The 1,062,722-nt window shown below is 46.0% G+C and overlaps 11 protein-coding genes, 12 long non-coding RNA genes and 1 pseudogene across 48 annotated transcripts; 11 read left to right on the top strand and 13 right to left on the bottom strand.

The window, feature by feature from the left end:
* Nucleotides 1-12,043: 12,043 nt before the first annotated feature.
* Nucleotides 12,044-13,979, bottom strand: LOC139057147 (lysophosphatidylserine lipase ABHD12-like). Of its 6 annotated transcripts, none has more exons than XM_070534926.1 (2): nt 13,603-13,979; nt 12,044-13,429 (listed from the first exon to the last, which is right to left on the bottom strand). In XM_070534926.1, the coding sequence occupies exons 1-2, from the start codon at nt 13,682-13,684 to the stop codon at nt 12,336-12,338; spliced, it is 1,176 nt and encodes a 391-aa protein (XP_070391027.1). In that variant the 5' UTR covers nt 13,685-13,979; the 3' UTR covers nt 12,044-12,335. The 6 variants fall into 6 exon arrangements, with proteins under 6 accessions (XP_070391027.1, XP_070391030.1, XP_070391029.1 ...); XM_070534929.1 differs by having other exon boundaries at nt 13,693-13,978; XM_070534928.1 differs by having other exon boundaries at nt 12,044-13,414; nt 13,693-13,978.
* Nucleotides 13,980-15,611: 1,632 nt separating this feature from the next.
* On the top strand, nt 15,612-29,157 carry LOC135896982 (uncharacterized). Of its 3 annotated transcripts, none has more exons than XR_011512585.1 (3): nt 15,612-15,776; nt 16,708-16,843; nt 29,032-29,157. It is a non-coding gene; the product is annotated as an uncharacterized lncRNA (long non-coding RNA). The 3 variants fall into 3 exon arrangements; XR_011512584.1 differs by lacking the exon at nt 29,032-29,157 and adding an exon at nt 26,260-26,356; XR_011512583.1 differs by lacking the exon at nt 29,032-29,157 and adding an exon at nt 23,815-26,356.
* On the bottom strand, nt 16,605-37,480 carry LOC135915117 (uncharacterized). The gene is made up of 4 exons (XR_011512586.1): nt 37,333-37,480; nt 36,995-37,111; nt 25,537-31,649; nt 16,605-18,291 (listed from the first exon to the last, which is right to left on the bottom strand). It is a non-coding gene; the product is annotated as an uncharacterized lncRNA (long non-coding RNA).
* A 1,477-nt stretch (nt 37,481-38,957) lies between these two features.
* On the bottom strand, nt 38,958-39,941 carry LOC139057799 (uncharacterized). Its single transcript, XR_011512999.1, has 2 exons — nt 39,404-39,941; nt 38,958-39,339 (listed from the first exon to the last, which is right to left on the bottom strand). It is a non-coding gene; the product is annotated as an uncharacterized lncRNA (long non-coding RNA).
* Nucleotides 39,942-68,158: 28,217 nt separating this feature from the next.
* Nucleotides 68,159-71,025, top strand: LOC139057145 (uncharacterized). Its single transcript, XM_070534922.1, has 2 exons — nt 68,159-68,332; nt 69,204-71,025. The coding sequence occupies exons 1-2, from the start codon at nt 68,267-68,269 to the stop codon at nt 70,914-70,916; spliced, it is 1,779 nt and encodes a 592-aa protein (XP_070391023.1). The 5' UTR covers nt 68,159-68,266; the 3' UTR covers nt 70,917-71,025.
* A 45-nt stretch (nt 71,026-71,070) lies between these two features.
* LOC139057146 (uncharacterized) lies at nt 71,071-73,479 on the bottom strand. 2 transcript variants are annotated; one of them, XM_070534925.1, is made up of 5 exons: nt 73,355-73,458; nt 73,170-73,269; nt 72,263-72,947; nt 71,693-71,895; nt 71,071-71,551 (listed from the first exon to the last, which is right to left on the bottom strand). In XM_070534925.1, the coding sequence occupies exons 3-5, from the start codon at nt 72,875-72,877 to the stop codon at nt 71,071-71,073; spliced, it is 1,299 nt and encodes a 432-aa protein (XP_070391026.1). In that variant the 5' UTR covers nt 72,878-72,947; nt 73,170-73,269; nt 73,355-73,458. The 2 variants fall into 2 exon arrangements, with proteins under 2 accessions (XP_070391026.1, XP_070391024.1); XM_070534923.1 differs by having other exon boundaries at nt 73,170-73,479.
* Nucleotides 73,480-73,688: 209 nt separating this feature from the next.
* On the top strand, nt 73,689-79,609 carry LOC139057144 (uncharacterized). The gene is made up of 2 exons (XM_070534921.1): nt 73,689-74,164; nt 75,746-79,609. Exon 2 carries the CDS (start codon nt 75,961-75,963, stop codon nt 77,323-77,325), a length of 1,365 nt encoding a protein of 454 aa, XP_070391022.1. The 5' UTR covers nt 73,689-74,164; nt 75,746-75,960; the 3' UTR covers nt 77,326-79,609.
* Nucleotides 79,610-104,269: 24,660 nt separating this feature from the next.
* Nucleotides 104,270-106,077, top strand: LOC139057150 (uncharacterized). The gene is made up of 3 exons (XR_011512589.1): nt 104,270-104,345; nt 104,484-105,481; nt 105,620-106,077. It is a non-coding gene; the product is annotated as an uncharacterized lncRNA (long non-coding RNA).
* On the bottom strand, nt 106,057-121,739 carry LOC139057151 (uncharacterized). Its single transcript, XR_011512590.1, has 3 exons — nt 121,559-121,739; nt 118,641-118,673; nt 106,057-106,155 (listed from the first exon to the last, which is right to left on the bottom strand). It is a non-coding gene; the product is annotated as an uncharacterized lncRNA (long non-coding RNA).
* Nucleotides 121,740-135,346: 13,607 nt separating this feature from the next.
* Nucleotides 135,347-164,992, bottom strand: LOC139057143 (cysteine and glycine-rich protein 1-like). Of its 6 annotated transcripts, XR_011512581.1 has the most exons (7): nt 164,816-164,992; nt 162,349-162,469; nt 150,656-150,836; nt 146,944-147,091; nt 142,494-142,716; nt 137,559-137,648; nt 135,347-135,692 (listed from the first exon to the last, which is right to left on the bottom strand). XR_011512581.1 is itself a non-coding variant. In XM_070534918.1 (5 exons), exons 2-5 carry the CDS (start codon nt 162,443-162,445, stop codon nt 142,549-142,551), a joined length of 594 nt encoding a protein of 197 aa, XP_070391019.1. In that variant the 5' UTR covers nt 162,446-162,469; nt 164,816-164,991; the 3' UTR covers nt 135,347-142,548. The 6 variants fall into 6 exon arrangements, 2 of the variants coding, with proteins under 2 accessions (XP_070391019.1, XP_070391020.1); XR_011512580.1 differs by having other exon boundaries at nt 135,347-137,648; XR_011512582.1 differs by lacking the exon at nt 137,559-137,648.
* A 210-nt stretch (nt 164,993-165,202) lies between these two features.
* Hip14 (palmitoyltransferase Hip14) lies at nt 165,203-291,359 on the top strand. 3 transcript variants are annotated; one of them, XR_011512578.1, is made up of 16 exons: nt 165,203-165,346; nt 166,770-166,897; nt 167,640-167,843; nt 168,547-168,756; nt 176,815-176,977; nt 187,444-187,569; nt 195,266-195,405; nt 208,412-208,512; nt 211,323-211,447; nt 211,989-212,145; nt 213,090-213,173; nt 225,065-225,186; nt 249,322-249,419; nt 257,691-257,856; nt 281,302-281,388; nt 287,268-291,359. XR_011512578.1 is itself a non-coding variant. In XM_070534916.1 (15 exons), the coding sequence occupies exons 1-14, from the start codon at nt 165,287-165,289 to the stop codon at nt 257,821-257,823; spliced, it is 1,851 nt and encodes a 616-aa protein (XP_070391017.1). In that variant the 5' UTR covers nt 165,203-165,286; the 3' UTR covers nt 257,824-257,856; nt 287,268-291,359. The 3 variants fall into 3 exon arrangements, 2 of the variants coding, with proteins under 2 accessions (XP_070391017.1, XP_070391018.1); XM_070534916.1 differs by lacking the exon at nt 281,302-281,388; XM_070534917.1 differs by lacking the exons at nt 249,322-249,419; nt 281,302-281,388; nt 287,268-291,359 and having other exon boundaries at nt 257,691-257,850.
* Nucleotides 291,360-312,090: 20,731 nt separating this feature from the next.
* Nucleotides 312,091-315,079, bottom strand: Rcd1 (Reduction in Cnn dots 1). Its single transcript, XM_070534915.1, has one exon. The coding sequence runs from the start codon at nt 314,805-314,807 to the stop codon at nt 312,132-312,134; it is 2,676 nt and encodes an 891-aa protein (XP_070391016.1). The 5' UTR covers nt 314,808-315,079; the 3' UTR covers nt 312,091-312,131.
* A 15,396-nt stretch (nt 315,080-330,475) lies between these two features.
* On the top strand, nt 330,476-907,109 carry tweek (transmembrane protein KIAA1109 homolog tweek). Of its 4 annotated transcripts, XM_070534914.1 has the most exons (62): nt 330,476-330,757; nt 336,421-336,665; nt 337,238-337,449; nt 352,539-352,682; nt 371,462-371,670; nt 375,895-376,056; nt 383,982-384,105; nt 405,137-405,435; nt 410,023-410,193; nt 413,964-414,081; nt 422,753-422,902; nt 437,422-437,519; nt 439,726-439,883; nt 447,034-447,283; nt 462,472-462,681; nt 470,741-470,908; nt 477,810-477,929; nt 492,072-492,314; nt 518,820-518,945; nt 548,354-548,566; nt 556,387-556,505; nt 563,152-563,476; nt 563,699-563,800; nt 577,095-577,340; nt 596,752-597,045; nt 606,101-606,241; nt 607,129-607,386; nt 623,287-623,543; nt 634,697-634,877; nt 634,944-634,991; nt 638,753-639,070; nt 645,893-646,800; nt 648,141-648,304; nt 648,719-648,846; nt 670,979-671,326; nt 687,582-687,797; nt 696,993-697,229; nt 724,472-724,777; nt 734,681-734,758; nt 734,825-734,921; nt 734,995-735,068; nt 740,622-740,753; nt 748,916-749,036; nt 752,943-753,083; nt 774,109-774,275; nt 775,886-776,128; nt 803,074-803,306; nt 807,791-807,916; nt 822,338-822,496; nt 827,505-827,697; nt 827,758-827,874; nt 829,884-829,983; nt 850,770-851,110; nt 853,289-853,505; nt 853,600-853,707; nt 858,701-858,827; nt 870,413-870,570; nt 870,673-870,878; nt 877,894-878,328; nt 894,209-894,545; nt 894,663-894,791; nt 906,404-907,109. In XM_070534914.1, the coding sequence occupies exons 4-62, from the start codon at nt 352,574-352,576 to the stop codon at nt 906,715-906,717; spliced, it is 11,877 nt and encodes a 3,958-aa protein (XP_070391015.1). In that variant the 5' UTR covers nt 330,476-330,757; nt 336,421-336,665; nt 337,238-337,449; nt 352,539-352,573; the 3' UTR covers nt 906,718-907,109. The 4 variants fall into 4 exon arrangements, with proteins under 4 accessions (XP_070391015.1, XP_070391012.1, XP_070391013.1 ...); XM_070534911.1 differs by lacking the exon at nt 336,421-336,665 and having other exon boundaries at nt 596,755-597,045; XM_070534912.1 differs by lacking the exon at nt 336,421-336,665 and having other exon boundaries at nt 687,585-687,797.
* On the bottom strand, nt 715,631-716,885 carry LOC139057798 (uncharacterized). Its single transcript, XM_070536553.1, has one exon. It carries the CDS (start codon nt 716,814-716,816, stop codon nt 715,725-715,727), a length of 1,092 nt encoding a protein of 363 aa, XP_070392654.1. The 5' UTR covers nt 716,817-716,885; the 3' UTR covers nt 715,631-715,724.
* On the top strand, nt 812,541-814,133 carry LOC139057138 (uncharacterized). Its single transcript, XR_011512576.1, has 3 exons — nt 812,541-812,606; nt 813,212-813,327; nt 813,756-814,133. It is a non-coding gene; the product is annotated as an uncharacterized lncRNA (long non-coding RNA).
* LOC139057139 (uncharacterized) lies at nt 814,996-818,047 on the top strand. Its single transcript, XR_011512577.1, has 2 exons — nt 814,996-815,421; nt 816,564-818,047. It is a non-coding gene; the product is annotated as an uncharacterized lncRNA (long non-coding RNA).
* Nucleotides 817,039-819,984, bottom strand: LOC139057136 (uncharacterized). Of its 2 annotated transcripts, none has more exons than XR_011512573.1 (3): nt 819,687-819,984; nt 818,947-819,093; nt 817,039-818,340 (listed from the first exon to the last, which is right to left on the bottom strand). It is a non-coding gene; the product is annotated as an uncharacterized lncRNA (long non-coding RNA). The 2 variants fall into 2 exon arrangements; XR_011512572.1 differs by lacking the exon at nt 817,039-818,340 and adding an exon at nt 818,642-818,679.
* On the bottom strand, nt 871,046-904,886 carry LOC139057137 (uncharacterized). 2 transcript variants are annotated; one of them, XR_011512575.1, is made up of 6 exons: nt 904,791-904,873; nt 895,712-895,838; nt 880,173-880,536; nt 880,015-880,095; nt 878,717-879,070; nt 878,079-878,196 (listed from the first exon to the last, which is right to left on the bottom strand). It is a non-coding gene; the product is annotated as an uncharacterized lncRNA (long non-coding RNA). The 2 variants fall into 2 exon arrangements; XR_011512574.1 differs by lacking the exons at nt 878,717-879,070; nt 880,015-880,095; nt 880,173-880,536; nt 895,712-895,838 and adding an exon at nt 871,046-871,267 and having other exon boundaries at nt 877,945-878,196; nt 904,791-904,886.
* Nucleotides 907,110-919,048: 11,939 nt separating the features above from the next.
* LOC139057797 (uncharacterized) lies at nt 919,049-921,227 on the bottom strand. Its single transcript, XR_011512998.1, has 2 exons — nt 920,423-921,227; nt 919,049-920,358 (listed from the first exon to the last, which is right to left on the bottom strand). It is a non-coding gene; the product is annotated as an uncharacterized lncRNA (long non-coding RNA).
* Nucleotides 921,228-926,489: 5,262 nt separating this feature from the next.
* LOC139057134 (uncharacterized) lies at nt 926,490-931,088 on the top strand (annotated as a pseudogene).
* A 4,608-nt stretch (nt 931,089-935,696) lies between these two features.
* On the top strand, nt 935,697-937,189 carry LOC139057132 (uncharacterized). The gene is made up of 2 exons (XR_011512571.1): nt 935,697-935,803; nt 935,868-937,189. It is a non-coding gene; the product is annotated as an uncharacterized lncRNA (long non-coding RNA).
* A 1,161-nt stretch (nt 937,190-938,350) lies between these two features.
* Nucleotides 938,351-1,057,032, top strand: LOC139057129 (uncharacterized). Of its 4 annotated transcripts, XM_070534907.1 has the most exons (6): nt 938,351-938,767; nt 946,231-946,524; nt 1,009,099-1,009,133; nt 1,016,623-1,016,660; nt 1,051,439-1,051,481; nt 1,056,681-1,057,032. In XM_070534907.1, exons 1-6 carry the CDS (start codon nt 938,573-938,575, stop codon nt 1,056,802-1,056,804), a joined length of 729 nt encoding a protein of 242 aa, XP_070391008.1. In that variant the 5' UTR covers nt 938,351-938,572; the 3' UTR covers nt 1,056,805-1,057,032. The 4 variants fall into 4 exon arrangements, with proteins under 4 accessions (XP_070391008.1, XP_070391009.1, XP_070391007.1 ...); XM_070534908.1 differs by lacking the exons at nt 1,051,439-1,051,481; nt 1,056,681-1,057,032 and adding an exon at nt 1,019,625-1,020,934; XM_070534906.1 differs by lacking the exons at nt 1,009,099-1,009,133; nt 1,016,623-1,016,660; nt 1,051,439-1,051,481; nt 1,056,681-1,057,032 and having other exon boundaries at nt 938,351-938,651; nt 946,231-951,213.
* Nucleotides 939,789-942,773, bottom strand: LOC139057131 (uncharacterized). 3 transcript variants are annotated; one of them, XR_011512570.1, is made up of 4 exons: nt 942,139-942,773; nt 941,264-941,298; nt 940,235-940,309; nt 939,789-940,170 (listed from the first exon to the last, which is right to left on the bottom strand). It is a non-coding gene; the product is annotated as an uncharacterized lncRNA (long non-coding RNA). The 3 variants fall into 3 exon arrangements; XR_011512569.1 differs by having other exon boundaries at nt 941,264-942,322; nt 942,454-942,773; XR_011512568.1 differs by having other exon boundaries at nt 942,454-942,771.
* Nucleotides 983,982-996,361, bottom strand: LOC139057130 (uncharacterized). The gene is made up of 11 exons (XM_070534909.1): nt 996,345-996,361; nt 990,516-990,596; nt 988,285-988,362; nt 987,539-987,604; nt 987,432-987,476; nt 987,263-987,349; nt 987,157-987,207; nt 986,768-986,821; nt 985,668-986,306; nt 984,704-984,863; nt 983,982-984,071 (listed from the first exon to the last, which is right to left on the bottom strand). Exons 1-9 carry the CDS (start codon nt 996,355-996,357, stop codon nt 986,101-986,103), a joined length of 681 nt encoding a protein of 226 aa, XP_070391010.1. The 5' UTR covers nt 996,358-996,361; the 3' UTR covers nt 983,982-984,071; nt 984,704-984,863; nt 985,668-986,100.
* Nucleotides 1,057,033-1,062,722: the final 5,690 nt, after the last annotated feature.

Here is a 1,062,722-nt window from a genome sequence, read left to right as displayed (position 1 = left end):
TGATCAAAAGGTGAAAATAGAGTACTTGTTTCTGTCAAACTTATGTAGACAAGTTCCTGAAGCAGACAAAAATGGCAACAGCATAGTCATTGTCACGCTAAAAACACTGTTTTACTTGTCAGAATTTGGCTGTGCTAAGTTTGTTGCTGCTTTTGTGCTGCATCAAAACAAAAAAAAATTTGTTAATAACTTATGTATGTGTCCCTGAATAAGCATGCGTTCAAAGCCAACTAAAGAAGTGTGTGCTATTCCCCCTTTCGTGCTTTCTTTTGGTGTCATGTCCCCGGAATTTTACAAATTTTAACGTTCGCAGTTAGACCGGTATGTAATTGAGATTAGCATAGCCTCGGTTGCAAATGAAAAATATGCATGTCTTTGTGCAGTAAGCTTGGACAGTTTTGTGTGCATCCCTATATTGCATACAATTAGCATTCAGTATATTTTTAAACACTTTTCTGTCCGCGGGAAAATAGGCAGTTTTTGGGTGGTCTAGTAAATGATTAATTTACTGCTACACTAAATTCTTGATAGAATGTATGGTATCAGTTTGTAGAAGAAGGAATGTGGGCCATGACTGATACGACCAGGTCACAGCAGACAAAGGGGACCCAGAACATCTATGTCACCGATGAGGTCATGTCCGCTATAACCCATGATGTGACATCTGTCCATTTGCATGGTGTCTGTCTTTTGGGACTGATGCCACAGTGAAGCGATCTGTATTCCGTGCCCACTTACAGCATGAGTAATTCATACTTACACTATATATGCGTGTAATAAAAGCTTGGGGCTGTCAGCTGCTTGATGCATTGCTGTCAGGTATCTTGCACGCATATTACGCCTCATGGCTGCATCAAATTGCAGCCAGCCTGAGGATGTAGGCTACCTTCAATGGTCAGGTGGCACAGTGATCCGCTCAGCTGTCAGCGCCATCGTGTCAGTTCCGCAAAGCACCGAGGTGGCCACTGCTATGAAGGCATGCTTTTGCGGCACTCGTTTGAAACATGTCGACAACTCCACTTGTCGAAATGTTGGCTCCCACTTTTACCTTGTTCTCGTTTTGCTCATCGTCTTGAAGTTCCATCTCCCAACTTGCCCATGTTTTCCCTGGATTCCTTCTAAATTGGGGTTTTAAGGCAATCAGACATCAAGGCCCATTTTGGACCACTGATGTTTGAGAGAGGACATCAAGTTTATGACAACAACCATGTATATCCTGTCGAAGAACTAAACAGCACAGACATCACAGTGAAGTGCTTAAATCAAATGTGGGGTTTTATGTGCCAGAACCACGATCTGATTATGAGACACGCTGTAGTGGGGGAGTCCAAAATAATTTGGACCGCCTGGAGTTCTTTATCGTGCACTTAAATATAGGTACACAGGTGCCCTTGCGGAGGGGGGGGGGGAGGGGGCTCATGGGGGCTGAAGCCCCATAAGCCCCCCCCCCCCCCCTGGCTACGCCCCTGGTGGTGGGCCATGATAAAGGACCACGGAATGCAGCAGGGAAACTGCCACACAAGCAGCAGTGAAAGATGGTATGGCTGCAGTTTTTGCATACCATGTAAGATGGTTTACGCAGACAATTATCCAACGGTTCTTGTTGTTAGATAACAGGAATGGACCGAAAAGGTCAATGCCTACTTGCTCGAACGGCGTACTGGGCGGTGTCAATGGCCAAAGTGGACCCGGGGCTGCGTGACGTTGGCACGTTTCACAACTAGCGACACAGCGCTTGGTTGTTTCGTACATCTTGGGCCTGTAAAAGCGCTCCTGTGTGCGGTGTAGCGTTCGTACGAAGCCAAAATGGCCGGATGTCACATCGTCATACATGGCACGTAGAAAGTCGGAGCAGAGACTCTCGGGGACAACAAGCAGAAAACGCGCTCCATGCCCGGAGTAATTAGTTTTGTAGAGCAACTTATCATGGACAGTAAAGCGACCGCTGCCTTGAGAAGTATGGGCGGTGACAAAAAGCGGATCGAGAGTAAGATCATTCCATTGTTCTCACTGAAAGTCTGCCACGTCAGGGAACGTGAAAGTAACAGCAGCGAGACAGTCGTTAAAATTCTCAGCATCACAGTCGGTAGTCACAAGAGGAATCTGAGAAAGGCAGTCTGCATCAGCGTGACGATGGCCACTCTAGTACGATACCACAAAGTCGTATTCCTGGAGGTGCAGTGCCCAAGGTGCGAGGCGACCAGAGGGATCACGCAAACCGACCAGCCAGCATAAAGAATGATGATCGGTGATAATCTTGAATGGTCTACCGTTAAGATAACACCAAAACTTCTGTATGGCGAAAACAGCTGCCAGGCATTCCTGTTCCGTAACCGTATAATTGCATTCAGATTTGTTCAGACAACGGCTGGCATATGCGACAACTTGTTCTGTGCCACTGTGACGTTGTACAAGCACCGCTCCTATCCCGATTCCACTAGCATCAGTGTGAACTTCAGTCGGGCAAGATGGATCGAAGTGACGCAAGAGGGGTGCTGACGTTAGTATAAACTTCAGTTGAGAGAATGATGCGTCACACTCTGGTGTCCAATTGAAGGACGCATTTTTTTGCAAAATACTTGTCAACGGGTAAACAATGTCGGCAAACCAGGGCACAAAACGACGAAAATACGAACATAGGCCAATGAATTAGCGAAGTTCTCATGCTGACTGAGGTGGCTTGAAGGAGCTCACCGCTTCAATCTTACGAGGATCGGGTCTCACACTATCCTTGTCGACCAAGTGTCCCAGCACCAATGTTTGATGTTTGCCAAACCGACATTTTTTTTCAGTTTAAAACCAGTCCACTCTTGATGCAGTCGAGAACAAGGCTGAGGCATTCGTTATGTTCTTCATACATGCAGCCACAGATTACATCATCGAGGTAACACATGCATCTCCCACTTTAGACCACGTAGTACTGTGTCCATGAATCTTTCAAAGGTGGCAGGAGCATTGCAAAGGCCGAAAGGCATAACATTAAATTCGTATAGGCCATCTGGAGTCATGAAAGCATTCTTTCCCTTGTCGGCAGGGTCCATAGGTATTTGACAATACCCAGATTGCAAATCAAGTGTTGAAAAGTAAGAAGCAGCGTGTAAGCAAACAATGACGTCATCAATTCGCGGTAGGAGATAGACATCCTTCTTCGCCACTGCATTAAGATGTCAATAATCCATGCAAAATCTCCAGGAGCCATCTTTTTTTCGGACCAGGATTACTGGGGCTGCCCATGGACTAGACGACTCTTGAACGACACCTTTGTTCATCATCTCTTTGACTTGCTGTGCAATAACTTTGCACTCAGAGGAGGACACTCAGTAGGGCTTCTGGCGGATGGGGTGTGCTGAGCCAGTATCTATTCTGTGACGACGGCAGGACGACAGTAAATGAAGGGGTACATCTCCATGCGTGAAGTCGAGTGCAGCCTCATGCCTGGCAAGGACCTCTACCAGTGCTTGCTGTTCCGATGTTCAGAGAGACTTGCTGATCATGCCAAGCATTAGCTCTTCAAATGGCGAATATCACAAGGAGAGCAAGCTGTAGAGCTACATGCGGCTTCATTGAAGAGAGCGATTTTCATGCCGCGAGGTAGGACAACCGGCGTGGCGGAACAGTTCAGTGCCCCCAATGTGGCAACTTCTTTCGTCATGCGCATGACAGAGCAGGGCACAAGTATATTTTTTTTAGCATAGTTTATGTGGAGAGGCCTAACTACAAAGTCAACACAATTAGTGTGAACAGTAGTTGCAAAAACACGAATGGGCGTCAGGCACCACGATGGTGCAATCACTTCTTCAATCACTCTATTGGCTGCGGATGCTAGTTTCCTGACGGCGGTGAGGAAGAACAGCACCGAGGGTACGGGGAGCGATGGGGACGGTTAGTTGGTGGCAGTTGTAGCACACAGGAGGGTCGCGGTTCACAGCGTCTTCCTTGAAACGAATGCTAGGCTGCTGCGGGCGGCGAGAAAGTTTGTTGTCATGTGGATAACCTGTCTCTGCTGCTTGCTGAAATCTGTTATATCAGTCATAAGTCACGTCATGGTAGTAGGGTCGGTGCTGTTCTTGTCGTGGCCTGACAGAAGTCGCAGGGCCTCGGGGGTAAAAACGTGGCTGTTGTCGTTGTGGCCGAGCGTCATAAGTAGGACCTCTGTTGTAGAGACGTGGCTGCTATCGGTGTGCGACTTCATAATCCTCAGTACCCCTCCCCGCAGAATGCGGGGAGAAGGATGCCACGTTTGGCTCGAAATCTGGTGGTAGGCGGCAGCTATGAGTGCCTGGATGTGTCACTTACACGTGCAGGCTGAGCTCTTCCCGAACTATTTGTCGGATCGTTGATCGAAGATCGAGAGGCTGGTTGCTGTCTATGCTTGCAACTGTGGTCACATTGGCTAGCCTGCCAAACTTCAGCGTGATGCGCGTCTTCAGTTGCTCGAAAGTGCGACAGTGCCGAATAATGTCGACAATGGAAGCCAGGTTGTCTTTTGCGATGAGGAAACTGTAAACATCCTCGGCAATTCCTTTTAGGATGTGCCCAACTTCGTCTTCCTCAGACATTCCAGAGTCCACCATCCTACACAGTTTTATTACTGCCTCAATGTCGGTCGTGCAGGTTTTGCCTGGCACTTGCGCATGTTGCAGTAGCGTCTGTTCTGCTACTTCTTTTCAGTCGCAGAGTTGCCGAATCGCTCTTTGATTTCCAAAACAAATCTTCCCCATGTTGTGAACATTTTCTCGTGATTGTCGAACCACACCAACACAGTATCTGTTAGAAAGAACACAACGTTTGAAAGCTGAGAAGTGCTGTTCCACTTGTTGGCAGCACTCACCCGGTAATAATGGATGACACATTCCTCGACGCCTTCATCCGATTTTCCGGCGAAGGGGCGTTCATCTCTCAGTTGTAGAACGGAACTGGTCGGCACAGCAGTTGGAATGGGCCGTTGTTCGTCTGCACCGTGAGACATATTCAACTCCAGTGGATTCAGTGGGAGTCCAGCAAGGTGACGGCTCCGTCGAAGAACTTGTGGTTCATCCTCCATCTTCGGGTGTCAATTACCCCGCACCTTCCACCACAACTGTTACGACGAGTTGCGAAGAAATGGTTTTATTTACAGGAGATGGACGATGATCGTAGTGTGATCATAGCACAGTCTGGCCTCTCAAACTCCTCGTTCTCTTCGTCTTCTCTTCTTTCTTCTTGTACTTGCCTTTCGTATCCATTACAATATCAATGAGTTTGCAAGCGTGAGTGTTCACAGACTCTTGAAATGTCTTTACAGTGTTTTCAAGGCAGCCCAAGCCAGCCGTATCAGATTTAAGGGAGCTAGTGGGCAAAACGATAATGGACGGTAAAGCCAGGATGGGTGGAGACTAAGCAGGATGAGCACGATAAAGAAAAGGGGGACAAAGCCAACATAAACAACTTCTGTCTCATAACAGTGATGTCAGTGGTTTACAGGGTGTTGATGCAGATTGTAAAGGACAGACTGCAGGGGTTGGTGGAGAGCGACGAGGTGCTAGGGGAACTACAAAATAGGTTCCGGAAACAAGGAGGTTAGAGGACAACCTGTTCTCATTGATGCAGTGTATCAAAATATCAGAAAAGGAACATAGGCCTCTATGGCTGGCATTTCTGGATATCAAGGGAGCCTATGACAGTGCAATGTAAGAGGATTCATGGGACATACTGGGCACACTAGATGTGGAAGATGGAGTAACTAATCTTTTAAAAGATATTTATAAAAGTAACGAGGTGCTTATAATATAGGCAAAAAGGCATCTGAGCGTGAATTCGACCGATGGCACCTTGTGCCATCGGTCGAATCTTCTGATTTCATGCACAAACTGTCTAATGCCTCCATGCCAACCGCCACTGAATAGCACTGCGCAAGGGGTGGTAGATCAATGTTACCGGTCATTAACCAACTTTCACTTTCATTCACAAATATGTGAAGCACACTTCTTAAACATGACAATCTTTTCTCTGCTATCGATGCTTCTGATGCCAACATAATCTGTCTTACTGAAACCTGGTTATCTGCGAAGATTGATAGCAATGAATTGTTCGATTGTAAAGAAAACAACATTTGTTGGTGTGACAAGGGTGCTCGGTGTGGCAGAGGCGTACTTATAGCATTCTCTGACGCTGTTTTTTCTTTTCCTATCCATCTTGATAAGGCTTTAGAGCTTGTTTTGGTTGAAATACAAACGCGCTCTAAGAAAGTGATATTGGACGTTTGTTATCCACTGTCCTGTTCACCCACCTTTGCCGACGACCTTCATCATGTCATCCTTATTACAGTGCAGTATCCAAATAGTTTGTTACTTTTACTAGGTGACCTTAATTTCCCTAATATAGTTTGGTATAAAGTGCATTCCTATTGTCATCCTTTCTCCAGTGAAGGCAGCAGATTTGTTTATTTTTGCAATGATTTCAATTTGTCCCAATTCGTAATGTAGGCCACTCAAATTATGTCAACTACTTCTAACATCCCGAGTTTAGTACTCACCACTAGGCCTGATTTTTTCCATCCCATATCGTACCTACTTGGCTAAGCAATCACTTATTGTTTTATTTTTCTTTGACCTGTATCGTGCCTCCACAAAAGTAACCACAGAAAATATATCCGCGACTATAAACACACCGATTATAATGTTATTAACCATGAGCTCTATGCATTTTATATTATTACTTGCCCAACTTTCATGATTGCTTCATGAATACTAAATGGAATTTATTTAAAGAAAAAGTTTTATCGTTCATGAAGAAATATGTTCCACGCATAGTCATCACATCAAACTGGCAATCATCATGGTTTAGTCGTTTAGTCGTTTAGTTTAATCATCATTAAAAAGGCTGTATAATAAGAAAAAACACGTTTTGCTCTGCAAAACTAACCGGTACTCGAAAATGTTGGACTGCTTATCAGGCTGTGGCTACCGAATACAAAAAAGCTCTCAAGCACACCAAGGATTCATTTTTCAATTCTACATTACCATCTCTTTTAATTGCTAACCTTAGGCAATCTTGGACCGTAGTCAATAAAAGAGACAATGCAGCTGTCATCCTTAAGGACTCAAGCGATCAACTAATCCAGCTTGATCAATGAACAAATGTTCTTAACTCTATTTGTTTCTGCTTCTTCCAAAAATGTGTGTTCTGTTCTTACCAATGAACCCTATCGTCTGATATTGCTGGTGCATAAAGAATAATAGATAAATTAAAAGTTTCATCATGTGATGGTCATGATATAAATTCCAAATCTTTAATCGGGACTAAAGTGTACCGTGCTATAATGCTTTCTAACCTGTTCTATTCCAGCAATTAAAGTGGAAAGTTAGGCGAGTTCGTAACGTTCATAATTGTAACAGTGCAAAGAAGACAACAACGGAGCCATGTTCTGTGTCCTTTCACTCCGTCGTCATCTTGTTCGCGCTGTTACCATTATGAATATTCCAGCAATCTCTTTAGACAGCCTGCATTCCAAAAGACTGGAAGGTGGGGAGGGTGATTTCCTTGCACAAGACTGGGGATAGCCAATTGTCACTTAAATATTGATCCATTTCACTGACAATAATTCCATGTAAAATTATAGAACATGTCATTTACTCTTACCTTGCATCATTCTTACAGTCGTACACCTTTTTTACAGATTATCAGCATGAATTTTGCAAGTCATTTTCCTGTGAAACTCTAGCATATACACACGATCTAAATTCCATACTTGAGATGGGTTTCATTGTTGACTGCATGTTCCTAGACTTTCAAAAGAGTTTGACAAGGTTTCTGATCAACTGCTTTTCAAACTAAGTAAACTTAACCTTGATCATAACATTCTTCAATGGCTGTACTCTTTTCTCACCGATCGTTCATAATTTTTCACAACTAATAACACTTCCTCCTTCACTTCCGCAGTTGGATCAGGTGTGCCACAAGGCTCTGTGCTGGGACCTTTGCTTTTTCTCATTTATATCAACGATTTACCTGATAGGTTATGTTCATCAATTGACCTTATTGCAGACGACTACGTCATATACCACGAAATTAACAGTGACTCTGATGTAGGTCATCTTCAGTGTGATGTCAACCATGCTCTTGACTGGGCTAACACGTGGAACTAAACACTAACAAATGCAAGTACATGCATGTTTCTCGTCGTAATACTGCATTGCCATCATGTCATCTTAAAGGGCCCCTTACTAGGTCTGGCCATTCTGAGCTGACAAGCACTGAGCCTACATTGCGCGATAATGATCGTGTCTGCAAAGTATTAAATCGCTACGCGCCGTGGAAAGATCTGAAATTTCAAACCGATTGCGCTTTTTCCTTCTCCTCGCGGCCGCCACGCTCCAAGCTGGAGGATGACGTACTCGTGTATCTGCACCTATGTACTGGTATCCGCAGTGTGATGTTGCTCATGGTGACACGTTACTTCGAGAGTTATTCAAGACATCTGTTATCTGTGTGATCTGTTGCTTGAATTGACGAATTGAAGTTTAGAGGAATAATAAAACACGCAAACGGAATGCCTGCATGTTTTTTTGTTTTACTTCACACCGAAGCAAGAGAGACGTACTTCCGCTTCGTCTGCTCGTTCCCACAGTTGTGCAGTAACGTGCACAGGTACCAAAATTATGCCATTTTATACCGTGTTCCAGCGCGTGATCATGCTCTGTGATCCGCTTGTTCTGCCTCAGTATTCGTGTAGCAGTGAATTATACCGCTAGTCATGTGTCCTTGTGCACAGCACGCAAAATCGTGCGCTGTGCGAATGAGACAACAGCTCGCATGCGACGCTGTCAGCGCAAGTGCGTAGCGCCGAAAAAAAAGCAAGAAAAAAAATGAAGGCGGGCCCTAGCTGTGACGTATGCGTCATACGATCCTCGAGGTCCGCTATGGGAGAATGCAGAGAAGTAATTTCGCTTGCGGAGGCTAGACGGTGTGAGTGGAGGGAGTGTCTTGCTTGGCAGTGGAGTCCGCCTGCTGAAATCATGGGTTCGCGGCACTGAAATATTTCTATCTCGGCTATTAATGAGCCGATTTGAAAATTTTGCGACAGAATGCTCCATAGAGGACACACAACAACGTGCAGCGTATAACTAAAATTTGCTATGGGGCCTGGTGAGGGACCCTTTGATACTAGTAACATTGTGTCCTGTTACAAATATCCAAGCGTATCCGTTTCTTCTACTTTTTCTTGAAAGATGCATGTAGACCATATAACCAACAACACTAATCGCATGCTGGACTACATCCGCCACAATTTTTATCTTTCTTCTAGTCCTGTAAAATTATTTCATTACAAATTGCTAGTTTGTCTGTTCTGTCTTTGCCTGTTCCACAAGATTTATCATGACAACCCCATTCTTAAGAATAAATTGATAACCCTCTCTTGTTACGTTTCAGCACACATCGATGATTGTCATAGGGTTGGTATTCCTTCATGCCGCACCAACCATTTTTACAATTCACTCATCCCCAGGAAGTCACCAAATTGGAATCAGCTTCCCTGATCTGTCGTCAAAATATCTGATAATTCTAAGTTTAAAGCTGCTGCAACTAACCTGTTGTTGTCAAAACACAATAAATTGTAGCGGTGTCATCCTTTTCCTTTTGGTTAGGCTATTTTTTCCTTTTTTTGCTGACACCAATCTTTTTAAAACGGATGTTCCTTGTTTTGTAGGCATATATTACTGTTTTGAGCATCAGTTCTCTTGTTTAGTTTTTTTGTTGAAAAGATCTCTCTGCTCAGCGCAGCTGGTATTTTACTATCTATCCTTGTACTGTGCACTATTTATTGTTAATTTCCTTTATTGTATTGATGCAATCCTTTCCTTTTTTTTTTAATAGAAATGTACTGCTGTTTTTTGTTTTCCACTTTATGGTGACGGAAGCAAGGGTGACCGTACAACATGAGCAACATGATACAACATGAACTACAAAGGCGACGTAGGCAAGGGTGCCTCCATCGCCTTTGTAGTTCATGTTGTATCTACAAGGATTAGAGACCAAATTAGACAGTAGCAGACTTGGCTTCAACCTTTCTTTCTTCAAGCAAGGAGAATGAATTGAACAGTCATTACCAGGACTGGTGCATGGGGATGACATTACACTTATTAGGAAGATTTGCAGGGATTGACAGTCATTTAGGGTTAAGAGGGAGAAAGATTAGGTTTGAAGTTTAGCAACGAAAAATTGGCCGTCATGATTTTTAATCATAATCAGGACGACGAGCACAGAACACAGGAGCTTACACTGGAGGTAGAGGATAGGTGCAAATATCTTGGCGTGTGGATAACCAGTGGTGCTGATTACCTAACGGAACACTAAAAATATGCAACAGCTAAAGTTAGCAGGAATGCAGTGGTGATGAAAACACTAAATAAAATAGGGCACTGTGGAATTACAATAGGTAAAAAGTGGTGAGAGGGATTTGGAAATGGGCGATGCTTCCTAGTCCGACTTTCGGCAACGTGGTCCTGTACATGAGATCATAGGTTTGAGCAAGATTGGAAATTAAGCAACATGGGGTAGGTAGGCTTGCTTTCGGAGCACATGGAAGTATACAAAATCGGGTGGCACAGGGTGACATAGGATGGACATAATTCGAGGGCATGAAAGCTAGCAGCAAGATAGAAATTGAGGAGCGAATGAGAGAAATGGCGGAAAAGTGGCAGGCAAGGAAAGGTTTCAATTACTTGTACATGAGGAATGTTGGCACAAAATGGAGGAAGCAAACCAGAAAATTGTCAAGCAAATATTTGGACAGCAGCAGGGTGCGTAAACCAAGAAACATCGGTTAAGAAAAAGTTTAAACAGACAGGGGTCTGTGGAAAATAGGGATGCAGACAAAATCGGCACTGGGAACATACACAACTTTCAAGCAGGCAATTGCCAAAGAAAACATCTACGATAATTCGAGAGGAAGCTCTTTGTTGTTTGAAGCCAGGACGGGAATTAAGCAGACTAAGGCATACCGAGTCAAATACCAAGGGGTAGACATGTTATGCAGTGCGCATGAGAAGGAGGAAACGTCAGAACACTTGGTACTTTTCTGTAAAGGGCTTCACCCTACAGTTCAAAGCAAGGGGGCTTATTTTTTTAAAGCATTTGGGTTTAGGGACAGTGGAGGCAAAATAGACTTTAAGTGGGTAGAAATAATTGAACGGAGGTTATCCGATTGGTGGCTAAAGTCAAGGCAAGAGTGAAATTTCACCTCCACCAAGTACAAAATATATCACTAGTCACGGCTAGGTGGCGTGTGCTGCCGCCTGATTTAAAGGATCCAGCCTTATTATCCATCTATCCAAATAGAGTGCCTGAATGGCGATGAGGGAGAGAGCATTCAGGCACCCTGGCTTGAAACTGCAGCGTTGGTTCCCCGTTGGTGCGCTTGAGAACAACGGCGCCACATGTAGAGATTTCGCTGCTTCGGCCACCAGTCAATTGTGGTCTTTTTCTGCTGGGAGTGTACATTTGTCGTACAAGAGTGCAAATAATTTTGCTGCTGGCTTCACATAACAAAGCAAAAGTCGCTCCACGTCTGCTGTGCTAAGCAATAAAAATGGCACCAGTTTTGATGGCAGCATATTACTGGTAGATTGGTCCCTCTGTACCAGTGTTGACCCAACTGCCGCGCTAGGCGCCGACAGTTCTTGCTCTGACGCACCGCCTGGGCAGTGTCAGAAGGTTATATACACTGTTATATCTGATGCCTGTTCCTGTATAGTGCACCAGATGAGTGGCTGTGCACTCGCACCAACAGCTTAGTCAAATGGCTGCTTTGGGGCTCCAATGCAGGCTTCTGGGTGGTTGAAATTTCATACTGACTTCGCTGCTTCGCACTCGCCTTCACTGCTGCTCCATGAGCACTGCTGTGGAACCCCTGTTAACTGCTGTAAAAGCACGTCTCTGGGAGCAATATGCTATGTGCTGTTTTTGAGGTTCAGTTATGGATGAGTTTGTATTGCTAGCAACCTTTTGCATCAGTGACAATCACTATGTTTAAGAACTCGACAAGAACAATAGCAAAAGAAAATAGAGGAAGAGGAGACTTTAATGTTCACAAGCGACAAGAACAAGTCAAAAACAATGTAAATTTGCAAGATGGCAGTAGTTTAAACCAAATTTTATACAGTATTTAAATACAACTGCATCATTACATAGCAAGCAAATGTCACATCAGCAAAATCTTTGGTGGTATTGTAATTCTACATGCTAAAAGCAACCTAGGAAAAGTACCAACCGTATAGAAGCAGCTACTAAGAGCATGTGACGAACAGATGACTGTGGGCTAAAGTTCTCAACTGAGACACAGCTATGGTAGGAAATCAGTTTGTAATGCTTTCGATGAAAGCAGAGATCACAGATGGAAACCTGGGGTCTTTGTAAATTCGTCGATGCCCTGCACCCTTGTCAACCTCATAGAACACTGGAGCAGGCAGATGAGCTGGCTTTTCTACTTGTATGCGAGAGAGCAGCTTCTGACCGAGGTCGTAAGGTACGAGAGGATCATCCCTGGAGTGCATGATCAACACAGGGGCACTCAGCTTGCCAGCCTTCTGCTCTGACTCAAAGTTTGTGTCCTCGTGGTGCAGTGGTTGTGCAAGCCTGTTGAACAGAGGGAAGTATCGAAATGGCAACCCCAAGGGCCACCGCAGCGCAGCTTCCACGAGACTGTTGAATGGTGCTTCCAGGACAATTCCTGCAGGATTGTCATTCGTGTCGGTGAAAATCTCTGCAAGCTGCATCACAACACCTGTGCCCAAGGAGTGGCCCCAGACAATAATCCTGGACTTTGGCACTCTCTCTTTAACCCATCTGTAGACAGATAATGAATCTTCAATTACACCACTGCGGCTGGGCATAATATTTGTAGAGTCTCCAAAGCCCCGATAATCAAAGGTGACCACATGGGCATCAATTGCACTTTCTGAAAGTCTTTTATAAAGCTGAACCCTGTAGTCGGCAGCACGTGTTTCCGCATGACCATGATAGTATATGATGACTGGCCTATTGTCTTCAAATTCTGACTCTTCTTTGATGCCAGCAACACAGCGACTCCACTGAGTCTTCGGTACAATGTGCCAAACTCCAAGCACGACACCATTTGCTGATTCCAGAAAGAATGGCCTTGTGTAAGGCAGCTCGTAGTTGTACGTATCCGTCAAGTTCATCATGGGTGGCCAGTTTAAATAATGTCCGAAGATGAGGAACCTTCTGAACCATCCGGAGAAGTAAAAGGCAGCGGGGAAGGCGCCGTACACAAGCAGAACGATGCAACTCAGCACACGCACCCACGACTTGCGGCGCTTATACCTTGGCAGGAATCTGTACACTTGGTCACTGCCTCTTAGTACAGCAGATGCCGGGTGCAGAATCCGCCGCCTCAGCATGCTCTCTTCACGACCTGGGAAAAGGAATTCTGAAACATTCAATGTTTTCTGGCAGGCGTTTACAGGAACGCGCCATTTTAGTAAGCTTTTACATATAGAATGAAGTCTGCACTGGTATGGCAGCCGCAGAACACCTATGCAAAGCAACCGCGGACAACGCAGCAATAAATTTCTTCGTTACTACGCAAAAGGGCGCACCTACCGCTCATTTTGGCAGAACAAACGGAGCACGACACAAGTTGGCGCAAGAAAGCGTATCGCGACAGCAATATCACTGTTAGCATTTGAGTACCTTCTGGCACCAGTCCAGCTGTTTGTTGCTCACCCGCGTAATCGGCGGCCTTTAAGCACCTCACATCAGCCTAAAGCTGAATCGCGGACACAGTCGTACCTTATCCTCCCCATTTAATAAGGAGAGGTAAAGGACGAAGAGCTCCGTAGCTCGAGCGCGTCTGTGTGTTTTCTAAAGGTGCTATCATAACATCACCAGAGAATAGGCCTCTCATCTCTGTCGCGCTCACTACCACAGTACACGAACAGATAACGCCACTGGATTACACTGAATTTTTCACCACAACCTGCACTCTGGCTTCTGGATTAGATTGGCGCGGCTCGCTACGTGCTTGCGAGAGCTTTTTCTTTTTTTTTTAGGTCCATAATCCCATAGAGTTTTTCACTAAACTCTATGCCATAACCAGCGCCATAGCGTTTATAAATAACATGATAAATAAATATGAAACTCTATGTTGAGCGCAGATTGGTGTGCGCATAGAGTTTCATATTAGTATACCTAGAGGCAAATCTGGCGCTGCGATCGTTCAACCATCATGGGAATGATGGGAAGTACAGGCTTCGGATTGGCATTCTATTGACTGGCGAACTAGTCTACAAATATTTTTTTTGGCAGTTTTGGTTTCGCTCCAAGCGCAATTGCTATAACCTGCAGTGTGACAGTGCAACGCAAAGCTCTCTGCCTTTGTTATGTTGCTCGGAGTGGCGACAGAGCGCTGGGCCAGCGGCTGGGACGATGGTTGTGTCGCGGTGTGGCGTCGAAGCCGTGACGAGAAAGCGGCGGCATCATAAACGTTGAAAGAACATGTTTTGAGCGTTTGGACCTTGGTTGGTTAAGTGTGTTAGGTTGACACTATAGCGTTACGTGCTTTATGAAACTTCAGAATAGGACAAAGAAGGCACTACTGATACAAGACATATACAGTTGTACTTCTAGTGGCTTGAAAATCAAATTTTATTGAGGGCTTGATTATGTGCTCGTTCATGTGCTCATTGACATGCGTGTTTTAGGACTTTGAGAACACAAACTTACTTGTGGTAGGAAAGATAGTTGCTTCCGAGCTGTAGTCTAGTGTCGCACAATGGGTACCCGCAAAGCCACGCTGTAACGCTTCGGAAGCGGTACGCCAATATAAAATATGATGAAGCATACTCGTAGGAGGCCACTAGCGTCCTAGCTAGCACTGCAGCAGATGTGCTTAAAAGTACTTGAAGACGTTCAGCAATCGTGACAGCCGACGCAACCTTTTCGAAAGAGCAAGAGAGTTCGCAAGTGCCTGTCGTCTGCGAGAAAAGTCTCGCGTTTGCAGCGAGCAGGCGTCGTAGCAGACGACACTTTTAGCATTCCGCTCAAGGGCGCAACGCTTTGTCACAATACAACATTTTTATTTCCAGAAATACTTGGTGAGTATTTTTATATAAGTATATGTACGGTTGTTTTGCTGTTACAAAAATGAATAAATAATTATTCTTTGGCGTTAAATTGAGAACAGAATCGCACAAGTATGCATACCCTGGTGTGTCCTGGTGACAAACCATAGTAAACCATACTTTCATTTCAAGGCAGTGTCTGCTGTGCCCGGGGCATAGAGTTACTATACTGACTCTAGAGGACAAGCTACCCATAGGGCCCATGCATTAAAATCGGGAACCTCAAGAGCGCCGCCATGTTGCTACGCGCCGAGGTTGCCAGCTCCTGAGACGCTTGCTAGACTTGGTGACAGTAGTCAGTTTTAATCCGGCAACAGTAGCAGCGTAGCAGCATGGCGTCACCTGAACATCGCCCCCGAGTGCTCCGTGGTCTCTGCGCATGCGTTAGCTGAGAGAAGGTGAGAAAGGAGGACAAATTGATTTTACCGGATGTGACGTCACAGTGTTGCTTGTTTTTGCTTTTTCGAAATAACTACCCTCGAACTCAGACGCATGGCTTGCGTCTCGTTCGCGCGCGTACGTATGGCTGTGGTCCGCTTTTAGTTTTTGGCGAATGCTTATAGAAGCTTCAAGTTGCGGACACTGCGGTGGGCCAGGGCTTGATGACATTTGTTGCCCAGCTGCTGGTGCTACCGCGACGTACTTGGAGCAACGGTAAGTGTTGTGCGATTACCCGTTCTCTTGCTGACACGTAAAAAACCGGTTGCGCATTCGAGCTGTGGTCGATGTGATCTCGAAATTCGAAGGAACACGAAACGGTTGTCGCAGGTCCCGCAGTGATCGCAGTATAATTTTTTCGTTCGTGCCTTCAACACTGCAGTTCCTACGCGTTGCACCGATGTAAAAAAATTAACAAAAAAAAAAACAGCGACATCTTCCACGCGCCAGAAATGCATGCACTCAACTAGCGTGGATGTCGTCCTATGATGTTTATCGCGTTCTTAAGTCTATTTTTCTCCATCTCTATAGGATGACTACGCTATGCCCTTTTTATTTACCCATGCAGCGCATTGCTGCATTTAATTAACTTTCTCACTGCTGACCGCGGTATGGGCGTCAGAGGCTTTCATTCGTTGCAGTGAGATAACGAAAGCGTATTTCCTTCACTTAAAGCTTCTTAGTAGCCCCTTTGCGAGCCGTCGAGTTAAATCATACAATGCGTACGTTGTGAGCGAGCTGGTAAACGAACCCACTTTACTGCTGCTGCTACTATCGCTTTTACTGGAACTTTCAAAATTAAACATATATGAGTATGAATCGGCTCACCATAAGCTTTATATGCACGTCCGTTGCTTTCATTCATAGATCATGTGCGTAGCTTTGCAACTGTGACCGATATTTAAAAAACAGCAAGAAGGCAGATGACACAAGTAGTGTGTCTGCTTTAATTGTTGTCTGTGCTGTTTTTATAATATCAACCAACTCCACGCACTCGTGCTGTTTACAGCTAAAACGTGTTTTTTCTTGTTGCATGAGGAGCATTTGCTTCTAATTGTGGCAGTAACGTTGTGAATTGTCCTCGGCCCAGATCGCTGACTGTGTGCAAATTTGTCTAATTTGTTTCACTTTACTGCTGTCTTTACAGCTTCTGCTTATTTCCTCTGCCTGCACCTTATATTTGTTGTGTTTATTGAGACCTGGCCTGTCTCTGCCTCGTTGAAGACAAATGGACACAAGTACTGGTCGCTGTTGGTTTGTTTGGTTTGCTCAGTCTGAGCGTGGTATGTATATGCATTTGCTAAAAGGGTATGCTGCTGCATCTAATGCAGGTACTGCTTATCTAAAGGTAGATTTAATTAGTAGTGGTTTGAGTGATGTATGACACCAGGGAGTTATTGTTCTAGAAAGGTGACAAAACTGGTCCACAAATTTAAGGTATGGAGATGCTTAACCATGTAAGTGTTCTAAGTTGCCGTGAAGTATTACACACATTTAAAATTTCAGTTGCAAAAGACATAGTAGAAGAATCCAGAAGATTTTTGCTGCCAGATGTCTTGAGACAATACATTGTAGAGAAAGCATTATAGTGTGAGCTGCCAATGATTGTCGTCAGCTCTAACCCATTTTTCTATATAGTCATTGTTGCTTCATAGTCTGTTGCCATCATATGCGTGTTATAAACAAAAAATTGAGCTGCGTGACTCCCCTGATTTTTCTCGCTCATAAGCTACAAATGTTTTGATTTCGGCTGCCTTGGTTCCTCATGGTAGAAAACGAGTGTTTATTAGCCACTTGCCAGCTTCTAAGATCATGTACTTTGTAGTATGGGTGTTTTAAAGGATACTTAACATCTGCCATCATGACTGTGAGTGCTGCTGCCCAGCACTCTTAGGGCTATGCTTAGTACACATGCACAGCTATCCAAGAAAATTGACATCAGGACAACTGCCATTGAAGCTCACTTGGTAGAGCATTGCAAGCACAAGGCAGAAAACGTGGGTTCAGCTTCGTTGTCTCTTGTGCAAAGCATTATCATGATCCGTCTCCTAGCTTCTTCGTACATCCAGTCAGATAGGCTCAATAATAGTAACGTGCCTGATGGTGGGTCGTTAGTCTGGGTCCTTAGTGCAGCAGCCCAATTCTTTACCCGTTAGGCTACAGGTGCATGCATAGCGCGCCAGATTAATCTCACTGGTTCTCTCATAGCAGCTGATTCTTTCAGATGTTATGTGACACAGAGTTTGGGATTCTCCCGTTTCAGCTCAGATGCAACATAAAGCAGACGTTGTGTCTATTTTGGTGAGAAGTTGTGTGTGCAGTTGTTTTGGTTTCTCTGTGTTGACGTATTGTGCTTTGTATTTCATGTGGTGTTAGGCATTACCTCAATTGCAGCTTCAATGCTGTGCCCATAAAAACAGTTGTAGGTAGGTGCTCAGGAGTAATGGGAAGCTCATTCTTCCTAATTCTCTCTTGCATACAGCAGGTAGTGCGTCCAGTTTAGTGCCACGCACCTGTGTGGGGCATTTCCTTGTTCTTATTCTGCTGATGTGTTGTACATAGGGGGAAAGTCAGTCCTCTACATCATGGTTGTCAGTGCCGCTGAATACAGTGCAGTCTCAGCCTCGCTGCCTTGAAATGTCATAAGAGGTGACATCTGGGCATAAAGTAGCATCTTGCTGTCCCTTGTCATTGGGCATAGCCAAGGTTGTGGTTGTGCAACCCAAGGATCCTGGAAAAGGAGCAAAAACGTTTATTGAGCTCTAGAAAAATTTAATGAATTTCGCGGAGTCAAATGGTGTCTTCCATCTTTTTAGCAATAACCCTCTGCCTCTAGTCCAGGGCTCCGCTGGATGCCGCTGCCAGCTGGGCCCGTCGGATCAGCCCTAGTTGGATGTCCTGACAGTCGCTAGAGAGCATTCCTTTCCATTGCTCCGCACTCAGGTTTGGTGCCGCGTTTGTTTTCTGGCAGGCCCACGTTATACGGTAGAGCGTGGGTGTTTCCTGGCACCATGGGCATTTGTCAGTGTACTGTGTGGGTTGTATTTTACTGAGTGTGTTTAAGTTCGTATATGCACCCGTCTGTAGCGGCCTCCAAGCTATGGAGTCCTCTCTAGTGAGAGAGCTATGCAGTGGGGGGTACCGCTTCCTGCTGCCCTTATAGTGGTTTAGGATAGCCGAGTATTCTCTGGGGACTGGCTCAGTTTCCTCGAGGTCATTGGTGGAGGGTGCTCGGTATGCTGTGTATTCTCGAGCTACCCTGTCAACCTCACGGTTGCCTTCCATGTCCGTGTGACCCGGCGTCCACACTATCGTGTGTCTAATTGGTTGTTCTTTTTCTGGGTTTTGTGTGTGGTGATCTTCAGAGCGAAGTATGTGGAGCGCTCTGTGACCTATTCTGCCTAACATGTAGTTTCGGCATGCTGTTTGGGAGTTGGTTAGTATTGTTAAAAACCACCTAGTCCGATAGCCCTCCGCTGCTGCTAGAGCGACGGCCGCTTCTTCAGCCTCGACTACCGTGCAGTCCCGTAGAGACGCGCTGACGATTTCTCGCATGTCCGAGTTTATGCATTTGTACATAGCCACCCACTTTTCAACATCGGCGCCATCGGTACCGCAAAAACTTCCAGGATCTTTATTTATAACCCCAACGCAGTAGCGGCGGTGATAAATAAGGATCCTGGAACTTTCTGCGGTACCGATGGCGCCGATGTTGAAGAGTCGGTGGCTATGTACGAACGCATGAGTGGAATCAACAGATGGGACCCTACGCATATGCTAGTTAACCTGTTGTTCTACCTAAGAGGCATGGCAAAAGTGTGGTACGAAAACCACGAAGATGAGCTAACAAGCTGGGACCAACACAAAGAGAAGTTGACAGAGTTGTTTGGCAAACCAGCCGGCCGTAAAATTGATGCAAAACAGGAACTGGCCTCCTGTGCCCAATCCCCCATGGAGTCCTGTCTCTTGTACATCCAGGACGTGCTGGCACTTTGTCGTAAAGCAAACCCGATCACAACATAACAGAAGCTGAGAAGGTCGGGCATGTGCTTAAGGGCATTGCTGACGACGCCTTTAATCTGCTCATGTGCAAAAGCTGCCCTACAGTTGATGTTATCTTTAAAGAGTGCTGAGAATTCCAGCAGGCCAAAAGCCGATGAGTCTTGCAACCATTCGCCAGACTTCCTAATACTGCTGCAATGCAGACATGTGAAGATCAACCCACACAGCAGCAGCACGCACCGCCATCGGAGGACGTGGTGTGAATCGTTGACATGAACTGTATGTGATGGCGCCTGCATTTCTGTTCGCGTATCCCTGATGCTACATTTTCAGTCCCCTTCTCACAAGCTATCATTCACCAGGAACTTGAAAACATTGGTTTATGTTCTGTCTGTGCTATTGCCAACACCAGAGCTAACAAATACCCTTCTACTATTTTTGCTCCATCCCGACGCTTCTGTCCGTGTTATCGCAACCCGACTGAGTGGACAACTGCAGACGACCAGCCGATATGTTTCATCTGTCGCCGCATTGGTCATGTCGCCTGATACTGTCGCAGCTCGTCGCCCTTAACACTTCGCACGCCGACCAACCTGAGCCGTTTTGATGAAAATGTTTCGCCCACCGCTGAATCTAACAGCGCCAACTCTGCTAGGAACATGTGGTACAGTTGCTCACCATCGTCGCACGTACACCAGTATCGTTCACCGCAAACATGTTGCCCATCTTCCTGTTCGCTGCAGCCATGTCGCCTTTCGTCCCCTGTGGCATTTGGCCACACCCGTTCGTAAAACTAAGAAATGCAGCCCTCGGAGGTGGTGCTGCATTGCCTAATGCTGCAGCAAATCCTCTGTCTATGCCCACAGGAATAAGTGTAATTGGCGTTAAAATAGACAGCATAGCTGTCCAAGCACTCATAAACAGTGGAGCCCACATATCTGTGATGAGTGCTAGCCCGTGTAGACGTTTAAAGAAGTTCCTCACCCCAGCAGCTGCCCGAGTGCTTCATATGACTGACGGTGGCATGCTGGTTGTTCTTGGAATGTGTACTGCAAGTATAGCTGGCCGCCCTAGTTCTGTTCTCTTTGCTGTGATCGTCTTCCCTCATAACGTTATCCTTGGATTTGACTTTTTATCCACTCATTCTGCTCTCATCGACTTAATGACCGGCGTTCTTCAGTTAGAACTGCCTCAACTAGCTGATGCTCCGAGCACCGCTCCCCGCACTTGTGCTCACTTCACGATGTGCGTTTGTCACCCGATGCAGTTACTTACGTCACTTTGACCGCCCAGCCACAGGTTCCTGATGGTGAATATGTTCTTTGCCCCATCATCGATGTGCTTTGAACCAGTCACGGTTACTAATAATGACATCGTTTTACCACTTCTTAATTTCAGCCTGTGCCCTGAAGTGATTCCAGCCAGCATTTTCTTGGACAGCATTTCTAGTGGTTTTGAATTTGATGTTGAGAGTCTGCATTCTGAGAAGGGTTTATTAGTGCCAATTGCAGCTCCCAGCTCTGGTTCATTAACGGATGACTTTGCAAAAATGACTGCACTTAACCTCACCTCTACACAGGCCAGGGACATACGTCTCCTGCTTGAATCGTACAATGGCATCTTTGATTTTGGCTGCAGGCCTTCAGGCCGGACATCTGTTGTTCACTACCGTATAAACACTGGAGACACAAATCCTATTTGTCGGCGTCCCTATCGTGCATCGCATGAACATCGAGTCATCCAACCAGAGGTGGGCAAAACGCTCTGCAAGGGGGTCATCGAGCCATCAGCCAGCCCTTGGGCTTCGTCCGTGTGAAAAAAGAAAGATGGTGCCTGGCATTTTTGCGTCAATTATTGCCACTTAAATGGGATCACACGAAAAGATGTCTACTCACTACCATGCATCGATGACGCCTTGGACTGCTTGCACAGTGCTAAATACTTATCGTCCATCGATCTTCGATCCAGCTACTGGCAGATTTCAGTTGATGAAATGGTTGGAGAAGACAGCCGTCATCATGCCGGATGGCTTATATCAGTTCAAAGTCATACCCTTTGGCCTATGCAATGCTCCAGCGACATTTGAACGTCTGATGGACTCTCTTCTGCGAGGCTACATATGGACCACCTGTCTTTGTTACCTTGACGAAGCTGTTGTTTTTTCTCCCATGTTCGGCAGCCGACTTACCCGACTCGCTGCCATTATTGCGGTCTTCTTAAAAGCAGTCTTCCAACTGAATTCCACGAAGTGTCAATCTGGGCGTCGTCAGATTACAGTGTTGGCACACCTCATTGACACATCCGGTGTTCAACCAGATTCGGAAAAAGTTCGTGCCATACGCAGTTTCCCTGTGCCACATTCTGGTTCTGACGTGCGCTGCTTCGTCGGCCTGTGTTCTTACTTTTGCCGTTTCGTCAAAAACTTTGCCAACATTGCTCAGCCTTTAACAGATCTTCTAAAGGAGAACATGCCATTCTCACGGGGCCCGGAGCAGGCTCACGCTTTTGCCGCTCTCATCGGGTTTCTGACCACCCCTCCCATACTTGCCCACTTTGATCCATCTGCACTGACCGAAGTCCACACTGGTGCAAGCGGTCATGGCATCGGCGCTGTTCTCGATCAACAACACAAGGGTACCGAGTGCGTGATAGCTTATGCCAGCTGCCTGCTGTCACCTGCCGAGAGAAATTACCCCATCACCAAGTGGGAGTGCTTCGCTTTAGTTTGGGCTATCGTCACGTTCCGGCCATATTTGTACGGCTGCACATTTTCGATCGTTACAGACCACCATGCACTCTGCCAGCTGTCTTCCCTCCGGGACCCGACAGGGCGGCTTGGTCGCTGGGCTTTGTGGCTCCAGGAATTTTCATTTATTGTCACTTACAAGACTGGATGCCTCCAAAAGGACACTGGCTGCCTCTCGTCACCCCGTGGATCCACTTAATCCTTCTACGCATGATCCGATGACCTGCGTGATGGCATTCACTGACATGACTGACATGCACGGCGAACAACAACGCGACGAGTCCTTACAGCCCATCATCGCCAGAATACAATCACTCCAGCAGCACTGACGGCACATGCCGCATGTTCGTGCCGCACAACGGCATCCTCTACCACAGCACTATCAACGCTGATGGCCCTGAGTTGCTCCTTGTCCCTCCTTGTCATCTGCAATCTGTTCTTGAACGTCACGATGCACCGACAGCGGGACACCTTGGAGTTTTGCGTACATACGATCACGTACGACACCGGTTCTTCTGGCTGGGTCTCTACTGCTTACTGCACTCTTATGTCGCAACTTGTGAATTGTGTCAGCACCGAGAGAAACCTCCCCGACCACCTGTCGGATGACTTCATCCAGTTGAAGTTCCTTCCGAACCGTTCTCTCGCTTAGGCCTTGACTTGCCTGGCACTTTTCCGACGACTAGAGTTAACAAGTCGATTGCCGTCGCTACTGATTACATGACACGCTACGCGATAACAAAGGTGTTGCCGACTATAGTTGTGCAACAGACGTCGTTGATTTTCTCCATCACTGTTGTGAATGTGACCAAGTTCTCGCGGCATTATATTGTAAATACAGTCTTTCTATACTTCCAACATCCCCATAACAGTATGCTTTGCCTCTGGCATGTTCATGATCACCGATGGCATACAAAATAGTGATGCAGACTAAGCTTCGCAAAGAATTAATGTTCCATCTCTTCCTTACAGGCTGCTGTGTTTCAACTAAATCTGCATTTCCTGTGTCCAGTGGTCTCGTTGCTCAATTAGTGCTTGCCTATTTCTGTTGCACTGCAACCCACTAATGTTAAAATGTGATACTTCTCCTCTTTTCCGTTGTCCTCCTGTCCTTTTACACTGCTGCAAACTTTTAGATTTCGATGCTCGAATGATTAATACAACCATTGATGCTACCATATTATGTGAAGACTGTCATGATGGCAATAATTTAGGTGGACCTGAAACTAAATGAAAAAAAAAGAAAACAGACGTGTGAGTAGGAATAACTTGTGACCAAACTGGCTCCATGCGAAACTTTGCCTCAAGGAAATTGGTCTTAAAAGTCTCAAACCCTTTTCGTGCTCTCGTGACTGTCTAATAGACAGTCACGGAAGTTGCACAAAAAGGAGTGCCTTTCTGTTGGGGAACTGTTTTTATCACGAGTATGCTATACAGCACCAGTTGTGCTATGAGCAGGCACAACTGCACATACAAGCTATAGCCTGAACTTTAAAATAATTTCAGATCTATTTGTGAACTTCCCAAGCCACTTCACAACTGCAAGCTGAATCTGATGTATGCTGTCTCAGGGTCATGACCTATATTTGGGGGAAGACTAAGAATGCAGCCTGTGACTGAAGTTTCAGTGTTTTGAGCCCACCATTTCGAAATGCTTTTTATGTGCACTCAGTAGGAGACAGTTCTCCAAGCTTCTTGATATGATTTTCAGTGATACTAGAAGCAAAGCTTATTAGTTGTATTATACTAAATTTTCATATTTTCTCTAATATACTGTGGTCGCGATAACACCACACTGCTTAAAAGGCATAGAAAATAAAAAAGCTACTTATTTGCCCTAGTATAATGTAGAAATCGGCATTCTGCAGTCTGAAAAGTGAAAACAAAAACATTATCGTTGCAACATTCACAACCACTTTAGCTGCTCATAAAATCATTGATGTACATGTAAAGAGCCTCTATGTTGTGTCTGTTAAAAACATGCTCCATCATGCTGCAGCATTATGCACATTAGCTTTGTGTAGAAGCCACAGCAGTTGCAATGTGCTGCACCGCAATGCACCTTGGTTATGTGGAAAAGCTACCATTGTTGCTATGCTCTTTACTGTTATACACGTCAACCTTGTGGCAAAGCCACTGCACTTGCAATGTGCTGCACCTCAAAACGTTTCAGGTATGTGGGAATGCACACTTGCATGCGCTAGATTTGGGCATTTTTAATGCAAATAATTATTTTTTCATACCAAGCACTTTGCAGTAGGCAATTTTACGTCCCGACTCGTTTCGGTCTTCTGCATTGAAAACAAAAATATGTTACAGTGACCCCGAACCTGTTTCCCAGCATAACAACCTGACACTCTAGCCATTTGACCACTGTCGTGCACATACTTCTTGCTCTCCAATGCATTGCTGTGTGTATGGGATAGTGGCACGTGTATAACAGTGCATAATACATGTCAGAGCATGTGTGCATATACAAGTTGCTTATCAAACTGTGAGCATGTCAGTTTCTCCCATTCTTCCTTTGTAGCTGGACTTCGAGGTGCTTTGTTAGAATGCACCACCTTCGGGATTCGCTCACATTTCCAAGTCCCCCTCACTGTAGCAGCTAGCACAACATGGACACTGTACCTTTATGCTGTAATGTTTCTTCACTGGAGTACAAAAAGGAATTGTGTAGATCCAACATACATGTTAAAAGTGGTTAATGAGAATCTATGAAACATTCATATTTAATGCATTGTTGCAATCCAAATGATGGAAAGCGTATTTGCGTTGGCAAGCTAGCAGTAGCAGATGTCACAGGCATGTTATGCAGGGAAGCCACCTTATCACCTATAGCTGTTCTCTGTGCAGTGAGGATGAAGGTGACATGTGCTTGTTTAGTGAAGAACGTTGACAAGAGGTGTATGCACAGAGACATATGACACTTATCTTAATACTACATGTAAGGCTTGTATACTTGTGTCGCAGCGACACATACCTATTCTATGAGATGGGCCTAGAATAGGCACGTGCCCATTTGCGCATACTGCATAAGCCAAGTTTTCCACTCGTCAAAACAGCTGCCACAACAGTGTTAGGAAAGAGGCAAAGAAACCATGCCTTTGCATTCATACTCTCCTCACAAAGCTTGTGTCATATATGCAATCACTCGCCATACACAAACACATTGGTCAACACTGCAATGTTTGGAAGAACCCAAACCAACGCTACATAGCCATTTACCTGCAACATAAATCCCGACTGTGTCTGGAATCTACATAATGTTTCTTAATTTTTCAGGCATTTGGTGGTAGAGGCCAGCGCATTAGACAGAAATCCTTCTTGACTGCAGCAATGTTCAGAATGTAGTGTGAGGTACTCTGTCTAGCTGGAAGTTGAAGATGGAAGTTATATTAGTAGTTAAAATATAGTAGCTAGTACTGAAACTACACATGCAATCAAGGCTGAGCCACATGCAAACACGGAAGAGCAGACACACACGGTGGTCACTTGAGCTGGCATTGTGTAGCTTTACCAACAAGCCCAGCTGGACACTGAAGTAAGGCATGTTGTTGGGTTAGTCAGCTTGTAGCTTCAGCAAAATTTTAAACTGTGTGAGGAAGACAGGACATGAACAAAAGCATAGATGCATGCGCAAAGTATAGACTTCCGACTGGCTTTGTTTGGTGAAGGCAGAGAGTTTATAAGGTTCTTCAAAATGGCAAAACAAAAAACATTCGCAAAGAAATTGTGCAAGAGGCAGATATGAAAAATAGCAAGGCCACCTGTGCATTAAGAGTGCAGTAGAGTCCCAAGGTGCCCATCTAAGAATTCTATTTCTTTCCTTGATAGGTATCAAGAAGGTGAGCTAACTTAGTTCTCACAAATTTTAGCGATGTGGAATGCTTTGATGACTTCTCTTTCTGCTTTTGAGCTTGCCTTCGAAAGGAATTTATTCTGTTCCAGATGAGGCAGGCAGCTTTTGCTTTCGCAGCTCCTGCACTGCAAGAGGAGATTCTCAAGGAAATAATTGCCTGCATGTAAAAGAAGTTTCTGGAAGTTATCGATGGGTTCCATCCACTGTCTTTCACTGCAACTTGTGTTATCTAAATGCATGTGTGCGCGACGTGAATAATGTGAAACTTTGTGAAAGGCACGCGGGTCCCAGCGATTGCTCTGGAACATTCGACGACAGATGTATAAAAGCCGACGCGCTTGACCCGCTCATCAGATTTTCGACGACCACCGATCGTGTTCGCCGCTACCATCCTTCTTTGAGTGTAGCCTGTTTTTGAGGGCACAAGTTCGCCCAATAAAACTCTCGTTTCATTAATCACAGTTTTGCTGCCCACGTGACAATATTGGGAAGTGCCAGGAATTGAGAGATCGAGACAGACCGCCACTAGAAGTTCCCTGGGCCAGGTGACAACTCAAATGCATCCAAATATTTCTATATTTCACTATATGAACTTTTGTAGAATGAGGAACTTTTCAAGGGTGCAGTTGTTTCACACAAAAGAAAACTATTACTAAATAGTGACCAGTTTCTTTTGTTTTGTAAGCCAGATTGCATGTATTTGACATTGCTTACCGACTCTTACTTATTCTCGCTGTCCGATACAAGCATATGCACTCACATGTTTTCAAACAATGTGTGGAGCCATGTTTTTGGTGGAATAAAATTGGTCCCAATACAGAGCTTCGTGGCACACCGGATCTTACTAGCAATCACGGAGAAGAAAATTCATTAGTAGTTACAAATTGGTTCGCGTTAGTTAAAAATTTACTAATCCAATTTGTAGTCCTGTCAATTCAAAGTTTACTGTCTTTTGTGTATTGGACCAAGCCGATGACCCCTGGCCTGGGCGGGCCCTGGCACTTTACCTAGTGGTGGCCTTTGAAAATAGCAGTGTGGCACCAGTGGTTGCATCAGGATCTAGGCTCATGAAGATAGACAGCAACGTGCACAGGGCAAGGAGTTTGGTGGCCTGGTACTCGTCACAGTTGTGGAGTACACTATAGTTTTTGCGAGTCCTAGCCCCTACCTAGGGTACCAGTCTGTGCACTGTGTATATATATATATATATATAGGATGTGCAGGATTGCTCGTTGGCAGCACGTGATCATGCGGCAGCTGACAGGCCTTCTATGTGTTTCGCCCTGGTAGTGCGGTCGTCTTTGTGATTCTAGAGCTGTGCTGGCATTGCCCAAGAACAGGATCTAACGGCATGGTGCAGAATTGCAGAGTGGGGGTGCTCCATTCTATTCCCACTCCATTCCTTCAGAGTTGTGGTTATGCGATTCCAGTCCTTATAACTTGTCAGAATTTTGACAGTTGGACCAGTCCCACTGTTTGAGTGGTCAAACTAATCTACTCCAATCCTCCAATTACAGTAAATAAAACGCTTCCCGTATAATTACTTACTACTTGCGCCCCGATACAGCGATAGCGTAGAGGTAGAGCATCCGCCTCACGTGCAGAAGGACTGTGGTTCAAATCCAGGTGCCAGCATACTTTGCCCCGGCTGACCTTCCACATATGCCCCCATGGGTAATGTCCAAAATACCAGTACGTCTATCTATTCCCGGAATTTCTAAAAAATCGCGAATACCTACCGTCGGCCTCAGACATTTAACACTTGAATATATGTTGAAAGAATATGACTCCTCGGTGAGCGTGTATACAGACGGCTCGGTCTCGTCGTATGCGTCTGGTGCGGCTTTTGTCGTGCCTGCGCATCAAGTCATTCGACGTTTTCGTCTGCATAACAAGACGACTACAACATCTACGGAATTAGTGGCACTAAGAGAGGCCGTTCAATATATTGCGCGACAGCCTCCTCAAATATGGACAGTTTTCAGTGACGCAAAATCGGCTCTTCAACTGCTTAGAGTGGTGTTGAAAGAAAGCGCTTACAGAGTGTTGGCTCTTCAAACTGCCGAGCTCTACACTTTAGCGCAAGAAAACGGCCACCAGATAACATTTCAGTGGATTCCTAGTCACTGCGGTATACAGGGCAACGAACTGGCCGATGCCGAAGTGAAGAAAGCACTCGAAGAACGAGAGTCACTGCTTTCAATTCCTTTTTCAAGAGCGGACGCCAACTGTCTCCTCTCCAGTGTCATCCGAAAATTGACAGCAAAGCACTGGGACAATCCAGATAATCGCCACAGACGACTCCAGAGATTGGACCCCACCATGAATTTTAGGCTACCACCGATAATTCAACGAAGCTGTGCCAGTCTTCTGCACAGACTAAGGCTGGGGGTAGCGTTTACGCGCGGATACGTGGACCTCATGCGATGCACCGAGTCTCCACACTGTGAGGTGTGCAATGTGACTGAGACTATAGGTCATGTGCTTTGTGACTGCCCTAAGTTTGTGGAAGAGCGTGATAGGTTGGTCAAGGACCTTACGCGTCTCGACAGCGCACCGTTGTCGGAGGACGTTATTTTAGGCCCTTGGCCAGATGCTCAGTCGAGTTTCAAGGCGATCAAGGCATTACTGAACTTTTTAAAAATTACGGGCCTGGATTGCAGACTTTGAGCATGCCAAATTGCTTGCCATATGTTCTACATCTTCCTTCTATCGTCATCGTCACCCATCATGCACCTCTTTCTTCCCTCTTTCTTTCCCTCTTCCCCTTCCGCCAATGCCGAGTAGCTGGCTAGAGGAATATACCTCAGGCCGACCTCTCGGCATTTCGTGTCATTAAACTTCTTTCTCTCTCTCTCCAGGTGCCACTCAATTTTCCACCGGATAAAAAAAATCCATGTTGATACAGTTGTATAAACAGGCCTGGTGGCCTGACCCCAGTGACCAGAACTGGTAATGCACTCCCTTACCAGAGCAGGATTGGCCACAACCTCCTATATGAATAGAACAATCAAACCCCGGCCCTCGGTCCCCAGCAGCTGCGAAGCAACTGACCACAGCGGCGGTCAGACCTGTGACGCCACAGAGGGTGCTAATAATCTCTGGATCCGGACAGGCCACCATTGGAATCTGAACCTGGCAACGTTTAACGCTAGAACGTTCTCTAGTGAGGCGAGTCTAGCAGTGCTATTGGAGGAATTAGCGGGCATTAAACGGGATATAATAGAGCTCAGTGAGGTTGGGAGGACAAATGAAGCATATACAGCGCTAAAAAGCAGGCACATACTGTGCCACCGGGGCTTAGCGGAGAGACGAGAACCAGGAGTTGGATTCCTGATTAATAAGGATATAGCTGGTAACATACAGGAATTGTATAGCATTAACGAGAGGGTAGCAGGTCTTGTTGTAAAACTTAAGAAGAGGTACAAATTGAAGGCCGTACATGTCTAGCCGCCTACATCCAGTGACCAGCAAGTCGAAAGCTTCTATGAAGACGTGGAATCGGCGATGGATAAAGTCAAAACAAGATACCTTTCTCCAGCCTGCTTCTTGCCTACCCTGGCATTGAAGTCGCCCATCAGTATAGTAGAGTTTGCAGAATGGAATAATTTGCGGACAATGAATACCTTCTTCCGCAAGTGGGATAACCGAAAGTGGACTTGGAGGAGCCCGAATGGCGAGACTAGAAATGAAGTAGACCTCATACCCTGCGCTAACCCTGGCATCATACAAGATGTGGACGTGCTCGGCAAGGTGCGCTACAGTGACCATAGGATGGTAATATCTCGAATTAGCCTAGACTAAAGGAGGGAATGGAAAAAACTGGTACATAAGAAGCCGATCAATGAGTTAGCGGTAAGAGGGAAAGTAGAGGAATTTCGGATCAGGCTGCGGAAGAGGTATTGGGCTTTAACTCAGGAAGAGACCCTCAGTGTTGAAGCAATGAACGAAAATCTTATGGGCATCAGTAAGGAGTGTGCAATAGAAGTCGGTTGTAACTTCGTTAGACAGGATACCGGTAAGTTATCGCAGGAGATGAAAGACCTAATTAAGAAACCAACCCTTATACATAGCTTTCATTGATTACGAGAAAGCGTTTGATTGAGTAAAAACCTCAGCAGTCATTATGGAATCGGGGTGTAGACGAGCCTTATGTAAAAATACTGCAAGATATCTACAGCAGCTCCACAGCCACCGTAGTCCTCCATAAAGAAAGCAACAAAATCCCAATAAAGAAGGGCGTCAGGCAGGGAGATAAGAACTAAACGAACTCTCCTATGCTATTGACGGCGTGTCTACAGGAGGTATTCAGAGACCTGGATTGGGAAGAATTGGGGATAAGAGTTAATGGAGAATACCTTAGTAACTTGCGATTTGCTGATGATATTGCCTTGCTTAGTAACTCAGAGGACCAATTGCAATGCATGCTCACTGACCTGGAGAGGCAAAGCAGAATGGTGGGTCTAAAAATTAGTCTGCAGAAAACTAAAATAATGTTTAACAGTCTCGGAAGAGAACAGCAGTTTACGATAGGTAGTGAGGCACTGGAAGTGGTAAGGGGAATACATCTACTTAGGGCAGGTAGTGACTGCGGATCCGGATCATGAGACTGAAATAGTTTGAAGAATAAGAATGGGCTGGGGTGCGTTTGGCAGGCATTCTTGGATCATGAACAGCAGGTTGCCATTATCCCTCAAGAGGAAAGTGTGAAACAGCTGTGTCTTACTAGTACTCACGTACAGGGCAGAAACCTGGAGGCTTACGAAACGGGTTCTACTTAAATTGAAGACAGCGCAACGAGCTATGGAAAGAAGAAGAATGATGGGTGTAACATTAAGGGGATAAGATGAGAACAGATTGGGTGAGGGAACAAACGCGAGTTAATGATATCTTAGTTGAAATCAAGAAAAATGGGCAGGGCACGTAATGAGGAGGGAAGATAATCGATGGTCATTAAGGTTTATGGACTGGATTCCAAGAGAGGGGAAGCGTAGCAGGGGGCGGCAGCAAGTTAGGTGGGCGGATGAGATTAATAAGTTTGCAGGGACAACATGGCCACAATTAGGACATGACCGGGGTAGTTGCTGTTTACGCAAGCATTTTGCAAATGCGGCTCACTTTTAAGCACCCCTCCTTATGTCTAAAAAAACAGAAATAAACATTCAGTATACTTTTTCAACTTTTACTAAGCTTATCATATAGCTCAGTGTTAACATACAGTAATCACAGGTGAGGTTACAAAAAGCAGTAATAATTGACAGTAAACACTGCTTGGATGGTGAAAAACATGGGAATCGGGTCATTTTATTTTTGACAACAACCTTTTTTGGCATAGGAGGCTCAGGAAATGGTGATGTAGCAACACTGTAAAGACTGAATAAGATAGATGTGGAATGCCTTGATGACTTCTTTCTGTTTTCTTTATTTTGTCTTCGAAAGGAATTTATTCTGTTCAAGATAAGGGAGGCAGCTTTTGCATCTGCAACAGAACATCGGTGGATGTTGTGTGAAGCACTTTTTCTTTGCTTTTTCACTACCTGAGCAAGGTAACTTTCTTTGTGCTTCATCGCGCGATTTCTACAGTCAACTTCCATTAATTCTACCCTGACGAGACTGACGGGTCGAATTAAGATGCAAAAACTTGCTGAAACACCGTTGATTCATTTGGCAGTATGTGCTTGCGCAATTTGCCTCTGAAACAAACATGCATCAACTTTCTATTTGTCCAAAGTATAAAACTAAAGTAGAAATGACAACTCCAAACCAAAGTGGAAACCTACGCATACCTGATTTTTTAGTATGCCAGCCAACTTTCTAAAGTCAGCTTCGCTGTATTACAGCCATGATAAGCGGTAAAGCATATACTGAAAAGATTTCGCGCCAAAGAAGAACACACACAAGAAAGACGACGACACCATGGGCGCCTGTGGTGTCGTCTTTCATGTGTGTGTTGATTTTTGGCGCAAAATCATTTCAGTATGCAAGATCACCAACTAGCCCAGCAGTTAAGTCTTCTAACGTGAAGCATATGAATGCTACAAACATGGTTTTAGTTTCGCACTTGATTGTACAGCTAGGCAATTTTCGGCACAATGTCCTTGGAAAACAAAAACTGTTCGTTAGAATCAGATACGTACTACAATCAGACATTGTCAGCTACCGTTACAGCTTAAAAATCTTTCTCAGCTGGGTCAAAAATAAGCATTTCAGGCAGGAGATAGCGTTTGTATAACACATTCACTGTCCCCTAAGCTCTGCTCAGGCAGACGTTGCCACTAAAAGGGGTCGTTATTGGGGTCTGGTCAAGTTCGCATTATATGGCGAATGCCAGTTTTAGGATCAAAATACTGAATGTTTAGGCCCATAGAAATGCATGGGCACCGGCCAGGACCGAATTAACTGAAAAATGAAATTAACGAGAGTCGGATTATTGGAAGTTTACTGTACACCCTTTTCTGTTCTACAAGGACTTGTCATTTTAATATGTAGTTTTCTTCTATCAGTGTGGCAGTGGTGCTAAATTTAGCATTTGAAATCATCCATCGTTCCAAGGACAAGTTGCAAAGTAGGGGCACATTTTGAGACTTGAAACATTTGCACATATAAAGGCAGGACACATTAACAGCTGTCCACTTAACATAAGTTGGCTGTATTATCTGCATAGTATGGGGTTGCTTTTTTGGAATGTGGTCATTCTGTAAAAGAAAGTTTTATTTGTTTCAAATAAATTGCTGAACTATTGCTTGTGTGTTTTCCTGTGCTCTCTGTGCTGATTGCGCTTTTGAAAGTGCAGTGAGCGACTGCAGACTGAAATGCACAAGGGTTCACTTCATCATGTCAGGAAGGATTTTTTGGCTTGACCAAGGAGCCTTAACCCCTACCATGCATACACACTTTTTTGTATAAACACATCAAATGAAAGAGAGTGACCTCATCTATTTTAAAGCCTGGCAATGTTAGACAGAGTGAAGTACAAATACCATTTGCTGTTAAGAGGAAGCTTTAGCTCGGGCCCATCTCCGATGCGGCCTATTCAAATACATGTAAAATGCAAAAATGTTTTTCTGAGACTACACCTGGACTGATTTTAATGAAATTTGTTGCATTTGAGAAAGAAAGTTAAATTCTAGTGACTGTTGGAAGTGGAATTTCGATTTAGGGCCTGAATTTTGTTAAAAAGATTTTCAAATATTCGACCGTTTGAAAAAAAATAGAAGCACGTTTACAAATTTATAGGTCTGCATCAAGAACAGACATCGCGGTTCGGTAAACAGCATACATTAGATCGTTCAAAGCGGACAAATTCGATAGGTCATTTTACATCTTACGTGAATTTGTTACGTTGGTTACAAGGGTTCTGCAAAAGTTGTATTTCCATATTGCTAAAATTTTTTATATTCATGTGTACATCAATTTTGTCCGCTTTAGATGTACTATTAGATGCAATTCACAGAATTGTATTATCCTTCATCATTGTCAGAGTTGTAAACTTGATAGCTTCGTATCTTGGAAATTTTCAATTTCTGCCAATATTTAATAAAAAATTAATGACCTAAATCGAAAATTCGGAACCAACATTCACTAGATTTTAAGCTTTTCTTTTAAATGCAACAAACCTCATCAAATTCGTTGCAGTGGTTGCTGAGAAAAATCAATTCTCCTTTTACATGTATTTAGATAGGAGCACCTGAGCTAAAGCTTCCTCTTAAGTATTGCTGCTAAAACCTCATGTTTGTGTATAGTATGCACATGCAGTGCTGGCTATGCCGTGGTTGAGCCCCGAAACAGCTTTCTCCACGCTGCTTGCTATAGCATTGCTGTGTTCTGCAAACTGAGGGCAAAACTATAAATATCTAGAAGTTCAGCAGTGCAATTGACAGCTATTTCCGTATGTTTGATGCACTCCTGGCCAGGGACTTTTCGTCCTGTAGGCAAAATAGATGGCCGCCTCGGACACTGTTTTGGAAAAAGTGCAGCATACCTCGAAAGCTTCCTCAGAATGCTTCACCAGCAGGTTCTGCCAGCGAGTGAAGTGGGGCACAATAATCTGACTTTACATGGTGCGGCACAATACCTTAAAATGCTGCTGCTTCTGGCTTCCATTTACTATGACATGCTGGTGCACCTGTGCACCTCAACATGGAGCAACCCCATTTTACTAAAATTCTGAATTCTTCTACCAACATGGTGTGGTGTGGCTATCTATGATCACTGTATAAAACTAGGGCAAAAAGCATGTCTAGAAAGTACAAAAGCTGGTATAACTGTAATGAATGACCTGCAGTCATCCAAAATGTGTAAAATCACAAGAATTGGTCAAGCTCAAACACTGCAGAGTTTAACTAGTCCTGGCATAATTTTTTTTCTTATGCATGTGTAGCTGTCATTCAGTCAATTACACTAAGAAACTTCAAATTTCTTCTATGTGCAACAAATATATCCTTAATGCAAACATTTAAACATGTGCCAAAGGCAGTGTGGCCCCATAACCTGGTGACAACATTGCATGGTAGGTCACAAACAAATGATGCATGCTGCAGTTCATAAGTAAGCCATGCCATTATTAGGTCATTGAAAACTGAGCATGTTAGGACCACTATGCAGCACAACATTGGTCTTTCCTTTCTGTCTTGGTGCACACTGTGGAGTGGGTGCATTTTAAAAACCTCAGGCAATTAAAGTTAAGCCGGAGTCCGCAACTATGGCATGCCTCGTAATCGTATCGTGGTTGTGACTTATAGAACACTAGAATTAAATTAATTTTAACTTAGATGTTTGAAAAGAGTCATAAGAAAATTTATTTAGTGAAGCAAGTCTTGGCACACATTAAGAATCCCTCAAAGCACACGCAGCTTTCAGTGGCATGGTATGGTCATAAAAGTTGCCATGTAGAACCAGATTAATATAAAAAAGTCCAGTCCAAAAGTTTAATGTCAGTGCTCCTTTACATGTAAGCATGAGGGACACATCTTTAAAGGCATCATCTAAATCCTGTGTAAGTATATATTGGTGAATATCAAATGGCCCTACGTCTAAGGAAGTTATAGGGTGTTATAACAGGAAGCCACAAGATTTTTGGTATGCACTCTTCCTATAGAGACAATATAGGGCAGCAACAAAATAGTTGGGCCTTGTGAAGAATTCATTCAAGATCTTTGCCAATTTGGCAGGTTCAATATTACTAGAGATAATGAAGGCCAATCACCTTGAAATGCTTGCCCAAACCTCATCAGCATTGCATCACTTATTTCAAATAACTTTCTTTTTGTCATTTTGCCAGATTAAAGTTCTCGAAAACCTGCCTGGCTGGTTTCAAGAACTTTTTGAGAACGGTTTGGTTCCATTCGAATGCAGCATTGTCAGTCTTTAGTGAACTAGACCCATCTTTACTGATATGCAATCAAGTAGATCAAAGCAGATGCTGTCAAAGTGCATGTGACAGAGTGTTAGGAGTGGGCATTCCTGGGTGATGTTCCCAAAAAGGGAGTTGTGAGCTTAATGCACATAGCAGCTGTAGCATATGAAAACCAGCACATTACTAATTTTTTAGATACCGCAGGGCTTGCACTGATGCTGGTCATAGTCTACTATAATTTCCACCATATATGGCCCTTGTAATCACAAGTTTTTATTGTCCTACAATATATTCCCTCTGTATACAATCAACATCTCTGCCAAGGACAACAGAAACAATACGATTGGAAAATGCAGAATTCTCCATCTGTGGAGGTGGCTGGCTGATTGCCGTATAAGATGCTTTGTGAGCTGGCATTGATGTCTAAATCTCAACTCATCTGCAAGCGTGCAAAATAGGCTTTGGGATACTTTTACCACAAGCAGAGACTAGAATGACTGTTGCCTGTGACATATGGCACAAACCCATGACGAGGGATCAGCTAGGATTCCCCATGAATACAACATCAAATAGCTTTATATTCCCACTAACTTGATAGTACATAATACTGATATGTAACAAAAATAAACAACAAAGTAACTGAAAAACGAACAGGTCTACTACGATTGAGCCACAAAGGGATTAAGATGGAAACATTTGTGTTAATAGTATGAAAAATATGTGCCTAAGATGTCATCTTCCCAGCAGCAACAACATGATCATGCACAAACTAGCATTACTCTTCAGGTGCACTCCAGGCTGCTCACACCATTTTCTACAATATTTGAAGCCCAACAGGCAGAAGGGGTCACAATTTGGCCAGTCAGAAGGGCAATGCGCTAAATACAAAAAAAAAAAAACCTACAGGCCCACTATGCAATGCTTTTGCCAAACTATCCCAACCTTCAATGTGTGCAAGTCCACAATGACCAGGAAAAGAAGTAAACAAATTCCTTAAAGATGGAATGAAAAAGAAATGTTGCGACAATTCAGAAATGAATTCTTTGTACTTTCTAGTGGCACACGGATAGACAGCCGGTGGGCACAATTTGAATTTGAACTCATGGCAGTGCTGCAGGGGCAAATACCACACTCATACTTCTGAAAAGCGTTGGTTACAATGCTGATTTGGAAGGGAAACATTGCAAATACTTCTTCAGAAGTTCAAGCATCTGACCAGTAAGTTGTTGAGCATGACTAGGGGAAATATCAATTTCACAAATAGCACCATTTCAAATAAACTGGCCCACTGCATTACTATTTTTCTAAAAGCCTCTGTGTGCGTTAATACAACCTCAACCTGAGGCAGCTTAAATCTAGGTCCCATGGAATCAAAAAATACAGCGGCGAGTATAACACTTAAATTTGCTATCTTGCGAACATGAGCGAAAACTTCAATTTGAAAAGGTTTGCTCGAAAGGAAAACTCACGGCTGTAACTCTGCTGCTCGTCGCCAGTTGTGTTAATAATAATAAAAAAACATCTGCACGATGAATAGACACTTCGATATTTGAAGCAGCTCGTTAGTGGATATCAAGGAATGTGCACTGGAAAAGAGCGAAACATGTAACCGACTGAATGACGGAAGTAAGGCTCACAGGATAAGTTTTCTCTGCCTACACCGATAATGCAGAACGTATTGTGCAATTAAATCGCCCGTAATGCGCAGCAATTACCGCACTCGATTGAAGTCGCCATCGCAGCGACGCGCCATTTATTTCAGGACCACGAAAAACAAGGTATTCACTTAAGTACAGCGGCGGTTTACCTGTCGGCAAGCCCCTAACTCGCATATGACGAAAGCAAATCTCACGGAGTCCAAGCCCACGATTGCTCAAGTCAAACTGCGCTCGCACGAATATCGCGCACGTTATACGTTTTCGACACGCACAAAAGCGCGCGCAGAACGTCTTGCAGCCGACACGGCGGCAATGGCTAATCTACGTTCGAGAGTAGCTTTTTCAAAAAAGTAAAAACAAGCAACAATGTGACGTCACATCCTACAAGAAAGAGTTGTTCTCCTCTCTTACCTTCTTTCAGCTCACGCATGCGTAGCGACCGCGGAGCCCTCGGGGGCGATGTTCAGTTGCATGGCGTCTCGCTTGAAGTGTTGTGATGTGTGCGTGCAGCCGTGTGTTTGGGCTTCATAAGTCGGTTCTTTATTCTATGTTGCGGGATGGTGTGGGTGTGGTCCATGTTGGCCGTAGAGCTGGCAGTTATGCAACCGAGGGATGATCCTGTTCAAGCTTCTGGCGGTATGCGGTTTTCAGCGGTCACGCCTGTTGCAGGAGTGTCATTCGACGACGTTACGAGCTCGAAGCTGTGGTCAGATTCCTCGTTGGCGTTCCGTAATTATCTTCGCACGGGCGCGGTATATTGCAAAAGCCGCTTTCGCGATCTATCGTCGTGACGATAGATCGGGTTTTTTATTATTGTAAGTAATGATCCAGCTGTAGGGCACATGTAACCGACAAACGGAAGTCTCAGGAGAGCACCTGGATGGTAGTAGAGCAGGCGGCGCAGGAACTCCAGGGCACCCGAGGGACAGTGGGGGGATCAAAGCTCGAAGCAGAACAGTACGTAGGTTGGGGCCGCCGAGGCAGGTGTGTGCCAGGGAGTGTTCGCACGGACGGCTCCCCTGGCACGCGCAGCCGTGCCTCGCAAGGTCGAGATACTTTAAAGGCACCTGCGCCCATGGTCTTTCTTTTGCCTCGGCGCAGTGAGCACGATTAACGAGAATAATGTGGAGGGCATCCGGTGCAGTCGCGAATGCATCATGACAAATGTAGCTCGCGTCGCCTGGCGTCTGTAGTAATATCAGAGTTGGTTGTATGAACTTTATGCATAATACGTTTTGTTACGGTACCTCAACGGAATGGGTCTAGAGGACGGTGTTGGTACATTTTTTCTTACCGCCCTAATCCTATACCCCCACTACAAACACACACATACCCCCCTTTTTTTTATGTATACATACAATTCCTTGCCATGACGGATCATAGCCTCCTTTATTTTTGAAAAATAGAGGAGGCTATGGACCGATTGACCAGTTCAAGTTGTCAACTTGTCAGTAACTGTCGTAGGAATCACTGTAATAAACATAATTCCACGATCGGATTGTTTACTTTCATTTTTTGTTGTAACACTGAGGACTACATAGAACTTTATTTTGTATATGTGAGAGAAGTATGTGGATATCACGAGCTTAAGCCAATGTGCGATACACAGACAAAGCAGCTGCTACAACATGAACTGCATTGAGGGCCACACAACACATACGTAATTAAAGGTGCAAAATATAGGGGGAAGCTTCAAAATACGCTCTGTAGCACTGCAAAGTATAACATATATTGTATGTGTACAATAAATGTTCAAAAATACAATGCATCAATGTACCATTTGCCTTCAAGTTTATTATGAAGTTCAAGTTTACTGAAGTTTATTATGAGCATATGTACAACAGGGATCAACTAACACACCCGCAGTCGAGGTGGCTGTTCGAGGTGTGCTGGCTGCCTCAGTGTAAGAAAAAGAAATTGGGTAAATGTCGACACCAGTGCCACTGCTTCTTGCCTCTGACCTGCACGTGCCTCTGCGGCATCTTTGTGCACAAGTGTGCTGGCGTGGCGAGGCGTAGGAGTCATCCAAGAGAAAGAGTATTGTTTACATGGAGGAGTGGCTGTTCACATTGCCTGTCACTTTCCCTCAAATGTTTCCTTGGCGACTAGGGTGACACACCTGCAGTCAAGGTGGCTGTTCGAGGTGTGCTGGCTGCCTAAACGAAATAAAAAGAAATTAGATGAATGTCGATACCAGTGCTATTGCTTATTGCCTCTTACCTGCATTTGCCTCCACGGCCTCTTGGTTTGCGGAGTCTGTATGAGGGAGCTGCTGTGGCTAGGCGTAGGCATTGTCTAAGCAAAAAGAAAAGGCCATTTAAATGGGGAATTATGGAAATAAATGCAGTTATGTCTGCTTCTTGCACTCTTCTTGCCTAAAAGTTTTCAAACATAGTGTCCAGAACACACCAGCACTTTGACTGCTTCTGCTTTTTACCTGCAGGTGTTGTTGCGAGATCCTTAGTATGGCTGCATGCAGCATTGTAACACTTGGTGGAGGCATTTGAAGTGGTAGCCAAAAATATAAAGAATCATCCTTGTCTGCACGAATGCTTTCAATTTCTAAATGCAGTGGTAACTATCACTATTGGTGCAAGGCTCCCCTACACCTATGCGGCAAGTGCCATAGCTCGAAACTGAATTGTTCCTTTATGTTTCACAAGGCATCTGATATGTCCACATTAGATGTGATGTGTTTGTTTTTATTTATCCCAGTGTGGAGAGAGCATCATTAAATGGCTGAAGTACTATAGCGCCAAACAGACGACACAAGAAGAGACACGGACGAGCGCTTATGTCCGTGTCTCTTCTTCTTGTGTCGTCTGTTTGGCGCTATAGTACTTCAGTAATATGCACCAACTAGCCCAACAAAAAGTTCTGCTGAAATATCATTAAATGTTTTGTTTATTTTTGCGTGTCTTGTTTTTTGGTTTATTTCTGAATTTATCATGATGCTAAAGTGACTTATGAAATGGCAATCAGCTTTTGTTTTTCAGAAAAACAATGCATTTCCTGACCCATTGTTTGACATCCCCTCACTCGCATAATTTTGCAGAGTATTCTACCTATATTGACTTGCTTGACCTCCACTAAAGGGTCTTGCATTTTTAAATACGACTCTTTCCTTAAAATCATTCGACACTTCTCATAATTTCTGTACCTTGGGCTTCTGATACTCTGCATTCACTATTTTTGCTTGTTTCTGACTAGAAATGTCTTCTTTAATTTAGAGCTTAAATTTTACCTTTGGAACACACGGAAGGGCTTGCCATTGCATATCTGCATAAAAGGGAAACATGTTTCATTAAACATTTGCAAAATCCCATTGAAGATTGATGAATGCAGCTTGCAGTGTGATATGACTGAATGAGCCATAAAAGTAACTCATCTCACTTGGTAAATGAAAGCACATTTAGTGTGATGCACAAGATACGTTACACTAACGTGGTGGGTTCTCTTGCTTATAAAGCAAAATAATCGGTGGGCGAGAAAAAAATTATTTTTGCATAACCCTTGTACACACTGACTTAAGGAAAATGAGCTGGAGCTGTCCACATGATGTACTTATTTTACCTGCGAGTATGGTCAACAAAAATGTGTCCCAGCTGCTTAGTGGTATTCCGGATTATGTCAGTATTGCATATGTGCCTGTTGTCGAAAATAATTGAGTTTTGAAAGTGCTCGCAGGGATCTGATGTGCATATCTGCAGTTTATGGGTACATGTAAAAGACTCAGCATCAAGTGCAAGTGAACGGTCCCACAGGCCCGGAGTCGATCATGCAAATAGATTCGCTGCACAAATTTGTGACCAGAAAAGACATGCCACATGAAATGGCATGCAAGGAAGTGTTGAAAATATTGCACAGTTAATAAAACGCCTAAGCTATTAATATGTGGCTTGATGCACTCGTTATGCAAAACGGAGGTGAGGCGTGCAGACAGGAAACAAGAGTAGAGTATTTACAAGCAAACAACACGCGCGCTGCCCACTTCTCAACTCTTGTGTCCTGTCTGCACGCCTCACCTCTGTTTTGCATAATGAATCCTTACGAACTAGCTCAGCTCTCTGTCGTTCTAAGTCTCGATGCACTCTATTTCGTCCGCATTAGGCACTCGCCTCTTGATTACTTCGTGGCACAGAAATACTCGGTCATCAGGCTGTTTTTCTGCTGTGGCCTTTGTAGAAGCATGATTGTTCAAAGTGCAACAATTAAACAGATTCTTTGAGTTGCTTGTGGCTTCGCCAGTACAATTCCGGTGCGCTGGTCCGCCTGTCCAGCAATTTCCTACTGAAGGGAAACCTGCAAATAAAAACACCGCTCCGCATGCAGAAAAATGCTCTACTGTGACGCTTCTCGAACGATTGTGATGTACCACAAGAGCTGCCTACTCGCGTGATATTCTCAACAAGGAGATAAATTCGTTTACTTACATGTGAAGGTATATGCCAGACCACTTCGGGGCTTCGGTGGCACATAAGGCACGAGTGTGTCATAGCGTCCGATGTCGACGCGCGATCGCATGTCAAACGAAACTACTACGCATCCAAAAAACAGATTCGAAACCGAAATTCGCGTCATCCTTTATTGCATGAATGCGTACATCGTGATTTACATAAGTCACGGACTTAGCGATCGCTTTCTGTAAACTTAATATTAACGTACCACCTTCATAAAGCCATCAGGTATGCGTTTTTAGGTGACAAAGCATAAGGTGACCTGTACTTGTTCTCAGCTCTTTCAATAGTAATTGCGCTGGCCACATTGACCAGTAGCAACAGGGCGGCGCCCTAGAGGGAACTAGAGGTTCCCACTTTTCCGGCCCAGCTTTTCCTCTAGAGTTGTTCTACTAACTCTATGGCCCGGGGCACAGCAGACGAAAGGTGCCCGAAATGTCCACGTTCACCCATGACGTCACGTCCGCTATAACCCATGATGTCACATCCGGTTATTTCCATGGCGTCTGTCTTTCGGAGCCGGCTGCGCTGCGAAACGGTTCGTATTCCGTGCCCACTTAGAGCGTGAGTAATTCATCTTTCCACGCTATATGCGTGTAATAAAGGATTGGGGCTGTGAGCTGTTTGATGCGTTACCATTACGTACCTTGTGCGCATATTTTGCCTCATAGCCGCGTCAAATTGCCACCGGCATGTGGAATGGGCCGTGGCATCTTATATGGAGCTGCTCATGTGAGTGGTATTGCCTATAGAGTCCATCAGGATCGTCAGTGCGTGCACAGAACCATTCAGTAGTCTGATGCAGGGGAGGGTGCGCGTAAGAACGAGGACGTAAGACTGGCATGACGAGCTGTTCCGTCAGATCGCGTTGCATCGCGCTTTTTTTCTAAGACCATCTCGCTCGAGCGAGAAGATCTTAGAACAGCATTACTACTGCTTTTTTATAGCTTTGCTGCGGCTCATTTAATCATCACCTGCATTCTTTTAATAATACAAATGGTATCGCTGCGCGGAAGAGCGTCTCTTGAAGTTTCCAAACAAGAGCCAATGCCCCCGTGCCTGCTGCATACACGCTTACCTTTCCTAACGCAGCTACGACGCTGCACTAGCTCTGCAACTGCGTGATACAGGGTCACTGTGATAATAAAATTAAAAATAACAAACGAAATTAATGCAGAAAATGTCAAACGCTGCCAAGCGTGATAAACGGACCTGCCTCGCTAGATGAGTTGAAGAAATCGGCGTCCTGAAGTCAGCTTCGCCGCAGTAGACTAGTGTTACGCGGTGAAGCATGTCAGAACTGAAGAGTGACCGCTTTCACCGACATATATAATATGTGTTCCTTAATGGTGTACGCGTGCACCTGCCGTCTCCTATTACATTACGCGCGCCTAGGCGCCTAAGTGTACTGGCCGGTCTTCGGCGCTATTTCGGACGTGGCTGTGATGCTTTGAACCGTTGGTTTGTCGACCTCGTAAGCCAGGTAATGTTTACACGGCCATTTTTTTTTTCTGAACTGTTGATTTCTTCCGTCTTTGTTGTGTGTGAAAAGGTGAGAGATACACAATTTGGGGAGAACGCATGCACTTTCATATTTTCTCGCGCTCAAAAAAAAGCCGGAGGAATAAGGTTTCTTCACTGTGCCATAGAAACTATATGTTTGCTCTCAAAGGTAATTCTGATTCATTGGATGTGTTCCTGTGCTGTGTTTATTTTCTTGAGTGTGCTTTAGTTTTTGCACGTTAATGTTTCAAACTCGTTTTTATTTTCACAGACTGAACATCCCACGTCTTGGTTTGACTTCCTGGTACAGGATACTTGCACTTAGCATGGAGTGATGAAGCAGAGCAGTGTACTTTTATTAAATGTGCAGATTTTAGCAGTATAACAGCCGTTCATTAAAAAAACGTGTGCTGAAAATAAAGTGCTTACCCACATTCCTCGTTGTCTATTTATTTATTTATTAACACTGTCAACCCTCATAGAGGGTCATAACAGAGAGGACAATACAATTACATAAATCAAATATGGACAATGTCAATGTACGTAAAGTTGCTTAACACTTGTCAATTCACAGTGAATAAGATGTTCACTTGAATGCTGTTCAGCACACTTCTGACATTTATCAAAATACGTACAATGAACATCAAGTAGCACATATCACTTGGCACTTCAAAACTAAATCGAAAGCTCCCATAAATATGCCTCAGCAGCATTTTCAAAGTCGGTGACATCTTTTAGGCTAACAGTAGCGTTTGGCAATTGGTTCCACATTTCTATCGCATCCAGGAAAAATGAGTATCGATATGTATCACTGTTGGTATGGTCTGGCTTTATGACGTAGTCGTGGTTAGTTCGCGGGTATCTTTTGCCTGGAGCATGCAGATATTTGAGCTTATCAATCTAAAGTTGATCCTGCATTATTTGATAAAGCACCTTCAGCCTATATTTTTTTCCTACGTACCTCAAGAAGATAGAAGTTGCAATGCTGTAACATAAGCGTGACCGATTCCTTCCTTCGGTATGTCGAACAAATAAAATGTGCCGCCAGACTCTGTATCCTTTCCAACTTCCTCTTAAGCGTCACTTGATGGGGACTCCAAACAACGGCTGAATATTCTAGTATCATCCTAATGAAAGGCGGTGTATGCAATAAGTTTTACATTACGTGATGCATGTTCCAGTTTTTTTTTCTCAGAAAATATAACTTTTGATAGGCAGTCATGCAGACGTTATCTATATGTTGGTTCCATGTCAATTTTGCTCGTATTCCTGTATTCTCATCAGCAAAACCACTTATATGGGGAACTGATCATGATAAGTGCTCATGAGCATTTTAAAGAACAGCCTTGAACCCTACTCATGCACTGGTAAAATGTATAGATGCAGTGAAATTGAAACAGAAGGCAAAATAGCAAACATGATGCAGTATTTGTCAGACAATTATGCCAGCAATTTTTGCATAAAACAATTTACTTGGAGCATACTAGCACTACAAAGTACCCATCTTTCTTTTTCTTGTTAGGCATACATTACCACAAGCTCTTTAAATGTGGTCACAAGAGAGATGCTGGCTTTAATGAGGAACTATAGAGGTTAAAGGCAGCCATGAAAATGTATTAAGAAATAATGCAATGCATAGCATTTACTCAGTTCAGAGAGCTTCCAAAGTTGCCATAAGGCCTTGATAGCTGTGGGTGAGGGAACAGTTGTAGTCCAATTGGAGTATGAGAAATTAACATTAAGATCGAAAGAAGTAGCAACTCGTAATGCAATTAAAAAATCTTGCTATACCTTTAAAAAGACAGTGAAATGAAATTAGTGTGACAATTTCCTTTTACTTCATTTAGGTTCAACATACTTATTTTAGTAACACAAAAAAGCAGAGGCGTGAAGCACATAAGAAAGATGCTAGTCTGTGTTTATATTCTGCCTTCTCTAAATTCAAAGTTCAGTAAAGTTAACTGAGAAAGCTACAGTGAAGCCATTGCGTCTGCCTGTATGGTGCATAACAGCAGCAATCGCCAGCCTAACTGCTTGGATTTACAGTGCCTTATTTGTATTGTATACCTTTTAAGTGCTAATATTGGAAGGTTGATTAAGGTGGCCAACATGCTGAGCCAGTAGTTTACTGAGTAAAATACATGGAGAAGGGTGGAAAGATAGGACAGAGCACAGGGGATGTATTCCGTGTCCACCTAGTGGAAATGTCCATTTCATCCGCTGCTGAAGTTCTGATTTGCTGGGCTGGGGTATGCATGAGAAGGAGACATGCTCCCCGAGCTAATTCAGCAGAAGAGGATATGGAAATGTCAACAAGATGAATACTTACAAAGCTATTTAATAAAGTACTTCTGTAACCAACATGCCTGCTATGCCATCCTTGCTTTCAATGTCTGTCTTAGTAAAAGTGTGAAAGAACCAGGTTTGTGCATGAACAGTCTTCCTGAGGGTGTGTGCCTTGAAGCCCTTAGTGGTAATCACAGGAAACGAGGGTGGATCCAGAGTAGCACCAAAGGGCAAGCCTTCATCGAAACAAATATGGAGGGAAGTGACTGCATGCTCAAACTTGTCAGCTCACAAGTTTGCCAAGAACAAGTGATGTCAGAAGCTGATGAAGCCTACATGGTTAATGTATAACCGCTTAGGCCAAAATTGTTTAGATACTTTTTATGAGGACTACGTATTTACTGGAAATCTCAAAATAATTATGTTAGTGCAGAATACCTTCCACTAGGTGTGACGTCTTTAAAGAATGAAAATGTTTGAGTTGTACTTGTGTGGTGCATGAAGTTATTTTAAAAAAAAAGAACTCAGCAATGGAAACAAAATGCAAAGAGTAGTATTCGAAATAAATTGCCACCTCTTTAGGGCTAGATGAATTCAAATAATAATAATAATAATAAGCAAATGAAGATCGGGCATACAAGATAGATGCTTCGGCTCCCACTTGAAAGCCTTGTTCGCAAAGATTGTGAACAAAGCTTCAGTTGAACCAGTTCTTATTTTTCATTTTTATGGTTAGCATCTAATTTTAAACTACTTACTGTGCCTCTTTTGACCAAACCAGACAGGCTGCCGTCAAACTCTTCACTACTTCAATGCAAATAATTGGAGGTTGGCAAATACATTTTTCTAATAGGAATAGTAGGTAACGAATAGTCAAACACTGATGCATACAGTAACAGCAGGCATATTTATCATGGAATTAAGCGCCATGCTTATATTGTCTAGTAAAAAAAGGACAGCTATCAAAGAAGATTAGGAATATTTTTAAGCAAAAGCAATTATACCTCATATACATGAAGCAGATGTAGTGCTTCTCAAGAATCACGTCCAAACTGCACACACTAAAACATTAAGCTGGGATATTCAAAAATACAAATACATGTTTTGCTCGCCAAGTGACTTTTAATGTGCTCAATTATGTAAAGTGTGCTATTATATGATTAATGTAATTTGCTAATGTAAAGAAAGAACAAGCCAAGATCTCTTGCTTCATATATATGTGCTGAATCAAGAAAGTAATTAAGGAAGAAGAACACCAGAAATAAACACAAATATTTGTGTGCTTTCTGGCATAAAATAATTCTCATGTTAGCCACATAAAATGCTTTCCAAAGCATCCCCTACCTTAACTTACAGCTGCATCACATGAAGGCACTTTTTAAGAACACACATGCTTCATGATCATTCACTGTGTTAGTGACTCCCACTGAAGTAGACTGAGAACATATCTGGGCATTACATTCAATAGCTGATGTAAAGTGAAAAGACTGCTGCTTGTAGGTATGAATGAACCAAGTGAATAAGAAATATAAGTTCTCAAACTTCTAGTACTAAGTGTGGCAGCACTTAAGAAGAACATATTGCAACTAAAAATTGCAACACATGATGAAATAACTGAAATAGCTAGGGAGTGTTTAATAGACCAATAAACAGGAAACTGCAAATTCCTAACATTTCTGAATACTTTTCTTCACATGTACTCACCTCATAAGTATGACTTCCCTTAATGCTCGAACCTCTGCCTTAATTTCATAATTCCCCATTCTCGCTGCTTCGCTCATGCTGATTGACATCTAACACATATAAGGTTGGCAAAAGTAGCTGAGCATGTGCATGTGTTGTGAGGCAAGCTGCCCACATCTGGTAGCCGCATGCCAATTTCTCAGAGTAGATGAAAGGGAAGCCTTGAGGGTAAACCATAGAGAAGACGGATACCTTGGTTCAATGATAACTGAAAACACCAACATGGAAAATTTGGACAGCCCACAGAATCAGCAGAATTGACATAGTTTGGAAAAACTGAAAAGATGCATTATGATATCTATGTTACACAGGTTCCAGTCAAGTTGAAGATTTTCACTGTCTAATAAACTTATAAGAGAATACATGACCAGCAATACTGTATGGAACCTAAACAATTTTAATAAAGTCACCTAGAAGTCAGGATGGAGAAGTGACTGAATTGAGGATGCTAAAATGGTTGAGGTGGAGGCAGATTGTGAAGGCAGGTTTTAAAAAATTAACATTCAACACACACTTAAGTTGGCAAAGATTGGACTCAATGTTCAAGAAATTGACTAAGATAATTGATTGGTATACATACATGAGAGAGCATCAACAATACAGCAGAGATAACTGTCATGCAAGAGGAAAGGATGTCAGTCTAAAAATTAACACTTTATCAGAACAATGGTTATGCATGGGCTCAGGCTCCTGTACGGTATGCATGATGTCAGAGCTGCATCGCATAAGGAACTGTGGCCTTACATGCCTCGATTATGAAATGTTGTGGGCCAAGAGTGGAACAAGGATAGCATCAAGAGGGGGCTCCTCCAAAAGGAGAACGGTAGGGAAACAGGGCGAGAGAGATTTTCTACGCAACAGATACAGAGTCATATGAGTCATAGTCATAGAAACCATGACCCAAGGAGCTGCACAACAAGGTATATAAATTCAAATCTTCATACAGTTAAGCCTCAGTATAACGAAATTCTCGATATAGCGAAGTATTTAACTTTTCATGACCTCTTCTCCATTGAACACCATGCATTTAGAGCCTCAATGTAAAGAAGTGTGTTTGTGTGCAATTTCAATATAACGAAATTTCGCTTCTGCCGCAGAGGAGTGCCAAGACAATCAATGGTAACTTCCGCGGACGCAGATAGTCAAATGATTGAATTACAAGCTGCTGCTTGCAAACGCACCTCTCAAACTGCGTGCAGCGCGACAAGAACAACAGCTTGGAGCCGCATCATGTTCCGTATAAATTAAGTCCAAGTGCGATCAGATCCTATCGCGCCCCGCGCACTTGTGCTTTAGGTGTGAGGGTGAGATAAGAAAGATGATGGCTTCATAAGTGCGGCCTTCCCACGCGAGCAATGGCAAAGTGGGGAAGGAAAGCGAGCTCGCGGTAACGCGATCAAGCGCGCGCGACGGGGCGGAGTAGGGGGATAAGTTGGCGCGCGTCTCGGCCATGACTGCGCGTAGCTGTAAACGCGGCTGAGCGCATATGCAGCCGCGCACCCTGCTCTAGAGGTAATCTGCTGCGTGTGGAAAGAGCGGGCATGCCAAGACGGCGTGGCATCATGTAAGCTAGATGTTTTCCCGCACGTTTAGTATTGAAGGTTGCGCAATCTCGAGTTTTGATGACCCGTTGGAACGAGAAGCAGGCGAAGCATTCGCTCCTAGCTGCCGGCGCTTTTCATGATAGCGTCGTCGCAGTGCGACCGGGCGACGCTTTGGGGGCGGAGTGCACGCGAAAGCATATATGGCGTCACTTAATTCGTGCCACTGATGTGAAGATATATCAACGTGGCATGAAACCGCCGTATCATTCATCGCTGACACCTATATTCGTCAAAATAAAATGTTTTCTCATTCAAACTTGCTTTTTTTTTATTGCCAAATTGTAATTCGGAAAATTGCATGGCCCCTTTCCGTGCAACAAAAATCGATCGGCGACTGTACTCATTTGCATAACAGATCGAATTTCAATACAAGGAAATTTCTATATAACGAAGCGAATTGCCGATTTTACCTACTTTGTTATATCAAAGTTTAAGTGTATAACGAAATTTCCTGTTCTCTACACGGGGGCGGCAATGTGGGCTTGTTCGTTGATCATCATGGAACAGCATGTAGTGTAGCGCAGCAAAAACAAGAACACAAGAAGAAATGAAACACAGACACAAGCGCCTAATTATGTCTGTGTTTTGCTTTTTCTTGTGTCTTTGTTTTCGTTGCATTACACTACATGACGTTCAATACTTTCACTGTCACATTCATGAGCACTGAAAACCTAGAATCAGCTATAATATCTTGCCTGATTTGCCATAATTAAAAAAGAAAAATGTGGGTATAGTAGGCCTAATTGAGTTCTGGTGATTTTAGTATCACTGACATATAGCTTTTAAGAATGTTTAATCGTTTCTTCTGTTAAGGCAGAGTACATGCTCAACTGCTACAGCAAGTGCGAACGTAGGCAAAAACAACAATTTTGTCTCTTGCATCAATTTTATGGCATGTTGCGTGATCTAATCAAGTGGTTTCAATTTGACAAAGTTCTCGATTTAACAAAATAAAACCTCACATCCCAATAAAATTTATTAACTAGACTTACTGAACTTTATAACCAAAGTACTGTATAACTATATAAGCAGCTACAGCTGCCATGAGTGGCGAGCAGAATTGAAGTGAAATTGCTTTAGTCGAAACATGCCGAGCGCTGCTGCTAAAGTATGCGCCACATGCATTGGGCGACTGCGGGAACCGCGGTACCACATGCAGTTATTCAAAGCAGCACATAAAAGTGCCGCGGACTCAAATTGGTTAGTAAATGCATTCGGAACCAGTCTTTCGATTACTCAATTGATATATCAGCCACACACTCGCATAGCACAGCAACGTGGCAAACGCGGCCATGCGAACACTTCACTGTGCACGGATCGGCTGGTTGCAATATTGGGGCACTCTATGGGTGCATGTTTAAAGCACAGCGTTTTTTGCCTATCGCGTGATCGTTGCGGGTGCTCCATGGCTGAGTGTATAGCATGATACAGAATTGGCCCCAGTACCAAAAGTACAGAGGTAGGGTGGTCCGTGTAGATGAAGCGTGAACGCGAGCTCAACATAACCACATCGTCATTATTCTGTAGCGATTATTTATGCGAAAGCGTCAAATGGCCCATTGAGCAAAAAAGCCAGCGTCTGTCGTCTCAGCGAAACAGCACCTCAAATCCCATTGGCTGCGACCACGTCACGAGTGCACCTCGACAAAACAGAGCGGGTGAAAGGGTACACCTGCTGTCGCTATAGTGCACCAGGTGTTGCGTGAGGGGAGAGGGCGTCGCCGCGACGCCACGTCATCCTTGCTCTCGCAAGCCGCCGCCCGGTCCGTATCTCCCCCCTCCACTGGGCTTAACTGCTGCGCGTGCCTGCCGGCCTTGGTGGCCACTGCTGTTTCCTGGTCTCTGGTCATGCAGCACGTCGGTGGCATGTGGTGTTGGCACCGCAGGCTGCTGCTGCTTGCTAGCTCGGGCCCAATGTAGCTCTAGGGTGCATCACTTGCAGCGTAAAACTCGGACTGCTCAGCGGCGTTCAATTGGGCATTAATGCTTTCGCAATCACAACTCAGACAAAACATGCTTAGCTGTTCTCGTATGTTTTTCTTTAGTTGCCAAGTGGACGCATCATTGTTCACCATTCACAGTCTTCAATCTGTCGTCATCATTGCATTGTCATTTCAAACTTGTTGTAATATCACGCCATCAGATGCTGCCGCCTTCACGCTGTGTAGTAGATATGCAGTCGTTGCCATGCATGCACTCATCATCCCAGAGTCGTTATGCCTCAATTGTGATGACTCTAGAATTGTCATCCCATCGTTGATCATGCCATCGTTGTCACCGCATCAGCATCATACTGTTGTCGGCATTCGACAGATGCATTACACAGATTAGCATTACCTTTTCAGCTTCTAGAACAGAATGCACGTGGTGATCTACCGCAGTAATGTTATGAGAGACACTTGGGCGGAACAATTGCTGGCCTCAATTGCCAAGCCTCCCATTAACATCATTTATTTCAATCTCCATAATAATCCTAAATTGTGTCCCAAAACTTCTACAACAAATGTCAACATGGTTTCCATAAGACCTTGTCTCTCATGAAAAACACAACTGTATTGTCATGTTTACTAACTTGATCTCCTCCATTGAACTTAGTTCTTGCGTTGAATGGATGCTTTTAGCGTTTTAAATTCTGCTACTTTGTGCCACTGCCTCCTTCTCCTGAATAAGCTAACTTAATATTGATCCACATGCAATTACTAAAATTCACTGAATGCTTTCTTCATCACTAAACACAATTTTTATGTTAACAACACCAATTCACAAATCTGTCTTTTGTCACTCCTGGCATGCCACAATGCTGAGTGTTTAGGCCCTTGATTTTTCTCATTTTAGATCTCGCAAAGAACTTAACGTAGAAAACTAAACTTTCTGTCGACTGTGTGTCACAGCCCTTAACTGGTCGTGAAACAACCAAACTCTGGCAGGTCCGTTTCTGTTCAAACAGACTAAACAAATGGCCCACTGAGTAAAAAAGGCAGCGTCTGTCGTCTCAGCGAAATGGAACCTCAAATCCCATTGGTTGTGACCACATTGCGAGCGTGCCTCTACGGAGCAGAGCGGGAGAAAGGGTACATCTGCCGTCGCTCTAGCGCGCCAGGTGTTGCGTGAGGGGAGAGGGCGCCGCCGCAATGCCACGTCATCCTTGCTCTCGCGAGCGGGCGCAAAGTCCATATCTCACCCCCACTGGGCTTAGCTGCTGCACGTGCCCAGTGGGGCAATGTCTCCAGTAATGTCTCTCCGGAGTGCCATCACTAGTTAAAAACCTAACATCAGTACCCTAGCAAAAAAAACTGATAGAAATTTCTATATATTCTCTTAGGAATATGTATAGGTTGTACGGGTCCTTCTAAGAGTGATATATATTCCTACCTGACCCATAGAACTCTTTACCAGACTGGCAGGCAGCAGATAGATCTCACTGTGCTGCCTACAAGCCCAAATAGCATGATGTACATATCAGTCTTTTAAACCCAGATAGAGATCATCATATGACATACAGAAATCTGATTGAGGCACTGATAAAGCATGTTAGAAATAGCACACATGCCGGTGCCCACACGCCTGAAGAGACGTTTTTAAAATGAACTGAATATACAACCCTGAATGCATTGCCTGGCACGTGAACAGATTAACAAACACAGTTGGGATATTGGAGTATCAAATAAAAATGAAGTGTGGAAACTGTGCAATTATCAAAACTTTTTACAGCTTGTATGCAGATATATTATCCTAAACATGTTTCAACATAAATTAACGCACACATTTTCAAAGCACAGCAGCGTTACTTAGCCTATGAAACTACATTGGGGAAGTTGCATGAGAAAAGTATCAGTCCATCTTTGTAGCAGGCGTGCTCCAGTTCTTAATACAAAATTACATTTACAAATTTTGCGAGATGGATGTGCAACATTTAATGCATATCCAAAACAGGATTACTGTCATCATCATCATCAGCAGCAGCAGCATCATTATTATATTTATGTCCATTGCAGAACGAAAGCCTCTCCCTGCAATCTCTAATTACCCCTGTCCTGCGCCAACCGATTCCAACTAGCACCAACAAATTTCCTAATTTTGGTGCACCACCTAGTCTTCTGCCATCCTCTACTGCACTTCCCTTCTCTTGGTACCCATTCTGTCACCCTAATGGTCCAACGGTTATCTAATCTGCGCACTACATGACCTGCCCAGCACCATTTTTTTCTCTTAATGTCTATTAGAATATCATCTATACCCGTTTGCTCTCTTGTCCAAACTGCTCTCTTTCTGTCTCTTAAAGTTATACTTAGCATTCTTCGTTCCATCCCTCTTTGCACAGCCCTTAACTTGTTCTCAAGCTTCTTTGTCAGTCTCCAAATCTCTGCGCCATATGTCAGCACCCATAAAATGCACTGATTGTATACTTTCCTTTTCAATGATAATGGTAAGCTCCCAGTCAGGAGCTCACAATGTCTGCCGTATGCGATCCAGCCCATTTTTATTCTTCTGTGAATTTCCTTCTCATGGTCAGGGTTTCCTGTGATTAGTTGACCTGGGTAGACGTACACCTTCACAGACTCTAGAGGCTGACTAGCGATCTTGAACTCTTGTTCCTTTGCCCGGTTATTTATGATTATCTTTGTCTTCAGCATATTAATCTTCAGCCCCACTCTTAGACTCTCCCTGTTAAGGTCCTCAGTCATTTGTTGTAACTCGTCCGCAGTGTTCCTGAATAGAACAATGTCATCGGCAAACCCGAATGTTGCTGAGGTGTTCCCGGTCGATCCCTACTCCTAAACCTTCCCAGTTTAATAGCTTGAATACTTCTTCCAAGCACGCAGTGAATAGCACTGCAGAGATTGTGTCTACTTGTCTGACTCCTTTCTTCATAGGTATCTTCCTACTGTTGTAATAAAGTTTATTTACAAAAGCAAAACAAAGCACTTTCAAGACTGTGGATACTAACTGTAGCTCTAACATGTCTGGCTGAGTTTGTGAATGCCATAAATTAGACACTACCAACGTGATTTCAATAAAGCTACTTTCTGGGTTAGTTTGTGCATACTTGATTTGAAAATTATAACAACAATAATGCATCCATCCACAAAGGAACAAGGACAAGACACAAGCAACATGACTACAAACATGACTAGGGTTTATTTTACACTCCACTATCTAAAGAATAAGCAAGCAACTTTAGCCACATTTAAACAAACACATAAGAGCAAAAACACAGACTGAAGTACCAACTTCACTATGCCCAATTGTGCTCACAGATGCTGTATAGAACACCAGGTCTAATTGGCATATGCTTTTATAATATTACAAATTCATATGAAACTATTTTCTCTAGACTATGCATTTTTGCGTTCATCCCAAAAGTGTCGTGATATGTGACAGAACACAAGTGAGCTTGTGCAAAAAGAACAAACTGGCATGGCACACTGACAGGAAGCAAGGAAACAGGACGAGCATCGCTATTGGTACAAGATCTACAGCAATATATCAGAACATGACAATACAGCAATATTATTTAAGCAAAAGTGAGTACAGATCTGAGAACTTATTCAAGTAAGAACATGGATTTACCATTTTTAAAACCACATCATGAACAAAAACAGCTAAACATCAATGCACATATTGCAAAATCAGAAGACACAATTCTTCACTGGGTGCTAGTTCAACCACCGCACGTCGAAATGTGTAAAAGTGGTTTAACCTGTGTAGCCTTCAGCATGCGAAAGCAAAGAAGACTATCAGAACAGGCTTCATATATAGTGTTTGGAGTCTTTGATTCACCGTAATACACTGTTCAAATGAAATTTCAGAGTTTGCTTGTTTCATTCAGAAAAAAGATAGTGTCTTAGTAATGCTGCCACAGTTAATGGATAAACTTGCACCAGCTACATTGAGTCAAAGGAGTAAATAAAGTGAGGCAGACAGATGCATGGTGTGAAAATGATGCTGTTGTATCAAGTAGCATAACTGCTCACTTAACATTCAGCTGCTTTCCATGCCTCTGCATACAGACTGAGAAGCTTTACCTCTTCACCGTCTGCTAGTGAAGCACTGTTTGTTCACTGTGATCATCCACTCAAGGCAGTCACGTGGTTTAGTAGGGCCCTTCGCTACATGTAAGGACACCGACCCGTAACTGTGCATAAGTCCTGTAAAATATTGTCATTTTTTGGCTACTGCAGCTGTTCATCAGCAGCTGCATCACCACTGCCAACATGCAGACCATGCAATTCCCCAAGCACTTAATCAACAAGAGAACAATAATGAAGAGTGGCAAATTGGGCTAGCTGGTTCATTAGGAAAACAAGAAGCTAACGCAAGAAAAAATAAACACTCTAGAATTTTGATGGCTCTGGCTAGGTTAATACATTCAAACATCAAAAAGCTGATTATTACAGAATTCCATAAAGTGTGGTGCACTGTTACCAACTGTTTTCTTTAAAGCTATAACCTGTTATTACCAGACATTCATGTACCATGGCTGAAGACATACTGTTCATCATTGCCATGTCTTGAGCATGGGAATTAGTCTCTTTCATAAAGGTTTCGTATTGTCCATTCAAAAATATTGTTGTCTATTTCTATAAACACATAAAGGCGCATAACTTCGCTGGGTGTTACGTAAACTAGTGGCTCCTCTCTTCTGACGCAGACTGAAAGGTGCTTTGCATGGAGAATTTCAACAGGAAATAGTTTCTTGCATTTCAGAATTATACAAGAATTCGCTCCAGTAAGAATTCTACAAATGAGAGAAAATGCACCTGAGAAGCTGACAAATGCACTGTATTTAGTCTTAATAGTTCAAGTGTACTGGAGAGAGTGGAATGTTTGTTGGTTGATGATCATTCACTAATATTCAGTGACACTTAATTGTTGAGTCACAGCCACGGTTGTGGACTACAGCCTGTTTTTCACTTTCATCCAAGTTCAGGCACAGCTTTCCAGTGCCTAACAAAGCTGTCTTCTGACCAGCTCTCCTCTCCTGTACACCAAAAAAACTCACTGCTTCTGGTGAAAGATTTAAACTAGCTTTAGCTGCCTGTAACTTTCGAGCAAGTACATAACATTCCAATATTTGTAAAGGAACATCATTAGCTCTGCTGACCAATTTCACAAGAAGTTCATTTCCGCCTTCAAATACAAATGAAGAATGCGACCAATGAGGTCCTAGTTTAGCCGCACTTTTAGGAAGATGCAGGATTTGGTGTACATTGTATGTGATCATTGCACCCAATCCAAACAAAGACTGTGCTCTCACAACAAACTCCGAGAGAAGATCAGATGATCTCATTATGGTCATCTGAAGTGACGGTGTCTAGTAGAAGTATATAGACACCCTCCACAAGCAAACTGGAATGCCTGACTTACTTATCTGGCAAAAAGCCATGAAGGCATGGTAATGAATAATGAAGAACCCACCACTTCCATTCACTAGCTTTCCAGATTGTGAAGTCTAATAATCTTTGTGGTGTACGTGTGAACCAATTCGGTGGCTTGATTGCCAATAACCTCCTGTTTAAAGAGGCTAAACTTTGTTGTGAACCAATCTAAACATCTTTTCTCTTTTAAATGTGATCACATTTTTATTCTTTTTAAGCTGTTGTATGGTGTATATTTGTTCCAACAATCTTTCCTTTCTGAATCCTGGGCTTCATATTTGATTTATATGTATCGTCTTTTCTGATAATATAAATGCATTATTTCTGACTCATGTTTTGGGCAAATGAGGAAGCTTGCTTCTCCTTGAGGCACATTACACCTATACAACACACACAGATACTGATAGACTATAGATCTGGCAAACTAATATGAATACACTATTACACTAATAAAAAGAATACACTAGTAGACTTGTACAAGCAGAATAGCACAGATACGTCCAGAATAGAACTAAAAGTAATTTTATCAGTGTATCAGTTGTATCGTTTCATGATGCAATAGAAACAAACTGATATAATTTTTATTAGGTTGCCCTATCAGATTTTTCGCTAGTGATCTTTAAGTCTAAATGCATATCAACTTTTTGACTAATGCTAATAACTGAACACATGGCTTTTTTTGCTGCAAGTTTTCTTGGACTCCTGCTTCCCTTAAACTTATGCTGTATAATATGCTTGCAAGATCAAAACCGGAGTATGCTTCATCAATCCGGGATACACCGACAAAACACACAACTCTCATATTTAGTTGAAGCCATACAAAACCAACCTGTACATTTTATTGTAGCTGCTTATTCCCATACTGCAAGCATATCAACAATTACAACTTGCCTTGATTGGCCAGGCTTGTCAACAAAAAAACCTACCCATTTATTTTACAAATTCTCTATTGAAAGATATGTTATTACCTCCTTGTATCTCATTGAGACTGAACTACAGCCTCAAGGTACAGGTGCCAACTTGCCAAACCAATCTTTACTATTCCTGTAAAAGGCAGCCTCAGAACACACACACGCGCACACATATATATCAATGAGCTACAAGGAGGTAATAAAAACATGTTTCAATTGAGAATTTGTGAAATAAACAGGCAAGTTTGCTTTGTTGCCTAGCCAATCAAGGCAACTTTTAATTGTTGATATGCTTGCGGCATGGGAATAAGCAGCTACAATAAAATGTACAGGTTGGTTTTGTATCGCTTCAACTAAATACGAGAGTTGTGTTTTTTGTAGGTATATCCCGGATTGATAAAGCATACTCCAGTTTTGATCTTACAAGCATATTATACAGTATAAGTTTAAGGAAAGCAGGAGTCCCAAGAAAACTTGCAGCACAAAAAGCCATGTGTTCAGTTATTAGCATTACTTAGAAAGTTGATATGCATTTGCATTGAAAGATTATTAGTAATATGATTACCTATGTACAAGGTGCTTAATAAGAACAGAGTGTTTAATTTTGTAGGTAAATGTGGTAAAAGGACCAGTCATGATGTGAAAATCTCTTCATTTTACTTTTACCACCCCACCTTACCACCATTTCACCTTTACACACACACACACACACCACACACACACACACACACACACACACACACACACACACACACACACACACACACACACACACACACACACACACACACACATATATATATACCATGGCACCCATTCCGTAACTCTAATGCTCGATACGATAGAAAATACGATAAAAAATTGGGCAAGTTGTTGAAGCTTCATGGCAGCTACTGCATGACAGATGCCGACAAAAGTAATAAAATGGGACAGGATACAGCACTATCAAATGAAGTTTATTGAAAGAAAACAACCAATATATAACACACATCACGTGACCAACACCCGGCCCCCTAGCATATGCAGATACATACCAAAACAACCTTCACATCACCGAATGCACATGTTTTGACGGCAACACACATGTCACGGCTGATTAATCAATGTAAAAAAACAATTACTAAGGCACAATGCAACTCAGTGGCTTTACTTAAGATCTAACACAGCAACCTCGCTATCTTACAGCGAGATGGATGGCTGGCTAACACATAGTGAGCCTTTCTTTCTAATGTGATAAGCCTCCATTAATTCACGTGAGAGCTTTTCACAGTGTGTGAACAGCAGAATAGTACTTTCAAAAACTGGATGATGCCCAATGCTGCAACAATGCACAGAAAGGTGTGGATGCGCAAAAACCCTTCAAAAAACTATGGTACTTCCTTAGTTGAATGTTTAAGCACCTTCCAGTCTGACTGATATATATTTTGTAGGCTTCAAGAAAAAGGAATCGAATAAACATTATTTCGTGTGCAAGAGACAAACTGTATGTTATATTTCACTTTGCAGTCCTCCCTGCTCAGACACCCGTTGTGAAGAATGTGCTTGTTTATTGCTTCACATATTCCCTTCAGCTTATCTTTAAATGAAAACCCAATCCTCTCCTGGAACTTAGAAGCCACCTTTTTCTGCCTGTGCGACAATTAATAGAGGGGATAATGGCAACTTTGTTCCGCTCTTGCTCCTTAAGCTTCTACCATCCTGGTCGCACCTTAAGTTCCTTAATTAACGTGCTTCAAGATAAAAAACCACTGAAACTGAATAACCTGCCTCATTAAGCCTTGTCACCAGATTTCTTACACTTTCAAGGATAAGGTGAGGATAGCTCTTGGTTAAGGCATCTCCAATTGCGTGAGTGGCAATACTGTACTTAATAAGTTTTGAATGGCTAGACCTATAATCAAGAAGGAGCTTAGAAGTTCTCAACTGATATCTCCAGCATACGTGATCTCACATAAAAGTAAGCCTGACATAAGAAGTTGCAGCACATTTTTTTTTTCTGGAACTTCTAAAGTGAAGTTGAAACCTTGCTATTGTTCTCTAAATAGCTTCAGTACTTCGATGACAGCTCTGTGAAAGTTATCATTTGCTCATGAAAAACAAATAATCATCCACGTATCTGAAAATTTTAAGAGCAAGCCCACTCAGGTTTTGATTATCTTCTGGTCAACATAACTTAAAATATTACTGAGCACTGGTGCAACACCGGAACCTATGCAGATGCCAGCATTCTGGACACATATTTTACTTTCCCACCAGACCAAAATTGACCTTAAATAGAAATCAAGAAGCTCCAGAAAGTTTGCAACAAGAATTTTACACCTTTCAGCAAATTCCAGCTAACCTGTTTGCTTGTGTATGCAGTCCTTAACAAACTGCAAGAGACGCGCCTGCGGTAAAGAATTGTATAAATCTTCTGCATCTATACTAAAGCCTGTCCATTTTCCCAGATTATGCTCCTGCAGGAAGTGTACAACAGTCTGAGAGCTGGCAGCAAGGAATTGGTCGTTGATTCCCAGCCTGTCAAGGTGTGTCTGCAGAAATTCTGAAACATGAAGCCATGATTTATATTCCGACACAATGGTTCTGAAATGGATTCCCTAAGCTTGTGTGTTTTGCACTGAAGAAGGCGCATAAAAGAAAACCTTTTTCCACCTTAACATCATTTGAGACTGTTGTCAAACCAAACTGATTCAACTTCGTGACAGCTCAACATTTTATGTCAGCTATATTGGTATAAATTTCATTAAAATTGATGTCAGTGGCTGACACACCCTCCTCCGGAAAAGTGCTTTCCAACATGACAACACAATGCCCTTTTTTGTCTCCAAGAAACCTCCAAGTTTCTGCCCCATACGTTAGCTCAGATAGAAGGCAATGATTCTATGCTTGATTATCCAAAATTATATATATATATATATATATATATATATATATATATATATATATATATATATAAACTTGTATTCACCATCCAGGGCCAGGGAACAAGAGAAGCCAGACACCACTGACCAATTTCTGACTAAAAGAATTAATTTTTGACCTTATACATCTTGTTTTTACTGTACATGTCCCTCACCTCCATCCAGGTTCCCAACATTTATATCTAAAAAGCTTGTCTATCACCACATACAGGGTCTGTCCTGGAAGTAATGTCAGTAAATTTATTGTGATGTGACTGTTTGTCAGAACGGTCTAACTGGTTGAAACTAGTAGTGACGGAATCTAGCTAAGCAGCGGTCCGTCAGTCAGTGTGCTCCGAACATCGGAGAGTGTCGGACGGGCCCGTCCGTGAGCTGTTTTTTATTCTTGCGCAAGTGAAAATGCAGCGCTCATTAGAACAAAGATTTGCGATCAAGTTTTCTGTGAAACTTGGCAATACCGCTGCGGAAACTGTTACTATGCTCAAGACTGCTTATAAAGAACATGCCTGGTCAGATCGGCAAGTGTTTCGGTGGCACAAGGCCTTTCGGAAGGCCGGAAAGAGGGCGACGACAAGGACTGCGCTGGATGGCCATCCACGACCACTACGACTGACAATGTAACACGAGCGAGAGAACTGTTGAACTCAGACCAACAATTAAGTGTTCGTTTAATGGCCGACATGTTAAACGTTTCGAAAACTCAAGTTCACGAAATTCTTACAAACAATATCGGCATGCGGAAGGCATGCACAAAAATGGTTCAAAAAGGGCTCACTGACAACGAAAAGTCACGCCGCGTTGAAACACGCCAAGAAAATCTCAACATGTGCAAACATGAGCGAAAATTTTTTGACAACGTCATTACAGAAGATGAGACTTGGGTATCTGAATATGACCTGGAGACCAAAAGGCAATCATCTGAGTGGCACACACACTCGTCCCCTCCCCAGAAGAAAGCCAGGATGAGCAAATCAAAGATCAAGATTATGCTCATTGTTCTTTTTTGACATCCACGGACTGGTTCATCATGAGTTTGAAGAACCTAAAACCACTGTGAACTCCAAATTTTATGTGGATGTCCTTGAAAGACTGAAACGCAGGGTTCAACATATCCAGCCGGACATTGCACACAACTGGAAGTTGCACCACAATAATGTGCTGGCCCACAGTGCCTTCATCGTCACCGACTACCTGGTTAATGCAGTGGGGCCAACGATTCCCCAGCTCCCGTACAGCTCGGGCTTGGCTCCCCCCTGACATTTTTTTGTTTCCATGCCTCAAAACACCCCTGAAAGGCAATCATTTTGGGACAGCGGACGTGATTAAAGCAGCTAGCACCACAGCATTAAAGGTCATTCCGGAGGAGGACTACCGCAACGCATTCGAGAGCTGGAAGTCTCGCTGGAGCCGATGTATTGACGCAAAAGGAGAGTATTTTGAAGATTTTAAAACTTTTTGTAACAACAAATTCAATAAATGATTTTTAATCGCCTTACTGACATTACTCTCAGGACAGACCCTGTACATGCACCTTGAAGGTATGTATGTGGAAAGCATTTCAACCTCTGCTTGCTTTTCTGGCATGGAATAAAGCGGCCTTTGTCCCTAAACCATTTACTTTTAAACTATTCCGTTTGGTTCATTTTTCTAACTTCTGCAGAGTTGCATTCACAACTTTCATAGTTAACCGGCTCCGTTTTCATTCTTGCTTCCTAAAATATGCCCTCCTATCATGCATAATTTGGAAGGCCTTCTGTATTGTATTTCAAGACTATCAGTGCAATGTTGCATGAAGAAACCTATTCTTGGAGTGAATTATTGTTCAACTTGATATCATGATACTGCTGCATGGTTGTTATTTAACTCTGCAAGAGAATGGTCCTGCCATCCTACCAAGAGTGCATTTCATGGGTATTACTCTCTTTCTTTTGACATTAGGTTATGAGGCTCACAGATATGTATCTGTGTCAACAATAACAATTGACAACTAATTTTGTGCAACATGCACTACATTTAATCAGATAAAAGTTGCATGTTTTGTCTCTTGGACCAGTCTGCTCAGTGGTAGGAGGTCGAGACCACAAATGAGAATGGCTGGCCAAGATCTGTGGTGTATGTCCCGTGTTATGCATCTGACAAGATTTCATGGTGGCAAGAAGACATGTCGGACCTGATGTGATCTTTCTAATTATTGTGCACAGAGTTATCAGCATGATAATATCCTTAATGCTATAAAGAGTACCTCCAGCAAGCAGTCTATATGCTTATGCCTTTTTGTCGCTTATGGCAACAAAATCCAACATCCTTTGAAACATGCTCACTTGCTGTCTGATGCACAAAATGAAGATCGCTGCCTTCTCTAAATTTATTAGCAACAAGAAAGCCACTCTGGAAGCAATTATATACATACACAGCAACAAACACTAAAACCTACAAAAGGGAGAAAAAACGCAAACTAGGCTAACAATAAAAGATACCTGACACCCAACAAGTGTTACATGCATGTTACTCAAGTATGCACATTCAACCTGAGTTAGAGAGATAGATGGTCGACTCCCGCACTCCTGTGCATGCATGTGGATATGTTAAGCCTCAGCTACTCTTTCTACATCATAACTGTCCCCATGTTTGTGAAATCTGGTGTACAACTGCAAGAACAATGATGGCTTGACAGGTGGTTTACCTTTCAGTGAGTTCTATAAGGAGGATGCATCAACTCTTCCAGCCAATGTACACATTACCACATGAAAGCAGCAGCTTATAAACAGCACAACACCATACAGCACAAATTATATATTCGCCACGTGTTAAACTTATATCATTAAAGTACATTAGAATTGGTGCGCTAAGGCTGGTGCACAATATATGCATATACTTTAAACAATAATAAATAATGCAGGAGCTTGGAATATGATTGGCTATTCTCGGAACTGCTTTGATAATACAAAAGTCAAGGCTTTGTTTTTGGCATCACCCACTCCAATTCGTTTTCTTTCTTTTTCCAATTGAAGCATTGGCAAGGTTTGTGCCATGCGCTTCGACCGTGATTTTTTCTTGTTCGCGCACGGCCATGACCATAATACAAGAAAATCGGCCCAGTAACGCAGTGGTCCCTGCCTACTTTTTCATATACTTTACCGCAATACATTACGTATGCTTCACCGCATAACATAACTGTATTGCGGCAAAGCTGATTTTATGGAACTGACATTATGTAACGGACCTTTTGTTCTTCTGCTGCTCGCATGAGCATAAGCTCGAAAAACCACAAAATAAGGACTTGGCTTGCTGCTGGTTGATTTCTAGCTAACATTTCGAGACGTCCACGTTGTTAACAAAAGCATCGGTGAAGTTTCTCGCGCTCGGACGCGCTTCAAAAGGCAGCGTGTGACCACCTATAATTAAGGCAGTCATAAGCGGCAACGAAATCCACACAAGGTACATCAACTTCCGCAAAGCTACTGGGCAACGCCATCAATAACTGGCACACGGGCCACCCAGGAGCTGGCAAACGCTGCGATGACATCCACACAAACCACGTCGGTTTTTCACAAAGCTATTGGGCAACACGATCAGTCACAGGCACAGGTGAAGTCCGCAAAACACTACATGAGCAGAACTAGTACGGCCATACTCAATCACTTCGCCACAAGCTCTCACATACAACGACATCAAACAGCTACAATCACTTCTCCACAGCCACTGACCCAGGCGAAGACCGCACGGACAGAACGGAAGCACCGATTCTGGGCTCGATCGTCGCGTTCCACAAAGCTAGTAAAGCACACGAGCAGCCAGGGGCACGGCCGAAGTCCGCACGGGCAGAATGGAGCTCACGTCGCGTCCATCACTTTAGCGACACCTATTTAAAAATAATATACGGAGCCAAGCCAAATCATTATTTAGCGTCTATTTGGGTGAACCTAACGCTTTCGGGCCCTAACCGTTCGTACGACCAGGGCACTATAACGGTTACCCCCCCCCCTTTCCACTCCTACGACCGGGTCGTAGGAACGGCGGCCTCATTTCAAATTCATGCAAAGTTTATGTAGCGTGTTGTACATTACATAACATACTGCAGGAATAAAATTAGATTTTACGCGATAATATTTGAGTATAGCTTTGTTTACTGCGCCAGAAGCAAACGCCACTAGTCTAAAGATCAAAGTCAATCCGAAGCCTGTACTTCCCATCATTCCCATCATAGAGTTACTATACTGACTCTAGAGGACAAGCTACCCATAGTACAGTTACAGTGGCTACAAGGGGGAAGTGTGAGCAGCGCGCCGCTCGCCGTATGCGGTCCACTGAGGCCTTTGAGGAGGATCCGACAGGCGGCGCTCGACGACGTTTGCACGTCAGTCGATGGGCAAGGCGCGGTGGCATACGCTGGCGTGAGCTGTGCTGCACGTGTTTCTCTCGGCTTTGCCGGCAGTTGTGTGAGTTATTTCTTGTGCGCTGTATGTGTGGTGATGCCCAGAAAACAGAGCCACTGTTTTGTGCCTGGGTGCACTACTGGCTACAAATCGTGCAAGATGAAACTGTCGCTGTTTGGTGTACCCAAGAATGAACTGGCGTTGGCGCAGTGGCAGCGGGCTATACCGCGTGCTGACAAACAACTCGAGAAGAACTCTGCGGTGTGCGAGCTTCATTTCGACACAAGGTACATTTCAAGGTACTTTGAGCACACAGTGAATGGAGAGCTCGTCCGAATCGAAAGAAGCAGGCCTCTGTTGCTTCCTGGAGCTGTGCCCACGCTTTTCCCAAACCTACCAAAGTATTTATCGAAGCAACTGCCGCCTGACAGGAAGCGGCCCGCAAAGCCTGAACCCACAGCTCCAGCCAAGAAGAAATGTGCAGAAGACAGTGCCGTTTCTGTGAGTGGGCTTCGAGGAGGTTCCGTACTGCACAGCTTCGTTTCAGGACCTCACTTTACCGTCGTGTTCGTGGGGCATGCACACGTTGAACCCTTCGCCGTTGACTGTGGCTTACAGTGTGTGCAAACCAGGGAAGGATAAACGGGTCCTATATGCAAGCAAGCTGGTTGTGTTTTCACAAGAAGCGAACTGTGTGAAACAAGATGTTTTTTTAAAGGGAGTGCGCCAGTCGGGGCTGTCATCCACCGATCCTACATCTCTTTTGAAAGAGGTCGACAGCATGGAAGTCTGTGTTGGAGCCGGCACAGTCGATGAATTTCCGTTTGCGTTGGGAAGCAAGAAATTTCACTTTTTTGACGCAATCATTTCAAGCATAAAGTGTCGTGGTGTAGCGCATGACAGTAGGCCATGTGTGATGTGCAAGCATCTAAGAAAAGCTCTTTTGAACCAGCGATCAAAAAAGCGTCGTAGCCAGAATTCAGCTCCCAGACTCTCAAGGAAGAAAAAACTTCAAACGCAAACTGTTCGGCGACTCAAGGCCAAGTTGTCAGTCTACACACAAACCATCAAGGATCTTGAGAGGCAGAGTGTAGAACTGGAAGAGAGCGTCCTGGAAGACAGATTAAAAGCTCTTCCACCTAAGCAAAGGCTCGCGGTACTGCAGTGTTTTCAGGCAGCTCGTCGCAAATCACTGAGAGGGATGAAATACAACCCAGATTGGCTACTCGAGTGCATTATAATGCGCATGAAGAGTCCAAGACTCTACGAGCACGTCAGAAGAGAGGGAATACTAACACTCCCGAACAGAACCTGCTTGAAGACATATATGCGGAAGTATAAGAGCGGGTTTGGCTTCAACTCCCTTGTGCTTGCAGGGATTGGCAAGAAAACGAAGACCATGGATGAATTCAGGTGCCACGGTGGCCTGATAATAGATGAGATGAAACTGTCGGAGTGTTTCAGTGTAGTTGGAGGGGGAAAGATTGAGGGACTTGTGGACTTAGGAAAATTCACCCCCGAAAGTGAGAAACATGTGCCTTGTGATCACGGTCTAGTGGTCATGTTTCAACCTCTAAGCGGTTCTTGGCATCAAATACTTGGTGTTTTTGCCTCAAGGGGCAATGTGAAGGCAGCTCTGTTGTCGAAAATCGTCCTAGAAGCTGTGATTCTTGCCGAAAAAGCTGGCCTGAAGGTTGATTTTGTGACAGCTGATGGCGCTTCATGGAACCGCTCTATGTGGCGCATATTTGGAATATCTGGTTCCTCGAGCTGTGTGAAGTCGTCGGTTGCTCATCCTGTTGATAAAGAAAGACGTCTTTTTTTTATGTCAGATTTTCCCCACTTGATAAAATGCGTAAGGAACGGTTTCCTGAAGTGCTTCTACAAAACTCCGGATGGTGCTGCCTACATTGAGCACATCAGGGTGGCACACGAGGAAGATAAATGTGCAGTCACCCTCAAGGTCATGCCAAAAATTAGTGCATGCCACGTGAAGCCCAATAATTTTGAGAAAATGAGGGTGAACTTAGCATTCCAACTTTTCAGCTCAGAAGTCGTTCGTGGCCTTTTCTTTTACAAGAATGAAATTCAAAGGAATTGGGGTGACCCAGCAGCAACTGAGGCATTTGTCAGCACAATGGCCAAGCTAATAGAGGCGATGACAGCACGTATTCCATCCGAAGCTCTAAGACTTGGGTCCATTCAAGAGAAAAACATCAAAGATTTCATCGAGTACCTTAACAAATGGGAAAGATCCTTGGCACCTTCCAGAGTAGGTTTTTTGTCAGCAAGCACAGCTGAAGGACTGAGGGTTACCCTCCATGCAACATTAGATCTGTTAAAGTATGTCCATGACAAGCTTGGGTACAAGTACTTGCTGACAAGCCGCCTTTGTCAGGATAGCCTGGAAAAACTGTTTGGCGTCATACGTCAGTTTTCCGGCTGTAATGACCACCCCAACGCAACCCAGTTCCTCATCACTGTTAATTGCCTAAGTTTTTATAACTTAGTGAAAGCGCCGAGCAGCGGAAACTGTGAAGGAGGCACCCTGCAGTTTTTGCTGGGTGAGAAGGAAGCAGGCGGTGAAGTGGATGAACTTCTTGACAGAGGACAGATAGAAGATGCTTCACAAAGGCTCCAGAAATCTGAGCTTCTCTCTGACCATGTGTACAATGAAAAAACGAGCGACAGCCGCCTGGTGTTTTACATTGCAGGGTATGTTGCACGAAAGACCATCCTGAAAACTCACTGCAAAGACTGTTTTGATCAGCTTCTCGTGAATCCGGAGAATGCTAACAAAGAACTCTCGACATTTACCAAATTTTGTGACAAAGGTGGTCTGCTCTACCCATCCCACGAACTTTTCTCGTTTGTAGAGGCGTTAGAACTCACCTTTTCTATGTGGTTTAGCAACAACCAACTGCACTATGACAGCCTTGATCAGCTGACATGCTGTCTCAGGAAGAACAATGTCTTGATTGGCTGTGAACTTCATGGGCTGAGTATTACCAACCACATCACCAAGTTTTTCCTGCTAACACGCCTTCATTTCTACATGAAATCCCTTAACAAAGAGAGGGAATCATCGCGGGAAAAAAAGAAGCACTTGAAACTGAGGCGGGTTACCTAAGGACTGTTTGGAAGAGGTTTCACTCCCAAGTACCAGGAAATCATTTTATTTTGCCGCTACCAGAGCAGCTTAGCAAAATAAAGCTTTATTCAGAAATTTTGCGCATTTGAACATGTGGTGCTTTGTCCGAGTACAGCAGAAATCAACCCGTCGCGAAATAATCTACGCTGTTGGGCGATCCAACATGGAAACGGTAAGTCTGCTTTCTCTTGACATTCTGCTCAATTTGGAATTAACTCAGTAATATTTCCGGCTCTCTTGTACAACCAAGTGTCCAGCAGAACCGATTTCTGTAATATAGTGAGAGCCATGGAAACATGACGAAAGAAAAACTGCGTCCGCCGCGTATAAAACACGCGTTTACCAACGCTGCAGCCGAAGAATCTGACGTGTATGCGCGCTGCAGCGCCATCTGCCCCTTTCCTTCCAAAGCGCTTCGCCTGCCCGGGCGCGCTCCTCACACTTCCCCCTTGTAGCCACTGTAGTACAGTGTACTAGAATACTTTCCAGTGGCACGACCGCGCCTCTCCGCTGACGCGCGCGGTGGCACCTGCAGCGGCGGCGCTGCAATAGACGAGTTGCAAAACAAAATTCGTTGCAGCGCCATCTGTACTTGCGTACAGGAAGCAGCCAGCGGCCGCCATTGTGCATGAATAGTCGTGTGCGTTTCGCCCGTTCAGTACACGCGTGATACCGGCTTGGCGTACTGAATCGACGCTTGTGGCGAACTCATCCCTTTTCGTGCTGTTGTTGGGCGACTGTGACCTGGAGTCATGCCAGTTAACTGCTGTGTGCCACTGTGCACGCAGTTTGGTGGCTTTGACAAGTCTGGACAGAAGGTAAGTCCCTTCTTGCTGCGTCGCACCTCCGTCGTGTGCTTGTCAGGCAGTAGCTTGTTTATGTAATTAAGCATGTTTTTACTTATTTTAATGGCTAGACATGTAGCTTGATTCATCTATAAGTGATCTCGATACGGTTTAGCGATAAAATTATTAAGTAAATGCCTTTAAAAACCTGAAACTTTTTGCGGTTTGTGGGATGCGGCACGATGTTTACCGGACGCCGTCACACGGTTTTGACCACTTGTCTCCCTAAGCAAAGGGCTATATCGTTGTGTTACGCTGTAAAGGGAACGTTTTGAGATCGTGCTGTGCGCGCATGCCATTCTTTAAGGGCGGAGGCCATTTGTGGTTTGGCACAGCTCTGCGAATGCTTATGTCGAAACACCGTCTGCGCCGTTTATGTTGGTAGCGAAACACATCCGGTTTGCGATGTTCGCAGGCAGTACTTGTGCCGTGTGATATGGTCAAGCAAGACAACTAAGTGTGTGTGGACCGACGATGTCAGACATAGCCGTGCATTTCGCCTGACGGCTGCATTACTGTGCACACGCACTTTTAGTCGAGCCCTGTATGCATGTCAAAACATAATTTCGCGTTTTATTTCGCTATAAAGTTACTTTATCTGCCTTCATCGAAAAAAAAAAGACAGATTCTGGTCCGTTGTCGTAAAGCCCTACGCATATAAGTACCTGAAATCGATAAATTTGTAACGGTGCAGCCATGTGCGTAGACCTCGGTTGCGCAGATTTGTCGAGTGTTTGAAACCTTGTCTTGCATAGCATCGTCAATTCTTTGTTTTAAGAGAGCGTTGTTGAGATATGTCCCAATCAAGACAGAAAGTGTTCTGAATATTGACTTTTATTCACAGGTGTCATACCACAGATTCCCAAGAGACCAGGACATATACAAAAAGTGGATTGCAGCCATCAGGCGAGATGAAGGCCCACTCTTCACAGTTTCGAAGGCCACCAGGGTCTGCTCTCTCCACTTTCTTAAGAGTGACTTTGTTGCTAATGTTGCTAATGGTTACCGACACTTACACCAGTCTGCTGTGCCATCCATATTTTTATTCAAGCAGCCAAAGCCATCGAGGAAACCACCAGCTCAACGGGCACCACTTCAGAAAGTTGCATTATCAAAAAGGAAGTGTAACGGTAATATTCAAGGGATTTTCACTACAGGACAAAAGGTAGACACCTGTATCGATAACCGAGCAGATGACAAGGAAAACTCAGCAGATGGATGCAACAAAAATACATTCAGTGAAGGCACTGACGTCTTCAATGTTGAAGATACGGGCTCCACTTTGCTTCCTGACAAACCGCAACAGTCACCAGAAGAACCAGCCTCTGGAAGTATTTGTGCATGCAGAGAAAATATTTCTGCCCTAGAGCAGGAGCTGGCTGCAAGCAAAGCAAGCGGAGCAGATACAGAAGCTGAAAATCATCACCTGAAGCTGCAAGTAAGCTCTTTAAGAAAAACTATTGCTGACTTAGAAAATAAACTCGCTGCAAGCAAAGCAACCGAAGCAGAAAATCAGCGCCTGAAGCTGCAAATAAAGGCACAAAATAATGAATTAAAGCTGCTTCGCACAGAGCTTGTCACTGCACAGAAAAATATTGAGAAGCTGGAAGAATTGCCTCCATTTGGAATTCAAAGATTCAAGGACAACAATGATGACATTGAGTTTTACACTGGACTGCCCAGCTATAAGCACTTCTGTGCTCTCATGAATCTCCTTGATTTTGGGGAAAATGGAGAAAACATTGCACGCAAGCGTACGAGGAGCGGGCTACGAAATGTTGAGTATAGTGGTCGGCGACACAAGGTTGGTATGGAGAACCAGCTCTTTCTTGTGCTTGTTAAACTTCGAGTTGGCTTATTTCACAGACACATCGGCCACTTGTTCAACGTATCCATCAGCACAGTGTCAAGAATTTTTTCCGCAGTGCTTGACTATATTTATTTGCAGGTAACAGAAATGACAACATGGATATCACGACAAGCTATTGATGCTGCCATGCCATCTGCTTTCAAGGAAAAATATCCATCAACGCGTGTCATCTTGGATGCCACTGAGATTAGATGTGATGTGCCAACATCTTTCGTCACGCAATCACAAGTCTATTCCTCGTACAAGTCTACCCATACGTTCAAAGCACTCGTAGGCATATCCCCTCATGGAGTACTGACTTTTGTTTCCGAACTATTTACTGGGTGTACGTCTGACAGAGAGTGTGTGGAGAAGAGTGGATTTTTAGACCTGAAGTTTGACACAGGTGACTCAGTCATGGCTGACAAGGGATTTAAAATAAAAGACCTGCTACAAAGCAAGAAAGTTATGCTGAACATTCCACCCTTCCTCATGCATGGGCAATTTACTCCCGCCGAAGTGGAGGAGACTCAAGAAATTGCAGCTATCAGGATACATGTGGAGAGGAAGATCAAGAAAATCAAGGGATATCACATTTTTGACCGGTCGATTCCAATCTCCCTTGTACCCTTAGCGAATCAGATGTGGGCCGTGTGTGCCTTCCTTACAAACTTCCAGCCATCACTTCTAAAAGAAGACACAAACTGATCGAATCCATAGTGTTCCTTAAAGACACTCATTTGCTAGTCATATGTCAATCCTCACTGCCTCGTGGTGCTGCCCTCCTCTTGTGTGCAATAAAATGTTTGCAGCCTTACTTGTCTTTTCGACATGCCATTTTTGCATTGTTTTCTGTATCACATCAGATTACAGTGCTCAACAGGTATGGCAGCAGTGTGTCAAAGTAAAAGTTGTCGAGCACCTCTCTGGCACTTCTCCATTCATTTTCATTAAATCTTATTCTTTCAATCAAAATAAAATCTCCTCCATAGACCACAAAGTCACCCCAGCGCAACTGCGATACACCCATCTGCCCAAGCAGTTGATGGTAATACTGGTGGTCCCTCTTCAGCTCTGGTACACCATCCCTGATTATGCTACAGAAATCAGTGTTTACAAGGGCAGACGCCTTGTGGTCACGTAAAGAGTAGGGACACTTTATCTCCACTACACCATAGGATTGTTCTGTGGGGTCGTACGCAATCCTGTCGGGCGACGCACCCAACCAAGGAAAAGCTGGGTTAACCAGCAATCCACAGGTGCTAACTGTAGGAGCATGGCCCAGACGGCGTAGAGCATCCTCGTAGCGTTGAGCAGCTAGCGACTCCATCTTGATGCCGTAACTGGAAAAATGTAACAGAAATAAACTTCGTGCAATGTTAGTTAAGCTACAATGTATAGCACAATTTTTGGATACACTAATGCCACTCTGTGGCATATATAATTTGTTCATGTGTTTACAAGGATAAAAAGAAAATACTAACTTGACTGCAGTAACTCTAGAAAGGTCTCTTGCAGCTGTGAGATTCTGCAGGCCCTTAATAGTCCACTCCTTCCTATTCAGGACCGCACCAAACTTGGAGGATGTGACACGAAGCCGGCGTTCCTGCTGCCATGTTGCGCTTTTTGCCTGCTGGCGGCTGTCCTTTTCAAGTGCTTCAGCTGCCAACGGTGTCACACATATCTCCTGATGCAGGAAATAAATGTCAGACAGATATGAAAATTAAAAACATTGCATGTTTCCCACGCTCCTCACGCTCAGTGCACACATTGGTCTAACGGATAAAGAGATGTACGTCTTAATATTTGTGGGGTTGCTAAAAATACAAAATATTACATCTGTCCGATACAACCTAGTGACAGGAAACTATATGAAAGTGCGCATCTATTTGCTACCAAACGCGGGTCCAAGGCAATTAAAATATTGAACGTGATGACTCTGCCTATAGCATCGAAACCATGGCTAAACGTAATTCGCACAAGGATTTGGCACCAACACAACAATCGAGAGGTTCATAATAATTCCTTGCAAGAAACATTGACCAGCCTCTGACCTGCATAACACTGTTTGACTCAAGGTGTGCTGGAGGATTCCAGGCTGTGCCGCTTTCGAAGAAAGTGACAGTCGGGATGCTTTCACAAGGATTTTCTTCGTTTGCTGGTTCTAACCCAGAAAGAAGCACAGTGAAACCGTGTGGCAGCAGGGACTGCTGGTAGCTCTGTGGCGCCAATGAGGACACCAGCCCAAACCTGGACTGCACGGTGTCGCCTTCGTCGGTCAGCAGGAGCGCTTTCGCGAAGTCATTATCTGGGTCAAACGAAAGCAGTTCTTGAGCAAACTTTTGCTTCGCCTCTTCTTGCTCCTGCCGATTTCTACGGCGTACACGGCGCTCCTTCGGCAAGGCAAACTTTGGCGCGCTAGTCCCGCCTTCTTTCGCTTTGCGCCAGTCCACGGATTGAAGCGGGCATCCTCTGATCGCGCTTCTGCGGGGAATCCTCCATTGCTGAGGCAAATCCGTGCACGAGAGCTGGTCCGGCGCCTCTGAGAAACCCTTTGACTGTAGGAGCATGGCAGTCCTCAAAACAGCGATCATGTGGTTGCAGGCGAGCTTTCCTGCCGGGCAGTCACAGCTTCCATCGATGATGCGTGTCGCGTCCAATGCTACCATCACGGAATACGGGGGCGCGTTCTTCTTTTTGCTTCGGTAGCATGGTGCCTTCAAGAAGATGAGCCCGGAGCTGGAAATAAATAAAGAGTGCTAAGCTCCTCCATCCATGACTTCAGACAAGAGAATAAACTATTGCACCAACTGATCTATAATTTGTTTTCTTAAACCTAAGCATAAATAAAGTCATGAGGATTTCTTAACATTCACACAACAGCAAAGCACTTTTATCACTGAGAGTCAACGGTTGCGACTATCGCCCGTTTACATGCGATAGAGTTGCACAAATATTTACCTGTTTTGGGTGACATTGGTCTTCAGCGCACATACGTTGACGTATGATTCCACGTGAAAGTTGTAGCTTCGATCGTAGCTTCGTTTCGTACCCGATCGTCCTGCATAAAATTCGTGTACGCTCCGATCTGACAGCGGAGGTAACACGGCCAGGTCGTTCTTCCATCCAGTGATGGGGAAAATTACCTTCCCTGAATGGTGCGACATCGTTGAGAGCGATTGCACAAACGGGGAACACAAAATGCAGCGCAGACGATTGTTCACGTTAAGATAAGGCCACAGAACAAAAATCAACTTGCCTACCCCTATCGCATCCGCATGTGCACTGCGGTTTTTTTTGTAATGTTTTCATGCACAATGGCGGCGCTGCACAGTGTTGCTTGAACACTCCAGAGCTTTTTACAGTGTTGCTGGCATTTATGCAACTGGTCTATCGACCGCTCTTGAAAGCTCGTCCTGTTCCCCTCTGAAGCGTACGTGGCACACAAAAAACATGCGTTTCCCCGCAGGCCGGCTGAGGCCGGTGAACAATAGAAGGCAGCATCCACGTGACCCTGCGTTCCCGGATGTTGGTTCCCTAAGTTGGTTTCCAATTGTCCCTATGGGGCCACTGAATACCTAGTGTGTCACGTGATTGGGGAGGTTTCTTCCCTGTATTATTGCCGGAATATACAACAACCCTAGTGCGTGCAATGACGCAAAACCACGTGCATCCAAATGCCGTCTCTCCGCTTCGGAATGGCGCACGTATGTGATCGAGCTGCCATCGGCGATGACGATCGTCGCTGCGAATTTTGCAGCAAACTATTCATACAGGGGAAGAACATGCTGCAACACATCAGGAACGTTCACAGAATGGCCGTGGGTGTCAAGAAATTGATGAAATGCGACGTATGTGGGACTTCCCTGCTTACAATGGAGAAGTATTCGGTGCACCAGATCACTGCGCACAACTTCGAGGCTGACTACGTGCACCTGTGTTCCGGAACAATAAGGGTGAGGAACAGTTTTATTAAGTTTATTCTCAGTCATCGTGAGCAAATGACGTTTAAACGCAATATTATATGTCGGACTTTTTTAAATTTCTTGTGCGCAGTGTGCCTCCAAAAGCAGCTAGTTGTTTATACCTTGCGGGCCTTTGTTTTTTCTTTCTGCATCTGTTTCGCGAAGAGCAGCTTTTGCGCAGGTGCCCAATTTATTTTGTTGGGGTATGTTGAACTTTGTATCCTCGTTAAATATAATTTGTTTGTTTTGTATGGTCATGTGTGCGCGCTCCCAGCGATGCGCTACATGACGTACGTTTGGCATGGTCTGCTTTCCTGCACAGCAAGTGGAGTGAAATTTGACGTTTGTACATCTTTTTTTCTTTTTTTTAAGCGACAGGAGTAAGCTGTTCTGCGTTCTGACGTTGCTCTGTGCCATATGCGTGCGTGGCCTAGTCTTCGCCTCAATCACGTTGCAATGCGGCAGAGACGCAGAACCGGGACCATACTTGAATTTGCGGATGTCGCCGGGATGGTTTCCCAGCGTATTGTTGGCAAACTCTTTATTAGTACATTTCATAGAATAGAGCGAAATGTGACGCTCGCGCACCCCCCCCCCCTTCTTTTTTTTTTTTTTTCTTGAACGAGAGGAGGGATTTGCTCTGCGTTCTGACGTACGTTGCTCTGCGCTACTTGCGTGTGTGGTGCAGTCTTCGCCTCAGTGCAGGCCGCAATAGGTCCGAATGCAGACGACGTATGTCCAGGACCACACTTGCAATTGCGGCTGTCAGCGGCTTGCTCTCCCGGCGTACTTTGGGAAAATTCTTTAGTAGTACCACAGTCCTTCAATTGAAGGACTCTGGTTGTAGATTTCATAAAATAGAGCCAAATTTGACGCACGCGCAATCGTTTTTTCTTTAAGAAGAGTGTGTTAGGAGGCTACTTGGTAAGACATCTTTTTGTGAACTTAAACTGCGCTTGGCAAAAGACACCAATGTCGAAGAAGACGGGACGAACGCAGACTAGCAACTGGTTTATTGAAATCACACATAATGCTGCCTCCTCGAACCAGGCGCATGCCCAAGCCAGATCATAACCGCGTGACGATGGAACACTCCCTCGCCAAGCCCCTATCTACAGTAAAAAAAATCAAGCTCTTCTTGAAAAGAAGGAGCTTTTCAAGAAGAAACTGAGAGAAGGGATTCACACTGCTCTGGGGTGTAGCTTGCACCACGTGCTCTCAGTTCGTCTTTGTCTTATCGTAACAGCATTGCTGTGAATGTACAGTCTGATTCAATATTGAGGAAGGAGTGAGCATAGATCATGCTTAAGTTTCATATTTGTTTCTTATTAAAACAAAACTAATATGATAAATTTTTTGAAGTTATGGCGCATTGCATATTTGAAATTCAATTTTAACAGAAATTTGAGCAATATCAAGGGTGACCTCATGACACAGTCGAGTTGAAGGTGAGGGAGTAAAATATATGCTACATTACCCGTGTACAAAGCCTTCAAAGTGATTATTTTTGTTTGCATCTCTCTCCACAAAGTACTTGTCACCATCTAATGCTATTTTGTGCTTTTATTACAGAATTTCATGAATGGAAAGCAGAAGAGGGTAGCAAAAACTGCTGGTTCATTTTGCCCAGGGACTCCAAAAAGCTGGCCAGTGGAGAGACAAGGATCCACTATTACTGTAATAGATCAGGCTAGGCAAGGAAAAAGGAAGGTCATAGTGACCGTCGGGAGAAAAGTCAGGGGAGCTGTAGGTCTGGTAAGATATGTCTTTCATTTATTACCGTCACAATGGACAACACTCAGAGTCCGACACCTGAAGGCACCACCATAAAAGTCAGGTATCAAAGAAACCATTATGGTCATAAACCAGAAATTCAGCACTTGAGAATGAGTGACAAGGAAAAGGCCAGTGTAGCAGATAACCTAGAAAGGGGTGTGCCCATGAAAACCATACTAAAGCGAATAAGAACATCTGTGGCATCCAAGCTGAGGCCAGTGCACTTGGCAGAGTGCTCAACCCTGCATAACATCAAACAGCAGTTTAACATTGCTGCTCCTGAACGTTGTCACACTAATGACGCTGTCAGTGTAGACACGTGGGTGCTTGTAATGAAAGAAAAAGGTGAAACACTTGTCCGCCTGTACAAGGCACAAGGTGCAGTGGACCCAAGTGGTACATTTTCTTCAGCAGACTTTGCTCTTGTTCTGATGACAGAGCCTCAGAAGGAGCTACTAGAAAAATTGGGCCCTGCAGGGACTCCGTGTCTTGACTCCACACATGGAACTACAGAGTACCAGTTTGAGCTGACCACTCTTCTGGTGCTAGATAAAAAAGGATCAGGTGTAGCTATAGCTTATTTCATCTGCAACCAGATGAACGAGCAAACTTTGACAGCATTCTTCAAATCTCTGGAGTCGGCCATGGCCCAAAAAGTGGCCGCTAAGACATTGATATCTGATGATGCCTCGCAATTCTACAAAGCATGGTCCAGGGTCATAGGTGCCGCAAAACAGAAACTTCTCTGTGCCTGGCATGTGGATAACAACTGGCGTAAGAAGACACTCGAGTGTGTAGAGAAACAGCTAAGGCCACATGTGTACCATAGTGTGTGGCTACTCTTAGAGTTCCTCGCGGAAAAGGCATTTGAAGATTATTTTAAGCAATTCCTTTCTAGTGAGGAAGAAAAACTGAGGGACTTCCTCAAGTACTTCAAAGACCACTATGCAGTTAGGCCGCAAGAGTGGGCCTATCGCTTTAGGACTAGAGCAGCTGTCAACACTAACATGCACCTTGAGAGCAAGCACAGGACGTTAAAGCATACTATGCTGGAGAGAAAACAGAATAAGCATGGTGACAAACTAATTTCTGCCCTCATGGACTTGACAAATCATTTTTTAATGAAAAGGGCTAGCCAGATGATGAAAGGGGCAAAGGGTAAGGAGCTGAGAACAATTCAGAAGAACCACAGGTCTGGCAGTGAAATGGCAGCTTGTGCCAAAATAAATGAAGATGGCATATGGACTGTGCCATTTCAGTCTATTAAAGGGCTCTCATATAAAGTGTCAAAAGTGAAAGATGGTGCTTGCTGTCCTTTGAGGTGCAAGGAATGCGCAGTGTGTGTGCAAGCACAGTCACTGTGTGGTCATCACTAATCCAACTAGCAGCAACAAGGCCCATGAGAGCTCACCCAAAGAAGCATGTGAGGCAAGTCGGGCATTGCACATTGTACAGAGTATAACAAAGCTGGAAGCAGCCAAAGCAGTGTCAAGCTCAACACTCTTAAGAGCAAAAATGGACTCAGTCAGACAGGCAATATCAGATGGTGAAGTCTCTGAGGGTGTGGCTGAGAAGGCAAACAATTTGTTTGAGCCAGTTTTCATGCTTGTGGAAAGTGAAAGTGACCCAAAAAGAAAGATGCCAGACCATTCAAATGAACCAGCCAACAAAAAAGTTGTGCACCTGTTAAGATTTCACTCTACAAAAACCCCTAGATTGTCGCAGCCATCATCTAGCCTTTCAAGGCCCACTGAAGCTCGAAAGGAAGTCCTTAAATAACAGCTTAGGGACAGCAACATAGAAACTGAAGAGATAACCACGTCAGCAGGGCACGATTACTGGTAACAAGCCTCCAGTGCAGTTAGGAAGAGAGAAGTGGTGCAGTAGTGCTGTGCTGTCATGCCTTATAGAAGCAGGTTGAGGGCTCGCATATAAACAAATCATGACATGTGGTCTCTGATGATTAGCCCGTCTGTTTTTGTCTGTGGTGTGCAGCCATATGTCACAGCTGGATGGTATGTGTGTTAGAGCACGAGAGATGCCTCCATGCTTGTTGTATGAGCTGCTGCTAAGTGTTCTGTGAAAATAGGTACAGACCCAGTGGTTATCTCTGGTATGTGGCAGCTGTTGGATAGTAGTGTGTTCGAGCACGCCTCCATGCTTGTCATATGAGCCGCTGGTAAGTATGTCTGTACATAGATGTAAGGAAGCGCATTGGACGGTTTGTAGTGTTTCAGTGTGCAAAAGCCTCCAATGTGTTTTGCTACTTATAAATTTGTGTAAACACTCAGTAGTGCAGTAGTCATGATGTTGCACTGCTGAGCTCAAGCCTGCGGGTTCAATCCCAGCAAAGGTGGCTGCATTTCAGTGGTGGTGAAATGAAAAAAAAAAAAAAAGCATGTAGTTGAATTCAAGTGCACATCACAGAACCCAAGGTGGTCAAAATAATACTGAGTCCCGCACTGTGGCATGCCTCATAATTCTATCTAGATGTTGTGTTCCATGTGATGTTCTTTATTGCCCATTTGAATAAACTTTTATTTTTCAGATTACCAAAATAGAGGGTATATGCAGTGGTGTTGTGTGCAGTCTGGATAAGTTGCTCTGGTCATGAGCACTCAATGAAAACTTCTGCATATTTGGCTGCAGCAGACAGTGTCATAATGATAGTAAAGACTATGCAGAAAGCTTTAGGCCACTCTACATATCAGATCAGTTTTATATTGCATCCTTTATGGTGCTTATGGTGGCAGAATAATAATTGGCAATGCTTCCTTACACATTTAATATTTTTCTTTTTTTCTTTTGGAAGAGCAACCTTGGAAGAATAATCTACAACAATGCTCCTACCTTCTCTTTCACTGTCTCCCCATTTCTTTTCTACACTTCAACTTCATTCTACGCACTATCTTATTCTCCTCTTCATCCTACATTGATGGTGTGGGAAAGTGAGCTAAGCGTGCATAAAGATTGCTGTGCAGAACTTAATTGCAGCACTGACGAAGACAAATCTTTGTCAAAAGGTTCATTACAGCTACATTCCCCCTCCAAACACTGTTTATCACTTCAAGCCTTCATATTCCTGTGAGCTTTTGTCTTGTTTAACAGTTGTAACAGTCATACTATTTATTACTATCAATAGCGAGCATACATTTTGCACTGCAAAGTGCTGTTTAGAAGACGTGTGAGTTTCTACTTCCCTTATGATAAATACTCCAGACATTCAGTCTCTAATTTATGAAAATCTTTCAAACATTGCCAGTGATGACCACCATATGGGTTAATGTCGGCATGGGACTGAGGCTTTCCCGCAAAAAGAACAGTTATGTTTTGCTCATATCATGTGACTGACAGTTTCTGCTGTAATTTTTGCACTTGTCAACTGCACTGTGAAGAGTTCGTTTCTGCGAATATGTGCTGGCCTGATTCTTCTTAATCACGCATTTCAGATCTTGTGCTGTGAGATGAGGAGGTGTAAAATAAAAACACCATGTAGATTTCACAATGCCTTTAAGAAACCACGCAAAGCTTGGAGATGAAGCATTACATGCAACTTGAACCAAGTGTCTGGACACAGCAAGTGAAAGTTGTTTTGTCATGAGTGAGGCTGTCGGCGTTACTTGTAACTGCCTTTAAATAAAAGTTTGTTTCAAAACAGTGGCTCAACTCTGTGTTCCCCCGGTAAAAAACAAAACCATTGGGATTTGCAATTCTCTTTTTAAACATAATTGACCAATATGAATAAAAAAAAACTTTATGAATCAAGATATAAGCTTGCCATACCATGAAAACACTTGAAACTCCTTTTGAGAAGTTTACTCATACGCGAACACATTATAGCAATTATTTTCAATCGTGTACCCACAATTTGCCTCGTCACCATGTCAAGTTTCAAGGCAGATTTTTTTTTAGACTCCAGGAAGCCGTATGCTTAATTCTATCCATTGTTTACTGCATTGCATTTGATTTTCAATAACAAATAAAATGAATTCTCCATTGATTGCACCGACGCTCACGTTATAATTATATGCTATTATTATTGACTAGTCTTTTATATATATTCTTCGAGGGTGGGGGCTGCACTGGTGGCGTTCTACGAATTTGCGCCGCGTGTTTGTGCGGGTAAACTTAAGCGCAGAATTTTTTTTTTTGCGCGTTATGAAAACAATGCACTGCAGGTATTTTAATTAATGCAACGAGCTGTATGAAATATCAGTCAAGGGGTTGGAAACATCGCTATAGAGAATCCCGACTATTTTCTTTTGCGTGTGTGTATTTGGAGTTGATGCACAGTTTTCTTTATTTACTTATTTTGGCTACTTCCATAGAATAAAGAAACGCGCTTCCGCGCGCTTGCCGACTCGATCGCAAGGGGACAGCCTGATCAACATCAATATCAGCAGCAATGGCGGATTTGCGCTTGCCGTGGCGCTTGCGAAGTTTTCAATAGTTTTCTCCTTATAAGTGATTCTTTTGCTATTTTAACGTGTGGAGGTTCATTGTACGTTTGTTTTTTCAAGTTTGGCATGTGTTTTAACACATGTGAAGGTGTAGTCTTTTCTTCTTCAGCGGATATATGTACAAGACCCCGTTCACCGTCTATCAGGTAAGATGTGTACGTATGCTACACGCAAGCGTAGTGCTTCATTAAGCCACAGTGCACTACAAAGTTAAGCATGAACGGTACACAAAATTCACAAGTTCTAAGTATTGCCAAGAAGAACCATTGATTGGCGAAGTTCTCACAGGTGTTGCAGAAGTTGTTGGGTGCGGCAGTGCTGAACGTAGCGTTAGCGGCTTAAATCGTGTTTTTTTACTAGTAACAACGTGTCACTATTTCATATTATTGGCGGCGTCTCCAGGACACCAAATCGGTAACGGGGACACCAGAGCTAGAACCCGGACTGGTCCATGGGTTGGGGCTCGCCGAGGCCTGCGCGTGCTAGTAGTATATCTATGATGCCCGTAGGCTGTGTGTAAGTCGTACTTCCCGAATTTTCTGACGCATTTTAAGATCAGCTGTCCGCTTTCGCGGACAAGAAAGCAGGAGTCAGGGTGGTCCGTGGGTTGGGGCAACATAACCTGCTTCCAGTTTGGGACCGCCCTGCTTCCAGTCTAATGCTCTCCTGAGGCCTCTGTTTGCCGGTTACATGTGCCCTCCTGGAGCAGCACTTGTAAATGAATCCGATCTATCGTCGCAACGAAAAAAGCGCCCCGCGACTTCTACAACACCAGTCAGAACCTTGCCCATTGGTTTACCTATGTGTGGCCGCAAATACCTGAAACTCAATGTCAGTTCAACATATTTGTTGGCAAGGGTGTCAGGTCGTTGCTTTGTGTGGAATCGGCCTTTTCTCAATTCTTAAGAATTTAACTGGAATGCACCTGACCAGTGCTGCTCTGTGGTGCTTGCCACCAATCCCTTGGACAGGGAAGACATGAGTATCCCTGTGCATACACTTTATACGCAGTAGTGTGACCGCTTCCTTTGGGAAACTACCACGTTAGCGATATTGTGAGCGCAATGTGGCTTTCCTTCATCTTCCTCATCCGTACGTAGTGTGTCGTTTCTTCCTCGCCATAGCTCTAGCTCGGCACGAATAAAGCGGTTCCTTAGAAGTGCTGGGGTTCTGCATACCAAGGGCGTATAAGGTAACAGTGCTTGTGCCTTTAATATGTCGCATTCGATCATTTTGAGACGTGGTGGTGTTCATGCGTTAGCACAATTCCAGGACATCCACAATGTAAGAGGTACATGATTCTCTAATTGTATACTCTCTCCAGGCCTTTCTCACAACCTCAGCACAAGTAGTGGGAGCATAAAAAAACTGACAAAGCTGGTGCATGAATGTTGCCCAGTCAGAAAGATCTGGCTCTTGGATCAAAGCCAATTTTTTTTTTACATTGTAGAGCCAGACGGGCATGCTTTGAAGTTTCTAAGAACTGTCCCACCATTGCTGACTCTGTTGTACATTTATCAAACCACTTGATTCTCACCAAGCTCAAGCTATGGTGACAAAGACGCGCCACATGCTTTACAGTCACATATTGCACTCGCAATACATCTGTTATGCCAGTTTGCCGAAATGAGCATGCACAGTAGTGACGAATTCACTATGCATGCACAGGGATTTGCCTTTCCTGTCCTATGGGCTGTTGGCAAGCATCACAATGCTACACTCGTCAGGTACACGTCAGCTTTCAGTATGTTTACATTCGGTTGCATGAACATGGAGGGAGTGCGTTCGCTGTAATCAGTACCACACATTTTGCTAATGTAGGCTTGAGTGGCTTTCCCATGTCTCCACTAAATAGTCGGAATACTTCCATGCATGATAGAATGGTGAGCATTTAACCTCCAGACATGCAGCAGTCTTTATACCACTGCAAGGCAGAAGCAGCCTTCTCACCATGTTCACGCTCAAATAAATCCCATTATTAAGGCATTTTATGGGCCTCCCAAACCGCCTGCACCACCTGAATGATGTGACTTGTTGTTGCACCTGGCTGTTCATTTCATTTGGCATCCTCTGTTCGCACATATTCGTTTCCAATAATTCAAGAAAATTGCAGGGCTGGTTCGCAATCTTTTCTGTTTTCCTTATTTTTTTTATGGCCTTGTAAAACTGAGAAACGATAATGAAAAAAAGAAACAAAGGCTGCCTTCCTGTTCACCAGTGAAAGCATTGTTGCTTAGAAAGAGGCGCAGAAAAAGATGTATATGCATGTCGGACAGCCTGCACAAGGTTTTATCTTTGTCTCTTCAAACATTGCGTACCTGCGTCAGTGGACTCGCTGTTCTGTAGCATTATCCCTGGCAGCGGAAGCACTGTCCCAGAGCTCTAAAGAGTCATCGGAAGCACAGTGCTAAACCTTCATCCTTGAAATGTGAAGAACGTCACTGGACAGGACGAGAGATGACAAGGTGAGACTGATTGGGGCAATGTTGTGGTGATGGGTGCCACCTGGTTGAGCGCACAGTATGGTCCCCTGTCCTGAGAAAAGCTTTTCTGGGAGCTCTACACAGTGGAAAGGGGACCAGAGAAGTACAAGCGCACCAGGGGAGAAATGAAAGTCGCATTGTGAAGCATGGTACTGTCATTTCTGGTTGCTTCATGACGCAGTAATGATAGTCGCAGCACAATATTTTCAATTTATTCTGGCAACTCACGATATGCAAGTGAATGCTGCTTACTCTGATCATGTGGCTGCGTTTCAGTGCTTGGATATTTAAGGCCACGTTGCAAAATGCACAAGAGATTTATAATCGACTTCGTATACACAGAAAATACAAGAACAGTTCTAATAGCACTGAAAAGACAGAGCATTCATGGCGTCGTTCAAGCTCAGTGTCCGTGAGCGTGCACAAGAACTAGTCTAACTGATGTTATGACTGGCCTGTGTGGTCAACGATTTGTGTCGCGCCACCAAAGCAACAGCGAAAGGCTGGACCCTTTAGATACGCCGAGCCGCCTGCAACCGTTGGAAAACGCCTAGGAGGCCCCAATAGCAATAAGACCTTATCATTTGTGCAGGCATTTTCGCCTTCTTACCCACGGCTTGCACAACACCCTGATGTCTGCTTAGTCTCCACAGTGTTGTCTCCCTTCAGCAAGTGGGACGATTAAGCTTCGTGTGTGCATTCGTTATTTCTCTTTGTCCTCGGCAGGGAAGATGCCAGCGTTGTGTGCGTGTGTGTGTGTGTATGCGCATGTCAGTGCCTTTCCTTCTACTGAGCCAGTGGGGGTTAGAAAATTAGTTGAACACTTCCATGTATCGAGCGGCAGCCGCCAGCGTGGAGAGTGTTTTCTCTCTCCTTTTCTTGAGCGAGGGTATTCCAAACACTATAAAGGACGTCTTCGCTAATGGACTTCAGCCTTCAGTTTTTGAGCAAACTAGCATGTCTGTCGCTCACCATCGGGAAACTTGCAGAGTTGACCACTCCGTAACAATGTGAAGTAAACATTCATTGCTACTCGTTGAATTGTTGCCGTATCTCCTGCCTGGCCCCCTCGGCACTCATGAGCCGCTGCAAAATGCAGTCAGCGGCACGATCCGACAACCAATGGTAAGCTCCAGACCACCAAGCCCACGCTACTTCCACAGTCTTGGGTTCCCATCTTTAATACGGAGCAGCAACAAAAAAAGAATTGACATCTGTGAATAAGGTATGCGGATGTGGGCTGCTTCCCTTGAACATAGGAGGCAAATGCCTTCAGGAAGTTCAGTTGCACTTTGTTATATGAAAAGGCGTCTCACCAAGATTGGAAGTTGCAAACCGACAAGTGCAGTGCATAGATCACACACTAACAATCCTGTCTCCAAATTATCAAAATGATGCACAGTGGGAAAACAACTGAAATTTTAAACAAAAGCCATCATGGTCTCAACGAAGCCCTGCTTCAGCCATAGTCAAGGTTACATGCACAAATGTCTCTATGTAAAACGTGCTGCCTGCAATATCACCAACCATGGCACGTGACTTTCGTAAGCCAACCAATGTTAAATGCCATCCCTGGATATGTGCCCTGGTGGAAAGAAAAAGGAAAGAAAAAGGAAAGAAAAGACGGCTCGTAAGTGAGTATGACGTGAACCCTTGGCTCCGTCATGGGGGAAGATGAAGAAGGAAGATCACTAGGAGGCAAAGGGGCTGAGTGCCGTCACTTTTAGCACTCGCGTCCTGGCAGCGTGAAAATGCAACATTTCAATTTCTTCCATTTCCTTTAATAATGAACTAATTAGAAATATTTGTTTGAGGAAATGCTCCCTTGACGGCATCTTACAACTTCCAATGTACCTATAACTAAAATTTGCCATGGTGCTTAATGAGAGGGGCTTTTCAGCCCAAATTAGATCCTGCAGACTATAGTACTGTATGGAAAATATGGTACATGGAACTGTAAAATTTAATTTTCCACAGCAATTTCTACCTGTGCAGTTGGAGTTGGCTTTGTCATAGCATAGATATGAGGACCGTGAAACAACCTTTATTCCCTAAAGATCCTGTCCTGTAGTATATTTGAGCATTTACATAAAGGCATGGAGACCCTCAGTGTGTTGCAATCTAAGTGGCAGCATATAGGTGGTGTGTGCTGCCTGTAGAGATGCCACTGTAAGCCATCTATGTATTGGCGGATTTCTGAATTGTGGATGGGAGAAGGCTCATGGCTGCTCTGCCTTTGCACCAAGCACTGCAGAGCACAGTGCTACAATTTTCTGTTTGTGCAGTTCGAAGAAAATTATTCCTGCAGTGGCAGTGACTACACAGAAAATGCACCCTACGAGAGTGGACAGAGTTCCAATGTGACTGTGGTTTGAAATGGTCCAGCCCCTGTGTATACAAGCACCGATTTTCCCAGACAAGTGTGACAGTGCCTGGCTTTGAATGCAGTGTGCTGCTTCATAAATATTGCAGTTGCCCAGCACTAAGCTGCCTGGATTATGTGGTTGCCATAATGACTTCTCTGTACCCGTGGGACAAATATTTGCACTCGAAATAGCGACAGCAGCCATGCATTTCCTGCTGACATAGAATTAGGTTCCACAATGTCATCTGATGTATGCACATGCTGTGATGTGGTTGGTGTGGCCATGCTCTTTTTTCCTCCCTTCAAGTATGCTGGTAAACTGCCACCAGTTACAGATGTCTGCAAGGAGTGCACACTGTGTGAGTGCTGCACATGAATTGAAATTACGATCACCACAGTGATGATAAAGGACGCATTGAAAGGTAATCTGACAACACTTATCAAGACTGTCTACAAGTTTTCTGTGAGAGATTTCCTCAGGGTTGACAAAAACCATCTTAGGGACCATTTAATGGGGTGTAACCGCCCACATTATGAGATGGAAGAAAAGGAAGCCATTAGGATTTCTCTGGTGGTGCAAGGTGCTCAAATAGATGGCTTTGATTGCAGTAGACATAAATATTATCATTCTTTCTGTCTGGGCACATAACTTCTTTGCCAACCTCTCTGTCATCTCTGTAGCACATTAATTTAGGATAGTAACTCCACTCTGACGCAGGAGATAAAAGTGCATGCCAGACATGCTGACCACACTGACTTGGAGAGTGCCACTTTCTTAAATGTGGCAAAAGTCTGTGTTTTGGGCGAAATAAGAGCTCATAGGCAATTTTTATCTGTGATAAACAGAAATATGTGCTGCCAGTGGTCAGACGTCATTGAGGTCGAGCTTCTCAAGCAAGTAGATGCCATCGAGAAGACCAAAGAAGCCAGTGATTAGCCATTGTGCGCAGCAGCTTCAAATGGCAAAGTCCAGCTGGGATTTCTCTGCACAAGGTCACCAAGTGGCATTCCTAAGTAACAGATATTTTTTACCCTAAACTGCTACCCTAGAGTGGCTGGAACATGCACCGTTCGTTCCAAGCATGCAGCTGTTATCAAAGCTTAGTTTAGTCAATTATTGAGGCTTAAGATCGTTTTAATGATGTACAGTAGAAAACAATTGTAAAAGAATGTAAAAAAAATTTGAACTGTGTTGACTCTTTGGTGGCATACTGTTGCTATTCCTGAAGTTACGTCCTCAAATGACTTATGCTCCAGGTATTTGAGTAAAAACTATGGGTGTGGAAATATCAATTTTTTAATTTCAAAGCTAATTCGAATAATGAAACCTAAGTGCGAAGCGAATATTTTTCGAATATTAATACTATTGGTATTGCAAAAATCCATTTCTTTTCACCAACCAGAGGTGCAAAATAGTTATACTACATAGACTGCATAGCAAATAATGTACAGGGATATTATGCTTCGTGGTTAACAAAATTCTCTAATACAACACTTTTGTTTGACAATGTCATAATTGTAGTTACTTAATGTTTCATGAAGCAAGGACAACAGCTCAACATGTTCGAAGAGCAGTGACACCTAGTGCATGTCACCATCGATTCAGACATCAAAAAGAGCTGCTTAAGTGTCTGGTATCAGCAGGTCGCCCTTCGCAAGCCGAGCCAACAGTGGGCACCACGCTTACACCATCGCTTAAACGGATCTTCTTTTTGGACCAAAATGTCATCATGCAAATATCTTTAAACCTGCGATTGTGGTAGTGAAAATTTCTGCCACGAGTGAAAATTTCTGCTGGTTGATAAGCTCATCAGAGTCTTTCCACAGTGCTGGTGTGGAAGTGGCCCGTTCAGAAGCTTTTGTTGTTGAATGCATACTTCGGTTCCTTGGTGATGAAATTACCCTTCCTTTCTCTAAATCCAAGGGCGAGATCTCGCATTCTGAATGTTTGCTTGCGCTCTCATTATTCGCCTTCACTGTGCTTTCGTCAGCGGTCGTCTGCTTGGTGAAGCGGGAGCGCCAATTGAACACTGCCTACTCACTGATGTAGGAGGTGAAGCAAACATTCAGAAAGTTAGAAGCTGGCGCAATTTCATCTCAGGTTGTTAATCCAGTTTGACATTGAAGCATCCTGGTAGTATTAAAGTACTTTAGAATGAGGTTCCAGAAGCATTGCCAAGTTTGCCACTTGGTGAAATTTGTAGTTTGGAACAATTTAGGCTCTTGGCAAGATTAGCAGTGAACACAGAGGTTTACACATGGCGATTGGTGTTGTCCAAATGCATGAAGAGGTCACAGTATAGGTACTTAAGCTAGTGTCGGGTAACCATAAGCACCCGCAGGGGCCCCGTGACACTGTCTCCTTTAACTTCAGATATGCTTCACTGCATGATGATAAATATGCTTCGCCGCATAACACGACTCTGCTGCAGCAAAGGTGACTTAAACCGACAACAGCCGAGAAGGTGCAAATCGCACTGCGCTGCCTGGTTCTTGCTGTTGGCCTTATTTTTCTTCTTTTCACAGTGTCCTTACTGTAAGTGCACTCCAGAGTTACAATGCAGGAATATGCATGTGTGCACAAGCTTTCTTTCAAGAGTAACTCACGATCATAAGTTACGTCATCATGGTTTCGTACTATGTTACGGCATCATAAGCGAGACATAATAAAGGGGGCCTCAAAGGCTGCGGGAGAGACTAATCTTTTGTGCGAGATTGTGCTATCCTTGCTGCACGCAGTGCAATATTATGACTCTCATGTCTATGGTGGCATTGTCGATTATGAATGTTTCCTTACTGCGTTAAAAAAATGTGTAGTGCATCTTTCAGATAATAATGGCATTATAGCTTCAGAGTTGTTCCAAGTTTTGGGGACTTGTTCACTAAAAGTACATTATTAGAAAAGCTTTAGAATGTCTAGGTCATAATTGCATTTGAAGAACTGTAAGTCTTCCTACACATAGCAATTAGTAGCTTACTGTGCGATGTTGAAGGTGGTTTTTATTCATAGGCCCTACGCAGAGAGCAGCAACACAATGCCTGGCATGTGACCAGGGTTCGTAACAGTGTTTGCATTTCCAGTGCTCGTAACTGATTCCAGTATTAGTGCATAAATTTGCTTTATGAATTCTTTGTAGACAGAAGGTGCTTGAATATTGGTTGCATGAAATGCTCCAATGCACTGTATACGTATAGGGCGTCTTTTATTACCGTACAGATTTTCTTGTTTTCAAGTTATGAGCGCGGAAAATGTGGCATTCTTGCAGAGGAATTCCTCTAATGCACTCTCATTTCTTACAAATCTTGAAAGTTGCACCTAATTCAAGATATTCATCATTGAATTTCACTGGCAAATCGAGGCAATATTGGAACTGAGTGTGCTGGGAGTGCAAAAAAGAAGGTCCCGCTATCTCATCAGATGGAAACATCTTGGCCAGTCATTGTAGCTGCTGATACGACACACTTTGCCTGGCAAGCATGTGCATCAGTGTGCCATATCAGGCTATCATTTAAGCTTTGTCCCACACTTCTTGACAGGGCACTGCCGCCTGATGTGGAGGAGGATGCACCAAGTTTTGATTGTACTCAATTGAGCGCGATAATGAATATCTCAAAATAAGTGCAATTTTCGAGATTTAGAAAAAGAAAGGGTGTGCGTTCACATGCGACTGCCTCCAAATATGCCATTTAGAAGGCTGCCGCCAAGTTACTAATAAAAAAAGTGACTGAATTTTTCAAAATTAATTTTCTGAAACTCGCATTATTAGCAGCATAGTGTGTCCACCTCACCTAGAAACTCCTTTGCAAAAACGCTGGGCTCTCCGTGCTCAAAACTTTTTGCTAAATATCTGCACGGTTAAAAAAAAGTAGATATGCACAATTGTTTATGCATGAAAGTCGTACACTATTTCAAGATTTTTGCCCTTCTATGCAACACCAGAAAAATTGGAAATAGAAGCTTCAGGTGACCTATCTGATTTGTTGCAAGTTGCATGGCCATATTATTGTTTTAATTTTTTGCTATTCCCTTTTACTGTGATGTCACCACTGCAGCAGCTCAATGGCTGTGGCTTTTCATTCCAGGTCACAAAGCTGCACCCAGGTAGAGGCAGATTCCAAAAATGCTTGTGTACTTAAGTATAGCTGCACATTACAGAAGCCGAGGCCCTCAACAATCATCCGTAGCCCACGAGTTCCTTATATTTTATTGGGATTGAAGAGCAACGTTTGTGCTATATCCCTCTATTTCAGACGAAATAATGTGCATGCAAAATTATATCTTCATTACTTTACACCATAGTACCAATATCTGTCGTGCGTTGATTTTTGATGTCTTTGCATTTGCTATAGCAAGGATTTTTAAACATCAGCCACAAAAGAAAAAATAAATGGTCAAAGAACCAAGAAATGGTGTGTCGCAGCTCCCTTCTTTTTTTAATTGGTGGCAAGTTTTGCACTCGTTGTGTACTTCAAAACAAGTGTTACCTTCCTGCTTTGGAACTTTGTGGTTTTGTTCTGCCAGCTGCTTGACCAAAACAAGCAAAATGTACTTCGGATATTCCACAATTCTGTATGCATTTGGTACAATAAAATTTGTTTCAAGAATGGACAAATGCAGTGATGGTTGTATTGAAAACTGCAACATGCCGATTTTAGTTTCATGCTTCATTAATTTTCTCAGAGCCCCAAAGCATGCGAGGTTTGAAAATATATCATGCGACGAAGTGCTGGCCTGCCATGACATTAGTGCACTCGGTCTAGAGAACTGATTGATACTGCACATACATTGAACATGGTGGCCATGACCATCCCTCATGAATTGGCATTCCCTGCCTAAACCACCTCACCAACACAGCCTGTTAACAGCAAGAAAGCTGACGAGGCTTCCAAGAATTTCTATGCACTATTAGTATCGCCCTACTGAAATTACTCCATTTGTTTGCTGACAATTGTCTTGACGAAAGTGGAAGCCGAATCGGTTGTGTTCAATCAGTTTTATTTACATACAACCTATTATAATGTGGACCTTTCTTCGCCTCTTCAACTGTTCCACAGCTGCTGCTGCCATCTTGCATGCCACATCGAGGAGGGGGGGGGGGGGGGCAATGTACATGGCAGGAGCATGGGCGGATTTTCCAAGGAACTCTGGAAAGCTGTAATCAAATTGCGGGCAAAGTTTAAAAAGTCTTAAATACAAAAAGGGTGAAGAGTGTTGTAACCTTGTACATGTTGATCACACCACATGTTTCAGCTGCAGCTGTAAGTGCCTTGTATCAACCAAGCTACAGTTCTTGCAATAATCCACTTTGCGATACTCGGTATGAATTGATAAGACTAGCTGCTATTCTAGTGGTTGTGCAGGCCACAAGGGAACAGTGCCTGGCCTTTGTGCTCGCATGTGTAAATTTCTCTCTTTCGGTCTCGCCCAAGCCACACCAAAATGTTATCCACAAGTGTCGTGCCAAAAAGGCCTGGCAACATCTTGTATTAAGCCGTTTGACCCATTTTATTGCACTGATGCACACGGTGCAACCAAATGTAGGAAATGACATCGCCTAGGTGATTAGTAAATTACCCTTCTAAAATACCACAAGAGCAACTTTGCTGTGGCAAGAGCCTTAGCAAAAACATAAGAGACACACAAATATGAAGGAAAAGCGACACCTTCAAGTTCCCGCACCAACTCACCGTGACAAGCACAGATATTGACAGTGTCTGCTTGAGCTTAGTTATTTGGAGATACATGCAGTTGAATGCTTTTACGAGCATTGAGATGCCCCACTATGCTAGCTTGCCTTTTATGGCTATAGAAAGTTGTATACTGCCACAAGTCTGCCTATTCCGATTAGAATCTATATTGAAGCTGCTTTGAGCAACAGGTGGTATTCTATTTCAGCGCTAATGATACATTGAGAGTAGTGTGCCTGGAAGGAATAGACAAAAGCATTGCAGAAGCTGCAGTACTTTGTGCTCGCTGAATGATCACACGAGAAGGTAAAGATGCCATCAGAAAGCATCTTTCGTATGGAGTCTCTTTAAAAGAAAAACACTTCAACTAGACATGGTGACAGTTGTGGGCAAACTAAAAATATAATGATAGTTCAAGGTGTGGTATGGCATGTTTATGCTATTTCTGAAAAAAATAAACACGGCAAGTGTGTCCATGCCAACAATTGACACAGGATGTGCAGATGCAAAACTGCAATACAGCACCACGCCGTCAAAACGACAGTATGCAAGTGGTGGTCCAGCATCAAAACTTCAATGTCCCTACACTGCAACACTGGGTGGCCAGCAGGCACTGCTCTGTCGGGCACAGGACGTGGCAGCAACTATTTCTCCTAAGGATTCAATAAACGGATTTCTCTACCTCACCCGCCATGCGATGCGCCATGTGAGGGAATGACAGTGCCACTACTCTCACAGGATATGGATGGTGCACAACACCACCTTGAGCATCGGAGTGCACGTCTGTCTGTGAGCTCTTTGTACTACAAACACAAGTGGTGCATGCAAGGTAACATTTAACACATCACTGCCAAATGCCATCAACGAACAGAAGCAGCAAAGAAAGCTGCTTACATAATTTTCAGTGTGTCGGAACTGCATATTTTTTACATCCTGTCTGCATGCCGCATTGTTCATCACTGCTAAAAAGTGCATAGTTGCATGGTACTTTTTTTCGATTTTGTGCACTTTCTTTTGTCCTGAAAAAATAACCACATAAAAATAAAGCAGATGTTTCTCAATGAGCTGTAAGTACTAAAGTTGCTCAAAAGGGTAGTTTACTGAATTGATTGCATTTGAGTACTGCAGGCCTAGTTTCTTTCGGTCTTTCTCTTTTAAAGCCTCGGCACAAGTTAGCTGAAACACCCTGTATACTGGACAGCTTGCCTGGCTGCCCGCACCGCCGAGGTGGAGTATCTTACGTTTTTGTGGTGCACTTGTCGCCGTCTCGTGGCACCGGTCGTCCATCCTTATCGCGCACACGCCAGCGTCGTCTGGTGTTCCAATTGGCTGCAGCAAAGCGGACAGCTCTGGCGGGCAGGAAAAAAAGTGGTCCACAAGCGATCGGGCTTGCTGCCTCGTTTAACGCCTGCTTTTATCCGCCTGGCCAAGAGCTTTGCCCGGTTTAGCCGCTCCGTCTTCAGTGTGAACGTGCCTTTAGAGTAAAAAATCAACAGCTTACGCTTCCACATTTTTTGCTTGGTAGCTACATTCAATGTATCTTTTAGATGTCTTTTTTTCAATATCTTTTTCAATATTTTAGATTTTTCAATATCTTTTAGATGTCTAGGCTCCTCACATTTTAACGTGGCTGAATAGTGCACAAATCAGAAACTAGAGTTTCTGTGGCCTAGCCTTCTCACACTTGCAAGGATACCATCCAAAATTGACCTATTTTTCTTATGGGGTGCCCACTGATTATGACGATGCTGACATCGAAGGATCTCGCGTGGTTCTCTAGCATTTTGGTGACAAACGGAATACAGTAAATGCCGAGCTACAACTGACTTGATATCTGTCAGCACCAATGAACGCAGTAAGTATTCTCACTAAATTGAGAATCCAGCCCAACAGCAGATGGACACCAGTGGTTTGAATCCCCCGTGTTGGCAAATTTAACTGGCTGAAATCAAGCATTTAAAAGACGCACTTAGTTCCATCCCTTCAATCTGTGAGCATAATGAAGATCAAAGGTCAGGTTATGTGGCTGCAGCACCTTCTGTTCATGCAGCATACCTTGTGTGCAAGCCACATCTATTTACAACAGAAACAGCGCTTTCCACCCGTGAGCTAATGTTCGGTGTTAAAATATGGTAGAATTTTTTATCCAGCCAACGCGTGCACGCTGAAATCCAAGTGGTACAGCCAATATGTGCCTGTTTAATCACTGCAATGCATTGAGACACTTCCGACAACGCACGGCTGTACCAGAAAAGGTTTTAATTTTTTTCACTAATGCCATGTACTTACGAACTTTTATGAATGTACCTGCAGCTTTCGCAGGCTTCTCGAGCGTAAAGTGGCCTGTGTGTTATTGCTATTCAGCCGGAGTGCAATAGGAGCCAGTCAAATGAGTAAAACATGAAGTCAATGTGCACACAAAGACTACATGTACCCTTGCATGACTTCGTGCCACAGGTAGCCAACAGCTTCCAATTCACAGTTCTTGTAATATGCTTGTGGCAGCCATCTACAGTGATCTATTTGATTTAACGGGGATGTGTATGTTGGCTGAAAAAGAGAAAATATGCTAGGAAATATATTAACACCGATGGATGCAATATATCCTTTCCGGTAGAGTTTTGCACAGAAAAGTTAGCAGATTCCATGCATATGTGAAAATCGGTTATAAGTGAAGCCTTTGTAATGTTCAGTAAAATGCAACCACTCGTTTACTTCTATAACTCTGCACACAATGCATGTCCTAGTCTCATTTAGTTCATTTTTGTCCATACTCGGTTGCTTTCGATGCTGACTTTCCGACTTCTCTGTGGCTGACTTCTTAAATTTCCTGTTGTATACTTAATTTCTTGCCTCTTGTTCTACGTGTCTACCCAGTGGTACATGTTGAGCTGCACTTAACAGGTAACCAAGTTGCCATTTGGACACATGCCAAGCAGCACATATCCAGTGCCATACACAGTGACCAATATTGGCAGGACTGCAGCAGCCACCACCCACTGAGCAAGGAAGAGGCAAAGCGGGTTTCGTTTTAAGAACCGCTCATTAAAGTTATTCAATCAATCAATCAAAAATATGTAGCAGCTTGCATATGTAGGAATGCGATTTATTCGCGATGCTAATAATTTGATCACCTGTTTTGGTAGCTGTGGGCACGAGAAATTTAGACACCTAACCGCACCAAAGTTCAGCTATTATGAAAACGCGGAATTTCGATCAAAAGAGTCGATTTGCCGCTGTGGTGGTTTGCAGGACGGCGACAGAATAAACCAAACATTGTAGAAAGGGAAGTAAACAATCTGCGCAACCGCTCTATCGCATGTTTGACAAAGAAATTGACGAAAAAATGTGCTTAACGTGATTCAGAAACATGTCTACACAGGAACGTTCAATGGTAGAAATTACACTTCACCGCTACAGAGTAGCGAAGTTGCCCTGAATAGTGGGACCAATATTTTCCGACCGCCCAACAAAGGGTGAAGTGCGCACAGTATGTACGGCAACACTTGCTTTGTTCACCGCAGTAATGCCACCCTGTGATGGAGACAACTACGACAAACGGTCCGCATTTCTTCAGCAGCGAGCAGCGAGAAAAAGTGAAACATTTTTTTACCGAGTCAGAAATAAGCCAAGCGTGTTCCTGACGGTATGTAACGGCATGCCTCTGGAAAAAAGGGGTCCATACCTCGGGGTTCAAATTCCGCAGACACGGCATGCGCTTCAGCGTAGCCGTCAATTTGCGGTTGAGCAAGCGACGTTTTTGCATTTTCTGTTCCGCATCAGCATCTTCTAGCCAGCGAGAGAGCACCTTGAAAACCAGCACGACGGGCGCCGTCTCGCTGAACAATCAAGGCCTAAAATTTAAAAGAAAACACAACTATTCGCGCTTATTGTTTCAAATTTTGTGATTTCAGTAGACTTACCTTGATGTTGTTGCATATTTCTTGTAGATCCATGTTGCTTTCACGGTCATTTCCGCCAACATAAAGAACGGCGAAATCGACATGCTCGAAGCGCATCGTGGAGACAGCCCACGCCAGCCACACTGAATTGTAGCCAGCAAAACTGAATGTGCAGTCTTTAATAGACTCAATTAGGCGCAGGCGCGACCTATTAAAGAATTTAACCTGACTCGCCGACAATGACGCCGCGCAAGGACGGCATGACTGAACACGATCCAGCGAGGCGTAACAAGACCACGCGAACGAACCTACGTGAGCCGGCAGAAACCACAGGGATTTAGCAGCAGCACCTAGCAGCGTCTTTCCCTAGGCGTACAAGTACCTATCTGGGGGCAGGGAGTACGGCACTGGCTCACGTCACATCCGGTTTGCCTCTAAACCGGGTACAGCCGGCCTGCGGGGATACGCTTCTCACAAAAATAGAAAGCGTGTTTGGTTATGTACAGTCGCTGTTTTAACGCAATTCAGCTTGGGTTTTCAATTATTTTTGGGGTACTTTATGTGCGTAGAGGTGTTTGAGGTGGCCGTAAGATTTTGGGCGTGTCTTACTTGCAATTTCTTTTTTCACGCTTAGTCGTCAACTCGGACTAGATGGCACTACCGGAATAATTTGCGAGTACTAAATTTTGCGAAGCAATTGTCATTTGCGGGACCAAATATTCGCATGATGTTCGCGATCGCAAAAGACACCTTACAGTGTCTGCTAGGGTGCACATGCACAGATATCCGTCAAATTAAGGCTGATTTAATATTTACACGAGAAAGCACTTCATTTTTAAAGTACGTGCTGCACAAGACGAAATCTGACGCGCAGAAAAAAAGAAGGGAGAACGACTTCGAAACCGATTTCTCTGTCCCATACGATTTTATTCCAGGCGCTCTGTAATAGCGCAAGAATCATCCCGAGAGCTTTATGCACTTAACAAGCAGCTTAGAAATTGGGCTAAGTCAGTCTGCTTAGCTTCAGGTGCTGTGCTGCCTTTCTTTTTGACAGCATATGTGCTTTATTCAAGCCTTTGATAAAAAAATGGAGCCGTGTGGTGACATAAAAGCTGACTATGCGAGGAGTCAGGCTTTCTGCATGATCTCTGCATCCCACCTTCAAGGGAGCGGCGCAATGAATCATATGCAGGATGTCCATTACGCTCTCCCGATGAACTTTTTGTGCACTAAAGCAATTAGTGAAAATGTCTTCAAGCCTTGTTATAAAGCGGAACAGTTCCACCGAGGGGTAGAGTAAACCTCCTTCATCATTATGGCGCACAAATTCTGCAGCATGCAAGCGGCGCCCTTCTTCTGTTGGAAGTAAGAGGCTGTCATTACACGCACAGCATTTGGTGGGCAGCACACACTTTTTGGCCACGTATCCGGAAATGTAATATATAAGCCTTGAGTCGCTCCTCTGGACATTGTACTCGTGTTCCACTGCTTCACTGCCATGTGAACTTGAAGGTACTGCTTGTTTTTCTGTGCAAAGCTTCATCTGGTCAATCAGCTGTTGCTTTGAAGTTTCTTCCCGGTCCCCAACATCAAGAAGAGAACTGATGACATCTCCCTCTGCATTCCCGCCTGCAACACTGTGCGCCAAGTTATAAAAAGAGAGACAGTTAACAGTTAGCAGAAACTGCTGTGGCGTTGGGTGTGAGTTGCAGCCAGATGAGAGTCTAACGATTCCAAAAAAGTTTTCCACTTTATCCTGGCTCAGCCGGGATGTCAACAAGTAGCTAAAGCCAACTTGGTGATGCAAATAGCGAAGAAGCTCAAGAGTACTTGTTAGAGTAACTCTTAAGCCTTCTGCAGTGGACTCGCTCAGAAATGTCTTCTTATCAGCATGGCGCTCCCAGACGTCCAGGAAACAGAGCATTTCCTTAATGGTTTCTTCACCTGCAGAATGGAGTCGGAGAGCTTCGGCTGTGTACCTTGCAGTCATCACAGCAATCAGTGACTTCATTCTCATGAAGAACTTCTCTGTCGCTTCAATTTTACCACAGCTCCTTTCCAACTGAGTACGGTAAAGAAAGAATGCCCTCAAAGGACCATGCCCAAACAACTGGAATGCATAACTTGCCCGCATTTTTTCGAAATTGTTGGGGAATACGTGGACGCTGGTTATTCCAGGCATTGCTTTCATAGTGACAGCATTGCTATCCAGTTTGAGAGCTTCTCTTGGAAACTGCATTGAAACTGCACCATCAGGGGTGTCAAAAGTCGTGGTGAGAAGCCTGTTTCGCACGTTTTTTACTAGGTGAGGAAAATCAGAGAGAAAATGCAAGAACCGACTGCTCTCAACAGGATGGGGCTTCTTGCAGACCACTTCCTTCAAAGATGCTCGAATGTTAAAGATGCGCCACATTTTCCTGTTCCAGGCCGCTGCATCGCAAGTTACGAAGTCCACAAACAGGCCAGCCCTTTCTGCTAAAATTGTGGACTCAAGCACAATTTTGGCCAACAGGTCCCCTTTCACATTCTCGTTGCTTCCGAAAACACCAATAACCTGAGTCCAGCTGCCAACCAGTGGCACAAACATCACTACGAGGCCATGATTGCAGGGCAATGTTTTTTCTTTTTCGGGTGTGTACGGGCCCAGGTCCACAAAACCTTCAATCTTCGCTCCTGTGGTCACTGACAAATGTTCAGCTAGCTTCATTTCATCCACGACTATTCCACCATGTCGGTGGAACACATCCAGGTGGGCAACCTTCTTTTCCAACACACTCAGCATTTTCTCATTGAACCCGTAGCCGCTTCTGTACTGAGCAGTGTATTTACGCAGGGTTGTTTCACTTGGGAGCACCAAAATGTTCTGCCTCCGCATATATTGATACAGCTTTGGGCTTCTCATTTTGAGCAAGATGCATTCGAGGATCCATTCTTTGTCGTACTTCATGCCCCGCGGACTCTTCCTTCTTGATGCCTCGAAGCACTGCCTGACAGCGAGCTGCTGCTTTGGTGACAAAAAGCTTAACTTTTTAGCAAGTACATCTTCAGCTGTTGCAGCACATTCGCTTTTGATTTTCTTGAGGTCCAAGGCGAGCTTGTCTACCTTCGATAAAAGCCGCTTGTTTTTACGGGTACATGCTTGCAGCTTCTTCAAAACACTGCCGTGCCACCGCGAGCTAGCATTATTGCAACTTTGGTTCTGACCTTGACGCCTTTCGAGGCGCCACTGCCGCCTAACAAGGGCTTTTCTTAGATACTTGCAAACGACGCAAGCTGTTCCTTCTTTTGTTGTCTTGCCTAGGCAGTTAGTACTATAAGCTGCCCTTGCCTCGCGCCTAATTTGGCCTTGCAATCTCATTGTTAAGCTGGTAGTTAGGCAGCTTTCATTCCGTGACGCTGCGCCTTTGCAGAGGTGCATATCATGCGCTTCCAGCAGAGTGGTTATAGCATCTTGAATAGTTGCCACTGACGCGCCAGCCACCTGCTTACCCAGCACGAACGTCTTCGAGTTCATAGCACCGGCACTATTTGCAGTGAAGAACACGGCCTTTTCTACATTCACCTCACCTGAGAGCGAGTCGAGGGAACATGAAGTAAAACATACTCCGTCTGCGTCGTGAAGTTCATGTAGCGTCCAGCGCTTCCCAGGCACTTTTATTTTCATCACCGCAGCGACAGTCGCGGCCACACAGACTTCGTTGTCAACCGTCGCACCCGTAGGTTCGTCAACCTCTGTCGTCTCTGCAAGCTGCCCTCGTGCCTTTTTTCGTGGTGGGACTTCGTCATCGCCCTTCCTTTTTCTTTCGTTCCTCTTGGGAGTAGGCTGCTTGCTCAGGTAAGCTGGCAGATTTGGCAAAATTGTGGGGACTGCGTCCGGAGTAAGCGTAGGCGTACCGCGTGGGATGCGAACTTCCTCCCCATTTATACGGTGCACATAGTCCCGAACAATGAAGCGTTGCTCAAAATGCAGCTCACATACCGCGCAGTCTGTGGTTAGCGGCTTGTCGGCTCTATGTAGGTTTCTCTCCCACGTGCACCTCCGTTCCGGGTCTGCAGGCGCCTTGAATAACGATAGCTTCTTCGCACTGTTAGTTCGGGCGTATCCTGTGCTACACCCTGGGGCGTAGCAATGGTTGAGACGTTGCTTTGCACTCATTGATGCAAGTGGCCGCATTCACAAGAGAACGCTTGCGACGCACAACCGCACAGAGCAAAAAGCCACCACCAAAACACACCGCTGAAATGCAATGGTACTGCGTGCCCAGACCTGTCGCCTTCAAGAGTGGTCGACGGCAGCGCCACCGCTTCGGGTGCCACCGCGGGTGACACACGCCGCAAGGCGCAGCCCCCTCCGCTCGCTGCACTGAATAGCTTCTAGTTCACTGTACCCATAGGGCCCATGCATTAAAATCGGGAACCTCAAGAGCGCCGCCATGTTGCTACGCGCCGAGGTTGCCAGCTCCTGAGACGCTTGCTAGACTTGGTGATAGTAGTCAGTTTTAATCCGGCAACAGTAGCAGCGTAGCAGCAAAACTAGGTTGGGCAAAAAAAGAATAATAATAAAATAGGAGCGGGGGGACAAAAGGCTAGGTGGCGCCAGCCGCCGCCCGTTACAAAGGGTATAGCCGCCATCCATCCATCCATCCATCCGGCGTCTCGCTTGAAGAGTTGTGCTGTGTGCGTGCAGCCGTATGTTTGGGCTTTATAAGTCGGTTCTTTATTCTATGTTGCGGGATGGTGTGGGTGTGGTCCATGTTGGCCGTACAACTGGCAGTTGTGCAACCGAGGGATGATCCTGTTCAAGTTTCCGGCGGTACGCGGTTTTCAGCGGTCACGCCTGTTGCAGGAGTGTCACTCGACGACGTTACGAGCTCGAAGCTGTGGTCAGATTCCTCGTTGGCGTTCCGTAATTCTGTTCGCACGGGCGCGGTATGTTGCAAAAGCCGCTTTCGCGATCTATCGTCGTGACGATAGATCGGGTTTTTTATTATTATAAGTAATGATCCAGCTGTAGGGCACATGTAACCGACAAACGGAAGTCTCAGGAGAGCACCTGAGATGATAGTAGAGCAGGCGGCGCAGGAACTCCAGGGCACCCGAGGGACAGTGGGGGGATCAAAGCTCGAAGCAGAACGGTACGTAGGTTGGGGCCGCCGAGGCAGGTGTGTGCCAGGGAGTGTTCGCACGGACAGCTCCCCTGGCACGCGCAGCCGTGCCTCGCAAGGTCGAGATACATTAAAGGCACCTGCGCCCATGGTCTTTCTTTTGCCTCGGCGCAGTGAGCACGATTAACGAGAATAATGTGGAGGGCATCCGGTGCAGTCGCGAATGCATCATGACAAATGTAGCTCGCGTCGCCTGGCGTCTGTAGTAATATCAGAGTTGGTTGTATGAACTTTATGCATAATACGTTTTGTTACGGTACCTCAACGGAATGGGTCTAGAGGACGGTGTTGGTACATTTTTTCGTACCGCCCTAATCCTATACCCCCACTACAAACACACACATACCCCCTTTTTTTTATGTATACATACAATTCCTTGCCATGACGGATCATAGCCTCCTTTATTTTTGAAAAATAGAGGAGGCTATGGACCGATTGACCAGTTCAAGTTGTCAACTTGTCAGTAACTGTCGTAGGAATCACTGTAATAAACATAATTCCACGATCGGATTGTTTACTTTCATTCTTTGTTGTAACACTGAGGACTACATAGAACTTTATTTTGTATATGTGAGAGAAGTATGTGGGTATCACGAGCTTAAGCCAATGTGCGATACACAGACAAAGCAGCTGCTACAACATGAACTGCATAGAGGGCCACACAACACATACGTAATTAAAGGTGCAAAATATAGGGGGAAGCTTCAAAATACGCTCTGTAGCACTGCAAAGTATAACATATATTGTATGTGTACAATAAATGTTCAAAAATACAATGCATCAATGTACCATTTGCCTTCAAGTTTATTATGAAGTTCAAGTTTACTGAAGTTTATTATGAGCATATGTACAACAGGGATCAACTAACACACCTGCAGTCGAGGTGTGCTGGCTGCCTCAGTGTAAGAAAAAGAAATTGGGTAAATGTCGACACCAGTGCCACTGCTTCTTGCCTCTGACCTGCACGTGCCTCTGCGGCATCTTTGTGCACAAGTGTGCTGGCGTGGTGAGGCGTAGGAGTCATCCGAGAGAAAGAGTATTGTTTACATGGAGGAGTGGCTGTTGACATTGCCTGTCACTTTCCCTCAAATGTTTCCTTGGCGACTAGGGTGACACACCCGCAGTCAAGGTGGCTGTTCGAGGTGTGCTGGCTGCCTAAACGAAATAAAAAGAAATTAGATGAATGTCGATACCAGTGCTATTGCTTATTGCCTCTTACCTGCATTTGCCTCCACGGCCTCTTGGTTTGCGGAGTCTGTATGAGGGAGCTGCTGTGGCTAGGCGTAGGCATTGTCTAAGCAAAAAGAAAAGGCCATTTAAATGGGGAATTATGGAAATAAATGCAGTTATGTCTGCTTCTTGCACTCTTCTTGCCTAAAAGTTTTCAAACATATTGTCCAGAACACACCAGCACTTTGACTGCTTCTGCTTTTTACCTGCAGGTGTTGTTGCGAGATCCTTAGTATGGCTGCGTGCAGCATTGTAACACTTGGTGGAGGCATTTGAAGTGGTAGCCAAAAATATAAAGAATCATCCTTGTCTGCACGAATGCTTTCAATTTCTAAATGCAGTGGTAACTATCACTATTGGTGCAAGGCCCCCCCACATCTATGCGGCAAGTGCCATAGCTCGAAACTGAATTGTTCCTTTATGTTTCACAAGGCATCTGATATGTCCACATTAGATGTGATGTGTTTGTTTTTATTTATCCCACTGTGGAGAGAGCATCATTAAATGGCTGAAGTACTATAGCGCCAAACAGACGACACAAGAAGAGACACGGATGAGCGCTTATGTCCGTGTCTCTTCTTCTTGTGTCGTCTGTTTGGCGCTATAGTACATCAGTAATATGCACCAACTAGCCCAACAAAAAGTTCTGCTGAAATATCATTAAATGTTTTGTTTATTTTTGCGTGTCTTGTTTTTTTGTTTATTTCTGAATTTATCATGATGCTAAAGTGACTTATGTAATGGCAATCGGCTTTTGTTTTGCAGAAAAACAATGCATTTCTTGACCCATTGTTTGACATCCCCTCACTCGCATAATTTTGCAGAGTATTCTACCTATATTGACTTGCTTGACCTCCACTAAAGGGTCTTGCATTTTTAAATACGACTCTTTCCTTAAAATCATTCGACACTTCTCATAATTTCTGCACCTTGGCCTTCTGATACTCTGCATTCACTATTTTTGCTTGTTTCTGACTAGAAATGTCTTCTTTAATTTAGAGCTTAAATTTTACCTTTGGAACACACGGAAGGGCTTGCCATTGCATATCTGCATAAAAGGGAAACATGTTTCATTAAACATTTGCAAAATCCCATTAAAGATTGATGAATGCAGCTTGCAGTGTGATATGACTGAATGAGCCATAAAAGTAACTCATCTCACTTGGTAAATGAAAGCACATATTAGTGTGATGCACAAGATACGTTACACTAACGTGGTGGGTTCTCTTGCTTATAAAGCAAAATAATCGGTGCGCGCGAGAAAAAAATTATTTTTGCATAACCCTTGTACACACTGACTTAAGGAAAATGAGCTGGAGCTGTCCACATGATGTACTTATTTTACCTGCGAGTATGGTCAACAAAAATGTGTCCCAGCTGCTTAGTGGTATTCCGGATTATGTCAGTATTGCATATGTGCCTGTTGTCGAAAATAATTGAATTTTGAAAGTGCTCGCAGGGATCTGATGTGCATATCTGCAGTTTATGGGTACATGTAAAAGACTCAGCATCAAGTGCAAGTGAACGGTCCCACAGGCCCGGAGTCGATCATGCAAATAGATTCGCTGCACAAATTTGTGACCAGAAAAGATATGCCACATGAAATGGCATGCAAGGAAGTGTTGAAAATATTGCACAGTTAATAAAACGCCTAAGCTATTAATATGTGGCTTGATGCACTCGTTATGCAAAACGGAGGTGAGGCGTGCAGACAGGAAACAAGAGTAGAGTATTTACAAGCAAACAACACGCGCGCCGCCCACTTCTCTACTCTTGTGTCCTGTCTGCACGCCTCACCTCTGTTTTGCATAATGAATCCTTACGAACTAGCTCAGCTTTCTGTCGTTCTAAGTCTCGATGCACTCTATTTCGTCCGCATTAGGCACTCGCCACTTGATTACTTCGTGGCACAGAAATACTCGGTCATCAGGCTGTTTTTCTGCTGTGGCCTTTGTAGAAGCATGATTGTTCAAAGTGCAACAATTAAACAGATTCTTTGAGTTGCTTGTGGCTTCGCCAGTACAATTCCGGTGCGCTGGTCCGCCTGTCCAGCAATTTCCTACTGAAGGGAAACCTGCAAATAAAAACACCGCTCCGCATGCAGAAAAATGCTCTACTGTGACGCTTCTCGAACGATTGTGATGTACCACAAGAGCTGCCTACTCGCGTGATATTCTCAACTAGGAGATAAATTCGTTTACTTACATGTGAAGGTATATGCCAGACCACTTCGGGGCTTCGGTGGCACATAAGGCACGAGTGTGTCATAGCGTCCGATGTCGACGCGCGATCGCATGTCAAACGAAACTACTACGCATCCAAAAAACAGATTCGAAACCGAAATTCGCGTCATCCTTTATTGCATGAATGCGTACATCGTGATTTACATAAGTCACGGACTTAGCGATCGCTTTCTGTAAACTTAAAATTAACGTACCACCTTCATAAAGCCATCAGGTATGCGTTTTTAGGTGACAAAGCATAAGGTGACCTGTACTTGTTCTCAGCTCTTTCAATAGTAATTGCGCTGGCCACATTGATCAGTAGCAACAGGGCGGCGCCCTAGAGGTTCCCACTTTTCCGGCCCAGCTTTTCCTCTAGAGTTGTTCTACTAACTCTATGATTCCCATGTAGGTTGAGGCATAGAATGTAGTGAGAAACTCTATGGGTTGAGGCAACGCTCATGAGAACCCCCATAGACACTAGCGCCACATTTCCCTCTAGGGTATTTATTTAGAAACTCCATAGAGTTTCTCACTACATTACATAGAGGGAAATCTGGCGCTGCTGCGCTGTGGTATGTATGGGAATGCCGGTATATTGTGGATTCGGATTGGCATCGTTCTCGTAGAGAGAGGACAGCTCGAAGACGCGCTTGGAAAGTACCGTTCCGTCTGGAAAGTGTCTGCGTTCACCCGGTGAACGCAGCGCAAGCGTTAGGTTCACCTAAACGTCACGTCCGGGACGCCACATCCGGTCTTTGTTTTTTCACTCCGTGATGTCACATCTGGCCTTTTTGGCGGCATAATATGGCCATATGGCATATGGCAGGCTCGGAGTGCACGAAGCGGTGGATCGCTTATTTTTCGGGCTTTTGCTTCTCGTAAGTATACTTCGTCTTTGCGTTTGATGTGCATCTACAACGCGTAGCTAATCTTTCGACTGCATGATGCCATATATAGGTGTTCTGTGATGATACTTTATAGCCAGGTTCCTCACGAGCTTTTGTGATGCATTGCAGGGACCGCCACACCGGCCAGCCAGTGCTACAGTGTCCTAATGCAGAGAACGTATATTACACGGAACTGCGCTCCTTCAGAGTTATTTAGAGTCTTTGTCAGAAGCACGTAACAGTAACATTACTTGGTTACGGTGCTGCTACATGGCAGAATATTTGAATGGCAGATGTCCCGAGTGCGGCATGTAAGTACGTACGTACGCGCGCTTGTTTAGCCTAAATAAGAGTTTCTATTGTTCCCCAATGGAAATGCACATTCCTGATGCACGGTTCAGATCTGCCGGTTAAGGGCGGTAGTGAATAAAGTCACCAAATTGCGGCCTCGTTGCGGTCTCGCATTGCGGCCTCATTGCACGGTCGGGAAAAATTGCTTTAGAACCAAAATTTCGCTGCGCTGTCAGTAGCCATTCACTGATAAGCTTTCTCCGCAGCGTAATGCTCAGTGCAGGTGTGATGGGGGTTGTGTGTGCGGTCGGTATGTGACCGATATTCCTGAACGCAGTGTCATTCAGCGATGTGCACAGCTGTGGCTGATTGTAGAATGTGGGCTGTGACAGGAGTGATGGGGACCATGCTCCTGCCTCGGCCAAGGTTGCAGCGATTTCAGAGCTGCAGGGATCGCCCAGGCAGAACCTAATCTCGGCCCTATGCTGCAGCTCCAGCTTCTTGAGACGGGCACGTGGTAGTGCCACGAGTGGGAGGACGTACCGCAGGCGTGAGGTGGCTACTGCATGGTACAGCCGTAGAGCCCACCTAGTGGTGCAGCTCTGTCCTCGGGCAACAAGCTGGGAGACTGCCTTGTGGACCCGGAGGACCTGGACATGCAGGGTCTTGACAGCAGGCAGCCAGGTCAGCCGGTGATGAACGTGTAGCCCCGGGTACGTCACTGCCGGGCTTCAAGGTCGCCTTCCAGTTGCAGCTGTGCAGCGGGCGGTTGCTCTTGGGTGGAGCAGCATGGCCTCCGTCTTCCTTGCCGAGATGGCAAGGCCAATGCAGCTCAGGTAAGCAGCGGCGGTGTCGAGGGCTCTTTGCAGAGCCGAGCGCGCACTGCTGTGGCTGTGTGGTGGATTTCGCACACATAGGGCGATGTGGTCCGCGTTGATGGAGGTATTCACGTGGTTGTGGGGGTCAGTTTGCAGGACAGCAGGCAGTCGGGCCAGGTTGAACAGGAAAGGGCTCACCACTGATCCTTGTGGGACGCCCTCTACCAAATAGGTCCAGGGCCTGCTGAACGACTGGATAGGGCAGGCCGTCAAAGGCCCCCTTCATGCCGATAAGCACCAGGAGCACGGCGTCACCGCAGGCCTTGGCCTCTTCCAGCGTGGAGACCACGTCCACGATGGAGTCCGCACTGCATCAGCTCTGCCGGAAGCCTATCTGCTCATCGGCCAGAAAGCAATGGCCTCCATCAGCTTGCAAGCAGCAGAGGTGAGTGAGACTGGCCGATAGGAGCTCACGTTTTTCAGCCGGCCTTCAGGATGGGGGCCACGTAGGCTGTGCGCCATGACTCCGGCACCTGCCCTGACTGCCAGATGTTTAAGCAGTCAAGCAGGTGCAGCTGCTCGCTGGCGGCCAGGTTGCGAAGCATTTGGGTTCCTGGTGCACTGCGATGCTTGGAGCTCGTGCAGCGTCAGCGGGTCCTGGTAGATAGCCATAACCTGGCTCGATGGCCACCCTGGGTGGTGAGAGAGAAGGGAAGACGGGAGAGAGAAGGGAAGAAGGGAGTCCAGTTTGCTACCCTACACGTGGGGAGGGGAATGGGGAGTGAAAGAGGAAGAGAGAGAACTTAAGTGTAGGATGTCTATAGTCTGGCACTCAAGTCTGTTGCCCTCAGGTAGCGAAAAAGCGCTCGGACTGCTTTCTGGGCCAATGAACTGTGAGGCCAGGCTCCCAAGACTGGATGACAGGCCATTTACAGAAGCGAAGACCCTGTGTGGTGGTTGTGCAGGCAGCTAGGCAGGCTCACGGAAGGCTGCCCTACCTTCAGGATGGCTGCAGTGCGTGGTACAGCCAGCGCAAACTGGTTGGCGAGGAGCTCCGCAAGGGCCTCTTCGCTGATGCTCAGCGTGATGGCCACGGCGAGGACAGGTTGTAGGCTTCCTCTCCTGCTGGTGAGGGATTTGAGCAGTCTCCAAGCCAGGGGTCCCCTGGACCTGCCCTCGATGGCAGAGCAGAGGCTCCTCCTGCGCCGGGCTTGGCGTCTGCAGCGGGCATCTGCACGTCTGTACTCGGTCCAATGCTCTGCCTTGCCCGTCCGGATTGCTCCATGCTCCATACGGCGCCTGGAGGCACGAATGTTGAGCAGGTGGAGGTCCGGAGCGGGGGTATCTGGTTGGGTAGAGCACTGAACAGTGGCAGCCTGAGCACAATCCACGATGGCGCTCAGGAAGTCACGGCCATCGTCCAACCTGCTGCAGTGCTTCCGGAACAGGGACCAGTCTGTGACATAAGTTCTTGACCTAGGCCTTCTCCCAGACCTGGGGCTGATCACAATAGGGAAGTGGTCAGACCCCCATTTGTCCGAAGTTGTGGCCCAGGAGTAGGAGCACTGCTCAGTGTTGAGGGAGAGGTCAATGGCCGTGCGAGCTCTGCGGTAGACGTAGGTGGGCTCCCTGGTGTTCCAAGGTCAGCAGGCCAGCTCAGCTGATGGCATCTGTGAGGCCTTTGCCTCAGTGGGTGCAGCTGCGGCTTCCCCAATCCGTGTGGTGTGCGTTGAAGTCACTGCACAGGACTGCATGCCCACCAAGGCGAACAGCCAGCTGGATGAAGCTGGAGGGATCCCACGGCTTTCCTGGACGGATGCAGATGCTCGCCACAGCCGTGTCCTGGCTGCCAAGGCGTACCACAACGGCGCATGACTCCAAGGGGCCACCGGCGATGTCAGCAACAGGTAGAACAGCACGCGCCAGGGTGCTGCGGACATAGATTGCCGTGCGTGGCTTTCCTGGCTTATGGACTCCATCTAGGCAGGGTGCCGCAGTGCAACTGCGTGTGGCACAGGTGGTGGCACCCGAGTAGTCGGGAAGCCGTAGGTTCTCGGCCACGGCATATGTCTCCAGCAGTCCGAGTACCGTATAGTGCGGAATATAGGTTGAGGTTTTTTCCCAAAAATATTACTAAAAGTTCACCCCTTGACTTACATACCGGCCCTTGGCACAGCATGAATAGTCGTCTGGCAGCATGTAGGAGCGCAGACCTTTCGGCATCCACATTGTTATCGCCCCCTTGGTGACCGACGCGGCCCAACTCGCGGGCGCTGCGCGGTTCTTTATTCTGACGAAGTTCTTTATTCTATGGCGCAGTGCACCCGGAGCTCAAAGACAGGGTGGCGGATTTTGTCCGCGAGCATCGTGCCAGATCTTTGCCAGTCACAGCAGAACTCATCTGCATCAAAGCTATTGAGATCGCCCGAAAATCCGGACTGCCCAAGGAACAATTCAAGGGCTCCATTTATTGGGTTCGTCGCTTCATGCAACGCAAGGGATTCGCACTTCGACAGCGCAAATCAATCTGGCAGAAGCAGCCAGAGGCATACGAGGGCAAGTTGGTCGAATTCCAGCGCTATGTTTTCCGTCTCCGGCAGCAGCATGGCTACATGTTGGTACAGATCGGCAACGCTGATGAAATGCCGGTGTGGTTCGACATGCCGTCACTCACCACAGTGTGCGAACGCGGCACAAAAGAAGTCGAGCTTCTTTCTACGGGGAACGAGCATTCACGGTGATGCTCGCGTGTACTGCAGATGGCAGAAAGCTGCCCCCATACATAATATTCAAGAGGAAGACGCTGCCGAAAGAGGCTTTCCCACGGGATGTCGTTCGCGTGAATGAAAAGGGCTATATGGACGAGGCCCTCATGCTCGATTGGATTAAGACCGTCTGGAATCGGCAACCAGGGGCACTCTTGCGGTGTCCGAGCATGCTCGTCTTGGATGCCTTTCGCGGGCACTTGACCGCAGGATTGAAGCTGGCACTCCGCGACGGGAGGACGGAACTCGCCGTCATTCCGGGAGGCATGACGTCAACACTTCAGCCACTGGACGTCGTGCTCAACAAGCCTGTTAAAGACCGTGTCCGTGAACAATATAATCAGTGGATGGCCGGCGACAACCTGATGACCCCAACCGGCCAGCTGCGCAGGCCGCCTCTCGTCACTGTGGCCACATGGGTGTCGCAGGTTGTGCTCGCTGCCCGACGATATGGTGGTGTGGGCATTCAAGAAGTGTTGCATAAGCAAGAAGTGTTGCAAAATTTTTTGCATAAGCCAGGAACGCACACAGGAGTCCAAAGAACTTTGTCACCAGGAGAAAAAGGGACAGCACAGTGGGTCGAGTCGTAACGAAACTTGCGAGCGTCCTGGGAGACGTCGGTGTTAAGCGGGGCGAGGCGTCTGCACTCTGCGAGGCGAGACACAAACTGTTCCAAGAAAGGAACTGATGGGGGTACAGGAGTCGAAAGGAATGATACATCAAGAATGAAACTTGGTGAACAGCCATAGATGAAGAAAAAATGTTAAAATCCAGTAGTACGTTGCGTAGCCATGTTATAGGCGAATGTCATGAACGACAGGATTGCATCCCCGTTCGTGTGGCCAGGGTAGATGTACAGTCGCATGCAATATGACTTGCAACACTCTTGTTCGTTGTTGAAGGGGCTCCACGGCCTGCGCAGCAGCTCTGACATTCGAAATAGCAGTTTAATAGACACCACTAATTGAAGCTGTGTTTCGGTCTGGAACTTACCATGTGTCTGCACAGCCGTACAGCCTTGGAACCCCTTCGACCACGGGCACTGGTGTTGCAATTCATATTGCACGTGACTGTACATCGCAATCAAGCTGTTGGTCTGCGCATGGTAACTGGAAGTCGTCTTGCGAATTGTGTTAGAGGCGCACAGAACTTCGGTGAGGATAGAAGATAGGAAGACTGCTGCGGTCACTGAGGAGAACGCGCGGAGCGCTGCGGTGTAAGATAATGTTGTGTAGAAAGAAATCGGCGACTTCAGCAGCAGTCCAGGATGGTAGAGATGCTGTCTCCGCATAGCGTGTTGGATGGTCTATGGCCGTTGCAATCCAACGATTTCCATGTGAGGTCATGGGAAGAGGACCGTACAAGTCTATTCCAACTACTTCAAAAGGCGAAGCGGGACAAGGCAGAGGTTGTAAAGAGCCAGAAGGAGCTGTTGGGTTTGCTTTGACAATGAACGCAGGGTGCAACATACTTCGCAACGGCTGAAGATGGGCCAGGCCAGGAGCAGCAACTTCATATTCTGTTGTAAGTCTTGTGGTAGCCTAGAGGACCAGTCGTCGCATGATCATGAAAGGCTTCAAGCACCTCACATTGCAGAGAACATGGTATAACCGGGACCCATTTGTTGCCATCGATGTGATAAATGTTGCGATGTAAAACCCCATTGTGCAGCTTGAATTGATTAAGTTGTCGACGAAGTCAGGCGTTTGGAGGTGACGAAGAATCTTCCATGCGTTGGAGAATAGTTCAGCAGTATGGGTCGATGCGTTAGTGGGACACAAGGACAGATGGGCTGTTGTGTCTTAGCCATTCGAGGGGTACAATGGGTAAAGCCGATGAAGAGGACTCAGGACGTACACAATCACGGAGAGGTTATGGTGAATCGTCATGATTCGGCAGAGGGTAGCAAGAGAGAGCATTGGTGTCTTGATGCTTCTTTGCAGCCCTGTAGGTGACATTGAAATCGTACTCCTGTAGGTGAAGCACACAGCAACCCAGGTGACCTGATAAATTCTTTAGCGATGAAAGCCAGCACAGTGTGTTATGGTCGGTAACGACTGTGAAATGGCGGCCATGAAGACATGGGTGAAATTTTTGCACTTTAACAGGTAACCTGTTAGCTTCACTTGCAGAAAAATAAACCAGTTCATAGTTTGCGCTCAGGTGTCATGTGTTGTTTTCTCGCTCAAATCCTGACCCTTCATCGCTCTGCGCAACAGTGTTAAGTATGTCGAACCAACTAGCACACTGCACAATTTTCTCGCTCAAGTCCTGTCCCTTCGTCACTCCGCACAACAGTGTTAAGTATGTTGAACCAACTAGCACACTGCACAATTTTCCTGATCTTGAAAACAATTGTAAACTAAAGTCCGTGAGAAACAAAGTGTTCTGTCATGACATACAGATTTATGCATGATCACTTTGCTATATAAAAATACAATTTTAGCCAATGTTAACGAAGAGCTTCACTTCTGGAGTTCACTTAAATAATGTCTGTGATGCATTGTGACAGTACGAGGTCCTGGAGATCCTACTGTGGAGATATGTCAACATTGAGCCTATTCCTGTTTAATGTATGGATAGATGCCGTCACGAAGAGTTGGAGAAACTGCACAATACAATGTTTTATATCACATGTAATAATTATGCTGTGATAAAGTGTACACGCTGAGCTTAATCTTTTAGAAAAGCTCAAGAAAAGGCTCCAGAATAGGTATGATGGATAGGCAACCTTTTATTTGGCTCTCTTCATAGTGAAATCTAGACACATCACCTCAGCCACACTTAGTAAAATCTGTGGGCTCGTACTGCCCATGCCTTTACTGCACAAGTTGCCTTGGTGCTCCCAGTCTTGACAGGTAACACTTAAGCACACTCTCATGCACGTGTTTGTTCCAAAGCTACAGCTGCTAACTGAAGTAACTCCCACATGCGATTCTGTAACTCTAGACCTAACTGCAAAAACGCATGCAGTACTACGAGTTTGGCATGGAGTCCACATGACATGTGCACAACTTCAAATTTCGTATAGGCAACAGATAACTGGTAACCTGTTAGAGTAACAAAATGGATGCCAAGGAAAATTCACCCAAAGCCTTAGGCAGGAAAATGAGGTGTTGTGATGAGATAAATAGCAATCACATTTGATCGACTGACTAAAAGCTGGCAGGGGTATTGCATTTGACATGATTGAAATGAGCTTCAGCATAGCATGGTAAATGTGGCAGCCTTTACAATGCCGCGCTCTCTGAATTACACTTATGTGCATCCATAAGCTGCAGCGGCCAACTGTTTTTATTCAAGAAAGCCAGGTTTGTGGTTCAGCACACATCATACGCTGGCAAACTCACTGATGAGTCAACTCCCTCAGATCATCCCATGAGTCTGAGCTAGTGAGTCCAGCTGAGCAGTATTTTCGCGAATTTGAGCACGAGTGAGCTCGGCTGAGTAGTATATATTCTTATGAGTTCAAGTGAGCAGCTAAGTATAATTTTGGCGAGTCTAAATAGTGAGTTCCGATAATTTTGCCAACATAAATATGGTCCGTGTACTTTTGAAATTCAGGTACGACACTTGTGCATAGGTTGGAAATGAAGCTTCTCGCCAACGTGACAAAAATTATAGTGCCCCGTTGCATCCCACATGCTGGGCTTAATTGCGAATGAAAGGGTGCGAGGGTGAGCCGAGAAGGACGGCGGCTTTATGCGCGCTGTCCACGTCCCGTGATCAAGCGTGCGCTAGGGTAGGAGAGCGCGCGACGTCTCTTGCCCGGCCGTGCCCGTGCACACGGCTGTTCGCGCGCAGCTGAGTGCATATACATGGCCCGCGCGTGCCACATTTTTTAAAAGTAATTTGCGGCCGGTGTAAAGGCGGCAAGCCGACGTGGCTGCTGGTTTCACGAGTGTCAATTGGAAGTAGCGATATCTAAGTTTCGGGCGAAACTTAGAGAACAGTGACTTCCTTAGAGGGGCCAAAATTTTGGGACGCATGAGCGGCACGTATAGTAGAATGCAGTGTTCCATTGTAAAAAAAAAAATTGATGTAACAAAATAGAGTGCTGAGTGTTACGTCTTTGTTACATCAAGATTCAACAAAAATTAAGCGCTGGACGCACATGCAACTCCTTACTCCACACTGAAAACATTTGAGAAAACATTTTTTTTAAATACTTTGTACATTTGTATAAATACCTGCGGATATTCCTCTGGTTTAGCCTAATTATGTGCTGCCTACTTAACTTACTGACGCAGCATACGTATCATTGCGAAATTTATAATTTTTTGCTTTTAGAAAAAGCATCGAGTTATTGAATTTTGCGAAACGAAAAAAAATTGCAACTTCCAATATAGCGCGCTTCCTAGGCTATTAAATAGCTACAATGTTCAAGGAACGTACTGTTTCCATGAGTGGTTTACTCATGCAGTAAGATGTACTGCTCCTACACCTTGTAATAAAAAGCATATGCATCGACACATAGCAGCTGATATTCTTGCTTATTTTCTCATCACAGAGGTAGATGGGGCACATGAACCAATATGCTCACACAAATCAACGTGACCAACTACTGCGGAGACATGGCAACGAATTCTTTGTTTACCTTGTACACCACAAGTGCGAGGTTTGCGCATTAATTTGACTTCATGAAACCCTATTTATACTACAGGCTTTACGGCAATGCTTGCATGCAGTGCGGTGAAGCGCTCGACGAAACTGCACATATTATATGATTTGTTTGATATTAACTCGAGATGCAAACGTTTGTGCAGGCAGGCAAGCAATGTTTCCATTCACGCAGCGCACCAAAAATAGCGAGGTATATGCATTGATCTGGTTTCATGACATCGTACTTTTGCCACTAGCTTTACGGCAGTGCTTGTGTATAGTGCTGCGAAGCACGACGGAACTGCACGTCATTATACGGTGTGCTTGAAATCCACTCGAGATGCAAACGTTTGTGCAGGCAGGAAACGAATGATTTAATTCACGTAGCACAACACGAGAGCGCGCTCTATGCAGTCCTTTGATTTAATAAAACTCGATTTCTGCCACAGGCTTCACAGCAATGCTTGTGTAGAGGGCTGTGAAGCTCGACGCAGCTGTAACAACATCCCACAGTACACCCGATTTTTACCGAGTTTGTTTTAAAGGGCCCCTCACAGGCTACATAACAAATTTTGGTTATACACCTAAAGTTGTTAAGTGCCCTCTAAGAAGTGTTCTACCGCAAGCATTTTTCAAATTGGTTCATTAACAGCAGATAGAGAATGATTGAAGTGCCGCGAACGCATGATTTCAGGAGGCGAGCGTCGCCGCCTATATAAACACTCTCTCGACATTCCCCGTTTCGCCTGTGTAAGCAAATTTCCTTCACTGCGTTCTCCCATACCGGAGCCGAGGGGTCGCGGCGGGTATACCCTACCGTCTTCTTTTTTTCACCGTCTCCGGCACACTTCCGGTGACGGTGTCGCGCGAGCTGTTGCGCTTGTCTAGTTTCCTGTAGCGGACGATAGTGCGCGCTCTACACGAGAACACGTGATTAGCGGTATAAGTCAGTGCCCCAGCACTGAGGCAAACGCGAGAGGATAAAAGAGAATTCATGATCGCAATGCTGGAACACATGTAGACAATGACGTATAGTTTCGTTCTCAGCGCGCGTGCAAACGTCGGGAAAAGGAGACGAAACGGAAATTCATCTCTCTTGCTACAGTGCGAAGTAAAACAAAAGCACCCAGACATTCGGGTTGTCTTTTTCATTATTTCTCTAAACTTTAATTAGTTCACTGCAGCAACAGATTCAACAAATAACTGATGCTGCCTTGAATCTAAGTCACATGTCACTCTGAGTGCCATCACAGCACAGCCTGTGCTCCTATGCAGCAGCAAAGTTACGGGCATTCATCTGCTTGCTGCTGCGATAACATTATGACTCAGAGGTACGATTTTTGTTGTGTGAGATTATAGATAGCCAGTAGACTACTTGTCTGATGTTAAATGCTATGACCCACTGGCAATCCACGATGCACTCAACGAAAACGTTTTTATGCTGTGTGTGGCGTGACTCACCAGTGACCCACACGCAAGAATTCTTGCTCTTGTGTTGCCATCTGAGGTTTGAAATTGCAACTAATATATATTTTTATTGCATTGGACATGGGGTGGCATGTTTGTTTCGGAGAGTGGAGTGGCGGCGCATTTCTCAGTTGGGTGTCTTGCAAACTTTCGTAGCAGTCTTTGAAATACGTGCCATTGGAATAAGTACCTGCATTTTTCTTGCTACTCCCAAACTTTTCAGCGTGTCTAATAGATAGATCCTCATGCCCCTTACGGATGAAAAAAAAAAAGCACAATGCAGAGGAAACAAATAAACTTAGTTTTGGGCCAGAAGAATGCACCAGCAACTTCGCGATCACCAGCGGATGAGTCAAGTGCTTCAGTGTCAGATGTTCAGCAGTGGACAGTGAAATCAGTGACAAAGATAGTGTTTACGAACCATCACAGACCTCAGCCAGCATGTCGAATGGAGAGTCAGACCTGACTGATGATTCTGAGGTGAATGATTCAGTATACAATGCTCTCATTTCTCTCAGCCCATCTCTAGAGAAATGGACACCGGCAACAACCACTTCGCCTAGTGTGACACCACACGTACTCTAGGCCGCCCACTATCATTCAGTTGCCATCTAGCCGTTATGCCCCATCTTTATGTTCACTGTTTATTACGGATGACATTTGGCAAATGATGGTCAATGAAACAAACAGGTTCACACAAGTGTTGAAGTCAACTACTCCTAAATCTAAATCACGCTTGAAAAATTGGACGGAAACCAATGCCAAAGAAATTAAAGCATTTATTCGAATACTGATTTGTATTGGTCTCCTCCGTCTTCCTACTCCCAAATCTAAATCAAAGTTGAAAAATTAGATGGAAACCAATCTCCAACAAACGAAAGCATTTGTTGGAATACCAATTTGTATTAATCTCGTCCATCTTCCTACCCGAGTCACTACTGGGCAAAAAGTAACCTGTATGGTGTTGAACTCATTCATCAAAATATGAGCCGTGACCGCCTTCTCCCTACTTTTGAGGTTCCGGCATTTTGCGGACAATTAACTGGTTGCAGAGTTGCAGGATCATGTCTTTAAGATCCATCCTCTGGTAGAGAAATTGAACCAAAATTTTTGCCACTGTGCTTGAGCCAGGAAAGGAGGTTGTGATAGATGAAACAATAGTGCCATGGTGTGGCAGACTTTCGTTCTTACAGAGTCAGGCTGTTCAAGGCATGTACCAAAGACGGTTACAGGCTAAAGGTTGATGTATATGCCAGAAAGTGTGACTGAACAATTGGCATCGGACATGCCGAAGATGTATGCTTGAAACTCCTGCAAAATTACAAGGAAGTTGTGTGCCCGCTGTCCGTAGACAACTTCTACATGAGCTTGCCGCTCACTTTTCACCTTCTAAAGGAAGACACTTTCATTCGTGGCACAGTTCGCTCAGTGAGGAAAGGGCTGCCAAAAGATCTCACTGAAGTAAAGGTTGCAAATGGCAGTGTTACCGAACTTCAGTCCAAAAATGGAGTGAAGGCACTGAAGTGGATGGACAAGAGGCCTGTTCTGATACTCACATCTGTCGCCAAATATGAAGCAACTTTGGTGGACAGTGGGAAGAAAACAAGGGACGGTGCACCAATCATGAAACATCAGGCCGGTCTCGATTACAATGCAGCAAAAAAGGGCGTCGACTATAGTGACCAAATGACATTATACCACAACTGCCTTAGAAAAGGACTCAAGTGGTACAGAAAGGTAGCTGTTGAGTTGCTTGTTGGATGTGTCATCATAAATGCGTGGAACATTCGTGGCATGCTTGAAGGAAACTCTACGCCAATTATAAAATTTCAAGATGAACTGGCTCATTCACTGTTCGGCCCTCGTCAAGACAACATCGAAGAAACTCGTGGGAGAAGTGTCCACATGCTAAGAAAAACTGGCACATTGGCACACGACACTCAGTGGCTCTGCACTGGCTGCTATGCGGCCAACAGTACCAGCAGTAGCCCAAACTCTATGGAGAGAGTGAGAAAAGTGACCACTTTCTGTGAATAACGCCCTGGCAAGCCATTCATCTGTTTGTTGTGCTTTAATTCTAAGCACAAGTAACCTGAGAAGCAAGCTAGCTTCAACTGTAAAATGAGTAGGATGAAAACTTCAAGACATGGCTAATGTTCATACTAAATTTTAGCCTTTCAGAATCAGAATCAGAATCAGTTTTTATTCATGACAAAATGATGATAATTACAACATATGTATATACAGAAGGAGGTCCCGTAGTTAGAAACTGAAATGGGACCTCCTGTGCAAGATGACTAGAATTAATAATACATACAACAATGGCAACATGAAAAATTTACAAACAAAGGTTTTAAGAGACAAGGCATAAATGAACAGAAAAGCAGCATATGTAAGTATTAAGCAAAATTAGCAGATTAGTATTAAGCAGTATTAAGCCTTTCTCTAACTAATAAATATTTCTAACACAGGAACTGACTTCTTGTCTTTTTTAATGGCAAGCACTTTGTAGTTCAACATAGGTTTCTAGCATCTTGAACCCATTGAGGGGCTACAGAATGTATTAAAGAAAGCTAAAAATGCATAATGTTGTGCTGAATGTGATCAAGACACATGTACAAGAAACTATAGTCATTAGTTCGATGAGGACAGTAATATGCTTTAGCAAGTTAGAACTTTGTTACCAACTTGCCCACATTCACATCTTAACAGATTTAACAATGTTTCCACTACGTGGAGAACCTTGATCTACAGTGCTTTTATCATACTGAAGAAGGTTGGTGTTCCTATTATAACACGTGTACTTAAGAAGCTCAATCTCTCAGGATTTCATGTTGTTTTACTTGACATAAGCTTACGAGGCTTACAGATTACGTGCTCGTATCTCAGCGTAAACACTTACTTCCTTTTCAATGATTTTCATTTCTGTAAAAGCACAGTAAATTTCGTCAGACGAGAAGTGCAAATGTGTTTTTTATTCTTTCATACTTGGTGCTTGCTATTATACAACTTACTTATATCAACTTGCTTGTTTAGAAAACTCATAAAAAACACTCCCCCCACCTTCTTCTTTCTTCTTTTACTTTCCATTGACTCTAACTTTCATTATGCTAATAAACTTCAGAAGAGCTTGCTCTCAGGCTAGTTTGTACACACTGCTAAGAATGAAAAAATGGAGAGAAAACGGGACAAGAAAGAAAGGCCTACAGAATGCTGATTTGCGCGCGGCAATCTATATCAAGGATGGGGTGCTGGACCAGGGAAGCTAAGAAGCCGCCACAACAAACTATGGGAGCTAGGTGAATGGCTTCGATGTCCACACAGAAACATAAATATAGGAATGTTATAGAATGCTGTGTCATTCAACAACCCCGTGAATGTTGAAAAGTGGGACAGTGATTAGCTGAAAAGAGTTTCAGAGAGCTCCAGGGAGTGGGGAGGATGATACAGTAAGAGGGCTAGGGTGGTGACACGCATTAAGGGCATCAAGAATGAAGTGAAAAATTATGGAACATAGGGGGATTGTCTCATCACTGCTCGATCGCTCAACACCAGATAGCTGTGGCCAGTTGCCTTAGCTGAGATTCACCTACCCTGTCATAGCATGTGCTGTGCTTGCTGCTTTGCAGTCTTTAGAATAGGCAGGTGTCAGGGAAGCATGCCCATAATGCCTGCAATTAAGTAATAGGCGACTTGCAAAATAGTGCCCACTCTCTTCCATACACAGCCATGGCTGAACCACTCACTAGCAAATCTGGTAAGAAAATAACGCTGACCTTCACTGTTACTTGGGCTGCAACAAGTCTGGGCTGCAAACAAGAAGACACAAGACAGAGCGCTGTCATGTTTTTAGCACAGTTCACTTTCCTAAGTAATGTACCAACAAGGTCATAATATACACTATATAAATACATCAATTTGTAAACAAAATGTTATTTTTAATTAGTCATTTTTAAAAACAGCACAAGGATGATAGCATAATTTTAGGCGTAGTCTTAGCAATGAAAAACTTTTGTCAGAAGTTAAGCAAAGTTTTGGCAACGTAAAAATGTGCATCCTCATTGCTAAAGCATTCCTGTCCGGGGAGTGCTAGGAGTTTGTCTTGGTGTGATGTAAAACTCTCCACACATTTATATAGTGCTAGAGAGAGATTCACCTACCCTGTCATAGCATGTGCTGTGCTTGCTGCTTTGCAGTCTTTAGAATAGGCAGGTGTCAGGGAAGCATGCCCATAATGCCTGCAATTAAGTAATAGGCGACTTGCAAAATAGTGCCCGCTCTCTTCCATACACAGCCATGGCTGAACCACTCACTAGCAAATCTGGTAAGAAAATAACGCTGACCTTCACTGTTACTTGGGCTGCAACAAGTCTGGGCTGCAAACAAGAAGACACAAGACAGAGCGCTGTCATGTTTTTAGCACAGTTCACTTTCCTAAGTAATGTACCAACAAGGTCATAATATACGCTATATAAATACATCAATTTGTAAACAAAATGTTATTTTTAATTAGTCATTTTTAAAAACAGCACAAGGATGATAGCATAATTTTAGGCGTAGTCTTAGCAATGAAAAACTTTTGTCAGAAGTTAAGCAAAGTTTTGGCAACGTAAAAATTTGCATCCTCATTGCTAAAGCATTCCTGTCCGGGGAGTGCTAAGAGTTTGTCTTGGTGTGATGTAAAACTCTCCACACATTTATATAGTGCTAGAGAGAGAGGTGATGGGGGAGTGGTAGTGGCCAGTGGAGAATCCTTCCCTGAAATGAATTTCCGGCTACGTCACTGAATGTCTGCAATGCCTTGTAATAGCAATAGGTCTTGGATGGAAACACTATAGATGATACCAGTGAACCTATTGAGCCTATTCCTGTTTAGTGAGGTGATGTATGTTTTCCCAAAGAATTATAGAAACTGTACAATGGAATGTTTTGTACCACCTGTAATAACCATGCTGTAAGAAAACAGAAAGGCTGAGCTTAAATGTTGTAGGAAATCTCTTAAGAGGCTCAAGGATAGGTAAAGATGACTAACTTCTGTATTCTCCACTCAACCCTCCACCTGGATTCAAATGCACAGCAGCCCCACTCCTTGACACAGGCGGTTGCTTAGCTTTAATTAAACTTCATGTCAATTACTGTGAAACACAGCGTCGTCTTCAGTCAAGGGGTGGCACTGTGCTCATCTCAGTGGAATGAAGCTTCCAGTCATAGATGGTTTCAGAATACAGGGTAAGTGACCTCACATTTTACTCTCTTCGTCGTGAAATCTAGACACCAAAGCCTCGGTTTGAACAAGTAATGCTTTAAGCGCTCTCTCATGCATATGTTTGCTTTAAGGCAGAGTCAGCTTACTATTTCCTGCTTCTGCCACATGCAAATGACACAAAAATATCTCAATAAAATGATTGTGATTTAAGTGGTACACACTCTCTGCAATGTGATTAAATGTTTGTAATAAAAGAAGCACTACTCATGTGCTGGTCAGCATCTGCAGCATTATGTTCACCAAGATAGCTTTTTTGTCTCAATATATTCAATATTGTTGCAAATTTAAGAGGTTTTGCAGCTAACATGTAGCTGTTAACTTGTGTCTCGAGAACATACAGCTTTAGTTGAGAGGAGCGCTATATTGCATGAGACAAAGGAACATTTTTAGACTGCTTGTTTTATTTAAGTGTGAAAAACAATTGTGAAGGTTTTAATAGCAAAGTAATACAGTAGGTGTTGGCAACGCGAACAAGCCATGCAAAGTGTATGCATTAGAAATGAACTATCCAGATGAGGACCCCCCACCCCACTGATATATGTCAATGCTATAATATCAAATGCTGTGACATTTAACACATATGGTGACTAAAAAAAAGGATAACTAAAGCAAGAGCAGCATTAATAAAACAACAATATCAACTGCAAAATTTATACAATTTTTCTCAAAACTTTTATCTTCACATAAACTGTGGCCTCACACACTGTGGGCACTTTTGCTAACAACCTTCACATTTCACTAGTGCTAATTCTAGCTTCCCTTTAGCTTCTAGCTTGATTCTAGCTTCCAGCTCAACTGCAATGTTTTGAACGTCAGGGCATGTGCAAGTGAAAATTAGTTTGTGATGGCCATGTGGATCTGTTTCTCTGCCTGAATAATAGGGAGAGGAGGGTAATATAATTGCCTTGAGAACTATTAAGCAGAAGCAGCATGGTGGATGAGGAGCAGTGGCTGGGATAAAACATTTCAGGAGTTCAATGTAGTAAGGATACAGGAGTCATATGATTAACTTTGCAAGAATATGAGGCCATTATAACACTAAGGGAAACAGACTGACCCATCACACTGAATTTTCAAATATCGTAACTGGTCTAGAACACCTTGCACAGCTGCTGTAATTAGGAAAAAAAAAATGTAGCATTGTCTTAAAAAGACAGCTTTTTTGTTTGTTTACTCTGCTATGCCACTGTACACATTATTACTATTACTTTTTTTTCTTTTGGAACAGAAAGTCACCATATGCCTGGAGGTTTTAGATCACCTTCTTGGTGTGCTCCCGATATATGAACAGTTCGAAAACATTAACATTGTTGCTTGGTTTATTGCCCAAGTAGAGCGGCACGTAACGACTGACTACGGAACCAGGCGTGTGAATATGCACACCCTGTATCCAATCAACCCCTATATCAATCAATTTTGTACAATTAGACCTCCATATATTGAACTTTAATGTAACAAACCGTTTTACTTTGCAGAACTTATTTGGTGTGCATATAGAAACCTTCAATTTATTGAATTCTGTTTATCTGCAATTTCAATTTACGGAAACTATAAATTCTTCTAAAATTTAAATGAGGATATGTGTTGCATTTGAACTGTAAATTCTATGGACGTACAAGCGCTTTCCGGGAGTAAAGCTTCACGATTTCCTTCCAAAGTTTATTCGACTTAAGGACAAAATTCTGCAGCAAAGTTATAAACGACCACAGGTGACAAGCAGCTGAATGCGAGGTATCTGGTACAGACCCACGGGGGAAAACTTAAAAACCACAATAGCACACATTCAGGCGAGTATGTAAACAGGCGAACTAAGCAGGGAACAAAAACAACACAGCACTGCTTTCATAGGTCCCGAATGATCAGAGTTTCGTCAGAGTTGGTGCAAGCACGCGTCCGCAGTTAAAACGGGCTCCCACCGTGCATTGACCAATACTTCGAGAGGTTACAGCACACAACTCCAGAACATCACAAAAGACCGTTTGCACATGTACTAACCAGCCAAACAAACTAACCACGGCAGCGAAGACCACTTAAATCGAACATACAACGCAGAAACACCTCGTAAAGGTTTCACCATAGAGAAAGGTTACACCTTGTTGCACAGACGCTCACAAAAAATTCAAGAAATGTCCAAAGCGCACTACCGCCGCCTTTTAAAAATCCAACGGGAGCCAAGCCAAATCAGTAATAAGTTGGCTATTTGGGTGAACGCAACGCACCCGTTAGAACCACCGGGTACGCCCAACGCCGGCCTTCCGTCTGTCACAATGATTGACTTTCTACTAAAACAGCATGTGAAAAGCTGTTTTAGCTTTATTGTTGCGCGAAAACATGTTTTATTTACCTATGAGAACTTGTTATTGTGTGTACGACTACATGTTACATAAAAAGTATCAGCGGGCCGCTAAAGTTGGAGGACAGACGACAAGGTTCGCGCTCGCTTTGAAACAGTTGGTCGTCTGTTCTTGCTTTTATTCGCTTGGTCATGTATCGTGGGTGAGTAAAGATGTAATATGCGTTAATGGAAACATTTTATGAAGATTTTACTTTGAAAACGCGTTGTTTGCGTAGCCATATCCACGTTTTAGACGAAGCCTCTTACAGCACCAGCCAACACGAGCCTCGCAGACACATATCGTCATTCCCATGACGGCACTATGGTGTCTAGATAGGGGAGGTGTGATGACCGGCCAGGAAAACCTGACCCCCGTTCGCGTGAATGCCGCGGGGCGGCGCTGTTGTCAGGGGCGCCGTCAGCACGCGCGGCTAGGGTGTCGTGGGTGTCTAGATAGGGGAGGTGTGATGACCGCGGCGCCCTTCCCATAGAGAGGGGTGATCCCCTTGCGCGTGACTGCCGCTAGGGCAATACAGAGCGCTGCGGCCCGGGGCGCCGTGTGCATTTCCGCGGAGACTGCGCAGAGAAGGCAGCGAGTCCGGCTAGACAGCGCCTGGGCGCCGGATGTTCACGGTGTGTTTTGCTGCAGATTGGTGCGTGTGCTGCTTATTTATAACTGCTGTGGGCTGACGAAGATGCCTTCAACTTCAAAGAAAAAAAACTCAGAGGTGGTGCTTCGTGCCAGGGTGCGATTCCGGTTATAAATCTTGTTCGGAAAAACTGTCCCTTTTCCGTGCGCCGACTTGCCAAGAACTGTTTTTGATGTGGGCGCATGCCATTCCAAGGGTCGACAAACCGCTACGTGTTTCAATACATTCCACAAAGGCCCTCCTGAAGTACTTAACCAAAAAGGTCGGCTTCAGATACCTGATGACGTCGCACCTGAGCCAAGACTGCCTTGAGCGCTCGTTTGGGATAGTACGGCAGGCAAGTGGTGCAAATGATCACCCCACCCCGGCTCAGTTCATCCTTATCATCAGGTACTTGTATATCTTTGGCTGTAAAAATAATTTTGCTGAACAGCTTCCTGTAATTTCAACATTTGCAGGTGCTTGAGCTTTTACAGTCTTGCAAAGAGCCCTATAGAGGTGGAAGCGTGTCGCCAGGACTTCTGGACTCCCTTCTTTCTGCGGAAGAGGCACTCCTGGAAAATCAGAAACAAGATGATGTATTACTCATGGAGGCTGTTGAAGTGGCCGTGGACCATGTGGACTATGTTGAAAAACGAAGCGATGCTCGCTTGGTATACTACATTGCAGGCTACGTGGCCAGGAAGCGTGTGCTCTCAACTAGCTGTGCAGCATGCAGGGATGCCTGCCTTGTGCCGAGGGACTGTGTCCCAAAAGAACTCCCAGCTGATGCCTCCAAAGAGTGGGACTTGGGTGGGCTTCTCTACCCGTCGGAGTCATTGTATCGTCTGATTCAAGCTCTTGAAAGCAGGCTAACACATGAATTTAGCAGAACGCGTCTGCATTCTAAAGCTGCCTTCAGCATACTCAAGAAAGCGAGTACAAATGTGCCACAAATTGGTTGTGTGGAGCATTGCCTGGCACTTACAGAATCGGTGGTCGGGTTTTTCTGCCTTACCAGAATCCACTTTCATTTGAAGAGCCTCAACCAGGAAATGGATGAGAAAAAAGGCAAAAGAACGAAGCCTTGCCTGATGTGAAACAAGCAGCAGAATTGGAAGTACATCGCAAAGACGGTATTGCGCTACGGTTATCATGCGGTTTTCGAATACGGGGTAACACAACCGAGTTTTCTGCTGGCAGAAAGCGAGCACGCATTTTAGAAATTCCATATTAAAGCCACTAAATCAGCGGGGACCTTATCTATCGTAGAATGCTGTTTGCACGATTTATATGCAATCGTATTCTTTCTTCTCCGAGGTCAACGCGATAACTGCTAGGATCCCCAGGAATGTTCATTTTCGCCACCCGTTTTTTTTTTTTTTTAGTTGTGGGCGTTATTATGTACGAAAGCGTTTAAGTTCGTTTACACCGGCCAAATCAGCATTAAACCATGACATACCTTGTAGTGCAACGTCCTGGAGTCATTTCATTCTCACTGCAATTCAAAAACCAGATAAACAAAAGCAACATGTTTCTGGACGAGCAAACTTTATTGCAGCAGAATGTACTTCCAATTCTGCTGCTTGTTTCACATCAGGCAAGGCTTCGTTCTTCGCGGAGTGCCTACAGCCAAGACAAGGGCGCCCAACATGCCCTCGTTCTGTGCAGCATTCGTCTGCGCGAACACACGCGAGCGAGACGATGTGGTGTTTCACAGGTTCCCGAAGGACAAGAAGCTTGCAGCGCAGTGCGGTGAGGGGAGATAAGTTCGTGCCGACGAAATCAACTGTGCTGTGCTCGGACCATTTCCGCGATAGCCGGGTAGCCTTACGACAAATGCGGAAACGCGTTGTTGCTAGCGTTGCTATACTCCGTTTCATACATCAGGTGCAACGCTGTGGAGGCTTGAGATACTTCTTGCAGAGGCTGCGTTCGCACTTAGAAAAAGTTCGGTGTTTCTTGACCCGATTTTTGAGAAACCTTTTCATATATAAGCTCAGTTCTGAATGAAAAAAAAAAGAATTTACCCATAGAAACAATCCGTGTACTTATACGGCTGCTAACACGTTCTTTTAAATCAATTTTCTTTTCGGCATTCTTTAATTGCAGCCCGTCGCGGCAGCTTCACGTGCATGCTCGCGCGAGCAAACGCCGCTGGCACGCTGCGAACCATAGACGGAAACGCGCGCAGTAATAAATTTTGGTAACCGGACTTCGTGCGTAGCTTCCATAGCGTTGCACCTGAGGTATGAAATGGAGTATAGGCTAGCCTAGTGACATTCGACGTACGGTTGCAGTTATGTTTCCACACGGCGGTGCTAAAACTGCCTAATATCTTTATGTCAACACTAGCATGGAGCGCGCATACCGATTCTTAATCGAGCCACAATCGCAAAGTCGTCCAACCATATTCTGAATATTGCACATATAATCCCCCTGACCATCTCGATCTGGATGTGTATGACAAGCAACTTCCATGACTGTACCTCGCAGCACTGCATGTGCGCGCTTTGAAACGCGGCACTTATGTTCGCGATCGTCTATCAACGCTCAGAAAACCACGGGACTTTAGACAAGCAGCGGCAAGGTGCTTGACATCGCGTAATTGTACCCGTGTTTACAATCTAATGAGAAGTTAGTGCTTCAGCATTCTTCCAGCAGCAAGTTCCCAGTGACACTTTAGCGCATTTTTTCTCCCGTCATTGGAACGTGCGGCTACTTGAAAAAGAAAGCATACGAAACAGCTAAGATTTCCAACGCGCGAGAAGGTGCACACATCGCTCTCGCTTTTGGCATACTCAACATCGTCATTGCCGCCATCGTTTTCCGTATCGGCTGTCGGTTCGAACATGTACGGCGAAAATACAAGCGGTCCGAGACAGCGAGAACGTTCCATAATGCTTACAACTCAGCTATGAAGCCAGAACAGAACAGCGTGCTACGCTCTGAAACGGCGGCATGCGGCGGCGCCGACCGGCGACTGCCGCCATTGACGTCACAGCGGCTCCAACCAATCACGGGCAACAGCGGCGTTCGCGCGATACCCTGAGGCGCTGGTGCGCGTTTTCATGAAAAAACAGCTGCTTGCGCTTGTTTCCGCCCTTTTTGAACGAGACATTCGTGTTCAGGGGACTCAAAACTGTAGAATGCCGCAGAGAACTCATTTTTTTCGAAAAGTGTTTCAGCTTCCCTTTAACCGGCGGCTCGGGGCTTGCTCGGGGCTTAAGCGCAGACTGCGATCAACTTCCTTTTATAGACGCGCGCCGCGTCTGTCTGTTACTAGCACCAAAGCAGGCGTTCACATAAGCATAGAGTTCCTTGTACAAACTCACTCTTTCTCCGTTCCCGTCTTGTCTTCCTATTGGCTAGGAGCAATCGTATGTTCTGGAAGATTCTCGATTTTTCTTTCGCCCTGTCGACGCCGAGCGCGAAAACGAAGTGGAGAGGGCGACACCTAGCGCGGGCGGAGTTACGCGCCCTCCGTCGCCTCCGAGTCATCTTTTTCTACTTCTTTCAGGAAAGTTCGGCAGCCAGTCTGATTTACTTTTTCCGTCGAGCGCGCGCGAGGGTGCGCAGCCACGTCAGGAACAGGCCCTGGAGACAGGCCTTTGTGTCCAGCTTTCCAACTTCCCCCTTCACTCTTCCACAACCCTATATAGCCCGAACAGTGAACATTCCATGCCCCACGGCATGCGGACAAAAGCACGTGTGACGTCTTCTTTCCTCTCCTGCCTAGACTCTGCCATCATACTCATCATCATCTGCTATCGGACTCATCTTCCCCCGCCCAAATTACGATCACGGTAAAGTCGAATGGGAGGCACTGTTGGGTACTGGAGCACATCTTTTCTGTGAGAAGGACAGCGGTGGAACTATTTGAGAGGTGGAGGGTGGCGTGGTGGTGACGAGGGGCAAGTGAGATCCTCATCCCACATTACATGTTTTAGGTGTTTCCCCTGTGCCCCTCCTCTCCAGACGTCACTGGACAGACAGACTGACATGAAACCACGAAAACTCTTCCAAGCAAACCCACCTCGCTTCGTAAAAAAGAGGGCCCCGCCGGGGTGGTGGGGGATTCCTGTTTTTGCAGCTCGACAAGCTCTCCCCAAATGATCAGCCTAAATGCATGCTGTTACATAAGCGGGGCGTCTGCTCGTTCTGCTTTTCTCGCTTCATACATGTCACTCGAAGTTCCGTTGCCCATGGTTCCATATACTAAGCAGGTTAGAATAATTGGGCCCCCTTCTCCTACTGTCCGAGGTGAGGCCCTGGGCTGCAATTCCTTAGCCCCCTCCCCCTTAATCCAGCGCTGCGCCGAGGGTGCAGCGCTAGATGTCTCCTCTCCTCCTGCCCTCACGTGGCATCTGGCGTCTGAGGGGCCGCCGCGGCCAGCGGGAGTGTAGCCAAGGGTTGTAGGGGGTGGGAAGGGCCTGCCTAGCTGTAGCCTCCGCTTGCGACGTCAATCACGATACCCGTGCATGCGAGGAAGTCACGTCGGGGAATCACGGGCATGGAAATATCCGGGAGATGCACAAAGCACTGACGGCGCGCGCGACTCTTTCAGCGCACAACCAACCGCACGAGGTAGCCATGCCGCTCGCGAGGTGGAAGGCAGTGTCGTAGGCTCTAATGAGTGCAGAACGCCAGCGCAAATGAGCCATAACCTCCTCGCCGAACAGTGATACCGAAGCCCCCTATCCAGCAGTGCCACAAACTGTCAACCAGCGATCGTAAGGGCGATAAAAGTCGCCGGCTTGGGGGAAGAGTCAGTTCCAGCGCGACAGGCCATTGCAGCCAGAGGTTGCGTTTCACCACCATGTGCTCCTGCTGTTGCAGCGATGGGAACTCACCGGCGGCCTTACGCCGTTTCCCGACAGGCGAGGAGGCTCATGCGTCGGGCGACACGCTTTGCATGTCACGCTTTGCACGCTTGATAATGGTAGCAGACAACGTTTTGGTCCGACTGAGGGGGCCTGGGCGCGTCTCGAGTGATAGGTAGCTTCCATTCGCTCGCCAAAGGGCCACCGCGATCGGATTTCCCCTCGTGTGCAAGGGCACGGGGTTCGCGTTCTCGTTGGCCGTGCGGGGCAGAACAGTGCGCCCGGGCGTGCGAGTGCGGATCGAGAGCGCGGTCAATAAGGTCACGCGCATCTCGGTGTTCTCTCGTGGTCGAGGCCGCCTCGTATTTCGAGGAGTTACGGTATGACGTGTCACCACCAGCCCAAGCACGAGGTTCGACAGAGGCACACGGCGGTGGCGTGGGCTTTCGCTGTCAGTATGTCGCCCTGAATCCGCGAATTCGCATCGGAGGTGAACTCGTTTAGGTCGTGATAACGGGCTCTCCGAAGATAAGCGGCGAACGTTGGATGGGCTTGACGATTGAATGGCCCGCTCCACTTTCTCGGCGTCAGATGGCAAAAGGTCAGCAAGAAGATGGAGCTCCTCTATAGCCCTGACATAGTCAAACGAAGATTTGTTGGGGTGTTGGTTGCGAAGCTCTAGCTTTCAATGCATGCGGCGCTCATAGTCAGGAGGGAGGAATTTGCTGCGGAAAAGCGTGCTAAACTCTTCCATAGAACGAGTTTGGTGGCCGACAAGTCAGTACCACTGTGCCGCGTGGGCTGTTAGCGAGACGGGCAATACAGTGCCTAGCATCACGCCGTCATCCAGCCGCATTGCCTGTTGATAGCGGTGCAGCTCCTCAAGGTACTCCATAGCACTCATGCGGTTCGAATAATCGTCATACTACGGGAGAGGTACCTGTAGGCCGCTTGGCATGCCTGGCTGAGGGGACCGGAGGTCTCTCAAACAGTTGAGGAAACCCAAAACTGGCATGGCTAGGACTAGGGTAGACATCCAAGTGGCCGACATCACCCAGGCACTCTCCAAAGAGGGGATCGCTCCCGGTCGCCGAAAGCAGAGGGTTGTCGAGGCAAGCGTACCTCATGCTGTCGGTGTCGTCCGCATTGAAGGACATTTAGTCCATAGCCAGGGAATCAAGCAGGAACGAGGGCTGTGAAGGGGCCTGCTCTGATGCCATGCCGAAACCAAGTTGGGCGCCAATTATGTGGAGATGGGTTTGCACAAGGCTCACCCAATGAGCGACCGTCACAAACGAGCCCGACGCTCCTACACTCCGCAACACACAAAGGCACTACGGCAGGGTTCGTCGATTCTCCGGCACTGCGCAGAGGAGGCTCCAGAGTCGGATCACCAATAAACGTGGGTTTATACACCCAAGATACAGCAAAGTGTGACAGTCACGGCGCTTACGGGCAAAGGCTCACCGCAAGACCGATCGAGTACGCGTGCCCGTTGTGCTAGGGCTAATCGGTAAGCGGTCCGCCAAGCGCGAGAACGAGTCGTCGCGGGAGCAAAGGTCCCATGTAGTGAACTCGTTGCGGGCCTGTGAGCACCCGGGGGCCGCCACTCGAGAGGCCGATCAGGGTGCGTCCCGGTGACACTTGCTCGCGCGGTTATTTGAGCCAGGAAGAGAGAAGCACGGTTTGCGCAGGAAATTAGTTCCAGCGCACTCGCTGTGTCCGTCATGTTGTTGTTACGGCAGCGGTTCCTGAAGATCGAGCTAAGCACAACATGCGAGCTGGGGGACGAGGGAAGGCACCTTGATCCCCACAACAGTCAGCGACATTTGTAGCACTGCACATTCGGCTGCAGGCTCCACTCACTTGTCAGTTGGTGCAACAGTTGCTATGTGTTAAGATGATCTGTGTGAAAAGTCTTCATATATGAAGTGTACTATCCGTTCTAGACCACGCTTTCGACGTGCATGCGCGAGACTGATGATCAGTTCGCTGCACGTGTACAATTGGCCATTCTTTATAGGAATCAATTAAGATATCGCACAGCAGTACACAAGCTAAGTCGCAGAACATACCCCCTCGCACAGAAGTACTACGTAGGAGATACTACTCCGAACTCTACAGGTTATCCCCCACCCCACCAGAAATCACTTTGACCACCATCATCGTACCTTCGCCTTGCTGTTATATTGTTGCACACACAATTGCTTGCCGTGCATAGAATGTTGCGATATTGGGCAAACCTTTGCAGAAACCTTCAAAAATGCTAGATAGCTGCCAGTTACATGTAAAATGCTTTGTATTTTGATTTTCACGGCATATATGAGATATGCATAATTTCTTCCTTGAATTGAAAATGCTGAACTTTCTTATGTTGCAGCGTTATATTGTGAACACTCTATCTCCACTGCTCTTCTCAGTATGGACAATTTAAAACACCTGCTTTCTAAATGGGTGCACTTGAAGTGTCATGTTTAGGAAGCATTTTATGTGTTCTCGTTTGTACACAAGTAAAATTTCTCATTTAAGGGCAACCCAACCTTGTGTCTCCTGCATAATAAATGAGGGCTATATTCAATGTTTCCAAACATGTATGCAGTCACTTGGCAGACTGCCTGTGTGTATCAAACTATTTGTTAAACACACACATAGCACATGCCACTACAATATTCACTTGTATGGTGCTTGAAATGAATGGTGTTGAAATGAATGGCAGCAGGTTTATATGAAAAGAAACAATGAAAACTATGCAAGGTCAAGCCACTTCGGCCAGATAAACGAAGTCAAGTACTGACCACGACTGGATGAGCTTGTGTGGTCTGAACACTTGGACAAACCTTTTGGAGTCGTATATGAAAACTTTGCCAAGCTGAAGGCGTATGCAAAACTCAGTAATTTCTGGTTGCAACAGATTAGTGTACCAGAATGGCGGCGCCCTGACCCAGCAAGGAAGATGCAAAGTGTTATAGCTTTCCTTGATAGAGGAATACTGTCCAATTTGATGGTTGTAATATCAGACAGCAGAAAGATTTAAGAGTGGGCAAAGAGCCGCGGCGCAACACCATGGCGCTGTGCGTCATACAGTGACACCCGCAGGCAAATGAAATGGCAGAGAGGGTGACTAGTGAAATAATTCATGCTGAGGTGTTGAAGATTTAACAGTGGCTGAAAATGCTGCCTAGAAGTTGCTGTGGATCATCATAACAGGAATCATACAAGCAGCCTTGGGGGAAGTCTATATTTCGTTGCCTACGGTGAGGTTTCAAAGCTAAGTGCAGACGAAAAGCTTGGAATTGCCGACAGGCTACTGCTGACCGAGCATGGCAAAGCATCTGACGAGTGATACAGATGTAGAAAAGCTATAAAGTTTAACTTTTACAAGCGGCGCCAAGGCCATATACCAGACGTTTGACTGCAATGCCCTGTGCTCGTTCCTCGTTCGGAAAGAACTTCCAGCCAGTCGAGCAAGAATTCTAGGACCTCTTGAAGTAGTTATTGGTGCAACAAGACGTACTCAAGACTGAATAATGAACAGCTAGAGTTTGCAGCCTTTGTGGGTATTGGAGACAAAAAATTTACTAGAGAATAGATTTTTAATTTCTGTTATTTTTCTAATCCCCATATCAGGGCACACCTGCTGACAAAACACTAGCTCAAGATGACACGTCATTGAGGAAGAAAACACTGTATTTGTCCAATGAAATGTTCAGTTTTGCCCATGAAAGTGCCGACACGACCCATTTTGTGTTATTTGCCATTTCAAAACCGTCTGAAATAGCAAGGTCATCTCAGTTTTGTTTAAAATAGAATCTTTGCAGCTTGCTCTCCTGCCAGAACGAGCCTTCAATGCGGCTTCAGAAGAAAATTACCTGGTTTTGTAGCACAAAGTGTCGCTTTTGCCCTGCGAGTTTTTTTTGCATTTTTCTCAAGAAATGATTTCCCCAAGTCTATATTATAAAGTTTTGGGAGCAGCGCTGTGTAACTGCTACTCATTCAATCCTCTTGATTTACTTTTTGCCTGAATGCTAGAGAGTTGGAGAGTGCTTAAAAGCTATAATATAGTGTGTTTTAGGACACTGTAAAAATTCACATCTGCGAAGTTGCCACAGTAGGAGTTCATAACTTCAGCTGAGATACATATATAAACATCAAAATCGAAATTTGCACTTTTTGAACATTCAGGAAGATACCTGGTTAATTTTAGCTCTCTTTGGTGCAGCACATTTTTTGCAAGACATTTCAAATTCGAAATGCAAAAATATTTGCAACTTTTCTTTTGAAATGACTTGCAAAAAACTAATTGCATATTTGTAATCAGCACAGAAGACTGAATATTTCCTCAAAATTTCATGTGTCTAGAGTCAATAACAAAAGTGTTTTTACCATAGGCACTGACTACGGGGTGGCTCCCAAGCCCGAGCTGCGTTACTCGAAGAAAACGTAGTGCATATACAGTACAGTGGAGTAGCTGCCAGTAATTTTTTTGTTACTGATATTTAATTAGGTAACTGTATTTAATTATCGAACTCAAGACGTGCAATCCTAATTATCAAAGTATCAATGAGGCATTTGTTGGCACAGCCAAGGGATATCCAACCGAGTTTTTTTTCTGTGACGTACAAACTGCGTACTAATTTTCCCGACTGATAAATAAACCCCGCAAAATATGGAGCATACCACGTGACTGTGCTCCCACCCGGATCATAAAGCAGCGCCCTCAAACAGGCTCCCTCTGAGTTATCCAGAATGAAATAAAGGAACTGAAAAATATGATCGCAATAGTGCCTCATCTGCGTGCCGGGGCGTTGCGTTGGGTGTTAGTTGGAAACAAGCTGTGATAGCTGATGTCTTAGCGCAGATAAAGTGCACGGATCTTTTTTTTTTTTTGCCACAGACACAAAACCTATCACCACAAAAGCGAATTGACAACGTCAGTGCGAATGTTTGAAGGTGCATTTTGTTTCGTCCCAGTCGCCACATCTTTCTCTCATGACCAGGAGGTAAACATGATCGTTGCCTTGGGATCTGCAATTGCCAACAGGATTTATGTATGTATATATATATATATATATATATATATATATATATATATATATATATATAAATGGCAACAGTTGGGAGGCCGCATATATATATATATATATGCGGCCTCCCACCTGTTGGCAATTGCAGATCCCAAGGCAACGATCATGTTTACCTCCTGGTCATGAGAGAAAGATGTGGCGACTGGGACGAAACAAGTCGTAGAAGTGTGGCGGTATACCAAATGCATCGACTATCATCAGAAATTATGGAAACCCGAGACAAACCGGAAGATTCAAGAAACAGCGGTGAAGGACTCCATCTTCGAGTCCTAGCCTACGCACAGGTGTTCTAGCATTTATGGCCTCAAACCCTCATGCTAGCGTGTGGGACGTGGCTGCCCATGTACAAATTTCAGTCATCAGTTTGATTCTAAATTATGGCTCTTCACACGTACCACCTTAACCAACACCAATGCTTAAAAGATAGGGACCTGTAGAATCATCTAGATTTCTCGAATTGGGTCCTCGCAAAAGCTGACGAGTCAACGGACTTTTTGAGCAACATCAAGTGCACAGATGAAACCAATTTTCGCAGAAACGCCTAGGTAAATTTGCATAATGCACACTATTGGAGGGACTCCAATCTGCACTAGGTAAAGCGTAATCGGCACCGGTACCAGTGGTCGCTCTTTGTGTGGTTTGGTATTTACGTCACTGCTGTAATCGGTCACATCTTCTTTGATCACACACTGACTGGACAGCGTTACGTGAACGAAATCCCTGAAGGAATGGTGGACGAGTTTCTCAGTGAAGTCCCGCTGTCACGTCTTCTACTTCTGTGGCATCAGCAAGATGGGGCACCTGCACACAGCAGCAGCTGAGCGCGAAACTAGCTGGACGCGACTTTTCATGTGCAGTGGATTGGAAGGCACGGGCCTGTAAATTAGCCGGCTAGGTAGCCTGACCTCTCTCCACTTGATTTCTTTCTTTGGGGTTATGTGAAAGATCGTGCTTACAGGATTGAGACGGATGTCAGATTAGTTCAAGGCAAGGATAATGGATGTCTGCCGTAGAATTCTGGGGTCGGTCATCAAGAAAGCCACTGAAGATGTGATAAAACGGACACAGTACTGCATAGCTGCAAATCACGACTGGTTCGAACACGTCCTCTAGGCTGGTGTTCACTGGAGCTGACCAATTCTTAGATAACAAGGGCACATTGAAATCAGCTTTTTTTTTTGTTGTTGTTGCAGACATCCTGATTGCCAATTAGGCTCATTTAGAAGTGGTATATTTACTTTCTTGAACGCGTCAGTTCTGCCTTTTCTCTACATGTTGGTCGCTTCCTGGTCTCTTTAATTCACTTTTATTTTTTTACACGAACCTGTTTTCATAGCACATACTATAGACTTTCATGAAAAATAAAACCTCCACTTTAATTTCGCTTTGGTCTGAAGCAAGCTTCTGGTGCGAAATATAGCTTTGCAGGCCCTCTGTCAATGCGGAGCGAGTAAAGCCGGGATTTTGAAACATTCTATGCCCATTACATTGCGTTTTAATTTCGTGCGAGGTCAGAGCAACGCTTCGGCCATATTATGAAGGGGCTTTGATTATCAGTGTGACCAATCAGCCTTGAGAGACGGATAAGTGCGACATACCTGCGGTTGGTGCTCCTTCCATACCATTATCAAGGTGATGTGCTGTCTCTTTGTGTTTGCGACAGGCGATGCAGTTGCTTTCAATCAGCTTATTTGAGGGTGCTGCTTTATGATGTGGTATGGAGCACATTCACATAATATTTGTAATACTCCGCGAGGTTTCTTTGCCAGCCGTAAAAAATTGTGCGGAGCTAGCCCGTCGCTGAAAACACCGTAGTTAGATGTAATTTCGGGTTGCCTACATATGCCTCATTGACACTTTGAAAATGAGGACAGTACTTCTCGAGTTGGATAATTAATTGCAATTACAGAATTAAATCTCAGTAACAAAAGAATTACTGGCGGCTGCTCTATTGTACTGGAAACAATATGCACTAGGTTTTGTTCGAGTAATGAAACTGCTCTTTTTTATGTCTTCGTGTATGATAGTTGGGGAACACTGTATAATTCATTCAGTAACCGAAATGAGGCCAAGCTGGATTCCCTTGAAATCAGAATCAACAGCAGTCATAAGCAGCAGCGCTTATACTCAGACTCGAAGAAAAGAGAGAGAGAGGCTGCAGTTTAGCCGGAAAGGAAGCAGTATTAGCGATAGCCAAGTACGCTACAATTACTCGAAGGAAGATTACATCACTGAGAGTACTCGGGCTGTGAAATTGAACTGTCTCCTACAATGAGGTCTTGTATATACTCGTAGAATGCCGTAACTTCAGCACTCAATTCTTCGAGGTCACACACAGTTTCAAGTGCAAGAAATTATATATATATATATATAGAGTTGGTCGGGCCCCAGCTGCTTTAGGAGAAATTAAAGCTCTTCGCCTAACGCCTATGGTTTTTGTGCAACATCACACCGGGAAGGGCTACATCCCATCCAAAGAAGCGAGAAATGTGCTCCTGAAGGCAAAGAAGCTTCTTGTAACAGAAATAAACAGTGATGGCCACCTTGTTGGCCCGGCAACTTATTTTGTTGCATTGCTAATTGCAGCATTACTAACTTAAATGCCATGGTTCTCTGCTGCAGTACTTGCCATGCACAGTCAGTCATGCCCAATCGGTCATGCAAATACTCGCATACCGTTGTATTTTTCATTCGCTTTCATTTCCCTTTACCTTACCATTTCTACATTTCAATTAAAAACAAATTCCCCTATGCTTTCCTTGGCTCCACAGGACTGTGATGAACATTGAGCACCTCGAGTTTCCTCTTCTCGTTCATGTACCTAATGAAATACACAGGCACAGACATAACCCTCCAGGAAACTTGCCACCTAACAGCCACTGCTGTCAATACATTTGACAACACAGAAGCCATAAAACTATAGCTTTATTGCCAATTCCATAAGGCAACATTTTGATACATGCGATAAACTGTTGGAACAGAGAACAGACACATGCTTACTTTATCAAATAAGCATCACTTCTAAAAGTAAAAATAGAAATGTTATTACTTACACTGGTCCACCAAGAGCGTGGGAATGCTGCCCACTGAATTATTTCTTAAATACATGCTTGCTGTGGTGGCTGGCGCAATGACAGTTAAGTACAAGCCTGTGCTGTTGTCACTGAACAATCACTCCATGCGGACTATTAAAAATGCGCATTTTCACTACGTGGCAAGTAGCTGACTTTGAGGGGATTTTCACTACAATTCGGGGTTCTGAAAAATTAAAGGAGCACGCTGTTATTTCGAACAATCACTTATGTAAGAGCAGGTGCGATTGGCACACTGAGATTTCACCACAATTTTACACAGACACTGACAACAAAACAAAACAACAAAAAAGCTGATGAAAGCTTGTGCAGAAAGAAAGCAGAGCCATCCATCTGCCCTCTGTACTTTGCTAGAAGGGTCATGTGGCTGCACTGAGACCTTGCATCTTAGGGGCTGAATTCAATGCATTCTGCGCTAAATCCTTGTTAAAATCTTGCACCAAATTTTTCAACACAAAGATCTCGAGCCCATTTCCATTACCATAATCTAAGGATATACTTGAGAAAAATCCAACCTTCCAGATTAAATCCCTTACTGCGACTTGAAGCCCAACATCACAAATCTCAGTTCAAGTAACATGCATGACAGCTGCCACTATATGATAACTTGTTTCATTGATCCTGTGCCATGCTTCGATGCTTTATATCAAGCTTACTACTTGGTTTGCAGGCTACAGGAATTTCTTCAACCTGCTGGCACTTGCAGACTTGCACTCAACTAAAATACATAGAAATGACTAATTCTGAATGTTTCAATAGTATTTGCGGGTCAATAAAAAGCTAAAAATTTATTCAGCTTAACCACACAATTTAGAAGCATTATGCACAACATGGTCAAGGCCAAATACAGTTGAACATAGTTTAACGAAGCTGCATTCGACAAGAAAATTACCTTTATTAGATCTGAAATTCTCTAAAAGCATATATTCATACTGCAGAGAAGAATCTCAGATTGACATAGTCATATCCAGTATCACGCTATACCCTCGTTTATTATGTGGAACTGCGTATAATCCCACCATGCATGAATGCTGTTTTGGAAAATGAGAAGCATTGCTGAGCGAGCAAAATAAACTGAATGTGACCGTGGAGCTAGTAACAAGGGACAACTACAGCATTGGCAGAGAACGGTGCAAGAAGCAGGCATTCTTCGCCTCGTGCTTTGTTTAACAAGTGAGATGATGGAATTTACCATAAAGGTATCGACATCCTGAAGCACCAACATTAATGTACTGCGACTGTGTTTGCATAAGAGTTCTTTGGGTCCATGTCGGTTCATTACATTAACGGGGCTGTTTTTCACAATGTGTGCGCACCTAAAGATGAATATTACCCGTGCATGTTTGTAGCAGTTCTTGCATTTGTGCCAGTGCCTAAGTTTCAGGCTCCAGTATTGTGTGCATCAAGATAGAAACTAGTTTCCAGTGACTGGCACATAATATACATAGCAGAATACAAGAACACACCTTGATAAAATACCTTTTCACACCTTAATCATTTAACCATTTATTGCATGCTGTCCACTATGGTGGATGAATTTCAGAATTTTTTTTTAAATCAAGTTTAGCGCTTCCGAGAAGCCCTTGTGCATAGTGTCAGTGGAGAACTTAAGTTTTCCATATATCTGCCCTAGAAGGTGCCACCAACCACCATTTTCCCCTCAACTCTGCTGTTCCCACGAATAAGTAATGTGTATCCCCATACTTACAAATCTTGTGACATTACAGTTTGGTACATACAATTGTCTACAGGGGATAGAACAAGCCTTTCGAGGCAAGACCTGTAAATATTGCAGCAGAGTGAAGCAAAGTTCATCTGCGAAAGGCATTTTCTAAAATGTCCACTGCAGTGGACATCAGGCATGACAAGAACAACAAAATGTGCGTGGGAGCATTTTCTGCACAGCAAAGTCCTCACTGCTTTTGCATTCAATTAGATTGTTTTTGTTATTTGCCTCATATTTTTGTGTAGTAACGGTCTGTGCATTATATTATCCAGCAAGCTAACAGGAGGAAACAAGATAACGAGTTACCCGCAGCTCCTGCTGCAGCAGAATGAAGGCCACCCGCTCAAACAAATTTAGTTGCTGCTGCATGTGTCATGGTAACATCAATAATTTTTCCTGTAAAAAATAATGTACAGTAATTTTGTAATTTAAGTCATTTTTGTCAATCGGGATGTAGCATGAAGCATTTCCTAGGTATACTTGATTATTGCGCCAAATACATTTCATGAAAAGGGACAGAAAAAAGAAGACAGTGAAGTGCCAAATATTGTCGTCGTGGTGTGACCCTCTCTTCTTGTCTTTTGCGACTGTTTTTTCCTTCAACATTGTGACATGTGCATCAAGCAATGTGCGACAATACTCGCCTGCCCAGCTGCCTCCTCCCCGGTCAAGTGGGTTCCCCCACTCCCACAGAATTAAATTCCTGGCTATGCCATTGTTGCAAAAAAACCAAGAAAGAACTGAAAATGCCACAAGACAGCATACCGACACTGAGAGCAAACACCCAGCACTGTACTTTCCAGCTTGTTCTACGAAAACACTTTACACATGTAATAGAAATTTGCAGCACAGGTTCAAACAGAAGTGTTTCAAGATTTTTGAGAAACATTTTAAATGTTCTCATTTTCATGAGTGCTTTTGTTGTGAACACAGTGTCCAAAAGGGGTTATCAGCGCGCCTCAGATAAGTTAATCACAATGGATACATAAACATTAAGGGAAAAGAGTTTCAGACATTGTTATAGTCTGTATATCTCAATGTCAGTGTTAAAGGGACACGAAAGACAAATATTAAGTCCAGCTAAAGTGATAGATTAGTGGTCGAGAATCTTTAAGGCGTCAATATTATCATGAACGGAGCCTTAATAATCGAGAAATTGAAATAAATACAGGACGTGATTAGAGACTCCCCCGGGACATTAAAATACTTGCCCAATGACGAAAGCACTCCACAGTTAAATTCTGTCACTAGTACTCAAGCACTCGTTGCAAAGAACATCCTTGTATTGTATTACAAGACGAAATAAAATGCTGCTTGTCAAGTTCTATTTCATGTTTAGAAAAAAGAACTCATTGAAATTACCCTTGACAATGATGCGGGCGGTCGAAAGGTTTCATTTTCGCTCAACTCTGCGTTGCCCATGCTTTCGCGTTTCAGCATTTTCATCATTGCATAGTGCTGCACTGCTTTTGCTGGCTCACGAAACTTGCATAAACTGTAAGTAGTAGAGAATTCGTTTCATGTGATGTCACGAGATGCCTGAACGGTCTAACGGCACTTGACCAAAAAGCAGCTGCAGCAGCAAATCCACTGCTTTGTCTTGGCTAGGTATCGCCGTCTGTTGGGCGCCGTCTCACTCACCGATGGCAGCACAGGGTGGCGATAGAATATGCATCACCACTCCCCCGGTTGGGAAGCGGGAAATTTGAATTGCAATGACGGTATTCAGACCTTTTAGATGCAATCTTCTCATAAACTAAGTCTTTTCTTGGCACGATACAAGAGTTGCGAGGTTTTTGGAATGTTATTTAAACGATCGATGTCAACTTAGTATTTGCCTTTAGTGTCCCTTTAAGAAATTATTGTTTTAGACAGAGCTTTTTCTCATAAACAGAACGAGTTGCGCAATGGTGTAGCACGTTAACTGGTGCTTGATACAATCGTGAAAGTGTGTTGCGATATTGACAAATTGACAGTGTTGCCTGTCCCTATTACCATTATTTGGCTTTATTTTAACGTTTGTCTTTTTTTTGTATTAAAGTGTTGCCCGAGTTATGTACAAGCAATTCGTATCCTTTTAGTGCTGTAGGAATGATGATGGCTGTAGTCTATATTTGGTCTACACTCCTGTGATAGCCCAACAGGGCTGGCAGTATTATGAATTAATGAAATAAATGTTTTCAATGAAGTCTAATTGTAGCAGCTAAGCTGTCAACTAACTGTAAATGTAAAAGAAAACATATGGCAAAGAAAAAGTCAAAGTTGCTACCCACAATCTTCTGAACATAAATGAGTGCTAAGTACATGAAATTTCATGGAAATGAGAAACCAAACAAGGTTTTTCATGCAGGTGTGGTCTAACACAATTGCCATTTATCCATGAAGGTTGCAACAGTTTATCTGTGGAAAAGAGTTAGGATGGTACATTAGCAGGTAGACAAATCTAAAAATTTCTTGCCAGCACATTTGAAATTAATCAACACTGCATGCAAGCGCACTGAACAAGAAACTACAGTTTTACAACATGGCTGGTCTCATTCTTTGAGAGAATATGCTAGCCTTGACAGGAAAATAATAAATGTCTATAGCTGGTACTTGGAGCATAGCTTCTTGTAATGTACCATAGTCGAACACCTCCACATGTCCTGGCCGAATGTCAATCTTTTACATGCAGTGTAAACGCCCTTATAAAAAAAGACCACCGCAATGAAATAATCTAGATGTCCCTGATGGCTGACTTGTTGCTTCACACAGAATGCACATAATTGCGCTGCCTCTGAACCACGCTTCCCCACTTATGATCTCAAGGACGAAAAATGTGAAAAGGCAGCAGTGATGAAGAAGGCGTACAAAGAATTACGACAAGGGCATTCGACATCCTGCCTGCTGTACCTTGCTTCACTGGCAAGTTTTGCCACAGACCATGGCTTGAATCTCAGTATCGTAAGATTGACTACTGTGGAATACTCCTTAGAATCAACTGTGTTGAAGAAAATTGGAGACTTTTCTCGAAGTACCACTTCAATTCACCTGTTAAATAACGGTTTTCTTTTGCTAAACATATGGTGCATGATTTTAACAACAAAGTGGTATGTACAACAAAGGATTTTGGAGGTCCAAGTACTTCGTTGTAATGGCATTTCCCTGTACAAAACAACATCAAAGCCACCCACAGTGCAAGGAAAAAAAAGAAAGACCATAATTCACACATATCGCCTAAACAAAGCAACTATGGCATGAGTACAACAACTCCTTTTAACACTTTGCAACTGGCATTTCAATGATGCAAGATGAGTAAATAACCAGCATACAATTCTCAAAAGCCTTAATTGGCTCAGGATTGACGCGCATAGAAAGTACACACTAAACGAAACATAAAAGGATTGAATGTGCACTCTCCAGGCTGAACCCACGAGTGTCAACAAAGTGCCAGGGCTGTATCACAGTCAAGGCATCGCCATTGCTGTAGAGGGAGAGATGCTCCTGGCACCTGCTGACATAGCAGAATAAATCTGGCTTTTGTTTCAGCTTGACTGCTCTTTCTATACTTGGTCCAAGGTCTCGCACGTCTATTGCTATGCCTTTTAGGATGCCTCAGTGGAAAGGCTGCCAATAACTTGCAATGTATGGATGCCTTGACCTGCCTACACGTGTTTTATGTGGGACAGATCTTCCGATTGACAAGTCACGCTCGTCAACTGGTCTGGCCTTTGTTTGCTTTTCAAAATTTCTGTCTAACATGACACAGGACTCAAGCTATTTCCTGTAAATTTTTTTTGATCTGGCTTGCTCAGACACATAATCACGCAAACTTCACAAGTGCCCAAAATGCCACATGCGTCTGCCATTCTTAAAGGCTGTGCAACGTCTCATACTGCCAACTGCTCTGTCTTTCTCTTCATCTTTAGTGACCGTGGCAAAGGCCACTGAAATCAGTCCTGCACAGTGTGGGCGCATCTATGAGAACTCCTGCAAAGGTGCTTCTTGCTCTCACTCTGAGGGATGTAAAAGAGAAACTGATTTCAAACTCATGCCTGGCTGATTCATCAAAAGAAGGTGCTGCTTTAAAACTTAAGGAAGAAGTTTAACCTGCGTCTAGAGGCCCTAAAAAATGTGTATATATATATATATATCAATTTCACATATGGGCAAAACAATGAATACGATACTTGCAGCTGTGGTTGCAGTATGAATTTAAGTAAATGTAAGCTGACTAAGTAAAAACAAGCCGTTATGCTCGGGGTCCTCTGTTTGGATCCTGCCATCGGATAATTTAATTAATATTTATTAATTAAGGCCAACGTCTTTCTTCGAAACTTTACCACCACTTTTCTATATTGGGTATGTTTCGAACTTCTTTTCTGGGCCGATCCCGGAGATTATGCACAGCCACTCCAATAAAATTGCATCATTTTCAGGTTTGAGCTCTCTTATTGTCTCACACTTTTAACATTTAAGTCTGAGAAGCTTTACACACTGTCTGCGTTTTGTTCGTGGGCTGACATTCTCAAAATTCTGAGGAATAATTTTGCCAAGAACGTAAGAGCTTGTATGTATGAGAAACTTTAGCGATAGAATGGTGTGGCAATAGAACTCACATATACCGCATATCGTATAGCAAAGTGTGGCACACAGCATACATATGCCTAAATATATATGGAACCTCACGACGATGGCATAAATTAGCTTGGAGTGTCCACATAATTGCTAATTGCTATAAAACCAGTCGCTCTCAGGCATGATCAACAATAATGAATATAATAGCACGGGACAGTATAAAGGCAATGCTATGGCATTGTAAAAGCAGTTTAGAACACATCAAAGTAGGCTGTGGCATTGCTTTTCACACAATGCCAGAAGAGTTCTTGTGTTTGCAGGAATGAAGCTTCAAGTGAGCACAGACAAGCAAATATTGGTCCCCCAATGCGTGGTACACGGGTGTCCTTGCATTTCACCCCCATCGAAATTTGGCTGCCGTGGCTGGGATTAGCAGCCCAATACTGAAGTCACTTGGCCACCACAGCGGGTGCTCACTTCATGGGGCATCTAGTTAGGCTAGCAACAAATAGGTACATTGCACTCTGAACCGACAGTGTTAGAATAAAGTGCATAAATAGAAAATGATGTTATTTTCACTAAATTAAAATTACAAGGCGGTGGAAAAAATGTTGCAAATTATCACAACAAAAGCTGCCACTGAGATGAAGCAAGTAACATGAAAAATATAAGGCCATTACCAACCTTCTCTAAATGCACAAATATTTTTTACAACTTAGAGCTAATGGCCTAAATACGTTCAGGACATCTGCAGGGTGCCAGAGCCCACACCATAGCCATATCCCTTGGGACCAAAGTATTTTCCATAGCATGTCTTGCAGTAGATCTCTCCCTCTCGCTCACAGAGAATGGTTGACTCAAGGCGCTTATGACACTGATGGCAATTGAAGCAGGCTATGTGCCAGGCCTGAAAAGGAAGAAGAAGAAGAAAAAAAAAATCAGCAGGCATCAGTCCTTGGGCACCGAAAGCTACAAAATCCCATAACAACAAAGGTAGTGCCGGCAACGACAACAATGATGGCGGCGGCCACTTGTGTTGAGCGCAATAGCTGCAACATTGGCTCCCCCATCAACCAACAGTGCAGGGCATTGCAGTATCGAGGCAGCCAGGCTGTGCTGTACGAACCTTATACCTTCCAATGTGCCCAACTTCACTCATGCCGCAATCCATGGAATGACAATTGTTCTCATGTGCTTGACCGGTTTGCAATAGTAAATGCCTCGGCATTTGTCATTATTGTGCGACGATAATACAAAGTGCATCAAGTCTGTCTGCATTGCATGACAGAAGCACTACTGTTGTGGTCAAGACAATGTGCCAATACTTCTGAGAAATGGAGAAGGCCGTGCCGTGACCAACGTGGATGAGTCGAGAGGCATCAACATGAGGAAAATGGTCATCCACCCACGATTTGGACAGCAGAGCTATCTGTGTGCTGCCATTCGGTTCTTTGGAATGAGAATGCAGTTAGATATTTTGCTGTGCTTTCACAAGTTTATGATGGGGAGAAGAAAAAAAAAATTAGAATTGTCACTCCATGTCTATATGCCACTGACAGGTCACCAAGGCTAAGTCAGCAGAGTACGACTAGAGTTGAAACCTAGTTGACTGCGAGGCATGGAGGAAGGAAATTTAGTAAAGCAATGAAGGGGGCTAGTTGGTGAACGTTCATGATTATATGACGATTTCGTGAAGGATGAGCAGTAACCATCAATCAGGTTGCATCGTGTATGAGGGGCAATCGGAATTTTAGTTCGGGTCGTAAATACAGCGTCACCTATAGGGGCTGCTGTTACGGGGATTCTCCCCATAACAATATTGTCACATTGTTGCGACTGTGGATAAGGCACTACCAAAGGCCCCAGTTAAGAAGTTAACTTTTTACTGGGTGAAATTACAAGTAACACTCAAAGCACAATGACCTTTGGTTGTAGAAATCTGACCCTTTGAGGCTAAACATTGGCAGCATGAATAGGGTTGCTAAACACAAGGCCTTATCACTTGAGGTCAATTGCTGTGAAGCAAAATAATTTTTTTAGGGTTGCCAGAGGTCTCGCCTTCCACAATCTTAATGTCGAAGAAAAAAAGAAGAAAGACCCCCCCCATAAAAGAAGTAAGGAACAGATTCCCAGCGATTCACCAACTGATAATTTGGACTCGAAGGGTATCGCCAAAACGTCCTAATAATCGGGAGTCTGACATACCTGATTTGTTAAAAATAAGTGACTTTATTCCAAAAGTGGCCAAAAAAGGTACGTCAAATTCATGGATTGCCCACTTTGGGAACTACATACCTTCAATTTCACTTGACTATAGTGCCAGATGCATCGGCATCTAGGGGTGATGGCTTTCTTGGCAAAGTGCCAAGCATGCTATCTTTTGTATGACTAGCTCAAGACACATCGGCTTCTGTGAGCAACATCACTTTTGTCGTTATCACTGTGCGGAAACACTGCCACCCTTTGATGCATCCAGTGCTATTCACATGAAATATTGTGAAAATGAATGAGTTTCTGAAAGTGATCATTTATGCATATTCCCTGCGTTTGTCAAAGCGCATTGCTGCACGCACATACGCTTGCCCTTGACCTAGACATTCCGGGACCATGATTTCTTAGCCATGTTGTTTGCGCTATTCATTTTCCTGCTTCGTCAGTGGTCAGAGCGATGATATCGACAGTACCAGTGAAGGATTAGCCAGCCACAAACAGTAGGTGATAAGAGTGGCATAGAATCGAGAGGAAAGCATCGCTGAAAAATCATGGCCATGCTGTTGCTACAGATAGATGAAGGTACAGCCAGTGCTTGCACCGAATTCGCATCGACGACTACTAGATTGACTAGGCTTTGCTAGTTTTGGTTTTGCACAGCACTGGCTACATGGCCGATGACCATATCGGCGACGTCTCAAAACAAAAACATTGCTATTTATGCTCGAGTTGGTCATGCAGTCGAAGTCCAAATTATCACACGATGCGGCGCAAGGTGTCCAAGATTTCAATCGTCCTTATACGTTGTCTATGGGGCAAGTGGCGGTGCTGCGGGGCTCTACAAATAATCAAACATGTCCAAATTACCAGCATCCAATCAAGCATGTCCAAATTATCAGTCGTTGACAGTACAGAAATTAATAGAGTACTTTTACAACAAATACTATGTGCTTTAGGCGAGCACTCAATATGTGACAACTTTTGGATATAAGTAGCAGACTAATTTTTCAGAGCTGCTCGATTATTTAACCACAGCATCGCTATTTAACTCGATCGAACCAACTTGCAGGTTTTCCGTGCAGGGAAAGAATACATAATGGTGACCGAAATTTTGAATGTCTCCGAGATGCAGTGCCAGGTCTCACTCTGAATTAACCTGCAGCCCATTCCTTAGAACCAATGGATAACACTGACTGAAATTTCAGACATCATACTGAATCTCGCTCAATTTTTCAGACATAATGCATGTGTGATGTTGCAAAACAGCACATGTGGCGGCCATGAATGAAGTTTCTGCAATTTAAGTTGTAGTCCCACATCTATGTGATTAAAATCGTAGCTTTATTTGTGGTATCAGAGGCATCTTGAGACTGCATAAGACAGTGTGGAGGGCAGTTCGCTCAGGTGAAAATAGCACTGTGTCGTCAACTCTAGGTGACAACGGAGGCTGTGTTGGTAAGCTATGATGGAGGAGCGGACGTGAAAGATTCTGATGCGAAAGTGAATTGTACCTACATTTTTTTTCCCGCCTTTCCAAGTGCCACATAGCCACTGTGAAGGGATATATGGTGATACAGCATCAAACTGTGACTGGTTACAGACTCTCAAACTGAACGAAACCGAAAAGTGGCTGGCGATTGTACTTCCTCGAATGCCAGTTTTACCAAATTGGTTACATCGAGGTTTAACTGTACTACTATCGTATTTACCTTATTTTAATGAGCCCCCAAATGCAACACGCACACACCCAACTTTCGCTAGTATAAATTAAGAAAATAAAGATGCACCTGTGTGTAATGTGACCTCAATTTATACAAAGCAAATACAGCATGCTCTCAACAGTTGTGATCACAAAAAAATGCGACGCGCACGGTTTACCTTGATTGAAGGAATATTTTTTAGTGAGCACTCGTAATGACAGTGGTGTATCATCGGCAACATTAGTGCTTCATTGGCCACAGCTACCAAGCATGCAAGAACGGTATTCTCAAGCAACTCCTTTTAGAGGTACTACTACTATCACTTTTACAGGATTCTATGTGATTCTGCACTGGAGTTGAAGTACGTCGGCAACAGTGTTTCTGGCACCGTGGGCAGCAGAGCTTGGCCATACAAGCCAACACATCTCATGCAGTCGTGCAAAATTTTGCGAATGCGACAGTATTTCCGAAAGTGATTGCCCGAGAATGCCATTAGTGCCAGTTCGTAATTGACCACAAAATTGATTCGCTGCAGCCTTCATTAAAACATGCTCTATCGCCATGTTGTGATGGCAGGCTGTCTGCAATGCTGCGAACACAATTTTCGTATTGTATCCGATTATAACACGCAAGCAATTTTTGTACCCGTTTTCTCAGAGGAAAAAGGTTTGCGTTAGATTCGGGTAAATCTGGTACATGTCTGGACAGAACAGAATATGTAATGTGTCATAGTACATTTGAGTATGATTCTACATTTACAATTTCTCATTTGCAACTGAGAATGACACAACGCAAAGTGACACAATTAGTATTTATATTTGCGTAAAGGTTTCCATTGCATTACTGGATGTCCCCAGTGCATCTGTCGAAAAATCTATGTGGACATCCAATCCTTTGTCAGTATCTTCCAGACATGCCACAAGATATCCCTGTTATGGGATGTTGAGAACTCAAATGGGGATAGCTATGGTAACTTGAAAAGGCTTTGCCCCCATCCATGTATCAATAGGCATGTAGGCCTTCACACAGAGGCAACAGCTGGCACCACTGTTTATACACTAGGCTGGCATCGCACTCGGTTTGCTGCAACAATGAAGCAAGTTTGTGGTCTCAGAAGCAAGTCGCAGATGAGCCAAGTGGACCTGCTCTGTGGGCACACACCTAGACCACACAATATTGCTCATCGAAGATGCACCACTCTGAACAGGAAAACGTTCACTCACCGCTCCGCCTCCCATTTTCTTCTCGGCCATGTAAACTGCCTTGCCACACCGGGGACAAACGTCAGTGCTTCCCCAACGATTCTGGGTCACGGGCTTCACAGTGCCATTCTGAGGTGCCACATGCGCTTGAGCTGTCGCTGGAATGTTGCTGTGAAGAAAAATACACCACAAGAATTGGACCAAAAAGAATGTACGTTCATTGCAATCACTGATAATAATAGGGTCGTTGACTTGAAAGTGGCAACAAACTTCAATCTCAGGTTTTTATGGGACTTCTGGCGCCTTAAATGATTTGCTGCGTATATTGATAAGTCCCTCCAGAGACAAGTGAAACAGAAGTATTGTATGATCACCATCATCAGCCAATTTTTATGTCTCTTGCAGGAGGAATGTCTTTTCCAGCCACCTCCAATTACCCCTGCCTGGCTATTAGCTGATTCTGAGCTGTGCCAGCAAATTTTCTAATTTCATCAGCCCACCTAATTTTCTGTCATCCCTGACTGCGCTTCCATTCTCTTAACCATTTAAGTGTTGGCGGAGAAAAAATAATGAAGGAAAAGAAAAGTGTTCAGAAAATGACACTTTTTAATATTTAATGTCTCGATAACAACTTTTTTGCAGATTTGAAATTTATGACATGGGTGCAGTAAATTTACAACTTGTGTCTACAACACACAAATGTAAAACAAGGAGGCACTGGCTCCATATCATTGTAACTTTGCCCAATGCTGCGATGTATCAAAACTACCGCCATATTCAGCGACATCAGAGTCACTGGATGTGTCTACAGCACTGAAAACAGTGGCATCACTGTTAATGCATTTATGCAGAAGCAAATCACCCTTGGAGTTTGACGACTCAATCAAATGAAGGTCGCATTTTCACGACGGGCACATCAATACACGACTGGCAGCCGCCGGATGAACATAGAGTCTGTAGGCCTCCTAGCAGCCAAAGAGGCAACTCGCCAGAATATGAAAATGGACTGGACCAGCCTGGCCTGTTACTGGCATCGGAAAGAGCGCCCAAACAGGTGGACAAAGCAGACTCGTCCTTGGGTGCTAATTGCAAGGAAAAAGTGCAACTAACACTTGTCCACGGCACTTAAAGGGTTAACATGTAGCATAATTGAGCAAGATTGCTCAACAATCAGATCGCTGATAGAAGCGTTAAATCCTGATCAAGAATGCAAACATGACAGCATGTGCATAGGCGCAAACGGGAACAGTGCTCGTCCGAACCCGCCTACGCTTCGCAGCCTTGACAACAGGCGGCGTTGTCAGCGTTTTGTGCATAGTGTATACCACCACTCCACGATTTTGAATGGCACATTGAACAATTTCGCATTTTGAATGCATTAACAAAAGAAATGTTAGCCGGCGGCACAGCCTATAGTGATCACTAAGCACCGCCACGATCAACAGGAGTGCTTCTTATACACATATGACAGCAGCAACGAATCTTCATGCCAGTTTATTCCCTTTTGGCTTGTTTCTTTTGTTTTTGTTTTGCACAGCAAAATACCATGCTGCAGCTATCTGACGCTTCCATCTGTCTTCTTTACGAAGGTAAAGATGGCGGCATTGCGTTGACGGAAAGCCACATGATCCGTGATGTGATGGTACCTCCTGAAGCCCAATTTTCTACCCAATTTTTTTTACAGCGAAGCTGCTAAGAGCTAGTTTCTCCAATATTGTGTCCGCGTGTAGAAAAGCTATCATCATTAGCAATGGATCTAGCATCGTCCTGGTCTTCTACAGCTGGCTCGTTGGCGCACCTCGGCGCTAACTCATGAACGTGCTTGTGCCAGTGCTCCCACATTCATCATAGTCATTAAATAATTATGACGACATAACCAATAATTGAGAATGACTTTAATGAACTGTCAGAATTTATCCAGTGATAAGCACCAGGTCCGCACAGTTCAGCTTCGCTGGTTAAACATCTGTACGAACTGCTTGGGCTGATAGGCAAGCTTATAAAACATTGCCACCTCTCTTGTCAACTACATTCCAAAGCATGGAGGCATAGATTCAGTTTTTCTGGGTGGGACTTGCACTCAATTGTTCAGGTGTCACTAACTGTGAAACATTGTAAAAAAAACTGGACTTCAGGATGGCTGCATTAATTAAAAAATGATCACATATACATTAACATGCACAGACAATATTTTAAGAAGCGCAGTGAGCCTTATAGTTATTGAAGCAGTGTCTCAATAATGGTGTTTCGGTATGACCTGTGGGGGTGCGCGACCCTCGCGCCTCCCCTGATGTTTTTCCCGCATAGCGCATCTCCTGTAGTGCGGCTTCGCCGCACACGCGGCGGTCCGAGTGGTACAGGCGCAGTGCGAGAGATGGCGCTAGTGTTGCGCGGCCGCGAGGTTACTTGGGCGCCGAAAGGAAGGCGCTTGCTCTCTTGGGTTCGAGACAGCAGGCCGCACGGACCTGCCCTGCGTGCAGCGCCCCTCTTTCCCGGCGGGTCGGCGCGCAGCGGGGGACGTCTCCCGCGAGCGTGCGGCGACCGATGCATCTGCGAGACCGCCTCGCGTGGCCACCTTCGAACGCGCCACGATTTGCGTGACTATACACGCGAACGACCAGGCGTTGGGATCCAGCATGGAGCGAACATATTCGCTCGCGAGGACGCGGCGAGTCGGACTTCTAGATTTGTCGCGCGCCCATCGGCATGTTTTGTGGATAGCAAGTCGGCTAGCTGACACTGATCTATGAAAGGTGCAATAAATGCCCTTGCGATTGTTTGCACTACTGTGTTGTCGTTCCTTTGTCCCAAGAGTACGGTGTGAGATATCCCGCATCAGACCCCACAGACCATGTACCATTTGTTGCAGACAGAGTGTTCAAGCAGGTACAACACACTTGTCAAGTCACGGTTGAAGTTACCTATAATCCCAAGACAATTTAAAAGCTGAACTGAAAGCCTGCATGTTGTGTGTGATGCATGATACCCAATCTCAAGAGCCAGCAATGTTCGCAGCCATGAGAGTAGACATGAAACATCCACAGTCCATAGAATGTAGTTAAAGAGGTATTTCACAAGGCACCAAATGAAAGAGTCAAAATGCCACGTACGAGCTGTACCACATACGAGCTTTGCTACAGAATCGATGGCAGTATTTACTACCACTGCCATAGAAAGCCAGCACTTTGATTTTATGGGTCACATGGCCCTGTTTAGCTTTGTCCTAGTTGATCATAGACATTTGTTGGAAAATGCATGTTTCACCTTTAACCATCTGACAGTTGTTGACCATGTATGGTAGAGAACACAGCTCCTTCGTTCACCCAATATAAAATTATCCACAGAGTTGCGCATGCTGGTACGAACTGAAATTGGTGTTGTTCTCCAGTTGCTTACTTGTTCACTTTGCCATCGCTATCACCAGGCTGCAACCAAGAAGCCTACTGGAAATGACCTATAATGCCTAGAGCATCCCGGACTCTGTACACAGCCTACTTTTTCATCCTAAACCCTTCCCTATTAGAAACAAACAACATCATGTTTGCCACACGGAAACTGACAGCTGACATCAAGTGCATGCAGCACAGGGTAATGTGCTCTCATCTGATTGAATGGGTTCTGTACAGCTATGTTCGCTGATGGCACTGTTTGTGGTGCCCTGCATACGACTATGCTATGTGAAAATAAATGGCTCTGACAAGAAGTCGGATGGTCTAACATGCAATGAAGATACCTGGTAGGTGGTCCATTCCTGTACTTGTCACCAGTGTCCATGGAGAGCACCCCAGCACCACCGCCGCCATAGCCATAACCCTTCGGGCCAAACAGCTTGCCATAGCAGGAGCGGCAGTAGATGTTTCCTTCATGCTCGGTCAGGTTGCTGCTGTCCAGGTGCCGATGGCAGTCAGCATTGGCTGTGCACCAAGGAAAGTGCACCGCTTGTTTTAAGCAAAGAGCTCAAGGATCTGCCCAAAGCACCAGCCTGCCATGAGCAGTAAATGACATAAAGTGAATCCATGTCAAGTGTGAACTAATGATTACCAGCACTGAAGTCATGCTGTAAGCAACATTCAGGTTGCTGGCTGTCTTTCCACGCCTTGCAGTGTCTGGCAAACAAAGATGCACCTGGACCATAAATATGCACTACAGAAACATGCTACCAGTGTCTTGGGTGTCACGACCGACCTACAACACGGTTTGTAGCCACTAGGAACAAGGCCACAGCCATGCGATACTGATCTCCTCCATTCAGACCACATGCACGCTTGTTGCGAAATTTGGAGAGCTCATCGTGCGCGAGCTAGAATAATTCAAACTGTCGTCTGCAATATGGCAATGCAAATGAAGCCCTCTCTCAGAATTAAGCCTGCCATGATATACATCCAGCACTAATGTTCACGCATGCAGCAATTTAAGAAAGCAAGGAAAAAGAAAATTTCAGGAGAGCCCATCTTTCTATGAATGTCTACATTAATGCAATCAGCACTGAATCAATGTAGCGACACATCATATTGCCACATTTGAAATGCATCATGTATGAGGTATGTATGCAGCAGGGCTATTCTTGCGCAAGTTCCTCTGGATGAGCTGCACCATTTATCAAAGTTGTCCAAAGTCACATGTTCTGCATGTGAATATATTAAGTTAAGAAAACCAGCAAAATCGGCAGTTTGCTTCATTATATTGAAATGTTGTTATATATTGAAATTTTGTTTTATGCAAAAAAGTGCAGTCGATGAATTTAATACACAAAAGGGGTCGCGAATCTTTCCGGATATCAGGCAATCGAAAAAAGCAAATTTGAATGAGAAAAAAAATCATTTTGTTCAATTTGAAAGTCAGCGACAAAATATGTGGTTTCATGCTATATTGACAATATCATCCTATCAGCATACAAAGTCAACACAGCCACACTTTTGCATCCACACCACCCCTACAGCTGATAGTGTCGTCTGCAGTGGGAAAATCTTATGAAAAGCACCGACAGTGGGGAGCAACGTTACTAGACCAGCTTCAGTTTTCAAGCTCGGTGCCGTTGCATGGAACCACCACCCGCCTGCGCCTTCGTGGCACTGCAGTCGCGCCCTGCTTCACTTCCTCACTAGCCAGCTACGCACGCAGGCCAGACTAAGCATGCGGTGCAGCGTTGGTGTATTCTGTGGTTCGCTGTTGATGGCGAATTTCAGCAAGCATGTCATCCGCGAAACTGTAGCCTTCGCAGAGTTTGTTAAGAATATCAGCAGATGATGCCGACGTGCTGCGTACCTGGCTGCATAGGTGGCTATTGGAACGACAGTTCGGCACGCCACTTTTTCTGTGCTCTCAGCAATACGACACTTTGCTCGGGGTGGAACAGAGCGATTCCTCACGCTGACCAGGAACTCGCTGTGAAATCCACGGCATACGCTTGTGCCATTGCTCCCGTGTTCGTCGTCGTCTTCCACAACTGGCTGCGTTGCCGTTCATTATTCCAGCGTAGAATTTCACTTCTCTTCTGCCGCCGTTATGGGGAGGCTGTGTTTACGGGGGTATGAGCCATTGTTTTACATAACGGACAGATTTAATTTTGAAGACATTTAATTTCGAAGAATCACAAGCGGCAAGTAGTTGGTGAAGGCTGCTAACCACGCCGCTGAGCAAACTCGAGACATCGAACGCAAGCGACAACGGCGAACTGCAGGCATACCATCAGCGACGTTGTTCTCTCCGTCGCAGCCGATCGTGTGACTAACCTCATAATTGAGAAATACTTTAATGAACCCTTGGGATTAACCCAGTGACAAACACAGGGGCCGCATGTTTCAGCTTCGCTCGTTGATCATCTTTACAGAGTAAAGAGCCACTGATATAAAAAATATTTTGTGTGTGTGCCTTGTGTGTTCCAAGACCAACCTCATCTTTCTTTTTGTAGCGCTTCTTTGGCCTGCTGAGAAGCTTCAGTGGGGATGAAGACCATTCTACAATCACGCGCTTTGGCCAGATCTTCAAGCTCCTGAGCCTAAACTGCGCAAAACGTTAAGACAACAGGAAGAAACACACGACATTTAGAAATGCAGCTTCTGTGCTTCGCTGTATGCATTTCTTCCTTTCGTGCAGTTTACCCTTCTTTCTGTGTGAACCAACTGGCCCAATACATTCTTTTGCTGTAGGTGGATACCGCTTCCTCATGGTATTACTAATTCGGACAAGGGAGAACGCCAGCGAGCGTGAACCACGGGCAAACTGCCCGTCCGCATGAACGCAAGGCTGCGGCGAGGCGTCTGCAGTGGAGCTCGATGGAACGGCGCTGCCATCTGCTGGCTGTCACAGAAGTGGCGACAGCGGCTATAAGCGCGCGGGCGGAGAGTTTTACAACTGAAGCTAGTCTAGTAATGTTGAGTGGGGAGCGAATGCTTCGTCTGCCTCTCACTTCAATATATCTCTGAAACTCGAGATTAAGCAACCTCCAAGACATAATGCACAGGAAGACAGCGCATGATGCCACGCCATCTCGGCTCACGCAGTCTTTGCCCGAGTTAGATTAACTTTAAAAAAATTGGTGGTGCATTCATCCTGTAGAGATGACTGGCGACGATAATGTGATTAGCATTCTTTTCATGATGGGTCTTTAATTAATTAGACGTGATGGATTCTTGTGATGGTGGAATTAACGGGACAGAGACAGGGTTGTATGATATATTCAATTGAATTGTAATTTTTATGTAGTTTCATTGTTTTCTACATACATATTTAAGTACAGTAATGTGCATTTGAATATACTGCTACGGAAAGATAAAGGAAGAGGAAGATCGCGAGACGCTGGCTGCTGCATATTGTTGCTGGTCAGCCATCTTTAACTACACTCACTCTACTTGTGTATATATTGTAAATACAGTCTCTCTATACTCCCAACATCTCCATAACTTATTGGTGGAGGTGCTGGGTACAATTGCTGGAAATGGAGCTCCGCAGTGAATGTCGCATCAGCGTCGCCACCATGAATGACGGTGAGCATGCGGGATCAACGTCGTTGCCGTCTCCAACGTCACCATTGCCAGCTACGTCACTGTCCTCTTCGGTTGTGGTTGTGCAACCCAAGGATCCTGGAACTTTCTGCGGGACCGATGTCGCCGACGTTGAGGAGTGGGTGGTGATGTACGAATGCGTGAGTGGAATCAACAGATGGGACTCTAAGCTTATGCTAGCTAACCTGTTCTGAAGAAGCACGGCAAAGGTATGGTACAAAAACCACGAAGAGCAGCTAATAAGCTGGGACCAATGCAAAGAGAAATTGGCAGAGTTGTTTGGCAAGCCACCCGGCCGAAGAATTGCTGCAAAGCAGAAACTGGCCTCCCGTGGCCAATCCCCCGCGAAGTCCTATGTCATGCACATCCAGGACGTGCTGGCGCTTTGTCGTAAAGCCAATCATGACATGACAGAAGCTTAGAAGGTCGGGCGCATGCTGAAGGGCATTGCTGATGACGCCTTTAACCTGCTCATGTGCAAAAGCTGCTCGACAGTTGATGCTATCATCAAAGAGTGCTGACAATTCGAGCAGGCCAAAAGCCTGCAACCATTCTTGCTACCATTCACCAGACTTCCCAATATTGCCGCAATGTCGACGTGTGAAGATAAACCCGCACAGCAGCATGCGTCACCATCAGAGGACGTGGTGCGAATTGTCTGATGCGAATTGAATGCGATGGTGCCTGCAGCTTTCTGTTCAAGTAGCCCTAATGCTACCTCTTTTTCAGTTCCCCTCGTACAAGCCATCATTCGCCAGGAGCTTGAAAACATTCTGTCTGGGGTGTCGCCAACCCCAGAGCCAACGATTCTCTCCGCATTATTGCAACCCGACTAAGTAGAGAACTGCGGACGATCAGCCAATATGCTTTACCTGTTGCTGCATTGGTCATGTCGCCCTATACTGTTGCAACTCGTGGCCCTCAACACCTCGCACCCTGACCAACCTGGGCCGTTTTGATGGAAATGCCTGCAGTGTTTTGCCCACTGCCAAGTCTAACAGCGCCGACAGCTCTGCTAGGAACACATGGTACAGTCGCTCACCATCGCCGTGCGGACACCAGTCTCGTTCACCGCAAACATGTCGCCCATCTTCCCACTCGCCGCAGCCACATCGCCTTTCGTCCCCTGTGGCTTTTGGCCGCACCCTTTTGGAAAACTAAGAAATGCAGCCCTTGGAGGTGGTCCTGCATTGCCTACTACAGCAGCAAGTCCTCTGTCTGTGCCCACAAAGAGAAGTGTAATTGGCCTTTCTTTCGCATAGGTCTTGATCTGCTTGGCCCTTTGCCGACGACAACTAGAGGGAATAAGTTGATCGCTGTCGCTACTGTGTACACGACGCGCTACATGATCACAAAGGCGTTGCCGACTAGTTGCACAACAGACGTCGCCGATTTTCTCACGATGTCATTCTCCACCACGGTGCACCTCGACAGTTACAGACAGCAGCCGCTTGTTCTTGTCTCGAGTTGTCGATGACCTCCTCCACTTTTGTGCCACTGAGCACATGCTGTCAACCACCTACCACCCACAAACGAATGGCCCTTATGGAACGTCTAAACCGAACACTCACATAGATGCTGTCGATGTACGTTTCCAACAACCACCATGACTGGTATGCCATGCTGGCCTACGCCACATTCGCATATAACTCGTCCCGACATGACACTGCAGGATAGTCACCCTTTTATCTTTTGTATGGTCGTGATCCCACATTGCCGTTTGATACCATTTTGCCTTCTGTGCCTCGTGTTGCAAATGAGTATGCCCGTGAAGTCATCGATCGCACTCTAAGGGCGTGTTAAGTCGCCCGATCTCGTCTATTAGCCTCGCAGTGTATACAAAAAGAGTGTTATGATCGGTGCCATTGCGATGTTAAGTTCGCCCCAGGTGCTTGGGTGCTCCTTTGGTCACCATGTATTGGGTCAGCCTTTCCCAGAAGCTTCTCTCTCGCTACACAGGGCTTTATGAAGTCCTACGTCAAGTTAACGATGTAAATTATAGGATTTTGCCGTTACAGTTTGATCCATCCTTCAAGTCCGATGGCTGGTCAAATCGTGCACATTTCACTGCTGAAGCCATATTTCACTCGCAATTCTTCGCCTACCATGCACCGAGACAGCGCTTCAGCACCCGGGGGTCCTGTCACAGAAGGATAAAAGAAAGATCACGAGACACTGGCTGCTGCGCCTTGTTGCTGGTCAGCAATTTTCAACTACACTGACTCTGCTCGTGTATGTATTGTAAATACAGTCTTTCTGTACTCCCAACACACCCGTAACAATATTCACATTATATGTATGTTCTATAGTACATTTGTACAGTTTACGACAAAATGTTTATCGGTTCAGCAGAGCTAGTAGACAGCAGTGCATCATTTTCTCGTTTGTTGTTGATGCCGACGAGCAGATGGCTATCGATAGAGAAGTACAATGCATATGTGTGAGGTCTAAACTGTCTGATTCTGCAGACAAAGATATGGTCAAGCACACCACTGGTCCTCACCAGGGGTACCATGTTGAGGGAGGCCTGCTCGGCGGCACATGCCTCTCATGTACTCTGGAAACCATGCATTTTGGGGCTTTGAGAGGTCAATTTTGAAGTCATTGCAGATGGCAAACGACATGTCTCATTCATGAATGTTGTTGTAGCAAGGTATGAAGGCAGTCTTGCTGTAAGCTGTTAGGTGCATGGGCATGACACCATCTCCTTGGTGGCCCCGGGACTGACAGACGACGACGATGGTGATGTCTTGACTGTTGTACGTTATGTGACCCATGCAGATGTCTCCGACACTGTTGTGCACTAGCATATCGTCGACTTGGGGCGACAGACGTAACGCGACTGATTCAATAGTGAAATGGTGTATGAGAACGTTTTTGTAAAGGGCAACACCAGCGTGGCTTGACTTGAGCCGCTTGCTTTGCCCGACGAGTTTAAAGCAGCAGATGGATGTGGGTTTGTCAGTTTGTAATTCCATGTTTCTGAGAGCGCGAGGACACCTGTTTTGGAAATTACTGAGCCGCTTTCGAGGTCCCTGACATGTGCATCAAGTGACTGCACATTGATGGAGGCGAGAATCACATCCTTCTCAAAGTTGTGTTTGCCCACAAACTCCTGGGTCTGCTCCATGATCGTGTGCAGCCTGTGCATTTCAAGTGAAATTGGTAGCCTGGGACAACAACACGTATGTGAGTTTTAAGGGGTGCTTGCAGTTGTACTCATACATGACCTCCTTATACTTGGTCGCCTGAGGCTTGCATCGTGACTGTGTTTGCCTGCACAAAATGAAACTGCATCCTCCAGCAGGAAATGTTCTGTTTGACAATGACTGCAGTAGTAATGTGGCATTGTCCGATGGGCACCAAATTCATGTGCACACGAGGATTGCTCTGCCAAATATGCTGCACCTTGGCCCGCACCACAATGCTGACGGCCAGCGATGGGAACTGTAGTCAGAGTAGCATGGTAGAATCGTTATTGTCATACTCGACATACTTGAGCTGGAGCCTTACTGCCGTTAACCAGGCAGTCAGTGACATTAATGCTGGCCTTGATCATGTAAGGTTTTGCCCATGCATAGTGATAGCCCTGCAGGCAGACACCCCCATGTCACTAGGCTTCATAGTTGCAATTTTCGCACAGGCTTGGGGGAGGACCTCCAGCCTCTCGCAGTTGGCAATCTTATCATTAGGTGGTCTGTAGAATGTTGTATGATGCTTTTCAGACACCAGCCATTGCACCCGTTGACATTGGCGTTGCTGTAGTATGACCTTACTCAATTGGGGCTCTTCTGCATGGCCTTTTTGGTGGTCACAAACTGGTTTTTGATCATGCGGGCATCGCCGTCCATCAGCTTGTGCCATCTCTCAATCAGGTTAGATATGATGAAAAGACTGCGTATTGCTGGCGCACTACCTTGACGAGAGGGTGGTCCTGCAGGCTCCTCCAAGGGTGCTCGTTGTTGAGTTTGTGGATTCGGCGGTTGCTGCGACGGTACACTTCCGTGGCCTGAATGATTCGTAACTAGCACAGGTCCTTGCACGGATAGACGGCAATTTTTCTGAAGGGCTGGCCAAATGGCTGTGTAATCTGACAGAGCCATTGTCTATCTTCATCAACCCCTTCGAACCCATCATACTGACTTCAATGACAAAGATGGACTTGACAGATTTGAAGGCACAGCAACATTGTTGAGGTCTCACTGAGGCCTGTGTCGCCCTTCTTCATCTATAACTTCACTGCCAAGTGCACCGTGGCGCCCCCAATGGCAGTAGCAGCCTTTTCAGCGGTGGCTGTGGCTACACAGGCGCTGAAAGCAGAGCCAGACATCGTGCACAGCCGATTGTAGGTGTCCTTCAGCAAGGTGAGCGTGTATGTATGCACAGCCGGGCTCGTGGGAAACACTCCAATAGTGTCTATGAAGCATGAAGCAGTGAATCACCTCTAGGATGAGCTTAATAGATACTGATGGGCTAGTTGGTGAGACATGATATTGAAGCTGCGCACTTAAACCTGACACGTTCACGCAAACACGAAAAAGGACATACACAGTCACCATTCAGCATCTGTGTATGTCCTTTTTCATGTGTGCACGAACACGTCAGGTTTAAATGCGCTGCTTCAATATCTAGAATGAGGGAATGCTGCTTGGTGTCGGTCAGATGCAGGATGGCACAGTAATCACCGATTGTCATGTCATCCCTCGCGCAGACAACACAGTTTATCTATGCAGAGTGCGGTGTCATCCACCACTGCTTGGTACCCTACCGCGGTTTGCTGCTGTTGCTGCCTGCCACTGAGAAGTTGCCTGCAGATTTCTTCGAGGGTGTCTCCTGCTTCTGTATGACGATGCTGAGGCACGTTTAGTTACTTTTTCACAATGTTTAGCTTAGACACGTTCGTGGAGTTTTCTATCTGTTGCTGCTGGCGGACGTGGACTCATTCTTCCGGCTGCAAAGCCGGCACAAAGACGACCTGGTGACTGAACATGTAGAGGCAGAGGAGGATTCCCGCAGCTTCCCGACTGCTCATCTCGACGCCATTTAGCACATGCACACCCAGCACCACAACCAGCTGTCAAGCTTGAGGTCGGGGTGCTCTTTTTCTAGATGTCTGCAGGCGCATTGTGCAGGTTGGAGAAACCGCGGTGCGCCTCGTTCATCTTGTCCACCACGTACATGGTGCACAAGTATGTTATCCACAATGAACTGAATATCCATGTTTGATTGTAAAATGGAGGTTGAAGGTGCTCACAAACTTTTGATGTGCCTCCCGTTTCAGAAACACAGTCAGCCGGTTTGATGGCCACCTTCAATACCCTGAAGAAGTCTTCTTTGCAGTCTTCAGTTGTGGGTCAAGAAGTCCTCCAAGAAGCTGTAGTCAACATCCTCAAGCTGCTGGTACATGTCATGAAACTTTGTGCGCAGCATCTCAAGCTCGGCTGCTTTACCATCGTGCTTCAGGGTGGACGCAAGCATGTATGTCTCCCTGATGGGCCGACATGATACGTGGAATCGGCACATCATCTTGGTCCTGCTGCACTTGTAGCACATGAAAGTATGCTGGTGAATTTGGCACTGCTCCCGCTCGAGGAGATCAGTATTGAGGCTCATGAGCGAGTCCACTAGGGTGACTGAACGGGGGATACTGTTGCAGAGTGACTTTTTGGGTGCCTTGCCGAGCCAAATGAGCATGTGCGCATGAACGCTCCCCCTCTGCTGAACCTCGATTCACTCGAGGTAGTCGATGACTCTGTGCTTTCCAAAGGGGCAGGACTTTGTACTCTGCAGCACTTTTATAATGATGCGCACCAGCTTATCAAAGTAGAGGGCACACAGCACAGGGTCAATGTTCACATGTTAAACCTCGTAGAAGGTGTGCAAGTTGGTGAATGCATGGTAATGCTCCTCCATGGGCTCCTTGAGGCTCTAGATGACTGTCGGGAGGCACTCGTCATGCAGCTTGGACATACTCAAGGTCAGGAAGAGGGTACACTTTCCGAGTTGCCGAATCATGGCAGAACACATCTTGCTTCCGTTGCACCCAGTAGTAGATGGAGTTTGGGATTCCTCAGAAGAAGGCAAAATCTGATTTCATGCATTTCTCGATGAAGCTTTTATCTTCGAGCAGCTTCTTGGTGATGTTTGCTGTAGCCTTGCAGTTCCGGAAGGGGGCGACGAGCCCCGTGCAAATGCAAAACCGCAGTACCTTCATTACCATGAACAAGATGTGGCATGGCACGATGCCGTGATGGTCCATGCAGCAGACCTCGCTGTTGGTGAAGTCAGACTATAGGGCACACATCCTGGTGGATGTGCCACGGTTGCCCGAAGTATATCTGGGAAAATTGCAGTTCTTCTGCGTGTGTGTAGTACAGAAGGCTCTGTGCCACCTTGTTTTTATCAAAGCTGATGTCGAGGTATCATGTCATGTCCCACATCAACGTCTGCTGCTGCAGTGCCAGCAGGTTATTTGCTTGCACAAGACTGCCGATGCACAACTGGTCTAATCACTGGGAAGTTTCAGCTTCTTCGGCATGTGCTAATTCCTCCAGACAACGGTCTACGGCTCCCTTTGGCACTGCGACATTGTAGAGCCCGTACAGGGATGTCCAGAAGAGGTAGTCGAGCCTGGCGTTCGTCTTCATCTTACATAGATTGACAAAGATGTCTGCATCATTCTAGATGTCGCGAGGAAGACACTCAATGATTTTGTAGACCTCTACAGGAACGTCAAAAACTTCTTCCGCGATGCTGAACTGGCCGTCATGCATGAGGTGCCCGATCAACCATACCGGTTGACGGTGCGGGCAGTCTGGGTCTGCCAATGCTTGCTGTCCCACTTTTACTGCAATCGCGCAGCCTGTTCCTCATCAGTTTCCTTGGCGCGGTGCTGGTGTTTGGTAGCCGATGCTCGCTCCAACCTGGCTGCCTGTTTCTTGTCCATCTTCTCTGCATGGCGCAACTTTATTGGCAACTCTAATTTGCTGCTTGAGCTGGCAACACTGTCCAAATAAACAAAGATGGCTACGACATCCTGGTTCACAGTGGCTTTCAATTGGTGCTGTGGTCACGTTTCTCTCTTATGGCGTCAAATTGAGGTGTTTCGTGGAAGCCAACAGAGTCCCTGCTGCCAATAACACTTTATTTAGATCGGTCTCAAGGATATCAGTGACGAAATCGCAAAAATAGTGACGCTATGTGTGCAAACATGGTCGACCCAGTGAGCCTCATTCGATTTTTTAAATATGAAGAGCGTTTCAAGCGAGGCGGAGGTTAAAAAAGAAGGGAAGTGTTTGTGTGTAGCAGACTTCTAAAAGGTACAAACACTTGTGTTTAGATAAAATACTAGACGAGTAGGTTACAATGCATTTCAAAAACTGAGCAGTTATTTCATCAGGGCCAGGTGCAGATAGCTTTAAATTCTCTACGAGTTTTGTTATTCCAACCCAGTCAATGATTATGGGATCCATGGTGGGAAACAAGGGGTTATTAAATACGGGTGATGAAAAAGACTGATCAGAAAACAAACATTTAATTAGGTTATGCAGAGCAACACAGCACATATCAGATGGTATGACATTCCCTGTTTCATCAAATAGTTGGATATCTTGCTTTGGTTTACCACTAACCACTTCCCAAAACTTGCGCTGTTTATTTCGAAGCAGCAAAGGAAGAGTGCTTGAAAATAATTGCGCTTAGCCGCTTCAAGTTCACGCTTGTAATCAGAGATGCAGTTTTGATAAGCTGCCCAGCACTCAGCTTTATCACTTGATACAGCTTTTCCGTAAATTCTTTTTTTCTTGTTTCGTAGATGGCTGAGCAGTGGAGTGAACCAAGGAGAGCGAAACTTGGAATGCAAAGGCACAAATTTCATGATAAGCGAAAGCATTCTTGTTTTATGAATTGCCCAGGGTCGGTATTTTGTAGCGATGCCTTTTCCGATTCTATGCCTTTTCAGGCTTTTCGCGCTTGGCCACTGGTCAGAGCGACGGTCTGCCCACATTATCAACGCGATCAAGCGGCCGTATGTGGTGGATGATAAGAATAGCATAGAGTAAGGCATAAGGCATCGCTACAAAATAGCGGCCCAGTTCTCTTCTACCTCAAAATGTAGCAATGAATCACGCAAGTTAGATGTGACGTGGCTGTAAAGAGGTATTAAAAAGCAGTTGCCGTAAACTGTAAAATTTATTTGTAATAATATAGTGGCAATGATTAATGAAACGTATGCACATGAAAGTCGCATTGAGGAAAGATGATTTGCCGATATGTTGATATGGCATAATCCAGCATTGCTTGACACATGTGAAAGGCATTTCCGAGTGGAACAGCAGTCATTGAGTGTTAGACTTAACCATTACTAGACAAAGCAAAGAGGAACAACATGTAGCAGATTGTGATGACACATAAAGCAAGTTACCACAGGAGAAGCACTTGATGTGCCAGTGCTTGCCGATGGCGATCTTCTCCTCATTGAAGTATACGGTCGTGTTGCACCGAGGGCAGATGCCAGGCATGTTGCGGTGTTCTAGATGAGAGGCCTGTGAACACATTAGTTCATGTTATGGGACAAACAAACATTTTGGTGCAAAATGCCACAGTACAAACACTATGGTTGAGTATCAGCACTGTAATCTGAAAAAAAAAAAAAGCAAGTTTGAATCGGCTTACACCAGTTTCCTGTGGCTCAATAAAAATTAAATTTCCTTACAAACCACTTTTTTAAAATCTGTGTGGCGATTGCATGTTTAAAAGAAAAAAAAAAGGAATTTATGTGCATATGCACAAAATGTTTCGAGTTAATTTGATAAAGATGTCCAAAGGTGTATCTGCACTTGTGTCTGTCTCTATAAATGTGCATGAAGCCGCATTTCTCTTCTACATTCAAACCCATTCTTTTAATGCAGTAGCAATTAAATGGCCGCTTGAAGTATGTTTGTGTTGTCGCCATTGCCACCATTGTGCTGTCATAATTGACACACTGCTCATGTATGAAAGGTTTTTAGAAGAATGACAGATGCGTAGCGTGTTTGGTCATTACAGCATGTCATTCACACCTTAATGGCCTCGGGAAACATTCATCAGACCATTCTAACTGGGATGACTTCCTTTCCTTTGTTACATATGCTGCCACTATGATGTGTTTGTTACCATTGTTTCTGCACACCCAGATGCTCACATGGCTTTCAAAGTTGCTGGGGGTGCCACCAACTAGCCCGCTCTTTCACAAAGGCCTTTCGTCACAATTAGCCTTTTGACATTTGAGTCTCATTTGGCTCCAACTTGCATTCCACACTCCTGGTGGACTCGCCACAGAGTTTGCTACAAGGTACCACAGACCTAGTACAACCCCCCCCCCCCCCAATTATGTGGTTGAGCTGGTGATGCAGTAGTCCTACAAACGCTGTTGTGGCTGCGAGATGGTTCGTGCGAGCTGTCTCATCGTACATCGCCCTAGCCCTCCCCCCCCCCCTTTTTTTTTTGCTCTGGGATCGCATCACTCTGGTAACTGCTGGTGCCAAGAGCTGTCATGTTCACAATTGAAATTTGCAGCGAGTTTCTAGTCATAACTTGTCATTTTGCCTCGCTGGCTTATGAAGGCTTCACGTAAACAGATTTCTATGAAGCAGGGGATGTGCATAATTTTTTCCGCAGTAGCATTGTGCATTCACAGTGCCTTGTCTTTACTAATGTTCACATTACTATGTCCTTTGTTCCAAAGAGCTATTTCAATGCCACACAGCTGAGAGCTGTGCAACATAGTCACGAGAGAGGGTGTGCCTTCACCATGTGACAATTCAGGACCTGTAATGCTGGATTGAATATACAGCACACGAGAGTCTGCAGCGCTATTCTGTATAGAAAAGGATGTCTTTGTGAACATGAAAAGCAGCCGAGGTCAATAGTGGAGATAGGCAACATCAAAACAACTACCTTCATTTAAAATTAAGAATTATGTGTCGCTAAGATCACAACCAGCGTGGTCATTTATGGCTGGAAAAGCGGGACCCAACTTTGGCTTTTCGACCGTGCAACGAAATCACAACGCGCGTGCACTCCACCAAATCTAAGAGACAAAGTTCTCCAACGACATGCACAACAAGGACTGTTAGATGAAATGTACATATGCATCAGCTAATGAGACGTGCGGCAGAGAGGGTGGTGCGTTATCGCCGCCGATGCGGTCGCGCCAGTGCGAAAAGATCAAAGCGGAGTTTTTCCTCTTCCGCGGGCGTTTTCCTACAAATGAACGAAGGCATTGCTGACGCGCAAACGGACACTTGTGGGGCACTCTGCAAGTTCGGCGCACTACCAGTGGTAAAGGGGCGAAAATGCCCAAAGCAAGGTAAAAAGCAACGCTCACAGTTCAGTATTACCCTCGGTTTCCTTAGTCCACGGTTACGACTGTTTATTACATCGTGAACTGACTTCTCTAGCCAAAACACGGTACACGTACACCCCACGAATGCGCGAGTTCAATATTAAGTCAGGCACACGCCTGCGAAGCCAACCTCAAGCTAACCCAAGGTCTGCGGTGTCAACATGAACGAGAAACCGGTATCCGGGTTGGGCCACATTTGTGCGTAGGTGTTGGCAGAACAAGCCCCGCGAATTCACTCCACAGAGCTGCATAAATTCTTGGTTTCGGTGACACACACTTACGGCGATATGACCATGGACATGGCATAGGTTTACACGACATGCGGTTATGTCGCTGGTCGATAATTCGTGTTATAAAATGAGCTATGCGCAACTAGTGTTACAATTTGTCAGGTGACACGTCCACAAGGTGCATACAGCCTCCAAACTAGAGCCAAACGGCCGAAGATATCGTATAGCACTCTGAGGCACCGCCCAAAGCCCTCAATGAAAAGCTGAATGCTTACCTTTGTTACACGACCATAGAGAAAGAACTTTCTCTACGACACCAGACGACACGACCAACAACAATCCTTACACAACTGCGCTCCTGCAGAATTGCTGCAGACGCGTGCACTCCGCGGTCTATCGCGGGCTTCTGCTTTCTGTTTGGAAACTACGTCATGACTACGTCGCTTATATTCATACATGCGTTCATATTTTGTAGCGCTATTTTTTTAAAAAGCGTCTTAGGATTGACTTGGTTTAATGTCGACATATGCGTAAAAAGGTTAACGCGTGATTTATGGTTTGGTTTATTGTTGATTCTTATAATATATGCATTTCTTCCATGTTTGACACAAAGAATGTAAACAAGTATTGTTTTTAACTCGGCACATAATATTAAGCATTTACTTTATTTGTGTGGCGTAACTAGTTTGTATAGGTGTTCTGTGCTACAGCGTTCAAAGATAAACAAAAAAGGACGGTCGGCTATCATGGACGAAGAGGTGGATCCGTCGTGCGCTCCGGTTTATTACACTGCAACTGCGGGGCAGGTACTTCTTACCTCGTTGCTAAACAAAGTGGTGCTCTTGTTGAATTCTGCGATAAAACTTGTTAGTATAGGGCCATTCCAAGTGTGTGCCTGTTCCCCAGCTTCACCTCCTAAGTTTCCTTCTCACTGCAGTATTACTACGAAATTACTGTTTCAGTAGAAAAAAAGAGAGACAGAGAATCGAGTGATGCGTTACTTCAACGTGACCCAGGGACAACGTTTAACGATACTGTCATTTATGTCGAGTTGCAGTAGTTTACATACATACAGATTCTGCTAGCAAGTCATGATTTTTTGCGTCGTCCTCAAATCTGTAGCACGCTTCTTCTGCCGGCACTTTTTTTTTTTTCGTTGCATTCTTTTTTTGTCACTACGATAGATTGGATTTTTTACAAGTACTGCTCCGGGCGAGCACACGTAAACAGCAAGCGGAGGCCTCGGGAGAGCACCTGAGAATAGCGCTGTCTCTAAAATAGGTGCGTAGGACGTACCTGCTTTGCTTTCGTTTCGCTACCTGTGCGGCTCCCGCCTACCGATTTTTGTCTATGTATTTGCATAAGCACGTTTATTGAACTCAAATGTGATCATTAAAAGTTTTTGGAAAGTCACGGAGAGCAGCGTACGAAAAGCCTGGCACGAGCGAAGATGCTGCTCCAGGAGAGCAGGCTCGGTCTCTACTACTGCCCCCACTGCTCCCCCAGGAAAATCAGTGATTTTAATTTGAAGGTAGAGCGCCGTAAGGCACGAGAAAGGTATAATCCGGCCTGACTGACTCAGCGCGAGCGCCGCAGGCGCGAGAAAGTCTTTTCGGCGTACACCCTGCAACGAAAATAGCCCCGCCACTTGTACAACAGGTGTCAAAACCTTTTGGTCTGACGTGAAAGTTTCGTTTATTGGTGGTAGCATGTCAGTGTGGCTTGCAGACTGCCTTCTGAGCATTCAAGTAGCTTGCCTGGTGTGAACCTTTTTACTAGCCGTTGACAGCGTCAAGACGAAAGTCGGATTTAGTAGACCACGGTTTGTCAGTTGAAAAGACGTACAAGTCGTAACTTGTTGGCATCCTCCATTTATGACGATCATGCTAATATGTTATGGTAAAACAAAGTAGTGTGCTAAAAACACCCCTGCCTACACACCCTTACACACAATCACCCTAAAAGATCCCCCCAGACACAGGCACTTGTGTCTGGCAGACCTTTTTGTGTATGGCTGTACATGTTTGTGTTTTTGAGGCTCTGTCTTACCATAATCAGCTACCAACTAGCCAAACAGCAAGTTCTTCTAAGATAAATTATTAGTATGTCTTGTGCTTACGATGTATATTTGCTCATCAACATTTCCTTTCTGCACCCCTTTTTTGCTAAGTTCAGTGAAATGTTCCAGTCACGGTGATTGAGAACAACGTATGCAATATTTTTGCATAGGTTCCATGCGGTGGCGGATCATCCACCAATGGTGGCGGGGATGCTAGCTGCCGGCAGCAACCACCTCACACTTCCTTGCCTCAACATCAAGAAGATTATTCATCGTTTGACATCGTCAAGGCTACACAGTGTGTTCCCTCTCTTTGCTCTATCCACCCCTTTCTTACTGTCTGAAAGGCCTCTTCAGAAGATTTGTTGCAGGTCTGATGCAGCTGTGCTGGTAATGTTTATTGCCACAAGCTCTGTATCAGGAACCAACGTCGAGGAGGTGTAAATGTTTGAGATGGAACCACTTCTCATGATCACAAGTGCACACTACGAAGATTATGCACTTTAATTGAGCTTCCCCTTCTAGACTGATGTTGAGCTTGGAGTATGTTGCACTTCCTGACTTTCTTGAGCAAGCCTTGCTCAATCATACCAGTGTCGCATAGCTGTACCTGCTAGTTCCCCCAACTTATTTGTAAAGATTCTAAATTTCGGCTCATCTTACAACCTTAGAAATGTACCATCAAGTTTGACGAAAAATAATTTCTGTCTGCAAAGAAAGTTTTCTAGTGAGTCTCTAAACTTTTTGTTATTTGATGATAAAAGGACAGCAGAAAGGGGTACTTGCTTTGAGCAAGTTATCGGTTAGTTATCAGTATCTTTATTGCCGAGTCTTGATTCTGAATGAGCGGCCTTTGATTTTAGCCGCGGAGTACAAACCTTCATAGCAGCAGATTTCGGAAGCTATCTAGGTGCTTGAAGAGCAGTTAAGCAGTGTGCGAGTTTGTTGATTATAATAAAAGAAAGCGAAATTCATCTCATTCACTGTCTTTGTAATGTTATTTGTCCCAAAGTGATCTGTATTTTTTTGCTTTGTGGCAGATATGGAATCTTCGAGAGGTGCCGTTACCTGATTGAGGTAGAAGGCTACAACGTGAACCAGCCTGATGCGGAGGATGTCACATTGCTGCACTGGGCAGCCATCAACAACCGCCGTGAGATTGTCAACTTCTACATTTCAAAGGGAGCTGTGGTGGATGCCATAGGTGGAGAACTGCGCTCCACGCCGTTGCATTGGGCCACTCGGTACGTTCGTCCTATTTCATTATAGGGTAGAGCATAAACACTCGCAGTGTAATTTATGCATCATTATGAAGTGCATGCATCCAAAGGTGGGCAATATTAGGAGTGGTCATGGGCATGTGCTGGGCAGCACAGTACAGAGAAATTGTTGGTTTACTTTTGGTAAGTCCCAGAGGCATAGTGGCAATTTGAATGGCCCAGTTAGTAATTAAAAGGCAAGATTATTTTTGAGAGTGCTACTGCTACTACTGAACAACATAAGGAAAAGACATTGAGCCTGAAGGGCAGCTCTGACATAATTTTAGGCAAATGGTTTATCACTCGTGTGGATGAATAATTGCTTTCAAACTGAGCTCAAAGACCCTCTTGATAGGCACGGTGCCCAAATACAACAAATTCAAAACATTCTTGTGTTGAATGACTCTTGGTAGAAAAAGAAAACCAAGTACAGTTAAAACTCAGCATAATAAAGTCAGTAAAATCAGTAATTTGCTTCCCTATATTGAAATTTTCTTATATAGGAATTTGAACTTTTATGCAAATAAGTACAGTCGCCAGTCAGCTGTAATCGTTTCCCGAAGGTGATGCCAAAACTTTTTCACCACGGCAGGATGCACGGTGTGGCACTGAGGGAGCGCATGTGCATGATCTGTAGCTCCTCTCCGTTTCGCTGTTGGACTTCTTTAAGGTTTAAAAACCGGTGCAGGCAGGGCCACTTGGGCATGGTGGTGCTGCTAATGCGCCACGGTGCAGACCCGTCCTTGGTGGACGGTGAAGGCTGCACCTGCATCCACCTGGGTGCCCAGTCGGGCCACACGGCCATCGTGGCCTACCTGGTGGCCAAGGGGCAGCCGGTCAACCAGGCCGACAGCAACGGCATGACTCCCCTCATGTGGTCCGCCTACAGGGTGATGACGTACGTGCTTCACTCACTGGCTGCTGTTGTTTAACCCTTTCAGGTGCCGCTTGCTTTTTCTTGCGCTCTAGACCTGACAAGACCAAATGATAAGGTTGTTGAGCCGAAACAAACGTGTTTATTTTTTACAAACGTGTAACAATTAATTGTGTACAAAGTGCCTCAATAGTCATAGAACCAACATAGTTTCTTCATGAAGAAGCAACTCTGACTATCGGTTAGGCACAGCAGCAGCTGGCACTTTATGCAAAATATTCTTGACTGACCCTTGCATTTTTCACATTTACATCTGGACAGATCCACCTGTTTGCCTAGCTGCAGTCCAGTGCTCAACGGCATTATACTGGACATCTGTGAGGGGCCACTGAATGCAATAAGTTCAGGCAGCATATTTTGAATTTTAAATGACGGTCTTACAGGCTTGTTTGTGGTGCTTAGCACAGACGTAATGAGTGGCTCTGCAACCTGTAATCGGAAATGCATCAAATCAGGGTGTGATGTCTTCCATTCTTCTAGAAAATCCTTGATATACTCTAAAGAGGTTCTTTATTTCTTCAGGTATTGTGCTGGTGTTCAGGGACATCTTGACATTGTTTAGATATGTCCTGCGATACTTAAATATGCAATCGGATTTGCACTTTTCAAGGAACGTCACGGAGAGTACAGGATTCATCTGGCTGTGGGTGAGGCAGCAGAACTTGGTGTCAGACGGAGGAACAAATTGTGCTCATTGCTAGTTCATCTGAACATTGTCTGAACAAAATATTTCTTGCAGTAATGCACCCTGCAGCTTGTTATTTCCAGCGTTGCTGGACGAATGCTGGGAAATTGATGATGCTTTCATTAACAATGGCACAAACCCACTGTAAGGGATAGGCCGTAAACCAGGCAGAATCAAGTCCTTGCTGACGTAGCAGTGACATTGCAGGCATCGTGAGATTGGTGACCGACTGTTCCATGTTAGTGAGTGTCCAGTGAAGACATCCACAGCCAGTTCAGCTCAGAGCAGTGCATGCACAGAGCAAGGAAAGATGGTGTGTGTGCGCGCTCACACACACACACCAGCAGTGGAAGACAGGCAGGCAGTGCCAGTCAAGGCGATTTAGTGCAACGTTGACCGAGTGTTGTCGGCTTCACTTCGTTGCTTTTGCAGTCAAACACACTTTTTCTATGTAGGCCCTCTATACCTCCACGTGCAACTGCATATATGCAGCCGTGTGGGACAGCATGACAACTGACAACAGCTGCACCCACGGCGACTTTCTTGTGCCAAGAAAAAAGCAACGCGCCCAGACTGTCATTTCACAAGAACCAATTGGGGCGAGAGAAGGGGGGAGGGGGGGGCTCACTTCCATTATCGCTCTGTACTCATTCGTCACCATGAACTAATTCTGCTGCTGCCAAAGTACTGTTAGGAGCAAGGCACAGTATTTCGTTGCATGTGCACTTTGAATAATCTCACACATTTGACATATAAATGTCACAGCAACTGCCACATGTGTGACCAAGCTGTTTGTTTTGGTGTATGATTTATTTATTAATACTGCAATCCTCTCTCTGGGGATTTTAGCAAGGTGGTTTACAATACACCATAGCAAAAAAAAAAAAAAATTTGCACATACAGTCAAACAATACAGGTTTCACATATACCTGTTAACATGACAAAGTATGCAATGCAATCACTCTAAACTACATACAAACGATGTTGGCATTGGTACCACCATGGAATCATTAGTTAGGTTATTCTACTCGGTAACAGTCCTCTGAAAAAAAGAATACATGTATTTAAAACGATTATTTCTAGTAGTGAATGGTGCTATTAATAGATCATGGCATTCCCTAGTGGTATATCCAGATAAGAAAATAATGAATTCTTTTGTGTCAAATGTTATAATGGCCTTTAATTAATTAAGAAACCTTAAATGTGAAGAGCGGTTTCTCTGACTTAAGGTTTGTAGTGTGGGGATGCGCGACCCTCGCGCCTCCCCTGATGTTTTTCCCGCATAGCGCGTCTCCTGTAATCCCGCTCCGCCACGTGGCCTGCGTGACGTCAGCGCGGTCGATGTGGTTGAAGCGCAGTCCGAGAGATGGCGCGAGTGTTGCGCTGCTAACGCCGCGAGGTTACTTGGGCGCCGAAAGGAAGGCGCTTGCTCTCTTGGGTTCAAGGCAGGAAGCGGGACGGACGTGTCGTGCCGCATGTGCAGCAACCCTCTTCCCCGGCGGGTCGCCAAACAGCGCGGACATTCCGCGCGCGCGGCGACCGATGCATCTGCGAGACCGCCTCGCGTGGCCACCTTCGAACGCGCCACGATTCGCGTGACCATACACGCGAACGACCAGGCGTTGGGATCCAGCATGGGGCGAACATGTTCGCTCGCGAGGACGCGGTGAGTCGGACTTCTAGATTTGTCGCGCGCCCATCGGCATGTTTTGTGGATAGCAACTCGGCTAGCAGGCATTGATGTATGAAAGGTGCAATAAATGCCCTTGTGATTGTTTGCACTACTGTGTTGTCGTTCCTTTGTCCCAAGAGTACGGCGTGAGAATCCCATATCAGACCCCACAGTAGATTGGCTTTCGACAATTGATCAGTTATCGATGTGTGGCTGAAACTATTTAAAAAAAAAACGGAGTTTTTTTGCATTTGTCCCAGTTTTTCCATATTTGTTTTTGTGTATGGGTTCCAAATAATCGCAGAAGAATCATGCATTGGTAGTATAACTGCCTTGTATGCTAGCATCTGCTATTGTGGCTGAGCGGCTATGGTGTTGCGATGCTAAGCGGCTGCTGAGCACGAGGTCGCGGGATTGAACCTTGGCCACGGCGGCCGCGTTTCGATGGGGGCAAAATCCGAAAACACCCGTGTACTTAGATTTAGGTGCACGTTAAAGAACCCCAAGTTGAAAATGACCAATAAGGGTTGATGCTGGTTGGATCAAGTTTGATAAGATTGATAATGTTACCCGGCTACGTGGAGATAAGCAAGTGGCACGATGCCTACACATACTTAGACAACTTCAGTGGAGTATCTGCATAATTCTTTTACCTCCTTTTTCCTTAGGACACCACATTGTAGGTCTCTCCCTCTTCCACAAGTTCTATTATTCTTCTCATAAAGAATCCCTACAACAACTCTTCAATCATTTTTTTATAAAATTTAAGTAAGCATGTGCATTGCATGAAACATATTGTACTTATAATCTTTCTCTAATGTGGCGGTGCTACACCTGAGCCACAAATAAAAAAACAAAAATGAATCCCATGTTCCCCTTTGTGCTTTTCCAGTCCTTCCTTCATTGCCTTTTTTGAGCAGCCACTGAGTAGAATGGCCTTCCTCTGCACATTACCTGCCCATTGTCATTTTTAACTGCTGTAACTGATCACTTATCAGCTTGAAGCTTGTTGCAATTTTTCGTTCATAGACATATATCCTACCCCTTATGTAAAACCCTCTTTTTCGGGGGTCTTTAAGGTCATGTAAATTGAGGTGTTAGTGAGCCATCTCGTATCTGGTGCAGTGGTGGCCAGAATCAGACTCAAGAAATTTACCTTGCATGCAGCTGTCATTCATGCTAGACCCATCACATTGGTTGTCAGTTGTCATGAAAGACAAGTTACGTCAAGCTGTTCATGGACCATTGTTTTGCATAGAAAACAAATTGTAGCTGATGTAGGCAGCGGCGCCACACTCGGGCTGGCTGGCTGACACAGAGCTGATCATAATGCATGGAGTAAGATAGACGGGATTGCCAACTCTGGTGTCGTACTCGTACAATGCATGCCCAGAAATAAGTAAACTGTTTGCTTTGTTGTGCACATACTCATGAGTGGTGGAGGTCAGCATTGGTGGCATGGAACTGGCATGGTTGCATGTGGATATCATGTACAGTATTGTCTGCTAGACACTATGGTTTATGGCATCTTTATCAGTAGCAACAATAAAAACTAAATTCTGCATGCACGAACAAAATAAACCAATGCTTCTTTTCTTTTTGCTAGCATTCAAGGTAAATATTCGCATCCATGAAAGCACAAGAAAACTAAAACTGCGGGAAATGGCACAGTGGATGTACCCATTGTCTACGCTAGCGCGTCTGCATGGAGCGTTCATCTTTCTTCGGGCCGTGGAGGAAACATTATTGGCATTTTGTTTTGGGTGCTTTGTTTACATATTTCCTCAGTATATTTAAGCTTGTGTGAAAGAACAAGACTTGTGAATGTTTGTGCTTGAAGAGGCTGCACACTACCAATCGATAAAGTGTTTCGTGCATGGGTGCAAGTATAGATATGGCAAAAGACAAGCAAGTGTCGCTTATCCACAGCATCACCAGATTCATTGCTCCTCTGTGTTGGTGAACACAAAAGATTGTTAAATGTAAGGAAATGTTTAAAGAACTAGATGGCCTTATGAAACGAAGTGCTGGGGCAATTCATAGGTCATTGACTGCATAACTGAATTGATTAGCGATATAGTGGAGTGAAATTTATGCAATAGTTGCATTGCATGCACGGAAGCACTAGATACAAGTCAACAAAGCCTGCAATGAAATGTTTCCAGTCTCTTTGCCACCAATACACAGGCACTTTACTGTATTCAAACCTGAACCTTAATAAATTACTGCATGTGGCTGAGGACTAACTTAATTGCACGAGAAATCCACAAACTTCTATGGATCAATATATGACCATGTGGCGGAGAAACGGAGCTTGTGCTTCCTTGCAGAAAATGGTGGACATACCACACTAACATGTTGGCATGAGGATGCGGCGATTCTGCTCCCATCAGAACAGGGTGACATGAGAAGTGCAATAAATAAAAATGAATAATTCCCGAAATCCTACCATCTGCTATGATTGATGCCATAAGGGTATAACTAAGGATTAATTTTGATTGTCTGACGTTACCTGAAGGCACATAAAATATCGATAGAAAAGCTTTTTTAATCCACCATATAAAGAAAGTAAAGACAGCCACAGTGTTGAACCTGCAACCTCGTGCTCTGCAGCAAAATGCCATAGCTAGCTATAGGAAAAGGGAAAAGCACCTGCCATCTTGAATTTGCTGACTGACAGTGCTAATAGAAGGAATGTTCTCGTCACATGCTCATTTTTATTGTCTCCACTGAAATGTGCTTCATCTGTAAATGTTCCTCTGCTAATAACCATTAGAAGCAAGAGCACGATGCACAGCATGTGCCATGGTGTGTGCCGAGCAAACAACAAAGCAGACATTCAGCCAGACGGCCAAGGAACCAGCATTGCTATAGCAGCGGCTTTGCCTGCCAGCACGTCTGTGATTCTGGTTTGTGGCAACAGCAGCCCTCCATCCTACATATCTTTTCTCCGGCGTAGCCACGATATTGTATGTACAACTCCTTGAAATCCTTGAAAACCCTTGAATTTGGAAAGGGAGATTCCAAGGGCCCTTAAAACTCTTCTCTTCTAAAAAAAAAATGTGCTCCTTGAATTCCTTGAGAACGTTTAAACATTCAGTGTAACAAACTCTGTGTAGGGGCTATGCCATTGATACTGTCTATTGGAAAACAATCCTAGATAGTTTCTTTTGAGAGTGTCGTGCAAGGATTGCAATGTGGCGTGTCCTCAGCCACCAAAGAGAGGCCTATTTAAATCGTCGTTGCCACCAGGGAGCTAGAAAAAGCCAGATCAAGTGAGCAAGCCTTGCCACATTTTTGTTGTTCTGCTGGTTGGTTCATATGGCAGCTATCATGGCTACATTCTCGAGCTTTATAGGCCATAGACTTGAGAAATACTTGATGGAAAGTAAGATTTAGCCATTTGGCTATAACTGGACTATCTTTCAGTCAAGCCAGACACCATCATGCCAGAAGGTAATTGATATCATTACAAGTCAACATTGAAAAGCCATGAAGATCTTGAAGCCAACTACAACTCAACAGCTGCTTAGCTTTTAGAAATTAGAGCTAAGAAGGAGATTTCGCTTATTTACAGTGTAGGTGTACCAATAAGATTTGTTTCCCCCTCCTTGAATTGTGGCCTTTGGCATCCTTGAATTGTCTTTGAATGTTGAGCCAAATGTTCTGTACGAACCCTGGGCATAGCACCGTAGGGCGAACGCACTGTGAACCACCCGTCAACGTTGTACGATCGGTCCCTTCTAAATTAACACTCCTGTCTGTCTAACTCGGTGCCACAATGGTAGAAACATTGCTTGAACCCATTTTTCTTTTAAAGCGAAGCTTTCTTTGCTCCTTCCTTCAACTTTCTCACTGCTGCTGCTGTGGCTGCTGCTGTCAACCACACTGCATTGGAGGTGGCAGAGGGTGGTTCAGAGCGTGTGAATACATGACAGGGGTGAGTTAGAAAGGAAAGGTGATGCTAGAAACTTGTTTTCACCCCTCCGTGTGGAATGTGCACAATGCCCTCTGGAGTTCCTTGGCTGTCGCCACATTAGCCTCTTGCCAGCTGTAATTATCCGTGACTCCCCTCAGAAGCATTGCAGAAACTGCAGCACTTCCCTTTCTACTAACTTGCGAGTCCAGAGGGGACGTAGATAGAACAGGAGGGAGGAGAAGAGGCAGTTGCCATACAAGGGAGGGGGGGGGGGGGGGCGTCATGAGAAGGCAAGCAAACCCTGCTACTATACGATGGCAGCTGCAGGGAAACTGGATAAGCTCAAGTTCAAGGTGTGGTACAGTATGTTGCTGCTATTTCTGAAAAATAGACACCATGCAAATATGTCAAGCGGACAAACTACGCAGAGCGTGCCGAAGCAGAGCCGCATTAATTAAAGATCACTGCAGGGTCGAGGCAACACTACAGAAGGGGTTGACCGTCAAATCAACACTTCTGTGCCTGTCACGGTAGCTTTGCGGCTATGGCATTGCTAGAGGCCGTGGACTTGATCCCCACTGTGGCAGCCATATTTTGGTGGGGGTGAAATAGAAAATGCATGTGTACTTAGATATTTGGACACGTTAAAGAACATCACGGTGTCAAAATTAATCCAAAGTTTGCCACTATGCCATGCCCCATAATTAGATTGTTGTTTTAACATGTAAAGCGCCATAATCCAATTCAAGTTTAGTGCTTTTGCCACAATCCAGTGTGCCATCCATGGGAGGCAGTGGCTATTCTCAATTGTCTTGAAGGGTATGAAATATGGCGCACAACAATGCCTCAAGCAAACAGCTCTCCCTGCGTGTTCTGTGTACTGCTCAGACAAACAGCACTGGTGCCCTCAAGGTGGTGCCCTCAGAGTGGTGAGTTGATGTTAAACATCAACTCACCACTCTCGTGTTAGGCTAAATGTTGAAGAAATTAAGCTAAACCATAAACATCACCACAAATTATCGTCAATCAAAGCGTCCAGCACAGAAAGCTTCGATTACATTGATTCCCACAGTGCGTGGGATCGGCATACTTTTTTTTTTTTGCCAATACAGATATCTTGTATTTGTGCAGGGTGTTCAGCATTTGTTTGCACCAGCGTCCAGAGAATGGCAAAAAGCAAGACACCTTGCCGTTGTGTGATCACCAAGCAAGATTGTTTTGTTCTACTTCCGAGCATTTACCCGCCATGGTTGCTCAGTGGCTATGGTGTTGGGCTGCTGAGCACGAGGTCGCGGGATCGAATCCCGGCCACGGCGGCCGCATTTCGATGGGGGCGAAATGCGAAAACACCCGTGTGCTTAGATTTAGGTGCACGTTAAAGAACCCCAGGTGGTCGAAAATTTCCGGAGTCCTCCACTACGGCGTGCCTCATAATCAGAAAGTGGTTTTGGCACGTAAAACCCCAAATATTATTATTATTATTCCGAGCATTTTTTTATTTTCTGTGATCTGGGTTCCACTAGTCAAACACTAGACGTGTGTATGTAGTGTTTTCGCATTCCACGATGTATCATGGCCATAATTTTGCATGGAGCACTTTTCTCGCTGTATTTTAATGGTCCATGGTAGCGTATGTGGATGCACCATGTCTGCAAAAAGATTGGGTTGTACGCATTGTACGATGCTGCACTTTTTCGTATGCACAGCTGAACGCAAGAAACGGCACCATGTGTTTCTTTCCTCCAGGAACGACCCGTCCCGCTTGCTCATCACACTGGGTGCGAGCCTCACCATGTGCGACACCTACCACAGGAACACACCCTTGCACTGGGCTGTGTACGTGCGCAATAGCAGTGCGGTGTCGTTGCTCATCAAGGCCGGCTCTGATCTCTCTGCCAGGAATGCCCAGGTGTGCTGATAAGGGTTGGTGCCAAGGGCGTGTGTGTGTGTGTGTGTGTGTGTGTGTGTGTGTGTGTGTGTGTGTGTGTGTGTGCGTGCGTGCGTGCGTGCGTGCGTACGTGCGTGCGTGCGTGTGTGTGTGTGTGTGTGTGTGTGTGTGTGTGTGTGTGTGTAATGCGATTACTAGGCATAGAATGGCGCCTGCTGATGCACAGAAATAGAATGATGAGCCTCTGATTTTCGGAGTTGCAGCAGCTAGTACTGTTCTTGTTGTCGCGTTCATGTGGGCTGGGATCCCAAGACAAGCTGAAGCTGCCCAAAGGTTGCAAAATTGAATGCCTGGATAAACGAAAGCATGGACAGCGATAAGAGTGGCAGCAACTGGTGGCCAGTGCTCTTGGCATAGTCTACCCATTTGTGTGTTGCCCGTTTAGAAATATGGAATTGCATTTGCTGAAGAGCTCAAGTGTTATTCTCGAGCAATTGCTTTTGAGGATATGACCACTTTTGGGAAATTTTGCTTTACTCGGCACAAGACAGATGCTGTGCCAAGCTAACTACCTCTTCATAGCATACGGCATCGAGACGCAAAATCTTGAAGAAATGGTTGTGTTCCAGAAAGCAATAGCTTGAGGATGCCGCCCCTGCTCGCAGCGACCATGATAATGAGTTGAAATCCTGTCTTCGTTTAATTGGCAAGACTGGAAAGGCAGGATCGGCATAGGATCAGCATTTATATTCTAAAGGTGTTTATTTGGCAGAGCTCGGAGCAGTGCAACGTCAACGGTCAGGACAGTAACAGCTTCCAAGCACGAGAGCCATTGCCAAGCAAGAGTGCTCGACCCACTAGCGTGTTGATCCAGTAGCGCTGAACCCACTAGCGTCTCTCTTCTTTGTTAACCCTTTGAGGGTCGAATTATTTTGGAAAAAACTTTCCCAAGTGGTCAAATTACTTTATTGCGGATCTTGAATGTACAAAATGTATAAAGTCGGGAATAAATAGTAAAAAATAATTAGGAACAGCGTTTTGGTGTCGGCATCACTCAGACCTGCAAAATTTTCAATAGTATTTCCGAGCGTGATACTCCTTGAAACACGGGTCTATGCACAACGCCTTATTGCAGTCTGCACACCTAAAATGCGTGTCTGTACTCGTGGAGCGAGGAGTTGTGTTGGCGCACACATGACATTTCTGCGTAGGCACGTTGCCGCGGAGAGCGAGAATACCTCGTGAGCGGTGGTCATAAACAAGCTAAGATCAGTGCCAATCAAGATAGAAATAAACTTCTGCCGCCCCTGCGAGAGCATGCCTACAAAGAGAAAAACCACGTTTTGCGCGCCTCCATTGCGATCACGCGGCGCAACCAAAACCGTGAAAGCGCATTGCCACTGAGAGTGAGAATACCTCGTGAATGGCGCTGATAAGCAAGCTAAGAGCAGCACCAATCAAGATAGCAATTAACTTCCAACGCCCTGCAAGAGAGTGCCGACAAAGAAAAAAATGACGTTTCGCGCGCCTCCATTGCGATCACGCGGCGAACTTAAAACTGCCAAAGGTGCGTTGCCGCAGTCTGAGCGACGCGCTGAAGCTAGCAATCAGCTCTGTTTATCTCCCAAGAAGGTAGCACCGATTTCAAACACATCTTGTAAGTGCTAAGAGGTGGCAGCCCCTCCCGGTGAGCACGCATCATCATTATGGCGCGAAATTTCAAACGGAGGGTCGGAACCGTACCCGTACGGCAAAGACCTTGCGGGACAGAAAACCGCTGCCGTACATGTACGGCAAAAACCTTCAAAGGGTTAAAGTCACCCCCGGGAGTGATAAGGGAGCTGTCCGGCAAACTAACAGCTTGTCACAATGAGCGGGTCGTAGTAAGGCTTTAGATGGTCAACATGGACAATGTCTCGTCCACGGCAACGCATGTCTGAAGATGGCTCAACTGGTTCTATTACATAGTTTAAAGGAGATGCGCGTTCTAGGAGACGATAAGGGTCTTCATACTTCGGAAGCAATTTTGAAGAGAGGCCAGGGGCAGTGAAAGGGACTCAGAGCCACACGAGGGCTCCTGGATCGAAGGTGACCGTGAAAGTGGCGTTACCCCGAATGCACCTCTGGCGCTCTTGATCACCGGAAGTAAAGGCCTGAGCGAGGTCGCAGCACTCTTCTGCATGTCTGACCGTGGCAGAAATAGACACGCACTCAGATGCATTCGGCCAGTACAGCAGAATTGTGTTGATGGTATGCAAAGGGTGCCAACCATATAGTAAGAAATAGGGTGAAAGTCCAGTGGTGGTCTGCGTAGTGGCGTTATACACGTAGGTTACAAAGGGTAGGATGGCATCCCAGTTCGTGTGGTCGGAGGTGACGTACAATGAAAGCGTGTTGCCAAGCGTATGGTGGAACCGTTCTGTGAGGCCATTCATTTGAGGGTGGTACGCCGTAGTTGTGCGATGAACAACGTGGCACTCTTTGAGGATGGCTTCCACTAGTTCCAACAGGAAGATGTGTCCACAATCGCTGAGCAGTTCTTGAGGTGGATGATGCCGCAGTATGAATTGGCGAAGCAGGAATAAAAGGCGGCTGTTTCGTCGTGTCGTGTGATGTGATCGCCTGCAACAATGGCCCAGCGGTTACCAGCTGATGTCAAAGGAAGTGGTCCATGCAGATCGATTCCAATGTGGTCGAACAGCCAGTTAGGGCAGGGTAGAGGCTGCAGACCAGCTGGGGTGAAGATTTCCGGCGCTGGCCGTTGTGCATGAGCGAACGTACTTTTGAACGTAGTTGCATATTCCTCGCCAGTAGTAGCGTTGTCAGAGGCGCTGGTAGGTTTTGAAAAGTCTTGTGTGTGCATACTGTGGATCAGAGTGGAACGATGCGCAGATTTCAGAACACAGGCTTCAAGGTAGTACTAATAACCACTGGTGGCAGTCAAAGGTGTAATTGTGTTGATGAAGCAGGCCGTCGCGAATGGCAAAATGGTGAGCTTGATGGCGCAATGCACGAGTGGTTGGCTACGATGACGGATCAGTAAGGAAGTCTATGATGGAAATCTATGAATATATATATATATTCTAAAGGTGTTTATTTGGCAGAGCTCGGAGCAGCGCAATAGCAACGGTCAGGACAGGAACATCTTCCAAGCACGAGAGCCGTTGCCGAGCAAGAGTGCTCGACCCACTAGTGTGTTGATACAGTAGTGCTGAACCCACTAGCATCTCTCTTCTTCGTTACAGTATGTATAAACTTTCATGCCAACTTGCTGAGGCATAGATTTGTAATTCTACAACGTTGCCAATTCGTGGAAAAGGTCATGAGAGGATGCACTATTTGTCAGTGCTGCAGCACAAAACATGCAGACGATGTGAAAATGTCTACCAGTCAATAAATTTATCATATCGGAACAATTTTGAGGTACTAGATTTGATTGGACCGCTGTATGTGAAGCAATGGGACGTCAAAAAGGTCTGTTGCTTTGTTCGCATGTGCTATAACTTTAGCTGTACATCTCAAGCTGGAAAAGGACTTCATAGGATCCTTAAATTCATTCCTACGAGTGCTAATGAGGGCTACAAGGTACTGTGTAGCATTCAAACAATACCTCGACTTTCAACAAAGAGCTTTGCTGACTGGAAGACTATTTGAAATAAAAAAATCCTTGACAGTCTGTCTTACGAGCATATTAGCCTGAAGGGCTCCACATTGGGAATTACTTTATCAGCGTTCTTGCCATGAAAAGTATGCATGGGAGGAAAATGTGAGAGAGAACTTGACATTCTTCACCAAAGCTATAGATATTGTCAACTCGACACTGATAACCTGCATCTACAATGGCTGCAATGATCCAGAACCTCTCACCTTGCCACGTTTCTTGTTGGGTCTAACATATTCCGTGCATTGAGAACTTTGGATCAAGTAAATCAGAGCTCGCCATCGTGACAGTTTAGGCCCCATCTTGTCTATTTTTTCATCTTTTATATGCGCTTGCGCTATGCAGCTTTTCTTAACATTGCACCACAGCTGCTTCCATTATGGACACAATATGCAGAGGCACATCTGATATTTTAGGGCTCCAAAATGTCTAAAACAGGATTCAAGTCTTCTGCATGACAACCCTTGACGAACCAGGAAGAGAGGTCTGAAATAACAAACTGCATGACGAGAGGGAAAAAAAAAGATTTGGAAGAGGTATCAGCATCGAGAGAGCGGTGTGACAGTGTGCTCTGTGCTCATCAAACTTTAAAGTTAACTGTGCTTGACTAACTTTACCTTTAGGGCAGTTTGTTGAAACCTCTAATAGGAAGACAAAAGACATAAGGCATGTGTTTGACAGAGCCACTGCCACTGTCAGACGATGCTTTGGCACTGCTCCCGCTCGAGGAGATCAGTATTGAGGCTCATGAGCGAGTCCACTAGGGTGACTGAACGGGGGATACTGTTGCAGAGTGACTTTTTGGGTGCCTTGCCGAGCCAAATGAGCATGTGCGCATGAACGCTCCCCCTCTGCTGAACCTCGATTCACTCGAGGTAGTCGATGACTCGGTGCTTTCCAAAGGGGCAGGACTTTGTACTCTGCAGCACTTTTATAATGATGCGCACCAGCTTATCAAAGTAGAGGGCACACAGCACAGGGTCAATGTTCACATGTTAAACCTCGTAGAAGGTGTGCAAGTTGGTGAATGCATGGTAATGCTCCTCCATGGGCTCCTTGAGGCTCTAGATGACTGTCGGGAGGCACTCGTCATGCAGCTTGGACATACTCAAGGTCAGGAAGAGGGTACACTTTCCGAGTTGCCGAATCATGGCAGAACACATCTTGCTTCCGTTGCACCCAGTAGTAGATGGAGTTTGGGATTCCTCAGAAGAAGGCAAAATCTGATTTCATGCATTTCTCGATGAAGCTTTTATCTTCGAGCAGCTTCTTGGTGATGTTTGCTGTAGCCTTGCAGTTCCGGAAGGGGGCGACGAGCCCCGTGCAAATGCAAAACCGCAGTACCTTCATTACCATGAACAAGATGTGGCATGGCACGATGCCGTGATGGTCCATGCAGCAGACCTCGCTGTTGGTGAAGTCAGACTATAGGGCACACATCCTGGTGGATGTGCCACGGTTGCCTGAAGTATATCTGGGGAAATTGCAGTTCTTCTGCGTGTGTGTAGTACAGAAGGCTCTGTGCCACCTTGTTTTTATCAAAGCTGATGTCGAGGTATCATGTCATGTCCCACATCAACGTCTGCTGCTGCAGTGCCAGCAGGTTATTTGCTTGCACAAGACTGCCGATGCACAACTGGTCTAATCACTGGGCAGTTTCAGCTTCTTCGGCATGTGCTAATTCCTCCAGACAGTGGTCTACGGCTCCCTTTGGCACTGCGACATTGTAGAGCCCGTACAGGGATGTCCAGAAGGGGTAGTCGAGCCTGGCGTTCGTCTTCATCTTACATAGATTGACAAAGATGTCTGCATCATTCTAGATGTCGCGAGGAAGACACTCAATGATTTTGTAGACCTCTACAGGAACGTCAAAAACTTCTTCCGCGATGCTGAACTGGCCGTCATGCATGAGGTGCCCGATCAACCATACCGGTTGACGGTGCGGGCAGTCTGGGTCTGCCAGTGCTTGCTGTCCCACTTTTACTGCAATCGCGCAGCCTGTTCCTCATCAGTTTCCCCGGCGCGGTGCTGGTGTTTGGTAGCCGATGCTCGCTCCAACCTGGCTGCCTGTTTCTTGTTCATCTTCTCAGCATGGCGCAACTTTATTGGCAACTCTAATTTGCTGCTTGAGCTGGCAACACTGTCCAAATAAACAAAGATGGCTACGACATCCAGGTTCACAGTGGCTTTCAATTGGTGCTGTGGTCACGTTTCTCTCTTATGGCGTCAAATTGAGGTGTTTCGTGGAAGCCAACAGAGTCCCTGCTGCCAATAACACTTTATTTAGATCGGTCTCAAGGATATCAGTGACGAAATCGCAAAAATAGTGACGCTATGTGTGCAAACATGGTCGACCCAGTGAGCCTCATTCGATTTTTTAAATATGAAGAGCGTTTCAAGCGAGGCGGAGGTTATGTCTTTCTTGTCTTTCTTGTCTTTCATGTCTTTCTGTCTTTCATGTCTTTCTTGCATAGCGCGTCTCCTGCAATCCGGCTTCGCCGCGTGGCCTGGCGCCTTTTGGTTCGGGACAGCAAGCAGTGCGGACGTGCCGTGCCGCGCGTGCGCCGATCCATGCTTCTGCGAGACCGTCTCGCGTGGCCTGCCTTTGAACGCGCCACCGTTCGCGTGACCGTACACGCGAACGACCAGGCGTTGGGATCCAGCATGATTAGAACTTGAGACTGACTCCAACCAAATAACTGAATTTTATTAGCCCGACGTTTCGGAGCCCATTCGGCGGGCTAATAAAATTCAGTTATTTGGTTGGAGTCAGTCTCAAGTTCTAATCAATTTCCCAACCAGACAGGCAATTCTGTCGAAATGTTTAGCTTCAAGGATCCAGCATGGGGTGTACATATTCGTTCGCTATCCGGTCGCGGTGAGTTGGACTTCTAGATTTGTCGTGCGCCCATCGGCATGTTTTGTGGATAGCAACTCAGCTAGCAGGCATTGATTTATGAAAGGTGCAATAAATGCCCTTGTGATTGTTTGCACTACTGTGTCGTCGTTCCTTTGTCCCAAGAGCACGGTAGGAGAACCCCACAAGTTGTAGCAGTTCCATTCTTGAACGCCGACAACCGTGGCTTGTTACATGTGGTCTGAGTGTGTAGGAAGCAAGATTAAACAGTTAAACGAGTCAACACAATTGACAGCCAGATGCAGGAAGGCAGTGGGGAGGGGCCCTGGCGTCCTCGCCATTATAGTTTTCTCACAACAGCTCTGCCATCCCACTGTTCTTATTTTTACATGCGATCTGGTTATAACAATTATGGATTATAACAATGGAATGTTCATGGCACTTGAATATTGTTATGAGTGGATTCGACTGCGTGTGTGCGTGCACGCGCGCGTGTGTTTGTGTGTGTGTGGGGGGGGGGGGGCATCTGTTCGTATGTATGTTTGTAGCTCACTGTTTTCCCGCCTACCTGGGCCACTGGGTAGTCAGTGGTTGAATGGGTAGTGCATCGGGCTGCTGTGCTTAGGTAACAGGGCTCAAAGCTAACCGTTTAACCACCTTAGGTTATTGAGTATGTGGCAATGTGTACATACATGACGCTCTTTAACGTACCTCTTACACGACATCGGTCTCTGTAGCTGTGGGACTGGGTAGGTACTGTTGTTCAAATTCAAAGAATTTGAACAACAGTACCTTTGAAGCATGGTTCGGTGCTCAGGGAATTCGTAGGCACGCCAAGCAAGAGGGTCACCTGGAGTAACAGCTATGGTGGGTGCCCCATGGTAGTTATGGGTGCTGTGCCCCCTGCAGAGACTGCCCTTGTGACCCTGAATTTGAAAACCGCGTCGTAATCTCCAGACACCGAGAACAGCTTGCATGTGAAATAATAGAGGCTGATAAAATACAGCGGCTGGGTGACCTTTGCATCAGCATGTCATCTATTGCTTGCCAAAAATGAAATCAAGTATCTGGCTGTGATGCAATAGGGGTTCACACGTCAAAAGCGTGGCAGTTAGGGCAAGTTGGTATGTCATTACTTTTTAGGCTTGTAGCGCAGCTCAGAAAGAGCAAAAAGGAAGGGGTAATGAGAGGAAATAAAGAACAGAGTGAGCACTCACTCTGTTCTCGGTGTCCGTTCGTTACCCCCTTCCACCTTCTTTTTTGCTATTTCTGAGCTGCGCTACAAGCTGTTAGGATCGGCCTGCAGGGGTACTGCTCTGCAAAGCTATTTCATCCCGCTGCACATGCTTCGATCGACCTGCGGTGCTGGCGCCCTTCAGAGAACCAGCGAGGACGACAGCACTAATCCATCATGCGCCTCGTTCGGAGAATCGGTGACGACAGCAGGGCGGGCCACGTTTGGCACCCAACGTATTGTTGGTTGATTTGCCGGGTCGTCATGCCCTCTCTGCAGCAAGAAGAGCTCTCCCTAACAAAAGGGGGCTTTGCGGTACGGGGGCCCCAGGATTCATCACAGTCTGCTGACACTCGTGGCGACTACAGAAGAAAGGCAGCACTGGAATTTAGAGATGCAAGACAATGGGCAACCGGCAGCCGCGTTGCGGGAGTCAGCTCGAGGAACCGATGCGCCTTTCAAGACTCAAGATAATGGACAACCGGCAGGTCAACTTTGATGACTGGTCGAACGGTTCTCTCACCTAAGGAACTAGGGACCAATGGAGTGTTTATAAGCGGCTGTTTGTCAGCTGCTAGTGGGTGCTCGTCAGTGTGCTCTGTGATCGTACTCGTTAGCAGTGTGCTTGTTTGCTGTATGCTTCATCTTGCAGGCTCCATTTGGGAGTCACGCTAGACTGTGTAAATGTATCTCTTGTTTAAAATGTAAATACTGTAAATACATAAACCCTGTACGCCTAGTTCCTTCCAAGTTTCTACGACCTATAACCCTTTCAGTTGGTGGCAGCGGCGAGATCGTCCGACAAATCCTACAAAGCCTAAAAAAGAGTTCACGTGTGGCATGATGCAAAAGTTGTTTTTCATTACTTTTGCTCATGTGTGTAGTTCTGGCGATTTTGCAAAGGAAGGTCAGTTGAAGTTAGCGCCTGTGTTGTGTTCTTCCTTCAGTCCTTGTCTTTTGCGCTGTGCACACATGTCGATATTGAATCGCCAACTCGACCAAGCTTCCACCTTATCCAGAGGGCATTGTGCACATTCGACGTGGCACAAAGGTCCAAACAGGTTTCTTTGTGTTGCCTTTCCTCTCTCCCATGCTCCTGTCATGTATACACACACTCTGAACCACCACTCTATGCGGTGTGCAAGACAGCAGCAGCAGTGGGGAAGTCAGAGGAAGATGCAAAGGAAGCTTTGCTTTTGAAAATGCACTGGCACTATCGGAGCCATGGTAAAAAAAGTAAAGAAATAGCTAGGAAATAGCAAGAAATAGCCAAAAATTAGCCAGTTCACTGTAGGGGCCTAGAAAATAGCAAAAATGTTGCCAGGCTGCTGCCCTGGCCAATTACTTAAGACGAAAATGTTGCTGTTGCAGATTACGAACTGCTCCTTTTGGAGCTGTTCAGTTTAGTGCCCTTCGACATATTTATAATGCATCTTTGGGGCTCAATTTAGAACTGGTGGCTCCATATTCGTATTCAGGAATTGTTATTCCTGCATCTATGATTAAATAAACGCAAGTAGTTGTCACTGAAGTGTAGAACCAGCGAATATGTTGTATGCACAATCCTCGCTCTCTAGCCATTCGTCAATGAATCCCTCTGCCATATCTATATCATAGAGTAGTCAAAATTTCTAGTACCTAAGAAAAGTGTTTTTGTAGTAGTTTTTATAGCCATATATTGTTGTGTGCTCGCATGCCTTTGCTCAAATTCATTATGGAATTGTAATAAAAAGTTTTGCTTCTACCGTATAATTTTCTGAGCAATCAACTATAAAAGGAGATGTTCCACGCAATGATCCAGGTGTTCCTTGTCAAATTAATTTTGGAGGTTACAAAGTGGAGGTTCCATCTTCCCTTCCAAATACACATGGTGAAGATGGTCGTTGCACATTGTGTGTGTCATAAGAGGCACAGTACAGTAAATTATATTATTTATAATATTTTGTCTGGTTTGTATGTAATTACTATAGGAAAATGTTGGTTGTAAATATAGCCAGAAAGTAGACAAGGAGCCAACCCTAAAATTTTCCTGCCACAAACCTTCAAAAGTAGCCATTTTGACGCAAAGTAGCCAAACCTGGCAACCCTGATTGGAGCCGCAAGGAACTTGCTCGCCAGCCCCGCCTCGCCAGGTCTACCGTGTGGCTACAACGTGCACGCTAGCGGCGCTGTTATTGGCTGCGGCCATCCGACCGACGCGACAGGTGTGAGACCATATCCAGCAAGTTGGTCATATGCGGCGAAACCTGTTGAGAGCGGCTGCTGATGCAAATGTTTGTATAACGGATCACCTGCAAAGTCGCACCGTATGTCTCCTGCTTAATGTAGAGGTGCAGGATATATGCAAATTTAGCCTTAAGGTGTGGCTTCACAGCACTGAAAATTTGCATAAAAGTGTGGCTTCATGGCAGCTTTCGCGTCGCCGCCGTGAAGCAGCCCCACTTTCTAAACTCGTCACATGTGCACTGGGCACATGTGAATATTCGACTATTAATCTTATCTACAACAATGATATGTTACTTTCTGTATTTTCCTTGTCCTCTTCACATTCGTTTGGCTGCTGTATTCTTTGTGACCATATTTTTATGATGGCTTGTGAATTCAGCAGCTTGATGGTTATATGTCAAGTGCCATGGTAGGTTCTGTTAGGGAATTGTGTTAGAGGCAGTTGTATTCTATTTAATTCTAGGACACCCATGTTGCTGTGCATGCTTTCATTGACGCCTTTTGTGCAGGGTGACACTCCCCGCATGATGGCTGAGAAGCTGAAGTCTGTCTGGATAGAAGAGCGCCTCTTGGAGGCGGAAGCAGCTCAAGCAAGTGCTCGAGGTCATTTCCTGGTGCGCATTGTTCGAGACAAGGTGCTTTTCTTTTGTTCCTAATTGCTAGTGTAACACTTGGCATTTAAACCATACTTTAGTAATACTCTATTTAATGACAAAATGTTTCTATAGATGACTGATTCTCTTTATTTGGTGAAATGACGTACAGATGACTAAAAACATGTGAATGTCAACTTTGCAACCTCCTCTATAACAGTTTACTACCTTAAGGGTAAGCAGTACAGCACAAAGCAAGGATATAGGGCTGCAGAAAAGATGAGGACGAGTGAATAACGCCAACTGAAATTTTATTGTTTGGTGCAGAAGTTCATATAGAAAAACCTAAGGAAAAAAATTATGCGAAATGCGAAATAAAACAGTAATACCATCATTGCAGACTGTTCGCGCCAATGTTGTCTACGAGTGCCAACTCCCTTTGCGAGAAGTCCAGGCTTACTTATGCACGGGCATCCTTTATGTGCCATGCTAGCTGCTTCAACAATGATGTGCATGCTGTTGTCCATGTGCGTAAAATTTACTTTTGTTAGCTCGAATGTTGGGGTGCATCCGCATGCGCTACAATGCAGTGCTAAAAAGCCTTCCCTTCTAAATATTGTTGGCATGCTCTCACAGGTGATAGCTAAAACACCTGCTAGTCTGACCAACATTGCATGCACCAAAGGTCAAGGGGATTCTGTACACGACCCCCCAAGCACATTCCACATATCGGTTACGGTGCCTGACTTCGGTGACCATCGGTTGCGGCAGTGACAAGCGACGTGGCTGATGTGACAGCAGTGGAAGCAGATTGGCCTGTCATCAGGGTTAAGCCATTCGGACGGGTTGCAGCAAGATATAGCAGAAAAGGACTGCCGGGGACGAGGAGGGACGAGGAGGGCCAGTAGAGAATTGGGGAACGCTGGGCTGAGACGTTGAACACAGAGTTCAGACCCATGTTCTCAAATTCTTGTCTGACTACGGCCTGAATCATCGCAATCGTGGTTGCTCGCGGATCGGGAGGCATTGCGGCGAAAGCTGGCGAAGAGGCGGCCTCGAGCTCGTGGCGAACAACACGGGTGACGTCGTCACAGGTGGTGGCTTGACGTGGTCGACCCTCACCTGTCGACGTAGCAGCAGTGTTGGGTAGCCGCGTGATGTGGTGTGTGATACAGTGGCTCTTAGCTTGTTCAAGGCGACGGCATTCTTTAATGATGGCGTCGATTGTCGAGACATTGCCGAAAACAAGCAAATTGAAAGCGTCGTCGGCGATGCTTTTTAAAAAATGTGACACTATCTGCTTCAGACATAGCATCGTCAGCTTTGCGGTATAGAGCCAAGACGTCAAGGATGTATGAAACGTACGGTTCTGTAGATGTCTGAACACGAGACGCAAGAGCCTTTATCGCGCAACCTTGCGGCCAATGGGGTCGCCGAACAGTTCCCGTAGCTTTTCTTTGAAAGTGTCCCAACTGCTTATCTAGTTGTCATGCGTCTGGTACCACACCCGTGGGGTGCCGCCGAGATAAAAGATGACATTGGCGAGCATAATGGTTGGGTCCCACCTGTTATTAGCGCTGGCATGTTCATAAAGCTTGATCCCTCCAGGCCTGTCCTGTCCCTCCAGGCCAGGGAACACAACAGGGTCGTGATGTTGGGCAACCATGATGATTGGAGCAGTCAGACAAGCCGAAGCCATTGCAGAGGCGGTCTTGTCCCCAGGAGGCATGGTGACAAGCTCGATGTACCGGCCACTCCAGAATTCCGTGGCGAGGACAGGGATCACTCACCTCCACCAGAATGTTACGTGTAGAAAGACACAGACAGAAGAGGCTATTTACAGGCTGTTTACACTGATCTGGAGCCAGAGCGCCAGGCCGATATTCACTCGCGCCAAGGGCACAGACCTACTTCGTCATCATTCTCGTGGCGCCTCGTCTCTTGAGTATCTCCCGATAATATCGTAATAATATGTCATCATCTAACGCAGATAGGTGTGGGGTTTGTGGGGTTCTCACACCGTGCTCTTGGGACAAAGGAACGACAACACAGTAGTGCAAACAATCACAAGGGCATTTATTGCGCCTTTCGTAGATCAATGCCTGCTAGCCGAGTTGCTATCCACAAAACATGCCGATGGGCGCGCGACAAATCTAGAAGTTCGACTCACCATGACCGGATAGCGAGCGAATATGTTCGCCCCATGCTGGATCCCAACGCCTGGTCGTTCGCGTGTACGGTCATGCCAATGGTGACGCGTTCGAAGGCGGCCACGCGAAACTGTCTTGCAGAAGCATGGATCGGCGCACGCGCGGCACGGCATGTCTGTGCCGCTTGCTGTCCCAAATCCAAGAGAGAGCGCCTTGTCTTGCCCGCACCCAAGTAACCCTGCAGCGGCGCGACACTCGCGCCATCTCTCGCACTGCGCTTGTACCACTCCGACCGCAGCGGGCGCCAGGCCACGCGAGCCGTGCAGGAAAACAACATATCAGGGGATGCGTGAGAGTCGTGCATCCCCACAGGTTTTAAGGGTAGGATTTCAACAGGTCTGCTTCAAGCTGTCCCATAAATATGTTCGCATACGTGGGAGCAGATGGTCTTCCCATGCTTGTGCCAAAAGTTTGCAGGTGGTGAATAGAATCGAAGTCCAATTAGTTGAGCGTGAGAACTAACCTAAGGAGCGACAGGTAAACTTGAGGAGCATGCGCTTAGGGATTGATTGCAAGGGATTGAGAAACGGCTTCAATTCCTTCACTTATGGGTATGTTGGTGTAAAGGGCAGAAATATCCAAAGTGACTAGAATAGCGCGGTCGAAACGGATTTGGTTGGTGCTGGTGCTGTCGATAATTCGAAGGAAGTGCAACGCGTCTTGAACAAAAGATGGGAGGGCAGGGGAGATGTTTGACAGGTTTATATGCTTGAATGTTCCTTCTCTAAGAAACAAAATATCGGTGAAACAGGCCAATCAATGAACGTTAGATTTAACGGACATCGTGTGGACACAGCAAGAAAGCTTCCCAAAGCCGTTGCCGAGCATTTCAACCAACCAGGTCATAACTACAGTCAAATTTCCATTCAGAACGAGAAAGAAAATACAGAGAATCATACCTTATGCATAAGTTCAAGCCATTGCAACCAATAGGCATAAACGTTACAAAGGGAGCTTTAGAGCCTATTCGCTATGCTGAATTTCAAGCTGTAGGCAACAACTCTTAGTTTGGTTTCTCAGCGTTTCTTTTTTCATTTCTTCCTTTTTTTCCTTCTCCTTTCCATTTTTCGCTTTATTTATTTATTTATACCATTTCAGTATTTTTCCTTTCTTTCTTTTTTTTTTTTACGAGCACCAGTTTCTGCCACTCCTTCTATTATCTCTTTCAGAGACACGATAGCCTACGACCACAAATGAAAAAGGTAATAGAGGTGTGTGTCAGCCGTTGACACGCCGGCTGACACACGGGCATTGACACATGATTGACAGACAGCTGGTTCCCTGGCCTTGTGCACAACACTACTTTATTCTCAATTTGACACACTAACACATCTGCGCTCGTTGCCACACCCACCCGCCTCAAGCCCTCTCCCCTTTAGAAGAACCCCACCTATATATACCGTAGCAAGGAAAGCACATGTCACCTTGAAGAAGTCAAGTCCACTTGTCGAAACGTTGGCTCCTGCTTTCATCACCTTGTTCTCGTGTTGCTCATCATAATCATACCGTGGTTTTGCCATGTAATACTCCAGAATTAAATTTTTTTATTTTGTCAATGCCGTCTGGGTGGAAATTCAGCAGTGCAGAAAACTGGCTGGCATGGCTTCATTGATTCGTAGGAGCACATGGAAGTTTGCCTTTCTTTAATCACTTGTGGGGAGCACACGCATCCAGCAAAATTAACGCCAAACTCGAAACCTTCTACACTGACACATTCCTACGATCCTTGGACAGTCGTCCCATCGAAGACAACTGGGTACTCTCCCGAGAGAAATTGTGTGCGCTAGCAAATCAGTACGTCCCGCTAATAACAGTCAAAAACGATAAATCAGACCCCTGATTTACAAAATCCCTGCGGCAGCTTAGAAACAAAAAGAAATGTTTATACCGCACAGCAAAACGATATAGCACGCCTTCCACGTGAAAGCCATACGTACAAAGATTTTATGATAACTTACTGTTACACAGTAGAATCTGCTAAACAAAAATATTTTCTAGTGATTTATTTTCCCTTCTGAAATCTAACTCTAAGAAGTTTTGGAAACTTGTATCCCCCGAACACGATCCGCAACAGATATCTTTGCTAGACGACAATGATGTTCCACTTTCAGACAGCCATTGCACCTCGGCATTTAACACAATATTTTCAACTGTTTTCACCCGGGAAAACCATTTTGACGTTCCATACGTACCTGATTTTTACTTCCCATATAAGGAACAGATCGAAATAACTGCCGAGGGCATAGTACTTCTAAATAAAAACCTTAAATTATCCACTTCAGCCGGCATTGACAATATTAACTCTAAAATTCTTAAGAACACTGTCTCTGTTTCTGCTCACATTTTATACCACCTTTTCAGGCAACCTTTAGCGACAGGTCAACTTCCCTCCCATTGGAAAATTGGTAAAATAGTGCCTGTGTTTAAAGCCGGTGATAAACATACTCCCGAAAGCTACCGTCCAATTTCTTTAACTTGCATCTGCTGCAAACTTCTTGAACACATAATCGCTTCTCATGTTTACCGATACTTAGAATCTAATAATTTCTTTTTTAACAACCAACACGGATTCAGGAAAGGTTTCTTTTGCGAAACCCAACTGCTAGAATTAAGTACAGAACTACATTGCAACATGAACAATAACTTCCAGACTGACTGTATTTTTCTTGCTTTCTCAAAAGCCTTTAATCGCGTCGCCCATTGCCATCTGATTTATAAATTATCTGCCCTTTGATTAGACTCGCTAACCTTATCTTGGCTCCGTAACTTCCTTTCACTCCACCAGTAAATCACGGTTATTAATAATTTCCAATGCTCATTAAACGAAATAGAAGTGAGGCGTGCAGACAGGACGCAGGACAAGAACACAAGGACACAGGACATTTTGCATAATGAATCCTTACCAACTAGCTCAGCTTTCTGACGTTCTAAGTTCCAAGCCTCCCTTTCTCACGTAACTTCAGACGTACCACAGGGGTGCGTCCTTGGCCCCCTATTTTTTTAAATCTACATAAACGACTTGCCAGAAAACATTTCTTCTTGCATGCAAATCTTCGCTGACGATTGCATCATATATTGTCCAATAACCTGTGCCAACGGCCACTTAACGCTGCAAAACGACCTTCACCGCATTAACAACTGGTGTAAAAAATGGCTTATGTCACTGAATACTACAGAAAAATGCAAAATAATCTCCTTCACACGCAAGCAATACATTTCCAACAACTGCTACACCATTAACAATTACAAACTGTCACAGGCATCATCTTATAAGTACCTTGGTATTCATTTCACACCCAACCTCTCCTGGTCTCACCATATTACCACCAGATGCCCAAAAGCTTCAAAATCTTTAGGGTATTTACGTCGAAATTTACATAACTGTCCTACTCACGTTCGTCAACTAGCTTATCACACCTTCGTTCGCCCACAGCTTGAATTTGCCGCATCTATCTGGTCCCCCTCCCACAATTATTTAATTAACATGCTTGAAACGGTTCAGAATAGGGCCGCCCATATCATTTCACGCAATTATGACAACCATAACAGCATAACGCAAATGAAGCTCAACCTCTCACTTGGACCCCTCAGTGCTCGTCGCAACACTGCTCTTTTATGCCTTTTTCACGAATACGCATACAGCAACAGACCATTCCCACTTCACCTTGATGCTCCTTCCATTACAACACGTCGGTTGCATAATCACTTAAGTTTCACGCAATTATATGGATCAACTCACGCCTTCAACTCATCTGCTCTTCCTCGCGCCATACGTTTGTGGAATGGTCTTCCAGGCAACATCGCATCCATACTCGACCACGATAGTTTCTGTCAACTTCTGCACTCTTTCATTTCGCAATAAAAACTTGCCACTAGTTTTTCCAATTTTCTTTTTACTTCTGGTGCCATGTTCTGTATACCACCCACGTATTTATTTATTTGTTATTTTTACAGCTTTAAGACCAAAGACATCCATCATTTTTTGTACCACTGCACTTGTTCTTTTCGTTTTTTAGTATCCCACTTTGTACTCGACTGCATTTTTTATATCGATAAATGTTTTTACTGTGCACACAATTAGTTCCTGCATTTTTATCATGCCCTACCATTGTGCGTCTTTGAAACCCTGCCAACTGTTCCTGCGCCTAGAATCCACATATTTGGTTGCAGTTTCTTTTCTTTTTACTGTTGTCATTGTGATTGGTATACTTTATAGTTCTTGTGCGCAGTTTTGCCATATAAATAATGCCAGCCAATATTTTTTATTTTTTTTCGTGTTATCCTTTTTTCTACCCAACCTTATATTTGCCGTCATACCACATTATCATTGATTCCTCTCCTTTTCTTTGTGTTAAATTGCAAATTTCAGCTGTATGTTTGTACACTGACAAGTTACTTTGCACCTGTTATTACCCCCCTTACTCAATGCCCTGTCAAGGGGCCTGCCTGTAAGGTATGTTCAATAAATAAATAAATAAATAAATAAATTTGCTCCCATGTACTCACGTTGTCATGTTAGCAAGTTGCGGACGCGTCGAGAGCTGGCATAGACACGGGAGAGGTACACTACGCCCTCTCCCGGTTCTCCCTTGCGATGTATGCACCCTTCCCCCGGACTTGCAGGAAAGGTATTCGACGCGTGACGAGGACATTCCTCTCGCAAAGGTAAAGAGGTAGAAAACATCACTCGGGGAGGCCCTCTCTCTTAGGCGCCAGAATTCGAACGTTTCGGATACGGATACGTGCTGCAACCTGTGAGTGGGCTCATTTGCTTGACTGTCCCACGCAACGAGGCAAGCCTATTTGTTAATTATTACAGAGTGGATTTTCCTCTGCAAGTGTTCCTCATTGCTTGAAACAATAAACATTGTTAGAGCGGACACCGCTGGTTGCCTTATTCGCTCGAACCCAACATAGCTGTGGTTACACGCACTACGATTTGGAGAGTACCACAGAACGACTTTATGTGGCTAGATCCGTAGCTTGCCTTCAGCCCTAACCTCATGCAGAGCGTACCCACCACACACTGGACTTAATATATTAAGGTGGTTGTTGCGTACTAAAGTCCTGAATAGCAGCACGGTGACGATCTTCGAACCTCGCAACATACAGCTGCCTTGCATCTACGCCATTGCCAAGATGCTGCCAGATAACTTTGCATTTTGAATATCCCCTATCGCTGCTTTGAAACTATTGAAATCATCTAGAGCGAGAGCTCAAGTTGACAGGGATTTATGATTTAAAGGAACACGACAGGAAGGAAAAAGACAACTGAAAGGCCTTACAGCACTGGAATGCTTTCTACACATCATCCTCTGTATTCGAAAAGATGACAAGGACATAAAAATGCCATCCATGTAACCTGCCCAGTGTGATTCCAGCTGTGGTGGTCACACTTCGATGAGGATGGCAAGCACTAACAAGTTTATGGTGCATATTAAAGAAACACAGCCAATTGTTCTCTCAAACCTTATTCACTGCTGTTCTGCTACTGATATCATTTTTTCTTTCTTTTTTTCTTTTTGCAGACAATAAAGTATTGGGCCATGTTCACCTCTCCATTTGTAGCCTTCTATGCTGTTGGCCTCGTCTTCGACAGCCAAGAGACCTATCTAGTCAAGTTTGGTCTTCTATTTATTATGGGCCTAGCCACCATGTTCCTTTCCAAGTGAGTCAGCATGCAGGCCTTTCATCTGGCATCCTTCTCAACTTAAATGCTTTGTTTTTAACGAGTTCATCATTGTAGCATTTTGCTGCATTGATCTTACATGAACCTCGTAGATACAGTTCATGCCGTTTTGTTTTGTTTCTCCCAAATTTGGCTTTATGAGGCCATGAATAGTGTAATATATTGGTGCTGTTACATTCATGTTAGAATCTCTTGCAAGACTGTATAGTAATCACAATAAGAATTGGCATTTGTATTTATGAGCAATTTTGTAAAAAGTTCATACAAAAAAAAAACTATTAGGGTAAAGGGAATATTCTATATTTCCCAATGTAGGTGATGTCCAAATCCTCGGCACAAAGGGTGGTGCCCTCTAGATTTAAAATACAGTTCCTAAAGGCAATGCTGTTGCAGGCTAAATGTGCTGGACACAATTGTAGGAGCCGAAAACATGTCATAGATGTCGGGTTTTGGACACCATCTATTTGATTGAATCGTATGCTATTCGGTATTTGCTTCAGATCAAATTTTGTGGTCGAACCAACTTATAACAATATTCAAGTGCCATGAAAATTCTATTGTTATAACTGATATTTGTTGTAACCGGGTTGCATGAAGAAAAGCAAGAAAGGGGGATGATGGCAGAGCTGTTGTGAAAAAATTGCAACGGCAGGGAGGCCAGTGCCCCTCCTCACCACCTTGCTCCATCCGGCTGCTGATCGTGTTGACTCGTTTAAATGGTGAACTATGCTGCTCTGACTGCTCCGATCGCGTGTAACATGGTGTGGCTGTCAGTGTTCAAGAATGGCACTGCTATGGCAATTGCAAAGAGGGGTCATGGGTGGCAAGTAACATGCGAGCTCTTCCGTGGCGTCACCTTGGTGGCCCCAAAAGGGGCGTTTTGAAATACGAGAAGGTTGCTGCGTCAGCCTCTCAGCTTGAGAAATCCAGAAGAACTGCTGGGGAGAGGTAGTCTCAAGCATCTCGCCATGTACTTCTCACTGGTTTGCATGAGAAAACTTCATGTCCGTCAGCCTTGCTTGCTTTACACAAAGCTTGCCGACATCTTTCTCCAAGGCATCCAGGTGCTCCATGTATTGCAGTGGAAGGTCCCTCGCAAAAACAAATTCTTGAAAGGACTGAATCATTTGCTGGGCCTTCTGTGAAGACAACCTTGAAGCAGCCTGCCCTACCACAACATCCCTCTCATCGTTGCCATCACTATCTGATGCAAGGACGCTTGCAATGATCACCTCATTGGTTAGAAGTTCTGATGTTTCTAATGCATCGTAATTATTGTGGGGATTATGCTATGCCCCAGCACCATTGCGGGGGCATTCACCTGTTCTGTTGTCCCTACTCCTCTCCCACTTTCCACTCGAGACAGTTGTCGGCTGTAACACTCCACTCTGGATAGTTTGCAGTGGGGGAATTGGGGGCATTGGGGGGATGGCTGCTGATGGTTCCTCCTGATGGGACTGCAGGTCTTCTCTCCTGGGTGTGCACTGAATACATACATGCTTTCCTCTCGTCCCCCGGCCCCCTTGTGTCTAGGATTTGAGCTCACGTACGGTGCCTTTGGCTGTATGGCGAGCACCGTACCTTGTGCTGATCCTTTACGGACGCCAAGCGAAAGTGCAGTGCCAAGTGCTTGCGCGTGGTCGAACTGCACCGAGCCGCATTTATCGGAGTCCCAAGCGCAAGGAGATTGTCCAAGCTCCTACCAGTTGGCCCATTGGTTATCGTGAGAGCAAGCAGCATAGCTTCGGGAACTTTTCCTAGCGGCGTGTCATGGGAGCCTTTGCTCTCACAGCCATGTGCTTTAGGTGCCCCTGTCAGTATTTTTGCCCTTGGTGAGGGAGCCCTTTGGTTCCCACGAAACCTGGGACTGGGCATTGTGCAGTGTTGGGTGCCGCCAGGGACAATAAGCTGTTTCCACCAACTCTGGGCAACACTGTGTTCTCTTGCGTGCGTAATGCTCAGTAGCCCATTTGTGGTCTGAGTGCACGCAACACTGCGCTAGATGATGGCTGATGCGGCCCTGTGGCTTGCTAATCTTGAACCCGCTGTGGTCGGTACCCCTGTGACACCCTAAGACCCCCATAACATGTAGAAATTCTTCCAGTCCTGAAGCATCCTCCTCAACTGCAGACCAAAGTTCAGGCATCACTTCGTCGATGGGAGCTTCACAGGCTTCATCTAAGTCACTGCTGCTTGGACAAAGCACACTTTCTTAGAGCAGCTCCACACTGTAGAAGTGTTTACTTCATACCACACACCAAAGCTAAACTGCATGACCATCAATAGAATGATGTTCAAGTCTGATTGCTCCCTGCTTGTCTGCGTGCTCATGTCCATCAACAAGACTAAATTGTTTAGGATGCACTGATGATACATGACCTTAAATTGGCAATCGCACAGGCGTCCATGGGTTGTAAACCTGCCGTCATGTTCAGTGGCAGGAAAGAAAAGTTAGTGATGTCTCACTTTATGAATGTGGGTTATGCGCAAGCATATGGATGCTGCAAACATGCACAGCAAGCACTGTGGGGTGAAAAAAAGCACAAACTGAAAAAGTGCGAACACGGTTGTGGATGCGACAATCATCTCGATGGTGCGACGCCTGATGTGTCATAGCGAAAGCGCACATTGCTGCACATGCAAAAAAGAGACGCTGTGAACATGCACAGCGAGAACCGCGCCGTCGAAGCGCAAACAGAAAGGGCACGAACGTTGCAATTATTTTCTCCATCTCCAGACACCTTCCTCCTCCAATACACATTTCCTTTGTGAGGAGAAACATAATCTCGCCGATTTGACAGATGGGATATCTACGTTTGCATGTCAAAGGTTCCACACTTGAGAGCTTAAGCATCGAGTGGTGGGCACTACAATTATCTAGGATGAATGCCCCCTTCCTCCTGGATCGCTCCATATTCTAGCGAGCTTAGTCAACACATGTTTATAAAGAACTATTTATTATGGGGCAAACTTGTGACCAGAGCTAAAGAAAATGACTCTGTCGTTTGTGCAGCGAAGGTAGTCGAAAAAAGTTCCCTGCCATGTGTCACCGACCTTGATCAAACCACACGTGGTCGTATCCCATTGGTGGGGCAGCTCCTTGGTGGGAGCTTGTGCACACGAATGCACGTGGGCTGGCAGGCAGGCACACTCCGCGTGTTGTGATGGATGCTGGTGGTATTTTGCTTTGTTGCAATGCTTGCAGTGCACAAAGTGATCTGTGTGATACTTGAATGCAGGCTACGTGGCACTATCCCCTCCTAATGCACATCGTCCTAATGCTTAAGAAAATAACATACAGTGTACGTGTTGCAGATAAGCTAATTTTCATCACGGACGTCTTGTTGGGTGCTCCTTCTATTTATCTGTCATAATAAAGTTTCATGCACGCAACATGTGTGCACTCCGTGGGGTTGCGTTGCCTTGAGTGTTCATGTCCAGCAGGCTTGACTTCATAAGTAAGGTCACTAAGTCAATGAACTACTTCATGAGACCCAAAATATTGACAAAGAAGTTTTTTGGACGGCCCACGATGTCATACTGGTTCATATCGCGTTTTGCGATGTTGCTGGTTGTAGTGGCTTGCATCTATCCGCATCAAGCAAAGCTCCCAAGACGGTGACAGCTTTGTAAACAATGCTCTGCCTTTCTTTGAGGCCCTGTACCCAGCCGTCAGCTAGCTGAAAGTCCATATTTTTGAATAGGGCAAACTGCTTCGTCTTTGTGGCCACAATTGGCCCGGCGATGCGCAAGTTGATGGCATGGGCACCGAGAAACTACTTGTAGAGGGCCTCTTCCACCTCCTTATAGGCACCTTAACGAACGCTTTGCACCAGTTGTCTACCGAGCAGTTTTCTTTGTTGAACTTCTCTGCTGAGCGGATGAGTGTCGACACTCTCAGTTGTGATAGTCCGTGTATTTTTAGTGTCAGACACTTTTTTACCTTCTTTGTAACCCTTCATGATACCGCACTTTGTTTCCAAATTTATAGCAGTGCGCTTTCCTTTCACCCTCATGTCGTGCATTGCCAATGATCACTGGGCGAATCAGCCATCTTCCGTTTTGGCGAAGAAACCACGTGGCCAGGAACGACTTCGACACCACCAATAAAGACGAGCAGGAACAACTTAAATCAATGGACAGAACTGTGCAGTATGAGGGGCCAGCGAGCAATCTGGAAGCAATGCTTGTCAGTGCAGTTGGTGTAGTCCATTCGTGTTTCGGATGTTGGCGTGGCATAGAGCTATCGGTACAGCCCATTTGTGTTCGGTGTTCGAAGGGGTGGAAGGGCGACGAGAGAGATGTGCGCAAAGCTGGCGATGCAGGGAAGGGAGGCAAAGAGGTTCTAGTCTGTGAGTGTGTGGTGGCTACTGGAGCAGCGGATGAGGATGCAGCGTCTTGAATCTTTCAAGAATTTTGCATTCCATTACCTTTCGGCACAGACAACCATCAGCCAGACTTCATCATTATAACTGATAATGCAGCATGAGGGCATTGATTGATTGATTGATTATGGGGTTTTACGTGCCAAAACCACTTTCTGATTATGAGGCACGCCGTAGTGGAGGACTCCGGAAATTTCGACCACCTGGGGTTCTTTAACGTGCACCTAAATCTAAGTACACGGGTGTTTTCGCATTTCGCCCCCCATCGAAATGCGGCCGCCGTGGCCGGGATTCGATCCCGCGACCTCGTGCTCAGCAGCCTAACACCATAGCCACTGAGCAACCGCGGCGGGTATTGGGCATTGTAGTAAGCAAATTATTTCACTATAGAAAACATACAAAATTTGACGGTGCAGCAGCTTCTTATTGTTGTAGCTGATCTGTTTTTAAAACCGGTATCGTTATTAGTGGTTCAGCTGTATTTGGGATGATGAATGTCACTTTGAAAGTGTACAGGCAACAATTTTGGTTTCCATGAGCAAGTTGCATTACCATTGTCGTGGCTCATAGTCAAGACAAGCCAAAAACTATGCCACCATTCAGCCACATCTGCCACCTATGGATTTTTCAATTATCAAAGTTTAGGATTCTGTACTGCGTCTTGCTAAATTTTCTGATATCATTTGCGCACATGGTGTTGTAAAATATGAAATGTGCTGCCATTCAGGTTGTCCTCCGTATCCTGTTATCTAGGCAACCAAACTGCCACTTGCCAATACCTGTCAAAGCAGCGCTGAAAAGGCCTAATAGCTAAGCCAGTGTTGCTATTACAAAAATTTGCCAAAACTGTTGCGAGAAGTTTGCCGTTTATCGAGTGGCTAAATGGTGATCGCATCCGAGATTATGCGCACGGTGTAGACTTAGGTCCATAGAAACGGCATGCGAGACTGCAGGCGATCGTGGGCTATTAGCTGTAGACAACAGCATGCATTCAGTTCCTCTGTGAACTTGCTCTGCACTTGCTGTGCACTTGCTGAGGTACAAAGCACGAAGCCTAAACTATGCCGTGAACGTCACATGCAACATCAGCATTCAACAGAATCGCGGAGAGTGGCATGCGCCACACCTTGTGCCGCACGGTGGGCAAAGGTGAAACGCCACCACCCTCACAAAAAAAACAAGTACAGTAGAACCTCGTTTCTGCATTTTGGAAAAAAAAATGACAGAAAAAAATACTAACTGGGAAAACACGATCCAACGTAACTGAAAAAATTTGACAGGCTCAACTATTGTTGACATCCACATTATGCGAAGCTTCGCACCGTGGTGATTGCACCGTGGTGATTCACCAGCCTGAGACGCATTTTGTTGTTTTCCTATTGTGTAGCGTTTTAAGGGGGTGACAGGAGACCGAAACAAAATCGAGCTGATGGGCAACACCGGATGCCACTGAAGTGAAATGTGATGCCCACATTGTGCCGACCGCAGCAGGGAACGGCGGCGTGTTTGGATTATCGCCTACTAAATGTGTGCAGTACACTACCAATGGCGCCGCGGAGCCATGCACTGTAAAACAGATAGGCAAAGGTGCTTATCACCATAGGTTTGGTAGTTGTAGCTGTGAATGCAGCGTCTGACGACCCGCGCGGAGGTTTGCTGGTGCTAGAATAAGAAATTTCACATGCGCCTCGCGCCTTTTCTTGTTCATATGGGGTCTAGTGGCCGTAAAACGTATACGATCGCAGACTGCAGCAGGGAACGGGGTCGTGTTTCGATTATTGGCTAATAAAAGCATATGCTACGCTTCCAACGGCAACACGCACTGTGAAACAGATAGGCAAAGGTGCTTATCGCAGTAGGATTGGCAGTGATAAGCTCTTGGGAAGCTTTGACTAGGGTAGCGTGGTCGTGGTGCGTGGAAAATCGAGCAGCAGAAAGGACGAGTGACAGTCACGAGAGGCAAGGTACCTGAGTGACCATCCCTTTGTGACCTTATGGAGATTGAGGTATGCTCCGGCACCTTTGCATGTGCATTCACCTGTTCTATTGTCCCTATGCTTCTCTCCTTTCCGCTAACAGCGGTTGTCATCGGTGGCGTTCCACTGATGATGGTTTGCGGTGGGGGCGTTCGTATTGTGGCGGAGCCACTGCCAGCTGCCCGTGACATAAACGCTTGTCTTCTCTGTAGGAACAGCACCGGGCACGTATACGATTTCCTCTCGTCCACCGGCCTCTTTGTGTCTCGGACTTGAGCTCGCATACAGTGCCTTTGCCCGTATGGCAAGCACTACCCTGTGTTGATCCTTTCTGGACGCTAAGCCGAAGAGCAGTGCCTAGTGCTTGCGTGTGGTCAAACTGCACCGAGCTGCACTTATCGGAGGCCCATGCCAAAGGAGATTGCTCGCGCTCTCGTGAGTTGGCCCAGTGGTTATCGCGAAAGCAAACAGCATAGCTGTGAGGACTTCTCCCAGTGGCGTGTCGCGGGAGCCTTTGCTCTCGCAGCGAAGTGCTATAGGTGCCCCTGTCTGTATTTTCGCTCTTGGCGCCGGGGCCCTTTGGTCCCCGCAAACCCTGGGACCGGCCGTTTGTGCAGAGTTGGGTGCCACCGGAGATAATGAGTGGGTTTTTGCCAACTCGGGGTAATACTGTGTTCTCTTGAGTGTGTAGCACTTGGTAAATCCTTTGTGGCCTGACAGTGCATGCAGTGATGCGCTAGGCAATGGCTGACGTGGCCTTGTGGCTCGCTAAGCGCGAACTCGCAATGGTCGGTACTCCTGTGAGACCATAGGACCACCGCTATAACTTCAGTGCTCCAGCTTTGGGACGTTCACATGCTTTGCCAGCTTGCATCAGTGCGGCTTGCTGTGTGGTTCTGTGTTGCTCCCTTGTGGTAGTCACATGCGCTCGGTGAGTCACATTCTCATGTCTGAAGTGTTGCTGACTTGAGTTGGTGGCAGAAAGTGCTAGGTAGTGTCTGCGCACACATCTCAGCCCATCTGTACGTACCATAGTTTGACACAGAGCGGCACTTGCTTTCCTCCTCCATCGGGGGCAGTGGATGCTGAGTGTGCTGACTCACGGTGGATAAAATGAACTAGAAAGCTTACCAGAGCAAGTATGCGACGAGTATGGTCACCAACGTGGCAACAAGGAAAGTCTCATGCAAAGTCATAGAGGCTGAGACAATCTCATGGGGGGTGGCAATGGAAAAGAAACCTGCTATGGGTAACTACCTAAGAGGGAAAAACGAAATCAGGAGAGAAATATTTTATAACTCAAAGGGAAGCTCTTTACTCTTCGAAGCCAGATCAAGATGCCTTAGAACACAACACATATATATAAAGCGCGGTACAACTGGGAGGAAGAAGTGTGTGCTAGCTCTGGTAGAGCTAGGGAAACGATGGAACATGTTTTGTTAGAATCTGAAGATATGTGCTGTGGGGTTCTCACACCGTACTCTTGGGACAAAGGAACGACAACACAGTAGTGCAAACAATCACAAGGGCATTTATTGCACCTTTTATAGATCAATGCCTGCTAGCCGAGTTGCTATACACAAAACATGCCGATGGGCGCGCGACAAATCTAGAAGTCCGACTCACCGTGACCGATAGCGAGCGAATATGTTCGCCCCATGCTGGATCCCAACGCCTGGTCGTTCACGTGTTCGGTCATGCCAACGGTCGTGCGTTCGAAGGCAGCCACGCGAGGCGGTCTCGCAGAAGCATGGGTCGCCGCGCGCGTGCGGCACGTCCACGTCGTGCGCCGACCCGCCGGGAAAGAGAGCAAGCACCGTGTCTCCCGGCGCCCAAGTCACCCCGCAGCAGCGCGACACTCGCGCCATCTCCCGCACTGCGCCCCAACCACATCGACCGCCGCGGGCATCACGCGGCGAAGCCGCACTACGGGAGACGCGCTATGCGGGAAAAACATCGGGACGCGCGAGAGTCGCGCATCCCCACAGTGCTCAGTGGTCGGTTCAGGCTCCTCTGGCCTCCTTGAAGCCCTTGGCTTTAAGGACAGCAAGGGGAAAATAAACATGCCCACAATGGAGACTAGTAAGAGGTGTTTGGAGGTTTGTTGGCGGAAAAGTATTGAGACCACAAACAACGGAGGCGTACACAAAGTTCCCAGTAGTGGTTCAAAAAGTTTGAAGCTGAGAATTCTTTGTTTTTGTGTGTTCTTTCCTTTTTCAGAAATATAGGTAGGACATTAGGCAAAATAAGAACAAGAGTTTGGTGGTGCTTCCCACCGCACCGTTTCAAAGGGGATGCTCTAGCATCTATCTGTCTGTTCAAGTGCAGTGTTGTACATATTTTCTGGCATAATGTTTTAGGCAGTAAATGCATTAACTGTCCTAGATATCTCATGCTCCTGAAAGAGCTGTCAGGTTTTTCGACCCCGTGCTAAAAACATGCAGTAGGTCTATCGTCGCGGGCCGTTGTGTCATGTCGTGAAGCCTCCTTTTTGGGCAATTTACCGACACTGTGCAGGGAGATGTATTGTGAGCCCACAAAGCTGTATGTGAACAAGTTTTCCACATTTGCAGATGTGTAAACGCAGTTAATCAGACGAGCAATGCACTCCTCCCCCGTCTACTTCCTGATTTAATTAGGCATCCGTAGGTATTTTAGAAACAGATGGCCAAATGAGTGCTCTCAAGCACTTGTCACATTTGGTTTTGTTTATAATTCTTTGAGCTACATAGCCTTTTATGTAGTAAATAATTACTAAATAATTACTGTTAAATCTTGATATAATTAAATGGATAAAATCAGATATTCACTTCGTTATATCAAAATTTCATTATATAAAAGTTCGACCTTTTATGCAAATAAGTATAGTTGACAGTGGATCTTTCTTACATGGAAGGGGCCGCATAATTTTCTGAATTATTGGGCAATCAGGAAAAGTAAGTTTAAATAAGGAAAAAATTTCATTTTGTTTAACTTGAAAGTCGTAACGGAAGATAAGGTTTCATGCCGTGCCAATGATATCTTCACATCATCAGTGCAAAATGAAGCCAACAACGCTTTCACATCCTCTCCAACCCTGTAGCTGATAGTATCATCTGCAGTAAGATGACGCTATCAAGAAAAGCGCCAGCAGCGGGGCGTGAATGCTTCTTGTGCCTCTCGTCAACACGTCTCCGAAACTTGAGAATACACAACCTCCAGCACTAAATGTGCGAAGACAGCTTACATTATGACACGCCATCTCGGCACGGCCATTCTTTGCACACGCTGCAGATTACATTTAAATAAGGCACGCAGACATCGTATGCGCTCAGTTGCGCTGACATCCACGCACTGTCATGGCCATGCTTGAAAAGGAGACGCATGCCAACTTGCCCCACTCCCTCTCCTATGTGCACTTGATGCTTGCTGCACTCGCCTCTTTTCTCTCGTGTGAAGGCTGCGCTCATCAAGCCCCCATCCTTCTGTGCTCACCCTTGGACGCTTTCACTCACACTCAAAGCATACAGCACGCTGGTCGCAATAGGATATTATCGAACTTGGACTTTATACGGAACATGACATTGCTTCACTTTAGCGGTCACGTGACCTGAGAGTTGCATCTGCAAGCAGCTGCATCATTTGTAAAGCGAAGCAAACATCTGTGGGGTTCTCCTTCCGTGCTCTTGGGACAAAGGAATGACAACACAGTAGTGCAAACAATCACAAGGGAATTTATTGCACCTTTCATAGATCAATGCCTGCTAGCCGTGTTACTATCCACAAAACATGCCGATGGGCGCGCGACAAATCTAGAAGTCCGACTCACCCCGACCGAAAAACTAGCAAATATGTTCGCCCCATGCTGGATCCCAACGCCTGGTCATTCGCGTGTACGGTCACGCGAATCGTGGCGCGTTCGAAGGCGGCCACACGAGGCGGTCTTGCAGAAGCATGGGTCGCCGCGCGCGCGGGATGTCCACGCTGTTCGCCGACCCGCTGGGAAAGAGGCAGCCCGTTCTGCCCTGCGCCCCCAAGTAACCCTGCCGTGAGGCGGTGTTAGCAGAGCAACACTCGCGCCATCTGTCGCACTGCGCCCCAACCACATCGACCGCCGCGAGCATCACGCAGGCCACGCAGCGAAGCCAGATTACAGGAGACGCGCTATGCGCGGAAAACATCGGGACGCGCGAGAGTCGCGCATCCCCACATCCCCCCAACCTTAAATCACTTCTTATTCCGGCGAAACATGTGACACGGCCTAACATTAACCCGTGTTTCGCGAACAAGATAGTACATGCAACAGTGGCCGCGCTGACGAAATGTCCACACGCTGTCCATAGCATGCGAGATGACTGTCCTTGGGTACACCGCTGGCGTCCGCCGGTCACGGCAGCAGCTTTGTAACTCGACGGCACGATTCCAGGCCAGGACTCCGGAGACGACGACGCAGTAGTCGGTGCGAGCAAGCGTCGCTCGCGCCGACGCGCCCTGCTGGCAAGAGCCGCCGTAGCTGTCGGTGACCGCTGGCTCTTTTGTCCGCCGCTGAGGGTTGTCAGCTGGATACAGGAGGCCACCAAAGTCGCTGCACCGAACTGGCCACAGCATCACCATCACCCGGGGTGGCTTGATCGTAGTCCCGAGCAGCAGCGCAGACGATGTGCAGGTGACAGCAAGCCAGGGGTGACTCCAATCACGCTGCGTACACTCAAAACACTCGGCAAACACTAAAGTAGTGCAAGGGAGAGGAATTCTGCATGCGCATCGCCCACGTGGTACGATGTTCAACTCGGCTAGCAAAAGATCGGGCAGCTACTCAGATGCTAAGTTCGCGTAAACGAAGCTCGCTTCCTTGAGTCGAACGAGTAATTTCAATTCGTGCGAGGCTAAATAGAATGAGGGAAGCAAATTGCAACACCTCAACGCCACGGTCCACCAGGTTGTGTCTCTCCACGTGCGACAGGCAGCTTCGTAAAGCCTTAGGCCTAAAGCGTCGCTACCCTGACAACAACCGGCATCCAAAAACAACACCCAAAATGAGCGCAAAACAGGCAGCCGCGAGGAGACGTCAGCTCTGTGAGGTGGTCCTACTCTGCTCGGTGCACACAGCATTCGAGTTGACGGCGCCCACCGTCCCAGACGGTGTCGGAGCGCTCGGTGCCAGGCCACAATACCAGTCAGCCCGTAGTGGCACCCGTGGCCCGCGGCCACCCGGCTCGCAGAGCCGCGACTTTATCAGAGTCAAAGAGATAGAAGAAGCTATTTACATAAGAAATTCGGACCACCCACGAGGCTTCCGTACTCACTCGCTTCAGGCCTGCCAATATGCTCCGCGGGCGCTGAGCCTCGCTCTCCCAGGATGCAGACCACGTGGCTCTCGTACCGACGAATGTAATAAAAAAACACTTGCGAAAAGGCTTAGCACGTTGACATGTTCAAACACACTACAGCCACCGTCGCCTCGCTCAAGAAAGCACACCGCCGATGCTAGCGATCAAAATTCACGCTAGGCCTACGCTTCGGTTCAAACAAAGGTCTCGAACGAAGCAAAACTGTTAAGACTATCGTCCGATGCCCCAAGAGCCCCACGTTGGGCGCCAGATGTGGGATTCTCCTCCGTGCTCTTGGGACAAAGGAATGACAACACAGTAGTGCAAACAATCACAAGGGCATTTATTGCACCTTTCATACATCAATGCCTGCTAGCTGAGTTGCTGTCTGCAAAACATGCCGCTGGGTGCGCGACAAATCAAGAAGTCCAACTCACGGCTACCGGAAAACGAGCGAATATGTTCGCCCCATGCTGGATCCCAACGCCTGGTCATTCACGTGTACGGTCACGCGAATTGTGGCGCGTTCGAAGGCGGCCACGCGAGGCGGTCTCGCAGAAGCATGGGTCGCCGCGCGCGCGGGATGTTCACGCTGTTCACCGACCCGCCGGGAAAGAGGCAGCCCGTTCTGCCTTGCGCCCCCAAGTAACCCTGCCGTGAGGCAGCGTTAGCAGCGCAACACTCGCACCATCTCTCGCACTGCGCCCCAACCACATCGACCGCCGCGAGCATCACGTAGGCCACGCGGCGAAGCCAGATTACAGGAGACGCGCTATGCGGGGAAAACATCGGGACGCGCGAGAGTCGCGCATCCCCACACATCTTAAAGATTTGTCACACCTCTGTATCATTTTGGCTGTGCACAGCTCGGAAACTTTTCAACTATGCTTCACTGCACTGTTTTCATGGAAACCTGCGATATCTTGTGCTTGTGCCTCGCACCACCACGCAGCTGTTGTGTGACATAGTGCCACACATGACACACAGTCCCACGAAGACCTCTACACTTTCTTCTGCTATGGGCAAAAAAAAAAAAAGTACGAACAAGCTAAGGCACAACGTAAACTCAGTAGTCCAACACACCCAACACACCCATTCTGCTACGTCTGGATAAGAGCCGCCTCTATCCAAGTAGTGGTGGCAACTGGTCAACTCCTGTTTCCCGTCCTTGCGCATTCATTGCTGTGTGGCGTAGGTCACAGCGCTTATGTATGTTTTCATCAAGTGGCCAGTGCTTTGTACATACCCAAGGCATTTCTGTGCATGTGATGTGCTGTTATTTCAGATACTTGGTCTTTACATTTTGTCATTTCAGATGTTTATTTGATGAACGCACTATGAATGTTCTCCCGATGGCTGTGTACCTGGCTACTAAATTCTGGATGTATATCACGTGGATGACAGACCTGTGGCCTTGTATCCTTCTTGTTCTCACGAATCTACAATACACTAGGTAGGATGTAGCAAAGAGATTATCTATTGCTTCATAGATGTTTAAACCTCATTAGTAGGAAACCTTGCTGTTGTGCTCTTGGTCTCTTTCGGTTTGGTCTCTCTTGGTTTACACTTATCAAAGCAATCGAAAAAAGTTTGTTCTTGTGCTTGAACAGGAGCCATTTATGGCTGGTGTTACTACACTACTGGAGTCTTCGACATTGCTCAACTATGTGAACCAATTTTTCTTTTTTGCAAACAGAGAAACTGCAAAAATGCTTGAATGGTAGGACACTCCAGAAAGACAGGTTTCTGTGAAAAAAAATCTATTGTCCTTACAACACGACCTGTAAAAAAGAAAATTGTTTACTGGCAACATGCAGGCAATTTTCGAACCAATCTGGCTGAAAAAGAGGTACTTAGAATCTGGCACATATATGGTATTTGCACAGGTTATGAGCACAGATAATTTTTATCTGGGCTATTGTAATTGGGAATGTGTGTAATATTCTTTTTTTTTTTTCAAATTTGAGGCTCCAGAAAAGAAAGGAAGCGGTCGTCAATGAACTGCTGAAGTGTAAAGAGCAAGCTAAAGCCCTAAAACACAGTGAAGTGGAAGACTTGGCAAACAAAGCGGGGCTTCTGGAAACTTACTGTATGCTGTGAACGGAGTGCATAGCGACCATGAAAGCTATGTCAGAACAGAGAAGGCAGTACACAGAGAACTGGCTGCTACTGTCTACTGTTACATATTCGTTAGACGTCAAGCCACAGGTTTCTTTGGGAAAGCAACATATTGTCTTTGCCCTGTGTTGAAGCCATAAAGAAATACATTGCTACCATAGAGATGAAATGGGGTTTCGATTAGGACTTCTTGCAGCACTGAAAAAGAAATTGGATGTGAAATCCAGCTTCCGAAGGCATGACATGCTTCTCTTTGATGTGGTACATGTGAGGGAAAGATTATGTGTAGACTCAAGAATGCTAACCTGCATTGGCCTCATTGACTACAGTGAGGGTAGCGGGGAAACATCTATGCTGGCTGACCACAAACTTGTGTTTATGTTTTGATCCTTCGAAGAAAATTATTCACAATCTAGTGGGGTGTTTGCATTAAGGAGAGCGACAAAGGGAACTGTTTTGAGCCAGTTGGTGCTGCAAGCGATAGCGATGTTGGAAAATGAAGGCACGGTTGTTGATGGCATTGTATGTGATGGCGCCAGCACCAACAGAAAAATGTGGACTGAGCTTGGTGTCAGTGAGAAAATGGACACAGCCAAACACTTCTTTGAGCAACCTGTGTCTGGAGAGCAAAAGGTGTACGTATTTTCAGATGTGCTGCACGTCTTTAAGTGCATGACTGCTAAAGCCGCGTCTCCTCAAAGTAAAACAATAGTGGGTGAAATGGTGGTTCCCTGTAGCTGTCTACAAAGAAAATCTGAAAAATCCTGGTGGCTTGAAGGTATGCCCAAAAGTAACAAACCGCCACCTAGACCCCTCAAACATAGACCTCATGTGTATTAAACTCAGAATGCAGGTGCCTAGCCAATCTATGGCTTTGGCCATCAACTGAGCCGAATGTGTTCATTATGCTGGAGATATGGCAGGTACTGTGTAGTTTACTGAACCTATGGATGACGTGTCTAATGCAGTAAACAGGCGACATCCAGGTGATGGAGTGCACAAAAAAAGGCAAGGACATCCCTGTGATGAGGGAATCACAATGGCTCAACGACTGAAAATGTGATCTCAACTTTGGTGTTATCATCAAACATTCATGACTCCGTTTAACAGCTGAGGGCGTCCGAGTATCCCTCTTATCTTCGTTAGACCTGACAGAACACCTGTAAACAGAATGCGGCTTCAAATATGTTCTCACTGCAAAATTCAGTTAGGACCCTGTAGAACGATCTTTCGGAAAAGCCTGACTAGCTGCAGGTGAACCCCGACATGCCGACATTCCTTCAGCTGTACAGAACGCTCACCGTGTGCACTCTGCTGAAGCTGCCTATGTTTGGCAACTGCTATGCGAGAGAGGAAGCGCCTGATCTTAATTTTGCTGCCTTTAGAGCTGCATTCATGGATGAGAAACTAGACCGGTTGAACCTCCTAGACATGCTCAAAGCAAAGCTGGACGGTCTGATTGAAACTGAAGAGTGAGTGTGATGACAGCGTGCGACATGACTACAGCAGTGCCGCTGTTGTTGACGCCATACTGAACAGCGTTCGTCAGCCAAAAAATGATGAAGCTGCTTTCCTGTGCAAACAGCACGCAGTCTCTTTCAGTCACAACCCCTAGTAGGCAGGAGGCAACGCTGAGATTCTGCAGGGCCACAAGGTGCTCTCACACACTCGAACTCAGTTATTCGAAATGCTTCACCGTGCTGATTTCTTTTTTAAAAGAACATGGACGATTGTGATGTGTTCTGGGGCATCATTGAACACGTTCTCTGTAATCTTTCACTGACCTTCCCATGCAACAAGCACAAGGATGAGGCCATTGAAAAAATGCAGCGGTATTGCGTCGCTATGTGTATGAAACAACACTGCCTCTGCAAAGCAAGGGACAGTGTGAAAGTGTAGCAAGAAAAAGAAAAGCTATCAAGGCTGTGTACAAACTAAGTCCAGAAAATACTGTGCACATTTGTGTGTGAATTTCTGTGTGTGCCTATGGATTTTTGTCATATAATTATGCATGTGGCTAAGTGAATGTTGGTTTGAAGTTATGCAAAGAGGCTATATTTTGCATGCTTTCTTACTCTACCCAGTAAAACCTTGACTTGAGCTTAAAGATGTTGGCACCCTTTGGGTCAATGTGGGCTTTGTGATCTCATCTGTGCCACTGTTCTACTCTTTCTACAAGTCGTGGCGGGCAGATCCAGGCATCATCATCGCCAACGTGGAACAAAAGTACAGGGTGAGATTGCGGATGTGTGCCTGCCTTATTGCCTATGACCAATCACTTGCCAATCAGCCTGTTATTTGTGCTCGACACCTCAGATGCACAGAGCATTGTTACCAACTTTGTGTTGTTGAAGACAAGTGGAATGATGCTTGGCGGACAGCAAACAGCAGCAGTGGAAAATATAAAAATGCACTCTTTTTACATGCTGTTTTGTATGTCACTGTCTACATGTCCTGCATGCAATCATGTGTTCTCAGTAGCAGTAGCTATAAATTGACAAATTCTGTGCTGGAAGCTTAATTTTTTGTGGTTGTGCCAGAAGACATGAACTGGAGGTACGGTACTTAATGATTTAGCTTAGACTTATTTCAAGGAAATAGGCACAGATGCTTTTTTGGTGCATGATAATGATGCCAATCCACTTATTGATACCTGCTTATGAGGACAGTGACTGACAGATTGTGTTAGACATCTCAAAAGATATTTTTGGAGCCGGGGTTGTGCCTCTTGTTGGTGGTATGTGTTGACCTCTTTAAGAGGGCTTGTGGCGCAGACGATAGTGGAGCTGGCCGAGCGAGATGGCTTCGACCCGGCCGTGTTCTGCAGCACCTGCCTTGTGCGTCGGCCACTACGCTCCAAGCATTGTTCTGTGTGCAACCACTGTGTGGCTCGCTTCGACCACCACTGCCCTTGGGTCAACAACTGTGTTGGTGAGGACCTGCATGCATGCACAAGATGGATGAGTTCTTGTCCAAGCATATGATATCTATGATCTAAGAGTGCTGAGGCAGTTGTATTGCATCTCCACTGCGGCAGCTCAAGGCCTATAATGTTTACAAAACCTACATTCCATTTCATACATAGCAGGCAATGTTACGAAGGCTAGGGATTATATCATAGATGATATCTATGATCTAAGAGTGCTGAGGCAGTTGTATTGCATCTCCACTGCGGCAGCTCAAGGCCTATAATGTTTACAAAACCTACATTCCATTTCATACATAGCAGGCAATGTTACGAAGGCAAGGGGACTTCTCCTACTGCTTGCATACACAACCAAAAGATAGTGTGTCACATGCGAGGGCCTTCATCCCATGATACCCTTTGTCGTTTCATTGACGGCATTCCATCTCCATCATGCTGTCATTGTGACTGTGTCGTCATCATACAGTCATTGTCAGGCCATCACGGTCATGACAGCGATCGAGTGTCAGCAAAGTGCGCCTATCTCCGAAACATGTTGCATGCTATATTCAAAACAATGGAAATCTTAGAATGACCACTAGGAATTTTAATTAGAGTTGTCTTCAGCAATACAGTGTCTTGCTACATTGCTTCAATGCTAATTGCATTAATGTTGACAGCCATCATTAGATGGGTTTCGTAGGAATCTTTTCATCATCACTTAGGCTACTATACATACAGTAAGAGCTTGAATGCACTTCATCAAGCACCTCTGTGTACTGTAGCTATTTAATGAGTGAGTGAATTTGTGATGGGCTTCAATATTCACTGTCAAAACTTTGATCAGCCTCTCAGCAACTCTACAAAAATGCTGCAGTGAGCGGGGCGGTAAAAGTTTGCTTTGGTTGTTCAAATTGTAGAATCTCGTCAGGTCACTTGCTAATGAGGATATTGATTTGTCTCTTTGCAGGGGCTGGGAACCATGTCTACTTTGTCAACTATTTAATTTTCCTTCTGGGCATGCTAGGCTGGTCATGGTATGGCTGCTTTGCATGTAAGTGCTCTCCTTTCAGTTTGAGGCAACATTCTGAATCATTTACAAACTGCTTCAATGTACGATATAGTTCGATCTATTCAAACAACTTTGCAGACAAGACAGATTTGACTTACAACAGTAATAATGTTTATTGCATCACCCTACTGCACACATGACATAGGGAACAAGCAGTAAAAGCTGCAGAAAACGCCACCATGACAGAGACACATGCTTCCATACATTAAATGCAGTGCCGCAGGAACAGAACAATTCACCTTTGTACAATATAACCACGAGAAGGTTACAGTGAAAAAAAAAAGAAGGTGCAACAAAACAAGATGCGCTGTACCTTGAGTAGATGAATTTCCACAAAGCTCAACCTACGAGCGACGGTCAGGGAAGAGCATGATGCTCCTCCACTCAGCAACACATTTTACAGAATTTTTCATGCATCGCGGCCAACGCCTAAAGCACGCTTGCCCGGCCAATCGTGAAGCGCTAATTTTAGGGCACATGCGCTGCTGCAGTGAAGCAATTTGAATTAGTATCACAATTTCACTGCATATTTATGACAAAGTCAGCAAAGTTTTTCAAGCTTATGGTTACCGGAAGTTTTATTTCCAGAAGTTGGTCAGCCTGGATTGCTTACGCTTCACGGTAAGCAAAGGCGTTACGGGAGTCTCACAGTCCATTAAAAGAGCCATTGCAATATCATTGTGTTGTGCTCCGATAACGTTTCTGATGAGGTCAAAAGCATCCATTACTCAAAGCAGTCGCCAGGGTCAGTGTGTCTTGCGGATTGTGTTCTTCTCCAGATGACGAGACAGTGTCATGTTTCTGCACGCTCTCAGTGATCTCAGAATCTGTCGATTCCTTGTGGAATTTCCCGTTGACATTGATGTTAACGAAGTCATCGAGCTGAACATCAGCAGGCACAAATCCCTTGTCCTCGAGCGTCATCCACCGTGAAGCAATTAAAAGGTCATCTTTGGCTTCAGCTGAGCTAGTCACTGCTTGGGTGTTCCCAAATCCAGAGTGCCTCAAGCAGTTCGATATGATCTCGTGCTTCAATCTGCTTTACGCACTAGCCATCATTTGCAGTGCCATATATAGGTTGATCTCTCCAATGCTATTCACAGCTTGTTTACAGGAGTTATTCAGAGACCTGGAGTGGGAAGAATTGGGGATAAAAGTTAATGGAGAATACCTTAGTAACTTGCAATTCACTGATATTATTGCCTTGCTCAGTAACTCAGTAGACCAATTGCAATGCATGCTCACTGACCTGGAGAGGCAAAGCAGAAGGGTGGGTCTAAAAATTAATCTGCAGAAAACTAAAGTAATGTTTAACAGTCTCGGAAGGGAGCAGCAGTTTACGATAGGTAGCGAGGCAGTTGAAGTGGTAAGGGAATACATCTGCTTAGGGCAGGTAGTGACCACAGATCTGGATCATGAGACTGAAATAATCAGAAGAATAAGAATGGGCTGGGGTGCGTTTGGCAGGCATTCTCAGATCATGAACAGCAGGTTGCCATTATTCCTCAAGAGAAAAGCGTGTAACAGCTGTGTCTTACCAGTACTCAGGTATGGGGCAGAAACCTGGAGGCTTTTGAAAAGGGTTCTACTTAAGTTGAGGACGACGCAACGAGCTATGGAAAGAAGGGATAGGAAAAGAGCAGATTAGGTGAGGGAACAAACGCGGGTTAATGACACCTTAGTTGAAATCAAGAAAAAGAAATGGGCATGGGCAGGACATGTAATGAGGAGGGAAGATAACCGATGGTCATTAAGGGTTACGGACTGGATTCCAAAGGAAGGGAAGCGTAGCAGGGGGCGACAGAAAGTTAGGTGGACGAATGAGGATGAGATTAAGAAGTTTGCAGGGACAACATGGCCATAATTAGTACATGACCGGGGTCATTGGAGAAGTATGGGAGAGGCCTTTGCCCTGCAGTGGGCGTAACCAGGCTGATGATGATTATGATGATGATATAGGTTGATTCTCGTCTCTCGGCCAGTTTCAATGTTTTGTGGAGCAGAATGCACTGCTCTAATCTGCTGCAGTACGCACATTTCAGGCTCGCACTCACACCTTAGTGCAATGGCTGGATCAGTGATGTACAATTTGGAAGGAACTACTTCACCTCTGTGTTCGTTAAAACCAAAACGATTGCGCCCGTGGTACAATTTCACACAGTTATGTGACTAGACATTAACACTTCTAAAGAAAAGTGACACCTCACACAAACACATTATACAAGAATTCCATGCTCTTCAGTACAAATATCAGAATAACATGAAATTTTACACTGGTGACTCTAAAATAAAAAAACACAAGGGTGTAGGGGCTGTAATGGAAAATTGGGAAACAAGTATTCGATTACCAAGACATGCCTCTGTTTTCACTGCTGAAGTTTATGCTATATGGGTTGTAGTTAAAAACATTATCACTGACGAACACAACAATACAGTCATGTGCACAATCAATCAATCAACCAATCAATCAATCAATCAATCAGTCAATCACAAAACTTTATTCCATCTGCAAATCTGTTCTTTTGTGGAAGATGAGGGCTAGAAAAAAAGTGGATCTATCCACTTGAGAAGCGTCAAACCCCTGTTTACATGGCATACAGTGAGAGCGTGGGAATACAAAATATGTGTACTCATTATACAATAATTCCCTAAGGCATTCATGACAATAAATTCATCGATGCTTTATACAATTTTAACACTGCGGGAAAAAAAATAATTCGGAAATCTTGAATAAAACTATACTTAATGTGCACAAAAGAAATTCATCTATCTTTCGCAACAAAAAAATGCCTTGATTGCACAGTTTCCAGTTGTTTCTAATTTCATTCCGTATTGACGAAGTTCGTTTAACAGCTTTGGAAGCGTGTGACGAAGCATTTGTTTTGTTAACATAAGGCATGTAAAGGGTATTTTCCAGATATCATCACTGCATGAATTATAAGACCTTGTGAGTGGTATCAACTCTGAAAGTGTACGTAGAAGTCTGTCTGAATACTATTTATATTTTCTGGCTAGATTTAAAGCGTACAATTTATACACAGTTACAATATTGTATTATATAAATAGAGGTTTTGTGTGCGCAGTTTTTTTAATGCAAGCAATGTGACGAAGTGCTTTCGTTTGTAATATAAGTAGCTGGTTCAGGTTCGTTAGCATGTGAAGATAATAGCTTTTGTTTTAGCTATGTTAATTTCAAACGAATTTATTATGCTCCACTTGTGTAGATCACCGAGAGCTTCATTAATATTACTTTGAAGAGTTTCATAGCGATGACTGTGAAAAAGAATTGTTGTATCATCTGCGTAAGTTACATACTCTGTGCCATGGTTACCTTGTGTAATGTCATTTATATAGAAATTAAATAGAAGTGGTCCAAATATGCTCCCTTGGGGGACACCTGAGGTAACTGCTTTGCACGGAGATAAATTTCCCTGAATGCAAACACATTGCATTCTATGTTGCAGGTAGGATGTTATAAGCGTGAGCGGTGTGCCTCTAATTCCATGTAATTCAAGTTTTTTAGTTAGCGTTAAATGGTTTAGACGGTCTAACGCCTTCAAGAAGTCGATATATATACCAGCTATCAAGCGTTTTTCATCGAAGGCTTTTAGAATTTTTTTTTTTTGCATGACAAGGGCAAATTCTGCAGACATGCCTTTTCTGAATCCGAATTGGGTGGGGCTAATCAAATTGTACTTGTTGACAAACCCAATTATTCTAGCGTACATAATTTTTTTTCTTAACCTTTGGAGAACATGGGCAGTATGGATATTGGCTTGTTATTTGATAAGTTGTTTTTTTTTCTCCACCTTTGAATATCGTAATAACTTTTGCTATTTGCATTTTCTTTGGAAAAACGCCTGTCGAGAGAGCTAGATTATAAATGTGCATGAGCTGTGGCAGTATGATGTCAAGAACGTACTTTACTGGCCTGGATTGAATGTTGTCAATATCAAACGTTAAGCTGTTCTTCAGAGATTTGTACACATTATTTATTTCACTCTCAGTTGTGGGATTCATATATATGCTCGTAGAATTTCTCGAGATCCCATTTACTGCCTCCGTAGAATGAGAGCTAGTGACTAGATTTATGAAGCAGTGATTAAATTCTTCTGATGATTCAGCTCCTTGTTTAAATTGATTGTTCAGTGTTATTTCACAAACCTCTGCATTTTTTGGTACCTGATTTAGTAGCTCAATAATTTTGCTCCACATTAAGTCCAATTTCTGTTTTCTCCCGATATAGAAGTAACTGTAGAGATAGTTTCGGTTTGTATTCCATAATAAGGCATTAGTTTTGTTTTTGTGTGTCCGAAATGTGTCCCAGTCATCATAATGTGTTATGCATTTGGAGGAACCTGTTAAGAAGCTTATCTTTATTTTTAGTCATTTTAAGGCATTCTTTATTTATCCAAGGTTTGCACGCTTTTTAAACTTTTTTGTGTATGACAAATGGAAACGACTTCCAGTATGCATAGAAATAGGCACAAGAATTCATCATATGCATCATCAGAGGTGTGACATGTATAAGGCATCCTATTTTATTTTTATAAGATGATTGCGAAAATTCTGCAATGTTTTTTCGCAAATATCTTGAATTCTCTTGGTTTGTGGAAATGTCCTACGGTCTTGATTAAGCACTTTTGCCAAAAAAAAAGGTAAGTGATCACTAATGCTTGATGCCAATACACCACCAGTAACATTGTGCTCTGGTAGGTTTGTTATAAATAAGTCAATTGATGTATTCGTTGTCTTTTTCACTCGTGTGAAATCTCTAATCACATTAGTCGAACAGTATGAAAATAGCTTTGTCTGTAACTTGTGTTGAGCATTTCAGTAATTCAGCATGTCGATGTTAAAATCACCCCCAGTATTAGTACCAGGTCGTTTTCACTTGCATAGTTCAATAAACCTTCCAAATACACAATGAATCTATCCACAATTCCATCTGGAGGGCGGTACATTACAGCTACAATATATTTCTCTGATACAATAGCAACGCACTTTGCATCATGTGTTGTAAATGAAAATTCAGGAAGTAGGTCACAAGTAATGCACTTTTTGATATTCAGTAACACTTCTCCACCACGTTTATCTTGGCAGTTTAGACAAAAAGTCTGGTAATTATCAATCACTATAGCATCGCAGTCCGAATTAAACCACATTTTGGTCAGCATAATTATGTTGAACTTAAAACAAGATTGGTCCAAGAGGTTTAGCAAGTCCCATTTGTGGTAGGCAGATCTGATGTTTAAGTGGAAGCACGTTAGTCCAATATCATTTTTGGAAGGTGCAAGTCTGTTAACGTCTTCAGGTTGCAATGCCATTATGAATTGGAGTGATGTCCAAAGGCGTGACGCCATTCACTCAAACAATTTTCGCAATGTCACTTTCAGTGCTTACGCGAAGTACTGTGGACTGTTCGCCCTTTCAAGCAAACACCTTTCCATCCCTTGTCCATACGAATTTCCATTGGCATGCCTTTTAACGCGAGAGCGTTAAGGAGCTCGTGTCGCAGAAAAGCCGGTATCGTCGGCGTCGGTGTCGGTGGCGTTGGCCGTGAGCGATAAATCCCAGCAGGCACTTCATGAATAAAAAACAACTTACAAGATGGGCTGGGTGGGAATCGAACCAGGGTCTCCGGAGTGTGAGGCGGAAGCGCTACCACTGAGGCACGAGTTCGATGCTTCAAAGCCGTACAAAAGCGCGTCTAGTGAATGCGGTGTTGCCTTAGAAACGAGCTGTTTCCAAGGCTCAGGCGTGCGTCACTTGCTCAGGCACACATTTCGTTGCCGCGGCGAACGCTGCGTTGCTCGACGCTCACCGCGTCCGATGCGGGGCGCGTAGTCTCTGCGCCGTAGCCCATTGTCTTACACCCCTTGGCTGGTCGACGGGAACGCTGTCGCGTTCCACTCTTGAAGGCGAAGCTTAAGCGTCCTCCAATTTTTTTCTTACTGATTACCATTCCAACCAACTTCTTGAGAGTAGGGCAGAGATGCTCAATAACAAATACTGGCTTATTACTTGAGTGACCGATGTCATTAGTCGAGAGCCTAGTTTTCCTTGCTTTGAGCAGAAAGGCGTCACGCTTTGAGCAGCTCTTAACTCTTTGAAGGTCAATGACATAAATATACAATGTTGCGAACAAGTCCAAAAATGGTTGATGCCGTATATTTACGGCACCATCTGTGCGTTTAAAAAGCACGCAAATTTCCTAACTTGTTCTTTTCTATCATGTGCTGCCACTATGTGGGAATACAGGGAATCTTTTTTTCGCGTGCCTCCCTCTCTCGCTTTTCGTTGCATGGTTTGTTTTAGAGCTACTTTGCTCCCACACGTGTCTATACTACCGCTCGTGCATTAGCGCGCACGCAAGCGGACAGCGGTTTTGGGTTTTGTTCTGCAGGCGGTTCCGGCTTCTTGCACTTGCAAAACGGATGGCTATCTCGTTACTAATCGCTCAAAGGGCGACCACTTGTTTCTCGCTCATTTACTGCTCACGGGGGTGCGCATAGGAAGGATGCTGCCATGCATGCGTTTCCGTACCTTTTTTTTTTGATACTCGTGAAAACTAATTGCCTCTGATTGGCGATAAGATGAAGATTAGCGGAAGTTTGTTACACGTTTTGCTTTTTTGACGGGCACACAACCATGCAGTTTTCTTCAGTGTGTGCACCTACGCAGTTCAATTACGCTATGGACGTAACTATTAGTGTAAGAGCACGAACAGGTGAGAGTTGCGAAATATTGTCGTGTGCACATTTTCAAAGCCTTGAACTATGTGTACATAACAATGCATCAAATTTTTAATTCTTATAACTTTATTTGCTTTTTTATTGTTGTTATTCATGAATCAAGAGTACATATATACCAAGGCAAAATATTTTTTTCTCAGTTTACGGTCACCCTAGAAAAACTATGGTACATATTTTTCAAAATAAGTCCCTAAGAAGAATTGGAATCTGCAATAAAAAAATCGACCCTCAAAGGGTTAAATTCCACTATTATGTTTGAACAAGAAGAATCATTCCTGGTTTTCACTCTGTGGCAAACATCAATGACGCTTACGGTTACTGGCTTATTCAGAGCTGTACCCACTTGATTCAGTATTTCATGCAGATTTTCATTCCTATCCTGCTCTATCCCCTTGCTTTCCACATTGCAGTTCCTACAGTATTGCTCACTATTTGTAATCTGTAAGCTTTTTCACAGTCTTATCGCATTCTTTCAGTGTTAGGTTCTCTTTTTTGAGAGCTTCGTTCTGTTTTCGCAGCATGTTGTTCTTCACTTTGCTTTCTTCAAATTTCAGACTTGGGAACTTGTGAACTTAGGAACTGGCTCCTTAAGTACATTAAACAGGGTGTCTACCAACCGGGAAAACCGAGAATTCTCAGGGATATTGAGTAGTCTTGAAAAACTCGAGCAAAAGTCAGGGAATTTGTGCTTCTATCAGGGAAAATTAGTTATAATTTTATTGAAAGGGAACGAAAGTCGCGTTAATGCTGGCTCGAGTAACAGACAGGAATTGTAACGAATCATCTTTGACGCCCTGTCGTCGGCTGGAGGAGTTGCGAGTACAGTGAACAACTGAATTTTCGGACGGCTTCACGATACCACCACGTACCCCATAGAGTCATTATATTGGAGCATCTGAAATTTCGGATGCAAGAACCGTTCGGCGTCTGATTTTCCCAGAGTTTTTTGCTGTGACCGCCGGTCCGAAATGGCATTAATCAAAGCCACCACCGCTGCCATTTTGGTTACCTCGCCACCTCGAACCGGTGCTCTCGCACGCAGATCCGCTGGCAGCCATAGCCACCACGGTGGCAATGCTAGGCCTAGTTGCTTCGACGTTCGCTATTAAGTTTCTTGCTGTTGGGCGCAGTGTTTTTCATTGAAAGAATTCGCTGCTGTCAGCAATGGAACCGACTCCTGATTTTTGGTCCTCGCGATTGGCTTTGAAGCTCGGAAAAAACAGTGCATTGCATAATGCCGGTTCCCGAAAATCAGCTTTGCCTCTGTACAAAAATGTTACTTCGTGAAGCATGTGCAAAAGTATTGTGGTGAAGCTTAACAAACGTGTGAAGGTGCTATTGCCACGGGACACAGTATGTATTCCTTAATTATACACGCATGCACCCGCTATGTCTTGTCACAGTATAAGCACCGACTAATACTTGTACCGACAGGCCTTCAGAGCTTTTTCGAATGTGCCTGTGGCGGTTTGAGTCCTTAAGGGCAGTAAAAGACATGCATTCTCTCTCCAACTGGCCGATTTTTTGGACGTTTTCTGAAAAATCGGACGTTGACTACAACCGACCAAAAAGATGCTTCAAATGGTCCGTGGGGCAAATGAGCGGTGGAAGAAGGACGAGAACAGAAAGGACCTACGGCATTGAGGAATCAACGCGAAAGTAAGCGTGCTGCCGCCATTTTGAATTAGCTTGAGCTCAAAAAACAAAGTGTTGGCTGGTGTCGAGATGCAGGTGTCCCTCATCCAAACCAAAATAAACTTTTTGAAGCAGTGAAACACAACACTGAGGCACCATGCACGGACTGAGAGTATGTCAGCACAGTTGTGGTTGACTTACAAGCTGTTGAGAGAGAATCTATATTGTGACAATGTTCGGGCCTCATACCACTGAGCTTGCTATCAGTTGATAGAAATAGCTCATATTCGAAAATATTTGCTTCTTTATGTATCTCCTTTTTATTTGCATTTGAGAATGCCGACTCGATTTGGAATTTTTTTCGAAGACATTTTATTTGATGTGTATTTTACTAACCCCTCCCTTCTATTTTTTTTTTGAATAAAATAAACACTACGCCTTAGTATTAAAAGTCGTTTTTATTTTATTTTTTCTCATGCTTACTAGAGAGTGACAGCATCAGGCAACATCGTTTCAGCCCATCTTGACATAAAACATAGTTCTGCGTCACTCAGGGAATTTCGCAAAGGCACTCAGGGAAAACCTGGAAGACTCCGGGAATTTAAAAATGTCAACTTGGTAGATACCCTGATTAAAGGCTCTACATCTGAAAACTGAGTGTGATCCCCTGCTAGGGGATACTATAAACATGGTGACGCTTAAAAAGTATGGGAGATCAATTTGTTTCCGCTGGGTCCCAAGCCATTTTGAGATAGCGGGTAATGAAGGAGCTGATAGACGTGCATCGATGGCAGCATACAAAAGCATAACAAATACAACACTTCCATATAAAGATAGTATTTGTGCGATTAGGAAGGCCTTAAAGTCAAAATGGCAACACGAATGGGACCATTCTGCAGACAACAAGCTACATCTTACTAAACCCGTACTTGGTGAGTGGGAGTCATGTAACCACCAGGAGCGGTTCTTTCAAGTAGTTTTATGCCGACTACGCATTGGACACACACACCTCACACACAATTATTTACATACAAAAGAAGATGCACTAACATGCAAGAAATGGCAAGACCCACTAACAGTTATGCATATATTACTGACATGTACACATGTTGAAGTACACAGACGAAACCTTTTGCACGACTTATATCAACTACACATACCTTGACAACCTGCTATAATTTTAGGAGATGACCTGATAGTCTCATTACTTGACATGCGTAAATTTCTAGATGACACTGGCTTTTTACATAAAATATAGATTAACTAAGGTTATTAAACTAAGTAACTTGCGATTCGCTGATGATATTGCCTTGCTTAGTAACTCAGGGGACCAATCGCAATGCATGCTCACTGACCTGGAGAGGCAAAGCAGAAGAGTGGGTCTAAAAATTAATCTGCAGAAAACTAAAGTAATGTTTAACAGTCTCAGAAGAGAACAGCAATTTACAATAGGCAGCGAGGCACTGGAAGTCGTAAGGGAATACACCTACTTGGGGCAGGTAGTGACGGCGGATCCGGATCATGAGACGGAAATAATTAGGAGAATAAGAATGGGCTCGGGTGTGTTTGGCAGGCATTCTCAGATCATGAACAGCAGGTTGCCATTATCCCTCAAGAGAAAAGTATATAATAGCTGTGTCTTATCAGTACTCACCTACGGGGCAGAAACCTGGAGGCTTACGAAAAGAGTTCTACTCAAATTGAGGACGACGCAACGAGCTATGGAAAGAAGAATGATAGGTGTAACGTTAAGGGATAAGAAAAGAGCAGATTGGGTGAGGGAACAAACGCGAGTTAATGACATCTTAGTTGAAATCAAGAAAAAGAAATGGGCATGGGAAGGATATGTAATGAGGAGGGAAGATAACCGATGGTCATTAAGGGTTACGGACTGGATCCCAAGGGAAGGGAAGCGTAGCAGGCGGCGGCAGAAAGTTAGGTGGGCGGATGAGATTAAGAAGCTTGCAGGGATGGCGTGGCCACAATTAGTACATGACTGGGGTTGTTGGAGAAATATGGGAGAGGCCTTTGCCCTGCAGTGGGCGTAACCAGGCTGATGATGATGATGATAGATTAACACAGCCTTTTTCTTCCTAAATTGAATTTTAAAACGCCTTGTGTTTGGCGCAGCATAGCCGTAGCCACTTTTGTGCCACTAAATCACATTTAACTAACTGAGCTAGCAATGTGACTGTCTGGTCTTGGAATGCACACGTAAGCCTGGTCACCACTGAGTGCCGAGAGTGGAAGAAGATGTGGAGTGATAGTCCAAGCGCTGACAGTGTGTGTCCCGCTTTGCCACGACAGTGTGAAGGTTCCTTCCTTCTTTCCAGGGCAAGTGCACTAGTGTGGTATGGAAACAGCCGCATTTATATAGTAATTAGCCTTACTTGTAGGGATTACTCTTCATTGTCTTTTTTCCCGATAAAGGTAACATACTGCTTCTTACTAAAATGAACACCGTGGAAACAGCTTATTGGCATTGGCTGCTGTGAATGAAGTGTCAATACCAGGGTTCGTACACTTCCTTGAAACCATTGAAAACCATTGAATTTAAAAGAACATATTCAAGGGCCCTTAAGTAATCCTCCAACTAAATGTGCTCCTTGATTTATTTAAAAATTTTTGGTTGGGGGTGACATTCAATATAGCAAACTCTGCATCAGCACCATGCCGTGGACACTTTCTATAGGGAAACGATCCTACGTATTTTCATTTGAGAGTTTCACTAAGCGATTGCAGTCTTGAAGATCCACAGCCACTGATGACATGCTTGTTTAAATCGCCGTTGCTATCATGGTGCTATGGACAGAGGCAGATCAAGCCGTGTCAGCATTTTCGTTTTGCTAGTTGGTTGACATAACGGCCATCACAGCTTTGTTATTGAGGCCTGGGCCCCAAATGCCTGAAGGAAAGTAAGTTTTAGTCATTTGGCTCTAATGTGATGTGTTTCTTTTGGTGAATTTAGACACTATTATACCTTTTAAGTAAAGATTGATGTGCCACAAGGCGATTTAAATCACTACAATGGGAAAGTCAACTTTGAAAAACTACCTGAGGAGCTTGCAGCGTTCATGTGATTTATTGGCTGCTTAGCGGTAAAGAATTGCAGCTGAGAAGGAGGAGGTATGAATATTTTTTTCATTTATGCGTGTGACTGAAGTTGGCTTCAACCTGCTTAAATATTGGCCTTCAGCAACATGGAAATCCTTTAATTGTCCTTGAAATTTGTGTCGGATGCTCTGTAGGAACCTTGAACTTCGCACAATTGTGATGCACTGCTTTCATGCAGATCATAGAAACAATTGTTGTGTTTGCTATGACATTGTTTCCCTGTACTCATATTGAAGGACTTGCAACATACTACTCAAAATAGAAGGCAACGTTACTGTGTACTGACAATATGTCAACAGAACTTTTCACTTGTTGCTCAATTGCTAGAGTAGCATGTGTCAATACCCCCCCCCCCCCTCCTCCTTCCAGTCTGGAAGGAGCACACACTCTGGGCTGCCCTGTCCCAGAGTGGTTGGGTGGCCTGGATAGCATTCAACACGCTCCTGCACAGCACTTGGGTCAGCTGCCTGCTCGTCTGCCAGCTGTACCAGGTGAGATCTGCTGACCATAGAAGCCGCTGAATGCATCTCCGTCTGTCTCAATTTATTGTCTACTTTGGAGCTTAGCAGCCACTGCTAACTATTCACTTTTATGCACGAAAGGTACGGGGATTGTTACCCTGCACCTCCACCAGAATGTTACGTGTGGAAAGACACAGATGAAGGAGGCTATGTACAGACTATTTACACTGGAGCCAGACAGCCAGGCCGACACTCGCCCGCGCCAAGGGCACAGACATCATCATCGTTCTCGCGGCGGCTAGTCTCTTGAGCATCTCTCTGTGATATCACAATACTATGTTGTCACAAAGTAATGACTTCAGTGTTAATGATATTTCCAGCAAGGGCGTTTGCATCTGCAGGCATTTGGTGTGTTGCGACACCATGGACCTGAGCACATGGTCATTGGACCCTCCCGCGCTTAAACGTGTCCGGCGAAAAAGGGATCCTGGGAATTGTGCTGATGCTAAGTGTTTGGACTGTGAAGGCCCCTCAGCAGAGGTAATACACCTCTTTGACTTCAGCTTCGCATAGACAGCACCACCGGGCTGACCCACCCAAGGGAAATCGGTGGTTGCCTTTTCCTGTCCTCCTCTTGAATCCTCGTATTTCTCTCTCACTTTGTCATTCTCTCTCACCTCTCACTTGCTGTTACTTCTGATTTTCCTGACAGCAAGGGTTGACCTTGTGTGACATAACCACCCTAGTTATTCATATTTAGTTATAGTAGTGGCGTATAGCTGGCATTTGCAGGACCTGTTCTGTCCAGGTCCTGCAGCGTCCCCTTGATGGACTTTATAGTGGGTGCCTTGTGCTGTTGCCAGAAATTCCATGTACACTTATGGTAGGCTCTTACCCCCATTCCCTTATCGCCCTCAGAAAAAGGACGTACCGATAATTTTTTCGGTTTTTTGCAGAGCAAAAAGAAAACTTTTCGTGTTTCCAAGTTATTAATTCTGAAAAAAACCCAGAAAGGACTGCAAGAACAATTTCTCCTTTCCTTGTTTCAAAGTCTCTCACCAAAGCTCCTGACCCAGGCTATTAAGCATCAGAGATGGGCTGCCCAACCTAGTGTCATTCGGCGACGTCCCATTGACAGTATCCCCACACCACATGATGAACAGAACCTGTGCAGTTGTTTCCAATTATGACTTGATGGAAATAATTGAAACTGTGCTATTAGAAGGTAGGAGTGACGAAAATGTAATCAATGTCAAGCACATTAAGATGAGATGTGACGGCAAAAGCATCCAGACAAAGTGCCTTATCCTCACTTATGGCTCAAGTGTGCTGCCCTGAGACAATCGAGGCAGGTATGTAAAGATCCGGGTCGGACCGTATGTCCTAAATCTGCTGTGATGCTTCAAGTGTCAGTGATTCGGCCACATTTAACAGAACTGCTGAGGCTGCCAAAATTGTGCGAAATGCAGTGCTCATGAACACAACTCTGAATCTTGTGAAAACACCTTCCCTGTGTGAACTGTGATGGGGAGCATGCTGCATATTCGTGGTCCTGCCCATCATGGAAAAAAGAAATTGTGACAATCAAAGGGAAAAGATATATAAGTCAAGGAGGCAGGTATCATACCTGCCTGCGTGTTGGCATGTCAGGGGACAGCGCCACGCCGTATAAAGTGACGCATGCTTCTTTTTCTTTTTTTGCTCCTTGCTATATTATTTTTTTTTTCAACGCTACATACTTTCGCCGATGGTGTCGTGCGCGAACTGTTGTCTCATGCACACAGCGCACGATTTTGCCCCTGTGCACAAGAAAACATGACTAGCAGTATAATTCAGTGCTACACGAATACTAAGGCAAAACAAGTAGATCGCACAGCGTCATCACGCACTGGAACACTGTAGAAAATGGCATAGTTGCAGTATTTGCGCACATGACCGCACGACCATGGGAACAAGCAGATGAAGTGGAAGTACCTCTCTCTTGCTTCGGTGCGAAGTTACACAAAAAACACATAGACATTCCGTTTGTGTGTTTTATTATTTCTCAGAACTTCAATTCGTCAATTCAAGCAACAGATCACACAGATAACAGATGTTGTCTTGAATAATTCTCAAAGTCACATGTCACCACGAGCGACATCACACTGCAGGCACGATTACGTAGGCGCAGGGGCACAATTACGTCACGTCCGATTGGGAGCCCGGTGGCCCCGAGTGAAGAGGGAAACGGCGTTCGGATTGAAATTTCAGATCTTTCCATGGTGCGTAGTGATGTAATACTTTGCAGACATGATTGTTATCGTGCAGTGTATGCTCTGCGCTTGTCAGCTCAAAATAGCCAGACGTGGTGAGGGGCCCTTTAAAGAATCAACATATATAATGCAAGATTTTATCAGCAATTTTAATATGGGCGATGCAGTAGCATATTTTACTGCTTTTATTATAGACACAGCAAAGAAGTGCATTCCTCATACAAAGGGCAGCTGGCGGGTTTCCTTGTGAAATAATGACTGCATAAAAGCAAAAAAAAAATGAATAAATAAAGCATGGGGTGTATGGCGCTAGCTATGCACCATATTTATCATTTTCAGTTACAAACAGATGCGTTTTTGTTTTTTTAATCCTAGAGCCTAAGTCAACCATAGAGTTTGGTATATGATTATTTGAAAAAAAGCGATCGGCCCAGATTCGAATAAAAATAAGTTTCATTCCCCACATAACGTACCTCAAGGGTAAATGCTTAAAATCTATAAACATACCGAAAATGTTGTCGCACACCATGTGGGGCAGTGGCAGGAAGTGTTTATTAAACTTTTAGACTATGGAGGGATAGTTTATAAGCCCGCTGCCCCCTGTGGGGTTCTCCTTCGTGCTCTTGGGACAAAGGAACGACAACACAGCAGTGCAAACAATCAGAAGGGCATTTATTGCACCTTTCATAGATCAATGCCTGCTAGCAGAGTTGCTATCCACAAAACATGCCGATGGGCGCACGACAAATCTAGAAGTCCGACTCACCGCGACCGGATAGCGAGCGAATATGTTCGCCCCATGCTGGATCCCAACGCCTGGTCGTTCGCGTGTATGGTCACGTGAACGGTGGCGCGCTCGAAGGCGGCCACGCGAGACGGTCTCGCAGAAGTATGGATCGGCGCACGCGCGGGACGTCCGTCGCGTTCGCCAGTCCGCCGCTCAAGAGCGCGAGCCTTCCTTCCCCGTGCCCAAGCACTCCCTGTCGGCGGCATCAGCAGCGCAACACTCGTGGCATCTCTCGCACTGCGCTTGTACCACTCCGACCGCCGCATACGCCAGGCCACGCGAGCCGTGCGGGAAAACAACATATCGGGAGCCGTGAGAGTCGCGCATCCCCACAACCTAGTGCTCTAAAGATGCTGGATCCTGTCGACCGGTGCCTTCAGGACAAGCTCTGTGCGAAGTCGTACACAGAGTCAAACAAGTGATCCTTCAATCTTCAAAGGTCTTACTCCAGTTTTACATATTTTCTGAAAGTAAGAAGTTCAACCTCTTCTCACTGCGGGTGAGAAAACTCATTGAAGAAGTGGGTGTTCCACTCCTTGAGCATCGTTTAATGCCTCCAGCAAAGCTGTTACTACCATGGCAATTTAGAATTGTAGAGTGTGGTACATTGTTTGTTGAGGTCACGAAACATGCTCTGGAAATACACATCCGAATACATTTTCTTGAACGTCTGTCAAAATACTCTTGCCCAGAATATTACACCGACGAATCGAGGTCACATGCTGGTGTGTCTTATGAGGCAGTCAGTCCTTCATGAATCCAATGTCCTGCACCCAGAAACATGTACATTTACAGCAGAGGCTGTGGGGATGCGTGACTCTCACGCGTCCCCTGATATCTTGTTTTCCCGCATAGATTCCGTCTCCTGTGGTGCGGCTTCGCTGCGTGGCCTGGCGCCCGCGATGGTCATAGTGGTTGAAGGGCAGTACGAGAGATGGTGTGAGTGTTGCGGTGCTAGCGCCGCCTCACAGTGGGGTTACTTGGGTGCTGAAAAGACAAGGCGCTTCCTCTTTGGTTCGGGGCTGCAAGCAGTGCGGACGTGCCGCGCGTGCGCCGATCCATGCTTCTGCGAGACCGTCTCGTGAGGCCTCATGCAAAAGAGCCACCGTTCGCATGACCGTACGCACGAACGCCCAGGTGTTGGGATTCAGCAAGGGGCGAACATATTTGCTCGCTATCCGGTCGCGGTGAGTCGGACTTGCACGATTTGTCACGCGCCCATCGGCATGTTTTGTGGATAGCAACTCGGCTAGCGGGCATTGATCTATGAAAGGTGCAATAAATGCCCTTGTGATTGTTTACACTACTGTGTTGTCGTTCCTTTGTCCTAAGAGCATGGGTGTGAGAACCCCACAAGGCCTATGCACTATTGTCTGCAGTGAAACATATCGGGAAAATAAATCTGCAAGACAGTTATATTTACTGACTTTTCAAGCATCGTAAAAAGATTAATGTCACCTTGTAAACACAAAAATCCTGTGCTGAATGAGCTCTATTCAGTGCCATGCACAGCATTTACATCTAGACAGCATGTCATAATATGCTGGGTACCTGGCCACAGAGGCATGAGGACAACATGCTTGCGGATGAAACAGCCTAACAAGAAATGAAAACTCCCCCCTATAGCTGTCCCTGCGATAGATATGGAGCCTGTCCTGCAGAAAAGCCTTAGGAGCTATTGGCAGCACTTATGGGGCGCTGAAACACCATACTTAATAACCTCCAAAAGATTAAGCCACGGTTATAAGAGCACCCATTACGATGAACTGAGGTTATTTTATGCCATCTTAGAATCGGCCGCACATGTGGCACCCGCCTGTTAACTGGCAGTGGATCTCCTGTCTGCAGTAAATGTGGCGAGACTGTACGTCGTATATTTATAGAGTGCCACGAATTAGAACCTCAAAGGGGAAAAAAAAACTTTCCTTTGTCATATTAAACAAACTTTGCCCTCTTGAGGCACCCGTGCTGCTTCCACCTGCGCATGCTACTTCATCATCCCTTCGTAACAAAATGTTTAAAGTCAACACACATCTCTAGTCATTGTCATTATTTTAATACTGATATATTTTACGCAGGTTACAGCGACGACTGATTTGAGGCCTTTTTACAGCTATGCCACATCTACAATTTGCAGGTCATTACTCCATTTCCTAAACGATACTGAAAACTCTTCACCACATGCATGGCGCTCTTCGGCCATATCTGGCCCTTGCGCCATAAAAAACCCCATACATCGTCATAATATGCAATCATATTGTCAGACAGAATGTGCTACTGTTGCTGCTTTATTCAACTTATTTTTAATAATTTTTAATCTCGATATAATGAGCTTCAGGGGAGTGCAATAAATTGTTCGTTATTCTGAAAGGTCATTATAGTGGAAGCCCCAAAATTAACCAGTCTGCCCATCAACCCATCAGCTTATAATATGTGTGCTGTCCACGAAAATGTTGTTGTTGGCTCTTGGCCCGTGCTGTTGCTGTTTTCTATAGATTCTGTTGCCATGCACCACTGAAGCACCGTATAATAAGAGTGGTGCGTGCAAAACAGAGGCTGCCGCTGAGAAAACTACTGACAAAAAAGAAGCTCCATGTCGCCTCTAAAGCACAATGTTTCTTGCTGCTTGGTTGTTTTTCACATTCCTTATCATAGACACTGCAACTGTCTCACTCGAGGCGGACACCTGAACTATTCCAAAGCACAAGTGTGCGCAAACGACACCATCTGGAAAGTATAACGTGCGACCTAGTGGCACCCCGTCAGTTTATACTAACTGAAGTTTATACTAATGTCAGCACCCCTCTTGGGTTACTTCGATTCATCTTGCCTGACTGAGGTTCACACTGATGCTAGTGGAATTAAGATAGGAGTGGTGCTTGTACAAAGTCACATAGGCGCAGAATATGTTGTCGCATCTGCCAACCGTTGTTTGAGCAAATCTGAATGCAATTCGGTTACAGAACAGGAATGCCTGGCAGCTGTTTTTGCCGTGCAGAAGTTTTGCTGTTAAGCGAAACTTTTTCCAAGGAGGAAGTGGGCCCACAAAGTCTCACGCAACACTCTTTATTCTCTACTGTTGGTGATGATGTCTCCGCACCCAGTGGCGCCATGTCTCAGCCCTGCAGTCACTGTCTCCACCACACAGTCCTTACACGTCTCCTCGCCGTAGAATGCGAACCCATCGTGCTCATGTCTAGTCGGGGTTTATAATACCCTGTCAGCTGGTCAGCATGGGCTATCCCACGACAGCGCTCTGTCGTTAGTTCTGTCAGCAGGAAGTCATTAGCACCAAGATTCATCATAATCCCGTAAGGACCTGAACGTCTTGTTGCAAGCTTTGATGAGACACCTGTTGCTGCACTACTTAAAGTATGGTTGTCCAGGAGAACAAGGTCGCCTGGTTTCAGGGCAACTCGCCAACTGTGACAGTCGTAATAAGCCTTTTGTTTTGCCTGAGCAGCAGTTTGTTCTCTGTGAGTAACTTCAAAGGCCTGGGCAAGGCACTTGACGAACTTCTTCAGAAAAGCCATGGTAGGCCGCGGCAGGTGGTTCAACGTTGTCCTTGGTGCCAGGTGCTTCCTATGGAGTGCGCAGCTCTCGACCGTAGCACAGGAAGGCAGGCATATGCCCTGTCGCAACACTCTCTGCGGTGCGGAGAGCAAAGGCAGTTTCATGGTTGTGAGAGTCCCACTCCTTGTGGTTTGTGCAGTAGGTACGGAGGCATTCCTTAATTGTACGACTATGATGTTTTACCATCTGTCCAGTGGGGCAATAAGGCATGATATGACGGTCTTTTATGGCCCATTGCTTGAGGAGGCCCTTCCAAAGGGTACTGACAAATGGACACCCGTTGTCGCTGGAAATTGCTAATGGTATGTCATGCCAACAGAAGATTTGCCACATACAGTCGGCAATGTTTTGGCTGGTAGCAGCTCTTAGAGGAAACAATTCAATAAACTTCGTGAACTTGTCAACCACCACCAGCAGGTACTGGTGGCACCGTGGTGCGAGTGGTAACGGTCCAATGACATCTAAGCTAAGTTCCTCCATCAGTGCAGTGGCCCACTGGCTGCTCATAAGGCCTCCCGGCTTTTGGCGATTTGCCTTGGAGCGCTGGCAATTGTGGCAGCATCTGATGTATTTAGATATGTCTGCTCGCATACCTAGCCAAACGAAGCGACAAGAAAGGCTGCAGTGTCTCAAAAACCCATACATGAGCACTAGTGGTGTGGTCATGCACCATTTTCAGCACCAGTATCCGCAAACACACTGGTAGCCAAGGTACCTTTTGGTTTCCTCTGTGCTGAACAAGCAACCCAGTAGACTCTACTTATGTTGAAGCAGCCAAGTCCTTAATTAGGCATGATTGTGGGTCATTCTTTGGGATCGTTGTACCTTGCATGAAGCTTTTCAGCTTGGCAAACAGTGGATTATGAACTTGCTCCTCAATCAGGTGTTCTGTGTTGTTCAGGAGAACAACATCGTGTGTCATAGCCAAGGGGGTAACTGTCTCGAATTTATTGTGTTGCTCAGGCTCTTGGACTGTAATCGGGAACAGCGTTTTGAGTAGAGTGTGACATGGGTTGCCCTGCTAAGGACATCTGCTGGTATGTTGCCAGGTCCCCTTCTGTGTTTGATCTTGCAGTTAAGACCTTACAGCCTGCTTGACTCTGCTTGACTCTGCTTGACCCACTGCTTGACTCTTGATGTGGCTTGATCTGTATGAAACATCCATGACAGAGAAGAATGGTGACAATGGATTTCGGATTCCGTGAATTCGAGGTAAGGCCTGAACTTATCAACTGCCCGCACCACTGCCAGGTACTCCCATTCCTGAACAGTGTGCTGTTTTTCCGCCTCGGTGAGGACCCTGCTTATAAATGACATAGGCCTCAATTCCTCAGGGTTTGCCTGGCGTAGCACTGCTGCTATTCTGATAGCACTGGCACCTGTCTCCACTACAAAGAGCTGGTTGAGGTTAGGTAGGTTCACCACGGCATCAAGGGCAAGGAATTGCTTCAGTCTCTGGAATGCGCCCTCTTGTTGGTTAGTCCATTGCCAGGGTGCATCTTTCTTGAACAGACTAGTGAGGGGGGTGGGCTGTGAGAGAAAATCTAGGTATAAAGCTTCGATAATACCCCGCCAGGCCAAGGAAAGTGTGCAGTTGTTTGACTATTGCTGGTCAAGGGTAGTGCAACACAGCAAGCACTTGCCTTTGTCAGGTCTACACTGCCCATGTGAAATTATATGTCCAAGAAACTTGAGTGATTGGCAACAGAGTTGTATCTTCTTTGGGTTAATGGTGAGGCCTGCTGCTCTGATCTTCTCTAGTACACGTAAAATGTGTTCTATGTGGTTGGCCAGAGTGTCTGAATAAACCAGGACGTGATTGAGGAATGCCATTGCAAATTTGTTATTTATACCCTCCAAAACTCTTTCCATCAATTGTTGGAAGGTTGCTGGCCCGCCTGCCACTTCGAAAGGCATCCTAGTGAATTCAAAGGTGCCCTGGAGGCAGATACATGCAGTCTTGGGGATGTCCTGTTCAGACACTGGGTTCTGGAAAAAGCCTTGTGAAAGATCAAAACTTGAAAACCATCGTGCCTGACCCACCTGTGCCAAGAGCCAGTCGGTCCTGGGCATGGGATAAGCAGGCACCCTTGTTCAGCTATTCAATGGCCGATAATCAACGGCGAGGCGCCAGTCTTTCTTGCAACCAAAATGGAAGCACTGGCTCACTGACCGGTGCTCGAGTGTATGAGTCTTGTTCTAGGAGGTCACGAATGCAGTTATCCATAATGGCCTGTTTTTTTAGCACTGACAGGGGGAAGCTTGCAATGTACAGGTAGGTTATCCCTAGTGTCAATTCGATGTTCAGCAAATGTTGTGCGCCCAGGGGTAGTTGTATAATTGGGCTGAAGATCTCAAGCACTTGTGCAAGATGCGAGTCTACATTCACCTGAGCCACGAAGTGAGCGGGGTCATTGGCGGTTGGGACTTCGGAGTTGACCATAGGCTCAGGTTGCTTGGCAAAGATTGCTTGCAGGTCATAGGATTCTTCGCTCTCTAACTGCCCTGTAACGGTTCGCGAGCCCAGGGACTCAGATACAGGTAGCAAAGTCATAGGCAGGACAAACATTTATCAATGACAGACAACAACATTTACACCTATGATGAGCTAGCAAGACACGGAACTATTTCTGTAGTGGTCCATGCAGTCCATGGCTCACGCGAGTTATTACAATGCGTGTCCTTACTGACAATACGATGAGTCTTCGTAAGATCGTCAGTCACAGTACTTAATGACGAGGCCAGAGACGTCTGCGCTTGCAGACTTTCAGTGCAGCTTCTACGAGAAAATCATGCAGGCAGTCAGCGCACGAGCTGGCCCTGAACTGCTCACGTAACAGCACGACACGCTGACAGCTTCGCGGCACCGCAACCACAAGCCCAGCAGGCGGGTTTTCCCAGACCCTTTCACGTGACTTGCCCGAACATCACAATCTCAACCAGGGTCACCTGCTACTGCCTTGCTCGAACACTTGTTCACCACACGAACAGCACCGACCTGTTCTGTCTGGTCCGCACCTTAGCTCTGGCCTGGAACACTGCTTCACTGCAGAACATGCCAGTCTCGTCCTGGCTGGTGTGGTAGCACCGGCTCGGTCAGTGTTGTACTTCAGGTTGAACCTGTGCGCGTCATGGCTAGCCTGGCAGTACCAGCTCAGCCGTGTTTCGTTCCATGAACTGCGAGCTTCCTTGCACGTTTGTCTCGAGCGCACGCATTCACTTCTTCATGGATTCGGTTAGCTTCTTCCATGTTGCCATGCTAGTTTTTTACTACATCCCCTTTGACCTGCTGCTCTCCTTTGACGAAGGGTACCATGCACTGTGGTTCAGTCCCAATAGCCCATTCTCCAAGCACAATATGGAGCGGTATTCCAGTCACTGTCAGGGAGTCTCTCCTGAGTGCAGTGTCTTTACAGAGATCAGGCACACCCACGAAACGCTGCCAACAGGAGCCCGCTGCTCAGTGGATCTTGCATTGGAGTGAGGTAGTAGATTGGGACCAGCCCATGGCCAGGCAAAGTGTACGTACCTCTCTTTTATGACAGGATCCTGTGGCATCAGCGGCCGCCATTGCTTGTTGTCCCAGACGGCTGACGCTGGACCCCTTGTCCACGAGCGCCTGGAATGTTGTTCCGATGTGGATGTCGAGACGGGGTTCCTTTCTGCCAGCAGTGGCCGCAACCTGGAGTGCGCTGTCGTAGATGCCTGCCGGCGTAGCATCTACCAACACATGTTTCCCGAGTACTGATTCTCTGGGCATTCAGCCTGCATGTGCCCCAGTTCATGGCACTGGAAACGCCTGGGTGGCACATTTTGCCTACACATTGCGCATTGGTGGGTAACAAGGCCGATTCCTCCGCAGCGTTGGCAGTGGACTTGTCATGCGTTGGGCTGCTGCCAACGAGCAGCCGGTTTCGAGGCATAGGTGATCAGCTGCGTCAGCGTAGGGACAGTGGAGGCTGAATGAATGTGATCATGGAGAGAGGATGGGTGGACCACTGCGGGATGTAGCAGCCAGTGGTATGCCGAAGGCATTGGGGTAGACGCGCTAGTGCCCACAGTGGCAGTCGTGGACATTGGCCACGGTCTGAGCGTGTTAGCAGCTGCCCTGGCTGGTTGGAATGCCAGATTGCTTGCAAACTGATTTGTTGGTGGTGGTGGTGGTTTGTACTGCCATCAAGACTGAGAGCTGGGCAAGTTGGTGTGGTTCCATCGTAACAAAAAAGACGTAGACAAAAAAAGAGAGAAAAGACAAACACAGGCGCTACTCGCAACTAACAGTTTATTTCTCAAGAAACAGCTGAACAACCACCCTCTGAAATGTGCACGAGAAAACAAAAATAACATACATGTGGCAAGAGCAAAGCTGGCTAATCAAGAACTGATTAACACGAACTCCTGAAGGTAAGACACTTCTGCCTGTGACAAAGCTATCGAGGGTTGACTGATGCTTCTGTCACTCTTCAAAAATATGTAAAAAGTTTCCACTATTTCCCTTGTTTCTTGACCTCTGTGCCTGTACAATATCTGTTTTATCAAAAACTGGTTTACACAATCCTAAAGGGCCCCTGTAACGGTTTGGACAAATTTTGTAGACAAGTAAGCTACAACTAAAGTTGATCATTTGTAGCACATTTTATGTGAAACATCTCATATTAAGAGAACTATGGATGAGAACAAGTTACCCTCCTCCATAGCCATGCATTTTCTCCTCAACTTGTTCGCCGAGTGATCGGGGCTAAGCTCCGCCTTCACTGGTTTTGCGTCATGAAGGCACGTCGTGTCATTTATTTCCGGTTCTCTAGGAGCGAACGCAGGAAGCCTCCCCAACCTCTCTGGCAGCTGCTTGGCAATCAACCACAAGCAAGAGCTATCGAAGCAGCGTGTGTTGCGAGCATTTTGTTGCAGCACCGAACGTGTCTGGTATTCCGGTAACCACAGCCGACCTGTGCATTTCGACGGATAGGCATAAACTCAAGCTGATGAAGCAACTTTAGCGTAAACGTAGGTGAGCGGACTGATCGGTCTGCATGGTCCAGCCACTTGTAGGCGCAGAGCTTAGCATGCCAAACAAAGAGGTAATATTGCTCTAACCAAGTGTACAACATTTTAGACATATACAAAAACACCATGTTAACAATTACGTTTCTGTGAAAAATTTACACTAGCACCAAAAAAGAATACACTTCATTGCTGCTACTGTGTTTGATTGAGCTCTGTGCCACAGGTGGCTGCACCGTGCAGATCATTCATTCACATTAGCGTTTCTGCTCATCCCGTGAAATGGCACAGTCAAATGGCCAGGCACCGTCCCCTCGCTCCGGTGTAAAGTGTGGGGTTCTCCTCTCGTGCTCTTGGGACAAAGGAACGACAGTACAGTAGTGCAAACAATCACAAGGGCATTTATTGCACTTTTCATAGATCACTGCCTGCTAGCCGAGTTGCTATCCGCAAAACATGCCGATGGGCGCGCAACAAATCTAGAAGTCCGACTCACCGCGACCGCAGAGCGAGCGAATATGTTCGCCCCATGCTGGATCCCAACGCCTGGTCGTTCGCGTGTACGGTCGCGCCAACGGTGGTGTGTACGAAGGCGGCCACGCGAGGCGGTCTCACAGAAGCATCGGTCACCGCACGCGCGGAATTTCCGCGCTGTTTGCCGACCCGCCGGGCAAGAGGCAGCCTGTCCTCCCCTGCGCCCCCAAGTAACCCTGCCGTGAGGCGGCGTTAGCAGCGCAACACTAGCGCCATCTCTCGCACTGCGCTTGTACCACTCCGACCGCCACAGGCGCCAGGCCACGCGAGCCGTGCGGGAAAACAACGTATCAGGGGATGCGTGAGAGTCGTGCATCCCCACATCCCCCCAACCTCAAATCACTTCTTATTCCGGCGAAACATGTGACACGGTCTAACATTAACTTGTGCTTCGTGAACAAGATAGTACATGCAACAGTGGCCGCGCTGAGGAAATTTCCACACGCTGTCCATAGCATGCGAGCCGACATTATCCCTGGGTACACCGCTAGCGTCCACCGGTCACAGCAGCAGCTTTGTAGACTCGACGGCTCGATTCCAGGCCAGGACTCCGGAGACGACGACGCAGTAGTCGGTACGAGCAAGCGTCGCCCGCGCCGACGCGCCCTGCTGGGAAGAGCCGCTGTAGCTGTCGGTGACCGCCAGCTCTTTTGTCCGCCGCCAAGGGTTGCGAGCTGGATGCAGGAGGCCGCCGAAGTTGCTGCGCCGAACTGGCCACAGCATCACCATCGCCCGGCGTGACTCGATCGTAGTCCGGGGCAGCAGCGCAGACGATGTGCAGGTGACAGCAAGCCAGGGGTGACTCCAATCACGCTGCGTATACTCAACACACTGGGCAAACACTAAAGTAGTGCAAGGGAGAGGAATTATGCATGCGCACCGCCCACGTGGTACGATGTTCAACTCGGCTAGCAAAGATCGGGTAGCTACTCAGATGCCAAGTTCACGTGAACGAAGCTCGCTTCCCTGAGTCGAACGAGTAATTTCAATTCGTGTGAGGCTAAATAGAATGAGGGAAGCAAAGTGTAACACCTCAACGTAAGGGTCTACCAGGTTGTGTCCCTCCACGTGCGACAGGCAGCTTCGTAAAGCCTTTGGCCTAGAGCGTCGCTACCCTGACAGCAACCGGCATCCAAAAACAACACCCAAAATGAGCGCAAAACAGGCAGCCGCGAGGAGACGTCAGCTCTGTGAGGTGGTCCTATTCCTCTCGGTGCACACGGCATCCGAGTTGACGGCGCCCACCGTCCTAGACGGTGTCGGAGCGCCCGGTGCCAGGCCGCAATGCCAGTCAGCCCGTAGTGGCACCCGTGGCCCGCGGCCACCCGGCTCCCAGAGCCGCGACTTCATCAGAGTCAAAGAGATAGGAGAAGCTATTTACATAAGAAATTTGGACCACCCACGAGGCTTCCGTACTCACTCGCTTCAGGCGTGCCAATATGCTCCGCGGGCGCTATGCCTCGCTCTCCCAGGATGCAGACCACGTGGCTCTTGTACAGACGAATGCCATTAAAAAAACACTTGCGAAAAGGCATAGCATGTTGACATGTTCAAACACACTACAGCCACCATCGCCTCGCTCAAGAAAGCATGCCGCCAACGCTAGCGATCAAAATCCGCGCCAGCCCTACGCTTTGGTTCAAACAAAGGTCTCGAACGAAGCAAAACTGTTAAATCTATCGTCTGATGCCCCAAGAGGTCCACGTTGGGCAGCCAGATGTGGGGTTCTCCTCCGTGCTCTTGGGACAAAGGAACGACAACACAGTAGTGCAAACAATCACAAGGGCATTTATTGCACCTTTCGTAGATCAATGCCTGCTAGCCGAGTTGCTATCCATAAAACATGCCGATGGGGCGCGCGACAAATCTAGAAGTCCGACTCACCGCGACCGGAAGCGAGCGAATATGTTCGCCCCATGCTGGATCCCAACGCCTGGTCGTTCGCGTGTACGGTCACGCCAACGGTGGCGTGTTCGAACGCGGCCATGCGAGGTGGTCTCGCAGAAGCATGGGTCCCCGCGTGCACGGAATGTCCACGCTGTTCGCCGACCCGCCGGGAAAGCAGAAGCGCCTTGTCTCCCGGCGCCCAAGTAACCCCGCCTGTCGGCGACGTTAGCAGCGCAACACTCGCGCCATCTCTCGCACCGCGCTTGTACCACTCCAACCGCCGCGGCCCACGCGGCGACGCCGCACGGAGACGGGGGTTATGCGGGAAAACAAGATATCAGGGGACGCGCGAGAGTCGCGCATCCCCACACCGTCTATGTAGACGATATACAAATAGGCTTCAAATCCTGCAACCTCACAGTCTGCGAGAGACAGGTACAGCAGGCCCTAAACGAGGTGTCCATGTGGGCAGACCAAAATGGATTTAAAATCAACCCCTACAAAAGTTCCTGCGTTCTCTTCACAAGAAAGAGCGGCCTGGTCCCAGATCCTTTTCTAGAACTGGGCGGACAACAAATTCCTTTTAACAAAGAGCACAAATTTCTAGGTGTTATACTTGACTCCAAGCTTACTTTCATTCCACACCTAAAATGTTTAAAAACAAAATGTCTAAATACAATGAACCTACTTAAAATCCTATCCCACACAACATGGGGTAGTGACAGGAAGTGCCTGTTGAATCTCTACAGGAGCCTAGTTCGATCACGAATAGACTATGGTGCCGTAGTATATCACTCTGCCGCCCCGAGCGCACTAAAGATGTTAGACCCCGTTCATCATCTGGGAATCCGCCTGGCCACTGGCGCATTTAGAACAAGCCCTGTTGAAAGTCTGTATGTTGAGCCCGATGAGTGGTCACTCCATTTTCGGAGAACATACATCAGCTTTAACTACTTTGTGAAAGTGCGCTCTAATAAGGAACATCCGTGTTTCACAACTGTGAACGACTTGACATGTGAAACACTTTTTCGTATTAGACCCTCTATGAGATTACCTTTCTCACTGCATGTAAGAGAACTTGGCGAAGAAATGGACCTCCCATTTCTCGAACATCGCCTAATGCCTGCTGTTAAGCTATTACCGCCCTGGCAGTGGCAGGTGATAGAATGTGACGTATCGTTTGTAAAGGTCACAAAGCACGCTCCTGAGCTTGAAATTATCATGCATTTCCAGGAGCTTCAATTGAAGTACTCCTGCTCCATGTTTTACACGGACGCATCAAAATCACATGCTGGCATATCCTACGCTGCTGTTGGTCCCTCTTTTACTGAATCTGATGTGTTGAACCCCGTAACAAGTATCTTCACAGCAGAAGTCTACGCAGTACTGTGTGCAGTAAAACATATAAAGAAACTGAAACTGGACAAAGCCATCATATTCACAGACTCCTTAAGTCTTGTAAAAGCACTCATTTCTTCTCAAAAGCATACGAATCCTGTCTTCAATGAACTCTACTCACTCTTATGTAACATCTACTTATCACATAGGCATGTAGTAATATGCTGGGTTCCTGGCCATAGAGGAATCGAGGGAAATGTGCTTGCCGACGAGATCGCCAAATCAATAGCATCGCAAGGTATTCGTTCTGCTGCTGTCCCTGCCACAGATACGAAGCATATTCTAAGACACAAACTCCGAAGCCACTGGCAACGCTTGTGGGACACAGAAACAAGTAATAAGCTTCACCTAATTAAGCTGAAGCTAGGTCCATGGCACCCAACTACGAAAATACGAAAAACAGATGTCCTATTCACTAGACCGAAAATAGGACACTCATTTGGCACTCACAACTTTCTCTTGTCCGGTAACGAGCCTCCCACCTGTGGCAGATGTGGCGACCGGCTGACCGTCCTCCATGTCTTCCTGGAGTGCCGGGAAGCCGAAAGAGACAGGAGGAAACATTTCCTGTTTGCATACCGCCATTGTATTCCCCTGCATCCGGCTATGTTTCTTGGTGAAGAACCGCTTTTTAAGACCAAAGCAGTCCTCACTTTCTTAAAAGATGTTGTACTGCATGTTACAAGCCTATTCATTTCGTAGCGCATCCTCTTTCCAGAGGATATCGCTAGGATAGATTCTCTGTATAACACACGCCTCTAGGCCCTTGGGTTTCAAGGACCCCGGGGAGGCAGTAGTGCTCTAGACTATTTTATACATCTAGATAATCACATATTTTATATATTGCATCTTTCTATCTCAATGCCTTCTAATGTTCATAGTACACGCCAATAGTCATTCCCATAATTTTATTACTCCTACATTTTATGGAATTTGGATCAACTCTTTTAGGCCCTTTTACAGCCAAGGCACATTAAGATCACAGAACCCATCTGTCCACTGCGAACTCATTAACATTAACATGGCGCTCTTTGGCCACACCTGGCCCTTGCGCCATTAAACACCAAACATCATCATCATCATCATCATCATCACCGAATCTGACCGTGGAGTTCTCATCAAAAACGTTGCAACACAAGCAGACGACACTTGCTGTGTGCTGGAAGTGCTTAAGTGTACTGAAAAATTCTTCTTTTGCATTCTCTTTATGTTACTTTCTTTTTATAAAAACAAATGAACTAACATTCTAAGTATTACGAAGATCATTTGTTTACCATAAAGTTGGAAAAAATTATCAATCACGCGCCCTGGTCAACCAATCGGATAGCTCGCCCCACTGACGTCATATGGGTGAGTTCCGTAATATGGGTAGGGGCGGCTTAAAATTCCGCCGAGCAGTGTGCTGCGATCGGCAGCGATGTGCATTTTTAAAACCTTATAATAAATTACACGCTTTACGCGGAGCACTTAGATGTGTCCACTAATGATCAGAAGGACCTACTCTAACGACTCAGTACGTTTGTAGAAAATCGTCAAAATCATTTCAGGGTCCCTTTAAGTCCAAAAACTAACTCTTTCAACAGGCAGTTCACAAGTGAAACTGAGGCCTACGCTACATTCCCTGAACACCTCTAACACATCAGCAACTCTTTTTTGTACATCAAAGGTTTTCACAATAACAAGAAAATCAACATTTTGCACAAGCTTAACAGCCAAGTCACCGATGTTCTTTTGAATTCTTCTGTCCATATAAGCCACAAAAATGTTGCTGAGAACAGGCGCAATGCTCGAACCAATACAAACTCCTGATTTCTGTAAAAAAACTTTTCCTTCCCACCCTATCTATGTATAGCTTAAATAAAATGATAGAATTCCCATGAAACTTTCAACAGAACCAAGATAGTTTCTAATAAACAAAAGTTCATCTTTATCTTCGGTTATACATGGCTTGACACACTGCATCAACTTGTTATGAGGTAGGGAGTAGTACAAGTCCAATGCTAAAACTTGTGGCATGCCCAGGATCATGCTCATTCAAAATAGAAAGACCATTGCACCAGAATTGGGAAGAAAAGAAAACATCTCATCATTTTTTAGAGGCAACAAATGATGCTGAACCCACTTTGAAACTTCATGCTGCCAAGTGTTTGTCTCGAAAACAATGGCTCTGAAAGGTATGTGATGAGGCTTATGGGTTTTAGCCGTGAAAAAAATCTCAAGAGTGTTGTTCTTGGTCTTCTTCACTTTTGCACATAATGACTCAAGATGAAAATCCAGCAAGATGGCTTTAGTATGATTTTTCGCGTTAGCCTCGCGAAAGCAGGCTTGCTTAACGTTTCCTTCTACGGCATTTCTTGCTTTTTCAGCAAACAATCCCTGTGGCAGAATTATAAAGAAGCCCTCCTTGTCTGCTACCACAGCATTTAAGCCTCTGGAAATGAGACACCATGCGACCGAAGCAACAGGGCTCTTACAAGCTAATGCTTGTCCGATTTTTGCACACACATCTATGCACTCAGACACACATGAACTTTTTCATCGTTCGCTGCTTTACTTGCAGCATTCCTTGCCAACACTACTTTTTCAGCCGGTTCAAGCAAGGCCGCGAATCTATGTTTAGGGACAAGGTGCAGTACCTTTTTCCTGAGTCAGGCAGGTCAGAGTGTCCAAGCAACAGCAATAGCTTTCCTTCACATACACGTGGCAACAGCAAAGCTGGCTAATGAAAAACTGATTTGCACGAACTCCCGAAAGTAAGACACTTCTGCCTGTGACAAAGCTATTGGAGGGTTGACTGATGCATCTGTCACCCTCCAAAAAGCATGTAAAAGGCATCCAATATTTCCCTTGTTTATTACGCTCTATACCTGTACAAAATCAGTTGATTTTATAAGGGCACAGGAAAGCGTCAGAAAGCTTTATTTCCCTGTGGATTCTATCACGGGGGACACCAGCGATGCAATTGCGGCCAAGATTAACAGTTCAGGCACGCTGCTTCTTGGAATTTGAGAGCTTCCGTTTTTTCCGCAGTAAACAGCTGGGACACTCGGCACTTCCTTGGTATCTGTGACTAGGTCGTTGGCCATGCGTTTGGTATTTTTGTGGCCTGTTGTGTGCCTGGATGAGACTAATTCTTTGGCGGTATTAATTTGACACTGCGTGCACAAAAGGGACACCACCGCTCGGCGGCAACGATGCCTCCGCTCGCCACTTCGCTCTAAGTGGGTCAAGCTCTCCGTGTGCTTCGAGTAATGCGGCTTAAAATGCAGGAGGAAATTTTGAACAAAGTGATATATCGAGTAAAGCGATTTCATTATAACGAAGGATTACTGTAATTACTCCGGGCATGGAGCATTTTCCGCTAGTTGTCCCCAAGAGTCTCCGCTCCGACGTTGTATGTGCCATGCATGACAGTACGACATCCGGCCACTTTGGCTTCGTATGAATGCTACATCGCACACAGGAGTGCTTTTACTGGCCCAAGATATACGAAGCAACTAAGTGCTATGCCGCTAGTTGTGAAATGTGCCGACGTCACAAGTGACCAACCACTGCCGTTGTGAGTCCCCTTTGGACGTTGACATTGACTCTGCCCAGTATGCCATTTGAACAAGTAGGCATTGACCTTTTGGTTCCGTTCCTGTTATCTAACCATAGGAACCATTGGATAATTGTCTGCAGGTACCATCTTGCACAGTATGCAGAAACTGCAGCCATACCCTCTTCTATCGCTGCTTGCATGGCAGTCTTCCTGTTGCATTCCATGGTCCTTTGTCATGGCCCACCACGTGTTACCAGTGATCGTGGTCGCCAGTTGACGGCTGATGCCGTTGAAGAGTTACTTCGTTTGTGCATTTCACAGTTTCATCATTCCATGCCGCATCATCCACAAACCAGTGGTCTCATTGAAAGGACAAGCGTAATGCGACCAACATGTTTGCCATGTACTTCTCCTTTAATCACAAGAACTGGGACGACTTGCTCCCCTTCGTCACTTATGCATACAACACGGCAAAACACGAAACCACAAACTATAGCCCATTTAATCTGCTGTATTTAACGTTACCGTGAAGCCCTCTGGACAATTTCTTACCTTTTATTCTGCACAACGACAATTCTATATCAAAGGCCTTTTGTCTCACTGAAGAAGCCCGTCGAATAGCTTGTCTTCGTACTCTGGCCTTGCAAAGTCGTTCGAAAGAGGAATACGACGACTGGTGATGAACAACTATAGTTCGAAAAAGGTGACTTGGTTCTTCTTTGGACACTGCAAAGCAAGCGTAGATTGTGTCAAAAGCTCTTGTCACAATATTCAGGCCCATTTATATTAGTGGACCACGTGAGCAAACTCACTCACTTAATAGCTCGCCTCCTGTACAGTGGTCGGTGATCAAGCAGAACGCAACTTACCAGCTTTGTGTAGATGTCCCATTTTCCTTTAATTTACTCCTCTCCACCTTGCAGGTTTCCCTAGAACTATTATGTCAAACTCTTGCCTTTGCTTCGAGTTGTTGACAAATTCGACTTCACCCTGCCATCTGCTAGCCACCGGGTTAGCTCAAATGGCAGAGCGGCTGCCCCGGAAAGGTGGTAGTCCCGGGTTCAAGCATTGGACCAGGACGAATTTTTTTTCAATTGTAAGGCTTTTCTTTAGAGGAACCCATATGGGTTTCTTTTGTAGCCATTGCTGTGATTGGGTAGATGACCCATTTTCCTTTAATTAATTACTCCTCTCCACCTTGAGGGTTTCCGCAGAACTATTATGTCAAAACAGAGCTGATTTGTATTGCTCACCTGAAACCTTCCTACCTTGCTTGTCCATCTTGACTCACCCTACGGCCTTAACCTGCTTGCGTGGAAATGTAACGGAGATATGAAAGGCAGGGAGGAAGACGAGAGAACGAAGAGCTTTGGAGGCCAGGCTGCGCTACTACCATTGTCCATCTCCCATGAATGAAGCCGTTTTGTCACAACTCTTCGTAACAATATATTGATATATTGTGGTTGATATATTTTTGTGTGGGTCAACTGCTCCCAAAACATTGTTGCCCATTTTCTGAAAAGTGATGCTTTTCTTTTTCTTTTGTGCGTCTTACACCTTGCTGGCAGAAGCCTAGCATGATAACGGCTGGAAGGATTTTCATGCCGTTTGTTTTATTATGACTCGCTGCAGTGGTGAGTGGCTTTGGCATTGCACTGCTATGCCCAAGGGCGAGATGAAATCCCAGCTGCGGCAGCCACTTTTCTGTAGCTTGCTGCAGCAAAAATGCCTGTTTGCCGTGCGTCGGTGCATGTTAAAGAACCCCAGGGGTTCAAAATTAATCCGAAGCCCCCCACTGTGGTGGGCCTCATTATCGTATTGTGGTTTTGGCATATAAAACCACAGAATTTAATTTTGGTTTTGTTGTAATCACCAAGATATTCTTGAGGGCGAGACAGTCTCAGCTTGTTCATTTAGGCTTCCTCTTTTTCATCATCATCAGCCTGTTTTATGTCCACTGCTGGACGAAGGCCTCTCTCTGCGATCTCCAATTACCCTTGTCCTGCACCAACCGATTCCAACTAGTGCCCGCGAATTTCCTAATTCCATCACTACACTTTGAGTTCTGCCGTCCTCGACTGCGTTTCCTTTCTCTTGATACCCATTCTATAACCCTAATGGTACAACGGTTATCCAACCGCCGCATTATATGACCTGCCCAGCTCCATTTTTTTCTCTGAATGTCGATTAGAATATCGGCTATATCGGATATTAGAATATCTCAGCAACCGAAGGTTGCTGAGATATTTACTGTGGATCGTTACTACTAAGCCTTCCCAGTAATAGCTTGAATACTTCTTCCGAGCATGCAGTGAGTAGCATTGGAGATATTCTGTCTCCCTGTGCAACCCCTTTCTTTATAGGTATCTCCCTGCTTTTCTTATGTAGAATTAAGGTAGCTGTGGAACCTCTAGATATTTTCCAAGCTCTTTACATAAGCAGTCTGTACTCCTTGATTACGTAATGCCTCTATGACTGCTGGTATCTCCACTGAATCAAATGCCTTTTCATAATCTATGAAAGCCATATAGAGAGGCTTATTGTACTCTGCGGATTTCTCGATAACCTGATTAATGACATGGATGTTATCCATTGTAGAGTATCCCTTCCTGAAGCGAGCCTGTTTCCTTGCTTGACTAAAGTCCAGTGTAGCCCTTATTCTATTGGAGATTATTTTGGTAAATATTTTATATAATACTGGGAGTAAGCTAATGGGCCTATAATTTTTCAATTCTTAAACGTCTCCATTTTTGTGGATTAGTATAATGTTTGCATTCTTCCAGTTTTCTGGGACCCTTGCAGTCTATAGACACTTCGTATGAAGAGCCGCCAGTTTTCCAAGCATTATGTCCCCTGCATCATTGATTAAATTGACTGTTATTCCATCTTCTCCTGCCGCTCTTCCCTGTTTCATGTCTTGCAAGACCCTTCTGACCTCGTGACTAGCTACAGGAGGAGTCTTTGCATCCTGTTCATTACTGCTTCGAATGGTGGTATCCTGACTCCTCTGGGTACTGTACAAGTCAGTATAGAATTCTTGCACTGCTGGTACTATACTTTCGAGGTTGCTGATGATATTACCCTACTTATCTTTCAGTGCATGCATCTTGGTTTGTCGTATGCCAAGTTTCCTTCTCACTTATTTCAGGCTGCGTATATTTTTTATGGCTTCTTCAGTTTTTCTCGCATTATAATTTCAAATATCCCTTGTTTTCGCCTTGTTGATCAGTTTTTACAGTCTGCGAATTCTATCTTATCTCTTGAGTTGGACATTTTCATTCTTCGTCATTTTTTTTTTTTTAGGTCCTTTGTTACTTGTTAGAGCTTGCCTACTGGTTGCCTTCGTGCCTTGTCTCCCACTTCAGTTGCTGCTTCTGAAGCCAGCCTAGTTACGGTTTCATTTATTACCTCTATGTCATCTTCATCTCTACGTCCTGAGGCTGCATAATTGTTTGGAAGCACCAGCCTGAATTTCTCTGCTTTTACTGTTTGCTGTTACTGAATAGGTTACTGCGTTACTCTTACTGAGTAAGTTGACCTGTTCTTGACCAATTTTACTCTTTCTCTCTTCAAATTGATGTGAATCCTCTTTTTATTATTCTATTATTTTCACACAACACTGTTTGGTCATATATAGCAGTGTGCATGTAATTTTGAATATAAGAATTGTAAACTACTTAAAAAAATTATTGCTCTGTCTTGACCTGAACTGCGCATCTAAGCAAGTATTACAAGTGATTCCGCCCCTCTAGCATCTTTCGTTGCGTGTTAGGCTTTTCACAAGCAACCAGTATGTAATTTCTTATAAAACAAAATTTGTTAAAGATATTCATTTGAAAATTTATGTTTCGGCTCCCCATGTTACCTTAATGTATATACCAAATTTCAGCATTCAGCACAAAAAAAAAAAATGAAAGCAAGTCTTAACCCACTCTTGGCGCAGCCAGACAGAGTGACATAGTGCCCAGCACACCTTGCTGTGGTTGCACAAAAGTGTTGAGCTATGTTGTTTCCTTGAGGCCGCACAGCATGCATTTGCATAATCAGTCTGCATTGAGGTGCCACACTGTTGTCACCAGTAGTATTAGGCCACCAGGAATGGTCTTTCAGCACCGTGTGCTCATTAATCTGAGGCTGATGGCAACACCCCAGCAGCACTGTTTGTGTTAGGCTAAGAAATAGATTGCTACTTGGTTGGCTCTGTAGTCAGGTTTGTAAACACAGGTCACAAAGTGTATTTCAAATAAAGGCAATGGAACCCATCTCACGATGTCTGGGGATGGTAATGTGTTAGCATTTAATCAATATAGTGACACAATGTACTGCCACTGTCGAAATGCGTTATGTATCAGGTGTGTACTGCAGTGAGACTCCTCTTTTGTGCTTCTTTGCTGACCGTCATCAGGCACCTGCAAAGCCTACACGTGGCCTCCGAAATGCATGGCATGTGCGAATGCTGAGAAACACGGCATGTGACGACCAGGCTCCTCTCTTGCATTTCTTTCTAAACATGCTACACGCTGTGCCATCTAGTGGCACTGCCAAGAAGTCGGCGCACGACTGCCAAGACAAGGTGCATGGCATGGCAGTGCCTGAGAATTGTTCCCTTGCTTTCTGCACAGTAAGGGGCACATACTTGGGGACCCAAGTTGATGAGAGGCTCATTGAAGAGCGGGGCATACCCAGTGCATTCACGGTGAGCTTTTAGCGTGAAAGACCTTCAAGCGGCCCACACCCAGTGTATTTGTGGTGCAGTCTGCTAATGCGTTGGGTTGATGTCTTTGAGTAAGGGTTTGATTCCGTTCAGCATGGGAGAATGGATATTTTTCGTCATTGTAGCGTGGCACATTCCGAGTGATCCAAGTTGGCATCAAAGAGGTTCATTGAAGAGCAGCACGTATGTACACATTGCCACATACTCAGTGAGTCAAGTTGGTCCGATGGTTGGTTTCGAACCCTACTACCTCAACACAGCAGCCCGATGTGCTGTCCATTCGAATCAGTTAGGTACAAATATACATAGGTACATACATACATACATACATACATACATACATACATACAAACATAATAGTTGGCACTCCGACAGTATGTGAAGTACACTGAGAATGTCAACGCATTAAAAGGGAATGCTCAAAATGCAGTAGATTTGTCTAAATAGGCTTCAACTTATAGTGTTGGCTTTCTTTCAGATGGTGTGGTTAGCCATGACCACCAATGAACGCATGAACTGCAACCGGTATCCACACTTCAGGCGGAGCAGTTCAGGACGTGTAATTAGCCCATTCAAGTAAGTTTGGAAAATTTTTTTTAAATGAAGGAGCTATTTCTTTCACGTTTATCTGCTGTCTTTTTGAAGAATAATGAATTTAGCGCCGAGAACATGATCACTGTAGGGAGAGGGGGAGAGAAGTGCTTACTTTCAACTGTTTATTTTCGCCGACAGTAAGCATATAAAATGTATTCTTCTTTATAATGTATGCATACCATACATGCATTTTTTGTTGTTATGTCCTTCCCTCTCCGTGATAGTGGTTTTGGCACTAAATTCATTATTGTTTGACATGCACCAACTATCCCAACAGCAAGTACCCCTGCTCTTCTTGTTTTTCTAAAAAAAACTGTGTTCAACTGTAGTCTTGTGCCTTTACAAAAGATACCCTTATTATGCAATGATGAGTGTAAAACTTGGCTTGTGAGTGCAGCTACAATGAGCAGTAGGGGATAGTAATAATGCATCTGGCAATGCTGCTTACGCTCACCATCTTTGTAACGATGCAGTTATGACCTGGTTGCATGTTGGGAGGATCGGCAACTGTCGTTGTGCAGCTATTCAAGGCTCTAAAATGCAACAGTCACTTTCATTGTGCAGCAGTTGATGAACAGAAATTTCACTGTGCTGCCATGGATCAGTCAAGTCACACCAGTGGGTTCTTGAACCCTTGTATTCTACTATTCAGGATTCACGCACCTCTAGTAAAAATATGTCCTCTCTGAATGTTTTCGCATGCCCCTGCATGCCCCGGCACGTCCTAGTATGGAGCATTTCGGCCGCTGTATTCATTGTTTCTGCAGCGGTTGTCGTATTCATCCTCACTGTTCAAAACATCAGGCTGTGATGGGGAAACTTCTTGTGCAATGCCGTCCACGGTGTGCAATCCACAGGCCACCAGGTAACAAAATTGTCCTTGGTGCCCCTTTAACTCCGAGCACATTTCGATCTTCAATTGCAACTGCTGGCTCTTGCATATTTTCTTCAGGTAGCTTGCCAAAGCAGCATTTTACAAAACATTTGGCTGTTGTAGTTGGCGAGATGCAGTTGCAGCTCATCGCAATGAAATGTATCGCATCATGATCTAGGATGCGAATGTTCAGTTCCTTGTATTTCCATTCTAACTTTACCCTGCAAATGACACACCAAGAGAGTTAAAATAATACTTGGCATTCCAAAGGATATCCGTGTCCAGCAGTTGTAAATGGCTCATTGTATTTGGGCGCAAAAAAAAAAAGAACCTTTTTGTCATTTGAAGGGAGGCACCTTTCGTTGCATTGATCCAAGACCGAACACATCTTCCTGTGTTGGCTGTATATTTGGCTGTATATTTTGAGAGAGGTAAAAAAAAAATCTGTGAACAAGGCAGAGGTCATCCAGGCCTTGCAGGTGGCCTTGTAAATGCAAAACAAACTACCTGCCATTTTGAAGCAGTGGGGCTTCAGGTAGCAATCAAGGCAGAAAGCTGGGCTAGTTGGTGTGTCATCATTAATCAAAAGACTAGCGCAAATAACAGGGACACAGACAGAGAAGACGACAGGACGAGCGCTAAAGGATTAGCGCTCGTCCTGTCGTCTTCTCTGTCTGTGTCCCTGTTATTTGCGCTAGTCTTTTGATTCAGGTAGCAGCCAACGATTGTTAGCTGTACCTTTTCTAGCCCATCAGAACAGCAAAACAAACTGTACTCTACTACTTACTTTTCTTGGCCACCTTTCCATGCTTTTCCTTTAAAACAGATGCCCTTATTTAGCTGCAAATTGTAAGATAGTCTGACTTCATCTATGTTAAACGGGTTCTGAACCACCCCTCAACTGCCAAACTTTGCAGTCATGCACGGCACGTTGAGCTCGCAAACGGAGCGCAAAGTCAGCTTTTTCTCAGATGCTCTCTTTTCAACACAAGCCTGCTCCTCAGTCTTTTCTCGATGCTTTATTTTGTCGTATAGCAGATTCCTGTATGGCTGTTATTTTCCACTATCTGACATCAATTAAGAAGGATGTTTTAGATTAGTGCGCTTCCTACTGTTACAGTGCACACCGTATTTACACAATTATAAGTCGACCAATCTTTAAGTTTAAAAATCTGAAGTGCGGGGAGGCTCGACTTACAATCGAAACCAAAACATGGCACCACCAAAAAAGCAAGACCAACGAGATATTAGGGGAGCTACAAGGTGAGCTACAACGTAGTTACAATATGTTTGCTCTATGGCCCTACCCATAGCTTTTCGCTATCCCTCAAGTTCATTCGCTTTTTGAAAGAGTTTTTAAACATTTTTTGAGATTTTTACAGTTCACGCAACACTCCAGGGGGGCTGGGGGGGTCAATAGTTGATGGAAGTGCCGCTGTTCTATTCGCAGTGGCACCTTCAGATAGGCGGCACTTGTGAGGAGTATCTATAGTTCATAGAAGAGCAGACACCTCTCATGTGTTTCTCTTTCCCTGTAGCTCTTAGTTTGATGCTTTCGACTTGACTGCTGGCTACGTGCTACTACCATACTTCCTCAGTCGTCATGAGTGCTCCAGGCCCACTAAACATTCGGCGCTCATTCACAGCAGCGTTCAAGAGGGCTGCCATCATTTACGCCAAAGAAACAAATCACTGCGCAGCGGGCAGCAAGTTCGATGTTTCTGAACAGGTGGTGTGAGAGTGGCAACTGCAGCGAAGCAAAATTTTCATCTGTGACGGCAAGCAAAGAATTTCCCACGGATCAAAGTCTAGACGCTTTCTCGAGCTGTCGGCCAAGCTTGCAGCGTATGTGGCTGAAATGTGTGATCGATCCTTGCCAGTGAAGTGCGACATGGCAATGAAATAAGCCCGGATCTTTGCCTTTTAAGGACCTGCTCCGCCGTGAGTACGAGTGGCTGGCAGCAGAAGACCGCGAACTTACGCCGACCGGACCTGTCAAAAGAGCCTCCCTGATGGCTGCATGTGGTTGGGTGCACTCGGCATGTGCTGCTGTTCCACAAGGTGTCGTGGTGCAGTCGTTTGCCAAATGTGAAATTTCGCTGGACGACGACGCACTGTGGAACTGTAGCAGCGAGGACAATGGCAGCACTAGTGAGGACGATGGCACAAGTGAAGACGAGTAGTCCAGTGACCATGTCAGCTGCTAATAAATTTTCGTTATTGAATGCGCCCTCAAGTATGCTCTTCTTTTTTTTTTCCCCTGTCACAAGCGATATGGGGGGGTCGACTTACAGTCGTGTAAATACGGTATTTATTGTCACAGTTTAATAATCAGGCTAAAGTAAGCAAAAATCTGCTTTCGAATTTCAATAATACTAGTTGCGTACTTTTTGAAGAAGTTGACTATCATCTGCTCATGCTCGGCTGCGGCCGCCTGCGTAGGAATTAAACTTTGGCCGTCCTACTTTTCTTTGTCTTAGTTGTTGAGACACACTAATTTCGACTAGTTCTTAAACGCTCGACTATACTCGCGGACAACTTTTCTTGGCTATGAAGCGAAAGCTGCAGGGGCACATGACTGTATTCGTACACAATATAGTCCGGGCACGCTCGGCACCTGTTTCAGTTTCGCCAATCTCGCACAACTTCTCAAGTCAAGGCAGATACAATAACTCAACGTGAATCAATGCTTATTCACATACAATATGTACCATGTTATGAGCAGCCAGCATCGCAGCCTGCTTTGAAGCTCCAAAGCAGCCATATGTCGATGCGCTACCAACGGTGCCGTCGGTAGAGCCAGCACAGCAGTCGGCTCGCTCACTTGTTTGTACGTGCCGATGGTTGTGATTTTCAGATGGGCTCGCTTGGTTTCCGTGCAGACGCTGGAAAAACTTTTTTTGTGTGCTTCAACAGTCTTTAGTTGCTAAAGTTAATAAACAGCCTCTTGGAGAGTTGATTGGCAGGACAGCAAGCGACGAACACTCGCCAGAAGACACGGGCATCATTTTGCGTTTGATGAATGTGCAGAACGTGCGATGGTCTCAGGTGTGCAAAAACTCGAAAAGCAAACTAAAAGTACAATAAAATACCAATATTTGACTGGTGAATGTTACGTATTGTTTCAAAGTAGGTGCTGTAAAAAAACAAGTATTGTTCCCTATTTCCCACGTAAGAAAACGTGAGCAAAACTGCGGGACTACTCCCAGCAGCGATGAAAGAGGCTTGCTTAGTTTTCGTAGCCTTCGCTTCGTAGCCAAGAAAAGTTGTCCACGAGTATAGCCTCGAACCATGTGAAACTTATGGCCGGACCACATGCATGCTTGCCATCACACGCTCACTCCTGGCTGCTCTTGGTTAGACACCTTGGCAGACTTCACTTCGTATTGAGCTTCAAAATGTGCAAGTTGGATGTGGCTACTATCCGTCAGCCAAGCCAGTGCAGGACAAAGCTGGTCCGCACCGCATAGCACAGCCAGACTGAAGCATATGAGCGTGAGCATGTACTCAAGCCCTGTCGTGCTCAAAGCAAAAGCTGCGGTGCGTAAGCAGCATAGTTGCACGTAGCTGCAGTCTGCTACGTAGTGTAGGTACCGTGGCTGCAGCATGGTGACACCACAAGTCCGCTGGCTGAGCGCACTGCAGCTCACTGAGGATAACCGTGTTTGGCGCATCGTAGGTGCCAAAATCGGAAGTAGTGACGTCTACATGAACATCCAAAGTCAAATTTGAACTGCGCGCCATGGTGACATTCAGTAGGCAGAGCATTGTGGGCAAGCCCCTCTCTGCCGTAGCCTTCTGAGTACAAGTCATTGAAGGAGTGGAAGCACCACATAGGGAACATTTGATTGGCGATAACTCCCCTTCTGCTGAACGCTTGAAGTACTCTTGGTAGTAAAATATTTGTTAAATAGTCTATTTTAACTTCAAGTTCAGGGTCCCTTTAAACATATTGTGACATGCTGACGAAGAAGATGTTGTCAGCTTGATCGGAAGAAGACGACGCTTAGGACTTAGGACCATCTTGTCGGTTGCTACGATTATTATAAATATTCTGTAAATATACATCTGACTGCTTTTAACCCCGTAACATTTTTGGTGGAGGTGCTCGTACCATGTGGCTCATTTCATGTGGCTCGTACACAGCGAGGAGATTAGGTTGAAGTAGTCTCCATCCAATAGTTCATGGCGGCAGCTTACAGATTCGTAAACAAGTCTGTGCCTTGCTTTAAACCGGTGGATCCAACCCCTGCAGGTTAGGACGTCCTTCACATCAAGTGGGAGTGTAATGTTGCCGGGCTTCTTGTGCAATACCTTTCTGTCGATGTTGACTCCGCTTGCCAGGGCTGCCTTAAACCATATTAGGAGAGCTTCCTTGAGCTGCACAAGATGTGCAGTTCTTGCATTTTAAGTTTTTAGCATTGACAGCAAAGCATTGAACATTCTTCATTATCTGGTCACATTAACTGTTGATTGGGCACAGGGTGGATGGTGCCTAGCCTAGCTTTTTGTTGAGGTTAGTCCTCTTCTTTCGACCTTCGACCTTCTGCAAAATGTCCAACTTCTCCCTGAAAACAGAGGCTTTCAGTTTCACGACATGATGGTGATGAACAGCACAAAAGCCTCCTCCCGTACTGTGCAAACCAAATCAGACAAAGAGAACATGAGCAAAATGAGAACAAAGTAAAAGCAAGAGCCAACATTTCGACAACGCTTCGATTACGGGGGTTTATACGAGCATGTTGTCGCCCCAGGTGCAAAACCTGCAGGCACATTCAAGGTAACATTAAAATTAAAAGCACTGCAAATAGTTATACACACGAAGGGAAAACTAGCTTTACTTGTATGAGTTTGGATGTGATTTATATGCTTGAACGTTCATTTTGTAAGAAACAATGTATCGGTGAAACGGGACAATCAATGAATATCAGATTAAACAGACATTGCACGGATACAGCTAAAAAGCTTCCCAAAGCTGTTGCTTAGCTTTTCAACCAACCAGATTATAACTTTGATGAACTTAAACTCTACATCTTACAGTAAAATTTCCGTTCTGAAGGAGACAGAAAATGCAGAGAATCATACCTTATCCATAAGTTCAAGACATTGCAACCAATAGGCACAAACATTTCAAATAGAGCTTTAGAATCTGTGCACTATGCTGAATTTCAAGCTACAGGCGACAACACTTAGTTTGGTTGCGTAGTGTCTTTTCCCCTCCCTTTCTTTCTTTCCTTTCCTTTTGTTTGTTATTTATTCCATTTCAGTAATTTATCTTTTTTTCACAAGCACTATTTTCAGCCGTTCCTTTTATTATCTCTTACAGAGAGACGATAGCCCATGAACTCCAGCGAAGCAGATAATAGAGGAGTGCTATACACACGGCCTTGTCGCCAGCCTTGTGCGCAGCAACCCTTTATTCTCAATTCTGCACCTGCGCCGCTAACACACCCTCGGTCATTACCTCGCCCACATGGCTTACCCACCCTCTCCCCTGTAGAAGAGCCCTATCTATATGTACTGTGCCAACGAAAGCATACGTTGCCTTGAAAAAGACAAGTCCACTTGTCGAAATGATGCCTCCCGATTTTACCTTGTTCTCATTTTGCTCATCATCTTGAATTTTCATCTCCCACATTCCCCGTGTTTTCACAAACAGAACATGCAAGATGAACAAACGGCATGCAAATGTGTGATCTGTGCTACTTGGGGGAAGAGCCAAATAAGTGCAAAAAAAAAATAGCAAAAAATAAAGGAAATAAAACCAATATTGGGCCAACAAGGTGTGGGGGGATGTGCATGTCTGCCCTCAACCCACAGAGGGGTGATTCCACAAGAGATCAGACATGCATGTCCGCTTGATATTTTTCTTTTGTCTGGTTTTTTTACATGTCATGTAGGAAAATTCAAACTGCATGGAACCGCAAGTCTTATTCATGAAAAGCATTCCCAGCAAGCCAAAAAAATATTCGAAGGTGGTAGCGCGAGCATCCTCTTATTGCTTACCACAATATTTTCCATTGCATGGCCGAATTAAATGCTAACTAAAAATGTCGTCGAAAACTTTACTGCTCATTTGTGAATAAAGCAAATGAGGAAACATGTTGCACCTACGTTTTTCCATCCAAAATGTTTTCAAAAATTGGAACAGGGGTTCTTTTTAAAATGAGATTTTGAAAAAACTTGTTTAACTCTATTTTCTTCTCTTGTGTTTCATGTAGGAAGATAATATTTTGCATAAATGTTACAATAAAAACGTTCTATGTTCGACACTTTTTTTCAAGTTTCTGTGTGAAATAGAAATTGCGTGAAGATGTGTCAAAGTTACACATTTTTTCTGATTTTGGCCATGTTTGAAATTTAAAAAACATTTTAGTTTGTGGTCACCATAAGAAATGCATGAAACTAATTTACTGTGAAGCGTATGAAATGAGCAGAAAAGGTTTTTGACACAATGTTCTTAGTTCGCATTTAATTTGGCTGTGAAATCGGAAAATATTGTGATAAGCAATAGAAGGGCGCTCGCGCCGCCACCTTCAAATATTTTTTGGCTTGCTGGAAATGCTTCTTGGGAACAAAATTTTCAGTTCCGTGCAGTTTGAATATTCCTACATGACATATAAAAAAAACTGGCAAAACAAAAATATCAAGCGGACATGCATGTTTGATCTCTCGTGGAATCACTCCAGAGAACAAACCGGCAGGCTCTTGAAGACAGCTCACTGGCTGACATCATGCTCTCTCACACTTCCTATCATCCTACCCCCTGTGCCCACCGGGCATGGTTTGGTCCACTCAACAAGGAGCCAATGAAATATTCCACAGTCGTGTAACGTAGGCAGTTGTGTGGCAACTACGAGCATTTGGTATCCCACTGCGCTGGCCACTCCACTGGCTCTGCTGGCGCTGTGGCCGTGGCTTGTGCATTTGTATGATCTGCAGCGGCGCGGTAACGCATTCAGAGCAGCCAATGTCTTGCGCATTCTATGCAATGTATTCAGCAGGAGAATATTACGAACTCGTATCACACCGAAAGTCATACAGGCTGTGAACGTATCACCAAAGTTTTACTGTATTTTCTGTTTTTTGAGGAAGACTTGAGTTGAGAGTCGGCACTTGTGTCCTGAGTGCCCTTATCCATCTTCGTTTACTTTCTGTGGTGTCATTACCCCACAATGAAGTTATTTATTGTAGTGAACTATTTGTCCAAGTGTCTTGTGCGACTTCCTAAGCCACTTGGAGTAAAGCTTCAGCGCACTTATGACTCATTCAAAGCTGTAGGTTATGTACTAGTTATACAAAAGTGACTAGCAATAAGTCTGTATCTGTTAGAAAGTCATCCCTTTGATTATGAAATGACATGTTGCATTGCGTTCCAGCATGGGACCATTCAAGAACTTGGCTGACTTTTGTGAATGGCGCTGCCTGGGAGCAAAACCTCAGGACTGGAGACACATCTACGATACTAATGAGGATGATGATGAAAAGGAAACACTGCTTCATTATGTGTAATAAACGAGTCAGCTCAGCCTTGCCATAAACTTCGTAAGTAACAGCTTCCCTAACAGTTTATTGTTTTGTTTAGGTTCTGTCACATGAGCAAGACAGTAGGCCGATTTTGGTGTGAGGTTTATGTCATACTACGATGAGTTGGACAGGCCACTGATGCAAGCTTGCATGGCTGACTACTGTCAGCAGACAGTCTGCTGATGTGTTGCACTGGCATTTTCCTTACGCAGGAGATAATCGAGGTTTAAAAAGTCACAGTTTCACTCAAAAGGCAAGCATTGATAGCAATAGCAAGGTACAGTAAAATTTTGGTTAATTCAAAGTCCGCTGGTCTGCAGAAATTCTTCAAATTAAGCATATTTCGAATGAACTGATAAAAAGAAAAGCCCAGAAAAAGAAGAGCAGAACTGTGTGACACAAGCATGTTACATTTATTTTATGTGTAGCAGGACTACTTGAAGTATTTACTGACATAGGATTGCTTAGTATGGCAGTTTGCTACACTAAGGGTCATGTTGTCTAGCCCGATAATTATTGCGCAGCATCTCGGTCACCTTTGCTGCACTCAAACAGAGCTGCAGGTGACGCTCAGGGACTCGATAACCATCACTAAAGTCAGTGCATGAGCGGGCAAGCTTATTGCCCGCTGGCACACTGTCAGTGACTTCGTTTTCCACATTAGCATGTGATGTCTGCACGTCTGCTTCTATGCATAGCCTAGTCCACCACCATCCACATACATTGGTGGAACCGAACATGTGGTGAAGATTTCCCATTATGATGGTTTGGATCGTCACGTAGCAAGGCGTGTGACGCGAGGAAGATGGAGCAGACGGTGCATGATTTGGAAACACACGACAATTATATTAGACGACACGTAAACACGAAGAATATATTCAACTAGAACCATGTATGCAAGGTTGTTCGTAGACAGGAAAAAAAAATGTCTCACGAGGTTGCGGCTGAAGTCCGGAGTGTGGTGAGGCTCGTAGAGTCTTTGAGGTGGAACACTCACTGGTAGAGTGATGACTGGCGTGGAAAAGTAGACGCAGCAGTATGGGGCAGGAAAAGGTAGACGGCCCAGTGCGCTCCATAGATGGCAACAGGCCGCTCCGAGGTCTTGTGCAAGACAACGGCCCAAGGCGCTCGTTTCAATGACAGATGCCCGGTCACTCGAACCTCGCGCATAGAAGTGGGTTCCGAGATGTCAGCAGGCTGACCTGAGACCTTGTGCGAGGCGATGACCCGAGGCGCTCCTCGTCTTGATAACGGATGCTCGCTCTCTCGAACCTCGCGCATAGATGCGGGTTCGAGGCTGCAGCAGGCCGCTCCAAGGGCTCGTGTCGTGCTACGACCCGAGGCGTTCCCTGTCCCAAAGACGGACGCCTGGTCAAGTGAACCTCACCGGTAGATGTGGGTTCCGTAGGCCCGGCGGCCCTAGTTGTGCCGGCGTTCCAACGATCTCCGTTGTGCGAGCCCCTTCTCATTCGCTGCACAAGCCACCCTTGCCTTTCTTTTCTTCTTGTTGAGGACAGCCGCAATGTCGTCTGCTCTGGTGTTCCGTACTTTGTGAGTACTTCTTCACAATAACTCCCCACTTAAAAAAGTTATTTCGTTCAAAGAACTTGAGGGTACTTGATATACATTGGTGCACCGTAGCACACAGGCACCACAAGAGCATTAACACTGCACCACAGTTCTGAGCACCGCACACTCGGTACGTATAAGTACACGTAAAACTTAACACAGCACTACAGTTCTGAGCACCGCACACTCGGCATAACATTTACAAGTCACAACACCATGATATAGGATGAAAAAACTCCATTAAACTAACCTGCCAGAAAATGTTGCTCAACATTAAAGTTACACCGGTTTGAAGTGCATGCTTTTAATACATCATGTTTCCGCTGACACACTCTTCACGTGCTTGGCAACCGGCTCATATAGTCTGCGCCTACATTCTCACTGCCTTTAATATACTCAACCGAGAAGTCATCCTCCGTAAGTATGAGGCTCCAACGTAAGACACGGCTGTTGATGAGCTTGGCCGACTTGATGTAAACAAGGCTTGTGGTTGCTCTGTAATATGAACATGCGTCCAACGAAGTAGATGTGAAGCTTTTGGATGGCCCACGTAAAAGCTAGGGCTTCTCGCTGAACTGTTGAATATGCAACTTCTCGTGGTTGTAGTCAGCGGCTTGCATATGATACCGGGTTTAGAATTCCTTCATGACGCTGCATAAGTATGGCACCTATACTTGTTGATGATGCGTCGGTGCAAAGTACGAAATGTTTGGAAAAGTCAGGTGTCATCCATCTGACAAGCAGCTGATGCTTCCGGTAATGGTGGTGATATAGGTGGCCATTCCTCATACTTTTTCAGTAAATTTACATGGAATAGTGTCGTCCTTGTTCTGAGGTCAATAACATAATTGACGTCATTTCTCCTTTCAAGTACAATAAATGTCCCTCTCCACGTAAGAACCAAGTTGTTGTTGTCCGAAGGGAACAGTAGCAGAACCTTGTCTCCAACAGCTAAATGACGTGGTCTGGTCTTCCAGTCGTAGTGGTTCTTCTGTACAAGTTTTGCTTCCTGAAGCTCCTCCTTGGCTAAACGACAAGTGTCTTCAAGATGCTTCCGCAGCTCAACTACATACCCGTATGAGATTTTTGCGTCATCATCAGAATGATCACATGCCAATAATTCTTTCAATATCACCATGGGCCCTCTGACATAACGGCCAATGTCAAAGGGTGCAAAACCCATGCTTGACTGAGGAACTTCGCTATAAGCAAAAAGCAATGGTGCCAAGTACCGGGCCCATTTTTTCGGTCTCTCTTGACACATTCGTCTAATCATTTGTTTAAGGGTGCTGTTGAACGAGAGAACATCTCCAGAAGTGCCTCAGCGATTTTTTCTGTTTCAGTGCTAGGCAGTGCCACAGCATCAGGATACCACGTTGCCATATCAACCATTGTTAGAACGAACTTATTCCCTTTCTCTGACATGGGAGATAATGGTCCCACAATGTCAGTGGCAACTCTCTTAAATGGGGTATCAATGATGGGAGTGTATCCCAATGGTACTCGACCTATTAAATGTTTTGGAAAAATCCTCTGGCACGTATCGCACAGTTTAACAAATTGCGTGATGTCTGGTTGGACTACAGGCCAACAGAACTCTTCGCACACACGGTCTGTGGTTCACTTTATTCCTTGGATGTCCTGTGAGGATTCCTTCGTGAGCCATTTTCATCACAAAGTGACGAAGACTTCTGGGCCCGACAAGCTGTTCCATTTGTTTCTTTGACCGCAGTGTGTACTTTCGGTAAAGAATTCCCTCTTTTACAAAGAATTGGATGTCGATGAACCTAGTCTTCATCTCTTTGTCCACTGCTTCAAAGAATTTATGTAGACTGCCATCATCCCTTTGCCTGGTTCTCAAGTCGATTGGGCTGATTTCTAGGGGGTTTATAGCTGATGCTGGTAACAGATACGAATTTGATCTTGTCTGTCTGGTTGTCGCTGCCACTTCCGACTTGTCCCTGGTTTCTCTAGCAGCCGATGATAAAGTGTCAGCAGCGATGGATTGGTTGGTAGAACAGTTTCCACCTTCAGCTCTAAATGATTCATCCGGAGCATCCAATGTATAAAGATGTCTTTTCCATTCATTGTCAGGATTTGAGACATTCCGCACACCTTTCACATTTCCCAGGACAATGTCATATAAAGGATTGTCCATGCATGAGACCTGAGTCTTGCCTGTGAAGAACGGTGACGCGATCTCCACGTTTGCTTTAGGCAGCTTCAACAATGTTCTGTCTAGAAGACAGGCCAAGGAAATTTTTCCTGTGAGCTTACTGTCTGGTACGAGGGACCTTTTGACAATAATCGAGTCGCATCCCGTATCTCACAAGACAGTAGTGGGATGTCCTTCAAGCACATCTTCGGCAGTAGGCATAGACTTTTCGTCTCGTTTATGCATTTGTGTTCTCCCACGTTCCGAACTTTTGGGAACTCAGCACAAGGTCTGCGTCTCTTCGTTAACTGCCTTGGACACATCTACTTGCTGCATCGAGCACGAAGCCTTTTCAATACTGTTGGCTTTGTTGGAGCAGTCACCTGTCTTACGCAGAAAGAGGTATTTGTATTTGGACCCTTCGTATTGGTCCAGCAATCAGCAGCTCTGTGACCACGTTTACCACAAAGAAAGCAGCATGGTCTTTCCTTTTCTTCTTATCGCTCAGGAGGTCGAGCTTGACCTGGTGGCTTGCTAGGGTCTCTCTCGTTTTTACCTTTGACAAGTTTGAGTAACCCCTGCGCCTCCAGGTAATGATCAGTAGCTTCCGTTAGCTTGTCGAGTCCCTGACAATTCTTTTCTCTTAAAAAGACTGCCGGTTTCTCATGGCAAGTCATCAGGAACTGTTCCGAGACAATCTTGTCTTGCAGAGCATCATATGTCTGGTCCATCTGGGCCATTTCTTGCCAGTAATCAAAATATCCCAATAGATGGCCAGTAAACTGTCTACCAGTTTCAGAATTATCGGGTTTCGCCGACCGAAACTTGTTTTTCTGTAGCCTTCCTCCGTGAACCTGAAGCATTGCAATAGCGTCTTTTTTAGTGTTGTATAGTCCATGGCATGATTAGGTGCCATTCTGCCGACAACACTTAGAGCTACGCCTGTCAAACAGAGGCTTAGCGATAGGGCCCCTTTGTCTTGTGGCCAGCCTTGGCTTGTTGCGACGCACTTATATCGTTGAACCTATGCATCCAAATCATTGCGTCCTTCGTTAAATGCTGGGATTAGTTTGTGCGGACTTTGGTAGCTCTCGGTAGCGCCTGCGTGCACACTCTCTGTAAGCCACAGAGTAGTCATGCTACCCGCTGTCGCATCTAACTCTCTCAAATTTAACTTGAGCTCGCGCACTTCCCTTTCTGCCTTTAATCTAGCTAGTGCTTCGGCATCAGCTTCTTTTGCTGCATTGCATTCAGCCAGACGTGCTTCATGTGCTTCTCTTTCGCGTGTGCGTTCTTCGTCTATCCATTGTTTCAGTGCCAGGCCAGTCAACCCCAGTTCTTTTCCAATTGCCGTAAGCTTGTCTGTCTCCATCGTCACCCGTCAGACATGCATATGCAATGTGATGCCTTTCTCAATAGCGTAAGAGCGGTCCTGTCGCGGACACCATATATGTGATGGTTAGGATCATCACATTGCAAGTCATGTGACGCGAGGAAAATGGAGCAGACGGTGCATGATTAGGAAACACATGACAATTATATTAGACGGCACATTAACACGAAGAATATACAGTAAAAGCTCGTTAATTCGAACCGCAAGGGGACGCCATCTCAGTTTGAATTAAACGAAGTTCGAACTAACGAAAGCAATGAAGAAAAACAGGACACCGCGACCAGGAAGCAGCAGGGCATGGCGCCAGTTCAATTTAATGTTTGAAAAAATCCGTAGAGCCTGTAGGACCTCGGAGCGCCAACTTTCACATGTTTCAAAGTTAACAGCCTTCATCTCCCCTGACACCGCACGAAACACAAGGTCGTACCTTTCATGGAAGGTCGGGGTACTTTGCCAGCCGCATCCTCTTCCTTTCCCTGGCAACTTCTGCCTCTAAGGCGTCTTCAATCGCCTTCTTATTTTTTATATAAGTGGACAGCGTGCTCTTCGGTATCCCATGCTTCTTGGCGATTTCTTGTTTCGACAAGACTCCGGCGTCCACTTCCCGTAAGATGTCGCATTTATCCTTCAGTGTTTTGGCGCAGTATTTACTGCGGGCGCACGCCATTCTGAAACCGCACGTCAGCACGGCGAAGCACACCACCGAGGCCTAACTTTTCAAGCGATCCGCACAACAAAGGTCGTAAGCGCGCCGAAAACCAGAAAACTCGAGGCTGCCGAAAGCGGCCGAGACCACCGCGAGTTCAGGACAAAGACGTTGACGAAGGCTCCTCCTATTCGTTCAATTCTCGAGCGCTAGCGGCGCTGCGATGTACTGGATTCGCTGTATTTTTTGTGCTGGTTGCGCCATCCATCGGTTAACAACTGCAGCTATACGACAAGATTCTTAGGCCTCTGAGATCGGCGGCTCAAAACCGGAAACCGCAGTTCTCGGAGGTAGAGAGAGGGCGTAGCTGTTGCCACAGCTGTCACCCCTTGCCCTCCAGCCTCTGCGCCGGGTGCTGGCACCGGTTTTACCCGCTTTTTCCTTCTCTCCCCATTTTGGAGGCAACTCAGCCGCTGCAGCCTCGCGACATGGCCTGCTCTGGCCATGTGCCAGGCGGCACGCCGCCCAGGCGCGGCAGCGCGTAGTTCGAATTAACCGTGCAGAACCAACTCACGTCCGAATTAACGGGCTTTTTTATACATGGACTTCTATGGAGCTTGGCCGGACCAAATCGTACAGTTCGAATTATCCCGAAATTCGAATTACTGAAGTTCGAATTAACGAGCTTTTACTGTATTCAACAAGAACCACGCATGCAAGGTTGTTCGTAAACAGGGGAAAAAAAAAAGTGGTCTCACAAGGTTGCGGCCGAAGTACAGAGTGTGTTGAGGCTCGTAGAGTATTTGAGGTGGATCACTCGCTAGTTGAGTGATGACCGGCGTGGAAAAGTAGACGCAGCAGTATGGGGCAGGAAAAGGTAGACGGCCCACAGCTCCTTAGACGGCAACAGGCCTCTCCGAGGTCCCGTGCAAGACGACGGCCCAAGGCGCTCATTTCGATGACGGATGCCCGGTCTCCTGAACCTCGCGCGCAGATGGGGGTTCCGAGATGTCAGCAGGCCAATCTGAAGCCTTGTGCAAGGTGACGACCCGAGGCGCCCTTTGTCTCGATGACGGACGCCCGCTCTCCTGAACCTCGCACGTAGATGCGGGTTCGAGGTTGAAGCAGGCCGCTCCGAGGCCTCGGGCCATGCAACGACTTGAGGCATTCTCTGTCCCGAAGACGGACGCCTGTTGAGCATCACTCGTAGATGTGGGTGCTGTAGGCCCTGTGGCCCTAGTCATGCTGGTGTTCAAACGAACTCCCTTGCGCGAGCCCCTTTTTCATTCGTTGCACGAGCCTTCCTCGTCTCATTGACATGCAAGTCACATGTCAATCTCCTGATTTTCCCGACAATCTCGTGTGATGTGCAGGCCCAGACAGTTTCTGGTGAGTCCATGGAGATGTGCAGAGTGTTGTGCAGTGTGTAATCTGCACTACAAGTGCTGCTTTGATTGCTTTCAGTTCAGCTTTTCTAGGTGTAGGATGACCTGGAATGGTACTTGCTTATAAGGGGTTTAGTTTTATGTAGTGTCATACTATTGTTACACTGCTATTGCCACATCAGTGTACAATGTGTGCCTGATGTTTGCTTGCATCTTCATGATTAGCAACCTCCTCTGTGTGTTTGGCAGTTGCATATAGTCTCCTGGCCTAATTGTTTGCCTCCATATTGCATGGTATGGGCCTGTTGTGCTTCAAATTCAGGTGCTCCCGAGGTTGTTTCTGAAGGGAAAGGCAGTCATCTTTGCATCTTATATGCTAGCTGGCATAGTATATTGGGACCAGGTTCTGAGCTCTTGAGGCAAAGAATTTGTGCTGCAGGCTGCAACTCTACTCTGTCTAGGTGCTTGTTCGTTTGCTCTTTCTCATAGAGGTCTGCAAGCATGGTAAAGTCGGAAAGACCTGTTATTACCCGATGCCTGCATTCGATGAGTTGTCTTTTTTGTGTGCTGCTGCTAATTCACACCGTACAATACCTTGGACACAAGCACAGCATCTGCAATTTTCCATAGTATCCACTCGCCCACCCCCCATGATTTCGTGATTATTCTTTTTACTAGGTGTAGAATTTGCATCCAGGCATGGCATAATTGTTTCAGCCATGTGCTTGCTCTGCCGTCATGGTCTTACACTAGCTGAGGATTTGTGGATGCTGACTTGCGGGTAGTATATACAAACTGGGATACATAGCGCAAGAATGACACAAGGACGAAGCAGGAACACAGGACGAGCGCTAAATTTCAACAATTGATTTATTGCAGCTGGGGAGCATATATACACTCACTGGGACACCACTGCAACAGACACACTGAAGGAAGGGGGAAAAGCAGTCATGTGACTCATCATCATCATTATCAGCCTGGTTACGCCCACTTGCAGGGCAAAGGCCTCTCCCATATTTCTCCAACAACCCCGGTCATGTACTAATTGTGGCCATGCTGTCCCTGCAAACTTCTTAATCTCATCCGCCCACCTAACTTTCTGCCGCCCTCTGCTACGCTTCCCTTCCCTTGGAATCCATTCTGTAACTCTTAATGACCATCGGTTATCTTCCCTCCTCATTACGTGTCCTGCCCATGCCCATTTCTTTTTCTTGATTTCAACTAAGATATCATCAACTCGCGTTTGTTCCCTCACCCAATCTGCTCTTTTCTTATCCCTTAATGTTACACGTATCATTCTTCTTTCCATAGCTCGTTGCGTCATCCTTAATTTAAGTAGAACCCTTTTCGTAAGCCTCCAGGTTTCTGCCCCGTAGGTGAGTACTGGTAAGACACAGCTATTATACACTTTTCTCTTGAGGGATGATGGCAACCTGCTGTTCATGATCTGAGAATGCCTGCCAAACGCACCCCAGCCCATTCTTATTCTTCTGATTATTTCCGTCTCATGATCCGGATCCGCAGTCACTGCCTGCCCTAAGTAGATTTATTCCCTTACGACTTCCAGTGCCTCGCTGCCTATTGTAAATTGCTATTCTCTTCCGAGACTGTTAAACATTACTTTAGTTTTCTGCAGATTAATTTTTAGACCCACTCTTCTGCTTTGCCTCTCCAGGTCAGTGAGCATGCATTGCAATTGGTCCCCTGAGTTACTAAGCAAGGCAATATCATCAGCGAATCGCAAGTTACTAAGGTATTCTCCGTTAACTTTTATCCCCATTTCTTCCCAATCCAGGTCTCTGAATACCTCCTGTAAACATGCTGTGAATAGCATTGGAGAGATCGTATCTCCCTGCCTGACGCCTTTCTTTCTTTAGTAGTCATGTGACTACTATGCCCAAAATTTCAAGCTCTTTGTTGAAAGAATAGATGGCATGCTAATACTATCGTCACCTGCTCTAGCTGTCTCAGCTGCCTCGACAGTTTCGCTCGTTATCTTATTCCTGTGGTGATAGACAACAACAGTTTGTTTTAAGAGAGGGAAGCTTTGTTGAAATTGTTGAAAGTTAGCGCTCGTCCCGTGTTCCTGCTTCGTCCTCGTGTCATTCTTGCGCTATGTATCCCAGGTTGTGTGTATCCCACCAACGTGCCCAAACTTCTTCCCTGCTGACTTGCGGGTATGTTTATCCAGCTATTGGGAGCACAATGTGCAATCTGGAGTAGTTCTTGATTCTAGTCCTTTTTCCGATGTCGATGTAAGCTGGCTTATCAGAAAGCGAGAGGCCAGACTGGCCAAGAAAGTCTGCAGTGTTGTCGAGAGCTTATTGCATCATTCTTGATTTGAATGAATGAATGAATGAATTTATTTCTCCTGTTTACAACAGAAAGGAAGCAGAAGCTAAAGGCCATGTGGCCTGACGAAGGCTTCTGCTCCCGCAACAATTCGGCACGCAGGCCGTACGCAGCAACATGTATCATACATACATACTGAAATCAACTGGAATAGTCACGAGACAATATTGTTTTCGTGAAAACAAAACATGTATACAAGAAATATGAGAAACTAACAGGATACTCAAAGTACGATGCATTTTGTATGAGACCAACCACAACCAAAGAACAAAAGAAACAAAAGACTGACAATTTATAGTGTGGTTCCAATCAGACGAACTCAATATTGTTCAGGATGAGAAAATGTTTGAATGATTTATTCGAATATTCTATAATTTCATCTTCAAAATCACGTAGGCGATTTAGTAGTGAAGGTGCCTGGTAACTGACTAGTTGTTTTCCGTAATTGGTTCTTATTTTTGGTGTTCTCATGTTATGTTGTCGAAGGCTGTAATGCGGATTGGAGGGTACATTCAAGATGTACTGCGATTTGTTCTGTTTAATGTATTGCATCAACTTGTAATAATACACCTGATTTGCCTTTTCTGATTTCTGTATAAGATAGCTTTTTCGTAGACTGTAGCACACCATAGGCTGTAATACTTCCTGTAATATTCCTGTGTTGTTGGTGTGGGTGGGCCTCCAAATGTACCTCCAACTCTCACCTGGAATTTTCTGTCTTTAAAAATGTCACTGTTTAAGTGCTCTACCAGAAATTTTTTGCTCATCGTTTCTCTTATCAGAGTAGCATTAGGTACTGCTGTTCTTCATTCACTCTCTTCTTTCTTTCATAAGCGGTATTTCACCTGTATTTCACCTGCACAAAAGTTTCTGCTGCTTATGGCCCACTCATATCTGCCAGAAGGGACAACTCTTGAAAAAGGTTTTTTTTTATGCTATGTGTGTGACGTAGTATGAGGATTTATGTCTTGTCATTTATTTATCTGTGAAGCCAGCTTCCTGATAAACTACTTGCTATACCTGATTGTGCTTATTTGTGCAGTGCTATTGAACAATACATATTGATGCAATGAATGTTTACACACTTGAATTGTCATGAAAAATGGTTGTTTTACAATTGTGCCCTTTGCTTTCGATTGGTGTTAGATTTTGCATAAGCATGCCCCCCTATGCAATAGTATTTGGAAGTTTAAGGGTTCAATAAAAGGTGATAAATGAAATGTAAGTGCAAGAGCTTTGTTTTACCTATGACTCCATCGAAATGCAACTTCCATGGCTGGCAAATCAACCCCTTGCCTTGTGTTAGCAGCAGAATGCTATAGCCACAGTGGCAGGTGATTAAATATAAGAAAAATATTTTTGTCTATAGATATTTTTTCTTGCCTGTATGTAAGTAAAATTTAGAATAAGTTTATCATTGCAAAAAAGCAGTTTGTGGTCCTTTATTGAATAAACCACATATTGTGTATAGTTGAAATGCAGAAATTCGTTCTAAAATCCTCGGGTGATATGTCCTTGCAAGTAGCATGGTATTTTATTATTTATAAAGAGTAATCGCAGCGGATATCATTATATGTGTTTACACACTGATATATGTGATCACAAACTTATTAGAAACTTATTAGAAACATGTAAGGCATGAATGTTTCTGCACACTTGATCAGCTGTGAACGTGCAAGAACTGCTTGTACTTAAAGGATTCAAAGTTTCACAGGAAAGGATGCAGCTGGCTGACTTCACTGCACAATTTTGATTTACTTTTCTTTAACGTGTCGTTTTGTACTGTTTTATCCCCGCAAGAACAGGCTGTTTGCCTGCTTTTCGCATTGTTGCACGAGTTTTACATGACAGTGCAGGAGAGTACATTGTCACTGTTCCACTATAGCAAGCGATTAATTTACTTAATTTACTAGCTGTAGAGTTAATTACCTTTCAAAGCAAATGTTAATGCAGGTGCAGTAAGGATACAAAGTCCGCAACATAGTCAATGTTTATTGGTTTCTGTGCAAGGAAAAAAAATTATCATGAGAAGAGGTGCAACTTATCGTGCATGTAATATTCGAAAACAAATTAACGACACTATTTATTCAAGCCACCGATTTAATGCTATTGTAGAAAATTCATTACCATAGCCTACACTTTCGCTCTGTCAACTTTAATAAGTGAGGTAAGATGACCTTTCAAGATGCATCGGAAAATTCACGCTTGGGAACCGACAATGCAACTGAACGGTACCGCATTCAGCCTGACGTTGAAACTTCGGGTACTTTGCTGTCTTGTCATTTGATCTTGCCAAAGTTGAAATTATTCCAGCTGCTCCGTAAGCGCAATTTTTGCATGCTACTCAACAAAAGAAAATTGTGACGACCTCGTCGTCTAGTGGGGATCGAACACCTAGTCATAACTAGTACTGACAACTCGCAAAGACGTACGAAGTAAACGTGAAAATGCACTTAATTTGCTGTATAGCATGTCAACAAACGCATAGAAATCGGAAAAAGGAATCTGCCGTACAAGTTTTTTTATTCTCCCTTCGGGTACGTACCAAATTCGGCAATCCACTTCTCCGCGCATTGCACTTGTGCGAGACATCATTTTCCAAACCGAACCGGCGAAATAGCTCCATGATAGCTCTCCGCGCAATTTCGACAGAAAATCGCAGCGATCACTGCGACTGTGCGACCAACCGGTTGGACGCAGCCGAAAATAAGGGGGTCGGCACTGCGACTGCGATTTTCGTCGCAGTTGATGGAAATCACACTTCCGGTGCGACGAAAATTGCATCATGTGAAACAGGCTTAACCAGGCCAACTGTGGACCGAACGTTGGACACAACGACGTCGAGTCTATGACGCACCGGCGGGCCCAACAACATGTCATCAGAAGCAGCGGTGACGATGTGACGTCTCCACGTTGACAGATTTGATGTAAATATTTTCAACTTCCCAGTACGTCGTGTGCGAGGACTTAAGACAATATTGTTACGTAGGAAGACGCCGACGAAAAGCTATATACAAGTATATTTACAAGGCAATACGCCGCACTTGGCCAAGAAGCAACAGCCCGCGCTAGCCTCTAATCGTGTCCGTTGTCTTCATCCTGCTCGCCTCTTTGTCATCGCAAATACTGTTCCATAGCACTACCCCCGGCAGCAAAAGCGCCATCCCGGAGCGACTAAACGCTGTACTCGGAAGCATTGTAGTAGGCCTTGAGCCTACTGACGTGCACAACATCACTAGATGCCAGAGTAGAGGACGAGGTTGAACGCACAGAAGCAATTTCGTATGCCACAGGCGTCACTGGCGCAGCATATGGTAGGGCCCTGTGTATCGCGAAACGAGCTTCTCTGAAAGTCCGACATGACGAGAGGGCGACCACAGGAGCACGAGCGCACCAGGCGAAAACTGTACGTCATGGTGGCGGGCATTGTACTGATGCTGCTGAGTGATTTGCGAGGCCTTCAGTCAAGTATGGGCAAGCTGGCGTGCATGGTCGGCGAGGGCGATGGCGTCACGCGCATACTCGCTTGTTGACATCACAGCAGGAGGAAGTGCCGTGTCTAGGGGCTGTTAGGAATGGCCGGACGGGGTGGCAACGTGCCAGCTTTCAGCCCGCTGCATGTGTTCCTATCCAACCGGACGGGGCGCCCTTCAGAGAACTGCGAATAAACCGGCAGCCACGTGGCGCGAGCTCAGCTCAGGAATGTGGTACTCGGCCGCGCCACCTGGGACAAAGCAGAGTTCTACGAAGCTCTCTGACGTCGGCTCCGGACCTTTACACCTGTGTGTGTGTGCAACACGAGTATGTGAACCCGCCTCCTCCAAAAGGGCGGGTCATCTTTGGTGACGTCGAACAGTGACTGGACGAACGTTTCCGTTTGCTTGGAATCAAGGGGGGGACCAAGTGCTTATAAGCAGTGGTTGCCGGCTGCTAGAGCGTGCTCGTTGTCGGGAGCTGAGTGCTCATTGTCATGCTCGAAACGTACTCGTAAGCTGTTTGCTGTATGTTAGTCTTGCGGGCTCCATATGGGAGTCACGCTAGTCTTTCGATGTATGCCTTATTTAAAATGTGTCGCGAAGCACTTTGAGCAGTAAGCGTTCGTGACTAGAACGTTGGAGCAGCGAGAGGTAGTGTAGCTGACGGAGCACCGAAACAAGGTTGTTCTTTCTCGTCGTCGTTGTCTCTCTCCTAGCCACAGCCCCACTGCTCCCTATTTTACAGTACAGTTATCTCCCCCGCGGAAAAGGAAGCCGTCCAGGCGACCTACGGGTAGGACAGCACAGGCGGATCATAATAGGGCTTGAGACACTGGGCATGCACAATTTTGCGTCCACGACGGCGATGATCCAAAGGTAGCTCGAGGTGTTCCACAATATAGTTGACTGGAGACATTTGTTTGATCACCCGGTATGGGCCTTGGTCCTTCGACGCGACTTTCGGTGACAGTCCAGTGGTAGAGGCTGGAACCCAAAGCCACACTAGTGAGCCAGGAGCATAGGATACAGGAGCATTGGAACTTTCTCGATGGTGCTTCGGGCGTTGCTGGTCTTCTGACATAAATATACGGGAAAGCTTGCGACACTCTTCTGCGTGTGCAGCAGCTTCGGATAGGGTAGTTGTTTCCATGGAGTCAGGGCGGTACGGAAGGATATATCCATTGTGGAAAAAGGTTCGTGTCCGTACAAGAGAAAGAAGGGCGAAAATCCCGTGGTAGTCTGCATGGCGGTGTTAAGCGTATGTCAGAAAAGGTAGAACATGGTCCCATGTGGTTTGGTCGGATGCAACGTACATGGCCAGCATGTCACCAAGAGTGCGATTAAAGCGCTCGGTCATGCCATTAGTCTGCGGATGATACGCAGTAGTGGTGCGATGAATGATGCGGCATTCTTTGAGGAGAGCCTCGATGACGTTGGAGAGGGAGATGCGGCCTCTGTCACTGAGTAATTCCCTGGGAGCTCCGTGGCGAAGGATGATGTGGCGCAGAAGAAACCAGGCGACGTCCCATGCAGAAGCGCTGGACTAAGGGAAAGTTTCCGCATAGCACGACAGATGGTCGATGGCCTTGATTACCCAGCAATTGCCATCTGATGTGGTTGGCAGAGGTCCATAAATGTCGATGCCTACTCGATCAAAAGCACGTGCTGGGCAAGGCAAACGCTGCAATGGGGCGGTTGAACGACAAGGGGGATGTTTACAGCGTTGGCAAACCAGACAGGAGCGGACATAATGATGGATGAATCGATACATCCCCCGCCAGTAGTAACGAAGGCGTAGACGCGCGTATGTCTTCAATACCCCTGCATGCGCGCACTGTGGATCGTCGTGGAACGCTGCGCAAATATCCGAACGCAGGTGTCGCGGGATGACAAGCAACCATTTGCGGCCATCCGGGAGGTAGTTTCGACGGTACAGGAGCTCGTCGCGAATGGAGAAGTGATGTGCTTGGCGACGTAATGCACGATTGTTAGTGGGTGTCGATGGGCTGGACAAAAAACGCAGCATGGACACAATCCATGGGTCTTTCTTCTGCTCCAGAAGAATGTCCATGGCAGCAAGGGAAGACTCAGACAATGAGGCCTTCGGGAAGCTAGCCTCATCTGTTAGTGGCGAAAGAGACAAAGCATCCGCATCCAAATGTTTTCGGCCAGAACGATACAGCATGCAAATGTCGTACTCCTGCAATCGAAGGGCCCATCGAGCAAGACGACCAGACGGTTCTTTTAAGGACGACAGCCAGCACAGCGAATGGTGATCAATTATGACGTCAAACGGGCGGCCATAAAGATACGGACGGAATTTGGTTGTGGCCCAAATTATAGCGAGGCATTCCTTTTCTGTGACAGAGTAGTTCGATTCAGGTTTAGTGAGTGCACGACTGGCGAAGGCAACGACGTACTCATCGAAGCCAGCCTTTCTCTGAGCGAGAATGGCCCCAAGGCCAACGCCACTGGCATCTGTGTGTATTTCAGTTGGAGCACTGGGGTCAAAATGGCGCAGGATTGGTGGTGACGTCAAAAGACGACGCAGCTTTGTCTTTGACGCAGCTCCTCATAGCTCTGGCAAAGCGTTATGATGTCGTTGACCGTCTGAGGATTCCTTGCCAAGAGCATTTGGAAGGCGTCGTCTTCTATGCCTTTCAAGATGTTCTTGACCTTGTCATCTTAGGTCATATCTGGGTCTATACGCCGGCAGATGTCAACTACGTCTTCATTGTAGCTCGTAAATGTTTCGCCCTTTTGTTGGGCACGACAGCGAAGCTGTTGTTCAGCCCGAAGTTTGCGGACAGCAGGGCGACTGAATACTCCTTGAAGTGCCGTTCGGAATGCTGTCCAGGTGGAAAAGTCAGCCTCATGGTTGCAGAACCAAAGATGGGCGACCCCGGAAAGGTAGAATGGGACGTAGCCAAACATGTCAGCTTCAGACCATTTGTTGTGGGCACTCACTCGGTTGTATGATGACAGCCAGTCCTCTACGTCATGATCGTCAGTGCCATTGAATATGGGAGGATCCCGTTGGCGTGGCGCACCAGGACAGACGACTCGAGGCGGTGCCATGGGTGGCGCGGTAGGACTAGTCTCCTCAGGCATGGGAGATGTGACAGGGATCGTCCGGCTTCGGAGTTCCAGGTTGGAAATAAGTCCAGCACCTCCACCAAATGTCGCGAAGCACTTTGAGCAGTAAGCGTTCGCGACTAGAACGTTGGAGCAGCGAGAGGTAGTGTAGCCGACCGAGCACTGAAACAAGGTTGTTCTTTCTCCTCGTCGTTGTCTCTCTCCTAGCCACAGCCCCACTGCTCCCTATTTTACAGTACAAATGTTAATATGTAAATAAATCCTGTTCACCGAGTTTCTCTCTACGACCTTCAACTCCTTCAAATAGTGGCAACAGCGAGTAAACCCTGCTCTCCTAAGTCCCGACAAAGAGTCAAGCTCCTTCCTACAGCTACAACTGCCAACTCCTACAACTGAATGGCAGCGGTGAGATCAGCCTACGACTCCTAGATCGGCCTACAACTCGGGAGACAGCAACGGCAGCTGACGGACGTTGGCATATGGTGACCGACCGTTATCCTGATCAAGTTGGAGGCGACTTGGGATTGACCACCTCTTGCAACTGACTGGATACGGCGGGGAAGGACTGGTGATATGGCGCTGCTTCAGTGGGTAAGCGTTTGGTTTTGGCTGTAAGATTTACCAGGCTTCAATTTCCCTGTCTTTTTGGATTTGATTCGCTGGGGATCTTTTACTTGTATTTTGATTTGCATAGGTATCGCAACAAGTATTGTGTGACAGCAGAGCCAAAGCTTAAAGTAGCGACCATGGTCCTAATGAGTTTGATGGGAGCTGACCTGTTGTGGTTGTGTGAAGAGCTCGAGGTAGACGTAGAGAAGGACTTGACGGAATCAGAAATTCGTAAGACCATTTTGCAAAGTGGCAACAATTTGAAAATCATCGAAAAACTAGGTAAACGAATTCTAAACAAAAGACAGGAACAGGAATCATTTAGGCAAAAACGCCAAAAGCGTGAGCTAAAACGGCAAAAGGTTGAAAAAGAGATGGCAGCATTTAACAAACAGATACAAAATTTGCAGCAGTTAAACGCAGGAAGTCAACAGTGGCTTGAGAAATCTGTAGGCTGGACACAGCGAAAGTGGGAAGTAGATAGCAGATTTTGTTTAAAAGCTGAGGAAAGTAGCAGTACCTGTGAGAGTAGCAGCACGTTCACAGGTGAACTCGAAGTGCTAGCAGCTAACGATGCCTTAGTGGCAACAGAGGCCGTTAAAGGCCAGAGTGAGAGCGACAAGGTGCTGTGCTAACAGAGGAGTGTAGAGACAGCTAGGCCAGCTGCGAACAAATTGGCACAGTTACCGCGCGTGTGCGTCGCATCTCATGGTAGCGAGGTCGTTAGCGAGGTACAGAATACTGCGGACTTGACAGACGCGAGCACCCATGTCGAGTCAGATCTGCGTGCCGAAGTGAGGTGCCAGCTGGACGATGCAGTTGAGAGTAGTTCTCGGGATGGCGAGCTCCGTAGCTCACGAGAGAACAACTGCATTGTTCCGGGATCGATGCGGCTCTCTGCCAGTCTAGGTAGCCTAGAGATGGATGATTTAATTGGGAATCATTCGGACTGTGCGCGTGAGACGGCGATTGAGACCGACGGGCTGTGTGTCGATGCACAGCGTGAGCTGGGCAGTGCAGTAGAGGGCAGTTCGCAAGAGTGCGAGTTGCATAACTCGAGTAAAGCCTGCTGCATTGTGCCAGAGTCGGTTGAGCTGTCCGCCAGGTTGAGCTGTCCGCCAGTCGAGACAAAGATAGAGTCGATTTAAATTATAATCACTCAAACTGTGCGGGTAAGAGATCAATCCGGGCCAATGAGATGTGTAACGGCCAGCACGAGGCGCGAGAAGGCGACATGAAAGCGAGGTCAAAGAGAAAGCGCCGCAGAAAGAAGCACGCTAAAGATCGGAATGTGGTGACTAATGTAGCGCAGCCAGAGACTGCGACAGTCGCAGAAAGGCCAGGCATGAGGAAAAGAAAGATGCGGTCGTCGGTTACGATGTTGACACATCAAACACATTCTAGCCACTGGTCAAAGGGGGACCGAGAAGCATGTTCTGCACGGACGCGGACAAAGGGCACGGGGCAGTTAAATTCCTCGTCGTTCCGTTGTTCTTTTCAAAGCTCAGCGTGTAGTACAAAAGAGTGCACGGTGGCAAGACGAGACCAGGTGGGGAGTAGCGACGCGGTCATTCGAGTTCGTGAGGAAAGAGGGGCGCCAAGACGCAAATTGGCAGGGGACTGTAACGTCTTGGGGGAGCTGATAGTGAGTCAGCCCTTTTGTTGTTCCTGGGTAGCCAGAGTAGCTTTCGGACCGCAACCCCCTCGAGTACGGCTCAAAGTATGAGTCAGTCGTAAACATTTGAAAAGGGAGGCGAAGGCAGCTTCCGTAGAAGTGAAACACGTTGTTTTGTTTTATTTTTTAGCATCGGATAATTTCCGCGATTTAAGTTTCTTTCAATATGTAAAAGTATGAGTTTTGTGTATAGTTAGAGAAGCTCGAGATTTGAAAGACGCATTTTTTGTAAACATGTAGTATCGCGAGTTGTTAGTTAATGAGTAGATAGGCTTTCTTTTTTTTTTGTGTGTGAGTAACCTGAGTGTCAAGGTTATCGGTGAGAGGCCTATCGTAGCGCGTGTGTGTTTTAGTTAACCTTCTTTTTTTATAAGCATTTTTTTTTATTTTTTAAGGTTAACCACGTAGGTTTTCAGTAAGTGCATCATTTGCACTGAGAAGCGTTCTTAGTTCCATTAGCGCGTGTCCTATGCGGACGGAAGGAAGCAGAAGGTTAATGACTTGGTTGTGCTCGTGTGTGTCGAAGGCAGCCGTATTCTGACTTCTCTAGTACGCGTGCGTAGGGCTAGTTAGTAAAAGACAGGTTTGTTCAAAGGTTCCTCTGTGTTGCGTAAGTTACGCAAGTTTGGTTGTTTGTTTAAGGAACGTGTCCTGTGTGGATTAAAGGAACAAATGTGAGTAAGCGTCGCAAGTACGCGTTTGGAATAGAGACCACAAAGCTAGCGCGATTGTATTTATGTACCTGTGGAGTTGGCCAGACGGTTCAGTGGCAGCAGTACATGAGATAAGTACGCCACTGTGATAGAATAAGGCAGGCTGTTCGCGAAGTTAGGCTGCTTAAGTTATGTTTGGGTATTGGCGTTCGAGAGCCTTCGGTTTAATTCTGCGTAAACCTTTACTCTTTCACAGCGCGACAATCAGGTTTGGTCGAACTCAAGAGGAACGTGAACGCTCGCTTTGGCGGCACAAAATTTTGGGGCAAAATTTTGGGTTTCCCAGTTGAGTGACTTGCATTGAAATTTTGATAGGAAGCCTGGCGGGTTAACAGCTAATTCCGGGCGTTTGAACGCTGAGCGGTATTGTGTTGCCGGGATCGACTCTTCTGTGCCAGTTGTTGTGAGATGGTTGAAGGCATTCCAAGTACGCATGGGTTGCAGAGAGCAAAGCCATCGTCTTGCTCGCCAGCCATTCTCTTCCTGCCCAGCGGTTGCCAGCACTGGCCAGGCGAGATTTTCCGGGTCATGGAGGAGCTGTTAGGAATGGCGGGACGGGGTGGCAATGTGCCAGCTTTCAGCCCGCTGCACGTGTTCCTATCCAACCAAACGGGGCGCCCTTCGGAGAACTGCGAATAAACCGGCAGCCACGTGGCGCGGCGTCAGCTCAGGAATGTGGTACTCGGCCGCGCCACCCGGGACAAAGCAGAGTTCTACGAAGCTCTCTGACGTCGACTCCGGACCTTTACACCTGTGTGTGTGCAACACGAGTATGTGAGCCCGCCTCCTCCAAAAGGGCGGGTCATCTTCGGTGACGTCGAATGGTGACGTCGAACGATGACTGGACAAACGTTTCCGTTCACTTGGAATCAAGGGGGGGACCAAGTGCTTACAAGCAGCGGTTGCCGGCTGCTAGAGCGTGCTCGTTGTCGGGAGCTGACTACTTGTTGTCATGCTAGAAATGTACTAGTGAGCTGTGTGCTCGTAAGCTGTTTGCTGTATGTTAGTCTTGTGGGCTCCATATGGGAGTCACGCTAGACTTTCAATGTATGTCTTATTTAAAATGTTAATATGTAAATAAATCCTGTTCACCGAGTTCCTCTCTACGACCTTCAACTCCTTCAAATGGTGGCAGCGGCGAGGTCGTCCGCCGACTCCTACATCTGGTTGACAGCGGTGGGATCGTTCGACAACTCTCATAGGGCAAGGTCGGTTCGCGACCGTGCAATAGATAAAATGTAGAAAATCCAGCGGTGTCGTGCCAGGAAGAATTGTACGCAAATGTGACGTAAGGAATGGCAATATTCCAGTTGTGGTGGTCCTTGGAAACGTACTTGGACAGCATATCGGTAAGAGTACGGTTTAACCACTCTGTCAGGCCATTGGTTTGAGGTGGTCAGCTTGTGTTGAATGGAGCAGGAATGCAAAATGTCGGCGATAACTTTCGAAAAGAAGTTACAACCACGGTCAGTAAGCAGCTGTTGCGGGGCGCCATGAAGTAAGATAATGTCACGCAAGAGAAAGTCCGCGGCATCAGTGGCGCAATTGGTAGGCAGAGCCTGCGTGATAGCGTATCAGGTGGCGTAATCAGTTGCAACGGCTACCCATTTGTTCCCAGAGGATGACGTGGGAAAGGGACTGAGGAAGTCTAATCCAACATGAAAGAACGGTTCTACAGAGACGGTGATCGGCTGGAGATGACCGGCAGGTAGCACCTGAAGTGTTTTCCGATGCTGGCAGGGATCACAAGCAGCAACATAGGGTCGGACGGGGCAAGCGAGACCAGGCCAATAGAAGCGGCGGTGGATGCGGTCGTACATGCGGGTTACGCCAAGATGTCCTGCAGTGGCTGCGTCATGCATCTCAAAGAGCACAGTCTGTCGTAGATGTTTTGGCACGACAAGAAGTAGATCAGCGCCGTCAGGGAGGAAGTTCCTTTGGTACAGAATGCCGCCCTGGAGGACATATCGGCGAACAGATGCATCGGTAGATGTAGAGCGCAGATGCTCAATGAGTAGTCGCAGCGATAGGTCTCGGTACTGCTCAATGGCGATGTTAGCGATGTTAGTGAAGGCAAACACAGAGAAAATGCTGTTGGTGGTACTACTGTCTGCGTCTTCAGGCTCGTCTACTGGGTAGCGAGACAGGCAGTCAGCGTCCTTGTGTAGTCGGCCAGATTGGCAGACGACAGAGTACGAATATTCTTGGAGGCGTAAGGCCCAGCGACCACGTCTTCCTGTAGGATCTTTCAGTGAGCATAACCAGCAAAGTGCGTGATGGTCTGTGACAATGGAAAAGGGTCGGCCATATAAGTATGGGCGGAACTTCACAACCGCCCAAACAAGGGCCAGAAACTCACGCTCAGCGATGGAATAGTTGCGCTCCGCGAGTGAGAGGAGCCTGCTGGCGTAAGCAATAACACGGTCGTGGCCGCGCTGGCGTTGTGCCAGTACTGCGCCAATTCCGTGATTGCTGGCATCAGTATGGACTTCGGTAGGTGCAGAAGGACCGAAATGGCCAGAACGGGAGGCGTTGTGGGAAGGTCATTTAGAAGCGAGAATGCAGAGGCCTCGTTATCGCACCACAGGAAAGGGACGTCTTTATTCAAAAGCTCAGTTAGTGGTCTTGCTATGGCCGCGAAATTGTTCACGAAACAGCGGAAGTACGAGCAAAGGCGAATGAAGCTGCGCACATCCTTGACACACTTTGGAACAGGAAAGTGCGTAACAGCATGGATCTTGCCTGAGTCCGGTTGCACTCCGTTCGCGTCAACGAGATGTCCAAGGACGGTAATCTGGCGACGGCCGAATTGGCACTTCGATGCGTTGAGTTGCAGACCGGCTCGACGAAAAACGTCCAGAACTCCTGAGAGGCACTCAAGGTGCATAGCGAACGAACATTGGGTAGAATACTATAATGTTGTCCAAGTAGCACAGGCACGTGGACCATTTGAAACCGTGAAGAAGGGAGTCCATCATGCGTTCAAAGTGGCAGGAGCATTACATAGACCGAATCCCATCACTTTGAATTGATAAAGACCACCGGGTGTTACAAAGGCAGTCTTCTCGCGGTCGAGATCGTCCACGGCAATCTGCCTGTAGCCAGAGCGAAGGTCAGTAGAGGAGAAATAGCGAGCACTGTGGAGGCAGTCAAGGGCGTCATCAATCCGAGGTAGGGGATACACATCCTTTTTGGTAACCCTGTTAAGGTGCCGATAATCCATGCAAACGTGCCATGATCTATTTTTCTTTTTTACCAGTACAACAGGTGACGCCCATAGACTACGTGATGGTTCAATAATGTTATTGGCAAGCATTTTGCGAACTTCAGTGTGAATAACTTGACGCTCAGCCGGTGAGACTCGATACGGGCGGCGATGAATAGGAGGGGCATCGCCGGTATTAATGCGATGTTTAACAGCTGTAGTTTGTGCAAAAGGACGATCGTTAAAGTGAAAAATATCGTGGTAGGAAAACAGAACGTGGTAGAGCACACGAGCGTGCTCGGATGGCACGTCAGGCGCAATCATTTTCTGTAAGTCGGAGATGGTACAAGTCGCCGACTGCGATGGTAGAGGAGGATCGGCTGGATTGTCTACTGCAATAGATGCTACTGAGTGATCCTCGAATGAGCAAAGTTGGGCCAGAGACATCCCGCGTGGCAGCACTTGTGTCCTCAAGCCAAAATTGACCACTGGCAGGCAGACGCAATTAGCCGTAATAGATAAAACTGTATGAGGCGCTGTGATCCCGTGTGTAAGGAGGACGTCTTGCATAGGAGCCGCGATGTAGTGACCGTCGGGCACTGGTGAGGATGACATTAAGTCAACGTAAGTCAGTGCCGAAGGTGGCAAACGAACGAAGTCGAAAGGGAGAAACATACAAACATTTTAAAAAGTCTGTACAACAACACAAACTTATTGTACCACCTTTTTATTTTCAAAAGTGGCTCAAATTTCTAGGTATAGGTAGTTAACCACAGTGGCAATCACTCCTGTCAAAACAGAACGATGGGTAACTTCCACAATTTGTGAAGTGCGCTGGCAGCATCGGTCTCCCTTCTCAGCATTGCTTGAGGAAGGACTCTTATTTGGAAGTAACCGCTGCAGGTTGTGGGATTCTCACCTGTGCTCTTGGAACAAAGGAACGACAACACAGTAGTGCAAACAATCACAAGGGCATTTATTGGACCTTTCATAGGCTAATGCCTGCTAGCCGAGTTGGTATCCACAAAAACATGCCGATGACCGCGCAACAAATTGCGGAAGTCCGACTCACCACGACCGGATAACGAGCAATTATGTTCGCCCCATGCTGGACACCAACGCCTGGTCGTTCGCGCATATGGTCACGTGAACGGTGGCGCATTTGAATGATTGTGTTTGTCCATTCCAGGGTAGGCTTTGCGAGACGGTCTCGCAGAAGCATGGATCGGCGCACGTGCAGAACGTCCGCGCCTCTTGCCGACCCCGAGCCAAAGAGGTAGAGCCTTCTCCTTTATGTGCCCAAGTAACCCCGCTGTTAGGTTGCATTAGCAGAGCCACACTCGCGCCATTTCTCGCAATGCGCTCCAACCACACTGACTGCCGCGGGCACCAGGCCACGTGGCGAAGCCAGATTACAGAAGACAAGAGCTATGTGGGAAAACAACATATCAGGGGACGCTTGAAAGTCGCGCATCCCCACAAGGTTTAAACACTGCCATGGGTGAGCTTTCCGTTGCGAGATAAAAAAAACTGGGTCCTTAAAAATTGGTTGTCGGTCCCTCTAAGCTAGTACACTGGAACATGAAGCTGTGAGTTTTAGAAATACCAGTAAAAGCCCACTTCTCCGGTAGTATTGCCCAATTTCAATTGAAAATGCGATTGCAATAACCGTAAGAATATACATTGCTTCTACGGGATGTTGGCCGAGAAAAGCAAAAATAATATATTACCCCCACAAAACGTATTATGCAGAATCATATGAATGAGATCCCACTGTAGAAAGTAGGCTGTGAAAAATGTAATATTCATTTACACCTCTAAGTAGTGTGTCAAGCGTTTGGTGAGCTGCTAGTCGGAAATCTTCTCTCTCTCTCATGGCAGTTTGAGTTTCACAACCGTGGTTTTGCATCGCATCCGGCTACTGCACGAATGCTGATGGCAATCCTTTAGCTTGTGCAAACTCAATAAGCAACTTGATCAACGTCAGCACACATTGCGTGAACATCAGGCTCAGGATCAAAGACAGGCCATTATCAATATCGTTGTCACTGCCGCTGTTGTCGTTGCACAACGTCACTGTCTGTCGTGACGATTACCTCGTCTGAGATCTCTTAGCAGAACGAGACAGCACTATCTACATTCAGAAACTCCAAAATCAAAGTAGTTATGTGTTCCCAGAGCTCGGTAATGTCAGTGGCTTCCAGTGTTGGTTTTATTATCCTGAGGGGCTTTGCCCTGGTGCATGAAGCCCGCCTTTTCCGTTAATCAGCATGGCCACTGACTCCAGCCTTCATGATCGCAACGCTTCCGGTTTTCAGAATCATCAATATCGTCAACTGCATGAGCCCATCCTTCTTTGAGTCTTGCAAAATTTGCAGCTTTGTCTCAGGCAATACATCATCTGCAAACTGGGCTGTCCGCTGTTTCGGGACTGTTTCTGTTGCACATTTCTGCACTCACTGAGAGAGAGAGAAAGATTGTAGAAAAGGTGGGCAGCCACCATGCCGCTTCGCTTACCCGATACGGAAACCACCCGATACGGAAACCCGATACCCAAAACCCGATACGGAAAGCGCATACGTCAATACTACGTACCTGCCTGTTTCAATAGTATGCCACCTAGTGTATTCCGCATGAGAACAAAATACACCCTGAAAAAAATTTTGCGGTATGTCTCCGCATTACTTCCTGCCCCATAATGATTTAATCGAGTGTTACTCTCTTAATTTCGCATTACTGTCATCCTTTTGCTGTTGTAATTATGTTTCTATATCTGTCTCTATGAGTTGTTAAATTTTTCTCTTTTTTTTTGTTTTGTTTGTTTGTCGAGTTCCTTGCAACATCTCTATTTTCCTTTGTTTTTGCTAATGTTCGCTGTCTGCCAGGCGCTGCCACTCAAGCCCTTGGTGAGGCTTTGGTAGGCCTGATTTTGGTGTACGAGAATTCACATGAATAAAAGTACTATCTATCTATCTATCTCTTTTTTTTCTTTCTCTCTTTTCTCTGGATGCATACGGAGCCCAATCGTGGAAGACACAGACGCAAGGCAGCTGGTGCCATCTTGTGGCGCACTGCACCACTGTGGGCGGTATGCGTTGCACAGTAATAGTGGCAGAAATGAACTTGCACAGCTGAGATAGAAATATTTCAGTTTCGCGAACCGATGATTCCAGGAGGCGAGCTTCAACGCAAACACGCTTTCCTGCATTTGCCCCGACTGGCCTCCACAGGATGGCCTCCTGCGTTTTCCCATGCTGGACCTCCAGGATTGTATGATGTATACGTCACGAGCCCCACCTTCATTTTTTTTCGTCCTCACTTTTTTGCGGTGCAGCGTGCTTCCGCTGATGGTGCGTCACGTGCGAGCTGTTCGATTGTCTCATTTCAGGCAGCACACAATTTTGCGTGCTGTGCACGAGGACACCTGACTAGTGATATAAGTCCGTGCTACACGAATACTGAGGCAGACACAAGTGGATCAAAGAGCATGATCCTGTGCTGGAACACAGGAGAAAATGACATAGTTTCGATGTCTGGGCGTGCGACTGCACGATATGGGAACAAGCAGACGAAACAGAAGTACATCTCGCTTGCTGTGGTGCAAAGTAAAACAAAAACGTGCAGACATTCGGTTTGTGTGTTTTATTATTTCTCTAAGCTTTAATTAGTCTATTCTAGCAACATATTACACAAATAATAGATGTCGACTTGAATAATTCTTGAAGTCACGTGTCACCACGAGTAACCTCACAGAACGAACATGTGTACATAGGCGCACTAGCACATGTACGTCATCCTCTGGCTTGGAGCATGGCGGCCACGAAGGGAAGGGAAAACGGCATTCGGTCTGAAATTTCAGATCTATCCACGGTGCATAGTGATGTAATACTTTGCAGACACTATCGTTATCATGCATTGTATGCTCTGGGCTTGTCAGCTCAGAATGGCCAGACCTGGTGAGGGGCCCTTTAAGTTGACTCATCATTATAACCAATATATATTGTTATATGTGTTGTCGTAATAGGTGGACTGCGCTGTACTTAAGTTCTTTTTCTCAGGTACCCCAACTGCATCCTTGCCTTATAATCGTATCAGTGCAATAAATTCCAAAGCCACTCTTAAACTTTGTTGGCTGTGGCTAAGATTAGAAATTGGTGACAGTCAATAGTTCTCTGGTGGTCAGAGACCTATATAATTGCTGAAATGAAAAAGCACTTCTTAGCTCGGTGGTCACTTTTGATCACACTGGTGTGGATATTTAAGTGTAATAGAAATGGCATTATTGCTTTCAGCTTATTGCTTCTGAGGTTCCACAATGGGATTTTGTTTGTATCTAGTTGTGGCATAACTAACAGCACACGTATACCTTCGCTTCAGTCTTTTTGGGCAGCTCAGTAGAATCATTGAGCTTTTACACAAAATAAATTTATGCTGTTTGCCTGTAATTGTTCTTACGTTTTGTGCATGAACATAAACCAGCTCAAACTGGTATGATCCTTTGTTTTTTATGTGAAACACAGTGAAAAACTTTTGGTTTAGCACTCTGCATAAGTGAGGCTTCATATATTTTTATGTGTGCTCATCAAATAGCAGAGTATGCACAGAAAAAAATTTGAGTGGAATTCATTGCTACAAAGCACATAAAAAAGTTGTCAAAAGACGCTAATCTTCGAGTTTCTTTTTCAAAAACCAAGTTTGACGAATTTTTTTGTGTGTTACAGGCCTATGTAATAAATTGAGTGGATTTCTATCTAAAATATGAAGTAACATATTTCCTGGTGTAGAGCATCTTTGTAGAAGACACGCACACTAATTTTCACGACATTCAAAGTAAAAAATTGGTATATAAGACGCACCTATTTTAGCTCAGTCGACGTGGTTAAATGTGATTATGCTGGCTTGTACACTCATTGCAAAATGTTTTACTCTCCCATTTCAGGGCACTAAATTTCTGTAAACACCGTTTTTTTTTACGAGCTGCAGGTTTTTATTGACATATGTCTGTCACCACAGCATAACAATGAACAATTTTGGTACCTTTTTGTTATTTATGGCGTTAGTCTAGTGTCTTCTTTAAGAAAATAAATGTGCTATAACAGTAGTACTATAGTACGCATCACCTCCTCCAATCAATAAAGAGGCACCCATATCACGGAATGGCAGCCTTTACTGCATGCTACTGCAGCCAGGTGCCTATACGGCAAGCCCTCTGAGCTGTCACCACAGTTTCTCCACTTTTAAAGTAAGATTCAATTTGTTTCAGAATGCTCGTGCAGTTTCTTGTACTCGTGAACAAAGACGCGCGTATCAGTCGTGACAGCGCACTTTGCTTTATGAATATATAAGGCACCGTTGTACTGACCCTTTTCGCGGCGATCCCATGGGTTCTGCCAAGTTTGATCACGTTGTGATGCGTCTATTGCTTGCCTCAACTGCTTCCGTTGCCTCTGCATTTACTATGGGTGTGTATGAGTCCGGTACGGCTTAGCAAAACTTTGTTTCAGGAGATATTGTCGACGGTGACTGGGTGGACGACACAAAGCTTTGGCCACAGCTTCAGAGAACTTGCAAAAGCGCTTTGGAAGCTGATTAAGCTGTGTCCAAATGGCATGAGCAGTGTACATGGTGCTTGTTTTAAAAGTGAGGCTAAATATGTATTCCAAGCTATCCAATTTTTATGCTCATGAATTGAATCAGGATTGGCATGTTTTGATTGTTCTTTATTTGGCAAATACTTTGAAGCAGCGGCTTGTCACATTCCTCACTCAGTAAATTTCCTTGGTGCGGTCACTATCTGATTATTCCTGCCTACTCGCTAGCGGGTGGGCACAGTTCCAATAGATTTGTTCTTGCTGCACACAAGGCTTGAAACGTAGCCGTTTTGAACATTATAATACCTTGTAGCAAGGATGTGTTATTGCAAGTAACTCGCTTGCTCTTGTGGACCCTCACGAAACATCCAGCTTTGACCATTCGTGCGCTATCAGTGTAGTCCGTAATTTATTGTGCGTATATGATGCGCATATATTCAAGTGTGCGCCCATTCACATAGTAACACATTGGGGATAGAGTGGGCGTAAGATTCCGTGCCAGTTAGGGTAGATGTGTGCAGATACTGTGCACGAAATCTACTATGACAGGAAGCGGCGTTACTGCCTTTGTCATTGTTTAACGAGTGGTACTCACTCTTGCCAACGTCCTGGGCATGAAGCACTTTCTTTGAAGGTTAGCGACACAACGCTGGCAGATGACCAAATTTCTGTGTCATAGGAGAAAGCCGTACATCTCGAAGGGCCAGTAACACGTAGACAGTTGCAGCAATGGTCTGTTACCTTGGGTACAGATTCATTCCATTCCTTAATATGCCAGTCACTGTTTTTGCAGCCATCTACTGCACACGTCTTCAATCCACATGATTGTATCCGACATGATTGGAGCACAGTGCGTTAGTGAAAACTCGGTTGCATTTCTGATGGCACAGAAGCAAGGTGGTAGTAGTAATGGTTTCGTATTCGTGTGCGGGCTGTCGCTGAGGCGACATGTGGCATGCCGTCAGAAGCACTATATCGTTTCTCTAGAAGAAACTGCTCCATGAACAAGGTTAATAAGATGTACCGACGAAAATTTTGGGGAAATAATTTGTTTTGTACACTGAAAAATATGGTAATGTTTAACAATTATGAAACCGAAACTTTCATTACATTTAGTTACTCTTTGAGAATCTTGCATTTGTATACTCCACATTTTTCATCTTGCTTGGAATGCCAAAACAGACACAGTGGGAAAATAAGCTTGATTCTGATGTATGGAGTTGTTTTGCTTTCTTATATAAAAATGCATATGCACTGTCTGTTATTGGATAGCGTATGCTGAGCAGTTAATGTACACAGCTCTGAAAGAGTGGGTGACAAACAATGGCAACAGTTGTCTTCCCTGGTTGTAAGGGAAATGTTCAAAAGAAGGAATTAATTGTAAATTGATTCAATATATGGCTTTAGGACACTTTTTAGCATTCATAGTTTGTCTTGCCACTATAAACCAATTGCCAGTGTGAGCATTTCTCAAGCTGCCTGCTGGTTTCCTGCCAGTAGCACTTGTACTACATTGTTGGCACGAGTATATTTGTTTAAAAGTTTATTTTTGTGGTGTGTGCAGGAGAGCAAGATGGTGGCATTGTTTAGGCATCTGTGATCAAAGCTGCAATGAAACCTGGAAGGACTCTACCAGTGTGTGTGACCCTGTGCCTCGCCGGCAAGGTTTTGGTGGTGTGGACAAAAACAAGCTTCGTCTTTGCGTTCAAATGTGGTCAGCAGCATTTTGGATTTTGCCTGTGGCTTCCTTCTTTGTAGGGCTGAGCTGGACTTTGTTTTCTGTTTCTAAGCACATCTTTGTTAAATTTAAGACATATTCAAGGAAATTGAGCAAAGTTGGCATTGTCAACGTGTGGAAAAAAAGTTTTTATGGCTGTATAGCAGTTTCATTGTGTATATAGTAGAACAAAAGGTGCAGCTTCATTTTTCAATATTGCTTGTAGGATAGAGTGAGGGTTATCATTGTGTGAAAGTATATGTGCTTCTCATCACTGGCAACAGCCTGGTGCTTTCATTTGGCCTCGCTTTATCAAACGAAAAGTTTCATGTTTATTTCAGAATGAGTATTCTATTGATAGCTAGGTTAAACTATGCAATGAAGGGTGAAATGATTGACCACTTTGTTGTTGTGAGATAAGCTGTTTATATTGTTTCATGTGGTGTTTTTCAAAATATGTTTCCTCATTTTTAGTGACCCGATTCTGCGAGAAATTGGCAAGATTCTGGCACATTCCTTACTGTAGCTCACAATGTGGTAGTGTATTAACGTGAGCATAATGAAAGCATTTATAAATATGCCTAATTAGCATACTTGTATCGAGCTGAACCAATTGTGGTCCTTGAGATATGTGAGTGCAAGCACTTCCTTCATTTTAGCACAGTGCAACTCAGATGGGCCCCCTGACCGTTGAAAACAGGCAAGCACAGTGACGATCGTAAGTGTTGCACCATAAATGTAGCTGAAATGAGATAACAACAGCAGCTCTCTCTTCTCGGCATGCCAGTGACGTGACATGTCACGCACCTGCAGTGCACAAATAAGCCAGCAGTACCGAAACTTGCCATAGAGCACTGTCTCTGTACGAAGGAAAACACATGGTCAGTATGGGAAAAGGCAATGGGTAGTTGGCATCTCGTCTAGTGCTAACCTCTTGTGCTGGAATAGTGCATGGATGGCACTTGATAAAAATGAGCTCACATCCTGCACCTTGGAATCTTTTTCTGCATGTATCATCCAGTGACCTTTCTCATTTTATATTTTATGCAAAAGTATATAATACTGCAATGCCTGAAGATTGTTGTACAAAGTATGTCAAATTTATAAGTTTAATTGTTGCTATATGAGGGTTGGATGAAACTTTTTTGGTGGGGAAAGAGCCAGACCAGAGTTTTCCTTGCTGCAACCCTCTTCACTGAGGCCTGTAATGATGTTTCTATAACAACACGAGATGGGTGATGAGATGGGTGTGGCAAAACAGAAAGAGGCACTCTGAATATTTTACAGTGTGTATCAATAGCACATTTCTTGTCAAAGTTATGCATGCTTGCAAAAAAACTATTTACTGTGCTACTGGTCTCATCACTTAAATGCCATACAAAAACAAGCTTAGACAGAGTGGTCACAGGCTACTTATGTGATCAACAGCAAGTAACCCTCCCCGTTCCACTTTTTATTTTGTCCATCCAAACACCTACTTGGGCCCTAGCAATGGGACTTGTTCTTTATGAGAAAGATCCACTTAAAAGTGTTTATTGAAAGCCACTGTAGACAGGAGTGGAACAAGGAGCATTTTCGACTCACATTCCATTCAGCCAAAGTGCAACACAGGTCTGCAGACATTGGCTTTATGGGGAAATAAGTTGGCTCGAGTAGGAGCTAATTTTTCAGAACTGGAGTGGTGTAAATAGATTTCATGGAACAGACATATGAGAACAGTTACGGTGCAGTGACAGGATAGCCTCAAAGTGAGAAACACTGGCAGTACAGCAATAATTACAAAGTATGGAATAAGCATCTCAATTTTGTACAGCTTAATGGAATGTCATTTCTTGGATCCCAAGCAGAATATGCATAAGTAAAAGCTAGTTTATTATGATTGTATTGGAATGCTTTGTGACATGTAATTAAACATACAGTGCAGGGATACAAGACAGAAAAGAGTAAAAACACAGCGCAGTATGTCTGTCCCTCTTGTGTGTCCCTCTGTCCCTCTTGTGTGTCTGTGTGGTACATTTAAGGATGCTAAAAAGTTTGAGCTAATGAAAGTCAATGATATTCAACCTGAGGAATGACAATAGAATCTGCTTTCCTAATTTTGGAATAGTGCTCAGCCAGCAAGGCTCAGGTTAGGATATCTCCCAGTTGTTTAGCCTGCCACAAATGCTGAAAATACCTTTAATGTGTGTAAAATGTGTTCATTTGTTTACAGTGGGCCAAGGTAGAGTGGCACCAAATATGCTTGATCATTCCTAGATTAGATGATAGTCAGAACATTGCTCACTGATTTCAATGGTGCTTTCCAAAATAATTCAGCTACTTGTGATCATCCACAATGTTCAGCAGCAGCTGCTGCTCGTGATGCAGGGGTGACGCTGCAGTGTGCATTTGGAATTGAACATATTTCCACAGCATGAGCATGGACCCGTTGTAACTTGCTGTTCAACTTGGATGGACCATTTCGGCTCTTTTTTTTTTTTTCATTAGTCAAGAAAAGTGCAGTAGCAATTTGCCAAAGGAGGCTTTTTACATATGGCATGCATATGCTATGCACTTATAGTCATGGTGGCTAGATCTCTTTAGACCTTCTGAGTTTAGATGGCCCAGTTCTGTTGAGGTCATGCCACAACCATGGTACAAACAGGCAGAGTGCAACTTCAAATATGAAAAACATGTAGTGGCCTCAAGGGTGGGGCAGGGCGGTAGAATAGAAAGTAGAGTCTAAAACCTTTTGTCGCAAGAGAGTGTCGAAGGAATGCCCTTGCCACACACATTCCATATTTCTGGAAAAAAGAAAGTGTCGTGCAAGAGTACAGAGCTTTTCAACCAACCCTCATATGTGTTTTGAGAGCCCGCATGTGGTCGAACCTCATTATAACGAAGTTGGACTGGCCACAAAAATACCTTCATTATGTCCAATATTCAATATGTCCAACATATCCAAATAAGTACAGTGATGTCTTCTTTTATGGCAGGAACATGAATTAGTACCAGCGCTGTGCTATGCTTGTGTTGCACTGCAAGTGCCTGCTGGAAGTAAACTGCAGCTACTTCATACTGCACTTGCAATCTTGAAAAGAAAAGTGCTTTAGTGGCCAGCACAGGTTCCACATTTATCAGAGAGCCAAGGTATGTGTATAATTTGGCTAGAATGGTAGTAGAGAAATCTCCTAAGAAGTAAAGAACTAAAGCACTGTGGAGACAATTGAACCTGCCTTGCAACATGCAAAATGTCCGCCAGAGAACCACCATCCTGAGTACTGGTATTGTCTGTGCCTTCAGCTCGGAAAGTGTGGGTTCGATTCCCACTGTGAGTGTATCTTTTTCTTTATATTCTAGCGTTAAGGGAACATTACAAATAGCCCATTTCACCACACTCATAAGTTAGTAGCCACCCTAGCCTAGCTGTGGCAGCGCTTGTTTTTACCGCTGACAGCTACAAGTAAATCTTGTAGGTGTAATGTAGAGATAATTGTAAACGTATGTGTTAGATATTTACATGTTGTTAGGCTATTATCAAACCGGAATAATACCAGAAACAGCTACTTTGCAAACTGCATGTACGCTCGCGAAGGCATCCGTCTTGCCGCTTCATGTGGCAAACGTCAGCGAATGTTGCGCATTGTGCCAGCATGCGAAGTTCGTCTTTAATGTCTGATAATGAGAAAAACTTTGCTTGAAAGATATACGGGAACACAGTCTATTTAAATCAACCGGAAGTAGACAATAATTGAGTCACTGCATGAGGGAGGTGGGACATAGCTATGGCCGCCCGGTGTAAAAGTCAGGGAATGCCATGGGAATGACGGATCCTGCATTTTCGATTTCATTATAGTAAGGAGATTACTCCATTGAATTAAAGAGTAATCAACAAAATTTTAGATCTACTTCTTTACATTTAATAATTTGTTATATTGGGCTGCTAAACACGAGGTTGTGGGATCGAATTCCGGCCACGGTGGCCGCATTTCGATGGGGGCGAAATGCAAAAACACCCGTGGTACTTAGATTAGGTGCACATTAAAGAACCCAAGGTGGCCCAAATTTCCGGAATCCCCAACTACTGCGTGCCTCATAATCAGATTGTGGTTTTGGCACATAAAACACCATAATTTTTTTGATAATTTGTTATATGTATGTTCGTTATATAGAGGTTCGACTGTAGATGGCTGAAATGATGTAATCAGACCAGACATTCACCAACGGTTTGTGCCTAATTAGTGTAGTGTTTGCCAAAAAAGTTAATATCTTAAATTGTGTTTTCTGATGCTGTTTCTCAGTGCCAGTTAGACGTGATCTTTTGTTGCTGAAAATTGTGGAACATCATTTTTGAAGTAATTGTCTGAGTGCTATCATATTTATCAAGTCTCAGGAAAAACTTTTCTTTTGTATTCACACTGCTTTTAAAGTGTTGCTTCAAGTGTTGAGGTTTCTCTAGGTTTTTGTGTGTTGTTTAATATGCTAACATTTTATTATAGAGACATTTAACTTGTGTTAAGAGCCTCATAGAGCTACAGGAGAAGTGTGTTATGGAAAGGCGAGTATTTTAGGGGTAAGACGTTTGTGGTGCATTGTAGAAGTATGGATATCACTTCCTCATTTAGTGCTAGAAGTGCCAGTCACACGTGCAATCAGCATTGCTATCTAGGGTGCATGTAATTTCTTGGCAGCAAGTGTTCTCAGAATTTACTAGTTGGCCTCATTTTGGTATCATCATTTGTTGCTTTGGATTTGAATGCAAAGCAGCTACACATTCTCCTCAGACAGCACTTCTTTGTAACAGTTATGCATTTTCAATGTTGTTCAGGGTATTGCACTGTCGTGCACTAAAAACTGGCATTATATTGTCATAGTGTTTGTACCGTCTTCCCAGCAAATGTTTTTTGGCAATTATCCTGCATAAAAGCAATTGCATTTAAATTTTATCTTTTCGATGGTTTCAGAAGGCTGTATAATGAAATGAACATTTAACAGTTAAGTATGTTTGTTGCTAACCCTACCTACACCTTTGGAGATTTTGGTATGTGAAGCCTGAGAGAATTGGCCACTCAGGTGACCAACAGAATTCAAAGCTGTGCCCTTGGAAAGGTTGAGGAGGCTGCTCACACACAACTTTGTGCCTGCTTTCAGAGATGTGCTGTTATAGTGCGCACACAAATTAATCCAATATTGGTGGCATAGTAAATGTGACAGACCTTAACCTTCAGGCTGGGATTTGTTCCTGAGCTCCGTCTTTCTGTGCCTATGCAATTTCAGATAATACAGCTTTTTCATCTTTTAAATCTGACTGTGCACACAATGTAACACACTCAACCTTTATTTGAACCATATGGGGTGTCCTTTACAGCGAAGCTGTTAGCCTCTAGTTGGTCGGGATTTTTCATGGTGTGCTCACCCAAAAACGAATGGAAGCTGGAAGGCTTTGTGTTTGGGTTTCCGTGTGATAGAATTACGTTTTCTCATATACTCGAATTACAATCTGATGATATCATGTCTGCAGGTTGTGTGTAAGTCTTACTTTATGAATTTTTTATGCATTTTACTTTGAGAAATTCAGTTACTTCAATAACGCACTTCAGCTAGGCAGAGGGCCTACAGAAATGAAAATGTATGCTGTGCTAATGGTACTACCGCCTAGCGGTCATTCGAACCTCAAACGGCAGCCGGAAACGGGCTTTGTCTTTCAGTTCCCGCATAACAAATGTATGTTTTCTAGTATATTCAAATAACGAACCAAAGTTATCATGGCTGTAGCTTGTGTGTAAGTCGTTCTGATGCAGTTTACTTTTAAACATTAATTTAGTTCAATAAGGCACTTGCGCTCGGCAAATGGCCTAGAAGAATTCGGATGTATGCTACACTTCCGTATGCACGCGTGATGTACATTGCTTGCGGTGTTGCTTGTGTAGCATCATCTAACTTCAGTTGAGGTGGTGGCGCTTGCCTAACATCCACACCAGCTTTGCTGTACATCCACTTTCGCAAGGTGGAATGGAGGCGGATATTTTTTTTTCTTTAGACTGTATACAGATTTTTGAAAAAACACCTGTGGCAGACACATAATTGTAGTCCTTGAGCTGGATTACTCAACAGGACGGTCATTACATGCATGAGAAATTAAGATGCATATTTCACTAATTAAGAAAATATCACTAAGGTTTAACAAATTTTTTGTAGAACATGTTTCATCACACAAATTGTAGCTGACGAGTTTGCAAGGCATATCCAATTAGAATGAATTCTAAAGATGACAAGGGTTTTGAGATACGTGCCATCAAACTGCCATTATAAATGTACAATTGTTCTAGTTACACTTCCAGCAAAAGCCATTTTATGTAGTGAAGCATGAAAGTAACTGAAATACCCATGTATTTCGCCGCCCGCTGTGGTAATGAGTATCTCCGAACTCGGGTCATCCTGAAAATTCTTTTACATTGAACACGCCATGGGAACTCACTGGCTACAATTCGTAAATTGCAATATATGTGCCATATGATAAATAATGAAAGAGGTAATTTGTGCATTTTTTTTTCTTGGTTACACATTTCAGTTTCACATGTAAGGAGTATCCACCTTTTCAAGTAATCCAGTTCAAGTACTGGAATAGTGATATCTGCCACAGGTAATTTTAAAAGTTCTGTATAAATAAAAACGCAAATAAAATCCCAGTAGGTAGATTTCCTTTTCTCATTCTTGTTAGAGAAAGCTACATGAGCAGGCTTCTGTGGTTTGACAGAAACAACAGAACTCTTGATGTTGCAAAGATGGCTCATTTGAAAATTCTTTTAGTGATGCTAGGTGTCTAGTTTCTTGTATATGTTGCCATAAAAATGAACATTTGCTTAATGCAGAGTACGGTCACTTTTGATTGTAAATATGCTTTTTCTAGTCGATTATTACGCATTGGAAAAAAAAAACATGCTGGGGAACATTTTGATGGTGCCTCAAGAGCCAAGTCTGCTGTTGACTGTCTTTTCTTGAGAAATGGAGCTTCCCCATGCTGTTCCAAGCACAGTTGCCGGTGACGTCATTTTAGATGTGTAGTTATTGGCTACTTCATAAAGACAGTAGCGTGCACCCATAACTTTTCACAGTGTTTCAGGTTGCTCATCATCATTGCCAGTCAAAGAACAACCAAATAGCAGTAGTAACACGTATGGTTTCCCTGGCCAAATGCCCAACCCGAGATCACCAAAATGCCAGTGTATATATGGCCAACTTCAGTCAACAGATGTGTACTGTATTGCAAGCTTCTGCTTTGTGTTCCCAATGCTAATTTACGCCTTGTGCAATAAAAGACTAATTAAAGATGATTGTATGTTTGCTCTGTTTGATTCTAAAAGTTTGAGTGACATTTCACAGCTGTTATGCATGCTAAAAAGCACCCCCTTCCCCCCCTTTTTTTTTGCTAGTGCACTTGTAATATGCCATTTGGGTTGTCCTGGGTTTGTAAGGTTGTACCACGACATGAGAAATTGGCCCATGGCCATTGTGGCAGTGGAATTTGCTACAACAGCTGTTACTAGCCCTGCAATGTCTTTACGTTGAATTGCATTACAACATTAAATGTTGATTGTAAATATGCTGTTTCTCATAATGGACAAATACCGATGAGATTCTGTGCACAGTAAGACGCATTTCGCTGAATGCAATATTTAAAATAAAGTAATTCTGGGGTTTCGCATAACCACAATATAATTGTGAGGCACGCCTGTTGGGGTCGAGGTGCCTTCCCGCGCCTCATCCTCCAGTTCGCGCGTGGTGCTTAGCTCAGTCTTCGGGAATCTCTGCCCCAGTGGCAACGTCGTGGACACAGCTAAAGCGCCGGAGCTAATTTTCCGCCAAAACTGTGCGAGCATACGTTATGGTAGCTAGAATCTAGCCACCATACATATGTCATCAGAGTTACCAGGTCCAAAATATAAAAAGTAGCCAAAAAAAATCACCAACTTTGGCCAGAGACGGAAATCTATCCAATAAAGTAGCCACATTGTGAAAAATGAAAAACGACCTGGGGCTCCATGGAGGAAGGAAAAAAAACTGAGGAGTGGCTCTAGGAGAAAAGTGTCGAGTAAGTGACGTGGTAGTTTCTGCTTCTTTGCTGTAGTAGCCATGCTTTTGGACCACAATGGCAGCTTTAGTAAGGTTGTGTGCGCTCACATATGTTGCTCCGTAGGTTTCATACTGTGGCAAAGGTTAGTCTCTGTACTTTGTTGCGCTGTGTTATCTGGACTGTGCTCTCCGCCATGTTGCTGTGGCCAGGCGAGACAGGAGGAACTAAAACTCATGAAATGAATGTGCATGCAACACTGCACGCAATGTACTGCACCATGGCAATGGCAACGGACGAAGGAATATCCGCAGGAAATTTTGCACTCTTTGATGGAGTCGTGCTAACGTGCCATCGCATGCGGAAACCGATGCATTTCAGAATATGTACAATCAATGCCTTGCAGGTCAGTGATTCCTGCTTTTGACAGTGCATGGTGCATTCGCAGCACATAGAATGTACATTATTCAAGAATGCATAATCCTAGTTTTAGAACTTCGTGTTCAGCAACAACTTGCTTTTGTGCATATTAAAACAAATGTTGCTCAACTGTTGCTTGTTTCTCACAGTACTCACGACTGCACGAACTCTTTTAAGCAGAGGGTGTTTGAGGGTCATACACACCTGCACAGGTGTACCACAATACTACACGTGCTGATAAAGCGTTACATAGGAAGTGTGCATTTTGCTGCCCTTGGCACTGTGCGTGGGCCCGTCGACACTTCATCCAGGAACACGGGAAAGAAGTGGCTGCTTTGACTTATTAAGGACCCAGCAAACCACGAATACCCAGTGGGCGTACCTCAAAAGAGCAAATATCTAAGACATTAAACGATGTGCGTCTTGTTCATATATAATATGTTCCACTAGTACACGGCAGTCAAGGGTTGTCCAGAGATGTCTTTGTGATTTGGACATCTCTTGCACACGCAAAACTTACGCACGTTGATTGTACATAGTGCATTGTGACTAGACGAACGCACCATGCTGCAGAAACTGTGGCATAGTAACGTATGGGGAAGCGAGACTCTCACACATCCCCTGATATGTTATTTTCCTGCATAGCTCCCGTCTCCTGTAATCTGGCTTCGCCGCGTGGCTTTTTGGCGGCGGTCGCTATGCTTGCAGGGTAGTACGAGAGGTGGCGTGAGTGGTGCTCTGCTAACGCCACCTAATGACGGGGTTACTCGGGCGCGAAAAGGAGAAGACTTCCTCTTTGGCTCGGGATCGGCAAACGGCGCAGACGTTGTGCGCATGTGCCAATCCATGCTTCTGCGAGACCATCTCACGAGGCTTATAGCGGAATGGACGAATACGATCGTTCGAACGCGCCAGCGTTTGCGAGACCGTACACACAAATGACCAGGCGTTAGTGTCCAGCATAGGGCGAACATATTAGCTCACTATCCAGTCATGGTGAGTCGGACTTCGATTTGTCACTCACCCATCGGCATGTTTTGTGGATAGCAGCTCGGCTAGCAGGCATTAGTCTACGATAGGTGCAATAAATGCCTTTGTGATTGTTTGCACTACTGTGTTGTCGTTCCTTTGTCCCAAGAGCACAGGTGAGAATCCCACAAATGAGAGGGGGGGGGGGGGCTGTGGGCCTCGGGTGCCAAGTAGGGAGGGAGGTGTCATATATGTCTGAAGACCCCCCATCTTTCTGCCAGCTTGACTGGGCGTAAATGGAGCGGAATGTTTCACCTGTGGTGCGCTTGTGCGGTGCGCTCATGTCCCACCATCGTTTTTGCGTCGTCAGTATGTATAAGTATTCCATATATCAGTTTTGTATAGCTTATATAAGTTTTGTATCAGTTTCGTGGTGTTAACAAAAACACTGTCTCCTAGTCATAGCTAACCATCTTTGTCATTTTGTTGTCACGGTGGCATCCCACAAGGCAGGGTATTGAGCCCTGTTCTCTTTAACCTAACTATGGTTGGCCTCACTGATACATTACCCAAGACAATTCACCTATCAATGTACGTTGATGATATTTGTCTTTGGTCTGCCGTGGTGACTCATCTTCAAGTGTGCGCAAGAATTCACTAGGCAGCTACCATAACCTGTTCGTATCCCCGCAAACAAAGCCTTAGACTGTCCATCGAAAAATGCACGTCAATCGTGTTTATGCACAAACCAATGGCACCGTACCCCGTTTCTCTCAATGGCTAGGCTATCAAATACTAGGTCTCACTGCTTTTTAGGTGTGATTATTGGATCTTTCATGGAGCCCCCACTGCATCTATCTGAAGCAGAGACTAATTTAGATTGTACATATCCCGAGGTTCCTGTGCAGGAAAACGTGGGGCACATTGGTACAGTCCATGCTGCAGCTGCAACAGAGCATGTTTCTGGGCTTTTTATGGTACAGCTTGCCAGTTTGATGAACATATGTAAAGCAAATATTCGTACCCTCGAAAGTTTGCAAGGCCAGGTTCTACGAACTTGTCTTGGGCTAACACGATGCGCCTCGACTCACACAACAATCATGATTACTAGAGACTACTTGGTTCTAACATATATAATGACTGGCAACCTTAGAACACGCATTACCCAGTCACTATATTGCTGCTTTGTCAGCACAAAGACCTCAAGCTATATATTCCAAACTTGTTGCAACACATCAAGGCTACCTTCCATTGGGCTTTACACCAGCAGCAAAGACCACCGTTACCCCTCTAGTGCCTACGACAGCCGCAAGTAAGCCTCACAATTCTAGGAATTGCGAAGACCTGTCAATCAACAGTGGCTCTGCGTTAGTTCACACTGTCATTACTGTATATAGAGCTGACGTCCACACCTTCAAGTTCTTACACATCACCTTACCACTTGTGAAGGCAGTCCTCTGTTAAGTTTTCTTCTTACTTGTAATGACAATGATTGGGTGCATCTGCTTCATTAATCTTCTTCTAGTGCTTGGCTTCTCAGACTTACTGGATGGAGCTGTTGGTGTCTTGTTTTTTTCAGGAACAGCGCGAGACCTAGCAATGGGTAGCCCAAACATAGATTTGAGAAAACCAAAATTCAGCAGTAAGAAGCTAAAGGGTTGTTTTGGTGTAGACCAGTGGCCGAGTCCGGATGTGAAAGAGGAGGGAGAAAATACGACTCTTATTTTACTAGATTACCGACTTGCATTGGCAAGTGTTCACTTCAACAAACACTGCATGACACTGCAGTGCACATATACACTGCACATATTTCACCAGCTACTGCATCATTGTTTCACATTGAGTGAAACTGCAATTTTCTTTATGCCACAACTTGCCCAATGTTGTGTTTTGCAGTAGGGTGTTAGCAGTGCTATTAAGGCACTTAAATACTCATGAATAGTAGTAGAGAGAAAAACCATAAAAGTCTGAAAGCAGTGGCTTTTTGTGCACAGACTATGCATACACCTGGTGCTCTTATGGTCATTTTTTCCCTATCCGCTAAACCATTCTAAACAAGAAAAGCTTATACACAATTATTGTGCAAAGTCGGACCACAACTAAACCACAGGCATCCTTGATAAGCAAAGTATATTTATTTGGTGACATTTTCTGCGGCCCTGCTATTGGGCTTTCTTTCCTTCCTTTTCAGCTGTGCAGGTTCATTAAGTGATGAAACAGTTTGACGATTGTAATCGTTGAAAGACTTCGTGAAACCTTTTTAGGTTGTTTTTTCTTCGTTTTAGACTCTGCACATTGCATTTTAAGGCGTTTTCCGTGTCTGTTGCTTTTTTCTTTATGGGTAGGGTATGTTAACATTTTTTACACCACGTAAAGTATGTGGTGCCATAGACTGTTCTTAGATGGAATCTTGCCCTTTCATTCTGTACAATATGATGTCGGTTTTTTGTGTCCAAGGCGTTTCACAATGTGATTGTAGCATTTTGCTAAGTTTTGCCTCTGTCACCCAAGTTTGAGATTGCTACCCACTGTTGGTGGCATGACACGTGACATTTTTTTTCAATAAAAGGAAGTCTGTCACTTATCCTATGCACTGGTTGTCTTTTATCTATTTGAATTGCAATTCATTGCCTATATTTGCTCTTTTGTTGCATTTCAGATTAGGAATTGCTATCATAATTGACATTTAACTATATAACTATATTGCACACAATGTGGATGATATGTACTTGCAATATATGGCCACCATAAATATAATAGAAGTTAATAATTCAAGAATAGTGCCTTTGCATGGTGTGGTGCAGCCATGAATTGTGGCTATAAGGTACCAGCGCTGCAGGTAGCACTGCTTGTGCAGAATATAGTTCAACTCTACTACTTTCAAACATCATTATTTTTACATTCATTTGTACAGCTCGTCTCTGTGAACACACATCTGGTGGAAGAGTGGCTTGCACTTGCAGTTGGGTCCAATGAATAGCCAAATTTCTGCACATTTTCATGTTATTAGCATATTAGTAAAGGCAGTCATCCTTTTAGTAGACTGTTTGCCCAGTGTAGAAGCCGCTGTGGGGTGTCAGGATCTCATACACATCAGCTTTGCAGGGGACACAGAATCTGGCACACAGTTTGTCACAGGCCATGTATTCGGGGCAAGTTGAGTTTACTAACTTGCAAAGGGAGAACCAAGCTTGTTGGATATGAAGTAAACCGCCTGTATACTCAGTGGCCTTCTTCATTTTGTGTGACATAAGTGGTTATAGCGACCCTTGTTTTATGCACTTGTTGTCTAGCAGCGGTCTTTTGCTTTTGAAACACTCAGGATAGCTTTCAACAAGCTGGACAGGAATAACACAGAAAAACCAGCAGATGTTAATTGTCGCACTTACCATGCGAAGCTTCATACAGTATGATGAGGGTGTAAATAAATGAGGGTGTTCCTCAAGGCCTTGTAGCACATGCCACAAGTTTGGAGCAACATGATGTATAGCACTTTTTTCACCGCATGCTATAGGTTTAGCAGGTGTGGCTATAATTGAAGTGCAGCTCAAGGTCAAGAAAGCATATCTATGAGCAGCACCCTGGTAAAGGAGACTCTGGGAAAACTAGTGGGAAGCCTGTTGAACATCTGGTTGACCCACTTGCTGACTTCATCAGGCAAAGTATGATAAAGAGAAGGAAGTCATCAACACATCAGGTTTTTACATATAAACACTGTGCTAAGGTCATAACACACCAACAAGTCTTAGTGCGCAGGCTGTGCATGACCAACTACATATGCCTTCTGTTCGGACAAAGAACTGCTCATTGTAACTAATGAGGATGGAGTGGACAAAAAAAAAAAACAGCAGCTCCATTAATTTCGTTTCACTGGTATCAACAGTGTTTTGTAAGTGTGCATCGCCATACTTCCCAATGCCTTCTTGGGTGACATCAGCAAGGACCAGCTTGAGGCTAGGGGTAATAGACTTCTTTACAAGCTAAAAATGCATGCATGCATGGAGGACACATTGCATCCAAAATGTATGCACTTCACAGGGGCACTGGAGAAGGAATAGATTATTGACAGTAGGCAAAGACAAGCTTCTCTGCTACTAAACACCCAGCACTGTTGCCATGTAACGACCTCTGAAACAATCCCTCTCAAAGAGGAAATCATCTTTGTGTATCCATAAAGAGGGCACATGGGCATGCAAAGCCCCTTCAGCAATGCTGCCAGCTTCAAAAGCCCACTTTGCACATTTTGAATGCTTCCTTCTTACGACTTTGCTGGGTGCAAGCATTCTACTGTCTAAAAGCGGTAATTATGAGCACTGTTGGTTTGGTGGCAACAAACCTCCCTTCCTAGTTGGCCTGGATGCTCACGGTGCTTATGAAGCAACACCATGAGGTAAGCAAGGTGAATGGGTGCCTCAGAGCCCTTGTTCGTTTATCACACTGTTCTGTGAGTAACAACCATGGGACCCGAAACCAGTTCGGCACTCAAGTGAAACTCAAGTTCGGCACCACCGTGGTTACTGCGGAGGATCCATAATAAGTAGGGGTGTGCGAATATTCGAAATTTCGAATACGAATCGAATATTTTCTTTATTAGAAGCGTATTCAATTCGAGGAATGCATATTCAGAAATTTCTGAATATTCGGGGACGGCCGAATAATGGTAGAAACGGCGAATATTCGGACAGACTGTGAATAATTGAGCAATTAACGAATTATATGCTTGCTACGCATTCTCCTAAGAACATGTTTGTTCACAAAGAACTTCGCATGATCCGCTTATTATCTGTAGGCTCTGTTGCAGCCTATCTGCATAACGCCCGTGAGACATGATCAGTATCGGTTTCTTTTTTACCAAGCTCTATTCCAGGACTTTTTCATAACGATATATGATGTAATTTCGTGTTCTATAAGTATACGCAATAAAATATGTAGTGAACATATATATATATACAGTGAAAGCTCGTTAATTCGAACTTCAATAATTCGAATTTATGGATAATTCGAACTGTACGATTTGGTCCGGCCAAGCTCCACAGAAGTGTATGTATAAAAAAGTCCGTTAATTCGAACGCGAGAAGGTTCCCTCACGGATAATTCGAACTACGCTCGCCTGGCACACGGCCAGAGAAACGCGCCTACTGCCTACACACAAGGCTGTATTGCCTCCGAAACGGAGAGAACGGCGAAAGAAGGCAAAATCAGAAAAAAATCTAACCGACGCGGGGTCAGCCAGAATTAGTTTCCTTCCTCCGTGGCCAGAAGGCAGCGGCGGCTGCCGCCTCTCCGTTCTACGTAACCTCCGAGACTTCATGCCCGTTGCGAATCTCGGAGGCTTTGCAAATCTTGTACAGCTGCTAATGTTGTGCGGAGATGGCACAGCAAGCGCCATCGTAACACAGCGAATCAAGTACGTCGCAGCTGCGCTTGCAATCAAGAACCAACGAATCAGGGCCTTCGCCCCCTTCACATGTTCAGCGTCTTTGTCTCGGCAGTCTTCATCGGTTGTGCACGTCTGTTTTCAGCTTAGGAGGTATCGGCCATCGCGATTCATTGTGATGGTGTTAAGCCTCGGCTAACGTTACTTTCGGTGGACATCGGTAGTGTGGCACAGTCGGACCCAGAACTTCGACTTCAAGATGGCGTGTGCCCGCGGCACACGCCATCACTTTCTGACACGCCAAATTTCTGACATGCCCTACTGCTTCCAAATCGCAGTGTACTGTTGCTCTCCTTCACTTTCGTTAGTTCGAACTTTCGTTAATTCGAACTGAAGCGGCTTCCCCTTGTGGTTCGAATTAACGAGCTTTTACTGTATATGTGTGTGTGTGTGTGTGTTTTACATATGTATATATGTAAAATAGGAGTTTATGGAATGCTTTTGACGATCTAATGACAGGGAGAAGACACATTTGACATCTGGCCCTCAGAAGGAAATTACAGCCTATGCGAAAAAGCCTCTTCTGGAAAGGGGCAAGGATCCTTGCGAGTGGTGGCAGTCCATTGGCCGCGTCAAGCAGCCGCTTTTAAGTGTACTCGCCCAGAAGTACTTGGCCATCCCTGCCACCTTCCTAGTGAAAGAGGCTTTTCTATCGGTGGAAATGTTGCCACAATGCATAGAGGGCGCTTACTTTCTGAACATGTTAAGCAGTTAATTTTCCTTTACAAAAACCTGTAACAAGGACACTACCTGACTGAGAGCATTACCTGACATTACCTGAGTGCATTACCTATAATGAGTGCCTCTTTAACCTGAAGCAGCCTTGTAAAATGCAGTATTATTCTTAAAAGAGTAAAAAAGCTATTGTAACCTCGTTTTGAACTTTTTAATACTACACATATTCGATATTCGAAGACTGTTTTTTGCCTTATTCGTATTCGAAAATTCCAATATTCGCACACCCCTAATAATTAGCACAAAAACAGAAAACCCAAGGGAGAGGATAAAGCACCATTTAACACTTAGTATTGCTGCAGCCCGCCCCCTTTTATTTTGTCTGGTCGTGCTACATCTTTTTACTATAGATAGGCATGAACTTAGGTGATGTTCCCAATCAGCGTCCAATTTTTATATACACTATGTGCTGGTTCAAAGAGGCTCGAAACACTGCAATGGAGGATTCAAGTAGAAAAGGTGCCTGGAAGAAAAAAAGCTGTGCTGCAACCATCTCAGCAACATCTGGTCCCTTTAATAAATATTGTGCTTCCATATCAACTTGAGCCCTCCAGTTAAGAGTAAAGTACCAGTGCACTTATGAACAATGAATTAATTCTCAAAGAGCATGTACAGTTTAGCCAAAAGCAGGGGCAAGAATCCGCATTGTTCTCCTGCATTGAAGGTGAATAACGCGTACCATAATGGCGAATGTGCTTTAGTAAGCTTCCCTGCAATGTGAAATTTGTAATGTACAAATAATTGTCAATGAAGCGCCTTAACACAAGCACAGACGCACTTGCAAATTATGTCACAATTGAAAATAATGAACACAGTGTAAACCTGTGTGCTGTTTCCACTCTTAGTATGCTTTACTGCACAATGCTTATTTACACCCCTGTATTGCGGTGTAGCAAGCTACAAAAAAAAAGTTCCATAATTAGGCTTTTTAGGATTATCTTTCTCGCAATACACCAATATTTCGCGGTGAAGCCTAAGCAATGTACTGCGGTGAAGCATACTAAAAGTGAAAAGGGGCCACTGTCACTGGACATAATAAGAGTTCTTTAATTATACACTCGCGCACCCGCCGCCTGCCTAAGTGGACATACTATGCTGGCTGATAGAGGCCCCCTCCCACTTTCAGTATGCTTCACCGCGTAACTAAAATGTACTGCGGCGAAGAAGCAGTACATTTGTATTGAATGAATAAACAAATGGTTTTTACAACAGTACAGAAATAAACGCGTACCATCCATGAGTCTACCATACGGAAGAGCGTCGCAACAAACGGTAGCTGATTCACACAGGCCGTGCAGCACACTTATCAGTCGTAAAGGGTATTATGGGTAATTCAAAATTTCCGACACAGTAATATGTTTATATATTTGCGTTCGCACTCCTTGCGCAATAAGGCTGCCAGAACTTCCACAATAGAAAGTAATTTACAACACACAAACGCAAAGAACACAGACGTATGTCTCGTTTTCAACTGGCTTGTCGTGCAAATGACATATAGCACGGAAAACCGTGAACATGCTGTGTGTTAGCATCGTAAACTTCAAATTAGGCAAGGAGCTAGCACACCAAAATCCCGCGACAGCCGCTAATGAGACCAAAATAGGAGCACATGTCTGTGAAAGCGCAAACGGAGCTCCTAAGCCACTCTGCTCCTCCACCACACCCGCTGCACAGCTGCACCACTCGTTTCAAGCACAGCGCACCAAACACACATTCAGCGCTGAACAGTGGGCGGTCGACGCAGTTGTATTTACATGACTTGCAGCGAGCACCACATCCGTCGATGTCCGTTAAGCAAAGTCGGACATGGCGACGCCACATCGCGATTCGCAGAACTTCGCTGCCGAGGCGCTAGGCCACTTCGACAGAAAGCACGGGTCACACACGCAGATTCTGTACTGCGAGAGCTCACCCGAGGCCAACGCCGCACTGCCACTACTCACGGCTTTGCGCCAAGTAATACAGAGCCTACCACCAACACAGACGCAACGCACGCACAATCACATGAGCAATGTTGAGCAACGCGCGGTGCAGAGAACGATCACGCCGAGGACTACAACACGCCACGGGCCACGGCATCGCTCGGCGCCAGCATTGCGCCTTCTGAAAAATCCCTAAACGATCCTGTCTCTAGGCGCCTAGGATCAGGTCACGTGAGGGATTTTTGTACGACATTTGACGCACGCGTCGTTCATAACCCACCATACAGTTTGAAGACGCAAAAACCCACATTAAAAAAAAATTTGCTCTATATGCCGTACTCGCATACACATGAGTTAGGCCACTTCCTATAGTTAGTGGAATGACAGTTGTGGCATCCTCACATGGATCTTTGTACTAAAGGCTGACCAACTCGTCATATTCTGTGTTCACATATAAAGAATTCATTGAAAAAAAAGATTGTCATTCACATTCTGTTAACTCTATGTGCCTGTAGCTACAAGGTTTCCTTCATTCTTGCTTCTTTGCACCACAACCCAAAAACAAAATGTCTAACTGTCATTGAACTCAAAGGTTTTGCTGTGACAAAGTAATTACGTGATTATTTTTAGCAAAGGCAAAGTTTCGAGAAAAATATTGTTGCCAGAGAACACTGCAAATTTAGTACACACTCACTAGCACTTGACTTATATCATATTGGATATGAGTGTACTCGTTAGAGAGTAGGCTGACCAATTAAGTGGTTTACATATGTTATGGAAAATGTTAGAAACTTAACATTTCGTCAAGAACCACAGCGTAAGTGAGTGACAAACAGCTAATGCAAAACAACAAAAGGATGTTTTAGGCTCGCAGCAGAAAGGAATCTAGCGCAACTGACTCATTCAAGTGTGATCACAGAGAAAATAAGGTAATAAAATCCAACCAACAAGGTTACTGAACTAAAAATATGACAATCTGTGGCCTTTAATTAAGCCATTGGCTATAAATAAAGAAAAAGAACAAGGAGCCAATTACACTATTCGTGATTTAATAAAGCGGCTGCAAGTATGTACCATCACAAGGTACCGCTGTGTCTTGGAAAACAGCATCTAGCCCAACACCGTAACACAGCTAGCACCATCTGAACACATAATAGTTGTATATATACACACACCCACAAATATATTCGGCCGGACAGCAGCCACATTCAGGAAAGTACAGAAAAAGCTTCGCTTTAAAAGTTGCCTTAGATGTACACTATATGTGACTGGTCAAACAATCCGTATTGCAGTCACCTGCACGATTCGAAAAATCAGTTAACAGCTACATTCGGCAGTGCACATGCAATTCTTATTAGTTAATCAGTTTACCTCTACTTACTCTTATAATGCCACCTTTACTTGTGCTGATGTCAGCTGCTATTGCGTCTCCAAAAACACATTTGCCTGACATAATATACACATAACACACTTAGCTGATTTGGTGGCAGTTGCAGAAACCCTTCTACAAAAGGTAAAATGTGAAGCAAAAAATAAGAAACCCCGGTCTACAAAACTGAGGTCTGAAAGAGTGGTGCATGGGGTAAGCCAAAACTTAAGCATGGTGGCCTGTGCGCTCCTTTTCTTCTGCTCCAGTAAAGCTGTCCCCATACCTGAAGCATAAGCAGAGTCAAAGGGGATATGACCAGAAACAGCCCACTTTTCAAGAAATGTTCCACAGGACGAGTGGTGTACAAGGTCTACATCAGCCAAACCGGTAGCTGCGTCAATTACTGTATAAGGTAGCATATTGATACTTTTTGTGCGCAAACAAACAGGGACGAAGAATAGGGGCAACACAAGGTAACAATAGTTGCCCCTATTCTTCGTCCCTGTTTGTTTGCGCACAAAAAGTATCAATATGAATATGTTCCAACTAGGCCGACTCGCAGTTATGCTTCAGTTCATAAGGTAGCATGTGCAAAATTTAAGAAACCTGGATGGTGGATACTTGGCCATGCATGTAACTAACTGTGGGTGTGAGGCATTATTTAAGAATCTTGGGATCTCTGCAAAAATAAAGATGCGGCAGCGAGAGAGGCCCTGGAAGCAAATCACATCAATAAAATGGGAGGGAGGGGCATCAGCAACAAGTCTCTTTCGCTATATAACGTGGAACTTTCTTTTCTGAATGCTAGGCTGAGAAAATATTTCTTTTTCGCTTTCAGTTTTTAACCATCTCTCATGAATGTAACGCATGCACAACTCCTATGCTACACAAAGGTCTGTGCCAATAAATAAAATTTCAGTTGGCACTCCGTTTGTTTTTTCGTGTGTGCACTCTACATTGTATGTGCATGTGTTTGTGCCCTTCGGGCTGTTATAGAGAAGTAACAACTCGCACAGCAACAAATTCTGCTAGCCTGACATATTTAAAAGGGCCCTGAAACACTTTTTAACTAATCGCAAGATGACCTCACTATTAAAAGACATTATCTCACGAATCTCGCGCTACAAAAGTTTTTCAAATCTTTCAAGTATAAGTAGAGTTATTTCACCAACATGCAATCTCTTTCCATCTCTGCTAGTGCACTAGGGGAAGCCAAGAGGGAAAATCCCTGCCCAAAAGTGAAGTGTCTCGGCAGCGAAAGACCTTGTTGCAGCCGCGGTAGATTACGCTATGTCACCATCTCAGAAGCCACGCGTAGCAGATGCAGCTATGCGAAACTGTCATGCATAGACTAGCAGTGGAAAGATAAAATTATTTTTTGGCATTTTTGAGAATGCAGTAATACATACATTTACCTTTTTTAACTCAAAATGAGCAATTATGTATTAGTAGGAATGTTATTACGATCACGAAATCAGCCAATAGCTGTTGGCGGGTTCAGCTGCTTGCGATGAGCCTGCATGATGACATTGCAGAAGCGGTGTTTCCCTGTTTTCGTTAAGAGATTGTAAATTCCATTCAGCATGCAGTGCAATAATATTTGGCTAACATGTTCACAGGAGCCTCATGTTGTACATTCGCCATATTTTAGTATGTTCAAAAGGTGTTTCAGGGCACTTTTAAGTGACTGTGATATACTTCATTTAACAATCATGATGCCGCGACTGCTCAAATGAACTTGCATGCGGCCTTTCTTGACCCATTTTTATCCTGCTATCCTGAATTCTACGTCAAATGGTGCTTGCTGAAAAAACTAATAAAAAATACCGACGATTGCAATACTCCCTGATGTGAAATTTGAGCACTGCTTTATACTCGTTTTCATCTCGCGATGTATTGAGGCATCATACTGATCGCCACACCGACTGGCAGAGCCGCGACACGCAGCGCTATATATGGACTGGCCCCACATTGCCCGCTTCCAGGCCACTGCAGCTTATGCAACCATAATCTTTACTGGGAAGCGCTTGTGATGAAAGCTATGAGCAAAGACGAGCTTTCTGGTCTTTCTTTTCTTTTCCCTGCATGGCCGGTCCTGCATATGCAAGCACCATTTAGTGGTGCTTCAAGGTGGCTTCCTCCGCTTTCGTTCTTGCACTTTCAGCGCTCTTTCCTGTGCTTGTTCGCTTGGTTATGCCAAGGGAGGATGAGGCATGCCGACGCTCATCGGAGGAACGAGCACCTAAGAGCAGTGCTCTATTTAATCGAAGCTGTGACCTTATCTAATCAACTATATCCCGTCTGATGAAGGCATATAGCAATGCGCTTCGCTACAACAGGTGCTTAAACAAGCTAAGTGAAAGAAAGTCTGCAAAATATTACGTTTATGCCCACCACAAAAATATCATGCAATTTTAACGAAAGCCCAGTGCTCTTCCTGAAGAGCCACTCGCTACACCACCTGCGATGTTTCACATGTAGCACCTGCAGTGTACAAAGAGTCAACAGTAACAACGCGAACAGTTCGAGCATTCACATGAAACACTGAGGGTGCAAAACTGCCCATGGAAATGTGCTGTGCAGGAAAGAGCCGGGCCCTCGGGGATCACATGGTCTGAGAAAGCAGGAATGTTGCTTCCCGGCAATGGGAGGGTGCGACGGGGGCAGCCCATTTGCTTGCACCATGGCCTCACACAATTTCACTTGCTTTTATCTCAGGTACTACGTAATAATCATTTTTAACATTACAGAACACCCGCACCAGCCTATCTTGTTAACGTCACAAAGTGAGGTGGGCAAATCCTTGCACGTGTTTGTAATATCTGCTGATCCCAGAGGCACTCATAAAATGCATGGGTAAGCTTATCCTGGTAATGCTATTGTGTTATCATTGCTCATCAGGACCTGCAAATTGAATTCTTGCAGTAGAGAACTCCCTGGATGGCATGATTTTCTTTGTACATAACCAAGAGGATGTGGTAAGGGGCCCTCAATGCCGTCACTGTAAGCAGATAAATGGCAAAGCAACAGAACAATTATGCTTGCACACTGTAAGAAATCTTTCACTTGAATAACACAAAGCTAACAAGACACAGTTCAGTGATTTATTGTTGGCCCATTGACGGAAATTTGTACTTTCTCTAGAAGCAGGGCTGTGGCTAGCCGACAAGTGTTAACTGCACCAGGGCCAGTTAGTGATGTCCCTGACCTCATCTTTTCATCAACTTGACCAACTGATGAAACAACCCATGACGGGCCACGATTCCGAGATGATTTGCACAAAGAAATACCTTGCAAGAGTTCGTAGCAGCTTGATGCCATGAAACTTTTGCAATGATCAAAAGCAGTGGCATCTTGAAACTGCACCTACGGCTTCTTGCAAGCCACATTGGTACAGCAGTTTCCTTTCTTTTTTTTTGCGACATACAGTGCACACGATCAAGCTTTCAATACACAAAAGTTTACGAAATTCCCACTGCAGCACAAATGTGGTCAACAAATATTACAATGCAGCTCCATGCACTCACTGAGAGAGGCTCAGGTTTTGTGCTACGTTATAACTACGGCTCTGAGGGCACTGTTGACTGGCATTTTCACTACACCACCTGGGCAGTGCAACAGGACCATGGAGGGCAAACCACAAACATGTTTTTGGTAGTGGATTAGACATATGCTGCTGTTCACACCTGGTCAGCTTACAATCACAAGTATATAATGTTGAACTTGCAAAGCAATACTTAACAGTCCAAGCGTACAAATAAGTTTTACAGTGAACCAGTGCCAAAGGCAAATTGAACATTGGAAGCCTTTCAATGTTTTCATATTATTAACAGCATTTTCACCATTATTAAAAACAATTTTAACATCATAGCACTGATGTTAGCAAGTTTCTGTCATTAGATTAAACGTCATGATGCACAGTTTTATAAGTACCAGTGAAGCATCAAGAACGAATAAGCAACTCGTTTGCACATGCACTTGGCACTCTTCAGATTTACGCAGCCACGTATCAAGATGAAGGTCAGAAATGGGCATAATCTATAACAAGGGCAGAGTGAAACAAATTAATTTTTTTGTCAGGGTATAATGAACGCTGGAGAGGGTGTGGTGGCCACTACATATCAAATAATGCTGCAAACACACATATACAGGCTTAATTCAATGAGAAGAAACCAGTGCGGCACCTGTATATAGTACCAAACAATACCCACCACCGAATGCCATGCATGAGCAAACTTCTGCGACGGTAAGCTGTTCTGTCAAAGAAGTCTCATTCCCTTGGTCATTGCAGCACACTCTACTATGAAACATGTTTTATATAGATTTCAGCTGAGATGAACATTTAATGTAGGTACACTCAACCACAAAAGCTTACGGCCTACACGGATCTCAGAAAATGTTCTATTTCCGAGCAGCCTGCAACAGTAGTCAGTAAAAACGAACATCACAATGTTGTTCACACATATTGGGAGACGCTGTAAATGTGAATACTAGGCTACGCTGCGAGGCTGTGCATATATTCATGTTTTTCTCACTTCATGTTCTGTAAAATTTGTGGCCAATACATAGTCTGTGGGCTTTTATTAGGGACATATGGTTGCAGAGCTAAGCAGCCACCCAACTGAAATTTGCAGGATAATCTATTCCAGTAGAATTTTAGGTCCTGCATACAAGCGGATTCTCTATCGTTACTTCTCCGACAACAAAGTGTCTAGTAAAACACATTGTTAGGCTAGTTGGTGCATTGCATTAAAAAAAAACCAGCGAAAAAAAAAACAAGCACACACACACACACACACAGAGAGAGAGAGAAAACATACAAGACAGCAAAGAGGCTGGTCCCAGTCTTTTTCTATGTTTCCTGCGTGCGTCTTTCTTTGGCTGGTCTTTTCTTAAAACACTGTGTCCCCATCGTCTTTTTGGTTGTTATCCTGTGCTGAATGCACAGGCCCATCATAAGGCACAGGACAAATTTGGTGTTCCAAGGGATGGCTTGATGCACTTTAGTATGGCACACACAAACTGACTAAACCCAGTTCATGGCAAGATCAATGATTCACCAATTTGAATCGGTTACCTCACTTATGGTCCACAACAACATGCTTAAAATTACTTCTGTCACAATAAAGGATGGCAATTACCCATTATGTTATAGAGGAATTAATGCTTCATACCATAATTACCGAATTGGCAAATGTCTATAGACAGTAGAAAAAAGAATGACAAGCAAATCGCATGTCCATACTTCGTATAACAAGTTTACAGCAATGTGGGTGATCGCAATTGTTCCCCCTGTGCAGGGCTTTCCTGCAGTGCACAAGCAACACTTTTGCTAGAAACCAAAGGAGAGGAAAAAATCTTGTTGCTTTGTACCTGACATGTCGTTTGTATCTGACCTCTCTACACTATGAGGAAGTTACAAAGGAGCACACTCTTGTTACTTACCATTGAATCATGACACACTGAGGAATGGGACAAGCATAGGATAAGGTAGGTCTTCATGTACAGGAATAAAGACCAAGTGCTACAGCAATGAACATGTTAAAGGTGCAGCCTATTTCTTTATGTAAAATTTAAATATAATTACTGGTGCACCATATCTAATTGATACTGAATTCAAGTTCAACGCAAAAAGAATTCTACTGTGTGCACATTCCTTTTCTATTGAGAAGCTGTGGACCAAATTACTGGGTGTGTGTGGGTGACAAAAACAGACTAATTGCTGCAGGTGATGCATGATGCTTGACCCAGTAACTTCCACTCAGACGTTTCCTTTTTCTGGTACATTTTTAATGATGGCTAGGCTACATCAGCTGTCATAGAAACGTGGCATTCGAACCTTTCTTGTTCTTGTTGCTGCTGTTGAAGGCAGTGAGAAGGAGGCTTTGTACCTGCTAGGCATGCCTTTTACAGCATGGGATGTACCCAAAGTCTTTGTAGGTGGCATCTGTGATGTGCTACAGACAGAAGAGTCACTGTCACGGTGAGTGCTTGATGCCTCTGCCAGCATTTCCAGTGCACTGGACTCTCTACTTCGTACACACTGCAGTGGCTGCAGTATCTCCTTACTTGCAGTGTGGCCAAGGGGTAGCCCACTTAAGCTGCAAATGCCGGAGTGTCCTGAATGCAGCTCCATCTTAGTTGGTGTCACAACCATGGAAATAGCCCGGCTGGCCGGCAGCACCATTTGGCAGAATGGGCTATTTGCCGCTTGCGTTGAGCACACAGCTTGTAGCTCGTTCAACGGCTGGAGACTCTTTTGTAGCTGGCTTGTTCGGACACCACCATCTGCCAAGCTAACAAACTTGCCTTCCTCCTTGAGCCGTTCTTCTGCTGTGCTGTTTGCCGAACATGCATCAAGTGTATGCTGGAGTTCACCCTCACCGGCAACACACAGAGCCAACTGTGGGGGTGTGTCTAAAGGCTTGCCTGTGCAATGAACCTTCTGCTGAAATTTTCTCATGGGTGATGACATTGGTGAAGAGCTGAAGCAGGGACTGCTTTGTGGGTCAGCTATGAGGGACTGTGACCAAAGTGAAGATGTCGGCATGAGGTCAACCTCACTTGAGTGACTTACTAGCTCACTCAATGGCACTGTATCATCAGGGGCTGGCGGTGGGCCAGGCAGAATGCAATTCTCACTTTGCAAGGTTGGTTGGGATGGGCTGCCAGCTGGCCATGTAGTGGGTGCTACAAGGGTACGCTTGCGCTGTTGTCCTGCCAGGGGACGAGGCACTTTCAGGGGTGCGAAGCTGCTAAAGGCAGGTTTTTCGGTGACCTGCTTAGGGGGTCTCCCAACACGGCGTCCAGAACCACGCTTTGTGTGCATACCAGTTGCAACAAAGCTGGATTTCGAGCTTGAACAAATTACACTGTCCATGTTGGAGCTCCCAGAAGAGGATTGGTGGTGGAAATGAGATCGATATTGTCGGCCTTGACGACGACCAAGGGCAACTTGGCATGAGCTTTCAGGCAGTGGAGCCTGCGAACATCGCCGTGCAGCAAGAGATGTAGCTGTAGCAGCTGTGACCTTAGATGCCATGCTTCCAGCTGGACCCATGTGTGGTGCACTAAGCACCCATTGCAGAAATGACCCAACTTCATCCAAGACGCACCGATCCACCATCGACTGAGTAACGCCCTCAAGACGCTTTTTGAGGGCACACATGTGAAGTGAATCATCGGCTCCACCGACCACCACAAGGCCTGACACCGCCTTCATGTGCTCTCGGAAGTTCTCCAGCTCGTCCATGCTGCACGACAGGGCATTCTGGCCGACCACAAACAGTGTAGGTGTGTGGCTATCCAGCAGCGGGTCATCCACGTCTCGGGATCCACTCAGCCCAACTAGCGGGAAACCGAAGCACACGACAGCGGCAACAGACTCCATCAATGAAACTTGACATGCAACAAGGCCGCCTATCATCCATCCAATTAAGATGATAGGCCTTGACGAAAAATGGCTCTTGAGCTCAAGGACCTTGGCCCGTGCAGCAGCCACCATGGCCTCCAGTACCTGGTTGAGGCTGGCGTTTGGCGGCGTAGTCGGCACAGGATCTACGGCCACCAGCTTGCCCAGCACGGATAGCTGAGAGGTCCAAAATTTGGAGCGGGGCAGACCAGCCGCCTGGGGTCGTGGGCCGCCTGGGCACACCACCAGCAGAGGAGAACAGGGCAGCCGTTTTGGCTTGTGCTGACTCAGGAAAGGCGCCACTGGGTCCCAAGGGCGTCGCAGCAGCATACCCACGGCATCTGGGCCGGTCGAGCGCCCGGGCGTTGCTTGCCGAGCCACCAGCTTGTCGATGAGCTGAGGGATCTGCGCCCTCAGGGCTTGCAAAGCGTCCATATAGGCTGCAACATAGGAGACAGTGGCTTTTTCCATCAACAGCTGATGCAGCCACTGGAGCAGTTTCAAGTCCCAGCTAAACAACCCCATGATGCGCCTCAGCCGACGAGCAGTCCGGTCCACGGCCAGTCGCCGCAGAACTGGCTCATTGGCATTGTTGTTGTAGGCTAGTCGTGCCAACCGGTCCGCGTGAAGGAGTCGCATAACATGGTTGAACGCTCGATGCTGAGAGCTGGTCCAGCCCAGCTTTTTCACATTTTCATCCCACATGGTTGCGTCTGCGTCCGGCCTGGATGAAACGGATGCGCTGCGCTCGCATTCGCTCATAAGGTTACGCGTCTTACTGCCATCGTATGGAGGTGTGTCCACACCTTTCCAAGTTTCGACATTCACCACAACATTTTCGCGGATTCCTGTCTTACTCTCAGAAAAAAATACATCCTTCATGAAGAGAAGCTTTGCTGGTTTTGCATGGTGCGAGTCCGGGTGGGCATTCCACGCCTTGGCGTAACTGTGGTCGACACTCACAATGTGCGGCTCCTTTTCTTGGCCCGAAAGCCGGTGTAGATACATTTCTGCGCTCGAAGCACGGCCATCGCCGTAGTGATAGTGGTGCGCTGCTGCGCACATTTCTGGCATGTACGATCCAAAACGCGATTGTATCAAAAATAGCGAAGTTCTTGAAACTATCCGCAGCGAGTTCACTGTCGCCACGCAGTCACAAGACGGTGAAAAAAATACGTAATGCGCAAATAATGGTAGCACAAGTCCTACAAAAGCCAAAAATGTGTAAGAACGGCAAGAACGTTACACAACCGTTCGGTTGGCGCAATTCTAAAGAATAAGAACCAACATTAGAGAAGGCAAACTGCACCTTCCGCAGTGGTACGAAAATAAGCAGCGGCAGCATGGCGGCAGCACAGAACACCTATGGCGGCAGCGCACGACCTACTGGAACTCCAGACCTGCACAGATATCCGGCTTCTATGGGAGCAACTTGCGCCCACTTTCGTTCAACCGACTGCCGTAGGTGGCGCTTTTATAACCTGTTCGTCTGCTACGCGGTGGGCGGTTGTGCGGCGTTGTAAGTAGTACGGCAGCTGTGGTGTTGCGACGAACTGCTTCTCTAGTTGATGATTTTTGCTAACACAGTGACAGAGATGTCACAAGGCTTTGATCGGTAAGTTGGCTCCAAAAGTTGACTCCCCGAACCTAAAGAATGTCGGAGCGTGTAGTCCGCTGCTCTCTAAAATAGCGTTAAATAGCCGCTCCCACTGCCTTTTTCAAGGAGATTATTATAAATGCCATTGTGTATAGAGTTCGCAACGTACCCAACAGTTTCATTGTACACGTTGTAAAGTTCGCGTCTGCGCTCTTTAGAAACTTGAAGCCACCGTAATGTTCGACGACAGAACGATTACCACTCATTTTAACTCTTAAATGTTGTCCGTGAATGCGTCACGAGCTCAAAAAGTGAATTACGCACACAGCTTCACTGCGTACGTATCTTCAGCACCACCGTTATGCTGCCGCCGTACTACGCGGAAAAGCTAGCTTTACAGTTTGAAAAGAGTTCCGTGACACGATTTTTAAGGCCTGCACTGCAGCACGTTTTAAAGCATTGGGATCGCTTAATTTTTTGCGCGCTTTCTACTGAGCTAGACATCCAACGATATTAAAAACAAGATATGCTCACCTTCTCTTGAAACAGAATCGATCACACTATTGCACATATCGGGTGGAGGACTTACTAGTGAATACTTTTACTATACTTTTACCAGATCATCTTCCTTTCACTACGGCACACAGTAGTAAATCCTAATGTCATCTACGACATTAGGCTGTCTGTAATCAACTAAAGAAAGCTAGATTATCCTATGAATATTTTTAAACAATTTTTCCAGTATCTTAAGGAGGCTAGGAAAGGGAAATTTATGCCGTTGATCTAGCATTGCAGCGGCCACCTCTGCTCGTTGTTTACATTTCTTGCACCGCTCATCCTCTTCTAGTTTCACTATTAAAACGCAAAGCATTCGCAAATATGTCTTCTTTTGTATATTTGTGAATTTATTCATTTACCGCCAAAACAAGCGCTTTGTGCCTGCCGAAATGGCAAGACAAGCGCTGAACAGATCGCAGAAGCAGACGACAGCGAACAGGTTATGACTAGCGCCACTCTGCTCGTACGTTCTTTCCCTAGCGGCAAAAAGGGCGAACTAGACCAGGCGTGCTGGAGGAGGGAGATCTGTGCAGGTCTGTAGTTCAGTAGGTCGTGCGGCAGCGCATGGAACTTAGCGGGGCGGGTGCCAGATGGCGTTGCTCAACCAGTAAACCTAGTAAACCTAGAGTTACTGTACAGCACGGAGGAAGGAAACTAAGGAGAGACCCTACCCCCTCCGCGCGCTAGGAGAAAAGTGTGGCAGAAATGACGTATAGGTTCTCTTTCTTTTTGCTGCTTTTTTATTTTTTTTGCTGCATGGTCACGTTTTTTGGGCCACAATGGCGGCGTTGTTCTGATTTTTTGAGCGCTCACACGTGTTGCTCTGGTAGGTTTCGTGCCGTCGCAAAGGCGCTGTGTGGGCGGGTTTGCGTTAGTCACCGTGTCTTGTAGCGCTGTTACCTGCACCGTGCTCTGCCGGATGTTGAAGCTAAACATTTCGACAGAATTGCCTGTCTGGTTGGGAAATTGATTAGAACTTGAGACTGACTCCAACCAAATAACTGAATTTTATTAGCCCGACGTTTCGGAGCCCATTCGGCTCCTTCTTCAGGGGGTTGTTCTTCGGGGGGTGGCGGTGTGCCACTTTTAAAGCGTCTTTTTTGAAGAAAGTAGGGGGGGGAACACGGGAGGTCCCTCGGTCTATGTCCATGGCCTTGGCGACATGACGAAAAGAAGAAAAGGACGCACAGCCAGATAGACTCCCGCTCGTTTCACCAACACAGAACGTCGGCGCGACCCTGTAACCTCCCCCCCCCCCCGCGGCCCATCAAGGGCACCCTCGTGAGCACTCCACCCAGCACCGGTCATCGCAGCACCTTGGAAGCGGTCAACAACACAACCCCCCTTTCCTTTTGTTCCCCCCCACCTTTCGGTCTGTGGAGTGTCTCCCCACCTCCCGTGTTCCCCCCCCCCTACTTTCTTCAAAAAAGACGCTTTAAAAGTGGCACACCGCCACCCCCCGAAGAACAACCCCCTGAAGAAGGAGCCGAATGGGCTCCGAAACGTCGGGCTAATAAAATTCAGTTATTTGGTTGGAGTCAGTCTCAAGTTCTGCCGGATGTTGCGCGAGCGCGCGCGCTCCGCGCGCGACACCACGCGCAGCGCGGCGTGGTTTCGCGAAAGATGTGAACAAGAGAGGAGGGTGGCACAAAAGGCGGAGCATCGCCATGAGCAACGCCAACTTCCGGCTTCACTTTTGCTTCACAAGCAGGGCTTCTCCTTAGTTTCCTTCCTCCGTGCTGTACAGTAACTCTAAGTAAACCTAGCAAAAGGCGATTGGAGGATTGGTGGCTCAAAAGCAGAGAGATGACATAAGGTTAAAAGGGTAGGAAGACGTACCTAAAGAAATAGAGAAAACACAGATAAAAATAAAACGCAAAATAAAAATCTGAGCATGGTGGCGTTGCCATCATGATTTTGCCTTTTATTTTTATCTGTGTTGTGTGTTATTGAATTTCTCGATTTTCTTTAAATACGTCTTCCTACCCTTTTAACTTTATGTCACCTCTCTGCTTTTGAGCCACCAATCCTCCAATCGCCTTTTGCTAATTTCCACCGCACATTTATTTACATGACTATCATTATCACGACCTACTGGAACTCCAGACCTGCACAGATATCCGGCTTCTATGGGAGCAGCTTGCGCCCACTTTCGTTCGACCGACGGCCATAGGTGGCGCTTTTATAACCTGTTCGTCTGCTACGCGGTGGGCGGCTGTGCGGCGTTGTAATTAGTACAGCAGCTGTTGTGTTGTGATGAACTGCTTGTCTAGTTGATGATTTTTGCTAACACAGTGACAGTGATGTCACACGGCTTTGATCGGTCACTCGGCTTCAAAAGTTGACTGCCCGAACCTACAAAATGTCGGAGCGTGTAGTCCGCTGCTCTCTAAAATAGCGATAGCCGCTCCTATTGCCTTTTTCAAGCATATTATTATAAATCACATTGCTTATAGAGTTCGCAAAGTACACAACAGTTTTATTGTATACGTTGTAAAATTCGTTTCTGCGCTCTTTAGAAACTTAAAGCTACCGAAATGTTCGACGACAGAACGATTACCACTCATTTTAACTCTTAAAAGTTGTCCGTGAATGCATCGTGAGTTCAAAAAGTGAATTACGCACACAGCTTCACTGCGTACGTATCTTAAGCACCACCGTTATGCTGCCGCCTTACCACGCAGGAAACCTAGCTTTACAGTTTGAAAAGAGTTCCGTGACACGATTTAAGACCTGCAGTGCAGCACGCTTTAAAGCACTGGGATCATTTTTGCAAGCTTTCTACTGAGCTAGACATCCAACGACATTAAAAACAAGATATGCTCATGTACCTTTCCTTGAAACAGAATTGGTCAACCTATTGCACATATCGGGCGGAGGAAGCTTACTCATGAATACTTTTACCAGCCTTTCACTACGGCACACAGCAGTAAATCCTAATGTCATCTACGACATTAGGCTGTCTGATGGTTGTCTGTAATCAACTAAAAGAAGCTAGATTATCCTATGAATCTTTTTAAACAATTTTTCCAGTCTCCTAAGGAGGCTAGGAAAGGGAAATTTATGCCGTCGATCTAGCATTGCAGCGGCCACCTATGCTCGTTGTTTACATTTCTTGCACCGCTCATCATCTTCTAGTTTCACAATTCAAACGCAAAGCATTCGCAAATATGTCTTCTTTTGTATATTTGTGAATTTAGTCATTTACCGCCAATACAAGCGCTTTGTGCCTGCCGAAATGGCAAGACAAGCGCTGAACAGATCGCAGAAGCAGACGACAGCGAACAGGTTATAACTAGCGCCACTCTGCTCGTACGTTCTTTCCCTAGCGGCAAAATGGACGAACTAGACCAGGCGTGCTGGAGGAGGGAGATCTGTGCAGGTCTGGAGTTCAGTAGGTCGTGATCATCTCTGAACCCTAGGGCCTCAGGAAGGGTGACTGTGGCCGCATCGACATCGGGATTGATACCATCACATTTTAGTATGAGGTGTTCCATTGTTTCTACATATTTACCACACACAGTACATGCGTCTTCTTCTTCGTTAAATTTCTTTTGATAGCTCTGCGTTCTAAGTATAGTGCCTAGAATATACTGGCTAGTGTGCCGTCCGCGGCCTCCCGGGTGGCACCGGATGCAATGAATGCCGGCGGCTGCCGCTAGGAGCGCTGCAGTGCAGGTGGGTGCCGCGGCACCATCCGGTCTTCGTAGCCCGCCGTGTTTCCGCAGCATCGGCAAGCGGGCTGCTGCGCTTTTTATTTTTATTAAGCCGTAGCAGCAGCACAGTTCAAATGTGGGCACCTGATTTATAAATCAGGGTTTGTTTCGATTACAAGAGGCTTCTCTAGCGCTTGTCGCTTGCGTGAAAAGCGTGTGCTATCTCAGCTCGGCTTCGAGCGGGGAACCTGATGTGTATCTATAGGCTGGCGAAGAGAAAACGTAATTTTTAAGGCAAATGCCTTAGATCTCTATGTTCCAAGGCCGTGTTGCGGGGTACAGAACATATCACACGATCCAAGGAAGGCCAGAAACGAACCAAAGCATGTTCAGCCGTGTATAAGAGATGCTAAATGATTAGCAAATTGAACTATTGAATATAGTGATTGGATTAAGGGGGATTAAGGTGTATTAATTAAGGAAGATTAGGGTGCATTAAGGTGAATTACAGTAGGCTTCACAAGGCGTTCGCCTTCGTGTCTCTTCGCGATAGCTAAGGACACTAGTTTTTTATTCTAGCCATATGATGGCAGCGTATTTTTTTAAGGGCAAGTTCTAGATTACATTTTTCATTCTAATAAAGTAAAGGAATTCTAAGGTTACGTTACTGTTCCATTGATGTTATATTAATGCATAACCATTGAAAACCGCTGTAACCGATCATCTTTTGAAATGACTTGAATTTCGCTGTACTTTCTTTTTATTTTATTTGCTGCTATTTCTGCCTATTATCTTATTGTTGTCCTCATAGGTTTGAGTGTTTTTGATTGTTTGTAAACTATGTACCCATCTCCTCATAATGCCCATTGGGCCACGAGGATAGGAGAATAAGTAAAAAGATTTGCCTGTAAAATGGACTGCACGCTGTGTACTATACATTTTTTAATACCTGGTACACACACATGCAGATTTCTATTTATGTCTGATATAAGTGAACAAAAATGGGAAACAGATCTTTCATTTAAGCGTAACAAATATTTTATTCTCGCGCGACAACAGTCAAACGTGGGCATATAAGACAGGCCTAGATGAGATAATGCACACATACATGAAGAAGATAGATCTAGTGGCAGTGACGCAGTTTAAAGAGCTTCTGTCGTTGAAATTTGCGCTTCCCTCTCTTTGTTGATGCCTTTTACAAAAAAAAAAAAACGAAACCTCAAGAAAACATAATAGAACTTCACAAGTGTTGTCAAAGTTGGTTTTTCATGCTCTGGGCACCCTAGTTGGGGAAAGGCCAGTGTCTGCAGCTGACCTGAAAAATCAGCTAGACTCGCTACATGTAACTTGTTTTTGCTAAAGAACACAGTAAAAGCATCTTCCACAGCCTTCACAGCGGTTAACAAGGTCTGAATAAAATAGACAAGGCCTCCATTGTCAAAAATGCGTAGTGCAATAGTGAAGCAGCGTCGGCACAAATTTACTTACGCAAAGGAAGCCTGCACAATGTGGTCAAGAATTTTGGGCAGTGATCTTCCGTGCAACATAACAGTAGTAGATCAAAGCACTACTGCTCCTTTTTTCTTGTTTTTTTCCCCTGGTGCTCACGAAAAGTAAGGTGCATGCTTAGGATACTCAGGAAATATCGTGAGTATAGCGTAGGGTTTCAGGCGTGGTTTATCGCGGTGATAGAGAACGCGCGTTCGACTAAGCTGTTTTCGAAATGTTTTTCACAAACCACAGCAGTTGGTACCGGCCTTCTGTCCACTCTCCTGATCATTCTTGCCCATTCTGCTGCCTCTTCGTATCACTGGTGGAGTGAACAAGGATACACGCCCTTTGTTCGAGCGGTAACCGCTTCGACACAACGGCACAAAGCAGGTCCTCTCCTTGCACTGTCTCTTCGGAATTCTTTCACCGGCGCCACATAGTTCTTGTAATGACAGGCACACGAACACAGCAGCGACGCACTCACTCTTTGACAACACCAAGAACAAACACGCAACGCTGTAATAACACTGAACACGCCAACATAGAAACCGACGCAACAGCTGCGAAATTGATATGCGAAGCAGACGACACGCGCAGTCTGCACGATGGATGGATGGATGATTGTGGCTCAACCCTTTGAATCGGGCGGCGGCGACGCGCGCCACCTAGCCTTTAATCGTTCTATATGCATGCATACCTATGTATTTACTCCTTTACTTTTGCGTTGATATTGTCCACCAATCAGTTAGCCTCCGTTTAGTTATTTCTACCTGTTCAAAGTCTATTCTACTTTCACTGTCTTTAAAACCCAAGGCTTTGAATAGTTCCCCGTTAGATTCAACTGCAGGGTGAAGTTGTTTACAAGCAAGTATCAGGTGTTCCGCCGTTTCCTCCTCCTCTCTACACGCCTCGCATACCAAATCTATCTCCTGGTATCTGGCTCGGTACGTTTTAGTCCTCAGTACACCTGTCCTGGCTTCGAACAACAATGAGCTTCCCTTAGAGTTATCGTAAATATTTTCTTTGGCTATTTCTTGCTTAAACGTCCTGTATGTCTCCAATGCCGATTTGGTTTGCATCTCTGTACTCCACATACCCCTCTCTGCCTCCTTAACCTTTTTCTTGACAGATGATTCCTTACTTGTTCCCCCGCTACTGCCCAAGTATTTGCTTGTCAATTTTCTAGTTCGCTTCCTCCACCTCGTGTCAACATTCCTCGTGTATAAGTAACTGAAAACCTTCCTAGCCCACCGAATTTCCCCCATTTTTCTCAATCGCTCCTCAAAGGCTATCTTGCTACTAGCCTCTCTGCCCTCGAAAGAAGACCATCCCAGATCCCCCTGCACTCCAAGATTTGGTGTCTTGCCATTGCTGCCAGAGCGAGCCTACCCACCCCACGTTGCCTAATTTCCAACTGTTGCCGGGTCTCTGTTCTAATACATAGAACCGCATTGGCAAAAGTCAGGCCTGGTACCATTACCCCCTTCCATATCCCTCGTACTACCTCGTACCTATTGTAGTTCCACAGTGCCCTACTCTTCATAATCGCTGCACTTCTGTTACCTTTAGTCGTTAGATATTTTTCGTACTCTGTCAGATACTCAATGCCATTATTTATCCACACCCCAAGGTACTTGTATTTATCGACTATCTCCAGCATGGCCTCCTGTATCTTATGCTCGCCGCAACTGTTATCATTAAAAATCATGACTGCTGATTTTTCTCTTCAAGCCTAATCTGTCTCCTTCTGTACCCCATATGTCCATTAATTCCTGCAGATCTTCTGCATTGTCAGCCATTAATACAATATATCATCCGCGTACATCAGTCCTGGTAATGACTGTTCAATCAATTTTCCTTGCTTGAGAAATGATAGGTTGAAGCCGAGTCCGCTTTGCTGTATTTTGGCCTCTAGACCTTGTAGGTACAGCATAAACAGCAGAGGCGACAATGGGCACCCCTGCCTAAGCCCCCGCCGAATCATTACAGGCTCCGAAACCTGCTTTTCCCATTGTATAATCACCCGGTTACCTTTATAGATATCTTTTAAGAAATTGGTTACTCCATCTTGCACTCCTAAAGTTTCCAGAATGCCCCACAAGCCCTCTTGAAGTACACTGTCATAGGCTCCCTTGATGTCCAAAAAAGCCAGCCATAGGGGTCTGTGTTCCTTTTCAGCTATTTCAATGCACTGTGTTAGCGAGAACAGATTGTCCTCTAGCCTCCTATGCTTCCGGAACCCATTTTGTAGCTCCCCAAGTACCCCCTCGTTCTCTACCCATGCCTGCAGTCTGTCCTTTATAATCTGCATAACCACCCTGTAAACCACTGACGTCACTGTTATAGGCCGGTAGTTATTTATGTCAGCTTTGTCCCCCTTTCCCTTATAGACCAGAACACGCTAGTCTCGCACCCAGACTAACCGAACGCATACTCTCGCACCCGGGTTGCCCGATCGACCGGCGCTATATTTTGTGCTGGGCTGCCAAAGTGTGTTCGCCGGCGACCAGTAGACATGGCAAGCGCCAGCTGTAGGGCTCCAAAGTGCGGAAATGTGCCCGTTCACACGGATCCAAAGTAGAAGAAGTCATCTGGGCATCATTGCGTCGTGTTTGGATGCCAAAACAACCAGCGGAAAAGGAGCAGGTTGCTTAGCGCTGTTTGCGAAGAGCACAACACACGTAGGGAATCGTGCCGGTACGGTGTTTTCAGCCTGCGCCGATTTCCATCCGCAACGAAGAATACCAAGCTGCGCCACCGGTGGATAGCTGCAGTGAATAGGAAGAACTACCAACCCAGTGAAAATGCACGAGTGAGTATTCGATCTGTGTATATTTTGGTGCCACGTTCAACTTTGCGCCCTACAAACGTAATACGCAGGTTTGCTCCGAGCACTTTCTGGGCAACAAGCCTACAGAGCAGAATCCCGCGCCGGTGCTTCGCCTTGGCTATAACAAAAAGGCAAGCCTTTTCGTGTTTTCATTCAGGTAGAGCTCCCGACGGTTAAGCGGAACAGTTGAGTTTGCGGTTAGCGATACTTGCAGCTGGTGCACGGAATGACCATTAAGCGTGAACGACAAGTTGTAGGCCTTGCTGGTGAGCGTTATTGCTAATGAAAGTAAACCGAAGTCTGCTCGTCACGTAGCAATGTGCGTCCACAAAAACGTAAACGACGACTACTCGTCGCCGAAGGTGTTCTTGCGGCGCACCTACCTTTACGAGCTGGTACGTGTTGCAGGTGTCATTCGTAACGAATTCATTTGAGCCTCCTGAGCTCTAAACTGCGTGCGGGCTGTTATGCGGGGCAAAGCGCAAAATATTTCCGTTCATATGGCGAGGAAAATAAGGTGCTTAATTATTCTTGTATTTTGTAACAAAATTTTGATCGTTCTCACTAGTTTTTTTTTGTTTTTTTTTTCTAAGGGAGCGCCAACAATCCGATGGCCTCGCACAAGCGAAAAAGGTCTGGTACCAGGTAGCTGCAGTTGGTGGGGCTAATTTCTTGGAATGCAGGTGCGGTTGTTGTCTTGTACCAAAGGGGTCCTGATGATGCAGCTTTAAGTAGGGATGGTAATTTTACGTGCCCTGTCATGGTTTGTGCAACTGTACAACACCTGCACCTGTCATGCTCGCCATGTTATACGGGCTTTGACTGCACATGTAGTTGAACATTATAACTACTGTAGTACCTCATTTTCCAATGAGTGCAGGTTTAGCATCATATGCTGCTTGTTCGAGTGCTGTAGGCTTTTGTTCTGAATGTTGTACTCTTAAGTGGTTGCACGATACAATAGGCCTGGTGTATTTTCTATTTCATTTTGAGAGGACTTTAGATCTTCGCAAAAGTGATGGCATGGGAAAGAACTACAGCCCTTCTTACTATAACATCTATTTTGTTTTCAGTGTGCAGGTGGTGAAGGGCAGGCGTCTGCTAACCAGGCAGTCAAATGACCTCGCCAGTTGGTTGCCAAGCGCGGCCAACCCAGTAGAGACCATTACAAACAAGACCAAACTGAAAGTGCAGATGACAGTGTTCTGCGTGCTTTAATAATATATGGCACCAACACAGTACTGTAAATTCCTTCACAGGTTACGTGCCAAAAAGCTCACACGTGTTCTAGCATATAGCGCGCGGTTTGTACAAACGTAATAGCGTACCTACCCGATGTATTCGCTTCTGCAGTCTGCACAGCACTCAGTGTGTCCATTGTGGACTTGCACGAGATCTTGAAGTTTGATTGAATCCAGACAGCGAAAATGACAGGTCAGAAAAAACGTGAAACACGCCTTCCGCCCAGCTAAAAAGCCCAAGTTTCGCTTTCGCGCCGGGTTGCATCTCCCGGCGTGGCAGCCCAGGCCTGCTACTTCGCGGCGCTTGGGATAGGTGGCGCGACCGGCGCTCATCAATATGGCGGCGCCCTTTGAATTCACGGTGTTCTGGTGTATATATCATTCTCATCCTACTTAGCCTCCATTCGTCAGGTACTTTACCATCCACTAGCATTTTGCTCACCACCTCCCTCAATGCTTTCTTAGATTTCGGGCCCAATTTCTTTACTAACATAATTGGAATACCATCGGGGCCTGCCGATGTGCTACTTGGTACCCTCTTCTCCGCCCACCGCACCCACCCGTGAGGCAGCGACCTCTGTCGGCCACCGTGGGCATTCATTGCAGGCGGCGCCACCCCCCTCCATTGAAAACAGCGGGTGGACGGCACACTAGCCAGTACATTCTAGGCACTATAGTTCTAAGACATCCTCATCTAGCTTCAAACATAGAGTTTGGCTTCAAAGAGTAGGGCACTGCCTCTTGAGTTATCATAAAACGCTTCCTTCCGATGGATGGATGGATGGATGTTATGAGCGTCCCCTTTGGAACGGGGCGGTGGCTTGCGCCACCAAGCTCTTGCTACTATGCTGCCTAATATCCTACCTAGGTTAACCAATGAGAAAAAAAAACACACTATGAACTACCACGTACAAATTTTCTGATACCCTATTGCGAACTGTGCTTCTGTACGTCTCCGTCCTTTGTCGTTTCCCTACTTTTCTTCCACCAATCCTCCAATCGCCTCTTACTGATGTCTATTGCGGACCTGTTTGCTTTACCACTGCTCCCGCTGAACCCGAGGTACAGTGAACTACCCGAGGGCTTCAAGGAGGCCAGTGGTGCCTAAATCGACCGCTGGATAGATGTCTTCACATTCTAATAAAATATGCTCCGTCGTTTCCCTAGCTTTACCGCAGCAAGCACATGCTTCTTCTTCCTTCTTATATCTCGCTTTATACGTGCGTGTTCTAAGGCATCCCGATCTGGCTTCGAAAAGTAATGAGCTTCCCTTTGAGTTATCATAAATGGTTTCTTTCCTAATTTCGTTTTTTCCCCTTAAGTAGTTACTCATGGCAGGTTTCTTTTCCATTGCCGCCACCCATGAGATTAATTCAGCCTCTCTGACTTTCCGCTTGACCTTCTTTGTTGCTGTGTTGCCCACCCCACAGGCCGCATACTTGCTGGTAAGCTTCCTAGTTCTTTTCCTCCACTGTGAAACAATGTTTTGCCTGTACAGATACCTGAACACTCTCCCAGCCCATTTACTTTCCTCCATATTCCTCAGCCGTTCTTCATACTCAATTTTACTGCGAGCTTAATTCCCTCACTTCAAAACTAGTCCAGCCCATATCCCCTTGCACAGCTTCATTTGTAGTCTTCCCGTGAGCGCCCAATGCGAGGCGACCCACTGACCTTTGGTTCCCGTCGAGTCCTGATTGTACCCCTGATTTAAAGCAAACAACCGCATTTGCAAAAGTAAGTCCTGGAACCATTACCCCTTTCCACATACCTCGGAGGACCTCGTACCTATTGTATCCCCATAGCGCTCTGTGCTTCATTATGGCTGCATTTCTCTTCCCCTTGACTGTTATGGTTTTTTCCTGTGTTTCCATATATCCGTCGCCTTCGTTTATCCATATACGAAGGTATTTATATTCTGTTACCCGAGGTATTTGGCCCTGTATCTCCACTGTCTGTTCACTGTTTTCATTGAATACCATAACACCTGATTTTCTAACACTAAATTTCAAACCTAAATTGTTGCCTTCCTGTCCACAGATATTAGCCAGACGTTGCAAATCACTTTGTTTGTTTGCGAGCAACACAATGTCGTCCGCATAAAATAAACCTGGGAGTTGCTGCTCTATTACTGTACCTGCCTGTTTGTATGAGAGATTAAACCCGATATTACTGCCTTCTAGCGCCCTCTCCATCCTCACCATGTACATCATAAACAGCAGCGGGGATAAAGGGCACCCCTGCCTCAGTCCCTTGTTGATATGAACTTTCTCCGCGCTCCTCATCCCTTCCCATTCAACGCAAACAGTATTTTCTAGGTAAATCTCTCTCAAAAGCTGTATACAATCGTTACCTAAGCCTTCCCCTTCCAGAATATCCCACAAAATGCTGCGGTCTACGTTGTCGTATGCTCATGTAATGTCCAAAAAGGCCACATACAACGGTCTGCTTTCTGCTTTTGATATTTCAATACACTGAGTAAGAACAAACAAGTTATCATCCAAACGCCTACCTATTCTAAAGCCATTCTGAAGCTCTCCCAAAATGTCATTATTTTCTGCCCATGCTTGAAGCTTTAATTTGATTGCCTGCATTGCTAGCCTGTATATTACCGATGTAATGGTCAACGGTCTATACGAGTGAATTCTGTCTTTCTCCCCCTTACCTTTATAAATTAAATTCATTCTACTTTGTCGCCAACTGTCTGGTATTCGTCTATCTTTTAAAGTTTTTTCAACTGCTTTCACGAGAGCTTCCTTACTTTTTGGTCCCAGTTCATTTATCAGCCTAACGGGAACCTCGTCTAGCCCTGTGGCTGTGCGCTTAGGAATTTTCTCTTCCGCTTTCTTCCAGTTTAAATTTGTAAGCACTAGCTCCTTTCCCCGTTGGGTCTCTCATGCTCTTTTTTTCTTCAAATACAACCTCGTCCTTGCCTTGGAAAGATTCGGCTGTTACTTTTTGGATGTAATTTATTGCTGCTTCTCCTTCCAGTCTGTTTACATCTTCGTCTAGGATGCGTTTTTGTATTGTTGTTGATTTCCTGCCTAATAATTTTATGTGATTCCAAAATATTCTAGGTGCGGCCTTCTTTTTCTCACGTATTTCTGACAACCAACTTTCACCTTTTAATTTTGCTTGCACCAGTATTTGTCGTTAATTAGAAGCTCACTATATTCCCACCCCTTACTTGGCGACTTGCCAATTTCTTCCTCCACTCTAGTGACTATATTTGCTATTTGTTCAGCGTTCAAATTTGGGCTGGCCATTTTGCTTTCGTTGCTCTCTTTCCCAACTACATATCCCATTTTCAAAATGATGCGTTTATGGTCACTCCCTATGCTGCTAAACCCTTCCTCATCGATGACCATTTCTCTCAACTTATCATGAATTCCTTCTGTCATCAGACAGTAATCAATGGTCGATTGCCGGTTTCCCACTTCCCACGTGATCTGTCCTTCACACTTAGGCCCTGTATTCAAGATCACGAGGTTATGTTGCTCGCAAAGGTCTAGCATTGACTTCCCGTTATTGTCGGTATAGCCATCTAAATCCTGTATGTGGGCATTCATGTCACCTAATAGGACTATCTCAGCACCATTCCCGAAACCCCTAATATCAGCGCTTATGCATTCCACTAACTCTTTATTCTTCTCTGTGCAATTTATTCCGGTCCACAAATACGTAACTCCAAGCCAAGTTTCTTTCCCACTCATTGTACCTGATAACCAAAGATGCTCTTGACATTGTGAATTTACTCTTTTCCATTTGGCTCCCTGATGGATGAGCATTCCGACCCCCCCTCCCTTTCTTTCCGACTTAGTTCTGTTGCACCCTTCCCATACATAATTCTCAATAACTGGCGGCTCTTCTGAGTCTCTAAGGTGCGTTTCTGTAACCGCATACACCCCTATTTGTTCTCTATGTAACTGCTCCTCAATCTCTGCCCACTTTTCCTTTCTTCTGCCGCCCTGCATGTTTATGTAGCCTATTGCATGGCGAGCTCTTGTTCTTGCTTTCCTCCTTTTTCTCTTATCGACGGCGATGCTCTTCTGCTGTTCCCCTAGGGGACCTTCTTTATTACTACCTACTCTGACCTCCTGAGCGCCCGCGGGCCCCCTAAAAAAGCAACAGCGCGACCCCCAAGTCGCCAGCCCACTTCTCGTGCTAGCCTGTAATTGAAGTGGATCCCATCTCGTCTAAAACCACCACAACTTCTCACTTCCCTGTTTACTTCGACAACCTCGAAGCCTTTCTCTCGGCTAATTTTCCATATTGCCTCATTGGCAGCCATTACGGCTCTTTGTACGTGACTGTCACGCACAGGCACCTCCGGCACCGTGCACACCACGATCTGCACCTGAGGGGATAGCTCGCGCAAGTCGTCCACCCCCTTCGCCAAGCGCTGGGCTAGTCCTGGCCCTTTCCTGTTCAGGACGTCATTTAGCCCACCTGCTACTACGACAAGGTTGCGCACGTGGGCATTTTCCGTGAGCTTTTCTTTTGCTCGCTCCATGACAGAACCCAGTGTCTGCCCTGGAAATGTCCCTACCGCCACTCTTTTGTCGCCTTTCACCCTCTCCACAATTGCTTTTGAGCACCCAGCCATGTTTGAGTCGCCAGCGATAATCACCCTTTCACTCTCTCCTACCTGTCCCTGCTTCCCGGCTTCCTGTGGCTGCAGCGTCGCCTCACTCGGGGCGTGTTGCGCTGCTTCGCTATAGCTACGCCGATTCACCGGCGGCGAGCTGGCGACCGCTTGCTTTGGCTCCCTGCCTCCCACTTCGCCCTCGCTTTGGCGTCCTGACCCGACATTATCCGCTGCCCGAGTCTCAAGAGCGTCGAGCCGCCTTTGCAGTTCGGCGCTCCTTTCTTTCGCCTCCCCAAGCTCGGCCACAGTCCTCACCAACTGCGCGGCCTGGGCCGCCTCCACCTTGACGAAATTTTCAACCTTCGCCAGCAGTGCTACCCGCTTCTCCTGCTCCTCCCTCAGGCTTGCCTTAAGCTCTTCAAACTTAGCCGCCCAATTCCTTTCCAGTTTTTGGACGGCTTCCTTGACGCCCTCGCACGACCTGCACGTGAAGCTAGACCCCACTGCTTCTGCTAAATCCTGGAATTCAGTCTCGTCGAGGAAGCACCAGCGCAGGCACTCGTCGCACTGCACTTGCTCCCCGTTCCCCGCGGCCTTCACGTTTTTCGATTTCATCGCTTGCTCGGGTCCCTAGGCCCAACGAGCACGTTCGCCGAATCACTCACGCAAACCCGACCTCGACCGCTATCCCAAACAAAAACAAAGAATTATGTTGTACAGCGCCACCTGTGGTCCCATACTTTAGTTCACAACGCCACCGCTACGCTTATTTCCGTAGCATTGTGGAAGGTAGAGTTTCCCTTCTGTAAGTTTGTATAGGTGATCTGTGGTGCAGTTCCCTTCTATGATGTTGGTTCTTAGGTGTACTCCTACGGACTGTTGGTGTTGTCGCTTATTCGATGCACAAAAGTGACGTGATGAGACAATTTCTATCAATTTTAGTTCCTTATTCTATGGTTCTCATGCTTTAGCATGCAGTACAAGGTCTGACGTTGTTGGATGCAGCAGCAGAAACAAGCGTGTCTGTGTGTTTTAACATACATGCCATGAACACTTCAGAAACGTGAGTTCATTGCATTATTATGTTCGTTTGGTTAGTTTCTGTTTCGCGAGTCGCGCTGAAGTGCCTAAAAGCGAAACTTCCAAGGCCAAAAACTACCCCTCCGATTTATTTGGGAATTTTCGATTTTTGCCGCACATCGTATACAGAACGCTTCACATTGAGTTTTTCCCGTATGAGAAACCCGGCGAACGCATCATTCGCGATGACAAAATTAATTCTCTTGTGTTTAAACCATTTAAGCCTTACCTCTTTGTCTGATTGCCGCATGTTTGCGGTCTCTGACGACGTTATTTTCGTTGAAGCCGCGCCTCTGCCAACGTACGGTAGGTAAGAGGTCTGCATCTTCGTTACTGGTATTCGCAAGAGAGCATTGCATGAGAAGAGCATCTACAATTTGGATTGCTGAATAGCTTCGTCGCGCGATCGCTCGATGTTCGGAGTGCTCAACTTCTTTGTGAAATCTTACGTGTGGCGTGGCCGGGAGACCAATAACAGTGCGGATCACCAGGCACGTTACTGCGGCCTGCCATAAAACACGAATGTATTGTTTCTGAAATCATTGAAGGTAATTGTCAAAGTAAGCGGTAGCTTATACGGACCGAAAATAAAGCTGTTTCCATCCATATACGGACCGCGGAAATCAAATGCAGGCACTGGCAATTGCAATACTGCTGACGCCGATAAAGGTCTTTGATGATGGCGGCGCAAATTATCGTCTAGAAGTGCCCTAGAAGTGATTTAAGAAGTGTCCTAGAAGTGATCTAGAAGGCTAGGTGGCGCGCGCCGCCGCCGCCCGATTCAAAGGGTTGAGTCTCAATCATCCATCCACCCATCCAAGTTTTGGTAGATGGTGATGGTTACAGTACCCTCTGTAACGGGTTTGCACATTCTGAGCGGCCAGGCCAAAGATCCCTGTAAAATTACTAGAAATAGGTAAATACGCTAACACCCGTTAAAAAATAAAATACTAAAAAATAAACATAAAATCGGGGGTAACACTCCAAGGCACACTATTAACAATAACCGTGGTGCACCAGTACCGTGTTGCCACCAGTCCTCCAGGCATCTCTTTGTGTCTTTAACCAGTCCTGACTCATCCCCACTGTTGTAGTGACGTCCAAGTAGTTACCTATTTGATGCCATCGATGCTGAGGGTTCGTGCTAGAATTATCTGAAAAGGAATAGCTGAAGTATTCGTACTTGGCTTGTCGTAGTTCTTTGTTCAAGTTATTGCAATATTTTTATATTGAGAAAATTTCACAGGATCCTTGGATTTAATGTATTGCGCATATAGTTTCATTCCTTTTCTACTTTTTTCAATAAGGCCGTCGTAATGCATGGTTTCCTCGATTTTCATTTGTGGCAGCATTTTAAAGGAAAGCAGTTTTGATATATGTGTTTTAACTCAGTCATTAGTGCATCATATGCAACATCTGCATCAGATAGTGACGATATATGGGAGAAGTTGTTTGTACATATTTCATTACGAAAGGTGTCGAGGGATTTTGAATCAATGCAGCGATAATAAGATGCGGTGATTTAGATGCATGTTTAGGGTTGGTATTATCAATAAAGGCAAATACTGGAAAATGATCACTGGTGTCAGTTATCAAAGTTCGGGAGGTTATAGTGCTTTTATCATTGTTAGTGATAATTAAATCCAAAGTAGATGAAGTGGAACAAGTTACGCGCATTGGTACAGTAATTACATTCACGAGAGGGTAAGAATCAAATAAGCAAATATTGTCTGCTCTGGTGACACGGTTCGCATATCAATATTCATATCACCGGAAAGGTGTAGCACATGCTCATTTATAGACACATAATAAAAAAGGGCTTCTAACGATGAGAACAAATTTTCAAGTTTTCCGTCTGGAGGGCAGTAGACAACACAAAGTATATTTTTGTCACTCTGAACGGTTAACACTTCACAGTTCGGAGTGCAGAACGTGAATTTTTCAAATATTGTTGCAGGAAGCGAATGCACAATTTGCAGAGATACACCGCCACCTCTTCGAGTTTGCCTGTTACTAGCCAAGTGAGCAAATTGTCTAGTACAAAATATGCTGAATCATCGTGGTACCAGGTTTCAGTAAACATTATTGCATGGAATGAACAATTAAGGAAAGTAAACAGGCTATGTATTTCATCAGCCTTGTTGCACACAGAACGACAGTTCATATGAAAAACAGCAAAGCTATTTTCACAGTAAACGCTATCTAGATCTACGTTATAAGGAAGTTCGAGGCAGCTCATAGGGGCATCTATGTTTTTAGCTCATTTTATTCAAATCGTTCGAGCTAGTGATCCCTAGTCTGGCACTGTTTTCAGATTTGCGGGCATAAATGTGCCCATCACGCACTCAAACAAACTTCCAGTTTGTTTCACGTTTTTTGGCAATGGCCTGCGCAAGGAGGCACTTCCTTTCAGGACACAGGTGCTCATTGACGTAAATGGGCACAGATTCAGAAAACATAAGTTCACTAGCCGTTAGTCGCTTTCGTCTTCCTTTCTCCAGCACTGCATTTTGTTTCGTTTGGAGTGCAAACTGGACAATAATGTTCTTTTCAGTTTGGCTTCCTGGTACTGAAACCTGGTGGCACACGTCAATATCAGGCGGTGATATGGGTTCCCCAATACAGTCACCATGCTTCATCATGATTTCCGTCAGCTTTTCATTAGCATTCACTGGAATTCCTTTTATTTCTATATTGGTGTTTCGCGAATACTGTTGGCAATCCACGATTCGATACTCGTTCGATTTCATTTGACTTTCTATCTGATCGCAACGTGACGTTAGGTTGTCATTTTCAGTGCGCAAGCATTTATTTTATTCTATAATTGCTTTCAGATTGGTTACCATTTTATCAAATTTGTAATAAGTAAACTTGAGATTAGCTTTTATTTCTCTGAGTTCATCTCTAAAATCTCGTTCCAGAGACTCTTTCAAATTCTTGAGGTCGGTCCTGATTTCTCTCTTCAGGTCCTCAAGGGCACTTACCAATTCTTTACTTATTTTTGCCATGATGACCAACAGTAAGTTACAACAAACATTGGTAATGTGTCGTATGGCAGCAGTTATTATGTACAGGATTAGAAAAAGGTAAAATAACAGTAAAGGTTCATTGACGGCCGGCAGCAAATTGTACGCTGCAGCTCGTGGCAAGAACGTCTCTTCCTTCCCAACGGTTCTCTGGCTTATAATCCTTTCAGTCCGTTGGGGTCACATCATTTTCAGCCAGTCGTTGAGCCTGTGCATATGTCGTCATTTTTATCCAATTGTAAGGCCGGTGCAAGTGGCGTCACGTTCGGCCAAGGCGGACACTCCTTTGGCTCTACCCTCCTATGGCCTCATCCCTCCAGCGTTGCCTCCTTGCCTAGTCATCCTTGAACGACCTTCTAGCGCTGCAAAGCAGCTTTTCTTGGTACTAAAGCCCACACCACACGTACACTTGTAGACGTGTGCAAGCTCGCGCCTGTGTGCCCACGCATGTACAGACAGTGCAGGACGGCTTGTACATGTCGAAACTCAGTGCGATCGTGGTGAAAAGCTCCTCTCTGTTATCATGTGCTTGGGCTGCCTTGCGTTGGCATGCCAGGCTATGCAACTACGGCGCGGTACACTCAACTCTCCGTGAAGCATATTTATATAATGCATGAAAGTGCTTAATATTTCCTTTTTGTGCGGGGTCTAAAAATATAACAATCATTTTTATAGGTATCAAAGCATTTTGAAATATTGTCATTAACAAAGTACAAAGTGGCATCTTCCAAGGCGTCTATGAGTGAGCCCAGTGAGCTCGCACTGTCACGAGTCTTTGTGGATGCATGCCACCATTCCTCGCGAGGCGCGGCAGGTGTAAGGCGCATAGACGCGAGTTTGCATGCCTGCAAGTGTACGTGTGGTCTGGGCTTAAGGTCAACTACCTCGAAACGTGCTGACCACCACATACTCTTTCGGGAAGCATCACATCTGGCGGGTCCAGTAGCATGGTCGATGTGCATCGGTGCACCATAATTGGAATGCGTCGGTGAGTGGTTGCGCTCGGAGAACTGTACCGACGCTGATTAATGGTCCATATCTAAAAGCTCCTCCACCCCGGAAGTTCGGAATGGCCGGTGAACTCAATTCATTGGCCATGTAGAACACTGATGACACTTATAGTGCACTGGAAACGAGCTTTGTGTGCCGAATTCCTGGATCCTATGCACTGGAGAATGTACGTCAAACAAGTGAAACAACATAGTGCTGTCCCACATGCAAGCGCAGGCTCTTGACCCCTGACTTGCCAGGCTCTTACTATGTCAAACTCAACCCTGTGTTTTTTTTGTCAGTTTTGATAAAGCAAATTCAACTATATTCCTAAACAGCTTTCCACATCTCCTCGAATGCCGACAAGGCCAGAATGATGTTGCCGTTGCAAAATAATCGGAAGAAAACTAAACAATTAATGAAAACAATCATTATTGCCATACACAAGCAATGCTTTGAAGCTGCGAGGATGACTTCCAGCCCATAATAAGCTACATACCTTGTTATTCAAAGGAAGGAGGGTAATACGTTGGGTTACTGAAACAGGCGGCTCAAAATCACCAGTGCTTCAAAACACCTTAGGCAACCTCACTTCACAAAGAGCCTGTTCGTACTCTTATCACAGTGGATACTTATCGCCTCCACCGGTACTACAGAACAACTGCATCAACTCTGTAGATACCTACTCAATTGCACCAATTTCGCTATCACTATTCACAATGCATACTTGCATCTCATGCAGGCATTTCCTAACACTTACTCATGTTTCTTCTCTTTTTCCAAACAGGACACACCTTCAATGAACAACAAAATTAAACTTGTGTAACTTACACATTCCCAAGAACCTTTAAAAAAAACGTGTCTGCTATTAACTGCTGCCACACACGCTTAATATAAAACTCAGAACGCTGCCGCCATCAACACACACAAGCGACCGAGTCACATTCTGGTTTCTTCCGTCTGCACAGGACACCCACTAAAGGAGCTACCACCGCTTCTCAATGCAGATGATGCACTTACTAAAAATCAACGTGCTTAACCTGAGAAGAAAACTTCAAAAACACTTCTAAAAAAAGGTTAGCTAATACACATGCATTTTACTATAGACTTTTAGCAAAATGACCTTGATGTTTCAAGTTACTCAAAAAATGAAAGCCGAACTACTCAGTAACGACCACTTGGTGAAACTAAAGCTCAACTCTAAATGCATCTTTCAAACGTCAGTGCTTCTCAAATGAAAACATTAACAAGCCTCATAACTTGCCAATGAAAGAAACTCTAGTCTCAAATCGTGAAATTCTCAAGTGCTCAAGAAATAAACAAAACAAAACTGTTGTTTCTTCAGAACCCATCTTTTTGTCGGTCGCTCCGTTAATCTCAAAAAACTCTTGAGCCTGACTCGAGGGGGTCGCAGTTAGGAAACATTTCTGTCTTCATTGATGGCTGGCAGCAAATCGGACGCTGCGGCTTGTGGCAAGAAGAATGCTTCTCCCTTTCTGATGGTTCTCTGGCTTATAACCCCTTCAGTTTGACAGGGTCACATCATTTTCAGCCAATCGCTGAGCCCATGGATGTGTCATTTTAATCCAATCAATGAGCTCGTACAGGTGTCATTTTTATCCAATCGTAGGGCCCGTGCAAGGGGGGTCATGTTCGGCCAATGGAAACTCTCCCTGGGTTCTACCCTCCGATGGCCGCATCTGTCCAGCATTGCATCCTCACCTGGTTGTCCTTGAACGACCTTCCAGTGCAGCAAACCAGCTTGTCTCGGGACTAAGGGCAACTACTTCGAAACGTGTCGACCTCCATGTACACTTTCGGGAAGCGTCACACGGGGAGATGTGTAGACAAAAGCTCCACACATGACAAATGAGGGTGAGATAGCCAGCCTGTCTGGCGAGTTCGGTAGCATGGTCTAAGTGCACAGGTGCACCTTAATTGGAATGTGTCGGCAAGTGGTTGCGCTCGGAGAACTTGACCAATGCTGATTAATAGTCTGTATCAAACTTCACGAAATTAAGTTTGTTGGTTCTTGATCTTGCTCCCAAGTGCCATGAGCTGAAAAGCAGCGCTCTGGATGAACCAAGCAAATGTGTTCTGAACATTCGGTTTCACCTAGCTGAATATAAACCACACTGTGAGAGCGTGTGGAAGTGACTGGTTGAATGTACCATTTGTTTTCACCGAAGTGGACTGAATAACCCTACACCGGCAGTAATACATTGTTTCACTAGGTGTTTGCAAATGCAGAAATAGCAGTCATCGTGATTAGTGACTGCTATGTCAAACAATAATGTGAAGTCAGCAAGTGTGGATGTTGTAGCTTTGAAAAGCGCACTGCAGAATTAATAATGTGAAATAGAAGTGTCAAAGGGGGCCCGTGCTCTTAGATTCAATAACAAAATATGGTAAACAGTCGTCATTCTTTTTTTATAACCCTTGTGCAGGGTGCCAGAAGTGCCTGCCTACCCTGCCGCATGGAACACTACAGCCCCTTTGGAGAAACTGCCTCTGGACTCCAACTTTGCTTGGCTGCTGTGTGCACTGCTCGCAGCCACCGCATGGGTTATCTACATCACATTCTACAATGCCCGTGTTTTGGGCTTCCTGCTCACCAAAATCCTCAACCGTTTTGTGGGGAAAGCATATCTCAAAATTGGTAATTTCTCTTCACTGTGGGTCTTGTATTGTTACCACAAAAAGAAAATGTGGCAATATCCTAACAATATCAAAACCAAAGGCTGTCACGCTGCGTGGTCACTCCCTGTGATAAATCAGCACTGGTAGGAAAATGTGGCTCGATCTCTATTGCATATATTGAGGGTGTTTGTTTTTGGGTTTTATATTTTGTTTGAACTGGGGTATAGATCGGATGCTGTTTTTAAAACTGATAATCTGGGAGAAATTGGGTTTTTTGTGAAACCATTCCAAAATACGGGTTCTTTTGGGTTAAATGTACAGATGTACTAAGTAACACACTCATTTTATTTTATCGGAAGGTATTGTGGGCTTCTTAACTCTGATGCGTTAAAATTAGTGTTTGTTTCAAGCTGGTAATCAGGGAGGAGGGGACATCACAGATTTCTTGCAAATACTCTCCGAAATTTGGCGTTTGTTTGGAAATGAATCAGTAATGAGGGCAGTAAAGAGCATTGATAACTTTTAAGAAATGAAACATTTTATTCATGCAAAGCTGGTCATCAATTTTTAAGCACCCTTGTTTACATACATTATCATCTGCACGCGCAACATGTCGGTCTCCATTCAAGACCAGTCCAGTTGTTGAACGTGTCTCAGCTGGGAGAAAGTTCTCTTGACATCACAGCCTCCATCAGCTGGGCACAATAATGTCAGTGCAGCATTTGCCAGCCTGGTATAGCGAGCGGTGAAGTCATGATAATACTCAATGACTTTGACAACCATGTTCATGGGGCTTGCTTCCAGCAAGTACTGGTTGAACTTGTCGTTAAGTGAATCTACATTGTCGGTTACGGACATGAATAGAGGTCAGTAGTCAACAAGTGACTGCCCCAACAGATGCTTCTGAAATGGATCCAGGATGGCTCTCAACTTCCACAAAGCTGGTTTTCATCGTTGTCTGAGACGTTCCGTTCAACAGTGCAGGGCCATTTTGTGGCGAGTTTCGTGCAGAACTCTACACATGTTTTTACTAATGTGGTGCTACTCTTGGGTAACATAGACAAAACAGCGAAGGCCTGATCACTTTTACCAATCATCGCTGAAAACTCGCTGACAGTCTGCTGCAGCTAGACGTTTACCAGGTGATCAAAGCTGGCCATCAGAAGTTTTCTGCCTTCAAGTGTTTTCTGGGCGTCTAAAAGGCGGCCGGGGGTCTCTCTTATCAGGATTGCCTTCGCAAGAACAACTTTTTCAGAAAGTATCACTCGAACAGCTTCCACTTTGTTGCTATCGTGTGAGCTTTCAGCAAGTTCCGTTAACAAGCTCCACATTTCTATGACAACCACGAGCACTTTGTAGAAGCTTTGCCATTTATTCAGGACAACAGAAGGTGGCTTCTTAACATCGGTCCAAAGAGGCCACTAGAAGCACAAATTTCGGTGTACTTTTGGTAGAGCTTGTTAGCATGCTTAAGTAACACTCCAAACTTGATCACTGTGGATCGAACTGTTGACATGCATGGTAAAGAAATGAAATGGTCAACACTCACGTGAATCAGGTGTGCTAAATGTTTCACATGCAAGATTTGGATCCCTTCAGCTTGACAGATTTCTCGTACCATTTTTTCCATGTATTCCGCTGAGTCTATGGCTACAGCCACAGCGTCTTTCCATGTCTTACCTACAGTCAGGAGAGGCTTGCTGACTACGTTGGCCACCTTGCAGCTGTTTGAAGCATTTACTTTGTCGATGTTGACCAAAACAACCTACTTCACGGTATTTTGGTTATAGTAGCACAGCAGAGTGTTGAGGGCAGGCACTCCAGTGATGTCTGGGGATTCGTCGATGATGACACTCACTTTCACATATTGCATATCATCGCGCAATTCCACCATGTCATTGTCAAAAGCTTCTTTCGGGTATTTCGGCTGAAGTTTTTGTCCTGTTGGCGTGGTCTTCGCGGCCTTGCAGTATTTGCGTTTGAAATTGAAGTCCCCCAGAGGTTCGTCCGCCTGGTGCATGCTGATTTTACTGTACGCTAGGGCACGGACGAAGTCATGGATTACGCTGTCCGCTTCATTCTATTTCGCATGTTGTCTACAGAACATATCAAAGAGCATCTGCTGAGATGTTCCCGCCTTCTCAGCTTCCTGGGTCGACATCTTGAGCTTCTTATGACGAGATGACGCTAGATGCTCGCGAATTCGGTTGTAGGGCTTCTTCGCTGGATCAGTGACCATCTCGATGTTCCAATATTTGCACACTAATGTGCGGCTGCCTTCACTGTCTTTCCTTGCGATCTGGAGAACTTCATGCTCTTTACACCAGTCATACAGTGTCTTTTGTTTTCTTCGCATCCCCACGCTGAATTTTTCCATGCCGTGTACTGGAGCCTTATGTTTGCGACAGTGACTTTGTGCTCACCAATCGCCCCTGGTAATGGTATGTGATGATGGCGATCATGCGTCTCATTGGTTAGAGTTTGCACTTAAACGAATCAGATGCATGATTCACTTCATCGGCAGTTCCTTCTCTCCAGGTGGCTGGTGAGTTCTTTGTTAGCAGTGCTTCGAATTTGTCGAGAAAACCTGTAGGAACACCATTCGTGGAATGCCACCACGTGGAATGCCACCATTCGTCGAATCTTGCTGTTCCTGTGAAAACAGAATTTTGAGTGCAATGGCTTTTGTCCCTTCTTGTGGGCAGTCGAAAGGGGATATCACAAGCTACACAAAGCGCGAGGGATGCGGAACACTACATGGCTCTCAACAAGGCCTACTGACAAGCACTTCTAACTCAGCGTGATGGAGGCTGGCTGAAGAAAAGTGATAATAGGCACTGGGGCCCTCGCTTGTAAAAATCCCGTGCACTAAACATCTGCGTCGCTCAATCCCTCCCCCACTGACTCGTCACCTCTTCCTTTCGCATGAAAGCTATGGAAGCAGGTGCATATACCCAAGACTAATTTGTAGTAGGTGAAGCGCTGTTGGCCTTTTTTTTTTCGTCCTAAATTTGTTACTTCCTGACTGGCAGCCATGTGCTCACAGTGTGGTCAGCCTCAATCATGATGGCCCCTTTCCTTTGCAAGCCTTTCTTTTCGTTGGGGGGGGGGGGGGGGGAATGGAATGCATGTACAAACTCACTGCGACCTGTCGAGAAAGCGGGGATAAAAAAGTGCAGCACCACAAAGCAATATCTGCTCTCCAAGCAGCAGGGTGAGAATGCACCCGCTTGTTTATATAAATTATATTGCCCGAGGGGCCTGGAGAGAATGGTGGACTGTCGGCGCACGATTGTGCAGATTGCTACTGGGAAGGTCCATTCGGGGACAAATCGGGTACCTGTAAACGAACAACCCTATATATGTTGCATGCATGTAGTTCAATTCGCTTATTGATGTGCGCATTGGGGATGGAAGTGCTGTGCTAAGTGCTCCATACCGCACCAAATCGTCGAGCTGTGCCAGTCAATTAAATTGAGCAGGATGTGTGGCATCCCCTGGCAACCACACAGCCATAATTGTATGTTGGTGTGTTTTTGGGCATTGTCGTATTCCGCCATATTGTCAGCCATGATCGGCCCCAGAGGGCTGCTACAGCCTCTGATTGTTTCAAAATGCTTCCATTACAGAATGTGACATCATAGCAGAATTTGACGATGTCCAGAATGGCACTCCTGGGGCTCCAAGGCAATTAGTATCATATGTTGCATTTGGAGTGTGGGTGTTTAGGGGTGCATTGTAACTTGGCTATAGAGAAATGAGGAATGCATTGTGCATGTTTATAATTCTTGCCCATTTGCGTACTATGCAGATCAGGTAAAAATGATTTAAACTGCCATTCTTTTTGTGGTGTAGCTGTGAAGAAAAACTGCTCTAGACCTCTTTGATTTTCGGAGTTCTGGCAGTCAGCTAATTGCGGTCCTGATAGGAACACATGTGGGCTGGGATCCCAAGAAAATCCGAAGCTGCTCGAAGTTTACAAAATTGAATGCCAGGACAGCTGGTCACGGAATAACCATAAACATGCTACCAGCGTGGCAGCGGCCAGCGAGGCTGGGCGCGTTCAGCAAACCTCGCTATAACGAACTTCTCTATAACGAAATTCTCAATATAACGAAGTATATAGCTTTTTATAATCTCTTGTCCATAGACCACCGTGTATTTAGAACTTCAATATAACGAAGTGTGTTTGTATGCAACTTTAGTATAACGAAATTTCACTGCCGCCACAAAGGAATGCCGAGAAAATGAATGGAAACCTTCACCGACGCGGATGGTCAGAGGATTGAATTACAAGCGGCTGCTTGCAAATGCATTTCTCAAATCGCGCGCAGCGGGACAAGAGCGAAGGCCAAAGTGGAGTCACATTCTGTTCTGCATAAAGCCCAAGTGAGATAAGATCCTATTGCGCCCCACGTACTGTGTGCTTTAGGTGTGAGTGAAAGTGCCAGGGTGAGGCAAGATAGATGGTGGCTTCATGAGTACCGTTTTCTTGTGCGAGCAAAGGGAAATAGGGGAGGGAGGGCGAGCTCGTGGTAACGTGATCCAAGCACACACGTTAGGGCGGACTTGGGGTAAGTTGGTGCGCGTCTCGCCATGGCTTCGCGGTAATCTGCCGCATGTGCAAAGAGTGGGCATCCTGTGACGGCATGGCACAATGTAAGCTGTCATACCGTGCATTTAGTATTAAAGGTTGTGTAATCCGGAGTTTCGGTAACCCGTTGGAGCGAGAGGCAGATGAAGCATTCGCTCCCCGCTGCTGGCACTTTTCCTGATAGTGTCGTCTCAGTGCGGGACATGCTATCAGCCGTGGAGGCAGAGTGCATGGCTGGCTTCGCTTAATTTGTACTGCCGAGAAGATATTGTTGATGTACGTGGGATAAAACTGTATCATTCGTCGCTGACTCCCAATTTTATTAAAATGAATTGTTTTCTCATTGAAATTTGCTTTTTTCGATTGCCCAATAATTTGGAAAATTTTGTGGCCACTTCCCACGTAAAAGAAACCTATCGGCAACTGTGCTTATTTGCATAAAAGGTTGAATTTCAGTAGAACGAAATTTCAATATAACGAATCAAATTTCCGATTTTACTGACTTCGTTATATTGAGGTTTAACTGTAGTCACATTCGAGGATATGATCACTGTCTTGAGATTTTGCACAACTTGGCAGAGGATGCACACCGGGCACCTCACTTTGCACAGCGCAGCAAACGGTCTCCGATACGTGTGATGCGGAGATGCAAAATCAAGCGACATATCCCCGAAAGTGATCGCTCAAAGATGCCTGCTTGTAGCGATACGTCGCCCACAGGTGACACTGATGATTTGGCGTTTTGTCATTATTTGACAAGACACCAAAAGGCAGGATATCGGGTACGTCTTGTATGCATAAAATTTTGTGCTGACCTGCTTGGGTTTCGATTTCAGAAAGTTTGTTTTGGCTGATGGGGCTTCTCTTGTGCCCCTGTGCCGAAGGAGCTGGAGATGCAGCTGGTGCATGAAAATGCATGTCACCTATGACCAGCGAAAAGTTTCACACGAAAAACATTGTTGCCCGTGATTATGAGAGCAATAAGCTAATGTACCTGTGGCCATTGTGTACCTGTACCTGTGACCTGTGGCCATTGTGTGACCTATGTGTTCTTTTAACATCAACGGCCTAATTAGAACACATTCGTTTCGAACTGCCACCTAAACATATGACGAAAAGACGGAGTGAATACTGGCTAGCTGCGACGCCTTCGCTAACTGCAGAAAAAGGAGATATCACCCTATAAATGCAAGAGGTTTGAAAAGTGATACCACTTGAGAAAGATGAACCGAAAAAGCATCACTGTGTGTGTCAGTGAGCATCTACAACTTGTGCGGAACATGATGCTGATAGCATGCACATATGAGAACGCTTGGTGCTGTTCACAGCCGGAAAGAAACCTTCACAGCAGACACACTCTCTCTCTGTATTTTTGAAGGTGACCGTAGCTGGTTGGCTGAGCAAGGCAACAGTACTGGAGTGCTCGTGTTGCTATTTGCCAAGTCCACACAGAGATGAGGGCGAGCGCTCATCGCCTCTTTTTGTCGTCTGCTAGCCAGAAAACTTCCAGAGAGCAGCTAGACCAAAATTGTCCTGGCAATTTCTGGTAGACCCCAGGTAGCCAGAGCCGTCCAGCCCAAGTAAAGCTAATGCGTGAAGGAAATGCATCGAGCAGTAGGCAGAGCAACCCGAGAAAAACGATTGTACTTTGTCTGGAACTGGCAGCCTGTGGGTAGCCAAAACTGTAAAATCAGAGGCCCAGTGTCACTTGAGCGAATAAGTTGTACTATGTATAATGTCTTTTCTGCGTGTAGCTCTTACTGATACATTGGTGCTCGCTTGTATGCCCGTTCGGTAAATCCATGTCAATTACTGGCAAGCATCATGCATGTATGTGCTAAAGCTATTTCACCCGCACACCATCCCTTGTCACTGATTTGACTTAAGGCATGGCGACAAACCACCTGCTTTTCTCGTGAAACTTCTCGACCACAAATCTCAAGTTGCAACAATGATTGTCACTCAAATCTGGATTCTGCATTTACTCCATTTTCTGTATTACTGCATGATGCCAGATCAGACTTTTCCCACTGTAGAACACAAGCCAGGAATATAAGGTTTTGGTGTTAGTCATGGTTTTAATCATGGCTTTAGTCGTGGTTTTAGTCGGCTTCAGTGGCCAAATGACAGTCATAAAAAAGCTTGAGAAAATGCAAATGCCAGAAACTGCAAGTGCAGCTATGATGGTCACATAGTGACTTCTGCGATCGAGCCTCAGGAATTCAATTAACCATAGTTCTGTATCTAAAATAACTGTCGCCATTGTAGTACATTGAGTCGATTGAGCCCGTAGTGAGGTTGCGAATAAATTGGAGGTTGTCTGAAAAATTAATCTTCCACTGTATAGCCTATGATAGCAGGTGTGTATGCAGGGTGAAACACCAGTGATCTTCTTTCTTTGTAGTTCTTTGTAATAAAATGTCTGTTTTTTTTCCTTCAAGTGAACTGGAAAACATGCAGTCATCAAGTAACTTTACATCTATTTTTCGATGTGTTAATACCGCCTGTCCGAGTAAAGTGTCGCCAAGAATGAAAAATAGGCAGCGCTGCACGAACAGCACTCACTCTACATTGATGGGCATTGTTCATGCTCATCATGGATGTTTTGTTAATTGTGCACATATAATTATTTAGGTTTAATTAGATTTTATTAACCTACTTTATCGATATGGTGTCAATGTAGAAGTTGTGAAAGATGCTGAGAAATGACCAATAACGACTTTAAAGCAAACTGTAGGTGTTGCGAGATTTCTTTTTAATGGCAACAAAAAACTCTGCAAAATCAAACAATAAAAAATAAAAAAATATTAATATGCTGTTGCTACGTGTTTGTGCACCCGGGGCTGCAGTAGTCTCAAGCTTAAACCTATTCATATGGGCCTAGTTAATCCCACTGCGAACATGTGGCCACACTCTCTCCTGTCATCATTTAGTTATTTTTGTCACATATTTTTGGTGCCTAAGATGTGCAGTGTACTGGAGGACAAGGTTTACAAGTGAGACCACTCATATCGCTGGTAGTGGGGCGAGTTTTCACGAGATATTTTACAGCAATACTGTTAGCCTATAGTTGGTTTAGATTTTTTGTGGCATGCTCAACAACAACAACAACAAAAAAAAAACAGCAGCTGGAAAAGGAGTTTGTCTTTGAGTTTCCACGTAACAGAACGGTGTTTTCTCGTATGTTCAAATTACAATACGATGCTATAATTTATGTAGGTTGTGGGTAAGTCATACTTTACTAATTTTGTGACACAGTTTACTTTAAGAAATTCAATTACGTTCAATAATGCACTTATGCCAGGTGGAGGGCCTGCAAGAATGAGGATGTATGCTGCACTTCTGCACAGGTGCATGTGTGCATGTCGAATGTGTGCACACAATATATGTCTCCTGATGCATGGATGCTCTGCCCATTGTAACTGTTGCGCAGTGTGTGCTGTGACCGTAGTTGACATTATGGTGATCACGGTCCTACAACAGTACTACCACGGCAGCTGGAAAAGTGGTTTGTGTTTGAGTTTCCGTGTAATGGAATTATGTGTCATATAGTCGAGTTGCAGTTCGGTGCAGTCATGTCTGTAGATTGTGTAAGTCATACTTTACTAATTTTCTAACACATTTCACTTTGAGAGAGTCAATTATCTCGATAATGCACTTGCTCCAGGTGGATGGCCTACAAGAATGAGGATGGACCGCAAACGGTAGTTGGAAAAGGGCTTTGTCTTGTACTTTGCATGTAACAGAATTATGTTTCATCGTATATACATATTACACTCCGAAGCTATCACGTCTGCACATTGTGTGTAAGTCTTACCTTATGCATTTTCTGATGCAATTTACTTGTAAACATTAATTTAGTTCAATAAGACACTTGCGCATGGCAGATGGCTTAGAGGAATGATTGCAACGATGGTGCTAAATAAAACAATGGACACAGCAAGGCGACATGGGACAACCACGTAGGCGCACTAACAACTGAGCGTTTTATTTCTTGACAAAAGACTAAATAGTTGGTGCCAAGGATGAAAACAACAAGAAAAAACAGTGCCGTCATCTGCATCGCACTATGAAAACACGATACAAAACAGCTTCTAAGTGCCGCTCCCAAGATACGCCAGTTCCTTTGTTGATAGAGAAACTGAGGGTTCACTGATGCAAGCATCACCACGTTTCTTGATCTCAAGCGCTTCCAATATCTCCTACTTGTCACTGCGGCGACGAGGAGACTATAGAACACGTACTTTGCCACTGTCCTCGATACAGCGCGCACCGGCTGTCACTAGTGACCACATTGGCACGCCTTGGCGACGGGTGACTTTCAGAACAGTCAATCTCGAAATGCCGACATAAGCTGTCGTACTGAAAGTCGGTTAAGGCTTTTTGACCTTTTTACGTGGCAGTGGCCTATTAGAAAGACTATAATGATCCCATTCCATCCCTTCTCATTTTTTGTTTCATGCTTTTATTTTTGTCATGCTCTTTCTGACTTTGCTTCCCCTTTCCCTTCTCCTAGTGCAGGGTAGCAAACCAGAGGTTAACTCTGGTTAACCTCCGTGCCTTTCTCTCATTTGCATCTCTCTCTGCTCTGTTCAAAAGACAGGTTTTATTAAAATCAGGAATACGCTTGTGAGCCTTATAATGAGCACCAATGTGATTGGAGAGCTGGTTTTCCATCTTATATCGATGCTCATACAATCTGTCATTTAGACATCTGCCCGTTTTGCCGACTTATGATGAACTACACGACAAAGGAACCGAATAAACTACTTTCTTTACACATCCGACATGCTTCTGCCCATGTTTTTTTGTGCACACTTGTTTATTTTCCCGATGTCGTGCATTTACTGTGGTACACATCAAATGAAGACGTTTCGGAACGGAAACTAAAACCCGAACACCAGCTCATTTTACTACTTTTTCAGATTGTGAGCTATGCCGTGAACATATGGGATGACAGCACACCTAGTTCCAGAAGGGCCTGCTCGACCCTGGTCTACAATGTTAGGTTCCTTGAGCTGCCTGATCTGAGCATTTCTTCTGCAACAGGGATGATCACATGGTGTGGATAATGTGCCCCTTTGAGGCGGCTGACCTGATAATGAAAACTGCTTTGCAGCCGATGCACACATGGCTTGTTAAGTACGTTGGTTAGACATGATTGAACGATGCCTCTTTTTAATACTTTTGAGTGAGCTGAATTGAAGGATAGGATGGGTTTGCTAGCCCTTGGCTTGAGCTGCGAGCACACGAGACAAGATTAGAAAGTGATTTCCAAATCTAAAAATCTTAAACAGTTATCGGCCAGAAGCTCGTGAGTCAGGGTGAGAGGATGCAAGGCTGTTTTAAACTCTGACAGTACTAATGATGACTGGGTCTTCAATTCTGGACTGTCACAATCTAAGAACACTAAAAAATCATCCACAAATCTAAAGATCTGCGTCATATTTGGCCCAAATGAGCACTGCTGTAACAGGTTGTTTTTTGAAGCTAAAAAGATGTCGCCCAAAACAGGGACTATACACGAACCTATACACACACCCTCTTTCTGTAGAAAGATGTCATCATTCCATTTTATGTGCGTAAACTTCAGGTATAAGGACAACAGTTCCAAAAAGGAACCTACTGCTATGCCAGAAGCGTTCTGGAAAACAACTGCTCCAAATTTATCAATACATTCAGTGACGCATCCCGTCAATTCATTTCGTGGTATTGAGTAATTCAAGTCTTTTACGTCAACAGAAAAGGTGGCTAGCATTTTGTTGTCATTCTGTGCGGGATATTTTACGACGTGTTCAGAGTTGTTTACGTGAAACGAGTCGTCAACGGGTAGTGTACTCAAATTTTGCTGGAAAAACAAGGAGACCTGTTTTTGCCATGACCCATTTTTTGAGGCTATGACGCGGAAGGGGCAATTAGATTTATGGGTTTTTGCTGTGAAGAATACATCAAGGCTGAACTTTTTTTCCTATTCTATTGCAGTCATCAGTTTTGTTAAATTCAGGTTCTTACAAAGCTTCTTGGCGTTGCTTTTTACTTTTGCAAGAGAAACTTTCCTGCAATTCTTAAAAACCCCTTGAGGGCTTCTGAAGCTTTTGATTCAAACAATCCTTTTGGCAATACAACGAAGCCACCTTCCTTATCCGAAGTTAAAAGAGACGGGGATTGTCCTTTCAAATAACTAACTGTTTTAGCTACCGGAATCTTTTGAACACATGTCTTGCAGCATGCGAGTAAATCCATGCCTTCTGAAGTGCATCTTTGCTGTTCTTCCATTGTGGCTCGCCTGTAAACTTGCGAAGTGCATTCCAGATTTTAGTAGAACCTGTGTTATGAACAGAGCAGATGATCAACTGACAAGGGAGATATTGGAAGCGCTTGAGATCAAGAAGTGTGGTGATGCTTATATCAGTGAACCCTCAGTTTCTGTGTCGACAAAGGAACTGGCATATCTTGGGAGCGGCACTTAGAAGCTGTTCTGTATCGTGTTTTTGTTATGCGATGCAGATGACGGCACTGCTTTTCTTGTTGTTTTGATCCTTGGCACTAACTATTTATTCCTGTGCCAAGAAATAAAACACTCAGTTGTTCGTACGCCTACGTGGTAGTCCCGTGTCGCCTTCCTTTGTCCATTGTTTTATTTGGCACCTTTGTTGTAATCATGTATGACCAACTTGTCTGCCAGCACGTGCTTAGAGGAATGGGGATGTGTGTGTGTGTGCATGATGTACGTCGCTTGTGGTGGTGCTCATGTAACATTGTCTTACATCAGGTGGGATGGTGGTCTTGTCTAACACCTGCACCAGCTTTGCTGTACATCCATTTTCACAGGTTGGCATGGAGGTGGATCTAAAAAAAAAGTTTGTGGGCTCTTCTTTTTCTTCTTTTTGTAAAGCACACAATACCTACATTACTGTAAACTCTCTTTTTGGTCATTTCTTGACATTCATCCAAACTTTTACATTGACACATTATCAGTAAAGTTAGTAGAACTTGGCTGATTAAAACAATGTAATTTTTTTCCTCTTTTGTATAAAAAACGCTAGGAAGAGTGAACAGCAACACCAACATAGGGTGAATGTGGTTCTTGTAAAGCCCTACATTATTTAAATTTTTTGGCTACGTTTAGCTGGCACAGACAATATTTAACTTAATACTGTTCTCCAAAGTCAAGCACCTTTTCTTAATCTGCCTGTATTTCACTCATATTGAGTTTTATCAAGCTGCTCCAAAATGGGCAGTTCCTGCTCTGAAATCACAAATTTGTGGGTTGCTCCAAAACACTTCCATCCCTGTTGTATGCCCCTCCTGGGTGAGGGCAACACTTTTGGGCTGCTAAAAGGTAAAACTAGTAGTTGCACTTTTGAGAACATAGAGGGGACAGAGAAAGAGCCACTGGCTGAGGCTGCTGTGGTTTCTAATATGTCCCCCAAAATAATAGTACCGTGGCGTAGTTGCGCAGGGTTTTTTGCCTAGCTCAATGGAAAGCCTTCTCAGCTGGCCACACATTATTTATTTATTTATTTTATATATTAAGGGACCCACAGCGCCAAGGCATTACAGTGGGGGGGGGGGGGGGGGGTGCACAAGAAAAAGTACATATTACACCTCTGCTCCTGGACAAAGTTATAAGTGCTAAGAAAAAAAAAAGGGCAAAGCCCTCAGCAATGCACATCTACAATCTACAACATCAAAAAGAAAGCATCATTTGATTCAATCCTCACAACATCACTCGCCAGTCTATTCCATTCCCCATTGGTTTTAGGAAAGAAAGACACTCTAAACAATTCAGTTTTCGTTGCGAATTCACGGACAAAGTCATGGTCAACACGGTTATATCTATAAAAAAAAACTCTTGCACATACTTTTCGCGATCTACCCGAACAGCTGAATAATAGCATGAAAAAACTTCAGGCTCAACTTCTTTCGGCGCGTGTGGAACAGTTCCCAGTTGAGTGCTTCCATCGTACGCAATGCACTATACCGAGCCCTGCGTGTGCCAGATACGAAACGAGGGGCAATGTTCTGCACCCGCTCCAACTTATCTTTATTTCTACCAGTAGGTAGGTCCCAGACCATACAATGTGTATTCCAGAATCCAGTTGACATAAGTCTTGTAAAAAATGTCCCGATATGACTGTGAAAAAGGGTTTGCATTTCGGCGAAGAAACCCCAAGGTTTTGCATGCTTTAGCAGCGACGTAATTGACGTGATGGCACCAATTCAATTCAGGAGTAAGATAAATACTTAAATATTTAAATTCGAATACCTGTTCCAACACTACATTCCTAATAATATATGGTTGCACGTCTTGGTTTTTCTTTCTTGTAAATTTCATATGAACAGTTTTAGACAAATTCAAATTTATATTCCATTTGACGCACCACTCTGAGATTCTGTTCGTCTTCCTGAAACATTTCAACATCACAGTCACAAGTGACTACTTATAGAGAACGCAGTCATCCGCAAATAACTGCATTTGAGACACTATTCCGTCACTAATGTCATTTACGTACAACAATAACAATAGTGGCCCCAACACGGAGCCTTGCGGAACACCGGACACAATTTGCACCCTCCGAGATTCAGTACCATTCACAACCACAGACTGCTGACGTAAACATATGTAATCCTTTACCCATGATATCACTTAAGGACTAATATTGTAAAAGGCCATTTTTTAAATTAGTAAACAATGCGTCGCGGTTTCAAATGCCTTTTTGAAATCCAAAAACACACAGTCCACACTAAGACGCCTGCCCCGTGCCCCTGCCAGGTTGTGCACAAATTCAGTCAACTGTGTAGTACAAGAGAGGTCCCTTCGAAAACCATGCTGATGAGGATTAAACAATGAATGTGCGTTCATATGTGCTACTATATTAGTATACAAAATATGTTCAAGTGTCTTGCACTCAACTGAAGTTAGTGATACTGGTCTATAATTTGACACAGTGTCACGAGGACCAGATTTGTGAATTGGCATAATGCTTGCAATTTTCCAGTCATCTGGAAGGCAGAATTAGTCAAGTGATTTTTCGAAGCTAATCTTCCAGTTTGGTGCAACCAACTGTGCACAAAGTTTATAAAATTTGTTTGGCAAGTCATCAGGACACCCAGCCTTAGCAATCCTCAGATTCTGCATCAGAGACTCTATACCATTGTTGCCAATAACATCATCCATAACACTCATCACTGGCAGAAAGTTCAAGGTATTCGTATCATCATGTCCAATTGCACGGCTGAAAACAGAGCTGAAATATGTGTTAAAGAACTCAGCTTTTCCTACGTCATTATCAATAAAAGTGTTACCCGACACAAGAGGTGGTATAGTTACAGTGTCTTTTCTCTTTACATGTTTCCAGAATTCCTTTGGATCATCCTTTAATTTTGACTCCATTGAAATTCCAAATGAATGCTTTGCAGCTTATATCATTTATAACTAGAGCAGCACTTGTTGTCCACTTCCCACCAATGCCGGTGTATAATTGCTATCGCGCTCATCTATCACTGTTTCCAGCACATGTCTTGAGCACGCCTACATCTTCAGTACAGATCGGAAAATTCTAATAAAAAAATTTTCACCCCCTTTTTTTCTGCATTACCACTGTATGATTGGACACTTGGACCAGTAGGGTTTCCGTTGCACTAGAATATATGGGTAGCATAAAAATTGGTTGTCAGTTTGTTTAAGTCACATAGCCAAATTACTTCCACAATGACCATTGCCGCGCATGAGCAATATTTTCAGCTTGTACTGGCAGGCCATGTTGTGAAATATGTGTCATGTAATATGAAACACGATAGTGGCTGCTTTTCAATGCTTGGATTTGTGAGCACATGTGCAAGACCTCATTACAAAATGTGTAATGTATTTATACACAACTTCGTCTATGTGCAGAACAAAAGAATAGTCGAAAAGCTGAAATGCCTTCATGGCATTGTTCAAGCGCGCACAAGAACGAAATATTCTGAAGGTGATGAAGAGATTGAGGAGCTGCTCATTGAATCAGACATGCTTGGCGGGTTTTGGTCTGGCAGCCTCGATAAGAATGGTGTTGTTGACTTTTAGAATATACTTCCATATACAGTGTAATAAAGAACTTGTTGACAATGAAAGTCTTGCATCCTACTGTTCACTGGTTACAGATGAGATAAAAAAAAAACTTTTTTTAAGTCTAAGTTTGTCCAATATGTAGCAGGAGTGTTAGGAAATACTTTTTGTTTTGAGCCCATATCAGCCCTGCAAACTATAGTTCAGAAAGTATGTTAATCTTTGTTTAACCTAAAGCTGTCGGGAACGCCATCTGACAGCAAGAGATGGAGTGCTGGCATATTTATTGCCAGTTAACTTTTATATCAAATATTGCTTTTTGAGGATGAATCAACTACTAGAGAATGGTTATCTTTATGAAAGCAGTATTAGAGAGCTGCCATTTTTGTAATCGTGGTTTGTAAATTCTGTGGTCATGAAGAAATATTTTCATTTTGAAATGATTATTTCCTTTTTGTTGCAGGATCTGTGTCTCTCTCGGTGCTCTCGGGAAAGCTGATGTTCCGAGATGTCGCATATGTCACCCCAGATTACACCATACGAGCTCAGGATGGCTGGGTGATTTTTCGCTGGTGGATTCCATATGTCAGAAAGGAATTTCCTCGCAGTACGTACAGTTGTCTGCATACTTTCATTTTCTTTCTTTCTCACTCCTTTTAAGTTGTGTGAAAAGATTGCAGATGCTCTTTATAGATTATTCATCTCCCTGTCTCCAAGAGGGTCCCTGCTCTAGAAGTCATCTAACTTGTCATGTTTTTTTCTAATGTGTGTGCCAACACCACTTTGGGACCTTATGTATCTTGCCATAGTTGGTGTATATAATATCTGTTTGCCAACACTGCTTTGCTGTTGTAAGTAGGGTTGTGCGAATACTCTAATATCACCGAATTGAATTGTATAGTGGACATTCGAATAATTCAACACATGCATCGAATGTCTACTATTTGATCTATCAAATGTTTGATATATTTGATTCGGAGACCGTAGCAGTGCCACCTGTGTGCGTCGCAGAGCCCTTCATGCTTGTTGTTGTGCAAGTGAGCATTTCACCAGTTTCACTTTGTTTTTGGTGCAAAAGTAGGGCTAAGTGAGCCGCTGATGGGCTGCCCCGGCTTATGCGGTAGTGCTCCACGACGTAGGCTCGATGTGGGGATCACACACAACAGTGCTGTGTCGGCTGGGGCTGCTTCTGTTGCTACAAGGTTTGTCTCAGTCTACAGGACCAATCGATATGATAACGTGACGCGGACAGAGAGAACGACAATGGGAGCAGCACGTATTTCATGAAGTTCTGAAGATTGGGCCGATTGCCATATTTATCGAATATAATATGCGTTTTTTATCCGATAAAACTGGTAAAAAAATTGTGTGCGCGTTACAATTGCGTATGACCCTAAATCAGCGTTAGCATATCGCCATCAGCATTTCGACATGGCCACCTCACACACGCTTTGAACCTAGCTGCTGTAGCTTCCTCCATGTGATGTAGTATTTGTGCTTAGGTTAGTGCACCGCCTGTCTTCCCGACTTCTCGTTTTCCACATTTGCTCTATCAGCATGGAACTGCCGACTGCAAAGACATACTGAGTTCATCACGATGCCGCAATTAAAAGGAAAGTGATCACGTGTGCTGAGACGAACGGAAATCGGTCCACGTCACAGGCGTTCGGAGTTCCCGAAACTTGCGTGCAGGACTGGCGCAAGCAGAAGAAGCTTTCAACTTTGGCAGCTGCTGCGTACGGCGCGGCTGCGTGGTCCCTATGTTAAAAACGATCTGTGATGGAGATAGTCTATGATCTAGGCATGCTGTGCTATGTTCTCGTCGCTTAGTGTTTGAAGAGAGAGGCCGCACAAAGGTCAATTCGCTCACTCCTGCTACTGTTCTTCCCCACTCCAGCGTTTCGATAAAGAGTTTCCGTGGTCATTGCGTGAGACATGTTTATTCACGCGACACCATGCTTGGTAATTTAGTTAGTAAGTGAATCTTTAAAAGTTTATTAGGCTGATAAATCTACTATCCTTACTTTTTGTATAGCTGTCTACTAATTTGCTATCGTAATCGATGCTTCGCCTTTTAGGTGAAACTGTGACTTTTTTTATTTATCACAGCTTTAGTATATTGGGAGTAAATCCTTGTTTTTTCAAATGAGAGAAAGTTGTATTCCTTTGTGAAAGAATGAAGTGCGCGGTACTGTAAAGGACTTTTCTTTTTTTAGGTCACGGCAAATGGGTGCTCATTACAATCGAGAGCGCGTTAGAGTCTAGTAAATACGGTAGCTGCTGATAGGCGTGTAGATCATTTTGGATACGTGGCGATGCACTCCACATCACTTGAGCATCCGTCAATCTAACCGGCACGCGTAATCTGACGACCGATCACTGATGAGCCACATGCCCCTATGAACATATTAGTGGCGATGATTCCATGACAGCTTGTGGCCCGTCACTAGATCAGCCGGCGGCAAATTTTTCATCATGGACACGCTCATTTTAAAAACATTTTGTGCTCAAAACAAGCAGGGACAAAGAAAAGGAGCATCACAAGGATGAGCACTTTCTAACCTAGAAAGCGTTTAGAAAGTCCTTGTGTTGCTCCTTTTCTTTGTCCCCTTTTTCTTTCCCGCACAAAAAGATTTAAAGATGAATTTGTTCCAACTAGGCCGACTCGCAGTTATGGCCACACTGTTGAGGCCATTAGGCCTAAAGCGCTGCTGCATCGGGCATGGGTGACTAAAGTTATGGTTTGGTGCCAAATCAACGCACATGTGTTCGCAACAGCCATGCTACACAACAAAAGTGAGTGCACGGGATGGCAACAAACTTGTTCGTGGCGACTATCTTATTGACACACCCTGTGGTGGCCTCTTGTTCTCGATGCTGTTTGTAGCCACACCTTAGTCTCTTTTTGTAGCTTCAAACAACCTGTCACAAGACTAGCTGTGTATTTACATGGCGGGCATGGAAGGGGGATAACTGAATTGCATGAATTTATGTAGATGGCGGATGAAGAAGGGGGGGGGGGATTGCTGAAACTTGCTGTGACCCTCCAGATTTTTTATCTTCAAAAAGTGGCAAATCTTGCTGAACCTGGCAGTAAAACGGAGTGGACGGTGCCTGTTCTTAATCGTCTGTGCTGGCTAGGTGCGGAGCTGTGATCGAGTCTCGTGATGTGTGACCCTCTAATTTGTCGTGCAGATTGGCCTTATGATAACCTACCTGCTGTAAAGCTTGAATAGCCCTTCTGTGGTTTGGTGAAAACTGTGAAGCAAAACTTTCTATCTAATAAATAAAAGATTGTCGGAAAACACTGGTTCACTATTAAACTGTGAACCTCATTGGTATTCAGTGTCACTAGTTAATTAGTTTCAGAAAGAAAAATGCACCTTATTCTAACTGTACCGTAGGTCTTGATTTCTATGTGCCTAAGTTACTGATAGTTTCTTGTTATGCAGTGCTAGGAGACTCCCGATCATGTGCAGCACTGTAATTTCTGGCCCAAAATTTGTGAGCATTCAATTTTGTGAAAAGTGCTTTGATATTCAATATTCCATTCAATATTCTGCTTTTTTTTGTGATTTGATTTGATATTTGCTTCAAAATCAGCTATTGAGTATTTGCACACCTCTTCTCATAGGAGCTTGAAGAAGCTTTGACCACAGCTTAAGGTGATGGAAAACAACATTTTGCAAGGCCGCTTGGTTTTATCCCACTGCAGCAATTTGGATGCTTCACCATGCAGCTTCCATGGCGACAGGCAGGTTTCAGGAGTGTTGTTAAATAACATGCTATCCAATGGCAAGAAAATCAGCAAGTGACAAGTGAGCGAGGACATGGGAGCATGACAGCATTCTTTTAGTTGATTTATCAAGCTATAAATAAAGAAGACACTCTCTACCTTAGTTCTGCTTCCTGCTCAGTTTCACCAGTTGAATATGAAGCAAGCTTTCTGAAGAGAACGATTGATGCGATCAGTGCAGTGACCAAAGAGAGTGACCCAAGTCATCCCCAAGCCTCCGATTCCCGACGTGACAACATTGAAGGACTGCATCAGAAATGCAATATTGTTTAAGCACACCGGTCACCAGGATCATCAATGACATGACAGCACTTTTGTATACGAGCAATTGCCACAATCTAGTGGGGCCGACCAAACATTGTAACCTGTTGAAGGTAAAGGAAGGCATACAGGACTTGATAACCGTATGGAAGGGCAGCTTCTGAACGATAATCTTCCGGGGGAGCTTCAGATATAACAAAGTCAGTAAAATTGGCATTTTAGTCTGTTATATTGAAATTTCATTATACAGTAGACTTCCATTCAGTCACCTCCAGTTAATTAAATTTTTTTATTAATTTGACCCTAGCCAAAAGTTCTAGCTGGTGCCCATGCATTTCTATGGGCCCAGTCTTTTGTTATCTTGGTCTTAAAATTGGCCTGCTCTGTATAATTCAAACTTGACCAGTCAGCATGCATGCGCTTGGCCCCTACTGTGACCTCAGTAGCAACCTTTTTAGTGGCAGCGTCTGTCTCGGCAGAGCTTAGGTCACAGAGAACGCATTTAAAAACCCATGTCACATATTGTTTGAAATGCCTATTTTCAGCGTGCTATTGGAAAATTTTTAAGCAGTAACCATAACTCACCATATCTGATTATGCTGTTTACCAGATTCTAACATAGGCATTTCTTTTCTTGAAAAGAAAAATGAAATTACAAGGTACAATATGACATGATACCAAAACCGCATTCGTGGTGTTTGCATGCTCATCAGATGTATCATACAGATGCATCATACAGATGTATTGCGGCAAAGCTGACTTCAGGAAATTGGTCGTTGTACAATGTATTACAAGCTTGCCCATTTTTCTGGCTAAAAAGGAATCTTAATGTCATTTATACATTAGTTTTTCTACTTTGGAAACGTAGAAAGTGGGCATGCATTTGATTCAGGGTTGTGTTAGAATCGGGAAAATGCTCCCGAATGAGGGTGGAGGCTTGTGCTAGTTCGTTATTGTTAATTAAAACCATGTACAGCACGAAGGACGAGGACTGACAGAAACGACACACACTGCACCGTCTACGTAGATGCTGGCACTGCCAGTGCAGCACAGTGTGTGTCATCTCTCTTAGCCCTCGTCCTTCATGCTGTATGTAGTTTTAATTGCCATATAAATTGGATGATGTGCATTGGTGTTTTTTCTACATCTTGTTTGTTTCGACCCCTTTGGATAGTTCGATCAGTTTCACAGGGTTTTGTCTGCGTCGAATTAAAAGAAGTTGACTGTATTGAAATTCCACCTTTTAAGCAAAATAGGTACATGTGCTGTTAGATTTTTCTTACAAAGGAGGGGCCACAATATTTTTTGTACCCGCCGTGGTTGCTCAGTGGCTATAGTGTTGGGCTGCTGATCACGAGGTTGCGGGATCGAATCCCGGCCACGGCGGCCGCATTTCAATGGGGGCGAAATGCAAAAACACCCGTGTACTTAGATTTAGGTGCACGTTAAAGAACCCCAGGTGGTCAAAATTTCCGGAGTCCCCCACTACGGCGTGCCTCATAATCAGAAAGTGGTTTTGGCACGTAAAACCCCATATATTATTAAATATCTTTTTTGTTATTGATCAGTCAGAAAAAACAAATTTATATTAAAAAATTCATTTTGTCTAATTTGTGGGGTTCTCACCCGTGCTCTTGGGACAAAGGAACGATAACACAGTAGAGCAAACTATCGCAAGGACATTTATTGCACTTTTCATAGATCAATGCCTGCTAGCCGAGTTGCTATCCACAAAATATGCTGATGGGCTCGTGACAAACCACGGAAGCTCGACTCAACGCGATTGGATAACGAGCGAATATGTTTGCCCCATGCTGGACACCAACGTCTGATTTTTAGCAATGCCGGTCATGCGAACGGTGGCGCGCAAAGTGATGCAGTGAAAAATTCCCAGAGAACTGTACGTAGCACCCGAGTGATGAAATAGGACTTGTTATCCGTAATCAGTCTTTTAGGCAAGTAGAAACGACAAAACACTTCCTGTAGCCTCTCCAGCACCGCCCGCACTGTCATTGTCTGAAGAGGAAACAATTCCACCCACTTCGAAAAATGATAAACGACTACCATCAGGTGTGTGAACACCTGCTTACTCCTGTGGAAAGGCCCCATATAATCAGAGGCGGTCACTTGCCACGGATGCTCACCGTCAATTGGTTTCGTCAACCCGGGTGCCTTGCCACCCTTTGATTTCACTGTTTGACAGGCGTAGCAGAAATGGCAATAGCAAAAAATGTAATGTTTTATACGAGGCCAGGTCACAGTTTAGCTTAGTTTCGCAAAGACTTTGGAGGCACTCAAATGACCGGCCAAGGGTTCATCATGACGGGATTGCAGCAGTGCACATCTCTGACTTTGGGGGATATTTGAGTGCTAGTAGTGGTTGTGCAAAGCTGTTGCCAGTGGTTGTGCAAAGCTGTTGCGTTGCATTTCTGAGGGCTCCGTATTCATCCCCTTCCAGCCAGGGTTGAATGTCAGCGGGTCACAAACACTGTCACTTGGCTGTCATCGTGCGCACTTGAAGGTCAATGGGCTTCACCCATCGGCCGACTCTGTGGTGGTATTCGGGCCCTGCTTGCATGCCCTCCGGGTACACATACACAAGACGGGGCCTGAGGAGACCACATTGGGGCGTTTGGAAGTACTTACATGTTTTTCTCAGCCAGCGGTGACCCCTTTGTCTGGCGCCGGCCGATGGTTACTTTGGCTCATCAGGGTCTCGGCCTCGGCGGGTGCAGACACTTCTGTCGTCTCCATTTCCTGAGGCAGCGCCTTTCGATTGTAACCCCATCTGTTCTTCCATTTCTTTCTGTTTCCATTTTCTCTGCTGTGGGGTGCACGATGGTAGGCACTGGCCGAATGATAGGCAGCCTCTTTCTGCTGGGTTCTTTTTCTCTCTCACGGTGCGCAGTTAGAGGCCACCGGCGACCATTTGGCCATGTATTGTGACGTGATTATAGATTTAGATTCGGATGTGTTGCTGAAATTTGTGTTTGTATTGAATCCCAACTTAATAAATATTCTTTGTTGCTTTTAGAGAGCGTCGCCAGGGTCTCGGTGGCTGCGTGTGGGGTTTTGCCTCCTTCCTAGTTGGGACTGGCGGGGCGCGCATGTGTGCAGCGGCACATGGACATGGTCAGAGCAGGCGTGGATGTGACACCCTGTATGCATGGTGCCTCGGAGTGCTTGAACCCGTGGTGGTCGTCTGGTGCACATGATCAGAGTGTGTTCGCTATGAGCGTAGCGTGAGACCACAAAATGATGGCTAATGTGGGGCCAGGGGCCTAATCAGCCTCTGGTCATCCAAAATCTGTGCTGCTGCGTGGCTGAGGTGGGGGTTGCTGCAAATGCTCTGTGTTAACCGAGCCATGTCTCTCCTCATGTGTTGAATTCATATACTTTCCTCTCACTCTTCCCGTGATGCATTGCATCAATAAAAGTAGCATGGTAAGTGTATTGGGCACCCGCTTCAAAGTTCGGTGCTGTGAAGTACGGATGAGGAAAGGTGTCGATCGGCAGGTAAGATGCTGCGGTCGTCCTCGGTTGTGGAGATCATGCAAGAGCTAAAGATCTCGCCGATTCATACTGGGAGGGCTGACCATTGCGACGATTTCAAATGGTCAGCCGAGTTCGACGATTTGGTGAGTCGAATGGTGAGACGGGATTTTCTTGAATCTCTAGCATCATTACCATTCTCCCAGCTGCTAATTGTGCTGACTGCTCGGGAACAATGCCTCTAGCGCTAGCTAATTGTGCAAATATTGTAGCGAGATATAAGCTATTCTTTGTCATCTGTACATGATCATCATCATGTGGGGCTCATATGGGGTTCTTCTTCATCATCGCTTGTGGGGCTGGCTCTCGAGTGTGACCCGTGCTGTGGGCGTGATCGCTTCGCCGTATCTTCGAGTCGGAATAAACGTAGTGACGACTGCTACGTCACAAGTGGTGGAGGTGCGGGGTAGCCGAGGCCGAGATGGTGGAAGTAGAAGTGCCTGGTGGCTCGTCCTGCGACATGGTGGCGGACAGCTGGCACAATCGGCGACCCGATCGAAGCTCCAGGAGGTTGAGCGGGGAGTCAGAGGACGGAGGACCGAAAAGCACACTCCACCACCTGCAACGTCTGGATGCAGTTCTCACATGCCTTGCCTTCGCTGGACTTCAGCTAAACACCAAGAAATGCCATTTTGCGCGCAAGACGATTAAGGTACTCGGTCACATTGTGAGCAAAGATGGCATTCGTCCTGATCCTGACAAGGTTTCGGCAGTTCGGCACTTCCCTCGTCCCGAAAAGACCAAAGATTTGCGCAGTTTCCTAGGCCTCGCCTCCTATTTTCGCCGATTCATACGAGGATTCGCCTCAATAGCGTCACCTCTGCACAAATTACTGGGTTCTAATGTTCCCTTTGTGTGGTCTCCCGAATGTGAATCTGCGTTCGCCCATCTGAAGCGCGCTCTCACATCGGAACCAGTACTACGCCATTTTGATGAAGCTGCTCCTACCCTCCTGCATACGGATGCTAGTGGTCATGGCATTGGCGGCATTCTCCTACAGCGAGACGACGCTTTAGGGGAGAGGGTCGTCGCATACGCAAGTCGCGTTCTGACAAACGCCGAAAGGAATTACACCATCACAGAGCAGGAATGCCTAGCTATCGTTTGGTCTGTACAGAAGTTTCGACCTTATCTTCACGGCCGCCATTTCACCATCGTTACAGACCATCATGCATTGTGCTGGCTTTCGACGCTGAAAAACTTGTCTGGACGGCTTGGTCGGTGGATCCTTCGTCTACAGGAATACGACTTTCCTATTACCTACAAGTGCGGAAAAAAACACCAGGATGCAGACGCGCTTTCTCGCTGTCCGCTTCCTACGACACCATGCAATGGACCTCCAACTACCATCCGTGACAAGCTTTCGCATGACCCCTCTTCACATGCTTTCTTGTTGGCCACTGTAGACGAGATGCCTAAACACGACAACGGATTCTTCCAATCTCATCAATTGGCGGACTCTTACTGTCGGCGCATCATAGACCACCTTCAAGGAGCTTCGCGCCCACCTAACGCCCGCCTTCGTCGACAGCTGACGCAATTTAAGATTGACAACCGCGTCCTGTGCCGTCATGTCTATCACCCTGACGGTCAGCGCTGGGTTCCTGTCCTGCCACGCTCTCTACGTGCTCATGTCCTGCAGGCTTCTCACGACGACATGACTGCTGGTCACCTTGGTTTCCAGAAAACCTATGACCGCATCAAAGGTCGCTTCTACTGGCCTGGAATGTCCGCCAGTGTAGCGAGGTATGTCGCTTCCTGCGCCCTATGTCAGCGTCGAAAGCTCCCTACATCAGCTCCAAGCGGACAACTGCAACCGGTTCCTTGTCCGTCGCAACCATTTGAAATCGTTGGCATTGACCTGTATGGTCCTCTTCCTGTGACTCCCACCGGTAAACGATGGATTGTGACAGCCGTTGATCACTTGACACGCTACGCCGAAACAACTTGTGTGAGCTCTGCCTCAGCCTCTGAAGTTGCTGCATTCATACTTCAATCCTTAATACTGCGCCACGGTGCTCCTCGCGTCCTCCTGAGCGACCGTGGAAAAGCATTCCTCTCGCAACTAGTAGACGAAGTACTCAGAGCCTCCGGAACCACCCACAAGACTACCTCCAGTTACCATCCGCAAACTAACGGCCTCACAGAGCGATTTCATCGCACGCTGTCAGACATGCTAGCCATGTACATCGAACCGGATCACAGAAACTGGGACGCAATTTTGCCATTCGTGACTTTTGCGTATAATACCGCCGTTCAACGCACGACCGGTTACTCGCCATTCTACCTTGTCTATGGTCGTTCGCCCAGTTCCTGTCTTGACGCCTCTTTCTTCGCGCCAACTGTCAATCAATGTCCATCCTCCTGTGAAGAATATGTGTCCCGCATTCTGCGTTGTCGCCAGCTCGCTCGCATCAACACCGAAGCACAGCAACAGGACCGCAAGCAGCATTACGACGCCTCTCATCGCGTCGTGTGCTTCCGCCCTGGCGACGAAGTGCTACTCCGGACACCAGTTCGTACTCCTGGCTTGTGTGACAAGTTTCAACTTCGGTTCATCGGCCCCTACAAAGTCTTGGAGCAGACTTCCCCGGTTAACTATCGCGTGGTACCAGTTATTGTTCCAAGTGACCGCCGCTGCCGCGCTGCTGAGGTTGTCCACGTGTCCCGTATGAAGCCTTTCACGAGGCGTTCGCCGCCCCTTTGAATTGCGGCCAGGATGGCCGCTCTCGCGCGAGGGGACATTAGTGTAGCGAGATATAAGCTATTCTTTGTCATCTGTACATGATCATCATCATGTGGGGCTCATATGGGGTTCTTCTTCATCATCGCTTGTGGGGCTGGCTCTCGAGTGTGACCCGTGCTGTGGGCGTGATCGCTTCGCCGTATCTTCGAGTCGGAATAAACGTAGTGACGACTGCTACGTCACAATATGTTTATTTTGCTGTTCTTGGTGCGGCTTAGTGGGCTGCTCGGCAGTTTTCAGTTGATGCACATCTTTCCTCACTAAAATTCAAGCCGTAATAGTTGAGCACTTTTTCATGCCCTTGTGTCACCAAAAGTCTCCATTTAGGAAGACCGGTTGGTGGTGGTGCCTTCTGTATCATCAGTAAGGGGCAAAATTAGCAGAGCAACTATCGAGTGGAGACCAAGGACATAAAAAGAGCCTGCTTTGTGAAGAAGCAAGTGCCCGGAGACGCCCCCTCAAGCGTGCAGAAGGTGTGGGATTCTCACACCCATGCTCTTGGGACAAAGGAACGACAACACAGTAGTGCAAACAATCACAAGGGCATTTACTGCACCTTTCATAGATCAGTGCCTGCTAGCCGAGTTGCTATCCACAAAACATGCCGATGGGCGCGCGACAAATTTAGAAGTCCGACTCACCGCGACTGGATAGCGATCGAATATGTTCGCCCCATGCTGGATCCCAACGCCTGGTCGTTCGCGCGTACGGTAGGCAGGCCACGCGAGGCGGTCTCGCAGAAGCATGGATCGTCGCGCGCGCGCGGGACGTCCCCGGCACTCGCCCATCCGCCGCCAAAGAGAGCCCCTTATCTTCCCCGCACCCCCAAGTAACCCTGCCGTGACGCGGCGCTAGCAGCGCAACACTCGCGCCATCTCTCTCACTGCGCCTTAACCACTCCGACCGCCGCGGGCGCCATGCCACGCGGCGAAGCCGCACTGCAGGAGACAGGAGCTATGCGGGAAAAACAACATATCAGGGGACGCGGGAGAGTCGCGCATCCCCTCAAAGGGGACGCTGCTCTGCAATCTCGCGGCGATGACGAGGAGGGCCTGGGGAAACAAAACCAGCCACCTCCACTAGTGTGTTGAAATCGTCGTTTTGCTTTGTTCTTTAAATGGCCCGAAGAGCGCCAAAGGGACCAGAGTGACCTGTTTTGTAAATTAGCTAATGTGTGATGTGTGTAAATAAATGTGTGATGGCCTCAGGGAGGCGAAGTGCCGGAATTGTGCTGGTATTGCATGGGCACAGGCACCGAAACGTTTCTGGTATTGCAATGGGTGCGCGGGGCCGGATACAGCGTGTGTTGCTTTTGCCCTGGGAGGGTTCACTCTGCAGGTTCACAACGAGCTCGGCCAGGATCTTCGCATGCCACCCGCTAGACCCTACAATGTGAGAGTTGTGTTGCAGGTGGTAATCCCTGGCACCGGAGAAGCATGATTGCGCACTACTCCGACAAGTATCGGCCAGTCATCAGAGCGCCAAGGTTTTCTTTTCTTTAAAATTGATTCGCTCAGTTACTTGGCCCAGCGTGGAGCAACTCTTCGTCAATCGCCGAACCTTCTGCATCTGATCATTACACGGACATCGCGTCATAGATATCCATTTTGCTTGGTGTTGTGGATGGACAGTGTGTACCCATGGAAGGAAGTTCTGCTAGTGCCGAAGTCCTATGACATCACACTAGTGAAGACCACGTCTGCCACGTTTAGCTGATCTCGGATGGAGTAACCGTTTATACTGAGACAAGGCTTGCCTAAGCCAACGTTACTAGACTAGCTTCAGTTATAAAACTCGGCGCCGTTGCGCGGAACCGCCACCCGCCCGCGCGTTCGTGGCGCTGCAGTCGCGCCCGGCTTCACTTCCTCACTAGCCGGCTACGCGGGCGGGCCAAACTAAGCACGCGGTGCAGCGTTGGTGTATTCTGTGGTTCGTTGTTGGCGGCGAATTTCAGCAAGCATGTCATCCGTGAAACTGTAGCCTTCGCCGAGTTTCTTAAGAATATCAGCAGACGATGTCGACAGTTCGGCGCACCACTTTTTCTGTGCTCCCAGCAATGCGACACTTCGCTCGGCGTGACACTTCCTCGTGCCGACCGGGAACTCGCTGCGAAATCAACGGCACGCGCTCGTGCCACTGCTCCCGCGTTCGTCGTTGTCTTCCACAGCTGGCTGTGTGGCCGTCCATCTTTCCAGCGTATAATTTCACTTCACTTCTGTCGTCGTAATGGGGAGGCCGCGTTTACTGGGGTATGAGCCATTGCTTAAGGGAGTATGAGCCACTCGTGGTCATACCTAACGGAAAGATTTAATTTTGAAGAATCACAAGCAGCAAATCGCAGGCGAAGGCTGCTAACCACGCCGACGAGCAAACTCGAGACATCGAACGCAAGCAACAACTGCGGACATACCATCAGTGACGTCGTTCTCTCTCGCAGCCGATTGTGTAACCTCATAACTGAGAAATACTTTAATGAACCCTCGGGATTAACCCAGTGATAAACACAGGGGCCGCATGTTTCACCTTCGCTGATTAAGCATCTTCACGGAATAAAAAATCCGACTTCTTTTGTGTGTGTGTGTGGCTTGTGTGTACAAAGACCAACCTCATCTTTCTTTTTGTAGCGCTTCTTTGGCGTGGTGAGAAGCTTCGGTGGGGATGAAGATCATCCTACAATCACACACTTTGGCCAGATATTCAGGCTCGTGAGCCTAAACTGCGCGAAACGTTAAGACGACAGGAAGAAACAACATTTAGAAACGCAGCTTCTGCGCTTGGCTGTATGCGTTTCTTCCTTTCGTGCAGCTTACCCTTCTTTCAGTATTAGCGAACTGGCGCGATAAATCTTATTGCTGTAGGTGGATACCGCTTTCTCGTGGTATCACTAATTCGGACAAGGGCGAACGCCAGCGAGCGTGAAACACGCGCAAACTACCCGTCCGCACGAGCTCAAGGCTGTGACGAGGCGTCTGCAGTGGAGCCCGATGGAACAGCGTTGCCCTCTGGCGGCTGTCACAGAAGTGGCGACAGCGGCTGTAAGCGCGCGGGTGGGGAGTTTTACAACTGAAGCTAGTCTAGTAACGTTGGCCTAAGCAAAGTCAAAGCTTTGGATTAGCTCACCATTCCTCTTCAAAAAGCTCTCAGCAAGCCACTTCGCAGAAATCAGACAGGCTGCTTTCCTTCCTTCTGTCCTTTTTTTCCCCTTGTTTATTGTTTCTTCTTTAGACCATCTGTGTCTCAGTGTTTTCCCTAGACCCTTCGTTTTGATTTTATGGGTATGTGCTTCCTTGGGTATATTTTGTTTTCGTTTTATGTTATTATAATGGTATGTGTTAGTATTTTTACTTTCGAATTCGCATGTGTGCATTCTCTTTTACCTTACGTGGTGAGGAATGGCAGTTTACTTTTGTATATCTGTGTATAGTTGGGGAGGCCAGCTCGCACTACGGCTGCTGTTTTGCCTTCTAGGGGGTGGCGTGGTCACCTGGTCATTGCTTCCAAATGTGCGCAAGCGGGAGGGCCACTGTAATGGTGCGGATGGGACGCTTATTGTGTCGTTTATTCCCTTATTGGGCTGTCTGACGTGATCGCAGCCGCTTTGTCTGCACATGTCCAGTGGCTCTTCTGAGGAAGTCTTGCGTGGTTGGAGTGTATACATGGAAGTGCGCCCATACCTGGTGTGAGTATGTGTGTGCGTTTCGTTGGAAGCAACAAGGGGGATGTCCCCATCCAGCGGTAGCTACACGGATAGCTTGCCTCTACTCACCCTGGCCCTGGACAAGCCCAGCGTGTTGGGGTTGATGAATCCAACCTCCCCAAAATGAGCAAGTCGCTTCGTGCCCTGCAGTGGTCACAAGCGCCAATGCTCTGCAGTAGAAACTCTGGCTGCCCAGCCGATCCTGACGGTGGTGATCCACATGGCCAGCCTCGGGATTTTTTTAACGCAATAGTGCTAAGGAGTCGGTGTCGCAGAAAATCCGGTGTCTGCATCCGGCATTGGTGTTCGCTTTCAGCATCTGGCTTCGCATGTCATTTTCTCAAAAAGATTTTCGGACCACCCATACCTAGGCCCTCCATGTGATGCACAGAATATACTGAACTAATTGAATTTCTCAAGCTAAATTATGTGGAAAAATGGTTAACTATGACTTACACACAACCTACAGACATGATAGCTATCGGATTGTAATTTGGCTATATGAGAAAACATAATTCCGTTATTCAAAAACTTTAAGAAACCCATTTTCTAGCATTTCTACCATTCACATACCAGCCATGGTGTCTGTCATTCGTGCACGCGGGCATGCGGGTGTTTTGGGGGCCACGGAACGGTGCGCCCACTTCCTTGCAATACCTTCAGCTGGCGCTCGCCTCCGTCACATTGTGACCCACACAAGAGGCTGCATTTCTACGAGAAAGCCTACTTGTGTGCTTAATGTTCATGGCCACCGTTTCCTTCCTGGTAAACATTACGGTTACATACGCTGCAATTGTCATGAAGCGTGAGAAGCAGTCAGGGATTTTCTAATGCTATCATGTTCCACTCCTAAAGGCAAAGCTTAAACTCCATCCACATTTGTTTAATAATAATAATAATTATTATTATTATTTGAAGGCTTGTAATCTAGGGTTCTAGCTGCTAATGAGTAGCTCCGTTGTCGCATAGTAATAAATGTTTGTTTGTATTGTATTTTTTCTTGGGCGGCACTGGAGCCGCATTGGTAGGGGGCATATAAGGGGGGAGGGAGTGTATAACAACATGTAGAAAAACTGTCTATGAAGCTGATTGATTTCTCTTGGCATGGTAACAAAAGATTTAATAAATTGAGCCTGAGAAACTATTCAACTAACTGTAACTGGCTTTTTTTAATATGAAAATCAAAACAAGTGACGTCAAGCACTACAGCCGCTACTTATATATATATTTTTTCTTTCCGTGAATGCAAAGAGTGGATGTCAAACACATTTCAGCGCGTCAGCCTGTACTTATGAATTTCGTAGCTGAACATGTTTAGGCATTTGAACAGCAGTAGCATGCAACGCCAGAAGACTTTGTTCATGTTCGTGTAGGCTGTCAGTTGTATTTATGATGGTGTTTTCTTACATCGTCTTATAACAGCCTTTTGGTTCCAGAGAGCAGGGCACAATATGTTCCTCTTAAAGCAGAAAATAAATTTGCCAATTGCATTGCGACACCACTTTTAAAATGCTTTGTGTGAACAACATTGTTGCTCTTTTTGATTACTTGTTAATTGCATGAAACTAACCTGCTAACCCTGCAGGGCTCCCTGAGGAAATTAACATGTTGTGATATTCCACCTGCAGGGTCTGTATAGTTCACTTGGCACACACCAAGTGCCACATTCGTTAGAGCATGCATCTCTCGCAATAGAACACAGGCCATAGCACTGTTTCTGTCATCTGCATTGCAGACGAAGCCAGCATTACAATGTAAATATGTGCATCTCTCTGCTCGTACTCCTCACACATATACAGTCGACTCCTGATAATTCGAAGCCGCTTAATTGGAATTTTCGGTTAACTAGAAGGGAAGTGCTGGTCCTGTCAGTTTTGCATGTAATCCTATAGAAGAAATTGCTCGATAATTCGAAGTCCTCATCCAGTAATATTGTTTAATTGGAAGTTAATTTTCAGCCGGGATCCTCGAGGTGACCGTCATTCTTTGGTAGAATGCGCAATTTTTCAAGTGTTGCAACAGTTCCCTGCTCCGCGTTGGCGTTATCGCCACCGCAGCCGCCCGCAACACCAGCCTTCTTGGAGCGGCGCGATTATTCATTGCTACGGCTGCGGTGGCCTCCGCGATCAACTTCGGCGGGAGGCGAAGCGGCTCGCGCCGGAGGCCACGCGCGGCTGCCGCGCGTGGCCGGAGCTGATCGCGGAGGCAACGCGGGTGCCATAGGTGCACGCAGCGCCGCATACTGGCAGTGGCGAGATTGTGCGAGATTAGTCTTGCAGCGTGCGCAGCGTATGTCGAGGCGTGTGTTGGTCGAGCGCCTTCGAGCGGGTAGCTCGTAGGCTAGGTTGTTCCACGGGTGATTCGGAATTGACTGTACCTAGTCGCACAGTTTACAGCCATGGCAAACCATGGCTCTTATCGCACGCTCGACCTGGCAACGAAAATCGAGGTTTTGAAGGAAGTTGAGAAGGGAGGTGCCGCCAAACAAGGCAGTGCGGAAGTACGGGATCAAGCCGAACACGCTCTCAAACTACATCAAGAACAAGCGCACAATAATGGATGCATTTGAGAACGACAAGGTCACGACTTCTCCGAAGCGAATGCGCACCGCGCTTACCCAGAGTTGGAGAAGGCTCTGCTGGTTTGGATGAGGGAGGCCAGGAGCAACAAACTTCCTCACAGCGGAGACATCGTTGTGATGAAAGCCCGAACGCTTGCAGCAATGTTGGGGATCGATGACTTCGTTTCGTCAGATGGATGGCTGACGCGCTTTAAAGATCACCATGACCTGGTTTTCAAGAGCGTGTGTGGTGAAAAGGCGTCCGTTAACCAGGAAACATCGCTACGTGGAAGGACGGAAAGCTGCGTGAATATCTCGCCGAACACAGACCGGAAGACATCTTCAATGCAGATGAGACTGCACTCTTCTATCGGCTTCTACCAGAGAAGACCTTGACATTCAAGGACGACGACCGTGCTGGGGGCAAATGCAGCAAGGAGAGAGTGTCGGTGCTGATTGCGGCAAACATGACTGGCACGGAACGATGTTGGTTACTTGTGATCGGGAAAGCCGCGAAGCCAAGATGTTTTAAAGGCGTGAAGACGCTGCCTGTGCACTATGAGGCGAACAAAAAAGCGTGGATGACGGCCGAAATCTTCAAGAGCTGGATAAGCAAATTGGACCGCACGTTTGCTGCTTCGAAGCGCAAGGTGTTGTTCCTTGTCGATCACTGCAGTGCTCACGTGAATGTGCCAGCCTTGAGAGCAATACGCCTCACATTTTTGCCTGCAAACGCAACGGCTGTTTTGCAGCCAATGGGCCAAGGCATCATCAAGAATGTTAAAGTCCTGTACAGGCGGCACCTCCTCGAGCGCATGATTTTGTGTATGGATAGCTCCACAAAGTACGAGGTGAGCCTGCTTAGTGCCATCCACATGTTGGCGCGAGCATGGGATCGTGTGAAGCAAGAAACAATCGCAAACTGCTTCAGGGCTTGCGGTTTTATGGCAGCTTCTTCAGAGGATGCCTCTGAAATTTCAGCGGAGGAAGCATCAACAGGCGAGCTTGACGGCACTGATTTTGGTGATGCTCTCGGGGACGTCAATTTTGACGCCACCGTAGACAAGGCGGTCGAAACGTGCGGTGCGCTGACGGATAGCGAAATTGTAGAGATTATTCGGCCCCAGAAAGCTACCCAGGAAAGCGACGATGATGCTGAAGGCAAGCCGCAACCTAAGGCTTCCGATGTAGCTGTGGGCCTTGCTCTCACGGAGCGCTTCTTTGCCGCTGAAGGTATCGCAGAAGAAGTGTTCTGCCACATCTACAGCCTGCAGAACTTGCTTTCAGCAGCGCGATTCGGCAAGAAGAAGCAAAGCAAGATGACTGACTATTTTTCTTAGAGAAAATACTCGATTTCGCCACAAATAAAGTGCAGTTTTTTGTGTTTTGTGCTTAATTGGAAGTTCGTTTAATTCGAAGTTTTTTGTGGTCCCCGTGAATTTCGTATTAACGGGAGTCGACTGTATAAATAAATAATATATTCTACATTGACATAACCACCCCTACACATCATTATCATGCATAACACATTTTGCACCATGCCAACCGCTGTATAATGCTACACATACCTTGGACAGTGGACAGTTTCTATTCAGGGAGGTTCTGCTTAATTTTCTTTTATCATTAATTAGTACTCTAAACTTTTTCACTTTAGAAGACTCTGTCACTAAATTTGGACATGTGGTAGCTCTGCTGAAAAAATGGTAGTTAGTGATTGAGTGTCATTTCTTGTGCCTGTGGGGTACAGGCATTATTTGGAATACAGTGTTGTTTAGAAGTTTATTGCCGAGCAAACTCGCTAGTAGGGGAGACTTTTGGAATGAGTTAATGGATCTGATAAGTCTACCTGGAAAAGAGCATTGGAAAATTTTTCTGCAAAGAATTTTTGACCATCAAAGTAGAAGCAATGATCAACTCTCGACCACTAACATTTGTGTATGCAGAACAGATGGAACAAACTTTGCTTTTGCCAAATCATTTTCTTATATTCTTATAGTGTTGACAGTGCTTCTCCTCAAGCTTTCTTGCCCAGCATAAAATGCGTCATCGTCCAAAGTACCTGTACGAAAATAGAAACATTTTCTGAAAGCATGGGTTAAATAATTTCTCGAACTGGTGACGACAGGTATACCATCAAGCACTTTGTTTGGTTCATGTTAATAAAAATGCACCCACGTAATCAGTCAAGCTTGGAGACATGCTGATAAAGGAAAGAAACTCACCAAGGCAATTGTGAAATATGGGACGAGTGACGGAACTTCTCTGGGTAGTGGCGGCAATGTTCACTCAAATGCACATTTTTAGTAGCGTCATCTTTCCATAACGGGTACATCTCCAATACCTTGCTCTTGAAAAGAAGCAAGTGCCTAGTGAATGTTTGGCAGGGAACTGTTAAAGCTGTGCAAGAAAATGAGAAACAAGGGAGGAACATGGGTGTGGGCCACGATTTCTTTTAGTTGTTTTTCAAGTGTCAAATAACGAGGACATTCTGTACCTTGGCTCTGCTTTCTTGTCTTTTGCAGGCAAAAGCAGGCAATATGTTTGCATAGCAAAGCTGGTGCTCTCGCAGGGCTCTTTTTGCTGTTGTCGTCGTGCCTCACAGTTGGAGGGTATTGCAGGTGCTTTGCATAGTGTTGCTGGCTAAATTAGGGGCAAAGCCAGAGTAATTGCTTGAGCTTGCCAATTTAAATCGGAAGCCTTTTGCATGCAGTACGAGCATAGTGTTTTGCCTCTTCATGAGTGCTGTGTGAGCAGTTCTGTGTCACCTATTTCAGCATGTGCCGATGCAGAGGCTCGTGTGTTTGTGCTCCTAAATGGCCTGGAGCTGCACATTTATAACCGGTCCCAGCTGTATGCACACTTGGAGCAACTGTTTGGCCTGGAACCCACTGTGCTGCCCAGCAGTCATGAGCAACTCAAGCCTGAAGAGCCAAATAATGCAGTGGAAGATCATCCTTGGCGAGACCTTGTCCCGGTTGTTAAGGTACTAGTAACTAGCCTGCGTTTTTTGGTGCAAGGGACGCAGTATTGTGGGCTGTGCAACAGGCTTATCTGCAAGGCTTGGCCCGCATCAAGCTCATAGTGTTACTGTGAATCATTCTCCTCTGTGCTGAATCTTGCATCATTTATTCGCATCCAACCTGGAGCACATTCATTCGTTTAAAGAGCATAAAACGAGAGAGCCAAAGTTAACCCTTTGAGGGTCGATTTTTTTCGCCATATGCGACCGCACTGGGTCGATTTTTTTCATTGCCGATTCCAATTCTTCTTGGGGACTTATTTTGAAAAAACATTTACCGTAATTTTTCTAGGGTGACCATAAAGTGAGAAAAAAATATTTTGCATTGGTATGTATGTACTCTTCATTCGTGAATCACAACAATAAAAAAAGGAAATAAACCCATAAGAATAAAAAATTTGATGTATTGTTATAGTTCAAGGCTTTAAAAATGTGCACATGAGAATATTTCTCAAGACTCAAATGTTCCTGCTCTTACACTAATATGTACATCCATAGCATAATCGAACTCCGTAGGTGTGCACACTCAAGAAAACTGTGCATTTGTGTGCCCATCAAAAAAGCGAAACATGTGACAAACTTCCGCTAATCTTTATATTATCGCCAACCAGAGGCAATTAGTTTTCGCGAGTCTCAAAAAAAAAAAAAAAGCAATGGAAATGCATGCACGATGGCATCCTTCCTATACGTAACCCTGTTAGCACTAAACGAGCGAGAAACATGCGGTCGCCCTTCGAGCGATTAGTAACGAGATAGCCATCAGTTTTGCAAGTGCAAGAAGCTGAAACCGCCCGCGGAACAAAAGTCAAACTGACAGCCTGGGAATTCAGTGCAAGCTGTGCCCACAAAACTGTATGGTAGCTGCTTCTGTGTCTCTGTAGCATAATTCCCAACATTTCCCGTAAATTAGTGATTGCAAACTGTAAAAATGAATAGGACAAGTGTTATTTGCTACTGCTATTAATATGCCAATTTTGCATTGTACTTGTATGATTGTGAAAATATTTTGCCTTTGTTGCTGCAAATGCTTGCATTTATTCTCGGCCTTCGTGGTTACTGCATCTGTTCCCGATGAGCTCCATCCCTCACAACATATTCAATGGTGGAATGCATGAACTAAACGAGGAAGCACAATTGAACTAACAAAATCCTACTTTGAAGGCAATCAGCTCAGACATGATGACTGCACAGCACAGATCCTGTGGAGTTCCTTATCTTTAGAATGACTGACAGTTACCCGGATCTGAGGTTTTGTGAGGTTTATTGTGACCGGGGTGTCTACTAACTAGGAAAACCGGGAATTCTCAGGGAATTTCAACAGTCTGGAAATACTCTATCTTTTGTTGGGGGAAATTAGCTGTAACTTTATTGAAAGGGAATGAAAGTTGCGCAAATGCTGGCTCGAGTAACAGAGAGGAATCGTAACGAATTGGCTTTGACGCTGTGTCGTCGGCTGGAGTAGTTGCTAGTGTACAGTCAACGACCGATTTTCCGGACGCCCTATTTTTGTGAAATGTCTAATAATGCGGACGGCTTCGTGACACCACCACATGCCCCTTAGAGTCAATGTATAACACCATATGAAGTTTCAGACGCAAGAACCCTTTGCCGAACAATTTTCTGGAGTTTTTGCTGTGACCGTAGGTTCGAACCGTCAATGATCAAAGCCACTACCGCCGCCATTTTGATTATCTCGCCGCCTAGGACCGGCACTTTCACACGCAGATCCACTGGCAGCCGTAGCCACCACCACAGCAACGCTAGTCCTAGCCACTCGGAAAGCACCATGTGTTGCCGGTTTCCAAAAGTAAGCTTCGCCTCATTACAGCAATGTTGCGTGGTGAAGCGTAACACGTGTGGGGAGGGGCAACCGTCACGGGACCCAGTATGTATTCCATAGTTACACACGCGTGTACCTGTCATCTCCTGTGCCAGTACAAGCACCGATATGCATAATAAGTGTACTGGCTGGCCTTCAGAGCCTTTTCAGATGTGCCTGCGATGATTTGAACCTTTGAGGGCAGTAAAAGACAAGCATGCATTTTTTCGAACTGTCCAATTTTTCGAGTGTCTTTGCGGCCCCTAGGGAGACCGAAAAATTGGACATGGACTGCACTACTGACCAAGAGGATGCTTCAAATGGTTCGTGGGACGAATGTGCAGTGGAACGCGGATGAGTACAGAAAGGACCGACGCATTGAGGAATGAATGGCAAAGGAAGCGTGCCGCTGCTTCTTTGAAGGAAGTTGAGCTCAAGAAACAAAGTGTTGGCTGACGCTGAGATGCAGGTGTCCCTCATCCGAACCAAAATAAAGTCTTTGAAACAGTGAAAGACAACACTGAGGCACTTTGCATGGGCTAAAAGTGTGTCAGGACAGTTGATGGTGACTTTCCAGCTGCTGAGAGAGAATCTCACTTGTGAAAAAGTTTGGGCCTTATACCAATTAACTTGCTATCAGTTGATAGAAATAGCTCATATTCAAAAATATTTGCTTCGATGTTTGGCTCGATTTGCAATGGGCTTTACCATTTTTTCTGAAGCTATTTCATTCATTGTGCATTTTACTAACCCCTCCCTGCTGTTTTCTTTTTAAATAATATAAACACTATTCCTTGCTATTCAAGCTGGATTAATTCATTTTTTAATTTTTTAACGTGCTAACTAGAGAGTGACAGCATCGGGCGGTATTGTGTCAGCTTGTCTTGACATAAAACAAAGTTCTGTGTGTCGCTCTGGGAATTTTGCAAATGCGCTCTGTGAAAACCTGGAAAACACAGGGAATTTTGAAATGGAAACTTGGTAGACAACTGCTGCGTGAGTTTGCAAGTACCCCAGATTTTGTGGTCTCCCTGTTACATACGAAACTCTGTTTGCTAATTGGGCCATAAACGAGTGCCAGCACCACCAGAGAGCATTGCTGGCATATCCTACCACTTGATACTCACCGATTCTAACAGGAAAAGGCATTGGAAAGAGGCCATCAGTTGCTCGTTGCCGCCTTGTGCTTGCATCTTCTCCATTGCTCTTCAGTATACATGCTGTGATCAAAGCATCTAACAAATGACATGTTTCGAAAATTAAAGGTGCGCTGCACCAACACAACAAATGTCAAGCCATAGTTTTGTTATTGAAAACATGGCTTAGATAAAGAACTTGGCTTGACTTATAAATGGCCGAAGCAGTCACACCGGAAACCACAAAAGCACATTGCTTTTGTAGAAATAATTTAGCAGTTTAAAAAGCATGAACAGCATGAGTGTTCGCTTCATGATCAAAAGAATGATTTATTATGGCTAAGACTGCTCTTGTCATCCGATTTTTTTCTCATTTCACACCACGACACACTGTTTCCAGCATAGGACTACATATACATGATTGTGGCTACAGGTGAAAAATTGAGATAAAAAATTGTTCCACAATGTATTCTGCATTGGATTGGACATTGGCTGGTAGGATTTGTGTTGCACTAAAAGGTTGTCTGTTCTGTCCCTTTAAAGAAAGAATGGCACAGGATCTTGTCTAACAATGCTCTTTCCACATTGTTGAACACTTGGTTGTCATTTCATGTGCACAAAGGTACAAATAGTATATGAAATGCACAGAAGGGTTGTTCCATGCAAGATTGGCCAAGCATGGCTGGTTGACATTTTAAGTTTTCATAAAAAGAATATATATTGCCTTTTATCCTGTAGAAATGTCAATCTCCCAGCCTGTGCTTTCATTGCACCTTTCTGCAGTTGCTTGCAATGTTGCACTTATTTGTAAAGCGTCTTGTTTGAAGCCTCATGTGCATGCCTCCAAGGTCATGGAAGATGTGATTGCAAGCTTGCTGCGTGTTTGTCAGCTTGTCTGAATCACCTTATGTGTCGTGTTATCACAAGATTGTTAAGAAAGACAAAAGGTGGGCACAAAAATTTTGAAGGCAGCAGCCACCATTTGTAAAGTGTATGGCACCACACTGCAGCAGAGGCTTTGCCAAGGAATGTAGCTGATGTTTACTGTGTCTTTCTACTATACTGTGCACCTGAAGCAGCGATATTATGGGAACGTATGTCACCGTGTGCAAAAGACCTGTTGCAATTCTGTCATTCACAGTTTTATGCTCTCTTCTAGTCTTATGAATTTAGTTTTGTGCAGCAGTGTATTCTTTGCAGCCAGCGTCAGTGTTTATTATGTTGTCATTGCAGCTAGAAGTATCAACTGGCCGCTTGGTATTTGGAAATCGTCTTCTGCCGACAACGATTTCAATTCGTTTTGAAGAAGGCCATGCTACGTACAAGACAAGAGCTGCTGCATCCAGGATTGACTTGTTTCAGCACACACTTGATTGCCGGCTTGACAGTTTCAAGGCAAGTGAGGCTGGGGGATAATGAAGTGGCAAATTCCAACTTAAAGTACCAACATATGCTGCTTAATTCTTTCAACAAGTAACAAGTGTAAAACACATTACAGCAAAGTCTTGAAGCAGCAGCCGTAGCTACAGTCCGGCAATCGGTGAACTGCAGAGCAAGTCTGGTCGAGGGTTGCAAATGATGAGCAGTGGCTTTTCTCTGGCACACAGCCTACTTATAACTGTTGCTGTTATCGAGGCCAGTGATGTGTGCAGATGTGTAAGGTGTGCCTTGCCAGACAAATCGATTTATTTATTTAGCATACTTCCAAGGCCCGAGGGCCTTACTGGAAGGAGTGGTTAATAAAGATATTTGCACAGTAAAAGAGCAGGGTGTCTACCAACCTGGAAAACCGGGAAAACCGGGAATTCTCAGGGATTTTGAGTAGTCTGGAAAAAGTCAGGGAAAACTCAGGGAATTTGGGCCTCTATCAGGGAAAATTAGCGGAAATATTTTTGAAAGGGTCGAAAGTCGCGGTAATGCTGGCTCGAGCAACAGACAGGAATCGTATTGAATCGTCTTTGACGCTCTGTCGTCGGCTGGAGGAGTTGCCAGTGTACAGTCAACGACCGACTTTCCGGATTCTCGATAGTTTGGACGGCTTTGCGGCACCGCCACGTAACCCATAGAGTCAACCTATCAGAATGTGGGAAATTTCGGACGCAGGAACTCTTCGCCGTCCGATTTTCCGGACGTTTTGCCGTGACCGCAGGTCCAAAACAGCAATAATCAAAGGCACCACCGCTGCCGTTTTGATTACTTCGCCACCTCGTACCGGCACTCTCGCACGCAGATCCGCTGGCAGCCGTTGCGAACACTGCGGCAACGCTAGGCTTAGCTGCTTCGACGTTCGCTATGAAGCTTCTTGTCGTTGGGTGCAGTGTTTTTTATTAAAAGAATTAGCTGTTTTCAGCAATGGCACTGACCCCGCCTTTGCGGTCCTCGCGATTGGCTTAGAAGCTTCGAAAGCACGGTGCGATGAATAATGCCTGTTTCCGTAAGTCAGCTTCGCCTCCGTACAGGAATGTTAGTTGAAGCATACGCAAAAGTATTGCAGTGAAGCATAACAAGTGTGGGAAGGGGCTATTGCCACTGAACACAGTATGTATCCCTTAATTATACACACGTGCACCCGGTATTTCCTGTCGCAGTGCGAGCTCCGATATGCCTAATATGTGTACCGACAAGCCTCCAGAGCGTTTTCGAACGTGCCTGCGGTGGTTTGAGCCCCTAAGGGCAGTAAATGACATGCATTTATCTTTTTCCAAGTGGCCGATTTTTCGGACGTTTTCGCGGCCCCTAGGGAGTTCGAAAAGTCGGTCGTGGACTGTGCAACTGACCGAGATGCTTCAAATGGTCCTTGGAGCGAACGAATGGCGGAAGGAGGACAAGAACAGAAATTATCTATGCAATGAGGAATAAACGGGAAAGGAAGCTTGCTGCCGCCGTTTTGAAGGAGCTTGAACTCAAAAAACAAAGTTTTGGGTGATGTAGAGATGCAGGTGCCCCTTACCTAAACCAAAATGAACTCCTTAAAGCAGTGAAACACAACTCAGGTGTCGTGCACAGGCTGAGAGTATGTCAGGGCAGTTGACGTTGACTTACGAGCTGTTGAGAGAGAATCTCAATTGTGACAGAGTTCGGGCCTCATACCACTGTGCTTGCTATCAGTTGATAGAAATAGCTCATATTCGAAAATATTCGCTTCTATGTGCATCTCCTTTTTATTCGTATTGAGAATGTCCGACTCCATTTGCAATTTTTTCCGAAGACACTTTATTTGCTGTGCATTTTACTAACCCCTGCCTTCTATTCTCTTCTTAAATAACATAAACACTACTCCTTAGTATTCAAATTGGATTAAGTCGCTTTTTTTATTTTTTTCATGTGCTTACTAGAGAGTGACAGCATCAGGCGATATGGTTTCAGCCCGTCTTGACATAAAACATAGTTCTGCATCACTCAGGGAAATTTGCAAAGGCACTCAGGGAAAACCTGGAAAGCTCAGGGAATTTGGAAATGTCAACTTGGTAGACACCCTGAAGAGAGAAAAAATACAGTTATATCAAGTAAAAAAAAACAAACAAGTTAGCATAAGGTTCCATGAATGGCAGTCTTGAAACTGTTGATGTCGGTGATGTCGACAATGAAAGCAGGAAGGTGGTTCTACTCTTTGCTAGTCTTTGGAATGAAAGATTTGCTGTAGGAATTAGTCCAACAAGGTGGCACACCAACTTTATAGTTATGATCTGAATGCGATGACACGTAGACGGGAGTGGAAAAAAGAACGTCTTTAAAATCGGATTATAATGATAAATTTTTGTGGAATAGTGAAAGGCGAGAGCATTTACTGCGCAAAGATAGTTCAGGTACGGCAAATGTTGCTTTCAGTGATGATACGCTGGCACGCTGAGAGTAATTTGATAGAATGAAAAGTGCTGTATGATTCTGGGTGGATTCAATAATTTCTGAAAGTGTAGTGTTTTTGGCGTCCCAGATAGCGCATGCGTAATCTAATTTAGGGCGAACTAGAGTTTTATATAGATGTAGTTTTACAGATGATGGTGCTCATGTAAAATTGTGTAGGAAGTATTCCAGCATGTGGTTTGCATTGTTAGTAACATAGTTAACATGTATGCGCCAAGAAAGATCAGAACTGATGTGGATGTCGAGGTACCTGTGTAATGTCACAGGATCTAGTTGGATGCCATCAAGAAAATACTCGATGCTAATAGTATGGCCCCGTCGAGATATTCGCATGCTTTTACACTGCTTGATGTTGAGCCGCATCATCCATTTATTGTATCATGAGGACAAGTGGTTAAGATCTTCTTGAAGGTCATGCTGATCAGAGGGCTGTGCAAGTTTTTTATAGAGAACGCAATCGTCGGCAAAAAGTTAATAATATTGATGAAAATGTGAGGCAGTCAGGGAGGTCACTAATGTAAATAAGAAAGAGTAAGGGTCCCAACACTGATCCTTGTGGGATACCGGATGAGACAGGCGAAAGAGTAGATGAACAGTTGTGAGCAGTCACAAATTGGGTGCTGTCAGAAAGAAAATCTTTATTCCAGTGGAATACCTTGGTGTCTAAGTTAAGTTTGCTTAATTTAAAAAGAAGTAAGTCATGCGCCACCCCATGTAAAGCTTTAGCAAAATCCAAGAATATGCAATCAGTGTCAAAGCTGATGTCGTTATTTATAAAGAGATCATTAGTAAAAGATAGCTGCGTTTCACAGGAAAGCATATTCCTGAAACCATGCTGGGAGTTAGTGAAGAAAGAATTTTCCTCTAGAAATTTGATGAAATGAGAATAAACAACATGCTCAAGAAGCTTACATGGGATGCTTGTAAGCGATATGGGTCTGTAATTATCTGGAAGATGTACATTACCTGACTTATGGACAGGAACCACTTTCCATATCCTCCAATCATTTGGAATTGTGGAGCACTCTAAAGATAGAGCAAAAATGTTGGACAAGATAACAGAGGAGTACAGTTCAGTCATTTTCAATATTTTTGACGTAATTGAATCACAGCCAGACAAAGGTGAAATTTTAATATTACTAATGAGTTTACCAATGCCTGCAGAATCAACGATTATGGGATGCATAGGAGGCAAATTATGGTCATAAAAACATGGAAAAGAAATGTGTGGTTTTACAGAAAAAAAGAAACAAACGCATCGTTAAACACTGAGCAGCACTGTGCAGGAGGGACTAAATTATTAACACATGCAAGTTGGTTAGGACGATTCTCCGAGCCACTGACAATGTTCCAGAACTTGTGCGGGTTAGTTTGCAACATTTTCGGTAAAGTAGTGTTGAAAAACAAATCCTTGGCATGCTTGATGCTGTTATTGTACTGCATGTTTACTTGGAAATAGGCAGCCCAATGATCAGGGTGTTTGGTTCCCTTAGCATGACAAAAAAGCCGTTTCTATTTGTTTGAAAGCCGTTTTAGAGCAGCAGTAAACCAGGGCAACCGTGGGTTAGAAATGATCTTTCGCTGTGGTGTGAAGCGCTGGACTAAAGAACCCAGTTCATCTTTATAGAGGCACCAGTTTTCCTCAACTGTGGGCCTAGAGAAATCGCACACAAAATCAAGGAGGAACGATTGCATTTCGGCTATTATTGACGTTACATCTGCTCGGCCATAATTGCGAAACATTTTATGCTTTTTGTCGGATAAGGTCCTAACTTTGATTTGTAATGTGGATCAAAGAATGATCACTTATACCAGGGAGGTAAGTGAGAGGGCTAGCTATGTCAGGCATGCTGGTCAAAACAAGATCAAGAATGTTGGAGACTGATACAGTGGTTCTAGTTGGTTGAAGAACAAAATGGGTTAGTTTAAAATCACTACAGAGGCTCAGAAAATTAATGCACTCAGAATAATTATGTTTAGGAGCAGTAGGCGGGTTGCTCCACATAATGGCAGGGTAATTAAAATCACCCAAGAGAAACAATGGCAGGCTGGGAAATCGAATGGTCATGTAATTCATTACAAAACGACATAGATGCAGTGGGAGGCCGATAGCATGCGCTGAACAGAAATTCTCGATAGCCAGCTTGAATGCATACACAAACTAATTCCAGAGGGGATGCAATAGCAACAGGTGAAGACACAAGTGAGTCACTGACAGCAACCAATACGCCCCCTCCGGAGTGAATGTCACGATCATACCTATAAATACTATAGGCTTTCTCGCAGTGGAAGATTTTGCTATCTTATATTTTAGCCAACAGCCATGTTTCAGTGAGGATGATGTCTGCTGAACAGGAATTGGCATTGGACGACAAATCTGTTCACTTATTAAGGATACTTCTGATATTCGTGAATACAATTGATAGGTTGTCAGTATTCGAGCGTGATATTTGCTGGATGTGCTGGTGGTGGGCAAGTTTACTGATGTGTTAGCTGGAACATGTGAAGTAAAAGCAGGCCGGGATTCACAGACCCTGTTTGGGCCGCGGGTCGGTCGCGGGTCAGCCCGGTTGTCGCGCTCGACGACACTCCACACGTTCATCCCGAACTTGTCCTTTATTTCCGCAAGCCAACCATGCACACCACACAACCACCCTCCGAGTCCCCCCATTCGCCCCTCTCCTCCTCGCACACTCACTCACTCCTGCCGCTGTCTTCCCCGCACTCGCGCCACCTCTTCTCTGCTCAGTCAACTACTGTTGATCCCCCCGCTTAGCCTCCGAGTACCGTGGCTCCTCATCGCGGGTCTTGGGCTCGCTTGCTGTGGCCCTTGTGCGTCACACAGTATTGCACTATCTTCGGGATCAGGCCACGCATGGGGAGTGCCTAACGCCTGCTTCACCTCTGCTGCGGGTCGGGTCGCTATTGCACTATCTTCCGGATCGGCCCATTTATGGGGAGTGCTTAACGCCTGCTTCACCTCCACCATGGGTCAGCCCGGCATTGTAACATCTTCGGGATTTTGTGTGTACACATGGACACGAACCTGTGGAAACTAGCCCTTAAAGGGACCCGAAACGATTTTGGCGATTTTCTACAAACGTACTGAGTCGTTAGAGTCGGTTCTTCTGATCATTAATTGATGCATCTAAGTGCTCTGCGTAAAGCGTGTAATTTATTATAAGGTTTTAAAAATACACATCGCTGCCGATCGCAGCGCACTGCTCGGCGGAATTTTAAGCCGCCCCTACCCATATGATGCAAATAACCCATATTACGTCACATGGGCGAGCTATCTGATTGGCTGACCAGGGCGCGTGGTCGATAATTTTTTCAACTTTATGGTGAACAAATGATGCTCGTAATAGTTGGAATGTTAGTTACTTTGTTTTTGTAAAAAGAAAATAACTTAAAGAGAATACACAAGAATAGTTTTTAGTACACTTCAGCACTTCCGGCACACAGCAAGTGTCGTCTGCTTGTGTTACAACGTACTCCATTTTGACGAGAGCTCCGCGGTCAGAGTCGGTCTCAGTCTTTTCGCGAGCACTATGATTCGACTTTGTTGCCTTGTGGACTGCAAACCTAGCGACCTGCAAACCGCGAGTCCAGTATTAGGGCAAACGAAAGCGCAAGGGGACAGGGTCTGGCCGCTCGACTGTGCCGGGATGAGCCACGAGATGAGCAGAAGGGCAAATGTGAACGGTCTGCACGGTGCAGCCACCTGGTGGCACAGAGCTGAGCTCAACCATACACAGTAGCAGCAACGAAGTGTATTCTTTGCTGCGGGTGTGTATTTTTCGCAGGAGTGTAATCATCAACACGTTGATTTATAAATGTTTAAAATGCTTTACACTTGGTTAGAGCAATATTAGCGCTTTGTTTGACTGGTTAAGCGCTGCGCCAGCAAGTGTCTGGACCGTGCAGACCGATCAGGCTGCTCACGTACGTCTACGCTAAAGTTCCTTCATCAGCTTGAGTTTATGCCTCCAGTCATTTGCCGAAATGACCAGCTTGCCTGTTTTTAGCGGAGTACCGGACACGTTCGGCGCTACGACAGAATGCTCGCAACGCACGCTGCTTCGATAGCTCTCGGTCGACGGCCAAGCGGCTAGCGCAGAGGTCTCGCGCGGGAGGGGGCGTGCTCCTAAACAACCGGAAGTGAGCGATGTGACGTCGCATCGTGACGCTGAACCAGTGAAGGCGGAGCTTAGCGCCGCTCGCTCGGCGAGCGAGTTGAGGAGGAAAAGCATAGCTAGGGAGGAGGGTAACTTCTAATCGCTTGCAGCTCCATTAATACGTAACGCTTCACTTAAATTGTGGTGCGAATGTTCTACTTAAGCTGTACCCTACGTGCCTACAAAATTTGTCCGAACCGTTTCAGGGGCCCTTTAACAGCTTTGCTGTAAGAAAACACTCGTGTATCAGATTGAATATCAGATCATTTTTCACAGAATTTAATGCTTGTAAATTTATGTCATAAAATCATGGTGCTGCACATGCAGTGGTGGGAATGCTGCTACTATTGTTACAACCTGCTACAGTCTGATAACGCTGCTACATCCATGCCATAAATGAGAGAAGCTGCTCTAGGACGTGCCGCATTGTGCATTCTCGGAGGCTATGGCGAAGAGTAGCTATGGTGAATGTCAAGTGGCAGTTGCCATTTAATTATGTGAAGAGTTTCGTCACATTTCCTATCATTCCAAAAGCTAAATGAGCTAAATTGTCACTGAGCTAATCCAGTCCAGTTCAAGCTTGCGCATATTCACAGTCATTCATTTGGAAACTGTGTACCATATCCTCTGGTCGTGCAGTTTTGTCAGGCCTAATATGCAGTTCTGATGATGCAGTTCTGTCAGGCCTAGCAGTGTGCGCTTGGCCCATCATGTGTTGTTGGCGTGTCCCGCATTCATACTTCATACTGGCGATGTGGCCTTAGTGGGAGAGGTGTTCCTCAAACAACGACGTACAATTCGCATGTTCGGCTTGGCTGCTGTGCCATGGTTCACTCAGCTAACTGAAACTTACCCCCTTGCATCTTATTAGTTGCTTTGCTGTGTCCTGTTTTTCTGTGTGTGCTTGCACTTAAGTGGATTTGTAGCTTGGCCATATTACTAGCTAGACCCCTTGCATACCACGAGGCACTCGCTTGTGCGGTGTGGAGAATGAGGCCCTCTGCAGAGCATGCCACATGGGACACTGCAAGGGTCATTACACAGAATATACTGAATAATTCAAAAATCGAATTGTAGATATTCGATTTGCGAATTGAATTATGTGGACATTCATTGTTCGATTTACTGAGATACGAGCATTTGCACACCTCTAATTGTAACTTTCTCTGCTTTCATTGGAGCAGAAATCTTGCATGCAGCATGTTTCCTACTGGCTGATTTTTGTTTATTATCATAGTGTCAGTTTTTTCTTTCACATGAAAATTTGCTTGTCCTTAGGTTATGTTGGCTCCCAGCCCAAAGTACATAGGTGTACCTGATGAACCACCACGCTTCATGGGTGAAGGCTTTGTCGTGCTCCAGTCAAACAGGGTTCATCTGTTCTACTATCAAGATGAAGCAGGTAGGTCTGCTTGACTTTCATCAGCTAGAATGGCCTTTATGTAGAGCTGTTGAATGGGTTCTTGAATCAAATTGAGAAAATCTGCATATCAGATCGGATATGCACAAGAAAATTTGATATATATATAATTTGAATATATAATTTGAATATAATTTGAATTTGAATATATATAAGAAAATTTGATACAAACTGTAATGCTACAAAATTTTGTGCAAGGAAACGCAGCATTGAAGGAAGTCCACTTAGTTGCCTAGCGATGCATGCATTGTGGAAGTAGAGTAAAAGTGCCCCTCTCCGCATGTATTGTTGTATCACTGTCTTGAAGGACTCAGATGTATTCCTCTCTATGGGGGTGTAACTCAGCAGGATGCTGTTGGAGTTTTAGCAGGTACAGTGTGCTCACAAAACTACCAGCTGTTTTTGAGCTTTGTGCAACACCATATTTGCACCATTCTATAGCACCACCAATTGTAATGTGCAGTTATATTACCGCCCAAATATATATATATATATATATATATATACGCTCCAGCAACCTTTGAAAGGTTCATGGACACCATTCTGCGTGGGTTAAAATGGAACATATGTATGTGCTATCTTGACGACGTTGTTATATTCGGGCGCACATTCAATGAGCACAATACGCGCCTGAATATTGTCCTCGACTGCATCAAAAACGCCGGCCTGGTTCTGAACTCCAAGAAATGTAAATTTGGTGACCGTCAAACCCTTGTGCTGGGTCATCTTGTTGACAAAGACGGTATCCGGCCTGATCCCCTCAAGACGGCAGCTGTCGAAGCATTCAGTGCACCGCAGTCAGTGAAGCAACTTCGTAGTTTTCTGGGTCTTTGTTCTTACTTTCGCCGATTTATTCCTGGTTTTGCTGACGTCGCTTATCCTCTGACAAACCTGCTACATAAAGACGCACGGTTTGAGTGGACACCCGAGTGCGATTCTGCATTTCGTCAGCTGAAGTTCCTGTTAACCTCTCGACCTATCCTTCGCCACTTCAATCCTACTGCGCTGACAGAAATCCACACAGATGCTAGTGGCGTTGGTTTGGGTGCCGTCTTGGTCCAACGTTATGACGACCGTCAGCACGTGATTGCTTATGCAAGCCGCTCATTAAGCAAACCTGAACGGAATTACACGGTGACAGAGCAAGAATGCCTCGCTGTAATCTTTGCGGTTCAGCGATTTCGCTCGTACTTGTACGGACGCCCATTCCAAGTCGTCACAGACCACCATTCCCTGTGCTGGCTCGTGAACCTTCGCGACCCTTGTGGTCGCCTTGCGCGCTGGGCTTTGAGGTTGCAGGAATATAACTTCACCGTTGCCTACAAGAGTGGCCGAAAACATGCTGACGCAGACTGCCTTTCCCGTATGCCGCTTACTACGACGGACTGCGACGCAGACGATTTTGATCATCTCGTCGCTTCTGTGACATCCGCTTTTCCAGAAATCGATGCGTTCAAAGCAGAACAACGGACAGACACCAAATTGGAGCCACTCTTCACTTCTGCCCATTCAAGTGCAACAAGCAGCTACTGTGTACGTGACGGGCTCCTGTACAAAAGGAACTACTCAAGCACGGGTGCACGCTTCCTTCTAGTGGTGCCGGAGTGTCTCCGGCCAGCAATCCTTCAGGCTATGCACGATGACCCTACCTCCGGTCACTTAGGCACTGTGCGCACCCTTTATCGCATTCAAGAACGCTTTTACTGGCCCCGGATGCGACATTCGGTTGAGTTGTATGTCGCCAGCTGCATACAGTGCCAACGTCGGAAACGCCCAACCACTGCCCCATCTGGTCTCCTTCAACCTGTGCCGCCTCCCAGCTCACCCTTTCGGCAAGTTGGAATTGATCTGTTAGGACCTTTTCCAAAGTCATCTAAGGGGAACCGCTGTCTGTCGGGTGTATCGGGATTTGCCAATATCCTGAGCGCAGGTCCACTGAAGAAAAATAAGAGGCCGAATGAAGGCAATCAATTGCATCATCAATCCGGGGCAGCGGGTAGACATCCTTCTTAGTCACGGCGTTTAATCTTCGATAATCGACGCAAAATCTCCAGTTACCGTCTTTCTTTCTGACGAGTATGACCGGAGCTGCCCAAGGACTCGAGGACTCTTGTATTATCCCATTTTTCATCATGTCACTCACTTGTTCCCCGATTATCTTGCGCTCGTTAGGCGACACGCGATAGGGCTTTTGCCTGATCGGGCGCGCAGATCCCGTATCTATGGTATGGCGCGTTCGTGACTCGGGAATCGAGAACGCTTTGTCCGGCTGCGCAAAGTCAAACACTGACAGATGCTTAGAAAGCGTATCCACCAAGGTATGGCGCTCCCTTGTGCTGAGCGACTTGTTTATCATAGACAGAAGCCTTTTGTCTGAGACTTGGCGAAGGTCAGCAGGTTCACACGGCGAGTCTGTTAGTACGGCTACGGACGAAGACGTGTATTCTGTAAAGTAGGCGAGTTTCAAGCCGTCTGGAAGCAGGACGGGTTCTGCCGAGCAGTTGGCCGTCCACAAGCCTGCACGCCCGTTGCCGATGGATACCACACAATGAGGGACAAAAACGTTCTTCTTCACACAATTTAGATGCATTGGCTCTACGGAGGCATCGAAACTGTCTCGAACTTCACCGCGACATACAACCGGCACGCACACCGAGCTGGACGCAGGCACAACAGTATCTGCACACACACAAAGTTCACCTTGACTGCAAGTCTCCTCTAAGAGCCCGGACGAAACATGACCATCGACGCAAACTTCCCCCGTGCGACAATCAACGGTCGCACCGCACTGCCGCAAAAAGTCGATGCCCAAAATCACTTCGTGCGTCGATCGGGGAATAACTACAAACTCCGTCGCGAAAACTCCACCAGCTAGGGACACTTCAGCAGTGCACACACAAACAGGGCGCAACGACTCGCCGCTCACTCCACAAAACGTTGCAGCCTGGTCCCACGGAAATACAACCTTGCGCCCCAACCGACCTTTAAAACCGAGACTCATTACGGATACAGTTGCCCCGGTATCCACTAAAGCCATTGTAGCAACACCATCAACTAGTACATGCACTTTGTTCTTAATCATAGCAACTGCAGGGGGCATTTCTGTCGATAGCACGTGTCGAGCGACCTCACCCCCATCGGCCGCGCTAGCTAGTTTTCCGGTTGTGAAGGCGAGGCGGAGCGGCGCACTGGCGATGGAGATTGACGTAAACGCGGTGCACGAGAAGTTGGCGGTGGCGTCAAACTCCTGTCAGATGCCGGCGAGCGGCTCCGGAAGCTTCTCTGCCAGTTGTCGTTGCCAGGAGGGACGCCAGCTGACCAAGGGGTGGTGCATGACTGTTGAGTTGTCCTCGTAGGAGGTGTGGTCCTTGTTGAAGGCCCCGATCGACGATTCCACGTTGTTGGGCGACGATTGCAAAATCTCGCTATGTGGCCCACGACACCGCATTGGAAACACACCGGCAGATGCCGGAAATTTCGATGTTCCTGCACGTAGTCACGCATGTTGCTGTCGACTGCATAGCCAGCAGGTGGGTCCCATTCATCGTGGCTAGGCATCTGCCGCCCGGAGGCGTGCGTGCGGCGAGGGCGTTGGTCGTAGTCAGGATCTTGATAGCTTAGGGTCCCTCTCGTTTGTGGGGTAGACCTATACTCGACGGTCGCTGAGTGAACCGTGGGTTGCCATGTGGTCGAAACGGCCGTGTTTCGCATCTCGTGTGGTAAGTACGCACCAGCGATGCCGGGTGTGCAACGGTACATCTCTTCCCGATGGAGCAACTCTTCGCGAACAATCTGCCGTATTGTTGATGGAAGGTCAACACACGAACTCGGGTCTACACTTGCCACCGTTGTGACATTAGCCAGGCGACCAAACTTCGGTGTTATCCGTCGCATCTTCAGCGTCTCAAAGGTCCTGCAGTGGCGAATGACGTCAGACACGGAATCCAAGCTTTCTTTGCCGATCAAAAAATTGTAGACGTCTTCGGCTATCCCTTTCAACAAATGTCCAACTTTGTCCTCTTCAGACATTTGAGAGTTCACTATTTTGCACAGTTTCAGCACTTCTTCGATATACGTCGTACAGGTCTCGCCGGGAATCTGAGCTCTTTGCGAAAGCGTCTGTTCGGTGCGTTTCTTTTTTGCGCTGGAGTCTCCAAAACACGCTCTGAGCTCCTCTACGAAAAGCTCCCATGAAGTGAGCGTGTCTTCGTGATTCTCATACCAGACGAGTGCTGTGTCGGTAAGAGAAAACACAACATTTGACAACTGTGCGGTCGAGTTCCAACCGTTAGATCGGCTCACCCTTCGGTAGTTTGTGAGCCACTCGTCGACATCTTCTCCGGCTTTTCCTCCGAAAGTGAGTGGCACCCGGTAGTATTGCCACGGAACGCCAGGTGCTGGCCTTGAAGCCGCGTCAGAACCTTCGGGAATCTGGCAGGCGTATTCAGTCATGTCAGGCGATGGTGGCGGAAGTCCGGCAAGTCGACGGCTTCGGCGAAGTTGTAGCAGTGTAGGCTCCGTGGTTACGAGGTGTACCCCGCACCTCCACCAATTTGTTGCGAGCACGGGGAAAAGGGGTTTATTTAGGCGTGCGAGAACAGGAACGGCAGGCTACGAAGAACAGGAATGGCCGCTGCACAGTCTTCGTTCTCCTCTTCCCCTCTCTTCTTGATCCCCGCGTCCCTTTGACGCGCTTGTACGTAACAATATATATATATATATATATATTAGTCATATAGTGAGAAGCCAACAAACACTGACACCAAGTACAACATAGGGGAAATTGCATGTGCTTAATAAATGAAATAAAGTAATGATAAATTATTGGAAATTAAAGTGGATGAAAAAACAACTTGCCGCAGGTGGGAACCGAACCCACAACCTTCGCATGTCGCGTGCGATGCTCTACCAATTGAGCTACCGCGGCGGCGTTTCCCCATCCACTTTCTTGGGTATTTATGCGTACTAGTAGAACCCTGGGAGTGTTAGCCAGCGCCCCCACTCACAGACCTTGGCGGCGGACGTGGAACGTCTTTTTTGCCGCAGGCGTCACGAGAACGTGATCTTTTCGGGTGAAGGCAACTGGTCAATAAACCCACATATGCTACCTGAAGGCATCAATGTTGCCGGATTCGAGACCCTCGTTATGTAATAAACGAGAAGAAAGGGGGTTAACCGAGGGACCCGATATTTATTAGTCATATAGTGAGAAGCCAACAAACACTGACACCAAGTACAACATAGGGGAAATTGCATGTGCTTAATAAATGAAATAAAGTAATGATAAATTATTGGAAATTAAAGTGGATGAAAAAACAACTTGCCGCAATTTCCCCTATGTTGTACTTGGTGTCAGTGTTTGTTGGCTTCTCACTATATGACTAATAAATATCGGGTCCCTCGGTTAACCCCCTTTCTTCTCGTTTATTACATAACGAGGGTCTCGAATCCGGCAACATTGATGCCTTCAGGTAGCATATGTGGGTTTATTGACCAGTTGCCTTCACCCGAAAAGATCACGTTCTCGTGACGCCTGCGGCAAAAAAGACGTTCCACGTCCGCCGCCAAGGTCTGTGAGTGGGGGCGCTGGCTAACACTCCCAGGGTTCTACTAGTACGCATAAATACCCAAGAAAGTGGATGGGGAAACGCCGCCGCGGTAGCTCAATTGGTAGAGCATCGCACGCGACATGCGAAGGTTGTGGGTTCGGTTCCCACCTGCGGCAAGTTGTTTTTTCATCCACTTTAATTTCCAATAATTTATCATTACTTTATTTCATTTATTAAGCACATGCAATTTCCCCTATGTTGTACTTGGTGTCAGTGTTTGTTGGCTTCTCACTATATGACTAATAAATATCGGGTCCCTCGGTTAACCCCCTTTCTTCTCGTTTATATATATATATATATATATATATATATATATAAAGAAATAACTTGGTGCCGATTCTACCATGTACATCGAGTAACGAAACCCGAGTCGACACGTGCTGTGTTGAAATGATATTATGGAATGCACAAAGCCACATAAACACGCACGCAGCTGAATCTTAGCGGCTATGGCTATTGGATTCCAATGACACCTTCTTTTCGCTGTCTATCGACCACAGAAAGTAATATTTAGTAATAACATTCTAGGATGGAGTGGCAATAAAGGTTCACTAGCCCCAGAAGCATCTCAGTCAGCCTATGTTTACTGATGATGAATAGTTAAATAATGGCTGAATGTTGTCATCATTTAGCAGAAGACATCTGCTATCTACCACGGTATTGTTATTTAGTTTTCCAGTGTCTGGGTGTTGGTTGGGTGTAGTGTTATCTTCACAGACTTTCCAACATGTCTCTGAGATAATGTAAGTGCTCATCAAAGAGTACAGTCAAGCCTCATTGATTCAACCTCTGGAAATATCATTTTTAACTTAATTCGAACACTGAAATGTTCCGGGTAGAAATCATACGTTGCGTGAAAATGAAGTGAACTTGGCCTCGGGCGCTCGCACTGCGGGCACATGGCGAGTAAAGGGTGACGAGGCAGAGAATAGGGCAGCCGGCCCAGGAATGTGTGTTGTCTCTCTACAATGGTGCAGGCTACAACGAACCTGCCTTGAGGCGTTTTAGCCTTAACTGCGTCCTCACAGTTCTTCGGCATGCTGGGTCCCTCCTGCCTAGGATCGCTGTCCATGCTTCCTCGGTTAAGAAGCCCACCACCCTACCAACGTTGCAAGTACCCACCGCACTGTCAGGGGATGGCGTCCAAGCCTCTTCAGTGGCTCTAGGGCAGGACTGTACCGGTAACCTCATCCAAGCCATCGCCCAGCTAACACAACAGCTCCAGGTTATGAGTGCCTTTGCATCCTTCAAGGGTTGTGCCGTACTTCGACCTCATACCGAGACAGTGCTTTGGCCTCTCTGTCTTGAACATGTCCTGCCTGGGAATGCCGTCCACACTTCCCTTGGCAAGGATATCCTCCCAGGTGCTACTCCAACCTACAAACCACCAAGGTATGCCGTCGATGCTTCCTTGGTGGTAGAAATGGCTGCCGTGACTACCACAATGACCACACTGTCCGTGAGTACCGCTCCTGGTTCCTCGGGCAGCTGCACCGGCAGCCTGACGGAGCTGAGGTGCTACGACTTCCAGCCGCAAGCTTTGGCAGAAATACCAGAATTTCGCAGCTTTCAAGATGACGTCATCCTTTGCGTTCAAGCGTTGGGTGATCGTCATGGTTGGCCAGAGCAAAAGAGATGGCTGGTTGCAGAAAAACGACTTTGCAGTGCCGCCAAGGCATGGGAGAACTACGAAGGCATCAAGGAGCAGTCCTGGCCTGAATAAAGTGCAGCTCTGATAGTTGCTTTTGGCCGGCTTCCTTATACCTGCGGCAAGCTCGACCGGCACTGCGCAGGGTTTGGAGCTCATGAGATACACCACCTTTACAAAACAGTTGTGCCCAGTAACACCTCGACACAGAGGCCTGCAGACTGCTTCGCCGCAGAGGCCGGCTTACTGGGTGTCTTCATTGACTCCACCGCAGGGGGTCGGAAGTGCATGGTGACTACCACTCTCGTGTTGAGCTACCAATGGGTGGGGCATCACAAACCGACACCATCCGCTCCATCCAGGCTTGTCGAAAACATCTTACAAAGCACCGCTTCTGCTGTGACCTCCTTCCAGGCGGCCTTTGAACTCGGGAGTTCCAGAAGCTTTGTTCAGCCCAGAACGGCGACCACCGGAAATGATGTTTGAGATCACGAGCACCGGCCAGTTTTCGCCATGGACATTGTGGGCCTGTCAACATTTTCCAAAGTCGCCGCTTCTGACTGAACACTTAGTACCCTGCCCTCAACCTTGGACAGCTCAACTGCAGGCAATGGGTCGTCGAACTCCGATGATTGAGTGCTAACACTTCAGGACCACACCGATATGACCATACACATGAAGGATGAGATAATTCGGGACTCGTCAGACCCACACCTCCGGAATTCACAGCAGCTATTGGCTGAATGCCAAGATGTTCATGCCTCACCTTCCGACATCTCACTGAAGGGAGCTGGGGAGGCCAACACGGCTGAGGCCATCATCATCGAAGACTGGTCGTCCATTCACAAAAAACGCGCAAGAGGCTTCAAGACACTCAAGAGATCATTGCAAGATACAATCACAGGGGACAGCAAGAAACATGCAAGAAACAAATCCACAAGCAACCATTGATGTCAAAGTGGACGGCCCTCGTTATACCTCTGGATAAGGACAAACCAGCACTAGCCGGTACTTCGTCGAGGTCAGCGTACTCGAGCCCTTGATCAGTCAGCGGCAACACTGAAAAAGTGCATGTGACAGCTAAGCAGAGCAGTTGTTCATGTACAGAATTTCCTATACAGTACGCGAACATCCGTGAAGGGATAATCGTTAGCAAGGCATGTGATTAGTGCGAAAGTCAGTGCCGCCTGAGAAGTTGATTGTGCACTGGATGGCTCACCAATGACGACAGCGCTCCCTGGACAAGTTGCCTTGATATTAAGCTGCATGATTGCAGGCACGCCAGAAACTTGCAACGTGGGCGAGTGTGAAGATGAAGTGAACCTGGCGACGGGCGCTTGCACTGCGGGCGTGGGGCGAGGAGAGGACGACGAGACAGAGAATAGAACAGCTGGCCCAGGAATGGGTGTTGTCTCTCTTCTTTCCTTTACAGTTGCTATGGAAGGAAAATTCATTTAGTTTGAATGAGAGAGTAAACCACTTGGGTTAATTCGACACCAGTCTCATATGCGTGGTGCTTGCTAAAGCCTTGAAAACATAATAAGTTCAGCAGACAGTGGTACTGCTTTTGTCTCTCTTGAGAGTATTGTCAGTACGGAAGACAGTGTTGACGGTTGTGGGTAACTCACTTTCTACGACACTGTCAGCATTTAAACATGTGGGTGCAATAAAAAGCAATAAAAATGATTTTAGTTTGTTTATTTTGCTGTCATTTGTAAAATTATTTGACATAGGATAATTCGATGAAATCTTGTGGCTTTGCAAGAGCCGAATGAATGGGAGTCGTCTGTATACCACAACATTCAGTTGTGGTATACGCCTATCAGTTTGATATAGAGCACAATTCGATATAAACCTGCTAAAGAATTGGATGTCATAAAAGCACATACCATTTATAAGATCACTTTATTGATGAGACAGCTTAGTTTCGCATGACATAGTCCTGTATTTTCTTCTGCTTGGGCAGTTTCGCTGCCTGCGATGCACGCACTTCTCCACCTTGTCTAAGGAGTTGGAGCAGCTGTGGCCGCAACCTTCCACATTCGCGCAGAAGCACCGGACTAGTGCGAGTGCACCAATCACCTCGGAGGACGTGGACAAAGGACCGTCGTTGCTTTCCTCATTGTGCCCACTTTCACTTGTGCTCGGTTCGATGTTGGCAATGTAAGCAATGTAGATGCCCAGGGCCTCGTTGATGGCTGGATCACGTTGTCTTCCAGCATTTTTGTCACTTGTTGTATGGCTTCACATTCTCTGGGAGCCACACAATGAGGATTTTGGTGAATTGGTCTTGCTGTATCAGTAATTATTCGATGCTTCGTTGGAGGCGTCCGTCCGACGCATGACGTCGACGCAAAGCAGTGATTGCGCTTCGACAATAGCGTAAGAATCTGCTCTCATTCGTGCTGCGACAGAGCAGTGCTGACGTCAAGTGCAGAAGCTGGGTCCTGCGTAGGCACTTTTTCGAGTAGTGCACAGCAGCTGTGAACATCCGCAACACCATCAAAATAAGCCACAGCCATGCCCTTTGGAAGGTACCGCTGCTCTGTGCTAAATTTGGTTAGTAACAGGTTCGTGCGCTCGTCAGTGACATTTACAATTCCTTGTGTGACCGAGATACCGTGAGTAAGCAACAACGTGGTTATTTGGTCGGCAACTCCCTTGCAATGAAATGGTGCGTCACATGCTACCGAAACAAGGGTACATGATCGAGGTGGGATGATGACGTTGTCTTCTGCTAGACGAAAGGAGTCGTGTTGCTGCGATAAGCAATGGACTAAACCATTAGAATGACAGAAAGCTGAGCTAGTTGGTAAGGATTCATTATGCAAAAGAGAGGCGAGGTGTGGAGACAGGGCACAAGAGTAGAGAAGTGGACAACACTAACGCCAACTATCAACTGAAGGGAGAACTGAGGTGAACAAAAAGAAAGAAGACACAATACTCAATCTGCGCAAGCTCTGGAATGGTGTCACCACGTGTCAGTCGGGTACGTGTGCCGGTCTACATAACTGTTAAGGCACTTATAGGGGTACGTGGCTTTGGCATGGCAAAAAATTGCCAAGAAGTCGATTTTTTGAAAATCACATTTTCAGTTTCTATAACCCTTTTTCTATCTGATACCCAAATATCATCACTGTAAACCACTTAGAAGTGCTTTAAAAGATTCGTTTTATCAGCCAAGGTTGCGAAAAATCTCGCGGAAATCAAGAAAGAACAGCATTTTTCAAGGCACAATATCTTCGTAACAGTGCGACTGAGCACCGCCATCTTGGTCTCGTTAGAAAGCGCATGTCTCCATCTTCAAATTTGCTGCTTCAGCTATCTCCTCCACACAGAAGCAAGCACACAAAAAGAGTCTGCGATTGGCCGCGCCCGCCACGTGACTCCAGCGCGGTTCGCCATTGGTCCGGCGCTTGCGTCGTCTGCTCGGCTCTTTGTACCTCGCAAGCCTGGACATAGAGAAGTATGGGCTGGACGTCTCCACTCGCCGTAATCTCAACGTGTCAAAACGGGCACTACGCGGACATCGCAGTACCGTGGCCAATCCCTATGCTTGTGGACGTTTCAGACTCGCAGCTAAGCATTCCGAGCATTGACGGTGTGGGCTTCGCGACTAAGATTCACGCGCGGAATCCTCAGATATGCGGCTAAGCCTTTTGCGCATAGGGAGTCTCCGACTCGGCAATCATGCACACCGCATGTGGTCTTCATGGACCCTCACCTAAGCATTTCGCTCGTCGGCACCTCGGACTGCGTGAATAAGCGCATGGAGGGTCGATTCCTCGAGCCCGCGACTAGGCATTGCATGCGTCAGTACCTCGGACTGCGCAGCTAGGTATTTCACGGGTCGGCACCTCGAACTGCGTGACTAAGCACATCGCGCGTCGGCTCCTTGTATCTGTGGCTAGGCATTTCGCACATCGGCACCTCGGACCCGCAACCAAGCATATTGCGCGTTCACTCTATTATCATATTGTCACGATAGCTCGTAACAATATCTATCATACCACCTCTTCATAAAGAGAACCTCATCATGAGCTCTGTTCACTAGGCCCCTTGGGCTGGCACAGACATCTGGCTGCAGAAGTGATTGAGGCATCATACAAAAGTGCAATTCTGGAAAGCACCTAGCAGCTGCATATCTATCACTGGCTCTCTGATTCTAAGTTCTACAGTCATTGTCAAGTAAAGATGACTTGGGAGGCTGCTGACACTCTGAGCCTTCATTCAGTAACATGGTCAACTCTACCAAAAGAAAAAAAAAATGCCTCACTGATTGTACTGGACATTGCTATCAATCGGGCAGCCTGCGGGTACAGGCTGCCTTAATGCACACTGGAACTATATTCATGCCCACACAGAGTTCTGCACATCACTTGGTTTGAAACTTAGGCACCATGCTCTTTGTAGAGCAGCAGCAGCAAAGAATGCCCTATAAAAAGAAAGGGGGGGGGGGGTTGAAGCGCACCAGGCCAGAGGCCACATGTACAAGAAGCCCCACATCATAAAACACCCCAAAAACTACAAATTTGGTGCCTATTAGAGAACTGAAGAGAAGATGAAACTTTGAGAGCCGTTTTCTCAAAACTGTTTTTCTGCCTTTCTGCTCAATTTCTGGAGCTGATTTCTTTGTTACCGTTTAACATATTTTTACTCCGTTTTTATGTCACCTTCCTTGTGCTGCAGTGCAGGTCGTGACATTCTCACTTTCTTATCTTGGCCCGTTGTAAGCTTACTAAATAGCTATTCGTCTACCCTGAAAGTGTGGTTGATGCGAAGGTAGCATAAAATATGGCACTCCAAAAAATTTGTGTTGCGAAAAAAGAATTCAAGAATGTCACGACCTTCAGCACACATTTAGCTATGCAGTCAATACTTAACCAGCCTTCTATCATGTTTTTTAAGTTCACCAGGCTCTCCAGAAAGTTAGAGGGAGAAAAATTCTGCTTAGTAAAATTGAATAAAATGTTCTCAAGATATCGTTCTGAAACTTTTATGGAAGCATCAGGGAGACATTCTAAACATTTGTGCCAATTTTCTTCAAAATTCATGAAGAAATAAGGATGTTGATTTTTCAAAGCCACGTTCCCCCTTAATCTCTTCCTCATGTAAAGTAATCAAAGGCTGACTCACGCACGCACTTCCACCATTACAGATATGCCATGCCTCTACCATAAGACATGTATCTTCATTCTTATGCCTGTACAATGTCACGCATTCATCTAACTCTGTTGTGCAGTTACAACCTTGGCAATGTAGGAAAAGATTAGAAGGTGATCCACTGATTAACGTCCTTTTATGTTCCATTAGGTTCTGATTGATACAGCGCCCCATTTACCCTACGTAGAACTGGCCACAGCTAAAGGGAATGTGATAAACCACACCCATACGACAATCACTAAAACTGTTATTCTTATTGTTCTTCACTCGACAAATATCTGTTCTTTTTTTGCCTTTTACCTGCTCCTTTTTCCACTGCATGGCAGCGCATATCTTACCTAGCTTATTCAGGGCCGGATTAAGAAAAATGGGGGCCCTGGGCTAATGCGCATGCAGGCCCCCTTTCCCTATACTGACCCCCCCATGTTGCCTGCTACGCTATTGGAAATATGCCAGGTTTCATTTTAATTCCATCAAATTAAATAGAATGAAGTGCGATCAATGGGATTATTATTATTGTTATTATTATAAGGAAAACAACAAAACTTGCTTAAAACGCGTGCTGTTGTAAACACCAACACATTTGTTCACTTTTTGATTAACCTGCATTCTATTTTCAGCAAAAGCTAGGCTTTAAGGAAAAGTTTAGGGCACTCAAGACGAAGGATAATGTAGAAAAGACAACACAGCTGAGGTGTCGATCTGTCTAAAGCTAGGCTTTGTTTGCATCACTAAGTTTAATCCCGTGAGGAGACGCATGGTTGTATCCAAAACATTCTTTATTAAAATTCAAGCATCAGACTGCAGTAATCGTTACACATGTTACTCTATAAATATGCAATAGATATACTGTATACAATACTTAAGGCAATACAAACATCATAAAAATGCACTAGAATACAGATGAAAATTACCAACTGTAATTACAAAACATTATTCGAAAATATTTTTGTTAAAAGTAAGACAAGCAAGGATAACACCAAATAAACGTGGCACTATCAAAAACAACAAAAATACAGTTCTTTATAAGCACGCTAAATATCACAAGAAGAACAAACAAGAGACGAACAACGAAGATCTGCATATCTTGAATTACAGCGTTTCATTGGCAATGTGGAGGCTGGGAGGTGACACAGCGAACTTATTGGAACTATTCATGTATAGCGCAAGCAGTCCTCTTTTAAAATGTCATCTTTCGCGCCTTCGCTTTGGCGAAATCAGATATAGTCTGTTCGAAGGATAGATCGCGGAAGAGGTCACTTTCAATGGACATGATAGCAAGTGAGTTCACCTTGTCGTCAAGGGGGCTCAAACAAAGGCGATTTTTTATCAGCAACAACTTGGAAAGCGATCGTTCAGTGTCACAGTTTGCCACGGGTATGTGCAAGTACATTCGCAAAGCAATAGAAAGGTTCGGCAACACATCAATAAGCTTTCGTTCGTTCAGCAACTTCATTATTCCCAGAGGACTCGTGTCTTGGCACACAGAGTTGTGCAGAAAGTTTGCAAACTGAATTATTTCAGCGGAAAATCCTGGCTCCAAATCATTTTTGTAGGTTTTCACCAACTTCTCAGCCTGCTGTGCCAGAGAGGCCTCGCTCCCAACTTCTGTCAGCAATTTTAAGAATCCGAACCTTGTGTAGAGTTCCGTATAGGCAGCCTCTCGCACTCGCAAAGCAGAGCCTAGACTGTCAAATACAACATTGTAGGTCTCTATGATAAACTTTTTTCTACCTTGTAGCGCACTATCGCCTTTTCCGTCCAGGTGCTTACTCAAAACAATGCGTTTGCCCTCATCCTGATAACATTGATTGGTACTTAGCATGTGTGCTCTCTCTTCGAAGGTATCAAAGAGAGGTCGCAAAGAATTAACAAAGCCTTCTAGAGAGCTCAGCAGGTCTACAGCAGATGAAATGTCTAGGCCTGGTTTCTGAAGTGCTTCGCTCGTTTTGTCAAAGCACTCCAAGATTTCACTCCAGAAAATCGCCATGAATGCAGTCTCTAGTTTTGTAATTTTCTTGAAGAGAGAGTGCGCTTCATTCCTAGTGTCACCGTTTTCTTCCTCGTCCTTTGATATAGCTTCAAGGCTACACAAGACTGCATTGAAGTTTTTCAGCATGGCCTTGCATGATTCAGTGCGTCTTGACCACCTGGTCTCAGAGAGACTTTTCAAAGCAAGCTGCTGGCCAGTTTCGCCCATGCTGTCCAAAAGATACCTCCATCGCTTAGGTGAGGCAGCAAAGAACACATACAGTCTCTGAATTACAGTGAAAAATTTGACTGCCTCAAGGCAACTGTCAACGCTACACGCGCCAACTAAGTTCAGTGAATGACCAGCACACGAGACGTAGACTGCCAATTTGTTCAGGTGTTTGATTTGAGCTTGCAGTCCTTTGTATTTTCCTGACATATTACTCACATTATGATAAGCTTGGCCCCTACAATCATCAATTGAGATGCCATTGGTCGTCAAGAGGCACATCACGGTACCAAAAAGATACAAGCCGGTATGTGATTAAATTGAAACAAATCCAAGAAAGCATTCGTACACTTTCCCATTTAAATAGTATCATAAAACAACTGACTGCTAATCAATGTGAATAAAGTCTGGAGTCGAATCAACAATTAAAGAGAAGTATTTTGCGCGTTTCACTTCGTCAACGAGACGTTCCTTGACAGCCTTTGCCATATGCTCGATAAATTCATCACAAATGATTTTTGACAGATACGATGGGTGACTTTTTCTTTTGTTCCCGTAGCGTTTGATGTGCTCCTCTAGAAAGGGATCAAACTTGGCAATGGCCTCAAGCACTCCCATATAATTGCCATTTCTCGGTGAACCAAAAATCTCCTCATTGTCCCTAAACGCTAGGTTGCGCTCAGCTAGAAGCTTAACTACAATGACTATGCACTTCAACACCTCTGTCCAGTAAGCGGTCTGTGACAAGATGCTTAACCAGCTCCTTGTCAATTGTGCTGCTTGAGTTAGAGCGGGCGAGGCATGCTGCAACGTAGTTCCGGTGCTCGACGCTATTTTCATGTGCGCAAACATTTTTTTCTGCTCTTTTCCAATCACAAAAGCCGTGCGTGATGAACGCACCGGGGTTGCTTGAAATCGAAGATAGTTTGCACATCAAACAGTAAACGGAACCTTTGGACTCCGAGTACATTAACCAGTGTCACTCACACGCGTCCCCGTTTACAGCCTTTCGCACGAAAAGATGAGGTGACATATAGCGTTTCTGAGTTTTGTATTGCCTTTCGGAAGACAAAAAATTTTCTGCACGATTTTGAAAATACAATGGCCCTGTCTCAAGGCACACACTCCGAAAGCTGTCAGTAATAACGTCCGGCCTCTTAGTAGGGTCACTTCGGAGAATCTGGCAACGTACCTCTTGCTGCTCAGTGTCTGTACTTTTCTGTTGCCACAACGAGAAGCCGTCTCATTCGTCCTCTCGAGGCACACTTTGTGGGTGGGAACATGATTATTTGAAGCCAAACTAACACGAAAGAAGTGAGTCAGTTCTTGGAGTGTTGTTTCCTGGCGCTTGTCAGTAGAAGGAGGCTCATCAGGGAGGTTTAGCACCTGTTGACCAGCAGTAGTAGAAATCGGGCATGGCGGACCGGACACATGGAGCTCTTTGGCCGGAGCCCGGCCTAGCAGCATAGACGTTGCTGAATCAGGAACAGGACATGGCTCGGTTGGCGTCGGTTGCTCAGAAATATCGACCACCAAAGTTGGCACCGTTTTCACAGGATCCAGACAACCAAGAAGATGAGTCAAACCTTGCTTCTTGCCAGGAAACTGTGGTGATGGAGTTGGCAAGTCCTCCATAGAAGCACAATTGGTATTATTGGGAGTTTGACACGGACTCTGGGTAGAGCGATAATACTGCTCCGCAAAAGCTGCATTCAGTAGGTACTTTGTCATCTTTGGTAGCTTCTTTTCACGCTCTTCTTTTTCCAACTTCGCGTTTCGTTTAGACACACCACTTTGATGCTTCCGACCAAGCATTTTCGCATGAATGGATGCTAATTGTTCACTGGGCACTTCGTCAGTCCGATGTGACCACAAGTGTCCAATGGTGGGCATCCCGATGACTGGCGCACGCTGCCTGGATGGTCCGTGGCTGGCCGAGAGTGGTGGAACTGCTCAGTGGGCGCGCTTATGCAAGCTTAACCGGTGGCTCGGGGCTGAATCGCAGCTCGCGATCAACCTCCTTTTATAGACGCGCGCCGCGTCTGTCTGTTACTAGCACCAAAGCAGGCGTTCACATACGCATAGAGTTCCTTGTACAAATTCCCTCCTCCTCCGTACAAACTCACTCTTTCTTCCGTTCTGATCTTGTCTTCCTATTGGCTAGGAGCTGTCGTCTGTTCTGGGAAGCTCTCGATTTTTCTTTCACCCTGTCGTCACCGAGCGCGAGAACAAAGCTGAGAGGGCGACTCCTAGCGTGGGCGAAGTTACACGCACTCTGTCGCCTCTGAGTCATCTTTTTCTACTTCTTTTTGGAAAGTGCAGCGGCCAATCTGACATACTTTTTACGTCGAGCGCGCGCTAGGGTGCACAGCCACTAGGCAGGAATGGGCCCTGGAGACAACAGGCCTTTGTGTCCAGCTCTCCAACTTCCCCCTTCACTCTTCCACAATCCTAGCCCGAACACTGAACATTCCATGCCCCACGGCACGCGGACAAAAGCACATGTGATGTCATCTTTCCTTTCCTGCCTAGACTCTGCCATCAGACTTACCATCGTCTGCTATCAGACTCATCCTCCCCCACCCAAATTACCATCACGGTAAAGAAAAGTCGAATGGGAGGCACTGTTGGGTACTGCAGCACATCCTTTCTATGAGGACAGCGGCGGAACTATTTGAGAGGTGGAGGGTGGTGTGGTGGTGACGAGGGGCAAGAGAGACTTAGATCCTCATTCCACATTACATGTTTTAGGCGTTTCTCCCTTGCCCCTCCTCTCCAGACAGCACTGGACAGACGGACTGACAGGAACCCAAGAAAACTATTCCAAGCAAATGCACTTCGCTTTGTAAGAAAGAGGGCCCCGCCGGGGTGGCGGGGGATTCCTGTTTTTTGCAGCTCGACAAGCTCTCCCCAAATGATCAGGTTAAACGCATGCTGTTACATTAGGCGGGGGGCCGCGACTGCTCGTTCTGGTTTTCTCGCTTCATACATGTTGCTCGAAGTTCCGTTGCCCATGGTTCCATATACTAAGCAGGTTAGAATAAATGGGCCCCCTTCTCCTACTGTCCGAGGTGAGGCCCTGGGCTGCAGCCCCCTTAGCCCCCTCCTTAATCCAGTGCTGAGCTTATTGGGAGCAGTGAAAGCAACATTAATATCATATCTACTTGCAACTTTTTTAAGCCTGTGTGATACTGAATGAATGTACAGAATAGCCACTACTCTATTTGTGCTATTACTGCTTTCTGTAATCACGTCCGTCCCCCTCGAAACCGACTTTAGGCGTTCACCACAGTGTCCACTGCTATGCTAGTATAACCTGCTTCTAATAGGCTCTGGACTTGTGCATTAAAACTGGCGCTTATATTGTGCATGCAGGATCTGGTGAGAGAAGACTTAAGGCACGACATGGCAATTCCGTTTTTTACTACCTTGGAATGCTTGGATTGAAAGTTTAACAACAGCCTCGAAGATCTTGGGGAGTACTGCCAACAATCATGATTTTATTCGAAGACCAAGGAAATGTATAGAAACTGAATTACGCGTCTTTGAGGAAATTCCTTGGTAAACTTTAATTCTCCTCCATAAAGCTCTAATTGCTCACTTACTGAGGTAGCAGCGGAATCAAATTCCTTCCTATTGCAGAAAATCAGGTAATCATCAACGTAACGAAATATTGTTATGTTGATTCGTCTTGAAATATCTTGATACGTCTTGCGTTATCAAGAAAGAAGAATCCCACGAAAGAAGAATCCCGGATGCTAATTCTAGCAGTACATCTTCCAGTAGGCATCAGTAATTGCCCGCCTGCTGTCCTTATGTGAGGTCCCATCCGTGGCGTCTTTACTTTCTTGAGGCGGAGGACGAGTTCCTGACTCTTTATAGAGAAGTCGGCACCAGTGTCGACTAATGCTCTCACCGGCTGTCCGTCCACCGAAACATCAATGTCAGCACTCACAATTTCTTCGCTGTCAGGGTTTATCGGCTTCACGTCATTCTGCGGCGCGAGTGTTGGGGGCTTTTTATTGTCTCGCGGTGGCCCTGCAACCTTAATCCCAGAGGTCGCCACCTTCAGTTTACCCAGCTAGGGCTGGGTGACCTTCGCCCTCAGAGGTCAGCAAAAGTATGTCCAGCAGGGCAAGGCATCTCACGTAGAGGGGTTGGAGAGCGTGACCGACGGCCAAAATCGGACTGAACATGCGGCACGGATTCGTCATTTGGGTGCACTGTTGGAGGTTTCTCCAACAGTTTCACAGTTTCGTTGTGGCGTAGCATGGAATCATCATATGCACGTCGACCTAGGACCACGTATAAAAAGGTCGAAATGATCGTGTCGTGATGCCAGCAATGACTTGAAATGTGACCAGCGCATCTGCAGTGAAAACAAAGTGGGCGCCTATCGACAGTCATCCGTCGGTTCTCCGAAATTGCGGCTGTCCCGTGGTGTCGTGTTGCGGCGTTGACCAAGGCGCTGTGAACGGCGGCTGGTGGTATGACTTAGCTGCGTAATGGGTGCGTGCCTTGAAGCCTCCTCTTGCTTTGGCGACCAAGGAGTGACTGTCGGAGCCTGGTGGTATGGCAGTGTGGTTTTAACGGGTGGTGGACATCGGACAGCGGTTGTGCAAGTCATGGGACGCTGGTGATCTTGAAGATCGGCTGCCGGTAACGCTTGCCTGAATTTGTCAAGCACCACTTCTGCGAATGACGCTATAGGCATATCCACTGTTGGTGTCCGAATCTTTTGAATTTCCTCTCTGACAAGTTCTCTGATCAATTACCGCAAGGGGTTCTGATACTTGCCAGTCACTGCGGCGGGCGGCATTGATTGTGGCGCTCGTGGACAGTCGATCGTACTGCCTGCATCTCTGATGAAGGGCCCGCTCAATAGCTGTAGCCTCTTTGATAAAGTCAGCGACGGTGCCTGGTGGATTCCGCACAAGCCCCGTGAACAACTGCTCTTTTAAAGCTCGCATGAGGTAGTGCAACTTTCTTTCTTCAGTCATGTTCGGGTCGGCTTGAAGAAAGAGGCGGGCCATGTCCTCGGTGAACATTGTGACTGACCCATTAGGTTGTTGTACCCGTAGCTCCATCACATGCTGGGCGCACTCGCTGGTCGCGTCGGTCGGCACTCGCAAAAGTATCCGTGATTTTCTGACGAAAGTCATTCCATGTTGTTAGGCTACCTTTGTGGCTCTCATGCCATGTTCGGCCACATTCGTCGAGGGTGAAATAGATGTGGGAGAGCTTTTGCTGCTCAGTCCACTGATTAATCTGTGCGACACATTCATACTTGTCAGGCTAGTCTTCAATGTCTTCGAAGACTGCACCGCAACAGCGATCAGGAACCAGAGGATGAAGAACGGCTACTTGTTGTGGACTGGAAAACCGGCTGCTTTGGGGTGCTTGCGGTGGGCTGGTTTCGGCCATTGCGAGATGTGTGGAGCTCCTAGGGAGAGGTTGGTCAAGAGGGGACAACTCTGGGGCAAGGCCTAGCAGTCGACGTATAAAGCGATGCACTGGATGTCGTAACTGATGATAATGTGTCCGGGCTAGATGAATGACTCCCAGGACTCTGGAGCATCAAGCACGGTCAGTACCCAGCACCTCCACCAGTATCGCAGTACAATGCGGACAGTAGAGGAGGAGGAGGAAAAACTTTATTTGCTCTAATGGTGTAGAAATTAGCGGTGGCAGATGTGGTCAGCCATCTTCACGGTCTTCTTCCCCATCTGCGCAGGGTCGACGCCCCTATTCCAGGGCACCACTGAGGGTGGCTACTCGGCGAGCGTGCCTTACTAGTAGACAGGGAGGCATTCTTCAAGAACCGCAGGACAACTTGTTCAAAAACAAACAGGCCAGAGACACGTCTTCTTCGTCCTTGCCGAATCTCACTGCCCCTCTAGATGAAGTCCGTTAATGTCCGTATCTTTGTTGTCATCTGCATAGAATACACGCGTCGATATCGAACTGATAGGCGTTTTTTTGCGAGTTCGATATAGCTGGGTTTGACTGCAGTCTGGTTCGGCTGTATATGTAAGCAAGAGCATAGTGCCATCTTGCCTTGCCCAAGTTTTGATGAAGTAATGTGAAATGCTATCCAAGGACAATTGCCAGATGAGCCCTCCATACGAGACCTTCAGAAACAGCCAAATCTACTTGCCGAGTGTCTCAGCTTCCAATATTAGTGCATGTTGCCAAGGGCCTCTTCTTAGTATAGGTGAAAATCTCTGCATACAGACTGAAAACTTTTTCTATAAAGATGCAGCATTGCTGGGCAGTAATCTGATCACCTAGTTGAAATTGTGGGATGGGAATTTAAGAAATGGGTTTTCTGGCTCCTTCCATTTCTTGGAAATGTGGCACGAGGTGTAGTGACTGCATCCTGTGTTTCTCCAGGATTGGTTCCAGCTGAGCAGGAAGTGGTGCAGCTAGCTAATGGCGACCTGGTGGAACGGCGCAGTGCTCCAACATGGGGTCTGGATGCCAAGTGTGGACGAGGCACCAGTTTCAGCTATGGCCCATGGGCAGACCGTCAGCGGGACAAGCTGATGCAGTTCTTCTTCCCACAGGACTACCAGCCTTTAAAGCCCACGCCTCAGCCTCAAGTGGGTGAGAGGCGGCGTGCACAGTCATTTGATCTGCGCCTCAGCACCACAGCTGATGCTACCTTAGATCTACTGTTCTCCAAGGAAAAGGTTTGTTTGTTTGTTTGTGTATGCGTGTGTGTGTGTGTGCGTACGTGCGTGCGCATCACAAATGCTTGCTTGCTGCCGCGTCATTTGTCTTGTTGAACCCATTTAGAGTTATAGTTCCACGAAAAGTGGTCATTATAGCAGTAGTTTGTTACATAGGGAGTCGCCCTTTAACACCTCAAAAATTAACGTGACAAGGAAACTGAATACCATTTGTTATTCTGAAAAGTTCGGCATGCTTAAGGTCATAGTACTGAAATATTTTTGTATTGAAACCATAAGAAGTTAGCTGGCGATTTCTGAAAAGTTAGATAATCTGAAAAGTTGAATTAAGTGGTGTTCATAGTAACAAGGTTTCAATGTACAGTCGCTGACCGATAAATCGGACACCGATAATCCGGACATGCTCGGTAATTCGGACAGCTTCGTGGCACTGCCAATGGCCCCATAGACTTAATGTGTAAGGATGACTGATATTGGACAGCCGCCAACACTACACTTGATTATCCAGACTCCGTCCGTGGCTGTAGCGTATGCTGACTCTGCCGCCATTATCTCCTCTGGCAACCTCGAAGAGACATCTAGTATGGCCTCAGAGATTACATGCCCAATAATAATCCCTGAAGTCTTGCCTTAGTCACAGCACTGCGCCTCAGAGATTTAGCTGTAAATGTCCATCTTGGATTTGCCTGAATTGTAAGGTCGTATCGAAATTACGATCATCACATTACGCATTCTACCACCATTGCACACGGCCCACTCTTGTTTGTTGAATTTGCCTTCCGGACAGCATACTGCCAGTCTGTGCTTTTTGTTTGTTTAGTGTGCATTCCAGAAAGCACTCTGCTCGCTCCAAGAAGTCTTGTGAAGTTATCGACAGTCTGCGTCAAATGACACCAACGGTGCCCTTGCAGTCCGATTGCGCCCGGCTACGTAAGGGAAAAGCTTGAACAGCTGCCTACCACAACGAGCTCAAATGTGGACATCATTGGTGGCCTGTTTGGCTGCGGTGTGCCGATTCCTGCCACCGTTACATTTGAAGACATTGCAGACGACGACAGCGTGGTGTTGTGTACCGAACTGATCGATGGTGAAACAATTGAGCAGGTTCTCCCACCGTCAAACTGCGACATTATCATGGATGATAATGATGTGCTGTATGCTCCGGAGCCTTTACATGCGGATCTGACTGGAGCCTTTGCAATCCTTGCATCGGCATCCAGAGACAACACAAAACTGGTAGAAATACAGGCGGACTTGGTTGCACGTACCCGGAAGTGCGTGCAACAATGAATCGACCATTTCTTCCTTGCACACGGGCCCTAAAAACATAAAGAAAATGATCTTTTCAGTCAAGCCCACACATTAAACACAAGAAGAAGAAAAGCAAAACACAGAAAAAGAAAAGCTACACACTGAAAAATTATAAGAATAAAAACACATAAATAGAAAAGCAAAATACAAATAAACAGAAGATAAACACAAGGCACTCACAATAATAACACAAGGGAAACACTGGCGAATCACTGCTCCGCACTTCTGACACCTTTCACGTTGAGTGGAACTGTATCCATTTATTGGTTTTGGGGTCGAATCTAGTTCGTTATATTCAATGCAGGACAATTTCAGTGTGTTAAAACAAGGGTGTTAAATACACGGACCACTATTAAGATTTCAAGGGGAACTTTATTTACTTCATTATATCCGTTATGTTATTATATCCCATTTCGTTATAATGAGGTTTGAGTGTAAATTATGCACTTTATGTGGAGTCCTTAAATGTGTCACTTAATCATCAGGACCTACCATAACAACTCGGTATGTTTGTAAAAAATCATTTCAGGATCCCTTTAAGGTTTGTTTTCAACTGAATTCTCAGCTTTTAACTAATGTAGCTGCGCATGTTTGCCACTTGCTTGTGGTACCTCGAGAGCTTGTGTGTACATGAAAGGGGGATTAAGGAAAAAGCTGTCAAGTAAGGCTGCTGATATAATAATGTGGTATAGGCAGAAAAAGTTTCTCACTGCGACACTCTTGAAAGCTATATCATCTGGTCACACTCGGCGACTTCTCAAAAGTCCAGATAACATATTGGGGGTGTGTGAATACAATAAACCATCAACATAATCAGTGCCATATCTAGAGCTACAGAAGCACGTGAGATTGCACGCCTGCGTCTGACCACTTCCCAAGGAAAGCAACGACGCATATATGACATTCGTCACCGCGATGCCCACTTTAACCCTGGTGACATCGTGCTTCTTTGGAAACCAGCATGATGAGGTGGTCTTTGTGAGAAGCTGATTTCACCCTGCTCAGGCCCATATCGCATCTTGCGTCAAGTGACAGGCGTGACCAATGAGTTACAACCTCTCTATACCTCCACACCGCGATCCTCCTCTAATAGTGTTCAGGTCGCTCGACTGCAGCAATGTCACTCAAACCTACCAAGTGCCGGGACAGCACCTTTGCCGCCGAGGGTCATGCTACGAGGTGCCGCAGGAGCGAACGATGATGAGAGGACTGACCAAGATGACGATCCCCGATATTTGTGCGCACAAGCTCCATTTTGTATGCCTGTCTTCTGCCCCTTGTATATGTCTTGTAAATATATTGTCAAGTGTCTTTTCTCCCCGTAACAAAATTACCAACAAGCCAATGGCCTTGTTGAGCAGCTCCATCACCACCTCAGAGCAAAGACGACAGCATGGGCATCACTTCCAACTGATTTATTTTGGGTTCTGATCCAGGAATATATATACATATATATGCATGCGTAGGCTATTCACGAACCTATGATATCCAGCAGTCGATCAGTCTTGTCTCTAATTTTTAAGCATAACAGACAAAGCGCTAATACAGCTTGAACCTTTCTTTTTTATACAATAAGCTACCATTAGCTCACATGCTGCCTGATTTCTGCTTCTATTGCAAATTTTGATCTCCTGTAAATGTGGTTAACACATGTAGGCGTTGCAGTGTGCTGGTAAATGTTCCACACCATCTTTCATTAGATTTGGGTCATGTTCTTTGGCTCGTTCATTTATGTAGCGCTTGGTCTGTCCAATGTAGGACTTGCCGCACGTAAGGGGAATTTCGTAGACCACCCCTGGGGTACATTTTCCGTAAGTTGTGCCATGTTTCTTACCACAGCGTTGCTAACCAGTCTCCTCGCGAGTGGTTCTCGAGCACAGTCAAACCAGTTTAATGTGGACAGAATAGGCACTGGGTACCCCATACCGGCCTGCAACCTTCCTGAGGTTATGGGAGATCTTATGACGATAAGGAAGCACTGCAGGTCTTATGGTTCTGGCACTTTCTTCCTCCCTTTTGCATTCTGCATTTTTTGTTTCCTTATTATGAATTTAACTCCCGACCAACAAGGTGTAGTTTAATTATCTATTCCTGCACAATCTCAAGATACTTGGTTGAAAGTAGGTGTGAGTGTTGTGCCCTGCACTTTATCAAGTGCTCTTGAGGGGGGTGCCACAACGACGCAGAGTGAGGGATTGCCCATTTTGATCATGGGTGTTGTTTATTACACTTGCTCATTATGCTGTATGTTGTGCAGTTCTCAGTGATTGAAGCGTACTCTGAGCACATGGCAGCCGGCGTTTTTTTGCACCACCAGCTATTGCTGGGTTGATTGTTGATAAGCCAAATGCAGTCACAATGGATCACAAAGACTATTGTGTTTCTGGTATACAAAAATGCATCAGCACGTTGTCTCCAGTACCGCTCCGTGGTACTGGTAGCCATGCTATCCAAATGCTGGCAGCCACGCTATCCAAGTATTGCATTTCAATCGCTGAGCACTTTACATTACCTGGTCATTGCTTATACCTGTCTAAGAATGAAAGCAAGGTTGATTAGCGCTTTGACATCCCTGTGACGGTTGACTGATGCAGTGCACTTTGACAGGTGCCTGTTCAGTGGCAGTGCCCACCAGAGAAGGAGAGGCTCCAAGGTGGTGCGTGTGTAACCAGGGGTGGTATTCTCAGACTATGACCACTTTAGCGTGACGTAGTACACTGCATATTAGACAATTCAAGCGGTTCTGCTCAACCAGCCACAGTGAGCACTGAAAGTGATATCTCTGATAGTGACTGTTTGAGAATAAGTCCCAAGTATGTTAGCAGTGCACCTGCTGGTTCTTCAGAGTGGAAAACCGAAAACCTTCTTAGCTGTTCCACCCTTGCTTTTGTGCTTCACATGCAGGGAGTCAGTACTGGTGCACATAAGCGGATTTATGCACCAAAATTTAACAGAAAGGTATATCAAACTCCTGCATGCGGACCTACTTCTCTCCGCAAATGAAATACTAGATTAATGGGGTGAATTGGGTGTGTTGCTACATATTTGAAAAGGTGGCAGCATGAAAAAGACATAGACGGTGACAACTTCAGCAAGACGAGACGACATCAGCGCTTGTCCTTGTCGTCTCGTCTCTGTCCATGTCTTTTCGCACTACAGCCTTTTCAAATTTTGAAATACTAGTTTTTTATTTTGGTGTACTCTATATAACAGCCTTTCATTCGCAATTTGCCTTACCTGCTTGAGGCATGTCTTCATTTGATGACAACGCTGCAGGAGACCAATGCTGTGCACATGACGGTAAAGCAAGGCTCGTACTTGGAGCTGACCCTGCCCTGGCAAGTGATTGAGGAAGGCTACACTACTCGAGTGACTGGTCAGCTTTTTCACTTGGAAGCCTCAACCAGTCTGCCTTTCAGAAATTTACTGGAGAGCGAGATTCTTGGTGTAAGTGTCGCACGTCTATCGTAGAACCACCTTATACAACTTTGCTACAATATTTAAATACCGCAAGTGGCAGTCACTTTCATTATTTCTAAGGGAACTGTAGCTGACAGTCTTTGTGACCCTGGAGAGACGCTTCGGCTGTGGTCGAGATGGTGGCTGCAGCTAGCAGTTTTGAATGAATGCGAGGTGTACAATGTGACAAACATAGTGAAAGCTGTCGGCAAGTAAGGTGGAAGGTGGCTCAACTAAGACTTACATGTAATATCCTGAGAAATGATCATTTCTGGCTGGCTCACTGACACTAAAATAGAAAATGCGTCTGTTCAAGTCTGCCACTGCTGTGCTATGAACAAAATCATGAGGGCCTCAATATTCTTTGTAAGTTTCATGTCAGCTCTCCCAGCAGGTTCTTAGAGTGCATCATTCACATGTGACATAATGAAATTCCACAAATTTTGTGCAGTAAACAAACAAATTTAACAAATTGCATCATTAAATAAAGGCATGCTGACGCACTAAACATTTCTTTAAAGTTTTAATTTGTATATAATTCTAATGCTTAGCCCTCCCCACTAAGTCTGAATCAGTCAGTTAGCAGTCTTTTGAGTGTGGTTGAGTTGAGTTCTAGAACAGCAACATGATGGCCATCGTTGAATTTAGTTTTGGGCTAGGTCTCCTGCAGACATTGTGGGGTCTCCAAATGTGCTCTCGGGACAAAGGAATGACAACACAGTACTGCAAACAATCAAAAAGGCATTTATTGTACCTTCCATACACCAGTGCCAACTAGCCAAATCACAACCAATAGAACATGCCAATAGGTGCTGACTGACGAATCGAGGAAGTTTGACTCACCGTGACAGGATAGCAAGCGAATATGTTTCCCCATGCTGGACATTAATGCCTAATTGTTCACATGTACGGTCACGGGAACTGTGGCGCGTTGGAACAATCGTGTTTGTCCCTCCTGGTGTGCCGTTCCGAAGCCTTTCTTGAGACGGTCCAGCAAAGCAGGTTGGGAGATGACCATGCATTATTACGATCGGCCAGCACTGAAAACGACCTTCCGGCCTCTCCTGCCTTACAGTGATAAATCGCTTCGTGAGGCCATTGCCTCCTTTACTAGATGCATTTCGCTTGAATAAAAAAACAGCTGTCAAGCCCTTTCCCTTTTCTCCTCTTTACTATTGTCGGTCACGAGCGCCAAATGTGACTGGTGGAACCACTGGGCATTACCTTGCGGGGCTTCCGAAATCTTCACCACGTGTGCATGCCAATCTCGAAGGCACTTAGTCTCAATCATAGCTCAGCGTATGTTTGCAGGCATTACAGGTGACAGCTATTCTTTAGCCAGACAACCAGCGGTCCCAAACGCCACCTCGCAATGCTTGTTCACAACTGAGGGCAGGCCCGTTGTGCTGGGAGCTTGAGCCATTCCGCAGGCATTAAATAAAGGAGGCAATAGTGAGGCTCACACTATGTTGCCTTGGACAGACCAGCAGCGACACCAAGGTGAGACACGTTTGACGGTTACAGAGTTGATGGATGGCATTTGGTCGCCAACCACGACACTGAAACCAAGGAACTCCTGTGAAAGTGCGTTACGCGCCTCTTTGCGGAGCTAGTGGGCCATACCAGGAGCCAAGACGTGCAAATGAAGTCTAGTGTGACACCCCGTCTATGAGAGCAACCCCTTCATTCTCTGGAACAGTGAGTTCGGTGGTGTGACCGCTGATATCCCTGGCCTAAGGATCTAGGGTGGACAGAGGGGTTTTGCATGTCAACACCTTTGGTGAGCGAGTGTGCTCTGATATGTGCTTGCCAGAAAGATGTAGCCACTGACCTGTAGCTCATGCTACGAGAATGATGTACTGCACTCCGGTCTCTGGCCAGTACAAGTACCCCTTTTTCTATGTAAATAAGATTGCCTTTCCAATGTAAATAAACCTCCTGTTCCGTTACTCATCCTATTGACTTCGTACTCTTCACTGAAGAAGCAACCCTCGCCAAGTAAGCTCGGATGACTGCGTGGGCCAGCTTTGCCTCTGTGTGACGCTCCAGTAGCGTAGGCCAGCTACCCGTTGCAAGATGCACTGGCTGTGTAGGCTAGGGAGTGACCTTCTGTGTGATGCCAGACTCAGAGGCCACAACTGGCAAATCCTACAGCGTGCTTCGAACCTCAAGCCAAAGAGGAAGAGCCTACTCCCTTGTGTGCCCAAGTAACTACGCAGTTAGGTGGCGTTAGTAGTGCAACACTCGTGCCATCTCTCGTACTATGCTGCAACCACACCGGACATGGACAAGCCAGATTACAGGAGACGTAAGAGCCATGCGGGATAACAGCATCAGGGGATGCGTGAGAGTCGAGCATCCCCACAACTTTTGTTTTTCAGAAACTACATCATTGCTCGGCATGGCGGCACCAAGTCTGCTCACTTCAGGCCATAAAAGTAGCTATTCCTGACCCATTTGCCCTCTTCACATATACTGAATGAAATTAGAGATGTTTGCTAGCAAAGTTCAGGCATTATTTTGGTGGTTTTCTTGCGATTGGTCCTTGAATCGACCTAATGAAGGTCCAGCTTATTATAATACAGCAGGCAGTTCACCATGCCTCTGGCTTGGATTGGTATTGCCTGCGGCACACTACTATCTTCTTCCTTCATGCTAGCTCATTGCATTGCATCGCATTGCAAGCACTCATTGAAGTGCATAAATGTAAGAATGCGTCTGAATGCTTAATGTTAATAGAGGAAAAAGTGCAAAATAAACAAGGGCACAGACACACATACTATCCCTTGTTCTACGCACTACAGACGTCTCTAAGCTAGCCAAAAGCTCACCCCTATTGCAGAATGCGTAAAGATGTAGACTTGGAAGCTCGCATCTAGGGACGATTGAAATGATAGTTCACGTTTGTGAATGTGCCATAATGCTTCTGTGAATATTTCTCATTTCCTAAACTCACCCTTTCCTTGCCAATCGAGCCTGATCATATATGGGTTACAGTTTCGATTTTTGATTTCTAAGCCGCATAGAGGCATCTGGCTTAGTGGTGTATCACAACAACATGCCGTGGCTTCACTTTGAGAAAGCGCTGCATCAGCGGCAAAGAGTTCAACGGAAGTTTCGCCAGGTTTCCTAAGGAACAAGCAAGCTAATAACTAGCACCATTTCTAGACATGCACTACTTGAACACTCTCATTTATTTCTATGGTTCCTTCACCAACTCTGGTGTCAGCAGTCACTTAGTTGTTCAGAAATAAAATAGCACTAAACTTTTTTGGTCTACTTTATTTACATGGTCCAGTGCCTTTAGTAGTGTGTGAAATATATGTAAACACTGTGGAAGCATTTTAATTCTCTGTGTTGGTCAATAGTTATTAGATTTGTGTTTGTGTTGCTGGGCCGTGGGTTCACATGTGATTCAGTGAAACAAAGGGAAATTGCAGAATGTAGTTGCATGTCATTTAGCGACAGTAGCCATGCACTTAATTCGAAATGATCCCAAATGCACTGAGAGTGGTGATAAAATATTGGGCATGGCAGGACCACAGCCACCTCAGAAGAAGTGTCACAGTCACAGTAGCAGCAGCAGCTATAGTTGCTATATCAAAATTTCTGTGAAGGTGGTGTTTGTTTTTCTTTTGAGATGAAAAGTGGCCACTTTTACACACACTGTCAAGTGGTAAAATATGCTTGAATCAATATGGGGCCATTTCTTAAATATTGTGCAATGCTCCTAAGCCTTTCTTTTTCTTACTGTCCAGTTTGATGTACAAGGCAAGTACCCACTTATCTGGAATGGCCATCAAGATTGGCAGTGCAGCTTGGCTGGCTGCCGCAGCTCACTCACATTGCTGCACACACACAAGGGCTTCTTTCAAGGTATTGTGCTGAGTAATTTTGTGCTTGTTTGAGGTGCTGACCTTCCTCCTGTTGTTCATAGCATGTGTATTTCTTACTTAGACAAAGGTTCGTGTAGTTCTCGCATTGCTGGTCATTTTTTCCTGTTATTGAGCATTTGAGATGCACAGCACAGATAATATACAGCAGTCTCATTGAGTGTGGCTAAAGGCAGTAGTTTGCCTGACTGGGCCGTGATACCCTTAGATTCACACTATGTAGAGTACAGCGGACAAGGGCAAGGTACAATGCACTCGAAAAGAAAAAAAAAATTGTACAAGTACAAGGCTGCCTTGGTCATGAAAGTTCCACGCCCCAGGAATGGACGGCAGCCCAGGAAAGACTGGGTGGGCAGCACCATAGGTCAGCCTGCAACGCTTGAAGTCCACCGGACAGGAGCTGCCAGGAACGCACGAGCCGTGGCTGCCATTTTGGCGCAGTGGCCACCACAAAAGTTGCTGGGCTCCTCGGATTGCGTGCTGTCTGGAATGGCAGACCGGGATGACTGGCAGCCAGGCTATAGCAGCATCAACTGGAGTAACCACCCTTGGCCAGGGGCTTAACACTGGTGCTGGTGCACTTAACTGGGTGCACCAGCCACAGTGAGTAGTGGCCTAGGTAGCTAGAGGCAAGGCAGGCACAAGTTTGTGGCCCTCCAAGGTAGGAGCCTATCACAGTGGCAGGAGCAGGGACAGCTGGCCTCATGGTCAGCAAGACTGGCGGCACAATGGGACCAGGCGCAGGAAGAAGACTTGACGACGCTGAGGAAAGAACAGGAAAAGCCCTCCAGTCAGTATAGCCGGCTTGCCAACAAAGTGCCCGCCCGGCTGATTGCCCAAGAAGGGGCATTTGCCAGGCTGAGGCTTGGGCAACACATAAGAGGGAATACTAGGCCATAAGAGCCTGTCACCGCTTCGATGTGTGCCCTCACACTGTAGCCCCCTCCAACATAAGACATTTTTCTCAGCGTTGCCGAAGTCTCGCCCAGCTTGTACGTTTGACGATGCCTCTGTGGCTAGCACAACTTTTCGTGTCAAAGCTGCAGTATAGTGGCATCGTTTGTTTGGTGCCATTGCGATAACGTTTGGTGCGATAACATTGCGATAACGTTGCGATAACATTGCGTTTGGTGCCATTGCGTTTGGTGCCATTGCGATGGTGGTGCAGTGGCTTTCGTGTTGCACTGCTAACCTCAAGGGTGTGGCACCAAATCCCGGCATCAGCGGCCGCATTTCAATGTGGGCAAAATGCAAGAATGCGCATTCTATGTACCCTGCATAAGGTGCACATTAAAAAACCCGAGGTGGTCAAAATATCAGCAGTCTTCCACTACAACATGCCTCCTGATCATATCGTGGTTTCAGCATGTAAAATCACAGAATTTTATTCATTTATGCAAATGTCTCATCAAGCAAATATCATCAACATGCAAATTGTATCATCAGGAGCAAATTTGGTATGCCCAATTGAACCCCTCCTCCCCGTCAGCTAAGTTTTCACTGTGCCTATCAGTGGCGTAGCCAGAAATTTTGTTCGAGGGGGGGGGGGCTCACATTGCTGCATCTCCTCCTTTGTAGAAGGATCAAATATATGAATAATAATTGCATTGTCATTACCAAAGATGTTGCAAACGAATTCTTGAATGTTACGCACTGTCAAGACAAGCAAAATATATATTTTTTTCATAAAAGAATATATCGTATGTCCCAAAACTTTTGCCCGAAATAACTGATATTAATGCTTCTATGTTCTTTGTTTACTTAATAGGCAAAGAAAATATCACACGAACTTTAGAACTATATCAGTTCGAAACTAGCAAAGCAGTGCATGCCGCTCATATGAAAAATGTTAAGGCTGTGAAATGAACAAGTTGAGGACAAATATGCTAATGAAACTGTCACACCCGCCATGGTTGCTCAGTGGCTATGGTATTGGGCTGCTGAGCACGAGGTCGCGGGATCAAATCCCAGCCAGGTCGGATGCATTTCGATGGGGGCGAAATGCGAAAACACCTGTGTACTTAGATTTAGATGCATGTTAAAGAACCCCAGGTGGTCGAAATTTTCGGAGTCCTCCACTACAGCGTGTCTCATAACCAGAAAGTGGTTTTGGCACGTAAAACCCCATAAGTTAATTTAAACTTTATCATTCAAGAGCCTTGTTTACATTTTTATATATTCAACGGCCAGGGAAAAATCTCAGTGATGCTGTCCTTTGTCCATCCCAACGTATTGCGCAGGAACAGTTGTCACCGGTTTTGTATTGTGAGTAATTGCACCAAAATTATAGTTGCAACTGAGAGCACATATAAAAACCAGGAGTTCTTCAATATATACAAGGGAGAGTCAAAAGAAAGTGAGTCAATGCTAATGTATGACAAACGGGGTACTTTAAAAGTAGTCTCCATGAGGATTTAGACATTTGTTCCACTGACTAATTAGTCGTGTGATTCCCGTCTCATAAAACTGCCTGGGTTGTTGCGTCAAAAAATCTGTAACAGAGTCTTTCACGTTATTATCCGACACAAATCTGGTTTCCTTGAGCGGTTTTTTCAGTTGCTCCAAAATGTGGAAGTCGTAAGGTGACAGGTATGGGCTGTATGGCAGACGTTGCAGCCTTTCTCACATGAACTTTGCCAGTTTTGTGGTAATGACATCAGCAACGTGGCCACGGGCATTGTCCTGGAGCAAGATGACCCCATTACTCAATTTTCCACGTCGTTTGTTCTTGATTGTGACATGCAGCCGATCCAGCGTTTCACAATATCAGAAACAATTGATAGTCTCTCCAGGTTAAGGAAATTCGATCAGTGATGGTCCCTGATGATATAAAAAAAAAGTGAACAACACCTTTCCGGCAGAAATGATGGCCTTTGCTTTCTTCGGGGGTGGTGAGTTCGAATGTTTCCACTGTAAGCATTGTCGTCTTGTTTCAGGCTCGTAGTAGCAGCAACCATTATTCGTCTCTGGTCACTATTGAAGACAAGAAGTTGTCACCCTCTTTGAGATACCGGATCAGATGAGTTGAGGCAGCGCTGAACCTCTCCGTCTTCTGGCGGTGGTTCAAATTCTTGGGCATCCATTGCACACACAAGAGCCGATAATTGAGATGTTTATGAATTGTGGTGTGAACTGAACCATGACTGATGTTCACACACTCTGCCAGTTCATCAATACTTATCCTCCGTTCTTGTCTAATCAGCTCATCAAGCTTTGCAATTGTGTTGGAGGTGATTGCACGGTGGCTTTGGCATGGTCTTAGATCATCTTTGCAACTTTCACATCCTTCTTTGAACCATTTGCTCCTACACTTTACAGTAGCCAGTGAAATGCAATGTTCAATGTACACGGCAGCCATACGGTGACTGATTTCTTTTTGGAAAAAGCCTTTAGCTGTCAAAAACCTCACAACACCACGCTGTTCAACTTTTAGAGCGTTCATTATGTCACGCAACCATGTTCAACCCAGTGTATGAGAGCATTAAAGAATGTTTATACTCACACCTGCATGTCACTTTTCTAAATGAGAGATGCCTGTGTGCTATGTGCATGCCTTGCAGATAATGAACAGAACCATTATTGCGCAGGGTTTAATGGCTCACTTTCATTTGACTCGCCCTCGTACATTAGAAATGCGGAGATACAATGGAATATACAAATGCTAAGATACAGCTTGATAAAGGGCAAAAAGGTGTCACTGGGAACAAAGTTCACTGCACGTGTGCACCAAACCTTGGAACAAGATGTTTAAATATTGGTGTAAGTCTCCGATAAATCTATGTATCTAAGAAAAAGTCACTCTTTATAATGCTTAAAAAAAAAAGGAAAATAAACATGTTGCGCTATCACTGAATGACAGATCAGAGAAACCTAAGGCTCCCCCGCCCTTTCTCCGCTCCCCCTGATGTATCGCGCGTGGCGGAAGGTGGCACTTGTGTGCGCTTTCCTTCCTTGCGTACACAAGACTAAGCCACCATCGTTGGCTCACCCATGCCCCCCCTCCCCCCCTACGATTTCACGCGCACATACAGCGTGCGGTGTGTGGTCACGATGTTATTGCCCTTGGGGCTTTATATGGAACATGACGGCGATGGCGACGGTAGGAATGCACCTGGAGTATACATATCATTGCTATCGCAATAATATATAGGCCCGTATTCACAAACCAACCTTATACTTATCTTTTGCCTTCCTTACCTTTTCAGCGCCTTAACGCGTTTCATAAACAAACCTTATGCTTAAATCGAACCTTTCCTTAACCTTACCGGCTCGGAAAAGGAGCGTTCCTTAAGGTAGCCCGGCAGCTACCTTAACGCGTCACTTATTATGGCCGACCACGCAAGCAGCTTTTCGGAGCTAGTCGATTTTGTCACCCTATTAAGGGAAGCCGATGTTCGGGAAGCCCTTCCTTATGTAAAGCTCATCCGGCGTGTTCTCAGGGACCGTCAGTATGTCATGGAGATGTACAACGACGGCGAGTTTCTTCGCAGGTTCCGCTTTTCAAAACGAGCGGTGGTACACCTTCTCTCCATCCTGCCACTTGCTCCGAGCCCAGATGATCGCGGTTCGCCCGTGCCGCCACTTCTCTTTCAAGTTGTCCCAACACTTGAGTAGCTGATGCTCCGTGCGCGGGTGGACTCCGTTCTTACTGTTGAACTGTTGTTCTATCTGCTGCCATTTCTTTTTCTTCTCGCTCAGGGACACCGCATCAGTACGCTTGTTCTCCAGCACGTTGCTCTCTCTCGTCACCAAGTCAATCAAAATTCCCCGCTCCTCCTCCGTAAGGTTGATTTTTTTCCTCTCAGTAGCCATTCCCACAACAGATCTTACAATAAGCAAACGAACACTTCAAAACACAAATAAATGAACAAATAAGGAAATAAATAAATAAATACGCGCAATATTTACAGCATCTAACGTACAAAGCGCAAGTTATAGCTAACACACAAGAGAAAAAGTGAAGGAACTGCGCTCGAGCACCGCAAAATGGAAATGGAAAGTGAAGCACCGCAAATGGAAAAAAAAAAAAAAACGGCAACGCGTGTTGCCATGGCAACACGCGTTGCGTTTTTTTTGCGCGTCTCTCATCTGCAGATGAGAGACGCGCAACAGCTAGAACTCGCTCTTTTCACATTGCTTTTTCACAATGCGTAATAATGCGCCATCCAATTTTTATATTTATTGTTCTCAGCGACAAAAATGTGTTTCCTTTTTAATAACTGAGCGGTTTAAGGCCAAGAAAAGTTTATAGCCTCGCACCCATGCTCATCTCTTATGACGATAAGGCCGCCTTCGATAAGGACGCCTTTTCACGCAATAAGGGACGCTTCTGAATCATACCTTGGCCTTTTCTCAACCTTATACTTTCCTCATCCTTATAAAAGGGCTCGTTATAGCGTTAAGATAAGGTTGGTTTGTGAATACGGGCCTAAGAGTATCCGGCAAATGAACCATTCCATGGCCCATTATTTTCCACAAAAGAAGAAGTAACAAAACCGAACTTTCACCGTGCGACATTTCTCTGCACTGCAAGAATGTCTTTATTTGTTTCTTTTTCTTTTGTGAGACCGGGGCACCGAAGTGGAAGAATGCAAAGGAAAGCATGTTGGCCAAAATCAAATGCCTAGTTTGGGCACCTAATGTGGCTATTAAAGGAATATCGAAGAAAACGTGAAACGCTTGGTCCACACAGAACCATATGCATACTGACAGGTATCCTACACCGGCGAGATAAGACTTTCTGGAGAATTTGCGCTCAAACAAACGTGTTGCAATCCTTCGAGACCCCACAGTGATGGCGGCAAGCGACCATTGTTTCTTTTTCTTGTATGCTAGCCAGAAAGCGTCCAAAACTCTGCCAGGCGAAAATCCACTTGGCCAGACAAAAAAGAATGCACAGCAAAGTACGCCGTTAGGTGTACGGAGCACGAGAAAAACGCATGCACCCTGGCTGGCTCTGGCAGCCCGCGGATATTGAGAACAAGAAAATTGAAGAGGCTCAATGTGTCCTCGCGAATAAAATTAAAAGTAAAATAAATAAGAACGTAGTCACCTTTGCTGGCTTCAGTGTCTTGACATGGATGCGTTGGCACAGGTGAAAAAATCTTGATATTTTTTTCTGTCTGTATAACCAGCTGCTGTGCCACAATGGCTCAGCTCCTGCAATATACGGCCTGCCCAAGGTTCACAAACCAAATGTCCCGCTGCGACCTGTAGTAGACTACACTCGCTCTCTGTTGCACTGTCTCTCTGCCTATCTTCATGGTGTGCTCCAACCCCTCGTTGGACGAACACCGACGTACGTAAAGGACTCCGCTGATTTTGTCGGCAAGTTCAGGAACGTGACTTTAGACAGCGGAGACGTCATGGTTTCCTTTGACGTTAAGTCTATGTTCACACGCATACCTGTGGATTATGCTGTTGACTGCTGCCGAACAGCATTGCAAAACGACACATCGCTGCCTTCACGCACCCCATTCGAAGTCGACGACGTGTGCCTCCTCTTGGATTTTTGCTTACACAACACATATTTTTCATTTAATGGATCATTTTACAGGCAGGTGTTTGGAATGGCAATGGGAGCTTTGGTGTCAGTGTCGTGTGCCAACATTGCTTTGGAAGCCCATGAAGATAAAAGCCGTGATGATGTTCCAGCCCACCCCAAAACCACCCCAAAATTGTTCCTGCGGTATGTCACGACTGTTGTTCCATTATCTGCCGCGAAGACATCGTACCTTTTCTGCAGCACCTGAACTCTTTCCAAAGCACAATAGAATTCATCGTTGAAGAAGAAGTTAATAGTCACTTGGCTTTCCTTGACGTTGAAGTCATGCGCACTGCATCCAGCCTTTTCACAAGTGTTTATTGAAAGCCTACCCACACAGGGAAATATCTGAACTTTGATTCGGTCCATCCCCTTGGACAAAAACGATCTGTTGCCTCGACATTGTTCAGCTGTGCATTCTGTTTGTGCTCGACTACTGACGCACGCAGAGCTGAGTTGAAGGGAGTGATGCTGCATTTGGTCAGCAATGGCTACCCCAGCCAGATTATAAAGACTGAAGAAAAGCATGCAGCTGAACCCCCCGTAAGGCTGATGAGAACAAGAAAACGGGCATTTCTCCCCTATGCATGAGGCGTGAGCGAGTCAATGTCAAGAATTTTCAAAGAATATGATGTACAAATCTGCCACGTCCCTTCAAGCAAGCTAAAACAAAAACTCGTCCGGATCAAAGACCGCCTCGAAAAAGAAAAATTTCCGGGCGTCATCTACAAAATTCCTTGCCAGGACTGCCAGGCGTGCTACGTAGGCGAGACAAGGAACTTTAAAAGAAGGCTACAGCAGCACCGCAGGGATGTAGCCAAAGGACACATGCTTTCCAACGCCCTGGCAGAGCTTCACGAAAAGACTGGACACAGTATTAACTGGCATTCGGCTTCTATAATCAAAAGAGAGAAAAAATTTATCATCCCGATTGCTCCTTGAATCATTCTGCATGCAATCTACTACAAACACGATAAACTGGGCACGGGTAACCCTCCCTGAGTTGTATGCAAGCGCATTACGTCTTCCGACACATATATAATAAAGACCATCATGCATTCGTTTATTGTGAACAAGGCACCTGTATTGGGCGCCGAAACGTCAATCTGTGGTTTTGAATTTTTTCAGTTGACGAGTGTACGCTTATTCAGCCATGTTCTTTCCTTGCAAACCCTAGACTTCATTCTTTTCTGTGACATGGCGGCACAAATGAACCATCACAAAGCTTCGTCTCATCGGACGTCGCTGCGCACTTTGTCAACTTGTCCGATAGCGTTTTGATTTGGCTTGTCTCGTTGTATGGTCCGATGTATGACTTTAGAAAAGTTAATGCTCCTTTGGCATCAAATGTTTATAACATTAAGCCCTCAAAGTTCCGGAATTGAAAATCTAAAGCATGACTTTGGAAATGTCAATGCATCTTTCGCATCAAAAGTTCATAAGAACTTTATACCCATAAAGTTTCGGAATTCAAATCCATGCGCTCCATAGAGTCCGTGGCTACTGCAAGATGTCGCAACCAGCCTGCTGGCCATCAAAACTCCCTTGAAACTTTGTGCTCGGATGGGACTCCTTGTGTTATGTGACTCCCGGTGCGTAGGCACTGCTGCGAAATCCAACCCGAGTTCGCAATGTTCACGCTGAAATGTCTTTTCAAATGTGAAAAACACATTCTACACAAAATACACAATGAAATCCGGTGCTGGGGGTTGTTTTAGTTGGCAGTACATGACAGCACGGAAACATTGGGGGGGGGGGGGGGGTCTGACACACCATAAGTGCCCCCCCCCCCCTCGGCTACACCCCTGGTGCCTATATATTACTGTGACTGTGTAGTGTTTACTTGGGAATGCTGTGCAATTATAGTTGCACCTTGCACAAGACTTCCTGAAAGCTGGCAAATGTGAGTCTTAATTGATAGTGTTGACTTGCTGCACAGCAAGAATGAAACAAGAGTGGAGAATTCGGTGTACTATTTTTGTGTGCATGTAGAAGCTTGAGGGAGAGTTTAATTGTTACAGACCCTTGCCATACATATCTGCCATCCAAGCTTCTATTAGGCTAGACTTTTGTGCCTTGTGTTAGAGGTGTCCTTGACTCTCCATTGCAGCCTTGGTGGAAGACTGGGCAAGTAAGGCTCGGCCAGATATTCTTCGCTTTGTCCCCTACACCTGGCACCTCAACATTGTGTTGACTGAATTTGAGCTCATTACACTGGCCAACGAGTACAACTGGGTTGACTGTGCTCACCAGGAAAATGGTAAGGGCTCACTGCTGACTGATGCTTGCATGGTGTTTGTTAACATGGGCTCCTATTCTAACCCTTTATTGTAGGAGTGTGTGAATACCGAGTAGTAGATTTCGATTATGGAATATGAGAAAACTTATCACAAAAATTAATTGGTGTGAACCTTGGGCTCATTCTTAGGAGCCTCCAAGCACTGCATAACAAGAATTTAGCAAGCTACCAGTTACTTAGCAGGGATGGAAGTGCTGCGCCAATTGCACCATCTTACATGAAACCGTTAAGCTACACCAACCTGCGCTAAAGCACTAATTTCAAATGAAGTTCCCAAATTTAGCAGGATGTGCTTGTTCAGTGGCAACCACACAGCCATAGACATGCGTTGGTTAGTGCTTAGCCCTGCAATCCAAGTCGAAGCAATCCATTTCAACGTCAGCGTCTTTGGAGTGTGGGCGTGTTTGGTGGGATAATTGTAACTAGGTCACAAGAAAATGAAAACTGTTTTGCGCTTTAGTATGTATTATGAATGTTTTATAAAACTGCTGTGCATTTGCATATATGCAGACCAGTTGAAGATGATTTGAACTAGCACTCACTTCATGGGGGCAGTTGGGCAGAAAAGCCGCGCTGAATTATTAAAGTTGTACAGTCTGCTCAGCGTGTAGCTCATCAGTTTCGTTATACACTTTAGCCCTTGATTTTGTGCCCTACTGGTCATCCGAGTCAATTAACTCTTTCAGGGTCGATTTTTTTCACCACATGCAACCGCCCAGTGTCGATTTGTTTTTATTGCAGATTCCAATTCTTCTAATAGACATATTTCGAAAAAAATTTGCCATAATTTTTCTAGGGTGACTGTAAAGGGAGAAAAAATATTTTGCGTTGTTATATATGTACTCTTTATTCATGAATAACAACAATAAAAAAGGAAATAAACTCATAAGAATTAGAAATTTGATGCATTGTTATAGTTCAAGGCCTAGAATATGTGCACATGAGAATATTTCGCAAGTCTGAAATGTTCCTGCTCTTACACCAATATTTACGTCCATAGCGTTATCGAACTGCATAGGTGAGCCCACTCAAGAAAACTGTGTGGTTGTGTGCCGGTCAAAAAAGCAAAACGTGTGACAAACTTCCACGAATTTTCGTCTTATCGCCAAACAGACGCAATTAGATATTGTGGGGGTTCCACTCTGCGTGCGGCTAGGGCTGAAGGCGAGCTCCGGATCTAGCCCCACGCAGTCGCTTCGTGGTACTCCTAACCCGTAGCGCGGGAATCGCGGCTACGTCGGGTTCGGACAAATAAGGCAACCAGCGGTGTCAACGGTAACAACGTTTATTGCTACTAGCAATATCGAACACTTGCAGAGGGATGTCCTCTCTGTAATAGTAATAAATAGGCTGGCCTCGTTGCCCGGGATAGTCAGGCAACGTGGTCACTCACGGGTTGCAGCAGGTACTCCAGTCCGGCAGGTTAGGGGTCCGGCCTCAGAGAGAGAGAGTCTCCCCCGGTCGCGCTGTTTTGTACCTTTTTACCTGGGCGAGGGGAATGTCCTCCTCGCCCGTAAGCTACCCGCCCGCGAGTGGGGGTGGAAGGGCGCGCGCGCGTCGCGATAGAGAATCGGGAGAGGGCATAGTGCGCCTCTCCCCAGTCTATGCCGGCGCTCGACGCGACGGCGCGGGGGAAGATGGGCGCGTGTGCTCCCCACAATATCACGAGTCTCCCCCCCAAAAAAACAAAGAAAAGGAAACGCATGCACAGTGGCATCCTTCCTGTACTCACCCCCCTGTGAGTACTAATCGAGCGAGAAACAGGTGACCGCCCTTTGAGTGATTAGTAATAAGGTAACCAAATTTAATGAGGTAGCCAAACGCGTCTTATGCGCGGACAAAGTCCAGCCAACTTGCATCCTGGCAAAAAGTCAGCATGCCAGAAAAAGCACACTAGACAGTACGTGAAATGTGTGACGGGCATTATATACGAGATACCACTAAAGTGTGGGAAGTCCTATGCTGGACAAACGGGGAGATGTGTCAATGACCGGGCCTGGGAGCGTGAATTGTCTGTAATCAAAAAAGGTAATGCGCATTTACTTGCGCATTGCACGGTTTGCCTGGAAGGAACATGCCAGCCACTACTGCGTGAGATAAAGATGCTTGGCAGGAGTGGTGACACGTTAGCAAGAGAAATTTTGGAGGCATATCGCAGAAAAGAGAGAGGCATGAGTTGTATTAGTGACTGCGTCTGTTTTTCTGTTTGAAAACGAGTTGCAACTGTTAAAAACGTTGTCAGTGTTCCATGATGAATACCCCTCCCCGTGCTTGAGCACGTGAAGAAGGAACTGGATGACATGGAAACCCGAGGAGTCATCCGAAAGGTTGACACGCCAACCGCATGGTGTTCCGGCCTTGTCGTTGTACCGAAGCCATCGGGTGGGTACAGGCTTTGTGTTGACTTGACGAAGCTTAAGAAGGTCATCCAGCGGTAACAGCACATTCTGCCAACAGTTTAAGACATCTTAGGCCAGCTTTATGGTGCAAGAGTCTTTTCCAAGCTCGATGCAAGATCCAGCTTCCACTAAATCAAAGTAAGTCGAGAGAGTGAAAAACTGACAGTGTTCATCACTCCCTTTAGCCTCTGTTACTACAGATGCCTTCCCTTCAGCATTGCGACAGTGCCCGAATATTTTCAGCGCTTCATGTGACGACTATTAGAAGGCACTACCAGAGTTGTCAATATAATAGACAATATGCTAGTCTTTGGTAGCGACCACCGAAAGCACGACCGACACCTAGCTGACGTCTAAATCAAGCAGGCATCACTTTCAATGAAGAGATGTGTCAGTTTCGAGCTTCTTGTGTCAAGTTTCTAGGAGTCGTCGTTATCATGCAGGGAATTTCACAAGATCCAGATAAGGACTAGGCTATCATGGACCTCCCACCACCAATCGATGTCAGCGGTGTTCACTGATGGCTTGGAATGGGGGGCCAACCATGTGGCCAGTTCCATTCTGGACCTGTCTGGCGTCTACACCCATTCGTTCACTCTTGAACAAGAACAACGCCTGGAATTGGGACTACAGCCAAGAGCAAGCTTTCACTCACATCAAGTCATTGCTCAGCTCCAATAAATTTGTGGCAAAGTACCACTCACACTACTCTACTATAGTATCGGCTGATGCAAGCTGTCATGGCGTGGGTGCCGTCTTGCTCCAGGACCAACCTTCTGGAATTCGACATGCTGGGGCCTATGCTCCGAGATCCCTCACTCCCACAGAAGGATGCTACAGTCAAACGGAAAAGGAATCTGGCTGTCATGTGGGTCGTGACTAGGTTCAACCAGTACATTTGTGGCCTACACTTTGAGGTCAAGTCGGATCATCATCTGCTTGTAGCCCTCCTTTTGAGGAAGGACCTGAAAATCTTGCTGCCTCGAGTACACTGAATGTGGATCGAGCTGATGTACCTGGGAAACTCTTAGCTAGAGCCGATACACTATCATGAGCACCCTGTGACTTGCCAATCTGGAAAACCGTTAACAGCTTAAAAATCCACATAGGAGAGGTCTTCAAGGATCTATCTCCACTAGTGGCTAGTCAATTAGATGATATCTGTCATCTTCAAGCTGAGGATGGAGAGTGTTCCTCAGTTGTGACACATTGTGAGAAAGGTTGGCCACCCAAGAACAGAGTACCAACCCACATAGCACGGTACTGGATAGAGAGAGACAGACTGAGTGTGTACGATGGCTTGCTTTTGTTGGATCACCATATCAACGTTCTAACTTCTCAACGCCAGGACATCCTTGCACTGCTGCACGAGGGGCATCAAGGGGTACGCTGCTGTCAAGAATGCGCCTGAGAGCGTGTTCGGTGGCCAAATTGCAATCTGCATATTGAACACCTTGTGACTCTGTGTGCCAAGTGTGCTGAGGTTTGTGCCACTGGTACCAACTCCCTCACCGGAGAGGCCATGGCAATGCCTGGGAATTGACCTGTTCCACTTCAAAGAAACCTGACTATGTTCTGATCGTCGATTACTACTCCCGATTCCCTAAAGTAGTCACGCTGGGGACTGCATCAGCATCGGCGATCATTGTCGTGGTGAAGAGTTGTTTTGCTCACTTCCAGATTCCAGATGCTGTGTTGACAGAGGGACCTCAGTTCATGTCCAAAGATTTTGCTGATTTTGCTCTATGTTATGGATTCCACCATGAGACAATCAGTCCTTGATACACTCAGAGTAATGGTGAGGCAGATTACATGGTTCAGATCGTGAAGGACCTGCTTGAGAAAAGCTCCGATCTGTACCTGGCCCTTTTCGCTTGCATGGTTCAGATCGTGAAGGACCTGCTTGAGAAAAGCTTCGATCCGTACCTGGCCCTTTTCGCTTGCCGAGATAAACTTGGAGTTTTGGGCATCTCTCCAGCACATTTACTTATGGGATGAAACTGCAAGCTCGCCTTCCGGGGCTGCCAGAACGCCTTCTGCCCGCATTGCCAAGTCACGAGAAGTGTAGGGCACAGGATTCTGTGGCCTAGGTGCAACAGGTGGAAAATTACAAACGCCGTCACAGTGCAGGCCTCCTGAGTCCTTTGAAACCAGGGAATGACGTGTGTATCAAGGACATTGGATGCAGCGGTCCTGTCCTCAGCCCTGCTCAACGACCTCGATCGTATGTGGTTGAGACTCTTAGCAGCGTTCTGCAAAGGAATTGTCACTGCCTGGTGCCTTCCTCAGCAGACCAGAATGTCCAAGGATGGGCAGCAGCCTCACCAACAACACCAGGAACGTCACTACAAAGTTCTTTCTGCATGTCGCCTGTGCGACCTGTGGCCACACTTCCTTGCATGAAATATAGGGTCTGCCTGTAGAAGCAAGATCGCCTGAACATGATGAATGGAAGCAAGTGCGATACGGTCGTGCAGTGAGACCATGGTGCAAGTTGAAACTGCAGTTCTATCAGGAAGGAAGATATAGTGGTCACCGCCTTGCCCTTGAGTTTGCAGCTACAAGGTGGCACTGAAAGCAAGGGGGCAGCACCTTGCAACAAGTATATACTTAACGGGCAGACAGCAATAAAGGTTCTTCTTGTTACGAGCAGAGTCGCTAGTGTCATTTGGTGCTTCCTTGAACAATGGATGTGTATGTGTATGTGTTGTAACTCCCCCTCCATCTCTTTCTTTCTGGATCTGACAGCCAGGTTGACCAAACAAAATGTCACCATAGAATCTTTCATTCATGTTTTCTGGTCAGCTTTAAAAAATGGTTGTTTAAACATTACTTGAAAGAGAAGGGGAGTGTGAGGTAAATTTTGATTAGGTGTTTGTCTAGAAATATATCACAGAAGCAAGAAAAATATTGGCAGTTATGCAGTGTGGTACAGGCTTAACAGGACAAGTCAGTTCTGCTGAAGCCCCCAAGGAGAAGGAAGGTTCGTGAAAGAGAAAATTGTCATCCACTCGACTATTGCACAAAACAGCCTTCGTAAATAGACATGTGCACGAATGCCATTTTAGGGCAGGTAGCATTTCTAGCTAGCATTTTATCAGTTAAACTTATATATGAACTTCTATAGGCATACTTGATTCATCAGTGTGGGGATGCGCGACCCTCGCGCCTCCCCTGATGTTTTTCCCGCATAGCCCCGTCTCCGTGCGGCGTCGCCGCGTGGGCCGCGGCGTTGGAGTGGTACAAGCGTGGTGCGAGAGATGGCGCGAGTGTCGCGCCGCTGCGCGGTTACTTGGGCGCCGAAAGGAAGGCGCTTGCTCTCTTGGGTTGGAGACAGCGAGCATCACGGACGTGCCGCGCGTGCAGCGCCCCTCTTTCCCGGCGGGTCGGCGCGCCACGGGGACGTCTCCCACGAGCGCGCGGCGACCCAGGCTTCTGCGAGACCTCCTCGCGTGGCCGCCTTCGAACGCGCCACGATTCGCGTGACTACACACGCGAACGACCAGGCGTTGGGATCCAGCATGGAGCGAACATATTCGCTCGCGAGGACGCGGTGAGTCGGACTTCTAGATTTGTCGCGCGCCCATCGGCATGTTTCTGGATAGCAACTCGGCTAGCGGGCATTGATGTATGAAAGGTGCAATAAATGCCCTTGTGATTGTTTGCACTACTGTGTTGTCGTTCCTTTGTCCCAAGAGTACGGTGTGAGAATCCCATATATCAGACCCCACATCAGGCAGTGCACCATTTCCTCCGAACCGTCCATGCCTTGGAGCCTGTTTTCTCTATTAGTAAAGCATTAGTGTAACTGGCAGCATAAATAAAATGAGTCACAAAAGTGTAGGCCAGTTTTGTTACCACCGGAAGAACCCGTTGATAATGGCCGTTATCAAGAATGTATTAAGAATGTTGAGGGGTTGCTTGTTTTGTTTGCACACAATGGTCTAGCATTGTTGAATGTGCACAGAGAAGTTCTTGTATCTGCAGACAAGATGTTGGATGAATTGGCAATGAAACCATGGCTACTGGTCTTCAATTTGTATTTCATGCAGCAATAAGTCGGGTTTGGCCCTTCATTAGGGTAGAGGCTATCTTTCTATTAAATGAATATTTCTTTATATCTTGACACGAAAATGCTTTTGACTGTGGGCCATTGCCCAACCGAATCGTCGAAATATGTAGTGTTTTTCATTGTAGGCTTTATTCAAATGTATATATTTAATCATGATTCCATACAAAGGTTTTGGAACCCCTTCACTTGACAAAAATCCTCAGTGTGCTAATGCTCAGAAGCATCTTTTATAGATCTGCCACATTTTATTACTATGTTCACAAAGTGTTTCAGGGCCTCTTGAAAGGCAAACTGCAATAAAATTTTACTTTTGCTAAATGTGTTACGAGTGAGCAGGACGTGCCAGTAAACCAGGGATTCTCAAACATCCGGCCTTGAAATACTCCACCAGCTTCTCGAAAGTGCCACAGAACCCCTACCTTTTTCCACCAGTGCACCTACATACAAACTCACTATAAGGGTGCGTCAAAGTGTACACATAATGGTAACGGGGATAGGGGGTCTTACTGCACAATCAATACTGTGAACGCCAAAGTGCCATCATTTATTGGGGAATGTTGCATGGGGATGTCCCATCTCCTCTCGGTCCAACGTTACTAGACTAGCTTCAGTTGTAAAACTCTCCGCCCGCGCGCTTACAGCCGGTGTCGCCACTTCTGTGACAGCCGCCAGATGGCAGCGCCGTTTCATCGGGCTCCACTGCAGACGCCTCGCCGCAGCCTTCAGCCCGTGCGGACGGGCAGTTTGCGCGTGTTTCACGCTCGCTGGCGTTCTCCCTTGTCCGAATTAGTGATACCATGAGAAAGCGGTATCCACCTACAGCAATAAGATTTATCGGGCCAGTTGGTTCATACTGTAATAAGGGTAAACTGCACGAAAGAAAGAAACGCATAGAGCGAAGCGCGGAAGCTGTGTTTTTTCCTGCCGTCTTAACGTTTCGCGCAGTTTAGGCTCAGAAGCCTGAACATTTGGCCAAAGTGTGTGATTAGGATGATCTTCATCCCCACCGAGGCTTCTCGCCACGCCAAAGAAGCGCAACAAAAAGAAAGATGAGGTCAGTCTTTGAACACACAAGCCACACACACACACACAAAAATATTATCTGTTCTTCCACTCCGTGAAGATGGTTAACCAGCGAAGCTGAAACGTGCGGCCCGTGTTTATCACTGGGTCAATCTAGAGGATTCATTAAAGTATTTCTGAATTATGCGGTAACACACACAATCGGCTGCGACGGAGAGAACGACGTCACTGACGTCGTTCTCTCCGCAAGCGACGTCGCTTGCGTTCGATGTCTCGAGTTTGCTCGGAGGCATGATTAGCTGCTTTCGCCCGATTTGCGATTATTCAAAATTAAGTTTCTTCAGAAATTAAATCTATCCGTTACGTAAGACAATGAGTGGCTCATACTGCCTTAAGCAATGGCCCCTCCCACCGTAAACGCGGCCTCCCCATTACGACGACAGAAGTGAAATTCTACGCTGGAATGATGAACGGCAACGCAGCCAGCTGTGGAAGACGACGATGAACGTAGGAGCAGTGGCACGAGCGCGTGTGCCGGTCGGCACAAGGAATAGCCGAATTCATGGCCGTGGTGCTAGCATTACGCAAATTAGGACCATCAATTACGTCAGCCGTGATAGTTACTGATTCTTTATCATTGTGCTCATCCCTTACTGCTTCTAGTGATTCTCGCGTGATGAGGACATTTCAATCATTGGTACCAGGTTACTTGAGAAGCGTGCGTTTGATTTGGGTGCCCGGCCATAAAGGACTAATCATTAATGAAATTGCAGACTCTCTAGCCAAGGCATCGATAAGTGGCCCGATTCTTCCTTGCTGCCCTTTGACTGCTTATGTAACTGCAGCTAGATTTCGCAGGAGTATCATTATACAGTCAGTATCAGGCTCCGAAATTACTAACTCTGTGGAGTACGGACATCTCCTGCACCCTTGGAACAGAGATTTTTGCCGAACACGGAAAATTGAAGTGTCCATCACGAAGCTGCGCTGCCGTATACCTGCATTGAACTTCTACCTCCACAGGTCTGGTCTGGTCGCCTCACCACTATGCTCATTCTGTGGCGAAGCGGAGACAATCGACCATTTCTTGTTGTCTTGCAGACGTTTTTCTATTATAAGAAAACGACTACTCGAAATCCCGCTTCGCTCTATTGGTCTGACTTTATCAGTGCCTCTGATCCTATCTTTTGGAGCCTCCATTGTTGGGTTCAGCAACAGAAATGTTTGCTTGGCGATCCAAAATTACCTCATTGAAACTAATCGATTTCCATGTTAGATTGATCGTTCTCCCTCCCAACCATAGCTTTCTTTTATTTCTTATCTTTTATTTATTATTATTATTATTAGTATTATTATTATTATCTTATACCCGGTTTTCATCTGATTATTTCTTTTCTTCTCCAAACACAAAACGTTTACTTTTAAACTCACACGCCCAAATTGTTAACTCCCTTGTTATCATTATTATTTTAGGCACCTAATTAAACCGCCCGATTGTTGGCCAATCCCCCACTGTGGGTATGTGCCACGGCCACTCAGGACAACAGCAACAACAACAACAGAATCGCTCTGTTCCACGCCGAGCGAAGCGTCGCATTGCTGGCGGCACAGAAAAAGCAGCGCGCCGAACTGTCGCCATCACCCGCCGTGGTTGCTCAGTGGCTATGGTGTTGGGCTGCTGAGCACGAGGTCGCGGGATCGAATCCTGGCCACGGCGGCCGCATTTCGATGGGGGCGAAATGCGAAAACACCCGTGTGCTTAGATTTAGGTGCACGTTAAAGAACCCCAGGTGGTCAAAATTTCCGGAGTCCTCCACTACGGCGTGCCTCATAATCAGAAAGTGGTTTTGGCACGTAAAACCCCAAATATTATTATTATTAACTGTCGCCATCGTTCCGATAGCCGCCTATGCAGCCAGGTGCGCAGCACGTCGGCATCGTTTGCTTATATTCTCAACAAACTCGGCGAAAGCTACAGTTTCGCGGATTACATGCTTGCTGAAATTCGCCTTCAACAACGAACCACACAATACGCTGCACCGCGCGCTTAGTCCGGCCCGCCCGCGTAGCCGGCTAGTGAGGAAGTGAAGCCGGGCGCGACTGCAGCGCCACGAAGGCGCGGGCGGGTGGCGGTTCCGCGCAACGGCGCCGAGTTTTAAAACTGAAGCTAGTCTAGTAACGTTGTCTCGGTCTGCCTAATCAAAAAGCACCACCTCTGCTTGCGGCCTCTGTTATTTACAGTACGGTGTGTTATATTTAAACTCCAAGGCCATCGCTTGTAAAAATAAACTTAGGATAATATGGACTAGCAATTTCTTTTACTGTGCCATATCGCACACCCTAAAGCAGAGCATGTGTTGACCATGCATATGTGGCTACTGCTCCACGTGCCATAAACAGCGTCTTCACGTGGACGAAGTATTGGGTGCACAAAAGCTTATTTTATTTCTTGCAAACAAATGTCACAAGTCAACCACTCTGCAGAATGGTCTTCGATATACTGATTGTAACATTAAGCCTAAATGCCGCTTCACCCGGCATGCAGTGGTGCTCCTCGTGCAAATCGAAACACTCGTTGCATGTTTTCATTACGGGATCGATGCAATGCGGTAGCAAGCAATTTTGCATAGAAACTTTGCCATGCCTACACTGATACGCTTGAACCACAAATGATGTGTAAATGTGTGTTTGTTAACCGTATACTTATCTGTCAGCCAAAAGAGTTAAGCAGACAGACAAATTCGGAAATGGTTCTCAGCTGCATAATTTTTGAGTTGATTCTTGTTTACGTGTTACAAACTGCTTACGTGTTAGAAGCTGGGCTCGCAAGCATGAATTAAAAGCACTTTGTTGGCTGTCGTGGGCCTGCAGGTCACAGGTGACAAGTCTTAAACGGGCCCTGCAATATGTCAAGGAAAGCTTCCTGAGCGGTATGGATGGCATCACCTCTGTGCAGTTATTGTGTACCCCGTAGAAAGGACCAAATTTGCCACTTACAATAAAAGATTGACATTGTAGAAAGTATGGTGTCAAAAATGAAATTATTTATACCTCTAAGCAGCGTGTCAAGCATTAGGCATGTTGAAATAGTCAGACATCTGCACTTGCTTTCGCGGAAGTTTTGGGTTCACAACCCTGGTGTGCATCATGTTCAGCGGCTGCGCGAACACTGGTGGCCGTAATTTAGCGTGCATGAAATCAGTGAGTGACTCTTATCGATGACAGTGCACTTTGTGTGAACGTTTGGGTCGTTGTCAAAAACTGGCCACTGTCAATCTCGTCGTCACTGCCACTGTCTGTGTCGCGATGATTGCTCTGTCAGAGATTCTTCACAGAACGAGGCAACGCTATCTGCACTCAGAAACTCCTCGATCGAAGCACCGCCTATTTTATCAGCAGTAGCGACATGCTCCCAGAGCTCGGTAATGTCACCGGCTACTACCGTGTTGGTTTCACACATGAGGGCTTTCACCCTGGCTCACGAAGCCCGCGATTTTCAGAATCGTCAGTATCATTGACTGCGCGAGTCTTGCAAAATTTGCAGCTTCGTATCAAGTGCCACAGCTTTGCGCTTTGATGGCGCACCGACCGTTGCCCCCGCTGCTTTCACAGCGCATTTCCGCACTCGTTGAGGAAGAGAGGGAGGTCGTAGAAAAGGAGCGCAGGCACAGTTTGCTTCTCGCATTTTTTTTTCTCTGGATGCTCGCCAGCGACACACACTCGAAGCAGCTGGCACAATCTTGTGGCACGCTGCGCCAACTTACGATGCTCTCCATGGCTTTCGCAATTAGCGTGCTGGTGGGACGCGCTTTGTGGTAATGGTGGCAGATACAAACTTGTGTAATCAAACGTTTCGCCCCCTCTTGGTTAAAGGGAACTTAGCAACACAAATTTCACGATTATTCTGCATGGAAAATGTCGCCCAAATGGCAGAATTTCGATCGTTACATCTGATATGTGGTGAATAACGTTATATACAGATTTTTTTTCTCATAGCCCTAATGCGTAAGTTGATACCAAGTTTACTCATCATCGTTATAACCGATATATTGTTATATGTGGTATCGTTATACGTGGACTGCACTGTATGTGATTTATGTTGCCACAATATTACGACTACTGCAAAAAAATCTATGGGATTACGTTTTTACAACCATTTTAAATATTGCATGGCCACAGGTGATGTGTTGCCAATACAGGAGAGAACGCATCACATGCCGAGCCCTTTGGTGTGCCAACAGCCGCTTTGCAGAAGCTCTCATAACCATAACAGTCAGACCATAGGCTTCGAGATTACATAATGCACCACCCGATCAGGGTGGCCATGGAAAATGCCATCAATAGGCTGAGCAAACTTGACAATTGGTATGTGCTGACTTGTGCTAATGCCCTGCTGCTATTGGGTGGCACCATATGACATCATTGGAAAGTTAAATGTGCACTTTAAAGCCATGAAAATTCTAGTGGGGGGTAACTCTCGTTTTGCTTGTCTCTTGAATTTTCTCTAACTGGTAACTTTGGCTTGTGTTGACTAATTTTCATAATTCCTTTTGCTCTGTGTTCTGTGACATGCTGTGAGTAGATCTAGAGCAAATATGGCCACCTGAAAGTGGCATTGCAGGGCCTCTTGTGTGCCGCTGCCACATGAGTGTCTCGCTGCTCACAGACTACTGAAGTGTGGCTGTGGCATGCAATAGCTTTGCGAAATCCAAACTGCAGTGCAGTATTTCTTCTCTAAATTGATAAATTGAAGCAGTGAATAGGGGAATATGGGATTGGGTTGAAATTGTTCTGACCGCTCGCAGAACCTTTAAAATGTCGTTCACGGAACCCAGTTTGAGAATCCCTGCACTAAACTAATCTTAGCAAAGATGCAGAATTAGTAATTTTATAATCTTCTTGCCAGCAGTCTTCAAACACCACTTGAACATACGATGCATGCACCTAGTGGTGTCCTTATGGCGCAAGTCCCAGCACGCTGCGTTCAAAAGTTTTAGCGCACCGCGGGCACTGCAAGCTAGGGTCGACCAGGGCTGGCTCGCATCACCACACCTGGAAAATCATAGAGACCAATCGAAGCGTGCAGTAGTTCCGAGCATATCAATGCTGAGAGGGCATCTTGCGGCATCTATGCTATGGACCAAAGTGGCCACTGAGATTGCACAGGTCATGTTGAGGAACTGTAAACTAGGCCTTGCGTCACATCTGGCAAGCAGTTATGGCGGGGTTTTTTCAGTTCCAGTAGCAAAAACAACTATTTTTGCTATCTTTTTGAGACACTTCTGCTCATATTTCAAACATCGAATTTAGCATGGAGGCTCCTCACTATGTAACTTATCCTAAAATAAACTTTTTTGTGCAGTCCAAACAAAGTTCAAATTAATGAGTCGTCTGCATTCCCAAAATAGCACGATGACAGCCACTATAAGCAAAGCAAAATGTAAGTTTGGATGGGTGCCCAGAAGTGGTAGCAGAATGGAAATGTTTTCTTCAAATTCCGGAAAGTTCTAGCAGCTCCAGATTGATTGGAATGGTTGCTTGCTGGGCTAAGTATTTGGTTCATTGCAACTTACGTAACAGTGTAAAAAAAATGATAATAAAAAAATAAGAAGGGTTGACTATAGAGACCGAATTAAAATAGCACTGACTTTTAACTGTTTATTTTACTCACGATGCTGGGCATATATACACATACGAAGCACCAGCAGGAAAGGGAGAAAAAGAAAGAAAGAAAAAAGAAACAAGAATCGGCATGAGTTGCACAAGGTGGTATCACCACAGTCCTAATCACGAACCATCTGAAAACCTTAGCCCTTCCTTGGTCAATGTGAGTGAGGGAATGCACACACCCCTCTACTGCACGAGCAATCTTGACCACCTCTCAGTGCATCATAGAGATAATCGAGGCGCAAAATAATGACAAGCAATCTCCTGCATGAGCAGTTTTGACTGCCTCGATTTCTCCTAAGAGGTGGTCAAGATTGTAAATTCCCAAAACAGCACAAACAATACACTACACATAAAGAAGACACAAAAGACGCAGACAAGCGCTACTACCAACTGTTTATTCCAATCGACACACCCTCCGATTTTATCAAGTGAGCCACGCACAAGTGTCACACTCCTTTTTACCATGCGAAGGTGATAAACATAAGTAAAAACAAAAAAAGGTGAACAAAACTGCTGCCTGCTTTAGATAGCAGATAAGAAGTCCAGGTTGGCGCTTTGCAAGAGCAAAAATGTTTCGTTTACATAGATAGGTGAATTTTTATGGATATGGAATTCTTCTAAAGCCACTCGAGCCATGTGGTTCGCTCACCTTCGCATGGGAAAAAGGGGTGTGACACTTGTGCGTGGCTCACTTGTAAAATCAAAGGGTGTGTCGATTGTAATAAACAGTTGGTCAGTTGGTAGTAGCACTTGTTTGCGTCTTTCCTGTCTTCTTTAAGTGTATGTGTATTGTTTGTGCTGTTTTTGGAATTTACAATGTGCGACCAATTAGCCCAACAGACGGTCCTTCTGAGGTTAAGATTGGTCGTGTAGGAGAGGGGTGTGTAAGCATGCCATCACTTACATTGACCAAGGAAGGGCTAAGGTTTCTAGCTGGTTCGTGATTAAGACCCTGATGATATCACCATGTGCCATTCATGTTGACTGTTGTTATTTTTCTTCTTCTTTTCTTTCTTTTTTCTATTTCCTGCTGGTGCCTTGTATGTGTACATAGCCTAGCATAGTAAGTAGAATAAACAGTTAGAAGATAGCGCTCTTTTCATTCTGTCTCTATTGTCGTTCTTTCCTTATTTTTTCGCACTGTTACATAAGTTCTGTAGCTGCTGCTTTTTTTGTTTTCACTTTTGTTGATCATAAGTTCATTGTTTTGGCTAACACAATACATTAATCAGTATAGCTTATAGTTTCTGTAGGCTAGCTCTCATTATGATGCTCTGTATATTGGTGTCATTGATGTTGAAAATTTATTTCAACAGCCCGGGTGGCCTTCTGTGGTGAGGTCTTCGACTTGTCATTTGACCTTCCCTTTGTGGATTTCCTGCCCCCTCAGCTTGGACTCAAGTTTTGGATTCAGGCAAGTTTTTCATTGTTTTACCTGTGCCTTGGACTATTCTGTTTCTTTACTATAGTAGAATCTTGATGATATGAATCCCTCGGGACAGTGAAAAAGTTCGTATCACTCGAAATTCGTATCAGCCAACAATGTAAGAAATCGAGAAATTAATGAAATTAAACAGTGCAGCTATGCATTGACCAACTTGCTCAAACATTCACATTTTTAATTAACTCTTTTTCTGCAATCCTAAGACGCTGCTTTATCTCATGGCAAAATATTTGGAAGAAATATGCAGCTGAGTTATGCAGCACAATACCATAGCTGCTAAGCCACAACAACGTGTTGGGGTGGGGAGGGGGAACGTATGTTCTTGCCTGGACCATGAAGGCACGTTGCTATTATTATAAAAAATTGTGTTGACAACCAATTATGACATTTATCATTTAAGCACTGCTGCTTTGCAGTCCTTGTCTTTGTTGATTTATTACAGGCAAAACCTCATTCTTGCACCAGTGCAATTTGATTTGTGCACGTTTTCTGTGCCGACGTGTAAAAGAGCACTCCATTGAGATTGGGAGATGATATGATGCATAACTCCAGTATTTGGAAGGAGTCTTCACACGAAAAAGAAACAACAAGCGCCGTATTGTCTCTGCTGTAACATCTTCATCTTGCACTGAGCTGCATTCTGCCATGAAGCATTGGTAGTAGCCAAAGGAAAATCTGAATAGTCACTGTCCAGTATGCTTTGGCTCCTCTTCACGGTTGTTGCATTATATTCGCATCTCTTTCTTTTGATCCTTGGCTTTGAGGTTGTTTTATTAGATAGATACTGAGGCAAATTCAGAAGAATCACAAGGATGGCATTCTCCAGCAACAACGGCCTGTCACAACGAATGCACAACTTCTTGCTGTCTATTAGGTTTACCTAGGCTGAAATTATACACTGTAGCTTGAAATGTAGTTTGGAGACAGCACAGGAGTGATCTAGTTTCTTACCAGCACGTTGGAAGTTCCTTTGCCATTGCTCTCGCCATTCTTCATTGTAGGGGACAATGAACAAAGACAGCTATGGTGCATTCTTCTCACGACTGTAGCCTGTTCCGTGTCTGGTTGCAAAGCAATAGCTTCGATGATGCCTACGCATTCTCACTCACATGTACCGAATACTGAGCAAAGCCTCAAGCAAGCAAAGAGCAGCACTACTCCGCATACGAAGATGGCGGCCCTTTCAAAGCGAGAGCTGAGAACACCAAGGTACTAGCCACCGTAATCATGCCAACCCAGTGGCGCAGCGAGTACGGGAAAGTTTTTCAGGAGCAATGCATGTCAACGCATTCCCCTGGTGGCCACCAATGTGGCCGACACCGAGTGCAGCACAGTGCAGCAGTGGGGCCATATGGCAGTGAGCCCACGCACCCCTTCTAGAACGCACTGGCGAGAACTTCAGATGTCCTCATCTTGGGAAGGCAATGGCGATGGCTTTGGCTAGGCTGGCTATGATGATAGGTTGCGACGAATGCCACCGATGCATTTTTGGTTTCGTATCTGATTGCACTACGCTGACAGTTTGCATCCCAGCAAAGGTATGTGTATTGAGGATTTAAAGAATTAGGAAGTTCTCTCTGCATTCGCCTAATGTGATTATTCTATCGCTGTGACTGTGGTTATACTACTTTCTGTAGCAAATCCCAGTTACCCTGGGACAAATATTTTGGAGCAGGTGCTGTGCCTGTGCACTGTGGTTTTATACGGGAAACTTGAATTGTGGGTTGCCAAAGCAGCACACAGGCTGTGAGATAACATGACGTAGTGGGGGATTCATTCCGACCACCTGGAGTTCTTCAATTTGTGCTTAAATGTAACTACTGGAGTGTTTTGCAACTCACTCCTATCGGAACATGGTGGGCGCCGCAACTGGGAGTCGAACTGCCACCGAGGCACCACAGATAGCCTTGAGGCAAGAAATGGCTGGGCATGCCGCAAGTGCCATCTCTTTTCTCATGGAAAAAACTAGTCAGTGAAAAGCATAGATAAATTTAATGCCACAGGCACATCTTCCATTTTTTGTGTGGAACCCATGATCCGTATACCTTTGCTCATGTTTCAACCTGTTCTGTGCGAAACAATTTGCAAGATGCCCATGCTCTATACTAGTGTTTGCTCACTGCATGTAATTCCTTTCAGTCGAATGTGTCTAAAATTAAACAACCTTTTTTTTTAGGCTGAAAGTGTTTCCATGTTGGCCTCTCTACCTGAGGGGGATCCCCATCGTGAACTGCTCCTGCTGCTAGACCGCAGTGCCTTGGTTACTGACCGAATGGGAGCTCCCAGACTACAGCCGCCTCCAGACAAGAAATGGCACTTTGTAGCCCAGCCCAGGTGATTTTCGCACTTTTGCAATACATGCGATGCTTGCTTCAGTGCACACATTTAGGAAAATACGAGAATGTACAATCCTTAACTCGATGTGCTTCCCACATCTTCACATTGCTGGTCAGTCAACAGCTAAAGAAAACACTTTTTTTTTGTAAAGAAGGTGTAGTACTATGTGAGGTTGAAAAAGCTTCAGATAAATAAGGAACTGCACAAAAGAATTGTTGATGAACCCAACCTCTTCTTGCTACACAAGACATACATAAAAGTCAAGACTAAACTGACTCTGACCTAAAAACAGCAAGACAGAACTATTACAGTCTTGCCTTCCAGTAATTTGAAATAAAATAATAAATTGCAAAAGTATGTTTTCCAGGGCAATTAAATATGTTTTTATTTCCTCAGCTTCACTTACTCAATATATGGCACAGAATTGTGTGTAAGTTGTGGTGTTCTCATGCGTACTCTTAAACAATGGAACGACAACACAGTAGTGCAAACAATCACAAGGACTTTTATTGCACCTTTCATAGACCAATGCCTGCTAGCCGAGTTGGTATCCACAAAACATGCCAATGGGCACGTGACAAATCTAAGAAGTCCGACTCACCGCAACCGGATAGTGAGCGAATATGTTCGCCCCATGCTGGATCCTAACGCCTGGTCATTCGCGCGTACGGTCACGCGAACAGTGGCGCGTTCGAACGATCTTGTTCGTCCATTCCCGGGGTAGGCCTTACGAGACAGTCTCGCAGAAGCATGGATCAGCGCACGCGCAGAATGTCTGCACTGCTTGCCAACCTCAAGCCAAAGAGGAAGAGCCTTCTCCTTTCCACGCCCAAGTAACGCCGCCGTTAGGAGGCATTTGCAGCGTAACACTCGCGCCATCTCTCGTACTGCTCTTCAACCAGACCGACTGCTGCGGGCATCAGGCTACGCGGCGAAGCCGGATTACAGGGGCCGGGAGCTACGCGGGAAAACAACATCAGGGGACGCATGAGAGTCGTGCATCCCCACATCCCCCCAACCAGGATTCTGGAAACGCCGACGCATTAGTCGGTATGAGCAAGCGTCATTCGCGCCCTGCTGACGAGAGTTGCAGTAGCTGTCGGTGACCGCCGGCTCTTTTCTCTGCCGCCGAGGGTTGCGAGCCAGATACAGGCGGCCGATAAACTCGCTGCGCCGAACCAGCCACAGCAGCACCATTGCCCGGGGTGGTTCAATCGTAGTCAGGGTCAGCAGTGCAGACAATGTGCAGGTGACAGCAAACCAGGGGTGACTCCAATCAGCTGCGTACACTCAACACACTTGGCAAACACTAACGTAGTGCAAGGGAGAGGAAGTCTGCATGCGCATTGCCCACGTGGTACGATGTTCAACTCGGCTAGCAAAAGATGGGGCAGCTACTCAGATGCTAAGTTCATGTGAACGAAGCTCGCTTCCTTGAGTCGAACGAGTAATTTCAATTCGTGCGAGGCTAAATAGTATGAGGGAAGCAAATTGCAAAACCTCAACGCCACGGTCCACCAGGTTGTGTCCCTCCACGTGCGACAGGCAGCTTCGTAAAGCCTTAGGCCTAAAGCGTCGCTACCCTGACAACAACCGGCATCCAAAAAACTACACCCAAAATGGGCGCAAAACAGGCAGCCACGAGGAGACGTCAGCTCTGTTAGGTGGTCCTACTCCGCTCGATGCACACAGCATCCGAGTTGACAGCGCCCACCGTCCCAGACGGTGTCGGAGCGCCCGGTGCCAGGCCCCAATACCAGTCAGCCAGTAGTGGCACCCGTGGCCTGTGGCTACTCGGCGCCCAGAGTCGCGATTCATCAGAGTCAAAGAGACAGAAGAAGCTATTTACATAAGAAATTCGGACTACCCACGAGGCTTCCATACTCACTCGCTTCAAGCTTGCCAATGCTCTGCGGGCGCGAAGCCTCGCTCTCCCAGGATGCAGACCACGTGGTTCTCATACCGACGAATGTCATAAAAAAAGATATATTTGTGAAAAGGCTTAGCATGTTTAAATGTTCAAACAGACTTCTGCCACTGTCGCCTTGCTCAAGAAAGCACGTCGTCGACGCTAGCAATCAAAATCCACTCTAGCCATATGCTAGTGTGGTTTGATGTGCTAGATTTCTGCAATGGCGCCGGGTCTGCGATGTTTGGAAAACGCGCACTGAGACGCTCGCCCGAGTCCGCCGCACGACTTATGTCATGACGGTTTGTTCAATGAACTTGTCGATGCTATAGATACTGGCAAGTTCACTGGAGTGGAAAGGGAGCGGTAAGAAGCTCTTTAAAAAAAAGCATGGGATATGTTCATTTTTGTGTTATGAATTAATGCACTGGATTACAAAAAAGAAGCAGCGGGAAATCGCACACTGAGAACACCGATAAACATACAGTGCAACGCAACTCGAGAAATAATATTGAAACGTCCAGGAATGTAGAAGAAAAAAGAAAAGATTGAATCGTTGCGACAGCACATCACAGTCCCTGTAGGCGTCGAAGTCTATGCAATGAAATTAATTTTGAACAGCTCTGATAGCGCCCATGCAAAAATGGTTGCTTGTATACTGTCAAATGCTTATATTCTGCAGCCTAAAGCTCATGGCACGGTGCGAAAACGCGCACGCGGCGAAAGCAAGACAGTCCGCGGACAAGCATGCAGATACGCCAATACTCAAAACATGCCGATGGGCATGCAACAAATTGTTAAGGTCCGACTCACCATGACCGGATAATGAGTGAATATGTTCGCCCCATGCTAGAAACCAACGCCTGGTCATTCACGCGTTCGTTCAACGTTAAACGGTGGCGGTGGTCGTTGAACGATGGTCGTTCAACCGATCGTGTTCGTTCAACCGATGATCGTGTTCGTCCATGGGTATGCCTTGCGAGACGGTCTCGCAGAAGCATGGATCGGTGCGCTCGCAGAATGTCCGCGCCGCTTGCCGATCCTGAGCCAAAAGAGGAAGTGCCTTCTCCTTTTCACGCCCAAGTAACCCCACTGTTAGGTGGCGTTAGCAGAGCCACACTCGCGCCATCACCCGCAATGCGCTTCAACCACACCGACTGCTGCGGGCACCAAGTCATGCGGCAAAGCTGGATTACGGGAGTTATGCGGGAAAACAATATATCAGGGGACGCGTGAGAGTCACTTGTCCCCACACATTGTGCGAAGGGAGGGTGGTAGTGTTAGGAGAGATGACATACCCTCTGTCCTTATCAGGTAGTTTGGGTGATACTGCAATATAAACTACGGCGAGATGAGGCAAGTGAAAGTAATCAGTTGAAAACAAACAACTCGAAGTAAGATCCTGAGGGTCTAAATCATGTGGTAGGAAAACTTACACAACTCCCACAGAACAGTCAGTGAAGGCCAAATGGGCCAACAAAAAAAATCGAGGCCCAAGATTATATTGTAACGCTAGTGCAGCAAAACATAAAACAAAACAGAAGTGCGGCATCCAGCTACAGCCACACGAGCTGCACGCATACCAATAACAGCTGGAGTTATGCCCAAATGACAGGTAACGGCACAGGAGTGAGAACCTTCTTTAGTTGCTCACAGAGGTTTGAGTTCATTACCGAATGTGTGCACTGGTATCAGTCTGGGCTTTTACGGATACACCATAGTCAATAAAAATTTTCTTGCACAAGGGCAGAGAAGGTGGCATTATCTCCGTCAGACACGACAGCATCGTTTTCGTCTTGCCTGTCTTGTTCTATAGAGCGCGTTTTCTGCCATGCTCTTCTGCGTGAGAACGCACCGTTCATAAAAAGAAACAAGCATTGAAGATTGGCCACGAGAAGGTGCAATGCAGAAAAAAAAATGACTGGTGGCGTTCGCCACCAGGCCCTATGCTTCAGCCTTCGTGACTCAAAAAAAGCGGCCGCAGCGTCGCGCTCAAGCTCATGCGTCACATAGTTTTGTGCCACTTGCAAGAGGGGCACCTCGCGGCTACATTCTGATATCACCGGTGTGCCAGGAAGAAGCATGGAAGCATGCATGCTTGCAGTCTCGGAGGGACGCGCATGCGTGGGTCTCAACAACAGGGGTGTGCAGCTAGAAGGGGAGGAGGTTCGTTTCAACACGTGCTCGCACACCGAGAAATATTTTGTGGGTGAGTGTACATTCTTAATTTGGGGGAATCCTCGGCGCATGCACACACATGCAGTTTGTGTTTCGACTCGCCAACCGCACGCGGTTGCTCCGCCAATTACTTCACTCACTCAGTTCGTCGTCGTGCGCTCCCCGCATGCCGATCACGCGCACATGCTTTCCATGTTCTCCCCGCCACACACCGTTGCCTTCCATCCTGTGCCTGCTACTCTACACAGTTGCCTACCTTCTCGTGCTTGCAACGCTATGACACCTGGCATTGGCCCAGTACCCTCACAACCTTGATGTGAGAAAATCCGTATTATCAGCACTTGGCTTCATTTTATTGAAATTTTGCCTTTTATAAAAATAAGTACAGTCGCTGGCCAATTTTTCTTACATAGAAGGCACCATTGAAAGCTCTGGATTATGGGGCAATTGGAAAAAATAAATTTTCATTAGAAAAATTATTTTGTTGAATTTGAGGTTTGGCGATTTGCCATGCGAAGCTTTTGCGTCCACTCTGCCGCTGCGGCTGGTGAAGTTGCCTGCAGTGGGATGATGCTATCAGCAGACCGCTGTCCACACAGTCCAATGAATGCAACATCAAAACTTGTCAAATGTGGCGAAGAAAGCTTCAATGTAAGATCACTTGAAATCAAGGCGATTGGTGACAACCCATTGTTCACTGAGACATATTTGTTGTAGATTTGTGACCTTGCATGCACGTGTCATGTCCAAGAAACCAAACAAAATCTGGTAGGGTGTTCAAAATTTTGGTAGCCTTTATGCACTATTTCCAGTGTTGGTTCTTCGAGTAAAAAAGTTATAGTTCCACACGAGAGGTGAAGCATTGATAACGATAGCAAAGTATTAGACATCAAACAAAAGTTCATAATTTTATTGGCTGTATAAATAGCAGCAAACATTCTCTTACTTGATTAGATTAACAAGCATGATGGCACATTTTCATAGGCAAACTTGAACAGGTCTCGTGTGATGGCCACAAACACTCACTACCTCAACACTGGCATGATGAAGAGTGCAGGCAAATCTGAGTGAATGCATCTGCCTCTTACTTCAATGCATCTCAAAAAGGGGATATTATGGGACCTCCAGCACGAAACGCAAGTGAAGACGGCACATTACAGGCATTACCTCCAAGATAAAAGGTAGTGGAGAGTAAATGCGGCCCCCTCCCCCAGTGCATGCTTGTTCACGTTACCGCACGCTTGCTCACCCCCACTTTTATGCACATCGAGACAGTGCACATCGAGCCACCTTTCCTTCTCAGCTCACCCTCACACCGATAGAACATGTTGCATGGGGGCACAATAAGATCTTAGTGCTCTTCGACTTTATACGAAACCTGACAGCATGGGGATCTAACGTTTTGCATTACTGGTACCGAAACTCAACTTTACCGATCACATGCTTTTGTAAGTAGACATATATATTTCAGCCATTTGACCGTCAGTCATGTGCCAGTTTCCATTTATTGCATAATGTTGCTTCATTGTGGAAGATTTATCTTGTTATATTGACATGGGTTCTTGTTCAACTTTATCGGGAGACCACGTTTCATTAACAAACGTCATTGCTCAGTGCAGGAAGCACCTGTATGTATCGGAAGTTTCTTGTATGTTATCGATAGTTGGTATCTGCTGTCTGTTGTCACCGAAGTTTGTGTAATCTGATTGCATATATGTGCGACGCGAATTGTGTAGTACTTTCTGGAAGACATGCCGCCACCACCGATCACTCTGGAACCTTCGGTGACTCATGTATAAAAGCCGACGCACTAGACCCGCTGATCAAATTTCGCCGGTCGCTGACTGTGTTCACCACTATCGTTGTGCTTTGAGTGTAACTTGCCTTTGTGGGCACAGGTTGGCCCAATAAAAGTCTCTTCATTCATGGTATTGCTACTGTGTTCTTTACCGTCACTACTGCATGACAATATTGTAGTTTGTTATATTGAGGTTTAATTATACATGTAAAATGCAGGAATGCTTTTATAAGACAACCATTGCACTCATTTGAAATAATTTTGTTGTATCTGAGAGAGAAAGTTAAGTTTAGGGTCTCTAGGAAGCAAAATTTAGATTTAGGACCAGAAAGTTACGAAAAAAATTTACCAATATTTGTAAGTGTAAACATATGGAAGTGTGGAGTTTATAAATCTATAACTACGCACCAAAAATAGATATTGCCTTTTTGTAAGCTGCATCTGTTATATTGGTGAAATAAGATGTTGCTTCAATTTTTAACCATGGTTCTGAAATACAGTTGAACCCTTTTATAGCAACATTGGTTATAACAATATATCGGCTATAACAATGAGCAACTGAAGCACCGTCAACTTTTGTATGTGTTCTTTGGTAAAATAAACCATTTACTAAAATGCTTCCATGACACATTATTGGTTATAACAATTAAATCTGGCTACTAGATGTGTCTGCCAAAAGGAAAAAGAATTAATATACTCAAGCGAGAGGAGGTAATGCGGGCTGCTTTGTTACACCTGCCTTTTTTTTTTATGCACGCTACATTGCATACCTTTTTCACATTGTCTCAGTAAAAAAAGAAGAAACAAAAAACAAAACATTTTGCCACGCCCACCTTTGTTCTGTGCACCCTGCCTAGCACACCTTTGTTGCATCACATCGCGTGCCCCTTCCATCCATCCTCTTGCCAATGTTGGTAGGGTGGAAGAGAGATGGAAGAGGGGCGACAAAAGTGTGCTGCGAAGGGTGTGCAGCACGAAGACGAGCGTGGTGATGTGGCTGTCTTTTTATTTTTATTTTCCGGGATTTTGCACCCTTTGTTTGTTGTGCAAGCACCCAGTATCCAGATTTAATTGTTATAGCCAATAATGGGGTATAGGAGCATTGTGTAGTAAGCAGTTTATTTAGCTTAGAACACACACTACATGGGAGAAAGGAAAGGTGTTATATTTATGCAAAGGCAGTGTTGCCATGTTTAATCAGACAGATTCCTTTTTAACCGTCGTGGGCACTGCCTAACACTTGCGAACTTAATTTTGTGCAGCAAGGGATGGGTGGAAGTCGTCTCAGTGCCCATAGTGGCACTCAGCCTGCAGTATACCTACCACCCCATTCCTCCATTGGACTTTGCACACCCACTGGATTTTGACGTGACAACACCTGAAAAGGAAGAGCTGCTGCTTTCACCAATCCGTCCGCCCAAAAAGCGTGCAGTACTGGTAGCCCCAGATGACTTTGATCCAGGTTCCATGGTGCCCGATGTTCTTTCACTGGAGCTCGAGATTGGACCTTCGGTAAGTCCTTTCCTTGCAAGTTAAGTGCTTTTATCAATGTGTGGCTTGTATACGGTATATAGGTTGAGCATCCGACAATGAAGTGTGTTGTTTTCTTTCTGAGGTTGCTAAGAACAGTGTTTTATTCACTGGGTAAGTGCTTCTACGTGCTTTTGAGGGAATCCATCCTAGCCCCAGCCCCTTTACCATATGATAACTCTTTATGATAGACCTTGTTCTGTGTATAAAGGGTTGCCAATTTTCCAGTGGTTAAGAGCTTCATCCAAGGGGCAGTGAATGCCACACAGCAAGCCATCAAATTTTTCTCAAGTGTTGCCCCATGTGCCTCGACAGCTTACTGTCTTATACGTGCTTTGTAGTTTTGAAGGTTAATCTGTCTGTGGGTAAAATGCTTTGTGCAAGTTGCCTCCATGTTTTATTAAAATGTTCACTGCTGTAGCATTTCTTGAAATCCCTATTCCAATGCATGATTGGGTTGCTTGTTATATTCTGGTGCGTCGTGACCAGTGATGTAAGGGTAGGCAAGAAATCTGTAAATATTGGGAAACAAGAAATGTTTGTCTTTATTTTTTTTTCTCAGCACAGAGAAAGTGGAAAGATACCATTCAAATTTACACACACAGTTATACTTGCCATTTTCTTATGTGACACATACAATTCTAGAAGCAATGACAATGACAATAAAACAGTAGCACAGTTTTCAAGCATCTTTGTATGCCTTCATTTCTATTTTATAACGTAGCGTAGCTTTCAAACGTAGCGAAATACAGGACCCCTATGGGTTTTAATCCAAGAATGGCATCTGGGACTCCGCGAAGCATGTGGAAACATCAAGCTGCTGGCAAGGCCCTTGCACTAATAGGCCCCTGATGCCCGTATATAGCTCCTCTAGACTGCTGCAGGTACCTTCACCATGTGCCAGCTGGGATGGAAGCTGGTTTTTGTTTCATAATGTTCATAAGAAGCTTCGCAACAGGCTCACAAGTAAACATGTTCGAAAACTTGTCTACGTACAATCAAATTTGAGTGGCGAAGCAACCGAGATCAATTCTAATATGAGTCTGTTCAGCGAGAGTGACTTGGGCACTGAGCAACCTTTTTGTCAGTTATCACATTGACAATCTTTCATAGGAGAGAACAAGGCGTTGATTTCATCGTCTCCTTTGAATTCTTGCAAAGACTGCTTGCATACTGCAGGAAAGCCCTGCACAGCTGCACGGAACTGCTGTGACCTATGTTGCAAAAAAAAAAGAAGAAAAAAGAAAAAAAGGAAATAGGGTATGTATGCACATGGGATTAACTGAGACACTTTCAATCTCAGTTGTTCCTTTGCAGTATCAACACACTTCAAGAAGAGCCATCTCACTTAATTCATCAGCCTAATGTGATATCACACATAGGCTTAGTATGTAGTGGAAAGTAGCTCCTTTTATCATTCCTTTGGCTATAGGAAAGGCCTATAGACATTATGCACTCCGCGGCTTGGTGCATGAGATTACTAATTTTTGGGGAATTCTTCAAATGTTCCTAAAGCACATGAACATCAGTGACCCCATTAAACTTGTCCAGTTACTCAGCAAGATGAATGAAAATAGTGATTACAATTAAACCTTGATATCAACAAACTTCAATATGAAAAATTCTCGATGTAATGAAGCATTTAACTTTTCATAATCTCTTGTCCATAGAACACCATGTAATTAGGACCCCAATATAACGAAGTGTGTTTGTATGTGATTTCAAAATAATGAAATTTCGTTTCCTCAACAAAAAAATGCCGAGACAATAAATCGAAACTTACATGGAGAGATGGTCGAAGGATTGAATTGCAAGCAGCTGCTTGCAAACACACCTCTCAAATCATGCACGGTGTGACAAGAGCGACCGCCGAAGTGATGTGGCGCCATGTTTAGTATAAAGTCAAAGTGCGATAGGATCTTATCACGCCCCACACACTTTGGTGCTTTAGGTGCGAGTGAAAGTGTGCGAGGATGAAAAAGAAAGATGATGGCTTCACGCACGAGCGCAGTCTTCCTGTGCAAGCAAAGGGAAAGAGCGGAGGGGAGCGAGCTCACAGTACACGATTAAGTGCATGCAAGGAGCGGGGGGTAAGTTGGCGCACATCGCAATTTCTGGCGTGCGTCTCTGTTGTGGCTGTGCGTGGGTGTAAGCACAGCTGAGTGCATATGCAACCACGCACCCTGCTTTAAGCTCAGACCACACATATGCTTGTGCACCCGCGCAAGCTCGTGTCTATGCGCCTTGCACTTGCCGCACCTCATGAGGAATGGCGGTTTGCGTCCACAACGACGCGCGACAGTGTGCGCTCACTGTGCGCACGCATAGGTGCCTTTGGCAGATGCCAATTCATACTTCATTATCGACAATGTTTCAAAATGCTTCGATATCTATAAACATAATTGTAATATTTTTATAGCTGTTAGATCAGAACAAAAAAGGAAAGAAGAAGCACTTTCTTGCAAGATATAAATCTGATTCACTGAGAGTTGAATATAGCATGCCATAGCTCCTCTCTTGTGGGAAAAGATACTTCTGCCGGGTTTATTGGCGCAGAGTGCTAAGCCATCCAATCACGGCAAACTCAACATAACAAGCCTAACATTAGCATTCTGCCAGTCGTGAACCCGTCACTTTCTTCATCCTTTTCGGTGCACCGTGCGAGCACCATTTCCAACATCCTCCGCAGCTGACAATGTCATTTGCACAATTCCTGGGGACAAAGAACTTGAAGCAGTCTCGTAAGCTCCGTATCGTTTTCTAGTCGGACGTTGCACGCTCTGACGTACCCATCATTCAACTACTTTTGCTAATTTCGAAAATGTAATGGTTACTTTGTCATCTCTAATAATGACAAGGTCATCACTCTTTAAACTGGTATCGAGCTTTTGTGATCTGCTGTGCAGGCTTCTTAGTGTCAAGATGTATTGCGTAGTGTGTCTGTGCAACCTGCCGAGTTCTCGCTAGGACGTGTACCTACCAAAAAGTGCAAGAGTTAAAGGCAAGAGTTTGACATAATAGTTCTGCGGGTTTCTGCAGAACTGTTACGTCAAACTCTTGCCTTTGCTATGAGTTGTTGACAAATTCGACTTCGCCCTACCATCTGCCAAGCCGCCTGGTTTGCTCAGATGGTAGAGCAGCTGCCCCAAGGTGGTCCCGGGTTTTAGTCTCGAACCAGGACAAATGTTTTTTCAACTGCGAGGCTTTTCTTTCGAGGAACCCGTATGGGTTTCCTTTGTAGCATTTGCTACGAACAGGTGGATGTCTGATTTTCCCTTTATTAATTACTTCTCTCCACCTTGCGGGTTTCCACAGAACTATTACGTCAAAATAAATGACTCCGAAATAATTCCCCCATCCCACAAAATAATTCGATGCGACCGCACTGGGTGAGGAGGGGGCATTGCCTTGATCGCAAAAAGGGAGATAACTTGTGTCCAGCTTCCAAACATACCACAGCATGAAAGCATTTGGTGTGAAGTTGAATATTGAGATCTTTCTGTTTTAGTCGGTGCCGTGTACAGGCCTCCCAAAAGCCCAGTGTCATTCGTGGGATCTCTTTCCGTCTACTTGGAGCACATGCTCCGACCTAATCATAAAGTTTTAATGGCCGGTGACTTCAATCCACCAAGCGTTGATTGGGAACAGCTTATCAATCTCTGGCTCTCATGATGCTGACAGTGCATGCCTCCTTCTTGATTCTATGTTGTTTCATGATCTTAAACAGGTTGTATTACATCCCACACGTGTCACAGGTCTGACCCAATTGATTCTTGATCTTGTATTTATGAAAGGCTTGTCGGAAAATTCTACTGTTGTCTTAACTGAAGGTATAGCTGACCACAAACTTGTACATGTGGACTTGGAAATACGTAAATGCATCCAAGTTACACTTATCACGCAGTCCTTTCTAGATTTTTCATCGGCTGATGACAAATCCATCTTTGATTGCTTACACCTTTCCCTTGATGAATTCAAACGTGATGATGACGCCACATTTCTCTGGGACAAGTTCAACTCTATTGTTAGGTGTTGTATTGATAAATTCATACTGACACGTAGAAAGAAAACTAAACATCATAATCCATGGATCATTCGTGAAATCATTCATGTCAAGTGTAGAATAAAGCGCAAACGCAAGTATAAGCTAGCCCAGAATACCGAATTCCACTCTTTAAGGGATGCTTTACTCGTCATACTACGTAACACCTGTTACAAGTTTTATAATCAGACTATGATTACATTCTTAAAAAACTCCCCAGGCAAGTTTTGGCATTTCCTGTCCGACTATAACCGAAGTGTTCAGCAGCTAAGAATAAAAACAGCTTAAATTATAATCCTAATGATATCGTCAATGAATTAAATGACACATTTTATAAAGCATTCGCTCGACCTCCAGTTCTCAGCGCCCGTGATAAATCATATACGCCATCTGCATCTCAATCAGTTTCTGACGTTTCAATTAGTCGCGAAGGAATTCTTTCTATGTTGCTTGGTATTGATGTAAAAAAATTGCCTGGAGCCGAAGGTTTGCCTAAGAACTTTCTTCGATGCTACTCCGAACTAACTTCTGAATTCCTTACATTATTTTTAATGCATCCCTTAAACAGAGCTCAGTACCAAAAAAACTGGCTCACGGCCAAGGTAATACTGGTGTTTAAATCAGGTGATAAACTTGTTCCTAACAATTACAGACCTATTTCCCTCATAAGCACATGTTGTATACTCTTGGAGTATATTATCGCTAACCACATATCTAACCACTTGGAAGCGATTAATTTTTTGTTAATTTTCAGCATAGCTTTTGTAGGAAGTTTTCAACCTCAACTCAGTTGTTATCTATTGTACACAACTTTGCCAGTGCCATAGATGACCGCCTGCAGATTGATGCAATATATCTAGACTTGTCAAAGGCATTTGATCGTGTGCCTCATGTAAATCTAATTGAAATACTTAAATCACTTGGACTACCAGAATATATAGTGCATTGAATTCAAGCTTATTTAGCGAATTGTGTTCAGTTGGGGGAAACTGATGGTGTGAAATCTAATAGCCTGCCTGTCTTATCCGGTGTACCGCAGGGGTCAGTGTTGGGACCCCTGCTGTCTCTTATCTATGTAAATGATATTGCTAAAAATTTGGATCCTAATATCAAGGTGAAATTGTTTGCTGATGATTGTGTCATTTATTCTGCTGTCAGGAGTTCTTCATGCCAGGGTACACTTAACAATAGTCTTTGTAAACTCGCGGACTGGTGTGATCACAGAGGAATGCAAATAAACTTTTCCAAAACGGTTTCAATGACAATAACACTGAAACGAAAACCACTACTTTATACTTACCACATTGGCAATCGGAACCTTGAATCTATTACCTCTGTGAAATACTTAGGCATAACAATTAACAGTAATCTCAAATAGGACACCCATATTAACAACATATGCAACAAAGCCTTCAAAAAACTTTGCTTTCTACGCAGAAAGCTAAAGAAGTCACCTTCATCTGTCAAGCTGCAAGCTTATCATTCCCTCGTACACCCAGTCCTAGAGTATGCTTCCATAGTGTGGAATCCGTTCATTAATAAGGAAATTGATAAACTTGAACCAATTCAGCGCCTGGCAGCACGGTTTATTTCCTTCGGTTACAAAACATCATGATCAGTTTCTGGCATTTTAGGCCAACTTGGACTGGATCCGATCCATGTGCGCCGTAAAATCACCAGGCTGAAATTTTTTAACTCGTTGTTTCATAATCAAACAGGTTTAGCAAATGCCACATATATTACTCATGCTCCACAAAGGTCGTCGCATAATTTTCATTCTAAAGTTGTCCAGTCATACTTTGCTCGCACTAAAATCTTTCAGAAATCATTTTTTCCACTTACAAGCAAAGAATGGAATTATTTACCGAAATGTGTTGTTGACTGCACATGTTATGTTTCATTTGAAAATAATGTGACGCAGCAGTTGTCACGACGTTTATTCCGAGTTGAAGATGCGGCGAACCGACCACGCCCACAGCACGGATCACACTCGAGAGCCAGCCCCACAAGCGATGATGAAAAAGAACCCCATATGAACCCCACATGATGATCATGCACAGATGACAAAGAATAGCTTATAAATGGCCACACTAATGTCCCACGGCCATCCTGGCTGCAATTCAAAGGGGCGGCGAATGCCTTGTGAAAGGCTTCATACGGGAAATGTGGACAACCTCAGCGGCGCGGCAGCGGCGGTCATTTGGATCAATAACTGGTACCACGCGATAGTTAACCGGAGAAGTCTGCTCCAAGACCTTGTAGGGGCCGATGAACAAAAGCTGAAACTTGTCACACAAGCCAGGAGTACGAACTGGTGTCCGGAGTAGCACTTGCTCGCCAGGGTGGAAGCACATGACGCGATGAAAGGTGTCGTAATGCTGCTTGCGGTCCTATTGCCGTGCTTCGGTGTTGATGCGTGCGAGCTGGCGACAACTCAGAATGCGTTGGCGCGCTTCTTTAACGTTTTGAGGGCGCCGTAACTATACGGCATCGACCATTTTTGGACTTGTTCGCGGTGCCGTATATTTACGTCATTGACCCTCAAAGGGTTAATGATCTTCATCATAATGAAATTCTCAATAGAACAAAGTATTTAACTTTTCATAACTTCTTGTCTGTAAAACACCATGTGTTTAGAGCCTGATTGTAATGAAGCTTGTTTATACACGATTCCACTATAACAAACTTTCACTGCCTCTGCCAAGGAGCAGCGAGACAATAAATGGAAACTTTTGCTAACATAGATGGTCAAATGGTTGAATTAGAAGTGGCTGCTTGCGAAAAAACCTCTTGAATCATGCCCAGCACGAATAGAAGTGACCTATAAAGTAGGCGGCGTCATGTTCTGTGTAAGATCCAAGTGAGATTAGATCCTTTCAAATCCCATGCTCAGTATGCTTTGGGTGTAAGTGAAAGTGTGCAAGAGTAAGCTAAGAAGCATGGTGACTTGTGTGGGATTCTCACCCATGCTCTTGGGACAAAGGAATGTGACAACACAGTAGTGCAAACAATCACAAGGGCATTTATTGCACCTTTCATAGACCAGTGCCTGCTAGCCGAGTTGCTATCCACAAAACATGCCGATGGGCGCGCGACAAATCATGGAAGTCCAACTCACCACGACTGGATAGCGAGCGAATATGTTTGCCCTCTGCTGGACAACAACGCCTGGTCATTGGCGCGTACAATCATGCGAATGGTGGCGTGTTCGAACGATCGTGTTTGTCCATTCTGGGGTAGGCCTCGCGAGATGAACTTGCAGAAGCGTGGATCGGTGCACGTGCAGAACGTCCGCGCCACTTGCTGACCCCGAGCCAAAGAAGAAGAGCCTTGTCCCTTTTGCGCCCAAGTAACTCCACTGTTAGGTGGCGTTAGCTGAGGCACCTTGTGCCATCTCTCGCACTACCCTGCAAGCATAGCGACTGCTGCTGTAAAGTCATGCGGCGAAGCAGGATTACAGGAGACAGGAGCTATGTGGGAAAGCAACATATCAGGAGACACGTGAGAGTCTCGCTTCCCCACACTTGATGAGCACCGTCTTCCCTTGTGAGTTAAGGGTAAAGGGGATTGGAGCAAGCTTGCAGTAACACAATCAAGTGCATGCAAAGGGCGGAGTGGGGAGCAGGTTGACGTACTTCTCCTTTTTCAGCATGGCCATAGCTCAGTATGGCTGTCAGCCCTGGTCAATGCGTACGCATGCCGTGCTCCCTGTTTTAGAGTTAATCTGCCACATGTGCAAAAAGTGGGCATGCTGAGATTGCATGGCATCATGTGTGCTGCCTTGCTGACTGGAGGTTTGTAATCTCAAGTTTAGGAGATTCAAGTTTTGTAATCTCAAGTTTAGAAGCAATTGTGCTCCCCACTGCTGGCATTTGTCATTCTACTGCAGGCAACACTGTCAGTTGCGGTGGCAGAGTGGATGTGAAAACATGACTGGCTTCACTTAATTCGTGCCCCGAGTGTGAAGATGTCATTGCATAAAATGGTATCTAGCATAAAATGGTATCTTTCATCTCCAACTCGCAAATTCAATAAAATCATTTTTTTCACATTCAAGTTTGCTTGTTTCAATTACCTGGTAATTTGGAACAATTTGCAGCCCCTTTCACGTAAAAAAAAAACGTTTATTGATGACTGTACTTACTTGCATAAAATGTTTAATTTTAATGCAATGAAATTTGTATGTAATAAAGCAAATTGCCGATTTTATTGACTTCGTTACGTCGAGATTTATCTGTATCTTATTCAGGAAATATGAATACAGTGATGGGGTACCTTCCGGGGTGTCTGGCTGTGGTGTTGGGCCGCTAAGCGCAAGGTTGTGAGATCAAACCCCTGCCACGGCATCCACAATTCGATGAGGGAGAAATATGAATGACAAAAAGTGACAGAAAGTGGACAACACATGTCGTGTTGTCCACTTCTCTACTTTTGTGTTCTGTCTGCATGCCTCACCTCTTTTTTTGCCTGAGAAATATGAAAACACTTTTGTACAGTCAAACCTCTATATGTCCTCTGTATGTCGAACAGCACGGTGACTGCCAAAATAATTTGATATAGCCAGAATTCGATATATAAAATCACGTAAACAATGTGTCAAAAACTGCCAAGGGCGCTATCGGGGATCGTTTGATTGTGTCGCACGGAATTGGCTTTGGCCGCGCCGACTTCGTCAGCCGGGAGCATGGTCATTTGCACCACATGCAGGTAGCCTAGGCTACGCCGACTTCGTCCACTGCGCGAAATCGGCACGGCCTAGGCCAATCGCGTGCGGCGCAACCAAACGCGCACTCCGAACAACAATCTCTTATAGCGCCTCAATTGTGGCACATTAAATACTCACTTCAAGCTTCACACAAAGCGTTTATTTCTTTGGCTGAAAATGCTGCAGCAGTGTAGCCTGCTTCTTATTGGCAGCCACGTGCTTAAACCCGTAGTCCTCAACATAGTCTAAGTCATAGGCCGGCGGCGTAGAAGGGCCAAAAAAGCTACAGACTCAGTTGAAGTCAGGAGCGGGGCAACATCAGCACTTGTGGAATCAACCTCGGCAGTGTCTTTGTTTGGCCGCTACTTCTACTGCGATCTCCATGTCCATCAATCGAAGCATTTTGAAACACTCACAATAACAAAGCATTAAGTGGTGTCTGCTGAGGCATCTATGAGTGAGCCCAGGAAGCGCACGCTGTCGCGCGTCATTGTGAGCGCATACCGCGAGTCCTCGTGAGACACAGCAGGCAAAGAGCGCGGGACTAAGGAGGAGTCGGTGCAGCAAATGCACTGTGTCGTTGACGCTGCCGAAGTCAATGGTCGCACTAGCCAAGCCCCCACGTGCGTACGCCGCTAAGTTTAAATGGCACCCTCGGCGCGATAGATGTGTACAGCTATGGTGCGCAGCAGTTGGGAATGCCCATCGCGCCACCACTATCTTCGAGGGTATTGCGGGAAAGCTCACCGCCTGTCAACAGACCGCATGTGGTCTGGGGTGGCGGAGCTCGGTATGTCCATTTTACGTCCGACCACGTTCAACATAAAAAATAAAAGATGTGTGCGATTTTCTGATTGATATAGAAAGTGTTGGATATACGCAATAATTCGATATGTCCATGTTCGGTATATCAACGTTGACTGTATATAGATTTAGGTGCATGTTAAGGAACCCCACGTAGCCCAAATTATTCCGGGGTCCCTCACTACGGTGTGCCTCATAAGCACATTGTGGTTTTGGCACATAAAACCCTGTAATTGAAGTGACAGGGGTATATATGAAATAGAGCCTGCTCCAGGATTTTTTTTTTTTTTTCGGTGACAGCAATTATTGCTAACACATTGCTCCACAGAGGTTTTGAGGTGCGCATTCCAGCCCAAAGCCTAGTGTTAGCTGTGTTAGACTCTATGCTTGCGTGCCCCTACTCAAAAGCGTTTTTTTAATTGTTCAAGCATTTAGCCGTGTTTGGGTGGTGTTCATATTGTTACGGGAAGGAAGAAGCGTCCGTCTATTTACAGGTAGCTTTTAATGGCTGAGCCAACAAGCGTAGAGCATCGATACTGCTAAACACTTCTTCGTCGTCCGCAAGACCACCATCAGCGTCGTCTGCTTTCCACATTACCGACTGTGACATCACCCCCGTCGGAAAAAGCACCTGATTGGTGCGGCTCTTCGGTCGGAGAAAGGTAAGGTTTGAGACGGCTGACGTGGATGATGTCAGAGAGGGTTGAAGGCACCGTGGCATTCAGCGGAGACACTTCATATGTGACAGGGGTCACCTAGCGAAGGATGCGGTAAGGGCCATAGTATCGTGAGAGGAATTTCTCGGAAAGACCAACATGCCTAGCTGGATACCATACTAGCACAAGAGCACCTGGCTCGTAGTTCACGTCGTGATGGCGCTGGTCGTAACGGCACTTCTGGTGTGTCTGGGAAGCAGAAAGACGAATGCGGGCAATCTGGCGTGCTTGGGTCGCTGTGGCTTTTACATCCCGAGTGTACTCTGTCGGCGAGTTGAGCTTGGTCGAGAGGAGTGTCGCAAAAGGCAAAGTCGGCTCACGGCCGAAGAGGAGATAGAAGGGTGAATAGCCAGCTGTGTCGTGGCGCGAGGAATTGTAGGCGAACGTGACAAATGGTAGAGCAATGTCCCAGTCGCGATTATCGGAGGAAACATACATTGCTAGCATGTCCGTTAATGTGCGGTTCAGGTGTTCGGTAAGACCATTAGTTTGAGGATGGTAAACGGTAGTAAGTTTATGTTTAGTAGCGCATGATCGAAGTAGGTCGTCTATGACTTTGGCAAGAAAGTATCTGCCACGATCGGTAAGAAGTTGACGAGGTGCACCGTGGTGCAAGATAACGTCGGGAAGCAAGAAATCAGCGACGTCTGTAGCGCAGCTGGTCGGTAGGGTTTTAGTAATGGCATAGCGAGTTGTATAGTCCGTAGCGACAGCAATCCACCTATTTCCGTCCTTGGATATAGGGAATGGTCCGAGGAGATCAAGGCCGACGCGAAAAAAAGGGTCAGCCGGTATATCCAAAGGCTGCAGCAGTCCGGCAGGAGGCACAGCTGGTCTTTTTCGGCGTTGACACGAGTCACACGCGGCAACATAGCGCCGGATGGAGCGGTTGAGACGCGGCCAGAAAAACCGTCGCCGAATTCGGTCATAGGTCCGCGTGACGCCAAGGTGTCCAGCGGCGGGAACGTCGTGCAGTTGCTGCAGTACAATCTTTTGCAGATGAGACGGGATGGCGGTTAGGAGCTCGGGCCCGTCGGGGTGCATGTTGCGGCGATACAGGATGCCATTTTGTAGTACGAACATGTGAAGGGATGGGTCAGACGGAGCAGAGAGCAGGCATTCGATAATGGGGCGTAACGACTTGTCACGTCGTTGCTCAGCGCCAATGTCTTGCAAGGCTGAGAGCGAAAGAACGCAGATCGGTGCGACATCCACTAAACTGTCCGGTACATCGACGGGATGATGAGAGAAGCAGTCGGCGTCCTGATGTAGACGACCCGACTTGTAGACTACAGTGTATGTGTATTCTTGCAGCCGTAGGGCCCAGTGACCGAGGCGGCCGGTGGGATCCTTGAGGGAGGAAAGCCAACAAAGGCCTTGGTGGTCAGTTGTAACTGTAAATGGTCGTCCATATATGTAGGGTCGGAACTTGCCCACCGCCCAAATGAGGGCGAGGCACTCGCGCTCAGTAATCGAGTAATTGCGCTCGGCGGGAGAGAGGAGGCGACTGGCGTAGGCGATAACGCGGTGGTGCCCACATTGGCGTTGAGCTAAAACTGTGCCGATTCCGTAGCCACTGGCGTCAGTGCGGATTTCTGTCGGAGCGGAGGGGTCAAAATGGGCGAGAACAGGAGGTGTGGTAAGCAGCGTGATGAGCTGCGAGAAAGCAGACGCTTGTTCAGAGCCCCAATAGAAAGGAACGTCTTTCTTCAGGAAGTTAGTCAGGGGACGGGCAACATGGGCGAAATTTTCCACAAACCTGCGGAAGTAAGAGCAAAGGCCCATAAAGCCACGAACATCTTTGGCACAAGTTGGTACAGGGAAATTCTGCACAGCATGAACTTTAGTGGGGTCGGGGCGAATGCCTGACGAATCGACAAGGTGTCCGAGCATAGTTATTTGGCGGTGACCGAAGTGGCACTTGGACGAGTTGAGCTGCAAGCCAGCGGTGCGAAAAACAGAAAGAACAGATGAAAGTCTTTCAAGATGAGTCGCAAAAGTTGAAGAGAATACGATGACGTCATCCAAGTAGCACAAACAGATGGACCATTTCAAACCACGCAAGAGCATGTCCATCATCCGTTCACAGGTCACCGGGGCATTGCACAAGCCAAATGGCATTACTCGGAACTGATATAGGCCGTCTGGTGTGACGAATGCGGTCTTTTCACGGTCCATTTCACCCACGGCAATTTGCCAATATCCAGAGCGAAGGTCTATAGATGAAAAATAAGTGGCACCGTGGAGACAATCCAGAGCATCGTCAATGCGGGGAAGTGGATATACATCTTTCTTGGTGATCGGGTTTAGATGACGATAGTCAACGCAGAATCGCCAGCTGTTATCCTTCTTTTTGACGAGAACAACAGGGGACGTCCACGGACTGGAAGAGTGTTCAATAATCCCTTTGGCAAGCATCTTGTCAACCTCGCTCTGGATAACTTGTCGTTCAGAGGGCGACACCCGGTATGGGCGTCTGCGAACAGGTGCTGCATCGCCGGTATTTATCCGATGCGTCACGACCGTAGTTTGACGTAAAGGGCCATCGTTCAGATCGAAAATGTCGGAGTAGGACTCGAGGAGGCCACGGAGCTGTGCGGCTTGTTGGGTGGAGAGGTCCGGTGCAATCATCTTTGTAAAGTCCTCGGTCGGGGCTGATGCAGAAGGCGCAGAATGAGCAGTGGTCGAAGACGGCGCAACAGATAGAGCAGAAATGTGGCACTCGTGCGTTGGTGCCAATGTGGCAAGAGACTTGCCTCGAGGAACTACTTGCGGGGACTGTCCGAAATTTAGGATCGGAAGACATGTCTGATTGTCCGCAACAGAAACGATGGTGTGTGGGAAGGAGACATTGTGAGAAAGCAGGACTGACGTCTCGGGAGTAAGGACATAGTCTCCATCAGGTACAGGTGGGCTGGCTAAAACAGGGATGGAGGTTGCTGCAAGAGATGGCAGGCGTATAAAATCCGCAGAGCAAAGCTGAGCTGGAGCTTGAGCAGGAAGGTCAATGGGAACAGGTAGGGGTAAGTCAAGTTGTACAACACCGGCGGAACAGTCAATCAGAGCAGAATGGGCGGACAAAAAGTCGAGTCTGAGGATCACATTGTGAGGGCAACGTTCAAGCACACTAAACAAAACGGACGTGTGGCGACCGGCGACACCGACACGAGCAGTACACATTCCAAGCACAGCCGGAGTTCCACCATCGGCGACCTGGAGCAGTCGAGTCGGAGCAGGAGTAAGTACCTTCTTCAAGCGCGTTCGAAGCTCCGCACTCATGATGGAAATTTGGGCTCCAGTCTCGATGAGTGCTGTCACGGGCAAACCATCCACGTCCACGTCCAGAAGGTTCCGATTAGTAGGCAGGGTCAGCAGAGGAATTTCAGGCCGGTGTTCTAGAGCAGCGTCACCTCCAGGAGCTGCCCCAGTTAGTTTCCCGTCGGAGAGCGGCGACGGTAAGCTGGGGATGGAGAGCGACGCAGCTGGGGCGAACAGGAGCGGCGACTATGTGGTGATGGCGATCAGCTGGTCGCGGTGGCTCGAGCGTTGTCAAGTGCGTCTTCAACCTCGGTGGGGAGGGATGGCGGGCGAGGATTCAGTGGGGGGCGGCGGTAGGCGGGAAAGCTTGGTCGAGAGTGTGCTGGCCAGGAACTTCGACAGTGGCGAGAGATGTGGCCCACACGTCCACAGTAAAAGCAGATGGGTCTATCGTCATGGGTGCGCCATTCGGCCGGGTTGCGATAGCTCGGATATGGACCGTATTGGCTCCGGTGAACAGGGGCAGTGGCAGCAGACGAAGCAAAGTCAGGACGGCTGGCGGAGCAGATGGATGGAAGACCTACATTGGCAAGTTCTTGGTGAATGACCGACTGGATGAGTGACACAAGCGGCCGGGAATCGTCAAAGCACTGCGTCACAGGCGTGGCAGGAGACGCTGCTTCGATTTCTCGCCGAACGATACGGACGACGTTCTCGGAGGAGGTGGGCTCACGCGGTGGACAAATGTCTTCGCACGTCGATGAAGCTGCAGTATTAGGTAGACGCGTAAACTGTTGAACTATGCGGCGACTCTTCGCGTCTTCAAAGCGGCGACATTCGTTAATGATCTCATTGACCGTTGTGATGTTCTTATAAACAAGCAGGTTAAACGCGTCGTCCGCGATGCCCTTTAAGACGTGGCTGACCTTGTCTGCCTCTGCCATATTGTTATCTACTTTGTGGCAAAGAGCGAGGACGTCCTGGATATACGTCACGTAAGATTCAGTGGTCGTCTGTACACGGGTCCCAAGGTACTTCTTTGCAGCACGTTGGCGGCCGACGGGTTTGCCGAACAAATCTCGAAGCTTCTGTTTACACTGGTCCCAACTCGTAATCTCTTCTTCATGTGTTTCGAACCAGACCCGTGCTGTTTTCTTGAGGTAGAATATTACATTAGCCTGCATAAGCGTGTTATCCCACCTGTTGTGTGCCCTGACCCGTTCATAATTCTGTAACCAGTCATCGACGTCAACGTTGTCAATCCCGGAAAACATGCCGGGGTCGTGAGGCTGGGCCAGGATGACCGTTGGTGGCGACGACGGGGCCGCGGTTGAACTGTCTCCTTCGGAAGACATGGCGGCCAGGTTACGTCCGCTGCGGAGCTCCGTCTTGCTCGATTACCCCGCACGTCCACGAATGATGTTACGGGAAGGAAGAAGCGTCCGTCTATTTATAGGTAGCTTTTAATGGCTGAGCCAAGAAGCGTAGAGCATCGATACTGCTAAACACTTCTTCATCGTCCGCAAGACCACCATCAACGTCGTCTTCTTTCCACATTACCGACTGTGACAATATATTTGGAGTACATGTGTGTTTATTTGAAGCCGAAGTAATCAGGTGATGGGCATTCTTCTCATTCATGCAGGTCCTGTCATTAGAAGGCGCGGTGCTGCACTTGTTGATGCAGCTGAAGGAAAACTACTTTGGGGCCTGTCAGGACTACGTTGACATGGAGGCTGATGCACCTACTACAGCTGTGAGGCTGCCTGAAGGAGATTTCGATCCACGCTGCTTCAGGCCTCTTGATGTGCGTGCAACGCTTATCATGCATGACATGCAAGGCCATCTCATGAAGGTAAGGGCATATCGTTACCATAAAGCTTCTTTTACCCAAGAGAACTTCATTTATTTTGTAAGGGGTGTTGCCTGAAGACCACTGGTGCATGCCTATTGCATGAGCAGAGCAGCTAAAGTGCCTTCATTCACTTCGCCAGTTTTATACGAGCTATTGACAGGGATGGAAAATATCTCTCGAACATGCTTTGTTAGTTCAGAAATGTTTAAGCCGTAAGAGTGATCGTTTATGAAATGGTGCTTGGCAGAAATTGGTGGCAATGCTTTTGCAAGAAAAACTGAAGATTTTACACACCCGCTTATGGTGACGAATTGCTGACAAGTCTTCAGCGAATGTCAGCCCTCTTCAGTGGCCACAAGTGGCATGCATTGTCTTCCCACGCAAGCAAGACAGAGGTACTGGGGGGCAGATAAGTGTGTGTCTCCTCCTGTAGCCTAGCTGGAGCTGTGCATGGCCGTCAGTATAGGTGAGCACACACATGGCCTGCGCACTCTACCTTGGAGGTAACCTGCGGTGGGTGCAAAGATTGGTGAGCCTACATATGGCTTCATATGTGCTGTGTTGCCGCGCATTTAGTGCTGGAGGTCTTGCAATCTCAGGTTTTAGAGATGCATTGAAGCGAGAGACAGACAAACCATTTTCTCCCCTCTGCCTACGCACTTCATGATAGCGTCAACCCATTGTGGGCAGCACTATCAATCATGTTGACAGTGTGGACGTGAAAGCGTCATAGGCTTCTCTTCGTTTTTGCACTGCTGATGTGAAGATATCAACAATAAGGCACAAAGTTGTATCTTTGTTCACCGACTCTCAAATTGAACAAAATAAATTTTTTCTCTCATTTGAGTCGCGTACCTCAGGACCTTCATTAAAGTTTTGCATCCATCCATCTCATTTAAATTGGTTTTGTTTTTTCGATTGCCTGATAATTCTGAAGATATTACAGCCAATTTCATGTAGAAGACTCCATAACCAACTGTTCTTATTTGTGTAAAAAGTCGAATTTCAATATAACAAAATCTAGATACAACGAAGTAATGCACATTTTACTGACTCCGATATATTGTTACGAGCCAGTTGCCCTGTGGATATAGAAGAAGACGCTTACATGTGGCCTGGACAAGAGGAGAATGAAGTGATGTCTATTGCCCGCCATCTTTATTGTTGCTGCCCCACTTTTAGGCTCGTTGTCCATAGTGGAAATAAACCCCCTTATCTGTGGATCTCCATGTAACATCTTGGTGGAGTTGGTGGATACATCATAAGCACACCACAGAACTTTGTAGCAGACATCCTGTGGGCCATTCGGCCATGTTGGCTGAGAGGCCCACTGCTTTGGCTTTGGCTACCACAACACTGATAGTGTTGACCCAACTCCGAGACCCTGACACCTTCTTCGGCACTGACACCATGGATGTCGAAGACTGGCTAATCGAATACGAGCGAGCCAGCAAGAACAACCAGTGGGACCTGCCTATAATGCTGGCTAACATAATCTAATTCCTCAAGGGAGCAGCCCATCTTTGGTTCCAAACACATGAGGAGAAATTGACTATTTCAGACACCTGCAAGCGAAAGCTGCAGGAACTCTTTTGGGAAGCCATCGAGCCACCACGAAGATGGTTCGTGTGCTGGGACGTTGACTCGGACGTTGACTGTACAATTGACCAAGACGATGCTTCAAATGGTCCATGGGCCGAATGCATGGCGGAAGGAGAATAAGAACAGAAAGGACCGATGCACTGAGGAATTAACGAGAAAGGAAGCGTGCTGCCACCTCTTTGAAAGAGCTTGAGCTCAAAAAACACAGTGTTGGCTGACGCCGAGATGCAGGTGTCCCTCATCCAAACTCATCCAAAGCAAAATAAACTCTTTAAAGAAGTGAAACCCATCACTGAGATGATGTGTATGAGCTTAGAGTATGTCAGGACAGTTGAGGTTGGCTTCTTAGCTGCTGAGAGAAAATCTTAATTGTGAAAAAGTTCAGGCCTCATACTGATGAGCGTGCTATCAGTTGATAGAAATAGCTTGTATTTGAATATATTTACTTCTGTATGCATCTCCTTTTCATTCGTATTTGAAAATGTTCGACTCGATTTGGAATGGGTTTTACCGTTTTTTCGCTGTGCATTTTACTAACACAGGGTGTCTACCAACCGGGAAAACCGGGAATTCTCAGGGATTTTGAGTAGTCTGGAAAAAGTCAGGGAAAACTCATGGAATTTGTGCCTCTATCAGGGAAAATTAGCTGTGATTTTATTGAAAGGGTCGCAAGTTGCAGTAATTCTGGCCCGAGTAACAGACAGGAATCACAATGATCGTCTTTGACGGCCTGTCGATTTCTGGAGGAGTTGCAGTGTACAGTCGACGACCGACTTTCCGGTTTCCCGATAATTTGGATGGCTTCGCTGCACCGCCACGTACCCCATAGAGTCAATGTATGAGAACGTCTGAAATTTCGGACGCAAGAACTCTTTGCCGTCCCATTTTCCGGATGTTTTGCCGGGACCACAGGTCTGAAACGGCATTAATCAAAGCCACCACCACTGCCATTTTGATTATATCGCTGCCTTGAACCGGCACTCTCGCACGCAGATCCGCTGGCAGCCATCGCCACCACTGCAGCAATGCTAGGCCTAGCTGTTTTGACGTTCGCTATGAAGCTTCTTGACGTTGGGTGCCATGTGTTTTATTGAAATAATTCGTTGCTGTAAGCAATGGCATGGAGATCGCCTTTTTGGTCCTCGCGATTGGATTAGAAGCTTGGAAAGCACGGTGCGTTGCATAATGCCGGTTCCCGAAAGTCAGATTCGCCTCCGTACAGAAATGTTACTTGGTGAAGCATACGCACAAGTATTGCAGTGAAGCATAACAAGCATGGGGAGGGGCTATTGCCACGGGAGACAGTATGTATTCCTTAATTATACACGAACGCGTCCACCCGGTATTTCCTGTCACAGTGCAAGCACCGATATGCCTAATGCATGTACCGACAGGCGTGCAGAGCGTTCTCGAATGTGCCTGTGGCGGTTTGAGACCTCAAGGGTAGTAAATGGCATGCATTTATATTTCTTCAACTGGCCGATTTTTCGGACGTTCTCGCGGTCCCTAGGTAGATCGGAAAATCGGACGTGTACAGTGCAACTGACCAAGAAGTTGCTTCAAATGGTCCCTGGGGTGAACGAGCGGCGGAAGGAGGACAAGAACAGAAAGGACCTACGCATTGAGGAATGAACGGGAAAGAAAGCGTGTTGCCGCCATTTTGAAGGAGCTTGAGCTCAAAAACAAAGTGTTGGCTGATGCCGAGATGCAGGTGTCCCTCATCCAAACCAAAATAAACTCTTTAAAGCAGTGAAACACAACACTGAGGCGTCGTGCACGGGCTGAGAGTATGTCAGGACAGTTGAGGTTGACTTACGAGCTGTTGAGAGAAAATCTCAATTGTGACAAAGTTCGGGTCTCATACCACTGAGCTTGCTATCAGTTGATAGAAATAGCTCATATTCGAAAGTGTTTGCTTCTGTATGCATCTCCTTTTTATTCGTATTTCAGAATGTCCGACTCGATTTGCAATTTTTTAAGACATTTTATTTGTAATGCAAAATAGAAGTGAGGCGTGCAGACAGGACACAGGAGTAGAGAAGTGGACAACACGATCGCCGACTATCAACTGAAGGGAGCACTGAGGCGAAAAATGAAAGAAGACAACAAAACTCATCTGCGCATGCTCAGGAATGGTAACACCACGTGTCAATCGGGTACACGTGCTGGTCTACGTGAGAGATAACGGTTAAGGCACTTAATCTCTTCCTTATGTAAAGTAATCGAAGGCTGACTCACGCACGCACTTCCACCATTATAGATATGCCATGCCTCTACCATAAGACGCGTATCTTCATTCTTATGCCTGTACAGTATCGTGCATTCATCTAACTCTGGCTTGCAGTTACAATCTCGGCAATGTAGCGAAAGATTAGAAGGCGATCCACCGGTTAACGACCTTTTATGCTCCATTAGCCTCTGATTGATACACCGTCCCGTTTGCCCTACGTAGAACTGGCCACAGCTAAGGGGAATTTGATAAACCACACCCATACGACATTCAGTAAAACTGTTGTTCTTATTGTGCTTCACTGGACAAATATCTGTTCGTTTTTTGCCTTTAACCCGCTCCTTTTTATTCTGTACGGCAGCGCATATCTTACCTAGCTTATTGGGAGCAGTGAAAGCAACATTAACATCATATCTGCTAGCAACTTTTTTAAGCCTGTGCGACACTGAATGAATATACGGAATAGCCACTACTCTTTTTCATATTGATAGTCAGCGTTCGTGTTGTCCACTTCTCTACTCTTGTGTCCTGTCTGCACGCCTCACTTCTATTTTGCATTATGAATCCTTACCAACTAGCTCAGCTTTCTGTCGTTCTAAGCTTCATTTCTAGTACTCTGAGCCCTTTTCCTTGTTCCCCTACTTATCTGCACAATCCTGCTTCGTTAGCTTCCTTAATTGCGATATGTATGTTCCGCGCTAGAAGCATGTCATGGTTTAGTCGTAATCGTGTCGTCCCTTTGGAAGTTCAAATGATATGCGGCTTTCTTCAACCATCAACTGGGCATGCCAGGAGGATTGGAGCTATTCTTACTGCTGAATCATGGCGCCAAGTTAGGTTCTACCAGGAGTGTCTAAGGGTCCATTGCGCGGCCCTGGGAGACGGTCACCTTTGGAACCACCCTTACAACGATTGGAATAAGTTAGTCATGCAACATGCGGACTTCCTATGGAGGATGAAACTTCCGGAGCTTCAACAAAGTAAGAGGAAACACCTTTCTAATAATTCACCGTCAACTAATGTACTGGTTCTTGGAGATGCCATAGTAAGTGATAACCATAGAAGAACCCTTGCTTTAGGCCCTAAGCACTGTTTTAAGCCTAACATAAAACCCGTTGAAGTTTTAAGCTTACCGCGCTGCATAACCAGGTTCGTTCCGGAAGAAGAATGCTCACGCTGTATTTCGGATTGCATTGCTAGCCTTAAACAATCGAATTCCCATTTTAAGACGCCTGACCCTGTCCGACCGTTAGTTGATTACCTTGTGGAGCATAAACTTAGACCTGTAATATCTGACAAGGAAGGTTATTTCGTAATTATGCCAGATGACGTGTTTTCAGAAAAAGCGATTTCAGCCATAGAAAAGAATTTGCAACCAGTCAAACTCAAGCCTTCGGTAGTTAAGCAACGTGCGGTTGACCTCTTGTCAAGACATAATCTTGATAGGCTTGTTTGTAACGTCAAGAAAGCTAAATCCCTCACCTTAGAACTGTTTTTCTCGGCCAAGACCCATAAACAAGAAATTCCTTTTCGTGCTATAGTGTCAGAGAAAGGGACGTGGCAGGTCTGTGTCGCTAGTTACCTACAGAACTGCCTAGCTTCACTAATTTTTTCAGATCCCTTTTGCCTACGTAATTCTCAGGCGCTAGTTCACTATTTAAGAGAGGAGAATCCGGGTGATTGTACAGCTTTTAGTATGGATATTGAAGACCTGTATTATTCCTTGCCGCATGACGGGTTGCTAAATTCCGTAAATGAGTGCATTAAAGAACAAGTGCAAGAGTCGGCTTTTATTGACAGATGCGGTGTTTCCACGGGAGCTTTTCTAGAAATTCTTTCAATGTACTTGAAGTCGACGCTGATTGGGTGGAGAGATGGCGTTTTTCTGCAGAAATCAGGCATTTGCATTGGCTCAAAGGTTGCCCCTATTCTTAGCAACATTTACCTGAGTAAGGTTGACAACTGCTTAGAGAAAGCCTTAGGTGATAGCGTTATCAAGATATTTCGTTACGTTGATGATTACCTGATTTTCTGCAATAGGGAAGAATTAGACTCTGCTGCTACCTCGGTAAGTGAGCAATTTAAACTTTATGGGGGAGGATTAAAGTTTACCAAGGAATTACCTCAGCGACGCGTAATTCAGTTTCTTGACATTTCCTTGATCTTCGAACAAAATCATGTTTGTTGGCAGTACTCCCCAAGATCTTCAAAGCCGTTGCTAAACTTTCAATCCAAGCATTCTAAATTAGTAAAAAACGGAATCGCCATGTCGTGCCTTAAGTCTTCCCTCACAAGATCTTGCTTGCACAAAATGAGCGCCAGTTTTAATGCGCAGGTCCGGCGCCTATTAGAAGCAGGTTATCCTAGTGTAGCGGTGGCCACTGTAGCTGAGCGCCTAAAGAAGTCGGTTTCGAGAGGGACGGACGTAATTACAGAGAGCAGTAATCGCAAAAAAAGAGTAGTGGCTATTCCGTATATTCATTCAGTGTCGCACAGGCTTAAAAAAGTTGCTAGTAGATATGATGTTAATGTTGTTTTCACTGCTCCCAATAAGCTAGGTAAGATATGCGCTGCCATACAGAATAAAAAGGAGCGGGTTAAAGGCAAAAAACGAACAGATATTTGTCCAGTGAAGCACAATAAGAACAACAGTTTTACTGAATGTCGTATGGGTGTGGTTTATCAAATTCCCCTTAGCTGTGGCCAGTTCTACGTAGGGCAATCGGGACGGTGTATCAATCAGAGGCTAATGGAGCATAAAAGGTCGTTAACCGGTGGATCGCCTTCTAATCTTTCGCTACATTGCCGAGATTGTAACTGCAAGCCAGAGTTAGATGAATGCGCGATACTGTACAGGCATAAGAATGAAGATACGCGTCTTATGGTAGAGGCATGGCATATCTATAATGGTGGAAGTGCGTGCGTGAGTCAGCCTTCGATTACTTTACATAAGGAAGAGATTAAGTGCCTTAACAGTTATCTCTCACGTAGACCAGCACGTGTACCCGATTGACACGTGGTGTTACCATTCCTGAGCATGCGCAGATGAGTTTTGTGTCTTCTTTCATTTTTCGCCTCAGTGCTCCCTTCAGTTGATAGTCGGCGTTCGTGTTGTCCACTTCTCTACTGTGTCCTGTCTGCACGCCTCACTTCTATTTTGCATTATGAATCCTTACCAACTAGCTCAGTTTTCTGTCGTTCTAAGCTACATTTTATTTGCTGTGCATTTTACTAACCACTCCCTTCTATTCTCTTTTAGATTAGATTCTATTCTCTTTTAAATTAGATTAAGTCAGTTTCTTTTTATTTTCATGTGCTTACTAGAAAGTACAGCATCGGGCAATATGGTTTTAGCCCGTCTTGACATAAAACATAGTTCTGCGTCACTCAGGGAATTTTGCCAAGGCACTCAGGGAAAACCTGGAAAACTCAGGGAATTTGGAAATGTCAACTTGTTAGACACCCTGTAACATCTTCCTTCTGTTTTCTCTTTAAATAAAATAGATATTACTCCTTACTATTCAAACTTAGATTAAGTCATTTTTTTTGTTTCAACATGCTTACTAGAGAGCGACAGCATCAGGCAACATGGTGTCAGCCTGTCTTGACATAAAACAAAGTTCTGGCTCATTCAGGGAATATTGCAAAGCTGCTCAGGGAAAACCTGAAAAACTCAGGGATTTTGGAAATGTCAACTTGGTACTCACTATGATATTTTTTTTCTTTTAATGAGTCACTCAGCAGTATTTAAATCTGCAACAAAATAAGGTAACTTTGGTAGTGGGGGATGGAGAAAAGCATTACTAGAAAAAAAAAAGAGAGCCTTGAAGTAATTTTTGCATTGGTGCACTAGCACTTTAGTGGCACAGTGGGACTGTGAAAGATTAGCTGTTCTCTACCTGCATAGGCTTCTATGAAGTGTTAGCAGAATGCATTATTGTTATGTTTCCTGCCCCATGCAAGTTGGCCAGACTCTGCAAGTATCCATTCACTGACAGAATGCAAGGCTGTAGCAAACAGCACACATAAAAATGTATTGAGGGACATGGCTGTATCTTACGCATCATGCTAGCAATTTTTGTGTCTTAAACTTGATTTGCACCAGGAAGCTTCTTTGTCATGATTAATTATACCCAACCTCACAACAAAGAACACCATCCATGCCAAGAAGGTCAACATTTAGAGTGGATCATCCAAATGCTAACACAGACTGGTGCCACTTCTCAGGGCTGCAGTGAGCAGGAGCCTCCGTGCCCATCCCTGTACCTGGAGCGCCTACAGCTGGAAGTCTGCAAAAGCCATCGTGAGAGCCAGCTGCAGCTTTTGCTCTCACCACTGGTGGCTGTCTGCCCGGGAGACAGGTCGCAGGGACACCTCGCCCTGTCTTCGTTTCAAGTGAGTCTGGTATTCATACTTCCAGAGCTCTCTCTGTTTTCATGCAAGTGTGTTTTTGCTAACAAATGTCTAGTTTTAACCAGTGGCTTGTACACTGGTAGCAACTGTAGTTTTCGCAGCAGCGCGCGTTGTATCTTGAAAGCAATCTGCAGGTGCGACGACTTCGGAGTTGGTCAACTCGCAGTCGGCCTGCTGCCACTTACGTTGCTACTCCATCCTTCTCGCATGTCGCTCGGCAACTCGATCATGAGAACAACCTGGTACCTCCCTAGTGCACACACAACCCATAGCAACTGCCAGAGGAGGTCAACCTAGCATGCTTCGCGTGGCCATAGCATACAATCTGATTTTGATGGAAGTTTTTTACAGGGGAAAGGGGGGGTGGACAGCGTATGCACTCAAACTTGGTGATATCGAACTCGGAAAAAAAAAAAAACCCCTCCTATTCATTTGATATAGGGCATAATTCGATATAAGCCTGCTAAAGAATTTGACACCATAAAAGCACATATCATTTAGAAAAGCACTTTATTGATGTAACTAGCTTAGTCTTGCATGAAATAGTCCTGTATCTTCTGCTTGGGTAACTTCGCTGCCTGCAACAGCACACACTTCTCCACATTGTCAAATGAGTTGGGGCAGCTGAGGCCGCAATCTTCCACATTTGCACAGAAGCGCTGAGCTAGTGCGAGTGCACCAATCACCTTGGAGGATGTGGGCAAAGGATCATTGCTTTCCTCATTGTGCCCGCTTTGACTTGTGCTCGGTACGATGTCAGCAATGTAGTCTTAATTTTTCGGGCTCTCTTGTTGTCATGACACCGTCTTCCACACTCACAAACTTGTCGACCGTTGATTCGTCAGCGGCTTCCAGAAATTCTGACAACTCACTCCAATCTCCGGCAATGCTGGCAATGGCTTCGTTGCACTCATCAGAATTTTCAGAGTCATCACTGGGCGCGCGGTCACCGGCACGTCTGGAGCAGTTTCGGATGATTCACTTGTACATGGCCTCCTTGACGTTGGCCTCGCATGTGCGTTGGGCACTGTTAGAGTTTCATTTTAAATGGCTTTGTCTTGCATGCTGCCACTTGCGCCACCCTGTAAAGGCAGAGAAAATAAACAACACCGGATCAGTCGCAAGTGCGAACCTGAGTGTACGGTCATGCTGCAGTACATATTGTCGGTTTCTGTTCATTGGGCGTAACTGTTGATGGCGACTGCAGTCGGTCTGCCTCTCGGTACTGCTGAGTTATACTCGTAACAAGTGGCGATGAAGGTAAAAGCACTCAAGTTTCTCATTCAAGTTTCTTTAAGTGCATCGTTCTTTCATGTTCACTTCTACACATGTGAGTTCATCATTCATCTAGTGAATTTGACGCAACAGAACTTTGTCATGCCAATGTTCGGCAACCTCGAAACAAGCGACAGAGGAGACCGGAGATGTGTGGCACCTCCTATGTTGAATGCCTTGAAGCTTTCTTCATTGCCAATGACATTGCAGCAGAAAAAAAGAAGTCGGTCTTCTTTAGTTGCTCTGGATAAAAGACGTATGCTCTCTTGGGGCATATTGTTGAACCTGCCCAGCTGCAAGACGAAACCTTGCAAGAAATTACTTCCGTTCTGGGTGTGCATTACTGCCCCAAACCATCTGCTGTTATTCAGCATTTTCGGTTCAGCAGGTGCTTTGGCGTGGAGGGCGAGTCCGTCAGTAACTTTGTGGTGTCTCTCAAATGTCTCTCAGAATATTGTAACTTTGGAACTGAGCTTGGCAATATGCTGAGGGACCATATCACGTGCAGCATCAAAGACATAGCTGTGCAGACGAGGCTGCTCGAGAAAGCAGATCTTGCGTATGAAGACGCCGTGGAAATTTCACTTGCCGTGGAAGTTGCGAAGAAAGAGGCTGGCGAGATAGCTAGTTCTAGCAGAGAGAGAGAGAGAAAGAGGGATATAAAGAAGGCAGGGATGTTAAGAGTTACAGTTTCAGTTGCAGCAGAAGTTCGTTACCTATGCATAAGGTTGGGTACCGCAAGAGACAGTACCCGAGTGTTTCAAGATGCACCCCTTGCCCTTTGCCCTGAAGAATGGGGTGTCACAAGAGCTTCAGCGCCTATAGAGAGAGTGCATTTTTAAGCCAGTTGCCTCTTCAGATTGGGCTGTGGCTAATCTTCCAGTGGCTAAGAACGATGGCCACATCAGAATTTGCAAAAATTTCAAGATTACTGTTAATCCAGTGGCCACGTTGGAAAAGTACCAGATTCTGAGAATTGAGGACCTTTGGCTCATGCTGTCAAAGGGTGAAAAGTTCACTAAAGTGAACTTGAGGGATGCCTAGCAGCAAATTGTTCTTGATGAAGACTCTAGGAAGTACGTTACTATGTCCACACATATGGGGCTATCTCAGTATACACATTTTCCTTTTGGCATTTCATTGGCATAAGCCTTGTTCCAAAGAGAAATGGAGAACCTTCTTTGAGGACTGCCGCATGTTGCAGTATATTTTGATAACCTCCTTGTTACTAGCCTGAATGATTGGGAGCACTTTCGCAACCTTAGTGCTGTTCTCTCTTGACTTGGTGATGTTGGACTTAAGTTGAATTTCGACAAGTGCCACTTTATTGTGCCACAGGTGAAGTACCTAGGGCACATCATAAGCAAAGAAGGGCTATCTCCAAGCTTAAGCAAGGTATCCACAATCCTTCACGCACCTGCACCCCGGAATGTCAAGAAACTCCAAAGCTCATTGGGGATTGTGAATTTGTACAGGCGTTTGCTTCCAAACATTTCTGGATGCCTATGCCCTGTTCATCCGTGTTTCATGAACGAGAGAAAATGGGTGTGGGGAAAAGAGCACGAAGATGTGTTCACTACAGTGAAGCAATTGGTAATTGGCAATTGGCAATTGGCCCTAGTACATTTATATCCAGAGAAACCACTGTCCAAGTTCTGATGCATCTCCATATGGGATTGGTGCAGTTTTGGCGTATTGAGAAGCTGATGGTCGAGAACTGTCCAATGCCTTTGCATCCAGAAGCTTGTCTCATGCAGAGAAAAAGTACAGACAAATTGACAAAGAGGTACTAGCCTTTGTATCCGGCATTAAAAAGTTCCACCAGTACCTGTGGGGCATTCATTTCACCACATACACGGATCATAAACTGCTTCTATGATTGTCGAGTGCTGATAAGCCTGTTCCTGTGCAAGCTTCACCACGACTAGTCAGGTGCGCACTGAAATTTTCTGCTTACAAGTGCAAGCTCGTGTTCAAGCCTGGTCTGGACTTGAGTCATGCGGATGCCCTCAGCAGGTTACTGCTGCCAACAAAGAGTGTTGATCTGCCTGCACCTGCTGGAATCTTCATGCTTGAACAAGCATACCTGGGACTCTTGTCACCAGCTGTTGTAGCACAGGCTACAAGAAGTGATCCGTTCCAGAGTCACATAGTTTTTGCTGTCTTACTAGAAGGGCTTCCAGTCGGACCAGAGGGCAATCCATTCACAGCAAGGAGTAGTGAACTCAGCCTCCATGAAGGTTGCTTGCTGTGGGGTTCCAGAGTTGTCATCCCAAAACCTCTGCAAGGCAAAGTCCTGACTCTTCTTCATGCTGGGCGTCCTGGCATCGAGAAAAGCAACTCGATTGCCAGAAGCCATATCTGGTGGCTGGGAATTGATGGTGACATCTCCAAGAGCATAAAGGGTTGTGCTACATGCCAAGCTTTCCAGCGTGCACTTTAATGCATTCAGCGCATGCCCGGGCCATGACCACAGAGGCTTTGGTCAAAGCTTCATGCTGATTTTGGGGGCCCGTTCTTGGGACATACATTTCTCGTCATTGTGGATGCTTATTCAATATGGGTCGAAGTCTGTCCAGTGGTGCCAACATCAGCTCATGCTGTCATCACAGCATTGCGGATAGCATTTGGACAGCAAGGACTGCCGGATGTCATCTTCTCCGATAATGGACCCGCCTTTCCAAGTGAGCAATACTTGGAATTCCTGACACAGAATGGGATACGTTGCATGCTTGTACTGCCCTACCATCCAGCTTCCAGTGGTGCGGCAGAGCGTGTTGTACAGAGTGTCAAGAACAAGGTCAAGAAGAGCAGTCGTGGATCCTTTAAAACCCAAATGTCAAGGTTCTTGTTTCATTATAGAACCATACCACACAAGGTCACTGGCAGAGCACCATGTGAAATGCTCATGGGAAGGATGTTCAAGACGCTTTTGGATGTTCTTCGCTCAAGTTTACATGTTTCAGTCCTGCTGAGACAGCTTAAGTGGAAGCTGTACGCCATAAATAGGTGCCGTTTTTCTCCACTGCCGAATGTAGGAGACAACATACTTGCAAAGACTTCCGTCAAGGCCTACCGTGGGTACCTGCACGTGTCGTGAGCACCACAGGTCAGTCAGCAGCTATCGTCTGTCTCAGTGATGGTACTGACTGGCATAGGCACAGTGACCACCTACGTCCTCAACGCGAAGAAGTCTCCTCATCAACTGCAGGACCATTGGAGCCTGAACCTCCTACAACACCAGACATTGCTAGCTGTCCGACAACTGTGTGCGATACTCATCCGGCTGTTTTTTGCAAACTCGGTGCCAGCCATGAACTAGTCACAGTGGCACAGAAGAGACCGCTGTGAACTGTCTCAACTCAGTATGCAGCACACCTCAGTTGCAAAGAAGCGCAAGAAGCCATAAGCCAGTGTAGTGCTACTCCCCATAATGTTTTTCTTGCATGATCTTAGGGGGGAGGACTGTTACGGTTTCGTTTTAGATAGCTGTGCATGGCGCCACTTGCACCACCCTTAAAGGCGGAGAAAATAAACAACACAGGATCAAAAGATCACAGGAACAAAAGAACACGTGGGTGTGGGGACCGTAACAGAAAATTGGGAAACAAGTTTTTGATTGCCACAACACGCCTCTGTTTTCACGGCTGAAGTTTACGCTATATGGGTTGTTGTTAAAAAGATTATCACTGATAAACACAAAAATGCACTCATATACACTGATTCTTTAAGCACACTGAAGGCTCTACAGCTGAAATTTGAGTGTGAACCCCTGATGGGAGACATTTTAAACATGGTGGCGTTTAACAAATACGGGAGGTCAATTTGTTTCTGCTGGGTTCCAAGCCATGTTGGGATACCAGGTAATGAAACAGCTGATAGATGTGCAACGATGGCAGCGTGCAAAGAAATAACAAACACAAGACTTCCATACAAAAATAGCATCCATGTGATTAGAAAAGCCTTAACGGCAAAAGGGCAACACGAATGGGACCGTTGTGCCGACAACAAGCTACATCTCACTAAACCCATAGTAGACCGTCGTGTCCAGGAAGTTGATCTGACTAGGAGAATGGTGAGCAGTAAATTTAATAGTCGGGTGAAAGTGATTTAAATGGCTAATTAAGTCGGTTAACGCGCTTGTGCCGTGTTCCCATATTATAAATATGTTGTCAATGTAACATGCAATGTAAGGTGCAAAACTTGCAGGCACCTTCAAAGTGGCATTAAAATTAATAGCACCGTAAATAGTCATACACACGAAGTCAAATCTAGCTTCACTTGTACAAGTTCGGATGTGATTTACATGCTTAATTGTCCCTTCTGTAAGAAACAATATATCGGTGAAACAGGACACTCAATGAACGTCAGACTAAACGGACATCGCACGGACACAGCTAAATAGCTTCCCAAAGCCATCGCCGAGCATGTCAACCAAACAGGTCATAACTTTGATAAACTCAAGCTCTACATCTTACAGTCAAATTTTCGTTCTGAACGAGAAAGAAAGTACAGAAAATCATACCTTATCCATAAGTTCAAGACATTGCAACCAATAGGCATAAATGTTCAAAGGGAGCTTTAGAATCTATTCGGTATGCTAAATTTCAAGCTATAGGCAACAACACTTAGTTTGGTTTCTTAGCATTTTTTTCCCCTTTTTTTTTCTTCTTTTTTTCCGTTCTTCTTTCCATTTTCCCCCCTTTATTTATTTATAACATTTCAGTATTTTCCTTTTTTTTACGAGCACCGGTTTCCGTCGCTCCCTCTATTATCTTTTTCAGAGACATGATAGCCTACGACCACCAGTGAAACAGGTAATAGAGGGCTGCTGTGCCCGCCGTTGACACGCTGGCTGACACACAGGCGTTGACATGTGATTGACAGACGGCCGGGTCCCTGGCCTTGTGCACAGCACTCCTTTATTCTCAATTCGACGCACTAACACACCTTCGCTCGTTGCCGCACCACCTGCATTACGCCCTCTCCCCTTTAGAAGAACCCCACCTATATATACTGTGGCGAGGAAAGCATATGTCACCTTGTAGAAGACAAGTCCACTTGTCGAAATGTTGGCTTCTGCTTTCACCTCTTTCTCGTTTTGCTCATCGTGATGCCGACATCAGATTTTATGGGACATGCCCTTAACCCCATCACATTAACGAGGAAGTCGGTTGACTGACTGCGTTGTGCTGATAAAAAGTACTGGTTTGGTTTGGCACTCTAGCTGACAGTTTGTTGTCGTTTATGCTGCATCGGCATTCGCTGGCTCTTCTGGTTGCACAGCATTGTGTATACAGCATTGCTCAAAGCAAAAAGTGTTGCTGTGCTTATTTGCTTGATGCTCCATGCAGTGATAATTACTTGGAATAAGATGCATCCCATGTCAAAGCTACCATTGCCTTTTGTGACAAGGGCCCCACCAGCTTGGAAACTGCACTGCGCACTACCTGAAGTGCACTGGATGGAATGCAGGGTATTGTAGAATAGGTGATGCTTGTGACGGTTGCACTTGGTCACGCAGTGTTTGTTAAGCGAGTTCTGCATCCTTACAATTCATGAAATAGTGCCCCACAACTCAATCGATCTCAGAGATTTTTCCTTCCAGGTACGTGCACAAGCGTTGTTCTCGGGAGCAGAACGTCCCCTCGGCAGTGAGACTCTAGAGTATGCCTGGCTGGTGGAACTTCAAGCAGGAGATATTACTGGACGGCTCACTGTTCCTCAGGTGAGGGCTTCATTTTTTGTGTAGTAGGAAGCACCCTTGGGGTGTGAATTCAGTAACAGGGTGCAGCTTGTCTTCTATGTCGCATAAGCAGCAAGGGTAATACAGCGATATGCCGATAATTCAAATTCTCTTCATTCGAATTCACGGATAATTCCAACTGCTCTGTTTCGCCCTGGCAAAGTCCTCTGGATATCTATTGAGAAACACTCCCACAAATTTGAACTCCAAAAATGATGCAACGGTTATTCAGAACAAAATTTCTCGTTCCTGTCTACCGCTTTTCAGAAAAACTAGAGCCAGTCGCGGAGGCTTGATGCATCGTTAGCTACCGTAATGTTGCATGTCATAAAAATGATGCGGAAAGATGAGCCGAGACCGAACCAGAGCAAGCAGAGTGGCGCATGTAAAAGGAGCAAGAGCGAGCTCCCAACACGTGCTCATCTGCACCCGCCATACTTGTGGGGATGCACGACTCTCACGCGTCCCCTGAGATCTTGTTTTCCCGCATGGCTCTATCTCCTGCAGTGCGACTTCGCCGCGTGGCCTGGCGCCTGCGGCGGTTGGAGTGGTTGAAGCGCAGTACGAGAGATGGCGCGAGTGTTGCGCTGCGGCTGGGTTACTTAGGCGCAAGGGAGAACACGCTGGCTCTTGGGCGGTGGGCCGGCGAGTGCCGCAGACGTCCCGCGCGCGCGCCGATCCATGCTTCTGCGAGACCGCCTCGCGTGGCCTGCGTTCGAACGCGCTACCGTTCGCGTGACCATACGCGCGAACGACCAGGCGTTGGGATCCAGCATGGGGAGAACATATTCGCTCGCTATCCGGTCGCGGGGAGTCGGACTTCTAGATTTTTCGCGCCCCCATCGGCATATTTTGGGGATAGCAACTCGGCTAACAGGCATTGATCTATAAAAGGTGCAATAAATTGTCATTGTTTGCACTACTGTGTTGTCGTTCGTTTGTTCCAAGAGTATGGATGTGAGAACCCCACATCTGGCTGCCCAACGTGGACCTCTTGGGACATCGGACGATAGATTTAACAGTTTTGATTCGTTCGAGACCTTTGTTTGAACCGAAGCATAGGGCTAGCGTAGATTTTGATCGCTAGCATCGGCGGTGGGCTTTCTTGAGAAAGGCGACGGTGGCTGTAGTGTGTTTGAACTTGTCAACATGCTAAGCCTTTTAAAAGCAAGTGACATTCGTTGGTACGAGAGCCACGGGGTCTGCATCCTGGGAGAGCGAGGCTTAGCACCCACGGAGCATTAGCAAGCCTGAAGAGAGTGAGTACGGAAGTCTCATGGGTGGTCCGAATTTGTTATGTGAATAGCTTCTTCTATCTCTTTGACTCTGATGAAGTCACGGCTCTGGGAGCCGGGTGGCCACGGGCCACGGGTGCCACTACGGGCTGACTGGTATTGGGGCCTGGCACCGGGCGCTCCGACACCGTCTGGGACGGTGGGCGCTGTCAACTCGGATGCTGTGTGCATCGAGCGGAGTAGGACCACCTAACAGAGCTGATGTCTCCTCGCGGCTGCCTGTTTTGCGCCCATTTTGGGTGTTGTGTTTTGGATGCCGGTTGTTGTCAGGGTAGCGACGCTTTAGGCCTAAGGCTTTACGAAGCTGCCTGTCGCACGTGGAGGGACACAACCTGGTGGACCGTGGCGTTGAGGTTTTGCAATTTGCTTCCCTCATACTATTTAGCCTCGCACGAATTGAAATTACTCGTTTGACTCAAGGAAGCGAGCTTCGTTCACTTGAACTTAGCATCCGAGTAGCTGCCCGATCTTTTGCTAGCCTAGTTGAACATCGTACCACGTGGGCGATCCGCATGCAGACTTCCTCTCCCTTGCACTATGTTAGTGTTTGCCGAGTGTGTTGAGTGTACGAAGCGTGAGTGGAGTCACCCCTGGTTTGCTGTCACCTGCACATCGTCTGCGCTGCTGCCCCGGACTACGATCGTGCCACCCCGGGCGATGGTGATGCTGTGGCCAGTTCGGCGCAGCGGATTCGGCGGCCGCCTCTATCCAGCTCAAAACCCTCGGTGGCAGAGAAAAGAGCCAGAGGTCACCGACAGCTACCGCAGCTCTCGCCAGCAGGGCATGTCGGCACGAGCGACGTTTGCTTGTGCCGGCTACTGCGTCGCCGTTTCCGGACTCCTGACCTGGAATCGTGCCGTCGAGTCTGCAGAGCTGCTGCTGTGACCAGCGGACGCCGGTAGTGTACCCAGGGACAATGTCGGCTCGCATGCTACGGACAGCGTGTGGACATTTCTTCGGCGCGGCCACTGTTGCATGTACCATCTTGTTCGCGAAGCACGTGTTGATGTTAGACCGTGCACGATTTTTTGCCGGAATATGTAATGATATAGGGGTGGGGGAATGTGGAGATGCGCGACTCTCACGCATCCCCTGAGGTCTTCTTTTCCCTTCATGGCTCCATCCCCTGCAGTGCGGCTTCGCCGCGTTGCCTGGTGCCCGCAGCGGTCGTAATGGTTGAAGCGCAGTACGAGAGATGGCGCGAGTGTTGCGCTGCGGCAGGGTTACTTGGGCGCAAGGGAGAACACGCTGACTCTTGGGCGGCGGGCCGGTGAGCGCGGTGGACATCCTGCGCGTGCGTCGATCGATGCTTCTGTGAAACCATCTCGCGTGGCCGCCTTCGAACGCGCCACCGTACGCGCAAACGACCAGGCGTTGGGATCCAGCGTGGGGCGAACATATTCGCTCTTTATCCGGTGACGGTGAATCGGACTTCTAGATTTGTCGCGCGCCCACCGGCATGCTTTGTGGACAGCAACTCGGCTAGCAGGCATTGATCTATGAAAGGTGCAATAAATGCCCTTGTGATTGTTTGCACTACTGTGTTGTCGTTCCTTTGTCCCAAGAGCAGGTGTGGGAACCCCACATACTAAAGCATTCTAGATCACCTCATCTCCATAACTGGGCACTCAGGAGGATGGTGCGCACGAAGCCACCCTCCTTTTTTGGCTCACCGTTGCATATTGCTTTTTCTCTCACCCACAGGAAATGACGCATGAAGCGCAGTCTAATTGAACCTGGACTTTATATGGAACTCGAGACTACTTAGGGCACCTGCCATCGCGTGCTGATGGCGGAAACATGACTTCTTTCAATGCACGCCCAGTCGCGGTTTTTGTTTTGCACACTGTATCGTACAATTGATAGGGTGCTATATTTAAAGGGGCTCTTTTAAGTTAGAGCTTTGTTTTATATAAATGAATTTGCAGTCCCCTTCGACTTCGAATTAACGAGATTCTGCTGAAGTTCAAGTTCAACTTCTAGGGCATTTTATTTAGATCATAACCATCCGTGCAGGCACAAGTTAAAAGTGAACATGCTTCACCTGTAAGTGCCCGTGCTTCCCCTAATTTTTGGCTTACAACTGGCGCAAGATACATCCATGTTTAAAACAATACGCAGTAAATAGATAAAACAACATACAACCAAAGAAATATGGCAAGTACGAAGTACTTCAGCACAGTACATAAGAAAGGTTTGTACAGAAAATGCTCTCCAACACCATGCATGCGACATTCTTCAAGGAAGATTTTTTTCGACATCAGTGTATTTAATAAATGTGGGACACTGTAGTGTAACACTTTGCACCGATGCAGATTGAGTGCAGCAAAATTAAATATGCCAGAATTCTGAAACAGTACATTGAGACTGTTTAGGAGATGACATGTCAAGAAAAACGGTCTCAGAATAATTAAGTAATTTTTTATACCTTGAAAGCTAAGTAATAGTATAAAGGTGGAGGATAGGCATGTTTTTAAATTTCTTGACGTATCCGCATGATAGTCTATATTAGCTTGTTACGAACGACGACAGGCCAACATGCACCCTGCAAACTTTATTACTCCACTCTGCAACTCTTACCATACGCTGTCCACATGCTGTCCATTCGCATATACCACACCACACACACTGTGTGCCACCTGTGTCTTCCTTCCCCTCTCGCCGCCGCACTAGCACCATCTGGTCCTCTCTGGCAACTACAGTCAACCGTGCGCGCAAACTCCGAGAACCGTGCCTTGCTCCGCCTCACTTGGAGCTCTAAGTGTGCTTGGAGCGAGGTGGCGCTAGCAGCAACACACTCGCTCCATCTTTCGTAATGCACTACAATCAGAGCGACCGCCGCTGGCACTAAGCTACGTGAAGAAGCCGGATTACAGGATACGCGAGACATGCGGGGAAAACAACATATCAGGGCACGCGTGAGAGTCGTGCATCCCCCCCAACCTTAAATCATTACATATTCCCAGGAAACATGTCACATGGTCTAACATCAAGGCATGCTTTGCGAACAAGACGTAGTACATGCAGCAGTGGCCGGGCCGAGGAGATGTCCACGTACTTTCCATAACGTGCGAGCCAACATTGTCCTTGGGATACACCGCTGGTGCCCACTAATCACAGCAGCAGCTCTGCAGACTTGACATCACAACTCCAGGCCAGACTTCGGAAACGACAACACTGTAGTCAGCAACAGCAAGCGTCAGTTGCGCGAGGTGCCCTGCTGGCTAGAGCCGCAGAAGTCGTTGGTGACTGCTGGCTCGTTTCCCAGCCACTGCGGTGAGCTGGCCACAGCATCTCCATTGCCCTGGATAGCTCGATCGTACTCCGGGGCAGCAGTGTAGATGATATCCAGGTGACAGCAGGGTGACTCCGCTCATGCTGCATACACTCAATGCACTCGACAATCACTAAAGTAGTGCAAGGGAGAGGAATTCTGCATGCACATCGCCCCCGTGGTATGATGTTGAATTCGGCTAGGAAAAGATCGGGTAGCTACTCAGACGCTAAGTCCATGTGAACAAAGCTCACTTTCCTGAGTCTAACGAGTAATTTCAATTTGTGCGAGGCTAAATAGAATGAGGGAAGCAACTTGCAACACCTCAACGCCACGGTCCACCAGGTTGTCCCTCCACGTGCGACAGGCAGTTCCGTAAAGCCTTAGGCCTAAGGCGTTGCTACCCTGACAACTGGCATCCAAAAAATAACACCCAAAATGAGCACAACACAGGCAGCCGGGAGGAGATGTCAACTCTGTGAGGTGGTCCTACCTCGCTCGGTGCACACAGTATCCGAGTTGATGGTGTCAGAGTGCCCTGTGCCAGGCCACAATACCAATCAGCTTGTAGTGGCACCTGTGGCCCGCGATCACCTGGCTTCCAGAGCCACGACTTCATCAGATGCAAAGAGATAGAAGAAGCTATTTACATAAGAAATTCGGACCACCAATGAGGCTTCCGTACTCACTTGCTTCAGATTTGCCAATGTTCCGGGGCGCTAAGCCTTGCTCTCCCAGGATGCAGACCACATGGCTATCATACCGACAAATATAATGTTGCAGATGGGTCGCAAGATGGGTCGCAAGAGACGGGAGAGCACGCTACTCGACGGAAGAATTCGGAGCCTCTCTCTTGGCGTCCGGGGGCAGCTGCTTTTATACTCTCGCAGTCAAGGGCAAGAAAGAACGCCTCGTCAGAGGCGCACGTGACGGCGGGGCACGGACGCGCTGAGAGACACGTTGAGACGAGTAGGTGACGCATTCGCCGGGCCGGCGCCGGACAGCCCTCCTCGCTTCACACTTGGGGAGCTCCTCTCCCCGGCTGCCGCGCTTTGACAAGCGTGGGCACCAACATGCACACACACACACGAAGACACGTGGCATTGAAACATGCCCGGACGCGCTTGGCGGGGAGGCGTTGCGGCGGCGCTGAACGGGCCAAAATGTCCGCCGCTTTGAACAAAGCACCGGCGTCCATTGCATCCGCGCTGGCTATACCGTGCGTCGTAGGCGAAACGTAACAATAATTAAAAAAAAAACTTTCGAAAGAGCGTAGCATGTTAAATAGTTTAAACACACTACAGCAACTGTCGCCTTGCTCAAGAAGGCACGCCCCTCATGCTAGTGATCAAAATCCACACCAGCCCTACGCTTCGGTTCAAACAAAGGTCTTGAACAAAGCAAAACTGTTAAAGCTATTGTCCCGATGCCCCAGGAGGTCCACGTTTGGCTGCCAAATGCGGGGGTTCCACTCTGCGTGTGGCTAGGGCTGAAGGCGAGCTCCGGATCTAGCCCCACACAGTCGTTCTGTTGTACTCCCCAACCCGTTGCGCGGTAATTGCAGCTACGTCGGGTTCGAACGAATAAAGCAACCAGCGGCGTCAACTGCAACAACGTTGGAACATCTTGTGGGGTTCTCACCTGTGCTCTTGAGACAAAGGAACGACAACACAGTAGTGCAAACAATCACAAGGGCATTTATTGCACCTTTAATAGATGAATGCCTCCTAGCCGAGTTGCTATCCACAAATCATGCCGATGGGCGCACGACAAATCGCGGAAGTCCGACTCACTGCGACTGGATGACGAGTGAATATGGTCGCTCAATGCTGGACACCAATGGCTGGTCGTTCGTGCGTACGGTCACGCAAACGGTAGAGCGTTCGAATGATTATGTTCGTCCATTCCGGGGTTGGCCTCGTGAGACGGTCTCGCAGGAGCATGGATCGACGCATGCGCGGAATGTCCATGCTGCTTGCTGATCCCGAGCCAAAGAGGAAGAGCCATTTCCTTTCCCCGCCCAAGTAACCCGACTGCTAGGGGGGGTTATGGATGGATGGATTGATGGAAGGTAGGAGCGTCCCCTTTGAAACGGGGTGATGGCATTTGCCACCATGCTCAGGTTTTTATTTTTGTTTAACTGTGTTGTAAGTTAATAAAAATTTGCCATTTTCTTTAAATACTTCTTCCTACACTTTTAACCTTATGTCATCTCTCTGCTTTTGAGCCACCAATCTTCCAATCACTTTTTCCTAATTTCCACCGCATATTTATTTACATGACTATTGTTATCTGTAAACCTGGGCCTCAGGAAGTGTGACTGTGCCCGCATCGACATCGGGATGGATACCATCACATTTTAGTATGAGGTGTTCTATTGTTTCTACAGATTTACCACACACAGTAGATGTGTCTTCTTCTGCGTTAAATTTCTTTTTATAGCTGCATGTTCTAAAACATCCTGACCTAGCTTCAAAGAGTAGGGCACTGCCTCTTGAGTAATCATAAGACGCTTCCTTCCTGATCTGGTGTTTCCAGTATCAATATAGTTCAGCACTATGCTTCTTTTCCATTTAATTTATCGAATTTTTACCTTCTGCGTTTTTTGCCTGTCGTTTAATGCTCTGTCTTTCTTCATCCTCGTGTCTGGCATCCTTACTGGTTAGCTTCCTAGTTATTTTCTGCCATTGTGAGTCAATGCTCTTTCTGTATAGGTATTTAAATACCTTAGCTGCCCACTTGTTAACGTCCAGCTTCCTGAGGCGTTTTTCATATAGAATTTTACTCGGAGCTTCCTGTGCTTCGAACGATGCCTCACCCATATCCCCCTGTACTGCCTCATTTGTGGTTTCGCCCTGGGCACCTAGTGCTAACCTTCCAACAGCTCCCTGATTTACTTCTTGTCTCGACTGAGCTTCTGCCCTTAAGCACAGGACCACATTCCCGAAAGTAAGCCCTGGCACCATTATTCCTTTCCAAATACCTCTCAGTACTTCATACCTGTTGTACGCCCACAATGCCCTATGTTTCATTATCCCGGCATTATCCCGGCCTTTTGTTATGAGAGACTGCTCGTGCTTTTCCGTGTACATCTGCCCTTTGTTTATCCATACCCCAAGATATTTGTATTCGGCCACTCTGGGTATTTCATGACCTTGTATTGTAAGCTCCTGATCAGTTGTATCGTTGAAAAACATCCCAATGGACTTAGCTGCACTATAACTAAAACCTAGACTGTCTCCTTCGTCTCCACAATAATCAACTAGAGTTTGCAAATCTTCCTGGCTATCTGCTAACAGTACAATATTGCCTGCATACATTAAACCCAGTAGTCGTTGCTCTACCACCTTTCCACCTAATCTGTACGACAAATTATACCCTAGATTGCTTCCTTGTAGCCTTCTTTCCATACTTATCATATAAAACATGAACAGCAGCGGTGATAGAGGACAACCTTGCCTTAATCCTTTGTGTACCTCGACAGTTGTCATACCCTTAATTCCTTCCCATGGTCTTTCAACAGTATTTTCTCGATATATTTCCTGTAGGAAATCAATTCCCTCATGACCAATACCTTCATCTTTTGATATGTTTCACAGGAATTCCCTGTTCACATTGTCGTATGCACCGCTTATGTCCAGGAAGGCTAAATACAGAGGTCTATTTTCTGCCTTAGCTATTTCTAGGCACTGTGTAAGCACGAACAGGCTATCATCTAAGCGCCTACCACATCTGAACCCGTTCTGAAGTTCTACGAGTATTCCATTACTTTCTACCCATGACTGCATTTTTAATTTTACCACCTGCATTGCCAGCCTATATATAACTGATGTTATCGTATTTGGTCGGAAGGATTCTATGTTCGTCTTATCGCCTTTCCCTTTATAAATCAAATTCATTTTACTCTGTTTCCAGCTGTGCGGAATTTGCTTATTTGTTATGACTGCCTCCAATGCTTTTATCAGCATTTCCTTGCTTCTTGGGCCAAGTTCATTAATTAAATTGATTGGAATTTCGTCTATCCCTGTGGACGTGCCTTTTGGAACATTTGCTTCCGCCTTTTTTCAGTTAAGATTGGTCAGTTCTCAGCAGTATTCTATTGTGTTGCTCCCTCATTTGGGGCGATTACCCTATCGTCTTTTCTGAATGACTCAGCTACAACACAACCAATGTAGTTCACAGCGTCATCTCCCTCTAAACATTTTCCCTTGGCATCATGTATCTGTTCCTGCTTTCTGTGATTTGCTTTACCCAGCCAGCTTATATGGTTCCAGAATTTTCTTAACCTGCCTTTAGTTGCATTGCGAACTTCAGCGGGCCAGTGATCAGAGGACTGCTTTATTTTAGCCTGGACAAGGACCTGCACTTGTTGTTTCTTTTATCGATAAGATTCCCATTTTTGTCTATTTCCTCTTCAGATAACTACGCCCTCTTTGCTTCTCTGTGTTCCCGTGATGCCAACCGTCGTTGTTCGATGGTGTCCATAATTTCCTTATTCCACCAACTTCGTGGCTTCCTCTTTCCTCTCCAGTGGTTTACTCCTTTTACTTCTTTTATTTTTGTACTAATGAGTAGTTCTAACTGATTATAATCCCACTTTTCCATGGGATGTTTTTCTATTGCATTCTGTATGCCGGCCGCTATTTGCGCTATTTATTTGTCATTTAATTTTGCGTACTCTTTTTGACTTCCCTGCATTTCTCTATTGAGCAGGGCTTCCAGTTGTAGACTAATACGGTTATGATCACTTCCGAGGCTGTACTTCCCTTCTTCATCTATTTCCATTATTGCGAGCTTGATATACATCCCCTGCAACATCAAGCAGTAGTAAATGGTCGTTTGCCTGTTACGGGATTCCCATGTGATTTGTCCCTCACACTTAGTTTCTCTATTTACTATAACTGGGTTGTGTTGCTCACAGATGTCTAGCATCAACTTCCCGTTACAATCTGTATCCACCCAAATCCTCGATGTGGCCATTCATGTCACCCAGCAGAATAATATTGGCACCTTCTCCAAACTGCTTGATATCGTCATTGAGACACTTCACAAGATCCTTGTTTTCTTGCCTGCATTTGCCCCCTGTCCCTAAATAAACTACTCCTAGCCATGTCTTTTTACCGGCAATTGTACCTGATACCCAGACATGTTCTTTGCAAGGGGACTTTATTCTTTGCCAATTTGTTCCTTGATGTACCAGCATACCTACTACTCCTCCCTTCCTCTTCGTTGTTGTTCTGTTGCTCCCTTCCCAGACGTAGCCCTCAATAAACAGTGGGTCTTCTAGATCCCTGAGATGTGCTTTGCATAGCGCGTACGTGTAGACCTACTTCTTTGTCCTTTAACTGCTGTTCTATTTCTAACCACTTCGCTCTCTTTCTACTGCCTTGTACCTGATCCTAATGCTAAATTTCTTTTTTGTAATTTTCTTCCTGGACCTCCTAGTGGCCATTTTATTGGCGTCTGCCTCTATTGCACTTTCTACATTGTTTCTACCTATTCCTGCTCCCCGAGACGCAGTGGACCCCCTAGAAAAGCTACTGCCAGCTGATCTCGGCTCCTAGCCTTCCATTAGAGTGGATGCCATCTTGTGTAAAGCCTCCACCAAAGCCTGCTCTATGCTGTTCTCTGTTAATGTCTGCCACTTCAAAGCTTTTCTCCTGGCTTAGCTTTCTTATCTCCCGATTAACAGCCACAACATCCTTGGTAATTTCTCCGTTCCGTCCTTGCACCTCCGGCACTGTGCATACCACGATCTGGACTTGCTGTGCTATCGCCCTTAAATAATCAACTTCCTCCGCTAATCTTTCCACTATTTTTGCGGCTTCACCATTCAGGACATCATTTATCCCCACCGCTACCACTACCGAATTGCGTTCTGCTACATTCTTAGGAAGTTCGCTTTTTGTCTCTCAGTACTGCGTCCATTGTCCTGCCTGGAAACGCCCCGACGGCTACCCGCTTATCACCCTTGACACGCTCCATTATAGTTCTTTTGCACCTACCCATATTTGAGTCGCCACCAATAAGCACTAGGGTATTCCCTTCCTCCCTCCTAACTTCCAGATTATGCTGCCTCTTATCATTGACTGTGACCTCATTCCTTGGGGTTAGCTTGTTCCCTCCTCTCCATCGCCTCGTGACTTCCTAGTTGCCACGTGTGCATAGCTATTCTTGTCTGAACCTACCTGACCATCTTTCCTATCACTGTCCATTCCAGTGCAGGCCCCATCCACGTGGCTGGCGCGGGAAAGTCTGCCAGTGTGACTTCGCATGGCGGCGTCAGCCATTTTTTCATCCAACAATTCACTAAGCTGCCCTTGAAGTTTGCGCTTCTCTGCCCTCTCTACCTGCAGCTCTTTTTCTAGAGCATCCATACGTAACGCTAGGCTGGTGTTCGCTTTGTCAGCCCTGTCCTTGTCAGGCCTCCTCTACAGTTTCGAACTGTGTTTCCTTACAATTCACCGACGCCTCACACTCCTTGCATTTAACCTTCAGTTGCTTGACCATCTTAGCAGCACTCTATATCGCTACTACAAAAGCTAGAAAAAAAAAACCACTTGCAACAACGTGCTCAAGTAAAATTCTGCTTACCACAAAAAACCGATCGCCTAGAAAAGAAATACTAACTAGCTGTCTAAACTAGTTAACTCACAAATGAGCCCCGCAAATCTATAGCTGCCGGCCGGAAAAGACTCGACCGTTAGGTCACTGACCTGCTCTTTCAAAAGCACTTCACCTGACTAGCCTAGATCTAAAAACTAGCCTTAATATAAATTCTAAAAATAATAGAGGAAATAACTCATCTATTTGTCGTAGTCACGGTGCTCTCGCAGTCATCCGTTCGTCCGGTCCCGGTCACCATGCGTAATTCGAAGAGCACCGAAACAAGTGTCTGCACCGCATAACTGCCAACTGCAACTGACCAGCTGTGTGGCCAGCTGACCAGCAGTTAGCAGAGCCACACTCTCACCATCTTGCAATGCGCTTCAACCACATCGACTACCGCGGGCACCAGGCCACGCAGCGAAGCCGGATTACAGGAGACGGGGGGCTTTGCGGGAAAATAACTTATCAGGGGACGCGTGAGAGTCACGCTTCCCCACGGATTATGTTACTAAGACCGAGGGTGCAAGATTGAATCCTGGTTGTAGCAGCCGCGTTTTGATGGGGGGTAAAATGGAGAAGTGCTCATGTATTGTGCATTAGGTGCAGGCTAAAGAACCTCAGGTGGTCAATATTTATGCGGAGTTTCTCCCTACAGCATGCCTCATAATGAATTGTGGTTTTGACTCGTAAAACTACAGAATTGGAAAAACAATAACAAAAAAGGAAGTTTGATGGAGCAGTTCTTCTAACCATGTAGCTCACGTCCAAGAGCACGTCACTTTAAGAGACTGTGTAAGTTTCAGTTTAAGTGCAGTATGCCTCTTAAAACTGCCGTTTAGAGAGATATTTACCCCTTCGATGGGTTTTGCTGTACATCTACGGCGCCAACATTATGTTTGATATTTCACATGCATTCAACACCACTGGTTCTTGAGAGGTGCTGCCGTTTCTATAGAGTCACCCAAAGTCATTTGAAATTGTGTATCTGTACATAGGAGCTTATGCACATGTTGTGTGATATCTCCAAGGCATGCATAGAGGAGTAAAGTTGTTTTTTTATCCGCTTTCATTTACTACTAGCTTATCATTTCTACACGTAATTTCCTCTATGCTTTCGTTGGCTTCATTATCTGCACTTCACGTGGTTGTAACAAAAATTGGACACCTCAGTTCCCTTTCTTTTCTTTCTTCACACCATTATAAGACACTTAAGTGTTTAACAAAAGTGCAACATAATTGAATATGTTTAGTTATGAGCAGGAGTATAAAGGGTTCACAGCGTGGTCATCAAACTATTCTCAGCCTATTATGTAACATAGAGCTGAGCGGTCAGTGTGGTTATACACACAATACAGTTTAGCTTTCAGAGCACGCATTAATCGAAAATTTCAGTTTGAAATCGCTGTCTTTGAAGGGCCCCTAAACAACCCAGATGTTGAAGTTTATTTGTGGTGTGACAGTAGTACATGAATCTGCGATGAACACGCAGCTGCGATGAACACATAGCTGCAAGAATTTTTCAAAACGGTGCCATAATAGTGGAGTTACAAGCGCTTGATGATCGAAATGCAGCCTTTGCTCATTTTGCTCTTTCCTTTGCTACGCTTCATTCGTCGCTTGGTCTCCTTGTCGCCGAGTGCCCCTCCAAATGTCACATGACATAGGTCACCGCCAACATGCTTTTCTGAACACTGTCCACTTCTGGTTGCTAGGACTCCGCGCTTCTTGGCTAGCCACTGTTGCTGCCGTACTGGCCTGTGTGCCTGCAAAACGTGCTGCTATGGACCCTACACTGTGCGCACGTTATTTGCGCACCAGGCATTGTGCAGGGTGTCATCATGAGGCAGCCAGTCTCACGTCGTTTCGTTTTTCCAGTCGGCGCTTTCGCAAAACACTATCAGACTTTGTTCGCGCAGCTAATCAGACCACTAAGCATGACTGTGTTGGAACGCGAGTGATTTGGCACTTGCGTTGCAGGCCATAGTTACCAATTTGCAAGCATGCACAAGCAAACAACATGATGAGGAAGAGCAGGGAGCATGCGCACCTGCTAGCAGACTACCCGGAAGTCATAGGTTCTTGTTCAACCAATCGACGGCACCTGCTGCTGGTGACGTCATGACAAGCGCTGGGGATACCGGAAAGGCCCAGAGAAGAGCATGGGATTGCTTTTTTTTTTATTTTAGGGTGTGCCTGCGGTATGTAGCGCTGCTGCATAGGGCATCGTTGATCGTGACAGCATTCTGAACTCGATGTGTGTGGTTACTTGAAATGTTTAAAGAATATTGAAGGTGATTTAGGGGCCCCTTTAAGTCCCTCCCAACAACAGCGACCACCATTTTGATGTGGCTTATGTTACAAAAAAAGGCACAAGATTATTACTGTCTTTTGTGCCCTGAAACATCCTGAAACCATGTGCACGCTGTGCCAGGCTCTTCTAGCACTGCATACTCTGGCACCAAACAGCACAGCGAGAGTATTGCCATTGCATTGTGTTCGCAAGTCTTTCACTCGCATGATAAAAACAGCACAAACCAGAAAATGTTAGCAAAAACTATCCCGGGATGACTGCTGAGGCACATGTACATACAAGAATGAAATACTTGTAATTAAAATAGAAATTTTTGACTGCACTGAATGTGCTCAAGTTTTCCAGTTTGCTGAAATGTATAAAATTTAACTTGTAAGGCATAATGCTAGCTCGAAAATTTGATGTCATGGCCCCTTTACATTGGTAAAATTGACCTCTCTATGAGGCAACCTATGCATTAAAAATTGCTATCCAATATAGAGAGATATAAAAAATATTTTATTAAGCCTTGTTGGTCAGTGGGGTGCACTAAGCATAGTGTCTATTGGGCATTACGGTGGCATGACCATCTTTGGTTACATCTTTGATGTTCTAGGTCTTGGAGAAGCCAAAACAAGCTTTGTCTTTTTTTGCAGTTGTACGACCTGGTTGCTGGAGCAGAGCTATTCGTGCAGCAGGCACAGCACAGCAGTGCAGCGTTGGTGCCCCCCCAAGGCCGCATTCATTGTCGGCATGACCAACCTCAGAATGAGTGCTCTCATGCTGAGTCTGGCTGTCCATGCCCTGTATCAGATGACCTCAAATACCGCATGACAAGGTTATCCCTGGACTATGTTGACGTCTGCTTGGAAGAGGCCAGCTCAGTTGTCTGCTTTGAGGTATGCATATTCTAGAACCTATGTTATGTTTTAGATCCTTTAGCCAGTGGAACAGGATGTGCCGATTTAGTTGAGATACAGGTTTCACTACTAAGTTCTCTGACACACAAGGAATGGTAAGCATGTAAAAAAAACACTGTACTCATCTGTGTCCTTGTTCCTTCTATGCTGCAAGATGTAGAAGATGCAGAATCAGTTGCTGGATGTTGCACAAATCAACTGCCACAGCCAGGAGAGGAGCTGTCGGCCATTTACGTTGCATATTCAGTCAAGGTCCAATTTTTCGAACACCGAAAATCCGTAAAAAACATCTGAAATATCGGGCGGTCCGCAAAAACAAGTTCACGCTTTTGACAGTGCTCAAACCACCACAGCCACATCTGAACTAGTTTTAAAGGCCTGCCAGTACACTTATCAGGCATTTCGGCATTTGTACAGTGACAGGAGAGGGCAGGTGCACGCATGTATAATTAACGAACACTTTTTATGACTTACAGCAGTGGCCCCTTGCACTCTTGATATGCCTCACCTCAATACCTTGCATATGCTTGACCATGTAACATGGCTGTACTAAGGCGAAAATGTCTTTTGGCAACAGCTGTTATGGAACACCTTAGAGTTTATTAATTATATTGTGATGGGGCGTCAAATGGATGGAAGCGAAGCACAATTTATAAAAAGAGACTATTTACAGGGATGGCCAAGATGGCTAAACGCACGCAATGTCCCGACCATCATCGTCTTCTTCATTAGTCCAAGGAGAGGGCTCATAATATCTAACCTCTCCAGTAGGCGGAAAAGTATGGCTTCAACCGGGATATGTGCATGACGTCACAAGATGAGGGGGTAGATGGTGAAGAACTGTCCAGTGGCACGATCTCATAGTTAATGTCACTAAGTTGCCATAAAACCATGTAAGGTCTGGTGTAACATGATAAAAGCTTTTCGGAAAGACCTACACAACGAGATGGAGCCCAGAGAAGTACAAGAGATCCTGCAGAAAAGCAGAGGTGTCGGTGGTTACGGTCATAGTGGTCCTTCTGAAATAATTGCGAGTCGGATAGTCACTCATGAGCAATCTGACGTGCAAGGTGGGCTCGTGCGGCAGCATTGCGGGCATGCTGTGTGCAATCTTGTACTACGGCAGGTAGTAACGTGTTGAAAGGCAATGCTGGGTGGAAGCCAAATAACAGGTAAACTGGTGAAAAACTGGCGGTGTTGTGATGGGATGAGTTGTATGCAAACGTGACGTATGGCAAAGTGCTCTCCCAGTCCCGATTATCGTCAGGCATGTACATCGCCAGAATATTGGTTAAGGTGCGGCTCAGCCTCTCGGTAAGCCTGTTGGTCTGCGGGTGGTATGCCCTAGTGTGCTTGTGCTCCACAGAACAGGAAGAAAGGAGGTCATCGACAACTTTATACAAGGAGCAGCAGCCTCGGGTCAGTGAGCAGTTGCCTAGGGGCACCATGATGAAGGGTAACGTCATGAAATAGGAAATTGGCAATGTCAGTGGCGCAACTAGTCAGCAAAGCTCACGTGATAGCACACTGCATAGGATAGTCGGCCTCAACTGCGACCCACTTGTTCAGATTGATGCAATAGAACGGCTCCTCGGATATGTCAGTAGGCTGTAGAAGGCCTGCAGGTAACGCCAAGGGCCATTTGCGTCGCTGACAAAGGTCATACCTAGCAATGTAGCGTCGAGCAGATCAGTACAGACCAGGCTAGAAAAAATAGCGCCTCACTTGATTGTATGTGCGGCGCCAACATGGCCAGCTGTTGGGGCATCGTGGAGTTCTTTGAGAACAGTAGCACAAAGTTGCTTGGGGAGAACAAGCAGAAGCACTGGGCAATCGGGAGTGGTACTACAACGGTAAAGAATATTGTCATGAAGGGTTGGGCTGACGAAAGTGGAGGCAGCCTATTGTAGATCCTAACATGTCGTCACTTTTCTGTTTTGTGCAGATGTTGGCCAGATCTGAAATAGCTGTGATGGAGTCACCGGTATTACATTCGGCGGTGTCGGGAGGGTCGAAAGGGTAGCGTGATAAACAGTCAGCATCTTGATGCATCTGGCCAGATTTGTACAGAACATCAAAGGTGTACTTCTGTAACCGTAAAGCCGAGCACCCAAGCCTTCCTGTAGGATTCTTCAGTGACGAGAGGTCAATTAATCATAGGGAACCCTGATCATGAGAAGGAAATTCATAGAAGAGTAAAAATGGGTTAGAGAGCATACGGCAGACGTAATCAGATGCTGACTGGAAGCTTAGCATTATCATTGAAAAGAAAGGTGTACAACCAATGCATTCTACCAGTGCTGACATATGGGGCAGAAACTTGGACACTTACAAAGAAGCTCGAAAACAAGTAATGCGAAAAGAGTGATGGAACAAAGAAAATTAGGAGTAACGTTAAGAGACAAATAGAGAGCGGTTTGGATCAAAGAGCAAACAGGGATAGCCAATATTATAATTAAACTTGAGGGGGGGACGCAGCCTTTGAAAACTGAAAAAATAGCGAGAAAGTCGATTTTTGGAAAACCACCTATTCGGGCAGTATGTCTTATAAACTACCATTTCTGTAAATATGTGCGTCTAATTCATCGCGAAGATATTTCAAATAAAATTTATGACGAGCCGTGGCAGCCCTCGAGCGGCAAGCGAGTGCTCAAAATACCCCTACTTGGCGCGAACGCCATTTCTCCAACGCTCCCCCGAGCGCTGCTATTTTGTTGTTGTTTTGTGCGTGCATTCTTGTGCTTTTTTTTTCCCTGCCACCCGCGGTAGCGACAGCAGTGTGAGAGAGGCATAAATTGCTCGTGATTGGATGGCTCGTGAGAGCTTTCAAGTTTGCCGCGGCTGAGACGCAAAGCTGAGATTGGGCAAAGTGCGCGCTCCTCAAGGATGCGGGGGGGGGCCTGTGACTCCCATTGGCTGCTGCGTGCGATGACATAGTGGCCTCCTGCATAATGCGTCCGGCCATCATCTGCTTCAGCTCCTCCATCACTGGTGCCCTTTGTGTGTTCCAGTTGCCATCGTCTATCTTTGCAGCCATTCAGATATTCTCTAAGTTTTTGTCGTAATGGCGCCCGCCGCTTTCAGTGCGTGATCGTCGAAAGACCAGAGACGAATGTAATCCAACCCGCAAGCAAGCAGAAAAAGCCCAGTTTTTATTTCCACAGCAGTTTAAGTAGAACCACCGTGATGTCAGCGGTACGTGGTTCCATACATGCATCAGGCACAATGAATCGGCACATCATGTGGGAGCGTGCTTTCAGCCGCAGGGAAATACATTCCAGCACACTTTCTACCATCTTTACGAGACTATTTTGAAGCATTTTTATGAGACCGTTGTTGCGTTTAGCCTGCTGACTGTTGTGTGGTCGGCTACGATGCGCCCAAAGAAACCCAAGACACTACATGCGTTCGCTGCAAAGAAGCATTCTATGAAGCTCGCCCGCATGGCAAAGCTCGCCGCTCGCCTGCTCACCAAAGATGATCGCACCGATAGTTCCTGTGGGGCAGGTTTTGCTTCATCTACGCAAGAGCGTGGTTGCATCGGCACTTCTAGCAACATGACTCCTGCTCCACCGGCACAAGAATTTGTCGCGACTAGTGCGCCTGGTGTCTCGTGCTTATCGACAGCAGCTTCTACATCTTCTCTTTCATCTTGTGGGGATGCGCGACCCTCGCGCCTCCCCTGATGTTTTTCCCGCATAGCGCGTCTCCTGTAGTGCGGCTTCGCCGCGCACGCGGCGTCGTAGTGGTACAAGCGTGGTGTGAGAATGCTTTTTGATGAGCGTCGCGCCATCTTAAGAGACAGCGGTTACTTGGGTGCGGGAAAGACAAGCCGCTCTCTCTTTGGGTTCGAGACAGCCAGCGGGACGGACGTGCCGTGCCGCACGTGCAGCGACCCTCTTTCCCGGCGGGTCGGCGCACGGCGGGGGACGTCTCCCGCGTGCGCGCCGACCCATGCTTCTGCGAGACCGCCTCGCGTGGCCGCCTTCGAACGCGCCACGATTCGCGTGACTATACACGCGAACGACCAGGCGTTGGGATCCAGCATGGGGCGAACATATTCGCTCGCTTCCGGTCGCGGTGAGTCAGACTTCTAGATTTGTCGCGTGCCCATCGGCATGTTTGTGGATAGCAACTCGGCTAGCGGGCATTGATCTATGAAAGGTGCAATAAATGCCCTTGTGATTGTTTGCACTACTGTGTGTTGTCGTTCCTTTGTCCCAAGAGCACGGAGGAGAAGCCCACATTAGATCCCACAATCTATCTGCCTCGGACAGTGCGATTGTGTTGTCCACTGTGCACTTAAAAACATGTTTCCTGACGTAGGTGGAAAAGAGGCAGCAGATAAATAATGCACTGCTGTGCTTCGAGGACTTGGTGCTATGTCAGCAACGGATCGAAAATTTCAAGCAATGGAGCGCGATCCTGAAGCTGCCACCGCTACAAGCGAAGGCGAAAAATTTATCTTTGTGCAAGTGGATGCCCTAGGCGACCTGCTATCCGGGACCCCGTACCAGTGGTGCTTCGAGACTGGGATGAAGGTTCAAGGAGGCACCCAATTTGGACTTGCAATAAAGCTTGAGCTGCTATGTTTATGTTGTGGAGTAGTTGCAAGCTCGTGGAGTTCTGCTCGTCAGGATGACTCAATGGCCTTTGATGTGAATATAAGAGCCATTGTGGCAAGAAAACAGATAGGAAAGGGACAAACAGCCCTCAAAAACTTTTGGGCAGTGATGAATGTGTCCCATTGCGGCCTGCATCATAAGACTTTTCAGAAGCACTTGAAGAAATTCAGGGAACCGCAGACACAGTGTATAGACAAGTTCTATGCAGAATCTGCTTCTGCTGTGAAAGCCACCTACAAGGAAATGGATCCATATTTCGGCAGGGATATCACAGTAAACTTTGATAAAACATGGCTCAAGTGTGGCCACATGTCCCGTATTGGAGTTGCAATAATTGAATATCATACGGGCCTCATCTTGGACGCTATTGTTTTATCGAACCAGTGCCTTTGTTTCCAAGTAGGACCAAATCCTGGAGACCCAGTATATGCAAGCTGGCAGGAGGATCATGTGTGCCAGAAAAACACTGACTCTAAGTCTGGGAGGATGGAGGTTGAGGCAGCTGTCATCCTTTTCTCACGTTCGGTGCCAACCTCCGTTACACAACGCTCGTGTCTGATGGAGATAATGCCACCTTCTCTGCCCTTGTTCAAGAAAATGTTTATGGACTGGACCCCATTTCGAAAGAGGAATGCCTGAACTACGTCCAGAAGAGGGTGGGGACAGCACTGCGCAACCTTGTGCAGAAAAGTGACAAAGCTTTAGGAGGGAAGGGCAGGCTGACAAAAGCCCTCATCGACAGCCTGACCAACTATTATGGTTGGGCCCTATGGAACAATTGCAACGATGTGGCTGCAATGCAGCATGCAATGACAGTGATGGCATCGTACCACCACGTGACATCGACGAATGAGGATCCTCACCCCGAGTTGTGCCCTCATGGTGCAGACTCGTGGTGCCGTCGTAATGCCAGCAAGAGAGTGATGGTGTGCCACCTCCGAAGCATCGGTACAATCTTCCAGGCTATGTTGCAGAAGCACTGCTGCCACCTGTTTATGAGTGCCTTTCACAGGCTTCTCTTCTGCAACACCACCTGGCAGCAAAGATGCAGAATGCATCAGAATCATTTCACTTCGTGCTGTGGTCCCTGATGCTCAAAGAGCAACATGCCTCGCTTTTTGCTGGGAGACAGCACTGCATGAGGCAGTTTTAAAATATAATGCCGGGTGCCACAGGGCCACCCAAGAGCTATGCTCATTAGTGGGGCTAACACCTGGCCATTCAGCGGGCAGCCGAGAAAGATTCTCTGCGCTTGAAAAAGGCGAAGAAGTGATCGCAAGAGAAGGTGTAAAGGCGGCAAAAGAAGAGAGTGCCTAAGGACATCTCCAATTATGCTGCAGGGTCATTTTAGACCAATATATATGCTCAAAACTTTTAAAGCTAATTTTTTCAAAATGACTTTTTTGGCTGGTGAGGCTGCTTGTTCCAACCGCTCATCAGATTTCCAGAAGTTTTTTTTTATTGTGTATCTGAATAAATTTACGAGGGCAGGACAAGCCCATTTTTTATATATATTGTATCTTTGATTTGTGACATTTAATGAAAATTTGATTGAAAAAATCCTAATCACCAACAACTAAATTCGTTTGTCTGGTAAAATTTTTCAGCGAGGAAATTTAAAAAAAGGGCTCTGTCTTGCCCTGAAGCATCCATCTGGGCATCAGCATAGTGAAATTCACAGTTGCAGCACCTTTTGAAAATTCTCCAGGCCTGGAATGAGGAAACCATGTGCACCATTCTGATGTATTGCTGTAACTTTAGAATCATTGAACATAACTGCATGAAATTTTGTAGTTCTACTAATGACTTCGCTAAGAGTCTATCCTGAAAATTTCATTAAGATATCTCAATAAACAAAAAAGTTAGTTTCTGAGGGTAGACTCCACCCTTAAAGAGAAAAAATGGAGCTGGGCAGGTCATGTAATGCGTAGGCTAGATAACTGGTGGACCATTATGGTTACAGAATGGGTGCGAAGAGAAGGGAAGCTCAGTGGAGGAGGGCAGAAGATCTAGGTGGGTTGATGAAATTAGGAAATTCGCAGGCGCTTTTTGGAATTGGTTGGCGTAGGACAGGGGTAATTGGAGATTGCAGGGAGAGACCTTCATTCTGCCATGGACATAAAATAAGCTAGTGGTGATGATGATAATGATGATGATGACCCGTAAACCCATCACATCGCAGTTTTCATAACACATTGACAGCAGCCTTGTATCCCCTGCTGCACAATATAATTATTTAGGCCAGTACTTCACATTGAACTTATTATGGCCCGAGCACATTTCGTGCGTCTGTGCCAATGCATTAAAATCATTAGGATGTTTGTGCTGGAACTTGCACAGTGCATCTTCTACCTTGCATAAACTGGCTTATTTAACATACGTTCGACCTCAGCTTGAGTACGCCTTTCCAGTGTGGTCACCACTTCAATATACTTTATTTGAAGTGTTGGAAAGAATTCAAAATGGGGCAAGTTGTTTTATTTCTTTGCTCAATGAAGTATAATTCAAATCATAATTGCCTGGCTGTCATCATTATTACTTAAAATCATTTACTCTCACGGTCATCCCTACCACACTTGCAACACCAAGTCTTCACATCACACTGATTGCACAACAGTTCCAGCTATGCCTGTATATATGGTGTGACACAGGTATTTAAATTTTTGCCATTGCCACGTGCTATCCGCCTCTGGAATAGCCTCACAGATAATATTGCTTCATTTACAAATCATGACGCCTTCCGTAATAACCAGCAAAACATTTTTCTGCTCACAACTAGTCAAATCTCAATATAATGAATCACACGGGATGGCAAAAATCGTTTGTTATTCAGAAAGGTTGTTATGGTGAAAGCCTCAAAATTAACCATTCCGCCCATCAACCCGTCAGTTCATAAGTTATCACCGTTTGAGCTATCCACGAAAACATCCCGAAAATGGCTCTCAGTCAGCTGTTCTATGTTCCATAGATTCCGCCACCACACACAACCAAAGCAAATAAGAGTGACACATACAAAGCAGAAGCTGAAAAAACTTCTGACAAAAAGATAGGTCCATGTCGCTTCCAAAGCGCAATATTTATTGCTTGTTTTCACATTCCTTGCCCCCATGTAATACCGCGACTGTCTTACTTGAGGCGGACACCTGAACTATTCCAACGTGCAAGTGCATAAATGACATTATCCAGAAAGTGCTAAGTGTGACCGTGTGGCATCCCCATGAGTATTGAGGTTAGGTTACATTTCTTCGCATGTGTAGCTAGTACGGCCGGCCACAGAAAGAAGTATCAAATAAAGAGCTGTGCGCTGAGAGAAGGGTGAAAGAGGGAAGAGATGCACATATGTTTCTAGGTGACACTTGCCTGGGTGGAGCATGCGCTCACAAAACCTGATGCATCGTCGCCTCCAGAGTAGGTAAAAAAAATTATCTCCCGCATTTTTTTTTTATTGAGTGCCGTCTCAGGTTTTTTGAATCCATGCACCACGACATCTGCTTTCTGTGCCTTGCCATCTGTTAGCCTACTGTTTTGGTTGCCTTGAAAGATACACGGAAATCTAAGAATCCCCAGATTTCGGAATATTAGTTGGTAGTACGGAGGCATTGTTAACATGACACGGAAACTGAATAATGATTGTTATCTGAAAAGTTAGTATTTGGAAGTTCATAGTACTGAAATATTTTTGCATTCAAACTGTGATAGCGCAGCACGTCATGCCGCATGTGTACTGGGCGCGCTAACGGCCATGATCCATGTGACGTCACATAGCGATATATATATGTACGTCGGCACTGAATAAACTGATTCCATGCCCGGTTTGGCTGCGTGATGACGTTATAACAACCGGCGACGAGGGTCTTGCATACCCACGTAAGTGACGGCCTTGGTCCTGCACGGGTGGACAGGCACGAACGGAAGCAAGGGAGCGCAGTTTTCGTCCAGCTTCAAGGCGCTGCACGGGCTCCCGGAGTACGGCACCGCCCACCGAACACCCCTGCGGAGGAAGCACTCGGCCACAAGGAATGACAACGGGGCTTGGAGCTGGCAGCACGTCCAAGCAAGGAAACGCCAAACTGATGCGTAACGGATATATGTACTGCTGTCGAAATGCCGCCACTGGGAAAGATGTCCGAGTTCGACCCGAAAACGCAAAACTTCGAGTCGTACTTAGAGCGTTTTGAACATTTCTTAACAGCTAATGATATCGCTGACGCAAAGCGCCTTCCCGTCTTTTTGACAGTCATAGGACCAGAGGCTTACGAAGTACTGAGAAGTCTTGTTGTGCCGGCTGCCCCGGGAGAAAAGTCATACGCAGAAGTTAAACGCCTCCTGAAGGAGCACTACAGCCCCAGGAGTTCCGTTATAGCAGAACGATGCAAGTTCAACCGGCGCGTACAACAGGAGGGCGAAAGCGTGGAAGGGTTCATCGTGGAACTTAAACATTTAGTCAGGAAGTGTGACTACGGTGACTTTTTGCAAGACGCCCTCCGAGATAGGCTGGTTGCTGGCATACGGAACGAAGAGACCCAGCGTGCCCTGTTTGCTGAACGAGAGCTGACATTTGATGGCGGTTGCAAAATCGCCCTGGATAGAGAACTAGCGGCGCGAGACACTGAACAACTGCGGGCAAGAGAACGAGAGGCACCCGTGCTAGTCGTGAAAAGTCGACAACACCAGCATCAGAGACCAGCTAATCCTAAGCATGTCGAAGCCCGCAAGAACGAAAAATGCGCAAGATGCGGCAGGGGACACTCGGAAGAATGTTGGTACAAAAATTTTATTTGTCGCAAGTGTTCGGCTGTAGGTCATTTGAAAAGCATGTGCCCAGTTGCTAGAGCGAAGCCAAAAAACATGCATGTGCTCGAGTGTTCTGACGAGGACTCGGAGCAGGAACTGTACCATGTCATTAACGCCAACCAATCATCTTATGAAGTGAGTGTGGAAATAGAAGGCCGTAAACTGAATATGCAGATTGACACCGGAGCGGCTGTCACAATTGTCCCGGAGAAAGTGTACCTGTCCGAATTTCCACACGTAAAATGTGAACCTTGCAAAATGTCGCTTCGCACGTATACTGGGGAGCAAATACAGCTAAAAGGGCAGTGTGACGTGGTGGTTAAGTACAACAATCAGTGCATGACTCTACCAGTCATTGTTGTAAAAAACAACGGGAGGAAGTCGCCTGTACTAATGGGGCGAAATTGGTTGGAACGTTTGAAGCTTGACTGGCTAGAAATTGGCCAGATTGCAGTTGAAGACAGAGTCGCGGTGCTAAAACAGAAGTACCCTTCCGTGTTTTCTAAAAAGCTGGGGACAATACAAAACTTTGAAGCAAAGATTGTTATGAAACCGGGTACAGTTCCTGTATTTTGCCGCGCTAGACCAGTTCCGTTTGCATTGCAGGAAAAAGTTGAGCGGCAACTGCGAGAACACGTGGAAACGGGCATGCTGCGTCCTGTAATGCGGAGTGACTGGGCTACCCCACTTGTCACAGTTGTGAAGGAAAACGGCAGTGTCCGGTTATGCGGGGATTACAAGACTACAGTAAACCCCTCTCTCAAAACAGATCATTACCCCCTACCCAGACCGGAGGACTTGTACACTGCCTTAGCAGGAGGAAAGGTGTTCAGTGTACTAGACCTTTCTTCGGCGTACCAGCAGCTGCCACTCACTCCGGAGTCACGACCATTTTTGACAGTAAACACTAGTCTTGGGTTGTTTGAATTTCAGCGCCTTCCTTACGGGGTGGCAAGTGCACCCGCTATCTTTCAGGCAATGATGGACGAGGTACTTCATGGCATCCCACACGTAGGCTGTTATATTGACGTTATCGTCACAGGGACAGATATCGACGACTGCCAGGAGACACTAGAACGTGTCTTGCAACGCCTCAGTGAATACAACATCACGCTTTTTTCTGGATAAATGCCGCTTTTTCCGAAAATCGGTTACATATTTGGGTCACACAGTGACTGAGCAAGGCATTTACCCTACCGACACCAAGAAGAGCGCAATCTTACAAGCCCCCGAGCCCACTACAGTTACAGAGCTTAAGGCGTACTTGGGTATGTGGAACTCTTACTCAAAGTTTCTTAAGAACGCTTCGACAGTAGCAGAGCCGCTTTATCGGCTACTTAGAAAAGAACAAAAATGGTCATGGACAAAGGAGTGCAGCACCGCGTTTAAAGATACGAAGCACTTGCTAACAAGCAGCAAGGTGCTCACATTCTATGACGTCAAGAAACCGCTCGCAATGCTTTGCGATGCATCGTCATATGGCTTAGGAGCCGTTATCTTTCACGAGACGGCTGAAGGTGAAGAAAAACCAATTGCTTTTGCTTCGCGTACACTGTCGGAAGCAGAAAAAAAAATATGCGCAGTGCGAACGCGAGGCCCTGGCGTTGATCTTTGGCCTAAAGAAATTTCACCGGTACCTGTACGGCCGAGAATTCACTATCTATACAGACCACCAGCCACTGCTTGGGATACTAGGGCACGATAAGCGTATCCCGACTATCGCTGCCGTGCGTATGCAACGCTGGGCTTTAACCCTCGCAGCTTACAGGTACCGGCTGAAATTTAGGAAAGGAAAAAATGTTGAAGTGGCCGACGCCTTGTCTAGGCTGCCCCAACCAGGACCGGTGAACGACGAGTCATCAGATTGCATGTCAATCTTTCAGTGTCTCCCGCTGACAGCAGAGGAGATTGCAAGGGTCTCGAAGCGAAGCTTAACTCTATGCTGCGTGGCACAATATACGCTAAACGGGTGGCCTAGACAGCAGGCAGATGAATTGAAATCTTACTATGTTCGCCGCGATGAGCTGTCACTAGAGCAAGGCTGCGTGACGTGGGGCGTAAGAGTCGTAATTCCGGAGCTGCTGAGGGACTGCGTGCTAAACATGCTGCACAAGGAGCACCCTGGCACCAGCCGCATGAAAATGCTAGCGAGGAGTTTCGTATGGTGGCCAGGAATCGATTTGGCCATTGAACAGTACGTTCAGCGGTGCAAGATTTGCCAAGCAGTTTAGCCAGCTTCTCGGCCGGTTCCTCTTCACCCTTGGCAATACCCCGCCAGTGTTGGTCACGCGTACATGTAGATTTTGCACAGAAGGGTACGAACGTGTTTCTGGTATTGGTCGACTCATTCTCGAAATGGATCGAAGTATGGCCGATGTCCTCAACCTCTGCACAAAAAACATTGGAAAAACTTCGGGGTGCTTTTGCCGCTTATGGCTTGCCCGAAGTATTGGTGAGTGACAACGGGCCACAGTTCACCTCAGAGGAGTTCGCAGAATTCATGAGCACCAACGGTGTAAAACACGTTCGTATTCCGCCTTATCATGCAGCGTCCAATGGTGCTGCAGAACGAACAGTACAAACCGTGAAAAAGGCATTACTGAAACAGGTACTCGAGCGTGAGGCCTCGGGTAGGCAGCAGACAGTGCAGGAAAATATTGATAGTTTCCTGATGGCCTACCGGAACACACCGAGCAGTGTGACAAGCAAATCACCAGCTGAACTATTTTTGAGGCGCCAGCCACGCATAAAGCTTTCACTGCTCCAACCTGATTTTGCAAAATCCATGCGAGACAAGCAGGAAAAACTAAAAGAGCAGCGCGATTTGTTTCGTGGGCAGGAACGCAGCTTCGTGGTGGGGAACCGGGTGTTGGTGAAAACTGTGCGTGGTGAACGCGTTTCGTGGGAAGAAGGTGTTGTGATCCAAATTGTCAGTGCTGTGACATATATGGTGAAAGTGCGCGATCAACTCCGGTTCACACACGCCGATCACCTGCGTCCTGGACATGCTGACCCCGGCGAGACGCCCCCGCACGCGGAGGGGGGTGTAAAACAAACGCCACCAGAAGGGGTACCGGCAGACGACCGCGCTCCGACACCAAGACAACTGCAGGCAGACCAGGATGGTCCCAGTTCCCCTGGCACGCCGGCAGACCCCGATCGCAGAACAACACTAGAGCACGACGAATCAGTACCGTCACCCACACAGCAGCCTGTACCTCAAGACTTGGCGGAGTCGCACGTGCCAGCGGCGCCAGCTGCACCCAACTCGGAGGAACAGCCACCACTACGTCGGGGTGCTCGTGTGCGCCGCCAACCGGACTGGTTTAGATCTGAGGACTTTAAGTAATTTCCTCTTAATTAGTCAGGTGGTAATGTTACATTGTTAATTACACTGTACCTAATCTTACTAGGTGTTATTCTAGTTAGCTAACCCATGTATTTATTTGAGCGGGAAGGAGTTGTGATAGCGCAGCACGTCATGCCGCATGTGTACTGGGCGCGCTAACGGCCATGATCCATGTGACGTCACATAGCGATATATATATGTACGCCGGCACTGAATAAACTGATTCCATTCCCGGTTTGGCTGCGTGATGACGTTATAACACAAACCATAAGAAGTCAGCTGGAGATATCTGAAAAGTTTGTTAGTGAGGTGTTTGTGGTAATTAAATTCCACTGCAGTGTTTTTTCTTTCTTTTTTGTTTTCCTTTTTGGCAAATTGTGCATATGTACTTGCTTGTAATTCCAATAACACGTCATTTTGACCTATAGTGTTTCTGGTGTTGTTGCAATTATTTTTATTATTTCTTTTATGAACACTGTGTGAACACTTTTGTAATGCCAGTAATGTGTCATTACCCCTGCAATTGCCGTCTTTGTGTTTGTTGCTGTTTTCATTACTTCATTTTACAAAAGTGCTAACTGTGTTCTTGAATAATTTTAGTAATACAGTACCAGTAGCGATAAACTTCCCTTTTCCAGCACTTTTTGTCTGTGTTTTGCAGTTTTACTGTTTCCTTTTTTCCGTGATTTGTTATGCCGTTCTAGAACCTTTCTTTTAAGATTGCATATTTGTTTCCTTGCCGATGTTTTGTAGTGATATTGCCTTCAAGTTGTGGGATCTGATGTGGGGATTCTCACACCGTACTCTTGGGACAAAGGAACGACAACACAGTAGTGCAAACAATCACAAGGGCATTTATTGCACCTTTCATACATCAATGCCTGCTAGCCGAGTTGCTATCCACAAAACATGCCGATGGGCGCGCGACAAATCAAGAAGTCCGACTCACCGCGTCCTCGTGAGCGAATATGTTCGCTCCATGCTGGATCCCAACGCCTGGTCGTTCGCGTGTATAGTCACGCGAATCGTGGCGCGTTCGAAGGCGGCCACGCGAGGCGGTCTCGCAGATGCATCGGTCGCCGCGTGCTCGCGGGAGACGTCCCCCGCCGGGAAAGAGGGTTGCTGCACGTGCAAGCACGTCTGTTCCGCTCGCTGTCTCGAACCCCAGAGAGCAAGCGCCTTCCTTTCGGCGCCCAAGTAACCTCGCGGCGCGCAACACTAGCGCCATCTCTCGCACTGCGCCTGTACCACTCGAACCGCCGCGTGTGCGGCGAAGCCGCACTACAGGAGACGCGCTATGCGGGAAAAACATCAGGGGAGGCGCGAGGGTCGCGCATCCCCACAAAGTGTAATTGAACTGCACCACATGCTCCCCTCACTCAATGCCTCTCTGGAGGCCTGTGAGATATTTCTAAATAAAGAAATCCGATACGCTCCTGTGGCCTCGACCATCGCAAACCATCCATGTAGGCTAAAAATCAACACGAAATAAATAGAGAAATTTTCTGTGCTGTTTGGTTGTAAAAAGGGGTTGAATTGGCATTTATACACGAAAATATCTGAATAACAGTACTTTGAAAGTACACTGATTTGAGGGATGAAACTGTTTCACTCTTTATTTTTAATTTTATTTTTATGTAAAGGTACTTAAAGGCCCCTAGAGGCATTGTGTAAGGGGGGGAGAGTACGCTCAAAGATTATAATATACAATCATTAGCATACATATGTGAATACATATACAAAATATACAGTGTAAGAAATGTGCTAAAATACAGTAATGTGGTGTTAAAATAGTACAATGGACAAACCGAATGCTTTTGAACACAAGAGGTCACTGAACAAGAAACTTTCACCCTGCAAAACATGATCAGTAGTATTACAGAGCAAGCGGGACATATTTGACTATAACAAAACAGTATGAAGGGATAGTAGCACATTAATAACGGTGCAGCGGTGGCATAGAGGTAGAGCATCCACCTCGCGTTCAAGAGGACCGTGGTTCAAATCCCGGTGCCACGGAATTTTCCACCGGAAAAAAAACTCCACGTGAAGATAAAATTGCATAAACAGGCCTGGAGTGCAGCTTGATCCTAGTGACCAGAACTGGCAACACACTCCCTCACAAGAGCAGGATTGGCCACTTTGGTGCAGTACTTGGCCACAACCTCCTATATGAATACAATGATCAAACCGCGGCCCTCAGTCCCTAGCAGCTGCGAAGCAACTGACGACGGTGGCGGTCAAACCTGTGACGCAGCAGAGAGTGCTAAGAATCTCTGGGCCCGGACAGGCCACCATTGGAATCTGAACCTGGCATTGTTTAACGCTAGAACATTATCTAGTGAAGTGACTCTAGCAGTGCTATTGGAGGAATTAGCAAGCAGTAAATGGGATATAATAGGGCTCAGTGAAGCTAGGAGGACAGCAGAAGCATATACAGTGCTAAAAAGTGGGCACGTCCTGTGCTATCGAGGCTTAGCGAAGAGACGAGAACTACGAGTTGGATTCCTCATTAATAAAAATATACTAGCTAGTAACATACAGGAATTCTATAGCTTTAACGAGAGGGTGGCAGGTCTTGTTGTGAAACTTAATGAACGGTACAAATTGAAGGTCGTACAGGCCTTCGCCCCTACATCCAGTCATGATGACCAGGAAGTCAAAAGCTTCTATGAAGACGTGGAATTGGCGATGGGTAAAGTCAAAACAAAATACACTACACTGATGGGTGACTTCAATGCCAGGGTAGGCAAGAAGCAGGCTGTAGACAAGTCAGTGGGGGAATATGGCATAGGGTCTAGGAACAGCAGAGGAGAGTTATTAGTAGAATTTGCAGAACAGAATAAAATGCGGATAATGAATACCTTCTTCCGCAAGCGGGATAGCCAAAAGTGGACGTGAAGGAGCCCAAATGGCGACACTGTAAATGAAATAGACTTCATATACTGCGCTAACCCTTGCATCATACAAGATGTGGACGTGCTCGGCAAGGTGTGCTGCAGTGACCATAGGATGGTAAGAACTTGAATTAGCCTAGGCTTGAAGAGGGAATGGAAGAAACTGATACATAAGAACCCAATCAATGAGTTAGCGGTAAGAGGAAAAATACAGGAATTCTAAATCAAGCTACAGAACAGGTATTTAGCTTTAACTCATTAAGAGGACCTTAGTGTTGAAGCAGTGAACGACAATCTTATGGGCACCATTAAGGAGTGTGCAATAGAAGTTGGTGGTAACTTCGTCAGACAGGATACCAGTAAGCTATCGCAGGAGACGAAAGATCTGATTAAGAAACGCCAATCTATGAAAGCCTCTAACCCTACAGCTAGAATAGAACTGGCAGAAATTTCCAAGTTAATCAGCAAGCGTAAGACAGCTGACATAAGGAAGCATAATATGGATAGAATTGAACATGCTCTCAGGAACGGAGGAAGCCTAAAAGCAGTGAAGAATAAACTAGGAATAGGCAAGAATCAGATGTATGCGTTAATAGACAAAGCCGAAACATTGTTACTAATATGGATGAGATAGTTCAAGTGGCTGAGGAGTTCTGTAGAGATTTATACAGTACCAATGGCACCTACGACGATAATAGAAGAGGGAATGGTCTAGAGGAATTCGACATCCCACAAGTAACACCGGAAGAAGTAAAGAAAGCCTTGGGAGCTATGCAAAGGGGGAAGGCAGCTGGGAGGATCAGGTAACAGCAGATTTGTTGAAGGATGGTGGGCACATTGTTCTAGAGGAACTGGCCACCCTGTAAACGCAATGCCTCATGACCTCGAGCATACCAGAATGTTGGAAGAACACCAACATAATCTTAATGCATAAAAAAGGAGTCACCAAAGACTTGAAAAATTATAGACCGATCAGCTTGCTGTCCATTGCCTACAAAGTATTTACCAAGGTAATCGCAAATAGAATCGGGAATACCTTAGACTTCCGTCAACCAAAGGACCAGGAAGGATCCCGTAAAGGCTACTCAAGAATGGATCATATTCACACTATCAATCAGGTGATAGAGAAATGTGCGGAATATAACCAACCCTTATATATAGCTTTCATTGATTACGAGAAAGCGTTTGATTCAGTCGAAACCTCAGCAGTCATTGAGGCATTTCGGAATAAGGGTATAGACGAGGCGTATGTAAAAATACTGAACGATATCTATAGCGGCTCCACAGCCACCGTAGTCCTCCATAAAGAAAGCAACAAAATCCAAATAAAGAAAGGCATCAGGCAGGGAGTTACGATCTCTCCAATGCTATTCACAGCGTGTTTACAGGAGGTAGAATTCAGAGACCTGGATTGGGAAGAATTGGGGATAAGAGTTAATGGAGAATACCTTAGTAACTTGCGATTCGCTGATGATATTGCCATGCTTAGTAACTCAGGGGACCAATTGCAATGCATGCTCACTGATCTGGAGAGGCCAAGCTGAAGGGTGGGTCCAAAAATAAATCTGCAGAAAACTAATGTAATGTTTAACAGTCTCGGAAGAGAACATCAGCTTACGATAGGTAGTGAGGCACTGGAAGTGGTAAGGGAATACATCTACTTAGGACAGGTAGTGACTGCGGATCTGGATCATGAGATGGAAATAATCAGAAGAGTAAGAATGGGCTGGGGTGTGTTTGGCAGGTATTCTCAGATCATGAACAGCAGGTTGCCATTATCCGTCAAGAGAAAAGTCATTATCCCTCAAGAGAAAAGTGTATAACAGCTGTTTTTTACCAGTACTCACGTACGGGGCAGAAACCTGGAGGCTTAGGAAAAGGGTTCTGCTTAAATTGAGGACGACACAACGAGCTATGGAAAAAAGAATGATAGGTATAACGTTAAGGGATAAGAGAAGAGCAGATTGGGTGAGGGAGCAAAAGCGAGTTACTGATATCTTAGTTTAAATCAAGAAAAAGAAATGGGCATGTGCTGGACATGTAATGAGGAGGGAAGATAACCAATGGTCATTAAGGGTTACGGACTGGATTCCAAGGGAAGGGAAGCGTAGCAGAGGGCGGCAGAAAGTTAGGCGGGCGGATGAGATTAAGAAGTTTGCAGGGACAACATGGCCACAATTAGTACATGACCGGGGTAGTTGGAGAAGTATGGGAGAGGCCTTTGCCCTGCAGTGGGCGTAATCAGGCTGATGATGATGATAATGATGATGATGATGATGACCTTAGTAACTTGCGATTCGCTGATGATATTGCCTTGCTTAGTAACCCTGGGGACCACTTACAATGCATGCTCACTGACCTGGGGAGGCAAAGCAGAAGGGTGGATCTAAAAATTAATCTGCAGAAAACTAAAGTAATGTTTAACAGTCTTGGAAGAGAACAGCAGTTTACGATAGGTAGCAAGGCACTGGAAGTGGTAAGGGAATACATCTGCTTAGGGCAGGTAGTGACCGCAGATCCGGATCAAGAGACTGAAATAATCAGAAGAATAAGAATGGGCTGGGGTGCGTTTGGCAGACATTCTCAGATCATGAACAGCAGGTTGCCATTATCCCTGAAGAGAAAAGCGTATAACAGCTGTGTCTTACCAGTACTCACGTACGAGGCAGAAACCTGGAGGTTTACGAAAAGGGTTCTACTTAAATTGAGGACGAAGCAACGAGCTATGGGAAGAAGAATGATGGGTGTAACGTTAAGGGATAAGACAAGAGCAGATTGGGTGATGGAACAAACGCGATCTAATGACATCTTAGTTGGAATCAAGAAAAAGAAATGGGCATGGGCAGGACATTGAATGAGGAGGGAAGATAACTGATGGTCATTAAGGGTCATGGACTGGATTCCAAGAGAAGGGAAGCGTAGCAGGGGGCGGCAGAAAGTTAGGTGGGCGGATGAGGTTAAGAAGTTTGCAGGGACAACATGGCCACAATTAGCACATGACCGTGGTAGTTGGAGAAGTATGGGAGAGGCCTTCGCCCTGCAGTGGGCATAGCCAGGCTGATGATGATGAATAATGGGAAAGGCAAGAAAATATAACACGTTAGGTTATGTAGAGTTGTTAGAAGACGTCGCAAATCTTGGTCACTCTCATAATCGATGGCATTTGAAAGATTGTTCCAAAGGTTAATGGCTCTTGGGCGAGGGAAGTTGTTATATGAATTATTCTTTCCGTAGATGCGTGTGAAATTGAACTGATTGTACAACCAGTGTGACCTGTAATGAGGAACGAGAAGAAAGGGGGTTAACCAAGGGGCCCGATTTTTATTAATCATATGATAAGAAGCCAACAAACAGAGACCAAGGACAACATAAGGAAAATTACTTGCGCTTAATTAATGAAATAAAGAAATGATAAATTAATGGAAATGAGAGTGAATGAAAAAACAACTTGCCGCAGATGGGAAACTATCCCACAACCTTCGCATTTTGCATGCGATGCTCTTCCAATCGAGCTACCACGACGCCGTTTCCGACTTTCTTGGGTATATATGTTTCCTAGTAGAACTCTGGGAGTGTTAGCCAGCGCCACCACTCACAGACCTTGGCGGCGGATGTGGAACATGCTTTCTGCCACAGGTGTCACAAAAATGTGATCCTTTTTGGGTAAAGGCAGCCAATCCATTTCTTTATTTCATGTATTAAGCACAAGTTATTCCCCCTATGTTGTCCTTGGTGTCAGTGTTTGTTGGCTTCTTATGACATGACTAATAAACATTGGGCCGCTCGGTTAACCCCCTTTCTTCACGTTTATTACATAACAAAGGTCTCGAATCCGGCAACATTGTTGCCTTCAGGTAGCATGTGTGGGTTTATTGACTGGCGGCCTTCACCCAAAAAAAGATCACGTTCTTGTGATGCCTGTGGCAGAAAGTATGTTCCACATCCGCTGCCATGTCATGTCATGATTATTCTTCATGGTAAACGCTGTCTAGATGGCACAATTTTATTTTTATATCTGATATGCAGGGAGTAAAATATCATTATAAATGTTTTTTTTTTCTCGTAGCCCTAATGCAAAGTTGATACTCTCATGTAGACTCATCATTATGACCAATATATTGTTATATGTGGGGTTGTTATAAGTGGACTACACTGTATTACAGATATGGACAGGAAGTTGACTTTGGTGTACACATGATTTTATAGAAGTGGAAGAGCTAAAGGAAAGTCATAGTAATGCTTGAACAAGAAAAACTGAAAATAAAGCGTATTTTGAATAAAGTGATTTCATTATAATGAGTGTTTTACTCTATTTATACACTCACTCTATTTATACACTCAAATTAAACATAACAAATGATTTCTCTTATGCTTTTCCTGGCTTACATACCATGCTATAGAAAGAACATAAAAACAGACACAAACAAATGCCACTGCCAGCTGAAGTTATCTTGTGCAGAAAAAGAAAGGATATTTAGCAGGAAGTGAGCGCATTTGCATTTTACATCTATTATGGCTGTGTCATAGGTGATAGAAATTGTATACATGGATATAGTGGGGCCTCAGACAGGCTGTATTCTTGTTAAAGGCAAAGATACTGTCGCCAACCGAGAAGTTGCAGTGGAGTGCCAGGACCAGAGGACCAGCATAGCAGGTTCTCTAGCACGTCCAACTTTTTTCGTCATCTTTTGCCATGCCAATCGAGGCCGCCAACCTTCAGCATCTACGCGTAGTGGCGTTGGTGGGCGCTACATGGTGTCCCGCCCAGACAGAATGATGAGAATATACCTGTGGACAAAGTGGAGACGGGGCTATCTTGGTTACATGCATATCTGCAAATATGCCAGCGACATCCACAAGGAACTCCATGAGAGGCGTCTCGAAGTAGGCCATTTTGATGTGGTCTAGACTAACTCTACGTGACCATTCAATGGGATGGTGGCAGACTTTGACATCTTGTGGAGGACACAGTACGGCCCTTTGTAGGAGGGTGTAAGAGGTGCCTTTACAGTGGCTCGTCTGAGAAAAAAATGTGAGTCGAACACACAAGGTCTGGATGCACAAAGATGCTGTGTTCTGAAGATTGCGGCGGGATGGGGTGCAGTTGCTGAATGCAGTCCTATACGCATTGCACATCCTCTACGCAAAGTACTGCAGCAGCTGGGGCGAGGGGTCCAAAGGAATGAACAAGTCACCGGGAAGCTTCAGGGGGGGAGGGGGGGCACCATAGGCGAGTTTGGCCGGAGAACAGCCAAGATTGCGATGAATGACAGCGCATGATATGCAGTGGTACGGCAGTGTTTAGCGTCAAGCAGGCTCTTAACCCTTTGAGGGTCGATTTTTTTCGCCATATGCGACCACCCCGGGTCGATTTTTTTTATTGCACATTTAAATTATTCAGAGGGACCTGTTTCGAAAAAAATTTGCCGTAATATTTATAGGGTGACCGTAAAGTCAGAAAAAAATGTTTTGCATTGGCATATATGTACTGTTTATTCATGAAAAACAATAAAAAATAGCAAATAGTGGTATAAGAATTTTTTAAAAAATTGGCGCATTGTTATACACAATGTCCACATGAGAAAAATACACAAAAAGAATGTGCACACGAAAATTTTTCGCAAGTCTCAAACGTTCCTCTTGCACTAATATTTTTTCAGCGTGTGGTAGCCCTTGAAGCATGGCTCCACACAGAGCGGTTTGTTGCACTCAGCACACATGTACCTTGTGCCCTTGCGACGTTTTTGCTGCCGAGTGGTGTTGACGCAGACTTGGCGCCTCCTCTGGGTACTGCTTCCCTGAGCAGCCGTGAGAGGCAACTTCTGAATAAAGTTCCAAAAAAGGAAACGCATGCATGGCGGCGTCCTTCGTATGCGGACCCCTGGGAGCAACAAACCAGCGAGTAACAGGCGGCCACCCTTTGAGTGAAAAGAACGAGATAGCCATCAGTTTTGCAAGCAAAAGAAGCCGAAAGCGCGTGCGAAACGAAACCAAAACTAACCACCGCGCGCCCGCCAGGGCGCCAGTGTGCGAGCGGTAGCAGACGCGCCGGAAGAAAAAAAAACTATACAACGAAAACCGAAAGAGAGAAACGCGAGAAAAAAATTCCATGTATTCTCACATAGTGGCAGCACATGCCAGGGAAGAAAAAGTTAGGAAATTAGCGCGCGTTTTAAATGTACAGACGGTGCCGTAAATATACGGCATCGACCATTTTCGGACCTATTCACGGCGCCGTATATTTACGGCATCGACCCTCAAAGGGTTAAGGGCCGTGAAGAGGGTACAGTCAAATTGCTGGCCGCAATCTGTGATCGCAATGTTGGGGCAGCCGAAGCGAGAAACCGATCCTGAAACGAAATCTTTGGCGACCATTTATGCAGTGATGTCCTGAATGGGCTTGGCTTTGGGCCAACGGGTGAAGCAGTCAATCATTGTTAGAATGTACTGGCAGTCGTGAGATCAAGATGGACGTGATCAAAGCAACAGCCAGGTGGCAAGAAAGACTGTGTTGGAGTCTTCTTGTGGCAGGTCACGTTAGGGGTCTGGCATGTGAAGCACAAACATGCCGCACCACTGGCCAACATCGGTGCTAATGGTTGGCCAGACGTAGTGCTGTGTAACGAGATGCTACGTGGCTCGGATGCTGGGATGGCAGATGTCGTGAAGGGATTGGAACTCTGCATGATGGAAGGCAACCGAAATTAAGGGTCGAGGTGCAACCACTGACCTCTCACACCAGAGTGAGCCAGGCACACATGGATGAGGAACGAGGTGTAGATGGAGGGAACAGGGATGGTCATACAGCGCTTGAAACTCAGGGCCTTCCATCTGTTTCCGAGCTATACATTACCAGGCCACAATTGATGTAGAACTGCCGAGGGAGGTGATGTGGGAGAGTGCATCAGCCGCCTCCTTTTTGGTGCCTCTGATGTGCCAGATATCTGTAGTGAACTCCGATACATAGGCCAGTTGATGAAGCTCATGTGCAACGTACTTGGAAGAGTTTGTACAGAAGACATACACCTGAGGCTTATGGTCTGTTAGAACATAAAGTGGCTTACCCTTCAAAGAGAGCCAGAAATGCTGGATGGTGGTGTAGATAGCAAGCAGCTCATAGCCAGAAACGCTGCTGTAAGTCTCGGCAGGATGGAGCTTCTGAGAGAAGAAGCCCAGTGGATACTACTCGGAGTCAATTTGCTGCTGGAGAACAGTGCTGATGGCCACATTGGAAACATCTACCATGATGTGAGTGCACACCTTAGTTCTTGGGTGGATGAGAAGCACCAAATCAGCAATGGCTTGTTTAGCAGCTCTGAAAGCAGCTTGAGCTTTGGGAGACCAAGAAATCGCAGATAAGGAGCCCTTGTTCGTGCGAAGGTCAGTCAATGGGCGCAAAAGCTCAGCGCAGTGCAGAATAAACTGTCAGGAGAAATTCACTAGGCCCAGGAACTCGTGAAGCTGGTGTAGGATAGTGGGTGCTGGGAAGTCTTGCATGACCTGGACGTGGGAGGGTAATAGACGAATTCTTAGCGGCGGGATGTGGTGACCCAGGAACTTGAGCTCGGAAGACCCAAAGACACATTTCTGGGGATTGACAACCAGGCCAGATTATAGAAGTTCCTGGAGTTGAGGCTGATGATCTTGTGGATTGGAACTCACGATGATGATGTTTTCGATGTAGGCAAATACAGCTGGGAGTCCATGTGTTACCTCGGCAATAAATCTTCGGAAAGTTTGAGCTGCACTGTGCAGCCCAAAGGGCATGCGCACATACTCAAACAGGCCGAAAAATGTAGTAATGGCCATCTTCAGGATATCGGCAGGCTCAACAGGGATTTGATGATAGGCCTTGACAAGGTCCACTTTACTAAAAATTTTGCATCCTTCCAAGTGGCCTGTCAAATCTTAAATGCGTGGAAAGTGATAGCTATCATGGACAATGTGAGTGTCAAGCGCCTAGTAGTTTCCTCACAGACGCCAGTCACCCGGTGCTTTCTTGGGCACCAGATGAAGTGGGGAGGCCAAACTACTGGACGAAGGGCAAATAATACCTAGCTGGAGCATGTGCTCAAGTTCCCATTTAGCAATGACCAGACGCTCACTGAAGAGGCGGCGCCGACAAGCTGTGATGGGTGGACAATGCGTGACAATGTGATGGGTTATGCTGTGCTTGGGTGGCTGATTTAAATTGCAGGGCCTCGTCACCTCTGGATTCGAGGATGTGAGCGTATGGGCATGGTGGAATCAGCATGCAGATGCCAGTGGGAGCGACAGCCGACACAACTCCAGGGATGGGAGTCACGTCTTGCTGTCAATCAGGCAACGGCATGCACGCTGACGTCGAGGTTGTAATGGGTCAGGAAGTCTGAGCTGAGGACAGGCTGATTGACGTTGGCTACAACGAAGACCCACCGGAACGTGTGCCACAGGTTAATGTCCCGAACCGAGAGGTTGCAGCAGAGCGCCAGGACCAGAGGAACAGTGAAATGTATTCGTCGACGAAGTGGAGACAGTGCTGTCTTGGTTACATGCAGTACCACGGATACGCCAGTGACATCCGTGGGGTGCTTCGTGAGAGACATCTGGAGCTAGGCTGATTTGAGGCAGTCTAATAAGACTACCTCTTCATGACCATTTAAAGGGACACTAAAGGCTAATACGAAGTTGACGTGGACTGTTTAAATACCATTCCAGAAACCTCACAACGCTCATATTGTGCCAAGGAAAGACTTAGTTTATGAGAAAATTGCATCTGAAGGGTCCGAATGCCTTTCTAAAAATTCAAATTTCCCACCACTCAACCGGGAAAGTGGTGATGTTGCATACACCAATCGCCCTTTGCTGCCGTCAGTGAGTGACACAGCGACCGACAGACGGCGGTACCGAGCCATGACAGATAAAGTCAGAGCGAGTGGCAGATATGCCGCTGCAGCTGCTTCTTGGTCACGTTGCGTAGACCATTTGGGCATCTTGCGACATCACATGGAAGTTTAATTCTCTGCTACTTGCGGTTTGTGCAAGTTTCCAAGCCAGCAAAACCAACACAGCACTATGCAATAACTACTGAAATGTGAAAGTGGGGGCGGCGCGCAGTCGAGAGAAAACGAAACCGTTCGACCGCCCACATCGTTGCCAAGGGTAATTTCAATGAGTTCTTTTGTCTAAACATGAAATAGAACAGGACAGGTAGCATTTTTTTTTCATCTTATGATACAATACGAAATGTTAAATTAATGGAGATGAAGTGGATGAAAAAACAACTTGCCACAGGTGGGGAACAATCCCACAACCTTCACATTTCGTGTATGATGCTCTACCACTTGAGCTAGCGCGGCGCCGTTTCCCCATTCACTTTCTTGAGTATTTATGTTTCCTAGTAAAACTCTGGGAGTGTTAGCCAGCGCCACCACTCACAAACCTTGGTGGAGGATGTGGAACATCCTTTCTTCCGCAGGCGTCATGAGAACGTGATCTTTTTTGGGTGAAGGCAACCGGTCAATAAACCCACACATGATGCCTGTTGGCATCAGTGTTGCCAGATTCGAGACCCTCGTTGTGTAATAAATGAGAAGAAATGGGGTTAACCGAGGGGCCTGATGTTTATTAGTCATATCATAAGGAGCCAACAAATACTGACACCAAGAACAACATAGGGGAAATTACTTGTACTTAATAAATGAAATAAAGAAACGATAAATTATGGAAATGAATTTTGGGATCGTTCCCCACCTGCGGAAAGTTGTTTTTTCATCCACTTCATTTCGATTAATTTATCGTTTCTTTATTTCATTTATGAAGTACAAGTAATTTCCCCTATGTTGTCCTTTGTGTTAGTGTTTGTTGGCTTCTTATGATAAGACTAATAAAAATTGTTCCCCTTTGTTAACCTCCTTTCTTCTCGTTTAATACAATACGAGTATGTTTTATGCAATTAGTTACTAGTTAGATACTAGTGACAGAATTTAACTCAGGAGTGCTTTCATCATCGGGCAAGTGCTTGAATATTCCGGGGGAGTCGCTAATCATGTCGTGCATTTACCCTAAATTTCTCTGTTATTAAGGCTTTGTTCACGATAATATTGACGCCTTAGATATTTTCGAGCGCTAATCTATCACTTTAGCTTGACTCAATATTTGCCTTTAGTGTCCTTTTAATAGGATTGTGGCGGACTTCGTTATCTTTTGCCATGCCAACCGAGGGCATCAACCTTTAGCGTCCACGCACAGTAGCGTCAGTGGGCGCTACAATACCTATAGTCTGAGGCACTCTCTGCTTATAATACTTCGGTCCAGCAGTGCGCTTCCCAGCCCTCACCTTGACTCTTGCTATTCCATGGGCTCTAAGCACGAAATCGCCCAGCAACAAGCTTTTTAGACTCTAGCTTTGTTGTTTGTTTTCCTCATAGTGTTGTAAAAAAAAAGATAAAGATAATACCCTTCAGATCACCTTGCTCATAAACAAAACACCATGTCACTTAAAAATGAAGGACTGAATATCACCTTAGGGTCATTTTTGTAACCCTAATACCTGTCTTGGTTAAATGCCAGGGAAAATACCTGCTCTGGTAATAAATTAGTTTCAACAGACTGGTAGTTGCTGCTTCAGTGGAGTTTTCATGTCAAGGTATCCACATGTTGAAATTTCAGATGGGACTGCCTTCCTTTCTTCACAGTCTAGCAACGGTTGTATGTTACGTGGCTTTGTTGGTAGCCCAGAGTCAAACCTTTCTGGTGTTCATTTTTATGACATGAAAAAGCGTGCTTAACTTGACGTTTATTTCATGTTGTAATGTTGTCATTGTGCTTTGTTTTTCAGCTAGGACCACTAAAGCTCACCCAATGCAACTTACACTCGGACCAGACAACTTCAGGACTAAGTTTACAGCTGCGAGCTGTAAATGTAGCACAGTTCCTGCTGTCTCATGATGGGCCTTGGCTCCAGGTACAACCTACTGTCCTTTTATTTGGAGTGTGTGCTGTGAAAGCTGAAGAGCTTCCTGAAATTGAACTTTTCAAACCATATGCTCTTTCATGACAACTTAAGTGAGCTTTCTTTATAGGCAACCTTCCTGTATTGTGTAGGGAACATATGACCTTCATTGTTGAATCACAGTTACATGAATTTAGCAGTAGCACCTAATCAATAATCAACATTCTAGTGCATTATATTTGAGTGAACAACAGACCAGAAAGATGCAGTAAATTGCTCCCATACATTTTGGAAGTGGCTTCCATTTATTTGACACAGGTTACGTACAGTCGAACCCGAAATGCAGTCAATGACTGATCTTTCGGACATGCCCGATAATTCAGACACCTCGCAGAACCGCCACATATTCCATAAAGCCAATGTACAGGAAGTCTGAAATTTCGGACATTGAAAGCCTTAATTGTTCAATTTTCCAGACCAGTTGTCGTAACCACTGGTCCACAACAGCATTTATCGAAGCCACCACCACTGCCAATTTATTATCTCGCAGTGTCGAACCAGCACTCTCGCACGTCGATCCACTGGCAGCCGTAGCCACCGCTGCAATGCTAGGCTAGCTGCTTTGATATCAGAGTTCGCTACCAGGTACTCTTGCATGCTAATTCACTGGCAGCCATAGCCACTGCGGCAGTGCACTGTGCAGTGCAATAGGTACTAGCTGCTTCGACGTTCGCTACCAAGTGCTCTTGCATGCCAGTTCGCTAGCAGCCGTAGACACTGCTGCAGTGCTAGGCCAATCTGCTTCAACGTTCGCTACTGAGCACTCTTGCTTGCCGATTCACTGACAGCCGTAGACACTGCAGCAATGTTAGGCCTTGCTGCTTTGATCTTTGCTACGAGGTACTCTTGCATACTGATTCGCTGGCAGCCATAGCCACTGCGGCAGTGCTAGGCCTGTCTGCTTCAATGTTCGCTAATGAGCACTCTCGCTCGCCGATTCACTGGCAGCCGTAGACACCGTAGCAATGTTAACCCTCTATTGCATGAATTATGAAAAAGCCATTTTTTTAGCTTTCATTATTAATTGAATGAACAGACACATATACAAAATGTTTCAGAGTTATAGCGACTGTAATAATAAAGATAAAGCTTTGTGCCAAATATGGCACACCATGAAGATGGCCGAGCGCTCTTGCTGCCATGGGTGGAAAACAAAGCTTCACGGATGGTGGTCTTATTAGTGCGATGTGTGGAATGAAATGAAACAGTTGTTTGCTGCATTCAGGCACAGAAGAATGTTGCACTTCCTCTATCTTACCGATGACTTGTTTGTGAAAGATGGCCGCTTACATCTTTGTTTCTTCAAATTCTGGCCAGTGGCCGACTTGGTCAGATCAGTCGTCTTTGGGTGGCATTGCAGCCGCTGGTCCCTGTGCTTTTTTTACTTGAACCTGGAATTCGATGTCTTGACTAGACGTCCTTCCTGGTCGCTTGTTGGGTAGGCACTTGTTATGCGAGGTAAGGCATTCTGCAATTTCTGCTTTGAATTGAGCCAGCGGTAGTGCTCATTTCTTCTTAAGCTGCTCCTGCACCCTCCTGTACAATAGCCATGCTGTTACTACCAATAAGTCTAGCATAGGCATAAAAATTTGAAAGTGCCATTTCTTCGACCTGATATGTATGCGCTAAAGTCCAAGCAGTGAGTCCAGCAGGTCGACACTACCCATGTGCCTGTTGTGGACCTTTACTACGCTGGGGCAGTCAATTTCGTGTCACACCTCGGCGGAGGTAAACCAGCACTTGCTCTTTTGGACTGGATCTCTCCCAACATAGCTAGACAGAAATGTCACGGCGTGGTTAAGCGCTTAAGAGTGCCTCTGAAGCACCTCGTCCTTTACATTTCAGTTCCTTTTCGCTTTTCAGGTGACTGTTTGGTCGACGATTCGCCCTCATCATACCGATCGACAAAATTCCATCTTGTAATCTGCAGCTTCGGGCTATTGAACAAATGGCAGCACGTTACCATATTTTGTCTTTTAAGTTCATACTGTGCCAAATATGGCACACACCGATTTCGGGTTCTCTGCTATAGTTGCAGACAAAATTGAGAAAACTAATAACTGCCCTGAATTGGTGAGACCAAAAAATATGCCAAAATAATTTTCCTATGTTTCTGCGGTTGAAATTTTCAGAGAAAGAAAAATACCAATTGCTCATGTTTGCTTCCTCCGAGTTTCACGTCACTTCCCAAAATCTACTTCACCTCTGTTTTGCGTATCGCTCAAGAGATGGCAGCACTTGTCCATAACAAGTGCGCATAACTATGAGAATTACTCTGACGGCATCACATTCTCAACTGGGAATCTCACACACGCGAAAGAAAATAGCAACCGGTATGTGCCAAATATGGGACGCCATGCCTTGCTGCTTCGATGCTTGCTACCAAGTGCTCTCGCATGCCTGTTCGCTTCCAGCTGTAGACCCTGCGGCAACGCTATAGGCCCAGCTGCTCCTGCGTTCGCTACCAAGTGCTCTCGCACGCAGATTCGCTGGCAGCTGTAGACACCGCGGCAGCGCTATTCCTAGCTGCTTCAACGTTCGCTACCAAGTGCTCTCACATGCCACTTCACTGGCAGCTGTAGACACCGCGGCAACGCTAGGCCTATCTGCTTTGACATTGGGTACCAAGCATACCTGGGGATCCACTGGCAGCCTCAGCCAAGTTGGTGGCACTATAGGCCTAGCTGCATCAAAGTTGGCCATTGAGTGCTCTCACATACCAATTTGCTGTCAAGCAATAGCCAATGCAGCCATGCCCATGAAACACAGAAGAGGCTAATTGATGTTTAAGAGATGTCTTGAATAGAGAATTCAAAATAGTAATGATCTTGATCAAGACATTTTTGAGTCGTGGACGTCTAAAGGTACTAAGTTCGCCTATTGTTACGCTAAATATTGGGTAATGGACATCTTCACAAGAACGACTCAAAACTTTTATAAGATATAGCAAAAAAAATTTTTGGCAGCATCTGCAGTAACACAAAACACAAGGGATGTCCACAGTTACAATTCATTATTAAAGGAGGCACGGACATCAGAAGAAAGTTTATATTGTTGGATAGTGGTACACAGGTAGTTCTTCCAGATGTAAACTGTTCTTTCTTTCGGAAGTGCCTGCAGTGTGGCAATATTGTTGCATAAGTTGATATAATATAATAAGTAATAAGTAAATAATAATATAAGTAATATAATATAATCCATTGTTGATATAAAAAATATATCAGGGAAACATTTTACCAAGGATGCTGCAGTTCAGGCAGCAATTACATGCTCGTTTCAGAGACAGGTAACAGATAAGCATACACCAGTGTACAAATCACAATGCTCTGCTACAATGAATTCCTAGAGAATAGATGGTTCACACCTGGAAAAACGGTCTGCACGTGACTCTATCTATCAATATAAACGTTTCTTTTCTATGTGCATGAATCGTTTCATAGGCTTGGAAAGTTTTATTTTTTGAGGGGGGTGGGGAGGCTGGTGCCCGACCACCTTTCCAAATCCCATATCCGCGCGTGCCCAGGCACGCACGTGCGCACGCACATCTCTTGTAAACGTGTTTATTAGACACCAGCGGTTGGGCTGTCCGTCAGCACAGTGCACAGACTTTCAGCATGAGCAGTGTTCCCCGAAAACAGCGCTGGAGAGCGTGACCCACTAGAAAGTGCTGGAGAGGATGGCCCACTATAGTCTTCCACTCCTTCGCACTACAATTACCCCTGGGAATGAAAAGAGGCTGGCGACCTAACAGCTCCTCACTATTAGTGGATCATAGTACGGCTTGAGGCGATCAACATTGACAATGTCTTGTCCACGATGGCGCATGTCTGAGCACTGTTCAATGGGTTTGATCACGTAGTTAACGGGATGATGCGTGCTCAACGATATGGTATGACCCTTCATACTTGGGCAGTAGTTTTGAAGAGACACCAGGTGAAGCAGAAGGAATGGAAAGTCAAACAGGCGCTCCAGGAAGGCAGGTGGATGCAGAGGTGGTGTCACCGCGAATGCTCTTCTGGCGCTGTTGGTCATTGGAGGTAAAGGCCCACGTGAGATCGCTGCAATCTTCAGCATGTCTTGCAGTGTCAGAAATGGGCACACATTCAGATGCATCCGGCCGGTATGGTAGAATTGTGTCGATGGTCTGTGACTGGTGCCTACCTTATAGTAAAAAAAGGGGGGGAAAGCCGGTGGTGCTCTGAATCGTAGTGTTGTATGCATAGGCTATGAAGGGCAGAATGACGTTCCAATTTGTGTGGTTAGAGGTGACACACATTGCAAGCATGTTGCCGAGCGTACTGTTGAAGCGTTCTGTAAGGCCATTGGTTTGAGGATGGTATGTCGTAGTTGTGTGGGGAACAATGTAGCACTCTTTAAGAATGGCTTCAACTACCTTGGATAGGAAGACCGCAATCACTGAGCACTTCCTCAGCTCGTCCATCATGCAGGATGAATCGATGAAGCAGGAAGGAGGCAACATCATGTGCTATAGCAGCTGGGTGGGTGGCAGTTTTGGTGTATCGCGTGACGGGGTCAACCGCCACAATGGCCCAGCGGCTTCTAGCCAATGTCAGGTAAAGGGGCCCATACAAATAATGTTGATGCGCCCAAATGGCCGGGCAGGGCAAGGTAAAGGTTGCAGACTGGCTGGTGAGAGGAGGGTGGCGATTTTTGGCACTTACAATTGGGGCAAGAGAAAACGAACTTCTGAACGTAGCTGTACATCGCTTGCCAGTAGTGCCCTTTCATTTAAAACTGAAGTCTTTGCACGGGTCTTTGTTGTCGGGTAGACCTCCATAAGACCGGCGGACTTGGGGGACAAAGAGCCTGGTTGGCTGGGAGGGACGTTGGAGGTGTTGTCGAAGGAACAGGCGCAGCGCCAGTTGCTTCTGGAGTGGCCAGGCTGCACCGGCCTTCTCGCGTTGACGTGGGCCGATTCTTGTTGTCCGGGCTGGGTTGAAGCAAGTTGGGAGCCTCCGCTTTTGAGGTCACGGGTGACACAGGCACGTGACGGAAAATTTGGTCGAAGTGACGTCTGGCTAGGCCATCTGGAGTGTCGACCGTTACAAGGCGTGAACCCTCTGTGCTCTTGACGATGCCTGGACGCCAACGCTTCCCTTGGCCAAAGTTGCGCACCCACACCTGGTCGCCAGACTGGAACCTGGGAGGCTGCGAGCAAATTCGAGGTAGAGAGGGGACGCAAGTATCCAAGCGTGAACGAATTTGGTAGTTCAGCAGCATCTCTGAAGGAGACTCGCCGCACGGTAGTGGGGTACGTCGATAGCCTAGGAGCACTCGCGCTAGTTTTGTTTCGAGATCGTTCACCATCGAGTGCTTAAGAAGGCCATCCTTTATTGTGCGGACCGCACGCTCTGCCAGACCATTAGATTGTGGGTGGTACGGTGCACTACGTGGATGAGTTATGTTGTTGACAGTCATGAACTGGGAAAACTGCTCACTTGCAAACTGAGGCCTGTTATCAGATACAACTGTTTGCGGCAAGGCAAAACGCGCAAACAATTCTTGAAGCCGCGCGATTGTGACTTCTGTGGTCGCCGACTTGACGGGAAGTGCCTCAATCCATTTAGTATGCGAGTCGATGACTATCAGCAGCATGCGTCCCTCTATCGGTCCGGCGTAATCAATGTGAAGCCTTGACCATTTGGTTCCCGTTTCTGGCCAACAGATAAGAATCTGTCGATGGGGCATTGGCTGAGCTTGTACACATGAGATGCACAAACGTGCAAGGCTTTCGATCTCACCATCCAACCCAGGCCACCAGAACAGCGTCCGAGCCAGTCTTTTCATCGCAGATGCACCCTGGTGTGACTGATGTAGCTCAGCGAGCATGGAGACTCGCGCTTTGTGGGGTACGACGATGCGATGACCCCAGCAGAGCAGGCCTTCTACGCTTGACAGTTCCAGTCTTCTGCAAAAATAAGGTTGAAGGTGATTGTGACACGGTGACAAGCGTTTAGGCCATCCATTCAGTACAAAGTGCTGCACAACACTAAGGTTTTCATCGCCGTTCGTCAGCGCCCGTGTGGCATCCGGTGGCACGAACGAGCTGTCAAGGGTCTCTGAAGACAACACGTATTCTGGTAAGGTGCCCGATCGAGAAACGTCTGTTATTGGCACAGGCAAGCAGCTGAGTGCGTCCGCGTTGGTGTTTTCCTTGCCGGCCTTGTACTCTATGGGGTAGCTATATTGGCTTAGAAACAGAGCCCATCTCTGAATACGTGCCGACGCCATTGAGGGCACAGGTCGATCTTCTCGTAGAAGTCCCACCAGTGGTTGGTGGTCCGTGACCAATACAAACTTGCGGCCCAGCAGGTAGTCTCGAAACTTTGTTACTCCGAATACCAGTGTGAGCACTTCTTTCTCGAGCTGAGAATAATTCTTTTCGGCGTGTGTTAACGTGTGTGAACGGAAGGCAATGGGCTTATCCACTTTTCCAATTCGGTACGAGATTACGGCAGCTGAACCCGAAGGTAACGCATCGCATTCCAAGCGCACTGGTTGGCTGGGATCGAAATACGTCAGAACAGGCGAACTCAGAAGTGTTTGTTTAGCCTTGCGTTACGAATTTTCCTGCGCCGTTCCCCAGTGCCATTTACACTCTTCTTCAAGCTGAAGATACAATGGGGCCAGCATCGTTGACATGTGTGGCAAGAACCGGTGATAATAAGTCAACAGACCCAAAAACGAGCGCACTTCGCTCACATTCGTAGGCCGTGGCGAGTCGTGTATTGCTGCCAGGTTCTTTTCATGCGGATGCAAGCCGTCTTTGTCAATGCGATGGGCCAGGTAGACGATTGAGTCTTTGTGAAAATGGCATTTTTCGGCCTTCAGCTTGATACCATTTTCTTGAAGCCTGCGCAGAATGTCCCGAAGCACTGAGCCATTATCGTCTTGACGTTCCGCTATCAATACATCATCCAAATACACCTGCACGGCTGGAAGACTGGCCAGGACCGTTTCCATGCGCCGCTGAAAAATCACGGGAGCCGAGGCAACTCCAAACGGAAGACGGTTATAGCAGAACAACCCCTTGTGAGTGTTTATCACGGCCAACTTCCTCGCCTCCTCATCCAATGGGAGTTGGTTATATGCATCCTTAAGGTCCAGTGTTGTGAAAAATGATCCCTCACGTAGCGACGCGAAAATGTCTTCAATGTTTGGTAAAGGGTACTGCTCAGTTATGCACGCAGCATTGATTGTGATTTTGAAATCGCCGCAGATGCGAAGGGAACCGTCTTTCTTGAGTACTGGTACGATTGGCACCGCCCACTCAGAATGTGCTATGGGCAATAATATGCCTTGCTCTACTAAACGGTCCAGCTCAGTTTCCACTTTTTCACGAAGAGCATAAGGAATTGACCACGCCTTGTGGAACTTCGGTTGGGCGCCTTCTCGAATGTGGAATTTAACAGGTGGCCCCTGAATGTTTCCAAGTCCTGGCTCAAAAAGGGCAGGAAACTCGGTCCTGAGGCTGTCGGGATCTGCTGACGTCGATTGAACCGTAGTGAGAAACCCGGACGGCAAAAGCAAGAACGCTTGGATTAAGTCCCTTCCGCAAAGGCTGGGACCCGAGCAGCCTGTAACTATCAATGTGGCAGGTACAGTCTTCCCCGCAAAATGGGCTTCAAGGTGCAGTTCACCGACAATGGGTAGCTTGCCCAAGTAACAGCTGAGTGTGCGTTTGCATTTCGATAAGCGTGGCCAAGTCAGACGGTGCTTTAGGTACACCTCCTGCGGAATGATAGAAAACGGTGATCCGGTGTCAATAATCATGTTCAAGGGCACGCCACCCCAGCGGATAACTCTGCGGAATGCCTGGAGCAAAGATTTCTTTTCCCGTGATTCCTGCAATGTGAAGGCTGATGAAATATCGCCTTCCTCCGTTTCGGACACAGCGCTCTCATAATGAACTGCGTTAGCGACGCCATCGCGCCTACGACCAGCCCGGAGCCCCGACTGGGAGCGGCATTTTCTTGTGAAATGACCAGTCTTCTTCCGACAGTGAAAACACTGCTCCTTTTTGTGCGGACAGTCGCTTGCTTCGTGATTGTAGTTTCCGCAGCGTGCGCACTCAGTATGGCTTTGCTTAGCTTTGGTGAAGGTCTAATATTGGCGTGATTTACTCGCTACAGTGCACACCGCTGCCTCATTATCAGGTCTAGTCATGGCGCTTACTTCCAGTGCGGCTGTCTCTGCCGCTATGGCAATCGTTTCAGCTTGAGCAAGTGTGAGCTCAGTTTTTTCAAGCAGTGTCTGCTGCACCGCCCGATTTCGGATGCCACAAACAATGCGGTCCCGTAACATACGGTCCAAACTAGTGCTGAAGTGACAATTATCCGCAAGCTTGCGTAGCTCGACAACATAGTCCCGGACAGATTCGCTTGCAGCCTGATCCCTTGTAAAGAACTTGTAACTTACGGCAACCTCATTAGTCTTCGGCACATAGTGGTTATTTAGAATGGTAAGTGCGTCCTTGTAACTCAGGCCATTTACTTTCTGGGGGGCACAGTGTCTAGCAAGAACGCCTACCGTCTTCGTTGGCAGTGTCGAAACCAAGAGCGCCGTTTTCTTATCATCTGTCTTAATATCATTTGCTTCAAAAAATGCCTCCAGTCGAGTCAAGTAAATATCCCACTTATCTTGATTTTTGTCGAAACATGGGGTACCGAGGTTCGTAGCCAGGGCCATGACCGTCGATGCTCCGTAGACTCGATTACTTTCAGTACCCAGCAGGACTCCCAGCGCTACCAAAACGCCGCTATTCGTGGCGGGGGCTCTGCGGGGTGGTCATCTTCGTCACCACTGTTGTGGCGGGTGGCAGAGTGACGGAGACGATCCAAGAGCACGTACCGCACTGTTTTATTTCAGTGACAGTGAACTATATATATAGGCTGCTTGCCTATGACGTAACATAAAAAGAACGAATCATGTTTGACACGTGTGGCTCAGCACTTCATATCACCGTGGTCGAAGGCACTGATAAGTTATGAAAACTCCCGAGTGTGCAGACGGCGGATCGGCATAGAAAGCTGCGCATGTGTTGGAATGGAGGCTGCGAGGTACTACTTATAGCTACTGGTGCCCGTCGGGGTTATAGTAATTGCATCGGTGAAGCAGGTGGTTGTGAATGGCGAAAGGGTGAGCTTGATGATGCAGCGTACGAGTGGTTGGGGGTGCTGATGCACCAGAAAGCAAGTTTATAAGAGAGCTAATCCGATGGTCCTTGTGCTACTCGGTCGCGATTGCGGTAAGGTTGAGCGACGAAACGGTAAAGTGGGATAGTGAGCAGCAGGCATTGTCATCAGGCAAGGGAGAGCGCGAGAGGGTGTCGGCGTCAGGATGCTGGCGTCCGTAGCGGTACAGCACGCGGCTATCACAGTCCTGCAGGTGATGTGCCCATCGGGCAAGACGGCTTGAGGGATCTTTCAAGGACAGCCAACATAGTGCATAGTGATCCATGACTATATCTAATGGACGGCGATACAAATAAGGCATGAACTTGGTGAGAGCCCAGATGATGGCCAGGCATTCTTTTTCTGTCACATTGTAATTGGGGTCAGCTTTCATAAGCGTACGGCTTGCATGAGCCACAACATATTCAGGAAACCCCTATTTGCGCTCGGCAAGAACAGTGCCGAGACCAACTCCCCTGGCATCTGTGTGCTTCTCGGTAGGGGCTGTCGGGTTGTAATGGTGCAAAATTGGCGGAGACGTTAGCAAACGATTGAGCTTTGTGAAGGCCTCGTCGCACTTGGACAACCACGAAGTGAGGGGCCCATTGCGTTTAAGTAGCTTCGTCAGTGGCGATATGCGCCGCAGGGGCGTCTGTGTGAGCAGGCGTTTGGTGTGTTGCGACACCACGTACCTGAGCACACGAGGGTTTGAACCTTCCGTGTGTAGCCGTGCGCGGCTTAGCCATGTCCGGGGAAAGGGGCATCCTGGGGGTTGAGCTGATGCAGGGTGTTTGGACCTTTAAGGCCTCCTGGTGGAGGCAACACACCTCTTTGGTCTCGGCTTCACGTAGACGACACCTCCAGAATGACCCGCCTGGGGAAAATCGGCAGTCGCCTTTTCCTGTCTGCCTCTTTAATCTTCGTCTATCTCAATCACTTTTAATCTTTCCTGTCCTCTCCTCACTTATAACTTCCGAGATTCTTGGTGGCAAAGATTAACCTTGTGTGGCTAGCCAGCCTTGGTTATGCTGTATTTGGTTATAGCAATGATGTACGACTGGCGCAAACGGGGTTTCTCTAGCAGGAACTTCTGTCATGTCCCCCTGTAGGGCTCCATGGTGGGTGGTCGGCATCGCGGCCGAAAACCCTATCTACACTCATGGAAAATGCTTTCCCTAAACTCCCTGATCACCCTGAGAAAAAAGGGCGCACCGAAGATGTCTTCTATTTTTTCGGACACCAAATCGAAAACTCCCCCATTTCCACGTTATTCACTCTGAAAAGTCGGACAAATCAGTGCGAGCCATTTCACCGTTCCTTGTTTCAAAGTACTTGACTGATGTTTTTGGTCCAAGTTACAAGGCGTCGAGGATGGCAAGCAGTGACCTCCTCTTGGAGCTCCACGATCAGAAGCAATATGAGAAACTACCGAAACTAGTGTCACTTGGGGCGACCCACCTAACAGTAACCTCGCACTGTACTATGAACACCCTTGGTGTTGTGTCAGACAATTTGCTTGAGCTGACTGAGGCTGAACTCTTGGAAGGCTTCAGTGAACAGAATGTCATAAATGTTAAACGAATTAAGATGAGGAGAGAGCGAGGCATAGTGCCCGCAGAGCATTGGCAAACCTGAAGCGAGTGAGTACGGAAGCCTTGTGAGTGGTCCAAATTTCTTATGTAAATAGTTCCTTCTATCTCTTTGACTCTGATAAAGTCGCAGCTCTGGGAGCCGGGTGGCCACGGGCCACGGGTGCCGCTGCAGGCTGACTGGTATTGCGGCCTGGCACCGGGCACTCCCACACCGTCTGGGACGCCGTCAACTTGGATGCTGTGTGCACCGAGTGGGGTAGGACCACCTAACAGAGCTGACGTCTCCTCGTGGCTGTCTGTTTTGCGCCCATTTTGGGTGTTGTTTTTTTTTGGATGCCGGTTGTCATCAGGGTAGCGGCGCTTTAGGCCTAAGGGTTTACGAAGCTGCCTGTCGCATGTGGAGGAACACAACCTGGTGGACCGTGGCATTGAGGTGTTGCACTTTGCTTCCCTCATCCTAGTTAGCCTTGCAAAAATTGAAATTACTCGTTCGACTCAAGGAAGCGAGCTTGGCTCACATAACCTTAGCATCTGGGTAGCCACCTGGTCTGTAGTCTACGTAAGGTGCAATAAATGCCCTTGTGATTGTTTGCACAACTGTGTTGTTGTTGCTTAGTCCCAAGAGCACGGCTGAGAGCACCACAAGACATGGACTGATGGCGGGCGTTGTAATGGATCTTTGCAGGCCTCCAGAGTTTGGAGGCCTGCAATGCAATGGGCTTCTTCTGCTCGGCACAATGTCTCGGCCACCGAAATTTCCACGTATAGTGTAAAAGGAAGAATCATGTCGAGACAGCTGCGAGGAGAGTGAGCGTAGAGCAGATAAAATGGAGGGTACTCTGCGGTCTTGTGCTTCGCGGTCTTGTAAGTGTAAGTGATATAATGTACTGCATTGTCCTAGTTTATCTGCTTGGAATTGGATAACATGTTCGCAAGAGTCTTGTTCATGCGCTCTACAAGTCCATTGGTCTGCAGGTGATATGGAGTGGCATGGCGGAACTAGCAGGCCGATAGATGCAGGATAGTCTCAACGACGCCGGCGATGAACTGACACCTGCAGCCACTGATGATGACTCGTGGAGGACCATGGTGTAGAATTACAAAGTGAAGCATAAATTGAGATACATGGAGGGCTGTTGCTGCAGGTATTGCTGCAATTTATGCATAGCACATCATATGGTCGACACAGACGACTACCCATCGATTGGCATTGTTTAATCGCAAAAATGGACCGAGCATTTCAACACCAACAGCCTCAAAGGGAGAGTTAGGAGGCGTTATAGGATGAAGAGGACCTGGCGGCGTAGTCGTGAGACGCTTGTGACGTTGGCATTGTTTGCAACCCGACACATATTTCTCTGTGTCTTGTCGCATCTTGGGCCAGTAGAACCTTTGCTGGATGCAGTGAAACATTCAGGCAAATCCCATAGGGCCTCAGGTTGCGTCGTCACACGCGAAGTGAAGAACGGGGAAATAACTTGAAGCAAATCGCAAAAAATCACAAGAAAAAGAGAAGGAAACGAAGACACAGTGCTACTAACAACTGAATTTTTATTGCACATGGTTACCACATATATACCATCGTATAACAGGTCAATATCGCAACATAGATTTCTTTCCGGCGTAAACATCCACTACATGCCACTGCCGCGATAGAAACAAGATTTTTTTTACAGCGACACAAATGGGCAACTTACACATTTATTATTTCTAATCATTTCAAATGCCTCAATGACTTCCCTAGTGACTGGGTTTCTAGATATCACTTTTGATTTGTCGAACAAGGGTTTAGAGCCACAACGCGAGCAGTGCACGGCTAGATGACTGCTTGTCTCCACCATGCTACCACCAGTGTGCAATGGGGTACGTCTAGGGACTTCACCTCCATCAGCTGCGCAGGCTGGTTTCCCGGTGGTGGAGATGAAGGCCGCGGCTGATGCCGCGGAGAGGGTGACCGTCTCCTGGCGCTGCCATCTCCATCGCTGGCGCGTAGTAGGTGGCATCACACTTCGCACAGAGGCGGAAGAGCCACTACAGGCATTCACCCGGTACACGGGCTACTGGGCAGTTAAATGCGAAGGCCGGCAGGTGTAATCGGGCCATTCGCTTCACAGTGAGAATGCCACAGATCACTCGGATTGTGTCGTACGTGGGAGACGTCGCATAGGGCAGAACCAGGCGATGTGTCCACGAACATCACACTGGTAGCACAGGGCGTTCACATGGCATACCAAAAGTTGCGGTATTGTGAGTGTGCTCGGCACACTGTTCCCACTCTATAACGAAAGGAGACGGTTGGCTGTTGTAGCTGTAACTGTCATGGGGCGCATAAGGTGGCTCGATGTTAGAGGCCATAGGTAGTGGAACCCTCAGCCGAGGTCCTCGGTTGAAGTAGCTGCGCTCGTCGAAACTTTCAGCATTGATAGTTCTGGATGGCATATTAGACTGCATGTCTCTAGCTTGCACAGGAACAGAAGCATGCCGAAGTAGTTCCTGGCATACAATGAGACGAATGGTGGAGGAAGGGTCAGCAGGTAGTGAATCATGGCATACATCGACGGTGGCAGCCATCGTGACGTTGGCGAGACACCCAAACTTCAAAGTGATGCGACGTACTTTAAGGGCCTCAAAGGTTTGACAGTGATTAATCATGTCATCCGCTGATTCCAGACTCTCCTTGCCGATGAAGAAGGGATAAACATCCTCAGCAATACCTTTGAGAATATAGCCCACCTTGTCTCATTCTGCCACGTGGGCATCCAGCGACTTGCACAACTTCAGTATCTCTTCAATGTAGGTTCTGCAGGTCTTCCCTGTGACTTGAGCTCTCTGCGACAATGTCTGTTCCACATGTTTCTTCTTTGTTGCTGGGTCTCCAAAGCATCTCTTAATTTCCTCCACAAATAGTTCCCAGGTTATCAAAGTGTCTTCATGGTTCTGAAACGATGCCAACACAATGAAATCAAGGAACAACCCCACATTAGACAACTGGCTAGCAGCATTCTAACCGCTGGATCGGCTCACCTGCTTATAGTGGCTGAGCCACTCACCTACGTCATCACCGACTTTACCTAGGAAGGTCGGTGGCTCCCTGTAGGGATTAGGAGTGTGGGGATGCGCGACTCTCACGTGTCCCCTGATATTTTGTTTTTCCCGCAAAGCTTCCGTCTCCTGCAGTGCGGCTTCGCCGCGTGGCCTGGAGCCCACGGCAGTCGGCGTGGTTGAAGCGCAATACGGACATGGCGCGAGTGTTGCGCTGCTAACGCTGCCTCATGGCAGGGTTACTTGGGGGTGCAAGGGAGAACACGCTTTCTCTTGAGTTGTGGGCCGGCGAGCGCCGCAAACGTCCCACGCGTGCGCCGATCCATGGTTCTGCGAGACCATCTTGCGTGGCCTCCTTTGAATGCGCCACCGTTCGCGTGACCGTACGCACGAACGACCAGGCGTTCGGATCCAGCATGGGGCGAACATATTCGCTCGCTATCCGTCGTGGTGAGTCGGACTTCTTAGATTTGTCACGCACCAATCGGCATGTTTTGTGGATAGCAACTCGGCTAGCAGGCATTGATCTAGGAAAGGTGCAATAAATGCCCTTGTGATTGTTTGCACTACTGTGTTGTCGTTCCTTTGTCCCAAGAGCACGGGAGGAGAATCACAGGAGATGATGCCCTTGTGGACGGTTGCAGGGTGTCACGTCTGGTATGTAACTAATAGTGGCTTCCGATGAACACACATAGGTTTCCTTTGTCGGGTGCATTACATTTTTTTCTTTTAGTGAACTTTCATCCACGTTGCACACATTCCCAGAACTGATTCACCGTGTGGGGTTCTCGTCCCGTACTCTTGGGACAAAGGAACGACAACACAGTAGTGCAAACAATCACAAGGGCATTTATTGCACCTTTCATAGATCAATGCCTGCTGGCCGAGTTGCTATCCACAAAACATGCCGATGGGCGCGCGACAAATCTAGAAGTCCGACTCACCGCGACCGGAAAACGAGCGAATATGTTTGCCCCATGCTGGATCCCAACGCCTGGTCGTTCGCGTGTATAGTCACGCGAATCGTGGCGCGTTCAAAGGCAGCCACGCGAGGCGGTCTCGCAGTAGCATGGGTCCCCGCGCGCGCGGAATGTCCACGCTGTTTGCCGACTCACCGGGAAAGAGCCAGCCCGTTCGGCCCTGCGCCCCCAAGTAACCCTGCCGTGAGGCGGCCTTAGCAGCGCAACATTCGCGCCATCTCTCGCACTGCGCTTCAACCACATCGACTGCCGCGGGCGTCACGCAGGCCACGCGGCGAAGCGGGATTACAGGAGACGCGCTATGCGGTAAAATCAGGGGACGCGCGAGAGTCGCGCATCCCCACATCCCCCCAATCTTAAATCACTTCTTATTCCGGCGAAACATGTCACACGGTCTAACATCAAGGTAGTGCATGCAACAGTGGCTGCGCTGAGGAAATGTCCAAACGCTGTCCATAGCATGCGAGCCGACTGTCTTTGGGTACACCGCTGGCGTCCGCCGGTCACGGCAGCAGGTTTGCAGGTTCGACGGCACAGTGCCAGGCCAGGACTCCGGAAACGACGATGCAGTAGTCGGTACGAGCCAGCGTCGCTCGCGCCGACGCGCCCTGCTGGGAAAAGCCGCCGTAGCTGTTGGTGACCGCCGGCTCTTTTGTCCGCCGCCGAGGGTTGTGAGCTAGATGCAGGAGGCCGCCGAAGTCGCTGCGCCGAACTGGCCACAGCATCACCATCGCCCGGGGTGACCCGATCGTAGTCCGGGGCAGCAGCGCAGACGATGTGCAGGTGACAGCAAGCCAGGGGTGACTCCAATCACGCTGCGTACACTCAACACACTCGGCAAACACTAAAGTAGTGCAAGGGAGAAGAATTCTGCATGCGCATTGCCCACGTGGTACGATGTTCAACTCGGCTAGCAAAAAATCGGGCAGCTACTCAGATGCTAAGTTCACGTGAACGAAGCTCGCTTCCTTGAGTCGAACGAGTAATTTCAATTTGTGCAAGGCTAACTAGAATGAGGGAAGCAACTTGCAACACCTCAATGCCACGGTCCACCAGGTTGTGTCTCCCCACGTGCGACAGGCAGCTTCGTAAAGCCTTAGGCCTAAAGCGTCGCTACCCTGACAACAACCGACATCCAAAAAAACAACACCCAAAATGAGCGCAAAACAGGCAGCCGCGAGGAGACGTCAGCTCTGTGAGGTGGTCCTACTCCGCTCGGTGCACACAGGATCCGAGTTGACGGTGCCCACCGTCCCAGACAGTGTCGGAGCGCCCGGTGCCAGGCCGCAATACCAGTCAGTCTGTAGTGGCACCCGTGGCCCGCGGCCACCCGACACCCAGAGCCGCGACTTCATCAGAGTCAAAGAGATAGGAGAAGCTATTTACATGAGAAATTCGGACCACCTTCGAGGCTTCCGTACTCACTCGCTTCAGGCTTGCCACTGCTCCGCGGGCGCTCAGCCTCGCTCTCCCTGGATGCAAACCACGTGGCTCTCGTACCAACGAATGCCATTAAAGAAAAACACTTGCGAAAAGGCTTAGCATGTTGACATGTTCAAACACACTACAGCCACCGCCGCCTCGCTCAAGAAAGCACGCTGCCGATGCTAGCGATCAAAATCCACGCTAGGCCTACCCTTCGGTTCAAACAAAGGTCTCGAACGAAGCAACACTGTTAAAATTATCGTCCGATGCCCCAGGAGTCCCACGTTGGGCAGCCAGATGTGGGGTTCTCCTCCCGTACTCTTGGGACAAAGGAACGACAACACAGTTGTGCAGTCACAAGGGCATTTATTGCACCTTTCATAGATCAATGCCTGCTAGCCGAGTTGCTATCCACAAAACGTGCCGATGGGCTCGCGACAAATCTAGAAGTCTGACTCACCGCGACCGGAAAACGAGCGAACGCCTGGTCGTTCGCGTGTTTGGTCACGCCAACGGTGGCGCGTTCGAAGGCGGCCACGCGAGGCGGTCTCGCAGTAGCATGGGTCGCCGCGCGCACGGTATGTCCACGCTGTTCGCCGACCCGCCGGGAAAGAGCCAGCCCGTTCTGCCCTGCGCCCCCAAGTAACCCTGCCGTGAGGCGGTGTTAGCAGCGCAACACTCGTGACATCTCTCGCACTGTGCTTCAAGCACATCGACCGCAGCGGGCGTCACGCAGGACACGCGGCGAAGTGGGATTACAGGAGACGCGCTATGCAGGAAAATCAGGAGACGGGCGAGAGTCGCGCATCCCCACAACCGTCATCTAATAGTGTTCTGAAAAAGTCCAGTGAACATTTATTCTTTATTTGTTTGTATTTCACTCATGTTGAGCCATACCCAGTATGCTCAGAAATTTGTATCTTCTGCTCTAAAACAAACAATTCCGACTCCAAACCTACTCCAGTGTGCCAAATTTGCTGCTCCCAGAACTGCTCCGAAATTTCTTCGCCGCTTCCATCTCTGCAACATGATCTCCATGCCCATAGTGGCTAATGAGCCCGATCTTTGCAATTCACGAAGTCTGTGCTGCTTTTGTTGCCTTTTCCTCTTTCCGTGTCATGTTAGAATTTCCATCAATCTTGTTGACCTGGACGAACCTTATACCCACAAATGTAGTCCCGGCTGATGTGGTGTCGTTCTGCATACTGCGGCATTTGGGCACTGTGTGTGGAATCCCCATGTTATGGTCCCTAGAACATATACTCTCATAGGGCCGACGTCAAGGAGCACTCACAGTGGAAGACTTTCCTACTGCGTCAGTCGAGCCAACTGAAGTGAAAGCAATGAACCTACATGAACCGCCTGAGTTCCTGCCGATGCCAGGGAAGCCCGCCATTCCTTGGACGCATTGCACCGCCTTTTCAAGAATTATCTCCTGGCATCGGGGAGCAACGCCCACCCACCTGCACGTCGTAAACCTTTGCTACTGCAATTTTTGGGTACTGAAGGCCAACGCTTGTACTATGCATTGCCGGAGAAGAAACTGTCGACGCCACATGCAGAAGAAAAGGATAAAGGCGGTATGAGCGAGACGTACGATGCAGCAGTAGCTACGTTGGACGCTTACTTCACTCCTAAAACGAACGTCGTCATGGAGCAGCATAGGTTCGGACAGCGCATCCAACTGCCTCGGGAGACAGCAGCAGCATTCGTCACAGCGTTACGTGAGCTGGCATTGAGTTGGGACTTTGGTGAGCAAGTTGACGATTTCATTCGTGACCAACTTGCAGTGAAATGAGAAACCATGTTCTTCGGGAACGCCTACTTCAAGAAGGCACTTCGCTTACTCTTGTATGTGCGCTGACTATTGCGAACAATATTGAAGAAGCTACGAAATACTCTCTTGAGCTGCAGTCATCCGCTGCGAGCATTCAAAAGGCGGAAAAACGTCAGATTCCATGCCGTACAGAATCCCGATTACCGCTACAGAAGCAGCACAAGGCTTGTTTTCATTGCGGGTCTTCGCAGCTTCTTGCAGAGAACAAGAAATGCAAGGCGCAGAATAAAATATGCTGCAAATGTAGCAAACCAGGCCATTTTCAGCGTGTCTGTAAGAGCGGCATGCCAAACGAGCGGGCCCTCACGGTCCTAGAAGTCAATATCTGCAGTACATCAGGCAACCTCAACGTCTTGCTTCTCGCGCGGTTGAGCAAAGCAGGAATACACATCTGAGTCCTCATGCAAGATGTATCCATACGTTTCCTTGTAGATACGGGCTCTGCTGTCTTGATTCTGACCATCGTCACATATTCAAGGTTGAAATGTCTTTCCATGCAGCCATCATCAGCATCACTTTACGATTTTTTTAGGCACAGGATAAGCACAGTGGGGTGTTTGACAGTGCCAGTTGTCTTCCAGGGTTGACATGCCGACATACTTTTCTACATTGTGAACGATGTCACTGACATCCTCGGCATCACCACTATCGAAGCACTGCGGCTACATATTAACGGTATGTCATTGCAATGCACCCACATTACGAAAGCGCCACAAGGCCTTGATCCGGAACTGTTTTGTCAGTTTTTGCATTTGTTTGATGGAAAATTAGGTCTGTCAAAAAATTTTTTCATAAGGTCAAGATAAGAGAAGGAATCACGCCTGTTGCTGCTAAGTTATGGTGCATGCCATTTTCGGTGCGAGATCCGGTACGTGAAGAGCTGCAGCGCCGCCTTCAGCTGATGATGTCATAGAAAAGGTTGATGCGTCTGAATGGGTGTCGCCAATTGTAGTAGTTGCAAAGAAAAACGGAAAGATAAGAATGTGTCGATCTGTGTGAACCAAACAAAGCGATTGTTGTTGACAAATTTCCGCTGCCACGCATGGAAGAACTATTGCACAAACTTCACGGTGCAATGTATTTTTCCAAGATTGATTTAGCAGCCGCCTACCACCAAGTCCTGCTGAGTCCTGAAAGCAGAGAATCTACTACCTTTATCACCGATAGTGGATTATACAGATTCCAATGCGTCTGCTTCGGCCTTGCATCGGCAACGTCTGCCTTTCAGAAAATGAGGGTCACTATTTTGCAGAACTGCCAAGACATTTTGTGCTAGATCGATTATGTCCTTGTGTATGGAAGCACATGTGAGGAACACTTCGAGAATGTGAAACAAGTCTTGCATGTGACTGCAAATTCTGGATTGAAGCTGAATGACAAATGCATTTTCAATGTACAAGTAATAGATTTCCTTGGTCCTAGGATCAGTCACAAGGGGGTAAGCCCTTTACAAAAAAGCGCCATCGACGCCATCGAGGCTGAACCGGTACCAACAAATATTGGCACTTGAGGGGATGCGCGACTCTCACGCATCCCCTGATATGTTGTTTTCCTGCATAGCTTCCGTCTCCTGCAATCCGGCTTTGCCGCGTGGCCTGATGCCCGCGGCAGTCGGTATGGTTGAAGCGCAGTACGAGAAATGGCGCGAGTGTTGTGCTGCTAACGCTGCCTAACGGCAGGGTTACTTGGCCGTGGAAAGGAGAACGCTCTTTCTCTTTGGTTCGGGTTCTGCAAGCTGCGCGGACGTTCCGCGCGTGTGCCGATCCATGCTTCTGCGAGACCGTCTCGCGAGGGCACCTTCGAATGCGCCACCATTCGCGTGACAGTATGCGCAAATGACCAGGCATTGGGATCCAGCATGGGGCGAACATATTCGCTTGCTATCCGGTCGCGGTGAGTCAGACTTCTGCGATTTGTCGCGCACCCATCAGCATGTTTTGTGGATAGCAACTCGGCTATGTTACGACTTTGCACCGCTGCACCACGATTACGGCTTTGTAGTCCAGTAGCGCTCGTCACCCGTTTCGTGACAGAGCGTTGGTAGCGAAGACTCCGAGCCAGGCGTCGATGAGAATAACGAGAGGGATTTTATACATTATATACAGGTCATTGTACAGGACAAGATCGGATCGGCACTGGGGCCGAGAGCTCACACAAACGCGACTGTTCCCGCACGGCGACGTCCGGCGAAAACGCGTGACACATCTCACCCCAGTCGGGAGCGACACTGTCTCCCGGTGGGTCGGCGGATCCTGTTTTTCAGGCGGCGTGTCGCGTCTTTTATAATCCCCGAGGAACCATTGTCACTCAACGGCCCAATACAAAGTCACCACTCGGCGGTCGTCCGAGAGGTCCAACCAGCGACCGCACTGGCCACCCGGTTCAAAGTTCGCGCGCGCGGTGACCTCCATGCAAAAGGAGGTGCGGCGCCGGGCTGTCTGGTACTCGCTGACACGTCCAAACATGCTGCTCGCCGAGGCTTCTCCCGCAGGACACCGCTGCCTGACGGCTCAGCATCTTGACTTGTGAAGGGAGAATTAGGGCGCTCGCAGGATAGATTCTGCATCTTGCAGATTCGGAATCCGGGCTTGTGGTAATGGCACAACAGCATCCCCGCCCTCAGATAAGGCGCCGGGAAGACGAGCTGCCTCCACGTGGCTCGGATGCCAGGCGCGCACATTCGTCAGGCTCGTCCAAGTTCACGTCCAGTGTCGGGACGCCAGGTAACTTCACGTGCCCAGGTCCGACTCGCCAGGACAGGAGCTCTGCTCATCGCGTTGTCGCCAAGGCACCTCGACCAGCTCCGCTCGGATCGTTCCTAAGCCCTTGCTTCTCGCCACTGGTCCCAGTTGGTCATTCTGCAGCTTGCAAAACCGACCGGCAAAAGGGCAACACCCAACACGAACAAGTGCCCTTTGTCTCCCGTCAAATACCAGACAAGGCCATAATCCAAATCAACCTAACTAAATCGCTATCCCCCCCTTTGCTCCCGCTGCAACAAGAGGCAGGTGTACGATCTAGTACACAAGGCTCAAACAACCAGTTTTCAAATTAACAACACAACAAAATAGAAACAATTATTAATCAGCAATAATAATTACAAATGGAATGGTCCCCTTGAAATCACTTGGACCGAAAACATACTACTGAGGAAGCAAGTGAGGTCATTCATTTTTCCCGGCGATATTTTCGCGGAATCCGAAGCTGCTTATATTTGCGACCCTGCTTATCCGTGTAGCGGCGGTACAATAAGCCAGATTCCTTGCCAAATGAAACCCTCTTTTTTTTCACTCCCCGTTTGACACTCTTCCTCAGATCGGCTAGTGAACAATCTTCCTGTTGCTCGCGAATCCGAGTTTCCCTTTCAACTGCAGCCTGCTCCTGCCAGCTGGCGGAAACCGGAGCGAGTGTGGAGCCCGCATCGCCTAATTGCGGCGTCGCGTCTATATCGCGGCTAGCACTGCACGCGTCACTCCCACTCACTTCCAGGAACCGCTCGTCTAGGCCAGCCTCCGAGCTCTGCCTCTCCCGTGACTGCTCGCCACTCAAGTTACCTTGATCAGTCCGTGTGCCGCACTGCCTTTCGCTCACCGACGCTAAGTCAGGTTCCCTCGACAGCGGGCGCGCTTTGGATCGCGTGGGGGCCATGTACGCCACGTCGGCAAAGAATGATTTGCCCTGATCCCTCAGCAGCTGCTCCGAGCTATTTGAGAAGAGGTAGGAAAATTGCTCCGGAAGGGCGGCTGACACAGCGGCTTCGGTGTTAAGTTTCCCAAACTCTCCTTCAATGATAACCGTTGCGATCGGTAGACAGACACTCTCCTTCTCGGCCACTTGCCGTATCCTAGCACACTCTCCCGTAAAATCACTCGAGGAGACGAAAGACGGGTGAACAACGTCCATAGTTGCTGCAGAGTCCCGAAGTACACGGCACTTCTTACCGTTTACCTTAATTTCCTGCACATAGGGCTCCAGTAGACGTATATTTTCTTGAGTTTCCTGTATTGTTGCAAAAGCAATTCTCTCTGGGCAGCTTGCAGCGATGTGCCCTTGCTTTTTGCAATTGTAGCAGGTTAACGGTTTCAGTTTTTCAAAAGAACGCGTCGCATCGTTTCGCTGTTTCGGACCATCGTCATCATTCTGAGATGCATTCTGTCCTTCCCTTACAGTTTCTTTGGGAAGAGACTCGTCTTCCCGAAACTCGCGACGCGTGATTTGCTTCCGTTCGTCGGGCTTCCCGGAAAACCAATCTCTCCTATCAGCTTTTTCTACGCACACTGCCTTGCTGTGCAAGCTGCGGCGGGTGTAATACTCTTCCGCTAACTCTGCTGCCTTGTTTAGCTTAACCTCCTTTAGCCTATCTTGCAGCCAGAGCCGGACATCTTCATCAATGCAACGGTAGAACTGCTCCAACACGATGCATTCGACAATTTTGTCGCGGTCGTCGTAAACCTCTTCGCCCTTCAGCCATTCCACCAGGTCGGCTTTTAGACGAAACGCGAAGTCAACATTCGACTCCTTGCCCTTTTTTGCATACCGGATCCTCTGCCGGAAAGCTTCGGGCGACAATTTGTACTTCTGCAGTAGCGCTTCCTTCACATCACTGTAGCTCTCAAACACCTCTTTCGATAAGCAAGTTATTACGTCTGATGCCTCCCCAGGAAGCAAGGCTAACAGATTCTGTGCCCAGAGGGATCGCTCAATGCTATTCCGTTCGCACACGTGCTCAAATTTCACGAGGTATTTGGCCATATCCTCTCAACGACAAAGGGTGGAAGTTGATCGCGTATTCTTGGACCGTTAGAAGTTAGATTAGGCGCCGGCAAGTTATTTCTTGTCTCCAACTCTTTCATTTTAAGCTCGTGCTCACGTCGCTCTCTCTCTCTCCTTTCCTCCTTTTCCTCTTCGCGACGTTCCTGTTCTCTCCTTTCCTGCTCGCAACGTTCCTTCTCCCTTTCCTCCCTTTCCCGACGTTCCTTGATATCCGCCCAGGCCTCTGCGGCTTCTTCCTCAGCCGTTACGTCCCCAGTCCTCATGACCTCAAGGATCGCATTCTTTCTTTTGGTTGAGCCCAACTCAATGCCCAACTCCTCACAAATTTCGAGAAGTTCCTTCACCTTGTACTTCTCCATCGTTCACACTGTCCTCCTGCTGTTTACCCTTTTTGAATATACCTGCCGTACGCTACTATAATGCTACTAGTAAGACATATGCAAGTATTTCAAACACTGCCCTGTTTACCCCCTCAGCATCCCCTGGTTTTCAAAACACTCTTACTAGGCTTGAAACACACAAGGTTATCACAATGCAACACCAAATCCTTCCCTAAGCTACTATAACCTGTGTTAGAGAAAGTCTGGTGTTTGAGGTAAACTTCAGGCACTCACCGCGCCGAGGTAGCTGATGCCGGTCAATCCCGTAGCTGCCATCCACTGTTACGACTTTGCACCGCTGCACCACGATTACGGCTTTGTGGTCCCGTAGCGCTCGTCACCCGTTTCGTGACAGAGCGTTGGTAGCGAAGACTCCGAGCCAGGCGTCGATGAGAATAACGAAAGGGATTTTATACATTATATACAGGTCATTGTACAGGACAAGATCGGATCGGCACTGGGGCCGAGAGCTCACACAAACGCGACTGTTCCCGCACGGCGATGTCCGGCGAAAACGCGTGACACATCTCACCCCACTCGGGAGCGACACTGTCTCCCGGTGGGTCGGCGGATCCTGTTTTTCAGGCGGCGTGTCGCGTCTTTTATAATCCCCGAGGAACCATTGTCACTCAACGGCCCAATACAAAGTCACCACTCGGCGGTCGTCCGAGAGGTCCAACCAGCGACCGCACTGGCCACCCGGTTCAAAGTTCGCGCGCGCGGTGACCTCCATGCAAAAGGAGGTGCGGCGCCGGGCTGTCTGGTACTCGCTGACACGTCCAAACATGCTGCTCACCGAGGCTTCTCCTGCAGGACACCGCTGCCTGACGGCTCAGCATCTTGATACATAGTTTAGTAGAACTAAATGCTTGACTTGTGAAGGGAGTATTAGGGCGCTCGCAGGATAGATTCTGCATCTTGCAGATTCGGAATCCGGGCTTGTGGTAATGGCACAACAGCTAGCAGGCATTGATCTAGGAAAGCTGCAATAAATGCCCTTGTGATTGTTTGCACTACTGTGTTGTCGTTCCTTTGTCCCAAGAGCACAGGTGAGAAACCCACACACTTTGTGCTCATTCTTGGGCATGGTGGGCTATTACGCCAAGTTTGTGCCTGATTGTGTGATGCTTGTCGAGCCTCTTCGCGAGTTGCTGCGTAAGAATATCCCATTCACTTGGAATGATGCGACACAAGTTTGTTTCGAGCAGCTGAAAAGTTCCTTGGCCACAAGATGCTTACAGCTATTTAATCCTGCGGGTGACGTTATTGTTGTACAGATGCCTCGTCCATTGGCTTGAGAGCGGTGTTGCAGCAGACAAGAAATGATGAGCTTGTAACGATTGATTTTGCTTCTCGAAGCCTTGCCCCACAGGAACAGAAGTACTCTGTTCCTGTGGGGCAACTGGAACTCCGGGGAACTGGAGGTCCTTGATTGTTTGTGGGCATGCAAACATTGGAGAGTATACCTTTGTGGTCGGCCATTCACATTGCGCACCAACCACCAGGTTCTGGTTACACTCCTGTGTGCAAAAGGAGTAGGTCGACGTCTGTTCCGGATTGCAAGGTGGCACACCAGGATTGATGGCATAAAACTTAACTATTGAATTCCAGAAGGGTGTGGGGATGCGCGACCCTCGCACCTCCCCTGATGTTTTTCCCGCATAGCGCGTCTCCTGTACTCTCGCTTCGCCGCGTGGCCTGCGTGACGTCCGCGCGGTTGATGTGGTTGAAGCGCAATGCGAGAGATGGCGCTAGTGTTGCGCTGATAACGCCGCGAGGTTACTTGGGCGCCGAAAGGGAGGCGCTTGCTCTCTTTGGGTTCGGGAAGCAAGCGGGACGGACGTGCCATGCCGCGCGCCGACCTATGCTTTGGCGAGACCATCTCGCGTGGCTGCCTTCGAACGCACCACGATTCGCGTGACTATACTCGCGAACGACCAGGTGTTGGGATCCAGCATGGGGCGAACATATTCGCTCGCTTGCGGTCGCGGTAAGTCGGACTTCTAGATTTGTCGCGCGCCCATCAGCATGTTTTGTGGATAGCAACTTGGCTAGCAGGCGTTGATGTATGAAAGGTGCAATAAATGCCCTTGTGATTGTTTGCACTACTGTGTTGTCGTTCCTTTGTCCCAAGAGTACGGTGTGAGAATCCCACATCAGACCCCACAAGGGTGACTGGAATACTTGCTGATGCTCTTTCAAGGATGCCCCTCCCAGGTCATGTGAAGGAAGAAGAGAGAGAGGAGAGCATTTGTGTTGTCTCAACTTACGTTACTTATGCGGAGTTTGTCGTTCAAACAATGCGGTACCCTCTGCTTCAACAGGTCATAAAGTGGGTGACGTCGGGATGGCCTACAGTGAAGATGTTGCCTCCCGATGCAGTTCCGTTCTACCGGGTGCGGACTGAGGTCTCAGTCGTTGGAGACCTCCTGCTTTGTGGAGACAAGTTCGTCGTACCTTCGTTCCCACGTAGCACGACTTCTTGACCCAGCCCACGAGTCCCATCCAGGGATAACAAGGACGAAGCAGCGACTACGGGAACAATACTGGTGGCCTGCTATGTGCAAGCAGGTGGAACAATTGATTGCATCTTGCTGGGTATACCAATCAGTTGACAAGTCTGCAAAACCAGTGACACCACACCTGTAGCCAGTCGCATTCCCATCAGCACAATGGCAGAAGCTAGGAATTGATATCATGGGCCCTTTTCAAATGTGCCTGCAGATTGCTGATTTGCCATTACAACCATTGATTACTTCAGCAAGTGGCCAGAGGTTTGTTTCTCGGTGAAAGTGACTACCACAACAGTCATCTCCTTTCTGCAAAGCATCTTCAGCAGAGAAGGATATTCTGACAAGATTGTGAGCTACCACGGTCCTCAATTTACAGCCTGTGAGTTTGACAGTTTTCTTAAGGAATGTGGCATCGCCCATACGTATTCGGCAGTCTATCATCTGCAATCCAATGGTCAAATAGAAAGGTTTAATCGGGTACTTAAAGAGTATGTTCCAGTGTGCACACGAGAACATCGGCCTTTGAAGGAAGCTATCACCAACTACCTCGGAGTCTGCCATTTCACGCCGCATCCCACTACAGGAGTGAAGCCTTCCTTCCTTCACGGCCGCCATCGCAGAATAAAACATGATCTTGTAGGAGGGCCAGGTAAACAGTTTTTCCAATACCTGCACGCAGCGATGAAAGCCATGCGCAGCAGAGTAGCACAAGAACAACAAGCAAGTAGGTCCTACACTGACTGTTGACGAGCTGAAAAGCATTCCCCATTAACAATAGGTCAGTCGGTTCGAGTCAGGTTGCCAGGTCATGTGCCTAAGGGCGCTTTGAGCTACTCAAGCCCATTCACCATTGTTGACCAATGCGGCCAAGACACCTACAACCTTAATGATGGCCACATTTGGAATCGGGATAGGCTGGTACCCTGTCCTCGACCAGTAACACCACCTACAGTTGCAAGAAGCTGTTTGCCTGAAAACGTAACACCGTTTGGCAGGCCATAGCAGGAAAACCATGACCCACCTCAACAGCCATTTGCTCAGCCACCAGATGAAAGGGACTTTCTGGAACTGAGGTGTTTGACAAGGCAAAGAAGACCACCATCGTGGTTTAAAGACTATCATAAACATAAAGTGCTTATAGTGTTTCCAGTTTTTAATTTGTTAAGTAACTCTTTTTGAGGGGGGAAAATGTGGTATTCAGTAGTTGTGTTTATATAACTTAGATGCCGCCAGGCATGTGCCTTGTCACGTCAGCTGACGCATGCACCTGTTCTCCACCGCTCTCGACTGCAACAACGGTTGTGTTGACACCGGATATATGCTCATCACGGACTAATAAAGAAGGGTGTTGTTCAAGGTACGGCCTGGGCGGTTCATATCGTGGTTCTCCGGTGCCCGCGGTATAGTCGGACACTGCACGACGGCTGATACAACATACGGCTTGTCCGTACGTGAACAGGAGTCAGCTCTACTGGAATTCATACTGGGCTTGTAGACGGTGTTCGATTTGTTAGTGGTCGCATGTACCCCGCACCTCCACCAGAAAAACTTAACGTAGATTGAAGATGGAGTCTTGCAAAAAAGATGCTTCTCTTTAACGGCGGGCCAGAAGAAGAGCGTGCAGCTTAGGCGCTTCATTGTCTTTCATGGTGCCGAACTTTGTGCGCACCGTCCTGCAGTGCGGGAGACCCACATCATTTTGTCAATATGTAGGTAGAATTCACCTAAAAGGGAGTGGGTGTAAGGCAGGTGGGCGAGGCAACGACTGAGGGTGTGTTAGCGGCAAGGGTATAGAAAGGGGTGCTATTCAGTGTGGGTGAGGGAATGTGCAGTAGCACTGTGTATCAGCCGACTATGTGTTTTTTCATGGAAGAAGCCTGGACAATTGGGGGGGGGGGTATTATCTACTTCACTGGAGGTCAGTGACCTAGTGCCTCTCTGAAAGAGAGAATAACAGAAGGGTAAAAAATGGTGCTTGTGAAAAAAAAAAATTGCTAAAATGGATTCAAAATATAAAGAAAAAGGAGGGCAGAAGAAAAAAAATAAAAGAAACACTAAACAGCCCAATGAAAAATAACTAAGTGCTGTTGCCTATAGGGTGAAATTTAGTGTAGCAAATAGATTCTAAAGCTCCATTTGAAACATTTATGTCTACTGGTTGCAAAGTCTTGAACTTTTGGATGAGTTGTGATTCTCTGTATTTTCTGTCTCATGCAGAACAGGAATTTGACTTTAGGATGTAGAGTTGAAGTTCATCAATGTTATGACCTGGTTGGCTGAAATGCTTCGAGATGGCTTTGGGAAGCTTTTTAGCTGTGTCTATGTGATGCCCGTTTAACATGATGTTCATTGCTTGTCCCATTTCACTAGTATATTGTTTCTTACAGAAGGGACATTCAAGCATATAAATCACATCAGAACTAATACTAGCAAAGCTAGCTTTCACTTCGTGTGTATAGCTATTTGCGGTGCTTTTGATTTTAATGTCACTTTGAAGGTGTCTGCAGGTCTTGCATCTGGGGGGGCAGCATGCTTTTATTACAGGGGAATGATGTTGGCTCACTTTTTTGCATGCACTAAAATCTCTTTAAATTTTCTATTGCGGCAAAAGGTCACTCTTGGTACCACTGGGAACATTTTTCTCAGACACTCGTTACTGATTATATTGGGTGGTATTTTCGTAGGATGTTTATGTTTGGGAGGGCATTAGAATATTTTGTTATAAAGGCTGGTGATCTCTCAGATTCTGGTGTAGGCTGTTTCTTAGCCAATTCTGAGTGCCTCTCCAACCTTGACGCAAAGTGCTCATTAGAGTGGTAAAACTTTGCTCATCGAGTGCACCCCCATGGAATGCTATGGCATAAGTCTGCCCGCCATCTTTTCGCCACTTTTCGGCATCCAAGAGACCGCGGTTTTCTGACATCACAAAGCTTCGAGAAAACTTCATTCACGTGTGGATTCTATAACGGGAGACACCAGCGATGTGATTGCAGCAGAGATTAACGACTCGGGCGCATTGCACTATGGAATTTGACAGCTTCCGTTTGCTCCGCAGTAAACAGCTGGGAACAGTCAGCACTCGCTTGGTATCCGTCACTAGGTGGTCATGAGTCGTGGGTTTAGTACTTTTGTGGCCTGTTCTCTGCATGCATGAGACTAATTCGTCGGCAGTATTAATTTGACACCGCATGCCCAAAAGGGTTGCCACCGCTCAGCGACGGCGATGCCTCCACTTGCCACTTTGCTCCAAACGGGTCAAGCACTTCGTGCACATTGAGTAATGCGGCTTAAAATGCATGCATTGGGGTCGGGACTGGAAGAAATTTCGAATAAAGCAATTTCGTTATAACGAGGGATTACTGTATATATGAAATAGCGTAATTTAATTTCAAATGTCTTTTCTGACTTCAAAAGAAGTTTGGCAAGGCCCAGCCTTTAATGCGTTGTCTCTGTGGAGAGTTTGCTGAAGCTGCACTAATCCGTCACTAAATCCGGGGCATTGCAAAATTGCATAACGAGGGTTCCACTGTACAATACTTGCAAATTGATCACAGTTATGTTACCATTAGTGTTTAAGGGTCACGTGGCATTGTGGCCTACACTTACTTTTGAATTCTGTTTCAGACTGGCAAGCTGGAGTTTGGGCCTCTTGTGATGGACAACTGGGCACAGGGGCTGCTGCCTCAAAACAGCCAGGAGGGCTTCCTTCGAGCACATGACAAAACAACACACCGGCTTTGGTTCCTGTGGGGAGACAACCGTGCTGGAGGTCGCTGTGGCTGTCTAGGCGGTTGCTTCTTCTTTGGCTCTGATGATGCGACAGATAGCTCACCTGCGGTATGTTGCCGTGTTACACAAGCACATGTTTTTAACGCGACAGCGTTAAGGAGCTCGTGTCGCAGAAAAGCCGGTGTCGTCGGCGTCGGCGTCGTTGGCCGTGAGCGATAAATCCCAGCAGGCACTTCATGAATAAAAAACAACTTGCAAGATGGGCTGGGTGGGAATCGAACCAGGGTCTCCGGAATGTGAGACGGAGGCGCTACCACTCAGCCACGAGTTCGATGCTTCAAAGCGGTACAAAAGCGTCTCTAGTGAATGCGGTGTTGCCTTAGAAACGAGCTGTTTGTAAGGCTCAGGCGTGCGTCGCTTACTCAGGCGCACATTTCGTTGCCGCGCCGAACGCAGCGCTGCTCGACGCTCACCGCGTCCGATGCGGGGCGCATAGTCGCTGCACCGTAGCCCACTGTCTTACACTCCTTGGCGGGTCGACGGGAACGCTGTCGCGTTCCACTCTTGAAGGCGAAGCTTAAGCGTCCTCCAATTTTATGATCTTTATGCAATTTTATACAATATATATTGCCACATGCATATTGTGTGTTTCTTATGGATGATGTGCGCGGGCTCCCCAACGAAGACAAACTGCTCCTGGGTCTCAAGTTGTCGGCTGAGCTAGCCTACACTGCAAATGTTTTTTATAAAAATGCACGGTAAATGGTCTTTGGTGTTTATTCCCTCAATCCCTTAACAATATTATAAATTTTTATGCAAGTTCAGCAGCACTTTCCTACAGACTATGATGGAAAAACATATTTAATTCAGCACTTATTCTCTGCCAGCTGTTGTGATAGCAAATAACTTCCAGTATCAGCACCTGAATAGCAGTGCACAAAACTAGTGTATGGAGCTTACATTTTCCTTGGCTGTAACATCTTCACGATGCCCTTCAGCATGTCAGTAAAGAAGAACTTGAAATCATTATACCACTGATGCTGTGGTCTTGCACACAGTGACCTATATGTTATTTTAAGAGGTGGGCTGGTGTCAACTGTTTTAGAATACAGATAGTAAGCCTCAAATATTGAATTGAATACAGAACAGTCCAATGCAAATGTGTATATTTACAGCAGAAATATTTATTTCAGCATAGTATACAGTCAACGACCGATTTCTCGACGCCCAATTTTCCGACGCCCGATAATTCGGGCACCTCACTATGCTGCTGTGTCCTCCATAAAGTAAATGTACAAGAACGTCCGAACTTTCGGATGCAAAAAAAAAACCTTTGTCATCTGATTTTCCGGACTTTTTGTCATGACTGTAGGTCCGAAACAGCATTAATCGTAGGCGCGACTGCTGCCATGTTCATTATGTAACCACCTTGAACCGCACCCTCGCACGCTAAACCGCTTGCAGCCGTATATAGCCACCACAGTGGCAATGCTAGGCCTAGCTCCTTCAACGTTTGCTACCAAGCTTCTTGCTGTTCGGTGCCATGTTTTACAGCGAAGCTGTTGGCTTCTTGTTTGTCAGGATTTTTCGTGGAGACATCCTGTGCTCACCCAAAAAGAGGACCCCACCCAGTGACTGTGGCCACCCAGGCAGACTTCAAACATTGCCTGGAAAATGACTAGTCTTTGGGTTTCTGTGTATCTAAAATATGATTTCTCGTATATTCAAATTACAATCTGAAGCTATAATTTCTGCAGCTTGTGTGTAAGTCGTACTTAATGAATTCTCTCACGCAACTTTGAAATCTTTAATTAGTTCAATGATGCACTTGCGCTTGGCGGCGAGCCTGGAAGAATGAGGGTGTATGCTGCAATTCCACACATGTGCATCTGTGCAGGACGTACGTCACTTGTGCTGGTGGTGCTTGTCAATGTCGGTTACGCTTGTCTAACTTCGGCAACAGCTTTGTTGTACATGTTCTTTAACAGGGTGAAATGAAGGCAGACATTTTTAAAAATTTTTTTTAGAGCAGAGAGGCACATTTACTTGGAGTGCTTTGCACACTAGACAACTTCTCTGAATTCTCTGAAGCACTCCAAGGAAATATGCCTTTCTGCATTTTATTGCGATAGCAATTATACGGACACTCCAGGCACATTTCTGCTGTCGTCCTCACCATCGCCTTGAGGTTCCACATGAGTGAAAGCATGTGAGGGTGAGCCGGCAAATGCCGTTCAATTTGGCACGCGCGCGAGGAACGTGGCCCAAATGCATGCCCTCTCCTATGGTGTGCAAGGCAGGGAGGAGGGGCAATCTTCTTCAACAGCTGCTCTGGTGCCTCGACGTCCTCCTCACCCGCCACTCTATACAGAGTGGACACAACCGCGGCGTCTACTACGGTGTTGGCCACGCAAACCGTGGATGCCATAGTAGACTCCTTTGGTGGACGCCGTAAGAATGCGTTGCCGGTGCTTGTGTGTCTTGAAAGTGGTCCACGAATGTGGCTAAAGTACGCACTCATGCAGGCCTCATCTTCAATGCAATCTGCGATGTTTCAGAGTGCACGTAGTGCTGCTAGTTTTGTAAGCGCTGTGCTTTTGACATTTCGTTCACATTGAAGCAGCAGATGCACGGAGGTCAATTGGTTTGCATTTCCTGCCGTGATTCCTAACTCCAAAGTTTTCTCAGATAGTTTCCACTGTCATTGAGCAAGATGTGGTCATGGTTACCTGTGTGCACATGACACCATGCTGGTTAATTTAATTAAAACACATTGAAGGGCTAGTTGGTCTGAGTCCATGATAGAATGGGTAAGCATGACTGAACAAGGACATACAAAGAAGCAGACATGCGAAGACAGCACTGTCTCTGTGTGTCTGTTTCTTTCTACATCCTCGTTGAGTTACACCTACATATTCTATCATTGTTCAGTTAGTAAGCGAATGTTTACAACTTTATACGGTCAATAAAACTACTATCCTTACATCGTACAGCTATCTACTGATTTGCTATTGCAATCGGGGGCTTCGTCTTTCGGACGGAACTGCGAATTTTTTTATTAAGAAAACTCACAAGATGTGCGACCCCTTCAGAGTCTGTCTCAGAAGTGGGCACTTGGCAGAAGTGCCTTGGGTCATACCTTCTCTGCAAGGTCTGAAGCAGCTGCCTATCAAAGAACCGTTCTTGGCACACAACTCCACAGTGGTAGTTCAGTTCCTGAAAGACTCAAGCCTCAAAAGAACACAGGCATTTTGGTAGACATCAAGGATTTGTAATATTCCCTACCTGAAGATCACCTCACCGTCATTGTGCTAGAAGGCATTGAGGCGATAGGCAAGGTACGGTTCCAGAATGCAGTTGTATCAACGGCGCCAATTTCCTGGATCTGCTGCAGATCTACCTAAGATCCACCATTGTGTTACATAATGAAGAGTTCTATGTGCAAAAAAACGTGATATTCGTAGGCTCTTGCATTGCATCCATAATGAGTGATTTATTGTTGGCACACTATGATAGTCTCCTCTCCACCAGGATAACCTCAGCAGTGCAGGTTGAGTGAAAGGTCCCATTACGGTGACAATTTTTTGGTGATCCTTTCTGCCCACTCAAATGAAACCACAGCTCTGTTCGACCAAGTTTTGAAAAATTCAGGAGCATTTCTTGAGGGTACACGTTTACAAGGGAATTCCCTGATGAAGTCGAAATCCACTTCCTTGACTACACCTCGAGGAGAGGCACATGTGTTGGATGTATGCCCCATATTAGAAGAAACACCGCCCCCCTCCACTTCCAATCATTTAAAAGTGGTGAAGTGCTCCATAGCCCTAGGGTCTCTCAGAAATGCTGTCCACTCTTGCCCCCACTTGACACCCAGCAGCTTCGCTAGCCGGGTCCATCGGCTTAAAGCAAATGGCTATCCAGCACAACTGCTGTCATCCTTGATGGAAGTTTTATTGCAAGAGGTGCGTTCACTCAAAAAACTGTGCGAAGTGGTAAAGGGCATAAACAAGACTGTGACAATCTCATATATACATTGTTATACGTTTGTGATGCATGTGCTACAAGAGTTGATTGATGATGACTCACCATCCCTTTCTTCCTTTCTCTCTTTCAGCCCGTTGGGAATAGTATATATTTGTTATATATATGGGGGCAGGCTTCAGTAAACATGTTGGCAGTCAGTGCTGGTCTCATGCTCTACCTCTTCCGTGTTTCTTTTTTTGTGTGTGTGTGCTGTTTAAGATGAATGACCCGTACCAACTTACTCGCACCCAAACCCTTCTGAGCCCCTAGTGAGTCCGAAAAATGGGACGTTCGCGTATAACCTGCATCAAACATATTTTTTGATGTAGCAGTAATGTCGTAGTGCGGGTTATATGTGAATTTGCCTTGAGGTGTGGCTTCACAGCAGTGTGACACGTGCTTTCGTGAAGCTACGCATCAAGGGAAAGTATGCCATCCAATATTTAATTATCCTATAAATAAAATGGGCAGGGCAACGTCACTCGCTCTCCACCCCGGCATATTGAAGCTCCCTTCTCCCCTCCATCGACTATCCCATTATCCTCCTTTTTACGGGTCGCCATTTTGCATTTAGTAGTTAGGGAATAGTACACAATGAACTGGCAAACTAGAACTTGGATCACCATAAGCTGTGCTGAAAAGCTGTCCTAGCACAGCAGATTCTAAAGAGAGAGCTATATTCACATGTTGGAGAACATTGCAATTCGAGCCCAGCACCTGATCAAGTGTCACCCATGCCCACAGTGCTCCCTCAGACAGCACAAAGTGCTTCACAATACGGCGGAAAGCTAAATCACTGTTGGGATTTTTGGCTTGGTTGCATTTGCTCCATCACCTTTGCCCTTGTGAGAGCTGCTCCATCTGCTCTGCAATGTGATCTGAACACGTCACATGTCACGTGACTGATTCGTGTGTAATCACGTCTGTGTGCGAATACCTTTTTTTTTCCATATTTGAAGCTTAAGCGGCCTCCAAATTTTTTATTTGCCTACCCAATTAAAGAAATTTTGAGGCTGCTCAAGCTTCGCCTTTAAGAGTGAAACGCGATAAATTCCAAAGATCCCTGACTGCTTGTCACGCTTCGCAGCAACCGCCGCTTTCTTGCGGATGCGTGGAGCCGAGCGCAATGGTATTCTTCCAAGGAACTGAGTGGGCCGCGCCGCTTGGGAAAAGGATATGTGTTTGAGTTTCCACGTAACAGAATTATGTTTCCTGGTATATTCAAATTAAACTCTTACACTATCATGTCTGTAGATTGAGTTCAGGTCATACATTACGATTTTTCTGACGTATTTTTCTTTGAGAATTCAATTAGTTCAGTAACACCTTGCGCCACGTGGAGGGCCTGCATGGATGTGGTTCGGAATAATTTTTTGCCATGCGAGGTCTGATCGGATTTTTTGTGACACAGGCCCCTTAATGCTGTTGCGCTAAAATGTTTGCAACATACTGTGCATGGAATACCGTCCGTGGGAAGGCAAGCTTAGTTCGTCGCTGTTGGCTTTGTGTCTTTCTTCACTCTTGAGCAGCACTTACTGATTATGCAGTAATAACAAGCTTTGCCAAATGGCTTCAGATTATTGCTGTACTACTCCAAGTGTTCCAAAAAGACAAATTTTTCTTCTCCCGAAACTGTTCCAAAGGCTGGTGTGGCTGCTCCTAAACTGCTCCAGAATGACATTTTTCCTGCTCCAAAAGTTGCTACAAATTCTAAACTGACTGGACCACCACTGTTTGTACCACATGCAGGCAGGACTTTTGCAGCACAGCTTGCGCAGCAAGCCCCTTCAATTGTTTTTCTGCAGAGTGTGAGACACCTAACAGAATCACTGATGTCCATGTACTGCATTTGCAATAACATAGTGTAGTAACAAATCTAATGCAAGGTGGGAAGAAGGGAGAGGGCACCTTTGCTTGGCATGAAAAAAAGAAGTCGCAGGTTCTCCCGCAAGACGAAGCATCCATTGCGATAGCAAATTAATGCACAGCTATGCGAAGTAAGGATAGTAGTTCTATCGGACGAATAAGCTTGGAAACATTCACTTACTAACTGAATTAACAAGCATATGGTGTCAGCGCACACAAGCAAACATGAACACATCACACTCGATGAGCGCAGACACTCGCTATCAAAGCGCTATTGTGAGCAATGCGGCAGCAGCAGTGAGCGAAGTGACCTTCGCGCAGTTTACCGCTTCAACGCAAGAGTGGCGAGCACACAGCCTCGCGTGCATAAAAGTATGAGTCATCTGCAGATCATCTTCAAGATACGGCATGCACGACCATTCCTGGCATTACAAAGTACACACTTGGTGGTGGAGTCGAAACCACCTCCCCTCTCTCTAGCGCTGCCTCTCCGCTTGCCTCTATATATGGCGTGCGAGATTGAGCTGTGAACATCAGTTTCCCTTGCGCCCGGTTGAAAAATGCACTGTTGCTGCCAGAGCAGAATGCCTCCCCCCTCCTCCTTCTTCCCTCCTATCCCCCCACAGCCTTTCGCGTGACAGAAAATGGTGCGCTTGCTTTCTGCTTTTTTCATTCACGCGTGCCACATTGAGGCGTGATCGTCGGCTACCCTCGTGTGCTTTTACTTGCACATGCAGCGTACGACACACAGCAACAGTGTCATCACCCTCGGAGTTTATACGGAAGATTACAGCAATGGTGATAAAAAAAATGTGCTTGTAGTGTCCATATAATCGCTATCACAATAAAAAAATTTTTGATTATAACTTCAAGTAAGTGTGATTTAATACATCTGCGCTCATTTACAATAGCGCCTTTTAGCATTCTGCAATGCACGCAGGCATCGTGGTAATTCCCACTGCAGAACACCTCTGAATTGCAAGATCGTTTGTTCAATATTATGCCCATTGCGGAGACCATGAACAAACAACTGCAAAGAATTATTTGTACTGGTAGAAGTTTCGAAGACAGCCTTCAGTTTCAAATTAGGGCAGTCTGCATAAGTATTGCATTCTCTGCTAAAAGTTATCTATGTGTAGCCACTGACTTCTTTTTGGCCATCTGTTTCTTCTGTAAATGCTTGGCACTAAAAACTGTAATTAAATTTCAAGACATATATATATATATATATATATTGTTTCTTGTTACTACACAATTGCCATAAAAAGCTTTTTAGCAGGCTTTGCTTGCCATATTACTTCACTAGAGTAATGCAGTAGGTTTGCATTAATTAGAGTCTGGTTTAATTGGAATTCTTGGTTAATTCGATCGTCATTGAAAGTTCTGGCCGGTGCCCATGCATTTCTACGGGCCCGAGCTTCTGTTATATAGATAATAAAATTATCCTTTACCAAATAATCGAACGGGAACAGTGAGAATGTGCTTGCGTGACTTCAATAGTCACCCCAATTGCGACCTATTTATTAGCAGCATCTATCCTGGTGGAGCTTAGGGGACAGGGAATGTGTTGTGCACACATCATCTCTCATCAAAAACGTCCATTTTCGGCCTGCCTTAGGAAGATTTTCAAGCACTAGTCATAACTCACAATGTCTGATTACGATATAAAACAGAAACAGCACAATACAGGACGAGTGAGTAAAGAGCACAGGACAGAGTGCTGTCGTACACTCTTTACTCACTCGTCCTGTATAATGCTGTTTCTGTTTTATTCCAGTGGTGAACCAACCAGCCCCTTTGAATACAGTGATTACAGCATTTGCCAGATTCTAACACATGTCCCTCCCCCCTTTCTTTGTTTTTCTCGTGAAAATTGGGCTGAAAATTGCCTGTGGAATAACCAATATCTGAATTAACTGATGGGTGGCCAAATACGCCTAAATTAACAAGAGTTTTATTGCATAAAATAATGCATACAGCTGTTGGGACCAGAGGTTGCACCTCTCACATTCGCAATGTGGTTAACTTGTTCTTGTCAGGGTGATGCCGGGCAGGGAGAAGAAGAATCACGCCACTCTGTGTTCCGCCAGCACAGCAGCCCAGCGCATCGCCAGCCAGCTGCCGTTAGCTTTGCCCGTTCCACTTCGGCATGTGACGGGTATGTCTGCTTTATTTCCTAGATGTGCTTCTTACAGCTTTCAAGTATCTACGGTATAAAGAGGCAGTTGCTTAGCAAGTGCTCATGAACTTATTTTTGATTTGGCTAAAGCAGCACGCCTGGAAATACAGAAACACACGAAATGATGACAAAGCGGTGTGTGCTTGTCAGGGCTTTAAAGTGTGCTGCTTTACAAAAAGGGATGCAATAGCCCTGCTAGAGCAAACTTTTGCTCATGCCATAGAGGCCTACCCTACTACTAAACCTTATCTCCCATTTTTAGATCCTTACTATGTATGTGGGCATGTCCTTTCTGAGAGCTCATAAAGAATGCTGTGATCTTAGTGGGACTGATATGGGATATTCAAAATGCATAGTCATCTGGAAACAGTGGCTGCTTTGGTCATTTTTGCAACAATATATAACAAGGCGGCTGTATGATATGAAGTTCGGTGATGATTGTTGTGTGGCTATTCAGGACTCTAAAATGCAGCAATTGCCTTAATCCAGTGATTAAAGAACAGCAAACTTCATTTGCTGCCACAAATTAGCTTAGTAACATTACAGTATACTGGAAAGGGATATTGTGTACAGGGGTGGCACACCCGATGCATTGCTGTGAGGTCAAAAGTGTGGAAAGGTTCGGTACTTGGATGCCACCCCATGCAATTGCAGCGCCGCCGCCAACATCTGTCGCATAGGGTTTCCCGTCGCTCATTCCTGTTGTTGGCAGTTGTGCTAGTTGTGCACTGCTAGCGTGTGCATACAACTTTGTGTTGTTGTGAGAATTCTTGTAGTTTATGTAGTAGAAATGACATATTCTTTTAAAGTAAAGGCTTGCTTTTTCCTGAGGTGTCCCAGTTTCAATTATACACAGCGTCTGTTGCCACAATATAAAGATTGAATGCAATACAAAGCTGCAGAGAGAACGGAAGAGGAGAAGAACAAAGTGCGGTTGTTTTTACAGCGGCTAGGTGCCGGCGTGGCCCCTTTTCATCAATTCATCTCTAAATAAATGCACCCCATCGTAACAGTTTTGGTGGACGGTGCGTGGTAAAACAACGGCGCCCCCGAAGAATGATGACAAACCGCCCGCAGAAGTGCAATCGGTGGAGCTTCGCCGAAGTCGCCAAATTGCTGGTCTGCCACCACAGATGGCTTCTGACGGTGACAATGCACCACCTTCTTCCAGCTACTCATGGCAGCTCTACATCGAACCACGAACCTTCACCGGAAAAAGCGGGGAAGACATGAACATATGGCTCAGGTTTTACCAACGTGCAATTCGGTTCAATGGCTGGAACGCCACCGCCCAGATTACCAACGTTGCCTTCTTCCTCGAGGGAACTGCGTCTGTGTGGCTTGAAAACCACGGAAGAAAGCATGAAACGTGGGAATAGTTCGTAGACGAAATCAGGCAGTGCTTCGAAGATCCAGCAGCTAAAGAGAAGCGCGCAGAGCAAACCCTAATGCAGCCAGCCTAAGTTCCCGGTGAAACTTGCACGACGTGCATCGAGGAAGTGCTGAAGTTGTGCAAGGCCCTGGACCCTCAAATGAAAGCAGAGGACAAAGTTGGTCATCTTTTAAAAGGAATCACTGAGGGCGTGTACCAGTTCCTCATTGGAAAAAACAGTCTGGACTCCGTAAGTGATGTCATTCAGCACTACCGTACATTTGAAGCCTTGAAAACTTGGCATATCACACCGAAGTTCAGCTGCCTGGCCAACGTAGCTAATGTCGCCAGTGTTGACGTGGTCTCAGTTCCATCCGACCTTGCATCAGTTATTCGGCAAGTGGTGCGCGAAGAGCTTGACCGACGTGAGGCGGCTTCCCTGTTGACTTTGCGGGCTCGAGAGTCCTTGTCTCAATACAACTTCCGTGAGACATCCATCAATGCTGCCTCCGTAGATGCCTACAACTTCGCTTCTCATTCAAGAGTGCCAAGTCTCACTATGAACACACATCCCAGTTATCACTTCCACGACGGTTACTCACCCAGACTACCTGCAGTTTCTCAAGAGCGACAGCACAAATTTTATCGGTGTAGCAGTCGGCACGGCGACGGGACATGCTTGCCTTCTGACTCTGATAGCAGGACAAACCACCAGACGAATTACCGTAGCGACTCACCAGCTTCTGTGCGGAGCTTGACGCCACCGCCTTCACGGCAGTGCAGTTCTCCATTTCCACGACGTCTCACGTCATCGCCGCTGGGAAACTAGGCGTCGTGACCAATGGAGGTGAGGTCGCCAGTCATCATCAACTACACGCCCCTATGCCTCCGCCAGTCACCATGTGTCATAACAAGATTCGTGTTTTAGTGGACAGTGTTGCTACGTTGGCCTTAGTGGACACAGGAGTGAGTGTCTCCATTATCAGCCTGGATTTCAAAACCCGACTAGGCCATAAAGTGATGTTTTGCTGGGATAACGCTAATGCATTTCGTGCTGTAACTGGAAAGTTGCTCCAATCTATTGGTGTGTGCACTGCGAACCTTTATTTCTCCAATAACGTGTATCAAGCCGAATTTGCAGTAATTGCTCAATCTACTCACAATGTAATTCTTGGCCTCGATTTCCTACAACAGTGCGGTGCCACTGTTGACTGCGGTGCTGGCAAGCTTTTCCTGTCTCCTGTTGCCGACCAACCTGCTACCTGTGCACACCCTCTCGCCGTCATTGAAGATGCTGTCTTACCGGCATGTTATTGGCAGACTCCAAGCAGAGCATAGCAATTCCACGCTTGACAATTTTGGAATTACATGAATTATACGGCAGCAACCCTTTCTTGGCACGTGAAAAATATTGCCAGCAAGCTTGCCCGTCATGAAAGGTTAGTCTTAAATCTAAAATCTGCAGGGTGTTATGCTGTGGCACTTCATGCGTAAACGAAAGCCCTTTGCCATTGTCCCTAAAAATGTTTAAAATATCATCGCAGCACTTCAATGAGCCTTGCCTGTTAAAAAGGATTAAGAAGTCGTCCATGTATCTAAAAACTTTTAAAATATTTAAAGTGCTGTCCCGTTTAAAAGCCTCATCAAGCAGGCGATCAACACTAGATACGAATATGTTGCACAGCAGCGGCGCAATACACGAACCGATGAAAATACTGCATTATTGTAAGAAAAGCTGTTTGTCAAAGCAAATAAAGGTACTATTAAAATAGGCTTCCCATAGTGTTAAAAAGTCCTCAAGCGTAACACCGGCTGCATTTTGAAAAGCTACTCAAGAGATTTACGCACCGGGTCATGCGCGTGAGGGATTACATCAAAGACACGGTGAAACTCCAGCATGACAATGGCCCCAGCCACACGTCCTTCATTGTTGCCAACTTCCTGGCCCGGAGCAACACCCCGGTGCTCCCCCATCCCTCTTACAGTCCCGACTTGGCTCCGTGTGACTTTTCTTTGTTTCCCTGAGTGAAGAGAGCACTGAAAGGAAAGCATCGAGAGTCTGTGGAAAACATCCAAAAGCATGTTACAGTGTTCCTGAGAGACATTCCTTTCGAGGACTTTCAGGGTACCTTCCAGACGTGGCAGCCACGTCTCCGCAAATGTTTTGATGCAGGGGGAGAATATTTTGAAGAATTTTAACCGTTTGTACAGGTCCGATCAATAAATCTATTTTTCCCAGAAAATGTGCATTACTTTCATAAGGGACCATGTAACTAGTAGATTGGGGACTCACATGACCCAGACAACTGAGCCCAGCCATGCCAGTGTCAGTGCACCAATTCTACCGATGTGAGTGATGTGGCCTCACACGACCTCGCGCCGTTGTGGGGTGTGCAGGAATTCTACATTGACAGGCTGTGCATTTGGTTCATCCAGCTGGATAGCCACTTCCATCTCAACAAGGTTCCAGGCTCTGGTTGCCAATCCCCACCCCTGACTTCTACGAGGATTTGCAGGCAGTTGTCCTTGTTGGCTACTTCACCTTGAGTGCTCAGTCACAACAGCTCTCGCCATTTTAACTGTTGCGTCATTCTGCATCTTCACGTCCAACGTCGCCTGCATCCACCTGTGCCGATCTACGGCACATGCCGGCCCCAGCGTCAAACTTCTACTCAGTCCATGAGCCTCCACCCCATCTCAAATGCGGCTGTGAGATGACTCTATCCAAAGAATTCACTTGGCCAAATGCAAGTGCTTTCAGTTACTCTGTGACCCGCCACTCTCCTTCCTTGGAACGTTCCCACAAGCTATCCGCCTTCTGTTCATGGGCACTTCACTCATTACCAATTGAGAGGCTCTCCCACCGGCTCCACTACGCAGAAATGTCGCAATGCCTTCAGTGACCACTGCAGCCTGTGGGGTCTGATACGGGATATCTCGCACCGTACTCTTGGGACAAAGGAACGACAACACAGTAGTGCAAACAATCACAAGGGCACTTATTGCACCTTTCATACATCAATGCCTGCTAGCCGAGATGCTATCCACAAAACATGCCGATGGGCGCGCGACAAATCTAGAAGTCCGACTTACCGCGACCGGAAGCGAGCGAATATGTTCGCCCCATGCTGGATCCCAACGCCTGGTCGTTCGCGTGTATAGTCACGCGAATCGTGGCGCGTTCGAAGGCGGCCACGCGAGGCGGTCTCGCAGATGCATCGGTCGCCGCGCGCGGGGGATGTCCGCGCTGCTTCGGCGACCCGCCGGGGAAGAGGGTTGCTGCACGTGCAAGCACGTCTGTCCCGCTCGCTGTCTGGAACCCAAGAGAGCAAGCGCCTTCCTTTCGGCGCCCAAGTAACCTCGCGGCGCACAACACTAGCGCCATCTCTCGCACTGCGCCTGTACCACTCGGACCGCCGCGTGTGCGGCGAAGCCGCACTACAGGAGACGCACTATGCGGGAAAACATCAGGGGAGGCGCGAGGGTCGCGCATCCCCACAAGCCCTAATGCTATCGGCATTTGAGATTTCACCACAAGCAGCAGCAGGTGAGCCTTCCAATGTTCTGCACTTGCGCCTTCTGCGGATGCATGGTCTACTGAAGTTTTGTAGGAGCAGTGCTGCCATCTGGTTACTTCAGTGACCAACACTTGCGCTATCTCCACAGGAGTTGCAAGCTGCCAAACGGTCTTCTTTCAGAGGTCCGACTTCGACCACACTTGGGTATCTACTAGAACTTGCGGCAGGTCATGATTTCGCGTTACAGCATCACTGTGACTGTGCCTCGCTCACAACCTATGCTGCCGGTGCTGCCTGGTAAATCTCTCGGATTCCGTGAACCTGACACTACCAATCACAATAGCATCCGCTTTCCATAACTCCTCAATGGCCTGAACTCTCGGCATGCGTCAAGAACCAGCCAATAAGCCTCAATTCTGCTTGCTGAGTCACACCGCATTAGGTGCATAGACATCAACAATGCAAAACTTACCTGGATTTCTTAATGGACGCTAGAGATTGCCACTCATGCATATAGTCTCACAGTTTCTCTTTTTTTTTATATGCACACCTTTTGCACATATTTTCTTTTTGCAGTCGTGGTAGCTGCAGCTCCTGAGATCCCGCCTCACCATAACTGACTGGCCTAAATAAACTGTGGTCACGGCAGCTACCTCTTTGCACCGCCTCCCACATATACATTACTACATACTCAGTGACCAAAGTTGGTCTGATGGTTGGTTTCGAATCCTGTTATCTCAGCACAGCTGCCCAATGTGCTACCCATTGCTGCTGACTACCCAGTAAAGCAGGGCATAAAACCGGTTAAATACAAACGTACATAGATACATACATAGATAGCCCCTGGAAAGTGCATGAAGTGGCCTAAGAATGTTAATGCATTAACAATAGCCACTTCCAGCAGTGGTCCACTCAGAGTGAGACCACGGTTGGTCTCGAACCCTGTTCCCTCAGCCTAGACTAACTGGCACCTATCCAGTGCTCCAAATCTGTGTCAAAGAGTTTTGTTGAACAGTGGTGATGCCTGCCCAGTCCCATGTCTACTGTGACCCATGTCGTCATGAAGAGGTTCGTTGAGGAGCAGCACATATAAAAATAGCCGTGTACTCATTGACTCAAGTTGCTGCCATGCTTTACTTGGAATTATATTACCTCAGCACAGCAGCCTGATGCACTACCCGTTCGACCACAATCTGCCCAGTGACCCAAGTAGGCAGGAAAACGGTGAGGTACAAACGCACAAACAAATGTATCTAGATAGCCCCCTGAAAAGTGTGGGAAGTACCCAAAGAATGCTAATGCATTAACGCAAAAATAATTTTTCGCAGTAAGGGCACGAGAGAATGAGATTCAGGAGCACTCGATCCACGACATTAGTTGCATCGGTCTCTGTTTAGCATCTGTGTTTCACTTTATTTGCTCATTTTGTTGTCTCCACTGCTGAAAACAAACAACCTTAGGTATTTGCTGGCTTTGCCGCGGATCATTTTTCTTTACTTATAGCAGCAAATGGCTGTGGGAGGGCACCATAGAAAAAGGATGAAAGTAGCAGCTATAGGTGGTAGCCACACTCTTGGGCAAGAAGCTTTGTTTTACCGCAGCATCACCAAGATGGAAGATAACGCTTTGCAGCAAGTTGATAGATGGCACTTGACATTTTGAATATCCCCTATTGGTGTAGTGGTCATATTATGTAGAGTACAACCGGCAGTTTCCTAATGCACTTGATTTGCAGGCCTGACAGCCGTTCCCGAGAGGCAGCTGATGATGCGATTGATCGTAGACGTAGCAATGGCTCAGCTGTGCGGCGTGCGGTGTCAACAGACTCCACGCACTCCTCAGAAGCATTCTTCTCTGCTGATGAAGATGGGGCTGCTGCTGGGCGTTTACAAGATGACGGTGATCAAAACTCGGACAGGAGGCGCCGGTCATTTTGTGTGCGGGGCTCATCTTCGGCCAGCTCCAGTCTTGACCGGAGGCGCCATGCCAAGGAGCAGGACCCTGAGGCTGACTCCAACTCTGTGTCAAGCACCTCTTTTCTGTCAGCTGTGTCATCACAGGTTTGATGTCTTCACCTTTGATATTAGATACCGATTTTGTTTGGGCTTCTACTTCAGGACTTGTTGCTAAAGATAAACTCTTATTAAAATGTGTATAACAAAAGAACCTTATACACAGCTCTCATTACAACTTTGTGCCATAAACCAAAAAAGAAATGTTTATGTTTAAGTTAATTTGCTCTGCAGGCAGTTTTGATAAAAGTGATCTTGTATGTTCTTCAGGAGGATGTTACCCTTGTGAACCTGCACCATCAAATGGATCGTCCAATAACCGAGTCTCCTCTGCTGATGGCTTGTTATGCAGCCCATTTGTCACAGTACCAGGTATGTCTTCTTAGGCATTGTATACAGAGAACATAGGTTCCACAAAGCATTAGTGTTGTAAAAAAAAAAAAAAAACACAAAGGCATAAAAGGAAACTTTGTATTTTACAGTTAAAACTCGATATAATGAAGTTGGTAAAATTTGCAATTTGCTTCTTTAAATTGAAATTTTATCATAATGAAATTTGACTTTTTATGCGAATGCCACCACCACCACCGCGTATTGCACCAGCAGCAGCTGATTTGGCCTTCGTCTATTCATCTCTGCACACCATTGCAATGCCCAACCGAACCCTCCCGGCCCAGCAACGAGAGTCGCAGCTGCAGCCTGCGGCAGTTTCGGCTTCTGTGTGTCCGCGGTCAGCGACACTTCGCTGCACCGAAGCGGCCATGTGCATCGGTGCTGGACACCGACCTCTGTCAGTCTGTAAGACAGCATTGCAACGCGATAAGCAAAGTCAAGAGCCTGATGAAGATGTCGCTAGCTCTCTTCTACAGGCACTTTTTGCAGATGTGCTTGATGTATACCACAATACCAATGAGAGTGGTGAATGTAGTCTAGAGAACCTTCGGGAGGAGCAGAAGCATAAACCTAATAACATCCTTGCAGACCATAACCATATTTTTACCACTCTGCCTGGTTGCACATTCCTGGTGGTTCACAAAATAGGCACAGGCAGCCAGCCACCAGTTAGATGACCAAGTAAGTCAGACCAAGTATTGTTAGTGGATTCGCTGTCACCATCACGGTTTGTTTGGAGCGGGGGAACTACTGGAAGGTGTTTTGCAGCGCCATCTACCAGGTCTTAGAAGTCGTCAGTCAATGGACAGACACGGCGGCTACTGTCTGCGGGGTCAACTCTGGTATCAAGAGGCACCTGCTCAGGGCAAGACCCGTGCCTGCGAAAACCCTCTCACCTTGGTGTGGCCAGTGAAATCTGTGCGTAAACCCTCCCCCCCAAAAGCAGGTTGACTGCGATGACTTTGGACGCCCCAAATTGGTCGACAGTTGAACGGCTGTTTTCCCTCACCTAGAGATATAGGGAGGACAGAGTGTTTATAAGCAGCCGTGGCGTGGCTGCTGAATGTGCATTCTCTTTCAGTCATGCTAGACTGATGAACTGTAACGTTTTCATGTAGATGCTGTAAATAATCCCATATTCCTAGTTCTCGATGAGAACAAGTCTCTCCCTTCAACAAAGTCTTCAGCGTGGATGAGTTGGACGATGGCATGGGCCAGCTAGCATCTACTTCATGCCCGACCCCAACCATTACGACATGCATTGAAGGCATCGTATAGGCGCCACATTGTGGAGCGAAGTGGGCGTCAAAGAGTTTCTTTGAACAGCGGCACCTACCATGTCCCACGTCTACAGTGACCCAAGTGGTACATGCGCACATTGGCGCATACTGAGTGACCCAAGTTTGTCTGATAGTTGGTTTCAAACCCAGTTCCCTCAGCACAGGAGCCCAATGGGCTACCCATTCTACCACAAACTACCAAATGACCCAGGTAGGCGGGAGAACGGTTAGAGACAAACATGCATAGCTGGCCCCCAGAAAGTGGGCAAAATACCCTATAAATGCAAACACATTAATAACTTGCAAGTTGGTTCCACCCAGTCTAGCCCTTACTAAGATGCTACGGACACTGTCTAGCCTGTCACTGCACACATGCATCTTCAGCGCTACCGACCCCGGAGACATACAGGTGCATGGGTGCGAACAGAACACAAACACAGTGGAAACAGAACAATAAAACAATACAAACGCTTTATTGCACCTTCCCAACATGATGTGCTGGCTTCCGGGATGCTTGATGAATGGGCTGAAAGCTGGCTAGCAAGAAGCAGCGGTATTCACCTGTTCTTAGTGCTGTGGCCTCCATTATTGCTCTGTGTCCTCGATCGTGGTTCTTGGAAGATGCTCATTCCAGCTGCTTCTGCTCCGGTCGGTCTTTCGCAGTCGTCTCCTCCCTTGGGCATGGGTGGTTCCATCTGGGACCCCCGTTCCATGAGAACGAGAGTGGAGAGGAAATCGGATGAGAACTTGTCGGCTCGCCTAGTGGTGAGAGAAACAATGGATTTTTGCTGATTCCCAGAGCCTCCAAAACATTTGTGGGGAATTTTTTAAAAAGATTGTCAGTGTTTGGTCATTTGTTAGAATGCAGCCCCAACTCAATGGGACCTTTCCCTCTAAGGCCATTTTTCTTTGTGCCTTTTCAGGTTTTGCTTCGCCAAGGATTATCAAAGGTATCCAGTGTTAAGAAATTTTTATGGCGGATGGTTTGAACCTAAACACATAGTGCTTTAAAATAGCCTCAAATTCATTCCACAGATCCTTTACTGTGTTGTTGGTGGAATATTGTTCAAAATTGTCCAGCTGGAATTTCAGAAAGTTGAGAATTGTCATGAGCATGTTTTTAGTCTTTATCTGTTACTGGAACAAAGTACTTTGTACAATGCATCGTGCCTACGGCTATACCAGTAATTTTATAGTTAGATATTCTGTTTTCTTCTGTGACTGAATGACTATCTTTTTTACTGTATGGAAACACTAAATCCAACAGTGACCATGAGGTATAAGCCATTCTTGTCTCCTTGAATAATTTGGTTTAAGTTAAAGGAGTCTAACAATTTATGAGTGCTTAACCATCCAACACTACTTTGAGTGAGGTTCTGCCAATTTTTCAATTGTTGGCTATAGTTTCCTGCCATTATTAGGTGTAAGCTCCTGTTTACATAAATACAAGAAAATGTGCTCTTTGGTACGATCGGAGATCTTTGTTTGGAACAGAACACGTTCAGACGTTGAACGTCACAAAGTGGGTGGTTCGCAAAATTGGTGAGAACACGAGGAGAGAGCAGCCAATTAGAAAGCAGTGAACTCCCCAGAAGTTACGTGCCTCGTTTGTCGCCGGTTTGGGGACAATATACTAAATAACTGTTTCTCACCTGAGAATGAATAAAATTTATATATGGAAAAAAAATGTATTTTGTTTCTCTAGCCTAAACATCTTCTCAAATAATAATACTTATGGCTACTGCAATTCATTACTATTAGTTTCTCAGCATGGGCGCTAGGTGGTGTTGTGCACAGAAAAAAAAAAAAAAACAGGAACAGTGGCACACTTTTCAAGAGGCAGCATCACGTCATTGCACCGCAATGTCTGACTGGGCCACCGGATCTCGGTGCATCAGAGAGAGCTGTTCAACGCACTGTTCGTTTCAAGAAACGGAAGCGACATGGGAATTCATTTCTGCCATCTCTTCAAATGCATTTCGCTCCTTCAACCGCTCTGCTTCCTCATCGAGCAACGCTCACACAACAGATGAAGATTCCATTGCAAGCACCATTTTCTTGAATTAGACTATGGATTGGATCCGAATGTGCCATTCATAGCTACAGCCACCACTTGGATCCAATCCAATCCACTAGACGTGCTATGCAAAGCCAGTCTCATAGCGAAAGCATGATCACTCGAACGAAACAGCTCTTATCACGTTCTCTTCCTAGCAGAGGGCATGCTCACTTTCAAAATGATTGACAGGAGAGTGTCATCAGTTCGACTTCACCAAAAATGTGGCCGCGCCCAGCGACTGACAGCATTGGAGCGGCCTAGGCCATTCGTGTGATGCGAAACTGAAAGCGTATTCCGAGCAGCAATCTCTGATCGCACCCCAGTTGGTCTGATAACTCGGTGGGATATCGAAGCTGATACACTGCACTTGCAAAATAGACACCATTTTGTGATGTAATCTTACACTAAATTGTTTTGGCTCTGTCACAATAAACCGCATTCACACATCTCTGAGCCATGGTACACACTCCTCAACTGCGTGTCTTCTCTAGGCATTCATATCATTAGGTCAGTATGTGTATCACGGGCAACCAGGTTTTTGTGATCCTATGAGAGCTTTGTGAAAGTAGCAAGAATTCCAGATCAGTCGTGCTCTCAGTGATGCTGATTTGTGAGGGTCCGCTTATGTGTTAGGTTTCACAGGAAGATAGCAAGTCTTGTGCTGATGCAAAATGTGATGCCAACTTCATAGGGTTCCTGTAGCCTACATCCAGTGCATCACTAATGTGATTGGGCACATGTACACAGCAACTATTAATACTTCAGATGAACCCACAATGGTTGCTTAGTGGCTATGGTGTTGTGCTGCTGACCATGAGGTCGCGGGATCGAATCCCAGCCACAGCAGCCACATTTCGATGGGCAAGAAACATTCATACACTTAGATTTAGGTGCACGTTAAAGAACCCTAGATGGTCAAAATTTCCGGAGTCCCCCACTACAGCATGCCTCATAATCAGATCGTGGTTTTGGCACTTAGAACCCCAGAATTAAAATAATACTTCAAGTGATAAATTTTGACATGAATAGCTTTATATGCCATGCGTAGTGCCTATAGGGGTACCACTGAAAGCCGTGTAGTGGCGGCCGTTGGAGCTGCCGGTGGGCCCCGTGCGGGAAACGCTCGCTTCCACTGCAGGCATGACAAGTGTGTGCGTGCTATTTGCCGCTGCTGCATGCCTTAGATAGTTTCTTCTGCAGTGTCAGTGTGTGCAAGGAAATCACGCTGTATAATAGTGAACATGTGTCTGACTTCACGGCTGTCTAGGACGACATTGTCTCCTAACGTATTGTGGGGATGTGCGACTCATGCATCCCCTGATGTGTTGTTTTCCCGCATAGCTTCCGTTTCCTGTAATCCGGCTTCGCCGCATGGCCAGGATGTCCATCGACCGGGAAAACTGGGAATTTTCGGGGAATTTGAATAGTCTGGAAATACTCAGGGAAAACTCAGGGAATTTGTGCTTCTATCAGGTAAAATTAGCTGTAATTTTATTGAAAGGGCACGAAAGTTGTGTTAATGCTGGCCCTGGAACAGAGGAATCGCAACGAATCTTTACTGATGTCATGTCATTGGCACGAGATATTGCCAGAGTAGTTAACGACAGATTTTCCAGACGCCCGATTTTTCGGACATGTCCGATAATTCGCATGGCTTCGCGGCACCACCACGACTCCAAAGAGTCAATGTATATTGCCCTGACTTCAGGTCTGAAATGGCATTAATCATAGAGTTGCTTACTACATTACCTAGAGGGAAATGTGGCACTACTGTACTGTGGTATGCATGGGAATGCCGGTATATTGTGACTTCGGATAGGCATCGTTCTCGAGGAGACTGGACACCGTGAAGACGCGCTTGGCAAGCACCGTTCCGCTGTCACAGTGATTCATTTTCTACTGAAACAGCACGTGAAAAGCTGTTTTGGTTTTATTATTACGCAAAAACATGTTTTGTTTAACTATGAAAACTTGTTATTGCGTGTACGTTATATGTTACGTAAAAAGTATCAGCGGGCCGCTAAAGTTGGATGACAGACGACAAGGTTCGTGCTCGCTCTGAAACAGTTTGTCGTCTGTTCTTGCTTTTCTTCGCTTGGTCATGCATTGTAGGTGAGTAAAGATGTAGTATGCATGAATGGAAACATTTTATTAAGATTTTACTTTGAGAACGCATTATTTGTTTAGCCAAATCCATGTTTTAGACGAAGCCTTTTACAACACCAGCCAACACGAGCCTCACAGACACATATACCGTCATTCCCATGACAGCATGGTGCTCCCTTAAGAAACTCCCATAGACGGTGACGCAGGATTACCCTCTAGGTGTTATAGTGAGAAACTCTATGGCATTATTCAAAGCCACTAGCGCCGCCATTTTTATTATCTCGCCGCCTCAAACCGGCACTCGCACGCAGATCCGCTGGCAGCCGTAGCCACCATCACGGCAACGTTAGACCTAGCTGCTTCTACGTTCGCTCTTAAGCTTCTTGCCATGCAATGCCTTGTTTTTCATTGAAAGAATTTGCCGCTGTCAGCAATAGCACCGACTTCGCCTTTCTAATCCTTGTGATTGGCTTCGAAGCTTGCGAAGCACAGCGCGTTGTGTAATGACAGTTTTCCGAAAGTTAGCTTCGCCTTTATACAGCAGTGGTACGCAATGAAGCATAACAAGCGTGGGAAGCGGCTATTGTCACGGGACACAGTATGTATTCCTTAATTATACACGCATGCACCCCCGTCTACTGTGACAGTACGAGCACCGATATGCCTAATAAGTGTACTGGTAGGCCTTAAGAGCTTTCTCGGATGTGCCTGTGGCAATTTGAGCCCTTAAGGGCAGGTAAAGACATGCATTCATTTTTTTTGGACTGCCTTATTATTCTGATAGTTTTGCGGCCCCTAGGGAGTCCGAAAAATCGGACGTTGACTGTACAACTGACCAAGAGGATTCTTCAAATGGTCCATGGGGCGAACGCGTGGCGGAAGGAGGATGAGAACAGAAAGGACCGACGCACTGAGTAATTAGTGAGAAATAAAGCGTGTCGCCACCTCTTTGAAAGAGCTTTAGCTAAAAAGAGCTTTAGCAAAGCATTGGCTGACGCCGAGATGCAGGTGTCCCACATCCAGACCAACATAAACTCTTTAAAGCAGTGAAACCCAGCACTGAGATGTTGTGCACGGGCTGAGAGTACGTCAGGACAGTTGAGGTTGAGTTCCCAGCTGCTGAGAGAGAATCTTAGTTGTGACAAAGTTCAGGCCTCATACCGATGCATTTGCTATCAGTTGATAGAAATAACTCGTATTCGAAAATATTTACTTCTGTATGCATCTCCTTTCCATTTGTATTTAAAAATGTTCGACTCCATTTGGGATGGGTTTTACCATTTTTATCGCTGTGCATTTTACTAACACCTTCCTTCTGTTTTATTTTTTAATAAAATAGATGTTACTCATTACTATTCAAACTTGATTAAGTCATTTTTTTGTATCAACATGCTTACTAGAGAGTGACGGCATCGGGCATAATGGTGTCAGCCTGTCTTGACATAAAACAAATTCTGGTTCATCCAGGGAATTTTGCAAAGGTGCTCAGGGAAAACATGGAAAACTCAGGGGATTTAGGAATGTCAACTTGGTAGATACCCTGAGATGGCTTTACGACAGCGGTGGGTATGCTTGCAGGGTAGTACGAGAAATGGCACCGGTGTTGCTCTGCTAGCGCCACCTAACAGCGCGGTTACTTGGGCGCAAAAGGGAGAAGGCTTTTCCTCTTTGACTCGGGGTTGGCAAGCGGCTCGGACATTCCATGCATGCGCCGATCCATGCTTTTGCGAGATCATCTCACGAGGCCTACACCAGAATGAATGAACACGATTGTTTGAACGCGCCATTGTTAGCGTGACCATATGCACTAACGACTAAGCGTTGTTCAGCATGGGGCGAACATATTCGCTCGCTATTTGGTTGCGGTGAGTCAGACTTCCGCGATTTGTCACGTGCCCATTGGCATGTTTTCTGGATAGCAATTCGGCTAGCAAGTATTAGTGCATAAAAGGCACAATAAATGTCCTTGCACTACTGTGTTGTCGTTCCTTTGTTCCAAGAGCATGGGTGAGAACCCTGCAGTGCCAAGTGTTTGCCTTAAATGTGCATCAACAAGCTTGCCTACGAAATGGAGCTCGTCGCCAGTATGCTGCTTTCATAACACCACGGTCGCTAATGGCTTCATTTATTGGCCCATTAACCAACATTCTTTATGCACACACTTTCTTCGTTTGCATACCGTGTTTCTTTATAGTAGGTTGAGGAAGCGGTGTCGCATCTGCGAATGGTTCGTGCAGGTGCAGCCACATGAGAAGCCAGTGACAGTAAAATTTGCAAACCAGCATGATGAGCTTGAGAAAAATAGCACATATAGGACTGCGGAAATAATTAAAGGTTGGTTGTTTTTATGCTTGCGTCTTACCACTGTCTGCACAGCATGAATTTCACATGTTCCATCATTAATCAAGCAGAGCATTTTGATGATTTCATCAGAGCACACGAGGGAGATATTGGAAAACGCCAAAGCTGAAAATTTGCCTCCCCGCTTAGTCAGGATCTTATTACTTGTATATCTTATGTTATTCTTTAGTGTCACCACGATTTTTATTAGCATCACACTCGCACCAAAATGCAGAATTAAACTGCATGTTGTACAATGGAACCCCGGTTTTGCGACGACCCGGGTTTTACGACGGATTAGCGCAGTTCCGCCGAAGTCCCCATAGAAGCATTGCATCAAAAACCCCAGTTATCTGACAGAATTTTATGCCTGACCCGCATTATATGACGACCCTTGCGAAGTGCGGTATGGAACAGCGGATGAAAGAAAAGTGCCGCGGGTCTCTTTGCTCACTCCGTCTCTCCGCATCTGGAGTGCTTGGCACCGCTCGACCGGTGCGCTCCAGCACAGCTTTCTTCCCTGCCTCGTCTCATCGTTCATTTCTCTCTTCCTCACCAGCAGCCAAGCGCGACGCTTGCTGTGCTGCAATAGTGCCTTTTCTCCCCAATCACTTTCTCCCTCTCTTCTCTGCAGTGTCGCCTCTCGTCGCATTGGGGAAGCGTTTCTCTCCTTCCAGTTTCCCAGCAGCAGATCCCTGACAAGGTACCGCGGAGAGGCCTGGGTTTATTGCACATGTTCTTCGTCATAATCCTAGCGACCTGTGTTCAGTGGAGGTATTGAGTTGTGTGGAGCAAGGCGACGCATGAGGTCCCGAAAACGGACAGTTCTGTCGCTCGGCAGTAAGCTGAACATTATCGAGGAAGTGGAATAGCAGCATGGAGCCGTGAAAGCCAGCATTGCCTGGTACCTTAAGATACCCGAATCTTCGCTTAAGATGATCCTGGCAAACAAAGCAGTGATATTGCAGAATGCCAACAAGCTCGGGCTCAAGCGGAAAGCAGCAAAAGAAAAACAGCATGAGAAGTTTGAAAAAGGGCGGTATTATTTACCATATGCAGCCTGAGCAAACCCTTGCGTTTAAGGGTGACAGCTGCCATGGTGGCAAGCGTAGTAAAGAGCGCGTGACGGCACTTTCTGTGCTAACGAGAATGGTTCTGAGAAGCTGCCTGTGCTCGTTGTTAGGTGGTTTGCAAAGCCATGGTGCTTTAAGAACTTGAAGACGCTGCCGTGCAGCTGCAACTTCAATAACAGGGCGGGGATGATGTCCTTGCTCTTCAGCAATTTTTGTGCAGCAGCTTGGTAACAGAATGGGTGCTAAGGCAAGGAAAATATTGCTTTTCATGGACAACGCACCATGTCACCCACCCAATACGTCCAGCCTGAGGAACATAAAGGTTGTTTTTTTTCCACCCAACTGCACAAGCCGGCTGCAGCTGCTGGATGCCGGCATCATTAAGTGCGTCAAGCAAGGGTACCGGAAGCGGTTAGTGCAGCATCGGATGGCGGCTATGGGGCACAAAGAGTCGGAAAAAAAAAATCACTGTGCTCGACGCCATGCATTATTGCCCGTTCATGGAACGCAGTGTTGCGAAGCACACTCGCTATCACGTTCAAGCACTGTGACTTTAAGCAAGAGACTGCCTCCTCTGCTGGCGACACAATGACCTCGGTGCCGCTCGAAGCCGATGCAGGGTTTGCGGCCAACGATTTCAAGTGTTTAAACCTCACCACCATCTTCACTGAGTACGTGGAGGCCGACAAAAATGTTGCGATCTGCGGCGAGGTGTCGCTGGATGACGCCATCGAGAAGGCTTTGCCTAGTGCCGACACCGCTGCGACATTGGACGAAGACAACGACAACGCCACAGATGCCGTGCCTGTGTCTAGCAGGTTCGCCCAGGTGCTACGGCACATAGACGGTATCAGGAACTTCATTTGTTCACGCGACGCCGCAGAGGACCTCCTTTTGGACGTTGCCCAACTCGAGTGAAAGCTCTTGGTTCACGGATCAAACAAGGTCCAAAAGAAACTTACTGATTTTTTTAAAAGTTCGCGCCGGCTGGCACGAATCGCGGCAGTGGGCAGTAGAGTGCCTGAAGGTTCATTTGAATAAAGCATGATTTGTACCTGTACTGCAGCGTTAATTCTTATTGCATTTACCTTTTTGGTAATTTGGGTTTGCAAGCCCTGCAGAGTGTGTTAGTAGTTTACATTGAAGTTTGTCGTAAATCTGTCGCACTATATAAGTAGTATTTTTATAGGCATAATTTATGTTCGGATTTTATGACGTCCACATTTTACGACGCTTTTTCGCGGTCCCATGAAAGTTGTATCATCGGGGTTCCACTGTATCAGCTGTTGTAGTGCCCCGAGTCTGAATAGCCAATGCAGCTCTTTTTAATTAGTTAAAAGAGTATGCTTACACAATATTAACACTTTGAAAGCAAATACAGAGCATGGCAATAAATAATTTTTGTAAACCACATGCTGCATTGAAATCATTTTCAAAGAAGAGACAAATACAGTGAAGTAACATGAACATATATTGACCTATTTCATGTAATAGAAAAAAAAGAGACCAAGCACTCACTACCACCACTAGCAAGAACAAAAAAAAGAAACATGAAGGTTTCTGAATTGACCACGACGCATGACACAGCTGGGCTAAAGTTAATCTGCACTAGTTGCAGACATCAGGGCTTCGAAACTCAGGCATTTCCCATTACTGCAAAGTGATGTTAAGAGGCATTCAAAACATGGTTGAATGCTCTGTCAAAAGCCTTTAATGCTTACAGACGCCAGGTTTTACAGCCAATGTGCAGGTAGCTGAGGCTTGCGTACAACGAACATTATACGCTGCAGGCCGCATTTCAGTGCCATCGATAGGTAGAGCAACAGCCGATTGCATGCAATGCATGGGTGATTGCGTGACGTTTTATTGCGATAGCAATTATATGGACACTCCAGGTGCGTTTTTGTCATCGACGTTGCTGTGAGCTTTCGTATGAGTGACACCATGTGAGAGTGAGCCGGCGAATGTTGTTCAGTCTTGCGTGCGTCAGCGAGGAACGCAGCCCAGATGCATGCCCTCTCCTGCCGCGCACAAGGCAGGGGAGTCAGGCAAAAGAGAAGGGGCGTTCTTCTCTGGTGGCTGCTAGGGTACCGCAATGTCCTCCTCACCCACCGCTCTGTACAGAGTGGAGACAACTGTGGCATTTACTACGACTTTGGCCATGCGAATCGGCAATGCTGTAGTAGACGCCTTTGGCAAATGCCATAGGGACGCGTTGCCGGCACACGTGTGTCTTAAAAGTGATCTGCGAATGTGGCCAAAGTGTGCGCCTGTGCGGGACTCATCTTTGAAGCGATCTGCGATGTTAGCAGAGTGCACGTACTCCCAATAGCTTCGTATGTGCCATGCTTTTCACGTTTCATTTGCGTTGAAACGAGAGATGCATGAAGGTCAATTCGCTTGCTGTTGCCACGATTCCTCACTACAGAATTTTGACAGCGAGTTTCCACGCTCATCGAGCTAGATATGTTCATATTTACCTGTGTGCGCATGACACATTGCTGGTCAATTTATTCAAAACACGTTGGCGGGATATTTGGTTTGAATCCATGATGGAATGTGTAAGCACGGCTGAAAAAGGATGTAGAAAGGAGCAGACAAAAAGACAGCGCTGTCTGTGTGTGTTTCTTTCTACGTCTTCATTGAGTCACGCTTATATATTCTATATTTGTTAATTTTGTTAGCAAGCGAATGTTTACATTTATACGGTCCCTAAAACTACTATCCTTACTTCGTACAGCTATCTACTAATTTGCTATCGCAATCAGTACTTCGCCTTTCTGGCGGAACTGCAAATGTTTTTGAAGGTGCCGTCGCCTGCTTTTTAACAATGAGCACTTCACAGCTTTGTTCCGCCTTCTCTGGCTTAAATTTTGCATGTTCTTTTTTCTCTTTTCTTTCTTTTTTTTTCAAAGGGGGGCATCATCATTTAAAGGGGTGTGTCTCATCACTGACAACAACCTAATGTTTATCGTATCTTCTGGACTGTATACGAGGCGATGAAGTTTAAACGACCTGCCTTGGTTGCTTATGCCTACGCTGTTGGGCTGCTAAGCACGAGTTCGTAGGATTGAATCCCGGCCACCGTGGCCGCATTTCGATGGGGCGAAATGCCAAAACCTGCATACTTACGGTATATTTGGGTGCACGTTAAGGAACCCCAGGTGGTTCAAATTTCCGGAGTTTCCCACTACGTGCCTCATAATCAGATCGTGGTTTTGGCACGTAAAACACTATAATTTAATAATCTAATCTAAGTTTAAATGTGGAAGTGCTCGCTGGAGGTGCCGTGACATCAAGCAAGAAATAAAAACACATGGATCGCTCCAAACCAGCTGTAAACAAAGTGTGCTTGCTTATCTTATCCGTCGAATAGCCGTGATCCACTGGCGTCGTCGCTCTTGCGTGCGAAGCAGCACAGGAAACTAAGTGTGTGCCTGTCGAGTTTTTGTATGTGTTAAAGCACCCAACTACGCAACAGTTGTTTCAAGACATCGCTGAAGGCTGACAGAAGCGTTAAATTACGATCAAGTGCACACGTGCATAGGTGCTAATGGGAACAGTGCTTGCCTAGCCCACCTACGCTTCACAGCCTTCGTGACAGGTGGCATTGCCTGTGTTTTGCGCATGGCGTATTGCAGAAAAGGGGAATCCAAGAAAATTTTTATTTTCTAGCACTTTTGTTCCAAGTGTATGGCACTTGCAACATTTGCTATTACAGTATTGCATGGTATAGGACTAGTGTCTGGAAGACAGTGTTCACTCGATGACAACTTGACACGCTGTACTTTGATTTGTACCTTCAATTTGATTGTGTTGCTTCGCAGGTTGTTTTCAGCTTTACTGTTCTGCTTAGCCCTCTTTAGTATTTTGCAAGCTCATGTGGATTGATGTGAAACAGGAGAAGAGGCTCAGACTGTGGCATACGTGTTCATGAGTGACTGCATATTCTGCTGATAATTAAGATATCTTCATGTCACTGTACCAGGTTTCCGTGAAGCTGTTTTTTTTTTTTATGGGAGTGCTCATGGTCCCCTGCGAGTTGTTCGCTCGCACTAGTGCTTCATCATACAAGTGCTCACGCATTGTAGTGTGGTTGTTTAGGGTCTCATAATAATGGACATTGGACTGATAAGGAAGCAGAGTATAAACAGCTCCTCCAGCTGAAGTGCAGGTGTTTGTTTGTGCAGGGATCACTTGTTTCATACAGAATAAATCACAAGTGGTTAGTCTGCAGCGGTGCTGTGTTGAAGAATAAATATTTTTAAAGAAAGGAAAGGCAGAATTCTCTTCATAGAAAGGGGCAGTTTGATCCACTTAACGAGATGTGACGCCACTGTTTCTCCTACAGAAAAAATTTGCAAGCTTGTGTGTATTTCTCCTTTGCTTTGGTTGAAAGATCCATTGGGTTCCAGGTGGCCAACTGGGAGGAGGCTGTGGCACCTCTGCCTCACTTGGTGACACGACCCACAGATGGGGCGCCTCCTTCAGCGTCCTGCTTTCTGCACACCAGCTCGTGCTGGAAACCTCGCTTCACACCTTGGGGCACCCGCGGCTTCTCTGATGTGCACATGGTGGCACGGGCACGGAGAGCTGCATCCATTGGAGCTGCTGGCAGCAGTGCTCGTCCATCACACTTCACCACCAAAAATAATGCAGAGGTAATCTGCCTTTTTTCATTTCCAACTGCCTCTGAGAAGAGCCCATTAAGCAGCAGCTGGGACTCTCCTTAGTGACATCTGTTCTGATCTGAGTCGCTGCACATGTAGCATGCAGAGAAGCCTAAATTCAATGTTGTATAGTAAAACTTTGTTGATTTGGATTTCAAAGGACTGGAAAAAAATGTCCCAATCATATAAATGTCATATTGTCACGTGGTAGTGACTGTGAAGAAAGCAGCCAAACTGAGAAAGACAAAACTAGCGTTTTATTGGGCGAACTTGTGCCCTCAAAAACAGGCTACACTCAAAGAACGGCGACAGCGGTGAACACAGTCTGCGATCGTCAAAAATCTGATCAACGGGTCAAGCGCATCGGCTTTTATACATCAATCGTCGAATGTTCCAGACTAATCGCTGGGACCCGCGCGCCTTCCACAAAGTTCTACATTATTCGCGTCGCACACACATGCAATCAGATTACACAAGGTTTGGTCACAGACAGTGGGTAGAACCATCGATAACATTCCAGAAATTTCCCACACATGCAAGCGCATCCTGCACTGTGCGATAACATTTGTTAGGCGGTGAAACGTGTCGCCCAATGAAGACAAGTACATGTGTCAATATTATCAAGGGTATCAATAGAACAATAAAAAAATGCCCACCAAATCAACACGCATTTATGTACTGCATTAATAAGCAAACCTTGTTTCTATTTTGAACAAAACGGTGTGGAAGCTGCAATTCTTATCATCTTGTGACTGGTTAGTGCTCGCAGTCGTGAAGGCCTCGTGACTTCCACCCCAATGTGGCAGTGGCTAGAGACCCATATCTTGATCTCAGGCATGCTTTTCACTTCTGCGGGCACATTCTGATTATTTTAAAGTGAAGCTTTCCTTGCCTCTTCCTTTAACCTTCTCACTGCTGCTGCTGCTGCTGACTGGCTGCTGTCTTGCCTAATAGCTCATACACAAGACTTTCTGTCTTGTATCTATTCCTATAGTTTTACTTCTACTTATGATCATTTCTTCGTTGTCATGTCATTCTATCGTTATCATTCTGTTGTAATGATCCCACCGTCGTCCCACCATTGTCATTGTGCCCACAGCATCTACTTTGAAGGGTGAGCTAGCAGGGTGTCTACCAACCGGGAAAACAGGGAAAACCGGGAATTCTCAGGGATTTTCAATAGTCTGGAAAAAGTCAGGGAAAACTCGGGGAATTTGCACTTCTATCAGGGAAAATTAGCTGTAATTTTATTGAAAGGGAAAGAAAGTCGTGGTAAAGCTGGCTCGAGTAGGAGTAGTTACTAGTGTTTAGTCAACGGCCGACTTTCCGAATGCCCGATAATTCGGACGGCTTCGCGGCACCACCACGTACCCCATAGCGCCTATGTATAATAGCGTCTGAAATTTCTGATGCAAGAACCCTTCGCCATACGATTTTCCGGACTTTTTGCCGTCATGGCAGGTCCGAAACGGCATTAATAAAACCACCACCAACACCGCCGTTTTGATTACCTCGTCGCTCCTCGAACCGGCGCTCTTGCACGCAGATCCGCTGGCAGCCGTAGCCACCACCGCAGACGCTAGGCCTAGCTGCTTCTGCGTTCGCTATTAAGCTTCTTGCCGTTTTGTGCCGTGTTTTTGATTGAAAGAATTCGCCGCTGTCAGCAATGGCACCGACTCCGCCTTTGTGGTCCTCGCGATTGGCTTCGAAGCTCGGAAAGCACGACGCGTTGCATAATGCCGGTTGCCAAAAGTCAGCTTCGCCTCACTACAGAAGTATTGTGCGGTGAAGCCTGCGCAAATCATTGCGATGAAGCTCAACAAGCGTGGGAAGGGGCAATTGTCACGGGATACAATATGTATTCCTTCATTGAACACGCGTGCATCCGCTGCCTCCTGTCACAGGATGAGCATCGATTTGGTGAAATAAGTATACTGGCAGGTCTTCAGAGCTTTTTCTGATGTGCTGCGGCAGTAAAAGACATGCAGTGGCGTACCAACTATTTCTAGAGTGCGTGTGTGTGTGGGAGGCAAACTGCAGAAATAGCCTGGAAATGCTTCTATTATAAGTATATTTAACCGACAGGGACCTATTTATCACTTACACATGGTGAACCACGGGGCCAGAAAAATGAGCTGAATTTACATTTATCTCTTGCAACTATATATATAACATCTCGATGATACAGGGGCAAAAGGCAATGAGTGCACCCATAGTGGTCTCGGATCTCACCCAGTAGGAGCAGTATCGCGTACATAAAAAGGCACATTTGCTACAAAGAATTTAAATAATTCAACAAAGAATTGTACTTGCTGCTTAAGTCTACAACATAAATGTATCGCTAGTTTATGCAATAGTACTGGCGAGGTTATAGGCGATGACGTACAAATAACATAAGTTGCTTGCAGTATTCACACACACACAAAAAAAATGGACTCGCCATCCCGGCCCTGCGACAGTGGACGTCCAGCAAAGCTGCTAAAAGCCACCACTACAACTGCTGAGGGGGGTACGCAATGCTTTAGTGCTTTATAATGCCCCCCCCCCCCTTCCCACACACTCAATTTCCACCAGATTTGATGTCTGCAGAGTTCACAGTTATTCTAGGGTAATGGGAGAAATTTTGTTCGCAAAACACATTCATAAAGCTCCGAATAGCTTACGTGCGTAATATACTAAAAATGTCATAATTAGTTCTTTATCTTTGAAGTTTGCCTACATATTGGTGATAACGCGCCCTTTATTTTCTCCAAATATAAACAAAAATGTATTGCTTAGTTCATGGAGGACATCGCTGAAACAAGGATGGAAGGTGTTATGACGCATGGAAATAAGGAAATAAAAACGACGGCTCATTATTATTTACGCTTTTAACCGGCCCAGGAGCGTACAACTTTTGTCACACATTGCAGTTACAATGGCCCCCCTCCACTTTCCACAAAATATGAACCTGTTGTAAGCTACAGCTATGTCGAGACACCGGGAAGCAGAGTTGATCGCGGCTATATCACACGCTCTATTGCTTGAATAAGAAAATGTTTACGAAGGCTGTATTTGATCCGACCATTTCGCACAAGAAGTTTCCATTGGGCACCACCAATTTTTGCTAAATTTGGTCTTGGCGGCTTTTATAGTGCTGCCAGAGCACCGGGCTCAATTCTTCCGCTCTCGTTAGACACGCTCAAGCACGCTGGAGTGCTCGCATACATAATTTATTACGAAAGCCATCTACTTTGAACTTCACCTCCGCATCACCCATTAATTTGTCCTTACTGTCACCAAACCTAACGAAGCTGCCTTCATTAGTTCAATGAGGACACCAACAGAAACTAATATATCACGCATGACAAAGAAAAAAAAAGAGGGTTCAATGATTACTCGTAACGCTTCTCGATAACCCGGAAATATTAAAACTATGCGACACATTCCACTTGAAATGCTGCCTGTTCCTTCAAAGTATAAAGTATCTTAAACTCTATTGGGACAGTAGTAGTCGCGTGATAATTTCGAACACTTGTTCACAATTTTTTGATGCTGCATTTGATCAACATGCATGTACCATCGCACATAAACTTGCCGTATTGTTCCCCTTATGTTCGCACAATTTTATCTCAGTTGTAATTATAATTATGCACGCGCAGCAGTCTAAGTCTTACAGCGCTCTTAAAACAGACTAATAAGGCTGTGGGCCACTTGCATACCTATTCTAGTTGAAAATGCGCATTTAACCCACCCATTAGTAGCATTGCCTACACCTTATCCATACCATGCCCCTAATTTCCCCTAGAAATAAAGATGCCTTGTTTAGCTCACCAAGAACACCGGAGAAACGAACTGCGAATCTCGTAATATCCCCTTCAGTCACAGCATAACATTTGCGAACGCAACCTATTTTTTGCCATTACTGTGTAGTGGTCACAAGGAATAGACAGTGAACATTAGGCTTTGAGTACATTGCGCATTCGGCTTTCTTAAGGTACACCCATTCCACTTTTCAGTGAGATCTATCGCTTCAAACGACAGCTTCCACGAAGGCATTGCCCTCTTTGACGTCCCTTGAAAGAAGGTAATGCCTTCGTGAAAGTGAAGTGGGGGATTTCGATAGTAACCGCAAAAGATTATTTCTTCCCTTGATGTAATGCTTGGGCCCAATAATTAATCTTTGCAAGTAATTTGAGTGGGCGATTCAATATATTTATTGACGAAACATAGCACGACTCACTGTACAATTAATGAATATTAGTCACTATGTATTTACAATGGGTCACTATAAAATTCAGAGGCATTCTCCCGCATTGCCTTCATATGGAATCTCCGGCACCTAGGGATAAAATTGATACAAATAGCTCATCTTGGAAAATATTAGCTTCTCTATGCATCTCGTCTTTATTCGTATTTGAGAATGTCTCACTATGAGTTTTACGCATTTTTTCCATTATATCTTTTTTCACTGTGCATTTCACTAACTCCTCCCTTCTGTTTTCTTTTTGAATAAAATAAACACTACCCCTTACAAGTCAAGTTGGATTAAGTAGTTTTTTTTATTTTTTAACCTGCCTACTAGAGAGTGACACCATCGGGCTACGTGGTGTCAACCCGCCTCTTGACATAAAATAAAGTTCTGTGTCGTTCAGGGAATTGGGAAACGTCAACTTGGTAGACACCCTGGCTAGGTGTAGAATAATGTGCTGGTCGAACTGCATCTGTCAGAATTGTCATCATGTTGTCATGCCATTGTTGTCACACCTGATATGTCATGAGCCATACACAAAGTAAACAACAGAAGAAAAAATATGCTTATTTAGCACATGTTCTTTTTATATCTTTATGCCATGACATCACTGCTAATGTCATGCACAACAGGCAAGAAAGTAAGATCCTGAATGCTATGTAGCACTCCTTTCTTCCATAATTAGGCTGGACCGGTGGACGTCGTGCCCTTGTTAACCTACAAAGCTTGGGTTGCTGAATAAGTGTGGGTCTGTGGTCTTTTGGTTGTCTGTGGTTATTGATGACAACATTGTGTTATGATGTGTTCATTTAAGGCTTGACCATGGTTTCAACTGGTCTACATGATGTCAAGGTTGTTCACTGTGGTGGTTCACCGTTGCCATAACTATCGACATGATAAGCGATGACGTGGCCATTGTGTAGTTTGAAACTATTCTGTCCACCTAGTATTGCTCGAACATTATTAACCCTTTCGCTGTCACCCACGTACCGGTACGTCATTGACACTGTGGGGGGGGAAGCGCGATGACGAACCGGTACGTTCTCTATCGTGCGTTAAAAATTTCGCTCCTGAGTACAAAGCTGGCGCTCCTAAACGGGCCACGCCATCTGTTGACTCTTTCTACAAGTTCGTATTTTCACCCTGACCTGTGTTAATACATGTATTGACGAGTACGGTGCGACTGCCACTCCCCCCTTTCTCTTTGCTGAGTGGCGCGGTGGCTCCGCGTTCGCTGGATCATGCGTCGCACGCGTGTGGTTATGGGTTCAAGGGTTGTTCTGCCATCTCCGCTGGTTTGAAGGTTTTTATTTTTCTTCTGTTGGTGTGTCTGCTACGGCGCGTCAAGTATAGGCGCACGCGCCGCCGTTGCCTCTCCGAAAAGAGTGACTCGATTGCTGTTTTCGCTCTCTCGCCGCACCCTCACTTCGGACTTGCAGCAGTATACGTAAAGCCCTTCAAACTTTGTTTTAGCCTTTTTCCATCTCCCTCTGTCTTCTTGATCACACAACGTCCCATTTTTCTCCGTTGTGCTGGCGACTGAAAGCACATCCTTCCTGCGCGCGGTTACTTTCGGATAGCTGAGGCGTGCGGGACCTTCGTCTGCTCATTGGAGCGGTGGCTCTTTGGATTCAGAATACGAGCCGAGCTCGGATTTGGACTCGGACAGGGTCTCATGCGAGGAAGCGATGAGTTCCGCATCGTCAGATTCGGATGTTGAACGGATGTCATAGTCCGGCTGATGATGATGATAATGTTTACTAACAACAGCACCAGAATACTGAAATGTGCATATTGCATTGACTATGTTATTTGTATACCAATCATAATGAAAAATAAGTTGCTATGTTCATTCCCTGTTATGCTCGTTCCCTGAAACCAAGCCGACACTGGGTGTGCGTCACGGCCAGAAAGGTCCGACAGCAAAAGGGTTAAGCTGTCCAGCCAAATCACTGATCATAGCGCCACACTGCTGAATGTTTGCATCACAAACATACCAACAAATAAGATTGCTTCAGGCCTATCTTCATTTGACCTTAGTGACCACTTACCAGTTTTTGCAGTTTTTTCTATTATACCTAATAAACCTAATTTCACCAACGTATCACAGTGTGTATGACGTATTGACGTACAATAACGTATCGCGTCATAAACCAGCTCACACCAGCTCACACCAGCTCACACCAGCTCACACTTCTGAGCAAACATTTTGCTCAGAAATAGTGCTTATGATCTGGTCTTTTGTTTATTTTGTTTTGTGCAAAACAGTATTCTGATCGCGCATATAGCATTTTCTTTTGCTATCTCACAACATGTTATTACGGCAATTTTTCTATGGTACTGCACACATTAAAGAAAAAAATTTAAAAGCCATGGATCAGCACTAGTCTTCAAATAACAAAAAAGAAAAACAACATGTATCATAAGTTTCTTCAAACACGTGACGTGGCGGCTCTAAAATAATTGAAAATGTATTGCAATTTATTAAATACCAACATACGGAAAGCTAAGAAGATTTATTATGGATGCCTATCTGTCAAGATTTATGATGATCCTTGTAAACTGTGGAGTGCAGTGAATAATCTAGGACAAATCACGGAAAGCAAAATGCATATTAACATCAAAGCCTTTTCCCAAGGCATGAGCGATGATGCAGCTATCACGGCTTTGAACGAGTATTTTACCCACTCCAGTGACTATTTGCTGCCTTCAGAACAGAGTACACAGGAAAGAATTTCCCGTAGAGCAAGGCAGCCTAACATAATGACTTTAGCCTCAGTGACACCTTCTGAGGTTTTAAGCTCGATAAATAGACTACGTAAGAACGCCGCAACAGGTGCTGATGAATTAAGCGTCGCACCTGTGAAGTATGTTTCGGATCTCACCTCTCAGCCCCTGGCTCATATCATTAATCGTGTTTTCGTTTCTGGTCTTTTCCCTTCTGATCTCAAGCTTGCGCATGTATGCCCTGTGTATAAAGGCGGTGCTCTAAATCACATTTCGAACTGTTGGCCAATATCTGTCTTGACTGTACTATCAAAAGTGTTTGAATCTGCCATAAATTGCAAACTAAGGAACTTTCTTACTAAGTATCAAATGAACAATGCTCATTACGGATTCCAGAAAAGCAAGTCCACTTAATTAGCCCTAATAAACATTGAAGAAGAGATCCTAAACAATATAAAAAAAGACTATATACAGTTAGATTGCATCTTGATCTGAGAAAGGCTTTTGATAGCATAAAACATGATATTCTAGCACAAAAATTATTCGACTATGGAATATGCAGCGCTGCTCTTGAACTTATTAAAAATTACTTTCCTGCCGGAAAGTGTGGGATTCTCACCCGTGCTTTTGGGACAAAGGAACAACAACACAGTAGTGCAAGGGCATTTATTGTGCCTTTTATACACTAATGTTTGCTAGCCGTATCGCTATTTGCAAAACATGCTGATGGGTGCATGTAAAATTGAGGAAGCCCGACTCACCACGACTGTATAGCGAGTGAATATTTTCGCCCCATGCTGGACACTCCTGGTCATTGGCGCATACAGTCACGCGAATGGTGGCGCGTTCGAACAATCGTGTTCGTTCATTCTGGTGTCCTGTTCCTAGGCCATCCAAGACGGTCTCGCAGAAGCATGGATCGGCGCATGCAGTGAACGTCTGCTGCGCTTGCCAACCCCAAGCCAAAGAGCCTGCTCCCTGTCACGCCCGACAAACGCCGCCATTAGGTAGCGCTAGCAGCGCCACACTCGCGCCATCTCTCGTAATGCGCTGCAATCCGACCGATCGCCGCCGGCACTAAGCTGCGCAGAGACATGCGGGGAAAACAACCTATCAAGGGGCACGCCACAGTCGCGCATTCCCACAAAAGCAGTATGTTAAACTCGGAAGGTTAATGTCAGCAGAAGCTGAATTTACGCAAGGCATTCCACAAGGTTTGATCTTAGGACCCTTTATATTAGTCTTAGTATTGATCTTATACTTTATATTAGTGATCTACATAATATCCCTTACAGTCAGTCAGTCAGTCAAGAACTTTTATATCCCTTACACAGAAAACTAATATGTATGCAAATGACACGAATGCCTTTTTAGTGCTGAATCAATGAATATTCTTCAAGTTACTGTAACCAATTATTTAAGGCATCTGGAAGAGTGGCTCCATGAAAACAAACTTGCATTAAACAGAAGTAAAGCAAAATACGTTACTTTTAAGCCTATGTACAAACCATGTATTAACCTGAAATTTTCCTTTCAAGGCACCACTTTAGAGTGCATTCGCATGCAAAAATTTCTAGGTGTTTGGTTTGAGGAAAACGTGTCGTGGAATAATCACGTGATAAAGCTTGCTTCTGAATTAGGCAAAACTGTAGGCTGCCTGTACAGGTTATCAAATCTAGTATCATTATGGCTAAAAAAGGCTATATATTACGCCCACTTCTACTCTCGCTTGTCTTACTGTGCGCTAGTATGGGCAAAAACGTCTGCTCAAAACCTAAAAAGACTCAAGGTATTGCAAAAAAAAAAAAGGTTCTTAGAATACACTCTCGCGAACTACATACTCATCAGCTGTTTATAAGTCACAATATCAACAGAACAAGTGATCTTTATACATTTTTATTTTTATTTATTTTACAAGTACTGCCAGCCTTGTTATCAGGCCTTAGGCAGGAGTAGGCATGTGGAACAAAGAAACAAGTATGAAATAACATCAAACAAGGTAACAGACACTGAAAAGAATCTGCATAACAAACAACACAAGAGAAACCTTTTCGCAATCGGGATTTGACTGGTAAAAACAAGGGATGAATGCTATGGTTTATTCACAAAGTGCAGAAAGAAAGGATGAAACTGTTGGACAGTTGACATTTGTGGCAGGTAATGTGTCCCATTCGGAAATCGTGTGCGGGAAAAAAAAATTTTTAATGTGTTGGTCCTGCAGGAAATCTCTAACCTTTTTGTTGTGATAAGAGCGTGTGCAGTGGTGGCTAGCCGGTAGAATGCATAATGTCTTATCTATTCCTAATTGACTGTTATAGAGTAAGAAGAAAAATTTCATTCTGTCCCAGTAATGCCCTATTGCAAAATTTTCCAGTTCTGCAGCTTCTAGAAGAGATGATGGGGATGTGTGCCAGCTGTACGAATTGAAAATAAAACGTGGCTGATTATCTTTGGACTTCCTCTATTTTAGTGATGTTAGCTTGTGGGTGTGGATCCCAAACAATCGCAGCGTATTCTAGAATGGGCCGGGTGAATGTTTTATATGCCAAATGTTTTATTTCACGTGAAGCGTTTCGTATTGATCGCCTTAAAGAGCCTAGTTTCTTCATTGCTTTATTATAAATGTATGTTACATGTTCATTCCACCCAAGATCTGATGTTACTACTGCTCCCAGGTATCACATAGACACGACTGATAAAGACTGACTGTTAATGCTACAAGTAGGGGTTAAGGGATTCTTTTTGCGAGTAATGGTCATTGCAACAGTCTTTGTGAGGTTAATAGTCATCTGTCATTTCGAGCACCACGTTTGTATTCTAGACAGTGAGGTGTTTAAAGCTTCCTGATCATTTGAATTGCGTATTTCGTTGTACAAAATGCAGTCATCTGCAAAATGTTTTGTCTTGATGTGTATGTCACTGATGATGTCGTTGATAAAGATAAGAAAGAGGAGCTGCCCTACCACTGATCCCTGTGGAATGCCTGAGTGTACATTTGTGGGTGTCGAAGCTGTATCGTTGACCTGAACACTTTGTTTCCGTAATGCTTTAATCCAGTTAACTAAGGCGTCGTTCTTTAAAATAGGTTTAAGTTTAAGAAGTGTTTGGGGTGAGAGACGCGGTCAAATGCTTTTTCAAAATAGAGAAATATTAAGTCAATTTGGCTCTGTCTATCTAAAGCTGTCGCTAAGTCGTGAACTGTTTCTACGAGCTATGGGAGAAAAACCTTGCAGAAAACCATGTTGTCTTGCGTCAATTATTGCATTGTCGTTAAAAAAGGCAGAAATGGGCTCTAAAATTATGTGTTCGAAAGTTTTTGCGCATGTGCATAGTAAAGATATTAGAGAGCTTTAGAATTGGGGGCACAAGGCTCTGGGCCCCCAAGCCGCGTTGCGTCGGTTGCTCTTGGGTTTAGAGGAGCAGCAGAATTTGAGGATTGGATCGAACGCAGACAGCATTGGGTTGAGTGCTCGGGACGCCGCAGTGTAGAAAATAGAAAAATGCTTGGAAGCAAAAAAAAAAAGAACCTCTTTTCTTACAAGTGAAAACGAACAAAATGCATTTTTGAGCTAAAAGAGCGAACAATAAAATGTAAGAAACGTAATCACTGCGTTAGTACCGGTTAGTATTACGAATTAAGTGTGCAATTCTAAGCCAAGCAAAGCCTCCTGGCTATCTCGCAATATCTCGTCACCCGCAAGGGCGGCCCGACACGGCTTGGGGGCCCACGCTAATTTTCGATTTTTGGGTCTTGGGTTAACGAGAATGCAAGAACCCAAGACTGGCTTGGGTTCTGTGCATGCGCACTTGGGCCCCCAATTCTAAAACTCTCTATTGGCCTGTATGATGTGAAGAGAGACGGATTTGCTGTTTTTGGTATGGGGATGATTTTCGCGTACTTCCAGTCAGTTGGAATTTCCGCACATGACAGTGATTTCTCGAATATTAAAGTTAAATACTTTGAACACCATTCAGTGTACCTGGAAAGAAACGCATTCGGGATTCCATCTGGGCGATTTCTTAGCATCGAGGTTAAGCATAAGTGCTAAAACACCTTCCTCAGTAATTGTGGCATCACCAATCGGCAGAATGTGTTCATAGCCAGGGAACTGTGGGCTGATACCGTCGTCACGCGTAAACACTGAGCAGAAATATCGGTTGAGCACATCTGCGGTTTCGGCACTGTCAGTTAAAAAGGTATCACCCATACAGAGTTTGCGTGCAGCTTTCTTTTTTGGCGATAAGTGCTGCCAGAACTTTCCTGGGGATGAGACGAGAAAATTTTTAGTGTTATTTTTTTATAGTATTTTTGTGCTTTTTCATTTTATCAGCTAATAATGTATGCAAGCCAAGAAGGCGATCGCTTGTGGGAAAAGTTGGGCGCTGCTTGAGTTGTTTTGTTGCCTTTTTCAGTTTCCGCTCTATTCATTCTATTTCTTTTGTTACCAAAGGATTGCTCTTCCGGAGCACTTTTCGCTTCACAGGTACAAAATCACGGATACACTTCAAAACCAGGAACTTGAAGTAGCCCCATATATCATCAATAGAATATTCGGTTGATTCACACCTGGCATGAAATTCTGAAAAAGCGCCATCTAGGGGTGTCCAATACATCAACATCACTGGCACGGGAGAAATCTGGGACAATTCTTTCTTGTTTTTCAATCTGTGGAGCAAATTTCACTTCCAACCTAAGGTATACCATTTTGTGATCCAATATACCTTTGAAAACCTGAATTTGTGGGTTGCAGAGGACTACGGCAGTATTTGCAAGGAAAAGGTCCAGAATTGATAGTGTATTGTTTTGAATACGGGTAGGTTCTTTGACAAGCTGTGAAAGGTTGTGAAGCACTACTATATCTACGAAAGGTTCAGAAGCACTTGAGAGGGGTTCAGGGAAATCATTATTCCAGTTTACAGAAGGAACATTAAAATCACCCGCAAGTAGCATACTGCAGTGCTTATTCTTATAGGCGCACAAGAACTCATTAAGATTTTCAAAGAAGGTGGTGTCGCAATTTGGAGGCAAATAAAACCCTCTTATGATTAGATTACACTCGTCAAGAAAAATTTTCACAACACATTCAATTCCTGCATTATCAGGCATCCTAGCAACACTCAATGTTTCTTGGCAACGCCGCCGCCACGGGAATCCTGTCATGTCTGTAGATTCCGTAACCGCGAGGTGTTATTTCAGAGTCGCTGACATCACTATGCAACCAGGTTTCTGTTATTATTAGAACATGGGGTTTGTGGGCAGTTACAATACTCTCCAATTCGGCAATGTTGTTTGCTATGCTCCGAGCATTTATGTGTGGACACCGAAACATTTAAAAAAATTTTTTAACACAGGAATGGGGTCATTGCAGTCCTTTAGGGTTTTCTCGACGGAAGGTGACAGGTATGCGTTTCATCTGAGCGCTGTCCCATCGATACGTTTGATTGTCAACCTTTATCTTGTCATACCGAAGCCTTACTTTGGCATCTGCTTTCCTATCTTCAGCTGTGCTGTCCCAGAGGTGCTTCCTTATCTGCCATGTGTCTGCTGGAAAATCTTCTGAAATTGATATATTTTGCCCTTTGAGCTTGTGGCAGTTACTCAGCACGGTTGTTTTTTCTCGGCAGTCTTTAAATTTAGAATGATACGCTGGTGATTCTTTGCCTGCTTATGGCCCATCATGTGCAGTCTTTCAATGGAAGATAATAACCTAAGTGCTTTAAAAATAATTCTTCATTTAATGTGGTCAATAGCGAATCCGGTGTTTCGTTCACATCTTCTTTAAAGCCAAAGGCTAATAGGTTGTTTCATCTGCTCCTATCCTTTAAATCTATTAGTTTCTTTTCTAGATTCTGTATTCTTTGCATGTTCTCGAATTGTGCTCCGAGTTCCGCATATTTGGCTGCTATGGTTTCCACGTTCTCAAGTTTAGACTCAATGGTGTTTAATCGCTTCTGCATATTCTTTTGTCCATCAAGAATTTCCCTCAGCAACTGTTCAGTAGTGGGTCCAGGATTGGATTCAATATCCCCACTGAGCAGCAGCAACGAGAGTAAAAATTTTTAAACAAACATGCATACTAACGCTTGAAGGGTACGCCAGCTGGACTAGACAGCAGTGAGACGTTTTGACGGAGGAGTATGTGTTACTAACCTGCGTAAACAACATGAATGGGTTGGTCATGGCTCTGACAGATGACCAGCTGGCGTGCCTACTGAGAGTATTCTGGGGCAGGAGGGTGTTTAAGTAGTCGGGTGGAATGGAAGTTGAGTGCGTTGGTTTCCGGTGAAGGCTTGCCCAAAAAATCCACCTGAGGTCTGTTTGCGCAGTCTCCACAGAGTATAAACGGGAGTGCAGGGGTGATGCTGCCGGTCGTATCTTGAAGGGCGCCAGCCATCGCTGTCGTACCGGATAGAAGAATCTGCGTTGGTCAACGGGTTGGTCATGGCTCTGACGGATGACCAGCTGGCGTGCCCACATTTAAATTACTACTTTATACAAAGAAAAACCAGCTTTATCAGCATTCATTTGATAGCTCCCTCCGATACACTCTCCAAAATCAACTTAGAGTATACCAGTTCCATTTTCCCGGTCAAGCTACGGAGAATGTCTTCTTCAATACCACATACCAGCAATACTGAACAAATTTTTAACTTGCACCAATTTCGAACTGCCTGAATATAAATTCAAGAAACATGTGAGAACTATGCTTCTAAACATTAAGGAAATGCTTGAACACCAACATCTTTCTTTTGTTACCCTTATCAGGGGCATAGCCGGTGGGTGGTAGGGGGGGTCATATGGGGCTTCAGCCTTCCCCCTTGAAATTTTTTTGTGCTATCATGCACTGCTGACCAAAACAACCCTCGATGCGGGAAATCATTCTGGATTTTATGTCTTTCATGCTGAAAAAGACATTTCGCCGCGAACATTGCAAACTCGGGCTGGATTTCTTGGCAACGCCCATGCACCTGGAGTTCCATAACGCAAGAAGCCCCAACCGAGCTCAAAGTTTCGGGACATATTGATGGTGAGCGGGCTCGTCGTGGCACCTCGCAGAGGCCATGGAATCTATGGAGAGCATGGATTTCAATTCTGAATCTTTATGGGTATAAAGTTCTTATAAACTTTTGATGCAAAAGGTGCACTGACAATTCCAACGTCTTGCTTTAGATTTTCAATTCTGGAACTTTGTGGGTGTAATGTTGTCATAAACATTTCACGTCAAAGGCGCATTGACTTCTCTGAAGTTGTACGTCGGTCCATACAACAAGACAAGCCGTATCCACACACTATCAGACAAGTTGACAAAGCATGCAGCGAGGTCTGATGAGATGAAGCGTTGTAGTTGTTCATTTATGCCGTCATGTCACAGAAAAGTACATCAACAAATTTTCACCTGCACGAGCGCATCCATGTGAAGACACTAAAGCCAGAAAAGGTAACTATGTTTTTTTTTCTTCTTTGACTTTTATTCGTGTGGACACATTGAGCCTCTTCAATTTTCCTGTTTTCGCTACCTGCGGGCTGCCAGAACGAGCCAGAGCGCACACGTTTTTCACGTGTTGCCCTGACCACCGCGCGGCGCACTTCGGTGAGCGTTCGTTTTTCTCTGGCCAAGTGGATTTTGGCCTGGTAGAGTTTTGGACGCTTTCTGGCTAGCAGACGAGAAAAGGAAAAAATTGTCGCTCGCCGCCATCACTGTGCGGACTCAATGGATTGCAACGCATTAGCTTGAGCGCAACCTCTCCGGAATGTCTTGTCTTGCTGATTTAGGATGCCGAGCAATATGCATATTATTCTCTGTGGGCCAAGCATCTTATGTTTTCCTCAATATTCCTTCGGTAGCCACATTACGTGCCCAAATGAAACCAAAAATAACAGCACATGATTTATCTGCACTGAATAGAAGTATGGTGGCAAAAGCAGAAGTGGAACAGCTTGAAAGGTATTAACTTGAGGTCACTGACTGTCTTCACAAAAGTGCTGCGAATCGCAATTGGGGCGATAAAAAGTGTTCAATTCAGCGTATTGTGACCTACTTCAAACAGAAAGACCTGTGCCTGCTGCAAGCAGAAAAAGATGGCAGCTTCGTTGTTTTGCCTATTGGTACTTTTAAAGAAAAAGCGGTTATTGCCATTAACAAAAATTTTGCCCCCCAAAATATCCAGATATCCGGAGTAGCTGCACAGCATCACGCCCAAAGCCTTGACGGACATGCTGGGGAAGGTACGCCTGAACCGTTTCCCAGCCATGACAGACACGCTGGCCCCTCTGGCTAGCTCTAGGAAAATGGGGTGCCCGCAGATTTCGACGGTCAGCATGTATGGTGGCACAGACGATGGTAAAAGGCCTGTAGCGGTGGCCCTATAGGTGCTGCGCACAAGTGCTACATGTAAAAAAATCGGCGAGTCCTTGGCCACGACGTGGAGCCTGGCCGCGGAAGAACTTGAGCCTGCTGCCGCATGCCCCCACTGCATACCCTTGCAACGGCTACCCTGGCCGCAGGCTTGTGGGGTACCTGGGCTTGAGCCAGGAAGCTGCTGCTGTTTGCTGTTCGTCCTCCCCTTTGGCATACCCATGCCAGGTGCCCAGTTTTCCCGCATGTGAAGCATTGTGCTTTAGAGAACTGGCACTGTGAAGGGGAGTGGGCACTACCACAGCGACCGCCAGTACTGCGCTTTGTTGCCAACTTGTTTGTTGACTGCCGTTTCTGTCAACGGTGAGCCAGTCGCACGGGCAATCTCGCCGGCGTCCTTGGCGACAGCTTCCATTGCCAGTGCCGCCTTCATGGCATCATCCAGCGAGGGGTTGGGAAGCTACAGGAGTCGCGTCTGCATTGCAGGTTGTTTGATGCCACAGATGAAACGGGCCTGGAGCAGCGAGTCCAGCTGGTCCCCGAAAACGCAAGCACTTGCTAATCCTCATAGCGCAGCAACGAACTGCCCGAGGGTCTCTTCTTCCCGGCGGCTCCGGTTGTTGAAGCTGAAACGCATCATTAGTGTGGACGGTGCTGGGTTGAAATGCGAGCGCAGTATGGCGAGCAGCTGACTCAGCATCTTAACATGCGGCATGGCTGGCTTGAGAAGGTCGAGCAGGACACTGCAGACGCAGGTCCTGCAGCTGGCCAGGAAAACGTCCCGCTGTTTGGCCTCGGGTGTGTCGTCTGCCCGGAAGAACGCGTGGACTTGTTTCTTGTAAATTGGCCAAGCGGACCCATCTCCCTCGAACGACTCGACCCTTCCATACAGCGGCATGGCGGCAGCAACGGGGGGCAGTGTTTTGCCGCTCACAGTGGCATGGGACGATCCGTGAGTATTCGTCTCCAGTGTCACGATCCGCCTGGGGTTGTTAATGAGGGAAGGCTCGAGACGCCCTCCGTTAGACAGACGCTCCGCAGTGTGGTGCTGACGAACGATGACTGACCCCGAGCAGCTGTTCGGTGTTTATTGGGTGCGGTGACCAATGTTGCCTACCTAGCCTAGCAGGCCACCAAGCCTGGTGAGCCAACAAAGATTATGCCCAAGGAGGCGTCACATGCTTGTTACAGACAAAAGCATAAAAACAATCATTCCTTAATTACTGCTAAAGTCTTCTATGTGCTATTTTGCTAAAGCTCATCATGCTGATTTACAAGCTTTACTGTCGCTGGCTTCTAACATGGCCGCGCCTGTACAAACCATGCATTCACAGGCACGATGGCACTCCCTCAACCTACTATAAAAATGCACAGCATGTAAACGAAGCAAGTGTGTGCATAAAGAATGTTGGTTCACGGACCAACAAATGAAGTGGTAAGCGGTCGGGGCATTGTAATGAAAGTGGCATATTGGCAATGTGCTCTAGTTCGTAGGCAAGCTTGTTGATTCTCATCTAAGGCAAACACTTGGCGCGTAAGGAGACAATGTCGTCCTAGACAGCCGTGAAGTCGGACACATGTCTTCTATTGTATAGTGTGATTTCCTTGCGCACACTGACACCGCAGAAGTAACTATCTGGAACGCGCACAAGCGGCAAATTGCATGCACGCACTTCAGTCGTGCCTGCAGTGGAAGCAGGTGTCTCCGGCGCGAAGCAGGCCTGCGGTTCCGATGGCCGCTGCTATGCAGCTTTCAGTGGTGGCCTTATAGGTGCTGTGCATGGGGTATAGGGTGCTGCGCCATGAATGCATTGGATGTGTGTCGTTCTTCAACAAACCTCTCACCAACTTGGGTGACTGAGTATATGCCACTGAGTGTGCAGCAAGCTAGGGAACAATCCTCAGTGTTCGCAGGCACTAACATAACGCTCTTCTTGTCTCGGATGCGATGTGCAGACGTCTCGGTTGAGCCCCTAGATGGTGCAGCATGTTCAGCACGAAGCATGAAAGGAGCTCGGGTGTCATGTGACACATTTCTCAGTGTTCTCCTGTACCAGCATGCCATGCATTTCTGCCACATGTAGGCTTCACGGTGGCGGTGCTAGATGGCGCCGAGTATTCTTAGGGAAGCGTGAAAGAGTAATCCCAGTGCAGTAGATGCCTTGTGGGGTTCTCATCCGTGCTCCTGGAAGAAAAGAACGACAACACAGTAGTGCAAACATTCACAAGGGCATTTATTGCACCTTTCGTAGATGTAATGCCTGCTAGCTGAGTTGCTATCCACAAAACATGCCGATGGGCGCGCGACAAATTGCGGAAGTCCGACTCACCGCGACCGGATAACAAGTGAATATGTTCGCCCCATGCAGGACACCAATGTCGGTTGTTCGCGCGTACAGTCACGCGAACAGTGGCACATTCGAACGATCGGGTTCGTCCATTCCGGGATAGGTTTCGTGAGATAGTCTCACAGAAGCATGGATCGGAGCACGCGCGGAACGTCCGCGCCGCTTGCCAATCCCAAGCCAAAGAGAAAGAGCCTTCTCCTTTTTGCGCCCAAGTAACCCCGCCGTTAGGTGGCATTAGCAAAGAAACACTCACGCCATCTCTTGTACTGCGCTTCAACCAGACCTACTGCCGCTGGCGCCACGCCACATGGTGAAGCCGTATTACAGGAGATGAGAGCCATGCGGGAAAGCAACATATCAGGTGACGCGTGAGAGTCGCGGATCCCCACAGCCTACAGTACACATAACTGGTTTTGTTCGTGGCATTACGTTGCATCGCTACATTGATTCATTGCTAAATGCATTACTGTTGACGGTCATTGTAAAACGGGTTCCGACTTCTCTTCTTTTTTTTTTGCTTGCTTTTGGCACGGTACCCCTTTGATCCTCGTGCCAGCTCAGGGCCAGGCATTTTTGCAGTCTAGGTGTTGCCAGACACAAATAAACTATTTTGGTAATCTTAGGGCTGTAGTGCGTTTTCTAGCATGCACAGTGCTCGGACCAGCTTACTCAAGAACAAGTTCTTGGAATGTGGGTCGTATTTATTTATTTATTTATTTATTTATTCACATACCTCATAGGCTCCAACTGTAGTATTGCGTGAGGGAGGTAAGAGAAACAACATGTAGCGAAAACAGGAGAACATAGCCAACAACAAATCAAACAATTGAAAAAAATTGAATAGACAGACACTGATTAACATCAAGCACACGAAGAACAACAACACTCTAGATGATCAGAAACGCACATGGCTCACCGAACTCCTGGTAAAGAACTGCAAACGCATGTATACTTATAAACTGCTTGCAAGGAGTGAAAATGACGACAGTCAAGTCACATGGTACAAATGAAGCGTGTGCGCATAACTACGGAATCAATTTTTTTATTGTTTCTCTAAACGAGTCCAGATTATTAATTTCAACACTGCAGCTTGGAAGATCATTCCAAGCTGCTGTTGCTAGAGGTAATGCAGATTTGTTAAATGCGTATGTGTGGCCAAACACATGTTTGAGATTGTGTGCGTTATATAAGTGGTGAGATGTGCGAAATGGGCGGGAAAGAGGCAATGTAGTTGCGTGTTGACTTTGAGTGATTTTGTGCAGTAAGCAAAGCAGAGTTATCGTCCTTCTAGATTCAAGAGATGGGAGTGATAGTGATTCCTTTATAGCAGTAACGGTAGAATGCCTACTGTAATCTTTCACGGGGAAACGTGCGGCACGGTTTTGAACAGATTCGAGAGAATTTATTAAATATTCCTGATGTGGCGACCAGATGGCGGAAGCGAATTCAAGTTGAAAATGAACAAAGGTTCTGTGCGCTATTTCACGAGTGGCTGAAGGGCTTTCACGTAGGTTTCGTTTTAGATAACCAAGTGTGTTAGATGCTTTTGCTGTAACATGTTTTATATGCGCTTCCAATGATAAGTTTGTTGTAATATGAATACCGAGATATTTGTACATAGTCACAGTGGCTGCATTGAGAGTTGTGGCACATTAAAAGGCAGCACAGGTTTCAAAAACTTGGCACCAGTCCTTGTTGTAGCATGACACTCTGACTGTCCCTGCATGTGTATGTTGCAGCAGCAGCAGCAGCAGCAGCAGCAGTGGGCCCAGCCGCTATCGTTGCGCAGTGCAGTGGTGGTGCGCCTGCAAGGAGATGTACAACTGCTGGTGTCGCCACCTCTGCTGGAAGGAGTGCGAGGCTTTGCTGAGGCCCTGGTGCCTACACTGGCAGCCCTGCACCCGACCACCGTGCTGGGCCGGCTGATGGCACAGTGCTGGAGGGCAGTCAAAGGCAGCACGCCCCCAACAGCTAGCTACCCATCTCAGGGATCCTGCCCTTCCGAAGGGTACCATGAGACGCACACAGAACAGGCAAGCCCTGCTTGTACGAATGCGAGACTTTTAATGCATTTGCATTTTTAGGCTACTTCATGAACTTTCTATGGACTAACTATCTATGGTTGAACCTCGATATAACGAAATTCACGATGTAACATAGTATTTAATTTTTCATAACTTCTTGTCCACAGAACACCATGTATTTAGAACCTCAACATATGAAGAATGTTTATGCATGATTTTAATAGAATGAAATTTCACTGCTGCCTTGAAGGAATACGAAAGCAACAAATAAAAATGTTCGTGGCTGCAGATGGTCAAATGGTTGAATTCCAAGTGGCTGCTTACAAATGTACCTCTCAAATTTCATGCCACTCGACCAAGTACAAGAAGATACCATCGTGTCTAGTGTGTAATAAGCTTTCTGTGCAAGGGTTAGCTGAGAAGGATGGTGGCATGATGAGGGGTGGAAGTGGGGGGCAGGTTGGCCTGCATTTCCTTTTCTAGTGCAGACTTGGCTGCACCTGCCTGCCAGTAAGGCCGAGCACATACACAGCCCATGCTCCATTTTAGATATAATCTGCCATGTGTGCAAATAGTGGGCATGTCTATATGGCATGAAACAATGTGTGCAGACTTCCTGCGTATTTAGTACTGGAGGTTGCATATCTTGAGTTTTGGAGATCATCATCATCATCAACAGCCTGTTTTATGTCCACTGCAGGACGAAGGCCTCTCCCTGTGATTTCCAATTTTACCCCTGCCCTGCGCCAACCGACTCCAACTAGTGCCCGCAAATTTCCTAATTTCATCACTCCACCTAGGCTTCTACCGTCCTCGACTGCTTTTCCCTTCTCTTAATACCCATTCTGTAACCCTAATGGTCCAACGGTTATCTAACCAGCACATTACATGAACTGCCCAGCTCCATTTTTTTCTCTTGATGTCAATTAGACTATCGTCTATACCCGTTTCCTCTCTGATTCAAACCGCTCTCTTTCTGTCTCTTAACGTTATGCCTAGCAATCGTCGTTTCATCGCTCTTTGCACAGTGCTTAACTTGTTCTCAAGCTGCTTTGTCAGTCTCCAAGTCTCTACCCCATATGCCAGCACTGGTAAAATGCACTCATTGTATGCCTTCCTTTTCAATGATAGTGGTAAGCTTCCAGTCAGGAGCTGACAATGTCTGCCGTATGTGATCCAGCCCATTTTTATTCTTCTATGAATTTCCTTCTCGTAATCGGCGTTCCCTGTGATTAATTGACCTAGGTAAAGGTTACAGACCTAGAGGCTGATTGGTGATCCAGAACTTTTGTTCCCTTGCCCAGCTATTCATCATTATCTTTGTCTTCTGCATATTAATCTTCAACCCCACTCTTGCACTCTCTTTGTTAAGGTCCTCAATCATTTGTTGCAACTCGTCTGCATTGTCACTGAATAGAACAATGTCATCGGCAAACCGAAGGTTGCAGAGATATTCGCCGTCGATGCTTACTCTTAAGCCTTCCCAGTTTAATAGCTTGTATATTTCCAAGCACGCAGTGAATAGCATTGGAGAGATTGTGTCTCCCTGTCCGACCCCTTTCTTTATGGGTATCTTCGTGCTTTTCTTGTGTAGAATTAAGGTAGCTATAGAACTTCAGCAGATATTTTCCATGGTATTTACGTAAGTGTTGTGTACTCCTTGATTACGTAATGCCTCTATGACTGCTGGTATCTCTACTGAATCAAATTCCTTTTCATAATCTATAAAAGCCATATAGAGAGGCTTATTGTATTCTGCGGATTTCTCAATAACCAGATTAATGACACGGATGGGATTCATTGTAGAGTATACTTTCCTGAAGCCAGCCTGCTCCCTTGGTTGACTAAAGTCCAATGTTGCCCTTATTCTATTGGAGAGTATTTTAGTAAATATTTTGTATAGCACTGGAATTAAGCCAATGAATTCCTATCATTTTTCAGTTCTTTAACGTCGGCCTTTTTTGTGGATTAGTATAATGCTTGCATTCTTCCAGTTTTCTGGGACCCTTGCAGTCTATAGACACCTCGTATAAAAAGCCGCCAGTTTTCCAATCATCTCCTCCATCTTTGATTAAATCAACTGTTATTCCATCTTCTCCTGCCGCTCTTCCTCGTTTCCAATCATCTCCTCCATCTTTGATTAAATCAACTGTTATTCCATCTTCTCCTGCCGCTCTTCCTCGTTTCATTTCTTGCAAGGCCCTTCTGACCTACTCACTAGTTATAGGAGGAGCTTATGTTTCCTGTTAATTACTGTTTCTAATGGAGGTATCCTGACTCCTCTGGGGTGACTCAGGTCAGTACAGGTCAGTATAGAATTCTTCCGCTGCTTTTATTATACCTTCGAGATTGCTGATGGTATTACCCTGCTTATCTTTCAGTGCATACATCTTGGTTTGTCCTATGCCAAGTTTCCCTCTGACTGATTTCAGGCTGCATCCATTTTTTATGGCTTCTTCAGTCTTTCTCACATTATAATTTCTAATATCGCTTATTTTTACTTTGTTGATCAGTTTTGACAGTTCCGCGAATTCTATCTTATCTCTTAGGTTGGACACTTTCATTCTTTGTCATTTCTTTATTAGGTCTTTTGCTACTTGTGAGAGCTTGCTTACTGGTTGCCTTGGTGCCTTGCCTCCCACTTCAATTGCTGCCTTTGAAGCCAGCCTCGTTACGGTTTGATTCATTAACTCTATGTCAGCATCATCATCTCTCTGTTCTAAGGCTGCATATTTTTTTGCAAGTACCAGCCTAAATTTGTCTGCTTTTACCCTTATTGCCTCTAAGTTGACCTGTTTTCTTCTTGACCAATTTTACTCTTTATCTGTTCAAATTGAGGTGAATCCTGGTTCTCACTAACCTATGATAACTGCACTTTACCCTACCTATCACTTCTTCATCCTGCACTATGCTGGGATCGGTAGAAAGTATGAAATCAATTTCATTTCTTGTTTCACCATTAGGGCTTTTCCAGGTCCATTTTCTGTTACTACGTTTCTTGAAAAAGGTGTTCGTTGTTCTCAGCTTATTCCTTTCTGCAAAGTCTACCAGCACGTCTCCTCTAGCGTTTCTAGAATCAACACCGTAGTTGTGAATAGCCTGTTCACTCGCTTGCTTTTTCCCCACTTTTGCATTGAAGTCACCCATTACTACTGTATACCATGTTTGCACTTTTCTCATCGCTAATTCAACATTTTCATAAAACTGATCTACTTCCTCATCTTCGTGACTGGACGTTGGAGCATAGGTTTGCACTATCTATCTTTAATCTATACCTCTTATTCAGTTTTATTAGGACTACTGCTACCCTCTCGATGTTGTAGAATTCGTCAATTTTGTCCGCTGTGTCCTTATGGATTAGGAATCCTACCCCACATTGCTTCTTATCCAGGAGACCTCTATAGCAGAGGACATGGCCGTTATTCAGCAATGTGTAATCCTCACCAGTTCTTCTAATGTCGCTAAGGCCGATAATATCCCAAACAATGTCTGATAGTTCTTCGAAGAGTCCTGCTAAGCTAGCCTCACTCGAGAAAATTTGGGTGTTAAACGTTGCAAGGGTTAGTTTCCTTTGGCGGCTTGTCCGGACCCAGAGATTCTTAGCACCCTCTGCTGCATTGCAAGTCTGACCGCCGCCTTGGTCAGGTGCTCGGCAGCCACTGGGGGCTGAGGGCCATTTGTTAATTGAAGATATCATCAGGGAGGCTGAAGATATCATTATGGAAGGCCACTTTGAGCTATTTCCATGACTCACAGTTGGCCGGACACGCCAGTGGCCATAAGACTTATCTTAAGTTGTGCCGCTCTGTGACCTGGCCAGGCATGAAGCGCGATGTACTTCATTATTCTCACTCATGCCGCGTGTGTCAGAGTGTGAAGCCCCATGGTGGCAAACCCTCCGGCCACATGCAGCCGATCGAGAGCCAGCTACTCTGGTAAATCGTGGCCTGTGACATTGTGGGACCTTTCCCAAGAAGCCGGCAAGGTCATACATTCCTGCTGGCCGTCACAGATCACTTCACGAAGTGGGTGGAACTTTTTCCCCTACGGAACGCTAACGGCATGCGTCATATGGGACAAGTTGCTCTCCGATTACGCGGTGCTAGTGTGTGATAGGATGACCGAGGCCCTTTCTCATGCCCGCACTAACCTGGCGAAAGCTCGCGCTGGACAGAAAGCACAATACGACCGGTCGCATAGTACGTTATCAAGTAGGTGACTTCGTTCATGTGCTGACTGACGCAACAAAGGGCATCTCAGCCTCTCTGTCGGCCAAGTGGTCGAGCCCATATCGAGTGGAGGCCAAAATGTCACCTCTTGTGTATAAGCTGGTGGACTCAAACGGTAGACCATCCGGCGTTCCAGTGAACGTTTCTGACCTCAAACCTTTCGTTGCCAAAAGCAGCAACTGGGAAGAGTAAGAGACACAGCAAGCGCAACCGAGCAAGACGGCTCTGCGCATTCGCCGGTATAACTTGCGAAAACGCTCTTAGTCACCGCTTCTCACTGGTGGATCGAGGGACCTTATTGCTTGCTGCGCTAGCAAGAGGAGAGGTATGACTATAGCATGAACACACGCATTGAAGCAGAAAACAGGCACTCTTTACCCGAATAAGACGCTTTTTCGTAGTGCGCAACTCCTTCTGAAGACTGTGGTAAATCAAAGTGATACACAAGCCCGCCGGTGTGAGCTCCGAAAGCGAACCTAGCCGTTCCCTTACTGCTTGTGCCCGGGAAACTCTATCCTCCAGTGGCGCTTGAATGACATGAAAGGCACGGTTAGTGTTTTAGCGCTGGCCGAAGGGGTGCTTGAGGCTACCATCAGCCCAATATGTCCCTTTCCGTGAGCCTCCTCCTTCCCTCTGGTAGCCACCTGCAAAGGTGCATGTGCCAGAGCGATGTGGCATTTGGCAAGCTGGCGGACGCAGCATGAGCTTCATGTTCTGTGTATGAACATTGTCGTCGGACTGTGAAATTCACTGTTGGTGTGTTGTTTTTGTCATCGGAGTGCGAACTTAGTTGCTTGAAGTGTTAATATTATGAGGCTGGTGCTACACACACGCCTACAATGAACCCATCCCAACGGGCCTCGAGGACATTGACCGACTCGTCCAGGTCTCACGGGAGCTGTCGCCGCCTTCGCAGGCACCTCCAGTCACAAGCCGTCCGGGAAGCCACTATGGTTGCACTCAATCCTGAGACCACAGCCCGACCTGTGGTCCAGTCTAGTGCTTCTGCCACCTCCACATCCTTCCCGGTGCAGTCGTTACATTTGTCTCCACAGCCAGGTTCTCATTTGCCTTTGCGCCACCACGTCGCTACGTGGGCCTTACAATCCGGCTCCGAAGCGCCACTTTGCTTCGTGTCGATGAAATGTTGGAAAGAACAGAGAAAAGTGGAGAACGACATGGAATGGGCGAGAGATCCCACGCATCTTCCGCGGCCGCACGGTATCAGCCATGGTCGAGGCCTTGGGTGGAGCAGTCATGGCTCCTGACCCTTCGGCAGTGCACTGCGGCGACTCCGGTGTGCTGCGGCTGTGCCGGTCCCATGACTCCAGCGGGGTGCACAAGCTTCACATGAAAAAGACAGAGCCAGCCGCCGGGAAGTCCGGGACGGATCCAGTCACCCAGGTGCTGAAGAACACGGACCCGGATGTCAACCCTGCCCTGTTGCATTCCGTTGTCGGCGCTCTCGCCTTGGATCCTGGGTTTGCGGCGACCATCGTGGCAGTTGACCAGCAGGTGACGGCGCTGGCACCCCTCCACAGCTCTGTCCTTTCACCGCAAGCCGGAGGCACCGACCCACCTGGCGAGAGTTCTTGACTTCGATATTTTCACTTAAGGAAATAAAAAATTGCTGTGGCTTAGCTAAGGTTAAGCCCAGGATGCGAAGCGTACTAGCCTTTATTTTAGTTGTTGAACCACTGTTTAGCCTGGTGAACTGCTGTTGCTTGGCTATATTTGGTTCGGCTAGACGAAGAAACAACTCATGCAGGCGAGCGCACGAGCTGAGACCCGGCTATGTAGCTACGCAGCCGCAAGCGAGCGCACGAGTTGAGCCTCCGCTTTTGCAGCTGTTATGACGTCATATGGTAGCTATGCGGCCGCGCGCGGCGCAGCAAGGAAGAGCGTGGTTGTGCAGCTAGTATGCTTCGCATAAAACAGGTCAGATGTCAGCTTCGCCATTGATTCCGGTCGGCTCCCTTATGGGACGGCCCGAGTCTTCACCCTTTTGGACCCCTATCTCCTGTTAATGGAGATAGGGACCCCTATCTCCTGTTAATGGGCCATTCGCCCGCGCCATCGATGTGGACATGCAGTTCCAGCCTTATTTTGGATAGTGTACTTACATACCCCGCTGCCACTGGTGCCAGCGCGACGCGGAGCCTGCTGCTTGTCTACATGGCTCATGTTACGCCGTGTGCCGAGCGTAAGAACAGTGCCTGAGGAGCGGGCCCTTCTCGCCCTCTCTTCGGCTTCTCTCTCCTTCAGCATCAAAGGTACACGGGTGCTTTTGCCCGACAGATTGACTTTCGGTGCTCTTGGCTGTCGGACGTGCGGACCCACTTGGTCCCGCGCCCCTCTGAGCAAGACAGCCCCTTTCTGTCTGGCGAACCTGCTCGGAAGAGCCAGTGTGGCGGAGCAGACTTCCTGGGAGCTTTCAACCGTAGTCTGTGACTGCCACCCTAGTGCTGTATTCCTGTATAGTACGCGCATTTTGTACTTAACAGGGAATAAACCCCCATTTGTTGGTACCATGGCTGTAGTCGTCTCTACGCCTTACTGGTGAGTCAGCGAACCCGCCGCTTGCGTGCGCCGCAGTGTGGAGACGATCTGCGTGTCTCCTTAGACCTTAGCTAGCCGGGTCCGGGCACATTAGCCTGAAGCCCCACACGTGTTACGTAAACATCAACTATGCATTTGAGTCTGCCAAGTTTTCCTCTCGTCCACCAGCATTTTTGGGTATTGCTTGGAGTAGAGCACATCTACAGTACCTTGCATCTGTGTTGAGCACGTATCTTGTGTTACTCCTTTTCCAAATGTTACGCTGAAAAGTGGTGCATGGTGCTCGTGCATGACTGTACTATGCCATGCCACACTGATCTGAGGCCCAAGCTAACAGATTACCCTAGCTGTCATGAGCACACGCATTGGTCATCATTGTGAGTATACAGCCCAGCTGCGGGTACACTTTTCTCTTCCGTGCGTGTTGCGTGGAGCTACTTTCCTGCAGTGATGTGCCAGCAGCACCCTTTTAGGTTTTCGCTTTTGGCACGGGGAGCCTCCGTTTCCTGTGCCACCTCAGACTTGGTGTTTGTAGTGTTTGGTGTCACCAGAAGCAATTAAATCTATGCTTCATTAACTTGGGCACTACTGTTAACTTACATTAATTTGACCCTGATGGGACCGTTGAAATTGATCTAATTATATGGTGCTTCAAATTAAATAAGAGGCAGAAAATCGTCGGAACACACCGCTGAGTCATTTGGCTGTACTTGCCCGATTCAAACACACCCCAGAATCAAGCGCATGCCTGCCTTCTGTGTGTCAAAAGTAGAAAACTAGCGTAGAGGTAGCATTAAAAATTCTAAATGAAGTATGAAATCTGACACGCACTAGATTTTTCAGCAAAGAGAATGGGAAAGGGTGATATGTGTTGCACTGTGGTAACTGGTTTGGTTTATTTAAGTGAGTTTCGCCACATTACATTGGCATGAAACAGTAAAGCATACAAACGCCATAAAGGCAGTTTTGGTTTCTTATCCGATTGCAATGCCCTGGCACTTTCCTGGCCAAATTTCTTACAAAAGAAAAAAAAAAATGCTTATAAGAATCGGGTAAATACTGTAGTTAGCCATTGTGAGTTACGGTTATTGTTTGAAAATCTTCCTTTGGCAGACTTGAAATAAGCGTTTTCGATGGTAGATGACATGTGTTCAGCACATTCACTGTTCCCTAAGCTTCACAGAGACACGCTACCACTAGAGTGGTTGGTATTTACGTCACCATGAGGGTCAGGTGCGTGTGTGCTGACTGGTGAAGTTCGAATTATCCGGCGAAGGTCAATTTTAGGATCGATATCACTAAAGTTTCGGCCCATAGAAATGCATGGACACTGGCCGAGACCTTCATTCAGGATTGAATTGACCAAAAAATTGAATTAACCAGAGTCGAATTAATGGAAGTCTACTGTACTCTATTTTTTGCGGCGCAGCATTCTTTTCTTGTTGAAAGCAGGCACGTAGCATGCCAGGTTATGCGAGGTGCCATACCTGGAGGAAGAGACAAAGAAGCTAGGTCCACATTCTATACCTGAGTGATCGTAGTTTGATGGCACAATCAAGGTTATCAGGGTTGCGCTTCCTGCAGGATTGGCTCGTGTTACAAACCACCATGCATGTCTGAGCCAGGATCCACTTGGTGCACTCATGTAAGGATCAGCCCACCATAGCACCCTCTAGACTTCAGCCACCTCGCCCAGTGACATATTGACACGTGTACTTATTTATCCTTTTCCTGTGGACTGCATTTAACCCGCTAACAACTTGAAGTTATTGCATGACTGGAACTTACTGGAATGTTATCAGTGGTTCTATCAGTTGTCTGTTGTCACCAAAGCTTGTGTAATCTGATTGCATGCGTGACGCGAACTGTGTAATATTTTTTGGAAGACACGTACACACCAGCGATTACTCTGGAACCTTCGATGACTCGTGTATAAATGCCAACGTGCTTGACCGGCAGGTCAGATTACGATGATTGCCGACTCTGTTCGCCGCTGCCATTGTGCTTTGAGTCTTTTGATGGAGCTTTAGGCCAATCAAAAGACTCAAAGAATATTGTACTACTTCACAATATTCTACTATCTCCTTTGATTGCACAGTCTCTGTGGTTGGCCCAGGTTTTAGTGCATCATCTCTGGTATCAGCCCACTTTAGTCCCACGGAAGGGGGTGGGGTTATGTAAAAAAAGCTTTGCTTTGAAGAAACAAGTGTTTAATTTGATAGTCTTTGTTTTTTCTTGTGCTCAGTGGCTGTATGTTGTTACACTTTTCTTTGCAGGTGCAACTCTGGCTTCATGTACCCCGTGTGAATGTCATGGCACTACAGTGTTCGGTTGTGGAAGAATTGATTGCATTTTCTGCTCTGGACAATCTCAAGGACTTGGCCTGTGTGTCTGTCTTGGCCCTCTGCTTAGACCAGGTCAGTTAACCAGATGGTTCTTAAGTTTGGTTGGTCATGTTCATTGCTTTTTCATGTTGTGGTGCTTAGCCTTTTTCACCCATATTATTGCAGGTAAGGTCAAACAAATGCTGGTTCCACGTACTCCATTGCTTGTATTTTGATGCACCAATCGCAGCACTCACAATTTTGTTTTCATGTAGCTCTGTCACATCTTTATGTGCAGTCCACGGTGTGATGCGTCCATCTCAATTAAAATATCGTTGATTTGTTGCAGCTGTCCAACACAAGCGCAGCCAAAATATTCACATCAATTGTATGTGTGCAATTTGGGGTCTGCATTACTGCTACGATTGAAATACTGGTGTGTAAAATGAAAAGCTCTGCAGGTTAGAAGAATAATAAATCTAGATAATGAAAATAACATTTAAAGAAATGTTGTATTTTGATGTTCTTTCCGTACCAAAGACCTTTAAGTGCTGACCAGCTACCTTTTGCTCCATTTTACGCTTGGTATGGCCAGCAGTTAGTTGAGATCGCCTCAGCAAAACTAAGCCATAGGTGATCACTACAACATGCTTGAGCTTTTGCTGTGAAAAGCCACATGTATGTCAATGCTCTTGGGAATGGCAATGTACTGCTATAGCAACATGCTGACCATGGTTGGACAGACAGTATTCATGATTCAAGTTATCTTGAAATACCAGTGTCTATTTGGTAAGAGTTGCTCGAGAGGTGGTCATTTTATTGGCTGAATCTTGCACAAATACTGGGCCTATTGGCAGTTTTATGTTCGGGCATTGTGCTTGCGCTGTCCCTACTTGGGGGTGTGCCGAGATACCTGACAGTGTTACTTCATCCATGCTTATGTGAGCAGCTGCAGTGATTGGGTGGTCTTTTGCGGGCAGGTGCAAGTGCAGATGCTGCAGAGCCAACAGGCGCAACGGTGCCTACAGGTGCTGCCTGAGGCACAGGAGCAGAGCCCACCGCTTGGCCGGCGCCGCGAAAAGCCACTGCTGCTTGAGACGAGCCTGCCGGGCCACCACCAGGGTGTGGCCACCATCAGCCTTGGTGCAGCTCATGCTCAACTGCGGCGCCTGCGCAACTGCAGCTCCTCGTTGCTCAAGGAGGCCACTGTGACGTGCGTGGCACCCCACCACAGCAAGGTTGGCTTTCTTGAGGGTTTCCCAAATATATCACCTTGTACAGGTGTTCTGGACGTGTACTCGACTGTACTGGACACTTCCTTTTACAGGTGTTCTAGTTAGCTGCGACAACCTGACCTCATATTTGCAGCACAAAATTCAAAAAGACACTCACATAGAGTGAGGCCAGCTCTGGTCTTGTCTACTTCGTTTTGTTCTCTGTGTGTGCATTCTGAAATGTTGTGCTTAGAATATGAATGCTGGCTGGAAGTAGCTTTGTCACATAAGTGAATTTTGCCTGACCTGACAAATATACATTTTTGCCTTGCCACCAGTACCAGCAACAGTGATTTAGTCAAATGAAAGTTGTAGGGGTCTAGTATCCCACAGAAGTATCAACCACCACTGGTTCGGGCTTAGTCAGCCCCAGGGCCGCGTCAACCATTGCCTCCTGTCATCTAGCACGCAGCTGTACGCATGCCTAGGCCGCAAAAGGAGGGCCAGAGCGCTGCGCACAAATGAGAACACGGCATTGTCTTAAGTTGGCAGAAACTGTTTATTTGTGTCCGGTTACACCTAACACTGCACAAATGCCCAGTCCCGATCTGGCGCAGGAATCAAAGGGCTCCCATGCCAAGGGTGAAAAATACAGAAAAAGCCACTACTAACACGTCACTGCGAGAGGATGGCTCACCATGACATGCCGCTAGGAAATAACCAAGCGGCTATTCTAATTGATCTCGCAGTAACCATTGGGCCCAATCGCAAGAGCTCAGGTCATATCCATCGTCTTCCGCCTCCGACAAGTGGGGCTCGGTGCAGTATGACCACGCATGAGCATGAAGCACCACTGTGCGGCTTATCGTGTGGAAAAAAGGAGCAACGCAATGTATGCACTCGCAGTAGGTGCAAAGCTCCGCAAATGGGCTCATGTCCAAGGCCCTAACAAAGGGGCCAGCAAATGAGGTGGAAAACATGTACAAACCATTGTGACATCCTGGAGAAGTCTCCCCCTCACTCCTTTCACCCATTGCACCTGTTGCGCTGCCGTAGCGCCGCGACCACCAAGGAGGGCAGTACAAGCGCCACTACCACAAACTCTCGTGAGTCCCCCCAGTGCTTGGGAGTCCCCTGGTGTTGCATAACAAGAATGTAGCAGGCTATCGCAAACTCAGACACATGGATATCAAGATGCGGTAGAACCTCATTGATGCGATCCAGTCATGTACGATTTTGCAGCGCCAATGTTCACAATCAAAAGCACAATGACCCAATGGTATTCTGCTTATTTTTTTACCAGTTCATGCTGACACGTGTACTGGTTTATCTTTTTCGTACAACCGCTTTTTACCATCTTTTTACATGCAAGCGTGGGACACGCTTGCATGTATCAGAAGTTTCTCGAATGTTATCGATGGTTCTATTTGCTGTCTGTTGTCATCGAAGCTTGTATAATCTGATTGTATGTGCGACGTGAATTGTGTAGAACTTTCTGAAAGACATGCGGGCACCAGCAATTACTCTGGAACCTTCGATGACATATATAAAAGCCGACGCGCTTGACTGGCAGATCAGGTTTTCGACTATCGTCGACTGTGTTCGCTGCTGTCGTTTTTCTTTGAGTGTACCCTGCTTTTCAGGGCACTGGTTCGCCCAACAAAACAATAGTTTCGTCACTGACATTCTTGCCGCTTTCTTCACCGTCACTACTACGTAACATATGGTGAAAGTGCTTTGCGTTCATGTACTGGACACTTGCGATGAGCTGTGATCGAAGCACGGACTGCGAAGAAAACACCAACTTCGTCCCAGACCATCAAGCAAGCCACAAGATAAAACACTTGCCCTCCGGAACATAACTTCTACCTGTGACGATGAAGAAAATTATGGCCAAGTCTACAACACCAATGGCAGCCCCAGCGTTCCCCATCTTGCTGTAAAAGCCTCGGGAGCCACCAACTGCAGTGAATGAAGCAGCACCACGTGTTGCATACTCGCAGATGGGAATGTCTGCTCACTTTCTTGCCGCATATTTTATACCGGCCAGCAGAACAACAGAATGGGCAAATGATAAGTAGCGTCAGTCGTTAGTAATGTTAGTAGGGTTAGAAGCGCCCTCTACACTACATCCCCCCTTGTCACAAATGTGAGATTACCTTACAGGCTAATTACAGGTTTAATCTTTTTGGCGTAAAAATGTGTTGACCCGATAAAGTTGTGTACTTGACTTTGTTTCGAAACTGATTTACCTCCAGGGCATAAGTGATCACTTGATTATTAATTTCACATTGAAAATGCATTCATCTTCCTAGAGGCGATCTAGAATTATCGTTGACTATAACCACGCTCACATACCCTCAATTACTGGTGAACCGGAAATGTTTACCGGTGACTACTTTACTAAATTTGATGAACGCTCTGTCGAAGAAAACTAGCAGCTCCACAAAAATAAATTGCTCTACTTAATTAACCGGTATATAGCTTGAAGGCAGATTCCTTATAACTTATGCTCACCCTGGTTTAATAATTCTTTCTGTTGCGACTATGCAACATAAATAAATTTATTTTCCGTTGTGCCAAACAGACCAATCTTGCCGATTGCTGGGATGCTTACTATCATGTAGAAGCCAAGCACATTTATGCTGCTAGGAATGCTAAAAAAACTTATTTTAATGTCACACTGCCATCCCTCTTACTAACTAATCTATGGAAATTCTGGAGCATTTTTTGGGACAAGAAAGCTGACTCTATTCAATTAGTTCATGTTGATAGCAGCAATGTTGATAAAAACCTGTGTTACACTGTGTTAATTGAAGTGTTTACCTCGCCTTTTTTGTGATAATAACCTTGCCTATTTACCAAATATTCCTCATTTCTTGTTTTGTGCTATGGATTCCATATGAGTTGATGGGGTTGGTATTAACCGTTTTATTGTTAATGAAAAGATTTCATCTTCTGCAGGTCCTGGTCTTATTAATTCAAAAATGTTAAAATGTACGGCATTATTTTCATCTGTTATTCTGCCTAAACTGTTTACTTAGTCATCACAGTGCTCATCGGTTCCTACAGACTGGCAAATGGCAAGGGTTATTCCAGTCCACAAATCGAGTAACGCAAATTGTCCCAAGAACTTCTGACCCATCTCATTAACTAGCATTCCATGCAAACTCGTAGAACACGTAATATGTTCTCACCTCATCGATTTCCTGGAAAGCAACTCGTTCATCCATCCATCTCAACACGGTTTTAAAAAAACTTCATTATGCAATACTCAACTTCTTTGTTTCACTAATGATTTGTTTGCCGTCTTAGATCAAGGATTCAATATTGACTACTTCTTTAGACTTTGACAAAACTTTCAATACTGTATGTCATGATCTACATATTCACAAACTTAATCAGCTTAATATTGACCCAAATGTGTTGTCTTGGATTAAGGAGTTTCTTTCTAATCGAACTCAATATGTCACAACCAATAACTACCATCTGCTTTGTCAGCAGTTACATCCTGAGTGCCACAAGGTTCTGTCTTGGAGTCTTTACGCCTCTTGATTTATGATAATGATCTCCCTAACTGTGTAACATCAACATCAATTAATCTGTTCGCAGACAATTGTGTAATATACCAGAAGATCACTAACCTGGATGATTCATACAAACTGCAAGAGGATCTTTACAATGTGTCACTGTGGTCTAACAAATGGCTTATGAAACATAATGTTAGCAAGTGTAAATCAATGTGCATATCACGTAAGGCCAGCAGTGGCAATCAGTGCAGATATATACTGAATTGCACTTTATTAGCATCTGTTAATGCTCACAAATATCTTGGCCTTCACATAACTAATGATATGTCGTGGAATATGCATACTAATTATATTACTGCTAATGCTAATCACATGTTACGATATCTTCATCGTAATTTTTCTACTGTTCGTAATTATGTTAAATTGACACTCTACAAAACCCTAGTTCATTAAAAACTAGAATATGCATCTGCCACTTGCGATAACAATCAAGCATCACTAACCCTTACCCTTGAAGTGATAGAAAATCTAGCAGCTCGCTTTATTTTGTCTAACCAAGGTAACTTATATGTGCTAATAAGAGGGGGGGGGGGGTAGCTTTACTAGTACAAATGCGAATAATGCCCACCATCTGCCATAAAGAAGCGTAAACCCGCAAAAGAGAATTGAATTAAGGTGTATCTCAAAGGTACGCCTGTGAGATACACCTCTCCTTGGCAAAAGAACCACACCAAATAGACTCACGCACGAAAGAAGCACAGGAAGAACGCTGCTAAAAAATAGTAAACAGGCAAAAGTGTAAAATAAAGATTTCTAATAGTGTTTTTTGAATTAGCTCTGGAAGAGTTAAAGATAAGTATATAGTTGCAGAACAATCACAGTTCTTTTGGATCCCTCGTTTACTGCTCTACCAAGTGCCAAAACCGACTCGTGTTGTTATTTGGGAAGTTGCGTAACGATGCGTGGTCACCAGTCCCGTACAACCACGTAGAGCGCATGACGATGCGGTCCTAGACGTACTGCGCCCACCGTGGAAGGTTAGAAAAACACCCATATTAGCACTGCAGAGAAGTGGATACATCAGGCGGCTCAACTGATAACTGTAGAAGCGTCATTCAAAACACACGGAATTATTCTCCACTTCCGGCAGCGTTTTCTTTATGGCAGCATATATGGTTCCGAGAATCTGCCAGCATCGTGGCGAGCCATCACTTGAGGAAATAATGAAGCAAAAGGAAAAGGTAAACACAACTGGCATTTTCTCTGGCCGCAACTCGTTCCACGAACCCACAGAACAGCTGACTATGAACTGAATCCTTTTCCTGGTTTCTGGATCAGTCTAAACAAACAAGGTTGAACTAACAAAGCAACAGCAATGTGCATGATCGTTAACTAGATGGTGACAACTGAACTCATCTCGAGTTAATCGCACGAGCAACGGATCGATGAGAAAACCAGCCTTCACACCCCAGCAGATGCCAATAAATACCACCATCCAAAAGGAGTAAAAAAAATTTACAACCATTCCACTCTATGAAGATGGAATGGCAGCGAAAGCTGATGACGGTCGAGCTATCAAACGAAAAGCAAAGTGGTTCACCTCTGCTGCGGGTCAGCCCGAAGATATGCAATATTGGGTCGACCTGCGGTGCAGGGGAAGCAGGTGTTAAGCACCCCCAATAACTGGGCTGAGCCCGAAGGTAGTGCAGTGCAGGGCCGACCCACGACCGAGGTGAAGCAGGTATTAAGCACTCCTCATACATCAACCGATCGCAAAGATAGTGCAATACCGGGCCGACCCACGGCAGAGGTGAAGCGGGCATTAAGCACTCCCCATACATGGGCCGATCCCAAAGATCTCGAAGGACGTGTTACAGGTTCCAGGTCCAGTAGTATATGCCATTGAGCTTGGACCCTTTCTGAACTACCACCAGGATCGGCCCACAGGATGATTTTTCTGTTGACGGACGGCAAAAAAAACTACGGAAGTCGGTCATATACTGCTTTCGCCGTAAAAGGCAGCAATATGTTGACCGCCGAATAGAATGATTTGGCGGCGCTTTAGGAATGTGTGTGAGAAGTGGCGGCGGGGGCGTAGGGGGGTGGGGTTATGCCTCTTAATTTTCCCCCTGGGTACGTGCCTGATTCCTGCCATTCTATTGTAACATGTACGGTATTTACTCGAATTTTGTGCGCACTTTCTTTCCAAGAGAAAAAAAAAGAAAGAAACGGGTCCAAATATTGCGTGCGCATTAGAATCGAGTATGACCATAAATCTGCGTTACCATATTGCCATCGGCATTTCAAAATGGCCGCCTCATGCACGCTTCAAGCCTAGCTGCCGTTGCTTCCTCCGTGTGCTGTAGTATGTAAGCTTCGGTTAGCACACCGTCTGTCTTCCCGTTTTCTGTGTTTGCTCTGTCAGCATCAGTGATGTTCCATGCAGGGAATTTTCTTTTTTTGGGGGGGGGAATTTTCGGCTGCAAATTTGGACGAATGGAAAGGAAGGAATCTTTGCGATAATGCTGGGAACTTTAATATTGATGAAGTAAATATTACAATGACGCCTTTGAGCGAGCAATCACTTTGACAAACTACACCACACCCTTTTCAGTGCACAGGCTAATCTTGGACCTGGTCGGCTTCAAGTTCTAATAGCCTTACTTGTGAAAGGCTGGTGTGCTGTGTCGGTACAAAACGCGGACTGCAATTCCTTGCATCATTATTTGATAAGGTAACCTACTCAGAATCGCTAAAAGACGGCTAGCCACCAGTGTTAGTTTATGCTATAGAGCTCTGTGTATGCTCTGTCTATGAGCTGCCTGTCTCATGCATCGGAGAAGTCTTTCCGAATGAGACAGAACTGGTACTGATGTGCCGCACAAGCCTGAGATGTCGGATGTGAGGAGGGTGCATTGACACAGACTTTCGCTCAAAGGCAAATCCTCAGTGGCGAGACGGGCCGCCAAACGATAGCTCTGAGCCGCACGTAAAATAGGCGACCTTGAAAGCGGCCTTTGCTCTATGGTTGGAAATCGCTTATACAACGCCTCTTTTAGGCTACATCGTAAGTTTCTGCCTATGATTAGTTTGACATTGCTTGTACACTTTGCACAGGGAACCTATTGACGTCCCGTTTGCCACCAAACTTGCAATGCATGCAATTTAGCAGTTGCGGATACATGCTCGTGATCTACAGGAGTACAAACGGACACCCGCGAAAACGAATATACGCATACACACACACACACACACACACACGCACGCACGCACACACACACGCATATATATGTGGAAACTCGCTCCCGAATTAATCGGAAGACTCCGCCACCGGGTTCTGTATGACACAAAGCTCATGCCGCTACTCGCATTTAAAATAGTAATAACGTGCATGATGCGCTCGCTTTGAACACAAAAAGGGGGGCATCTTAGTAGGCACATATCAGCAGCGTATTTCGGAGATTTCTGCAACGCATTTTGTAAATCTTATATGCCTAAAAACTTGTTGATGTATCCGCGATAGATGTGTTTTCCTAATTGCCATGGGTAACTCAATATAGAATGATTTCTAAATGGTTCTGGCCTCGTAGTTACGGAATTGCACGTCTGCAAGCGCCCGTGAACTCGGCCAGGCAAACCCTACAGGTGTACTGACGACCATTCACAGTTGCGAATTCATGCTCGTAATCTACAGAAGTACAAGCTGAAACCCGTGAAAACAAATATAAGTGCAAATGTAGAATAAATAATTGGACGCAAACTACGACTTTTTTTTTTTACTTGCTGAAAACCTGTACGTGAACTTTGCAACTGTTGACGTTATGTTATTTATTTCTTATTGTTGAGGGCTACTGCAAACCTTCTCATCACTTTTTCATTTATATTTAGGCTACCGCAAAGTTTCAACCTTACCTATTGTGGGGATGCGCGACCCTCGCGCATCCCCTGATATTTTGTTTTCCCGCATAGCCCCCGTTTCCGTGCGGCGTCGCCGCGTGGGCCGTGGCGGTCGGAGTGGTACAAGCGCGGTGCGAGAGATGGCGCGAGTGTCGCGCCGCTGCGCGGTTACTTGGGTGCGGGAAAGACAAGGGCACTTTCTTTGACGGTGGTACGGCAAGCAACTCGGACGTGCCGCGCGTGTGCCAATCCATGCTTCTGCGAGGCCGCCTCGCGTGGCCGCCTTGGAACGCGCCACCGTTGGCGTGACCGAACACGCGAATGACCAGGCGTTGGGATCCAGCATGGGGCGAACATATTCGCTCGCTTCCGGTCGCGGTGAGTCGGACTTCTAGATTTGTCGCGCGCCCATTGGCATGTTTTGTGGATAGCAACTCGGCTAGCAGGCATTGATCTATGAAAGGTGCAATAAATGCCCTTGTGATTGTTTGCACTACTGTGTTGTCGTTCCTTTGTCCCAAGAGCACGGAGGAGAACCCCACACTATATAGTAGGCCCTTCAAAGCTGTGAGCGACCATCACGTTTTTTGTTGGCTGGCAAATTTGAAGGACCTGTGGCATGCAAAATCAGTGATGACAATGAGCCACAATAAGCAGGAGCATGTTTTTACTGAGTAGAAGGTTCTAGCTGATGGTCATTCCTCAACGTGCGAAGCTCCCGACCACATCGCGCAAGACGCTCGTAATCTGAACCACGTGCCCGCTTTGTTCCTAAGCAATGGCCTGTCCCTAACCAGCTACCATTCTCCTCATCTTCCTTGACATCAGTGCTGCTACAGAAGGCCCCCCTCTAACAACAGAGCCATGCAGGAAGCTGGAACGATACTTTGAGGAGTTTGGGTGGGGGTGTTTGGATTTCAAGTATGTTTGTTGACTGGCGAGTACCAACTGGCTCTGACCTAATTGGTTTATTCGGTGACTGACGGAGTGGGTCCTCAACCAAAGTGGTTTCGAGGCAATCGATAGAGATATTGTTCTGTTGGCCGTTTAAGTCCATGGTGAAATGCCTGTCGGCACGATGAAACTATGGTCGTGAAGCATCGTATAAGTACCGGCGATGCAGCATCTGTTTGCCGATGCCCATACTGAGTGTCGTCCTCTGGGCAACAAGTTATCCAAAGCGAGGTTGAAAAAATGCTTGCAAAAGGGATTATTGCACACTCTTCCAGCTTGTGGGCTTCCCCTGTTGTTCTCTTAGAAAAAAATTATGACAGCTGGCGATTCTGCATTGACTATCACCATCTACACACGATCACCAAGAAAGATGTATATCCACTTCCCCGCATTGACAATGCTCTGGATTGTCTTCACAGTGCCGCTTATTTTTCATTGATAGTACTTCGCTGTGGATGAAATGGACCATGAAAAGACCACATTTGTCACACGAGACAGCTTATGTCGGTTCAGAGCAATGCCTTTTGGCTTGTGCAATGCCCCGGTGACCTTTGACGGATGATGGACATGCCCTTGTGTGCTTGAAATGGTCTATCTCTTTGTGCTACTTCATCTGTTCTTTCTGTTTTTCGTACCGCTGGCTTGCAGCTCAGCTTGACTAAGTGCCACTTCGGTCGCTGCCAAATAGCCATGCTCAGACATCTCGTTGATTTGTCAGGCATTCGCCCCAACCCCGCTAAAACTCGTGCTGTGCAGAATTTCCCCTTACAACCTGTACCAAAGATTTTCGAAGCTTTATTGGCCTTTGCTCTTACTTCCGCAGGTTAGTGGAAAATTTCGCCCATGTTGCCTGTCCCCTGACTGACCTCCTCAAGAAAGACGTTTCTTTCTGCTAGGGCTCTGAACAAGCGTCTGCTTTTTTGCAGCTCATCACACTACTCACCACGCTTCCTGTTCTCGCCCATTTTGACGCCTCCGCTTTGACAGATATTCGCACTGATGCTAGTGGCTACGGCACCAGTGCAATTTTAGCTCAACGCCACTGGGCACAACCACGCTATCACCTACGCCAGCCGCCTCCTCTCTCTAGCCGAATAAAACTACTCAATTACCGAGCACGAGTGTCTTGCTCTCATTTGGGCGATGGGCAAGTTCCGACCCTATATATATGGTCGACCATTCACAGTACAACCGATCACCATGCCTTCTGTTGCCTTTCTTCCCCCAAGGATCCCACCGGACGCCTCGGTCGCCGGGCCCTACAGCTGCAGGAATACACATACACTGTGGTCTACAAGTCGAGTCACCTACATCAGGACGTCGACTGCCTGTCTTGTCATCCCGTCGATACACCGGCTGGTTTAGTGGATGTCGCACTGATCTGCATTCTTTCGCTCTCCGCCTTGAAAGACATTGGTGTTGGACAATGACGCAATGAATAGTTACGGCAGCTTATGGAATGCCTGCTCTCTGATCCAGCTGACCCATTCCTTCACATGTTCGTGCTACAGAATGACACTTTGTATCACTGCAACATGCACCTTGACGGGTCGTGCTCCTAACCATTCCATCTCATCAGTCATTCCATCTCATCTTCAACAGACTGTACTCCAGTACTCCAGCTACTGCGCAACGTTCCCACCGCTGGACACCTTGGCGTTACTTGGACCTATGACTGAATTTGGCGACAGTTTTTCTGGACCCCACGGCTCTATCCAGCGCTATGCTGCCGCATGTGAGTCGTGTCAACGCCGGAAAAGACCAGCTGTGCATCCTGCTGGTCTGCTGGAGCTTTTGGATATGCTGATCGACCCTTTTTTTCACGTTGGTGTTTTTTCTTCCTGGACCATTCCGTATATCAAATGACAAAAATAGGTGGATTGCCGTCGATACAACCTGCTATACCGTTACTAGAGCCCTACCAACCAGTTGCGCTACAGATGTTGCTGACTTATGCTTCACAATGTTATCTTACACCACGGTGCACCTCGTACTACTCACCGATCGTGAAAGATGCTTTCTTGCCAAAGTCATTGATGACTTACTTCAATCATGTGCTGCTAAACACAAGCTTACTACCAGTTACCATCCTCAAATTAATGGTCTGATTGAACGCCTGAACCACACATTAACTGACACGCTAGCAGTGTGTTTCATCTGATCATCGCGACTGGGACACTACTCTACCATTTATCACATTTGCTTACACGCCATGACACAGCTGGCTACTCACCCTTCTATCTCCTCTTCGGCTATGAGCCGATTGGCCTTTCAAGACTGTCCTTTCAACCACACTCAACTCGCCGACAGAGTACGCTCGGGATGTCATAGCCACACATTGCTCGCATTCATCTTTCTGCTTCACAGACACGCCGGAAGTGCCATTATGACCAGTGCCATCATAACGTGGAGTACAAATTAGGTGCTCTTGTGCTATTTTGGTCTCCAACTCCGCTTGTTGGTCTTTCGAAGAAACTCTTCTCGCGATACTACGGCCCTTATGGCATCCTCTGCCGGGTGACCCCTGTCACTTATGAGGTGTCTCTACTGGATGCCACTGTTCCTTCACCTCTCTCTGACACCATCCATGTCAGCCATCTCAAACCGTACCTTTCTTGGACCCATGAGCCGGAACAATTAAGTGCTTTTTCCGACGGTGCTAATGTCACAGTCTGTAATGTGGGAAGATGACGTTGATAGTGGCCTTGGAGATGACAAAAAAGAGTTTAGGTTTTTTTCACTGCACTACGCATGTTGGCTCCACCATTAAAAGTCATCTGTAAATAGATGTACGCTTCTTCCCTTCCTTCCCATAACAATATGTTCAATACAAGAGGATGTCCGAGTTCTGGAGGTCTGTGGGACAAACAGACCTTTCAGGGTCTGGTTGAGTGAGTCGAGGGAACCTGGCTGAGTATAATTCTGGTGAGTTCGAGAGAGCCTGGCTGAGTAGAATTTTCGTCAGGCTGAGTCTAAGTGAACCTGGCTGATTAGTATTTTCGTGAGTCTGAATTCGAGTGAGCCTGACTGATTTTACTTCTGGTGAGTCTGAGTCCAAGTGAGCTCAGCTGAGTTGTAGTTTCATGAGTCTGTGTCCAAGAGAACACCGCTGATTAGAATTTTGGCGAGTCTCAGTCCAAATGAGCCCAGCTAAATATAGATCTGGTGAGTTTGAATCCTAGTGAGCCAAACAGAGTGGAATTTTGGTGATTCTGAGTCCAAGTGAGCTCTAAGCAAAACCTATACGTATCCCACACACTGTGGGAATCGATGTAAGCGACGCTTGCTGTGCTGTTTGCTTTGATTGACGATAATTAGTGGTGACAATAATGGCACATGTTTAATTTCTTCAATGGTTAGTGTAACACGAGATTGGTGAGTTGATGTTAAACATTACCTTGGGTGCACCACTGCTGTTTGTCTGTGTAGTACACAGAACACACAGGAGGAGGTGTTTGCTTGAGGTATTTTTGTGTGCCATGCTTCTTAACTCTGAGAGGTTTGAGCGTATTCATTGCCTCACATGGCACATCACATCGTGGCAAGAGTATTAAACATTAATTGAATGATGGGGCTGTACATGCCACAACCACAATCACATTATGAGGCGCGCCGTAGTGGCGGACTCCGGATTAATTTTGACACCGTGGTTTTCTTTAATGTATCCCTAAGTCTAAGTGTAGAAGTGCTTTTTAATTTTGCCCTTGTCAAAATGCGGCTGCAGCAGTCATGATCAAACCCGTGGCCTCGAGCAATGCCATAGCCGCAAAGCTACCCCGGTGGGCACAGAAGTGTTGATTTAGCATGTGACCCATTCTGTAGGGTTGTCTGGACCCTACTGTGTACTGTAATGTGGCTCTGCTTCTGCACGGCTTGTGTAAGTTGTTCACTTCACAAGTTTGCAGGGTGTTTATGTTTTAGAAATAGCAAAAACGTACCATACCGTGCCTTAAACTTAAATTTATTCCATTAGCCCACAACTGCTGTCGCATCTATAGTAGCAGCGTTTTATTGCACTCTCACATCACTTCTTCCCTACCCCCTCTACCCCCCTTCCCCGCCCTCCCCTCCTGGAGGGGAACAGCGAGCGAAGAGTGGCAAGGCTGTTATTCACTTGTTTTATGACTGCGTCGGTTCTACCCAATCTCTGCCTCCTCTCTACCATTCTATCTAGCTTCCTTCTGGACTTGCACGTTAGTAGAAAAGTAAGCACTGCAATTTCTGCAATACATTTACAGGGGGTCACGGATAATTACAGTTGTCAAGAGACTAATGTGGCAATGCCCAGGGAGCTCCAGGGGTAATTGCACACATTCAATATGGTGCAAAGGTCCAAACGAGCTTCTGGTGTTGCCTTTCCTCTCTGCCATAGTCCTGTCATGTATACACACACTTTGAACCCCACCCTCTAATGTGGTGTGCCAGACAGCGGCAGCAGCAGCAGCAGGGGGAAAGTCAAAGGAAGAGCCAAAGCAAGCTTTGCCTTAAAAATTACACTGACGTTTCACTTCATGAATAGGCGTTAAGTGCAAGTGTATGGGTGCTGTTTCAAAGTTTCTAAGCTACGCTGATTTGTCTGAGGCACCCTCATTGTCGCAATCCATCCGGCAGATTTTTCGGGGTCTCTTGGGCACACCTAGCTCGTGCCTTTTGCCACTTTTGTTCAGCTCGTGCCCGGTGCTTGCTGATGACTCCGGGATCAATCGACTTGTGCTCAGCCTGCTGCTGCTTGTGTTGTTGTTTCATCCTTCTCACTCGGCCTCTCGATCACCAGACAAACCTGGTACATACATAGTGCACAAAGAGGGCACTATGGCGATTTCGAATCTTCAAAGGCCATTTTATGGCCCATATCTTCTGAGTGTTCGACTAGGAGGTTTCCTTGTCTGGAAAACGTTCTGACATAGTTCTTGTGTTGCTTCATTCTTTCGGTCAAGTTTTTCATTTTGCCAATGTATGCTGCCTGACAGTTTCAAGATTTGATTTCGTAGACAACCCCTTGGAAAAAACCGAAATTCTGACAACCGAGACCAACAAAAACACCTTTTGTTGGAGTTGTGGTATATACAAAACACCAGAAACAGCTTAAAGCGTTCCAAAGAAAACTTGCCGTCAGTTTCTATTCATGGTTTAAGCACAGCCAACAAAAATAAATACCCTATTTACTCGCATAATGATCAAACTCGCGAAATGATCGCACCCCTGAATTTTTTCATCAAAATTCGATTTTTTTTATTTCCCGAGTAATGATCACACCCCAAACTTGCCGCAGCGATATGTCATGTGCCAAGTCTAGCTAATAATGATCGCGCTTACCATCTGTCGAATGCTACGCGAACGACTCTTCAAGACAAACCAAGTAGTCTGCACGCACCAAACATTCTTAAGCAGATGCCTGATTTCATTCCTTTCATCACTTTCCGCACTTCCATGACAAAGAAACAACAACCACACTTGCCTTTATTATGTGTACGCTTTATAATGGTTGTGGTCAACAACAACAACAAAAAAGGCGCCTTTCAATTCTTCTTGTCTGCACTTGTGGGCACGCCACAAACCGCGAGCGGCAATGATAGCAGTCACGTTTACACTGATACGTTAGAAGTGTACCCTATTCATACACCGACGCTTGTAACACAGCTAAGATATTTGCCCACCCTTAGCGGAAACGTGCCATATTAGGATAGTAGTGAAGACAAATGCCGCAGTTTCCACAGCATGGCCGCCATGTGTTTCTATGTCACTGGCAGCTAAGCGCGCCCATCTGTTTCTGTCCCCTCAAAGTGGACATGGCTGCGTTATTGCCGCAAACTTGCCGATATTAATGATATTATTCATTGCTGATACAGAAGAACCTGTTTCAATGCACATAATGTACTCATGAGAAGAAAAAAAATCATGTTCGGCGCGTTCGGCTTGCTCCGCCGGCCGCCATTTTTTGTTTTGGTGTCCCGCACTACATACAGCGGCAGCCGCCTATTTCTTGACCTGTTATCATCCCACAGCAAACGCAAAATGAAAAAAAAAAATATTTTTTTGTGGCGGGAAATTTAACTTGCGTAATGATCGCACCCCTGAATTAGCATCAATTTTTTTTTTTTACAAAAAAGTGCGATCATTATGCGAGTAAATACGGTAACCATCTCGAACCGCGCCTAGCCCACCACCCTTGTGTAGCCATGAGGGATCCACCTTCCCCCATCCCCACCTCAGCAACACAAAAATGATGACAAAATGCTCTCCACACAGCGAAACCCCCTAGCCAAAAACTCAGAAGACGCAGACCATTTGAAGAAACTGAAATTCTTACAAGCGAGACGAACCAATCAAAACGACAGTCTTAACCCTTCTAAAGAAAACCAACCATCAGGTTATATTCACAATAAGCACAGAACAATCTCGGACTGCACCCGGCCTACCACCCTCAAGTAGCCAAGTTAAACTCAACATCCCCTCCTTCACCCCCTCCCTGCCAGAACCGACCCGGACCGCGCCCGGCCTACCACCCTCATGCAGCCAAGAAGAATTCACCCCGCCACCCCCAAGCCCCCCAGAACTATCCTGAACTGTGCCCGGCCTACAACCCTCAAGTAGCCAAGAAGAATTCAACCCCCCCCCCCCCCCCGCCTCCCTCCTTCTCCTCCACCTCCATGCCCCCCACCCCGCTCCCCCGCCAGACCATAGAAGCTTAAAAGTTGCGCCTCGACATCTCCATAGTCATCCCCCCCCCCCTCCCTGAAGAAGGAGCTGAGTTGTTTTTGAAACTTCGGAAAAATAAATTCACTTTTTGGTTGGAGCCACTTGGAAGTCATAATCACCCAACCAACCAAACAGGCAACTATGTCAAAACGTTTAGCTTCAATTGCATACACTGCACAGCTTCTAAATATCAAGCCAAAGAGTGGCATGTGGTCATACTGTGCTGGGCTGCACTCATTGGAGGCAAATGCTGAAGGAGATAGCTCCTGTGCTCTTGCTGTCATGCCCTTTGGTCACCGTAAACATACACACTATAGTAGAGGGAAGTTTCTTCTCACAGCGATGTCCTAGCAGTGCCTATTCTGTGTAGTATTCACCCTTGATAGGGCAATTTGGCTTCCTGTGCTGCCTGTGATCAGCTGTTTGTAGGGCGTCACCGAAGGTAAATAAACCTGTCCTTCATTAGCTTGGGCACCACTGTGCTTCTTACAGTGTATCAGTATTTGCACAACAACTGACACGGTCCTGTGGCTTGTATGGTTTCATATTCAAAGCTGTAGCAGTTGGTAGAGAGGGGCAAATGCCCTCATTTTTGTTTTCTTCCCTCACTCTCGCGCCGCAGGTACCGTCCTCACTTCACGCTCACATTGAAAAATTTTACCGCCCTCCTTCACCTTTGTCCTCACCCATAAAAAAATTATCTGCCCTTCCTAAACCTCACCCTCAGCACAAGAAGGTCTTCACAGCATGTATGCTGTTGCTGCTTTCAGCCAGCAGTGTTCTTACAGTGGTCTTGAGTTGTCAATGTTTGTCTCATTTTCTAAAGAGAGCCTTTGCTCTTCAGGTGTGCTTCACGTTTGAATGCCCTGACTGGGAGAAGGTGGATGACAAGATGGGCTTCATCATGACCGAGTGTGGAGTGGAAGGAGCTAGCTTGAAGCTGGTGGGCCATGGTGGGCCACACAGCACCAACCTCGAGGCCCTGTACTCTGAAGGAGAGCCATCCTGTGATGCTTTGCTCCTACTTGAGATCAAGACGGTTTGGTTCAACTTTGCCGCCCCTCCACGCACCACCAATGCACATCGCACTGACTTCACCAGGTACACAAGGCAGTGTTTGGCCTTATAAAACAAAAGTTATAGAGCTTTTGCTCGGCTTACTACTGAAAGCTTTACTTCTGCTCGTCATAAGGGCTGCTCTCAGTTACCTGTGGCATGTAAACTCAGTGAGACAGCTTGCAGTGCAATCAGAATGGTTGGCTTACACGCTGCACCACTAGATTTGCATCTGAAATGCACTTTAAAAAAATTAATATGAAAAGCAGTACAGCACAACACAAATAACAAGGAAGGTGAAAAGACATATTCCAAGCACATCTGGAGCTTTTTATTAGAAACAGTAACAAATATATAGAACAGAGAAAAATCTGGCCACATGACAGTGCTGCTGAGGCACTGTCATGCGGCTCTGTCACGTTTCTACCCTGTTATGGGACACTGTCATGTTTCTGCACTATGAATGACCCGAAAATCTCACTCCAAGTGATTAGTTTTTAAATGGTCGCAAGTATCAGTTCAAGCCAATGCACTTGTGTACGGTGAGGACACAAGTGCTATTGCTAGTTCTTCTTTTTTCTTTGACATTTGTCATGTCAGTTATCTAAAATGTATTGTATCAGATTCAATTGAATCTTCGGGTCATTTTTATCAGTAGAAAGCCTAACAGTGTTAGAAATTGGGCTAGTTGGTATTCCATGATATAACTTCGTAGTTCAGAAGAGTGAGACAGAGGGCCCTTCTGTCTCGTTTCGTGTTTTGAAGTTACACCACAGGAGGAGGCCCCTCAATAAAGCCAGAATTCATTAGAAAAACAGCAACATGAACACAAAGTTAGTTACTCAACAAACAGGGAAGTCATCAAAGTGTAGAAGATTACTGATCACTGGTTTTGGTAATACAACTGCTTTCTTATACATTTTATTCCCCAGATATGCATTTCATTCTTTTTTGTGGTCTTTTACCCCGTGTGTTTGTGTTGGAGTTTTGACAGCTTCCAGTTTTATTCAATGGCTGCCTTGTTCTGATAAAAATGGCTTCAAAGTTGCACTCACTATGCACACTTTGATTTGTCCTCAGTGACTGCCATGGCCAGTTGTAAAAAGAAAATTGAACTAGCAATGCATGCGCATTGGTTTAAAATGTTGCTCTTGACTCACTTGATGATAAACTCAGTTGTGCTTTGTGTGTGTGTCCAATCGTCTGTCTTGTCTTTTATGCTGGTTCCTGAAAAGGCATAGTGTCTTAGTTAGGTCATTGCATGCCAATTTCTCCACTTTTTCTTGAATTCTAGCAAAAGTTCTAATACAAAAACTAATAGCCTATGAGGTTATTGACACTAATACAGTCTATTATGTCTATTAGTGTATTAGTCTAATAGTTCTATTGGTGTATTGGCCTATTAGTCTGATAGGTCTATTTGTGTATTAGTCTAATAGGTATATCGGCATATTAGTCTAATAGGTCTATTGATGTGAATGAAAAGGTTGCGATGCAGCAGTTACAGAACAAAAACAGGCATAGTTGCTAGAAGCATTTATTAGCATATCAAATATTTTTACAGATTTCACTTTCGAGATATTCGTCAGGTCATCTTGATTGCCAGAGTTTTTACTCCACCACTTCGACCAGAGAACGTCCTTTTGAGGAGGTTAAAAATACTTGGGCAGAAACATGCACACATATAGAAACACTTAAAAGCTGGGGTGCTAGTTCTACCACTAAATGTTTAAGCTGGCAATATTTGCTTCTAAATTGGAATAATATGGCCCCGCAATTTCCAACTAATTTTAGGACAAAGTGCGATATGCTCAGTTCGACACATTTATCACAATGAAAAATGACGTCACTTGATACGACAGAACAATTGGACAGCACATAAAATGAACCTAAGATGTTCTGTGTGTTACATCAAAACTGTAGGCAGATAAGGAACAACTCTAGACAGAAATCTTGCGCAGCATTGTCGGAAACAGGCATGTCATTGCTGCTATGCGCACAACAATCGGCCCAATGACAGTGTACTGAAGTGCATCCACCTTTGGGATAAAAAGAAAGAAACAACTTTATACTATACTATAGAAGCATAAATAAGTACAATAATTACCTCCAAATGGTAGAATCGGCGCCGGGGAAAACACATCACATCGATGCACGCTGATAGATCCACAAAGCCACGAAGCACAGGGGTAAAAACAGTTGCCTTCCATTGTTTTGAAGTCACACAACGCCCATATTCAAATATACTACTGCAGAAATAAGATTGCGCAGATGCCAACGCCTTGGGTTCCTTAAAAACACATAGTTCATTCACTAAAAATCACGCACGCCTCGCCTTGACATGGCTACAGGACACTGCAACATGGCAGCCGCCAATGCACACGTGCTGCGCGCAACTGCAGCTGACTATGGTTGCACTTTTGTGATCTTCCCGCCCGCCGTGTTCCCTTCTCCGCGATACTGCTCTTTGATGTCAATAAATATTACGGCTTTTTATATGCGGTATTAAGTTATCAATTTAGGTTACAAGTTTAACACTACTTTATGCACACTTCAACAGAAGATACGGAACTAACGAAACTTCAGTGCCAAACAAATATGGTTGCTGCGATTACACCATCACTCGTAAACTTACCGGCCATAGAGCGTGTGTGCCGTGAGCGTAGCGAGAGACCACAACTTTTCACAAATTTTATCGCTCGTCGATTTACCCTGCCGTTCTCACTCCGGCTCATTGACTATCACTTCGCATAAGTCACCAAAAAGCCATTCATCCCTCACATGCCCTTACTACTGCGCATATGATTAATTTTTTGTCCAAATGACAAAAGATTGGAACAAGTTACCCGTAGATGCTGTAAACAATACCGACCCTCATAAATTTAAAGCGGTTCTGGCTGACATTATTAAATAGCGTTATGCATTGCTCTCTCTCTCCAGGTTGCATTGCATGAGTTTATTAAGAACATGCCTCACAAATTCTGTCAGTATAAGAATGCAAAGCTGACTAATCCAGCTTCGCCAGATGTGCTATATGAGGCTAGAGCTCATGATTTTAATGACTATTTTTATTCGGTTTTTAAAACTGATAATAGTACTGCAAAAATAAATCCTTCCTTTTACAATCAGGATAATCGATTGCTAGGCACGCCTACTTTATCGGAGGCAGGTATCCTTTCGCTCCTATTAGGTATCAAACACCCGCCGTGGTTGCTCAGTGGCTATTGTGTTAGGCTGCTGAGCACAAGGTCGCGGGATCGAATCCCGGCCACGGCGGCCGCATTTCGATGGGGGCGAAACGCGAAAACACCCGTGTACTCAGATTTAGGTGCACGTTAAAGAACCCCAGGTGGTCGAAATTTCCGGAGTCCTCCACTACGGCGTGCCTCATAATCAGAAAGTGGTTTTGGCACGTAAAACCACATAATTTAATTTTTATTAAGTATCAATGAAAAGAAAAGTAGCGGTCCAGACTCAATCCCCAACAGCTTTCTAAAATGGTACACGGAGCCAGTCAGCAAATATCTTTATCTCATATATTCCAAATCTTTGAAAGATGCTTGCCTTCCTGCTGAATGGAAAATTGCTAAAATTACTCTTACACTCAAATCAGGTAGTGCAGCTTCTCATTCTAATTACCGTCTATCACTTGCACTTGCAGAAAAAGTCTAGAACACATTGTACTAAAATTTTTAATAAGTTTTATTGAGTCGAACAATATCCTCCACATGAATCAGCATGGCTTTAGTTATGGATTATCCACTGTTACACAGCTTGTCGAAACACTGCATGACCTGGCTCTCGGCATTAATAAGCACATTCAAACTGACGTCATTTTTCTGGATTTCTCTAAGGCTTTCGACCACGTCTCGCACGCTAAACAACTCCTTAAACTTAATTACATATTAGGTGATGGCCCAATTTACCAATGGATTAATAATTACTTAACAGACCGCTACCAATTTGTACAGTACGGCGCTCACTCTTCTGACCTTGCTCCAGTGTTATCAGGCATTCCCCAGGGATCTGTATTAGCTCCAGTTTTGTTTTTAATATTTATAAATGACATAACTAACTATGCTGGCGTGAAACTCAGGCTCTTTGCTGATGACTGCATGCTCTATAATGAAGTACGACACCATGATGACCAGGTGAAATCAAATAATGCCTTAAATAAAATAGCTCAGTGGTGTGCAGATTGGCAAATGACAATAACCATTGATAAAACCGTGTTCATGTCCATTTAAAAATAAAACGTCTAATCTTGGTTTTCCTTACCATTTTAACAATGTGCCATTTCAAAGTGTAAACCAGTATAAATACCTAGGTTTCACAGTACCGTCTAATCTCAGCTGGACAATAACTGTGTGTCAAGTGTCAAATAAAGCGTTAAACAAACAGTTCTTCATTAAACGGGCCCTGTCATATTCTACACATGAAACAAAGCTTCTCGCATGCGTCACTTTTGTGCGCCCAGTCTTAGAATATGCCAATACTGTATGGTTCCCTCACACTGCAAACAATATCGCAATTTTGGAAAGGATGCAGCGGAAAGTGGTGCATTTTATCTTTAACAGATACGGACGCCTTGGCTCACCTACTGCTCATTTACAGCATGCTCGTCTAGCTACCCTTGAAAGTCATGCAAAGCTTTTTCGCCTCAAATTTATATACCAACTATTGCATAGATCATTCCGTATAAACCCTGACTCTTACTTGAAATTTCATGATACTAGACCGACCAGAAGAAGGCATGCATGGGAACTTGTAGAATATCCGTTTATTAATAATACGTTTCGCTATTCTTTCTTCCCACGGTCAATTCGTGAATATAATACACTGGATGTAGTCGCAAAGCAGCAGCCAACACTAGCAAAATTTATGGAATTAATTGAGCATGCTGTATTAGCCTAAAAGTTGTCAATATAAGTAATCAAATTGCTTTCGCCATGCAATCCATCCCGATTCAGTTTGTGATAGGAAAGCACTTGCCTACACTTTTTGTTCTGTGCATTTTGTATTTGAATGATGCTTTCTACTCTGTATTTTTTTCTCTAGTTTCCCTGCTGGTTAATGTACATTAGCTTCCTTGTGTGTATTATTATGTATGAATGTACTACTGCTATTCTTGTATAGTCTCCAATCATTATGTGCTTTTTTTATAGAATGTTTTAGTAGGGTTCATTGATGTGACTTGTTGCTCACCCCTGTAATAATCCCCATGGGGGATTGATAGTATTCTATAAATAAATAAAAAATAAATAAATAAGACGCTGCATTGAAATCCTTATACGTATACATCAATAAACTAGAATTTTTTTTAATTTGGTAAATATTATACATTTCTACATTTATTTATTTTACTGATAGATGTGTTGTATTTACTACTTGTTTATATTTGTTATTCATAGTTATTTTGTATTCTTGTATTTAGTGTTTCTTTCCTGTTATTGAATTTTTATGTATGGTAAAAAAAGAGAAAAAAAAACTGCCCTAGATTGTAATGCACACCCGTTTGCCGTGACCCAAAGAAAGAAAAGTCCTTTACAGTGCCGCACACCTCATTCTTTCATACAGAAATACAACTTTCTCTCATTTGGAAAAAACAAAGATTTACACCCAATAGACTAAAGTTGCGATAAATAAAAAAGTCACAGTTTTGCGCAGAATGCAAAGCCTCGATTATGATAGCAAATTAGTAGACAGCAACAGGAAAAGTAAGGATAGTAGTTTGTGGGGATGCGCGACCCTCGCGCCTCCCCTGATGTTTTTCCCGCATAGCGCGTCTCCTGCAATCCCGCTTCGCCGCGTTGCCTGCGTGACGCCCGCACGGTCGATGTGGTTGAAGCGCAGTGCGAGAGATGGCGCGAGAGTTGCGCTGCTAACGCCGCGAGGTTACTTGGGCGCGGAAAGAAAGGCGCTTGCCCTCTTTGGGGTTCGGGAAGCAAGCGGGACGGACGTGCCGTGCCGCGCGCCGACCGATGCTTCGGCGAGACCATCTCGCGTGGCCGCCTTCGAACGCGCCACGATTCGCGTGACTATACACGCGAACGACCAGGCGTTGGGATCCAGCATGGGGCGAACATATTCGCTCGCTTCCGGTCGCGGTGAGTCGGACTTCTAGATTTGTCGCGCGCCCCTCGGCATGTTTTTTGGATAGCAACTCGGCTAGCAGGCATTGATCTAAGAAAGGTGCAATAAATGCCCTTGTGATTGTTTGCACTACTGTGTTGTCGTTCCTTTGTCCCAAGAGTACGGGAGGAGAACCCCACATCTCCCACAAGTTTTATCTGCCCTATACACCAGAACACCGTGAATTCAAAGGGCGCCGCCATATTGATGAGCGCCGGTCGCGCCATCTATCCCAAGCGCCGCGAAGTAGCAGGCCTGGGCTGCCACGCCGGGAGATGCGACCCGGCGCGAAAGCGAAACTTGGGCTTTTTAGCTGGGCGGAAGGCGTGTTTCACGTTTTTTCTAACCTGTCATTTTCGCTGTCTGGATTCAATCAAACTTCAAGACCTCGTGCAAGTCCACAATGGACACACTGAGTGCTGTGCAGACTGCAGAAGCGAATACATCGGGTAGGTACGCTATTACGTTTGTGCAAACCGCGCGCTATATGCTAGAACACCTGTGAGCTTTTTGGCACGTAACCTGTGAAGGAATTTACAGCACTGTGTTGGTGCCACATATTATTAAAGCATGCAGAACACTGTCATCTGCACTTTCAGTTTGGTCTTGTTTGTAATGGTCTCTACTGGTTGGCCGCGCTTGGCAACCAACTGGTGAGGTCGTTTGACTGCCTGGTTAGCAGACGCCTGCCCTTCACCACCTGCACACTGAAAACAAAATAGATGTTATAGTAAGAAGGGCTGTAGTTCTTTCCCATGCCATCACTTTTGCGAAGATATAAAGTCCTCTCAAAATTGTGGGGATCGCACGCGCGTCCCGATATCTCCGGAGCGGCCACGCGGTTATCACGCGATAATCACGTGCTCGCTCGCGGAGGGTGGCGGGGAGAGGGCACCTTTGTCGCTCCCGCTGCTCTTCGCGCCTGGCCGCGACGCTGCAGCCAAGGCACCCCGTTCCCTCCTTTCCCTTTCTTGGAACCGGGGAGACTTCCCTCTCCGCCGCTCGGGGAGCAGCGCTGTTCCCCCGAAGCATTTTTGTCTCACGGTAGAAGAGCTTGCGAACGGCCGCATCTCAAATCAGCCGCTGAGACCGCCGCACGCCGTCCCCTGTTGCGCCCGGCCGTTGTGTGCGACTCACCGCCCCAGGGCCCGAGCGCGGTTCCACTTTGGGTGAGCTGAACTCTTATCAGCCTCTTTTGTGGTTCCCACATTGTGCGGTTTGTTTCACCCCAGACGTGCGGAATGCTCCGCCGCTGTGGTTGTGTTTTGTGTTGTATTTGTATGTGTTGTGGCTGTTGTTGTCTGTTGGAATCATTGTACACCAAGGTGAATAAACACCTTAGGTCGAGACTCACCCTGTCCCCACTGGCCTGAACCCGCCGTGGTCGCAACTCACTGCGAACCGCGGGTTAGGGGTCACAGCTCTGACTGCTAGGGCTGCTGCGAAAGTGCTAGGGAGCGACTGCCGCTCCGCCGGCGCTGTGCGATCCAGAGAAGGGTCAGGTGCGCACGCGCGAGCCTGAGTAATACCCCTATAAAATGAAATAGAAAATACACCAGGCCAATTGTATCGTGCAACCATTTAAGAGTACAACATTCAGAACAAAAGCCTACAGCACTCGAACAAGCAGCATATGATGCTAAACCTGCACTCATTGGAAAATGAGGTACTACAGTAGTTATAATGTTCAACTACATGTGCAGTCAAAGCCCGTATAACAGGGCGAGCATGACAGATGCAGGTGTTGTACAGTTGCACAAACCATGACAGGGCACGTAAAATTACCATCCCTACTTAAAGCTGCATCATCAGGGCCCCTTTGGTACAAGACAACAACCGCACCTGCATTCCAAGAAATTAGCCCCACCAACTGCAGCTACCTGGTTCCAGACCCGTTTGGCTTGTGCGAGGCCATCGGATTGTTGGCGCTCCCTTAGAAAAGAAAACAGTAAAAAAAACTAGTGAGAACGATCAAAATTTTGTTACAAAATAGAAGAATAATTAAGCACCTTATTTTCCTCGCCATATGAACGGAAATATTTTGCGCTTTGCCCCACATAACAGCCCGCACGCAGTTTAGAGCTCAGGAGGCTCAAATGAATTCGTTACGAATGACACCTGCAACACCAGCTCGTAAAGGTAAGTGCGCTGCAAGAACACCTTCGGCGACGAGTAGTCGTCGTTTACGTTTTTGTGGACGCATGCTACGTGACGAGCTGACTTCGGTTTATTTTCATTAGCAATAACGCTCACCAGCAAGGCCTACAACTTGTCGTTCACGCTTAATGGTCATTCCGTGCACCAGCTGCAAGTATCGCTAACCGCAAACTCAACTGTTCCGCTTAACCGTCGGGAGCTCTGCCTGAATGAAAACACGAAAAGGCTTGCCTTTTTGTTATAGCCAAGGCGAAGCACCGGCGCGGGATTCTGCTCTGTAGGCTTGTTGCCCAGAAAGTGCTCGGAGCAAACCTGCGTATTACGTTTGTAGGGCGCAAAGTTGAACGTGGCACCAAAATATACACAGATCGAATACTCACTCGTGCATTTTCACTGGGTTGGTAGTTCTTCCTATTCACTGCAGCTATCCACCGGTGGCGCAGCTTGGCATTCTTTGTTGCGGATGGAAATCGGCGCAGGCTGAAAACACCGCACCGGCACGATTCCCTACGTGTGTTGTGCTCTTCGCAAACAGCGCTAAGCAACCTGCTCCTTTTCCGCTGGTTGTTTTGGCATCCAAACACGACGCAATGATGCCCAGATGACTTCTACTTTGGATCCGTGTGAACGGGCACATTTCCGCACTTTGGAGCCCTAGAGCTGGCGCTTGCCATGTCTTCTGGTCGCCGGCGAACACACTTTGGCAGCCCAGTACAAAATAGCGCCGGTCGACCGGGCAACCCGGGCGCGAGAGTATGCGTTCGGTTAGTCTGGGTGCGAGACTAGCGTGTTCTGGTCTATAAACTTTTGAACATTTGATTACCAACTAAATTAACAAGCATGTTGTCACGTGCAAACAAGCATGAATACGTCTCACCCAATGACGGCAGAAACATTTTAAACACTGTAGTGAGGAAGTGCGGTAGCAGGAGGGAGGGAATTCACTGTTGTGCGGCCTCTCGCTTTGATGAGAACTAAGCGACGAGAACACAGCGCAGTGCGCCTAGGTGCGTAGACTCTTGTCTCCGCTGCAGACCGCTTTCAAGATAGGGGCCGCGTGGCCATGCGGTACGTAGTAGCCACCGGTGTGGAATGCTGCTCCTGTTTGTGCCAGTCCCACACACAAGTTTTGGGAACTCCAAACGCCCGTGATGCGACCTGATTTCCATCCGTCTCTGCACACGTGATTGCTTTCCTTTAATTGCAGCATTGTGATGAACTCTGTATGTCTTTGCAGTCCGCACTTCCATGCTGATAGAGCAAATGCAGAAAACGGGAAGACGGACGGTGCACTAATCTAAGCCAAAGGAAGCGTTGCCAATGCACATTTACGGCAGCACATGGAGAAACCTATGGCAGCTAGGCTCAAAGCCTGTACGAGGTGGTCATTTTGAAATGCTGATGCGGATATAATAATGCAGATTTAGCGTCATACTCGATTCTAATGCGCATGCAATTTTTGGACTCGTTTTATCGGAGAAAAAAAGTGAATGTTAGATTCGAATAAATACGGTATGTGCTAGTGCGCCTGCATGCATGTGTTTGCCCTGTGGTGTCGCTCATAGTGACACGCGACTTCAAGAATTATTCTTCATTACAAAGGCAACATCTGTTATTTGTATGATCTGTTGGTTCAATCGACGAATTAATCTTTAGAAAATTAATTAAACACACAAACCGAATGTCTGCATGTTTAATGTTTTAATTCGCATGGCAGCAAGAGAGCGGTACTTCTGTTTCATCTGCTTGTTCCCACATCATGCAGTCACGCACGCAGACACCAAAACTGTGTCATTTTCTACCATGTTCCAGCCTGCGATCATGCTCTCGGATCAGCTTGTGTCTGCCTTAGTATTTGTGTAGCACTGACTTATACCACTTGTCAGGTCTCCTTGTGCACAGAGTGCAAAATCATGCACTGTGCGAAACAAGACAGTCCCAACAGCTCGCATTTGATGCCGTCAGCGGAAGTGTGCCGCACCTCAAAAAAAACGAGGAGAAAAAAAAAATGAAAGCAGGGCCCGTGACGTACGCAATCCTTGAGCTCCAGTATGGGAGAACGCAGGGAAGGAATTTCGCTTGTGAAGGCCAGACGGAGCAAGTGGAGAGAGTGTCTCTCTAGGAATTGTTTCTATCTCAACTATTAATGAACCAATTTAAATATTTTTTTCCAGCAGGGTGCCTGCTAGAGGACACGTAATAACTTCTAGTGTATAACTGAAATTTGCTTTGTGGCCTGGTGAGGGGCCCTCTAAACATGGTCAAATAGTACTCAGCACTCCACATGGCCCAAAATGAGCCCCTTGAGTTTTGCTTTCAGCTGTTCCAAGTCCACTTTCCACCAAGTACCCAACCATATCATCACCATACCACAATTCGGAGAAGCATGTAACTATTTAACAAAATACAGGCTGGAGGCAAATGGAGGAGGGCAGTGTCATTCAGGCACCTGCACCACTGTCACCACATGGCCAGAACTTGCCCTCTTTTTATTGTAAATGTTAATGCTCCAACAAAATGCTGGACACCGCAGGTGACTTGAGTAAATGTCACTCTATCTAGAAAGCAAACTCCAAACAATGATGCCTTTGTACTCGCACCCAGTCTACTAGTGAAGGAAAGATACAACATGAAACACGCAGAAAGTTAGGCTGTGATGGCCATTGTAGCTGCAGCACTTGCCTCTCAACTGTGGCTGTAGCAGTGCACTATAGACAGTTTGTCAGTGTTGCCATTACATTCATTATGTCACTAGATTTTACGACTTTCGGTCTGTTTAGTGACAACTCTTTCTTTATTTAGTGACTGGTGACATTTTAAACAATGATAGAACCATTGGTGATATTTTAGCGACTTCAAAGTTAAGAAAGTTGCTTTCGGTGCATATATGTGGTGTTGAAACCCAACAGGTTGGACTGGCATCTTCTGAGCACAATGACCCCATCCATAAATGCCTGGCTCAAGCCATGTGACCGGCTCCTGGTGGCTTTGCGCAAAGCTCAGCAGACAGAACAGCAGCGTCTTTGTGCAGTGCTTGCCTGGCTCATGGCGGAGGCGATGGATGCACAGGGGGGACATCTGCCACCTAGGGTCAGTGCTTAATAAGATTGAGGACCAAAAGAATGCAGCAACTGTTCAATTGATTTCCTTTTCCAGGGAAAACAACTTTACGGAAAGCTGACGCCTCTTGCTCGAGCACTGCAGGTAAGGTTGCCTATAGACTTTCTTTTTTTTTTAGTACCTTGCTGTGGGCTCGTGAGGCGAACATGCAGTTGTAAGCTTGGAGGGGTTGGAAGTGCAAAGAAGCCAGCCAAGACGAAGGCCTGTACCGTTAATATGCTTAGGAGCCTTTCAGTGGATGTTGATGAAGAGAGGCAAGGGCCTACTGATGGACAGACACACAAACCTGAAATTTCTTTTAGAAAGATTGTGTCGGAAAAGAATGCATAATTCCACTCTGTAACAGGTTATGGTCACACACCACTGACTAATGTTACTAAATTGGCTTCAGTTTGAAAACTGCGAGGGGGAATGCATCACCCTTCCATCGCCTGCCATGTGGTGGCGCTCGCTGCACAGTCAGGCCAACTCTCAGACTCATCATAGCCTAAGTTATCCCCGCTGTAATAGTGGTCGTATGTCATTGTTGGTGGTGGTTTGCCCTGATCGTGCTGTTTAAGTTGTTTATTGTTATAAGAAGCATTGTTTTGTGCGCAACAAACATGCTGCATCACTTCGTGACCGCCTTCAAAAGCAGTTGCGATTAGAAAGGACCTGCCAAAAACTGGGCACCTGGCAATGGTTCATGCCTTCAAGGGTGGCAGTGTCTAAAACTTCTAAATTAAAATTTTAAAACTGCGAAACTGTCTCTCTGAGCTTTATTTCATATGGACTTTTTGTAGCTTCGTTCTGCTGTTAGGTGGGCAACTTATTTAATTGGGAAACTTCCCCCAGATGGTGGATTTGTGCAAAACTGATTTGCTAAGCATTTCATTGACAGCTCTTTAGCTGATCTACATCAGTTGGAGTCAAGGTTTACTGAGAGGCAAAGGTTCCAGGCTTGGTGCACTGAAGGGACAAATGCATTCACCTGAATCCTCAATTACCTTTTTGATGTACAGAATGTTAAGTTGCCATCCCAAGGAATCAAACCTGGCTCAGAAAAAATGCACGTAATAAATCTGCTAGCTATATTTGCTGTTCCATGTTTTCTATTCATGTTAAAGCAGTTCATATTTCTGCTAGAATTTTTTCTCATCACCTTCCTCATGCCATTCACCTTTAAGTCTGTGGGGATGCGCGACCCTCGCGCCTCCCCTGATGTTTTTCCTGCATAGCGCGTCTCCTGTGGTCCCGCTTCGCCGCGTGGCCTGCGTGACGTCAGCGCGGTCGATGTGGTTGAAGCGCAGTCCGAGAGATGGCGCGAGCGTCGCGCCGCTGCGCGGTTACTTGGGTTCGGGAAAGACAAGGCGCTCTCTCTTGGGGTTCGAGACAGCAAGCGTGCCGCACGTGCAGCAAGGCTCGGGGGCGCCACCGAGCACGGTCAACAGGATTGGACTTGAATAAGTTGGAAGATGAGCCTGCTTCAGCCAGCAGAATTTGAACAAGCGCCGGGAAAACCAGCCATCCCGTGGAAGCAGTGGCGTAGGCTCTTTGAAAGCTATCTGCTGGCCTCAGCAAACAACACCCACTCGGCTGCCCATCATAAAGCGCTCTTGTTACATTGTTTGGGCATGGAAGGGCAGCACAGTTTTTACACATGGCCGGAAGCAGAGGTGTCAGTTTTGACAAGAGCAAGACGCAGTCACGAGTGAACCAGATGAATTTGATGCCTCCATGACAAAGCTCGAAGCCTACTTCATCACTACAACTAATCTCGTTGTCGAACGACAACGGTTCTGCCAGCAAGCTCAGCTGCCATGGAAATTGGTGGATTCATTCATCACAAGCTTTCATAAGTTGTCTGTTACGTGTGACTTGGGTACGCAGCTCGCGACTAGGTATGTTGCGCGTCGGCACCCCGGACTGTGCGAATAAGCGCATAGAGGGTCGACTCCTCGAGCCCGCGAGTAGGCATTTCGCGCGTTGGCCCCTCGGACTGTATGAATAAGCGCATCGAGGGTCGACTCCTCGAGTCCGCGATTAGGCATTTCGCGTGTCGGCACCTCGGACCCGGAACCACGCATATTGCGCGTTCACTCTATTATCATATTGTCACGATAGCTCGTAGCAATATCTATCATACCACCCTTTCATAAAGAGAACCTCATCATGAGCTCTGTTCACTAGGCCTTTTGGGCTGGCAGAGACACCTGGCTGCAGAAGTGATTGAGGCATCATACAAAAGTACAATTCTGGAAAGCACCTAGGTTTCTGATCCTTAGTTCTACAGCCATTCTCAAGTAAAGATGACTTGGGAGGCTGCTGACACTAAGAGTTTTCATTCAGTAACAGGGTCAACTCTACCAAAAGAAAAGAAAAAAATGCCTCGCTGATTGTACTGAAGGTTGCTATCAATCGGGCAGCCTACAGGTACAGGCTGCCTGAATGTACACTGGAACTATATTCATGCCCACACAGAGTTCTGCATGTCACTTGGTTTGAAATCTAGGCACCATGCTCTTTGTAGCGCAGCAGCAGCAAAGAATGCCCCCCCCCCCCCCCCTTTTCTTTTTATAGAAAGAAAGGGGAAGGGGAAAGCACGCCAGACCAGAGGCCACATGTACAGGAAGCCCCACATCACAAAACACCCCAAAGACTACAAATTTGGTGCCTTTTAGAGAACTGAAGAGAAGGTGAAACTTTGGGAGCTGTTTTCTCAAAACTGTTTTTATGCCTTTCTGCTCAGTTTCTGGAGATGATTTCTTTGTTACCGTTTAACATATTTTGACTCCGTTTTTTTTTGTCACGTTCCTTGGGCTGCAGTACAGGTCGTGACATTCTTGCTTTCTTATCTTGACACTTTGTAAGTTTACGATGTGGCTATATCATGCCATCATCTTCACGCATGTCACAGCGCACCAGCCATCAACTCCAAGTTTCTCATCCTGGGAACACTTCTCGAACTCTGACTGTCACTTTTCAAGCTTCAATTTTTTCCCTCGAGCTGCCAAAGACTGGAACAACCTATCCTTCAATGTCGCTGCTATCGCATGTCATTCAGAATTTCCGGAAACTGTTCACACTAGTATTTCACCATAACACCTGCCTTGTGTACACATGTTAGCCACCCCTTATGTAATACAGTTGAATCCATTTTTAATGATACCGGTTTTAACAATATATCGGTTATCACAATGAGAAGCTGCTGTGAATCCAACATCCCTCCTGAACACCCCATCCCTCACCTCAGTAACACAAGAACAACATCTGAACACTCTCCGGACAGCGAAAGCACCCCCAAGCCGAACACTCGGAAGACACGGACGATAAAATTGCCTTTAAAGAAATCAAAATTCTTTCAACTGAGAACAACCAACAAAAGTGGCAGGTTAAACTGTTCCAAAGGAAAGCTGCCATCAGGTTACATTCAAAGTGTAAGCACACAACCATCTCTGACTGCACCCGGCCTACCACCCTTAAGTAGGAAAGATGAATTCAACACGCCCTCTCCTTCCTCAACCACGAAAGCTTAAAAGTTGCAACTTGACATCCTCATCGTCACTCCCCCCCCCCCCCCCCCCCCCCCTGAAGCAGGAGCTGCATTGTTTCCAAAACATCAGAAAAATAAACTTATTTTCTGGTGTGAGCCACTTAAATGTCATAATGAATTAACCCAACCAGACAGGCAATTCTGTCAATATGCTTAGCTAAAAGTGAGCAAGGACGTCAATAATTCTAACCTTCCAATGTTAGCTAAGGTGTTCTTGAACAGGTGGTAGTTTTTGATGCAGTTACTTGCGTTATTTATGCACAGAGTTATTTCCTGTGACTTGCTCACCCATTGGTTCCTGTTTTACCTGTAGGAGGAGCCATCATGCCAGTTGTTATCGGCATTGTGCCGTTTTCTGCCTGAGGCACCCAGCCCTGAGGAATGCCTTGGCGCCCAGCATGTGCCGCCACTGAGCACACTGCGACGTGGTCTCTTGGCACTCAGCCGCCAGTGGAAACACCTACTGTACATGCCTCTGCTGGTTGAGCAGAACAGCCGGCTTCGTAAACGTACACGGCCGGAGCCACCAGCTCAGCTGCTGGGTGTGCCCTTGCGTGAGGACGAGCCCCCATCTGATGAAACTGCTTGCCTGCTGGCCGAGGACGCGACGGGTGCTGCACAGGCGGCCAGGGTGAGTGGTGCTCTCATGGAGAGAATATTCTGCACTTCCCAAAAACAAACATTCAATGCATCCTGCGGATTGTAGGGATGGTGAATCTCATAACGAGTTGAGCAGCAGTGAGAAAAACTCTCAAGACTTTAGCCATTAGAAGGATCGGCAGGACACATTATGAAGGAATGTGATGTCAAGATTGCAAATTTGCTTCTGCTGTATGACTCAGGTTGTCTTTTATTGCTGTTAGCATTGTTGACTCCTATTGGACTGAGGTGTAAGCGCTTGTTCTACAGCCAACTGTTATTTGCAATTTAAAAACGAGTGAAAAGATGTTGAGCTCATAACTTCAAGTTACCTCTGGACAGCAGCCTAGTTTCTTGGCTGCAACACTTCCCTGGAGTGAAGATTGAGCAAGCCTGTATGAAAACTACTAGGGACAGGTATGAGCTTAGAAAAGTGCAGTGTGCATCACTGCCTCTGAAACTCTATCATCATAATTCAAAGAGTGGTACAGATACCTGCAGTTGTCCTTGCTCACAAAAAAAAAAAAAAAACATGTATGGTTGTGCAAAAGACGTTCAAATAGGCCAGCTAGCAAAGCATAAGCAGCCAAAGTTATTTGTATCAATCAAATCAAATCAAGTTTATTTTTTCTTAAATAAATGGAGGGAGGCCTGAACAAAAAGTGAGAACTAGTTCACTTGGCGAAGGTTGTGGGGGTGTGCAACTCTCGCGCCTCTCCTGATATGTTGTTTTCCCGCATAGCTCCCATCTCCTGTAATCCGGCTTTGCTGTGTGGCGTGCTGCCCGCGGCAGGTGGTCTGGTTGGTGGTGGTGGTGATAAACTTTATTGAAAGGGGGAAGGGTAAAGAGGGACGTGGCTGAGCGTTAGGGCTCAAGTAAGGCCCTGGGCCTGCTTGGCCTTTTCCGCCCAGTCTGGTTGAAGCGCAGTACGAGAGTGGCGCGAGTGTTGTGCTGCTAACGCGACCTAACGGTGAAGTTACTTGGGCGCGGAAAGGAGAAAGCGCTTCCTCTATGGCTCGAGGTCAGCAAGCAACGTGGACGTTACACGCGTGCGCAAATCCATGCATCTGCGAGACCGTCTTGCGAGGGCTCGTTCGAAAGTGCAACCGTTCGCGTGACCGTACTTGCCACTACGGGCTGACTGGTATTGTGGCCTGGCACCGGGTGCTCCGACACCATCTGGGACGGTGGCCGCCGTCAACTCGGATGCTGTGTGCACCGAGTAGGGTAGGACCATCTAACAGAGCTGACGTCTTCTTGCAGCTACCTGTTTTGCACCCATTTTGGGTGTTGTTTTTTGGATGCTGGTTGTTGTCAGGGTAGCGACGCTTTAGGCCTAAGGGTTTACGAAGCTGCCTGTCGCACGTGGAGGGACTCAACCTGGTGGACCGTGGCATTGAGGTGTTGTAATTTGCTTCACTCATTCTACTTAGCTTCACACAAATTGAGATTACTCGTTCGACTCAAGGAAGCGAGCTTCCTTCGCATGAACTTAGCATCTGAGTAGCCGCCCGATCTTTTGCTAGCCGAGTTGAACATCGTACCACGTGGGCGATGCGCATGCAGAATTTCTCTCCCTTGCCCTACTTAAGTGTTTGCCGAGTGCGTTGAGTGTACGCAGCATGAGCGGAGTCACCCTGGTTTGCCGTCACCTGCACATCGTCTGTGCTGCTGCCCTGGACTACGATCGAGCCACCCCGGGCAATGGTGATTCTGTGGCCAGTTTGCTTATACCGACTACTGCGTCGCCGTTTCCGGAGTCCTGGCTTGGAATCATGCCATCGAGTCTGCAGAGCTGCTGCTGTGACCAGTGGATGCCAGCGGTGTACCCCAAGGACAATTTCAGCTCGCATGTTATGGACAGCGTGTAAACAATTCTTCGGAGCGGCCACTGTTGCATGTACTACTTTGTTCGCGAAGCACGCGTTGATGTTAGACGTGTGCTAGTGTTTCTACATATTCATCACCCACAGTACATGTGTCTTCTTCTTCGTTAAATTTCTTTTTGTAGCTCCGCGTTCTATGACATCTTGACCTAGCTTTAAAACGTAGGGCACTGCTTCTTGAATTATCATAAAATGCTTCCTTCCAGATCTGCTGTTTCCAGTAACGATATAGTTCCACACTATGCTTCTGTTCCATTGAATTTATCCAATGTTTACCTTCCGCCTTTTTGACATGTCGTTTAATGCTCTGTCTTTCTCCGACCTCGTGTTGTGGCATACTTACTGGTTAGCTTCCTAGTTCTTTTCCGCCATTGTGAGTCAACGCTCTTTCTGTATAGGTATTGAAATACCTTAGCTGCCCACCTGTTGTCGTCCAATTTCCTCTGCCTATTTTCGTATAGGATTTTACTCTGAGCTTCTCGTGTTTCGAATGATGCCCAGCCCATATCCCCCTGTACTGCTTCGTTTGTGGTTTTCCCGTGGGCACCTAGTGCTAATCTTCCAAGAGCTCTCTGATTTACTTCTAGTCTCGACTGAACTTCTGCCCTTAAGCACAGGACCGCATTTCCGAAAGTAAGCCCCGGCACCATTACTTCCTTTCAAATACCTCTCAATACCTCATACCTGTTGTACCCCCACAATGCCCTATGTTTCATTATCCCGGCATCTCTTCGCCCGTTTGCTATGAGAGACTGCTCGTGCTTTTCCGTGTGCATCTGCCCTTTGTTTATCCATACCCCAAGATATTTGTATTCGGCCACTTGGGGTATTTCAAGGCCTTGTATTGTAAGCTTCTGATCAGTTGTATCGTTGAAAAACATCCCACCAGACTTAGCTGCACTAAAACTGAAACCTAAACTGTCTCCTTCGTCTCCACAGTAATTACCCAAAGTTTGCAAATCTTCCTGGCTATCTGCCAACTGTACAATTTCGTCCGCATACACTAAACCCGGTAGTCATTTCTCGACCACCTTTGCGCCTAATCTGTACGACAGATTATACCCTAGGTTGCTTCAGTAACGTGGAAAGTTGGGCTAGTTGGTGAGTGATCATAGTACCTTGCTGGTGAAGCAGCGCACAAACACGGACACAGTGAAGACAAGTGAAGATCGTGAAGACACAGTGAAGATCGGCGTGTTACGCTGGAGTTTGAAGTATAGTAGCGGCGCCTGGTGGCGGCGCGCGAAACGTTATCTGGGTAGTACCGGCTTGGGTAGTATTGAGCCTTGGCTGTGGCGAAGCACGTTTCTAGCCCGAGTTTTGCGTTGATTCGCACTTCTTTCTGCCCTGTTGCGAGTGCGAAAAAGCTCGTCACTTCTCACAGAACACGCCGACCACGCTGCGAGCTAGCCACAGCCTATAGTTTAACGAAAACGGATTCTCCGTGAGACGTAATGCTGGAAGCAGAAGGAATGGGTGACACTGATCCGGAGAGACCTAGCTCAGCCTCGAAAAAGCGTCACCGTCATTACTTCTGCGTCATGGGCTGCCATGAACAAGAAGGCCTGAATCCCAACATCGGATTCTACCGTTTTCCTTCAATGCCTCACGAAGGGGAGCGTCGGGCGCGCTAAATAGCCGCAGTTTGTCGCCTTAGGTAAGCGAAACTTCGCGCCATGCTGACTTCTTCGCCTGTCTTGAAGCATGCTTGATTATCTGCGTTGCTAAAATTGGGTCTTTTGCACCTACAGTCCCTTCGGCAGACCGACTTAGCAGCAGGCATGACTGGTGATTTACGATTTGAGACTCGGCCACAGCGACAACTAATAATTCGACTGATGCGAAGTGGTGAAGTGACCAGTTGTGTGCAAATGCCCACAAATGGTCGGGCTGATTGGGAAACAATTCACTACCCCACTATGAGCAGCACAGATTAGAAAGTTAGATGTGCTCATCCATGACCTAAGCCAGCACGTTGAGGCAGCGCAGCAAGGTAGTGTTGATTGCAGCACATCAATGTTTGAGCACTGTCATTAAAAGCTACATCAAGTGAGTAGCACACGAGCTCGCGCTGCAGCGCGATTCGCACGTACGTTACTGCGAGCTCATATGCATTGCATCAGTTATTTATCAGTTACTAAAGGGACAGATGACCGCTACTACATTGCAGGCATAACTACTTGTCTAGCGGCATACAGTCAACAAAGATTGCAGGAGGCCCGCCATTTCGCGGCATGTCAAAAGACAGCTGCCGTCGCGGCGCGTACAATCGTGCGCTTGAGCAGCTCGTACATCGCGGCATGCTGAAAGACCGCTTCCGTCGCAGCGCGTATTGTCGTGCGCTTAAGCAGTTCCGTACACATGATGTCTGCTTATTGCTGCTGTGAATTCATTTATAGCAAGCATTTCCTCGCGTTTGTGCGCATGAATCTAGCAGCATGCAAACCCTACCTGAAGTTAAACTTCGCACGCAACTCACTTCACTTGCGATTGACACCGCGCTGAAACTTCGCCGCTTATATCTTCAATGGCGTACACGTGTTCGGCGTTGCATAATTTATTGCCTCTATGCAGCGTGCCACCCCCGAAAAAATCTTCGACGCCCGATATTCGCTGCAAGCCGTGGTACAACAAAACTGAAAGTGGTGGGTCCATATTGTAAGCAGACGACCTTTCTTGGTACTACCCAGTTCAGGCCAGAGGGCGCTTTTTAGCACCATTTTCCCAGCACCCCTGGGCAATGCAAGAGCCCCATGGAGGAGCTTTAACCTAGGCCTAGCACCTAGCAGCGCAACACTCGTGCCATCTCTCGTACTGCGCTTCAACCAGACCGACTGCCGTGGGCATCAGGCCCACGGTACAGAAGCCGGATTACAGAAGACGGGAGCTATGCGGGAACACATATCAGGGGACGCGTGAGAGTCGCGCATCCCCACACTGCATACTCAATCAGTGGCTTGATGACTGTCTTACATGCCATTAATTGGGTAGCACTGGTGCAGTTTTTCAAGCTTTTTAATCACAGACACTTCTCTGGTGTGTTTGATATTGATCATGTAAGAAGCATTTGCATATGGTCTGTAAAGTCCAGTGATTACAGAGAACTTGTTGCACCTTAAAAAATTGATGCTATGAGCATGCTGGACATGGCAATAAGCCTGAGGACAGTGCTTTTTCGCAAATGTGCGTAGCTGTTCAAGGTGTCTTGTCTTTTTCCCGTTCTCAGTGGAGCATCATTTTTGATTATCTTGCATTTGAAGATAAAGCCAGAGTGGTAGAGCGAACGTAGCAGTTTTCTTGGAGGAAATGAAATGAATGTCTTTTAAGCATCCCTGACAAGTATGTTACTTGGCACTTTCGTTATTTAGGACTGGTTACTAGACCCTAATGCTGCGAGAAGTATCTGAACTAGGCATGATAACGAGCAGAAAGGTTTGCAATGCCAGCGCAGAGCTTGCTAAGGGCACTACATGGCATTTGAAGAAAGAAGAAATGGCCACTGCATTCACAAAACAATTGCCACACCGATCAGTCTGTTTCGGTTGTTGCAGCACATTGTCTGCTTCATTTGTTGCAGATAGCGCGCAATTCATCTGGTTTCTTTTTGCTGTGAACACCGTGCACCACCATATTCACACGTGTCCCTGTTTATCCTTTTTCTGTCACCGGTTAAGCAATGTGTAATGTTCATCAACCGGTGCAAGACTCGCTTGCATGTATCGGAACATTCTCGATTATCATAGCCGATTCTATCCGCTGTACATGTTGTTGCCGAACCTTGAGTATAACCAGATTGTGTTTGTGTTGTGAATAGTGTTGTTCTTTGTGGAAGGTATGCAAGCACCAGCGATTCCACTGGAACTTTCATAGAGTCGTGTATAACTAGCAGAGGCGTCTAACCCAGGTATCAGATTTCGACTATTGATGCATGTGCTCGTCACTACTGTACTTAGTGACGTATGTTGGTCTAACAGCTGGTCTCGAAAGCGGTTGCCTCGGCACAGCAGCCCAGTTGCTTTGCCTATTAGACCATGGGATACCTAGTTAACTAAGTTGGAGTGAAAGAGCTTAGATGTGAACAGACAGGCAGAGAGACATACTGCAAACTGGATGAAGTTCCCAGAGAAGGTTAATCGCATTAAAGGCACTGAGTCCTTGCGTGACACTATTTGCTATATATGAAAAGTGACGTGCATGCACTGCAAAAATGTGTGCAACACATATTAGACTCTTGCCAACTTTACTTGCCAAAAAATAAGGTACGCATTAGATTTCCACCTTGTTTAAGAGCTTTAATGTCATTTCTGCGTTAGTTGTCTTTAATTTATACACACAGAAAGCATGCACGCATTTGATTCAGGGGCATGTCAGAATCAGCAAACACTACCAAATGAATCGGTGGTGTATTTTGGCTTCCTTTTCTTTGCATCTAGTTTAATTTGACTCACCAGATAATTTGATCACTTTTGTTGGCTCTGTCAAGGTTGAAATAACAGAAGTTGACTGTAGTACTAATTTCGCTTATGCATATTCAATCGGCTTCTCTCTACGGAAACAATTGAAGAGGTGACCAATATGCCACGCGACATGCTTCTATGCACCACGCAGATGCTCTTACAGTTCAAAGGTAAAGTTGTCCTTGAACGTCATGCCGTGTGGAAGGTTGCATGATTTGAAGATGCTGCTGAGCTTTTCACATGATATTGCACTTAATGTTACCATCAATAACCCTAGCTTATTTTTCACGTGAGCAATCATAGGTTACTTACTGTACAAATGTTTACAAATTTAAGAGTTGTATGTAGCTGCAGTCTATAAGAAGCCAAGCATGAGGTCACGGAGTGTTTACAGAAACTGTGGGAGCTAGGCACTTTCTTTTTGCACCCCACAAGTGTCTTGACTAGATTTTTTTTGTTTGCCCCCCCAGGAGACCAAGACAGCTCGCCCAGGAGCCTTCCCACTTCTGGGTGCACCTCTGGATTCCCCGCTACACTATGGTGGCATGCTGTATCTTGGAAAAACACTGGAGCATGGCATCTCGTGCATGGTGGCCAACAGTGGTCGTCTGCGAGGCTCACACCACAGCCTGGCTACCTGGAGCTTTTCTAGCGTCGAACCCATTCTGCGCTCCTCCCTGGACCCAGCAAACGACGATGAGGACTTGTACAACTGGATGGCACGTCAAAGGGGACCCTCATCACCTATCGATTCACCCTCAAGTCGCAGTGCCCTGCGTGATTCGGGTGTGCCCACGGGAGGAATCCCTGATGCCCAAACTGTCTTTGAGCCACTCCTGGAAGTGCTGGGAGCCTGTGCCCTCAGTTTGCAAACACCAGGGCCACGATTGGCTCTTTCAGCTGTGGCAGAACTTCTGCGGGTAGACCTTGTGGAATCGGAGAGTCCCGAGCAGCCGCAGAGAAGACGTTCCAAGCCTGGCCAGCGGCTCTTTGTGGACACAAGCACGGACACACCGGCATTGGTGTGCGACCGGCTGGCATTGGAACTTGACATGCGTCACCCAGGAAGCCCTGGCACCTGTGCTCACATTGCAGTAGATGTGCAGTATGTGGCTCAGCAGGTGAACATGCCCTTGCTGCGACTGTTGAACCAGTTCTCAAGCATGTATGAGAATGTGAAGGAGACGCGGCTGGAGCTACAGTGCCGCCGACCTCGAGCTGACTCAGTGATTGTGCAGCAGCAGCCAGGCCTTGGTGGCAGCCAGGAGTCGGTCACCCCTGCACAGGCAGGGCAAGGCACGCCACGCTGCTGGAAAACCATGTGTTTCCTGCTTGACCTGTACGAGACAATGCCCCCTTCACAGGCCTTAGCTGACAGGTGAGCGTATTAAAATGGATGCAAGTCTGTGATGTTCAGCATCAGGCCTGAGCACTCTGATGTGTTTGTACTGATATGTCTTCCGCCAGCCAGGTTTCAGTTATCTTGCAGTGGAAGCTCTAGCTCGGGGCCAACTCCACTTAGTCTACTTAAATGCATGTAAAAAGCGAAAATGTTTTTATGAGACAACCATTCAACTAACTTAAGTGGAATTAGTTGCATTTGAGTGAGAAAGTTAAATTCTTGCAACTCTAGCAAGCTGAATCTTGATTTAGGACTTAAAATATTGCTACGTGCTGCTCGAAGACAATGATGTTGACCCTTGGATTCAGTGAATTTAGATTTAAGCGGCCACTGCTGATCTGATGACGACGTGCCTTGCTTGCTGTTGGCTGGCTTCCATGTTGACTAGTGCTTGCTACCCTTATAAATACACCCTGTAAATAGTTTCCTTACTGTGCTTTCACGTAACATTTATTTGGTAGAGGTGCGGGGTACTTCCGATGATGGAGCTTCGCAGTGGATGCCTTGAATCTACCGCCATGCCTCAAGGTGATGACACGTCGCTGCCAGCTACACCTGCAACGACTACCCAGTTTATCGCCCTTGCACAGTGAAATATATACCTCGATGCTGGCTGTTTTATTGATCCAGGCCGTTGTCTGCCAGGAATTTGCAAACCTTGGCCTCTACTCTGCTGTCTACACCACGAACAGTCTTGACGCCACCTTAGTATCTGCAGACAGGCCTCATCACGGACCGTATGCACTTCATCATTCCAGAAACCCTTCAGACTGGAGAACAGCTCATGATAAACCTATCTGTTTCCACTGCAGCCAAGCTGGACACATTGCTCGCTATTGCCACAGCCAGTGGCCTTCTCAGTCCCATGGCCAATTCCTGCTTACTCTGGTCCCTTCCGTACTGCAAGCTGCTATCCACCCCGCACCAAATCCTTTGTGTCCAATGTCTCTGAGGAAAGTAGCCACTATACCCAGTTGCCTCCATCACATCACTGTCCATCTCTTTGACTGACTCGCTGCCACTCTCCTTTGCCGTGCTTTGTGGGCACACGCTTGATTCGGGTGTGTGCTAGAATAAGGTAAACACTGATGTGTTCTTGCATTTTATTTTGCAGCTTGTTTAGTTCAAACTGCCAAATAATTTGATCAATTTCATAGGCCCCGTCGAAGTTGAATTAACGGAAGTCGACTGTATATGATTTCTCCCATGCATTGCCATTATTGATGAATATGTGGTCAGCCTAATTACTGTGCATAGGTTGCTGGTTTAGCTGGGCACTTCGTACTGGACATGTTCATAAACCTACTTGTGTGCAGGTTCACAATATCTGTGGGAGCTGAGCACAAAATTGATGCCTCTGAAGGCTACAGAGGCAATGGCAAGTACGAGCACCTGCATGAGCATCGTGTTGATATCGAGAATGGGGATGCTCAGGCCAGGCCAGGCCACAGAGAGATGCCTTCGCGTCCTGCAGCTGCTGGTCAGTGTCATTTCTTTGATCACTATTTTGCACTGCTGGTTGTGGACAGACTGAGTAGAATTAGTACTGGTTGCGTATAAAATAAACAGGCCTTATGGTCATGAAACTTAAATGTAAGGCATGTTTTGTGATAATGCTCATATAAGAATAATTTTGCTGTCATTCGCTGAAAGTTTATTTACCCTTGAATGGCTTTATAGACTTGGATTGAGTGAACAAAGTAGGGTCTTGCAATGGGTGTTAGTATAACAGCTAATAAATGACACAGAGGTGACATTACCTGTCTAACAGTATTGTGTGAAATGAAGAACTTTGCACCTTTACCATTTTACTGCCATGTGCTCACATTCACATTTGTTTGACATGAATCCTATATGTGGTGCTACATTACCCATGCTTGTTTTATTCTACCAGCTGCTGAACGTGTACCATTGGCAGTGTTTGCAATGGGCCATGTGAAGAGAATCCGGCTTCTGGCCATGCTCAGTGGACTTAGACTTGAGGCAGAGCTGTCTGGACTGCAGGCTAGCAGCACACACAAGGTAAGGGTCACATAGCTAAGTGTGAATTAGTGTAAAGCCAAGTGTAAACTTGGATCCTATTGGTTTGGTTCTAGGTGTAGTGCATCAAACTGAGTGAAGTATTAAATTAATGGAAGGCTGTGAAAGTTACATAAAAGCAAATGACCATCTGTAACAATGGCACTTCCTTTTAGGTGCTGGATGTACAAGCTGCTCTCTTTCTAGCCGTCATTCTTGATTTTAAGTCATTGGTTATGCTCAAAATAGACTTGAAAAGGCCCAGAACCATGTCTCAAGCTTGGCATGTGAACACATGCATGTAGAGCATAAGCATGTAGAGCTTTTCAGCCAAATGTCAGTTATATGTGGAGCTAACAAATGGCACGTACAGACAGCTCATTTTCTTTTTAAAGACGGCACCATTTCAGAACTGACATAGGTGGCATACGCACTTCTCGTTCGGTGATTGTTATAACCACAGATTATTTGTGTCCATGCCACCTTTCTATACTCTGTCTCAGAATAAGTTGGCAGCACAGCTGGGCTATGAGCCTCAAGATGCCGTTTGGAGCTGCATGCAAAAAAATTCAACAATGATTACGATGCTCCCTAATGCGAAATTTGAGCACACCTCTATACTTGTTCTCATTTCCCTTATCCATATTTGGTATTATGATAATATAGGTTGTGGGGTCTCCTCCGTGCTCTTGGGACAATGAAACGACAACACAGTAGTGCAAACAATCACAAGGGCATTTATTGCATCTTTCATAGATCAATGCCTGCTTGCCGAGTTGCTATCCACAAAACATGCCGATGGGCGCGCGACAAATCTAGAAGTCCGACTCACCGCGACCGGAAAACGAGTGAATATGTTCGCCCCATGCTGGATCCCAACGCCTGGTCGTTCGCGTGTTCGGTCACGCCAACGGTGGCGCGTTCCAAGGCGGCCACGCGAGGCGGTCTCGCAGAAGCGTGGGTTGCCGCGCGCACGCGGGACGTCCACGTGGTTCGCCGACCCGCCAGGAAAGAGGAAGCGCCTTGTCTCCCGGCGCCCAAGTAACCCCGCCTGTCGGCGGCGTTAGCAGCGCAACACTCGCACCCTCTCCCGCATTGTGCTTCAACCACATCGACCACCGCGGGCATCACGCAGGCCACGCGGCGAAGCTGGATTACAGGAGATGCGCTATGCAGGAAAAACATCAGGGGACGCGCGAGAGTCGCGCATCCCCACAGGACTGACCTCAGCAGCTGACGTCGTGGACGAGCGAAGCCCTCCCCACCTTACACCATCCTGGCCCCCTTAAGAAGCACGAAAAATCCCAACCAGCTAGAGGCTAACAGCTCCAAAGAGACAGACTGGTGGGCTAGTTGGTATGACATTACCATATTGATACAGGCATATATGTTGTTTCATGTTGACCACGCTTCAAATTGCTTTGCATGCTTTTTTGATCTTGAAAAAAAAAAACCTATAATACTTAAAGCGACTCCTTCGGCAGAGTCATTTATCAATGGTGTCTGAAATGCACGTGAATGTTGTGTGTCTCAGTATTGCTTCTCTTACCAGTAAGCAATGCTACCGACTCAGGAAAAAAAAATTTACATAATTTACAACATTTATTAGGAATGGAAACATTGTCACTTGCATGCAGAGGTAATAAATATATACAGGGTGGATGTCTGATTTTTGCTTAATTAGTTATTGCTCTTTACCTTGTGGGTTTCCGCGGAACTATTATGTCCAACTCCTCCTTTTGCTTCGAGTTGTTGACAAATTCGACTTCGCCCTGCCATCTGCTAGCCACTTGGTTAGCTCAGATGGTAGAGCGGCTGCCCTGGAAAAGTGGTGGTCCCGGGTTCGAGTCCCGGAACAGGACGAAATTGAGACATACTATCCTCATTATCAAAGTGTCATTGTGGTATTTGGAGGCTTTGCATAGGGACATCTAACTGTGGTATCTTCAGCGACTTACTAATTACGTACTGATTTTTTTCTGAGTGATAAATAAACCCCACGAAATATGGAGAATACCACGTGACTGCGCTCCCACCTGGATCATAAAGCAGCACCCTCGAGCAGGCTCCATGTGAGTTATTCAGAACAAAATAAAGGAAATAAATAAAAACATCGTGATCGAGCTAGTGCTTTATATGCTGCGCCTCGGCCACTCGCGTTTGGTGTTAATTGGAAACAAGTTGTGATAGCTGTTGTCTTAGCTTTGATAAAGTGCATGGATGTTTGTTTTTTTTGTTGGTGTTGTTTAATATCTATCACCTCAAAAGCGAATTGACAATGTCAGTGCAAAGGTTTAAAAGTGCACTTTGTTTCATCCCAGTCGCCATGACTTTCTCATATGAGCAGGAGGTAAACATGATCCTTGCCTTGGGATCTGCTATGGAGATGGGCTTGCACAAGGCTCACCCTATGAGCGATGGTCAAGAAAAGGCACGATGCTCCTCCACTCCGCAATGCACAAAAGCGCTACGGCAGGGTTTGTCGACTCTCTGGCATGACGCAGAGAAGGCTCCAGAGTCAGATCACCAACAAACGCGGGTTTATTCACCCAAGATACAGCACAGTGCGACAATCATGGTGCTTACGGGCAAAGGCACACCGCAAGACCAATCGAGTACAGGCCCCTGCTGCGTTAAAGCTAACTGGCAAGCGGTCCACCAAGCGCGAGAACGAGGAGTCACGGGAGCAAAGGTCCCACTCTGGGGATGCGCAACTCTCACGCATCCCCTGATATGTTGTTTTCCCGCATAGCTCCCCTCTTCTGTAATCTGGCTTCGCCACATGGCTTTACAGCGGCTGTCGCTATGCTTGCAGGGTAGTATAAAAGATGGCATGAGTGTTGCTCTGCTATTGCCACCTAACGGCGGGGTTACTTGGGCGCAAAAAAAGGAGAAGGCTCTTCCTCTTTGGCTCTGGGTCAGCAAGAGGCCCAGACGTTCCGTGCGTGCGCCCATCGATGCTTCTGCGAGACCATCTCAGGTGGCCAATACCAGAATGGACGAATACGATCGATCGAACGTGCCACTGTTCGCATGACCATATGCACGAATGGCCAGGCGTTGGTGTCCAGCATGGGGCGAACATATTCGCTCACTATGCGGTCACGGTGAGTCGGACTTCTGCGATTCGTCGCGCGCCCACCGACATGTTTTGTGGATAGCAACTCGGCTAGCAGGCATTAGTCTATAAAAGGTGCAATAAATGCCCTTGTGATTATTTGCACTACTGTGTTGTCATTCCTTTGTCCCAAGAGCGCAGGTGAGAACACCACACCACGTAGCGAACTTGTTGCGGGCCTGTGAGCATCTGCCGCAGTGATTAAGCAGTCAGTGGAAGAGAGCTCGGGTGGAGAGGGCACTCAGGGGCCACCACTCGGGAGACCAATCAGGGCGCGTCCCGGTGACACTTGCTCACGTGCTGATGCGAGCCACGAAGAGAGAAGCACGGTTTGTGCTTGAAATAAGCTTTGGCGCGTTGCCGTAACAGCGGCAGTTCCCAGCAATTGAGCTGAGCAAATGTGCAAGCTGGAGAGGAGACGCGGGAAGACACCTTGGTCCCCACATTCCCCGCTCCTAAAGACCAAGGCCAGGCAGCAAAACAGCATGACCGAGGCCAAGTGGCAAGGTTGACTTAGCTAAAGTGGGCAAAGCGAACAGGGCAAAGTCCAAGAGGGTGTCGCCGTCATCTTCGGAACCAGGTCATTGAGTAGGACAGTAGTTCGAAGAGACGAAAGTGTAACTTCTCGTGATGCAAAGCCGGGGGTGCCAGCCTTGGTCACAAAAGTCCCCCCCACCAGGAAGGATCAGCGGCCCAGGAAGGATGTGGTGGGGCAGCACCATTGGTCAGCCCACAATGCTTGAGGTCCGCTGGACAGGAGCTGCCAGGAATGCGCGAGGCATGGCTGCTATTTTGGCGCAGCAGCCACAACGAAAGTCACTGGGCTCCCCGGATTGCATGCTGACAGGAACGGCAGACTGGAATGACTGGCAGCCATGGAGGCTAGCAACAGCAGCTGTAGTAACTAACCTTGGCCAGGGGCTAGCGTTTGACTGGGCGCACCAGCCAGAGTAATCGGCAGCCTAGGCAGCCGGAGGCAAGGCTGGCACAAGATCATGCCCCCCCCCCCAAGGTAGAAGTCAGTGAAGGTGGCAAAACCAGGGAAAGCTGGCCTCGTTATCAGCAAGACTGGCGGCACAATGGGACCAGGCATAGCAAGAAGACTCGACGACGCTGGGGAAAGGACAGGAAAGCCCTCCAACATAGCCGGCTTGCCAAAAAAGTGCCAGCCCAGCTAATTGCCCAAGTTAGAGCGTTTGCCAGGCTGAGGCTTGAGCAGCAAAACAGAGGGAATACTAGGCCACAAGGCTCTGTCACCGCTTCGATGTGTGCCCTCTCACTGTTGTTGCATTTCTCCATTCACCTGCCCGGTAGGGAATGAAGTCCGGCTACGAGCTGATGTGAGCAAAGCACCCTAGGTGTGTTTCCACAAGTTGTACCGGTGGCGTGGCTTGGGGCCAGCTGTGTCACAGTTCGCCTGCGGTTCGTTGACCACCTCCCCCTCTCCCCAGTTGCTGCATCTGGCAACGAAAGGTTTGAGATCAGATATGTGAACTGGACCACCGACTTGTCTCCCTTGGGAGACAGCCAGCTTGTACAAGAGGGGACATTGTAGTCTCCACTCGGTAGAGGTCTGGCCATTTAGCCGACAAGGAGGCATAAATGTCTTTGGCAGCGTCACTCAAAACATAGTGGTACGTCCGAGGACAAAGTCGCCGACATCATAGTGCACATCCGTACGTGACCGATCGTATTGGGCCTTCTGTCCAGCTCACGCTTTTGGCAGATTGGAACTGGCCAGGTCAAGGGCCGCATCCATCCGTGAGCGCAGTTCCATCAAGTAGCCGGAAAAGCTGGCTTTCATGGCACACGCCCTGCTGCCGGTCTGCAGGATGCGGTCCATTGAGTTTGGCAGCTCTCTCCCAAAGTTGAAGAAAGCGGGCATGTACCCGGTCGAACAGTTCACTGTGGACTGCAAGGAGGAGCCTATCTCGTTAAGACAGACATCCTGACCCCTGTTGTGCTGTGCAAAGGCCGTGAGAAAGCACTTAAGGTTTCGTTTAACCTGCTCTGTCAGGTTGGCCTGTGTGTGATACGTGGTTGTCTTGCAGTGCTTAATGCTAAAGGCTGCACACGCATCCACAAACGCCTTGGCTGTGAAGTAGGACACGTTGTCCTATATCAGCTCCACCGGAAAGTCGAAGCAGTTAAAGACCTTGGTCAACTTGTCCCAGATTGCGCAAGCCCTTAACTTCCGAAGGAAAAAAAGTTCAACCCATTTCATGAAGTGACCTGTGACAGCCAGGAGAAAAACGTAGCCTCGCCAGCTTCTGGGAAAGGGTCCCATAATATCACAGGCCGCTACTTGCCAGGGTAGCTGGCTGTCAATTGGCTGCACGAGCCCGGCGGGTTTGCCCGTGCGATGCTTTACACACTGGCACACAGCAGCACGAGTGGGCATAGTGAAGTGCGTCTTGCTTGATGCCTGGCCAGTTAGCAGAGCTGCACAATTTTTGGAAAGTCTTAAGGCTACTCGCATGTCTAGCCAACCGCAAGTCATGGAAATAGCTCAAGGTGGCTGCGGGGTACAACCACCTTGAAAGACTCCTGGTTAGCCTTTTCAGATGGGATATAGCGCAGGAGAACTGCATCGGCGTCAAGCAGACACCTATTCAACATGCGCACAACAGTACCAGCTGCGTCGCAGTCGGCGCCAACAGCAATACCAGCTGTTCGTGTGTGGCCAATGGCTTTGCCGCCCTGCTCCTCTTGGGAGCTCGGCTCTTTGAGCTTGTCAATGACTTGCCAACAAAATAGATTGCTCTGCTGTGCCTTAAGTAGTTCTTGCCTGCTGAAAACGATACCTGAAGAAGTAATGGGGTCCATCAGATAAACGTCCTCTCCTGAGGCTGGCAATCTGAGGATTGCTTGGCCATCGAGATTTGCGCTGTTGAAGCCATTGGAGACACAGGCTCTGGTCTCTACTGAGTGCAAATTGGCGCCGTTCGAGTCATGGGAGACTGAGGCTCCGGTCTCTACTTGGTGCAAATACTCATGGGAGTGCACACACAACTTGTGGAGAGCCGACTTAAGCACAGCTCCGCTACTTGTCGTTTTACAATCTTTGACTGGGAGGAGTCATATGGCACCAAACCATTCTGTGCCCGAGAGAAGTACTGCCAGCACGTGTGGCCTTTAGCAGAGGAGATATATGCTTCAGAAGAACGTCAGTTTGGCCTAGTTGGTGTTTACTGCATATCATATTAATCACAAATAAAGACGGGGACAGCGGAAGAGAACACAAAAACGACACAGGCGGTAAGCTTCAGTTTGGGCAGCTTCCGTTTGTCTGTGTCCACTGGAGCTCAAGATAGTGCATGAAAGGCACCCTCCTGCTCAGGACCCCAGCCCCATTGTGCCAACTTTTTGAACTGTGCGATCAAGGGCGCTTACAGAGCGGCAGAATTTGGGATGAATTGTCTGTAGTAGTTCACCATTCCCAAAAAGTGCCTAAGGCCCTGAATGTTCGCTGGCATTGGGTATTAGAGGATAGCTTGCACCTTCTCATCGCATGGCAGAACGTGACCACTGTCAATCGTCAAGCCCAATCGGGAAATGCAAGTCTCAGCTATTTGCGCTTTCTTCGGGTTTAGAGTCAACTCGGCGGCATGCAAGCTTTCGAGGACATCCTCCAGGTGGCGGAGGTGCTCCTCGAATGTTCGAGAGATGACAATATCGTCGAAGTAGGCCAGCGCATAGCGCCGCTTAGCATCCCCCAGAATGCGGTTAATCAATCTCTGGAACATAGCTGCAGCTCCAGGGCAGCCAAATGGCATACGGGTATACTGGTAAAGGCCTCGGTGAGAGGTGAACGCAGTTTTCTCCACATCAGCCAGCTCCATCTGAACCTGCAGGTAGCCGTGGCTAGCATCCAGGGTAGTGAAGTAGCATGCATCACTATACCTGCCAACCCTCCTGATTCGCCCGGGAGACTCCCGATTTTTTACTGAACTTTTCGATTGTACGATCACTGTTTAAATCTCCCGAAAAGTGGTGTCTGTTCATGCAATAATGGTTTTTGTGAAACCGGCACCATGGAATCTACAGCCACATCATAATCGTCAGCATCACCAACAACTGCTGCACTAGCACCATTGGTATTATTGACTAAGCAGCCTACTATGGTGCCTAGTAAGCCGACCAAAGCCAGAACCAGTGTGACTCTTGCATTTTATGCACACCTTCCTCCATTGTGCATTGTTGCTGCTGCTTGTGTGTATGATTAGTGTTGGCTAGGCCGTGTGTGTGTGGTACTCCGTGTAAAGTTAGAATCCTCGTGTGCTTGATGCCATGGCACTATCAAAACCCAAGAAAAGGTATTTGCATAAGTTTTTGCGATCTTATACTTCTGAATTTCCGTGCTTTTTGGCATCAAGAAAAGGAGAACATTTTGCATTTTGTACAATGTGTGGATGCGACGTCAGCCTGTCTCACGGTGGCGAAGGCGACTTGAAACTGTGCGTTTCCATGGCAAAGCGTCAAAGCTACGTTCGCACCACTGAGCAGCAGGACAACATAGTTAACTTTTTCCGGAACAACTGCAAAGACAGTGTCATACGTGTGGAGTGCCTGTTAATGGGCTCCCTCGTCGAACAAAACCTACCCCTTAGTGTCAGTGACCACGTTGGGCCTCTTCTAGAGAAAATGTTTACGAAATGTGACGAGGCAAAGTGTCGTGGATGTGGATGCAACTCTGAAGAATGTGGAGGTGGCCAACCTGAAATTTATTTCAGAGGCATCGCTCTCGAGTTCGTTTCTTGCTCTCGAAACTGAGTTTGCCACACTACAGGTGTACAGTCTTCCAGAGGGCATTCTGAATGAAGAAAGGTGGGATGCAGTGGTCTGTGGTTGGAAAAATGAAAAAGTGATGGAAAACTTGTTTCACCGAGTTGCTAAGGTGATGCTGGATTTACTCATGTTACTGCATAGCTACACAGAGTGTGAGAGTATGTTTAGCACGGCGCGAGAAACTAAGACTGAATTCTGCTCATTGATGTGCAACACTACCCTCTACGCGGTGGTGTAGAGGTAAAACACCCGCCTCGCGTGCAAGAGGTCCGTGGTTCGAATCCCGGTGCCGGCAATTTTCCACCGGATAAAAAAAAAATCCGCGTGTTGATAAAATTGCATAAACAGGCCTGGAGTGTGGCCTGATCCCGGTGACCAGAACCGGTAACGCACTCCCTCACCAGAGCAGGATTGGCCACCCTGGTGCAGTACTTGGCCACAACCTCCTATATGAACAACACAATCAAACCCCGGCCCTCAGTCCCCAGCAGCTGCGAAGCAACTGACCACGGTGGCGGTCAGACCTGCGACGCTACAGAGGGTGCTAAGAATCACTGGCTCCGGACAGGCCGCCATTGGAATATGAACCTGGCAACGTTTAACGCTAGAACGTTATCTAGTGAGGCGAGTCTAGCAGTGCTATTGAAGGAATTAGAGGGCAGTAAATGGGATATAATAGGGCTCAGTGAAGTTAGGAGGCCAAAAGAAGCATATACAGTGCTAAAAAGCGGGCACGTCCTGTGCTACCGGGGCTTAGCAGAGAGAAGGGGACTAGGCGTCGGATTCCTGATTAATAAGAATATAGCTGGTAACATACAGGAATTCTATAGCATCAACGAGAGGGTGGCAGGTCTTGTTGTGAAACTTAATAAGAGGTACAAAATGAAGATTGTACAGGTCTACGCCCCTACATCCAGTCATGATGACCAGGAAGTCGAAAGCTTCTATGAAGACGTGGAATCGGCGATGGGTAGAGTGAAAACTAAATACACTATACTGATGGGTGACTTTAATGCCAAGGTAGGCGAAAAGCAGGCTGGAGACAAGGCAGTGGGGGAATATGGCATAGGCACTAGGAATATCAGGGGCGAGTTATTAGTAGAGTTTGCGGAACAGAATAATATGAGGATAATGAATACCTTCTTCCGCAAGCGGGATAGCCGAAAGTGGACGTGGAAGGGCCCGAACGGCGAAACTAGAAATGAAATAGACTTCATACTCTGCGCTAACCCTGGCATCATACAAGATGTGGACGTGCTCGGCAAGGTGCGCTGCAGTGACCACAGGATGGTAAGAACTCGAATTAGCCTAGACCTGAGAAGGGAACGGAAGAAACTGGTACATAAGAAGCCGATCAATGAGTTAGCGGTAAGAGGAAAAATAGAGGAATTCCAGATCAAGCTTCAGAACAGGTATTCGGCTTTAACTCAGGAAGAGGACCTTAGTGTTGAAGCAATGAACGACAATCTTGTGGACATCATTAAGGAGTGTGCAATGGAAGTCGGTGGTAACTCCGTTAGGCAGGATACCAGTAAACTATCGCAGGAGACGAAAGATCTGATCAAGAAACGCCAATGTATGAAAGCCTCTAACCCTACAGCTAGGATAGAACTGGTGGAACTTTCGAAGTTAATCAACAAGCGTAAGACAGCTGACATAAGGAAGTATAATATGGATAGAATCGAACATGCTCTCAGGAACGGAGGAAGCCTAAAAACAGTGAAGAAGAAACTAGGAATTGGCAAGAATCAGATGTATGCGTTAAGAGACAAAGCCGGCAATATCATTACTAATATGGATGAGATAGTACAAGTGGCTGAGGAGTTCTATAGAGATTTATACAGTACCAGTGCCACCCACGACGACAATGGAAGAGAAAATAGTCTAGAGGAATTCGAAATCCCACAGGTAACGCCGGAAGAAGTAAAGAAAGCCTTGGGAGATATGCAAAGGGGGAAGGCAGCTGGGAAGGATCAGGTAACAGCAGATTTATTGAAGGATGGTGGGCAGATTGTTCTAGAGAAACTGGCCACCCTGTATACGCAATGCCTCATAACGTCGAGCGTACCGGAATCTTGGAAAAACGCTAACATAATCCTAATCCATAAGAAAGGGGACGCCAAAGACTTGAAAAATTATAGACCGATCAGCTTACTGTCCGTTGCCTACAAGCTATTTACTAAGGTAATCGCAAATAGAATCAGGAACACCTTAGACTTCTGTCAAGCAAAGGACCAGGCAGGATTCCTTAAAGGCTACTCAACAATAGATCATATTCACACTATCAATCAGGTGATAGAGAAATGTGCGGAATATAACCAACCCTTATATATAGCTTTCATTGATTACGAGAAAGCATTTGATTCTGTCGAAACCTCAGCAGTCATGGAGGCATTACGGAATCAGGTTGTAGACGAGCCATATGTAAAAATACTGAAAAATATCTATAGCGGCTCCACAGCCACCGTAGTCCTCCATAAAGCAAGCAACAAAATCCCAATAAAGAAAGGCGTCAGGCAGGGAGATACGATCTCTCCAATGCTATTCACAGCGTGTTTACAGGAGGTATTCAGAGACCTGGATTGGGAAGAAATGGGGATAAAAGTTAATGGAGAATACCTTAGTAACTTGCGATTCGCTGATGATATTGCCTTGCTTAGTAACTCAGGGGACCAACTGCAATGCACGCTCACTGACCTGGAGAGGCAAAGCAGAAGAGTGGGTCTAAAAATTAATCTGCAGAAAACTAAAGTAATGTTTAACAGTCTCGGAAGAGAAGAGCAGTTTACAATAGGCAGCGAGGCACTGGAAGTCGTAACGGAATACATCTACTTAGGGCAGGTAGTGACTGCGGATCCGGATCATGAGACAGAAATAATCAGAAGAATAAGAATGGGCTGGGGTGCGTTTGGCAGGCATTCTCAGATCATGAACAGCAGGTTGCCATTATCCCTCAAGAGAAAAGTGTATAATAGCTGTGCCTTACCAGTACTCACTTACGGGGCAGAAACCTAGAGGCTTACAAAAAGGGTTCTACTCAAATTGAGGACGACGCAACGAGCTATGGAAAGAAGAATGATAGGTGTAACGTTAAGGGATAAGAAAAGAGCAGATTGGTTGAGGGAACAAACGCGAGTTAATGACATCTTAGTTGAAATCAAGAAAAAGAAATGGGCATGGGCAGGACATGTAATGAGGAGGGAAGATAACCGATGGTCATTAAGGGTTACGGACTGGATTCCAAGGGAAGGAAAGCGTAGCAGGGGACGGCAGAAAGTTAGGTGGGTGGATGAGATTAAGAAATTTGCAGGGACGGCATGGCCACAATTAGTACATGACCGGGGTTGTTGGAGAAATATGGGAGAGGCCTTTGCCCTGCAGTGGGCGTAACCAGGCTGATGATGACCCTCCACCACCTGCTGTTAGTGAAGGGCCTTCAGTCTGGACCATGTTTTGAGCATAGCCACTCCGATATTTTGGAAGTCAGCAAAGTCTGCTACTGCAAGGTCCCTGCAAAAGTAGAACACTGCCTGAAAGTTTGAACGATTGAGTCCACGTTAGGCATAGGACAAGCATCTTTTCTCGTGACCTCGTTCAGCCGACGGTATCCCACACAGAGTCAATAAGAGCTGTCTCTTTTGGGGACCATTACCACTGGTAAACCCCAGGGACTGTTTGAGCGTTGGACAATACCAGTCTCAATAAGCTCATCCAATGCCTGGTCGATTGCCTTCCTCTTGGCCACACTAACGGGGTGAGGATTGCATTTCCATGGCAGTGCAATGCCTGTGTTGATCCGATGTTGCACCAGGAAGGTGCAACCCGGTTGTTCAGTGAAGATCGCGCCAAAACGAGTCAGCAGCGACAGGCGTGCCTTCTCACGCACCAACGAGCTGCTGCTTCCACCTGGCTCCTTCACCGTCGTACCCGTCTCTTGCGATGCCATCACTAATGCAACGGTCCTCTTCACACCGTCCGACATCTTCATGAGCCGTAAATCTCTCCCACTACCTTTCGCAACGCTTGACATGGCCGGCAGCTGCAGCAATATATACTTTTACATCCCCTCTGTGCACCTATTACGTTGCTCGTTGGTGAATGCCTTGGCGTTGTGGAACTCCTCGACTCTTTGTCTTTGGTTTGACGCCCCTGGAGACTCTTTTAATGTCGACTCCGGCCAACCCTCTTCGATTTCCACGCTTGAGGAGCGTCTAGGGATGTGTTCTCGAGTGCCATCGCCGATACCCTCACACCTGCCGAAGGCGCCGACCTTCTTGATCTCCTGCACCAGTTTAAAAGTTCATTCGACGTTTCGCAACCTCATCTGGGCCGCACGTCAGAAGTGCAGCACTACATTGACACCGGTTCACATCAGCTGTTATGTCAACGACCGTATCGCGTCTCTGCCGAAGAGCGTATGTCGTGTCATTACCACCCAAGTCGAATATATGCTGTGCCGTGACGTTATTCAACCTTCGCACAGTCCTTGGGCATCTCCTGTTGTTCTTGTTCGCAAGAAGGACACGTCTATTCGCTTTTGCGTTGACTACCGTTGGTTAAATAAGGTAATGCGCAAAGATGTCTATCCTTTGCCGCGCATCGACGACGCCCTCGACAGTCTTCAGGGAGCAGAATTCCTCTCGTCCCTTGATTTGCGTTCAGGGTACTGGCAGGTCTCGATGGCTGCGGCCGATCGCCAGAAAACCGCATTCATTACGCCTGACAGCTTATACGAATTTAATGTGATGCCTTTCGGGCTTTGTAATGCCCCTGCCACCTTTGAACGACTCATGGACAACACGTTGCGTGGCGTCAAGTGGTCTGTATGTCTGTGTTACCTCGACGATGTCGTGGTTTTCTCGCCTGATTTTCCTACTCACCTGCTCTGCCTCAGACATGTTTTGACCTGTCTAATGAACGCTGGCCTCCAACTCAACTTCAAGAAGTGTCGCTTCGCCGCACGAGAGCTCACCATTTTAGGCCACGCTGTGTCCAAGCACGGCATTCTACCCGATCCTGCAGAACGTCGAGCAGTTGCAGACTTTCCGAGGCCTCAGACCATCAAAGAACTTCGAAGCTTTGTGGGCCTATGTTCATATTTCTGGCGCTTTGTTCGGAATTTCGCATCGATCATGGCTCCATTGACTCAGCTTCTACGCGGTGATGCTGCCCTCTCCTCCTGGTCCCCTTCATGTGACTCCACCTTTGCTACGCTGCGTCATCTTCTCACCGTCCCACCTATTCTTCGCCATTTCGACCCGTCAGCTGCAACTGAGGTACCTACAGATGCCAGCGGGGTCGGTCTCGGCGCTGTCCTCGCCCAACGAAAGCCCGGCTACCCCGAATACGTAGTCACCAATGCAAGTTGCACGCTGACGAAGTCTGAGGCCAATTACAGTGTGACCGAAAAAGAGTGCTTGGCATTAGTACGGGCACTTGGCAAATTCCGACCATACCTGTACGGGCGCCCATTCGACTTGGTCACAGATCACCACGCGCTTTGTTGGCTTGTCAACTTAAAGGATCCCACTGGCCGCCTAGCTCGTTGGGCACTACGCATCCAGGAGTACGATATTTGCATCGTATGCCGCAGCGAACGTATACACTATGACGCAGATGCCCTGTATCGTTCACCTTTACCTCTAGACTCGGCCTGCGGAACAACTTCCGCACACTCCGTGTCATCTCTCGACATGGACTCCTTTGCCACCGCACAACGTCGTGACCCGTGGATCGCCTCTCTTTTTGACTATCTATCTGGATCATCGACCATCCCTGCATCCTGAACCCTCCGACGCCAAGCAGTTCATTTCGCCATTCGTGGCCAGCTGCTCCACCGACGCAATTACGCTCCTGAAGGCCGTCGGTGGCTTCTGGGGGTTCCCCGCAGCTTAAGGCCACAAAAGTGCACCTCTTTCCACAACGGTCCACAATGTGGCCACGCCAGAGTCTTCAAGATGCACGAACAAATTTGCCACCGCTACTACTGCTGCGGCAGGTACAATATTGTACAAAAGTTTGTTCGGTGCTCTCTTGATTGTCAACGCCACAAATTGCTGCCTTTATGTCTGTCTGGTGCCTTGCAGCCGCACCCATGCCCTGCCACACTCTTCGATCACGTCGGCATCGACCTGTATGGCCCGCATCCTATGACGCCAGACGCCAATCGGTGGATCGTAGTTGCTGTTGACCATTTGACACGCTACGCTGAAACTGCTGCTTTACCAAGTGCTACAGCACAGGATGTAACCTCTTTCGTCCTAAATCGCTTCGTGCTTCGACACGGCGCACCTCGAGAGCTCCTCAGCGATCGAGGTTGCGCCTTCCTCTCCGAAGTCGTCGAAAGTTTGCTTTAGGAATTCCGTATTATTCATCAGACAAGCACGGCATACCATCCCCAGACTAACGGGCTTACAGAGCGATTTAATCGCACACTTGGTCATATGCTCTCGATGTACGTGACATCTGATCATGGTAACTGGGACCGCATCCTGCCATTCATTACGTTCCCGTACAACACCGCGATCCAGGCCACTGCGGGATTTTCACCTTTCTTCCGCTTGTATAGCCGCGAGCGTACGCATACCATCGACACGCTCCTTCTATACCGTTGTGATGCCTCCAAGTGTCTACCTGTGTCCGACGTCGCCCGACAAGCCGAAGAACGCCACCAGCTAGCGTGCTCCTTTACGGCATAGCAACAGCAGCGCCATAAAGAAAAATGCACCGACATGCTTCCATACACCACCTACGCTCCAGGCGTTCTTGTGTGGTTGTCTGTCCCTTTCCAAACACCGGGGCTTTCTTCGAAACTCGTTCCCAAATTCGAAGGGCCTTACCGAGTCTTGGAGCAAACATCCCCAGTGAATTTTCTAATTGAGCCACTGTCACCACCTGAAGACTTGCGCCGGCATGGACGTGACATTGTCCACGTTTCACGTCTCAAGCCCTACCACAACCCTCTGCCTTCTGAGTCTTAAAGCGCCAGGGTGGCTCTTTTTGTCCGGGGGGGAGATTGTGAAGAAGAAGACGCGTCTTGCGGCACAGCCACATCGCCAACGCGTGGCTCGGCTCAGTTCGCGCTGTTGATTGCTGGCGTCTTTTTGGACCGTGCTGCGGGCTGTCTCGCCATTGCCGGTCACTGCGCCTTTGCATAAGGAGGTGCCAATAAACCTCTTCTCAATATATATATATATATATATATATTCGTGACCAGCTGATACGTTGATATTCGTCCCCTGATAGGTTGTGTTTCCGCATAGCTCCCGTCTCCTGTAATCCGGCTTCGCCGCGGCGGTCGGTGTGGTTGAAGTGCAGTATGAGAGATGGCGCGAGTGTTGCGCTGCTAACGCTGCCTCACCGCGGGGTTACGTGGACGTGGAAAGCGCTTCCTCTTTGGCTGCGGGTCGGCGAACGCCGCGGACGTCCCGTGCGTGCACCGATTCATGCTTCGGTGAGACCGTCTCGCGTGGCCTCCTTCAAACGCGCCACCGTTTGCATGACCATACGCGCGAACAACTAGGCGTTGGTATCCAGCATGGGGCGAACATATTCGCTCGTTATCCGGTCGCGGTGAGTCGGACTTCTAGATTTGTCGTGTGCCCATCGGCATGTTTTGTGGATAGCAACTCGGTTGGCAGGCATTGGTCTATGAAAGGTGCAATAAATGCCCTTATGATTGTTTGCACTACTGTGTTGTCGTTCCTTTGTCTCAAGAGCACGGATGAGAATCCCACAATATATATATATATATATATATATATATATATATATATATATATACACAGTGAAGTAGACGCGCGTATGAAGCGGTTAATAAACCGCTTCATACGCGCGTCTACTTCACTGTGAATATTTACCCGGACCCAGAACTGCTTTTTTCTGGTATATATATATATATATATATATATATATATATATATATATATATATATATATATATATATATATATATGAACGAGAAGAAAGGGGGTTAACCGAGGGGCCCGATTTTTATTAGTCATATCATAGGAAGCCAACAAACACTGACACCAAGGACAACATAGGGGAAATTACTTGTGCTTAATAAATGAAATAAAGAAACGATAAAGTAATGGAAATTTAAGTGGATGGAAAAACAACTTGCCGCAGGTGGGAACCGAACCCACAACCTTCGCATTTCGCGTGCGATGCTCTACGAATTGAGCTACCGCAGCGTCGTTTTCCCATCCACTTTCTTGGGTATTTATGTGTCCTAGTAGAACCCTGGGAGTGTTAGCCAGTGCCACCACTCACAGACCTTGGCGGCGGACGTGGAACGTCTTTTTTGCCGCAGGCGTCACGAGAACGTGATCTTTTAGGGTGAAGGCAACTGGTCAATAAACCCACATATGCTATCTGAAGGCATCAATGTTGCCGGATTCAATCATTTCACTACTGACACCCATAGTAGTTCCCAATTGTTGCCTCAATCTTTATTCGCGGCAGCAATTAAATTTTGTTATTATTAAAATAATGATAAACGTGCATATATTGAGGTTGAAAATACGTACTCGGTGTTGTGGGGTCTGATGTGGGATATCTCACACCGTACTCTTGGGACAAAGGAACGACAACACAGTAGTGCACACAATCACAAGGGCATTTATTGCACCTTTCATACATCAATGCCTGCTAGCCGAGTTGCTATCCACAAAACATGCCGATGGGCGCGCGACAAATCTAGAAGTCCGACTTACCACGGCCGGAAGCGAGCGGATGTGTTCGCCCCATGCTGGATCCCAACGCCTGGTCGTTCGCGTGTATAGTCAGACGAATCGTGGCGCGTTCGAGGGCGGCCACGCGAGGCGGTCTCGCAGAAGCCTGGGTAGCCGCGCGCTCGCGGGAGACGTCCCCGCGGCGCGCCGACCCGCCGGGAAAGAGGGGCGCTGCACCTGCGGCACGCTTCCTGTCTCCAAGCCAAGAGAGCAAGCGCCTTCCTTTCGGCGCCCAAGTAACCTCGCGGCCGCGCAACACTAGCGCCATCTCTCGCACTGCGCCTGTACCACTCAGACCGCCGCGTGTGCGGCGAAGCCGCACTACAGGAGACGCGCTATGCGGGAAAAACATCAGGGGAGGCGCGAGGGTCGCGCATCCCCACAGTGTATTATACATAAAGTTGTGAAAAGTTAAATACCTCATTACATCAATAATTTTTTTATGCTGAAGGTTGTTAGGTCCACATTTAACTGTACACCATTGAAATAAAGCATGGTAATTTTAGTATTACTTTGTTACAGCTGATAGTGTTATATCTTCGTTCGTTACACCGAGTTTTGTTTCTTTCCTATATTAAATGTAAGTGTACATGCTAATATTTGTGGAAAAAAAAACAGGATTGAGTTTTATCTTCAATTTGTTTATGTTGCTTATATGTTTTATGTGTATTGATTTTTTTATTATTTATTTATTGTACCCTCAGAGCCAACGGCATTACAAAGGAGAGTGGGTTAGGGGGAAAAAGGAGACAGATAAAGTGTTCATATTGTGGTCAGTTTATGGTCATACAATTTTAGTTAAATGCTGGAAATAGTAAGATATATTTCAGGTTGCTTCTTAGTGCACAATAAAATACAACACATATCTTGGTGGACACATAAAACATATGCAATAATAAATTTACTAAAGCTGTGCAAAATTGCGAATGATTAGCAATTAATGCTGCTGAGCTGGGAAGGGGGTTGCAGGCATCTGAGGTATATGGGTGAATGACAGCTGACAAGCTTTTGTTTAGCACAACATATTTCTGAGTTTATGTGGATGGTCGGTATGAGGCGAGAGTACAGAGGGAGAGGAAATACTGCCAAGTGATGGGGGGGTAAAGTCAACGCTGGTTATACAGAAAAGGTCCGTTATATCTGAAGTCCATTCTGTCTAAGATTAAGGTCACGGTATGTCGTGAAGTGGCGGAACTTCATATATACCACCATCTATCCAGTAGGAGATAAAAAAATTATATGAACCGTGAAATTGAACTCCAGATAAACAGGTTTACACGGTAATCGTACAATCAAGCGGAACGGCATCTTTCTATCCACCTAATTCTCTAGATGCTGGTACTGACAAATGGCAGCTGTTCACACTGTGTTGTTTCCCCGCACTAGATCATATTTTTACGGGGATGTTGGCAGTATAGAAGATTGTATTTACAATATATATACAAAATGAGTGAGAACGACCGAAAACTTGTGGCCATACAAATATGGCCGGTACTTGGCGACAGCCCAAACTAAAGCCACACACTCCCACTCGGTGATGAAGTAATTTCTCTCGACAGGTGACAGCAAGCGGCTGGTGTTAGCTATCACGCACTCGGTACCATTCTGTTGTTAGGCGAGAACAGCGCTGATGCTATGGCCGCTTGCGTCAGTGTGGACTTCGGTTGGTGCAGATGGATCAAAGTGGGCAAGTGTGGGAGGGGTATGGGAGGGGCGCCAATGACACAAACATTGACTACAATTTGTTTTTTATGCAAGCAGTGGCCAGTAGAATAAACTGATGTCTGAATTTTATTTTTCGCGCCAAGCGACCACTACAGAGAGAGTGTGTGCAATTATGAAAAAGAAGAGGTGCCATTTTCTGCAGCCCTTTATGGAGCACGACTCAGCGCTTTGGGGATGAGGAGGGGGGACATAAAGAAGAAAAAGAAAGAGAGAAGGTCCACTGTCAAATCTGTAGCACGAACGAGAGTCGCGGTATGAGGTTAGTTCAATGTGGAGCTCGCTTCCGGCCACTGCTGTATGCGAGATGGCCCGTCCACATCACGTGCCTTGCAGTATGGACAGCGCGAATAGCATCCTATCATCTGTTTTGTGTGAATTGATGCGATGAGAAATAAAGCTTTTTCAGTATGATGCATTTTGCGATCATATACAGTGGTTTTTGAAGTGCCATGTGCTTCAGCTATACTTTAAGGCTGCTTAGGCTTAGCGGGCACTTTATTGGCACTGAGCTGACAGTGGTGAGCGGCAATGAGCTGCTTACATGGTCGGCACAAGAACACTCCACTTGCGGGCCGTTGCAGAAACTTGGTGCTAGTGTAATCTTCCTTGAAGAAAAAAATGCATTTTCACGTATTCCGCAAGCAGGCGAAAATAGTTGCGTGCAGTACACTGTCGCATGCATGCGTCTCCACAACAAAGTATGTCTTATTTATACCGTGTAAACTGTAGCAAAGAAGGCAGGTGTGTGCTTCAGGTGCTTCGTCAACACCTCGCACGAGGATAGAGGTCGTGCACTCGGTGCCTGATCCTCGACCAGCAGATCTGCCTGTTTATATCCTTTTGGCTTTGTAATTAAACCATGTTACATGATTGGTGGAGGTGCCGTTGAAGATGGCTAGATACCATTGATGCAGTGAGCCAGAAAATAGAAGGGCAGGCCATGCTGACGGTAGTGTTTGGCTTGCGTCATCAGGCATAATGGTCAGCAACTTTCGACTAGGGACTGCCAGGCTTGTGGAAATCCTAGCAACCTCTACCAAATATGTAACACGGTTTAGTTACAAAGCCAGAAGGATAAACAGGCAGGTCTGTTGCTCAAGCATCAGGCACCGAGCGCACAAGCTCTATCCTCGAGCGAGGTGTTGACTATGTGCCTGAAGCACATGCCTTTCATCTTTGCTTTAAAACAAAGTTTGCAAAAAAAATTTGTCCGTTGTAGCTGATAGTCCGTTAAAAGCGGAATTTGTCGCGTTGATAGTATAGGCGGGCCAAACTAAGTGAAAGGAATAGTCTGTTATATTCAGAAGTGTGTTGTATGCAGATTGGATCCATTGTAATTATCATAGACTGTAGTAGATTTTCCAGATTTAGGATCCGAGATAACCATGTTTACTTGGTTGCATCTGATAATTCCTTAGTTCAGTGTTCATTGCCATGTGCATAATGTGTTGGAGGACATAACGATGACTTGAACAATTGCAAGTAGAAATCTGATGCACAACAAATTTTTTAGCAAGCAAAAGGGGCAAGGGTTTAGTATGTATAGCACGTTGGCGACCAGTTGCCTAAAGTCAGATCCTCCACAAAGTTTTTTAAATTCAGCTTCATGCAGTGTATTTGTGTTATGCAGTAAAGCATATATGTATGCTGCAAAGGTGGTTTTGGTTTTATGTCCGATTACTGCGTAGGCAATTTTCGGCTCAATGTTTCTGAAAAAAATAAGGTTCATGTTAGAATTGGGCAGATACTGTAACCAGACCTGGTGAGTTGCATTTATTCCTTGAAAATCCTGCTAGGGCAGGCCGAAAATAGGCATTTTCGATTAGAGATGACGTGTGTTCAATGCATTCAATGACTCCTAATCTCTGCCAAGACAGATGCTGCCACTGAAATGGTAGCTGTTGGGGTCACCATAGGGGTCAGGCATCTGTGCGCGGACTGGTAAAGGTTGAATTATCCAGCGAAGGCCAGTATTTGGATCAACAGAATGAAAGTTAAGTTTGAGCCCATAGAAATGCATGGGTGCCTTTTGCTGGGATTGAATTAACCGAAGTCAAATTAATGGCACTCTGCTGTATTCATGTCAAAATTTTTTATATCGTTTCTTTTACTGCTGGTTTCTGAGTCTGTTAAGTAAAGCCTCAACTATTGACTGCATTCAGCTTTATATAAGCTGCATGCTAGGATCAAATAGTGCATGTGGATGTTAGGCTGTGCTTTAATCATTGTGTGGCTGTTTGTTATTACCCTCTCAGTGAAGCTCCCTCAGTCCAAATTTTTAAAATCGCTGCATTTTATTTCCTAGGTGTGGCAGGTTACCTCTGGTGTTCTCTGTGCTTGTAGGCAATAAGAATGCACGGCACTCACTGCAGTGAGTGTCATGCATTCTTGTCTCTCTTCGCCTTATCTAGACTCTAATTATTCAGTAGACATAGAAATTAAATGTAGCAGGTGCTTAACACATGTACCTCAGTGACTGTATGGTGGCACCCTCAGAATGCATACACAAAAGTGCACATAATAAGGAGTCTTCAGATTACAGCAGCAATGAGGTATAGTTGATCCTGCCTTCTTTCTACCATGCTTACTTGCTCTACTGGGCAAGATTAGCTTCACACTGGACAAAAGTTGCAAATTTCAAGGACTGTGGCACAGCTGAAAGCCATCAATAGACGCATAATCTTAACAAATGCCATGCTGCTCGTGACTTATGCATCGTCAAAGAAGCATGGGTACAAGGACAAAGGCCACTATCAATCCTAGAGGCCACTCTGCTATGTTGGGCAGACACCTGTGCGAGCCCTTGAGAGGAATCGTTGATACTGGGTTCCATGCAGCAGTTCACAGGCGCCGTTTTCTGGTCTACCTGTGGGGGTGATAGTACACCACGGGAAACCGCTGAACTGTCTCAAGGCAACACTGCTTACTAGTCAATTTAATGTCTTTTAGGTCACTGCAGGGGCTGTACACTAATTTTGGACGACAAGTCAGAACTCCTTTCTGACAGGACGTTATGGGAATTGTGTTCCTCCATTTCGCTACAGCACCGTAGTGGAGCATCGCACAAAAGTCACGTTGGAACTTAATGTGTGCATGGGTTGTTGCTTTCCCTCTCTCTTTTGTCCGAAGGCACAGCAGGACCATAAAACACTTGCTGCTGTTCCTGCCCAAACAAACCAGGATTGTGGGGATTACGTTTGTCCATTTTGATGCGGCACCAGAGTGCAGCATCATGCAGAAGTCACTTTAAAGAAGCCGCCACTTTCCCTCTCTTTTCTTCGAAGGCACTGTGGAGGAGCGGGACTGTAAAATACTTGCTGCTGTTCCAACCCAAATAGACCAAGGTGTGAGGATTGCGTTCATCCATTTCACTGTGGCACCATAGCGCAATGCAATTTGGGCATAGGGGCAGCATCACACGGAAGTCACTTTTGTACATCGCACGCGGGCCGCTGCTTTCCCTCTCCCTTTTTTCTGAGGGCAATGTAGACCAGTGAGAATGTAAAACACATGCCGCTGTTTTTGCCCAAACAGACCATGAGTATGGAGATTGCATTCGTCCATTTTGCTGGGGCGCCATAGCGCAGCACAATTGGGCATTGGGGCAGTGTTGTGCAGAAGTCACTTAAGAACTTGATTGTTTGTCAGAAATTTGCTAGTCTCCCTATTTTTGTGATTCTGCATTGTTTTAATTTTTGCTTTCATGTAATGCTACTAGTTTCGCTCTTTGAAATTGCCAAACTATATTTCTAGACATGATTTCTGGCAGGAAACGCTTCGTGACGGAAATCACCAGAGTGAGTCATCTGCAACCGGTCGCCTTGGACCAGCGAGTGTGGTCCTGCTGGAGGGCCAGCCTCCAAACCACCAAATGGTGGTTACCATGGCTGTTGGTACATCACAAGCGCTGGGCTGTAGTCGTGGCTGGGGTCCCACAGCACGGCATGCAGCCCTGATGTCGGTTGGGGCCGTGCACATCGACATACCACAACACCCCGTGGTGCTTCACAGCATGGTCACTCGCTCAAGCAAGCAGCTATCCACCACTCTACAGGAACTGCGCCGCAGTGCTCCGGGGCGCACAGCTCAGCGGCCACCCATGGAAGAGAGAACCCTGGTGAGGACATGAGACTGTGTGAATATTGAATATGTAGATGCATTTATTAGTAAAGGTATGTGAATTGTGAAATTTTCTAATATGGATATTAAAAAAGAAAAGGGCTTCGAATATTGAATTGGGTTTTCAATATTTTTATCACTTCTAAACAAAGTAAAATATAAGTGCTCTCGTGTAGTCTATTTGGCAACAAAAGGCTTATTTACATTATTTCATACAGCAATTATCAATTGGATTTTGGCTCATTTGAGAAGCTTGTAAGTGAGAACAATGGAAATATGATTATTTTGGGTGCGCTATGACATTGGCAGTAATTCAGCAAAGTAAAAGCACTTCTGCAAGTGTACATAGAACTGTAGTGCTCATTGAAGGTATTACAGTAAAACTTCATTCATGCATAGTTGGCGGGGATGTGGGAAAAATACGTGCTAACCGGTTATACACCTTAACCAAAAACCACAATTTAGCCACAACTTACCTTTCAGAAGTGAAGAAAAAGTTATGAGTAGTAATTTTCACAGTACACAGCTTGCTTTATTACGAAGCATTAGACCAAAAGTCAGTCAGTTTCATTTGCCGCCGTGGAGGGCTTGCAGTGACAACAGCATCCTCAAATTTGGAGAGACCTCGGGCCAACCTAGCCATGTGCCTTTCTTCTTGGCAAATGCCCTTATCACAACCACGGCGTGAGCAACTGCTGTCAGAGATGGACCTGGATCATCCACTTCGACATCATCATTGTCGTTTTCATCATCTTCAACTGTACGAGGCACAACATCGGTAACAATCTCGCTGTCTGATAAGTCAGGAGATGTTGCCACATTGCTGTCTAGGTCACAGAACGATTCAAATTGGTGAGCCTTGACATTACCTTGACACTCCAACACCTTAGTGAGCAGGCTGTTGCAGTCGTTGGCACCCTCTTTGTTTTTGCCATTGCTCATGCACACAACGAACTTTGCTTGACTGATGAAGTTCTCGAATGTGACGGAATCCACCCGCTGCCACGAGTAGGCTAAAAGGTGTATTGCACCTAGCATGTCTTGTCGCAGTACGTCTTATCACACTCCATTGCTAGCAGCATTCTGTGCAGCAAGTTCATTTTGTATAAATGCTAAATGTATAAAAGCATGAATGCATCATGCTCACAAATTCTGAACTTTCGAAGTGTCTTGATGCGCTTGAAAGTGTCTTGCTAGAAGAACTGGACGTTGCCATTAAACAACTCCTTGCGAGCGTAAAGTCGAGGATATCATCTGAACCTGAAATGACTGTTGGGGCCTGTAGGAAAGGATTTGATGAATTCCAAGTGAGCCTAGCTTTTTTAAGGGAAACTGTATAGGAGCTCTAGAGGAAGTCTGAAAGCAAAAAACAGAAAAGTGCGAACGCCGCACTGGCAACATGAAATGCAGCCTTGGAAAAGAGTGAGCTAGAGCAATACTCACGCAAAAATAAAGTTGAACTAAAGGGTGTGCCCTGCATTCAAAGTGAAGACTGTGTAATACTTCAGGCTGTTGGAAGTAATATTGACTGCCCACTATCGAGGGACTGTGTCGACATTGACCACCGTGTGTCATCTACTTGAACCACAAATACCAAGGTTCACATCGCAGAGGCAGAAGTAAGGCACAGAAGAGTTGTCTTCAAACTAGGCTTTCAAAGAACAGAATCATAGCCGATTTGTGTCAACCTACAGGAAAGCAGAAAAGGTTGTTTGTGAAGGCTCTGTCCCTGAAGAAGGAAACTTGTTATCAATTCCTATGAAATGCCTGATCAAGGTAAAAAATAACCCTGGCAGCAAGGTTTTTCACATTCAAGATGAGGCCAATCTTAGTGTTTCTGCTAACCAAGCATAATAGCACTTCCCTCTTTAATCCAATATGGCTTACGTCGACTCAAACGAATTATCATTGGTGTTTTCAAGTTCAGCCTACTCAGTTGTTCACTTTAATGCTACAAGTCTAAAAAAAAAACTATGATGATTTCCACCTGCTGTTTTTATTGATCCTCATTCCTTTTTCCCTAGTCTGTGTCACAGACATGCTTAATTGATAACAATAAAAATTTCTATTCATTTCCATCATGCAGCCCGGAATATTGCCATTGCATATCATCCAGCCAAGGCGATGCTGTTATCTTTATTTCACAAGATATTGAGTACACGTGTAAACTTAACTTAAACTTCAGCAAACTTGAGTATGGATTGAAGTTATAATTCATATTTTCATACCAGTAAAAAGCACACTGTATTCGACTGTATGTACCGGTCGCCCAGTGCCACAAAGGCATCTGCGTCAGCAGGTGTTTGGCACGGTCCCGAGCACATGGGGGCTGGGTCCTCCCGTGCCTAGCTGTGTGTGGCTTAGCCTTGTCTGGGGAAAGAGGGATCCTGAAGGTTGAGCTTATTCTAGCTGTTCGGACCTCTAAGGCCCCTCAACGGAGGCAACACCTCTTTGGCCTCTGCTTCACATAGATGGCTCCTCCAGACTGATCCACCTGGAGGAAATGAGCAGTCACCTTTTCATATCCCTCTTCATAGTGAAATATTTAGTGCACACAATCAAGGACACAGTGAAGGAGGACACACGTGTGTCCTTGTCGATTTTGTGCGCTAAATAGTTCACTATGAATTCGTACCAACTCGCCCAACTATCAGTTCTGCTGCATATCCCCCTCTTCAAACATATTTTTTTTTCTCTCTCAATTTTTCATCTTTCCCTTTCTTCTATTCACTTCTCACAAATTTCCTGGCGGCAAGGGTTAACCTTGTGTAATATATCCAGGCTTGGGTATTACGAGGGTTACTCAAGAAGTAAGGGCTGTTTGCTTATATTTAAATATTGTTACGGTGAAGGGAAGGAAGAAGTTGAATTGGAGTAGAGGAAGACGAAAGCCGTTGCCTGAACGCCATATACACCAGTTGTAAATGTACATTATTTTACACTCGTGGGCCTGCTTTCTTCCTGCAACATTTTGGTGGAAGGTGTGGGGTACAATCACAGAACATCGCAGCGAACGTCATCTACCTGCCGCCATTATGGCAAATCAACAGACACAAGTGACAACACCTCTGCAGCTCGTGCCAACGGTCATCCTCACTCATCCGCGGGACACGGGGACATTTTTTGGCACAGACAGCACCAACGTTGAGGACTGGCTTACGATGTACAAGCGAGTGTGCGACAACAACAGGTGGGATCTAACATTGATGCTAGCAAACGTGATATTTTATCTGAGAGGAACTGCAAAGCAATGGTACGACACACATGAAGCTGACCTAACGAGCTGGGATGTCTGCAAAGAAAACATTCGAGACCTGTTTGGCAGACCTGTCGGTCGTGAGCTAGCAGCAAAAAAAGAACTCCGCGCTCAGACGTCCACAGAATCCTATGTCATGTGCATGCAGGATGTGCTGGCCCTCTGTCCCAAGGCTGATAACAACATGACCGAGGCAGACAAGATTGGTCACATACTGAAAGGCATTGCAGACTATGCCTTCAATCTCCTGATGTGCAAGGATTGTGCCACTGTGGATGCAATTGTAAAGGAGTGCTGGTGCTTTGAACAAGCAAAGGGCCACTGCGTCCCGCAAACTTTTGACCTATTGCCCAATACCGCCGCGACATCTTCTTGCGAAGACCTGCCGCGGTTCGTTCAGCCCACAGGACCAGAAGATATCATGTGCATCGTTCACCGTGAGCTTGAGGCCATGGCTCCGGCTTCAGTTCGTTCCGACTGTCGGGAAAGCATGCCCGCTATCTCCCTTATACAAGCGGTCGTTCGGGAGGAAATAGCAAGTTTGGGCATTGCATCTCACTGCTCGGTCCGCCATACAAACACCTACCATATTTCTCCGGGCGCTCACTCCCAGACACAAAGCTTTCCGCCACTCCGTCGCAACCCAGCTGACTTCCGCACAGAGGATGACAAACCCATCTGTTTTAATTGTTCCGGTATTGGACACATCGCCCATCATTGCTGCAACCACTGGTCGTCGCCTCCTCTGTGGTCGTCTCCGAGTCACTATCGCCAAGTACCGGACAATCGTCCTTTCTTGCCCTCTACGCCGACTAGGAACATCAACGCTGACAGTGCTCCATCAAGACCCAGCCGCTCCCTGTCTCCACAAGGTCGTAGGTCCCGTTTGCCTCTGGTTCACCGCTCTTCGTCCCCTTCTGCAACGGGTCACTTCGCTTCGAGAAACTAGGTGGTGCAGCTCCCGGAGGTGAAGCTGCAATGCCGACCCGGCCCGCAAATCCTCTGTTGACCCTGCCTACATGTGGAAACCTACTGGACGTTAAAGTTGATACCGTTCCTGTTAGATCTTTCATTGATACAGGAGCGCAGCTTTCAGTTAAGAGCACTGCTCTCTGCCGAAGGCTCAAAAAGGTTCTGACACCTGCCGTACCGTGCACCGTGCGAGTTGCCAATGGGAGTACTTCACCTAGTCCTTGGAATGTGCACAGCACGTGTGACCATTGGGGTCCATTATATCGTTGTTCTATTTATCGTCCTTGACCTGTCTCTACGGCCTAGACTTCCTTTCGAAACACTATGCCCAAATTGACTGCTCCGCAGGTGTTGTACAGTTGGATCTGCCGCTTCCTGCCGAAGCAACCACTTGTGCTTCACACCGCTTATGTTCTGCTGAGTTTGCAAGGCTGTCTTCACAGGTGGCTACAATGTCCTCCTGACGCCCTTTCCTCCCGTACCTGATGGCGAGTATGTCGTGTCGCCACTTACTGACGGGATTTTGTCGCAAAATATTGCCCTACTCAGCACCTTAATCCAGATCTGCGAAAACTGTGCTCATGTGCCCATCCTCAATTTTAAATTTTCGTCACATGTGCTGCCACACGGTATCGCCATAGCACATGTCACTCCTTTGGAAGAATTTAAGATTTCTTCTTTGACCTCTGAATCCTTCCTCAGTACCAACAGACCTTTGTCACCCACTCCTTCGTACTCGATGCCTTCGGACGATGTTTCTAAGATGATCGCCCCTGACCTTACTTCCGAGCAAACGACAGCTCTTCGTCACCTCCTGTCATCTTATGGGGACATCTTTGATTTGGACGACCGTACACTTGGCCAGGCATCTGTTGTCACGCATTGCATCAGCTCCGGTGAGGCCAGCTGCCATTCATAGGCGGCCATATTGTGTCTCTGCAACAGAAAGGGCCATCATACAGAAAGAGGTAGACAGGAGGATGGACAAGGACATCATTGAACCATCCAGTAGCCCATAGGCATCACCGATTGTCTTAGTTAAGAAAAAAGACAACTCGTGGCGCTTCTGCATTGACTACCGTCACCTCAACAGGATAACAAAGAAGGATGTTTATCCCCTGCCACGCATTGATGACGCTCTTGACTGCCTTCACAAATCCCTATACTTTTCATCAATTGACCTTCGCTCCGGGTATTGGCATATTAGTGTTGATGAGATGGACCGCGAGAAAACCGCCTTCGTCACACCGGACGGTCTGTACCAATTTAAGTCATGCCCTTTGGATTATGCAATGTGCCAGCTACATTCGAGTGCATGATGGACTCTCTCTTGCGCGGCTTGAAGTGGTCTACATGCCTCTGTTACCTCGACGATGTGATTGTGTTTTCGCCGAACTTTGAAAGCCACCTGCGACGCCTCACAACCATACTCTCCGTGTTTCGCAGGGCTGGCCTTCAGCTAAACGTGCATTTCGTTCGCCGTAAAATTAACATGCTTGGCCATCTTGTAAACGCCGCCGGAGTCCAACCTGATCCACAGAAAGTTCACGCTGTGCAAAATTTTCCTGTGCCTTGTTCAACAAACGATGTCCGTAGTTTTCTGGGCTTATGCTCTTATTTCCGGTGATTTGTGAAAAATTTTGCCGACATTGCTCACCCTCTCACTGACCTTCTTAAGAAAGGCGTCTCTTTCGCATGGGGACCACTGCAGGAGGAAGCCTTCTCTACCCTGAATGATCGGCTTACAACTTCCCTGATTCTGTCACACTTTGACCCTTCTGCACCCACTGAAGTACGAACTGACGCGAGTGGTCATGGCATCGGTGGTGTCCTCGCTCAGGGTCAACAAGGCCAAGACCCTGTCATCGCTTACGCTAGCCGCCTTCTTTCGATGCCCCAGTAAAATTACTCCATTACTGAGAGAGAATGTCTCGCACTCGTATGGGCAGTCGCGAAATTTTGACCGTACCTTTTCAGTCAGAGCTTCTGCGTCATAACCGATCATCAGGCCCTCAGCTGGCTCTCCTCTTTGAAGGACCCAACTGGACGACTTGCACGTTGGGCATTGCATCTACAAGAATATACATTTTCTATTATGTATAAGTCAGGGCGCCTGCATAAAGATGCTGACTGCCTGTCCGGCAATCCCATGGATCAACCGAACGATACTGATGCAGACTCGGACATCAGTGTTCTATCCCTCTCTGGCTTCCTCCATATTGGCGATGAGCAGCACCAAGAGCCTGTTCTTCGACCACTTATGGAATGCCTAAGCTCCTCGCCCAATGTTCACCTTGCCTAATGGACCTTTATACCATCGTAGCGTTCATCCTGATGGCCCGAAGCTCCTCCTAGTCGTTCCCAAGCACCTTCGGCTGGCCGTACTCCAGCAACTTCACGACGCTCCTACTGCTGGACATGTGGGCATCACTCGTACTTACGACTGCCTGCGGCGTCTCTTCTTCTGGCCCGGCATTTATCGCTCTGTGTGCCATTATGTCGCTTCTTGCAACCTCTGTCAGCGCTAAAAGATGCCTGCTATGCCTTCCGCTGGTTTGCTTCACCCAATTGATTATCCCTACAGAGCCCTTTTTCCGTGTGGGCCTCGACCTTTTTGGCCCCTTTCCAATTTCCATCAAAGGAAACAAATGGATTGCTGTGCGCTAATTGATGAGCGCTGATTGATGATGACTGATGAGGTTTGATGATGATTGATTGATGAGCGCGACCAACCAACTGCACTAGAGATGTCGCCGACTTTTTACTATATGACGTCATCCTGCACCATGGCACCCCTCGCCAGTTGCTGACGGGTCGCGGCCGCTACTTCGTATCGAAGATCGTCGATGATCTGCTCCGCTGCTGTTCTACAGAACACTAGATTGCTACCGCGTACCACACTCAAATGAATGGCCTTACCGAGCGACTCAACCGCACACTAACTGAAATGCTGGCCATGTTTGTTTCCGACGATCACCGCGACTGGGACATCGCTTTACCATACATCACTTTCGCATACAACTCGTCCCATCACGACACTGCCAGATTTTCACCGTTTTACCTTTTCTATGGCCGTGACCTCACCTTGCCCTTTGACACGTTGCTACCTTCCACAGTACAATCACCCAGCACTGGTTACGTTTGTGATGCTATTGACTTAGCTGCCCAGGCCCGAGATGTCACCGTCATCGCCTCACAGTCTCGCAAGCTTCTCAAAAGTGACGCTGCGACCTTCAGCACCGAGACCACCATTTTTCACCTCGTTCCCTTTTTCTTCTCTGGATGCCTTCATGTCATGTCGGCTTGTTAGAAAAACTACTTTCCTGTTATTCTGGTCTGTACGAGATCTTACGCCAACTGCCTGACGTGACATGCGAGATCACCCCAGTCGGTCAGCCTTCAGTGCCTCCTAACATCACCAGCGATGTTGTTCACGTCGCCAGGCTCAAGCCCTATGTCCCCCCATGAAGTGAGGCTCTATAACTTGCACCGGGACGGAGCTCCCCCACCGGGAGGGAGGGTGATGTTACGGTGAATGGAAGGATAAGGTTGAGTTGGACTAGAGGAAGATAAAATCTGGCAGTTGCCTGAATGCCATATACATCAGTTGTAAATATACTTTATTTTACACTCGTGGGCCTGCTTTCTTTCTGTAACAATATTTACACATCAGAATAAATCTTTATCTGTGCAGCAGCATCTGTTAAGGTAATGAAGTTTTTATTTTGGCCCAGTATTCGTCTGCTTGTCGAGGAATGCACGCAAGAATGTCCACGAAAATTGTTGCTCCCGCCTGTTGTGGAGTGCAAGCTCTAATTTGATTTTTGCATGCAAAAGGATCGTCATCTTCTCAAATTTATAAGGAGTTGTGCCTACAGGACCTACAGTGATGAGTGAAAGAAAGTTCATAAAATGGTGTCGAGGCTTCAAATATGGCCACACAATTGTGCACGATGAAGAGAGGAGTGGCAGGCCCAGCATCCAGCTCAATGAAACATTTTGAAAAGTGGACTGGGAATTGTGATTAGATTGACGGCTGATAGTTAGTGGTCTGGCTGGTAAATTTCCTTTTGTCAGACGCACTACAATTTACATGATCGTAACTGAAAAGCTTGGATATCGCAAAGTGTTTGCAAGGTGGGTGCCAGAAGTGCTTGCCAGCCAACCCAAACAGCAAAGAAAGTCAAGTGGACGAGTGTTCTTGGACCATTACTGTTGTGTACTGATTCTGGCCGCTGAGTTCAGCGGATGACGTATCTGCATCAGTTAACCCCTGTGTTGAAGAGCGCCCTCTCCCGGCCTCAAGAATGTATATAATGTAGCAGTTATCAAGTTCCCACTGTTCTGTGTTTGTTTCGTGACGGCAATAAAAGGTTATTGCCGATACGCCTTGTCGCGATGGTGCCTCGCGATACGACCCACGCAGCAACATAACACTGGCGACGAGGGTGGGACTGAACGAGACCGCCGCAATAGGAATCTAGCTCCTGTCCGTACTCGTTCACAATGACGGCCACCACAACGGAGGGGCTCGAGCCTTTCGACATCACCCACCCTGAAGAGTGGGAGGACTATGCAGAACGTTTCCAGTTCTTCCTCGAGGCGCAGGACGTTACGGACGCCAGCAAGAAGAGATCGATATTCCTTAGCCGCTGCGGTCCCGCCACTTTTCAATTAGCCAGGGCGCTCGTAGCACCGGCCCAGCTGAAGGATACACCGTTCGAAACAATCCTCGCCGTTCTGCGTGACCACCTAGCGCCGAAACCACCGGAGCTTGCCAGACGATATGAATTCCATCGCCGCGACCAGGCACCAAGTGAGTCTGCCGCCGCCTACCTCGCTGCTCTTCGAACGACGGCACAGCACTGCAACTTCAACGACCTCGACACCGTGCTACGGGACCGATTCGTGTTCGGACTGCAGAACGACACGGTGAAGCGGCGACTACTGGCGAAAAAAGAGGTGTCTTTCACTAGTGCTGTCGAGGAAGCAGTCGCCGCTGAGGCCATTGCCCGGGAAGCCAGCCTAGCCTCGTTTCAAACCACCAACGCGCCACGTTTCGAGCCCGTGCATCAAGGGACGACGACAGGCGATGATGGCGAGCAAGACACCGCCGAGGATGTTCTTCGGTTACGTGCGAGCCTCACTCAGCGACGGGACACCGAGAGAGTGGTGGGCGGCCCCTGCGCCAGCTGTGGAGGCTCGCACGAACGCCGCCTGTGTCGGTTCCGTGGTGCCCAGTGCAGGGAATGTGGAAAAATCGGTCATATTGCTAAGGTCTGCCGGTCCCGGAGGCAGCTTAGCCCACGTCGAAATGCCAAAGATCAAGCCCGGATGCAACAATTCAAGACCGCTCCTCGCACAAACATTTCATACTGCGACGACTTGGCAGTTACTGCTATCAACGAAGTGTCTAAACCCGCCAAGAGGAAGATACATGTGAGTGTAAAAATCGAAGGCACACAGTGTCAGATGGAGGTGGATTCGGGATCAACTTTTTCTATTATCTCCGACGCCACAGCCAGACGCATTTTTCCAAAGGGGCGTGTCAGAAACCTACAGCCACTTGATGTTGTCATGAGGGACTATCAAGCAAACCGTATCGCTGTACGAGGAGTTGGTATCGTCCGAGTGCAGTTCAAAGATTTTGACGGCCCATTGCGCCTGGTCATTGTCAAGGGCGAGCGCCCAAGTCTTCTCGGGCTGGATTGGTTTCCGGCACTTGGTATCAATATCACGGGAGTGCAACGCATCGATCAGCAACCATCCTCACTTGATAGCATATTCCGGGATTTTGCCTCTGTGTTCGACGGGACGCTGGGCTGCTACAAGGGACCGCCCGTTCAGTTTGCACTTGACCCTGAGGTTGTGCCTATCCGCCTGAAAGCAAGAAGGGTTCCTTTCGTACTGCGACCGAAAATCGACGTCGAACTGGACAAGCTGATAACACAAGGAATCCTAGAGCCGGTTGACCACGCTCGTTGGGAAACCCCTATTGTTACGCCACTGAAGGCAAATGGGGACGTCCGCATCTGTGCAGACTACAAGTGCACCATCAACAAAGCCTTGCAGCAGCACTCGTATCCGGTACCAGCTGTCAACCACCTGCTGGCATCCCTCTCTGGTGGAACTGTCTTTGCGAAGCTAGACTTAGCACAGGCCTACCAACAGCTCCTAGTGACTGATGAATCTGCAGAGGCGCAGACCATTGTGACGCATCGGGGTGCTTTCCGCGTTCGACGATTACAGTTCGGTGTCAGCGTCGCACCTGGCATCTTTCAGAGTTTAATGGAGAACCTATTGCGCGGACTACCAGGCGTCATTCCATATTTTGATGATGTCCTCATTTCAGGTGCATCGCACCAAGAACTACTTAGTCGCCTTCGAGAGGTCCTTCAGCGGTTCCAAGATGCAGGGCTTAAGGTCAAGAAGGAGAAATGCCAGCTAGGAGTGACTCAAGTGGAATTTTTGGGTTTCCGAGTCGATGCTGAGGGAATCCACCCCACACTGGCCAAGACGCAAGCCATCCTTAATGCACCGCGGCCGTTGAACAGAGCCGAGCTGCAGGCCTTCCTGGGTCTTCTCAATTTCTATCATGCATTCCTTCCACACAAGGCCACTGTCGCTGAACCCCTGCACCGTTTGTTGGACAAGAAGGTCCCCTGGCTGTGGGGAAACCTACAACAAACTGCGTTCGACAATGTGAAGAAGCTACTGGCATCCAACCAGGTGCTGACACACTTCGACGAGAAGAAGCCGGTGATCCTTGCATGCGATGCGTCCCCCTACGGAATAGGAGCAGTGTTGAGTCACAGAATGCCGGATGACACGGAAGCACCAATCGCTTTTTATTCAAGAACCTTGTCCTCTACGGAGCGTAATTACGCCCAGATTGATAAGGAGGCACTCGCTGTGGTTGCCGGAGTAAAGAAGTTCCATGACTACGTATTCGGCCGCCCATTTGAGATCCATACAGACCACAAGCCGCTCCTGGGGCTCTTCACATCAGACCGGCAAACGCCACAGATGCTTTCACCACGAATGTTGCGTTGGTCCATTTTTCTTAATGGGTACCAGCATACTCTCCACCACCGACCAGGAAAACAGTTAGGCCACGCAGATGGTCTCAGCAGACTGCCTCAAGCGGACCAGTGCCAGGATGACCCTTCGCCAGCAGAGGTCGTCATGCTTCTGGATGTACTTCCAGAATCTCCAGTCCATGCAGACGATGTAGCTAAGTACTCCGCCAAGGATGCTATCCTCTCCCGTGTCCTCAACTGGGTGTGGAAGGGGCGGCCAAGGTGCGCTCCGAGTTCCGAGTTCACACCTTTCATGTCCAGGCAACATGAACTGTCCGCCCACAAGGGATGCTTACTGTGGGGTGACCGTGTGGTGATTCCACAGAAGTTGCGTTTCCGGGTCCTCGAAGCTCTGCATGTCGGACACCCTGGCATCGTCAGAATGAAAGCACTTGCCCGCAGTTATGTATGGTGGCCCGGCATGGATGCGGCCATTGAGGAATGGGTCCGGCGATGTTTTCCTTGCCAGGAAACGCGGCCCGAGATGCCTCGGGCACCTGTGCACCTATGGGAGACTACCCGGACACCATGGTCACGCCTGCACATTGATTTCGCTGGTCCCTTCCAAGGACAGACCTTCTTGATTGTGGTGGACTCTTATTCCAAATGGCTGGAGGTCATACTAATGTCGTCAATGACATCGAGTGCTGTAATCACTACCTTACAAAGATTGTTCGCAACTCATGGCCTGCCAGATACACTTGTTTCAGACAACGGCCCGCAATTCACATCCACAGAATTTCGAGGGTTCCTGGATGCCAACCTCATCCGCCAAGTGACATCTGCACCGTTCCATCCATCCACGAACGGGCAGGCCGAAAGGATGGTACGGACCACCAAAGAGGCATTAGCTCGAATAATCCGAGGAAGCTGGGCAAAGCGCTTGGTAGACTTCACTCTACAGCAGCATGTAACTCTGCACACAGTCACGGGGCGCGCCCCGTGCGAGTTGTTGATGGGCCGCCGACTGTCTACCATGCTGGATCGGCTGCATCCAGACCGGGCCCCTGACAAGTCCTCCCGGTTGGCAGAAGTTCTGCCGACACCACGCATATTCCAGCCCGACGACCCTGTATTTGCACGTAACTACGGCCAGGACCCACCATGGGTATCTGCTGTGATTTCCAGAGCAACTGGCCCGATCTCTTATGAGGTTGCTCTTCCGGATGGTCGTGTGTGTCGCCGGCACGTGGACCAGCTTCGTCGGCGGAGCAGCATTCCCATGAGGTTAGCCGAAACTGTACCTGAAGGACAGCCTGAGGTTCAGCCTTCGTCAAGCCCTTCACCTGGCGGAATGAGCAGCAGCAAGACACCAGATCCCAGGGAAACCGAGGAGCACCCGACAGCCATGCTACCTCCCGAGGCGCAACCAACAGTCATGCTTCCTTCGGACGACATAGCAGCACCTCAGCCAGCACCAACAGAGCAAAGTGTAGAATTGCCGGGCCCACGCCGTTCGCCGCGTTCCCGGAAGACACCACAACATCTTCGGGACTTTGTGCTGGCATTGGCTGAGTGTTGAGTACCAACTAAGGGGGAAGGAGTGTTGTGTACTGATTCTGGCCGCTGAGTTCAGCGGATGACGTATCTGCATCAGTTAACCCCTGTGTTGAAGAGCGCCCTCTCCCGGCCTCAAGAATGTATATAATGTAGCAGTTATCAAGTTCCCACTGTTCTGTGTTTGTTTCGTGACGGCAATAAAAGGTTATTGCCGATACGCCTTGTCGCGATGGTGCCTCGCGATACGACCCACGCAGCAACATAACAATTACCAACAAGACGGAGATGAGTTGTTTTTGCACAATGTTACAGGCGATGAGACTTGGATATCCTATGTCACTGCAGAAAGAATACAACAATCAATGCAGCGGCACCACTCCTTTTCACCAAAACCAAAAACATTCAAGCAATCTCCCTACTTGAGTCAGAAAGTCATGGCTACCGTTTTCTTAGACGAAAGGGGCGTTCTTTTGGTTGATCTCATGAAACGTGAGACCACAGTTACAGCTGACGTATACTGCGAAATGCTCACCAAATTGAGACGTGCAATAAAAAAATCAACGGCGCAGGAAACAGTCTGAAATTCTACTTCTCCATGACAGCATGCGTCCTCACACCGCTCCCCGAACCAAGGAGAAGAATTCAAGGTTTTGGTTGGTAAGGAGCAGCCCTTACTTTTTGAATAACCCAAGTACATTAGGTTATAGCAGCTAAGTACAGCTGGTGTCTGCGTTTCCTTCGGTTCTTGCAGCGTCCCCTTGTTGGGCTTGGTGATAGGCGGCTGGCACAGCTGCTGAAACCAAAATAAATTTTACAGCTACAGCGTTGTTTCACCCACTTCTTTTTGCCCTCTTTGTAAAAGAAGGCGTACCAATAAAACCTTTAGATGTTTTGTCCAGCAGAAAGAAATTTTCCCCCATTTGCATGCCGTCCGGAGTCCGTATATTGAAAAAACTGTGAGAACACTGTCTCCTTTCATTGTTGCAAATTGCCTCACTGACACAATAGGGCCTGGATGCACTGTTAACAAAATACTGAGTGGTGACCTCCTGCTTGAGGTCCGCAACATACAACAACATGAAAAGCTCCCTGACGTTGTGGTATTCGGTAATTCCTAATCACAGTGACTCCACATCGCTCCATGAATACAGTCTGAGAAGTCATGTCAGCTTATGATCTCCTAAATTCGACCGTAGAAGAGCTCAATGGCTGGAAGGACCAGAACGTCATCAAAGTCCAAAGAATAAAGATAAAACAGGAGTACAAAGAAATACCTAACAAACCCCTCATGCTCACCTTTGCATTCAGTATACTGCCGGACTCCCTCAAAACAGGGTACTCAAAGACATAGATACAAGCTTATACCCTGAACCCGCCTAGATGTTTCAAGTGCCAAAGAGTTAGCCTTGGTTCATAAAGCTGCCGAGGCTGACTGACCTGTGCAAAATGCGGCGACTACAAACACAACTCTGACAACTGTAGTGCCATGCTTCACTGTTTGAACTGTGATGGTGGACACACAGACTGCTCTCTGGTGTACACGCAGCCTAAGATATCCTCACACTTAAAGTAAAAGAGAACAGCCCATTTCAGGAAGCACGAAAACGGGTGTCATTTCTTCATACCGCAGGGTATGCTGATGCGCAGCGCACTAGGGGGCAATGCCGCAGCAGACTCTGGCATTGGCCTGGCCCACAAAGAGTGTGGCCTAGGCTGTGCCACCAGCCCCCTTGGCAACAGCAGCTGGCACTGCTTTGCTGTCTCTGCGTTTCCACCACCACGCCCCCTGGGCATGGTGGCAGAATACGCGGGCTATGATGACATCTGTCCACAGTGTGGCAGGTGTGTGTGTGCACGGTGGCGGGCGGCAGCATGGAAGGCGCCTGACGGGTGACCGATGAAACAGGACTGCTTGGCAGCACAAGTGTGACAACTGCTAATGGTAGTGCCGGTCTCAACCTTCTCGACTTCCTTGACCTCATCTGCTCTGAACGCCAAAGCGAACATGGCTACTTCTTTTGTTCACGCCGGTATCGCCAAAACACGTTCAATGACATTGACGATGCCAGCAGCGGTGTCGCAGTTTGAGGAATTCCATGACGTGCATTCGCTGCAGGAGTTGCTTGATAAGGTGGAAAACTTTTGTCTGGTGCCGGACATTCCTAATGAAGACCGTGTCAGACATGTCATCGCGACCACCCTGGATGCGAGCGACAAACTGTGGTACCACTTTTCCGGGCCGTTCGACGTTTGCTAATGCCTTCAGGAAGGAGTTTGCTTCCGTCAACGAGAAGCTGCAACTTAAAGAGGAGTTGGACCAGTAAACACAGCACCCTGAGGAGAACTTAAAGTGACTGGCCAGAGTGTGGAAATGAAATGACTGATGACAAATGATTGATGGAAATGAAATGACCATGATTGATAGTGATAGAATCCAGCACAATGTTTGTGATGTAAGTAAAAATTATAATTTTAAATTTGCAAAGGAAGTCTCAAAAACCAGTAAGTGGCGAGACCTGGCGGTGAAATCTTGGTACTTTATAGGTATTCTATGAGATTACTGTACATAAGTTGACTGTTATTAAGTACATCATAATTATTGCTTAAAATTGCAGTTGGTATATTATTGTATACTTGCGCATTATTTTATCCTTCGGAAATCAAAAATGCATGCTTGGCTATGGCAGCATGCTGAACACCGTGTCACGAGTAAAGATGTCATTTCTTTATCGACCCGATTGATTTCATTTTGACTGGTTAAATACCAAAGCAATTGCTTATGGAACCACAAAAACACGTAGCTGTTATCACAGAAATCATTTAACAATTCGGAAAACATGAATTTATCGTAAAATTCTGATAAAATCATTTTCTGCATTGGCATTTCATGAATATAGACACTCTGACCGGTAAGCTATTCATTGCACTAAAAAAAATGGGTACCATGAAAATTGGTTGCCAGTCCCTTTAATCGTCTGTTAAGCCATACCCCACTACTTGCTAATGTCTAAAACTAGTGATGCCTCAGAAGAAGAAGGAAAAGTTGCCACAAGTTAATATAGCTGGCTTACAGGGATCTCAAAGAACCACCCAAAGCAAGCCTTTACCACATGTGCCTACCTCTATCACTCATTCCTCAAAATCTTCAACACTCTGATTGCATCATTGAGCAAAGTCATCACTCAAACCATTGTCAGGATGGTGCTTGCAGCAAATGCACATGCAGGACTGGAAGGGGGACAATAAAGCAACTATGTAGAAAGGGCCCAGTGCACTTAAAATGAGATTGAGTGCTGCTCGTTGGGGCATGTTGATAAATCTATTTAGAGGTCAATAACTGTTCATGTCAGCGCACTGTGTTGTCTGCAAGTCTTTGTCTCTAGCGCTATGAATGCTCTCATTTACGAACTTGTCCAACAAACAGCTTCAGTCTAGTTTGGTTGCAGCAGGGTGGCCCCATGCCCCCATCGATGAATCCACGACCTGTGCCACCTGTCGTGAGGCTAGACCTGCTGTTGGAGGGATTGACAACTGGAGCAGCACTCTTGCCTTCTCTGCGGGCACACTACCACATGGGGCCCCTCACCGGCACCGGTTGCACGGGTGCCCAGGCTCGCTTTACGGTCCACTTGCCGCAACACTCGCTCAGTTTCAACACAAAGGTATGGCTACCAAACTAGAATTGGTACGCATGCATTGTGCCAGATCTATTGGCATCTTCTGATATGTCTTGATAATAATCTTGCAGTGGATTCGTGTCTGTATGCACATTTTAACATGTTTTGTTTTTTGAAGTGTCTAAATCTAGGTTGGACGTATGCACAAACAACTCAGTTTGTCGCCTTAAAGTTGCGACGGAATGGTAGATTTGTCGGGAGAATGCTCTTCTGCAACCACATTCTGTGAAGCTTTGCACTACCATCAAGATACAGTGGTATAAATACGTACAGAGCTGCTTATAATACATGCATACCTTTCCATCATTGTGTGTGGTAGCTAGGGACCTGCACAAACAAGAAGGAGGAAAATGTGCTGTAGCAAATTTCGACGGTAATCCATGCTAGCAGAGGGTTTGTTTTTCTAACGAAAGAGCCACTTAGAATCAGCTCGAGCATTAAGTACTTCATGGAACCAGAGTTTAGAGTAGAATGTACGCAAAGCACACAAGAATTTGCCATTGAAATGCTGCAATGCGGGTCCCACACACTGTGGGAATCGACGTAAGGGAACATTTCTGTGCTCTTTGCGTTGATTCACGATAATTAGCTGTGATATTGACGGCAAATGTTTAATTTCTTCAGCATTAGGACACTATAAAAATGGTAAGTTGATGGTAAAGGTTACTTCGTGTGCACCACTGCTGTTTGTTTGCATAGTACACAGAACACACAGCAAGACTTGTTTGCTTGAGACGTTGTTGTGCACCATTGTTCATAACCTCCAAGAAGGTTAACAAATTTATTTATTTATTTATTTATTTACATATACTGCAACCCAATATAGGGCCATCGCTGGAGGAGGAACATTATACATTGCTATACATTACACATTAAAAACACACATATACACAAAAAGTTGAACGATCAAAAAGAAATGCTTTACAGGATAGCGAAGTGCTTACCTGTGACATCTATAAAATCTTTGTGATAGTGAACGAATGCTACCAGGTAAAGAATTCCAAAGCTCTATTGTACATGAAAAAATACTGTACTTGAATGTATTAGTACGGGCATAAATAGGTGTTATATTCAAGGCGTGAGAGCTCCGGGTACAACTTGCGCTAGTAAATGTGATATAGCTACAATCAGAAAGACCAGAGGGGGAGTAGAGACCAGAGAAGAATTGCATATAAAAGTTTTAAGGCTTCACTGCGATAACGTGAAAGTAGTGGCTCAATGTTCAAAGATTGTTGAGCCTGTGTTGGTGAGAAATTGCGGCTGTAATTTTTGCAAATGAAAAGGATAGATTTTCATTGAACGTTATTAAGCGAGCTTATATCACATTGTTTGTAGGGGAACCAAATGACAGATGCATATTCTAGAACAGGATGAACTAACATTTTATATAATAGCAGTTTAGTATTGCGGGGGGTCTTAGCTAAAGTGCGGTTCAAATAACCAAATTTTTTAGGGCTTTCCCGTTTACATATTCAATATGTTTAGACTAAGAAAGATGTTCTGTTAAAATGACACCTTAGTATTTATATTGACACACTCTTTTAATTAAGTTGGATGCCATCCAAAGAATAATTGAACGACAGGGGCTCTGTCTTTTGGCAAATTCCATCACGACTGCTTTACTACAGTTGATCACTTGCCATGTTTTGCACCAAGTGCAGAAAGATATAAGGGATTGAGCAGATGGTGGTGGCCATCAATGGAGTTAATAGATTCGTATAATATATAATGTGTATTTGTCTGCATAAAGTCTGATGTTAGTTGAGCTGCTACGAGGTAAATCATTGATGTATATTGGAAATAATAAAGGACCTAATAGGGATCCCTGAGGAACACCTGGCGTAACGTTGACAGGAGTTAATTTCACTGAGTTAAAAGAAACAAATTGTGAGTGATAACGGAGAAAACTGGTTATCCAGGAAACAAGACAGGGATTATTGAATTTGGCATTTAATTTTACCAGTAGTTTAGAATGAATCACAAGAGTCAAAAGCTTTAGAGAAGTCAATAAAGATTGCATCCACTTAATTACCCATGTCTAGGTTAGAAGTGATATCATGAACAAAATCGACTAATTTGTTTTCAGTGCTATAACCAGGATGGAAACCATGCTGGGCGGATGTTAGAACATCATTAGAGTTAAGGAATTCAATTATATGTTTGTGAATAATGTGCTCTAACATCTTGCATGACTGGGGTGTAACAGATATTGCCTGTAGTTAGAGAGAAGTTGTTTGCCACCTGATTTATACAAAGGCAGGACTTTGACAGCATTCCATTTAGTTCGTACTTCACCAGAGTCTAAGGATTTCTGAAAGATTACAGTAAGGTATTGAGCTGTCCATAGGGAGTATCTTACAAGGAAATAATTCGGGATAATATCTGAACCAGTACACTTATAAGTGTCGAGATTCAATATTAGGTTTAGTACACCATCGGGACTTCATACAATATTGCCTAATCTATTAGTTTTTGCATCATAACTAAACTTTGGAACTACATGATTATAGAGGGTGAAAAAAGATTGGAAGTACGAGTTAAAAGCATTCGAAACTACGGCGGGGTCATTAGTAATAGTGTCGTTAATCTTGAAAGAGGTACTGCATGGTGCACTAGGTAAAATTGATGTCCAGAACCTGTGAGGATTTGGTTTAAGTAGTATAGGGAGTTGCACTGAAAAATAGAAATATTTAGAATTTTTAGTGCGAGTAGGAAGTTCCTCCTTGGCTTCTTCAAAAGGAACATGAAGCACAGGATTAGAATGCTTTGATTTTCGTTGTCTACCTACATGGTGTGACAGGTGCAAGATATCCTGGTTAATCCTAGGAAGTTTATTATTTCTCTTTTTTGTTTAACATTTTTTTTTAATGACTCGAGACAATCAACAAGACTATCGACATGATGATCGGTAGTGAGTTACAAAAAATAGTCAAAGTTATCTGCCAGAGTATCAGTGATAGACATATCGTCAGCCTTGTTAAAACATGAAATGTGGAATATCTAAAGTGTTTATGTGGGATAGGACAGTTAATGTGTATGAAAACTGCGTTATGATCCGAGATTCCTTCCAAGATATCATACTTAAAACATAAATGAGCAAGACTGTCACTGATAAACACTTAAGTCAAGTATGGAGTCATGCTGCGTATTCTTATCAACTAATCAGGTCAGGTTATGGGACAAAGAAAACGTAATTAATTCTCTACAAATAGAGGCACTAGTGGTAGAATATGTAAGGGAAGGCCAGTGAATGCCTAGAACGTTAAAGTCACCATGAACGATTAAGTTAGAACTGTTGAGGCTATGGTCATGTATAAAATGCAAAATATTTTCGAACAAGTCACTAGGGCTATCAAAGGGGTGATAAAGACCACAAATTGTTAAATTCTGCTCATGCACTATTAACTTGCAACAACCGATTGTACATTGGGAGGACCTGGTAGAGCCTTAAAGTTAAAATCAGAATGTAAAAGGAAAGCAACAGCACCGTCTTTCTTATTCTGACGGTTATACCGGACAGCAATCTAACCAGGAGGCATGAATTCTGATTCGTGAATATCTTCATGAAACTATGTTTCTGTGATGCATATAACATGAGGAGAACATGAAGAAACTAGCAAAAGAAACTGTGAAAATTTGTTAGTTATGTTTCTGGCATTAACATTCAAAAGCGCAAGATCTGTGGCAGAGTGATGAGATTGTCAACCTAGTGATGATGATACTATAGGAAATTTTGTGCTAGAATCAAAACCAGGAGCTATTACTAAACTATTTGAGGCACTGTCACTTTTGTAACAAACGTTATCTATAAAGAAATGATCGAACCTCACTTTAATAATCAAGACATTATTCTACTGCTCAACCTAAGCATCCCATAGCTTTTTACATCCTGCGCACACTCTGGACGAAAAATCTTCGGAAAGTTTCATGCCGGAAAGTTTCAGCCAATATGTGTTTTTTAGCATCACTAGCTAATCGCTGAAATCAAGCAATTTTAAAATGTTAGGGCGAGAACGCCCAGGGTGCATTCTTCCTAACCTATGAAAGCGTTCAATACGCAGACAGTCAAGGGGAAGCCTATTGAACATGTTCACAACCTTGGAGTGCAGCGTGTCACGATTCTCGTTGGTATTTCTGGTATGCCATAAAGGATTATGTTATTCCTTTGTGAACAATTTTCAAGATCATTATATTTGGCAGTTAGTTTGGCAACAGTGCGCTTTAGGCAAACCGCCTCAGAACGAAGCTTATCAGAGTGTTGATCAGACAATACTTTCGAACATGAGTTTTTGAGAGCAACCACACGCAATTCCAAGGCATCGAAACTTGTATTTGTAGCATTTTTTATTTCATATATGTCTTGTGACATATTTTTCTGGCAAGCTACTAAATCGGAAAACCTTCACAAGAGAAGGGTTATCGCAGCTAGACATTGCCAGTTCGACCGACACCTCCGGGCCATTAGGAACACTTTCTTGGGATCCATCAGGTTTGCCATTTTAGGTGCCGGTCTCCTGGGGCCGGGGTTATAAGCTGAATGTCATTGCTCAAGATAAGACGACTAAGGTAATCGACAACATAAGAAAAATTGCACATGAGTCTACAGCGCAAGTAACTGTGTGGGCCAAACAGCAGCAGCAGGAATTGATTATCGGATCGGATACGGTACAAGTTGTCCAAGTAACTTACCTGTGCAAGCAAGAAGAAGCATTTAGGCAACATTCTGAAGCTGCTTCTGCTGCATTGCCCACTGCCGGGGCGCTGAAACGACGGAGGTTTTATACTGATGAAGCATTAATTTAATTATAAGACTGTACATGCCAAAACCACAATTGGATTATGAGCCATGTCGTGGTGGACTGCAGATTAATTTTGACCCCCTGGGTTCTTTAATGAGCACCTAAATCTAGTACATGAGCATTCTTGTTTTTTGGCCTAGTCAGAATGCAACTGCCGCAGTTGGGATTGAACCCGTGACCTCGAACAAAGCCACAGCTGCAACGCTACATGACGGCCACAGAAGTGTTGATTTGATGTGCAAACACTTCGATAGTGTCACCTAGATGCTACGGTATTTTAATTCGGCTATACGTCTGCACGCCATGCTTCACTTGTCTGCTTGACAAATTTGCATAGTATTTATTTTTGATAAATTGCAGGAATGTACCACACCGTTCTTTAAATTTAAATTTATCCAGTTTGTCCACAACTGCTGTCATGCCTAGTGGGAGCTATTCCTCACCTTATCATTTCTCCTTTTCCTTTTCTCACCCTCTCCCCATGTATGAGAGGCATGAGCGAAGAGTGCTAAGCCTGTTACAGTCTAACCTGACTATATAGAACCCGTTTACATAGAATTATTCTATATATTGAACAATTTCTGGACACTGTATAGTTACAATGAGTATATATAGCAAAAATTATGCTTATATTGAACAAAAATAGCAGCGACTCCCAATATATTGAACGCCAAGCAGTGGAAAAGTGCCCCCAGAAGTTGGCTTTTCCTCGCTGTGCCGGGTAAACCCGACAGCGCGGCTCCATCCTACCGCTCTCCCTATCGTGACCGCACTGCCTCGGACGAGCCATCGACATCCCCTGCAAAAAATGTTCCTGGCCCGCCCGCAACCCTTGCTCAGACAGCCAATCAGGGGCTCTTGTGCCCTCATCGTGCAAGATGGTGAAGGTGCAAGTTGTCTCGCTGTTTTTCTGGTTCATTGTGTTTGCGCCTTGTGGGCCTTCTCCCGCAGTCTTGCCGTGATGAAGCGGCAGAATTTGCCTTTCGTTGGGAAGCTCGAAATCATAAATCTGGTTGAACGCGATGAGAAGTCGGATGTCTCCGCAGCGTGCAAGATTCCGAGGAGCACTCTTAGCATGATGTTGAAGAATAAGGGGGAGATTAGGGTTAAAGCGTCCAAATTCGTAACGCGCTGCTTATGGCGCCTGACGCGTTTGTGCGGCCGTGTACGAGTGGCTCATCCGAAATCGCTTCAGCCGTGCTGGCTCCCGCGGGCTCGGTGATGACTGTAAATTCTGACGAATGCGACGAAGCCATTGCCGGTGTTGCCAAAGTTTGGAGCGAGCTGTCAGAATTTCCGGAAGCTGTTGATGAATCAACGGTCGATGAGTTTGTGAGTGCAAATGATGGTGTCATGACAACGGGAGAGTCTGAAAACGAAGATTTCATTGCCAACATCATACCGAGCACAAGTGAAAGTGGGCATAATGAGGAAAGCAACGACATTCCTTTGCCCATATCCTCTGAAGTGATTGGTGCACCCGCACTAGTCTGGTGCTTCTGTGCGAATGCAGAAGGTTGAGGTCTCAGCTGCTCCAACTCCTTAGACAATGTTGAGAAGTGCATGCATCGCAGGCAGCGAAATTGCCCAAGCCGAAGAAAATGCAGGACTACTTCGTGTGAAGCTAAGCTAGTTTCAGCAATAAAGTGATTTTATAAATGATATGTGCTTTTATGACATCCAATTATTTACCAGGCTTACATGAAATTATGCCCTATATTGAACTGATAGGCGTTTTTTGCGAGTTCGATATAGCCGGCTTCAACTGTATTCACTTGTTTCGTTGCTGTGTCAGTTCTACCTATTTTCTGCTTCTCTCACCTACCTCCTCTCTACCATTCTACGTATATCCCTTCTGGACTGTTGCAGATTAGTATAAAGGTAAGCGCTGAAGTTTCTGCAACACTTTTGAGGGGGGTCATGGCTAATTACATCTATCGAGATTGTATTGTGCCAACGCCTAGAAAGCTTCAGAGGGCACTGTGATGACCATTGATTGAAAACTCCAAACGAGTTTGTCACATCGCCTTTCATCTCTACCACACTCCTTCCATGTATACACATGCTCTGAACCACCTCTTGACACGGCATGCAAGACAGCAGCAGCAGCAGCAGCAGCAGTGGAAAGGTCAAAGGAAAGGTCAAAGAAAGCTTTGCTTTAATAATGCAACAAAGACTCTCAACGATTTTGGGACAGTGGTTAATATAATGACTTGAAAATCCATTTGGCAAGCTTCAGCAGTGACGTTGAGGTAATGTGTCTGCCCGCTTCGCTTCAGTCTAGGGTTTGATTCCTCGCTGCAATGTACCTTTATCTCAGCTTTTTTTTTCTTTCTATTTCTTTTTCACCAGTATCTCTGCTGTTGGTGGAAACACTCTCTCCCCTTATATTTGAATATAGCAGACGACAGCAAGCAACACATCCTCACCATCGCTTGACATCTAAATCTAATGCATCATCAGGTTTGAAGTTTGAAGTTTATTGTGATAAAAAGCATATACAAAGGTGGGTGCGATAGTGTACAGAAGGAGGCCATATAGTGAAAACACTGTAGGGGAGGGGAGGCCTTCTATTATATGTTACATGAAATGCAAATCCACTAAACAGCAAAAAGAGTAATAAAAAACAGTTACAATAAAATGCAAGCAGTAACACAATTATTAATAAAGTAATTAAGCTAGTACAATAATTTCAGTGATTAAACAATTCTAGTCAATGAATACATAGTCATTTTTCAACAAGAAACGATAAAGTACAGGTTATTTCATTTGTCAAATTGTGTTATTGGTTACAAATAAAATCATGAAGCAAACATTTTAATGATGACCTGGAAACAGGAGCTTGTTATAAGGCAAAGAATTCCACGATTGCAAAACCAACTCTTTGGGTACCATAGTTAGGGCAGACTTTTGGAAGTAGAAAATTGTTATTTAAATAAAAACGTATCTAATTTGTATTGGTAAGCTTTTGCATGAAAAAAAATTTTTGAAGGTGATGCTCTTTAATTGCTCGATATGCAAATATGTAAAAATTGAATTTAACAAGATTAATAATGTAGAGTACGCTAACATCACAGTATAGTTCTGTAACATGTTATTGGCAATGACTTTTAGTAATAACACAGATGGCTTGATTTTGGACATGTTGTAAGAATGAAAAATGAGAGTTATAGGTTTGACCCCAGCAAGTTATGCAATAGTTTATATGGCTCAGAATGAGTGCGTAATATTTAGTAATCAGAGTATGTAAAGCAAAATAACACCTAGCTTTGAGCTGAATTTTAATCCTGTATCAAGTTTTTCTTTGTAGTTCGTGGATAGGCAAGTTAAACTTTAAGCTTGAGTCAAGTTCGACACCAAGGAATGAACAATGGTTGGAGGGATAAATAGCATGCAAATCAATAAAAATTAGCAGAACTTGCGAATCATTATTGGGTATAGAACTGAGGATTACAAACTTAGTTTTGGGAGGATTCATTAGAAGTTTGTTTCTAGCACAGCAAGTATGGATCAGCATTAAGGGTCATTATAAGATTGAATGAAGCACTCAGCGGAAGAGAGCTCGAGTGGAGAGGGCGCCTGGGGGCTGCCACTCGGGTGGCCAATCAGGGCGCGTCCCTCCCGGTAACCTTTGCTCACGTGGTGATTAGAGCCGGGGAGAGAGTAGCACGGCTTGCGCTGGAAATTAGTTCCGGTGTGCTTGCCATGTCCGCCATTTTGCCGTAACGATGGCGGTTCCCGGAGATCAAAAGCACAACGCACAAGCTGGGGGAATGAGGTGTGGGAAGGCACCTCGATCCCCACAACGTCAGATGTAGCTGCCACAGCCTTTGTTTTTTTGCTCCAGAATGGCAGGACTGTATATGCCAGCTGAATTTTTGTTCATCTAAGGGAGTATAAGCTTCTTTTCTTTATTTTTCCGCTTACTGAGGGGTTAACCTTCATTTAATTTGAACATGGAGTAAAAGGCATCGCTGTCCATGACCCCAAACAAAGATCAAAGTATACAAAAGTCAAGCACAAGTGAAGGTGGCACATTTCAGCAGGGCACCTATTGAATGGCGGTTTGAAAAAGCTGCAAATAATTTTCTTCTGGGACAGTTACGTGTCTGTATCTTCTTCTCGAGAAATAAGTAAGGACAAATTTATAGTTGATTGTGGTGTAGTTATGTCACATTCACATCGACTTCTTGTCTCCAAAGTGCTGCATTTACACCCGAGTTCAGGTGTAAATGCAGTTGTTAGTTGAGTGCTCTTTGTGTCCATTCTGCTGTCTGGGGCAAATGTGCTAGGAAAACATTGATTGCATTGTGACAAGGAGGCTCATTGGCCAGTAGAACCTGAGATGTAGGTGTGTATAAACTCCTCTGCCGCTACGCAGGTGCCCCCAGCGTGTGAAGCCAATCTTCCCTCACGTGCCAGTGTGGAGCTGCCACCCGTGCAGGTGGCGGCCGAGTATCTGCAAGACCCAGGCGGGCCCTCGCAGAGGGATGCTGATGGCGTAGTGCTGCGTCGGGGCTCCTACCTCAGCGCCCTCGCTGAGATTGGCACGTTTGAGCACAGCCTCACCACCGACTTGCTCAACCACCTGGTGCTGGTGCAAAAGGTCTTTATGAAGGTACTGAACGCACTCCTTGTCTCCAAAGTGCTGTTGGTTCGTTCAAAAGACCTATTTTAGCCATGTAGGAAAGACAAACAAAATTTGGTCACTGGTTATCCAACTTGTGCCCTTGTGCAGCCGATATGTTAACCCTTGAGCTGCGAACATTTGCATATTGAAATTTGTGGGGGATTCTGGACACCATGCAGACAGATGTTGGCATGAATTTCAGATGACACAGCTGGCGTTGCTGTATCAAATGACTGTGTGAATTGCAAAGAAGGCACAGTTTTTGGGAAGATGAAGACAGTGCTTCCTTGAGTCCTTACCTCACTCTTCTTGCCGTGGTGCAATTTCGTCAACATCAACAAATTCTTTGTCAAAACTAGGGATGTGTGTATAAAGAATAGTAGATTTTGAATCGAATATTGCATTGAATCAAGAAAAAAACAGCGAAATATCTAATCGAATATAAGAAAATTTAAGACAAACTTATATGCTTCCAAATTTGGTGCAATAAGCTGAGCGCTGCACATGTTTGGGAGGCTAATCACATTACTGAACAAGAATCTTGCTAGTAAATACTCATAGGGTTTTCAGTTTAATGATTCGCCATACAGTGCCTGAAGTCATGTGCCTAAACAACGGGCAAGAAGCCATGTCTGGGGAAGTCACCAGTTTGACAGCTGAACTTGCATCCGTTACAACAGCTCCTTCTTCTTTGATAATAGTGCTGGCTGCAATTCACTTAGGGGCGTAAACAATCAATTGCAGACTATTTCCATAAGGTACGACGACACTGAGAATCGGATGCAACGCTACAATCTTTTATTTTTTTAATTGGAAGATGAAGAAAAGGAGAACTGGGTAGCTTCAGAAAAAAAAAAAATATTCATTTCTGTTCTGAAAAGCTTGAACTACAAATAGCCAGCACACAACTGGAGTGCGCACACAGCTTGGACATGTTCGCCCAAGGTAAACACAGCTCCATTATAGCTAAGTTTGCATTTTTTAAGGACAAGCAAATCGTCTAAAGGAATGTGCCTTTTTTATCTGAGAGGACTTTTCGCCATTGACACGAGAAGCTAGAAAAAAGTTCATTGAGTTTGCAAAAAGTAAAAACAAGCCCTTCAACCTATATGTGGACAAGCTTCGCATTCTAAGTTTTGGTACCAGAAAATCTCCACCTGTGTTGCTGCACGCCACATTCAGAGCTGTGACCGCCAAACTATCGTGATAAGCATCTTCTCCTATGTGTTTTACAGCACGCGGTGCGTAGTGCCATTGGTAACGTACTGTGTGCCTTTAGTAGGCGATAATCCAAATGCGTCACCATTTCCTGCTGTAGGTGGCGTGATGTGGGCAACATGTTTTGCTTCGGCTGAATCCAGTGTTGCCCTCCAGCTCGATTTCATTTCAATTTCCCTTCACCCTTTTAGAACACTACACAATAGGAAAACAACAAAATGTGTCTCGGGCCACCAGAGCACTACTAGCTCAATGCATGTCAGCATCTCGTGCTGCAACGATCTGTGCGACACTTTGATTTACGTAGATGTAAACAATAGTTGAGTCTATCAAAGTTTTTTAGTTACTTTGTATCGTATGTTTTCCTAATTAGCACGTTTTTTCTTGCAATTTTTTTCTAATATGTATGAACGAGGTTCAACGGTTACATTACAATTTTCAGGGATAGCTGTTAAACGAATCCGTGATTATACAGTTCAACCTCGCAATAACGAAATTGGCAGGGAACGCAAAAAAAATTCACTTTCGCAAGATTTTCGTTGTTGCGAAAAGAGACAGCGCAGATTAGTAATGCGCTGCAGAACAAAGCATTACTGTCAAAATTCCATTAGCCTACTTTGGCAAGGTTTGCTCGATGATATGGAACCGCATTGCCGACATTACAGTGTGTGCCGCATGCATCGACCAGCAGTGGCAGTACTGCCATGGCGCAGTATTCTTGGTCAATTGCTTTCAGAGATGCGATCACTTTTGCAAGATTTTGCGTAACTCAGCACCAGTCGCAGAGCAACAGCGCATGCAGCAGCATTTCTCCAGGGCACACTGTTGCCCGTAGGCGCCAACGCGTCCGGTGCCGAGTGCAAAAGTGATTGCATCTCGTGTACCCGAAGGTAAATGATCGAGATAACGGCCCTTTTGTGCAAATATACGTCCGGCACCGTATCCGCTGTGGGGTCTGATGTGGGATTCTCACACCGTACTCTCGGGACAAAGGAACGACAACACAGTAGTGCAAACAATCACAAGGGCATTTATTGCACCTTTCATAGATCAATGCCCGCTAGCCGAGTTGCTACCCACAAAACATGCCGATGGGCGCGCGACAAATCTAGAAGTCCAACTCACCGCGACTGGAAGCGAGCGAATATGTTCGCCCCATGCTGGATCCCAACACCTGGTCGTTCGCGTGTATGGTCACGCGAATCGTGGCGCGTTCGAGGGCGGCCACGCGAGGCGGTCTCGCAGAAGCATGGGTCGGCGCGCACGCGGGAGACGTCCCCACCGTGCGCCGACCCGCCGGGAAAGAGGGTCGCTGCACGTGCGGCACGGCACGTCCGTCCCGCTTGCTGTCTCTCACCCAAGCGAGAGCGCCTTGTCTCTCCCGCACCCAGGTAACCCCGCAGCAGCGCAACACTAGCACCATCTCTCGCACTGCGCCTGTACCACTCCGACCGCCGCATGCGCGGCGAAGCCGCACTACAGGAGACGCGCTATGCGGGAAAAACATCAGGGGAGGCGCGAGGGTCGCGCATCCCCATATCCCCCCAACCTTAAATCACTTCTTATTCCGGCGAAACATGTGACACGGTCTAACATTAACCCGTGCAGGAAATGTCCACACGCTGTCCATAGCATGCGAGCCGACATTGTCCTTGAAAACACCGCTGGCGTCCGCCGGTCACAGCAGCGGCTTTGCAGCCTCGACGTCACGATCCCAGGCCAGGGCTCCGGAGACGACGACGCAGTAGTCGGTACGAGCAAGCGTCGCTCGCGCCGACGCGCCCTGCTGGGAAAAGCCGCTGTAGCTGTCGGTGACTGCCGGCTCTTTTGTCCGCCGCCGAGGGTTGTGAGCTGGATACAGGAGGCCGCCGAAGTCGCCGCGCCGAACTGGCCACAGCATCACCATCGCCCGGGGTGGCTCGATCGTAGTCCGGGGCAGCAGCGCAGACGATGTGCAGGTGACGGCAAACCAGGGGTGACTCCAATCACACTGCATAAACTCAACACACTCTGCAAACACTGAAGTAGTGCAAGGGAGAGGAATTATGCATGCGCATCGCCCACGTGGTACAATGTTCAACTCGGCTAGCAAAAGATCGGGCAGCTACTCAGAAGCTAAGTTCACGTGAACGAAGCTCGCTTCCTTGAGTCGAACGAGTAATTTCAATTCGTGCGAGGCTAACTAGAATGAGGTAAGCAAAGTGCAACACCTCAACGCCACGGTCCACCAGGTTGTGTCCATCCACGTGCGACAGGCAGCTTCGTAAAGCCTTAGGCCTAAAGCGTCGTTACTCTGACAACAACCGGCATCCAAAAACGACACCCAAAATGAGCGCAAAACAGGCAGCCGCGAGGAGACGTCAGCTCTGTGAGGTGGTCCTACTCCGCTCGGTGCACACAGCATCCGAGTTGACGGCGCCCACCGTCCCAGACGGTGTCGGAGCGCCTGGTGCCAGGCCGCAATACCAGTCAGCCCGTAGTGGCACCCGTGGCCCGCAGCCACCCGGCTCCCAGAGCCGCGACTTCATTAGAGTCAAAGAGATAGAAGAAGCTATTTACATTAGAAATTCGGACCACCCACGAGGCTTCCGTACTCACTCGCTTCAGGCCTGCCAATATGCTCCGCGGGCGCTATGCCTCGCTCTCCCAGGATGCAGACCACGTGGCTCTCGTACCGACGAATGTCATTAAAAAAAATTCTTGCGAAAAGGCTTAGCATGTTGACATGTTCAAACACACTACAGCCACCGTCACCTCACTCAAGAAAGCACGCCGCCTACGCTTCGGTTCAAACAAAAGTCTCGAACGAAGCAAAACTGTTAAAACTATCGTCCGATGCCCCAAGAGTCCCACATTGGGCAGCCAGATGTGGGGTCTGATGTGGGATTCTCACACCGTACTCTTGGGACAAAGGAACGACAACACAGTAGTGCAAACAATCACAAGGGCATTTATTGCACCTTTCATAGATCAATGCCCGCTAGCCGAGTTGCTACCCACAAAACATGCCGATGGGCGTGCGACAAATCTAGAAGTCCGACTCACCGCGACTGGAAGCGAGCGTCGCCCCATGCTGGATCCCAACGCCTGGTCGTTCGCATGTATGGTCACGCGAATCGTGGCGCGTTCGAGGGCGGCCATGCGAGGCGGTCTCACAGAAGCATGGGTCGGCGCGCACGTGGGAGATGTCCCCGCCGTGCGCCGACCCGCCGGGAAAGAGGGTCGCTGCACGTGCGGCACAGCACGTCCGTCCCGCTTGCTGTCTCTCACCCAAGCGAGAGCACCTTGTCTCTCCCGGACCCAGGTAACCCCGCAGCAGCGCAACACTAGTGCCATCTCTCGCACTGCGCCTGTACCACTCCGACCGCCGCGTGCGCGGCAAAGCCGCACTACAGGAGACGCGCTATGCGGGAAAAACATCAGGGGAGGCGCGAGGGTCGCGCATCCTCACACCGCACACTGTGCCTGTCGGGTGGCACCAAAACAGCATTCTTTAAGCAAGGGATGCGTATTCCCGGATGATCGCTCAATCATGGCCCGATGCATGACACTCCGTATGCTGCGACTGCCATCTCAAGTGCCGTAAACAATTCTGTGTCGGTGGGACGTGCATATTTTTGTTTTTGCTGCATTTTTCTCACTGAGGCGCACATTACGCAGTGCACTGCCATGATAGGCAATTGTTGTTCGAAACACGCATTCAGTTTGCGTTCAATTTCACCTCACGCGATTGGCCTATAGGCCTCGCCGAGTTGTCAGCCACGGGGAACATAAACTGAACGTGTGTTTCGAACAACAATCTATGATCTCGCCTAGTAGGCATGCAAAAACTGTCGTCACATATTGGTAGCAACATGCGTGCCGCTTCAAATGGACGATCAACAAACAAGATGGCGGCCATGGAGCGTTTTAAGCGCACTGATCGCTTCCGGCGCTTTGGTTGTTTTTGTGAACAAAACTGGTGGCACCCACACAAGTGTAATGTGGTGGTATTTTATGCAATTTTAGTGCAAGACAATCACATTTGAACACATTTTGGACCCTGCTAGCCTTACGTGAGTAAGTAATATGCGGAGCTACGTTCTGGCAAATTTCGTTGATACAGTGACACCTTGTTAAACCATAGTTGGCCGGAGCTCGGAAAAAGTATGTACTAAACGGTAGTACTGTTTAACTGAAATAGCATGAGATCAACCACTTACCTGTTAAAACGGAACTCAAAGAGTGCGATGAAAGGGAAAAAAACATTCAGTATTTATTGAATTCGCATGATAAAAGTGTTATTATATATACTGAAGCTGCATGCCAGCTTTTCAGCCAGCCCCTCTTCACGGCGAACACTCGCATGGCAAATTTCTTGTTGGCATTACGTATTCTCTGTGCACGTGCGCAGTAGTGCTGCAGAAGTCCCGGGGCGCCTTTTTCATTGCCGGGTGCTGGAGTTTGGAATACTTTTCGTTTGGAATAGAGTTACGTTATCGCGCCCCTGTTCTCGTCGCGACGATTGCATTCATGAGGCTGACGTAATGCGCAGTTTATGCCACTGTTGGGCCTGAATCTCACCCGTGCTTTCACATTCCATGTCGTCCTCATCACTGTTGATAGTCGACACTTCAGTAACAACAGAGGCAACGATGGCGAAAAGTCGAACCTCGTAACCAACATGTCTTCACGGTCGCAGCAGCGCTGCCGAGCAACTTCTTTGCATTCCGAATGCCACACACCATAGTCAACAGCAGATCCCTGTTGCGTGCCAGCGCCGACTTCTTTGTATCGCGTTCGATAGCACGGATGATGCCTAATTTTTCTTCTATGCTGAGTACCCGCCGTCTTTTTTATCCGAGCTTCGGCATAACGCAAGTCCTCGCTTGCACGACGCCATAACGCTCGCTGCCATGTCGTCAAAATGATGTTGATGTTAATGTGGCTTCATGCGCAAACGCACAGGGTGCTTGGAGGCCGTTGTTCCGATCTCTGAGGCTTGTTGTTCTGCCGTACCGCCCGATGGACACAACTCACCGCCGTGTTTTCGCGACTAAAAGTTGAAACGCTACGTTTTAACCGATGTGTACGCAATAAGCTGGTACGGTTTATGCAGATACAAAACACATTATGTTCAATGGCCGCTGAGTCGGGGATTTGACTTTACTACCTTTAAAACGAAACTACTGTTTAAGCGGGTACGGTTTAACGAGGTTTTACTGTAGAAGATTGCAGTACAGCAACACTTCGTTGCCAAGAGGTACGAAATTAATAAAGGGAAAAATCTGACATCCACCCGTTTCATAGCAATTGCTACAAAGAAACCCATATGGGTTCCTCGAAAGAAAACTCTGAGTTGAAGAAAAATTCGTCCTGGTCCGGGACTCGAACCCGGGACTACCGCCTTTCCGGGGCAGCCACTCTACCATCTGAGCTAACCAGGCGGCAAGTAGATGGCAGGGCGAAGTCGAATTTGTTGACAACACGAAGCAAAGGCCAATGTTTGACGTAGTAGTTCCGCAGAAACCCGCGAGGTAACCCACAAGTAATTAATAAAGGGAAAATCAGACATCCACACGTACAAAATGCATTGAATCTTATGGGTGTTCTCCAGGGAGACGAAAATGTTTCATTGTCGTGGGAATTTCGTTTTTTCGGGATTTCATTATCGCGGGTTTACACTGTAATAAGGCTTACTATGGTGACATGAATCTAACTATGTTTTACAGTGACACATTCCTGCCCTCTTTTTCCTGTCGTTCACTAAATGAAAACTGGATACACTCTTTTAGCATTAATTGATAAGTACATCTCCCTATTTACAGTAACTAAAGATAAGTGTAAACCCTGGTTTAACAAGCGTCTTCATACTTTACAAAACTGATGAAAGCTACTATATACAATCTACACTTGTTACAACGGACCCATCTACAACAGAATTTCAGATATACGGACCATACTTCAGCCTTGGTTTGTCCTACCTATTTTATTAATGCAACTAAGTTCGCTTTTAGTGGACCACACTACAGGACTATTGGCTACAGCAGACGAAATTAGGGGCGACAAAAAAAATTTCAAATATTTTTCTACATACTTTTGCCGCAGCGACATGGGCTGACAACTGACTTGTCAGGGTCAGCCGATGATCGCGGCTCAATATTATGAGCACGAGAGAGGAAGGCGGAGTGCAAATCCATCATCGTCTGTTGCGCGTGAGGCACAGGGCGGACAGCTGGGGGTGGGGGGAGGCGAGAGAAACGGAGGTTCTACTCTGGTGGCTGCTGCTTACAGCGTGGGCTCTGTATCTTGAAAGCGATCTGCGCTGTGAACAAAGTGCGTGCCCGCACAGGCCTCATCTTCAAAGCGATCTGCAATGTGGAAAAAGTGTGCCCAGTGCCGGTATCTTCAGTAAAACACGTTGTGGGGCTAGTTGATGCATAGCTTTCAATAGGCGAAGCGCCAATAGTGACGGCACACAAGAAGAAATACAGACAGGACAAGGCGCCCACACAAGTGTAATGTGGTGGTATTTTATGCAATTTTAGTGCAAGACAATCACATTTGAGCACATTTTGGACCCTGCTAGCTCGCCCGGTATCTTCGTATGCACTGTGCTTTCGACATTTAGTTCATGTTGAGCGAGAGGTGGCATGAAAGTCAATTCGCTCGCTGCTGCTGCCACGCTTCTCTTGCTTAATTTTCTATCGCAATCGATGCAATAGTTCTGCAGAAACTCACAAGGTGGAGAGAAGTAATTAATTAAGGGAAAATTAGACATCCACCCATTCGTAGCAATTGCTACAAAGGATACCCATGCGGGTTCCTTGAAAGAAGAGCCTCACAGTTGAAAAAAAACTCGTCCTGGTCCAGGACTCGAACCTGGGACCACCGCCTTTCCGGGGCAGCTGTTCTACCATCTGAGCTTATCAGGCGACCAAGAGATGGCAGGGCGAATTTGAATTTGTCAACAACTCGAAGCAAAGCCAAGAGTTTGACGTAATAGTTCTGCGGAAACCCACAAGGTGGAGAGAAGTAGATGGTAAAGTGGCTGCCCCAGAAAGGCAGTGGTCGTCCCGCAGGCAGGGTGTCTACCATCCGGGAAAACCAGGAAAACCGGGAATTCTCAGGGATTTTGAGTAGTCTGGGAAAGGTCAGGGAAAACTCAGGGAATTTGGACCTCTATCCGGGAAAATTAGCGGCAATTTTATTGAAAGGGTCGAAAGTCGCGGTAATGCTGGCTCGAGTAGCAGACAGGAATCATAATGAATTGTCTTTGACGCCCTGTTGTTGGCAGGAGGAGTTGCCAGTGTACAGTCAACGAGCGACTTTCCGGATTCCTGATAATTTGGACGGCTTCGCGGCGCCACCTCGTACCCCATAGTGTCAACGTATCAGAATGTGTGAAATTTCCGACGCAAGAACTCTTTGCCGTCCGATTTTCCCCGACGTTTTGCTGCGACCGCAGGTCCAAAACGGCATTAATCAAAGGCGCCACCACTGCCGTTTTGATTACTTTGCCGCCTCGAACCGGCACTCTCGCACGCAGATCCGCTGGCACCCGTTGCCGCCACTGCGGCAACGCTAGGCCTAGCTACTTCGACGTTCGTTATGAAGCTTCTTGCCATTGGGTGCCGAACTTTTTATTGAAAGAATTCGCTGCTGTCAGCAATGGCACGGACTCCACCTTTGTGGTCCTCGCGATTGGCTTAGAAACCTAGAAAACACAGTGCGTTGCATAATGCCGGTTCGTGAAAGTCAGCTTCGCCTCTGGACAGAAATGTTACTCGGTGAAGCTTACGGAAAAGTATTGCAGTGAAGCATAACAAGCGTGGGAAGTGGCTGTTGCCACAGAATACAGTATGTATATCTTAATTATACACGCGGGCACCCGGCATTTCCTGTCACAGTACAAGCACAGGTATGCCTAATATGTGTACCGACAGGCCTTCAGAGCGTTTTCGAACGTGCCTGTGGCAGTTTGAGCCCCTAAGGGCAGTAAATTAAGCGCATTTATTTTTTGCCAACTGGCCGATTTTTCGAACGTTTTCGCGGCCCCTAGGAAGCTCGAAAAATCGGTCGTGGACTGTGCAACTGATCAAGATGTTTCAAATGGTCCTTGGGGCGAACGAGTGGCGGAAGGCGGACAAGAACAGAAGCGACCTACGCATTAAGGAATAAACGAGAAAGGAGGCTTGTTGCCGCTGTTTTGAAAGAGCTTGAGCTCAAAAAGTAAAGTTTTGGCTGATGCCAAGATGCAGGTGTCCCTCATCCAAACCAAAATACACCCTTTGAAGCAGTGCAACATAACACTCGGGTGTCGTGCGCGGGACTGTTGAGGTTGACTTACGAGCTGTTGAGAGAGAATCTCAATTGTGACAGAGTTCAGGCCTCATCCCACTGAGGTTGCTATCAGTTGATAGAAATAGCTCATATTAGAAAATATTTGCCTTTGTATGCATCTCCTTTTTATTCGTATTTGATAATGTCCGACCCTATTTGCAATTGTTTTAGAAGACACTTTATTTGCTGTGCATTTTACTAACCCCTGCCTTCTATTCTCTTTTTGAATAACATAAACACTGCTCCTTAGTATTCAAATTGGATTAAGTTGCTTTTTTTTTTCATGTGCTTACTAGAGAGTGACAGCATCAGGCGATATGGTTTCAGCCCATCTTGATATAAAACATAGTTCTGCATCACTCAGGGAACTTTGCAATGGCACTCAGGGAAAACCTGGAAAACTCAGGGAATTTAAAAATGTGAACTTGGTAGATACCCTGTCCCGGTTTTGAGTCCCAGACCAGGACAAATTTTTCTCCAACTGCAAGGCTTTTCTTTCGAGGAACCCGTATGGGTTTCCTTTGTAGCAATTGCTATAAACGGGTGGATGTCTGATTTTCCCTTTATTAATTACTTCTCTCCACCTTGTGGGTTTCCGCAGAACTATTAGGTCAAACTCTTGCCTTTGCTTCGAGTTGTTGACAAATTCAACTTCGCCCTGCCATCTGCTAGCCACCTTGTTAGCTCAGATGGTAGAGCAGCTGCCCTGGAAAGGTGGTGGTCCCGGGTTTTGGTACCGGACCAGAACGAATTTTTCTTCAACTGCGATGCTTTTCTTTCGAAGAACCCGTATGGGTTTCCTTTTTAGCAATTGCTACGAACGGGTGGATGTCTGATTTTCCTTTTATTAATTGCAATCGATGCTTCGCCTTTTGGGCAAAACTGCTACTTTTTTGTTTTTGTTTTTTACTTTAGACATTTGTCATTCACGCTTTGCAATAAACCTGTTAGACATTGCGACGAAAGTTTCGGAAGTGAGGCATTAAGATATTATGGGCTTTGGATAAAGCAGACATGTTTTTTCGATTATCAGGGTCCGTTGTAACAAGAGTCAACTGTAAATAAGCTTAAAATTCAAGCTGTCCTTCCACATAGGCTTGTTGCAAGATTACCTAAAGAATTACTGTGCCAAAATAATCTCGGCTAAAAACAAATGTTACTCACATGATCTATTCTCCCTTCTTAAGGTTCACCTGGAAAAGTTTTGGTGAGTGATTGCTCTTGATCGTCCCACTCGCAGTGTAACACTCCTTAATGATGACCAGATGGTGATGTCTGATCAACAATTTGCATTCGACTTTTACAGGTTCTTTACATCCGTATTCATCATTGAAGGTCATTCCCGAGTGCCCATTTTTTCCGATCTCTCTTTTCAATTCATGGCACCAATTAACATTATAGTATAAAAGATGACAAAACTCTTTCCAAATCTCAAAGTATCTTTTTCCACAGGCATAGATAACATAAATTCCAAGATACTAAAAAAATACCTCATCCACCTCTAGCCAAATCCTATGCATCATTTTCATGCAGTCGTTATCATGAGGGCTGCTCCTGTGTCACTGGAAGGTTGAAAAAGTAGTTCTGGTGTTGAAAAGTAATGACAAGATTTCATCAGAAAAACTACCCTGTCTCAATAACCTGCATCTGTTGCAGATTGCTCGAACATATTGTTTCAAAGTGGAGGGCCGATGCACAAATGTATGTACAGCTATTTACATGAGGAAAAGTTAGTGGTAATTGCACAGGCTAGTACAAATCTCACAAAAGGTAGAAAGAAGAGGTAGAAAGGCAAGAGACCAGTGGTATCATGACGTGACAAATTGTATGCAAATCTCATGTAGGACAAAGTGCTGTTCCAGTTGCGATGGTCTGCTGAAACGTACATAGACAACATCTCTGAAAGGGTGTGATTTAGTCGTTCAATCAGTCCATTCGTTTGTGGGTGATATACGACTGTGACCTTATGTTTGTTGGAGCAGGAACGAAGTATGTCTTTGATAACTTGGGACAGGAAGTAGCGTCTTGAATGTCATCTTGAAGTAAAAAAGTTTGCTACATCTGTAGCACAGCTGGTAGGCAGGGCACGCGTAATGGCATAGCGCATCGCGTAGTCTGTGGCAACGGCTATCTATTTGTTCCCTTTATAGATGGGGGGAAAGGGCCAAGAAGGTCCATGCCGACATGGAAGAAAGGCTCCGTTGGAACATCAGATGGGTGAAAGTGGCCAGCAGGTTGTGCACATGGCCTCTTTCGATGCTGGCAGGGGTAGCAAGCCACAACATAATGTCGCACAGAGCGGTAAAGAAGAAGCGACGTCGAACTCTGTCATAAGTGCAGGAGGTCCCAAGGTGTCCGGCAGTGGGTGCATCGTGGAGCTCAGCAAGAACAGTAGAACGGAGATGACGAGGGACAACTAGCAGTAAATCTGATCCATCAGAGCTGATGTTGCGTCGATAAAGAATGTCATCATGGAATGCAAACATTCTGTTTTAGTGATCTGGTTGTCCTGAAGTCAAGCGCTCAGTGACCGACCGTAGAGAGGAGTCCTTTCGCTGCTCAGTAATGATGCCGTGAAAGTCAGAAATGGCCAGTAGGCAAGTGTCAGCATCCATTTCGTCGTCAGGAAAATCGATAGGATGAAGAGACAAGCAGTCGGCATTCAGATGTAAGTGGCCAGACTTGTACATCACTGCGAAAGAATACGCCTGAAGTCTGAGTGCCAGGGTCCAAGGCGGCCAGCGTGGTCATTCAGTGATGATAGCCAGCACAGAGCATGGTGGTCCATAATGACAAAAAAGGGGCAGCCAAACAAGTAAGGGCAAAATTTAGCCACTGCCCACACCAGAGCGAGGCACTTGCGCTCAATGATAGAAAAAGTGCGCTCTGAAGGTGGCAAGGGGTGACTGGCATAGGCAATGAGGCGCTTGACTTAATTTTGCTGTTGGTTGAGGACAGCACCTATAATACCATGGCCACTGGCGTCTGTGCGAACTTGAGTTGGTGCAGATAAATCAAAGTGGCCTAATATCGGAGACGTCAACAGAGAGTTTTAGAATTGGGGGCGCAAGTCTCTGGGCCCCTAAGCCGCGTTGCGTTGGTTGCACTTGGGTTTAGATGAACAGCAGAGTTTGAGGATGAGGTCGAACGCAAACAGTGTTGGGTTGAGCGCTCGGGGCGTAGAAAATAAAAAGGTGCTTGAAAGCAAAAAAAAAAAGAGCCTCTTTTCTTACGGGTGAAAACGAACAGAATGCATTTTTGAGCAAAAAGAGCGAACAATAAAATGTAAGAAACGTAATCGCTGTGTTAGTATCGGTTAGTATTACGAATTAAGTGTGTGATTCTAAGCCAAGCAAAGCTAATCGAAGCCAAGTGCTCTTAGTTGGTGTTTTCTTGTGACGCGCTGTGAAAGAACTGTGGGTTCACCCATGTGAAATGGCGAAAATCAGTCGAAGTAAATCAAGTTTGCTCTGCGACCATATGCTTTACGCCATTGCTATCACCCGCTAGGGCGGCCCAGACGGCTTGGGGGCCAACGCTAGTTTTCGATTTTTAGGTCTTGGGTTAACGCGAGCGCAAGAACCCAAGACTGGGATGGTTTCTGTGCATGCGCACTTGTGGCACGCAATTTTCTTGGGTCCCCAAGCCGCTTGGGCCCCCAATTCTAAAACTCTCTAATAAGTGGATGAGGATGTAGAAGGCGTCGGCTTGTTCACGACCCCAAAAGATTGCAGTGTTCCTCGTGAGAAGGTCAATCAGTGGCTGGGCGATATCCGCAAAATTTTTAACAAACCGACGAAAATAGGAGCATAAGCCTGCGAAGCTGTGCACATATTTTGCTGAGCAGGGTACAGGAAAGTTCTTGTCTATGTGAATCTTATCAGGATCAGGATATATACCACAGCACTGACAAGGTGGCCAAGAACTTTGACTTCGCGTGGTGAAAAATGGCACTTAGAAGAGTTAAGTTGAAAGCCAGCCTCTCTAAAGACTACAAGAACATCGGCCAAGCGATGAGGTGCCTGTCAAATGAAGGGGAAAATACAATGACATTGTTCAGATAACATAAGCAGGTGGACCAATGGCCCTGAAGGAGAGAGTCCATCATTTAACAGGGATAGGCGGGCTAGTTGGTGGTCCTTTCGAAAGTTGCTGCGGCATTGCAAAGACCGAAAGACACAACCTTAAAATGGTAAATGCCGTCCGGTGTAACAAAAGTTAGTCTTCTCACGGTCGAGTTTATCAACCAAAATCTGCCAATAACTGGGTCGGAGGTCGAGTGAAGAGGAGTATTTCAATCCGTGATGGCAGTCTAGAGCATCATCAATCCAGAGGAGAGAGTACACATCACTTTTCATGATATGGTTCAGTTGACGTTAGTCGACACAAAATCGCCAGCTACCGTCATTCTTTTTGACTAAGACAACCGGCAATTCCCAAAGACATTAAGAGGGCTCAATTATACTTTTGGTTAGCATCTTGTCTACTTCAGCTTAGATAACGCGGTCTGCGTTCTGCGTAAGACACGTGATGAGGACGTCGGCGGATAGGACTAGCATCACCAGATTATGGGTCACAATTTTATGGGTCACAGTGGAAGTCTGTCCTAGCGGGCGATTCTCAAAGTCAAAGACGTCGCGATAAGGCACCAGGACACAACAAAGATCAACACCCTATTCGGGGAGCAGGTCTTCAGCGATCATCTTGGAAAAATATGCCGGGATCGGATGTTGCAGAACTGATCGGACAGCAAGTGGCTGCACACAAGCACAGAACATCTAATACAGAGATGGCAATATAGTCAAAGGGAGAAGCGTTGCCAAGCAACATGCCTTTTGGGATAACTTGCATACTTAAACCAAAATTTAAAACAGGAAGAAATGCGCAGTTATCGGCGATAGTGACAATGGTACGAGGAACAGCAACTTTGCATAGCAGGAGGACATTGGCATTAGAAGTCGGCACATAGTCACCATCAGGAACTGATGGGAAGCATGTTAAAGGCATATACAATTAAACCTCTATATAACAAACATCAGTATAACAAAATTCTCAATATAACCAAGTATTCAACTTTTCATAACCTATTTTCCATTGAACATTATGTATTTAAAACTTCAATATAACAAAGTGTGTTTGTATGTGATTTCAATACAACGAAATTTCACTGCCGCCACAAAGGAATGCTGAGACAATAAATGGAAACATCCGCAGCAGATGGTCAAATGATTGAATTACAAGCGGCTGCTTGCAAACGCACCTCTCACAGCGATGGCCAAAGTGGAGCCACATCATCTTCTGTATAAAGTCCAAGTGCGATAAGATCCTATCACGCCCCGTGCACTGTGTGCTTAAGGGGGGACATGGCCTTTGAAAACCGAAAAATCTGGAAACAGTCAATTTTTGGAAAACCACATATTCGGGCAGTATGTCTTATAAACTACCATTTCTGTAAATATCAGTCTAATTCATTGCGAAACTATTTCAAATAAAGTTTATAACGAGCCGCGGCAGCCCAAGAGCAGCAAGCGAGCGATCAAAATACCCCTACTTGGCACGAACGCCATTTCTCTACCGCTCCCCCGAGTGCCGCCATTTTGGTGTTGTTTTGTTCGTGCACTCTTGTGCTTTTTTTGACCCACCTCTTGTGGCAGCAGTGGCAGTGGCAGCAGCGTGGGAGATGCGTAAATCGCTCATGATTGGAGGGCTTGCGAGAGCTTTCAAGTTTCCCCGCAGCTGAGACGCAAAACTGAGATTGGGCAAAGTGCGCGCTCCTCAAGGACGCAGGGGAGCCCGCGACTCCCACTCACTGGCTGCTACGTGCGATGATGTATTGGTCTCCTGCATAATGCATCTAGCCGTCATCTGCTTCAGCTCCTCTATCGGTGGCGCCGTTTGTGTGTTCCGCTTGCCATCGTCTATCTTTGCAGCGGTTTGCATATTTATTTATTTATTTATTTATTTGTACATACTGCAGCCCCATAGGAGGGCTATTGCAGGAGTGGGCAAAAACAGTGTTGAACAAAAATAAAGTGAAATCAACATTGACTCTTACAACATCTTTACAATCATTTACAAAAATTTTACAAATTCTTTTCAACGATTCATAAAAAGCAACGACACAGCAAGACGCACACATAAAGTATAAACTAAACCTGATTTAAATAGTTACATATACTGGTTTTTATAGACAGCAATTTCAAATTCGCTTATCGGGAGTGAACGAACGCAGCCAGGCAAGGAATTCCATACTTCTATTGTGCGGGGAAAGAAGCTGTACTTGAAGGTATTTGTACGGGCATAGAGAGGGTTAAGATTAAGCTTGTGGAAATTACGCGTGCAAGAAGGCTTGGTGAAAGATATGCAAGCTGTGTTTGAAGTGTGGTATGACTTGTTAATTATGTTGTGCAAAAATTTTAAGGATTCCACATCACGACGTACTGAAAGTAATGTTAGATTCAGCGTTGGGAGGGCGGACGACGGTGAAAAATAGTGGTCATACCGATGTAAAATGAAACGGACGGCTTTTTTCTGAACTGCTTCTAGTTTGATTATGTTGTTTTGGTTATGTGGTGACCAGACTGTTGCGGCATAATCGATAATGGGGCGAACAAGAGTTTTATACATTAGAAGTTTTGTTGCTTTCGGAGCCTTTTGCATAGTACGACGTAGGTATCCAAGCTGTTTTAGGGCCTTTGAACATGTTTGGTCAATGTGTGTAGTCCATGAGAGATTGTGAGTAAATGTTATGCCAAGGTATTTGTATTGTCGAACTCTGGTTAAAGGAGACCCATTCAATGAATATGTCGCAATTACAGGTGCTGCTCTTTTCGTGAAGGACAAAACAACCGTTTTTTTAAAATTAATGTTCATTTTCCATTTTTTACACCAAGCACTGAAAGAGATAAAGGAATCGTTTAATCGCTGAAAGCTATTCGGGGAATCAATCACGTCGTATAAGACGCAATCGTCAGCATAAAGACGAATATTAGAGGAAACATGTTTTGGGAGGTCATTGACATAAATTAAAAACAATAAAGGACCCAGGACGGATCCTTGAGGAACCCCGGAGCCTACTTCAAGTATGGATGACCTTGCAGAACTAAAGTCGACGTATTGGGACCGGTTAGAAAGGAAACTAGCGATCCATTTGACTAGGTGGGAATTTTTTAGTATTGCATTTAATTTTTGCAAGAGGTGAGAATGAAGTAATGAATCGAAAGCTTTAGAAAAATCAATGAAGATAGCATCAATCTGTTTACCGAGATCCAACTGATAAGCGATGTCATGAGTGAAGTCGGTTAACTGCGTGATAGTACTGAAACCACGTCTAAAGCCGTGCTGAACATTAGTTAGAATGGTGTTGGACTCCAGAAAATCTATTATGTGTTTGTAAATAATATGTTCCAGCATTTTGCACGATTGGGAGGTTAAAGAAATGGGTCTGTAATTCGTTATGTCTGTCTTCCTGCCTGTTTTATACAAGGGTATTACTCTTGCAAGTTTCCACGATGAAGGAACGATTCCTGTATCTAGAGACTTATTGAATATAATTTCAAGATAGCGTGATGTCCATTGTGAATAGCGAAATAAAAAGGAATTAGGAATACCGTCGGAGCCACTAGACTTTTTTGTGTCTAAATTTAGAATCAAATTAAGAACGCCATTAACATCAACGGAAATGTCGGAAATAGAAAAATCTGAATCATTATCAAAAGCAGGGCAGACATGAGAATCGTTTGCGTACACCGAATGGAAATATTCATTGAATGCATTGGAGATGCGTGCAGGATCATTTATAGTTTCATCATTGATAGTGAATGAAGATGAAGATTCAGTAGTAGGCATGACAGAACACCAGAACTTCCGAGGATTATTTCTTAGTAAACCTGGCAGCTCGATATGAAAGAAAAAATCTTTGGCCGTATTCATTTTCAAATTTAGTTCCTCTTTGGCAGAGGTGAATCTAGCAATTGCATCAGGGTCATTACTGCGTTTTGAGCGTCTCAGTCTTCTAACGCGGCGTGATAACTGCAAGATTTCTCTAGTCATCCAAGGGAGGGCACGATTTTTTTTCTTAGTTTTTAACGGAACAAAGCGTTGAATACACAGCTTTATAATGTTTTCAAATTGGCGAACTAATGTATTCACGTCACAGTCTTTACTAAGTGTGTAAAACGATTCAAAACGTTCTGATAAGACATCAAGAATAGACGTGTCGTCAGAGCGATTAAAGTCGAAAAAAGTTTGAATTTCGGCACGCGGTTTACAAACTGTGCAGCTTAGCGATATGGACACTGCCCTGTGATCTGAAATGCCATCAGTAATTTCACACTCAGACAGCTTATCAACAAGGTCTGAACTAATAAATACCAGGTCAAGAAGTTTGTTTTGTCTTGTTGCGCCATTGACTACTTGTGTAAGGCCAAAAGATAAAGAAAAGTTAATTAGTTCGCTACCTAAACAACTGTGATGCGATAGTGAGGGCCAGTGAATATCTGGTGTGTTAAAGTCTCCCATTAGAATTAAGCTAGATGTATGAAAACTGTGCGTGTTGATGTAATCAGCGAGAAGAAAAATGTTATCAGGTGAGGAGGCCGGTGGATGGTAGAAAACAGAGACTATGATTGTTTTTTTGCCTAGGTATAATTTACACCAAACAGACTCAAGATCTGCTGGAGGACAGATAACTGAAAACTTTAAATCCGATTTAAAGAAAATGGCGACACCGCCTCCCCTACCAGTTTTGCGGTCTGATCGGACAGCTGCATAGCGGGGTGGAGTGATTTCAGAGTCATATATGTGATCTTGAAGCCATGTTTCAGTGACACCAATGAAATGAGGGGAATAGGAGGCTACCAAGGAAAGAAACAGCGGGAACTTATTTACTAGACTTCTTGCATTCAAATTCAAGAAAGTAAGCTTGTAAGAGTCGCGAATTTGTCAAGGTGAAGATGACGTGGCCGGGAGAGTGTTGTCAGAAAGGCTCGAATTATTCGCTACGGCATTTACAGCGAGACCTGAATCGTCAACTAGGGCATTAGCTGCATCATTCCACCTGTAGCGGACACCATTTATAAAGACATGGTCATAACGCAACCTCACCACAGAGCCATGGTCACGAAAAGAAGAGGTTGCTGCCCATAGCTTTTTGCGGATGGCACGTACATTAGCCGAGTAATCTTCAGTTATGTAAAATTTTGTTCCTTTCAGCTTTGAGACAATTTTCATTATTTCTACTTTGTTCCGAAAGTCTAGTACTCGTAATATAACTGGGCGCGATCTACCTTCACGTTTGGTGCCAATTCTGTGACAACGTTCGATGGGCGGGCATTCAATTTGAAGTTTCTCTTTGAAAAATTGGTGTACATTAGACAAAAGCGTATCTGTGTTTTCGGCATTGTGTTCACCAAGTCCATTCAAAATTATATTGTTGCGTCTCGAGCGATTTTCAAGGTCATCATTTTTTTTAATTAGTTCCGAAACAGCCTGAGATAAAGAGCGTACGTCCGAACCAGAATGGTCAAATGAGACTTTAGGATCAGCGCTAGTTTTTTCGAGAGCGGCCACACGGGATTCCAGAGCGTCAAAACGCTTGTTAACAGTTTGCTGAAAAACCTTGATGTCAGCGATGTCTCGAGCGATCGTTTTTTGCCCAGCCAATAGTTCTGTCAGCATTCCGGAAATATTGTTCAAGTCATTATCAGGTTCAGCAGATGAACACGAAGTTTCGTCTGAATTACCGGTGTTACGAATCGTCTTTCTCGGGGGACCGGGATTTAATTCTATATCACCGCTAAGGACAAGCCGATTTGCGCAGAACAGTGCATGCATAAAACAAGACAAAAAGCTCTGTGGGCAAGAGAGCAGCAGCAAACAACGATCATCTGATCTCAAACAATGAGCGTTTTGAAAGTAACGTACCTGCACGAAAAACAAGACGCGATTAAGCATCCTGTTGGTGCTGCTGCAGTCTTGCCCACTGACGAGGAAAGCTGGGTCCAGGGCTTTTAAGCGTTGTGTCGATGACGTCATCGACAAACAGCATGCTCCTATTGGGCCGTCCGATGACGTCACATGTAAGTTGGAACCATATGGCGCGACGATAGGACCACTATCGCACCTGCTGAAGCTGTCACACGGGGAGGTGACAGGGCAATTCGGAGGTAGACCATCATACGCGGGCACAGGCTGTAGCTTCAAGTGCAGCGCTTGAAGTTTCTACCGTCCTTACGAAACAATTTTCAACAGTCTTTATGAGACTCTTGCATTTAGCCTGCGGATGGTTGTGTGGTCGGCCACGATGTGCCCAAAGAAACTCGAGATGCTACACGCATTCTGTGCAATGACGCATTCTATGAAGCTCGCCCACATGGCGAAGCTCGCCGCTCGCCCACACGCTGACGATGATTGCACCGATGGTTCCTATGGGGCAGCTTCTGCTTCATCTATGCAAGAGCGTGGTTGCATCGACACTTCTAGCAACGTGACCCCGTGTCAGCGGTGCTTTGCGACTGGGATAAAGGTTCAAAGAGGCACCCAACTTGGACTTGCAACAAGGCTTGAGCTGCTATGTATACATTGTATAGTAGTTGCAAGCTCGTGGAGTTCTGCTCGTCAGAATGACTCGATGGCCTTTGACATGAATATAAGAGCCATTGTGGCAACAAAACAGATAGGGAAGGGACAAACAGCCCTCAATGACTTTTAGGCAGCGATGAACGTGTCCCATCGTGGCCTGCTTCATAAGACTTTTCAGAAGCACTCGGAAGAAATTCAGAGAACCACAGGCACAGTGCACAGAGAAGTTCTATGCAGAATCTGCTTCTGCTTTGAAAACCACTCACAAGGAAATGGGTCCATGTTTCAGCAGGGATATCACAGTAAACTTTGATGGAACATGGCACAAGTGTGGCCACATGTCCCATATTGGAGTTGGTGCAATAATTGCAATCATACGGGCCTCATCTTGGACGCCATTGTTTTATCGAACCAGTGCCTTGGTTGCAAAGTAGGACCTAAGCCTGGAGACCCAGGCTACACAAGCTGGCAGGAGGATCATGTGTGCCAGAAAAACACTGACTCTAAGTCTTGGAGGATGGCGGTTGAGGCAGCTGTCATCCTTTTCTCATGTTCGGTGCCAAAGCACAACCTCCGTTACACAACACTCATGTCTGACGGAGATAGTGCCACCTTCTCTGCCCTTGTGCAAAAAAATATGCTTCTGGACTGGCTCCCATTTTGAAAGAGGAATGCCTGAACCACGTCCAGAAGAGGTTGGGGACAGCAGTGCGCAACCTTGTGCAGAAAAGTGACAAGGCTTTAAGAGGGAAGGGCAGGCTGACAAAGGCCTTCATTGACAAGTTGACCAACTATTATGGCTTGACCCTACAGAACAATTCCAACAATGTGGCTGCAATGCAGCATGCAGTGATGGCATCGTACCACCACGTGACATCGATGGACGAGGATCCTTACCATGACTTGTGCCCTGAGGGTACAGACTCGTGGTGTCATCATAACACCAACAAGAGCTATGGTGTACCACCTCCAAAGCATCGGTACAATCTTCCAGGCTATCTTGCAAAAGCACTGCTATTTGTTTGTGAGCGCCTCTCACAACGTTGCCTGGGAGCAAAAACACAAAATGCATCAGAATCATTTCGCTCTGTGCTGTGATCCCTGATGCCCAAAGAGCAGCATGCGTCGCTGATTGCTGTATAGACAGCACTGCGTGAGGCAGTTTTAAGATATAATGCTGGCTAACACCTGGCCACCCGGTCATTCGACGGGCAGCCGAGAAAGATCCTCTGCGCTTGAAAAAGGCCAAGAAGCGATCGCAAGAGAAGGTGGAAAAGCGGCAAAAGAAGAGGGTGCCTAAGGACATCTCCAGTTATGCTACAGGGTCATTTTAGACCAATATATGTGCTCAAAACATTCATAGCTAACTTTCTCAATATGACTTTTTTGGCTGGTGAGGCTGCTTGTTCCAGTCATATCTCTGTAACCACTCATCATATTTCTACAAATTTTTTTGTGTGTATCTGAATAAATTTCCAAGGGCAAGACAAGCCCTTTTTAACATATACAGTCGACTCCCATTAATACGAAGTTCACGGGGACCGCAAAAAACTTCGAATTAAACGAACTACCAATTAAGCACAAAACACAAAAAACAGCACTTTATTTGTGGCAAAATCGAGTATTTTCTCTAAGAAAAATAGTCGGTCATCTTGCTTTGCTTCTTCTTGCCAAATCATGCTGCTGAAAGCAAGTTCTGCAGGCTGTAGATGTGGCGGAACGCTTCTTCCGCGTTACCTTCAGCGGCAAAGAAGCGCTCCGCGAGAGCAAGGCCCGCAGCTATATCGGCAGCCTTAGGTTGCAGCTCGCCTTCAACGTCATCGTCGCTTTCCTGGGTCGCTTCCTGGGGTTGAATAATCTCTACAATTTTGCTATCCGTCAGCGCACCGCAAGTTTTGACCGCCTTGTCTACGGCGACGTAATCTTCAAAATTGACATCCCCGAGAGCATCACCAAAATCAGTGCCGTCAAGCTCGCTTGTTGACGCTTCCTCCGCTGAAATTTCAGAGGCATCCTCCGAAGAAGCTGCCACAAAACCGCAAGCCTTGAAGCAGTTTGCGATTGTTTCTTGCTTCACACGATCCCATGCTCGCGCCAACATGTGGATGGCACTAAGCAGGCTCACCTCGTACTTTGTGGAGCAATCCATACACAAAATCATGCGCTCGAGGAGGTGCCGCCTGTACAGGACTTTAACATTCTTGATGATGCCTTGGTCCATTGGCTGCAAAACAGCCGTTGTATTTGCAGGCAAAAATGCAAGGCGTATTGCACTCAAGGCTGGCACATTCACGTGAGCACTGCAGTGATCGACAAGGAAGAACACCTTGCGGTTCGAAGCAGCAAACTTGCGGTCCAATTTGCTTATCCAGCTCTTGAAGATTTCGGCCTTCATCCACGCTTTTTTGTTCGCCTCATAGTCCACAGGCAGCGTCTTCACGCCTTTAAAACATCTCGGCTTCGCGGCTTCCCCGATCACAAGTAACCGACATCGTTCCGTGCCAGTCATGTTTGCCGCGATCAGCACCGACACTCTCTCCTTGCTGCGTTTGCCCCCAGCACAGTCATCGTCCTTGAATGTCAGGGTCTTCTATGGTAGAAGCCAATAGAAGAGTGCAGTCTCATCTGCATTGAAGATGTCTTCCGGTCTGTATTCGGCGAGATATTCACGCAGCTTTCCGTCCTTCCACGTGGCGCATGTTTCCTGGTTAACGGACGCCTTTTCACCACACACGCTCTTGAAAACCAGGTCATGGCGATCTTTAAAGCGCGTCAGCCATCCATCTGACGAAACGAAGTCATCGATCCCCAACATTGCTGCAAGCGTTCGGGCTTCCATCGCAACGATGTCTCCGCTGAGAGGAAGTTTGTTGCTCCTGGCCTCCCTAATCCAAACCAGCAGAGCCTTCTCCAACTCTGGGTAAGCGCCGGTGCGCATTCGCTTCCGAGAAGTCTTGAACTTGTCGATTCAAATGCATCCATTATTGTGCGTTCCAGACATCAGACATCCCAATCCGTACACCGGGATTGGGATGTCTGTTTCAACGAGGTAGACTTCTTGCTGTCCACGCCTGCCTACCTCAACTTTGAGAGAGAGAGCTGCCAAACCCCATGGAATGCATTCCACGGACCGGCAGCAGGGCATGCACTACGAAAGCCGGCCTTTCTGGCTATGCGGCAGAATTGTACTCTCAGATGGACGTGGCCCTTGACCTGGCCCGTTCCAACCTGGCAAAAGCGCGAGCTGGACAGAAGCCCAATACGACCGGTCACATGGGGACGTGCGCTACGGCGTCGACGATCTTGTCCTCAGGTGCAACCATGTTTTGAGTGATGCTGCCAAAGGAATCTCTGCCTCCCTACAAATGGTCAGGCCCATATTGAGTGGAGACCAAAATGTCCCCTCTGGTATACAAGCAGGCTGGCTCCCAAGGGAGACCAGTCGGTGGTCCAGCTCAGGTCTCGGACCTCAAACCTATCGTTGCCAGAAGCAGTGACTGGGGGAGAGGGAGGTGGTCAACAAACCGCAGGCAAATCGTGACACAGCTGGCCCTAGGCCATGCCACCTGTACAACCTGTGGAAACGCACCTAGGCAGCTTTTCTCCCACCAGCTCGTAGCCAGACTTTATTCCCTACCGGGCAGCTGAATGGAGAAATGCAGTTACAGTGCGAGGGCGCACATTGAAGGGGTGCAGGTCCTTCTGACCTAATATACCCTCGAGTGCCGACCCGGTCTCATTGTGACACGACTAAGGAATTTTCCCCTACCAGCAGGCAGATGGACGTTATTCCCTGCCACCCTGGTAAATAGAGAAAATCAACGGTTGGGGCCCACATGTCGAAGCATTACCGGGCTCCCTTAGCCCAATATACCTTCTTGTGCAGTCCTGGCCCTTCACTGGTGGACGAGCTTCTCTACAACCCTGAACTAACAGGTCGTTGGTGGTCTATTCACCCGCATAAACTCTGCTACAAGCTGGGTAAGTGGAGTTTGTGCCCTCTCTACCCGTGCTGAATGCTGGCAAGAGGGGAGAGGACTTTTCCCCCCTCAACCACGCTTACTCACCAGGCTGGTGGGCTTACCTCTCTAAGTACGCCGGTGCAGAAGGAAGCGCGCTCCCTTATTGGCCCAATACTCCTTCTTATCCAGCCCAGGGACTGCTCTGATTGGGTAACCTTGGTAGTGCATGAGAGGCCACACTTTCCTTTGAGCACTGCCTTACCTTGACCGCATCACTTTCTTTGTTTGCTTGTCCGTGAATGACTTCCATGATGCCCTCACAAAAGCGGCCGGATGCTGCACATTGCCGCTCAAAGCCAATGCCCTGTGTGGCGGCTCCTGCTTGTGGCATCCAGGCTTCGAATCATTCCTCCAAGCCGGCCCAGAAGTCATCCAGGCCAGCACCTGTCCATGCACCCTCTGCCCCTGCTGGCCCCAAGAAGTGGCTGTCTTATCAGAATGTGGCAATGTGGCCCTTCCAGCAAGGTCAGGAGGCTCCTGTGGCCTTAGTCTCCACTCGGCGTTGGCAGGAACAACAGAAAGTGGAAATCAGAATGGCAGAACGGGACTACGCCTACCCTTTCCAGGGCCGCGCTCTCTCAGACCATGGCTAGGCAACTGGCGGTGCGGCAACACCAGTGGACCCATCGGCAACCTTCTGCGACATGTGTGGAGTGCTTGTCATGCACCCGGCAATGCACAACAGGCCGCTAGTGCACAAGGCCAAAGTGGAAAATGAAGAAAAAAGGGCCCAACAGGCAAACTAAACTCTGACTGCGCAGCATCCCTTTGCCCCGCGAATCACTGCACTTGGTTGCTGCAGCCCTCGCGGCTGACCCTAACTTCATGGTGGCCATTACGGCGGCTATTTGTGCGTTGACCCCATCCACGAAGGAGGTGGACTCTCGGCGCAAGCGGGCAGTTAATATGGCCGCGGAGGAAAAAATACGTTTTCCAGTCCACCGGCTATGGACTTAATTTTTCTGGATTAAATTCGGGTAATAAAGGTGGTGGTTGGTCAGACAAGCATCACGGTTTCTCAGACTGGCTGTGGTTTTTAGGAGGATTTAGGAGGAGGGAATGTGGAGATCGAGGTGCCTTCCCGTGCCTCGTCCCCCAGCTCGCGCATTGTGCTTAGCTCGATCTCTGGGGGCCGCCGCCATAACGGCAACATGGCGGACATGGTCAGCGTGTCAGAGCTAATTTCGCATGCAAACCATGCTTCTCCCTCCCAGGTCGAATCGCTGTGCGAACAAGTGTCACTGGGACACGCCCTGATTGGCCTCTCAAGTGGCGGCCCCCGGGCGCCGTCTCTACCCAAGCTGTCTTTCACTGAGCGGTTTATCACCGTGGCTGATGCTCACAGGCTTGCATCAAGTCATTCTATGGAACTTTTGCTCCTACGTCTTCTCGTTCTCGCGCTTGGTGGGCCACTTTCCAGTTAGCCCTAGCGCAGTGGTGTGTGTACTCGACCAGTCTTGCGGTGAGCCTTTGCACGTAAGCACCATGACTGTTACACTGTGCTGTATCTTGGGAAACCCGTGTGTGTTGGCGATCTGACTCTGCAGCCTTCTCTGCACTGTTAAGAACGGCCAGCTGCAGTGCAAGTTTTGCCAACCAGTTGCGACTAAGGAAGTAACATCTGGGGAGCATTGCCGCCAACCTCTAGCCACGGCATGGCGAAGTCGACTTTGTGTCGATATCAATACGCGCATCCTCCACTCTCCGTCGGTTCAGCTAGGATGCGTTGTGACTGAAGGAGTTCAATGAAGCAGGTTTTGTGCACAACACGACAAAGCAGACCTGATCTCCTACGGGCGGGGGAGCTGCCGCGGGAACGCCGACGGACATTCCTTCCCACGCACCGACCAAGACGCAAGACAACGCGCTACCCGGAACGGCTCCGAGTTCTATGAAATTTGTGTGGTGTCGGTTTCGGACCGTAAACACGTGTGTGTGTGCACGTGTGTGTGCAGACCGTCCTGCAAAGAGGCGGCTAGTTTGCGATGACTAAACGAACGTTCGCATCACCTTGTATCGGGAGAGGACCGAGTGTTTAAAAACCGCTGTTGTGCAGCTGCTCAGGTCCCTCTCTCTCAAGCAGTCATGTTAGACTGATGTACTTTCTCAAACAGTCATGTTAGACTGATATAAATGCTGTAAATAAACCCATATTCCTCATTCTCGATGAGAAGCAGTCCTTCCCTTCATCAACGTCCTCAGCGTGGATAAGTTGGACTACGGCATGGGCCAGCTACCTTCTAATTCATGCCCGACTCCAATCTTGACAACGGATCACGAGCGATGGGATTGAACTCCCAATTATAACAGCACCATGTTGGAAAGTCGACAAACCCTGCTGTAGTGCCTCTGTGCGTTGTGGAGTAGAGGAGCGTCGTGCTCTTTTCTGGCTGTCGCTAGTAGGGTGAGCCTTGTGCAAACTTATCTCCACACGTTCTGTTGATTAAACAATATTTTTCGGGCTTTTTAATACTACTGATCTGTAATCGTTGCTAGCATCTAATTTGGAGTTTCCTTTAATAAGAGTAGACAGTACTGTACATATGCCTTTAGTTCTATTTACCTATAAGTTACTGATAGCTTGCTACATTTTTGTTATGCAATGCTAGGAGACTCCCGGGCACGTGCAGCACTGTGTTTTCTTGCCCATGGTCTGCAAGGCATTAAACATTGCGATAACCTTTCTGATATCTGATTTGATATTTGGCTTTTTTGTTTTTGGTTATCCGATTCTATATTTGATTTGAAATCTAGTATTTAGTATTTGCACACTCCTAATAGGCCTATTTGATACCCTTCAATATTTCAATATTGGTGAAAATGATATCATGCGTGGGTTTATGCGAAATAAGCTAAAGCGTGATGCAATGTATCAGCATTGCAAGCCACCAATGAATAGTTTGTGTGAACTCTGAACAGCCTGTTCACCGATACATGGCCAATACATGGCATGGGAACTGACGAAGTTTTAAGACACAGTTTGTGTTGTCACCAGCATGCAAATGTGGAACGTGAGCAAACCTAGCTTTTGGCCAGCACAGAACATATTCAGAATGCACTTTTGCTCATCAAGTTTTTGCAACGCAGGAGGTGAACGAGGTTGTGCAGAAGATGTCTGGCACACGGCCACTGCGCCTTTGGGAGGGTGGTGGTGGCAGCAGCAGCAACAGTGCTCTGGGTGGAGGCCAGCTGCTATTCTCTCTGCAGCTGCGACTGCGGGGCATCCGGCTCACTGCCACGACCCCCACAGCTAGTGCTGTGCGCCTCGAGACTGGCACCCTGGACTTGCAGCTCTCCAACAGAGTGCAGAATGCCTCGCGTGCGGTCACAGCCATGAAACTCTTTGGGAAAGGCCAGGTGGACCTCAGCCTGGCTCTGGGCCAGCTGGTCAAGGTAAGCTGGAGAGTGAATGCATAAGTTACCACTTTTTCAGCTTTCAATGCCTCATGAGAACTTGAAACTCTTGACGCATACTGTGCATTTTCATGTTCCTGCACCACCTGAAATTCATGCCATTGACAAAGGCATTTCTTTTCACATATTTCACCTGGAAACCTAGCTGTGTAGATTTTTTGTGCTGTGTGTGAAGAGAACTTCAATTTTAACACCACACTGTGCTAGGTTATTAGTAAATGTTGTGCGTCCACTAACTGTCCAATAAAACTTTTTCTCTTATTCTTTTTTTTATATATATAAATTGGGGGCACATTACATTGAGGTGTATTTTAGATGTGTGCTTGATATGGGGGCGCATTACAATTGGGGGAGGAGGGTAAGTTTCAGGGTTAACATAGATGCAGAGTGTTGGTAATGTTTGTCAAATTGGTATGCAGATTACCATTTTGTAGTTGGCATGGTTTCTTGTTAAAAATTAAAAGTAATCAGTGTAGCCTGCTCCCAGCTTCTGACTTCAAGGGTCTAGTAGTCCAGAAGAACAAATACAGTAGAACCTCATTTATGTGTGTAGGAGAAAAACTAGAAAACACATACTAACCAGGAAAATGTATGACTCAAAGTGGCTAAAAATATGGCAGACTCGACTGTAGGTGAAATCTACATAACGCTAAGAGTTTCGCTAATCATTACAGCACAAGGTGCCGACACGCACTGAACAGGTGGGGCTCAAGACATTTGCTGTTGTTCTTGCAGGTTCCAGAAGTTTAGATTTGCACTCCTTGAAATTGGGCTGTGTCAGCAGCTCTTTTGGGCAAGCTAATTTGGCGGGAAGTGCCTACTCAGCGAGAGTCTTTGCAGCACAAGATGCTGTTGCAACACGCTCTGTTTTGCTAACACAGAGCCGCACTGTTTTAAAACGACGATGGGATACTGACAATGGAATACGCCGGCCACTACGCTTTCATGCCACTCAGTCGCTCCGGTCCCTGACCACAAGGGACTGTCTGAGGAAGGCTGTTGGTTCCGTTGGGTTGCCAGGCTGAGGTTCCTGAGAGGGAACTGGCGGCGGTGGCTGTTGCTCGTCTGGTGATCCGCAAGGTCGACAAGCCAACACCGTGGTGCTCCGGTGTCGGATTGTCGACCTTGCGGATCACTCCTCTACTCTCCGATTTGTCCAGTTCGTGGCGGACAATTTCAAGCAGTGGGATGGGGATCCTGCGAAGGACGCTTAGCAAGAAAGGCACAGCATCAGGCTTCAGCCAGATGATGTACTAATCCTTGAGAGTACCCAAACCCCTACGAGATTGACGTGCAACATTACTTTCTACACACTACTTGGAGAGCTTGGAGCGCTGGCAGTCCCAAAAGAGGCACGGCGAGAGACTTGATCATGTACAGGTGCTGAAAGCTTCTTTTCCCCTGCCTCCGAAGTCATGCTAAATAGAAGCCTCGCACACGCAATGGCTGTTCTCCTGGACTGGTGAGCAGAGTGTCGACTTGGTTGAGCTTGGCAGGCAACATAGAGAATTCACTTGAAACAGCAAATACTTCGGCTCCGAAATCTACCTTGAACTGTGCAGTGTAATTGTCAATGGTGATGTCAACGAACTTTGCCATGGCGGGCATCCTAACGGCGTGCAGTTGAATAGAGCTGAGCTTCTGCTTAAACTTCCTTGAGCAGCGTACTTCAGCAAAGTGGCCTTTTTTTGCAGAAGTTGATGGTGGAGTGTCGTGCTGGGCAGTCTGAACTTGGATGAGGAAAGCGGCTGCAGAATTCACACGTTGATGGCTCACATGAACCCTCTGCTTTCAGCTGCAGCGAACGAGGCTTTGTGTCAGGGCAGCAACGAGAGGCGGACTTGTTAACTTTTACAGCGTCAAAATGGCGCTCATGGGAGTGCTCGGTGCGGTTTTAGGACGTTTTTTTCTTGTCAGTGTCTTTGGATTGACGGGCCTGTGTCCATGCCTCCTTGAGTGTCAACTTTGTGTTTCGACACAGCTGTTCTGAGAGACGGGAGTCGTGAAGGCCCATGACGAACCGGTCCCGTATGAGCCCTTGCTCCATATTAGCTAAAGGGTAATTGCAGCGCTTCACCATTTCGCACAGTTCTGCATAGTATGTGTCAATACTTTAGTTGGGCAGCTGAACATGCCTATGGAACTGAGGCGGCTCGTAGAGTTCATTTTCTGGGTGCACAAAGTGGTCAGGGAAGCGGACGGCAACCACGTCCACATTGTATGAGGCGTGCGGCGGGGCGTCGAGCTAGGTCTCGAGAAGCATGCAGGCATCCAGGCCCATGCAGTACAACAGCGAGCGTACCTGCTTGTCTTCAGATGCTTGTGTCGGTCCTGAAACCGTCTCATAGTCCTCATAGCGGCTGAGCAATGTTGGCCAAGTTCCCGGGTTTGCAAAATCGAACGGGGCCAGTGGCTGCAAGCTGATTCCAAACATTTTCGGCTGTGCGCTTGTCTCGAGGGACATCGTAGTGTCATTCTGTGCTGGGGACATTACCCATTCACTCCTGGCACCATGTCGCGCAGGTTGTACTGTGGGAGTACGGGCATGCAGGGACCGAGTGACACAGAGGTGCTTCTCAGCTCAACGGAAAAGAACACACTCTGTTTATTAGTCACGAATATAGATAGATGCACAAAGTCACATGTGGGACCACGTACTGGTGGCAACCTAACACATGGGCTAAACTGTGGTGACCTCTACACAAGCGAGTTTCACGCGTTGCAATTTCTCTCTGCCACTCTCCTGTCATGTACACACACACTCTGAACCACCTCCCGATGTGGTGTGCCAAGCAGCAGCAGCAGCAGCAACAGCAGCGGCGGCGGCGGTGGCGGCAGCAACAGCAGACACAAAGGCCTGGTGGGGAGTAACAATGTCCCTAAGTTCTTATGGAAGCACTCATCCGATCTTTATCCATCTTTATCTCATCTCTGTGTGTAATGTTTGAAGTTACTTTCCCCACAGCATTTTTGGTTAACACAATCCCGAATGAGGCAGAGGCGCACCTTGAGTGGGGCCGCAAGGTTCTGTGCATGGGAGAGGGGGTCGCCCCCATGAAAACACCTCCCCCTTACCCCCCTTTCAGACTGCCACTAGCCCTCGCCTTGCTTTCACCTTTCGCCTGAGCGCTCTAAAGATGCTTGACCCTGTTCACCATCTAGGTATCCGCTTAGCCACGGGCGCTTTCAGAACAAGCCTGATTGAAAGCTTATATGCCGAATCGAATGAATGGTCTCTCCACCCACAAAGATCATACATCGGCTTTACATATTTCCTTAAAGTGCGCTCTAATCCTGAACATCCATGTTTTGATACCGTTACCGATATGACGTGCGCTACACTTTTCAGCAATCGTCCCTCCATAAGACAGACTTTCTCGCTTCGTGTGAGGGAGCTTGGTCATGAAATGCATGTCCCACTCCTCGAGCTTCGCTTAATGCATCCAACCAAGTTGTTACCACCTTGGGAGTGGCAGATCGTAGAATGTGACATATCCTTTTTAGAACTAACAAAACATGCACCCGAGATCGAAATCAGAATGCATACCTAGAACTCCAGCACAAGCATTCCTGTGCAGAGTTCTACACAGACGCTTCGAAGTCAAATGCCGGGGTATCCTATGCAGCCGTTGGCCCATCCTTCTCGGAATCCGACGTACTGCATCCGGAAACAAGCATATTTACGGCCGAGGCCTACGCATTACTCTCTGCTGTGAAGCATATAAGAAAATCAAAACTTCCAAAAGCAGCGATCTATACAGACTCCCTAAGCGTCGTGAAGGCCTTAGTTACGGTTTGGTGCCGAATCAATGCAGGTCTATTTGCAACAGCCACGCATCACTCAGAAAACCGACGAACCACCTCATAAATGAAAGGAAGAGATAACAGATGAATGAGGAGGAGGAGGAGGAGGAGGAGGAGGAGGAGGAGGAGGAGGAGGAGGAGGGGGTGCTGTAGTGATCGTCGTGTGAGCTTGCAATGACCTTCCAGATTTTAGATTCTTTGACAGTAGGCAAATCAACCTGAAACTGACAACGAAATGGCGCCGACGGCACCTGCTCTTTACTGTCAGTGCCGACTACACGCAGAGCAGTGATGGAGTCATGTGATGCACAGTCCTTTTGTCTGTCGTGCAGATTGGCAGATTGGTCTTACGATCACCCACCTGCCGTAAAGTTTGGACAGCCCTTCTCCATTTTGTAAAAAAGCTGGAAAGCAAAATATTTGATGCAATATATACAATATTGCTGCAAAACACAGATCCATATAGTCAAACCCACTTATAATGATACCGGTTTTAACAATATATCAGATATAACTATAAAAAGCTGTTGCACCGTCAACTTTTGCAGGTTTTCTATAAGGAAATAACCTGCTTACTACAATTGTCCCCACTCCACATTATCAGTTATAACCATGAAGTCTGACTGCTGGGTGTCTGTGCCGAAAGGTAATGGAATGCGTAATCCTTGAAAAGAAAAAAGAAAAAGTGAAATGCGAGTCACCACACGATTTCCCGCCACCTGCTTTTTCCCTGCTTTTGAATTGAAGTCGCCCATTACTACAGTATATTTTGTTTGCACTTTTCTCATCGCTAATTCAACATCTTCATAAAACTGATCTACTTCCTCATCATCATGATTGGATGTTGGAGCGTAGGCTTGTACTACCTTTAATCTATACTTCTTATTAAATTTACGCATCAGCAAACTCACCGCCAATTTCCTTCTTTCCTTCCCTCCTCTCTCTCCCTATCATCTTTGTTTTTTCCTTTCCCGTCCCCTGGTGTAGGGTAGCCAACCGGACGTTATTCTGGTTAACCTCCCTGACTTCTGCATTTCTTTTTCCTTCCTTCCTTCCTTATCAAGTTTGTTTACTAATACAGCTACCCTCTCATTAATGCTGTAGAATTTGTCAATGTTGCCCGTTATATCCTTATGGATTAGGAATCCTACCCCGTATTGCTTCTTATCTGCTAAGCCATCCTCACTCAGCAGAGTTTAGCAATAAAAGGTTGACAGGGTCAATTTCCATTGGCGGCCTGTCCGGACCCAGAGATTCTGAGCACCATATGCTGTGTCTCTTACCGCCGCCTTGGTCAGGTGTTCCACAGCCGCTGGGTACTGAGGGCCATGGGTTTATTGAAGGAATCATATTGGAGGTAGTGGTCGAATACTGCACCAGGGAGGCCAATTCCTGTTCTAGTGAGGGAGTGTCATTGTTGAAGCTTAGTGGGCTTTCTTAATTTGGTTGTACCTGGACTAGTTTAGCCCCACTCACTCTCAGCATATATCTTTTTTTTTTTTTTATGCCAGTGTCAGGTGTCACCCCAAGCCTGGAGATGTAGTGCAATGGAGGAGGTGAATTTCGAGCTTACCATCATCCAAAAAAAAAAGAAAGAAAGAAAACCTTGTCGAAAAATTCGAACTCCGACTATGGCAACCCAGCATTCCACATAGCTCAGTCAGATAATCCCGTAGGCGGCGAGGCTACCTTATTGCTGACAAGTACAGCCCAGAGGACCCTTACGTGCCTAAAAACTTATTCGATTTATCCGCGATAGATGTGTGAACTCAATATAGAATGATTTCTAAACAGGTCTGCCCTCGTAGTTCCGAAACCATATGTGCGCAGATGGCCATGAGCTCGGTTAGGTAAACCCTACAGGCGTACCAACGATCTCTAAATTAATTAAATGATTGGGTTTTACGTGCCAAAGCCACTTTCTGATTATGAGACACTTCGTAGTGGAGGACTCCGGAAATTTTGACCACCTGGGGTTCATTAACGTGCACCTAAATCTAAGTACACAGGTGTTTACGCATTTCGCCCCCATCAAAATGCGGCCGCCGTAGTCAGGATTTGATCCCGCAACCTTGTGCTCAGCAGCCCAACACCATAGCTACTGAGCAACCATGGCGGGTCGACCTTTCACAGTTGCGAATACATGCTCGTGATCTACAGAAGTACAAAAATAACTGGTACCAAATTACGAAAGTTTTTTTTTCTTTTTGATGAAAATCTGTATGTGAACATTGCAACTGTTGTCGTTACATTATTTTTTTCCTTATTGTTTGTGTGCTACTGCAAACCTTCTCATTAGTTTTTCTCTTCCTTTAGCGCTACAGTTTCTTTGGAGGGGGGGTGGGGGCCTCACTAGAAAGTCAGCCTTGAAATATCCGCGGTATATGGGTTTTGATGATCACGGCATAGTATTTCTCAATGGTTCTAACATTGTGGTTTCGGACTCTCCCATACTCAAGCGGCTATGAACGCGGCTAGATACATGATTTATTTTCGGCGGAATTGAGCAGCACTTAAAATTAGTGTGGAAAGAAAAAAAAATAAGAAAATTAAAAAACTTTCAGCGCTTACCGCGGATTCACTAGTCACGTCTGGAGGGAGGTACACCAATTACAAATATACCTACTACTACGTACATTACACTATTTTTCCACATTGTCCCCAGTGCCAGTTCAGACATTTGTCCCATCATAGAACTAAACTTGAGAAATGATGTTGTCAGTCAGCGACACACATAGCCTCCCCAAATGCTTATTGTCATGCAGGTCTTCACAGCCTTTTGCAAACTCGCAACACTACCACCCCACACTTCTCCAAGCGAAACACCTTTCCCCATACATGGGCTGCATTTTCCTGTGGATTTCGATGGGTGTTCATCCCTTGCTCCATAGAAAATGAATCACACTTCGTTGTTCGTATGCCATGGACGTGTGAAGCACAACCACCGTCTTCAACTGACATCTGCCCTGTACCACAGAACTACCATCAGATATGGCCGGGCCAATCGAAGAAAGGTCCACCGTGGGGAATGGATATATTTACTTCACATTTACAATTGTAATTTTCCTTTAAAAAAAAGTGGTGAAGACTTTCTCTGATTCACCCTCATATGTACCTAAAGAAGTTAATGCTACTGATCTATCCTGTCTAGAACAAGCAATTGTTATTGTAACATACGCACTGCACTGGCACACTCACTTTCTGTGTTAACTAAATTTTATATAGTACATGTAATGTTCACACTTTTTTTTTTCACCATTTGTTCAATTAGCTTTCTTATTGATGTGGTGTATCAGAAACCTTAGGTTGCAGTTCTGCAACCTGTTTTGTTAAAGTGATGATGATACAAGCACTCTTGTGATCACACTATATTACAGCAGACCTTCTTGCTAGACGAGCTAATTGGTTTATGCTTGTGAATGAACGAGAAGCCAGAGAAACAAACAGGCACACCTTACACAAGGGAAGAAGTACAGAGGACTGGTGCTGGACTTACTACGGTGTACTAGAGCACAACAAACCCGCTTCAAACCCTCGGCGAGGTACCCTCTTATCTCCTAATGTGAAGCCCCCACATGCATGAGCTTTATCAAAACTGTGCACAGTGACATGCCAACAAGTATTTAGGGCATAACTATAATATTGATGTGCATGTACAGATGAGCACCTAAAGGTATATGTGCAGCATGTAGCTGGGCATTGAAAATGCCGAGAGCTTACGTTAGAGGTGGAACATTATGCTCGGCATCATCTTTACATAATTAGTGCAGCAATGACCTGCTGAGGTGTTCTAATGCTTTGAAAGCATGCCACAGTCGGTTAAATACTTTTCCAACGGCGCACAATCTTTAAGTGCGATGACCTAACTATGTCTTCTACCATGGTGGCTACACAGGGTGTCTACCAACCGGGAAAACCGGGAATTCTCAGGAATTTTTAGTAGTCTGGAAAAACTCAGGGAAAACTCAGGGAATTTGTGCCTCTATCAGGGAAAATTAGCTGTAATTTTATTGAAAGGGTCGAAAGTCGCGGTAATGCTGGCTCGAGTAACAGACAGGAATCGTAACGAATCGTCTTTGACGCCCTGTCGTTGGCTGGAGGAGTTGCCAGTGTAGAGTCAACGACCGACTTTACGGGTTCCCGATAATTTGGACGGCTTCGCGGCACCACCACGTACCCCATAAAGTCAATGTATCAAAACGTCTGAAATTTCGGGCGCAAGAAAGAACTCTTTGCCGTCCGATTTTCCGGCCGTTCTGCATGACTGCAGGTCCGAAACGGCATTAATCAAAGCCACCACCGCTGCCATTTTGATTACCTCGCCGCTTCGAACCGGCGCTACCGCACGCAGATCCGCTAGCAGCCGTAGCCACCACTGCGGCAACGCTGCGCCTAGCTGCTTCGACGTTCGCTATTAAGGTTCTTGCCGTTTGGTGCCGTGTTTCTTCATTTCTCCGCTGTCAGCAATAATTATGGCTTCGGAGCTTGAAAAGCACGGCGCATTCCATAATGGTGGTTCCTGAAAGTTGGTTTCGCCTCAGTGCAGTTGTGTAACGCGGTGAAGCATTAACAAACATATTGCGGTGAAGCTTAACAAGAATAGGAAGGGGCAATTGTCACGGGACAGTTTGTATTCCTTAATTTTACACGCGTGCACCCACCCTATCCTGTCACAGTAGGAGCACCGCTATGCCTAATAAGTGTACTGACAGGCATTCAGATCTTTTTCAGACGTACCTGTGTCGATTTGAGCCTTTAAGAGCAGTAAAGGCAGGCATTTATTTTTTCGGACTGCCTGAATTTTTCGCAAGCTTTCGCGGCCCCTAGGGGGTCCGAAAAATTGGACGTTGATTGTAATCTGACCAAGAGTATGCTTCAAATGCTCCGTAGTGTGAACGCGCAACGAAAGGAGCACGAGAACAAAGGACTGACACATTGAGGAATGAACGGGGAATGAAGTATGCGAGCGCTTCTTTGAAGGAGCCTGAGCTCAAAAAACACTCTTGGCTGACGCTGAGACGCAGGTGTCCCTCAAACAAACCAAAATAAACTCTAAAGCAGTGAAGCACAACACTGAGGCGTCGTGCGTGGGCTGAGAGTATGTCAGGACAGTTGAGGTTGACTTACGAGCTGTTTAGAGAGACTTTCAATTGTGACAAAATTCGGGCCTCATACCACTGAGCTTGCTATCAGTTGGTATGAGTAGCTCATATTCGAAAATATTTCCTTCTGTATGCATCTCCTTTTTATTTGTGTTTGAGAATGTCTGACTCGATTTGCAATTTCTTTCGAAGACATTTTATTTGCTGTGCATTTTACTAACCCCTCCCTTCTATTCTTTTTTTTTTAATAACATGAACACTACTCCTTAGTATTCAAACTGGATTAAGTCGGTTCTTTTAAAAAATTGTTTTGATATGCTTACTAAAGAGTGACAGCATCGGGCGATATGGTTCCAGCCCGTCTTGACATAAAACATAGTTCTGCATCACTCAGAGAATTTCGCAAGGGCACTCAGGAAAAACCTAAAAAACTCAGGGAAATTGGAAATGTCACCTTGATAGACACCCTGCTACAATGGTTCGGGCTTCTTGCATCTAGCAAGATGGCAGAGACCGGCTGCACTTTTGGAAAACCACCTCCACTCCAGAAGTTTAGGTATATGTATAACTGCCTTGGAAAGCGCATCCTGAAGCCCGATTTTCTTCCTGGTTTCAAAGATAACTTACTAAAAAAGTGCAATTTTCTCAAATTCTGCTGTGCATTTCTTCCAGAAATTTTGCCATGAGATAAATGAATGTCCGAGCATTGTGAGAAAGAAAGTTAATAAAAAATCAAATTGCTAAAAAGTCGACTATTTGATTGCCACGTCCCCCTTCCCGATTTTTAAATGCTTTTCTGGGGTATATGAATTTTGGCTGATAAAAATTTTATCGCCGTCCTGAGAGAATCATATCATCGAAATCATAGTGCAGTCATGAGGTTACTGAGTTCATTATTACATAACTTGACCTCTTATTCAGCCCGCTGTGCATGCATAACACATTTGTGATTCTAATTTTTCTTTGTTTCTCGCAGAACACATTGTTTGAAGAGGCAGAATTTCAGCAGTTTGCATTCTTCAAGACTCGGATATGCTTACGCAATGCACTTCAAGTAAGCCATCTCGAAACAGTTGTAGACTGTGCAGCACCTACCTACTCCTACTGACTTTTCTTTCAGGATGAAATGATCTCCAGCCAGTACGATGACAAGGAGGCTGTTCTTATCACAATGAATCGGCCCATGATTTACTTTCAACCTATTGCTCTTGATAAAGGTATCCACTGTTGGGATAGACTGCTTGTTGGTCAAAGTGGCAGTGCTCACGATGGCTGTAATCTCTCTTGCAGCTGTCCTTGTCTGGCTCAACTACAAGAATGCTTATGAATACTGGAATGAGCAGCGGGGAAGCCTAAATAAGGAGGTGAGCATGTTGGCTTTAGCAGTTTTGAGTAATATATATATATATTTTTTGCAAGGATGTTTTGTACCAAGCTGTCCCTGGCATAGAGAGCTGTGCAGAACTGACATTATCTGTGGCATATACTTAAGGCCCTTCATTTTCAGGTTTTATATTTTTTTGAATTTCAGAGAGTAAAAATTGGGTGTTATCTTTAAAGAGGAAAGCTGGAGAGAAATCAGTAGCATTCTTGTCTGGCTGGAAATCCAGGTAGAAATTGAGAATTTTGTTCTCTGGCAGCCCAAAGCTTGCAATTCGTGTGACAGATTCAATCTCTACAAATTCTTGTTGTCGGGCATTATTAATATATTTAAAACAAACCGCGTTAGCAGAAAGATCAAACAGACACTGATCTGGCAATCCATTCTTTACTTTGGTCTCTCTGCATTTTAGAAAAGGAAAAAGTACAAAAGTAGTACACACAGATATGCATCGCAAGAGTTGTGGTGCTTTTTCCAGACTTACAAGACCTTGTTGACATGCATAATTATATGCATTGGGAGCATTTCTCTCTATCCTAGACCTGTTGAGTCTTTCTTCTTTGTTGTCCTGTTTGACTGGTTCAACATATATGTTCTTGCCATAAAAATAATTAAATACCAATTACACGTATTAATCCACCTTCTGCAAACGTAATGTAGCTGCATCCTCTCAGTGTCACAGCTACCATTAGAAATGCGGGCATGGTCAATGTTGGGTTAATTCGCTTCCCAACGCATTACTGACTTTTACATATATGTGCCAAACTGTGCCAAAACGAGTCTTGGAATTGGATTGCCAAATGAACCGCCGCCGTAATAGAACCCTGACCCCTGACCAGCTCCATGCCAAGCATTTTTGCTAATCCTTCTCTTGCTGCATAAAATCCTCATTGCTGTATAGCTGTGTGATGCTAGAAATTGAGATCCTATAAAGCGCAGCCTCTTTTAGCTCTCAGGTGGCTCGCGTGACAGTTTTCCTGCGTTGCACGGAACAGCTTGTGGCCATTCCCTTTGTAACGGGTGACCGACGGTGTTGCCCTGCTTTTGTTCACTGTTACCAACAGCACCACCACATCAACTGTGGACAGGGAACGCCTAGCTTGGGCGAAGATGGAAGACCCTGAGCTGCAAGCGCTACGTGACCATCCCTGTCCCCTCCATTTACAACTCATTCCTCACCCGTTTGTGCCTGGCTCACTCTGCTGTGACATATCAGCAGCTGCACCTCGCCCCTTCATTCCAGCTGCCTTCCGTCGAGCGGTGTTTCAGTCCCTTCACGACATCTGACATCCCAGCATCTGAGCCACGCAGCGCTACGTCTGGCCAAGCATTAACACCAGTGCTCACCAGTGCGCGCATTTGTGCCTTGCGTCCCACACTGCCAAAGTTACCCGCCACTATAGATATCTGGAATATCTAAGGCCCCGGAAATTAGGTGGCTGATGCACTCTCCCGCATCATTTTCCTCGACACTTCTACATCAACTGTGGACAGGGAACGCCTAGCTTGGGCGCAGATAGAAGACCCTGAGCTGTAAGCGCTACGTGACCATCCCTGTCCCCTCCATTTACAACTCATTCCTCACCCGTTTGTGCCTGGCTCACTCTGCTGTGACATATCAGCGGCTGCACCTCGCCCCTTCATTCCAGCTGCCTTCCGTCGAGTGGTGTTTCAGTCCCTTCATGACATCTGACATCCCAGCATCTGAGCCACGCAGCGCTACGTCTGGCCAAGCATTAACACCAGTGCTCACCAATGGGCGCATTTGTGCCTTGCTTCCCACACTGCCAAAGTTACCCGCCACACGAACACTTCCACACAGTATGTTTTTCCACCTGGCTGTCGCTTTGACCATGTCCATTTTGATTTGGTTGGACCACTCATGACTGCCGGTACATTCTAACAAGTTCTGGCTGAACTTGTCTATGGTGAACCCCTGCGGCTTCCTGGAACTTGTTTGTTCCTTTGGACCCCTTGCCTTAGCCGTTGCAGTACCTTGCATTGAGGATGCGTAATGTGTAGAGGACTGCATTCAGCAAATGTGCCCTATCCCACCTCAATCTTCAGACCACAGCATCTTTGTGTATTCAGGCATTACGTCTTTGACCCACGTTTTTCTCAGACGAGACACTCTAAAGGCACCTCTTATGCCCTAATACGATGGGCAGTACCATGTCCTTCACAAGATGCCAAAGTCCGCCACCATCCTATTGAATGGTTGCAAAGAGGTAGTCTCATTAGACTGCCTCAAGCCGGCTTACCTTGAGACGGCTCCCATGGAGCTTCCCGCAGAAGTCACCGGCATATCCGCTGATCTGCATGTAAGCAAGACAGCACCGTCTCCACTTTGTCGACGAGTGCATTTAACCATTCCATCTGGGCAAGGGCCCCTGTAGCACCCACTGACACCGCTACGCACTGATGCTAATGGTCAGCGCTCTCATTTGGCACTGTGAAATATGACAAAAATAAAGTTGCACGGCGCATACTCATGGCGCAAGCACAGCACATGCTAGTTCGTTCTAAGAGCCTGCAATGTTGGTCCTCTTGTTCTGGTGCTACGCTGCAACCCCTTAGTTGGCGACCTGCTCACTTGAGGTCGTCAAGCCTGGAAGTGTTCTGCCGCAACATTTTTTCAATGATGTTTGCAGTCACACCTCATTAAAATTACAAAACCAACTAAAACATACTGTCAAACCCACTTATAACAATATTCAAGTGCCACAGAAATTCCATTGTTATTACCAATAATTGTTATAACCGGGTTGCATGAAAAAATCGAAATAGAGGGATGGCAGAGTTGATTTGGGAAACTATAATGGCAAGCAGGCCCAGAGCCCTTCTCCACCACCTTCCCCTATCCAGCTGCTGATCGTGTTCCCTTGTTTAACTGCTTCCTGGATGCTCCGATTACGCATAACAAGCCGCGGCTATCGCCGTTAAAGAATGGCACTGCTATAGCAACTGCAAAGAGGGGTAACGGGCGGCAAGGGATATTCAAGCTCCACCGAGGCATCACTTTAGCGGCCCTAAAAGGGGCCTTTAAAGAATGCGAGAATACTGCTATGGCAGCCTGTCAGCTTAAGAAATCCAGAAGAAATGCTGAGGCAAGATCGCCACAAGCATCTCGCCACGTACAGTGAGACCTCATTTCTATGAACACCACACTAACAAGCTCTCAGATTAATGAACTTTTCAAAAATCCCCTGCCAACCTATAGTTTCAATGTAAAGATATGTCAGTACTACAAACTTAAGAATAATAGACTTTCAGAATAATGATTGTTATTCAGTTTCCCTGTGATGTTAACAACTCCTTAGTACTATGAACTAATATTCCAAAGTCTGGGGATTCTTAGCTTTTCGTGTATCCTTCACAGCAGCCTAAACAGTAGGCTACCAGACAACAAGGCACAGAGGGCGTAGGTCAGAAAGAGGGCAGACGTCGGGCTCGGAAAACCTGAGATGGTGCTAGAGAAAAACAGAATGTGGGTGAGCAGAAGCGACAACGCATCAGGTTTTGCGAGAGCGCATGCTCTGCCCAGAAATGTGTCACCTAGCAACATAGGCCTGTCTCTTTCTTCTATCTGCGCACTCCTCTTTGTTTCGCACTTCTTTCTGTGGTCGCACTAGCTGCGCATGGTGAAATGCAACCTCCGTACTCACAGGAATGCCACACAATCGCACTTTGCACTTTCCAGGTGGTGCCATTTTCACGTGCTTGTGTGTTGACGTAGTTCAGGTGTCTGCCTCGAGCGTGACAGTTGTGGTGTCCACGGGCAAGAAATGTGAAAAACAAACAAAAGGCAGAAAACATTACGCTTTAGAGGCAACTACCTTTTTGTCGGTAGTTTTCTCAGCGTCAGCATCTGATTTGCACGTGTCACTCTTGTTTACAGTACTTCGTGGTATGTGGCGACGAAATCTATGGAAAGTAGCAACGGTGTGTGCCGAGAGGCAACAACAACATTTTCTTGGAATAGCTCATATGGTGACAACTTATGAACTAATGGGTTAATGGGTGAAATGGTTAATTTTGTGGCTTTCACTATAACGATCTTTCAGAATAACGAACAATTTACCTTGGTCCCCTGAAGTTCGTTATATTAAGATTTCACTGTACTTTTCACTGGCTTGCATGATAAAAACCCTATGTCTTTCAGCCTTGCATGCTTTGTGCGAAGCTTGCCGGCATCTTCCTCCAAAACACCCAGATGCTTCACATAATGCAGCAGAAGGTTCCTTGCGAAAACGAAGCCTCGGAGGGACTGAATCATGTGCCAGGCCTCCTGTAAGGACAATGTTGAGGCAGCTTGTCCTACCACATCATCACTGCCGTCATCGCCATCACTATCCGATGCAGGCACGTTCGCGATGATCACCTCATCGATTAGAAGCACATAATTTCCAAATCTATAGCCATGCGCTTTCTTTTCACCGGCAACATCGTGCATTGCTGATGATTAGTGAGCGGAACAGCCATATTCCTTTTTGGCAGCGAGTCAAACGAAGCTGAGAAACCACATAGCCAGGAACGATTTTGATGCAACCAACAAAGACGAATGTGAGAGATTAAGCTGTTTGCATAACTGCACTGAGTGGGGAGCCAGCGAGCAATCTGGGAGCAGCGTGGCTGGTGTGGTGCATTAATGTTTCAGAGGGTGGCGTGGCGTAGAGCTATGGGTGCAGCCCATTCGTGTTCGGATCAGTGGAAGTGCGACAAGAGAGAGGCACGCAGAGAAGGCTGGAAAATGAGTGCGTGGCGACTGTAGCAGGCCATCATTCAGCAACTCGAATTTCTCATTTTATTTATTTCTTTTGAAGGATTTTGCATTTCACTACCTTTTGGCATGGAGACCCAGCATCCAGACTTCATCGTTATAACTGATAATGCAGCATCGGGGAATTGTAGAAAGTGGGTTATTTCATTATGAAAAAAATACAAAAGTTAATGGTGCTGCAGTTTCTCATTGTTATAACCAAGATTGTTAAAACTGTTATCGTTATAAGTGGGTTCTACTGTGTATCAAAGCAAACATAATTCTCTAAATCTGGGCATCTAAAATGTTGTTAGCAAAGCAAACATTTCCTTTAAATTGCTGTAATGAACCTTCTTTAGTTCAAAATGAAGATTTACTGATGATATTGTGCCGATCAGACATAAATCCGGAGGTGCGCAAAGTTGTTTGTAACAAATTTTATTCAACAGTTCAGAAGCACTTGGCTACATGGCAACATGCCAAACCAATTGCACTGCCGAACTTTGGTCAGAGGTGGTGTCATACTGTGCAACGCAAACACTGGAGCACATATGCTTTCGGTTATGAGAAGGAAAGATGCTTTGGTACATGCTCTGCAGTCTTAAACTGCTGCACATGCGCAGTTTAGAGATTTCTCGTCCAGGTTCTACACTGATTATTTGCTAATATTGCCTGGAGTGAAAACACGAGAAAAGTTCTCTTATTGGTTCACCTTAAGGTGAGTGCGTGTGATGCGTTTGAGCCCTTGAGTGATACATGAAACCTTTGATGATGTAGGTACTGACAGCCACCCAACAGCTGTTCGAGCGGGTGCCACAGTTTCCTCATCTGAGCAGCCAAGCACTTGGCACGCTATTTCTCCAGCTGACAGTGCAAGACCTGGGCATCTGCATGCCACTGAACAAAGGGGTGAGTGCAATAACTTATGATTTTATATGCATAGTTCTTGAAAAATCAGCTGTGGTGTCAGCCATTTCTCTCTGGCTTCACTTTGCCTTCTCTGGGAAAAGCTGATATCTGACATGCTTTTCAAGTACAGCCAAGTCAGGTGCTGCATTTCGTAAGGATTGCAAATTTATTTGGTAAGTACATGCATAAAATCATGCTCACCTAACCATCCACACTTCTCTCATGACAAAGCTCATAAAACATACACACTTTTCTAATGACAAAGCTCGAGTACATATAAACATGTAGAATGAACATTTTGCAGTCTTCCATATATTCGGATGTTTTTCGCTCAAAATACAGTTACTGTGTTATGGTGAGTAACCATGGTGTTATACTACCCATCTGTACAATCCGTCACCAATTATTTTTAGAACCAAAGCTGCCTCATTCTTTTTGAAGCGGCTCTCTAAATACGTAGCCTGAAGGATGCGCTTCTGCCTAAGAAGCGCCTTCCACACTTACTTAAAAAAGTAATCTTCTTCTTTCTAAGCTAATATAGGTCTTATTGTTCTTGGAGGTTAGACAAAAAAATGTATTTTCGTCAAAAATCGAAATAGCCACTTGACATGCTCAGCTGGACTTATCTTAATGCAACCAGTTTCATATTATATAGATGAAATGTGAATGAACAAGCAAAAGCATATCTGACTGAGAGTGCAGTTGTTAGTAAAAAATTCTAGGCCGTGTGTTTGAACTAGGTTGCTGGACTGAAAAAAGTACCAGTTCAGTTCTGGTTTTCAGAAATAAAGATTTATAACAGCTTGCAAACCAGTTCGCAACACTGAACCTGTTCACAAACTGTTTTGGCACAGTCTGTTTTGTCCTGCCCCACAGCAATAGGCTGCATTATACTGTCGATTTGTGTGCATGCGCAAGTTTCATAAAGAGGAGGCAGAAATTTACAAATAGTAGAACCTCGTTCATACGTTTCAGAAAAAAACGAGAGGAAAAATGTACAACAATCTAACCTAACATACTATCCGAAGTAAGTAAAAAATTTGACATACTCAATTGTAGTTGACGGCTACATAATGCTACCTGTTGCACGAATCGTTGTGGCACGAGGCAAACTGCACCGTCGCGCATCGAGCTGGCGGCCTTCGACCACCCGAGACACATTTTGTTCTTTTCCTACTGCGTAGTGTTTTAAGATGGCGACAGGAAACCGAGATGAAATCATGCTCTAACGATGGGTGCTGCTGGGGTAACACGTTGTCAGGAAGGAAGTGTGCACACCCCGTCTCGAACAATTACAACCCTTTATTGCCTAGCCTCGGTCTCTCCACCACTCTGTATCCGTGATGATGATGTCACTCTGTCCAGTGGCGCCATCTCTCTGCTCCGTATCAGTGATGATGATGTTGCTCTGTTCAGTGGTGCCATCTCTCGGCCTTGCAGTGGTTGTCTCCACCACAGTCCTTCGACGTCTCCCCTCTGTAGGACGTGAACCCGCCATGGGCATGTCCAGTTGGGGTTCATAATATGCTGTCAGCTGGTCAGCATGGGCGATCCCGCGACGGCGCCCTGTCGTTGGGTCTGTCAGGATGAAGTGATTAGCACTGACATTCTTTGTAATCCTATAAGGACCTGAACGTCTTGGTGCAAGCTTCAATGAGACACCTGTTGCTGGATTACTTAAAGTATGGCTGTCCAGGAGAACAAAGTCAACTGGTTTCAGGGTAACTGGCTGCCTGTGATGGTTGTAATATGCCTTTTGTTTCGCCTGACTGGCAGTTTGCCGTCTGTGAGTAAATTCAAAGGCCTGGGCAAGGCACTGGCGTACTTCTTCAGAAAAGGCATGGTAAGCCGCAGTAGGCGGTTCAGCGTTGTCCTTGGTGCCAGGTGGTTCCCATGCAGTGTGCAGCTCTCAACCATAACACATGAAGGCAGGTGTGTAGCCTGTCACAACACTCTCTGCGGTGCGGAGAGCAAAGGCAATTTCGGGGATGTGAGAGTCCCACTCCCTGTGGTTTGTGCAGCAGGCCCGGAGGTATTCCTTAACTGTACCATTATGGTGTTCTACCATATGTCCAGCGGGGCAGTAAGGCAGGGCATACCCTGCCTTACGGTCTTTTATGCCCCATTGCTCCAGGAGGCCCTTCCAGAGCGTACTGACAAATGTACGGCCGTTGCCGCTGCAAATTGCTACTGGTACTCCATACCGACAGAAGACTTGCCGCATGCAGTGAGCAATGTTTTGGCTGGTAGCAGCTCTTAGAGGAAACAATTCAATAAACTTGGTGAACTTGTCAACCACCACCAGCAGGTGCTGGTGGTGCCGTGGTGTGAGTGGTATAATCGTCCAATGACATCTACACTAAGTTCCTCCATCGGTGCAATGGCCTACTGGCTGCTCATAAGGCCTGCTGGCTTTTGGCGATTAGCCTTGGAGCGCAGGCAAACTTTGCAACATCTGACATATTTAGATACATCTGCTGGCATACCTAGCAATACGACATGAGAAGAAACATGCTGCAATGTCTTGAAAAAACCAACATGTGCACTGGTGGGGTGGTCATGCACCATTTTCAGCACCAGAGTCCACAAGCGCTCTGGTAGCTAAGGCACCTTTAGGTTCCCTCTGTGCTGAATGAGCAATCCAGTAGACTCCAGTTCTGTCGAAACAGCCAAGTCCTTAATTAGGCGTGATTGTTGGTCGTTCTCTGGGAGCGTTGTACCTTGCATGACACTTTTCAGCTTGGCGAACAGTGGATCACGACTTTGCTCCTCAATCAGGCATTCTATATTGTTGAGGAGAGTCACATCGTCTGTCATAAATAAGGGGGCAACTGTCTCAAACGTAATGTGTTGCTCAGGGTCTTGAACTGTAATCGGGAACAGAGTTTCGGGTAGAGCCTGGCTTGGGTTGTCTGGACAGTTCAAGGGGGTTCTGCCAAGGGCATCCGCTAGAATGTTGGCAAGTCCCCTTCTGTGTTTGATCTTGCAGTTAAGGCCTTGCAGCCTAAGGACCCACCGCTTGACTCTTGGTGAGGCTTGATTTGTCTGAAACATCCATGAGAGAGAAGAATGGTCACATTAGAGTTCGAATTCCGTGAATTCGAGGTAAGGCCTGAATTCATCGACTGCCCAGACCACTGCCAGGCACTCCCATTCCTGAAAAGTGTACTGTTTTTCTGCATCAGTGAGGACCCTGCTTATAAACAACACAGGTCTGAGTTCCTCAGGGCTTTCCTGGAGTAGCACAGCAGCTATTCCGATACCACTGGCACCTGCTTCCACCACAAAGGGCTGGTTGAGGTCAGGGAGGTTCATCACAGCATCATTGGCCAGGGACTGCTTCAGAATCTGGAATGCGCACTATTGCTGGTTGGTTCACTGCCAGGGTGCATCTTTCTTCAGAAGACTGGTGAGGGGGTGGGCTGTGAGATAAAATCGAGGTATAAAGCTTCGATAATATCCCGCCAGGCCAAGGAAAGCTTGCAGTTGTTTGACTGTTGTTGGTCGAGTGTAGTGCAACACAGCAAGCACTTTGCTTTCATCAGGAAGATTGCTTGCAGGTCAAATGATTCTTTGTTTTCTAGTTCCCCTCTTAACCTGCTGCTCTCCTTTAACTGCCCAGGTGAAATTATGTGTCCAAGGAACCTGAGCGAATGGTGGCAGAGTTGGATCTTGTCTGGGTTAATGGTGAAGCCTGCGGCTCTGAAGCGCTCGAGTACACGTCGGATGTGTTTCACGTGGTTGTCCAGAGCGTCTGAATACGCCAAGACATCGTCGAGGAATACCATTGCAAATTTATGATTTATACCATCCAAAACACTGTCCATCAATGTTTGGAAGGTTGCTGGCCCACCTGCCACTCCGAAGGGCATCCCATTGAATTCAAAGGTGCCCTGGTGGCAGATAAATGCGGTTTTTGGGATATCCTGATTGCCCACTGGGATTTGGAAAAAGCCTTGTGAAAGATCAAAACTTGAAAACCATTGCACCTGACCCAGCTGTGCCAAGGGCCAGTCAGCCATGGGCAGAGGGTAAACAGGCACCCTTTTTCGGCTATTCAGTGGTTGATAATCCATGGCAAGGCGGAAGCCACCAGACTTTTTTGCGACCAAAACAGGAGCACTTGTCCACTGACTGGTACTCGGGCGTATGAGCTCTTGCTCTAGGAGGTCACAGATGCAGTTATTGATAATGGCCTGTTTTTTAGCATTGACAGGGTGAAGCTTGCAACGTACAGGTAGGCTGTCCCCAGTATTAATTCGATGTTCAGCAAATGATGTGCGCCTGGGGGTAGTTGAAACAATTGGGTTGAAAGTCTCAAGCACCTGTGCCAGACATGGATCTACATTCACCTGAGCCGCAAATCTAGCAGGGTCATTGGTGGTTGGGACTTCAGAGCTTACCATAGGCTCAGGTTGCTCGGCAAAGATTGCTTGCAGGTCAAATGATTCTTTGTTTTCTAGTTCCCCTCTTAACCTGCTGCTCTCCTTTAACGAAGGATACCATGTGCACTGCGGTTCAGTCCCAATTGTCCAATCCCCAGTGCAATATGGAGCGTTATTCCAGTCACCGTCAGGAAGTCCCTCCTGAGTACAATGTCTTTACAGAGGTCAGGCACACACAGGAACCGCTAGCGGTGGGAGCCGGCCACCCAGTGGATCTTGCATCGGAGCAAGGAAGTAGATTGAGACCAGCCTGTGGCCAGGCGGAGCGTGCGTGCCTCTCTTTTGTGACTGGCTCCCGTGGCTTCAGCGGCCACCGTCGCTTGTTGTCCCAGAAGGCTGAACCCCGTGTCTACGAGCGCCTGTAATGTCGTTGCTCCGATGCGAATGTCGAGAAGTGGTTCCTTTCTGCCAGCACTGGCCGCAACCTGGAGCGCGCTGTTGTAGATGCTCGCCGGAGTAGCGTCTACAAATGCATGTTTTCTGAGTACTGATTCTCTGGCCATTCAGCCCGCACATGCCCCAGTTGATGGCACTGAAACACCTGGGTGGTGCATTTTGCCTACCCGTGGCGCATTGGCGAGCAACATGGCCATTGCCTCCGCAGCGCTGGCAGTGGACTTGTCGCATGTTGGGCCGCTGCTAACGAGCGAGTGTGGGGGATTGTCTGCATCAGCGTAGGGATAGTGGGGGCGGGATAATTTTGATCACGCAGATAGGACGGTTCGACCGCTGCGGGGCGTAGTGGCCAGTGGTACGCCGGAGACATTGTGGCTGACCCAGTGGTGCCAATGGTGGCAGCCACCGAGATGGGCCGCGGTCCAAGAGCATTAGCGACTGCCCTGTGTGGTTGGAATACCAAATCCATTGTGACCTGATTTGTTGGTGGTGGCGGTGGTTTGTACTGCCATCACTGCCACACTCTTTCCGTTAAGCCATCCGCCTCCATTGCGAGCTCCCTCAATGTTGTAAAGGTTGACCCTTCTGCAAGGTCTTGTAACTGCGGGTGCATTTGGTGGAGAATCCGCTGGACCTTTTCCTCTTCTGGTACGGTTTCACCAATGAGGTCGTAGTATGCCAATATCATGTAAATGAACTCCTTCAAATTCTCGTCTGGGTGCCATGTGCGTTGTTGAAGCTCTTCCTTCAGGTGGTGCTTCGAATCGATTGAAGCAAACTCCATGTGGAACGCTTGTGTGAACTCTTCCAACGTGGCGAAAACACTGACAAAGTGCCACCACAGGGTGTCGCTTTGTCGCTGTGGTAGCGCTGTAGTGGCGCCTTGGAGGGCAGCGCTTAGCACTGCCCTCCAAGGCGGCCGGCACCACGTTACTAAGGTCGCTGCCCTCCAAGGCGGCCAGCACCACGTTACTAAGGTTTCTGGCAGAGTCAATACCAGACACGAGGCAAAAGTTCTCTAAACGTTCAAGGAACACCTCTGGCGACTGTAGGTTGTTGAATCTCGAGAACTTTGGCGGCTCTGTTGTCACGTATGGCGTGCAAGTCATGGCAGGCGGCTGCAACAGCGCCACCGCACCCCCAAGCCTACCGGCACGGTAGACACGGTGGCAGTCGTCACTCGTTGCCGCAGCAGGGAGACAACCTGCTCCCGTTGGATGGGCGAACCGTCTGTCTGGTTGATGAGGTACTGCACTACTTCCTCCGGAACATTCACACTATCCATTTCCAATCCCGAACGAGCCCCCACTTGTCCGGAAGGAAGCGTGCACGCCACGTTTCGAGCAAGTACAACCCTTTATTGCCTCGCCTCGACCTCTCCACCACTCCGTATCCGTGATGATGATGTCGCTCTGTCCAGTGGCGCCATCTCTCGGCTTTGCGGTGGTTGTCTCCGCCACACAGTCCTTACAATGTGAAACTCACATTGTGCCACCTGCAGCAAGGAACGATGACGTGTTTGCGTTATCGCCAACTAAAAGCATGCAGTGTGCTCAGTATGCTTGCAACGGCTCGACGCCCCACACTCTGTAAAACAGATTAGTGAAAATGCTTATTGCAATAGGGTTGGTGGTGATAGCTGTGAAAGTCCCGTGTGACGACGCAAGAGGTGATTTGCTGGTACCAGAATTAAAAACTGAGTGTGAGCGCACATTATTTTTATTGATGCGTGGGTGTGTATTGCTGTGAAGCTGGCGTACTGGGTGGCTGCTGTCCTCAGCTGCATGCCTCTTGTGCATTTTCTTGTTTATGTGGAATCTAGCGGCTGGAAAGCATATCGGCACAGCTGAAGTAAGAGAAAGTAGAGGTGTGCGCAGGGAGCTGGCCGCTGCCTATTGGCCTTGGATGACTCTCCTGTCCCTTGCTGTACGCTAACAATCTATCATCTTGTAAATAAACCAACTCCCATCCATTACAATTTTGGTGGAAGTTAATGTGGTGAATTATGAGAGTGCATCCTCTTTCCAGAGGATGCCGCTGTGATAATTGTTTTGTGCCTGGCCTTTGCGCCACACACATTCATTCACTAAGAGTGCAGGCAGAGGGGAGTGAACGCTTCCTCCGCCGCTCACTTCAAATCATCTATGAAACTCGAGATTACGTGGCCTCCAGCACTAAACGTGCAGTAAGACAGTGCTCATGAAGCCACAGCCATTTTGACCCACCTTACCTTTGCACTCTACACAGAATACATTCAAAATAGGGCTCGCAGGCTGTGTATGCGCTCAGCCATGCACAGCTACTGTTGGGCTAGAGGAGAAGACACGCCCACACTCCCTCTAGTGCTCTCTTTAACAAATTATCGCACGCCCCACCCCCTGCTCGTGCGGGAAGATGGCGTGCATCAATCCACCATTTTTTTTTCGGCTAACCCTCACACGCTTTCCTGCACACCCACAGCATACAGTACGCGGAGCACGATAGGGTATTTATTGCACTTCAGTTTGTGTGGAACATGATGGATGATAGAGTGTCTTGCTGCTGTGCTGCTGTGCTTTGGTGGCCACGTTCTGTCAAGTGGCACAACATTTGAGAGGCAAGTTCACAAGCATCCGCATGCAATTCAATCATTTGATGATCTGCATCTGCAGCAGTTTCCATTGATTGCTTCAACATTCTTTCACGGCGGCATTAAAATTTCAGTATATCGAAATTGTAGATAAAAACACATTTCGTTATATTGAAGTTCAGAATACATGGTGTTCTATCGACAAGTTCTAAAGTTAAAGACATTGTTAACACCTGCAGATGGGCTAGATGGTGCATTGCAGACCTACGGAAAAATTAGCGCTCAAGAAGACACGCACGAACAGATTAGAAAGACACAGGGCAGGCGCTAACTTCTTAAAACTTTGTTAAATCAAGAATTTTGTAATATTGAAGTTTGTTATATCAAGGTTTAACTGTACTCACCATTTTGTTATATACCATTTCATAATAACAATGCTAGAGTGTAGATCTTTGTAACAGATTCTAGGTAGTATACTATTTAAGTTTATTAGATGAGTATTCTGTAATTTCTGGTAATTTTCTGCATGAATCATGCAGATGGGGCACCAAAATGTTTTTCACTCAAGACAGTAAAATGTCTTACACATTCTAATACATTATACAGTGTATTGGTATTGTGAGGTGGTTGATAAGGCAAGCCTCCTCACTAGAAAATTTTTATTTTGTCCTTCCAAAAATGGGAGGCAAATATATTTAGCTGTGAAGTTGTCTTTGCTGATAGCTTTAATGATGGTTTCTCATCTGATGCAGACACTAACAAACAGCAGGCTGTTTGATGCTGATGCCACTCCAGCAGTTGTGGTGACTCTGGAGAACACACGGATCTCCGCTTGTTCATGTGGCTCCCTTGTGAGCAAAGCCAGATTCACAGGTGATGTCTCTTCACTAGCACAAATATTTTATTACATTGTTTTGCTCTTACACACAGCAACAGTTCTTGTTGAGGCCTAACCACTGGCATGCGTTGACACGCTTTGGCATGCGCCGACATGCGAACGCATCGCTTCGTGTTAGTTGGAGGAAAAGAGTACGCAACCACTGGACACGAGTTCTGATGCGCACCGACATTCGCTCCTCAGCTGTGGCGCACAGTTGCTGGATTATTATGTGTTCAACCAACCAATCCGCCTTAAAACAGCCAGCTGTAAGCTTAGCTTGAAACATTAAGTTAGTTGTATGTAGTAAAACATCATGTTAGTTGTACTAGTTGATCTGTATGCTCTTTTAGATATAAAACCACGTTTGAATAATGAGTGTAAGCCTACCGCAAAAGTTTCTTTTTACCTTTGATGTAACAATAAAGCACAAAATATCAACTTTAGTGCTTGTGCTGGGTTCGTAGTATGTCTAAAAGATCACTTTGCAAACACCTGCATGACCATGCCATACCATTTCAAAAGCTGAAGTATGATTTCATTTTTGGTAGCTCCTTGCACAACCAACTATATAAGAATTAGGCGTGCGAAGTATCATTGAAAATTCTATATTAAAAATATTGTCATCTTGCAGTGACAGTGAATTGGAATCTGAACCTGCCAACGTTTATAGCTAGAATGTTATCTAGTGAGGCGAGTCTAGCAGTGCTATTGGAGGAATTAGAGGGCAGTAAATAGGATATAATAGGGCTCAGTGAAGTTAGGAGGACGAAAGAAGCATATACAGTGCTAAAAAGCGGGCACATCCTGTGCTACTGGGGCTTCTGGGGTAATGCCTACAGATTGGAAAATAGCAGTAGTAGTGCCTTTTCTAAAATCTGGTTAACCAGCAACATCTCCTAGTAGCTATAAACCCATTGCATTAACAAGCTGTATAGCCAAATCCTATGAGAGCATCATAAACATGAGACTCGCATCTATTCTTGAAACAAGACGCCTAATAGACATGCACCAGTGCGAATACAAAAAGGGCTGCTTCATCATTGACCATCTCGTGCGACTAGAACAGGAAATATGTGACGCGTTTCTACACAAACAATACTGTCCGATGGTTTTCTTCGATTTAGAAAAGGCGTATGATACGACGTGGCAATATGGAATCTTAAGAGACCTGGCTGACCTGGGAATTCGCGGCAGAATGCTAAATTGTCTATGTGATTTCATGTCAAATAGAACATTTCAAATACGTCTCAACACAATACTTTCATGCACATTTACACAAGAAAATGGTGTTCCACGAGGATACATTCTAAACACGACACTTTTCATAGTCAAAATAAACTCTGTTAATAAGATCATCCCATCATCTGTTATGCACTTATTATATGTCGACGATTTGCAAGTGGCTTCCTGCGCTTCACATCTACCCGCCTGTGAAAGACAACTACAAATAGCGATAAATAATCTCACACAATGGGCTGACAAAAATGGTTTCCGTTTTTTAACACACAAAGCTGTTACAGTTCTCTTTTCCCATAAGCGAGGGTTACACTGCACTCCAGTTCCCACATTGTATGGTACAATGCTGCCGGTCAAAAAAGAGTACAGATTTTTGGGAGTAACTTTTGACACAAAACTGAATTTCCTTGCGCACTATAACGCAACTAAAATAAAAGCAATTAAAGCACTAAATAGTATCATTAAGCTTTTATCGCACAAGCACTGGGGATCTGACCGATTATGTCCATTGTGTAGTATTATATACCAGTCTCTTGTACATAGCATCCTCGACTACGGTAGTATAGTTTATGGCACAGCTAGGCAGTCCTACATTAAGCGACTTGATCCAGTTCACAATCTTGGCCTACGACTGGCGAGCGGTGCCTACAGAATATCACCTGTCCAAAGTTTATACGTTGACTGCAAAGAGCCGTCCTTACAGCACCGCAGAGCACTACTTACACTTTCTTACATACTGGGAATTCGGTCATCACCACGACATATATGCTGCAGCTTTGTAACACAGTGCAAATCATAGGTACACTGTAGAAACAAACCGAACATGATTCGGCCACTGATCTTAAGACACAAAGGCTACTGTGAGACTTATGAACTTTCTCATGAGGTCCTGCAGGTTGCTGAAAGGTCACCAAGATTGCCCCCATGGTACAACTTTTCACAGCTATGTGACTAAACACTAACACATCTAAAGAAAAAAGACATTCCACGAGAACACATAATACAAGAGTTCCAAGCTATTCAAGAAAAATATAAAAATTACACGGAATTTTACACTGACGGCTCCAAAACACAAGAATACGTAGGTGCCGGAATAATAATGAAAAATTGGCAAAATAGCATTCGGATAAATAATTTTTCTTCAGTGTTTACCGCCGAAGTTTTTACAATATGGACGGTAGTAAAAAAAATTTCCAGCGACAAGCAGATTAATGCTATCATATATACCGATTCATTAAGTGCACTCAGAGCTCTAAACCTTAACTCCGGGTCTGAACCCCTACTTGGTGATATCCTAAACATGTTGGCGTATAATGAATATGGAAGAACCTTACAATTCTGCTGGGTCCCAAGCCATGTTGGGATACCAGGGAATGAAGCAGCAGATAGATGCGCGTTCATGGCAGCGCACAAAGGTATAATGCAAACAACACTTCCATACCAAGACATTATCCGAGCGATTCATAAGGCCCTGACATCAAAGTGGCAACTAGAATGGGACTCCTGCATAAATAATAAGTTACACACAATAAAACCCCTGATTGGTGAGTGGAAGTCATGCAGTCACCAGTAACGCTTCTATGAGGTGATCCTATGTCGACTTCGAATAAGGCATACACACCTGACACACAATTTTCTACTTCAAAATGAAAACCCGCCAACTTACGAGAAGTGCCATGAGCCACTCACAGTAATGCACATTACTATGACATGTCCAAACACTGAAACACAGAGACAGAAGCTTTTACACAATCTCTACAACTTACACATACCTTTACACCCCGCCTCAATACTCAGCGATGAACCTTCACTGACTTGTTGAGCTTTTTAGAAGAAACCGTTTTTTGCACAGACTATAAAGTAATGCAGCTTTCGATGCTTTAACATCTGATTTCTTAATACCTTGTGTCTGGCGCAGCATGGCCTTAGTCGCTTTTGTGCCATTAAACCCACATTAACTAACTAACTAACTTTCATTCTTTGTCATTTCTTTATTTAGGTCCTTATTTACTTAGGAGAGCTTGCCTTCTGCTTGCCTTGGTGTGTTGCAGCCCACTTCAATTGCTGCCTCTGCAGCCAGCCTAGTTACGGTGTCAGTCATTAGCAATATGTCATCATCATCTCTCTGTTCTGAGGCTGCATATTTGTTTGCAAGTACCAGCCTGAATTTTTCTCCTTTTACCATTACTGCCTCTAGGTTGACCTGTTTCTTCTTGACCAATTTTACTCTTTCTCTCTCCAAATTGAGGTGAATCCTAGCCATCACTAACCCATGATACCTGCACTTTACCCTACCTATCGTTTCTACATCCTGCACTATGTTGGGATCAGCAGAAATATGAAGTCAATTTCATTTCGTGTTTCACGATTAGGGCTTTTAGTAGCATTTTTTACAATGTGTACAGGTGATTATGGATGAGCTTTGTAACTGCCTTTTGACTGCGCATGGGTGGCCCTCTGCTTCCTATAAAACCTATTATTGTACTTCAGTTGTAAGTGAGCGTCTGTCCTGTCCACTCCATTTCTTCAAGCCCGTATTTCCACTCAACGACACTACAACATCACACTTTATTTGGCTGTGTAGTATTTCAAGTTCTATTTTTGCTTGAAAGTGCAACTGATTTGAATAATCTGGTACTTTTTGGAATGTTGTTAATATGCAGGATTGTGTCTACGTTTTGCGGATGAGTTTGAAGTGTCTGTGGAGGATTGGAAGCCAAGTGATGCCACTACTACAAACCTGTGTGTGGTGTCTGAGGGCACTTACGAGATCTGCTCCCGCACTATTGCAGCCCAAGCTGGCAGTAAGTACCACCACATGGCCTTCTTTTAATCATGTCACTTGTTCATTACAGCATGTGTAGCTCTTGTCGACTTCATATATTTAGAATAGCTCAATGGATTATGCATCTTTTCTTGAATTTGTTTTGCTAATTCTGACTCCGCTAATTTGATTCCCTCCAAAAGTCCTTGCCAGCACCCATGCATTTTTATGGCTCCAAACTTTTATTATTTTGATCCTAAAATTGGCCTAAAATGAATCACTTGAACTTGGCCAGTGTGCATGCATACGCTTGACCCCTGTGGTGAACACCAATAGTGGCAGAGCTTAGAGGAAAGTTAATGCTTTGAACATGTCATCACCCGTCAAAAACGCATATTTTTATCCTGCCTAGGATAATTTTCAAGCAATAATCATACCTCGCATTGTCTGATTTCGGTATTTGCCTGATTCTAATGTGCATCTTTTTTTTTTTTTAAGAAAATTGTGCAGGAACTTGCCTGCACGATACAATCGGGCACAATATCAAAATTGCCTTCAGAGTGTTTGTGTGCTTTCTTGCATAACACGAACATATTGTGGCGAAACTTACTTCAAATTATGCGGCAAAGTTGGTTTTCAGCAATTGGCTGCCATTGTGCAACATATATTATATCCTTGCCCATTTTTGTCGCTAAAAAAATCAGGTATACATTAGATTTAAACTTTTTTTGGGGGGGGTGTTTGTATACTTTCTTGCATACCGACGAATATATTGCAGCAAAGCTGACTTTAAGTTATGCAGCGAATTTGGCTTTAAGGAATTGACAGCTATTGTGCAATATATATTAGATCCTTGTCCATATTTCTTGCTAAAAAACCAGATGCACATTAGATTTATACTTTCTTTAGGAGTTTTAATTAAATTTTTATGTTAATTTTCCACTTTGGGCATATAGAGAGTGGGCGCATGGTTGATTTAAGGGCATGTTAGAATAGGGCAAATGCAGGAAAATGAATCACTGGTGTGTTTTGGCATTTTTTCTGCATCTTGTCTAACTTGAGCCACTGTATAATTTGATCAACTTCTTCGGTTCCGTGTGGGTTAAAATAATGGGAGTAAACTGTAAATAGAAGTCATTAAACCTAATTTTCAAGGTATAGTAGAGCCCCTCTAATACATGTTCCATACGACCACCAGAAAAACAATGTATTTCTCAGAAAACATATCACATGAACATACTTTTAAAATCAAGCAAATATGCTGTTAAATCTCAAAACAAGGACACTATGCAAGGCTCAGCCTCTAAAGGATTTATAGTCACTGACAGCTAATGAGGAATTCATGGGGACCACCTAGACATCCAAATATAATCAGTCGTTCTAAGTATTGAATTTGGCAGAGATTGAGTTTTATTCCACTAGTGGCCAAAAAGATTTGTTCTTGGATGGTCATTTTCGGGGATACCTTCACTTTCTCAAGATTTCGCATGACTAGCACAAGATGGATTGGCATCTACGAGTGACTGCATTTTTGACACAGTGCCAGGATCACTTTCACCGATGCTACAAAACTGAAAGTAGTATCTTCGAGAGTGATTGTTCTGAGAATATAGCCCAAGTTTGTCACCATGTTGCTGCATGCACATAAGCTTACGTGTGACCTGGTTAGTCTTGTGTTTGAACCATTCCCATGCTGCCGCTACAGATAGATGAAAGTACAATCAGTGCATGCACCACAGCATAACAGAAGTTGGCCAAGCTGAAACAGCTGAACAATCGTGAGTTTCTTCGCAACAGTCACAGTCCAGCGCTATCGTCACTTAATACCAACCACCCTTTTTGGTACATATATTGTGGGTAAAGTTGGTGCCCCTTCAAACTGCTTAAAGAAGTTACCAGCACCATGTCAATTAATATGTAAATAAATAAATTACAGATGTGCGGAACACACATGTCAACCAGCAAATGCAGCCAATGCAACCACATGCAGCCTTCCCACATGTAGCAGCTCTGCTTTGCTTATTCTGCGGTTCGGGCATAGCTGGCGACTACTCATCAACTAGGCTTCGCTAGTTTCAGTTTTGAGGAGCAGCCAGCGACGTGGTTGATGACATGCCAGTGAAATATTAAAATCAAAATATCGCAATTTTCGCTTGATTCTATGGCCAAATTGGCACGTGATCGTGCAGTTGGAGTTCGAATATCGAATGATGCGCTTTCAGCTGCCCAAAATTTCTGCTAAGACAACACTGCTAAGGTTGTGGCATGTCAAGAGCGCACATTGGTGGTGGTTGGAAGGGCTGTGCTATAGTGTTAAGCACGATCGTCATTTTTTCAGACATTTAAAGTAATAGTTAGTACACTTGCTGTTTCCTTGTAATTATAAGCCAAAGTCGCAATGTATAACATGGAGATGTTGCACGAATGGTAACATAATTAAGGGGATTGTAATACATAGGTGTCTGAGTCCTTTGCTGAGATCGGGCTTTAGCAACATTATACCCAGGAAAACATATGAACAAGGAACATATAAGCGGGATTCTACTGTCATCGAAACTTGACAATGTTTCACGTTTTTTTACTTTCTATATTGGTAAACAGCCAACATTTGTTATCTTACTTGTCTTTCATGTTGGTATATAGTTTCGGGGTCTTTGATGAATAGAGTGAAGCAAAAGAAAATATTAATATTGAAAAAATGAAGAAATATGGAGAAAGAGAAAGAAATACAGTTGAGTTACATTTACCTCACTTTGATGAATTGATGAATAGTCTAAATACATGGCAGAACAGATTAACAAGAAGCATAGAGATGCATCACAATTTGCTGTGGTTTTATACGCCATGAATCTAAAATCACCAGCTACTTTAAAACAGCATGGCAACAAACAGTAATGTTTCCTACTGTTAAAACCACTAGGACCCATTTTGTTGTCACGAATGCGGCTAATGTCTCTCCTCTGTGCAAGGAATGGTTCAGTACAATTTTTAAAATGCACAGCTGTAAAATATGCAGTTTTACAGAATACCTCCACTTAGATTTCTTTCTCTCTCTCTTTTTACTAAAGAGGAGGAGAAAGAAAAATGTACCCAGACTCACAAGCAGAAAGAGTTACACTAAATGGGAAGAGAACAGAAGAAAACGGAGAGACAGATAACACTAAAGGTGAGGATGGATATGAAAGCTATCGACAGAGTCCTATATACACAGTACAAAGATTTGGGTAAGCAGTTCCGCCAATAGCATGCACTGCTATGAACACCTCAGCTAAATTTTGGAGTCGTGCCCGGCATATGGAGCTCACAAATGGACTGCAAAGTCACCTGTTTCTCAAACACTCTCTTTGAAACAGAACCCTGCTCCTCACTCTTTTCTTGGAGCTTTATTTCGAGATGTAGATTCCCATATGCAGCTACTATTGGCCAATAGCTGACATCAGTCAAGAAGTGTGCTTGGATCATTGTGCTTCTTGCTAGTGTTACTGCATATATTTATTGATGCAGTTTGATAAACAGGCTGAAGTAAGCTAAACTCTGCTTTTTAATTTCGATAATAATTATGTACATCCAGAAGAAGCCGACTATCATCCGCTCACACTCAGCCACAGCCGCTCACGTAGGAATTAAAATTTGGCCACCCTGCTTATCAGTGTTGTAGCCGCCAACTCTCGCTAATATTGTTTCGGAAGGATAAAAGAAGTGGAAGGAAACATAAGATCGCAACACACTGGCTACTGCGTGTTGTTGCTGGTCAGCCATCTTTAACTATGCTGACTCTGCTTGTGTATATATTGTAAATATAGCGTTTCTATACTCCCAACATCCCCGTAACATATTGGTGTGGGGTGCAGTGTACCATGGTTGAGGACAGAGCTCCACAGTGGACATCGTATCACTGTCCCCACTATGAATGACGGTGAGCACGCGGGATCAATGTCATTGGTGCCTCCAACGTCACCATTGCCAGCTACATCACTGTCCCCTTCGGTGGTTGTGCAATCTGTTAGATATGGCGCCGTTTCCAGAGGCTACTTCGAGTTCCCCAGACCACATCGAATCGCAGCACAGCTAATTGAGGAATGCAGAAGCAGGAAAGCACATTCCTGAGGCAGGACACTTGCAAACAAGTTCGTACGCCGCCGGGATTAGAAGGGGACCTCGGACAATGGAGCCCAATCGTCCCCCTTCGTCTTTGAAGAAGACATTTGCTGCCGATGCGCGGCCGTAGCACCGGGAGCAAGTGGGTCCTAGGACAATGGAGCATGAGCACCCCCCTCCCCTTCTCCTCCTTGGAAGAAGCGCATTGCCAGTCTGCGAGGCAAGATCGCAGGGGGATCAAGTGATCAAGAGAGGAGGACCAAGCGCCGACTCTCTTCGCCGGGTATGACACCATCGCACGGGCGCCTATCATTGGCTGAAAATGGCGTCATCTGAGCGGACTCTCCCATTGGCCAAACATGACGCGACTTCCAGTCCTCGAAGGGTTTAAAAGAAGGATTCCAGAGAGACCAGAGCATTCCCTGATTCCCTGATTCACCTCTCTCGAACTTCTTGCCGCGGGCCGCAGCGTTCGAGTTGCTGCCGGCCCGTAATGACTGTACAACTGTTACTTGTCTCTCACCTCCCTGTATATAATGTAAAATAAATACTCCCAAGTTTGGTTTTCATCCCGAAGTCCGTCCCCCAACCCCTACAAACCCAAGGATCCTGGAACTTCTTGCGGGACCTATGGCACCGACATTGAGGAGTGGTTGGCGATGAACGAACACGTGAGTGGAATGAACAGATGGGACCCTACATTTATGCTAGCTAACCTGTTGTTCTACCTTAGAGGCATGGCAAAGCTGTGGTACGAAAACCACGAAGAGGAGCTAACCAGCTTGGATGAATGCAAAGAAAAGTTGAAAGAATTGTTTGGCAAACCAGCCGGCCGTAAAATTGCCGCAAAGCAGAACTGGCCTCCCGTGCCCAATCCCCCATGAAGTCCTAGTTCTCGTACATCCAGGACATGCCCACACTTAGTCGTGAAGCCAATCATGACATGACAGAAGCTGAGAAGGTCGGGGGCACGTGCTGAAGGACATTGCTGACGACACCTTTAATCTGCTCATGTGCAAAAGCTGCTCAGAAGTTCATGCTATCATCAAAGAGTGCCGAAAATTCAAGCAGGCCAAGAGTCGACGCGTCTTGCAACCATTCGCCAGACTTCCCAATACTGCTGCAACGTCGACGTTTGAAGGTCAACCCGCACAGCAGCATGCGTCGCCATCAGAGGATGTGGTGCGAATCATTCGATGTGAACTAGATACGATGGCGCCCGCAGCTTTCTGTCCACGTAGCCCTGATGCTACGCCTTTTTCAGTTCCGCTCATACAAGCCATTGTTCACCTGGAACTTCAAAACATTATTTTACATTCTGTCTGTGCTGTTGCCAGCCCCAGAGTCAACGAATGCCCTTCTGCTATTTTTGCTCCACCCCGACGCCTCTCTGCGTTATCGCAACCTGACTAAGTTGAGAACTGCGGATGACTCACCAATATGTTTCACCTGTAGCCACATTGGTCATGTCACCCGATACTGTCGCAACTCGTGGCCCTCAACACCTCGCACGCAGACTAACCTGAGCTGTTTTGATAAAAATGCTTGGAATGTTTCGCCCACCGCCAAGTCTAACAGCGCCGAAAACTCTGCTAGGAACTCGTGGTACAGTCGCTCACCATCACGACACAGACACCAGTCTCGTTCCCCACAAACACGTCGCCCATCTTCCCGTTCGCCGTAGCAACATCGCCTTTCGTCCCCTGTGGCTTTTGGCTGCACCCTTTCGGAAAACTAAGAAATGCAGCCCTCGGAGGTGGTGCGGCATTGCCTATTACTGCAGCAAACTCTCTGTCTGTGCGCACAAAGAAAAGTGTAATTGTAACCTGTTCAAGCACTCGTCGACACTGGAGCCGACGTGCTAGCCTACATAGACGTTTAAAGAAGGTCCTCACCCCAGCAGCTGCCCGAGTGCTTCGTGTGGCCAACAGCGGCATGCTGGTTATTCTTGGAATGTGTACTGTGCGTTTAAGTATAGCCAGCCGCCCTACTTCTGTTCTCTTTGCTGTGATCAACAACTCCCCTCAAGACGTTATCCTTGGATTGGACTTTTTATCCAATCTTTTTGCTCTCATCGACTGCACAACTGGCATTCTTCAGTTAGAACTGCCTCAACTCGCTGATGCTCCGAGCACCACCCCACCACACTCGTGCTCACTTTACGATGTGCGTCTGTCACCCGAAGTATTTACTTACATCACTTTCACCGTCCAGCCACAGGTTCCTGACGATGAATATGTGCTTCACCCCATAGTCAACATGGTTTTGAACCGGAACGTTGCTGTTCCGCATATGCTGGTCACAGTTACTAATAACAACGTCATTCTGCTTCTGAATTTCAGCCTGTGCCCTCAAGTGCTTCCAGCCAGCATGTTCTTGACCAGCATTTCTACTACTTCCAAATTTTACATAAAGAGTCTGAACGCCGAGAGTGGTTTATTTGTGCCAATTACAGCTCTCATCTCTGGTTCCTTAACGGATGACTTTGCGAAAATGATTGCAACTGACCTCACCTCTGCACAGGTCACGGTCATACATCTCCTACTCGAATCGTACAGTGACATCTTTGATTTTGGCGACAGGATTTTAGGCCCAACATCTGTTTTCACCACCGTATAAACACTGGAGGCACGAATCCTATTCGTTGGCTTCCCTATCGTGTATCGCATGCTGATCGTTGAGTCATCCAATCAGAAGTGGACAAAATGCTCTGCAAAGTGGTCATCGAACCATCAGCCAGTCCTTGGGCTTCATCTGTCGTCCTTGTGAAACAAAAAGGTGGTACCTGACGTTTTTGCGTCGATTATTGCCACTTAAACAAGATCACGCAAAAAGACATCTACCCGCTACCATGCATCAATGATGCCTTGGACTGCTTGCACAGAGCTAAATACTTCTCGTCCATGAATCTTCGATCTGGCTACAGGCAGATTTCAGTTGATGAAATGGACCATGAGAAGACGGCGTTCATCATGCTGGATGGTTTATATCAGTTCAATGTCATGCCGTTTGGCCTATGCGATGCTCCTGCAACATTTGAACGTATGCTGGACTCTTCTCTGCAAGGCAACAAATGGGCCATCTGTCTTTGTAACCTTGACAACGTTACTGTTTTTTCTCCCACATTTGGCAGCCACCTTACCCGACTCGCTGCCATTCTTGCGGTCTCCAAGCTGGCTTCCAACTGAACTCCACGAAATGTCAATTCAGGCGCCGTCAGATTAGGATGTTGGGACACCTCGTTGATGCATCCGGTGTACAACCAGATCTGGAAAAAGTTTGCGCCGTTCGCAGTTTTTTTGTGCCATGTTCTGCTTCTGATGTGCGCTGCTTCGTTGGCCTGTGTTCGTACTTTCGCCGTTTTGTCAAAAACTTTGCCAACGTTGCTCAGCCTTTGACAGATATTCTAAAGAAGAACACGCCATTCTCATGAGGCCCAGAGCAGGCTCACGCGTTCGCCGCTCTCATGGGGTTTCTGACCAACCCTCCCATACTTGCCCACTTCAATCCATCTGGATCGACCGAAGTCCACACTGATGCAAGCGGCCATGGCATCAGCATTGTTCTCACCCAACAACAGAAAGGTACCGAGTGCGTGACGCCAGCCACCTGCTGTCACCTGCCGAGAGAAATTACTCCATCAGCGAGCGGGAGTGCTTGGCTTTAGTTTATGTTGTCGCCACGTTCCCGCCATATTTGTACCGCTGCACATTTTCGGTCGTTACAGACCATCACGCACTCTGCTGGCTCTCTTCCCTCCAGGACCCGACAGGATGGCTTGGTTGCTGGGCTTTGCAGCTCCAGGAATTTTCATTTATTGTGAATTACAAGTTTGGACACTTCCATGATCGCATAGCATGTTGCGTAATCAGTAGCGACGGCGATCCACTTATTCCCTCCACAAGGACACTGACTGCCTCTCTCATCACCCCGTAGATCCTCTTGATCCTGCTGCACATGATGTGGTGACCTGCGTGATGGCTTTTGCTGACATAACCGACATGTGCGCTGAACAACAACGGGACGAATCCTTATAATCTATCATCGCCGGAGTGCAATGCACCAGCACCCATGTGCCGCATTTTCTTGCTGCCCGAAGGCATCCTCTACTGCTGCAATATCAACCCTGACAGCCTGAGTTGCTCCTTGTCCTTCCTTATCATCTGCGAACCGTCGCTCTCTAAGAACTTCACGATGCACTAATGGCGGGACACCTTGGGCTCTGCGTACATATGACGACACCGGTTCTCTGGCCGGGTCTCTACTGCTCTGTGCGTCTTGTGTCGACTTGCGAATTGTGTCAGCGCAAGAAGAAACCTCCCCTGCCACCTGTCGGACGACTCCATCCAGTTGAAGTTCCATCTGAACCTTTCTTTTGAGTAGGCCTTGACCTGCTTGGCCCTTTTCCGAATACGACTAGAGGGAATAAGTGGATCGCCATCGCTACTGATTATGCAACATGCTATGTGATCACAAAGGCATTGCCGACTCGTTGTGCAACAGACGTCGCCGATTTTTTCCTCCACGACATCATTCTCCACCACGGTGCACCTCGACAGTTACTTATAGACCACGGCCGCTCGTTCTTGTCTTGAGTTGTTGACGAACTCCTCCGCTAATGTGCTACTGAGCACAAGCTGTCCATTGCCTACCACCCAGAAACAAACGGTCTTACGGAACATCTCAACCGAACACTCACAGAGATGCTGTCAATGTACATCTTCAACGATCACCGTGACTGGGATGCCATGCTTGCCTACGTGACATTCACATATAACTCGTCCTAACATGACACCGCAGGATATTCACCCTTTTATCTTTTGTATGGTTGCAACCCCACATTGCCGTTTGACGCCATCCCCCCCTTCTGGGCCACGTGTTGCAACTGAGTACGCTTGTGAAGTCATTGATCACGCTCAAAAGGCACATCAAGTCACCTGATCTCGTTTATTAGCCTCGCAGCATATACATCAAGTGCGTTATAACCGGTGCCATCGCGATGTTAAGTTCACCCCAGGTGCTTGGGTGATGCTTTGGTCACCATGTTGGTGAGTCAGCCTGTCCCAGAAGCTTCTCTCTCACTACACAGGGCCTTATGAAGTCCTACATCAAGTCAATGATGTCAGTTACAAGATTTCACCATTACAGTTTGATCCATCCTCAAGTCCAACACTTGTTGACATGGTGCACATTTCACAGCTGAAGCCATACTTTGCTCGCAATTCTTCACCTACCATGTGCCGATACAGCGCTTCAGCAGCCAGGGGTGCTGTTACGGAAGGATAAAAGAAGAGGAAGGAAGACCGCGAGACACTGGCTGCTGCATGTTGTTGCTGGTCAGCCATTTTTAACTACACTGACTCTGCTTGTGCACATATTGTAAATGCAGTCTTTTTATACTCTCAACTTCCCCGTAACAATATCAACTACATAGTTTCAAACACTCAACTGGCCTTGAACCACACAATACTCAAAGGGACACTAAAGGCAAATATTAAGTCAAGCTAAAGTGATAGATTCGTACTTACGAACCTCTGAAGTGTCAATATTATTGCAAACAGAGCTTTAAATTTTGGGGCAAATGCAGGATACAATTAGAGACTCCCCCATGACTCTAATTTACTAGCCCAGTGATGAAGGCACTCCTAATTATAATTCTGTTTCTAGTAGTCAACCACTCGTAATGAAAACATAATTGTATTGCATAATAAGGTGAATAAAAATGTTACTTGTCCAGTTCAAATATATCTTTTGAAAGAAAGAACTTATTGAAGCTACACTTCACGACGATGTTGGTTGCCACAAGGTTTTGTTTTCTCCACTCTGCACTGCCGATGCTTACGCATTTCAGTAGTTTCGTTATTGCGTAGTGCTGCACTGGTTTTGCTGTCTCGTTAAACTCACACAAACTGTAATTAGCAGAGAACGCCATGTCCATGTAATGTCACGGGAGTCCTGAATGGTCTTCACCACTGTTGGGTGCCATTTTAATCAGGAAAGGTAGTAAGCAGGGATGAGGTTTGGAACGTCAACCCCCCCCCCGGTTGGGTGGCGGAAGATTTGAATACGAATAAAGGTATTTGGACCCTTCAGAAGCAATTTTCTCATAAACTAAGTTTTTCTTAGCACTAAACAAATGCTGTGAGGTTTCTGGAATGGTATTTTAACAGTCCACATTGACTTAGTATTTGCCCTTTAAGGTCAGACTACATGCACACTTGGTTTGACGCCTAGGCAAACTTTGCTTCGTATTGAGCTATTGATAGCACTTCAAAATGTGCAAGTTAGACTTGGCTACCATTTGTCAGTCAAGCAGCTGGTGTAGGACAATGCCGGTCCTCACTGTGTAGTATGACCAGACTGGAGCATATGAGTGTGAGCATGCACTCCAGCCCCTGTCGTGCACAAAGCAAACACTGCACATATGTACAGTGGTGAGCAGCCTTGTCTAGAGCGCGGCGACGGTGCTCTGCGGAGCAAGTCAGCGTCACCTAACGTTACGCTCTGGGTTTGAGATATGCTTCCCGCGCGCATGCGCCGCAGAAATGGAGGCATGCCTGCTCAACGCTTCCTTGTCCAGCCACCGCCTTGCGAGTTCGTTTCGTGCCGCCAGGGACGCGCTGCCTGCAATTGTGACCCTTTGACGGCGGCGAGGGCGTCGCCATGCCGCCGTGTTTCACGAGTGTAACGAGACGGCCAGGCAAGCAAGCGCGAGTGATAGCAGATCACCACGCATTTCTGCACAGGCACCACTCGCCGCGGCCATAATGTCTTTCGGCGTGTATCTGCACTGCGTATTTAGCTAAGGGCCACAGCCGACGAAAATAGGCGACGAAAATAGACACCAAACAACCATATAGGCCCAATTCTCGCACTCTTAGCCTGGTCTGTGCCTGAAACGCACGATCACCCGCTATCACTTGGACGTGCTTCAGAAACGCGCGATCACTCTATATCATTTGCACCTACTTGCCTAGCCGCCCCGTGATATGCGCGAAACGTGTTGCTTTTCCGGCCGCTGTTACATATCATTCAGCGCGGCCCTGGCAGACTGAAGCGCAAGCACTGAGGCCAAGAACCCACGAGCAGGCACCGCTTTATTTTGGCCGCGCATGCGCACAAGACGCATAGCTCAAACCCAGAGCGTAACGTTAGGTGGCGCTGACTTGCTCCGCGGAGCACCATCGCCGTGCTCTAGACAAGGCTGCTCACCACTGTACTACAGTTGCACGTAGCTGCGGTATACTATGTAGCGTATATACAGCGACCGCTGCAGGATGCCACGACGAGTTTATTGGCTGAACACACTGCAACTCACTGAGGAAAACCATGTTTGGTGCGTCCTAGGCACCAAAATTGGAAGTAGTGGCATCTACATGATCATCCAAAGTCAAATCTGAACTAAGTGCCACGGTGACGCTCAGTAGACAGAGTGTTGTGGAGATGCCCCGCTACGCTGTAGCCTTCTCAGTGCAAGTCATTGAAGAAGGAGCGGAAGCACCATAAAGGGATCATAGACAACTTTTGACTGCCAATAACTCCACTTCCGCTGAACGCATTGAAGTACAGTAGACTCCCTTTAATACAAGCTCGAAGGGACCATGAAAATTTGTTCGTCTTATCAGATGAATAATTGGCAAAGTGACCAGGTGCATCCACATATCTTACTTCAAGCTGGTAAATGAAGTGGACCTAAAACGGTGTGGGGGTGGGGGGGTGGGGGGGGAATATCATAAAAAGCATTAGTTTAGCTGAACTTAGTAAAACTGCTTTCAAGTGGTACTCTTGCTTGGTTTCATCCAGTTTATGATGGATGTTCGGTGCTTCTATGCAAATCAGCAAGCAGTCACAAACAACATCATCTCACCTAATGACCTTAAACATCCTTCTGTGCCTTCGTGCTGCTGGAAAAAGTTCACTAGGGAGTTTAAGCATGTATGTGCCGCCTGACAAGTCATTGGTGCAGGCTCCGAGCTAGCGAAAGTACGAAGAAGGGCGCTCAGTACGCAGCAAAGCAACGCAGTCTAGAGGAAAGTCTTGGTGACGTTGAGCAAAGTGGGAAGGAGAAACAAGGCAAAGCATGAAGGAGGACGTAGGTATGCGGAGGCACGCTGGGTTGACCTCCTCTGGCAGTTGCTACAGATTTTGTTTGCTATACAGACGTAGCAGGTTTGTCTTGTGATAACATCGTCCTCGTGTGCCGTACACTGTGTCTGTCTGTGCGAATGAAAGAGTGCAACAGTGAGCTGACAATGGCGGCTCAATCTCGCTTGCACACAGCAGAAAATGGGGAGGGGGGGCAGCGCGCCGTCTTTTGTCGCACGCATGGCACTGGGGAGGGAGGGGGTGCCACACGCAGTTTATCTTGTACGCAATCTGCTTTGGGGCACAGTCTAGCTGTGTTGATGGCTTGTAGTTTTGCATGTGCTGTGTTCTCATCACTTAGTTTAAGTTTAAGCGATAGACAGTGCAAAAGTTCAGGGGCATAGCAACAGGAGGGGGGCTTTTGGGCTGTCATGCTGTCATGCACCACTGACCAAAACAACCCTGGCACCAGAAATCATTCTGAAATTTGTCTAGAATGTCTTCTTTATACTCCAAAAGACATTTCGGCACGAACATTGCGAACTCGGGCTGGATTTCGTGGCTACGCCCATGCACCTGGAGTCACATAATGCTTCCCCAAGAAGCGCCATCCGAGCACAAAGTTTCAAGGGCATTTTGATGGTGAGCGGGCTCGTCGCGGCATCACGCAGTGGCCGCAGAATCTACGGAGCACATGGATTTCAATTGCAAAACTTTATGACCATAAAATTCTTATGAACATTTGATACTAAAAGTGCATTGACTTTTCTAAAGTCGTACATCAGGCCATACAACGACACAAGCCAAATCGACACACTATCATACAAGTAGGCAAAGCACGTGAGGTCCTATGAGACGAAGTGTTGTGGCGGTTCATTTGCACCGTCATGTAGCAGAAAAGAACATCAACATGTTTTTCACCTGCGCCAAAGCATCGATGTGAAGAAAGTAAAGCCAGCAAAGGTAACTACTTATTTATTTTTTCTACTTTGACTTTTATTTGCGAGGACACATTCAGCCTCTTCAAGTTTCTTGTTCTCGTATCTAGCGGGCTACTAGAGCCAGCCAGAACGCATGCGTTTTTCTCGTGTTGCCCCGACCACCGGGCGGCGCACTTTGGTGCGCATTCGTTTTTCTTGGGCCGATTGGATTTTGGCCTGCCGGAGTTTTGGACACTTTCTGGCTAGCAGATGAGAAAAATAAACAATGGTCACTAGCTGCCATCACTGGGTACTCTATAGGCTGCAACGCCTCCACTTGAGAACATCACCTTCACATTAATGTTATTGCAACCTCCGCGGAACGTCTTTTGTCTCGCCGGTGCAGGATACCGAGCAGTATGCGTATGGCTCTCGGTGGACCAAGTGTCTCATGTTTTCTTCGATGTTCCTTCGGTAACCCCATAAGTGCCCAAAGTAGGCATTCAATTGTGGCCAACATGCTTTCCTTTTCATTTTTTTTTTTCACTTCGGTGCCCCCACCTCACAAAAGAAAGAAAGACGTTGCGGCACAGCGAATTGTTGCACGGTGAAAGTGTGATTTTGTTACTTCTTCTTTTCCGGAAAGTGATTGGCCACGGGACTCTGATACTCCTATTATATTATTGCCATAGCAATTATATGGACACCTCAGGTGCATTCCTGCCATTGCCATTGCCGCCATGTTCCGTTCAAACTCCAAAATCTGAAATCGAAAGTTTGGCGGCAGCCCGTTGGGCCGGAAAAATACAGGTTGAATAAATGCGAAAAGACTGCGTGATTTCAAGGGCTGAACGACTATTACTACAAGCAGAAATATCGGAGCGCAATGCTAAGGCCCGTATGCTGGAAAATACCTTCTATGCACGTCGCCGACTAGAGTTCCTTAGACCTTCCAAATTAGCTTCAATTCAGCTACACGCTAACTTTCAAGCAAGCGTGAGAACATGAAATAACGACGTCATGCACCATGCCAAGCTGGAAATGCTGCGACCATCCTGAAACGGTAGGTCCCGAAGTTCAGCAAGAGAGGCTGTACACAATCTTTCTTCCTATAAACCTGACAAAGCAGAACTCCGTTCTGAGCCTTGGTCTAAACTTGAGCACAAGGCCCACATGAGATACGAAATAGCTGATTTGGGCTGTTGAAAAGGCTCTAAGCCAAGTCGACGCTACTAGACGTGACGAAGCTCGCACACGTTATTAACGCGCCTTTGGGCTTCAAAGCCCTTCTTCAAACTCCACGCTGTCGCTAGAGGAACATGAGGCTATCGACTGGCTTCAAAGCAATCCTGACATCATCATTCTTTCAGCTGACAAAGGAAACGCAGCTGTTTTGCTTGATAGTGGTGACTACACCAAAAAAATTCTGGCACTGGTTAGTGACACCAATGCGTGATCCCACAGGAATACTGCAAAGGGTCTTTGTAGTATAGTGTCGCCCCCTGCCAGATCTCTGTGTTATCATACATTTATGTTTCGTAGTAGTTTAGCTAGATGGCGCACCCCTCTTCTGTCATGTGACGAGCTGGGACCAATCAGGAGGTGTCATCTGGCGTGTGAAGTCCTTTTTAGTAATAAACGGCCGCGAGCCGGCTCAGTCTTTGTCCGGTTTTCATCAGGCGCAGTTGGCTCCGTGTCTCCCTCTCTGCATCGGCGCTTGCCGAGCGTTCGCTGTCCAGGGGCCCCACCTTGCCTGTCGCTGCCGACACAACAGTCTTCCAGAAGCTTCTAGCTGACGACTTCCATTTGACCCCGCCCCAGCATAAGTCACGCTATTACTGGCTACTTTGTCACAACGAATAAGCTCCTGCACTTCATGGCCTACCAAAGATACACAAGCAAGGTGTTCTTATGCGCCCCTTTGTCGAATACACTCGCTCACCTTTGTACAAGCTTTCCAATTTTTTACACTGGATTATGTAGTCACTCGTTGGAAAAAGTGGCACTTAAGTATGCAATTCTGGCGACTTTATTGAATAGATACGGCATGTTGTTCCTGCTCATGATGACATCATGGTCTTATTTCAAGTTGGGTCATTAATCACAAGCGTCCCAGTAGGACTGGCTGTAAAGGTTTGCACCACTGCCCTCGAAGATGACGGGTCGCTGCCCGATAGGTCTCCGACTGACGTTTCAGACCTGTCTCATCTCCTTAAGTTCTGTTTGTCGAATATATGCTTCATCTTACAACAGAATTTTTACCTGCAAATGCATGCTACGGCTATGGGTGCATCTATATCAGTTTCTGCTGCGAATCTGGTCATGGAGAACGTCTGGCGTTTGCATCTTTTACCCCTTTTCCAAAGGTTTTCCTGGGATATGTAGATTATTGCTTCTGCATAATTCACAAGGATGCCCTAGCTGCCTTCATTGCTAGTCTTAAGAGCGTGGAACAGGTGATTCAGCTTACTGTCGAGCAAGAAGCATACGCTTGTCTACTGTTTCTTGATATTGTCAAGCGTGGTGACTCTGGTCTTTCTTTGAACGTCTACAGGAAGCCCACATGTACAGACCGGTACCTGCATTTCAAGTCGGTACATCCGCTTTCACACAGGTCTGTTCCTGCTACGCTGTTCCAACAAGCAAAAATCATTTGCACAAGAGAGGAGGATTGCACTCGTGATATTGGGAGCATCTCTGAAGATCTAAGAACCTGTGGTTACCCTCCGTTCTTCTTGTCCGCAGCAAGGAAAGAAGGGCCACTCCCAGCGTTCTACATCGTCTCCGAGGAAGTGAGGTGCGATTCCATATGTCCCTGACACAAGTCAGACCATTGCTGACATTGGTGACAGGGAACAGTCTCTTCGTCCTTGGCTTGGGGTCAGCGAGCGGTGCAGACCTTTTGCATATAGCCGACCTGCTTCAGGGGACCGTCGCGGGAAGGCTTGGGAGCAGCTAGGACAGCGGAATGGGCAAAAACAATTGTTAGAACGCGCCACCGTTCATGTGACCATACACTCGAATGATTAGGTGTTGGTGTCTAGCATGTGGGCAAACCTATTCGCACGCTATCTGGTTGCGGTGAGTCGGACTTTCTCGATTTGTCGCAGGCCCATCGGCTTGTTCTGAGGATAGTAATTCGGCTACCAGGGATTAGTGTGTGAAAGGTGCAATAAATGCTCTTGTGATTGTTTGTACCACTGTGCCGTCGTTCCTTTTTCCCAAGAGCATGTGTGAGACCTCATAAGTTGCATACGGATCGTCAGTCATAGCTGTGAGGAAAGCGGCTGGAAAGGCAGGTCACATTGCGCCACTTGCCTTGTTATGCAATAGGGCCGGAATACCCAGATCATGCATGTAGCCAGAGCATCTCACTGTCAAGGTGGTCTATAGCCAGCTGGGATGTGTAGGTTTGGCATTAATTCACCACTTGAAAGGGACACGTTTCATTTTATTTGTGTGGAATGGAAGACATCCTTTTGCTCTGAGGAATCAAGCCATAATCTTGCAGTGAATCTTGAAATGGCAGGCTGGACATGGCACCGGTGATCACCTAGCTTGGAGTTGGTTGTCTTGTCGGGCACCACGCAAGCGACGGTTATACGGATACATCACCATACTCCACATCGTTCTTGTGCAGGGCTGTTGGCACTAATATTCTCAGTTGTTTTCATTACTTCTGTAATTGCTTTTAAACCTCTCCTTCACACTTTTCTTTTTAGGTACATAAATTGAGCTAAAAGAAAAACCGCTGACTCAACAAATACATCTAAGAAATGTGCCTTGTGCTCCTCTGCCCATACATTCAATTGGAGCTTTGGAAAAAAGCAGCCTTTAAATTAGTAGCCTAGCACATTTATATTGCTATAGCCTCATTAGTAAGTAAGGTAAATGAAATGATAAAGGGGGCTGGTACACATTGCCGTGTGTACACACTGGTACACAAAAGTGCATTTTCGCTACGTTTATACATTCAAGAATCCCTCCGCGAAATCTAGAAGCTAAATTTAATCGGAAAATAATAAAAAATTGCGCTTAAAGGGGCCAGGGTGAACGCGAAATCAGCAAAATCTGGTAAAAAATTTTCAAACTTCGCGCCGTCGCCATTTGCGAACGCGGTGGCCGATGGCCGCCATCTTGCACTTGTTTTGAAGCTGTTTTCTTTGTGCGCATTTTGCGCCAGTTCAAAATGGCATCGTTGAAGGGATACCGACGCTATCGCGTCATTTCTGAAGGATGCGTCCGTGCCGCCGATTGGCCAGAGCGCGCACACCCCCTGCGCGCCTCGCTCCTATTGGTCCGGCGCTCTTTGGCGTGCGCTCAACCGCTCTCGCGTTTCGCTACGTTTGTTTATGTCTGGTTTCATCGCGCAGGGTCCCACTGGAATGGAAGAACGCCACCACGGTTTTCATTCCAAAGCCCAACGAGCCCTCGGGCGTCGAGAACCTCAGACCCATATCACTCACGTCGTGCGTGGGTAAGGCGGCGGAACACGCCATTCAGAACAGAATCTCCAGATTCCTCGAAACCAAGGGACTGTTACCACACATCCTCATCAGATTTAGACCCGGTCTATCAACTCAAGACACCATGATTTTAATCAAGCACCAAATCATTGATGACCCAATTAGAAATGCCAAGGCCATTCTTGGGTTGGATCTAGAGAAAGCGTTCGATAACCTCTCTCACCAATACATTGTGGGCACCATTTCCGAACTCAACCTTGGAGCTAGGTTCCACTCGTACGTCAAGTCATTCTTGGATAACAGGACGGCTACGCTCCGATTTGCCGACCTCTCCACGGAGACACTCTCGCTGGGGAGCAGGGGCGCTCCCCAAGGCTCGGTCATCTCCCCTATGCTTTTCAACCTTGCCATGGCGGGACTTGCTGAGAAACTAGGGCAGATCCACGGGCTCGAGCATACCATATACGCAGATGACATCACCATGTGGGTGTCCAAAGGAACCAAGGAACCCCGGGCATGGTGCAGGACATCTTGCAAGAAGCAGTGAACGCCATAGAAGAATTTCTAATTCCTACAGGACTCAGATGCTCGCCTACCAAGTCGGAGCTGCTCGTACGCAGACCCATGCAGAAGGGCCGCAGGCCGTACTCGTCAGACTTCGATTATAATCAAGAAATTACCGTACGAACCACTTCGGGACACGCCATACCGTGCGTCGACAAAATCAGAGTCCTGGGTATGATTGTAGAGACTAAAGACGTCAATGCCTCTACGGTTCAGAAGCTCATCACCAAAACCAACAATGCTATTGGGCTCATCAGAAGAATTGCCAATACACACAGGGGCCTCAAGGAACATAATCTCATCAAACTCATACACGCGTTCGTCACCTGTCACTTCGCATACGTTGCGGCAATGCTCAATTGGACACGATCTGAAAAAGACAGACTGAATGCCCAAATCAGAAAGGTCACCAAGCAAGCCCTCGGCATTCCAACCAGCACCAGCAACGAGAAGCTGGGGCACCTGGGCATGCACAACACCCTGGAAGAAATTGCCGAAGCCCAGCAGCGCGCCCAGCTTGCTAGGCTTTCGACGACGCCTCCGGGGCGCACGATCCTAGAGAAGCTAGGCTTTGCACAAGGAGACATACAAAAAGACTTTGCGGACCTCCCACGGGACATCCGTGCCAAGATCACGGTCCGCCCTATACCCAGAAACGTACACCCCGAAAACAACAGGGGCAGACCACAAGCGAGAGGACAATTCCTTCTTAACCAAGCCTTGGCGAACCGCGAACGCTCAGCTTTTGTGGACGCGGCGGCATACACGGGAAACAAAGCTTTCGCAGTGGCGGTTGTGGACGGCCGTGGATCCACAAGATATGCAGCCACGGTAATTGCAAGGAAGCCTGAACAGGCCGAACAGGTTGCGATCGCTGTTGCGCTCACCGACGACAATCTTTCCCATATCTACAGCGACTCCATAGCCGCTATCAGAGCTTTCCCAACCACTCGGAGAAGAAGGACGCGCCCACTACATACAATGAAATCACTAAACACTACTACCTACAACGCAGACAGTATAGCACGCCACACCGCACGCTCACTCGAGCTCAAGGGGTTACACTCAGAATGCTACAAACAGACACATACCCCACTCAAAACAGATTACACCATTACATGCCTGAGCTCTATGACAAGTCTCATTGCACCAATTGCAATACATCCCTTAACGTATATCATTTACTCTGGCCGTGCTCGCAAGCTCACGTAAACTACGAACAAGACAAGCGCAAGAAGCAATCCGGAGCGAAGAACTCGCTCCCCAACTCTGGGCCGTCCAGCAGGTCCACGACGCCGCCAGGAAACTCAACCTCCCGGTTCCGTCGTGGGAGATGCCCACTCCATGAGAGCCAAAAGCTCTCGTGGCCTGCAGGACCTGAATAAAGTTGATTTCCTTCCTTCCTTCATCGCGCCGCTGTCTACGTTTGTTCAGCCGCTTGCTTGGCGACGACGTTTGATAAGGTGCTCATTTCACTGCCTGGATAGCTGGAAAAGATCGTGGTCTCAAGGCTACTACGCGTCAAGCGGCTGTAGAATGCGCGACGGAAGGCGGCTAGGCCTGTCATACTCGCTGAGTTGCCGGTTGCTGGTCTGCCTGGACATTCTACCCGATCGAGTTCCGAGCTGCAAACCGGCACGTCTAGCGTCAACATTTCGTCCGCCCACGCCACGCGTGTTGGCACAGATCGTGCAGGCACCGTTTCCTTCCCGACTGAAGAAAGTAGCAAGCGCGCAGCGAGCGCCGGAAAACGTGCCTGGCGTCGCAGTCTGCAATGGAACGAAAGTTCACGCTGCTGGGTGTTGACACGAGAGAGGACGTCAACGACAGCGAAACTGAATTTGCAATCGTGGATTTATCCGTCGTACAAGAGTTCCTTGCACTCGTGCTGTGTCCCGGGTGCGGCTAGAAAGTGGTGATGCTTTCAAGGACCCCGCCAAGGAGTACAGGCACTCGGTAGTGTTCTGACAATGTTCTGTCGTCACAATGCTGCGAGAGCAAAGGGAGAGCCTGAACCTAGGCACCACCACAACTTGCCAGAACATGTGGCAGAAGCATCCAGATTATGCCCCTGGTGAATTTCCTTGAGATTTTGTTGGTATGTTCTCAATAAAGATGTTGCAGAATGTTTTTCCTTGATTTCTCAAAACAACAATTCTGACAGACTTCCAATTTTGGAGGTAAAATAGCTTCTGTCCTATTTGAGCTATCAGCATATTTTTTTTTTTTTTCCAGAAAGAGAAATGTATCTAGTAAGCAATATGCACCTTTTCAAAGCAGTACTCTTCTCAAAAAGTTTTTGAAATGGGTCACATGCTTGACATGTCAAAATGGCGTTTTTTTTTCTCAACTTCCATGAGCTCTAACTCTTGCTCAGATTAGCCTAGAACATTAATTAATACCTTATGGCACTCCCTGAACATTCTAGATAGTCGTTATACTCAAATTACTGTGTTAGGGTTTTCTGTGTAGATGCTAATTTTCCTCCAAACAAAGGACCCAGCTTATACAATGCTTTTAGAGTGTAACAGAAACTACTTATCCGATGGCGAAATTAATTATATTTTTAGAATCTGCATATTAAACTACACAAAGTGTGAAAATTTCGTTCAGATCTGTCCACAAATAAAAAAGTATTTCAAGTGTAGCCTCCCCCCTTAATATACATCATGACTGCTATTATGCTGGAAGTAAATCACTGTGAAAGGCTGAAATGTAAAAGAGCAAAAAACAAGTAAAAAAGTAATCTCTAAATGTATTTCAAATAATGCAGCCACAGACAGTAGTCTAAAAGGGATGCAGTTCAGCTTGTTGCTTGAACATAGCTTATGATAACAATATGAGAAAGACAAGATGAACTGGTAATTGTAAATGACAGGCAGCATTACACCAATGTGTCCAATGTGTGCAATGATTGGTGTGCCTAATGCAGGCAATGCCAAGTGGATTCTGAATGTCCAGTGGCAAATGGAAGGTGTGGACATTCATGTTGATGTGGGCATCAGCAAGGCTCTGTCAGCTTTGTTCCGCACACTCACTGCCCTGACGGGAGAAGGTGACGAGGGTGAAAGCCCCGAGGAGCAAGCCCGTGCAGCACAGGTAATCTCAGTGCTTTGCTACTCATATAGCTCATCAAGCACATATTGAATAACACTGGTTAGCAGGACCTGGGGCAAGAGGCAGTTCTACATCTGGTCGCAGTCGACTAATTTCACGACAGTCAGAGTGCATGCGCAGCAGCTTAGCCAGAGGACAGTATAGTGCTCGCCACTTATTGACTGCATTTAGATCACGGAGCAAGAAACATTTTGGAGTGGAAACTCTGCTGTTTGCGGCAACCAGGAAAGGTCACAAGCCCGCAGAGCCATTATCATGCTGGCGGCCTGGAAAGAAATTACCGCTGTTTCGGTTGCCAGGGCAACCGGTTGAGCGTGTTGCTCCCGTTCGGCCGTGCGCGCCTGACTTCTATTGAGGGCATGGAGGAAGTGGCTGAAGAGCGCGTCGGAGCCGCCTGCTCGGGCGCTGCATTTTGTTTTTCACTGTGGCTTCTACGACGCACCGCATGGCACCGCCACTGCATACGGTCCCTTCGGTGCATACAATTGTGATTTTATCTGGACGCCTGCGCTCGCTCGCGCTGACGGGAGTTTTACCTCCTAAATGTCTTCCTCCGTGATTTAGGTTAAGGCAACATCAAAGGTAATGCCGAGGACAATGCCATTGTACAATTAACTCCACTGTCACCATACGAATGCAACACACATCTTTACTATAAATGCTTTTTAGCCTGCTAAGAAATACCTCTCCAACCATAAGATCACTCTATTGTGGGTTGAAAGTACGCTTGATTATCCCTGTTACCAGTGCTATATATTATGCTACCATGGAGTCCAATGGGCATGAAAGCGTGCAAAAACAATTTCTTATTGAAGATTATTACTTGTCTCGTGGCAGGTCTGAGTGTGCCTCACTGACTCATTCCCGTCAACTTCACACCTGTAGTCCTAAGTACTTTCACGCAACTTATTTACATTATGAGGCATGAAATGAGAACACCAAGCATCAAGCTGTTGTAGCTGAAAACAAGTTCTTGTCTAACAGCCACTGACAGCACAAAGGCTCCTCATCTTGTGGAAAGACGTGAAGACAAGTTGGCGACTTCAAGACAGTGGAGTTGTACAGCAGGGCTACTATTCTGGACATTGTCAAACTCTGCCATGTTGTCAAATTTGATAATGGTGGCACTTCGACAGAATCAGAGCCACTCTAGTAGCCCTCAGGGCCTCTCTGATTGGCTCAAAATGCCACCTCTAAGTCCAACAACATTGCAGAATTCAACAATGTCCAGAACAGTACCCCAACATGATGCTACTGACATAATAGCCTTAATGATTCAGCTCTTGCAAAAACACCAGAGTGGCTTTATGGACTTATTTATAGGCCATCTTCCGATCGGTTATTTACAGGGTTTGCTAAACAAACATAGAAGGCATGGGGCAAATGAATGTGTTGGTGGATAACTGCCAATATAACGTCAAGGACCCTTTAACTATTCCATGTAATTGGGAATTGCAAAAATACAAACAGGTTTTTGCCTTCCTATATATGTTTCTTTTTTGAGAAATATAATTGCAAGTGAGTGCAGAAACTCTCGAAAGTTATTTTGGATGCAAGTTTTTTGATGAAGGAAATTCTTTTTTGTGTCTCAGGAGCCAGTGACCCTGAGACATGCCTGCTTGCTGCTGGACCCCAGTGTGGATGCTAAGAAGCGTTCCAGGCTGATTGAGAAAGAGATGAATGAGCAGGCCAAGATCATCAGCGACCTGCGCTTCTTGGGTGCCAGCCAGAGCACCATTGAGCAAGAGGAGAGGCGGCTCAAGGAGCTCGAGACGGCCGTCTTCAATGACTTTCGCCGAGATGTGATCAAGAAGCTACGCAGGCAGAGTGTCAAGGTCAGGCTGCAGTGGTGTTTTCAAAATAGGTATCCTAGAGTGTGGAGCACAGCAGTCAGTCTCTTCGGTCTTTAGTCGATACAATACGGTGCATGTTGCAAATTTATGCCAAATAGATTCACAGTAAGGTTAACCTTGACAGTTTGAAAAGCACTATCATTAAATGCCCATGGCAAATTACTTCTGCAAGTTTCATGAAAGAGTCATGAATACAGTAGTAGCACAAAGCTATCAAAACCATAAAGAAAGGTTTAGAATTGAAACGAAAATAAAGACAACTGTAGGGTTGAAATTCTTTCAATTATGAAGCTTTCTTCCCAAGAAACCGGGATAGGTTTTCTTGGTAGCTTCATGCTAACATCAGGTTAATGACAATTTATGCCTTTCTGTAATTCTTCAGGACTGAGGCTTACGGACCAAATCTACCTTTCAGAATAATAATGTTGACTTTCATTAATTTGACTCTGACGGGTCGAAATTGATCAAATTATCTAGCAGCTCAAATTAAACAAGATGCAGAAAAACTGTCATACCACATCGCTAATTCATTTGTAGTATTCTCCCGATCTAGCCCAGCCCCAAATCAAACGTGTGCCCACTTTCTATGTGTCAAAAATAGAGAACTAACAACAAGTGACAATAAAGCTCCTGGACAAAGTGGAAACATACACCTAGTTTTTTAGCAAGAAACATGCTAGAAGGCATGTGTTAGAAATGGGTTAATAATATAATCAGACATCAGGCAGGCTTAAATTAGCCATTTTTGACTGAAGATTACATGTGTTCAACGCATTGACTGTCTCCTACGCTCTGCCAAGACAGACACTATCACTAAAAGGGTTGCTCTAGGGGTCATCATAGGGGTCAGGCATGTGCATGTTGACTAATCAAGTTTGAATTATCCACCGAAGACCAGTTTTAGGATTGAAATAACCATAGCTTGGGCCTATAGAAATCATGGGCGCTGGCTAGGACCTTATGGCTGGGATTGAATTCACTGAAAAGATCCAGTTAACCGGAGTTGAACTAGAGGAAGTGTACAGTATTTTCGTGAAATATTACCTGGCAGGAGTGTATTGTACTATATTCATAGAAGCATCTCATCCTCTTTAATGTTGACAATTCTTTTCTCATTATAAACTTTGAGCAAATGGTAAACTTTGTGGCCTCAGGTCATGTTGTAGAGCTGTGTGCTTATTCCAATTGGTCTTTGCACCTCAAGCGAAGAACGAAGAAGAAGCTCGACAGAGGCCAGCAAGTACGCGTGGCAGGCAGGGTGATCTCTCCACCACCGCGTTATCATCAACATCCTACGCAGCTGCAGGCACTGGGGCATCAAAGAAGCCTTCTTTTAAGAAGGGATGACGACTCCCTCCCCTGTCACATAGCGACCTGAAAATCATCATTCAACCAAATCTCAAAAGCCCTCTCGGCCGCCTGCAGAGGGAAAGTTGACAATTCGCATTTCGTCGTGTGCCTGAGACCCGGTTCCAACATAATCATTGTTAGGTCGCAGATGTTGCGCGCAAGATCACACCGATTTTGTTGGGTGGCAGCCTTTACGAAGTCAACTCTTACGTTGCGGCACCGTACGGAGTGGCTTGGGGTGTCATTCATGGAATCGTCCCGGATACCCTGCCCGAGGAGCTTATGACTCGCCTAAGGGTGAGGACTCAAGGTGTGGAAATCATGCAGGCCCGCATACTGGGAAAGACCAAGACGGCCGTGATCACGTTCAGCTCTCACGTAGTTCCATGATACGTCTACTACTACGGAGGGGAGACTGAGCGCCACCCCTGCAAGCCAACAAAACAAATCTGCTACGTGTGCCTGTGCAAGGGACACCGATCAGACATTTTTCCTACCTCGAACATCAAGATCTGTCTCGCTTGCGGGACGCATGACCCGACAAACGACCACGAGTGCTCGATCAAGTGTGCCGTCTGCAGCGAAGCCCATGCCACGGGGCCTTGCAAGTGCAAGCAAAAACTCAAAAACAACAGCACTACCACCAAAAAGCACCTTCTGCCCGGAAGGAGGAAGGAAGACAACGACAATGATGGAAGAAGGCCAAGGCAAAGCCGTCTGCAGTGGTTCAGCTCGGAGTCCTCGGCGAGCCGCTCAAGGTCCCGGGCCCAGTCCAGGTCCAGGTCTTGATTCCGCTCGGAGTGGCCAAAGCCAGGAGAGAAGCAAGGGCAGCGGCATCCTTCTACCTCTACATCCATATCGAAGCAGAAGAACCAATCAGGCAAGAAGAACCAAGCCAACAACAACAAGGTGAGCCGGAATCACTCTAGTACCTCCTCCGCTCAAAATACCAGTGACAATAGTAAATGCTCCCCAGGATGTACACGCATCAGGGAACAAAATAAAAACTCAAAGCTCAAGTGAACAACCTAAATCAATGCATGCAATGCTTAGAAGCATTGCTAAGCAAAACAACAACACACAGGCAGGTTCAAGGGGTGTACGGTAGTGCGTACACCCCTTGAACCACAACTTGAACCACCCCATACACCCCTTGAAAACGCATTACCAACAAGCCCACATTGCAACCCTCATGAGCACAGGCAGGGCTGCAAAGCTGAACGATAGGCCACCAGCCCGCCATCTCCATTCCTCCCCTCTCAAGAACCACCGCGCCCTCCTCGCTCACCAGTGCGGTCTCAGCAGCGGAAGGCCAGTCAAGTGTAGTCACCCTCGAAAGCGTTTATGCTACGCTACCAACAGATTCTTTACCAGATGGGTGAATTAAACAATAAAGTCAAGAAGAACACACTAAGCCATGAAGACCTTGAAAGAAGATTACGCAAGGTTGAGTTTGGCTCGCGCAAGTGGGTCGACGATGAGAGCAGTAACCCGTGCATCAAGGCGTACAGGTGCATAAACAACACAGGTGACGTCAGGGACACCGACAACTGTGACGGCGGTGTCATGAACGTCAGCAATGGCTAACGCCACACGCAGTGCGCTCGAACACCTAGAGATCTGGCAGTGGAATTGTCGCTCTTTCAACAAGAAGGCAAGTTCACTCCAGCTCTTCAGGCAAAATCACCCCCCCCCCCCCGACGTCGGCCGTGAACCAGCCGATCAAGCTACAGGGTTACCATGTCATTAAACATGCGGGATCACTGAAGGTCGTGGTTTTAGTTCATAAAATGGTGATGGCCGTGGGATAACATTATCAACATCACGACAATAATCACGCGCTAGTGGAAGTTTTCCCGCAGAAGGGTAGACGTAGCACTTTCATCCTGAATTTGTACAGTCCGCCGAGGGCTCAGAAGTATGACTTCCGCAACACCATTTACGACAGCGCAAGAGCTGCTGGCTGCAACCAGCTGGCAGTGGTGGAAGACATCAACGCTAGACACACTTCAAGGGGTGTATGGTAGGGTGAATAAAGGACGGGACAAAAGAAGACACACAGTGACACACACAGTGCTGTGTGTGTCCTTGTGTGTTCTTTTGTCCCGTCTTTTAATCGTGCTACCGTACACCCGTTGAAGTTGCATTACCAGCAAGCCCACATTGCAACCCTCGTGAGCTAGACGCACGACTTGGGGCTACCAACAAGACACGCAAAATGGAGGTCGCTCCTCGATGCGGTTGACCAAACGGGCCTCGAATTGATAACCAACCTCCTCCAACCAACCCAAGTAGGCAACAGTCTAAGTAGAGACACATTTCCGGACCTGTCATTTTTGAAGAACATAAGGGAATACTCATGGACACACCTGGGCAGCGATCACTACATCCTCAGCATCTCGGTATCCTCCCCGAAACTCAAGAGAACAATTGGCGAAATTAGGCTGGGAGGCGTACAGGCAGTACCCCCGTCTGAAAACGGTATAATGGACATAGCGGAATGGATGCAGCACCTTTGGGACGCCCACATCCAAACCACAAAAACCATCCAGAGCACTATTGAGATGCCTGAAGTCGACCGCCGGCTCTTACACCTGTGGGAATCCCGTGAGGGCCTCCTCAAACGGTGGAAGTGACAGCGGTTAAATCGGAAACTACGTTTATGAATTGAGCATATAGCAGAAGCCAAAAATTACGCGAACGAGCTGACACAGCAACATTAGGTACAGGTTTACACCTCGCTCAAGAGTAACCTCAGTACGGCACAGACGTGGGCCATCCTACGTTGCCTGATCGAGCCCGACAAGGCGAGATCGACAACCAGTCACACGCTTCTAGAAATCGCTCTCAAGTTCTCCGGAAAGGACCAGAATCTGATTGACACCCTGAAAACCAGATACCTGGGTAGCGACCCAATACCACCCTGCCTCCTAAAGTACGAAGGAGAACCAAGGCCAGAACTGGACGCTCCCATCACGGAGGAAGAGGCGTATGCCGCGGCACGAGCCTCACAGCACAACACTGCTCCTGGGGTTGACAAAATCACAAATGCCATGATTAGAAACCTGAGCCCGATGCACATTCAGGACTTGACCGAATACCTAAACGAGGAATTCTGGAGCAAGGGCAAGATACCGAACGAGTGGAAACACGTAGAAATCATGACCATTCTGAAACCCACCAAGAAGCCCGCGATTGACGCCCTGCGTCCCATCTCTCTGACTTCGTGCCTCGGCAAGCTGTAAGAGAGGGTCATTGAAACCCGCCTCCAACACTACATAGAGGACGGTGACCTCTTCCCGTATACCATGCTTGGCTTCAGGCCGGGACTTTCTGCGCAAGATGCTTTCCTAATCCTAAGGGAAGAAGTTCTCAAGGGCATCCCGAAGAGAGGAGAACACCTCCTGCTCGCACTCTACCTGAAGGGGGTCTTCGATAACATGCCTCACAAGGCCATTCTCAAGGGACTGAACGGCATCAGCTGTGGGGAGCACATATTTAATTACATGAAATCCTTATATTTCCTGACGGGCCGGACGGCAACCATCGGAATGGGCCAGACTCGATTGGATACAATCGACATGCTGAACAAAGGAATGCCGCAAGGGTCGATAGTTTCCTCGATTTTCTTCAACGTCGGGATGCTACTGCTGACCAAAGAGCTGCGGAAGATCCCGTACCTAGGTTACACCCTGTATGCCGACGACATGCTCTGGGCCACCAAGGGCTCCCTCGCGCGAAAAGAGGTGACCCTTCAGGAGGCCGCGACAGCCGTAGAGAGATTTGCGGCAGCGAGCGGGTCGCATTGCGCGCTGGAGAAGCCCGAGGTGATCTGGGTGCATGGAGGAGGAATCTACAAGTCCTCCGGCCTTATCGACCTCAATCTAGAGGGCCAGAAGATCACGGAAAGCAATGAGACTAGGATTCTGGGTTTTTGGATCCAGAGCAACCTGAAAACCTCCCACACCATCCAAACCTTAAGGTCAGATCTTGCAGATTATCAAACGAATAACAAGAAGCTGCAAGGGCATGTGAGAAGAGGACACAGTTTGCCTCGTCCAGGCTCTGGTGATCAGCAGAGTAACATATAGCATGCCATATCACTACCACTTTCTAAACAAATGACCAAGAACTAGTCAATGCCATCATCAGAGGCGCATACAAAACGGCCCTGGGTCTCCCTGTCACCACCTCATATGAGAATTTAGCGGCCATGGGATTCACAACACCTTTGCTGAGCTGTCGGATGCGGTTATGGCTTCGCAAAAAGCCAGACTACAGAACACGGTGGCGGGCAGAACCATCCTCTACTGGACCGGAATGACAACAGAGCTCCGTGCTCTCGATGGGCAACGATCACTCTCACATGAGGTCAGAGGCAAGGTCAAGGCGAACCCCATACCGAAGCTCATAAGTCATGAGCTCCATGAAGGACGACGCAAGGCTCACGTCAACAGACAGCGCCAACAATTCAAAGGTGACCCATACGTAACATACGTGGACGTGGCAGTGTACCCTGTAGGGGGCCTCTTCGCAGTAGTCTCCGCAAGCGGGAGAGACAACTCCTTGACCCTCGCGGCCTCCATCAGGGCAGAGACCCCAGCTGTGGCTGAGACCATAGCCACAACGCTAGTAATAAAGCAACAAGACAGGGTAGGCAGGGAAGTTCACGTCGTTACCGATTCGCAACAGGCCTGCCGTAACTTTACCAATGGACGAACACCACTGCTGGCAACTCAGATTCTACTCCCGAGGCTGCAAGAATCCCATTAAATCCTCCCCCTCACAGAAAGCTCAGCACTGAAGAGGCAGTAGCTCTCAGACTTATTCAAACCAACACATTCCCAAACCTACACAGATACATCAAAATGTACCCACATACATATCGCGGCATTTGCCCCTGGTGCGGCGACACACGCCCTACACTCTTTCACATATCGTGGGGGTGCGGGGGCAAACCTCAACACTTAAAGACGCCTAGCATGTCATTTGAGCAGTGGGAGGTACAGCTGACCGGTGATACCCTGGCGGACAAGAAGCTCTCGTCGAGCAAGTACGTCCAGCAGCCATGGCCAGTGGAGTCCTGGAATGAGAATACCACCCACTCGACCTCAAGAGCAACGACCTCGACGGTCCAAATAAATGTTCTCTCTCTCTCTCTCTCTCTCTAATGATGTTCATTGCCGCATGACTTGCATTAGAATGCTTTCAACTGTATGGCACTGGATGGAGCCTTTGTGGCGCGTGTTTCCGCTGCTGCTCTTTTGGAATATGTCAAATTTTATCTGACATGCCATCTTCAAAGGCAAGGCGCATGCATCAAGCCTTGCATTGGACCTGTTGTTGATACTTGTTAGCAGAACACAGGGAAATGAAACACCATGGTTTCGATCCCAGCTGTTCTTGTTGTATGCTGGCACAGTGCCTATCGTAATGCGTCTCTAATTACCAGCTGGGCAGCACACAGCCTTTCAGTCATCTTTCAATTCACTGCCAGCTGATGTAGTGGCGGGCAGCAAGGTGGTCGCAGCAAGGTGGTCTCCAATATGCTCGTACCAGTAAACCACATCAGTGATTGGGCGTGAGATCACAGGCTAGACTGGTGGCTGAAAACGTAGATTGGGGGGCCTATAAGTAAAACTGTTGCAATCTATTTTTATTCCAATCTCATGACATCAGATTTACGTGACCACCGACGCAATCATCGGGCGGTTACCCAAAGTGTTGTTTGAAAAGCCCAATCAAACATGCTCCTCAATTACAGGAAGTCGCTTTTCTTGCTTTTAAAGCAAATAGCATTGCCTACATTGAGCAGTTTTCTTATCTAATTGGGTGACAAAAGGCGAGGTGCATGCTGAAGTGGAGAGAGCTTCCCACCCACTCGACCTCAAGAGCAACCACCTCGGTGGTCCGAATAAATGTTTTTTCTCTCTCTCTTGATGGGGCAGAGCCAGCATAGTGAAAGTAAATAACAGGAAGAGGAGGCTGGTGCCGGCATCTGCGATTGGTCCGCTTCCCCTTACCCGTATTTACACGATTGTAAGTCGACCACTTTTTTTCAAATTTGAAAATTTGAAGTGGGGGGTCGACTTACAATCGAAACCAAAATATGGCACCGCCAAAAAAGCGAGACCAACGGGCATATAGTTTCTCACTACCTTTCCTAGAGGGAAATGCATACCATACATACCACATACCATGCATACCACAGCGCAGCGCTGCTGTGCTGTGGTATGCATGGGAATGCTGGTATATATTGTGACTTCAGATTGGCATCGTTCTCGGAGAGACAGGACACCTTGAAGACGTGCTTGGCAAGCAGCGTTCTGTCTGTCATAATGATTCATTTTCTACTAAAACAGCATGTGAAAAGCTGTTTTGGTTTTATCATTATGCAAAAACATGTTTTGTTTAACTATGAGAACTTGCTATTACATGTACGATTATCTGTTACGTAAAAAGTATCAGTGGGCCGCTAAAGTTGGAAGACAAACGACAAGGTGCGCGCTCGCTTTGAAACAGTTTGTCGTCTGTTCTTGCTTTCCTTCGCTTGGTCATGCATTGTAGGTGAGTAAAGATGTAATATGCATGAATGGAAAGATTTAATGAAAATTTTACTTTGAGAACACGTTATTTGTGTAGCCATATCCACGTTTTAGACAAAGCTTCGTACAACACCAGCCAATACGAGCCTCGCAGACACATATACCGTCATTCCCATGACGGTACACACAGTGCCTCCTTAAGAAACTCCCGTAGACGGTGGCGCCAGATTTCCCTCTAGTTGTTTTAGTGAGAAACTCTATGCTAACGGGAACTACAACATAGTTACCATTTTATGTTTGGTCTATGGCCATACCCATAGCTTTTTGCTATCCCACGTATTTTTATACGCTTTTTGAAAGGGTTTTTGAACATTTTTGAGAGTATTACAGTGCACACAACACTCATGAGGGGGTATTCGATAGTTGATGGAAGCACCGCTGTTCCATTCGCGGCGGCACCCTCAGAACGGGCGGGCCTGCGGGAATTATCGGTAGTTCATGGAAGAGCAGATATCGCTCGCGGGTTTCACTTTGGCTGTTGCGCTTAGCTTGACGAAAGGCATTGGTTTAACGCGTTCCACTTCACTGCCGGCTACGTGCTACTTCTATGCTTCCTCAGTTCTCATGAGTGCTCCAGGCCCATTAATAATTCGTCACTCGTTCACAGCAGCGTTCAAGGGGGCTGCCATCCTTTACGCCGAAGAAACAAATCACTGCACAGCAGGCCGCAAGTTCGATGTTTCTGAACGGGTGGTGCGAGAGTGGCGACTGCAGCAAAGCGAAATTTTCACCTGTGACGGCAAGTGAGGGATTTTCCACGTGCCGAAGTCTGGACGCTTTCCGGAGCTGTAGGCTAAGCTTGCAGCATACGTCACTGAAATGCACGATCGGTCCCTGCCAGTGAAGTGCGACATGGTCATGAAACAAGCCTGGATCTTCGCCTTTTAAGGACCTGTTCCACCGTGAGTACGAGTGGCTGGCGGCAGAAGACCGCGAAATTATGCCTACTGGACCTGTCAAAAGAGCCTCCCTGACGGCTGCGTGTGGTTGGGTGCATTCGGCGTGGGCTGCTGTTCCACAAGATGTCATGGTGCAGTCGTTTGCCAAATGTGAAATTTCGCTGGACGACTACGCGCTATGGGACCGTAGCTATGATGACGACGGCAGCACTAGTGAGGACGATGGCACAAATGAAGATGAGTAGTCCAGTGACCATGCCAGCTACTAATAAATTTTTATTATGGAATGTGTGCTCGGGTATGCAAGCTTAGCCTACAGCTCTGGAAAGCGTCCCGACTTTGGCCTTAGGGAAATTCTTTGCTTGCCGTCACAGGTGAAAATTTTGCTTCGCTGCAATCCCCATTCTTGCACCACCGATTCAGAAACATTGAACTTGCAGCCTGGTGTGCAGTAATTTGTTTCTTCAGCGGAAAGTATGGCAGTCCTCTTGAACACCGCTGTGAACGAGCGCCGAATGTTTAGTGGGCCTGGAGCACTCATGATGACTGAGGAAGCGTGGAAGTAGCACCTAGCCGGCAGTCGAGTCGAACTCGTCAAACTAGGAACTACAGGGAAAGAGAAACACGTAAGTGGTGTCTGCTCTTCCATGAACTATTGATACTCCCTGCAAGCGCTGCTTTTCTGGGGGTGCAGCCACATATGGAACAGCAGCACTTCCATCAACTATCGACACCCCCCATGAGTGTTGTTGTGTGTGCTGTAAAACTCTAAAAAATGTTGAAAAACCTTTCCGAAAAGCAAACAAACGTGCGGGATAGCGAAAACTATGGGTAGGGCCATAGAGCAAACATAAAATTTTAGCTACGTTGTAGCTCCACTGATATCTCACTGGTCTCTCACTTTTTGGTGGGAGCATGTTTTGGTTTTGATTGTAAGTCAATCCCCCCACTTCAGATCTTTAAATTTAAAAGAATAGGTCGACTTACAATCATGTAAATATGGTAGTGGAGCAAGGAAATAAAGCAAGCTATAGAAGAGCATAAGCAGGCATCTAGGGGTCATCGAGAAGCGGTCATCGAGAAGCCAAAAAGTTAGGATTAAACAAAGAAGAGGTGCTCCTTAGATGAGACAAATACCGAGAAAAGGGGGGAAGAGGTGAGTGAGCTTGTGCAAGAGAAAATTAAATACGCAAGTGAATGTTGGGTGCATAACATTTGCCAAAGAGACAGTGGGGTACCAAAAAGGTTCAGGAAGCATGCAAGAGATTTCGGAGCTCCAACTTAAAATTTGCAGATAGCTGTAAGGGATGAAGACTGTGGCATCTTCAAAGGAGACCATCCACTGCGGTATATCACAGACATTGGCAGGGCCAACTTCAACACAACAGAAAGCCTAGCTCAGACCCAGACAGATCCAGCATCAACAGAGAAACCTGAGAAATTAAAATTTACCATTGAAAGTTTTTACTGGAAGAAAGTTGAAGGAAATGTCCCTAATAACACTGCCGCAGGACCCAACGAAATCCCAATATAGCTAATCAAAAGCCTCGCTTCAAAGAGCAAGGCAATGCTGACTAATGCTATTGAAAAAGTGATTAAAATGAAGAAAATTCAGTTGGATGACATGAAAGCAAGATGAACCTCATCTATAGAGGCAAAAGTGATAAGGATAGGACGAGCTTGTACAGCTCAGTTACAGTAACGTCAGTGCTGCGCAAGCCATAAAATTACAACTGTTGAAGTGGGTGAAAACAAATGATGTACTGGAGGAACTACAGAATGGGTTCAGACCAGGCAGATGCTTAGAAGATAAAATTTTGTTCTAAGTGCATAGAGACTTCAGTAGCTCAGAATAGACCTTTATGGATAGCATTTCTAGGTATTTATAAGGGAGCCCACGCCAATGTAGACAGGCAGTTGTTATAGGATATACTCAAGTACGAAAGCATAGATAACGATTTTGTGGAGCTGCTGAGGGAGATATATGGAAACAACCAGGTGAAATTTGTATGGGAAGGCCGAAATTGTAATGAAGTGGTGGAAGTTACCAAGGACTGAAGCAAGGATGCCCTCTGCAGGGTGTCTACCAACCGGGAAAATTGGGGAAACCGGGAATTCTCAGGGATGTTGAGTAGCCTGGAAAAACTCAGGGAATTTGTGCTTCTATCAGGGAAAATTAGCTGTAATTTTATTGGAAGGGTCGAAAGTCGAGGTAACGCTGGCTCGATTAACAACAGGAATTGTAGTGAATCGTCTTTGATGCGCTGTCGTCGGCTGGAGGAGTTTCCAGTGTACAGTCATCGACCGGCTTTCTGGATTCCTGATAATTTGGACGGCTTCGCGGCACCACCACGTACCCCATAGAGTCAATGTATCAGAACGCCTTAAATTTCGGACGTAAGAACTCTTCGCCGTCCGATTTTCCGGAGGTTTTTCTGTGACCGTAGGTCCGAAACGGCATTAATCAAAGCCACCACCGCTGCCATTTTGATTACCTTGCCGCCTGGAACCGGTGCTCTCGCACGCAGATCCACTGGCAGCCGAAGCCACCACGGCGGCAACGCTAGGCCTAGCTGCTTTGACGTTCGCTATGAAGCTTCTGGGCGTTGGTTGTCGTGTTTTTTAATGAAAGAATTCGCTGCTGTCTGCAATGGCACGGACTCCGCCTTTGTGGTCCTCGCAGTTGGCTTAGAAGCTTGGAAAGCTTGGCGTGGTGCATAATGCTGGTTCCCGAAAGTCAGCTTTGCTTCCATACACAAATGTTACTTGGTAGAGCATACGCAAAAGTATTGCCGCGAAGCATAACAAGCGTGGGAAGGGGCTATGGCCATGGGACACAGTATATATTCCTTAATTATACACGCCCGGTATTTCAAGTCACAGTACGAGCACCGATATGCCTAATACGTGTGCCAGCAGGCCTTCACAGCGTTTTCGAATGTGCCTGTGGCAGTTTGAGCCCTTAAGGGCACTAAATGACATGCATTAATTTTTTCCAACTCGCTGATTTTTCTGACGTTTTCACGGTCCCAGGGAGTTCGAAAAATCAGACGTGGACTGTGCAACTGACCAAGTAGTGCTTCAAGTGGTTTATGGGGCGAACGAGTGCCAGAAGGAGGACAAGAACATGAAGGACCTCCGCATTGAGGAATGAACGGGAAAGGAAGCATGCGGCCGCCATTTTGAAGAAGCTTGAGCTCAAAAAACTAAGTGCTGGCTGATGCCGAGATGCAGGTTTCCCCCATCCAAACCAACATAAACTCTTTAAAGCAGTGAAACAACACTGAGGCGTTGTGTGTGGGCTGAGCGTATGTGAGGACAGTTGAGGTTGACTTACGAGCTGTTGAGAGAGAATCTCAATTGTGACACCGTTCGGGCCTCATACCACTGAGCTTGCTATCAGTTGATAGAAGTAGCTCATATTCGAAAATATTTGCATCTGTATGCATCTCCTTTTTATTCGTATTTAAGAATGTCCGACTCGATTTGCAATTTTTTTTCGAAGACGTCTTATTTGCTCTGCATTTTACTAAACCCTCCCTCCTATTCTTTTTTTGAATAACATAAAGACAACTCTCTAGTATTCAAATTGGACTAAGTCAGTTTTCTTTTAATTCTTTTGTATGCTTACTAGAGGGTGACAGCATCGGGCGATATGGTTTCAGCCCATCTTGACATAAAACATAGTTCTGCATCACTCAGGGAATTTTGCAAGGACGCTCAGGGAAAACCTGGAAAACTCAGGGAATGTGGAAATGTCAACTTGGTAGACACCCTGCTCTGTCTCCACTGTTGTTCACGCTTTATGTTAAGGACATTTACGTTAAGAAAGACTCGGAAACATGGATCAAAAGAAATGGGCGGCTAAAGTGCCCAAGTATCTGTACCTACTGTACCTGAAAAGCATGGGCACAGAATGGAGGAAGAAGTCGAGGAAGTTAGCAACCAAGTACAGGGTAATTGAAAGTGTAAATGGACGAACAGGAGGAATGCAAGTCTTTTAAGACAATATCCATCAACTTAAGCTAAACGGTGCTTTCTTCAGCCTGAAGCTAAGAATGAGATTGCGAAAAGTGCCCATAGGTGAGATCAGAATCAGAAACGGCTTTTATTGAGATGATTAGAAAGATTACAAGATTGTAATTGATTTGACGGAAGAAAAAGGTATCTAGGTTAATGAGCGTTTAATGAGTTGTGTGACTGAAAGAGTGTGATTAGTTCGTAAAATATATTAACCGTTGTGGTTATATGGGCTAAATGTAATTGTCCTAATAGCCTGATTCTGTAGGATTTGCAGTGAGTTTAAATGGGTTATGTAAGTGTTCCCCCGGGAAGGAATGCAGTAGTTAATGTGGGAATGAATAAATGAAAAATATAATGATTTTATGGTTAAATATATTTCATGCTTTTAGACCCTTTTGTGCTTTAGTACCTTAATCCCAATCTGTTTTACTTTGATAAAGTGCTCAATAAATTAAAGATTTCTGTCTACTTCTATACCAAGATAATTACATGAAAAACTTGCAGAATAGGACTTGCACCAAGAAAAATAGGAGGAATGGAGGAAAGTGTTCGTTGGTGGGAAGTGAACACAACAAATTTAGTTTTCGAGGGCTTTATCTATAGCTGGTTAGTATGGCACCACTCCAGCAGGCTGTGTAAATCACCATTAAAGTTAAATACTAAGGTTGTAAGGCATTTATTAGAGTTAATGATAGTGGTATCATCTGCATAAAGCATACATTTCGAAGAAGAGAGGCAGTTAGGCAGATCATTGACGTATAATAAAAATAAAAGCAGACCCAGTATAGAACCCTGGGGCACGCCAGTATTAGTGAACATGGTTTTAGAACGAACGCCTGAAATAATTACTACCTGCATTCTTTCTGTTAAGTAATTTTGTAGTAACAAAAGTGCTGTGCCAGTAATTCCTAATAATTTAAGCTTACGAAATAAGATGTAATTAATTATTTTCTCAAATGCTTTGCTTAAATCTACAAATACTGAAGCTGCATAATTGCCTTCATCGATAGCGAACTTTAGTTTATCAGTTAGAGCAACGAGAGCCAGTTCGGTTGAGTAACCCAAGCGAAAGCCGTATTGGAATGGTGAGAGAATGTTAAATTTTGTAAGGTAATTAGTTAAACGTTTTTTCTATAAGCTTTTCAATTATCTTGCTAAAAAAAGGTCATACACAGCTGGGGCGATAATTAAAAATTAAAAGAGCGGTCACCTTTCTTAAAAATTCGGGTGATCTTGTCTTGTTTAAGTTCCTGTGGGAATTTGCCTGATTTAAACATGATGTTGATTATGTCTGCAAGGACATCGGTTATTAAGGGTGCAATACATTTTATATGGGGTGTAATTTATCGATGCCGGTGGCTGCTATTTTCATGTTGTTTATAATGTTTAGAACTTCCTGGGCTGTAGTTGGAAATAAAAAGAAAGACTGTGGCAGGCGCTGGGGCATAGGATTGTCATGCGCAGGTCTCTGAAGTTCGCTGCTAAAGAAGAAATCAGCAAGTGCATCAGCTATTTCTTTGGCGGTCTTGTACACCTTACCCTGATAAGCAATTTCTGTTATAGTTTCGCGATTATTTGCCCTATTTAAGAAGGAGTTAACAATTTCCCATTTCCTTTTTTTATGTTTTTACAGCATTCCAATATTTTTCTTTCGTACCATGTTTTTTTAGCTTTTTTCAATGCGGCAGAAAGGTCGTTGGAAAACTTCTTCTACTGAATGGCTAAATTCTTGTTAAATGGTTGTTGTTTGGTTTTCTTATAAAGATTATCCTTCTTGCACATTAAAGCTAAGAGTTTATCTGTTATCCATGGACTTTGAGGCGACGCGAATTCCTTTTTGCATTTAACTTGAACGTAATGACGATCAAAACATGACTCAAGCATAGAGATAAACCGTGCAAATGCTGTTTGTAGATCATTTGTAGAAAGGATGGGGGACCAGTCAAGGTTCGACACGGCTTCAAGGAATGATTGTTTGTCTAGTATAAAATTCGTGTACATGATTTTTCGAAGCCATGAGTATAGTGAAAGTTTAAAAATATAGCATAGTGATCAGTTATGTCGGTCATTATAACACCTGCGTTGATGGATATGCCAAATTTGATAATGCATGGTCAATTAACGTACCTATGGGGCGGTTAGCACATCGTGTTAGTATCTTAATTAAACATTCATAACCAAAGCTGTTAAAACAATCAGAATAATGTAAAGCATTAGTAGACGTACTATCAGTGAGGTTAATGTTGATGTCGCCTCTAATCATTACATTTTTGTTTTCATCTGCTAGCAGTCCCATGACATTATGGAGAGCAGCACAGAAATCTATTGCTGATGATGAGGGTGAACGATATATGCAACCAATTATTAGGTCTTTGTTGTCTAAGTTGAGGAAGTCATTTCTAAGTTCTATCCAAACGTCTTCACAATTAGTTACATTACGCACAAGATCGTTCCTTCGGTTGTATGTAATATCAGAATAGATATACAGTGCTGCGCTACCATGGTTGCCGAATGGACAATTGAAGTATTCAGGAACAAAACTAGAAAAACAGAAAAGGTCTTTATTGAGGTCGCTCAACCAAGTTTCAAATACTCTGATGATTGAAAATGGGAAGGTGAATGAAGAAAGGAGATCAGAGAATTCGTCGAAGTGCTTGTGCAGACTGTGTGCATTCAAATTCAAGACAGATGGCTAATCATTTGAAGGAAGATTGTTTAACTGGTAGCTGTGAGATGGGTTGACATTATGAGATTTACCTTGTGGGGTTCTCACCGATGCTCTTGGGACAAATGAACGACAACACAGTAGCGCAAACAATCACCCGGGCATTTATTGCACCTTTCATCGACTAATGCCTGCTAGCCGAGTTGCTATCCACAAAACATGGCGATGGGCGCGCGACAAATCGCGGAAGTCAGACTCACCACGACCGGATAGCGAGCAAATATGTTCGCGCCTTGCTAGATCCCAACGCCTGGTCATTCGCGCGCACAGTCACGCGAACGGTGGCGCGTTCGAACCAGCCCTCGCAAGACGGTCTCGCAGAAACATGGATCGGCGCCTGCGCGGAACGCCTGCACCGCTTGCCGAACCTGAACCAAAGAGGAAGCGCGTTCTCCTGTCCGCGCCTAAGTAACCCCGCTCTTTGGTAGCGTTAGCAGAGTCACACTCGCGCCATCTCGCGATGCGCTTCAACCACACTGACTGCCACGGGCATCAAGACACGCGGCGAAGCTGGATTACAGCAGATGAGAGCTATGCGGGCAAACAACATATCAGGGGACGCATGAGAATCACGCATGCCCACAACCTAGGTGACAGGCGCGGCGCAAAGGTTTATTAAAGTTAAGTTATCACTGAAAGGTAGGATTCAGTTGTGATGCGAAAGATGCAGCTTTCGGTTGTTTTCCGAGCCTTGATTTGACAGTTTTCTGTCCACAGAAATTTCCAGTTTTTCATTTTCTTCAGACCCAAAGCTTTCGAAAAAAGAGCTTTCTTTTCAAGTGTTAAACGTTCATTAACGAAGACAGGGTTCTCTTTTGCTGTTGCAAGGCCACTATCGCTCAGGCAGAGTCTAGCTTTCCGTGCTTTCGTGACAAACTCGGCTTTCTTCGTGCTCGAGCAGAAGCGAGCGATTATATTTTTATGTTGTGTTTTATAGGAACACGAAGAACAATGTCGAGGTCGGCGGCCATTACTTGACAGCCAATTTTGTTGCCAATAGTTTGTATGACCGTCGCACAGTCCTCTCCTTGTGTGCAAGGAATGCCCTTAATCTTGACGTTGTTTAGTCGAGAGTATTGCTCGAGTTCGTAAACTTTCTTTGTGAGAGTGCTGTTTGCTTGTAAAGCTTTGTTTTCGGCTTTTAGCTCATTGTTTTCGGCACTCAGGTTTTGGACGAGTTTGCTTAAAAATTTCCCGCTAGTTTCCAAACTATCAGTTCTTTTCTTAAGTTCTATGATGTCTATACCTGAATCGCTCGCCCTCAGCAGGAATTTCCCCAAAATGTCATCAAGTAGTCTTTCGCTTACGTTTCCAAGCTTGGATTCAATGTCATCAATCCTTTTGGCGAGCTCTACATTTGTAGGCATTGTTCACCGATCAGACCCGGAAGGCCACGCGAGACGACACAAGCTTGGCAGTACAAGTTAACACAAGTTCTGCAGCAATATTGGAATTACAAATGACGACGATACCTAAGCATATTGTAACGAGCAGTTAAGGGAGTCCAGACACAACTATTTATCGTAGGTTAACTTGTGCCCTGGGGGTAAATAAAAAGGGCTGCCGTGTTCTAAACAGGAGATCAGGAATGCCTTCTTCTTCTTCTTCTTCTCTCTCGAGTGTCGCTTCACCTCTTTTTCTTGTACACGCCGACAACGGCCACCTATGATGCGAGTGCGTGCGGCGGAAACACGTGCCATTTTTTCGTCGTCTTTTCCTCCAATATGCCATTGTCCTATGGGGGGGCACACGAACCTGCGCACGTTGTTTAAATATGTTTCTGCCTTGTATGAATATGACTAACCTGCAGAGGCAAAAAATGTTGGTCAGTGCATGTTGCTATTGCTACAACTGCTGCCAGAATAAGGTGCAGGTACCACTGCGTCTCCTTTTATCTTCTTCCCACTGCGAGCTGGTGGCGTAAGTGCAACGCTGGTTCTGACAGCACCGAAGATTCTTGATCCGCGCACTTTCTGAAGGCCGGGACGCATGTGGAAGCCAATAGCGGGACGTTGATCATGGGGAGCAAAAGACAACAACACTAGCCTACAGATGCAAAAAACGTTGGTCAGTGCATGTTGCTGTTGCCACAACCACTGCCAGATAAATGTGGCATAACAGCTGGCACTTTTGGAAAGGGAAACTTCCACGTATCCCCACACAAGATCTTAAGTCGAAATGTATTTAGCAGCACTGACTCTTTTGATTTGTTCCTCAATGTTTGGTACCAGGTACAACTGCTCAGGTTTAAGAGTGTCTGTGCTTACCTTGTGTTCTACAACTTCTTCCAGGCTGATTTCAGAGTTGGAGGTCACCTTACACTCATTAAACTCAGTATTAATGTCATCTGGCTCTTTGATGGTAAAGTTAACGACTCTGCTCCGCACACGACTTCATCAAATTGCAGTGGTATATACTCACTACCTTCCTGCAACTGGGCACTTTCAGAGCATAATTAGTATCTGAAAGTTTGTAATTAGTATCTGAAACTCTAATGGGTCCGTACCAGTTAACTTCAAGGTTGTTCTTTCTTGAAGGTCTATGGATCATTACCTTGTCCCCAGTGTTAAATGTTCAAAGCCTCGCATTCCTGTTGTAATAGAACTTGGTGTTTTTGTGTGCCACGCCCATGTTCTTTTCGACTAGTTCTTGTGTTGCACTTAGCTATTCCAGCAGATTTAGCACATACTCTACCATGAATCCTCCCACATCTCTCTCAACATTCTCAGTGGGGAACGGAGTGTTCTTCTATACACTAGTTCTGCTGGCAAGAACCCTGTACAGCCTCATGAAGAACCGTTCACAAAGCAAACAAAGTAGCCGGGAGACGATTCTCCCAGTCCTTCTTGTGCTCGTAACAGAGTGCCTGCAAAACTCGATTAAGCACTGAATGCCACCTCTCTACACTATTTGACTGAGGTAGAAAAATGAACTGTGTATTAACTCTACCCCGCACTTTTGTAAGAATGTGGAAGTCAGTGAGCTGGTGAATACTGACCTTTTTTCTGCCTCGATTTTGTCTGAAAACCCGACTCGAGCAAATAAGCATGTCTACTACTTTGATGGAGCTGAGTTTTTTTCATAGGGATTGCCTCCGGAAACTTTGTAGCCAGACACAGCATCGTAAACAGCTACCTGCAACCGAACTTCGTGTTTGGTAGAGGCCTTACCGTGTCTATCACAACTCATCTGAAGGGTTCCGATATTAAGGGCACTTACCTTTAGTGGAGCTTTCCATGTTTCTTCCAGTTTCCCCGAGCACTACCAGGCGTAACATGTTCTCATAAAGTTTTCTATGTCTTTGAAACAGCCAGGGCAGTACTATTCCTCAAGCAATCTTTCTTTCTATTTGTTTATGCCTAGGTGGCCAGACCACCCATTTCTATGACCCAAAAGGACCTCCCAGTAGGTACAATTAACTGATCCAGAATTCTGCCCTTTTGGTGTCTATAGTGCCAATATAAAAAGCCACCTTTCTCGTTCATCGTCACGTGGCACCTAGCAATGCCTTCTTTAGCTGTTACATGTAATTTAGCCAGGCTTTGTCATTCTTTTGCTCAGCTGCCAGTGACTCTCTGTCCTCATGTAAGAGCCAATGAAAGTTCTTTGAGGCTGATGATAGTAACGAGCCTGTCTCGCTTGCGAGTGCGTCATCTGGCTCTCCTTGCAAGCGTGACCTTTGACACATGCCCTGTGATATGCTCTCGTTAAGCTGGTCAGTTGGCAGGACTTCCTCAACCAGTTTTTCATCCCTTGAGCCTAGCTTGGTTTCTGTTGCTGAGGCTATCTCTTTTGCTACTTCTGCTGGAGCAGCTTTTGCATTTTCAGATGAAATCGACGCGACTTGACGTGCTTGAGATGCGTTAACACTTTTACTACGCCGTCTCCAAGCTTCAGGCTTTTCTCACACAGTAACTGATATGACCAATTCGAAAAAGATGTAAGGGTACTGCAGTGGTGAGAATTTGGAAACTGCAGCCTTGGTCACAAGCTCCCCAAATGGCCCACTGATTCTGACTTTCGTCGTCGTCAGACAGACCCTGTGTTCTTTCACAACCTGTTTAATTCATGCTACTTATCCGGTGAAGTCGTCTACCGTCACGTAAGACAGATGGACAATGTCCATGGTGGCAGCACTGTCTCTTAGCACCCGACATGGTTTTCTTTTGATATGCAGGTTGTGAACACCTGGGCATAAAACTTCCATGTTCTCGTCTCTTCCATCCACGTATGAAAAAACTAAGCTAGGCTTCCCGCAGTGCATAGCAAGATGTCTCAGTTTTTGGCACTTATAGCAGAAGATCGATCTAAAGGATTCGAATTCCCTTTACTGCTCTTTTTGGATGGTTTTGCCACTTGACTTCTCTTCACTCTTTTCTGACGTCATTTTCTCTGCATCTACATGCTCCGATTGTCCCATCTGCGATGCCTTTTTGAACAGAAATTGTTTAAGCGGTCTATTTCGACCGTCCCAATTTCCGTCCTCGGCATTCAGCTTTCTATGCGTTGTGTACTCTTCAGCTGATTCGGCTGCCCTTTCCACAGTGTTTACGTTCCCTCTGTCTGGCACCCACAGCTTCACAGATTGTAGGATGCTTTTCTAAAACTGCTCTAGACGCATCCACTGAATAATCATTTCTCCACTCTCGTACACTTCCGCGCTTTTCAACCACTCAACTGGGTTTGCCTTTAAGCCATATACAAACTCTAGATATCCCTCACTAGCCTTCTTGCCTGTGCTTCAAAACCTTTGCAGAAAGGCTACAGCTGAAAGGCAGTACTTCTTCAAAGGCTAGCCTTAACCTTCACATAATCATATGCATCTTATGCACTGAATCTGGCGATTACTTCAGCAGCCTCACATGGTTGGTAACATAGACAGAAACCACTGTGACTATGTACTCGGAGCGAAGTTCATCTTCTTGCAAGTCTTTTCAAAATTTTCTAGGAACAAGCCTGTCGTTCCCGACCTCAAATGGCTTTAACAGCCTGTCCATGCGGTATCATTTTACCTCGCTTAATCGTCCCAGAGCCCCTTCACTCGCTTGAGACAACTCCAAATGTTTGCTTTCAAGGTCAAGATGCATTTTTCTTGCGATCTTGCGTTCCTTTCTGTCCTATTCTTTTTTCTCCCATTTATCTCTTTTCCTAAAGAGTTCTAACCCTTCCAATGTCCTCCTCACTGGCCTGTTCGGAAATCAGCTTTAACACTTCCGATTTCATGATTTCCTTGTGTAGCTCTAGGCCCAGTTCTTCACCGACAACCAACGATTCATCTCTCAGCAGTGTCCTCAAATCCATGATTGCTATTTTACTGCCTTGGTCCTGCTCGCTAAACAGGACTATGTAAACACAACCTAGCTTCTAATCAACAATCCAGCTTCGCTACTGTTCTAAACTGAACAACCACACAATGAAGCCTAAAGAGTCGAAGCAAAAAGCCTTTCAGGTTGCCAGAAATTTTGACACACACACGTATGTCGCGTTGTCATTAGTCAGACCCGCATATAGTCAAAACACTCTCTCAGAATCATCATTGTGAAATCAATTATACCGATGCTCATGCCCCATTCCCGCCGTTGCTGCTGCCGCCACCATGGTGCTGTCCCCCTATCGACAGCACATGTGTGGATCATGCACTGAGGGTCTTGGAGGGTCTATTTAGATACATAGTGTGTTTGGTGGCAAAAACAACAAAGCGGTGCAGATGCAACGCGTCAACTCTTTGCTCCATTGATCCGGTGGCGTAGCCATGAAAGCCAGGCGGTCTTCCACTGCTGGAACGAGCATTGTACACACGCCACTATAAGCACATTAGCGCTCTTGCTGAGCTGCAGTTTTCACGCAATGGTCTTAGCGGAACAGACAGTCAACGTTAAGCTAACACTCTATAAGTTTTCACATGGTGCTGACTAGCACCGATGGGTTCTCGTTGGTCTCGTCTCGTGCACCATCAAGCTGTGATGACTGCAATGCCACTGGCAGTATTCCTCATAACGCCAGCGTTGTGAGATGCCTGGTAGCTGCCAAGACGTTGACCCTTCTTTCCGGCAACAGCTTCCTTACGTGCTGCGTCGTTTGCCATGTTGCACACCATCCTAGTAGTTCGAACACAACGCTAAACCATGCTGTAGCTGTCATTGCTTCACTCTTTGGGCAATACTGCCAATTTAGTTTTTTTTTTTTTTTTTTGCTTCTTCCACAAAAAGGCATAGAGTTTTGCAAAACCAAGCACTCACTGAAGATGCAGCACCACGTTGCAAAGTCCATTTTATTACCTCTGGCGCCAATTGTATGAGTTGGGGTCGGGCATTTCAAAAGGCGTTAGCTGGCCCATGCCATCGTCCGACTAATCCATGCTAAGGATGTTGTTGAAGGGAGGAACATGTTCTCATTGAGAACGAGGAGTATGTGGTTTATTTGCTATATCTACATAAGGAGTGGAGAATGTCGCGTCTCGTCAGTCTAGCATGACTGAATTGAACTACCCCGAGGAGTTTGCTTAAACTCCCTCTGTCCTCCCTAGATTTCTAGGCTAGGGAAAGCTGCTGCCCCACCTTCATCCACTTGGAGCGTCCAAAGTCGTCGAAGGGCCCATGTTGAGGCGATTGCACACACAGTGCCCAAGTGCTGCAATTCACAAAATGTAGCTGCACCGGCAGGGGCCGCCTCTGTCAGTAATGCCACGTGGACAGAGGGAACAGCAACAAAAGCGGCGTTTATTTCCTAAAGTGCAAAAGCATTTGTGAAGATCCGGTGCCGATAGGCATGCAGATCATTGTTCTGGATGTCTTTCTTTTTTTCGCTTTCTTTAGCTTACAGCGACCCGTCACATGACTAGGTTTAAGTTAACATGATGGGCGTGAAAGTGTCATGGCCGGTTGCAAGTATTTGCTTGGACAATGGGTGAAGGAGGAGATGTGAGGCGGGGGTAGGAGGTAGTGAGCGAATGTCACACGAACTGTGGGGTTCTCGCCCGTACTCTTGGGACTAAAAAACGACAGCACAGTAGTGCAAACAACCACACGAGCATTTATTTCACCTTTCATAGATCAGTGCCTGCTAGCCGAGTTGCTATCCATAAAACATGCCAATGGGCGCGCGACAAATTGCGGAAGTTCGACTCGCCGCGACTGGATAACGAGCGAATATGTTCGCCCCATGCTGCACACCAATGCCTGGTCGTTTGCACATACGGTCACGCGAATGGTGGCGCGTTCGAAAGGTCCTGTTCGTCCATTCCGGGGTAGGCCTCGCAAGACAGTCTTGCAGAAGCATGGATCAGCGCATGCGCAGGACGTCCGCACCACTTGCCGAACCCGAGCCAAAGAGGAAGAGCCTCCTCCCTGTCGCGCCTGACTGACCCCGCCGTTGGGTAGTGCTAGCAGTGGAACACTCGCGCCATCTCTCGTGCTACCCTGCAAGCATACCGACTGCTGCCATAGAGTCATGCGCCGAAGCCGGAGAACAGGAGACAGGAGCTATGTGGGAAAACAACATATCAGGGCACGCAAGAGGGTCGCACATCCCCACAGAACTTACCGCGACCTTGAAGATTTCAGAATCTTTGACAGGTGGCAAATCACTCTGAACCGAACAATGAAATGGCGCAGATGGTGCCTGCTCTTTACTGTCGGCTAAACCCCTCCATACACGTTTTCGTTGACCAGGTTAAGTACTGCAAACTTAACCTCTTCCTCTGCTCTCCTTCCTTGCTCATCCCCTCAGTTTCTCGCATCAAGCGCAACTTACATATCTCAGCTTCTGGTTTTAAGTGTAAGCGATGTCACTGCTGCGTAGCAGTGCTGGCATGCAACAAGCGAAAATTCTGAAGCCAGAAATTCCGCAAGCAGAGGAACTGGAAATGGAAAGACCAGAAGTGGAAATTCCGGAAGCAGAACTGGCTTGAGCAACGAATCAGGCACCAGCGGCGCACATCAAAGGTTGGCGCTACTTGGCAAAAGTAGCGGTGGCGTGGGGCTGGAGAGGCTTTTCTGTCGGCAAAGGCTATGTATGGATGGTGATCAAGTCGCCTGATGTTTTGTCCTTTTGTCTATCATGCAGATTGGCCTTACAATAACCCACATCCCACCTACTGTAAAATTTGGATAACCTTTCTATATTTTGGAGAAAAAGTGAACAGGAAAACTTTCTATGTGAAAAATAAAATGTTGTGACTAAACATTCCACTATTCCATTAAGGTCCACTATTCTACTGACAACCTCATTAATAATCAGTACAACAGATGGTCACTCATTCATTAGTTTCGGAGAGAAAAAAGCACTTCATTCTATTGAACAGAAATTTTATTGATAAAAAATATTTTCCTGATCTCCATATACACCAGAACACCGTGAATTCAAAGGGCGCTGCCATATTGATGAGCGCCGGTCGCGCCATCTATCCCAAGCGCCGCGAAGTAGCAGGCCTGGGCTGCCACGCCGGGAGATGCGACCCGGCGCGAAAGCGAAACTTGGACTTTTTAGCTGGGCGGAAGGCGTGTTTCGCGTTTTTTCTAACCTGTCATTTTCGCTGTCTGGATTCAATCAAACTTCAAGACCTCATATAAGTCCGCAATGGCCACACTGAGTGCTGTGCAGACTGCAGAAGCGAATACATCGGGTAGGTACGCTATTACGTTTGTATAAACCGCACGCTATGTGCTAGAACACGTGTGAGCTTTTTGGCACGTAACTTGTGAAGGAATTTACAGCACTGTGTTGGTGCCATATATTATTAAAGCATGCAGAACACTGTCATCTGCACTTTCAGTTTGGTCTTGTTTGTCATGGTCTCTACTGGGTTGGCTGCGTTTGGCAACCAACTGGCGAGGTCGTTTGACTGCCTGGTTAGCAGACGCCTGCCCTTCACCACCTGCACATTGAAAACAAAATAGATGTTATAGTAAGAAGGGCTGTAGTTCTTTCCCATGCCATCACTGTTGCGAAGATATAAAGTCCTCTCAAAATGAAATAGAAAATACACCAGGCCAATTGTATCGTGCAACCACTTAAGAGTACAACATTCAGAACAAAAGCCTACAGCACTCGAACAAGCAGCATATGATGCTAAACCTGCACTCATTGGAAAATGAGGTACTACAGTAGTTATAATGTTCAACTACATGTGCAGTCAAAGCCCGTATAACACGGCGAGCATGACAGATGCAGGTGTTGTACAGTTGCACAAACCATGACAGGGCACGTAAAATTACCATCCCTACTTAAAGCTGCATCATCAAGACCCCTTTGGTACAAGACAACAACCGCACCTGCATTCCAAGAAATTAGCCCCACCAACTGCAGCTACCTGGTACCAGACCTGTTTCGCTTGTGCGAGGCCATCGGATTGTTGGCGCTTCCTTAGAAAAGCAAACAGTAAAAAAAAACTAGTGAGAACGATCAAAATTTTGTTACAAAATACAAGAATAATTAAGCACCTTATTTTCCTCGCCATATCAACGGAAATATTTTGCGCTTTGCCCCGCATAACAGCCCGCACGCAGTTTAGAGCTCAGGAGGCTCAAATGAATTCGTTACGAATGACACCTGCAACACCAGCTCGTAAAGGTAGGTGCGCTGCAAGAACACTTTCGGCGACGAGTAATCGTTGTTTATGTCTTTGTGGACGCATGCTACGTGACGAGCCGACTTCGGTTTACTTTCATTAGCAATAACGCTCACCAGCAAGGCCTACAACTTGTCGTTCACGCTTAATGGTCATTCTGTGCACCAGCTGCAAGTATCGCTAACCGCAAACTCAACTGTTCCGCTTAACCGTCGGGAGCTCTGCCTGAATGAAAACACGAAAAGCCTTGCCTTTTTGTTATAGCCAAGGCGAAGCACTGGCGCGGGATTCTGCTCTGTAGGCTTATTGCCCAGAAAGTGCTCGGAGCAAACCTGCGTGTTACACGTATTACGTTTGTAGGGCGCAAAGTTGAACGTGGCACCAAAATATACACAGATTGAATACTCACTTGTGCATTTTCACTGGGTTGGTAGTTCTTCCTATTCACTGCAGCTATCCACCGGTGGCGCAGCTTGGCATTCTTCATTGCGGATGGAAATCGGCGCAGGCTGAAAACACCGCACCGGCACGATCCCCTACGTGTGTTGTGCTCTTCGCAAACAGCGCTAAGCAACCTGCTCCTTTTCCGCTGGTTGTTTTGGCATCCAAGCACAACACAATGATGCCCAGATGACTTCTTCTACTTTGGATCCGTGTGAACGGGCACATTTCCGCACTTTGGAGCCCTAGAGCTGGGGCTTGCCATGTCTACTGGTCGCCGGCGAACACACTTTGGCAGCCCAGTACAGAAAGGCGCCGGTCGACCGGGCAATCCGGGTGCGAGAGTATGCGTTCGGTTAGTCTGGGTGCGAGACTAGCGTGTTCTGGTCTATACTTACTAGAACTGAGTGGTAATCAGTGCTGGTATAGTAATTTGGTGTTTACTTTAATAAGAGTATGGCACTGTGTATCTTGATTTCTGTGTACCTATGGTACTGATAACTTGATACATTGTTGTTATGCAATGTTGGAAACTCCTGAGCATGTGCAGCACCATATTTTTGTTGCCTAAAGTTAGTCATCGCAAATAGCGTGAAAATTTTTTTGATATTCGATATCTGATTTTATATTCGGCTTGCTTTACTTGATTAAATTTGAGATTTGTTTTGAAATCTACTAATTATTACTCGCACACCCCTAATAGATAGCACTAGATTTATGAAAATTACCGATACATTAACTTTATTGACTTGTATAATATAGAGATAACAGTGCTGCAAGAACATTGTAAAAAAATTTTACCTTTACAATTCCATTTAGAGACCTAAAGAAGGAGAGTGTGCCTATTGCATTAGGCTCTACTGTATTGTAAACAAACTACTTTCTTTCAAAGAGGCCCCCATCTTAAAGGATACATCTATAGCAGTGAAATCACATAGGTTCATAAAACACCTCCAAAGATTGCTTGTAGCACGTCCAAGTGCTTCTGTGCTTTTCTAAGCCACTAAAGTGCATTTTAAGCACATCTTAGGACACCACCACTTCATTGTAGTCCATAGTAATGACTGCTATATGTTGGGGGGGGGGGGGGAGGGAGTAATTTTTTATGTTTGGATTGAGTTTATGAACCAGCGACCATTTACTGCTTTCACATGGCTTGGCCACTGTAAAACCTCCATGTAATATAGTTTGCAACTTCTTTCATGCGCCTTCTCCAAAAGCCTATTCTACTGCTCCAAAATGCATCTGGCTCCTCCAAAAGCTGCTCTGACATGGCAAGGGCCAGTAGCATAACTGCCATTGTCTTTCCCTTGCAGGCAGCATCCATCAAGGACAAGCTTGGTCTGGGCACTGTGTCCCGGTTGCCTGCCGACACACCCGAGGAAGAGGCCCGAATGGCCAACCACCTGGAGCATGCAACGCCGCCATTGTCTGGTGGAGGAGTTCCCGTCTCCCCAACCAAGGATGGTGGCACACACATACGCACTGCCTCATTCGACATGTCAGACTTGCCAGCCACCCCAAGGCGGCCCATGTCACTGGTGCACAGGTTGGCCTTGCATTCACCACTGTGTGTGCGGGGTGACTTTTTAATGCGCAGCAGTCTTTGCAAACTTTAGGCGCTTTTAGTGTGTCTATCTATCCACCTAGCTTCCTACACCGCAGTGCTGGCAGTGCCTAGCAACTTGAGCCACTGGGTGCAGGCTCATGTTCACAATGCAATCGCGGTCACTGCATTGTCGTCATTCGAGCTTCATCATCCGACTCTCACCTCCGATTCTCGCATACTACCTGCATTCGAGTGAGGTGGTACGTGTAAGAACATTCGGGCATCTCGGCTGTGGAGTACTGAGTGGTGGTTGCCGTCATACAAACATCCATTTGAAAGCAAGTTTCTCACGCGTGTTGATTTCGATCACCAGACAGGAACGCACTGCCTTCTCATTCCTCTCCACACTTGCATCAGACTTTCCTGGTCCTTATGGTATTTACAGGGCCATTTAATCAAGCATCGAGGCCTGCTCTATTGTGCTGCACATGGAGTCTGAGTACGGCAACACAGCGCCGAACTCCAGCATGGTAGCATCATTACAGCCACTCAGATTGATCACCACAGCTTTTTATGCTAACAAGGAAGCTTTTACAGAGCCATAGCTTCATCAAAAAGTGCATGAAATCAGACTTAGCTTTCCTTGGGGGTATACTTCCGTAGCTCGAGGATGGTGTACTACTGTGGTACAATTAAACCTCGACAAAACAAAGTCGGTCAAATCAGTGATTTCCTTCGTTAGATCAAAATTTCGTTAAACATTGATGTAACGAACTTCAGTATAATGAAATTCTTGATATAACAAAGTACTTAACTTTTCCTAACCTCTTGTTAATAAAACACCAACCTTAATATATAACAGAATGTGTTGTATGCGATTTCAGTATAGTGAAATTTCGCTTCCACAGCAAAGGCATGCCGAGACAATAAATGGAAACTTCCGTGGACACAAATGGTTAAATGATTGAATTACAAGTGCCTGCTTGCACATGTGCCTCTTTATCATGTGCCACATGAAAGAGCGACTGCCGAAGTGAAGGCGCATCATGTTCCATAAGAAGTCCAAGTGCAATAAGATCCTATCATCCCCCGTGCACTTTGTGGTTTAGTGCAAGTGAAAGTGGGCGAGGGTGAGAAAGAAAGATGGTGGCTTCACGCACAAGAGCCGCCTCTGAGTGTTACGTAAGTTGAGTTGGAGCGCGTTGCAATTTCTGGCGTGTGTCTTGGCCTCGGTTGCTCATGGCTGTGTGCCGCGTGTACAAAAAGTAGGCGAGCCAAGACAACGCGACATCATGTAAATTGTCTTCCCGCACGTTTAGTATTGAAGGTTGTGTATTCTTGAGTTTCATTGACCCATTGAAACAAGAGGCAGATGAAGCATTCGCTCCCCACTGCCGGCTCTTTTCATGTTTGCGTCGTCCCAGTGTGGGCACCTCTATCAACCGCAGGGGCAGAGTGCACGCGAAAGCATGGCTGGTTTCGCTTAATTCGTACCGCCTGTGTTAAGGTATTGTCAACTTGGCATGAAACTGTATTATTCGTTGCTGACTTCCAAATTCATGAAAATGAATTGTTTTCTTATTCAAATTTGCTTTTTCTGATTGCCCGATTATTTCAAAAATTCTGCGGCCCCTTTCTGTGTAAGAAAAATCCATCAGCAGCTGTACTTTATTTGTATAAGAGGTCGAATTTCAAACCAACAGAATTTTTATATAATGAAGCAAATTGCTGATTTTACCTACTTCATCATATCAAGGTTTAACTGCACTCAATTTATACCTTTTATGCAAATAAGTACAGTTGCTGATGGATTTTTCATACCTGGAAGGGTCCACAAACTTTTCTGAATTACTGGACAATCAGAAAAAACAAACTTCAATGAGAAAAGCATTCATTTTCTTGAATTTGAGAGTGTACGACGAAAGACATGGTTTCCTGCCCTGTTGATGATGTCTTCGTATTGGTGGTACAAAGCAAAGCCAGCCACACTTTCGTGCCCACTCCACCCCATGGCTGTAGCGTTGCCGGCAGCAGGTAGCAAATGTTTAGTCTTCTTCTCGCTTCAATGTGTCTTCGAAGCTCGACATTACGCAACCTCCAGTACTTATCACATGGGAAGGCACCACATAGGATGCCATGCCATCTTGGCATGCCCACTCTATGCACACGTGGCAGATTACCTCTAAAACAGAACAAGCAAGCTGTGTATTCACTGTGGGGGGTCTAACCCATACCTTTGAGACAATGGAACGACAACACAGCGCAAACAATCACAAGAGCATTTATTGCACCTTTTATATACTAATCCCTGCTAGCCAAATTGCTATCCACAGAACATGCTGATGGTCGTGCGGCAAATCTAGGAAGTCCGACTCACCGCGACCTGATAACGAGTGAATATGTATAGACGGCAATGCCTGGTCGCTCGTGTGTACAGTCATGTGAATGGCGGCGTGCTCCTAGGCCTCACGAGACGGTCTCGCAAAAGCATGGATCGGCGCACGCGCAGAACGTCCACGTCACTTGCATACCCAGAGTTAAAGAGGAACAGCCTCCTCCCTTTCACACCCAAGTAACCCCGCCGTTAGGTGGCGTTAGTAGAGCAACACTCGCGCCATCTCTCGTACTACCCTGCAAGCATACCGACCGCTGCAGTAAAGCCACGCGGCGAAGCCAGATTACAGGAGATGGGAGCTATGCAAGAAAACAACATATCAGGGGACGCGTGAGAGTCGCGTATCCCCATAAGGCCTATTGACTTCTCCAGATTGTAGAAGGTTACGACACTGTCACTTGTCAACCAACGCTTGCTCCTGCTTTCTGTTTGCCCAAAGTAGAAAACCAACATGCAACTGGCATTAAAGCCCCTAAACCAAGTAGGAACCTAATGCATCCCTGGTGTTTTAGCAAGAAAAATTGTCTAACGTGTTCCACTATGATGACCAGTTTTCTGAAGTCAGCTTTGCCGCAGTACTGTTGTGTTATGCAGTAGAGCAAACAAACCCTGCAAATGTGGTTCGGGTTTCATATTCAATTGCATCACCCAGAGGATTTTTGGCCTAATTGATAAAAGAAATGGTGTCTGTTAGGATCGGATAAATACTGCACTCAGATATTGTCAGCTGGTGTTATTGCTTGAAAACCTTCCTAGGGCAGGTCAAAAATAGGCATTTTTGACAGGAGATGACGTGTGTTCAATGCATTCACTGTCCCCTAAGTTTCTCCAAGACGCACGCTACCACTATAGGGGTCACTATTGGGATTACCATAGCAGTATAGCGGTCAGGTGTGTGCATGCCAACTAGTCAAATTGAATTATCTAGTGAAGGCCAATTTTAGAATCACAATACGAAAGTTTGGGTCCATATAAATGCATGTACACTGGCCAGGACCTTCGGTTGGATCAAATGAAATGAAATATTATATTAACAGAAGTCTCATATGTTTGTGGTATTCACACTTTCCTACTAATAACCATCCTCAGACGGCTAAAGGTTGTTTAATTGCACAGAGTGCTCTTCATGTTCAACCTCCTAAAACTGAGATAATCCCCTCATGTGTCAAAACAAATCTACTGTCAGGATAGTCCTTATTCTGGTGCCATAAACATCAAATATGAGAGCGCAGCTCATAGGCACACTTTCTTGTGGCGAGTGTGGGCATTGTCCCTTGTAACTGAGCAAACATACACAGCAAACGATGAAAGCAAACACAGAGCACAGCTGAAGATGAAAGACGGTACTAGTGAAGAGAGTGCAAGGGGGAAAGTGGAAGACGAAGGTGCAGCGGAACCATGAAGCAGAAAGCTGAGGGTGAAAGCATGAGAAGAAAAGCGTAGTGTCGCACAAGACAGGCTCTGCGGCGACAAGAGCTATGAGATGGCACCAGAGTAGCACGCGTCGTCTGTATGGAAACAAAGCACTGCATGAGCGGAGGTCTGTCTGCGGTGGCTGCTGTGAATCGTGCCCATGTGTCACCCACGCGCCATTTCTCGCGATCTCCCCATTAGCGAGACAGTTGCACCACATTTCTCTCTGTTTGCAACATGCCGTATTAGACAGAGTGTCTGCACTAGCCAATATATTGCAAAATGAAAACACCATACAGCTACGCTTAAATTTCGCAAGTAGCATCGTACTCGTCAATGAATTTTTATGCACTTGTTTCAAAGTCTCACTTAATGTTGCAGTTTCATGTGTCTTGGTGGAAACACCATTTATTGGGAAAACCTGAGAAGAGAGCCAACAAGAGTGTCGAAATGTTCTTTTGAAGTAGCATGTAGCTTCAAAGTTGTTACTGAAATGCGTGAATAACAAAAGCGCGCTATGAAATATGGTGTTCTCTGGCTTGTTCCATGAGTGTCATGATGCAAGCACACAGGCAGGCCACCGTGCGTTTAAGTGCATGCTCAGATGCAAAAGAGCTTCACAAGAAAGCAAGTATGTGTAGTAACTCACGTTTGGGTTGACTGTCTCTGTATGCAGGGAGCTCTCGCTTGACAGCGTCTTCTCACAGACAACTGCTAGTGTGACCAATAGTGGAGCGCCAACCCCCACTAGTGAGCCCTCAGAGCCTGCCCTAAGCCCACAGGATGACATTTTGCCCCCACCGTAAGTAACAACTGTCTTGCACAAACCCTGTCTTTCTGTAGTTTACCATAAAACAACATTTTCTACAAAAACCTCTTCTGGCAGTCCATATCCTGTAGCCACAAACAACAAACATGCTGTCTCAGTGAGCAAAGTGGTTTGGCTGTGCTTATGTATCTGTGTTATACCTGAGTAGTGCGTCCATTTATGGTATTTATTTCATTATAAGGAGGGCACAATTGCAAGGTGCGAGTTTAGTTAGGGACCCGCCCCCCCTTACACCCCCCCCCCCAAAAGTAATGCAGCCTACTTCCATTATTTCGACCCTGACAATACCTACGAAATTGATTAAATTATGAAATGGGTTGAATTAAACAAGATGCAGAAAAAACATCAAAACACACTGCTGATTAATTTGGCAGCATTTTTCCGATTCTGACATGCTCCTTAATAAATGTGCACCCACTTTCTATGTGTCCAAAGTAGAAAACTAACATAAAAATGACATTAAAGCTCCTCAACAAAGTAGAAATATAATGTGAACCCGATTTTTTAGCAAGAAAAATGGGCAAGGGTCTAATATATGTTGCACAATGGTGACCATTTTTCTAAGCTTCACTGCATGCTTTGTTTAAATCAGCTTCGTCGCAACACATTCTTGTTGTGCAGGAAAGCGCACAAACACCGTAAAAGTGGTTTGGTATTGTGTCCAATTGCACCATGCAGACAACTTTCCGCCCAAGTTTAATGCAAGAACTTAAACAAATAATGGCACATGTTTGAAACATGTAAATTCTGTAATCAGACATTGTCAACTACAGTTATTGCTTGAAAATCTTCTTAGGGCAGGCCGGAAATAGGCATTATTTATGGGAGATGATGTGTGGCAACACATTCACTGTCCCCTAAACTCCACCTAGACCAACGTTGCCACTTCAAGGGGTTGCTATTGGTGTCGCCATAGTGCTGACTGCTCAAGTTCGAATTATCCACCTAAAGACAATTTTAGGACTGAAATAATGAAAGTTTACACCCATAGATATGCATAGGCACCAGCTGTTGCCTTTCGTTGGGATCGAATTAACTGAAAAAATTAATTAATCCGAGTTCAAATAATGGAAGTCAACTGTCATACAGCTGATGGACTATTTAGACTCAGCAGGGAATGCCAGAAATACCGAATAATCGGGAGTCGAAGGAAATGAATTTGAAAAATGAATGAAACGAATTCACCAGAGCTAAACAAAAGGAAAGGAAGAAATTAGAAATATAAATAAGTAGTATATTTTTCAAGTGGCCAAGACAGCTTGTGAATGTGTTATGCACATGTTTGCATGTGACTACATCAATATGCACCTTTTCTTTGTTGAAAATTGCTTGCATGCTACAATCTAGTGTGAAACCTAAAGCTGCATTAGCTCTAACCATCAGAGCCATTGACAAGCATCATCACCATTGACAGAATCACTTTGATTGTGAAAGCTTATTCGAACGAAAAGTTAAATGTGCTAAGCTAGTGGCAACACATCTTGTGCTTTCGGTGTGTGAGAGCTTGGCATTGCACGTTGAACTGGCCTAGTCTACGTGTGGGCACTATTTCGTTTGCAGTGGTTGAGGAGTCATTCAAGAAATATGGAATATTGAGTGCAGCAGACACCATAGGAAGGTTGACTCATGGGACATACCGATGGCATGGAGTGACAATAATGCGCATTGAGTGCAGATAAACTTTCATTTCAGTGAAGGTAAACGCTGCAGGAAGCATGCTATATTTTTCTTCTTATAACATTGGCTGTGCATTAGGTTTGGGGGTGCATCATTTTCTACATTGAACCTATAAAAATTTGGGTAATTTCCCTAGTTGTTCAGCTAGGGAACACTCAGCCCATTAAGTCACAGACACATGTATGCAGTATTTTCCCAATTATAAGTTGCACCTTTGTATAAGTTCCGCCCCCCACTTTTGGAAGTATTTCAGAAAAAATTGGTTTAAGTTGCGCCAGTATAAGGTGCACCTATAGTTTCAACAAAACAAGAGTTACAGCCATTTTCTGTAACCATACTCCCTCCATAGTTGGCCATCTATTTACAGCAGACAGAAATTCTGCAACTTTTACAACTTCACTGTGAACTAACTATTAAGACAAGTAAATGAAACTCGGCGTAATGATAGAGTTGTCTCTGTCAGCATAATAAAATGGCTCGGAGTAGCGTTTAGGCCAGGAATCTGCACAGAACATTGATGAGCATGTCCAGTAGTAGAAATGAAAGAAAAGGGTTTTTACAGCGAAGCTGTATATAGCTACCCTCCGGCGGTGGTCAATGCCCACCTGTCTATGTGTCACATCGACTTGAAAAAAATATTTGTCTCGTTTCTCGCAAATGCTCTGTAGCTCTCAATCTAACGTAGATATCTTGGAAACAATCATACTGAAATTGGCTGCTAAGATGACTCTATCATTATGCCGAGTTTCATTTACTTGTCTTAAATAGTTCACAGTGAAATTGTAAACGTTACAGAATTCCCATCTGCTGTCAATACATGGCCAACTACGGAGGGAGTATGGTTACAGAAAATGGCTGTAACTCTTGTTTTGTTCAAACTATCCCAAAAATGAATCATACTGACGCTAAGATGACTCTATCATCACACTGAGTTTTATTTACTTGTCATAATTAGTTTGCTCACAGTGAAGTTGTAAACATTACAGAATTCCCTTCAATACGTATGGCCATGTACGGAGGGAGTATGGTTACAGAAAACGGGTGTAACTCTTGTTTTACCAAAACTATTTCAAACCAAAATATATGACCATTAGCTGCTAAGACCACTCTAACATTACACTGAGCTTCATCTGCTTTTCATAGTTACGTAGTTCAAAGTGAAGTTGTACATATAGTGGAATTCTCGTCTTCCATGTGGCGGTAGTTACACACATCACTACTTCATAAAAGAATAAGAATAAATCACTTTACAGTCAAAAGATGTATTAGTTGTCTGTGTCCTTCAATAATAATGATGATAATAATAATAATAATAATAATAATAATAATAATAATAATAATACCTGTACTATATACATAGATGCGTCAATTGAAATAAAACACACCACAGCTTTGCTGCTCGTCCTTCACAGGGCTGATGAATTTTTCTTTACATTATTTACACTGGCTTCAAATACGAAGCCTACTCCATGTAGGAGCATATTAAACAACTGAGCTCACATTAGGACACGTCAGCACACCTCTCATTGCACCAAAAGCCTCCGCTTTTTAGAACAGTTGTCTTCCCTATGAGAATAGACTAGAGAATCTGATGACTATATCTCGGCCAATCACATTCATCGAATTGGTCACAAAAGCCCTCCCATGATGTCGCACCATTTTGCCGGACTAAACCTCCTTCTGCCTTCACCTTCACCCGTGCATATGGCACAAGCACACAGCAATCTGGAAAACCGAGGTCGACATTGTTCTCACGGTATCCTTTCACGTTGGCTTCTTTCATCAATTAGTTCAGCCTGTCAGGGTAATGTTCAGGCAGAGTGATCTTCACTGTAGTTGTCACCTTGAAGTGAGGTTTTCCATATATGTAATTACTAGAGGGGAGCAAATATTCGGTAAATTTGATTGCTCTAGAGATCCGCGCAGTGCCACATGTCACTTGCGCTATGGTTTCCCTCATGCTCGATGCCGCATAAGCAAGTGCTTCGTTGCTCTCAGCGAACACGTCGCAGACAGGCCACCCCGGCAGATGTGGTCACGGAATTTATCTCTGCGAGCAATTCTGCCTTACTGCATGTGCTCCCCGATGTTGGCCCAATACAAGGATCACATGGCACTGCGTCAGGCGGGGCTGGCGCTGTTGATGCAAGGTTTGTCGAAGTTGACAGGACTAATCAAAATGATAACCCAGTGCCAAAAGAGAGAACAGCAACAAAAGCAGCCTGCATTTTGGAAAGAGCGAAAGCATGTGCGAAGGCATGTAGATCATATTAGATACGCGGTGACAAACTTAGCATTGCTTAAATAGCCATCTATCTACACCGCACGCATGATCTCAGGACCGATCAATGAGCCAACTGTACACACATATACCGGCAAGCACTTTGCAATGACTGGCAGCTTGTTATCACATCTGCCAGCGGCGACTTTTTGTCACGGCTACACGTCATGGGGCATTAGGCCTAATCCGCCTTTTGCGATGCATTGTGGCGCCACTGTGCGGTGGCCACGAGAAACGATTTGGCAGGCGTCGCTCTCGCCGCGACAGACAGCCGCCGCACGCGAGACACGTGTGCAAGCAAGCAGCGTGTGAGTGAAAACTGCAACAACGTGTGCGCACAGTTTGTCGCCGTCCGCTAGCCATGGAGCCCGCTGGTGACTGCTTTGTACCTGGAGGTTTCTTCAGCGTGACGAACGGCTGGAAAAAGCGCTTCGGTAACGTCAAAATACCCACGGAAGCGCAGCTCGAAAAACACATGGTGTCGAGCGGAGCGCGCTTCGCGCGACAGCAAATGAAAGGAACGATGTTCCAAGAAGAAGGATACGTGCGCAACGTCATGTACAACGACGTGTCAGCAGAATCCACGTGCGGACTTTTGCGTAGTATCTGCCTACCGTCAATGAAAGGCGGCTATTAAATCGTGCACGCCGCGATTTCCAAGGCGTCGGGCTCCATCCTGGCTGGTCATTGCCTCTGCCCCGCAGGGTGAGCAAGCTTTCTATTCTACATCTGGAGCGCGACCTGCATGAACCGCGTGCTGGACATTTAAGTCTGATGGGTTAAATTTTGGAATTCATAACTATACCGGCCCTGCCGTTTTGGGCTAGCTGTTTGCTTATATAAAGGTACGGTTGCTTAAATGTTGAAAAAATACACATACTGTAAATGAAGAAAGCGGGGAGTTCTTGTTTTTGCGCATTTGCATGTATACCGATCGACACGGTCGTGCAGCATACCAATTTGCACTTGTTTGCGACCGTACACAGCCTTGGATTATAACGAGAATGACTTCCAAGTTTGGCTGTTTACTGTAAAACCGCTGGTTGTACCTAACTTCGTGCCGGCATAGCTGTCTGACAAGCCGCATCGCATCGTTCAATGATGCTGTTAATGTGTGCACATGGTGTTACAAGGCCAACGCGCGAGTGGTGGTGTGCGGCTCATGTCTGAGATTGGCGCATGTATTTCACGTTGAGTGACGTGAACTTAAACCCGTTCTTTCGAATTCATAAACATTTGATCCCATCTTTTCCTTGATGAATACCTGTTGAGCATGAAAACTCATCTCCTCTTCCATTTTATTCTTGCAGCCTGAGCGGCACATGCCAACATTTTGTTGGGTTAATCCTTCATGCCATTCACTTGGCGCAAAAGGATGCGGCAACGTGCACGGAAGTTCCATGTGCTTGGATTGTTCCTGCCCAAGGTAAGAATGCTACTACTTAGTAAGCATTAGTTAACATAGGAGGCGGCAAAAGTGCCTAAAAAATCTGTGATCACACTTCCGGCCCCTTTCTGCAAACGGTTCTTTGTGGCACCGTGTTGACCATTTAACGTGTTATAAAGTTTGCATTCGTGGTAGCAGCTGTTGAATATCAACTCATTCACACAGCTACATTGTTTACAGCGTACATGAGTATTGGTATGTGGACAAATATAGGCTACTGGTTTTAATTAAGAACACATATTGGTGTCGCTTCATAAATTCTTAACTACAAGACCTGCATAGAGAAAAAATAATCCCAAACTGCAACATTTAATTTTCTTACAATGGATGTGGTCGTTGGCTAAACATCACAGGAAGCACTTAAAATTTCGTTATTGTACTTGTACAAACAAAACTTTTTTTTTCAGTCAAAAAGCATGAGCCACCTCTGCCTCTGCAAGACATCACTTTTCACACAAGGAAACATGAAGGTGCGAAAAGGCGGCGGTTTGATCCACTGCCAGGGCTCTCACCGAGTGACCCATCTCTGCTTGCTGCCGATCTCGAAAAGGTGGCAGCAAACTGCCTGCTTCTCCGTTATATGAGCAAAGAAAACTCAGGAGAATCACTTGCAAGTGCTACACTTAACTCTGCATGCTTGTGATCTGTTAAAATAAGAGTTAGCAGTGTTCCATCAGCATGTGACGACAGACAGGAACAGTTTGAGAGCCCCTTTTACTGTGCTTTTATGCGAAGTACAGTTTGCATCAGTATAACACTAATGTCAGTAGTGTTTATATACGGTGACTTTCTTTTTTATATCTCACTAAACAATCTGCAAGCTTAGCAATGAGATGATGCAGCAAACCTGTGATGTAAGTCTTGGTTAATTGAGGCAACTAAACCTCTTTAAAGCCAAAGTTATTTTAAAAATTCTGGCAGAACCTATCTCGTGATGACTGAAATAATGCGAGAGCATTCATGCACATACACACTGTTAAACTGACACAAACATCTGTTCAACTTCCATTCTATAGCTTGTCTTGTCCATGACAGCAGTAAGGGACTGTGAATTCCAAAGTGTGATACATTTAAGGGCTTTCAAATGCTGTGTGCCTTTACAAATGACAAGACCTTTGACGCCTCCTGTAATACTGTAGGTATCAAGTCGGTGATGAACTCCCCAGTGCCTGCTTCATAAATTCTTATAGCCACATGTGATTCACATAATTATCATGCGAGACTGTCCAATCACCTGCAACTTATGCAGCAAAGCATGTGAGTATAGCATGCTGGGCAAGTCTTATTAAATTATCTGTACATAGTTTCCTTAGTTACGTGTATTAAGTGTCCCTTGATTTTTCATACCATGCTTTATAGCTGAATGGAATAACTTCTCTACACAGAGCTGCTGAACCTAATTTTAAAGAATTTTAAATCTTGCGTTGGCATATCTGATGTGCATTGATTACTGTTTACCTCTACGTATGGCTTGAGTTTTTCTATCCCCTTCTGCAACATGCACATTATTGCACTTTCATATTTACATTTGCTCTCGATTTACAGCACATGTTAGCACGAGTTCATGTCACTGCATCTGAATGTTTTTTTTTATTTTCTAATGCTAGTAAGCTTGTAGTTTGCTTACTTTCAAAACTGTTCTTTGCTCACCCTGAAAGAAGGCATTTAGAGTACGAATAAATAAAATGTGAAAAATGATTCAGAAGTACAATACTGAGTTTGCTTGTTTAACAACCATGCGCAATAAGGCATGCCAGGTATGAGACCACAATCTGAACCTATTTTGTTGCGCTTCTCACCACTGGCGCAATATGATGCTGTCAAAGACCTGTTTACAAAATCCTCAAATCTTTACTATGCTGCTTCGTATATTTCAAGCTGCACTACTATTCAAGGTAGTCACTAAGCTAACATTTGCATGTTATCTGCGCTGTCTAATGTAAAGCACTATATTCCAGGATGAACACAGTCCCAGTGAAGTGGCACCAGAAGCTTCAGACACTCCACTGGTCCCAGACATTGAAGACATCCACAGTGAGACCTGTCAAAGACTCATACAAGAGAGGTTTGATGGTAAGAAAGTCCACTTCCTTGTTTATTACTTTTTTCGCAACTTTTTGTCTTGGCACGTGTCATTCTGAGGCTGTCTCATTTATATAAGAATGCCCACCTATGTCTCTGGGCATCACCTTCACAAGTATCCCACTGAGCAGCGGATAATGCAGCAGTCACTTTTAGACTTAGTGTCTTGTCATTTCTTAACTTTTACAGGGCTGTCGCATAACTCGATGTGTGTGAGCACCCACAGGGTCCTCAAACATATCTGCTTCATCTATGGCATGTTTGTGAAGCACTGTGTGAATGTATAATGGATGTTCCTTTAGCATGAGTCCATCACCTGGATTCATGCACGGCATTTGTCATATATATATGTTGACTGTGTTTTAGCAGAGCATGGAATTGAAAGCATGCACATTTGTCTTGCTCTTCTTGTTTTTAGGCATGTTTAAATACTTGCAATACTGAACCAACTCTACGATTTAGCTATGTTGACCAGCATAATTAGCGAAAAAAAATAAAACATAACGAGCACATGCAAGTTACAAGCTGCAGAAAAATTCTTATGTCACTGTGAAAGTAAGCTGTACAATTTTGTAGGAGATTAGTATCTACCTACATTTTAATCGTTGCAATATGCAGTTGTGTCATTTGACACAACCTAAGTACTTTAGCTTCTTTGAGTAGGCCTGTAGGGGTTTCTTTGTAGGAGTAAATAAAAGCTAACCTAATGGTATTAAGTTTCTGACAAGTGATTCAACATAAAAGAAAGCAAGGCGTGCAAACACCAACAAGAGAACTAGACAACATGGCATTTACTTAGTTTGGTTCTCTTGTATCCATGTTTGCATGCGTTACTTTCTTTTAGTGCGATTCGCTACCAACTAGCTGAACTTTCTCTCATTTTAAGCTTCATTTCTAGTACACTTAGCTCATATCTGCAGTGTTTGTGTTGTCTGGTTCTCTTGTGTCCATGTTTGCACCCCTTACTTCCTTCCACGATGAATCCCCACCAAATAGCTCAACATTGCCATGACAAGTGATGCTTTGTTGACGTCATGCTACTTCTCATTGCTTTAATACAATGTAATGCTTGCTGTACGACTTGCAAAACGGATTCTAAACCTATAAATTAACAATACTGTTTTTTTTTGCAGCTATACAGGCCCTCTCGGTGGACAGCAGAGCAGTTGTTCTCGAGTCAACGATTGGACAGGCCGCAAATCCAACCTGGCACATGGAGCGGATTGGTCGGCTAACTGCCTCAATGTTTAAAAGAATTGTGTGGTGTTTGTGTAGCTCTGCGAACATTAGTTGCATGTTTTGTGCTAACTGTTGCAGCGTTAACGAATGAGTGCTGGAGGCGGTACTTTGTTGCAGTGATGTTTGTGGTGGTGATTTGGAAGTGTGGTCCGCAATTTGTATGGGTTGCTGTGATGTGCTGTTGTTTGCCGTGCGCTTAAAAGCTTCAAACTCGGCTTGTAGCTCGGCTAAACTGTTTCGAAGTATTTTGTTTTCTATGGCAAAATGAAAAGAAATAGCATGGCCTAAGCAAATTGTGTAGCATTGGTGATAACTATAGCCGTTACGTCTATAGACATAACAAAATAAATGTGCAGTGTACATGGAAGATAACTGAAAAAGCAGTATCATTTATTTAGAGATGGAAAATACAAATTTCCTCAGAAGGTAGCACAGTAGACAGCGTCGTCGTAAGTACACGTGATATAGTATGAGAGTACACTGTTGTTACACAGTCTGGTCTCTTCTGGTCATAAGCATGGTAAAGGAGGCTCATTTGAAGTAGAGATGTGCGAGCTGGCTACTTGTTCTCATTATTGATTGAAATGATTGGCTGTAGAAAATTGCACAAAAAGGCGCAAGTCCTAAAAATGCTGTCAATAATGTCGAGCATGTTGATTGGCAGTGGTTTGTCTAAAAAATGAAATTCTTTGATACGTCTTATGACTCGCTCAACATGGATCCTAGCGCCAGCTATTTTTCGGGTGGCAATCACGTCACTAGCTGACAATTGGTTCCCCATTTTAAATGGTGGCATGTGGATTTGAATAGATGGTGGAAAAACGCCCTCCAACCTAAAGCCTTTGTCGACCATCACACCGTCCCCCGCATCTAATAAACCCAGTAGGCCCGATTTTTCGACAACTTCGCTATCACTAACATGCCCACCCCACAAATCTGGCACAAATGAAACGTAGCCATCTGGTGTTACCCCAACAAGTGCTTTGAACGTGTTATAATGCTTGTACGAGGAGAAAGTATGCCTCTGTGCCTGTAGTTTTGAAGGTCTTTGGATTCTCACCTCTGTGCAATCAAGGATGACTCTAGTGTTTGAGAAGTCACTGAATGCCATTGGCATGTGCCTTTTGATCTCTGCTAATGTGGGAAACCTTGTCAATGCTGAGAGCTCTTTATCGAGAAAAATTACCCATGTACAAAAGATGCAACTAAGGCATGACTGAGAAATTCCAAAGATTCGAGCCACTTCCTTGGCACAAACACCAGTCCTGAGCCTATACAGCACCATGAAAAGTTCTTCGCGCTTGGAGAGCTGTCTTTCCTTTGCTTGTGTTTTTCCTCCATCCCAATAAACCATGCGTTCTGCATTTTTTTCAATGTGCTTAAAGAGTGCTTCAAACTGTTCTTTACTTTGCAGTCCTGTATAAAACTTAAAAGACGATTTGTGAATAGTATCCACAGAAAACGTGCAGCGTTTGAGCTTTCTGCATTGCAGTTCTAGATCCCTGACTTTCCGTTGTAATGCCACATTTTCAGTTAATACGTGGTCAGTGTTCTCCTCTCTGCTTAAGGGCGTTGGCTCTAGGACCTCCTGTGGCTCAGTGAGCATTGGGGATGTTGCAAGCAGCAAGAGTGCATCAGCTGCTCCTTCCTCGTCGAATGAAGAGTCTGCACCTGCATTTGCATCAACAAATGCAATAAAGTGACGCTATTGCTGTAGACACAATTCATTGAACACTGACATTTACTCTGAGCATTCGCACTTTGTGCGGAGTGCACTACTCTAATGACCTGGTCACCTGAAAGCAAATTATGGATAATTCATATGTCGCAAACGTGCAAGACTCGCAATGAGCAACATAAGGTGAGCCTCAGAAAACATTTCCAGCTGCATAATGTGACAGTGTGCTTGCCGTTAGTTCAAAAGCCACTGCTCACCCTGAACACGGGACGTGTCTGGTTCCCCATCACTCAGACCTTTACAAGTTCCTCCTTGACCTGAAACCTCTGTACCTGTGACGTAAAGTGAGTAATAAAATAGTATGAGTACACACAAAAACGCATGACTCGGATAGGGCATGAAGTGTAGTTCTTAGGGCAAATATCACGTTTCACCACTGCATATATTCCTTTATAGTGTGCCATAGTGCTTGGCGTACATACACAGGCAATGGGGAGGCCAACAGAATGTCAGTTTGCATACGTGTTTTACCCACATAAAGTATATGTACACCTACAAAAATGCCAGAAAATGGCCAGTATGCCCGGAACCGGTGATACCTGCTGTTGGTGGAGCGCCTGTTTTCCTCTTGGAACGCGCCGCGGTACGAACATGGCGGTCGACCGCGTCCTTCTTTCTGAACTGGTCTGTATACACGAACAGCGTCGGTATGAAGTCCGGATGTCTGGGTGACAGTGAAGGTGCCCCTGGAATGTGTCCGTTACACAATAAGACGCGCCACTCGACTCCAGAAAGCGCAGCACGGGAAAATGAGCCATAGTACAAACCGTACTACATCGCTATTCGCTAAACGAACATAAGCTTTCTTCAAGAAATATTACTATACTCGGTGTCGACAAGAATGATGAAACGACAAATAGCAGCGATTGCTAACTAGCACCATCAGCTACTTAAACAGTGCACGCCGTTTCCAAATCTGCCCGGCAGTGCAGGCGCGCTTGGCTCCAACAGATAACTACGCCGACATCACGAGCACTCGCTGAACGCTTATGAAGTAGTAAAAGTGTGCACGGTGTAAAAATTTGCTAAAGACGGCGTTCTAGCGGCGGCCGCACAGAGATGCTAGCAAAAAAACAAAGTAAAGCACAACGCGGCGGCCGCACAGTGATGACGACAAAAAAGAATTTAAAAAAAAATAAAGCACCGCGTTTCACTCGGCCGGCTCGCGCGAGCAAGAGATCGTTTGTTTCGCTAGCTCAAACACATTTGCGTCTTTCTCGAGATTATTCGTATGAGTCAGTAACGACAAAAACAGAGTACTACGTATGTGGATGCATACCTGTCACAAAGTGCTTCCCGCAGAGTCGAGATGCTGCTGACGGCTGCCATGGACGCCCTTGCGCATCTTGCCGCTTCACAGCCCTAATCCAGGCTTCACGGCGCTGTCGATCTCGTTTTACCGACGGAAATCGGAAAAACCGCACTGTCCTGCTGGGACTGTCACGTGAACTGCAGCCGTACGCGACACACGACATTGGCATCGCGCCAAATTTCGATGTCAATATGTTAGGAAGGCGTGCCGTGCGCGCGGCAGCGAGAATAGCGCAGCTGAGAATCGCAGCGCCTGCCCCGGCCGTCCGCCGTCTGCTCTAGCGCCTGCCAAATCGCTTCGCTCCTCAGCCGCTAGGGCACTGCGCATGCGCAGTTCGGCGTCGCAAAAGGCGGATTGTGGCTATTTCATCTGGTGTCGGCGACTTGCGGTTGGGTGCCTGTTCAGTGCATGCAGATCCACATATTTGGAGCATAGTACACTCCGAAAGCTGACAAACCACCTCACAAATGAAAGTGAGTGCCAGGGATGGTCACAAAGTTTCTCACAGCTGCCATCCTAATTGCAACACACCAATACTCACAGCGGCCTCATTCCTAACGCCATTTGTTAAGGCACATTGGTCTCTTTTTATAACTTTGAGCAACCCTTCACAAGACTAGCTTTGGATTTACACGATGGGTGCGAAAGTGTCATGTGACTGTAGTGTGTTGACCAACCCGATTGCCTACATTTGCATGGACGATGGATAGACTGGGGAGGGGGGAGGGGTGATGCTTTGCGCGAAACTTACTGTGACCCTGCCAGTTTCAGAATAATTGACAAGTGGCAAATCATGCTGAACCTAACAATTAAAAGGTGCCTTTTCACCATCTGCACTGACTGTCGTGACACTCACAGCGCCAGTGATGGTATGTGTGGAGCAGTGATTGAGTCACATAATGCGTGGTCTTATAAGAAGCCAACAAACACTGACATGAAGGACAACATAGGGGAGGTTGTGGGTTCGGTTCCCCCCTGCGGCAGGTTGTTTTTTCATCCACTTTAATTTCCATTAATTTATTGTTTCTTTATTTCATTTATTAAGCACAAGTAATTTCCTCTATGTTGTCCTTCGTGTCAGTGTTTGTTGGCTTCTTATATGACTAATAAAAATCAGGCCCCTCGGTTAACCCCCTTTCTTCTCATTGAATGCGTGGTCTGTGCTTTCATCTCTCGTGCCATTTGGCCTTACGATAACTCGCCTTCCATATGGCATGTTCCATTTGTTGTAATCCAGCTAGCTGGCTTATTGTATATAGAAGGCACAATTAATGCCTCTTCAGGTGTTTCGACCACTGTGTTATCATTCTGTCATTCCTTCCTTCCAAAAGTATGCTTGGAACCCCACTACGTTAATTATGCAGACTTAAAGCACTACTGTATGTACTGCTTAAACTGTTCCAGTATTAATTTAGAATGTCTACTTTCCAGGTGCTTGAACTAGATTATTGCAGTTGGGTCTAAATTTGGTTCAGTATATCAGGGGCGTATTATTTTATTTTGTAAACAGTTGGCAGAAAAGTTATTCATATTTAGGCAGGAGGGCCACGCAATTCTCTAAAGAATAAATTTATTTCTTGAGTGGGTCAAGAGGCTCAGCTGCATCGGCTGCAACCCCACAAATTTGGCACCTCGGTAAGAAGGGGCACATTGAATTGAGATTGAAGTTCTCAATCACAATTGTCTCCCTCCCGTAGCTTGTGCAAATGAGCCGATTGTGATTGAGAAATGTGATCCCGATTGCACTCTTTCGTGATCTAAAATGCCTGTGTAAGTGGGGCATGAGACAGCCTGTACAGCAGGAAAATAATGCAGTATTTATCTTGCTGCTATTTTGAAGCAGTCTTATGCTACACAAAATAAAGTATTGCTCAGAGACAAGGCAATAAGGCAAGACAAGGCAATAAGACAAACCTTTGCATGTCTACAAATGCATAATCTCAAACAGTATGCAGCATCCCTGAATGCATGAATTGAATAGTCATGCAAACAACCAGAAGGAGCTCAGTGTTAGCTGACCATTCAGATTAAAATGTTGAAGTGCCATCCTGCAGTAATGAACTGAAAGGACACAGAGAGCATGGTCCATTGAGAAATGACTGTACATTATAAATCAATAGAATATTAGCAATTTGTAGACAAGTGGTGATAAAAATGGCACTGATGGCATTGCAAAGCCCTGCCAGTTTGTGGTATCTAGCAAGTGACAAGTGTGAGCTAACATCCAAAATAGGCACTAGTAAAATGCACCTCGACATTAATTCAATCTTGGAATTGGGCCAATAGGATGGATGAAGTTATCCAAGAGGGTATATTGAAGAGGTAGAAAAAATGTCTGCGCACATTGCTGTTATTTATGTGGCTGTATTTACACAATTGTTGCAGCAAAGTTCAGAAAGCACAGCATGTAGTGCAAGACAGAATAATAAATTGTTCACACCAGTGGAATTAAATGACATGGGCACATTTTTTTCCTTTGTGGTCTTTTGACAATGCATGGCAGGCATTGGCTTTGGCTTAGGCTTACCTGATGGTAACTCATAAATATCAAAGAGACATGAAATCTTTTGCTGTAATGTGTCTGGATGTGATGATGAAATGGCAGTTGCGTGCCGCAGGGTTGCTGAGGCACGTGCAGGCCACACCACGCCTGTGCCTTCGAAGCAGCAGCAGCAGGTGGAGCCCAGCATTGACTTTGAGCTGGACATTAAGGTGTTCTTCAACAGTGGCAAGTGTGTGCTGCACACCAGGGACCATGAGGAGGAGACCATCAAAATGTGAGCAGTTGGAGGTTGTACCTGTAGGTTTCCATGCTGGTTAGTTGTAGAGACAAGAATGATTCAGTATCAGTAATCTCATAAGGGAAGGACCCACAAAAAGGCTTAGTTTATTTTATATGTGAAATAGAGTATATAACACACTTCAGTATAACTAGGTACCTTCTGTAAGTTAATGCCCGCAGACTGAATATAACCGAGTGTGTTTACTTGCACTATCAGTGTAGCAAACTTTTCCTGCTGCTGTCAGTGTTGAGCAAAGGGTCAGTTGGGAAACTGCATGGGCTCATCACAGCACTGACGCAGCCCCTGGCTGACACCTAAAAATTGGTGAGACTGTGACTGAAGTGCATTCCGTTTATGCGATTTGTAATATGTCACATGCGTTGTCTACTTTTGCTAGCATTTGCCTTGCATTGACTAGCATAACCTTTTTTGGAGCGTATCAGCTCGACAGGAGAAGCCACAGAATACCAGGAAACAAGTTTTGCCACAATGCTATTGCTTGAGTTGATGAGCTTCTTATCAATGGACTAGTATGTAAAGAGAAGACAGGGTTCTATGCACCGCATCAATACCACATAAAAAGAGCGCAGTGTTTGCTGTGCAGCTATGGCTGAATAGGCGCATACTTGGCAGTTGAGGTGCCCATCGGGGGACACATTTTGATGCTGGCGTTTGAGAAAGAAACACTGTCTCTACATATTGTTACGTAGGAAGACGCAGACGAAAAGCTACATACAAGTATATTTACAAGAAAATATGCCACACTTGGCCAAGAGGCAACAGCCCGTGCTAGCCTGTGATCGTCATCGTCGTTTTCACACTGCTCGCCTCTTCGTCATCGCAAATACTGTTCCGTAGCACTACCCCCGGTGGCAAAAGCACTGTCCCAAAGCGGCTAAAAACTGGACTCAGAAGCAGTGTAGTAGGCCTCGAGCCTACTGACGTACACAACATCACTAGATGCAAGAGGAGAGGACGAAATTGAACCCACAGGAACAATTTCGTACGTCACAGGCATCACCTGGTGCAGCACGCGGTAGGGCCCTGTGTATAGCGAGAGGAGCTTCTCTGAAAGTCCGACGTGACAACAGGGCGACCACAGGAGCACGAGCGCACCAGGCGAAAACTGTACGTCATGATAGTGGGCGTTGTACTGACACTGCTAAGTAGTTTTTGAGGCCGTCAGTCGAGCATGGGCAAGCTGGCGTGCATTGTCGGCGATGGCATCACGCGTGTACATGCTTGTTGAGATCGCAGCAGGAGGAAGTACCGAGTCTAGGGGCAAGGTCGGTTCGCGACCGTACAGTAGATAAAATGGAGAAGATCCGGCGGTGTCGTGCCGGGAAGAATTGTAGTCAAATGGGACGTAAGGAAGGGTAATGTCCCAGTCGTGGTGGTCCTTGGGAACGTACTTGGACAGCATATCGGTAAGAATACGGTTTAACCACTCTGTCAGGCCATTGGTTTGAGGATGGTATGAGGTAGTCAGCTTGTGTTGAATGGAGCAGGAACGCACAATGTCGGCGATAACTTTCGAGGGGAAGTTAGAACCACGGTCAGTAAGCAGCTGTCGCGAGAAAGTCCACGACATCAGTGGTGCAACTGGTAAGGAGAGCCCACGTGATAGCGTATCGGGTGGCATAATATGCTGCAAGGGCTACCAATTTGTTCCCAAAGGATGACATGGGAAAGGGACTGAGGAGGTCTAATCCAACACGAAAGGACGATTCCACAGGGACAGTGATCGGCTGGAGATGACCGGCAGGTAGCACGTGAGGCGTTTTCCGACGCTGGCAGGGATCACAGGCAGCAACATAGCGTCGAGCGGAGCGAGCGAGATCAGGCCAATAGAAGCGGCGGTGGACGCGGTCGTACGTGCGGGTTACCCCAAGATGTCCTGCTGTGGGTGCGTCATGCATCTTTCAGCTGCACAACATCTCTCCAACATCACTCAGCCGCATGACATCTGTTTCGCACACTATCCACACTGGGAGCCATGCACCCATTCGACAGCATCCCTACCAAGTATCGGCGATTGAAAGATTCGTTATCAATGACCGGGTGAACAATATGCTCAAACACGGTGTCATCCAGCCTCCTAGTAATCTCTGGGCATCACCAGTCGTCCTAGTTAATAAAAAAGATGGCACCATACGATTTTGCATTGCTTATGGAAGGCTTAACAAGATTACCTGAAAGGATGTATACCCATTACCACGTATCGACGATGCACTTCACTGTTTGCAAGGAGCGGAGTTCTTTTCCTCCTTAGATCTCTGCTCTGGCTACTGGCAAGTGCCCATGGCTGACACTGACTGTTCTAAAACCATGTTTGTAGCACCAGATGGCTTGTATGAATTCACTGTAATGTAGTTCGGTCTGTGCAATGCACCCACCACCTTTGAACACATGATGGATGGCATCCTGCGCAACCTGAAGTGGCATACTTGTCTCTGCTACCTCGACGATATTGTCATCTTTTCCCCTGATTTTCCATCCCATCTTCGCCGATTACATCAACTTTTGACCTGTCTGCAGAATGCTGGTCTCCAGCTTAACTTCAAAAAGTGCCTATTTGTGGCTCGAAAACTGACTATATTAAGCCACGTTGTCTCCAAAGAAGGCATTCTTCCTGATCCTGCTAAACTTCACACCATATCCGAATTCCCGAAGCCCACTAACTTGAAAGCACTACACAGCTTCATTGGCCTATATTCCTATTTTCGACATTTCGTTCGCAATTTAGCTACTGTGATCGCACCACTGAACCAACATATCCAAGGTGACAATGAACTTTCTACTTGGTCGGAAGCTTCTGATGATGCCTTTACGACTCTTCATCGCCTACTCACGTCTCTGCCAATCTTGTGCCATTTTGATCCAAGCGCACCTACAGAACTTTGCACTGACGCCAGTGGTGTCGGCCTTGGTGCCGTGCTCGCACAACATAAGCACACTAATGCCGAATATGAGGTCGCTTATGCCAGTTGTGCCCTCACAAACCCTGAGGCCAATTACTCAGTAACAGAAAAAGAGTGCCTGGCTATCGTATAGGCTCTTCAGCAATTTTGCCCATATCTTTACGGTCGACCCTTTGATGTGGTGATGGACCATCACGCTCTTTGCTAGTTATCTAACCTCAAAGACCCGTCGGGCCGCCTCGCTCGGTGGGCCCTCCAAATCCAGGAATATGATATCTGTGTCGTAGATCGCTCTGGATGCAGACACTCTGGCGCCAATGCCCTCTCGCGCTTCGCAGTTACTCCAGACGCCAGTACTATCTAGTCATGATATCTCACCACTTGACATCCGAGACATGGCCTCGGAGCTACGAAAAGACACATGGATTGTCATGATATTAGATTTTTGTCAAATCCTCCGGCAGCTTCGGCACCTCAAGCGTTACGCCGACAGGTGCAGCATTTCATCATCCGCGACATACTTTTATACCGCCGCAACTACCACAATGATGGCCGCACGTGGCTTCAGGTTGCGCAACATTAGTAGTGCCCTGCCACCTTCAAAAAGATTTATGCTCCCCTTTTCATTCTGACCGGCAGTGTGGTCACAATGGAGTGTCGAGGACCTACACATGACTTCGTCTACAATATTATTGGTGAGGGATGTACAACTTCGTCCACAAATACGTACACTCCTGCATTGCCTGCCAACGATTCAAATGTGTCCCGCATCTCTCCACTGCACCTCTCCAGCCACTTCTTTGCCCAGCTCAGCCATCTGACTGTGTCGGCATTGATTTACACGGGCCTCTTTCATCTACTGGCGCTGGCAACCGATGTATTGTTATCGCCGTAGATAATTTGACACGATACGCTGAAACTGCCGCCTTGCCTGCTGCATCAGCAAAAGACGTCGCCTCATTCATTCTAAACAACTTTGTTCTCCTCCATGGCACACCTCATGAACTGCTGAGCGATCGGGGTTGTGTATTCCTCTCGGACGTCCTGCAGTCACTCCTACCTGAATGCCAAATTATTCACCACACTTCTACTGCTTATCATCCACAGACCAATAGCTTAACAGAACGATTCAACAGAACTCTTGGTGACATGCTATCAATGTATGTTGCATCTGACCACTCCAACTGGGATTTTGTACTTCCATTCGTCACATACGCATACAACACTGCCTCTCAAGCCACTACCGGATTCTCACCATTCTTTTTGTTTTGCGGCCTCTATCCCTCCAGCACCATTCATATGGTTCTCCCATACTGGCCAGACCTTGCTGAATGCTCACCTGTTTCTACAGTCGCTCAGTACGCCGAGAAATGCCGACAACTGGCCCGTTCTTTGATGTCTGTTCAACAGTGCCGCCAAAAAGAGCGTCATGACCTCCGCCCCCCTCTTACCCCTTCCCCATCTACTCACTCATGTGGCTTTGGGTCCCTCCTGTTGCTGTTCCTGGCCTTTTGTCCAAGCTCCTCCTGAAGTACCACAGGCCCTATTGCGTGGTTGCGCAACCATCACCAGTTAATTACGTGGTTGGACCCATGTCGTCATCTCTCGACCTGCATTGTCGGGGGTGAGAGACTGCACATTGACCAGCTGAAGCCATATTATGATCCACTCACCTCTTCCTAGGTCATCAAGATGGCTACTCTTCAATTCCAGCGGTGATTGTGACAAAGAAGATCAGCAGGCTGAAAAGCCCCGTTGCCATCGCGTGGCTTGTACCCAGTTCACTCTCTGGCTGCGCCCTACCTGCTGGTGCTGTGTTTGTCCCTGCTCCTCTATGACCCGAATAAACCCCTTTACACTCTAGATGATAATTTTGGAATTTAAGTCTCTTGTTGAACTTTTGAGCTAAACTGTTGCTGTCTTTTGTTTACAGTGTCATGTCGAACCATAATGGTAGCCTTGTTGGGCATGCCCTTGACAGAAGTACCACGATGTCTAAAAATATATAGCCATGCAAAAGTGTTACATGTACAGCAACACACAGCATACAGTGGCACTGATTGCGTGCTTGTCATCAACAGGAACCGTCCTATGCGCAAGGAGCGCAGCTTCTCTGGAGGCCTTCCAGATGGTGGCTCTCCGACGAGACGTCGCAGTGGCCCTCGCAGCCATCCTTCATCCTCTCGCATGCGCTTCCCCCCTGTGGCTTCAGCCACTCCCAGCCAGGTGACAACAGACTTCACGGTGTTTCTGGTGCCAGGCCTAGATGTGAAGGTGAGTGGCCCATCATTGAGGAGTGTTGCCTGGCCATCACCTGGCGGCTGGTTTTCTCAGGTGCACTACAATTCATGGACCATGGGAGGGGAGAGTCCAGTTGATCCACCTGCTCGCAAAGGGGGCACAAAAAAGGCCACACTATTTGCTTGGATAACACTGCAAAGCATCCCAGAGGTATGATTGCATGAAACTTTGTGCCAACAGTAGTAATTGTGAAGTAGTGAAATATATGTTACTGTTATATAACTCATAAGTACTAAATAAAAGGCGGTGGGAAAATAATGTAATGGTTTGGAATAGTGAAGCTTTGTAAAGGTGATTTCAGAATGAGAGCACAGTCAAGCCTCGTTATAACGAAACTGGTTGTCACAAACTAACGGACTTAACCAACTAATTGTAATCCTCCTTGAAATTCCTGTGCAAAAACATACATCTTGTTTTGCTAAAGCAAAGATTTCCTAAAACTGTTATAATTGTAGAGGAGGATTGGAATGATATAGTGGGTTGTCCTCTATCCCTTTTAAGACACGTCTGATTTTGTCAGACTCCGACACTGTCACATTGACTTTCTTACACAAGTCCAGTACATCTTCAATGTAGGTGGTAAGTGATTCACCCGGCTGCTGTGCACGTTCTCGCAAAGACGATTCTGCTCGCAGCTTGCATACAGCAGGGCGACCAAACACAGCCACTAAAGAGGTTAGTTACCACAGCATGCCTCTGTCTACACAGCCGAAGTCTACACAATATGGACTGTAGTTGAAAAGATCATCGCTGAACAATACAAAAACACAGTCATATAGACCGATTCGTTAAACGCACTGTAGGCTCTACACATGAAATCTGAATATGAACCCCTGTTAGAGGATATCTTAAACATGGTAACTACAAATATGGCAGATAATTAGGTTTTGCTGGGTACCAAGCCATGTTGGGGTACTGGGTAATGAAGCAGCGGATAGATGTGCATCAATGGCTGCATACAAAGACATAACGGACACAGCACTTCCATATAAAGATGCCTTCCATATAAAGATGCAACGAAGGCCTTCGTCACTGTGACAAAGGCCGGTCCTTCGGCCGAAACGTCAGTAAAAATATATGCCGTAACGTTCGTCTTTTTTTTTTCTTTTTTGAATGTCACGCACACATGCACGCACATGCACACAAACATGCACACACACACACACAGAGTGTCTCAGTTAATTTGCTGGGACATCCTGTATGTGCCACTGGGTATGTACATCCTTAGAAATTCATATACGCACAGATCGGAGCTAGCAGAATATGCATCTCTGGAGCACTGTGGGAGTAACCTGAGCAAAGTGGAACAGCACTAGAGTGCACTCTTGCACTTTTGCAAGTGTGGCTTCAAACCTCAAAGCAAGGCCTCATGGCCCTTTAATGGAAGGCAGCTTTTCAAGGGGTGCAATTAATGCTGTCACAGTTAATTGTGCAGTTCTAACCACTTTCTCTTTGGGCACAAAGCCTTTAATTTAATATGGGCACAAGCCATGTAGGACAACTATCCAAACTGTGGTTTCTTTCTTTTTACTGGATTCTTTTTTATACTGCACTGTCTTTGGTATCGGCCTGCAAAAATGGCCAGATACATAACAAAGCTTGGTTGAGACAGACATGAATGCTTCACATTAAGAGTTTGGTCTCTTGCCATCTTCTGACGACAATGGCAATAGCACCAACTCTAATGATGGGCAGTTGCTTGGCCCCTGTCAACACTATTTTGGGGGTAGTTCCAGGGCAGTGGATGCTTTTGTTTTATTCGGTAACCAACATTTCTTTAACATCAGAACTCACAAGAGTAGCTCTTCAGTACCCTTTCAGGGGTGGGAGTGTGCAGGCTCGCTCCATGAAAACATTGTTGGTGCCAAAATTCATCTGCCAGGTACTTAAGTGTGGTGGTAAGTTAGATGTAGGAAGTATTATGGAACAGTGGCAGGAATAAAAAAAACCTCTTTGTTCCAGAAATTTTATTGTAACAGTATTTGTTATGCTGGAAACTCACTTCGTTATGAGGGAACTGACATGTTGCGCAATGAAGGTATAAAGGCATTTATGTGCACCAAGCAATAATCGCATTATACTTGTATAGCCTGTTACTGCTGTTAAGAGTTCCACCTTTTCTTCGCAGGAAATATATAATGTAACTTTATGTTGTTCAGGAAACAGTGATAAGCCCACACATCCTGGACTTCCTGGAACAAGCACTTGAAGCCATACCCATGCAGCAGGCTGCAAAAGCATCACCTGTGGCATCAGTTGGTAAGTTCTAAATTGTGCATTTTTAGAGTTGCCTGGCTCATTTGTGGCCCATATAGTGCTGTGCAAGTTCGTCCACGTTCTGAATGCCCGGTTTTGTTGCCTGTTAGTGGCCAGTTACCAGCCCCTGTTGCATTTTTTACAGGCATTAAACATTTCATATGGTTCGATTTCATGGCACATCTGTACAAGCTACTGTTACGCTTGCCCTATTAGGAACGTCTGAGAGCTGTACATCTTGTCCTGTTTCCTCACTTTTTATACATAAATGTCTGGCTCTGCAATGAGAGCGCTTAAGCCTTGCATCATAGGTTTTGACAACAGCCTTGCAAACACGGCAAAGACGTTGCAGCCAGTGCGTTACAACGTAAAACTCCTAGTATTTGGGCACAAGACGCTTCGAGTACATGCTCCCGGTTCTACGCAAATAAACGCTTCCACATTCCATGTAATCCAGGTAGAGTAACTGCCTACGATACAAGTCACTAATTCAAGAGATTTTCACCCCGTTCCACAAATATCTAAGTTTTTATAATCACAGGTAGTGCACGGTAGTGCAATCAAGCAAAATAACATCCTGCAACTTATCAGTTTTAACTCTCTCTACAGCAGTTTCATTCTTGATGGGATCTAGCTTGCAGTTAAATGCGGTCTGATTTCGAGAATCATTTGCAACAATTTTGTGGCCCAGTTTTTTCTGATCACTTTCTACTGAGTTTGAGCCCTGACCTATGCCCTATGACCTATGATTTACCTATGATTGGATATCAATAGTAGCAATATTGACCACCCATCCACCATAATAGCACAATACCAGCAGCAAGGGCTTGGCAGAAATAGCAAGTACCTATTAACATAGGTAATGGCCAACCTGCAAAAGCAGTGATGGCTGTTGTCTTCTAAGCGGCAGTCCTTGCATTGTTCTTGCATACTGGAAAGATTTTGCGCCAAAAAACACAACACACACAAGAAAGACGACAACATCAAGCGCCCGTGATGTTGTCGTCTTTCTTGTGTGTGTTGTGTTTTTTGGCGCAAAATCTTTCCAGTATGCAAGAACACCAACTAGCCCAGCAGTTAACTCTTCTAAACTTGCATTGTTCCTCTTGACCAGGGATTGCTAGTGATGTCGCACTTGTTCTGGCGTAATGTCCAGGGCCATCCAAAATTTCATTTCCACAAACATTGAAGAAGACAGGAAATTGGGTTCTTCTGTCTCCTGCTGGATGTCGCTAAAATGCGGTAGAACCCATCTCACGATGACTGTCAAAGGTAATGCGTTCAGTATTCAATTAACTTAGCCACACAATGTATTAGCACCGTCAAAACGAATTGTGTATGAGGCATGTACTACAACAGGATTCCTCTTTCACGCTTCCCTAAAAACACCCAGCACCATCTAGTGCTACTGCTGTGACATCTGCTTGTGTCCTCTGTAATGCATGGTACACCGGTACATGCGGGCGGTGAGAAACGTGTCATGTAGCAATCGAGCTCCTCTTTCGCACTACTTTCTGAGCATGTTGCACCATCTAGTGGCACTGCCAAGAAATCTAAGCATGGCCTCTCAGAGGAGAAACGTAGCGTGCCGATGTCTGCAAACACTGAGAATTGGTCACTCATTTTGCCGCACAATCAGTGGCACATACTCAGTGACCCAAGTTGGTGATAGGTTCATTGAAGAAGGGCTTCAACTGGGAGACTCACAAAGAAGCTCAAGAATAAGTTAAGGACCGCACAAAGAGTGCTGGAACGAAGAATGTTAGGCGTAACGTTAAGAGACAGGAAGAGAGAAATGTGGATCAGAGAGAAAATGAGGACAGCCGATATTCTAACTATCATTAAGAGAAAAAAAAGGGAGCTTGATTTTCTGTGGTTCCAACTTAATCATTCATTTTCTAACAAGTTCTTTGTTTCTAATTTATTATCATACCTAGTTGAATTTTATTGCTTTATAGTAATTTATTATTTGGTAAAGCTCTTTTCTCTCACCTTGAGCTTTCAATGTGTGTGCAAACATAGTCTTTGCTTTCATTTCCCAATTTTACTTTTAAACAAACATGTGTTATGGATACAGCTCAGTTTATTTTTGGCTGTTTTTTCTTTTGGTTATTTTTGTTACTTGTTTTTCAAATGTCCAAACCATATATCTTAGTTCCTGTTTTCTGGGAAAGCTAGGCTCACGACATTCACTATGCATGCCTTCTTGCACATGTAAATCCTTTTCATTTTTGTCTCCTCTATTTTTTATCCCCTATTTTTCTTTCCCCTACTTGTTATCTTGCTATCACAGCTAAATGCTGTCAGGATAGATGTACAGTGCTCACGGAATGAAATAGGACATGGAGCGTTTAGTAGAACCCTACATATATGCAAATTACACGAGAGCACCATGTCATGTCGCTAGGAATTTGGTCACCAAAGGTGAAGATGTAAGTGTACGCGCCACAATTACGTCAATGTGACACGAAGTGCAGCCGGTTGAAACGAAAGTATGCGCCTTACTTAGCCCTAAATTGACGCGTTTCATTCCATGAGCACTGTACACGTGGCGGTGGCGTTGCGATTTTAGCAAAAGACGACATTCAGACCTCACCCCTACCTAACATTACTGGCGCAGAAGCACTGTTTTGTAGGATCACGATCGGCGTATATTCCCTTTATGTTGGTACAATGTACAGAGCACCGAATTCTGGCCCGGAGCCATTACATATATTGTCTGATTATATGCGGCATCACCTTCAAGGGGACAAAAAGGTTGTCCTTACGGAGGATTGCAATCTACCAGGCATAAAATGGGATTTGTACAATGCTGGTGTTGTCGATAAGGACAGCACTGAGGCGATACTTGGTATGGCCTTCAATAGTGGTTTAAAGCAAATCATTCAGCAACCTATAGGTGTCACTTCGTCGAGCAGCACAATTCTTGATCTAACTTTTGTGAGTGAAAACATTCCTGTAGAGAACATATCATGGGAAATTATTGACGGAATTTCGGACCACAAGGCAATCAAATGCTGTCTATCATTGTTGTCGTCAGCACGCTCAGAAAAATTGATCACACGAATATATGATTGGAAAAACGCAGATGATGTCAGCATTCTTGACCTTCTTGATTATCACTACCCCAATTTTTCTTGTCTTTTCCATGATAATTCTGTGACAATAGATGAATTATGGGCGAAATTTAAGACCAATGTACAGCAATGTTCATCAAACTTTGTACCCATGAAAAAAAAAAAGAAAGTGCGCAAAAGAAACCCTTGGATCACAAGGAATATAACACATATGAAACATAATATGTCAAGGCTGAGGAAACTTAAGAATAAGACATCAAATCCCTGCTACTCTGAGAAAATTAGCAAATTGGCACATATGTTGAAAGCAGGGATAAAACAAGCAAAACATATGTACAAGGACATTACACTCAGCAACTTCATCAAGACGGCTCCTCAAAAATTTTGGAGATATTTTAACGCGAACATGCATAAGCAAAACAATTTGCCACCTAAGGATGCTTTCCAAAGAGCAAATCAGTTCAATAACTGTTTTAAATTCGTTTTTACACAAGACAACGAAACTTCACCAGATTTAAACCATCAGCCGAAGGGAACCGGCGACATACTTGGTGATCTAGAGCTAACGGAATCAGGTATACTTTCACTGCTGCTTAACACCAACATTAAAAAATCTTGCAGCCAAGATGTGATTCCAAATACTTTTCTCAAGATAAATGCAGAATGGGTCTCTAAATACCTCTTACTTATCTTTAAAAAATCTCTAGAATCGTCTGACATGCCAAAAGACTGAAAAATAGCAAAGATCGTCCCTATTCTCAAATCAGGTGACGCAACAAGCCCATCAAATTATAGACCAATCTCTCTAACTTGCACATCTTTCAAAATTCTCGAACACATCATACTAAAACACATCGTGACCTTTGCAGGAGATAATAACTTGCTTAGCAACAACCAACATGGTTTCAGAAAAGGACTGTCTGCTGTTACGCAACTGACACAAACTGTGCATGATCTCGCTCTAAAAATGGATAACCGCGGGTTGACTGACATAATATTTTTAGATCTATCAAAGGCCTTCGACTGGGTATCCCATTCTAAACTCCTGGGCAAACTACAACACATTCTCAGATCTGGCAGCATAATAAACTGGATAAAGGCTTATCTTGCAGGTCGACAACAGTTAGTAGAAATTGAAAGTCAGCAATCTGATTGGGTAGAGGTGTCATCCGGAGTACCACAAGGAACAGTCTTAGCACCAATTCTTTTTTTACTATACATCAATGACATGGCAGATAGCATGAAATCAACGATTCGCATGTTTGCAGATGATTGCATTATATATAGGGAGATTAGGAACCAAAATGATCAAGTAACACTAAATCTCGAGCTTGTGCAAGTAGCAAATTGGTGTCGGGCATGGTAAATGACGATTAATTTAGACAAGACTTATTTTATAAGAGTAAGCCGAAAAAAAAAAACCACAAGAATTCACTTACATGATCGAACAGCAAAAATTAAAGATAGTCGATGATTATAAATATTTGGCCATTGCCCTATCATCTGATATGAAATGGGACAAGCATGTGTCACACATATCTTCTAAGGCATTTACAACACTTTGTTCACTTAAATGCTCTTTAAAATCTGCCTCACCAGACACTAAGATGCTAGCCTACACCTCATTAGTTCGTCCTTTCTAGAATATGTTATTACCTGCTGCTTCCCCCATACCAAACAGTGCATAAAACGCCTAGAAGCAATACAGAGAAAAGCTATCAGATTCATTTATAATAGGTACAACCATAATGATTCTCCGACAGAACTCCTTGATGAAGCTTGCCTCCCGACTATTTGCAAGCGTGCTAAATTCTTACGCCTCAAGTTTCTATTCCACCTCCTTAACAGAGGCTACAAATTAAACAGTGGTGCATATGTATCTTTCTCTGAACAGCGAAACACTAGAACTAAACATTCTTAAACATTTAATTGAGTGCAGGTTCCACACAAACACATTCAGGTATTCTTTCCTTCAATCTTTTTATGTGCAAACAGACAGGGACGAAGAATAGGAGCAACACAAGGACGAGCGCTTTGTTGCTCCTATTCTTTGTCCCTGTTTGTTTGCGCACAAAAAGATTTAAAGGTGATGAATCTGTTCTAACTAGGCCGACTCGCAGTTATTCTTTCTTTCCTCAGACAATCAGAGACTGGAATTCATTGCGTAGCGATATAATAATTTGCTCACCTGACGATTTCCTTCCCATGCTTGAAAAATGTCTATGAGTACGCATCTTGACTTATAAGTATAGTCTACAGACACCGCATTTCATCTCTGATTGGTTTTGATGTACTTGTTGTTTTATCTTATGCTTCTGTATTTCTGTTCATTAACCTTGAAGGGCTGACTCAGGAAGGTCACACCCTCTTATTGTATTGCTCAACTATGTCTTCTTGTAAACTGCAATACAAACATGTGTATAAGTTTGTCATTCATAATTTGATGCAATGTATTTTTCCATGTCCTGCAACAGCCTCCATATGGAGGCTAGCAGTATGTATGAAATAAATAAATTCTAATATGAATACAGCACAAGAGAGCAGCAGGCAGCGTGTCTCAACCAGAGCAGCTCAGGCAATCTCGAGCTCGTGCCTCCAGGGTGACTGGCGATGTGGCTGCCGCGCCGGGCATTCCTCTTCACTACAATTGCCCCTCACAGGAAAAGGAGCCATCCTGGCGACTCATGGTGAACATAGAATCATGGGGTCGTAATACGGCTTCAGGCGTTGTACGTGGACGGTTTCACGACCACGACAGCGTTGGTGACTCGACAATATAGTTCACAGGCGACGTCTGCGCTATACAACACGGTAGGGTCCTTGATATTTGGAGACAAGCTTGGATGAGAGTCCAGCAGGAATGGTGGGAACCCAAAGCTACACAAGGGAGTCCGGAGGAAAGTGACAATGCGGGTGATCATCGTCAAGTCTAGATTTTTGTTTCCATTGGAACAAAAATTCCTGTAAAGGAACGGGCGAGCTGATAGCATTCCTCTGCGCGGCGGCCCGCTTCAGAGGAGGGCCCCCGCAGGGGCGTCTGCGTAAGCAGGCGTTTGGTGTGTTGCGACACCACGTACCCGAGCACACGAGGGTTGGACCCTCCCGCGTGTAGCCGTGCGCGGCTTAGCCGTGTCCGGGGAAAAGGGGATCCTGGGGGTTGAGCCAATGCCGGGTGTTTGGACCTTTACGGCCCCTCGGCGGCGGCAACACACCCCTTTGGCCTCGGCTTCACGTAGACGGCACCCCCGGACTGACCCACCCGGGGGAAATCGGTAGTTGCCTTTTCCTGTCTCTCTCTCCCTACAACCTTCGTCTTTTCCTTACTTTCCACCTTTCCTGTCTCCTTCTCATTTCTTTATTACTTCCGACCTTCCTGGCAGCAAGGGTTAACCTCGTGTGAGTAGCCAACCTTGGTTATATCATATTAGGTTATAGCGGCAACGTACAGCTGGCGTTTGCAGGCCTGTTTTTCAGGCCCTGCAGCGTCCCCTTGTTGGACTCCATGGTGGGTGGCTAGCGTTGCTGCCGAAATTTCACATATATTTATGGATAGCTCCTTTCCTCCATTCCCTGATCGCCCTCAGAAAAGAGGGCGCACTGATGAAGTTTTTCAGTTTTTCGGACGCCAAGTCCACAACTTTCCACGTTTCCATGTAGTTCACTCGGAAACACCAGGCAAACCAGTACGCACCATTTCACCTTTCATTGTATCAAAGACCCTGACTGATGTTTTTGGAGCCGGTTATAAGGCGACCAGGATGGCAAGCGGTGATCTCCTCCTGGAGCTCCGCGATAAGAAGCAATACGAGAAACTGCCTAAGCTAGTGTCATTTGGGGATAACCAACTAACAGTAACCCCGCACTGTACTATGAACACCACCCGCGGCGTTGTGTCGGACGATGACATGCTAGAGCTCACTGAAGCTGAACTCTTGGAGGGCTTCAGTGAACAGAACGTCATAAATGTTAAGCGAATTAAGATCAGGCGAGACGGTAAAGAGATCAATACGAAACACCTGATACTCACTTTCGGTTCAAGTGTCCTCCCCGAGTCCATCGAGGCCGGTTATATCAAACTTCGTGTTAGGCCATACGTGCCCAATCCTCTCAGATGCTTTAAGTGCCAAAGGTTCGGCCACAGTTCACAGAACTGTCGAGGCCGGCTGACATGTGCCAAGTGTAGTGACACTGAACACTCCTCCGAAACATGCCAGAAGACTCCACATTGTGTCAACTGTGATGGCGAGCACGCCGCATACTCGCGCGCCTGTTCGTCCTGGAAAAGAGAAAAAGAGATTGTGACAATCAAAGTCAAAGAAAATATATCTTTCAAGGAGGCACGTAGGCGGGTGTCATACCTGTCTAAGAGCAGCTTTGCCGATGTGGTGCGTAAGGGGGCAGCGTCGCAACGGCCTCCGGCGGCTGTCCGACCCACAGGCAGTGAGTCGGCAGTTACGCCATCTGCCCCCGCGGCGGTTGCAGCTTGCGCTGCTCCGTCAACCGAGGAAAAGGGACCATCCACCCCAAAGGTGGGTGCAGCCGAGGCTGCCCCAACCTCCGAGGTCCCTTCCAGCGCTGGCAACGTCCAGCGCAGCCAAATCCCTCAGGGAACCCCATCGACCTCCGGGCTGGTGGGCGCAGGGGTCTTGCCCTCCAAGGCGGGACTCCCTCTGAAAACCTCTCGCTCGCAAGAGCGCTTGTCCGGCGCCTCAGACGAGGCAATGGACACTACACCTGACCGCAAGGCGCACCAAACGCCTAAGGAGCGTCGAGAATCGCTCGAACGCTCCAGAAAGAACAAAACACCTATTACAGGGCCTCGAAAGGGCTCTGTAATATAAGGCATCCACTCCGTTTCCGTAAACACAGCACCAATTTACCTTAAACATGGATACACAAATCATTCAATGGAACATCAGAGGTCTCCTTAGAAACCTTGATGATTTGCAAGAACTCATCCACAAACATAATCCAAAAGTGCTGTGTTTACAGGAAACACACTTAAAATCTAAACACACAAACGTTCTCCGTACGTATCTTACGTTTCGCAAAGATCGCGATGATGCCGTCGCATCATCGGGTGATGTTGCGATTCTTACTCATAGAAGTATTGCATGTCAACCTTTACAGCTACAAACGCCCCTTGAAGCAGTGGCGGTTCGAGTTGTCCTACTAAACAAACTCATCACCATTTGCTCCCTTTACATACCCCCGCATTACCAACTGAACAAACACGTATTTCACCCCTTGATCGATCAATTGCCAGAACCTTATGCTGTTCTTGGCGATTTCAATGCGCACAGCTCCCTGTGGGGCGACTCTCGTTTAGATGCGCGAGGTCGCCTTGTTGAACAGTTCCTTTTCTCTTATGGAGCGTGCCTTCTCAACAAGAAAGAGCCCACATATTACTCTCTTGCAAACCGATCCTTTTCGTCAATAGATCTTAGTATAGTCTCCCCGTCTGTACTGCCTCAACTTGAATGGGAAGTTACCGACAACCCTTACGGTAGCGACCACTTCCCTATACTGCTAAGATCATATACAGAAAACGAATATCCACCATACGCTCCTAGGTGGAAGATTGAGACAGCTGATTGGGAGAAATTTCGATCCCTAACTAGTATCTCATGAGCTGACCTGTCTTCGTTAGGAATTGACGCTGCAGTCGAGTTTTTTACAGCATTCATAATAGATGTCGCATTTATATGCATATCAGAAGTGAAAGGCTTGGCCTGCAAACGGCGTGTCCCATGGTGGAACGACGATTGTAGGATCGCTCGTAAAAAACAGAACAGGGCGTGGGGGTTGCTACGCGCTTCTCCCACCGCAGAGAATCTAGTCAACTTTAAAAAAAGTAAAATCCGAAGGCAGGCGAACCCGCCGACAGGCCAGACGAGAAAGTTGGCGCAAGATTTTATCAAGTATTAACTCGTTTAGGGATGAGGCCAAAGCCTGGAACAGAGTAAATAGGATTAGAGGGCGGCAAACACATTCACTCCCCCTAGTAAACACACAGGGAGATACACTGCAAGATCAGGCCAACTCACTCGGAGAGCACTTTGAGAGTGTATCAAGCTCAAATCATTATACGCAATCCTTCCTAAAATATAAACAAATAGAAGAACGTAAGCCATTAACAAGAAAAGGTCGAGAGAATGAGCCTTACAACCGTCCTTTCTGTATTGCCGAATTGAGAGCTGCCTTGAGCGCATGCAACAGCTCCGCACCAGGATCTGATAGAATCATGTATGAAATGCTCAAACACTTACACAATGACACGCAGGTTACACTACTCACACTTTTCAACACCATTTGGGATGCAGGGTACCTTCCAGCTGCATGGAAGGAAGCCATTGTGATCCCTGTTTTGAAACAAGGCAAGGACCCTTCCTCAGTGGCAAGTTACCGCCCGATAGCCCTCACAAGTTGCATTTGTAAGGTGTTCGAAAAAATGATAAATCGGCGACTCATCTTTTTCCTTGAACAGAGCAAAATTCTTGATCCTTATCAGTGCGGCTTCCGAGAAGGACGCTCCACAACTGACCACCTTGTACGTGTAGAAGCAAATATCCGGGACGCATTTGTACACAAACAATTCTTCTTATCCATATTCCTCGATATGGAGAAGGCGTACGATACGACGTGGCGTTACGGAATCTTAAGAGACTTGTCAGAAATGGGCATCCACGGTAATATGCATAATATAATAGAAAGCTATCTGTCAAATCGTACCTTCCGAGTAAAAGTCGGCAATGCACTTTCACGCCCTTTTACGCAAGAAAAGGGTGTACCCCAAGGAGGCGTGCTCAGCTGCACACTCTTTATAGTGAAGATGAACACGCTTCGTGCTTCATTACCACCCGCCATCTTTTACTCTGTCTACGTGGACGACATTCAAATAGCTTTCAAATCCTGTAACCTCGCAGTCTGCGAGAGACAGGTACAGCATGGCCTGAACAAAGTCTCAGTGTGGGCAGACAAGAATGGATTTAAGATCGATCCTAACAAAAGCTCTTGCGTTCTTTTTACAAGAAAGAGAGGCCTGGTTCCGGATCCTTCCTTAGAATTGTGTGGACAACGAATACCTATCAGCAAAGAGCACAAATTCCTAGGTATCATACTTGACTACAGACTCACTTTTGTCTCCCACATTAAACATCTTAGAGAAAAATGTCTGAAAACAATGAATATAATGAAACTTCTATCCCAGACTACGTGGGGTAGTGACAGAAAGTGTTTAATGAATCTATATAAAAGCCTCATTCGATCGCGACTAGACTATGGTGCCGTGATTTATCACTCTGCCGCCCCGAGCGCACTAAAGATGCTAGACCCAGTGCACCATCTAGGAATCCGACTGGCCACTGGCGCTTTCAGAACGAGTCCCATACAAAGTCTATATGTAGAATCAAATGAATGGTCTCTCCACCTACAGAGATCATACATCAGCTTTACATATTTCCTTAAAATACGCTCCAATCCTGAACATCCATGTTTTCATAACGTTACCGATATGACGTGCGCTACACTTTTCAGCAATCGTCCCTCTATAAGACAGCCTTTCTCGCTGCGTGTGAAGGAGCTTAGCGAGGAAATGCATGTCCCACTCCTCGAGCATCGATTAATGCACCTAACCAAGCTCTTACCTCCTTGGGAGTGGCAGGTGATACAGTGTGACATATCCTTTATAAAAGTTACAAAGCACGCTCCTGAGGCCGAAATCCGAATGCATTTCCTAGAGCTCCAGCACAAGCACTCCTGCGCAGAGTTTTACACAGATGCTTCGAAGTCAAATGCCGGGGTATCCTATGCAGCCGTCGGCCCATCATTTTCGGAATCCGATGCACTGCATCCGGAAACAAGTATATTTACGGCCGAGGCCTACGCACTACTCTCTGCTGTAAAGCACATAAGAAAATCGAAACTTCCGAAAGCAGCGATCTATACAGACTCTTTCAGCGTCGTGAAGGCCTTAATGTCACTCAGCAAACATAAAAATCCCGTATTTAATGAACTATATTCGGTCTTGTGCAAAGCGTGCTCAACTAACCAGAACATCATAATATGCTGGGTCCCTGGCCATAGGGGAATCAAAGGTAACGTTCTGGCGGACGAGATGGCCACGTCAATCACATTGCAAGCTGTTAACCCTACCGCTGCAGTGCCTGTCACAGATCTGAGGCCTTTCTTGCGAAGGAGGCTGCGAGATCACTGGCAACACATGTGGGATGCGGAAACGGATAATAAGCTCCACCTGATAAAACCACAGTTAGGATTTTGGCCGTCTACTACAAAATCGCGCCGAACGGATGTCCTATTCTGTCGTCTCAGAATAGGACACACGTTTGGCACCCACAATTTCCTACTCACCGGAAGTGAGCCTCCAGCCTGTGGGAGATGCGGAGAGAGGCTGACCGTCCTCCATGTCCTCCTGGAGTGTCGGAAAGCCGAATTTGACAGAAAGAAACATTTTCCGTTAGCATACCGGCAGCATATTCCCCTTCATCCTGTAATGTTACTCGGCCCAGAACCGCTCTTCGACACTAACGCAGTCCTAAGTTATCTGAAAGATGTTGTGTTGCATGTTGTTAGCCCAGCATGTTCGTAGCGTCTCCTCTCTTCAGAGGATGGCGCTGCGATAGTTTTTTCGTGTAGCACGTGCCTCTAGGCCCTTATGTTTCAAGGGCTCTGGCGAGGCAACAGTGCTCCAGGCATTTTTACCATCTCATATATTTTCTATTCTGCATCAGTCTTTTGCGATGGATTTTAATGTTCGTAGTATTCGTCATCTGTCATCGCCATAATTTTATAACAAGTTAATTTTACGCACTTTACAGCGAATATTTTTAGGCCACTTTACAGCCAAGTTACATGTTCCATAATACATCGTCAACATTACCACTTGTCATGGCGCTCTTTGGCCAAACCTGGCCCTTGCGCCACAAAAAACCACACATCATCATCATCATCAGAGGAGGGCGTACATGCGGATGAGTCGGGTCTGTACGGAAGAATGGTGTCGAGGTTAGTCGAAGGTTCGCGGCCATACAAGAGGAAGAATGGGGAGAAGTTTGTGGTCACCTGTGGTGCAGTGTTGTAGGCGAATGTGATTAATGGCAAAATGAGGTCCCAATCAGTGTGATCACAAGCGACTTATTTGGAGAGCATGTCGCCAAGGGTGTGGTTAAATCTTTCCGTCAGACCATTAGTTTGAGGATGGTAGGTGGTGGTGGTGCGATGAACGATGCGACATTCAGCAAGGAGCGCGTTTACGACTTCAGAGAGGAAGACATGACCTCTATCACTTAAAATTTCGCGTGGTGCACCGTGACGGAGAATAAAGTTTTTCACGAAGAAGGATGCTATATCGCGAGTGGTGGCAGCAGGCAGAGCGGCTGTTTCTGCGTATCGCGTCAAATGGTCGATGGCGACAGCTATCCAGCGGTTCCCGGAAGCCGTACTCGGAAGGGGTCCATACAGGTCAATGCCAATGCGATTGAAGGGCCTGGCAGGACATGGGATTGGTTGGAGTGGACCAGAGACATGCTGAGCAGGAACCTTGCAGCGTTGGCACTGAGGGCACGACCGAATGTACTTGCACACAAAGGTGTACATGCCACGCCAATAAAACCTGGAGCGAAGCCGGGTGTACATCTTGAAGACACCCACATGTGCACACTGTGGGTCAGTGTGGAAGGCAGAACATATTTCACCGCGAAGATGCCGAGGTATGACCAGCAACCACTTGCGGACGTCAGAGACGTAATTCCGGCGATAGAGAAGTCCATCCCGAATTTCGAAGTGAGATGCTTGACGGCGCAAAGCTCGAGAAGGTGAAGGAACAGTCGACGGGTTTGAAAGGAAGCGGATAAGAGTACTAATCCAGGCATCCTTGCATTGCTCCGAAGCCAAGTCGCAGCCTGCTGGGAACGAAAGTACTTGGTCAACAGCAGAGAGGCAGGCATCGCTTTCGGTTGACATGAGTGAACGGGAAAGCGTGTCGGTATCGGTGAGGTGGCTGCCAGACCTGTAGACAATGCGCACGTTGAAATATTGCAACCACAAATCCCAGCGACCTAATCGACCTGAGGGGTCCTTCAACGTGGACAGCCAACAAAACGCATGGTGGTCTGTAATCACGTCGAAGGGGCGGCCATAGAGGTAGGGTCGAAATTACCAAGTGCCCAGATTATGGCCAAACATTCCTTCTCCGTAACGGAATAATTCTTCTCGGCTTTGGTGAGGGTGCAGCTTGGGTATGCAATGACGTACTCGTCGAATCCAGATTTGCGCTGTGCTCGCACAGCGCCGAGTCCAACACCGCTGGTGTCGGTGTGTACTTCGGTCGGAGCTGTCTGGTCGAAGTGATGCAGTATAGGCGGCGAGGTCAGTAGACAACACAACTCTTGGAAGGCATCGTCACAAGAAGACGACCAGGCATAGTCATTCAAGTCACTCCGTAGAACCTGATTCAAGGGAGTGGTGATGGACACAAAATTCCGAATAAAGTGGCGAAAGTAAGAACACAGGCCAAGGAAGCTGCAAAGTTCTCTTACAGAGGAAGGTTTGGGAAAATCAGCAACTGCACGGAGCTTGATGGCATCAGGAAGAATACCGTGTTTAGATACTACATGGCCAAGGATGGTGAGCTGACTTGCACCAAAGTGGCATTTCTTCAGGTTGAGCTGAAGGCCGGTGGCAGTTAGGCACTGCAACACTTCCTCCAGCCTACAGAGATGGGTGGGAAAATCGGGCGAAAAAATAACCACATCATCTAAGTAGCACAGGCACGTTTTCCACTTGAGACCCCGCAAAAGATTGTCCATCATACGCTCAAATGTTGCGGGGGCGTTGCAAAGCCCGAAAGGCATGAAACGGAATTCATATAGGCCATCTGATGTTACAAAGGCCGCCTTAGGTTGGTCTTCAGGTGCCATAGGGACTTGCCAATAGCCGCTGCGTAAGTCGATTGAAGAGAGGAACTCTGCACCTTGGAGACAGTTAAGGGCGTCTTCAATTCTCGGAAAAGGGTAAACATCTTTACGAGTTATTTTGTTAAGACGACGGTAATCGACACAGAATCGTATCGATCCATCCTTCTTCTTAACAAGAACAACGGGAGATGCCCAGGGTCTGTCCGAAGGCTGAATGCCGCCATGCTTGAGCCTGTCAGCTACTTGGTCGTCAATAACATGGTGCTCTGTCGCGAATACGCGATATGGTCTTTGTCGCAGTGACGCACTGGTACCTGTGTCGATGCGATGACAAACAGTTGATGTGCGGCCCAAGGGAACATGCTGGCAGTCGAAAGACGTACGGAACTTGTCGAAAAGGCGTAGAAGCTGGGCGCGTTGAGAAACAGTCAATGTGTTGGTGATCGAGCTATGTAAAACATCAGGCGAAGTCGGCTCCTGCGCGGGGTTACAGGTCACTCCGGCGACCTCACGAGTGGCGATGGGACTAGTTGGCACATCAATGATGGCAGCAGGGTGGACACACTGGGCACGGATAACGCACTCCCCACGAAGCAAAGTGAGAGGACAGGATAGTCGGTTGGCAACGAGCAATCTGCTGACGCCGGCATGAACGTCCAAAAGGGCGAAAGGTAGCGGAGAACATTAACGACCAGCGAAAATTGCAGATGGCATAAAAAGTGCGCTGGCATCAGCAACAATGTTGCATGACACTGTGGCAAGGGCAGATGAGTGCGGTGGAATTTTAACATCTTCAGCAACAAATACTTTATCGTCAGGTTCATGAGCGTCAAGGAGTGGGGTATTACACAGCGTCTGAAATTCCACTTCAGCACAAGTACAGTCGATGACAACCTTATTAGCGGAGAGGAAGTCCCAGCCCAAAGTAATATTGTGGGAACAAGAACACAGCACCAAAAATTCGATGATGTAGAGGAGGCCATTGATCACAACGCGAGCAGTACACGCAGCTGTAGGCGTGATGCGGTCTGCGCTGGCAGTACGAAGTGACATGTTGGACAGTGGCATCGTGACTTTTCTGAGCGAACGGCAAAGTTTGGCACTAATAACTAAAACTGCGGCACCAGTGTCAACGAGGGCGAGTGCAGCGACGCCGTCCACATATACGTCAATAACATTAGTCGGAGAAGGGAGAGGCCTTGGTCTGTTTGTGGGTGACTCAGTTCTTGCCTCTGGAACTGCGATGATTAGTTTGCCCATTCCAGCGAAGGAGGACGACGGCGCATCTGTGAAAGCGAGCGATGGTGAACGGCGGTCAACAAGAGGGTTCTGGTCCGAGCAGGAAGACATCTGGCCGGGGTTCTGAGACGCAGAGGATGACGGGTATGGAAAAACGTATGGTGCAGCATCGAAGCTACGGCGGTAGGACGTAGTGCAGCGACGACAAAATCGTGCAACGTGGCCAGGTACACCACACGCAAAACATATTGGCCGGTTGTCAGGAGTGCGCCATTGTCCACTGCCGTACCGTGGCTGAACGAAGTGAGGAGCTGGACGCAGTGGCACGACCGAAGGGGATGGCACAAAGGTCGGAGGTGGTGGCCGCATGAGAGCCTTGACATAGCTGAGAGGTGAACTCACTTCGGAAAGGCGACGGGAGTCGGCACAGGCGGAGTCTCGCGGGCAGAAGGGAGAGCTGCGCACACTTGCTTGTGGATGACCAGGCGAAGGTTGGCCGGCAAAGGCGAAGGTGGTGGCGTGGCTGAGGACAGCAGCGAAAGCTGATGAGTGACTTCAACACAGACGAACTCTTTTATCTGGCCAAGCAGGGAGTCCACCTCAGGAGCCGCAGTCATGCCCGCGAGGGTTTCGTCGGACGTAGGGGGGCGCCTCGTGAAAAGGCGCTGTCTGCAGAGCTCATCGAAACTAAGGCAAAGCTCAATGACCTGAGAGACAGTGCCTGGGTTTTTGGAGAAGAGCATATGAAAGGCATCGTAGGAAATGCCCTTCATGATGTGACGTACCTTGTCCGCCTCCGCCATCGTCAAGTTGACATGCCGGCAGAGGTCGACGATGTCCTTTATGTAGCTGGTGAATGTTTTGCTAGTTTGCTGGGATCGGCTTCGTAGGTGTTGTTCAGCGCAAAGTTTGCTCATTCCAGGGCGGCTGAAAACTTCTGTGATGCCGGTTTTGAAGATAGCCCACGTGTGGAGATCGACTTCGTGGTTTTTGAAGCACAGCTAGGCGACGCCCGATAAATAGAAGATCACATTGCCGAGCTTTAGGGGATCATCCCATTTGTTGGTGTTGCTGGCGTGTTCATACGATTCCAGTCTTTCTCATTGGTGCCACTGAAGATATCAGGATCCCGCTGACGCTGGGCACCAGCACATACGATGGCTGGAGTAACCAGTGGGGATGTCCGGCTGGGGTCAAAAGGCATGACGGATGGTAGAGTTCGGGTGCGTAATTCCAGGTTGAGGAAAACTGTAGCACCTCCACCAGAATCTAATATGAATGCAGCACAAGAGAGCAGCAGGCAGCGTGTCTCAACCAGAGCAGCTCAGGCAATCTCGAGCCCGTGCTTCCCGGGCGACTGGCGATGTGGCTGCGGCGCCAGGCATTCCTCTTCACTACAACATAAATAAATAAATAAATGCTCCCTTTCATTTTTAACACTTGCACTAAACTTTGCTCCAGCTTATTCACCTGCCCAATGGAGGGTGGAGGAACATTACATATATGCTGCCAAAAGTTTGCTCCAGTGACATGCTTTGTTTGACCATTGTGATGGAAACAAACTTGCTGTTCCCGTTGGGCCCAGGATCCTTTTAATAATGGCATGGCAGATAGGAGCTTTTTACATGCAACACAGACTTTATACAGACACGCTAACACGATACAGACAATTTACATACACGCGGACTAGAATTCGGAAGTCGTTTGTCCATCTATATAAGGATGTGCCTAGCACTCATGCATCACGACTTGCCGGTGCGCGTCATCGTTGCAGTGACCATGACGGTTGTCATTGCGTAGTGCGCAGCTGCGTCGTCTGACACTGAAGACAGCTGGTGCGTTGCTTGCGACGACCACATCTTACGCCATCATCATCACGCTGCACCTTGTCGCGACGTGGAAACAAGGGAACAGCAGGCCGGCACAACACCAGGCCAGTAGAACACCTGGTCACTGCTGTAGCTGGCCCGTAACACCTGGCCTGTAATGCCTCGGCCACTAGAACGTCGGGCTCGGTCGGCAGACAGGTAGCTCAGGCGCCCGGTGCCCAGCAGGAAGCACTGCACTAGGCTGCTATAACAGCAGGCCACTGGTGCACAGGAGAGCTCAGCCATGAGCGGGATCTGCAACCAGGACACCCAGTCGCCAGTCATCAGCTCGCTCAGTAGGCAGGTAGCTCAGGTGTCCCGGTCTCCAGCAGGAAGCACTGCACCAGGCTGCTATAACAGGAGGCCACTGGTACACAGGAGAGCCCAGCCATGAGCAAGATCTCCGACCAGGTCCGCAGGGTAACAGGACGACACACCGTTACCGGTCATCGAGCCTTCAACCACCGTTCTGCGAGCTGCCATTCGAGACTTCCGCTCGCTCTCACGCTCTGCGCCTTCTGCACGCCCCTTCCTTGTTGGTGGCACGTGATCTACTTCTGCAATCACCATCACCAATTCTCTTCTTGTTGTTGCCACAACACCATCATCATCCAAAGCTGGTCTTGTCGCCACCACGCACCACTATCCACATCATCACGACCATACTTCTCTCAATGGTCGCATCCGTGACCAAAAAGTAGTGCATCACATATGAAAGAAAAATATTTGGTATTGCCCTGTAATTCAAAGTAAAATTAGGTCTCGTACTTGTATGTTGCAAAACATGCCACATTTATTAGGTGAACGGTGTGGGAGATCTAAATTTATTTACTGCCATACAGGCAAAGTAACATGTTTCTGCAATCAGCGGCTGAAGCACATCACTTGCACTGCGATGAGAACAAAGTATGTCACCTACTAAAACCACAGATATGCGTAGCTAAAGCTCAATTTGAGCTAAATTTGCATCAACAAGGAGCAGCTTTAGTATACGGGGTAGGTGTTTCATATAAATGTTGCAGGTCAAACTGCCAAGTGCAATGCAGAGTGAGACTTCCATGATGTAGCAATACTTGCGGAGCTTCCACAGCGCTGCCTGCTAAGTGCATGAAACGGAGTACATGCTTGTGCAAATATATTTTTTTTTGGTTTGAGGCAAATAGTAATAGTAGTGTCTAATAATTCTGAAGCAAATAGTTTGAGTAGTCATGATATTTGCATAACACCTTGAAAGAATAGACAGAAGTTGACAAATCTTTAAAAAGAAAAGGAATGCTCTTATATTCAGAGACTTTCATTGCAAAACTCGAAATTTTCAACATTTTTTAAAGCATCAGCAGTGTGGAAACCTTGCTTACAGAATTTTGCTCAGTATGTGGTTCAGGCTGCTTCAACTTTCACTTCTTTCATGTTCACAGGAGAATTTTGCATTCGCCCATCACACGGCCCATTGTATAGTACGTGTCATTGCAATCAAGTGAACTGCGACCATGTCTGCATGATGCTAACAGTTTAGGCTGTTGGACAAGACCAGCTCTGTGTTTTTGCCATCCACACGAGCTCAGCCTGTCTCATCCAGTAGGTGCACTGATTAGCTTAGTAGGCGGCATGCTCATTCTAAATGTCAGCTGTTGACCTGCGAATCCGAACACTGCCTTGTCGTCCTCATTCATGTACATGATGTCAGGACCAATCATTAATGGGTTACACCTATGGATGTTAGGCCTAACCAGGGCTTTTTTATTGGGTGTTGGTGACCAAAGTTACAGTTTGGTACCAAGTCGATGTAAACCTTTTTGCACTGGTTGTACGGCTTTTCGAAAGCCAAGAAATCGCATAGCCAACAAAAGTGAATGTGCGAGGTCAACCTGTATGTGTATGTATGTGCTGACTTTCTTTGTGACTGCAAATCATCGCCAAAAAATTGAGTATGATGCTGTGTAGTGTTTTAAACTTCATTCACCATTTACATTAGTTCAATAGAGATGTAGGAGTGCCATGAAACACTCAAATAATTGAAGTCTGAGAGATTGGTCAGCAGCTATAAGCAGATTCATCGTTAGCTTGTTTTGGCCATGTTAAGAGCACATGACTTCCTCGTAGAAACTGGAACCATTGATTATATGTTGTAAAATTTATATTACTTGATTCTGAATAAAATTTTAAATACTAAACTTCGAACCAAAGCAAATGTTAAATAGCATAACATTTGGCCAAACATGAGAAAATATAGAATATTCACACAAGCCTTCTTTAAACCTCTGTCTTCCTGTGAACTTCTGTCTTGTTTGGATTTATCTGAGGAAAAGGAATTCATCACCCTCTCTGCTGTTCTTAATGAAATTTTCATGGAAACTGCTGTTTTTTGGCTGCTTATATGAATAGTAAATTCTGGCAACCTCATTGCAGTGTGGCCCTTATGGTGCAGCAGCAATGGTACAACAGCCCTGCGTATTCATTCATATGTATCAAACAACCAAGTAACAATGAGTTTAATATTACAGGAGGCAAAGCACTGCCACAGTAAAACACTGCCACAGACAAGAACAAATGCCTGGCATTTTTTTCTAGAATACTTGAGGGCATGCCACTAAACTTATATTCTGCAATGAAGGTGCACATATGTAATGTCACATGTTATTGCGCTATGTGCCTGTAACTCCTTGTGTCTGAATCCCACAAAACTACCTTTAGTTATTAGTTTCCTCACTTGCACTTGGGGGGGGGGGGGCTGCTCCTTCTGCCTAGGTTATTTCACGCTGCTGTCTTCGCAAAATGCATAATGTTCCTCCTTATTGCTATTGCTTTCACTTATTGCATTAGCACATAATTATTGCTTTTCCTTTTGTCGTTACTGATGTACACTGGGCTCTTTTTCTTAATGCTGCAGTGCATTGGATGTTTCAAATAGGCATCCAGCAGTATTTATTGACATATCATAATTAAAATAATAAGCATGGTTTTCGCTGCTGTGTGCCTGTAGGTTCTAATAACTTCATTGTCAGTGGTAATCTGGCCCACAGTGTACTTGCACATCAAAATCATAAAAAGCCAACAAACACTGACACCAAGAACAACATAGGGGAAATTACATGTGCTTACTAAATAAAATAAAGAAACAATAAATTAATGGAAATGAAAGTGGATGGTAAAACAACTTGCCGCAGGTGGGGAATGATCCCACAGCCTTCACATTTCGCGAAAGGTAGTTAACCCCCCTTTCTTCTCATTTATTAAGCATCAGAATATAATTTAGTATACATATGATGCTACATGGGTTGCAATCAACACTGTTGCCATCAGTCTCGTGCTCTTTCTTTACACTGAGCACCTTACTATGAATCAGAATGAAACCAATGCTTGCTGCACCTGCCATACTGTATAGATGTAGCACCATGGGCAACGTATAAAACAAAGCAAAGCAGGTATCAGCTGCAGTGTTTCAGTTGTATGCTTGTGTAGTGGACAGGCCTTTTGTTCCTACACAAGCACAGTTATTGTGTGACACAATCGCAGTACTCCATGGTTGCCACACTCTGGTCCAAATGAAGCAGTAATTCAGGTTTCATACCAGAGATGATGCATAGATTGTACCAGAGGCAGAAACAAGAAGCATTTAATTCTTGAGCCCTTTTGCTGCCCTTGCAGTGTTGCGTGCCTTGTTCTCGCAGATGGAGGCCTGGTACTAGAAGAGAGCCAGTATGGCTCTTTTCCGGTGGACGTCATTGTCTACTTCCGCATGCAGCCATCCATCTTGCGCTTCAGCTGCTTGCCTGTGTCGCGAGTGGAATGCCTGTTGCGGCTTCCCTCGGTGGACCTGGCCTTCTCGTCCAAACGGGCCGATGAAGGGCCAGTGGGTGGCCTGTCAGCCACGGGTTGCCTGGCCGACTTCTCCCTCTACATTTTCCACCCATATGGTGGGGCCAAAAAGATGGCTGCCACAGCTGATGCTTCCCCACTGGCTGTCACAGAGCGCAAGGACTCATTGTCACTGCAAGTGGAGTTTGTCAAGGTGTGTCTTCGCCATTCACTGACCCTTAAGCAAAACAACTTGAAACATTCCTTTGGTAGGGGAACATCAAAGACCAGTTTTGAGTGTGCCAGACAAATGCCATAATTCGTAAATGCCAGAAGTGCCTCTTGATGTGTTTCCGCACATCCTGCATGTGATGTCTTTTCTCTGGACCTCCTAGATTTAGTGCAGTTGGTACCTGGTGAAGCCATATAAGTGGGGATGAGTAGTAGCCACTGCAGTTGCAGTCAGACAGTGTCACAACACATGGTGACCCCATAGCTTGAGAGGAGGAGATGGGCTGAGATAAAACAAGAGGCTGCTGTGACTACTACTCCACTCCAAGGCTGTTTGTACTAATAGGACTTTATTAACTCCTGTGTGGCTAGTACTTGGCGTCAGCCCAATGTTAGTGATGAAGGAGTTGTTGCTGTGCAATGGTCTTGGTTTCATAGAGGGTCTGTTTATTTAAATAACCCCTCAGCAGGTTGGGGCGTTTTAGACAGACAAGCGCAGCAGATACGTCATGGGCCGACAATCCTGTGTGCTAAGTATTACACTGCTGCATGCTGCAAAAACAGCTGTAATTTCAAACTGAATGCCTTGTGCCCTCCCTCTCGATGGAGCCCCATTCCCAGCCAGAGAGGCAAGGTCACATCACAAATGCCTCTGTGTAAGATGCACTCCCTGCAATGTCACTCACCATGACACATGAATTTGATAAACCACCCAATGCAGAATGTGAAATTCCACCACTGCAAGCGCCATTCCACAGAATGAAATGCAGAGCAGAAAAAAGAGAGAAACCATCTACCAAGTGTCAACGCTAAATAAGACGAGGTCGATGTACATGGGGGTTGAAATTAATTGATAATTGAATGTTGATTATACATACACGATACGATTAACAAATTTGGGTGAGACCGTCCTCGCGGGTTTCGGCTGTTTTCATGGTATGGCTGGCGCGTCCTTTGGCCAGACGAGCTTTGCTTCCGTCGGCACTCTCACTGCCCTGTTAAACACAAGCAGCCTCGGAGCCGTTGCATTTTCTTTTTTCAGCGTCGACTCCTTCCTTGCGATGCGGCTATGCAACGGCATATTGCCGTTACGAAATACGAGATACTGTGTAGTGCTACGGCTACGCCAAGGCCATCGCACCGCTTTTGTGTCTGTGCATGCTCAAGGATGACAGAGCGCATGTGTACTCAGATGTACCCACATGCCCAAGGCTCAGGTGAGCGCACTTGCATGGGCCAGCTCTCCTCCATCCCGAACTCTAGAGTACCTCAACGTCCTCCTCATCCACAGCTCCACGAAGTGCCAGACAAGGAAAGCTTCGGGGACATCCTTTCGAACTCGGGCACATCGCGCCATCTGAATTGTGAATGGTATATGCATGTGGCCATTGTATATAAGTCTGATTACTTTTTTTTTATTGCTTTACTGGCACTACACAAAATATTTTATGTTCATTTAGAATTAAGAAAATATTCTACATTTGATTTAATATTCAAGGGTTACGTTTCTTGAATATCCTATTCAATTCGTTTTGCAAGTTACACTATTTGAACACCTTTAATTTCTAACTTAAAAGTAGAGTGCTTAGTTGGGGAACACATCAGCTAAGTGTATGCAGTGAAAGCTACATGTCATATCAGCCGGCCAGGCATAGACTGCACATTACAGAGAGAAAAAGGCATAGTTTATTGTTGCAAAAGCCCTCTGGCAACCCTTTCATGGAATGGACACCATGCATAGGAGGATTAGTAAGAAGCAGTAGTGAGACACGCAGTTAGTTCTCGTGCAAGCTGTTGTTTCTGACACGACGTCACTGGGCTGCGACAAGGTAATATAACTCTCTTGCTGCCCTGTATCAGATAATGGCACCTGGTCCCTTTTTTTAAACACTTGCCCCCATGCTCAAGACTGGTGCAATGTTGGCTGTGCAAGGCAGACGCTCACATCATCAAATGCCCCTGCACGGTCTTGCCATTGCTGCACTTATCTACTGGTACTATTGAGTTTGAGCTCTTGTGGTTCACTGGCAGCTAATGCAGGGTTCAGTTGTGCACGTGATGATGATGTCAGGTTTTGGACACACTTTAGATGCTTGTTAGCTTCCTGGTGTGTTGCTTAATAAAAAAGCCTTGCAAATGACTTTTTCCTACTTATGCACAGGTCAACATGAGCCGTAGCCGTCACATTGGTGTGGACAATGGCCGAGCCCTGATCCGTTTCTCAGCGCTGTGTGATGTTGGCTCTGCCTCATTTAAGTATGACATGAGACGTCTGACAGAGATTCTAGCTTTCCCCAAAGCCTGGTATCGACGTAGCATCGCTCGCCGCATGTTCCTAGGAGACCCCGCCACTGCAGGCTCAGCTTTTGGTGACCAAGGTGAGTGCACTTCTCATTATTTGTCTTGTCATTCTTTTCGTTTGGTATTCTTTGTCACACACATATATATATATATGTACATCTTCTCTGCAAGCCGAAGACTCAGCCGAAACAAGTAGCAGCAGTGGAACCCTGTCCCCAAGTCGGGCTGATTCATTCCCCTTTGGAAGCTTGGAACTTGGCTCACCTGAAGAGGAAGCAGGTGAAGTGCTCTCTACACTTCAATTCTTCTAAAATAGTGACTTTGCAAGACGTAAGCACTTTCAGTAAGAGATATTTTTTTTTATAGAAAAGGCCTGAGCTAGTATGGTCTGGTATGCTGCTCTACACAGCGTGAATTTTGTCACCCCCAACCCATCTGGTGGTAGCCGCAGTGGCTGAAGCAAACATGGTTCACACAATGCCAGAACTTAACTGCACACTTTATTCTGTGGACAAATGAGTACAATCATATCACATGACTGCATGGAGCTGTATGCTCACAATAATAACACTGTCGACTCTGTAGCGCATCCGTAGGAAAAAAGGCGAAAGAAAAGAGTGATTACGATGAGGAAAGAAAGAAGTGTGTACAGGCGCGGCCACTGCTAGTGGGAACACGATGCCCATGGCATTGCTACGTGGAGTGCCCCACTGCCTTCGTCTCATGAAGTCTTGCAGCACAGGTGCAATCAAAGTGATTGGCGAAAAAGCCCAGCGAGTCATCTGCTATGGTAAGTCGTCTGCCACGACTTCGTGCGGCACCAGTGGTGGCATTCCATAGAGCGATGCCATGGGCTTTTGTGTTCCCGCTAGCAGTGGCCGTGCCTTTATCTTAACCACATCTCTCCACATAGCTGTCTTTACTGCTGCGGAGTCACACCAGGGGCCAGAATAGCAATTTCTGATAACACGTAAAGATGTCTTATTGTTGATGTAGTATTTGCTTGCTAGCTTTCCTATTAGGAGAGTTTCTTAAGAGATGTTGGTTTTATGCGATTTCATGTACAATTTCTCTACAAAGATTTGTCTAAAAGTGGTGCAGGAAATGTTTGTTTTATTTTATACGTTTGGAAAGTACTTGTAGTAAATTACATCTAGAAAACACATGTACATAGAAAGTTTGGACGCATAAGCTTAAGTAGTGAGCATACGACCACATAAAGAAAGCAATGATAACAAACTCTAATGTCACATCATTCATCGTGCTACTGTACTACACATGCTGGGGAGTCTTCTACTATAGCATTGCATAACAAGAATGTAGTATGCTATCATTAACTTAGGTACATAGAAATCAAGATATACTTACAGTACGGTCTACTCTTATTAAAGGGAGGTCCCAATTAGCATGCCAGCACTGATTACAGCTCACTTCTAGTATATGGTCTGGAAAACATTTTTTTGCCAATAGAATGTCAAATAGAACCAAGGGCTTTTTCCCTTTGAAGCTAAAGAATTAGCAACATTATGCTAATGGTTCTCAGTTTGATAGTCGACCTGTATTTTATGGCAGTCTTTTATTGCATAGAAAGTTTTGCTTTTCACTTTTCGTTCAATATATAGAAGGGCTTTACCATCTTTGCAGTAGGTGTGCTATCGTAAGGTTAATTTGTGCAACAGACAAATGTGCGGACTGCACATCACGGGTCTCAATCACTGCTCCATGCGTAGCCATCGTTGGTGCTGCGGGTGAATCGCTGTCAGCACCAATGGTAAAGAGCAGGCATCTTTTCATTGTCAGGTGTGATTATTTGCCACTTGTCAAAGCTTCTGAAATCAATAGAGTCATGGCAGGTTCGCACAAAGCAGTCCCTTCCCTCCCCCCTCCTCTTTTAGCCGCCGTGTTTCAACATGATCTGCGTACCTTTCAGGGGCTAATCGGCCCAATCTTTGCACTTATCAAAATATGCGCTGCTTTTGTTGCTGTTTCCTCTGCCCGCCTCGCATTATCATTTTGATCAGTGTGGACAAACCATGTACTGGCAGAGGCAGCCCTGACCAATGCACCACCATTCTGTGAATTGCATGCGCTCCCCGCTATCAGCAAGCGAGCGCATATAGTGGGACAGAAGCGTTCACAGAGACAAAGTACGCTACAGTGTCAGCCAGGACAGCCTGTCCATGGTGGACTTGGAGCCTTTGTGCCCAAAATAACCACGTGAGGCACTCACTTGCATGGCATCGAGTACAAGGGGCATTCACGATGCATGTGGCATTCGGCACTGCAGGGGTCTCTCCACTAAATATGCCGTATATTTGAAAAATTTAATAGTAAATATTGGATTTGAAAATTGAGTTATTCAAATGGTCACTGTTCTATTCGATAATATTTGAGTATTTTCACACCCCTAAGTCAGAAAGCTTTAGGCATAACAGTAAGGGACAGGAAGACTATGGTGTGGATTAGAGAGGAAATGAGGACAGGCATTTTTCTCGTTGACATTGTGAGGGTGAAACAGAGCTGTGCAGGCATATAATCTGGGTCTAATATAGAGTTGCAAAATAGGTAAAGTAATGGAAGTACAGTTGAGGACTGTAGAGAGCTAGGTGCTGTTATGAAATTGGGAAATTCGCAGGCATGAGATGGTGTCAGCTGGTGCATGACTGGGAGTGACCTTTGTCATGCAGTGGACATAGCATCATAGGTTGGGATGGTTGGTTATTATTTTTTATGTATGTGCATTCCTTTTTCATGTGCTTGCTTCCAAATTCTCTTGTGTTGTAGAAGGGGATTTACTCAGAATTTAGTTCATTTCCTGTGCTTTGTATAATCTTGTGCACTGTTTTTACACAAAGGGCCCCTCACCTTGTTTGGGCATTGCAAATAGACAAACATGGCGCCTAAGTCACACAGTGACAATTGTGTCTACAAAGTATGGCACCAATGTATGCTTCAAAAACAGCTGAAAATCCAAACAAGAACCCGCATACAGTTATTCTTAGAGGAGCCACTCAGCTAGCCAGTGAAACAGTGTCACATGTGTTGGTGCTTCTGCATCACACGCATGATGCCTGCAGTGTGCCAACACAGCAGTGAGATTTAAATCCTGTGAAATGCAGAACATCTAGAACCACCTCCACTGATGCACTGTGCAGCAAGAGAAAGAAAAATGGAGCTGAGAGGGTCATGGCAAAAAGGAAAGGCTCTGACACAACAGAAAGCGGAGAGGATAGGCAAAAGGAGAGGGTAGCTTTTGCTGCAACATGGTTTCCAGCGCGAAAAAAACTAGCGTTCTTTCCTGTCCCATGTGGTTTTTCGTTAAGTTTTTTCTAGCATTCATTTAATTTCTTATCGATGACCCATATTTAAAAAAATGAGAGGCTCTTTACGCCATGCACCAGCTAGTTCAAGAGCTGTACAAGAGCTAGTTCAAGAGCTTCAGGCTAGTTGGTCCGCCTTGCTGGGATCCCAAGTAGCGCTAAATAATACAAGGACAGACATAAGAATGACAACGTGTAATATTGATTAGTGGATTCCGAATCGAATAACAGAAAATTTTTACAAAATTTAATGCTGAATATTTTCAGCAAGAAAATATGTTGCTGCACATGCTTGGAAGTCTTCTAACATTGCATAACAAGAATGTAGCGAGCCATCAGTAAATTAGGTACATAGAAATCAAGACTTATGGTAGGGTCTACGTTTATTAAAGGGAATACCAAATTAATATGCCACCACTGATTATAGATCTTCTAGGATATGAAGATCTGGAAAATATATCTTTACTAATGAATCTGTTCAATTGAATCAAGTGCGTTCTTTTTCTCTAAAACTAATGGATTAGTGGCATTGTCTTGTACTGAATACCAATGAGGTTCTCAGTTTAATAATGGATCTGTGTTTTGCAGCAATCTTTTATTTATGTTGCTTTCCAGGTTTTCTCCAAAAATATAATGGAGCTATCGCAACTTTACGGAAGGTGCGGTTATCGTAAGGCCCATCTGCACGACAGACGAAGGAACCGCGCATCACAGGACTTGATTACCGCTCCGCTTGTAGCCGACGCCTGCATGCTTTTCATTTGTGAGGTGGTTTTTTGGCTTTCTGAGTGTCGCACAGCTGCTGCGAATTGATCTGCATCAATTCGGCACCAAACCATAACTTTATTTGCTGACACCCAATGAATCAGCACTGATTAGGCCTAATGGCCTAGGAAGTGTGGCCGTGATGATAATTTGCCATTAGCTGATGTGGTAATAGGCCGCAAGCCATTGCAGAATGTTTGTACGGGGGGCTTATCAGTGATCAGTCCCGAGATCATGCATGAAGGTTAGTTTGAAACTTTCATACAGGTAGCTCATCATGATTGGTCCTGGGGTCATGCATGTGGACTGAATTGACGGCTGTTGAAGCAGCATTGAAGTTCGTCGCCACATATCCAACACGATCTATGTGCCTATCGGCGGCTAATTGGCCCGTTCTTCTCACATGCTTTCGTACTTTACAAAATATGCGCTGCTTTTGTTGTCATTCCCTCTGTCCTGCATTATCATTTGGATTGGTCCTGTCGATTCAGGCAAACCTTGTACCGACAGGAGTGGCCCTGTCCAACACGGCACTGTTCTGCGAATTGCAGTTCGGGCAACATTCCGACCTTGAGGAGCACTTGCAATGACAAAGTCCGCTACCGCATAAGCCACGGCAGCTCATCCATATCATGCTCGGCGCTCCTTTTGCGCCGAAAATGAAGTGAAATGCTCACTTAGGTGGCATCAAGCACAAGGAGTGCCGTGATGCATGCGACATGTGGCACCGCAAGGGTCTATACACCAAATATATTGAAAAATCAAATAGTAGATATTCAGTTTGCAAATTGAATTATTCAAACTTTCACTATTCGATTCGATTCAGTGATATTCATGTATTTGCACAACCCTACTTTTCAGTGCTACTTAGGATCACATATCACCCAATGTCACTGCACACAGGTACCATGATGCTGGTAATCTTCATGGCTATTATGCTGCACTTAGGCTCAAGGCAGCCTTGAGTGGAATGCTTCAGCTAGCTGCAAAGTAGGTTATTTACTTTTTTGAAAGGGACAGGTTTTTGCAGGTGCAGCTTCTCCTGAACCCTGCGTCTAACGTACAAATGAAACTATGCTCTTCTAACTGTAATTGCCACTAAACAAGATGCCTTCTGCTGACATCCACTGCAGCAGCGTCTTTTGTATATTAGTTTTTAACACGTACCTCTTGCTCTGTCTCACCAGCTCCCTTTCCTCAAGAACGGCCAGCACCTCCCAGGGGTCAAGCATGGGAGACACTTCTGCTGTATGCTTTGAACCTGTCCCGTCTTAATGTTCACATGAACATGGGCAACGTTATGGGCAATACTTCGTGAGTACACTGTTTCTCTTTGCCAAAAGAATTACAAGAAACTAATGATTGCTGCCAGAGCAGGTTTGTGTAAGTTGCATGTCAATAGACTTGGCAGCACAGCTTTACCACTGATGCCATTGCAGATGAACCTCGATTTTATGAACCTCACAATAATCCAAAATGCAGTAGAACCACATTCATACATCTTAGAAAAAAGAGTGTGTGAAAAAACACACTAACCGAGAAAATGTATGATTAGAAGTTACTAAAAAATTGACAGACCTAACTGTAGTTGACATCTGCATATTGCAAAGCGTTGCGCCGACGCGAGCCGAGCTGGCAGGGCTCAAACGGCCCAATATACATATTGTTGTTTTTACAGCATCGGTAAGCTTACGTTTACACTCCTCGAATTCGGCCTGGGTCAGCAGCTTCCTTGAGCGGCGAATTTTTGGCAGGAAGTTTTGACATGCCCACTCAGCGCGAATTGTTGCAGTGCAAGACGGGGACGTCTGTGAAATAAGCTGGTAACTCCTAAGCGTCCCAAGACAGATGTTGTCGTTTCCCTATTACATAGTGTTCTTAGACTGTGACTGGAAATATAAACGAAATCGAGCTGGTGTGCAACGCTGTAATACGATGTCGACGATACTGCCAGAGCAATACATGACTCTCCTTTTGTGCCGCATGCAGCAGGAAACGGCGGCACGTTTGGATTGTTGCCTATAAAAGCATGCAGTATGCTTCCAATGGCACTAAGGCCCACGTGCTGTGAAACAAATAAGTCAAGGTGCTCATTATAATAGGGTTTGCGGCGATAGCTGTAAATGAAATGTGCGACAAGCGGGGAGGAGATTTGCTGATACCAGAATAAGAAACTTAGTGCGCACTGGCATTTTCATGTGCGAAGGTTGGATCAGTATTGCGGAGAAGCTGCTGCAGCAGATGAATTACCATTCTCCATCATGTGCAACTTGCACCTTTTCTTTACATGGGATCTAGCGGTTGGAAAACGTATCATACAATCGCAGTTTGGTGATTTGCGGAACGTTAGGGCTGAACATTTGTGTTTTCTGGGAATGTATATAAATATAAATGTAACTGCATTAGATAATTTTTTGTGTCCTCGATTGGGAACGTTGGAGCCAAGAAATCATATGTAATGGCATCGTATCAATGAGCTTTTACTGTATAACAAATTTTATTCATTTAGCAGTCTTAACATGATGGATTGTTTCGTAATATTTAGTGATGTATGTAATATTGTACGACAGTTTTAATTTAACTGTCCATAAGCATCCCATGCATGTAGCTGAAGCCATGGCAACAAAAGAAAACCAGAACGTTGTCTAAAACGTTGTGGGGGATGCATGACTATTACGCGTCCCCTGATATGGTTTTTCCCGCATAGCTTCCGTGTCCTGTAATCCGGCTTCGCCGCGTGGCTTGATGCCCGCGGCAGTCGGTGTGGTCGAAGCGCATCGCGAGATGTGGTACGAGTGTGGCTCTGCTAACGCCATCTAACAGCAGGGTTACTTGGGTGCAGAAAGGAGAAGGTGCTTGCTCTTTGGCCCGGGGATCGGCAAGCGGTGCAGACGTTCCGCGCGTGCGCTGATCCATGCTTCTGCGAGACCGTCTCGCGAGGCCTCGTTCGAGTGCGCCACTGTTCGCGTGACCGTACGCAAGAACGGCCAAGTGCTGGTGTCTAGCATGGGGCAAACATATTCGCTCGTTATCCGGTCGCGGTGAGTCAGACTATTGCGATTTATCGCGCGCCCATCGGCATGTTTTGTATATAGCAACTCGGCTAGCAGGCATTAGTCTATGAAAGGTGCAGTAAATGCCGTTGTGATTGTTTACCCTAGTGTGTTGTCGTTCTTTTGTCCCAAGAGCACGGGTGAGAATCCCACAACGTAATTACAGTTTGTGGGGATGCGAGACTCTCACGCGTCCCTTGATATGTTGTTTTCCCGCACGGCTCGCGTGGCCTGGCGCCCGCGGTGGTCAGAGTGGTTGAGGCGCAGTACGAGAGAGGGCGCGAATGTTGCGCTGCTAACGCCGCTGACAGGCGGGGTTAGTTAGGCGCCGAAAGACAAGGCGCTCTCTCTTTGGCGGTGGTACAGCAAGCAGTGCGGACGTGCTGCGCTGCGCGTGCGCCGATCCATCCCACATCTGGCGCCCAACGTGGGGCTCTTGGGGCATCGGACAATAGATTTAACAGTTTTGCTTCGTTCGAGACCTTTGTTTGAACCGAAGCATAGGGCTAGCGTTGATTTCGATCGCTAGCATTGGCGGCGTGCTTCCTTGAGCAAGGCGACGGTGGCTGAACTGTGTTTGAACATGTCAACATGCTAAGCCTTTTCGCAAGTGTTTTTTTTTAATGACATTCGTCTTTACGAGAGCCACGTGGTCTGCATCCTGGGAGAGCGAGGCTTAGCGCCCGCGGAACATTCCCAAGCCTGAAGCGAGTGAGCACAAAAGCCTCGTGGGTGGTCCGAATTTCTTATATAAATAGCTTCTTCTATCTCTTTGACTCTGATGAAGTCGTGGCTCTGGGAGCCGGGTGGCCGCGGGCCACGGGTGCCACTATGGGCTGACTGGTATTGCGGCCTGGCACCGGACGCTCCGACACCGTCTGGGACGGTGGGCGCCGTCAACTCGGATGCTGTGTGCACCAAGCGGGGTAGGACCACCTAACAGAGCTGACGTCTCCTCGCGGCTGCCTGTTTTGCGCTCATTTTGGGTGTTGTTTTTGGATGCCGGTTGTTGTCAGGGTAGCGACGTTTTAGGCCTAAGGCTTTACGAAGCTGCCTGTCGCACGTGGAGGGACACAACCTGGTGGACCATGGCGTTGAGGTGTTGCAAGTTGCTTCCCTCATTCTATTTAGCCTCGCATGAATTGAAATTACTCGTCGACTCGAGGAAGCGAGCTTCGTTCACGTGAACTTAGCATCAGAGTAGCTGCCCCATCTTTTGCTAGCCAAGTTGAACATCGTGCCACGTGGGCGATGCGCATGCAGACTTCCTCTCCCTTGCACTACTTTAGTGTTTGCCGAGTGCGTTGAGTGTACGCAGCGTGAGCGGAGTCAACCCTGGTTTGCTGTCACCTGCACGTCGTCTGCGCTGCTGCCCCGGACTATGATCGAGCCACCCTGGGCGATGGTGATGCTGTGGCCAGTTCGGCGCCGCGACTTCGGCGGCCACCTGTATCCAGCCCACTACCCTCAGCCGCGGAGATAAGAGCTGGCGGTCACCGACAGCTACGGCGGCTCTTGCCAGCAGCGCGCGTCCGCGCAAGCGACACTTGCTCGTACCGACTACTGTGTCGTCGTTTCTGCAGTCCTGGCCTGGAATCGTGCCGTCGAGTCTGCGAAGCTGCTGCTGTGATCAGCAGACGCCAGCGGTGTACCCAAGGACAATGTCGGCTCGCATGCAATGGACCGCATGTGGACATTTCCTCAGCGCGGCCACTGTTGCATGTACTATCTTGTTCGCGAAGCATGGGTTGATGTTAGACCGTGTCACATGTTTCGCCGGAATAAGTAGTGATTTAGGGTTGGGGGATGTGGGGATGCGCGACTCTCACGCATACCCTGATATGTTGCTTTCCCGCACGGCTCGCGTGGCATGGCGCCCGCGGCGGTCGGAGTGGTTGAGGTGCAATACGAGAGAGGGCGCGAGTGTTGCGCTGCTAACGCCGCCGACAGGCGGGGTTACTTGGGCGCCGAGAGACAAAGGGCTTGCTCTTTCCCGGCGGATTGGCGAACAGCGTGGACGTCCCATGCGCGCGCCGACCCATGCGTTTGCGAGACCGCCTCGCGTGGCCTGGCTTCGAACGCACCACCGTTCGCGTGACCGTACGCGCGAACGACCAGGCGTTGGGATCCAGCATGGGGCGAACATATTCGCTCGTTGTCCGGTCGCGGTGAGTCGGACTTCTAGATTTGTCGCGCGCCCACTGGCATGTTTTGTGGATATCAACTCGGCTAGCAGGCATTGATCTATGAAAGGTGCAATAAATGCCCTTGTGATTGTTTGCACTAGTGTGTTGTCGTTCCTTTGTCCCAAAAGCATGGAGGAGAACCCCACAAGTTGGACACACTTATAACGATACCAGTTGTAACAATATATCAGTTGTAACAAAGAAAAGCTGCTGCACCATCAACTTTTGTATGTTTTCTAAGGGGAAATAACCCGCTTACTATACAATATCCCCATGCCGTATTATCGGTTATGATGATGAAGTCTGGCTGCTGGGTGTTCGTGCCAGAAGGTAATGGAATGCGAAATCCTTAAAAAGAAAAAGTGAAATGCGGGCTGCTGCACGATCGCCCACCACCTTAACTGCCGCCGCGCGCTCCTGTACATGAGAGATGCCGTAGCCTCACGTGCATCTCTCCCATTGCCCTCCCGCACCCACAAACACGAATGGGCTGCGCCCATAGCTCTGCGCCGTGTCACCCTTTGAAACACAAATACAGTAAACTCTCGTTAACTCTAAAACTGAACAGCAAGAACATTTGGAGCCAACAGGTACGAAATATAGGTGAATTATCATGCGTGCAACTGTTTAATACATTAAATTTAGTACTTCAGCTTCAGTTTATGAAAGGGTTATTCGGTTCTGTGAACGAAAGAAGTTGCCGGTGGAAAAAAGAAATATATATATATATATATGTATTGTCAAGGCTACTCAGTCAACCATGGCTACGGCTACAACCAGATCAAAAATGTGATGCGCGTTTCGATATCGCTTTCTCTTTCATGAATGTATGTATAATGATGGCCTCACAACTGAAAGTTTACTTAGGAAACAGTAACGAAGGGTCCTAACTGCCCTTATGTAATGCAGCATCTAGTTCGTTAACTTGCCTCCCCCTGTAAGTTAACGAGATGAATATATTACATGGCGATTGAAGCAGTGATGTTAACCGACTCACCGGTATTGCAGTCCCCAGTCACAGCAGGACCCGGCTCCCATTTCGATGCAGACGTGTTCCACATGGCTCACGACTGAAATCTAGCTTTCGGGCTTACACCCCAAGTTAAATAACGCGAGATATCGAAGTGCAATAAACTGGTTTTAGCACAAAATAACCAACCGATGTATGAACCAAAGAATCCGTTCCTGCCGTGCACGCGAACATACAGGTAAACATTTTAAATCCAGGCCAGAGGTCACGTGGGAGGTCGATGATGCTGAACACTATTTTGCGTGTAAAATGGCAAAAAACAACAAAATTAGTAATAAAGAGTACAATGTAAAATTAGGAATTATAATTTTGTACTCTTTGTCATGTAATAAAAACACTTCGTTTATTGTTGAAGAAAGTTTGTAGGTTAAAATTGTGCTTACTATGGCGCCTCTAGTGGAAGATAATGCACTCACGGGGAACCTTTTTAATTGGTGTACTATGGCTGTTTCTTTAGCAGCTTCGCACGGTCTATTTTTTTTGCCCTCTGTGGCCATTTGTTGAACTTAAGAATGTTCTGGGCCTGGCTCCACTGTTCACGTTTCATTTGACGCTGATAGTACGTGGCGAGATGCTGTGGCGACCTCGCTCCAGCGTTTCTACTAGATTTCCCAAGCAGAGATGCTGCCGCGGCAACCTTCCTGCATTTTTACAGCAAAGCTGAATACCTCTACTCTCTGAAGAAATTTTTGTGTCGTAGGCAAAAATTTTTCCATGCGTGGATTGATCCGAGAGATAGTGCAATCCGTGGCGGAGGTGAAGCAGGCGTTAAGCACTACCCATACGTGGGCCTATTCCGAAAATAGTGCAATGATGGGCCGACTCGCGGCGGAGGTGAAGCAGGCATTAAGCACTCCCCATACGTGGGCCGATCCCAAAGATAGTGCAATGCTGGGCCTACCCTGGTGGAGGTGAAGCAGGCGTTGAGCACTCCCCATACGTGGGCCGATCCTGAAGCTAGTGCCATGCCGGGCCAACCCGCGGCGGAAGTGAAGTAGGCATTGAGCACTCCCCATATGTGGGCTGTTCCTGAAGATAGGGCAATGCCGGGCTGACCCGCGGCGGAGGTGCAGTTCGTCATTAAGAGGACCACATACAAAGCTTCGCTGCTCATCCTTCTTCACAGAGTGGCAGGGCACTGAGTTTATTAAAAGGCACCTTTCGGGGCCACCAAAGCGATGCCTCGGGGGAGCTCGTATGTCACTTGCTGCCCGTGACCCTTCTTTGCAGTTGTTATAGTAGTGCCTTTCTTGAGCGCCAACGCAATCGAAGCGCACAGGAAGCAGAGTTAAACAGTTAAACGAGTCAACACAATCAGAACCCAGATGGAAGAAAGTGGTGGGGAAGTGGCCTCCCCGCCATTATAGTTTTCTCGGAACAGTTAAGCCGTCCCCCATTTTTTTTTATGCAACCGGTTATAACAATTATTGGTTACAACAATGGAGTTTTCATGGCACTTGAATATTGTTATAAGCAGGTTCCACTGTATTATTTGCACACGTCCTTTCATGCATGGATGCTGGTAAGCACCAACCATAGATGGAGTATAGAGCACACCACCTTGCTATCAATTGTGCCAATATGGAAACTACACTGGGCATGCCCCATTCATACTCATAATTTTGCAAGGTTTGTCCCAGTGGCCAGTTAGAATACCAAGCAGTAGTGAGCCTTTTAGGCCCCTAGTGATAACGGAAAGAGTGAGAAAAAGGTCTTTATTGAAATGCATGCAGGTGCCTACGTGCTACTCAGTATAGAGAAGGGGATTGAGGACTAAAAGGCCCCAGGATCGGGAGGGTGGGAAAAAAAAAACAAGAAAAGTTGACAGTTACTTTAGCATACTCTGAAGACGACAAAGGTGAAAGCCTGCGCACTCTCAAGACATTCATTAAATGGACATTCTCATTTGAATGTGTTGTTACTTCTTATTGTTTTCTCCCACCAAAGGTTGTGGACATATAGGGCTTAATTAACTCTATCTTAATTAACTGGACCTTAATTAAGACCAAAGGTTGTGGGTGCAACTCCCACCAATGGTTGTGGGTTCAGCCATCAAAGGTGGCATCCTCAATTTTTGTGCCATTGAATTTTGGTCCCACCAAAAGTCGAGGGTTCGACTCCCACCAAAGGTCGTGCGTGCAAACTATCAATGGTGGCTGTCGCATAATAAAGACCTGAGCCATAGCCATAGCACTCCATCCTTTTATTCTATTGCTCCTGTTGTTTCTCTTCCTCCTCTCTTTCGTTGCCTGTTGGCAATGATCTTCAACATATTCCCAAGGGACCAAAGTGATCACTTGGCAGCTGGTTCTTGGTAGCTTGCTTCAAGAATGTACACCTACTGAACGGGTCGTTTGATCACCTGTCCAGAAGCTAGTCAAATTGTACATATGTGCATAACACCGTCCTTTCCTGGGTTCACCGACAGAACTCTGCCTAGCTTCCTTAGTAGCGGATGTACGCTGTCATCATGCATGAGCGCCACGTCACCTTCGTGTAGCCAAGGTAATTCACGGACAAATTCGTTGTGCGCAGACCAAAGTAAGAGCAAGTACAACCACTTCCATCAAATCCAGCAGGTGAGGCAGAGCTAGCTGCACTCACCAAGGGGGCGGGTGGCGGAACTGCAAACTCACAGCTAGGGATCTTAGCAGCGCCTTCGGCCATGGTGGTGCCGCCACCTGACACGCCACATCGGCATAAGTTGTGTGCTCAACAAAAGAAAAATGCTTACGCACTTCTTTGAAAGAGATGTTTTGTTTTACTTTAAGCGCTAGGGGAATTTCTTTTTCTTGTTTCCATTTGGGACATGACCGCGAGTATGCGGCGTGCCCTCCATAACAGTTAGCACAGTGAAGTTTGCCTTGACAGTCATTTGCAGGGTGGTCATTCGCTCCACATTTAGCACACGTCAGCCGACCACGGCAGCTCTGTGAGCCGTGGCCGACCCTCTGGCATTTTAAACATCGGCGGGGATTGGTATGTATGGTCTCACACGGATCTTAAGATAACCTGTCTCAATGGACTCTGGTAAGTTAGTCATGGTGAAGGTCAGAATTAGGTGCTTTGTTGCTATTTCTTTGTTATTGCGTCTCAATTTAATTCTCTGTGCATTGATTACATCTTGCTCTTTCCATCCTTCAAGCAGTTCTGTTTCAGTTAGGTCCAAAAGGTCTTGTTCAGATATTACTCCACGGACTGCGTTAAGTGAGCGGTGAGGAGAAATGGAGAGAGGGTTGTTCCCAATCGCCGCGAGGTCGGACAGCTTGCTATGCTGTGTTTTATCACTCAGCTCAAGCAGCAAGCCATCTTCATTGCTTTGTGACCTGGCTGTATTGTTACAGTGAGAGATTTTGACACGAGAAATGGTGAGATCGTTCGAACAGTCTTGTCTGGATTTTCACAATACACAACATGGAACTTTGGGAATGTCACTTTAGGTCAGGCGAAAAAGTTGAGCGTTGCATCAGTGCGCCCCCTTTTTTAAGGGGGACGATCAGGAAGTGGAGGATAGCTTGATCTTATTGTACGTAGTATTATGTTCAGCAGTGATGCCTGCCATCCACCACCAAGCTCAACAAGGGGACGTGACGACATAAGTGCAAGTTGTGTAGATGTCAGCAGTACATCATTGACATAACTAAATATGCTGTAATCTAGGTTGATTACCCACACAAGGTTAACCCTTGCCACCCAGAAATTCGGAATTGAAAAGAAGTGACTAGAAGACAGAAAAGATGGGAAGGTGAGAGAGAAAGAAAAAGATTGAAGAGGGGGACAGGGAAAGGCAATTGCCGATTTCCTCCACGTGGGTCAGTCTGGAGGTGCCATCTATGTGAAGCAGAGGCTAAAGAGGTGTTTTGCCTCTGCTGGGCTACTTAAAGGTCCCACCCCCCAGGATCCCTCTTTCCCCAGACACGGCTATAAGCTGCTCATGGCTACACGCGGGAGGGCCAACTCTCATGTGCTCAGGTACGTGGTGTCGCAACACACCAAACACCTGCTGACGCATATGCCCCTGCAGAGGGAGAGCACATGTTAAAGTGACACCTAAATATTTACCCTGAAATACACAAGTGAGGAGTGTATCATTAATAATGTAAGTAAAATCAGATATCCACTGCTTTCTACTTACTGTTAGCATTACTTATCTTTGGGCAATTAGGGTCATCTGCCACTCCTGACACCAAGAAAAGGTAGAATTTTGTTTATGGTGATCGTTATTGCAAATAATTTCGTGATACGAAAAACAGCTGTCAGCGAATAGACGAATGTTACTATGTAATTGGGAAGACAAATCGTTTATGTATGTCAAAAATAAAACTGGGCCCAAAACACTGCCTTCTCCCACTCCGGATGTAATAGGTGCTAAATTGGAAGCTTCGGTCTGAATATACACGAATTGTGAGTGGCAGTGGGCAGCACACTCACTAATGAGTGAACTCACTCACATTCACTCGCACTCATTTAAAAGGCATGAGTGTGAGTGAGTGCCAGGGAGTGTGAGCAGACATGAGTGCAACTGCGAGTGAGGGCCAGTGAGTGTGAGTGGAGGTGAGTGCGAGCGTGAGTGGATGCATGTGAGTGTGAGTGGAGGTGAGTGTGAACGTGAGTGAGTGCGGGGCCTGGAAGAATTATGATGAGTGAGTGTGAGTGAGTATTCTCCCACACTGCCGACCTATGGTGAAAATATACTAGGACAAGATTATCTGATTACATATGAATTGGGTTCGATTTCACCCAGCATGGGAGAAATTCTTGATTTTTTTTGCATTAAGAGGAAGCTTTAGCTCATGTCCAACTCTGACGTGGCCCATTCAAACACGTGTAAAATGCAGAAATGCTTTACGGAGATAACCCCTGGACCAATTTTCATAAGATTTGTTGCATTTGAGAGAGAAAGTTAAATTCTAGTGACTGTTAGAAGCCAAATTTCGATTTAGGGCCTTCATTTAGTTAAGACTTTTCATAAATTTGAAAGTTAGAAAAAAGATAGAAGCACAAAGTTTACAAATTAATAGCTCTGCATCAAGAACAGATACCGCGGTTCTGTAAATGGCGTCTGTTAGACCATTCAAATCGGATAAATTCGATGTGTCAATTTATATCTTATATGAATTCATTATGTTGTGTATGACGGTCTGCATAAGGTGTATTTCCATATTACTAAATTGTCAAGTTGCCTTCAAAGAGGTTCATTCAAGAGCAGCAGGTATCCTGTGACATATGCCCAGTGAGCCAAGTTTGTGTCAAATAGGTGCATTAAAGAGGTTATTCAGAGCTTCTCATTAATTTTCGTTATTCAATATAAGTCTCTGGTGTCAAGTCCACTTCTGAATTGGAAGGATTGAGAATAATTTTGTTTTCTGTCATTTTTTGCAGTGGTCACAAACACAAGGGTATAGCCAGGGGTGGCACATTAGGCATGTGCCCCCCCCCCCCATCGCTCCCCCCTCCACTCTAAATTTCTGTTAGTATGCGGCTTTCTGAGCCTCCCCGCCTCACCTTTGCCCCGCTCAAGTGGGTGGCCCCCCACCCCACCCCTCCCAAAACAAATTCTAGCTATCCCACTGCACAGACTGTTTCCATGCAGTGAAGATGACGTGACTTTCAGATCACCATTATGAGTTGCTATCCTTTCCACATGGTGTGTCACTTCTAATTAGAATATTTCCTTCTTGGGATCATCGTTGGGTGCAATAATGGACCCAGGATAGAGTGTGTAAGCGTGACTGAATGGGGATGTAGAAAGAAACAGATACACAGAGACTGCGCTACTTTCAACGCCTACACACTCCATCATGGATTCAAACCAGCTAACCTGCCAACATGTTTTATCCAATAATAGATCACTGTAACCATAAATGGATGCAGCTTAATTTGATTTTAGTCCTATTTTGGTGTGGATGAGCTTGACTCGGCCTCAGTGGAAGTGGTACTAACAGTGTGGGTGAGTTCTAGTTGGGTAAATGATTCAATATTTCCGTGATGCCATCAGAGGCCACCATGTGCAACATGTGGTGCCACGAATACCTAAGCTCATGCAAGGTTATTGTGTAAAAGGCTTTAGATAGATTTAAAGAAGAAATTAGTGGACAGGAAAACTATAGTTGAACCAAATATTCCAGCAACAGGTACAGATGTCATGTAGGGTTGCTTGTTACAGGCCCCTTATGTTTTCGTAAGGTTTTCTAAGGTGATCACAGTGTTATTTACTACAGCAGAGCCCTGTTTCATGCTGTAAAATCCTATGGTAACCCTAAGTGTCAGTTGAAATTGCAATTTGTGTGCTTCACATGGTGCTTCAGGTCACCAGCAATATTTACAGTACATACGAGGCACGCACCTCACTAGGAACTAGCCTGTTGACTTTGCTTTGACTGTGGCACATAATAGCATTCTTTAGTGAACTTCAGCTACCATTGACATCTTCAGTTTGTACACTTGCTTGGCCTCTGAATGTGTGGGCTTGGGTTAACTTATCCAGTCCATACATGCTATGTGATTTGCTGATTCTGTGCAATGCTCTGCTCATACCAAAAGAGATAAAGGTAGCGGGTGCTTAGCACAGCCTTTCCAACAAGCAGTGCGTTGTGCTTTAGTGCTGCATGCCAAATGGCACCTATGCAGGTGGCTGACGCAAGGCTTCAGGTCCCAGGGTCGCCTGGCGATTGACAGTCGTGGCCACAAGGACCTGAATTTGGCAGTGGACCTTGATGGCTCTAGCCTTGATGCAAAAGGAGGCATTGTTGGTGGGGCCATCGAGCTTAGCCGTATTCACACACACAGTGAGTGCTTCCTTTGACACCACCCTGAGGTAGCTATAATGTGAGCTCATCATGCAATGAGGGCAAGCAACAGGTTTTGAGTGTGGGCACCCCACGATGCAGTGGGCCTGCAGGAAAACTGGGGCCGGGAGCCAGTGCATACATTAACGCTGGCACTGTGGGCAGCTGAGAGTCGGCTCGACTACATGGGCAGCAGTGTGCTCATGGGCCGGGTCTCCCAGCTCACTGTGGAGCTGCGGGACGAGTGGCGGCTCTGTGAAGGCTGTGAGGCTACCAAGCGACCGGCACTGCTGTTTGTCCATGGCCAGGTCAGTTCACAATGTTATTACTTTAAAAGCATTGAGCATATTGTGTGCTGTGTTAGGTAAGACCTGAAACACTGTATGTGGTGTCAGCGACTATTTTGTGACTGCAACAGCTGCGAAATGGCTAGAAGCACTTAAGTTACAAGCAGGGCACCTGACGTTGCACAGGCTTTTGTCTCAGATCTGCATCTTTATTTCACTTCATAAAACACATCGCCATTGCCTCAGTTGTTAAAAGCTCATCTGTGCTTTACCACATCTGTCCTTAATCATTCCGGTCTTCAGCATATATGGGGCGAGAATCCACACTATGTTGTCAACTCTTGAGTGGATGAAGCAGGGACGAAGATGGGGTTTGAGGAGGAGGAGGGCGGCTGCCAAGTGCCTGGAGCCTGTGCACACAACAAAGTTAAAGAACATTTTTTACTCTTACCGTATCACGATTTACAACAAGAAAGGTGCAGTATAGTTGCCTGGCGAACACGGTTACAAATATGAATAGAGGTACATAAATGGTAAGTAATTACAGCTGAACTGGAACCACAACAAAAACGAAACCATATTTATGTTTATAAGAATGCAACAGAACACTGGAAAGAAGAATGTGCAAACGAGCTTTCAAGCATTATAAAAAGAACATCTGGTATGTTTATTATTGTACACTAAAATAAAAAGGAAATGTCCGCACATTTTTCCACCCAACCGGGTCAAGTCAGGACATGGGACATTTACTCAAAAGTCATGACTGTCCCGCTAAATTTGCGATGGTTCACAACCCTAATCCTCACAGAAAAGCTAGCTGGTTGAAATAATAGCAAGTAGAGTATGTACAGGTGCAATGTTAAAATCACAAGTGCTCTTAATTGGGCAAGCTGTGTGCAGACTAACACTAGCCAAAAAGAACCTGTTTAAGGCAAACTTGTTCCTAAATGGTGCTTGATAGGAGCAAGCCAAGCTTGGCAGCAATTATTGAATCAAATCTTTCTGCTCGAATTCATCTGCCATTGCATCGTTGTACTGTTTGTATAAAAGGCTTACGGGACACAGACTTTGTGAAAAATCTGCTTCCGTACTGCTTGCGTGCACAGCCTAGAGTGGCAGCTTCTTGTATTAGTATGTGTGGCCTAATCCATTTCTTGACAGGCTGCACAGCCAAGTCACGTGGAAATTGTGCTTTTTTGTGCAACCTACGCCCTGTAAACTGCCACCAAATGTGCAATTCCAGAGCAGCCTCTGGGGTTCACATTGGTTTTAGGTGCAGCAGTTGCGACATTTGTACAATCTGAATGCAATTGGCTCTCCTTACTAATGAAGGAACAGATGTTTTGCTGCATAAATCGCATCTTGTGCCTGATTGATGAGCACTAAAACATTGATACCTGAGGGAAAGTGGTGAAAGGCCAAAAATAGAAAAACACTAATTTGGTACTACAGTTGACTTCTGTTGATTCGACCCTGATGGCAGCGACAAAATTGATAATTATCGAGTAGGTTGAATGAAGGTAAGTGCATCATAGCAGCCATATTGCGTGTAGTTCAGATTCTTCCACCAGGTGACGCCACTCAGTCATGTTTGAATAAAAGGGGTGGAAAATCTGCTCTTTGCCATTGCAGCATGTTCCAGTTTGTTCCTGTTGTGACAGGTCATCTGCTGTAGTTAAGAACAACTCTCTAGCGAGTGTGCCATTGCACCCGCTGTCGAGCCCACTCAGCTCGCACGCACAGTACAGTAGACTTCTGTTAATTAGACTCTAGTTATTTCAATTTCTCGGATAATTTGATTGCAGCCGAAAGTTCTAGATAGATTGGGGAGTTTTACATGCCAAAACCGCTATCTGTTCATGAAGCACGCCATAGTGGGGGACTCTGGGAATTCGGACCAACTGGGGTTCTTTAACATGCTTCTAAATATAAGTACACGGGTGCTTTTGCACCCGTGTCTGTCTTTATTGCACTGTTCACATTTTTGTGCTTGTGTGTGTGTGTGTGCTGAAATCGGAGACTATCAAGTGCACTGTTGCACATACAATGGGGGAGGGAAACCCTTTGGAAAAAGAAATGGCAGGAAACTTGGCTCGGCTGCTGCGCACAATCATCACCCCCTGTAACAAGCAGACGGCATTCTTTTGCAGTCATCTGCAGCTACAGTAATTTCTTAGTGTGTGATGACTCATCGAAAAAGAAAATGGCTGGGGGATGCGAGCACTATGGTAGTGCTCGCATATAATAGATCTTTCCAACGAGAAGACAGCCTATTGGAAATCGCATGTTTCAAAGGTAATGTGCATTTGCGATGGGGGTAGGAATACATGACATTTGGTTTGTTGCGCGCAGCTGGGAATGTTACAGGTCACGCAGCCATCTGCACTTTTTCACTGAAGTTGACTTGCCATGGTTGCTTAGTGGCTGCTAAACATGAGGTCGCAGGTTCAAAACCCAGCCACCTTGGCTGCATTTTGATGGTGGCAAAATGTAAAAAAGCATGTGTACTGTGCATTGGGCCCCGAACCACCTTTTTCTGGAGCTTCAAAAGCACCTTCGGGCAAGTTTCATACCTCCCAGGAACATGTATTCGAAAGAATTTTTTAAAAAGACCTAGCAGGAACGTAGATATTGCGAGAGGAATATTTATCTCTCTCATTCCTCCTCAACATCCTCCGTTCTGATGGAGGGAGGCAGTGCCTATGGTGATGCCCCGCCCATGGAATTACATCACCAGGCTTCAGTGTTTCTTCTTTCGCTGATACTTTTCACGCAAATTAACGGATGCTGGGTGCTGTTGGCAACACGGTATTTCCGGTCACCTGCTTCTGAGTGCGCAAGGCCAACGTTTCTGCACGGCTGTGTAACTGGTCCTCCAACTGACCCCCTGCTGTTTGTAACGTCGTCTGTGTGCGACCTGTTTCAATAGTGTGCATAGTTACATCGGTAGCGCGCCTAAGAGCTCCCCAATGGACACCGTACTCCATGCTCTCATATTATGCTCAGTGTGCGCACTGACCAGCACAGGATCCGCGGCGTTGGAACTAAGTGGCAGTGCCGCTTCATAAGCTCCGCAAGGTTTGAGACCACTTCTGGCACTCAAAACTACTTGAAACAAACGAGGTACGAACGTGGCGATGCCGAAAAGACGGTGTGGTCAAACATAGTTCGAATGCATGCGGACGCGCCAACTCTGGGCGCCGCTGAGCCATGGCTGAGCATCAGCAGACGACAGGTGGTTTCACCCGGAAGTGCATCATCCATATGAAAACTTAAAGCAAAGCTTTCGCTTACTTCAGCTATACTTCAGCCCGTTTAGTTAACTGTGTCAATTAATATCCACGGTAACAGTAGGAAGAAGTGCACTTATCCAAACACCCTTCTTGATTGATGTCAGTGATCAGCCAATAGCCACGGTGTAAGGGAAGTGCTTTATGACAAAATAAAGCACGCAACAGAGAGTGAGAAAATGGATTCTTTTGAAACGAGATAGTTTGAGAAAAAGGTGTCGCGCTCTGCTTGTGAGCCCCACGTGTCGCGCATGAGTGCAAAATTTGTATGAGATGTTCACAGCAGCATGTACCATCCGCTGAATGTGTTTTTTCTCAAAGTCCGAGGGGTGGTTCAGGGCCCCTTTAAAGAACACAAGTGGTCAAAATTAATCAGAAGTCTCCCACTACGGTGTGCGTCTTACCCCAGAATTGTTTTTCCACTGTGTTTGGAAAAATAACGGCTCACTCTAATCCTATTGTGAATCCTACCACCATCATGCAGATGTAGATGTAGATACTGCATCCGCCACAGGGCACCACCATGAGTCCACTGGCAAAGCGCATTGTGGCTCACTGAGGAGAAACGCATTTCGCTTACATTTAGCATGCCATAGGCACCAAAATCGAAAGTCGTGGCGTCTACGTTAACATCCAAAATGAAATTTGAACTGTGCGGCACAGTGACATTTAGAAGGGGGAGCGTGTGGGCCTACCCCATTCCACCGTAGCCTTAGCAGTGCAAGGCACTCAAGAAGGAACTTTTCTCAAAGTATTTCTCAAATAGCCTATTTTTAATTCAAATGCCTTTCTCCGTTTCAATAAAAAGTTGTTCAGGGCCCCTTTAAAAACGTGCTGCTGTCACTTCCTGAGCAGCAACTACTCCGCCAATCAGTCACGGAATATCTCAGCATCTACAGATGCACTCTACAGGAAATGACTGATGTTGTTCCAACAGTTTGAGTGCTGGGTAGTAGAATGCCCTGAGCCAGGTTGGATGTGGTGTGTTTTTCAGTGCCAGCCTTTCCTGAAGATCTGGCTAAGGTGCTCTCCCAATTACACCAAAGAGTCGAGTACCAATAGTAACACGGCAAACAGTATGCAAACAAGAGAAGAGCTACCATGAAAAGAACAGTAGCAGTAGCAGGTTTTGCTCTCATCAAGAAGGGTGTTCGTTGACTTCAAAGAAGACTCCTCCTTTTCACCACAAGCTGAAGTCGAGAAGAGGCCAAGTCCTTCAGGCTACGAGATGGCAGGAACTGGAGTGCATCAAAACTCTCCAAAGTTCCGCAGAGGTTGCAGGCTTCATCTTCATGAGCTTTTGACCAAGGTGTCGCAACCTCCTTCTGTTGCGGTACAGACACCACCACCTGCTGCTGCCATGGTGCACCTTTTTTCATCTGGCGCACCACAGTCCCAGCTTCTGGCGGTGCAGTCTGCTGCCAGCCGAATGGCCAGTACAAGAACATCGACCACCTTCTTGATTCAAAGAGGTTATGTACAAAAGCGGTCGCTTACTGTATATGGTGTAAAGTATGTGTATTGAGTAATTTGTGTATATAGTGTAGCATGCTAGTGCATGTCTGGCATTTTCAATACTAACTTCTACTAATATTACCAACATGTTAAAGTAAAGAAGGGAGTATGTTGTGATTTTAGCACCTATGATGCACTAAGCTCAGAGGCTATCCCTCAGCTTATGGGTGATTTCATGGTGTCTCATCCCTTTGCTATGCTATAGTGTACTTGACGGCTATGCACGACTATTCTCGCACTGAGTGACATGAGTAGCATATTTCCTTTCGCACTTATGTCGGCAACAATAACACAATCTCCTATGCAAATATGTCATGCAGCGTGCATATCAGCTATGCGATAAATGCCGCATTCCAGGCTTGCATTGAAAAGATTCCTAACGTAAGGTGCTTCAACCATGATGGCGACACACCTTGAGGGTGTGCAACTTGGGAAGCAGACGTTCGTCAGATGTTGGTGCTCAGGTCAATGCTGCTCGGGTCAAGCTGCACCAAATTTTTAAAAATTGCCTGTGGCAAGTAGCGCAAATGTAACCCTTGATCTAAATTACTCGATAAGGCAGCCATTACCTATATTAGAAATCAAAATGCTTGATTAAATAATTAGCATAATTATGCTAATAAACTTTTTTATTGATTATTTTATGGCATCTGAGTTCACAAGGCATATCCTTTTGGAATGAATTCTCTGGACTTGACCAGTTCCAAGATATTAATTTTCAAAGTGCCTGATGAAATGCATTGGCGTTCCATTTACCTTCTTAAATAAAATGCTGTTTTGTGAATTAAAGCACAAAAGTAACTGGAACACCAATGCATTTCATCTGACAGTTTGAAAATTAATATCTTGAAACTGGTGCAGTCCAGAGAATTCATTCCAAGGGGACACGCATTGTGAACACACAGGCTATCATTTGTAGGTTGAAATACGTGTTGTAACATAATTAATTAAGGGGCTAATGTAATTAACTTAATTATTCAAGTAAGCATTTCGATTTCTATTAGAAGTAATGGCCGCCTCATTGAGTAATTTTGATCAAAGGTTAGAATTGTGCTATCTGCCACAGGCAATTTTTTTTCATTTGGTACAGCAAAAAAGAACGCCCTATATATCTGTGTACATTTGAAATAAAGGTATGCGTTTCAGCCCAGGCTGAGGACTGTGTACCTGGGTGCATCAGTTATTGCATCCGCGAGCATTGTTGTCTGTTCTCTGTTTGCAGCCACCAAGCAAGCCTTCAACTATGACCCATCAAAAGTAGATCTCGCACGCTCTTTACTGCTGTGCACTGAGAAGGTGACAGCATTCATTCACTGCAGCAGTGTTGTTGTTACAAGAATACATGCTGTTGCACTCGCTGGTGTTCCTATTGCTGTGCAGCAATCCCCGACAAAGATAACATTTATATGTTCTGTGCATAGCATCGAGTTGTCACATTGTGCCAGAAGGATAGAAAAAGACCAAATACTAAATAAGCACATTCTTTCTTTTGTTATTGAATTGGCATGTGGTTTGTGATCTGTCACTATTGCCCTCCTTGAGCACACCATTTTGACATCTTTCGTTGTCACCCGGCATAACTTAATATGATTTCCACTGGTTAAAAGAACTTTAGGAAGAAATTAGAGAAGAGAGACACTGGTTAGTACCAGCGGAAATTTATCAAGTGCATGTTTTACAGGCCTTTTAGTTTAGGGGGCTTTTTTCTTACTGCTAGCTTTGTCTGACCTAACGGTTTGCATAATTGACAAACAGAAACATTAATTCTGCGTAGCCCTAAGGCAATGTTTCAGCCATGGAGCACAACTGGCATGACCAAGTGTAAACATGCAAGTGTCTCTGCTGAGATGGCCACAGTTACCTATCATAAACTTTCATCTGTGCCCATTGTCACATAAAACACAACTCACGAGTTCTAACAATTTTCTGCTCAGGTATTGGTGCTGCCCTCTTGTTCAAACCATTTCATTCCACACGATAACCATTATTATTAATTTCCTGGGTTCGTGTTCAGTTCACGCTCAGGCAAATTCTAAGAATATCAGTTTGTATTCAGATCCAGCCACAATTGCAGTTCGGGTGCATTTTTGTGGTTCTGGTTCAGTCTGGTACTTTGGTTTTGTTTGCATGTAATATCTCTGTTATGAATATATATAAACATGTTTTTAAATCTTTGTGGTAGAGTGCTCCCTAGAAAGTGCTTTTGCAGTTGTTTCCAATGGGTCTCGCAGGTGCACTGGGATCAACTGCAGTTGCTTATCTCCAAGTCAACCACACCCGACCTGGCTAAGATGGGTGCCAAGCTGGAGGAGTTCTTCTCCCAGCAGTTCCACAGTAGTAGACGTGTGTTCTCGTCCATGCGGCTGGCTGGGCCTCGGCCACGTCGCGCCGACCGCATGGGTGGAGGAGGAGAGGAGAGCCGGCATGCCAATCAGCGACACTGGCAAGGGGCCCTAGCACTGGTCTCAGGCCTTCAGCTGGGCTGGGGTCTACGCCTGCCCCTGCATGGCACCTTGGTGGGCGGGAGCATGGACCTGCGAGGTGGGAACGTCTCACTCGCCTGTTTTCATGGCGTCAGCTTTCGATCCAAGGCCTGGGCCCTGTTCAGCCTTCGGCAGCCCAGCATACACTTTGCCACTGAGGCCCAGGATGTGCTTGGCCCGCAGGTGGGCTGTCTTGCATGTTTATACACTTTCATGAAAGGGTTTCCTTTTTGCAGTTGATGCCAGGAGCTGTTGTTCAAGTTGATTCACATTATTTTTTTACCACTAATACGGTAGACTATTGTTACGGTGGGAGAAGAGAACAAGGTCGTCGACGGTGAAGAGGACGAAGTGGCAAGAGCCTCTCGGGATTCTCGGCAGCTGTGTATATACACCAGAACACCGTAAATTCAAAGGGCGCCGCCATATTGATGAGCGCTGGTCGCGCCATTTATCCCAAGCGCCGCGAAGTAGCAGGCCTGGGCTGCCACGCCGGGAGATGCGACCCGGCGCGAAAGCGAAACTTGGGCTTTTTAGCTGGGCGGAAGGGGTGTTTCGCGTTTTTTCTTACCTGTCATTTTCGCTGTCTGGATTCAATCAAACTTCAAGACCTCATGCAAGTCCGCAATGGCCACACTGAGTGCTGTGCAGACTGCAGAAGCGAATACATCGGGTAGGTACGCTATTACGTTTGTACAAACCGCGCGCTATATGCTAGAACACGTGTGAGCTTTTTGGCACGTAACCTGTGAAGGAATTTACAGCACTGTGTTGGTGCCATATATTATTAAAGCACGCAGAACACTGTCATCTGCACTTTCAGTTTGGTCTTGTTTGTCATGGTCTCTACTGGGTTGGCCGCGTTTGGCAACCAACTGGCGAGGTCGTTTGACTGCCTGGTTAGCAGACGTCTGCCCTTCACCACCTGCACATTGAAAACAAAATAGATGTTATAGTAAGAAGGGCTGTAGTTCTTTCCCATGCCATCACTGTTGCGAAGATATAAAGTCCTCTCAAAATGAAATAGAAAATAGACCAGGCCAATTGTATCGTGCAACCACTTAAGAGTACAACATTCAGAACAAAAGCTTACAGCACTCGAACAAGCAGCATATGATGCTAAACCTGCACTCATTGGAAAATGAGGTACTACAGTAGTTATAATGTTCAACTACATGTGCAGTCAAAGCCCGTATAACAGGGCGAGCATGACAGATGCAGGTGTTGTACAGTTGCACAAACCATGACAGGGCACGTAAAATTACCATCCCTACTTAAAGCTGCATCATCAGGACCCCTTTGGTACAAGACAACAACCGCACGTGCATTCCAAGAAATTAGCCCCACCGACTGCAGCTACCTGGTACCAGACCTGTTTCGCTTGTGCGAGGCCATCGGATTGTTGGCGCTCCCTTAGAAATGAAAACAGTAAAAAAAAACTAATGAGAACGATCAAAATTCTGTTACAAAATACAAGAATAATTAAGCACCTTATTTTCCTCGCCATATGAACGGAAATATTTTGCGCTTTGCCCCGCATAACAGCCCGCACGCAGTTTAGAGCTCAGGAGGCTCAAATGAATTCGTTACGAATGACACCTGCAACACCAGCTCGTAAAGGTAGGTGCGCCGCAAGAACACCTTCGGCGACGAATAGTCGTCGTTTACGTTTTTGTGGACGCATGCTACGTGACGAGCAGACTTCGGTTTACTTTCATTAGCAATAACGCTCACCAGCAAGGCCTACAACTTGTCGTTCACGCTTAATCGTCATTCCGTGCACCAGCTGCAAGTATCGCTAACCGCAAACTCAACTGTTCCGCTTAACCGTCGGGAGCTCTGCCTGAATGAAAACACGAAAAGGCTTGCCTTTTTGTTATAGCCAAGGCGAAGCACCGGCGTGGGATTCTGCTCTGTAGGCTTGTTGCCCAGAAAGTGTTCGGAGCAAACCTGCGTGTTACACGTATTACGTTTGTAGGGCGCAAACTTGAACGTGGCACCAAAATATACACAGATCAAATACTCACTCGTGCATTTTCACTGGGTTGGTAGTTCTTCCTATTCACTGCAGCTATCCACCGGTGGCGCAGCTTGGCATTGTTCGTTGCGGATGGAAATCGGCGCAGGCTGAAAACACTGCACCGGCACGATTCCCAACGTGTGTTGTGCTCTTCGCAAACAGCGCTAAGCAACCTGCTCCTTTTCCGCTGGTTGTTTTGGCATCCAAACACGACGCAATGATGCCCAGATGACTTCTTCTACTTTGGATCCGTGTGAACGGGCACATTTCCGCACTTTGGAGCCCTAGAGCTGGCGCTTGCCATGTCTACTGGTCGCCGGCGAACACACTTTGGCAGCCCAGTACAAGATCGCGCCGGTCGACCGGGCAACCTGGGTGCGAGAGTATGCATTCGGTTAGTCTGGGTGCGAGACTAGCGTGTTCTGGTCTATACTATCAGGGTGTCTACCAACCGGGAAAGGCGGGAAAACCGGGAATTCTCAGGGATTTTGAGTAGTCTGGAAAAACTCAGGGAAAACTCAGGGAATTTGTGCCTCTATCAGGGAAGATTAGCTGTAATTTTATTGAAAGGGTTGAAAGTCGTGGTAATGCTGGCTCGAGCAACAGACAGGAATCATAATGAATCGTCCTTGACGTCCTGTCGTCGGCTGGAGGAGTTGCCGGTGTACAGTCAATAGAGACCTTTAGCGTGTCCGGTAATCGGGAAAGCGCGGGCGGGTTTCCGGTTTAGCGGAGGCGTCAAACTGAGCGACCAGATCGGTGGCGCCAGCTGGTGGCGCAAAGCTCAACCACACAAACACAGAGCTAATTACTATGTTCTGCTTAGCTGCTGGCGTAAATTTTCGACAGTGGCGTAATCGTGTTCACAATTACGCCGCTGCCAAAAATTTGCACGAGTGGCGAAGCAGGATATGGTGAGCTACTGCAGTTTTAGCTCTGCGTTTGTCTGGTTGAGCTCTACAACACCAGGCGGCTTCACCGCTCACGTTTACGCCCCGACCATCCGGTAATCCGGCCAAACCGCTCCCGTTTACCGGAGTAGCGTATAAGCTAAACGTCTCTAATGACCGACTTTACGGGTTCCCGATAGTTTGGACGGCTTCGCGGCACCACCACGTACCCCATAGAGTCAATGTATCAGAACGTCTGAAATTTCGGACGCTAAAACCCTTCTCCGTCCAATTTTCCGGGCGTTTTGCCCTGACCGCAGGTCTGAAACGGCATTAATCAAAGCCACCACTGCTGCCATTTTGATTACCTCTCCGCCTGAAACCGGCGCTCTCGCACGCAGATCCGCTGGCAGCCGTCTATAGCCACTGCTGCGGCAATGCTAGGCCTTGCTGCTTCAACGTTCGCTATGAAGCTTCTTGCCGTTGGGTGCCGTGTTTTTTATTGAAAAAATTTGCTGCTATCAGCAATGGTACGGACTCGACCTTTGCGGTCCGCGCGATTAGCTTAGAAGCTTGGAAAGCACGGTGCGTTGCATAATTCCGGTTCCTGAAAGTCAGTTCCTGAATGTTACTTGGCGAAGCATACGCAAAAGTATTGCAGTGAAGCATAACAAGCGTGGGAAGGGGATATTGCCTCGGACACAGTATGTATTCCTTGATTATACACGCGTGCACCCCTTATTTCCTCTCACAGTACGAGCATCGATATGCCTAATACATGTACCGACAGGCCTTCAGAGCGTTTTCGAATGTGCCTGTGGCGGTTTGAGCCCTTATGGGCAGTAATATATGACATGCATTTATTTTTTTCCAACTGGCCGATTTTTCGGACGTTTTTACGGCCCCTAAGGAGTTCGAAAACTAGGACATGAACTGTGCAACTGACCAAGAAGATGCTTCAAATGGTCCGTGGGGCGAACGAGTGATGGAATGAGTACAATAACAGAAAGGACCTACGCATTGAGGAATTAACGGGAAATGAAGCGTGCCGCTGCCGTTTTGAAGGAGCTTGAGCTCAAAAAACAAAGTGTTAGCTGATGCCGAGATGCAAGTGTCCCTCATCTAAACAAAAATAAACTCTTTGAAGCAGACTGAAACAACAGTGAGGCGTCGTGCGCGGGCTGAGAGTATGTCAGGACGGTTGAGGTTGATTTACGAGCTGTTGAGAGAGAATCTCAATTGTGACAAAGTTCGGGCCTCATGCCACTGAGCTTGCTATCAGTTGATAGAAATAGCTCATATTCGAAAATATTTGCTTTTGTATGCATTTCCTTTTTTATTCGTATTTGAGAATGTTCGGCTCGATTTGCAATTTTTTCGAAGACATTTTATTTGCTGTGCATTTTACTAACCCCTCCCTTTTATTCTCTTCTTGAATAACGTGAACACTACTCCTTAGTATTCAAATTAGAATAAGCCATTCTTTTTTTTATATATATATATGCTTGAGTGCTGAGTGCTGATCCAGTCCGTGGTTCATCAGGAAATCACTAATATGATGGGTCTTGAGTCTCCTTGAGTCGCCCTGAGTGACCGCATCTGGTGATATGGTTTCAGCTCGTCTTGACATAAAACAGTTCTGCATCACTCAGGCAATTTTGCAAAGGCACTCAGGGAAAACCTGGAAAACTCAGGGAATTTGGAAATGTCAACTTGGTAGACACCCTGAATATACGCTTTGTAAATACCGTGACATTTTGGTGGGCGTGCGGAGTACGCATCTTCGCCACGGAGCTCCGCAGTGGACATCTCACCCAGCCTGGGACCATGCTTCTAGTGGAAGGCACCGCATCTGCAGCTGCAATGCCGACTACGCATACCCAGTACGTTGCTCTACTCACGTCGCAAGACCCCGCAAGTTCACCGCGCCTTGATGGTGTTGACGTGGAGAATGGTTGAAGATGTATGAGTGCATCAGCAAGGGGAGCAGATGGGATCTGACCATAATGCTGGCCAATGTCGTGTTCTACCTTGACGGAACACCGTGAATGTGGTTTTATACACGCGAGGAAGAGCTAACCAGCTGGGACATGTTCAAGGAAAAGCTGTTCGACGTTTTTGGTAATCCGAACGCGTCGACAACTAGCCGCCAAGCAACAACTCACCACGCGTGCCCAAACTGCTACCGAGTGGTATGTCTCCTACATTCAGGACGTCCTAGCCTTCTGTCATAAATCGACACATCCTTGCCAGAGGCGGAACAGGTTGGACATATGATCAAAGGCATCGCGGACGATGCATTAAACCTTTTGGTCTTCAGAAACTTATCGATTGTCGACGCCATCATGAAGGAATGCCACCGATTTCGAGCAGGCGAAGAAGACTCGCCATATATACAATCAGTTTACACGGCTTCCAAATACTGCAGCGACCTCTTCCTGTACCAACCAATCTAGCTTGCCACCACCAAGGGAAAACATGTCCTGAATTGTAAGCCCGCAAACTCTAAGCAGTGTTTCCTGCCTCGCCCTCAACAGACGTCTTGGAACAACACTACTGAAACGATATCACTGATCCAGTCCGTGGTTCATCAGGAAATCACTAATATGGGTCTTCCAAGTGCCTGCTCCTTGAGTCGCCCTGACACCCGCCCTGCTCCTATGCCTTGGTCCTATCACAGTCCACCTCACAGTGTCCATTATTCCTCCATTACCAGGAATCCCTTGGCACTGGCGTACACCTGACGACAGGCAGATCTGTTTCTGCTGCGGCAAATCGGTCACGTTTCTCATCATTGCTGGAGCCATTGGCTGTCCACCCCTCGAAATACCTTCCGGAATTCAAGTCCGCCCCCGAAGTTCTTTCCCCCCGTCGCTTCCTACGATGCTTCCGACGCCACTACCTCGACTCGCCGCAATGCTCACTCGCCCTCGCCTCAATGTCGCTAGCCACGTCCGCCCTAGCTCTACCGCTCGCCGTCACCGACCTACCCAGGACTGTCCCAGCAGGAAAACTAGGAAATTCAGCACCTCGAGGTGGTGCTGTAATGTCGGGTTTGCCCCACAATCCTCCTTTGACGCTGCTTACAAGCGACTGCCCCCTGCTCATTCGTTGGGGACTTCAACGCCGGTCATACTCTGTGGGGATACCTGGGCGACACCCGCAAGGGTAGACATCTAGCAGAAGCCGCGCAAGAGCTGGGCCTCACGCTAATCAACGATACTACCACCCGCACCAGAATCGGCAGCCGAGGTCAGGTAGACACTAACCCTGACCTGACGTTCGTCGTCCACTCGCAAGACTACGCATGGACGAACACACGGCGAAACTCTGGGAAGCGACCACTGCATCCTTCACACGGAAATCTATGCACGCGGCAAGCGTCGGCGGAAGCATCGCTTCTCGGTTACTAACTGGACAAATTCGCCGAGTCCAGAAGAACGCGAGCCAATGAGGGGTCCATCGCCAATATCTCATCCTGGACGAGCCAACTCCTGGCCGACGTGGAAGAGCATACGGAACATCTTGACCCGGAGGACGCCCCGGAAACCACCAACGTCGACAGCAGGCTGCTCCACATGTGGCAGGCAAGATCGAGCATGCTCCGGCGTTGGCAACAGCAGGGGAAAGATAACCAAGCCCTAAAAGAAAGAATCACTAGACTCGACGCAGAGATCTCCGATCACGTGACCGAGGTCACCCCGGCAGCAATGGTACCAAATATGTGATCGCATGAGGGGACACCTCAGCTCAGCCCGGACGTGGCACCTCCTACGCCACCTCCTGGATCCGGACACCACCAGGGTCGAAGGCAGAAGAAACATGGCCAAGTTAATCCACAGGCATGCTCAGGACCCGGGGACGTTCCTGGCAGCGATGCGAGACAAGTACATCGGCCCGCAACTCAAGACATCGTTACCTGCGGCCTACCAGGGCCGGCCGAACGCGCACATAGACGAAGACATTACGTTCGCTGAGGTGTCGGCAGCCGCCTACAAGCTGCGGACGAACTCGGCGCCGGGTGCGGACCGCGTTACCAAGATGCTACGCAACCTGGACGAGGCCGCAATGGAGCAGCTCACAGAGTTCATGAACGAATGCTGGAAGACGGGCGCCATCCCGGAAGAGTGGAAGACGTCAACGATCGTCTTTATACCAAAACCAGGCAAACCACTCAATGCGGACAACCTCAGGCCGATTTCACTGACATCATGCGTCGGCAAACTGATGGAGCACGTGGTCCTAGACCGTCTCAATGAACACGTAGAAGATGGGGACGAGTTACCCCACTCTATGTTTGGTTTCAGGCCACACCTGTCCTCCCAAGATGTGCTCCTTCAGGTAAAAAGGCAGGTGATGCAACCCGAAAGTCCGGCGGACGCTCGCCGATTCCGGTGCCTCCTGGGCCTCGACCTGAAGAAGGCCTTCGACAATGTCGCCCATGCAGCGGTGCTCGAGGGCCTGACCCAACTGGGTGTCGGAAACCGAGCGTACCAATACGTCCGAGACTTTCTCACCGACCGGAAGTGCCGGATCAAAGTCGGCGAACATGAAACTGAATTTATAGAGCTGGGGAGCCGAGGCACGCCGCAGGGATCAGTCATCTCCCCTTTTCTCTTTAACGCGGCGATGCGCGGGCTCCCGGAACTGCTGTGCTCTATCCCTGGGCTTCACCACAGCCTTTACGCTGACGACGTGACGTTATGGGCAGCGGCGGATGATCCACAAGCTCTTCAAGAGATCATGCAACGCGGCATCGACGTCGTACAAGCTTATGCGGAGTCAAGGGGCCTGACGTGCTCACCGGAAAAATCCGAATACCTCCTGATCAAGCCCAGCAGGAGTAGCTGTCCCAGGGGATTACCACGGAGAAGGCGCTTCCTTGAGCTTAAAGTCGGAGAACTTACCATCCCGGAGCGCCCCAGTATCAAAATATTGGGGCTAGACTTTCAGAACACGCTGCGCTGCGGGCTCATGTTAAAGAAACTCCAGAGGGCGACCAACTACACACTACAGCTCATTCGCCGGGTGGCTAATCGGCACCACGGCATGGGCGAGGGCGATCTGCTTCGACTTGTGCAGGCATACATAACCAGCAGAACCATGTACTCGACACCATATGTCAAACTCAGTCACAGATTTAGCCAAATTAAACACCATGATCCGACGAAGCACAAAGGCAGCCTTGGGCCTTCCGGACCACGCGGCCACCGCAAGGCTAGAGGCCTTAGGCATGCATAACACGATCGAGGAGCTCTTGGACGCTCACCACACAGCCCAAGTCCGTCGTCTCTCGCTAACCCCGGCTGGCCGCACAGTCCTCCGGAAGCTCAGTCTCGAGGCTATCCCCGAAATTACAGAGTACGTTACGATTCCGCGAAAGGTGAGGGGGCATATTTATGCCCCACCTCTACCCTGCAACATGGACCCCGAGTTCCATGAGGGCCGTCGGCAGGCCCGTAGTGAAGCCATTTGGCGACGCTATGGCTCGCAAGATGGAGTGGTCTACACAGACGCAGCCAGACACCCTCGCGGCGACCTCATGACTGCGGTGGTAGCTGATCACAACGGAGGACTGCTGGAACATACAACAATCACGGCTGGCCGAGTGGTGGAAGCGGAGGAAACCGCGATTGCCATGGCCATGCATGCGGACGCAAATACCGTCATCAGCGACAGCAAGCAGGCCATCGGCAATTTCGTCCGTGGTATAATTTGCAAACAGGCGTACCATGTCCTCACACGACGCCCCCTAAGCGGCTTGAAAACCCTCGTGTGGACCCCCGCTCACGCGGCTGTGCCCGGCAACGCGTCGGCTCACAGTTTGGCTCGAGATCTCGCGCGCCGAGCCTCGTCCGCGGATGCGGACGGCGTGAATGAGGAGGAGACACACGAGGAACCCTGCGAGACTTATTATGAAATAGCCCATCGGTATCGCTTGAGGCGTCGCGCGCTCCCACCACCAGCCAAGCAACTCGACAAAACGCAAGCGGTCGCGTTTCGGCGTCTTCAGACAAATACATACCCACACCCAAAATACATAAACAAAATCACAGGGGGCAGGGAAAGCGACAAATGTAGGCTCTGTTCAGAAACAGGAACACTCACACACATAATGTGGGAATGCACCTCGCTCCCGTTCTCTCATCCCCCCGTCAGCAGCGAGACTGACTGGACAGCCTGGCTCAGTTCCGGGGACGTCGACCGACAATTGGAACTGGTGGACTGGGCGGAAAAGGCCAAGCAGGCCCAGGGCCTTACTTGAGCCCTAACGCTCAGCCACGTCCCTCTTTACCCTTCCCCCTTTCAATAAAGTTTATCACCACCACAAGACATAACCTTGACGTCCAAGTTGATGGCACACCCGTCACAGCCTTTATAGATACCGGCGCACACATTGATTATGACCAGCCGCCTACGCCGCCATTTAAAGAAAATTGTTACGCCTGTCGTTACTCGGTTATGAATTGCCGACGGTAGCCCGGTGACCGTGGTCAGATTGTGTACTGCCCGTGTTAGCATTTCCGGCTGCCATACTGTCATTCTTTTCACTGTGCTTGACCAATGCCCCCATGACCTCATCCCAGGCCTAGACTTCCTCTCCGCCCATTCAGCGCTCATCGATTGTTCTTCAAGCACTGTTCGTTTTGACCTACCTCTACTGGACATTACTCCAACACCACACGAAATTCGCCTAAGACCGACTGATTTTGTTCACGTTCCACCGCAGGTCTTGACATACCTCGAAATGTTGCCTTCTATATCAGTTCCCGATGGTGATTACATCTCTGCTCCCATAACTCCCATCATTCTCACGTACAGCGTTACTGTCTTGCATACAATACTGAGGGTCACAGACAATCGCACATACCTCCTGTGGGGATGCGCAACTCTCACGCGTCCCGTGATATCTTTTTTTCCCGCATAGTTCCCGTCTCCTGCAGTGCGGCTTCGCCGCGTGGCCTGGCGCCCGCGGCGGTCGGAGTGGTTGAAGCGCAGTGCGAGAGATGGCGCGAGTGTTGCGCTGCTAACGCCGCCTCACGGCGGGGTTACTTGGGTGCAGGGAAGACAAGGCGCTTCCTCTTTGGCTGCAGGTCGGCGAACGCTGCGGACGTCCCGCGCGTGCACCAATCCATGCTTCCGTGAGACCGTCTCATGTGGCCTGCTTCGAACGTGCCACCATTCGTGTGACCGTACGTGCGAACGACCAGGCGTTGGGTTCCAGCATAGGGCGAACATATTCGCTCGCTATCCGGTCGCGGTGAGTCGGACTTCCTAGATTTGTCGCGCGCCCATCGGCATGTTTGGGGATAGCAACTCGGCTAGCAGGCATTGATCTATGAAAGGTGCAATAAATGCCCTTGTGACTGTTTGCACTACTGTGTTGTCGGTCCTTTGTCCCAAGAGTACGGGTTGAGAACCCCACACTCTCTGTGGAGAATTTCGGGCTCGCTAAGCAGACTGTGCCTAGACATATCACCCTGGCTACAATCACTGCTTTAGAAGTTAGTTGCGTTGAAACTTTCGCCGTCGATGCTTCCTGTGAGCCTTTCCGGTCTGCCAAATGTACTGACAACGACATAAGGAAAATGATCGCCCCGAATCTCACTCCTGCAGAGACTGAACAGCTCTGCAGTCTCTTGCTTTCCTACAAGGATGTATTTGACCTGAACAACCGACCCTTAGGCCAGACGTCACTTGTCAAACATCGTATACATACAGGAGATAATCCACCCATCCATCAGCAACCATACCGAGTTTCAGCTTCAGAGCGGCACGTCATCAAAACGGAAGTGGACAAGATGCTAGCGAAAAACATCATTGAACCATCGTCGAGTCCCTGGGCATCTGCTGTCATGCTTGTCAAAAAGAAGGATGGCTCATGGAGATTCTGTGTTGATTACCGCCACCTAAACTGCATCACGAAGAAGGACCTCTACCAACTACCTCATATCGATGACGCCCTCGATTGCCTATACAGGGCACAGTATTTTTCGTCCATCGACCTACGGTCCGGATATTGGCAAATCACTGTCGATGATCTAGATCGTGAAAAGACCACCTTTATAATGCCTGATGGTTTTTAGCACTTCAAAGTTATGCCTTTTGGGCTATACAATGCTCCCTTTGAGCGTATGATGGACTCATTACTCCAAGGATTCAAGTGGTCGACTTGTCTCTGCTACCTAGATGATGTTATTGTGTTCTCGCCCTCATTCAGCACACACATTGAGCGCCTTTCAGCTGTACTTGCTGTTTTTCGCAAGGCCGGTCTACAGCTCAACTCCAAAAAATTTTACTTCGGCCATCGTGAGATTACTGTTCTTGGACATGTCGTCAATGCGACTGGCATCCGACCGGACACGCAGTGAAAGAGTTTCCTGTTCCACGGTCCACAAAAGATGTCCAAAGTTTCGTGGGCCTCTGCTCTTACTTCCGGCGCTTTGTTAAAGATTTTGCCACCATAGCATGCCCTCTCACAGATTTCCTGAAGAAAAGTGTGCCGTTTTCATGGGGATCCTCTCAGTATACCGCCTTTTCACTCCTTACCACCGTGCTCATTGCCCCACAGATTCTAGGACACTTCGCTACTTCAGCCCCTACAGAGGTGCGCACCGAAGCCAGTGGCCACGGAATCGGTGCCGTCTTGGCACAAGTTCAACACGGCCATGAACGTGTCATCGAGTACGCTAGCCGTCTTTTGTCACCTGAGGTGCGGAACTACTCTATTATTGAGCGCGAGTGTTTAAACGTTGTGTGAGCGGTGGCGAAATTTCTCCTCTATTTATACGGCAGGCCCTTTTCTATTGTAACAGACCACCACGCCCTCCGTTGGCTTTCATCCTTAAAATGTCCCACAGGGAGGCTTGGACGACGGGCTTTGCGGCTACAAGAGTATTCCTATTCGGTGGTGTATAGGTCTGGTCGTCTACACAAGGACGCTGACTGCTTGTGTACACACACCCGCCAACGCCGGCATGGACGTTTCCGCAAGTGTTCTTTCCATTTCCCAGCTTTGAAGGTAATCCTGATGAGAGACACACTCCGCACCTTTTAGAGGCCCAGAAAACCCTTGAAAGCATAAAACTTCTGATGCCCAGCTTTGATCACCTGGTAAACGCCAAGATGCAGGAGACTGTCAGCGAGCTTTCAACTATGATCGGTAAAAGCGATCACGCCAGACCTGTTTTGTCTATGTTACCCAAGAGCAGCACCACATTAGTAAAAACATGTTGTGAAACGTTCTGCATGAAACTCGCCATAAAATGGCACTGCACTGTTGAACGGAATGTCTCAGACAAAAAGGAAAACCAGCTAACTTTGTGAAAGTTGGGAACTGTTCTGGATCCATTTCAAAAGCATCTGTTGGGGCAGTAATTTGATGACTACTGACCTCTGTTCATGTCTGTAACCGACGGTGTATGTTCACTTCACGACAAGTTCAACCAGTACTTGCTGGAAGCAAGCGCCACAAATAGAGCTGTCAAACTCATTGAGTATTGGCATGACTGTACCCCTCTCTACCCCAGGGTAGCAAACACTGCACTGACATTGTGCCTAGCTAATGGAAGCTGTGATGCCGAGAAAACTTTCTCCCAGCTGAGAAACGTTCAACGACTAGACAGGTCTCGAATGGACACCGACATGTTGCACATGCAGATGATAGTGTATGTAAACAAAGGTGTGTAAAAAATCGATCACCAGCTTTTCGTGAATAAAATGTTTCATTTTTTAGAAGTTATCAATGCTCTTTGCTGTCACCATTACTGATTCATTTCCAAACAAATGCCAAATTTCTGAAAGTATTTGCTAGAAAACTGTGATGTCCCCCCAGATTACCAGCTTGAAACAAACACTAATTTTAATGCATTAGTGTTAAGAAGCCTGTCATACCTTCTGATGAAATAAACTGAGTGTATTACTTAGCACATCTGTATATTTCAAATCAAATCAAATCATATTTTACTCTCCAGCAAGTATCTGGATGGTCACCTGGGCTAAAAGCTGTACGAACAGCTTGACGAAGGCCCAGGAAACCATTACATGGCAGCAGCAGACAGAACGAAATAACAATAGCAATACAGAAGTAGTCATCAAATCAAATCAAGTACAGCAGTCAAGTACAGCATCAATTCAAGTACAGCAATAACACAGAAGTTTTCTTAAACGACATGAAGAAATACGGATTACATGTGCACAAAGTGTGTTCGCAGTTGTTTTCGACTAAAACCAGCGGTGTCTTTATGTTTATTGAGAAAAAATGGCAGATTGTGAGCCAAGGATTGCAGCTCATAATCGGTTCTAAACTGTGGTAAGGACCAAGTGTCAGTACAACGAGTGTTAACTATTGGTCTACGATAAGCAAGTTGGAAGCAAGTTGTGTGAGGAAATTACTCATACCTGTGGAAGAAAAAGTATGTCATTTGTAACTAACGAAATTCATATATATTATCTACACGGATCAAATTGAATGATGCTATTGTGGGATTTACACTTGACGTTGGTTCACTGTTAACGATGAGGCGAATAATTTTCCTCTGCAATACAAGAAGCTTGTTCCTATTTCTTTTAGTTGTTGTAGCCCAAACCAGTGTACAATAGTTAATGTGAGAAAGAAATAGGGTGTAATATATTGGTAGTTTAGCGCTTTTGGGAAGAAATGTGCGGCAGCGTGAGAGAACACCTGTAACTGCAGACAGTTTTCTGGAGATGTAAACAGCATGAGCACCCCATTTTAGATGGGCAGAAAAATACACACCAAGAACCTTGTGCTCGGTGACTATTCCTATATGCTGGTCTTGAAAAATGAATGAATTCACCGGAGGAAATGCTTTATTCTGAGCACGAATAATAACTGCTTTGGATTTAGTTGGGTTTACTTTGATTGTATTTACTCTAGTCCATGCCGATAGTTTAGTAAGGATATCATTGCATTTTGGCTCTAGTGCGCTAATATTACTCCCAGAAATAAGTAAGGTGCTATCATCAGCATAGATTACGAATTTTACTGTGGTGTCGATATTTACGATATCATTGATAAAGGTATTAAATAAAAGGGGCCCCAATATACTTCCTTGTGGCACGCCACATGCAATTGTTAAGAATGAGGATCTTTGGTTGTTAATATACACGCACTGGTACCTATTTTCAAAGTAGGATCTAACTACAGCCAAAGCTGTACCACGAATTCCATATGATGAAAGCTTACTAATGAGAATACTGTGATCAATGGAGTCAAATGCTTTACTAAAATCGAGGAAAATTCCGGCTGTCAGTAAATTATTATTAATATTTTCCAAAATTATTTCCTTCAGGGCTAACAAGGCGGCTTTAGTCGACTGCCCCTTCCTAAAACCATACTCTAAGTTTGTCAAAATACTGTGCTTATCATAAAGGTTTGTAATGTGAGAAATAATAATTTTTTCCAATCCCTTCGAAAAAACTGGGAGGACGGAAATGGGACGGTAATTGGACGCAAGGTTGTGATCACCGCCTTTGTACAATGCAGATACCCTTGCACATTTCATGGAAGTTGGAAATATACCTGTCTCAAGGACAAGATTAAAAATATGAGCAAGGGCAGACGTTAACAATTCTAATACATACTTAACAGGTTTAATGTAAATATTGTTTGTATCCAATGATCTACTGTTTGTTAGGCTCATGATGGTGCTGTATATTTCATTTTCATCTGTAGGAGCAAAAAATATGCTTTCAGCACAGCTATAAGCTACGGTAACTGTATCCAAGGGAGTACTAATCGGTCTTGCAGCGTTTACAAAATAATGATTGAAGTGTTCAGCTATGTCACGATCTCCAAGTTCACAGCCAATGCGAAAAACCCCGTATTTCAGCTTGGTTTCACAAAAACTGATTTCTTCTCAATTATCATTTGAGAAATACCACCTGATTTTTACCCCCCTTTAAAAAAATATTTAAAACCCGAAAATGAACAACCCTATGTATACTGTGTCGAGGAAACTGTATGTCACCTGGAGAAAGATTACTTGTCGAAACGTTGGCTCCGGCTTTCACCTTGTTCTTGTTTTGCTTATCATCTTGAATTACCATCTCCCGCCTTCCGTGTTTTCCCTAGGTAAACATAAGTAACATGTACTTGTTTTGTTCTTTTCACTGCATCTGCTAAAATCAGCCTGAGATAATTGCATGTTCATGTTTACATATTTGTGACAGGTTGCAGCTCGAGTCAGCTTGGCTTCAACAGTGGGTATACTGATTTTCTGCTCGCGACCTGTTGCACAATTTGTTTTGGTACTGGGGGGCCCGCACAAAATTCTCTTAATAGCGGCATGTTGCACTGCTTCCTTTCTCAGGCACAATGGCCACTTAAGAAGACTTCTTAATCTTTTTTTTTTTCATGTGCTGGACGATGTGTACCTGTCTGTGGTGCTACAGTGTAATGTAATGAATTTAGACACACTTAATTCAAACTTTCAGTTTATTTGAATTGATGTGGTGGTCCTGTCAAAATAAAGTGTATTTCAATGTGTGAAAGCACCCAGTAATTTGAATCTGTAAGCGTTTGCGACGGTTCATTTGAACATCTCATCCCACCATGCTCTCAGCAACATGCCAACTCATGCAGCGGCGCTTCCAACCATGCATTGCGGCCATGTGCTGGCTGCTGCTTCCATCTTTTGTTGCAAGTACCATATTTTGGCATGTATAACTAGCAGCAAAAGTTCACAAAGTATAAAAATAAAGTTGGGGTGCGGGTTATGTGTGAATTCTGCCATGAGGTGCAGCTTTAGAGCAGCAAATATTTAGTCTGGAAGTGTGGCTTCACGGCAGCACATGCCGCACTGCTATGAAGCCGTACTTTTGAGACCCCTCATTCTTGTGTTAGCTCAGTGCACATGCACCGCATAATGCAGAGCAACGCATAACATCTCCATTCAGTGGACTTCCTTTATTTAGAACTCGATTTAATCTGAATAAATTGTTCTGCCCATTCAACTTTAAATTATGTAGATACGATTGTATAACTATTTGTCCATCACAGCAATAAGTCGGTTCCAATTGGCACTGTGCCTGCCTTTGCTGTATCCCCATTGTGCTGCTTCGGTATGGGTAACAAACTAGACCTTGTCCCGGCATAATGTTGTGACAAAATGTTGGTACATTCCCACAGGCGGCTGTGGACACACATGTCGTGCAGCACCTGACTTTTCGTCTGGGTCATGCGGCCGGATCTTCGGGCAGCACTGGCAGTATGGCCACCGTGTGCCGCATCAGTCGCAACGTCCTCTTCCCACCGCAGTTCAAGAGTGTGAGCGAGTGGTTCCAGTATGCATTTGCCAGCAGTGAGCTGGATGACGTGGGTCGCTTCCCTGTGTTTGAAGGACGACCCACACCACCACGCCCACCCGAGGCTGGCCACACAATGGAGATGATCTTTGCCTTCCCCAGCCTTGAGCTGCACATGAAGACAGAGCAGCTGCAGGGCGAGCACAGTCCGGGACCTGACGGTCAGTTGGTGTGGCCCTCCTGTTTTTAATGCCTCCTTTTTAAAGCGTTGTCATTTTCAGGAGGTATTTGTAAAGCTTGCATTGCACAGTAAAACATCACTCCACTTCTCTTTTCAGATTCCAGACCAGTGGTGGAGTGCAGCTTTGTCACTGAGTTTGACGACCATATCTTTGTGGCTGTGGATGCAGAAGCTTTCTTTTTCCTGCACAACCTGATCGTGTCGTACATCCGAGAAAAAGACGGTGGTTAGTTTCTTGCTTACTTGCCCTGCTCACTGTCTCGGACATCACGGTCAGAATCAGAATCAAATTTTATTACTGCATACGAAGTTATTACAACATGTAATACACAGGAGGAGGTCCCGGAGTCGGAGATTGAATTGGGACCTCCTGTACATGTTATAAATGAAAGGAAAAGTAAACTTAGTTAACGCAGCAACAGTAATAAATACAACTATAAAACAAATTAGAAAGGCAGCAATAATAAATACAGTAGAACACAAATTAAATCAATTAAGCAACATACGAAAACATGAACAAATTGAACAGAAATGGGCTTGTTTAAACAGTTTCATATCTGATTAATAGGCATGGTATAAACTTCAGTATTAACCAATGAAAATGCAAACGCATGCATTATGTGGCATAAAAAAAAATGTTAAATAAGGCTCGGTTGGTTCAAAAGGAACTTTCTGTGCTTCTATATCTGTTAAATGCAGCTTTTAAGTAATAATAGCATGGCTTTAACAGAAATGTTACAATGATATGCTAAGTATGAATAAATATGCTAATTTTAAATTGCGAACTGAAATTTTTTGCCAACACATATCATTTGCTATATGGCGCAATAAGGTGAGCAAAATGGAGCATTCTTCTTTCTCGGTCTCTTCATCCTTTCTGTTTGTGCCTGTTTTTGTGTAGGACATGGGTTCTCAAACTGGGTTACACAATCAGCATCTTAGGATTTCGCATCTAGCCCCATCCCGTTTTTCCCAATTGACTTGCACAATTTATAGACTTAAAAGGGCCCTGAAACGTTTTCCTAACTAATTATAGAATGGCCTCGCTATTAAAAGAATTCGTCTTACGAATATCGTGCTGCAAAAGCTTTTCGAATCCTTCAACTACAAGTGGAATTACACCGTAGTGATACCCGGCTCTCTTACTTTTCGTCTTCGGGCGCTGAAAGCTAAACAGGGGAGGAGCCAAGAGGGCAGAGCGCCACCCACAATTAGGTGTCTCGGCAGCAAAAGGGCTCTTCATGACATCCCGTGGCCGCCAAGGTAGACCACACTGCACAGCACACCACTGGTAACTTGGAGGCCACGTGCAGCAGAAGCAGCTGCGTGCAGCCGTCATGTGTAAAGCAGCAGTGCAAAGATGAAATAATTTTTTGCCATTTTGAGATCGCAGACATATACAGCCCATGACGTACGATTTCCTGTCAGAGCAGTCAGCACTCTTTGTCGGCATCACAGAGCACTTTCAAGGTTTGGCCAGCATGGTGGTGCCATACGAAGCCGCCCCCAGAGTACGTTTGGCCAGGGTTTATAAGGGTTCGATGCAGATGAATAAGGCGCTAAAGACCGATAAAGGTTTATGCAGATTAGAACGTCATCAGCAGACCTGGCACCGCCACCTGCGATACTTTGCTTGCATCATAAGGGCTCCTTGCGCCGCTGTCCGCACCAGTTTATATCGCTGCAGCAAAGTCATTTGCACTGGCCTGATCAAGTTTCATAATATTGATAATGACACCAGGCTGCATGGAGATGAACAAGTTGCACAATGCTTACGAATGGTTAGATAACTCGCAGAGGACTTTCTGCATGATTTTTTTATCGGTTCATATGTTCCCAGAAAACGCAATCTTTCGGTACCAGTGTTCAGTATGTCGCCAAACTGCGATCGTATGATACATCTTCCAGCCGCTAGATCCCATGCAAATAAGAAGAGGTGTGAAGCACGCCCGATCGAAAATAGTAAGCTGCCCACCACAGTGCTTCTCTGGAATACTCGCTCACCCGTCTCATGTGAAAATGCAGGTTTTCTTGTTCTGGTATCTGCAAATAACCATTCAGGTCGTAGCACAACTCATTCACAGATATCGCTGCCAACCCTATTGTAATATGCATCTTCACTTATCTGTTTCATAGCGCATGGGCCGTAGTGCTGTTAGAAGCGTACTGCACGCTTTTAGTGGGCAATAACCCAAATGTTCTGCCGTTCCCTTGTGCATGCGGTGCAAAGGGAGCGTCATCATCTGGATGCATCATAGACATCATATTATTGTGTTGCCCACCAGCTCGATTTCGCTTATATTTCCAGTCGCAGCCTCAAAACACTGACCTAGTAGGAAAATGACAATGTCCGTCTCGGGTCGCTTAGGCCCTACCAGCTTGGCGGGCAGACATCTATGTCTTTTACAGCAATGATTCGCGCTGAGTAGGCACATCAAAACTTTCCGCCAAAATGCCCCGCTTGAAGCTGCTGACCCAGGCTGAATTCTATAAGTGCAAATGTAATCTTGCCAAAGCCATAAAAACGACAATGTGTGTTTCGAGGCTGCTTGAGCCCCACTAGCTCAGCTCGCATCGGTGTCTCGTGCTACAAGGATACACGCATCGCTTCGCATTATGTAGATGCCAACTACAGTTTAGTCTGCCAATTTTAGGGACTTCTGATCGTATGTTTTCTCAGTTAGTATGTTTTTCTCGCGTTTCTTTCCAATACGATGTGGGGATGCGCGATTCTCACGCGTCCCCTGATATGTTGTTTTCTCGCATAGCTCCCGTCTCCTGCAATCCAGCTTCGCCGCTTGGCCTGTGTGATGCCCACGACAGTCGGTCTGGTTGAAGTGCAGTACAGGAGATGGCGCGAGTGTTGCACTGCTAACGCCGCCTAACGGCCGTGTTACTTGGACGCTGAAAGGAGAAGGCTCTTCCTCTTTGGTTCGGGATCAGTAAGCTGCACGGACATTAGGAGAGTGCACCGTTCCATGCTTCTGCGAGACCATCCCGTGAGGCCTCGTTCGATTCGCGTGACCATACGCGCGAACGACCAGGCGTTGGTGTCCACATGGGGCGAACATATTTGCTCGTTATCCAGTCGCGGTGAGTCGGACTTCTGCGATTTGTCGTGCGCCCATTGGCATGTTTTGTGGATAGCAACTCTGGTAGCAGGCATTAGTGTATGAAAGGTGCAATAAATGCCCTTGTGATTGTTTGCACTACTGCGTTGTTCCTTTGTCCCAAGAGCACGGGTGCGAGAATCCCATATCGTATGAACAAGGTTCTACTGTATACCTTTCACTTACTTGACTAACGATTAGCAATTATGTATTGCAGTGAGAATCTGCTCGGGATCACGAAATCAGCCAATAGCGTTGGTGTGCCCAGTTGCTTGCGAGGGACCTGCAGGACGACATTCGGGAAGCAAGAGAACGCAATTTTTCAGTGTGTTTGACCCAAGATTGTAAATGGTCTGCTGCGTGCAGTGCAGTAATATTTGGCTCACATGTTCACAGCAGCCTGTACAGCAGAGTGGCAACATTTTCTTACTATATTCAAAAAGTGTATTCAAGGCCCCATTAAAGGGCCCCTCGCCATTTGTAGCCATTTTGAGATGACAAGCACAGTGTATACATTGCGCACTCATGATCGTGTCTGCTAAGAATTGCATAGCTATGCACCATGGAAAGCGCCTGAGGCCCTGAATGTTTGCCAGCATTGGGTATGCGAGGATAGCTCGCACCTTCTCTTCGCACAGCAGAGCACGACCCCTGTCGATGGTAAAGCCCAATAGGGAAATGCGAGTCTCAGCTACTTGGGCTTTCTTTGGGTTTAGAGTCAGCCCGGCGGCACGCAAGCTTTCGAGGATGACCTCCAGGTGGCGGAGGTGCTCCTCGAACGTTTGAAAGAAGATGACGTCATCTAGGTACGCCAGTGCATGAAGCTAATTAGCAACCCCCAGAATGCAGTCAATCAATCTCTGAAACGTAGCTGCAGCTCCAGAGCAGCCAAATGGCATACGGTTAAACTGGTAAAGGCCTCGGTGAGAGGCAAATGCAATTTTCTGCGCATCAGTCGGCTCCATCTGAACCTGCAGGTAGCTGCGGCTAGCATCCAGGCTGGTGAAGTTACATGCATCGCCTAGATTAGCCATGATTGAGTCCACATTAGGCATAGGATAAGCATCCTTCCTCATGAGCTCGTTCAGCCGGCAGTAGTCCACACAGAGTCGATAAGAGCCGTCTCTATTGGGGACCATTACCATTGTGAACCCCAAGGACTGTTTGAGCATTAGACAATACTGGTCTCACTAAGCTCATCCAATGCCTGGTTGATTGCCTTCTTCTTCGCCACACTAACGGGGCGAGGATTGCATTTCCTCGGCAGTGCGTCACCTGTGTCTATCCGATGTCGCACAAGAGAGGTGCAATCTGGTCGTTCAGTGGGCCTCTTCGATTTTCAGAGTTCTGGCAGCCAGATGGCAGCCAGCTAGTTCCGGTCCTGATAGGAAGTCACGTGGGCTGGGATCTCAAGACAACCTGCCCAAAGTTTGCAAAATCAAATGTCGAGACAGCTGGCCGAATGCAAACATGCTACCAGCATAGCAGCGCCCAGCGAGGTCGGTGCGCACTCAGCGTAGTCGGCCCATTTATGTGTTACCAGCTTGAAAATATATAGTTGCATTCAGGGATAGAATCAATTTCACACGACTCTGCACAGGACGCGCACTGGGCTAACCTCACCTTGTGCAGCACAACAGATGGCCTCCGTCACGTCTGATGACAAGACGCGAAATTGTGCGTAAGTGATTGTATCCTCGAAAGCGATAGCTCGAGGATCCCTGCTTGCAGTGATCACGTCGCCCACCAGCGACATTGATGAGTTGGTGTTGTGTCATGACTTCACAAGACATGAAAAAGCAGGATATCGGGTACGTCTTATACGCATAAAATTTCGTGCCAATTTGCTTGGGCTTCGATTTCAGGAAGTTTGTCGTGGCTGATGGTGCTTCTCATTTTGACCCTAAGAAGTTGGGGATGCAGCTGACACATGCAAATGCACACCGCCTGTGACCAGCAAAACATTTCACACGAAAAACAACATTGGTCGTGATCATGAGAGCAATAAGCCAATGTATTAGTGTCTAATGTACGTATGCCTATTACTCAACCAGTGCATTCTTACATCAACGGCCTGTAGTTCAGACACACATCGCTTTCGAGGTGCCACCCAAGCACATGACGGAGAGACGGAGCGAACACGGGTTAGCTGCAACGCCATCGCTAACTGCAGAAAAAGGAAGTATCTCCGCATACATACGCAAGATATGTGAAAAGGAACACCACCAGAGAAAACGAACCAAAAATGTACCGCAATATCTGTGAATGAGTGTCTACAACTTGCGTGGAACACGATGCAGATAACATGCACACATGAGAGCGCGGCGCACTGATCATTGCACCGAAGAAGCTTTGGGGACACACACAAAAGCTTCAAACGGTTCACCACTGCTCATATCGCACCGAACGGTGCGTTAGCACCCAAAAAGATAACGCTAGAAGTAAGGAAATCCGAAGATGACCGTACACAGTTTGCTGAGCAAGGTAAATTTAAGTTCTCAAGCACCCGCATTGCAATCCGTGAAGTCCCCGCAAAGATGTTAGTGAGCGCCCATCACCTCTTTTAGTCGTCTGCTAGCCAGAGAACTCCCAGAGAGCAGCCAGACCAAAATCGTCCGGGCAGGTTCTGGCAGCCCATGGGTAGCCAGAAGTGGAAAATCGAAGAAGCCCAGTGAACATCGTGCTGAAACGAGTCAGCAGTGACGACAGGCGCGCCTTCTCGTGCATCGACAAGCTGTCAGACAAAGGCGGCAGTGAGCAGTCCGAGCTGCTGCTTAATGGGCTAGTTGCTGGGGTAGCCAGTACCTTGACCGCCGTAGCAGCGCAATGCTCGTGAGAAAGCGGTTCTCACTGACCGTTTTTCACTGTGCCGGCCAAGGGGCCAGTATTGGCGGTGGAGTGAGGGACACGAGCCAAGGGGGCAACGCTAGGCTTCCTCTCCTCCTGCTGTCACGTGGCATCCGGCGTCTGAGGGGGCGCCGCAGCCAGTGGGAGTGTAGCAAAAAGTATTGCAAGGGGTTGGCAGTGCCTGCCCTGTAGCATCCGCTTGCGACGTCAATCACGATACCCATGCGTGCGAGGAAATCACGTCTGGGAATCACGGGCACGGAAATATCTGAGAGATGCACAAAGCACTGACGGCACGTGCAATTCTCCAAGCACACAACCAACCGCACAGAGATGCACGAGGTAGCCATGCCAGCCACTCGCGAGGTGGAAGGCGATGTCGCAGGCTCTAATGCAAACAGAACACCGGCGCAAATGAGCCATAACCTCCTCGCTGAACAGTGAGACTGAAGCCCCGCTATCCAGCAGCACCACAAACTGTCGACCAGCGATCGTACAGGCGATAAAAGTCACCGGCGTGGGGGAAAAGTCAGTTCCAGCGCCATGGGCCATTGCAGCCAGAGGTTGCATTTCAACGCCATGCGCTCCTGCTGTTGCAGCGATGGGAACTCACCGGCGGCTTTATGCCGTTTCCCGACGGGCGAGGAGGCTCATGCGTCTGGCGACACGCTTTACATGTTCGGGCAATATGGCTGCGTTCATTACAATGGTAGCAGACAACACCTCGGTCCGACTGAGGGGGCCTGGGCACGTCTCAAGCGCTAGGTAGCTTCCGTTCGCTCGCCAAAGGGGCGCCGCAATCGGATTTCCCCGCGTGCGTAAGGGCACGGGGTTTGCGTTCTCGTTGGCCATGCGAGTACGGATCGAGAGCGTGGTCAGTAAGGTCATGCGCATCTCGGTGTTCTCTCGGGGTCAAGGCCGCCTCGTATTTCGAGGAGTTACGAGATGACGTGTCACGACCAGCTCACGCACGAGGTTCAAGAGAGGCAGACAGCGGTGGTGTAGGCTCTCGCTGTCAGTATGTCACCCTGAATCCGCTTCACATCGGAGGCGAACTCGTTTAGGTCACGATAACGAGCGCTCTGAAGGTAAGCGGCGAAGGTTGGATGGGCTTGACTATTGAATGGCCCGCTCCACCTTCTCGGCGTCAGATGACAAAGGGTCAGCAAGAAGATAGAGCTCCTGCATAGCCCTGACATACTGGATCAGAGATTCGTCGGGGTGTTGGGTGTGAAGCTCTAGCTCGCGATGCATGCGGCACTCGTAGTCAGGAGGGAGGAATTCGCTGCGTATGAGCATCCTAAACTCCTCCATCGAACAAGCTGGGTGGCCGACAAGTCGGTACCACCGTGCTGCATGGGCTCTTAGCGAGACGAGCAATACAGTGCCTAGCATCAACATGCCGATGGCGCGCGGCGGAAGTCCGACTCACCGCGACCGGATAATGAGCGAATATGTTTGCCAACTTCGTTAGTCTGCGAGCAGCGAGAGACCAACATGGCACTAGCATACAAGACTCATTACATGTGACTTACGGGCCCACGGTGGCTGCACCGAGCACTCCTAATTCATGCTCTCAAGCGCAGTTTAATAGATGATATGTAAAACTTGCATGTGCACTTCACCACACACCTCCTTTGACATAGCCAAGATGGTAGACCTCAGGCTAGAATCTTATCGTTCTCCTTGCTGCACTATACTGTTATACGAAGGGAAAGAAAGAGACAGACACACATGTGTGCAATGTAATGTAGAATGCACAATGTAGAATTATAAGTGAAGTGTCAACATGCGGAATGGGGACATCATTCCTTGCCATCATTCATTCCTCGTACAAGCCAAGCTTTCAGAGCTTGTATCTCAGCTTTCACAGCATTACTAGTGAGAATGCGGCCATATTGAGTAGGGCAACTTGCTGTGCAACTTGCCTACATAAGCTAGCCTAAGTTATAAGCTTACGGACCTTTACATATAGTCTACTGTAGCATGTGAGCGGGAATCAATTGGGAAGGTCTGCGAGCTAAGAGCCTGAATTTAGTTAGCGCCATCAGTCTGATCAACTCTTGTTGTCCATGGACAGCACTGTCCATTTAAACGTCATTAGGTAACAGCCACACGGGAACTTCACATGTTATTTGTGGTTCAGACCTGTTAGTGTCAGCACGGCATAGTTGCGATACAAGCCGGCTTGCTACCGCACTGTATTGGTTACGTAATAAAAATTCGCGACAAGGATTTCGGTGCGCCCGAAGGTTACCGCTGCGTACCAGCTCAAGCAGGCATTTAGGTTTAGCGTTGTGATCAGTATATTGAAGATGTTTTTGCAGTGTAAGTGACTTACGACATTTCTTTAAAACATGAAAGAAGCCTTCATGCGTTGTGGGGGTTTCACTCTGCGTGCGGCTAGGGCTGAAACCAGCGGCGTCAACGGTAATAACGTTTACCGTATATACTCGTGTAAGGGCCGCCCTCGTGTAAGGGCCGCACCCCAACTTTGAAAGCGGATATTTCGAAAAAAAAAAAACAAAAGTTCAAAATGTCCCGCCAGAAAAGTGTAGTTAGTTCATTTACAGCCAGATGGCGCTGCACGCTTTTCCGCTTTTATTCTACTTCCGCCGACGCGCCGACCACGCTGTTGACAGCGCGCCGCCATATTTGCCTTGTGCGGCCTCTTTGTTGGCATCGTTCCTAGCATCGTGTCGATACGTTGGCAGCGCGACTTCAGATCGGTGTCGTCGGTGTCACTTTGTTGGTTGTAGTGAACCCTGCAGAAGCCAGCGCACGTGACGGACGATGGGCCGGCATCTGAGATCATTCACTGCAGCATTTAAGCTGCAAGTGATTGACTATGCCGAGGAGCACGGGAAGCGGGAAGCTGGACGAAAGTACGACGTCGATGAGAAGCGCGTGCGTTACTGGATGAATCAGAAAGATGCCCTCGCCGCTACTAACAGGAGCCGAAAGGCGTTTCGCGGGAAAAAGTGCAAGTACCCGCAACTCGAAAGCGAGCTCGTCAACTACGTCGTCGACACACGAAGGGACGGCTACGCCGTATCGACTGACATGATACGCGTCAAAGCCCTCAGCATCGCTCGCCACATGGAAATACCCCCGGCACAATTCAAGGCAAGTCGGGGCTGGGCTACGCGGTTTATGAACCGTAACCAGCTTTCTATTCGGCGCCGAACGACGATTTGCCAAAAACTGCCGCGCGAGTACGAAGACCACGTCATTAAGTTTCATCGCTTCGTGAATGCTCTCAGGAGGGAGCATGAATACGACCTGTCCCAAATTGGGAATGCGGACCAGACACCTGTGTGGTTCGATGCACCGGAAAGCACCACAGTGGATTTAAAAGGTGCGAAAAGTGTGTCTGTGCGCACGACTGGTGCAGAACGCCAAAGGTGCACTGTGATGTTGTGCATCACGGCAGACGGCAGGAGGCTTCCGCCGTACGTCGTATTTAAAAGGAAGACTCTCCCAAAAGAGAAGTTCCCTCAGGGAATCGTCGTACGTGCGCAAGAGAAGGGCTGGATGTCCGAGGAACTGGTCGTTGACTGGATTAAGACCGTCTGGGCAAACAGACCTGGAGGGCTGTTACAACGGAAAGCCCTCCTTGTTTTGGACAGCTTTAGGGGCCACTTGACCGACCGCGTCAAGAACCGAGTTGCCGCAACTCGTACGGACTTGGCCGTCATTCCCGGTGGCCTGACGAGTGTGCTGCAGCCGCTCGACGTATGCGTCAACAGACCATTCAAAGTGGAATTTCGCCGATGTTACTCTGAATGGATGGCTGGAGGCGTCCACGAGAAGACCCCTACAGGACGGCTGAAGCGGGCGTCGCTCCAACAGGTGTGTGAATGGATTTTGAATGCGTGGCGTGCCATGTCAGTAGAAGTAGTTGCTAAAAGCTTCAAGGTAACGGGAATTTCGAACTCCATGAACGGCACCGAAGATGACCGTCTCTGGGAAGACGCGGACGCCGAGGCGAGCTCCTCCGAGAACGAGGACAGCGAAATGGAATCCGAATAAAAACATTTCTGGCATGTCATTTGTGACTCTTGCACTCTGCTACTGTTGCATAAACAGTACAGACCTTTGGCCTGTACTGCCTGTACTAAATCGGCCTGATTCGTGTAAGGGCCGCACCTAGCAAAATTTTCGAAGAAAAAGTGCGGCCCTTACACGAGTATATACGGTATTGCTATTAGCAATAATGAACACTCGCAGAGGGACGTCCTCTCAGTAATAGTAGTAAATAGGCTTGCCTTGTTGCCTGGGTGGGTTCAGACAAACGAGATCACTCATGGGTTGCGGCAGGTGCTTTCGTCCAGGCGGCAGGTGTCCGGCGTCCCAAGCGAGAGAGTCTCTCCTGGTGGCGCGCTTTTATGCCTTTTTACCTTTTTGCGAGGGGAAGTCCTCCTCGCCCGCCGGATACGTTTCCCTTTCCCCTGAGCCGCGTTGGAGGAGAGGGGTACGCGCGTCACAAGAGCGACGGAGAAAGGGAGGGCGCGTAGTGCCTCTCTCCCTTGTCTACGCCGGCTCAACCCTTCCGCCACGTGCGAACAGAACGACGCGAGTACGCGGGAGGAAATGGGGGCGGGTGCTCCCCACAGTGTACGACACATTGTTTGCTTGACGACGTCATTTATGGCATGCAATGCTTGGGGCAGTAGCTGCATGGTTGATTATGCATAAAAAAAAAAGCATGAAACCGCTTGCCCATGTGTTATTGTCCGTTTCTCATCAAGTGCAATGGTGGTGTTACTTTAATTAGGCGGATCCAGAGTGCCATAACATCCTCTCCCAATTCCATTCTCTTTAATGAGGCCTTATGGCATTGGTAGAAGGAGGGAGAGGGGAGGGGTTCCGCTGCCCTTTGGGCAAGCCGGTAGGGTTCCCCAATGCCAGAAAGTTTGAGAACCCCTGCACTGGGAAATACTGCAAGTACTGGAAACAGAGAAAGATTGGATGACCAGCTTTAACGAGGTCACCAAACACACCAACTAGCACAAAAGTCTTCACTCCTGAATAGTAGATATTATATTCGGTGATATTCGATATTCGCACAACCGTAGTCTGTACATCTCAGTTTTGTGAAGAGCTTACTATCCATAGTTAAGTATTTTTTTAGGATCACAAACCTCCATGTGTTTGTGCTGTAGATCATACAGTGCACTGGATAAAGACCCACAGTGCTTTTTAATGCGCTATTTGTTTTACAAAGCCCTGATGAAGGAAGTTACGGTTAGACAATCATGAATAATGAACTTATACCTCTGAGAATTTAATATCAGTTTTCTGGCCAAAATTGACAACTTGCAGCATGGCACAGCTTCCCGAACATGCAGTTATATTTGTTCATTCATGGCAAATGTACATGGTAGTGCAGCATCATGCCAAAAGAAGCATCAAGCAATTTGGCCACTGACATGCACACTGGTCAGTGCGATGTAATAGTGCCGACAGCCCTGCAGCCATGCTCTGCATCCCCTCATCTTCGCAGCTTCGTCCTACTTGCTTCATGCAACTAGTGTGCTTTTAGTTATTGGTAGGAAGTGAGCTCACTCGTGCCTATGTTGTGCCTTAAAATCAGCCGTGATGTGTCCTTTGACATGAGGGCATGATTAAGTGAGGCTTCATATTCTAAATGATGGGTCAACAGCTGCCAATGTAGGAAAACTTATAGTCAGTACTCATTTATTACGAAATAGAGAAGTGTATGTAATAATTATATTACTTATGTTAATAAGAATTAGCTGCGCATCAACTCACGCAATATCATACACTTTGCTGTCATATCTTTATCCACAGAAGCACTGTATAAATTTTATTTCACACTCAAAGAGTGCTCCTTCTAAGACAGAGTGTCCCTTTCTAGGTGGGGCAGCAAAAAGCCAGTCACCAGAAAGTGAGCGGCGAAAGCGAAGTGTAGCAGAGTCGTTGGAGTCCCTGCATCGAGACTTCCGTGACTACCAGTGCTACACCTGGCACCTTGAGCCCACTGTGCGCCTTCTATCATGGGCGGGCAAGGGCATTGAACCTTATGGCGTGGACTACATTTTGCACAAGCTGGGATTTTCACATGCTCGTGTTACTATACCAAAGTGGCTGCAGCGAGGATGCATGGACCCCCTGGACCTGTTCCTGTCGCTCATGCTAGAGCGCATGCTTAAGGCTGTGCGACAGCACTGATATACTGTCCAGTGGATATTGCTGCAGCTTAGGCTAATGAGCAATTATTGTGATTTATAGAGTCATGGTTGTGCAGCAACTTTAAGTTAAACTTCGCTTTTTGCATAAATGAAACATGCAAGAAGCAAATTTATCTAGAATTTGTTGTATATTGTTAGACTTTCAGTGATTGTTTGGTTTGCATTGCACTCAGTATGCACACTGATTTGTTGATATTATTTACAGTATAATGAATGAACTGAAATAGATAGCAAAATGACAAAAGTGTCAGTGTTTGTTATATTCAAGAAGTGGGCAGTTAAGTTTGCCTTGCTCACTTAGGCACCACACCTAAGATTTGTGCACCATAAGGACAATCTTAGTATTGTATAAAGTACTTTGTGGCATCCTGCTCTACAGCAGTGAAAAATTCTTGGTATATTGCATGTATGGAAGCAAGCATGGAATGCTTCTTCATATTTTATCATAAGGATACAAGTTTTATTCTGCTACTAGTGCTCCCATATGTCAAACAGCATAAGGCATGCGTCACAGGAAGCCATCTCTACTCTTGCAGCAAAGCCTTTGACATGTTTGTGCCTGTCTCATGGTGAGTCGTACCTACACATCTGCAGATGGGCCGCTCTGAATTAGGGGGATTGCAAACTTGTGTAATTTGTAAAACTCCATTGAATACTTTCCAATAGCTTTCAGATGAAAAGACAGCTTCTTTCAATACAGTATTCTAGCTGCACAATTTTGTTACGGAGCAACCAAGAGTGGCGCCAGTCACAAGAAAATAATTTGACATGTGGAGGTGGAATTGGTCTCGACAGCCATCTTATTTACACATCGTTGTCCCTCTTGCAAATATTGTAAATACATCTGTATATGTGATTTCCGCAACGTAACAAATTAGTGGAAGTACTGGGTACCCACGAGAAACAACAATGGAACTCCACAGTGGTCGTCACCTCAGACTGGACAACATGATGGACGAAACAAGACCCGACATGGCGCGGCCCACATCAATGCCTACAACCCCGATGGTTGTGCTGGCTCAGCCACGTAATCCAGGAACATTCTGCGGCACCAACCACTTCGACGTGGACGACTGGATCGCCATGTATGAGCGTATAAATGCCCAAAACAAATGGGATCTGATGATTATGTTAGCTAACTTGGTCTTCTACCAACAAGGCGTGGCAAAGGTGAGGTATGACAACCATGGGGAAGAGCTTAACAACCAGGACATGTGCGAACAGAAGCTGAGGGACTTTTTCGGCCATCCTGCTGAGCGGAAAAGCACCGCTAAGAAAGAACTAGCAACCTGCATCCAAATGTCCACAGAATCATACGTCTCTTACATCCAGGACGTGCTGGCTCTGTGCCGTAACGCCGACAGTGATATGGCTGAGTTAGATAAAGTTGGGCATGTACTGAAGGGGATCGCTGACGATGCTTTCAACATATTCTTATGTGCAAAAATAAAAGCGTGTCAGCGTTTTGAGCAGGCCAAAAGCTGCTGCATTGAAACGCCATTCGCATGTCTGCCGAACACAGCTGTGGCATCTTCTCATGACAGGCTAGGAGTGCAGGGACCATCATCATCAGATGACCTGACGTGGATAGTGTGGCAAGAACTTGAAACCATGGCTCCTGCAACCTTTTTTTACCGTCCTAGTGAGCAGAACTTGCCTGCAGCACCATTTGTACAGACAATAGTCCGCGAAGAACTCGTTAATCTTGGAGTTCATTCTGTATGCCCCATTGCCACTTCACAGCTGTGTCATGCTCGGGGCCAGATTAAGAAAAATGAGTGCCCTGGGCTAATGCGCATGCAGGCCCCCTTTCCCTATACTGACCCCCCCCCTGTCGCCTGCTAAGCTACTGGAAATATGCCATGTTTCATTTTAATTCCACAAAATTAAAAAGAACGAAGTGCGATCAACGGGATTATTATTATTATTATTGTTATTAATATATGGAAAACAACAAAACTTGCTTGAAACGTGTGCGGTTGCAAACACCTACACATATGTTCACTTTGTGATTAATCTGCATTCCGTTTTCAGCAAAAGCTAGTGTCACAATCCGCCTGGGTTCGTGAACAAGGGAGGGCTCGAGGCACCCTCCACAGCGTGGTGGTGCTGTACGATGACTGACCGCCGAGCAGCTGTGCTCCCCAGTGTTTATTGGTGCGGTGACCAATGTTGCCTAACTGAGCCTGGCAGGCCACCGAGCCTGGCGGGCCAACGAAGATTATGCCTGAGGGGCCGTCACATGCTTGTTACAGCTAGGCTTTAAGGAAAAGTTTAGTGCACTCAAGACGAACAAGAACGTAGAAAAGACAACACAGATCAGATGTCGATCCTTCTGAAGCTAGGATTTGTTTGCATCAGTAAGTTTAATCCCATGAGGAGACGCATGGTTGTATCCAAAACATTCTTTATTAAAATTGAAGCATCAGACTGCAGTAATCATTATACATGTTACTCTATAAACATGCAATAAATGTATACAATACTTAAGGCAATACAAACAGCATAAAAATGCACTAGAATACAGATGAAAATTACCAACTGTAATTACAAAACATTATTTGTAAATATTTTCGTTAAAGGTAAGACAAGCAAGGACGACACCAAATAAATGTGGCACTATCAAAAACAACAAAAATACAGTTCTTTATAAGCACGCTAAATATCGCAAGAACAACAAACAAGAGACGGACAATGAAGATTTGCATATCTTGAATTACACTGCTCAGCGTTTCATTGGCAACGTGGAGGCTGGGAGGTGACACAACGAACTTATTGGAACAATTCATGTATAGTGCAAACAGTCCTCTTTTAAAATGGCATCTTTCGCGCCTTCACTTTGGCGAAATCAGATATAGTCTGTTCGAAGGATAGATCGCAGAGGAGGTCACTTTCAATGGACATGATAGCAAGCGAGTTCACCTTTGTCATCAAGGAGGCTCGAACGAAGGCGATTTTTTGTCAGCGACAACTTGGAAAACGATCGTTCAGTCTCACAGTTTGCCATGGTTATGTGCAAGTACATTCGCAAAACAATAGAAAGGTTCGGAAACACATCAATAAGCTTTCTTTCGTGCAACAACTTCATTATTCCCAGGGGAGTCGTGTCCTGGCAGACAGAGTTGTGCAGAAAGTTCGCAAACTGAACAATTTCAGCGGAGAATCCTGGCTCCAAATCATTTTTGTTGGTTTTCACCAACTTTTCAGCCTGCTGTGCCAGAGGGGCCTCGCTCCCAACTTCTGTCAGCAATTTTAAGAATCCGAACCTTTTGCAGAGTTCAGTGTAGGCAGCCTTTCGCGCTCCCAAAGCAGAGCCTAGACTGTCAAGTACAACATTGTCGGTCTCTATGATAAATTTTTTTTCTACCTTGTAGCGCGCTATCGCTTTTTCTGTCCGGGTGCTTACTCAAAACGATGCGTTCGCCCTCATCCTAATAACATTGACTAGTACTTAGCGTGCATGCTCTCTCTTCGAAGGTATCAAAGAGAGGTCGCAAAGAATTAGCAAAGCCTTCTAGAGAGCTCAGCAGGTCTACAGCAATTGAAATGTCTAGGCCTGGTTTCTGAAGTGCTACGCTCGTTTTGTCAGCGCTCCAAGATTTCACTCCAGAAAATAGCCATGAATGCAGTCTCTATTTTTGTCATTTTTCTTAAGAGAGTGCACTTTGTTCCTAGTGTCACCATTTTCTTCCTTGTTCTTTGATATAGCTTCAAGGCAACACAAGACTGCATTGAAATTTTTCAGAATGGCCTTACATGATTCAGCGTGTCTTGACCACCTGGTCTCAGAGAGACTTTTCAAAACAAGCTGCTGGCCAGTTCCGCCCATGCTGTCCAAAAGATACCTCCATCGCTTAGGTGAGGCAGCAAAGAACACATACAGTCTCTGAATTGCAGTGAAAAATTTGACTGCCTCAAGGCAACTGTCAACGCTACACGTGCCAACTAAGTTCAGTGAATGACCAGCACACGGGACGTAGACTGCCAATTTGTTCAGGTGTTCGATTTGAGCTTGCAGTCCTTTGTATTTTTCTGACATATTACTCGCATTATCATAAACTTGGCCCCTACAATCATCAATTGAGATGCCATTGGTTGTCAAGAGGGACATCACGGTATCGAAAAGATACAAGCCGGTATGCAATTAAATTGGAACAAATCCAAGGAAGCATTCGTACACTTTCCCATTTAAATAGTATCGCAAAACAACACAGCTGATCTACGTGAGTAAGGTCTGGAGTCGAATCAACAATTAAAGGGGAGTATTTTGCATGTTTCACTTCGTCAACAAGACGATCCTTTACAGCCTTTGCCATATGCTCGATAAATTCATCACAAATGGTTTTTGACAGACGCGATGGGTGACTTTTTCTTTTGTTCCCGTAATGTTTGATGTGCTCCTCTAGAAAGGGATCAAACTTGGTAATGGCCTCAAGCACTCCCATATAATTGCCATTTCTCGGTGAACCAAAAATCTCCTCACTGCCCCTAAATGCTAGGTTGCGCTCAGCTAGAAGCTTAACTACTATGACTACACGCTTCAACACCTCTGTCCAGTAAGCGGTCTCAGTGACAAGATGCTTAACCAGCTCCTTGTCAATTGTGCTGCTTGAGTTAGAGCAAGTGAGCCATGCTGCCACGTAGTTCCGGTGCTCGACGCTATTTTCAGGTGCGCAAACTTTTTTTTCTGCTCTTTTCCAATCAGAAAAGCCGTGCGTGGTGAAAGCACTGGAGTTGCTTGAAATCGAAAATAGTTTGCACATGAAACAGTAAACGGAACCTTTGGACTCGGAGCACATTAACCAATGTCGCTCGTACGCCTCCCCATTTACAGCCTTTCGCACGAAAAGATGAGGTGACATATAGCGTTTCTGAGTTTTGTATTGCCTTTCGGAAGACGGAAAATTTTCTGCCCGATTTTGAAAATACAATGGCCCTTTCTCAAGGCATACACTCCGAAAGCTGTCAGTAATAACGTCTGGCCACTTAGCAGGGTCACTTCGGAGAATCTCGCAACGTACCTCTTGCTGTGGGGTGTCTGTACTTTTCTGTTGCTTCAACGAAAAGCCGTCTCATACGTCCTCTCGAGGCACACTTTGTGGGTGGGAACATCATTATTTAAAGCCAAACTAACAGGAAAGAAGTGAGTTGGTTCTTGGAGTGTTGTTTTCTGGCGCTCGTCAGTAGAAGGAGGCTCATCGGTGAGGTTTGGCACCTGTTGATCAGCAGTAGAGTGGTGATCAGTGGCGTCACCACTGTTGATCAGTGGTGACGCAGCAGAGGGTGCTAAGAATACCTGGCTCCGAACAGGCCACCATTGGAATATGAACCCGGCAACATTTAACGCTAGAATGTTATCTAGTGAGGCAAGTCTAGCAGTGCTATCAGAGGAATTAACAGGGCAGCAAATGGGATATAATAGGGCTCAGTGAAGTTAGGAGGACAAAAGAAGCATATACAGTGCTAAAAAGCGGGCATGTCCTGTGCTACCGGGGCTTAGCAGAGACGAGAACTAGGAGTCTGATTCCTGATTAATAAGGATATAGCTGGTAACATACAGGAATTCTATAGCATTAACTAGAGGGCGACAGGTCTTGTTGCGAAACTTAATAAGAGGTACAAATTGAAGGTCGTATAGATCTATGCCCCTACATCCAGTCATGATGACCAGGAAGTCGAAAGCTTCTATGAAGACATAGAATCAACAATGGGCAAAGTCAAAACAAAATACACCATACTAATGGGCGACTTCAGTGCCAGGGTAGACAAGAAGCAGGCTGGAGGCAAGTCAGTGGGTGAATATGGAATAGGCTCTAGGAATAGCAGGGGAGAGTTATTAGTAGAATTTGCAGAACAGAATAATATGCGGATAATGAATACCTTCTTTTGCAAGCGGGATAGCTGAAAGTGGACATGGCGAAAATGGCGAGACTAGAAATTAAATAGACTTTATACTCTGTGCTAACCCTGGCATCATACAAGATGTAGATGTGCTTGGCAATGTGCTGTCAGGATTGGGGGCTCAATCCCATCTCTCGTGATCCGTTGTCAAGATTGGAATCGGGCATGAATTAGAAGGTAGCTGGCCCATGCTGTCGTCCAACTTATCCATGCTGAGGACGTTGATGAAGGGAAGGACTGCTTCTCATCGAGAACGAGAAATATGTTATTTACAGTATTTATATCAGTCTAACATGACTGGGAAAGTACATCAGTTGTGGGGTCTGATGTGGGATATCTCACACCGTACTCTTGGGACAAAGGAACGACAACACAGTAGTGCAAGCAATCACAAGGGCATTTATTGCACCTTTCATACATCAATGCCTGCTAGCCGAGTTGCTATCCACAAAACATGCCGATGGGCGCGCGACAAATCTAGAAGTCCGACTCACCGCGACCGGAAGCGAGCGAATATGTTCGCCCCATGGTGGATCCCAACGCCTGGTCGTTCGCGTGTATAGTCACGCGAATCGTGGCGCGTTCGAAGGCGGCCACGCGAGGCGGTCTCGCAGAAGCCTGGGTCGCCGCGCGCTCGCGGGAGACGTCCCCGCGGCGCGCCGACCCGCCGGGAAAGAGGGGCGCTGCACGCGCGGCACGTCCGTGATGCTCGCTGCCTCCAACCAATGCCTCCTTTACTAGATGCCTGCCGCGTGACCCGAGAAGCTGGTTCCTGCCTCTCTCCTCTTTACTCTTCCCCACCCGCGTTAACCCGGGTCGGCTGCGAGCGCTAGCTGCGGTGGCCGCTGGAAACCTGAATCACGTAGCCCAGCCTCCGAGATTCTAGCGGCGTCTGTTGCAATCCCGGGAGGCAGGACCCACAATCTCTCGTCAAGCGATTGGTCGAGCGCACGCCAGCCTAGTAATCGTCATTTCCTCCGCAACAGGAAGTGGGTCGGCTGTGAGCGCCGTCTCTCTGCGACTACCCTGAACTACGGGAACCTCCGCTCCAATGGGAAGACTAGCGACGCGGCAGGCATCTAGTAAAGGAGGCATTGCTCCAACCCAAGAGAGCAAGCCTCGTCTCTCCCGCCGAGGGTAACCCCGCAGCCGCGCAACACTAGCGCCATCTCTCGGACTGCGCCTGTACCACTCGGACCGCCGCGTGTGCGGCGAAGCCGCACTACAGGAGACGCGCTATGCGGGAAAAACATCAGGGGAGGCGCGAGGGTCGCGCATCCCCACACAGTCTAACATGACTGCTTGAGAGAGAGTGACCTGAGCAGCCGCACAACAGCGGTTTTTAAACACTCGGTCCTCTCCCGATACAAGGAGATGCGAACGTTCGTTTAGTCATCGCAAACTAGCCGCCACTCCGCGGCACGGTTTACACACACATGCACACACGCATACACACACGTGTTTACGGTTCGAAACCGACACCACACGAATTTCATAGAACTCGGAGCCGTTCCGGGTAACGCGTTGTCTTGCGTCTTGGTCGGTGCATGGGAAGGAGCGAAAAACGGCATTCCCGCGGCAACTCGCGCACCCGTAGCAGATCAGGTCCGCGTTGGGGAGTTTGGTAACAATAACAAGGGAGTTTGGTAACGCCGCCGATCTCATCCCGCCGCAACGGCGATGAGGCTAGAGGTTGGCGGCGGTTTCAGCACAAAGCCTGCTTCATCGAACGCATCCTAGCTGAAGCGTCGGAGAGTGGAGGAGGCGCGTATTGTTCCCCGACACAAAGTTGATTTAGCCACGCTGTGGCTAGAGGTTGGCGGCGATGCTCCCGAGATGTTGCTTCCACAGTCACAATTGGTTGGCAAAACTTGCACTGCAGCTGGCCGTTCTTAACAGCGCCTCCATGGCCCGGAAAATCTCGGCTGTCTAGCGCTAGCCGCTGGGCAGGAAGAGAACGGCTGGTGGCCAGGGGGTGATTGATGCCTTGGCTCGCAGCGACCACTTGTGTATTGATGTCACCGTACCGAAACATCCAACAAGGACAGCCAACTGCAAAATGAACCCCACAACACGGCTCTGCGCCGAGATGACGTACTATCAGCGTCAAATGAAAGTTGAACAGCGGAGCGCGTGGCCGAAGATATAGTGAGCGCCGTCCAGTCATCTCCATTGACAGGCGCGCACATCCGCTTTTGGCCGCACTAGGGTGGCTAGAATCCACCCTAGCCGCACTGCGCGATCCCCCTTTGGTGAGATAATTTCGCTTCTGTACTGGTTCTTACATTTGAAAGCGAGAAAGTGAAAAATAAAAATGAAGCTAAAATATTGCAGTTTACGACGAGTCTTGTCGCACAAATCGCCGAAACAAGTGCTGTCGGCGCGAACAGCGGTGCGCGTGGCGCAGTTTGCACCGTCATCGAACGGTCCCGCGCGGGCGAATCTACCTTGCGATGACGGTGCAAACTGCGCCACGCTCACCGCTGTTCGCGCCGACAGCACTTGTTTCGGCGATATGTGCAACAAGAGTCATCGTAAACTGCAATATAAACTGCAAGACAGCTTCGCGCAACAGCACGCAGAATAGCCAGTATTTTCGTAGAAACTCCGCAGATGGCGCCACCACTCCGCTACAGCAGGGTACCATCATCGGGCGCCGAGCGCGGGTTTTCAAGCACTGACGCAAATAAACTCTGAGCGAGCTTCGAAGTACAACTGAATAAAACTCAGCTGGAAAGGTTATCACATACCCTATGAATAAAAGTTAAGCATTAGCGCTTGCCTAATTATTAGGATTTCGAAATCAGGGTACAGAAGAGAGGGTGCTTACGGTTTCAGTACTTTACTATCTCCAATTTTCATTTTTTTATTGTTTTCATTGTTTGTTTGTTTTTGAAGTACTACCGTGAAAATGGGAGGGGTCGTTGTGCTTAAGTGGCGCATAGAAGGGAGTGGTGCTTAGATTCGCGTTATCATGGTGTCCATGCACAAACAACGGCGTGATTTAGTGGGCTATACTGCCCAGTGGAATACACGATGCAGTACTGTTATACATCTGGTTTTTCAGAGAACACTTTAAAATTTTTGTTTAAAGGTTGCCTGCGGCAGATAGCACAAGTCTAGTTCATGAGGTGGTCTATATACACGAAGAGGCGGACATTACTTGCACGAAAAATTCAAATGCATATTCAACTAATTAACAAAAATCCCCAAAATAAACTTTTATCTAATTACCTTGTGGTCCATATTGGTATTTACAAATTCTAGCCGTGCAGTTCGCAAGGCGAGTCCACTTGGAACGAATTTCGATATGTGAATTCCAGAACTTTATGGAGAAATGCATTGGCGTTCCAGTTACTTTTGTGCTTCAATGCATAAAGCGACGTTTTGTTAAGAAAGTAACTGGAACGCCAATGAATTTCTCCGCAACGTTCGGGAATTAATATCTAGAAACTGGTTTGATCGTATCTCCCTGTTCCACCAGCTTTTCAATTTCTTTCTTCCTTTCCAAAGAACATGTTGTTTCTCTTTCCGTATTTCGGTCGTTATTACACTTAGAAGCTCACCATATTCCCACTCTTGGCCATTTGCCAAGTTCTTCCTCGACTCTAGTGATTATATTTGCTATTTGTTCAGTGTTCAAATTTGGACTGGCCATTTTGCGCTCCTTGCTATCTTTCCCGACTACATATCCCATTTTCAAAATGATGCGTTTATGGTCACTCCCTATGCTGCTATACCCTTCCTCATCAATGACCATTTCTCTCAACTTATCATGAATTCCTTCTGTCATCAGGCAGTAATCAATGGTTGATTGCCGGTTTCCCACTTCCCACGTGATCTGCGCCCTTCACACTTAGGCCCTGTATCCACGATAACGAGGTTATGTTGCTCACAAAGGTCTAGCATTGACTTCCCGTTGTTGTCGGTATAGCCATCTAAATCCTGTATGTGGGCATTCATGTCACCTAATAGGTTAACTTGAGCACCTTCCCGAAACCCTTAATATCAGCGCTTATGCATTCCACTAACTCTTTTTTCTTCTCTGCGCAATTATTTCCTGTCCACAAATACGTAACGCCCAGCCAAGTTTTTTCCCCACTCATTGTACTAGATAACCAAAGATGCTCTTGACGTTTTGAATTTACTCTTTTCCATTTGGCTCCCTGACGGATGAGCATTCCGACTCCCCTTACCTTTCTTTCCGACTTAGTTCTGTTGCACCCTTCCCAAACATAATTCTCAATCACTGGCGGCTCTTCCGAATCTCTAAGGTGCGTTTCTATAGCCGCATATACCCTTACCTGTTCTCTATTTAACTGCTCTTCAATCTCTGCCCACTTCTCCTTTCCTCTGCCGCCCTGCATGTTTATGTAGCCTATTTCATGGCGAGCTCTCTTTCTTGCTTTCCTCTTTTTACTGTTATCTACGGCGATGCTCTTCTGAGGTTCCCCTAGGGGAACTATTACTATTACTATTACTATCTTCATTACTATCTACTCTGGCCTCCTGAGCGCCCGCGAGCCCCTAAAAAAGCAACAGCGCTACCACCAAGTCGCCGGCCCACTTCTCGTGCCAGTCTAATTGAAGTGGATACCGTCTCATTTAAAACCGCCACACCTTCTCACTTCCCTGTTTACTTCGACAATCTCAAAGCTTTTCTCTCGGCTCATTTTTCATATTGCCTCGTTAGCAGCCACTACGGCTCTTTGTACGTGACTGTCACGTACAGGCACCTCCGGCACCGTGCACTCCACGATCTGCACGTGAGGGGATAGCTCGCGCAAGTCGTCCACCCCCTTCGCCAAGCACTGGACCAGTCCAGTCCTTTTCCTGTTTAGGAGGTCATTTAGCCCACCTGCTACTATGACAAAGTTGCGCACGTGGGCATTTCTCTTTCTAGCCACTGTACTGTAACTGTACTACAGTGTACTGGTGTCAGTGATGCCAACTCAGGTCAACGTTTTATCCCTAAAATGAACCGCCAGAAATCTCTAGATTTTCTTTGTTTACTTGTTAATGTGGCAATTTCAGCTTTAACAAAGTCTCAGCGCAGTTCACTCTTTGTTCTATTTGTTATACATTTTATCAGAGATAAATAAATGTGTATGAACCGCATCTGTAGCTTTTTTCTTAATTTTTTGTAGAGGTATCATGCATAGAGGGCCAACAGATGGCACCACCAGATAGAGGGAGACTCGGCAACTATACTCTGCTGAGAGTTAACTTCGAGCAGACGACTCCCGTTTCACCGCACCGCCTTTCGAGCTGCTCCTTCAGCAGCTCATCTTCACGCGCACAGAACCCATGCAGCCCTTTAAAAAAAGAATGGTCCCAAGTTGAAAGAGCTGGACAGTGTCTGCTAAGCCCCGTCATCACATCAAGGTATTTTATTCAGACAACGTTAACAGTCTTTTCATGATGCGCACAGAAAAACGAACATGTTGGACTTCGTTAAAGCCCCCTTCTCGCCTCAAATAGAACACTCAGAAGCGGTGAAATGGCGTACCTCACCGCACAATTCTTTATTTATCAAAATCTCAATCAAAGATTGTCAAACAGTAGTTGGAGCGACTAAGAAATGACATCACGAGAAACTGACATCCCCAAAAATGCAATCTTGCTAGTAATTATAGGATGTAGAGTTGGTAATTACAAAATCAGAAAATGGTTCCTTTAGACTGAGAATATATATGTTGTTTTGGTTGCGCAGCACGTTGCAACGAAGTGGTCTAGCATACGTGGAAAATGCTATTCTTTGAAAAAAACAAAAAAAAACGCTGCACACTAGCACTTTCTTCAATAACATAAAAACATGCAAGTACGACGCAAATGATACTGTATATGCAAAGATATAAACGCGCGTGCAGTGTCGATGTTGACGCGTTAAGATAGGTTTCTTAACACTCTAGAATTATCCCAAGTAACCACGGATATCCGGGCGACGTCCGACGGACGTCCTTTCTGGATATTCGGGATGTCCGTGGGATATCCATGAATGTCCGACGTACGTCCGAGGGACGTCCCTGGGAAATCCAAAGGTAATCGCTTTGGCATCCGTAGTATGTCCGACGCGGACATCCAGCATGGACATTCAGGGGACGTTCAGGATGTATATATATATATGTATATATAAATATATATATTCATATATATATATTTATTCATATATATATATATATGTGTGTGTGTGTGTGTGTGTGTGTGTGTGTGTGTGTGTGTGTGTGTGTGTGTGTGTGTGTGTGTGTGTGTGTGTGTGTCTTCCCGGGGATATTCCAGATATACACATGCCTTGAAGCGACAATAGTGGCCGGGACACATTCAAGCACCGGACCATTATATATATTACATTGGTCTAATGCTTGAATGCATTCTTGTTTTAAATAAACGAGAAATGAACTTACACCAACTTCCAAATACAATTAAACGTTTATTGTCACCTTATACATATACATAAAAAGACCAATAAGCTGATATATGCGTACTGTTCAAAGAACAAATAAATACACGGATAAAGAAGAAAACTTGCAATTTCAATAGCACAACAACAAGGTAGAGAACAGCAGAACAAAAATACTTATTGCCCACCCTGCTTTGACATTTGAGTTTGCAGCATGGAATAAAAAGAAAGAGCAAAAACACATCAATTAGCATTATTAAGCAGCGAAAGCAACAGAAATGACATGAAGGAATTAATCTTGACTACATCACTTCACTAGCACTCTGCGACACGGGCACAAAAAATGACATTAACTGGCTAATGCCTTAAACTTTAATGTCATTCGCGGGGTGCCACACGGACATGCTTAATGGTATTGCAGCTTAAATGTTATTCGCGACGTAGTGCGTTCTCGTAAGTCAACTTGCCGTCAAATGCGTACTCTCGTTCCCAATGTCTCCACATTCTGACGTGGCTAAACGAACTATTGGTGAAGAACAATCAATATATTCTTCACTTTCTTTAAACAATAGCTCTTTCTCGTGGCGTAGTGCGTTCTTACAATTATTAAAACTCACTTGGCCATCGAATGCGTACTCTCGTTTACAATGTCCCCGCCGTGGCCGTAGTGACCATATTCTCACGATATTAAACAAACTTGTAGATAAAAACAACTAATATATTCTTCACTTTTTTAAAAGGAGCTTTTTATTTTCGTAGAGATCAGCAGGCGATCTTGCCGCTACTGACGGCTACAGCTCTGATCATGAGCGCATTAGCCAGGAGAAGCTGTTTGCCAGGAGAATCAAAGGGCGCCGATGAAGAGTCCGCGGTAGCTAAAGCAAACGTAGACTCCGGGGTCCTGCTTACCAGAAAACCCGCATTGACTTGTGCGTACACCTCTCCTAAGGGATCCTGTTCCGTTCTTACAGCGAAGTGAACCATCCGAAGCGTCACGTAGAGTATATCCATCAGGGAAGCAAGGCACATTGTCCTTAGTGCGCGTAGTGTCACAACCACCGTCCTGAACTTCCGATGTCGCCTCGGTGCAGCGACCAGCATCACAAGGCGTGCAAATGTTTGCAGGGACAGCCCGAACGCACATGTTAATGCATGCGTGCGGGGTATGCGCGCCACTGCACAGTTCTAGAGTTGCGAATTCTCGAGCTGTTGACTGCTGGCTGCCGGTGCGAGATCCGAAGTCCTCGAATATCGTCTTTGTTTCCAGCGACGCTCTTTTTCGCGCGTGCGGCTTTTCCCGCAGTCTAGGCATCCTGGCACCTGTGAAGAAAACACATTTCAATACCCAAACGAATTAAAAAAGAAATCGATGTAGCTGTCATACCTTGGTAGCTGAGTAGGAGACTTCGGCAGGCACGGAAGGTGACAAACGCTGCTCCGCTGCCCTTAAAACGATCGCAGAATGAAAAATGGCGTGGCGACGATGGCTAGAGCTTGGATTGGATTGGATGACTGCAGCGTTCTGCTTTGCCAAGGTTGTAACACTTCCACGTGCATCTACGCAAACATAAATAGGTTTTTAAAATATTCTATTATTACACAGTGAAATATTTACTTATTCTGGGAATATTCGGTATCTGATTTTCGAGTTTTTAGTTTCTGCTAAAGCTGTCGGCGCCAGAAAAACATAGCCTTTGAGATTACTGTCAATGCATGGCGGCTCTGACGCATTATAGCTTTCGTAATCGCTTTCAACGCACGCAGCCACCAAAAGCGTAGCCTTTGAGATTTGTTTTTGTTACCTATAATGATATTATTGTATGCACAATTGAACACTGCAGACAACTTCCTGTTTTAAGAAACCAGCCAAAAACAGGCGCACACAGGAAACATACGAGAAGACAGGAAAGAGGCTGGAAGAGGCCTGTCTTGTGTATGTTTCCTGTGTCCGTCTTTTTTTTTTTGCTGTTTTTTTCTTAATACAATGCACCAACTAGCCCAACAACGTGTTTTACTTCCTGTTTCAATGATAAACCTGAACCTACATGTTCGGAGGTCAGGACCAAAACTCTATGATCAGGAACTTTTCATAATGAGGGATAACTTGAGTGCTTGGCTCTAGGTCGAATAAGTGGCTTCAAATGGGCGCTTATATATTCTGCTAGTCATCCACAAGCATTTTTTTTAAAGCAAACTACAAATTGTTTGTATGACCCACCGATAGAAAAAAAAATCGTATTTTAATACTGCGATGTTAAAGTCGGCAGAATTGATATCAAGTTGGAAATATATTTATTTTGCTTTGAAAAAAGAATGAACTGTGTCCGATAGAGAACAAAAATAAACAAATATAATATGAACAAACTAAAATTTCCGGCAATATATTTATGCTAGTTTATATATAACTCACTAGTGTATATCCTGGGCATGCCTATTTATGGACAGCCAGCGGACGTTCAAAATGGGATGTCCCATGGACATCCAGGTGGGATGTCCTTCGGACATCCAAACAGGATATGGACTTCTCCTGTACGTCCCACGGACGTCCGTGTTGGATATCCGGATGGATGGACGTTGGGACTTATGGTGGACGTCCCACGGATATCCGTGGTTACTTGGGATTATATGGCACACAAACAAGGAATTAAGACGCGCACAGTACATATCTTTGTTCATCCTCTTCAAATGAGAAGGAGTGATCTTGAAGCTGTAACAGCAGCTGTCCATCAAGCTTCTTTTTGCGTGCAGCAAACCGCACAACGCGTCTGTCGACAATCTGTTTCTTTGCTTTGTTTTGTTTTCAGCAAGTTGACTTGCGAAAATACGCGTTCGACAGCATGCGCTGGAGTGTGGTAGGCACAAAAGGTTCTTCATAAAACTTGACAGCAGGGGGTACTCTTGTGATCCGTCTCCTTTTTTCATTTGAGACACTTTGTGCCAGAACTGGCTCGCAGTCAAGTCAACGCGTGGTCGCTCAGCTCCATGTTGCGAAGAAGTCGCCATTCCCTGTCCAGTTCGTTCACTTCATTTTCTTTCACGATCAGGGGAAAGGAGACCGCAAGTGACGCGATTGATGGTACTGCCTTTCCCAGGACAACTTTCGGGTCTATGACTCGAAGGTTTTTCATCTGTTCATTTTTTAGGAGGAACCGCAGCTGCAGCTATAGATCTGGTGAGCTGCTTCAATAAAAAAACTCTAAAGACCGCAGCCGAAAGTTGTGAGCCTGATTATATATCGTTTAAGCCGTGCGTGTTACCGGCTAGTGCGGCAATTGGCTTTGCTCCGAGGTAAATTTCTTCAGGAACTTGGCTGGGTCTTTGTACCGCACATCGGACAACGGCGTGGCCTCCAGGTATAGTCTCGCTTGATGTAGCATTCCAGTATATGCATTTCAGCATGGCCGAAACCTTTTCATGGAGCAGGTGAATTCTGGTTTCTTCCGACTGCATTTCCTTATTTAGGTTAGTGAAAAAAGGCAGGACGTATACTCAAGAAACTCGAGGTAGAGTTTCGTTGACGGGGCAGTCAGTTTTTCCAGAATGGCTTCTGCAGCAAGCAGGCGGTCATCAGTGGCTGCTTTTTTGAAAAACAAAAACAGGGCAGGCATCTGCTCAAGCAAGCGTGTCACAACAACTTGAAGAGACAGCAACCTTGTTTGGCTTGAGTGCAAGAGCTTGTGCGGTTTCACCTCGAGATCTGCCAGCTTCTGGAATTCTTGGAAGGCAGATGTCTGCTTCGGCGAAAAAAAGTAATTGAAAACATCGCGTGCCAGATCTTCCACTCCTCTCGGAAGTGTTTTACACGCATACGAGGCGCACAGATGGAACGAATGGCAAACGCACTTCATAATGAAGAGGCCTGGAATTTCTGCATGTAGCAATGACGCGACGGAATGATGTTGTAGCGTCTATTAACAGCATTTAGCCAAATGTGAGTAGTCGGTTGGCAACCTGGAATAAAGCATAGGAGCTTTATTGTTATTAGTTTACAAAGGTAAGGGAAGCAAGGACAACATTAAATCCTACAGGCCAATAACTATCACATCAGTCATATACAGAGTAGCAATGCAGATGGCGAAGGAGAGAATGGAGGAATGGGCAGAACGAGAAGAGATCTTGGGAGAACTGCAGAATGGATTTAGAAGGAACAGAAGGCTAGATGATAATTTATTTGTTATAACACAGTGCATAGAGATAGCGACAGCCAGGCAGAAACCACTATGGATAGCCTTTTTAGACATTAGAGGAGCTTATGATAATGTAAACCGAGAAAAGTTATGGAGCCAGTTGAGGGAATATGGTCTAGAGAGAAAGATGATAGAGTTTCTACAACAAGTTTATACAGATAATGAGGTAGAGATAACATGGGAGGAGGAAACTACAAAGCCAGCTAAAATAAGAAGCGGTCTCAGACAGGGCTGTCCATTGTCACCTCTGCTTTTTATGATCTACATGAGCCAAATGGAAAAGAGACTAGAACAGAGCACAATAGGAACCGACATAAGCTATATGCTGGAAGGGCAGAAGGTAGTTCAAGTACTAGCAGGACTGATGTATGCAGATGATATATAGTACTGCTTGCTGACACCCGAGAAGGACTACAGGAACTAATGAGCATATGTGGAGAGGAGGGAGAAAAATTGGGACTCCAATTCAGTAGAGAGAAGTCTGGGGTAATAGTATACAATGCAGAAAGGGGGGAACCATTGGAAATACAAAGCACTAAGATTGATCATGTTCAAAAATACAAGTATTTGGGCATATGGCTAAACGAGGGCAAAAAGTACTTGGAAGAACAGGAAAAAACTATGATTGAAAAAGTGAAAAGGAACTCGGCTGTAATGAAACACAAGGCACTTTGGAACTATAATAGGTACGAGGTGGTTAGGGGCGTATGGAAAGGGGTTATGGTACCTGGCCTCACATTCGGAAATTCAGTACTGTGCATGAAATCGGAAGTTCAGGCATGCATGGAAACGAGACAGAGAAGTGTAGGCAGGTTGGCCTTAGGAGCACACGGGAACACCCCTAATGAGGGAGTGCAGGGGGACATGGGATGGACGTCATTTGAAGGTAGAGAGGCAATAAGTAAAATAAAATTTGAACAGAGACTCTCAGCACTGGAGGAAAAAAGGTGGGCAGGAAAAGTGTACAAATATCTGTACATGAAAAGTTTGAACACAAAGTGGACACTCCGAACGAGGAAGCTGAGGAATAGATACCTACAGCCGAGGGAGGGGATCCAAAGTGGTTCTAGTGTGGGAAAGGAGGTGAAGGAGACGGAAAGAAAAATGTGGGAAGAAAGAATGCTCGGAAAGCCATCGCTATCAATGTATAGGTCACAAAAACAGGAGATTAAGAGAGAGCTCTTATTTGATAACTCGCGGGGCAGCTCACTATTATTCGAGGCTAGGACGGGGGTTTTGAGGACGAAAACATACAGGGATAAATTTGAAGACGTGGACCTTCGGTGCGCAGCTTGCGGAGCCGAAATGGAGACCACTGAACATATAGTGCTGAGATGCACAGCCCTTCGCCCGACCCTGGCAGAGGGAACAGAGGCAGATATGGAAGGGGCATTAGGTTTTCCCGGGGAACGAGGGCAAATAGACGAGAAAAGAGTGGCAGTAACGAAGGGGAGGCTAGAGGATTGGTGGAGGAAGTCAAGGGATAGATAATAACATAAATCGGGGACAAAATGTTTCCTCTACTGTTTTAGATAGTTATCTTGGGGGGGGAGTAAAAACTAGGTTGAAAAAAAAAGAGGATATAAAGATAGAAAAAAAAGAATAATAATAAAATAGGAGGGGGGAACAAAAGGCTAGGTGGCGCCAGCCACCGCCCGTTACAAAGGGTATGGGGCTCTTGCATTGCCCAGGGGGCGCTGCGAAAAAGGTGCTAAAAAGCGCCCTCTGCGCTAAAATGGGTCGTACCAAGCTCGGTCGTCTGCTGCGGAAAGCACGTTTACACTATGGACCCGCCACTTTCGGTTGTGTTGTTTCACGGCCTGCAGCGAATATCGGGCGCCGAAGATTTTTTCAGGGGTGGCACGCTGCGTAAAGGTAAGAAATTATGCAGTGCCGAATACGTGTACGCCGTTCAAGAATTGGGCGGCGAAGTTTTAGCACCGTGTCAATCGCAAGTGAAGCGAGTCGCGTACGAAGTGGAACTTCAGGTAAGGTTTGCACGCTAGCTGCTAGATTCAGGCGCACAAACGCGAGGAAATGCTTGCTATAAATGAATCGGAAATGCTTGCTATAAATGAATCCACAGCGGCGATAAGTAGACATCATGTGTACGGAACTGCTCGAGCACACGACGGTACGCGCCGCGATGTACGAACTGCTCGAGCGCACGATCGTACGCGCCGCGACGGCAGCGGTCTTTCGACATGCCGCGAAACGGAGGGCCTCCTGCAATCTTTGTTGACTGGATGCCGCTAAACAAGTAGTTATGCCTGCGTTGTAGTAGCGGCCATCTGTCCTTTTTAGTAACTGGTAATAACTGATGCAATGCATATGAGCTCGCACGTACGTGCGAATCGCGCTGCAGCGCGAGCTCGTACGCCGCTCGCTTGATGTAGGTTTTAATGACAGCGCTCGAACATCGATGTGCTGCAATCAATACTGCCTTGCTGCGTTGCCTCAACGTGCTGGCTTGAGATCAAGGATGAGCGCATTTAACTCTCTTAACCTGTGCTGCTCGTAGTGGAGTAGTGAATTGTCATCGAATGAGCCCGACCATTTGTGATCATTTGCACACACCTGGTCACTTCATCACTTCGCATCGGTCGAATTGTTAATTGTCGCTGTGGCCGGGTCTCGAATCGTGATTTACCAGCCATGCCTGCTGCTATGTCGGTCTGCTGTCGGGACTGTATGTGCAAAAGACCGAACATTAGAACGCAGATAATCAAGCAAGCTTCAAGACAGGCGAAGCAGTCAGCATGGCGCGAAGTTTCGCTTACTCAGCGCGACGAACTGCAGCTATGCAGCGCGCCCGACGCTCCACTTCGTGAGGCCTTGAAGGAAAACGGGAGAATATGATGTTGGGATTCAGGCCTTCTTGTTCATGGCAGCCCACGACGCAGAAGTAATGACGGTGACGCCTTCTCGAGGCTGGGCTAGGTCTCTCCGGATCGGCGCCACCGATTCCGTCTGCTGCCAGCATTGCGTCCCACGGCACACGGAGAGCCCGTTTTCGTTAAACTATAGGCTGCGGCGAGCTCGCCGCGTGGTCGGCATGGTCTGCGAGAAGTGACGAGCCTTTTCGCACTCGCAACAGGGCAGAAAAAAGTGCGAATCGACGCAAAACTCGACCTAGAAACGTGCTTCGCCACAGCCAGGGCTCAATACGACCCAAGCTGGTACGACCCAGATGTCGTTTCCCGCGCCGCCACCAGGCGCCGCTACTATACCTCAAACTCCAGCGCAAGACGCCCATAGCCGCCATCCATCCATCCATCCTTGAGCAATGAGTGCGTATCACCGTGTCACTCCAATCTAAATCAATCAGACCGCATCCTGGTCTACGCGAACACTAAAATGGTGTCAGAAGTGTTACTTGGTCCCATGTGAGTGCCAAACCAAGTCATTCCGTCGCATCATCCATCAGCAGCAAGCGGCAATCGCAGCCATGGCATACGCGCTCCCTCCCTTCCCAAGTTTCGACCTTCGCGCCACAGACGCCAACAATTCTGGTCACGAATGGACCAAGTGGATAGAAAGGTTCGAGAACTTTCTTTTAGCGTGTGATATCACGGCAGATGCACGCAAGAAAGCGCTCCTCCTGCACTACGTCGGCGAGGAAGTCTACGACATATTTCGCTCCCTCCCCGACTGCCCTACACAAGCGACAACAGCTACAAGCAGACCACGCAGAGCCCATCGACGCCAAAATACGACGCCGCACGAGCGAAACTGAGTGCATACTTTGCCCCGCGAGTGAACTCGACATTTGCGATCTACAAATTTCGCCAAGCCCAGCAAAACGTTGGTGAGCCACTGGACGCCTTCTACGCGCGCCTCCGGCAGCTCTCTCGCCACTGTAACTTCGAGAACGTCGACGCTGAAGTCCAGAACCAAATAATCCTCGCCACAACGTCGTCTCGCCTTCGCAAATACGCAATGCTTCATTCCCTCACTTTACCAGACTTACTTAAACAAGGAAGAATGCTCGAGGATGTCGAACGGGATGTATCCGAAATAGAAAAGAACGTCGATAGCGATGCGGCGGTGCTCGCAGTGCACAAGGAAGGACAGCACCATGGCCAACACCAAAGAAACAGCCGACAGATGCCACAACAAACCTATGCACTGCAACGACCTCGTGTCTCATCAGATTGTCGCAACTGCGGTGGCAAGTGGCCTCACCAAGGCGGACGATCAAGTTGTGCTGCATGGGGCAAGACATGCAAGGCATGTAACAAGGTTGGTCACTTTGCACGATTCTGTCGTTCAGCGAGACAAATGGTACAAGCAGTGGACTGTGACAATGGTCCAAACAGGAATCAGACAGTCTGCAGTAAGAAGAGTTCTAGCACCAAAGAATGTGCTGCCACCTGTGACGCCAGTTCAGGCAGTGACGAGTATGTTTTCGTTGCCATGACCTCACCTCAGACAGGCCCATCTCCAAAAGTTATTGTCACTGCCAACAATGTGCCAGTCACTTTCATAATCGACACAAGTGCAACAGTGTCAATTCTTGGCGAAAATGACTTTGAGAGCTGTCGGCTAAAGGTGAAACTCCAGGAAACATCCGTCAGAGTGTTCCCATACAAAGAAACATCTCCGCTTGAACTTCTAGGCAAAGTCTTTGTCACAATGAGATACAAAGATAACTGCATTGAAGAAGACATCTTTGTCATTCGAGGAAACTGTGCACCACTCTTAAGCTTCACAGCAGCATCCAACCTGGGGCTTGTCCAGATCACATACCAAGTTAATGAGCATCAAGGTGACAAGTCAATCGTGGAAGCATTCCCCAAGTTGTTTAGTGGAGTTGGGAAACTCAAAAACCACCACATTCATCTTTTTGTGGACGACACTGTCCCACCGGTTGCACAACCACACAGGCGTATTCCGTTTGCCTTACGTGACGTCACAGAGAAAGAACTTGAACGCCTCCTGTCAGAAGACATCATTGAGCCAGCCATAGGACCTACACCGTGGGTGTCCCCTGTGGTTATTGTGCCTAAACCGCATCAGCCTGATTAAATTCGAATCTGCATTGACATGCGTGTTGTGAACACTGCCATTCAACGGGAACGACATTTGTGCCCAACAGTGGATGACATCATTGTTGCCTTAAATGGAGCAGAAATGTTCTCCAATCTTGACTTAAAGAATGGATATCATCAGTTGGAACTTGACCCTTCTTTAAGGCAACTTACCACGTTCTCAACACGTTGGCTTGTTTCGCTACAAACGACTGAACTTCTGCATCAGCAGTGCAGCTGAAATCTTTCAGAACACCATACGCCAAGTGCTCAATGGCATCCCAATGTCCTGAATGTTAGTGATGATATTCTTGTTTTTGGGCAAACAAAACAGGAGCACGACTTGTCCTTGGAAGCCGTTCTGCAGCGACTCCAAGAAGCTGGATTGACACTGAATGAAAACAAGTGTCACTTTCATCAACGTGAACTGAACTTCTTTGGACTTAATTTTTCAGCTGATGGCGTTCGTCCTGATCCTAAGAAGATAGCAGCCTTCCTACAGATTAAAACACCGGAATCTCCACAAGAAGTGAAGAGCCTGCTAGGAATGATCAACTATTCAGGCAGATTTCTGAGAAATCTTGCTGACCTCACACAGCCTTTTCGTGAACTGACACTGAAGGATGTTGTCTGGGAGTGGACAGAACGACAGCAAAATGCTCTTGAGAGCTTAAAACAAGCCATGTCCGATGCCTCCACCCTTGCTTACTTTGACCCATCCAAACCGACAGAATTGGTGGTAGATGCAAGTCCACATGGACTGGGTGCTATCCTTACACAGCGTGACAGTGAAGACATTGCAGTGATAGCTTATGCAAGCAGAGCGCTTACACCAGTTGAAAGTCGCTACTCCCAAATTGAACGTGAGATGCTCGCAGCTGTATGGGCCATGGAGCACTTCTGTCTTTACCTTTGTGGAGTCAACTTCCTTCTGCTGACTGATCACAAGCCTTTAGTGAGCATACTGGGAAACCCAAGATCATCACCATCTGCGCGCATTGAGCGCCTTGCACTACGCATTCAACAGTACAAATTCGTTGTACAACACACTGCAGGAAGTAGTAACCCTTCCGATTACCTTTCCAGGCATCCAGTTCCTGAAACGAAAATGTGTGCCCGCATCGACAAAGTACCTAATGAGTATGTCAACTTTATCCAGCGCCACAACATCCCAAAGGCCTTCTCTGTTCAAGAAGTCGCAGATGCAACGAAAGCAGACCAGCAGCTACAGTCACTTATCAGTGCTATCCAGCACCCCACACTCACCAGCTGGGTCTCAGCTGAACTGAAGCCATTTGCATCTATGAAAACAGAACTAACAATGCCCGAACTAAACGTAACTGCGCAAACATATAAGACGAGCCACAAAAAGAAAGACACGACACACACTGGCGCTGACTAACAACTTTTTGTGGCTCGTCTTATATGTTTGCGCTGTTACGTTTAGTTCAGAAGTATGTACCAACTAGGCCCAAATGAAGTGTTGCTAACAATGCCCGAGGACATTGTCCTTCGAGGAACACGCCTAGTTCTTCCCGCTACTCAGCAGAAACAAGCAGTGCTACTTTCCCACAAGGGCCATCAAGGGATTGTGAAAACAAAACAAATGTTAAGAGAAAAAGTGTGGTTGCCAGGCATGGATAAGCTCGTGCACACTTTGATTAAAAGCTGCCTACCATGTCAAGCAGCTGTTCCACAAGCAAAGCAAGAAACACTTGCCATGACAGAACTACCCAGTGGTCCCTGGGAAGAAGTATCAGTCGACTTTTGTGGTCTCTTTCCAGATGGAAAGTATGCCATGGTGGTGTTAGATGACTTCTCACGATACCCAGTGGTACAAGTCACACTCCACAAGTGCAAACAATGTGCTTCCCTCCCTTCCACAAGTGTTTTGCCAGTTTGGAATCCCTGCACAGGTAAAAAGTGACAATGGCCCACCATTCCAAGGCAAAGAGTTTGCTACATTTGCAAAAGAATTAGGATTTCGGCATCATCGGATCACACCTTTGTGGCCTCAAGCTAATGGCGAAGCTGAGCGGTTCATGAGAACATTGAAAAAGCATGTTCACACTAGTCAGCTTGAGAACATAGATTGGAAAGTAGAGCTCGACACTTTCCTGATGTCATACAGGTTTTCAAAACACTTAACTACTAGAAGATGAGAAATCTTCTGCCTTGCTATGTTGAAGCTGCTTCGGAAACGGAAGACATAACAAAGTTCAAAACAACTGTGCTCGAGAAAAGGGCATACAACAAACAACATGCTGATGCACGAAGGCATGCTCAACCACATCGCTTCTGTGTCGGTCAGCGAGTCTTGTGCAAGCAAGACAGACACGACAAGTTCACTTCGTACTATGATCCAGACCCTTATACCATTGTCAGCGTTCATGGATCACAAATCAAGGCATCGAGAGGAAATAGAGTAATAACGCGCAACTCAAGTTTTTTCAAAGATGCCTCTGGCCTTAAACAAGCACCAGCCAAAACATCATTTGATTGTGATGACATCGTATATCCTCTACCCACCTCAGTGCCGGATCCTGCACCACCTGCATTGCACCAGAGTTCTCCAAGAGAGCGCTACCCAAAGAGAAACAGAAAGCTTTCCTCCACGCCATCTTTCTGATTTCGCAACCTGACATTGTGACTGTTTGTTTGTAGGAGACATTCACGGCTTTCAACAGTGAACTGTTTTGTGTTTACGGTTTCCCTAATCACATTGTGTCCGCATTCATTTCATTTTGCCCAAGGAGGGTAATGTAGTGTCATTAACAGCATTTAGCCAAATGTGAGTACCCGGTTGGCAACCTGGAATAAAGCATAGGAGCTTGAGCAATGAGTGCGTATCACCGTGTCACTCCAATCTAAATCAATCAGACCGCATCCCGGTCTACGCGAACACTAAAGACGTGCACCCATCATTACGTTAATTCGCTCCGTCGGCCGCAAAACCAATCAAAGTTTCGTCGTACGGAATTTCTGCAGCACTGAACACCGCCTTTAAGCTAGTGTAGAGAGAGCTGGCAGTCGCGTCACTGACTGGTATTAAGTCCAAAAATGCATCTATTATGCCGCCGTCGGCGTTCATTACTCGGGCGACAAGTGACAGATGCTTCACCGTAGCCTTGTCATTGGATTCGTCCACCAGAAGGGAGAACTTCTGTGTGCGCAAAAGCTCACAGAGCTCTTCGCGACTTTCATCTCCAAGCACATTCTTTATGATTGCAGCGCACTTTGTCCGGCGGCAACTTAAGTTCTTTGCAATCTGCGAGTCGTCACACGACGCCTTGACAACATCAACTAAATGCCCCATGGCATTAAAAGGTAGATTGTGTTCTGTGACAAACGCGGCAAGTCTGATTTCAGCCTGTTTGACCGATTTGTCTACTTAAGTTTGCCCACTTATTGAATGCATGGATGTCAGCGCGCGGGTCGATTGCAAGCTTGCAGCGCTTTTCTTGTGCTTGGAGCTTGCAAGGTGGCGGTCGATTTCTGATTTTCCACCTTTACAATCGGATCTGCATGCTTTGCAGGAAAAGTACAAGGGCCCTTTTTTACTGGCTGACAACCACCCTCTGTACTTCGGATCCGCTTACCATTTGGTCAAATATTTTTGGTCGTACGCTTCCGCTTTCTTTTTGCTTGGCTCACCGTCATCAAAGTCTCTTGGTCCAGAAGTTGCCATCTGATATGCAGCACGTTTGAACGGTGAAGGTACGCGGTAAGCGTAAACGTAGCGCGTTGATGCTGACACTACAAGTCAAAATTCAACTTTTTCTTTTGTAGAGCAGCAGTCACTCGTAGCGCCAGAGATCACACGCACGATTAAACAGCTTGAAAGTCATATGGTTTCGTTTTACCTCACTGTGCAGCAGCCGATTATTTCGCGTTGCAGAACTGCTGTCGCCATCTATCGGCTTGGCAGAACACCAAAAATAGATGAGCAGTAACTAGCATTTTTCATAGTATTTTCTGTTTGGAAGGCAATATAATCAGATACGCATGCCTTGAGGCAGGCTTATCTGATTTCACAAAAACACGCTAGATCCCTAAAGCAAAAAAAAATCTCTAGATCTAGGGATAAATCTCTAGGGTTGGCATCACTGACTGGTGTACTAGAATAGGGGCAGTACAGAGGCTAGAAGGTTTTCCTAGTATCACGACCGAGCCGGCGCAGCTGAAATAACTTGCTATGCGCAAGGCAGATGGCGCTACCGCCCGCTGGCGCGCGGGCGGGCGCAAGAAGCCCTTATGGGGGTAGTGCTCTTTGGTTTAGTCGGTTGATCGTGTGTGTGCTGCTGTCACTGCCTTGACAAGGCGTTAAAGTGCTAAAGACAGTGCAAACTCTGGCACAGGTTCTCTTGTCATTTAGATTCGACTCGGACTAGCTGTAACACCGACAGCGTGCCGCGGCAGGAGCAAATGCAAGCGTCACGTCGGGCCCGACCTACTGCGCCGTAAAGAAGCGTAAAAACACAGCTTGTACATGATACTGAAACGAGAAAATGAAGTGGGACAAATTGCAGGGTGGAATGTCTTTATTACACAAGGTTCCATGGCAACAATATACTAATGCCTTTCCTTTGTGCGAAGTGCCCTGTGCGAGGCTACCGACAGCGCCTCATTTTCAGCAGCTTTTTTCTTTTATCGCTGCGCTCTTTGTTTACTGACTTTACAAGAAAATGCATCCTAGTCAAGGCGTAAAACTTCATCACTTCTGTCATAATTCGACGTCCATGCTCCTCGCAGCTCACACCTCGAAGCTCACGTCCCTGAAGAAAATGCAGAAAGCTGACCATGCTATCTGCGTGTAGCTTATTACGACTGAAAAACACCGTAAATGCGTCCTCAAGCTTTGCTATGAGCTGTTCAATTGGCCTTGATGGATAAACTAAGCCTCCATGGTCAAAATTTCGAGTAAGCGAGGCATTGTTGTTTAACTCGGCTTGCAAAGAAAAAGTGCTGAAACAAGTTGCACATTCAGGGCAAGGAAATCTTTTAAGGATTTTTCTGACAACATACCCAGCTACATAAAAAAAATTAGTCTGCTGTCACTTTTTTTTTTTTTTTTGTCTACACAGCCCTGAGGATCGCTCATGCTGCTGTGCTCCTCGAGCATCTGTGCATGCAGCAGAAGCCAAGTTTCCGCCATCCAGTAAATTACACAATTCAGTTATTCGCGCATATTTTTTTTGGGAGGGGGGGGGGGGGACGTAAGATGGTTGCAAGAGGGCAGTCACTACTTCTGCAGGTACCTTTGCTCCTTTTGGAGGCTTTGCGAGGCTGTAGAAAGCCAGGTTGTTGATAATTATCAAGAACTGCCCCACTATTGGATGATCATTGCAACCGAAGCACTGGCACGCAATACCAAATACATTCTCCATCCTGTCTTGGTTTAGGTTTGCGGTCAACAAGTACTTGTATTGCAGCAAGTAATAAAGCCGGTCGTAATTGCAGGGACGTGGTCAGGTATTTTACAAGCGGCAGGGTGCTTTGCAGCGTTACACGCAGCCCAAGGGCAGTTCCTGCACTGAAAAAGCCGTCACCATGCTGTGCAGCAATTCCTCTCATTCGTTGAGAAAAACAATAAACTCATTCAAAAACTGTGCACTTCCTTCAATCAGCACGAAGGCCTTTTGACGGAATTCTAGACGACATTATAAAAATTAGTCTTTCCATTAGTTTTGCAAACCTGTCATGTCGATGTTTCTGACGTTGTCCCTTTGCAAATGCGGATCAGGAGCTGTGGGCTCCTCATCCGCATGAGGATACATTCCAACACCCACAGCTGATCGAACCGCATGCCCCGGGTTGACTTTCTGGAAGCTGCCTCCAAACATGCCTTCACACCAAGGCCCTGCTTTGGAAGAAGGCCTCCGATTTTCTCCTTTGACTTAATTGAAATTTAGACAATATACAGTTGTTCGGGTGAAGAAGGCTAAAGGTGACACACGTACGTGGTCACAGGCCTGAATAGGCCCTAGACACCCTGAATTCACGCAGGCAGTTTCGACATGGTAAGTTGCGAAGTACATTTTTTTTTTACAGGAACGTTATAACAATTCGCATACAGCAATATATATACACTGTACATTCAAATTAATTTAATTAATTATGTATAATACCTGCAAACATGTTCACTTGACCAAGAAAAGAAAAAAACAAAGCAAGGAATCCTAACTGGATCTCCTATACGACAATAAAAAAAATGTTCACATGACAAATTGCCATGCTTTGCATGCTTTGCCAGGTTAGTGTCTTTTTTGTCTAATGAATTGGCATGCTCCATTAGTCTAATCCCAAGTAACCACGGATATCCGTGGGACGTCCACCATAAGTCCCAACGTCCATCCATCCGGATATCCAACATGGACGTCCGTGGGACGTACAGGAGAAGTCCATATCCTGTTTGGATGTCCGAAGGACATCCCACCGGGATGTCCATGGGACATCCTATTTTTAACGTCCGCTGGCTGTCCATAAATAGGCATGCCCAGGATATACACTAGTGAGTTATATATAAACTAGCATAAATATATTGCCGGAAATTTTAGTTTTTTCATATTATATTTGTTTATTTTTGTTCTCTATCGGACACAGTTCATTCTTTTTTCAAAGCAAAATAAATATATTTCCAACTTGATATAAATTCTGCCCACTTTAACATCGCAGTATTAAAATACGATTTCTTTTCTATCGATGGGTCATACAAACAATTTGTAGTTTGCTCTAAAAAAATGCTTGTGGATGACTAGCAGAATATATAAGCGCCCATTTGAAGCCACTTATTCGACCTAGAGCCAAGCACTCAAGTTACCCCTCATTATGAAAAGTTCCTGATCATAGAGTTTTGGTCCTGACCTCCGAACATGTAACTTGGACTTAGGCTATGTAGGTTCAGGTTTATCATTGAAACAGGAAGTAAAACACGTTGTTGGGCTAGTTGGTGCATTGTATTAGGAAAAAACCAGCAAAAAAAAAAGACGGACACAGGAAACATACACAAGACAGGCCTCTTCCAGCCTCTTTTCTGTCTTCTCGTATGTTTCCTGTGTGCGCCTGTTTTTGACTGGTTTCTTAAAACAGGAAGTTGTCTGCAGTGTTCAATTGTGCATACAATAATATCATTATAGGTAACAAAAACAAATCTCAAAGGCTACGCTTTTGGTGGCTGCGTGCGTTGAAAGCGATTACGAAAGCTATAATGCGTCAGAGCCGCCATGCATTGACTCTCAAAGGCTATGTTTTTCTGGCGCCGACAGCTTAGCAGAAACTAAAAACTCGAAAATCAGATACCGAATATTCCCAGAATAAGTAAATATTTCACTGTGTAATAATAGAATATTTTAAAAACCTATTTATGTTTGCGTAGATGCACGTGGAAGTGTTAGAACCTTGGCAAAGCAGAACGCTGCAGTCATCCAATCCAATCCAAGCTCTAGCCATCGTCGCCACGCCATTTTTCATTCTGCGATCGTTGTAAGGGCAGCGGAGCAGCGTTTGTCACCTTCCGTGCCTGCTGAAGTCTCCTACTCAGCTACCAAGGTATGACAGCTACATCGCTTTCTTTTTTAATTCGTTTGGGTATTGAAATGTGTTTTCTTCACAGGTGCCAGGATGCCTAGACTGCGGGAGAAGCCGCACGCGCGAAAACGAGCGTCGCTGGAAACAAAGACGATATTCGAGGACTTCGGATCTCGCACCGGCAGCCAGCAGTCAACAGCTCGAGAATTCGCAAGTCTAGAGCTGTGCAGTGGCGCGTATACCCCGCACGCATGCATTAACATGTGCGGTCGGGCTGTCCCTGCAAACATTTGTACGCCTTGTGATGCTGGTCGCTGCACCGAGGCGACATCGGAAGTTCAGGACGGTGGTTGTGAGACTACGCGCACTAAGGACAATGTGCCTTGCTTCCCTGATGGATATACTCTACATGACGCTTCGGATGGTTCACTTCGCTGTGAGAACGGAACAGGATCCCTTAGGAAAGGTGTACGCACAAGTCAATGCGGGTTTTCTGGTAAGCAGGACCCCGGAGTCTACATTTGCTTTAGCTACCGCGGACTCTTCATCGGCGCCCTTTGATTCTCCTGGCAAACAGCTTCTCTCTCTCTCTTCTCCTGGCTAATGCGCTCATGATCAGAGCTGTAGCCGTCAGTAGGGGCAAGATCGCCTGCTGATCTCTGCGAAAATAAAAACCTCCTTTTAAAAAATTGAAGAATATATTAGTTGTTTTTATCTACAAGTTTGTTTAATATCGTGAGAATATGGTCACTACGGCCACGGCGGGGACATTGTAAACGAGAGTACGCATTCGATGGCCAAGTGAGTTTTAATAATTGTAAGAACGCACTACGCCACGAGAAAGAGCTATTGTTTAAAGAAAGTGAAGAATATATTGATTGTTCTTCACTAATAGTTCGTTTAGCCACGTCAGAATGTGGAGACATTGGGAACGAGAGTACGCATTTGACGGCAAGTTGACTTACGAGAACGCACTACGTCGCGAATAACATTTAAGCTGCAATACCATTAAGCATGTCCGTGTGGCACCCCGCGAATGACATTAAAGTTTAAGGCATTAGCTAGTTAATGTCATTTTTTGTGCCCGTGTCGCAGAGTGCTAGTGAAGTGATGTAGTCAAGATTAATTCCTTCTTGTCATTTCTGTTGCTTTCGCTGCTTAATAATGCTAATTGATGTATTTTTGCTCTTTCTTTTTATTCCATGCTGCAAACTCAAATGTCAAAGCAGGGTGGGCAATAAGTATTTTTGTTCTGCTGTTCTCTACCTTGTGTTGTGCTATTGAAATTGCAAGTTTTCTTCTTTATCCGTGTATTTATTTGTTCTTTGAACAGTACGCATATATCTGCTTATTGGTCTTTTTATGTATATGTATAAGGTGACAATAAACGTTTAATTGTATGTGGAAGTTGGTGTACGTTCATTTCTCGTTTATTTAAAACAAAAATGCATTCAAGCATTAGACTAATGTAATATATATAATGGTCCGGTGCTTGAATGTGTCCCTGCCACTATTGTCGCTTCAAGGCATGTGTATATCTGGAATATCCCCGGGAAGACACACACACACACACACACACACACACACACACACACACACACACACACACACACACACACACACACACACACACACACACACACACACACACATATATATATATATATATATATATATATATATATATATATATATATATATATATATATATATATATATATATATGTATATGTATGTCCTGAACGTCCGCTGAATGTCCATGCTGGATGTCCGCGTCGGACGTACTACGGATGCCAAAGCGATTACCTTTGGATTTCCCAGGGACGTCCCTCGGACGTACGTCGGACATTAATGGATATCCCACGGACATCCCGAATATCCAGAAGGGACGTCCGTCGGACGTCGCCCGGATATCCGTGGTTACTTGGGATATTGATGGAGCATGCCAATTCATTAGACAAAAAAGACACTAACCTGGCAAAGCATTGCAGTATTTGTAAATGCGCACCTTTCTTTGACGATACAAAATTGTTATTTTTTCATAGTGACAAGACTACCAGAGAAGTCGCTGAAGCATTTCATATAATCAGAAAATCTAATAGTTGCGTTAGCAAAACATCTTTAATCTTGTCGGTGAAAGAAATGGCATTGCTGTATAAAGGGTAGATTGCAAGGCAGGTACAACACGTGCGAATGTTTGCTGTCCGGAGTTGGTATTTGATCATCGATGTATGACCGGGAGCATGCGTGCCCAGTTTTCTATGTATAAATGTTTGACTTCTTACTTCAAATAAATCAGTTGTAAGTTCAGCGCCCTGTTTGTCTCCTCCTCACTCTGGTCCCGTCGTTTAGCGCTGTTTGAAATTTATTGTTACCATGCAACACCAACTCGCCCAATCCGCTGCCCTTCTGCAGTGTGCTCACTGCCGCATCCCTGCGCCGCGTCGCCGTGGCGCACTCAGCGTCGACTGCTCTGGCGCCCGCCAGAGGCGCTGCCGCCTTTGTGGCGGTAAGGTCTCTTTATGTCATAGAGTTACTATACTGACTCTAGAGGACAAGCTACCCATAGGGCCCATGCATTAAAATCGGGAACCTCAAGAGCGCCGCCATGTTGCTACGCGCCGAGGTTGCCAGCTCCTGAGACGCTTGCTAGACTTGGTGACAGTAGTCAGTTTTAATCCGGCAACAGTAGCAGCGTAGCAGCATGGCGTCTCGCTTGAAGTGTTGTGATGTGTGCGTGCAGCCGTGTGTTTGGGCTTCATAAGTCGGTTCTTTATTCTATGTTGCGGGATGGTGTGGGTGTGGTCCATGTTGGCCGTAGAGCTGGCAGTTATGCAACCGAGGGATGATCCTGTTCAAGCTTCTGGCGGTATGCGGTTTTCAGCGGTCACGCCTGTTGCAGGAGTGTCACTCGACGACGTTACGAGCTCGAAGCTGTGGTCAGATTCCTCGTTGGCGTTCCGTAATTATCTTCGCACGGGCGCGGTATGTTGCAAAAGCCGCTTTCGCGATCTATCGTCGTGACGATAGATCGGGTTTTTTATTATTATAAGTAATGATCCAGCTGTAGGGCACATGTAACCGACAAACGGAAGTCTCAGGAGAGCACCTGAGATGGTAGTAGAGCAGGCGGCGCAGGAACTCCAGGGCACCCGAGGGACAGTGGGGGGATCAAAGCTCGAAGCAGAACGGTACGTAGGTTGGGGCCGCCGAGGCAGCTGTGTGCCAGGGAGTGTTCGCACGGACAGCTCCCCTGGCACGCGCAGCCGTGCCTTGCAAGGTCGAGATACTTTAAAGGCACCTGCGCCCATGGTCTTTCTTTTGCCTCGGCGCAGTGAGCACGATTAACGAGAATAATGTGGAGGGCATCCGGTGCAGTCGCGAATGCATCATGACAAATGTAGCTCGCGTCGCCTGGCGTCTGTAGTAATATCAGAGTTGGTTGTATGAATTTTATGCATAATACGTTTTGTTACGGTACCTCAACGGAATGGGTCTAGAGGACGGTGTTGGTACATTTTTTCGTATCGCCCTAATCCTATACCCCCACTACAAACACACACATACCCCCTTTTTTTATGTATACATACAATTCCTTGCCATGACGGATCATAGCCTCCTTTATTTTTGAAAAATAGAGGAGGCTATGGACCGATTGACCAGTTCAAGTTGTCAACTTGTCAGTAACTGTCGTAGGAATCACTGTAATAAACATAATTACACGATCGGATTGTTTACTTTCATTTTTTGTTGTAACACTGAGGACTACATAGAACTTTATTTTGTATATGTGAGAGAAGTATGTGGATATCACGAGCTTAAGCCAATGTGCGATACACAGACAAAGCAGCTGCTACAACATGAACTGCATTGAGGGCCACACAACACATACGTAATTAAAGGTGCAAAATATAGGGGGAAGCTTCAAAATACGCTCTGTAGCACTGCAAAGTATAACATATATTGTATGTGTACAATAAATGTTCAAAAATACAATGCATCAATGTACCATTTGCCTTCAAGTTTATTATGAAGTTCAAGTTTACTGAAGTTTATTATGAGCATATGTACAACAGGGATCAACTAACACACCCGCAGTCGAGGTGGCTGTTCGAGGTGTGCTGGCTGCCTCAGTGTGAGAGAAAGAAATTGGGTAAATGTCGACACCAGTGCCACTGCCTCTTGCCTCTGACCTGCACGTGCCTCTGCGGCATCTTTGTGCACAAGTGTGCTGGCGTGGTGAGGCGTAGGAGTCATCCGAGAGAAAGAGTATTGTTTACATGGAGAAGTGGCTGTTCACATTGCCTGTCACTTTCCCTCAAATGTTTCCTTGGCGACTAGGGTGACACACCCGCAGTCAAGGTGGCTGTTTGAGGTGTGCTGGCTGCCTAAACGAAATAAAAAGAAATTAGATGAATGTCGATACCAGTGCTATTGCTTATTGCCTCTTACCTGCATTTGCCTCCACGGCCTCTTGGTTTGCGGAGTCTGTATGAGGGAGCTGCTGTGGCTAGGCGTAGGCATTGTCTAAGCAAAAAGAAAAGGCCATTTAAATGGGGAATTATGGAAATAAATGCAGTTATGTCTGCTTCTTGCACTCTTCTTGCATAAAAGTTTTCAAACATAGTGTCCAGAACACACCAGCACTTTGACTGCTTCTGCTTTTTACCTGCAGGTGTTGTTGCGAGATCCTTAGTATGGCTGCATGCAGCATTGTAACACTTGGTGGAGGCATTTGAAGTGGTAGCCAAAAATATAAAGAATCATCCTTGTCTGCACGAATGCTTTCAATTTCTAAATGCAGTGGTAACTATCACTATTGGTGCAAGGCCCCCCCCCCCCACATCTATGCGGCAAGTGCCATAGCTCGAAACTGAATTGTTCCTTTATGTTTCACAAGGCATCTGATATGTCCACATTAGATGTGATGTGTTTGTTTTTATTTATCCCAGTGTGGAGAGAGCATCATTAAATGGCTGAAGTACTATAGCGCCAAACAGACGACACAAGAAGAGACACGGACGAGCGCTTATGTCTGTGTCTCTTCTTCTTGTGTCGTCTGTTTGGCGCTATAGTACTTCAGTAATATGCACCAACTAGCCCAACAAAAAGTTCTGATGAAATATCATTAAATGTTTTGTTTATTTTTGCGTGTCTTGTTTTTTGGTTTATTTCTGAATTTATCATGATGCTAAAGTGACTTATGTAATGGCAATCAGCTTTTGTTTTGCAGAAAAACAATGCATTTCCTGACCCATTGTATGACATCCCCTCACTCGCATAATTTTGCAGAGTATTCTACCTATATTGACTTGCTTGACCTCCACTAAAGGGTCTTGCATTTTTAAATACGACTCTTTCCTTAAAATCATTCGACACTTCTCATAATTTCTGTACCTTGGGCTTCTGATACTCTGCATTCACTATTTTTGCTTGTTTCTGACTAGAAATGTCTTCTTTAATTTAGAGCTTAAATTTTACCTTTGGAACACAGGGAAGGGCTTGCCATTGCATATCTGCATAAAAGGGAAACATGTTTCATTAAACATTTGCAAAATCCCATTGAAGATTGATGAATGCAGCTTGCAGTGTGATATGAATGAATGAGCCATAAAAGTAACTCATCTCACTTGGTAAATGAAAGCACATATTAGTGTGATGCACAAGATACGTTACACTAACGTGGTGGGTTCTCTTGCTTATAAAGCAATATAATCGGTGCGCGAGAAAAAAATTATTTTTGCATAACCCTTGTACACACCGACTTAAGGAAAATGAGCTGGAGCTGTCCACATGATGTACTTATTTTACCTGCGAGTATGGTCAACAAAAATGTGTCCCAGCTGCTTAGTGGTATTCCGGATTATGTCAGTATTGCATATGTGCCTGTTGTCGAAAATAATTGAATTTTGAAAGTGCTCGCAGGGATCTGATGTGCATATCTGCAATTTATGGGTACATGTAAAAGACTCAGCATCAAGTGCAAGTGAACGGTCCCACAGGCCCGGAGTCGATCATGCAAATAGATTCGCTGCACAAATTTGTGACCAGAAAAGATATGCCACATGAAATGGCATGCAAGGAAGTGTTGAAAATATTGCACAGTTAATAAAACGCCTAAGCTATTAATATGTGGCTTGATGCACTCGTTATGCAAAACGGAGGTGAGGCGTGCAGACAGGAAACAAGAGTAGAGTATTTACAAGCAAACAACATGCGCGCCGCCCACTTCTCTACTCTTGTGTCCTGTCTGCACGCCTCACCTCTGTTTTGCATAATGAATCCTTACGAACTAGCTCAGCTTTCTGTCGTTCTAAGTCTCGATGCACTCTATTTCGTCCGCATTAGGCACTCGCCTCTTGATTACTTCGTGGCACAGAAATACTCGGTCATCAGGCTGTTTTTCTGCTGTGGCCTTTGTAGAAGCATGATTGTTCGAAGTGCAACAATTAAACAGATTCTTTGAGTTGCTTGTGGCTTCGCCAGTACAATTCCGGTGCGCTGGTCCGCCTGTCCAGCAATTTCCTACTGAAGGGAAACCTGCAAATAAAAACACCGCTCCACATGCAGAAAAATGCTCTACTGTGACGCTTCTCGAACGATTGTGATGTACCACAAGAGCTGCCTACTCGCGTGATATTCTCAACAAGGAGATAAATTCATTTACTTACATGTGAAGGTATATGCCAGACCACTTCGGGGCTTCGGTGGCACATAAGGCACGAGTGTGTCATAGCGTCCGATGTCGACGCGCGATCGCATGTCAAACGAAACTACTACGCATCCAAAAAACAGATTCGAAACCGAAATTCGCGTCATCCTTTATTGCATGAATGCGTACATCGTGATTTACATAAGTCAGGGACTTAGCGATCGCTTTCTGTAAACTTAATATTAACGTACCACCTTCATAAAGCCATCAGGTATGCGTTTTTAGGTGACAAAGCATAAGGTGACCTGTACTTGTTCTCAGCTCTTTCAATAGTAATTGCGCTGGCCACATTGACCAGTAGCAACAGGGCGGCGCCCTAGAGGTTCCCACTTTTCCGGCCCAGCTTTTCCTCTAGAGTTGTTCTACTAACTCTATGCTTTATGTGGCGGCATTTTGTGCCGAATGGATGTGCTTTTCGGGGCTCCGTGGCGACGACGAAATCATAAGTTTTTGTGCATGCTTTGAGCTTGCTTCTGTTTTTATTTGCTGTTTTTTCATTTAAATAGTAATTGGGGGTTTTTCCGTTTCTTTCCTTTTTTTTATTTGTCTCTCGTATTTCCGGTGCGCGGGTGTGCTTCGTGTACGTTTGTTTTGCAGGATGATTAGAGCGTCCTTTCGTGCCACGTGTTCCAACATGTGCAGCCACAGAACACCTATACAAACTTAGAGAAGGGAAACTGTACCTTCCACAGTGCTACGGAAATCATAGAGTTTCTCACTACGTTATAGTGAGAAACTCTATGACGGAAATAAGCGTAGCGGTGGCGTCGTGAACTAAAGTATGTGACCACGGGTGGCGCTGTACGACAGGAAACGGAAACGGGGTTTTGCACACGCTTTACCAGGTGTTCTGTGGCTTTACTGGGTTTCTGGCTTCCGCGCCTCGATCGTGCTCCCGCCAGTTTAGTTGCTGTGTAGCAAACGTAGCGCCTATATTAAGTAGGCGCTACGTTTGCCACACAGCAACCAAACTGGCGGGAGCACGATCGAGGCGCAGAATACATGTAGCGCTGAGTCATATCGAGTTAAGGCACACTCTGAACTGACTTTTAAGGGCATCCCGAGCGGGTTTTCGTTTATTACGCCGCCGTTACGCCGAGTTGTGCCGCCGCGCTCCAGCTGTTGCATTTCGTGTAGGGCTACTGACAAAATGCGGTTTCCAGGTGGCACGATGGCCTCGACTGGAATAAACGCACACGACACCAAAGATTGAGTAAGCCTGAAAATATTTTATTTGCATTTTACAAGTGCAACAAAAAGCACACGTCTACGCATCCACACCAACGCGGTTACATAGTCAAGAACATAGGCAAGAAATGGCTCATTAATAAGGGTAGCACAAACGCACCAGAAAGAAGACCTAAGCTACAAAACGTACGGTCGGCTGCTAAGTATAATAATTTCCCTGTCACCGCGTGTCACTTTTATACAGCATCTTTACAGCACTACCAGGCCGGGTAGTTTGGCGGAAAGAATGCAACAGCTTACGGCCGTCAGCTGCCTCTGTCATAATTATCCTAATCTCCGCATCAACGTCGTGCAAGTCCGCATACAGGCATCTGTATCTGAACCATATATGTGCCAGCTTAATACATGTGTAGTGAAATTATGACAACCACTGCGTCTTATTATTAGGTTTAAGCAACACCTTCGAAGAATTAAAAGAAGCCCAAAGTATCGCACAGCTCATGAGACTCCAGCAGACCAAAACGGGAAGGGAACTGCTAATGAGGCTAGGCTTCGCGGAATCAATCAAAGAAACCCAAAGAACGGAGGGGATTCCTGATGAATATCGGAAAACATTCACTGTTAGCCCTATACCCAAAAACATGGACCCAAACCTCCACACGGCGCGAAGGGACGCAAGGGCGAAATACGTCGAAAAGTACCTGGCCACAAAAAACACAACAGTATACACAGATGCTGCAGTATACGCCAAGCAAAGAGGCACAAACATAGTAAAGACAGCTGCGATAGTAATAAGCCAGGACTACAAAGAGATCAGCAGCGCATCAATGAAGGACTGCTCGGTAACGGAAGCTGAGGAAATAGCCGTAGCTCTAGCGGCAGTGGAGGGCTACCGATCCGAAAGGTCTTTAACAATACTCACCGACTCGCAAGCTACGTGTCGGAATTACATGAACGGCAGAGTAGGACGCAGAGCGCTTCACATCCTCCGCTCCTGCAGGGCTAACAACAAAGTCAGGCATACAATTTTGGAATAGAAGGGAACCTAAGGGCGGACAAGGCAGCTCGAGAGCACACAAACCAAACGGCCACAAGCACCGATCCTGAGGAACCCATACCAGTCAACCCAAGCTACTCAGACATATTGAATTACTATAAGGGGGTCCGAATCAAATACCCTCCACCCCACAACAGCCTAAATCAGCATGAAGCAACCTCCTGGAGGAGGCTGCAAACAGGAACATATCCAAACCTAAACACACTAAGCAAGATGTTTCCCACCCAGTATAGAGACATTTGCCCCTGGTGCGGCGCCAAGCCCACCTTATATCACATTACATGGGAATGCGTTCAGAATCAGCAATTCCTTCAAATAAAAGACCCGAGTGCGGAGCAGTGGGAGAGGGTGCTCTCCAGCAGCGACCCGAAAGTCCAGCATGTAAGGCACGCTCGCCGAGTAGCCACCCTCAGTGGTGCCCTGGAATAGGGGCGTCGACCCTGCGCAGATGGGGAAGAAGACCGTGAAGATGGCCGACCACCTCTGCCACCGCTAATTTCTACACCATTAGAGCAAATAAAGTTTTTCCTCCTCCTCCTCCTCTTATCAAACGTATTGGTTTTGCAAATGCGCATTACAGCTGACGGAACGACATACTGTAAGTGAAGCACAAGAGAACAAGGACAAAAGGAGGATACAGCACTTGAAGAAATGAAGAATTAGTAGGCGTACAGCAAACAAGCGATGACGGAGAACACACAATGATCGGGTGTTCTATGGCATCGCTTTGCGTATTTACGGTGTTATGGAGATCAACGGCATAAAAACGTACCTTCAAGCGTACTCCCTCAACCTCCGCCGCATTTATCATGATAATCAACGCCTAAACAAAATGAGGCACTATTTTTTGCCAAGAGTAGACCTCTTTACAGCAAGTCTATGTAATGACTCGCAGACGAAACCAGCATGCTTTCGAAAATGTTTTACCGCCGTAGTATTCGAACGCCAACGGCCAGGAATCACATCGATGCCAATAGGCTGTCGGCTGTCGGTGGTTAATCAAGTACAAAAACCTTGACGCTATGACTAAAAAGCAGCTTCAACAATCAAATTTAAAAAAAATCAACTGCCTATTTGCCTGAGGTAACAAAACATCTTTAGACACCTCGATTGTTTGTGTCAATGGTTTGTGTAAAGTAAAAAAATTCACCATGTTTAGCGCCCCTAGCAGAGAAAGCACAAATTAAAGTATTCGACCAAATTACAGTAACTCCACTTGCGCGCTTACGCTGAAACGCGCCTCGATTGATTTTTCGCCCTCTGTGGCCATTTGTTGAACTTGAGAGTGTACGGGGCCTGGTGCAGCCTAGTGGGACGTTGAGTGTTTGTAGTCTTTAAGTAGTAGCTTGTAAGTGGCAAGAAAAATAGCTATTAGTGGTTTTACTGTGCGTGTTTGGTAGAAAAGTGAGAACGTGACCGCATGCGGCCAGCGGCCAGTTGGGGCACGCCACCGCAACGACAGTGGTCACAAAAATCCCCTTCTTGACGCAGGTTCTCGTCCTGTGGTTCGTGTTGTCGCTTCGGCTGAGCTTCCACGGCAGCAACACGTTTCTGGCTTATCACCAAAGCGCACCCGCCCAAATGCTACCCATGGCCCTGAACGATTCTTCGCAAGTCACCTCACACAGGCCGTTCCTTGCCACAGTCCGGTTTTTCGTCTGGCAACATCGAGCAACTATGCACGAGGGACAGCCGCATCGACTACATATTGCACCACCGGACTGGGGCCAGTTGGGGCACGCCACCGCAACGACAGTGGTCACAAAAATCCCCTTCTTGACGCAGGTCAGTTACCTTCCGAACGCGGCTTGTGTCCGCTCTGGAAATCGCTGTTTTCTTGCGGTGTCGTGCCCCCCTTGTGTTATTGGAACTTGTTGTGGGCTGTTGTGTGAAATGTTATCTCAATATTTCAATGCTAACACAATTAGTCTGCTCCTGTTGCTGTCGGGCGACGTAGAATTAAACCCAGGACCAACTGACGTTTCACCGCCGTCCATTGAAACTATTGCAAAGGCCATATCTCGCATAGAAACATCACAAAGCTCTGTTCTGTCCGAACTTTCTCTAATCCGAGCATCACAGAATAGCATCGAGACCCTCGTGACCAGCCTTTCGGCTCGCGTTGATGCCCTGGAGAAGATTGTCCAGTCGACTCAATCAAACGAAATAGGTTTAAAGGCGGACGTGAATGGTAGCCTTGCAAAACTTTCCACTGAAATCAAAGTTCTTACCGAAAAATGCGATGATGCAGAAAATCGCCTGCGTCGTTCAAACTTACTTTTCTGTGGAATTCAAGACACAAAGGGTGAGACCTGGCTTGAGTCTCAGACCAAAATAGTATCATTCTGCTCCGAGCAACTCGGCTTATCCGTTAGTACAGACGACTTGGAGCGTGCACACCGACTTGGTCGTTACCAGCAAGACAAAACTAGGCCTATTATTGTAAAATATGCAAGATTTAAAGATAAATCAAGAATTCTTGCAGTGGCTTCTAAGCTCAAGGGCACGAATTTTTCGATTCGCGAGGACTACTCAGCCAGAGTTCGACAGGCGCGAAGGAAACTTTATCTTCATGGACAACAGAGCGGTAGATCATTTAAACTTCGCTTTGACAAGCTGCTGCTTGATGGCAAACAATTCACGTACAATGCTGAATCTGATTGTATAGTTGAACTGAGGGCATAGCGGTCACTGCGTCTCTCCAGGCATGCGCGCCCCTCCTCTCCCCCCCAGACCTGCCGCGCCTCGGTTACTGTCCCTGTTTATCAAAGTATGTCGGTCTTGCTTGCAAACATGCGTAGTTACCTGCCTAAGAAAGACGCTCTAGAATCTCTCTTGAAAGACAACAATACTGACCTTGCTATACTTACGGAATCTTGGCTGCATCCAAATATTGCTGACCACGAGCTACTAAATGATAGCCACACATACGCTGTTCACAGGCTTGACAGGTTGGGGCGCAGGGGAGGCGGCATTTTGATTTTTGTGAAAGAAAGTGTTCCTTCATATGTCACCAAATTGAACTGTCAACATGAAATTTTGTGTGTAAATATATCACTTCGGTCAAGTATGACTGTGATTATAGCTTGTTATCGCGCTCCTGACTATGATGTTTCTTTCAACCATGAACTAAATTCTGTACTAGCGAATCTTTACTCACGCTTCCCGTCTGCGAACTTTATGCTCTGTGGCGATTTTAATTTTCCGGACATTAACTGGGCAAATCTAGACGCACATTACCAGCAATCCAAAGATTTTCTTGACACAATCCTTACATTCAACTTTACTCAGATGGTTAATATGGCAACCCGTGGGGAGAACATTCTAGACCTTGTCCTTGTCTCTAACCCCAAAATAATAAAATCGCTATCATCCGTAGCTGGTCTAAGCGACCGCAAATTACTGCTATTTAATCTCTGCATCCCAGTTCCTTTCAGACAGCCCTCGACCAAATACATTAGGGACTACAACAAAGCAGATTTTAGCAAAATTAACACTGAACTGAACACTTTCTCACATTTTTTTCGTGAGACTGCTCCTTCTCGTACAGTAGATGAAAACTGGTTGTTATTTAAGAATAAATTATTACGGCTTGTTGAGAGACATGTACCTCTTGTTCGCATTCGCGGTGATTTAGGAAAACCCTGGTTTTCCAACACACTTCGGAGGCTGTCGGGAAGGAAAAAACGTCTGTTTCGTGATGCGAAACGCTCTAAATCTTGTTCAAAGTGGGACAAGTACTTCAAATGCCTGCGCAAATACACTAGCACTTTGAGACAATCCAAAAAGAAGTTCTTCCACCACGATTTGCCTAACATCATACGTGTCAAACCCAAGAAATTTTGGAATATTTTGAAACCAAACAATAGCTCCAATAACATTTCCTTGACTTATCCTGACGGTTCAAACGTGCCGCTTGATCAGCGGTCAGACGTAATGAACTCATATTTTTCTTCTGTTTTCACTCGTGAGCCTGCACTGAAGGACTTTGATTTGCCCATCCACAGTTTTCCCCTCATGTTTCCCATTACAATTACTTCTCAAGGCATTATGAAACTTATTGATAACCTAAAGATTTCTAGTGCCCCCGGGCCAGATAACATCACTGCTAAGGTACTAAAAGGTACGAAAGAAATTTCCAGTCATATATTACAAATAATTTTTACCCAGTCCATTACTGACAGTTCACTTCCAAATGACTGGAAGATTAGTAAAGTGGTACCGGTATATAAGTCAGGCAGCCGCTCTGATCCTTCCAACTATCGCCCCATTTCCCTAACGAGTATTCCCTGTAAACTATTAGAACATATAATATATTCGCAAATAGCATGTCATCTCGGTGATCATTCCTTCTTTTTTCACAATCAGCATGGTTTCCGGCCTGGTTTGTCATGCGATACACAGCTTTTTGAATTTATTACTGAACTTCACCTGAATTTAGACTCATCACTTCAAACTGACGTCATATATCTAGACTTCGCCAAAGCATTTGACTGTGTTCCCCATCAGCGGCTTTTGGCCAAACTTTCATGCCTCGGTCTCGACCCTCTCGCACTGTCATGGATCCGTTGCTTTCTTACTAATCGATTCCAGTACACAGCTATCGGAAATCATTTCTCAACCACTGCTAGCGTCATCTCCGGAGTACCACAGGGGTCCGTCCTCGGTCCCCTTCTCTTTCTCATCTTCATAAACGACCTTCCCAACGGCATATCATCCAATATCCGACTTTTTGCAGATGACTGCGTAATCTACCGTCGCATTACAGACCCAGCCGACCATGCAACGCTCCAAAAAGACTTACATTCATTAGAAACCTGGTGTTCCAACTCTTTAATGAAACTTAACATCTCCAAATGTAAAGTTATGCAGGTATCCCGTAAACACTCTAACAAGAATCACTCGTACTTTTTAAACTCGACAGCCCTATCCACCGTTGAGTCGTATCGTTATCTCGGTATTACTATTAATAGCAAGTTGACCTGGTCCGACCATATAACAAAATTGGCTACCGACACTAATAAATCACTTGGTTACGTCAGACGTACCCTTGCGCTGTGCCCCTCATCCACAAGAAAACTAGCTTATGAAACTTTTATTCGAAGTAAACTTGACTACGCCTCAGCTATTTGGAGCCCGCACCAAGCTTACTTAATTAATATGTTAGAATCAATACAAAATCGTGCCGCTAGATTCATCACTTCCAGATACAGCCGTGAAGAAAGTGTCAGTGCGATTAAATCATCTCTAGGACTCGAACCATTGGTGTTGCGTCGGAAAATTGCGAAACTGTGCCTTTTCCAGCGACTTTATTATAACTTCCCCGAACTGCATGGAAGGCTTCTAATCCCACCAACCCGTACATCTCGTCGCCTTTTTTACTCTTGCAGCATCCAGCGCTAGCATGGTTCAACAGCTTCCTTTAATCAATCGTTTTTGCCTAGCGCCATTATAGAGTGGAACAATTTACCAGATAGAGTTGTCAATGAGCGCAACCCCATTATCTTCAAGCAGCTGCTTACTGATCACCTTAAACCCTAACCTTACAATGACCGTACTGTGCCTTCATTCTTTTGCGATTGCCGTCTCACATTGTGACTGTTCTGCTGATTTGCTTTTGCATTCTATTCAGTGTGCCTCTTGTTGTTGTTGTTGTTTTATTTTATTATTTTTTATTATTTTTAATGCGAATCCACAGGCTGAGTCTTGTAAGAAATTGTAACCATATCTTTGTTTCTATCCTTATCTTCTGTAACCCCCCCTTATGTAATACCCCGACAGGGGTCCTTAAGGAAAAATAAATGATGATGATGATTTTGTGCCGAATGGATGTGCTTTTCGGGGCTCCGTGGCGACGACGAAATCATAAGTTTTTGTGCATGCTTTGAGCTTGCTTCTGTTTTTATTTGCTGTTTTTTTCATTTAAATAGTAATTGGGGGTTTTTCCGTTTCTTTCCTTTTTTTTATTTGTCTCTCGTATTTCCGGTGCGCGGGTGTGCTTCGTGTACGTTTGTTTTGCAGGATGATTAGAGCGTCCTTTCGTGCCACGTGTTCCAACATGTGCAGCCTAGTGGGACGTTGAGTGTTTGTAGTCTTTAAGTAGTAGCTTGTAAGTGGCAAGAAAAATAGCTATTAGTGGTTTTACTGTGCGTGTTTGGTAGAAAAGTGAGAACGTGACCGCATGGTTGAGCGCGTCATACCTTTGGTCTCCGCGGCATTGATTGTTTTTGAAACAGTGGTGAGAGTTGCTTTGCGGCATTTTGAGGATTTGGATCCTGTGCGTATCGGTTTTTTCTAGAAGGCACGTGCTCTGCATTGATATAGTATTATAGGCACCCTGCAATGCAGTTTGCCTGTACATGTCGCGCCACCTGGTAGCGGCGGTGAGCACCCGCGGGTAGGTCCTCACCGTCATTTCACCATTGCCCGTGGTGCGCTCTGGCCCGCCTGCAAGCCTGCTTTTCCAATTTTCCAATGGATTCCCCGCGGCCTCTTCGCAGCTCCTTCGGGAGAAGCATGAACAAAAAGAACAAGCGCAGATACTGCTGCGTTAAGGACTGTCACAACCGCCAAGGGGATGTCGGCATCAAATTGTACCGCTTCCCTTCAAAACCAGGGGAAGCAACCCGGCGGCTGAAGTGGATCGTCGCAGTTCGTGTCGGTCTTGCGACTTTCTGTTAAAAGAACGAAGACGTAAGTGCAACAACAAGAAAAAGAAATGAAAAAGAGCCAGCAGCGGCATCTTTAAAACACGCAATAAAGCGTCAGCTGCATAAAAACGCGTGAATTGATTCTGGCTGTTGTAAATCAGTTTTGATAGTTGTTTAGCTCGTCTTGCTCCAAAGAAAACGCGCAGTGGTTGTTAGGTGTCAAATCTAGCTTCGTAAGCGCTCCGTGCTGGAGCTTTGTATGCGCTGTGCTTCTTCCTGCGCCAAGATCAAGACGCAAATGCTGGAACCGAACTCATTCGTGCCGATGTTTACTCGCGCTTAGAACAACTGAACTAAGGTTGGAGTACACTGCAGAACACATCGAATATTCGAAAATTAGCATTTCCCTTGCACACACAAGCGCATATTTGTTAAGTCTTCACGTTGTTTATTCTCAGCTGATTGCTATCTATGATGCTTCAGCGGTAATGCCTGTATCTCACATTCGAGCCCGAACGACAACACCATAATATGCTCGATGCACTTTGTCAACGGAGAAAAAAAGCACTTACCGGCCAATTCGCCAGAACCTCTACAATGTGAGGTGCAAGGTACGCTCCAAGTAAGGAAGCGACAAATTACAGTTCAATGACGTCCACGGCCGTATCTGCTCACTTAAGTGGCATAAAATAATGATTTGTTAACGCACTTTGAGATCGACGTGGTAAGCATACTTACTTTGTTCAGATAAATACTTCGCGACCTGCGGCGGTTGCTTAGTGGCTACGGTGTTGGGCTGCTGAGCGCAAGGTCGCGGGAGTAAATCCCGGCCACGGCGGCCGAATTTCGAGGGTGTCGAAATACCAAAACACCCGTGTAATTAGATTTAGGTCCACGTTAAAGAACCCCAGGTGGTCCAAATTATTCCGGAGTCTGCCGCCACGGCGTGCCTCCTAATCAGATCGTGGATTTGGCACCTAAAACACAATTTCATTTAAGCACCTCACTGTAATGCCCGTGCTGTTTACTACTTTGACACGGTATACGTGGTTGCAGTCGTAAATTTGACGTCCTTTCTCAAGCGTCGGTGGTAAAAAATGGGCCTCGACGTTTTCGATTGCCTTAAAACTGGAATTTAAAACGTTCGAAATGCTTCAAACGAGCGCCGCAAAAGCATGCCTCCGCAGCAGCGGCCGCCTCGCGCTACTGACACGGTGGCGGTGACGGCTGAGCCGATCGCCGCGCCGCCTGACCATTGCAGGGAGGCCATAGTATTTGCAAAAAGCCGTGCAATACATGGCGAGAAAGCCGGTAAAGCAAGCAGTACGGGGGGCGACTCTCAAGGCAGATGAGGAGACGGGTGAGAATGGAGAGGGCGTCGAATCAACCGGCGCACAATGTGATGTCGATACTAGGATGGAGAAAATGGAGAGTTTCCAGGAAGAGCTTTTCATACAGGTGCAAGAGCTCAAAAATGAGCTAAACACGGAGCGTGAGGCACGGAAGGTAGTTGAAAAGAGACTGGAAGCAGCCGAGGAAAAGCTGAACAGGATCGCCATTGTGACCGAGAATGTGCGTGACAATGGAACGCAGACCCCCGACGCGACAGGCGCGGGAGGGTCAGAGAAATCCGCGGAACGCAGGCAGGGTGATGATGGGTTAGCTGGAAAGAGCGGCACCTACCTTGAGGCCGCTACGCGGAAAAAGCAGGAGCCGAGGGGACAATGCCCCTTGTCGAGTCCGAATCACGCGGAAAATGACAAAGGGAAGCAGGGAGAGGTAGGAGAGAGTGAAAGGGTGATTATTGCAGGCGATTCAAACCTGGCTGGGTGCTCAAAAGCAATTGTGGAGAGAGTGAAAGGCGACAAAAGAGTGGCGGTAGGGACATTTCCAGGGCGCACACTGGGTTCTGTCATGGAGCGAGCAAAAGAAAAGCTCGCGGAAAATGCCCACGTGCGCAACCTCGTCATAGTAGCAGGTGGGCTAAATGACGTCCTAAACAGGAAAGGGCCAGGACTAGCCCAGCGCTTGGCGAAGGGGGTGGACGACTTGCGTGAGCTATCCCCTCAGGTGCAGATCGTGGTATGCACGGTACCGGAGGTACCTGTGCGTGACAGTCGCGTACAAAGAGCCGTAGTGGCTGCTAATGAGGCAATATGGAAAATGAGCCGAGAGAAAGGCTTCGAGGTTGTCGAAGTAAACAGGGAAGTGAGAAGTTGCGGTGGTTTTAAACGAGACGGGATCCACTTCAATTACAGGTTAGCACGAGAAGTGGGCTGACGACTTGGTGGTCGCGCTGTTGCTTTTTTAGGGGGCCCGCGGGCGCTCAGGAGGTCAGAGTAGATAGTAATGAAGAAGGTCCCCTAGGAGAACATCAGAAGAGCATCGCCGTCGATAATAGAAAAAGGAGGAAAACAAGAAAAAGAGCTCGCCATGCAATAGGTTACATAAACATGCAGGGCGGCAGAAGAAAGGAAAAGTGGGCAGAGATTGAGGAGCAGTTACACAGAGAACAAATAGGGGTGTATGCGGTTACAGAAACGCACCTTAGAGACTCAGAAGAGCCACCAGTTATTGACAATTATGTTTCCGAAGGGTGCAACAGAACTAAGTCGGAAAGAAAGGGAGGGGGAGTCGGAACGCTCATCCATCAGGGAGCCAATGGAAAAGTAAATTCACAATGTCAAGAGCATCTTTGATTATCAGGTACAATAAGTGGGAAAGAAACTTGGCTGGGCGTTACGTATTTGTGGACCGGAAAAAATTGCACACAGAGAAATAAAGAGTTAGTGGAATGCATAAGCGCTGATATTAAGGGTTTCGGGAGTGGTGCTGAAATTGTCCTGTTAGGTGACATGAATGCCCACATACAGGATTTAGATGGCTATACCGACAATAACGGGAAGTCAATGCTGGACCTTTGTGAGCAAAATAACCTCGTGATCGTGAATACAGGGCCTAAGTGTGAAGGACAGATCACGTGGGAAGTGGGAAACCGGCAATCGACCATTGATTACTGTCTGATGACAGAAGGAATTTATGATAAGTTGAGAGAAATAGTCATCGATGAGGAAGGGTTTAACAGCATAGGTAGTGACCATAAACGCATCATATTGAAAATGGGATATGTAGTTGGGAAAGAGAGCAAGGAGAGCAAAATGGCCAGTCCAAATTTGAACGCTGAACAAATAGCAAATACAGTCACTAGAGTTGAGGAAGAACTTGGCAAATGGCCAAGTAAAGAGTGGGAATATGGTGAGCTTATAAGTGTAATAAAGACAGAAATACGGAAAGAGAACCAACATGTTCGTTGGAAAGGAAAAAAGAAACCGAAAAGCTTGTGGAACAAGGAGATACGAGAAGCGATCGCCGAACGACAGAAAGCATCTCGAGAGCACAGGCAGGCAAAGAAGGCGCAGTTGCCACAGGATGAAGTAACTAGTAAATGGGAAATATACCGGGAGAAAAAGTGTATGGTTCAAATACTGGTGCAAGCAAAATTAAAAGGTGAAAGTGAACGTTGGTTGTCAGAAATACGTGAGAAACAGAAGGCCGCACCTAGAATATTTTGGAACCACATAAAATTATTAGGCAGGAAGTCAACAAGAATACAACAACATATCCTAGACGAAGATGAAAACAGACTCGAAGGAGAAGCGGCAATAAATTACATCCGAAAAGCAACAGCCGAATCTTTCCAAGGCAATGACGAGGGTATACTTGTTGAAAAAAAAGAGCATGAAAGAGACCCAAGGGGGAAAGCAGCTGGTGCTAACAAATTTAAACTGGAAGAAAGCGGAAGAGAAAATTCCTAAGCGTACAGCCACAGGGCTAGACGAGGTTCCCATTAGGCTGATAAATGAACTAGGACCAAAAAGTAAGGAAGCTCTGGTGAAAGCAGTGGAAAGAACTTTAAAAGATAGACGAATACCAGACAGCTGGCGACAAAGTAGAATGAATTTGATTTATAAAGGAAAGGGGGAGAAAGACAGAATTCACTCGTATAGACCGTTGACCATTACATCGGTAATATACAGGCTAGCAATGCAGGCAATCAAATTAAAGCTTCAAGCATGGACAGAGAATAATCGCATTTTTGGAGAGCTTCAGAATGGTTTCAGAATAGGTAGGCGTTTGGATGACAACTTGTTTGTTCTTACTCAGTGTATTGAAATATCAAAAGCAGAAAGCAGACCGTTGTATGTGGCCTTTTTAGACATTACAGGAGCCTACGACAACGTGGACCGCAACATATTGTGGGATATCCTGGAAGGGGAAGGCTTAGGTAACGATTGTATACAGCTTTTGAGAGATATTTACCTAGAAAATACCGTTTGCGTTGAATGGGAAGGGATGAGGAGCGAGGAGAAAGTTCATATCAACAAGGGACTGAGGCAGGGGTGCCCTTTATCCCCGCTGCTGTTTATGATGTACATGGTGAGGATGGAGAGGGAGCTAGAAGGAAGTAATATCGGGTTTAATCTCTCATACAAACAGGCGGGTACAGTAATAGAGCAGCAACTCCCAGGTTTTTTTTATGCGGACGACATTGTGTTGCTAGCTAACAAGCAAAGTGATTTGCAACGTCTGGCTAATATCTGTGGACAGGAAGGCAACAATTTAGGCTTGAAGTTTAGTGTTAGAAAATCAGGTGTTATGGTATTCAATGAAAACAGTGAACAGACAGTGGAGATACAGGGCCAAGAAATACCTCGGGTAACAGAATATAAATACCTTGGTATATGGATAAACGAAGGCAATGGATATATGGAAACACAGGAAAAAACCATAACAGTAAAGGGGAAGAGAAATGCAGCCATAATGAAGCACAGAGCGCTATGGGGATACAATAAATACGAGGTCCTCCGAGGTATGTGGAAAGGTGTAATGGTTCCAGGACTTACTTTTGGAAATGCGGTTGTTTGCTATAAATCAGGGGTACAATCAGGACTCGACGGGAACCAAAGGCCAGTGGGTCACCTCGCATTGGGCGCTCACGGGAAGACTACAAATGAAGCTGTGCAGGGTGATATGGGCTGGACTAGTTTTCAAGTGAGGGAAGCTCGCAGTAAATTTGAGTATGAAGAACGGCTGAGGAATATGGAAGAAAGTAAATGGGCTGGGAGAGTGTTCAGGTATCTGTACAGGAAAAACATTGATTCACAGTGGAGGAAAAGAACTAGGAAGCTTACCAGCAAGTATGCGGCCTGTAGGGTGGACAACACAACAACAAAGGTCAAGCGGAAAGTCAGAGAAGCTGAATTAATCTCATGGGTGGCGGCAATGGAAAAGAAACCTGCCATGAGTAACTACTTAAGAGGAAAAAACGAAATCAGGAAAGAAACCATTTATGATAACTCAAAGGGAAGCTCATTACTTTTCGAAGCGAGATCAGGATGCTTTAGAACACGCACCTATAAAGCGAGATATAAGAAGGAAGAAGAAGCATGTGCTTGCTGTGGTAAAGCTAGGGAAACGACGGAGCATGTTTTATTAGAATGTGAAGGCGTCTACCCAGCGGTCGATTTAGGCACCACTGGCCTCCTTGAAGCCCTTGGCTTCAGAGGGAGCAGTGGTAAAGCAAACATGTCCGCAATAGACATTAGTAAGAGGCGACTGGAGGATAGGTGGAAGAAAAGTAGGGAAACGACAAAAGACGGAGACGTACAAAAGCACAGTTCGCAATAGGGGACCAGAAAATTTGGGCGTGGTAGTTCATAGTGTTTTTTTTCTTTTTTTTATTGTTTAACCTAGGTAGAATATTAGGCAGTATAGTAGCAAGAGCTTGGTGGCGCAACCCACCGCCCCGTTCCAAAGGGGACGCTCATAACATCCATCCATCCATCCATACTCCTGAAAACTCCTCCTCGCTTCGTGTGGAGTGTGTTCTGTTGGATCGACGTGCTGTCGACTGCAAGTCCAGCCGGCGTCTTCAGCAATATCCTCTGTGCTTGCTCTGTGCTTGACGCTTCACTCAATGTGCACTGTGAGTGAGTGAGAATGGCAAGCCGCCGTCGAAATTACTACTTTGCACCCTGGTGTAGAAGCAGCTACAGTCGCGTGAAAAATGCACTAAAGGCGTCTTTTTTCAGCGTTCCACGTAATGAAGAACGGCGAAAGGAATGGGAGAGGAACCCCCACCGACACTGACACAGACACTGGATGAATCTTGCGCGGTCTGTGAGTTGCACTTCCAACCGCGATTCATAATTAGAGACTTCGTGCACCTTATAGACGGCAAAGAGGTGCGCATTCTTCGTGAGAAGCCACTGCTATCAGAAAACGCTGTTCCCGCGATACTTCCGAATTTACCACAGTAGCTGACGAAGACGACACCGAAGCCCAGGAACAAAAGGAAAAGGTGTGAAAATGACAAAGCACCCGCGAAGAAAACAAACCGATGCGCACCTGAAAATAACCATTCGGAGTTCTCACCGGCTGCTCCCGGCGCTTCCGGGATAGACCATGACTCGGCGCAAGGGGAGGGCGTTACAGCAGAGCGTCAACACTGTTTGTCGTTTCTTTTTGGTTTAAAGATTCTTTTCAAGTATTGGAGTTCACATCAACTCCCCCATTTTGACGGAGTGCTTTATTGCACGTCGACCAACCTAAAAGAAGGCGTTGTCACGTCCGATAAAGTATAGTCGTGTCCATCTGCGACAGACAACCGATGTTTACTGCAATTGCAAGGTATACATGATGGGACAACCGATTAAGGAACTCAGCCTGAAATCTCAGGAACAATAAGAGAACGTGCTGAAAAGCGTGGACGGGGCAACGTGCACTCTAAGAAAAGTTTACGCCATTTGAATCGTATCTTGCCACACAACGATAATCGTCATCTGTCTTGTCCGCATTGCCTTTCTTTAACGCCGCGAGCCCGGTACTTCCCAGTAACGAACGGCGTGCGCGTTATCAGCATGACATATCATTCCCGACAGGAAAGTAGCGGGCGCGGCGCTTTCAAGAAAGGAAACGCAAGCAAGGCAGATGACCGTGATTATCGTTGTGTGGCTGATGTAGACCGCAAGGGGTGTACCTTTGCGTAAGAGTGTGATGTAGGTGGGGCAACGTGAAAATGTTTGCTTTAGTACAACACTTCCGCGCTGCACGCGCTTTACCTGAGAAAAATAGAAAAGCGATCGAAGTGGTTGGTAAATTCAGTGTGGTGGTGCTATAAACGCGGATGCACGGTCGTTGTGGCGAAACCAGACTCGCAATTTTATCGATCAGCAGGAGAAAACACTCGAGTGTCCCTTGCTACGGTGACTGCAGCGCCCGTATCAAGCTATTAACAGAACAGCTGTTAATAGCGAGGCTAGTTCATTCGTGCTTCCAGCAACAAAACATCACCAACCATCTGTAGATCAACCGCAACAATAGTAACTTAGTTCAATGCACACTGCGAAGGTGCACCAAAAGAAGTTTCGTGTGTTGCATGTCGTGCATTTTACTTTTATTACGGTCAAAACAGCAACGCGCGATAGCCGCTTTACCGCAACGCGTAGGAAGGTTTCATGTGACGCTGCGAACCGTGCCACCTGTGGGCGTCGACACGAAGTGCGTCAAGCTCTGCCGTGATGTGAGTACACTATAATGACTCTATACCCATGGCTCCCCTTGCGCAACGTTACTAGACTGCGTTCGCGTTCAGTCAACGCCTATGCCTGGACAGGACAGTCTCCGTTTAGGGCTTCGGCGGGGTCGATGTCAGTGTCGTTTACTTGGTATACCATGGCTGGGTGGGCTGTGGGGGCCACGGACGCTAGGCCTAAGACAGGCGTAGCCTCGGCGTGCACCAGGGAGACGGAGAAAAGGCCGGAAAATCCGACCCGGGCGGGATAGTGACACCCAGGTGGGCTCAACATGGGCGGCTCACCTTCCCTGATACGATGGTGGCGATGTTGAGAGCCTCAAGTCGATATTACCGGTCGCTGTGGACTTCGGAGGAGGAGCCCATACACAGCGCGTCCGCTCGCAGCGATACCGAAACCACCCTCCCTCGGCGATCGCACAGGAAAGCATCCATCGGTCGTAGCCGCGAAGTGGTGGTAAACCTACCGCCGTTTTCACAGGCATTCTCAAAAGACGCACACGGATGCCAAACATTGACACTCAAACCAGCTCGGCATTGTAGCGCCGCCCAATTTCCGTGACTGAGACGGTCGACGGGACATGTGGGAAGTGCATGGGCATTAGCGGTGGCGGTGACCTCAGGCACCCCCACCTTTTATCTTCACGCCCGTCTCCCCGAATGCTCACCTCCAGCTCGGACCGTCTACCCTTTCGTTCCGAGCGAGGGTGCAGATCTGGTGCCTTTTTTTACGGCGCAGCCACTAATCCGATTTCTTTCCACGCGTGGGTGTTTCCTGCGTCCCCTCTTCGCGGAACCCACCTGCGTACTTCGTTTCCGGTTATTAGACAAGTGTTTTAGTTTAGCGTACGCAACTTATAGCGTACGCTATACGTTAAGTGTAGCGTACGCTAAGCAGCGCATGTTTTTTACAACTTTAGTTGGCCGGCGATATCTTGGGATCTCTGAGGCTGCATGCCGGCGTTGCAGCTATTTCGCGCCTGTAGCGATAGGTGGCGCTGACATCTCGAACGTTTCTTTCGTTAGGCTTCGACTCGTTCGAAACGAGAAGCGATCTCGAAAACACCACGAAGTTATCCACAACACTCTGTCGTCGAAGCGGCCTAAGACTAAGCGAAAGCCGTTTACACAGTCATTTCCTACGAACGAAGTGCAGTTTACAAAAGCAACGCCAAATTCAATTCGAAGAGGGCAGCCGGGACCGCCGCCATGTTTTACCCGTTATTTCGCTTAGCGTTCAGCGCATGCGCAGTGACGACCCGCTATTTTCTAGCGTACGCAATGGAATAGCGTACGCTATATTAAAACTGTCTATTGGCTGATACAGCAGCGTGTGAAATCGTCCTGCGATTTGCTTAAGTCGCCTAAACTGTGCCACACAAGAACGGCAAGACGAACTCCCCAACCTCAAACTGACTCCATACTCGTATATTTTGGGGCAAAGCCCGAAGCAAGCACGCGAGAAGTTGCCGGGTCTTGTGGAGCGAACAGCAGAGTCCTTATGAAACATCGATTTCATCTGAGCCTGCAGCAAGAACTAAGACACGGACTTCTTGAGACGCCTGCACTTTTGATTCGGCTAGACGAAATTCAGATTTCCCCAAGAAAATCATTTAGACATATGAAGTGCAGTTTTGTCGAAAGTCAGTTGCGAACATTCACAATGCGCATTATTGGGCAAATTTATATTCCTACTGGCTCCGTGAGCATAATCACCTAGTAGAGTGGTCGGTTAACGTGTGCTGTGGGATTTACAATGACGAAGATATCGGGCCGTATTTTTTTGATGGTACACTCACTGGTACGCTGTACACCGATCGGATACTAAAAGAAGTCGTAGGAGAATTCATCGCTGAACTGCCTCTAATTTTCTTGAAAGACACTTGGTACCAAAACGACGGCGCTCCTTTAGGCGGTGTCGTGCTTTCACATCTCTTTCCCTCTTCAATGGATAGGACGGAATGGGCCCTTTCCGTGGCCGGCATGCTCTGCAGGGAATCTGATCACTTTCCGATCCTACTCGATCCGCTTCACAACGTACGCTGGCAGGTGAAGTCCTACAGTGTTGTGAACTGGCCCCGCTTTCGCGAACGGTGTGCTGCTGTGCCAGTCGCGTCGGACCTTTTCGCGCACATCGCCGATTGTGCCAGTCGTGCATCTGTGACTTGTGAGGTGCCTGCTAACATCCCTGCGCCGGACATCAAACAACTCAACCTGCGTGCTGCTCGCCGTAAAGCTCAGCGAAAGGCTATCCGCACGGATAACCCCGAACACTGGACCGTCTACAATCGCATCGACGTCGTTTGCCGCAAACACTCCAAACATCGCCGCAACGAAGGTTGAGCTAGTCTATGCATCAGCCTCGACGACCCACGAAACCAATTGCGATGCTGGCGCATCCTCGGCGCGACGCTCCTTCCCAAAGTGCCATGCTCCCCAGCGCTCTTATTCGCTATTGCTCCCCACATCACTGCGGCCGAAGCTGCTGGACTGCTGGCAGATAGCTTCCTTGCCTCAGTACAACCTGTTCCTCCCTCTAATCTCGCAGAATTAGCACCGCCTGAACACAACAGGTGCGATCTTCTTGCACCCTCGCGTTTCTTCCCAACGCAACGTATTATACAGGAAATCCGTGCTTTGTGCAGCGCTGACTTCACCATCAGGGAACTCACTTACGTTCTTCAAAGCCGCAAACGGCGCTTTGCACCGGGAAGAGATGGCATAACGTATCGAATGTTAGGCAATCTCGACCGCTCCCAGCTTCCACAACTCCTCGAAGAGTACAACGAAGTTCGGCGTTCCGGAGCCTTGCCACCCTCATGGAAGGAAGCCGTCTTGGTTCCACTTCTGAAAAGAGGCAAACCCTCTTCCGAACTCTCGTCCTACCGGCCTGTTTCACTCACATCCGCCGCGGGAAAACTTTTCGAGGCTATGGCCCTTCGTCGCATCGAATGGATTTCTGCCGCACTGGACTTCCTGCCTCCTGAACTCAGTGGCTTTCGACGATAACGTTCGACAGCTGACTGGCTCGCCGATGTCATCTCCACCCTCGAGGACGCCAAGCACCGCGGAGAAGCAGGGTATCTTGTTATTTTGGATGTGCAGAGCGCTTTTGACTCATTACCGCACGTTTCAATCACAAATGCCCTTCGTGCAATGAGTGTGTGCGACCGCCTCCTCTCCTATGTTGCCGCTTTTCTGAGTGGCCGCAGTTTTCGTGTTCGAATAGGCGGCTCATTAAGGGCGCCGCGCAGTGGCGTATAGCTAGGTAGTCTGGCACCCGGGACCCATAGGTGTTCTGTCACCCCCCCCCCCCCCCCCCGGGTGTAGCCGGCGGAAAGGGTGTCTTCAGGCGTATATGACAACCCCCCCCCCCCACACTGGCCCCTTGCACCCGAGGCCCACGCCCTCCCCCCACCCCCCAGTTGCTACGCCACTGGCGCCCCGTCCCGTCTCCACTGGTGTTCCCCAAGGCAGCGCACTCAGCCCCTTTCTGTTTAACTTGGCTATCGCTCCCATGCAGGGACTTCGTTCCGCGCGTTCTACCTCATGAAGTCCGCATCATGCTGACGACGTAGCCCTTTTCGCCACCGGACCCACTTCCCGCGGCCAGCAAGTTCGTCAAAGCATTCAATGTGCCATCAATGCATTTGAAAACTTCCTTTCTGGCATATCCCTCAACCTATTACCTACCAAAACCGAGGCCCTACTCGTACACCCTCGTCTTAAAGCGCGCTTTCAGGTTCCTCGTCTCAGTCTATATGCGGCGTTTCTCTCCCGTGGGCTCGCTAAGTTCGCTACCTTGGCGTCCTTATCATAGAATAAAGAACCAGCTGTCCTTATAGACCACCGTCTTAGCTTCAGACCGGCTGTGGCCGCTCTCGGCAAGACCGCCATCAAAGTTACCAGTACCGCGCCTTCCCTCCTAGCTCGAGGCCGCGGATACTCTCCGCAACTTGCTCTCAGAGTATACAATGCGGTTGCCTCCCCGAGAATCCTATACGGTCTCCAGTGGCGTAGCCAGAAATTTTGTTCGGGGGGGGCTACGCCACTGGCCCAATCTATATATATATATATATATATATATATATATATATATATATATATATATATATATATATATATATATATATATATATATATATAGCTGCACGTTGGAGCTCAGCCTCCTCCGTAAGAGGAAGCTTTAGCTCGCGTGCTCCTATTTAAGTACATGTAGAAGGGGAATTCGTTGTTCCCATCAACCACCTCAGCAAATTTGAGGAGGTTTGTTGCATTTAAAAGAAAAAGTTTAATTCTAGTGACTACTGGTTTCAAATTTCTCATTTAGGTGGTCAATTATTTATTAAAAATTGGCCAAAATGGAACATTTTCAGGAAACGAAACTATCAAGTTTAAAACTCCCTGACTCAACAATCAAAAATGATATCACAATTCTGTGAATTACATCTAATAGTACGTCTACAGCGGACAAAATAGATATGTTACACATGAATCTCAAAGAAAATTAGTATTGTGGAAATACGGCTTTTGCAGAACCCTGGTACACAACGTAAGCAATTCACATAAGATGCAAATTGACACAGCAAATTTGTCCGCTTTTTCTGTTATAATAAATGCCGTTTACAGAACCACAATATGTTCTTCATGTATAGCTATTAGTTTGTAAACGTCGTGCTTCTATTTTCTCAAACTTTCGAATTTTCCAAAATATTTTAAACAAAATTCAGGCCCTAAATCGAAGTTCTGGGTCCAACAGACACTAGGATTTAACTTTCTCTCTCAAATGCAACCAATTTCAATAAAAGCGATCAGCAAGATTATCTCAGAAAAGCGTTTCTGCGTTGTACAAGTATTTGAATAGGCCGCGTCGGATTGGGCCCGAGCTAAAGCTTCCTCTTAAACAATTTATCGAGGGATCAAATACATGAATAATAACTGCATTGTCATTGCCAAAGATGCTGCAAACGCATTTTTGAAAGCTACGCACTGTAAATACAAGTAAAATGTGTATTTTTTAATAACATATTATACTCGTATGTGCCAAAAATTGTGCCCAACATAACTGACGTCAATGCTTCCATGTTTTTTGTCTACTTATTAAGTAAAGAAAATATCACGTGAACTTTAGAACTATATCAGTTCGAAACCAGGAAAGCAGTCCATGCCGCTTATATGAAAAATTAAAAGGCAATGAACTGAACAAGTTGAGGACAAATATGTTAATGAAACTTTGTCATTCAAGAACCCTGCTTACATTCTTGTACTTATGAAATGGTCAGTGAAAAATCTCAATGACGCTTTCGTTTGTTGCAATGTATTACGCAGGAGTAGCTGTCCCTTGTCGTGTATCGTGAGTAATTGCACCGAAGTTATAGTCGCGACAAAGAGCACGTATAAAAAGCAGTTCTGCAAGATATATGAGGGCAAGTCATATGAATGAGCCAACAACGGGGTACTTTATTTAAAAGTAGTCTTCATGAGAATTTAGACATTTGTCCTATTGACTAACGAGTTGCGTGATTCCCGTCTTATAAAACTCCTTGGGTTGCTGCTTCAAAAAGTCTGTATCTGGTTCCCTTGAGCTGTTTTTTCGGTTGCCCCAAAATGTAGAAGTCGCAAGGTGACAGGTCTGAGCTGTATGGCGGATGTTGCAGCGTTTCCCACTTGAACTTTGCCAGCTTTGTATTAACCACATAGGCGACGTGGGGACAGGCATTGTCGTGGAACAAGATGACTCCATTCGTCAATTTTCCACGTTGTTTGTTCTTGATTGCGACACGCTGCCGTTCTGGCGTTTCACAATATCGGAAACAATTGATAGCCTCTCAAGATTTAGCAAATTCTATCAGTAATGGACCCTGTCGATCGAAAAAAAGTCAACAACACCTTTCCAGCGGAAATGATTGCCTTTACGTTCTTTGGGCGTGGTAAATTCGAATGTTTCCACTGTAAGCTTTGCCGTCGTGTTTCAGGCTCGTAGTAGTGGCACCAAGGTTCGTCCCCGATCACAGTTGCAAACAAGAAGTCGTCATGCTCATTGTGATACCCGATCAGATGAGTCAAGGCAGCGCGAAACTTCCGTCTTCTCGCGATGGATAAAAATCTTGGGGATCCATTGCGCACCAAAGAGCCGATAACCGAGAAGCTCATTAATTATGGCGTGAACCGAACCGTGACTGATGTTCAGACGGTCTGCCAGTTCATCGATGCTTATCCTCCGTTCTTGTTTCAGAAGCTCATGAACCTTTGAAATTGTGTAGGGGGTGATTGCACGATGGTTTTGGCCCGGTCTTGGAATGTCTTTGCAATGTCCTTTGAACCGCTTGCTCCAATGCCTCACAGTGGTCAATGAAATGCAGTGTTCAACGTACACGGCAGCCATATGGTGATTAATTTGTGTTTTGGAAACACCTTCAGCTGTCAAAAACTTCGCGACACCGAGCTGTTCAACTTTTGAAGTGTCCATTATGTGACGCCACCATATTCAACCCAGGGTATGAGAGCATTAAAGAACATTTATCTTCACACCTGCGTGTCACTTTTGTAAATAAGACATGCCGTTCTCCTACGCGCATGCCTCGCAGATAATGAACCAAACCATTATTGCGCGGTTAGGGTAGGCTCACTTTAATTTGACTCGCCCTCGTACATTAGAAATGCAAAGATACAATGGGATATGCAAATGTGAAAATAGGGCTTGATAAAGGACAAAAAAGTGTCACTGGAAACAAAGTTCACTTCATGTATACACAAAACCTCGCAACAAGATATTTAAGTATACTTATAAGTCCCCAATGAGTCTATGTATGTAAGAAGAAGTAACTGTATATAATGCGTCAAATAAGGCAAATAAACATGTTGCACAATCATAGATTCACAGAATCCTAGATTCCTCTCCCATTCCATCCACTGCCCCCGATGTATTGCGCGCGACGGAAGGCGGCGCGCTTGCTCCCCGCTTTTCTCCTTTGCGCACACAAGACTGAGCCACCATCGTCGGCTCACCCATTCCACCTCCCCTCCTACGCTTTCACTCGCACATACAGCATGCAGCGCGTGGTCACGATGTTATCACCCTTGTACTTTGTACGAAACATGAGGGTGATGGCAGGAATGCGCCTGGAGTGTCCATATACTTGCTTTCGCAATAATATAATAAACGTATCCGGCAACTGAAGCGTCCCGTCGCCCATTACTTTCCGCAAAAGAAGTATCAAAATCGAACTTTCACCATGCGACAATTCACTGCGCCGCAACAATGTATTTTTTTCTGTGAGGCGGAGGCACCGAATGAAAAAAAAAAAACGCATAGCAAAGTATGTTGGCCAGAATCTAATGCCTACTTCGGGCACCTAATGGGGCTACGGAAGAAATACCGAAGAAAACATGAGACGCTTGGTCCACTGAGAACCATACGCATACTGCTCAGTATCCTACAGCGGCGAAACAAGACTTTCCGGAAAGGTTCCGCTCAAGGAATGCGGTGCAATCCTTCGAGACCCCACAGTGATGGCGGCGAGCAACCATTGTTTTTTTTTTTTCTTGTCTGCTAGCCAGAAAGCGTCCAAAACTCTGTCCGGTGAAAATCCACTCGCCCAGAGCAAACCGAACGCGCACCCAAGTGCACCGCACGGTGGTCGGGGCCATACGAGAAAAACGTATGCGCTCTGGCTGGCTCTGGCAGCCTGCGGGTAGGGTAGCGAGAACAAAAAAAAAAATTGAAGAGGCTCAATGTGTCCTCGCGAATAAAAGTCAAAGTAGAAGAAATAAATAAGAACGTAGTTACTTTGGCTGGCTTTAGTGTCTTGACATGGATGTTCTGGCGTAGGTTAAAAAAAATGTTGATATTTTTTTATATGACATGACGGCACAAATGAAGCACCCCAATGCTTCGTCTCATTGGACCTCGCTGCCTGCTTCGTCAACTCGTCTGCTAGTGTGTTGATTTGGCTTGTCTGGTTGTATGTTCTGATGTAAGACTTTAGAAAAGTCAACAGACATTTGGCGTCAAATGTTTATAACAACATTAAACCCACAAAGTTCCGCAATTGAAAATCTAAAGCACAACTTTGGAAATGCCAACGCACCTTTCACATCTAGAGCTTATGAGATTTATACCCATAATGTTTCGCAATTGATATCCATGCGCTCCATAGATTCCGTGGCCTCAGTGAGATGCCGCGGCGAGCCCGCTCACCATCAAAGCGCCCTTGAAACCTCGTGTTCGGATGGGACTGCTTGGCGTTATGCGACTCCCGGTGTATGGGCGTTGCCACGAAATCCAGCCCGAGTTTGCAATCTTCGCGGTTAAATGTCTTTTCGAGCGTCAAAAAGACATTCTAGACAAAATCCAGAGTGATTTCCGGCGCCGGAGGTCGCTTTGGTCGGCGGTGCATGGACAGCACGAAAAAATTTCGGGGGGGGCTGAAGCCCCATAAGCCCCCCCCCCTGGCTACGCCCCTGACGGTCTCCCCTCGGCCTCTCTCAAACCTGCTTAGTGGCAGTCACTCGACATGCAGCACAGAACAGTCATCCGCCAGGCGTGCGTCGCTTGCTCAGGCGCACATTTCGTTGCCGCGCCGAACGCGGCGTTGCTCGACGCTCACCGCGTCCGATGCGGGGCGCGTAGTCGCTGCGCCGTAGCCCATTGTCTTACACCCCTTGGCGAGTCGACGGGAACGCTGTCGCGTTCCACTCTTGAAGGCGAAGCTTAAGCGTCCTCCAATTTTTTTGTAGTTTGGTTACGCATAAGAAATGGGCTGTGATCTGATTTTCCAATGGGTTCCTTCGCACGTCGGAATCGATGGTAATGAACGAGCCGATCACCTCGCCAAAGATGCTCACTCTCATGTCACGCCCTATAGACGAGAAAACCATGGCCAGGCGGCGCTACTGCGCCTCCTGACAGCGCCCCTATGTGGAAACGTCAAGCAGCGCGGTCGCGCCGTGGCGCAGTCTCCGCTTTGTTGCCGTGCGCTCTTTTCTTCGCTGCTCGTTCTCACGACGCTCAGCTTTCGACGGCGGCAGATCGCCTGCTTGCGCAACAACGATGCAAAGATTGCCGTGCGGTTTCAAGAAGGTTACCGACGCCGACAGCTTTTTTTCGTGGCGGCAACCTCACGATAGGGGAGCGTCTGCTTCCGAACGTGTACGGCATTGAACAAATTGTGGACGGTGATGTGAGAGTGAAAGCCAAGCGCGTGTCACAGGTGTCCGACAAGATCGTATACGACGTCGAGTTAGAGGTACGCACCATGTTCAGAAATTTAGCCACTTTTATTTCAATTGCAACATAATAAGTCACTCTGGCATCAGGAACTTCTGTTGTCATACTACTCGATGACTGCAGATCCATTGGGCTGCTTCTTGACAGTTCCGTCACTTCACAAAGGCATGTTCTGGAGTCTGTTTCACACGTGTCTTGCTGCTGCTCAAGAGCTGCGTCACTGCAGTACGAAAGCACATGTCCCGGTGGTGCTGACTGCTGAGAAGACTGTTGTGATTGCCATTGGTCTGTTTGGCGCCGCTTCCATCTGCATCGCATATAAATGAAACAGTATGTGTGCCTATTTGTTGTGGGGATTAAATTACTCCCAATAATATGTTTGCAAAGGTAACGTTCCTGTGATTGTGTACATATATTATTCTACAAGAGTGGTACCACTACAAGTTATGATACTTGCACACTTAGATACTTAGAAAGCATGTGCAAACAACAAACATAACGCGCACGTCTCGAGCGGCTGCTTTCCGATCTGCCGCTTCCCGACGCACGCGACGACCGCGGCTTGCATTAAATACGGTCTGCTACCACACAAAAGTAGCGCGCGGCCCCTTTCGTTACCTGCACAACTAGTAATTTAAGTTGCAGCGTTTGGAAAAGGGAAATAATCCTCTTGAGCTCGTCCATGCGGATCGCGAGGGAAGGCACAGTGCAATCAAATAAATTCGGGGGTTCTAAGTGCCAAAACCATGCCAAAACCACGAAATCATTATGAGGCTCGCTGTAATGGGGAGTCTCAGGAATAATTTTAACCTCTGGGGTTCTTTAACATGCACAAAAATTAAAGCACACGGTAACAAGGGTGTTCTTGCATTTTGCCCCTATCGAAATGCGGCCGCCGTGGCTGGGAATCGAGCACGCGTCGTAGAGCTTAGCGGCGCAACACGCATGCACTTACCGCTAACAAACGGCGGATGCCACCACAATTCAACAACGCGACACGACTAAACAAACGGCCGTGCACTAAAAACAGGCATATGACTATTCCGCTTTCAAGATATTACACGCGAATGCGAAAGTATGAGACTTACTTGACTCGGCGCACTGCAGTTATCCATGCTTGTCGTCTGTCCTTCTCGTACCACTTCCCCGGAAATCTGTAGAACTTCACGACCTTTCGTGTTTTCGAGGCTGCTGCGGCAATCAACAACACATCGATATTGCGTGCCACCTTTCCTGGCTGATGAGGTCGCACTCGGCATCGCAAAAACCACGCGCACGAGCGCTCCCGCCGTACAGAACACGGGCGCGTGCTAGCGCAGCGACCACCCTCGAAACTTCCATCGGTCCGCTAGGGGAGCATTCGGCGCTGGTGCCGCGCGGGCAAACTTTAGGTTGGCTCGTCTATACCAACTTCGTTTCCCTGTTTGACACTGCACGCCAGCTGGTCTCAAATGCAGTCAGAAGCAAACACCCTGACAATCGCGTCGCCGCTGGCGTTCCACCCCGGCCGCTACCAAAACTGGGACTCTCACAGGCCGATAGCGCCCTTTTACTCCGCATTGGCTGCTTCAACACAGCGGAGCGGATCTCTCGCCATTCAGGCGCAGTCAGTTCCGTTTGCCAGAACTGCACTGCTGGCGTTGATGAAACTCTCGCAAACATCCTTCTCGACTGCGCGGCTTACAGCTCAGCTCGAGAAACCCTAATCGCCTCCTATCGACGCATAGGACTCCCCACAGCCCGTCCTGAGGACTTCCTAGTTCCTAGGGATTTTTCGGCTTTACCCAAAAGAGCCTTTCCAGCTCTCATTGAGTTCTTTGAGTCCTCGAACCTTTACTCGCGGCCATAGGCTCCGTTTAACGCTTCTTTTTGTTTGTTTTTCTTCACGGCCTAACGCTCGTCCCCCCTCTTCCATCTTTATTTCTCTTCACTCTTTTATTCCCCTTCCCCGTGCAGTACTGTTGAGGTGACCTCCTAAGCGAGAGACAGTTACGGTACTGCACTTATCTCTTCTTTTCCCACTTCAAAGTCACTTACTATTACTGCTCTCCAGACCTTTCCCCTCTAGATTTCTTCTTCTGGGGATACGTGAAGAATGTTGTTTACGCCACTGAACCCGCCACTGTGGAAGACCTCAAAGCAAGGATCACTGCTGCATGTGCTGCAATTCTCAAGCGAGTCTTTGATTGCATGAAAGATAGGTTGATGATGTGTGTTGCCACGAATGGCCATCGTTTTGAACAGTTCCTTTAAAGGCATGTGATTGGAACAACACTTTGTGTGTATGTGTGTGTGAAATACGTATAAGCCTGCTAACAAGTAGCTTGCTGAGCAGTGGCTTCCAGCACTAAAGCTTTGTTGAGTGCACTAAACTCCGGGTTCATTGAGCAGGTTGTCTTTGCTGCAGTAGTAGTATTCCTTTCTTTTTTTTCCCCTTCACTTGGTGAGTTATGTTCATATCTGTTTTAGTTTGCGCGTTTTCATTTACACAACTCGCGCTCACGCGTTCGAGATAGCTTTCCCGGAGAAAGGGAATTTTGATTAAACGTCGTTTTCATCCACAGCCTGAAACGGCATTTCGTCGGTGGAAGTGCATGGACACACACGTGGCGCCAAACGGAATGACGAAGTAAATTTAGCGGCCCGCCGGCATTGAAGCGCTAGGCCAAACCCGCAGACAGCAAGGAGATAACGAAAGCATAACGAAAGCTACTTGCGGCGCCGGACCAGCGGTGACCTCAGAGACGTGACAAAAGGGAGAGGGGGGGCACATCGACGACACAGACGTACTTTTTCCACCAGTTTCAGTTTCAAGGAACCTGCCAAGCGGAATTAATCGTTCGCGTAGCTCCCAAATGAACTCCGCTATTAAAAATTTGATTGCTAGTCAGTGGCGTAGCTAGGTCGTCTGGCACCCGGGGCCCTTAGCTCTCCTGTCACCCCCCCCCCCCCCCCCCCGCTTGGGTGCAGTCGAGGAAGGCGGGGATATCGACAATTGTCGGGTGTCTTCAGACGTATACGACACCCCCCCCCTACTTGCCCCATGCACCCGGGGCCCACGGCCCCACGGCCCCCCCTGTTTCTACGCCACTGTTGCTAGTATAGGTAGTGTCAGGGATGGGCCCCAAAGTGCTGGTTTGCTGTAGCCACCTATCATCGATAATTAGAAATTAAGTTAATTAGCGTAACTTCGCTAATTGTCCACGTAAGTGCGGAAATTGCTCTGTATGAGGCCGCCAATCCATACACTCGAAAGGTAAACATAACGTTACCGTGATTTATGTTTTTCTAATCTTAAAAATTTGGTGCACCTAAAAAACCCTGTATACACAAAACAAACAAAGGTAATACGACGGGATAAAACCTAAGGAAGCGGCCACACTGTCGCGCACACTTTGAGCGTTGCCAGTTCGAAGATATTACAACACACAACAGACCAATTAATAGTTGTTTTCTAGTGCATAGATTCTTAAAAAAAATTACACCCTTTTGGTCGTATCTTACCACACAACAATAATCGTCATCTTTCTCGTCCGCATTTCCTTTCTTAAACGCTGTGAGCCCAGCCCTTCCAAGTCACGAACGGCATGCGCGTTATCACCATGAGAGCACTATGTCACAGAGTTGCATGCCCGCGCTCCTCTCAAGATGGCCGACATTGCCGCAGCAACGCCGCTTGAACGGCGGAGGGAGAGCGCTCCCCATTGTCCCCGAACCCGCCCGACGGGTTGATCACGTGGGTCACCTCGGCGCGGCGGAGGGACGCGGGGGCTCGGCGAGCAGCAGAGCAGCGTGGAAGACGAAGGAACGGGGTCGTGCACCGGGAGACAGCTGAAGACGTGGTCGGCAGGCTGAGATCTCCAGGCCGAAGCCTTCGCCGGTCGAGCGACAGACGGTGCAAGTCCGTCAGGATCTTCGGCAGCGAGGTTGCAGCAGCCCGACACTCTTCAGATCGGGACCTCGGCAAGCACGCCCCAGATAAGCCTCGTGTTCCAGGCCGCTCTCAAACTTTCCGCCGGACTGTATTTTCTCAATCGCGTTTAATCTTTCGTTTATTTAGCCATCGAGTGTTGATTCTTATATGTTCTGTTAGTGTAGTGCTTGCCGTATTTATTGTCGCGTGTATTTTTCGTTGGTGTCGCGTATTTTATTTGTATTTCGCGAGTGTTAGTGGTTCCCACGTGGTGGGCTTAGTGTCGCGCGAGTGGCGTCAGGGCGTGTGCTGTGTGACCCGCACGCTCTCCGCGAACTAGGCCCCGCTACTGGTAATTTGTATGTTTTTCGAGTATGTCTCGGACATGATTTTATTGTATTAAATTGAGTGTGTGTGTTGTACGACGTCGCCTCCCGTCTCATGCCTCTGGTTCACGGTCGATCAGGCGTGGACCTTATCGCCGGTCAGCAGTCGAACCCTCACTAAACGCACGCGGGGTGGGTTTGTTGTCGCCCCATCCCCTCCGGTTCGGAGAGTGCGAATTAACCCCACCACCAATCCTTGACAACTGGCGTCCGCGACAGGACTTGCTGACCACGATCTTCCGTGACCACGGGGCATAGCGGGCGGAACAGACGCGTACCGCGGAGAGCGGGAGAAGGCCAAGATATGGCTGAGGGACTCCTCGAGGAATTGGAGCGCATCGTGACCCTCGGGAGGCAGATGGGCCTTGAGGGGCCAGCCCTCCGAGAGTTTGTGCGCGACATGCGCTCCCAAGAAGACGCGGATAGTCGCGAACGCAGGAAAGCGCGAGAGCTGCGACAACGCGAGGCGGAGGAGTGCGATGCGGCACGGTCTTCCCAGCGCGTCCTCGAGTTAGAGAGGGAAATTGCGCTGTTGCGCGCGAGGGAGTGCCGTGTCGAGAGCATTCGCAACACAGAGTGCCTGCCGGGCTCGACCGTCGCCGCTGACCAACCTCATCCCTCTGGAGTGAGCCTTGCGCAGGTTCGTGCCCAGCCCGAATCCTACCTCGTGCCTCAGCCCTTGGGCGCCGGGGCCTTCGAAGCGAACGTGAGGCCGGTGCTCCGAGAATCAGGCGGTGTGGCGGGTAACGATGGTCAGAAGCCGACCACGAAAAACGTCAGCCGCCACGCAGGCAAATTGTGCCATCGCAGGCCGAGAGAGGCGGCGAAGTGTCTGGCGCGGCGGAGGCTGGCGGGTTACCGCACACCGCGGAGGTACGAGGTACGGTCCGCTAGCAGATTGCAGAGGGTGAGGAAGAGGCCGCGCAAAATGGCGCAGAGGTCACGGAGGCGTCGACAGAGCTCGGGGGTCGCGGAGCGTTGCTCGTCGCCGCGAAAGAGAGCGCGAGCGATATATTCGCCGCGGCAGGTGCCGCTAAGCCGTGCACTTCGTGACACCCGGTTGGTCAGGCGCTGCGAGTGGGTGAGGACCCGGCAAGGTTCGGTGTACCCCAATCACCGAGCCAAAAGCAGGCAACCGGGGCGTGGGGTGATATGTCGCTGTGGAGCGGCTAGTGCGTCTCCCCACCTATGCGTCGGGAAAGCTCGGGGGACGGCAGGAATGCGACCCCAGCGAGTCCGTTTGAAGAGCAGGGGGTATTGAGCAGGGAAACCGGTACTGTATTGACAGTGTAGTTTTGTTAATAGTTCCACGCTACATTCTTTTTTATGTTTCACTGCGTTTGTTCGTTCATTTTTCTACCCTTCAATTCACCGATCTGTTAGTTTTGTATGTTTTGTTCTGTGTGTGATACGTGTTGCGTGTAGACTGCGCGTACCGGCTCTGCCGTGGTTTGCGCCAGTCACACGACCCAAGGGGAACAATACAGTATCACATCAATTTTTAGCAGCTGTTTTGAGTCATTTTGTTTTGGGTGTGTAGTTGTGTTGCGGAGTGGACTGACTGGCTGAGAGCGAGGCGGCGATGTGCGCGGCGAAGTGCCTTGTGCGAAATGCCGTGACTCACACGACGACGTGATTGTGCGCGTGACCTTTGAGTGCGTGGGGACTGCGGTCTCCTTAAGGTGCGCGTGCATGACTCTGTGTTAGTTTGAATGTTATTAGTATAACATTCTTGTCGTCGGGGTGGTGTCACAGAGTTGCATGCCCGCGCTCCTCTCAAGATGGCCGACATTGCCGCAGCAGCAGCAACGCCGCTTGAACGGCGGAGGGAGAGCGCTCCCCATTGTCCCCGAACCCGCCCGACGGGTTGATCACGTGGGTCACCTCGGCGCGGCGGAGGGACGCGGGGGCTCGGCGAGCAGCAGAGCAGCGTGGAAGACGAAGGAACGGGGTCGTGCACCGGGAGACAGCTGAAGACGTGGTCGGCAGGCTGAGATCTCCAGGCCGAAGCCTTCGCCGGTCGAGCGACAGACGGTGCAAGTCCGTCAGGATCTTCGGCAGCGAGGTTGCAGCAGCCCGACACTCTTCAGATCGGGACCTCGGCAAGCACGCCCCAGATAAGCCTCGTGTTCCAGGCCGCTCTCAAACTTTCCGCCGGATTGTATTTTCTCAATCGCGTTTAATCTTTCGTTTATTCAGCCATCGAGTGTTGATTCTTATATGTTCTGTTAGTGTAGTGCTTGCCGTATTTATTGTCGCGTGTATTTTTCGTTGGTGTCGCGTATTTTATTTGTATTTCGCGAGTGTTAGTGGTTCCCACGTGGTGGGCTTAGTGTCGCGCGAGTGGCGTCAGGGCGTGTGCTGTGTGACCCGCACGCTCTCCGCGAACTAGGCCCCGCTACTGGTAATTTGTATGTTTTTCGAGTATGTCTCGGACATGATTTTATTGTATTAAATTGAGTGTGTGTGTTGTACGACGTCGCCTCCCGTCTCATGCCTCTGGTTCACGGTCGATCAGGCGTGGACCTTATCGCCGGTCAGCAGTCGAACCCTCACTAAACGCACGCGGGGTGGGTTTGTTGTCGCCCCATCCCCTCCGGTTCGGAGAGTGCGAATTACCCCACCATCAATTCTTGACACACTATCGACAGGAAAACAGCCAGCACAGCGTTTTCAAGAAAGGAAACGCAAGCAAGACAGATGACGATTATTCTTGTGTGGCAAGATACGACCCAAAGAGTGTAAATTTGTTTTAAGAACGTACTCCCGATTACGTCTTTGCCAGTACAAACAGAAATTTTCCTTGTTATCGCACTTTCTATAGAACGAACACAGTGACTAGTGACGCATTAAGTAACTGAACGGGCCAGTCGGAACGAAAACGAGTAGGCGTCATCATGGTGACTACATCTCTTTCCTTTATTTTCATTAAAGAAAGAAGAAAAGAAAAAAAGAAACGCCGATGTATTGGAAATATTCAGCAATCAAACAGCGCTCAATGTCACCATCAAACATCTACTTCTGCATATTCACGCCATAATCACCTTTTCCCACCGAAACGAAAACGTGCGGAGTCGGCCTTTTCCCTCCAAAGCCGAGGTAGCTGGCACGGTCAACGAGTTCCAAAGACAGGCGTAACACTGGCGCGAGCAGCACCTTCCTTTAAACTCTTCGTGCGACTAGCGAAGCGGCAGATCTCGTGGCTCAAGTTAACCAATAAGACAACGCCTGCACACGGCACTTAAGAGCCAGGCCGGTGATTTGGCGCGCACTCGGTGCTCGCAGAAGCGGCGGAGACGCCTGGCCTGGCGGTCGCTACTAACCCTCTCTCCCCTTGCGTGACTATGGTCTTGTGGAGGGATAAATTTGCCGCGCAACGGTTGCGTCAAGTTATTTGGTCGTGGACCGGTTGGACGATTCGACAAGACAAGCTGCTTCCTGTTCTTCGGCAGCTTACATATCGATGTGTTCCAAAACTCTTGTCTTCCTTGTGGTGTTCGTCGACGAAACTTTGAGGGTATGTTGTGCGGAGTTGAAACGGTTGCCCGAGAATCAAGGAGTGCGGTTCGCCGGTGCAAACCTTGAGAACGCACAGCAGGGCTTCTAAATGTGAGTACATATGAAATATGTTCACTGCTCTATTCATTGTCTCTTCGAGTTATAAACAGCATAATTTTAAGCACTTAAATAAAGAAGAAGCTATTGCCCTTTTGTCATCTCTCCGAACTCGCGCCCAATTGTTCGTGCTTCATCTAAACAAGAGGCGGGTATTGTAGCGGTTTTCGTAATTGTGCACGACCTCAGCGAACATAAAGAGTAAGACCTTGTTGAGTTGATCAGCTGATGCTGACGCCGGGCCCATTACCCTCGCGAGCTCGAGCGTGAAACTGGAGACGTACCGGAATCATCCGCCTCGCCGCCATTTTTGTCGGTTTCGTGGGGAGGGAGGGTGCCGTATTGTTTCGGAGCAGCTGTTTCGCGCTGTTCCTCTGCTGCAGGCTTCCCGACTTTCTAAAATATTTATTATTGCGAAAGCAATAGACAGTTTTAGTAGCACGTACGTAGAGGCTTTGCGTACGTAGAGCTTCTACGTGTAAGTGCGCACGCGTAGAACGTAGCGGCCGCGCGCTAGTCTCACAGACGTACGTGCGATTCAATTCTTTGCGAGCGTTTGTTGCCCACGTAGACAGCTTCGCGCGGGAGTTTCGCGAGATCACGAACAAGCGATAGCGGGCCGTGCACGCGAAGACTGCTTGCATCGAAACACGGCGACAGGATTGAATTGGCTATCGCCAGGTTCACATTTCCCGATAGATGGAGCTACGTGGTCCCTCTTGGCGCGCGTCGCGTACGTGTAGCTAAAAGCGTTTCAGATAGCGTGCACGTAAGGTTCGTAGGCTCTTCACGTTTGCGTACGTGAAGTCTACGTACGTGTAACTAGCTGTCTGATACTACTGGTGTCTAACCGCTCGTCGCGTATGCTGTGGCCACGCCGTGGCTCCCCCAGAGCCGGCGCGGCGCTTAGCAGCTGGTGTGACGTCAGCTCTCTCCGTTGCTATGACGACGCGTGACGTCGGCTTGCTTCCCGCTCGTGGCGTGTACAGTGGCCCCCGAGCATGCGTCGCGCCTTAAGGCTGTTTCACATGCTGCGACTGCAACGACGAAAATCGGTGCTGTCGCACGCGTCGCAATGCGATTTTTAGAGGGCTCATTTCACATGATTGCGATTTCAACGATGCGACTGGTGCGACGCCCAGGGTTGCTTACTGCCAGGTTTCGTGACACACGGTGCATAATTCTTTTATTTTAGTGAATAAAACGTTTACACTATTATATTATTGACTTCTCTTGATTAGAAGCAAATAATATGTACATTTACTAATTTAAGAATCTTAGTTAAGATTTGTCTTGGGGTGCGTGACGGCGGTTTTGTTAGTTCAGTGCGACATCGCGCACGTAAACAGCTGTTCGCAGGTGGTTCAGCCAGCGATTCTTTATTCTATCGTTCAGCGTTGTGTGTTGTCTCATCTACATTCTATGACCGTTTCGTTCTGCCTGCGCTACAACAATCTACAAGAGGACCTATCGACAAGTTCATATAGCTACCCTCACCGTATATGCAGTATTCGGAATTCGGCTGCCACGAAGTTGTCAGTCCAGCAAGATCCTCGCGCTACCCGTGCTCGGCGTCAGCTTCTGGAGAAACGATACGTGTATATTGCCCGTCATTGCGCATATGTGGTGCCTGCTCCTAGCCATATTCTTACGCCAAACGCAACAAGAAGCACCAACCCGAACGCCCGCGTGTGCCCCTGAACGAAGCCTCAAACGATCAGTGTGATTACGACGTGGAATGAAAACTGTGTTGTGAAATTCAACCTTAGCGCTAGCCTGGTTCGTCCATCGCCGTGCTTGCGCTGCGAATATATATATGGGAGCCCTCTCTAAATATTTCTAAAGGCGCAAAAGCCGACGCATCAAATGTTTCGAGCAGTTACCGTCGCTTTTCTAGAAACCTGTACGTTGTAATATAGCATTCTAAATGACACGCTTCTCGTCCACTTTGTTGTCCCGTGTCTCGCGCTGGTAGTATACTCGGAACTTCTAACAAGAAGACCATATCAATACGCGTATCAAGCAGTAAGAACAGGGTATGCTAACTTCTAATTAAAAGGTTTATTGTGAAAATGCAGTGATCTATAAAGGTTACCACGAAGTAGTACAGCAATAAAACCTAATAAAGACTAGTGCTTGATGAAACCAAACATAAAAGCAGGAAAGGGAGAAAATACATATAGATATACAAGTCCAGGGAAAAAAACATTGTGATCACTAAGTGTACATGTGGCTACCTTCCAGGAAACTCATTTTTTTCCCAATGGCACGGAACTGGAAGAATGTGCTTGCATAAGCAAGCGGTCAGTCTGTCTATTGGAATAACAACAGTGTTTCCTGAAAGGTGCTGGCATGCAGGATTGGCAAATATAATGATTTCTTCCTGCACTTGGAATTTTTCTCTATTTTCTTTCTGTAGCATTTTTATTTATGTTTGGCTGCATCAAGCACCAATCTTTTTCTATCCTTCAAAGATGTCTTTCTTCTTGTGGGGAAAACTCGGGGAAGGCAGGAGATGGAAATTCAAGATGATGAGCAACATGAGAACAAGGTGAAAGTAGGAGCCAACGTTTCCACACCTGGACCTTGAAGACAAGTCCACTTGTCGAAACGTTGGCTCCTGCTTTCACCTTGTTCTCGTCTTGCTCATCGTCCTTTTTTTTTTCTGGTAATTTATATGACTCGCCACATTTTTACAAATGAACCTCAGTTGAAAGTTAGTCCTCATCCATATCTAGTGTCATCCTGTTGATACTGCTTCACGCTATGCACTCTTGCAACATTTGTGTGTGCGCGCGCACACGTGCGTGGATTTGGATGTGAAATCGGGCCCTGGGGCAGAGGTATCATTCTTCTGTGCAGCCTCGTGAATTCATTAACTATATTGCAACAGAAATGTGATGGACAGGAACGAAATGAACACACAGAGCGCTTCGTTCTTGTCTGTTGTCTATCTGTTGCACTTTAGTTAATAATGAATACACACAAACTCATCTAGTTTTCAGTTATTATGTCGGGCTTATAAGCCTGCTTGTGTCCTGGAATATCTGCAAGGCTACGTATCCTGTAATTTAATTTCTGGCCATGTGCTTGCAAGTCGCGTGTCAATCACCTGATTTTCCTGACAATCTTGTGTGATGTGCAGGCACAGACAGTTTCTGGTGAATCCATGCAGGTTGTTGTGCAGGGTGTAATCTGCACTACAAGTGCTGCCTTGATTGCTTTCAGTTCAGCTTTTCTAGGTATAGGATGACCTGGAATGGTACTCACTTATATGGGGTTTAGTTTACGTAGTGTCATACTACTGTTACACTGCTATTGCCAGATCAGTGTACTATATGTGCCTTATGTTTGCTTGCATCTTCATGATTAGCAACCTCCTCTGTGTGTTTTGCAGTTGCATATAGTCTTCTGGCCTAATTGTTTGCCCCCATATTCCACGGTATGGGCCTGTTGTGTTTCAAGTTCAGGTACTCCCGACGTTGTGTTTCTGAAGGGAGAGGTAGTCGTCTTTGCGTCTCATATGCTAGCTGACATAGTATCTTGGGACGAGGTTCTGAGCTCTTGAGACAAAGAATTTGTGCTGCAGGCTGCAACTCTACTCCGTCTAGGTGCTTGTTCGTTACTTTCTCATAGAGGTCTTCAAGCATGGTACAGCTGGAAAGACCTGTTATTACTACCCGATGCCTGTATTCGATGAGTTGTCTTTTTGTGTGCTGCTGGTAATTCATACCGTACGATACCTTGGACACAAGCACAGCATCTGCGATTTTCTATAGTATCCACTCGTCCACCCCCATTATTTCGAGATTATTCTTTTCACCGGATGTGGAAGTTGCGTCCAGGCACTGCATAATTGTTTCACCCACGTGCTGGCTCTGCCGTCATGGGCTTACACTAGCTGAGGATTTGTGGATGTTGACTTGCGGGCATATTTGTCCAGCTATGTGGATCACAATGTGCAATCTGGGGTAGTTCTTGATTCTAGTCTTTCTTTTTTTTCCGACGTTGATATGAGCTGACTTATCAGAAAGCGAGAGGCCAGACTGGCCAAGAAAGTCTGCAGTGTTGTCGAGGGCTTGTTGCATTATTCTTGATTACTGTATAAGATAGCTTTCCCATAGACTGTAATACACCATAGGCTGTAGTGTTTCATGTAGTATGCCCGTGTTGTTGGTGTGTGGGCCAAATGTACCTGCAACTCTCACCTGGAATTTTCAGTCTTTCAGAAAGTTACTGTTTAAGTGCTCTACCAGAAATGTTTTTGCTCATCATTCCTCCTATTAGTGCAGCATGAGGCAGTACTGCTGTTAAAAGCCTCTTCACTCTCTTCATTCTTTCATAAGCAGTATTACATAATTTCCTGCAATAAAGTTTCTGCTGCTTATGGCCCACTCATATCTGCCAGAAGGGACAACTCTTAAAAAAGTTTTCTTTGTGCTATGTGTGCGACATAGTATGAGCATTCAAGCCTTGACATTTATACATCTGTAGAACCAGCTTCCTGACAGAGTACTTGCTATACCTGATCATGCTTATTTGTGCAGTGCTGTTGAACAATACATATTGATGCAATGAATTCACTCGAACACACTCGAATTATCATGAAAGATGGTTGTTTTACAATTCTGCCCTTTGCTTTCAATTGGTGTTAGATTTTACATAAGCATGCCCCCCTATACAATAGTATTTTGAAGTGTAAGGGTTCAATAAAAGGTGATGAACTAAATCTAAGTGCAAGAGCTTTTTTTCTCACCTATGACTCCCATCGAAATGCGACTTCCATGGCTGGCAAATCAACCCCTCGCCTTGTGTTAGCAGCAGAATGCTATAGCCACAGTGGCAGGCGAACAAATTGAAAAACAATATTCCTGTCTATAATTTTTTTTCTTGCCTGTATGTAAGTAAAGTTTGGAATAAGTTTGTCATTGCAAAAAAGCCCAGTTTGTGGACTTTTATTGAATAAACCACATATTGTGTATAGTTGAAATGCAGAAATTTGTTCTGAAATCCTCGGGTGATATATGTTCTTGCAAGTAGCATGGTAATTCATTACTTATAAAGATAGTAATCGCAGTGGATATCGTTATATGGGTTTACACACTAATATATGTGATCGCAAGCTTATTAGAAACTTGCTAGAAACATGTAAGGCATGAATGTTTCTGCACACTTGATCAGCTGTGAACGTGCAAGAACTGCTTGTACTGGCTGACTTCACTGCACAGTCTTGATTTAATTTTATTCAGCGTGTCCTTTTATACTGCTTTATCCCCAAAAAAACAGGCCGTTTGCCTGCTTTTCGCATTGTTGCACGAGTTCTACATAATTGTGCAGGAGGGTACGTTGTCACTGTGCCACTATAGCAAGCAATTTATTTAATCTACTAGCTGTACAGTTAATTACCTTGCAGAGCAAGTGTTCATACAGATGCAGTAAGGATACAAAGTCCGCAACATAGTCAATGTTTATTGGTTTCTGTGCAAGAAAAAAAAAAATTCTCCAGAGAAGAGGTGCAACTTAACGTGCATGTAATATTTTATTCAAGCCACGGATTTAATGCTATCGTAGCAAATTCATTACGATAGCCTACACTTTTGCTGTGTCAAATTTAATAAGAGGCAAGATAAGCTTTCAAGATGCATCGGGAAATTCATGCTTGAAAACCGACAAGAAAATGCAACTGAACGGTACCGCGTTCAGCGCAACGTTGAAACTTCAAGTACTTTGCTGTCTTGTCATTTGCCCTTGCCGAGGTTGAGATAATTCAAGCTGCTCAGTAAGCGCGATTTTTGCATGCTACTCAACAAAAAAAAATTGTGACGACCTCGTCGTCTGCTGGGGATCGAACACCTCCTAGCACTCGCAACTCGCAAAGGCGTACGAAGCAAACGTGAAAATGCACTTCATTTGCTGTGTAGCGTGTCAACAAACGCATAGCAATCGGAGAATCCAATCTGCAGTACAAGTTTTTTATTCTCCGTTCGCGTACGTACCGAATTCGACGATCCACGTCTCCGCGCATTGCACTTGTCATGTGAGGCGCCATTTTCCAAAACAAACCCACACAAACCGGCGAAATAGTTCCGCTGACAGCTCTCCGCGCAATTTCGACGGAAAATCGCAGCGATCGGTGCGACTGTGCGACCAACCGGTTGGTCGCAGCCGAAAATAGGGGGGTCGGCACTGCGACTGCGATTTTCATCGCAAATGACGGAAATCGCACTTCCGGTGCGACGAAAATCGCATCATGCGAAACAGGCTTTATAGGTGGTCTCTTCGTTGATATGACGACAACCTCGCCTTGCGCTCGCTCGGTGGCGGCTTCACTGGGATATATAGCGGTGCGCTATGCGTTGGTTGATCAATCTCGCCACGGAAATTACCGACGAAGAGTCTATATCTGAATATAGTTGCTCTACTGCTTCGAAACGGTTAAATTATAAGGCGAAAGCTAAGCAAGCTAGCAAGAATGAGATAAAGGTTACAACGTGCCCAGGAAACTTTGCTTTCGCAATTCAACCAGGTTTACCCAGAGCTAAGCCACAGCCATTTTTTTTCTCCTTGTTAATAAATGACGGCTATGGATGTCTGTGAAATGGTCTGTTATTCATTTTGGTTACTTGATGTAAGCCCTAAGTGCAGGCAATACCGGAAGGGTGAGCTCGTTTGCGTTTTGCAACCACGTGCTGCGTTTTGCGTTTATACTGTGGTCAGCGATAATTTCCATACCCAGCCTGTCACTCGTTAGATTTTTCATAAATTTTCTGACGTCTCTTGTACATTGCACTCGACGAATATTTCAGCAATAGCTGCGATATTGTTTACATGTAGCTTTGATTCTGGGTCTGAATCTCTTGTTGTATGTTAGTGAAATTTGCTGACGTGTTTTGTAGTACCTGGCCATTTTACAAGTTTTACTTTCCGCACTCCACGTAGAAGTTGAAGCCATACGTACTTATTTCATTTTCAACTGCACTGCTTGCGCATATTTCTTCATTATAGGCTTGGGAGAGCTTGCGACGGATTAATGTGGCTGCTAGTGTCTTAACATGCATTCCCAGACAACGCACTGACGTCCCGAGTATGTCCTCAGTATGCCCCCTCAAGGACATTGCAACGTCCTGAAGACACCCTCTACTGGTCCTTGCAAAGGCCTAGAAAGGTCCTCATGTCCGGCCTCGGCACATCCTCGGAACATCCCCAGATAGCCCACAAGGATTTTTCTAGGATGTTTTGAGGACTTATTAGGGTGCACTGTAGGCTTCCTTGAATGCAGAATTTTTGCATTCAATAACGTCATTTAGCTTTTAACAGAACATAACACTAAGGCATGCTTATGGGCTGCACATATTGCTGCGTCCAGAAGTCGATCATAATGAATGGAATGCCTTGGTAGCCTCGGCTTGCTGGGTAATATACAAGGCTAATTTACACATATTGAACAGCCAATGCTGACAGGGCATTACGTGACAAAAGTAGCACAAGCTCTTGCCATGATCAGCTAGTTTTCAACACATATGCACAGTAAGGTTTGGTGCTGCTTAATTGCCTGACGTGTGGTTGTAAATTGAATTGGCTACTTCATCTATCGCACGAAACTCAATATTGAAGGTGACATCAGCACCTTGCCCAGATAATGTCAATTCTGCCTTTTGCATCATGGATGAAATTCTGGCTGTAAGAAAATGTAATTTTTCTGTACCAACGAAAATGAATCTACCTGGTTATAAAAAGTATCTGTAGCAGGCAATGCATACGGGTGATAGTCATGGCACCTGCTAAAGCAAACACAAATATAACCAGTTTCCCAATGACTAGAGTTTATTGTAAGACTGGTGGCACCTGCCAAGGCCAGCAATAATTCTTGAGCAAATTGACTCCTCTTGAAATCTTGAATTTTCAGGCATTTAATCAGAGAAATCCAAGTGCACATCCCGTGAGCCTAGAAGAAAATGTATACTGTGATGATGAGCACTGATAATGACAATGGTTCTACAAGAATATAAATATTTCAAGTACAGCAAAGTGCAACTTCTCGAACAGGCAGCCCATGCAGCTATGTTGGGTGCCAGACAGCATCCAAATTGTCATATGGGGATCAAACCCATAAGCACGAAAACACTCGCCTTCAAATGTTAAGTATTCATGTAGGATAATAATGTTTTGAGTATTTTTAACGATAGTCTGAATACCAAACTCGCCTTCAGATGTGGCAACCTTGGCCTGCTGTTTTCGAAGTTTTTCACCCGAGTGGCGCAGCCACACCTTAATTATACTCTCTACATCACTTCTTTTTGACGTGGGAAAATTTTGCATTACCGCCCCTGAAAGATCCACTGGAGATTACTTATACAACATTGTACGTATACAAGCTCAAAGCAAAACATTAACAGTATCCAGAAACAACAGGAAATTACATATTAGCCATCTTAGCTTGCCCAAGTACAATAGTACTTGGCTCAGCTTGACATTTACGAAGTATGTATACCTTTACAAGTTTGACTTTTGAAAGCTCGAAAGGAAATTATTCTACCAAGTTTCTTTTTACCGACAATATAAACATTCAGGCCTTACTTGTGATTGTGTCGGCCACCTGCAGTGCAGAAAAACTTTTCTTTCCTTTTTTGCCAAGCCAACTGTACTGCACTGCCACTTCTTGGCTTAGCAAAATTCCTAAAATGCGCCGTGTTGCGGGTCCTACGCTGCTGCCTCCAAGACCATGAAATTGCTGCATCTGTAAAACAAGGGTAGTGATGGGGAGGGGGCTTGTTGGTGAATCATTAGGAATACTTTTGATGTAGCGCTAAACGTAACATGGACACTAGGAGGCACATAAAAAGATAACACACAGTGCTACTAGCAACAACCTATTCTCAAAACCAGACCGCTTATGTACCATCAGTGGCAAGCAGACATAGATCACGTGGAAGCACTGAGACATGCACTATGAAAGTCGCACTGTCGAACCATATTCACGACCCACGATAATCTACCAGAACAAATTGTCACCGCTTATGCAGGAAGTCTAACTCCTTGTGAAACAACACTATTGATGGCTTGCTAATGCAAAATTCACTAAGTGCGTCGATATGCTCGGCCTCAGCAATCTGGCCAACAATAATCATGTTTTCGCCGTCATTGTTGCTGGATTTAAAGGTCACCTTATTGATTGTTGAGGCAGAGCATATCGACATACTTGGTGAATTTTGCATTAACAAGCCATCAATAGCGTTATTTCCCAAGGAGTTAGCTTTCCTGCGTAAGCATGACAATTTCGATAGTGTGATTTTCATAGCGCATGTCTCAGTGCTTCCACGAGATCTATGTCTGCTTGAGGCTGATGGTATAGAAGCAGTCTGGTTTTGAGAATAATCATTGTTGCTTGTAGCGCAGTGTGTTGTCCTTTTTACGTGCCTCCTAGTGCCCGTATTATGTTTTGCTCTGCACTACTATTCCTGTAAAACGTGCACTGGAATGTCAGTTTCATATATGCAAGTACATTTGATAGAGGAGGTAAAGAGAAGGAAAAATATCAGACCAGGCGTGTCCTTGTTCCTTCATTTGTTGATATCTCGGCATCAAATTCTTCGAATGCCTTGATGTCCTCGAATGGTTTTGGGACCACATCCTTTGCGGGCCCAACTGTCAAAGGGCCACTGCATAGCTGTTGTGCAATGGCATCAAGTTGGCACCCTTGGTGCTCAACCCTCATTAAAATTGTTTGCAAGATTTTGAAGACCTGGTGTTCGAAATCTACAAAGATTGAGGTAACAATAACAATGTAATAAAAATCTGCAGCTTACTGACATATTCGAAAAGAAATGTATGTAATCATTGTATTCTGCTAGCACTAGCTCATGGAGCTAGAACTTTGGTAACGAAGAAAATTGACAAAAAAGGCAATCATGCAATTAGCAATGAAACAAAAAATTTACATGTAAATGCAGAAGGTAGGCAAATGACATTCTAGTTTAGAATAAAGGGAAGTGAAACTGGAAAGGTTGTCTCATGTATGTAATGGTAGACCAGATGAATGGTGATATATAAAGGGAAGAGTAGGCAGTTGAGGGCAGCAGAGAATTATGCAGAGTGATGACGTCGAGAAATCCGCAGGCATAGGTTAGGTTTCGCAGATAAGCATACAGCCAATTTGAGATGCAAGGTAGAGGCCATCCACCTGTAGTAGACAAGGCAAGCTGACAATGAAAACTCGGATGATGCACACTCGTAGTTTCTTGTCTATTTCACATTGACAGCAAAAATCCATGTGCACAAAAGTCTTAAATTTTAGGGTGGTTGCTTGGGCTAGTTGATAATTCATGATCAAAAATAATGTTCAGCGCGGAGGACAGGGACTGCAAGAGATGACATACACAGCGCTGGCAAGGACTGCAAGAGACGACATATACAGCGCTGTGTATGTCGTCTCTCACAGTCCTTGTCCTTCGCGCTGTACATTATTTTTGATCTTAAATTTTGTCCAGGGTGTCACACTCAACTGTGATTTTGGATGCTAACCATTATGTTAAAAAAAGCCCAAAGAATCCAGGCATGCATTATGCACAGGCAGAATACATAGCACTAGAAAGCATCTCAAATTAGAACACCAGTCTAATAAAATGTAGTTTTTTTGCTTACCAGATGGCCCATTTACGGTTGAAACCGACCTGCTTGTGGGCCTTGAGGTAGGTGCTGCAAGTTATTTAGCAACTGGGAGTTAATTTCCCGCACAAGGTTCTTTGCCAATGAAATGTCCATCAATTGCAAAACAAGGTTTTCTAGTTCACAAGTTTGCAGTTGCATAGCATGTGAACGTCGAGGTTGCATTATGAATGTAATCACATTTTGCAAGCGCATTCAGCAGTATTGCCTAATTAAATTGCAACGGAATCTACTCTCTGCTGTACCAAAATGCAATACATACTGCAATAGTCATGCAATAGTCATGCCCTGTTGTATGAGAGAGCATGGCCAAACTTAGCATTCAAATTATCACTTAGTATGAACTAAAAGTAACAAGCACTTACTAGACAGTACATCAGCAGTGGGAAATGAAGCCCTGCTCAGCCCATATGATCCTGCAAGTTATGGCAAGATAAGTAACAGCAGTGCAATCAATATACTTAGTCTTACCTGATCGTGAGAAGTCATTTCTTGGCTGAGAGGCAGCTGTGAGAGGCGAGCGGGCATGGGTGCTAGTTTTGTGGCGTCTCTCCAACCCTATTCGCAAAGACAAGTGTCGATGCAACAAAGGGAATAAATTGGCATGCCATGGTACTAGAACATGATGCACTCAACCTACCTAAATGTTCATGCTCAAATGGCTGGCTCCTACAGTCGTAATGGCCTTCAAAAGAAACAGTACAAATATAGTATTGGAGCTGATTTCGATAGCCATGCATACCTTACCTGAGCTTGGTGTCGGCGTTCGATTAACACACGGCCACAAGCCTGGCAAGTCACTCTGAGCGTTGTCTGCAATTTCACCAAAATAGAAGCAATACACTGCAGTTTCGAATAAAATTATCACATTGACAAAATGTGTGCATTTTAGAAGAGTCTGCAAATTCAAATCTACCTTCTCCACCTGGCGTTGAGATGCAACTTAAACTGCTGCTTTCTGCAATGTAACGTGCATTTAGCGTTGGACTCATAATGAGCAATTTTGCAAACTCAATATAAATGGCTCAGTCAGCTACACCCCACTGCTTGTAGCAAAGAAAACCTGCCATAAAATGTGAGAACACGTAGTGAGAGTATGTCTATAGGTTGTATTCGTTTACTCAAAGTGTTGAAATATGTACACACACATATGGTAGCATAAGTAGCAACTTTCGGGTGACCACTCAGACTACACCGAATCCATGCAGCCATCATATTAAATTTTTGTGCAGCTGGCCCCTTGTGAAAAGATGCTTGTGCGTTTTTGACTAAATGAAAATTCTGAGATATCCAACAAAGATTTAAAGATTTGCCCCGTTGGCACCTGCATGATACATAACTTGTTTTGCTTTGTGGTGATTTTTGATTTTGTCAGTTAAATCAGCAGCACAATATGTATTAGTCGATGATGGACAAAGACTTTAAAAATAATTATACAGAATATGCAAGGTTAAACTTTGTTCAGCCACTTTAAGACAAACTAGAGGTCTTACCATCACATTCAGGACGCCGTGGAAAGCTCTGCTGCAGTGGCTCCCTTGCAGAACACTCAGGACTACCATGCATTCTTTCTGCACAAGAACACAAGGCAGCACTTCAGCTGGGCCCAATTGCTTGTAATTCTTAATTTAATTTTATGTAATTCACAATTCTTAATTGTAATTGCTTGTAATTTATAACTAAATGCCAGAACATGTGGTAAAAGTTTGTAGGTTGTTTTCATTTATGAAAAGTGTCAAAGTATGTAAACAACGAAAAGGGGATTAACTGAGGGGCCCGGATAATCACGAGAAGCCTACAAACAAAGACACCAAGGAAAACATGGGGGAAATTACTTGTAGTTACTAATGGAATTAAAGAAATCATTAATTAATGGAAATGAAGGTGGATGAAAAAACAACTTGCCACAGGTGGGGAACGATCCCACGTCTTCGGATTATGGGTGCGACGCTCTAACCAATGGAGTTACCGCAGTGCCGTTTCCCCATCCACTTTCTGGGGTATTTACCTTGGGAGTGTTAGCTAGCGCCGCCGCTCACAAACCTTGGCAGCGGATGTGGAACATCCTTTCTGCTGCAGGCGTCACGAGTACGTGATCTTTTTGGGTGAAGGCAACTGGTCAATGAACCCCCACATGCTACCTGAAGGCACCAATCTTGCCAGATTCGAGACCCTCAAGTGGTCAATAAACCCATGCATGCTACCTGAAAGTATCGATGCTGCCGGATTCCAGACCCTCATTGAGGGTCTCGAATCTGGCAACATCGATGCCTTCAGGTGGCATGGAGTGTCACGAATCTGGCACATTGATGCCTTCAGGAAGCACGCGTGGGTTTATTGACCAGTTGCCTTCAACCAAAAAAATCACGTACTCATGACGCCTGCGGCAAAAAGGATGTTCCAATCAGCCGCCAAGGTTTGCGAGTGGTAGCACTTGCTAACACTCCCAAGGTTACTTGTAGTAAACAAATACCCAAGAAAGTAGATGGGGAAATGGCACTGCGGTAGCTCAATTGGCTAGAGCATCGCATGCGTAACGCGAAGACGGATCATTCCCCACCTGTGGCAAGTTGTTTTTTCATCCACCTTCATTGCCATTAATTTATCATTTCCTTAATTCAATTAGTGCATACAAATAATTTCCCTAAGTTGTCCTTGCAGTCTTTGTTTGTTGGCTTTTCAAAATATGTAAACAGACACTTCACAGACACATTCTCATTTATGTTGTACCGAGATAATTTTTCTATTAATAACGAATGTGGCACAACATGAAATGCTTTTCAGAAGTCAAGAAATATACAATCGACAGAATGTCCTATATCCCGTACACTCGTTAAGTGATGAACGAATTCTGTAATCTGGGTGACACACGAGCAACCGCTGCGAAAACCATGCTGACGGGTATTTAACAATGAGCATGCACTAAGATGACTCATTAGTATAAAACTTCTGCTCTAAAACTTTACATGTCACACTGGTCAAAGACACTGGTCAATAATTTGAAACAATATTTAAAAGTCCCGATTTAAGTATAGGCACAACGTTTGCAAGTTTTCATTCATCAGGTAAAAATCAGTCCTATAATCACTTGGTGAAGAAAATCTGCAGCTACTTTGACAAAGAAAAAGCACAAGAAAAGAGCAGGATCGTGGGTAAACTGTCTGGTGTAGTAGCACTGTTTTCTTTCAAGCATTCCTAAGAATGACACGATTCCTCGCTCTTCAAATAGAACAGCTGCCATGGGTTTGGTACTGATAAAGTCAGGGCGATAGTTGGCCGGGCAAATGTTGCTTTCAGCAGTAGAAAATACCAAGCTGAAAAACGCCTTAAGGCACTTCACTTTCTCCAGACTATAGTGAACAATAATTCCGTCATGATGAAGTGGTGGGACGGACAACCCACCCTTCCTATTTTTTAAAATATATACTGCCAAAATCCTTTAGGGTGACCAAAGGACTAGAAGTAGGCAAATTTGACTTTTTGAACCAAGCTATTCATATCTTTTGTAATTTTTTTGAACTAATTCTTGCAATTATTTTCTTTTTAGGCATGCATATAGAGGTCTCTGTTCAACGCACCTGCGCACCTCTTTTATAAGCCATGGCTTGCTTTTGGTGCGATGTTTCATCAACACCCATGACAGCACGTATCTTTCAAGCAGATCAAAAAGGTTCTTTCAGCGTGCTGAAACACAAGCTAACCCAACACAAGCTAGTGGTCTTACCATTATATGCAGAGCGCTGTGGAACGTTCCACGACTGCAGTGGCTCCTTTCCAGACCGCTTTGCAGTACCATGCATTCTTTCTGCACAAGAACATAAGGTATAACTTGGAAAGAATTCTGCTCGTTGCAATCATAACAGTGGTACTTGTTTATAGTATAAAAACATTTTGTAATACTAATGCTTCAGGTTCAATATTTAGACCCGTTAGGTGCACAGACAGCAATTGGGGCTTCTTTTAACTTAAGTTTAAGAAGTCCGAGAGTATGGGTAGTGGAGGCAAGGGTGAGTTAGTGAGTGAGTGAAGAAACTTTGTTATGAATGCCTGCAGAACGGTTAGCCTTCTCCTGTTAGGGAGGCGTCACCGTGACGCGGCCATGACGTCTTCGCGGTGTGTGGCGCCTCTACTTCGGCCGCGGCCGCACTACTTCCTTTGGTCGACCGCGCCTGCCCCTCTTTTGGGGTGGCAGCCTCCCTCCGGTTTCGCTCGGTCGTTGCCTTTCGAGGGCTGCCGAGATCTGCTGGATCGACGGACTGGGCTTGGACATCCTGGTCATAGCACCTCGTTGCGGCCTCGAGCCGCAGTGGGATCGTTGTTATCGTTGCAGCTTCGTGTGGATTTTTAGCACAGTCCCAAAGGTAAAAAAACTATACAGATCCCACGCACTGTGGGAATTGATGAAAGCAAAGCTTTCCGTGCCGGATTCTATGATTTGTGATGTTGACGGCTAAAGCTTAATTTCTTCAATGCTTAGGCTAACACGAGGGTAGTGAGTTGATGTTAAACGTTACCTCAATTGCCTGCACCACTGCAATTTTTCTGCGTAGTACACAGAACACACAGGGAGGGGTGTTTGCTTGACGCGTAGTTGTGCACCATATTTTATAACTTCTGAGAGGGTAGAGCGTTGCCATTTTTCTCACATGGCACGCATTGTGGCAGAAGTATTAAAATCGAATTGGATTATGGGGCTGTACTTTAATCCAAAACCACACTCGGATTATGAGGCAAGCCGTAGTGGCAGACTCCGGATTAATTTTGACACCGTGATGTTGTTTAAGATATGTCCCAAAATGTAAGTGCACTAGCTGGAGTTTTCTATTTCGCCCCTGTCGAAATACGGCTGCCGCGATTGGGACCACATCCGGCCACGACCTCTAGCATTGCAATAGCCGCACAGCTACCGCTGTGGGCTCAGAACTGTTGATTTGACGGTCGACCGCTCCGTAGTGTTGCCCAGACCCTGCAGTGGGCTTTAATTAATGCGGCTGTGCTTCAGCACGCCCTGCGTAATTTGTCCGCTTGACATATCTGCATGGCGTTTGTTTTTCAGAAATAGCAGCAACGTACTGCACCATATCTTGAACTTAAGCGTATCCTGTTTCCCTGCAACTGCTGTCGTGTAGTAGTGGTGCTTCCCAGTATGTCTATCAACCGGGAAAACCGGGAATTCTCAGGGATTTTGAGTAGTCTGGACAAGCTCATGGACAACTCATGGAATTTGTGCCGCTATCAGGGAAAATTAGCTGCAATTTTATTGAAAGGGTCGAAAGTAATGCTGGCTCGAGTAACAGTCAGGAATCGTAATGAATCGTCTTTGACCACCTGTCGTCGGCTGGAGAGCTGCCAGTGTACAGTCAACGACCGACTTTCCGTATTCCCGACAATTTGGACGGCTTCACGGCACCACCACGTACCCCACAGAGTCAATGTATCAGAACGTTTGATATTTTTGAAGCAAGAACTCTTCGCCGTCCGATTTTCCGGACGTTTTGTCGTGACCGCAGGTCCGAAACGGCATTAATCAAAGCCACCACCTCTGCCATTTTGATTACCTCGCCGCCTCGAACCGGCGCTCTTGCACGCAGATCCGCTGGCAGCCGTAACCACCACTGTGGCGACGTTCGCTATGCAGCTTCTTGCCGTTGGGTGCCGTGTTTTTTATTGAAAGAATTCGCTGCTGTCAGCAATGGCACGGGCTCCGCCTTTGCGGCCCTCGCGATTGGCTTAGGAGCTTGGAAAGCACGCTGCGTTGTATCATGCCGGTTCCCAAAAGTCAGCTTCGCCTCTGTACTGAAATGTTACTTGGTGTAGCATACGCAAAAGTATTGCAGTGAAGCATAACAAGCGTGGAAAGGGGCTATTGTCACGGTACACAGTATGTATTCCTTAATTATACACGCGTGCACCCGGTATTTCCTGTCAGAGTACGAGCACCCATATGCCTAATACGTGTATCGACATGCCTTCAAGGTGTTTTCGAATGTGCCTGTGGCGGTTTGAGCCCTCAAGGCCAGCAAATGACATGCATTTATTTTTTCCAACTGGCCGATTTTTCGGACGTTTTCGAGCCCCCTAGGGAGTTAGAAAAATCGCACGTGGAGTCTGCAACTGACCAAGAAGATGCATCAAATGGTCCGTGGGACGAAGGAGTGGCGGAAGGAGGACAAGAACTGAAAGGACCTGCGCATTGAGAAATGGGAAAGGAAGCGTGCTGCCGCCGTTTTGAAGGAGCTCGAGCTCAAAAAACGAACTGTTGGCTGATGCTGAGATGCAGGTGTCCTTCATCGAAACCAAAATAAACTCTTTAAAGCAGTGAAACATAACACTAAGGCGTCGTGCGCAGGCTGAGAGTATGTCAGGGCAGTTGAGGTTCACTTAATTACGAGCTGTTGAGAGAGAGTCTCAATTGTGACAAAGTTCGAGCCTCATAACCCATGAGCTTGCTATCAGTTGATAGAAATAGCTCATATTCGAAAATATTTGCTTCTGTATGCATCTCCTTTTTATTCGTATTTGAGAGTGTCCGACTCGATTTGAAATTTTTTTAGAAGACACTTTATTTGCTGTGCATTTTACTAACTCCTCCCTTCGATTCTCTTCTTGAATAACATAAACACTACTCCTTAGTATTCAAATTGGCATAAGTTTTTTTTTCTTCATATGCTTACTAGAGAGTGACAGCATCGGGCGATATGGTTTCAGCCTGTCTTGACATAAAACAGTTCTGAATCACTCAGGGAATTTTGCAAAGGCACTCGGGGAAAATCTGGAATACTCAGGGAACTTGTCAATGCCAACTTGGTAGACACCCTGTTTCCTTGCCTTCACACATCACCTCCCCCCTCTTTTATATTGGAACTGCCTCTTCTCCCTCTCCTCCTCTCTACAGTTCTATCTGTGTCCCATCTGGCCATGCACATTAGTAGAAAGGGAAGCGCTGTAGTTTCTGCAGTGCTTCTGCGGGGAGTCACGGATAATTACAGCTGTCAAGCAGCTAAAGTGACGACGGCCATGGAGCTCCAGAGGGCATTGTGCGCATTCAACCTGTTGGGGGGAAAACGAGTTTCTCCCATCGCCCTTTCTCTCTTACTTGCGCTGTCATCCATATACACCCTCTGAACTCATAGTCGCTCATAGCACTTCCGGACGACGAGCGATGCATTATAGATTTCCATAACTGAGCAATCGAGCGAAAAGAAAGTCCGACCTGTTCATGCGATGGCTCGTTTTGTCACTCAAAGCCGTCGCTCTGATGGCGTTTGGGCTTGATACCAAAGTACTTGTAAGTTGTGGCGAGTTCTACACAGCATTGTTGTCGAGGGAGTAGGTGGTCTATTAGTGAAAGACATGAGTTTAGTTTTGGAAATATTTAATGGCATTAACAAATTAGAACACCATGCACATATCACTTCTAGGCCAGTTTTTACTAAGTGGCTATGAGTGTTACTTGTTGCACATTGATACAATATACAATCATCTGCAAATAGTCTGATTTTGTTCCTCACGTACCTGGGTAAATCATTAATATAGATTGGAGAGAGTAAAGGTCCAAGTATGCTGCCTTGTGGTACTCCAGACGTAACATCAGCATAAGATGAGGTAGAATTGTTAACTGATGTAAACTTAATTCTAGATGAGAGCAAATTGATGATCCATGCAATTATATTAGAGTGAATGTTAAGTTGTAAAAATTCAAGTAACAACCTAGTGTCTGGAATGCGATCAAATGCCTTAGAAAAATATAAAAGTATTGCATCAACTTGAAACCCAGCGTGTATGTCGTTAATAAATCCGGGAAGTAGGGTGTCGCATGAGTAGCTCTCGCAAAAACTGTGCTGATGCTTGAAAATAATGTTATGCTCTTCAAGGAAGTTGATGACTTGACTGTGTATGATATGTTCAAGTAATTTACGAGTAGTGCTGGTTAAGGAGATTGGGCAATAATTAAGTGGAGAAACACAATCGCCTCATTTGAAAATTGGTATTATTACGGCGAAGCGGTATACCTCTACCATCCAATGAAATGTTCGTGTTGGCCTGGTAAGCAAAAAACTCCCCATACATGGGCCGATCCCGGAGATAGTGCAATGCCGGGCCGACCCGCAGCGGAGGTTAAGCAGGCGTTATCCAAGCACATTCTCCTGTGAACTGGCCTTCCTCCATGTACGACGGGTGCACCACATCCATTGTGGCTTTTGAGTCGCGAAGTACCCGACACGGCTTGCCGTTTACCATGAGGTCTCGAATGTACGGTTCTAGCAATTTCAGATTTTCCTCATTGCTACTTAGTGACATCAACACTAGTTTGGGATTTTTGCACCCCATGGATATATGCCCCATTTCTTAGCAGTTGTAGCAAACTACTTGTTTCTTTGCCTCGAAAGCTTTTTCTTTTGCCTTTCTGCCCTGTTGTCGGGTGACTCCTCCTTTCCCTTGCTGTTCTTGTCACTATTTTTCACCGAATCTGACCTTTCCTTTGATTTGTACTGACTCAACTTTGACCATCGCTCTGGCTTGTCGGGACTGTATTTATTCATCTCCTTAGGAGCTTCTTCGCCTTCGAACGCACGGCGAGTTAAATATCCCTTAGCGAGATTGGCCGCTCTCGTGAGTGTCCGCACCTGGCTTATCCTGAACCCAATACTTGATGTTTTCGGGCGGCTGGCGGAAGAACTGTTCTAATGCAACGTACTGCATTGTCTTTTCTGTGTCGCCGAGTGCACTCGCTTCTCTGAACCATTCTTTCAGGTTTACCTCCAAAGTGTATGCGAAGTCTGAGTATGACTCACTTATGGTTTTCTCGAGTTCCCTGAATTTTCACCTGAGTGCTTCTGCTGATAATCTATACTTTTTAAGCAGACTCGCTTTGAATTTATCAAAGTCCTCTGCTTCTTTCCCCATGCGGGCAATGATATCAGCTACTTCAAGTGGCAGCAACTTAAGCAAGCGTTGCGGCCGTGTGCTTCTTGCAAATTTTGCCTTCTCACCTGGGCGCTCAAACTGCGCTAGAAAAAGACCTATCTCCCCTACTACTGTGTCGGATGCCATCAAGTCTCATTCTGCGTTCGCTTTCTCGTGCCTCTGTGCTAGGTCTTTCAGTATTTTCAGCCTTCAGAAACTCAATATCTAGGCGCCTCATTTCGATTGTGTCGCGTGCAGCACGGTTGCGCTCTTCTTTATCCTCAAATGCTGCCCGCTCGAGCTCTTTTTCTTGTAGGCGCTTGCGCTCTTCCTCCTTACGTGTAGTGCTCTATAGGCATTCCTTCAGTTCGTTGTCTGCCCCGATTGCTTCGATCGCCTCAATCATCTCTGGCTTTCTCTTCGATTCGGCAGTTTGGAGGCTCAACTCTCTGGCCAAGTTAAACAACTCCAGCTTGTTTAGTGTGTTCAAGTTCACGGCTGGCTTTAGTGCTGCTAAATCTTCACCCTATAACAACCGCAACATACTCAAAACTTCCGTGAATGGCTAAAGAAAAATCACTGCTTTGTACTTCCCTAAAATATATGTAAAGCCAAGTGATATCTCGGTGAAAAGCCATGCACTCACCATATGCAGTCATGAATCCTGACACCTTCCTTCGCAAGCTGTCACCAGGACAAAGAGGAAACAGTCTCTTAGATGTCATCCAGTGTTGGGCAGATGAGCAAGATTGCTAAACAGTTGAATTTATTCCTGGCAAGCCAACTGCCTCTGTCCAGAGAAATTTGGGCAACGCTCACACGGAATGAACTGCCTTAGCGTTTCACACATGCATTTGGTTTTTGCCGCTTGTGCACTGCATTGTGTACGAACCATGCACTGGTGCGTTTATGCTAACAATGAGGTGACAGGTAAATGCACGTACAGGACTAACAGAAATACTCTGAAATATTGAGGTAAAAAAAATCTTGTGTCTAATGTAAGGCTTTTGCACAGAAGTATTGTAGAAAAGAATAACAGTGTTTCATAAAGCCATGGCTTTGCTGCGGTAGCAATTTCACCAACATAGAATACGGCCATGACGTAAAAAAAACAGTAAACATTTCCTGCACACAAGTTCTGCACAAACCACATTGATGGACCCTAGGAAGAGCACAACTTTGCAAGTGATTTGACGATGCAGATGACAGGCAGAATCGTTCCAATGCCACGAAAAAAATCCAGCACTTGCACTGTACCAAGTTAAAAAAATGGAGTAGTTGCCTCTAGATCACGAAACATGCCTTGGCGTTGCACAGCAGATTCCTAAAGTTCCACCAGACACACACACGCACAACCAAGCAGCTTCCGATGCCTGTACAGTCTCCAGATGATAGCAGCAGCGGTTTACGATGGAATGGCCTCCACTTATTCTGCATGAAAATAAAAGTGCACAATGATAAAAAAAACGGGAGATTTAGCAAAACACGCGTACAAGCTTGCTTTGTCGATAATGATCAAGCCATTGCACAATCAACGTCCTTTTCATTTGAGTGGCGACCTGAAGGGGCCAGTAATGCTGTAGACAGCTAGTTTTAGCTTTAAAAGGGCACTTTTACAATCAAATCAGATCCAAAAATGTGGTGACGCTTGGAAAATCTGCATGCACAGCACTATAGTGCATCACCCAGGTCTCCCAATCCTTTCTTGTCTAGTGTGTGTCCCTACATTCACTTTACTCAGGTACGGCTGTGCTGTCAAGATCGTTACCGATGGGGGAGCTTCCTGTTTATACAGCAGAAGCGATACTCATATCTATAGAGATCAAACTTCAAGGGTCCCAAAAAACTTGAAGAATGCAAACATTATACTAATCCACAAAAAGGGAGACGTTAAAGAATCGAAAAACTATAGGGCCATTAGCTTACTCCCAGTATTATATAAAATATTCACCAAGATAACTCGCAATAAAATAAGGGCAACACTAAACTTTTCCCAACCAAGGGAACAGTATGCTGAATATTTTGCAAAATTACTTATCTGAAAGAAAGTTCCGCATTAGAATTGGCAATGTACTATCGCGCACTTTTATTCAAGAAAACGGTGTACCACAGGGAGGAGTGCTAAGTTGCACACTTTTTATAATCAAAATGAACTCTCTCCGCTCTGTTATACCATCAATGGTATCGTATTCTGTCTATGTGGACGACATCCAAATCAGCTTTAAATCTTGCAACCTGTCCATATGTGAACGCCAGATACAGTTGAGTGTTAATCGGCTCACGAAATGGGCAGACGAAAACGGGTTTCGATTCAATGCAGAAAAGACTTCCTGTGTGCTGTTTTCCAGACGAAGAGGTGTATGTCCTGACCCTTGCATTACCATGCATGGGAGAAACCTGGTAAATAGAAAAGAACAAAAATTTCTTGGTATAACATTCGATAGTAAGCTAACCTTCACGCAGCATATAAAACAGCTGAAGCTGAAATGTCTTAAAACCATGAACCTTTTAAAGATTTTATCCCATCAGTCGTGGGGAACAGATAGGTATTGCCTCCTATCTCTTTTTAAAAGCCTTGTGTTGTCACGCATAGACTACGGATGTATCGTTTACCAGTCTGCTTCAAAGACAACACTTAAGCAACTCGATCCTGTCTATCACTTAGGTATCCGCCTAGCTCTTGGTGCCTTTAGGACGAGCCCCGTCCAAAGTCTATACGCAGAATCGGATCAGTGGCCGCTGCATTATCAACGTACATATCTGGGAGTCACCTATGCAATAAGAATCATGTCACTAAAACACCACCCATGCAAAGCACTCATAAGTGATCAGTCCACAAACCAGTTGTACTTAAACAGGCCTTCACACGCCCCACCGTTCCCGTTGGCAGTAATATCTGTCGCGGAAGAACTCGGAGTACTTTTCACAGATCTACAGGAAAGCGACAATGTTGAACCTATTCCACCCTGGGAACAATGTACAGTTACCTGTGACTTGTCCTTTAGAGAACTGAACAAAAAGAGTTGTCCAAGTGCCCTCATCCAGCAACATTTCTTGGCCCTTGAAGACAAGTATAGATCAACGGCATTTTTCACTGATGCTTCGAAGTCGGCAACTTCGGTATCATGTGCAGCCCATGGCCCAAACTTCTCCAACGCTAAAACCTTACATAACCATAGCAGCATTTTTACAGCCGAAGCGTACAGTATCCTGATCACTGTTGAATGCATAGTGCAGCACAAGATACAAAAGTCCATAATATACACAGATTCCTTAAGTGTTGTCACAGCCCTGTCCTGTGGCAAAACAAGCCGAAACCCTGTATTAAACATGCTCCTTAAACACATTCACCTAGCATATAAACAAAACCTAGCTCTTGTTGTATGCTGGGTGCCAGGACACTCTGGGATTGCAGGCAATGAAATGGCAGACAAGAATGCTGGACAAGCGGCTCATCGGGATATTATTGATGTAAGCTGGGTACCTGGTGTAGATATGAAACCTGCTGTACGAAAGGTGCTTCATAACCATTGGCAAGCTGAGTGGGACAAGCAAGTGGAAAATAAGCTGCACCTGCTTAAACCGCGATTAAGCAAACCTTTCCCACTGAAGCTTGATAGGCACACCGAAGTCGTCCTAGCACGACTCAGAATAGGACACACTTATGGCACACACAAACACCTACCGACTGCAACTGACCCCCCGACGTGCACGCGCTGCGGTGAGAACTTAACCGTCCTACATATCCTCATTCAATGTCCCGAACTTCACCGAGAGCGATTAGCTCATTTTAAGGAACTCTACACACACCATATACCACCCCATCCCTCGATGTTCTTATCAGAAGATGCACTTTTTAACTTTAAAAGAGTGCTTAATTATCTTGCTCAAGCTAACTTTCTAGATATAATCTCATTCCATGCTAACCATCAGACTGTGCCTCACAGGTGAAGTACAGTCTGACGCACATAAGTATGTCTGAGCTCTTGCACTTCTTGCGTAGGCAAGAATTGTACAGCAAGGGACTCGGGCAATCCGCAACAATTTACCATGTGTCCCTATAACCTATAATTTTAGAATTCATCCACCAGTATTTATAGATTTCTTTTACGTGTAGGCCTCTATACAGCCTCTATTTTAAGTCACAGCACCAAACCCACAATTTTACTAAACAAAAACCATATGTCCTGGCGCTCTTTGGCCTTAGATGCCCTTGCGCCATTAAACTCCAATCATCATCATCAATTAATCACAGGGAACCCTGATCATGAGAATGTAATTCACAGAATAAAAATGGGTTGGAGCACATGCGGCAGACATTGTCATCTCCTGACTGGAAACTTACCATTATCATTGATAAGGAAGGTGTACAATCAGTGCATTTTATCTACTGCTGACATATGGGGTGGAAACTTGCAGACTGACAAAGAAGCTTGAGAACAAGTTAAAGACTGCGCAAAGAGCAATGTAACGAAGAATTCTAGGCATAACGTTACGAGACGGAAAGAGGTAACCTAATGTGCAGGTTAAATAACCGGCGAACCATTAGGGTTACAGGATGGGTGCTGTCAGGATTGGGGGCTCAATCCCTTCGTCCGTGGTCCTTTGCCAAGATTGGAGTACGGCATGAATTCGAAGGTAGCTGGCCCATGCCGTCGTCCAACTTATTTACGCTGAGATCGTTGATGAAGTGAAGAACTGCTTCTCATCGAGAACGAGGAAAAAGGGTTTATTTACAGAAATTAAATCAGTCTAACATGACTGCTTGAGAAAAAGAGTAACAGTCCAACATGACTGCATGAGAGAAGTGACTCAGTCTAACATGACTGCTCAAGAGAAGTGTGTCCTCAGCATTCGCACAACCACAGTTTTTATACACTCGATCCGCCGGTCCTACGACGCGGCGACTGTTCGTTTACACATCACCAACTCGCAGCTGCTCTGAAGATCAGTTTACGTACACAAAGGCAACCGCGCTCTGTTCACAGAGGCAACCGCGCGGGGTGCCGTTCCGGGAAACTATCGCCGCTGATCGAGGGTCGCTCGTTGTTCCGTGCTAGGCCGAAGCGTGAGACGCTCAAAATACGTCGTCCCCACGGCAGCTTGTCCAGCGTTTCAAATCAGCTCCGCATTGGGGAACTCCGGAATCATTGTTCACGCACCGAACTAGTCCCGTCACAATGTCGAAGGGGCTGGAGGAAGGCGGCGGATTCCAACGCAAAGGCCGCTTCTTTGAACGCCTCCCAGCTGCAGCGACGGAGAGGGAGAGGTGCGCGTCTTGCACCCCTTGTCGTAATCGGGTGGCAAGGTGGCAATCTTGTTGCGCAACTCGCCATTCTTGACAGCGCCTCCATGGCCCGAAAAGCCTCGACTGTCTAGCGCTGACAACCGCTAGGCAGGAAGAGAACGGCTTCTGGTCAGGGGGGGGGGGGGGGGATTGATGTCTTGGCTCGCAGCGACCACTTGTGCATTGATGTCACCGCCCCAAAACATTCAACAAGGACAGGCAACTGCAAAATGAACCCCACAACACGGCTCTGCGCCGAGATGACGCGCATTGGCTCTCACTTTAGACTCGCTAGGCTTCAAAAAAAAAAAAACAACAACAACAACATAAGTGCAGAAACAAAAAAAAATGCTACATTTCACTATGCCAATTTCTGAAGCAAATTCCTGCTGACAAATTCAGCAATTAATGGAGGGAATTCTGCTGAATGAGAGGGGATTTTCTTCGCTTAATAAAATTAACACTAGTAACCCTAAAATTTAGGTGGGACCCTCAAACGCAGAATTCAAATTAGCCTGCTCAAACCATCCGCATTGCTATGCAACTTTCCCTTCTTATATCTAACGGAGAAGTTGTACTCTTGGAGAGTGAGGCTCCATCGGAGCAAGCGGCCGTTTTTGTGTGACATTTGATTGAGCCACGTCAGAGGACAGTGGTCGGTCTCGAAGATGAACTTCGCTCCGTACAAGTAACACGACAACTTCTGGGCGGCCCAAACCAAACAAGCGCATTCCTTCTCTGAAGCGCTGTAGGCTTCCTCTCTTACATTTAGTTTACGGCTGGCGTAGAGGATAGGATGCTCCTCATTATCGTCGCCGACCTGACTAAGTACCACGCCCATACCTCTGTCGCTTGCGTCGCATTGAACTATGAATTCCTTTGTGTAGTCTGGCGCGCGAAGCGCAGGGCGAGAAACCAATAGCGTTTTCAAACTTTGGAAAGCGTTCTCTTTATCCTTATCCCAGTGTACGTTACTCGGTGCTCCCTTTCGGTGGGCGTCTGTTAGTGGACTTGCCAATTGCGAGTAATTCGGAATGTGCCGTTGATAGCACCCCACAAGTCCCAAAAATGAACGAAGGTCCGTTTTCGGGCGCGGCTGAGAAAATTCTCCAGTCGTAGCTATTTTCAGCTCAGCCGGCCGTCTCATGTCCTGACCGACAACATGGCCCAGATAAGTAACCTGCGAACAACCAAACCTACACTTTTCCGCTTTCATCGTTAAGTCGACTTTAAACGTACGAAGCCTCGCATTCTTGTCGTAATAGAATTTGGCGTTCCTTTGAGCTATTTCCATGTTCTTTCCGACTAGTTCTCGGGTTGCGCTTAGCCGTTCCAGTAAATTTAGCACATATTCAACCACGGTTGGACTCTCCCCTCTTTCCTCCCACATCTCTCTTAACATTCTCAGTGGAGACCGGAGTGTCCTCCCATACACTAGTTCTGCTGGTGAGAACCCTGTCGCCTCATGTGGAACCGTTCGCAAAGCAAACAAAGTTGCCGGCAGACAGTTCTCCCAGTCCTCCTTGTGCTCGTAACAGAGCGCACGCAAAACTCGCTTAAGCACCGAATGCCACCTCTCTACACTGTTTGACTGAGGGTGATAGACAGAACTGTGCATTAACTTTACCCCGCACTTTTTTTTGCAAGAATGTGGAAGTCAGTGCGCTCGTGAATACTGACCCTTGATCTGCCTGAATTTCGGCTGGAAACCCAACTCGTGCAAACACTGTCAAAAGCGCGTCTACTACTTCAGTGGAGCTGAGCTCTTTCAAAGGGATTGCTTCTGGAAACTTGGTAGCCGGACACAGCATGGTAAACAAGTACCTGTAGCCTGATTTTGTTTTTGGAAGAGGCCCTACCGTGTCTATTACAAGCCGTCTGAAAGGCTCTGTTATTAAGGGCACTACCTTCAGTGGAGCTTTCCAAGTCTCTCCTGGTTTACCAGAACGCTGGCAGGCGTCGCATGATCTTACAAAGTTTTCTACATCTTTGAAACAGCCAGGCCAGTAGTATTCCATAAGCAATCTTTCCTTTGATTTGTTTATGCCTAGGTGGCCGGACCACCCATTTCCATGACAAAGACTCAAAAGGTCCTCCCTATACTTAGTAGGTATGACTAACTGATCTAAAATCTTACCCTTTCGATCTCTGTAATGCCGATACAACAATCCTCCTCTCTCATGTATCGTTACGTTGCGCCTAGCAATGCCTTCTTTAGCTGTGTCACGTAATTTAGCTAAGCTCTCATCATTCTTTTGCTCAGCTGCCAGTGACTCTCTATCCACGCGTAAGAGTTGATCGAAGTTCTTTGAGGCCGGTGATAATAACGACCCTGTCTCGCTTGTGAGCGCGTCTGCTTGCTCTTCCTGCAGGCTAGAACTCTGACACTCTAGTGCTACGCTCTCATTGAGCTGGTCAGCTGGCAGGCTCTCCTCAACTGTTCTTTTGTCCCTCGGGCCTAGCTCGGATTCGGGTATTGAAGTTATGCCCTTTTCTGCTTCCGCTGGAGGAGCTTGAGCATTTTCAGCCGAAAGCGCCGCGATCTTACGAGCTTGGCCTCGGGTCAATGCCTGTACTATGCCCTCTCCCAGTTTGAGCCCTCTGTCACGCAGTAACTGATTCGAACGATTCGAAAAGATGTAGGGATACTGCAGTGACAAAAATTTGGAAACTGCAGCCTCAGTCTCTAGCTCCCCGAATGGTCCACTGATTTTGACTTTGGCCATGGGCAGACACACGCTGTGTTCTTCTACAACCTGTTTTATCCACGCTACTTCTCCGGTGAAGTCATCTACCATCACGTAAGACGGATGGACAATGTCCAGCGTGGCGGCACTGTCTCTTAGCACTCGGCATGGTTTTCCATTAACTTGCAGGTCGTGGAGATATGGACTTAAAAGTTCCATATTCTCATCCTTTTCCTCCACGTAGGAAAAAACTACGCTAGACTTCTCGCAGTTTACAGCTATATGTCCCAGTTTGTGGCATTTGTAACAGCGAATTGGTCTAACAGATTCGAATTTTCTTTTCTGTTCTTTTTGTGCGGTTTCTCCGTTAAGTTTCTCCTCGCTCTTTTCTGCGGGCTTTTCCGCCATGTCTACAGGCTCGGATCGTCTAGTTTGCGCACCCTTTTTGAACGGAAATGGTTTCCGCGGTCCATTTCGACCGTCCCAGTTTCCCTCCTCGGCGTTCAATTTTCTACGGGTTGCGTACTCTTCGGCTAATTCAGCCGCCCTTTCCACAGTGTTTACATTACCTCTGTCTTGCACCCACAGTTTCACAGCTTGGGGGATGGTTTTGTAAAACTGCTCTAGACACATGCATTCAATGATCATGTCTCTGCTGTCGTACGCTTCCGCGCTTTTCAGCCACTCGACTAGGTTGGCCTTTAAGCTATACGCAAACTCCGGATAGCCCTCGCTATCTTTCTTGCCTGTGCTCCTAAACCTTTGCCGAAAAGCTTCGGCTGAAAGTCGGTATTTCTTCAGGAGACTAGCCTTAACTTTCGCATAATCATATGCATCCTGCACACTCAATCTGGCGATTACTTCCGCCGCCTCACACGGCAACATAGACAGTAACCGCTGTGGCCATGTACTCGGGCCGAAGTTCATCTTTTCGCAAGTCCTTTCAAAATTGCTTAGGAACAAGCCTATGTCGGTCCCGACCTCAAATGGCTTTAATAGCCTGTCCATGCGGTACGATTCTGCCTCACTTGATCGACCCAGAGCGCCTTCACTTCCTTGAGACAACTCCAAACGTCTGTTTTCAAGTTCAAGTTGCATTTTTCTTAACTCGCGATCTTTATCGCGTTCCTCTCTCTCGTTTTTCTCTGTCCCGTTCTTCTCTTTCTTTTTCCCGTTTCTCTCTCTTTTTGAGAAGTTCCAATCCCATTTCAATATCTTGCTCACTGGCCTGATTGGAAATTAGCTCCAATAATTCCGATTTGAGCATTTCCTTGCGTACATCTAGGCCCAGTTCCTCACCAACAATCAACAACTCGTCTCTCAGCAATGTCCTTAACTCCATGACTGCTGCTTTACTGCCTTGATTCTGCTCTCTAAATCTAGCTAGGAAAACACAACCTAGCTAACACACAACAATCTAGCTTCCCTACTGTTCTAAACAGAACAACCACAAAATGAAGCCTAGAGAGTCAAAGCAAAAACCAAGCACTCACCGCAGATACAGCACCATGTCGCAAAGTCCATCTCACCGCTGTCAGCCAGTTGTCAGGATTGGGGGCTCAATCCCTTCGTCCGTGGTCCTTTGCCAAGATTGGAGCACGGCATGAATTCGAAGGTAGCTGGCCCATGCCGTCGTCCAACTTATTTACGCTGAGATCGTTGATGAAGTGAAGAACTGCTTCTCATCGAGAACGAGGAAAAAGGGTTTATTTACAGAAATTAAATCAGTCTAACATGACTGCTTGAGAAAAAGAGTAACAGTCCAACATGACTGCATGAGAGAAGTGACTCAGTCTAACATGACTGCTCAAGAGAAGTGTGTCCTCAGCATTCGCACAACCACAGTTTTTATACACTCGATCCGCCGGTCCTACGACGCGGCGACTGTTCGTTTACACATCACCAACTCGCAGCTGCTCTGAAGATCAGTTTACGTACACAAAGGCAACCGCGCTCTGTTCACAGAGGCAACCGCGCGGGGTGCCGTTCCGGGAAACTATCGCCGCTGATCGAGGGTCGCTCGTTGTTCCGTGCTAGGCCGAAGCGTGAGACGCTCAAAATACGTCGTCCCCACGGCAGCTTGTCCAGCGTTTCAAATCAGCTCCGCGTTGGGGAACTCCGGAATCATTGTTCACGCACCGAACTAGTCCCGTCACAATGTCGAAGGGGCTGGAGGAAGGCGGCGGATTCCAACGCAAAGGCCGCTTCTTTGAACGCCTCCCAGCTGCAGTGACGGAGAGGGAGAGGTGCGCGTCTTGCACCCCTTGTCGTAATCGGGTGGCAAGGTGGCAATCTTCTTGCGCAACTCGCCATTCTTGACAGTGCCAAGAGAAGGGAAGCACAGTCGAGGACGGCAGAAGAGGGGTGGGCGATGAAATTGGGAAATTCACGGGCGCTAGTTAATCGGTTGGTGCAGGACAGGCGTAATTGGAGATCGCAGGGAGAGGCCTTCATCCTGGAGTCGACATAAAATAGGCTGCTGCTGCTGCTGATGATGAACATTATGGTTCATTGTATCAAAGGTCTTAGTAGTCTTAAAAGGCTGAGCCCACATGTACCCGAGATCAAGTGAATAATAATATAATCAGTTGATGTTAGCAAAGCCAAGTTAGGTGAACTTTCTGAACTTATACTGAAATGACTAGGTTTCAGCAAGCTAAATTTAAGGTAGTTGTTAATACGGTAAAGCAATAACTTTTCTACAACTTCACTAATTGAAGATAAAATACATATAGGATGACAGTTAGAGACCAGCGTTGTCACCCTTTTTGTGAAGAGGAACTACCTTAGCTTTTTTAGACATCTAGGGAATGTTGTAGCGAAGTGGTGCAGTTGTTACTTTTCTGATGCATCAGCTCACCAGGGAGACAACAATGAGAGGGGATGAGTTCAGGCAGGGGCAAGGCCAGATCCGCAGGTACGAAGATGAGAAGTGCCATTTGAATAACTAGGTTTATTAACTTAACATTTAGGTTTATGCTCTACACATATCAATTACAAAACGATGACACACCGATCGTCGACGGCATGCCTGACCGGCACGTGGTGAAGTCCCGCCTGTGTGCTGCTGTCTCCTTGCTCTCTCCAAAACTTCTCGGACCATTCCTTAAACGAGTTTCCGCAGCATTCAAGGGACCCACGGGTCGGCGGGAGGTGCAGGCTTCTCCACCAATGGCCTATTTCGACCCATCGGGCTGGCCAACAGGATCCAATAAGGGCCAGAGTTAAAGAGTCCAAAAATGGTTGTGAAAATACTCCGCATAAAAAATAAATTTGCCCAAAAGTAATCAATTTTTCATGTCCCATACAGCCGAGCGTGAGAAGAGGGTGCGACACGTGCATGAAGTGACCGTCAGGTACGGCAGCGCTCGCCGGGCGTGAGAACATGCCCGAGGCACTGTTGTGGTTATTTCCACACAAAGGCTTCCCCCGCATCGAGGAACCCACATTTGTGGAAAGAAAGGGGCCTGTGCTATACTATTTTCGCAACAATATACTGGTTTTTAACATAAGGTTAATTACAAACACTGCTCATGCACACGGTACACATGGTAAAGAATCCCTTGACCTGATTTTAAAACAAGGCAAAGACCCCACATTAGCAACAAGTTACTGCCTAATTGCCCTCACAATTTGTATTTGCAAACATTTTGAAAAAGATGTTAAACCGTCACCTTTTACACTTTTTTCAGTCAAACAATTCTTTATCCATATCAGTGCAGTTTTAGAGAAGGACAGTCTACAAGCGATGATCTCATGCACATTGAAGCAAACATTCGTGACACCTTCATACATAAATAATCCTTCTTTGTGTTTCTTGATATGTAAAAGGCACGCGATACAACTTAGCGTTACGGAATGCTGCGCGACCTGTTGGTGGTGGGCAACTGCGGCATTATGTTAAACATTATAGAAAGCTACCTATACAACCGTATGTTCCAGCTGAAAATAGGTATGCACTCTTGTGTGCATTCATACAGAAAATTGGGGTACCTCAGGGAGGTGTGTTCAGTTGCACGCTCTTTGTCGTTAATATGAATTCGCTTTATGCGTCATTACCACCAGCTATTTTTTATTCCATCTATGTAGAAGACATACAGATAGGTTTCAAATCCTGCAACTTTACAGTGTGTTAGAGACAAGTACAACAGTGCTTGAACAGAGTTTCTAAGTGGCCAGACGAAAATAAGTTTAGAGTGAACCCTCTCAAAAGTTCTTGTGCTCTTTTCACCACTAAGAAAGTTCTTGCTGCAGATCCCAATATGGAAATGCATGGGCAACAAATACCTGTGAACAAAGAGCAGAAGTTTTTAGGCATCATACTTGACTCTAAACTTACTTTCATTCTACACAAGATATCTCAAAGCAAAATGCATAAAAACAACGAACTTACTGACAATTTTATCTTCACACATCCTGGGGCAGCGAGAGGAAATGGTTAACGAATGTTAACGAACTCATCTGTTGCCGCTTTAAGTACCAGCGCGCACGTCATGCTGCCTTAACAATAGCCATAGTTTCATGCGCATATTTGGCAATACACTGTCATTTAACGCATCAGCACTGCCATGTGTCATAACTGTATGGAACAGTCTTCCTGATAACATAGCATGCTTAAATTGTGGCGCTTTTCGCGAAGAATTGCAAAGCTTCCTGTAGGAACATTGTATGAGGTAGTTATTGACCTGCTTTCCTTCCCTGTTTTTCACACTTGAATTTTTGTATTTTTTGTATGTATGAGGATATTACTGTTTTTACGCTGTCTATAAAGCTTAGCCTAGACAAACATTTATTGAACGTTGCTTTACTTATCTTGTGGATGCCTGTATTGATATTTATATTGTTTACTCCTGTTGAAACACTTTGTGTCCCCCCTTATCCAATGCCTTTAAATGGGCCTGTGAGGTATTTTAAATAAATAAATAAATTAAATTTTATGTTCATTGAAGGATGTGAAACATTTAAGTATAATTTTCTCTAATCTTTTTGAAACAACTGCCAAAAAGAAATAGGATGGTAATTGGAAGGTTCATTTCTGTCACCTTTCTTGTATAATATGGCGACTCTTGCATAATGCATTTTACGTGGAAAGCTTCCTGTTGCAAAAATATGAACTAGCGCACTATAATTATTCTCAATAATATACGTAACTCGTGTTATTTGTATGCCTGATGCGTCGATAGACTTGCTGTTATTTGGTTTCATAAAAGACGAAACTACTTCACTTTCATTAACACAATCTAAGAAAATGGTCTGCTCATTAGGAAATATTATTGCCGGTATGTTGCTATTCATAGACAAGAGGGTGAAAGAGACAAAATTACCATTAAATGTATCAGAGTTCAAGACCTTTGAACTAAGCCCCATCCTTTAATAATTTAGTAAGTGGAGGTATATGACCAATTGCTGATTTAAATTTTTTCCAGTGTTCTTCCGATCTTCCTGCAGAAGAGCTGGATAGGTGAGTATAGTAATTTTTCTCTGCTATGTCACTATCCTTATTCACGGGGTTTCTAAATGCTGTACAAGTTTTCAGTCCGTCGGTGCATCTTACTTGAAGAAATGCTCTCTAAATCTAGTCACTCTTTCTTATGTTGTTGAGCAGTTCATAATTCATTGACAGATTTGTATGTTTCCTGCACTTACTAGAGTTTTCTTAAGGAAGACAATTCTCATAATCCACTTAACTTTGCACAGAAACTGCTCATAAGCTGCGTCAGGGTCATTTTCATTTACAACATTGCACCAGTCCCAGAATTGTGACAGTGTGGCAGGATTTATGTCTCGCTACAAGTAAGATTAGTCCTGCTTCTTTAAAATGTTAACCTGGGACACTGAAAATGGGCGAGTGATCACTTATTGCAAAATTAATGACACCTGCCTTTATGCAACACTTATCATACTTGGTTATGAAATGTTTCAATATGGTACCTGTCTTTTTTGTTACCCTTGTCGGTACATTACTACATTGTGACATGAGTGAGTGTTTAATAGTGTCTCAGAATCAAGCTTCATAGCAGCAGTAGCACATAGATTAAAGGGGCTCTGAACCACCCGTCGAGCTTGGTGAAATAACATACTCCGTTGGTAGCATATGCTGCTGTGAACGACGTATCAGCCAAGTTTGACTGTCGTATGTGGTGCGTGGAGCTTGCAAGCAGACCACGAAGTCGCCTTTCTCTCGAACACTCTCTTTTCAACAGAAACCTGCCTCTTTACTCTCCTAAGGAGGCAGGCTTACACTTTATTTCATAATAAAGCAGATTCCCATATGCGACTGCTATTGGTTGTTGTGGTCGGCTACGTAGCGCAGATACAGCGACCACCGCAGGCTTCAGTTACGAGTCCACTGGCTAAAAGCACTGTGGCTTCCTGAGGACAACCACATTTTGCTTATGTTTACTGCGTCATAGGCACCAAAATTGAAAGTCGTGGTGTCTACGTTAACATCAAAAATAAACTTGAGCTTTATGCAAAGGTGACAATTGTGGGCACGCCCCACCGTACCGTAGCCTTCGCAGTGCAAGGCATTGAAAAAGCAGAGGTGGGACTCCTGCGTCAATGGTGCCGTTTTGATACAAACGCAAATTCCTGTGCCAAACACGGAAAATTGACCAAATTCTGTACGATGTGCCAGAGCGCCTTTGGCATGTGTGCTCCAGTGCTGGCTGCGAACAGCGAGCGGATTCTTCTCACAAAGAGAGTTCAGCCGTTCACATTTCGCACGCCGTGCGAGCGCGCTTCGCGCGCAGTTTATAATTTTCGTGCTCTTTACAATGGACTTTTCCATGCTCCTGCTAAGTGGCCGGTGCCCCTGGGTCCACTCTTAGCTCTTGTCACGTTGTCGGAATGGCCAGGGCAGCTGTATTTACAGTGTACTAGAATATGCTTTAGTGGGTCGAATGTCGTAATTTTTCTTCTGTGCTGAGCACCTGGTGCTTTTTTTCCGAGCTTTGGCATGGCCCGAGTCTTTGCCTGTACGACACTGAAATGATGTTGATGTGGCTTCACTCACAAACAGACAATGCGATTGAAGGCCGTTGTATTGATCTGTGAGGTTTGTTCTTACAAGCTGCCCGATGGGGACAAACTGCTGTGGTTGTGCAATGAAAAGTGAAAACACTGCGTGTTAACCGATACATACGTAATAAGCTGGTACGGTTTATGCAGATACAAAATGCATTATGTTCAATGGCCACTGAGTCGGGGATTTCACTTTACTACTTTTAAAACGAAACTACTGTTTAAGGAGGTACGGTTTAACAAGGTTCTAAGAATTTAAGGTTTTAAGAATTTAAAAGAATTTAAGATGGTGTTGCACTCTAATGACTTTATGAGTGCACTCCAAACACTTGCCAAGATAACAACTGGTGCCGTATCATGCGTGACTGGTGCCTTATCATGCCTAAGCTGGGACCTTAGTTAGGGGTGGGTTATCTTTTGGGCGTAGGGAATTTCTCGGGATTCTACGGTAGAGAAAATTTGGCATTCTAGATTTACTAAATTTATAAATAAATACAATTTGCTCACCAGATGTAAATTTGGATTCCAGAAAAACAAATCTACTGAACTGGTGCGGTTAAAAAAAAAGGATATATTCTGTCACAATTTGAAAACAACTTTTGTGATGGGAATATTCCTTGACTTTTCAAAAGATTTTGATCTTGTTAATGATGAGTTACTTCTAGAGAAGCTATGGTACTTCGGAATATGAAGCCAGGCTGTAAAACTAATAAAATATTAACTTGTCAACATACATAATCATACTCGGAAATAAAACCAATTAATTCTGGTGCCCCACAAGGCAGTATATTAGGACAACTACTTTTCAACATTTTGTTAATGACATTGTAAACATTAACCCAAATGCCAGATTCATAATATATGCAGATGGTACAAGCATTTTCTTATCTGGACATAACATTCATGAACTCGTACAAGGGTGCAATATGACGATGACTTCGCTGGGAAAATGGTCACAATCTAATCATATGCATGTTAATGAAAAAAAAAGAAACACGAGCAGTAATCTTCCAGCTGAAATATAAACCAGTTTGTCCACACAATAGCATCATATTTAACTCCAAACAAATAGAGACAATTGATCAGTTTAAATGTCTCGGTGTTAGCTAGATTTGACGTCATTGTTGATGTGTGCACTAACAACGTACTTAACAGCATATGTCAGCGTGTGCATGGACACGTACCGGCAGCTCGCTCAGGGGATCCTTGAAAGGAATCCCATGCTGTAACTAGCTTTTTCTGCCATTCTTCCTCGGAGGTAGAATCTGCACTGCCCATGAGAAGTTAAGACACTCGAACCCACAACATTTGGTGGCAGTCGTACCCACTTGAAGATATGGGCAAACCAGCCATAACTGCAAGGTGGATTCCGGTTGCCATTGTTAACTTGAGCTGTACCCGCAACCTTTGGTGGCACCTCAATTTCATGTCCGAGTTCACCATGCACATACAATACATCGAAAGCCCGGTCAACGCAGCTGCAGATGCCTTCTGTATCGACTCAATATCCACGGCAACACTTGACATCGAAGAAATTGCTACGGCGCAGCACTTAGACGTCGTGCTTCGAAACCTCCGGTCCTCTGCAACGTCATTAGCGTTTCCAGACATCCCCTTTCCATTTCCTTCAGTGACTACCACTTGCAACATGTCAAGGAGTCGAACACTGCCATTCATTCCATTCCGACTCCTTCATCAAGTGTTTGATAACCTACACCATGCAAGTCATCCCCTAGTTTGTGCCACCCAGCATGCCACCTGAGTGTACTCTGATATGCGCCGCTGGGCACGCGAATGCGTTCACTGTCAGCGCTCCAAGAGGACGCAACACACGAAGTCGCCAATGCACGCCTTTCGTCTCTGTGATGCCCATTTCTATCACTTTGACATCTACATTGTTGGCCCGCTCTCGCCACCATCCAAGGCATTCGCTACACTCACTTGTGTAGACCTTATGTAGACCTATGTTTGTCAATGGCTGGATTTTGTGCTGTGGATGCCGCAGCATTACGACCAATTGCGGCCTGCATTTGAACATTGAGAAAGAAATGCAACTAGAGTGGATACTTTCACAGAGTCCAGCGGCTGAATCGAGTAGTACACCAAGACACTGGCATTAATACCCGAGCCACACTTCCTGTTTCATTTTTGGGTGTACATGTTTTGGCAGAATTATGTCTGGTAATATTGAAACAAATCCAGGCCCTGAGCGTGATGACGTTTTGGCGAAGGTCTTAGCAACAGTTCAGCAGATTATATCCGGACAAGATGAAATTAAGGATGACCTGCTCGCAATAAAGAACTGGCAGGCATCTGTAGATGTCGAGTTGAGGCAGCTCTCTGCAAGAATACGTGCAATTGAAGTTGACTCTGCGGAGATTAAAAACGCCCATAGCACTTTGGAATTCAGCTCATCTATTTTGGCTTGTAATTTACCGGACAAACTAAGGATACCACACTCCCGCTGTGAAGACGCGGAAAACCGAATGCGACGATCAAATTTGCTTTTCTTCGGTACTTCTGACGATGTCAGAGTCATGGTTTACAGCCGAGGAAAAAGTTATAGCACTCTGCACGAATCATCTTGGTATCAATCTGCAGTCTTCACTAATTGAAAGCGCCCACCACCTCGGCCAGTATCATGAAGATAAACGTAGGCCTATCATAGCTAAATTTACCTCCTTTAAAGACGGGCAACGTGTTTTCGAACAGGGCTATAAATTCAAGGACACTGGCTTTGCCGTGCGTGAGGATTTTCCCCTTCAAACATGCATTGCCAGAAAAAATCTTCTTGACTATGCTAAATCTAAAAAGATGCCATTCAAGCTTAACGTTGAAAAGTTGAGGATTGATAAACAGGTATACACGTATGATTCTGCTTCAAACACTGTGATACAGTCTTCCAGATAGCTCAACCGCGCCCCGGCAACACGTCCACAGGATATTAGTAGGCGAGCTTCAAATGCTTGTAGTTGACCATTGGAGCTTAAAGTATCTTTCACTAATATTCGTAGCATTCTCCCCAAGCGCACTGAACTATGCTCTCACTTAGAAAGCAATAGTACTGACATCTTATTATTGACAGAAACGTGGCTTAACTCAGATGTTGCTGATCACGAAGTTTTATTTGACACTGAGGATTACATCATTCACCGGAATGATCGGACCAATAGAAGGGGTGGTGGCGTCCTAGTCGCCATAAAAAAACAGGTCGTACATTTTCATGTTAATGTTTCCTCCCCACTGGAAATCTTGTGGGTTTGTATTCCTTCACAGGCGCACAAGTGCCTACTTGGGTTATGTTATAAAGCACCAGATCATACGAGCTCGTTCATTTCAGACTTGACTGATAACCTTAGTGCAATTAAACAAATTCCAAACAGCTCATATCTTCCTTTTGGGTGACTTCAACTATCCTGTCATCGACTGGAAAAACCTAACATGTTGTTCTACCGACCCTAATGAATTCATAGAGTTTAGTCTAGATTTTTCATTTGTCCAGATAATAAATCAACCTGCCCGCGGTGATAACATCTTGGATTTGGTCCTTACGACTGCTCCCGAGTTTATCAGCCCAGTGTCTTTTTGTGGAGGATTTAGTGACCATCTGCTTCTCGAATTTACAATTACTACATCTTTTTATCAGCGTATCACATGGCCCAAACAAATCTTAGATTATAAAAAAGGAGACTACGATGCCATCAACCTCGGTTTAGAAAACTTTTGCCGCACATATATTCCTACTTTTCCTGGCAGACCGGTCAACGATAACTGGACTTTATTTAAAGAAAAATTAACTGACCTTGTTCTCATACATACCGCGAATTTCCTTCCGGGTTAAAATACCAAAGCCTTGGTTTCACAGGTCTTTGCGCACGCTAAAGAACAAAAATAAATGTTTATTTAAGAAAGCTAAACAATCAAGAACCCCACAATCACGGCTTAACCATAAAGCAGCTGATCAAAAATACTGTCAAGCTGTACGCAAAGCTAAACACACGTTCTATTTACGTGATCGTCAATCTGTTATCAAGAATAACCCGTCAAAATTCTGGAAGACCATATGACCGAAAAACAGGGATGCTTCGGGGCACCCATAAGTAAACAAGAGTGTCCATTTGTTTTTAACCCTTTCTTTAGATCTGTCTTTACTCATGAAGACTATTCCAGTATCCCACAGCTAACCGATGTCCTCTATCAGCACATGGAACCTATAAACCTAATTGCTACTGGTATTGCATCTTTAATCAATAACCTCAGGTTATCAACTTGCTGTGGCATTCATGGCATAAATTCTAAAATACTTAAGAACACCGTAAATCATTCCAGCGTTATCTTCTGTAACATATTCGAGCAATCATTGTCTACCGGGGAAATACCTGATGATTGGAAAATCGCTAAAGTTATTCCCATTTTTAAAGCTGGTGATAGAAATCATGTAGGTAACAATCGCCCGATATCTCTAACCTGTATCGCATGCAAACTTCTTGAGCACATCGTTGCATCAGGCATCGCACATTACCTTGAATGCAATAACTTCTTTTTCCCAAACCAGCATGGATTTAGGAAGGGATATTCGTGTGACATGCAGTTAATAGAATTCACCAGTGAACTTTTTTTCTAACATGGATGAAGGTTTCCAGACTGACTGCATTTTTTCGGACTACTCCAAGGCATTTGATCGTGTTCCACACTCCCGCTTAATAGCTAAACTATCTTCGTTGCACTTACATTCTTCAACGATCTCATGGTTGCGTAATTTCCTGTCATTTCGTTAGCAGTTAACTGTCGTCGACAGACATGAATCCGATTTAACTGATGTCTCCTCCGGTGTTCCCCAGGGCAGCGTCTTGGGTCCATTACTGTTTTTAATCTACATCAATGACCTGCCGTCTAACATTACTTCAACCATTAGACTTTTCGCAGACGACTGCATAATATATCGGAAAATTATCTCACCCTCTGAACACCGTGAACTTCAGAACGACTTAGATCAAATCACAAACTGGTGCACATCGTGGCAAATGACGCTGAATCCTGACAAATGCAGAACTGTGACTTTTACCCGCAAAAAGACGCCTTCAGCCTTCCCATACTCACTAAATTCTAACCCTTGTGCGCATGCGACTTCATACAAGTACCTTGGCGTATATCTCACTGTCAATCATTGCTGGAAGACTCACAATAATGAAATGACCGCCAAAGCATTGCGTACTCTTGGCTATCTGAAGCGTAATCTTCGAGATGCCCCTTTAACCACTCGAAAACTAGCCTATCAGACTTTTGTTCGTCCTCAACTTGAATTCGCCTCGCCCATGTGGTCACCGCATCAGGCCTATCTAATGCAACAACTTGAACGAATTCAGAACCGCGCGGTACGTTTTATGACCAGGATATATGACCGACAGACTAGTGTTACTAACCTGAAGTTCTTGCTATCACTCCCAACACTAGAGCTGCGAAGGAAGGTCGCTTTGCTCTGTCTCTTCCACAAAATAATTCATAGTCAGCATCCTACTACCCTTCCCCTTACCGAACCACATCGTACATCCCGTCGTCTTTGTAATAGCCACAGCTTTAGGCACACTTTTGGTCGAACCACGGCTTTTAATTCATCAGCGCTTCCACGTGCCATAAGCTACTGGAATGATCTTCCTGATCGCATCGTTGCATTACATGACACTGCAGCCTTCAAAGACCAAGTACTGCTCTGGTTTTCCTAACTGTTTTATTCACTGCCTTATACTTCGTTAGTCACCCTTTTAGCCGCCATTTCAATGTTCCTTCATAGATTGCATATACTGTGCAATATTTTTCCGGCCTTATATTTGTAACTTTGTACTTCTCATTAGTTCTTTGTGTCCTGTGAAACTGTTACCCATTGTATTATGATGCATGAGCTGCTTTTTTGTATCCTTCATTTTCAGTACATGCCCCCCTCACACAATACTCCTGTTCAGAGCCTGTGAGTATTTTGAATAAATAAATAAATAAGTATCGCACTTCTACATTAGAACAGGAGTTGAGGAGACTGTGCTTTTACATACTAGCGAAGTGGACAAGATATGTGTGGGGATGAGTGTGGGAAGTACCCTCTATATTGCAGACCTTCCGAATTTACATGAATGTGACTGAGTGAATGTCAGAAAGGTGAATATACTGGGGGTGGTGTATTGTAGTTTTGCAGTAAAGATGTTAGATGAACTATGAGGGCTTGAAAATGTGTGCAGTTTCATGTCCCTGGGGAACTAGAACATTCACTGAGTTGATATTGACACGTACTCGTTTATTTTTTGGGGGTGACCGCTTTTCACTGTCGAAGTGCTGGAGGTGCCTGCATGTATCAGAAGTTTCTCGAATGTTACTGATGGTTGGGTCTGCTGTCTGTGTCACCGTAGTTTGTGTAACCTGATTGCATATACGACGAAAATTGTGTAGACCATTCAGGAAGACACGCGAGCACCAGAAATTATTCAGAACCTTTGATGACTTATGTATAAAAGCTGACGCGCTTGACCGGCAGAGCAGATTTTTTACGATCGCCAACTGTGTTCACCGCTATCATTGTGCTTTGAGTGTAGCCTGTTTTTCTAGGCACAGGTTCACCCAGTAAAGAGTTAGTTTCGCTGTTTACAGTTTTGCTACGACAGAGCGCACCGGGGTCAGAACTGCAGGGGACAACTTTGTAGGTCATGTCACTGAGGCAGCGTGTAACCTTGAAGGGACCAAAATACTAGCGGATCAACTTGTCCGAGAGTCCACGGCGACGAATGGCTGTCCAGACCCACACGCACGTGCCGGTATTGTAATGGACGTCGCGTTGACCCTGGTTGTATCGAAGGGTGTTGGTATGCTGTTGACTCCGGATACGATGTCGAGCAAGCTGGCATGCCTCTTCGGCTCTTTGCACGAACTCTTCCACATGTTCGCTGGTCGGGTTATTATCAGCCAGAGGTAGCATGGCGTCAAGTGTTGACGTGATGCCCGTATAAAAGTTCGAACGCGTAAACTGTGTAGTCTCCTGTACAGCAGTGTTATACACAAAAGTCACATAGGCTAAAATCTCGTCCCACGTTTTGTGCTCTACGTCGACATACATGGAGAGCATATCAGCCAGCGTTCTGTTCAGACGTTCCATTAATCCGTTGGTTTGAGGGTGATACGCAGTGCTCTTACGGTGAGAGCTATGCATCAGCTGGAGAATGTCCTGCATAGGTTCAGCTGTAAATGCTGTACCGCGGTCGGTGACGAAAACAGACGGTGCACCATGTTGTAGGATGATGTGGCGTTCAAAGAACTTGACCACTTCATACGAATTTGCTTGCGGAATAGCTTCGGTTTCGGCGTACCGGGTTAAATATTTGGTAGCGACGACTATCCATCTGTTGCGCGAAGAAGTTACTGGGAATGGCCCAAGTACATCCATTCCTATTTGTTGGAACGGTGCTTGAGGAGGGTCCACAGTGTGGAGAAAGCCAGCCGGTTTAACTGGTGGTTTCTTGCGGCGTTGATAATCGCGGCAAGTCTTCACGTACCGTTGCACAGAAGAATAAAGCCGGGGCCAGTAATACTTTTGTCGTGTCCTTGCTAATGTCTTGGCGAATCCCAGGTGTCCCGCGCATGGCTCATCATGGCAGGCTTGCAAAATGTATTGGCGCAGTGCCGACAGCACGACAAGGAGGTACATATTGGGACTGCTTCTGCAGTTTTTCCTGTAACGGACATTGTTATGCAAGTAGTACGATGATAAGCTGCGCACGAGCATGTGGGGTAGAACACCTTCAACTCCTTGAAGGTGCTCGATCAGCGGCAGCAGCTCAGGGTCAGCGTACTGGTGTTTAGTCATTTTTATGGCGTCTATAACGTCGATGCTGTTTTTATGGTGTCTCTAACGCCGACAATTGGCGAGTCATGGTCAGGGTCAGATGACATTGTAGGGAGGGGTGCGCGTGACACAGTCAGCGTCACTGTGCTTCCTTCCAGATCTGTAGACAACTGTAATGTACTCTTGTAAGTGCAGGCTCCAACGGGCTAGTCTGCCTGAAGGACCCTTGAGGTTGGCAAGCCAGCACAGCGCATGGTGGTCACTGACTGCCTTAAAGGGTATACCGTACAAGTACGGTCGGAATTTACTAATGGCCCACTGCTGCTGCTCGTCCGCCCAAATGAAAGGCACACTGTCGCATGTAAGCCGTGTCAGAGGCTCAGCAATTCTCGAGAATCCCTTGACGAAGCACGTATAATATGCGCACAAACCAAGAAAGCGTTGGATAGCCTTCTTGTCTGTGGGTGGCGAAAACTCGGTGATGGCAGCTAACCTGTCGGGGTCTGGTCGGACGCCTTGAGGACCAACAACATGGCCAAGAAATTTGAGCTCTTGGAACCCAAAGTAGCATTTTCCAGACTTGATGGTGAGGCCGGTAGTACGGATTGCAGCGAGGACACTCTCAAGTCGTGCGAGATGTTTGTCAAACGTGCTCGAGAACACGACGTCGTCCAAGTATACGAGGCTAGTTTGCCATTTGAGTTCAGCAAGCACGATATCCATCATCGTCTCAAAGGTGGCAGGTGCAGAACAGAGACCGAAGGGGAGAGCTTTGAACTCATAAAGCCCGTCAGGTGTCACAAACGCCATTTTTCACGATCCCGTTCATCAACTTCAATTTGCCAATACCCTGATTTAAGATCACCGAAGAAAAAAACTTGGCATGTTGCAGATGATCCAATGCGTCGTCAATGCGTGGCAATGGATAAATGTAGCGCTTGGTGACACGGTTCAACTTTCTGTAATCTACACAGAAGCGCAGTGTGTTGTCTTTCTTTCTGACTAACAGTACAGGGGAAGCCCATGGGCTTGTAGACGGCTGGATCACGTCGTCTTGGAGCATCTCTTTCACCTGATGCTTGGTTGCTTCTCTTTCCACTGTAGACACTCGGTAAGGATGCTGACGAACAGGATGTGCAGGCTCGACCGTAATAATGCGGCGCTTCGTGATGGACATGCGCCGCACTTTGGATGACGTTGAAAAACAGTCTGCCAATTCCTTCACGAAACTCAGTAGATGGCCTTTCTGACCGTCTGGCAGAGCTGCGTTAACGTCAATCTGTTCTTTTAGGCAAAGTTTAAAGTGTGTGGGTTAATTGTGGCCTTTGCACTAAATTCTTCCGGTGCACCTAAGTATCGTGTGTTTCATGCATGTATAATTTAGCCTGCTCTCCTGAGAGAACTATAACAGCCATGGAAATTAAATTTGTTGAAAATGGGAGAATAATAGTGGCTCATAACCATGCTAACTGAAATGTTTTTGTGTGAAGCATTTTGCTAAAAAAGGAAGAAAGCGCTCGAATGCACTGTTTACAGGCAATGTTTGAAAGTGAAGTCGTAGGCGGCCAATATTTTATGGTGTGTGGCTTAATTACTGGCAACTGAAATCTTAAATGCAACTACTCAAAAGAAACAGCTTCACTGAAAATTAGGCCCTGATTGTGCCAGGTTGCTTAAGTCAGCTGTCTGTCAATTGGAAGTTGAGTGAATCAAGTACAAACATCTTCAAAGTAAATAACTAGCAGAAGCCTGGAAGGATTAGAAGGATGTCCCAGTTTGTAACTGTGCATTAAAATGATACTAGACAAGTTAGAATGACATTTATAGAACACAAATATGAAGAGTAGGGAAAGTGTGAAATTTCCAAACTTTAGCTAGAAATGCATTCACAGCTAGAGGAATGGCTAAAGTAGCAGGCTTGTGAAGTATGCATTGCCATGTTCTTAATAACTTTGTGATCCATATGTTGTCTCTGTCTACTACAGTAATGCTGGTTGTGGAATTCTAGAAACATGCACAGGTGTTCCGCTCTGCGGGTTTCGTGTGGCGCAAAGCCTTTTATTATCACCCGAAGTCCAGACACCCTGTCTTGAAACCGCCACACCGAACTTCCTCCCGTATCAACCACAGCAACGCCATAGCATGACTTAACAGCCGTACTTCATCAATGCTAACCTCATTCTTTCCTCAAGCAATAACCCACTGAAACAATCTACCCGATACCATAGCCTCATGGACTGACAGCGAGCTATTCTGGGAAATATTAATCAGCCATATTCCATAGTACATACGTAGCTAATGTGTTTCATGCTCTCGCTGTGTGGAAATCTGCTGCTGTAGTTTTAGGCTGTTGTATCTTTGCACTTTTGTGCTGTATTTTTTTTGCTATTTCTATTTTTGTATCTGCTTTTACACTTGTACATCTGTACTTCACTGTACTGATACTGTACCTCTGTGGCCGTGTCATATGTTCCTCTATGCCTCCCTCCCCCCCCTCTCATGTAATGCCCTCGGGCCTTTAAGGTGGAAATAAATTAAGTGAAATGAACCCCCCCCCCCCCCCCCACAAATGAAATTACCAAGTAACCAGCACTGTGAAGTAGTGTGTGATTAGTGCATCAAAGTGCCAACTACACATTGTTGTAGGAGAATCAGTTTACATGCTAGTGGTGCTGGTGGGCTATGTTTTGTTCTTGTTCACCCTCTCATGATGACAAATCAGATACTAGTGGCCTGACGAAAATGGCTGTGAATGTTCTGTATAAAGTTTATTCCCCTTCTCTCTTTCGGGTGTGAACGCTGACATGACCAGCTAGACCATTGTGTACTCTGTTCACATGACTACCTTTGCTGTATATAAAATAAATCTTACTCAGTGCACAAGATGCTGCTCAATGAAGGTGGCACTAGCAGGCACGCAATTCTACTGGCCTACCCTTTCAAGTATCTCAGTCTAACGTCATGACTTGGTGCCGCTATAAAAGAAGACTGGCATGATTTCATCTTCTGTGGGCATGGCGGATCCAAAGCCGCCATGTCGCTAGAAGAAACGCTTCTCTGCTTACTGCAGGTTAGTCTCCGTTTTAGTTCAATACGTAGTGTTTGTCAAAGCTTAGCGGTTCTGCAAACAGTTTTATAACTGCGCAAACAAACAACCACAGAGAGCATACAAGGACAGGTGCCAACTTGCATTTTCGGCTCCTGGCCATCTTGCTGGATTATGCTCGTGCATAGGAAGAAATACGAATAGGTCCCAAAGGTACAGAATAAAGCGCCCCAATTCCTACGTACATTGCAGTGTTGGGGTAGTCTATCAGATTCCTCTATCAGGTGGCGAAGTCTGTGTAAGCCAAACAGGAAGGTGTGTGAACATACGCTTGTGTTGGCATGAATTGTCAATAATAAAGTCAGTGGGCACCTTCCCATTCATTGCTTGGTATGCCCGTGTAAACCGATCCTGAAGTTAAGATATTGTGCTGGTGCCAAGATAGAGCGAGAAATACACGAGGCGTATCAGATTAGGAAGAAGGCTGTTGATTGTGTCACCAACACTTCAGTTTATCTGTAAAATGGGATGAGGTTTAGTGATGAACGTAATAGGTTGCGTGTTCCTTGAACAGAAAGTTTTGGGTGATTACGGTTTCTCCATGCACATGGAGTGGTGTATTTCTGAGATGTACTTATGTGTGGTCCTTGTTGAACAAAGATGAGTTGCAAGTCTGCGCTTGTCCTTGTGTGCCCTCTCTGTGGTTGTTTGCGCAGATATAGAACTGTTTGCTAATATGCACCAACTCGCCCAACAAGAAGTTCTTCCAAGCTACTTAGTGGTTCTGGCTTGCCCATAGCAATGTTTTGTAACAGAGTATGACTGCTTTGTCGTTTGCAAACTACTAATTTTCGGCCATGTCGAGGAAAACTCAGGACTTACCCAGAAGGAACTGTACGAGCACTTACCTGAAGGTCAGACAGAAATTCGTAACGAACTATTAGAAATATAAACTCAATCTGTTGAACTGAAACCGCAGATGCATGACTTTAGGCATATTTTGGAAAATATGGCGTCTGAGAGCTTAGTGCAGCATGAAAATACTGATCAATTGCAAGCCACATTGAAATCGTTTGAACATGCAATGTCATATCAAACTAAAAAGGTAACAGACCTCGAAGACCATAGCAGACGCTCTAATTTAATTATTCATGGTATACCTGAGACCTCAGTATATTCAGAAGAGGAAAGAAAAAGGTTGTGAAGGGTATTTTTCACGTCAAACTTGAGGTTAAATGTGAATCTGTTGGGCGTATCCATCGACTTGGTAAGCAGGTGGGAAAGTGGCCTGTAATTACACCTGCAAGACTGTAAAAAAAAAAAAAAAATACTGGAACACGCAGGCAAACTGAAGGGCCTAAATATCTGTATTAAGAATGATCATTCTAAAGCAACATTAAGAAAATGCATTCTGCTCTGCAACAGCACAAATGCTGAGATAGAACAAGGTGAAATAATCAACCTGACACTTGACAAGTTAAAGATAGATAACGATATGTATTTTTGGGACGAAGTGCAAAACAGGTGGGTGAAAATGACCAGCTACAAAAACCACCCCTCAACCGTCAAAAACTTGACGTAATGTCCATGCGCAGCCGGTCAACTTCGACTCCTTATTTTTAGGAATAAAAGGGAGCCCCTTGAAATTTTACTGCTGCAGTACCATCCTCACATTACTGTAATGACGGAGGTGTGGTTACATGAACGAGTGAATAGTGACATTGCTCTGCCTTCCTACATGGCTTTTCATAAGGACAGGCAATCAAGGGGAGGTGGTGTGGCCTTTCTGATCCTACACAATTTGACGCTGTCTTGCTGGTGGACGTATCGGAACTTGAATGTATCTGCATTAACGTAACCTTGTGGGACCACTCTTTCATCTTACGTGCATTATATAGACCGCCTGACTGAACTCTTGAATACTTACTAAAATTAAAAGTACAAGTGTCTAAATACCAAGACAATAAAGTTCTTTTGATTGGCGATTTTAATCTGCCTGGAGTAGACTGGGAATGTTTTGAGACATTTTCAACCAATACCAGTCATGCAAATACTATGTTTAACATAATGCTCGCACACAATTCGATACAATTAGCTTGTGAACCAATGCATTATCAAGGTGCCTCTAAATATGCTTTCGATTTTGTATTTCTCATGATTTTGGCACGTCGACTATGATAATTGATCAAGCCCTGTGAGATCACTACCTTGTCTCAGTTTCTATTCCCCTGGTGCGACTTTCGCAAACTCAACCCGTCCTTTTATTGTGTGAAAGACTGTACACGTGCCCGTGATGCAGGCATTATCGACCACCTAGAAACTTGTCTGATAGATTTTGTTGATACTGATGTTTGCTCTTTGTAGGACAAGTTTAAAGTCATCGTTATGCTGGTCAAACGTAAGAAGGTGCATAAATAAATGCCGTGAATGACGAGAAGCATCGTTCACCTAAAGCGTAAAGCGAAAAAATTAAACGAGAAGCATGGTGACCCTGAACCTATATCCGACGCTCTAAATAACCTTGCACATGCGGTCCACACCTTCAAACAATACTACTTCGATATGTCACTCCCAAACTTAATAAAAAATTATCCAAAGAAGTTATATCAGCAAAAAAACCCCCAAATCACAGGTTTTTATTGATGGCTCAATGGTGTCTGATCAGTCTACCGTTGTTAAATACTTCAGTGACTATTTCCACAGTGTATTTTCTGCCCCTAGTGATTCTCTACCCACCAGAAATGTGGATGGTGCTTTAAATGTAAACTTCTTGCGGTGCCAACAATATACGCAACGTATTTTTTCGTCGCTTCGCCGAGTGTCTTGCTAATTATTATTTTTCGTGTCTCTGTTATCAGAGGTATTGCCAGATGACTCTGTGTCGGCCAGAGTTGTGCCAATACTCAAGAAAGGCTACAAAATTATCGTCCTATCTCCTTAATATCTTTGTGTTGTAAACTTATTGAACACATAACAGCTCAAAATTTAAATGAATTCTTAGAACACTCAGTTTTATCAAATCAACATGGATTTTTAAATGGATTTTCTAGTACAACAAAATTAGCTTTTTATTTTACTTTTAGAAATACTGTTAACCATCTTGAAGGTCATTACAGGGAGGGAGAACATTCTGCATGCAGGTGTTTACACATATGCACACACTTATATACATATGTGTATAAAATAAGTAATACAACCAAACAGCAAGACCATAGCTGAACCTCAAACTAATCATCAGAATCAGTGACATAAATGCACATCAAGTAAATGCATGAAATCAGAAACATCATTTGTATTGACCACATATTTCGGAAGGCCGTTCCATGCCTCTTGCATCAGGAAAAAAGAATACCGAAACACATTCATTCGAGTGAAAGAAGGTCGAAGCACTCCTGTATGATTCGCCCTCTTACTTTGCTTCCCAAGCAATAGTAAGTAGTCGTTTTTGTTAATCCCAAAATTGCCTTCCATCAATTGAAAAAGAAACTTAATCCCATTTTTAAACTTGTGTTTGTTTAGCGATTCTAAATTGCACAATCTTAACGTCCCTGTAACTGAGTCATCTTTTATGTAATTTGAACATATAAAATGGGTCGCAAGAGGTATTGTTTATAACTTCTTTTTCAATATTTTCTGATGAGAACTCGATACAACACTTGCATATTCAAGTATCGGTCATAGAAATGTCTGAAAAGCAATAAGCTTTATGTTCCTACTCGTGCCTGGCAGTTCTTTTTTATAAACTATAGCATCTGTTATGCTTTGGAGCATACATTATTGATATGTGTATGCTACTTTAAGTTACGGGTAATTGTAACACCAAGGCACTTGAAAGTATCTACATTCAACAAGGCATAATTTACGATGTGATGTTCAAAGGCAATTATCTTTTCCTTTTTTCAAACGACTAATTGTTGACATTGAGTTTATTCCCATTCCTAAAGTTTCACACGGCAAGTGACGCCACCACAAGCCTGTAGACACTGGTTAATTTTTTTTGATCATCCCCATTAGCTATTTATGTCTAAATTAAACAATCACCTGCAACCAGTTTGAGCTTTACAGGAGGCTTTCCTATCTCTGCAATATCATTAATATATATGAAAAATAATAACGGCCCGAGAACTGAGTCCTGCGGGACTCCTGAAAATACTTCTAGTGAACCAGACACGACATCTTTTGTTTTCACGTATTGTTTCCTATCTTTCGGTAAGTTTCCATCCAAAACAGCACAGATTGACTAAGTCTGGCATGACTCAGCTTAATCATCAATCTATCATGAGGCACCTTACCGAAAGCCTTAGCAAAATCTACATGTGACACCTAATTGTCGTTGCATATCCAAAGCAGTTGCAAAGGCATAAATCGCATCAATAAGCTGCATTGTAGTTGAAACAGTGCTCCTGAAAGCATGCTGGCAAGAATAAAACTAATTCTTGCTTTCTAAAAATGCGGTAATGTGCTTGGCTGTGTCGTATTCCAATATTTAGCAGGAAACGGATGTAAGTGAAACCGGACGGTAATTGTTTACAGAGAATCAATCACCACTTTTAAACACAGGAATAATGGAAGCTTTGCTCCAGGCACATGGTACCGAGTTAGTGCAAAGGGATTTTTGTAAAATTATTTTCAAGTAGTGTGATAACGACTCCGCATAAGCTTCAAAAAAAGGGTGGCCATTTCATCGGGCCCACTTGCCTTTTTTGACTCAAGAGACAGTTCAAATATTCCTTGGCTGATAAAGTCTTCAATCGATTCAGATAAGTAGCATGCCCTGCCCATGTCTCGAACGGGGAGCTGCTTACAGTTTTTAAAGCAGCGCGGTGCCCTTGCTTTGCCGATCACAAAGGGCTGGAGCTTTTGTGAGCCATCCATGTTTGCAGCGAGCAGAACGCTCGCGCGGACTTTGCTCATCTTGCCTCCGTGACACGTGCTGCCCCGGACGTCGAGCGTCTTGCTGGGCAGCATCTGCCAAAACAACCCGGTCTCGTCGGCGTTGAAGATTTCCGCGGGTGAAAACTTCGCGCAAATTTCCGGCCATTTCTTCGAAATCCTCTGGTGGATATCCTGGCTGATGACAGCTCCGCTTTCCCCAGAAATGGTTTTGCCAACTATCTTGTGGCGGTTCTTAAACCTCTGCAGCCACCCTGTGTTGTCGGCGAAGTTGTCGTCACCGAGTGCAGCGGCAAACCATTTAGCCATTAGCATTGGGCCATGCACCGGAATGTTCTTAGCCCACACCTCTAAAAACCACGCATAGAGGGCCTTTTCAACTTTCTCGTGGGCAGGAGCGCGCACACGACAAGCTCCGGACGTTCGTTGCTCCGCCGATTTCGACAATGTCCACCTTGTTTTTTAACAAGGTGCTTAGAGTGCTCCGAGGAATCCCGAAGTCGTCTGCCACCGTCGCACTTTTCTCGCCCGCCTCAACATGGCTTTCAGCTTTGTCGCAAAGTCCAGGTTCTTGCGCTTCTTGATGCTGCTTGTGCTTGCTGCGGCCATTGCTTCCGCGTCAGCCCACCACGATCCAGTCACGCGTGTCGTGAGACACACGCAAAACAATAATGAACACGAAACACAAGAACGCGCACAAAACACAAGAATTCACGTGCGCAGCCTCCGCTAACAAAGCGCTCGCGATGGCCACCTCCAACATAGAGTTTCCTACAAAATTACTAGAGGGAACTCTGGCGCTGCAGTCGTTGTCCTACCATGGGAATGATGGGAAGTACATGGATTTGTCTGATCTTCGTGCTTATGGATTCAGACGTTCTTATGGCTTTGTATATTACGCTATATAAATCTTATTGTTGTATATTTCAGAGCAATCTATATTCTTCGAAGTGCAGAAGACGCCGCGAACGCGTAGAATTGCCATTAATTGCGACAATTGAGCTTGTCTATGTGCCCAAATCGAAACGCGCCAAGCGTCTCAAAGCACTGGCATGCCCGCGATAAGTTCATAAGTGCGTTTCATTCGCTTGTCGATACATGCATCCGTGGCTTAATGGTTTCAATATCAGGCTTCTGTGCTAGAGTCCCTTTGTTCGAATCCTGCCGTCGGGCAATTTTAATGATGTATATTTATTTATTTATTGCGCAATAAACTGTTAAAAGGCCGGCGTTGCGCGTACCCGGTGCTTCGAACGGGTGCGTTGCGTTCACCCAAATAGCCAACTTGTTACTGATTTGGCTTAGCTCCCGTTGGATTTTTAAAAGGCGGCAGTAGTGCGCTTTGGACATTTCTTGTGATTTCTTGAATTTCTTGTGAGCGTCTGTGAAACAGGGTGTAACCTTTCTCTATGGTGAAACCTTTTCGAGGTGTTTCTGCGTTGTATTTTCGATTTAAGTGGTATTCGCTGCCGTGGTTAGTTTGTTTGGCTGGTTAGTACATGTGCAAACGGTCTTTTGCGATGTTCTGGAGTTGTGGAAGGTCGTCGCCCCTATTGCAAGTACTTGCATTGTCGCGACATCATTCGAACACTATACGATCAGAGCAGAAACAAGTGCTATAACCTACCTCGGTGGTTGTGTAGGCATCAGCTCTCGAAGTATTGGGCAATGCACGGTGGGAGCCCGTTTTATCTGCGAATGCGTGCTTGCACCAACTCTGACGAAACTCTGATCATTCGGGACCTATGAAAGCAGTGCTGTGTTGTTTTTGTTCCCTGCTTAGTTCGCCTGTTTACATACTTGCCTGAATGTGTGCTATTGTGATTTGTAAGTTTTCCCCCGTCGGTCTGTACCAGATACCTCGCATTGAGCTGCTTGTCACCTGTGGTCGTTTTATAACTTTGCTGCAGAATATTGTCCTTAAGTCGAATAAACTTGGGAAAGAAATCGTGAAGCTTTATTCCCGAAAAGCGCTTGTACGTCCATAGAATTTACAGTTCTAATGCAACACATATCCTCATTTAAATTTTAGAAGAATTTATAATTTCAGTAAATTGAAATTGCAGATAAACAGAATTCAATAAATTGAAGATTTCTATATGCACACCAAATAAGTTCTGCAAAGTAAAACGGTTTGTTACATTAAAGTTCAATATATGGACGTCTAATTGTACAAAATTGATTGATATAGGGGTTGATTGGATACAGGGTGTGCATATTCACACGCCTGGTTCCTTAGTCAGTCGTTCCGTGCCGGTCTACTTGGGCAATAAACCAAGCAACAATGTTAATGTTTTCAAACTGTTCATATATCGGGAGCACACCAAGAAGGTGATCTAAAACCTCCAAGCATATGGTGACTTTCTGTTCCAAAAGAAAAAAAAGTAATAGTAATAATGTGTACACTGGCATATCAGAGTAAACAAACAAAAAAGCTGTCTTTTTAAGACAATGCTACATTTTTTTTCCCTAATTGCAGCAGCCGTGCAAGGTGTTCTAGATCAGTTACAATATTTGAAAATTCATTGTGATGGGCCAGTCTGTTTCCCTTAGTGTTATAATGGCCTCATATTCTTGCGAAGTTAATCATGTTACTCCTGTATCCTTACTACATTGAACTCCTGAAATGTTTTATCCCAGCCACTGCTTCTCATCCACCATGCTGCTTCTGCTTAATAGTTCTCAAGGCAATTATATTGCCCTCCTCCCCCTATTATTCAGGCAGAGAAACAGATCCACATGGCCATCACAAACTAATTTTCACTTGCACATGCCCTGACGTTCAAAACATTGCAGTTGAGCTAGAAGTTAGAATCAAGCTAGAAGCTAGAGGGAAGCTAGAATTAGCACTAGTGAAATGTGAAGGTTGTTGGCAAAGGTGCACACAGTGTGTGAGGCCACAGTTTATGCGAAGATAAAAGTTTTGAGAAAAATTATATAAATTTTGCAGTTGATATTGTTGTTTTAGTAATGCTGCTCTTGCTTTAGTTATCCTTTTTTTTTAGTCACCATATGTGTTAAATGTCACAGCATTTGATATTATAGCATTGACATATATCAGTGGGGTGGGGGGTCCTTATCTGGATAGTTCATTTCTAATGCATACACTTTGCATGGCTTGTTCGCGTTGCCAACACCTACTGTATTACTTTGCAATTAAAACCTTCACAATTGTTTTTCGCACAAAAATAAAACAAGCAGTCTAAAAATGTTCCTTTGTCTCATGCAATATAGCGCTCCTCTCACCTAAAGCTGTATGTTCTCGAGACGCAAGTAAACAGCTACATATTAGCTGCAAAACCTCTTAAATTTGCAACAATATCGAATATATTGAGACAAAAAAAATATCTTGGTGAACATATTGCTGCAGATGCTGACCAGCACATGAGTAGTGCTTCTTTTATTACAAACATTTAATCACATTGCAGAGAGTGTGTACCACTTAAATCACAATCAATTTATTGAGATATTTTTGTGTCATTTGCACGTGGGAGAAGCAGGAAATAGTAAGCTGACTCTGCCTTAAAGCAAACATATGCATGAGAGCGCTTAAAGCATTACTTGTTCAAACCGAGGCTTTGGTGTCTAGACTTCACGACGAAGAGAGTAAAATGTGAGGTCACTTACCCTGTATTCTGAAACCATCTATGACTGGAAGCTTCATTCCACTGAGCTGAGCGCAGTGCCACCCCTAGACTGAAGACGACGCTGTGTTTCACAGTAATTGACATGAAGTTTAATTAAAGCTAAGCAACCGCTTCTGTCAAGGAGCGGGGCTGCTGTGCATTTGAATCCAGGTGGAGTGTTGAGTGGAGAATGCGGGAGTTAGTCATGTTTACCTATCCTCGAGCCTCTTAAGAGATTTCCTACAACATTTAAGCTCAGCCTTTCTGTTTTTTCTTACAGCATGGTTATTACAGGTGGTACAAAACATTCCATTGTACAGTTTATATAATTCTTTGGAAAAGCATCCATCACCTCACCAAACAGGAATAGGCTCAGTAGGTTCACTGGTATCATCTATAGTGCTTCCATCCAAGACCTATGCTATTGCAAGGCATTGCACACATTCAGTGACGTAGCCAGAAATTTATTTCAGGGAAGGATTCTCCACTGGCCACTACCACTCCCCCATCACCTCTCTCTCTCGCACTATATAAATGTGTGGAGGGTTTAACATCACACCAAGACAAACTCCTAGCACTCCCCGGACAGGAATGCTTTAGCAATGAGGATGCACATTTTTACGCTGCCAAAACAACTTTGCTTAACTTCTGACAAAAGTTTTTCATTGCTAAGGCATGCAGCCACTACGCCTAAGATTATGCTATCATCCTTGTGCTGTTTTTAAAAATGACTATATTAAAAATAACATTTTGTTTACAAATTGATGTATTTATATAATGTATATTATCACCTTGTTGGTACATTACTTAGGAAAGCGAGCTGTGCTAAAAACATGACAGCGCTGTCTTGTGTCTTCTTGTTTGCTGCCCAGACTTGTTGCAGCCCAAGTAACAGTGGAGGTCAGCGTTATTTTCTTACCAGATTTGCTAGTGAGTGGTTCAGCCATGGCTGTGTATGGAAGAGAGCGGGCACTATTTTGCAAGTCGCCTATTACTTAATTGCAGGCATTATGGGCATGCTTCCCTGACACCTGCCTATTCTAAAGACTGCAGAGCAGCAAGCACAGCACATGCTATGACAGGGTAGGTGAATCTCGGCTAAGGCAACTGGCCACGGCTATCTGGTGTTGAGCGATCGAGCAGTGATGAGACAATCCCCCTATGTTCCATAATTTTTCACTTCATTCTTGATGCCCTTAATGCGTGTCACCACCCTAGCCTCCTTACCGTATCCACCTCCCCACTCCCTGGAGCTCTCTGAAACTCTTTTCAGCTAATTACTGTCCCACTTTTCAACATTCACGGGGTTGTTGAATGACACAGCATTCTCTAACATGCCTATATTTATGTTTCTGTGTGGACATCGAAGCCATTCACCTAGCTCCCCTAGTTTGTTGTGGCGGCTTCTTAGCTTCCCTGGTCCAGAACCCTGTCCTTGATATAAATTGCCGCGCGCAAATCAGCATTCTGTAGGCCTTTCTTTCTTGTCCCGTTTTCTCTCCATTTTTTCATTCTTAGCAGTGTGTACTAACTAGCCTGAGAGCAAGCTCTTCTGAAGTTTATTAACATAATGAAAGTCAGTCAATGGAAAGTAAAAGAAGAAAAAAAAAAGGTGGGAGGGTGTTTTTTATGAGTTTTCTAAACAAGCAAGTTGCAATATAAGTAAGTTGTATAATAGCAAGCACCAAGTATGAAAGAATAAAAAACGCATTTGCACTTCTCGTCTGACGAAATTTACTGTGCTTTTACAGAAATGAAAATCATTGAAAAGGAAGTTAGTGTTTACGTTGAGATACAAGCACGTAATCTGTAAGCCTCGTAAGCTTATGTCAAGTAAAACAACATGAAATCCTGAGAGATTGAGCTTCTTAAGTACACGTGTTATAATAGGAACTATAATAGGTTCTCCACGTAGTGGAAACATTGTTAAATCTGTTAAGATGTGAATGTGGGCAAGTTGGTAACAAATTTCTAACTTGCTAAGGCACATTACTGTCCTCATCGAACTAATAACTATAGTTTCTTGTACAAGTGTCTTGATCACATTCAGCACAACATTATGCATTTTTATCTTTCTTTAATACATTCTGTAGCCCCTCGATGGATTCAAGATGCTAGAAACCTATGTTGAACTGCAAAGTGCTTGCCATTAGAAAAGACGAGAAGTCAGTTCCTGTGTTTGAAATATTTATTAGTTAGAGAAAGGCTAAAATTTAGTATGAACATTAGCCATGTCTTGAAGTTTTCATCCTACTCATTTTACAGTTGAAGCTAGCTTGCTTCTCAGGTTACTTGTGCTTAGAATTAAAGCACAACAAACAGATGAATGGCTTGCCGAAGCATTATTCACAGAAAGTGGTCACATTTCTCACTCTCACTGTAGTGTTTGGGTTATTGCTCGTACTGTTGGCCGCATAGCAGCCAGTGCAGTGCCACTGAGTGTCGTGTGCCGATGTGCCAGTTTTTCTTAGCATGTGGACACTTCTCCCACGAGTTTCTTTGATTTTGTCTTGACGAGGGCCGAACAGTGAATGAGCCAGTTCATCTTGAAATGTTATAATTGGCGTAGAGTTTCCTTCAAGCATGCCACGAATGTTCCACGCATTTATAATGGCATTTCCAACCAGCAACACAACAGCTACCTTTCTGTACCACTTGAGTCCTTTTCTAAGGCAGTTGTGGTATAACGTCATTTGGTCACTATAGTCGACGCCCTTTTTTGCTGCATTGTAATCAAGACCGGCCTGATGTTTCATGATTGGTGCGCCGTCCCTTGTTTTCTTCCCACTGTCCACCAAAGTTGCCTCATATTTGGCGACATATGTGAGTATCAGAACAGGCCTCTTGTCCATCCACTTCAGTGCCTTCACTCCATTTTTGGATTGAAGTCCGGTAACACTGCCATTTGCAACCATTACTTCAGTGAGATCTTTTGCAGCCCTTTCCTCACTGAGCGAACTGTGCCACGAATGAAAGTGTCTTCCTTTAGAAGGCGAAGAGTGAGCGGCAAGCTCATGTAGAAGTTGTCTACGTACAGCGGGCACACGACTTCCTTGTAATTTTGCAGGAGTTTCAAGCATACATCTTCGGCATGTCCCGATGCCAACTGTTCAGTCACACTTTCCGGCATATACATCAACCTTTAGCCTGTAACCGTCTTTGGTACATGCCTTGAACAGCCTGACTCTGTAAGAACGAAAGTCTGCCACGCCATGGCACTATTGTTTCATCTATCACAACCTCCTTTCCCGGCTCAAGCACAGTGGCAAATATTTTAGTTCAATTTCTCTACCAGAGGATGGATCTTAAAGACATGATCCTGCAACTCTGCAACCAGTTAATTGTCCGCAAAATGCCGGAACCTCAAAAGTAGGGAAAAGGCGGTCACGGCTCATATTTTGACGAATGAGTTCAACACCATACAGGTTACTTTTTGCCCAGTAGTGACTCAGATAGGAAGATGGACGAGATTAATACTAATTGGTATTCCAACAAATGCTTTCGTTTGTTGGAGATTGGTTTCCATCCAATTTTTCAACTTTGATTTAGATTTGGGAGTAGGAAGACAGATCTAGAGGAGACCAATACAAATCAGTATTCGAATAAATGCTTTAATTTCTTTGGCATTGGTTTCCGTCCAATTTTTCAACCGTGATTTAGATTTAGGAGTAGTTGACTTCAACACTTGTTGTGTGAACCTGTTTGTTTCATTGACCATCATTTGCCAAATGTCATCCGTAATAAACAGTGAACATAAAGATGGGGCATAACAGCTAGATGGCAACTGAATGATAGTGGGCGGCCTAGAGTGTGGTGTCACACCAGGCGAAGTGGTTGTTGCCGGTGTCCATTTCTCTAGAGATGGGCTGAGAGAAATGAGAGCATTGTATCCTGAATCATTTACCTCAGAAACATCAGTCAGGTCTGACTCTCCATTCGACATGCTGGCTGAGGTCTGTGATGGTTCATAAACACTATCTTTCTCACTGATTTCACTGTCTGTCCACTGCTGAACATCTGACACCGTAGCACTTGACTCATCCGCTGGTGATCGCGAAGTTGCTGGTGCATTCTTCTGGCCCAAAACGAAGTTTATTTGTTTCCTCTGCATTGTGCTTCTTTGTTTTTTTGCATCCATAAGGGGCATGAGGATCTATCTATGAGACACGCTGAAAAGTTTGGGAGTAGCAAGAAAAATGCAGGTACTTATTCCAACGGCACGTATTTCAAGAACTGCGGCGAAAAGTTTGCAATAAACCCAACTGAGAAATGTGCCGCCACTCCACTCTCCGAAACAAACATGCCACCCCATGTCCAATGCAGTAAAAAGATATATTAGTTGCAATTTCAAACCTCAGATGGCAACACAAGAGCGAGAATTCTTGCGTGTGGGTCACTGGTGAGTCACGCCGCACACAGCATAAAAACGTTTTCTTTGAGTGACCCAGTGCATCGTGGATTGCCACTGGGTCATAGCATTTAGCATCAGACAAGTCGCCTACTGGCTATCTATAACCTCACACAACAAAAATCGTACCTCTGAGTTCAAGTGTCATAATGTTATCGCAGCAGCAAGCAGATGAATGCCCGTAACTTTGCTGCTGCATAGGAGCACAGGCTGTGCTGTGATGGCACTCAGAGTAACACGTGACTTAGATTCAAGGCAGCATCAGTTATTTGTTGAATCTTTTGCTTCAGTGGACTAATTAAAGTTTAGAGAAATAATGAAAAATACAACCCGAATGTCTGGGTGCGTTTGTTTTACTTCGCGATGTAGCAAGAGAGATGAATTTCCGTTTCGTCTCCTTTTTCCGACGTTTGCACGCGCGCAGAGAACGAAACTATACGTCATTGTCTACTGTGTTCCAGCATTGCGATCATGCTCTTTCATCCTGTCGCGTTTGCCTCAGTGCTGGGGCACTGACTTATACCGCTAATCACGTGTTCTCGTGTAGAGTGCGCATTATCGTCCGCTACAGGAAACGAGACAAGCGCAAGAGCTCGCGCGACACCGTCACCGGAAGTGTGCCGGTGACGGTGAAAAAAAAAAGAAGACGGCAAGGTATACCCGCCGCGCGACCCCTCGGCTCCAGTATGGGAGAACGCACTGAAGGAAATTCGCTTACACAGGCGAAACGGGAAAAGTCGAGAGAGTGTTTATATAGGCGGCGACGCTTGCCTCCTGAAATCATGTGTTCGCGGCACTTCAATCATTCTCTCTCTGCTGTTAATGACCCAATTTGAAAAATGCTTGTGGTAGAACACTTCTTAGAGGGCACGTAACAACTTTCAGCGTATAACCAAAATTTGTTATGTAGCCTGTGAAGGGCCCTTTAAAACAAACTCGGTAAAAATCGGGTGTACCGTGGGATGTTGTTACAGCTGCGTCGAGCTTCACAGCCCTCTACACAAGTATTGCTGTGAAGCCTGTGGCAGAAATAGTTTTATTAAATCAAAGGACTGCATAGAGCGCGCTCTCGTGTTGTGCTACGTGAATTGAATCATTCGTTTCCTGCCTGCACAAACGTTTGCATCTCGAGTGGATTTCGAGCACACCGTATAATAATGTGCAGTTCCGTCGTGCTTCGCAGCACTATACACAAGCGCTGCCGTAAAGCTAGTGGCAAACGTACGATGTCATGAAACCAGATCAATGCATATACCACGCTCTTTTGGTGCGCTGCGTGAATGGAAACATTGCTTGCCTGCCTGCACAAACGTTTGCATCTCGAGTTAATATCAAACAAACCATATAATATGTTAATATATAATACGCATGCAGCGCTTCACCGCACTGCATGCAAACATTGCCGTAAAGGCTGTAGTATAAATAGGGTTTCATGAAGTCAAATTAATGCGCAAACCTCGCACTTGTGGTGTACAAGGTAAACAAAGAATTTGTTGCCATGTCTCCGTAGTAGTTGGTCACGTTGATTTGTGTGAGCATATAGGTTCAAGTGCCCCATCTACCTCTGTGATGAGAAAATAAGCAAGAATATCAGCTGCTATGTGTCGATGCATATGCTTTTTATTACAAGGTGTAGGAGCAGTACATCTTACTGCATGAGTAAACCACTCATGGAAACAGTACGTTCCCTGAACATTGTAGCTATTTAATAGCCTAGGAAGCGCGCTATATTGGAAGTTGCAATTTTTTTTCTGTTCGCAAAATTCAATAACTCGATGCTTTTTCTAAAAGCAAAAAATTATAAATTTCGCAATGATACGTATGCTGCGTCAGTAAGTTAAGTAGGCAGCACATAATTAGGCTAAACCAGAGGAATATCTGCAGGTAGGGATTTATACAAATGTACAAAGTATTTTTAAAAAATGTTTTCTCAAATGTTTTCAGTGTGGAGTAAGGAGTTGCATATGCGTCCAGCGCTGATTTCCAGCGCTTAATTTTTGTTGAACCTTGATGTAACAAAGACCTAACACTCAGCACTCTACTTTGTTACATCAAAGTTTTTTTTACAATGGAACACTGCATTCTACTATACGTGCCGCTCATACGCCCCAAAATTTTGGCCCCTCTAAGGAAGTCATTGTTCTCTAAGTTTTGTCCGAAACTTAGATATCGCTACTTCCAACACTCGTGAAACCAGCAGCCACGTCGGCTTGCCGCCTTTACACCGGCCGCAAATTACTTTTAAAAAATGTGGCACGCGCGGGCCGTGTATAATGCACTCTGCTGCGCGCGGACAGCCATATGCGCGGGCACGGCCGGGCAAGAGACGTCGCGCGCTCTCCTACCCTAGCGCGCGCTTAATCACGGGACGTGGACAGCGCGAATAAAGCTGCCATCCTTCTCGGCTCACCCTCGCACCCTTTCGTTCGCAATTAACCCCAGCATGTGGGATGCAACGGGGCACTATAATTTTTGTCACACTTGGACTTTAAACCAAACATCAGGGCGATGTCGAAAATTCGCTTGGGGTGTCCAAAAATTGCTATCGCAATAATACACTATGGAGAAAGGTATTATGGAAGTTATCTGTGGATGGGTCGAAACCCCCTAATTTCCCAAACACGCACCCATCCACTGGCACGCTGCACACATGGATCCCGCACGGCACGCTGCATCATTAAGGCGTATCGTTCTTCTCTAGCTCTATGATCATTTCTGCAGTAGTCACTTGGCGAGAAGCTTAATTTCCAACCTATGCGCAAGTGTCGTACTTGAATTTCGAAAGTACACGGACCATATATATGTTGGCAAAATAATTGGAACTCCCTATCTAGACTCGCCAAAATTATACTTAGCTGCTCACTTGAACTCATAAGAATATACTACTCAGCCGAGCTCACTCGGGCTCAAACTTGCCAAAATACTGCTCAGCTGGGCTCACTCAGACTCATGGGATGATCTGAGGGAGTTCACTCATCAGTGAGTTTGCCAGCGTATGATGTGTGCTGAACCACAAACCTGGCTTTCTTGAATAAAAACAGTTGGTCGCTGCAGCATATGGGTGCACACAAGTGTAATTCAGAGAGCGCAGCATTGTAAAGGCTGCCACAGTTACCATGCCATGCTGCAGCTCATTTCAATCATGTCAAATGCAATACCCCTGCCAGCTTTTAGTCAGTCGATCAAATGTGATTGCTATTTATCTCATCACAACACCTCATTTTCCTGCCTAAGGCTTTGGGTGAATTTTCCTTGGCATCCATTTTGTTACTCTTTTGTTACAGGTTACCAGTTATCTGTTGCCTATACGAAATTTGAAGTTGTGCACATGTCATGTGGACTCCATGCCAAGCTCGTAGTACTGCATGCGTTTTTGCAGTTAGGTCTAGAGTTACAGAATCGCATGTGGGAGTTACTTTAGTTAGCAACTGTAGCTTTGGAACAAACATGTGCATGAGAGGGTGCTTAAGTGTTACCTGTCAAGACTGGGAGCACCAAGGCAACTTGTGCAGTAAAGGCATGGGTAGTACGAGCCCACAAATTTTACCAAGTGTGGCTGAGGTGATGCGTCTAGACTTCACTATGAAGAGAGCCAAATAAAAGGTTGCCTATCCATCATACCTATTCTGGAGCCTTTTCTTGAGCTTTTCTAAAACATTAAGCTCAGCGTGTACACTTTATCACAGCATAATTATTACATATGATATAAAACATTGTATTGTGCAGTTTCTCCAACTCTTCGTGAAGGCATCTATCCATAGATTAAACAGGAATAGGCTCAATGTTGACATATCTCCTCAGTAGCATCTCCAGGACCTCGTAATGTCACAATGAATCACAGACATTATTTAAGTGAACTCCAGAAGTGAAGCTCTTCGTTAACATTGGCTAAAATTGTATTTTTATATAGCAAAGTAATCATGCATAAATCTGTATGTCATGGCAGAACACATCGTTTCTCACAGACTTTAGTTTACAATTGTTTTCAAGTTCAGGAAAATTGTGCAGTGGGCTAGTTGGTTCGACATACTTAACACTGTTGTGCGGAGTGACGAAGGGACAGGACTTGAGCGAGAAAACAACACACGACACCTGAGCACAAACTATCAAGTGCTGATTATCACAAGACAATGATTCTGCTGAAAAGTAGGAACCAAAGGAAAAGAGAAGTTGTGGAAGCATACAACCTCAAGGTGGACCCACAGGGCTCATGTGTCAGCCCGCCGTCTATTTCACTCAGCAATAAAGAGATTAGCATAATCGCTGACAATAGAGGGTGTAGGTAGACCGGGAAGAGGACTCCTGTGCATGCGTGTAGGCTTTATGTACTCTTCACTTGCAGAAAAATAAACCAGTTCATAGTTTGTGCTCAGGTGTCGTGTGTTGTTTTCTCGCTCAAATCCTGACCCTTAATCGCTCTGCGCAACAGTGTTAAGTTTTCAGGTTGTTCGCTTTGTGATGTAGGAAGGGTAAAATTGATGGGAAATCCCAATATTCTCGGGCATATCGCGAAAAATATGGCCCAAGTCAAGTGTCATTTTAGGCTCCACTGTCCCCTTTTATAGGGCAAATAGTAACAGTTTGAATTCTATGGACGCTGGTTGCTTTTTCTGACTTAACCTAGGCGGTGATCAGCTCTCAGTTGAAAGGAACAGGTAAACAGGAGGACTTGCCACATAAGTAGGAGGTAGCAATCCAGACTTAAGCTTAATATACTGCGTGCTTCCATAGCCCTAGGGGGCTAGTCTGTAAGTGTTGACTAAGTGGACTGTCCATTCCAGTACACGCTGAATGAATAGAGCACAAGAGCCCACGGTGACGATTGCCACTTGCTCTACCAGCTTAGAGCTCTACCTAATCAGTGTGTGCTGAAATAGTCCAGTTAGTGGATCCTTACAGAATCCTTCCCTCGACTGATGTTTCTGTTGGTAGGTTGCAAGTATTGTACTTTCTTTCCTTTCATGTGGGTAGTTCCCACATATGGATGTAATTTAACATATTGTATTCATATTGCCTTTGGTCTATAAATTTCTAATTCATGCTTATAACCAGGCCTACCAGCTCTTGTCCTGCATATTTATATAGCCTTCTCATTTCTGCATCAACACTGCACATATTTATAGCAAATTGGAGTCATTCTCCATTATACCCTCAAGCACTTGAAGTAGACACTGCAATAACCCCAAGGGAGGGGGGACAGTAACACAAAAACCTTATTGGGCTTGTAGTGCTGCTGAAGGATGCACACATACCATTTATGCTAAAATTCTCGGCAGACATTCCAAAGTTTGCATGAGTTCGGCTTTAGCTGGCTAAACTGAATGATTCATATTGAAGCCAATTCTTGCAACACTTGGTCAAACTGAATGAAACTGGACAGCACAATTAGTTGTGTTCACCTACCATTTATACGACTGCTGCCCCGAGCATTTTTCCTGTTACTTTGCCTTTCGTTTCTGTACTACCGAGTTCAAGTGCACATGTACTTTATCACTGTAAAAGTGAAATGGCTTCAAGGCTTTTCCTGGGCATTCAACAGTCACTATTTATTCCTATAAACCTTCCTGCATGTGAAGGCAAAATAAACTTATTAATTCATGCTGGAAGTATAAAAAGACAGTTATTTGCACAGAAAATGTTTATTTTGAGCACCGAGGTTCTTGCTGATGTAGATATGGTGCTGGCTCCCTCCTTGCCCGAAGCAAGTGCTTGCTGTACACAGCACCAGATGATGGCTTCCTAGGTCAAAAGATCAAATTGAAATAAGAGGCATTTTGTTTAGCTCCGGAAAGAGAAAGCAGGATTGAGACATTAACATGTATAAAAAATACTTGTCTAAAGAAAAATTAATACACAAGCAAATTCACTAAAGAGGTTCACTTTCAAGAGCAAAAGTATGGTTACAATGAAAATTACAAGGAAGCTTCACTGCTCATTGAGGTTTCGGTTCAGTAGTTATTGAGCCACGAGGGTTAGCATGCTACATATTGCATATTATGTTTTGTTTGTAGAACTATATTGCACTTTGAACAATGTAGTGCCTATTTAAATGAACTGACAAGGAACGCTGAAACTCCAGGCTAGTTGGGTCTGCACAAGATATGATACACACTGTACTGCATTCATTTAGTGTTTTTGTCACTGATCTCATGCACAAAGGTCATTCACACCTATCCTACATGAAATGCAGTTACTTCTTTGAAGCTTCATCTAGTCCTTGAATTTGCTGCATGCTTATGTCTAAGGGAGTTTGTTTGGTTCCTGTTAATGTAGTACATCTAAGCAACTGCTATCAAATGCCCATAGTGTTCCCTTGCATACACAAAGCATTTTTGGCCCTTTCAATGCACAATACTGATTACATTTGACACTTGGGGCTCGTGCAAGGCGCCATTTAGTATTATATGCTTGTCTACATCTGATAATACCTTCATAGCTGGGTCATTGCCATGCCAAATGCCTTAGTTATTACTGTGACCATCTCACACTTTTCCTTTAGAATCTTCTTGTCCACTTTTAAGGAAGCATCCCACGACACAATGTCTCCATCCTAGTGGTGCTATGGAGTTAACTTATGTGCTAGTTGTAGCATATGACGTCAACTGAAGGCCACTGAAGATAAAACTTTCTGTGAGAATTCCTTTTGCACAAAAAAATGCAAACAATACAGAATAGTCAAAATGTAGTTATCTGGCAAGACTGGCTGCATCCATCATCTTTGTTTGGTGCAATTCTGAGGTGGCTCCATGTTACAAGATGCTTGGCGATTATTGCCATGTGACTGTTTGGGACTCTATAAAACACAAGAATTGCCCTACTCTGGCTTTTCTCTTTGTGCAGCGGCCAACGTTATTATTCGTCCAATCGCACCCTGTACCGTTCGTGTGTCCATAGACTAAATTCTTCACCACATTGCTTTTGCGGTATTTCGTGAGTGACCCATGAACTCATCTTGGGGTGGGACTTCTTTGGCGTTCGCTTCTATCTCTTGTCGTCAGCGCCTCACACAACTGGATGCCACTGGCAATTCTTTTCCTAACCTCGAGGAACGCATTCGTCTCGTCACCTCTTCCGATTACGTTCTTTGGCCACCTAGAGAAGAGATTATAGGTGTCAACTCCTGTAACATCGTGTATGGCGGCGTATTCTTTCTACACTATGACCATACCCTATCTCAAGCAATTCTGATTACCCCTGGCCTTATTTGCTTCTCTGAGGGGTCTGCATTGCTTACTGCAATAAACCAAATCGAACCCCAACTGTTGCCTCGTGGATCAATTGTCATTTGAGCTGTTGACACTCATGTCGTTACAATTGTCACGAAGACAGCTCAGTGTGTTCTTGCGTCTATTACCGTGCGCTGAACAAAGTCGTGCGCAAAGATGTTTACCCCGTGTCACGGATGGATGATGCACTAGATTCACTCCATGGTGCTGAATATTTTTCTAGCCTTGACTTTAGACCAGGCTACTGGCAAATACCGATGTCCAAATCCGTCAAAGCAAAAACAACATTTGCTACCCCTTTGGGCTCTACGAGTTCAGTGCGATGCCTTTTGGACTCGGCAATGTGCCTGGCACATTCGAATGCATGATCGATAAGTCTTATGTGGCTTGAAATGGAAAACCTGTCTGTGCTATCTCGACGACATTGTGTTTTCAACCATGTTCTCAAACATTTGCAACATCTTGATGAAGTCCTTGCCTGTCTTGCAAATGCTGGTTTGCAGCTCAACACACGCACACGTGCGCACGCACACACGCACACACATGCACACACACACAAATGCAGTTTGGCCAGCAAGGCCATCAAAGTTCTGGGGCACATAGTCAGCAAAGAAGGTATTCGACCGGACCCCGAGAAGCTTACTGCCATCCTCGAATTTTGTGTCCACTGCGTCAAAAAGACATGCACAGTTTTCTTGGACTTGCTTCTTCCGGCACTTCATATGCAACTTCGCTAATTTTACGTCCCCGCTCCATCAACTCCTCGCCAGTAATGCGCCCTTTGTTTCGTCCGACAAATGTGAACATGCTTTCCTGCTTTTGCAACATGCCCTGACGTCAGACCCAGTACTGTGCCACTTTGATCCGACTGCGCCCACCATCTTTCACAACGACGCTAGCAGTCAGTCTCGGTGCCATTCTACTGCAATCTGACAAGACATTCCGAGAACGAGTAATTGCTTATGGTAGTCGTGCACTAACCAGTGCAGAAAATTACTACAGCATAACCAAGCAGGAGTGCCTTGCTGTTGGGCAGTGCAAAAATTTCACCCATGTCTTCATGGCCGCCATTTCACAGTCGTTACAGACCATAACACACTGTGCTGGCTTTCATCGCTGAAGAATTTATCAGGTCACCTGGGTTGCTGTGTGCTTCACCTACAGGAGTATGATTTCAATGTCACCTACAGGGCTGCAAAGAAGCATCAAGACACCAATGCTCTCTCTTGCTACCCTCTGCCGAATCATGACGATTCACCATAACCTCTCCGTGATTGTGTACGTCCTGAGTCCTCTTCATCGGCTTTACCCATTGTAACCCTCGAATGGCTATGACACGACAGCCCATCTGCCCTTGTGTCCCACTAACGCATCGACCCATACTGCTGAACTATTCTCCAACGCATGGAAGATTCTTCGTCACCTTCAAATGCCTGACTTCGTCGACAACTTAATCAATTCAAGCAGCACAATGGGGTTTTACATCGAAACATTTACCAGATCGATGGCAACAAATGGGTCCCGGTCATACCATGTTCTCTGCAATGTGAGGTGCTTGAAGCCTTTCACGATCATGCGACAACTGGTCATCTAGGCTCCCACTAGACTTACAACAGAATATGAAGTCGCTGCTCCTGGCCTGGCCCATCTTCAGCCGTTGCGAAGTATGTTGCACCCTGCGTTCATTGTCGAAGCAAACCCAACAGCTCCTTCTGGCTCTTTACAACCTCTGCCCTGTCCCGTTTCGCCTTTTGAAGTAGTTGGAATAGACTTGTACGGTCCTCTTCCCATGACCTTACATGGAAATTGTTGGATTGCAACGGCCATAGACCATCCAACACGCTATGCGGAGACAGCATCTCTACCATCCGGGACTGCTGCTGAAATCGCCGATTTCTTTCTACACAACATTATCTTACACCGCAGCGCACCGTGCGTTCTCCTCAGTGACCGCAGCAGTCTTCCTCTCTTCTATCCTTACCGAAGTTCTGTGTACCTCTAACACAATTTGCAAGACGACTTCCAGTTACCATCCGCAGACCAACAGGTTGACGGAGTGTTTTCACCATACCCTCTCTGACATGATTGCGATGTACAGTCACGTGCAATATGAATTGCAATACCGGTGCCCGTGGTCGAAGGGGCTCCAAGGCTGTACGGCTGTGCAGACACATGGTAAGTTCCAGACCGAAACACAGCTTCAATTAGTGGTGTCTATTAAACTGCTATTTCACACGTCAGAGCTGTTGCGCAGCCGTGGAGCCCCTTCAACCACGAACAAGAGTGTTGCAAGTCATATTGCATGCGACTGTACATCCACCCTGGCCGCACGAACGGGGATGCAATCCTGCCGTTCATGACATTCGCCGATAACATGGCTACGCAACGTACTACTGGCTTTTAACATTTTTTCTTCATCTCTGGCTGTTCACCAAGTTTCATTCTTGATGTATCATTCCTTTCGACTCCTGTACCCCCATCAGTTCCTTTCTTGGAACAGTTTGTGTCTCGCCTTGCAGAGTGCAGACGCCTCGCCCCGCTTAACACCGGCGTCTCCCAGGACGCTCGCAAGTTTTGTAACGACTCGACCCACTGTGCTGTGACTTTTTCTCCTGGTGACGAAGTTCTTTGGACTCCTGTATGCGTTCCTGGCTTATGCAAAAAATTTCTCGTGTTCGACTTTCCACGGTCATTGAGCAGACATCACCTGTCAATTACCATGTCTCGCTTGTAAGAATGCCACCCGATTCCCGTTGCTGTGGCACAGAGATAGTGCATGTCGCCCGCTTAAAACCAAATATTTGACGCATTTTATAGTACTTACGCGCTGCCAGGCGGCCGCTTCCACAGCGAGAGAGAATTAGCATGGGCACAACACATGCCTGACTTTCAACTTCATCATCTGCACATCTTTTCCATCTGCATATATCATCACCAGCAGCACAGTTTAATCCTCGAGGTAGTTGTCCGAGCTTGGCTGGAATAAAGCGGTTCCTTACGATATATATATATATATATATATACACACACACATCAAGCTCGGACTACTACCTCGAGGATATATAAATATATATACAGTAAAAGCACATTAATTCGAACCGCAAGGGGAAGCCGCTTCAGTTCGAATTAACGAAAGTTCGAACTAACGAAAGTGAAGGAGGGCAACAGTACACTGTGATTTGGAAGCAGTAGGGCATGTCAGAAATTTGGCGTGTCAGAAAATTATGGCGTGTCAGAAAATGATGGCGTGTGCCCGCGGCACACGCCATCTTCAAGTCGAAGCTCTGGGTCCAACTGTGCCACACCACCGATGTCCACCGAAACGCACGTTAGCCGAGGCTTAACACCATCACAATGAATCGCGACGGCCGATACCTCCTACGCTGAAAACAGAGGTGCACAACCGATGAAGACTGCCGAGACAAAGACGCTGAACATGTGAAGGTGGCGGAAGCCCTGATTCGTTGGTTCTTGATTGCAAGCGCAGCTGCGACGTACTTGATTCGCTGTGTTTTGGAGCTTGCAGTGCCATCTCCGCACAACATTAGCAGCTGTACAAGATCTGCAAAGCCTCTGAGATTCGCAACGGCCAAGAAATCTCGGAGGTTACGTAGAACGGGGAGGCGGCAGCCGCCGCTGCTTTCTGGCTGACCCTGCGTCGGTTACATTTTTTCCGATTTTGCCTTCTCTCGCCGTTCTCTCCGTTTCGGGGGCAATACAGCCTTGTGTCGGCTGTATTGCCTCCGAACAGGCGCGTTTCTCTGGCCGTGTGCCAGGCGAGCGTAGTTCGAATTATCCGTTAGGGAACCTTCTGGCGTTCGAATTAACGGACTTTTTTTATACATAGACTTCTGTGGATCTTGGCCGGACCAAATCATACAGTTTGAATTATCCATAAATTCGAATTATTGAAGTTCGAATTAACGAGCTTTCACTGTATATATATATTTCTTGCACTTCAAGAAACTTCGCTTGACCTCGAAGACTTGAGCACTGAAGTGACGGCGCTAAGTATATACAAGACCTCATAGTAGGAGACAGTTCAATTTCACAGCCTGAGTCCCCTTGCTGGTGTAATCTTCCTTCGTGTAATTGTCGCATACTTGGCTATCACTAACACTGCTTCGCCTTTCTGCAAAACTACAGCCTCTCTCTTTTTTTTTCTGCTAGTCCGAGTATAAGTGCTGCCGCACATGACTGCTGTTGACTCCGATTTCGAGCGAATCTGGGTTGGCCTCATTACGGTTACTGAGTGAATTAGAGAGAGAGAGAGAAATAGAAGAGAGGAAAGGCAGAGAGGTTAACCAGACGCATGTCCGTTTTTCTACCCTGCACTGGGGAAAGGGGTATAGGGATGAAGAGAGAGATAGTGTTCCACAGCTATCATGCACTAAGATAAAAAAAAAACAGTTCCGTTACTCGAAGAAAACCTAGTGCATATTGTTTCCAGTAAAGCGGAGTAGCAGCCAGTAATTTAATTTGGTAATTACAATTATCTAACTCGAGAAGTACTCTCATAATTTTCAAAGTGTCAATGAGACATTTGTTGGCATCCCAAAATGACATCTAACTGCAGTGTTTTCAGCCACATACTAATTGCGTACAATTTTACCGACTGGAAAATAACCTCACGAACTATGAAAAACACCATGTGAGTGAACTCTCACCCGCATCATAAAGCAGTGCCCTCAAATAAGCTGATTGAAAGTAACTGCACTGCCTATCGCAAACCCGAAGAGACAGCGCAGCACCTTGATATTGGTACGGAAGGAGCCCCAACAGCAGGTTTCGCAGCTACTCTTTTCTCTCTACGTCACACTTATCATCTCTCTCTCAAGGCCGACTGCTAAATGATAACAAAAGCCCCTTGATAACGCAGCCAAAGTGCAGCTCTGACCACACACGAAATGTGAAGAGCAATGTAATAGGCACAGAATGTTTCAAAATCTAGACTTTGCTCGCACCGCATCGAAAGAGTGCGGGCGAAGTTACATTTCACACCAGAAACTTGCTTCGGACCAAAGCCAATATAATGTGAGCGTTTTATTTTTCATGAAAGTGTATACATGCTGCAAAAACAGGTTCGTGTCAACAAATAAAAGCGAAATAAACACACTGGAAAGCGACCAACTTGTAGAGAAAAGACAAAACCAATGCGTTCACGAAATAAATATACTGCTTCTATGAGCCGAACTGGCAATCAGAATGTCGGCACACACACACACACAGACAAAAAAAAACTGTGTGCTCTTACTATCTATTAATTCGTAAGCCCCGTTGAACATCAGAAAAAACATGTGTTAAACTGAGCCACTTACCCTGAAAGGGCTGGTACATTACGACGAGTCCATGGTCACTCACTGTGGAATCATAGTCCTCACTAAATGGGCCGAGGTCCACGAAGCCGCTCAACTTGCCAGAGGCTTTCACACTAATGTTTTCCGAGAGCTTTATCTCATCGAAGACAATGCCACCGTGGCAATTGCATGCATCCATTTCATCAGTTTTCTTTTTCATGGCCTCAAAAACAGTAGCATTGAATCCAAAGGAGCTCTTAAATCCAGCCATGTGTTTGTCTAGGCAGGACTTGCTGGGGAGTGCAAGTATCTCATGCCTTCTTACATGTTCATAAAGCTTGGGACTTTTCATGCACATGAGTATGCACTCCAACACCCATGTTCTGTCATACAACATGCCCCTCGTTGACTTTCTAGTGGCGGCCTCAAAACATGCTTTCACAGTGAGGCGTTGCTTCGGAGGAAGACCTTTGATTCTTTCGTCCAAAGTTGTGGAAGAAATATTCTGGTTGATCGTTCTAAGGTCTTCTACACTCCTTTGTGCTTGCGCCAGTCTTTTCTTTGTTCGGAACAATTGAAGTGATTTCCTGGCCATGCGACGCTTGAAATTTGTCTGCTTGCTTTTTATTCAATCTATACATTTGGTTTTTAACAAGTTTCCTGGTATACTTGCAGTGCAAACAGGGCTTTCCATCGGGGCTGACCACACGGCAGTTTTTTGCGAAGTGCTCTGAACCAAACTGCACGCACAGACCGCCGGTGACAGGCTCAATGCCACATCCTGGACAAAGTTGTAGTTCGTCGACCTTCTTCAATGCCTGGGCAGCATTGCACTCGTTGTTTACACTGAACTCTTCTGTCTTAATGCCGCGGCAAAACACGGTGCAAATATGAGAATTTTGCTGCGTAGCAGCAGCTTCCGTGGACGTCGAAAAAGTAACGTGTTTTACGACACGGACATCGCCGGCTGCGTGCCGGTGTGCCACGCGAAGCACAAAACAGTGGCATCACATGGCAGCAAAATCTTGCTGCAGAATGCCGACGGTAATTCGATTTCTCCCAACGGGCGCGGTCTTTGCGGCGTTTCATCAGTGCAGGCCTGTGTTTCGACGGCTTCAGCTTGGTCGTTGTTCGTTCGCTGGCGGGGCATCGCTGTTGGCCATGTTTCTTTCTGCTCTCTTTTTTGGTAGTTGCTTCGTGAAATAAGGTGGTGCGTCGGGAAAAATAGTAGGAATGGCATCCTCAGTAAGCGCCGGACGTTCACGGTCGAGCTCGACAATCTCGCCATTAATTACGTGCTTGAACTTCCTTTGGATGAACCGCTCGTCGAAGTGGCGAGAGCACACAACACAAGTTTCACTCAGCACTTTGTCGTCTCTCTTGATGTTCCTTGCCCATGCCTTCAAGCGAACAGTGCCGGATGGAGCGCGGAACAACGACACCTTTTCTATAGACGACTTGTAACCGCCCTTACAAAGGGGAACAAAACATGTCCTCTCTTTTTTTGAAGGCATTATCACAGAAGTTCAACATCGCATCGCACCAAGCCGTGGCACTGCGGTGCCAACGAAAATAAAGGCTGCAACAAACTGAACTACGTCGGTACACGTGCTACCCAAAACTGACGACGACTTGTTGGACTTGTGTCTGCATTCCTTCGGCTGGCGTCAGTAACCCGCCACTAGAGTTACTGTATATGCTACCGCTACCTTTGGTAGCATATACAGTAACTCTACCCGCCACAGGAGCGCAGCGCCCTCTTCGAACTACTACGCCAAGCATCCAAACTGGTTTCTCCGGCGCTTCGGGAAAGGGCGCCCGCTCCCGACACCTTCTTAGGATAACCTTCTAGCCTCTATACCCATGCTGGGACAACCGCCCCCATTGTTGACCTCCAAGGGCGACAGCGACGCACAAAAGGCACGAGCTGTGGTTGGCTGAGCAAAACTCGTGAAAAAGCAACAAGAAAAAAAAAGGCAGGAGGAGGAGGCCGTCGGCGCCTTCGTTCCTGGCTACCTTTTCCGAGCCGATCACTAACGCGGGGGATGGATGAGACATTGGGAGAGAGAGAAAAAAAAACAGTTCCGCAAGTCGGAGAGCGTGCGCAGCGGGAGTACAGTCAACACCTCCTAGACTAGAAGGCCGGAGTGCTCGGCGAGTGACGTCACGGGCAAGAGGCCATCGGCACGCTCGGGGATACGGGTTCAGTGAAGGGATCGCGGCTTGGTTCACCTAGCAGCCGTATGCTTTTATTGACCACTCCACACGTTTTCTTCGGTCGAAACTGCGGAATGAGCAGCAGGCACCTTACAAAGCATTTATTTAGAGGCACAGATACAAAACAGCTTTGTAAAGCTTGTGCATGTATTGATGCCAGAAGCTTTTATAGCATCGCGCTTCGTCGTCTTTGTAATGTACGTTTTTTGTGAATTATTATTATTATTTATTATACCCCATACTTCATACCTATTACTTCAAGTAAATTGAATCCATAAAAACCTCTTCTTCCGTATTTTGTAGTTGTGGTTTTTACGGCACGGCAATGACGAATGTAATGCACTCGATTAGCTTCACAATTGCGTCTGAACAATCTTATTGGGGACACATGTATTTATTGCAATCTAGATTATGGTCAAACGAATAATTTCGCTTTCGACGCACTAATTACCGCAGTCCACTAATTTACAACAACTCAAATGAGTTTAGAAATGGGATATAAAACATTTGTGCAGCTATTTACACGAAAACAGCTGCCTTATTGCGCAGAGTTTCAGCTTTTCTCTTCTTTTCCTTAGCATTGGCATCCAATATTTTGTCATTCATCTTGCAGCAGTAGTTCTTTAATAAAATATTCGTGCTACACCACAAAAGGTGCCTTAACACAAATTCAGATTTATGTCTATCCTCGCAGGCGTCGAACTCTGAGGAATCATCACTTTCTGTAAATGCACTTGCTGTAATTGAGAAATTAACATTTCCGTATTTTTCAAAAGTAACTACTTAAAGAATTTCTGAACATCTTACCCTGGAGTGCGCTAATACAATGAAGTCTGCACGTGGTAGCGCCCTAATCCAGGCACTCTGGGCTTCTTCATCTTGCGGAAACTTGAAGACATTATTTTTCTGCCTTGATTTGTACATGTAATTGCTCCGGCAATTGGGCACGCAGCACTTAATAGGCATATCTTGGCATGGCACTCCACATTCCGGGGCAATGAAGACTCGCGGTACACGCAATCGCAAGCACAGCACAAGTGTTGAGACTACATGCACTGGTCACGTCTAGAAAAAAATGTGCGTTCGGAAGCATGCAATAATAGCATGGCCGAGCATGCCGGGACTTCTTTAACCCCGAAGCTATTCAAGGAACGGCAGGGCTCCTGGAACTAATTGAATTGTTGTCGCCACTTTCGTCCCCTCGGTCTTCTCCGAATAGCCGGGATTAACCATTGTATATCTTCCGCGCTTCATTTTCAAAACTGGTGCGCCGCTCGTAGCTTCGTAGCACGCTGCACGGAACTTCTATGTTGGCCTCTTGTGCGTGACGTCGCTCAAGGGGAGAGGGTCAGCCAGAAGGCCTTAAGTTCTCTAGAGGGTGTTGGTACAGTCCGAGCCTCCCTTCCTCTCGCTCTCACATTTTCCGAGCCTTCCGGGGGAGTTGCGGAGCTTGCGGGTGCAGCGAGTGCAGAGATCGCGCGGTGTTCTTATATCCAATGGTGGGTAAAGATATTGTTCGATATAAACGCACGAATTTCCATACTTTAACTCAGAATTTTCAAGGGGATAATTTACGAGTTCGATACAGACAATAATTGGATATATGTGGGTTTGATATATCCGTGTTTGGCTGTATATGTGGTGGTCATCTGTCACATTACACGTCCTTGACACCATTTAAACACTTTCATAGTTTACGTACCTTACAGGGAATATTTTCGGCCTTTATCTAGCCTCGTTACATCTGACACTTGTCACTCATGGCATCATTGACTTCTACACACCTCTGGCACTCTTTGGCCATCCCTGACCGTTGGGACAAAAAAAAAAAACACCATACATCATCAGTAACAAAAAACTTCGGTAAATTGGGGAGATCAATATTCCAAATATTTGTGCGAAGTTGAGTGCGTACATCACAGATACTTTGCAAACAATGAATACTCGAAGTAGTGTTCGGGGTGATCAGCTGTGCGACCTTGTGTGTGCGCTTTGTGAAATATCAATAAACTACCCCAAGGAGAAGTTAACGTAAGTATTCGCAAGTGACGCACTGCCATCATCGGCTACTACGTCGCGATGGAACTCCGCCTTACACAAATGGTGGGCATCTCTACTTCCATGCTTCGCGAAAATATACCGTTTCTGTCTTCAATAGAAGCTTTACAAGTAATTCGCGGACACGCTTTTTGTCATATTTTCCAGGGGTCATACAATGTTTTGCGGGTGTTCTGGGCGAAATGAAAAGGTACGTCATTTATTTGGCGAGATTGAAATGATGCGCACGCGAATTGTAAAGTGCCTGGGTTATATGTAGCCTTTGCATTAAATTGCAAACGCAAGAGCTCCAAAGCACTCTTTGTTTTACGAAACGTGCATAATTTAGCCCGCTGCCTTGACCGAAGTACAGACTCCGACAAGGTCAAGTTTATGAAATATGTAGGGAAACCTATGGCAAATTAGTGTGAAAAGGTAAATGTCAATGGCGAAGTTAAATTTTTGTATAGAAAGAAGGCAATTCTTAAACATGCGAATGTTTGCGCTATGCTGCTGAGCGTCTCGAGCTGCAGGATACACGAACTTCACATTTCGGTAAAAAATCAGGCTGACGTCATCAGTCATTTGCAGGCTAAACTGAATAATGTCCTTAAAATATGTAATATGGAGCACTTCAGACTATATGTGATTGATGTTTACCAGCGATGCGATATTCCGCATTCAACCGTGACACAACTACAAATGCAACCAAAATTAGACTTAGCAACGATGGCCGCGCATCTATGGAAAATATGTGCTTAAATTTATATGGGCGTGGGTTAAGTACAACTTTTGCGAAAAGGCTATTAAGCAAATGTCCCACTGACGTTATCAACTACGTATTCTAATGTCGCGGAAGAACTCAACGTCTGGATCTGCACGGCGAAGTTCTTAGTTGCGAGCCTTTCTCAGGAATCGTTACCAATTTGCGTCAGATAACCATTGACTCATTTTTGTCAGCCGAATCAGAGCTCCGCAATAAGCCCGCCGCTCAATCTCATTTTAATGAATGGCTTGCCCATCATGAATTAACACGTTTTCCATCAGTCTTACTGCTGATGACTGCAGAATCTCAAGACAAAATGACAGTGATGTAGATGTAGCTAACCCGCATTTCGATGTTAATCAAGTTTACGAATGATGTCGTTTATGTAGCCTAAAATGAATCAAGTTTATGCTGAAAAGAGAAAGAAATGGCCGCAATTAAGTTAAAAGGGAACGTCTTATTCAAGAAGAGGCTGGTGTCGTACTTGACAAAGAACACCCCCTTGTCGGCTGCAGCTATTTATTTATGAAGACTATCGAGGCATTGCAGGTAGGCTCACATCTCGCTTCCCTCTGGACACGCCGCACATGAGGAGCCCGTGTATCGCAGGTTCGATTCTTGCTTGAGGGAAAGTGTAGGATTTTGAGATCGGCCCATGAAAACATTGAGATAGATCAGAGAACAGGAAAGAGAACTAGTCGGACATTCTATGTTCGCACCAAATGAAAGTGTTAAAAGCGGACGACCACAAACGGGAATATGCGAGTTGCGGCTTACACTGTAGCATTTGCAGCACATTGACAAACGATCAGAAGTCAGTGGTGAAACATTACTTTGCCTTATAAGAATATTAAAAAAAATATTGCGTTGGGGGAATATCAGAATTCGCGGATACGAGTAGTCAAAAGCAGGCGAATTTATTCGTGTGTTCTTAGGTAGCACGGCGAGACTGACTAGTGAAAAAAAAAGACGGCTTGTGATCGACTTTAAACATAGAATCGCTGATTCCTGATTTAGAAAACTACGAAAGCTCCCGAAGAATGAATGTCTACTGGGCGACCAGCTTTGCAAAACAAATGAGTTGTTACCAAGAAAACATGACTCGTTGTGGCGTCAGGTATGATACTCCTGCATGATTACACCGCCAAAAACACCAAATGACAAAATACAAGCAAACAACGGCTTCCATAGCAAAACAGAAAACTTCTGAATAACCATTTGCGTTCACATTTGAAAACTTGCGATGCGTTAACAATGGCTTGCTACGAAATCTGGTGTATATTGACGTGTAAAATATGCACGCGCCCTTGATAAAGTTATTCTCAGATTTAAAAGAAAATGTGCAGGCAGGTGTGTTACTTATGGGGTCGCGGGAATTGGAGCCGTATTCCGTGTCAGCGCTACGAGATGCCGCCCTCGCCAGCTCAGCCAGGTATGTGCAGCCTTCTGCGTCACCTTTCGCGGCGCGTTTCCTTTAGTTCTAGCGAAGCGAATACCGTAAAGTTAGCCATGAACATGACAGTGCTTGGTACTTGAATGTCGCTAGCGTGAAGACGCGGGACGAATTGCGCAAGTCGCTGCTGCAACAGTATCTGTAGGAAATGGGCCAGCATGCTTATGTTCAATAATTTAAGCATAATGTTGTACTGAAGCTGGCTGCAGCTTTCCTCTGCAACTGTATACCCTTTGTCTGCCATTCTCGTCTTTTTGTTTATATGAGCCAAATAAATGTTTCCTGCGTTACAATATGTTGCCCAGACACTTCATAAAGAAAGTTCCAAACAACCCAGTAAGTAGAAGGTACCCCGCCAATAAGTAAATTAGTTTGGTGAACACTGGCCACTCCCAGCATACATGCGGGTATTTAACTAACACCCGAACGTAGCTGTACGAAACATTTAATGTCAACCAGTGCAGGAGTTCTGTCCTGGAACCACTTTCAGTGCGATTGCTGGCGCCAGCAGAAGCAGGTGAGTGCAGCCGTGTTCTTCACGGGCGGCTTTCGTGGTGCGTGCACCGTCGCGCTAGGTAAAATTAAATACCGCAGATCTGTTCATAAACATGGCCAGTGTGATTCATACGTTTGCGCTAGCGCTATACAAGTGTTTCATGGACGAAAAACAAAACAGCGCGAAAAGACAAGCCTCGTTCTGGTGCTTGTCTTTTCGCGCTGTTTTTCGTCCACCATAAAACAGCTGTATGGCGCTAGCGCGAAAACCAAGCGATCAGGAAATAAAAATTTGACCTTGAAATAAAAAACAAATCCGGGCACCTGCCCTTTCGGGTACCCGGGGGACGCTAGAGGAGACTTTGTGCTAAAAGCACAAAGAATCCCCTTGTCCCCCGCGCCGTCCAAGTGGCGGACCACGCCGAACCCCTTCTGCTCTGCAGCTCGTCGCTGGCTGCAGAGCAGGATTCCAGGATTCGAACGTGGGTCCTTGCGAGTGCCGGCTCGACACTCTACCACTCGGCTAACGGCGCGGCATGGCAATCGCCTTACGAAAGACGGCAAGGCTGATGCGAATTCTGCTATCGCATCGGCCGCATCACGCTATCGGCCGAACTGCCGACTACATCATCGCCTGCGTGTTCGAGCATCGAAGATGGGAGCGCTCCCGCGGTATCTGCAGCAGGCGAGGACGCTCGTTTAATTCGCAGGAAGGGGCGGTTTGTGCATGAGCGAGCCACCTTTAACGGCTATACATGTGCGAATAGTGGAAGAAATGCAGATCGCATAGGAGGGGCTTATAAAACGAAACGGCGTATTCCGACGGGCCGTACGGATGCTTGATTTTTGTAAGAGCTAATCAACATGATTTGGGATTATGATGCAGCAGCCGTTTTTCAAATTAGCTTATTTGTTCAAATGCGGTAAAATAGTGGAAGTAAAAATATAGAAGATGGAATGTGCTACAGTTAGAATTCCTGTGCCTTCCCGTGCCTTTTAAAAAGTTCAAAGTATCTCCTTATGGCACAAGTGGTTCATCGCTCAATAAGAACATGGGATGGAAAGGGATTATTTTTTCACAAGAAAATAGTAAAATATATTTGCCTCCATTTTTATTTCCTGCACATGTTATTAAAATCTAACACGTATGAAAATTCGCCGCATGTTCGTTGTGGTTGGTTATATTCAGTAACTATGAGCCTTGTGTGACCACTTTACAAGCAACATAAAATAACCTCGTAAAATGTTTTTCTTTGGCGAGAACTCCGCCGTTCTCGTAAAACAGGTTTTATAATATGTTTCCATTCATTTCTGCCAGTATTTTTCAACTGCTATTTCTAAAGTGGCTTTATAATCTTGCCAAGGTAGGCCAGCATCATGCAACTCCAAATCTTTGGCATGGGCTGCCATAAAAGCTGCTCGCGGCAATTCGCGGGAATTCCTACATGAGTAGCAGCAGGATCCAACAGAAACTGACATTTAAAGCTCTCTTCCGCCATTTGGTGTATTGATCCTATATTTTCTGTAGTAGATGCGTTTCTAGATGCGATGAACAAGGCAACCTACGTTATAGCGTTATGTACACGTCTTGTGTTACACGTTACGGCAAATGCGTGTTTGATTTCATAGTTACGTCACGGTTACGTCACATATCCCATATTGTGTGTGGTACACGTGATCGACTGACGGCCAGAAGCAGGTGAGTGTAGCCGCAATCTTCACGGGTGGCTTTCGTGGTGCGCGCACCGTGAATGAAATAGCGCCGCGCTGGGTAAAATATAGAATACAGCTACTCATGGCTGTGTTCATGACATGGCCAGTAGTTGCATCTGAGTCACGCTTGCGGTAGCGTCATACGACTGCTTCATGGTGGACGAAAAGACGGTGCGAAAAGACAAGTCCCTTCTGGTGCTTCTTTTGCCCACCATGAAACAGTTCTATGGCGCTAGCGCAATATAAACGCGGTTCCTGCGGCTCGGATCGCAAGCTCGCACCTGTCACGAATGAGTTAGCGAGATGAGAGGCGCACGCCTCATTGACAGTGTTGCATCCGTGGCGGTGCGCCCAGCGCGATTCGCCCGCGCAAACGCTTTGCCATGTTTGGCTTCAACATAGCGAGGACGCTTATGCCTCAGGCTATGCAATGTCAGGCGACGTAAGGAATTTACTCTGCGTTCTGCGCAAAGCGGCTTACTCCGCCCGCTTGGATGGGTAGCTGCTAGCACGTAAAACATGAAAGCAACCAATGCACAATACAGGTGCCGTGAGTACACACTGTACAAAAAAAACGTAGAAATCGTTGAAGATATTGACGCGTGTAGACCTCCCTGTACGTACGCCAGATGAGTGACAGCCATTCCTGCTAAACGCAACAAAAAATAGGCGCTCAAAAAAACTTTTTTCAGTTTCGGAGAGGCACAGATCCTGAGCATGTCAGAGGGGGCGTGGCTGGATGCTGCCTAGGTTTCGAAAAGTCTCGATATTGAGGTAAATATTTCGCGTGCGCGCAAATGAAACACAGGGCCATGTTAAGGAAAGAATAGATTTTAAATTACACAAAAACAAAAAATAGATTTTTTCCGGAAATTTTGCCTACCCTGTTCCCTTAACTCGCTCCGAGCCCGTAAAAAATTCTCCGGGAGAACACGCGCTCTTATTCCACCGTATGTCTGCTCCCTCCCCCTTCACCTTACTAGGGCAGAGGAAGTGCTGAGGAGGCTTGGAGCTGAGGTGGCCCTTACACTGGCTTATCTCAAGGTGGAGCTGGTCGCTACGTGTCCATACCGCTCTGTTCGTGTGATGGAAGCAGATACCACCTAATAAGGACATGTACTGGTTTAAAACCAGAATGCTCGCGTCTTCTACTGCAAGCGGGCCTCTGCTTCACTGACAAACAGCTATGGCCGCGGGATACATGACAACAGATTCTGCAAACACTGCTTCAATTTATTAACACGGCTCACAACACATATAATACACATACACACCAAGAATTTTGCCTTAAGGGCAAATCCTTATTGCAATAATAAATGTGCCACATTGGCGAGACCAACGGGTATAGTTCGATGCATTGGCGGTTTGACACACTAGTGTAGCCACCATAACTACGTCCTGCTATGCACTCTGTCGTGCCTGGCATCGAGCAACGCTCGCCCGTGCACCCATATATTAGGCTAAAATGCACTTGAAGGGCATACTGGAAGTTGCATGTCTTCTAGGAAGCGTTTTGAACGCACTGAAAGGGCACATTTTATGCACTGGGAGTGTCTTCTTTTGGCTCTAAAAATTTTCAGGTGGGCTCATTAATGGCCGAGGTAGAAATATTGCAGTGCCATGAACCCAGATGTCAGCAGGTGGGCTCCACTGTCATGCAAGGCACTCTCCTTGCCATGTCTAGCCTTCGGAGATGAAATTGCTTTCCCGAGTTCTCCGATACCAGACATCGAGGATCGCATGGTGGATCTGTTGCAGGCCCCGCCTTTATTAATTAAGAGATTCAGCTCTTACGTTTCTGTTCCTGCTGCCCGCACGCTTGAGCAGGAACTTTTTAGTTTGAGAAATTCCAGATGGCAGCCCCATGGTAAGTCGCTGTAGCAACCGAATTGCTCATTGATTGGTAACCTAACCAAGGAGGGGACCAATTGATGATGTCGCCGATAAATCAAAGATGGCGGCCCACTGTAAATCAATAGCAACACAATTGATGATTGGTAACGTGATATTTGACATCATAATCTAAGACGGCTGCCTAGTGATGACGTAATGCAATAAAGTGGATAGAAACGAATCCACAGGGTCATGACATCATAGTTTAGGAATCTGAAGTTAGTAATGGCGACCAAATACGGGTGCCAATGATATCCCACATGCCCATATGGCTGCTAGAAGTAACCCCATATGGCTGCTAGTAGTAAATCAAACAATTATGACAAAATGGAAGCATAGTTTCGAAATCTGAAATGTAAGATTGCGGCCAAATGAGGTTGCCAGTGAGTACGTAATGCTCCAATAAGACGGATTGAGGTGAAACCGCATGGCTATGACGTCATGTGACGAAGTGGTGCCATAGTTTCGGATTCCCAAATCTAAGTTGGCTGCTACCCGAGATCGCGTCATTCGTTTACTTGGGTTAGGTTAAGTTCCAGATGGCAGCCCCATGGTAAGTTGCTGTAGCAACCGAATTGCTGATTGATTGGTAACCTAACCAAGATGGAGACCAATTGATGATGTCGCCGATAAATCAAAGATGGCAGCCTACAGTAAATCAATAGCAACACAATTGGTGATTGGTAATGTGATATTTGACATCATAATCTAAGAGGGCCGCCTAGTTCTGGTGCTAGTGATGACGTAATGCAATAAAGTGGATAGAAACGAATCCACAGGGTCATGACATCATAGTTTAGGAATCTGAAATTGATTATGGCGACCAAATACGGGTGCCAATGATATCCCACATGCCCATATGGCTGCTAGAAGTAACCCCATATGGCTGCTAGTAGTAAATCAAACAATTATGACAAAATGAAAGCGTAGTTTCGAAATCTGAAATGTAAGATTGCGGCCAAATGAGGTTGCCAGTGAGTACATAATGCTCCAATATGACGGATTGAGGTGGAACCGCATGGCTATGACGTCATGTGAAGAAGTGGTACCATAGTTTCGGATTCCCAAATCTAAGGTGGCTGCTACCCGAGATCACATCAATCGTTTAGTTGGTTTAGGTTAAGTTCCAGATGGCAGCCCCGTGGTAAATTGCTATAGCAACGGAAGTGCTCATTGATTGGTAACCTAACCAAGGTGAAGACCAATTGATGTCACCGATAAATCAAAGATGGCGGCCCACAGTAAATCAATAGCAACCCAATTCGTGATTGGTAATGTGATATCTGACTTAATCTACGATGGCAGCCTAATTCTGGTGCCACTGATAATGTAATCCAATATGGTGGATAGAAGCAAATCCATAGGCGACATAGTTAAGGAATCTGAAATTCAAGATAGCGACCAAATACGAGTGCCAATTATAGCATCATAATCCCATATAGCAGCTAGAAGTGAACCACATAATTATGACAAATGGAGGCATAGTTTCGCCATTTGAAATCGAAGATGGCAGCCAAATGAGGTTGCGATTGAAGACTTAACAATCCAATATGTTGGGTTGAAGTGGAACCTCATGATTATGAAGTCATGTGACAAAATGGTGCCATAGTTTCGGATTCCCAAATCTAAGTTGGCGGTGCGGTGTGACATAAACGAGATCGCGTCATTGGTTTGGTTATTCATGTGAGAAAATGGTGCCATAGTTTCGGATTCCCAAATCCAAGTTGGCTGCGCGGTGTGACATACCCGAGATCGCGTCATTGGTTAGGTTACTCATGTCACAAAATGGTGCCATAGTTTCGGATTCCCAAAACTAAGTTGGTGGCGCGCTGTGACATACCGGAGATCGCGTCATCGGTTAGGTTAGTCATGTGACAAAATTGTGCCATAGTTTCGGATTCCCAAAACTAAGTAGATGGCGCGGTGTGACATATCGGAGATCGCGTCATCGGTTAGGCTAGTCATGTGACAAAATGGTGCCACGGTTTTGGATTCCCAAATCCAAGTTGGTGGCGTGGTGTGACATACCCGAGATCGCGGCATTGGTTAGGTAAGGGTAGTCATGTGACAAAATGGTGCCCTAGTTTCGGATTGCCAAATCTTAGTTGCTGGCGTGGTGTGACATACCCGAGATCGCGTCATTGGTTAGGTTAGTCATGTGACAAAATGGTGCTATAGTTTCGGATTCCCAAAAAATAAGTTGGTGCAGTGTGACATACCGGAGATCGCGTCATCGGTTAAGTTAGTCATGTGACAAATGGTGCCATAGTTTCGGATTCCCAAAACTAAGTTGGTGACGCGGTGTGACATATCGGAGATCGCGTCATCCGTTAGGCTAGTCATGTGACAAATGGTGCCATGGTTTCGGATTCCCAAATGCAAGTTGGCGGCGTGGTGTGACATAGCCGAGATCGCGGCATTGGTTAGGTAAGGGTAGTCATGTGACAAATGGTGCCATAGTTTCGGATTCCCAAATCCAAGTTGGCTGCGCGGTGTGACACCCGAGATCGCGTCATCGGTTAGGTAAGTCATGTGACGAAATGGTGCCATAGTTTCGGATTCCCAAAACTACGTTGGTGGCGCGGTGTGACATACCGGAGATCGCGCCATCGGTTAGGTTGGTCATGTGACGAAATGGTGCCATAGTTTCGGATTCCCAAAACTGAGTTGGTGGCACGGTGTGACATACCGGAGATCGCATCATCGGTTAGGTTGGTCATGTGACGAAATGGTGCCATAGTTTCGGATTCCCAAAACTGAGTTGGTGGCGTGTGTGACACCCGAGATCGCGGCATTAGTTAGGTAAGGGTAGTCATGTGACAGAATGGTGCCATAGTTTCGGATTCCGAAAACGGAGTTGGTGGCGCGGTGTGACACCCGAGATCGCATCATCGGTTAGGTAAGTCATGTGACGAAATGGTGCCATAGTTTCGGATTCCCAAAACTAAGTTGGTGGCGCGGTGTGACATACCGGAGATCGCGTCATCGGTTAGGTTGGTCATGTGACGAAATGGTGCCATAGTTTCGGATTCCCAAAACTGAGTTGGTGGCGCGGTGTGAGATACCGGAGATCGCGTCATCGGTTAGGTTGGTCATGTGACGAAATGGTGCCGTAGTTTCGGATTCCCAAAACTGAATTGGTGGCACGGTGTGAGATACCGGAGATCGCGTCATCGGTTATGTTGGTCATGTGACGAAATGGTGCCATAGTTTCGGATACCCAAAACTGAGTTGGTGGCGTGGTGTAACATACCGGAGATCGCGTCATCGGTTAGGTTGGTCATGTGACGTATTGGTGCCATAGATTAGGATTCCCAAAACTGAATTGGTGGCGCGGTGTGAGATACCGGAGATCGTCATCGGTTAGGTTGGTCATGTGACGAAATAATGCCATAGTTTCGAATTCCCAAAACTAAGTAGGTGGCGCGGTGTGACATACCGGAGATCGCGTCATCAGTTAGGTTGGTCATGTGACGAAATGGTTCCATAGTTTCGGTTTCCCAAAACTTGGTGGCGCGGTGTGTCATACCGGAGATCGCGTCATCGGTTAGGTTAGTCATGTGACAAAATGGTGCCATAGTTTCGGATTCCCAAAACCAAGTACGTGGCACGGTGTGACATACCGGAGATCGCGTCATCGGTTAGGTTGGTCATGTGACGAAATGGTGCCATAGTTACGGATTCCCAAAACTGAGTAGGTGGCGCGGTGTGACATACCCGAGATCGCGGCATTTGTTAGGTAAGGGTAGTCATGTGACAAATGGTGCCATAGTTTCGGATTCCCAAATCCAAGTTGGCTGTGTGGTGCTACACCCGAGATCGCGTCATCTCTTAGGTAAGTCATGTGACAAAATGGTGCCATAGTTTCGGATTCCCAAAACTAAGTTGGTGGCGCGGTGTGACATACCGGAGATCGCGTCATCGGTTAGGTTGGTCATGTGACGAAATGGTGCCATAGTTTCGGATTCCCAAAACTGAGTTGGTGGCGCGGTGTGACATACCGGAGATCGCGTCATCGGTTAGGTTGGTCATGTGACGAAATGGTGCCGTAGTTTCGGATTCCCAAAACTGAATTGGTGGCACGGTGTGAGATACCGGAGATCGCGTCATCGGTTACGTTGGTCATGTGACGAAATGGTGCCATAGTTTCGGATACCCAAAACTGAGTTGGTGGCGTGGTGTAACATACCGGAGATCGCGTCATCGGTTAGGTTGGTCATGTGACGTATTGGTGCCATAGATTAGGATTCCCAAAACTGAATTGGTGGCGCGGTGTGAGATACCGGAGATCGCGTCATCGATTAGGTTGGTCATGTGACGAAATGGTGCCATAGTTTCGGATTCCCAAAACTAAGTAGGTGGCGCGGTGTGACATACAGGAGATCGCGTAATCGGTTAGGTTGGTCATGTGACGAAATTGTGCCATAGTTTCGGATTCCCAAAACTGAGTTTGTGGCGCGGTGTGACATACCGGAGATCGCGTCATCAGTTAGGTTGGTCATGTGACGAAATGGTGCCATAGTTTCGGATTCCCAAATCCAAGTTGGCGGCGTGGTGTGACATACCCGAGATCGCGTCATCGGTTAGGTTGGTCATGTGACGAAATGGTGCCATAGGTTCCGATTCCCAAAACTTAGTTGGTGGCGCGGTGTGACATACCGGAGATCGCGTCATCGGTTAGGTTAGTCATGTGACGAAATGGTGCCATTGGTTCGGATTCCGAAAACTTGGTGCGGTGTGACATACCGGAGATCGCGTCATCGGTTAGGTTAGTCATGTAACGAAATGGTGCCATAGTTTCGGATTCCCAAAACTGAATTGGTGGCGCGGTGTGAGATACCGGAGATCGCGTCATCGGTTAGGTTGGTCATGTGACGTATTGGTGCCATAGATTAGGATTCCCAAAACTGAATTGGTGGCGCGGTGTGAGATACCGGAGATCGCGTCATCGATTAGGTTGGTCATGTGACGAAATGGTGCCATAGTTTCGGATTCCCAAAACTAAGTAGGTGGCGCGGTGTGACATACAGGAGATCGCGTAATCGGTTAGGTTGGTCATGTGACGAAATTGTGCCATAGTTTCGGATTCCCAAAACTGAGTTTGTGGCGCGGTGTGACATACCGGAGATCGC

This window comes from Dermacentor albipictus, chromosome 3, assembly GCF_038994185.2.
Source record: "Dermacentor albipictus isolate Rhodes 1998 colony chromosome 3, USDA_Dalb.pri_finalv2, whole genome shotgun sequence".
NCBI classification, from domain to species: domain Eukaryota; kingdom Metazoa; phylum Arthropoda; class Arachnida; order Ixodida; family Ixodidae; genus Dermacentor; species Dermacentor albipictus.
This window is presented reverse-complemented; position numbering and strand designations above follow the sequence as displayed.

Coding starts and splice junctions, on each gene's coding strand:
- LOC139057144 (XM_070534921.1), top strand. CDS start 75,961: ATGGACAACACTCAGAGTCCGACACCTGAAGGCACCACCATAAAAGTC.
- LOC139057798 (XM_070536553.1), bottom strand. CDS start 716,816: ATGACGTCATCGACACAACGCTTAAAAGCCCTGGACCCAGCTTTCCTC.
- LOC139057130 (XM_070534909.1), bottom strand. Junction 986,822..987,156: donor CACTGCTGATGTACTGTCTA/GTAAGTGCTTGT, acceptor AATAACTTGCAG/CACCTACCTCAAGGCCCACA. Junction 986,307..986,767: donor AACCGTAAATGGGCCATCTG/GTAAGCAAAAAA, acceptor TGTCTACTACAG/GTGGATGGCCTCTACCTTGC.
- LOC139057143 (XM_070534918.1), bottom strand. CDS start 162,445: ATGCCTGGCATCTGCCCTCGGTGCAACACGACCGTATACTTCAATGAG. Junction 147,092..150,655: donor AGGAATGGACCACCTACCAG/GTATCTTCATTG, acceptor TTTTCTTCACAG/CAACATTCCAGCGACAGCTC. Junction 142,717..146,943: donor AGAAAATGGGAGGCGGAGCG/GTGAGTGAACGT, acceptor CTTCCTTTTCAG/GCCTGGCACATAGCCTGCTT.
- tweek (XM_070534910.1), top strand. Junction 639,071..645,892: donor GTGCTGCACAGGCGGCCAGG/GTGAGTGGTGCT, acceptor TTGCCCCCCCAG/GAGACCAAGACAGCTCGCCC. Junction 878,329..894,208: donor AGGATGTGCTTGGCCCGCAG/GTGGGCTGTCTT, acceptor ACATTCCCACAG/GCGGCTGTGGACACACATGT.
- LOC139057146 (XM_070534923.1), bottom strand. CDS start 73,375: ATGTCGCACCATTCAGGGAAGGTAATTTTCCCCATCACTGGATGGAAG. Junction 72,948..73,169: donor ACCAATGTCACCCAAAACAG/GTAAATATTTGT, acceptor ATTTATTTCCAG/CTCCGGGCTCATCTTCTTGA. Junction 71,552..71,692: donor TCTAGAGTTACTGCAGTCAA/GTTAGTATTTTC, acceptor ACATTTTTCCAG/TTACGGCATCAAGATGGAGT.
- Hip14 (XM_070534916.1), top strand. CDS start 165,287: ATGGACGAAGAGGTGGATCCGTCGTGCGCTCCGGTTTATTACACTGCA. Junction 166,898..167,639: donor GACATCGTCAAGGCTACACA/GTGTGTTCCCTC, acceptor GCTTTGTGGCAG/ATATGGAATCTTCGAGAGGT. Junction 167,844..168,546: donor CCGTTGCATTGGGCCACTCG/GTACGTTCGTCC, acceptor AAACCGGTGCAG/GCAGGGCCACTTGGGCATGG.
- Rcd1 (XM_070534915.1), bottom strand. CDS start 314,807: ATGCCAGAAATGTGCGCAGCAGCGCACCACTATCACTACGGCGATGGC.
- LOC139057145 (XM_070534922.1), top strand. CDS start 68,267: ATGCCAGTTAACTGCTGTGTGCCACTGTGCACGCAGTTTGGTGGCTTT. Junction 68,333..69,203: donor TTGACAAGTCTGGACAGAAG/GTAAGTCCCTTC, acceptor TTTTATTCACAG/GTGTCATACCACAGATTCCC.
- LOC139057147 (XM_070534926.1), bottom strand. CDS start 13,684: ATGCTAACAGTGATATTGCTGTCGCGATACGCTTTCTTGCGCCAACTT. Junction 13,430..13,602: donor TTGTTCTGCCAAAATGAGCG/GTAGGTGCGCCC, acceptor TGAATGTTTCAG/AATTCCTTTTCCCAGGTCGT.
- LOC139057129 (XM_070534905.1), top strand. CDS start 938,573: ATGGTGTGGGTGTGGTCCATGTTGGCCGTAGAGCTGGCAGTTATGCAA. Junction 938,768..946,230: donor ATTATCTTCGCACGGGCGCG/GTATGTTGCAAA, acceptor TTCTTGACGCAG/GTTCTCGTCCTGTGGTTCGT.